General features: G+C 46.5%; 378 protein-coding genes and 6 non-coding genes across 384 annotated transcripts in view; 188 read left to right on the forward strand and 196 right to left on the reverse strand.

The window, feature by feature from the left end:
* Positions 1-1,890: 1,890 nt before the first annotated feature.
* Positions 1,891-2,511, reverse strand: BGW36DRAFT_387664 (uncharacterized protein). Its single transcript, XM_046217145.1, has 2 exons — positions 2,148-2,511; positions 1,891-2,082 (listed from the first exon to the last, which is right to left on the reverse strand). The coding sequence occupies exons 1-2, from the start codon at positions 2,244-2,246 to the stop codon at positions 1,999-2,001; spliced, it is 183 nt and encodes a 60-aa protein (XP_046067185.1). The 5' UTR covers positions 2,247-2,511; the 3' UTR covers positions 1,891-1,998.
* Positions 2,512-5,302: 2,791 nt separating this feature from the next.
* BGW36DRAFT_304889 (putative SWIRM domain protein Fun19) lies at positions 5,303-6,454 on the forward strand (the record flags this gene model as incomplete). The annotated part of the gene is made up of 1 exon (XM_046212020.1): positions 5,303-6,454. One exon carries the CDS (start codon positions 5,303-5,305, stop codon positions 6,452-6,454), a length of 1,152 nt encoding a protein of 383 aa, XP_046067186.1.
* A 916-nt stretch (positions 6,455-7,370) lies between these two features.
* On the forward strand, positions 7,371-8,868 carry BGW36DRAFT_305099 (LEM3/CDC50 family protein; the record flags this gene model as incomplete). Its single annotated transcript, XM_046212038.1, has 6 exons — positions 7,371-7,470; positions 7,560-7,596; positions 7,654-7,750; positions 7,799-8,525; positions 8,576-8,738; positions 8,793-8,868. 6 exons carry the CDS (start codon positions 7,371-7,373, stop codon positions 8,866-8,868), a joined length of 1,200 nt encoding a protein of 399 aa, XP_046067187.1.
* A 474-nt stretch (positions 8,869-9,342) lies between these two features.
* BGW36DRAFT_305009 (uncharacterized protein) lies at positions 9,343-10,366 on the forward strand (the record flags this gene model as incomplete). The annotated part of the gene is made up of 2 exons (XM_046212029.1): positions 9,343-9,630; positions 9,683-10,366. The coding sequence occupies 2 exons, from the start codon at positions 9,343-9,345 to the stop codon at positions 10,364-10,366; spliced, it is 972 nt and encodes a 323-aa protein (XP_046067188.1).
* A 351-nt stretch (positions 10,367-10,717) lies between these two features.
* Positions 10,718-14,132, reverse strand: BGW36DRAFT_305414 (transcription elongation complex subunit; the record flags this gene model as incomplete). The annotated part of the gene is made up of 7 exons (XM_046212065.1): positions 10,718-11,206; positions 11,266-11,864; positions 11,917-13,348; positions 13,402-13,557; positions 13,620-13,741; positions 13,802-13,886; positions 13,953-14,132. The coding sequence occupies 7 exons, from the start codon at positions 14,130-14,132 to the stop codon at positions 10,718-10,720; spliced, it is 3,063 nt and encodes a 1,020-aa protein (XP_046067189.1).
* A 356-nt stretch (positions 14,133-14,488) lies between these two features.
* BGW36DRAFT_419678 (putative mitochondrial carrier protein) lies at positions 14,489-16,022 on the forward strand (the record flags this gene model as incomplete). Its single annotated transcript, XM_046219469.1, has 4 exons — positions 14,489-14,506; positions 14,676-14,837; positions 14,967-15,114; positions 15,268-16,022. The coding sequence occupies 4 exons, from the start codon at positions 14,489-14,491 to the stop codon at positions 16,020-16,022; spliced, it is 1,083 nt and encodes a 360-aa protein (XP_046067190.1).
* Positions 16,023-17,085: 1,063 nt separating this feature from the next.
* BGW36DRAFT_363445 (putative MFS monosaccharide transporter) lies at positions 17,086-19,547 on the forward strand (the record flags this gene model as incomplete). Its single annotated transcript, XM_046214464.1, has 7 exons — positions 17,086-17,088; positions 17,127-17,584; positions 17,641-17,718; positions 17,784-18,055; positions 18,115-18,310; positions 18,374-19,086; positions 19,165-19,547. 7 exons carry the CDS (start codon positions 17,086-17,088, stop codon positions 19,545-19,547), a joined length of 2,103 nt encoding a protein of 700 aa, XP_046067191.1.
* An 828-nt stretch (positions 19,548-20,375) lies between these two features.
* Positions 20,376-22,827, forward strand: BGW36DRAFT_305429 (protein O-mannosyl transferase; the record flags this gene model as incomplete). Its single annotated transcript, XM_046212068.1, has 5 exons — positions 20,376-20,513; positions 20,574-20,695; positions 20,760-21,312; positions 21,366-22,125; positions 22,184-22,827. The coding sequence occupies 5 exons, from the start codon at positions 20,376-20,378 to the stop codon at positions 22,825-22,827; spliced, it is 2,217 nt and encodes a 738-aa protein (XP_046067192.1).
* Positions 22,828-23,394: 567 nt separating this feature from the next.
* BGW36DRAFT_363447 (P-loop containing nucleoside triphosphate hydrolase protein) lies at positions 23,395-24,333 on the reverse strand (the record flags this gene model as incomplete). Its single annotated transcript, XM_046214465.1, has 2 exons — positions 23,395-24,177; positions 24,265-24,333. 2 exons carry the CDS (start codon positions 24,331-24,333, stop codon positions 23,395-23,397), a joined length of 852 nt encoding a protein of 283 aa, XP_046067193.1.
* A 721-nt stretch (positions 24,334-25,054) lies between these two features.
* On the forward strand, positions 25,055-27,905 carry BGW36DRAFT_348843 (uncharacterized protein). The gene is made up of 2 exons (XM_046213275.1): positions 25,055-25,311; positions 25,363-27,905. The coding sequence occupies exons 1-2, from the start codon at positions 25,299-25,301 to the stop codon at positions 27,600-27,602; spliced, it is 2,253 nt and encodes a 750-aa protein (XP_046067194.1). The 5' UTR covers positions 25,055-25,298; the 3' UTR covers positions 27,603-27,905.
* Positions 27,906-28,342: 437 nt separating this feature from the next.
* BGW36DRAFT_305218 (uncharacterized protein) lies at positions 28,343-30,739 on the reverse strand (the record flags this gene model as incomplete). Its single annotated transcript, XM_046212050.1, has 1 exon — positions 28,343-30,739. One exon carries the CDS (start codon positions 30,737-30,739, stop codon positions 28,343-28,345), a length of 2,397 nt encoding a protein of 798 aa, XP_046067195.1.
* Positions 30,740-31,688: 949 nt separating this feature from the next.
* Positions 31,689-34,113, reverse strand: BGW36DRAFT_387682 (putative ER to Golgi transport protein). Its single transcript, XM_046217146.1, has 2 exons — positions 33,378-34,113; positions 31,689-33,313 (listed from the first exon to the last, which is right to left on the reverse strand). The coding sequence occupies exons 1-2, from the start codon at positions 33,753-33,755 to the stop codon at positions 32,051-32,053; spliced, it is 1,641 nt and encodes a 546-aa protein (XP_046067196.1). The 5' UTR covers positions 33,756-34,113; the 3' UTR covers positions 31,689-32,050.
* A 1,390-nt stretch (positions 34,114-35,503) lies between these two features.
* On the forward strand, positions 35,504-38,203 carry BGW36DRAFT_400462 (Pumilio-family RNA binding repeat domain protein; the record flags this gene model as incomplete). The annotated part of the gene is made up of 7 exons (XM_046218632.1): positions 35,504-35,569; positions 35,667-36,591; positions 36,616-36,776; positions 36,830-37,453; positions 37,508-37,787; positions 37,839-37,929; positions 37,981-38,203. 7 exons carry the CDS (start codon positions 35,504-35,506, stop codon positions 38,201-38,203), a joined length of 2,370 nt encoding a protein of 789 aa, XP_046067197.1.
* A 580-nt stretch (positions 38,204-38,783) lies between these two features.
* BGW36DRAFT_305735 (uncharacterized protein) lies at positions 38,784-39,453 on the reverse strand (the record flags this gene model as incomplete). Its single annotated transcript, XM_046212096.1, has 2 exons — positions 38,784-39,183; positions 39,242-39,453. The coding sequence occupies 2 exons, from the start codon at positions 39,451-39,453 to the stop codon at positions 38,784-38,786; spliced, it is 612 nt and encodes a 203-aa protein (XP_046067198.1).
* Positions 39,454-39,663: 210 nt separating this feature from the next.
* Positions 39,664-41,517, reverse strand: BGW36DRAFT_327260 (putative RNA polymerase TFIIH complex subunit Ssl1). The gene is made up of 3 exons (XM_046212749.1): positions 41,081-41,517; positions 40,683-41,018; positions 39,664-40,626 (listed from the first exon to the last, which is right to left on the reverse strand). Exons 1-3 carry the CDS (start codon positions 41,296-41,298, stop codon positions 39,861-39,863), a joined length of 1,320 nt encoding a protein of 439 aa, XP_046067199.1. The 5' UTR covers positions 41,299-41,517; the 3' UTR covers positions 39,664-39,860.
* BGW36DRAFT_387686 (peptidase family M1-domain-containing protein) lies at positions 41,516-45,106 on the forward strand. The gene is made up of 12 exons (XM_046217147.1): positions 41,516-41,733; positions 41,793-41,962; positions 42,031-42,455; positions 42,511-42,732; positions 42,789-42,906; positions 42,984-43,100; positions 43,153-43,178; positions 43,231-43,441; positions 43,493-43,563; positions 43,614-44,053; positions 44,104-44,316; positions 44,365-45,106. Exons 1-12 carry the CDS (start codon positions 41,699-41,701, stop codon positions 44,957-44,959), a joined length of 2,643 nt encoding a protein of 880 aa, XP_046067200.1. The 5' UTR covers positions 41,516-41,698; the 3' UTR covers positions 44,960-45,106.
* A 127-nt stretch (positions 45,107-45,233) lies between these two features.
* BGW36DRAFT_387689 (secretion related GTPase SrgB/Ypt1) lies at positions 45,234-46,929 on the forward strand. Its single transcript, XM_046217148.1, has 5 exons — positions 45,234-45,491; positions 45,665-45,788; positions 45,864-45,911; positions 45,970-46,197; positions 46,263-46,929. The coding sequence occupies exons 1-5, from the start codon at positions 45,481-45,483 to the stop codon at positions 46,455-46,457; spliced, it is 606 nt and encodes a 201-aa protein (XP_046067201.1). The 5' UTR covers positions 45,234-45,480; the 3' UTR covers positions 46,458-46,929.
* Positions 46,930-47,302: 373 nt separating this feature from the next.
* On the forward strand, positions 47,303-49,038 carry BGW36DRAFT_327271 (putative peroxisomal membrane protein Pmp47). Its single transcript, XM_046212750.1, has 3 exons — positions 47,303-47,706; positions 47,762-48,492; positions 48,541-49,038. The coding sequence occupies exons 1-3, from the start codon at positions 47,582-47,584 to the stop codon at positions 48,657-48,659; spliced, it is 975 nt and encodes a 324-aa protein (XP_046067202.1). The 5' UTR covers positions 47,303-47,581; the 3' UTR covers positions 48,660-49,038.
* A 304-nt stretch (positions 49,039-49,342) lies between these two features.
* On the forward strand, positions 49,343-52,414 carry BGW36DRAFT_400468 (WD40-repeat-containing domain protein; the record flags this gene model as incomplete). The annotated part of the gene is made up of 2 exons (XM_046218633.1): positions 49,343-49,437; positions 49,465-52,414. 2 exons carry the CDS (start codon positions 49,343-49,345, stop codon positions 52,412-52,414), a joined length of 3,045 nt encoding a protein of 1,014 aa, XP_046067203.1.
* Positions 52,415-52,963: 549 nt separating this feature from the next.
* Positions 52,964-53,900, forward strand: BGW36DRAFT_363458 (uncharacterized protein; the record flags this gene model as incomplete). The annotated part of the gene is made up of 2 exons (XM_046214466.1): positions 52,964-53,049; positions 53,102-53,900. The coding sequence occupies 2 exons, from the start codon at positions 52,964-52,966 to the stop codon at positions 53,898-53,900; spliced, it is 885 nt and encodes a 294-aa protein (XP_046067204.1).
* Positions 53,901-54,469: 569 nt separating this feature from the next.
* BGW36DRAFT_387696 (uncharacterized protein) lies at positions 54,470-55,357 on the reverse strand. Its single transcript, XM_046217149.1, has 2 exons — positions 54,566-55,357; positions 54,470-54,492 (listed from the first exon to the last, which is right to left on the reverse strand). The coding sequence occupies exon 1, from the start codon at positions 55,276-55,278 to the stop codon at positions 54,688-54,690; it is 591 nt and encodes a 196-aa protein (XP_046067205.1). The 5' UTR covers positions 55,279-55,357; the 3' UTR covers positions 54,470-54,492; positions 54,566-54,687.
* Positions 55,358-55,695: 338 nt separating this feature from the next.
* Positions 55,696-58,056, reverse strand: BGW36DRAFT_304809 (putative AMP-binding enzyme; the record flags this gene model as incomplete). Its single annotated transcript, XM_046212006.1, has 5 exons — positions 55,696-55,801; positions 55,866-57,456; positions 57,504-57,722; positions 57,787-57,820; positions 57,883-58,056. The coding sequence occupies 5 exons, from the start codon at positions 58,054-58,056 to the stop codon at positions 55,696-55,698; spliced, it is 2,124 nt and encodes a 707-aa protein (XP_046067206.1).
* BGW36DRAFT_47284 (uncharacterized protein) lies at positions 57,883-58,735 on the forward strand. The gene has a single exon (XM_046222367.1). The coding sequence runs from the start codon at positions 58,117-58,119 to the stop codon at positions 58,660-58,662; it is 546 nt and encodes a 181-aa protein (XP_046067207.1). The 5' UTR covers positions 57,883-58,116; the 3' UTR covers positions 58,663-58,735.
* BGW36DRAFT_305080 (putative arginine transporter) lies at positions 58,717-60,344 on the reverse strand (the record flags this gene model as incomplete). The annotated part of the gene is made up of 2 exons (XM_046212035.1): positions 58,717-60,194; positions 60,245-60,344. The coding sequence occupies 2 exons, from the start codon at positions 60,342-60,344 to the stop codon at positions 58,717-58,719; spliced, it is 1,578 nt and encodes a 525-aa protein (XP_046067208.1).
* A 1,065-nt stretch (positions 60,345-61,409) lies between these two features.
* On the reverse strand, positions 61,410-62,633 carry BGW36DRAFT_387700 (membrane-associating domain-containing protein). Its single transcript, XM_046217150.1, has 3 exons — positions 62,376-62,633; positions 62,030-62,318; positions 61,410-61,967 (listed from the first exon to the last, which is right to left on the reverse strand). The coding sequence occupies exons 1-3, from the start codon at positions 62,470-62,472 to the stop codon at positions 61,856-61,858; spliced, it is 498 nt and encodes a 165-aa protein (XP_046067209.1). The 5' UTR covers positions 62,473-62,633; the 3' UTR covers positions 61,410-61,855.
* A 586-nt stretch (positions 62,634-63,219) lies between these two features.
* BGW36DRAFT_304882 (homocysteine synthase CysD) lies at positions 63,220-64,905 on the reverse strand (the record flags this gene model as incomplete). Its single annotated transcript, XM_046212017.1, has 6 exons — positions 63,220-63,484; positions 63,538-64,106; positions 64,156-64,515; positions 64,574-64,657; positions 64,747-64,801; positions 64,865-64,905. 6 exons carry the CDS (start codon positions 64,903-64,905, stop codon positions 63,220-63,222), a joined length of 1,374 nt encoding a protein of 457 aa, XP_046067210.1.
* A 1,181-nt stretch (positions 64,906-66,086) lies between these two features.
* Positions 66,087-68,845, reverse strand: BGW36DRAFT_363464 (uncharacterized protein; the record flags this gene model as incomplete). The annotated part of the gene is made up of 7 exons (XM_046214467.1): positions 66,087-66,379; positions 66,444-66,648; positions 66,710-66,878; positions 66,930-67,935; positions 68,058-68,160; positions 68,415-68,660; positions 68,726-68,845. The coding sequence occupies 7 exons, from the start codon at positions 68,843-68,845 to the stop codon at positions 66,087-66,089; spliced, it is 2,142 nt and encodes a 713-aa protein (XP_046067211.1).
* A 1,842-nt stretch (positions 68,846-70,687) lies between these two features.
* Positions 70,688-71,988, forward strand: BGW36DRAFT_47530 (uncharacterized protein). Its single transcript, XM_046222368.1, has 2 exons — positions 70,688-71,258; positions 71,309-71,988. Exons 1-2 carry the CDS (start codon positions 70,889-70,891, stop codon positions 71,857-71,859), a joined length of 921 nt encoding a protein of 306 aa, XP_046067212.1. The 5' UTR covers positions 70,688-70,888; the 3' UTR covers positions 71,860-71,988.
* A 1,543-nt stretch (positions 71,989-73,531) lies between these two features.
* Positions 73,532-75,303, forward strand: BGW36DRAFT_400475 (putative citrate synthase; the record flags this gene model as incomplete). Its single annotated transcript, XM_046218634.1, has 7 exons — positions 73,532-73,648; positions 73,716-73,780; positions 73,845-73,977; positions 74,034-74,094; positions 74,147-74,702; positions 74,757-75,057; positions 75,115-75,303. 7 exons carry the CDS (start codon positions 73,532-73,534, stop codon positions 75,301-75,303), a joined length of 1,422 nt encoding a protein of 473 aa, XP_046067213.1.
* Positions 75,304-76,136: 833 nt separating this feature from the next.
* Positions 76,137-78,181, forward strand: BGW36DRAFT_387713 (putative mitochondrial DNA replication protein). Its single transcript, XM_046217151.1, has 6 exons — positions 76,137-76,615; positions 76,670-76,694; positions 76,750-76,768; positions 76,829-76,925; positions 76,995-77,667; positions 77,730-78,181. Exons 1-6 carry the CDS (start codon positions 76,558-76,560, stop codon positions 77,782-77,784), a joined length of 927 nt encoding a protein of 308 aa, XP_046067214.1. The 5' UTR covers positions 76,137-76,557; the 3' UTR covers positions 77,785-78,181.
* A 322-nt stretch (positions 78,182-78,503) lies between these two features.
* On the forward strand, positions 78,504-80,615 carry BGW36DRAFT_431685 (fungal-specific transcription factor domain-containing protein; the record flags this gene model as incomplete). The annotated part of the gene is made up of 3 exons (XM_046221016.1): positions 78,504-78,590; positions 78,656-79,844; positions 79,909-80,615. 3 exons carry the CDS (start codon positions 78,504-78,506, stop codon positions 80,613-80,615), a joined length of 1,983 nt encoding a protein of 660 aa, XP_046067215.1.
* A 50-nt stretch (positions 80,616-80,665) lies between these two features.
* On the reverse strand, positions 80,666-82,784 carry BGW36DRAFT_387718 (putative ubiquinol-cytochrome C reductase complex core protein 2). Its single transcript, XM_046217152.1, has 4 exons — positions 82,362-82,784; positions 82,110-82,284; positions 81,182-82,041; positions 80,666-81,117 (listed from the first exon to the last, which is right to left on the reverse strand). Exons 1-4 carry the CDS (start codon positions 82,611-82,613, stop codon positions 81,022-81,024), a joined length of 1,383 nt encoding a protein of 460 aa, XP_046067216.1. The 5' UTR covers positions 82,614-82,784; the 3' UTR covers positions 80,666-81,021.
* A 282-nt stretch (positions 82,785-83,066) lies between these two features.
* Positions 83,067-85,363, forward strand: BGW36DRAFT_387722 (putative DNA directed RNA polymerase III subunit Rpc82). The gene is made up of 3 exons (XM_046217153.1): positions 83,067-83,201; positions 83,312-84,133; positions 84,184-85,363. The coding sequence occupies exons 2-3, from the start codon at positions 83,414-83,416 to the stop codon at positions 85,204-85,206; spliced, it is 1,743 nt and encodes a 580-aa protein (XP_046067217.1). The 5' UTR covers positions 83,067-83,201; positions 83,312-83,413; the 3' UTR covers positions 85,207-85,363.
* Positions 85,364-86,510, reverse strand: BGW36DRAFT_387723 (uncharacterized protein). Its single transcript, XM_046217154.1, has 3 exons — positions 86,402-86,510; positions 85,925-86,317; positions 85,364-85,869 (listed from the first exon to the last, which is right to left on the reverse strand). Exons 2-3 carry the CDS (start codon positions 86,231-86,233, stop codon positions 85,444-85,446), a joined length of 735 nt encoding a protein of 244 aa, XP_046067218.1. The 5' UTR covers positions 86,234-86,317; positions 86,402-86,510; the 3' UTR covers positions 85,364-85,443.
* Positions 86,511-87,458: 948 nt separating this feature from the next.
* Positions 87,459-89,187, forward strand: BGW36DRAFT_400480 (tubulin alpha-1 subunit; the record flags this gene model as incomplete). The annotated part of the gene is made up of 7 exons (XM_046218635.1): positions 87,459-87,483; positions 87,561-87,601; positions 87,665-87,691; positions 87,769-87,844; positions 87,901-88,431; positions 88,480-88,903; positions 88,959-89,187. The coding sequence occupies 7 exons, from the start codon at positions 87,459-87,461 to the stop codon at positions 89,185-89,187; spliced, it is 1,353 nt and encodes a 450-aa protein (XP_046067219.1).
* A 618-nt stretch (positions 89,188-89,805) lies between these two features.
* Positions 89,806-94,810, forward strand: BGW36DRAFT_387732 (EF hand domain protein). The gene is given in 7 exon segments (XM_046217155.1): positions 89,806-90,232; positions 90,358-90,509; positions 90,567-90,690; positions 90,749-90,928; positions 91,012-91,700; positions 91,719-94,316; positions 94,373-94,810. The coding sequence occupies 7 exon segments, from the start codon at positions 90,220-90,222 to the stop codon at positions 94,400-94,402; spliced, it is 3,786 nt and encodes a 1,261-aa protein (XP_046067220.1). The 5' UTR covers positions 89,806-90,219; the 3' UTR covers positions 94,403-94,810.
* Positions 94,811-94,973: 163 nt separating this feature from the next.
* BGW36DRAFT_387733 (uncharacterized protein) lies at positions 94,974-97,421 on the forward strand. Its single transcript, XM_046217156.1, has 10 exons — positions 94,974-95,238; positions 95,386-95,489; positions 95,541-95,802; positions 95,857-95,887; positions 96,052-96,139; positions 96,191-96,228; positions 96,290-96,390; positions 96,443-96,822; positions 96,879-97,044; positions 97,109-97,421. The coding sequence occupies exons 1-10, from the start codon at positions 95,205-95,207 to the stop codon at positions 97,315-97,317; spliced, it is 1,413 nt and encodes a 470-aa protein (XP_046067221.1). The 5' UTR covers positions 94,974-95,204; the 3' UTR covers positions 97,318-97,421.
* A 154-nt stretch (positions 97,422-97,575) lies between these two features.
* On the forward strand, positions 97,576-97,648 carry BGW36DRAFT_t68. Its single transcript has one exon. It is a non-coding gene; the product is annotated as a tRNA-Asp (tRNA).
* Positions 97,649-98,193: 545 nt separating this feature from the next.
* BGW36DRAFT_305056 (alcohol dehydrogenase) lies at positions 98,194-99,373 on the forward strand (the record flags this gene model as incomplete). Its single annotated transcript, XM_046212033.1, has 2 exons — positions 98,194-99,252; positions 99,311-99,373. The coding sequence occupies 2 exons, from the start codon at positions 98,194-98,196 to the stop codon at positions 99,371-99,373; spliced, it is 1,122 nt and encodes a 373-aa protein (XP_046067222.1).
* Positions 99,374-99,640: 267 nt separating this feature from the next.
* BGW36DRAFT_400483 (uncharacterized protein) lies at positions 99,641-105,857 on the reverse strand (the record flags this gene model as incomplete). The annotated part of the gene is made up of 8 exons (XM_046218636.1): positions 99,641-100,741; positions 100,798-101,161; positions 102,267-103,224; positions 103,280-104,219; positions 104,277-104,511; positions 104,844-105,289; positions 105,478-105,498; positions 105,594-105,857. 8 exons carry the CDS (start codon positions 105,855-105,857, stop codon positions 99,641-99,643), a joined length of 4,329 nt encoding a protein of 1,442 aa, XP_046067223.1.
* A 3,354-nt stretch (positions 105,858-109,211) lies between these two features.
* BGW36DRAFT_327320 (putative DNA-directed RNA polymerase III, beta subunit) lies at positions 109,212-113,241 on the forward strand. Its single transcript, XM_046212751.1, has 3 exons — positions 109,212-109,408; positions 109,470-109,834; positions 109,897-113,241. The coding sequence occupies exons 1-3, from the start codon at positions 109,352-109,354 to the stop codon at positions 113,111-113,113; spliced, it is 3,639 nt and encodes a 1,212-aa protein (XP_046067224.1). The 5' UTR covers positions 109,212-109,351; the 3' UTR covers positions 113,114-113,241.
* A 331-nt stretch (positions 113,242-113,572) lies between these two features.
* BGW36DRAFT_438627 (uncharacterized protein) lies at positions 113,573-115,891 on the forward strand (the record flags this gene model as incomplete). Its single annotated transcript, XM_046221484.1, has 4 exons — positions 113,573-113,763; positions 113,822-113,903; positions 113,965-115,002; positions 115,072-115,891. The coding sequence occupies 4 exons, from the start codon at positions 113,573-113,575 to the stop codon at positions 115,636-115,638; spliced, it is 1,878 nt and encodes a 625-aa protein (XP_046067225.1). The 3' UTR covers positions 115,639-115,891.
* Positions 115,665-117,019, reverse strand: BGW36DRAFT_419707 (uncharacterized protein). The gene is made up of 2 exons (XM_046219470.1): positions 116,898-117,019; positions 115,665-116,823 (listed from the first exon to the last, which is right to left on the reverse strand). Exon 2 carries the CDS (start codon positions 116,642-116,644, stop codon positions 115,793-115,795), a length of 852 nt encoding a protein of 283 aa, XP_046067226.1. The 5' UTR covers positions 116,645-116,823; positions 116,898-117,019; the 3' UTR covers positions 115,665-115,792.
* Positions 117,020-117,180: 161 nt separating this feature from the next.
* BGW36DRAFT_327329 (putative ubiquitin fusion degradation protein Ufd1) lies at positions 117,181-118,956 on the reverse strand. Its single transcript, XM_046212752.1, has 3 exons — positions 118,721-118,956; positions 118,344-118,658; positions 117,181-118,288 (listed from the first exon to the last, which is right to left on the reverse strand). Exons 1-3 carry the CDS (start codon positions 118,721-118,723, stop codon positions 117,473-117,475), a joined length of 1,134 nt encoding a protein of 377 aa, XP_046067227.1. The 5' UTR covers positions 118,724-118,956; the 3' UTR covers positions 117,181-117,472.
* Positions 118,957-119,097: 141 nt separating this feature from the next.
* On the forward strand, positions 119,098-120,507 carry BGW36DRAFT_305307 (uncharacterized protein; the record flags this gene model as incomplete). Its single annotated transcript, XM_046212057.1, has 1 exon — positions 119,098-120,507. The coding sequence occupies one exon, from the start codon at positions 119,098-119,100 to the stop codon at positions 120,505-120,507; it is 1,410 nt and encodes a 469-aa protein (XP_046067228.1).
* A 277-nt stretch (positions 120,508-120,784) lies between these two features.
* BGW36DRAFT_363482 (putative AAA family ATPase Rvb2/Reptin) lies at positions 120,785-122,306 on the reverse strand (the record flags this gene model as incomplete). The annotated part of the gene is made up of 3 exons (XM_046214468.1): positions 120,785-121,735; positions 121,790-122,236; positions 122,298-122,306. The coding sequence occupies 3 exons, from the start codon at positions 122,304-122,306 to the stop codon at positions 120,785-120,787; spliced, it is 1,407 nt and encodes a 468-aa protein (XP_046067229.1).
* Positions 122,307-122,952: 646 nt separating this feature from the next.
* BGW36DRAFT_431699 (uncharacterized protein) lies at positions 122,953-125,664 on the forward strand (the record flags this gene model as incomplete). Its single annotated transcript, XM_046221017.1, has 1 exon — positions 122,953-125,664. One exon carries the CDS (start codon positions 122,953-122,955, stop codon positions 125,662-125,664), a length of 2,712 nt encoding a protein of 903 aa, XP_046067230.1.
* A 163-nt stretch (positions 125,665-125,827) lies between these two features.
* BGW36DRAFT_387757 (uncharacterized protein) lies at positions 125,828-126,260 on the forward strand. The gene is made up of 2 exons (XM_046217157.1): positions 125,828-125,912; positions 125,987-126,260. The coding sequence occupies exons 1-2, from the start codon at positions 125,885-125,887 to the stop codon at positions 126,247-126,249; spliced, it is 291 nt and encodes a 96-aa protein (XP_046067231.1). The 5' UTR covers positions 125,828-125,884; the 3' UTR covers positions 126,250-126,260.
* BGW36DRAFT_419709 (putative proline iminopeptidase) lies at positions 126,261-127,625 on the reverse strand. Its single transcript, XM_046219471.1, has 7 exons — positions 127,387-127,625; positions 127,294-127,333; positions 127,119-127,243; positions 126,994-127,057; positions 126,863-126,937; positions 126,503-126,806; positions 126,261-126,410 (listed from the first exon to the last, which is right to left on the reverse strand). Exons 1-7 carry the CDS (start codon positions 127,590-127,592, stop codon positions 126,373-126,375), a joined length of 852 nt encoding a protein of 283 aa, XP_046067232.1. The 5' UTR covers positions 127,593-127,625; the 3' UTR covers positions 126,261-126,372.
* Positions 127,626-127,718: 93 nt separating this feature from the next.
* Positions 127,719-128,416, reverse strand: BGW36DRAFT_387761 (uncharacterized protein). The gene is made up of 3 exons (XM_046217158.1): positions 128,158-128,416; positions 128,049-128,098; positions 127,719-127,986 (listed from the first exon to the last, which is right to left on the reverse strand). Exons 1-3 carry the CDS (start codon positions 128,294-128,296, stop codon positions 127,801-127,803), a joined length of 375 nt encoding a protein of 124 aa, XP_046067233.1. The 5' UTR covers positions 128,297-128,416; the 3' UTR covers positions 127,719-127,800.
* Positions 128,417-128,525: 109 nt separating this feature from the next.
* On the forward strand, positions 128,526-129,813 carry BGW36DRAFT_387763 (fumarylacetoacetate hydrolase family protein; the record flags this gene model as incomplete). Its single annotated transcript, XM_046217159.1, has 5 exons — positions 128,526-128,701; positions 128,751-128,989; positions 129,077-129,392; positions 129,447-129,543; positions 129,603-129,813. The coding sequence occupies exons 1-5, from the start codon at positions 128,662-128,664 to the stop codon at positions 129,808-129,810; spliced, it is 900 nt and encodes a 299-aa protein (XP_046067234.1). The 5' UTR covers positions 128,526-128,661.
* A 113-nt stretch (positions 129,814-129,926) lies between these two features.
* BGW36DRAFT_387765 (putative O-methyltransferase) lies at positions 129,927-131,076 on the reverse strand. The gene is made up of 2 exons (XM_046217160.1): positions 130,976-131,076; positions 129,927-130,924 (listed from the first exon to the last, which is right to left on the reverse strand). The coding sequence occupies exons 1-2, from the start codon at positions 131,012-131,014 to the stop codon at positions 130,067-130,069; spliced, it is 897 nt and encodes a 298-aa protein (XP_046067235.1). The 5' UTR covers positions 131,015-131,076; the 3' UTR covers positions 129,927-130,066.
* BGW36DRAFT_387767 (putative L-galactose dehydrogenase (L-GalDH)) lies at positions 131,077-132,844 on the reverse strand. The gene has a single exon (XM_046217161.1). It carries the CDS (start codon positions 132,586-132,588, stop codon positions 131,350-131,352), a length of 1,239 nt encoding a protein of 412 aa, XP_046067236.1. The 5' UTR covers positions 132,589-132,844; the 3' UTR covers positions 131,077-131,349.
* Positions 132,845-133,193: 349 nt separating this feature from the next.
* BGW36DRAFT_387768 (cochaperone Pam16) lies at positions 133,194-134,324 on the reverse strand. Its single transcript, XM_046217162.1, has 2 exons — positions 134,201-134,324; positions 133,194-134,110 (listed from the first exon to the last, which is right to left on the reverse strand). Exons 1-2 carry the CDS (start codon positions 134,201-134,203, stop codon positions 133,694-133,696), a joined length of 420 nt encoding a protein of 139 aa, XP_046067237.1. The 5' UTR covers positions 134,204-134,324; the 3' UTR covers positions 133,194-133,693.
* Positions 134,325-135,294: 970 nt separating this feature from the next.
* On the forward strand, positions 135,295-137,059 carry BGW36DRAFT_305519 (integral peroxisomal membrane peroxin-domain-containing protein; the record flags this gene model as incomplete). The annotated part of the gene is made up of 2 exons (XM_046212075.1): positions 135,295-136,479; positions 136,526-137,059. 2 exons carry the CDS (start codon positions 135,295-135,297, stop codon positions 137,057-137,059), a joined length of 1,719 nt encoding a protein of 572 aa, XP_046067238.1.
* A 117-nt stretch (positions 137,060-137,176) lies between these two features.
* On the reverse strand, positions 137,177-138,602 carry BGW36DRAFT_327349 (short-chain dehydrogenase). Its single transcript, XM_046212753.1, has 6 exons — positions 138,550-138,602; positions 138,390-138,496; positions 137,866-138,326; positions 137,604-137,784; positions 137,403-137,513; positions 137,177-137,344 (listed from the first exon to the last, which is right to left on the reverse strand). Exons 2-6 carry the CDS (start codon positions 138,466-138,468, stop codon positions 137,211-137,213), a joined length of 966 nt encoding a protein of 321 aa, XP_046067239.1. The 5' UTR covers positions 138,469-138,496; positions 138,550-138,602; the 3' UTR covers positions 137,177-137,210.
* A 726-nt stretch (positions 138,603-139,328) lies between these two features.
* On the reverse strand, positions 139,329-140,856 carry BGW36DRAFT_387775 (uncharacterized protein). The gene is made up of 2 exons (XM_046217163.1): positions 140,173-140,856; positions 139,329-140,121 (listed from the first exon to the last, which is right to left on the reverse strand). Exons 1-2 carry the CDS (start codon positions 140,429-140,431, stop codon positions 139,556-139,558), a joined length of 825 nt encoding a protein of 274 aa, XP_046067240.1. The 5' UTR covers positions 140,432-140,856; the 3' UTR covers positions 139,329-139,555.
* A 7,086-nt stretch (positions 140,857-147,942) lies between these two features.
* On the reverse strand, positions 147,943-148,939 carry BGW36DRAFT_48162 (uncharacterized protein). Its single transcript, XM_046222369.1, has one exon. It carries the CDS (start codon positions 148,753-148,755, stop codon positions 147,970-147,972), a length of 786 nt encoding a protein of 261 aa, XP_046067241.1. The 5' UTR covers positions 148,756-148,939; the 3' UTR covers positions 147,943-147,969.
* Positions 148,940-149,522: 583 nt separating this feature from the next.
* BGW36DRAFT_387780 (uncharacterized protein) lies at positions 149,523-151,509 on the forward strand. The gene is made up of 5 exons (XM_046217164.1): positions 149,523-149,689; positions 149,740-150,183; positions 150,254-150,513; positions 150,571-151,102; positions 151,159-151,509. The coding sequence occupies exons 1-4, from the start codon at positions 149,529-149,531 to the stop codon at positions 151,011-151,013; spliced, it is 1,308 nt and encodes a 435-aa protein (XP_046067242.1). The 5' UTR covers positions 149,523-149,528; the 3' UTR covers positions 151,014-151,102; positions 151,159-151,509.
* A 558-nt stretch (positions 151,510-152,067) lies between these two features.
* On the forward strand, positions 152,068-153,875 carry BGW36DRAFT_400501 (retrograde regulation protein 2; the record flags this gene model as incomplete). The annotated part of the gene is made up of 6 exons (XM_046218637.1): positions 152,068-152,262; positions 152,313-152,406; positions 152,463-152,705; positions 152,768-153,025; positions 153,084-153,248; positions 153,319-153,875. The coding sequence occupies 6 exons, from the start codon at positions 152,068-152,070 to the stop codon at positions 153,873-153,875; spliced, it is 1,512 nt and encodes a 503-aa protein (XP_046067243.1).
* Positions 153,876-154,110: 235 nt separating this feature from the next.
* On the reverse strand, positions 154,111-155,467 carry BGW36DRAFT_387784 (uncharacterized protein). Its single transcript, XM_046217165.1, has 2 exons — positions 155,367-155,467; positions 154,111-155,301 (listed from the first exon to the last, which is right to left on the reverse strand). Exon 2 carries the CDS (start codon positions 155,261-155,263, stop codon positions 154,358-154,360), a length of 906 nt encoding a protein of 301 aa, XP_046067244.1. The 5' UTR covers positions 155,264-155,301; positions 155,367-155,467; the 3' UTR covers positions 154,111-154,357.
* A 1,857-nt stretch (positions 155,468-157,324) lies between these two features.
* On the reverse strand, positions 157,325-158,309 carry BGW36DRAFT_387786 (uncharacterized protein). Its single transcript, XM_046217166.1, has one exon. The coding sequence runs from the start codon at positions 158,238-158,240 to the stop codon at positions 157,773-157,775; it is 468 nt and encodes a 155-aa protein (XP_046067245.1). The 5' UTR covers positions 158,241-158,309; the 3' UTR covers positions 157,325-157,772.
* Positions 158,310-158,942: 633 nt separating this feature from the next.
* BGW36DRAFT_263794 (uncharacterized protein) lies at positions 158,943-160,061 on the forward strand (the record flags this gene model as incomplete). Its single annotated transcript, XM_046210100.1, has 1 exon — positions 158,943-160,061. A coding segment is annotated over one exon (1,119 nt), but the record flags the coding sequence as incomplete, so codon positions are not given.
* A 271-nt stretch (positions 160,062-160,332) lies between these two features.
* BGW36DRAFT_387789 (cytochrome P450) lies at positions 160,333-162,480 on the forward strand. Its single transcript, XM_046217167.1, has 2 exons — positions 160,333-161,197; positions 161,260-162,480. Exons 1-2 carry the CDS (start codon positions 160,803-160,805, stop codon positions 162,413-162,415), a joined length of 1,551 nt encoding a protein of 516 aa, XP_046067247.1. The 5' UTR covers positions 160,333-160,802; the 3' UTR covers positions 162,416-162,480.
* Positions 162,481-162,544: 64 nt separating this feature from the next.
* BGW36DRAFT_305568 (putative inositol oxygenase) lies at positions 162,545-163,453 on the reverse strand (the record flags this gene model as incomplete). The annotated part of the gene is made up of 1 exon (XM_046212079.1): positions 162,545-163,453. The coding sequence occupies one exon, from the start codon at positions 163,451-163,453 to the stop codon at positions 162,545-162,547; it is 909 nt and encodes a 302-aa protein (XP_046067248.1).
* Positions 163,454-164,277: 824 nt separating this feature from the next.
* On the forward strand, positions 164,278-165,406 carry BGW36DRAFT_305485 (putative glycerol dehydrogenase; the record flags this gene model as incomplete). Its single annotated transcript, XM_046212072.1, has 4 exons — positions 164,278-164,341; positions 164,408-164,704; positions 164,761-165,138; positions 165,210-165,406. 4 exons carry the CDS (start codon positions 164,278-164,280, stop codon positions 165,404-165,406), a joined length of 936 nt encoding a protein of 311 aa, XP_046067249.1.
* Positions 165,407-165,590: 184 nt separating this feature from the next.
* On the reverse strand, positions 165,591-167,332 carry BGW36DRAFT_363502 (uncharacterized protein; the record flags this gene model as incomplete). Its single annotated transcript, XM_046214469.1, has 4 exons — positions 165,591-166,323; positions 166,371-166,507; positions 166,565-166,994; positions 167,046-167,332. 4 exons carry the CDS (start codon positions 167,330-167,332, stop codon positions 165,591-165,593), a joined length of 1,587 nt encoding a protein of 528 aa, XP_046067250.1.
* Positions 167,333-167,729: 397 nt separating this feature from the next.
* Positions 167,730-169,384, reverse strand: BGW36DRAFT_305648 (putative FAD-binding monooxygenase; the record flags this gene model as incomplete). The annotated part of the gene is made up of 5 exons (XM_046212089.1): positions 167,730-168,142; positions 168,211-168,358; positions 168,418-168,732; positions 168,788-169,037; positions 169,140-169,384. The coding sequence occupies 5 exons, from the start codon at positions 169,382-169,384 to the stop codon at positions 167,730-167,732; spliced, it is 1,371 nt and encodes a 456-aa protein (XP_046067251.1).
* A 264-nt stretch (positions 169,385-169,648) lies between these two features.
* On the reverse strand, positions 169,649-171,583 carry BGW36DRAFT_387795 (uncharacterized protein). Its single transcript, XM_046217168.1, has one exon. The coding sequence runs from the start codon at positions 171,234-171,236 to the stop codon at positions 169,758-169,760; it is 1,479 nt and encodes a 492-aa protein (XP_046067252.1). The 5' UTR covers positions 171,237-171,583; the 3' UTR covers positions 169,649-169,757.
* Positions 171,584-171,772: 189 nt separating this feature from the next.
* BGW36DRAFT_305569 (uncharacterized protein) lies at positions 171,773-172,636 on the forward strand (the record flags this gene model as incomplete). Its single annotated transcript, XM_046212080.1, has 1 exon — positions 171,773-172,636. The coding sequence occupies one exon, from the start codon at positions 171,773-171,775 to the stop codon at positions 172,634-172,636; it is 864 nt and encodes a 287-aa protein (XP_046067253.1).
* A 437-nt stretch (positions 172,637-173,073) lies between these two features.
* On the reverse strand, positions 173,074-173,763 carry BGW36DRAFT_431722 (uncharacterized protein; the record flags this gene model as incomplete). The annotated part of the gene is made up of 1 exon (XM_046221018.1): positions 173,074-173,763. The coding sequence occupies one exon, from the start codon at positions 173,761-173,763 to the stop codon at positions 173,074-173,076; it is 690 nt and encodes a 229-aa protein (XP_046067254.1).
* A 925-nt stretch (positions 173,764-174,688) lies between these two features.
* On the forward strand, positions 174,689-175,833 carry BGW36DRAFT_438671 (uncharacterized protein; the record flags this gene model as incomplete). Its single annotated transcript, XM_046221485.1, has 1 exon — positions 174,689-175,833. The coding sequence occupies exon 1, from the start codon at positions 174,991-174,993 to the stop codon at positions 175,831-175,833; it is 843 nt and encodes a 280-aa protein (XP_046067255.1). The 5' UTR covers positions 174,689-174,990.
* A 1,991-nt stretch (positions 175,834-177,824) lies between these two features.
* On the reverse strand, positions 177,825-178,532 carry BGW36DRAFT_305177 (class I glutamine amidotransferase-like protein; the record flags this gene model as incomplete). Its single annotated transcript, XM_046212047.1, has 1 exon — positions 177,825-178,532. The coding sequence occupies one exon, from the start codon at positions 178,530-178,532 to the stop codon at positions 177,825-177,827; it is 708 nt and encodes a 235-aa protein (XP_046067256.1).
* An 868-nt stretch (positions 178,533-179,400) lies between these two features.
* BGW36DRAFT_305166 (uncharacterized protein) lies at positions 179,401-180,662 on the reverse strand (the record flags this gene model as incomplete). Its single annotated transcript, XM_046212045.1, has 2 exons — positions 179,401-180,489; positions 180,540-180,662. The coding sequence occupies 2 exons, from the start codon at positions 180,660-180,662 to the stop codon at positions 179,401-179,403; spliced, it is 1,212 nt and encodes a 403-aa protein (XP_046067257.1).
* A 653-nt stretch (positions 180,663-181,315) lies between these two features.
* On the reverse strand, positions 181,316-182,185 carry BGW36DRAFT_305019 (putative RTA1 domain protein; the record flags this gene model as incomplete). Its single annotated transcript, XM_046212030.1, has 2 exons — positions 181,316-181,965; positions 182,035-182,185. 2 exons carry the CDS (start codon positions 182,183-182,185, stop codon positions 181,316-181,318), a joined length of 801 nt encoding a protein of 266 aa, XP_046067258.1.
* An 845-nt stretch (positions 182,186-183,030) lies between these two features.
* Positions 183,031-183,924, reverse strand: BGW36DRAFT_400513 (RTA1 like protein; the record flags this gene model as incomplete). Its single annotated transcript, XM_046218638.1, has 2 exons — positions 183,031-183,692; positions 183,753-183,924. 2 exons carry the CDS (start codon positions 183,922-183,924, stop codon positions 183,031-183,033), a joined length of 834 nt encoding a protein of 277 aa, XP_046067259.1.
* A 2,274-nt stretch (positions 183,925-186,198) lies between these two features.
* Positions 186,199-187,311, forward strand: BGW36DRAFT_431728 (chaperonin 10-like protein; the record flags this gene model as incomplete). The annotated part of the gene is made up of 1 exon (XM_046221019.1): positions 186,199-187,311. One exon carries the CDS (start codon positions 186,199-186,201, stop codon positions 187,309-187,311), a length of 1,113 nt encoding a protein of 370 aa, XP_046067260.1.
* A 3,312-nt stretch (positions 187,312-190,623) lies between these two features.
* Positions 190,624-192,128, forward strand: BGW36DRAFT_400515 (uncharacterized protein; the record flags this gene model as incomplete). Its single annotated transcript, XM_046218639.1, has 4 exons — positions 190,624-190,904; positions 190,983-191,074; positions 191,102-191,693; positions 191,792-192,128. The coding sequence occupies 4 exons, from the start codon at positions 190,624-190,626 to the stop codon at positions 192,126-192,128; spliced, it is 1,302 nt and encodes a 433-aa protein (XP_046067261.1).
* Positions 192,129-194,284: 2,156 nt separating this feature from the next.
* BGW36DRAFT_363514 (cytochrome P450) lies at positions 194,285-196,096 on the reverse strand (the record flags this gene model as incomplete). Its single annotated transcript, XM_046214470.1, has 5 exons — positions 194,285-194,706; positions 194,789-195,391; positions 195,453-195,521; positions 195,581-195,797; positions 195,872-196,096. The coding sequence occupies 5 exons, from the start codon at positions 196,094-196,096 to the stop codon at positions 194,285-194,287; spliced, it is 1,536 nt and encodes a 511-aa protein (XP_046067262.1).
* A 1,120-nt stretch (positions 196,097-197,216) lies between these two features.
* Positions 197,217-199,079, forward strand: BGW36DRAFT_431731 (cytochrome protein; the record flags this gene model as incomplete). Its single annotated transcript, XM_046221020.1, has 6 exons — positions 197,217-197,405; positions 197,491-197,607; positions 197,656-197,758; positions 197,852-197,920; positions 197,989-198,591; positions 198,655-199,079. 6 exons carry the CDS (start codon positions 197,217-197,219, stop codon positions 199,077-199,079), a joined length of 1,506 nt encoding a protein of 501 aa, XP_046067263.1.
* A 1,461-nt stretch (positions 199,080-200,540) lies between these two features.
* On the forward strand, positions 200,541-202,248 carry BGW36DRAFT_438690 (flavoprotein monooxygenase; the record flags this gene model as incomplete). The annotated part of the gene is made up of 4 exons (XM_046221486.1): positions 200,541-200,906; positions 200,978-201,249; positions 201,315-201,685; positions 201,739-202,248. Exons 1-4 carry the CDS (start codon positions 200,614-200,616, stop codon positions 202,246-202,248), a joined length of 1,446 nt encoding a protein of 481 aa, XP_046067264.1. The 5' UTR covers positions 200,541-200,613.
* A 671-nt stretch (positions 202,249-202,919) lies between these two features.
* BGW36DRAFT_400519 (UbiA prenyltransferase family-domain-containing protein) lies at positions 202,920-203,936 on the forward strand (the record flags this gene model as incomplete). Its single annotated transcript, XM_046218640.1, has 3 exons — positions 202,920-203,121; positions 203,143-203,774; positions 203,802-203,936. 3 exons carry the CDS (start codon positions 202,920-202,922, stop codon positions 203,934-203,936), a joined length of 969 nt encoding a protein of 322 aa, XP_046067265.1.
* A 619-nt stretch (positions 203,937-204,555) lies between these two features.
* BGW36DRAFT_438695 (uncharacterized protein) lies at positions 204,556-211,541 on the forward strand (the record flags this gene model as incomplete). The annotated part of the gene is made up of 6 exons (XM_046221487.1): positions 204,556-205,206; positions 205,280-206,344; positions 206,443-206,818; positions 206,887-207,635; positions 207,710-210,569; positions 210,622-211,541. The coding sequence occupies 6 exons, from the start codon at positions 204,556-204,558 to the stop codon at positions 211,539-211,541; spliced, it is 6,621 nt and encodes a 2,206-aa protein (XP_046067266.1).
* Positions 211,542-213,282: 1,741 nt separating this feature from the next.
* On the reverse strand, positions 213,283-216,549 carry BGW36DRAFT_304857 (uncharacterized protein; the record flags this gene model as incomplete). Its single annotated transcript, XM_046212013.1, has 1 exon — positions 213,283-216,549. A coding segment is annotated over one exon (3,267 nt), but the record flags the coding sequence as incomplete, so codon positions are not given.
* A 776-nt stretch (positions 216,550-217,325) lies between these two features.
* BGW36DRAFT_400522 (uncharacterized protein) lies at positions 217,326-218,317 on the forward strand (the record flags this gene model as incomplete). The annotated part of the gene is made up of 2 exons (XM_046218641.1): positions 217,326-217,695; positions 217,722-218,317. 2 exons carry the CDS (start codon positions 217,326-217,328, stop codon positions 218,315-218,317), a joined length of 966 nt encoding a protein of 321 aa, XP_046067268.1.
* Positions 218,318-218,590: 273 nt separating this feature from the next.
* Positions 218,591-220,542, reverse strand: BGW36DRAFT_438701 (cytochrome P450; the record flags this gene model as incomplete). Its single annotated transcript, XM_046221488.1, has 4 exons — positions 218,591-219,186; positions 219,248-219,850; positions 220,045-220,264; positions 220,327-220,542. 4 exons carry the CDS (start codon positions 220,540-220,542, stop codon positions 218,750-218,752), a joined length of 1,476 nt encoding a protein of 491 aa, XP_046067269.1. The 3' UTR covers positions 218,591-218,749.
* A 1,514-nt stretch (positions 220,543-222,056) lies between these two features.
* BGW36DRAFT_410925 (uncharacterized protein) lies at positions 222,057-223,472 on the reverse strand (the record flags this gene model as incomplete). Its single annotated transcript, XM_046219158.1, has 1 exon — positions 222,057-223,472. The coding sequence occupies one exon, from the start codon at positions 223,470-223,472 to the stop codon at positions 222,057-222,059; it is 1,416 nt and encodes a 471-aa protein (XP_046067270.1).
* Positions 223,473-226,248: 2,776 nt separating this feature from the next.
* Positions 226,249-226,898, forward strand: BGW36DRAFT_387813 (uncharacterized protein). Its single transcript, XM_046217169.1, has one exon. It carries the CDS (start codon positions 226,411-226,413, stop codon positions 226,630-226,632), a length of 222 nt encoding a protein of 73 aa, XP_046067271.1. The 5' UTR covers positions 226,249-226,410; the 3' UTR covers positions 226,633-226,898.
* A 636-nt stretch (positions 226,899-227,534) lies between these two features.
* Positions 227,535-229,426, reverse strand: BGW36DRAFT_48322 (putative NAD binding Rossmann fold oxidoreductase). Its single transcript, XM_046222370.1, has one exon. It carries the CDS (start codon positions 229,187-229,189, stop codon positions 227,642-227,644), a length of 1,548 nt encoding a protein of 515 aa, XP_046067272.1. The 5' UTR covers positions 229,190-229,426; the 3' UTR covers positions 227,535-227,641.
* Positions 229,427-229,847: 421 nt separating this feature from the next.
* BGW36DRAFT_304824 (putative MFS transporter) lies at positions 229,848-231,555 on the reverse strand (the record flags this gene model as incomplete). Its single annotated transcript, XM_046212008.1, has 3 exons — positions 229,848-230,333; positions 230,401-230,465; positions 230,517-231,555. The coding sequence occupies 3 exons, from the start codon at positions 231,553-231,555 to the stop codon at positions 229,848-229,850; spliced, it is 1,590 nt and encodes a 529-aa protein (XP_046067273.1).
* An 856-nt stretch (positions 231,556-232,411) lies between these two features.
* Positions 232,412-233,002, forward strand: BGW36DRAFT_431741 (acyl-CoA N-acyltransferase; the record flags this gene model as incomplete). The annotated part of the gene is made up of 2 exons (XM_046221021.1): positions 232,412-232,695; positions 232,753-233,002. The coding sequence occupies 2 exons, from the start codon at positions 232,412-232,414 to the stop codon at positions 233,000-233,002; spliced, it is 534 nt and encodes a 177-aa protein (XP_046067274.1).
* Positions 233,003-233,483: 481 nt separating this feature from the next.
* On the forward strand, positions 233,484-235,050 carry BGW36DRAFT_387821 (glycoside hydrolase). The gene has a single exon (XM_046217170.1). The coding sequence runs from the start codon at positions 233,798-233,800 to the stop codon at positions 234,887-234,889; it is 1,092 nt and encodes a 363-aa protein (XP_046067275.1). The 5' UTR covers positions 233,484-233,797; the 3' UTR covers positions 234,890-235,050.
* Positions 235,051-235,073: 23 nt separating this feature from the next.
* On the forward strand, positions 235,074-236,277 carry BGW36DRAFT_387823 (haloacid dehalogenase, type II). Its single transcript, XM_046217171.1, has 3 exons — positions 235,074-235,438; positions 235,494-235,523; positions 235,583-236,277. Exons 1-3 carry the CDS (start codon positions 235,274-235,276, stop codon positions 236,228-236,230), a joined length of 843 nt encoding a protein of 280 aa, XP_046067276.1. The 5' UTR covers positions 235,074-235,273; the 3' UTR covers positions 236,231-236,277.
* A 453-nt stretch (positions 236,278-236,730) lies between these two features.
* Positions 236,731-237,066, reverse strand: BGW36DRAFT_269687 (ankyrin repeat-containing domain protein; the record flags this gene model as incomplete). Its single annotated transcript, XM_046210141.1, has 1 exon — positions 236,731-237,066. A coding segment is annotated over one exon (336 nt), but the record flags the coding sequence as incomplete, so codon positions are not given.
* A 135-nt stretch (positions 237,067-237,201) lies between these two features.
* Positions 237,202-239,147, reverse strand: BGW36DRAFT_305298 (uncharacterized protein; the record flags this gene model as incomplete). Its single annotated transcript, XM_046212056.1, has 2 exons — positions 237,202-238,228; positions 238,279-239,147. Coding segments are annotated over 2 exons (1,896 nt in total), but the record flags the coding sequence as incomplete, so codon positions are not given.
* Positions 239,148-240,392: 1,245 nt separating this feature from the next.
* Positions 240,393-248,165, reverse strand: BGW36DRAFT_464996 (TOR pathway phosphatidylinositol 3-kinase TorA). The gene is made up of 6 exons (XM_046222272.1): positions 247,921-248,165; positions 246,910-247,861; positions 245,598-246,861; positions 244,687-245,550; positions 241,085-244,633; positions 240,393-241,031 (listed from the first exon to the last, which is right to left on the reverse strand). The coding sequence occupies exons 1-6, from the start codon at positions 248,045-248,047 to the stop codon at positions 240,639-240,641; spliced, it is 7,149 nt and encodes a 2,382-aa protein (XP_046067279.1). The 5' UTR covers positions 248,048-248,165; the 3' UTR covers positions 240,393-240,638.
* A 533-nt stretch (positions 248,166-248,698) lies between these two features.
* BGW36DRAFT_327418 (mitochondrial ribosomal protein subunit-domain-containing protein) lies at positions 248,699-252,226 on the forward strand. Its single transcript, XM_046212754.1, has 7 exons — positions 248,699-249,073; positions 249,130-249,181; positions 249,238-249,370; positions 249,426-249,719; positions 249,771-250,244; positions 250,671-250,715; positions 250,762-252,226. Exons 1-7 carry the CDS (start codon positions 249,052-249,054, stop codon positions 252,124-252,126), a joined length of 2,385 nt encoding a protein of 794 aa, XP_046067280.1. The 5' UTR covers positions 248,699-249,051; the 3' UTR covers positions 252,127-252,226.
* A 191-nt stretch (positions 252,227-252,417) lies between these two features.
* On the forward strand, positions 252,418-253,020 carry BGW36DRAFT_363531 (putative 40S ribosomal protein S17; the record flags this gene model as incomplete). The annotated part of the gene is made up of 4 exons (XM_046214471.1): positions 252,418-252,438; positions 252,498-252,623; positions 252,689-252,886; positions 252,946-253,020. 4 exons carry the CDS (start codon positions 252,418-252,420, stop codon positions 253,018-253,020), a joined length of 420 nt encoding a protein of 139 aa, XP_046067281.1.
* Positions 253,021-253,393: 373 nt separating this feature from the next.
* BGW36DRAFT_304947 (Rtr1/RPAP2 family-domain-containing protein) lies at positions 253,394-254,323 on the reverse strand (the record flags this gene model as incomplete). The annotated part of the gene is made up of 1 exon (XM_046212025.1): positions 253,394-254,323. The coding sequence occupies one exon, from the start codon at positions 254,321-254,323 to the stop codon at positions 253,394-253,396; it is 930 nt and encodes a 309-aa protein (XP_046067282.1).
* A 916-nt stretch (positions 254,324-255,239) lies between these two features.
* BGW36DRAFT_431750 (uncharacterized protein) lies at positions 255,240-258,782 on the forward strand (the record flags this gene model as incomplete). The annotated part of the gene is made up of 1 exon (XM_046221022.1): positions 255,240-258,782. One exon carries the CDS (start codon positions 255,240-255,242, stop codon positions 258,780-258,782), a length of 3,543 nt encoding a protein of 1,180 aa, XP_046067283.1.
* A 774-nt stretch (positions 258,783-259,556) lies between these two features.
* Positions 259,557-261,234, reverse strand: BGW36DRAFT_363534 (putative florfenicol exporter; the record flags this gene model as incomplete). The annotated part of the gene is made up of 2 exons (XM_046214472.1): positions 259,557-260,846; positions 260,905-261,234. The coding sequence occupies 2 exons, from the start codon at positions 261,232-261,234 to the stop codon at positions 259,557-259,559; spliced, it is 1,620 nt and encodes a 539-aa protein (XP_046067284.1).
* Positions 261,235-261,500: 266 nt separating this feature from the next.
* Positions 261,501-262,799, forward strand: BGW36DRAFT_48401 (uncharacterized protein). Its single transcript, XM_046222371.1, has one exon. The coding sequence runs from the start codon at positions 261,771-261,773 to the stop codon at positions 262,728-262,730; it is 960 nt and encodes a 319-aa protein (XP_046067285.1). The 5' UTR covers positions 261,501-261,770; the 3' UTR covers positions 262,731-262,799.
* Positions 262,800-262,974: 175 nt separating this feature from the next.
* On the reverse strand, positions 262,975-263,662 carry BGW36DRAFT_305599 (DUF1077 family protein; the record flags this gene model as incomplete). The annotated part of the gene is made up of 3 exons (XM_046212086.1): positions 262,975-263,050; positions 263,118-263,461; positions 263,534-263,662. The coding sequence occupies 3 exons, from the start codon at positions 263,660-263,662 to the stop codon at positions 262,975-262,977; spliced, it is 549 nt and encodes a 182-aa protein (XP_046067286.1).
* On the forward strand, positions 263,483-264,383 carry BGW36DRAFT_48415 (uncharacterized protein). Its single transcript, XM_046222372.1, has 2 exons — positions 263,483-263,948; positions 264,011-264,383. The coding sequence occupies exons 1-2, from the start codon at positions 263,702-263,704 to the stop codon at positions 264,256-264,258; spliced, it is 495 nt and encodes a 164-aa protein (XP_046067287.1). The 5' UTR covers positions 263,483-263,701; the 3' UTR covers positions 264,259-264,383.
* BGW36DRAFT_387836 (putative AP-2 adaptor complex subunit beta) lies at positions 263,868-266,991 on the forward strand. The gene is made up of 7 exons (XM_046217172.1): positions 263,868-263,948; positions 264,011-264,318; positions 264,572-264,756; positions 264,819-264,894; positions 264,948-265,312; positions 265,359-265,787; positions 265,837-266,991. The coding sequence occupies exons 2-7, from the start codon at positions 264,283-264,285 to the stop codon at positions 266,888-266,890; spliced, it is 2,145 nt and encodes a 714-aa protein (XP_046067288.1). The 5' UTR covers positions 263,868-263,948; positions 264,011-264,282; the 3' UTR covers positions 266,891-266,991.
* Positions 266,992-267,201: 210 nt separating this feature from the next.
* BGW36DRAFT_305358 (kynureninase) lies at positions 267,202-268,742 on the forward strand (the record flags this gene model as incomplete). Its single annotated transcript, XM_046212060.1, has 3 exons — positions 267,202-267,720; positions 267,774-268,242; positions 268,294-268,742. The coding sequence occupies 3 exons, from the start codon at positions 267,202-267,204 to the stop codon at positions 268,740-268,742; spliced, it is 1,437 nt and encodes a 478-aa protein (XP_046067289.1).
* A 630-nt stretch (positions 268,743-269,372) lies between these two features.
* Positions 269,373-270,167, forward strand: BGW36DRAFT_400541 (uncharacterized protein; the record flags this gene model as incomplete). Its single annotated transcript, XM_046218642.1, has 2 exons — positions 269,373-269,681; positions 269,796-270,167. 2 exons carry the CDS (start codon positions 269,373-269,375, stop codon positions 270,165-270,167), a joined length of 681 nt encoding a protein of 226 aa, XP_046067290.1.
* A 138-nt stretch (positions 270,168-270,305) lies between these two features.
* BGW36DRAFT_327445 (putative eukaryotic translation initiation factor 3 subunit EifCl) lies at positions 270,306-272,442 on the reverse strand. The gene is made up of 2 exons (XM_046212755.1): positions 271,974-272,442; positions 270,306-271,874 (listed from the first exon to the last, which is right to left on the reverse strand). The coding sequence occupies exons 1-2, from the start codon at positions 272,280-272,282 to the stop codon at positions 270,753-270,755; spliced, it is 1,431 nt and encodes a 476-aa protein (XP_046067291.1). The 5' UTR covers positions 272,283-272,442; the 3' UTR covers positions 270,306-270,752.
* Positions 272,443-272,727: 285 nt separating this feature from the next.
* BGW36DRAFT_349042 (Paf1-domain-containing protein) lies at positions 272,728-274,813 on the forward strand. Its single transcript, XM_046213276.1, has 2 exons — positions 272,728-273,209; positions 273,278-274,813. The coding sequence occupies exons 1-2, from the start codon at positions 272,945-272,947 to the stop codon at positions 274,525-274,527; spliced, it is 1,515 nt and encodes a 504-aa protein (XP_046067292.1). The 5' UTR covers positions 272,728-272,944; the 3' UTR covers positions 274,528-274,813.
* A 3,994-nt stretch (positions 274,814-278,807) lies between these two features.
* Positions 278,808-280,781, forward strand: BGW36DRAFT_305646 (glycosyl transferase family group 2-domain-containing protein; the record flags this gene model as incomplete). The annotated part of the gene is made up of 3 exons (XM_046212088.1): positions 278,808-279,404; positions 279,478-279,712; positions 279,766-280,781. The coding sequence occupies 3 exons, from the start codon at positions 278,808-278,810 to the stop codon at positions 280,779-280,781; spliced, it is 1,848 nt and encodes a 615-aa protein (XP_046067293.1).
* A 1,751-nt stretch (positions 280,782-282,532) lies between these two features.
* On the reverse strand, positions 282,533-284,245 carry BGW36DRAFT_387844 (uncharacterized protein). Its single transcript, XM_046217173.1, has 2 exons — positions 284,018-284,245; positions 282,533-283,838 (listed from the first exon to the last, which is right to left on the reverse strand). Exons 1-2 carry the CDS (start codon positions 284,120-284,122, stop codon positions 282,609-282,611), a joined length of 1,335 nt encoding a protein of 444 aa, XP_046067294.1. The 5' UTR covers positions 284,123-284,245; the 3' UTR covers positions 282,533-282,608.
* A 324-nt stretch (positions 284,246-284,569) lies between these two features.
* Positions 284,570-286,395, forward strand: BGW36DRAFT_349047 (uncharacterized protein). The gene is made up of 4 exons (XM_046213277.1): positions 284,570-284,853; positions 284,915-285,160; positions 285,224-285,496; positions 285,559-286,395. Exons 1-4 carry the CDS (start codon positions 284,823-284,825, stop codon positions 286,230-286,232), a joined length of 1,224 nt encoding a protein of 407 aa, XP_046067295.1. The 5' UTR covers positions 284,570-284,822; the 3' UTR covers positions 286,233-286,395.
* Positions 286,396-286,599: 204 nt separating this feature from the next.
* BGW36DRAFT_305589 (uncharacterized protein) lies at positions 286,600-287,040 on the reverse strand (the record flags this gene model as incomplete). Its single annotated transcript, XM_046212084.1, has 1 exon — positions 286,600-287,040. A coding segment is annotated over one exon (441 nt), but the record flags the coding sequence as incomplete, so codon positions are not given.
* A 2,276-nt stretch (positions 287,041-289,316) lies between these two features.
* On the forward strand, positions 289,317-291,612 carry BGW36DRAFT_431762 (catalase-like domain-containing protein; the record flags this gene model as incomplete). Its single annotated transcript, XM_046221023.1, has 3 exons — positions 289,317-289,565; positions 289,635-289,860; positions 289,922-291,612. The coding sequence occupies 3 exons, from the start codon at positions 289,317-289,319 to the stop codon at positions 291,610-291,612; spliced, it is 2,166 nt and encodes a 721-aa protein (XP_046067297.1).
* An 803-nt stretch (positions 291,613-292,415) lies between these two features.
* BGW36DRAFT_304672 (HHE domain protein) lies at positions 292,416-293,069 on the reverse strand (the record flags this gene model as incomplete). Its single annotated transcript, XM_046211994.1, has 2 exons — positions 292,416-292,748; positions 292,818-293,069. Coding segments are annotated over 2 exons (585 nt in total), but the record flags the coding sequence as incomplete, so codon positions are not given.
* Positions 293,070-294,587: 1,518 nt separating this feature from the next.
* Positions 294,588-295,478, forward strand: BGW36DRAFT_305170 (uncharacterized protein; the record flags this gene model as incomplete). The annotated part of the gene is made up of 1 exon (XM_046212046.1): positions 294,588-295,478. One exon carries the CDS (start codon positions 294,588-294,590, stop codon positions 295,476-295,478), a length of 891 nt encoding a protein of 296 aa, XP_046067299.1.
* A 696-nt stretch (positions 295,479-296,174) lies between these two features.
* BGW36DRAFT_431765 (major facilitator superfamily domain-containing protein) lies at positions 296,175-298,180 on the forward strand (the record flags this gene model as incomplete). The annotated part of the gene is made up of 5 exons (XM_046221024.1): positions 296,175-296,587; positions 296,687-297,143; positions 297,216-297,643; positions 297,708-297,852; positions 297,929-298,180. The coding sequence occupies 5 exons, from the start codon at positions 296,175-296,177 to the stop codon at positions 298,178-298,180; spliced, it is 1,695 nt and encodes a 564-aa protein (XP_046067300.1).
* A 458-nt stretch (positions 298,181-298,638) lies between these two features.
* BGW36DRAFT_349059 (putative 3-oxoacyl-synthase) lies at positions 298,639-303,962 on the reverse strand (the record flags this gene model as incomplete). Its single annotated transcript, XM_046213278.1, has 5 exons — positions 298,639-300,062; positions 300,167-303,215; positions 303,273-303,724; positions 303,786-303,812; positions 303,874-303,962. The coding sequence occupies 5 exons, from the start codon at positions 303,960-303,962 to the stop codon at positions 298,817-298,819; spliced, it is 4,863 nt and encodes a 1,620-aa protein (XP_046067301.1). The 3' UTR covers positions 298,639-298,816.
* Positions 303,963-304,417: 455 nt separating this feature from the next.
* Positions 304,418-306,151, forward strand: BGW36DRAFT_419755 (putative citrate synthase; the record flags this gene model as incomplete). Its single annotated transcript, XM_046219472.1, has 5 exons — positions 304,418-304,798; positions 304,860-305,060; positions 305,120-305,875; positions 305,929-306,011; positions 306,057-306,151. The coding sequence occupies exons 1-5, from the start codon at positions 304,494-304,496 to the stop codon at positions 306,149-306,151; spliced, it is 1,440 nt and encodes a 479-aa protein (XP_046067302.1). The 5' UTR covers positions 304,418-304,493.
* A 1,025-nt stretch (positions 306,152-307,176) lies between these two features.
* Positions 307,177-313,620, forward strand: BGW36DRAFT_431768 (putative fatty acid synthase subunit beta; the record flags this gene model as incomplete). The annotated part of the gene is made up of 4 exons (XM_046221025.1): positions 307,177-312,343; positions 312,406-312,894; positions 312,964-313,082; positions 313,147-313,620. 4 exons carry the CDS (start codon positions 307,177-307,179, stop codon positions 313,618-313,620), a joined length of 6,249 nt encoding a protein of 2,082 aa, XP_046067303.1.
* Positions 313,621-314,165: 545 nt separating this feature from the next.
* Positions 314,166-317,045, reverse strand: BGW36DRAFT_400554 (putative C6 transcription factor; the record flags this gene model as incomplete). The annotated part of the gene is made up of 4 exons (XM_046218643.1): positions 314,166-315,114; positions 315,176-315,834; positions 315,895-316,768; positions 316,840-317,045. The coding sequence occupies 4 exons, from the start codon at positions 317,043-317,045 to the stop codon at positions 314,166-314,168; spliced, it is 2,688 nt and encodes an 895-aa protein (XP_046067304.1).
* A 6,328-nt stretch (positions 317,046-323,373) lies between these two features.
* On the reverse strand, positions 323,374-324,655 carry BGW36DRAFT_349068 (RTA1 like protein-domain-containing protein; the record flags this gene model as incomplete). The annotated part of the gene is made up of 2 exons (XM_046213279.1): positions 323,958-324,655; positions 323,374-323,892 (listed from the first exon to the last, which is right to left on the reverse strand). Exons 1-2 carry the CDS (start codon positions 324,528-324,530, stop codon positions 323,374-323,376), a joined length of 1,092 nt encoding a protein of 363 aa, XP_046067305.1. The 5' UTR covers positions 324,531-324,655.
* A 2,204-nt stretch (positions 324,656-326,859) lies between these two features.
* BGW36DRAFT_431771 (uncharacterized protein) lies at positions 326,860-327,454 on the reverse strand (the record flags this gene model as incomplete). The annotated part of the gene is made up of 2 exons (XM_046221026.1): positions 326,860-327,338; positions 327,403-327,454. 2 exons carry the CDS (start codon positions 327,452-327,454, stop codon positions 326,860-326,862), a joined length of 531 nt encoding a protein of 176 aa, XP_046067306.1.
* Positions 327,455-328,652: 1,198 nt separating this feature from the next.
* Positions 328,653-330,559, reverse strand: BGW36DRAFT_272657 (PUA-like domain-containing protein; the record flags this gene model as incomplete). The annotated part of the gene is made up of 2 exons (XM_046210161.1): positions 328,653-328,822; positions 329,062-330,559. Coding segments are annotated over 2 exons (1,668 nt in total), but the record flags the coding sequence as incomplete, so codon positions are not given.
* Positions 330,560-331,334: 775 nt separating this feature from the next.
* Positions 331,335-335,363, reverse strand: BGW36DRAFT_304886 (putative cytosolic regulator pianissimo; the record flags this gene model as incomplete). The annotated part of the gene is made up of 3 exons (XM_046212018.1): positions 331,335-331,518; positions 331,573-331,739; positions 331,797-335,363. 3 exons carry the CDS (start codon positions 335,361-335,363, stop codon positions 331,335-331,337), a joined length of 3,918 nt encoding a protein of 1,305 aa, XP_046067308.1.
* Positions 335,364-336,551: 1,188 nt separating this feature from the next.
* On the forward strand, positions 336,552-337,990 carry BGW36DRAFT_387866 (urate oxidase UaZ). Its single transcript, XM_046217174.1, has 3 exons — positions 336,552-337,003; positions 337,064-337,710; positions 337,765-337,990. Exons 1-3 carry the CDS (start codon positions 336,864-336,866, stop codon positions 337,884-337,886), a joined length of 909 nt encoding a protein of 302 aa, XP_046067309.1. The 5' UTR covers positions 336,552-336,863; the 3' UTR covers positions 337,887-337,990.
* Positions 337,991-339,004, reverse strand: BGW36DRAFT_349079 (mitochondrial 54S ribosomal protein YmL23). The gene is made up of 3 exons (XM_046213280.1): positions 338,841-339,004; positions 338,428-338,788; positions 337,991-338,343 (listed from the first exon to the last, which is right to left on the reverse strand). Exons 1-3 carry the CDS (start codon positions 338,859-338,861, stop codon positions 338,201-338,203), a joined length of 525 nt encoding a protein of 174 aa, XP_046067310.1. The 5' UTR covers positions 338,862-339,004; the 3' UTR covers positions 337,991-338,200.
* A 239-nt stretch (positions 339,005-339,243) lies between these two features.
* Positions 339,244-339,938, forward strand: BGW36DRAFT_431776 (putative 40S ribosomal protein S16; the record flags this gene model as incomplete). Its single annotated transcript, XM_046221027.1, has 4 exons — positions 339,244-339,289; positions 339,362-339,384; positions 339,504-339,575; positions 339,648-339,938. 4 exons carry the CDS (start codon positions 339,244-339,246, stop codon positions 339,936-339,938), a joined length of 432 nt encoding a protein of 143 aa, XP_046067311.1.
* A 379-nt stretch (positions 339,939-340,317) lies between these two features.
* Positions 340,318-341,709, reverse strand: BGW36DRAFT_305159 (AAR2 family protein; the record flags this gene model as incomplete). Its single annotated transcript, XM_046212044.1, has 1 exon — positions 340,318-341,709. The coding sequence occupies one exon, from the start codon at positions 341,707-341,709 to the stop codon at positions 340,318-340,320; it is 1,392 nt and encodes a 463-aa protein (XP_046067312.1).
* A 457-nt stretch (positions 341,710-342,166) lies between these two features.
* BGW36DRAFT_387879 (40S ribosomal protein S14) lies at positions 342,167-343,259 on the reverse strand. Its single transcript, XM_046217175.1, has 4 exons — positions 343,006-343,259; positions 342,880-342,952; positions 342,637-342,797; positions 342,167-342,573 (listed from the first exon to the last, which is right to left on the reverse strand). Exons 1-4 carry the CDS (start codon positions 343,073-343,075, stop codon positions 342,422-342,424), a joined length of 456 nt encoding a protein of 151 aa, XP_046067313.1. The 5' UTR covers positions 343,076-343,259; the 3' UTR covers positions 342,167-342,421.
* Positions 343,260-343,275: 16 nt separating this feature from the next.
* BGW36DRAFT_48889 (prephenate dehydrogenase) lies at positions 343,276-345,737 on the forward strand. Its single transcript, XM_046222373.1, has 7 exons — positions 343,276-343,696; positions 344,006-344,066; positions 344,123-344,234; positions 344,306-344,454; positions 344,522-345,121; positions 345,173-345,304; positions 345,359-345,737. Exons 1-7 carry the CDS (start codon positions 343,674-343,676, stop codon positions 345,518-345,520), a joined length of 1,239 nt encoding a protein of 412 aa, XP_046067314.1. The 5' UTR covers positions 343,276-343,673; the 3' UTR covers positions 345,521-345,737.
* On the reverse strand, positions 345,603-346,378 carry BGW36DRAFT_48955 (uncharacterized protein). Its single transcript, XM_046222374.1, has one exon. The coding sequence runs from the start codon at positions 346,302-346,304 to the stop codon at positions 345,684-345,686; it is 621 nt and encodes a 206-aa protein (XP_046067315.1). The 5' UTR covers positions 346,305-346,378; the 3' UTR covers positions 345,603-345,683.
* Positions 346,379-347,098: 720 nt separating this feature from the next.
* BGW36DRAFT_304866 (uncharacterized protein) lies at positions 347,099-348,088 on the forward strand (the record flags this gene model as incomplete). Its single annotated transcript, XM_046212014.1, has 2 exons — positions 347,099-347,548; positions 347,609-348,088. 2 exons carry the CDS (start codon positions 347,099-347,101, stop codon positions 348,086-348,088), a joined length of 930 nt encoding a protein of 309 aa, XP_046067316.1.
* Positions 348,089-350,222: 2,134 nt separating this feature from the next.
* BGW36DRAFT_438769 (uncharacterized protein) lies at positions 350,223-358,049 on the reverse strand (the record flags this gene model as incomplete). The annotated part of the gene is made up of 6 exons (XM_046221489.1): positions 350,223-351,047; positions 351,103-351,423; positions 351,476-357,519; positions 357,584-357,641; positions 357,717-357,803; positions 357,858-358,049. The coding sequence occupies 6 exons, from the start codon at positions 358,047-358,049 to the stop codon at positions 350,223-350,225; spliced, it is 7,527 nt and encodes a 2,508-aa protein (XP_046067317.1).
* A 597-nt stretch (positions 358,050-358,646) lies between these two features.
* On the forward strand, positions 358,647-359,216 carry BGW36DRAFT_363565 (thioesterase family protein; the record flags this gene model as incomplete). Its single annotated transcript, XM_046214473.1, has 1 exon — positions 358,647-359,216. One exon carries the CDS (start codon positions 358,647-358,649, stop codon positions 359,214-359,216), a length of 570 nt encoding a protein of 189 aa, XP_046067318.1.
* A 1,682-nt stretch (positions 359,217-360,898) lies between these two features.
* Positions 360,899-361,183, forward strand: BGW36DRAFT_431783 (uncharacterized protein; the record flags this gene model as incomplete). Its single annotated transcript, XM_046221028.1, has 2 exons — positions 360,899-361,087; positions 361,172-361,183. 2 exons carry the CDS (start codon positions 360,899-360,901, stop codon positions 361,181-361,183), a joined length of 201 nt encoding a protein of 66 aa, XP_046067319.1.
* Positions 361,184-362,185: 1,002 nt separating this feature from the next.
* Positions 362,186-362,680, forward strand: BGW36DRAFT_431784 (Lipocalin-like domain-containing protein; the record flags this gene model as incomplete). The annotated part of the gene is made up of 1 exon (XM_046221029.1): positions 362,186-362,680. The coding sequence occupies one exon, from the start codon at positions 362,186-362,188 to the stop codon at positions 362,678-362,680; it is 495 nt and encodes a 164-aa protein (XP_046067320.1).
* Positions 362,681-363,489: 809 nt separating this feature from the next.
* BGW36DRAFT_305382 (uncharacterized protein) lies at positions 363,490-363,750 on the reverse strand (the record flags this gene model as incomplete). The annotated part of the gene is made up of 1 exon (XM_046212064.1): positions 363,490-363,750. A coding segment is annotated over one exon (261 nt), but the record flags the coding sequence as incomplete, so codon positions are not given.
* Positions 363,751-364,640: 890 nt separating this feature from the next.
* On the reverse strand, positions 364,641-368,150 carry BGW36DRAFT_304967 (ankyrin repeat-containing domain protein; the record flags this gene model as incomplete). The annotated part of the gene is made up of 6 exons (XM_046212027.1): positions 364,641-366,714; positions 366,783-367,382; positions 367,439-367,463; positions 367,531-367,698; positions 367,759-367,889; positions 367,942-368,150. 6 exons carry the CDS (start codon positions 368,148-368,150, stop codon positions 364,641-364,643), a joined length of 3,207 nt encoding a protein of 1,068 aa, XP_046067322.1.
* Positions 368,151-369,476: 1,326 nt separating this feature from the next.
* Positions 369,477-370,023, forward strand: BGW36DRAFT_261421 (uncharacterized protein; the record flags this gene model as incomplete). Its single annotated transcript, XM_046210075.1, has 2 exons — positions 369,477-369,810; positions 369,863-370,023. Coding segments are annotated over 2 exons (495 nt in total), but the record flags the coding sequence as incomplete, so codon positions are not given.
* Positions 370,024-371,864: 1,841 nt separating this feature from the next.
* BGW36DRAFT_431787 (catalase Cat) lies at positions 371,865-373,616 on the forward strand (the record flags this gene model as incomplete). The annotated part of the gene is made up of 4 exons (XM_046221030.1): positions 371,865-371,886; positions 371,950-372,023; positions 372,136-372,315; positions 372,369-373,616. 4 exons carry the CDS (start codon positions 371,865-371,867, stop codon positions 373,614-373,616), a joined length of 1,524 nt encoding a protein of 507 aa, XP_046067324.1.
* A 211-nt stretch (positions 373,617-373,827) lies between these two features.
* On the reverse strand, positions 373,828-374,665 carry BGW36DRAFT_465029 (uncharacterized protein). Its single transcript, XM_046222273.1, has 2 exons — positions 374,342-374,665; positions 373,828-374,272 (listed from the first exon to the last, which is right to left on the reverse strand). Exons 1-2 carry the CDS (start codon positions 374,364-374,366, stop codon positions 373,974-373,976), a joined length of 324 nt encoding a protein of 107 aa, XP_046067325.1. The 5' UTR covers positions 374,367-374,665; the 3' UTR covers positions 373,828-373,973.
* A 126-nt stretch (positions 374,666-374,791) lies between these two features.
* On the reverse strand, positions 374,792-376,445 carry BGW36DRAFT_387915 (enoyl-CoA hydratase/isomerase family protein). The gene is made up of 4 exons (XM_046217176.1): positions 376,048-376,445; positions 375,831-375,968; positions 375,230-375,775; positions 374,792-375,176 (listed from the first exon to the last, which is right to left on the reverse strand). The coding sequence occupies exons 1-4, from the start codon at positions 376,199-376,201 to the stop codon at positions 375,127-375,129; spliced, it is 888 nt and encodes a 295-aa protein (XP_046067326.1). The 5' UTR covers positions 376,202-376,445; the 3' UTR covers positions 374,792-375,126.
* A 101-nt stretch (positions 376,446-376,546) lies between these two features.
* On the forward strand, positions 376,547-378,044 carry BGW36DRAFT_387920 (putative Golgi membrane protein). Its single transcript, XM_046217177.1, has 4 exons — positions 376,547-376,843; positions 376,954-377,071; positions 377,136-377,438; positions 377,511-378,044. Exons 1-4 carry the CDS (start codon positions 376,775-376,777, stop codon positions 377,588-377,590), a joined length of 570 nt encoding a protein of 189 aa, XP_046067327.1. The 5' UTR covers positions 376,547-376,774; the 3' UTR covers positions 377,591-378,044.
* A 652-nt stretch (positions 378,045-378,696) lies between these two features.
* BGW36DRAFT_431791 (uncharacterized protein) lies at positions 378,697-381,549 on the reverse strand (the record flags this gene model as incomplete). The annotated part of the gene is made up of 9 exons (XM_046221031.1): positions 378,697-378,814; positions 378,870-379,072; positions 379,123-379,261; positions 379,318-380,590; positions 380,638-380,712; positions 380,761-380,990; positions 381,043-381,059; positions 381,107-381,232; positions 381,283-381,549. 9 exons carry the CDS (start codon positions 381,547-381,549, stop codon positions 378,697-378,699), a joined length of 2,448 nt encoding a protein of 815 aa, XP_046067328.1.
* Positions 381,550-382,787: 1,238 nt separating this feature from the next.
* Positions 382,788-384,281, reverse strand: BGW36DRAFT_387923 (putative ADP-ribosylation factor). The gene is made up of 5 exons (XM_046217178.1): positions 383,971-384,281; positions 383,868-383,906; positions 383,731-383,814; positions 383,350-383,673; positions 382,788-383,295 (listed from the first exon to the last, which is right to left on the reverse strand). The coding sequence occupies exons 1-5, from the start codon at positions 384,043-384,045 to the stop codon at positions 383,269-383,271; spliced, it is 549 nt and encodes a 182-aa protein (XP_046067329.1). The 5' UTR covers positions 384,046-384,281; the 3' UTR covers positions 382,788-383,268.
* A 150-nt stretch (positions 384,282-384,431) lies between these two features.
* BGW36DRAFT_349120 (putative chromatin remodeling complex subunit) lies at positions 384,432-387,339 on the forward strand. Its single transcript, XM_046213282.1, has 4 exons — positions 384,432-384,650; positions 384,716-384,794; positions 384,844-385,249; positions 385,299-387,339. Exons 1-4 carry the CDS (start codon positions 384,608-384,610, stop codon positions 386,955-386,957), a joined length of 2,187 nt encoding a protein of 728 aa, XP_046067330.1. The 5' UTR covers positions 384,432-384,607; the 3' UTR covers positions 386,958-387,339.
* Positions 387,340-387,984: 645 nt separating this feature from the next.
* BGW36DRAFT_410970 (uncharacterized protein) lies at positions 387,985-389,231 on the reverse strand (the record flags this gene model as incomplete). Its single annotated transcript, XM_046219159.1, has 7 exons — positions 389,049-389,231; positions 388,839-388,988; positions 388,727-388,782; positions 388,593-388,674; positions 388,327-388,529; positions 388,159-388,243; positions 387,985-388,104 (listed from the first exon to the last, which is right to left on the reverse strand). The coding sequence occupies exons 1-7, from the start codon at positions 389,103-389,105 to the stop codon at positions 387,985-387,987; spliced, it is 753 nt and encodes a 250-aa protein (XP_046067331.1). The 5' UTR covers positions 389,106-389,231.
* A 447-nt stretch (positions 389,232-389,678) lies between these two features.
* On the reverse strand, positions 389,679-391,130 carry BGW36DRAFT_387928 (uncharacterized protein). The gene is made up of 2 exons (XM_046217179.1): positions 390,679-391,130; positions 389,679-390,622 (listed from the first exon to the last, which is right to left on the reverse strand). Exons 1-2 carry the CDS (start codon positions 390,795-390,797, stop codon positions 389,872-389,874), a joined length of 870 nt encoding a protein of 289 aa, XP_046067332.1. The 5' UTR covers positions 390,798-391,130; the 3' UTR covers positions 389,679-389,871.
* Positions 390,678-391,670, reverse strand: BGW36DRAFT_49091 (uncharacterized protein). Its single transcript, XM_046222375.1, has 2 exons — positions 391,185-391,670; positions 390,678-391,130 (listed from the first exon to the last, which is right to left on the reverse strand). Exons 1-2 carry the CDS (start codon positions 391,618-391,620, stop codon positions 390,817-390,819), a joined length of 750 nt encoding a protein of 249 aa, XP_046067333.1. The 5' UTR covers positions 391,621-391,670; the 3' UTR covers positions 390,678-390,816.
* A 641-nt stretch (positions 391,671-392,311) lies between these two features.
* BGW36DRAFT_387930 (uncharacterized protein) lies at positions 392,312-393,664 on the reverse strand. The gene has a single exon (XM_046217180.1). The coding sequence runs from the start codon at positions 393,579-393,581 to the stop codon at positions 392,544-392,546; it is 1,038 nt and encodes a 345-aa protein (XP_046067334.1). The 5' UTR covers positions 393,582-393,664; the 3' UTR covers positions 392,312-392,543.
* A 745-nt stretch (positions 393,665-394,409) lies between these two features.
* BGW36DRAFT_400572 (Alpha/Beta hydrolase protein) lies at positions 394,410-395,279 on the forward strand (the record flags this gene model as incomplete). The annotated part of the gene is made up of 1 exon (XM_046218644.1): positions 394,410-395,279. The coding sequence occupies one exon, from the start codon at positions 394,410-394,412 to the stop codon at positions 395,277-395,279; it is 870 nt and encodes a 289-aa protein (XP_046067335.1).
* Positions 395,280-395,552: 273 nt separating this feature from the next.
* Positions 395,553-397,166, reverse strand: BGW36DRAFT_387931 (uncharacterized protein). Its single transcript, XM_046217181.1, has one exon. It carries the CDS (start codon positions 396,673-396,675, stop codon positions 395,674-395,676), a length of 1,002 nt encoding a protein of 333 aa, XP_046067336.1. The 5' UTR covers positions 396,676-397,166; the 3' UTR covers positions 395,553-395,673.
* Positions 397,167-399,141: 1,975 nt separating this feature from the next.
* Positions 399,142-401,432, reverse strand: BGW36DRAFT_387933 (putative autophagy related lipase Atg15; the record flags this gene model as incomplete). Its single annotated transcript, XM_046217182.1, has 3 exons — positions 399,142-401,097; positions 401,152-401,329; positions 401,359-401,432. The coding sequence occupies 3 exons, from the start codon at positions 401,427-401,429 to the stop codon at positions 399,454-399,456; spliced, it is 1,893 nt and encodes a 630-aa protein (XP_046067337.1). The 3' UTR covers positions 399,142-399,453.
* Positions 401,433-401,869: 437 nt separating this feature from the next.
* Positions 401,870-404,088, forward strand: BGW36DRAFT_305565 (putative VPS9 domain protein; the record flags this gene model as incomplete). The annotated part of the gene is made up of 2 exons (XM_046212078.1): positions 401,870-402,210; positions 402,270-404,088. The coding sequence occupies 2 exons, from the start codon at positions 401,870-401,872 to the stop codon at positions 404,086-404,088; spliced, it is 2,160 nt and encodes a 719-aa protein (XP_046067338.1).
* Positions 404,089-404,423: 335 nt separating this feature from the next.
* Positions 404,424-406,001, reverse strand: BGW36DRAFT_363583 (extracellular mutant protein 11-domain-containing protein; the record flags this gene model as incomplete). The annotated part of the gene is made up of 1 exon (XM_046214474.1): positions 404,424-406,001. The coding sequence occupies one exon, from the start codon at positions 405,999-406,001 to the stop codon at positions 404,424-404,426; it is 1,578 nt and encodes a 525-aa protein (XP_046067339.1).
* A 387-nt stretch (positions 406,002-406,388) lies between these two features.
* Positions 406,389-407,630, reverse strand: BGW36DRAFT_363584 (uncharacterized protein; the record flags this gene model as incomplete). The annotated part of the gene is made up of 1 exon (XM_046214475.1): positions 406,389-407,630. One exon carries the CDS (start codon positions 407,628-407,630, stop codon positions 406,389-406,391), a length of 1,242 nt encoding a protein of 413 aa, XP_046067340.1.
* A 1,357-nt stretch (positions 407,631-408,987) lies between these two features.
* Positions 408,988-411,625, forward strand: BGW36DRAFT_304662 (uncharacterized protein; the record flags this gene model as incomplete). The annotated part of the gene is made up of 3 exons (XM_046211993.1): positions 408,988-411,120; positions 411,187-411,462; positions 411,515-411,625. The coding sequence occupies 3 exons, from the start codon at positions 408,988-408,990 to the stop codon at positions 411,623-411,625; spliced, it is 2,520 nt and encodes an 839-aa protein (XP_046067341.1).
* Positions 411,626-417,715: 6,090 nt separating this feature from the next.
* Positions 417,716-418,455, forward strand: BGW36DRAFT_431804 (putative phosphoribosylglycinamide formyltransferase; the record flags this gene model as incomplete). The annotated part of the gene is made up of 2 exons (XM_046221032.1): positions 417,716-418,117; positions 418,201-418,455. The coding sequence occupies 2 exons, from the start codon at positions 417,716-417,718 to the stop codon at positions 418,453-418,455; spliced, it is 657 nt and encodes a 218-aa protein (XP_046067342.1).
* A 383-nt stretch (positions 418,456-418,838) lies between these two features.
* BGW36DRAFT_363588 (fungal-specific transcription factor domain-containing protein) lies at positions 418,839-421,108 on the reverse strand (the record flags this gene model as incomplete). Its single annotated transcript, XM_046214476.1, has 5 exons — positions 418,839-419,039; positions 419,148-419,429; positions 419,469-420,771; positions 420,847-420,875; positions 420,935-421,108. 5 exons carry the CDS (start codon positions 421,106-421,108, stop codon positions 418,839-418,841), a joined length of 1,989 nt encoding a protein of 662 aa, XP_046067343.1.
* Positions 421,109-421,612: 504 nt separating this feature from the next.
* BGW36DRAFT_363589 (uncharacterized protein) lies at positions 421,613-422,741 on the forward strand (the record flags this gene model as incomplete). Its single annotated transcript, XM_046214477.1, has 4 exons — positions 421,613-421,717; positions 421,785-422,026; positions 422,080-422,429; positions 422,488-422,741. The coding sequence occupies 4 exons, from the start codon at positions 421,613-421,615 to the stop codon at positions 422,739-422,741; spliced, it is 951 nt and encodes a 316-aa protein (XP_046067344.1).
* A 1,009-nt stretch (positions 422,742-423,750) lies between these two features.
* BGW36DRAFT_431807 (ankyrin repeat-containing domain protein) lies at positions 423,751-427,602 on the forward strand (the record flags this gene model as incomplete). Its single annotated transcript, XM_046221033.1, has 3 exons — positions 423,751-424,709; positions 424,767-425,573; positions 425,631-427,602. 3 exons carry the CDS (start codon positions 423,751-423,753, stop codon positions 427,600-427,602), a joined length of 3,738 nt encoding a protein of 1,245 aa, XP_046067345.1.
* Positions 427,603-427,655: 53 nt separating this feature from the next.
* BGW36DRAFT_304829 (carboxylesterase) lies at positions 427,656-429,609 on the reverse strand (the record flags this gene model as incomplete). The annotated part of the gene is made up of 4 exons (XM_046212010.1): positions 427,656-427,813; positions 427,895-428,836; positions 428,943-429,170; positions 429,237-429,609. 4 exons carry the CDS (start codon positions 429,607-429,609, stop codon positions 427,656-427,658), a joined length of 1,701 nt encoding a protein of 566 aa, XP_046067346.1.
* Positions 429,610-434,431: 4,822 nt separating this feature from the next.
* BGW36DRAFT_400585 (putative C6 finger domain protein) lies at positions 434,432-436,788 on the forward strand (the record flags this gene model as incomplete). Its single annotated transcript, XM_046218645.1, has 5 exons — positions 434,432-434,722; positions 434,783-434,810; positions 434,864-435,588; positions 435,638-436,434; positions 436,485-436,788. The coding sequence occupies 5 exons, from the start codon at positions 434,432-434,434 to the stop codon at positions 436,786-436,788; spliced, it is 2,145 nt and encodes a 714-aa protein (XP_046067347.1).
* A 695-nt stretch (positions 436,789-437,483) lies between these two features.
* Positions 437,484-441,074, reverse strand: BGW36DRAFT_304659 (putative DEAD/DEAH box helicase; the record flags this gene model as incomplete). Its single annotated transcript, XM_046211992.1, has 1 exon — positions 437,484-441,074. One exon carries the CDS (start codon positions 441,072-441,074, stop codon positions 437,484-437,486), a length of 3,591 nt encoding a protein of 1,196 aa, XP_046067348.1.
* Positions 441,075-441,686: 612 nt separating this feature from the next.
* On the forward strand, positions 441,687-444,709 carry BGW36DRAFT_387950 (putative RNA helicase). The gene is made up of 6 exons (XM_046217183.1): positions 441,687-441,971; positions 442,142-442,308; positions 442,366-443,334; positions 443,388-443,495; positions 443,963-444,091; positions 444,141-444,709. The coding sequence occupies exons 1-6, from the start codon at positions 441,904-441,906 to the stop codon at positions 444,368-444,370; spliced, it is 1,671 nt and encodes a 556-aa protein (XP_046067349.1). The 5' UTR covers positions 441,687-441,903; the 3' UTR covers positions 444,371-444,709.
* Positions 444,710-451,265: 6,556 nt separating this feature from the next.
* Positions 451,266-452,647, forward strand: BGW36DRAFT_305100 (uncharacterized protein; the record flags this gene model as incomplete). The annotated part of the gene is made up of 3 exons (XM_046212039.1): positions 451,266-451,601; positions 451,788-451,968; positions 452,295-452,647. 3 exons carry the CDS (start codon positions 451,266-451,268, stop codon positions 452,645-452,647), a joined length of 870 nt encoding a protein of 289 aa, XP_046067350.1.
* Positions 452,648-453,883: 1,236 nt separating this feature from the next.
* Positions 453,884-456,775, forward strand: BGW36DRAFT_349157 (uncharacterized protein). The gene is made up of 2 exons (XM_046213283.1): positions 453,884-454,800; positions 454,866-456,775. Exons 1-2 carry the CDS (start codon positions 454,123-454,125, stop codon positions 456,573-456,575), a joined length of 2,388 nt encoding a protein of 795 aa, XP_046067351.1. The 5' UTR covers positions 453,884-454,122; the 3' UTR covers positions 456,576-456,775.
* Positions 456,776-457,110: 335 nt separating this feature from the next.
* On the forward strand, positions 457,111-458,215 carry BGW36DRAFT_431814 (uncharacterized protein; the record flags this gene model as incomplete). The annotated part of the gene is made up of 4 exons (XM_046221034.1): positions 457,111-457,189; positions 457,247-457,682; positions 457,749-457,901; positions 457,966-458,215. The coding sequence occupies 4 exons, from the start codon at positions 457,111-457,113 to the stop codon at positions 458,213-458,215; spliced, it is 918 nt and encodes a 305-aa protein (XP_046067352.1).
* Positions 458,216-458,683: 468 nt separating this feature from the next.
* BGW36DRAFT_363598 (uncharacterized protein) lies at positions 458,684-460,170 on the reverse strand (the record flags this gene model as incomplete). Its single annotated transcript, XM_046214478.1, has 3 exons — positions 458,684-459,067; positions 459,226-459,474; positions 459,496-460,170. The coding sequence occupies 3 exons, from the start codon at positions 460,168-460,170 to the stop codon at positions 458,684-458,686; spliced, it is 1,308 nt and encodes a 435-aa protein (XP_046067353.1).
* Positions 460,171-460,465: 295 nt separating this feature from the next.
* BGW36DRAFT_363599 (uncharacterized protein) lies at positions 460,466-461,182 on the reverse strand (the record flags this gene model as incomplete). Its single annotated transcript, XM_046214479.1, has 1 exon — positions 460,466-461,182. The coding sequence occupies one exon, from the start codon at positions 461,180-461,182 to the stop codon at positions 460,466-460,468; it is 717 nt and encodes a 238-aa protein (XP_046067354.1).
* Positions 461,183-462,283: 1,101 nt separating this feature from the next.
* On the reverse strand, positions 462,284-464,419 carry BGW36DRAFT_388006 (catalase-like domain-containing protein). The gene is made up of 7 exons (XM_046217184.1): positions 464,151-464,419; positions 463,964-464,093; positions 463,673-463,907; positions 463,529-463,621; positions 463,064-463,483; positions 462,925-463,009; positions 462,284-462,859 (listed from the first exon to the last, which is right to left on the reverse strand). The coding sequence occupies exons 1-7, from the start codon at positions 464,179-464,181 to the stop codon at positions 462,381-462,383; spliced, it is 1,473 nt and encodes a 490-aa protein (XP_046067355.1). The 5' UTR covers positions 464,182-464,419; the 3' UTR covers positions 462,284-462,380.
* Positions 464,420-464,573: 154 nt separating this feature from the next.
* On the forward strand, positions 464,574-466,975 carry BGW36DRAFT_388007 (uncharacterized protein). Its single transcript, XM_046217185.1, has 3 exons — positions 464,574-466,456; positions 466,512-466,675; positions 466,729-466,975. The coding sequence occupies exons 1-3, from the start codon at positions 464,920-464,922 to the stop codon at positions 466,807-466,809; spliced, it is 1,782 nt and encodes a 593-aa protein (XP_046067356.1). The 5' UTR covers positions 464,574-464,919; the 3' UTR covers positions 466,810-466,975.
* A 274-nt stretch (positions 466,976-467,249) lies between these two features.
* BGW36DRAFT_465054 (uncharacterized protein) lies at positions 467,250-467,961 on the reverse strand (the record flags this gene model as incomplete). Its single annotated transcript, XM_046222275.1, has 2 exons — positions 467,250-467,891; positions 467,944-467,961. 2 exons carry the CDS (start codon positions 467,959-467,961, stop codon positions 467,544-467,546), a joined length of 366 nt encoding a protein of 121 aa, XP_046067357.1. The 3' UTR covers positions 467,250-467,543.
* Positions 467,962-470,753: 2,792 nt separating this feature from the next.
* Positions 470,754-472,432, forward strand: BGW36DRAFT_400592 (uncharacterized protein; the record flags this gene model as incomplete). The annotated part of the gene is made up of 4 exons (XM_046218646.1): positions 470,754-471,350; positions 471,411-471,942; positions 472,004-472,314; positions 472,367-472,432. 4 exons carry the CDS (start codon positions 470,754-470,756, stop codon positions 472,430-472,432), a joined length of 1,506 nt encoding a protein of 501 aa, XP_046067358.1.
* A 466-nt stretch (positions 472,433-472,898) lies between these two features.
* On the reverse strand, positions 472,899-475,256 carry BGW36DRAFT_388013 (putative thiamine biosynthesis protein (Thi-4)). Its single transcript, XM_046217186.1, has 9 exons — positions 475,104-475,256; positions 474,815-474,996; positions 474,673-474,755; positions 474,067-474,617; positions 473,855-474,005; positions 473,731-473,796; positions 473,556-473,664; positions 473,265-473,489; positions 472,899-473,179 (listed from the first exon to the last, which is right to left on the reverse strand). The coding sequence occupies exons 1-9, from the start codon at positions 475,151-475,153 to the stop codon at positions 473,061-473,063; spliced, it is 1,536 nt and encodes a 511-aa protein (XP_046067359.1). The 5' UTR covers positions 475,154-475,256; the 3' UTR covers positions 472,899-473,060.
* Positions 475,257-479,408: 4,152 nt separating this feature from the next.
* BGW36DRAFT_431821 (fumarylacetoacetate hydrolase family protein) lies at positions 479,409-480,361 on the reverse strand (the record flags this gene model as incomplete). The annotated part of the gene is made up of 3 exons (XM_046221035.1): positions 479,409-479,990; positions 480,056-480,133; positions 480,209-480,361. The coding sequence occupies 3 exons, from the start codon at positions 480,359-480,361 to the stop codon at positions 479,409-479,411; spliced, it is 813 nt and encodes a 270-aa protein (XP_046067360.1).
* Positions 480,362-480,671: 310 nt separating this feature from the next.
* On the reverse strand, positions 480,672-482,681 carry BGW36DRAFT_419792 (uncharacterized protein). The gene is made up of 8 exons (XM_046219473.1): positions 482,425-482,681; positions 482,244-482,369; positions 482,094-482,168; positions 481,836-482,033; positions 481,524-481,767; positions 481,248-481,436; positions 480,951-481,136; positions 480,672-480,888 (listed from the first exon to the last, which is right to left on the reverse strand). The coding sequence occupies exons 1-8, from the start codon at positions 482,572-482,574 to the stop codon at positions 480,806-480,808; spliced, it is 1,251 nt and encodes a 416-aa protein (XP_046067361.1). The 5' UTR covers positions 482,575-482,681; the 3' UTR covers positions 480,672-480,805.
* A 267-nt stretch (positions 482,682-482,948) lies between these two features.
* Positions 482,949-485,072, forward strand: BGW36DRAFT_438825 (hydrolase CocE/NonD family protein; the record flags this gene model as incomplete). Its single annotated transcript, XM_046221490.1, has 4 exons — positions 482,949-483,363; positions 483,440-483,554; positions 483,635-484,041; positions 484,131-485,072. The coding sequence occupies 4 exons, from the start codon at positions 482,949-482,951 to the stop codon at positions 484,976-484,978; spliced, it is 1,785 nt and encodes a 594-aa protein (XP_046067362.1). The 3' UTR covers positions 484,979-485,072.
* Positions 484,774-485,837, reverse strand: BGW36DRAFT_388024 (uncharacterized protein). The gene has a single exon (XM_046217187.1). The coding sequence runs from the start codon at positions 485,687-485,689 to the stop codon at positions 485,168-485,170; it is 522 nt and encodes a 173-aa protein (XP_046067363.1). The 5' UTR covers positions 485,690-485,837; the 3' UTR covers positions 484,774-485,167.
* Positions 485,838-486,115: 278 nt separating this feature from the next.
* On the forward strand, positions 486,116-488,197 carry BGW36DRAFT_410994 (Alpha/Beta hydrolase protein; the record flags this gene model as incomplete). Its single annotated transcript, XM_046219160.1, has 3 exons — positions 486,116-486,707; positions 486,761-486,993; positions 487,073-488,197. 3 exons carry the CDS (start codon positions 486,116-486,118, stop codon positions 488,096-488,098), a joined length of 1,851 nt encoding a protein of 616 aa, XP_046067364.1. The 3' UTR covers positions 488,099-488,197.
* A 405-nt stretch (positions 488,198-488,602) lies between these two features.
* On the reverse strand, positions 488,603-489,877 carry BGW36DRAFT_304887 (uncharacterized protein; the record flags this gene model as incomplete). Its single annotated transcript, XM_046212019.1, has 2 exons — positions 488,603-489,636; positions 489,703-489,877. The coding sequence occupies 2 exons, from the start codon at positions 489,875-489,877 to the stop codon at positions 488,603-488,605; spliced, it is 1,209 nt and encodes a 402-aa protein (XP_046067365.1).
* A 335-nt stretch (positions 489,878-490,212) lies between these two features.
* On the forward strand, positions 490,213-491,942 carry BGW36DRAFT_431827 (FAD binding domain-containing protein; the record flags this gene model as incomplete). The annotated part of the gene is made up of 2 exons (XM_046221036.1): positions 490,213-490,438; positions 490,483-491,942. The coding sequence occupies 2 exons, from the start codon at positions 490,213-490,215 to the stop codon at positions 491,940-491,942; spliced, it is 1,686 nt and encodes a 561-aa protein (XP_046067366.1).
* Positions 491,943-492,207: 265 nt separating this feature from the next.
* On the reverse strand, positions 492,208-493,100 carry BGW36DRAFT_431828 (uncharacterized protein; the record flags this gene model as incomplete). Its single annotated transcript, XM_046221037.1, has 2 exons — positions 492,208-492,819; positions 492,960-493,100. 2 exons carry the CDS (start codon positions 493,098-493,100, stop codon positions 492,208-492,210), a joined length of 753 nt encoding a protein of 250 aa, XP_046067367.1.
* Positions 493,101-494,645: 1,545 nt separating this feature from the next.
* On the reverse strand, positions 494,646-494,890 carry BGW36DRAFT_431829 (uncharacterized protein; the record flags this gene model as incomplete). Its single annotated transcript, XM_046221038.1, has 2 exons — positions 494,646-494,687; positions 494,756-494,890. The coding sequence occupies 2 exons, from the start codon at positions 494,888-494,890 to the stop codon at positions 494,646-494,648; spliced, it is 177 nt and encodes a 58-aa protein (XP_046067368.1).
* A 626-nt stretch (positions 494,891-495,516) lies between these two features.
* Positions 495,517-497,230, reverse strand: BGW36DRAFT_363611 (Aldehyde/histidinol dehydrogenase; the record flags this gene model as incomplete). The annotated part of the gene is made up of 4 exons (XM_046214480.1): positions 495,517-495,664; positions 495,778-496,220; positions 496,263-496,680; positions 496,755-497,230. 4 exons carry the CDS (start codon positions 497,228-497,230, stop codon positions 495,517-495,519), a joined length of 1,485 nt encoding a protein of 494 aa, XP_046067369.1.
* Positions 497,231-497,817: 587 nt separating this feature from the next.
* Positions 497,818-499,598, forward strand: BGW36DRAFT_438837 (monooxygenase; the record flags this gene model as incomplete). The annotated part of the gene is made up of 4 exons (XM_046221491.1): positions 497,818-498,234; positions 498,295-498,642; positions 498,691-499,392; positions 499,453-499,598. Exons 1-4 carry the CDS (start codon positions 498,189-498,191, stop codon positions 499,596-499,598), a joined length of 1,242 nt encoding a protein of 413 aa, XP_046067370.1. The 5' UTR covers positions 497,818-498,188.
* Positions 499,599-499,789: 191 nt separating this feature from the next.
* On the reverse strand, positions 499,790-501,118 carry BGW36DRAFT_388027 (uncharacterized protein). The gene is made up of 4 exons (XM_046217188.1): positions 500,967-501,118; positions 500,758-500,905; positions 500,107-500,695; positions 499,790-500,086 (listed from the first exon to the last, which is right to left on the reverse strand). Exons 1-4 carry the CDS (start codon positions 501,007-501,009, stop codon positions 499,805-499,807), a joined length of 1,062 nt encoding a protein of 353 aa, XP_046067371.1. The 5' UTR covers positions 501,010-501,118; the 3' UTR covers positions 499,790-499,804.
* Positions 501,119-501,230: 112 nt separating this feature from the next.
* Positions 501,231-502,592, forward strand: BGW36DRAFT_388028 (flavoprotein-like protein). The gene has a single exon (XM_046217189.1). It carries the CDS (start codon positions 501,363-501,365, stop codon positions 502,356-502,358), a length of 996 nt encoding a protein of 331 aa, XP_046067372.1. The 5' UTR covers positions 501,231-501,362; the 3' UTR covers positions 502,359-502,592.
* Positions 502,593-502,702: 110 nt separating this feature from the next.
* Positions 502,703-505,086, reverse strand: BGW36DRAFT_431834 (uncharacterized protein; the record flags this gene model as incomplete). The annotated part of the gene is made up of 7 exons (XM_046221039.1): positions 502,703-503,643; positions 503,695-503,913; positions 503,968-504,120; positions 504,210-504,444; positions 504,516-504,716; positions 504,779-504,853; positions 504,943-505,086. 7 exons carry the CDS (start codon positions 505,084-505,086, stop codon positions 502,703-502,705), a joined length of 1,968 nt encoding a protein of 655 aa, XP_046067373.1.
* A 535-nt stretch (positions 505,087-505,621) lies between these two features.
* On the reverse strand, positions 505,622-507,385 carry BGW36DRAFT_465063 (uncharacterized protein; the record flags this gene model as incomplete). The annotated part of the gene is made up of 4 exons (XM_046222276.1): positions 505,622-506,054; positions 506,121-506,243; positions 506,334-507,168; positions 507,241-507,385. The coding sequence occupies 4 exons, from the start codon at positions 507,383-507,385 to the stop codon at positions 505,622-505,624; spliced, it is 1,536 nt and encodes a 511-aa protein (XP_046067374.1).
* BGW36DRAFT_388030 (uncharacterized protein) lies at positions 507,218-508,445 on the forward strand. The gene is made up of 3 exons (XM_046217190.1): positions 507,218-507,583; positions 507,666-508,059; positions 508,119-508,445. Exons 2-3 carry the CDS (start codon positions 507,685-507,687, stop codon positions 508,197-508,199), a joined length of 456 nt encoding a protein of 151 aa, XP_046067375.1. The 5' UTR covers positions 507,218-507,583; positions 507,666-507,684; the 3' UTR covers positions 508,200-508,445.
* Positions 508,446-508,715: 270 nt separating this feature from the next.
* Positions 508,716-509,807, reverse strand: BGW36DRAFT_431836 (aromatic ring-opening dioxygenase family protein; the record flags this gene model as incomplete). Its single annotated transcript, XM_046221040.1, has 4 exons — positions 508,716-509,363; positions 509,434-509,501; positions 509,587-509,718; positions 509,798-509,807. 4 exons carry the CDS (start codon positions 509,805-509,807, stop codon positions 508,716-508,718), a joined length of 858 nt encoding a protein of 285 aa, XP_046067376.1.
* A 965-nt stretch (positions 509,808-510,772) lies between these two features.
* On the reverse strand, positions 510,773-513,688 carry BGW36DRAFT_363620 (fungal-specific transcription factor domain-containing protein; the record flags this gene model as incomplete). The annotated part of the gene is made up of 5 exons (XM_046214481.1): positions 510,773-511,671; positions 511,728-511,890; positions 511,967-512,242; positions 512,313-513,653; positions 513,674-513,688. The coding sequence occupies 5 exons, from the start codon at positions 513,686-513,688 to the stop codon at positions 510,773-510,775; spliced, it is 2,694 nt and encodes an 897-aa protein (XP_046067377.1).
* A 956-nt stretch (positions 513,689-514,644) lies between these two features.
* BGW36DRAFT_388035 (uncharacterized protein) lies at positions 514,645-516,830 on the forward strand. Its single transcript, XM_046217191.1, has 6 exons — positions 514,645-515,560; positions 515,619-515,781; positions 515,845-516,049; positions 516,106-516,285; positions 516,349-516,538; positions 516,593-516,830. Exons 1-6 carry the CDS (start codon positions 514,895-514,897, stop codon positions 516,731-516,733), a joined length of 1,545 nt encoding a protein of 514 aa, XP_046067378.1. The 5' UTR covers positions 514,645-514,894; the 3' UTR covers positions 516,734-516,830.
* A 549-nt stretch (positions 516,831-517,379) lies between these two features.
* On the forward strand, positions 517,380-519,854 carry BGW36DRAFT_411002 (major facilitator superfamily domain-containing protein; the record flags this gene model as incomplete). Its single annotated transcript, XM_046219161.1, has 6 exons — positions 517,380-517,521; positions 517,669-517,725; positions 517,795-518,324; positions 518,445-518,607; positions 518,674-519,277; positions 519,382-519,854. 6 exons carry the CDS (start codon positions 517,380-517,382, stop codon positions 519,608-519,610), a joined length of 1,725 nt encoding a protein of 574 aa, XP_046067379.1. The 3' UTR covers positions 519,611-519,854.
* Positions 519,855-520,950: 1,096 nt separating this feature from the next.
* BGW36DRAFT_431840 (uncharacterized protein) lies at positions 520,951-521,406 on the reverse strand (the record flags this gene model as incomplete). The annotated part of the gene is made up of 1 exon (XM_046221041.1): positions 520,951-521,406. The coding sequence occupies one exon, from the start codon at positions 521,404-521,406 to the stop codon at positions 520,951-520,953; it is 456 nt and encodes a 151-aa protein (XP_046067380.1).
* Positions 521,407-521,886: 480 nt separating this feature from the next.
* Positions 521,887-526,772, reverse strand: BGW36DRAFT_349182 (putative DNA polymerase alpha catalytic subunit). Its single transcript, XM_046213284.1, has 5 exons — positions 526,274-526,772; positions 524,515-526,218; positions 523,914-524,465; positions 523,114-523,854; positions 521,887-523,067 (listed from the first exon to the last, which is right to left on the reverse strand). Exons 1-5 carry the CDS (start codon positions 526,652-526,654, stop codon positions 522,087-522,089), a joined length of 4,359 nt encoding a protein of 1,452 aa, XP_046067381.1. The 5' UTR covers positions 526,655-526,772; the 3' UTR covers positions 521,887-522,086.
* A 316-nt stretch (positions 526,773-527,088) lies between these two features.
* BGW36DRAFT_304777 (uncharacterized protein) lies at positions 527,089-529,061 on the reverse strand (the record flags this gene model as incomplete). The annotated part of the gene is made up of 5 exons (XM_046212004.1): positions 527,089-528,034; positions 528,105-528,252; positions 528,416-528,528; positions 528,584-528,847; positions 528,925-529,061. 5 exons carry the CDS (start codon positions 529,059-529,061, stop codon positions 527,089-527,091), a joined length of 1,608 nt encoding a protein of 535 aa, XP_046067382.1.
* Positions 529,062-530,080: 1,019 nt separating this feature from the next.
* BGW36DRAFT_304551 (putative DNA repair protein rad9) lies at positions 530,081-531,792 on the forward strand (the record flags this gene model as incomplete). The annotated part of the gene is made up of 7 exons (XM_046211983.1): positions 530,081-530,194; positions 530,246-530,407; positions 530,475-530,613; positions 530,672-530,887; positions 530,946-531,520; positions 531,584-531,715; positions 531,763-531,792. The coding sequence occupies 7 exons, from the start codon at positions 530,081-530,083 to the stop codon at positions 531,790-531,792; spliced, it is 1,368 nt and encodes a 455-aa protein (XP_046067383.1).
* Positions 531,793-531,864: 72 nt separating this feature from the next.
* BGW36DRAFT_363627 (regulator of chromosome condensation 1/beta-lactamase-inhibitor protein II) lies at positions 531,865-533,088 on the reverse strand (the record flags this gene model as incomplete). The annotated part of the gene is made up of 1 exon (XM_046214482.1): positions 531,865-533,088. The coding sequence occupies one exon, from the start codon at positions 533,086-533,088 to the stop codon at positions 531,865-531,867; it is 1,224 nt and encodes a 407-aa protein (XP_046067384.1).
* A 539-nt stretch (positions 533,089-533,627) lies between these two features.
* BGW36DRAFT_305457 (putative MFS phosphate transporter) lies at positions 533,628-535,719 on the reverse strand (the record flags this gene model as incomplete). Its single annotated transcript, XM_046212069.1, has 3 exons — positions 533,628-535,134; positions 535,181-535,348; positions 535,403-535,719. The coding sequence occupies 3 exons, from the start codon at positions 535,717-535,719 to the stop codon at positions 533,628-533,630; spliced, it is 1,992 nt and encodes a 663-aa protein (XP_046067385.1).
* Positions 535,720-539,360: 3,641 nt separating this feature from the next.
* Positions 539,361-540,818, reverse strand: BGW36DRAFT_304951 (xenobiotic compound monooxygenase, DszA family; the record flags this gene model as incomplete). The annotated part of the gene is made up of 1 exon (XM_046212026.1): positions 539,361-540,818. The coding sequence occupies one exon, from the start codon at positions 540,816-540,818 to the stop codon at positions 539,361-539,363; it is 1,458 nt and encodes a 485-aa protein (XP_046067386.1).
* Positions 540,819-541,419: 601 nt separating this feature from the next.
* Positions 541,420-543,685, forward strand: BGW36DRAFT_363630 (putative sodium/solute symporter; the record flags this gene model as incomplete). Its single annotated transcript, XM_046214483.1, has 3 exons — positions 541,420-541,710; positions 541,772-542,033; positions 542,097-543,685. The coding sequence occupies 3 exons, from the start codon at positions 541,420-541,422 to the stop codon at positions 543,683-543,685; spliced, it is 2,142 nt and encodes a 713-aa protein (XP_046067387.1).
* A 751-nt stretch (positions 543,686-544,436) lies between these two features.
* Positions 544,437-546,860, reverse strand: BGW36DRAFT_305487 (putative serine/threonine protein kinase; the record flags this gene model as incomplete). The annotated part of the gene is made up of 8 exons (XM_046212073.1): positions 544,437-544,634; positions 544,687-544,948; positions 544,987-545,107; positions 545,181-545,596; positions 545,648-545,676; positions 545,801-546,512; positions 546,582-546,726; positions 546,839-546,860. 8 exons carry the CDS (start codon positions 546,858-546,860, stop codon positions 544,437-544,439), a joined length of 1,905 nt encoding a protein of 634 aa, XP_046067388.1.
* A 765-nt stretch (positions 546,861-547,625) lies between these two features.
* On the forward strand, positions 547,626-549,916 carry BGW36DRAFT_388056 (putative SAGA complex subunit). Its single transcript, XM_046217192.1, has 3 exons — positions 547,626-548,088; positions 548,160-549,554; positions 549,603-549,916. Exons 1-3 carry the CDS (start codon positions 547,996-547,998, stop codon positions 549,669-549,671), a joined length of 1,557 nt encoding a protein of 518 aa, XP_046067389.1. The 5' UTR covers positions 547,626-547,995; the 3' UTR covers positions 549,672-549,916.
* A 442-nt stretch (positions 549,917-550,358) lies between these two features.
* On the reverse strand, positions 550,359-551,525 carry BGW36DRAFT_304822 (mannitol-1-phosphate 5-dehydrogenase; the record flags this gene model as incomplete). The annotated part of the gene is made up of 1 exon (XM_046212007.1): positions 550,359-551,525. The coding sequence occupies one exon, from the start codon at positions 551,523-551,525 to the stop codon at positions 550,359-550,361; it is 1,167 nt and encodes a 388-aa protein (XP_046067390.1).
* Positions 551,526-553,016: 1,491 nt separating this feature from the next.
* On the reverse strand, positions 553,017-553,905 carry BGW36DRAFT_400612 (actin cortical patch SUR7/pH-response regulator pali; the record flags this gene model as incomplete). Its single annotated transcript, XM_046218647.1, has 3 exons — positions 553,017-553,256; positions 553,313-553,726; positions 553,786-553,905. The coding sequence occupies 3 exons, from the start codon at positions 553,903-553,905 to the stop codon at positions 553,017-553,019; spliced, it is 774 nt and encodes a 257-aa protein (XP_046067391.1).
* Positions 553,906-554,370: 465 nt separating this feature from the next.
* BGW36DRAFT_419805 (putative COPI vesicle coat beta) lies at positions 554,371-557,763 on the reverse strand. Its single transcript, XM_046219474.1, has 7 exons — positions 557,560-557,763; positions 557,388-557,450; positions 557,317-557,338; positions 557,227-557,258; positions 556,728-557,139; positions 555,819-556,672; positions 554,371-555,766 (listed from the first exon to the last, which is right to left on the reverse strand). The coding sequence occupies exons 1-7, from the start codon at positions 557,575-557,577 to the stop codon at positions 554,615-554,617; spliced, it is 2,553 nt and encodes an 850-aa protein (XP_046067392.1). The 5' UTR covers positions 557,578-557,763; the 3' UTR covers positions 554,371-554,614.
* A 113-nt stretch (positions 557,764-557,876) lies between these two features.
* On the reverse strand, positions 557,877-559,202 carry BGW36DRAFT_349210 (putative NADH-ubiquinone oxidoreductase 299 kDa subunit). Its single transcript, XM_046213285.1, has 3 exons — positions 558,516-559,202; positions 558,350-558,454; positions 557,877-558,297 (listed from the first exon to the last, which is right to left on the reverse strand). Exons 1-3 carry the CDS (start codon positions 559,052-559,054, stop codon positions 558,216-558,218), a joined length of 726 nt encoding a protein of 241 aa, XP_046067393.1. The 5' UTR covers positions 559,055-559,202; the 3' UTR covers positions 557,877-558,215.
* Positions 559,203-559,317: 115 nt separating this feature from the next.
* BGW36DRAFT_388067 (putative disulfide isomerase) lies at positions 559,318-562,239 on the forward strand. Its single transcript, XM_046217193.1, has 4 exons — positions 559,318-559,809; positions 559,867-559,948; positions 559,995-561,617; positions 561,670-562,239. Exons 1-4 carry the CDS (start codon positions 559,601-559,603, stop codon positions 562,042-562,044), a joined length of 2,289 nt encoding a protein of 762 aa, XP_046067394.1. The 5' UTR covers positions 559,318-559,600; the 3' UTR covers positions 562,045-562,239.
* Positions 562,240-562,566: 327 nt separating this feature from the next.
* Positions 562,567-564,620, forward strand: BGW36DRAFT_431855 (uncharacterized protein; the record flags this gene model as incomplete). Its single annotated transcript, XM_046221042.1, has 5 exons — positions 562,567-562,684; positions 562,749-563,081; positions 563,126-563,343; positions 563,396-563,442; positions 563,531-564,620. The coding sequence occupies 5 exons, from the start codon at positions 562,567-562,569 to the stop codon at positions 564,618-564,620; spliced, it is 1,806 nt and encodes a 601-aa protein (XP_046067395.1).
* A 1,469-nt stretch (positions 564,621-566,089) lies between these two features.
* On the forward strand, positions 566,090-566,220 carry BGW36DRAFT_t69. The gene has a single exon. It is a non-coding gene; the product is annotated as a tRNA-Ile (tRNA).
* A 92-nt stretch (positions 566,221-566,312) lies between these two features.
* Positions 566,313-566,443, forward strand: BGW36DRAFT_t70. Its single transcript has one exon. It is a non-coding gene; the product is annotated as a tRNA-Ile (tRNA).
* Positions 566,444-566,530: 87 nt separating this feature from the next.
* Positions 566,531-566,661, forward strand: BGW36DRAFT_t71. The gene has a single exon. It is a non-coding gene; the product is annotated as a tRNA-Ile (tRNA).
* A 226-nt stretch (positions 566,662-566,887) lies between these two features.
* On the reverse strand, positions 566,888-568,684 carry BGW36DRAFT_431856 (amino acid permease; the record flags this gene model as incomplete). Its single annotated transcript, XM_046221043.1, has 2 exons — positions 566,888-568,256; positions 568,317-568,684. The coding sequence occupies 2 exons, from the start codon at positions 568,682-568,684 to the stop codon at positions 566,888-566,890; spliced, it is 1,737 nt and encodes a 578-aa protein (XP_046067396.1).
* Positions 568,685-569,257: 573 nt separating this feature from the next.
* On the reverse strand, positions 569,258-570,512 carry BGW36DRAFT_388073 (ubiquinol-cytochrome-c reductase complex subunit-domain-containing protein). The gene is made up of 5 exons (XM_046217194.1): positions 570,479-570,512; positions 570,199-570,269; positions 569,938-569,991; positions 569,706-569,853; positions 569,258-569,626 (listed from the first exon to the last, which is right to left on the reverse strand). Exons 1-5 carry the CDS (start codon positions 570,479-570,481, stop codon positions 569,618-569,620), a joined length of 285 nt encoding a protein of 94 aa, XP_046067397.1. The 5' UTR covers positions 570,482-570,512; the 3' UTR covers positions 569,258-569,617.
* A 1-nt stretch (position 570,513) lies between these two features.
* Positions 570,514-572,587, forward strand: BGW36DRAFT_388079 (uncharacterized protein). The gene is made up of 3 exons (XM_046217195.1): positions 570,514-570,722; positions 570,833-571,142; positions 571,196-572,587. Exons 2-3 carry the CDS (start codon positions 570,887-570,889, stop codon positions 572,248-572,250), a joined length of 1,311 nt encoding a protein of 436 aa, XP_046067398.1. The 5' UTR covers positions 570,514-570,722; positions 570,833-570,886; the 3' UTR covers positions 572,251-572,587.
* A 308-nt stretch (positions 572,588-572,895) lies between these two features.
* Positions 572,896-573,456, forward strand: BGW36DRAFT_363642 (uncharacterized protein; the record flags this gene model as incomplete). The annotated part of the gene is made up of 1 exon (XM_046214484.1): positions 572,896-573,456. The coding sequence occupies one exon, from the start codon at positions 572,896-572,898 to the stop codon at positions 573,454-573,456; it is 561 nt and encodes a 186-aa protein (XP_046067399.1).
* Positions 573,457-574,225: 769 nt separating this feature from the next.
* Positions 574,226-574,790, reverse strand: BGW36DRAFT_50134 (uncharacterized protein). Its single transcript, XM_046222377.1, has 3 exons — positions 574,606-574,790; positions 574,363-574,553; positions 574,226-574,276 (listed from the first exon to the last, which is right to left on the reverse strand). The coding sequence occupies exons 1-3, from the start codon at positions 574,621-574,623 to the stop codon at positions 574,264-574,266; spliced, it is 222 nt and encodes a 73-aa protein (XP_046067400.1). The 5' UTR covers positions 574,624-574,790; the 3' UTR covers positions 574,226-574,263.
* A 167-nt stretch (positions 574,791-574,957) lies between these two features.
* Positions 574,958-576,525, reverse strand: BGW36DRAFT_431860 (uncharacterized protein; the record flags this gene model as incomplete). The annotated part of the gene is made up of 2 exons (XM_046221044.1): positions 574,958-575,796; positions 575,844-576,525. 2 exons carry the CDS (start codon positions 576,523-576,525, stop codon positions 574,958-574,960), a joined length of 1,521 nt encoding a protein of 506 aa, XP_046067401.1.
* A 1,190-nt stretch (positions 576,526-577,715) lies between these two features.
* Positions 577,716-578,334, reverse strand: BGW36DRAFT_50269 (uncharacterized protein). The gene has a single exon (XM_046222378.1). The coding sequence runs from the start codon at positions 578,221-578,223 to the stop codon at positions 577,756-577,758; it is 468 nt and encodes a 155-aa protein (XP_046067402.1). The 5' UTR covers positions 578,224-578,334; the 3' UTR covers positions 577,716-577,755.
* A 1,294-nt stretch (positions 578,335-579,628) lies between these two features.
* Positions 579,629-580,050, forward strand: BGW36DRAFT_363644 (uncharacterized protein; the record flags this gene model as incomplete). Its single annotated transcript, XM_046214485.1, has 3 exons — positions 579,629-579,679; positions 579,738-579,933; positions 579,965-580,050. 3 exons carry the CDS (start codon positions 579,629-579,631, stop codon positions 580,048-580,050), a joined length of 333 nt encoding a protein of 110 aa, XP_046067403.1.
* A 2,615-nt stretch (positions 580,051-582,665) lies between these two features.
* Positions 582,666-584,198, reverse strand: BGW36DRAFT_400618 (uncharacterized protein; the record flags this gene model as incomplete). The annotated part of the gene is made up of 2 exons (XM_046218648.1): positions 582,666-583,552; positions 583,601-584,198. The coding sequence occupies 2 exons, from the start codon at positions 584,196-584,198 to the stop codon at positions 582,666-582,668; spliced, it is 1,485 nt and encodes a 494-aa protein (XP_046067404.1).
* Positions 584,199-589,571: 5,373 nt separating this feature from the next.
* BGW36DRAFT_431862 (uncharacterized protein) lies at positions 589,572-590,541 on the reverse strand (the record flags this gene model as incomplete). Its single annotated transcript, XM_046221045.1, has 2 exons — positions 589,572-590,297; positions 590,350-590,541. The coding sequence occupies 2 exons, from the start codon at positions 590,539-590,541 to the stop codon at positions 589,572-589,574; spliced, it is 918 nt and encodes a 305-aa protein (XP_046067405.1).
* A 786-nt stretch (positions 590,542-591,327) lies between these two features.
* On the forward strand, positions 591,328-593,102 carry BGW36DRAFT_50369 (putative dihydroorotate reductase pyre). The gene is made up of 3 exons (XM_046222379.1): positions 591,328-591,364; positions 591,443-591,943; positions 592,015-593,102. Exons 2-3 carry the CDS (start codon positions 591,509-591,511, stop codon positions 593,038-593,040), a joined length of 1,461 nt encoding a protein of 486 aa, XP_046067406.1. The 5' UTR covers positions 591,328-591,364; positions 591,443-591,508; the 3' UTR covers positions 593,041-593,102.
* A 61-nt stretch (positions 593,103-593,163) lies between these two features.
* Positions 593,164-594,018, reverse strand: BGW36DRAFT_305577 (triosephosphate isomerase; the record flags this gene model as incomplete). The annotated part of the gene is made up of 1 exon (XM_046212082.1): positions 593,164-594,018. One exon carries the CDS (start codon positions 594,016-594,018, stop codon positions 593,164-593,166), a length of 855 nt encoding a protein of 284 aa, XP_046067407.1.
* A 1,425-nt stretch (positions 594,019-595,443) lies between these two features.
* BGW36DRAFT_50689 (putative ribose-5-phosphate isomerase B) lies at positions 595,444-596,382 on the forward strand. Its single transcript, XM_046222380.1, has one exon. The coding sequence runs from the start codon at positions 595,673-595,675 to the stop codon at positions 596,153-596,155; it is 483 nt and encodes a 160-aa protein (XP_046067408.1). The 5' UTR covers positions 595,444-595,672; the 3' UTR covers positions 596,156-596,382.
* A 311-nt stretch (positions 596,383-596,693) lies between these two features.
* Positions 596,694-598,476, forward strand: BGW36DRAFT_388110 (putative U-box domain protein). Its single transcript, XM_046217196.1, has 3 exons — positions 596,694-597,220; positions 597,276-597,816; positions 597,871-598,476. The coding sequence occupies exons 1-3, from the start codon at positions 597,138-597,140 to the stop codon at positions 598,102-598,104; spliced, it is 858 nt and encodes a 285-aa protein (XP_046067409.1). The 5' UTR covers positions 596,694-597,137; the 3' UTR covers positions 598,105-598,476.
* Positions 598,477-598,867: 391 nt separating this feature from the next.
* On the forward strand, positions 598,868-599,470 carry BGW36DRAFT_363651 (acyl CoA binding protein-domain-containing protein; the record flags this gene model as incomplete). Its single annotated transcript, XM_046214486.1, has 3 exons — positions 598,868-599,053; positions 599,154-599,228; positions 599,360-599,470. The coding sequence occupies 3 exons, from the start codon at positions 598,868-598,870 to the stop codon at positions 599,468-599,470; spliced, it is 372 nt and encodes a 123-aa protein (XP_046067410.1).
* A 377-nt stretch (positions 599,471-599,847) lies between these two features.
* On the reverse strand, positions 599,848-601,763 carry BGW36DRAFT_431868 (putative tyrosyl-DNA phosphodiesterase; the record flags this gene model as incomplete). Its single annotated transcript, XM_046221046.1, has 4 exons — positions 599,848-600,585; positions 600,635-601,034; positions 601,089-601,201; positions 601,257-601,763. The coding sequence occupies 4 exons, from the start codon at positions 601,761-601,763 to the stop codon at positions 599,848-599,850; spliced, it is 1,758 nt and encodes a 585-aa protein (XP_046067411.1).
* Positions 601,764-601,935: 172 nt separating this feature from the next.
* On the forward strand, positions 601,936-605,500 carry BGW36DRAFT_388130 (uncharacterized protein). The gene is made up of 9 exons (XM_046217197.1): positions 601,936-602,615; positions 602,668-602,790; positions 602,840-602,921; positions 602,971-603,153; positions 603,205-603,378; positions 603,428-603,452; positions 603,511-604,065; positions 604,123-605,217; positions 605,272-605,500. Exons 1-8 carry the CDS (start codon positions 602,196-602,198, stop codon positions 605,198-605,200), a joined length of 2,640 nt encoding a protein of 879 aa, XP_046067412.1. The 5' UTR covers positions 601,936-602,195; the 3' UTR covers positions 605,201-605,217; positions 605,272-605,500.
* Positions 605,501-606,793: 1,293 nt separating this feature from the next.
* BGW36DRAFT_431870 (uncharacterized protein) lies at positions 606,794-607,448 on the reverse strand (the record flags this gene model as incomplete). Its single annotated transcript, XM_046221047.1, has 3 exons — positions 606,794-606,964; positions 607,040-607,123; positions 607,176-607,448. The coding sequence occupies 3 exons, from the start codon at positions 607,446-607,448 to the stop codon at positions 606,794-606,796; spliced, it is 528 nt and encodes a 175-aa protein (XP_046067413.1).
* A 5,381-nt stretch (positions 607,449-612,829) lies between these two features.
* Positions 612,830-614,224, forward strand: BGW36DRAFT_465093 (uncharacterized protein). Its single transcript, XM_046222277.1, has 3 exons — positions 612,830-613,028; positions 613,092-613,450; positions 613,546-614,224. Exons 1-3 carry the CDS (start codon positions 613,005-613,007, stop codon positions 613,850-613,852), a joined length of 690 nt encoding a protein of 229 aa, XP_046067414.1. The 5' UTR covers positions 612,830-613,004; the 3' UTR covers positions 613,853-614,224.
* A 90-nt stretch (positions 614,225-614,314) lies between these two features.
* On the reverse strand, positions 614,315-615,180 carry BGW36DRAFT_465094 (uncharacterized protein; the record flags this gene model as incomplete). The annotated part of the gene is made up of 2 exons (XM_046222278.1): positions 614,315-614,593; positions 614,648-615,180. The coding sequence occupies 2 exons, from the start codon at positions 615,178-615,180 to the stop codon at positions 614,539-614,541; spliced, it is 588 nt and encodes a 195-aa protein (XP_046067415.1). The 3' UTR covers positions 614,315-614,538.
* A 2,202-nt stretch (positions 615,181-617,382) lies between these two features.
* BGW36DRAFT_363656 (uncharacterized protein) lies at positions 617,383-617,891 on the forward strand (the record flags this gene model as incomplete). The annotated part of the gene is made up of 4 exons (XM_046214487.1): positions 617,383-617,506; positions 617,566-617,615; positions 617,652-617,661; positions 617,701-617,891. 4 exons carry the CDS (start codon positions 617,383-617,385, stop codon positions 617,889-617,891), a joined length of 375 nt encoding a protein of 124 aa, XP_046067416.1.
* A 77-nt stretch (positions 617,892-617,968) lies between these two features.
* On the reverse strand, positions 617,969-618,947 carry BGW36DRAFT_327645 (uncharacterized protein; the record flags this gene model as incomplete). The annotated part of the gene is made up of 4 exons (XM_046212756.1): positions 617,969-618,214; positions 618,270-618,497; positions 618,550-618,701; positions 618,767-618,947. The coding sequence occupies 4 exons, from the start codon at positions 618,945-618,947 to the stop codon at positions 618,101-618,103; spliced, it is 675 nt and encodes a 224-aa protein (XP_046067417.1). The 3' UTR covers positions 617,969-618,100.
* A 358-nt stretch (positions 618,948-619,305) lies between these two features.
* On the forward strand, positions 619,306-622,590 carry BGW36DRAFT_419818 (fungal-specific transcription factor domain-containing protein). Its single transcript, XM_046219475.1, has 5 exons — positions 619,306-619,621; positions 619,790-620,978; positions 621,531-621,858; positions 621,921-622,255; positions 622,319-622,590. Exons 1-5 carry the CDS (start codon positions 619,358-619,360, stop codon positions 622,576-622,578), a joined length of 2,376 nt encoding a protein of 791 aa, XP_046067418.1. The 5' UTR covers positions 619,306-619,357; the 3' UTR covers positions 622,579-622,590.
* A 6,207-nt stretch (positions 622,591-628,797) lies between these two features.
* BGW36DRAFT_431876 (uncharacterized protein) lies at positions 628,798-629,855 on the forward strand (the record flags this gene model as incomplete). The annotated part of the gene is made up of 2 exons (XM_046221048.1): positions 628,798-629,068; positions 629,125-629,855. 2 exons carry the CDS (start codon positions 628,798-628,800, stop codon positions 629,853-629,855), a joined length of 1,002 nt encoding a protein of 333 aa, XP_046067419.1.
* A 238-nt stretch (positions 629,856-630,093) lies between these two features.
* BGW36DRAFT_465098 (major facilitator superfamily domain-containing protein) lies at positions 630,094-634,203 on the reverse strand (the record flags this gene model as incomplete). Its single annotated transcript, XM_046222279.1, has 7 exons — positions 630,094-630,582; positions 630,777-631,208; positions 632,461-633,110; positions 633,171-633,187; positions 633,254-633,978; positions 634,047-634,086; positions 634,145-634,203. The coding sequence occupies 7 exons, from the start codon at positions 634,201-634,203 to the stop codon at positions 630,358-630,360; spliced, it is 2,148 nt and encodes a 715-aa protein (XP_046067420.1). The 3' UTR covers positions 630,094-630,357.
* Positions 634,204-634,896: 693 nt separating this feature from the next.
* Positions 634,897-635,971, reverse strand: BGW36DRAFT_305206 (uncharacterized protein; the record flags this gene model as incomplete). Its single annotated transcript, XM_046212049.1, has 4 exons — positions 634,897-635,141; positions 635,245-635,579; positions 635,651-635,747; positions 635,815-635,971. Coding segments are annotated over 4 exons (834 nt in total), but the record flags the coding sequence as incomplete, so codon positions are not given.
* Positions 635,972-636,998: 1,027 nt separating this feature from the next.
* Positions 636,999-638,277, reverse strand: BGW36DRAFT_465100 (uncharacterized protein; the record flags this gene model as incomplete). Its single annotated transcript, XM_046222280.1, has 2 exons — positions 636,999-637,953; positions 638,004-638,277. 2 exons carry the CDS (start codon positions 638,275-638,277, stop codon positions 637,208-637,210), a joined length of 1,020 nt encoding a protein of 339 aa, XP_046067422.1. The 3' UTR covers positions 636,999-637,207.
* Positions 638,278-640,351: 2,074 nt separating this feature from the next.
* Positions 640,352-640,749, reverse strand: BGW36DRAFT_431881 (uncharacterized protein; the record flags this gene model as incomplete). Its single annotated transcript, XM_046221049.1, has 2 exons — positions 640,352-640,378; positions 640,474-640,749. 2 exons carry the CDS (start codon positions 640,747-640,749, stop codon positions 640,352-640,354), a joined length of 303 nt encoding a protein of 100 aa, XP_046067423.1.
* A 1,339-nt stretch (positions 640,750-642,088) lies between these two features.
* Positions 642,089-644,386, forward strand: BGW36DRAFT_305717 (putative phenylalanine ammonia-lyase; the record flags this gene model as incomplete). Its single annotated transcript, XM_046212095.1, has 4 exons — positions 642,089-642,219; positions 642,282-642,388; positions 642,456-643,009; positions 643,079-644,386. The coding sequence occupies 4 exons, from the start codon at positions 642,089-642,091 to the stop codon at positions 644,384-644,386; spliced, it is 2,100 nt and encodes a 699-aa protein (XP_046067424.1).
* A 1,177-nt stretch (positions 644,387-645,563) lies between these two features.
* BGW36DRAFT_349252 (uncharacterized protein) lies at positions 645,564-646,988 on the forward strand. The gene is made up of 3 exons (XM_046213286.1): positions 645,564-645,933; positions 646,016-646,254; positions 646,328-646,988. The coding sequence occupies exons 1-3, from the start codon at positions 645,708-645,710 to the stop codon at positions 646,805-646,807; spliced, it is 945 nt and encodes a 314-aa protein (XP_046067425.1). The 5' UTR covers positions 645,564-645,707; the 3' UTR covers positions 646,808-646,988.
* Positions 646,989-647,162: 174 nt separating this feature from the next.
* Positions 647,163-648,096, reverse strand: BGW36DRAFT_431884 (uncharacterized protein; the record flags this gene model as incomplete). The annotated part of the gene is made up of 4 exons (XM_046221050.1): positions 647,163-647,486; positions 647,564-647,700; positions 647,769-647,891; positions 647,949-648,096. 4 exons carry the CDS (start codon positions 648,094-648,096, stop codon positions 647,163-647,165), a joined length of 732 nt encoding a protein of 243 aa, XP_046067426.1.
* A 1,438-nt stretch (positions 648,097-649,534) lies between these two features.
* Positions 649,535-666,472, forward strand: BGW36DRAFT_465104 (putative nonribosomal peptide synthase; the record flags this gene model as incomplete). Its single annotated transcript, XM_046222281.1, has 2 exons — positions 649,535-658,687; positions 658,760-666,472. The coding sequence occupies 2 exons, from the start codon at positions 649,535-649,537 to the stop codon at positions 666,470-666,472; spliced, it is 16,866 nt and encodes a 5,621-aa protein (XP_046067427.1).
* A 1,493-nt stretch (positions 666,473-667,965) lies between these two features.
* Positions 667,966-672,591, forward strand: BGW36DRAFT_305709 (putative multidrug resistance protein; the record flags this gene model as incomplete). The annotated part of the gene is made up of 2 exons (XM_046212094.1): positions 667,966-669,133; positions 669,185-672,591. 2 exons carry the CDS (start codon positions 667,966-667,968, stop codon positions 672,589-672,591), a joined length of 4,575 nt encoding a protein of 1,524 aa, XP_046067428.1.
* An 849-nt stretch (positions 672,592-673,440) lies between these two features.
* BGW36DRAFT_431887 (FAD binding domain-containing protein) lies at positions 673,441-675,288 on the forward strand (the record flags this gene model as incomplete). The annotated part of the gene is made up of 2 exons (XM_046221051.1): positions 673,441-675,203; positions 675,258-675,288. The coding sequence occupies 2 exons, from the start codon at positions 673,441-673,443 to the stop codon at positions 675,286-675,288; spliced, it is 1,794 nt and encodes a 597-aa protein (XP_046067429.1).
* Positions 675,289-675,393: 105 nt separating this feature from the next.
* On the reverse strand, positions 675,394-677,517 carry BGW36DRAFT_50871 (Zn(II)2Cys6 transcription factor). Its single transcript, XM_046222381.1, has 4 exons — positions 677,253-677,517; positions 676,668-677,195; positions 676,469-676,612; positions 675,394-676,399 (listed from the first exon to the last, which is right to left on the reverse strand). Exons 1-4 carry the CDS (start codon positions 677,310-677,312, stop codon positions 675,581-675,583), a joined length of 1,551 nt encoding a protein of 516 aa, XP_046067430.1. The 5' UTR covers positions 677,313-677,517; the 3' UTR covers positions 675,394-675,580.
* Positions 677,518-677,984: 467 nt separating this feature from the next.
* Positions 677,985-678,469, reverse strand: BGW36DRAFT_388155 (uncharacterized protein). Its single transcript, XM_046217198.1, has 2 exons — positions 678,160-678,469; positions 677,985-678,127 (listed from the first exon to the last, which is right to left on the reverse strand). Exons 1-2 carry the CDS (start codon positions 678,292-678,294, stop codon positions 678,089-678,091), a joined length of 174 nt encoding a protein of 57 aa, XP_046067431.1. The 5' UTR covers positions 678,295-678,469; the 3' UTR covers positions 677,985-678,088.
* A 733-nt stretch (positions 678,470-679,202) lies between these two features.
* BGW36DRAFT_305477 (uncharacterized protein) lies at positions 679,203-680,310 on the forward strand (the record flags this gene model as incomplete). The annotated part of the gene is made up of 2 exons (XM_046212070.1): positions 679,203-679,480; positions 679,698-680,310. The coding sequence occupies 2 exons, from the start codon at positions 679,203-679,205 to the stop codon at positions 680,308-680,310; spliced, it is 891 nt and encodes a 296-aa protein (XP_046067432.1).
* Positions 680,311-681,172: 862 nt separating this feature from the next.
* BGW36DRAFT_305229 (putative glucosyltransferase) lies at positions 681,173-683,147 on the reverse strand (the record flags this gene model as incomplete). Its single annotated transcript, XM_046212052.1, has 2 exons — positions 681,173-682,296; positions 682,352-683,147. 2 exons carry the CDS (start codon positions 683,145-683,147, stop codon positions 681,173-681,175), a joined length of 1,920 nt encoding a protein of 639 aa, XP_046067433.1.
* Positions 683,148-683,610: 463 nt separating this feature from the next.
* Positions 683,611-684,564, forward strand: BGW36DRAFT_304753 (putative DNA replication complex GINS protein; the record flags this gene model as incomplete). The annotated part of the gene is made up of 2 exons (XM_046212001.1): positions 683,611-683,724; positions 683,857-684,564. The coding sequence occupies 2 exons, from the start codon at positions 683,611-683,613 to the stop codon at positions 684,562-684,564; spliced, it is 822 nt and encodes a 273-aa protein (XP_046067434.1).
* A 345-nt stretch (positions 684,565-684,909) lies between these two features.
* BGW36DRAFT_363676 (putative AMFR protein) lies at positions 684,910-685,553 on the reverse strand (the record flags this gene model as incomplete). The annotated part of the gene is made up of 2 exons (XM_046214488.1): positions 684,910-685,203; positions 685,275-685,553. The coding sequence occupies 2 exons, from the start codon at positions 685,551-685,553 to the stop codon at positions 684,910-684,912; spliced, it is 573 nt and encodes a 190-aa protein (XP_046067435.1).
* A 1,850-nt stretch (positions 685,554-687,403) lies between these two features.
* On the reverse strand, positions 687,404-690,022 carry BGW36DRAFT_50899 (SMCs flexible hinge). Its single transcript, XM_046222382.1, has one exon. The coding sequence runs from the start codon at positions 689,928-689,930 to the stop codon at positions 687,825-687,827; it is 2,106 nt and encodes a 701-aa protein (XP_046067436.1). The 5' UTR covers positions 689,931-690,022; the 3' UTR covers positions 687,404-687,824.
* Positions 690,023-690,706: 684 nt separating this feature from the next.
* Positions 690,707-693,336, reverse strand: BGW36DRAFT_388160 (NOT2 family protein). Its single transcript, XM_046217199.1, has 8 exons — positions 693,106-693,336; positions 692,697-692,804; positions 692,498-692,636; positions 691,869-692,422; positions 691,752-691,816; positions 691,457-691,683; positions 691,051-691,405; positions 690,707-690,995 (listed from the first exon to the last, which is right to left on the reverse strand). The coding sequence occupies exons 1-8, from the start codon at positions 693,116-693,118 to the stop codon at positions 690,903-690,905; spliced, it is 1,554 nt and encodes a 517-aa protein (XP_046067437.1). The 5' UTR covers positions 693,119-693,336; the 3' UTR covers positions 690,707-690,902.
* A 223-nt stretch (positions 693,337-693,559) lies between these two features.
* On the forward strand, positions 693,560-695,024 carry BGW36DRAFT_388163 (mitochondrial 39-S ribosomal protein L47 (MRP-L47)-domain-containing protein). Its single transcript, XM_046217200.1, has 3 exons — positions 693,560-694,180; positions 694,233-694,399; positions 694,463-695,024. Exons 1-3 carry the CDS (start codon positions 693,814-693,816, stop codon positions 694,697-694,699), a joined length of 771 nt encoding a protein of 256 aa, XP_046067438.1. The 5' UTR covers positions 693,560-693,813; the 3' UTR covers positions 694,700-695,024.
* On the forward strand, positions 694,963-697,206 carry BGW36DRAFT_50978 (secretory pathway gdp dissociation inhibitor). The gene is made up of 8 exons (XM_046222383.1): positions 694,963-695,181; positions 695,231-695,255; positions 695,312-695,371; positions 695,431-695,458; positions 695,511-695,856; positions 695,907-696,461; positions 696,509-696,766; positions 696,817-697,206. The coding sequence occupies exons 1-8, from the start codon at positions 695,136-695,138 to the stop codon at positions 696,906-696,908; spliced, it is 1,410 nt and encodes a 469-aa protein (XP_046067439.1). The 5' UTR covers positions 694,963-695,135; the 3' UTR covers positions 696,909-697,206.
* A 736-nt stretch (positions 697,207-697,942) lies between these two features.
* On the reverse strand, positions 697,943-698,787 carry BGW36DRAFT_327679 (putative thioesterase family protein). Its single transcript, XM_046212757.1, has 2 exons — positions 698,567-698,787; positions 697,943-698,501 (listed from the first exon to the last, which is right to left on the reverse strand). The coding sequence occupies exons 1-2, from the start codon at positions 698,654-698,656 to the stop codon at positions 698,082-698,084; spliced, it is 510 nt and encodes a 169-aa protein (XP_046067440.1). The 5' UTR covers positions 698,657-698,787; the 3' UTR covers positions 697,943-698,081.
* Positions 698,788-699,107: 320 nt separating this feature from the next.
* On the forward strand, positions 699,108-701,761 carry BGW36DRAFT_327681 (putative origin recognition complex subunit Orc4). The gene is made up of 3 exons (XM_046212758.1): positions 699,108-699,301; positions 699,358-700,868; positions 700,917-701,761. The coding sequence occupies exons 2-3, from the start codon at positions 699,405-699,407 to the stop codon at positions 701,544-701,546; spliced, it is 2,094 nt and encodes a 697-aa protein (XP_046067441.1). The 5' UTR covers positions 699,108-699,301; positions 699,358-699,404; the 3' UTR covers positions 701,547-701,761.
* A 1,150-nt stretch (positions 701,762-702,911) lies between these two features.
* BGW36DRAFT_400646 (putative 4-coumarate-CoA ligase) lies at positions 702,912-704,647 on the reverse strand (the record flags this gene model as incomplete). The annotated part of the gene is made up of 5 exons (XM_046218649.1): positions 702,912-703,007; positions 703,056-703,146; positions 703,220-703,323; positions 703,371-703,515; positions 703,587-704,647. The coding sequence occupies 5 exons, from the start codon at positions 704,645-704,647 to the stop codon at positions 702,912-702,914; spliced, it is 1,497 nt and encodes a 498-aa protein (XP_046067442.1).
* A 1,974-nt stretch (positions 704,648-706,621) lies between these two features.
* Positions 706,622-707,310, reverse strand: BGW36DRAFT_305324 (uncharacterized protein; the record flags this gene model as incomplete). Its single annotated transcript, XM_046212058.1, has 3 exons — positions 706,622-706,840; positions 706,874-707,150; positions 707,201-707,310. Coding segments are annotated over 3 exons (606 nt in total), but the record flags the coding sequence as incomplete, so codon positions are not given.
* A 693-nt stretch (positions 707,311-708,003) lies between these two features.
* BGW36DRAFT_51093 (fungal-specific transcription factor domain-containing protein) lies at positions 708,004-710,450 on the forward strand. The gene is made up of 6 exons (XM_046222384.1): positions 708,004-708,157; positions 708,216-708,360; positions 708,419-708,495; positions 708,548-709,032; positions 709,086-709,999; positions 710,070-710,450. The coding sequence occupies exons 1-6, from the start codon at positions 708,102-708,104 to the stop codon at positions 710,385-710,387; spliced, it is 1,995 nt and encodes a 664-aa protein (XP_046067444.1). The 5' UTR covers positions 708,004-708,101; the 3' UTR covers positions 710,388-710,450.
* Positions 710,451-710,513: 63 nt separating this feature from the next.
* On the reverse strand, positions 710,514-712,033 carry BGW36DRAFT_305081 (acyl-CoA dehydrogenase/oxidase; the record flags this gene model as incomplete). The annotated part of the gene is made up of 5 exons (XM_046212036.1): positions 710,514-711,001; positions 711,062-711,151; positions 711,211-711,438; positions 711,498-711,807; positions 711,860-712,033. The coding sequence occupies 5 exons, from the start codon at positions 712,031-712,033 to the stop codon at positions 710,514-710,516; spliced, it is 1,290 nt and encodes a 429-aa protein (XP_046067445.1).
* A 609-nt stretch (positions 712,034-712,642) lies between these two features.
* BGW36DRAFT_400649 (carbamoyl-phosphate synthase L chain, ATP binding domain-containing protein) lies at positions 712,643-715,051 on the forward strand (the record flags this gene model as incomplete). The annotated part of the gene is made up of 2 exons (XM_046218650.1): positions 712,643-712,836; positions 712,888-715,051. 2 exons carry the CDS (start codon positions 712,643-712,645, stop codon positions 715,049-715,051), a joined length of 2,358 nt encoding a protein of 785 aa, XP_046067446.1.
* Positions 715,052-715,349: 298 nt separating this feature from the next.
* Positions 715,350-717,352, reverse strand: BGW36DRAFT_304907 (carboxyl transferase; the record flags this gene model as incomplete). The annotated part of the gene is made up of 8 exons (XM_046212024.1): positions 715,350-715,866; positions 715,914-716,007; positions 716,068-716,318; positions 716,371-716,681; positions 716,727-716,797; positions 716,860-716,927; positions 716,981-717,107; positions 717,169-717,352. 8 exons carry the CDS (start codon positions 717,350-717,352, stop codon positions 715,350-715,352), a joined length of 1,623 nt encoding a protein of 540 aa, XP_046067447.1.
* Positions 717,353-717,735: 383 nt separating this feature from the next.
* On the forward strand, positions 717,736-719,656 carry BGW36DRAFT_431905 (long-chain fatty-acid-CoA ligase; the record flags this gene model as incomplete). Its single annotated transcript, XM_046221052.1, has 5 exons — positions 717,736-718,081; positions 718,137-718,394; positions 718,447-718,486; positions 718,548-719,257; positions 719,307-719,656. The coding sequence occupies 5 exons, from the start codon at positions 717,736-717,738 to the stop codon at positions 719,654-719,656; spliced, it is 1,704 nt and encodes a 567-aa protein (XP_046067448.1).
* A 381-nt stretch (positions 719,657-720,037) lies between these two features.
* BGW36DRAFT_431906 (uncharacterized protein) lies at positions 720,038-721,912 on the forward strand (the record flags this gene model as incomplete). The annotated part of the gene is made up of 2 exons (XM_046221053.1): positions 720,038-720,465; positions 720,535-721,912. The coding sequence occupies 2 exons, from the start codon at positions 720,038-720,040 to the stop codon at positions 721,910-721,912; spliced, it is 1,806 nt and encodes a 601-aa protein (XP_046067449.1).
* Positions 721,913-723,367: 1,455 nt separating this feature from the next.
* Positions 723,368-725,078, reverse strand: BGW36DRAFT_438947 (putative transporter; the record flags this gene model as incomplete). Its single annotated transcript, XM_046221493.1, has 3 exons — positions 723,368-724,489; positions 724,578-724,966; positions 725,042-725,078. The coding sequence occupies 3 exons, from the start codon at positions 725,076-725,078 to the stop codon at positions 723,368-723,370; spliced, it is 1,548 nt and encodes a 515-aa protein (XP_046067450.1).
* Positions 725,079-728,092: 3,014 nt separating this feature from the next.
* On the forward strand, positions 728,093-729,348 carry BGW36DRAFT_305365 (tartrate dehydrogenase/decarboxylase; the record flags this gene model as incomplete). Its single annotated transcript, XM_046212061.1, has 3 exons — positions 728,093-728,342; positions 728,447-728,499; positions 728,563-729,348. The coding sequence occupies 3 exons, from the start codon at positions 728,093-728,095 to the stop codon at positions 729,346-729,348; spliced, it is 1,089 nt and encodes a 362-aa protein (XP_046067451.1).
* Positions 729,349-729,468: 120 nt separating this feature from the next.
* On the reverse strand, positions 729,469-732,539 carry BGW36DRAFT_411053 (fungal-specific transcription factor domain-containing protein). The gene is made up of 8 exons (XM_046219162.1): positions 732,394-732,539; positions 732,257-732,339; positions 731,193-732,155; positions 730,918-731,126; positions 730,726-730,858; positions 730,454-730,672; positions 730,238-730,393; positions 729,469-730,183 (listed from the first exon to the last, which is right to left on the reverse strand). Exons 1-8 carry the CDS (start codon positions 732,472-732,474, stop codon positions 729,598-729,600), a joined length of 2,430 nt encoding a protein of 809 aa, XP_046067452.1. The 5' UTR covers positions 732,475-732,539; the 3' UTR covers positions 729,469-729,597.
* Positions 732,540-733,510: 971 nt separating this feature from the next.
* On the reverse strand, positions 733,511-734,695 carry BGW36DRAFT_431910 (NADP(+) coupled glycerol dehydrogenase; the record flags this gene model as incomplete). Its single annotated transcript, XM_046221054.1, has 4 exons — positions 733,511-733,707; positions 733,812-734,192; positions 734,267-734,563; positions 734,632-734,695. The coding sequence occupies 4 exons, from the start codon at positions 734,693-734,695 to the stop codon at positions 733,511-733,513; spliced, it is 939 nt and encodes a 312-aa protein (XP_046067453.1).
* A 338-nt stretch (positions 734,696-735,033) lies between these two features.
* On the reverse strand, positions 735,034-736,621 carry BGW36DRAFT_327698 (short chain dehydrogenase). Its single transcript, XM_046212759.1, has 4 exons — positions 735,988-736,621; positions 735,840-735,917; positions 735,442-735,765; positions 735,034-735,367 (listed from the first exon to the last, which is right to left on the reverse strand). The coding sequence occupies exons 1-4, from the start codon at positions 736,245-736,247 to the stop codon at positions 735,160-735,162; spliced, it is 870 nt and encodes a 289-aa protein (XP_046067454.1). The 5' UTR covers positions 736,248-736,621; the 3' UTR covers positions 735,034-735,159.
* A 102-nt stretch (positions 736,622-736,723) lies between these two features.
* Positions 736,724-738,983, forward strand: BGW36DRAFT_431912 (Transketolase, thiamine diphosphate binding domain-containing protein; the record flags this gene model as incomplete). Its single annotated transcript, XM_046221055.1, has 3 exons — positions 736,724-737,015; positions 737,066-738,216; positions 738,282-738,983. 3 exons carry the CDS (start codon positions 736,724-736,726, stop codon positions 738,981-738,983), a joined length of 2,145 nt encoding a protein of 714 aa, XP_046067455.1.
* Positions 738,984-739,417: 434 nt separating this feature from the next.
* On the reverse strand, positions 739,418-740,969 carry BGW36DRAFT_465124 (alcohol dehydrogenase; the record flags this gene model as incomplete). Its single annotated transcript, XM_046222282.1, has 2 exons — positions 739,830-740,969; positions 739,418-739,744 (listed from the first exon to the last, which is right to left on the reverse strand). Exons 1-2 carry the CDS (start codon positions 740,700-740,702, stop codon positions 739,418-739,420), a joined length of 1,200 nt encoding a protein of 399 aa, XP_046067456.1. The 5' UTR covers positions 740,703-740,969.
* BGW36DRAFT_419839 (monooxygenase) lies at positions 740,262-743,938 on the forward strand (the record flags this gene model as incomplete). The annotated part of the gene is made up of 5 exons (XM_046219476.1): positions 740,262-740,716; positions 741,324-741,471; positions 741,540-741,634; positions 741,693-742,984; positions 743,876-743,938. The coding sequence occupies exons 1-5, from the start codon at positions 740,701-740,703 to the stop codon at positions 743,936-743,938; spliced, it is 1,614 nt and encodes a 537-aa protein (XP_046067457.1). The 5' UTR covers positions 740,262-740,700.
* A 1,672-nt stretch (positions 743,939-745,610) lies between these two features.
* BGW36DRAFT_438966 (Aldehyde/histidinol dehydrogenase) lies at positions 745,611-747,363 on the forward strand (the record flags this gene model as incomplete). Its single annotated transcript, XM_046221494.1, has 5 exons — positions 745,611-745,643; positions 745,696-745,777; positions 745,845-746,021; positions 746,082-746,685; positions 746,752-747,363. The coding sequence occupies 5 exons, from the start codon at positions 745,611-745,613 to the stop codon at positions 747,329-747,331; spliced, it is 1,476 nt and encodes a 491-aa protein (XP_046067458.1). The 3' UTR covers positions 747,332-747,363.
* A 5,919-nt stretch (positions 747,364-753,282) lies between these two features.
* Positions 753,283-756,012, forward strand: BGW36DRAFT_349305 (developmental regulator FlbA). The gene is made up of 3 exons (XM_046213287.1): positions 753,283-754,049; positions 754,104-755,417; positions 755,471-756,012. Exons 1-3 carry the CDS (start codon positions 753,567-753,569, stop codon positions 755,615-755,617), a joined length of 1,944 nt encoding a protein of 647 aa, XP_046067459.1. The 5' UTR covers positions 753,283-753,566; the 3' UTR covers positions 755,618-756,012.
* A 56-nt stretch (positions 756,013-756,068) lies between these two features.
* BGW36DRAFT_388185 (RNA pol II accessory factor, Cdc73 family-domain-containing protein) lies at positions 756,069-757,910 on the forward strand. Its single transcript, XM_046217201.1, has 3 exons — positions 756,069-756,885; positions 756,933-756,972; positions 757,023-757,910. The coding sequence occupies exons 1-3, from the start codon at positions 756,196-756,198 to the stop codon at positions 757,691-757,693; spliced, it is 1,401 nt and encodes a 466-aa protein (XP_046067460.1). The 5' UTR covers positions 756,069-756,195; the 3' UTR covers positions 757,694-757,910.
* A 72-nt stretch (positions 757,911-757,982) lies between these two features.
* On the forward strand, positions 757,983-758,053 carry BGW36DRAFT_t72. Its single transcript has one exon. It is a non-coding gene; the product is annotated as a tRNA-Glu (tRNA).
* A 72-nt stretch (positions 758,054-758,125) lies between these two features.
* BGW36DRAFT_t73 lies at positions 758,126-758,196 on the forward strand. Its single transcript has one exon. It is a non-coding gene; the product is annotated as a tRNA-Glu (tRNA).
* A 1,949-nt stretch (positions 758,197-760,145) lies between these two features.
* BGW36DRAFT_304612 (uncharacterized protein) lies at positions 760,146-762,884 on the reverse strand (the record flags this gene model as incomplete). The annotated part of the gene is made up of 1 exon (XM_046211987.1): positions 760,146-762,884. One exon carries the CDS (start codon positions 762,882-762,884, stop codon positions 760,146-760,148), a length of 2,739 nt encoding a protein of 912 aa, XP_046067461.1.
* Positions 762,885-763,284: 400 nt separating this feature from the next.
* BGW36DRAFT_51304 (uncharacterized protein) lies at positions 763,285-764,804 on the reverse strand. Its single transcript, XM_046222386.1, has 2 exons — positions 764,441-764,804; positions 763,285-764,340 (listed from the first exon to the last, which is right to left on the reverse strand). Exons 1-2 carry the CDS (start codon positions 764,623-764,625, stop codon positions 763,686-763,688), a joined length of 840 nt encoding a protein of 279 aa, XP_046067462.1. The 5' UTR covers positions 764,626-764,804; the 3' UTR covers positions 763,285-763,685.
* Positions 764,805-765,548: 744 nt separating this feature from the next.
* On the reverse strand, positions 765,549-767,159 carry BGW36DRAFT_51349 (putative nuclear pore protein). The gene is made up of 2 exons (XM_046222387.1): positions 766,828-767,159; positions 765,549-766,760 (listed from the first exon to the last, which is right to left on the reverse strand). Exons 1-2 carry the CDS (start codon positions 767,011-767,013, stop codon positions 765,756-765,758), a joined length of 1,191 nt encoding a protein of 396 aa, XP_046067463.1. The 5' UTR covers positions 767,014-767,159; the 3' UTR covers positions 765,549-765,755.
* A 316-nt stretch (positions 767,160-767,475) lies between these two features.
* On the forward strand, positions 767,476-768,981 carry BGW36DRAFT_305425 (putative UDP-N-acetyl-glucosamine-1-P transferase Alg7; the record flags this gene model as incomplete). Its single annotated transcript, XM_046212067.1, has 3 exons — positions 767,476-767,717; positions 767,771-767,951; positions 768,001-768,981. 3 exons carry the CDS (start codon positions 767,476-767,478, stop codon positions 768,979-768,981), a joined length of 1,404 nt encoding a protein of 467 aa, XP_046067464.1.
* Positions 768,982-769,536: 555 nt separating this feature from the next.
* BGW36DRAFT_400668 (putative flavin-binding monooxygenase) lies at positions 769,537-771,547 on the forward strand (the record flags this gene model as incomplete). The annotated part of the gene is made up of 3 exons (XM_046218651.1): positions 769,537-769,839; positions 769,920-770,180; positions 770,231-771,547. The coding sequence occupies 3 exons, from the start codon at positions 769,537-769,539 to the stop codon at positions 771,545-771,547; spliced, it is 1,881 nt and encodes a 626-aa protein (XP_046067465.1).
* A 59-nt stretch (positions 771,548-771,606) lies between these two features.
* BGW36DRAFT_419848 (xenobiotic compound monooxygenase, DszA family) lies at positions 771,607-773,526 on the reverse strand. The gene has a single exon (XM_046219477.1). It carries the CDS (start codon positions 773,103-773,105, stop codon positions 771,678-771,680), a length of 1,428 nt encoding a protein of 475 aa, XP_046067466.1. The 5' UTR covers positions 773,106-773,526; the 3' UTR covers positions 771,607-771,677.
* A 2,213-nt stretch (positions 773,527-775,739) lies between these two features.
* On the forward strand, positions 775,740-777,498 carry BGW36DRAFT_400670 (uncharacterized protein; the record flags this gene model as incomplete). The annotated part of the gene is made up of 4 exons (XM_046218652.1): positions 775,740-775,908; positions 775,954-776,053; positions 776,112-776,636; positions 776,694-777,498. 4 exons carry the CDS (start codon positions 775,740-775,742, stop codon positions 777,496-777,498), a joined length of 1,599 nt encoding a protein of 532 aa, XP_046067467.1.
* A 1,189-nt stretch (positions 777,499-778,687) lies between these two features.
* Positions 778,688-781,123, forward strand: BGW36DRAFT_400671 (Six-hairpin glycosidase-like protein; the record flags this gene model as incomplete). The annotated part of the gene is made up of 3 exons (XM_046218653.1): positions 778,688-780,085; positions 780,446-780,904; positions 780,953-781,123. The coding sequence occupies 3 exons, from the start codon at positions 778,688-778,690 to the stop codon at positions 781,121-781,123; spliced, it is 2,028 nt and encodes a 675-aa protein (XP_046067468.1).
* An 88-nt stretch (positions 781,124-781,211) lies between these two features.
* Positions 781,212-783,233, reverse strand: BGW36DRAFT_349322 (putative oxidoreductase). Its single transcript, XM_046213288.1, has 4 exons — positions 783,215-783,233; positions 782,558-783,158; positions 782,025-782,470; positions 781,212-781,964 (listed from the first exon to the last, which is right to left on the reverse strand). Exons 2-4 carry the CDS (start codon positions 782,920-782,922, stop codon positions 781,417-781,419), a joined length of 1,359 nt encoding a protein of 452 aa, XP_046067469.1. The 5' UTR covers positions 782,923-783,158; positions 783,215-783,233; the 3' UTR covers positions 781,212-781,416.
* Positions 783,234-784,355: 1,122 nt separating this feature from the next.
* Positions 784,356-786,116, forward strand: BGW36DRAFT_349325 (putative methionine permease; the record flags this gene model as incomplete). The annotated part of the gene is made up of 3 exons (XM_046213289.1): positions 784,356-785,472; positions 785,523-785,923; positions 785,978-786,116. Exons 1-3 carry the CDS (start codon positions 784,393-784,395, stop codon positions 786,114-786,116), a joined length of 1,620 nt encoding a protein of 539 aa, XP_046067470.1. The 5' UTR covers positions 784,356-784,392.
* A 376-nt stretch (positions 786,117-786,492) lies between these two features.
* Positions 786,493-788,005, forward strand: BGW36DRAFT_388197 (putative pyrroline-5-carboxylate reductase). Its single transcript, XM_046217202.1, has one exon. It carries the CDS (start codon positions 786,923-786,925, stop codon positions 787,898-787,900), a length of 978 nt encoding a protein of 325 aa, XP_046067471.1. The 5' UTR covers positions 786,493-786,922; the 3' UTR covers positions 787,901-788,005.
* A 531-nt stretch (positions 788,006-788,536) lies between these two features.
* BGW36DRAFT_363712 (uncharacterized protein) lies at positions 788,537-789,507 on the forward strand (the record flags this gene model as incomplete). The annotated part of the gene is made up of 2 exons (XM_046214489.1): positions 788,537-788,898; positions 788,961-789,507. The coding sequence occupies 2 exons, from the start codon at positions 788,537-788,539 to the stop codon at positions 789,505-789,507; spliced, it is 909 nt and encodes a 302-aa protein (XP_046067472.1).
* Positions 789,508-790,003: 496 nt separating this feature from the next.
* On the reverse strand, positions 790,004-792,590 carry BGW36DRAFT_400674 (Six-hairpin glycosidase-like protein; the record flags this gene model as incomplete). Its single annotated transcript, XM_046218654.1, has 5 exons — positions 790,004-791,186; positions 791,253-791,829; positions 791,910-791,967; positions 792,020-792,496; positions 792,567-792,590. 5 exons carry the CDS (start codon positions 792,588-792,590, stop codon positions 790,004-790,006), a joined length of 2,319 nt encoding a protein of 772 aa, XP_046067473.1.
* A 470-nt stretch (positions 792,591-793,060) lies between these two features.
* BGW36DRAFT_400675 (uncharacterized protein) lies at positions 793,061-794,835 on the forward strand (the record flags this gene model as incomplete). The annotated part of the gene is made up of 7 exons (XM_046218655.1): positions 793,061-793,188; positions 793,239-793,358; positions 793,416-793,663; positions 793,722-794,084; positions 794,143-794,234; positions 794,306-794,339; positions 794,393-794,835. The coding sequence occupies 7 exons, from the start codon at positions 793,061-793,063 to the stop codon at positions 794,833-794,835; spliced, it is 1,428 nt and encodes a 475-aa protein (XP_046067474.1).
* A 603-nt stretch (positions 794,836-795,438) lies between these two features.
* Positions 795,439-797,696, forward strand: BGW36DRAFT_363716 (hexose transporter; the record flags this gene model as incomplete). Its single annotated transcript, XM_046214490.1, has 11 exons — positions 795,439-795,640; positions 795,705-795,844; positions 795,906-795,977; positions 796,053-796,213; positions 796,285-796,378; positions 796,437-796,586; positions 796,651-796,828; positions 796,886-797,097; positions 797,152-797,363; positions 797,424-797,513; positions 797,591-797,696. The coding sequence occupies 11 exons, from the start codon at positions 795,439-795,441 to the stop codon at positions 797,694-797,696; spliced, it is 1,617 nt and encodes a 538-aa protein (XP_046067475.1).
* A 944-nt stretch (positions 797,697-798,640) lies between these two features.
* On the forward strand, positions 798,641-800,399 carry BGW36DRAFT_349334 (DUF895 domain membrane protein). Its single transcript, XM_046213290.1, has 4 exons — positions 798,641-798,888; positions 798,954-799,998; positions 800,061-800,157; positions 800,224-800,399. The coding sequence occupies exons 1-4, from the start codon at positions 798,765-798,767 to the stop codon at positions 800,392-800,394; spliced, it is 1,437 nt and encodes a 478-aa protein (XP_046067476.1). The 5' UTR covers positions 798,641-798,764; the 3' UTR covers positions 800,395-800,399.
* Positions 800,400-800,516: 117 nt separating this feature from the next.
* Positions 800,517-802,376, reverse strand: BGW36DRAFT_388203 (dihydroorotase, homodimeric type). Its single transcript, XM_046217203.1, has 8 exons — positions 802,141-802,376; positions 801,778-802,035; positions 801,694-801,714; positions 801,332-801,619; positions 801,263-801,281; positions 801,143-801,213; positions 801,020-801,083; positions 800,517-800,957 (listed from the first exon to the last, which is right to left on the reverse strand). Exons 1-8 carry the CDS (start codon positions 802,180-802,182, stop codon positions 800,611-800,613), a joined length of 1,110 nt encoding a protein of 369 aa, XP_046067477.1. The 5' UTR covers positions 802,183-802,376; the 3' UTR covers positions 800,517-800,610.
* A 425-nt stretch (positions 802,377-802,801) lies between these two features.
* BGW36DRAFT_419853 (putative 3-isopropylmalate dehydratase) lies at positions 802,802-805,874 on the forward strand. Its single transcript, XM_046219478.1, has 4 exons — positions 802,802-803,113; positions 803,171-803,202; positions 803,255-803,329; positions 803,395-805,874. The coding sequence occupies exons 1-4, from the start codon at positions 803,014-803,016 to the stop codon at positions 805,501-805,503; spliced, it is 2,316 nt and encodes a 771-aa protein (XP_046067478.1). The 5' UTR covers positions 802,802-803,013; the 3' UTR covers positions 805,504-805,874.
* Positions 805,875-806,288: 414 nt separating this feature from the next.
* BGW36DRAFT_431937 (Alpha/Beta hydrolase protein) lies at positions 806,289-807,529 on the reverse strand (the record flags this gene model as incomplete). The annotated part of the gene is made up of 5 exons (XM_046221056.1): positions 806,289-806,409; positions 806,462-806,898; positions 806,957-807,006; positions 807,057-807,164; positions 807,220-807,529. 5 exons carry the CDS (start codon positions 807,527-807,529, stop codon positions 806,289-806,291), a joined length of 1,026 nt encoding a protein of 341 aa, XP_046067479.1.
* Positions 807,530-808,113: 584 nt separating this feature from the next.
* Positions 808,114-809,695, forward strand: BGW36DRAFT_400681 (uncharacterized protein; the record flags this gene model as incomplete). The annotated part of the gene is made up of 4 exons (XM_046218656.1): positions 808,114-808,172; positions 808,227-808,521; positions 808,578-809,363; positions 809,420-809,695. 4 exons carry the CDS (start codon positions 808,114-808,116, stop codon positions 809,693-809,695), a joined length of 1,416 nt encoding a protein of 471 aa, XP_046067480.1.
* An 85-nt stretch (positions 809,696-809,780) lies between these two features.
* Positions 809,781-811,963, reverse strand: BGW36DRAFT_438990 (uncharacterized protein; the record flags this gene model as incomplete). The annotated part of the gene is made up of 4 exons (XM_046221495.1): positions 811,586-811,963; positions 811,432-811,526; positions 810,480-811,373; positions 809,781-810,429 (listed from the first exon to the last, which is right to left on the reverse strand). The coding sequence occupies exons 1-4, from the start codon at positions 811,628-811,630 to the stop codon at positions 809,781-809,783; spliced, it is 1,683 nt and encodes a 560-aa protein (XP_046067481.1). The 5' UTR covers positions 811,631-811,963.
* Positions 811,964-812,196: 233 nt separating this feature from the next.
* Positions 812,197-814,597, forward strand: BGW36DRAFT_465142 (uncharacterized protein; the record flags this gene model as incomplete). The annotated part of the gene is made up of 5 exons (XM_046222283.1): positions 812,197-812,451; positions 812,508-813,074; positions 813,125-813,441; positions 813,496-813,556; positions 813,602-814,597. The coding sequence occupies exons 1-5, from the start codon at positions 812,371-812,373 to the stop codon at positions 814,595-814,597; spliced, it is 2,022 nt and encodes a 673-aa protein (XP_046067482.1). The 5' UTR covers positions 812,197-812,370.
* A 193-nt stretch (positions 814,598-814,790) lies between these two features.
* Positions 814,791-816,218, reverse strand: BGW36DRAFT_431941 (amidohydrolase; the record flags this gene model as incomplete). Its single annotated transcript, XM_046221057.1, has 3 exons — positions 814,791-815,760; positions 815,821-815,928; positions 815,983-816,218. 3 exons carry the CDS (start codon positions 816,216-816,218, stop codon positions 814,791-814,793), a joined length of 1,314 nt encoding a protein of 437 aa, XP_046067483.1.
* A 703-nt stretch (positions 816,219-816,921) lies between these two features.
* On the reverse strand, positions 816,922-817,819 carry BGW36DRAFT_431942 (uncharacterized protein; the record flags this gene model as incomplete). The annotated part of the gene is made up of 3 exons (XM_046221058.1): positions 816,922-817,065; positions 817,188-817,660; positions 817,711-817,819. The coding sequence occupies 3 exons, from the start codon at positions 817,817-817,819 to the stop codon at positions 816,922-816,924; spliced, it is 726 nt and encodes a 241-aa protein (XP_046067484.1).
* A 380-nt stretch (positions 817,820-818,199) lies between these two features.
* Positions 818,200-825,862, reverse strand: BGW36DRAFT_465144 (alpha-1,3-glucan synthase Ags2; the record flags this gene model as incomplete). Its single annotated transcript, XM_046222284.1, has 4 exons — positions 818,200-818,474; positions 818,530-825,216; positions 825,283-825,458; positions 825,515-825,862. The coding sequence occupies 4 exons, from the start codon at positions 825,860-825,862 to the stop codon at positions 818,426-818,428; spliced, it is 7,260 nt and encodes a 2,419-aa protein (XP_046067485.1). The 3' UTR covers positions 818,200-818,425.
* Positions 825,863-828,449: 2,587 nt separating this feature from the next.
* Positions 828,450-829,709, reverse strand: BGW36DRAFT_388213 (orotate phosphoribosyl transferase). The gene is made up of 2 exons (XM_046217204.1): positions 829,163-829,709; positions 828,450-829,107 (listed from the first exon to the last, which is right to left on the reverse strand). Exons 1-2 carry the CDS (start codon positions 829,420-829,422, stop codon positions 828,636-828,638), a joined length of 732 nt encoding a protein of 243 aa, XP_046067486.1. The 5' UTR covers positions 829,423-829,709; the 3' UTR covers positions 828,450-828,635.
* Positions 829,710-830,200: 491 nt separating this feature from the next.
* On the forward strand, positions 830,201-832,155 carry BGW36DRAFT_305042 (putative methylenetetrahydrofolate reductase; the record flags this gene model as incomplete). Its single annotated transcript, XM_046212031.1, has 3 exons — positions 830,201-831,027; positions 831,079-831,950; positions 832,004-832,155. The coding sequence occupies 3 exons, from the start codon at positions 830,201-830,203 to the stop codon at positions 832,153-832,155; spliced, it is 1,851 nt and encodes a 616-aa protein (XP_046067487.1).
* Positions 832,156-832,777: 622 nt separating this feature from the next.
* BGW36DRAFT_327758 (isoflavone reductase family protein) lies at positions 832,778-834,088 on the reverse strand. Its single transcript, XM_046212760.1, has 4 exons — positions 833,926-834,088; positions 833,574-833,858; positions 833,169-833,504; positions 832,778-833,087 (listed from the first exon to the last, which is right to left on the reverse strand). Exons 1-4 carry the CDS (start codon positions 834,013-834,015, stop codon positions 832,815-832,817), a joined length of 984 nt encoding a protein of 327 aa, XP_046067488.1. The 5' UTR covers positions 834,016-834,088; the 3' UTR covers positions 832,778-832,814.
* Positions 834,089-834,275: 187 nt separating this feature from the next.
* BGW36DRAFT_388218 (uncharacterized protein) lies at positions 834,276-837,227 on the reverse strand (the record flags this gene model as incomplete). Its single annotated transcript, XM_046217205.1, has 1 exon — positions 834,276-837,227. A coding segment is annotated over exon 1 (2,693 nt), but the record flags the coding sequence as incomplete, so codon positions are not given.
* Positions 837,228-838,446: 1,219 nt separating this feature from the next.
* On the reverse strand, positions 838,447-839,881 carry BGW36DRAFT_304633 (uncharacterized protein; the record flags this gene model as incomplete). The annotated part of the gene is made up of 2 exons (XM_046211989.1): positions 838,447-839,562; positions 839,621-839,881. The coding sequence occupies 2 exons, from the start codon at positions 839,879-839,881 to the stop codon at positions 838,447-838,449; spliced, it is 1,377 nt and encodes a 458-aa protein (XP_046067490.1).
* A 272-nt stretch (positions 839,882-840,153) lies between these two features.
* Positions 840,154-841,030, forward strand: BGW36DRAFT_388221 (putative V-type ATPase F subunit). The gene is made up of 5 exons (XM_046217206.1): positions 840,154-840,279; positions 840,351-840,385; positions 840,442-840,475; positions 840,544-840,681; positions 840,753-841,030. The coding sequence occupies exons 1-5, from the start codon at positions 840,256-840,258 to the stop codon at positions 840,891-840,893; spliced, it is 372 nt and encodes a 123-aa protein (XP_046067491.1). The 5' UTR covers positions 840,154-840,255; the 3' UTR covers positions 840,894-841,030.
* Positions 841,031-841,523: 493 nt separating this feature from the next.
* BGW36DRAFT_305277 (putative ML domain protein) lies at positions 841,524-842,151 on the reverse strand (the record flags this gene model as incomplete). Its single annotated transcript, XM_046212054.1, has 3 exons — positions 841,524-841,607; positions 841,669-841,885; positions 841,946-842,151. The coding sequence occupies 3 exons, from the start codon at positions 842,149-842,151 to the stop codon at positions 841,524-841,526; spliced, it is 507 nt and encodes a 168-aa protein (XP_046067492.1).
* Positions 842,152-846,262: 4,111 nt separating this feature from the next.
* Positions 846,263-847,309, forward strand: BGW36DRAFT_51608 (uncharacterized protein). The gene is made up of 5 exons (XM_046222388.1): positions 846,263-846,393; positions 846,459-846,658; positions 846,735-846,956; positions 847,011-847,131; positions 847,189-847,309. Exons 2-5 carry the CDS (start codon positions 846,618-846,620, stop codon positions 847,222-847,224), a joined length of 420 nt encoding a protein of 139 aa, XP_046067493.1. The 5' UTR covers positions 846,263-846,393; positions 846,459-846,617; the 3' UTR covers positions 847,225-847,309.
* BGW36DRAFT_400692 (S-adenosyl-L-methionine-dependent methyltransferase) lies at positions 847,221-848,275 on the forward strand (the record flags this gene model as incomplete). Its single annotated transcript, XM_046218657.1, has 5 exons — positions 847,221-847,340; positions 847,394-847,459; positions 847,604-847,725; positions 847,796-848,034; positions 848,094-848,275. The coding sequence occupies 5 exons, from the start codon at positions 847,221-847,223 to the stop codon at positions 848,273-848,275; spliced, it is 729 nt and encodes a 242-aa protein (XP_046067494.1).
* Positions 848,276-850,443: 2,168 nt separating this feature from the next.
* On the forward strand, positions 850,444-851,473 carry BGW36DRAFT_363735 (putative rRNA assembly protein Mis3; the record flags this gene model as incomplete). The annotated part of the gene is made up of 3 exons (XM_046214491.1): positions 850,444-850,503; positions 850,578-850,850; positions 850,919-851,473. The coding sequence occupies 3 exons, from the start codon at positions 850,444-850,446 to the stop codon at positions 851,471-851,473; spliced, it is 888 nt and encodes a 295-aa protein (XP_046067495.1).
* A 1,467-nt stretch (positions 851,474-852,940) lies between these two features.
* Positions 852,941-853,690, reverse strand: BGW36DRAFT_363736 (uncharacterized protein; the record flags this gene model as incomplete). Its single annotated transcript, XM_046214492.1, has 4 exons — positions 852,941-853,208; positions 853,252-853,425; positions 853,470-853,625; positions 853,668-853,690. 4 exons carry the CDS (start codon positions 853,688-853,690, stop codon positions 852,941-852,943), a joined length of 621 nt encoding a protein of 206 aa, XP_046067496.1.
* Positions 853,691-854,493: 803 nt separating this feature from the next.
* Positions 854,494-856,448, reverse strand: BGW36DRAFT_431953 (putative general amino-acid permease GAP1; the record flags this gene model as incomplete). Its single annotated transcript, XM_046221059.1, has 5 exons — positions 854,494-855,620; positions 855,691-855,872; positions 855,942-856,069; positions 856,135-856,205; positions 856,274-856,448. 5 exons carry the CDS (start codon positions 856,446-856,448, stop codon positions 854,494-854,496), a joined length of 1,683 nt encoding a protein of 560 aa, XP_046067497.1.
* A 2,835-nt stretch (positions 856,449-859,283) lies between these two features.
* Positions 859,284-859,880, reverse strand: BGW36DRAFT_431954 (uncharacterized protein; the record flags this gene model as incomplete). The annotated part of the gene is made up of 1 exon (XM_046221060.1): positions 859,284-859,880. One exon carries the CDS (start codon positions 859,878-859,880, stop codon positions 859,284-859,286), a length of 597 nt encoding a protein of 198 aa, XP_046067498.1.
* Positions 859,881-861,432: 1,552 nt separating this feature from the next.
* On the forward strand, positions 861,433-862,767 carry BGW36DRAFT_349371 (Nitroreductase-like protein). Its single transcript, XM_046213291.1, has 3 exons — positions 861,433-861,839; positions 861,903-862,017; positions 862,087-862,767. Exons 1-3 carry the CDS (start codon positions 861,555-861,557, stop codon positions 862,296-862,298), a joined length of 612 nt encoding a protein of 203 aa, XP_046067499.1. The 5' UTR covers positions 861,433-861,554; the 3' UTR covers positions 862,299-862,767.
* BGW36DRAFT_51745 (uncharacterized protein) lies at positions 862,177-863,555 on the reverse strand. The gene is made up of 2 exons (XM_046222389.1): positions 862,935-863,555; positions 862,177-862,882 (listed from the first exon to the last, which is right to left on the reverse strand). The coding sequence occupies exons 1-2, from the start codon at positions 863,323-863,325 to the stop codon at positions 862,485-862,487; spliced, it is 789 nt and encodes a 262-aa protein (XP_046067500.1). The 5' UTR covers positions 863,326-863,555; the 3' UTR covers positions 862,177-862,484.
* Positions 863,556-865,269: 1,714 nt separating this feature from the next.
* BGW36DRAFT_439015 (diacylglycerol acyltransferase-domain-containing protein) lies at positions 865,270-866,670 on the reverse strand (the record flags this gene model as incomplete). Its single annotated transcript, XM_046221496.1, has 2 exons — positions 865,270-866,363; positions 866,414-866,670. The coding sequence occupies 2 exons, from the start codon at positions 866,668-866,670 to the stop codon at positions 865,355-865,357; spliced, it is 1,266 nt and encodes a 421-aa protein (XP_046067501.1). The 3' UTR covers positions 865,270-865,354.
* A 1,651-nt stretch (positions 866,671-868,321) lies between these two features.
* Positions 868,322-869,989, forward strand: BGW36DRAFT_51979 (uncharacterized protein). The gene is made up of 2 exons (XM_046222390.1): positions 868,322-868,867; positions 868,917-869,989. The coding sequence occupies exons 1-2, from the start codon at positions 868,621-868,623 to the stop codon at positions 869,972-869,974; spliced, it is 1,305 nt and encodes a 434-aa protein (XP_046067502.1). The 5' UTR covers positions 868,322-868,620; the 3' UTR covers positions 869,975-869,989.
* Positions 869,990-872,832: 2,843 nt separating this feature from the next.
* On the forward strand, positions 872,833-873,186 carry BGW36DRAFT_363743 (uncharacterized protein; the record flags this gene model as incomplete). The annotated part of the gene is made up of 1 exon (XM_046214493.1): positions 872,833-873,186. One exon carries the CDS (start codon positions 872,833-872,835, stop codon positions 873,184-873,186), a length of 354 nt encoding a protein of 117 aa, XP_046067503.1.
* Positions 873,187-875,183: 1,997 nt separating this feature from the next.
* Positions 875,184-875,626, reverse strand: BGW36DRAFT_431960 (putative vacuolar ATP synthase subunit E; the record flags this gene model as incomplete). Its single annotated transcript, XM_046221061.1, has 4 exons — positions 875,184-875,263; positions 875,333-875,385; positions 875,468-875,551; positions 875,616-875,626. The coding sequence occupies 4 exons, from the start codon at positions 875,624-875,626 to the stop codon at positions 875,184-875,186; spliced, it is 228 nt and encodes a 75-aa protein (XP_046067504.1).
* Positions 875,627-876,197: 571 nt separating this feature from the next.
* Positions 876,198-877,927, reverse strand: BGW36DRAFT_388248 (BAR domain protein). The gene is made up of 5 exons (XM_046217207.1): positions 877,639-877,927; positions 877,378-877,533; positions 876,739-877,300; positions 876,552-876,683; positions 876,198-876,496 (listed from the first exon to the last, which is right to left on the reverse strand). Exons 1-5 carry the CDS (start codon positions 877,671-877,673, stop codon positions 876,464-876,466), a joined length of 918 nt encoding a protein of 305 aa, XP_046067505.1. The 5' UTR covers positions 877,674-877,927; the 3' UTR covers positions 876,198-876,463.
* Position 877,928: 1 nt separating this feature from the next.
* Positions 877,929-879,761, reverse strand: BGW36DRAFT_327786 (uncharacterized protein; the record flags this gene model as incomplete). The annotated part of the gene is made up of 4 exons (XM_046212761.1): positions 877,929-878,333; positions 878,391-878,882; positions 878,930-879,020; positions 879,072-879,761. 4 exons carry the CDS (start codon positions 879,759-879,761, stop codon positions 878,287-878,289), a joined length of 1,320 nt encoding a protein of 439 aa, XP_046067506.1. The 3' UTR covers positions 877,929-878,286.
* A 961-nt stretch (positions 879,762-880,722) lies between these two features.
* BGW36DRAFT_304716 (Arv1-like family-domain-containing protein) lies at positions 880,723-882,051 on the reverse strand (the record flags this gene model as incomplete). Its single annotated transcript, XM_046211997.1, has 3 exons — positions 880,723-881,709; positions 881,757-881,810; positions 881,863-882,051. The coding sequence occupies 3 exons, from the start codon at positions 882,049-882,051 to the stop codon at positions 880,723-880,725; spliced, it is 1,230 nt and encodes a 409-aa protein (XP_046067507.1).
* Positions 882,052-882,853: 802 nt separating this feature from the next.
* On the forward strand, positions 882,854-885,601 carry BGW36DRAFT_431964 (putative kinesin light chain; the record flags this gene model as incomplete). The annotated part of the gene is made up of 1 exon (XM_046221062.1): positions 882,854-885,601. One exon carries the CDS (start codon positions 882,854-882,856, stop codon positions 885,599-885,601), a length of 2,748 nt encoding a protein of 915 aa, XP_046067508.1.
* Positions 885,602-885,691: 90 nt separating this feature from the next.
* BGW36DRAFT_431965 (Alpha/Beta hydrolase protein) lies at positions 885,692-886,657 on the reverse strand (the record flags this gene model as incomplete). Its single annotated transcript, XM_046221063.1, has 1 exon — positions 885,692-886,657. The coding sequence occupies one exon, from the start codon at positions 886,655-886,657 to the stop codon at positions 885,692-885,694; it is 966 nt and encodes a 321-aa protein (XP_046067509.1).
* A 1,022-nt stretch (positions 886,658-887,679) lies between these two features.
* On the reverse strand, positions 887,680-888,984 carry BGW36DRAFT_304704 (Rieske [2Fe-2S] iron-sulfur domain-containing protein; the record flags this gene model as incomplete). Its single annotated transcript, XM_046211996.1, has 2 exons — positions 887,680-888,094; positions 888,149-888,984. The coding sequence occupies 2 exons, from the start codon at positions 888,982-888,984 to the stop codon at positions 887,680-887,682; spliced, it is 1,251 nt and encodes a 416-aa protein (XP_046067510.1).
* A 1,076-nt stretch (positions 888,985-890,060) lies between these two features.
* On the reverse strand, positions 890,061-892,541 carry BGW36DRAFT_431967 (fungal-specific transcription factor domain-containing protein; the record flags this gene model as incomplete). The annotated part of the gene is made up of 7 exons (XM_046221064.1): positions 890,061-890,611; positions 890,672-890,852; positions 890,911-891,066; positions 891,179-891,412; positions 891,471-891,910; positions 892,083-892,351; positions 892,405-892,541. 7 exons carry the CDS (start codon positions 892,539-892,541, stop codon positions 890,061-890,063), a joined length of 1,968 nt encoding a protein of 655 aa, XP_046067511.1.
* Positions 892,542-893,988: 1,447 nt separating this feature from the next.
* BGW36DRAFT_431968 (uncharacterized protein) lies at positions 893,989-897,349 on the reverse strand (the record flags this gene model as incomplete). The annotated part of the gene is made up of 6 exons (XM_046221065.1): positions 893,989-894,159; positions 894,213-895,251; positions 895,301-896,327; positions 896,413-896,446; positions 896,504-897,111; positions 897,166-897,349. 6 exons carry the CDS (start codon positions 897,347-897,349, stop codon positions 893,989-893,991), a joined length of 3,063 nt encoding a protein of 1,020 aa, XP_046067512.1.
* Positions 897,350-900,055: 2,706 nt separating this feature from the next.
* BGW36DRAFT_388261 (methyltransferase-domain-containing protein) lies at positions 900,056-901,954 on the forward strand. The gene has a single exon (XM_046217208.1). It carries the CDS (start codon positions 900,219-900,221, stop codon positions 901,773-901,775), a length of 1,557 nt encoding a protein of 518 aa, XP_046067513.1. The 5' UTR covers positions 900,056-900,218; the 3' UTR covers positions 901,776-901,954.
* On the reverse strand, positions 901,874-903,063 carry BGW36DRAFT_388262 (putative proteasome component Pup2). Its single transcript, XM_046217209.1, has 5 exons — positions 902,922-903,063; positions 902,855-902,867; positions 902,714-902,792; positions 902,295-902,638; positions 901,874-902,232 (listed from the first exon to the last, which is right to left on the reverse strand). Exons 1-5 carry the CDS (start codon positions 902,944-902,946, stop codon positions 901,956-901,958), a joined length of 738 nt encoding a protein of 245 aa, XP_046067514.1. The 5' UTR covers positions 902,947-903,063; the 3' UTR covers positions 901,874-901,955.
* A 131-nt stretch (positions 903,064-903,194) lies between these two features.
* On the forward strand, positions 903,195-906,364 carry BGW36DRAFT_388264 (putative spindle pole body component). The gene is made up of 4 exons (XM_046217210.1): positions 903,195-903,680; positions 903,744-905,731; positions 905,789-906,009; positions 906,070-906,364. The coding sequence occupies exons 1-4, from the start codon at positions 903,296-903,298 to the stop codon at positions 906,149-906,151; spliced, it is 2,676 nt and encodes an 891-aa protein (XP_046067515.1). The 5' UTR covers positions 903,195-903,295; the 3' UTR covers positions 906,152-906,364.
* An 86-nt stretch (positions 906,365-906,450) lies between these two features.
* Positions 906,451-908,656, reverse strand: BGW36DRAFT_305483 (putative bifunctional fatty acid transporter/acyl-CoA synthetase; the record flags this gene model as incomplete). Its single annotated transcript, XM_046212071.1, has 5 exons — positions 906,451-906,643; positions 906,710-906,859; positions 906,939-908,103; positions 908,154-908,309; positions 908,359-908,656. The coding sequence occupies 5 exons, from the start codon at positions 908,654-908,656 to the stop codon at positions 906,451-906,453; spliced, it is 1,962 nt and encodes a 653-aa protein (XP_046067516.1).
* Positions 908,657-909,538: 882 nt separating this feature from the next.
* BGW36DRAFT_305141 (putative peroxisomal 3-ketoacyl-CoA thiolase) lies at positions 909,539-911,084 on the forward strand (the record flags this gene model as incomplete). Its single annotated transcript, XM_046212042.1, has 6 exons — positions 909,539-909,643; positions 909,694-909,789; positions 909,847-910,695; positions 910,749-910,813; positions 910,868-910,979; positions 911,046-911,084. 6 exons carry the CDS (start codon positions 909,539-909,541, stop codon positions 911,082-911,084), a joined length of 1,266 nt encoding a protein of 421 aa, XP_046067517.1.
* Positions 911,085-911,144: 60 nt separating this feature from the next.
* BGW36DRAFT_419880 (putative WSC domain protein) lies at positions 911,145-913,259 on the reverse strand. The gene is made up of 4 exons (XM_046219479.1): positions 912,703-913,259; positions 912,191-912,644; positions 911,677-912,137; positions 911,145-911,605 (listed from the first exon to the last, which is right to left on the reverse strand). The coding sequence occupies exons 1-4, from the start codon at positions 913,050-913,052 to the stop codon at positions 911,248-911,250; spliced, it is 1,623 nt and encodes a 540-aa protein (XP_046067518.1). The 5' UTR covers positions 913,053-913,259; the 3' UTR covers positions 911,145-911,247.
* Positions 913,260-914,106: 847 nt separating this feature from the next.
* On the reverse strand, positions 914,107-915,357 carry BGW36DRAFT_52274 (uncharacterized protein). The gene is made up of 2 exons (XM_046222392.1): positions 914,278-915,357; positions 914,107-914,196 (listed from the first exon to the last, which is right to left on the reverse strand). Exon 1 carries the CDS (start codon positions 915,039-915,041, stop codon positions 914,280-914,282), a length of 762 nt encoding a protein of 253 aa, XP_046067519.1. The 5' UTR covers positions 915,042-915,357; the 3' UTR covers positions 914,107-914,196; positions 914,278-914,279.
* A 1-nt stretch (position 915,358) lies between these two features.
* Positions 915,359-917,740, forward strand: BGW36DRAFT_52271 (putative autophagy protein). The gene is made up of 5 exons (XM_046222391.1): positions 915,359-915,919; positions 915,979-916,013; positions 916,071-916,826; positions 916,881-917,005; positions 917,057-917,740. Exons 1-5 carry the CDS (start codon positions 915,675-915,677, stop codon positions 917,543-917,545), a joined length of 1,650 nt encoding a protein of 549 aa, XP_046067520.1. The 5' UTR covers positions 915,359-915,674; the 3' UTR covers positions 917,546-917,740.
* Positions 917,741-923,776: 6,036 nt separating this feature from the next.
* BGW36DRAFT_431978 (uncharacterized protein) lies at positions 923,777-926,260 on the reverse strand (the record flags this gene model as incomplete). The annotated part of the gene is made up of 2 exons (XM_046221066.1): positions 923,777-925,949; positions 926,019-926,260. The coding sequence occupies 2 exons, from the start codon at positions 926,258-926,260 to the stop codon at positions 923,777-923,779; spliced, it is 2,415 nt and encodes an 804-aa protein (XP_046067521.1).
* A 935-nt stretch (positions 926,261-927,195) lies between these two features.
* Positions 927,196-928,840, reverse strand: BGW36DRAFT_305548 (FAD binding domain protein; the record flags this gene model as incomplete). The annotated part of the gene is made up of 6 exons (XM_046212076.1): positions 927,196-927,286; positions 927,351-927,454; positions 927,516-927,705; positions 927,790-927,838; positions 927,889-927,944; positions 927,999-928,840. 6 exons carry the CDS (start codon positions 928,838-928,840, stop codon positions 927,196-927,198), a joined length of 1,332 nt encoding a protein of 443 aa, XP_046067522.1.
* Positions 928,841-929,777: 937 nt separating this feature from the next.
* Positions 929,778-931,471, reverse strand: BGW36DRAFT_52406 (uncharacterized protein). The gene is made up of 3 exons (XM_046222393.1): positions 931,168-931,471; positions 930,572-931,088; positions 929,778-930,480 (listed from the first exon to the last, which is right to left on the reverse strand). The coding sequence occupies exons 1-3, from the start codon at positions 931,215-931,217 to the stop codon at positions 930,085-930,087; spliced, it is 963 nt and encodes a 320-aa protein (XP_046067523.1). The 5' UTR covers positions 931,218-931,471; the 3' UTR covers positions 929,778-930,084.
* A 528-nt stretch (positions 931,472-931,999) lies between these two features.
* On the forward strand, positions 932,000-939,513 carry BGW36DRAFT_52793 (putative polyketide synthase). The gene is made up of 10 exons (XM_046222395.1): positions 932,000-932,710; positions 932,804-933,475; positions 933,560-933,899; positions 933,982-934,166; positions 934,225-934,506; positions 934,565-934,593; positions 934,647-935,331; positions 935,413-935,669; positions 935,737-938,179; positions 938,271-939,513. The coding sequence occupies exons 1-10, from the start codon at positions 932,138-932,140 to the stop codon at positions 939,258-939,260; spliced, it is 6,456 nt and encodes a 2,151-aa protein (XP_046067524.1). The 5' UTR covers positions 932,000-932,137; the 3' UTR covers positions 939,261-939,513.
* A 260-nt stretch (positions 939,514-939,773) lies between these two features.
* On the reverse strand, positions 939,774-941,534 carry BGW36DRAFT_363765 (fungal-specific transcription factor domain-containing protein; the record flags this gene model as incomplete). The annotated part of the gene is made up of 1 exon (XM_046214494.1): positions 939,774-941,534. The coding sequence occupies one exon, from the start codon at positions 941,532-941,534 to the stop codon at positions 939,774-939,776; it is 1,761 nt and encodes a 586-aa protein (XP_046067525.1).
* Positions 941,535-942,809: 1,275 nt separating this feature from the next.
* Positions 942,810-945,503, forward strand: BGW36DRAFT_388303 (major facilitator superfamily domain-containing protein). Its single transcript, XM_046217211.1, has 9 exons — positions 942,810-943,626; positions 943,697-943,753; positions 943,808-943,988; positions 944,035-944,258; positions 944,316-944,462; positions 944,517-944,573; positions 944,635-944,768; positions 944,834-944,906; positions 944,961-945,503. Exons 1-9 carry the CDS (start codon positions 943,025-943,027, stop codon positions 945,022-945,024), a joined length of 1,539 nt encoding a protein of 512 aa, XP_046067526.1. The 5' UTR covers positions 942,810-943,024; the 3' UTR covers positions 945,025-945,503.
* Positions 945,504-947,465: 1,962 nt separating this feature from the next.
* Positions 947,466-948,617, forward strand: BGW36DRAFT_431984 (putative sterol-4-alpha-carboxylate 3-dehydrogenase, decarboxylating; the record flags this gene model as incomplete). Its single annotated transcript, XM_046221067.1, has 2 exons — positions 947,466-947,795; positions 947,859-948,617. The coding sequence occupies 2 exons, from the start codon at positions 947,466-947,468 to the stop codon at positions 948,615-948,617; spliced, it is 1,089 nt and encodes a 362-aa protein (XP_046067527.1).
* A 1,291-nt stretch (positions 948,618-949,908) lies between these two features.
* On the forward strand, positions 949,909-950,934 carry BGW36DRAFT_431985 (6-phosphogluconate dehydrogenase family protein; the record flags this gene model as incomplete). The annotated part of the gene is made up of 2 exons (XM_046221068.1): positions 949,909-949,953; positions 950,044-950,934. 2 exons carry the CDS (start codon positions 949,909-949,911, stop codon positions 950,932-950,934), a joined length of 936 nt encoding a protein of 311 aa, XP_046067528.1.
* A 215-nt stretch (positions 950,935-951,149) lies between these two features.
* BGW36DRAFT_411113 (mitochondrial amino-acid acetyltransferase) lies at positions 951,150-953,614 on the reverse strand (the record flags this gene model as incomplete). Its single annotated transcript, XM_046219163.1, is given in 3 exon segments — positions 951,150-953,100; positions 953,120-953,346; positions 953,403-953,614. The coding sequence occupies 3 exon segments, from the start codon at positions 953,436-953,438 to the stop codon at positions 951,150-951,152; spliced, it is 2,214 nt and encodes a 737-aa protein (XP_046067529.1). The 5' UTR covers positions 953,439-953,614.
* Positions 953,615-953,832: 218 nt separating this feature from the next.
* On the reverse strand, positions 953,833-955,455 carry BGW36DRAFT_388317 (F-box domain protein). Its single transcript, XM_046217212.1, has 3 exons — positions 955,252-955,455; positions 954,360-955,170; positions 953,833-954,310 (listed from the first exon to the last, which is right to left on the reverse strand). The coding sequence occupies exons 1-3, from the start codon at positions 955,297-955,299 to the stop codon at positions 954,198-954,200; spliced, it is 972 nt and encodes a 323-aa protein (XP_046067530.1). The 5' UTR covers positions 955,300-955,455; the 3' UTR covers positions 953,833-954,197.
* A 305-nt stretch (positions 955,456-955,760) lies between these two features.
* Positions 955,761-957,654, forward strand: BGW36DRAFT_52943 (uncharacterized protein). Its single transcript, XM_046222396.1, has 4 exons — positions 955,761-956,143; positions 956,192-956,466; positions 956,520-956,635; positions 956,685-957,654. The coding sequence occupies exons 1-4, from the start codon at positions 955,804-955,806 to the stop codon at positions 957,409-957,411; spliced, it is 1,458 nt and encodes a 485-aa protein (XP_046067531.1). The 5' UTR covers positions 955,761-955,803; the 3' UTR covers positions 957,412-957,654.
* Positions 957,398-958,233, reverse strand: BGW36DRAFT_304534 (putative short-chain dehydrogenase; the record flags this gene model as incomplete). The annotated part of the gene is made up of 2 exons (XM_046211981.1): positions 957,398-957,885; positions 957,939-958,233. 2 exons carry the CDS (start codon positions 958,231-958,233, stop codon positions 957,398-957,400), a joined length of 783 nt encoding a protein of 260 aa, XP_046067532.1.
* Positions 958,234-958,842: 609 nt separating this feature from the next.
* Positions 958,843-960,346, reverse strand: BGW36DRAFT_388321 (uncharacterized protein). Its single transcript, XM_046217213.1, has one exon. The coding sequence runs from the start codon at positions 960,273-960,275 to the stop codon at positions 959,064-959,066; it is 1,212 nt and encodes a 403-aa protein (XP_046067533.1). The 5' UTR covers positions 960,276-960,346; the 3' UTR covers positions 958,843-959,063.
* Positions 960,347-962,868: 2,522 nt separating this feature from the next.
* On the reverse strand, positions 962,869-964,542 carry BGW36DRAFT_400721 (fungal-specific transcription factor domain-containing protein; the record flags this gene model as incomplete). The annotated part of the gene is made up of 1 exon (XM_046218658.1): positions 962,869-964,542. The coding sequence occupies one exon, from the start codon at positions 964,540-964,542 to the stop codon at positions 962,869-962,871; it is 1,674 nt and encodes a 557-aa protein (XP_046067534.1).
* Positions 964,543-964,849: 307 nt separating this feature from the next.
* BGW36DRAFT_400722 (putative sarcosine oxidase) lies at positions 964,850-966,333 on the reverse strand (the record flags this gene model as incomplete). The annotated part of the gene is made up of 4 exons (XM_046218659.1): positions 964,850-965,346; positions 965,403-965,955; positions 966,007-966,226; positions 966,293-966,333. The coding sequence occupies 4 exons, from the start codon at positions 966,331-966,333 to the stop codon at positions 964,850-964,852; spliced, it is 1,311 nt and encodes a 436-aa protein (XP_046067535.1).
* Positions 966,334-967,100: 767 nt separating this feature from the next.
* Positions 967,101-969,790, forward strand: BGW36DRAFT_419891 (small oligopeptide transporter, OPT family; the record flags this gene model as incomplete). Its single annotated transcript, XM_046219480.1, has 5 exons — positions 967,101-967,454; positions 967,492-967,890; positions 967,944-968,010; positions 968,066-969,327; positions 969,422-969,790. The coding sequence occupies 5 exons, from the start codon at positions 967,101-967,103 to the stop codon at positions 969,617-969,619; spliced, it is 2,280 nt and encodes a 759-aa protein (XP_046067536.1). The 3' UTR covers positions 969,620-969,790.
* A 490-nt stretch (positions 969,791-970,280) lies between these two features.
* Positions 970,281-972,008, forward strand: BGW36DRAFT_400733 (cytochrome protein; the record flags this gene model as incomplete). The annotated part of the gene is made up of 4 exons (XM_046218662.1): positions 970,281-970,410; positions 970,488-970,954; positions 971,011-971,536; positions 971,590-972,008. 4 exons carry the CDS (start codon positions 970,281-970,283, stop codon positions 972,006-972,008), a joined length of 1,542 nt encoding a protein of 513 aa, XP_046067537.1.
* A 1,107-nt stretch (positions 972,009-973,115) lies between these two features.
* BGW36DRAFT_388331 (fungal-specific transcription factor domain-containing protein) lies at positions 973,116-975,084 on the forward strand. Its single transcript, XM_046217214.1, has 2 exons — positions 973,116-973,584; positions 973,632-975,084. Exons 1-2 carry the CDS (start codon positions 973,249-973,251, stop codon positions 974,964-974,966), a joined length of 1,671 nt encoding a protein of 556 aa, XP_046067538.1. The 5' UTR covers positions 973,116-973,248; the 3' UTR covers positions 974,967-975,084.
* Positions 975,085-975,715: 631 nt separating this feature from the next.
* On the forward strand, positions 975,716-977,233 carry BGW36DRAFT_363779 (uncharacterized protein; the record flags this gene model as incomplete). The annotated part of the gene is made up of 2 exons (XM_046214495.1): positions 975,716-975,784; positions 975,839-977,233. The coding sequence occupies 2 exons, from the start codon at positions 975,716-975,718 to the stop codon at positions 977,231-977,233; spliced, it is 1,464 nt and encodes a 487-aa protein (XP_046067539.1).
* A 682-nt stretch (positions 977,234-977,915) lies between these two features.
* BGW36DRAFT_305346 (major facilitator superfamily domain-containing protein) lies at positions 977,916-979,518 on the forward strand (the record flags this gene model as incomplete). The annotated part of the gene is made up of 4 exons (XM_046212059.1): positions 977,916-978,079; positions 978,132-978,515; positions 978,568-979,319; positions 979,382-979,518. 4 exons carry the CDS (start codon positions 977,916-977,918, stop codon positions 979,516-979,518), a joined length of 1,437 nt encoding a protein of 478 aa, XP_046067540.1.
* A 794-nt stretch (positions 979,519-980,312) lies between these two features.
* On the reverse strand, positions 980,313-980,774 carry BGW36DRAFT_53055 (uncharacterized protein). The gene is made up of 2 exons (XM_046222397.1): positions 980,563-980,774; positions 980,313-980,510 (listed from the first exon to the last, which is right to left on the reverse strand). Exons 1-2 carry the CDS (start codon positions 980,674-980,676, stop codon positions 980,409-980,411), a joined length of 216 nt encoding a protein of 71 aa, XP_046067541.1. The 5' UTR covers positions 980,677-980,774; the 3' UTR covers positions 980,313-980,408.
* A 2,518-nt stretch (positions 980,775-983,292) lies between these two features.
* On the forward strand, positions 983,293-985,249 carry BGW36DRAFT_53065 (uncharacterized protein). The gene is made up of 5 exons (XM_046222398.1): positions 983,293-983,423; positions 983,483-983,989; positions 984,041-984,211; positions 984,273-984,490; positions 984,546-985,249. The coding sequence occupies exons 1-5, from the start codon at positions 983,308-983,310 to the stop codon at positions 985,211-985,213; spliced, it is 1,680 nt and encodes a 559-aa protein (XP_046067542.1). The 5' UTR covers positions 983,293-983,307; the 3' UTR covers positions 985,214-985,249.
* A 35-nt stretch (positions 985,250-985,284) lies between these two features.
* Positions 985,285-985,935, reverse strand: BGW36DRAFT_304529 (putative ThiJ/PfpI family transcriptional regulator; the record flags this gene model as incomplete). Its single annotated transcript, XM_046211979.1, has 1 exon — positions 985,285-985,935. One exon carries the CDS (start codon positions 985,933-985,935, stop codon positions 985,285-985,287), a length of 651 nt encoding a protein of 216 aa, XP_046067543.1.
* Positions 985,936-987,299: 1,364 nt separating this feature from the next.
* BGW36DRAFT_388344 (polysaccharide lyase) lies at positions 987,300-988,103 on the forward strand. The gene has a single exon (XM_046217215.1). The coding sequence runs from the start codon at positions 987,313-987,315 to the stop codon at positions 988,084-988,086; it is 774 nt and encodes a 257-aa protein (XP_046067544.1). The 5' UTR covers positions 987,300-987,312; the 3' UTR covers positions 988,087-988,103.
* An 896-nt stretch (positions 988,104-988,999) lies between these two features.
* Positions 989,000-990,693, forward strand: BGW36DRAFT_304990 (putative N-alkane-inducible cytochrome P450; the record flags this gene model as incomplete). The annotated part of the gene is made up of 4 exons (XM_046212028.1): positions 989,000-989,455; positions 989,517-990,147; positions 990,204-990,473; positions 990,530-990,693. The coding sequence occupies 4 exons, from the start codon at positions 989,000-989,002 to the stop codon at positions 990,691-990,693; spliced, it is 1,521 nt and encodes a 506-aa protein (XP_046067545.1).
* Positions 990,694-991,003: 310 nt separating this feature from the next.
* BGW36DRAFT_400729 (galactose-1-phosphate uridylyltransferase) lies at positions 991,004-994,139 on the forward strand (the record flags this gene model as incomplete). Its single annotated transcript, XM_046218660.1, has 5 exons — positions 991,004-992,439; positions 992,835-992,924; positions 992,978-993,159; positions 993,220-993,985; positions 994,037-994,139. 5 exons carry the CDS (start codon positions 991,004-991,006, stop codon positions 994,137-994,139), a joined length of 2,577 nt encoding a protein of 858 aa, XP_046067546.1.
* A 115-nt stretch (positions 994,140-994,254) lies between these two features.
* On the reverse strand, positions 994,255-994,752 carry BGW36DRAFT_400730 (putative ergosterol biosynthesis protein Erg28; the record flags this gene model as incomplete). Its single annotated transcript, XM_046218661.1, has 2 exons — positions 994,255-994,617; positions 994,681-994,752. The coding sequence occupies 2 exons, from the start codon at positions 994,750-994,752 to the stop codon at positions 994,255-994,257; spliced, it is 435 nt and encodes a 144-aa protein (XP_046067547.1).
* Positions 994,753-995,159: 407 nt separating this feature from the next.
* BGW36DRAFT_305121 (putative ketoreductase) lies at positions 995,160-996,255 on the forward strand (the record flags this gene model as incomplete). The annotated part of the gene is made up of 2 exons (XM_046212041.1): positions 995,160-995,336; positions 995,392-996,255. 2 exons carry the CDS (start codon positions 995,160-995,162, stop codon positions 996,253-996,255), a joined length of 1,041 nt encoding a protein of 346 aa, XP_046067548.1.
* Positions 996,256-996,454: 199 nt separating this feature from the next.
* On the reverse strand, positions 996,455-998,234 carry BGW36DRAFT_388361 (putative MFS monosaccharide transporter). Its single transcript, XM_046217216.1, has 3 exons — positions 998,192-998,234; positions 998,025-998,134; positions 996,455-997,969 (listed from the first exon to the last, which is right to left on the reverse strand). Exons 1-3 carry the CDS (start codon positions 998,220-998,222, stop codon positions 996,617-996,619), a joined length of 1,494 nt encoding a protein of 497 aa, XP_046067549.1. The 5' UTR covers positions 998,223-998,234; the 3' UTR covers positions 996,455-996,616.
* Positions 998,235-1,001,778: 3,544 nt separating this feature from the next.
* BGW36DRAFT_388367 (uncharacterized protein) lies at positions 1,001,779-1,002,942 on the forward strand. Its single transcript, XM_046217217.1, has 2 exons — positions 1,001,779-1,002,584; positions 1,002,652-1,002,942. Exons 1-2 carry the CDS (start codon positions 1,002,146-1,002,148, stop codon positions 1,002,660-1,002,662), a joined length of 450 nt encoding a protein of 149 aa, XP_046067550.1. The 5' UTR covers positions 1,001,779-1,002,145; the 3' UTR covers positions 1,002,663-1,002,942.
* Positions 1,002,903-1,003,605, reverse strand: BGW36DRAFT_465202 (uncharacterized protein). Its single transcript, XM_046222285.1, has one exon. The coding sequence runs from the start codon at positions 1,003,497-1,003,499 to the stop codon at positions 1,003,092-1,003,094; it is 408 nt and encodes a 135-aa protein (XP_046067551.1). The 5' UTR covers positions 1,003,500-1,003,605; the 3' UTR covers positions 1,002,903-1,003,091.
* Positions 1,003,606-1,005,614: 2,009 nt separating this feature from the next.
* On the forward strand, positions 1,005,615-1,007,720 carry BGW36DRAFT_304558 (Alpha/Beta hydrolase protein; the record flags this gene model as incomplete). The annotated part of the gene is made up of 8 exons (XM_046211984.1): positions 1,005,615-1,005,784; positions 1,005,852-1,006,033; positions 1,006,081-1,006,172; positions 1,006,230-1,006,340; positions 1,006,390-1,006,632; positions 1,006,681-1,007,047; positions 1,007,074-1,007,590; positions 1,007,639-1,007,720. The coding sequence occupies 8 exons, from the start codon at positions 1,005,615-1,005,617 to the stop codon at positions 1,007,718-1,007,720; spliced, it is 1,764 nt and encodes a 587-aa protein (XP_046067552.1).
* An 809-nt stretch (positions 1,007,721-1,008,529) lies between these two features.
* Positions 1,008,530-1,010,895, reverse strand: BGW36DRAFT_388370 (NADP-dependent oxidoreductase domain-containing protein). Its single transcript, XM_046217218.1, has 6 exons — positions 1,009,835-1,010,895; positions 1,009,604-1,009,774; positions 1,009,398-1,009,541; positions 1,009,245-1,009,331; positions 1,009,105-1,009,188; positions 1,008,530-1,009,049 (listed from the first exon to the last, which is right to left on the reverse strand). Exons 1-6 carry the CDS (start codon positions 1,010,669-1,010,671, stop codon positions 1,008,735-1,008,737), a joined length of 1,638 nt encoding a protein of 545 aa, XP_046067553.1. The 5' UTR covers positions 1,010,672-1,010,895; the 3' UTR covers positions 1,008,530-1,008,734.
* Positions 1,010,896-1,011,272: 377 nt separating this feature from the next.
* BGW36DRAFT_400737 (uncharacterized protein) lies at positions 1,011,273-1,013,429 on the forward strand (the record flags this gene model as incomplete). The annotated part of the gene is made up of 6 exons (XM_046218663.1): positions 1,011,273-1,011,398; positions 1,011,444-1,011,760; positions 1,011,814-1,012,239; positions 1,012,292-1,012,560; positions 1,012,617-1,012,870; positions 1,012,923-1,013,429. 6 exons carry the CDS (start codon positions 1,011,273-1,011,275, stop codon positions 1,013,427-1,013,429), a joined length of 1,899 nt encoding a protein of 632 aa, XP_046067554.1.
* A 5-nt stretch (positions 1,013,430-1,013,434) lies between these two features.
* BGW36DRAFT_304655 (uncharacterized protein) lies at positions 1,013,435-1,013,829 on the reverse strand (the record flags this gene model as incomplete). Its single annotated transcript, XM_046211991.1, has 2 exons — positions 1,013,435-1,013,619; positions 1,013,670-1,013,829. 2 exons carry the CDS (start codon positions 1,013,827-1,013,829, stop codon positions 1,013,435-1,013,437), a joined length of 345 nt encoding a protein of 114 aa, XP_046067555.1.
* Positions 1,013,830-1,014,238: 409 nt separating this feature from the next.
* On the forward strand, positions 1,014,239-1,016,289 carry BGW36DRAFT_305092 (amino acid permease/ SLC12A domain-containing protein; the record flags this gene model as incomplete). Its single annotated transcript, XM_046212037.1, has 8 exons — positions 1,014,239-1,014,382; positions 1,014,456-1,014,669; positions 1,014,716-1,014,870; positions 1,014,922-1,015,271; positions 1,015,332-1,015,762; positions 1,015,835-1,015,915; positions 1,015,969-1,016,046; positions 1,016,099-1,016,289. The coding sequence occupies 8 exons, from the start codon at positions 1,014,239-1,014,241 to the stop codon at positions 1,016,287-1,016,289; spliced, it is 1,644 nt and encodes a 547-aa protein (XP_046067556.1).
* Positions 1,016,290-1,016,642: 353 nt separating this feature from the next.
* On the forward strand, positions 1,016,643-1,017,417 carry BGW36DRAFT_388381 (HotDog domain-containing protein). Its single transcript, XM_046217219.1, has one exon. The coding sequence runs from the start codon at positions 1,016,722-1,016,724 to the stop codon at positions 1,017,331-1,017,333; it is 612 nt and encodes a 203-aa protein (XP_046067557.1). The 5' UTR covers positions 1,016,643-1,016,721; the 3' UTR covers positions 1,017,334-1,017,417.
* A 139-nt stretch (positions 1,017,418-1,017,556) lies between these two features.
* On the reverse strand, positions 1,017,557-1,019,291 carry BGW36DRAFT_304751 (putative cytochrome P450 alkane hydroxylase; the record flags this gene model as incomplete). Its single annotated transcript, XM_046212000.1, has 4 exons — positions 1,017,557-1,017,729; positions 1,017,789-1,018,055; positions 1,018,113-1,018,779; positions 1,018,845-1,019,291. The coding sequence occupies 4 exons, from the start codon at positions 1,019,289-1,019,291 to the stop codon at positions 1,017,557-1,017,559; spliced, it is 1,554 nt and encodes a 517-aa protein (XP_046067558.1).
* A 1,517-nt stretch (positions 1,019,292-1,020,808) lies between these two features.
* Positions 1,020,809-1,021,855, forward strand: BGW36DRAFT_53363 (uncharacterized protein). The gene is made up of 4 exons (XM_046222399.1): positions 1,020,809-1,020,934; positions 1,021,020-1,021,061; positions 1,021,190-1,021,606; positions 1,021,706-1,021,855. The coding sequence occupies exons 1-4, from the start codon at positions 1,020,881-1,020,883 to the stop codon at positions 1,021,814-1,021,816; spliced, it is 624 nt and encodes a 207-aa protein (XP_046067559.1). The 5' UTR covers positions 1,020,809-1,020,880; the 3' UTR covers positions 1,021,817-1,021,855.
* Positions 1,021,856-1,022,670: 815 nt separating this feature from the next.
* BGW36DRAFT_400741 (major facilitator superfamily domain-containing protein) lies at positions 1,022,671-1,024,802 on the reverse strand (the record flags this gene model as incomplete). The annotated part of the gene is made up of 12 exons (XM_046218664.1): positions 1,022,671-1,022,918; positions 1,022,946-1,023,024; positions 1,023,087-1,023,302; positions 1,023,357-1,023,431; positions 1,023,486-1,023,600; positions 1,023,746-1,023,747; positions 1,023,791-1,023,852; positions 1,023,904-1,024,144; positions 1,024,179-1,024,290; positions 1,024,346-1,024,423; positions 1,024,476-1,024,595; positions 1,024,696-1,024,802. 12 exons carry the CDS (start codon positions 1,024,800-1,024,802, stop codon positions 1,022,671-1,022,673), a joined length of 1,455 nt encoding a protein of 484 aa, XP_046067560.1.
* A 388-nt stretch (positions 1,024,803-1,025,190) lies between these two features.
* Positions 1,025,191-1,027,068, forward strand: BGW36DRAFT_400742 (FAD dependent oxidoreductase-domain-containing protein; the record flags this gene model as incomplete). The annotated part of the gene is made up of 6 exons (XM_046218665.1): positions 1,025,191-1,025,308; positions 1,025,367-1,025,620; positions 1,025,675-1,025,764; positions 1,025,815-1,026,381; positions 1,026,432-1,026,813; positions 1,026,872-1,027,068. The coding sequence occupies 6 exons, from the start codon at positions 1,025,191-1,025,193 to the stop codon at positions 1,027,066-1,027,068; spliced, it is 1,608 nt and encodes a 535-aa protein (XP_046067561.1).
* Positions 1,027,069-1,027,505: 437 nt separating this feature from the next.
* BGW36DRAFT_349478 (uncharacterized protein) overlaps positions 1,027,506-1,029,968 on the forward strand; it is a gene marked incomplete at its 5' end in the record, with an annotated part of 2,867 nt that continues 404 nt past the window's right edge. Inside the window, 9 exons of the mRNA XM_046213292.1 lie at positions 1,027,506-1,027,571; positions 1,027,626-1,028,834; positions 1,028,931-1,028,984; positions 1,029,042-1,029,206; positions 1,029,262-1,029,382; positions 1,029,436-1,029,482; positions 1,029,541-1,029,719; positions 1,029,768-1,029,807; positions 1,029,857-1,029,968. The exon at positions 1,029,857-1,029,968 is cut by the window's right edge and continues 404 nt beyond it. Of these exons, the coding sequence (XP_046067562.1) occupies positions 1,027,506-1,027,571; positions 1,027,626-1,028,834; positions 1,028,931-1,028,984; positions 1,029,042-1,029,206; positions 1,029,262-1,029,382; positions 1,029,436-1,029,482; positions 1,029,541-1,029,719; positions 1,029,768-1,029,807; positions 1,029,857-1,029,968 (1,993 nt within the window). The remainder of the gene's footprint in view (positions 1,027,572-1,027,625; positions 1,028,835-1,028,930; positions 1,028,985-1,029,041; positions 1,029,207-1,029,261; positions 1,029,383-1,029,435; positions 1,029,483-1,029,540; positions 1,029,720-1,029,767; positions 1,029,808-1,029,856) is intronic.

The following is a 1,029,968-nucleotide window of genomic DNA, read 5'->3' on the forward strand; positions in this document are numbered from 1 at the left end:
TTATAGAATTTGACATTAACTTTTGCTGAAAAATTACTCGTCACTTATATTACCAACAGCATGCATTTAGTGATAGAAAATAAAATGATCTGATATAGATAATTCCGGTCTACCGTGTCTAGAAAATTTGAATCATGGTGCTTGAAGGTTTAGACAACTCATTATCAGCCCCTGTGAACAATACAATTGCCGCATAATCAGCCCCAGGGAATACAGACGAGCTTGCGTCTGTAAATTTATGGCGTAACCGCGTGGAGTCCGGAGCAGGTTAGGATTGGAATTTGAATGCCCTTCTATAATGTGAAGAGAGTTAGCTCTTAAATACCGACGAACAAATATAAAAAGCGGCTTCAATTGACTTAAGCAAATAATTTGCCTCAGGATATATAGAGGTTTTCGGGAGTATTGCTTGGGACAGACAGTACCAGATGTCTTAAACAGATGCCATGAAAACTGCCGTGCCAAAGCAGGTCACCGATGGAACTTGGATCCCTTCCTAGTTTTCCCCAAACATAACTAAGCTCTGGATACAATAAAAAAAGAAAAGAACAATATTACAGATAGAAGGAAAGTGGGTGAGCTTACATTATTGGAGAAATCACAGCAGTACATTTTGTTGGCATGGCAGGTGTCAAATAATTGGAGAAGGCTGCAAAGCCCTGTTTCGGTATCGCAGCATGATGGCTGCGAAACCTTACCTTGGCTAGCATCCTGACTACCACAAGTGACATCACGGGCAAATAGGGCCTGAGGAGCTGCGGCCACAGAAAGGGCAAATAGAGTGGTGAATATCATGAACTGCATTGTTTTGCGGACATTCCCAGCTTTCCGAAATCTAATCGAGGGTATGGAATATTAATATTTGATGATATTCAATGTCTTGCTCAAATTAGTTGATGGTAGGAAATTCTATTCTTTAAATACTGCAAAGCAATATTCATACCTCCAAATTCTTAGCAGGGCCAATTCCTGGACAGTTAAAACTATTCTGAGCATTCCTTCATACATAATAATCATTCCTGTGAAATGCTTTCAACCTATTAGAGATTCCAGATTTTATTTAAATAATGTGGAATTTTTTTATTGTTACTCAAGTTTAATTGCTAAGTAAGAAAATAACATTCTTTATCCATAGATATGTGTATTCATTACAGGCGTGTGTGTATATTTATACGCTGAGCTCATTCTAGGGGATATGCAGGTAACCCTGCCACTAGACTGCGGCAACATCCTCTGGATATTTGAGGATATCCAGTGGATATGTAACAGGACAAACATGCCTAGCCTCGCGACTTTTTTGAGAGTGCATTATTTATGCAGATTCCTTTGTATTTTTCAAGTAATCACAGTGTGATTATTAACTATTGAAGTTTTTAATCTGGTAGACATAATTATATTGTTTTCATATAACACAGACTATCTCAAATCAATCTGAAATCTATCAGGTTGCAGGAACTGCATGTCAAATTTTAACAACGCACCCTCCATTCGTAGGATTATACTGTAGTGTTTCTTAAGGCTGGAATCAGGTGTTCGTGAAGAGCACAATACTTTCAGGTCGACCTTTAGTTGTGCATGGGCCATCTTGCTAAGACTAGAAGCGCAGCATTCACTACCATTGGACAAGGGAAGGCCCTAAATAGAAAATAAAGTTAGGCCTAAACTTTCTTGTGAATAAAGTACTTCATAGGCATTTACATGCCAACCACGAAATAGATATAAGCTGATTAGTGGTATTAACCACAGGTTCCCGCATTATTCCTGCGCTTAACCTATTCTAGCGTTAACTTAAACTACTTTAATTTTGCTGGAACTTTCTGGATGCTGGAATCATGGGTCAACATGTCCTACTAAAGGGGTGTGTCTACATGTTCTTATTGGTTTTATGGTCCATCAATAAATTACAGTGATAGATTTCGTGCTTCACACGGTACAAGATGTCCTCCTTATTTTCCAATCTTCGTAAGTACACACAGTGTCAATGAAAAGGAGGGCCTTTCAGATCTTCAGTATTTGCCAGATCGAGGAGAGCGTTGTCATAGCCGGACTCAAAACTCCGAAGCTGTGACGTGGGTTGGCACGGTATTCTTCCGAAACAAATCATTATCCGAGGCCTAGGCTAAAAAGATGCGCCGCTGAAAATGCAGGAAATTGCCGTCGACAAGACAACTGTCATTCAGCCAACCCCATAAATAAGCACCGTATATATTAATCGCCCATTCTGGACATCCGTCATTGAGTGGCATCAAGCCAGGTGGGTAGTTATGAGGATGGACGAGTATCGCCGAGAAGAACTTTCGGCGATTGCTCTCCTCTTTATCCTCCTTCTTCTGGTTAGACGGGATTGTTGTAGGAAATAAGACGTACCGCTAAATCCTTTCGAACATAATCCAAGGGTAGATGATTGGCCTTATTTTCTTATAGTATATTTTTTAGACTATATTATATTATAGTATAGATATTACATTTAATCTCTAAGGTTTTACAGACTAGGGTTCAACCATATATAGCAGCAACAATATAGAAGCTAACTAGAAAGATTAATGAGATCTACTACTACTACTACTATTACTACTACCACTACTAGAAACGAAACTTTCATAGCTTATAGCTGGGTAGGGTCGTAATACCGGAATAAATAAAATAAATCTGTGTTTAAGGACAGGGACTTTAATAGCAATAATCATAATAATGGATTTTATAAGAGAGTCCAATGTTTTAGTTTTAATTTTTGCTTTTAGGCTCTCGTTCTGGGCAGTTAGGGTTAGGGTTACTTTTAAAATTATATTAGAATTGATCAATTAGACACCGCGCCAAGATATATTGTAAACTAATTTTATATGACTCGAATAGTATCTCTGATTCTGCTTAAAAGTTATATAGTCACATGCGATACAACCACTGCTAGCATCTTACTGTTCAACTATCGCCATATGGGCTAGAAGATTTAAAGCATTGAATGTAAAGGTAGAAAGGATAATTAAAGGAGACTGAACAGAGGGAAGCTGTCAGGACACGAGAGGGATTATTATGCTGAGGCCTCACCGGCTTTACTGCCGTATATTAACTAACAATTCTCGTCATTTTACGGCCGGTGCATAATTATCTAGTTTTACGACTAACTATTTGCCATTGGAACATGAGCTGTGCCCTGCAAGTGGCCCCCTCCGATTGGGTCAATTCACATGTAACAAAGTTACACTGACGAGCACTAACAAATCAATTGATATTTCTGGGGTTCGGGCATCCATTTCAGGCTTAGCGTTGTCTAACAACACCTTACAGCAACCTCCCTTTGGCACTGGCACTTCGCATCAAGAGGGCGATAAGCAAATTCCTGAGAACTCTAGTGTTCTGGCCCTGCTTACACAGCTAAGCTTATCCAAGCCACGACTGTTACAGTATTTCGAGTATCCCTAGCTAGGGGCCCGTCATAGTTAGGTTGGCACGTGATATTCGTAACCAGTATTTAGCTCTGTAGCTCTCACCCTGATAATGAGCGAGCTACCTATGTAGTTAGTCAATTATGTGTTAACTGCAGTTCTCTTGCATTTTGGTATCTAGGGTGTACCTAGCTAGCTTTGTATACTGCTAGTGAGATATTTCAATTATAATTATAGAAGACTTCTACCCGTCGACTGTCAGTTCCCTCTAATGGGTCATTAAGCAAGTCTATACAGATTCTTATTTTACACCACAATCTCAGTCGTGGCCAGCTTCTCAACCGAGGTTTCATAGGGCTTAAGCTTCTCTTCTATATTACCCCCTTTGCCATAGAACATCTGGACAATCTCAACGGATCATCCTTGTTGTTGGGGGTTAGGGTTTGTCCTCTAGTCATATTTAGTACTGTAAGGCCCCACTCCGGGTACAACACTGTTACTAGATAGCTGCCTTATATTGCCTGCAACAACTAGGCGCTAAATACAAAAATATTAGGTGTAAAATACAGTCAGCATCTTTGTCGGCTGTACAATCTTGACAGTTAATTGTTAAGTTAGCGATTGGTTGCCGCCGTAATCACCCTGTGAACAACCTCGACAAGTAGAATGGGCGCCTGATACACTAGGCAGCGAAGCGCCATTGGATGGATCATGGATGAGTCACGGGTCATCCGTATCGGCACTAGCATCGCGCGGGGTGGGGCGGCTAGCCTGGCGAGGGTCATCCGCGCGCTCTTCCTGCTGCTGATTGGACATTGCCTTCTTCACTGGTCATCCTCCCGAGTCACGTTGCACATATTATCACATCGTCATGTATACATAACATTACATAGTACGTGCATAGTGCTTGTATAGGCGATTACATAGGCTAGGGCTATTCGTAAATCAATTGATGCGATTCTCATATGTAGCCATTAGCAATTAGCAATTGGAAGGCTTGTTGGCAATGTGTAGGTGAGGCGGCAACAAACAATCGTGGTGCCTGCGATCATAAATCATAGATCATAATAATAGAAGCAGGCGAGGCTGTGACATCTGCAGGTCAGCCGAATTGGGCCCCCTCATTGGTGGCGGCGGGGGGTCACACGCGGCGCGCAATGGGAGCCTGGCCATGAGTCTGCCTACTGACTGCCCTGCGTTGAGTCACACCATCAGCCTGGCTCCTCGTCATCTGCCATGCCCAACCAGCCAGCCCTTCCACCAGCAAATAAAACAGCCAGCGCCTGCTGCTTATTCAATCGCCACCATCAACCATCAACCATCAACCATCATCACCCATCGGCCCTCAACCATCACCATCAAACATAAACCGTCAATTGTCAATCGCAGTCTTCAATCGCCCGCCACCAAGCGCGTTTGCTACTGCTATCTTATCTCCGGCCCGCTAACACCACCAGCCGCTGCCTAAGATCCTCTTGATACGTAGTACCCCACCGCTTGGGATTGCGCCTCACCGCATCCCCCGCAAATCGCAGCCTGGCATCGCCATTTATATATTAAGTCCTTCCGTCCCTTCAGGCAGCATCGTGGAAACATCATCAAACTCCGTCGACATCCGCTCTTCACGCAATTCCGTGCTGCAGCCGACCGTCGGCATTGACTCTTGATTTCAGCCTTATCGCCGGGAGGCGCATAATCCCGCCTCGCCACCAAAGAAGACAAAGCGTCTCTCTGCTCTGACAAATCACATCCGCCTGCTCGCTCTTCCATTGTCTTCCACTTCGCCTTTCGCATCAGGCGTCGTCATATATCGCCTTCTACACACTCCACCACTCTACACTCTCCTCCTACACACTACACACATTCAATTTACCTCCAAGTCACCTCTTGTGATCGATCCGCCCTGCAGGGAAAAGAATATGACAACGCTGCCGTCGCTGCCTGATCACCAATTCCGTTTGAAGATGAATCGCTTACCGTCAGTATCCAGCCTCATGTCTCCGCCAGAGACCAAGCCGCTCGATAACTTCCCTTCCGTCTACTCTCATTACAGTGCGTCTCAGGAAGTCAAACTGCCGCCCATATCAGACGACAGAAAACGCACTCAGTCGGAGCTGGTTGATTTGCCATCGCCACCTGTCACCCCATATGCAGGCAATAAGAAGAGAAAAACGAACCACGAACAGCCCGACACAGACAACAATGCCGGCCTTTCTCGAGATCCCGTGCTCTATCCTCGAAGCGAATCCTTTACCGATGCTGCCAATGATGAGCCTCTCTTCGGACCTGTTCCGTCTGTCACCGTACTCCTCGACCAGCACATTGCCACTCATATGGCTCGCTTTGAAAATAAGGTTAATAAGCCTACTCGTGAGGAGTATCATCTTGCCCTATCGTGTGTCCCAATAGTATCAACGCAATACAACCGGAACCCGTTCGCTTGGGCGAGAAAGGAGCGGGAGACGCTGGAACGGCAGATGGCGATGATGGATCACGGTCGCGTAGAATTCCACTCAGCAAATTTGAAGCGACTTGCACCTGCACCTTCTAAGAGGACTGTCACCGGCCAGGCTCGTGTCGCACGAACACCTCGGCCAAAACGAACTCCCAAGTCCACACCGACACAGCGAGTTTTGGATGATTTTAACTCTGGCTTGTCTTCATCATTGAAGCCTTCGAAACCTTTGGGGACTAATAGAGATGATATCGACTATAAATCGTTGAAGGATTACTCCCCACCTATGCATACTCTTGGCGGAAACACCAAGGGCCTCAAAGCAGACTGGAAAGGACAGATGCTTGATCTTAGTAACGATCCAGATCGTCATTGCCTTGATCCCGCGGAAATAAATCTTGCTGCTACTTTGCGATTGTCATGCGCAACATATCTTTGCAGCAAGAGGCGTATCTTCGAGGCTCGTGTTAAGGCTTTGAATATCGGAAAGGAATTCAGAAAGACTGATGCCCAGCAAGCTTGCAAAATTGACGTTAACAAAGCAAGCAAGCTGTGGACGGCGTACGACCGGGTCGGTTGGTTTAAACCCGATCATTTCACCCAATTTTTGAAGTAACTTTCGATGGCGTCAAGAATAAGGCGTGTCCTCTGTATCTTCAAAGCTTTCACCGGAGTTGGCACAGCTGGTCTGTCCACATCCATACGCTGCATCAGTTAGACATGTCGTCATTCCGAGGAGTTTTGATTTCTTTTTGCTGATTACCCAACATGCTTGGTTTTTGTGGACCTTTTTGGACATCTTTAATGAATTATGTCGCTAATTGACGTGATGCCTTTTCATGTATGTACGACCCTTTGTTTTGGCTTTTTTGGTTCCCTTATTCTGTCATTCTCTTTGGTTTTGTCTTTGAACCACATCTCTTTCAAGTTCAAATCTTTTTGCATGATGTATCCCATTTTGATCTCCCGTCGACAATGGAGATAATTGTTTCCAGTGGTTCAATTGGTTCTTCAATGGTGGTGTTCCATGCCGTTCATACCCAGATACCCTGCTCCAATCATATATCGGTATTTCTCCTCTTGTCTCAAGACTGTAGTATATTCCTTTCCAGTAGCACTAATAAAATTAGCTTCCAATCCATCGCTGTTGGGGTTGCCAATGGCCCAATGGAGTTCCGCGCAGAGCGTAGTCGTAGCGTACGCCGTAGGAGAGTTCTTCTTGCTAAGAATAGCAGAGATGGCTGTGCCGCTTGGGGTGTGTGGCGGAGACTCCGGGTCTTACCTAATCCTATAATTGCCACGCCCGCCAATCACATGCGCTGGGCCCTTGAGCGCTGGACCGTTTGCCGTGTGTCATTTATGCGTTTTGAATGTTTCACATCAGTATCGCGGACGACGACGCTGCACGCATCTCCCAGAGCTGCTCAGAGTATCCACACGCTCGTGAAGTACTTTGCCAGCCCAACTTTCTACGGCTCGATCCAACATACATGACTTTTCTGTCGTAACAAATACTCTGCTCAACACCTAGCATGTCGCAAACAGCGGCGACCCGGGTCGATTCCATCGGCGACCCGGATCATCATGGAAATGACGACGGCGAGAAGAAACCAAAGAGCAGGAGACCAGCAAGTGCGTGAATCCTCTTCCGATCTCGAATTCGAGACGGCAGAGCACATATGAGAGCTGAAAGATCAACCAACGCTAATAACCTTGTCTAGATACTGCTTTTCGTCAACAGCGTCTCAAAGCATGGCAGTAAGTTCACAACACTTGCCAAGGAAGCCTCAAAACAAGTCACTAACTAGACATCAGGCCAATCCTCACACCCAAATCAGTGCTACCCCTATTCCTCGTTATTGGCGCGATATTTGCACCACTAGGGGGTGTCTTAATCTGGGCCAACAGCCAGGTCAGTCTTTGCCAACCGCTTCACGATGACGTTAGCTTAGAAATGTAGGTTCAAGAAATTGTTATCGACTACACACACTGCGCTACGGAGGCTCCTACTGGTGTCCCTACGTCTATTCCAGATGGAAGTGTGACTTCGACATTCAAGTCTACTTCATCCGGTCAGGTAACGTGGAACCGCACCGCCACAGATAATACGACTATGACAACGAACTGCTCGCTATATTTCAATATCCCAAACTCTATTGGCCCTCCGGTCTTTCTTTACTATCGACTTACCAACTTCTACCAAAATCACCGAAAGTACGTCCAGTCCCTCGACACCGATCAATTGAAGGGTGTGGCTGTCGATAATGGCACTATCAAAGGAAGTACTTGCGATCCCTTGACCATTGATGGCGAAACGGGCAAGGCTTATTATCCTTGTGGCCTCATCGCTAATTCTTTGTTCAATGACTCGATTTCTAGTCCTGTACAAGTTGGTAAGGCTGGTGGTGAGGAGATAGTTTATAACATGACAGATAAAGGCATTGCTTGGTCTAGTGACAAAGAGTTGATCAAGACTTCCAAATACCAGCCTTGGGAAGTGATGCCCCCACCCAACTGGAGGAGAAAATATCCAAACTATACCGAAGATAATTTCCCAAATCTTCAAGAAGACGAGGCGTTCATGGTTTGGATGAGAACTGCTGGCCTCCCAACATTTAGCAAGTTGTCTCTAAGGAATGATGACCAGGCGATGCCTGATGGTCAATATAGGTTGACTATCGAGGATAGTAAGTATTTGAGAAATATCTAATCGGTATGCCCTAACGTGGTTGTACAGGCTTCAACGTTACTGAGTACGGTGGCACCAAATCTATTATAATCTCCACACGAACAGTTATGGGCGGGAAAAATTCCTTCATGGGTATCGCCTATGTTGTTGTTGGTGGCGTTTGTGTACTGTTAGGTGTGATGTTCGCGATTGCACACTTGGTGAAACCAAGGTATGACGGTTATCTCCCGAGCTTATTTTCCTATACGAGCTCACACTTATTTAGAAAACTTGGCGATCACACCTATCTCACGTGGAATAATGAGCCTGCTCCCGCTGGTGTGGCAACTGGACGCGAATAGACGTGGGGTTAATACATAGGGCCAGCGTTGACCTATGGCTTTCGTGTTTCATACCTGATTTTATCGTTCAAGAGTTTTTCCGCGGTTGGGATTTGTTCCAGGTATTTAGTCTTGCTTCGATCTTGTATACATGGCGTTTTTCCGATATTCTCTTATGCCGATAAGTACCTTTGAAATATCCATTTTGATTGACGACTTTATCCTGTTCTGGCACTCCTTCATCCATTTTAGGAATGGTAATGTTTCCTTATTCGCGCAGTCATTGCCTTCATTCCGGGTATGTTTTCATCACATTCCGATTACATCACAATGTCTATCTAGCAATGAATCCTATTGTTCTCTCTTACATTCCATGGAACTTCCTGAGATTTCCTTGTTATGACTGACACGCGCGCTTTTTCCCTATCAACTTATAGTACTTGCGTCCGCCCTTGTTTGCTAGATACACATCGATGTCTCTACGTTTGTTTCAGTATGCATCGGGGTCTTTGCTATTCTTTTCTTCTTTCACTATCTTCAGCTTTATTAATTCATGATCAAGACAGACAAGGACCTAGTCAATTCCTTCATAGTGAAATTTGCGGCACTAATGCTCCAAGTGCGGCTCTGAAAGATGCGCATCAGCGGTTCTCCAGTAGCCTCCAACGTGTGATGACCGAGAGCCCTGAATCGCTGCCCACAATTGAGATTGAAACATGGTTTCATGTCGTAAGTACAAGCGACCAGGTTAACTTAGTCACGAATGAAATGATAGCATCACAGGTATGGGGAATTCAATCATTACTGTAGGGGTTAGACTAATGTTCAATGATAGTATGTTTATCTTCAACGAGCATATGCCAATGCAAGCATAAGCTACAATTTCATGGGTGTCGATCGTAGTATCAATGATACTTGGGCCCGCAATGGTGACGATAGGGAAATGAAAAGGGCCTTGCGACGCGGTACATACAACAGCCTCAACATTTATTTCCAGACCGATTTACAGGTCTCGGAGTCAACGAGCAATGTAAACTCTCGTCATACAAAGCATCGCATTGATGGAATAATATCGTCGCGAGATTCTCAGTCTTCACCAAATCTTTTAGGGTTTTGTAGTCTTCCCGACCCGAAGATCAATTCGAGCAGCTCCTTCGATGACTACATCACTGATGGGTGCAACATACTAGCTGCGACAATGCCTGGTGGTTCCATATCACATTATAATAGTGGGGGCACTGCAATCCATGAAGTCGGCCATTGGCATGGGCTTTTGCATACTTTCCAAGGTGAAAGTTGTGCATCTACCAATGAGGGTGATTACATTGCGGACACGCCGCAGCAGTCAGTTGCTACCGAAGGCTGCCCTGCTATCAAAGACTCTTGCCCGAACTTGCCTGGGCTAGATGCGATACATAACTTCATGGATTACTCGTCTGATGATTGTTATCAGAGTTTCACCAATGACCAGGCAGCTCGCATGAGAAACATGTGGTCTTCGATGAGGGAGGGCAAATGATCTGTTATCGATGTACTTGCGCTATCCTGGACAGAAAATATTCAGTGTATACCGGATTTTTCTTGTTTATTATTGCAGAATTCAATTCTTGATCTGATGCGTGTTAAAAACACATGTGTTCAGGACTGGAGAAATATAGAATCATTCCATTATATAGTGAAATGACACGATTAGTTTTGATAATACAATAAAACGAGTCTGGACGCCTAGCCTAGTGCCTAGAGAGGGGAATACAAGCACTAAGTTGAGCCAACGATATCACCAATTTAATAAACCTTTTTGATAAAAGCGGATATTGTTCAACATAATTGGCATCACGACGCACTGGCTGAAAGATATCAAAGAATTTTTTCAGCGCTTTCGTTTTTTACCGCGCTCATCATCCAATCCACTCTCCCTATCCTTCTTCTTTGCCTGTTTCTCCAACTCATCCCAGTCCTCACCACTTTCCTCATCCATACTGAGGTCTTCACTGGCTTCGGCACTAGCATTATCATCAAAATCGCTGTCGTCCTCCGAACTTTCCTCAGACGCATCTAGCTCAGATTCCGACAACTCATAGGCAGATTCCTCCTCTTCGTCCGAGCCACCCTCCGAGTCAGATTCCGCGGCCAAGAATGACCATCCTCCGTCGGCAAAGAACGCATAAGGATCACTAACAACGGTTTTCATGATTGTACTCCAGTTTAGGTTCAATGGACCTTCGGTAAAGGGAATATCCACAGAATCAAGCCAATCCTTTACTCCTTCCAGCGACTCGACGGGGATAGTATTGATATGAACCGGTGGTCGATTGAAATCTTTATACACAAAAACAAGATCGAAGTTTTTGAGGCCGAACTAGATTTCAAGATGATTAGCCATTTTTGAACTGCATTGGGGATGTCGAAAATACTCACCTGTACGCGCTCTAGATGAGCAACTTCAATCTCATTCAAGGTGACGGTTAAGAATGGTGGTTCGGTCAGCTGCACAATAGCATCCGTTGTAGGTTGGATTAAGACGTTGGATCTGTTGGGAACACCATTGAAACCAATTTCTCGGAATGGGATATCAACATCTACGCCCTCATCCTTTCCGGCATCAGATATCTTCTCAGCGAAAGATTTAAACTCTCTGTCCAGAGCGGCTCTACGTCTTCTCTCTTCTTGCTCTGCTTCGAACTCCTCTTCATCCCCATAGCGGTGTTTGCGCCGACGATTACCAGTTTCATCGAATTGCATTTCGGTGGCCTCACGGTAGAATTGAACATCCTTTGTCTTCCGTTTACCAACCATGATTGGGGTTTTGAGATGCACATGAATGATGACTATAAGTTCATGAGCACATGGTTGGAAGAAAAGATGTTTCACATTGCTGAACAAAACATCAACATGTTCGTTTCGAAGAGGCGATTGATATCGAAGACCGTTTTGATGTATTTCGACCTCTCCTGGAACTCGCTTGCCATCTAGCGGCGGACGAAGGTAAACATCAGGAAGTTTGATGGGTCGTCTGTCTGATTTGGGAGTCAGTAAATAAACTAATATTGGGATTCAAAGATCTCATACTGCGAATCTCTACAAGCTTGTCTTGTTCCACAACGTCTTCCATCTCCTTACGCTCCTGTTCTCTGCGCAAAGCAGTTTTTCGAAGCTCTGTTATATCCTGGGCAATCTGTGCAAACCGGCTGTTGTCCTTGGATCTCAGAGTCAAGTTTCTGACAAAGTTTGCTGACGGATCCTCAAAAGGCTGGTCGTCCTTCCTTCCAACTCCTTGCCCCGGAGAGAGGAAATTGATACGTAGATAAGCATATTCTCCCTCATCACTTTTGCTAGCATTTTTGATCGTGTTGATGTGGAATGGCACTGGGCGACCCATTATTGGCACAATCACTGTTGACGCTTTGTGATCAACGTGCACTGTCAGGTCTTTTACGCGAGAAGGCAACTGGTTATCACGTTTGTAGGACTCGAATCGTTTGAATTTCTTTTGAGCCACACCATTTCCGTCTCCGGTGGTGCCCGCGAAACGCTCAAGACCTTCTTTCATCTTTTTGGCGGCGAGTTCCTTTTGATGTTCTCGGCGGCGAGCTTCAGCACCCTCACTTACCTGAGTTGGCCGCTCTGCACGCAGCTTTGTCTTGGTGATGTTCTTGCTTGCAGTAGCATTTGATTTAGCATCGCTTTTCTCCTTGGGAGCCTTCTCGGGTTCTTCTTCATCGCCGAAATAGAAAGAAACAGAATCCATATCAAGACCCGCATCTTTGGTAAATACGTGGGCACCCGTTTCACCAACTCGTACGGTATCTGTGATGACCATGGAGTACGATGAGTTCTTTTTATCTCTTGAATCTGAATTCTGGATATCAGTTAATCCAATAGAGACGTAAAGAGTCATTCCACTTTTAAGAGTTCGAGTATTCTTTCCATTGAGAACCATGTTTGCATCTCGTATTTCAATCCCGATACCAGCGCCAACGTTCTTCAAGAAATGCTTCTCCAAGTCAGGACGTTTCGTGCGAACGATACCAATCGCCTTGTTGTATACATCCTTGGCTACTACGCCATCTCGAATGTCCTTGATGACCGCCTCGTAGACATTCACGAGAAAACCATAATTTGCCTCTTGAGCTTTGGTTGGATCCACGAGATAAGTTCGGGCAATTATTGCGCTGTAAGTCTTGTATCTTATACCGAATCCAGCGACAATGATACCTGGATGAAGCTCACTCGAGTCAGCGACTGCGGTCAAGCGCAAGTCATAATTTCCGCCGCTCTGAACTACAGGGCCATAAGCCCAGTCGATTTGTTGAGAGTCAAAGCCGGGTGGAAGTTTCGCCAGCTTATTGAAGAATTTTGAATCATCGATTTTGGCATCGATTTTACTGGCCAGAGATTTGTGGGTGATTTTTTTACCCTCATCGAGTAATTGCGACATTTCATCCACGAAATATTCGGACATGAGACCACTGCATGCCCTAGCTGCGTTACGCATTGAGACCTAATATACGGCGTTAGTAATTTTTTTGAACCACTATGAGCAAGGGTCGTTACAAGTTCCTCTGGCCCTTTAACAGATAACGCTGCCACGGAAAGGGCGGGGGATATATCGACTTCCTCAATGTCTTTCAGTCCATCCCCATAAGCTCGTCTCCAATCTTCAGCAAAAGGTCCTTGAGCTGTATCCTTGGACAATGTCCCAACTTTTCCCTATATTATCGACACTGGTGTTAGTACAATAGATGTTTAGGCGAGGGGAATGGAACTCTCACGCCCGCAGTTTTGATCACATCTATGCACTTTGCAAAGGCCTTCGCCTTGTCTGCAGGATCTTTGGATGTGACTAAAATCTCAACCGGAATTTTGCCACCTTTGAGTGGTTCCAAATGTTTTGCTACACAATCCTCATAGTCAACATATTTACAATCGAAAACCTCGAAGAAAACTTCCTCACCTTTCTTTGCCGTTGTCACAATGTACATCGACTCTGTAGTGAAAACAAAAAGAGTTGCAGGGAATTCATAGCCGAGAAGCCAAAACTAAGAAGAAGAATTGTCAGAGTGTTGAGGAAAATACATCGATAGATGAAGAGTTTTGATACTCACATGAATTGCGTTGGCTTTTTGAAAGGCATTTGATTCGTCTGTCTTTCCCATCAGAATCACAATGGAACCAACTCCTCCAAAGACACCGGCCCCTGATCGCTTGTCCGCCTTCCATGCATTGTAGAAGGTGGACAAGTGATCGAAGAACACCGTCTTGTCTATGGCAATATCTTCCGCCATGGTTGGTATGTGGCGACCACCACGTTAGATGGATAAGGTGAAAGTGATAAGTCACAAGAGGAACAAGATCGCATGAGACAATGGTGAAGTTTTGAATATTCTCTGTATGTTTTGGTATTTGGGGTTCGAGAAGGGCGCCTTAATAATGACAGAAGACCAAATGAATAATGGCAGGCGGGAAGGCAAGAAGAGGACGCGAAGCGCGTTCAATCAAGCTCGATTGGGTTAGGCGTCCGTGCTCCACCGGCACAGGGCAGGTCATGTACCGACTGTAGAGAAGGCAGGTGCGCCCCGTGGTACTTAGTTATTTGACCAGGCTGGTTTTCATTTTCTTTTGTACAGTTCTTTTCTTGAAGATGGCCGTTACTTTTAGAGCGATACGATAGGTAAGTGATATACCCGCGGCACCTGTGGTTCGACGCTGATTTTGAATAATTAGATGTCTACGCATGTATAGAAAAGCAAAATGCTCAGCTAGACTACAGGCTTTCCTGCTGTTTATACCCCCTGCATTTGTCATTTACAATGATATCACCTACCAAGTCGACTTTCGACCAAGAGCCGTTACTGGATAATGATAAATCTCGTCAAAACCATCGCAATAATGCTGCCACGGCGGCATCCGCTGCAGGGACACGGGCTTTCAGTGCGCAACTGGTGGCTTTCTACTTTCGTGCTCCCGTGAAATCTTTCTTTCGCACTCGAGTTGAGTACGCTGGTCTTTCACCCCCTTTTTTGTATAGGATTGGCGTTGATTGATAGTGTTTAGTTACTTGGTACTTGGAGTCTCGTTCTGTGAATTATATTTCGTTGCTCATAAAATTGACTCTACAGGCCTATGCACGCGCGATAAACCCTCGAGTCGGTCAAGAAAAATGGTCGTTGCATACAACCACGCCGGGTCTTCTCGCCCATGCTGTTCGTCTCCATGGCTGGAAGTTTTTACCTAACCAGGTTCTCCCCCTCTACTCGCCAATACTACGTTAGTCTCTTGCTCGCTACAATGTCATGCAACTGATAACTAACTCCAAATAGCGTTGGTGCCATACTTTATACATCTTACCTACAAATTTTGAGCGCACTTCATGCTCCTACAGAGCATAATAAAAAGCGGACATTCCCTCCCCGCCGCCAGCTTCTACCTTTATAGCAGGACTCTCTGCGGGTGCCATTCAATCCGTGATTGCTGCGCCGCTTGATGCCTTGCAAGTTCGATTACACACTAGTGGCATGCTGGAGGGTCACTATCGAAGCATGTGGGATTATGGATGGACGAAACTGCGGGAGATTGGCGTGCGTGGAGTATTTGCTGGGTGGACACTTTCATTCCTGCGAGATTCTTTTGGCTATGGATTATTTTTTGCTTCGTTTGAATATGTCAAGTCGCAGGCATACCTGTCATATGTGACCTGGTATTACGGTTACCTACACTCCAGAGGCGTGCCACCAACTACGACATCCCAGGATTTCCATGGTAAACCAACAATAAAACCACATTACACAATGGAGCTGTGCTTTTTGATGGGAGCAGGTGTTACGGCGTCATTTGTGCAGCAATTCATCCAACATCCCCTCGGCATCATCCAAGACTTGCATTGCGGCCGGCTAGAATATCTCGACCGACAGCTGGCGTTACGGCATTCTCGTTCGCAAGTGATGGAGCATTACTATCATGCCTACCAAGCAACTTTCCGAGAATGCCAGAAAAAGGCTAATAGAGCTGGGGGTTGGCTGCGGTGGCTCTACAGAGGCTTCGTACGGCAAAGCATCCGTCAGGTGCCTAGTACCAGTGCTGGTCTCGTGATATTCGAGCTGATGAGGAGGAAATATGCTAGTGCGCCTGATGCAGTTCTTATCGAAAAGGACGGCTTCAATATTCTCATGACATGAACATAATGAATTTCCGGTTCTCTCGCTGACTCGTAGACTGCGGTTCATGACATCCCACGGGTGTAGCAGTGGTCCTCGACGCGGAACCGATGAGTAAATATTTCCTGATTCCGGCGTAGCATGTGTGAATATCGTGTGTCGTCGGTATTTGTAGAGCTGTCGGCTAAGGTCAATGACTAGCCCGCTGTTGGTTGGTATATCTTGCGGGGCGCGGGGAATATTGATCAAGCCTCTTCAGTGGTACGCTCTCTACAAGGACATACCATCTTCAACAATGACGTCGTACTGAATTAGATGCCCTCTTTTAGTGCTGGGCGTCAACTTTCGGTGGCTGGTTGCACATGGCCTTGCAATTTAACGGCAGTTGTGCGCACGTTATATGTGGTATAGCTTCTAGGGGAGCACCAGTCGCTGTTTGTTAGGGCCAGTAGACGTCCAGCAGTCTTCTCTTTCCAGTATAATAATTACTTTGTGCAGCCTGATTGCGCTGTAATAAATGCAATTTCAACACAACGCCTAGGCTAGGTTGGGCAAGATGGATCGCAGCTGTCCACGGTATGGTTGTGTTGAACAGGCATGCCGTATGTGGCGTGCACAAGGGCGATCTTAACTGCGACGGATCAGGCCCGGCAGCCCCTTTGGCGTGCACTGGCTCCACCGTCGTGTCTGCATCTTTCTGCCCCGGTCTGTCCATTTGCATCCTCGTGCAGCGTATTTCGCCTGTATTACTATCGGTAACGCGCCCGTGTATGGTTAATTATTACTAACTAACGATCAACTGTTCTCGCAGTGCCAGCCTGTCCTGTCCTCTCCCAAACGCTTCTCCGCATCGCTCTAAAAGGAAGCTTAAGGACACCGTGATCACCTGCTCCTTGCATCTGCCTGTGTCACAAGTGCCTGATCCGCCCGAAAGCCATACCCAGTCGGTAGAGGCAGCAGGCAGGCAAGTCAGTGGAACTCTAGTACCGCTCCGCTTGTCCCGTTGTCCCTACTCTAGATCTAGCCCTCCACTCACCGTTCTGCTCGGTATTCTTGCTTCCCCTCGTTTTCGAGAAGGGCTGGCATGGTCAGCCCGCTGTAACCGCCACCATTCCTCTCACAAAGCCATCCCGCTCCGCCACGCCTCCCATCCCCTTGCTACCCATCCGATCACAATCTCAAGATTCTGGGGATCGAAGTGCCTCGGTGTTGGAGCAGGAAACCAGGAGGAAGGGCCACAGCCGGCGGTCTTCCTTGTCCTCGCACTCCGCCGCTTCAGACTTCTCGATCTGGAGCGATACCGGCGACCTCGCCGAGCAACTCGCCAACGAAGAAGATCCTCTTCAGATCGAACTGCGGAAGTCTGTCGATGGTACCCAATATCGCCAGCGGTCCCGAGCAAAGAGGGTACATTACTCTGAAGAGACTTCTCTCGCACAAGGTGGCATAGATAAGGAGGCTATCGAAATCCCGGCACTCGGTTCGCGACAGATCTCCAAGACAGAACAGTTCTTGGCTATCATCATGTCACCAGGCGCCAGATCAAGAGCTCGTTCCCACGGGCTGGTGGGAAAACCACTTTTGTATGTCCCGAATCATCATCTAGAGGGCTAGGTCTTAGATAACTTACTATCTTTAGGTACTTTACTAGCGTTTTCGTTTCTCTCGGTGTGTTCCTCTTCGGTTATGATCAGGGTGTGATGTCTGGCATTATTACGTGAGTCAAGACGCTGGCAAAGAGAAGTGCCACCCATTGACTGTTTGTAGTGGTTGGCATTTTAGAGATTACTTTAATCAACCGTCCCGAGCGGAAATCGGCACTGTCGTTGCCATCCTCGAGATAGGAGCTTTAATCGCATCGTTGTTGGTGGGGAGAATTGGCGACCTTATTGGGCGCCGAAAAACTATCCTCTATGGATCTATGATATTCTTTGTCGGGGGCGCTTTGCAGACATTTGCAAACGGTTTGCCCATGATGATGCTTGGGCGCATTATAGCTGGTCTTGGCGTTGGAGCTTTATCTACTATTGTTCCTGTCTTCCAGTCTGAGATCAGTATGTTTTCATTCAGCAGGATTTCGTTTGCGTTTGCAAAGAAAGCTAACATGTGTTAGGTCCCCCCCATAATCGGGGGAAGCTCGCCTGTATTGAGTTCACTGGTAATATTTGTGGCTACGCTGCGAGTGTTTGGGTCGATTACTTTTGCAGTTTCATCGATAACGACTATTCCTGGCGTTTGCCCCTCCTTTGCCAATGTGCCATGGGCGCCCTTCTTGGTTTTGGTAGCATTCTCATTCCGGAATCTCCCAGGTAAAAATTTCGCCTATCAACAAGTTAGGTTGAGAATAGCATATCTGACATTTCTGGATATAGGTGGCTGTTAGACAATGACCATGATGAAGAAGGCCTGATTGTCATTGCCAATTTATACGGTGGAGGAGACATCCACAATGAAGAAGCACGACAGGAATACAGGGATATAAAATTCGGCGTTCTCACTCAGCGACAAGAGGGAGAAAGATCGTATGCCGACATGTTTCGTCGTTACTACAAACGTGTTTTGATTGCAATGTCTGCTCAAGCCCTGGCTCAATTGAATGGCATCAATGTTATATCATACTACGCTCCGCTTGTCTTTGAGTCCGCGGGCTGGGCTGGCCGGGATGCTATCCTGATGACTGGTGTGAATGCAATCACCTATCTGGCATCCACTGTGCCCCCGTGGTATCTAGTTGATGGATGGGGCCGACGCCCCATCTTACTATGGGGAGCTGTTGCTATGATAATTTCGTTGAGTTTGATGTCATATTTTATTCTTATAGACGTGGAGGCAACTCCGACACTCACTGTCATTTGTGTTATGGTTTACAATGCTGCCTTTGGCGCATCCTGGGGTCCTATTCCTTGGCTTTACCCTCCTGAAATTCTGCCATTGAGCATCCGAGCCAAGGGAGCCAGCTTGAGTACCGCCGCAAACTGGGCTTTCAACTTTCTAGTTGGGGAGGTCACTCCGGTCCTCCAAGCATTGATTAAATGGCGCCTGTATCTGATTCATGCCTTTTTCTGTGCCTGCAGTTTTGTCGTAGGTAAGTGGAAACTCTTGTGCCAGATGCCATCTGGTTTTCTTGCCCTCTCTTTTGTCCTACGAGGCTAATTGCACCCAGTATACTTTTTGTATCCCGAAACGAGGGGTGTACGCCTTGAAGATATGAACGATCTTTTTGGAGACGCCACCACTGCCATGCCAACACCAGTAACACAAGCCGAACGCGACTCCTTGATGGGATTTAACTCACCCGTGCCTTCACTTGACCTTCCTCGTCACAACGGTCAATTCAGTGCCGAGAGCGCAATCCCCGGTCTTAACATCGACCCACCAGCAATCGGAGCAGACAGTCGTAGCAAGAATAATTCTCAGAATGCGCCAAATGACACTGAAAACCGCAATGAGGGTCTTGGTGGTTGGATATCAAATATGTTAAATCGAACCAAAGGCTCGTCCAAGGGCAGCCAATACCGACCCGTCGATCAGAATGAAGAGGCATAGAGAGAACTAACCCCATCGAGTCACTTCCTGAGCGGTCTGGTGTAGATTCGGAAGGATACACTTTTTTTAATTTTTCACCTGATTTCCTATGCTTGACTCCTCTTTCTTCTTTCTCTACACTAACCCCCTTTTTTTGTAATTTCCTTTTTTGTGCACGTATACTATTAGGGATCTTCTTTGCTTTACTCTCCAGGGTGTTGTCTTCTGGGCCATGTTAGATTTCCAAAGGCAGAGGGCCGTTAGTTCTTTTCTCTATGCATTTGCCAGGAACAGGTCAAGACGATCCTGATGTTTTCAGGCGGAAGGGCCTTTGCCACTGTATATTTCTTTCAGCCACTCTCACAAAGCTGAAAAACCATCATGTATATATGTAGGTCTCCAGCAAGATATCGAATAGACTATTCCTGAATTTCGGCGAGAATACTGTGCGTTAATAACTACTGTTGATTTGTGGTTCCTGTTTGGCGCCGAAAGAAGCTCGGCCGGCTAAAAATAGCGCCCGCTTTCCGGCCGTGCCAAGACTGTACGAGAAGATGCGGAAGGGACAGCCTGGTCTCGCTCGTTTATACCTGCCAACCTGCTTAATTGCTTGCTCTGCCAACCAGCAATCCGGTCTATGGCCGTTCTTCTCTTCTTCTTCTTCTTCTCCTTCTCGCCAAAATTATTCTGATCTCTTTTCTCGACCGGCTTCCTTTCCTTCCAGCGTTCAATTTCTCAATCTACCGGCAAAATTCCCAGCAACAACAACAGGCTTCCCTAATCCGACAAACCGCCACCCCTGATAGTCATGCTTTGTGATTAAAACTTTACATAGCTGCAATATCAGACATGACTTCTGCAGATACGGCTTTTGCCTCTGGGCGCCAGCAAGGCCCGGACGTTCGCCGCAGAAACGTGGGAGAAGCTCTAAAAGGAGACTTTGATGCCTCTGTTGCCACCACGCCGAGGTCAAAGAAGGCCCCAAAGGTATTCCGCTTGTTTACCCCCATCACCAAGCTGTCTGGATGCTAACGCGCACTTGAATAGCATCAATCCACTTTCGACGATTGGGAAAATGTTCTTGCTCCACTTATATTAACGGTCTTTTCTCTTTTCATTCGTTTGTACCGTATCGGTTTATCCAACATTGTGACTTGGGATGAGGCACAGTACGTGAACGGCCAGTGCTCTGTTCCTTACGTGTATAAGCTCTAATTGTGTACTGTTCTCTAGTTTCGGCAAGTTTGGCTCTCATTACCTGAAGCGTGAATTCTATTTCGATGTCCACCCACCACTCGGCAAAATGCTTGTCGGCTTGTCCGGCTACCTCGCCGGATACAATGGTTCTTTCGAATTCAAGTCTGGTGAAACTTACCCGGAAGAGGTCAACTACACCTTCATGCGCGTTTTCAATGCTCTTTTCGGTGTCGTTTGCGTGCCCCTGGCATATTACACTGCTCGTGAGCTGAACTTCCGCAAGCCTACCGTTTGGCTAGTTGCATTGATGGTTCTATTCGAGAATTCATATGCTACCATATCGAGGTTTATTCTCCTTGACTCTATGCTCTTGTGCTTTACTTTCACAACTACGCTCTGCTGGGCTCGGTTCCATCGTTTACGTGCACAAAGTTTTTCAGTTGAGTGGTACGTTTGGCTATTCCTTACAGGTATAAGCATCGGATGTGTCTGCAGCGTGAAGCTTGTCGGGCTATTTTGCACGGCTCTAGTGGGACTCTATACCGCAGAAGACCTTTGGAATAAGTTTGGTGATTTGAAAATGCCCAAGGTAAGCTTTTCCATGGCTACTATCAATACCCATCTTTTTCTAACTTGGCCCAGGTGACACTGGCGCATCACCTCTTTGCGAGAGTGGTTTGCCTTATTGTAGTACCAATCTTAGTCTACATGTTTTCTTTCTACTTGCACTTCTTGATTCTGGAGAACAGTGGACCTGGCGATGCCCAGATGAGCTCCCTTTTCCAAGCGAATCTCAGAGGCACCGAGGTGGGTAGGGATAGCCCTCTCGAGCTTGCGCTAGGCTCCCGAGTTACTCTGAAGAATATGGGATACGGTGGTGGTCTTTTACATTCTCACGTTCAAACCTATCCTGAAGGCTCAAACCAGCAACAGATAACTTGCTACCATCACAAGGATGCCAACAACGACTGGTTTATCTATCCAAATCGGTATGAGCCTGAGTACAACCCCGATGGAGACTTGAAATTTGTCGGCGATGGAGATGTTATTCGTCTTATTCATGCGCAGACTGGACGAAATTTGCATTCTCATGCTATTTCGGCACCAGTCACGAAGGCCGATTACGAGGTGTCCTGTTATGGCAATACAACTATCGGAGATGACAAGGATCACTGGGCCGTGGAGGTTGTTAGTGATGCTGCCTCGAGGGATAGAAGCAGAGTCCGCACTCTTACGACGGCTTTCCGATTACGGCATCCCTCCCTCGGATGCTATCTAAGAGCCGGAAATGTGAATCTTCCTCAATGGGGATTTAAACAGATAGAAACGACTTGCGTTAAAGAAAACAAGCCTCGAGATGTCTATACTCATTGGAACGTAGAATCTCACGTGAATGAGAAACGTGAGTGAACACCTCTATGGTTTATTCACCCCAAATAGTCGCTGACATATTTGACCAGTGCCACCTGGCGATCCCGGGTCTTACAAGTCCCCCTTCATAAAAGACTTCATCCATTTGAATGTTGCTATGATGACTTCAAATAATGCGCTTGTTCCTGACCCCGATAAGCAAGACGATTTGGCTTCAAAATTCTGGCAATGGCCACTTTTGCACGTCGGACTACGAATGTGCTCTTGGGATGACAATGTAGTCAAATACTTCCTCCTAGGAAACCCGCTGGTGTACTGGGGCAGCACTGCTAGCCTTGCTGGCTTTGGCTTGATTGTTCTTTGGTACTTGATTCGATGGCAACGAGGCTATGTGGATTTGAGCCCGAAGGAAATTGATCATATCCATTATTCTGGTGTCTACCCGGTAATTGGATGGGTCCTCCATTATTTCCCCTTTGTCATCATGGCTCGTGTGACCTATGTCCATCACTACTATCCCGCTCTTTATTTCGCCATTCTGAGCGCTGGCTTCTGCGTAGATTGGCTTACCCGGAGGCTGAGCAAGGAGCTGCAGTGGGGCATATACACGGTTCTATATGCGGCTGTTGTTGCTCTGTTCACCGTGTTCCGAGCAATTGTTTTCGGCATGGAGGGCTCAAATCAGCAGTGGGCATACTTGAATTGGTTTAGCACTTGGCGCATTGCTAACTAGTGGGGATGGGGGAGGATGATTAGGAGTTTCGCCAGAAACGAACTGATCTCGATGACTGGTGTCTTTTAAAATTGCAACGACAAACAACCTGTCGGCTACTACTGGGGTAGATTTTATGACTGTTGGAGATTCTAATGTTGTATTCCTACTGCTATTTCAATTCATCTATTCTACCGCTGGTTTACTTCGCTGTATCATAATTCATATTAAACACTTAAATAATTGTTCGGTTCGCGCGTCATGACAGATGGATGAAGATAGTACATCGTACGGGCATCTTTTAATATGTGGCGTGTCGGCTCTTACCTTTTTTCTTTTCAGGGCTGAAAATACCCATGGTGTTGATTAAGCAATAACGAAGCAGTATATGTACAAGATAATTCACCATCTTCAACCAAAAACCATCAGCAGCGCAATTTTAGAGTATCGCGAACAACACTATATTTATCTATAGTATAAGCAACGAGTGAACATTGTCTTAGAATTATATAAAATAGCCACCTGGGAATATGAGGGTATCGATGCGAAGAGCGGCACTCACACATACGTCGAGATTGTTAACGGAGGTTAGCAACAGCCATTAGTACTCCAACCACTTCTTCTATTCATAGCGTCATTCAAGCCCAATGTGATAGTTCTGGGTCCGGCTGCATTGACATTCCCATTGGCGCCGTATCCTTTGACGCCACTTCTCCGATCATTGAGATCGTATTTGCCGGATTCAATATTTCGATAAATCCTCTCTGCGACTTCTAGGAAGGCTCGCTCAACGCCGTCACCGGATTTGGCACTGGTTTCTATATAGCCCATCACATTATTGAGTCTGCACCATTCCTCTGCCTCCCGCCTTGTGACTTGGGGTTGACTATTTCCATCCTGCGCATTGGAGTCACCAGCCACGAGATCACTTTTATTTCCAACCAAGACAACAACGATGCCGTCATCGGCAATCTGCCGCAAATCCTGGAGCCACTGCGTGACAGAGGCAAAGGTAGACGGGCGTGTAATGTCGAATACTAAAAGGGCACCGGAAGCTCCTCGGAAGTAGGAACGTGTGATGGATTTGTATGTCTCCTGGCCAGCGGTGTCCCATAGTGATAACTTCATTTTCTTCTGTTCCTGGGGTTTCGGTGCCTTTCGTGGTGGACTTGGCAAGCCTCCAATATCCCTTTCCTGCTTCGTAGTATCATCCTGTAAAGGCGGACGAGAGGCTGACGACGCGTTATCTAGGACAATGCCCAGGTCATCAGAGGCTGGGGGTCCAACAGGAACAATGCGAGAGCCAAACTCGACACCGATGGTCACGTCATGAGCGGGAGAAAATCGGCCTTCGCAAAGACGAATCGTGAGCTAGGAGGAACATCGATGGTCAGTTCTCCATTGTAACTGTAGACTCTCGCGAGCCTCGTATATGGGACTGGAATAGGATAAGCTTACGCTGGATTTGCCTGTGCCGGAATCACCGATGCAGACGAGTTTGGCAATGTAATCCCATGGCAGAGACATTAAGATGGCGCTCGGGTCTGTGGAAGGCGTGGAATGGTAGATGGAGCTAGATTGCCGAGACCAGTTTGTCCATGAATCGCGGCACAACAGGATGCCTCAGTGCATCGTTGAGTGTGGTTGAGCTGCGATTGGTTGGATGGACACGATTGTTCGTCAGAGGAAACACAACCGGGTCACTTCCCCGAGCCTAAATAAGTGACAGGCAGAGAAGCTGCGAAACAAGGAAAACGGTCGTTTCAGATGGTCGTCACTTCAGATGCACGCGGGCTTGGAACAGGCACATGAGGTCGAGAGTACTTGGCACGTGAAAGAAAGCAACTACGACGTGTGGTTCCCATTCCGCATATACGTATATATACTGTAGGTCTATGAGCTATTACGCATTGGCCCAACCTCGATGAATGGTTAAGCAGTCAATCAATCAAATAAAACTACATAGATAGATATATAGATGAGTCTGCCTCTTCTAGACTACGGGCATATATACATCCACGATTCTAACAGCTGGTCCTGGCCGGCGTAGAGCGGATGGTCACGCATGCAGATAGCGCCGTAATATCTTAACAATTAAGAGCCTCAGGCAGGAGGACCTCCTGCCTTGGCGGTTAGGCATCGGCCCGGAACAACGATAAGGACTGTGGTAGCTACGTGCCGTGTACGGTATAGGTATAGTAACTACCAAAGTATTAGTGGGCCACATGACGCATGTCATTCTTCGCTACTCTTTACCGCCTGAGAGCATCAGACTCCGTTGTTTAAACCCGAACAGCGGTTCAGCATCCTGTCCTGCTCTGCTCGCTCTTCATAAAGCAGGCATGCTTTATTCCCTCGCACTCCCTGACAACTAACCCTACAGAGCTTTTCTCGTTTCTATCTCTACACCTCAGCGGCTCCACCGCTATCGTATCAACGACCTCTTATCTCGACAATCACAAAGTAGAATATCGGGGCCTCTTGGCTGGACCATGTTTTCTGAGTGTATGTAGGATGATTCCACACCTGCTGTGCCGTTTCTCACGAAGCCTTTAGATGCATCCCGGTTCCTAGCCCAGTCCCAGTCACGACTCGCCAGTCAACCCGAAGGCAGTAACCGCACACGTGGGGATGGTAATAGGCGGCCGCAGTCCAATTTCTCAAGATACAACGCCTCTCGCAGCTTCTTGAATCGAAACGACAACCCATACAATGCTACTACATCCCAGACATCCCATTTCCCATTTGCATCTCGGTCATTCGCACAACAGGCCCCTCTTTTCCATAGTGTCACCGACGAATTCCGTGAAGAAGATGACGAGCATGAACATGAGCGGGAGATCGCAGATTACTATGCGCTTCAGAGGTCACGCCGACATTTTGGCAACAGTCACCTCGAGGAATCTTCCGAGCTCGATGATGACGAGGAAGACACTTCTCAGCATGACGGCTTGAGGCATACCTCTTCAGCAGGAAATGGAATCAGAAGCTCGTGGAGAGAAGATGCGATGGGCACTAAGAAGCGTACAACTAGATTTCCACCTACAGCAGAAATTGACGAAATTGACGAGCGGAGCGAGGATCACGAAGATTCCCCAGGAAAAGGAAAAATGGTGGACGTCGGGCTTGACGCTCCAACAAGAGATAAAATGGGTGCCTTGTCCAACAGTGCTTCTGACTTTATCAGCAATGATGTTCCAGTCCAGCAATTTCGTAAACAGCCTGACGTTTTAAGCGACTATATGGGAGATCAATCGACATTCATTCCAGAAACTGATAGGCAGGCACTGCTCCAAACGTCGGGACATCCAAGCTCTGAAGGGTCGTCAATTCCCCTCTCCATGGCGCAGGCAGAGCCAGAGATTCCTTCAAATGATGCTTTCTGGGGACATCTCTTTATTTTATCGCTGACTGGGTTGTTTGCCACAGCATTTTTAGTGTACTTGCACACGGCTCTACCTCCGGATGGTAAATGGAAACTGGGTGACACAATTTACACAACAATCCACAAGTCCTACTTCCTACTTGGCATTTACACGATGGTTTCCATATTCGTGTCTCTGCTCTGGCTTGCTCTACTTCGCGCCTACGTGCGGTTCCTTGTCTATACAATGATCATCGCTGTCCCGACGATCCTATATTCTTTCTCTCTATATCCATTTATTTCGAGCTTCAGTGGCTTCTGGAAAGGCCAGAGTCTTCAGGATAAAATGATGCGTTGGGGTTCCGTCATACCCTTTATATTATCCACTCTTTGGATTTACGCGGTCGTTCGTAATCGTCACGCTACTGGGAAGGCAATCAGCATCCTGGAGTTTGCATGTCGAGTACTGGCTGTGAATCCAGCACTCCTTGCCCTTGGACTGTTCACTCTAGGAATCACTGTAACGTGGACTTGGCTCTGGATGATAATGTTCACTCGAGTCTTTCTCGCTGGACACGTTGCTTCCAATTCTTTTGTCATCAGTGTCAGCAGCTGGTGGCTAGGTATCTATTTCGTTTTGGTTTACCTATGGTCTCTCGGTATCATCTCTGGCATCCAACGATGTGTGACAGCAGCGACAGTGAGCCAGTGGTACTTCCATCGTCTAACACAGCCAAACCCTACTTCTACCCAAGTTGTGAAAGCTGCAATAACTCACGCTTTCACAACACTCTTTGGCTCGATCTCTCTATCTTCCCTACTTGCACTTCTTCTCAGGCTTCCAATCATAGTCCTCCCAAGGCGCATTTCATCTATCATCACTTTATTTGCCTATTCACTTATTCCGACCCCTGTGGCGGCTCTTGTTAACCCGTTGGCTTTGACTTATGCCGCTATTCATTCTCAGCCTCTGGCCCAATCAGCCCGTGGGCTCACACAGCTAGCGGTATTTTCGACGTTTACTACATCTACATTGTACCCACCATCTATTTCCCGCGATCCTGGTGACAAGTCTTCCTTACTTCCATATCGACTATCAAGACTGATTTTACATGCCTGCCGATTTGCCATGTCTTTAGCCCTTGGATTTGGCGGGTGGGTCACCACGGCTCGCAGTCTCGATGTGATAGGGAACAACACATTTCGAGGTAGCTTGTACGCATACGTTATTGGATTAATAGCGTCTGCTATCGGCTGGGGTGTTTTAGGTGCGATGGAGAACGTTCTTGCTTCCGTCGTTGATGCTGCAATTGTGTGCTGGGCTAGTGAAGTGGGCAACTCTGAGCGCGAAGCCAGATACTGTCGCGAGGCAGAGTGGTTGTTCAGAGATACTGCGAACTCTACTGCTGTCAGCCATTGGAGCCGAGTTTGAGCCTTTTTTTTGGGGTTTTATCTGCATCGGTAGGTGCGTGGGTAAATCATAGCGACAATCGGATTTAGTTTCCATTCAGAAATATACTTATTCAGCATCTCATAAACAAATGGACTCGGGTATTGTATTTGCAAATTATACCCAGTTAGTCATTAACACCTTTTCATCTAGTAATTCAGAGCTTTTAAATATAGCACAATATATGACAAAGATCTTACCATTATAGTAGATGTTATGTAGCATCGAATGAGTCCTGGATAGGCATGATTATCAAAACAAAATTATGGTTAGCCACATGTGCACAGCAACTTGGGAGTGATCCTGGAAACATCTAAATCTGATAATATTGAAAATTACTCCACAGAAAATTAATGAGTGGGATAGACCATCTTTGAAATATCTCATGTGTAATAATTACTAAGTAAACTATTTTGTAACAAAGACACACGAGAATCAGATAAGAACAGTAATTTCAGTAAGTTACTTGAAAAGGCCAGCCCATTCCACAAACAAGAATAGAAAAAATAAAGAAGAAACAAACGATACATGGCCAAATCCAATCCCAAAGGGGACCTGCGCTAGTCATAGTGGTATCATGAAATGTCATAAAACGAAATATTAGAAAGTAAGAAGGAAATTAGATGCGAGAAACGGGGGGAAAGAAATAAGAAGGTTAAAAATAGTCATTATGAAGGCTTGCAAAGGAAAATATAGGGTTCCAGAAGTCACCAGTTCCAAATTTACAACTTCAAGCGAGCTTCGAATTTCAGCCCTTCTTTCCTACACCATTCGTCTAGAAGAGTCACACCGAACCGCACAGTTTCCATAGGTGTAATTGTTCGTCCGAAGGGGAGGAAAAAATCACCGGCATAATTTCCCGGTTTGAAATTATTCTGTCCACGTTCTGAATAATTTCGGGACCGCTTTTCCCATGTTTCAGGAAACGTATTCGCAAGGATATCGTCTGAAAGCTCCTGACTCCCTTCTAGCCAGAGCCGATTAGCTTCCTTGAAATTTTCCGGAAGCCGATGTTTGAGTTCAAAGAACTCTTTCTTATGAGTCCTGTTCTTGTCTGAAGCAAAAGTATTCTCGTCACTTCCAGGGGTAGGCACCGGGCTGTGTTCACCAGGGATAGCACAGACAGCAAGTCGTTCCAGGTCCAATGAGTGGATAGTATCGTGAGATACAGCACCAAGAAGAAGACAAAGACCACGAAGATGTGGATACACATTGGTAGTCTTTCTAACCACACGCCAATAGGCAATGATAGATCGCCAATTTTCAGAGCCACCAACTTGCCGGGTTAAAACCTTATAACGATCGTCTGCAATAAATGCAACAATGAAACAAAGTATTGCTTCAATGGCAGATGCTGCAGCTAGTTTCCCATCTGGGGCAGTTATCCCATCGCTAGTTGCCCTGCTTCGTGAATAACGGTCAGCGATATGTTTTAGCTCTCGGCCCATACCAGCATGTTTCTGGAATTCCTCTCGCCAAGATCGTCGGTCGTCGTCTCGTAGGTTCGTCTGAGAATCTCCGTGGGCCGAAGGCGTCCTGACAATCTTTTCTGCGTTGCTATTAGGGGCTTTGGCAGATGAGCCGAGAGGAGTTTGTACTTCAGCCTCCCCAGAGTCTGCACGGCGTTGATGGTTGTTACGGCTGTCTTTTATAGGTGTTGAATATATTGTTTTGGAAGCCGATGATTGTTGATGTGATGATGATTTGACAGAGGTAGTGCTAGGAACGTTAGTTCTCTCTAAAGCTGAGACTTTAGAAGTGCTGGACACATTTTCTGTATGGCCTTGACTTGGTTCCTCATCGTACTGGCGCCTTTGGCCCTTTTCTCGTTGCTTATTATCAGGCCTTCGTAGTTCTGCATCATCTCCAGAATGAGACTCCCTGGGGGGTTTCAAAGGTAGGTAGTCTGTGGGTTTACGTTTCCCCTCAAACTTGAGCAACGCTTCAACCCGTCTTCTGTTGCCCCGTCCGTATCTAAGTCTGACGATGAGTTTCTTAGGCTTCGTAGTTTCTGCGGTGCCGAAGTCACTCCGTTTCAGTTTCACTATTTTCGATGGTGATTTCTCACTATGTAGAGAAGTTGCGTCGACGTCTGTATCTCGGTGCGTCGAGTTAGTTCTAGAAGAACTTATATTCGAGTTTTTACTCTGGGATTCCTTATGAAGGGGTTTGGTAGATATCGGCTTAGAATCTAGAGGCGGCTTGCTCTGAACCCCATCCCTGGATGTATTAGAAACATTTGAAAGGTCCCTTTTATGATCTGGGCGTTTGGATACTGGTGCATCGTCCTCTATTCGGGCCAGCTCTTCCTCCAATAGAGGAGGTAAGGTCGGAGACAGGAGTGCGGGAAGTCGTGGGCTAGACGATGTGGGTGGAAGGGTGGGAGAAAGTAGAGCAGGTATTTTTTTGCCGCTGCCTTGTGCTTTAAAAGACACATCTTCATGGCTCTGAGACACTCGCATACGTTTTGGAGCTGGTGCATCTTCTTCACGCTCAAGTGATCTCCCAGATGAACGTTTAGAACGATTATCTTGTCTTGAGTTGTCTGCAAGAGAATCAGGAGCTTTGAAGTCCTTTGCTGTGCCTACAGGAGGGGCTCTAGAGCGGCCTTGTTTCGCATCATCCTTAGATATTTTCGGAGTGCCACTTGACGGCTTCTTGACCGATTCACCCTCGGCTCGTGTTTTATAGTCGCTCAAGCTGATTTTCTTTTTGGTTACGCCATTTTTAGGTGTATTAGATGCGCTAGAAGTGGTTGGAGGCTTATCACCATTCTTTGCCATGTTATCTCCGTCAGGATCGGACCAGTCTCCAACAGCAACGAGTAAAGAATCCGTGTCGTGATGCATCAAAAAAGTCATGTATTGAAGCTGTTGTTCGTCTGCTGCAAATGGACCCTTCTTCCCCACTGCCCAATTGTTGACAAACCGACTCCCAAGGCGGAATGGGATGTCTGTTGGAACAGTGAGGAGGTATGGCGAAGCAGGAAGCACGCGGTCTTTCAATTCAGTAAGTCGGATATTAACGGATTCGAGTTCAGAGGGTACGATATTTTCGTTTGCGGATCCACGGTTTTCGGTATAGTGATAGGACGACCGATCTGGTGGATTCGCGGACATCGCCAGAAAGTACCAACAGGATAAGTTTGCTGGATGTTGATAGGTTACGTGCGCTTGTTCGCCGTTTCCTACTTAATTTGACATGACCCGATTCGTCGCGTTGGCGTTGTATCTCCAGGTGATATGCGTCTGAAGAATCGCGATTTTGAATAGAGTAATATATAGGTATTGCGATACGAGCACGGCGTAGCGACAAGCGTTCGTTGATACCTATGCTGTTCAGAACAGCGCATCGTATGGAAAGACGATTCGAAGGGATTTGCTGGTCTGCGACAGCCTTTAGATGACAATGGGATGGACTGCCTCGAGTATTCGGTATTCGCCTGAACAATCAATGTCGTCCGTGGCCTCGGGGAGGCAATAGATGAGAGTTAGAAGAAGACAAAGGCAATGAGGGACGAGAAACAGCCGAATGCGCTTTATTAGCAGCGAGGCAGAAAGCCCTTTGTTTTCCTCCAGCTAAAGAAGAGCGCAGAAGGCTAGACACAGCCGAGAACGAGAGACCGTTGTTGCCATGGATAGGCGGCTGTTGACGGTGATCGGAAGCTGATACTCTTCTCCACGCGAACGGAGTTCAGTGGCACGCGGTCGCGGGAGTCGCAATCAGGACAAAGGGGTCCAGCAAGCCAAATATCGGCGGACTCAAGAGCGCAGCGGAACTGCGAAGTACGGAGCGGTCGATATACGAGGAAGGATAGGTGGATGGGTTGATCAGCGGATGCTTGTTGATTAACCTGACGGCAACTAACTAGTCGACGGCGGCGTGCGGGACCATGTCGGCCTCGCCCTCGACATCCTTCGAGCTAACGCGATAATGCTAAATAAGGCGCATTCAATATTGGGACTAAGAAAATCATCTAGGAGTAAGTATGAAGCCTACCAGAACGCTGATTACTACAGCTTCACTGGTGTTACTACTGCTTAGGCTGTTATATAAATACTGATTTGTGTTGACGGACCATATATATTAATTATTTATTCTTAGTGTAACAATCGCATTGATTTCCTGCATGTCTTTGATGCCAAGCTGATTTGTCTATCAAAGGCGATCCTGCGCCAGGGGTTTAAGGCCACCAGCATCTTCAATTTTGCTTTTATGTCATCATTGATAGCTTATTGTCTAGAATATACAAATTCCAATGGGGCGGAAGAAGATGCAAATCATAAGAGAATATGAAATGGATCCGGCATTACAAAGTGTGTGTTGTGAATAAGAGTGTTCAAAAAAGTCTTGGTGATTGACTTTTCCCCCCAAAACGCCAAAAAGACCAATATGCAAGAAATTAAGTCGTAAACAGAGTGTTTAACATTTCATCGCGAAGTTGCAGTATCACCAAGCTGCCACGTAGTCTCTTGTTTCGTACCTGGAGGAAGGCAGTTTCGAGAGAGGCTTGTTCCCCGAGGGCGGACTGAGCTTGCGCGGTCATCTCCCTTTTTCTCGTCGGCCACAGACGAGGTCTCTATTCGCTCTATGGGTTTAACAGGAGGGAAGGCGTAGCCGTTGGAATCCCATGTCTTAGGGGTAGAGGCCTTGTTCAACGGCAAGATTGTCTCCCGCTTACTGAAGTGATCAGCATTTGCTCGTTGATCTGCAAGGTCATCGTGACTATTCCGGTCATATAGGTACAACCCCAGGAATGTAAGGGAAATCCCGACAGCTTGAGTTGATGTCGTGTGATTTCCAAACCATATGATAGCAACGACGATGACGAAGACGCGCTTGATCAATGATGCTACCGAGTATGAAACCGGAGAGATCATAGATAATAGCACGAATGCTAATATGTTTTGGGCGAAATGAGAAACGCCATTGAAGACGAATTCAAGGAAAAGGGCGCCATGATCTAAAGAGCCTTTCTTTTCAGAAAGTGTGATTGCGCCATTGCTAAGGAAGTCGGATAGCATAGGGTACCCTTCAGCGATGACCCATATAGGGAGCGTAAACAGAAATGCCAAACCTGAGCAGTAATAGAGCAGGTTCAATTTATCCATTTTGCGCCGGCCAACAAAGTTATGTTCGGATTCAGCACGGGCTGCCTCGTTGAAGAGTTTCTTTGAGAATATGTTCTGGGACACAAACACCAGGGCCGCAAGCAAAGCACAGGCGATCCCGAAAAAATTGCTAGAGAATCCTGTCGAGCACGCCAGCATCACGCCCAATGTCAAAGGAATTAAGGATAGATATGTCGCTCGTGCATATTTGATTCTAAAGAAGATGCGGTATGCTAAGACGGTAAATAATGGAGAGAGCCCCTTAATCGTGTGGACCAAAGAAACAGGTATTTGAGATGTTGCCATGGAGCTCAAGATATGACCCAGGAGCTGGAAGATAGCTAAAGGCATTGCTGTCATGATCACTTCACGAGATGGGGGTGCTATGCCATTTCGAAGCGCTGGAATCATCTTCTTCAATGAAGGAATAACAACTGAACAGTAAGCAAGCAACATGCACCATATTGAAACAAAAGCAAACTGTATAATGGTAAGCGTTATCGGTTTTGGGAGTGCATTGAGGATCGATTTGGAAGATGTATTGGTAACGGCCGATGTCATGTACCAGATGAGACATAATCCCTAGGCAGGTTAGCGGCAGTCTTACAGCAATATGAAAATTGGCCAGAAGGGAAGTTCCTCTCACAATAAGCTTGTAGGACACTGGTGCTCGAAGTGCCTCTGCTATTTCGTGAGCATTAGCGCTCATGCTTGAATTCCGCATTCGAATAGTGCTTATTGTTTCGCTAATGCTTTTGCGCGGCCGATGCTTCGAGGCAGCTCTAGGGTCCCATATTACATGGCCCGCGGCCTTGCGGCTTTGCCAAAGATCTTCTGAACCCGAATGTGCGGTGCGCTGGTTGCCATTTGGAGTGGTATCGTACGCTTCATCCACGTATGCAGGGAATTTGTCCATCGGGCTGTTCTGGTCCTGAGGGCCCGGACCTTGCTTATTAACCTGTGGCCAGTTTGGCTGGCGTATGGACGCACGGCGTCCAGTGCCCGTCACTGTGGTGGTGCTCATAACTCTTCTACCGACTTTCGAGCTGCAGGATGACCGACAGGTCGGAACAGGCTTGTGCAAGCAACAAGCCTCGTGAAGATGAGCTGATGACGAGTGTTGGCTTATAGCGAGCGGCTGGTTGATGATGTTACGTTTTCGGACTTGAAGCTAGGCATGGGGAAACCGGGGAACGAGCGTGGAATTGAGTTGAGGATTGCGCGACACAAAGAGCGAGAGATACAAAACTGACGGAGGCGTATTGGACGATGGATTTGATGAGGCGACTGCCAATGTTAATGTGAATATGGTAAAGTGAAACCGGCTGGTAGCGTCGGACTACGGAGTGTACCGCGCCGCCGTATATGGCATCGATTACTCCGGAATCCGCCCTGGTCATGCATCGTGGCGCTAACTTACCATGCCAGGACCTTGCCCCGATTAGGAATAGCCTGGGCGGGTGTTTCAACGCCTGGGGCCTGTGCCGCTCCTGATTGGTCACTGTTTTGCGTCTTTTTGATACACCATCACGTGATCAAAAATTCCTCCACTGCTAATAATAACTGGCAGGCATTCTAGATCATTTGACTGTTCACGTTGATATTTAGCATCTGCACATCAGTGGGAATTTCTTACCTAGAAGGATATCTCTATAATGAAACTATTTTAGAGCATTTCATTCTCTCTATGAGTGAGAGAGAGCTCTGCGTCTGAATATCAACTCTATGTATACTAATCACAACCCTGCGTCTAAAATATGCAGGTCAACTCATTGATATTAGAATATCTGCACACATACAAACCTACAACCCTGCTGTTTGTTTGAATAGACAAGAGGTCTGCTGCTAATAAGCTCCCTGTTAAACAAACTTAACCTGGAAAGCGTCGGTCTACGGACTGCACTGCCTGTTTGCACAGAATAGATGGACTAGAAGAACCTCACAGAAATAGAAAATAGAGCGCACAAGACTCGGTGGCTGTCTGGTTCGCTCTTTCCTGCACAGTGTTGGTCGCTCCTTCTGTTTGTGACAGGCCGCACACCTGTTCCCTTTTGGGCCGTCTCTCTCTTGCCTTTGCCCGCCCACCCTCGCGTTGTTGTGTGAGGAGACCTTCTACCTTCTCTCTCTCTCTCATCTCTACACCTGCTCTAATTTTTCTCTTCATTTTCCTTCCCCCATGCCACCTTCTCCTCTGGTAGTTTTTGCATTCGCTCCTTCTTTCCCCCGCCGATAGTGCGCCTCAGTAGCCTGTTGAATCACTACTTCTCTAGAGATCTACTGCTGCCATCTATTTGTCTTTGATTCCCTTCTACCATAGATACATTCTGGCATTGTCACCATCTTCATCTCGAGGTTATTTTCTTTTTCTACGTTGCTAAGCAATCATTTTCTTCGTCTTCCTCTTTCCCTCGTCTTTTTTGTCGTTCTCGCCGTTGTTGCTGTCTCTCAAAGCATTGATTTACTTGCATCACGTATTGTAGTTTCTTCTGACGAGTTCCTCCAAAACCCTTCCCACCCCCAGAATGTCTTGTTCCTCTGAAGGTGCTACTGAAGAGACTCCCGAAGGCTGTCCTGTCTCTGAACGTGCCTCTGGAACCTCCGAGAACTGGATTGACGCGCATCTATCACCACCTGGACAGGACTTCTTGGTAAGTCCTCCTGATGTGATTGACAGAAACCATTATTGTAAGGAAGTTTCTTTTGTGTGACTGATGATTTCACGTCCAACAGGGAGGCAAACAAATACACTCGTACCATTTGTCTAATCCTCTTATGTCCTCCAAAAGGGGGAATATTCAGCCGAAGCCAAACACAGATCACCAAGAAGTGGCAAGCAAGGTTTGAAAATCAACATAATATCGCTACTGCTAGTGCTAACTTTGAGATGATTATCTAGAGGACGGACCGCACTCCATCTACCGTAGGCCATACAGAGTCTCATATCTCAGGACTGGACAAGATCCTCGCAAAGCTGTCTCCCAAACCCCAATCTAATGCCAAAAAAGCTCCCATGGCCTCTGAAACCAAGGGAAAGCCAGATGATAAGCGTTCATTGCAGTCCGATAGCCAGCAACGAGACTTGCGGTCTGTCAGTAGCCCGCCCCGAACCATCAGCAAAGACCTGGCTTACAGCGAAACATCCTTTCCAAAGCAGGCAGTAAAGTCTTCTATTGCAGCGCCTTTCATGAATAATGCAGAGAGCGTTGGCAACACCAACATTAGTCTCGTCGACACAGCTGAAATGCTTCGCTTGAAGCAGGAGCTCATTGCTGCCAACTCTCGCATTGCCCAGCAGGAGCAAGAACTAGCACAGACTCGCGTCATAAAACATACACTCGATCAGGCCCTTGGACCTCCGTCTGAAGCTGACTTTGGGGGTCGTGAAATTACGGATCACACAATTAGCGGCCTACAGTCTGCTTTCAATGCCTCCGCTAAAGCTTACAATGACAGAACAGACTCCTGGGTTCCGGATGATGCCAAATCAGATATATCCGAATCACTCTCTGCTGGAGCGTACAATAGAAACCGTGGCCTATGGACAGTACCTGCTCAAGCTGCGTTTGGTACTCACCAAGGGAAAGGTTGCCCGGAATCACCTTCAGTAACTCATAGTGCCCTCGTGCAAGACTCTGCTCATCCATGGACAGTCGCCGTCTCAGGAGCAAACATACAGGCAGCAGTGCAGCAGCATCGAGTATTTTCTGGCCCAGCAAATACTGCCCTAGATGGTCGGTACAATGGTGAGCAAAATCCATATTTAAATGGGATTAACTTTGCCCCTCGTCGCTCGATTACGCAAATGAGTCGACCTACAGCCTACTTCCCACCGATGCCGGCCTCTTGGGCGCCATTCAATGGTGGAGCTCCAAACAACATTACAGGGAAGTCCGCATACACCACCCCTTCCATCAATTCTTACCAGCAGGTTGGGCTCTATCAGATCCCTCAGTATCAACCACGTCCTATTGGAACCCCCCTCTCTCCTACAGCAGCAGAATTCACTTCTAATAGCACGCCCGCTGACACATGGACTGGAACAGCTGTAGGTTACGCCCTTTCTTAACGAAACTAGTTGAACTTGCTGATTCAATATAGAGTACCGGAGCAGCTGCAACATATGTGACACCGCTAGAACCAATAAATTATCGCCGTTTGCTTGACAAGAATGTCTCTTGCGACTGGAAGTACATAGTCGATAAGATTGTCTGTAGCAGTGATCAACAGGCGTCCATTTTTCTGCAGCAGAAGCTCAAAGTTGGGACAGTTGAGCAGAAGTATGATATCATAGAAGCCATCGTGAACCAGGCGTATCCTTTGATGATTAACCGCTTTGGGAACTTTTTGGTTCAGCGTTGCTTTGAACACGGGACCCCTGAGCAGGTCATTGCCATAGCCAATGCTATCAAAGGAAACACCTTAAGCCTTAGCATGGATGCATTCGGATGTCACGTCGTTCAGAAAGCCTTTGACTGTGTGCCTGAGGAACACAAGGCTGCGATGGTCCATGAGTTGCTACGACGAATCCCGGAAACAGTAATCCATCGCTATGCTTGCCATGTATGGCAGAAACTATTCGAGTTGCGATGGAATGGAGAGCCCCCGCAGATAATGACGAAGGTTAACGAGTCATTACGAGGCATGTGGCATGAGGTGGCATTGGGTGAGACTGGTAGTTTGGTCGTGCAGAACATATTCGAGAATTGTGTTGAAGATGAGAAGGTGAGTATTCCAGTTTCTGGGAATGAGCTTCATGCTGAAATAGATACTGCGAAGCGCCCCGCGATTGAAGAAGTTCTGGCCAATATCGACCTTCTCTCACACGGTCAATTCGGTAATTGGTGTATCCAACACATCTGCGAGCACGGAGCTACACATGACAAGAACCGTGCAATCGAGCACATCTTACACTGGTCTGCGGATTACAGTATGGATCAGTTCGCTTCCAAGGTTGTCGAAAAGTGTTTGAAGATTGGCGGCCCCGAGTTTCTGGACCGTTATCTGGCAAGAATTTGTACAGGGCGTGCTGACCGACCTCGCATGCCTCTGATTGATAGTGAGAAGTAACCCAATATATGAAAATTCTTCATCTGCTAACGTTACATAGTTTCTGGAGACCAATATGGCAATTATTTGATCCAGTGGATCTTGATCCACGCTGCACCTCATCAGCGTGAGTTGGTTGCTACACATATCAGGTATCGTATAAACTCCCGTTGTATTCAAATTGATGTCTAACGAGTCTTAAGAAAACACATGGTGTCGTTGAGAGGCTCGAAATTTGGTTCTCGTGTGGCTATGCTGTGCTGCAATCCTTCTCACGCAACTCGACCTGGTCCTGGAGCTGGAGTGCAAGCGAACACCAGATATGCAAACTCCAGTGACGATCGCCTGCAGGTATCCAATAGCTCTGGGAATCGTTTCAACCGAAACAACAGCAATTGGGGACCAACCTTTCCTCCATTTCGTTGATCTCAACTTCTTATATTCAAGAGTTATCATCCAGATTTCTGGACTCTTATCAGGGAGCCCATCATGAATATCTTTGGCGGGCAACTTTAACAACACTACCATCAATATCTCTAGACTGTGGTGAGCTCTTGTCAATACCCATTGGAGGGCGTTCGTTAACCATATTATGTTCAGTATCAGAAAGCTTTGCCTTAGATTTTTGTTTCGAGCATTTCGTCAAGTACAGATCACCAATTTAAAGAGTTCAAGCCGGCATATCGAGCGCTTTGGTTTACCATGGCATTGCTCTGTCGTCTTCCTCCTTTATTTACTATTGTATTAGGTGTCTTGATTACGTCAAATGTCCCCTCAACTTCTCTCACTCCATTGGTTCTCTGGGTGACGTCTCCACGAACAACTTTTACACGGTATTTGATTAGCGTTCTGCATTATTGTCGAGTGGACTATGCGCATACTTTTATCATAAGGGCGGAGATTAGCTAATGACATATTCAAATTATCAATGGAAAAAAGAGTTCATTATGTAGAACTCAGGGGCATCTAATGCTAAAGCACACAAATTGTAGACAAATGGCGAATTTCATCGACTTTCTTGCAGGGCTAGAGATGCGTTATCGTCACTGTTTTCTACCTCTGTCTTCTCCCAAGGCTTACGCCTTCGGGCCACTTTGCTCGGTTTTTCGTGACCCGATAAGACTGTGTCAGGTATATCCTCAATACCAGGTATTGGCTGGCCAGTTGTAATGAGCTCGACGATATGAGAAAATGACGATGGGTAGGCTGGTTCGGCATCAGCTTTGCCCGCGCTGCTCGATGTTGATGGTGCCGTTGTACTATTTGGCGATTGACTTGATTTCTGGGTTGTGGCCTCTTCAGCTGGCTGCTGAGGAGCCGAAGTAGAGGATCTGGTTAAGCTATTATTTGCTTCAACCCAGCTCTTATACGCGGAAAAATCGACCGGCGGGCTAATCTGATTTTTTCTAGAAAGAGATGTGTTAAAAAATAGTTGCTGAGTGTGCTGTGTGATTCGAAGCCAACCTGGAAATATAAAAGCACTTTGCTTGTAAAACAACGTCATCCTCTCTAATAAGTTCAGCATCCAACGCAGGAGTTTCTGGATGGCCTAGGATTGCACCTAAGCCTTTGCAGAAATCCGAGTCCGACTCAAAATCATATGATGCGATTAACTCATAGAGTTTTGTAGGTGCCTCGGTGTTTGTTGTTGTATTCGGGAACGAAGTGGTAGACATTGTGAAGATGGCTCAGTCACATCATAGATAGTAATTATGTGTGTGGATAACTCCAGCCATTGAATTCAACGGCCGCCAGGGTCTGGTCCTGCTGAAAACAAGTGATTATCAAGAAGGAAATTGTTGAAGCTTGATGCGGGGAACCCGATATCTATGCCGCGGTTTCTATAATAGTGGGGTTCTGTTTGACGCTATGTTACATACTATCACGTCTCCTAGGCCTTAGCTATCCACCAGGTGATTGAGAATGCTAGAACTGTCATATTTTGCTTAAGAAGCATCATTATATTATTTCTATATACTGCAGTCTGCAAAATTATTTCCCAGAGACGTTCCCTACAAAGATCAACCGAGAAAATATGCAAGAAGCTTTTCCTTAAAAGCGACTTAACATTTTGACAGTATTTCTAACCGCCTCTGTGAGATCGAACTGATAAATTGTTGCTTTGGCATCCAGGGCAGTTGTGGACAATCTCGTGAGCGAAAAGATCGCAGTCTATGCAAAAGTGATTTTTGCAAGCCGAGCATTCATAGCGGCTGCTGACACTCATTCCTTTTGTTTGTTTCTCCGAAGTTTCCCATTGACCCGGAGGAGGCACCGGTGGAAAAGTGATACCGCAGGAATAGCAATTTGAACTATGTAATGCTCGCTTCCATGGGACTTCGACCCAGTTGATAAGGGGGAATAAGTGATGATACGAACGAGCTAGATGTGTCGAGAGAATTAATGTTAAGCCGCATGCAGGGCATTCTGCTGGAAGACCGCAGACTTTGCTCCCACATCGCGAGCATAAATATCCACCACATGATGGTTTGGAGTGACAGGCGCACAATGACGGGAAAGATTCTACCGTTCGAGACGGAAAACCCATCATCAAAAGCGCATTGCTGGATTGCTTGTATGAGTAGGTTGCCGGAGGAATAGTGACTTCCATCATTAGTTCTCGGAAGTGTTGCTCGTTCAGAGCAACACCATATACTGTATCATCACCGCCGTTCGTTTTGGCACAGAGCTCGCGGCAGATTGCGACTTGTGCGGCCAAGCCAACAATACTGACACGAATCTGGTCTGCGACAAGGGATTTCAATGTTTGGTGTATGTCACCCGGGTCAGATGAGAGAAGCGACCCGAAGATAATTAGAACTTCGCGAGTGCCATGACTAGGTGTGTGGCTGTAAGTGCGTAAGCTGGGTAGATCGCATGCAAGATGCAAACAGAGTAAACTCACAAAAGAGCACCCCGGGCCATTTCCAATGCATTCTGAAGACTGGGAAGCCCTTTCGGGTCGGATAACCGTAAGGCTTGGAGAGCAGTGATGTGATCGGTGGGATTTCCGCTCATGTCACTTATCCGCACGGCCAACCCATCCTTCATGCCGAGAAGTCCGAGTTGGGATATAGGATTTTGCTCGAAGAACTCTATGACGAAGTCTTGGGCATATCGCAAAGCTAGAAGATAACGGGTGGGGCGAAGGTCTTTCTCTGACATAGATTGGGAGAGGTCGAGAACCAGGATCAGATGGCGGATGATTCCTCGCTGTAACGGGGTAGTGTCTCGAAGTAGTCTAGAGGATACATGTTAGCACCAGAACTTCTCAGTCTTGTCCTAGACCTGCGCTTGGTTTACCTTTTCCTTTTTCCAGCCTCTAACAAACCCTCGACTGTCGAGCTGATGGTGCCGTCGGCGCCTTCCACCACCGATTCCCACGTCCTAGATACCTCCCATTCAGCGCCGCCATGCTGTTTCCTTCGGCGCGGACGAGCCGAGGCAGAGACAATGTGAGCGTCGACATCATCCTCATCCTCTGAAATAGATCCAATATAGTCTTCATCGGAATCAACCATATTGTTTGTTGTCAAGCTAGGATAGCGATGTTGGGTCCAATCCGTCGCTCATGCGGAATTTCGGAGCTCCAGGCCCGCGTCAAGCTTGGGCAGAGTTTTCAACCAGCGTACTAATCATATGCCTTGCTTATAGCATAAGGAATAGTAAAAGGAGTGGATGTGTGCCGCCAACAGGCGCACTCGCAGTAGTGAATTTGGTCTAGAGAAATGTGGTGGAGCATTGCATGGAATAAGAATAGCTAACCTTGATTGCTTCTTGCCTGTGGAGTGCACATTACGCCCCGCGAGCTGTCTGCCGCCCGCCCACCAATCCGCTTCATACTTTTGGACCCCTCGAGAAGGCTCGTTCAAAATTTATTGTCATCTCTCCAGACCATCTCATTAATCTGACCCGCTCATTATGGCGTCTGGAGATCGGGATATACTGCCAGACGTGTAGGTTCTCATAAGGTTAGCTTGAGTATCTACTTGCACGGTAATGACTATTTCTATAGGCTAAAACCAAAACATTATGATCTTTCACTTTTTGATCTGGAGCTTGGTGGCTCCTGGAGCTACAGAGGGACCGTGAAAATTGAGACCAGCATTGTGAGGCCTACCCAGGAGATTGTACTAAACGCCAACGACATAACTGTTCAGGAAGCACGAGTACTGGCGGATAATGGTCTGTCTAGACCCTAGACTAACGTTCCGAACTAAGTATCAAATGTCACTAACGTTGACATAATATAGGTTCATCTTTAATAAAAGCTTCTGATATATCATGGGACAAGAAATCGGAAAGAGTCACGTTGTCCTTCGACAAGGAATTGGCTAGCGGAGATGTTGTATTGAAGATTGATTTCGCGGCCACTATGAACGATCAAATGGTAGGGTTCTATCGTTCCAAGTATAAGTCGGCTGGAGTGCCATCTCCAGACACCCCCAAAGTGGACGAATTCCATTACATGCTGAGCACGCAGTTTCAAGCTTGCGATGCTCGAAGGGCCTTTCCATGCCTTGATGAACCAAACCTCAAGGCCACTTTCGATTTTGAAATTGAAATTCCTAACGGTCTGGTGGCCTTGGGAAACATGCCCGTCAAATCTGAGCGAGCAGGAAACATTCCGGGTAGGAAAGTTGTATCCTTTGAGCGCTCACCAATTATGAGCACCTATGTCAGTAGTTTCTGGTCAATTATGCTGTATAGTGCTAATCATAAACGAACTGTAGCTTTTGGCTTGGGCAATTGGTGATTTCGAATATGTCGAGGCATTGACACAGCGCAAGTATAACGGGTCTAGTATCCCTATTCGCCTATACACCACTAGAGGCCTTAAAGACCAGGCACATTATGCCTTAGAGTGCGCTCATAGAACCGTGGACTACTTTTCGGAGCTGTTTGGTATTGATTATCCTCTCCCAAAATCTGACCTTTTGGCCGTCCATGAATTTGTCTGTTTACCCTCCGTTCTTCATTATTATGAATTTCTACTGACACGCCTACTTAGACGGCCGGGGCGATGGAGAACTGGGGCCTGATCACCTATCGCACGACTTCAGTCTTGTTCGACGAGGGAAGTTCGGATGAGCGATATAAGAACTATATCGCTTATGTAGTCGCACATGGTAAGCTAAATCCCGAGAATGTCTTTTAACGACCCTTTGGATAAGGCTTTACAGCTCAAATCTAATCAGAAATATAGAATTGGCCCATCAATGGTTTGGCAATCTTGTTACAATGGATTGGTGGAATGATCTTTGGTTGAATGAAGGGTTTGCAACGTGGGTTGGGTGGTTCGCAGTGGATCACTTTTACCCAGGTGATTTTTGCAAAGCCTTGCTTGAAACTCTGGACTAATTTGTTGGATCTAGGATGGAATGTTTGGTCCCAGTTTGTGGTAATTAACACCCGAGTTATGATGGCCAGTTTTGATTCTGATAATTCTTTAGGCTGAAAGTGTGCAAGAAGCGTTCAAACTCGACTCGCTACGCGCATCTCATCCAATTGAGGTTCCTGTGAAGAATGCTATCGAAGTTGATCAGTTATTTGATCGTATCAGTTACGAGAAGGGTAGTTCTATTATTAGAATGCTTAGCAGCTACCTTGGTCAGGAGACGTTTCTTCGTGGAGTTTCAGACTACCTGAAGAAGCATGCATATGGTGAGCTCTCATGCGGACTTTAGTAGAGCATGGAAGCTGATACTTGGGTAGGAAATGCCACCACCGATGATCTATGGTCTGCACTTAGTAAAGCATCTAATCAGGATATCAATGCCTTCATGGTAAGTCTCAGACCTAAAAAATCTACTTCCCGTACTCAACACATATATAGGATCCGTGGGTCCGCAAAATTGGGTTTCCAGTTGTCACCATCGCTGGGGATACAGGTCAAATTACCGTGCGGCAGAGTCGATTCCTTTCCTCTGGCGATGTCAAGGCAGAAGAAGACCAAACCATTTGGTGGATTCCTCTTAACATAAAAACCGAGCAGAAACCATCCAACTCTATGCCCCAAGCTCTCACCGAAAGGTCGAACGTGGTGCGAGGCATTGACGATAGCTTTTACAAGGTGAACAAAGATCAATGTGGCTTCTACAGGACGAATTACCCACCAGATCGCCTGGCAAAACTGGGCGAGTCTCTTCATTTGCTTAGCATGGAAGATAAAATTGGTCTTATTGGAGATGCTTCTGCACTTGCGATTTCCGGTGAGGGAACCACGGCCGCGCTACTAGCATTGCTCGAAGGATTCACTCAAGAAACTAGCTATCGGTAGGTTTTGTAAGCTTGATATTACGCATGGTATGCTGACCGTTCTACAGGGTATGGTCGCAAATATCATCGTCGCTAGCCAATTTACGATCTGTATTTGCATCAAACGAAATCATAGCAGCCGGCCTGAAAAAGTTTACATTGAAGCTGGTGACCCCGTCCATTAAGAAAATTAGATGGGACGTCGATCCCAAGGAAGACTTCTTGACTGGGCAACTCCGGAGATTGCTTATTTCTTTGGCGGGAAGTGCCGGACACGAAGAGTAAGGACTTCCTACATCCTTTCAACCACTATGCTCAAGTCAGTTTAGAACTATTACCGAAGGAAAACGGATATTCCACTTGTGGGCTTGTGGCAAAGATCCTAACGCGATTCACCCGACCCTGCGACTTGTTATATTCTCTCTTAACATTGAAGAAGGCGGCCGTGTAGAATTTGACAAGATCAAAAACACATTCCTCCAGACAGAGGCGGCGGACGCAAAAGAGATCTGTCTTAGCTCATTAGGGCGCACAAAAGACTCGGAATTAGTGGGTGAATATTTGGACCTGATTTTCTCGGACCACGTTGCTATTCAAGATATCCACAGTGGTGCTGCATCTTTGGCGTCGAATTCTCAACACCGCTATTTATTGTGGGAGTACATGAAGACTAATTGGGACAGTGTGGTGGTCAAAATATCGTCAAACAATGTGGTGTTTGAGCGATTCTTGCGTTTAGGGCTGGCCAAACTGGCGGACGGGGCCGCTGCCAGAGACATCGAGGCGTTCTTCCAGGACAAAGATACCGGGGGCTATGATCGGTCCCTGGTGGTAGTACTGGATAGCATCCGTGCTGATGCTCGCTACAAGACGCGAGACGAGCAGTCGGTGGTAGAATGGCTGCAAGCACATGGCTATGCATAGAATACATAGGCGGGCGAGGGAGTAGAGCAAGATATATACAAAATTCAACACAGTCAACACAATCAACACAATCAGCACAATCAGCACAAATCAACACAACATCAACTGATCATAAATGTAATGTAAATGACCATGTAGAGAGCAACGATTAAAGATAGTTAAAGATCATGGGAGCGACAGGCGTGGTAGTGGCGGGTCCTGCAGGTGGTGGCTACGCAGCGGCGCCAAACCCAGTTGGGCCAAGCATGGCGGCCACACCTGGCAACATCCAGCCAGCAAGCACAGGCATAGGCACCTTCGCTGAACATTAATACCTCTGCTGATCGTGCTCGACCTGTTGGTATTCTTCCTGACTACTGCCTCTGCTGCTGCTGCTTCCCGCTGCCTCTCTGCTCAGTCCCGTGCTAGGTCTCGTTTATTTCTCTCGCCCGCTCGCTGCTGTTTATTTCCTCGAAGTCCAACCACCACTTCTCCCGACTCTCTCCCGCCTTCTCTGTCATCAGCCAACCGCTTTCGTCATCATGAACCCTGAGTGGTATGTTTTCTCCTGCTCTTCAGTACAGGCGTGCTGTGCTTCGCTGTTTTCGCCCTCACTAACGTAATGATGCGTTCGATCTAGAGTTTCTCGCCTTATCTCCTGAGCTTCGCCGTTGCCTGCGCTTCTTTGGCCTTGCTGCGACCCATGTTTTCTGATATTTGTTATAGATACGACTACCTTTTCAAGCTCCTTCTCATCGGAGACTCCGGTGTTGGAAAGTCTTGCTTGCTGTTACGTTTTGCCGATGATACATACACAGAGAGCTACATCTCCACCATCGGTGTTGACTTCGTACGTCGCTCGTCAAACTCACTACAACGCTCATGCGATTTTTGATATCGAAGCTAATTCAGCCCCCTTCTCTAGAAAATCCGCACCATCGAGCTGGATGGAAAGACCGTGAAACTGCAGATTGTGCGTTGCCTTTCTTCTCCCCGAGACCCTCTGACGTTTTGACTAATATGTTTCATAGTGGGATACTGCTGGCCAGGAACGTTTCCGTACTATCACATCTTCCTACTACAGGGGTGCTCACGGTATCTGCGTTGTCTACGATGTGACAGACATGGACTCCTTCAACAACGTCAAACAGTGGTTGCAGGAAATTGATCGCTATGCCACAGAGGGTGTCAACAAGCTTCTGGTCGGCAACAAGAGCGATATGGAGGATAAGAAAGTTGTTGAATACACCGTCGCCAAGGTTCGTTGTTGTGTTGCTCATACCGACTAGACTTATCTTTTATTAACCGCTTTTTGTTGTGATAGGAATTCGCCGACAGTCTGGGAATCCCATTCCTGGAAACATCCGCCAAGAGTGCCTCTAACGTCGAGCAAGCATTCCTGACTATGGCTAGACAGATCAAAGAGCGGATGGGCACTGCTACAGTCAACAACAAGCCTACAGTGCAGGTTGGTCAAGGCCAAGGGGTCCAGTCTGGCTCCGCCGGCGGTTGCTGTTAAATGAGACCTTCCCATGTTCGTTTAATCATCATTTTGCTCTGATGAGTTTGTTCAGAGTTTGACTGCATCATGACAACGCTTTCCTTGGTGGATCTGTACAGGGTGTTCATAGACTGGAACAGGCTCGTTCGTGTGCTTGCTTTGATTACTCTCACGGGACCCTGTACCAGGCCGCTTTCTCCAAGCTTCTACATCTCCAATGAGCACATGTCTCCTTTGGCATTAATGATGCGTTGTTGTGTCTTGCGGGGACATGCTCGATAACGGTGTCTCTTGTGTGCCTTGGTCTACGTCCTCATCCCTTGCTATATTTCTTTCGTGTGTCATGTTACTCGTGTCCAGGTCTATTTGTTCATTCTCGGTTGTCTCTTCTTTCAGTTTGATATTTGTCACTTTCGTGTGTGTAGGCTGAAGTTACGCGTTTCTCTCCAATATGGACTAATGACAAGCAAGATACAAATTTCTCCAAGGCGATAACGATAAATCGCGTACTAATACATCGACTATCAATTATCCGTAGACCAGTAGACGCTTGTCCCACGCACTGCAAGCAATCTCCGATGCAGATCGCCCAGCACCACGTCCGAAAGAAGACACAAGCAGTGAAGCTGTTATCACGCGCGATCCCATGAGCAACGATAATCCTCGGGTGAGTTCGTTGTAGCACCGACATGTCCCCACCAGAGACTGGCTTTACCACTCCAATTACTATTAATTATGTATTCGAGTATAATGAGTGTTACTGAGTGTCACATGCGTGCTGCATACTGCCCCCGTAGCCTTCCTCGTCGACGGCGTCGGAGTCCTGGCGATTGCGGGTACTCCTAGTTCAGCCGAGGCAGGAAGTCGGCAACGTCATACGCCGTCCCTCGCCCTGTGCGAGACTGGCGGCCAGTGAGTGACCCTTGCTCATCATTTCGCGATCATATATTTGACTACAAGACCCGGCCTCAGTGTTTGCGCTCCCGCTGCTGTTTCCCCCGATTCCCCTTCTGCATTGCGAAGACATCTCTCGTGCATCACGCCCCACCTTGAACCGAAGCCGTTCAAAGGTACTTACTTCACTTCATTGCTTCACAAACAAGTATTTTTGCTAATATGTCTTGCCAGCCTTTCCAGATACCATGTCTCAATCAACCGTGGAGCAGCAAAAGGAGGCCGCCGCCGCATCGGCTGCCGCGCAGCAATCGGACAACATCACCCATGCCTTGGCTGGTGCAGGAGGCGGTATTATTTCGATGGTCTTGACGTGAGCCCACTTTCCATTCCGGTCACCGGCTCGAAGCATAGCTAAAACTACAAAGATATCCGCTCATTACGCTGTCCACACGGGCACAAGTCGAATCGAAACGCGCGCAGACTTCAACTACTGATGCTATCCGACACATCATTCAGCGAGAGGGCATCACTGGCCTCTATTCCGGCCTGACATCGGCACTTTTCGGGATCAGTGTCACAAACTTTGTCTACTACTACTGGTACGAATGGACTCGCGCTGCCTTTGAGAAGGCTGCGGTGAAGGCCGGCCGTGCTTCGAAGAAGCTCACAACCTTTGAATCTATAATTGCGGGTGCCATTGCTGGCAGTGCCACCGTGCTTATCACCAACCCAATCTGGGTCGTCAACACCAGAATGACAGCTCGGAAATCGGAGTCAGATGAGGAGGCTCTGCCAGGAGCTCCCCCTAAAAAATCACCATCCACCATTCAGACCCTCTTGCAGTTGCTTCAAAACGAGGGACCTAGCGCACTCTTTGCTGGTGTTCTTCCCGCTCTCGTTCTTGTGATCAACCCCATTCTTCAGTATACTATTTTCGAGCAACTTAAAAACACTGTGGAGCGGCGACGACGAGTGACACCAACGGATGCATTCTACCTCGGCGCAATTGGAAAGATCCTTGCCACAACCATCACTTATCCTTACATCACGGTCAAGAGTCGCATGCATGTCGCTAGCAAGGATGGACCCCGTGAAAGCCTCAATGGAAGTTTGAATAGGATCATTAAGGAGGAGGGATATACCGGTCTATACAGAGGTAGGATTCATTCCTAGAGTGTGAAACATTTGGGCTAATTATTTCAAGGCATTACCCCCAAGGTCAGCCAGAGTGCAATTACTGCCGCTTTCCTTTTCGCTTTCAAGGACGTTTTATACGACGCGATAGTTGCTGCGCGAGGAGGTCGCCGTGCTATTGGCAAGTAATCCCGACATAACTATCTGCATTTGTGACTCCATCAATCCGCGCCAATAGTGACGCCTTGAACGAATGCGTCACCGCGACATAGGGAGATCATGATTGTTCAGTAAGCCATATCCGGCCCGGCTACTATACGAACCCGATACTGGACGGCTGGCTATCAGAAAAAATACATGCAGCAATGCTGTCTCGATGATGGCAAAATCACAACCTAAAATTGATTGATGTATCAACAACATTCTGTAACATAATACGGTTGAGTTTAATGTAAACGGCTATGAAGGCTCGAACAAGTTTTCTAGTCGACGATCTGAATATAAATTCCAAAAATTTCAAGCTATCTATGCATAGTTTATAATGAATTCAATGTTATGCTTTGTGTTGATGCAATCACAAACAAGTCAAGATTCAGACATAAACCAATGTTACCCAGATCGGTAAGATGCGGTTGCCGTGCACGTGCCCTGACGCGGCTGCTAGGAATTAAGGCGGGCGATATGGTCGCGTTTCCCATGCTTATCAGAAAACAACTGAGGTTCACATATTTATTGAATACTCCCTTTCTCCTCACTTTCCTCTCCCTTGTTTTTGAGCATGCTATTATATGCGTGGCTACATATAACTGAGTTTATATTGCCTTAGTTGTTTAATCATTTACGTTCGATTGGGCAAGCAATGTATAGGAGTTATGGGTGGCTCAGATGAGTCTTCTCGCGAGAGAGAAACACTACTTTCACAATTCTTGTCATACCGTGATCAAAGGAAACAACTTTCGGATATCCCGTTACGGAAAATACGCCATGCGCAAAGCCAAATCGATACGGCGACGAGAGCAGCAAATGTGGCCCAGTCTTCAAGCCCCGTTAACCATCAACTTCCACTCCCAAAACGAAGAGGCCGCCCTCCAAAACGAGCGCTCTCTGAAGTTCCATCAAGAAACTTGGTAATTGGACACTCTAGCACATCGCATACCACAGAACTGGAATCACCACCAAGACGAATCCAGGCTGGCCCTCAACGCCCCAGGCGATCAAATGCTCGCTTGAATAATTACTATTCAAAGTCAAACTATTCTGGATACGCTCGAGATTTAGTTGATGAACACGAAAGGAGTGAGAATGATACTGAGGATGAGGAGAAATCAATACTGAACGCTAAGAAAGCTACTCCCTCGTCCTTGGATGTGTGTATACATCGGCCACAAATCAGCAAGAGACCTCGCGTTATATATTCCTCAAAGAACCTTCAGATCTATCGACAGACTTTCGCATCTCTTGACGAAATTGCCGACCTACCTGGCAAGTTTAGATATGAAACAGAGAGCAATCCTTCGAATTACGCTCAGAAATACAAGCGAGATACGTCAAACCCTATCCTGCATGTTGCGTTTAGCGAGGAGGAAATCGAAGCTATGATTTGTCTTCTTGGCTGTGATTCACCTGATACGATCTCATCTGAAATGAGTTTGGCCGATCAAGTAATCCACGTTGTTAGATCAATGCCAAAGTCTCGTGTTGGGGGACGATTCATTGCTCAAATCAAGCGAATGGTGAGGCTCGGGAAACTTCTTGCCAAAAATGGCTTCGATACTCTTGCTGCTTATCACCAGTCGCTCGAGTCTGTGAATCGACAAATGAGGGGCTTAATTGAATCCTTGTTGAACCAGATTTTTACTGGTGCAAGTGCAAGCTTGGATTCTACAAAATGTCTTACAATGGCTTTGAGGCTTCAAAGACGCCGAAAAGCTGATATATCTGCCTTCATCAAGGATGCAATGCTAGGATGTTTACCGGCAAGACCTTATTACGTGAAGGCAACGAGCAACTCTTCCTTGGTGCAGAACCGCCACCAAGCATGTCGATTTTCTACTCGACTTCAAGAGAATTCACACTCAAGCTATAAATTACGAAGGGGTCATTTCTGGAAAGGTGCCTCCAACGATGTGATCAACCTTGCCTGGTCTCCTGATGGCACTAAATTCGCAGTTGGTGCTGCAGCGCAGTGTGACGAACATAACATGCAATACAACCGTTGTAACAATCTGCTACTTGGTGACGTGATGCGTAACTCGATTCGAGAATTACCAGCTCATCGGGTACCTTATCCTGTTGCGAATGCGCTTAATACGCATCTATATATGAGCGTTAGTGCTGTGCACTGGTTCCAAGATGCCTTATATACAGCCAGCTACGACAAGACTGTCAAAGTTTGGGATGTCTCCTCATATACGAATGCGATTTGTACAAGAACATTACATCATGATCACAAGGTTCAAGTCATGGCGAGGCAACATAATTCTAATATTTTAGCTACAGCAACAGATGTCTCAGTGCATCTATGGCATATGGATGCCTTGGGCGAAACTTCTCAATGTCTTGATTTCTCAAATCAACGTTCTATTAAACACCCTCGTATGATTCGGAACGTCGATTTGTTACCTTCGAGTTTAGCATGGGGCTCTTCACCAAGAACGAGTAATCTGTTGGTTGCGGGTTTTTCTGGCAAAGAAAGCTGTGAAGGAGATGCATGCCGGGAAGGTTTATTAGCCATGTGGCAACTGACTGAAAGCTCTGTGGTACCTTCTCCTGTCCAGCCTAATGCGCAAAACATTTTTGATGTGAAATTTCACCCTTCAATGCCTTGGTTCGCAACCGGTAGTTCTGTTCCCCCAACAGGGTCTGGAGCGGGTAAAGGTGTGCGATCATTAGTCCGTGTCTACGAACCGTCAGGCATGAAGAGATGTGCAGTCGAATTTAACTGCCCGGCCCTTGATATCAATGATGTTACATTCTGTCCAATGGACAAATGGCTCATTTCCGCCAGCTGCACAGATGGTGTCACATATGTGTGGGATAGTCGAAATCCAGAGCAAATCTTACACAGACTAGCTCATGGGGAAGCATTGAATCAGCTTGATGAGCAGCTTACCAGAGAACAAGCAGACGTTGGAGTGCGAGTGGCCCTCTGGGGAAACAGTGTTGACAATTTCATGACCGGTGGATCTGACGGCGCTCTCAAGTCATGGAATGTTTTGAGGGCACCAGAAAACGTCTTTATTGAAGACATTGCTGTAATTGAAGATGAAATCATGTCAGGAGCGTTCTCCCCGGACAAATCATCGTTGCTTGTTGGAGATGCCGCAGGCGGTGTTCACATATTCTCCCCAGGCGCGGATGCTGTGGAAGAGTTGAATTACGATTACAGTCACGAAGACAAAGAGTCGCCAGCGCTGTCTCTAGATTCCGGAAAGTCAATAGGACGACAGCTTTTATCGAGCAGACAACTTATCCAGCATTCTACGTATGGCGTATGTAAAGGACCTGCTTATAATGGGCCGTACGCTGCATGGGCTAGGCCGGACGGCACACCTAGAGAATTACTACCAATTACGCCGCTTCTACCTGAATTTGAACATCAGCAACTAGACGGGCCAGTCACGGCGTCTGATTCACACGGGATGGATGAATTATCGAGAACTATACTCGAGATGCAGAGAACAGTGGCCCAGATTCGCAATAAGGTTTCTAACAAACGGAGGCGAAGTCAAGAAAGCCAGCAGAGGGCCGCTCCAAAGGTCACTATCGACCTGTGCAGTGACGGGGAAAGGATGGTATCGAAACCAATCTGGATCGACCTGACAGCGGATTCGGATGATGATTCTGGCGACAACAACCCATTGAACGAGGATTCCGACTTGGAAGACTATTGGTTTCCAGAAAGCCACGCTATTGATGCTAATATCAGATATTCCAGTGTATAATCACCCGATTCCAAATAGCAACCATGCTTGCACACGTGCAGCTGAACGCACGTGAAGATTTCGAGGGATGTCATGCGATTTGCTTAATTGTAATATAGGGAGCAGCAGCCTGATAGACGCAGATAGCAGTGAAGAGCATTCTCCTAATTCGGACTTGACATTATTTGTTAGGCGCGAGCTGTATACTTAGTCAAGAATAATATGGCGGGAGCGTGGCTGTGCTGCTAAGGATTGGCTTCTAGAACTGTCTCCGTGCATAATAATATATCCTGCGGAATAATAATACACGAGGAACCGTGACATAATTAGCTCCCGAGGGATTTAAGTCGCCAAGAATACACCGCCACGGTCGCCTATATTTCGCGGCTGCCTCAACGGTCGACCGCTGTCATCTTCTTCCTTTATAAAGAGTTACTGTCGGCGAACTCTTTCTACTCTTTAATATCCAGGAATATCAGCTCTTTCGTAGCCTTTCTGTCGCATCTCCACCATCCTCACAGAAACCAGTTTATTCAATTGAATCCAGGGCGTTCAATCGTCCATACACCGATGTCCTTCGCCCCGCCTCCAGGTCCCCCGCCTCCGCCAGTTCCGCCAGGTTGGAAGGCTCAGTTTGACGATCGATACAAACAATGGTAAGCACCTTTTGATTATAGGTATCGAATCTCACTGTCTAACGCAACCTAGGTACTTCGTCAATCTGAAGACTGGTGTTTCTCAATGGACAGTTCCCGAGGAACCAGGTGACGCACCAGCAGATGCGCCGCCTTCATACCATGATTCAGGCCCAGCTAACCCCGCTGTTGCTGCTGCTGCAGGCGACGATAAGTCGCGCCTGGCCTCCAACAACCCTTACAATCACCCGAGAGGCAGCAACATCGACGATGACGCCAAGCTAGCTGCTCAGCTACAAGCCGAAGAAGACGCCCGCGCCAATCGCAACAACGGCGGAACTTCGCGTGGCGAAAATGTAGACTATTACAATTCACAGCCCTCCCCTTCGCCAGGATCGCCACAGGCACATGTGTCTGGCGGATCTCAGACTAACGCGCCACCCGCTGACCAACGACAGCGTGGTCTTTTAGGGAAAATCTTCGGAAAGTCGAACGATCGGCCTGGTGGTCAGCAACCTGGATATGGGTATCAGCAGAATCAGCAGCAGTATCCGCCGCAACAAGGGTATGGATATGGCGGTCCTCCTCAACCGCAGTACGGCGGCTATCCCCCGCAAGGTGGCTATTATCCACCCAACCCTGGATATGGGGGTGGTTACGGCTATCCTCCTCAGCAGCAGCCCGTAATTATTCAGCAACAGCCTGCCAGGAGCAGTGGAGGAGGATTGGGTACAATGGGTGGTGCTGCGTTAGGTCTGGGAGGTGGCCTTCTCGCTGGCGCCTTGATTACAGATGCAGTTGAGGACCATGACCAAAATGAGTATGATCAAGGGTATGATCAAGGGTATGATGATGGCGGTGGTGACTTTTAGTTTTTCTTCGTGCTTCTTGCTTTTGATATACTCCCCAGTTACTACTATTTTTAAGCCCTTCCTTTCTCACTTCTGTGGTTGTTGCTGCAAGCGCAACTTAGTTTGTTTTCTGCTTTCTAGTGTTTGATCGCTTTCAGCATGATGCATAAAATTACGCGTTACGAGTGAAAGAAGCTACGACTTTACTGTTCCTCTTACACCGATTAAACATGGTCCCGTCTTCGAGTGATACCCTCGATGCTCTTCATTCTATATGAACTCTCTTTAACTAAACGTTGTCTTTACTAAATAAAGCAACATGCTCCACGAGACATTGTCGCCAGATAGCTCTAACCAACACACAAACATCCCTACCCCCTTCTCCTTGTCCCTGCTTCCCCCTCTCGGCCTGTTGCTTGCCCTCTGCTGGGATTAGAATTACCTTGAGACTGTTCAGTACTGCTCGATAGCGGGCTAGTCGAGGCCCCAGCCATCCAGCTAGCAATATCAAACCCCTGCGGCGCCGCAGAACCACCCGCAGCAGCTCGACTAGCCGAAGAGAGCGGGCCGGAACGTGACTGTTTCTCAAATTCTTCTCGCATTTCAGGATCCACTAGAAACCCATTAGTATTACGGTACAGCAAAAAACCGGATCCTCTGGAGAGAGAGAGGTGGGGGAGACGTACTGTTCTCAAGTAGTTTCGGTATACCGACTGTTGCTGCGAGAGCAAATAGTGCCAATAGAATCATAGGATTCTGGAACAAACTCATCGGCGAGACTGGTTTTGAAATTAGGCATTGGCGATTTTTATTTTTCTTGATAAAACTCACACTTTGGCCTCTCCTCATAAAACTGTCTCCTCCCCAACACCCTCGCATCAACAGTCACATTATCATCCCCACCCTTCGCAGCCCCAGCCTGCTGCGCAACGTATTTTTCCGCACCTCGGTTCTCCCATTGATTCCCTCGGAATGTCTCCCAAATACCAGTGATCGCGCCATCGCTGGAGACGTCGACGCGGTACGGAGCAAAGATGTAATCTCGGGATCGGATGTCGAGCAAATACGACTCTTTGGACGATGAGGGTGGGAGATCTGCGAAAACGAACTCGGCGGAGCGAGTTAGGGGAGCGGTGAGTATCTGCTGCTGCTGCTCGGTTTGAGAGGAAGAGAGGGTGGTGAGAGTTGCGTGGGTGTTTGGTGAGAGCGAGTGAGGGTTGGGGAGGACATTGCTGGGTGGTATTTGGACGATGAGAGATGCAGCAGCTGCTGTTGAGTAGATGCAGCTGCCTGCGGATAGCAGGGTCAGCAAGTGCAGGAGTGCAGTCATTGTGAGATGCTTGCTGTGCGGGAGTTGGCGGTTCTGGAGGAAATTAAATGACAACGGAGGTTGACGCATTTTAGCTATCGGTGCCAAGCGTGCCTCCGCTATGTTACTAGTTATGAATTTACCCACTGCGAATTATTATGGGCCGTATACTTGATTATGTATTCGCGCTCGAATATCAACTATCATGATTGTAAATTCATTTAGATTTATCACAAGTATCGCTCTTACTATACAAAAGATACTAAACGTTGAATGTTGAGCTACGCGGACCTGAATACTAGTACTACATGTAAGGTCCAGCTACCTCGACCACTTTTAAATTTTATGAGAATGATACGCTGGTCACTATGTAAGTAAATACTGTACATCCAGATCTCCACAATATGTACAAACCATGTCAAAAAACCTGCTTCGGGCAGATTTAGAAGTGCGACATAAAACTGGAGATCAGAATAAATGGAACTCAAATGTTCGCAATAAAGAATTCTAGAGTTTAGCCTTCGGCGCATCGCTTTCTTCCGCAAGTTGGCTGTACAGGTTGTCCAACAGAGTGCGGAACTTCTTAGTGACAATGGGGCGCTTCAATTTCAGCCTATACATGTGTCAGCAAGCTTACTCTTTCTATTTCAAAGCATATAGTTAACCGAGGAGCTTACGTTGGTGTGAGAGTCTCGTTCTCAATTGAAAAGGGCTCAAGCATCAGTGCGGCGTTCTGGACTCTTTCATATCCAGCAAGCTTGTGTTTCTTCGCGGTACGTTGGAAGTCCCTAAGGACAGACTTGCGTATTCTATCATCTGACAGAACTGACTTGATCTGCTCGATGTTGTTGGGGTCAATGTTCTGGCGCAAGATCTTGCTGGCATAGGGAGCAAAAACATCGGGCTGAACACCGAAGATTCCGATCAAACAAGTCTGGAGGCTGTCTCCATGGACATAGGCTTGAGCAAGATAGGTATGCTCAGCCGTCAGAATACCCTCCAAGCGTTCTGGAGAGATATATTCACCCTGAGCCAACTTGAGGACATTCTTCCGGCGATCAATGATCTTGAAGCGACCGAGCTCGTCAATCATGCAAACATCACCAGTGCGGAACCATCCGTCCTCGGTGAATGCAGATGCAGTTTCTTCCGGGTTCTTGAAGTACTCCTTAAAAACGTTGTTTCCACGAAGCAAAAGCTCTCCACGAGGGTAAGGCTTGTCGTCAACGAAGTATTCCATATCAGGGAGAGATACAAGACATGCCTCAATGGCCGGCACGACACCACCACAGTTGCTCACGGAGCGATCCTCGGGATTTTGAGTAACACCCTGAGCATACGTTTCGGTCAAACCATATCCCTGGACAAAGTTTGCGGAAGTAGCAACTCGCAAAAAGTTGTGCACCGTTGGATCCAAAGGTGCCGATCCAGAGGCCATAAGCCTCGCGCGATCTAGTCCCAATGCGCTAGCGACCTTCTTGGTCCAGATACGATCATAGATGATATGTTTTTCAGTTGCCGTGCTGGGATCGGCGGGATTGAGATTAGCAAGCTTAGTGTTGACCACATGTCGCGACAAGGTTCCCTTGAAACCGGGAGCGTCCACTGTTGCAGTGCTTACAGCGCCGGCAAAGCGTGTAAAAAGACGAGGCACCGATACAAAGGCGTTGGGTCGCAAAAGCTTCAAATCATCAACTAATTCAAGAATATCGCCGTGGAAGTATCCAATAGCTCCACCAGACCAGAGACTTCCTTGTTCAATGAGACGCTCATAAATGTGCGCCAATGGAAGATAGGACGCTATAACATCGCCAGCTTTTGCATTGGTGAGAGACAAGCTGCAAGATACACCGGCAATGGCATTCTTGTGGGACAAAACAACACCCTTGGGAGGGCCGGTTGTTCCCGAAGTGTAGTTGATGGTCACGATGTCCTCGGGAGATGGGGGATTGTAAGGTCGGTTGAGGGATTCGCCGAGCTTCTCAACTTCGTCAATGGTGTAGATTGACAGGTCCAGACCAGCAGCCATGTCCTCCAAAAGAGAACGTTTTGAGAAACCAGGTTGCTCTCCAGCATCAATAGGATCCAAGCAGATGATGAACTTGAGCCCAGGCAAATTAGGCTTCAGCTTGATGAGCGTAGGTACATGGGGAAGTGAGGTGACAACACAGCTCAGTTCAGCATGATTGACGATGTATTGGGTGGTTTCGGGGCCGAGAACGTCATAGATAGAGACCGAGAAAAGAGCCTGCGACGTGCATGCCAGATCTATTGCAAAATTAAACACGTTTCTTCGGTTGTATGTCCGCACGTACCTGTGATCTGCCACTCCGGTCTGTTTTGGCACCAAAGTCCCACGCCGTAATTTTTTCCACCACGTCCATGTTTATTGTGTAGTTCCACGATACCGACACCAAGGTTGGCTCGGCGTTTCTGGACGGTCTGGTAATCGAGCCATTGGTACGCACCAAATGTCTTTGTCACTGAGTTGTACGAGCGGGAACCGAGACAGCGGCCCTTGGGGTTTCGGTTGGCTAATAATGCATCTCAAGTTAGGCCTGTATCTTCCAAGGGAACTCAAGCTATGTATATATATACCGGCTGACTCGAACATATCATGCACCGTCCGGACCTGTCCCAAGTGCAATTCGTCAGTGCGGCGTCAATTAGTCGTCCATGGGAATGGGTGGTTACCTTAGGGTCGAGAGACACGAGCAACTCCTTGTGAGAATTCCATGCTCGATAGACCTTACTGCGGCCGGGTTTCTCGGATCCGGGCAGGGCGACAGAGTACGGCTTGCCCTTGGGAGGCGGCGTGCGCAGCTCCTCTGCCTTGGCGGCATAGGCGGGTTGTTGCGAGAAAAGCATATTGAATTTGCAAATGCACTTTCAAACAAAACCTAGATGCGACCAGCTGGTCAGTAGGAAATGCGAGGGTGTCTTCACAAAGGACAGCTCACTATGCAAGTAGCAGGAGACAACAGGAGAAAGCAACCCAGCCGTAGAGAGCTGTCCGCAAACAGAACAAGGGATGCGAGAAGGAAGAACAAGAGCAAACTGCGGATAGGAGCAGGAGCAGGAGCAGGAGCAGGAGTAGGGGTAAGAATAGGAATAGGAATATTTAGGACACCCCGGACGAGAACGGCAGATTGGCCTGGAGAAGGGACAAGCATGTGCTTTCGCATCTTCAAAAAGCTGGCGGGCCAGGCAGGCGGGCTGGTGGGGAAGCACTGGCCAGTAGCCGCGAAGCAAGGGTTACCACCCGCAAACTGCCTCGGCTGTTGCCCAGCACGGCCTAGCGCTCTCCACGGGGCAGCTCATATAATAAGCATAATACCATGTATAATAATAATAATGCGTCGGCATAAGCTGGCGCATGTGATGGGGTTGCGAGAGACGAGACCCGAGAGATGCGGGGATGCCTATACGAGAGATGTATGCGATAATTATATGTTGTATTCGAGCAATTACTAAGATATAAAATACATGCCAGAGCCAGCCAATCACGCCCGTCGGCGAAATGTCTCTTCAAAGAAATAGCCTCTGCCAGAGGGAAGTCGGCTCGTCCGTCTCCCAGCTCTCGTTTTCAAGCTCAACACGCCCCGTGTCGAGATCTGCGTCAATCGGGCGCACGAACTTGGTGCGGAAGACCAGTTTGTGTCCTATGTATAGCACGGCGAACAGAATCAGACTGATGTAGGCGACGAAGAAGCTCGAGACGTCGAAGCTGGGAATCCATGCCGTGAATCCCTGCGTGAAGATGATGAAGACGTTCCAGAACAGCCCGTACCAGGCAAACCAGGGTTGCCACATGGCTTTGTACGGCAGCAGGTCCCGAGAGATGTCGCGCGCCTTCAGGGCCCGCATGAACGCAATGTGGCAGCCGTTCAATGTCGCCCAGCTGATGAAGCCGGCAACACTGGAGATGTTCATGAACCAGTTGAACACGGTGCCACCGTTGTTGGACAGGTTCATAAATGCCAAAAGACCGATGGCAGACGTCAGGGCGACACCGTAGTACGGCACACCGCCTTGGGATGTGGTCTTGAAGATTCTGGGCGCAAGGCTTTCCTGGGCTAGGCCGATGAGAATACGGCTTCCACTGTAGACGTTGGAGTTCGCAGCGGAGAGCACCACGGTCAACAAGACCGCGTTGATGATCGAGGGTAGAACCTTGACTCCAGCGAGATTGGCGGCGATAACAAAAGGTGAAGCCGATGCATCGGTGTTACCGGACAGGAGATTTTCGTTGGTGTATGGAACCAGCAGGCCAATGAAGAAGACAGTCATGACGAAGAAGAACAAGATACGGTAGAAAGTCTTGCGAATAGCCGACGGCACCGTCTTGCGGGGATTCTCAGTCTCGCCAGCAGCGACACCAACCAACTCTGTACCCTGATACGAGAATCCGGCCTGGATGAGCACTGCCCAGAAACCAACAAACTTGGCCTTTGGGCCTGTAACTCCAATGTCGGCCAGGTCTGGATATGCGGCAAACGCACCAGGGTTACCCCATGTGTGGAAACCGAGATATGGCCTGTGCCCCGCACCAGCATCGATACAGATGGCAAAGATCATAAATCCTACGATCGTGACGATCTTGACTGTCGAAAGCCAGAACTCAAGCTCGCCATAAAAGTTGACTGGAAGCAAGTTCAAGGCAGTAATAACAACCCAGAAAATGGCAATGAAAATGGCAATCGAAAGTGAACTATCCCAGTACTGAATGATCAAACCCGTCGCCGTGAGTTCCAGTGCGTACGTGATTGCCCAGGAAAACCAGTAGATCCAACCCATGGCGAAACCCAAACTAGGGTCAACGAACCGTGAAGCATAAGATGTGAAAGCACCGGCAATAGGAATGTAGGTCGCCATTTCTCCGAGGGAGGTCATAACTGAGTAAACAATTGTTCCAACAAAGATATAAGCAATGAGCGCTCCAGCGGGTCCAGACTTTGCGAGTGCGCTACCGCTACCGATGAAGAGACCAGTTCCGATGGTACCACCTGGACGATGTCAACATGTTAACTTATAAAAAAGCAGGTGCAGAACTCACCTATGGCGATCATCTGCAAGTGCCTACTCTTCAGCTTGCGCTTAAGATCGGGCAAAGGCAGAGACTGGGGCGTTGCGCCATGTTTCTCGACATCAGCCATACCGGCTGAGTGGTCGCTGAAACGCTGGGGATGAGAGCCCGAAATGGACTCATTAGCAAACTTTTCGTTCTCATTGGGATGTTTTCCACCGGTGGCAGAGATGTCGACTTGGTAAGCCATCGCCAGCCACGCTTCTCAACCCCGCTGCGGTCGTGCTCGTGAAACGGAGGGAAAACGAGGGTGAAGAAGGAAAAAGAAAATGAGTGACAAGTCTATGGTGGGTAGACTTGAAAAACGCTTCCTGAGCAGTATACTGTATGCTAGACTCTACGCCGTGTTAGCAAGCGGGCTGAGGGATCCTCGAGATCTGGCAGTCTGGAGGAAGACACGCGACAGTGGACAGAGATCGATAATAAACGAGGAGTCAGGGCTCCAGTAACATTGCCTCGCCGTTGCCCGCCTGTTATGTTCCATGCACTAGTCTCGTAACTGGTCGCACTGGGTAGGATGGCAAAGCGCAGGTGGAGCCGATCCGGGATTCTTGCATGCGTCGCGTTACTTTCCGTCTGACCTTCCTCAACGGATATAGTCGGCTCTCGCTCTCCTCGACATTGTCATGCCATTTCTTTATTCATGTTCTCGTTGAAGCAGGGGTTGCACAGCGCAGAGCCAGTGTGAATCAATGAATCAACAAATGCAATTGCATTGTTGGAGATGCACAGTCAAAGGAGCGACAGATCGGCGAGGCAGGGTTGCTTTCAGAGTTCACGGAGGACAAACTTATCGGCTCCTTTGACAGGCCCCAATCAGATCAGACGTCGAGATAAGCAGAGAGGCGAATCAGGGTCGAGAAGCAGCAAGCTGAGAGGAGAAGCCAGCTCAAAGGCTGATCAGGACAGAAAAAATCGGCGGGCAGTGGGTCGGGATCCTACCCTACTCGCCGACTCGCAGGAGCAGCGCGCAGGGGCAAATCAGTGGCGCTGCGGCGGCTTTGGCCTTCCGCTTCAAGAAGGCTTCCAGAACAACGATTCTTATCAAATCAGGTGCCAGAGTATGTAATCTCCCTACAGTACAGTACAGAGTGACAAGTCGGCGACTTCGATTCTGTTTTGAAGAGGACTTTGTAGTTTGTGCAATGTATTACTATAGCTCAATGATAATGTTAAAATAATAAATAATATAATAATATAATAATCTTTCGCCGGAGCCCGCGCTGTCAGTCGACTATCGCTAGCAGATTTCTGACCTTGACTGGCAGATTCCGTATTACTGTTCTCATTATCCAATATCTGACCGGTCTCGGCATGCCGCCCGCCATGATTGAAATTCGTGAATCCAGCCCATATGGCAGAAATTGGACAATGTTAATGTCAGACGCTATATTCAATTAGGTAAAATAACATACAACCCTCGTTTCTCATAAAGCATAAATCATACTTCAACCAGGTTAAGCGCCAGAAAGGTAACAACTCATTAGGAACACTCGTCAGGGCCCAAATATTAACTATTCCAAGCTCAAACCTCACTAGGACCGTTTCTTCGCGCGGCTTTCCATACAATGTCGTGCGTGATTATACCCCAGCATGAGGCTCGACACCCGATGTCTTTGCATGCACGGTGGAATCATTTCTTGACTGCAGCGCGAGACGGACGGTGAAAGCAGTGGTGACGGCAAACAATACCCTGCAATATAAAAATTAGCGACCGCATCTTTCCCATTGTTTACACAGCGCAATTCAACCCACCATTCAAACGACGCAAACACGGTCGCGGCCTGCAACGAGCTGCACGGACCAGAGTGGCATGCGCGAGGCGGAGGCAGCAATGCGCCTAGGGCAATGAACCCGGCAAACCAGAAGATCATGGTCACGATCTCGACGGCAAGCACGGCGTAGACATGAGACAGGTTGGAGAAGAAGACGGGCACGAGGGACAGGTACGGCAACGCGATTACTAGCGTCCAGATGGAGTTGAACAGATCGAAATTGACAGTGCCGGACGAGTACCAGTACCAGCTCAGCTCGACGTTGACGACTGTGCAAATCAGTCAGTATCATACTATCGTTGCATAGACGTGGGTGGGCCGTGTACCGTATGCGGTCAGACCTAGGATGATAATGGCAAAGACTGCCTGCACGATGCGCACAGGCAGAACCCAGTTCAAGTGATGCAGGCTATGGTTCGACATGGTGTGGTGGCTCCCTCAGTAGTTAAATCTTATGCAGAGATAGGATGCAGCAGTCTGAATAGCGGTGTTTGGAGGAAAGAAGGTAAAACGATGGTCTTTTCAGAAGTCCGTCTGATTTATTAATTTATTTATTTATTTATTTATTCATTTCTGGCAGGCGCGATGACGTGCATGTCGAAAGTGGCTGCCTCAACCCCACACTGCATCATCTGCTCGTATTTTATTAATATTACTATCACTATTGTTATTATTATTAGTATTATTGATACTACCATTCTATTAAGGTTTCATCCTCTCTTGGCGTATCGTCAAACGCCGTATGTGTGAGACCTGTAAGAAGACAAAGACGAGTACCCAACACCATGGACTGCATTAACGACTGCAACGTACAGTACTACTATATACACATGTGTGATAATATTATAGTATGATTATGCTGGACGGGACGTCAACTCTAGATTATTTCGAACTTGTTTAGAACCGAACGTGGCGCCCAACGGCTGAGGCTATGACGCCAGCCCGCATCTAAAGGCCCAATCACGGGCGGGGAAATTCATTTTACAATATTGATGACTGTAGATGCTGCTTTCCCATGTAGTGTATGATTCAAACTGTCAATTGGATATTGGATATAGGATATAGGATACAGTACTCCATCTGCCGCTGCCACCCTGAGGGTAACGTGTAATGTGTAATGTGTAATGGCATAAACATCAAATCAACTATTAATATATCAAAAAAAGACCATTACACAGACCCAGCTGCTCCAGTCTCATGTTCTGCTGCAGCACCTCCCTGAGCCCGGTCCGGCAGAGCAGCCTTGTCTGCACCCGCAGCACTGGCGTTCTTAAAGGACTGGTCAAAGTCCGCAATGATATCGTCGATGTGCTCAGTGCCAACGGAGATACGGATCCCGTCCTCGGTCACGCCAGAGGCAATTCGCTCTTCCTCGGATAACTGCTCGTGGGTGGTTGACCAGGGGTGGATTGCGAGTGTTTTCGAGTCGCCGACGCTATCGATGTGTCAGTATATCACTGTAAAACAAACGTGTCTGGTTTGACCTACTTGGCAAGGTTGGAAATCAATTTGAAGCCGTCCACGACTTGGCTGCCAGCTGCAGCACCGCCCTTCACGCCAAACGACAAAACACCGCCGAAGCCTCGGGGCAGGTAACGCTTCGCGAGTTCATGGCTTGCGTGACTCTCCAATCCGGGGTAAGACACCCATGTGACGTTCTCGTTCTTCTCCAGCCAGCGCGCGAGAGTAATCGCGTTGCTGGCATGTCGCTCGGCACGCAAGCTCAAGGTCTCAAGGCCAAGCAGAAGCTGCTGCGCGGCAAAGGGGTTGAGGGTAGATCCAAGATCGCGGAGGATCTCTACTCGAACGCGAATCGCGAATGTGATCGGTCCGAATGTGTCCCAGAATTTCAGTCCATGGTAGCCCTCGGCAGGTTCATTGAATTGCGGGAATCGTGCTGCATGCTTGCCCCAGTCAAACTTTCCGCTGTCGACCACTACACCGCCGATAGTTGTGCCGTGTCCTCCAATCCATTTGGTGGCGCTGTGGACAACAATATCCGCGCCGTGATCGATGGGGCGAGCAAAGTAGCCTCCGGCACCAAAGGTGTTATCGACCTGTTAAATTCATGAGTGACATGGTGGAAGATAGTTTGAGGATACGCACAACTAGAGGAACACCCTTTTCATGAGCGACCTTGGCAATAGCTTCAAAGTCAGGAACATTGTATCGAGGATTGCCAATAGTCTCCACATAAACTGCCTTGGTGTGGTCATCGATCAGAGCAGCAATATCCTCAGCCTTGTCACCCTGCACGAATTTCGTCGTGATTCCAAGTCTAGGGAGAAACACTTTCAATTGGTTGTAGGTGCCACCGTACAGATTGCTGGTCGCAATAATGTTGTCGCCGGCATGAGCAAGAGCGGAGATGGCCAGGAACTGAGCTGCCTGCCCGGACGAAGCTGCAACAGCGGCGACACCTCCCTCGAGAGCAGCAATTCGCTTTTCGAATACATCGACCGTGGGCTAATTGAGTACGCTTGATTAGTCGTCTACCCCACGTAATGAATTCACACGCACTTACGTTCATAATTCGGGAGTAGATGTTGCCAAACTCCTTGAGACCAAACAGTCTCGCTCCATGGGCGGAGTCATTGAAAACGAAGGACTATTTATAAGTCAAAGATCAGTTAGTTGACATTTCCTCAAGCCGGGAAGAGCTAGGTTTTCTCAATGCCGGTCTGGGGGTAGACGAACAGTGGTGGCATAGATAGGTACAGCACGAGCGTTGGTCGCTGGATCAGGTTCCTGGCTGTATGATTCTCTATGAGTAGCTGTACAAAGTATGAGAAATGTCACGACAGAATAAACTCACCCAGCATGAAGCTGCAGTGTCTCAAAGTGCTGTTCCGCCATGATTGCTGTCTTGAAGTCTGGTGGGATGCTGAGGTGAAATGCGGGGAAATATAAAATATGGAGCAGAGATGGAAGTCACAATACTCAACTACCAAAACAGCAGCACAGGAATAAAATGGTACACAGGGGGAAATAAACTATATTCATGGGTGAGCTATAGACAACAATTATATACTCCCCTCTCCAAAGCCCGAGCGATTGCGACACCCTCGAAGCCAGCCAGTGCCCCTCTTCCGATGTTTGGATTGCGGGAACATGGACACGATGGCGTGATTCCTTCCCCTCACATGTTGAACCTTTTAGATTTGAGTTTGGTCCAGCTAGTCCAGCCTCAACAGCAGTTTCATACTTTGGTGCCAGAATAGAAGCCACGAGTAGCATGCTTGATGCGATCTAGCCGATGTTCGGCTATGCAGTAGTATACAATTATGTGGACGAACTACTGCAACCCCCCAAAGAATACTAATTGAGAAAACAAATAAAAATTATTAAGGATACGGGACCCACGCTCTAGAAATGCAGCTCAGCTCAACGGTGCATTATTTGACGTCTTCCCATCAGCAGATTTCAGCATCCAAAACATGTTTACTTGCAGTCTCCCAAAATTAGGGCCCTGCACCGGCTTTTCTTCCCCTCAGATATGCTTTAGTTTGATTGATTGATATATTGTCAGATGACTCTTTATTTGTGCCATAATGTTGACTTTGTGACGCCACTCTGGATCTTATTAGCTGTTTGACTTTCCTTTTCTTTGGTTTAAAGTACATAAATTCTCATGTGAATAAAAATCTACGGGCATTATCGAGTCTACACATACACTTCAAATGTTGAGAATACGATAGAGCCATGTTTCAAACTAGTATGTGATTCTTGAATTCATAATGATTGATAGCATAATAAAAACAAACTTCCAATGCAAACAACCCAACACATCAACGGTGCTGATTGCCCTAACCCTGCTTTTCAGAATAATCAAACCCATGGCGAAGTGACTTTACACGGGGTCCACTAAACGCCGAGCCCAAAATTAGATAAAATATCGGGGTTGAAAACATATAAAAACAAATGCGAGTGCTAAAAAGTGCGAGTACATTCGACACCAAGTGCTCGGCTCGATTTTAGACTCTAGCATGAACTGAAAGATTATTGAAGTACAGGTGAATTGCTCAACAGAACCCCGCTCAGCCTTGGCCAGGAGGTGGTGGTTGGGGAGGCGCTGAGCCCGGCTGCGTGCCGCTCAGCATGAACCCAGGAGGGAACATGGGCATACCAGCAAGTTGGAATCCAAACCCGGGAACGGCTGGTGGTACTGCAGGGTTATTGATGTTAGAGGTTTCACGCTCGCCGCCGTACATGCCAGCGCCGTTATGCATCTCCATACCGCGCTCTGGGCGACGGAATCTGTCAGTCTGAGTACGTGATGACTGCGGACCGCGTTTGCCGCCGGAGTCAGTCGCCATGCGCCTACTAATGGCTGTAAAGAGATAGAATAGTTAGTAACGATAATTGTAAGAGGAAAGGGATTTGTATCAACTAACCTTTGGATGAAACACCAGCTCCTATTTCGATATCAGGCTCCTCTACAACCATGCCGTTCTCGATTGGTTTTCCACCAGTGCCACCGTACTCCGCAGTTAGCATCCATTTACGATCGGCTTCGGTCAATCGCTCAATGGGAATGATGCTAATTCCGGTTTGGTAATCACTGCAGTCACGAGGTCCAAATCCAACGCCCCAACGGGTCTACATTATGTTAGCTGACTGCAATTCAAATTCGAATCAGTAGATAGATAGTAAATCTTACCCGGAGTTGCATGTCGCCAGACTTGTAAGTTTCCATTCCTTCTCTAGCAAGCATTGCATCTCTACGATTGATCATCTTGATGAATGCATGGCGCTTGTCGACATTAACGATACATGTCTGTACGATCCCAAACTTGCTGAACAAGGCCCGTAGGTGAGCCTCAGGAGAGCTGTTGTCGATGTTAGTGTTACTGTCAAATTTCCCAGACGACAAAACTTACGTGACACCACCAACAAAAAGAGTTCGACTCAAGACCTTGATATTGCCCTGACCAATCGAATAGTCCCACTCAACCAGCTTAGGTCCTGGTGGAGGCAACGAAGACTCCTGGTGAGGGGGCGTTGGGGTACGTCGTCGTCTGCCAGGAGGACTGCGTTGCCGATAATCGTTGCCACGTCTACCCCGAGCATCACCCCGACGACCAGGAGAATCTCCATGATATTCACCATACACAGGGCTGTCACGACGGCGTGGGGGTGAAGCCTCGCGACGGCGGTCCCAACCAGGAGAACGTGAGCGTCGGCGATATTGGCCTAATGGTGACCGCATGTAATCTCTATCTCGTTCGCGGTCTCTATCCACATCACGTGAACCAACATCAGGCCATCCCTGTTGTGCCGTAGCGTCTGGAAGATTAAACCCGGCGGATTGAAGCGAGTTCATTTGGGACATTCCCGTATTAGCATTGTTGGACAAACTGAGAATCTGTAAAGCTGTGCCCCATTGATCCTGAGGAATACCTTGTGCTGCGAGTAGTTGTAGTAGCTGAACTTGTTGGAAGACGTCAGGTGCTACTGCTGGCGACTGCTGGGCTCCTGCGGCAGCTTGTGGGAGTACTGCAGCCAAAGGGTTTGGCTGAGCGCCTGGCAACGTATTGGATACTGCTGCCATTGGGTTTCCATTGAGATTACCAAGTCCTGCAAATGCAGCACCATACGGATTTACATTCTGTCCGGTTGTTGATAGAGTACTCTGGTCTACAGACGAGGACACAGGAAGGCTGGGGGTAGCATTTTGTGCAGTCAATGCTGCCAAAGGATTTGATTGGGCAGGAATTCCTTGTGCTGGAGGAGCTGCCGGATTTTGTTTTGCCATATCGGCTAGAGCTTTTAAAATGCTGTGAGTATCAGGCGCACCAGCAGATGAATTCTGGGCTTGGCCTTGCAATCCCGCAAGGGGATTAATCCCGGGAGCTGGTGAGCCCTCAGGAGTAGTGGATACAATATCTATATGGTGAAATTAGAATAAGCCCTTTGAAATGGAATAGGACAATACGAATGTTGGTTTTGCGAATTGCCATACTAGTGCAAATGCAAACCACATATAAAACCGGGAGATATTGGCTTACTTTTAGATGGTGAAGCGTTCAACTTCGCTTTGAAGCTGGCGAGCATAGATGCGGGGAACGTCTGTCCACGCTCCCAAATGTCCACTAGTTTCTTGATTTTTTCCTATAATCATGAGAAAAACGATACGTAAGTTCATCTATCCAATATGCGAAAGAGTAGCAAGTTTAAGCGTCAAAGTCATTAAGATTGGGCACAAGGGGGAAAAGAGAAATACGTAGAACCAAGGATGAATGCATATCCAGGCGTGGGTGCTTAAAATGCATACAGCGACCTAGTCGGTGCAATCTATTTCGGTCCCGGGCCAGTCTAGGATTTTTGCTAATGGCATGGGATTTTCTGCTTTTTCTAGAGCGTACCTTTTGATCTTCAGGAGCACTGTTTAGGATATCAGTCATCAGGACTGGCAAGAGCTCGGTTACTCGGTTGACTCCAGCAGCAAATGTTCCATCAGGAGCAGGACTCCCAGGTGGTTGACCTGCTTTGCGAGCTGCTTCTACCCATTGTCGAGTTACAGAGTCTACGACATATAGGACGCCCAGCTTGTGTGTTCCTGGAGCTCTCTTGAAGTGTGTGAAAATTTTTTGGATCAGAACGGATTCGGACTATTGCGACGGCAGAAGTTAGTTTGTTTTTCTTATATCCTCTAAACCAACCCAATACGACGTACCTGAACATTGGCGGTACAGAGTTGTGAGATGCTTCCAATCTTAGAGCCTGAAACGCCTGGCGGCTTTAAACTAAGCATAGACTGAAGGTAGGTATCGAGCTCTGCTACGGCAGAAGACATGGCTGCCAGAATAAACTTGGTCTCAAAGCTAGAGAAGCGACGATCAGATTATTCCAAATGATAATTTCTCTGTTGACTAAAGATCGTTGTATGATGGATGATTCAAAGCCAGGTCTGGGACCCTGTCTACTGGCAGTTCAGACAAGCGTGTCGTAGCAAGTCGAAAAGAAATAAAGAATGAGGAATCAACAAGTGAAGGAGGTTACCCCGCAAGAAGCAGGAACTCTAGGCCTGACCCAGGCGGTCGCGTCACTACAGACTCGCTCGACCGTGCGTTACGCGACGAGAAAAGTCCTCCTACTGCCAGTGAATCTAGAGCCTAGCACGTGTGGCGATATAGAGTATGAGTACGTGTACAGTCTCACTGATACTCGCAGAAAGCCGGACGCATCAGCGAAAACCTACTTACGACGAGGAACTGTGCTGTTTGATGAAAAGAGAAAAGAAGGGGGCGATGGGGGAAGGTGTTTGAAGTGAAGAGAGAGAGAGAGAAAATGGCGGCAGGAGAAGATTCTTGGCTTTCGAAAGGAAGGGTCTTCAGACACTAACCTTAACGGGATATCACGTGATAATTCAAAACACCGTCACCAATATTGAAGTCTCGCCTGGCTTCCCTAGGATGTCCTTGTTGCGAACGTGTCGATCGGGTTTTGTGTGCCCTATTGAATGCTGCCTCTGAAGGACTGAGAAATTGCATACGAAGATCGGAATTGTGACACATGTCTGACCGGCAAGGCTCATGAGAGCTCTTGGTTTTGCCTGCCGTGGGCTGGTAAAAGAATCCCTTTGTTTTCATTTCTTTGCTCAAGATTGTTGAGAAGATGGCATTGTGCGGCAATATGCTTTGGAAGCAACCTATGCATATGAAACTTGGTTTTGGGTAGGGCCAGTCTAATTTGCACAATCCAGAAACAAGCGTTCCTGCTGTCTTCGTTGGCAACTGTAATTGAACTTGCAAATCCACCGACAATGCAAATAATTTGAAGGGGGAAAGCACCACTTTAAAAGAAATGTTTTTCTGAGAGAAGGTCTAGCGAGAATCTAGCACACCGCCAATTTCCCCTCCCCCTCTTCATGCCATGATTGGTAGTTGTGACAAGGCTTAGACAAGGCTGAACCTGGCCAGCGCCAAATGAAATCAAAAGATCCGTAGTAAGGCAGTTCTCGTGCAAGCCTGATAAGTTGCCTTTTGGCATGAGCAACTCACCAAAACATCTTCTCCAGAATAACTGCAGAGATTCTCACCGGGAATATCTCATACCATCTCAACAGCTCTCTACGATGGAGGCTATTGGGAGCATTTCTGCGGTATTAACCTTGGTTTCTGCTACTCTTGATTCGATCAAATTTATCTGTAACGGAGTGAGCAACTTTCAAAATGGCCCTTATATCGTCACCAGTTTGATCGAGGCATTGAATCAGCTTCATAATCTACTCCAAGTCATCAAGCCTACCGTCGAAAAATGTGAGAATCTAATTAGCCCCAAAAATGCCGATTATCGTGACGACTATCCATCCACTTCTGCAAAAATGCTCTACCGATCTGGCAAAGTTCTAGCAGATGACCGGAAAGCTGAACACCAAGGGTGATAGATGGGATAAATTAAAACTGGCGGCTAAAACCCGAATCTACGAGAACAAGTTGAAGGAAATACACGATTCTGTCAATCGATATGTTCAACTCTTTTCGGTTCATCTGAACGTAGCAGGCGTGTAAGATGTACCCTAGATGTGCATTGGATTTCTTAGCTAACGTGGCGCAGTAACATCGAGCTGTTTAACTAAACTAGACTAGATGTGCTCAATAATCAAATTTTAACAGTGTCGCAAAATTTTGAACAATCTTCGAGAGATAATAAGGATCATCTGAATTCTCGGTTCGATGATCTTGTTACCTCAATTCAATCTGGTCTAGAAAATTATGGCAAGAACATATCAAACGGCTTGTTAGCATTAATCAGTACCAACCAACAAAGAGAGGCTGAAGTGGAACAAAAGCACCGGATCTCCGACATCACGAAAAGTTTGGACAATGTTCTTCAAATGCTTAATAGAACAGAAGTCGAATCCCAGTGCCGAATGACACAAGTGAACGACGTGGTGGACAAATTTTGCGATCTATTGAAGCAAAAAGAGAATAGCTTGTCTCAAAACGACAGTTCTTATGCTTCTGAAAACAGTGCAGCTGTGGACAATAACAAACTAGCGGTGGTTCATCTGTGCAGCGAAATATCTATGAAGGGCCAAAACATTTCCAAGAAGGATTTTACAGCAGCTTTGGACGATTTACAAACTCTGATTGGCTACTTCATTTCATCCTTACCTGAAGCCAACCGAAAAGCTCATTGGAATACTTTGCGACAAATACAAGGTCTTCTTCTTGCTTCAGAGGATCTCTTCGTTCATGAGCTCAGTACGTCTCTCGTTGTATTTTAGAGAAACCCCCATTCTAATTAATTTTAGGCTCCTCCACGTCTAGACGAAAAATAGATGGAATTCTTGCATCTTTCGATGAAAACGACGTGGTTAAGAACCCTGCCCAGTATGAGTCACTTGGTAGCGTTTTTCTCCAGCAGCATACTGCGCTCGGATATTATACATTACAAGTACGGAAGAGGCGCTTGGTAAATTTTGACAGAGCACCTCGAGAAGGTTCCCCAATAGATGCTTCCGATTTTAAAATGTCTTTCACCCCCGGGAGGATCACCAAAGAGCCTGTCTCAAGACTCATACTAAGACCAACACAAGTAAAGTTGAAAAATGGAACATTCTCAGTACCACCACAGATGTCTTTCCAGATTATGTTACCCAATTCGGACGAAGTGTTTTTGATTGCTCGGTATGGCAAAGTTGAGGATTTGCGGAAATGGGTTGCCCGAAACTCAAGATCGATTCGAGTATGTGACGAGAATGGGAGTTCATTGTTGCAAGTACTCTCCTTTATGCTCCTTCTATATACTCCATTGAGAGGCTTCTCTGACAGACTGCCATCAAGGTCGCCTTTGAGCACTTAAATTATAATATTGTGAAATTTCTTGTCAACCAGGGCGCCGATGTCGATGCCGCATGTTCCGATCTTCGGTAGGGGATCGAAGTGTTGCTGATAGTATTTGCTAATAGTTTAGTTAGCCCATTGCTTCACATCTTCAGTGGACATGACTTGATTTTATCTATTCGCACTCGACATGAGAGGGTGAATTGCGTCAGAGTCATACTAGAGAATGGAGCGGATCCAGCACTCTCACATTACGGGTATAACGCAAATGCAATCATGGATGCGCTTGCAGAAGGCTCTCTTGTAAAACCTCCACTCTGGGTTATCCTAGTCGCTCTACTGAACTTCTTATAGGAATCCGTCAAAGAATATCTAGATCATGGGGCACCATTTATAGACGCTAATTATCTAGGAGACGCTGATAATGAATGGACGCCAATTTTATATCTTGCCTTCCAGCATAATTTAAGATGTAGGTTCGGAGATGCCTTTCTCATTGATATTCCAGACAAGATAGCACTCCTACTTTCGCGCGGGGTGGATATTACTCATAGAAATAAAAACGGCAATAGTTGTCTACATTTTGTTCTAGGTTATCCTACTCATATGCGGGAAAAGGAGGAAATACAGCACGCTGAGCTTTACGATATTCTCATGTTGTTTGTCACAGCAGGTGCAGATTTTAACGCCACTAATGACCAGGGCATTTCTGTCTTCGATGTCGCTAGGTGCTTTGGTCACTTAGATATATGGAGGAAAGTTCTTGTTGATTCTGGGTATGATATCAATGATGTTCATGCGACAGTTGACTCCGGCCGGACATGCTCTTCATCATCATTGCATTCAATGATATCAAAAGTCACGGTGCGGAGAAGAAAACCCACACTCTCCTTCTCTCACTATATGAAAATGCGTGGCGAGAAGCGAAGCCCCGACCAACCTGGTATGTTTGACCTGTGTAGGCCCGCGTACAGGGGAAACAATGCAACAAGTGAAATAGAAAGTGAACTTGTTCGTACCAAAGCGTTGATTGATATTAATGAAGCGTGGATATCATTCTACGATTATAGCGGAGAGCGTGTGAGAGATATAGCTAGGATATATGACACATTCATACGACATGGAGAAATGATGGCTCGCACACTCTCTCACAAAAATGTCGACCAAAAAGTAAAATGAATCAAAATAGACTGAAAAAAGCATTTTCGAGGATGCAAGGAGGCGCAAGAAACTGGGTTGTTATTCAAATCATCTTGATGCCTACTATTAATACTAATAGAATTCTAGAAATAATAATTATACAAGATGAGGGTAAGATGACGGGAGTGGCGGGCAACGGGTAATGCACGGGAGACGACGCCGGCCGGCATGGCTAGCGCCGTCGAATCGGGCTGACCGGGCATACCGTACGTAGGATACTGGATACTGCTTCCGTCGCTCGTGATCTGTATAGAGGAGGACAGACATCCGTTCAAGCTCGGCACAGTTCGGGCCGGTCTAGTCCCGTTGTGGCTAGGCCCGAAAAAGGGCTCGAAAAGTAACAACAGCTTTCTCCCCAAGCCCGAAGAGGCCCTTTCTCCCATCCTCTCTGCAGACATCTTGTATTATTCCGTGCATTCCTGTACATCCCCCCTCCCGTCGTGTATTTTCGCCCACGGCTCTCGCCTGCAATTGTTCATATCACACACGCAATGGCTTCTTCGTTGAGACTGGGAAGCTCCGTGGTGCGGTCGTCCCTGGCCACCAAGCCTGCTGTGCAGTCCGCCGCCTTCAATGGCCTGCGCTGCTACTCCACTGGCAAAGCCAAGGTGTGTAATCTTCATGCGCCTGCATATCTGGGGAAGGAGGTTGATTAACGCTGTTTCGATTATCTAGTCCCTGAAGGACACCTTCGCCGACAAGCTGCCCGGCGAGATTGAGAAGGTCAAGAAGCTCCGCAAGTATGTCGCCTGGCGAACCCCGACCGTAGAGATAAACTGCAATTGCTAATGCGCCAATTCGTAGGGACTTCGGCTCCAAGGTCGTCGGCGAGGTTACCCTCGACCAGGTCTACGGTGGTGCTCGTGGAATCAAGTCCCTTGTTTGGGAGGGTTCCGTTCTCGACAGCGAAGAGGGTATCCGCTTCAGAGGCCGCACGGTTGGTATTCATTGTTTATATACGCCTGCATGAGCTAGTCTGACAATTGCCCCCAGATCCCAGAATGCCAGGAACAACTCCCCAAGGCTGTGGGCGGAGAGGAGCCTCTCCCGGAAGGTAGGCTTGCCAGGTGCTCCCCTCGCTGATCACGATTTTAACCATCCGATAGGTCTTTTCTGGCTGCTGCTCACTGGCGAGGTCCCCAGCGAACAGCAAGTTCGTGATCTGTCCGCAGAATGGGCTGCTCGTTCTGACGTCCCCAAATTCATCGAGGAGCTCATTGACCGCTGCCCCAACGACCTCCACCCCATGGCCCAATTCTCCCTCGCCGTGACTGCTCTTGAGCACGAGTCCGCCTTCGCCAAGGCCTACGCCAAGGGTATCAACAAGAAGGAATACTGGCAATACACTTTCGAGGACTCGATGGACCTCATCGCCAAGCTCCCCACCATCGCTGCCCGCATCTACCGCAACGTCTTCAAGGATGGTAAGGTTGCTGCCGTCCAGAAGGATAAGGACTATGCTTTCAACTTGGCCAACCAGCTCGGCTTCGGCGAGAACAAGGACTTTGTCGAGTTGATGCGTCTTTACCTGACCATCCACTCTGATCACGAGGGTGGTAATGTCAGCGCTCACACCACCCACCTTGTGGGCAGCGCTCTCTCCTCCCCATACCTGTCTCTCGCTGCTGGCTTGAACGGTCTTGCTGGTCCTCTCCACGGATTGTAAGTATTACTATTCGCCATGCGAAATTCGCTTAGCTAACATCTACACTACAGGGCTAACCAGGAGGTCCTGGTCTGGCTACAGAAGATGAAGAAGGCTATTGGCAACGACTTGAGTGACGAGGCTATCAAGAACTACCTCTGGTCTACCCTGAACGGCGGCCAAGTTGTTCCCGGCTACGGTCACGCCGTCCTCCGCAAGACCGATCCTCGCTACGTGTCTCAGCGTGAATTCGCTCTCCGCCACCTTCCTGATGACCCCATGTTCAAGCTCGTCAGCCAGGTTTACAAGATCGCTCCTGGTGTTCTCACTGAGCACGGCAAGACCAAGAACCCCTACCCCAACGTGGATGCTGTAAGCACTCTCCTATTCGGCCGTTGACTTGAAATTATGCTAACAGTAGAAATCTAGCACTCCGGTGTCCTCCTCCAATACTATGGCCTTACTGAGGCCAACTACTACACCGTCCTCTTCGGTGTGTCCCGTGCGCTCGGTGTCCTTCCCCAACTCATCATTGACCGCGCCCTTGGTGCTCCTATTGAGCGCCCTAAGAGTTTCAGCACTGAGGCTTACGCTAAGCTTGTCGGAGCTAAACTCTAAATTCGTTGTCCTTAGAGGACGGCTGAGTCGTCTGGGTTTTGAAAAGAAATTCAACGCAAATAGAATGCCAATCGGCGATGGCCGTGGCTGGCCAATGTACAATGTTTGTTTTATATGTTAGTTAGACTGGGAAGGGCCTGGACGCGGAATTGAGTTCGATTATTATTATGTCTTGTTATGAGAATTGATCGTGTCGAGCAAGACTTTTGAGGCAACAGCACTTTCTAGTGGGTTCTTGATTGGGTTAGCATTATTATGATTTTACATACAATATTATTATACAATGGTTAGCCTATGTTCACTCTGCAACGCCGACGGAGTCAAGTTGTCCGAATGATGATTTGCTGCTTCGGTCTATATTTTTACGACCGCGACTCGGCTTCCGAGCATCGTCGACAATAATACGCCGTCTGCTGCTTACCCGAAGTCGGCGCATGTCAGCGAGCCGTTAATACTTGACAATTATAGATTAATTCTTGACTTGTTCATGTGATAGAGGAATTGCAAAGAGACGATCTGTCAATAATTGTTGCCTGTCGCGCTTGGCGCTGCTAGGAATAATACTAAATTAATAAATTATTATAATAGTAAATTATGGTTACTGACAACACCCAACGGTTCAGGCTTTCAGGGCTTCAACGCTCGAATCCATAATCTGTTGGGGCTTCTGAGCTCAACCCCGTTTTTTCCCGGACCACCTATTTACGCTCACCGTCGAAGCGATGTCGATGGGCTAATCGCAGCAGAGAAAATGCGCCAGCACTGCCAATGTGCAGTCGGCCTTCCAATAGTGATAATCGTAATGATAGTACGGTAGCAATAATGAGCCGTCCAAAAAAGCAATGTTCAATAATAATGATAGATTGGTCCGTCGTATTGGCCGTGCGTGGGCGAAATAGGCCAGCCCAGCCGCGGTTATTGCTCTGGCTAGCGCCCCAGCTTGTTGCTGTGCGGGTTCCTGCTATTAGTACCACTCTCCAATCTCCGCTGGCTTGTGACACTCTTCTTCCTCCCATTACCCCGTGCAACCTGCCTGCCTGTGCTTAGTCGAGCTCGACGTCGCTATTGGTGCTTTTCCATCGCTCCTAGATTTCACATTTCCCTACTCTCACCCCCAAAAAAAGAATTCGAAACAGCTGCCTTTCTGGTTGTTGCGCCATCACCACCAAGCTTCCCCTTCTTTCTATCCCACAGGCGACGAAGCCCCCTATATCCCTTGGTCAGGGCCCCTTTCAGCATTCCCAACTGTCAGAGATGTCCGCTGCTACCGCTCCGATCGAGAAGAAGCCGGTCAAGTTTAGCAACCTGCTACGTAAGTCCCGAAAAACCTGTGGGATGAATGATGTCTAACGGGTATTTGCAACAGTTGGCGCGGGGTTGAATATGTTCGAGTAAGTTTTCAAATAGTGATTATGGCTATGTATCTCGATGCTAATTCGAAAATAGGGTTACAACATTGGGACAGGTACGGAACTATCCATCTGGAATCGAATTACAAGCACAATCCCTAAACTAATATCCACAGCCGCTGGAAGTGACTAAGACAACCATGGCTGCCAACCGTAGCGATACGTTTGCCGGTGCCATGAGACGGATTTGGGGGCGCGGCGGTATTTTCGGCTGTAAGTCGTTTACATGACTGGATGGCACAAATAAACACCCAGACATGACTGATCTTTTTTGGCTTCCAGACTACCAAGGTCTCATTCCCTGGGCCTGGATTGAGGCTTCCACCAAAGGCGCCGTCCTCTTGTTTGTGGCGTCCGAGGCTGAATTCTACGCGAAAAGCGCCGGCGCTTCGGATTTCCTTGCAGGTATTGGCGGTGGTATGGCTGGCGGTGTTGCCCAGGCCTATGCCACTGTTGGCTTCTGTACCTGCATGAAGACGGTCGAGATCACCCGACACAAGCTGTCTGCCTCTGGTGTTAAACCCCCAAGCACCTGGCAAACCTTCATGGACATCTACCGCAAAGAAGGTATCCGTGGTATCAACAAGGGTGTCAATGCAGTCGCTATCCGTCAAACCACCAACTGGGGCTCGCGCTTCGGTCTCTCTCGATTGGTAGAGAACGGTATCCGCAAAATGAACAACAAGGAAGATGGCCAAAAATTGACTGCCGCTGAAAAGATCGTTGCGTCTGGATTAGGTGGTGGCTTGTCCGCCTGGAACCAGCCTATCGAGGTCATCCGTATCGAAATGCAGAGCAGAACCGAGGACCCTAACCGCCCTAAGAATCTGACTGTCGGAACAACAGCCAAATACATCTACCAAACCAACGGTCTCAAGGGTCTTTACCGAGGAGTCGCCCCACGTATCGGTCTAGGCATGTGGCAAACCGTATGCATGGTTGCTTTGGGTGATTTGTGAGTTTTCCAGCTTATGACTTAGCCTGTCATCGAACGAGACTAACAGTTCAATTTAATAGGGCCAAGGATGCTGTAGAAAGGCTCACTGGTGAATCCGTCACCGCAAAGCACTAGGAGGGTTTGGAATACCCCTCGCATTTGGTGTTACTATGATAGTCCTAGCCCAAAATGGATTCCCTTTGTATTCTTCATGGTTCGCGTCACTGAAGGCCCACATATGAGGCGTTTTGTGACGACTGATGTGACTTTATAAATGTCGTGGTTATTGACCTGGATATAGACTTAATTTGTTGTATGGATAGATATTTGGATTTGCTCTCGTGGGAGACAGACCCATGAGTTCAATTTATGACATTCATTTTTCATATTCTACTTTGGCTGCTATTTTATTATTGCAAGCTATTCAGTGGTATAGTCGCGCAGTTTTTATGTCTGAGTACAGGTACAAATATTTGGTTTGGATAGGAGGCAACTCTTTGTCAATACCATGTTAATCTTACAAACAAATGGCACAATAGTCAACGTAGTGTGTGCACTTGATATGAAGGAGATGTACTCTCGAATTCATTCTCATTGGAGGGGCACTATACCCGCGTGTACTTGGATCTTCTCAGGTAGTATGGCCGTCGGCGTGGCCCCGAGAGGCCGCCGCACCCGAGTAATTAAACCAACAGCAACATCATCAACTGTATTCATGCTTCTTGAACTACTCACACGACCACCAATATATAGGGGGAAAATGTTCAGAGGGGAAATATAGAATTGAGAATACTCTTTGCTTCTAGTGATCCTATAACTTAGTGGTCTTCAAATAGACACTCAAGGAAAGCAAAATGTTTCGATTCGTTCCCTACCAATCAAACTCGCAGCAAGATGGCCGGAATTTCCAGCGGGCATGTACAACATGTCGAAATCGCAAGGTTTGTTTTGTAAAATAATGAGTACTTAAGTTTTGCTGTACTTGATTACTGATATAATGTAATAGAAACGCTGTTATCATGACAACCCTTCCGATGCTCCTCATGCGGAGAACTCATCATTAACGTCCCAGCAAGAGCCGGCAAGGAAGAGAGCACGGTATCCATCTAATACGCTTCCTGACCAGAGTGACCGCGAAGTAAGTCGGACGTCGAATGAAATGGAACCTTTGCTGGCGACCGGTAGCTCAGCACATACCAGAAATGATGACGAGCACCCAGAAGACGACGACAATGATGGAGAAGCTCGCTTCGTTGGTCATTTGAACCCTGAATCAACCTTTCTCGCAGCAACCAACCAGATACCCGTATCCGTCAAAACAGATGATATAGGCGTATGGACACATGATGGTACCGCAGAGGAGACTCGCAGGAACATAATGCCTGCGACGCCCAAATTTGAATTACGTGATAAGAATGGGTACATCAGATGGGAAGACCTTCTCTATTTGCCAAGGGAGTCTGACTTCAAAGTTTTATATAACCTTTATTTAGAGGAAATACATCCTGTGTTTCCGGTCATTGACCAACAAATATTCGAGAATCTGCCAACGAATATTGCCGAATGCACTTTTTTACGGCTAGCTATATGCATTGCAGGGAGCGTGAGTCCAAAGGCTAAGACACATTTGAAATCTTCACCAGAGAGAAGTCATTATTCGTCACGAGATGACTTCATTAAGGAGTTGACATTCTCACTTCGTCTTTTACTGAATCTTAATGTGGTCAGAGACAAGATTGTCCTCGTGCAAGGCCTTTCGCTAGCTGCCATGTTTACCCAATTATCAGAGAATCGTGACCTATCAGCAGAACTTGCAGCAAGCGCAGTTGGCTATGTTCATACCACGGGCCTTCACCTGGAGAGTCAAGGGAAGGGGAATGACAATAGCGAAAGCCAGAGTGAAGCTCGCGCCAGGCTGTTTTGCTGTGTGTGGGCGTTGGATAAGTTGAATGCTGCGTTTCATGGACGTCCGGTGATGATGCACGAGAGAGATATTGGACGGAATATTGAAAGCTCTATATCGATGCAGCAGCCTTCTTTCCAGCTGCTTCTTCGGATAGTGGTGCTGCTAGACCAGGTTATAGGGCTCTATCGACCGAGTAATGAGTCCAAAATGTCATTGGAGGGTGATTTTCCTTTGTTCGAGGATTTAATCGAGAAATCGAATGCGGTCAATATTAATAGTCGCTTCCTAGGTATGGACACTTTCACCCCGTCATCACGCCATCATATTATCAACTAACACTGAATATGGTATAGCCACAGTAGAAACGCTCTATCATTCAGTAGCCATGCTATCATACCGATCAAAATCATTTCATGAGCCTCCTACATCCTCAGCCACTTTCCTGCGTCAAAACCTCTCAGCACTAAAAGTCACATCCCTAGTGTCCGAAGGCCTCAATATGTCTTCCCATTATAACCTACCATTCGTCCCATACGCAATATCTCTTTCTCTCCGTGTTACATATCGAGAACTACGTATTAGCCGCTCATCAATGCTGCGAGAAAGAGCTAAAAAGCAGCTCCTTGCCAACTCGGAAATCCTCCATCGTTTTGAGAGTATATTTGGCTCTCTTTCCGCTTTGGCTATTATGGCAGAGCTAATTGTTCGTGAAATGGAGAGAAGAACTATTCAGCAGCAGCAACAGACAACAGACCCTACACAACTACGGCGGCAGCAGCAGCAACACGATAATGTTTTACCTATCGCAAGCCTTCTCAGTGCTGCAAATGAAATTCCACCTGTCCAGCTGGACGGTAGTTCGGGTCAGAATTTGTATCAACCTGCTCCTCAACCGAGTTCGACTCAGTATGATGAGCCGATACCATCCGAGAGGATGCCTGGCTCGGAGTTTACTAGTGGGGCTGATCTCGACAACATAGATTTATCTATGTATGACTTATCTATGTTTGACAGCCTGTTTAATTTGGACATTACGAATTTCCAAGTGCTCGAGGGGTGATATCAAAGGGAGAGTTTACAGTAAATATATTTTTTGAGATATTGTTAATACTCCACTTCAATATAATTTATTCTCACTCGATAATTGAATAGAAATGATAATATGATCTTTAAATACGACCTACAGCCTGACAGAAATAAGAGATACCAAGACCAAAGCTGCATATACAAAAGGAAGAAAATTGGTTGTCTAAAAATTTGCTAGATTTGGCAATACGATACAAATACAGACACACACAAAGGAGATATATCTGTTTGGTTGCAACACTGAGAAAAGGTGGCACTTTACAGGGAAAATAGGGACATTTGCTCTTGTGGACGCTGTTCGTCACCCAAAAATTTGAACCGATCTAGAATATTGAAGAGGGGGTTGGGTTTCCCTTTTAATATTATGCTGACTTTTTAATTTAAACGGTCAGGCCAAGGTCTTCGGCGAAGGGGAGCTTGAAGAGATCTCCGACGACGGCGACGGATGCCTTTCCGGTGACGAAGGACTTGGCGAGCTGATGGCGTTATGTTAGCAGATATTTTAAACTTAATAAAGATTGGGATGGTGCGGGTACTAACCTCCTGGACCTGTTGGGGTGAGACCTTGTCGAAGCCAGAAGCAACGTCGGAGATCTGTAGGGCCTTAGTACCATTGATCAAGGCAGAGCCAGTAAGCTCTACACCGGTCTCGAGAACCTGGGCGGCTTCAAGAGTGCGGAACTTGGCCAAGGCAATGGCCTTCTTGATATCTTCAGCAGCAACCTCACCACCAGCGACCTTCTTAAGAGCATCAGCAGCACGCTTGGAAACGGCAGAGACTGACTCTGGCTTTCCAGTAACTGAGATTGTGAAGAGGCCAGCATCCGAGTATGCGTAGTTCTTTGTCGAGACTTTGACGCCAGAGTGGCCCTCAATGGCCTTGGAAAGGAGGGAGAAGCCAGGAGTCCACTTGATGGAAGATTCACCACCGAGGAGGGCGGCGAGAACGGCAGCCTCGGGTTTGTATCCCGAAGCACCGTATTGAGCAGAGCCGGGGAAGCTGATGACAACGGCATTGCCGGCCTTGCTGGAAGTGCGTTGCTCGCCACCGTAGAACTTGGAGGGCGAAGACTCTTTGACCTTGAATTGGCTGGAGGGAGTAGCAGTGGAGTGTTCACCGAAGAACTGGCTCACCCACTTCGAGAGCTCTGCAGAGTTGGGACCGACTGAGACAAGAGCAATGTTGGATTTGGCGTACGCACTTTGGGCGTATTCGGCGAGGCCTTCGGACGAGAAGTACGACTCTAATGGGGTAGAGGAAGTAGCGAAAAGGCTCTCACCAAGACCGCGGTGGAAAGCAGTGGAGTGGGCTGAGTTCAAAGCCAGGTTCTCCGCGTTCTCTAGAAGAGTTTGTTGACGGAGCTTGATGGTGGGGAGAATCAATTCATTCCACTCAAAAGCTGTGTTAATGTTAGAGTCAAAGGTGGGCATATTTGTAACAATTCGTTCGCTGGTAATCATGGCTCACCGGAGTACTTTGTCTGCGAAGAAACCTCTGCGAGCAACTCGGTGAAGTAAGGGAGATCTTCAGACAAGAACTTGGCTTGGAGGATGACATTTTCGCGGGTGTGTGTTGCTGTGAGGTCGCTTCCCAAGAGCTCTGCCTCACGGGTGATACGCAGGCCCGACCGTTTCAAGGTAGTCTAGACAACAAATTTATGTAAGATTAAGTGATTTCTTCACCGTATGTCGACAGAACGGGATTTCTCGACGAACGTACCTTGAAGGCGAACTGCTCAAGGGCATCCGTAAAGCCAGGGAATGGCTGGTAGCGAGGACCAGCCTTTGCAACCAACGCCAGCGTCGTAGTCGGACCTCCAACATCTCTGTTGGCCAATTTGACACCTGCGGCCTCGGTAGTCTCGTACTGAAGACTTGGGCTCTCGGCGGAAGCGAAGGCTCGACGACCGCTGGCACCTTGTGTCCGGAGCGCACGTTGCGCTGTGCGAGCGAAAGCAGACCTCGACAACATTATCGCGCAAGCTAGATAGGAATTGAGATGTGTGGGAGTAAAATGGTCGGCAAATGGGGAGCAATTGAGCGACCCTGGGGTGGAGGGAGTTCGACAAGCTGCTGTTTAGGTCTACCAGACCGACGTCTGAAAAGCTTCAAGATCCGAGCCGACTGGAGTGCACGCCATTAGCCACGCCGTGATTGGCCGCAGCGGGCATAACCGGATGAGAGTTCACGTGATAAGTCATGTGACGAGAGCCGCTCGCTGAAACGTACGGCGGGCCTCATTTTGTGATTTGGTGGTGCTTTTGCTGCGGGACCAAGACTAGTGCCAAAAAAAGTAAAATAATACAGCAACTTTTTGAGATAACTCAACTGTCGCCTACCTGTCTCTCACGCTTGGCTCCGTCGTTTCTGCTCATGGTATCGCACCGGTGACCTCCCTGAACCTTCTAGAGAAGTTGGCGTCTCTCTAGAAGTGTAGCAATGTCCCAAGTATGCAGAGCCCGCGCTTTGGTTCGAGCTTCAACCCACTAATTCGCCCTCTTAGTACGCCGCTGAGCTTTGTACGCTCCTGGTAGAAGACAGCTTTGGGGATCTATTCGGAGTATGTGTGACCTCGTCAGCAAGCTCAAACACATTGTTTGGTTTCGGATTCGAATTGCTCACGAATTGATGACGTTATGGTTGCTCTGTTTCTGACTCATTTTAATCTAGCGGATTTATTCGACCCTCCTGCAGTATGGCCGACTTACGCTTCTGCGGCTCAGAGAGCATGCACGCATTTCGCATAAACAATTATTTCATGCCCTTGCAGCAATGATACAGATGCAGCTTGTTTACCATTTCACATCCACAGACGACGGGATAACCCACTACGAGGCTAGCATCAATGCCGCTTATTATTTGATACGATCCGGGAAGATGCTTGAAATTGTGGAAGAGAGACTGGGAGCATATGCTGCAAAGGTTATGTCTGCGATTATGTATCGCGGACACGCACAGATCAGCTATTTGGAGGCTATGGCAGAACTTCGCACGAAAGGGGTTGGGAAGTCTTCTACCAATGGCGGCACTTTTGATTGGGATGAGAATGAAGGGCAAAACGGAGACGCGCCACATTCTCCTAGCTCTGAAAAGACTGTCACTGGAGACCAAAGCTCAGATCATACTCGCTTGCATACAATTCTCAAGTCCTTGGCTGGACATGGTTTCATTAACCGAGTCAAAGACGCTCATTTCCATAGTATTATGGATAACACATTAGACGCAGAACGGAAAGCGCGGCGGGACTTGGAAACAACTGAGTTTAAAGGCAAAAAACTGGAGGTAGAGGTTGAGATCAGGATGGAAAAGATACTTAAAGAACAGCTCAACAGCGATTTGACCCAAGATTATCCACTAGGAACAAAAAGGCCCCAGGTTAACGGATATTCTGGAGGCTCAAGGAAGAGACGTCGCCTAGATTCTTCTGGGGGCTACTCCGAAGATGAGGACTCCGAACACGAGGACGATGATGAAGATCAAAGACCGATAGACGTAAGTTGTTACGGGTTCAATGCTTGTGAGGTTGCTAAGAAGGCTGTCAGTCGAATCTTGTCGTACGGGTCAATTACGAAAAACTGGACGTGGTGCTTAGAAATCGCCGCCTTGTTGAATTAGCCGCGCAAGGAACGTCTCCCGTTACTGCACAACTTTATGAAACTCTTTTACGCGTTATTGAATATAAAACGTATCGCTGTCGAGAGGGTGGTGCTGAGATTCCCCGCGAAGGTGAAGAATTCGAGACAGGCACCGAGCCAGTCACAGTCCAAAGGCTTATAAGTGAGGTTGACCCTGATCTTGACCTCAGTGGATCTCTTGGGCCAAGCGGGAATCCACCAGCAGGCAAAAAAATCAAACGACCTTTGGAGAACGGAGTGAACGGGGATCATCATGACGACGACGACGACGATGATGATGAGAATATCACCACAGAAACTACTAAATCTTACGACATCAATCAACACCTCAGCCTTTTGGCACTGCCGCCATATCGTCTAGTTCGGCGGTCAAATTCGTCTATTCCTGCGTGGACGGTAGAATTTCGGCGTCTTGCCCGTCAGTTGCGCCATCTTGAGATTGAGCGTATCGTTGGAATTAGATTTGGTAGGCTAGCACTTCGAGTGCTACGAATTCTATTAGAAAAGGGGAAGTTGGATGAAAAACGTCTGCAGGAGATCAGTCTTATCTCGCAAAAAGATCTACGCCAAGTTCTTGCACATATGCAGGAAAGTGGCTTTGTGGACTTGCAAGAAATTCCTAAAGATTCGCAGCGACTACCTTCCAAGACAGTCTTCTTATGGTTCTTCGATCCTGACCGGGTGGGCCGAAATCTCTTACATGACACCTACAAGGCAATGTCATGTTGTCTTCAACGTCTCCGGTTTGAGCGAGGCCGTTTAAAGGACTTTCTCGATAAAACAGAACGCATCGACGTGAAGGGGAACGAGGAACAGTATTTGAGTGAGGCCGAATTGCAAGTATTGCAAGAGTGGCGAGATAAAGAAGCTCTGATGCTTGGAGAGGTTGCGCGGCTCGATGATCTTGTTGCTGTCTTGAGGGACTTCTGAAGCAAAAAAAAAGAGAAAAGAAAAGTCGATTCATCATATGTATTTATAGCTCGACCATGTTTGACTTGGCCATGGTAGAAGTCAGCAACGTATCAATGCAAAAGCATTAATCGTTACGATCGATATCTCTACATAATTTACGAATTCATGTGCTCAAATAGTATTCAATTACATTCCATTGTACTTTCTCCAGATTAAATGAAGTTCATACATGATTCAAAGCTTACATATCTTTCTTCACTTCTGCTTTTGGTTTTTTTTGGAGCCATCAAGATGCCCAGAAGCCGTCGCAGCTGTGACAGATAGAGTATTGCCGAGATATTTGCCAATAAAGTAAACCAATATTGCAACGGTGACTGCGTAAATAGCAGTTGGAACTAACGAGCGTGGGAAAACATTCAATATGAATGGGTCTAGAATTATGTACGCAGTTACAGGCGGAACATTCTCCATCAGAACCGAATCAGTCGTGAAATAGTCTGCTGCAGACTGAATGCGGAGAAATAGAACTGATTCCACTTGAGACGACGTCGTTGAGATGAGAGGCGCTGCAACTGGATCAGCGAGTCGGATTTCTGAGAATTTGGTCAGTGCCGAGATCAAAGTTGGATCTGAAATGGTGTCGGCGAGAGAGTATGTAGTGAGCGTAAATGATGTAGGTTGCTCGCACACGGTTAGCATGAAAAATTTAGTATATGGTGGATAGAAAACATCTCACTGTTGCCAGCCAGCATATTCGCACTTCGTATCTCTGTCCGGGGTTCAGGTCTTCGAGATAGAGCCATGACTCTGTACCGTACGGCTGAGAATGTGTCGGGAACGATGCATTCAGATTGGTCCTTAGAATGTAATCACCCGGTGACAGACGCTCCAGGCCTAAATCATCAATGACTGAGCTTTCTGCAGGGACAGGCTGTGGACTGGGAGCCACAAATATGGTCTTTTCGACATTGGCAGCGGCAAGATCAATATACCATGATGTGATCAAATACGCTGCTAGAGCAAGCTGCTTGGGAATAATACGCATGACTTGGGGCTGTCGTTACTGGTAGTGCCAGTGGTTGCTACTGTATAAGATGGTGATTATACTCGTCCTGCGAGTTCGATGTATCTGGCCATGTAAATTTTCGTGTTAACTCAATAAACATTTAACAGAATTTCGATTTTGTTCAGCGGGAGTCGTGAAAGTGCATACTAGATCAATTGGTAATGTTGAAACATAATAGTCACCCAAAGAGCGTTGATGAAGTCGAAACTGCCTCCTGATCAAGGCTCTTCGTGTTGAGGACGATCTGCTGGCGACGTCACGGCAAATGATGGGCAGATGGCAGCCAATGGAAGCAGCAGTTTTAGCGGCTGCAGTGGATCCTTGCGTGGACCAATCACAGAGGCACACACGGCGCCCCGCTAGTTCGGGCAGAGGACTGACCATGTACCATTCTGATTGGCCAGTCTTTGTTTACACTGGGCAGTAGGCAGCCTCAGGCCGAAAAGGGGCATCGGCTCAACGCGAACCGAACTAGTTTGTATTATGCTGTTAGGAACACGCCTCTAGCTTGTTAGGCTCAAAATTAAAGGCGCAGGTGAGTGACAGGGTTGGTTATGTTCTTGAAAATCGTTAGCAGGAGAAAAAAAAGGGAAAAAAAAAGAAAACACTACTACAGTGTTACTAGCCTGCTGCTGATCCCAATAACATGGCTATACCGAAGTTATTTCTACAGATTCAGATAGCAGCAGTCCAAAAACGATCGTTTATTTTCTAAACAGCCATATTATTTTATTACACAATTATCGCTATCACAATAGCATTATTAATCTAAGAGTGCAGTGCAGGAAACGACCGCGCTAACTCGGAGCAGCTAGCACAACACAGACCACAGCCAGACCGCCTGGACACGCGCGGGTGGTGGGCGACGCTACACTCTTTTCTACTATTTCCACAACGAAAGCGTTGGACCAGCGTTGTTGTCAATCCTTGCTTGGACCACTTCTTGTCTTGTGTCTGTCCACCTCCCTCTATTCTCGCTGCCTTCCCTCCGCAACTCTCTTCGACAGACAATTCCCTCTTGTTCTGTTATATAGGTATGTGTTGATCGTCCCATACCGACGGCCTCCTACCCCTCTTTCCGCTGCAAAATGCGGGAAGGTTATCAGTGCCCCTTTTTCTCCCCCCAACGTCCTCGACTCCAGACAACGCGACATCCGTCACTAACCTCAATGCCATTCGAAGTGCTCTTGGGATACCCGACAAGATGAGAGAAGTTATCAGTTTGAACGGTATGTCAACTCACTGCTATCCCTCGCCAACTTGATGTTGTTTTGACGACGCGTCTGACCTGTTTTGTCTGTTATAGTCGGCCAAGCCGGTTGCCAGATCGCCAACTCTTGCTGGGAGGTATGATTTTACCTCGCTTAATATCAACTCCGATAAAAATCAGCTAAACTAATCTACTATCAGCTCTACTGCCTTGAGCATGGTATCCAGGTAAGATGAAATCTTGGAGTCTCGAAATTCGGTTATCCTGCTTTATTGGCAACAGGCCACAACTGACAAATTCATAGCCCGATGGTTACCTGACCGAAGAACGCAAAGCCCAGGACCCCGATCAGGGTTTCAGCACCTTTTTCTCAGAGACTGGTATGTACAGAGTCGACTTGAGACTGACGCGAGATCTAATTCTAATATAATAACAGGCCAGGGCAAATATGTCCCCCGTACCATCTACGCCGACTTGGAGCCCAATGTTGTTGACGAAGTCCGTACTGGTACCTACCGAACCCTGTTCCACCCTGAGCAGATGGTTACTGGCAAAGAAGATGCCTCAAACAACTACGCTCGTGGTCACTACACCGTGGGCAAGGAGATGATCGACCGTGTCTTGGATCAGGTTCGCCGTGTCGCCGATAACTGCGCTGGTCTGCAAGGTTTCCTCGTTTTCCACTCATTCGGTGGTGGTACTGGATCTGGTTTTGGTGCTCTTTTGATGGAACGCTTGTCTGTCGACTATGGCAAGAAGTCCAAGCTCGAGTTCTGTGTCTACCCGGCACCCCAGAACGCTACTGCCGTTGTTGAACCTTACAACTCTATCTTGACTACCCACACAACTCTCGAGCACTCGGACTGCAGCTTCATGGTTGATAACGAAGCCATCTACGATATCTGCCGCCGTAACCTCGGAATTGAGCGCCCTGGATATGAAAACCTCAACCGTCTGATCGCTCAAGGTACGTCTATGCCGGATATTCTCGCATTTGTAGTCTAACATCTTCTAGTCGTTTCCTCCATCACCGCTTCTCTCCGCTTTGATGGTTCTCTCAACGTTGACTTGAACGAGTTCCAGACCAACTTGGTCCCCTATCCTCGTATTCACTTCCCACTGGTTGCATACTCTCCAGTCATTTCTGCTGCCAAGTCGCTGCATGAAGCCAACTCTGTGAACGAAATCACCATGTCTTGCTTCGAGCCCAACAACCAGATGGTTAAGTGCGATCCTCGCAACGGAAAATACATGGCTACCTGCCTGCTGTACCGCGGAGACGTCGTGCCTAAGGAGACCCACGCCGCTGTTGCCACCCTCAAGACTAAGCGTACCATTCAATTTGTTGACTGGTGTCCTACTGGTTTCAAGATTGGTATCTGCTACCAGCCACCTCAGATGGTTCCCAACGGCGATCTTGCTAAAGTTAACCGTGCAGTGTATGTTTTGACTCTCATGATGATAGATTTGTATCGTTTAGCTGACACTCTTTAGATGCATGTTGTCCAACACTACTGCCATTGCTGAGGCCTGGTCCGCTCTTGACCACAAATTCGATCTCATGTACTCAAAGCGTGCCTTCGTGCATTGGTACGTTGGTGAAGGTATGGAGGAAGGCGAGTTCTCCGAGGCTCGTGAAGATCTTGCTGCCCTTGAGCGTGATTACGAAGAAGTGGCCAGCGACTCGCTTGAGGACGAGGAAGAGGTTGAGCCCGAATACTAGTTACCAATCTCACGTACAAATGGGTTTCTTCCAAGCGGGTTGTGTAATCCTTCGTTATATACCCAATCCATTATCTTATCTTTCTGATTTCATACGGCCTCTCCCGATCTCTGCAATTGCCTTGAAGACGTGCAAAATGTGTGGTGGATTGTTGTTCAAGAAATGACCTGAAGATTCTTAGTGTTTTCAATGCCTACCTCTCAACCCAAACTCCCCGTTCATATCTCCTTTAATCAAGCAAAATATTTCTTTTCTGTAATTCTTATTTTTCTTAAAGAATGCCTTAGGAACAGGGATAGAAAAAGCTAATCAATATTCGTTGCTACATACATTCATTCAAAGGCGACATGAGCAAATTTCCAAAGATGCCGTGGTATTACTTGATGCTTCTGCTCGAAACTACATAATAAGAAGCAAACCCAGGAATGACTCTGTGGTATAAAAGGTGGCTTTTCTTAAATAATAATAAAAGGCCGAAAAACACACTGTAATGGGCATCCAAGAACAATAATGAATTAGCATCAATCATTGATCATTGATGAGCACCAATCACGTGCGCTGCCCGTATTGGCTGGCGCCTGGGCAATTACCAGCCGCTAGTTACCACATCCCCATGTAAGCCGCCAGCCAGCAAACAACGTCTCCTTCCCGCTTGTCGCATTAATCGGAGCTTCGTTGCTCGCCCTCAATTCCTCTTATACAGTGCGGAGATATCTTGGACTTTAATTTTAGATTTACCCATCGATTCTCGGATTGTTTATGCTTCCGGCCCCGTGTCCAAGTGACCTTTGATCGAAATTCGCCTACTGAGGACTGATTCCGTCTGAGAACGTGCGGACATTACTACTCTTAGGATCATAGAATCCCCGCGGTCTTTTGCAATCACACACATGATACCGATAATTTGACATCTGCTTTGAAGGTGTTTCGAGTCCTCTTTCGGTTTACTTCAACACCCGTCTATTAAGATAGTCGTTTTGAAACGGACGCGGTGCAGTTGTGTGAAGCTAGTTAGCTATCGGCAGCAGGAAGATGTCGGAACCAGGTTAGTTTTGCCTGATGTCAATTGCTCACAGGGATTTGAGCTTTATAGCAATGATTCCACTTGAATGGGCAACCCGACACCTTCGAGTTTGCGATAGTAGCCAAAGCTAATCACTTTGAGAACAGCTCACCCGAATCTCAACCTCACTCAGGAGGAAAAGCGGGTTTTCTTCCAGCTTTTCCAGGCGGCAGATACCACCAATATCGGAGTTATTACTGGCGAGCATGCCGTACCATTTTTCGAAAAGACCAAGCTTTCTCCTGACACTTTGGGGCTGGTATGACACAGCGCGTCCTTCGGTTCTAGATCATGGTCTGACTAACTCGTCCATTAGATATGGCAACTAGCAGACAAGGAGAACCGTGGGCTTCTAACACCCTCCGGTTTCTCAATAGTGTTGCGATTGATTGGACATGCGCAAGCCGGCCATTCTCCTACAGAAGAGCTAGCCCTGCAACGTATGTAACCTCAGACTACTTTCTGTTGATCCCAACTAATGTATCAACTATACTGCAGCTGGTCCTCTACCTCGGTTTGAGGGCATCTCCGTTAGCTCACCATCTCGCCCATCTACAGCAAGTCCTCCGCCAGCTGGGCAGGGAGGTCCTGTCAGAGTACCGCCATTGAGTCCGGAAGATGTGAACAAGTTTGGTTCGCTCTTTGAAAAATCAGACACCCCGAACGGAGTAATCTCAGGTACGTAAAATTTTATTGTGATATAAATTTATATGCGACATCTCCAATGGTATGATTGTATGTGCTGACATGCTACCTTATAGGTGAGATTGCGAAGCAGATCTTTGAGCGTGCTCGACTACCCAATGATGTTTTGGGGAGAATATGGAACCTTTCCGACACAAAGCAGCGGGGTCAGCTGGACGCCACGGAATTTGTCATCGCGATGCACCTTTTGACATCTTACAAAACCGGCTCTATGCGAGGAATTCCATCATCGCTCCCTCCTGGGTTATATGAGGCGGCTTCGAAACGTGGTCTGGCTCGTACGCCAACTGGGCCTCGGACCGGCTCAGATGTTCCACCAGTTCCAGCTATCCCAACACAATTTTCCGGATCCCAGCGAACGCAAAGTCCATTAAGCCGGCAGCATTTTGCCTCTCCTCTTTCAGCGCACTCCACAGGTGCTGATTGGTTGATTACTCCACAAGAGAAGGCACAATTCGACAATATTTTTGCGACTGTGGACACGGCGAAGGCTGGTATTATCAGCGGTGATCAGGCCGTCACTTTTTTCACCAACGCTCAGTTACCAGAGGATGTCTTGGCCCAGATCTGGGATCTCGCAGATATTGATGCCGATGGACAACTTACCAAAGATGAATTCGCAGTGGCTATGTACTTAGTACGTCAGCAACGAAGTAGGAAAGAGCCATTACCTACTGTCCTTCCACCGGCATTGATCCCTCCAAGCATGCGCCGACAAGAGGCAGTACAGGCAAGGCCCGCAATTGCTCCAGCTCCAGTTCCAGCTCCAGCTCCAGTTCCAGCTCCAGTTTCAGTTCCAGCTCCGCCAGCATTACCGCGTTCAGCGGCTGAAGATCTCTTTGGGCTTGACACTTTCACTGCACCGGCATCTACTCAATTTCCTCAGTCTACTGGAGGTTCCAACCCCGCATTTCAGTCTCCTGGGTCTCCATCTTCTCGGACTTCACAACAAGGACCACCCGTATCCACCTTCAAGCCTTTTGTTCCTTCGTCCCAATTCGGTCAAAGTCTCAATCCACAATTGACTGGTGCTGGAAGTACGGCAACGTCACCTCCACCTGCTTCTGATGATCTTTTGGGCGACAATGACCCCGAAGAATCTAAGAAGCTGACTCAGGAAACCACAGAACTAGCAAACTTGTCTAATCAAATTGGTTCTTTGTCAAAGGAAATGCAGAACGTTCAAACACAGCGCGCATCTGCCGAGCAGGAATTCACGCAATCATCTCAACGGAAACGTGACTTTGAGGCGCGGTTAGCACAAGCTAGAGCAATGTATGAGAAGGAGGCGAAAGATTATAAGGCTCTGGAAGAGCGTTTGAATGCGTCTCGCGCAGAGACAAAGAGGCTCGAGCAGGATTATGCACTCATTGAAGGCAGTCGCCAAGACTTGCAGAATCAGTTCAATCAGGTTTCTGCTGCGCTTGCCACCGATCAAAATGAAAATGCTACTTTAAAGGAGAAGATACGTCAAGCCAATGCTGCTGTCAGCCAGCTCAAACCCGCTTTGGAGAAGGCTCGTTCTGAAGCACGCCAGCAGAAGGGTTTGGTGGCAATTAACAAAAAGCAATTGGCAACTGTTGAGGGGGGGCGGGACAAGATTCAAAGCGAGATCGAGTCTGTGGCAAAAGAAAACCAAGATGACGAAGAGCATGCTCGGCCAGCTCTCAGCACGGCTGATATTACAAGCCCAGCTTTGTCCACTGCCAGTCAGCAAACCAATCCCTTTTTCAGACGTACAACGACAGAAACGTCTGACAGGGCAGCTTCTCCTGCTTCTAACTCACAATCTGCTTTTGATAATCTCTTTGGCCCATCGTTTGCCAGTCCATCAACATCTACACCTCCACCTCAGACTTCATTTGGTGCCGCCTCGCCTTTCGCACAACAAACACGAGATGTTTCTAAAAGCCCCAATACTTCTGGTTTACCGACTCCATCCGTGTCCCCTCCTCCTCAAGCTACATCTGAGCCACCTCCACTTCCTCAGTCCCGGCAGATAACACCCAGTTTCCTCCCACTTGGCAATGAAAACAATGTGCAGTCAACTACATCTTCCACAGCCGTCTCTCCACCGGCCAGTCGTTTTGGTGGACTAGATACTTCCGAGGCTGGAACTCCTGCGCCTTCCGAATCTGCAAGCGTAGCACGAGATATTGGTGCGCCTTCTCATCTTGGAAATGAAATATCTCATGAACCTTCCCCTTTCGATGAAGCTCCCAAAACACCTTCAGCCGAGGAAGATGTGACCCCTTCTGCAGCCTCGGGACACCATGAATTTCAGCCCACCGCCGAAGAATCTACAGGCAAGACAAGGGAGGAAAGTTTCGATGAGCTTTTTGGCAATGTTGGTCGTGAAAGATCTAAGTCTCAAAAAGCCAATGATTTTGAGGAAGCATTTGCTGGAATGAAGCCGCGTAGTGGCGAGACGCCCAACGATTCAGGGGAATTCCCTCCAATCAAGGAATTTGAAGTCGACGATGACGATGACAGCACAGACAGTGAGGCGCCAATGAAATTCGATGACGACTTTGCTCCAGTCTCTCCACAACAGAAGGATGAACTCGTTAATAATGAGTCCATCGATTCAACACAGCTGCAAGCATTCCCAGTTCCTGGTAGTAGCGTGACCGCTGAAAAACCGCCTTCCCCAGATGCTCAGCGTTCACCTCCTAGTTATGATACAGCCGTGCCTAGCATTCCTGGGAGTTTCCCTGCCATATTCGATGGATTATTGCCTAGCAGGTCTGATCCAACCCTAGCGCCAGATGCACCCCATGCGGTTGAGTCCTCTAGTGGTGCTCCGATTGTCGCTGGAGAAGTTCAGAAGAAGTCAGGTGCCCCTGATTTTGATGCAGCTTTTGCCGGGCTTGATCTAGCGCCTGCGAAAGAGGAAGACGATTCAGAAGATGAGGATGAAGTAGAATCTCACACTAAGAAGCAACCTAGTGATTTTGATTTCTCATTTGATTCTCCTTCGCAGTCGGCCAAGGCTACTTCATCTTCCTCAACTCAACCTGCCGCACCCAGCAAGGCGGCAGCGGATTTCTTCAACTTTGACAACAGCGTGGATGCGTCAACAAACCAGGCTCCTGCAGATGAGAAAGCTCCAACGAGTAACCATGACTGGGATACTATATTCGCCCCTCTTGGCAATGGAAAGGCATCTGAAGGTGGCAGCAATGGGGTTCATCCGTCTGACCCCCAGGCAGCCTCCGGATCTGACAAGAAAAAGCCCGGCTGGGCGCTTTCCGCCGATACTGGTGAAGATGACTTGATTTTGAAACGATTGACCGGCATGGGTTTTCCACGCGACGAGTCACTGGCTGCTTTGGAGAAGTTTGATTACAATATTGATAAGGTACTTCCTCCTCAATGGTATATTTGGTTACAGTCTTATTAACGTATTCGAACTAGGCTGCCGATTATTTGAGTTCCAGAACCTGAAGCGTGGCAAATGATGTCTGTTGTATATATACCGTTGTGATCTGTTTCGTTCTCTACATTTCTTTCTCTGTTACTTATGATTCCATTGACACTTTGATTTTCAATATCGCGGCAGTGCATGGTCTGCATTGTATATCAAATAAAGCATATGCATACTACTCGTGTTACCGGACTAGATCCAGTGCGCCGCCTTACATTCCTGCAGCGCTGTGCTTTCTCTTTTCTCATCTGTGTTTGTCTTGTTTCTCACTAGTACAACAGTTCATTTTCTGTATGTAATCATCACAATAATACCTAGTACGATTGAACATAGTTGCTCTAAGTCTGGGTTGGCTCGCAGGTACTTAGCTAGTGATGCGATTTTCTGGAATGACAACTGACCTTCGTATTTATGAATTATGTTTAAGAACAATACTCTATGTTCTATTGATCCATGATTTTTCTCCGGAAATCTATATTTATTCTTTTCTATATTCCTAGAATAGAGTGAGGACGACGGTGCTTATGTCATCAACTGGCCGACGTCATATTTGTTCTCTTTGATACCATATATTTTTCAACACCTTTGCGTGATTCATAAAATTGTGGAACAAACCTACTATGATCTTTCTTTCTTAATTTTTATTTTCTCTAACATGGCGTTTTCTGCATGGTAGGGCTAAGTTGGAAATAACCGTTCGCAAAATGCGTGGTCCAGCATCGTGCGGATAGTTTCGTTAGCTCCTAGATCGGTTGAAAAAAGGGACGGTATCAACTAGTTCCAGCCAAGGATCGCATATATAGACTTGAAATTTGTCTCATAATGAGTGGCCGGGAGATACCTGGTTTTTACTGGGGTAGGCATGACTAGTTTAACCGTGCTTGGTACATGTGATCGACTTTGATGTAAAAAGACATTTGAGATGGCTACTCGGCGTCAAATAACACATGAACCAACATATCAATGTTCATCGTTCGAAGATTTCAGGCTGACGACAGCACAGACACCGAGAAAAGGAAATACTTTCGTATTCAAGCCAACCATGTTGCCCCAACAGGATCCAAGTATTCTAAGGAGGCTGTTACGCAGCAAAAATACGATGTCGAGGTACTACTCACGCCTCAACTGCCACGTCGATTACGCTCACATCTTGATTAGCAACAGAGACGTCGCGCGAATATCGAGCGTCGTATTCAAAAAGAAAGAGTGAAAAGATCTCGCTCCTTGAGACACACCATCAATGGGATTACCACGGAAGTTTGTGACAAGCCGACACCCGGCTTTGTTTTGAGGTCTTATCGTGGGGAAATCTTTGCTAGTCAGCTGCAACCACGGCAGCTTTGCAACTTTAATGATATCGTCCAAGGGGGCACCGTGGCGGATTTTACTCGTCATGAAGAGACTGGTGCTCTTATTCTTGGTGCGCTATGCTTTTCTGCAAATTTTTGGTGTGCTTTGACTGATTGGTGAGAAGGGATTGATAGAGGAAATTCTTGCACGATATTGTAAGTTGAATATCTACTTTTTATGAATTTACCTACGGTCAAGTCCGCAATAGCTTCTCGAATGTTCGAACTGGCGGTTTCCAACACAATGAAGGAATTTTTCTTCTTTTCACTTATTTCGCGTCCCTTTTGGCGTCAACTGAAAACTGATCTTGTTGGTTTAGAGTATGCCCTCCGTCGTCTAAGAAGCAAGAGACATATGTCTACAATCCATCTAAAGATGCTGCTCAAATTTATTTAGGAGACTGGAGGGTTTGTTTACGGAAATTCCATGCAGTTGAAACTTTCACTGACAAGGAATAGTTAGCATCTCTCTCCTTATGTGCTTCTGGTCATTTTCTGTGAGTCTCTCATTCACCAATATTTTCATTTCAGCTTTATTAAGACCTGACCACTATTTAGAGGTATTATGAACTCTACTGGTGGTGGTGGGGGGATATATGTAGGCAGCGGAAATGTGAACGAGATGGCAACTATAGGAGGCAGTTCGTGGCGAAACCAGCGTACGTAAAGTATCACGCATATGAAAAGGATCACCTGACACTCCTTTCTCAGGAACCATAATAGACAATGTCGAAGATGATTTTTACGTATGGTGTTCAGCAGCGAATCCCAGTTCTGGGAGTGGTACCTTAGCTGTTGGGACATCCGACGGCTTGCGCACATTTGATATGAACACAGGTAACCCTCCAAGTGTTAAGAAGTGGGACATTTCATTATTTGGAGGTAGACAGAAATCCAAACGACCAGCCATGGACTTGTTAGCAGTGGACTGGCTCTCCCCAACCGTTATAGCCTCGGGATTTAGGAACTCAGTGCTGTGTCTTAGTGATTTGCGCAGTGGTGGGCACAGCAAAAGGATACGACATCCCTGTTCAATCGAACAGGTCAAGAAGGTTGATGACCACCGAGTAGTGCTCGCAGGCTATCGATCGGTATGTTTACCATTCTACATTTTCTCAAAAAGCATTCTAACCATAGCCCTGTGTAGATGTGTATGTACGACCTACGATTCACTAAATTTCCAACGAAAGAAACATCTAATAATGGACGCGTCAACGGAATCTCGAGCGAGCCATATCTCGTCTTTGAGAACTACGACTGTGAGATTGCTCCTAAGATTGATTTGAGCTGGGAATTGGGTATGGTAGCTAGCAGTGAGTTTCTCCTGATAGATAATGTAAAATCGAACCGGACTTACCAACGACATGAACTTCCCAGCCACTCGTGATCAGAGTATCAAATTCCATTCTCTGGCTGATGGCTCGGTGCTACCGTCTCCGGCGTCTCATCCGGCGTCTCGGTATCCCAGTGTGCCGGGGAATATTTCTCGTCTTCTCTTTGAAAACCCGCAATATGCTACGCGGGACTGGCAACGACCGAGGCTTTTGGTTGCTCGAGGGAATATCATTCAGGAATGGACGTGGTGATAGTCAGAATCAGTATTATGTACACATATGAATACGTTGTATATATTATGTAGTCTAAAGGGAATAAATACCTCTAGCATCGTATGAAAGAAGCTATATAGATCATCATACACGCAGATAAATTTCTCCCAAAATCAAGAGTGTAGCGTGATCGATGCGTACTCTTCAAAAGCTAACTATTTCCACGCACATTACCAGCTCACGACCCAGTAATTTCAGAAAAACTTATATGTCAATTATTTTGCCACTATTGCAACATCCTAGATGGTCTAACGGTTTATGATGGGTGCTTGTCACGCACTCGACCTGGGTTCGACTCCCAGTCTGGGAGTCGATTTTTAATTTTTTTCATATCTATATTTCTTACACCGCTGAAAACAGTGATTGGTTGTAATTAAAACGGCTAGATATACGTGAAATTACCTTTTTGTGAAGTCTATACATACATACGCTCGGCAACTGCAGGTGACGCAAGTTCGTCCGCATTCCGGGGGGACCAATCACCGGGCTCCCCCACCGATCTCCGTCGCATCGTAATTAAGGTCCGACATGAACAACGCGTTGCAGTAGAACTAGACGGACGCCAAATGAACGCCGCCTTTCGGACGAATTAATGAACGAAGCCCACCATCGTCATGCTGCTGGCTAAAACTGTGTTAGTGTAGCTATTGAGAGAGTAAAGAGAAGGGGGTAGTATAAATATCATGAGTGGGGAGTATACATGTATATCAAGATGATGAGAAAGGACAGTTGTATTTCACAAACGAGGGAATTGGTATTAAGAATTGATAGGATTTTAGTTTATTTATCCTGACTAGTATTTACAGAGTGAAGCCACCGCTTTATACTACATCATATCAAAGCCCCAAAAATATCATGTCAGATTTACCACCAACCATGCGTGCCTGGGTCTACCGAGAAAAAGGCCACCCATCCAAAGTCGTCAAGCTAGAAACAGACTTTAAAACGCCACAGCCAGCAGATCTCGGAGCCGACGAGGTCTTGGTCGAGGTGCATTACACTGGATTTAATGCCGTGATCACGATATTAATCCAATCGCTCAACCCCCGGCCCTTTTCATTTTTCCTCCCGCGGCGGGATCGTGTCGCTGTTACCGAACTCGAGTTCGCTGGGCGCTTGATTGCTGCCGGGGGAAATGTTCTGGCGAGTAGACCGGATTTAAAAATTGGGGAGTTGGTGATTGGGTTTGTAGATGCCTCCAAGGCGATATTCACTGGGGCAGGTGGTTTGGCGGAGTATGCTGTTGCGCCGGCAAAGACGGTTGTTCCGTACCACGTGCCAGGTGAAGAACAGCCAAAGCTGTCGATAGAGGAATGGGCTGGTTTGGGAGGTGTTGGATGTACAGCGATTCAAGTGATTGACCGAGCTGGAGTGAAAAGTGGCGACAAAGTGCTCATTAATGGGGGTAGCGGTGGAGCAGGAGCAATGATGGTCCAAGTCACTCGGTCGGTCGTCGGTCCCAATGGGCGTGTTGTGGCTACATGTTCGGGTGCTAATGTTGAGCTGGTCAAGAGCCTCGGTGCAGATGAAGTAATTGATTACCGACAATGTGCACCGCTGCATGCATATCTCGCAGCATCTGAACACGCACGAACACCCTTCGATGCCATTATCGACTGTGTCGGGATCCAGGACCTTTTCACTCATTCCACGGCTTACCTCGCCCCAGGGAAGACGTTTTTGAATATTGGCGGAATGGATATTGAGTACTCCATGAAGGGGATATTGAAAGGGGTTTGGACGCAACTGTGGAATCGGTTTTGTCCAAGAATCTTTGGCGGCGTGCCGAGATGGTATCGATTCTATAGTGCTACTCCTGATGTGGAGTCTCTCGAGCGATTAAGGAAATTGGTTCAAAATGAAGAGGTGAGACAGGTTGTTGATTCCATATGGGGCTTTGAAGATGTGCCAAAGGTAAGCATTCACTCTCTGGTATGTTTATTTCTAAATGGCGTCTGACCGTATTGCATAGGCATATGAAGTGATGCAAAGCAAAAGAGCAAAGGGAAAGATCATTGTTCGTGTGAGGAATTAAAGTGATTTTGAGCCCGGGTCTTTTTCACGTGTATTATCATTTGAATCCTTATTAGTAGTCACACCTGTTCAGAATGCCCCCGAGGCTGATGTTAGTCAATTTATTGTTCAGTGATTTTACGCATCTGACTGCCAACTTAATCGAATCTGAGGCGGGGTGAACCTTGGTAATGGAGGCTCTGACTGGCACCCAAACCAAATGTTTGCAGTCCTAGACGGGCCGATCCACTCAGACGGTCATTATGTTGTATGCAAACTGTAACCCAATTCAATCCAATCCACCAGCAAGCCACTCTCCAACCTCAATACCAATCCCCTTGGCAAGATCTCCAATCCAGTCACCAGATATATTGACACACCACTTCTCGCCCGCATCAGCAGTAGTTGTCGTTGCTGAGCTACCACTAATATTCGCGCTTCCAGAGGGCACGACGAGTCGAAGTCGGCGCAACGTTGCGAGTTCAGTGTATATTGTGTCTGCCATGGCAGGTGCACGGATAGGGTTCGCTGGTGGGTTCGGGTCGATGGCATGATATATGGCAATTAACCGCTCAAGTGTGAATGGACGTGCTGTGAGGATCGTGGATGGACCGGCTAGATGACCACCGCCGCTCCCTGCGGACGTAGTTGCGGATGTGGTTACAAACGCAGAGTCGAGCATTGTTTTGGTGATTTTTGTTTTGACACGCTTTCCCTTTCTGGGAGTTGATGGGTCATCGAGGTCGTCTTCTGCTTGGGCTTGGGAGAGGAGTTTCAGCCTTCTTCTGTGATGGGATCGTTTGTTCCTAGCAGATAGAGATGATGAAGAAAATTTCGAGAAGAAAATCGTGTCTAGTCGCGACGGTGTATGAGATGCCACATAGGCCGACGTAAGGACAAGGGTTGGAAAGTATGGCAACGAAGGGGGTTTTGGCGCCAGGAAAGTGATTGATCTGCTATTGTTCTTGGTGGTGGCTTCGTCCGAAACAATATGATGAACCAACATTGTTTCTCCTTGAATTTTAAACATGGCTCGATTCCGGACCAAGAGCTTTGGAAAATCCCACTCTCCGCTTCCTCCTAGTGGCGTCTCCGTCAAAACAGGCTGGACAAAGCGAGGCCATAGTCGTTCACAAATGCTCCTGAATGAGGGAATAGTCCCCACCGTGGGTCCAACTAAAGAGTCATATACTGTTGATACAAATTGCGGGTAAATTTTCAAAGTAGTGTCAGATATGCCCTCCACAGCTGGCGGATTAGAGGCTGTAATGATTGTAATAGCCTCTTTGCGGGTGTAAGGCGGGAAACTGATATGCGGCACGCCAGCCAAGCTCAGAAACAGCGGACGAGGTGTAGTATTCAAAACGAGAATGACCGTCAAAACTGGGATCTATACCATCAGGTAAGTACCCATGCACACTGCCTATCCAATCTAAGGGGGCTTACCACCTCGCCCAGTCTTGCCAACGCAGCGAGTAACATCTGAGATGCATCTCGTTGTTTATCAATGCCATCCAACACCAGTATAAATTTGTCGACCCCCTTCCCCTTGGACGATGAAAAGGCGTCTGTCAAAAGCACCACCAGCGTGCTTACATACTCGCACTTGCCTTTGCCGAATCGCTCCCATTCGTCTCCCAAATCAAGCACGCGTAGTGTCTCCAAAAGTATTTTGGTAAGCAGATGTCTTCCGGTAATGCATTCGGCGCAGCGGACGACTGTATGAGGAACGTTGAGCGCTTCCAGAACGGCTCGAGTAATCGTGGATTTGCATGTTGCTGAGATCCCATGCAGAACGAGGGCCGGTGGGCTTGGAACATGGGGCTATTCACGAGGTTAGATCATCTCAACTCATCTTACAGGATAAATGAAAACTTTTGGTGAGCACTCACACTTAGAAGCGCCGCAAGCTGCTGAGTTTGCGATTCACGGCACGGCCATCGTTGGCTCAAAGAGCGGCCTATCTGGAGAGGAAGAGGGGTCATTGCGATTGCATTTCGGGAATGGAATGTATTGTGATTTAGAAATGCTTTAAGAAGCTTCTTGAGGTAGCTATTATTAACAGATAGGTGCAATGTTTGGGTGTTGTGGGTGAGGGACGAGCACAGTTGACTGCTTTTTCAAGCTAGGCTGGGTGAAGCTGCCGCACCGGCCGCGGAAGTCAACAAGTCCCAGTCCAACCGCTGGGCCGTGCTCCACGCTGCGCGCAGCTTCTATCCATGAACCCTGGTGCTATCAATCCATGGTTTCAATTATTACAACTACGTGGCATAATCCAGACAGGGCATAAAGTATGAATACATTCATCTAAAGCTAAAAAAGGCCAAACACTTCCTGGGACACGAATGTCGGGGGTGTGTACGTCAGGCTCTGACTGTGTCTAGAGTCCCTTGCAGCCATGAACAATATTGAGCAAAGACATTGACGAAATGAACTAAAAGAAAAAGGGGGGAAATAGTCTGAGAGAGAGTGAAGTTTAGTCAAGAATCTCAATCATGATTCCGTTATCATCGTGTTGCATGCGCATACAGAGTAAAAGAAGAAGAATTGTACAGTTCATGATGTAATGCGTCTTCAGAAGAAAATGGTGAACGATCCTGAAAAATGCATCAACCAAATGGAGAGAATATCGCCGCGCTGCGTCAAGTTGATTCTCCAACAATTTCAACTGACGCATGTTCGTTGATAGGGCCGTTAATCGTAAGCGTCATAGCGTCGTCGCTAGAATACAAGTCTGTATAGCACAGAGATGGGAGGACGGTTGTTTTGATTAGAAAAAGGTGTTGCCACCAAACGCCTGATTCTGAGGAAGGGTGTGGGTTGGAGTGTGTGAAAAGGTTCCAACTTCGCCAGGACCAGTAGAAGAGGGAATGCCAAAAGCATTAGACGGGGTGGTCAATTGCGGGGTGCTGAACGACTGAGCAGCAGTTCCATTAGCACCAAAGGAATTCGGGCCGTTTAGGAAAGGCTTTGGTGGAACCTGCATCGATGCAGGCAGCTGGCCAGAAGACATGTCATTAGGCGTGGCTTGACCGCTAGGGTTGCCGCTGGTACGTCCCGAAGATTCAACACCTGCCATTTTCCCAGCAATGCGACGTCCGTGAGGAGTTTGGCGGATAGCAGGCAAGATAGGACGAATAGCGTCCATAAGGCGGTTGCGAGTGTCAGCATCGACAAAATCCATTGCAGTCTGAACGACATAGTTTGCGAAGGAGTCTCGCAGCATTGCCTCGAGCTCGCGGGGAACAAGTAACTCTTCGGTCATGCGGCGTCGCATTGGAAGCTCTGCGGTGCGCAAGCACTTTTCGATTACGTTAGAGCTAAACTTCTGCTTCGAGAGGGGAGGAATGTTGCCCAGGAACGTCTGGCAGAGCGGCTCAGTGAAATGGGGCTCAGACAAATCAAGGATGTACTGGACAACGTAATTGCCGAATGGATCCTGAACGAGCGAGAATGCGTTGGATGTGATCTGAGCAATCAAGCGAGCGCGCTGGTCTCCTGATGCATGGTCGATACAGCGCTGCAGAACACAGCATCCGTGGCGATGGGTGCCGACCACGACACATGAAGAACCGACAGCATCATAGATGAATTGCGCATCCTCGGCAGACAGACGATTGAGACATTTTTGAATGACATGGTTTCCGTTGAGGTCTTGAACCAAATCCACAACGTGGCCACGCAGAGCCTCAATAACCATCTGTATCTGCTGCTGAGTCGAAACGAATTCGATCATTTTCTGCAAAGCACGCGTGCCATGCTGGTTCAGAGCGATTGGAACAAGCTGTGGCGCGGCATTGTGGATCAAACGAGTTCTCTGATCATCGTTCGAGTATTCGAGTAGCTTTTGACACAGGTAGTTGCCAAATGGATCTACGCAAGGTCAGTAAAAGGTATTAACATATTAAAAGAGTGCGGGAACACAAACCAGTCATTAGTTCAACTACGTGCATACAAGTTTCGGCGAATATCATCTGGACGTGGTCGGGATTGCGTTCCTCAAGCTTACGCTGAAGATAACGACATCCGTGTTGGTCCTTGCACAGGCCATACAGCTCTCCGCGGTACTGTTCTAGCGGAAGATTCGCAAAGCGCGAAACTTGCTGAGCGTCGGTTTCACCATTGCGATGAGCAGGAGCATTATTCTGACGAGCTGGTATCCTCGAAAATTGGAAACCCCCATTTTGACCGAACCCAGGGTACGGAGCTTGACCATTGAAATTTTGGACATTGCTCCCGTTGACTGGGATCCCGTTGTTCATGTAGGGCTGAGCAGCGTAAGGGAAGAATTGACCTTGGAAATTAGGGATACCATTGCCAGTCGCAGGGCCTGTAAGAGTCGGTCCAGATGCAGCAGAAAGCTGAGGTCCAAAAGGAGCGGCGGTAGGTTGAAGACCCGAGGCTGGGCCATTACCGTTAGCAACGAGGTTGGAGTCTTCACGTTCAGGGGATTCTTTGGCAGAACGAGAATTAGCCGCACCAGGAGGAATGCGGCCTAGGCTCGCATTGTGCTGGTGAAACGCTTCTGCATGAGACTTTGGAGGAGTAATAGAGTTTCCAAAGCCATTTGCTTTCATGGTGGGCAAATCATTAGTCGAGTAAGATGACTGCAGAGATACTGGTCGAGTAGACGTCGGGCCAGTAGGAGTTGTGGGCTCCTGTTTACCAAAGAAGTTCAGCTCCACGGAATGGCGAGCAGCATGACGAGTGTGGTTGCCCATATCAGTAGATGGCGCACCATCAATCTGATTTTCAGAGCGAAACATATTCAAATCACCCTGGGGCATAGAACGGTAGCGACTATGAGTGTTCCAGGGTTCAGGGGTGCGGGAATTAGCCAAATCAAGTGCGTCGGAATTGGCAGAAAGCTTAACAAACGTATATTAATATCAAACTGAGGCATGCAAGTGAAATTCCTGACTTACCAATCCTGAGTTTTGTGACAACGTGGGAAATTTATCGTCAAGATCTGTCATTCGAAGATAGCTTTTTATGTCTGGAGTAGGGAGGCGGTCCTCGTCTTTTGGAGCCCCTCTACTCTCGTCACCGAAAAGAAGCTTGGCTGCGTTGAAGGGTTCAAGTGTCGAGTTGTTGTAAGTTGCAGTTGTTGATCTCAACTGGGCAGCCAGACTTGTTGTAGGCATAGAGTAACGGTGAATTCTATCAAAGAGTGGAAGTCAGTAGTTTGCCAAGAAAAAGAGCAGCAAACATGAGAATAAATTGATGTGAGTGAAATGAGAGAGATGAGAGAGAAAGAGGAGAGAAGAAGTAAGAGAGAGAAAGTGGGAGAGAGAGAAGGAAAGAAAAGAGGTGCCTGGTGCCGAGACACTTGTTTTCCCAACGAGCTCATCGTGACTGAATGCCCCAACAGTTCACAATGACCATGAATTGAGTTGTCATGTGAATAGGTTGAGCAATTGCATAAGATATGTAATTGGACAAAGGAATTGAGGGCCATAATGAAAATGCCAGAGAGATAGAAAGCCACTTACGAGGGACCTGGTCGGTAAGCAGAGGTGGAGTCTGGGAAATATTCCTCCTCCTCTGAGTTCCTTCGAGAACCTGGAACAGACTGGACTGAGAAACGCTGGTTGTTGGCAGTTGGAGTAGTGCCGTTTCTGTTGGTATGAGAGGTGGTTGGGGGTGAAGTCACTGAAGAAGGAGAAAAAATGTTGAAGATGCCAGGAGAGGAGGTGACACTGGAGGTGGAGAAACGTGTGTGTCGTGGGAAGGCACTTGAGAAGGTAGTGTCACGGTACTCTGGAGGTGTCGTGGGTTCACTGACAGGGCCAGAGAGGCCTGCATTAGCAAGGTCACGAGCTAATTGGTCCATTTCCTGCTTCTCTCTCTCATGTTGGAGATCAAGTAACTTCATATCAGCCTCAAACCGCTTCTTCTGTTCCCGCATATACTCAATGTGTTGGCGCTTTTTCTCAAACTGGAGAGCGATGTCAGTTATTTATAGGGCAGGAGAAAAGATCTCAAACTCTACTTACCAACTGTGACTTGTGAATATGAGTTGCCTATATACACAAGATCATTAGTCATCACATTTGCAAATGAAGGTGAACAAAGCAGTTCCAGCTCCCAGAGAAAGGCTTTTCACTGATGAAGCTGACAATGAACCGGAACAATAGGAGCAAGCCCCTGGACGGACACTAGACCATGTCCTCAACCTCAGATCTCCCCAACAGCGTCCCATGCCTACACGATCGAATGATTACGACAAAACGGGGACTTACCGAAGACAGCAAGTCCAGGGACTCGGACGTTTGGGAGGACTGCTGGTTGGCAAAGGTCCATGACGACAGTTTACTCGCATCGGTAGTGAAACGGCGTTGGAGGTTGGCACGCACTTCGGTAGAGGGACGTTGGAAGGCAGAAATCAAGTTGGACTGGGGAGATAGAGGTGTGTATGCATTGAAGTGAGCGTCGGCGGGCGGAGACCGCGGCGATGGGAACCGCAGCTCATCAAGACGCTCGCTAAGGCCGTTTTTGAAGGCCATGGTGAGGAGGGAATACTCGAGCGGAGGTCAAAAGCTACACGAGGGCATCGGGCAGGTTAGCGGATTATAGTAACGGGAAGCAGCCGAAGCAACGCTTAGAGGCGAAATTGTACAACGAAGCATCGCCCAATTGAGCGGCCAGAGTCAAAAAAGGAGTGACTGAACGATTGTGTGGCTGGAGAAATATCAGGGCATGAGCGAGCGAAAGGGGAGCAGAGGGGGGTGGTTGGTGGGTGGGTATTGTTTAGGGTGTGAGGGTTTCAGACGATTGGGAGGGGCGGAGACACTACCAGCGGTTGGCGGTGTGTCTCGGGGAGGCAGTAACGCACGCAAGGAGCGGAGAGGGGTGCTGGAGGGGCCAAATCACTTGCTCTGTACCTCTTCGTCTTTCCTGCAGCACTCACAGAGACTCAGGACAACGGCTATACGGACGACGAGGCGACTTATGGCATGTCGACACTGGCGCTGTCGGAAGGGTGCTTGGAGCAGGCAGGGCTCCAGTCGGCGGCTATCAGGGCGAGCGACGGGACGGGACAGGACAGGCAAGGAAACGCGCGGTAAAGAAGGTCGACGTCCAGCACAAATCATACAGAAAGCGCATATAATATACAAGAAGGCGAGCCTGGACTGCGAGGAGAGGAGGATAGAGGGACAAGTTGGGCTGGCGGCGGGACAGCCAGAAGAAGACAGGGACTAGCCTAGTACTAATATACACTACTAAGGATTAGTTGAGTTGGTTGGTACTGGTTAGTCAACAATTACAATACTAACGTTAACTAACTAATAAATTATAATTATTTCGTAGTCAGTCAAATCGTTAGGGCGCGCACGGCGGTTACCTTTGCCCCCCCAGCCCCGGCGAGGCGGGGAGCCAATCGATCGTTGTTGCAACAGGCCTCGACTACAGATGTAGCTAGTTGGCTTGCTCATCATCGTCAGCGGTATTGTTACGATCGCCGCCAACCGCACGTCTTTTGTTTTAAGAGATAGATAGTAAGGGATTCCGTGCGCTGTGTCCAGCCTCCAGAATTCCGATGTGGCATATGTAAAGAACCAGATAAAGTTCAACTATTGGTACAGATCCTCGGGGCGTCTTTTCAGAGGACAGGCGTGACAAGAGCTGGTGTACGCAATTAACTATCGGGCCCTCCCGAGGACCGTCGCCATGTAACTATCTCAACCCACTAGGAACAGGCGAATACGCCGAGTGTTCCCTCAGCAATTGCAGGCGCGATACACAGCGGAGCTACCATGACCGAACAAAGGCAGACAGCGGGAGACGCCAGAGCATCGGATTCGGAAACTATATCTGAGCCAGCCTAGACAGACATGGATGGTGGACGGAGGGCGTTCCTAGCTACCGCTGCAGGCAGGTGCAGCTAGCCAGATCGCTGGCTTCCAGTCAGTCTGCAGGTCAGTACCAAGGCTGCCCTATCTCAACCCGCAATCCGCAATCCGCGATTCGACAAGCTAGGAACGCACCTACAACCATGCAACTGTCGCGGTCGTTTTCTTTGTTCGGCAGTGTTCTTCGGCGCAAGACTGTCCTGCCGTTACTCTGTTACCGACAGCAGTGCAGAGAATAAAAGATACTCCAAAGAGTTGGAGTGATTGGGCTGCCGTAGGGAAGAGAAGGGAAAGCCTGAGCCGAAGTTAAAAGGCAGGCTAGAGCTTCCGCTTGGCTGTGTTACCCGCCGCTCCACCCTGCTCCCAGCCACGTCAAACAGCAACTATCAACAATCAATCAGACCTGGAGCAGGCAATGACACATGCCGCGTGTCTGCGAGTATGCAACACACTGTGCAGTATATACTATGTGCTCTGGACAGTCGCAGTCCTTCAGCGTGGTTGATGATGGCACCACGCATGGTGGCGACAACAGGAGCTCCACAGGTTGACAGCGACCGCCTTTGTTGGAGGAGCGGTGTGACCGAGCTTTTCTTATTTGAACTCTAGCCTGATTCATCGTTGATTGTGTTTAATAATAAACATGGCCTGGAATGTCGAGGTAAAACCCTCAAGACCGTTCAATGGCTGCTCTACAAGCGAATAATCACACAATCCTCAATATTGTCGAATACCACCAATATCATATCATCGCGCTGTGCCCCGCGCGGTTGTTGGATGTATGCAGCACTGCGATGGTCTGGAGTGGATTGAGAATCCGGAACTAAGCCCTCGCTAATTTCCCACAGTGAGCCTAAATGTCCCCTGCGGCGTTCCGTGGTTGCATCTGTCTTTTCCAATTAGTAGTCCAGCCTTGCTCACTATTCGTTCCTATGCGTCCTCTGCCTTTTTTAGAGTGCATGTGGGAACTCCGCTCTCTTAAGCAACTTGTAAAGCAAGCAATATATACCATTGTACAGAAGCACAAGTCAATTTATAAGACAATTCCTGCCCATCATCAATGGTTTGATCAGTCCGAAACGCCTGCAGTGTTCGGCGGTCAGTCCGGTGTCAGGCTTCTGAATCCGTTTCTCAGTGGCTAACCCCGCACTCTCAAGTCGGTATGACAAGTCACAGGGAACACGACCATTGATGAACTGTACAAGTCTGGCATCGGCTTTCGTCTTCTCCACTTGTCGAGAGATGTATATTCTAGCGCGTGTATAGATAGCAATTGTCAATTGATCTCGATGCCTGTCAATTGTTGGGCGCGTTCGCGGCCTAAATGTGGGCTTTTGGATTTCACGGTTGAAGCCCGCTACCACCATTTCACGAGCAGGATGCTAATGGCTGCAAGCCTCTATCGAGATATGATGTCCTATGGTGGCTCAATGTTCAGCCACAGAGCCTCAACCCACCCCTCGCAAACTCGCTTACCGACCATCGAGGTGTGCGAGCCGGATAGAGAGATTATTATTACCTTCCTGAGGCTGCTCTTGCCGAGACAATGGCCTAAATGCCTGGCAATCGAATTGACAGCCAAAACTAATACTACTGTCTCATTCCTTGACTGTAACTCGCGAGTAGTCTGTTCAAACTAGCGCATTGTGAATATAGCCCGAATACTATGAGGTGATTGGCTCCGCGAGGCACCGTACTGCTGTATGAGTTGCCAAGGCCAGCTTCTGTAGGTACTCTCCCCATCATAGAGGCTAGATAAACCGACGAAATGTGAGATACCACGACGACACATGCCAGGATGTGAATACTTGCCGCCAGAGCATGGAATAATGCAAGAATGTAATAACGTGCTAAGAAATTGGCAAGAAAGCAATGAGGGCCGAAGAACGTGGGTCCTGTTCAAGCTCCCGGCGGAAAGAGCAGGTTGCCTATCTTAGTATAGCGTGACAGGGAAAAAAAAGCTTCATTATCTAAGCTTGCCGCCGCTATTTTTGCACCCCTCCTCTCCGTCAAGAGGGCAAGAATAAGAGCTTCGGAGATAGCAAGAAGAGAGGTAAATCTATTGAGTGGACAACTTCTATCGAGACTGAGCCTTCAAAAGTTCAATAACGGCCTGCATCCCTAACTGAAGGGCGCCGCAGAGAAGTATGCCTCCACGCAAGCGGGCGCAACCTGCGGCAAGCGATGCTGTCACTCCATCCGCGGTACGAGACTGTCTCCAACTGTGAGCATGTCGTCATTGTTTGTGCTGACCACTAGATCTAGAGTACACAAGGCAGGAGGTCTTCAAAAGTCGGCGTTGCCCACAAACCAAAGTCGGTCTCCAGCATACCTACAGTAACCGAACCGCAAGAACACGATCACAACGATGACCATTCGCATCCCCATAAACCGCGGAAAGTCGATCCTTTTGACGCCCTACTTGAGCCTTTCTATTATAACAAATCCCTCACCGATCCTATCAACACCGCCCGAGACAAATGGAATCTGCTCCCTGCCTTTCTGAAAGTCAAGGGACTCGTTAAGCAACACATCGACTCCTACAACTACTTCATTGAAGTGCAACTTAAGAAAATCATACAGGCTAGTTCGACGATATATTGCGAGTCTGATGATGCCTTTTATCTCAAGTGAGTCGGCTGTCTAGTCCGCGTAAAATATTACGCATTTCTGATGACTCATCCTGCCACAGATTTACAGATATCTATGTCGGCAGTCCTCGTCGGAGTGATGAATCTAAAGAACAGGTCGACTTCGATTCAACGGTAAATCCAAATGAATGTCGTCTCCGGGACGCGACATACGCTGCCCCGATTTTCGTCGATTTTGTATATATACGTGGTCGTGAACGAGTTAGGAAGAAGGGCATACCTATCGGCCGCATGCCGGTCATGTTGAGGAGCTCGAAATGTGTGCTCTCGAACAAGAAAGCCGCCGAAATGCATCTTTTGAATGAATGTCCACTTGATCCAGGTGGCTACTTCATCGTAAATGGCACCGAAAAAGTCATTTTAGTCCAGGAACAGCTAAGCAAGAATCGTATCATCGTCGAAACCGACCCGAAGAAGGAGATTGTGCAAGCTTCCGTCACCAGCTCATCCAACGAACGCAAGTCGAAGAGTTATATTCTCCTAAAGAAGGACCGTTTATACCTTAGGCATAACGTTCTCAGTGAAGACGTTCCTCTCGTCATTGTTCTTAAAGCCATGGGAGTCCATTCGGACAAGGAAATCATTCTTCTCGTTGCCGGTCTTGATGATCTATATCTCGAGGATTTTGCCATCAATTTCGAGGAGGCAATAAAGCAGAATGTTTACACGCAGCAACAAGCTCTGGACTGGCTAGGGTCAAAAATCAAAATCAACCGTGGCAAGAACACAAATTACAAGAAGACTCACACCGAAGAAGCTATTGAGGCCATTTCTTCTGTCATTATTTCTCACGTCGAAATTACGGACATGGACTTCAGACCCAAGGCCCTATACGTTGCGAACATGGCCCGACGTGTTTTGATGGCTAAGCACGACCCGGGTATGGTTGATGACCGAGACTATGTGGGAAACAAGAGACTAGAACTTGCGGGTCAGCTCCTCGCCTTACTTTTTGAAGATCTTTTCAAAAAGTTCTGCTTTGATATCAAGATGAACATCACTAAAGTGCTGAGCAAGAGGCGCCGCACTGAGGCTTTTGACGCAATGAGCGTCGTTGCTTTGCATGCAAATCACATTACTCACGGTATGAATCGAGCTATCTCGACCGGAAATTGGAGCCTTAAGCGTTTCCGTATGGAACGTGCGGGAGTTACTCATGTTTTGAGTAGGCTCAGTTACATTGCAGCATTGGGCATGATGACTAGGATATCCAGTCAATTCGAGAAAACTAGAAAGGTTAGTGGGCCTCGAGCCTTGCAGCCATCCCAATTCGGCATGCTTTGTCCTTCAGATACACCAGAAGGCGAGGCTTGTGGTTTGGTGAAGAATCTTGCGCTTATGACACACATTACAACCAACGATGAAGAGGGTCCAGTCTCAAAGTTGGTATTTATGCTAGGCGCAGAAGACATAATCACCTTGAGTGGCATGGAGATATATGGCCCAGGAGCTTACATCATTTCCATGAACGGAACACCCATGGCCCTGACGAGGCGACCTAAACACTTTCTCGATTCATTTCGTAGATTGCGGCGGATGGGACGAATATCTGAATTTGTGAGCATATACATTAACCACCATCAGCGAGCTGTTCATATTGCAACCGATGACGGACGAATTTGTCGACCTCTAATTGTCGTTTCCAATGGTAAACCTGTCGTTAATACGAAGCACTTGGGGAAGCTCCGGGACGGATCTATGCAATTTGATGACTTTCTTGCCCAGGGCTTGGTCGAGTATTTGGACGTGAACGAAGAGAACGATTCCAACATTGCTATTTACGAGCAGGATGTATCTGACACTACGACTCATCTTGAGATTGAGCCTTTTACCATTCTTGGCGCTGTCGCTGGTCTCATTCCATACCCTCACCATAACCAGTCGCCCCGAAATACATACCAGTGTGCTATGGGTAAACAAGCCATTGGTGCCATCGCTTCTAATCAATTTTTGCGGATTGATACCTTACTTTATCTCATGGTGTATCCTCAAAAGCCCATGGTGAAGACACGCACGATTGAACTTATCAAATACGACCAGCTTCCAGCCGGTCAAAACGCCACTGTTGCCGTCATGAGTTATTCAGGTTACGATATTGAGGACGCCCTGGTGCTGAATAAAGGATCCGTCGATAGGGGCTTCGGACGGTGCCAAGTGTTTCGCAAATATGCCACCAGTTTGAAGAGCTATCCGAATGGATCAGAGGATAGGCTTGTAGGACCTGAATTTGATCAAGGTGTTCCAATATCGAAACACGCTCTTATCGACAGCGACGGATTGGCTGCAGTTGGTGAAAAGATCAGCCAAGGTGAGGTATATATCAACAAAGAAGTTCCAGATGCTGCTTTCTCTACCGGCATCACGGGGTCTGATGTGGGACGGCCAACCAAGTATTCTGCAGCGCCCATGACTTACAAACTTCCCGATCCAAGTTATGTCGACAAAGTCATGATTTCTGTCACCGAAGGCGAGGGTAGGATCTACAAAGTTCTAACCCGACAGACACGCAGGCCCGAGGTAGGCGATAAATTCTCTTCTCGTCACGGTCAAAAAGGCGTTGTTGGGATTATTGCCGAGCAGGCAGATATGCCGTTCACCGACCAGGGCATTGTACCAGACATTATCATGAACCCGCATGGTTTCCCCTCCCGAATGACGGTTGGCAAATTACTTGAGCTGGTTGCAGGCAAGGCTGGTGTCTTATCTGGCCAACATGGTTACGGGACGGCCTTTGGCGGTAGCCCCGTTGAGCAAATGTCAGCCATCCTTGTTGACAAGGGCTTTAGCTATGGCGGTAAAGATTACCTGACATCTGGGATAACTGGCGAACCTCTTCCTTTCTACGTCTTTACAGGTCCAATCTACTACCAGAAGTTGAAGCACATGGTTCAAGACAAGATGCACTCTCGCGCCACTGGGCCACGTACCACACTTACCCGCCAACCGACTGAGGGTCGTTCCCGAGATGGCGGTTTACGTCTCGGAGAGATGGAACGTGATTGCCTTATTGCTTATGGTACAAGTCAGCTTTTACTCGAACGTTTGATGCTTTCATCTGACAAGCACGTGGTTGACATTTGCGAGAAGTGTGGTTTTATGGGCTACCACAACTGGTGTCAACGTTGTCGCTCGTCGCGAGGGGTCTTGAAAATGACCATTCCCTACGCAGCCAAGCTACTGATTCAAGAGTTGCTTAGTATGAATGTTACGGCGCGACTAAAACTTGAAGATGAGTTCCCCGAAGACCGTGGTATGTAAAGGACATTAGAATTGAGCATGATTTTTGACTACTTTTTCTTGGATTATCTTTGCATAGCGTTTGGGAATGCATATTTGTACATAGAAGAGGTAAAAGTGCAATTAAGGATCACATATTTTTATCTATGCTATCATTCGTGCTATCGGATTGGACGGAGGACTTTTGGCTATACTTACATCCATTTAGCGGACGCGCAATTATATCCCGAGCCCGATGCGTACAAGTTGTGCAATGTTGACGTCGGAAACAACCCCAAAAAACCCCAGTCAATCATAAACCAGAACTTGTCCGACTAAAAACAGAGTAATAGGATATGAAACTGCCGGTCAGCTCCGTTAGGAAGCTTATTTTCGCCTTATTATGCACTCATCCTCGGCAGGAAGTGCAATACGTCCTCGAGTTTGTGCTTTGGTAGTGGAAAAGATCTTTCAGCAGTCATTCAAAACTCATTTTTTGATATGGAAACCGCACCTCGAGTTGCAGAATTTTGCACCTCCACCAAAGAAGATCAGGATGACGGCTTTGGTCTTCCAGGAATTACCTTGCCGTTGGACTACAGTCCGGAAGCATTGAATGCGTACGGGGTTAGCACTCGGTCCTTATTTCCTTCGAGCTTGGATTGCAGAGATATTGAAAGTGGCTACATCAAGTATGTCAAGGTTTGATCTATGTTAATACAGACGCTGACTTTGAAATTCGCGTCTAAGTCAACCAATCTTGACGTTTCGAGAGTTAAAAATGATTCGATTGATAAACCAATTTACAGATCGGGAGGCTTGGGTGTCAAAGGTATCAATCAATCTTTGTAATTTGACGTCTCTGTAAAGGGGGGGACTAACATCTGAGACAGGCATTTGAGGAATCTTATATGGAAGCCTATAGGGACGATATTCTAAAGGACCCGGAGGTAACCCAAAAAATGGCAAATTGGTTGATGTCTGAACTCAAGTTCAAGGCTCTAGTTGCCAAAAGAACGAACAATGTCATCAATATCTACAATGGAGATGTTGTCAAGTCTGACTCGGTATTGATGGGTCATCTCCATGAAGAACTTAAAATGGCCATCAAAGGTTTGGAGAAAGGACTTTCATCTTTTTCCGAGTACCGTTCTGCTACGGAACCCAGAGAATTCGACTACGTGCATCCGTCATTCTTTCCACTGGTATTTGGTGAAAGCCGGGTACTTCGTGACCGCACCATTGGCCTTGACGATGCTGTGGAGAACATGGGAAAGGGGGAGATCCTTGAAGTGCCTAAAGACCCAGGGCCTTCCAGAAAAGATTTAAGTTGGAATATTGCATCCCGTTCGGATATTGGTCCAAGGCCATACAGTTCAAGATTTCAATGGCTTCCGAGTAACGTTCTCTTTCGACCAGACGGCACCTGTTATTTCAGCAGTTATATCAACAGCATCCATCCGCAGAGAAATCAAAAATTATATCCTATGATCGAAAAAGCCTTAGATAAAATTATTCTTATGTGGGATATGGCATTGACGCCACTGAAGACTGTCTTACATTCTCGATCACGGATAGACTTGCAAGAAGTCCAGTACAAGGATATCTCACCCGGAAAAACGGAACCTCGTCCAAAAATAAGAGATGATGAAACCAGGACCAAATACGAAGAGCGAATACGCGATTGGCGAAAAAGGAACTTTGTGGCGGTCCAACCAGAGCCTGGTGTATTCGCACCAATAGCTATTCCACCTCAGATCCTGGAAGATCTTCCGAAGGAAGAGAAGAGCAAGCATCGGATTGAAGATAAAATGGATTTGAAGGAAGAATACGGTCATCGTGGACTGCAAGTGATTGTAAAATTAACAGAGTATTCGATGACTCCTGAAGAGCCAAGGTTTGAGACGGAGTGGCATGTGGAAGGTCAAATTGTATGCATCTCAACATGTCAACTATTACAAACAACGCCACGTATAACCCGCTAACTATCAGCTATTTAGAATGAGCACATATGCGCGTCGGCAGTTTACTGCTTGGAAGATGAAAATACCGATGTACATGACCTAGAATTTCGCCAAATAGCCGATACACTACCCCTAGCAGATCTCGAGTTCGACCGCGGTGATAGTGTTTGGCTGGAGCAGATATTTGGACTACACAACAACGAGCCCGCTGTCCAACACGTTGGAAATATGTGCTTTTCGGAGGGCCGTGCAATTGCCTGGCCTAACGCTTTACAGCACAGGGGCATAGCGACGCTGAAAGATAGATCTAAGACAGGGTATGTCCATATATTGCAATTCATGCTGGTTGATCCCAATATCCGTATCATCTCCACTGCAAATGTGCCGCCTCAACGACTCGATTGGAAAAAAGAAGCGGAAGAAACATCAGTGGATGTTAGAAAATTGCCTCTGGAAGACAAGCTGAAAATATTGAAGAGAGAAGGGAACTTTCCCTGGGCATTGCAAGAGGCAAAGAATATCCTACGCGGTGCCCGCGAGGAACGCAGGGCATTCAATCACTACCAAGATGTCGCCTATCACTCGAAAAACGTCATTCTTTGATTGATAAATCAATGTCTTTTGCGCGCTGTCAATGATATATTAAATTGTAGGTCTATTGGAAAATAGGTACACAATGGGTTTAATGTTACTTCAATCAGGATATAAAATGATACTGTCCAGACTTCTATAAATGCATATACGTGATAAACAACACTCAATCCACCAAATTCATGTACCTTTCGACAACAGTCCAGTACCTCTCCGGGTCTCCTCTCATATGTCCAACATGCGGCGTACCCTTGAACTTGACCAACTCAACCTCCCTCCCCTTCTCCGCGGCCGCGGCAGCATGCTCCTCGACATCTTGACACGGAATCAAATCATCCGCATCCGAGTACAAATAACCCGACCTAACCCCCTTCTTGCTCCCTTCTCTAGGCACAATAAAGTCACTGTCAAGCGTGATTCTCCGTGTGAACGCAAACGGGTCATCTTTCTTGAGAATCAACTTCCTAAGCACCCAACCAGCCCACACAAAAACAGACAACAAGCCCCATCCAATCTGTTTCACAACAAGCGTCTGTGGAAGCGCATACGCCAGTGATCTAATCGTCTTCGATGGCGTAGGTATGCCCGGTGCACTATCCACGAGCATGGAAGACACCTGCAATGGGCTTCCTGTAGCATGTCGATACGCGAGTAATAAATGGGAGATGGTGAACATACCGCCATTCGAAAAGACGTGTATAAATACCGGCTCTTCTTTGTTCTGGCAGAGCACCTCAATGGCAGGGTTCAGCCGCCGTCGGTGCGATGTGAGGGTATGGTAGAGGTAGAAGTCCTTGGGGCCGCTGAGGAGGAAGAGGATGTTGGAGGAGGGTGCTAGTTGGGCATATTGCACGACGAATTTGATTAGGGCTCGTGGAGGAGCGTGGTACCAGAAGGCCAGGATTATGGTAGATGGTGGGGCTGGTCCTGATGGGGTGCGTGGTGGGACGAGATAGATGGATGGGGAGAGGCGAGTATACTTGGCGAAGAGATTTTCAGTTGTTGAAGATGTTGACATTGTTGTGTTGATGGTCGATATGCATGTATTCAATGTATCCGGTGTAGGGATGATGGTGTCGATGTCAACTGATGATAGCCCCAGCAAATCTAAAATCGTCTAATAGAAATCTTCGATGCAAACAAACTAAATAAGAGACGTCTAGAGCCTTTCTAGTTCATTATTAATTGTCGGGTTGTCTATATCATGTTTAGCTGACTGTAGACTTGGCCTGGGATTACCCCTATTTGGGTTACATAAGATCGATACTTACCGAAATTACGAGTAGCGAATTTCCAGAATCAAATACGATCGATCCTGAACTCGGTATCTGAATAGCCCTTTCAAAGAGCAGAAAAAGGTATTCTTATAATATATTGATGATTATCGATCAAGATGATTAGCAATGGCGTTGGGGTCCGTAAGCCGAGGCTTGAATGCTTCGGCTCTAGCGCCTTTTGCTTACTTGATTATACATCGTTCTCGATTATTCATAGCTAGGTCGTGTTGATATTCTTAGGGATATATATGTTTTAATTATCTGAGAATACAAGTTTAATAAGAATATGTAGATACATTCTTTCTATCCGTTTCGAGAGCTCCAATATAAATGGTAGTAATAAATTAGTTTAAAGACTAGTCCCATCTGTTGATATTGACATTATAGTATTGCGAGTCCTCTCCCAACCGAGAATTCCATTGAAAAGGGAACAAATGGTCAATCTATGAAATGCTCCCGCGAAATTTTAGACACCTGGACGCCAGATCACCTGTCATGTAGAAACACATATTCACATTAGACAATGCAAATGAATTGTCGAGGTCAAAAACAATCCCCGACATATGCCCTCATCTCTTGCGACCTTCAACGTCACTGCCAGATGTGGGAGTCCCTGAATCTCCAAGTCCCTTTTTCCGAGGGCGAAGAGTCTGTCCCTGTCCTTGAAATTTCGGTTTGTTGTCTTCTTCGACGACCTTACCTTGTTCATCACGTTTCTGCACTGGCTTTAAAGCATACCCAAAGAAGAGCTTATTTGGCGCAAGCCGTAGTGGTTGTGGTCCGTTGGTTCTTCGTGGTGGGGGCGGATGTTCAGGGTTTGTGGACTTCCCTGCAATCGGAGTACTAGCCTGTGGGGTTGGTGCTTTGCTGTTCTTTTTCGCATTCAGGCGATGTCCACCTGCGATAAAGTTGGATGACACAGCCCTGGCGCCGTTTGCAGCGTCAGTTGCCTCAGGAGCAATAGCAGCGTAGTTGATGGCCTGAGCCATGCTTCCATGCGAGTGGACTAAGCCACCTGCCGGAGCACCTAGAGCACTGCGTGGCGTGCTTGTGCCGCTTGTCCGTGATGGTTCCTCATATCCGATAGGAGGTGCAAAGTCGACTTCGAGATCTGTTTCTAAGACTGAAATTGCCTTTTTCTCGCCATCTGGTTTTGCGTCGAGAACTGCTACCTCGTAAATCTGATCATTGTAGGCAAATGTGAAGACATCCCCTTTTGTAAGACATGAAAAATTCCTAAATGCATTTTCCAGAACTGCTTTTGGATCACTGATATCGAGAAAGGATGTTGACTGTGGTTGGAGCTTGATGAATCGACCTTGGGGAAGATCAGTTGATTTGACCTGGATAAGATCGCCGGGCTCAAGAAGCAGCGTTTGCATCAACTGTAACGCGTAAGACTGTTAGCAATAAACCTTTGTCTAGATAAGGCTCTCATACCCAAAATGGCAGATAAATTTTGCCTTCCTCGGCAATAAACTCCAGAACGCCAGCATGTGTCATCTTTTCTTTGGCGCCATTGTGTAGCTCAAACAGCATCGGATATGTAATGTGCAGGCGTGTTAACTTGTCGAGAGCACTCGGCGGCATGATGACTTTTCCTCCATGATTCACATTCTCTCTCTCTGGTCCTGGCATCATGACAACTGGATAACACCGATAGTACTCGTCGAATCGACGGGGAGCGCCACCGTAGCGCATGGCTCCCCCTAAGATGCCGTCCATTGGGTCTGCGTCCCAAGCACCAGGACGATACTAATGAAAAATCAATGAGTGAGTGATATACCAGGGAGTAGATAGAAAGGAAGGTAAGGTACCATTGTGGTGAGGTGTGCGTGTTCAATGCGGGGAGGGGTTCTTGCTGAGTGTAGGAATCACTGTTTGGGTTTGTGGATTTGGCGAGATGTTAATATCAAAGAAAAAAATTATTTGTATGTGCCCTAGCCTGGATACTGCTGGACGATCAGGAGAGGTGAAGGTGGGATGTTGGTCTGTCTTGCTGTCGCCTGCAGCCTTTCGATCCGTCGGTGACGCAAGTGACCGCCTGAACTCCGGTCAAAGCTAGGGAAGCTCCTCACGATTTTCCGATCCGACCCCAGATTTGGCTACGTACTTTCTTCACAAAGCGCCAATTCGTGTTAACTGTTTCACAACTCCACGAATATATACTCGGGATCTCCGGCAACCTACGACGATGTCAAGGTCAGTTCGCCCAAAGCGTGCTGGGGAGGACTACTCTCGAACCCACCATGCTGTGGCGGATGAGGTCGACGGTCCCTCCTCCAAAAAGGCGCGCTTCGATCTGCGCAATCCGTCAGCCTTAGCCCCAGATGAACTCGAAGATGATGCAGTACTAGATGCCGATGAGATTGGTCGACGAGGGCAAGGTGTACGGCGCAACGCAGTCAATTTGGACGGCTATCAATCAGACAGTGATAACGAGGGCTATGACATTCGAGCCGAGGCAAGAGCGAAGGCCAAACGCCAAAAAGAGGACGAGAAGGAGGAGGATGAAGACATGTTCGCCGATTTGAAAGATGATTTTGACGAAGACAGAGACGCCAAAGCAACCCCCCTTGACGAAGACGAGGCTTACAGGATGAATAAGAAAAATGTGCGTTTCATGGAGGATGAAGATATTGTGGGTCAAGTAAATAGGTCTCGCGGAGGTCGTGCTGTTCACGTCGACCTCACAGATCGCAACGTTGGAAGAGCAGAGGAGGTAGAGAGTGAAAGCGAAAGCGAAGTGGATGACGAGGAACGCGCTCGGGTAGATACCGAAGTAGACGAAGAAATTGGAGCTGGGGGCAAAAAGACCCATGCGCCTCTGATTGATGCCTTCAATATGCGAACGGAGCAAGAAGAGGGCCGTTTCGACGAGCAAGGGAATTATATCCGAAAAGCCATTGATCCAGACGCGGTTCATGATACATGGCTAGATGGTGTTTCCAAGACGGATATTCGTCGCGCAAAAGAAGCAGCTGATAAAAGAGAGAACGAAAGACGTGAAAAGGACAAGGAAAATGATGGTGTTCTTACGGGAGATTTACTCGGGATACTTATCAGTCACCTACAGCGTGGAGAAACGATACTTGAAGCTCTTGCAAGGCTAGGGAAAGGATTGCGCAAGAAGCCTAAATGGCAATCAAAGCAGAAGAACAAGCACAAAAAGACTAAAAATGGAACAGAAACAAAGTTGGCTGAAGATATTGAAATGACAGAAGAGAACCCAGAAGAGGTGTCTCGGAAGCAAGCCATTGAAAAAGTCACAGGCGCAGCAGATCTTCTCTTGACAAGAGGTCAAATAGACATCTATGACCAAGAAAAGGAAGCATTAACTCGCCAATTCCGCCGTGAGACTGGAGAAGATTGGGTCGATTCTTCTGAATCCAGCGCAATTCAGGGCACGGAAGAAACTTCAAATGTACCCAAAATGTGGGAATACCGCTGGTCGGATGCTCGAGATGGCGGTGAAACCCACGGGCCCTACGATAGTGCCTTGATGCAGTCCTGGAGTGATGCTGGATATTTCGGAGAGGGAGTGGAGTTTCGTAAAGTTGGGGATTCACAGGACAACTGGGCTCGTGTGACTTCCTTTTCATGAGTCTGACTATTTTTTATAACTATAATTTGGCATATGTATCATATCCGCTTAGTTTAGGGAAAGTTTCGATGCACATAGTATATAATTACAAAATCCCAAATATCATTAATACGCCAATCATACCATACAGCCTGTGGTAATTTAATTCAAAAAATAAACGAAAGGCTCGACATGCGAAGAACTGCTTTTGAATACCAAGTCCCCCGTGAAACCTCTTAAGTACGCCGTCACATAGTCTTGAAGTGTAAGAAAAATGGTCGGATTTGGTATAACAGTTCTACGAGATTTCCATCGCGTCACCGTTAACGTATGAGAGATTGACGGCACCATCTTCGCTGATGAATTGCTTCTCAAAGTCGGTGACGAATTTGACACTTCTTGCAGGGTCGTAGAATAGTCGGAAGCTGCGCTGGATATCATCAATGCCAACTTCTTTGGCCTTTCGCTTTTCACTGAGCAGTTGAGAAGTTGTGATGATGTTGCTGGCATAACGTAGGCCAGATTCTTGACCGATCTTCGTCAGCAAAGCCAGAGCATCAGGTGAGAGGTCAACCTCTTCCTCTTGAGCTCGGATCGCGAGGATCTGGCGTATTTCCTCAGATGTGTAAGGTTGAGTGCTGACAATAACAACGCGGTCCAAAAAGTCCAGTGGCAAACCATGTGGCGATCGATAAGTGGTTCCCCGAATGCGTGTGTTTCCGCGATTGCTGGCCATGATCACAATCGGGGCCAGCTCAGCTTCCAATGCGCGGTTGATGTATGCGAAGCATTCAATATCTAGCATATGAACCTCGTCGATAAACAAAACACCCGGGATGATCTCAGCTTTGCCTTCCTCTTTCCACTCAGCAACTTTGGTATTTATCTGATCCCGAACCTCGCTTCTAATTTCACCGGTATCACCTGAGAATAGGGCAAGGAAACCCTGGGTGCGAGAATTGATGACATCAATCTCATGGAGGCTGACGGTATGAACGATCTCCTTGCGAACTTGAAGTTCGCCCTCGGGGCATTGCACAAATTTTGCGTCGGGGCCCATGGCATCGTAGTCTCTTGAACGAGCATAGGAGCGACCTAGTTTGGTAATCTTGCCGGAAGACTTGTCGATAGAAATAACATCACCGGCCATCACGCGCTCCTTAGTCATTGAATCGATCATCTTAGTGCCCATGTCGTAAATCGTTTCCATATCGGTAGTCTTGATGGTGACCTTTCCTTGTTTGTTGCCCTAGATTGGTCAGCACACAACGGTCATCTTTCTTATTGTTCCATTCCAACATACCCCGGTTATACTTCGATCAATCTGAATCTCCACCACTTCGCCCTCAATTATTTCACTTTCCTCCTTGATGCGAACGCCAATCGACTTACGAAAGGCTTGGGTGAGCGCTTCTGTTTTCGACATCTCGAGGGAAAATATTTCGGATGATGCGAGTGTAGTGAATGGTACATCAGCTCCCAGCGACTGTGCCATTCCCATTGCAATCGCCGTCTTTCCTGTGCTGGGGGGACCAGCGATCAGAACCGCGCGACCAGCAATTTTTCCTTCTTTGACCATCTGCAATATCACGGCAGCTGCCTTTCTCGCTTTCTCTTGGCCCACCAAGCCCTGAGACGAGGTCCTGGGCTGCAGGGTATCGACATCGACGCCGAGACCTCGAATGTGCGAATGCGCAGCAATCAAGTTGAGGCCGCGGAGCTCCTTGCTCTCTGAGATAGTTGAAATTGCCTGCACGCGGCTGGGGTCAGTGGTGAATGGGACAATGCGACAGGTGTTGATTGATACTCACAGCAGCCATGTTTCACGGAAGCAGTCCAGTATCCTTGAACTCAGTATAGTGATTCTAACTGCTTTCCAAGACAGTGGCAGCAACTGTGGGTGGGGATTGGCGGATCACAGGAATTATTTTGCATGGACGCTCGCCGAGCTTGAAGTTGTGAGGCCGAAGTGAGAGAGCTAAGAAAGGGCTCGCGCTCACCGCCCAGCTCACCGCCAGACGCCAGCTGCTGATTCAGCATGGTATCGTCCAATCAGGTGCTCGCCTGACATTTGTGACTGGTCTAATGATAGGCGCCCAAGACAATATTTATTGTGATCGCGCGTTTGCAGTCTCGCTTCTTTGACGGCGTCGGCGTTTTTCTCATGCGTTTTTTCTTTCTTTCTTGTTTCTCGAGCTGAAGTTCACCGAACTTTACGGTATCGGAGCTCTCTGTTGGCTGTCGCTGCCTTGACGACCGTTGCTTGTTTATATACTACTATATACTCGGGTCAATCACATCACACTGCCCATGGGCATGGCATGGTCTTGGAACAGCGGACCCAGCTGCATCTGCCACGTGCTCTGACGGTTTACATTCCAATATTTTATAACATGTCTTGAAATATCCGCTCACTCCATTCGCACTTGGAATTTTTTTCATCTGCTTCAGGCAGGAGGTCTCGAGATGGCTGCGAGCCCTCCCAGGGGTCTGCCTCCAGCCCAATCGCCACCATCACCACCTCCTCTAACAGCACCTCGAAGGGAAGAACCCGCAATTTTGAATAATGTGCCAAAATCACCAGCTCGTGACCCACGTCGTTCTTCTCGTCAGAATAGTATTGTACCTCAACCTGCTCCCAGCGCTCCTTCAAATGCGTCGCCGAAAGCCCCGCCTTCAGGGCCAAGGTCCTATGGCGACAAGCTGGTTGACAAATTGACTGGAATATCTGCGGAAGTATCTAAATCTGAGTTACTGAAAGTCGACCAGGTAAAAGCAAAAAAGAAACTGGATAACCTCAACCATCATCATGAAAAACTCAAAAACTTGGACCAATTTCCAGCCGCTAAAGATCTCGTCTGCCAATACAGAAATACCCAAAAAAACGAGTTCGAGAAACTAAAGAAGGAGCTCATTGCACGCAAGGAGGGACAAAAAAGTTTAGCCAAGCAGGCTGCAGGGTTACTAAACGATGCTGAGGCAAGAGGAGGAGAGTTTCCAGAGGAAATGTTGAGAACGATTGACACCGAGACAAAGTCATCCAAGCTTCTAATTGAAAATCTCAAACAGGAGGTCCTGTTGTTGAGAAAGGAAAATACGTCACGGACGAAAGAGAATTTAGCCTTTCAAAATGAAATAGCAGCCCATGAAGACGAGCTGAAATTTCTAAGAAGAAATCACAGGGATGATATGTCGCATTTAAAAAAATCACAAGATCGAGGAATTGATCAAGTGTCTTCTGATATCCGTGAATTAAGAGAACGGATTGAAAGGCAGAACAGCCCTCGAGTTCCTTCCATTGACTCGAAACAAGTAGAGGGGCTCAAATCGGATATATCTCAGTTGAAAGGTGTGTTGGTGGAAAATATAAATGAAATACTCGCCAAACGACTGAGTGAACTAGAGATGTCGCGACAGGATGCAATAGAAATCGATCAAAATATTCTTGAGACATGGACAAATCGTGTCAATAGTATTGAGACGAGGCTATCACAGCACCGCAGTTTGAACATCGATGAAGAGCCTCTAACAAATCTATCAAGACAAATAGCCAACGTTTCTTCGCGGCTAACATCACTTGAAATGAGTCAAGTGCCAGCTTTGCCCCCACAGCCACCCCAACCTACACCAGCTCCCACCGACTCTTCACTTCATGTAAAATATGAACAACTTCAGAAGGTCATGAAGGAGATTATCGAAGTACAAGCATACAAAGACGATCAGCAGATGAAAGCAATTGAAGACAATCACGTCAAAATGGGAGAGCAGATGCAGGAAACTGCCGTGCAAGTCAGAGCTGATGTGAAATCAGATTTTGAAAAAGCTTTAGAGCAAATCAAGGACGAATTCCGCCTGATCCAGTTGGAAAAGATGGCGTCGCTACATGAATCCTCTGAGATCCACGATTCACGACTGCAAACCCTTGAGACGGCAATCGCTTCGTTGGAAGGCCGCTATGGCAACATTCATCCCGACCTCATAGTGGATAGAACGATGCCTATCTTGCAGAGTCTATATCCTCCACCTCCAGTTTTACATGGCGTGGTTCAGAGGTTGGAAGGGATGCAAATACATCTTTCCAGAATCCCAGATTTTTCAAACTTATCAATGGCCATTGAGAATCACGAAAAGCAACTCAATTCCATGCACTCACAAATAGCACAAGCGAGTGAGGATGTGAGCAGCCGAAATATCCAGGCCATTACCGAAATGCGAAACCATACACAGCAACTAGAGCAGAAAATCGACGATTTCAAGACGAATTTCCCAGAGATGCATGAATTGCGTGACTCGTTCGCCTCGTTCGTTCACGATAATCAGCAGGAGATTGATACTACGAAGAAAAATTGGCAAGAACTGAATGATGCGAGACTTCGAGTGACTGGAGAGATATCAACTATTCAAGTTCTCTTGAATGATCTACAAAGTCTGTCTCAAGATCAGAAAGCAGCTGTGGATCAATTAAAGGAGGCCCAAGGTCAATCGCCTATGCTTAGTGTGATCACAGAGCAATTGAAAGATCTTCAGGCTCAACTCATGGATTTAAATATCAGGATTGAAACGGATATGGGTGAAAATAAAGTACAGCTACGTCTCCAAAACCTCGAGAACACTATAAAAGATCTGAAGACACCATTGACTCCTAAGCAGGAGGGAATAGGAGATAAGCAAAAATCCTGGAATGATGAGGTTAGCAGGATTAATCAAAGTTTTTGGGCTTTCCGTGAAGAAATGCAGCAAGAGCTTCAAACTCTCAAAGAGCAACTGCGGAAAGATTCTGAGGCCCAAAACGGGCAGCAAAACTCTCCTACAGAAATGCGGAAGATGGCTAGAGAAATGCACAAAATGCTCAAGAAGATTCGTGAACTAGAACAAGCCAAGTTGTCTATTAAAGACCACATCAACGAAAGGCTACAATCCCACCCCAACCCTGAGTCACAGGTAACGGTCAAATTCGAACCTCAATCGTCGCAGCCGGACCAACCAGATGCCCGAGACCTCTTGGGACGTATCGGTATTAGGAAGAGGAAACGGCCAGTCTCATCTGCCAACAGCAGCCCTCGAGACAGCCCTGCAAGTGAAGGATCTCAAATTTCCAAAAGCACGAGACAAAATAAAAAATCTCGAACATCAATGAACGTGTCCTCATCTGTTGACGTCATTACGATTGACGACTAGCTATATTCTACGTTTTACTTCCTTTTTATCTCCTGCTTATGAGGCGCAGCACAGGCAAGGGATTTGAAAAGCAAGGCAAGGGATTTGAAAAGCACAGCAAGTCTCACTTCAAAATACCACCCCTCTTCTTAAGTTACATAAAGATTTTTTTGGCGAACATAAATTATACCCAGTCGGAAAATAATTGCATTTTGGCAATCATTTGTTGTTATTAGCGTTCATGACCATGGCTCACGTGCTTGCTTCTGGTAAGCAGTTTCTACGGTTTTTAGGCTTTATGTATATACCTAGGTATAACATTTATTAATTCCAATTGCTCTAGGATTAGTCTCCTGGGTAGTATTTTCTTCTTTTCTGTCTTGCTATTTTAATTCTTTTCCTTCAAACAGTAAAGAATTGAACACGGGTGGCTGCACCAATAGTCATGGCCTTCGAGTCCTGTTTGGTCACCCTATTGCTGAAGTGAGAACTGCAAATATGCTAGGTTGCAATATAGAGAAGAAAGAGAAAGAAAAGAAATGGAAGGAAGAGAAGGAATGGCTGTTTACAGACCGCAGTGGGGCTTTTTCTTCGGCGCTACATTAGGCAATCGGCGTGCCCCGACGGTGGTCTTCGCCAACGCCAGCAGGCGGTATGGTAACTAATATCTTATATTACAAAGTCTATATCTATCTATATGTCTATCTGTCGGGTATATGTTTCTCCCGTCTATTCCACCTCGTTTTCTTTGAAGAAGCTGAGCACCGCTGTGATTCCATGTCAGTCTGGCAATGACTACAAATAAACAAGTAATAAACTTGAAATATTAATAAAAATAATTAGAAATTGATAAACGTACCTTGTCGGAACTCTTCCGGCTTTTCTGAAATGACCCAGTGTCCCGACTCAATATCGGCAATCTGCGCATTCGGAAAGAACTTCTTGATAGCAGGAACAGTCTTGTCGCTCACATATGTACTGTGAAGCCCGCGGATGAACAGAGTCGGCCCATTATACGTGACACCATCACTGAAAGGGAAAAAGGCCATATCATCAAGAGCCGATCCCAAGATATCTAGGGGGACACGGAACTTGAGCGCGTGGTTGGCACTCTCAGGGTCGCGAATCAGATTTGTTAGGAGGAACTGGCGGATTGGGAGGGCCTAGCACATTATCAGCGGATAAAATCTATTTTTTCTGCGGATTGGCGGCATTTTACAGATTCATATTTAGCCAGGATCTCATCAGCCTCGCTCTGCTTGGTCACACCGGCAGCCTCGATTTCTTTCATGCCCTTGACGTATCCGGAGAAGGAGGATCCAAGTCGGGCGTTGACGGGGCGTTGTCAACGGGAATTAAGCCTGCGATGGTTTCGGGTGATCGTAATGCCAAAGTCATAGCTGTTTTTGCGCCCCTGGTATAGTCAGCGGAGGACACGCGTCGACTTGTTGGGGGTAACGGCCTAATAGACGTACATCGAATGGCCAATTAGAACGGTCTTCCCAAGACGATGCTGTCTGACGAAGCCCGCGACATCTTCTGCAAGGGAATCATACGTATGCTCTTGAGCATGGCCCGTGTCGCCGTGATTCCGAAGATCCTAGGCAGATGTTACTTAATATTCAGTTCCAGTGATTGGTTGATGCATACAACAATATAGATGTCCCGGTTCAAGTCGCGTGCCAGAGCTCTGCTATAACATGAGTCCTCAATACGCATCAATAATTTTATAGTATAACGCACTTGCTTATACTTCGATTGTTTCTTTTTGAACCAAACAAGCCATGCATAAAAATGATAGGTTGTCCACTGGGCTGTCCGTTTGACGAGGGCGGTTCAATTCGTTGATATGACAATTCTACTTGCTGGAAATTTGAAGCAGAGAAGGTCCTTCTCTGGCGACTCCAGCATTGCCGTACCGCACCTCTTAGTGGCGTCGATGAGAGCATGTTGAGTTGTTCAGTGGACTGAATGATCGAGAGTATGACTGATTGTTGCTTATCATCTTTGATCTCGGAGAAGAATCCGCACATGATAAGGATCACGTGGCGATAAGGAATGGACAAGAAAAGAAATGAATAATCAACTCAGATTTTCGATTTAGTTTACTTATACTATGTTCATCGATAAGGTATACAAATCTAACCGCCAACTCTATTATTGTTCGACCGGCTCGTCCAACAATTTGGGCACATTCTCTACCAAATAGTCCACAATCGCATCGGGACCGCGCTCTACCTGCAATCCGTAGGGAATGGCGTGTGTCTTGATACCAGGGCGCAGCCTCTTAGCCGTAGAAATGATTTCGGCGGCTTGTTCAGCCGTCCACATGGACGCGCAGAACTAGTTATTTTTGCCTCTTGTGAGAAACATGCTCAAGTTGAAGAAAAGGTGGGAGGTCTTACCAGGACCTCGGGTTGATACTCCTTGACCTTGGCCTCGACTTCTTCGACTTCTGTCATAATTCGTCAGTCTGGTCACCACGCACAAAAATTTTGCAAACAGAGTACGTACTCTCGCAGTTGTCTACGTGGATAATCGTATACCGATCTTTGAGTGCTTCGGCCAAACGACCAATCAGCTTTTTGGCTCTTTCCGGGGCGGTGTTAACAGTGATAAGCCGGAATGGGCCTCTTGGTTGTGAATCTGCCATGGTGAATGTGGAGGAAATAATTTATGTTGTATAGTCTTTTTTGCGCGCGTTGAAAGTGTCAGTAGCTTTTATATACATATTTAGCTACAGTGACGGATATAGATCGGTTCTTCTCCGTGGTCGGCGTGGGGATAAGAACTTTGCCGGCTGCTCCCCCACTCAATCGGCTGGAGTACGTTATGGTTTATATATGAGGGTGTTGTATGCAGACACTCTAAGGAAAGAAGAGTGAAATAAATAAAAATTTGGATCGTCTCGTATTGCGTGGTTCATTGTCCTACTTGTTTACAAAAAGTGTGGAATTGGGAAAGTCTTCGTTGTATTCCGATTTGCATACATAATTCGGCATCTAATTCACGGTTTTCATGTTACGCAGCTTAGCTACAATGGCATCGTCATTTTCTCGTGCGTGCACAGTATGAATTATGAGATTATTGTATGCTGACGTGACCAGGTCTCGTGCGATTCGTTCCCAAGTCTGACCCCTCCAAAATCTTCATTGGAGAACCCGTTGACACCAAAGTCGATGTTGGAGTGGCTCTTTACGAAGGCAAGGACGTTCAGGTGAAGCGGTTTTCTGGCTCCTCCATCCTAGAACCTGGTGAGAAGACCGATGGGGTAGAAAGTATCAAAACACTCCTCTCGCCACTGGCTCAGAAAGAGGTTGGCACAATCCGTTGCATCGGCTTAAATGTACGGACATCCCAATATTCAACTCAGATTTACACAAGCAGTGTAAAAAAAGTGTAAAAAGCCATGGCTAACATTTAGCCCACCTAGTATGTCTCTCATGCTGCCGAAATGGGACTCGCACTACCTGAAATCCCAACTGTCTTCCTCAAGCCCGCCACTGCGCTGTCAGACCCCTGGCCAGCGCTGTCGATTCTACCCAAAATCACACAGAAGGATAACACCGGTGACTACGAGTCTGAGCTAGCAATCATAATTGGAAAAGATGCAAAGAATGTCTCCGAGGCGGATGCTCTGGACTATGTTCTCGGATACACAGCAGCCAACGACGTTTCGAGTCGGACATCACAGAATAAGCAAAGCCAGTGGTGTTTCTCGAAGGGCTTCGACAGTTCCTGCCCATTAGGTGTGTGCAGTCCTGTAAGATATGTGATTATAACCGCTGAATTTTTCTTTCTAGGCCCTGTTGTCGCATCAAGCGCGCATGTCTCTGATGCATCTAAACTTCGCATTCGTGGAGCTAAGAACGGCGCTGTTGTGCAAGACTGCGGCCTCACGTAAGTCACTGCCTGCTTCACCTATAATTATTCTTACTAAAGTTCAGCTGCTTCCACAGAGATATGATCTTCACTGTATCCCAGCTTGTCAGCTTCCTTTCTCAAGGCACAACCCTGCCGGCGGGCACCGTCATTCTAACAGGCACGCCGCCCGGTGTTGGAGCAGCCAAGAAGCCGCCGCAATTCCTCAAGGAGGGTGATGAATTCCGCGTCTCGGTGGAACCGTATATTGGTACGCTGATCACTCAGTTCAAGAATGAAGAGTGACTTCAATCCTATACAATATCATACATGGCGGTTGATGTATGGGGAAGAAAAGTGGGGGGCTTAAATATTTACCCGCCGTTGGTTACTACTCTATCTGCATATCTAAATATTCTTGAATATAGACAGACTCGGGTATTCCGAGGAATTAATTATCGCGAAACAATTCCAGCCATGCCTGCATGACGTGATCGAGAAGACCTTCATTCACGGACTAACTAAGATAAGATAATTCGGCTCCCAGATTGACCAGAACAATCTACTCTTTCCCAATAACCTTAGTAACCTCAACACCATCCTGCACATTATCAGTCAATCTCAAAGTTGGAAGAAGAAAAAAAGATGTATGAAGACTCACCACTCGGCCGGATCTGTGCTGGAATTTAGTAATACTCGTGTCATACAAGTACCCTGCATCTCCCGGAACATCTTCCAACTCCACATCTTCCACGCCTGACTTGATCGCCTTAATCAAGTCCTCTCCCTGCAGCACATTCCCCGGAAACCGATGCTCCTTCAACAGCGCGGCCTTCTGGGCCGGTGCCGCCCTGACCCATGCCAAATACTCGGGCGCGCCTGGCGTCAGACAGTTATCGGCAGCCAGCACCGAGACGCCCGGTTTCAGCAGCCCTAAGCTCTCGATCAGCCACAAGTCCGGCAGGTAGCGATCCTTCCAGTGATCCAGGAACAAGAACTCGATATGGTCAATAGAATTTTCCCTGACGAAGCGCGCGATAGACTTGTGGCTCGGGGCGACGAGGATAGTCACAATATCGCGCAGACCGGCGAGCTCAACAAGTTGATTGGCAACGGCAGCATTGACGGGGTTTATTTCTAGACTTAGGTAGCGTTTACCACCCACAGAGCGGAGTGCGTTGCCGAATAGGATGGCAGAGTACCCAATAAACCCGCCTAGCTCGACGACAGTCGAGGGTTTGCGTTCGACAATCAGGTTCTCGATGAATGGGCCCTTGTTGGGGCCGATCGTCATCATATGCCTCTCGGGAGCTGCTGAGAACTTGTCGATCTCGGCCAGTACGGCTTTGGGGTTGTTGCGGATAGAGTCGAGGTTTGGGAGGGAGAAGATGTGGTGAAGGAGATGAAGTTCTCGAAGATCCTGCATAGAAATTAGCGGTTTCGAGGACGTTTTCTTTAGCTAGGTAGTTACATCGTAAGAGCCTATGTAAGGGATGGTTGGTTTCGGCATGATGGACGACTTGATGTGTGTATTTGCCTATTGATTCACGATATATGATACCAAGTTGCAGTAACTAGAGATTTAATGAATTGAAATAATTGAATTCAGAAGCAGCCAGTCGCAATAATAAATCAAAGACCCCTCAGCCTCTATCGGCGCTTCCTTCTATATTGGTACTAGGATCGGGTATATCGATGGATTTACGCGTTTTCCTTGCGTCTTCATATGTCAAGAGTGGGACTTGTAAACGTTTTCGCCGAGCAGTCACGACTTTACTGTTACTAGGGGTGTATGGTAAAGATTTAATGTATCAGAGACCGGTCTATTTTATATGTTGAAATAATTTACGCCGGAGGCGGGGTTAACGCCTCCTTGACCTCGCTGACATTCACAGCAAGTCCCTCCACTTTCTCCGAGGCAGCAGTGTAGGAGGGCTGGAATGGGTCCTCCTTCAAAAACTCGTTTCCTTCGGGAAGCATATTGACGAAGTCGGCGCCAGGGCTAGGCCAGGCATAGTCGACCCATTCTGGGCCAATAATCAATCGAACACCAGTCGCCAACTCGGTTATCTGAGCCGGCCCATTCCTGTCTTCTTCGGCTTTGTCTAAAACGTCTCGATATATCCGTACACTCTCTTCTAACTCCTGCAGTGAACTGACACCCAGAACGCTAACCCCTCGCCGTTCGCCGGTGCCGAGGTAGGCTGTAGACGGGTCTACTGAGTTCAATGGGATACCTGATGCACCAACAGAGGATGCCTCTTTCATCCAAGACTCCAGCCCATAACGAATAGCCACCGCCTCAAGCTTTTCGTTTTTCGCATTCACCCATTGCCCCGCCTTGCTAATGGCGCTTCTCAGTCCGTTGGGTGCAGGATGCCAGTCCCCATGAGCTCCCACGGGGACTCCCTGATTACGCAATAGGCCCATTCCCAAGAGAGACGCATTAGGAACGACATCCACACCTGCGGCGCGAAGGCGATGTAGCCCTTTTGTCAAAAGCGTAGTATTCTGTAGAGTATAGTTGGCGTATGACATGACCACATCCAGAGGCTCGCCCGTCTCTTTCAGTACAAGTTCCGATAAAGAGCACAAAACGTCTACTGGATACCCCGATATACCGACATATTGAAGAGTCCCCTCCGTATCACGAATCCGACGAAGTTCGCGGACGGCTTCCACCACCTCGCCAGGGCTAACAAATTCCACGTCATGACAGTAAACGACGTCTAAATAATCAGTCCGTAACCTTTTCAAGCTTCGTCTGACGCTGTATCTAACAAAAGCCGGCGAATAGTCGAATGATGAGCCCGCTATTCGGCCCACCTTGGTGAGCAGGCGGTATGTGTGGCGGGGAAAGTCTTTCCGCACGTAATCTGTGCTCAAAGCACGACCGAGGATTTCTTCTGAGGGACCGTAGTATGGAGAGGTGTCAAAGGCTCTGATTCCGAGAGTCATGGCATGATGCACGATATTCGTCGTCGGCAGAGAAAAAGGGTCTTCGTTGTATTGATGGTTGAACGTGGCGGTACCGAGGATGAGAGGTGGGAGCTCTGCGGAGAGCGGCGTAGAGGAGCGGCCCATATTTTGGATTTATGGGTATTTGATGAATTACCCAGCCCAGGCTTTTCGTAATTATAGTGAATTTCAGGAGTTGAAGAATGGTCCAGGTCAGAAGAAAGTAGTGGGGGTATTGCAACCCTGAGAGAAAAAGTCCGATAAGGAATAGTCAGTCCTTCCGATAAGCCGATAACGCTCGTCCGTTTCACATGCGCTGACCAGCTGATAAACAAACCATGTTAATTCTATTCAAGAGTATCGCTTAGTCAAATTATTCAAAAACAAATGTATGAAATTCTCAATCAACCCGATTCACCCTGCATTGGAGATTGTGGGCAGCCCCATGGGGCCCGATGGCGCCATCGTTCGAGGTTCCAGGATCGACGGGAGTGGCGATCACTATCATCATCCTTAGAACCAGGTGGTGTAGTATTACTCACTGGCAGAGAGTAATCAATTTATTGCAAGGGCACAGCCAGTTAGGCTGGTGAATTAAAATACGGAAGAATCATTATTTCCTGGAATTGGGTTTAAGAACCTTGCTCGCCGAGAGTTGTACTTGTCAATTTCACGTGAGCATTTGCCAGAGATCTGCATTGGCGGTAAGATATTCTACCTGTCTGAAGAGTCTGAGAGATACTGCCAGTTCTACGAGCAAATATCCTCTTACCACTACTGACACCAAAGTGAGTATAGTGACGGATTATGTCTACTGAGGTGCTTAATTCATATGCTTGCCATGTTCCAAGTTCATTGAGTATATTACAATATACAGTAGATCAACAGCTCGATCAAAAGCTAAGTAGTATGGTTATCACATCAAATATCACCGCATTCATAACAGCCCATCTCTCAATGATATAAGTCTCGGAGGAGCTCGTATGTACTGTCCATTTCGCGTCCAGACCAAGAAACGGTTCTGCAGCCACCCATGCTGTGAAGAAAACCAAAAATAAAAAACGCCATGCTATGCAATGACAGGAGAATGAAAGCAGGTGCCAGTCGCCCACAAATATGATACAGTTCTCTAACATGCTGAATTGAGGAAGAAAGGAGATTTTCGATGTGGAGAACAGGACCAGAGCCATGCCCACTGGTCCCGTCTGGGACTGAGGCCAATAGCGTTGTCCTACCGGTCCTTGTACACTTTCGGATTCCAACCCTCTTTCATCTCTTTGTCAGTTTTGACTTTGCGTTCGGCTTCGCGGATCTCCATCTCAATGCGTTCTCGGGCGCGGAGGATCTTGCTTTGGAGGTAAAAGCTGCCGCCTTTTTGCGGGTCGTTCAGGTCGAATAACTTCTTGAATCGTCCCATGACGTTCTCCATTTGTGCTTCGCCAGCCTGCGGGGGCTTGACGTTGAGGATTCTGCAGGCCTCATCGAGGGTCAGCCCGTTGGAGGCGTATGTGCTGGCACCGGTGATATTGCCCTTTTTGATCTCGGCAGCGTATTTAGAGCTTGCGGAAGCCTGCTTGTAGGCTTCCATAAAAGCACGCCCGAATACTCGTGTGCTGGTAACAACGATCGTGGTTAAAATGCGGTGCGCCTGTTCGAAACATGTTAGCAACGAGTCAGTCAGGAATTGAGGATGCAAAGGGCGCATTTGTGACGGCACTGCTAGAAATACACAACGTACCATTTTCCCCCGATGATGTGCTTCTCGCGAGAGAGGTTGAGAGTGAACAGTGCTGCTGATGGCGGATGGCGGATTCTCGTCGGCCTCGGAGAAGGAGAAAAAACTGGCGCCTTCCAAAGCGGACTAGCGTGCGCGTGTATCACGTGATATACCAAGATGCGTTTTACGCTTCCAGATAGAACGACGGTTCTACATATGTGTAGTTTCTAGCAACAAGTATTATTTTGCCCTAGAGAGGTTGTCTACCCTGACGGTCCTTCGATATCCATGCTCTGCCCAAGATCGACAGAAGCATCTGACATTGCCGCCTACAACCATATTTTAGTATGAATATGTAGACCAAATCCGCAGGTTCAGGTCAGTAGACTACGTTCTATACATAACATTTAATACTTAACATTAACATTCAACATTAATGTTAATACTAATGTACATTTTATATATAGATGTATATCGATTGACTGACGTAGTATGCCACGCTAGGCCAGACTAGGCTTTACCTAGGCAGAGACTTTTGTGGGGACCTCAGTGTGCAGCGTGTATCCTTCTGTTCTCTGGTCTATAGACTATACAATAACAATTACAAGAGTGGTTATTATTAAATAAGTAGCAGCGTAGCAGTTCCTCGCATCGGGCTGAGGCGAAGGAGAATAGTAAAATAATAATAAAGAAGAGTATTTACAAGTCGAGCGAATATGATGGAAACTGGTAAGGAAGGCGGTCACATGCTGATGCTCGGCTTTCCCCCGCAGCCGATGCGGATTGCTCTCGTTCAAACTGCTCTTACCAACGCATCAAATTTAATCTCACCCGACTAGCTCTGTAGCTTTGAACCCGTTTCTTGGACTGCCCACTCGTTCGCCTCTGCGTCTATTCCTACCTATCCTATTCTACCCCGACTGCTGGCTGTCTATGCGATGCGCCGCCCGCAATGATCCTTGATAGGCAGTGGACCAAATCTGTGGCTCTTGTGCATGGCAGCTCTTGGTATAGATACCCTTTTTCTACTCTTCTACTCTTCTCCTCCAGTCATCGATAGCTCACTCATGGATCTGCTTCTGACTCCCTTTTCAGAAACCCCGTGGATCGATTCCATGTCGCCGCCGTCGAATAACCTGTCCGACAATGGCGCGCAGTCCACTCCTCGCGACCCCAACCCTCCCACTGTGGCCCCCTTCTCTCCTACAACCATCGCCGGGTCGTCGCTGACATCTCGGCAACGGTCGAGCGTTATTGTCCATCGCAAGTCTCCTCTCTTGGTAGCCACACCGCCGACGGTCACGCGAGCGTTGGCGCACTCACATCCGTTCCTCCTGCCATTGAACAAACTCGTCAGCCTGTTGACCTGGTCCAGTGGAGATTCATGGGCTAGCTTCCTGCTTGTCGCTGGTTTCTGGGCCATTGTTCTTTATTCGGATGCCATCATCCTATACGCCGGGCCTATTTTGGTGGTCACGACATTGATATTGGGCATGTACTCGAGACGGTATTCACCGCTGTCATCTACCGGGGTAACAGGCGAGAAACATGGACATAAGAAGCAACCATCTCAACAGCTCTCGGCTCGGCATCAAAAGAGCCTGGATGATATCGTAGAGACGATGAGAGAGTTCACGACCCGTTGTAACATTCTTTTGGAGCCATTCTTGGAAATGACCGACTTTCTTTCCACTCAGAGCACTGCAACATCAGCGACTACGAGACCTGCGTTAACATCACTTCTGATTCGAATTATTTGTATTACGCCGATTTGGATTCTTCTTACACTCCCGCCATTCTACATCATCACCACCCGCCGAGTCGTGCTCACGGTCGGGACAATTATTCTTACATATCACTCTAGCCCTGCCCGCGTGTTCAGGGTTATCCTGTGGAGGTCTTTGGCTATCCGCCGTATTTGCAGTTTCCTGACCGGGCTGAGCTTTTCTGTCGAATCAAAGCAAGGCTCGGTTAAAGAGAAATCAACGGCTCGGTCTAAAAGCTATGCAACCGCAATTGCGGCGTCGAGTAAGGGAGATGGTGGAGTTCGGTTTACATTTATTGTCTATGAAAACCAGCGACGCTGGCTTGGCATCGGATGGACTTATTCTCTATTTCCTCACGAACGCTCCGCCTGGACGGACGAACATCTGAACAGCGTCCCGCCGAGAGACAACTTCGAACTGCCTGACGCAAAGGATGGCAATGCAGAATGGCGCTGGGTTGAAGGTAGCGAATGGCGCATTGAAGGCGGCGACGACTCCAGCGATGGGGGTGGCTGGATTTACTACGATAACAAAGTATGGCCTACATAGAGCGAACCTGACTGTTAGCTGACTTTCCTAGTGGCAAGATGGCCGTCGAGGCCAAGACAGCTGGAGCAAATATACTCGTCGTCGGAAGTGGTACCGGGACGCCGAGCTGGTGGAAGTCGAGGGGATGGCCAATGAAATGACAAACGATGCCGCCAGCATTACGGGTTCAACAGCTAGTGTCCGCAAGAGACGGTGGTTCGGCAACTCCAAGAACACGTCAACATCGCCGTCAAGCGTTTCTGTGAATTCTGTGAATCAGGACAAACCGGCTTTAGAGAAAGTAGCCAGCGCGAGTGCCACCTCGAGACCAGTTAGTATACAGCATTCTCGCACCACTTCGTTTAATAAATCCGCGGGTTACAGCAGCAGTCCTGGCCAGCAGAGCACGGCAAGCTCCTTACGGCGAACGTTGAGTAGCGGCGGCGATAGTCAGAGTATGCGAGAGCGGGAGATTGAGGACTCGCAGAATCGCCATGACCGATGGGCGACGCGTGCGAGCGGTGGCACTGAAAGAGTGGAGAGAGAGTTTGGGTTGGGAGATGATGTTAACATGGGGTTGAGTTAATTATTATTATTACTAGCATAAGATACCGAATCATCTATTACGCACGTTTTTCATACGACCCTCATATTAGATACATTTACCTATTGTAACTTGAATCAAATACACAAATTCGTAGTACACGGATCATATATCGCATCAGCAAATGATGTATCTAGTAGGTAAACTTCTGACCAACAAGCTCCTCACTCAACATCCACAATCTCTCCGCATTCACAGGATCGAGAGCATACTCCTCCGCATCGCCGTTGCTAACCACATTATTCACCATATACGAACCATTCCGCCCTGCTTCAGTCAGAACCAACCAACAAGAAAAAAACACATGATAGAAGAGAATAGATACCCGAAATACTCCCATCATACGTCGCCACAATCAGCGTAGCCGCTGTCTGACTCAGACTTCTCCAGTTCAGCTTCGGGTCTTGAATCAGACTCCCATCCTCGCGCATCCATCCTATACAAATATTAATAAAATAAAACAAAACTGAAAGATAAAAAAAAAAAAAACTCGAAATATGGTGCTAAGGGTAAATGGGTAGGGTACCAGCTTTCATCATCTCCTCATCTTTCAAATGTCTAGCTATCCCCGTCAAGATTCGCCCGGGGTACAGACTAAACGCCTCAACGCCCTTGTCGCTGAGTTTCTGCGCGAGCGAGACGGAGAAGAGCATATTGGCTGTTTTGCTCTGGCCGTATGCCGCCCATTTATCGTAGTCTTGTCCGTTCTATCCCATCAGTCAACTACCGTACCATAAACTCAACATTTCGTTCAAATTCAAAATGGGGGGGGTGTGTATTCGGTATACATTGAACCCTATATCATCAAACCGCACCGGCCCCCTCTTATGTCCCGCACTGCTCACATTCACAACCCGCAACGTACCCGCCGAGCTGAGCACGCGCGGTAGAACTAGGTTCGTGAAGAGGAAATGCCCGATGTGGTTCGTGCCAAACTGCAACTCGATGCCGTCCGCTGTCGTTGCGTACGGCGACGCCATGACGCCGGCGCTATTGACCAGGTGGGTGATTGGGTCTGGATAGCTGTTTACTTCTGCGGCGGCCTGGCGGATACTTTCTTGGGATGAGAGGTCGAGGACGAGCAGTTTTATGGTGGGTGCATGTGCAGTGGTGGAGAGGATGGTGTCTTGGGCGGTTTTTAGGGATGAGATGTTTCGGCCTGCTAGAATGAGGAGGTTGGGCTTGTGTTGTGATATGTGGAGGGCTGCGGTGAAGCCGATGCTGCCGGGGGTTACGCCGGTGATGAGGGCTGGATGTATTATTTCAGTAACAATTGATTTTGGTGGTGGAAGAGGAGGTGTGTTGGGAGTACCGTTGCTCCCTTTGATTTGGCCAGAGAGGATCTGGGATACTTCCTCGCCAGTTGACTGTGCTGAAAACGCCATATTCATCTCAATATCAATTGATGATTATCTGATTCTGGAGGAGCAGGTCAGAAGTCGAGGTGAATGGTACCGAGGGCATTCTTATACTTCTACATTCACGGGGTTAATGCTAATCCCGAATCAAGGAATATACAATAAACTCCGTTAAAAGGGAATATATATTGAACATGAATATCATACCTTGATTCACCTTCAAATGTTGAGGTAACTTAGGGCTAGGTGGCAAGCAGCCAATCAGCGGCAGAATAAAGCCGAATGACATGACCCACTTGGCTTTATCCAATGTATACACTATATACTATATACCACATGTACACGTATGGAGATAGCGGAGTAACTAGTGTGCATTTAGACAACCCATTAGCTGTTAGGGACAGGCCATGTATATCGAGTTAGCAAGGCTGGTATGGTCTGGAGTCTGGTGGTGGTTATAGTCGGACAATGCACATATAGTATATAGACGATTACCGATGTATGTTTATGTTACATACGTAGGTTATCCTTCGACCGTTCTACTTGCAAGGGTAGACCCGTTAGCTTACATATGTATTACATGGTTACCGCTACTAATTAATATAGGGTCGACATTAGAATTCGGTTAATCAATTGATATATATCCAGGATAATCTGAATAGTCGACTCGCAAAGCCCTAACAGGGAAATAAACCCGATGAACCCTTGCCATTCGGTCCAATATAACTTATATTAATGATTACTCAAACTTCAGCCCGATGACACGACTACATGACACGCCTGACGCGACACGACGCGTTCGGTGTGCCAACATCTTAGCAGAGCTACTATAGACCCCGCGATTAAGTTCGCCCGCCCAAAACGCGACCCAGACTTGCCGTAGACACGGCTCGCTACTAACAACAAACATACGGATTGAGTAGCATGATTGAGTCATTGTAGAGTTAGTCTGCGACCAAGATTGTCGAAGGATTAGAAACCGGTTTTAGGGCTATAGTCTGGTTCCATGGTTCGGCTATACTCACTTACAGTTGATACGTACTCGACATCGAAGTATTGTAATTACGACTAGTAGAGGAGATACAACTTGAATGATCTGGAGTGATTGAAGGATTAGTGATTAGAGACCAAACTTCTGGATCATCCCATCCACATCCTCATCCCCAATCGCATCAATCTTCCCCTTCGCAACCCTCTCGACGGCGTCATCAATAGGCTCATCACCATTCAACAAATCCACCCATCCCTCCGCGTCCTCACTCGCAAGCAACCGATCCGCCACAATCGCGACATTCTCCCTCGACACATTCCTGTCACCAATGGGGATCTGGCCGAGACTGACCTTGCCGGTGGCTGGTTCATCCGTCAGCGTGCCGGGTCTGAGGTTGATACTCTGAAAGCGCCTCTTCGGGTCCCTGCGTTTCGTGACCGCCGCCAGCGCAGTCTGCAGTTGGTCTGCTTCCCACTTTGCCTTGCAGTAATCGGGCAGAATCGAGTCCCACAGCTTCAACGTGCGGTCCCAGTCGGCACTGGAGAACCACGATGGCCGGGTCTTGCGGCTGCCCAGGTGCGAGATTAGCAGGAATTTGCGCACCTGCGGCGTCGCGAAGGAGCTGGTGATGAAGTGTTTGGCGGCGTCTTGGTCGACGGCGTAGGTGCGCTGGACGCCACCTTTGCCGCCGGCACCTGTACACGATTTTAATCTTTAGACCGTATATAAGTGAAGGAAGGACGTACCAGCAGCCCAAACTACATACTCCGGGCTGACTTTATCTAGAATCGCCTGTGCGTCAGCGACGCTCTTGATGTCGTCTAGGCTGGACACTAGCACAGAGACTTTCCCGGGTTTGCCTTGTCCGAGCTTGAGGATCTCGGCTTCGTGGTCTGGGTTGCGGATCACGCTGGTCACGTTCCAGGAGCGCGCGAGCAGGAGCGGCGTGAGATAGAGGGCGATTTTGCCGTGGCCACCAAGGAGGAGGACTTGCGGGACAGACATGATTCTTCTTTTTTTTCCCTTGTTCTTTTTCTTATTCCTTGTTGTAAGTGGTGATAATGATGATTTTAGATGATGGCGATGGATGTAGAGGGAGGCTTGATGCGGGGCAGATGGCGTCACTCAGCCCACTCGACGCAGATCGCCGCATTCGGCGGTGCGCATTGCTGAGAATCATATTCGACGTGTCATAATAGTAATTGAAAACTGGATCTGGCGAGTGGCTGAGGTGTCTGATGAGAAGGATCCAAGGTTGTTGACTCTGGGAAGGTGCTAGCAGTGGTCAGTAGTAATGAGTTTACTGGTTAGTTGGGTCTGGGGGCGGGCCTTAGCAAGCTTAAAGGCACAATAATATCGATAATATTCAATAATGAACTGACCAGTACAAGACCGCATTATAGACTAGTACAACTATGTGAATCACAGCCTAATCCACTTAATAATACTCCGTAGAGAGTTGAGACTGTCAAAGCATGTCAAAGCATGTCAAAGCGTGTACCATCCACATGGCAGACACCAGGCTAGCACCTTGCATAGCCGATCGAGCGTCGATTGCCGTAGGATCGCAAACCATAATATTCCACTAATAATGATAAATAATGCAGGATCAGCATTCTATTCTACAGTTCAGCTTCTCGGTGGTTGCAACGGCGGAAGGTAGCGACGCGGAGTTATGGAATTACTATAGTTGGTACGTTTATTAATAATATGACAAGGATGATGTTCACAGAAAACTCTGCATGCTGATCATTCCGATTCTCCCGATTATTATTCCTTCAGGAACGGCAGGTGGTAAGCGACAGCCGCACAATTCCAGATTAGTTCACTTTCCAGGCAAGGCAAGACAAGGCAAGGACCGGGAGAATTACAAAAAGCATGTTTACTGAATTCTCCATAGTATAGGTGAGTAGTACTCCAGAGAGTAGATACAGTGAGGATGATAAAGAGATGGTCCAGGCCTTCGCACCCATGGTACGGGCTGAACTCTAAGCATTCATCACCAAACATAGTTTCAACGCGACAAGCCGCAATTGGCTGATTTGGGGTAATAATAATGAATATTAATATTCCAATGAGAAGAATCACTGCAGTCGCATAGTCGCATAGTCGCATAAGTCGCCTGCTTGCAACGACTCGTCCGCGCTGATTGGCGCGTTGCGACACGATGAAACACGCGAAGGGAATGGCGCATAGAGTTTGGCCACTGGCTCAGGAGAGAGACTCGCATAGCAATAAGCCATAAAGCAGGTGGATGAGTATTATAATGATATGATCATGTCGATTAAGAGGTACAGACTCTGATTATGATGTATGTATGTATATATGTATGCATGTACTCCGGAATGCAGCGCGGATAATTACTTCTACCGTGCAAAACTGCTTGGATAAGTAATTAACTATTGGGGGCAGCCTGCGACGACCCGCTGCATGCGTCCAAGAACGGGCTAGTCAGGGGCACGGCCACTGCCGCTGCTCTCCATGGTTAGCCCCAATACCGGATGATACGGTGATACAATGCGTATTCGACAATAACTCGGGGAGTTATTAGGAGGATATCAATTATTCCGTAGATCGATGATATCATGACTTTAGTGTAGTAGGTTCAAGAGTACATATCTAGCTATATACATGTCTATGTCAATGTGTATATGTGTGTATTCATATATGCATTCCTGGTTGCCGCGCGACTCATCAATATCAATATGAATGAATGCTGTCACGGGGCATGTCCAAAAGGTTCTTTCTATGCAAGGGAGAGAAGGTCACACATGATCGAATTGATATTCACGGATCCAAGGCTTGTTACCGAACCATATTTTGGAGTGGATAGGACTATATTATCATTCATAATAATAAATTATTACGTAGATGGAACATTATAGTGCGTACAATATGTAAATAGTAGTATTATATTATATTTCCGATGAAGAGCCGAATAGACTATTCATCGGCATGCTTGAACATGCGTAAGAGTTGAATTTACAATACGGTAATGCAATGATACTCGTATTAAGATTTAATCATAATCTTGGACAGGGGCGGGACGGGCCACTCAGGACCAGCGTGGCAGACGCTACCGCCCGCTAAGCAAGGGGGACCTGGTCTCCGGAGCCCCTAAAAGCCTCTTACAGCCCCTAAAAGCGCCTAACGGAGGCTAATGGCCAGCTGCGAAACGGCTGTGGGGTGGATAGTACTTGACAATAATAATAATATTGTATTGATGTATTGATGTATTGTATTAACGCAGAATGGAGTTGATCGCCCCTGTTCTCGACCGCTCGCCGAACCGTACTCCGTAGATTTTTTTCATTTCCATTTTCATTTTCGATTTCTCGTATGGACGGCCTGTCGAACTCCGCTAGTAACTAGTAACAGGCTAACAGCCATCGCCCGTCCAAGCAGCTGGGATTCGCTTCTGGAAGGCTAAGTTAGTAAAGTGATCCCGGAGCCTGCAGTCACTTACCCGACCAGTCACCACGCTATCCTGTCTACTCTCACTCACCACTAGCCGGCCTCCTTGTCTCCCATCTCTTTTCTCTTCTCTTTCTCTCTTCTCTTTTCCTCCACCACGCTCCCCGTCCGACCTCAATAGCTAATGCGACAACTGCGCTGCTCTGTTTTCGTTAGCTGTCGCCTCGACTGGCTGTGCCGTTTCTAGTCAATTGATCCTCGCATAACTGCCGTTCCCACTGGACCGGTTCTGCTGCACTGCACATACACCCTCGCTCCACCACACCACGCTTTGCATTGCAGCTAGCATTCTTGCCAATCAGTAATTAATTACTGCAACTCCGCCTCTTTGCTGCATGAGAGCACAGGGGAAGATACATTGTCATCCTGATCACAGATATGAAGCTTGCGAGTGCTTAACCTCCAGCTGTGATTCTGTTTGAGGGATGGTAACACATTGACTGTGTTGATAACGTTCGGACGAGCTCAATTACTCTCGATTACTCTCGATTACTTCTTCACTCGGTCCGGTATCGATATTGTGATTCTTATCCAAACATGAACAAATTCAGGAGAGCCAAAAAGGCCAAGGAGAACGATGAGGTCGAGGCCTTCCCCTCCTTCATGGGCACCAAATCGAAGAAGAGCAAGAAAGGAGAGGTCGAACCAATGCCAAATTTCAATCTCGATGATGCTCTTCCCTCGACAGACAACTTTCGCACCAGTCTGCTGATGCCTAATCTCTCCGCCAGATTCAGTATGCTGCGAGAACAGGACGACCCGACCACCAAGGTTGGCAAAGCCAATGATGACAGCGTCCTCTTTCCGAAGCGAGCCTCGCGCTTGAACCTGTTCGGCCACAACCCAAGCTCGCTAGCTGACATCTCCGAAGTCTCCTCGATTGACGGACGATCGTCCTTCAATATTGCGCGAACAAACTCGTATGCCTCTGCCGACGAGGTTACAGACGACTCGTCGTCGACACACGGCGGTATCATGAACCGGAAGAGACTTGGTGAAGGGAACAATCTTTTTGGCGGTCGTCAAAAGGTATACAAGATTCCTGTTAGCAGCACTGGGAAAGACGTTTCTGGCATGAAAGGAAAGACCGTCTATGAGGATGATGTCCATCTGTCAGCATTTCAGAAACTGCGACTGAAGGAGAAGGAAAATAGAATGCACACAGAGGTAACAGTCGATGAACTGCGCGACTTGTTAACACCCGAGTACGAAGATGGCCAGTCAGCCTTCCTAGCTAAGCGAACGACCTCTTCTTCAACCACCTCTGGCCACTCCAATCCTCGCACATCTACCGCTGCAACTTCAATCGACGAACAATCCACCTCAACCGGCTCGAACAATGCTCCAACGTCCCCTATCAAATCAACTTGGGTGCCACCTAACTTGCATGGGCATGTTAATAAAACCCGCCGTCTTTATGGACAAAGTCTTGTGCAGACAGCTCAGGATCAGCAGTCCTCAGCCTTGTCGCGACTAGAGAGCATCAGCAGACAAGGTTCGCGCGCCGGAACTCCAGAGCTGCCTCGTCTCAATCGAACATTCTCCAGGAGTGCTACAAACTTGAATGAACGCCGGCAACGGGTTTCGCCAGTGAATCCCCAGTCTTCAGGATTCCGTACCTACAGCCCGGTGGCATCAAACTCGCCTCAACTTGAAACTGCCGATATCCAGCAAGACCGAATGTCGGCCGGCAGTGGCATTTCTCCTGGAGGATACGGTGTTGTCCCTCCCCTTAGTCCTCCCGTGAGCGACAATGAAGAGGCCGCTTCGCTGAATGCCCACTTGCAGCCAGAGGACCGCGGGAAAGCAACTGCTATGGGACTATTCAATAAACCCAGCGGCCCTTATGATGAACAGCAATTCATGAGACGCCAGCTGCAGATGCATGAAGGCCGTAGCACACCCCCAGTTATGACTAGGCAGTCACCTTCAAACAGCATCTCCAAACCCGATGCAGCAGCGGCAGCAGCCCGGGCAAGAGGATTTTCAAATTCTAGCTACCGCTCCAAAGCAGAGTCCGCTTCATCACGATATAGCGATGACCTTCCGAATTCAAGAGCCCACAGCACAAGAGATTCGTCGCCTGCCAGAGCTAACCCCGGTACATTCTTGGCGATGGATGCTAGCGACTCTGAAGGACTGGCTGGTGATGAGCCGCCCCTGAGAAAGGTTTCTTCAGTTAAATCCCAGGCTTTTGATGGCATTCATCCCGCTTTCCGCTCCCGCCCTGCATCGAGAGATTCCGATGTGGCCTACGAATCTCCTGATATCCCTGAATTCAAATACTCTGACCACCGCGACTTGAACCCTATCCAAGAAACCCAAACCAGTCCACCGTCTCCTATCCTTGAAGAAGCTTCTGAAAGAGCGCAAGACTCCCCGACCCTCGGCCCTACTGGTCTCGGTTTATCCAGCATGATCCGTGCTCACTTGAGACATGACAGCATGCAGTCCAATTATCCTCCACCTTCCCCGAGAACGCCTAACCATCAGGAGATGCCTCCACTGAATCTGAACGAGACCCCCAGAGAAACTCACGACGTTCCAAGCAACAATCATCATGCCCATCAAAACACAACCAGTCCGAAGCCTCCGTCTTATCCACCTCCACAGCCCCCATCGGGATTTTCTAGTGTAGCTTTGAGAGCCAAGCAACTTCGTGACCAGGCCGCTGCTTTGCGAGAGCATAATGATATGCTTGAGTCAGACCAGCGCTCTCAACCTGCTCCATCTCAACAAAATTCGAATATGAGGCACCGCCGAGGCAGCAGCACCGAAACGCAAAAGGAACGCGAAGAGTTCGCGCATGAGCTAGCCGAAAGGAGAAGACGAGTGCAAGAGAATCTGCACCGCATCGATAGCCGGTCAAATAGCCCTGCTTCAGGAAGGCAGACGCCAGACGTTGGGGGGATTAGGACGAGCAACGCTTTTTCAGTGCTGAAAAACCGCACCACCAAGAACGCTCCGCAAGACCGGAATGCTCCTACGCCGAAGGCATTGAAAAAGCTTGGAATTGGCAGTGCATCAATGAACTCATCTACCCCTTCTCTTGACTCTTGGAGGGACGATGAGCCACCACGCAGCCTGGGCAATCATTCAAATTCAAGCTCCCCTCAAATCGGCTCTGCACCTCAGCGGAGAGCGCCGTCTCGAACCACCAGCTATGGCAGCCATGAAGAACCGACTGACCCAGTTTCGAGCCGCACAGCGTCCCCAGCTGGACGGACAAGAGATCGATCCGCTTCTGCGTCGGGACGTTCCAAGAGCCATGCAAGACCTCGTGACGACCTTGCTATGGTTGCTGAAGATCCCATTACCCGGTATGGCCAGGGAGACATGCCAGTCCGAGCTCGCCCGTCAGTTGACATTAACGACCAATCCTGGCACGAATCACCTAATGGGTTGATGCGCAGCAGCAAGCCAATTTCCCCTGGGACTTTTGAAATGCCTCCGCCAATCGACACTACTAGCATCGGATCCTCTCCTCGTCCGTCTCCCATTGCTCCCTACTCTGCCAACGCCACGCCGCCTCTAGAAGAACCCGAAAGCAAAACATTCGGCATGCCTTCTGTATCCCACGCTAGCGCATCATACAATATACCCCAGCGCAACCCCGGAAGCAACAACCTCCCCAAAAGACAAGTCGACAAGTCCCAAATCTCCGAACCAACCTTTGTATCCAGCACCTCCAACGTCCCCATCGTCGACCTTCCCCCTGGCGCCAGCCTAAGCAACGGCATGGACACACCACCGGTTCCTCCAATGAACCCGCGTCGCAGGCGAACAAACACCACCCAAACCATCATTGGAGCCATCAAAGGCGAGAAACCCTCATCACCGATATCATCATCTGTCCGCTCCAGCCAAGATGAACGTAACCCAATCTCCTTTGACGATGAGCGACGCCAGATGTCGCACCAGCGAATCCGCAAGATGTCCAGTGATGGTGCGAATTTGTACAGTCGGTCCCGTCAGCAGGCTATGATGGGTCCGACGCCAGCCATGCCAACCAATACTATGTCCAACTACCCACCCCCTACATCCGTCGAGGGAGGGATGATCTAATCTCACCTCGATCTAGACTTGAATCGGATCTAAATGTTTTGGTACAGGCTGGCTGGATGTGAAAATATAAAGAATAATTAACTTTTGGGGCCTCATTTCGTTTCATGTTTTTTTCATTCGTTGCAAATATGGAGATACCGTTTTGTTATTTCTGGTATGTAATTGGTATAGGATAGGTGTGGTCTTGATAATCATGGCGTGGAGTAGTGTATTTCTTATTTGATTAGTAGAGAAATAATATCCTATTACCTTCAGTATCTTATTCTACTTCTTGTCGAATCTTGTCAAATGAACAACTTAGCAGGACCTTACTATAAGTCGAGGTCAAGTATGATATAGCCATTGAAGATCCGAGTGGATCCTCATCATCTACGAAGCTAATACTCGGCTGCACGCCACTGTGATAGTGGACTCCGATTCCGTCGATCATTTTAGACTGACCGACATTATTATGATATATCAATCGTGCCAATTCCTGACTTTGAGGTAATGTGAGGGAACATGTACATATGTACGGTATACATTATACGTAAATGCAATGTACTGTAGAAGTTATGAATTCACAACCTACAGATGCCTGAGGCAAACCGTCCATATTTATCGTTGGAACCCCTATCCTGAACACTCTACTTTCTCCTCTCCAAGTTCGATTGTACTAACTCTTGGAGCAGCTACGGCATGATATGAGCATGATATTGTTGTTGTACGTTGGTGCGGCGAGCCTGTTTGCTATCCAACTGTGGCTGCATATGTGATGCTTGCCTCAGGCTTCAATTAGAGCTTACTTGTGGGGGACAGGTTTATGGTGTCTATTCGCAAGAAAACTAACCTTAGAGAAGAGAGGATAGATTGGTAGGTTCCTCAGGGTGTTTATTCATGAGTGTGAGAAATGTCGAATTCTATGAGCCTTCTAGTTTACATGATATCAATCCATTGATATTGGTTTTTAGGATTCCATATTGGTTAGATTAACACACAGACAGTATATCGAATCCATTCCAAACTCAGTACTGATTTGCCAACTCTCCGAGATGCCCAGAGAAGAGAACATCACGCCCCGGGTCGTCTGGCAGATTGATATGATAAAACCTATTCAGTACGTCCCTGATGGAATCGTAACAGGCGCCAAAGCGAAGCAATTTATTGTACTTGAAATCGTACATCGTCGACGAGGGACGAGGATACGAGTACTGTCGGCGACCATAGTCAATAACAATATCCGCCGCGTTTCTGATCTCCGGCTCAATATCCTCGACCAAGGACTTGGTGCCTTTCCCTGTCAGATTCGCCGATGAGCCCATGAGCGGCAAGCCAGCTTCGGCCGCCAGCCGGGACAACTCGTCCTGGAAGGGGCCGCCGTTGACCAGCATCGCGAGGGTGCCGTCCACAGAGCTCCGCGAGAGCATATCTTCCCCAAGCTTCTGGATGATCGGGTGATCAGGCCTAAACGGAGCGACCACGCCGAGTGGCAGGCTCAGGTCCACAGTCAACAGCTTGACCATGCCTGCCTCTCGAGGCGGGAGGACGTGAAGCTCTTGATGGAGTGCATAGCTTCCAATCATGGCGTGTTTCTTGTGAGGCTTGCGTCGCTTCGTAACAAAAACCTTCTGCAATGCGGCAGGGTCCGTGGCTACAACGCCGTATCCGACGCTGGATGGTATAATCGCGACTCCCCCGGTTTTCAAGATGTGGAAAACACGGCGGGCGTCTTCTTCGACATCGATGACTGGTACCAGTTTGATAACGGCAGGAGTTTGCGCTCCTTCTTCGACCTCGAGCGCCGGTGCCATAGGGGCTGGATATTGGACAATATGGCCTTAGGGTTTAGGGTTAGGGTTTATGGTGGTTGGATAATTTCAGAAATTTTTTGAGACCCGCTTGGTTGGTTGAAGACAAAATGGATCGAGAGCTGTCTCAACATTGTCAGACGGTATGAAAGATGACAGAAACTGACCCTAATATATAATCCGGCATGAAAAATCTCCATGAAAGCTGATCTCTCTATGAAGGGCTTATCCTTCATTGGGCGGGAAGAGACCGGCCAAATTCGGCGAGTCTACGTCAGATGCGGGGAAAGGCGACTCACTTCACCCCTTCTTTTAACACCCTGAATCACATATAGAATCACATATCTTTTAGTGTACTGGGTCAAATGCAATGAAGATGAGTGAACGCCGGCGAAGGAAGGCCTGTGCCGAATGCAGGCAACAGAAAGTCGGTCTTCCAACCTCGGCTGTCCTATGACTGCCTTGTTAGAAGAAGTAACGTTAAAGGACATTTCAATAGCTACGATGTGATGCGTACCTGGATTATTCTCGCCCGTGCTCCCGGTGCCGCCAAATCGGCGTTTCCTGTGCCATCGTGAGCGACTTCAAACGAGTAAAAAGACCGACGTAAGGACCCCTTAGTCTCAACAATTAATATCAACAAGCGGTTATATGTAACATTACACAGGAAAGCGGATCTTCAGCAGGAGATTAGCCGCCTACGATGCCAGCTTCACGATGTAGAAGTCGATTCGCCATCTCTGTCGGATCCGAGCGATCCGATAATGGTCAACTCCATGCCGATTACTGCCGGTCCTCACGCGGTGGATGATAGTCCCACCGCCATACATCGGGAGGAGAGCTATACGGGGTTCCTGCTTCCCCCAATTGAGACCAAACAACGGGCCCTCGATGATGTGATGATTCCCCCAGAGAAAATCAACGACTGCTTTGCACTGTGCGTTTACCCAGCCTGAGGAAATACGGGGGATGCTGATTGATACCGAGATTTTTTGAGCACTACTGCCCTATCGTCCCTGTTCTCAATGCCGCTAACGACATCTCACCAAACGCCATTTACGAAAGATGCCCCTTCTTATTCTGGTCCATTATCACAGTTGGGTCTCAAAGATACTATGAAGATCCGACCATCTTTAGCCGCCTGTCGTCGCGAATTGTCGCCCTCGCCTTTCGATATATTACAGAGAGGTTGACGCCGCTGCACACAATTGAAGGACTGATTCTACTATGCGCATGGCCAGTTCCAGTCACTCACATGTATCGAGACACCACCCATACGATCGCTGGTGCGGCACTACAGCTCGCACTCCAGTGTGGTCTGCACATCGTCGGCGAGGGGCAGGAATTTGCCCGGACATACATACGGGAAAATGTAGCCGAGAAACGGTATCGAGCCAACTTGTGGTATTACTGTCTCATTATATGTCAAAGGTATGCGAGCCTTTCCCCCGCCCTTTCTCTTGGAATGCCCGATGCTCATGCAACAGGGAATCATGTGCAGTGCCAGTATTGCCGATGGCCTCCCTCCTCTCAATGTCTTGGACTCTTTTAGTTTCCCGCGCGGTAGAAAGGAGGTTACAGGCCTCTTGTCATCACGGCTCTTGTTCCAGACTCGACTGCATCGGATTCAAGTGGCTGCCATCTTTGAGATCATGCAATGCGCGATGGGCCCGACTAGCGATAGTAACGCTGTCAATGCCATGATTGACGTCTTCGATGGACGGGTGCGTGAGTTCGAGTCGGAATTGTGCGATGGCTTTGGTATGTCCTCCAGTCTAGATGATGGCTCGACATGGACTCATAAGGTGCTCTCTTTAGATGAATTTGTCCTAAACTCTACACGCCTACATATAGCCACTTTTCGGCTCATGGTTAACCCAGAAGACATGGACAACTTAGGTATCATCAAGCTGTATTCGATTTCCAGGAGCGTGATTGAAGGCGCCACGGAACTGGACAAGAGGATAGGATTCAGCGTGTACTCGACCTTTTATCACTTGCGCTCTCTGCTACTTGCTGCGTCCCTGATATTGAAAATCTCCCGTAGCCACCTATCGACACAGGTTGATCTCGTCGGTGGCGAACGCTCCTACTTCTCTGTCATCCAATTTGCGAGACGAAGATCGGTCGAGCCGTCTGATTTGGACTCAAGAGTCGTCAGTATCCTGACCCAGCTCTGGTCAAGTCGACTGTCATCCAATTTGCGAGACGAAGATCGGTCGAGCCGTCTGATTTGGACTCAAGAGTCGTCAGTATCCTGACCCAGCTCTGGTCAAGTCGATCGGCCTTCCGGAATCCTGGCAGTTCCTCATATAGTGGCAACCTTAGTCTTCGGCTTCATAGCCGCTTGGTAAGAATTTATCACCTTTTACCCGTAGCTTCGCGGATCACTGATTGAGTAAACAGACGATGAATGCTTTCTTTGACTCCATGTGGTGGTGGAGGCATGAATACAATCACCAAAAAAACCCTTTTGTCAAAGAGCCCCCAGGCATCTCTCAATTCAGTCAATCTGATACCGGGGGTGAATCTCGAGCGCTATTGGATACAAGCTTGGTAAGTGTACCAAATGGCATACCCGTTCAGGACACGACTTTCTTTGCGATTCCAGAGCTTGATGACCTCTATATGTCCCTAGTCTGGAGCGGCAGTTAGCCAGAAATATGTAACATGTATTGTATTTGACATCAATTACGATTGATTGATATTCTAAGTGTATATACGTCCTAAAGATGAAAGATGACTGTAACATGTTTGCCCTATTATTCGGCTCTCCTATTTACCTTGGTCTCCATTGTAATGCACCAGACGAAAACCTTATATGTCATGTGTTCGAATTTACCCCTAGACTGAAAAGCATCGCAGCGATTTTTCTAGTCTAATATTGAGGTAAATTCTCGACCCATTTACAATCTAACGGCATGTTTCCCTCTCTTAGGGTTAAAGCGGATGTGGCCGATTTGGCCGATACTCGCCGATAGACATGCCTCTTCGTCCAACGAATCTCCCCAGTCCCAATCCCCAAGACTTTGTGGCAGGGTATTCCCCCGGATTTCTCCACACTGTCATATACTTTGACTTTTATGAAAAATGGTTCTCGAAGAAGGTTTCGCAGAGTGTTAAGGGACGAATAACCCACCCCTGGGTGCCGTGGGTGATCGTATGTATAAAGGGAATGGTGCTGCCTTTTCAAATATACTTAGACTGAGGTTCAGCCTGCTAATACATTATTCTCACTCATTCTCATCAGACACTGTAGGATAGTGGAGCGACCCTCTGATCCGAATAGTTCTGCTGATTGAACAAAGATCAAATATGCCGGGTGATATCATCAACAAGGACTCGCACTGTCACATCGACGATGTCGAAGCCTCCAAAGGTGACGCGGCTTCTACCGGAGAGAACAATCAATCCAAAAGATCCAAATCTCCACAAGAACGAAAACTGCTCCTTAAGCAAGACTTGAGCATGCTTCCCCTCCTGGCCGGCTGCTTCTTTTTTGCATACGTCGTAAGTCTGGTTAAAACAGAAACATGCTTAGTTCCTAATTATGTTTAAAGGATCGCGGGCAGATAGGCAATGCACGCGTGATGGGAATGCAGCAAGATTTGCATCTGACGAATGATCAATACTTCAATGCGTTGATGGTCTTTTGTACGTAATTCCATTGTTAGCGATGTTAGCTCTTCATCGCTGATCTAATTTTTCAGTTATCGGGTACATGATTATCGAACTGCCGTGCGCTCTCGGCCTGGTATACTTCAGACCAAGTCATCAGTTTGGGTTAGCCACGATGCTCTTCGGGGTCATGGCAACATGCATCGCTGCTGTAAATTCAGAGGGGTCATTGATTGCCATTCGCTTCATACTCGGCCTCTGTGAAGCATTCGTCCAGACAGGTTTTATTTACTTGAGTCTCTGGTACCGTCCGGATGAAATTGCTCTAAGAGCAGGTAAGTCCTTGCCGGTTTCCCCCCTCACAAACGTGCCAAGTACATTTGCTAACATCTTTAAGCCCTCTTCTATCTTTCTACACCCCTTGCTGGTGCCGTCAGCGGCCTGATTTCCTACGGTGTGGCGAAGAACCTGGCCGGTGTACACGGCTATGCCTCGTGGCAGTGGCTCTTTATAGTCGAAGGCGTTCCGACGATCGCATGGGGAGTCCTGACCTTCTTTAGTCTGCCTGGCCGCCCCGAGGTAGTGGCCGAGAAGGGGAGCTTTCTTTTTTCCGATGCATCTGAACGGCAGCTCATCCTGCAGAGGGTCACTGAAGGTTTGAAAAAAAGTCATCCAAAGTGTAATAATCAACTCAACTAACTTGCTATTCACAGCCCAGAACTCGATTCATGTAAAGTTTGTTCCTGGTCAGGTTCTCAAGGCATTGAAAGATCCCAAGACGTGGCTGGATGCCGTTACAGTTGGGGCGTTCGGTCTCGCTGTCGCAGCGTTTTCCCTCTTTCTTCCGACCTTCATCAATGCCTTTGGCTTCTCTCCTCGTATGTGATAACCCTAGAGTCTATTTTGACACGGACATTATGTATGCTGATAACCTAAACACATGTGCAGTTCGCACCCAACTATTCAGCATTATTCCTTACGCCTGCGCGGCTGTAACGCTTCCACTCTCTTGCTATTTTGCCGATTTGTACAAAGCGCGAGCTATACCGTTGCTCGTGTGTTTTTTGTTCTGCGTGAGCGGGCTCATCCTGCTTTTGGCGACGACATCCAAGGCAGGGCGAGTCGCGGGGACGTCTCTGGTTGCGGCAGGCTCGTATCCCGGTGTGATCCTGGGAGCTACATGGGTTGTGACGAGCCATGGCGGGTATACGAAGAGGAGTACGGCATGGGCAGTCGTGCAGGTGTTTTTGCAATGCTTCAGTATCATGGGCACCAAAATATACAATGCACCGCCACGTTTCTTCAAGGGCCACGGTGTGGTTCTCGGTATGCTCTGCCTCGCGGCCGTCTGCATCGTGCTTAAATGGTGGATTATGAGAACCGCGAACCAGAAGAAGGATGCAATAATATCTCAATGTGAGGCTGATGGTGTTGCGATTCCTGATGGTGAGAAGACATTCGAGGATGCTGGGGACAGTCACCTGCGTTTCCGGTACATATTGTAGTACTATATGCTATTGCACGCTGCGCTAAAGCGGAATTGTATGAATTCAAGTTTAACAAAAATGATTGAATCTATGACACGGCGGATTTTCTCTGAGTTTGATCAAGGCTTGTTTACACTTATTTTGATGGATGGTTGTATTGGCCTCGTTCGTGTATCAATAGAAGAGAGGGAGAGGTTCGAATGTTATGAGTGCGATATTTCCTATCACCAATAAAAAAGCAACTGACTAGTCAGTTTATTTAATTTCATTAGTATTATTAATAAATATTAGTGTTCGTAATTACAAAGGTATAATTCTCCTGCTTCTTTCTTAGATCGACCAAGATAGCAACGTGGTTCCTACTATTCGGAACCCTAGTCCATTATTTGCAGGATGGGATGAATAACCTAACATGGCCTCTACAGTAGCGAGAGATACACGAGGAGAAGTGACGTCACATGAAGTCTATTAATATATGATATATCATTTTCAGGATATTATTAAAGGGCCTGCCATGCTAAGATTGCCACGCCTATAGCGAGTGGATTGCTGAGCGAGAGGCCGGCAGGTGCAGAATTATTGTTGGTAGCAGTCAAGTCCGTAGTATTTCCTGCAGTTTTGCCATTAGAGCCTGGAGCAGCGCTAGTAGTTGAGCCTGGAGTTGCACCTACAGTTGCAGTGCCAGAGTGCTCCGTAGCAGATGATGAAACGGAGGACGATGAAGGTGATGGCTTGGGACACGAGTTGTTGTACACAAACTGCTCAGGAGCGCCAGTACAAGCGGTCACAGACTCAGGGTTAAATGTGCCGTTCGGATACATCCAGCAACTGCCCGGGGCATACGGCGAGTTGCTTGGATTGTGCGGATTAAAGACGACATAGCTGCAGGAATCGGCCTTTGCACACTGACTCAAACAGTCCGATGCACCTGTACTAGCAGTGCAGCTGTCAAAGCATCCATCAGACGGTGTCGGGTACCCGCAGACCGAGGCAACAGCAGAGGGAGTAGCAGTGGCGGCGCAGGCGCCGGCAGTAGTGGTTGCGCTCCCGCCAGCACACTGGGGTTTGCTGTAGACGGACAGGCTGGGATTGTCGCACTTCGAGCTGCCTTTGCTCGCATCGAAGGTCTCACCCGGGTACAGCCAGCACGTGCCGGTGCCCGTGTAGGGGTTGCCGGCAGAGAAGATAACAAAGTTGCAGGGAGAGTGGTCGTTACAGTAGTCCCAGCAGAAGGCCTTGCCGTCGCTGGCGACGGCAAAGTCTGGGCCAGGTTCCGGGTAGCTGCAGAGACTGGTGATGAGGGAAGATGTACAGGTTGGAGCCGCGGCAGTAGAGGTAGTGGAGGTAGCAGCCAGAGCCCGTGGAACCGAGAGGGCGATAGACACCCAGAAACAAGCGACCTTCATGATGGCGAGCGTAGACAAGGAAATAAACGCGTCCAAAACTGGGGGAAGTATTAATATTTTCACGGGAGCGGTCACTACTTGTACATAGCTACCGAGTACGTACGGGGTAGAAAGGGGTAGCAAGCCCTGTTGAATTTTAATAACTTAAAGTTATTAGTGAATGTCACCCTGAAGCCGAATAGGGCCTGACGCGGCGCAATTCAGCCGCATGCCACCAGGTTGTGTAAACCCTAACTAGGATTTGAGACATGACCAAGCGTTGCCACTGTTGCGCTCTGCTAAAATCTTGGCAAAAAGTCGGTCCGAAATACGCGATTTCATGGGCTGGTGAAAACTATTATTAGCTCGTAAATTCTATTATTTTCGTCTATCAACCTTGGCAGTTGACTCACCAGCGTAGTACTAGTAGTAGGGATGAGGCTTGAGAGCCTTCTTATTCGCGAAAACCTTCCTTCTGTGTATATTTTGTGGCTCTGAGCTATGCGAGAATTTTGGAAGTGCGTGATGTTCGGAAAACTGGAAATCTTTCTTCTCCAGCCAATTCTCTTCTACAAAAATTTTATTTTCACACAAATTTCGCTTAACCGAAATATTCTCTTTGAGGCACTGTTTTTAGTTGCGTTTTCGCCTGTCTATGATCCGAGATTTTCGTGTACAAATTTGGATCCATTAACCAATTCTGGCTTTGTCCATAGATTATGACTTGGCTGCTGGGCGCCAAGCAATTTCTGGCCTGGGAGCCAATACGCCAGGCAGAGATTCGCTCCAGGGCAGAGATATACCTCCAGGGCAGGGATGGATGCTCAGCACTAAGCCCACTTTGCCTTGGAGCGAATCTCTGCCTCGGAGCGAAGTTCTGCTCTGATGTGACGTTCTGCCCTGGCACGAATCTCTGCCGTGGAGCGAATCTCTGGAGGGAATCGCCGCTCAGGGAACTTCTGCCCAAGAAAAGTCTCTAGAATCAACTCTCACTCAAGTGGTTAGTCGCACAGGAGTCACACTGCACGGCTGCACGGCCAACATCTTGCTCAGAATGTTGAGGTATGTTAACTTGTTCTTATTCACATATTCTGAGAGGCAGGTGGACTGGTTATATACACATATATGTACAGACCAACTTCCCTGTTAAAGCATCACAGCCACTGGGATATTCAACAAGATGTCTGCACCTGCAAGAGCTTGTTGAAGTAGGTTACGAATGAACTGAAAAGGAATAATTAGATAATAATTCTTTTTATATTCTTTTTTTTATAAAAGCTTTGTATAAAAGATAAGAAAAATAAGAAACAACCTTATAAAGAGGAGTTAAGAGAATTTATATTATATAGATCTTATTTACTACGTGTCGAGGAACGTATATAAGCCATACCTTGCCCCAGATGTTGCCAGAATTACAAGTTTTCAAATGTTTCAATTTGGAATGGTCCAAGTACTCGGCATATTCTTTCATCTGGCATAACTGTCTATCTATTCAAGGAAAGCTCTCAAACCACAGTGCTACATGATGAATTGACGATTCTCCGATCTATAGGCCGTCGTGGCCGACCTCATATAACCTCTCTTTCCCTTCACCAAAACCATCAACTTCTCGTCCTCCCCAGAGGGGCAAACCGCCAATCGATGTTGTCCACTTCAGCGATACCCACTCGATCTTTCGTACGAGGAGGGATCCCACTACAACTGCACGAAACCCTTCTACTGCCGGCCATAGACCGAGGAAGATGCACCCGTAAATACCAATTTCCCCAGTGGACCATGAGGAAGTATCATGTGCGATCCGCCGCTACGCCAAAACACTAGTCTGGAATCTCTCATCCGACTGCTTTCCGCATATCCTGCTGGGATAAAAAAGTTGAGAAGAAGATCGAAAGATTGATTTTGGATAGATGTCAGAGCTGCAGCACGTCACTGGAAAGGTGGAGGGTGTGGTGGAGATGTGATCATTGCTTGAAAGAGTGCTTGGGACATTGAAGATTCCTTGCGTTATAAATATTATGCAATAGATTTATAGATTTTATATTCTATAGGATCTGTTAGAAACCTATCGGTTGTATTTACTACGTCAGCACTATGCAGGATGTTCATCATAGAACTAATACAACTATATAACTAATATGGATATTAACAAACGCCTTTCAGCTATGAATAGTATTATTAAAAAGAAGTGAAAGCCTTTGTTTGCCTGTCTTAGCGGGGCACCTGTTGTCCTCTGTTTGCCCTCCAACCAGGCGGCTTCACATCTCCAGCCTCCTCCCTTCTCTGCCACCTTTGTCTTCTCCATCCCAACCGCTTCATCCTTCATCCCGCTGTGTGCGCACTCTGTGAGAATTCTCACGACAGTGCCGCACATCCCTCTTCTAATTACAAATCATCCTGAGCACAATATTATCAGGTGGTCCTGATGAACACGACATCAGCAACCATGAGGGTCCCGGTAGCACCAGAGCTGGACAGAGAGATGGACTCTCCAGCCCAATCACCTCCTACCCTTACTCCTTCTTCCTCATCTTCAGAATCCCCTCCATCTTCCTCGTCTGAACCAGATTCTACCTGTGTTCCAGGCCAACACCCTGATAATTCGCCTCAAGGCAGCGTCGAATCGTCCGTTGTCTCTTCCTCGTCTGAGGCGACCATCACCACATTGCCTGACAGTGTGCCTGAGGATATCTCTCCCTCCTCCAAGCCAAGCCAGGCAAGCAACACCAACGAGGTAGGTATCGAGGCAGGTAACGAGGCTACTTCTCCCGTCCAAGCACCCACCAAGCCTCCTTCCAAGAGAAAGCCAAAACGGCCCAAGCACAAGACTGTCAAGTCTGGCACTGCCAGTAGCGAAGAGATCGAGCTGCACGACGACGCTTCGATCACAGACGCTGAAACTGTTGTTGACTCTGCTCCTTTCCCCTTGATCGTTGACGGCGGAACTACACCGATCGAAACCATGAGTGCAAACGAGGGCACCCAAGGCACCCCTTACCATGGGGCCTCGTCTCCTAGACCTGATTCAGGTGCGGGCAATACTCGCTACTACGCCGGCCAGGAGCCTGTTTGGTACGCGCCTACTGGAGAGGCTTGCTATGCCTACAGCTACGGATTGCCTTATCCAGCCCAGTATGTTCAACAGTACCCTGCACAGGCATACGGCTATCAAGCTGTACCTCAAGGACCTCAACATATTACTCAGCAAGTGCCTCCACCCGTATCTCAAAATATGCCTCAGAAGGTGCCCCAGGTGCTTCAGCAGGAGGTTTCGGCAGTGTATCAGTCTGGACGCTCTTCGTATCGTTCCAATTCTTCGCGCCATGATCCACCGAAATACATGCCACCTCTACCTGACATCCCTCCAGTTGTATCTCCGACGCCGCCAACTGTGGATGAACCTACTTTGAAGTCCCAACTAGGTACTGACACTGGTACTGAGGGTTCCGCCCGTCTACCTTCCAAGACAGCCATCGTTCACGAAACAGCAGAGTCTGAGGCCCTCCCAAAGGTGACTGTCTCAAAGACTGCATCGCCCAAAGCTCGTGCTTCCGTCCCTCAAGTCGTTTTGCCTGAGACTCGTGAGGGCTCTGTCAATGAGTCCAAGGAGACCATGGCCGACCGCGTTAACTTTCGCTTTGCAACCTGCGATTATCTTGAACAGCTAGCAGTATCTCGATACCTTCTTGAATGTTCTTACATTGGAAAACTCGCGGACAGTAAGATTGTTCTCCACTCCGCTTCTGGTGAAATGTTTTATCCCATCACCTGGGCGACCCATCGTGTGCTTATCGCGCAAAGCCCCGTTCTCGAGGCCATTCTCAATCGCCAGGAAGTCTTGGAGCAGAAGCTTACCATTGAACTGGTCGCTGGAAAGAAATACTCCCTGCCACGTGCCTTTGAGTGTGCCTTCCAAGCCTACTACGGTCTTCCAATGGTCGACCACCAAGACATCAAAGCACTCACTCGCAGGGCCCTCGGCTGGGAAGGCGCCCCTGAAGGTCAAGGCTCCGACGAAGCTCTGGGAGCTCAGCTTGACTTTATGATTTGCTATATGACTGCGGGAGCTTTCATGAACTGTGACGAATTGGTGGCAGCAGGGTTCAGAATGATCGAGCGCGAAATTAGCTTGATTAATCTCGAGACAGCCATTCACTTTGGCACGCATCCAGAAGACTACATAATCACTCACGAACCAGCCGACGAGCGCAAGACTACCAAAAAGGGCGCAAAGGGCAAGGCCCGCAAGAAGAGTAACGTCGAGCTGCCAGTTGTGCCCGAGAACATGAACGAGGAGGTGATCGAGAGGCAGGCGCCTGCAATTGCCTCATTAGCAATCGAATCCGCCGCTGGCTGCATTGGGCCTGACTTTGTGTTTGACCGCACTGCCTGGGTGAAGGTCATGCAAGACCGCATCCCTCACTATCTACGCACTGGCATGCTGGCGTCTAACCCAAGCTTGGCTGGGGTTCACTTTGGCGTTCACCCGCAGCCCAGTCGTGAGTCATCTATCCTCTCCGCAGTCCTGCTCGCCATCCCCTTTCGCTATCTGCAAGAGGTATTCCAATATCTACGCAGCGATGGCCTTCTCACCTTGAAGCTCGTCAAGGAGGTCCTCCAGGAACGCGAGATTCGTCGTCTAGACGCCCTCCAGGAATACCACCGCCGACACCCGAAGAAGAAGGACTTGCCGGCGACGCATGCCACTCTCGGGTATCGTGAGTTTGCTGTTCATTTCCAGATTCGCGACATGTTGGATGAGGTTTTCCACGACGTTACCGTGCACCGTGAGTGGGCGGGTTATGAGGATGTTGGTCAGGGAAAGGGACTCATCCGTGAATACGATGCTCTCTAGGCTCCAACCTCCAACTTTTTTAACTTTTTCATGTACACTATCAATCAACAAGCCAGACAGGCACCTCATGTTCATTATCGAAACAGGTAGTCATTTCAATATTAACAATTAAAGTCATTTCAATGAGCAGTGGCAACATAAACCAATTGTAGCCGAGGCATTAACTCCACATCAATGATGGAGAAGCGCCCATATAATATAGTACGTAATAATATATTTAACTTTTAACTTACGTTAGCGCATGACTATCTATTAAAATGCAACATCCAGCTAACCAACCACAGTGAAGTTAAATGGTTACTCAGCATGGACTAGAGCAGTAACGATTAGCTCACCCCGCATCACCGCTCAGCTTATACTGATGATGCATCATCAACTCCATCTGCTAACCACATCGAATCAGTAAGCGACGTCCGACGTCCGACAGGCGATCATTCTCACTCCCCGCATGGTATTATCCGTAATGCTACTGATGCGTCTTACATGGTTATTGGCATAGGAAATGGACTTGGCGATCCCGGATAACAGAAGCCGCAAGGCGCGGTCTGCAGGGTTGAAGCTCTTATATGCCAGGTCGGCGCCGCCCTTGAGAGAATCTCTCTGCCACTGCTGAGACTGGCCATGCATCGATATATTGAGTACATATTGAGTATATATTGAGTGTATATTGAGAACGATAGACAGAATATAATATATTATATCGACGACATGTTTGTTCTCTTCGCCGCCCTCGCTCTCATTCTCGTCCTGCGGGCGCTCTACAACCACCTCTACCACCGCTTCAACGCGCGCCGCCTCAACTGTGCAACGCCACACACCAAAGTCAACAAATGGCCGCTGGGCATCGACCATATACGGCGTCTCAACGACGCCGACAAACGCGACCTGATCTGCGATGAGTTCCTGGCCATGTACGCCGAGGAGGGCGTGGCGTCCTTTCAGCACTGGCTGTTTGGCAAGCGCAATTTGTTCACGGCCGAGCCACGAAACGTGCAGGCCGTGCTGGCGACGCAGTTCAATGACTTTGAGATTCCGATCAGTCGGCAGAATAATTTCTGGCCGATGCTGGGCCAGGGCATTTTCACGGCGAATGGGCCGGTTTGGTATGCCTTTTTCTATTCTCTCCTTGGGGGGGGGTGGCTATTTATGCTTATATTCTGACTAGGTCGCACTCTCGAGCCATGCTCAGGCCGCAGTTCACGCGCCAACAAGTCGCTGATCTGGAACTAGAGGAAATCCATGTGCAGCAGCTCCTCATGCACATCAAGCCCGACTTAACCACTGGCTGGACCGGAGCGACGAACCTGGGCCCCATGTTCTTCCGGCTCACCATCGACTCGGCCACTGAGTTTCTGTTCGGCCAGTCAGTCGAATCGCAGCTACAAGCGCTCCCCGGCGGCATGTCCAACACAAACACCGCGTACAACTGGCGCAACCTCGCGGACCACTTCGACGACGGCACGATGCACCTGGGTACCCGCGGCCGTTTCAGTTTCCTGTACTGGCTTCACAACCCAGCCGAATTCAGCAAGGACTGCAAAGAAGTGCACGCCTTCGCGGACCATTTCGTGCAACAAGCCCTCCTGCGCACAGGCAAAGACGACGCCGCCGCGGCGAGCAAGAAGCAGCGGTACGTGTTTCTCCACGAACTGATCAAGGAAACCAAAGACCCGATCGAGCTGCGATGCCAGCTGCTCCACATCCTGCTCGCGGGCCGCGACACCACGGCAGGCTTGCTTGGATGGACATTCTTCCTTCTCGCGCGACATCCAGATGTATATAAAAACCTACGGTCAACGCTCCTCGAGACCTTTGGCCCCTACCACAGCCCCCGCGACATCACATTTGAGCGACTCAAATCCTGCGCAGCCCTCCAACACGTCATGCAGGAAACCCTCCGCCTCTTCCCCTCTGTCCCACTGAACTCGCGCATGGCCGTCCGCGACACCAGCCTGCCGCTCGGCGGCGGACCGGACGGCTCCAAGCCGATGTACATACGCAAGGGCGAAGAAGTGCTGTACCCCGTGTACGTGATGCACCGGCGCAAGGATATATGGGGCGCGGACGCGGAAGAATTCAAGCCCGAGCGCTGGGCCGGCCGGAAACCCGGCTGGGAGTATCTGCCATTCAACGGCGGGCCGCGCATTTGCCTGGGCCAGCAGTTTGCGTTGACCGAGGCGGGGTATGTTATTACGCGGCTGGTGCAGTTGTTTGATGAGATTGTGGCGGTGAGTCCCAAGGAGGAGTATAGGCAGCAGTATAGCGTGACGAGTGCGCCGAGGGAGGTGTTTGTTTATCTACACTCCTCATCTCTCAATTAGTTAACTTGATTAACTATTCCATATACATTTTTAAATATTTTTATTTAATCCGAAAGTCATGAGTCATTATTAAGCTAAATCAAGTAACTAAATCTAACTGTATTTATATAAAATCAGGGTATATATATATCACCAGTTGAGCTCTGGCACTGGAAAAAACTCATTAATCAACTCCTCGTAATACGGCCTCAACTCATCAATCTTTGGCAGCTCATCGCTCTTGCTGTACAAATCATATGGATTAAACGCCTTGACCGCCTTGAGCATCTCGTGGTCCTTCTCGTTCATGAGCTCATGGTACGCGCCGGCATTGTGCCAGGGGTAAAACGAGTGGTAGCGGATCATCGCCAGGGCCTCATCCGGCAGGGTGGACTGGTCCTTGACGACGTGGTAAAGATACTCATCATGGCCCCAGCTCAGCATGACATTATCAAGGCCAATACCCGGCTCGTAGATGCCGAACTCGGTATCAAACACCTCATGCCCGAAATCAGGGTTGTCCCTGAAACTCTCGCGTCCGTAGATGATGCGCTCGTCAAACGCCAGGCCGACGGGGAAGGTGTCCCCGACAACATCCCACTGGCCCTGCGCGTCGAAAAAGTAGAGTAGTTTGCCGAGATCATGAATCAGGCCGGTGAGCTGCATCCACCGCGGCTTTCCGTCACGCCGGATCGCTTCGGCGGATTGGAGCAGGTGCTCGATCTGGCTGAGCGAGGTGTCCGGGTCGCTCTCGTCGATGAGCGTGTTGAGTTTCTCCATGGCTTGCCAGACCGTCATGCGCGCGCGCGTCTTGCTGCGGAACAGGTTGCGCGCGCGCAGGTTGTAGGCAACCGTTTGCTTGGTGTGTTGCTCTGCGTAGAAGTTCTTGACGCGGTCGCAGGCTGTCTCGTACTGCCGGAATTGGGTTTTGTCTTTGTTCTTGTCGAACTCGGAGGCGTCGTATAGGGTTTTTTCTTGCTGTTTGAGCACGTTGACGGCGTCGATGTCGTCCGATAGGGCCTCGAGTGCTTGTCCGTCGCGCTTGGTGAAGACGCCCATGGGAGGCGTGGCCGTGGTTGCTACGGGGGCCATCTTGATATATCTCGATTTTATCTCGATTTATACCGTATCTCGATGATTAGAGATATGTAGACATGTATGAGATGGATGTTGAAAATGGAAGAAGGATTCGACCAGTTTATATATCCGCTCCCACTACGCTACAGCAAATTAGCACGAGTACAAGCGAAATGAAGTGGAAAATGGTCGTATACGGAAGTCAGATTCCAGCATCATCCCCGCTCGATTCTGCGTCATGGCTATTCCAGATCATCTCAGATCGGGGTAGTCTAGACAAATGAGAGAATCGGCAACCATCAGTCGTTAGCCAGGGAGCCAGTGGCGATGCCTGCAGCTGATCGCCATGATCCACGACAATACAAGGCAAGACATCCCCAGGGGAGTCACTCGGTGGACTACACAGAATACGCTGACGGGGAGAGGGAGGCGTCAGGCGTGAGGAGTGAGGAAGAGGAAGAGTGAAAATGGTTTCCGAGCGACGAATCAGTCGGCGGCGCGACCCACTGTCTTCCCAGCGTGAGGGGAGCCATTTCCGATTCTTTTTTCTCCGGCTCTTATTCTTTAATTTTGTTACGGATTTCGATTTCATGATTTCCCCATACTATGCATTGTATAGTAGACAATGTTAGGGCAGGTCGACGCAGATCGGCCGACGCTCCGGCAATTATCCCGCCGTACTTGTATATAATAGTGGTGATGGTTGCACCCCGCACTAGGAGAGGGGCCCCCACGTACTCGCATAGTAGGGAGTATATAGTATACAATTCCCTCAACAGTTTTGACTATTGACCTGGCATATCGAAATGTCCCTCGCCGATCGCCGCTACAAACTAAACACGGGCGCCGAGATCCCGGCTCTCGGCCTGGGTATGTCAAATACTTCTTCATATCTAAATCCTTGTCTAACTTCCTACTTGTACTAACTCGAGTCAGGAACATGGCAGGCGTCCGCCGACGAAATCCAGCGCTCAGTCTACCACGCCATCGAGGTTGGGTACCGCCACATCGACACAGCGCTCGCCTACCAGAACGAAGAGGACGTCGGCAAGGGCATCAAGGCGGCCATTGACGCCGGGCTGGTCACGCGCGAGCAGCTGTTCGTGACGACGAAGCTGTGGAATGTCTACGCAAACCGCGTCGAGGAGGGCCTGGATACGAGCTTGAAGTCGCTGGGGCTCGACTATGTCGATTTGTTCCTGGTGCATTGGCCGGTGCGGATGAACGATAAAGGTACCGATCCCCCAACAACACAATATAAGAGGATGAGTTAGTAATAATAGTTTTAGGAAACCACCCCCTCTTCCCCAAACACCCCGACGGCACGCGCGACATCATCCCGCACAACCACGTCGACACGTGGAAGGCGATGGAGGCGCTGCCTGCGACAGGCAAGACGCGGGCCGTCGGCGTGTCGAACTACAGCGTCGAGTATCTCGAGCAACTGCTCCCGCACGTCACCATCGTGCCGGCCGTCAACCAGATCGAGAACCACCCACAGCTCGCGCAGCAGGAGATTGTTGAGTACTGCCAGGCCAAGGGGATCCTGATCGAAGCGTACAGTCCGCTGGGCTCGACGGGGAGTCCGCTGCTGACGGCCGAGCCGATTGTGGCGATTGCGAAGAAGAAAGGTGTGGCGCCGGCGACGGTGTTGTTGAGTTGGCACTGTACGTTCTACCTTCTACCTTGTGATAGGGATTGTGATGAGGATTGTGATGGCTAATAGTGTGTACTGTAGTGGCCCGAGGCTCCGTCGTCCTCGCGAAATCAGTCAATCCAGACCGCATCACGGCCAACAGGACCCTGATCGAGCTCGACGCAGACGACGTCGCGCTGATCAAGGAGTTCTCGGACGACCTCAAGGCCAGGGGTCAGGTGAAACGATACGTCGCGCCGCCATTTGGTGTTGACTTGGGATTCCCGGACAAGTGGTGATAAAAATATATATATGTATGTATGTATGGATGGATGGATGAGATATAGACTAGTATGACCAGTATGAGTCAGAGTTGAGTATATATCATTACGTATATATGTTACTGTTATAAGATACCGAAATACAACCAAATCACACCTGAAGACGTAGCGTATTAAGGGGATGTTGAATAATGGATAATCATCACAGCGTCGTAGAATCCTGCTGAACCTCGTCGTCCTTCTCCTTGGCCCTCTTCTTCCGCGACGGATCCGCAAACCCGTCTCCGCGCAGCCACAACAGCGCCTTGCGGATCCCAGCGCCCTGGACAGCCTGCGGCGACGACTCGAGCACGGCGCCAATCAACGCCCACGACAGCACAACCAGACCCAACTCGCCGCCCTTCCACTCCCGCCACAGCCCGCGCTTCACGCCCGTCGCCCACGCAGAGTAGACCGCGGAGCGGAAGATGTTGGTGAAGATGAGACGGCCCTGGCTGACGAAGGCGTACGGGAGGCCGGCGATCGCGCCGCTGATGAAGAATCGTTTGGTGGGTAAGGTGGATTTGGGCAGGAGGCTATTGAGCAGGCAGATGCTTGCCCAGAGAGACCCGAAGGAGGTCGAGAGGATGGCGGTCAGACTGAGGATGCGTTTGGAGGCAAGGTTGGTCGTGGTTATGGGGTTGGCGAGGACCTTCTTGTAGCTGGCCGCCGAGTAGGCGAGTAGCGCTATTGTCATGGTGCGCACGATTGCGGGGACAGAGTTGAGGAGGTGGTGGAGGAACGCCGTGCTGCAGCTTGGGGTGGCGGGGTGAAGCAGTGCACACGATAAGGACGCGATGCCTGGGTGTGCTGGAGACGTTATTGGTGAGATGGACTGGAGCTTGGCGGGAAGGGGGTTAGGGTTGTTAGGGTGGAGGATTGGCGAGATAAATGCCCTGCTCTGTTAGTTAGAATTGGAGTAATAGGCGGGTGGTGTACATACGGCCACTTGAGATCGGCAATGGAGCCAAGTGAGTCGACAATATTATTCTTGTCTGGCCACTGCAGGCTATCTGGAAACCGCTCCGGCGGGCCTGGGATATAACTCGGCGAGAATTTCAGGATTAAGGAACCAAAATACTATAAATTAACATATTAGCATCATCGTGATCTAAGAGGAAGAAGGGGAAGGCGTACCCCCGGAATCGTCTCTCGATCAAACACAAATGCGTGGAACAGTTGCGCGCAAGATATCGGCATCAGCAGCCAACTGCCAAACCACCATGGCTTCTTCTCCAAATACCCCTTCTCATCCAACGCATTATATAGGAACTCCAGACTCCGCGTCGCCGTATAGATGGCGATCGTGATGCGAATTCGGCCTGCCGGACAAATCCCCAATGCAAGCCCGGCCAGACTGGCTCCCACGACGGGCGCATATCTCGACGTCAGTGCTTGTGAAATGCGAGGATTACGATCTCGGAACGGCTTCGCATCTTCTGTACGCAGATTCGCGCGTAACCGCACAAAGAAACGGTACAAGACTCGGTGGACCAGCAGGAGCAGAGAAAATGACAATGCGAGTCTGAAATTGGGGGATTTGATTAAAGCGGTGCGAGTTTTCTCCCTAGTAACCCATTAATAAGGTCGATACTTTGCACGGGGGCGAAATATATACTTTGAACCCTCCTTCTTGATCTTTGCGCCGACGAGCTCAGCCAGAGAGAGACCGCCACTCAGTGTGAGGAACACCCGCAGCGAGGCCCGTACTGCAGCGATATTGTACTTGTTTTTCGTGTGGATGATGGCTTCATATTTGGCTGGCGTCGGCAGAGCACGCTCCACAGCAGCCGATCGCTTGGTGATGCGCTCGTGCAGGAACTTGTACTCCTTAGCGCTCAGAGACACGCGCAGCGCATTCTGGATGATCGGGTGGACTGAGTGTTCGTATTCTGTGGGGGACATGATGGATGCTAGCTGGTGCAGGCCATCGAAGGCATAAAAGTTAGGACATGTAGTTGGGTAGTTGGGAGATGGGATGCCTCACTACTAACTAGCTGTGGTCGGTTGACGTAGGCGGCCCGTGCGGTGTTGACAGCCGAGGTCAATAAACTCCACAGACATCTCAATAATGCTGTTACTCACACAGTTGCTAACTTACTCTATGTTCTAATACACTAACATGACTATAGCTATTATTCACTATTACAGAAGATCCAAGGATTATCTTGAGCAGAGATAAATGGGCTGTGTTGGGAATTGCCTCTACTTATTAATTTTAGGATTGATGATAAAGGCTAGAATTCTAAGGAATAAGCTAATTCTATATACTGGCACTCCTACATATATAATATATTGAATATCATAGATTAGAGGCAGTCAAATCTATCCCGCTATCCTCCAGCTTTTCTCGGCGGAGGTAATCTTGCCAAACCAGCCCAATATCATTCCTATAAATCCAATCCATTTCACCAACGGCTGTAAACGAATCGAGCCGAGCTTGAAGGGCTCCTTCGAATATATGCGTTGGATCACTACTTTCGCTTTCAGCCTTGGCACGTGCTTGCAAGGTTTTCGCCTTTTGATTGTCGATATGTTCGTACATTCGTCGATAATACGGGGACCGAATCTCATTGAAGATTTCCAGTGCATCTGCAATATTCTGAGCCTTGGTACCCTGGTCCGTTGAAAGGCGTCTGTTAGTAGTATATTCTATGGCTTGAGCGAGAATCCAGCCATCTTCCATGGCGAAAGCTGCACCGGAGCCAAATGCGCCTGACATCAAATATCAACAATGAACTTCGTGGTGGTGAGATGTGAGATTAAGGATGTTTGGACTTTACCTGTTAATGGGTGACTGGAGTCCCCCAGCAGCGCCACTTTACCCCATCCTATAAGCCTATCAAGTCTCGGTCCTGCGAAAGCTGAAAATTCTTTCCAGTTTCCTTCGGGCACGCGAGAAAGGCTCTCTCGTGGTCGGGGGTCATAGTCCTATCATCCTCAGCATCATATAAAGCAGGACGAATATATATATATATATATTATATTACCTTGAAGTGAACAGTGACTCGCTCATTTGTAGCGGGTATCCCCCAACTAAACCTCCTCTCGGTATCCAGGGCCGGGTCTGTGAGATACCGACACGAAATCTCTAGCATTTGCTCGGATGAATTGTTTGAATCTGAGAATTCTGATGGGTCATCAACTAGAGAGAAATAACAGTGCCCTGCAGGACCATGCCACCATGATGTCTCTGGAACCAGGTTGGGGATATCAGAGCACAACTTGGCTGGAACTAGGGTGCGCCAGATGGTTGTACCCGTGAATTTTGTAACATGGTCCGGGAACAATGATAATCTCACTACCTGCTCGGGTTAGCAACAGTAGGTTTTGATATAGGCTAAGGGCAAGGGTAAGTACAGATCGGATTCCATCTCCCCCAAGTACTAGATCCGCGATTGTCTCGTCGCCATCCTCGAAAATTAGACGAACGCCGTGCAGTTCATCGTGGAGTGATACCAATCTTCTATTAAGTTGTATGATACCTTGTGGCACTTTTGATATCAGAGCAGATTGCAATCTTGTTCTCCTCACGCGGTGTGACCGGTACTTGGGGGGTAAAGAGGACTGAGCAGGTCTCTCACTTCGAATTTCACCGGATATAGCATTTCTACCACCACATGTAAGAAAGTATATGTATACATATATATATATATATATAAAGGCATATGTGTCGAATAGTTAGAGATAATATGATTATTAGGGAGGTTACCGATGAAGCACATTCTGTGCTGCATGCCCTCGAACCTCTTCGGCTGCCCCGAGAAGCTCGAGAACCTTCCAACAATTGTATCCAATGTTAATTCCAGCGCCGACTTCTCTCAACTCGCGCGCCTTTTCGTACAGCGTTATCTTGACATTCGGTAAGCGTGATAATGCAATCGCTGCACCGAGTCCAGCTGGACCGCCGCCAATAATAGCAATGCGGAGGACATTTGAAGACGGTTCGGTTGACATTGATAGTTAAATCTACATATACGTTATAAGAGGTGTTTTTATTGCCGTTTGTGAGGGTGATATATTGAATATATGAATCGGTTTTTGAGCGATTGATTATCTCGACTGACTGACTACAGGCTTTATTTAAGAGTGCGGATACGGAATTGGTCATTTTGTCGCGCTATTGTGCAATATTATTAATGCAGTTTTCAACATCTGCATTGATAAGGCTTGATGACGTGATAGTATACTATATTAGTGCTTCTTAGTGAGCACTAATGAATTATCTATGGTGAGAAGACCAAAAAAGTTCTGTGTCGTATGGAGCATATTCCCAAGAATATCGTTATTAATGCTTCAAAGAGACGGTGCAGCTTGGGCAGGAGAATATTTAGACTGTCCCAACGCAATTAACAATACGGCGCAAGAAACTCTCAATGTAATCCGCCTCGTGATAGCGATTATCAAATACGGCCGACAGTTCTATCTTCTCATCCCAAGTTCCAAGGAAAAGCGCCACCGCTGCACCAATTGGCTCACTGGCAACCCAGACATTTTCCAACTCAAGAGGGCAATATTTCGTTGCTACTATTGACGAGATGTTACCAATAGAAGAAAGTGAGACAGAACTGAAAATAGGCTCTGACACGGCATGAGGATCGACTCCTGAAGCAGGTGTGAAGATTTTGAATATCGACGGAGCGAAGCCGATCTGATCGTGGGTGGCCACCGTGGAGAGCTGGTCGGGACGAATTAATTTGTAAAAGTCACGCACCCGAGTAGCGATTTGCGATAATCTGTTCTCTTTATTCTCGCTTTTTTCACTCGTTGAAGAATCCGGGACGACTACATCGATTCCTAATGCTTGCGCGGAGATTGTGTGATAGGTAGCAGCCGCATGATCTGGCCCATCGTACGGCCTGTTCAAATATGGACGAAGATTGATCATGCTGTGGTTCACGTAACGAAAGAATTGAGGGTTCTCTTCCCGCGGCTGCACTTCTGATAAAGCTAATGCTAACGCCGCCATAAAGACGTGGGTTACACTGACGCCAGGGGAAATAGACTTGGAAAGTTGCAGGATCTGCTCTGTAGCCCTTTTTGGAATCGTAAATGAAAGGCGCTCCCTTCTTCCAGGCGTTGAGGGGACCGGAACAGAGCTGGTGGGAAGACCTAAAAGACCGGGGTGATTATATAAGGCACCATTTTTAGATTGAATATCGGCGAGGCGTTTGGATTGAGCGTCCGATAATGTCTGGACATTGGCGGCTACTCTTAGACACGGAGAGAGATTTACACCCTCACTGCCCCATTCTGGGGCGGCATATTTGTCTTCTTGGTCGTAGGCTCGGGAAGCGTAGTCAAAGAGCTGGTTAACGAGCAGGAGAATGCCAACGCCGTCGATAACGTCGTGGGGACATCGTAAAAAGAGAGTATAATGAAATGACGGCTGGCCTTGGACGAGAAATATGCTGGAGTCCTTGAAGGTAGGAGCATGCTGGTTAAACCATTGGAGTTCATCTCCCACGCTGTCAAGCACATGAAACGTAGATGTTAGCCACTGCCTCACCTCATCAGAATTCCCGGGTGATGAATATACTCGTCTCCATCGATCGGTATACTCGTCATATTGAACATGCGAGGCCAAGGTTGGATGTCTGTGACGGAGAGAGGTCCAGGCACTCCGAAAAGCAGCTTCAACGCGATTGTTTTCAGTGGTACGCGTGGAATCTATAAAAGACGCGCAGCCGGTGACAGGCAAGCACCCATTCTCTTTTCTCGCAGACAGGTAGTAAAATTTCTCACACTCGTCAAGATCCCGTTCCCAGACTCCCTTTGAAGATTTTTGCCAATGTAGATTGGGTGACATGATTACAATTTTGGGTGTTTTGTAAAAGTAAGAATGTTGCCTTTGCACAGGCTCTGATTCCTTCTTGAAGAGTGCTGCCTGGGGCTAGTCAGATTATAACTAAGCCGTGTTCAGTCTCATCATTACACATAATGCTCCGTACTGAGTTTAAGAATACCAAGTCACACCAGCCATACATTACTGTGGATTTGGCATTGCCACAACGTCAAAATCCTACAGAAATTATAAGTCGAGGGTTACAGTTGGAGTCGAAATCACTCCCGAATTGTTTCCTAAGCCCTATCTTGAAAAACGCTATCCCCGATTTGGTTATCATATCGACCATTCCTTTTTAGTTGTAAGCAAGCTTAGTTTAGCGTTTTTTAGGACACATAGCCCGTCAAAATGAGTACTACTCCTTAATGCTATCTTGTCATCTGACAGAGACTAACAACTAGACTGTTCTATGTCGTCAGGGTGAACATCATCCTTGCCATAGAAAGTCGTACCAAAAACTGACAAAGCGACGCAGGATTTCAAACGACCACCGCCCTAATATGGATGGCGAGGCGCTAGATCGGCCGTTCCATTTCGTGGTTACTGGCCGCTATATCGCTGTTCACTACGATGGCCAGACTTTCGCACTTGATAGTAACCACCACCTCCGCGGTGACCTGTTTTATCTATCTGATGATGAGGAAAAGATAATATACAATGGCGCCTATATTGGCCACTTAAAGAGCCATCCCGACTACCGAGATGATATATTTTATATCTGCCGTGAGGCACAGTATCTTTCACAGAGCGGATCGTGGACGGCCAGCATTGCTGATGCGCTCAAGGTTGAGATTAATCCTATGAACATATTTGACGATCCTAGCAACATCAATATTCTGACATCACTCTCTGATCCCGTTATCAACGATCACAATCCTATCTCTGCGGATGGTATTGATCTTTATCACCCCAACGGATATTTCTGTCTCTATCCCCTTACTGGTGACTGTCTCTGGACGGGTGATGCAGGCGACTTCAAGTCTGAGCTCTTTTTTGGAGGGGATATATACAGCAATGGACAAATTTTCCGCCTCTCCGTGAATGGCGGGAAGACGAGGATCAGCTCAGGTGACAAGTTCCTTTCTATCACCCTTGGACCTGACAAGGCGGAGTACCTGCCCGAAGAGTGCCGGGAGCACAATGCATGGAGCAAATGCCCGAAATGTGCGCATTGGTACTCCCTTGGCTTTCAATCTGAACCTCAAGATTGTTTCACTTTGATCCCTCGAGGGCTTCCAAGCATGTTTGTTTTGTACGACGGTGCATACTATCATCGTGTTTCCGTCCTCAAGTCTAGCTATGCCACGACAGAACGTGTTGAACGCATAGAGGATGCATCGCTGTTCCAGTTCGTCAGTGTGTAATATATGTTTCACACTAATCTGTATCAGAAAAAGATCCGGAATAACCATAGACACGCGCTGTGCGCGCCAGTGCCCTGAAACGATAAGAATAGTAGAGTATGTTGTTTTCTGTCCAACAACATGTACGCTAAGTGAATGGTAACCTTCAAACACCTTGCGATAAGCAGTGAAAGAATAGTGCTCAGTTAACTAAGTGTAAGGCATCAACAGGAATAGAATTTTAAGACTATTAGTACGTGGACTTCAAGCACTGTATGATATAATTTAGATATCTGCGTCCAAAATATTTTTCTCTCTCCAGCTCTCAAGAATATGTCTATAGACACAAAGATGTGCGTGCTAAAATAATAACCTATAGAAAATTAAACTTTGCGTCTAAAGCACGAGTCAGATGTGCCTCAGACTTTCGTGTTCAGACCTCAAGAAAAGGTGTTTTCCTAACCTTGCATTCTTTTATTCAAAGCGTCAACTACCAACTTTGCCGTCGTTTCCTCATTACCTGTCTCCCAAGCGCTCTGGCCAAAAAAACGCTTTCTAATCTCTGGCAGTTCGCTTAAGGTGCATTTCCCAATCTCTTCAGTAAGTTTTGATAAGCTATCAAATACAAGGTATCGGCGAAAAGTAGGCTCATCCCAACAATTGGTTTGATAATCAGAAGATAAAATACCAAGTTCTGTGGTTGCTGCTATTTTCATCATCGCTACCATGTAGTGGAAATACGCATAACGTGCTGCAGGTCGAGCTTTACCCTTGAAAGTCAACTCCTTATCATGAATGATTTTAAAGGTTTCTGAGCTTCCTTCAGATATTTGTTCATTCAAAAGCCTTTTATTCAGTACCATAGTTTTCCAGCGGCGATGGGTCATAGGATCGTTGATAGGAACAATAACAATAGAGAATTCACAAAAATGTTTCTCAATTCGCCTGTTCATAAGCAAGCCGTTTCGCGGAGAGTATAACTCGTTTGCGCTGCTGGATCCAAAGAACTTTTGCATAATCTCTTCTCGCAAGAGATGGGGGAAAAAGTCAAATGGTTCGATCGTAGATGGCTCCAGGTATTCTCCAAGCACATTGCACCAGAGTCCTTGTTCATATGGATCTTTTGCGTGATGGTCCCGGATTAGCATTTCACGAAACGACAACATATTTGGATATCTTGACCTCTTCTAGAGTATAAAGTCACTTGAGCATAAGCAAAAACTCCAGTATACTCCAAGAAAACTGGTTCATAACTTCACTTGAAAGATATGAGTGGAGACTTGTGACCCCGCAGTTCCCCCGCTACTTAAATGACCAATCGATTAGATATGAGCAAAGAGGGTATTAGAGAGATTGTGGCAATTAGCTCCTGTGCGTTGGCAGATGATGAACAGTAGAAATCTATGAGACTGCATGAGTAGTGCTCACTAAACCTATTGTAAGGCAGTATCAGTAATACGCATGCCAAGACTATTGGCAAGTGGAAGTTCAGCAGGATTCAAATGTGCTTTCATTAATACGTTCCATGATGATTTTTCCCTAGTGGCTAGTCATTCTTGCATAATTCTAGACTCTGCCAAGTTAGTGCGGTATTTTTCGAGATGTGGCGGTACTATTGTGGTTTGTTCAAACTTATCTACAACCCTTTGTAATTCCCCTCTACGAATGTAGAGAGGTTGGTGTTGAGTTTCTTGCCAGACTTTCTACGCGTTAGAACAAATTGAGTTTAGTGAAAATTCAATTGGATTGAAATACAAGCCTGAGTTGTAAAAAACTCATCTGACTAGGTATATTTATATATGAATTTACACCAATATTTGTCATTAGGGGTAAGGTATTGAAAATTGAGGGATGTCAATTTTTGGCATGGCGTTTTGGCGTTATTGATCGTGATTTTGGGCATTTCGAATATTTTCCCAATATTCTTAGTGCCAAATATTCTGACAAACGTACAAACACCGGTCCGAATCCTTGCTCAGAAGGAGGGGTAGCGAATAGCTACCCACTGAGACCATAGCTATTAGTAACGCCTTGCTCCGACATAGGAATCAACAAGGCCACGCTCTGCCATCCCTATCCTTACACCTTTGGCCGGTCGTTTACCCTAAACTTATCAAAATTTAGTATCGAATTGATCGGCTTATCTAGGAACAAGAAGGCTGTCAACAGCGGATTACGAGCTTGACCACGGAATTAAGTGTACTCACGAAGTTCCTTTTCACACAGCAAGACAGCATGAGTTTCGGTTTCTCTCCAGGCGATATTGTCCTTTTCCTTGAATTCGCTACAAAGGTTGTCAAGGCCTTGAAAGAGGCAGGTGGTCAAGATCAGAATATCTTATTGCTCAACAACAATGTCAAGGCTTTCTCAAGACAATGGACGACGTCCAACACCTTGATCTTTCAGATGTGTCGGAGTCATTTCGAAGCCAAATAAAGGAGTACTCGACACACTCATGGGAATTTGTGAATTATTTCAAAAGGGCCATTGACAAGTACGAGAAATCGATGGGAAAATCCTCTCAGCGCAGATTCCTAACAAGTGCTCCAAGGAAGGTCCAATGGGCTTTTAACGCGGCTGATGATCTCGAAAAATTCAGACAGAGCCTTTCTGCCCAGCTTAATCTCGTCCACATCACAATATCAAAATCCATTTTGTCAATCGTAGCTAGGTCCAATCAATCGCAACAACTTCTACCAGGACCAGCGCGCAGCAACGCGTTCAGCAGAGAAATTTATCCTGCTAGTCATAAACAAGGCTATCTTGATTGGAATTACATTCAGATCGACAGCGTTGATATGCTTGATCGAGTTGATGATATTACTGATCTTGTGTATAAGAGCCTTCTCGCAAGGTCAGGTTTGTCGCTGACCAACCATGGAAGAGTTCACACTCTACCTGACGATGCTAGTATGAGCGTGTCATATCCACAGCTTGAAACTCTTTCAGATGGTCGTACTCCACCCTTCACCGACCACTCAAATGAATTTCCCATTTTAAATCAACAGGATATTGAATTAACAAATAAGCGAACATATTCGGGGCACCAGGACACTTTAGTAAGCGAAATAAACGAGTACCTGCGTTCATTAAGCTTGGAAGAACTCTCCGAGCAGGAGGCAGAACATGTCAATCAAATCGAAAAAAGTTCAGAGATTTCTACTCAATGGACCTGGAGAATACACTTCCGAACCGCTCCCACAACAAACCAAAAATAATCAAGATCGGCCACAGCCATCAGGTTCGGGTGCAAAAAGGGGTCGAAAGTCAAAATTTGGTCCCAGAATGCTACCCTTTGGATTTCCGAGGGATGCTCTAGGCAGCACATCGCTTGCAATTGGCATCATACAATTCATTGATTCTGCAGCTAACACATCATTCAACATCATGAGGTTAGATAATACCTCTCGGGAGCTTGTGATGCTATCCAGAAGAATCATGCAATATTCAATGATTCTTGAGATAGCGACAGATGTAATTTGTACCTCCATGTCCGCCGGATAGTAAAGACTAGGATGGGAAGTTATCTGGGATAGTGAAATAGCTTGAATAAATTAACATACAGGACAGAGACTTGGCGGCAACAATACAAAGGAATATTGAAATTGCTGAAGTGGCAATTCATGAAAAAGAGGGTCCTGTCGCTCATGGATGAAATCGAGTCCCTCAAATCAATGTTCTCCATCATGTTGCAGACGCATCAAATCCAAATTTCTGAGCGCAGCTTTTCAGAGATAAAATATGCCAGGGAAATGCAAATGACGACACGACGTGTCGCATCACGACGGTAACTTAGATTCCTAGTTACACAAAAGCGTCTCCACTACTTATCTAGGGAGATTGACACATGGAAAAGGCAAAAAAACGACCAGGCCAGGGTAAAGATTTTAAAAGAAACGAGGGCTAGCGCTCGCGTTCAATACACTAGGACGTATAAAGGCACTCAGTAAAAAGCGGCAAACATGGCAATGTAGTGAGATAATTGGTGCTAATACAAAGGTATTTTTAATGAGCCTGGTTCTAAGACATAATAATGAGTTTGTAAGGACGACACACTAGTACGGTAAGAAATATATCACTAACCAGGCGCTAACTACCATATTAGTTGGAAAGAGAGTTTGGAGGATGAAGCCAGTTTCGAACTCGCCTGTATCCGGCCTTATGTATATAATAAATAAAGACTTGCCAGTGGCTGCCTTTCTGTTCTATCTAGATCTAGGAGGATATTAAAAAATGGTATATCTAATAACGGATATTTCAGGGAGCATAGCGGTTAACCGCGGGATACCGATGCAGTGGTGAGTACATGCCTGCGTGTCTATAAGCGTTATTAAACATCATAAATATATAAAAAACATGCAAAGCAATGCGCTGATTAAAGATCTGTGATAACCTAGTTTAATAGCCACAATCCCAGCAAGTCTATTGCTGTAACATATCTAAATAGAACGTATTGAAATGGAGTTAAAATTGGCATATTTGGTAAGGAAAATATTTAGGAAGAATTCTTTTTGTGTGCGTACTTGGACTGGTGATCGTCGAGTATACGTGTCATATAATTTCAATTCCGAGAAAGAATAAAAGTGATCAAATAAATACATATCGGCAACGTGCTTTATATCCTATCTTTCGGCCTCTACGGAGTTCCCGAGTGGGAAGCACAAATTGCTCGGGAGACCGTGGATTTGGAAAAGGATATGTCCATACTGGATTGATCGCCTGAACTCGACTCAAGTAAGAGAAATACTATCAGACTCTGGTCGTGCAGACAATCTCTTTGCAATGTTGCTTACGATATTAGAGAGCGCAAGGACCCCCTTCATGGCCGGAAGGGATAATCCTTCTATGTTTCACAGCGGTGTTCAAGCCCATTACGACATAGGTTCTGCAGAAAAAACTCAGCATGTGGCTTCTTCTCCCACTGATTCCCCCTTTGCGACGAGTAGACGAGGCAAATGTCCAGCTACCGGCCATTTAGCTAATAAGAGAACGCCAACTCACAGGAACAGCTCTACTTATCTGTATTACTGGACGACATAATCGCCGAAATTCAGAGTATAGAGAATGAGAAACCTTGGAATGATCTATTGATGATGGATGACAGTGTTTTTGATTCCGTTGGTAACCTCTGTTAGTACATCGTGGAAGATGTTGTCACTAATTTATTTTGGCCACCTGTAACTACTTGTCTGTCCACAGTCCGTCTCTTTTAGGGCAACACAAGTGTGGAGAGCTGCTTTCCATTCTCATCATACCGTGGTGGAAATACCTTGAACAGCCCGTTAATGTCACGAGGCTCATAATCAAGACCTTTAGCGGCCTCAATGAGCATATCAAAGCCAAAACTTTCCTTGAACCAGTGCGCGAACATATCCATTCCAGCCACTGCTCCACTGCCAGTCCAGATGTTTCCATCAACAACCCACTTCTTTTCCTTGGTCCATTTAACCTTAGGATATGCTTTTGTAGCCCATTCATATTCAAGATTGTTGATGGTGGCATTCTTCCCGTCCAAGACGCCCGTTGAGGCAAGAACTGCAGCACCAGTACAGGTAGTAAAGACAATTTTCCCGGCAGCTACGTGTCGCCGAATGAATTCCGCATACCGTGGTGACAATTTGAAATCCTTGAGATTGGGCCCGCCAACTAGCAAATAGTCCAATTCAGGACAGGTTTCAAGCGTGTCAGTAGGTTTAACGATAAGTGAGCTGGTAAGGAGTGGGAGCGGATCGAGTGTCTCTCCGATATGATGGAAAGCGAATTCGGGGGCACGGTTGATGAGCTTCTTGTCAATTTCGGTGAAGAAGCTCACTGCCTCTAGAATGAACCGACCTCCAGACCCGATCAAATCAAAGGGGCCGATCACGTCCATTGCTTGGTAGTCATAGACCAAGGAGCCAATGTGGATAGGAGCCATTTTGTAGGTGAAGACTGGAGTCAAGCAAGGAAGTTTTGTGCTGATTGTAATGCGAGTGGAATGAAAAAGACTAGTTTGTCCGATCTCCTAGATTTTTCGTGTAATCAATCAGGTTTATATACTTTGGCATCAAGTAGTCGATCTAACTACGCTGTGCAATGGTCTTACAAATGGAATACTTCTTCTGCGTGTCCAACTCATTTGGGTCACGGCACGGGAATCGAAATTCACCCGTCTCCGCGATCTTCGCTGCTGACAGTTATAGTCGCAAGCGTCTTAGCAAAAATTGACATTCATCACCACCCATGTAAAAAAGCCTTGGCTCAGTTTTCATTATAAGCCTGATTTTACTGTAGGCCTCCAACACATCTGAGTCGCGGCACGGGAATCGAAATTCATCCGTCTCCGCGATCTTCGCTGCCGACAGTTATAGGCGCAAGCGTGTTAGCAAAATTGACATTCATCACCTCCCATGTGAAAGGCCTTGGCTCAGTTTTCATCATAAGCCTGATTTTTACTGTAGACCTGGGATCAAGCTTTTGCGGACAAGTTGATTTCACTAGAATGTCACCGAGGTTGGCTTCGGGTTTGCAGCTGCATCGCAGGCAATACTTTCCAAAAGAGCGTGCCCGAAACTGTCATGGCTTTGACTGGCAATATTGCAATTAGGCTCCCGTAGCCGGTGCTGTTTATTGTCCTCCAAAGACATGAGTCTTGTCAACCACAAGCTAATTATCTAGTTGGAAGAGAATCAAGTGTCGATTGGCATATCATAAGACCACATTGGGTGCAATTTCGATGTGCGCATCAAAAGGATAATGGGGACCTGACACGGTTGAATAATTAGACACAACCGCACCGGATACTTTCAATCACACTGATTAAGGAAGCTATTGGGCCAACGTAACCAATTCTCCCACTGAGGCCCCAAATATTCATTAATAGAAGATATCAGATAGAGGCCACTGTTTCCGAAAGTCCACACCTCACGGTGCATGTGTAAAAGAACACCGAAATGAGAGAGGATTGCAAGCGCCTCTGGTCGCCGTTCCGACAGCAACTCTACGTACCCCGAAGGGATGATGACCGGCCAGGAAATGATCGGGCCGATTGTAGAGAAATCGGATGGAGGGGATCGGCTTCCATTATAAGCTTTCTGTAGGTCTTCAATCGTATGTCGATATGCAGTATCGATTGCTGGGTCAAAAGACATGGCATCCACAAGGGCAAGGAGCTCGAGAAACTCATGCCTAGAGGAACCGTGTTCTAGTCTCTTGCCTTCATTTTCAAGTAGAGATTTCAGCGGTGACTGCAAAAGGAGATGCCAGGATTCACTGGTAACCGCACGGACCCCACGATGCATTCTCAGTGACTGAATGAAATGATCAAGGAAAGCTTCGAAGTCATGCGGGCGAAACAAAAGCTTCTCGGAGAGGACGTGCATCGCAAGACATGAAGAAAAAAGGAAAATTGGAACGCAATTTTCGGGGGATATATCCAATTTGGCACCATTGAATTCAGAAAGAGCATGCGTCTGCAGCTGGGCCGCATGATATTGGTAAAACTCCCTCTTGTCTGGGTGAACGACACTTAAATGTAATGCAGAGAACGCCAAAACTTGGTTCATAAGATATGACGCAGTCAAAATGTACTTAGTTATGTCGATAGCAGAGCCCTCAGTGCAGCATTTGTCGATGCCAATAAAATTCAAGATGTCGGTAACAAAGTGATGGAGTAGTTCTAGATGCAGCTTATTTACCGGAGGACTGTCATCTGCCCCAAAGGCATGAGCGCTACTCGACGAACTCACAGACAGTTCATCTCTGGTCCTGTGAGCGAGCTTTGACTCGAGTCGGGAAGGTTGTGTCAAAGCATTCGCCTTCGACACCATCTCCTCATATGAGCAGTGACGCTCTGAAACATTGCAATTGACACATTTTGGGCGTGTCTCATCACACTTATGTGCAGGTTAGCGTCGAAAAGGTTTAGACGTTCTTGTGAAAATACCTTCATGTGCCGGCGCTTGCACTCGGTACAACCCTGCCTTGATTTTTTGTGGGCTTTTCTTGCATGAATCTTGCTCCTGCCTTTTCCACCTACCCGCGATACAAAAGGCTGTGCGTGCGACATCTAGAGGGAACAACGCTGAACGCGAATCACGTAATCAGTGTAATTTATGAGCAAACTACACAATACCGGGGGGGGATACGCTTTTGGTAGGGCAAGGGTGCAAAGAGTTTCTTGTTGCCTGGATGCACCTCGAAAAGGATCTTGTCGGATGTGGATCCACGAAGTCAATTCTACTGGTCAGCTAGATATATCCCAGCTGCGCTAAACCTAATAAGGATGAAACCCTAAGAGTTCGCCGAACTAGTGAGACACGCTGTCGGACGCGGACGCCCTGAAACGATGTGGGTAGGTCAGGGGAAAGTATAACAGGAATATCAATTGGACCAAAGCCGGCAAGGCAATGAATGAGAACGAGACTTGGCAGATGTTTAGGGGTGGGAAGCTTCGCGGCCTCACGCGGCAGTGCGTGGTCGAAGCGAATGAACCCTTCACTTGTTCCTCGTTTCAAGACACTCATTGCATGTTATGGTAGACTTGAGATTAGCGTGAACAATAAAAATCAAATGTCTCTAATGGATAAAAAGCCCTTTTAGTATTATATCTATCTTCGATCATTTGGAAAATCCTAGCCGCCAATCCTTCCAGCTTCAGTCAGGAATTTCTCAATTCCCATATGCAGTTACTTCTGTCGCGCAGGCGAAGTTGCAGCTCAATCACGCGTCCTGCAAGCTCACATAGTCGTCAACGGCAGGACTTTTGCCCACGAGAATCTTTCCCGGATGAAAGAAGTGGAAGATCGCCTGCACAAAGAACATCGGAATCGCATCGAAAATGTACATGTAAACCTCATGCGAAGACAGATATCCATCTGTCCCCTCAACATATTCGATAATGCGAAACACACACCGCCCGATGATTAGTGCGGATACAAGGAATAAGATTTGAAGAAGACGGCGCCAAGGGCCACTTATCAGGTTGAGACCAGTCCTGCGTAACCGAATCTGGAAGGTCACAGATACGTAGAGGAAGAACCCGAAAAATATCAGTTGAATAATGAGCCCAACAACAAGGACCTTCTGACCGACGTTGCGCATACTGTTGATAGTCTGCATGCCGCCGCCTCCTAGCTGCAGAAGGAAAGCGATGGTATCGCCCCATACAAAGACCTTGGTCACTTTCTGGGGTGCAACAATGGAAAGTTGAGGTTTATCGACAAACATGACAAGTCGACCGTAAATCATATAAATTGTCGCGGCATAGAGCGATGGCGGGAGAATGATGAACATGGACTGGCAGATGTAGGGGACAAGGCTCTCGGGGTTCCTCGCTGAGATCAACCGGAAGATGTAGCCCAGCGTCATCACTATGGTATCGCGATATGTTGGTTAGATTCCCGGTACACCATCTCTAATTATAAAGGTAGAGTACTGACTGAAACCACCGATGAGGAAAGCGGAAAAAAACCACGTTCTTGTCTTAATCAACTGCCAGAGGTGAAAAAATGCACTTGCTCCAAACAGCAGCATTGCAATAGTCGCCCCTGTCTTGCTGGGATCGTAAGGGTAGTAACCTGAAGACCCCATTTTGCTGTATATCGAAGTGTGAGAATCTATGCAGTGCGTAACCTAGAAATGCCTCGGAGCAAAATGAACCAAAAAAGGAAATTTCGACTGTCTGGAGTGAGGAAATAGAAAAATAAAAATAAAAATAAAAAAAGAGAAGAATATAAGAAAATGAAGAGAATGTAATTGCCCGATGCAGGATCTGAGGGAAACTTGAAAGAGAGGATTGCCGCTATTAGATCGCAAGTAAAAAATAAAGAGGCCCTGAGTGTGGGATATAAGTATGGCTTTACTGTGCCTACCATATCTGACTACACTTAGGCAACAATAAGACTCAGCGGGCACAAGGCGCAGTTAGCGCTGTAACTACAACAGAGGAAGATTTATTGTTGGATAGATTCAGACTAAAGGGGCCGCTATAATGGATTCATTTGAATATTGTTTTCAATATCCCGTCCTTGTTTCTATGATGATACTAATTTTATGCTGGAGACGTTTTGGACGCTACATATACGTGGAACGGGAAATATCTGATTGGGTAGGGTATTAGGCCGGACTTTGGCCGAATACGCGGAATCTATGACTTATGATTGCTGACCGGATGTGCCTAATAGTAGGTCATGATGGACAGATAGCTGCATCTGCAGAGGCACTTGAAACCCCTATTTTAGGTTCATGTCGGTGGAAGACAAAGTAGGGTTCAGCGCTCCATATCCGATACCGAATTAGCAAGTGAGTCTGTATATACTTGCTTGAACCAGCCCTTGTTCTTGAGAAGAAAAACTCCGGTTGTCGCAGGTGTTCTTTGCAATAGTGTAGGGAAGTTTTCCGGACACGAAAGCTAGAATGAAATGATCCCACGAGGATTATGCCTTCATCTCCACCGCCTCACTGCTTGAAGCTCCATTATTCAAGAAAGGCGTTAGATCTCTAGGATACCAGACCCCAAAAATCACCATACCGACGAACATGGGAACAGCATCGAACACATACAGTGTCCACTCATTGCTCAATGGATAGCCTTCATTGCTCATGGAGTACTCCACGACCCGGAAGGTAGATCGGACAAGGATAAGGGCACTTATCGCGTAGAGGCTATACAAGTGTTGCTTCCAGGGAATTGCAACGTCGAATGCCTCCGCGGTAGGACTGTGGCGCATCCGCCTCTGGAACACATAGGCAGTGGCAATAAACAGGCAGAAACTTAACACCTGTAGACCTAGACCCGCGATGACGATCCCTTGTCCAATGTTGGTAAGGCTACTGCTGACCATCATTCCTGACCCGCCTGCTTGAACCAAGAAGGTGACCACATCGCTCAGGACAAATGTTTTGGTCAACCAGTCTATGGGCAGGACGGAGTTGTCCTCTGCGTGGACGGAGCGAATGATGCGAGCGAGTACCATGTAGACCGAGGCAGCAAAGAGAGCTGGACCGAGAAGAATGAAGACTGCTTGGATGCAGTAAGGCATCAGATTGCCAGTATTGTTATGGGAATCGATTCTGGTAGCATAGCCAATTATTTCGACTTAAAGGCCACATGTCAGCAAGCGAGCAACACGGTAAAAGTGAAGTAATGAGCTCTTACAGATACCACCAATTGCAAATGGCAGTGTGCATCGTACTTTGTTTCTGAAAAATTTCCAGAAATGAAATGAGGTCGTAGCAAGAAACAGAATCAAGAAAATAACGGCCGCAACAATGGAGGGGACATATTGCCAGACATAATAGCCGCTTTTCAAAGGTTGTAATTTCGCCATTCTAGAACGTTTTTTGAATCAAAGTTGTCGTTGATCATTGTAGTCTGCAATGAGCGCTTTCTCTTGAGAATCTCGACACCAGGGAGGGTATTGATTCTAATACTGAGTGAGTGTGGTGAGTATCTTAAATAGTGTAAAAACGCCACATCCCAGTGTAGTTGCATAGTTTAAATTCCAGTGGCCAATCGTATTCACAGGACTACGCGTATTCGTATCACGTTATGACAGTGTTCCCGGACATCTCCACCAGGTGGCTAGGGATCTCTATTGGTCGTATATGTCTGTACGCGGAAGAAATCTCTGCTGATTCGTTGATGGTCATTAAACTACCAGCCTCAACTTACCAAGTGGGGCGGAAAAAAATTACGTCCCGAAACATAGGGTCTCGAGATTTCAACCTAGGTGTGAAGTTCTCCGCTTCGAATACGCGTACTATAGAGGTCATGATTGGTCATATTTTGGTTGATACCTGGAGCCTTCTAAAATCTGTAGTATGTCAGCTAACTTGTCTAGGCGACTTCAGTCAAGGCTGTGCAGTCAATCCTTTACGAATTGATAGTTCGCCAAATTTGACTGCGAATGATGGTGGTGAATGATGGTGATGAATGTCTGCGGCGAAGTACGCCAATCACATCGAGATTAAAATTGCAATTCCTTTTAAAATCAGACTCTTAGCTTAGAAACGTATCATAAATATTAACCAATGCTTTGTTAGGCGAGTATGGCCGTTGTAAAAGTGGGCAGCATGAACCAGATTCGGATCGTCAGCGGTATCTGATGATCAGTGGTTCTTCCACGACAGGTGGCTGGCAGAAAATAATATAACCTTCGCAAAAAACTGCGGATTGTATCTCTGTACGCCTGATAGTGATTGAGAAAATAGGAGTTTGTGAAACTTTCATAGTTTAGTCTGTCGCTGAAGTCAGGGCTTTTTGAGAAGTAGACCTCTTTTAACAAACTGGCCTTTTGAAGTATCCCAAACTCCAAGCTGTGCCCAAGGGCATTCTCCGAGTTTTCACCCACGGTCTCAGCGCAAGCCATGTTGATAACATTCGGATACTACCTACACCAAATCTTTCCTTGGATATATAGACTTGGTGCCAGTCTGTCGTGGTCTATATCTTCTAAATTTCAACCTCATCACTTCATACGACCTCTCGTCGCCAAGAATAATCCCCCAAAGCACAGTCGGATATGTCCTGAATTGGAGATGCTGTCCAGGTTGAATCTCTAAGATATCTTGGATGCCGATGAGCCCCCTATGGGGTTCATTCAGACTCTTCTATCCGATAATCACATCTTTTTCGAGCTCATCTGCATCGTGGATTTCTTGTGCGATATATCGACGTCACTATAACTCGATCTTCTAGGTAATATTAAATGTTTACGCCATAAATATTGCATTTGGAGTAAAATCTCTACCCGCCCAAAATAGAGTGAACATCCGTTAGATCAGCAACTTTGGCTGCCTGCCCAGTTATTTTGATTGCACACTGAAATTATATAAGGGATAATTTTTAAAATTGGTTCTACTTCTTTCTAAACTTCCTGTGCTCCAGGTTGCTTTTTATCTTCCCCCGAAATCTACCTTACTCCCCAGCCATATTGTCAACTTATTCATGGTGCTTATTCAACAATATTCCAAAAGCTTCACAATGTTTTAGTAATCTAACAACCCTGTTTGATAAGGGAATCTCGTGTAATTTGTGCACCAGGGCATCTTGGAAATTCAATGGCGTTATCGCAGGTATTCTGAGAAAGCGCGACCTCCGTGAGTGAAGAACCTCAGATTTAGTCCGGCTACATAGAAAGGTCCACGCAGGTACTCCTGAAAATCGGGACCACTTTAGAAGGTATCTAGTAAATTAAGTATGATTTTATCAATTATAAGAAATATATAATCCAAAATTTATAGTAATTTATTCATATAATTTTGACTAATAATTTTGGGGTAAAATTGCCGTAATATATCCAACACTAGCCATTATTCGGATATAGACGTCTCTGATTGGCTGAAAGCTCCAACTTGCCCTAAGCCGCCTATCTATGACCAACACAACATTGAAGATCACATTAGAGGGGCTGCAAATTCATAAAATCAGGCGCTTTGAAAGGATAATTTGGACTTATAATAAGGCGACCATCCCTCGATATACTAGGAAGAAAGACTACTGTTTATAGCATCAGAATCAAGAAACTTCAACTGCATACCAGAACCCCCTTCCCACGAGATTATTCACACCAAAACAACCTCTACTTACACGAAAATCCCAAATGGCTACCCACTTCGCCGCTGTTTCTCCTGCCAAAGGTCAACCCTTCAAGATCCAAACACGCCCCACCCCAAAACCAGGCCCCGGCGAGCTCCTCATCGCCGTCAAGTCTATCGCCCTTAACCCGGCAGATGGATACATGCGTAACCAAGGCCTCTTCATACACACCTACCCCGCGGTCATCGGCTTCGACATCTCGGGGTTAGTACTCGAGGTAGGCGACAACACCCCTAACGGTACTACGGATGATGATTCGGGCCTCTCCTTCCAACCAGGCATCACCCGCGTAGCCGCCTACGCGGCCTTCTTCTGGAAATCCTGCGACCCGGATTACGGCGCCTTCCAGGAGCGGTGTATCGTCCCCTGGCAGCACGCCGTGCCCATTCAGGACAATAACATGTCCTGGAACCACGCGGCAACCTTACCGGTGGCCGTCGAGGTACCCCTCAGCGCGTGGGATAACTTGGGGATTCCTCGGTTAGGAGGAGCGCAAAAAATAAATAAAAGACCAGAAGAAGCACTCCTAATCTGGGGCGCCTCTTCCAGCGTCGGTAGTATGGGCGTGCAGAGCGCTCGGCTGCTGCGAGAGGATCGAAACTCTTCTTTCGCCGCCGTGTACGCCACAGCCGGGTTAGCCAATAAAAAGTATGTGGACTCGCTCGGCGCGGACCGCGTCTTCGACTACAAAAATCCCCAAGTGGTGGATGCGATAGTTTCAGCGGCCAGAGAGGACGGGCTGGTGATTCGGCACTGCTTTCTTGCCGCGGGGCAGCTGGCGCCGTGTCAGGCTGTGCTGGGGGCCTTCCTTGGGGATGATAAAAGGGGGAAGAAGAAGGCGAAAATTGCATCAGCGCCGATAATACCCCCGGATGCAGATGTGGTGGACGGGGTCCAGACCATCTTTGTGCAGCCGTCAACAGAGGAAGGGGAGAGGTTAGAGCAGTTCCGGTATTGGATGGGGACGTGGCTGAGGGAGAATCTGGCTAAGGGGGTTATCAGGCCGAGTCCGGAGCCGAGGGTTGTTGGGAAGGGGTTGGACGCTATTAATGCTGGGTTAGATATGCTGCTCCGGGGGGTGAGTTGTACGAAGTTGGTGGTTGAGGTTGAGGAGTGAGAATTTCGGAGGTGTTGACACTAGGTATCACGATAAATTCTACTATACCAAGTCTCATACCACGCTGGCTTCGCTGGCTAATAGATAACCTAGCTAAATGACGCTGTTCTGGAACCATTGGCTTCCTAGGATGCACAGTGATATGGAATCATCAATCTACACCAGCTCGCTATAGGCACAAGACATCTAGCCCATGACTACTATAGGCCTGTAACCAAGTAGGACAAGGACAACAGTGCTAGATATAATTTAGACACAACAATAGGGTTTAGGATCCAATTCAGAACATGATAAGGTAATATAAAACACAACAAACCTAGGTACGGCGGAATGAATGGTCTTTTATGCCCAAAATTCGGTGTTTTACATTCTTATATCTAGTGGCACAGCAAACTTTAATATTACCACATATTAAGACCTGGTGGATAACAAATTATATCTTCAAGACCCATTTAGTCCGCCGTAAGTAAGCATGTTACAGACCGTTTCAGAATCTCTGGTTTCTTTTGCGAAGACACTACTGCCTGAAGGTACTACTATAATAATTTATTTATAATTTTTGGACTAGTTAAGGCTTGACTTATCAAATTAAATATAGCTATACATATAACTTTTATTATAGTAATTATCCTTAAATCAATTGAGAGTCTTATTAAAGTTATAGATATTTTTATCTGTCATATTAACCTCATTCTGAATGTTTTAGAGAGTCTTATATATGTAGTAATTAGGAAATGATACCTGCTGACTACGTCTGCATCAAGATAATACTTGAATATGAGGCGACTTCTGGACCCAGAATATAGTGTTTGTTGTAAATAGAAACGGCAAAGCATCCTAGTGTAAGCAAGGGAGTACTGTATATAGTGAGACGTAACTGTGATATTTTTACTGTGCAGTCATATATCACGAAGTTATAAATATCACGGTATACTTACATTATATTGAATTTTCTTTGCGTTTTAAGCAGATGACAGGCGATGTTCAAAATTCATGGACTATGTCAGCAAGTTGGACCTGTAGGATACACCTACCCATAAAACCTATTCCCCGCAGGGACCTTATCACCCACAAAAGTGGCCACCTTCGCCACATTGATATAAAGCTGCCGGCTATCTAAACCCAACGATTATGACTCGCTTTCTCTGAACCGGCCCTAACCCTGCTGCAGACTGGCCATTCCCAGCTCGCACCGAACAAATTTTACAGCTTCTGGGAAGATGACAAGTGTGAAATGTGGTGCGAAGGAAACAGCAATTCACGTTCATGTTGGTAGTTCATATTCTAATATCAATACAGACATCGGCATTGCACAAAGTACTCATATCATAGACCCCTTTAATTAACCCATCTTCCCATCGATCCCGTCTCTACCTCCTCTACCTTTTCCCCTTTTGCTCCCTCGTTGGTGCCAGAGATGTGAGGGTTTTTTTTTTCGAGTCCTTTTGAATAGAGGAACCAATCAAATTACATTTATTAAAGACTGTTTACGGCGAACTTTTAGACTGACTGGTATGAAATGAAACGCTTTAAGAAGAGAGTCACCAGGATGAAGGATCAATTGTTCCACTGACATGGAGCTTTCGGCGGTCAAGTTGCGGTACTGTTACTCCATCCTGTGAAGCTGACATGTTTTGACTTCGCACGTGTTTTAGTAAAGTCAGCGCTAAAAATTGGCTAGCCACCTAGTAAACTAGTTCTTTAACCTTAATAACTCTTAGCCAGCCAAAAACTTTGTGCCAGCTCGGTAAACAGTTCCCAAAAATCTTATATAATGTATTCGGGTATTCACGTATTATCAGCCTGAAGCCGGATCATATAATATAACCTCTTTTAGATATCTTTTTGTTAACAGAAGAAAGCGAAACTGCTGGAGCTTTGAGAATAAGGTTGCCAAACCTCCAGATTGCTAACCCGATCAGAACAAGCCAAATGTCAGAGTTTTACCGTCACCAGAACAGATTTACGCTTAGTGGCTGCGGTCTTTCTGAGTTCGTATTCTTTCGTATTCTGCCGAACACGAGCATTGAAAGTAACCCAGTCTAGCCGAATAGAACGTCTTCACAGTCTTCTTATGTCAGCCACTAAAAATCTTACGAAAACGTGTGATATACTATTTGTACCACGAACATTGGTGACTCCACTGCTGCGGCTGAGAAGCGGAATGTTCTTGCGGCATTATAGTATTCTTAGTTAAAAACATATATATAATGAACAATTTGAACCGCAAGTTCACTCTCAGACACCTCGCAAATATTGTACTTAATTCCTACTATTAAGCCTATCGACCCTCTGGACATTTATAACATATTACGTGTCATCATGTTGGTATTGGCACTGAATTTGTTGGTTCTTCCCTTAGCCGCTTTGGCTGGCACACCAACAATCGGTGATGAGCCCACAAGGACTCTCGTAGGCCGTCAGAGCCATCCCGAGACCACCATACCCTGCCAAATAATCAATGCGAATAGTGCAGTCAACTGTCACAATGGACCCTACCTGAACTCTCCGGTTGTAAGGACACTCAATGCGGGAGAGTATTACGAGTTTAATTGCTATGACCGTGGGGATTGTTATGAAGACAACTGGTTCGCTCATACTCTACTATTACCAGAGATCATCTTCACTAGACTCTAATGTACCATTTAGTACGTGGGATCACGCCTATAATGAAAATTGTTTTGTGAATGGATATTTCACGGATAGCACATGCTCAGTTGGTATGACTTTCAATAAAATGCCTCCGCCGACTCGTTTATATTCTCGAAGAATGCTGATATGACCTTATTAGCAAACCTTGGTCCTTCGACCTGCTAGACAAGAATATTCGATCATTAACAGGTATAACAGGATGGTCAGGCGGCGCGGTACGCAGCGCATCAGAGACAAAGTACAACGGTTGATGGTATTGGTTTCCTAAGGAAAACATGGACAAGCCAGTAGCGTCGTACATGTGAGGGACCAGTCATAAATCAGTTTATTATATATAGACAAGTGGCTTATGGCAAGGAATATATGAGTGTATTTGAATATTTTGGTACTAGGTTTGGGGCAGACAGTGTGGAGAAGTAGACTCTAAAAGGTCCTTCTAGTGTCCATTAAAACGAGATATTTATGGCTTAAAACTGGGTAAGGTCTTTAAGCCTGAATAAGTATTTAAATAAATACTAATGTTTAATCTAATAAATGTGCGAAAGCTCAGTAGATATTAGGGCAAATGGTGCAGTCACGTGCTCAGGCACCAGGACTGACCTGAAATATTTTCTTTCATTCCTCGGCCATACTCTGGTACTTATGGTTGATAGTTACGCTATGTTTAACTTTCTTGCGCTGTGTATCTGGGTGACACAGTCATTCGCCGCAAATTCGACGGCGGTAGAGGGCTGGCAGTTTGACGGTAACTCCCGCTCCACCTTCGATATATTGTGGTCTTGTTCCTCCACCATATTTGCGTGCACGTGGACAGCGCTACATACCAACGTGCCGGAGCGCAACAAGTCTGATTTCCAGATCGGAGTCAGAAAGGCTTGGCAATTTTTCTTCGCCCTCATGGCTCCGGAGTTGATTGCTTGGACAGCGGCTCAGGAACTATGGTAAGTCAGATCCACCGCGGTCCGTTGTAACACTGCTCAAACTCTTAGAGATCGAGAGATTAAAGATCTAAATTTTAGGCCATGTCAGCGGGCCATACCCCCGGCGCAAGCTTACGACCACAGGGATCTTATCATTTCTCCAAGCCATACAAAATGGACCTTTGCCCAATGTTTCTGTTTGATCATGAACGGGATAGCCTTGCAAACCGAAGATGAATGGCTGTACATTATAGATTCAAAATTGATGTTGGCTCTGATTAAAGCCGATATTGTCAGGTGTTCCGACCTAAGAGATCGAGATATCAAGGATAGAGCTAAGGCAGACTCCCTGGCAAAAGCATTCACAGTACTTCAGAGTACCTGGGCTGTCATCAATGTCGTTGCAAGAGCAGGATATAAACTTCCTATCTCACTAATTGAGCTCTCCACTGTGGCATACGTAATTTGTGGGCTCTTGACTTATGCTTTCTGGTGGCACAAGCCCAAAGATATGACAACGCCGATCATGATTAACCTGCGATATACCCGGGACAATCTACCGCAGGAAATCCGCAACATTACGGATGAAAATCCACAAAAATGGGTCCATTGGCGGGAGGTTCCTCCTGAAGAAAACTTTTTCGCCATGCCGCAGATAATTCGCCGGGTGCATAGACGCGTCTTTACGGAAAAAACTTTCCGTGAAGTAGCGGACACCGGCTCCCAGGCATTTACAAGGCGTGAGGAAGCGGCCCTAGACGCCTTCGCCATTCTCGCTGCCATCCTGTTTTGTTGTGTCCATATCGCTGCGTAAGTGTGCATATATCTCTGGCATATTGGTCCCAGCCCGAGTGGTATCCAGAGATGATATCTTTTCCTAGGATGTACTAATCGGTGATATCATGTAGGTGGAATTTTCTGTTCCCAACGCAAACTGAGCAAATCGCATGGCGAATCTTTACACTTATTGCAGTCTCGATGGCTTGCGTCGCCTACCTAGTAGGCCAGGCACCTCTGTTCGCGAGGTTGCTCGCGAAAATTATCTCCATCCCCTCCTGTATGAAGGCTTTGGTGGACCCCACCGCTTCCTTTACAATGTTAGAAATTTATCTTAATGTGGGAGCTTACCAAGTGTACTGTGTTGCGCGCTTGGGGATCTTCGCACTTATGTTATCATCATTGCGCGCTCTTCCGGTTGGCTGCTACATATCTATTGATTGGCTGGCATCAATACCCCATCTATAAACAGGCGGTGCAGGAGAGAGTAGTTTTTACAGTACTGCAAGATGATACGGTGTACCGGACAATGCTTGGGCCGGATACATCCAACAGAATTTGGAGTCTGAGAGGTAATTAATCTCACTCCAACGCATTTATGTTCATAGGATTGAAACTTATCTGCTCCAGATGTTGGCATGACTGAAGAATGTAAGGTTGTCAGATAACCCTGCCTACTTCTCAATGGTGAGTACAATACTTGTCTCGATAATTGCATACAACCTTTTTTCGACGGGATCCCAAAAATCGAGTGGATTAAAATTCCCAATACCTCGCATATGGCGCATATAGAGGAGCGGGGAAATATGCTAATGTCGCATGGGAATCTTTAAAGAATTAAAACTGTATAGTTCTCCAAGAAGAAGCTACAACGGACCAACTTTTGTGCGAACGTGAGGTAAAAATAGCCCCATTAACGTTCAGATCAGTTCAACTTGAATCTTCAATCATCATTTGAGTATTCCCAAAAAGCCCGCTTCACACAATAGATATAGTCGAGAAAATAAATCACACCTCAATAGGAAATGCAATGGCCTCAAACAACTAGAAATATCACATGAGGGGGAAAAGACAAAAAGGAAAATATCTACATGTGAGTAGGTGCAGGCTTAGGTTTATAGGTGAATCTGCCAGTTCAGCAGATATTTCCTACCTGACAAGGATTGTCGGATTGGCATAGCTACAGATGAGCTTTACAAGGTTATTTTATCAACTATAACATAAAGCATACCCATTCTAAGAGAAAAGTTCTTGATAAGATCAGAACTAAATAACTAAGTATAACATTATCATAATTGTATATCTTAAGCTAATCTATATTAATCCATATAATTGGAACAAGAACTACTATCTAGATTATATAAAAGGCATTAAAAACATCACAAAGAATGTTAAATTATATAAGATTAGTCAACTTGTGGATAAGCAAATTATACAATGGTGAGATAGACTACGAACTATTAACTATCTAGTGCACTGAACAGGCTATGGCCATAAATATAATATCTAATTACCTATAAATAAGCTTTAAAATGCACAGGAGCTTATTAAGAAATATAAGGCTTAGTATTGCTCCCAGTAGCACCATCACAATTGGTTACTAACTCACAATGCCCCTATTCCTATATCTATCATTGACGCCATATAACAGCCTAACATCAACCATCAACATCCCAGAAGCCACATAGCTAGCATCTACATCTGCTCCAGGCTCTACACCCACATCACCGCCATATAATAAGGGCTCTAAGGTCTCTAATCCCATCAAAGTCTCCAATAAAGACTTAGAATCAGTCAGCCCATCAGTTTCCAGACCTAATAATGATACCATATCTATAACTCGCGCTATACCAGACACTTAGGCCAGTCAGTTACCCACTGATGCACCTGCCCGGCCTAACTCTCTATGAAGGCTTACCCGTGCTGTAGCAAGGCGCCTAGGCGTACAGGTGTAAAGAAAGTGAGAAGAGGGAGCATAGCTGAGTATTAGTTTATTAATTTTGCTTATAGATTGCTATTAATATTAGAGTTCTACTTTCATTAATCTATTCTAACCTGTAGTCACTCATTATGCTTGCCAATAAGGGCACTGACTTTAAAAGAAAGGAGTGGCAGTATCATAATCTAAGGGCTTTCACCATAGTAAAATCATTCAGGCTATAGATAGATGTTCTTTATATAACTTCAGCTATATATTAGAGCTCTAGGTCCCTCTCATGTACTGTTAGAACAATCTTCCCTATATAATCAGAATGTACACATGCCTTAGATCATTACACTATCCCTGTTACAGTTTTCAAATGGATTTTCATCTTAGCTAGATACACTAATCTGATGCAAGTACACTGGTTATGTAACGAAATGAATAGTGCTTGGTTTCACCGCTACGCTAACTAACCAAAAAGGCAGAATGGTTGGTCGAGTACAGATATAAAAAACACTTCAACTGATGTACCTTCGGACGTGGCTTGAGATTCACACAATTGATATATATAGTCAAAGTATTCTTTGGAGATAGAAAAGCTAGCTGTTTAAGATAGTCAAAAACATACTCTTATATCTATTAATAAGATCATTTAAATTTCAAGCGAGACTGCTGTTTTAAGTTCTTCAAAGTCAATCACCTAGAGAACTATTTCCTCTCGCCTTCGTTTGATAGAAATCCTCGCTAATGGATCTGAACTCAATGCGAAGCCATGTCTTCGAACTTTTGGAATACAACCCTCTGCTAATTTAAAATCATACTTCATCAGGATATGACACAAGGCAATTTTGACCTCATTGATTGCAAAAAATCGTCCTGGGCAAGCATGCTTTCCGAACCCGAAGCCCATATGCTCTGGAGACGGTGAAACAGACAAGGATGATGTTTCATGGCCTGGGATCTCACGCAGCCGCAGGAATCGGTAGGGATCAAAATGTTCTGGGTTTGGATATACACTTGGGTCCCACATTTGGTCACTCGAAACAACAACATACGTCCCCCGAGGAATGACTATTCCATTTGAAAGCTCGATATCCTCCAGTGCGAGGCGTCTCATTGAAACTGTTGAGACAAGTTAGGTATGAAAAAAGATTATTAACAAGGTTCCTGGTTTTCTCTTTCCTAAACGTAAGAGGACACTCACCTATATTGATCGGCTTTAGTCGTTGACTTTCTTTCAATACACTATCCATAAGCTTCAATTTGTACAACGCAGTTTTCCTCCATCCTTCTTCCTGGATAACTGTTGAAATCTCTGTACGAAGGGCCTGGATAACCTCCTCCTGTCCACAGAGATCGAGGAGTACTTGCGTAAGCATATCGGTTGTTGTATGAATGGCAGCGTTTGAAAATGTTAGCTGGGCTATCGCAGGGTCATAATAACGGCCTTTGGCAGAATCTTCCATCCACTGCATAGCATCAACATATCGGTCAGGGGTCTTGACGCTTTTAATTGCTGCCTCTCGATCTATACGCCTCACCTCCAGTACTGGGCCTATGATAGCTCTCGCTTCTTGAATTGTCCGTCGAATTTTCCGACAAGATGGCAGGAAGTAGGCGGCCAATGGACGTATCAATTCAGGCCATAGACGTAGTTCCTGAGCAGCGATAAAAGAATCAGTAGTATATGCAACCGTGATTCGAAGCCAGTTTGGATCGCGACATAGCTTATCGCCCAGGAAGACTCTGGATGATATCTGGGAAACTATTCTCAGTATACTCGACTTGAGGCATAAGTCGTACCAGTCTGGTAAATTAAATAACTCAGTGGATCTATTATTCCGTGGAGGGAAAAATAAAACACTAACCGGTACTATCAGACCATTCCTTCTCGAGCGCTACAGCAGTCTCAGAAGAGAGTGGCTGGGTAACACTTCCTACGCAATTAGCGACGTTTCACAACTCGACTGCTAGTAGAAAGGGCAAGACAACCCACCAAGACTGCGTGTCAGCTGCATTCGAACTGCATCCATGAATATCTCGTCACTTGTTGTGCCTTGCCGAAATGGTTCAAAGCCTCGGATATTTGCATGGAATTCCTTTTCGAATATAGCACCGAAGCTCAGTGCATGGTGACCACGGATTTCTCTCGCATATTGGGATCCAAGCACGGTCTTCAATCCATTTTCTGAGATGATACGAAAGACACTGGCCTAGATTGATGTGACCAAGCCCTTGAGAATCGAAGCGAAACAATCTCCACAAAGATGGGATATTCCAAACGTACCTTGCCAAAGCCAGCTTTGATCAAGCTCTGTGCGTCCTTCAGGAAGCGCTTCTTTGCATGTGTGTATGTAATTTCCGATGGCTTCCTTCCATTGATAAGAGGCAAAGTTGAGGCTCGGGACGAAATCAACAGGAGGAATACCGCGCCCAGGAGGAACACGATAAATGAACTAGCCACACTAATGTACGCGACAGAGAACAGGTGAGATGTTAGATCAACGAACATTGTTAAAATTATTGATCATTTCCTTAGAGTATAGCTTCAATATCTGAGAACTTCACCTAGATACAGGCCGAAGAAAAATTCGAGATGAAGATTGCTTATATCGCTCTTGCGACAGGCATGGGCTCAACTGTCCTTCTCTGCGCAACTCCTCACCTCTCACCAACGCATTCTAAATTTTGACGCTACTTCCAATATGCTAACCAACATATACAAGTTCTACGGTTCGGTCCAGAAATCAGTCCCTTACGCTGCAAGCGATTCCGCGGTTCGACCACTTGGCATAATTTGGTCGAATCGCCAATTAAGAAATCTATGGACTTGACCTGACCGCAAAAGCCTCATGCGTGTTTAGAATTGGCGGCCAGATAGGTTGTTGTTCCAGATGCATTTGGTTGGGTAGTCCGGTAATCTTGACCGGTTTGGTTTTGGGCCCTTGCGCTCGGCGGAGACTCATACAGAGCATGCATCAGCGCAGATCATAATTGACATAATCACTGTGACGTGTGGGGGGTAGCGGTGAGGACAGGCAGAGTACCTAGGTATAGCAAGCGCATCATGTCGTGTTGTTGCCTTGTTTCTTCGCATGCGCTATATTTCCCGCTTATTCTCTCCCACCATTCAAAATTGTAGACCCGCTTAGCGCCTCCTGCAGATCAGAAGTTACTTGATTCTTTGCATTGTGATCATAATCCACCGGTGAGGATTTCGTTCTCCTTACTTTCCGAAGAGAGGCTGCGACGGTCTGCTCAAAAAATACAAGGACTTGATAGAGGGTATTACAAGCGTATTACGGACGAAATACGCTGTTCACGATATTCGCTCAGATCCGAGCATGACAAGACCACTCGGTAATAGGCAATAATTCTCTGGCAACTCATGCTCGCCCGAGGCGTCCCTTGCCGACGACGTGCGATGAGAGTGTACGGAACAGTTTATCAGATCAGTTCTCCTTAATGAAAACACAAGGCGAGTAAGTATTAATTATCATCGGCAAAGCACATGGTAGTCGATAGTCACGGTTTCCTCAAACTAAATAGTTGGATATTATCAAACGATATTTAATAGGGACACGGTTGATCAAATAACCATGTTCCTTAAACTAAGCTCCAGCCTGACCGCGATGCCAGCGGTCTCGGTCGTGGCTCTGTTGATTCTGGGCATGGTCATGGTTACATTATGGGCACCACAATGGCCGCGGAGGAAACTTCCTTTAATCAACGATAAAAATTGGTTCGAGCTCGGATACACCGAGGCTAAAAAGCGCTTCCATGCCAATGGAAGACATTTGATTCAGTTAGGATTTACTAAGGTCAGTCTATATTCTGGTAGACTAGAGACTGGTCGGGTTAGGTGCTCGCCTGCTAGCTGCTTGGGGATAATAACGAGAAAAGTAGGCGAATGATGCGTTCTGGATCATCACCGACAGCCATCCTCGTATGGTTCTCGCTTCCAAGTACGCAAATGTCATTCGGAACGACGACCGGCTGAGTCTGGGGAAGTTTATAGCCCAGGTACGTAGGCCAGAATGGACAGATCTCTCGCCCGACTCAAATCTGTAGGAATTTCATGCAAATATACGAGGCTTCGAACCATTCGGACAAATATCCTCAGAGAGCGGCATAGTTCGAGACACAGTGAGAATGAAATTAACACATGCGCTCAGTGAGTTTTTATTTTCATTTTCATTTTCATTTTCATTTTCCCCCCTGTCAGGTGAAATTTCATTTATAATGGCTGAATAACTGTCATCAACAGACCGCATCATCGAACCCTTGTCTCATGAGGTTACTGTTGCACTCCAAACACATTGGGGAGATAGTCTCAGTATGTGCCCCTTTAATGACTAGAGTGCAGCTCATTCCTCTTATTCACAATGTTCAAACCTCCAATAGCCTGGCATAGTTTCCCAATGTCATCAATTATGATGCGAATCATCGCTCAGGTCTCCTCCAGAGCATTTGTAGGAGAGGAATTATGTCGCAACTCTGCGTGGTTGGACATGATCGCGAATTATACAGAGCAAGTATTTCTAGTCGCACGAGCCCTGCGTCTTTGGCCTAAAATCTTGCGTCCGATTGTCGCAGAGCTCTTACCACGGACCTGGAAGCTTCGAAGACAGATCCAGCGAGCGCGAATGATGATTCAACCGGTTTTCGACCAAAGACTGGCAGCGAATTTGGAAGCCATCAAGCAGGGTAAAACGCCAAATCAGAGTACCAATGCAATGGATTGGTTGCAGGAATGCGCAAAAGGACGTGCCTTTGACCCAGCGATCCTACAATTGACCCTCTCATTTGTTGCTATTGAAACTACTTCACAGATGCTTTGCAATGTGATATATGATATTGCAGAGCGTCCGGATTTGATACAGGTCTTGCAAGAGGAAATCATCACCGTGATTAAAGAAAATGGTTGGCAGAAATCCTCTCTACAGAAGCTTAAAATAATGGACAGTGTATTGAAAGAGAGCCAGCGATGGAAGCCTACCAGTGTGGGTGAGTTTTCAAGTCTTTATATATATATATAGTCTGTCTCTAATATCACTGGTCCGACGACAGTCTCCATGAATCGAGTCGCAGAAGCAAGGGTTCAGTTGCCAGACGGGGTTGAGATTCCCAAAGGGACCTCCATCATGGTATCGGCGCTCCAAATGTGGGATTCATCAGTATACCCGGATGGTGACCAGTTTGACCCCTATCGATTCTTTAAGCTGCGACAAATCCCTGGACAAGAAAGGTCTTCCCAATTTGTCTCTACAAGCACAAACCATTTAGGATTTGGTCATGGCCAGCATTCATGCCCAGGACGATTCTTCGCCGCCACAGAGCTCAAAATACTGCTTTGCCATTTGCTGCTCAAGTATGATTTCAAAATTATTGAAGGGCGCAATCCACAATACATCATGCGTGGCCATAACATTATGCCTAATCCCAAGGCGAAAATTTCGGTTCGTCGACGGCAAGAGGAAATTGAATTCCTCTAATCTGTGTTTGACCGGGGGCTAATGGTAGGTGAGATTAATCTTGCAAAAATGTTCATGGTCTGCTGTTATTGTGTGAGCAATATATAATCATAAGTATATAAGAACATGAATAATAGGATACATCCCTTAAAGTGGATATAATTTTCATAGTCTGTCTCAGAAAATTTTTCTAGCTACCGTGTAAATACTTCGCAGTTGACCAGAGGAGACCTAAATCGGGAAGGAAAAAATCACAAACGCTCAAATCTAATCGTGCTTCCTAAGACAACCCCTTCTTATCTCTCTCTCTCCAATAGCTTTGGGCTAGTGAGATTTGTTCTTCTCTCTCTGGTTGTGGATACTTGCCGACAATTCACCCTGCCTGATGACGAAAAATAAAATGCCATACAAGCTGTCAACCACAGTGTAGGCAGCCAAAAACCACAAATTTAAGGGACCGTTTGGCCCCGGACCCAAATGATCTGGTATAGAAATATAGAGAAAAAGACCTCGGGCAGCCATGGCCAAAGAGCCCATGTACCTAGACAGCCTACTTCGATTAGTCAAAGGGTTTAAATCATCGCAGATCTAAATCTGTAGGCATTGTAGATTCGTTTACTCACCACACCGCATAGGAGGTACCACAAGTATTTCCACGACAAATGAGCAGAAAAAATGCGCCTAAACTGTGCAGCAATTGACATCCTAACCCACTCCAGTGCCAAGCTGGCTCTGGTCCAATCTGAGCTGCTAAAGCTAGATGTCCCGTTGCAGATATGGTGATGCCGACTGTAAATATGAGATGAATGTTGTTCTTTAGGAGCGGAGAATGGGCCCACTCATCGGGTGCGAATTTGATAGCACCATATACAATACCGCAATTAAGCAGAAGCCATATAAGAATCACATAATGTACCACAAGGGTAGCAGGAGGATAAATCAGACCATACACAATCTCCCATGTGATATTACAACAGAGACATATTATAGGTAGACTGTATGTTTTATCCTGAAATGATTTATAGATCATGACAATGTAGCAGAAAGTCCAGCCAAATATGCAAAATAAACCAACTGCTATATTGAGAACTATCTCAACTTGGGAAGGTGTCAGAATGAACGAAAACTCAAGTAACCCCATAGTTTTAGAAATTTAATGATGAAGTGGAGTTTTTCATTAGGAGGTAATGTGTGCAGGGAAAGCCGTCGTCTATTCTGGGTGACATTTTATTTTAAACTTATAAGAAAAGAAAATCAATCCCGAATTTGTAAGAGCCCTTTCTTTATTTAGCACTAAGTACCATGCATAGATGATTATGACGACACTTTCTCGTCTATACACCCTCGGCTGCTAGCCTTTCACCGCCATTTATCTATGCAGCAAGAAAGATCACCGTGGGGAACTTATGCAGGGGGTGGCGGTCAAATTCTGGATTTAGGTGCTGTGAGCTATTATCGATCTTCTGGAGTATCCCATTACACAGTTACTTGAGTCAAAATCTTCCCAGCCACCCGGATTATACAATATCTCAAACCGATAATAACTGAGAACGTTATGGACCGACCGACGTTCAGAGTCATTATTGTTGGCGGCTCCATCAGTGGCTTGACCTTAGCGCATTGCCTAACTCGAGTCGGTATCAGCCATATGGTTCTGGAAAAAAGAGATGAGATCGCCCCGCAAGAAGGAGCTTCAATAGGCTTGTGGCCTAACGGTTCTCAAGTTCTCCAACAGCTTGGGCTCTACGATGACTTGGACAAATTTACAGAGCCACTTCGAAAGTTGCATGTTTCTTACCCAGACGGCTTCTTCTTTAGCAATGCCTTCCCAGAAAAAATTCATAGAAGGTCCCAAACCTCCCGTTTCTGTGTGTTATTATTCTAGAAAGATAACTATTTACCAGGACTTTCTTGGGCAGATTCGGTTTACCTATCGCTTTCCTGGAAAGGCAAAAGCTGCTGCAAGTCCTGTATGAACGATATCCGGAGAAATCTAATATCATATTGAAGAAAAAGGTTGTCGAGGTTCGACCACTTGATCATAGCGTTTGTGTTATAGCTGAGGATGGAAGTGTTTACCACGGCGACCTGGTTGTTGGTGCTGATGGAGTCCATAGTCGCGTCAGGTCTGAAATGTGGCGACTGTCTGATATGAATGCCCCGGGAATGATCACACTCGGTGAAAGGAAAAGTTAGTTCCTATTTGCTTCGTTCCATTATGCCACGTTGGGGGAAGCTAATGAGTCAAGTATCCAGGTATGACTGTTGAATACGCCTGTGTTTTTGGGATCTCATCACCGGTAGCCGGGCTCCAGAGTGGAGAGCATATCAACTCATTTTTGGACGGCTTAACGGTTTTAACGTTCCATGGGAAGGATGGCCGTGTCTTTTGGTTCATTATCCGAAAGCTGGACCAAAAGTTCATTTACCCAAATATTCCTCGGTTCTCCGCCAATGATGCAGCAGATCTCTGTGATCGGCTGGGAAATGTACCTATCTGGAAGGACATCTGTATCCGGCATATATGGAGAAACAAGGAAATTGCTTCGATGACTGCCCTGGAGGAAGGTATTTTCAGAACATGGTGTTTCGATCGTATTGTTCTATTGGGGGATAGTGTGCATAAAGTATATATTATTCCCGTCATAATCGAGTAACCTGTCTAACGTTTACGCTCCAGATGACTCCAAACAATGGCCAGGGAGCAAATAGCGCCATTGAAGATGCCGCTACTCTAGCCTCACTCGTGAACCGGCTCATTTGCACCGAGGGTGTTGCGAACCCGTCCGCTCCACAGATCGATACACTACTTCAAGAGTATCAGGCATTGAGATATTACCGCGTAGGAAGGGTATATAAGCGGTCGCGATTTGCAGTTCGTTTTCAAACACGTAACGATCTTTTCAAATCTCTTGTTGGTCGATACCTGCTTCCATACGCAAGCGATCGCCTGGCAGACATGGTGTCGGGACTCGTCGCTGATGGGGATATCATTGATTTTCTTCCTCCGCCCAAGCGAATCGGATCCGGGTGGTCACAGTATAGCACTGGTGGGCACCCAGATCTTCTGGTATCGAGACCTTTGCTTTCTCTGCTTCTCCTTGGTTCATTCTGTGTCATGCTTTCGACATACTTGATAGCTTATTCTCCACATCTTGTTTCGTGTATGCCCACGTTTTTGAATCAATAGCTGTTTGATACGGAAAGTGGCTTCTTCTTTGCTACCGTCGCACTACTACTTCCCAAAAAAACTTGATTATCGGTTGCCTCCACAATGCAGAATCGAACTGGGTTAAGAGTTGATAAGCCTTGGATCATAAGACCATGCGCGTCTAGTTCATGGCAGTAGGAGAGAAACCTTGCAGCATGTCATTCCGAGGGTGTTGAATATTACCCAATCCTGTGTAGGAAGTGATGTAAACAGCCACTAGGTAAGTGGCCAATCTATCGTACAAGCATAACGGGATAGGAATTTTTGATCACACTTTGATTTGAGGAAAAAGAAAATTGAAGGTGCATACACTTGGAATCCCCTTGATTCAGAAGGTGACATGCAGCCGCCAACTTCTGCTTTTTTCTTCTTTTTTCTTAATATGGTTATTACTAAAAACTTCCAATGTCCGTGCACGGTAATTTTTACAAGACAATTGCATGCAGATATTTTTATTACCTGAAAATCATCTGGCATAGTCTTAAAAGTGAGAAGATAAAACCCCTTACTGTTCTCTGCTGCTTGGTTATGGAAAAGGCCCCTAAAAAGCAGATATAATATCTAGCCAACTACTTCTCCTCTACTATATATAGTAGATGGCATCATCATCGTTGTAATTGCTGCTACAATATTCTATCCATCTATCCGCGATGTCTCAGATCATCAGAAACAAAGGTCCCTGCAACCTTGATAATATCCCTGAAAAGGCGATCGGACAAGAATACCGACCTAAAGAACGAATTCTTGCCTGCTTTCCTTCTTGGCTGTTGCCATATGCCGAACTAGCTCGTATTCAGCAACCACTAGGCTTTTACCAAATCACTTGCCCTTTCATTGTTGGAGTCGCCTATAGTGTGTCTGTTACCCCTGAAGTGATTACAACTTCGGTCTTTCTCAACCGGGTTTTTCTCTTGTCGCTCTGGTCTATTTTCTTTCGCAGCGCAGGGTGTGCTTGGGATGATATTGTGGACATGGATGTGGACCGGCAAATTGCTCGAACCAAGGTCCGGCCTCTGCCTCGTGGTGCAGTGTCCACATGGGCTGCCTGCGTGTTCACTGTAGCTGTATACGCATCTGGGTCGATGTTTCTTGTTTTCTTGCCGTGGCGATGTACAATAGATGCGCTCGTCATGACATTTTCCGCGCTTCTTTACCCGTTTGGCAAACGCCTCTTCGACTACCCGCAGTTAATAATGGGAAATATCGGATGGGCAATTCCGATGGCGATGCACAGCTTGGACATGGATCCTCTTGCGTATCCAGCGGCCACCTCATGTATGTTTTTGTACTTTTCGGTCGTCATCGTGATGGTCGATATCATTTACGCGATCCAAGATGTGGAGGAGGACATCAAAGTGGGTGTGAAAAGCATGGCCGTACGCTTTAGGGAATCTTTGAATTTTGTGATCTCTTTGCTCTTCTACGCGTCCTCCATTTTACTTGCCGGGGCTGGTGTTACAGCTAAGCTTGGAATCCCGTTTTTTATTCTTTCGCTCGGCGGCCATGTGTTCAGATCTCTTTCTCTTCTCAAGGCAATAAGAAAGCCTTCTTCAGACGCCGAACAGTATGCCAGATTCTCCGGCGTGGTTGGTTCTTCATTCTTGATCATTGGTTTAGTCATTGAGTATTGTCTACGCCCTTACTCTATTATACAACTTTTATCATAACTTGATGATTGCAGGAGAAATCGTATGGGAATTTTGGTGTGGACATTTTTTTTTCAATCTTCATTGAGTCGGAGGAAAAGAAAGAAAAAAAAGGAGAAAAAAAGAAAAACCACTTTGCCGTTGATTCTGCTCCCAGACTGAATAACTTTACTTGAATACTTCGTTTTCCCATTTAGGTAGTTAATCGGTTAGATGAGATAGGATGAAGGACATACACTTCACCGCTTTTACGATGACCTTCAAACTAAGGAAGGAGGCAGCGTCAACAGACAGTCTTCAGGTCTTGTCCTCAAGAAATAACTAGAGCATAAAGCATGCATATGGACATGCTATGCGACTCAACTGCGGGCCTCACTTCCTGCACCGACGAACTAGTTTGCTGCACTCATTTCAAACGAAGTCATGTAAGGGGCTTTCGTAAGGAAAATTCAGATCGGCTACAGAAGTATCTGGTAGACACATTCGTATGTCGTGTATGAAAAGCAAAAGAAAATAAGTAAATAGAACAACGAGAATTTATAACGACCTAAATAGATGTCCTGATTTATTCTCGTTCATCAGCAGAATATTATTTGATCTCGTCCAGAACACTCTATCGTACTCGATTTCATTTGTAGCGATGCATCCTCATAACTCAAAAAATGACCCAAACGCTGCTAATGGCTGTAGCGGCGAACCTGTTTTCATTTTATTCGGACCGCTTTGTTCGAAAATCCCTCGGGAATTCTACAACTTGCGCAACTCGATTCGAGATAATGAGGACCTGAAGTTCCTGGCGCAGACTATCGCCAATCTACGGACAGTCTGGACGGTGATACGTGACTCCTGGCCAGGCCTGTACCTGATTCCTGGCCAGGCAAAGTTGGACGAACTTTGCCAGTTTTTTGATGGAGGGCCAATGCCTGTCATAGATGAGCAGATGAATCTCATTCTTACACCAATGACTGTCATATCCCATTTAATTGAGTTCTGGACTCTGAAGGATAGATATCTCGATCAGCAGCATGCTTCATGGCCGTTATTTCAGGATGTGCAAGGGTTCTGTGTCGGCGTTTTGGCCGCAATTGTGGTGGCCTGTTCCAAGAATGAGGAGGACTTCCAGCTACTCGCGTCCAAGGTTATCCACCTCGCGGTATGCATTGGTGCCCTGGTAGATTGGGATGAAATCCAAAAGTCGTATGAGTACGATCGGTCGGTTTCCGTCGCAATCCGGTGGAAGTCGAATTTCCAGTATGACCAACTAAAAAGAGCCATAGGATCCTATAGCAGGGTGAGGGAGCCCCGTTTCCGATGCCCTTTTTTTCATTATTATTATTAGTATCTAACTACCCACACCACATTAGGCATACATTTCATGCCTCACTGGCCAAAGCTCGGCGACAGTGACTCTTCCGCAAAGAGACGTGGTGTCCTTTCTGTCCAACCTCGCCGAGCTAGGGCTCGCTGCCAAGGCCCTGACACTACGCGGGCGATTCCATCATCAAGACCATTTCGATGCCGTCCGGGAATTGATCAAACTCTGTGAGCGCGATACAAAATTTCAACTGCCATCCGCCGACGGCCTGATTCTTCCACTAAGATCCAGTGCTGACGGTCAAATTATTTTACACGGATCCTTGCATCAGGTTGCCCTCGAATCAGTCTTGGTAAAACAGTCACAGTGGTATCGGACTGTGCAAGAAACCTATTGTGCTTGGAAAATTCACAATGAGAATATTAGCTTCATCACAATCGGCGACAATATTCCTATACCACCCTCCCTCGCAAGGATCCCGGAGTTACCAAGGGTGTCTGAAAGGTGTAATGGTATCCAGGAGAATGGCATCCCAACAGCAGCTCGAGCCCCGTCTGTAGATAGCCCAGGTATGGACGAGTCTACAATCGCAGTTATTGGAATGGCGTGTCGATACCCAGAAGCAGATTCTGTTGATGAGCTTTGGGAATTGATATATGAGGGTAAATCTGTTTCTCCAAGGACCCCGGAGGACCGATTCAACGTATCGAACATCTGTCGTGAGCCAAAGGATAATGCTCTCTGGAGTAATTTTATCCGACAGCCTGATGTTTTTGATCATCGCTTTTTCCACATTTCCGGCCGTGAGGCAACGTCCATGGATCCTCAGCAGAGGCTGATGCTTCAAGTAGCCTATGAAGCGGTGGAATCGGCCGGGTATTGCGGATTGAAGTCTGATGAGCTTCCCAAAGATGTCGGATGCTATATCGGTGTGGCCACCGATGACTACCGTGATAACGTCGCCTCCCACCCTGTAAATGCTTTTTCGGCCCCAGGGACATTAAGAGCCTTTATTAGTGGAAGAATTAGCCATTTCTTCGGTTGGAACGGCCCTTCATTAACATTAGATACTGCATGCTCTTCTTCAGCCCTTGCTATCCACACTGCCTGCAGGGTACGTATGACCCGATACATCTGTCTCTAACTAAGAGAAAATAAAAAGAACCAAAATTCTTGAATTTTTACAGCTTGGTTAACGTTTCCATTTGATAGGCTCTTCAAACAAAGGATTGTTCGGTTGCCTTGGCCGGCGGCGTAAACATGATTACAAGTCCAAGGATGACCCAGGGTCTCGGCGCTGCATCATTTTTGAGCCCCACTGGAGCTTGCAAGGCATTTGGGGCCAATGCTGATGGCTACTGCCGGGCAGAAGGAGCCGGAGTAGTGCTGTTAAGACCCTTGAGAGATGCGGTTCAAAACGGAGACTTCATCCTTGCCGTGATCAGTGGCTCGTCTGTAAATCAGGGATCTAAGTGCTCACCTATCACGGTACCCGACTTACACTCCCAGGTTTCTCTTTACTGCAAGGCACTATCAGCGTCGCGAATTGATCCGGCAGATGTCACCTACGTAGAGGCTCATGGTACCGGTAAGCCTCGTCGCCCCTTCCCGCAAACACGATTCTCTTTATGAACCTTTTTCCTAACTTTCAAATAGGCACTCAGGTCGGAGATCCGATTGAATTTCAAAGCATTCAGAAGGTATTTGGTGGTCAACATCAACAGCATCGTTGTCTCTCCGTCGGCTCTGTCAAGAATAATATAGGCCATACCGAAGCGGCATCCGGTGTTGCAGCGCTTTTAAAAACGATCCTAATGATACAAAACCAAACAATTCCCAAACACGCTAATTTCTCGCACTTGAACCCTAAGATCTCGCCGCTGGGTAGTGAACAAGTGGTGATACCAACGCATTCCCAGAGTTGGAAACCTGCGAGACGCATTGCCTTGGTCAACAACTACGGGGCAGCAGGGAGCAATGTTGCCATCGTGGTACAAGAACCCGTTTCAAACATGCAGCAGGCCAAAAACCGCACGTCAGCCGTTCGGCCATTTGAGTTACTGGACTTTCCGATTCTGATTTCCGGGAAATCGGAGGAAGCTATAGATTGGTACATTCGTCGTTTACAAGCCTACATTAAAAGAACCAAGGCCACGCCTATCGATATCGCATATAACCTTGCTATGAAGCAGAATATGAGCCTAGAGTACGTATTAGCAACGAGCCATTCTAGCAGCCAGTGTCTTTTCACCATGCCAGAAAATGCATCGGCCAGTGTTCCGAAAGCTGAAAAGCTTTCGGGGGAGCCATACCCTGTAGTACTTTGTTTTGGGGGACAAAATGGCAGGAAGGCGAGTATCTCCAGGGATCTCGTGGATAATTGTAAGGTCTTGCAAGATTACCTGGTAAGTTCGCAAAGGGTTTCACATTTCTTTGTACGCTCCATTACCATCAGGATAACAGTTATAATTATTGCCAGATGGACTGCAATTCAATCTGTCAGAAGCTATCCCTTCCCAGCCTTCTACCAATCATATTGGAAGATGAACCCATTCAAGACCTTGTTACGCTACATTGTGCTTTATTTTCGATCCAGTATGCGTGCGCCAAATCATGGCTGGCATGTGGAATCAAGGTCGATAGAATCATTGGGCACAGTTTCGGTCAACTTACTGCCCTATGTGTAGCGGAAGTCCTGCCGCTTTCAGATGGACTTCACCTGGTTGCTGAGCGCGCTCGACTGATATTGACTTACTGCGGGCAGAAGAACGGTGTAATGCTGGCCATAGAGGCCCCACTTGAGCAGGTACACTGTCTCCTCGACTTGGCTGAACGTCAATGCCGGTCATTCTCCGCCGAGATCGCATGTTATAACGGGCCACAAAGCTACGTCGTAGCTGGCGATGAGATATCCATTGGCGCTATCGAGAAGGTCTCGGAAAGCCTTTTCGACAGTATCAAATTAAAACAACTACGCAACAGTCATGCCTTCCATACTAAGCTTATTGACGATATCATTCCGAGCTTCCTCGAGGTCGCAAAGACGTTTCGCTACCAAAAGCCCATAATTCCCATTGAACCCTGTTCCATCAGTAACAGCTGGTCTGACGGAATCACAGCTGAGAGGATAGTTGACCACAGCCGAATGCCCGTCTATTTTGCGGACGCTGTCAAGAGGACAGAACAGCAGCTCTCGGGGAGAATCATATGGCTTGAAGCCGGATCGGGATCTCCAGTTATACAAATGACCCGGCGGGTTACCTCTCCATCTCGGGCTCATATATATTGCCCCGTTACCCTCTCGGGTCTAGGGGCACAAAGAAGCCTCACAAAAATCACCTGTGATTTGTGGTCAAGTGGTGTAAAGGCTCAGTTTTGGCCCTTTCACCAGTCCCAGGCTGCGCGGTACAAGTGGGTGAATCTTCCTCCATACGCATTCACAGAGACACGACACTGGCTGGATTATAAACCCATGGCACCTGTGCTTGTAGAGCAGACTCTTGGCTCTACAAGTATACCCTCGAAATTACTCGAGCTCTTAGCCCAGCCTGAACAATCATCCCAAGCTCTGTTTGAGGTATACCCTGAGCACGAGATTTATCAGCTATGTTCAGGAGGCCACTCTGTGGCTGGTCATGGTCTTTGTCCTGCAGGGCTGTATATTGAATTAATTCTCAGGGCCTGTTCCATCCTGCGTCATACTCAGACAACCACAACACCTTTGATAGAAGGGATCACCATGTCTTCACCCCTTCCCGTCACTCCAGCCGGACGTATATTTTTAAACCTCTCGGAACTAGATTCACAAACTGGATCGTGGAATTTCTCGGTGTTTAGCGGGGACAATCCGGATACGGGAGATCACACAGTTCATTCCGCCGGAAGGGTAAAGGTTTCTCAGGCAAATACTCACGCGATTGCCACTCGACTAAGGTCTCTGAACCGCCTCGTCAGACTGTCCCTCTGTTCTAAGATTGAGGCATCCCCATCATCGATTGGCTTGAAAGGCCCGTTTGTTTACAGTACCTTGGAGAGAGTAGTCCACTACGCGAAATACTATCACGGTATTCGGAAGGTCTTTGCTGATGGGGATGAAGCAATGGGGCAGATTCTTTTGCCACCATCGCGGCCTGAAAGCCTCAAGTCTGGGGTCTGCGACTTAGTCCTGCTCGACAACCTCACTCTGATGGCTGGCATCCAAGTCAATTGCCTATCAGATAATACCGACGTCGACGATGCATGGATATGTAGCTCTATAGGTGAGATAATAATCGGCGGGGTGTTTCTGGAAAGGCAGCATAAAGCTCCATCATGGACGGTATATTGCAACCGCGAACGAATCTCCGACAAAGTTTTCAGCTGTGATGTATTCGCCCTAGACACGGAGTCGGGGGATCTAGGCCTTGTCCTCGTATCGACTGAGTTTCAGAAAGTATCGATCAAGTCTCTGACGGCCGCCCTGGCAAGGTGCAACGGGTCCAAATCCCATCTGAAATCACCCTCTATTAGGGAAAGAACCGCATTATCCAGCGGCACCAACCAACATATTATCACCCATCACCACGAAGCAGATATGTTGAATTTCGAGAGAGGCGCTATTACGCCTGCAAATGAACCAGAGGGGATCAAGAATATCCGAGAAATTCTCTGTAACATTCTAGGTATTCCGTTTAATGAGATTCTACCACAGTCCCGCATGTCAGACTTGGGCGTCGACTCTCTGGTCGCCATGGAAATCCTGGCCGAGATAAGAATCAAGTTCGGTACAATGATCTCAGCATCTAGCTTTGGGGCAATTTCCGACGTTCAGACACTTGCCCGCCATGTCTTCCCATCGACTGCAGCCACCGACCTTGCAACGAAGGCTTCCTTCAACGATATGGTAGGCAGTTGCTCTGAGCAGAGGCAGCATGTCGTTTCCACAGGATGGAATCAAATCAGGGACATTTTTAGTGAGGTCCTGGAAATTCCTGCGCACGAAATACTTCCCTCCTCATCTCTGGCCGATCTCCGGGTCGATTCCTTGGTAGCAATGGAGATAATCTCCAAAATCAATAAAAGATACAACTTAGCAATGACGGCCAACAGCCTTGATGGCATGGGTACTGTAGCATCCATGTGTGCCCAGTTTCAACCAGACGCTGTGGGGGCCGGCTTTCCTGGAAGCAACCTGGGGGACTTCCACAGTCTCCAGCCACAGAGTCTTTACGGTAGAGAGAATTCCTCCGAAACTACCATGGAAACGGTTGTCGTTGGTGAAAAGGAAGGGATTGAGCTTCTTGCCGATATATATTATCCAAGCGAAGTTGCAACTCCGCAGACACCTCCTCTACCAGTTGGTGAGTTTCGAAGTGTTTGTTCGTAGTTTAATTAAGTTAATTCTATTACTAGCACTTATGATACACGGCGGTGGCCACATAATGCTATCAAGAAAGGACGTCCGTCCACGGCAGACTCAAATGCTATTGGATGCAGGATTCCTGCCCGTAAGCGTGGACTATCGTCTATGCCCCGAGAAGACGTTGCCCGAAGGACCGATGCAAGATGTCCGAGATGCTCTTTGCTGGGCGCGGAAGACGTTGCCGACGATGACACTCACACGACCTGATATACGGGTTGACGGAGAAAAGGTCGTAGCTATTGGCTGGTCCACAGGCGGACACCTTGCGATGAGTCTTGGGTGGACATCTCAATCAATGGGGATCGACCCCCCTGAAGCCATTTTGGCGTTTTACTGCCCCAGCGATTACGAAGACCCGTGCTGGTCTGCACAGAACTTGCCGTTTGGGCTCCTGATTCCGGAAGCAACAGATCCGGTTCATGATCTTTCCGGGTCCGTTTACGACCGGCCCATCACAGCCTACAACCCTGGACGGGATAGCTGTGCGCTTGGTGGATGGATGGCGCCGGAGGATCCTCGGTCTCGAGTGCCTTTGTATATGAACTGGAAGGGGCAGACCCTCCCCGTTCTACTGAATGGACTGAAACCTTCAGAGCTCTCTACAGGAAAAGTGCCAGAACTTCCCAGGCCATCCGTTGAACAGATACAAAGTATCAGTCCACTTGCTCATATTCAGCAGGGCACTTACAAGACGCCTACATTTCTTATTCATGGGACACTGGATGATCTCATCCCCTGGCAACAGGCTCAGAGAACTTACACTGCCCTTGTGGGCATCGGGGTGGAGGCAGAGTTGAGACTATTGGGAAACACTCTGCATTTATATGACATATATCGTGGATTTGAGAAAAATAAGGATGCGGTCCAGGCGATTCTCGACGGTTATAAATTCCTTCGTGCTCATGTCTAAATGAGTTAAGGAGAGAAATGAGTAGGGGATCGCTGTATTTATTGGTCATCAGATCGAAATGATTAACTTGGAGACAAAGACGGCCCTTACGACCCAAATATTTCTAAGACCAGTACTCACGTAAGTAGTAAACATCAAGTAGAGGCTATGTTCTTCCATTGCCGTCATACCTCTAAATTATTTTTCTAAATTATTTTTCCCGCCGCTTTGAAGGTGGTGTACTCGTGCATTTGCACGATTTTACGCTAGTTTAATGATCTCTCGGGTCGGGACCTTGAGAAAAACGATTAATATAGAAGTATCAACAATGTATACGGGAATAGCCTATCTATCTATCTACTTTATTGATTCATAAGCTTGACAGTAAGGCTGTTAGGGTCAAGTTCGGTTGCTCGGCCATGATGCTTACGGAACGGCAAAATTCCGTCAACATCTGCTGTGCTTCGCTTTCGCTGAGGATCTGACCAGAGACGCCAAGGCGAACATCAGCCTGGGCCCCACTGGGAATAAACGTTATAACTGGAAATGGGGGACAGGTCTCTAAGTAGAGCCAGGACAAGGATGCTTGTACAGAGCCCAGATCGAGCGTGGAAGGCCAAGTGAAGGCGCGGAGCATCATCATACTCCCTACCGGCGTATCTTGGGACCAGTCCGTGCAATGCTTGACAATTTCTGCATAGTCGACCCAATCATACGGCAACGTGTCCAAGTGTCGGGTTTGAATAACCCTGAGCAGCTCCTGCACTGTTTTCGACGAATCTAAGCTCACTCGCACGGGGAAAAGGTTGTTGCAAAATCCAACTACGGTCTCAACACCCGGTAGGTCCAACGACCGGCCATCAGCAGATTGGACGAAAACTACGTCTCTCTGCTTGGTTCTATTTGACAGCGTCACTCCCCAGGCGGCCTTGAGAAGTGTAAGAAGCTGGATGTTCTCCGGCAACGATGGCATAGGGAAGACATGGGAAACTTCCACTAGGTCGTCCCCAGAGGCGGCAGGCAGGATCCTGTCCGAACGGCGCTCGAGACACGTCATGGCTCCACCATCAAGCAGTTTCCTCCATGTCTGGAAAGCAGCGGTAGTATCCTGAGACGCTTTGTGGTAGATGTATGTGGGGAAGCTGACCGAGTGAGAAAGTGGCTTTCCCTCGTACAGAGACCCCAAGTCGCGATACAAGGCCGACAAGGTTAATCCGTCAAACAGCATATGTGAGACACCAAATATCAGGGCACGGTGTCCTGAGCCACGCTGCGTGAACAGAGAGAATTGCACCGTGAGGGCACCGTCAAGCCATGCCCGGTGCTGATCGGCATCTCTGCGTGCTTCCTGAGTGATAAATTCCTTCAGATTCACATCTGCAGGAGCAGCCACTTCAGAGAAAGGAACATCTGATTGTCTTTTCACAACCTGAAAGATCTCGCCATCACCCGCTTGGACAGCAACCGTCCGGAGGATAGGGTGGTGATCTACTAGGGAGAAACATGCCGCCTTCAATCGTCCAGCGTCGACATCGCCGCGAAATTGACAAAGTTGATAGAACAAGCCATGTTTGACTACTCCCTTCTGCATTGAAGTAGCTGGAAGGACATCCTCAACCGCTTCCGGCTGCAAGCCCGGCATCCGCGGACAAATCTCCTCACGGATGAAAGTATCGGCATCCCTCTGTGTAACGAGGGAACAGCGCTTCCAGCGCTGGTCATCTTCGAGCTCTGCAGGGTCCTGTTCTCCCGTCAGCGAAAGGCGAGTCATTCGCTTAGACAGCTGTCGAATCCGAGGATGGGAGAAAACATCTATCACCCGGATGCCATAGCCGCTCTTTCGTGCTAGCCCAACAAGCTGAAGAGCCGATATAGAGTTTCCCCCCAGATTCACAAACGTATCGTCTAACCCTATCTGCTCAACCGAAACCTTGAGTATGTCACCAATAAGGTGGGATAGAAGGATTTCCGACTCGGTGACCGGCAGCTGTCGATCATGGTGCGCCGCCCTGTATTCTTGGATTGTTTGCAAAAGCATCGGTCCTACTTGATGTATCTTTTTTCTATCAATCTTCCCAGACACCTGGCATGGCACCTTGTCAACGGGGATGATAAAGGCAGGGACCATATATCCAGGTACACTTTGCTTGAGCTCATCCCGGATTCGCTCCATCTCTGCGAGCACGCTGAGATCTGGTGAAACGTTGATTTCGTGGCCAGCATGATCGGAGTCCTCGCAGAGAGTAGTTGTTCTCTGTGACTTCTCAACTTCCACAAGGGCTACTAGCGTCGCGGATTCACTGGCCTCCATATTGAAGACATCCGCCACCACAACCCCACTACTCCTCAGATATTGGCGGAGGTGGTACTCAACTTCCCCTAATTCCAGCCGTTGCCCACGGAGCTTGACCTGTTGATCACTCCGACCCATGAACCGGAGGCTCCCGGTATCGGTAAACTTCGCCAAATCCCCGGTCTTATATATCCGGTGAGGACTGACCTCTTTCAGCAGCATACTATACAACCAGGGCGGGCTCTTTGTAAATGAACTAGTTTTGATCTCAGGAGTCAGGTATCCTCGCCCGACAGTAGGGCCTTCGATGACGAGTTCTCCTACGGCCCCAATAGGAAGCAAGTTAGAACCAGTCTCGGTATCCACGATCCAGCACCGACACCCGACTCCAAAGCCAATATCCAAGGGATCGGAATCAGGGCGCAGGTCCAGCTGCACCGTTGACAGGACACAGCATTCCGCTGGCCCATAAGCATTGATCAATCTTACATGTGGACTCCAGGTAGCAACATCGGTCTGAGATAAGGCTTCCCCGCCCAGGACAATGGTATGTAATCCGGGCAGGTCCGCAGGTTTGAAAGCGAGAAGGAGAGAGGGCGTCAGATCAGCCCAATTAGCCTGCAGCTGACCGATTACCTTGGGAAGATTATTCAGGCGATCCTCGGGCGACGGAATGCAGATACAACCGCCCGCCATGAGTGTGACGAGCGTATCGGAGATACTGACATCAAAGGCATACGAGGCGAATTGCAGAGCACGGACTTGAGGACCCATACCCACCCTCTCAATATACGCGGCAGCACTGACGGAGAAGGAGCCATGCTGGATGACAACTCCTTTGGGCTTGCCAGTGGACCCCGAGGTAAAGGTTGCGTAGAGGGCATTTTCGGGAGATACTAATGAGTTCTGATATTTCCATTCGGCTGCGACTGTTGCGGCCAATCTGTTGCAGATTTCGTTCGGGGTAACGACGGTTTGGACGAACTGGGAAGCTTCTGTCTCCAGTGAGGATGAAGAAACAATGATCATGGCACCTGCTTGGCGACAGATCTCGGCGTTCCGTTGGAAAGGCACGCTGGGGTCCAGCAGAACAAAGGCACTGCCCACCATCATCACGCTCAGCATAGCAACGGGTACCCACTTGGACTTGTTGAAATAGATAGGGATAAATCCTTCCGGCACAGCACCCAGCTCCTCCAGACGGGCTGCAAGGCGCGATGAATGTCGTTCTAATTGAGAGTATGAGAACTGTCCATCTGCAGCACAGACAGCAGACGAGTTTGGATGGGCTGAGCACTCTCTCCTGATTATATCATGAACACAGCGTTGTGCAAGATGAGTATCCGAGCTGTTCCAGGCTAGTAATTGTACTCGATCTTGTGCACAAATGGTCGGTATGTCACTGAGTCTCTCGTGTCCTGAAATATTGATCCAGCTCAGCAAGTGCGACAGTTGATTCAGAATCCTCTGCATCTGGACTTCGGAAATCGTCCGCTCGTCATAGACGGCTTCTACACTGACTCCTGAGTTGTTGGGTTCACACACCAAGGTTATCGGATATGTACCGAATGTTGAATTGTTGGACAGGTTCTGCTCCCGAGTCACTTCGCGAAATATACGGTAATCATCCCGCCGTCTTGGTTGTATCACAAGTAGGCTATGGAATTCGCATGCCCTGGCTGCTTCGGGCGAAACTTGGGCAATGTAGTGCAGCCCGAGCTGCTCATGGAGGACAATTTGTTCCATGCGTCCCTTGAGCTCCTGCAGGGACTCATTGACTGAGTTATCCTTTTTCAGCCTCATCCGCAAGGGAAAGGTCGCAATGGTTGGCCCGGACATTTCCTTCACGCCCGGTATCGAGGCTCTCCTCCCAGTCGTAGTGACGCCGAATACCACCTCCGACGAGCCAGTGTACCATGAACACAGAATGGCCCACGCAAGCTCGATGACTTCGGCGAGAGATTCAAAATCCTGGTCTGTTTCCCACTTGGTCATTTGGCTCAAGGATTTGCTTCCAATGGGAACAAAGCCGGCCTTGGAGGGGTCGGGGAATGCTGCGGCATCAAACTCGAAGAATTCCGCCTTCCAAAATTCTTTCGCGGTCGAGTTGCGGGACTGTTGTACGCAACTTGCAAAAGTGAAGAACCTCTGCGGTGGAGGCTGCAGCCCTTCGTAGACTTGTTCGATGTGGTCCAGCATCAGAGCCAGGGACCAGTCATCATAGACAGCGTGATGCAAGGTTAGCACGAAGTAAAGCGTTGATGAAGCATTATTTTGCACCAGAGCAGCCCGAATCAGTGGCTCTCCCAGTTGAACCCCTTTCTGGCAGTCCGTGTGCAAATAGTCCTGGAGGTCCCGAGCTATAGTACACTGAGGAGGGTTGCACAAGACAATTTGGAACATGCCATCAAACCCGGCGTGAATAATTCTTGTGCGCACAATAGAATGCGCGTTTGCCATGGCCTTCCATGCAGCGAGAAATCTAGAAATATCGAGATTTTTGGGCAGCTCGTACACGTATCGAGCAACATAAGTACTTGGTCGCTTGACCGAAAGAGACATAAGACCCTCCTGGATGGGCGTACAACGGATAAATTCGACAATGTCCTCATAGCCCACCCCGCACACTTTAGCAGCAAAGCGACGAACGTAACCCTCGTCATAACATGACTCATTGGAAAAGAGTGGGAGCTCTGATGTTGTGCTCGAAGAGCTGTTTTTTGATAGAACCGTCATTCTGAGCAAGTATAAAGGCCAAAAGGGTAGATGCAGTGGTGGGTATATGAATTTGAATTGTGACAGAGGAGATATATATCTCTGACGATAGAAAAATGGCTATCATGGACTTGAAAGAAACTTCTTCGTACACAGCAATTCACCGCCATTCAGGATGCATCCTACCTGCGCAGAGCCCCTTGCAGCTCTTATAAACCTTTGACTTCATTTGCTATAATGCACTTTAGACCGTCATTTCCAATTAGCTTGTTATGCTAAGCCGTATTTCTCTTACCCCGAAAAAAAAAGAATCCACCAATAGTTCATTGCGTGGGTGTATGCGGACCATGTACCAACGCTAGGAGGTGACAGGGCTTGGTATGCTTGAACAAACTTATGCAACGATGGTATTCAGATATCACTTCACGAATATCTAGCTATAGGCTATCTAAAGGAAGTAAGGGGTTAAATTTCCAATTGGACTGGCCTTGCTAGTAATTACAACGTTTAACACGAAGGTGGTAATAGATTTTACAAAAATCCATATGATGCTTGCTTGCATTGTATGAGTGTGCCCGCACAAATGCAGTATAAATACTTTTATGTTGGCTGATACTTCTATGCATTAGCAATTTTATAGGGAAAGTTACAAGCTATGAAAGGAGACTATCATCTTGACAAAATTCCATCGTTCCGTTGAAAGTGAACTACTCATCCCCCCGGTGCGCAGCACCTCTTCCAGGCCTTTTACATTTTTCTCGGTGGCAGGAATTGATATGAAAAGAAATCACAAAGCCATGCTGCCACTTGAGTCTCCTTTTCAACTTCATTGTCATTTCACCAGCCCTCAAGTCTGGAAAGATCTGGACAATCCAAAGCATCCGTTGAACCTAGCTTGGCCGGAGTTCCTTGATCAAGACGAGACATATAAGGTATACTCTCCGAAATTACTAGAGTACCCTGAACTCTCCAGGTACCAGTTCGCGGTTACGAGAACCAATTCCAGTGGTAGACAGCAGCTGATCGCATGCGCTCGATCCATCCCCTTTTTCTGGCCCGAGCTTGCAGAGGTTGTCGACTCAGAACAAGATGTCTACAGGAGTCACAAATTACTTCAAACTTTACCTGACGGGGGATATGACACAATTCTTTCACGGGGGTACGGCAGTATCTGTTTCGGCACGGGTTGCCAGACATATCCCCTCCGTTAACAACGAGTCAATATATGGATATCTCGGCCTGTCAGAGCCATGATCCTCCTAACGCCATCTCGGCAATATCGGTCACGGTCCACCCAGACTATCGACGGATGGGTCTTGCGGAGGCCCTGATAGAAACTATGATTCAAACTGCCAAGGAAGCCTCGCTGCGGATTCTCGTTACCCCCCTGAGACCCACGAGGAAAGCTGATTTCGCCGACGTGCCGATGACCGAATACATCCTATGGCAGCGAGAAGCCCAGGCCGGATGTCGCTGTAGCATCTCGAAGCAGCCATTTGACCCATGGCTCCGCAAACATGTCATACTAGGGGCGAAGATTGTGAAGGTTGCAGAATCCAGTATGGTGGTTCGGGGGAGTGTTGAGGACTGGGAATTATGGACAGGAATCCCACTAACTCAAAATAGTCGCATTATGTCATCCAGAAAAATGCATTACGATTCAGACATTGGGGAACCATTTACTGAGATTTATTTCCCAGGAGGGCTTGCACCACTACGACTGTATGCAGGAACTCAAGAGGGTGTCTACATTGAGCCGAATGTGTGGCTTTGTCATAGGACGGTTTAGTTATACGGTTAAAGAATCTTTTTGTTACGAATATAGTTAGGACGCTCGGCATAAAGCTCATGGCTGTTAAGAAGTGACGTATAAGTTGAGGTTGGGGTTGACGTGTACGCTGACGTCCATAGCAATGATTATATTGTTGCCTATATCATAACTGCTGAGAGCCTGCATATTAACTCTGCCCCCGGTTGCATATCTCTATCTCCTTTTTCTGTATGTTAACTAAGTTGCTCGTCAATCAATCCTCTACTTAGTTCCTCTATCTTTATGCCGCTTCCTCTGACCAACCGTAGATTCACTACACTTTTGAAGTTTATTTGAAAACGCTGGCGTATGACCAAGATTATGGAAAGGCAGCAGCAGCAGGAGAAAAAGTCTATTTGCTCCATCAGCGATCCTTTTTAGAATCGGTTCGCCAATGCAAACGTATAGACTTCATTCCATCCGCTCATCGAGAAAAATTTCCTCCTGTCGTCTTTTGATTGCAATCTTTATGTGCGGATCCGAGCTCAATGAAACCCCGTGCTTGATAATTTGCGGAACACACCCATCCTGGAGTTTGAAATCATACTTTATAAGAATATGACACAGTGCAATCTTCATCTCATTTGAGGCAAAGAACCGTCCGGGGCATGCGTGCTTGCCTAATCCAAATCCCAAGTGGTTCGGAGAAAGGGAAACCAGTTGCGCAGACGTCTCATGGCCGGGAACCTGGCGCATCTTTAAAAAACGATAGGCGTCGAACGTTTCTGGGTCGGTATGGAAAGTGGGGTCCCACATGCGATCATTTGAAACGAAAAGCGTGGTGCCTCTTGGGATGCGAGTTCCGTCGGATAGTTGGACGTCGTTGGAGGCGATACGGTTCATTGCAACTTGAGGGTTCATTAGAGGTAGTAGTACTAAAGGTGGCATAGAAACCAAAGACAAACTCACTAATTCCAATCGGCTTCAGTCGTTGACTCTCTTTAATTGTGCTGTCCATCAGTTTAAGCTTATACAATGTTGTACTCTTCCATCCTTCCTCCCGAATCGCAGTGATTATCTCTTCTCGCAGGGCACAGATCAAATCATCCCTTCCACAGAGATTGTATATAACCTGCGTCAACAAATCTGAGGTAGTATGAAGAGCAACTGTGGATAAATTCAGCTGCGCTGCTGCGGGATCATACACACAGCCTTTAGCACATCCTTCCATCCACTCAATGGCATCGTTGTATTGCGGGATTGCTTGCCCAGATCTCATAGCTGTAGCCTTAAGATCTTGTCTTGCTTGCAGTACGGTCGTAATTATCTCTCGTGCCTCCTGCAGCTCGCCGCGAATCTTCCGGCACAAAGGATGAAACCGAGCGACGAGTGGTCGCATCAATTTCGGCCACTGACGTAGACTAGCTGCCGCTAGATGGGCATCAAGCATGTAGTTGATGGCAATCCGGAGCCAGTCAGTGTTGCGGCAGATCCGATCTCCCAGAAAGACCCTAGACGATAGGCGGGCGATGAGTTGAATCACGCTGGGTTTCAGGACCAAGGTGTGCCATTCTAGCTGCTCGTCAGTCCAAGTGCAATCAACACACGGGTGATCGATCCATGCTAGGGGCCCCTTCACCGTGATTATCCGTCCATTCTTTCCGAAGCGTAAGGGCAGCCTCTTCTGATAAGGGTTCGGTGACGCGCCCTGGGAATCAAAAAATAAGTCATTTTTTTCGTGATAATGCATTTCGCACAATTCTCACCAAGCGCTTGTGTCAAGTGTGTTCGTACAACCTCCTGGAAGAGCTGATGGTTCATAGTCGCGCGTCGGAAGGGTTCAAACCCGGGGATGTGTGCATGAAACTCGCGGGCAATGAAATCAGAGAAGCTTAGGGATTCAATGTTTCGAATCTCATTGGCGTATTTCGGTGCGAGAGCTAATTTGCAGCCGTTATCGGTGATTAGTCGGAAACCGTCAGCGGACTACAATTGTAGATATCGTCAACATTGAAGAACCTAGAGGGACAGGAGGTGATTCCACGAACTTTAGCAAAGCCAGATTTGATAATGTTGTAAGCATCCGAGACGAAGCGCTCCTGGGCATTTTTGTGTCCGATTTCAAATAATCTCCTACCGCTGATCATGGGGAATGTCGAGCGACTGAAGAAAATACGGTGGAGGAAAGAAATGGTAAGAATCACGAAGCCGATTCCAGCTAGCGTGTCGATATGGGGGAGTAGTGATGATTTACAAACACCCATCACGAATTTTTACCTGCCCCCCTGTGATATATCCTAGAAAATGGGTTATATCGCTTGCTGGCGGTAATATGGCAGATACTCTCGGTGTTGCAGTTACTTGCCTGCCTAACTTATCCAGGGATTCACTACTAGAAGGCTAATCCATCCAGGACTGCCCTGGTTTGGTGATGAAACATATTATTCAGTAGTAGACTTGCGGTGTGAATTAGCCAAATGGCAGGCGAAGTAGCTGTCTAATACTTCACCTGCATTCCAACAAAGCTGCAAGGGGTCAATAATCCATGCTGGATTAGTATAATTCACACATAATGCATAATCTCTTCCATTTTCCCTCCATCTCTCCTGGAAATAGATGCGGTGTGCTATCTAACCCCACTATGACACAATACCACTATACCTCCTACGTACTGTGAAAGGATGACAGCTAATAATTGCGAATCGATTGGAAGCCGGATGATCGACACATTGAAGATAAGATTCACCCATGGTTCGCCGTGATCGGGAGAGAGCTAGTGGATCCCGCCATTCTCCTAGAGAAAGTCTATAATATGGACAATACAGGGGTCCTCCTCAGCATGCTGAATTCTCTCAAGGTCCTCGTCAGCAAGCATGATCTGAGGGAGCATCGCAAAGCCACAGTAAAACGCACGTTATCATCAATGCATAATCAACCAACCAGTTGGTTGATTTAATTTTACTAATAAATATTGGTCTTATACTAGATAAATGAAAGTTAATCAATTTATTTAATTAAATACTTATAACTATATTTATATTAAAATGGAGATCTAAAATTTTATTAATTATTTATAATCTTTATATCTATATTATATATTAATTTAAAATTATTGAGATTATTTTTTAATATAAATAATTGTCAGGCTGCTTTGTGAGAAGCAGGCGAACTGGCGGGTTTGGGGCCGAATGTACGGGTCAATTGACTTACAAACTGAATACTTGAGATTCAAAGGAACGCTCAGTATTAAGGCTATCTAAATAAAAGATATTTATTAAATTGAACTAGCACACATATATGAGAGGAAAAGCCAATATAGTGACAATTAGATAGCCTTCTTACATCCTTCTTTCTCTTAAAAAAAGGATTAATTAGTAGGATAAATAACACATCTATAGTAGTAAAAAATTCTACACTACTACCATAACATAAAATTTAGCTTATTAAGAGAGTATTCTCTAGAATTCTTTTGATAATTTTTCTTGACTAATCAATTAGCATATCTAAGACAGATTATGAAGATATTAAACTTTTTAAAACTTCGCTTAAAATTTGTTTGACTATTCAGTTTACTACCTTGATGAATTATTATATTAATCTCTGTATTACAGGTAGTCTATTGAAGGAAAATATCGTAAGGGTATCACTCTTACTATACTAACTATACCTCAGAATCATTCAAGGGGAGAGTAAATGATGGTTTCGAATCTCTCCGTATTATCATTGTTATTTGGAACAAAGACCGAAGGAGTATGACAGGTATTTTCAACTTTTTAGGTCATTCATACATTTGAAGAAGACGCTCTATCTTTTCGTCAGCAAGATAATGCTCATGTTCACTTTTAAGTTTTTTGGCATCATTTTCTTCGAACCAAAACGCCCATGTACTTTGAGCGTTGACCTCGGGGGCACCCCGACTGGAGCGAATCCCGATATGTTGTAGCTGTTGCGGGGCCAATGCAAACCGGCGTAGGTTGGTCTTTGCAGCAAAATCTTCGATCATCAAATCAGTTTGGCCACTTCGTTGTTCCTGGAGATACTCCATAAGCTGCGACGCATGCTGGCGGGAATATATCAACGCTTGAGAACAACAACCACCAGAGTCCATGGGCACCAGTCCTCGAAGTGGATGAATGGAATATTTCCCAATCATAAAGTATAGGCCAGTGAACGCGGGTATTGTAACCAGACAAATGACTGCTATTGTACCATAATCCAGCTGCAGACCAGGAACGAGCCGACGAGCAAAAAACAGCGATAGAAACCCAATCGCAATAGCAGCAGCAAATACCATGTGTATATTTCGGTACGCAAAGTCGTTCTCCCCCCAGAGCATCAATGTTTCGGTGTAAAAGAGGCGGAGATATAACCAGGACGATTCTAAAGTAGTGGATTCGAATGGGCTTTGGTCTCGACTAGGGCCATAGGAAGGATTGAGATCGATAAGGGCCTTCAGTGTCTTCGTCATCCAACCATCGGCGAATATGATATCATCCTCGAATATACCAATGAATGGTGCGTTGGTAGTCAGGCAGCGATCCAGAACATACACGTAGTCACTAAGTGCTGTCAGAATCGGAGTTTTTAAAAAAAAAAAACGGAAATTGGGATTGTGAGACACGCACAAGACTCCTTTCTCTTGAAAGTTACGATCAGACTCAAGTTGCTGAAGATGTCGGAAACTCGACTCGGACACGTTGTAGGATTCTACCAAGTCAATAGCCGTATTCATCCAAGATTGTTCCCAGCTTGGATGGATAGCTGGGTCAGTGTTTGCAAATAACACCCTGAGATGCAAGGCGCGCCGTTCGCGAACATCTAGGCCCTCCAACATGGAGCCGATGGATTGCTCAAAATAGTCATCGCGTTCCCTCTTCACGGTGACAAAGGCAGCACAGATTAGAGGATCATTGCTACCCATGACAGTATCCTCCGGTCGCAAGCCATCGTTCGTTTTGTGAAACGAGATGAAGTGGTTTGCCTCATGTTCCCTGACGAGACTATATTCCCAATCGTAGACATTGGTAATATCGAAAAAGGCCGAGTGTGGGTCACGCCAGTATCGGATTCGGCAATACTGGAATGCTAGCAAGTAAAGCAGAGCACTGAACAGAAGCGCTCTGAATGCAGGGACTCTACTGATTCGTTTGAGAATAGTAGCATATGGAAGTGTAATACCATGCGATATAAGCATGTTGGAGAGAAAACTCTTGATTGTCATGGAAATGAAAAGAATTCCCCGGGCCATATTTATCACAAGAGGCTCATCCAATCAATCCACTTTTCTCGTGGCCCTTTTGTTGGTATACTCCCCGACAGCGAATGAGGTGAAGCACTAGCGCTTGGTTACCCAGTCTTGTATTCCGCACAATTTTCGATCTCGATCTAATTCAAGCTGAAAGACAGAAAGGCTTGAGCCCCGAAGACAATGTACTAGGCTTACTAGGCCAAAAAAAAAATACGAACTAAAATAATGAATTTTGAACTGTAAGTATAGTCCATGTTGAACGACGGCATGAATGAGGCTGAAATTACAACCCCAAGTGGCGGCTATAGTGGATCAGAGTTCGTGATACCCCCGGTGTCTCTAATTAATACCGTACTCCGTATGGAAAAACTAAATCATCACCAACAATCTCTCATAAAAAAACATAAAATGAGTGCCCTTTGTAATACTAATGTATGCCTTAGTATAAAAAACAGAGACACAGGCTACATAATAACATTCTACGCTAACTAACGTAATCCACCCCCGAACCGCCACTACCCCCGAACCGCCACTTCCACCCAAAAACGCGTCCCATAACAATTCTATATAATTCAACGCGTTAATATGCCACCAATTCGCAATAAAAACCATAAAAATTCTGAGGAACAAGAAGGTCGAATCTTATTAGCCATTTCCGATTTAAAAAATAAAAGAATTCCTAATATTGGACGAGCTGCAAAGATTTACAATGTTCCTCGAACAACTCTCCGAGATCGACTAAATGGCACCCAACAAAGATCTCAAATACGCGCCAATGGGCATAAATTGACTGAATCTGAGGAGGAATCGCTTGTCAAATGGATATTGAATCTAGATAAGCGAGGATTACCTCCCCGGCCATCTCTTGTACAAGAAATGGCTAATTATCTTCTTTCACAGCATGGAAATCAACAAGTTGGAATAAACTGGGTATACAAACTAGTTCAACGCCGTTCAGAGATTAAATCGCGATTTTCACGAAGATATAACTACGAACGTGCTAAATGCGAAGATCGAAAGATAATCCAAGAGCATTTTGACCGCGTACGAGAGGCTATATTAGAATATGGCATCTTACAGGAAGATATCTACAACTTTGATGAGACTGGCTTTGCTATGGGGCTCTGTGCCACTGCAAAAGTCATAACTGGAAGTGATCGATATAGCAGACCATATCTATTACAGCCTGGTAATCGAGAATGGGTGACTGCAATTGAAACAGTTAATTCTACTGGATGGGTTCTACCTCCATATGTGATTTTTAAAGCAACAAAATACTTACAAGAAGCCTGGTTTGAGACTCTTCCAGATGGTTGGAAAATCGGCATTAGTGATAATGGATGGACAACAAATAAGCTTGGTATGGATTGGCTCATTAATCACTTCATTCCTCGTACGAATGGCTGTGTAATGGGAAGATATCGAATGCTTATTCTTGATGGTCATGGAAGTCATTTAACTGCTGAATTTGACCGTACATGCACTGAGAATAATATTATTCCAATCTGCATGCCTCCGCATTCTTCTCATCTCTTGCAACCTCTTGATGTCGGCTGTTTTGCTGTTTTAAAACGGCAATATGGACAGCTTGTTGAACAACGGATGAGGCTTGGATTTAACCATATTGACAAAATTGACTTTCTTACTGCATTTCCAAAGGCGCGTACGATGGCATATAAAGCTGAGACTATTCGGAATAGCTTTACAGCAACTGGATTAGTGCCATTTGATCCAGATCGAGTCTATCAACAGCTTACTATCCAATTAAAGACTCCAACTCCTCCTCCAAGTCGATCAAGCAATTCACAATCATCTTGCTTACAAACACCTCAAAATCCTCGTCAATTCAAGCGTCAATTAAGTACAATTAAAAGGCGAATTAACCAGCGCAAATCAAGCCCATTAGAAGCTATTGATCAAGCAATTGATCGGATGTCTAGGGCTTATGAAATAAGTATAAATGAGCTTCTAATTGTACGAAAAGAAGCTCATGATTTACGGGCTGCACATGAGAAAGAGAAGCAAAAACGTCAACGGTCTAAAAAGCAGATATCTTACGAACAAGGCCTTACTAGAGAGGAAGCTCAGGTGCTTATCCAAAGTCAGATTGAGGCATCTCAAAGTGCTACTACTGTTCCGGCCGAGCCTGAGCTTCCAGTCTCTCAGGTGCGTGTACGCCGCCAATTTCAGTGTAGTGAGTGTGGTATTCTTGGGCATAGAAGACCTCAATGCCCTAATCGTACTAGTAATTAATTTTTTGTATATAATTATTATTTCGGGTTAGAAATTGAGATTTGAAATCGCTATAGATTATGTTTTCGGGTGGAAGTGGCGGTTCGGGGGTAGTGGCGGTTCGGGGGTGGATTACGTTAATGCATCCAATATATAACGTAATCGGACACCCACCCGCCAATTCAAATACACATACAAAATGCCATTTTTACAATCTCAATAATTCAACATTTTCTTAGATAATGAAGTCTAAAAAGAATATATATCAAATAATATATAGTCTTATAAGCGCTGTGAAAAGGTCGTAAACAGAGAATCTCTGCCGCTATGCAGAATTGATCGAGCCAAATTCCAACGCTTCTAACATCTCTTCATCCGTTTTCATTGGGCCCACTCACCTATGCCTATTTTTTTTGACAATCAATCCGATGTCGTTTTCCAGTGCTGAGCCCGTCGTACCGAGGTGTAGCAGTGGAAAACAAGATATATAATTCCAGGTATAACAATATAAACTGATATTTTGTCGGTCAATTTCCGAACTTCCCTTCGATCCAGATGTATTTTCCGAACATACCACTATAGACAAGATGTAATGGTTCCGGCGCGGAAGTCCTCAAACCTTTTTGTGTGCGAATAGCCTCACAATTGCTTTATGGGGAAGACCCGTTTGTCAAAAGCTCCTGATGGGTTGTGGCTGCAGCCCAATGGCTTACCAGGCCCTGTGACACGAGTTATCAAGCCGACCCAGCCGTTTGGCCGCCGATCAACATCACCGCCGGCCAGTCAGCCCAGCGAGCTGCCAAGCTGTGATTCTATCGCTGATATAATTTTCTCAAAGCCCCCAACCCCTAAAACAATATATTTTTATCACTAAATTGGTACTGCGTCAAAGAGTCGGAAGGCGACTCAGGGTCTACTTGAACAGAGGTGATCGATTCCAGGTCGAACCCATTCCTAGAACTGCGGTCCGACAAGCTTAGGAGCAAAAGTGGATTGGGTAAGTTTCACACAGAAATGTCAGAATATTTGGCACTAAACATTTTGAGGATAGGTTCAAAGTGCCCAAAATTATGATCAACAGTGCCAAAAAACCTGCACCAAAAATTGACGATAAGGAATTCCAAATAACTTACCCCTGATAACAAATATTAGTGTAATAGTAGTAGTAGCAATAGATTTCATTAACCTATTCTAGTCGGCTTTCATACTGCCACCACTACGCAGGATTGTGCCCTAAACTTTAGGGAATAAGAGAAAATATGGCTCAGCTGTTACGAAATAAGCCTGTATGAGATTAAAGAAAAACTAAATCTAAAAAAGAAAAATTATAATTAAAGCAGCTAATACTATATCTAACTAATGATTATACTAGTATATAAATTGGCACTCAGGTAAAAATTGAAAAGCTGGATCTCCTTATAGTCAACCATAATTTACGATAGCACTGCTTCATGGACTTTCTGTGAAATCCGGAAGATGATTTTCACAAGTAGTGTTGTAGCTTCATGTATTCTCGAGGGATTATAAACAGCCCAGCAGTGGCGCAAATCGCACGCCTAAGCTGCTTGCCACCTCATATCTTTGGAGATTTCACAGTGGCTCGCTCAATCTCATTTATCTATGGAAGACGCACTATCGCCAGCTGTTTCCTGGGCTGCAACAAGATCTAGTCAAACAAGGGAGCACGGACTGAGCCAAGGCGTATAGAGCCTTCAGGTTTCTACACAAGCGAGAAACCAGTATTCATCTATAGAAATCAGACCAGTAACAAGACCTATTAAAGGTGTTCAAGACTATTGAAGACTTCAGGAAGATAGTGAGAGGTTGCGTATTTTCATAACTGCCTGGTTCATGAGCTTCATCAAACGATCTGTCATCTCAGTCTAGACGACAATGCTGGCCGTCTTCTCCTTCCACCAATCCTGCCACTGAATGACTTTCTCATCACGTCGGGCCTCCTCGGCGGCAAAGACCACCACCTGGCTGCGCACGGCTTCGTCGAACGTGCAGCCGATGAACTGCACCTGCGCGTCATGGGCGGGGAGACCTTGGTTCTCAACAGCATCCACTGCGGCGACAAACGCGCGGGCCAGCCCGTAGTCGCCACCACCGTGCAGGGACTTGGTCTGCTGGGGCACCTCGACGACGGTGGTCTCACGGGTGACGAAGGAGAAGTAGCTGATCTGGTGGCTGTCGTACTCGAGCTCGCCGTGGGTGCCGTAGACCCGGCCGCGACGCTCGCACTCCTTCTCGGTCTGGGCCGCCATGTGGAGGACGGCGCGCTTGCCGGGCCGCGGGGGCACAGCGGTGTTGTCCTCGTCCCAGGAGATGGTGACCAGCTGGTCGTCGCAGACGTCGTTGTCACTCTCGTAGACGCAGCGCCCGTACCACGAGCGAGCGGCGATCTCGGCATCGGCGGCTGTTGTGCGGTCGTAATCCTCGGCCAGTCGGTCGAACAGCTGTGTCTGCGCGACCTCCATGCCGGACGTCTTCAGCACGTCCTCGATGTCAGGGCAGACGATGTGCACAGGCCAATGGGTATCTCCCTTGGCGAGCTGGTGGTCGTGGTAGATCTTGACGGCGCTGTAGTGGCAGTCGCGCTCCATAGGGCAGGACAGGCAGTTTGTCGCGTTCCCAGCAGCAAGGGGCTTGCGTGACTGACGGAACATGCTGCGGGCTCCCATTGAGGAGATCGAGCGCGGCAGATGCGGTTGGGTGTCGATGGGAGCACCGGTCGGAGGGGACGACAGCATCCAGAGCAGGAAGTCGACGTCGTGCGAACACTTGGTCAGCAGAGAACCATCCCCATTGCGCGACTGGCGTCGCCAGTTGCCGCGCACGTAACTGTGGGCGAAGTGCCACCAGGCCACAGGCTCAGTGTGCTCGATGGAGAGAACGTCGCCGATGACGCGATCAGTGAGGAGGAGCTTGCGGAGGGTAATGTTGTGCGGGCTGTAGCGGAGGACGTGGCCGATGGAGAAAATCTTCGATTGCTGCTCGGGTGTCCGGGCCCGGTAGATGGACAGACAGTCAGCGAGAGAGGTGGCCAGAGGCTTCTCGCATAGCACATGGAGGTTCAGCGGCGCGATGGCAACCATGATCTCGACATGCATCTCGTCGAGGGTGCAGACGAAGACGCCGTCCACCCCATCAGGCACGGGTTCGCCCTGCGCCTGCCGACGACGGCGGTCGGTCTCCCACTCAAGCCATGCTTTCCAGTCGACAAATTCCTGGCCTTCTTGGGGACTCCCGTCCGGGCCCCAGATATATTTCCGTCCAAAGAGCTGTCGCTTGTACGGGAGAGGCTCTGCGACGGCGTAGATCTGGGCGGATGTCGTTTCAGTGATGGGTTCAGAGTAGGCGTTGCCCCGCGAGCCAGCGCCGATCACCAGGAACTTGAGCTCCTTGGGCTTTTGTAGCATGGCTGGCATTCTGAGGGGCTTTGAAATGAAAGGAAACGAAGCCTTCGTTTGTTAGTGAAAATATAGCAGGAGAGTAGTCGTCTATCAGTAGCTGCCCCTCATCATATATATACTCCCTGCTTATTGTCGATATACGCATCAGAGCCGCGCAGCCTGTGGAGGTTAGGGTTACATCTTGTCGCGGGCCGGGTTGCATGCCGTTTTTGTGGAGTGACGTTCTGTATATAGAGTTTCTGCAACCGTAGTGTTTAGTGTTTAATGTTCAATTGCCGCGGTGGTGATTGACAGCTGACCGCGGGGTGGCACGTGCCCCTTGCAGGTCCTCGCGTGGTCGCGTGGTCGCGTGGTGGCCCCCAGTGGGTGCGGTTTCCTATCTGTATTTAGCGTGAACTTAAAGCTGTTAGTCAGCATATAATGTCATCCAACAGGAATCACGGCGCCAATCGTGGTCGTTGTGTTACTCAGCATATTTGTCCAACCTCCTATCTATGTCTACTACAGAAGCTAAAGGAATACGAAGCGAGAGCGCACAAAGAGTACAAAAATCAATGATCCTATTCTGCTACTGTAGCGAATGTATGCTCGGCAGAGAGCACTGCTAGAAAACTACTCTTAATTTACGATGGCATGAAAAAAGCTCTGCAATTCCAGAAAATAGGCTCTCCTTTTACGCGACCTGGTGATTCTCCAGAAGATCGTATTGGGCAAACTTGCGCGCAGGCACCTTGCGCTCGAACAGGATGTCGAGCTCCTCGAAGGTGCGACCCCGACTCTCCGGGATGCGGAACCAGCACCACACCAAGCAGACAAGACTGACGGCGCCGAAGAGGAACCCAGCCTTGCCATGCCAGTTTGCCTGGTCGGTGCTGAGCATGTATGGCATGGCGATAGTGAAGACGATGCTGGCTAGCGCTTGGACGGCGGTGGTAATGGCGATAGTGCGGCCACGTAGCCGAGTAGACGACACCTCAGAGATAATGACAAAGCAAATAGGGCCGACCGTCATCTGATAAATGAACGTCCAGATGTCCATCAAAGACGCCTGCGCCCATGTTATGGCCGACATCCCCGATCGCAGGTCGAGAAATCCGATGACGAACAGAATGATTGTCATCAGTAGCATGCCGTAGTTATAGATGGTGCGGCGGCCAAACTAACACCATATCAGTCAGTAATTGTTCTATCTGAGATATCCCCTGCCGGAAATGGAAGGAACGTACATGAGACATTAGAGGCCAGGAAAGGCAGGTGCCGACAAAACCCATGGCGGTGTTGCCTACTCCCACTATTTTGCTGGTTAGTGTCATCACTTGATGAGACGGGTAGGGTTGCTAACTATTGAATGCATCAGAAGCGTCAAGACCGGCTTGCTCGAAGAAGAAGTTCGCGTAGCCAATGAGCGGGTTGCCCCCAATGACTTGGATTAGATAAACCATGATGGAGATCTCTGTGCGGCGGAGGTTGAGCCCTCGGAAGCATTCCAGGTACGAGGCCTGGGCTTCAAGTTCGCGCTCAAGTAGGTCGGTTTCCTCGATCATCACAAGCAGAGACTCGATGTCGGGACGGTGCGAGGCTGAGGTCAGTTTGAGGAGTGACTTTCGCGCGTCGTCCTTTCTGTTCTGGCGGATGAGCCAATAGGGGCTCTCAGGGGCAAAAAGCAGGCCAGCAAGCAAGACAACAGGCCAGATCCATTGAATAGCAAACGGGATCTTATACGCCCACTCATCCAACCGGCTTTCGACGCCTGCAGCACAGCCCTGGGCGATGAACTGGCCAATCACAAAGGCCAGGTTGACAGACGCAGTAAGAACACCTCGGAGAGCCAGGGGACAAATCTCAGACGCATAAGTCGGGGCGATGACTACGTAGAAGCCATAGGCTAGACCACCCAGGATCTCTCCAGCACACAGCATCCCAATGGAGGTGGAGAAAAACTGCATGAAGACGAAGCCAACCGACCAGACACAGCATGCCGCAAGAGTCTTCTTGCGGCCAAACTTCTCCAGCGGCCAACCGCAGGCCAGCGCACCGACAATTTGCCCAATGGGATTGCCCATTCCCAACCCCGTCTGCCAGGGCGCGGAGATGATATATTTGTCCTGGTAGAGATAACCGAAGCGTTGCTGGAAAGAGGGCAAGGCGTAGAAGGAAGTGACGAGCTGGGCATCAAACCCAGCCATGATCACGGCGATACAGAAGAACATAGCCCAGAAGACAGCCATGGGATATTGCTTCACGGCCATGAAGAACCCAAGCTCATGCTCAGACTTGGTGATGTCGGCGGTCGCATTGAGGGTATGGCCCTCGGCTTTCTTACCAGCTTCATCTACAATGCTAACTTGGTCGGTGGTTTGCACCCGCTTTTCTTCAGCCATTGTAGATTCTCAAGGGACTGCACTTGAGTTAAAGTAAGGAGGGTAGAGAAGATAAAAAATAGTAGGCCAAAATTGATTAAGGGGAGAGCCGATTCCTCTTTTTCTTTTATCCCAGGAAATGGCAATGGGGAATTATTGCTAAATAAGAAGCAAAATCCCATCTCTAAGTAGAGTTCAAGCTCCCCGCATCTTTCCGTCCTCACGGACTCAACTTAATATCCCTCCCGATAGGGTAGGGAGAATGGAGGGTCGTTTTTGTGCAAGCTCGATGTTACCCTCTTATCGATAAGAACGCCACTATATTTTCCAAGATAGAAGGAAACCTTAAGGAGCTGGTGAGTGGCAGGCGCAGCTTATGGACATAAAATGCATATTCGGTCGTAGACTGAAGTTGTAAGTTTATCATCTCCGACAATGACACTCTTTCCTTTATCTGGGGAAACGCTGTCAACCCGGGATGTAACTCTGCGAAGGGCATACTCTTTTCTGGACCAAGATAAGATTTTGCAGGTGCATATCAAAGGCCGGCCCACTCGTTTTGTAGCTCTCGTGCAGCTAACACCTCGGAATTCGGTTTCCTCTTGCTAGCTTAGGCCTTCAATCTTAAGCATCGCTCACCATGCTATTGTCATAACTCACCATGCTATTGTCACCAATTGCACTTACCCGGCCTCTGATTAAGCAAGTGTGGATTTGTTGCCTTTGACGACGAGGAGGCAAGACTTCAACGGCGACAAGTCTACAACCCTTGTCAAACTCTTTCCCTTACCATTCTTCCTGGTAATATGCTGGGATAGCAACTCTTACACATCTTCTTTCCCTCGCGCCTTTGGTCTCGCCTTTGTCGTCGCGAAACATGACGATATCTGGACCTCTGTTCCCTCCGTCCCTGATCTCGCCTGAGATCGCGGCGTCGCTTCCAGCGGGGTACACAATCCGGCCGTTGGAACATTCAGACCACGCACGCGGGTTTCTGCAGTGCCTGGCTGACCTGACATGGATCGGGGATTACAGCGAAGAGGAATTCTACGAGCGGTACGACTGGTTGGCGACCAAGGGCAAGGACTGGTACTACAACGTGGTGATCGATGATGGCAGTCGGATCGTCGCGACGGCTACATTGATTGTGGAAAGAAAATTGTAAGTATGCTCTCCTTTTCCGTCTTGCGCTGCCTCTAACAGACATTACAACTCCAGCATCCATAATCGCGGTCTGGTTGGGCATATCGAGGAGGTGGTAGTGTCGAACGACCAGCAAGGCAAAGGGCTGGGCCTCATCTTAATTCGCGCTCTGGACTCGATTGCCGTAAATGTTGGTTGCTACAAGTCGATTCTGGACTGTGCGGACCAGAATTCGGGCTTCTACACTAAGTGTGGCTATGAGAATGCTGGTCTGGAGATGGCCCATTATTATGAACCTTTCAAAACTCAATATGAGCGAGGTTGATGCGCTCAATGGCTTTTCCCACGGCCCTTTTCTCCGATAAAACATGTACATACATATATTCGTTTTCAATACATATCATATGTCTGAAAAACCGAGGGAACGAGACGAGAAATTATCGAATCCAGAGAATGTTGGGTTGGGTTAAGAGGCAATTAGAGTCTGATCACCAGCTATATTCACTAAGTATAATCACGCGACCCCTGTCAATAGCGATGGCTACTAGTCCATTTGTCTGAGCAAGGAACCCGGGGTCACCGAGGTATTCGGCTTTCTTGGTTTAGTCAGGATACCAGGGGAATGGACGCTGGGTTGTCAGTCGCGCGGGTAGTACGGAACTAGCCGACAGTTCATGATTCGCGGGTTCCTAGCGTGTAAGCCCAGCCTCCTCTCATAGGAATTGTATTACTTATCGGCCAAGGAAATCGGTTTCCGCGTGTCTAAATCGCTGTTGAATATCGGCTACTTGACGAGCGCTAACTAGTTCTCTTATACGCTTCCCCGCAATTGCCAATATTGTATACTACCGTAGTATTTCCTCGGCTCAGGCCAGTGTGACCATGAAAGCTTATTTTGGTCGAGAAACAATCAATGCATGAAAGGGGAGACATTTGACATTCCCGACCAGAAATAGACTAGCCCTAACTCTTATCTCTTATCGGTTAACATAGAACTAGCCAGGAGCAAAAAGACATATAAACAAACTATTTTCATCCCCATCTCAGAGTGGTAAGATCTCTTCTTTCTCTCGTTCTATCTGTTTCCCAGTATATATCGCTGCCCGTTGTTTATTCCACAATGAAATGGCAAGCTGCAGTCTTCCTGGCGCTGCTGGGAGGAAGCGTCACTCCTGCGCTTGCAGCGCCGTGGAAGAAATTGCGGCCAAAAATGGCCATCGACGCCATGCTGAGCTTCTACAACCAGACGGATGGGCGGTGGTCCACTGAAGCCCCCTGGTGGATAACTGGCAACGCGCTCCAGGCCACACTCGATTACATGGCGAAGACAGGTTCACGCGAGTACATACCCCAGGCAGTCAACACCTTCACGAAGCAGAGTGCACCTTTGCCGTGGTGGCCGTCTGGGGGCGGGGACTTTCGGGCTGACTCGACAGACGACACTGGCTGGTGGTCACTGGCCAGTGTGCGTATGTTCGACCTGACCGGTGACCAACAGTACCTCACCTACGCCAAGGAGGATGAGGCCTATATGTACAGCTTCTGGAGTAACGATACCTGCCAGGGCGGGATTATCTGGGACATCCCCTCGCGCTCCTACAAGAACGCAATTAGCAACGAGCTATACCTAAAGCTAGCTGCCTCCCTGCACAACCGTATCCCCGGTGACACGTTCTACCTGTCGCGCGCCAAGCAGTCGTGGACTTGGTTCAAAAACAGTGGCATGATCAACGGTGACAACCTGATCAACGACGGTCTGTCTGAGGCGAGCAACGGGATCTGTTCCAACAACGGCGGCCAGACCTGGACCTACAACCAAGGGGTCATCCTGGGCGGCCTGGCTGAGCTGTACAAGGCGACCAGGGACAGAAGCCTGCTCGAGACCGCGCGCCGGATCGCCGACGCGGTGACGACCAGCGCCTTCTTGTCACCCAATGGCATCCTGACCGAGCCCTGCGAGGCTGACGACAGCTGCGGTAGCGACGCGCCAGCCTTCAAGGGCATCTTCGTCCGCAACCTCGACGAGCTCCAGGATGTCCTACCGGGCAACCCGTACCGCAAATACCTAGACGTTCAAACCACATCTGCCTACAACTTGGACCGCAACAGCAGCACAGGCAATCTGTATGGCCTCAAGTGGGCCGGTCCCTTCGACGAGATTGAGATTGCCCGCCAAACCTCGGCTGTGTCCCTGCTGGTTGCTGCTTTGTGATATGTTGGTGTAAATTATTAAACTTAAATAAGTGAGGGTTGAAATGGCTGCCGAGTGGTATCAGGTGGACCGAGTGCTCCGGGGTGGACAGGATCGTGCAAGCCATCAATTACAGACATATTCAAATTGATATTAAAAGAGTAGAATACTAATATTACTTGTACTTTCAATGAAAACACGTGACTGCTCTGTAGAATGCGATGGAAGCGGGGCATATTTCAGGCAGCCATCCTTTGATACCTTACAACATTTGGAGGACTGCGAAGAAAGCTATACAATTATGCTAATATGTGACTGTAGATAAGAGACAGACAATCATTTCCATGCTCTTTCAACTAATACAAAGTCGATATATTCCGTCAAAACTCACCAAGAAAGATCATTATGAAAACCAGACCACAATTGCGTGTCATTTTCTTCGACGTCTTTGGAACGTGTGTGGCCCAGAGGACTCCAGTAGCGGACGAGCTATGGAAAGCGGCTAAAGAGGCGCTGGAGTCGGATTTGTCGTCGGTTAGTAGTGAAGTCCGGACCAAGGCGATGAATATGGTATGCCCCAGCCAGTTGAGCACTTACCTGAAATATAAATTAACTTATTTCACAGTCATACGAGCAGTGGTTTGAGTTCGGAGGGGTCGGTGGCTAACTAAATGCCATTACCGTAAATCTAAGTACATGTACTAACAGGAGCAGGAATGGAACAAAGACGTGGACATATTCGTTAGCGATAGTAAAGCAAAATACAACAGCGTGGATTGGAGAGCAGTCGACAAGTATCGTTTTGAAGCACTCCACAAACTCCTCGCACAGCTCGGCTTAATCATTCCTCGCGAAGACGACGCTAGCACCTCAGAGCTCCGCGTCAAAGAGGGTTCGCTCTGGGATGAGTCGCAACTCAGACAACTCGGCCTTGTCTGGCACCGTCTACCCCCTTGGCCCGACACCTGCCATGGCCTAGAATTGCTTAATAGGCAATTCTCTACCGTGACCCTTAGTAACACTTATGACGACTTAATGAAATACCTGGTAGCGCATAGCAGCATACCCTTTAAGCATGTTTACACTTCCGACATGTTCCAATCGTTCAAGCCGAACCCCAAGGTATATCTCGGTGCGGCAGAGAAGATGGGCGTAAAGCCCGAGGAGTGTGCGCTCGTGGCCGCGCATCTAAGTGATTTGAAAGGTGCAAAAGCATGCGGATTCTATGCAATATATGTTGAGAGACCGTTGGAGGAGAAAAACCCAGAGTTGCGAGAGGAAAATATTCCGGATATGCAGATTAAAGAGGATGAGGATGGGTTTGTTGCTCTTGCTGAGCGTTTGGGAATACAAGTTGATTAAATAGCCGTCAAAATCGACAAGAAATAACATAATTCCGAAAAAAGCTGTCACATTCAAAAAGCACGAATGTTTTGAGTTTATAACCTTGTATTATGTAAATAATAACGACAGCTATATAGTAGAAAGACTTATTAACTTCAGCTGTGGAGTGCAACTGGACCTAGATACTCGCCTACGAGATGTACGCTCCAGCACGAGTATAATTACTTTCAAAATGAGGAATTACCTCCGGAGGGAACCGTGTGTCAGGCAGAACAGGGGCCGTTCGATGGCTGCTCTCAAGTTCAATAAGATATTTCTTAGTTTGTTCTTTGCAAAACCATGATATGGTTAAGGCCACTACCTATAAGACCACTCTGATAAGCCCAAGACAGAGCTAGCTAGACATGGCGACGCTGCTGCTTTTAACTAGATTGCAAAATCTGCGCCACTGTGGTATCTCCCATAGCTACCGCCCTCATATAAGGCGTTTGACCATGGATGTCCTCCGACTCTGGGTCCACATCCTCAAGATCAAGAAGCATCTTCACGGCGGCTACTTGCCCTCTGGCAGCAGCCCGTGATAATGGCGTAATTCCATTTCTATCTCTGGAGTCAGGATCAACGCCGGAATTTTGCACCAGCAATTGCACCACCTCTTGATAGCCGTTAGCAGCGGCGAATGCTAGTGGAGTAATACCATTAATGTCCCTCGAGTCAGGGTTAACGCCGCCAACATCGAGAAACAACTGCACTATAGATGTATTTCCATTAGCTGCTGCACGTGATAACGGTGTGTGGCCGTTAATATCCTTGGAGTCCGGATCAGCGTTTGATTCATTGAGTATCAAGTGTACCACGGTTTCATGCCCCATGGCCGCTGCATGGGATAATGGTGTTTGGCCATAATCATCTTTAACATCTAGATCGGCTCCAGTAGTGTCTATTATCAATTTTACCACTTCTTCATGTCCATTGGGCGCAGCATAAGACAACGGTGTGCGACCTATTTTGTCCTGGAGGTCTATTCTCGCACCCTCGTATATGAGCAATTGTACAACCTGTTGGTGCCCATTCTCCGCGGCCCACGATAGCGGTGTGCGGTTGTTAACATCCATGGAATTATAATCGATATGGGGTTCTTCGAGGAGCAATTGTACCGTGGACTCGTGTCCATTCTCCGCAGCGTACGACAACGAAGTCCGACCGTGGCTATCTTTTTCATCTAGACCATTGCCAGACACAATCGACGATATCAATATATCCCGTAATCCAAAGAAAGCAGCTATATGTACTGCCGTCATATTATTTGGCACCCTTTGGCTATACCCATGGTCAGCATCGCACCTTCTCGAGGCCATCAAGGCTTGGCTGGAGGCAGCTAGTTTACTCTTGTTGTTGAGGAAGTTCATAATAAGTTCTGCGACTTCCCAAGAAGCAATGCGTGCGTGTTCGCCCCAGTTCCGCGCAACATAATCATAAAGAGCATTTGACTTCAATCGACTCTCAAACTCCACGTCCGAGCAACAGAAACCGTCATTAAAATCATCCCGACAAAGATATTGCACACATATGTTGGTTATGTGAGCCTGAATATCGCTCGAAAGCAAAATGCCCTTATTGCGTTTGAGGTAGTCCTTGGTCAGACTGTGCATAAAGATTGCATCTTCTTCTTCTCTTATATCAATTAATCCGGAACAGGCTGCTTGTATCTCTTCGACACTAGGAAGACTATCGGCATCAAATCTGGATTTTCCGATTTCCATCCCCACACTGTGTCGAAGTTCAGACACGCTCAGAGGTCTGTTAGCGTAAGCAGCCCATATCATGGCCTTTTTCGCTAGTTTCCGAAGATTCGCTTCCTGGTATTCGATTCGTTGCATCACTAAATGATGTGCTAGATCTAGTGCTTTCGATTTGGAGCCCTCGTGAGTAGTGAGGACATTCAAAGCAAGCCTGGTGGCCTCAGGTGTGGGCTTTCCCACCAAAGAATGGAAATACAGCTGTGCAAGAAGAAACCTACCTCGAGGTCAGTAACTGACAGTATCTTAGATTGTTGGTGGACAAACACTCCATCAGCTGCAAGCACAATACCATTCTTTATATCCTCCCTCAAGGGAGCATCGTTGGAAACAAATTCAGGAAGCATCGTGATTTTGTTGTCCAGATACCTACGTATGTCGTCCTGGGTAGCACGAATTTCGAGAGTAAAACAGTCGCTAAACTCTCTCATAATTTCGGGAACGAATGTGGATGTTGCAAAAAGACTTATCCCAACCTCTTCTGGGATGCTCCTGATCGTCTTAAGAATCATATGGTACCCTTGGTTAGACATTCGGGACTCGTCCAACGCGTCCAGAATTATAAAAACCCTCGTGTAACTAGAAGCAACAGAGTGAAACGCTCTCGCTATTTCCGTATAGGAAGGGCGAGTACTTCTGTCGTAGTGTCGTTTGTAGAGTCCTTTAACACAGTTTGGCATCAAATGCTGCTGTTCAACCAATTGCTTCAATAGACTGGCAAGGACCTCAGAAGAATCGGGCTCTTTTATTGAATTTAAACCGTAAAAGAAATATGCCAGTCCCACTTTCGAATCACCTTGAAAGCTGTTTTGAAGTTCTCGGATAACAGCACTTGTTATCACTGTCTTCCCTACCCCTGGCGCGCCTGGGCAAAACATAGTCTGCCCGCTTGTCCTCACCCATTCATCGAATGTAGCGCGTTCATCAAATGTAGTGGAGTTCAAAAGCCAGCCACCAGTATCTTTGGTTCTTCTTGCGACGATACTGTTTAAGCAAGCGACGTGATTAGTTGCAGAAAGCCAGCTAAGAATCCGATCATCCTCGTTAGTGAACGTTGCATCCACCTTTGAAAGTGCATCTGCGTTCGAGTTAAAGGGACCATCACTTGTATGAGGTAAACCAAGAGCTGAACTCATCTTGGTTTCTGATTTCTAATAAGGTTAGAATAAATAATGGACGTTAATTAGGTTCTACTTCTCTGGTATCGAAAGGAAATCACAGCCTTATTGCATCCGGGGCTGATAGTAAGTAATATGACCGCCATGCCAAAAGGATCCGCAATCACATGCAAGATCACCTGTGAATATTGCAAATATATTAAACGCTGTAGACATAACAAGCAATATAATACGCCATAATTATATGAATAAATTGGATAAAACACAGCATCACAGAATATGTTACGAATTGCATACATTCAACTTCAAATGTTGCACAGCTTAATATATATCTCATACGCTATTGCTCTGTGGCACAGATACAGCATAGTGGAACAAACATGTAACTTAATTCACATCTGAGTTGATCACCCTAGAACGCATACAACATGGCCATTTTCATAGCATTGTATCTCAACAAATCATATATAAATAGTAGCTCAAATTTGATAATATAAACATGTTATATAATTAATAATATATTAAAACTTTATACTAAAGCGTATAATATTTATAATGATTATATAAAATTATATAAAATACCAATAATATACTGTATTTTTTGAAATATCAATCAAGTCATATATGTTTTCACTATAACATAAAGATATTATTTATAACAATATTTTATTATAGATATTAAAATTTAAGCTACTGTTTATTTATAATTTTGTTGAGATACAATGCTATGAAAATGGCCATTTTGTATGCGTTCTGAGGTGACCAACTCGGGTGTGAATTACGTTACACTTACATGCCCCAGTGAATCAGCAATTACTACCATCGATTGTGAGAAGTGCTCCTGTAATAACAACGGCAAGGTCCTTTGTTTCTATGACGTAGGAGGTTGTTCGTCAGGTGAAGTTCGGCTATTTTGCGAAGGCTATACCGAGCCAAACCCAGACTGAGGCTGTGATCCTGCCTAAAACAAGGTAATGTCCGGTATATCTATTGGACTATTGAAAAGAATACTCGGCTGACTATAGGATTGTATACAACTTCCAGCTTTGCCGCAGACAGCCCTCGAAGAAACCCGATGCGGATACAAATGGGTAAAATTTTCTGTTGAGGTGTCAGTTTTGTTGCTGAATTGACCAGTGGTTGGAGGATTGACATGGTTGTTATGCGGAATAGAGGCAACGTCGGACATGGAGGAGCGGGTGATATGGAGTCACGATGTGATTGATACATACGCATAAAATGGCACAGTAAAAGCTAATGGTTGTACGTTTAACCTTGAATCGATTATAACTCTCGGGCATACACATAGATGTATAGAAGTAGTCAAAATAATAGCAGGCCGTCGCTCATCCCATAACCACACACATACAATCTCAAACGAAAGAATGAAACCACTATATTATCCTATAGTCCACTGATGCGCCATACATGGAATAAAAGCTAAAAGGTAAAGAAGAAAGCACGGAATAAAGTAAAATAACAAAGGCTTCTCATACGACTCATGACATATCACCAGAAACTGCACCATCCGATCCAATGTTGGCATATATTCTCTACACTTGTCGCCTGAGCGAGAAGCTTGTCGACTTGGTCGCTGACATTAAGTTCCTGGTCGGGCTTGAAATCGCGTCCAGTCAACTTCTCCTTCACACGGCCAAGAACTTGCAATGCCCTTGCGTTCTGTGCTTCTCGTGCCTCGTTGGGTACACCGTGTGGAGTATCGAGGATGCCGCCTTCTAGGATGGATGGCCGACGAGGGCGTGTAAAGTTGCTAGGATCGATTCCGTGTTCGAGATTGGCGTCATCAACGATGGATTGCCGTCGGCCGACTGTTGAGAACGACAGCCGATCTGGTGACTCGCGGGCACCAAGGCGCCAGTTAATTAGAGGGTCGTGAATGAACTGGTCAGGGTGGTTAGTATCGTGCAGCCTCCAGGGCAGAGAATAGAACTTACAGCTTCAAGGACCGCCATCAACGAGTCCTTGTTCTCTCGGATGACTCGCATAACAGCCTCGCAAGTGATGCGGTAGCTTCCCTCGATATTGCTAACTTCCATAGCAAATGTCAACATCCGAGTCAACCGGAACGGAACTCGCTCTGGGTATTTCTCGCGGTGCATTGCAATTTCAAAGCAGTCTCCGAAATCGATATGTACAACCTTCCCAGTGATCCGCTCAAGAAGAAGATTCGATGGATGTCGATCACCAAGTCCAAGGATATAACCAACCATAGACATGACTCCAAGAGAGCGTGTGTAGTTGGTCCTTCGTTCTAGCCAAGACTCGGAACTCTTGCTCTTCAGCCAAAGGACACGATAAAGGTCCTTTCCTGTAGTGTTGTCCATCGCGTAGCCAAAGACCTCGACTTTCTGCATTAATGTCAAGTTATCGTAATCAGGTGCCATCTGAAGCATGATACGATGCTCAATATTTAGTAGGATGCGACGGCTTTCACGGTATTCTTTGATTAGAGCGTGTAGCGTGTCACTGTTGCAGACCCATCCAATCAAACCAGAATTCTGAGACAACGGGATGGCTGGGAATCGCTGAACAGTCAGATGCCGCTTGAAGCTCTCGCTATCATTGTCTAGAAGGGTATTTGCGAGACCAAATAGTTGCATCACACGCTCATCTTGTCGAATGTCTTCATGTCCTTTGACAAGGTACATGTAAGAGTTTCCGTCACTTCCCTTGAGTGTCATTCTTCGTGGTCGCTTCTTTGTTTGTAGAACATAAAGCACAGGGTCGAAACTCGTGATTTTGATTACCTTCCGGCCTGGATGATATGTTCCCGGGACAGCCAAGTCAAGATTGGTGGCATCCTTCAATCTTGGCGATACGTATTTCAAATCCAGAGTTGAAAGCTGAGGCAACTGACGAGCAATCTTGCGGAAAACCGTGTAATACAAATCCCAAGCCTGGTTCAAGTCGCCGAGCTCTTCGGTCTCGCGATACAAAAGGCAATATTGCTTGGCTTCGGCCAAATCACGTCCGAAAGCCTGAGCAAATGAAACTTCACGTAGGGTCTCAGCCCCTCTGTCTAGGAGATCGTGAAGAGGGGCCAGTGTAGAGAACATCCCTTCAACGTTGTGGTCGCCAAAGTATAGACGTGAGGCTTCCTCCAGTCCCTCGTGCCACAGCTCATGCCATAAAACGGCCACACGAATCAATTCGTTACTGATGACATCGGCTTGATCCACCAGCTTAGCACTGTGTTGCCTCATGCTTTCCATGATATGAGTAGCTGACTGAGACCGTCGTGCGACATTCGATTTCATGGCAACTGTCAAGGGGTATACAAGAGCCTGTGGATGGGCTTTGCCGACTTCAGCAAGAAGACGATGCACTGCATTGCGCACTCGCATATTTGGTTGATTGATGCGTGCAATCAATTGAGGCGTTACTGATAGCCAGGTATCAATGTTTACCGATGAGAAGCCCTCTGTAACGGCATTATTGACTTCTTGATCACCACCATGAGTAAACCATAGAGTGAGCAATCTCAGCGTGTCCTGGAGAGAAGATGTGAAAGATAAGGAAATGGATCTGAAAAAACCACGGATAGCTGGAATGACATGTTCGTTTACAATATGTCCAGGGATCATAGAGCCATCCCGACTTTGTTGGGCAGTCAGCGTTGTAACGACCTCAAAGTTGGCAAAAGCCCAAGCATGCCAAGCTTTGTACGAATCACGATTATATTGAGTAGCCGCCGAATACGCGTTGAGAACCTCGCGCACATGTTCGGGTTTCCAATCTCCACGCTGAAGAGCTGTTTGCCATTCACCTTGTTTGAGGTAGCTCTTGGCAAGTAACTTTCTCAATTTTGTAGCATCTCCAATTCGCGAGCGTAGGTTATGGACATCCGACTTGTTGGAATCAAGAATACCGTTAACACCATTGGTTCCGTTGTGCTCGGTGTGGTTCGTCAATAGTGTGCTATATCTTGTGAAATCATCTGCAAGAGTTGCAGTGAACTCTTTGAGAGAATCCAATGCCTCTGCTTGATGCCCTTGGGCCCAGGTAAACTTGAAACGGGCATACTTGACTTCTGGCGGGGCAACAGTCTCAACACCATTCGGGCCTTGAACTTCAGTTTCTAAAGATGACAAGGTGCGTTCGACAATACCCATACGATTTGACTTGCGGCAGAGGTTGGCGAATTTGATTAACATATCCAAATTCTCTTGAGGCGAAGTGACGAGTTGTCTTACTTTGAGCATTCTCTGCCAAACTTCAACATTTTGTTGACAGCCGAGTAGTCTCTTGTTCCATGTCTCGCGCATTGCTTGCTGTTTCTCGGGATCGCCAACATTCTGTTTGAACGTGATGATTTCTTCAAGCTCGGCAAGCATTTGCACACGAACCACAACGTCGTAAGCCCTATTGTACGACTCCCCAAGGAGTGCGGAGAGTTCCGTGTCCAGTCCATTACGTGCTTTTTCAATGTACATTGCCGCTTCTTCAAACTGGTTCCGGTACAGAGCCAAGATAGCACCAAAGAAAAATCGGTCGGGAGTCTGCTCTTTCATAACTCCAATGTACGAGTCCATCAATTCCCACTGACCACGGCCCCAGGCGGCGGCTGCTGCTAGCGGTGCAATAGCTCGCCTGTGCTCCAAAGATGCCTGGTTCCACTTCTCTTGTGCCAGGTCAGACAGAACTTTCCACTCTCCGAGCGCATGCAAGCATCGCATTTTGCCCATTGTGACGCCAAATGAATCCGGGTCCTGTGCTTCACGCCGCTTGTAGGCTGCGAGAGCTTCCTCCCATCGCTGAAGCTTTTCAAACCAGGTTTCCTTTAATTCAACGTCGCGATAAGCTTGAGCCTTGCGTAGGATACCAATGGCAGCATCAGACTGCTGTAGTTGATTGTTAATTGTTATTAAGGCCTCTACTGCGCCCGAATTTTGGTCTTGTTCAAACTCAAGTTCCTTGTAGTGAAGAGCTTTGGCAAATGCATGGCACTTGCCTGCATAGCGGCCTAAGGTTCGGATGTCAATCGGTAGAGCTTTGTCGTCGTGCTCCATGTATTCTGCGAGGTTCAAGAGTATCTGAAGAATCTCTGGTGGAATGTTGGGAGAAGTGAGAGCCTTTTCGATAGAACGCACAAGTTCCTCCTGGTACTGATCATATAACTCAGTCCAACATGAGACAAAGGCAGCATTAAATAAATCCTTCGCCAAGGGTTGATAAATTCCAGCCAAGCTAGCGCAGGCTCTTAAAGCCGGAGACGGTGATTCTTTCAAAAGCTCGACACTAAAACGTCTAATCCATTCTTGCCAGTCTTCGCGAGTTGACTTTTGAGAGGCATCCCATGCATTCTTTAAATGCTGCTGGTTAACTTGCATTTTTTTTTGGCCTATTTCTGTATAGCTTGTATCATCGGCAAGTATGCGGTAATTCTCTTCAGGGTTCAGATCTTGTGGTAAAGATTCACCCTTCTGTAGTTTTGCAACAAGCGTTTGGAAAGTTGGGTGACTTATCTGCTGCTGCTTTAGGACCTGGAATACATTGTTAGTGAAGTTAGCCCTCAGGATCACCAGGATAGACTTGCCTTGGTAACGAGTTGAATATAATGGCTAAAGTCTTGCCCGAGTTGGAATATAAGAGCACAGATGCAATCCAAAGCTGCCTGTCGCAGTGTCCTATCATTACTAGCCACAACTCGAGACAAAGAGTGGATCATGAGGGAAGCAAAGTCAGAGACGTTGACTTGGCGTGATAGCTTTCCAAGGGTCTCAATGGCAGATTTCCGAATAGCCGGAGGGTTTTGAGCTTTGTCAAAAAGTCGCACGATGGACGGGACAATCAGATGCATGTATTCCTCTCCACTTGAGCCAAAGATGAGGAAGGTGTGAAGAATCCTCTCCGACGGTTGTCGTCGTGAAGAAGTATCACTCTCAAGGGTATTTAGCATGAGGGGGATGATTCCGGCCAGGTACTTCTTAAATTCACCTTCCAGCGCTTTGGAAATTGCTTCAATCAAGGATAGAATAGTGGCTTGTACTTGGTGGTTTATATTCCAGTAATCACGGATTGTCTCAATGATCTCAGGAAGGTAAGCACGGACATGCTGACGGACGATATTGACGAGAATTGCAAGTTGGTTGAAGTATGATTCGAGCCGACTAGTAGGCGAGCCTCGAATGACTGATAAGAAAGCAGGAATAATCTGTCCGAGGAAGGAGACGCATTTCAAGCCGAGGGTTTTGAAGATTGTGACAATGGCATCGATGACAGCAGAGTGATACTGAGCCAGAGAGTTTTCCCGCAATATGTTTTGCAAAAGTGTGTTGATAACTACTGTGGGGTAATACTCTTCACTCGATGGAGTCAGGCCTTGCATAATGAGTGCGACGTCGGAGATTGGCTGCACTTCATTGATATAGTGAACATCCGGCGACGTTTCGCTGATTTGCTATTCAAGTTTTAGTGATAATCCAACAATGATAGAAATCTGCATACCTGATATTTATATGGGTCCAAAGCCCCAAGGATTCCCAGTAGCTTGATTGTTTCTTTACGCAAAGTTCCTGTTTGCTCCGTCTTGATGATACTGATTAAGACAGCAAGTAAATGGGGATGTTCCATATAAGGTTCAATAACATAGCCTGAGTTGCTCGAAAGTTGACCAAGGGTCCGTAAAGCCGACTCTCGTTTTGCGTGGGAGGATAAATCTTGTAGGGAGTCAAGGATTATAGGCATAAGTTGTGGAAGGTATTGCTTCATTTCAGAACCACCAACATTGGCAATTTCTCCAATGGCCTTTAAGGTCGTAGATGCGACACTGGCATTAGGGTCGGTGGTCTTCGGTAAGAGCGAAGTAACCATCGGGTCAACATATGACCTAATAAGCTTGGTTGCATTGGCCACGAACAGGCTGATCAGCTGCGCGCTTTCTTCCTTTTGACGAGCAGTACTAGCGAATCCAAGCCCCGTCAAGAGATTGACTAGAAGCTTTCTTAAAGGAGGAAAAACATAAGCTGGATTCACACTCGAAAGGCGCCCAATGATACTGATCGAAGCTTCACGAACAGAGAAGACTTCGTCATTGACGGCAAGGAAAAGACATCTAATATTCTCGGGTTTCGCTAGATGACGATCGAATTTCCGATCTAACGACCATAAAACGGTACGTCGAATCTCCGACTCTGGATCACCAACACCAACCGTCAATAATTTGTCAATCACCTCGCTCACGACTTGTATAGAGTGGCTGCTTGTTTGGTTGATGATAGGGTCGTGCACAAATAGTTGACAGCAAGTCAACGCCGAAGCCTTCCGGATTTCAGGATTGTCGTTTTCAACATATCTGATGGCGACATCTCGTACAAACTCATTCAATATGTGGCCGGAGAAATCAAAGCTACCGAGTGTATGTAGGGCCAAGGCCACTTCGGTGTCGGAATGGAGCTCTTGAGCTGTAAAATCTTTGGCGAATGAAGGAAAAGGTGGCAACCTGTTCTCTGGGCATCCCAAAGGACGGAAAGGTGTGCCACATAGAATAATACTAAGCATATCAAGCAACTTCTCCTGTATAGTGGCTTTGATAGGGGGAATATAATGTGCCATGTCGACTAAGGCCTGTGTTAGAGATTCGCTCAAGCCACAAGCAAAAATTGGGTCTAAAAGAGCTTCCATATACTTGCTCAGCGTTTGTCCAACGGCTAGAGACAACATGCTGATACACTCAAACATCGGGCCCTCATCAACACCTGCGCGGTTTCTCCTGTTTCTAATTAGTAGGTAAACTAAAAATATTGTGAATACAGCTTACGCTTTGATGACAAGACCCTCGCGAATGTAAACAATAATGGCGTCAAGATACTGGCCGATATCAACACCCACTGCGTTGGCGATCTGTCCGATGGCTTTGAAGGCTGCATTGCGTTCCTTTTCCCTCTTGAGCTGGGCTTGAAGGTATACCATGAATCTATGCAGATAATTGTTTGTAAAGTCCATTGGGGCATATGAAGCAAGAATTGGGATCGTGTGGACGACTTCGGTGCGAATTTTTGCGTCTCGATGATCTTTCAAGCGAAGCACAATTTCACAAGCATTTCGATAGTGGTCGTTCATAAACATTGCTCCCTTGAGGAGAAGTTCTTTCAATATAAGGAGCGAGCCATGGATCCAATCCACGTTACTGGACTTGAGGCCCAGTAAAGATTCCTCGTAGATACGCGAGAACCATTGATGCTTAACACCGCTATCTCGGGCTGCAATAATTTGGAAACATTCGCTGACAGCTTGAGCAGCAGTCTCACGGATCAGGAATTTCGGGTCTCTGAGTGCAACCCATACAAGTTCAAATATCTGTGGAACAAACCCATACAACAAAGTCGGCGAACCCTTAGCTAATTCTCGTATGATCAAAACGGCGGCGAATCGTCTGCTCTCCTGCCTTTCTGACTGCAGCCATTCGAGTGCAGACTGGATTTCACTCTCGACTAATTCAGCCGTCAATGCACCACCGGGTTTTGCCAATCGGCCGAGCGACCGAGCAGCGTATAGCAAGACCGCATTATCGTTGCTTCGTAGCGCACTCCGCAGGTAGCTGGCAAATCGAGTTGTCTTCTGTGCCGCATCGACACCGTCAAAGTCAATCAGTCGATCGAGGGCGAGAAGTCCACCGATCTTCTCGTTAGCGTCACTGCCTGTTACCACCAGCTGCGCAATGCGCTGGCTGACAGCGTTGTAGAATTCCAGGAATTTTTCGGGGGCCCAGTCTATCGCAAGGTCGCAACTGTCAGTAAAAAACATTTCGCGGGACTCGCCATCCACATACCGCGTGAAACAGTGAGTACGTTGTCATATAGCTCGTACGAAGCTCTCACCCGCGTTTCTTCGTTTTTCGACTTCAGCTCAGTGAAGAGCCGCTGTACAACGTCCGTCACGGGACCTGCTTGCGCCATGCTGGATCGCTCCGCAGCGCACACATCTGATTTCGATATGGCCGTTCACTTGGTTGTCAGGACGAAGACAACAGGCCAGGCCGTAGAGTGGGATGTGTCAGGTAAAACACAAGCAAGGTTGAGGGAGCTGGAGGGTGCACGTCGTTTAGGCTCGCACTTACCCGCAAGGAGTCGAGAGCTGACTCGCACGGACCACCGCTCTTACTGTGTGCTTGGTCTTGCCTTGAAACAACTCGCTGCCTTGTAGTTACCTATTCTACGCTGTGTCTTACTTATGTTGTTTTCTCCATCTTTCTCAATTATCTGCACTAGACACCTCACAATCTACTCAAGTATGTGATAGGCCGGCGATCCCCAGTGGAAATCTAGAATCGCCGCGGTACGCCGTTCTGCGCTGGTACAAAATATTAATCAGCAGGCGATAATGCATGACGGAGACTCACAAAGACTGCAGCCAACACATGCACTGGCATCTGTTCAAATATCGTGGCGAAATAGTCGACGTCTAGATGTCTGTAATCCAATGATATCAGTTGTTACATACATGTCCTTCCATATTTAGTGGATCTCTACAGTTAAAGGGGCTTGATATACATGAATAGCTAAATATATTTTCCGAACTATCAAACCAATAGAATAGCAGCGATTACCGTGAGATTTCCGACAAGGATCACATCTAAATGCACACGGAGTTCCTAATAATCGAGCAAGCTAATTAGTTAAATCGCGATCTCCACCAGGCTACGTGCGCAGAAGAATTATTAATCATTGCACTAAATCCGATCGTATCCCCTCTCCGCGCTGAGGCTTGAGAGCCACTCTGACGCAATAAAGAGAATGCGGCACGACAATCTCCCTTAACGCCGATGTTGGAGGGGGGACGTACCAGTCGTATAAAGAGCGGAGAGCAGCCACTATTGCGTAGGTGCCACCATTTCTTTCTATCCTAATTGTCTAAAGTAGCCGTGTTGCAGGTATTCAAAACATAGGAAACTGAAAGCACCATGGCCAAAGTATTGCTAACAGGTGAGGACTGGCACATCTTTTTAAAGGGTTCTCGCTAATCAATGTGCTCTTTAAAGGCGGAAGTGGATTTATCGCTGCCCATGTCCTAGACATCTTGCTTGAGCACGGGTAAGAACAATGAGAGCTTGCGAGCGACAATAGCATCAATTGCTGATCCATTACAGATTCCAAGTCGTGACTACTGTTCGATCCCAGGAAAAGGGCCAGCGGATTTTGGAGGCACACCCTGGAGTGCCCAAGGAAAAGCTATCCTTCGTTATCGTCGAGGATGTTGCTAAAGAAGGAGCCTTTGACGAGGTAGGGCAATCTAGCAGAAGCGCTGGTCGCGCGTGTCTCTCACTGACTGAGATAGGCTGTCAAATCTGACCCGCCTTTTGACTATGTGATCCATACTGCCTCGCCATTCCATCATAAGTTCACGGATCCAGTCACAGAGATTTTAGATCCGGCCATCAAGGGCACAACGGGAATACTCAAGGCAATCAAAACCAGCGCCCCTACGGTGAAACGAGTTGTGATCACCTCGTCCTTTGCAGCTCTAGTGAATAACAAACAACACCCGAAGCTTTATGATGAGTCGGTGTGGAATCCTGTGACATGGGAGGAGGCTTCCACGGAGAGAGCGTCCACATACAGGGGCAGCAAGGTGAGGCTTTCTCTCCTGAAAGAAATTACAGAGATGTTAATATATGAACAGACTCTAGCCGAGAAATCTGCCTGGGAATTTGTAGAGAAGGAAAAGCCAAACTTTGATGTGGCAACGATCAACCCTCCTTTGGTTTATGGCCCTGTGGTACATTATCTCAACAGTCTCAGCAGCTTGAACACCTCGAATGAAAGAATCAATGACTTCATCCAAGGGAAAGCCAAAGATGGCCTGCCACCATCAGGTATGTACCTGTGGGTTGATGTCCGTGATGTTGCTCTGGCCCATGTCAAAGCCATTGAGGTAGCCGAAGCTGGTGGCAAACGTTTTTTTACGGTAGCTGGTTTTTTCTCAAACAAAGCCATTGTCGACGCCATCCGAGAAACTCACCCGGAATATGCGGCTAAATTGCCTGAGAACGGTGTCGACGATATTCCTGCCGACATTTATCAAATCGATAATTCGCGAGTGCGTAGTGTACTGGGCATCCAGTTCAGGTCTCTCAAAGAGTCTGTCGGCGACACTGTCACTTCACTTGCAAATATTGAATCTTGATAGATGAGTAGATAGACATATAATATCAATTGATAGATTTCCCTATATACCACGGAGTTGCGTTTTAATTTTTGAAGTCACATTTGCTACGTATCTGATCTAGATGTCGGCTACTAATTTGAGAATCTCTAGGCTTTGTTTAGCCTATAGTGAAGTGAGTAGCACACGTAGATTCATGATATATAACATCCAAAGTTTCGATGCTGAATATTTATCAAATCATAGCTACTTATAGAGCCGAAGACGACTTTATGCTTTCTTGAGGTACTTGTGATTACATTGAAATGGGAACTAAATGAGGCTAAATATTTTTTGTTCAAATCAAACAAGTAAACGCTTTTTTTAGGTGTGCTGCGTCCCTACGGTCAACGGCGCAACAGTCTTGCGTTATTGGAGCATTTAGGCCGCCGTACTACCGTGCTCGAACATCACAACTTTTCCGTTCGTAACACCCGTCTTCACTCAGGGATAACCACCACCTTGCGAGGCCATGGCAACCCACAGGCTGTCACCGACAGCCAATTTGCTGCGAAATTCTCGCTTGTTTGCATTGCCACCAGTTCTTAACCCTCCTCCGAAAGCAATCACGTCGAAAACCGTCGTCGAATCCAACTCCTCAACCCTTTCGCATCCCATTCGAGCTGCGATTGAAACACCGCCGTCGGCTCTTGCGAGGGGAGAATGGGGTTTGAAGCGACCTCTCCCCGCAAAATCTACAACTGAGCGATCGAGTAAACCAGTGATTCGCGTTAATGCTCTCGACACTTTCGAACATGTCACCGATTTCGACTCCGCAGGGGACCACACCATGACTCTCCTGAAGTTCCAGGAGCTCAATTTACCGATCTCTTTGCCATCTGCTAGCAAGGCAAAAATACGTGATAATGGCATTGGCCATGAGAGTCCTTTTGAATCTCGCTACGATAACGTGTCTGAAAGTAAAGGAGTACAAGGATCGGGTGCAAAACTCTACCGTCACTCGGGACCTTGGTTAGGTGGGCAGACCGAGATACAATTCCAAAATTTCTTGCAGCAAATTCAACGTCAAAAACCCGAGCTGCTTAAGAAATTACGAGAGAACTACGTTGAAAGACTCAGAATTGAACGCAGGACAAAGGCCCAGAATAATGGTGAATTGGATTCAGCACAATTCAACGAATCGGTGGAAGTCACCGATGAGGAATTTCAACTCTGGTTGAAAAAGTTCAGGACAAACAAAAAGCTAGCAGGCGCTGAGCTCACCCGTCTTTTGGACCTCCATTCCCTCACCCCAGCCCCCTTGATGGGAGAATCCGATTATTACGAAGCGAATGCGAAACGCCTGGCATCCTCTCAGTATGTTTCATCTGGCCCTCCTAGAACACATCCCTCTGCTGGTCTTGCATATACTCGATCGGGTGCGATACTTCACAACCACCCCTCATTTGGCCCTCAGATAGCCATGCGTCCCGTCGAGGCTCGGTGCTTGGTTCCGAAGACCAAAAAGAGAAAGTCCAAACGACGGGCAGTTATGGGTGTAGCTGGTATTACATATGAGGACGCAGCGGATGAGTTGGATGATAGCATCAGGGGACTGGAGTATCTGGACCCATCGATTCCTGGTGGTGGCAGGGTCTTTGTCTCTCCAAGATATGCCTCAGTATATCCTCAAGGAACAATTGACCTGGAAGCATCTAGAGCTGGGAAGGATGTGTTAGCGCCATACGGGTTGGCAAACTATGAGCCACCAAGGACTACCAACATAGCCCAGGTTGCACGCACTGCACAGCGAGAAGTTCCTAGACTCGATAGGTCCGGTCCGCGAACTGGCACAATGGACGGTATCGCCGAGTTGTTTAAGGAAAGGCTATAGGGGGTATGATGTATTCTAGAACAGACATTCGGCGCCTTTTTGTGTAAAATAAATGAGCTTAATGTACAGATATCACTCAATAAAATTATATTGTTTCATGCTTTCTTCCGGGTATCTTGAATCTTCACTGTATATTCAATGATTCGGGACAAATCACGTGGTGCAAATTACACGTGACCGAACTAGCGGGGAGCGCCAAGACTGTGAACGCACACAAACTTGAGACAACAATATTGTAGCCAGATTTCTCCAACTTAACCAGACAATAAACTTCACAGCCAAACCGCCAAAATGGGCCGTGTCAGGACAAAAGTGAGGAAGGATATCCAAAAATCAGTCAACTTATCACTAACATTAATTTTTCTCATTAGACCGTCAAGAAATCCGCCAAGGTCATTATCGAGCGTTACTACCCTCGCTTGACACTCGACTTCGAGACCAACAAGCGCACCTGCGATGAAATCGCCATCATTTCCTCAAAGCGCCTGCGCAACAAGGTCAGCATAAACAATGCCTAAATGTGACAGTTTTTTAGGTGTCTTTACTAAACTTGCACACCTAGATTGCCGGCTATACCACACATTTGATGAAGCGTATTCAACGAGGCCCCGTTCGCGGTATTTCCTTCAAACTTCAGGAGGAGGAGCGTGAGCGTAAGGATCAGTATGTTCCTGAAGTCTCTGCTCTGGATGTCTCTCAGTCAGAATCCGGCCAACTCGACGTCGATGCCGAAACCAAAGATCTTCTGAAGAGCTTGGGTGTAAGTTTAGTATTTCCTTTATGTAGTGTTCTCGCTAACCGGGGTTCTTTTACTATTAGTTCGACTCTCTCAAGGTCAATGTTGTCAATGTTACTCAACAACAGGTTGTTGAGCGTCCTCGTCGTTTTCGGTAAATGGGGTTATCTTGGTTACAAAATTTCGACATGAATGAGGCGTTTTGTTATATTTCACTGGGATATTCTTGTAGCTAATTTCCCTTGCGGATACGCTGCTTTTTATGAAATAATGGAAACATTTTTCAAAATAAGGTGTCGCTGATTCTTCCGACTACGGGAGATGACGCTTGATTGCCAATACTTGCCCTCGCTCCTTGCTATGACTCTTCCATCATCGCCGGCTGGGTTTTCGACCGCTTACGGTTGGCTGTCTATGATGGCTGTTTGGGGCGTGATGATTATCCCTCGGTTCAATGTTTGATCATTGCCGAATGTGCCGTGCAACTCTGGTTGTATCTTTTGCGTAGATTATCGTATATCGACGGTGCCATCAGATCGTATCAAAGACGTCGTCATGGTCGTTATCGTCGTCTCTTGCTTTACCCTTTCGGCTCTTGATCTGATCACTAGTGCCTTTTGGTATGTAGCCCTCAATCGAGCCACCGGTTTTGTCACTGGGTAGAGGCGAAGGAGCTACTGGTTTGGCTCCTTTTGATGAATCCTTTTCAAGAATACGTATATCGACACGACCGTTCTCATGAAACGCCGAGTTTGTATCACCCCTTTCAAGGGCCAGCTGTTTGGATCCGGTAGCTCGCGTATGCTCCTTGTCATTCAATGTGAGTGCGCTCAAGTCGCTGTCAAGAGTAGCGCCTGAGGGCTGTATAGCATCTGGCGCCTTCTTGATGGACCTGGTCGCCTTCTTGAGCTTCCTTGCTTCTTCCAATAATGTCACCTGCCTTGCTGCTCCTTCGTTTGCCCGTCTTTCCCATACGGGTTCCTCGGCAAGTTGGACTCGTAAATACAAAGCTCGTTCAGCACATTGCTCTGAACACCACATTTCCAGCTTCTCACGCGCGACTATCTTCATCTCCCTGCCACGACCGGCACTTCCTTTCGGTCCCAGCATGAGACGGAATTTTGCATTGGAGTCTTCTTTCTTGTGCTCGCGGGGACACAACGCATACCCACATCGTCCTTCGATATTGCGCTCGAGAATTAAGTTGTCAAAATCTGTCGGTTGGAATGGAACCAGTGCGGCTTTGAGAGTGGATACGTCTGTAGGAGCTGGTGAAGCAGGGTCAGCGGAAGGCGACGAGGGTAGCTCGATTAGTTCCAATATTCGGTCTAGTATTAGGACCTCTGCGTCTTTCTGCGCTTGTATTTGATTGGCATGATGTAGAGCGATGGCTAGGTGTCGCGGGTCAGGAGTTTTGCCCGTGCGATGAGTGTATTGCTTGAGCTCTGGATCTTCTGACATTTTTTGACAGAATCAGTCTGGAGATTTTCAGTTGAGAGAGCTCTTCAGATGCTATGTCGAATGTGTGCTCTTCATATCCTTAAACAGCGATGGTATTCTCTGCTTGTTGGGTATTTGGTAAACTCAAGATAATCGAATTTGATGTGGCGGATAAAAGATCAGCGTCATTGGTGGAGCCCGCTGGTCGGGTTTCGAGGTTGCTGCAGCCTGAGGCTGCCCTTCCCCCACACCGATCCGTAGGCAAAACACAACTGGCGCACCTCCTTGAAACGTTCGATACTATTTAACTGATGCCTTGTGCCGTTCCCGCCCGAGCTCAGCCATCCCAGTTTCAATTACAACCCTAACTACTATTAGGACGTTACTGGTGAAGGCTCCTGACCAGTCGTTGCTTGACTCCAGCTTGCAACCCCCCCAGCCTCTCTGGACGGCGAATTCTGACCCGTTACTTCATCACCCTCACTCATTGTCCCCTGCGCTGCTTTGCACCTATCCAGTCGATTGTCATCAGCGCAGCAGCGGACTGTCAAGGCATTTGATGATTATTTATTTTCATTAATGCTACTACTGGGCTTGTGAACTAGTTGCTATTGCGAGGTAGGTCCGCTTGGCTGCTTTTAGCGCTGGCTGCCCTTGGCCCGCGGAGCCAGCACAGAACCTGATCTACTACCTGGATAGGGCCGCGCTGATTTCTCGAAGCGAACATATTCATTTCGACTGTATAAAGTGTTGATGTCACAGTAAATTTTTGGAGGCTGCTGTATCTAAAAGAGGTCTTCTGCGTCTATTTCGCATTCGAGCCAACCGCCGAGCTTGTGCTTCTCTCATTACGTGTCGCCGCTTCCCCTCATCAGATTGTTATCCCGCTGCCTGCACACAACCTCCACCAGCAGTGCTTAAGTGCGTCGCCGACCAGATGTCCGGTCCGCCGTTTACGGTCAAAGCTCTTTTTGATTACACGTCAGAGCATGAAGATGACCTGAATTTTCAAATTGGCAATGTGATCACGGTTACTGCGGAGGAGGACGCGGACTGGTATTATGGGGAATACGTCGATGACTCTGGCAAGAGAAAAGAAGGCATTTTTCCGCGCAATTTTGTCGAGAGATATGAGCCCACTGCCCCCCCAAGACCGACTCGCCCTACGAGAGCAAAGAAGGAGCCCGAGCCAGCTCCCCCGCCTCCCGAGCCCGTCGCCGAATCACCCGCTCTTGAGGGGGATAAAGACAACCAGACTGAGGAATATAAACCAGAGCCTGTGGTAGGAAAGGAGTTGCCTCCACCTCCTTCAGCTCCTACAGCAGTATCGGTAGCCGCCGAAGCAGTGGCTCCCCCCCCAAAACAGCCGGAGCCACAGCAAACATCCGCTGCAAAGGCACCTGTCCCACCTGCGTCCAGCAAGCCAAGCTCCAACTCGTTCAGGGATCGGATTGCTGCGTTCAATAAACCAGCTGCGGCTCCAATTACTCCATTCAAACCAGGTGGATTGGGCGGCTCTAATACATTTATTAAGAAACCATTCGTCCCGCCTCCTCCAAGCAAAGATGCATATGTTCCTCCGCCAAGAGAGGCTCCATCCAAAACATATCGTCGCGAGGAAGATTCCGAAGCTGTCAGTAGGGAACCACCTATCTCCGAGGTATCACAGCCGCTACCAGCTCCAGAGCCATCGCAAGATGAGGACGAGCCGAAACCTACCAGTCTGAAGGAACGAATCGCTTTACTTCAGAAACAGCAACTTGAACAAGCAGCCCGTTTGGCTGACGCGGCACAGAAGAAGGAGAAGCCAAAGAAGCCACCAACCAGGAAGCGAACTGACCCTGAGGATGTCGCTGCTCCCATTACCGCTTCAGAGGGCGCTGACTTGGAACGTACTGAGAGCCTTCAAACTCCCCGAGACGAACACCCAGCCGCAGATAGCGAAGCTGTAGAAGAATCAAGTCGGCCACAACTGGCTAGCCCACCTCAGCCTTCTAGAGAACTAGTCAGTGACACGAACGATGCTGACTACTCAGGTGCCGGCGACACAGAAGATGCCGAGGAAACTTCGACTAGCAGGGAAGACATCGAAGAGCGACCTCGAAGCAAGCACGCAGCGGTGGCGGATCAGGAAGGGGAAGATGACAACGAGGAAAACGGAGAAGATTCTGATGAGAACCACGAGGAGGAGGAAGTTGATCCAGAGGTCAAGAGGAGGATGGAGCTCAGAGAACGTATGGCAAAGATGAGTGGTGGCATGGGCATGATGGGTATGTTTGGAGGAGGTATGCCGGGGATGTATGCGCAAGCAGGCTCAAAGAAGGCCAAAGCCCCTCAGGATGCTGGGAGAGATTCTATCGATGAACCAGAGCGTGCAGCGCCTCCATCAAAAGCGCCTCCAGTACCATTAATGGCATTGCCTGGGATGAATGTAGGGAAACAAGAGCCACAGGAGGTAGGAAAAGAAGAGGAATCAGGTCAGACCCCAGTTAGCCAACTGCACTCGCCTGATGAGGTGCCGGATATCGAAGATGTGACCGAGGAGCGTGAACTTCCCCTTCGAAAATCGATTGATAGAGCTCCACCACCTCCACCACCCCAGGAGCGCGCTGTTCCTCCTCTACCCCCCACAGAAACTCGACCTCCTCCCCCTCCTATTCCTGGAACTCAGCCGGCACCACCTCCAGCCCCTGAATCAAGACCTGTACCCATCCCTACTCAGTCCGTCGCGTCTCTAAGCCCTGGTTCCGAGTCAGATGATGAACTTTCAATTCACACTAAGAACATGTCACTCGATGAAGTGGTGTCTGGAGGCACAGCACCTGAAGCACCTCCCCCACCTCCCCGTCGTGCTTCAACATTTGGATCTCCGAGATCCCCGACGGTTTCTGAGAAGCGTTTCAGTCGCGGGCCCCCTCCAATCCCTACCAACCCACCTCAGTCTGCTTCACCGCCTCAAGCTCGACCACCACCGCCTCCCCCTCCTGGGGTTCTGAGCCGACAGAGCACTGCAGACACCAAGCGTAGCATTGTCAACTCGCCCACTGCTGTTGTGAATGATGACATTGAGGATGAAACTACCGAGTATGAAGCCGACTACGATACTGATATTGCTCCTGGCGCAAAGTATAAAGATGCATTAAAAGCCCACGATCGGCATTCTAGTTTTGATGACGGAGGCGAGGAATCGTCGCTGCAATCTCCACGGGACCCTCCGGATAATCGCCCACCGCCGCCTCTTCCCCCAACTGCCCCCCATGCTGTACCACCTCCTCCACCAAGCCAACCTCCTAAGCGAGCATCTATAGATGCCCCTCGCTCTGCACCACCACCGCCACCCCCTCCTGCGAAGAACCTAGTCGCCGAGGAAGAAGAGGAAGAGGAGAATCACAGAGGTGACGATGATGAGTATGACCCCTACCGATATAATGCTCCTCGGCCTGCTCTGCCCGCTCAACCACCATCTCTTCCTCCTCTTCAAGTATCACCTGGGGATTTGCACGACGACGACGACCTTTACGATGCTTCTCCTACTCTTCCCCAGGGCCCCCCACCACCACGTCCAGAGAGAGCTGCTGCACCCCCACCCCCGCCACCGACAACCGATCCCGTAGCAGCACCACGTGGGAGACAAAGCCTGGACATATCAAGGAGCCTGACGACTGCTCGCCGATCGATGGATGTTCCCCGTCCATCGGTGGATGTTGGCTTCATTGCAGCCGACGTTGATCTCGCTGAGAGTAGCTTCTGGTGGACTCAACCAAGTATTCCGCCCCCAGTGTTCCAGAACCGTAAAGACCTGATATATGAGGTGGAGGAGTCGACATCGGCAAAGAGAGGTGGAAAGGCCACTGTCAATAAAGATGTTTATGTTATTTTCGCCGACTATTCCCAGACTATCATCAACGTTCGATTTGACCCCAAAAACCCAAGCGACGTCTCCTTGGAGCAGCATCACGAGCCTCCCCCTAACAAGTTACGACAAGACCAACTAGAGAGTGCTCATGAGCGGTATGGTAGTCGTATTTCGGCCGCCATTGGCTCTATCCAGAACACCACTGTTGGCGATGGAACACCCTATGGTCTGATTCAGCACTTGCTCGCGCCCCTCCCCGATGTCCTCGCACCCATAGGTGCACGAAGCTACGGCGCTCTAGTCTACTCTAATCTAGCCAATGCATCCATCCAACAAAGCGACGAGATCCGTGCGGGAGACATTGTCAGCTTCCGCAACGCGCGATTTCAGGGTCACCGTGGTGGACTGCACCAAAAGTACAGTGCCGAGGTTGGAAAACCCGACCATGTTGGCGTTGTCGTTGACTGGGATGGAACGAAGAAGAAGATCCATGCCTGGGAACAGGGCCGCGAGAGCAAGAAGGTGAAGACAGAAAGCTTCAAGCTGGGCGATCTTAAGAGCGGTGAGGTCAAAGTCTGGCGTGTGATGCCGAGGAGCTGGGTAGGCTGGGACTCTAAGCAATGATCTTTTAAGACGCAATGTGTGTGAATGTATGTCTTTTTGACCCCTTCTTTGCGAGTGTCTTACACACGAAATTCGGGCACCATCCGTACATGTCTGCATATCCTCCATCCAAATTTGATCTGTGTGTGCCAATGTATAGTTGTTTCTCGAGGCCGAAGCAAAGAGAGAAGAGAGCGAGTCTATGATTGCACTGTGTTAATTTCTGCTGATTTAATACGGCATGCATTATGTTTAGTTTCTTAGGCGTCCATTCACATGTCTACTCTGATTGTCCAATCATTAATAATTCTACTGTTTATATGTTCTTTCTCACCCAAGCCTTCTGTTAAATATCCTCCGTTAAATACATTCCGCTTAAAGTTGACTTTATGCTGTCAAGCCTCAGGCAACAACCGTAGATCATGTGAGCCAGTAAACCCTCGCCTTATTTAGAATGCAAGCTCCTTCAACAACCGTTAGTCTTGGCCTCATGCCATCCAATTACTCCGTCCAATCTACCTTTTCCAAGACACCTGGAAACGCGCAGAGTAAACGGGAAGTGCTCTTTTGATGTCAAATTTTATCCTCTCTGTTGGACTTTCCAGTAAACCTAGTCAACTACTTTAGTCAATCTAACGTCGCGTTATTGGGGCATCTATATCAATTGATACCGAACCCCTACAACCTAGATTATAGTCTGTTAGAATAGGAGTACTCCCATGCCCACTATGAACCGATGTTCAAACAAACATAAGCCATTCATGATTTCAAATCCGTATCCCGTCTATGTATTCTTCAATGTGAAATGACATGATGCAAATTTTGCGTCTCTGTTTCATCCTGCCGTAACCTCCTCTCCTCCCTCCATCTAGGCCCATACCGAATAAGCAACAGCAACAAGGGCGTCGTGGACGCCATAACAAAGGCAATAAAAGTATAACACCACCCCCTACCCATAGCATTCAGCATCGGTTCCAGCACCGCCGTCGCGCCAGCCCCCAATAAACAACGAGTAATATTATTCGCCGCGGTAGCAGTAGCCGCAGTATCCGGGTACAGATCAATGAGCAGCGTACTGACCGTATTGAACGAGCTGGTCAGACAAAAGCCAAGGAAAAAAGTGATAACAGTTGGTGCCGCCAGATGCGTTTCGAAATCTACGCACCACCCGAATGCAATCACCAAACAAATTGCCCCGCCAATTAACGGAAATGCCATTTGCAGCCGCGCCTTTTCGATCGGGAAGTTCTTCAGATCAGTATGCCGGTTGCGCACGACGGGGACCCCTAGGCGTATGGCGATTCGTCGGTAGTTGTAGTCTAGAAATTGTCCGTTTACGAGGGCTGCGAGTGCCGCGCCGGCTCCGAAGGGGAGGTAGCATAGTCCTATCTGGAGGTCGGTTAGGCCGTAGATAGTTTGATAAATGGACGTGATGGCCACCGCAACGTCATAAAACCCAGCGAACATGATCGAGTTTGAGATGAGTAGGAGGCTGGTGTCCTTCTGGAAGACAATGGCGAGTGTGGGTAAAGGGTTGGGAAATGAAAGCTTGCGAGATGTAGAATCCTGCATCTCCTCTGCAGCAATCAGGTCTTCTTTGGGAATTTTGCGCGCTTTGAGGTAGCTGCTCAACGACATGTTCCATGTCGGGGGTGGAATGGAGCCATTGCCCACCACCTTTCGTGCGGTTTCGGGGTAGAAGAAAAGAAACTGCACCAGCCAAGTGGCGGCTATGATGACAAGAAACCAGAATATGGATCTCCATCCTAAGTACTGCGATAGAAGACCGCCGATGACCGGGCCCAGGGCAGGGCCTAGCAGTGAGCCAGCAGTGACAAAGCCCATATAACTGCCTCTTTCGGCGACAGTTGCAACATCGGCTACGACGCCAGCAGATAGTGCAATTGTGGTGCTACTTCCAGCACTCTGCAAGCATCGAAGGACAAAAAGCGCCGCATAGCTATTCTGCAAGGCCAATCCGATGTTGGCGCCAAGATATATAACAAAGCACACGAAGTAGGCGGGTCGTCGGCCGGCCTTATCTGCAAAGTCGCCGATGAAGACTGGGGCAATGCCTTGGAAAATCTGATTACTTATAAGCCGGGTACTCCTACAAATGACATTGATGTCAAACGTAACTTACCATGTAACTAGTCAATGTTAAATTGATCAAGCCAATTGATACATTTAGGTCCGTAGCCAGCGTGTTCAGCGCAGGGAAGTAAATCTGCGATGACAGGGGCGAAAAGAAGCCGGCGCACGACGAGCAAACGACGATATATCGCTTCACACCAGTCGAGAAAACCGAGTACTCCAGGTTGGAAGAGGCTCGCGTGCCCCTGCGTTCCAGATCGTCGGCATCTTGACGACCTTCGTGGCGCTTCTCTTTCCCGCCACTATGATTGACAGCCTGCCCCTCCTCGACGAGGGGATTAGGACTCGTCTTTTCGTCAAAGACGCCGTCCGCAGCCATCGAGTAAAGTCAGGCTTTGTATCATATTATGTGCTGCTGAGAGCAGAACCGAGAGGCCTGGGCCGCCATTGGCATACCCTGCCATGGTTATATACCAATACCACCTGCAAGCTTATCCAGGCCCTCTTTCTCCACCTCAGAATTTGGAGCAGGCCGGGAGCACACCTGTGTAACGTCCTTATTGCGTGCTTGTTATTGGGTGTTTGACGGATCTAGTCTATGAAGCGGTCCGCGGACAATCACCGTGCATCGGATCGCGAGCCAGTGTGATTGCCGTGTGCCGTATTTCCGATTAGCGTCCACCTAATACCTTCATATATTATTGATATGTCACGCCGGTGAGAATTGTCGGATTGACTGCCTCAGGCCTTCAGGGAATTTACTAGAGATGTCGTGTAGGTGACGCCGACAAATTGACAACATACCTAGGCAACAATATGACGAATAATGCACCTCTAGAGATGTCTCGAGATACTTCTCTAAATACTCCACCATGATCTTCTACTGCCAGCACCAGTCGTTGAGGTATACTCAGTATGAATCCCAAACGTCTCAGAGCTCAGTTTCGCTCTCTGGTGAAAGCTGTCTTCTCGCGACGTCCATCCTGCCTCGTGCAGAGAATCCCAACGGAACTGCTTGATATAATTTTCGGCTTCCTGCCAATACAAGATCAGATATGCCTCGCGTTGAGCTGTAAATCTCTCTACTTGTACTTTCGTTCATTACTTAGAGATGAAAACCTACAGCTGTCTCAGCTTCTTCCGTCTGCACCGCGACCGATTCTGTGCACCAAGACCGACGTCAGAAAAAATGGGCGTAGAATACAACTCGTCCAGCGACTCGAGAATAGAAATTGGAAATACTGTAGTGGATGCTGGAAACTGCATCGACGCCCTGCGTGGATCACTCTAGACTGGAGGGACCTTTCTCAGAAACCACTCTGCAGGGCATTCGCTTGCAAGGTTGATATTTGTCCCTGCATGACCATCACATTCAAGGATATGCAAGACTTGATAGGAACGATAAAGGCTACGAAGAGATCCGAGGACACCCCAAAAGTATATTTTAATGGCAATGCATATCGTCCAAGAAAGAAAGGATTTTATCCAGCTTTCCAGCACGATTGCGTTTATACAGATCATCCTTTCGCATATGTTAAGATCGCCACTATGTTTAGCTGGGACGACAAGGATGAGTTTTTGGAGGTGAGAAGTTATTATACGATTCAAATACTCACTGAGAGGTTCTTGCAAACGCCAGACTCTTTGGGGATAAAGACTCCTTTGATATGTCCACACAAGAACCTCAGGGAGTGGCTTAAACGATTCTATGCTGAGGCTGGGTCCAACTTTTCGGGTTGGCATCGAGGTATCACTTTTGGTAAATCGTCATGTAATTGTAGAAAGACAGAACTTGGTGATTCCCCACAATTCTTTAAGACGTCTATCGGACGAATTCTAGGAGGAGACAAGCGGCCTAATGGAATTTGGAAATAGCCTCTCATTTGATGCGAAACTTGGACCTTTGAGGGTCTTTTAGTGTTCAGTTGTGGTAGCTTCATTGCTATAAGATGTTCACGACTATAGTTGAATGCCGGTTCATAAATTATAGGAGTATTAGCGTTGTGGCAAATTATATTCAAGTTTTGAAGAATTTATTATATGCTGAAGACGTGGTACACTATTAGCTTTCTTGATGGCGATGCCGCGCGGGTGTTGTTATTATATGTTTAATATTCCTTCAGCTAAAAGCAAAATAGGCCCTCTCTAAAGGCTGTCTTTCCGACTCCCATGCCAGCCAATCCGATCTCGTAGTTCTGTGGTCAAGATCAAATATCAGCAATGTCTCAAGCTTATTCTTATAGTTAGGGAATCAGTTCATACGGTAACAATCCCATCTGGTTGACTTTCCAAATGCCTAGACCCAGCAAAGCCAATTGCACCAACACGTATACACCCTTGCAGCCCCAGATCTGGGTACGATTTGATTCCGTCTCAAACTTCAAGAACTGCGAATTGGTCGCCAGCAAGCCCTGAATGGGCCCCTTGAAGAGCATGAAAACCATCATGATACTAAAAATCTGGAGACTGTTGCCGGACATGTACATCATAACAGCGTTCATGGGGATCTGCTTTGACGGAGCCAGGGCGACTTCCCAGGCTTTTTTGAGCTTGAGAGTATCCGTCTCGGCGGGCTTGCGTTCGCGTGTGGGTTGCGCATTGCGTTGCTAGTTGTTTTAAGACCGTATAATCAGCGAATTGTAAGAGGAGGAAATAGGATTGATAGGCCATTGCTTTACCTGCTTGCCAGTCGATTTTGTCGCGAAACCAGGAGGGTTGCGGATGTTGCTGGTCTTGGGTGATTTTTTGGGCAGAGGCGTGTTCAGATCAACCACCCAGCTGGGTGGAGGAGAAGCAATCGAAGACATTTTGATTTCCTTTATCTTCTATGCAGACTAGGCATAAATATGCAGGACCAAGCGAGCAAGCAGACTGATAGTCAAATAGTTCATAGGAACAGACTTCAGAAAGTGGCGAGCCTGGCAGCTGCGGGCTCCTGCGGGAGGGCGGACCCGCAGCGGAGACCTGTGCTTTGCCTGCCAGACCGACCGCATCTGGATGCAACGACGCTCTTCTTCCTCCTTTTTCCTTCCTGGCCATTTCACAGCCGACGCTCAATTGCGCATTCTATCTGGGCCTCAAAGAGAATCGCGAGTGAGAATCCCCGACTTGACCACATTGCAGCAATAACGTTACTAACCGTCCCGTCGAAACAGGCCCGGGCCATCCCAATATCAAAAACGATCCAATCCACATCGAACAACCCCTCAAACCATCGGCTGACGCCCGCGAACGATCAAGGGCATGGAAGTTAAGGTGCAACCAACCAGATAGTAACACCCCACCAGCGATATCGATTCATGTGATCGCCCTGCCTACACCGATCAGGCCACACGCCGCAGCTCGCTCGTTCCAACGCCCGAGCCGTCCTCTTCAGTCGCATTGTGGTATAACTATAGTATAACTATACCCCCTCATTTCAGCCACAATGAGCTCAGGCGGAGATGCGAAGCTCTTCGCGAGGGTACGTCGTGCAGTCTTCCTTATCCAACCCGCCCACTCTCTTTATCTTATTGTTTGATGTTACACTTTTCTTGTTACCCAACTTCCCATCCTAGCGGAGGCCATCGCTTCTCGTTTGGTTTCGCTACTTCCTACATCGCGGGTCATGCTTGACATGATCGTCGCTTCTCAAGATCCCATCCTCCCCCACAATGTTTATCGGCGTCCTCCCTCATGCTACGTTTCAAAGCTCACCGTTTCCTCGTACAATACAGGGCAAGGTTGCCGAGTTGCGCTTGGAACTTAACAGTGGAGGGAAGAAGGACAAGAATCACTCGGCAAAGAAGATTGCCTTGAAAAAGATCGTCGCCAATATGACAATGAGCAATAATGATATGGTCGGCCTGTTCCCTGATATCATCGCCTGTATGACGATCCCGAGTTTGGAAATCAAGAAAATGTATGTGCCGAGTATTTAGAACAGGGCGGCGACAGCCTGATTAACCATTGTCTTGATGATAGGTGTTTTCTTTTTTTAGTCAACTATGCCAGAGCGAAGCCAGAGATTGCGCTCAAAGCTTTACCAATCTTGGTTGATGTGAGTGGCTGAAATCAGTTATCATCCCATTCAATTCTAACAAATTGAAAAAGGATATGGATGACCACAACCCTCTAGTGCGCGCTCTCGCTCTCCGAACTATATCATACATCCATGTGCGGGAGTTTGTGGAGGCCACAGTACACCCAGTGAAGCGGTTGATGGTTGATATCGACCCGTATGTCCGCAAAACAGCAGCTTTCTGTGTAGCGAAGCTCTATGACCACCATAAGAAAATGGTAGAGGGATCGGACCTCATTGAGCGTCTGAACAGGATGTTAAAAGACGAAAACCCCACTGTTGTTGCGAGCGTCTTAGCCTCGCTAGTCGACATATGGGAGCGCAGTGAATCGATATCATTGACTATAGATTATGCAAGTGCGTCGAAAGTCGTGTCGGTCTTGGCGGATTGTTCAGAGTATGTTGTCTCAGGAAACTTGCAATGCTTTGCTAATCGAGTCTAGATGGGGTCAAACGTATATTTTAGAGTCTTTGATGGCATATGTGCCTAGGGACTCTAGCGAGGCTCTGCTTTTAGCTGAACGTATATCGCCTCGCTTATCTCATTCCAACTCCGCAGTCGTTTTGACCTCTATCCGGGTCATTCTTTACCTCATGAACTATATCAGCGACGAGAAACAAGTGTCTAGTTTATCAAAGAAGTTATCGCCACCTCTGGTTACTCTCTTGTCGAAACCCCCTGAAGTACAATACCTGGCACTGCGAAATGCGATTTTGATCTTACAGAAACGGCCTGAAGTTCTCCGAAATGATATTCGTGTCTTTTTCTGCAAATACAACGATCCTATATATGTTAAAGTTACCAAGCTAGAGTTAATCTTCATGCTTGCAACTAAGGAGAATATAGGTGTCGTCCTTGCTGAATTACGAGAGTATGTATTTCCCCTTTCTTTGTACTACGAGATACTAATCTTTAATTAGATACGCAACGGAAATTGACGTTCACTTTGTTCGTAAGGCTGTTCGAGCTATCGGCAAATTGGCGATCAAGATTGAGTCTGCTGCGCGGCAATGCATCGATACACTTCTAGAACTTGTCAACGCTAAGATTCCTTATATTGTTCAAGAAGCTACAGTCGTGATTCGTAATATTTTCCGCAAATACCCCAATCAGTACGAAGGTATCATCGGAGCTGTTATTCAGAATATCGACGAGCTTGATGAACCCGAGGCAAAGGCCGCGATCATTTGGATCATTGGGCAGTACGCCGACAGAATTGAGAATTCGGATGGCCTTCTGCAAGACTACCTCGCGACTTTTCACGATGAGTCAATCGAAGTTCAACTGGCACTTCTCACAGCTACCGTCAAACTCTTCATCCAGCGGCCTACAAAGGGCCAACAGATAGTTCCTCAGGTCCTTAAATGGTGTACTGAAGATACCGACGACCCGGATCTTCGAGATCGAGGATACATGTACTGGCGTCTACTGTCCACAGATCCCGCCGCTGCCAAAGAGGTAGTCATGGGCGAAAAACCTCCGATCACTGCAGAAAGCGAGAAACTCGAGCCTAGGACGCTCGAAGAATTGTGCTTGAATGTTGGTACTCTGGCTACTGTCTACCTCAAACCAGTGCAACAGGTCTTCCGAACAGCCAGACCTAAGCGTCTCGCGGATAGCCCAGCACTCGTCAAACGCTCTAGAGCCGATACTGAAAATGGAATATTTGCAATTTCCACCACCAATCCTGCATCCACTATTCCAGCTCAATCGACCGTTCCCATATTAAACCCCACAAACGGCACTGCCACTGGGGACCTTACCTCCGCAGTCAACGCGGCGGATGCCTACTTCAACAATATCGCACCACAACAAATGGCTAATCTTGACCTTGGGGGTCGACAAGATAATAGCCTAGGTGGCCTAGGCGAAACGGGACAGACGTCCCAGTACGTAGTGAATCAGAATCAGCAACAGATATATCAACCACAGGCTGCTGGTGGAGCAGCGACGGGAGAGTTGCTTTTGTTATAGTTAGATAAAATACCATGGGTCTTGCGCAACTGAATCAGTGTTATTTGCATACTTACCATATCTCTTTCTCTCGTTAATAATAATATTATGGGCTATCCTGTTCATCTATCCACTAAACTGTAGCTGTATGCACCTGTGAGGCGGCATGACCGGGCAGAAAAGCACCATGCTCCTTATCGAATGAAGTTTATCTTATCGGCTGCACCCCTCTCATTCTCTCAGACAATTCAGCAGACTGGCACGATTGACAATTTGCCATGTTATATATTCATCAGAACTCCTGCCACAGCTGCTAGTCTTCAATTAGAGCTATGAGCTCTGGATTTAAACTTCCCATCATCCCAGGGCGTGCCCCCGATGCTTCAAATGCCCACACAAGAGGGCATGCAACCGTATTAGACGAAAAGGATTCCCTGAAGAACTTCCGCGACGAATTCATAATCCCGTCGAAAAAGGACTTATCCAGAAAGACTTTAGCAAATACAGAAGACGACCAATCGGATCCACGGTGTATATACCTCTGCGGGAACTCTCTCGGCCTTCAACCTCGAAATATCCGCAGGTATATAGACCAATATCTTCGATCGTGGGCTATCAAAGGTGTGACGGGTCACTTCGTCGCTCATGACGATGCCCTACTACCCCCTTTTCTGCACGTCGATGGCGCAGGCGCAAAGCTTCTGGCGCCGATTGTGGGGGCGTCGCCGAGTGAAGTTGCTTTAATGGGCACACTGACGGGTAATATTCATATTCTGATGAGCAGTTTTTATCGGCCAACTGCCGAGCGATATAAAATAATTCTCGAAGGGAAGGCTTTTCCGAGTGACCATGTGCGTGTTTCTACTTCCTTTGGCTTGATCGGTATATGGACTAATATTCTTAGTATGCCGTCGAATCCCAAATCCAACTTCACAACCTCGATCCAGCTACGGCAATGGTTTTAATTGAACCCCATGACCCTCAAAAACCGATCCTGACAACCGAGCAAATATGCAAAGTCATCGACGATAACGCTTCAAGTGCAGCATTGGTCCTTCTCCCTGGCATCCAGTTCTACACGGGACAGTACTTCGATATCAAGAAAATCACTGCACATGCGCACTCCAAGGGTATTCTCATCGGATGGGATTGCGCGCATGCAGTCGGAAACGTTGAGTTGCAATTACATGACTGGGAGGTGGATTTTGCCGCGTGGTGTCACTACAAGTACGTGAACAGTGGGCCGGGGACTATGGCTGGGTTGTTTGTGCATGAAAAACATGGTAAAGTGAAGTTAAATGAGGATGCTTACCGTCCTCGTCTGACTGGCTGGTGGGGTCATGATAAGGAGACGCGGTTTGCTATGGATAACAGTATGTCGTGCCCAAAAACACAATTATCAATGGTATGCTAACGCTCGCCAGAATTCGTGCCTCAAGAAGGAGCAGCTGGGTTCCAGATCTCCAATCCCTCGGTCTTGGACCTGAGCGCAGTAGCGTCGTCTCTCGAGATATTCAACAAAGCTACAATGTCCGCATTGCGGAAGAAGTCGCTTGAGTTGACAAATTACCTGGAATTCCTCCTCGAGAATGGCGACGAATCAGTTTACAGAACCCAAAAACGGCCGTATAGTCTCATAACACCCTCAAACCCAGAAGAACGCGGCGCACAGATAAGTATCCTTCTCGAGCCGGGTTTGCTGGACACCGTACTTGAAGTGCTAGAAAGAAATGGTGTGGTGGTTGATGAGCGGAAACCATGTGTTATTCGTGTTGCTCCGGCGCCTTTGTATAATACGTTCACTGAGGTTTGGGAGTTTTGTCGAATCTTCTTTGATGCATGCCGAGAAGCCGTGGAGGCTAGAGGCACATAATATAAGAGATAGAAGAATGAATGGAGTACATAGGCACGGAATAATTAACGAAGGCACATTTGAAATCAAGGGCAGTCTAATAAAAACCCCTCAATATAATTAAATGAAACTATTTAGGAAACTGCCCGGCTATCTTCCTACAGTAGGTCAATTTGTGAAAAAGAAGCAGAATATAGTGAGGCTTTTGAAGGGGTTTTGATATTTCATTACTCTAATGTTAGGGGACATTGACATGTATTTCCATGTCATATTCTACACGATTGATACCGTACAATCTATTGAAATTTTAAGCATAGAAGCTAGCTCTCGCGAAGAAGCTTGTGATGTCTCGCAGAGATGCGGTCAATGATATTAACTCTTGGAAAATGTAGTCGTTCTATCTAAGGTTTAGAGATATTATTCAATAGTTCGAAATCAACGAATGCTTCGCGAGTCATTTGTAAGCATAAATATTCTGCCGAGGGCGGTGAGCTGCCAGACTCGTAGATAAGATAGCGACCTTCGGCATCAACCACGATTTTCTCCGGGTCGGCCGACGAACTGACAACAGCATCTGGTATTATCCTAAGCCAGAACATGTCTCATCAAACACTCTCTTCGTTTCCCGTCCGGGCAGCTCGAAATAAATGTATGTCGAGGCCTCTCCACATCCAACCATGCCGGAATCGACATAACTTTGCTATTTCGTTCAGCAACTTGATTGTTCCTCATTCGCAAGCTGCGTCCTACTCTCCCAACCCCGTTCTGTGCATATCGTCAAGGCAGTCTGTACTCGCCAAACGAAGTCAAGTATCTCCGCCACATCGATCGTCGTTTAATAAACAGCTCTTGTCGTTTACAACAACTGCGCAAAGGAGGGCGACGAGTGTGGTGTTGAATCCCAAGGAGGATGATGATGGGAATCCCCTCCTTATAGAAATATCACCACGGGCTGCGAAGGTACGTGTATAGATGGGAAAAATTCATGTCTCGTGTCTTTCTTTCTTCCTTTCTATCTTTGCCGATTGTTTTGATTTGGCAAGTTAATACAAATGACTAATCAACTTATTGTAGCGGCTACGAGATATCACAGACCCAGCATCAACCTCGGTAGCAACGACATTGAAAGGAAACCCATACAATCATCTGCGCATCACTGTAACAAGTGGTGGCTGTCATGGCTTTCAATATCTAATGTCCTTGGAATCATCATCCAAGATCGACGCTGAAGAAGACACCATATTTGAAGCTGAAGCAGAACCAGCCGACTCATCCGAGACGAAGGGAGAAGCGAAAGTCGTCATGGATGGCCCTTCACTTGAGCTCTTGTCCGGCAGTACCGTGGACTTTACTACCGAGCTGATTGGGAGTCAATTTAAAATCGTAGACAATCCTCGGGCCACTAGCAATTGTGGCTGTGGGACGAGCTTTGATGTGAAGGATTGAAGGATCGTTTTCGGGGAATTAATATAAATGTGTTATTAGTTAACATTTGGATGAAACTTTAATGTATATATAGAACCATACCATCCGACTTGTACAATGGAAAAACCCTACTTTTCAAGCCACATATAGGTGCTTTTACTTGGTATAAATGAGTATCATTCTTTCTATCAATCGATGCTCATGACTCAGGCTTTCCGTTCTCATTGCATCATATCGCATAGAGTAACCTCTCTGCGGCGTTTTATCTTCTCTTTTGTTTCCTGATCTTGCATCAGGCGAGACCCCTTCCACCAACCCATCGAAATTCAAATTCCCCTAAATAGCGCCAAATAGTTTCATGAAACCAAGCTCCCATTTTTTGATCGTGCCTTCAGAGACCTTTGGACAGTGTATCACCGATAATCGATTTATGCTATCGACATGCTTATGCGTAAGGTTATTGCCGCAAAGAAGGGAAAGAAGAAGACTTTCCTAATAACATTACAAATATATGCAGGTACGCCGACTCCTAAAGAGAAACAAAGAAAGCCGGTAGAACATATAAAAAAAGGAGAAAAAGGAAAAAGAGAATTGAAGAGTTAGACTCTAGTAAGTACGAGCAAGGTTGCGCAGGTACCAGTCAACAAGTCTTCTACCGGCCTTGGCCTCGCTGATGTGAATGAGGTCGCCTTCGATGGCATAGTCCAAATCACTCGCGTTGATGGGCTCGCCTTCCAAAAGACCGCCCTCAACCCAGCGGATTTGGCGGCTGCGCTGCTTGTTGATAAGAAGCCATGACCGCAGTTTCTCAGGCTCGACGTCCAGGAAACCAGCAAGCTTGCTCAAGTCCATCGTCGTGTACAGCTTCAGGTAGGATTTGACGGTGGGGTTAAAGAGAGTGTTCTTCACCTCGTCCATGAAGATGGCGGTATGGTGATCAACGGGGTCGACGTTGACAGAAGGGTTGTCGAAATCAGGAGGAGTAGGGTTGATAAACTTGGGGCAGGCAGAGCGGAAAAGTTCCTCGAATAGAGGTAGCGCCTCAGGACCACCGCGCTGCAGCCGATGGAATTGTTCACCGTACTTTTCGCGGAGAGCAGTGTGGATGGTGTCGTCTAGACGAGTGGGGTGGAAGGCAACACAGATGGCAATCAATGCATACATTTGATCGTTCTTCTTTGTGATGGCATCATATTGGTTGCTTCCCTTTTGGAAATTCTTTGTTCGCGACACATAGACAAGGATGTGACTGAACATACGGATGGCATCGGCATAGCGGCGCATCATCATGTAGGAAAAGCCAACATAGTAGTATGTGGTGAAGTGAGCTGCCATGACACGGGCGAACATGGCCTTTTTGTTCATCTCTATATCGTCCAGCGTCTTCAAAGCGAGACTGAAGTCGCCCAACAAGCAGTGGACTCGCAGCAATCCAATGATGGAGAAATAACCCAGCATCTTGTAGAGAGGGCGCGTGCCATACTCTCCAGCCACAGCTACCGGATCATCACCTCGCTTGATTGCAGCAAGTTGCTCATTTATTTGTGATCGCTGAATCAAAGAGTAAAGCACGTTCAAGACTGAGTAGCAACCCCAAGTATTCGGGTTTTCTCGGAGAAGTTGGGCCTCCTCCTCGTTGGAACCGCTTCGTGCGACACGGTTGCGATAACGGCAGAAAGATTCGAATTGATAAATGAACTCATCGATGACATCCCAAGCCCAGTAGTACTATTGCAGTGAAAAGTTTCGGTTAGCCCGTGAACATAGCAATTGACCCCGCAGCCACATCCCAGACATTAATTTTCAAAGGAGCACCCATCCACATACCGAAGGAACTTCCAAATCAACTGGCCCTTCCGAGTTCAAGATGTAATGGAAAAGACTGCAGTAGTTATCGTAGCTTGCAAATTTTGTCTCCAAGGTCGCCTGGTATTCGAGCGGGGTGGCGGCGGCAGCAAGCTGTGCCTGAAGATCCTGGGTAACAGACGCAGCCCCGAGAGAAGTAGTGCGGTCGAGTTCGCTCATTCCATCGTCAAAGTGTACCTGTTCTCGGTAATCGTTGACCAGAGCCTCCTCTTCGACATCGGACTCGTCGCCCAGGTTTGGGCGCGCATTCTGGCGCTCGTCGTACGACATGGGGGGCAGGTATAACGAAGAAATCAGCCGTCAGTGCCGTAGTAAAACCTTGCCAGAGGAAAGGAACGAAGACCTGGCGGGATAGAGTGTAACTCTGTGGTTGGTCTGAGGCCGACTCGGAGCGTCGTGGTGGATGTTCGGTGGGAGTGGAGCCAAATAGCCAAAAACTGTGAATTTTGAGGGTTTTCGCTTGTGCTTTGTGCTTATCTTATCTATGCTTGCATACCGCTGACTCAGCTATGCGGTGCAGCTCTGCATAACATCGTTTTCATGCAATTGGCATGTCAAAATCACGTTCTCCAATTGACATAGTTCCATTTAATGAGTGAATTAAGAGACTAATGTTTACATGTTTCTCTTGGCGATTATTACTGCTTCAACCCTATCTAATTGCTCGAAGCGATTTTGAGACGAATTCAGCAAGCGGTGAAAGGGGGCAGAACTTCTCACATCCTGTATTTGGCCTGCGCAACGGTCAACCTCGCGCTTCGCCGCTTTGCTTGCCCTCAGCTTTCCCGCCCCACTCAACGGCTCACTAGAATAGTTGTGAAGTGACACCGTTAGTGATAACGGTAGTTCTTCCACATCGGCCTTCTCGTGCCGACGGCTTAACCATTGACACGTTGGCCAACCATCGAACAAGCTCGCAAGCGACCATCGACATGTCAAAGTCAAAGGAAAACCGCCCCTCTGAGGGCTTCCACCAAGAGTACATTGCGTCGCTTCGCTATCGCAATGACTTACCGCCACCTGAAATGCCCCCAAAGTTCCTCGATATTCCGCATGAAGGATTGCAACGTTTTCTTGCCCCTGGTTTTGCTTCAAACATGGCAAGACGTGAGGAACCCGGTATCGACGTTGATGCTGAGGGCGGAATGCCAATTGACCTTGTCGGTATACCTGGCTTACATTTGGGCGATGAAAGTGGTATGTACATACCATGAATCCTGAAATTGCCTCTCGTGGTCTAACATGTGCGACTTGATTACCTATAGCCATTCTGATGCCTGAGCATGCTCCACCACCCGACCCTCGTGACTTGCCATTTCTTGTCCCACTTGACCAGCTCAAGAATCCATCGGTAAAGAATGCCAATGTCAGTTTTCTCCGCCGAACTCAGTATATTGCTGCCGAGCACCGAGGTCCCGGAGGATTTAAGCCTACAGCAGGAAAACCCAAACCACGCCTTGCTGAGAAAGGAAAGTTGGCCAATGATGATCCGCTTTACATCAAGAAATATATCATGAAAGGCTTTGATATTGCTTATCCGCATAGCAAACATACAGGAGAGGACACTGCCGAGCGCATCAAGGGACACACCCCTCAGAAACCTGAATTGGATGCTTGGGCAAAACCTGTTCATCCTGAAAACCCTAAATTGAAACCTGTTGGTTTCTTTCCCGTCCTCCCAGACTTGCAAGGATACCCTGACCCGGGCGGTTTTGTCCAATTCAAATTCGACAAGCCGCCCTTGCTTGCAGCCTCCGGAAAACGCGATGAACGAATTGATGTTGGTCTTTTGTACCCGTCTGCCCCGTCCGACGAGATACTTCAAGAGCATGAAGCTAAGACTACCCTTCACAAAAACAATCCTAAAGTTTACAAAGATCCCGGTCCCATTCCATGGAACTATGATCTTTTTGTTCCGGACAACAAGAGCTCGGTCACGAAAATAAAAGAAAGCCTTGATCCATTGAACCCTAAGCGAAACAGTGAAGAACTCTACACTCAGGATGATGGAGAGAATAAATTTCATCTTTATGATAGACTTCGAACATATTATACGAAGGCCCAGCAATTAAATCAAGACCAGAAACAGCGCGACATTGCATTGACTCTATTTGACCCCGCCAAGTCAACCAATATTGATCGTGATACGATTAAAGCTGCTTATTACTACCCCATTTTAGGGAAGATGCGCCTAGCGCCTGAGCGTGCCCGCAAAATCGCCAGAGCCGGCCTTGTTCCTGCTCGGGCCGAATCTACTAGAGAAGATCAGGCGGATCAAATCCATGTTACTGTCCGTGACCCTGACGAAGCTGAAATCTACAAACGAAGCTTGCACCGTGGAAATGTGGACCCGGAGTTCAAAAAGACTTTGCCTTCACCCCCTCAGGAGTTAGAGGCAGACGAAAATGAAGATGAGGATGCTGATGCTGAGCCCGAAGGCCTAGTGCAAACTCGTGAGGGTGCCTCTAGTCCGATCGCCGAAGTTGAAAACAGGTCTGGAGATGAATCATCATAATAATCGAATTATTCATTCCTTGTCTACATTATCAATTTTTTTGGCTTTAGAATGGCGTCATTTGAACCAATGAACTTTAGTGGCAAAAGTAATCCTGCGAACTTGCGATTTAGGGAAAGCGATGGTGTTCATATTAGTGGTATTCTTCATTTCTGTATTTATTTTGGAAATTAGAAAAGGAAGCGAACCTCCAGTTGTTATATTGGTGGTAATTTGAAAATAGATTCAGATCTGCTGTATGATACCCTGTAATGGAAATTCAATTATATCATACATGTTATTGTGGTGATTTAGGAATATGTTTGTCTCAAATGTTCCACCAACTGGCTCATTACCTATGGTATGGCAATAGGTGTGTTCAGCTAACCTAATGGATACGATTTGCAGTCCCTTGATGTCTTCCGTCTGTTGAATAGGGCCATATAACTTTTCTTCCTACGTTTAGGGCGGCATTTTTCATGCCTCAACCCACAGATGAGTCGAGTTTTTTCATGACCGAGAGAGAGCGTACCAGGGATACAGTAATTGGCAGCGACGGCAAGATTTAACTGAAATCTGCTTATTTGACTTGGTGGATGTCAAGGCGGATATTCCAGTGCTATGTAAATATCCAAACATTTCTTGATGTCTTCACATCTCTCCTATGCGATACCCAGAAAACAAAAACTATGAATGAAATAGAAAATAACTTGTTACCAGGCTTGCTGGTTTCCCCGTCACCCCCTCAAAGGTTGCCCACGTTCTCTTTCATATATCGCGAAACCCCACGAGACAGCAAAGGCTATATGAGGGACTTTTTGCCGCAGGGCGGGATGGTCGAATTGCGCCTCTACTAGAAATAATATCTGATGAGCAAGCGTACAAACTTTACTATATATTTACTTGTATGAGAGGCCACGCGCTTCGCTCCAGTGATATCCAAACTGCCTCGCCTAACGCCAAAGCAAACAGGATTGGAGTTATAGGGGAGGCATGTACCTCCGGGGATGGTTGTGTACACCAGTCCGTGGATCATCGGTAGGAATGAAGATATGTAGGACTAAGATGCACACGTATTAGGCCAGAGCAATAGTCTGATACTTCAACGGGGGAATTGAGGCGACGGAATCGTTTTTTCTTTAGTTTCGGTTGTGGAACACGCAAATATCTCACTATTTATTCTGGTTAAATGTAATTTTATAAAGTGGCCGCTGAGGTATGTTATTGTTATTTTATCAGGGGATAAATAACTTACCGACCTTCACCATAGATATTTTGTCGATTTGAGGTTGAAATGACGGATCGAACAACAACACACATGCAATGCCAAACTTCGCTTTACCTACCCTGTGAAATCTTAAGAAAATATATTCCATTAATAGCTATGGACAAGCACTACAAAATCAATAGAAAAATATTATTAAAGCATACAAGCTAGGAGAATATATTCACGTATACCTTCTCCTGGCGCGAATATTAATGATTATAGCTTGTATATGCTCGATTAGGTGAATTATAGCGACACAGAAAACACCTTTCCGGGCGCTTTTATGTTCATGAGATTGTATTTACTAGATAATAATTTCAGTGCTGAAAATTGTATGGAAGGAGAATAGCACGTGACCACACGTGCCCTACTTAATATGATGGTACACAGGCCTCTTAAATTTACGTTAGCACAAATAAAGAGGTTGCAAAAGCTAATAGATAAGTCTTTTGCCCTGATCAGAATCAACTATATGGTTGGAGTTAGTGGAAGGAAAAGATCAATCGGTATGCTCCTCGGCTACCATCTCCTTTGATCAAGAACAGCCAATATCATCAGCGTCACTGAACAACGCAACAGGCTTGGCCAGGCTATCATAAACAACCATTTTATCGGTGACACAGTCAACCTACATGACAATGGCCTCAGAATCAGCATCAAGAACAATGGCATAGTTTTCAATAGCGCCAAACCCTTTCACACCGGGGGTGTCAGTTCCAAATTTAATTGTGCCCAAAGGTGCTGTTAAAAAGATAATATTGAGCATAAGCAACTGCCGAGTGTATTATAAATCCATTTGAGAGGGTTTATTACTTCCAACCTAAGTATTCTTTTTAACTTATTATAAATCGATCGGAATAAGAAGCTAATATAGCTATTGTTGTATTCAACTAACTTTTAGCAATATCTTCTTGGGTAATACCATTAGGGTGTTAAAAATGCTTCAAAATACATAACAACAAACAAACGCGCCTAGCTCATTAGCAGAAGTACCAAAAAGTCTCCCACCAAGGAGTTCTACGTCTTAGAACAATACAACAACTTCTTCACACACATGCACGCCGAAGAAGCCCTTGCGGACCGCGCTGGCAATAAACTTGCTGCACTGTTTGTTCGATATGGTAATAACCACCCCAAACTTACAACAAAAGAGCGTGGAGAAATGGCTGAGTGGATTACCAGTATCAAGGTTATCACGACTAATTTCGGGCCTAGGATTACATCAGGCGTATTCAAGGCCATCAGGTCGAAGACAACATCGTTAAAGATAGGGCTGGGTCAATATTGGCAAGATGTGCGGACGCACACACTGCACGGCCCAATTGCGTATTAGAATAAGGAGTTGGGCCGATATAACCTATTAGCAGAGATTCCACTGCTGACATAGTATACTTGATTTAATACTGCACGTGGAGTTGATGTTACTATTTACGAAGTTATGGATTTAATCAACTACGAATTAGTCATGATTGATACGTTAGTTGCCCAAGGGGTGGGTCAAATGCGAAGCCCTGGGCATGAGCGTTCTGATCATATAATTACAGATCAGTGTAGCTCTCGCGTGACAATCGACAACTAACACAATCAACACTTAAGAGTGGGTGAACGTAGAAGATATCAACCCTTTCATTTCCAATATGTTCCGTCATTAATGGAGCAGACCAAAAGAGAAAAATACATCGCTGACTAATTCCCTGCCTTTTCAAGCTCTCCTTCATTTGCTGAACGACTTCGGAGTTATCCCCAAGAGTTCGGACAGCACTTTAAAAATCTACTACGCTTTCCCCCTTTCTTCTCATGTCGAATTTACTCGTATCGTACTTTCAAGTAGCTCGTCACGAAATTATATGGGAACTGCCCGTAATAAATGTAGATGCATGCCCATTTCTGTTCCATACGGGGCTAATCATATATGTAGTGTAAGAGACCTCACACACCATACGAAAATAACGATTACCTTCCTTGTATGGGTTACCAGATTATACTGGAAATGTTGTTGCCTGAGATGGTAAAAGCGAGATGGTAAAGGTTCGCTTTGTCTACAAATGCAAGGAGTAGACAGGTGGGTTTGGATTATCAATCAAAGACAGTGACGCGGCCGACGCCAGTTGGTGTGCAATAGGGTGCTCAGTTTTTGCGTACATCATGCCATTCCGGGAATGTCTTGGTCTGGTGGCTCAGATATAAGTCTAAAACCACCCGACCCTATTCAAGCGCGCCGATTTAGGGCTGTCGGACAATGAAGTTGTTTACGGAGATTGTAATCCACACAGTATTGTCTTCCAATGAAACCACAAAAATATGAGTATGTAGATATATCAGCGCTTGCATAGATTGGGTCTAGTGCAGATTGATCGGTGATTAGGCCGAAGCTTAGCACTATTAAAAATATGATAGCCAAGAGTAGTGTAAACTCTAAGCCAATGGTAAAGTGAGAAGGTTCAGCAGGCCCGTGCATTCTTCCTGATTCGCAGTTACCATTCAGCCATATACTCTTATTCGCTCTTAAAATTAAAATAAAACCTCGTATCTAGAAATATAATAGCAAGTTCTCTGTATATAATTATATAAGAGAGGCTCGTAAGAGTATTTTTAAGTGATATAGTTGCTGTTCTAGAGAGGCCAACAACAAACATCTTTGAGCTGGTGAGAACTGTTGTTTATCCATCCATCCCATCATTTATTCTTACCCACGTGGGTCAAAATGAAAAAGGCCTTATCGAAGCTATTCCTAGCGCACAGGGCCTGAGTACTACGTAGAACTGTCTACAGAACCCTGGTGTATTACACGGAATTTCAAGTACGAGTGTGTATAGTGTCTTCGTAACGGTAATGTAATAATTTACTTCATCTTCCACGCCCTTCATTTCTATCTCTCTACCTTTATATTTTAATTTCTAATTCTGTTCTTGTGTTGTTCTATTTTATTTTCTCTTTTCTTTATAGGAATTCTGATTTTATTTGTCTCAACGTTCCACTGCATGTATCTAGTATTGATCAATCCCTGTTTGCGCTCTGTTGTCCCTCATCCACCATGGTTCTCAAATGGGCGTCTCGGTGTCTCCCAGGATTTAGCATAATTGCTCTCATGCTGCTTCTTGTGGCTGCGTTTCCGACCACCATACATATACCTTGGTGGACAAGTGACTTAGCAGCACAGAAGCCAGCTCCGAGTTCCCATCAAGGCAAGCATGAAAAGATGAGCTTTGCTCAGAAGGTTTTTGTCGTTTACTTCATTCTTGTTCATCTCAACATGTTTGTATTCACAGTGCGTCTTTGTTTTTCGCTGTTTAGTTTCTGGCGCCAGGCTAGGATGAGCTTGCAACACGCTCGTTTCCAGGGATATAACAAAAAGCCACAGACAGAACACATATCGGACTCTACATATGCAAGTAGCATATCCTCTACCTCGTTTGACGACAGCTTCTCTGCACCTTCATCCCCGCAGCCAAGGGCCAAATTTGCCGATGTTGATACCTACTCCCTCGAAGACCAAAACCTTACTCCTGCTACCGCCGCGGACGAGCTCATCCACGCCATCATCGTGCCGAACTACTGTGAAGATTTGCACACCTTGTTTACAACACTGAGCGTTTTGGCGAGTCACTCCCGTGCACGTTCTCAGTACGAGGTAGGATATTCCCCATCAACCCCGCGGTGAAAGATGGATGTTTGACCCGATTCTTATTTAATCGTGTATGTAGATTTTCCTTGCTATGGAAGAGAAGGAGGAAGAGGCTCCAGTAAAGGCAAAGAAACTGATGACCAGTTTTGGGAGCTCATTCTATGCCATCCACACCACATTTCACCCTGCCGGTTTGCCGGGGGAAATTGCTGGGAAAAGCTCTAACGTCGCCTATGCTGCAAGACAAATAACAAACTTGCATCGTTACGAGTTGCATGAGAGTGATTGCAAAGTGGTCATAACAGTCATGGACGGTATATTGCTTTTTTATCCTTCTTACCAACACTGATCTAATATATCCGTTTAGCCGACACACATCTAGTACAGGAGTATTTCCTCGAAGTCCGGCGTCTGCACTACGCTCACCTTGACAGCGCGGAACGGTCATTATATTGCTGTCCAATTCTCTTCGATCGCAACTCGTCTGAGACACCAGTCCTTGTCCGCTGCGCCGATCTGATGTGGGGGTTTGCAGGCATCTCGACTATGTACCCAGGAACGCCAGTGTCAATTCCTACCTCAGTCTACTCCCTGCCTATCCAACTCGCCAATAAAGTAGGTGGTTGGGACAGTGGCCCGACTGCTATCGGCGAGGACATGCATATGATGTTAAAATGTTATTTTGGAACAGGTGGCTCTGTCATCACGCGTACTGTGCATGTCCCTGCATCGCAGTGCAATGTCTCGAGCGATTATCCCATTGACGGCTGGCGACGCACATTAGACACCTGTAGGAATCGTTACAAGCAGGCGCTACGCCATATGTGGGGGGCTCTTGACACAGGTTATGCCCTCCGCAAAACTATGCCTTTCTTCGACATCAACTTCAAGTTGGCGCGATTACGTCCATTTCTCCGGGTTCGTCACCTGGCGCTTGTTCACTTACTATGGGAAGCTCATTTCTTACCCTGCCATCTGACAATACTGCTCGTCTTCTCCGTTATATGCACCTTCTTCTACCCTGTAGAGACCTTGCATCCAACCCTAGTTTGGGCCCTTTCGTTCGCCAACCTGATCCGCACATTATCCTTCATCGGCATGAATATAAATCTCGTCATCTATGATCAGTGGCACCAGATTTGGCTCTACACCCGTAGGCAAGATATGGTAGAAGCCAACCTGAAGGACTGCGGCTTCTCATCACGCTCCTGGTGGCATATCGCCCAATTGACGGAACGCATCTGTTTTCCCATTGCGGGCACTATCTATGGTGCTGTAGCGATGGGACACGCAGTGTTTTCGCACTTTTGGACCAATCGGTTAGTATACCGTGTTAGCAAGAAGCCGACCTTTGCCAATCCGGACCAACTCTCCCTGGCTTGACTAGGAAAGTTTGAAATATTCAAAACAAAGATCCATACTGGGATTGGACTCTCAGTTATCTTTAGACTTTTTCCCTCTTTTAGGGGATAAAATTGGGTGAGGTGACATGCCAGTTGTCATAATGGCCAGTGGGAGACGCTTCTTGTATACTTTGATCACCAATATCTAACATTCAACAGCATTTCTCGCATGTGTAATCACGATTGTCAATGTCAGTTATACATATATTATGTAATTAAGCAATCAATAAGTACGTTATCAAAGATACAGATGGATATTTATCGGAGGTTCCAGGAAACACATCTTACATTGGCAGACAGCGAATGATTCATAATCAACAGTTGGGACGGCGACAAGGTGGTCTGGCAATTTATAGAGGTGATATTATTCCAAGAAGTTGAGTATTTATATTGAGCGGAAGTTAAATCTAGAATGGAGAAGAGAATATTTGAAAAAGCCGCGCGATTTTAGTTTAATATTTCTAAATCATCGAATATCTAAATACTATGACATCGTTTTGTTCCACCAACAGTACTAAGAAATGTAACCATATGATTGAATATACGTGCATTTAGGAGTTGGGCTTCGCGTCATTGTGCCACGAGCGTGTCATATTGTTTGTATTTAAGTGACTCGGCGGTTCATGCATCACCATCGATTAAACCCCTTGTTTAGCCGATCAAATGACTGCTGGTGGATTGAACTTGATCTATTGATGGCGGAGAGACATGGTGGAATACCAGTATGAGAACGGCATTAATATGATAGAAAGTCAAGGCATCATTAGACATCACAGTTCAGAGGGACCGGCCGTTCTGGCTTCAGGATTAGTCCAATGGGGAACAGCAAAGACACTCTTGATCCAGTTTTAACTACCTTATAATTCTATTAGCTAGGTTTTCCGATGTCCATGCAGCCGCCAGATGAGTAATTTTCCGCGCAACTCCTCCCAAACGAACTCCACCTGGTGAAGCCAGAGACTCATCCGTCTCATTTGAACCGGGTTGCGCTCTCTCTCTTGGTCGTTCTCTTTGATTCCTTGTCAACCCTTAAAAAATGGAGGAGGTTTAGGCCGACTAGGGAAATATATGTATCTCGAGGTTTTGTTTCAGAACTGATTGAGAATAACAAGGGAGGCAATTGAGGTGATATTGCTGGTATGTAGGGTTGAAAAAGATCCCCTTACAAAGGAGGACGCTACAATGCAATTCTTGGAGAAGTAAAACATCGCTGTTATACATCAGGCAACTACATTAATTATACAACCTAATAATTAATATCCATGTTTTTTCAATCGCAACTGCTTCTGAGTTGGGAAATAGTAGTTCTCTGATGACGCGCGGCGTTAATCGCTGATCCGTTGATCGCTGACATTCTACATGATTCTGATTGGTTTATGGGTGAACCAAACTATCCAATTCAGCTAGCGGTTGTTTTATTTCATGAATGTTTTGGAAGGTATCAAAATATTACCGATCAAGTATACGCTAGAAACGGGGTTCTCCCCGGTCTCGTGACCTGTAATTTCAAACTGCTCTGCCAATTTCCAAAATCGGTATCGAGTACGCTTTCTTCATCGTAGGGCAACTACTTCGTACCTGCGGCCCAGATTACTTTTTTAAGAAGTACCTGGGTAGTGCGCAATTAATTTGTAGAAACAATAATAAAAAGACCTCATACGTCAAATCGAATGCTAGAGATGCGACACCATTGATGTAAGGAACGTACATTAATTGATCATACGACTGAAATAAAAAAAAATAAAAAGAAATTTCTATTCGACTACCCGAAGATTAAAACGTGACAGAACAAACAATTGTAACAAGGTCATTGATCCTCATTCATTGCAATGGTAGCCGATCTCAAGTATGGCATCCATTGGCTGTCGAGGAGAGAAACCACATGATTAAAAATCTGTTCACTCCATCCTCTCATCCACCAGTGATTACGACTGGTTCTGCGAACCAACACACAGTATTGAGCCAGTATAAGCAGCGCTAGGGGGCGTCTTGCCTTTAAACGCATAAGAAAAGCCGGGGAAATGCCTTTAGCCCATCGCAATGCCGAAAACCAACTCTTCGGCCTCAGGATCGTAAAGTAGTAGCTGGCGCCCAGTTCCCGGATAGACTCTGAATACGTCGTCCGTTCATCAAGATCTGTCACCATCTTCTGGTTGAGAACTTCAAGATACGACAAGATTGCGTTTACTTCCGAGACGATAGCGTTCGTATGTGGGTGTCTTCCATGGCCGACGAGCTCTCTGATCATGGACTCGGTGCGGAATAATGGGGCATCGCGCCACAAGACTAAGACATTCCGAGTGACCGTGAGTTGCTGCATTAGCTTATCAACTGGATCAGTGTCGACATTATCTCCATTCCAGACAGGATGCATCAAGCCCAGCTCGGTGAGAATTAGAAGGGCTGAAAAAATAAATACTGCATCGCAGTTACTACCATCAACAACTTGTACTTGCTCTTTGAATCGGGTGATCGCTATCCCATGGTGATGGCTAGTGAGCATCAAATATTTCTGAGAATTCTGCGGTTGCAGATGCGCAATATGAAGCGAGGAAAATGCGAGTAGAGTATGCCTCACAAAGTCATGCGTCTGCGGAATTGAATATGCAATCTGCTGCCAATATTGGAATGCAATATTGTCATGAGCAAGTGTGTGCCCTGCAATTGTCAAGAAATGAAAAATAAGCTCATTGGCTTGACCGGGTTGGTCAGAGTAGGCGAGATTGCTCGGATATTGGATCATTAGCGGAAAAGCGTCGGCCGGAGAATGCCCAGCATTGGGATCATCGGAACTCTCCTCGTGCGCATTCCCTTGTCCTTCAGTGGCTCTAGTAGGCTTTGGAGGATTCTCAGAAATCGCAGAATGGCTTACAATTTGGCTGAATTCGAATACTATATTCAATTCTTCCGCATTCCCTTCGGCGGTTTCCAACGAAGATGAGGCCGAAGCCGATGATTCTGTGTTGAAGAGATCCTCGTAGTCGCATTTTAGCTTCCTTCGCTTACAGTTGCTACAAACCGGAGGCCTTTCATCGCACTATTCAAAACACAATGTTAGTTCCTTTTTGTTTTTGTTTCACCCCTTTTGACCGCTTCCACACGGACTCCTGAGTATATCATATTCAATGCCCTGATACCTGTTTGCAGCAGGATCAGTACCGAGCGGGCAGACATAGAACCATGCTAAGATGATATTGAAATTGATAGGATAACAACCTTTTTCCTTCTACTCTTACATTGCCCACATCCATGTCGTGACTTAACATGACTTCGCCGTAATCCTGTCTTCATCTCGGGTGGGATCGCCACAGTCGATTTCATCACAAGTAGAGAATAAGGCCAGAATATTTAGAAGATAGACAACACTGAACACTGAGTCGTCATGTGATGAGGCTGATTTGATTACTTGTCACTGCCATAAAAGGAAGATCAGCTCTGAATGTGGAGTTGGTTTCGCTTTAACCGGGAGTGTGTGGAGAGAATTGCGTTGCCTAGATTTAGCGCTTCCTAATTTAGTAACAGTCGGGGATAAGAGCCTAAAGAATTCTAGTGTCGGAAATGCTCAGGCGCCAAAGAGTAACTATGTACCTAACGTGTACCGTTATGCTAGTACGTAAGGAGGAAGAGTACCGTATTGACTTTTGATGGGGTGGTATTCTCAAAGCGGTATAGTTTACGCAGTTTAGTATGCAAGTCTAATCTCAGAACGGCGCCTATCATAAAGTCGTGATCCAGTCAGCATTGGTTGATGTACAGAAAAGTTTTATAGTTATGTTTATAGTAACCAGGCTTCGTAAGCCTCGATTACTTTTAATGAGGGCGTGTTCGCGCCTCTCGGGCCTCGTTCAGAATGCCCGATGAAACCTGAACTAGAGGCTGAGCGTACATGGTTGGACCACTATTTAAGTAGCATGTTACTAAGAGTCTGTCGCGTGGATATCTTCGATAATCAGAATCGAAAATTCGGCCTAAACGAAGGAGCAGCAAGTTAGCCGTCTGTCTTGTCATTATCTCCTTCGCCATGAGATTTCAAAATACAATACTTGTTTTGTGTATGAAAACCAGCTTCTACATATGAATTGATATGATTACAATTGATTAATTTGTCTTCAGTCTTTTCACTTTTTATTTCGACTCTATGTAAAAATGACGACGAGTCAGCCGCGGTGTTCATCTCTTCTCTGAGCTCCAGTTCTGGACATCTCACCTTCGCGCTCAGTGCTTCCGACCCAACTGTGTCCCAAGATGTGTTCTTTCATATCTCCGGGCCGTCTAGCTACTCATATATCGGGATCGGAACAGGCACTGTCATGCAAGGCGGACTTATGTTTGTGATGTACTCAAATGCGACGGGAGACGGTCAGTTTATCATCCATCAAAACCATCTGGGATCTTACCGCTTATATTTTGAGTCTGCTTAAGGAATTACTCTCAGTTCCCGAATAGCAACTGGCAACAACGAACCTGTTTTCTCACCTACATTAGATATAGATATCCTCCCGGGAAGCAATACCTCGAATGGTTTAATGACCGTCAATGCGCGCTGTAAGAATTGTCTCAGTTGGAGTTCCGGTGCGCTGAATCTGAGTGACACGGTGTATCCATGGAATTATGCATTGGGACCAAACACTGCTCAGAACGTAAAGCTCACGAGCAATTCACCGTCGGCCTGTCTCGAAATGCACGTTGAATATGGTATGCTGCTATTCCAGCACTCCAGACTACCGTTCCTAGACAGCTGACACAAAAGTAAATAGGGCTATTTACTTTGGATATGACTCATCTGACAATGGGCGCTGGAGCGTTACCAACCTCTTTTACAAGTCCGATCGGTTCCAGAGCGAGCGGTTCGCCAGTCCTAACAAGCAACTTCCCTACTATCATCCACGCAGTCCTAGCTACCATACCACTGGTCTTGTTCCTACCAACCGGTGTCATTTTCCTACGCATCTTCCCCGGTAGTGTGCGGTGGCATTGGGTAAGCCAAACAGTTTCTTCGGTGATTGGCCTTTTCGGAGCAGCCGTAGGGTTCTACCTCAGCACTTGGTTCAACAAGTCTAAGTCATTTAGTAGCGGACATCAAATTATTGGATACATTATTTGCGCCGGTATGATTGTGCAGTGGTTTCTCGGGTTCTGGCAACATCGGATATATAAACAAAAGCAAAGTCCGACTAAATATGGCCTTATACACCGCTATCTCGGTCACTTTGTCTTCGTTCTCGCAATTATAGACGGCGGTGTAGGACTTTCCTGGAGTTACACCGCCTCACCTGTTATCATAGGCTATTCTGTCGCTGTTGGTGTCGTTGCAATTGTTCATTTTTCTCTCGTGGCCTGGAAACGCTGGGAAAAACAGAAACCCCACGGTGTGGGCATTTTTGAGATAAAAACCCAACAAAATTCCCCAGAGGCGGACAGAAACTTGTAGTATATTCTATTTGATATTGTGCTTCTGGGGCTATACTTCCCATTGGTGGTCGTGGTGATGCGGCTGATTATACATTTGAATCTGTTCAGGGTGCAGTATCTCAACTAACTGCGAGTTGATTCAAAGTTTATGATATTACGATTATGGATCTGATATAGATTGGATTATTCCCATCTGTGCAAATAGGCTGATCAAATTGGAGTATATGAGTAATTTTTAACAGAAGTAAGCATCTAGATTTTGATCCTCGCTACGTCTACCGGGACCTAGATCTAACGGTGAGATCCAAAGCGACGGCAAATCAAGGATGCGAGGTCGTGGATTTATATAAATGTAGAAACACTCATCAGAGCATTTAGATTTAAAACTAGGCCAAGAAATGGTAGATCGCGGAGTATGGTACCGTAAATGCAGCTGGAAGGTCGTCACCTGTTGCACGAGCCTCACCTCCAGCTGTGTTCAAGCGATAGATGCTCTTGAAAGAGCCAACAGTGCCGATATCAGCCTCTAAGAAGAGCCAAGGAACAGCACCATAACTAATATTGGCGGGGCCCTTGATTGAACCAGCTGGAGAATTCGCCTGGTCTTTCTTCGACGAAATGACAAGGCCAGTAATTTGCTCGGGGAAGATATCAAAGTTGAAAACGGCAGTTGTAGCACTAGCGAAGTAGTGGTGGGCAATGAGAGATAGATTACCAGGCGCCAAAGGTCCCGTCAGGTTCAGTGATAGCTCGACATTGAGTTGGACTGTTGGAAGGAGAGCTAGTAAGTTTGGTGCATTAGCAGCGATACAAGTGGCATTAAGAAGCTCGCTAAACCTCCTTCTAGGACTGGAGCGGCCGCGGGGGCGGAGCAGGTATAATATAGGGATATGTGTTGTTAATAGATACACTATAACCTTGACTGGAAATACCGAAGGTTTTGATTAAGAACTTACCTGTGTTCCTCTGCCTATGACACTGTAAATCACTTTCTGGCCAAAAGGTGGAGGTGGTAATCCGGACGGCAAGGCTGATAATTCATTGCTGTTTGTGTCGCAGGTCTCAGGTTCGTTCTGCGTAGGGCATGGGAGGGCCAATGTAGTGGCGACCAGGGAAGATATAAGGAGAAGTGAAGAAGAATACATGGTAATGAAATCCTTTCAGACATATATCACAGGCATTAATTGAGAGAGTGTTGAAATGAGAAAGGCCAAAAAAGGGATGACTATAAACAAATGGCGAGGGTGAACTACATGTTTGGTTTATATCTTACTCCAAATTCCCTGGATACAGACTAGACAGTGTCTCACTATCCATCCCAATGTCAGCGCAGTAGATGGTGATAGAATAACCAAAATAGAACATTTGTAATTAAGAAGAACAGCTTGAACTAGAATTCGGAGGATATGGAATGTACTATACCTACTGTGTACCTGGCACAGACTGCCGCTGGAAGATCCAAAAAGAATTCCATGTTGATGAGTGCGCAGTCGGCATCAAATAAAAAACAATAGTTACAAACTGTACCAACTTTACGTAAAGATCCTAAAGAAACCGATTTCCAGGACTTCTAGTCTTATCAATTCATTTCCTGCGTAATCAAGTCAAATTGAGAATGGTAATAAATTACTTCCACTGAAATGAACCCGAGAGTTACACAACGATTACTCTCGTAGTAATCATTACTGTTGACCGCGCGTCCAGGTGGCAAATTAATTATTACAGCCAAATAAACCATCTAGTTTGGGAAAATCTCGAGTTTCCTGTTTGGGCATAGGCTCGCTCTGTTTACTTCATCTGTGAGTACGAATATGCTAAGATACAGAACGCCTACATTATTTCTAAATTGGTTTCCTCACTCGGACTTACTCCGTACAATTTCAGCGGCTGCGGTCTATATTTACTGTCGAACTTTTAACTACTATACTAAAAAGGGCGCAACCCTTACCTAGTAAGGATTTTTAGTGGTATTATGGTCGCATATTTTTTCTGACATTTAAACATCCTCACATGCTATTCTACCACATTTAGCATGACAGTAACCCCACCTCTCGGGGAAATTGAAAGTAACTATTCGTCTATACCTATTCAAGTTATTGAACCAACCAATAAAGAAGAATTTCTTTTCTCACTCGGACTTACTCCGTACCATTTCAGCCACTGCAGTCTACATTTAAATATCCTTACATGCTATTTTACCAAATTTGGTATGACGCTAACCCCACCTCTCGGATAATCGGAAGTAGCCATTCGTCTATACCTATTCAGGTTATTGAACCAGCCAATAAAGGAGAGGCCCATCCACCAATTATTTCATGCGGATTTCTAATATGTTTTCTCTTTTGGTGGTGTTGATGCAAGTGGGATGGATTATGTTTGAGGATAACACTAAAATTTGGACTTGTATTGCCCAATAATAATTTAGCACTAGTCTGAAATTATACATTAGAACTAGAGATTTTGTCAGTTTTAGTTTAGTTAAACTTTTAGTGCTTACTTTTATTACCGTCCTTTTAGTGTTATCTTCAAACATAATTCATCCCACTGTATATTGATGTATAGTATCAAAGCCAGTCGCTTGTGCGATACCTAAGGAGAAATCGATCGTAGTATCATCTGGACTTACTAAGACCCGAAAAGATTCATTGATCATTGATAGGGCGTCCGTACACTACGCCCAGTTAACTTATTGCGTACGCGCTGAGTAATGATCATCATCACTCTTTACTCCTCCCATCCAGATCAGGACCCGCAGTGGAAGTTCCGTGAGGAAGTTTTGAGAGTGCCGCGTCAAGTATAATGCGATACGATTATCAAGCACCTGCACCTAGACCGTACGACGGATATATCATTGTCAGGACTGTGACATCACATACAATTCCATGGTGTTTCTACGCCCGACCAGGAAGACACAATGAGGTTTCTTACATCCGACGGAAATATCGGCACTGAGACATTTCAATGTTGGTGTTCGTATGCTGCTGGCAGTGGGGAAGCAGTCAGACAATGTCCACGTCTTGTTTCTTATAATATTGTCCATCGCCTCCTTGGTGTTGCTATGACACCCATACATCTCCTAGTTTGATACAATCCAAAGATAAAAATGAGATCTCTTTGGGCTTTGTTGACGGTTGCCGGATACACTGTTGCTCAGTGCCCCTTTGCGGGTAACATGGCAGCCAGTATTCCAATGGATCTACCTCTATACACCAACGACACTGATGTTTACATGACCACCGATTGGGGTACCCCGATCCAGGACCAGCTCAGTCTAAAGGTCGGTCCAAGGGGTCCGACTGTCTTAGAGGATTTTATGTTCCGACAGAAGCTTCAGCGCTTCGACCATGAGCGAGTCAGTTGAACCTTTGAATCCCATTTCCATCATGAAGGATTAATTGGCACTGACAAAGACTGGTATTAGATCCCGGAGCGCGTTGTTCATGCTAGAGGAGTCGGAGCGTATGGAACATTCACTTCTTACGCGGATTGGTCCAATATCACAGCTGCCTCTTTTCTCAGCGCAGAGGGGAAACAGACAGAGACTTTCGTACGCTTCTCTACCGTTCAGGGTTTCAGGGGAAGCCCAGACACTGTTCGTGATATGCACGGATTTGCTACCAGATTTTATACTGATGAAGGGAACTATGGTAAGTCTTGCGGTCATAATCATAAAAACTTTTCTATAGCATTAGTCTAATTGGCGAACAGATGTTGTTGGAGTCACTGTGCCTGTGTTCTTCATTCAGGATGCCAGTCAATTCCCTGACTTGGTTCATGCAATTAAGCCAGAGCCTCAGACTGAGATACCTCAGGGTGGAACTGCCCATACTACTGCTTATGACTTCTTCTCTTCTCAGGCTAGTAGTCTACACACATTACTCTGGTTCATGGCTGGCCACGGAATTCCCCGTTCTTTCCGCCATGTCGACGGATTTGGTGTTCACGCTTTCCGCTTTGTTAACGCCACTGGCAACTCTGTATACGTCAAAATCCACTTTAGAAGCCTGCAGGGTGTTGCTGGTATGGTTTGGGAAGAGGCCCAGGCTGTTGCTGGTAAGAATTTCGACTATCATCGCCAGGATCTCTACAATGCTATTGATAGAGGACACTTTCCTGAATATGAGTTCGGTGTTCAAATTGTTCAAGAATCCGATGCCTTAGCCTATGGCTTTGATATCATAGACCCTACAAAGTTCATCCCTTTGGATGTTGTTCCTGTTACTTGGCTTGGGAAGATGCAGCTTAATCGCAATGTAGTCAACTACTTTGCCGAGACGGAGCAGATCGGCTTCCAGCCTGGCCATGTGGTTCGCGGTATCGACTTCTCTGAAGATCCTCTTCTCCAGGGTCGTCTCTACTCCTACCTCGATACGCAGCTCCAGCGTCACGGATCAGCAAACTTTGAGCAACTTCCTATCAACCGTCCTAAGATTCCGGTTCACAACAACAACCGAGATGGTTTCATGCAGTCCACGATTCCAACCAACCAATATGCGTACACCCCAAACACCCTGAATTATGGTTCTCCTATGCAGGCCAATCAGACTGTTGGTGATGGATTTTTTACTTCTCCCAATCGTTTCTACAGCGGTGACCTTGTCCGTCAACAAAGTTCAACCTTCAATGACTTCTACACTCAGCCCCGTCTGTTCTGGAATTCACTTTCCCCGGAAGAGCAACAAATGGTCGTAAATGGTCTTCGTTTTGAGGTATCTCATGTTCCTGAAACATCCGTGAGACATAATCTTGTCACGCAACTGAACAGAATTGATAATGACCTTGCCTGTCGTGTTGCCGCGGCCCTTGCTATTGTCTGCCCTGCTCCCGACCCTACCTACTACCACAACAACAAGACTATCGGTGTCAGCACCTTCAATCCATTATACAATATTTCTGGCTTGCAGATTGCTTTTCTTGCGTCTGAAGCTTCCCCTGCGTCATTGAGCCAGGGTATGCAGCTTTCCGAGAGCCTGGCTTCTGCTCAGATTGATGTCACCGTTGTTGCGGAGTCTTTACAGAATGCAAATGCGACTTACTCTGCCACTGATGGATCCATGTACGATGCAATTATCGTGGCAAATGATATCCAGGCTCTTTTTTCGGAAAGTAGCTTTACTATGCAGCCCAACAGCACCAGCGACATGCCCAAAACGGTATCTCCAGCCTCTTCTCTTTTCCCTGCCGGTCGTCCGCTCCAGATCCTGGTCGATGCTTTCAAGTATGGAAAAACTGTTGGAGCTCTTGGATCCGGGTCTCAGGCATTGAAATCGGCTGGAATCTCATCAACCCGGCCGGGCGTATATGTTGCCGAAAACATCAACGCCAACTTTGTCAAAGATATCGAAAGCGGACTGACAACATTCAAATGGCTTGACCGTTTCACTCTGGACTCCAACTAAACGTCTATACGAGATAATTAGATAACTGGGTAGGGCTGACCACCAGATCTGCCATTGGGATCACCGACTTAGTACAATGCTGTAGCAACATCTACACAATAATGGAATTTATCTTCTTGATCTAGACTGAAGATTAGCAAAAACGATAGAGTGGATACTGTTCAGTTTCTTTTACAAATTTAAAATACATTTATGGTCGTTCTGACTACATACTTTATCAAAATATAATTCATCGTAGTCGAAATTATGTACCACCATGCCCTGCTCGAGTCTCTGTCTTTCTATAACAGTACCTACGCTAAATGTTTATGATCCGTCGGTTTCTCGTCTTTGTTTCTATAACTGACTGATCGCCGAAAATCCTAAATCATATAGGAATAACACAGATAAAGTAGGATCGACAATATCTTGCCCACCTGATAAGGGAGTTCAAACTCATTTCTCAGCACGAGAAATGCCACCAGACCTAGCAACATTAGCGTGAGGTATGCCACGCTTACGTATGTCGATACCAGGTAAGCGATATAAGATGTTTTACGGCTGTATGGTACCTCGTATGGATGGTTTCAAATGTTTATGAAGAATTAGGCTAGAGACCTAAATTAGATAGAGAAATGACCAATAGGCGATATCAGGCAACAGTTAAGTCGATACCTTTAAAGCGTCGTCATTTTGCGTCCTGTTAGCCTCCTACATTGCTCTGGGCTCTGAGAATATATTTAGTTATTCACTTATTTTACCATTGATTTAATAATGTCATTAATTTAGGTATTCGGATTTCACACCGTAAAGATATAATCGATCTATTTGGCAACCTGGTCACGATGCGGCCACTTGCGGAACAGATCAGCCAGCTGATCAATGGGCGCCATCATTAGGCTAACAGCCGTCTCAAACGGTGGCTTATTCGGTGCTATGGGATGTGAGCGCGAAGGAACAAAGATTTTAGTCCTGTCAAAACTCTTGGACAGACTTTGGCTCTCCTCTGCAGATATGACGCCCTCGAGTTTCACCAGGTCAATGGTCTCCTCCTCTTTGATATGCTGCGATAGATGTTCCATAAGGGTTTTGATTGTGGGAATGAATTGCGGATTGGACGGGTGCATGTTCTGAAACTTTTTTAGTTGTTCTTTAATCTAAAAGCGGTGTTAGCCTCAAAATGGCAGCGAAGGGTCTAGTTGAAAGGTTTGAAAATATACGCTTACACCCTGATGCTCTCCGCGATCTTTATCAGCTAGCGAAACGCCATTTTCGATATGTTTTTCAAAGGCTGGATAAACCACCAGTTCCTCTCCAATGGAGTGACGCGCCAATTCCCAGGTGAACAGGTTCTGAAACCTGGTCTGCTCGTCGTGATCGGTCGAGTCAATGAGGCGATGGTAGCATGCTATGATTTGCTGATGATCCTGCCTGATCGTATCGCTGATTCGTAGGCCCATGGCTAATAATGAAGCTGAAGAGGTCTGTTTCTTCTAGACAGATATGGTGAGACACCTGAAGTACGCGAGTATATGTAGTCCGCAGTAAGCAGATCGCAGCTATTCCAGCAGAGCAAGATCCTCCCAAGTTTTTTGAATGACGGAGCCGCGTCGTGAAAATTATCTACGAGCATGATCATGATTTTCTGCCTTCTCTCTAAACCGATTGATAGATGATGTCATTGTGAGGTGCTTGGCGACATATGGGACATCCCGGAGATCCTAATCGAGCATCTGTGGAGAAGTACACCGCCCGAAACGTCAAAAATCGGGATTGCGGGTGTTATTATTATATTCATCTGGACTTAGTGGAGGTTGGTGAAAAGACATCGTCACAATGAAGGTTTAGTTGACCACCAGCAAATCCTGCCATAAAACGATTGCACGCACATTGATTCTCAAATTCAGCGTTTGCGAAACCATCATGGCGGCTGTTCTTCAAACGTTGCTACACTTTTCTGTCGCCACCCTTGGTATCCTTTGACAGAGTCAATAATATCAGTAGGCATGTAACTAATTCAGAAACATTGAATAAACAGCAAAAGACTTCAACGCCGGCAGAAGTCCACATAGAGTGGTAGAAGTATTTAGTTGATATGAAATTTGATGCTCTCAGCTTTACTAACCCTAACCACATTTAAAAAAAATAGCTAGCCCTGAATGTGTAGCGATGCAGGCAAGTCCCTCTGAGCAATTACCTTGTCAAAACAACCTGAGCATTTCTATTAGGGGAAGGTCAAATTGAAAAGAGGATGAAGGGCATCTATAAAAGGGGGTCATATATCTAGGGGCCACTTGGAGAGTACCTAGACGTTTATGAAAAAATAATGTCCACATGTGAATGGAAGAAAATACCAAAGATAGGGTTTTGTAAGCATGTTACTTTCTTTCCTACGCTGGCTATCCGTTGGCAATATTGCGCGTTCATACAGAATAGTTTGCTTTGTACTTGACAATTTTCCAATGCAAAGAAGCTTGAGTAAAGAGGCAAACAATGGCGCTTCCAGATGCATATTAATTGAATATGAGATGAGAGTTAAGTTCTGTTGCAGCATACATATATTCGTACTTGCAACAATACTGATATTTGCTCGTGACAAATCTACCCCCGAAGTTGCAATCTAAGTTACCAAGCTCGCGGGCATCACGAAAGTTAAACCTCGAAAACGCAAATAATGAGTTTGCTAGCACCTCTGTGTTGCAATGAAGGTCATTTGGATGAGTATGAATTTATACTAGACAAAGCCGAAACTTACATCAGGTGTCGGTCGTGGCTTTGGCATTGCGTCGCTGTCAGATCTTACGGTAACAGTTCGGCCGCAACTCGCACGCGCACAACGGCTCAACGGAGCGACGCCCCGAGTACTAATTATTTAAATAGGGCGGAGGCCTGAATGCTTTGATTATCATTCTGCCTCCTTCGGGATAGATGGTAAATCGAATTAAATATTAAATATACTTTAGTTTTCATCACGCACTCACACTAAAGAGACAATCATGGCGGCTGTTGTCACTCGTCAACCCTTTGAGCCTGCACCTGGCTTCGTCCCAACTACAACTCAAGCAACTGGAAGTTTCTTAGAAACCACAATTGACGGCGCCCCTGCCTTTGTCGACATATCAGCTGGAGGCTCAAATGTAAAGAGCACCGAGCACTCGCTCAATGTCATAAACTTGCGAGACTACCAGCCACGCGTGACGCTTGGTGTTGAAGGTGTCGAATATGTGACGTTCAATTCGACCCTCCAAGAGGAAAGCCTCTTGCATCCGGATAAAGCCGAAGTCAAATCGGTGGTTGAGGAACAATACTGGGCCGAATGCGCTGAGCTCGTTAAAAAGCATACTGGTGCCGTCGAGGTAGTCCCATACCACTGGCGCCATCGTCAGACCCCCAAAAATATGCAAGAACAAGATGTCAGCAAAGGAGTGAGCAGCAAGCCTGTGACACACTTCCACATCGACAACGATGCCAGCACTGCAGAGGGTTCTCTCAAGGCCACCCTCCCCGAGGAAGATGCTTCGCGTTGGCTTGCATCTGGCCACTGGGGGATTGTAAACGTGTGGAAACCAATCGGGGATCCAGCGTTCCAGTATCCGCTTGCGGTGGTCGATGTCACCAAAGTAAACTGGCAGCGCGATGTCGAGGTTGTGCTGACACGAAACAACTACAAAAACAGCATCAATGGGCTCCGCTTCCGAGATGGGTTCAATTATTACTATGTGAAAGACCTGCGTGCGGATGAGGCATTAATGTTTAGAAATTTTGATTCTCAGGATGGAAGGGGAATTGGTGTACCACACGCCGCAGTGGATGATGTGAATACCCCCGTTGGCTGTCCGCCCCGAAGAAGCATTGAGGTCCGATGCTTGGTATTGTATGCTAACTGATCTACAAGTTGGATGATTCATATTCCTGGAGAGCTAGAATATTTCGGTACTATTCTTCAGTTGTTCACTATACTAGAAAAAATTGAATACATTTGCATGAGGATCCGGATGTCAAGCTGCCTTGTAGTTTAGTCTGTACAAAAAAGTCCATTACTCTAGGAACCAAGGGCGATCAGTTTTGATTCGACTTCGGTAACGGTTTTCAGCGCTTAGTATCTTCACTATGTTCTGGTATGCTAACAACCCTAACCCTAGAACCATACCAAACTATTGAGAGGCAAAGGCTGTAGTTGGAGAACAAAGGTAGAGTTCGTCAGGAGATAGAAAACCTCTCCTGATTGTTCAACGAATAGCCACCATTGAGAATGACACGAGCAATGAAAAGATGAATTCATCTGTTGTAGACACTTGGACTTCGGGCCCGACTGATGACAGGTGGAAGTAACCGTTGTAGATTCTCGGCGTGCCGGTCCCGACACCCGACAGCCACAATCTTACAGATTCAGCGCCCACGCAAAATTCCTCTCTGTTTAATTCAATCATTCGGGGAGTCCGGTGGCGAGCGTAATTAGGTTGGTGCACAGACACATCGGGACAGCTGTGCAAAAAGGCATTAATTGCATGCCGGATGAAGTCTATACCATCTCCGTAGGTTGCGGATGTAAATCTGAATAAAAAACAAAGTTTACAGGACAAATGTCGTCGGTAGACAAGCATGCTACCATGGTTGAGGATCAGGATTGTCCTAAACTGCCAACGCCTGAGAGTATTGTCATTCCCAATGATGATGTTGCTGCTAGACCCAACGAAGGTGATGTTACCGGTAGTGATGATGACAACCCAACCGTTACTGGGGAAATTGTGAATAATAGTATAATTGTGCGGGAAGAAAAGATTATCACAGAGATAGAAATCATTACTTCCGACCTAAGTTCTTCTTCGCCTGACCTGGAGGCCGCAGAGAAGACTGCAGATCAAGATGAACGACACCATCGTGACCCTAATGAGGTTGATTGGGACGGACCGGATGACCCTGAGTGTCCTATGAATTGGTCCCGATGGCGAAAATCATGGATAATTACTATCCTAAGTGTATTACGACTTCTCATGTGGGTAGCGTCCTCTCCTTACCTGGCTATGAAAATTTACCATTACCCCTTTACATATTTGCAGGAAAGCCAAAACTAAAATAATTGCTTTTTATACAGCCCCTTTGCCTCGTCAATGATGGCTCCGGCAATCTTGAACATCCATGATGAATTACACTCTGACAGTGCGACACTTGACACGCTCAGCATCTCCATTTTCATGCTAGGTGTAGGAGCGGGTCCGTTGCTCTTTGCACCCCTCTCCGAGCTCTACGGACGCAACCTCATCTACCATTTGAGCAACTTTTTCTTCACTATTTCTAGTGTTGGTTGCGCCAAGGCGCCCAGTTTGAAATCCCTCATAGGCTTTCGCCTGCTAGCGGGCATCGCAGGTTCCGCAGTGATTTCCAATGGTGGCGGGACAATCGCTGATATTGTGCCTAAAGAGAGCAGAGGTCTCATTACTACGTTGATGGTCTTGGGCCAACTGATTGGTCCTGTTATAGGTCCTACAGTAGGAGGATACGTGTCGCAGGGCTTAGGATGGAGATGGATTTTCTGGCTGCTAACGATTGTTGTAAGTCAAAATTTCCATTCATACATGTATATCATTGCAAAACCCCGGGCAGATACTGATGCTTGGAATTAGTCTGGAGTGTTCACCTTCCTCGGTTTCATCTTCCTGCGTGAGACCCATGCTCCAACTCTTCTCAAATGGAAAGCAGCAAGATTACGCCGAAAAACGGGCAACCAGCTACTCTACCACAAGGGCAAATCAAGCTTTCCTCAAAGGGAGCTTTTTATGAAAGCTTGTCAACGGCCTCTAAGGATGCTATTTACGAATCCTGTTATTTTCATTGTGTCTATCTACATCGCCCTTGTTCTTGGTTATGCGTACATCTTGTTCACTTCCTTCGCTTTCATCTTTCAGCAGCGGTACGGCTTTGGAGAGGGGACGACAGGATTGTTGTATTTCGGGATTGGCATTGGCATGCTAGCCGCGCTTGTTTGGATGAGTCGTTATAGTGATCGGATTTTCGCACAGAAAGAGCGGCAGACGGGCAAATCGAAAGCAGAGTCAGTGGTTACTCTCCTGCATAAAGCCTAATGTTAAAACTAACGTTCAAAATAAAAATATTAGGTTCCGCCTGATACCTCTGTTATATGGGACATTTTTCATCCCAGTGGGCTACATCATATACGGCTGGGCCGTCGAATATCATGTTTACTGGGTCGTTCCCATTTTGGCGACCATGTTGATGGGAGTGGGAACTGTTCTAGCTTTAGTAAGTCTTCTCCATCCTTGAAATGAAATCTACGATCACGGAACAAGCACTGAAATAGAATAATTACTATTGATAGGTCGTAACACAAACTTATCTTATAGACGCTTTCACCGTCCATGCAGCGAGCGCCAATGCAGCCAACTCTCCCATTCGGTGTCTGGCCGCTGCTCTCTTACCATTGAGTGGACTGTCGCTTTACGATGCGCTGACATTTGGCTGGGGCAATACGATGCTTGCACTTATAGCACTAGTGTTCAGCGCTCTACCATGGATAACGTATCGATATGGTGAACAACTACGAGCGAGATATAACGCTGATACAAAGTAAACTCATGTCATATGCACCAGCCAGTCGTATGAGAGAAATGAGGGTCATGGAGATCCGTCTGGTGGTGGATATTCAAACAGGGTGTCATTTTATGTATGCGGCGCATATCTATAGAATTACTTATTCATTTTAGAGCAGAATCCAAGATCAAGCTATTCCGTATCATTAAACTAGAGCAATTTGTATAGATTACACGTTATTAAGAGGATTGAGATTTATGTACATGCGATTTAGTGAAGAGTTTTGGATTCGAATATTATGGAGAGAGGCCTCAGAAAAATATTAATGTTGCATTCCAGTTCATAACTTTTCCATGGAATAGAACGCTAAGGAGAGATTGAACGTAAGTTGTGAGTTGATTTTTTAAAAGTGATCAACCAACCTGTCAATACATAAGGCCTTGAGTAAATAGGTAGCAAATGAAGATAACTATAATAGTTGACGGATACACCCAAGATGGCATTCTTAAGTGTTCAATGTTTAGGATTAAATTCTATGCTATTTAAAATACGTACGCCAAAGCTGGGTTAGATAACACAAAGATAAATCACAATTTAGCCCCGAATCCTTGATATCAAATTGCTCAATTCCACTCATTCCCTTCCTTAAATAGATAAAAGTGATAATGATACCCCCTCAAGCAGTCACAATATATTCGCCAACCCCAGAATTCCAGAAAGCACGAGCACGAGGGTCTAAAAGGACTGCATTCTCATTGTCTTTCCATGGTGATTCTGTCTTAGCCTTGAAAAGAGATTTAGTCATGAGCGCTCGAATGAATGCCAACCCGGCCTTCTGTTGTCTGGATAGCACAGAATTCTTGTACTGCTGGTATTTCTTCTCTGTGACGGCGGCAAACACGAATTTAGGAGAGAGACCAATCGCGAGGCCTCCCTTTTGACCAAACCCGAATGAGGTTAACAAAAAGGCCTTGATTCCTGAAGTCTGGATTGTTTTGGATGGGTAAAGAAGATGCTCAAATGGCTGTAAAACGACGTCGATATTGTCCGCATTTCTGTTTCCAGGTACGATCCCGGTTTGTAACACTTGCATTCCACCATTGAACATCCAGGCCCCAGCTGCACCCTTGGGATGGCCGGTAAGCCATTTCTGGGAAATAGTGAAGAGCGGATTACCGGCCGTTCTTCCTAGTTTGGTCATCTGCTGGTTGATCACGTTGGCCTCGTTCTTGTCGTTTGCCTTTGTTGATGTGCCATGAAGTGACGCAACACCAATGTCATCCACCGTCAATCCCCAGACCGCGAGTGCAGCCCGGATAGGGGCAATATGAGGATTCTGTTGCCGAAAATTGGATCCCCACAGGTTGCGAGCATCTGAAACCTTACAATCCCTGAGGCTATCAATCGATCGTAGCATTCCGTCTATGTCATCCACTGGCATAGTTTTGACAAGCTGTAGCTGACGAGCTCGCCAGGAATCAATCTCCTGAATGGTGTCGTTCAATTTTTCACGACGGTATTCGAGATTCAGTAAGGGCGATTCAGCAGCGTCGGGAGCTTCGCGAGCGGCAGTCAGGATACCCTGACCGGGTGCTGGGATGGATCGGCCGATGCGGTCGCTGGCCATCTGTGTATGAGCCACGATGGCGTAGATTGGAAGTCCCATCTTCAGCGCCATCTCCGCTGTTGTAATGATCTGCACACCACAACCGGCAGCTTCCATGAATCCATTCCGAGTGGTCGTACTAGGACGGCACATTTCGCTAGGACTCCGGCCTTGGAGGACCTCCTCGTCGGTATTGACCGTTGCTTTCATGTTACCGAATTCGTACGAGGCTTCTTCGCGGAAGTCATCGGTGCCACCGACTAAAGCCATTTTTGACTTGCCAAGTAAGATTGACTCGCATCCGGTATCCAGTGATCTGATTGTTGTTAGTGGCTTAAGAACAAGTTTAAATGATGGATTGGAGACAGGAATAGTAGCGAGTATCACAGGAAAAAAAAGGGGGGAGGGGGAAATACTCACTCGATGGCGGTGGCGCATGCTCCGGAATTAGTTTTTATAGGACCAGTAGACGATAGAAGCAGAAGATTAACCCATGCACCCATTGTGTTCAAAAAAGACTCCTGGAAAATGTCGCTGTTGGCTTCGTGCTCCATATATCTCTCTCGATACATCTTGCGCAACGCCGTGACGCCACCAGCGCCTGTACCAATGCAGTTGGCAAGTTCAGATACATGCATGTGAGAATAGATCTCAAAGGGATCCTGGATGCCGGCACTATACATGGCCTCGCTGACACAGCAGAGAACATACAATGTAATCGGATCGACTTGGGAGATGATATCCTCCGGGATGCCATACGTTGCTGCACTCCATCCGGTTGGGAGCAGACCAGCAACCTTACGATTGAAAGAGACAGCCTTGGGAATCAATAGTCTAGCGCCCTTCTTGACTGTAACCTGATAATCCTCCGATCCCGGTAGGGGGGTGATGGAAACCTTGTCGCCATGTTGCAATTGAAAGGCTTCTGCAGTTGTCTTGGACGCTTCGAATGTGGGGAGGTCTTCATCCATGACAACTTCATGAAGGAATTCCTTTTTGTCGGGATCGTATCCTTCCAAAATCTCCGGCTCGATGGGCCTAATTCCAGTATGTTCTAAGATGTACTTGCTAAATCTGGCACCAATCTCGGCATCGGGAATCGGCTCTTTTGTTTTGGAATCCACCCAACCAACATAATGTGAACCTTTTATGTCGCCATCATAATGCTCTATCAGACCCATTATCCAGGCCACTTCAAGCATTCCACCTGCTGTAAATTCCCCAGAATGCTCCATTTCCCATCTGGTCCGGGAGCTTCCCCATGGGCCCAATTCGGAAAAACCGACGACGACAACGGTCCTTTGGAGATCGACCATTCCTTGCAGGTTTGGTAGGCCGGTTGCAATGGTATTGTAGTCTAAGAGTGCCGGATAGCCAACCTGAAGATTTACACGACGTGTCTGTGGAGAGATGGTGCTGTTGCTTTCAGAATACTGTTCCTTGCGTGCTCTACAAAGAGCATCCAGACGACCGTTTTCTTCAGTCAAGGCCTGTTGAAGCCTGCTGCGGTCGGACAGCTGTTGACGAATGCCAGAGAGCAACTCTTTGAAATTTTGAATAGCCGAGAGATTTCCACTCAAATCAGCGATCACAGGTTCGTTTTCCATTGCAGCCATGAATTCCGGATGAATCAGACCCAGAATGCTGAACGCCATCTCTGCCGGACTAAATGTGAGGGCATTTTCACCCTCAATAGACTCAGCAAGAACGTTGTTGGTATTCATAAGTCCGGTTCCACGCGTCCAGCCGATCACCGCGCCACATACAGTTAGATAATCCGACCAGCTTTCAGAATGGAAGCGGTTAAATAAAGTCTCCAATCCTAGCTTAGACTCTGAATACAGTCCATCTCCACCGAATGTTCCATGATTCGGCGAAAGTGGAAGAATGACCGCAGTCGGCCGCGTGTTAAAATTCCTCTTCTCCTTTTGCTGCTTAATGTGTCCTAGCATGCGAAGGAGATTCGTCAGCATTAACCGGTGGGCAAGTTCAGATTTTGCATCTATTCCATCTAATTGTCCAGTCTCGCCAATAGCGGCAAAAGGAATGATAACATCGAGATCTCGATCCCCATCTTTGGTCCCGTAGATGTAACTGACAAGTGCCTCGCAATCTTGTTTGCTGGCCTGATTGAAGGGCAGTACGGTGAGTTTGCTATCCTTTGAGCCGTGAGCCTTGTACATCTCATTGAAGAATTTTGTTGTTGAAGCAGGTGGCGCGCGGCTCGTAGTGACAAAGACTTCGGCTCCTCCTTCGAGCAATCCCCGAACAATATCACAGGCTATTGATCCCGGTCCAGCGCCGGTGACGAGGACAGTGTTCCCTGAGAATGATAAACCGCTGCTTTCGCCAGTACTTAGATGGCTCATGAAGATGTCCGTCCAACGACTGTTATACTTCCACTCTGTTCCAATCTGCTGTTTCAGCTGGATGACCGGCTTTCGTAGTCCACCAGAGGTATTCCCTATCAGGCCATGTCTAATTATATCAACGAAACTGCGACTTTGACCCAGCGAATTTCTGGGTACCTCCTCATAAATAATTTTCCCGCTTTCTTTGATCCTTGTTCGAGGGCCTTGTGCCGGCTTGGTATATACGAAAACCGGCGACCGTGTCTGGAGAGACGCTGCACCCTTTTTCAGATCTTTCAACAAGGTGTGGTTCGTAGTAAATGTACCTAAGATATCGTCACACGTCGGTGTCCAGCGATTGAGTATCATGCGGATTCGATCTCGACTATTTTTGGAATTAGGTTTGCCAATCAGAAGCTCCTGCTTCAGTTCAATCAATTCCACTCGGACCCAATTCCACCATGCATCATATACACGGATCTTGTTGGTGTCAAATATTGGCTTTGTTCCGGAGTACATATCATCGCCAAACTCAGAATTCCAGTGATCAAGCGCCTCTAGAAGGGTATCATCGGAGCCATTGCTCGTCTCTGTGCTTTCCTCGCCCCCCATTTGTTTCATAAGATTACCAATAACCCCATGAATCTTTGCTAGGGCTGTTTGATGCTCTTTCCGTGCAGCTTTTAGAGCTTCGGCATCTACCAGAGATGCCGAAGCGGCCGATGGGCCAGCTGATGCGTTAGTCAATGAGAAGTTTGCAAACGCGGCGTAGCGCTGAACGACCTGGTCAAAAAATTCCTTCCCAGCGTCAATGCTTGCCAATCGGGAGGGTGGGTCGAGCGTGATCGAGAAGGAGATGGCGGTGTCCTGTCGTTGAGGACCGAGGCCCCAGCGCGAGCCGAGATATTGTCTGATTGCTTGCTGGTTGAACGAGGCAGGCATCTTGGATGAAATGAGTTTGGAAATCAGACCTGAAACCTGCTTTCCAGGTCGTCCCTTGAAAGCACCCGCTAATGCTGCACCAAGAGCAGCCAGTGGCATATCCTCCGAACCATCGGGTAGGTTGCCCAATTCACTACCCAGATCTCCCACAATTTCGTTTTGTAGAGTAGACTTTCCTATGTCATTCTATCAGTGACTTAGTTTGTCCGGTACCGAGGCATCATCCAACCTACCTCCGGAAAGTTCCTGGATCGATTTCACAGTTGAAATATGATCAAACTGTTTCCGCAATTTCTGCGCAACCACGACAATGACTATATCGGTAGCAGTCATTGGAATGTCGTCGATTGTGGCGGCTGCTGTAGTAGGAACAAGACCAGTCTCTACATGTTGACTGGTCTCTGTCACCGCACTTGGAGCGGGATTCTCAGCAGCAAGTGGTGATTTCGTGGCGGATGTCGGCTTGCTAGCATCAGTCTCTGGTTCGCCTTCATCATAGTGGTAAAATATCTCCTTCTGGTTATCACTAGACGACAGAAACTGTCTTGTCACGGTATGCGACTCGGCATGTTGATTCTTGGCTGCTTGCTTTTTGGCCATGTTGGCCAAAACACGACTGGGGCCGACCTCGACATAACGCTCAATAATAGGAGTTTCACGTAGAAAGGTTTTTTGCGTTTCAATCCTGTGCAATATCCTTTTAATACTTCATTATTTCCTGAACGGAACAAAAAAAACAAACGCACCATCGAACAGGAGAGGCCAACTGATGACTAGTCACTTTCCATTAGCATCAGACCTCACCCAACCCATCAAGATTTTTCTTGTACTCACGACAGTAACTCAATTAAAAGCTTATGAGCCAAGTATTGTTTTTGAGATCCTGACCGACTCTCATGTGAGAGTACTAGTTCTCGCTTCATGGTTGCATAACGTATTGATCCGAACTACCAGTGCTTCGTAGATGGAACTAGCCCAGCAGGAGTTTTTCTTCGTTCATGAACACAAGGAGTCGCAAAATACAACATAGGTTCACTTTCTGTTCGTATACATTATTGAATGTGTTAACAATGTAGGTTACTATTTAAAGCTGGCCTTCGGCGCCGTCGCACCGATGGCTTCGGCCCTCACCCTGACATTTCCGAGCAGGCAAATCTGACCAAGGCATTCTTACTTAACTTAGTTTGCGTGCACAGTAATTGTGAATTTTCCGATGTCCCCGTTCTAGCTAGTCTTTTCCTTCGGCAGATGCGAATTTAGGCCCGACGCGTTGATTTGACCCTGGCGTTGAGTGTAGTCTGAACTTGGGACTATTTATATCTACATCAGTTGATCAACTGCAGCGTTCCTCCACTGAAAACAGAACGATAGTCTGGACGAACAACGGATTCCATTGTGCATCCTCTCTTAGTTATATCTCGCATTACTTAATTGATTTCCACAGAAGCATCAAAATGTCCCCTGCCGCCATTATTAGTAGCCCTGTCGATGGCGCCGCTGCTGTCAAAGCCGTCGACGCCAAAGCTCCTACTGTAACCGCAGATGGGCCCATCGCAAGAAACCTTCTACATGTGGTTGATGACCGTACTGGACAATACTATCAGATTCCTATCTCGCACAATTCCATTAGCGCCAATGAATTCAAGAAGATCAAAGCCCCAGACACCGAATTCTACGCTGACCAGAATGAAAGTGGAATCCGAGTGTTTGACCACGGATTTACAAACACGGCCGTAGTAAAAAGCAAGGTCACTTATGTGTTCGTATCATCATTTTCAAACACAAACATCATTTATTTTTTGTACTTACGAGTTCCCTAGTGATGGCAAGAGAGGCAAGATCCAGTACCGGGGCTACGATCTCGCGGACATTGTCGCCAACAACAAGAAATTCATCGATACAGCTCATCTTCTGCTCTGGGGGTTCTGGCCCTCATTCGAAGAAGGAGCAAACTTCCAGCGCAAGTTATTTGACGCAATGTATATTGATAAATGTGTGCTTGACACTATCCATGCGATTCCGTAAGTATCTCGTCAACAATCTACTTCTCTCAGATCGAAAGCCCTGACATAAACAAAAGCCCAACTGCTTCTACGACCATCATGTTGACAGCGGGATTGGCGGCTGTGCAGGCCACCCAAATGGACAAGGTTCCCGCCCATATGGCCAAAAACCTCTATCTCGGAAATCCGGATCTGGTAGACGAGCAAATAATCCGACTAATGGGTGTGCTGCCCGTCGTCAGTGCGGTGGCGTATTGCCATCATACCGGCCGTACTTTCAACTCCCCGCGAGCTGACTTGACTTACATTGAAAACTTCTTGTACATGTGCGGCCATGTCCAGGAGGAAACGGGACTCCCTAATCCCCGCTATGTGGAAAACTTTGAGAGACTCTGGTCTCTCGTCGCTGATCACGAGATGACTTGCTCGACCGCGGCGGTCCTTCTGACTGCCTCGTCGCTGCCAGACCCTATCTCATGCATCATCTCTGGTGTCTCAGCATCCTATGGCCCCCTTCATGGCGGTGCCATTGAATTCGCCTACAAGGACATGGCTGACATTGGCAGTGTGGCAAATTGCCAGGCAAAGATTGATCGTGTCAAAGCAGGCAAAGAACGCCTCTTCGGATATGGACATCGTGTCTACAAAGTCACTGACCCGCGTTCGGACCATATCCAAGCGGTCTTGCGGACATTGAAAGAAGAAATCGATAATGACCCCCTGTTAAAGGTCGCCTTTGAGTTGAACAGAATCGCTCAACAAGATGAATACTTTGTTTCGCGAGGATTGAAACCCAACGCTGATTTGTACGCGGCTTTCACATACGGGGCAATGTGAGTTTCGCTGCAAGAGATTTGTACTGTGCATATCTAATCTTGTATTGTAGGGGCTTCCCTGCGGACTTTATCCTCACCATCTCAACCATCTCCAGAACACAAGGACTGATGGCGCACTGGAAAGAGGCTATGGGTAAGCATCATTTCCCTTTTCCTTTTTTACTAGTATTATGTACAGGCCTGACTTTAGGGTTTTTACTAGGCGGTCGACCACTCCTCTGGCGTCCAACTCAGATTTACACGGGCAAGCTCGATCAGAAAATGGGTCTGTAATTGAGAATGCATTGTTTAAGCTAGGATTCAATGGTCAATGAAGTGTTGAAATAGGATCGATATAGAAATTGTTGACATTTATTTCACCGTAACATTGTACTGCCTCGTCTAGTCGAAATCTTGAAATTTTCCTTAACTAAGCCTTACCAACTTTTGTAACCATAGCACTGCAAACCAAGTCATCTTGAGACGAGATCTCAGGACCGCTCTATTTGCCTCAAGTATGGTTAAAATGTGGTGTTTAAGGGTGCTAATCTTGTAGTGTACCGGCTGATTAGTGACCTAGAAGTAGGGCTACAGTCGCTACGCGCATATATGAAGTCTTGCCGTGTAAGTTAAGCCTAATAAAAGGCCCACTGGCGAGCTGAAAATCATAGTCAGTCATTGAATGCTGGTCTACTTTCATGGACAAGAATCCAGTTAGCTCTATGACGTGGCCACGATAGGGAGGAAGCAGTAAGCAATGAATCAATCGATTATCCCTTGTAAGTAGCTGGTAACAGCAGCCACACATCTGTACAGTACTAGCGACGATGAGTCGGGCGCTGGCGGGCGTGGTCCAGCCCTGTTGGTTTGGCGCTTTCACTCTCACCGCGTTGCCCTTCCGAGCCCCGACCAAAGCCCGGCCACGGCCCGAGATGACTTCGACCCTAAAGTGACCTCGCGCGCCTTTCGGTCACTACGCGTTGAAATCGACATGCCAATGGCTTCCGCATTACTACGACCGGTCGCTCAGCCCGGTGATTCACTAGCTTCTCTCCCGATTGCGTTCTCCGTCTTATACAATCAGCGCCGGCTTATATCTCCTGTACAAGGAGGCAAGGAACGGCCGTGTCAGGAGTCAACACTCAGCACTCAACCACCTCGTTTTGTCGCTAGATAGAGCTTCGTTTCTGCCATCCTCTTCTTCCCAGTTCTTTGTCATCGATTTTTTTCTGGTTCTCGGCGTTTCTTCGAGATGCCTGAGACGTGAGCCCCGTCACCAAGAAAGAAGCAAAAGCAATCGAACGTACCCAGTCATCAGGATGGAGCACTCTATTCTGGATGCAACGCCTAATATGGAGCCCAGTTTTGCATCTACCCCCTCAATGACCTACATCACTCCCTCGACGGACATGGAAGAGGATCCGCTATGCCCTCGGATTATGTTCTCGCTTGTTTACAAGAAGCTTGAATACTCGACGTCACTGTTGAGCAACCATGCCATTGAATTGTCTCAGCATAGGGCTGTTTTCCTTTCGTCGTTAGATGAACCCAGCGACAGCCCCAAGGAATCGCCAGGCGCAGTAGAGAGCCTTCTGATTCGCTTTTTCCAGTTTCTGTTAGATCGCCAGGCCCCGACTATACTAATTTTGCCATTGGTTGTTGCCTTTCGTAAAGACTTTTTGATATTGAACGATATCCATTCGGTGGTAGCTTCGTTGCCAGAACCAAAAGAAGCCCAGCGGGCTTTGCTTTGCACTTACTACACTACGATTTTACGATGTGGTCTGCCGCCAGATGCACACGCACAGCCGAGTGCCCTCTTGAAAGCGGCGGAAAGAGGGAATACCAAGCTAATGGCCATTTTTGGAGGTCAAGGGGCGTCGAATCCGCGATGCTTCAGGGATCTTCAAGACATATATGACTCATATTCTCCGTTCTTGGACGTTCTGATCAACACAGTCGACAACGCACTATACGAACTCTGTGTCGCTCCTGATACTCGAGACTTTTTCAGGGGCCGGGAGATACGTTTGCTGTCGTGGCTGAGAAACCCGCGCAGTGTCCCGGACAATCAGTTTCTGGCAACCGCAGCAGTCAGCTTTCCGATTATTGGAGTTGTGGCTCTGGCGCACTGGTGTGTTGTCTGCAAAGTTCTCGGGATGCATCCTGGGGCTATCCGTTCTCTTCTGGCCGGAACAAGCGGACATTCCCTGGGCATTATCATAGCCGCTGCCATATCGGCGTCCGACTCTTGGCCATCATTCTACGAAAATGCTGTACTCGTTACGAAAGTATTGTTTTGGACGGGGTACGAGAGCCACCAGGCGGCTCCACGTCTAACTCTCACCTCCGCTGCAGTTCACGAGGCCGAAACTCGCGGCGAGGGTCAACCAAGTCACATGCTGCACGTCTCTGGCCTTCCGAGTAAAAGTAGACAGGTCATTTCTCTCCTCGAAAAATGCAATCAGGATATCCAGCTCGAGCAAAAGGTTTATCTGGCTCTCTCCAATTCAAGATCTAGCTTCACAATTGCCGGTCCCGCATCATCGCTGGTTCGATTTAGTCAGCTTGTTCATGAGATTGGAGTGGGTAGAGAAGTAGATCAATCTCGCATTCCGTTTGATAAACGAAAGCCCCAAGTAGAGACACAGTTTCTTCCCATCAGTTCGCCTTTTCATACTCCCTATCTCGAAATAGCCGCGCAAACAATCAAGAGTCGGCTTTCTGATCAAGCTTTGGAATCGAAACAGCTGGCCATTCCTCTTTATGATACTCGAGATGGATCGAACATGGCAGCAGCAACTATCGGGAAAAATCTCTTACCATCACTCATAGATGCCGTCACCATTCACCATGTTGACTGGCCGTCGGCTTTGAACTCTTCCAGTTACACACATGCACTGGTCTTTGGCAAAGGCCTGAGTGACATGATTGCCAGCAACACCGACGGGAAAGGTGTGCAGATTATATCTGCTACAGAGCTGACAACTACCAATTCACGTTTTGGATCTAAATGTACCATTTTCAGCCCTAATTTGGCAGACTCATTCCTCTCTCCTCTCAGCTGGGAGGAGCAATTCCGGCCACAACTTTCACGGTCTGCAAACGGTTCTATCCAAATCCAAACCAAGATGAGTAAAATATTGTGCGCTCCACCACTAATGGTGGCCGGAATGACGCCGACCACGGTGCCCTGGGATTTTGTCTCAGCAGTAATGAATGCAGGTTACCATGCCGAACTTGCCGCTGGAGGTTATTTCAATGCGGAAACCATGACTGCGGCCATCGAAACGCTTTCGATGAGTATTCAGCCTGGCATAGGCATTACCTGCAACCTAATATATGCGAGTCCGCAGTCCATGGCATGGCAGATCGCCATGCTTCGTCGCCTTGCACGCACGCAACGGCCCATTGACGGGCTCGCAATCGGAGCTGGCGTTCCCAGCCTCGACATCGCATCAGAATACATCACTTCCCTTGGATTGAGGCATATCTCCTTTAAGCCCGGATCGGACGACGCAATCGAAAAAGTTCTCGAAATTGCAAAAGCTCACCCAGGTTTCCCCGTCATCATTCAGTGGACCGGTGGCCGAGGTGGGGGGCACCATTCCTTCGAGGACTTCCACTCTCCTATTTTGCGACTTTACGGCAAGATCCGTCGCTATCAAAATGTCGTCCTCATTGCAGGCAGTGGCTTTGGTGATGCTACGGGGTCTTATCCTTACCTGACGGGTTCGTGGTCGGTGGCGTATGGCTATCCACCCATGCCATTTGATGGAATCCTTCTGGGAAGCCGAGTGATGGTAGCTAAAGAAGCCCATACATCGCTGCCAGTCAAGCAGCTGATCTGCGATATTTCTGGAACACATGATAGTAACTGGACCAAGTCCTACAGTCAACCTGTTGGAGGCATTGTGACCGTACAATCAGAAATGGGGCAACCTATCCATAAGATTGCGACGAGAGGTGTCCTTTTCTGGAAAGAGATGGATGACAAGATCTTCAGCCTCCCGCGTGCTAAACAACTAGACGCCATCAAGGTTCTCAAAGACTACATCATAGATAAACTGAACGCGGACTTTGCGAAGCCGTGGTTTTGCCGCAATTCCAACGGAGACAACGTTGACTTGTCGGAAATGACGTACTTGGAAATCCTTTCTCGTTTGATCAGCCTGATGTATCTGCCCATGAAGGACCGATGGATTGACCCATCATACAGTGTCCTCGTGCACGACGTCATAGTACGCATCCTAGAGCGATTAGACGCAGCGTGCGAGATTGACAACTCGTGCAAACCAGACCAACTTGAAAATATCTTCCTTCAGAAATGTCCGCAGGCAAGCACGACAATCATCCACCCGGAAGATGTCTCGTGGTTCTTGAAGCGATGCAAACGCCGCGGCCAGAAGCCAGTCAATTTCGTCCCGGTTTTGGACGAGGATCTCTCTACCTGGATGAAGAAGGACTCGTTATGGCAGTCGGAAAATATTGAAGCTGTCATTGATCAGGATCCCGGTCGAGTTTGTATCTTGCAAGGGCCCGTTGCTGTCAAATATTCGCAACGGGCCGACGAACCAGTGGCTGATATCCTCAATGGAATCAAGAACTCCTGGATTACGATGCTCACCGATGAGTTCTATAGAGGTAAAGAGGTACCACTTGAAGATAATGCTTGGGAGTCCGTTGTTGCACCCAGCAGCCGGTCCAATATCAGTGTCATCGAACATGATCACGGTGTGACAGTGCAAGCCATTCCAGGTAGGATTCTTCCCACTCGAGAAGAATCCCTTCACTGTCTTGCCAACAAAACACACGGCTGGATGCGGGTCATGTTACTTAGCGACTTCATCCTACGGGGCAGGACTAAACGACCGAACTTTCTGCGAGAACATTTTCAACTTGACGAGGTGAAAATCGTGGAAATCGACACGGCCAAGTCTAGAATCCTTCTGAAGACAGTTATTGACGGCGGGAACCAAAGGACGTTAATTGAAATGTCTAGTCTAGATGGCCTCTCCATCGCCTCGCAAATTCTACACTACAGTCCTAGCAGCAACACTCCCACTGCACTTCACTTGAAGTTCCAGTACGATCCACGAAATGCTTTATACCCACTCAGCGAAGACACGAAAGACCGTAACATGCAGATAAAATCATTCTACAGTCGATTATGGCTCGGATCTGATGTGAAAAGCAATTCTTTTGGCGGTCTTCATTCCATATTTGGTGGTTATCGCACGGTGCTGTCCACAGAGACTCTCCATGGTTGGATCGCGTCTGTCGGCTTGTCACACTCCAATGACCGTCTTATTTCGCCAAACACAGAGCTTTTTCCGCTTAATGCTACCATCATTCCGGCATGGGAAGCCTTGGTGCGGCCTCTTATGGCCCCAGAGATTGACGGAGATCTGTTGAGATTGGTGCATCTATCTATTGAGTTCGAACTGTTTCCGGGATCTACGCCATTGCGCATTGGAGATACTGTGGAGGTTAACTCACATATCAAGTCCATTATAATTGAGGATAAAGGCAAGACTATCGCGGTGCGTGCGGTAATTTCACGAGACAACAATCCTGTGGTGGCCATCGTCTCCAAATTCCTGATTCAAGGCTCCTTCTCCAATTTCAAGGACACTTTCCAGCGCAATACGGAATTGGACATGATCCTAAAGGTATCGTCATCGATAGACGACATGGTCCTCCGCACCAGGCCGTGGTTGCAGCTAGACGACGAGAGGGTGAACCTAGCTGGCGAAACACTTTGCTTCAAAGTCAGCTCGTTTTGCTCCTGGAAAGCGCCGAACGTGTTCGAAACCATGCGCGTAACCGGTGACGTTTTTGTCGAGGATCGTCGTGACAGGCTCCGAAAAATCGGCTCCGTCGATTTCGATGCGACCAGCGCTTCCGGAAACCCTGTTATTGATTTCTTGACTCGCAAAGGTAAGCCAGCAGTCGAACGGCATGAACTTGAAAACCCCGGATGGTCTGGCCCTTCGTCTAAAATAATCAAAATGCCATGCGACAATGAAGCGTATGCAAGGGTCTCCAAGGACTATAACCCTATCCATGTCTCACCAATCTTCTCGACTATCGCCAATCTACCAGGGACAATCGTCCATGGCATGTACACGTCGGCTGTTACCAGCGCGGTGCTGGACCACGTCACCAATGATTTCAATCACCTCCGTACACGACGATACACGGTGTCATTCGTCGATATGGTGCTTCCAGGGGAAGAGGTTGAGCTAAGATATCGTCATGTCGCAATGCTTCAGGGAAGATTGGTTCTCCAGATCCAAGCCTTCAAAGCCGCCACAGGCGACAAGGTCTTGGAAGGAGAGGCTGAGCTAGAGCAGGTACCAACGGCGTATATATTCACGGGCCAGGGAAGTCAAGCGCCGGGAATGGGTATGGAACTTTACAAGTCCAGTCCTGTGGCAAAGAAGATATGGGATGATATTGATCGATACCTGTTGGAGAATTATGGTTAGACTCAGTCACCCAGTTTTATTGCAGGTTTGTTTCGTTGGCACTAATGAAGACTTTAGGATGGTCTATCCTCAAGATGGTGCAAGAGAATCCGAAACGTCTCACCATACACTTCTCTGGAAAACGAGGACGTGTGATCCGTGATCGCTACCTCTCCATGGCCGTGTCTTCCATTGGACCAGATGGCCAAGTCGTCAGCACCCCGTTGCTACCGGACCTCACTCCCAACGCGCGATCATTCACCTTCGAAGAGGCCAAGGGTCTTCTCTACGCCACCCAGTTCACACAGCCAGCCATTGCTGTCCTCGAAAAGGCCACCTTTGAAGACATGCGGGCAAATGGCTTGATTCAGGAAGGCGCCTTGTTTGCAGGTCATTCCCTAGGCGAATTCGGCGCTCTCGCCTGTCAAGTCGAGTTCCTCCCGTTCCAACAGCAGATTGATATTGCTTTCTATCGTGGATTGACCATGCACAATGCCGTCAAGCGGGATAGCATGGGGGCGACTGATTTTTCGATGGTTGCTGTTAACCCTGGTCGAGTGAATAAGCGTAAGTTAATTTTCTTGAAAGCTACTATTTACACTTTGGGTTTGAGATGACTAAATAAATTATCTCCAGGTGCCGTTGATGAGGTGGCCATACGCCGACTTGTCGACATGATTGCTGACGAGAGCAAGAGACTACTGGAAATTGTCAATTTCAATGTTGAAGGTGAACAATACGTCTGCGCTGGCCACGTGAGTCCCCTCCCCAACCCCAATACCCTCGATAATAATCCCTAACCAAACTAACCCTTGTAAGAATGCCAATCTCCACGCCCTAGCCCAAATTCTCAACGAAATCTCGAGGATGCCAACCGAGCAGATAGCGCTCTGGTCACGCGAAAGTGTCCTAATCGGAGGCAGTCAACAACAAAACGAATCCCCTAGCCCATGTACAGCCGCCATCAACACCCTGATCAAAACTGCCGTCCACTCCGCGCACGCGCTGCCGAAACCTATCATACTTTCGCGCGGCCAAGCCACCATCCCGCTGCAGGGTATCGACGTCCCCTTCCACTCCGCCCATCTCCGCTCTGGAGTCGCTGCCTGGCGCAAGTTCCTGCTGAGTCGCATTCGGCCCGAGGACATCCAGCCGGATGACCTGTTGGGCCGGTTCGTGCCGAATGTCATGGGTCGGCCGTTTTCGTTGCAACGAGAGTATATCGCGGAGGCAATGCGGGTGACGGGGAGTGAGACGCTGCAGATGATACTGGACGAAGGTGTTGTTCATTAATATGGACATCATTCTAAGCATTGGTTTTTTTTGTGGCCTGTTTATGCTTGTTTATGCTTGGGTTTTAAGTTACATATGTAGGTGTCTTTGTCTAGCTCATTAGCTTAGATTGTTCGTCTTTGTTCTTTTATACCTGCATCTCATTCACATTTATTTTAGAAGATCAGCCTACCTTGTCAAGGTAAACAAATGTACACCGTCTCATGAAATGATGACACATAAAATCTGGGATAAAATAAAGGTCAAGTTTATTCCTTTCTAAGTCTAGGCAGCTTAAGACTGTAACAGAACAAATAGATAATGAGATACCAATCCAATAACTAAATATTCGCCCGAAAAAAACCATAGGGAAAGAACAATAGCGATCGCCCGAAATAAAATGATATTCCAGGGGTCAACTGATGTAATTTATGAACGACATAACATGTACGGATTCATGTAAAACGCCAAGGGATGCACCAAATTCATCTGTATATCCACGCCTTCTGTCATTCCGCATCTTGGCCAGTATTATCACATATTTATTGTGTATGTGTGTGTATCCTTTAATTCAACATCAGTTTAGTGTCTTCTCTATGAGCAAGCTGTAATAACCATCTAGAAATATCATCGGGCATATAATGATTTTCGATATCGTGATCTTCTAACTGCAGGAAATTATCACAGGCGAGAACGTTGTTGATGGAGTTTTGGTTGTGTAGGTCGGAAGCAGGGTCGTCTGGACCTGCGTAGAACATCATAGGAGCGGCAGCTGCTACTGCAACTGTAGTTGTGGAAGGATGATGGGAGCCTTCAAGTTGTACGGAGCCTGGAGGACGTTGAGGTGGTTGTGGTGAGGGAAATAGTGTCGTGGGATAGTTTGGCGTTGGTTTTGTATCTAAGGATAATGTGGGAATGGAATCGGTGACTAGGGAAAGCTCCTCGGTGCTGTTGCTGCTAGAGTCGATATGAGGTAGACCGGAGAGTCCCGAGGGGAAGATGTGATGTTGTTGCTGTTGCTGATTTATAAGGTGGCCTAGGTTTATTAACTCTTCGGTAGACGTCATCATACTGAGGTTGTGCCTCTCTAGTGGGTCTGACGAGTGGTTCTTGTCAACCGGAAAGTCGGACAGGTTTGAATAATCCGTTTGACCACTGTCTGTCAACGACAGCTTCATCCTCTTAAGAGGTGACTGATTATGCTGTGAGGGTAATGGCAAACCGTCCTGGGGCCGTTTTCGTGATACTCCCAGTTGATGATGCTCGGAGGAGGAGCAGGGCGTTGATACTTCGAAAAGAATCTTTCGAAAGGCTTGTGCGACCTCCAAACACCATGAGATGCCCATGTACGTTTTCCCAGTGCTGCAGATGGGGATGTTTGGGTCGACCAGGATTCTAAAGGCATCGCGTACGCCATCGATCAGATCTAGATCTTCAAGCATATGAATACTCGGATTCTCGAAGAATCGCATGCAGATTGAGTGAACAGCAATTAGAGGGTAGCTGCGAAGTAATCTAGATATTCTTAGAAGAAAAACCAAAGTAGATCGATATCAATTATGATGTTGAAACTTACCGGCACAATAAAGTTAACGATCCTTCCGTTGGTGTTTGGTTGAGCACCCCGTTGATGATCTGCAATGCAGCCTTAGCATTCCTCAATTCGATCTCCCTGCTATTGGCCGTATCTGAACGGCTGTGAATGAGTACTTGGCCAATGTGATAGGCGTACTTGAGCTCAACCTGCCAATTATCCTCGACAAATAGATTGTTATTGTTGTCATTATCGGTTGTGCTTTCGGGGAAGAGTTGCAGGGTACGTGAATGCCATTTTTCAGCTAGCTTGTCAAGCCGAGTAATTTGGCTTTCGCGATACGAGGATCCCTTACGCGCTGCCCGCGCTGAGTAGAGAGATATGTATGTCTCCTCCCAGATGGTGGTGATATATATGTGCATCATCCAGCTTTGCTGACCGAGACTCCTGGTGCCTCCCTCAGGAGACAATGGCAGGTCGGAGTCGTAAAAGTAAAGATCAAAAGGCAGACCATTGACGCTGGTTCGTTGTTTGTCCATGACAAAGAGCGTCCAATATAGCGTTCTCCACTCTTCAAAGCTGGGATGACCTGCTTTCGAAATGGGGGATTGCTCAGAATCCATGGCCTTGAAAAGATCACAAGCCATGTGGCAGATCATATCAAACACGCAACTCTCGTGATATTCACGAGCAACCAACGCCTGTGCCAGAAAATGTATCAGTATTGCATATAATAATCGCTATGGCGGAGGAACGCTTACTAAAGTAGCTAATGCTTGTAAATTGACATGACGGGGTTGGAGGAAGAATTTCAGATGGCGCAATGCCCTAAACGAATTAGCCAGGAAAGCAGGGAGTAATTCCTCATTCATCCCCTTGGGATAAGATTTATCCAGTCGAGCCAATCGAGCCCGTAATCCCGAAGAGAGCACGATAATATTGTTAAAACACAAGTTATACGCTTCATCCGTCTTGGAGTAAGGCCTGGAGCCGTATCGCGCGTTGATTGCTTCACGCAAGCAGGTCTCGTTAAAGATAGGCGTGACAGCGTTGAATTTATCGAGGAACAGTTGCAAAGATGTCTCTAGAATAGATTGCGGTGGCAGCGACACATACTGTCCGCCAGGAAGCAAGCTCAACGCGCCCGCGTCATCAAAGGTAGGGAACGTGTCGTATATAGCCTTCAGTTCTGAAAGGGTCGATGGATGGGCCTTTGCTAGTAACATCGGACTCGTCGACACATTGTTGGTGTCACTGGATGACGAGTCCGGAGACGGTTTGCGGGATCGTTTTCCCTCTAGAAGATTATGGACTGCCTGTCGCACCTTCTCAAGCAGGGCACGATTGCCAATCGAAGTTCCTGATATGGTCTGGGGTTCTTGATCTGGTCCGGATTTGTGGAGCTCGGCATGGCGACTCCAGTAGTCCTGCCCGTCTAAGGCGCTTGAAAAAATCAGGTCGATATCATCTACATCATTACATGCAGCCTCCGGAGTCGATGAGGTCTCCGATCGCGATGGCGGGTTTGACGCATCTGAGGGACGTCGCTGGGGAGTAGGAATCTGTTGGACGAGACTCCGGATAGTGCTGTCGATGGAGTCTAGGCGAGCTGCAAGACCTGAAACTCCTTCAACTCTGGATTACGACTCTTGCTGTCAGTTCAATCACAGTTTCTATTGGAGAACTCAATTAGGTCCAGCACACACAATTGTTTCACCGGATTCACGCGCTTTCCGCGAGTTGGAAATTCACACAGTACGCCAGCTTTTTCGCAGCTAGAGCATTGAGGCAGTTGTCGATCGCACCGAACCTTACGATTCCGGCATTGGTCGCATGCAGATGGAGCAGGAGGATCGTCGGACTCGTGGGACCTAGCTCCTCCGTTATTGTCATTATTCTGTTGTTGAGTCATAGCTTTACAGGGTTACTAGTGGAATCTCAGCTCAGCGGCGAGGAAAACCGAAAGAGAGATATCCGTCCCTGTTCTCCTTCGTGAACTGATCGTTGCACGACATCGTAGTTATATTCCAGTCATCCTTGGCCACCACCCACGTGGAACGGCTCACTAATCCTTGCAATTGCCCAACGACAGTCATTTTCCACAAGATTGGACCGAGTCAAGGATCAGAATCAACTATATGCGCCTCCGACGCCAGTAATCCAGTTGTGATAAGAGGTTGTTGTTATGCTGACACTAGCATTGTTCAGCTTCATGTTAAACCAACACTGTTGATGGGAGCTTTACGCGATTTTGTTTGAGCGTAAGACCCCGCTAAGCCTGCAGAACATGTGTCTTGTACGATTACCTCCGTAGCACGCCACGTGTACGGAGTATTTTATTAATACTATTTATATTTTTCAGCCCCGTTCCGTTAACGCCAGGCCATTTTCGTATTAATCGGCCAATCAGAGCCCCGGAAGGGAAGACCATGATATAGACACCTTGAACAATTGGAGATTTCCCAGTCCATGTTGCATTAGTGGCTTTAATGTGGTTGATGAGATTTCCAGATAAACAAGCGAGGTCGAGACAACCATACCCACCGATACGTATATGTTCCGGTGACACCAACATCAACCGGCTCTCTAACCTATGCTCCAATCTCTTTAGCGGCTTTCCTCATGATATCACTAAGAAGTTAGAGTTTTAAAAATACGGAGTACCCCGAGAGCTTAGCATCTCACCCAAGCTGTCTCGGAGTACCAGAGCCCGGATTGCTTACCTTTTATTCTCCTTTTTACAAATACGAAGATGTTGGTACCTTGAGAATATATGCTAGGCTTTATCTATCGACGTTATTTTACAAGTGTTCTTCCACCAACTAGATAGTGTTCCCAACAGAGGTTAGGCTAACTTAGACTTTGCTTGGAGGATTTTTTCCTTTTCTTTCCACACCAGCTATCAGTCGTACACATATTTTATGTGTGAAAGTTGTCACTAATGTCATGGCATCTTTTATCTAGCCGCACGATACTTTGAAAGAATTTACTAGGCAAATAACTAATTTAGGACTAGTTGTTGTTGTTGTCGTTATACTGGTTCTCTTAAGCTGTTATATATGTCATGCCCCTCACTGGCAAAACCTTGTTTATTTTAGCGTCCCTGGAGTGTTTAGCGTGCATAGTCTGATTGACTGATTTAGTCAAAAAAAAAGACTCCCCACCAATTAAAATAACATCTAATATCTTCCACGTTACTTAAATACAGATACATTCCTACTGCATTGCTCTAGGCCCGTGCGTAATTTTTCAATTATTTTGTATGGTAATCTTAGTAATATCTCACGCGTTCCCCTACAAATTGCTAGCTCACATTTTCTTACATGTCCTGAAATCCAGTTATCAGTACATTCTGAGTCAAGATATAAACCCTTCCAAACCTGCCACCTAGGATCTTCATTACCTGATATAAGGACCCTAGCATACTTATTTAGAAAGTCTTCTAATCAAAGGTATATACACCTCCTCGTCCTCATTCTCTTTCTGAGTAAATACACCAATGTCTCTTTTGCTTTGCTTGAATACGCACTGTCACACTAGATCCCGCACCAGGTATTACAGAAGAGGTTATATCTAGCGCGGCCATGGGCTCTACTGTAGTAAATTTTAATACCGCGAGTTCAGCCGCGACTAGCTCATTTACAGTAAGCTCAGTAATAGTAGATTTACCCTGCGGCCAGGCCTCTCGTATATTAATTCCCGTGTTAGGCATAGTACAAAACACAGCCCTTAGTTTAAGCCTAGAACACAAAAGGCAATTGAGTTGTATGCCCCTGCCTTTTACACACGCTGCAGGAATAACTTTGTTGAGATGGTTGAGATAAATTTGTATGCTTTCTCTTTTTAGATATCTATTCTTTTTTTTGTTTATGTAGTTTAAGCTTCATGATCTGAGGTATCAGATAGATTCTTTGTGCCAATTAGCGCCACTACGCCCTTATATGTCAACTATAGTTCATAAGAGAAGTTTTATTGATATAATGATTGCTTGAGTATTTCAAATCCCAAATTATCGCTATGGTACGATTGTAGGGTGTCTGGATGTATTTAAAGTCTTTGTAGGAATAAGTATTAGTAGCTGAGTCTATATGTAAGCTCTGTACAGTATGGGTTTTAAAAATAATGGTAGTGTATTTCGTACTAGGTATAGCATTATATTAGCGTGATAACTCCCCATTGGGTATTCACATAGTTTTGAGCGTATGCAGTGAATCTTCTTTTAAAATCGCAAGTTTCCTGAACGTAGGATTTTTCTTGTATACTGTACCATATGGTTTTTGAGGCAGAAGAAATAGGAAGATTTTGTATATCCAATCATGTTGAATGAATTTATTCTATGATTTTAGAAGTAAGATGGCTTTATTGCGAAGTTAGGAGGGTGTAGGTTACCAAATAATGAGAAGGATTCTTTTAGGATATTGCGCTATAGTAGGGTGGATCTTCTGGATGGCCTTAATATGTAGTTGGAATTTTGTCTGGCTTGGGGAATGATGCCGTCTGTCAAAGAGCTGATAGGCTCTTTACCAATATATAACTTATTAGATTCTTGTATAAGCGCTGGCAGCAGTAGGCATAGACGGTGGAAGGTAATTCTATAGTTATTTCTGTACTTAATCATCCATTGTGGTCACTTATAATAGTCACTTTTGTTATTTTCTTATTCATGAAGGGGGATGTAAGGTGGAAATATCGGAGGAGGAGCACCCAGCTATTAGTGGATTCAGTCAGGATAACCTTCCAAGCCAATGGTAGAACCTGATTGTCACCATCCCTGTCACTGCCACATGGAGCCTAAGGTTCCATTAAGCCTTCCAGAATATGCCATCTAAAGCAATAAATGCACAAAAAAGTCTAATTTTTTCCACCACGTTTGTAAATAGTTAATATTATTCCCATCCCTGAGCTCTACATTGACATTGCGGATTTGACCCGGCTTTCGAGCCTCTTCCAGGGGGTGGAAGGCAATGCCAAACTGTTAATGGAGAAATCGCAGCTATCATGAGAAACTGAGAGAGTGATATATTAAGGCAGCCAGAGAGTTACATGCCGGAACGTGTCGAAATGTACCACACAAAAAGATTGAAAATTGCGCACGGACCTCGGGTAACGGTGTACAAATGTATTTGTATTCAGGTAACGCGGGCGGGTCCAAAAATACGTCCTGCCTGTTTTATTTGTATGCCCAATCATATATAGCCATCTTGCCAAGGCGCTAAAATAATCAAAGTTTTGTCTCGGCAGAGCAAGCCAGCGGACGCGGGAACAAAAAACGTGGCTGAAGAGCCTTGAAGATTTCACAGATAAGAATCATTATAATAATCAGGCGTTAGAGACAATAATCAAAAGTATAATATACTACATAAAAATACAGTAAAGTGCTTTATATGATATTTATTTTTTTCTTAAAAGAAAAAGTAATATGACACAGACAGGACGGTTCATCCAAGCCCACATCACCCTAGTTATTTAGTGTATGCAGGCACACAATATGTGGAGCCAATCAAACTCGCGTGGTGACAAGTCGTCTATCTTTGTTCCAAATACTATGTGCACCTTAACCATCAGACTAGAAAGGCTTCGTACATGACTGGCCCAATTGTCTTTTAAAAACATAAAGGGAGATCCATTTTGATGCTGAGATATATCATCTATGGGACAAGTCTGTTTGAAGCTGGATCATGTACCTATATTTTATCCATTTACCTAGCCAAGCTCATTTAGGACACATCTACCAGGTTGAAAAAAGTAACTACACAACGCATGCATAGCTAACATTGTGGAACACGAAGGGAAAAGAAGTTCCACTAACCCCAACAACAATCGGAGCAGAGGATTGGCATTAGACGGAGATGCACCCAGATATGGATTACATAACAAGTCCGTCGGGGATAGATTAGAAGGGTATAGTTTACGCACCGGTATATAAAGTACTCCGTACTTCCATTAGTTATGTCTCAACAGTTGTAAATCAGATCCACATTGCTTCGGGCCCTATTTTACGCACTATTAGATTAGTTAACTACACTTGTAGTACGGAACTACGGAGAAACACCCCGGTCTGACTGTGACTAACACCAAATCTCGACTACACCCAGACACTCAGGTCCAGCGCCGATACCATTTCCAAGCCATGGATTGATGTTGGTAGGTTGAGGAGGCGTTTTCTACACAAGATAAACGTTGATTAGTGTTGGGTTTCACTCTCTGTGGATCTGTTTATCCCTAGTGGAAGTTCGATTTTTGTAGAGGGCTCGCGTCATTATTATTTGATATTGACAAAGATAGACAGCTGTTTTGTCTCTACACTTTTGGGATATGTTTAAATAGCTGAAATACAACTCGGATTTGATCTAACAGTAAAGTCTGCAGAAGGGCTACGGTTTATTGAAGTAGGTCATAAGAAAATGACAGAAGGTCTTATTAATAGCCTTACAAAGTGAGTACTTTATATCGGGGGACTGGGGTTACAATCTGCTAGAAAGTGTATCGGGATGGCGATAAATTAAAAATTACCGTTGTTATTAAAGTTTCTTGGTAATACCCTGGGTGAATTGAGGAGTCATGTCTATGATCCCATAGCCACTTACGTGTCGTGGTTTGGCAAGAGGATTCTAGCGGAAGGTACATCCTAGTTTAGATTAGAAGAAATTGTTTGCTTTTTTTCTTCAGAGATCGTGTTGTTGTTAGTGAAATAAACTTTTACTAGTTGACTCTCTTAATTGACCTCGAACCGCAATGACGCTAAGATCTACGGGAACTTGAGGTAGCGCAATATACGAGGAACTAGGATCATGGCGTCATTCCCATGCTTGACAGATCGCACCAGAGTGAGTGAATAGCGGGTCTAGACTCACTGACCTGGGTCTCACTCATGCGTCCCTTGCGTCTAGAGGGAGTGAGCATAAGCCTATCTTCACGGTAACATTGATTCGAACGTCAGCCCGACTCTGTATCATGTCCTCCGCTGGTATCGTAATTTCGTGTGAACAATGTTGCACTAAGCTTAATGCTTGGTTTGACTGCCACTGATATGTCATCATGAACGTCGAAGGGCCCACTCATAGATGCAACGCTTGTATGAGGGGGCAGCCAACCCTGAACCCCAAGTTCCTAAGGCCGTGACAGCGGGTGTGCTCGGGGCTGTGACACGGAAAGATAACCAACAACGCTAACAAAAACACCAAGTAGTTTGACATACCTGGATCTACCCTAAGTCGTATTCATCTTACGATATTTCTTTCACTGCGCATGCATCTCACTGCGGCCAGCATGCCAAACTCATGCTGTAATCCCCGTGATGTCCCCGAACCCATGCCGGTGCGAATCACCGAGCGCCGTCTACTATTCCTCCTCTATTTCCCTGCACATAGCATGCTTTCGCGTGTGTTGGATAGTCCTTACTGCGTCCGGGGCAATAATAATATCTTATAACATTCAAAATCACTTTCTCAGCCACTTTATTTAAAAACTTCCCCCTATAGCGGAATCTCTCAACCGACTAAATGATTTAATATTTTTATTGGCTAGAAATTGAGAATTCAAATCTATATAGTTAACATGTTTTGGGGGGGGGGGAAAAAGAAGGGGGCCGGGGGGGGGGGTTCCCAAATATTAACGACTTGCTACGTGAGAGCGTTTTGAATAAATATCAATGATGAGTGGAATATCGCTAGAGTTTTCTTTCGTGTGATTTGAACCTACTTTTGGTAAGGTTCTAGAAAGAAATTTGCTGTGATCCTTTCTTCCCGATTCTCTAGGCTATCTGTGGATCAAAATACCCACTGTGGACAAATTCCAGCCATTCTTCCACACTGCGTGGCTGGCCATTCCAGAACAATATGTTACTATACTTTCGGCAAAAATAGTCTTGCCATAACGCCTGGGTGGTTTTGGAAACCACACGTGCTTCGCACGGGATTTAACGCAGAGAACCGGACAGCTGGCGAAGAACATGGTGCGCATACTATTCATTTCATTGCGGGTTTTCTACAAGTTTGAGTATTTGATAGATCTAATGTATCAGGTTATAATAGAGGACAGAGTTTCGAGTTTGAGATATAGAAGAAATGAAAATAAAGAATAATATGAAGGGTCGGTATCTAGCAATCTAGAACAAGTGTGAAGCTTCTTTTGTAAGAGAAGAATAGTCCAAGCACATGCAAAGTAAATTCTTCTCAATATCGATACCGAACTAACCTCATCCCAATGACCTTCGGATACTATGTCGGATCCGTCTCTACTCATGGTGTCGACTGTCTACCTGGTATCTCCAAATCATTTGGGTTCTGAAAAGCCTCCGATGTTGATGATGAGGGTACCTTCGTTTCCAATTCCGTTTCTGTTTCTGCATCGACAATTCGTTTCTTCGCGCGAAAGAAACTGAAGTTCGCATCGGCCCAAGTTCCTCGGAAGCCGATGCCAGGATGGAGAGACGTAAAGCACACTGATGCTATCCCGATCATGGCACCCTCGAGGGCCATGAAGGTAGACTGGTTATTGGCCAGAGACCCGTGGAAACCGCCAGACAGTTCAGCCACACGAAAGCAGGATCGTATCGTTATCGTCAAAGTACTGAGGGCCAGGCCACCGAGGAAGTATTTGAAGACGGCGCTTTCGAAAAGCTCTTTGTGGGTCATATCCCAGTGAAAAGGGCTGTGCCAAACACGCATTGCAAAGTCGCCGCAAAGGACAATGAAAAGCACGAGAGAAAAGACCTGGAACGAGAGACCGGCAATCATAATATGGATACCCATCTGAGACTATACACGCGGTTCAGAATTAGCTTGGTTTAGCTAATAGATTTAAAATATGAGGAAATACTTACGGTTGCGTAGTCGTTAGCGATAGATGCGATCGCACCGCCAATGGCCTGCAGAAGGAGAGAAATAAAGTCGCAAGTGCAAAAGACAATGGTGTAGAACCGAGGCCTAAAGCGACTAATATCCTCACCATAGACCACAACGATGCGGGCCAGGCAAAGATAGATACAAGCAGAAAGAAAAGCCGGTGCGATCGTCAGACACACAAGATAAATCAAGAAATTGTTCTTGTCGAACGGATTCTGGTGAATCATAATCCTGCCTGCATATCCAATTACCTCCAGGGCCAAACCGCAAATAGCAGCTATAAGAAAACCCCAGGTCTTGTAACGGACACCAAGACCGAGCTGCACCAGAGCACACACGCCGAATAGCGCGGCTAGGAAAGCATTCCCACCCAAATTCGGGATATATGTAAAGTGTGCCAGAGTGAGATCGCAGGTCGATAGAGTGCAGAGAATATCGTTATTCAAACACAAGGTTACATTTCCATAGCATTGATTATCATGCTCGGATGTTAGGTTCGTGCCAGGCCAGAATGGTGTCATGACACCTGCCTGGCTGAGATCGAGAGCCATGAGGGTTGTAACTTTATATCTTGAGAATGGATTGGAGCCTGGTAAAGAGTGTGTGAAGCAAACTTGGGGTATTCGTCGCTAACATTTAATTGAATACTCGGAGTTTTTAGACAATGAAATCTGGCAAGGTCCATAACTTCTATATATATGTATATATCAAGTGACACATATTAATTGATACAGCCTCGTTTAAGCGGGGTATTGCCCTTACTCTGTACAATATCTATTAATATTTTTATCTGGTCTGCAACTAGGCAACAGATTTTTTAAAACGTTGAAAGAAGGAATAAAAATGAAATTTTACCCTGCGGACTTCGGATGACATGTCCGAACTCAGTCACGGAGATACGTATCTTACGATTCTACGATACGCATCCAATCAAAGGGCAATACTCTTGACATCTAGCCTTTTAGATAGAAGAGATCTATGTTTCGGAAAGACCAAAGGCTGAAATGCAAGCGCATTACTAAAAAGACATAGTTACTAAAGAGACATAGTTTACGCGCGTTCAATAATATAGACTATGTTTATAAAAGAAAAGGTCCACTAACTAATTGGATTCTCCAGGATATTATCTCATTTAGGTATGGCTTACGCTGTTTGAATTTGCCAAGAAAACCGGCCGGGTAATTTTGCAGGACAATCATTCTCCATTGGTTTGAGTATCCAGTAACGTGGCTGCCTACGATAAGATTGCGTTGATACACATAGAATGTAAGACGGAGGGCTCAAGCGTAACTATATTCTCAGAGAGGCATAGTTTACGCGCTTCTGCTGTGATCAAAAATTCCATTCAGGCATGATTTACGCTGGTTAACTTCTCGTCGGAGTGTATCTGAGGAAGCAAAATGTAACCCGCGTACTGTAATTTGTAGGAAGAACAAGCATCGTAGAAATAACAGCAGTTTCATATCTGGCGAGCTTTCGCTATTTCTGACTCTATTAAAAGTCTCCTGTCTCCTATCAAGCCATGAATCATGAAAGACGTCAAGGTTTATATTTTAAATTCCATTCAATTTCATCAAAATGAATAGACAAACAAATCCGAAGGATATTCTCTATTTAGCTGGCGAAAGAAATCTCTTAAATAGATAGAGCTTCCACCGAATTGGGCACATTGCACCAATCGGCATTGGTTTTGTAATTCCTCTCTTCTGCTGGTCATCCAGAAGCCCATGTCGGCTCAGATACATGCTCGAGACCCTAGTACTTTTCGATAAGTTTCATAGCAACTTATGCGCATCCAGAGGATGGCTGATATCGTATAATACAACCCATGTCCCACTAAAGCGCTCTTTCTCAACTCTAGCTCCCCCTTCACGGACCGACCTCAATCCTAGGCAATGTCTGATAAAGTCCAGATGCTAGATTCCTCTACTGTTAGTTAATGCTAGGTACAGGCCCACTGCCCTCTTCACGGTACTGACCGCGAGGTTGGCATCAATTCCAATTTCCCTTTCGATAACAACTGCCCAAGACTGTTCCGCCGGCTGCGGCTCTTGTCAAGATATAGCATGCTTCGTTGTCACAGTCATCTGTGCCAGATATACTGAGCATCGTTCTAGCATCGTTACGAACCATCACAAATTGTTCTCCGGCTAGTGTCACAAATCTGTCTTTGACACCACCTAGCCAGCATGCATCACATCGAGCCCTGTACAATTGGCCACTATATCAACTTTATTCCACGAATGATTCATCCGCGAAGCAGCTTGTAAGATATTATGAAATGCTAAATCAGTATAACTTGCATGCACACCTCCAAGGTACCCTGATTGGCATGCATCACATTGACCGAAGAACAATAATCTACGCCATTTCGATAGCTCGTGCTGATTTGGTGCAAAGTACATATGTAGTGGAGTTAGGGCTTTTTGACCTATGGCGTCTAGCATAAACTTAGCTCCAGCACCGTCTATCCTGACTAATGATTCAAGGTAGCGTGGGTTTCCATCATCGTCAATGCACATACCGTCAGCGTTAAAGCTTTACCATGAGACCCTTCAACCTTAATGTTGCGGCGGCTCCTGTTGTCTTGATCGCTTGGGATGTACCCTCTCATTATTCATTTGGTTCTAGACAGAACACGACCAGAGCACGCATTTCAATTATAAATAATATAGTAATCTAAAGTAACAGCGAACATAACGCTATTATTGTGGATAAATAAAGGAATAATGTTAGAAAAAGACAAGAATTGGTCATTTGCCTATCTAAATTGAAGTTATTGGGATAATCTAAGGTAAGAAATTTCTGCATGAGCTGGCTTTTGTGCGGCAGAGCAACTATTTTTTAAACGTAGTTCATGTGACGGCCATAAGCCAAAAATTAGTCTGACGCAACAACATTCAACCCTTGGAGAGCCGTACATCCGTCCTGGCCCAGAAAAATCGGCCCCCCAAGATTAGTATCAGCTGCTACAAAGTCTGAATCTGGCGAACAGAAACTCCAACCAATGCCGCTATAGTTGCCCCCAGGAACCAACAAATTGTCAGACGTGATTGTAAACTTCGGATAATAAATGGTACCATCGGCGCCGCCTATTTTATCGAATTGTATGGAACCCACGTCGCTGGGCTCCCATCCCCAGGCATAACGTAGTGAGTTGTCAGTCGTTGACTTAGTTACAAGACGACCCTTTGTTCCGGCTTCGAGGAAGAAGACAGTTGGGCTCTCCTTCTTGCTGGGTATGGTCTCGAGAGTTCCAATAGTATTTTCGGAGTTACGAGCGTCGACCAATGCGATATTGTTTAGACTGGGGTCATTGGACTTGGTGGTAAGGGTGAACGATTGGCGGGATGCTGGGACTTTTAGAAGTTAGATCAACTTTCAGTAAGTACTTTACCAGTAAATATCAAAAACTAAACTTACTAGCAGTCGCACATGTGGCTGCCAGAGCAACGAGTGATATAACGCTTTTCATTTTGGTTGTAGACAGAGTGCTTGAATTAAAGTTGTTTACAGATTTTTAGAAGCTGGAATCCATGCGGCATTTGATAATCTATTTATGTATTTATTGAGCAACTATAAATATCACACAATCTGCCCTTAAATTTCAGCGAGCGGGAGAGACCGTGCTGTCTGTCGCAATATCCAACCTAGATATCCACATAGGTCTCCATTATTAATGCAACAAATGGTTGATATCTGTCGATCCTTGTTAATCCCACGGTTTATTTCCATAATTGGGTCCCCGTACAGAGAAACCAGTGTAATCTCTTAATCTCGGCTGCTATTTCTAGCCTCCAGTCAGTTCCTTTATTTCTGGCTAGCGGAGAATAGTCGTACTTTAAAGACCTGAATAGGTAGATTTCAGAAGATCCATTTAGCCCGCTGACCTTAGGTGACATTGCGTATATAACTACCGAGCTGGGCACTAAAATTTACGAGTAGCTATTCCCCCATAAGTTCAGGTAGCAACCTATGAAATATATGAAATATGGCCTGCATATCCTATATCTAAACCTTGTCCTTCTGTCATCTTCAGCAAAAACGAAAGAAAAAAGAAAAATAATAACCCGACAATTTCATTAATATTGACAGGTGGACTTGCACAGCCTTCCAGTACGCTATTCAAGAGGGATAAGAGGCTCTGAGGAATAATCTACTACTTGGGGGCCTCTTTGTGGGACCGTTTGGCTGGGCAGTGCCTTGTTGCCTAAGGCGGTTGGGGCTGGAATTATGAAGTACTTGTGGTGTAAATCCGGATGAAAGGCAGAAAATCTTAATATTATATTTAAATTTTTGCCATATTAGTGTATTTAAGAGACGGATCATCCAGAAAGAATGCCATCTAACGACTTTAGGGATCACAAACTACCTTCTCTGCTCACAACTCGTACTAATACTATTTTTTGGTTTAATCTGATTTTTCAAATTTATTAAAAACTAAGCTTTCAAATTAAATCATACATTCATACTATATATCTATATACTATTGACAGCAATAACTGCGTACCTTAAAGCTATAAGTAGTGTCAACGGCTGGAACATCAAAAGTAAACCAAAACTCTTGTATGCAAGTCACCGAGTAACTAGCACTGCAAGCCAAATACGGGTCCACCCTGACTTCTGTGATTTCTTGCTTCTTATATATGCCGATTTCCCATGCGGCCCCTCCTTGCCTCCCTCCGTCTCAAACGCACGACTTGCGCTAGCTGGCCAGTAAATCGCGCCAGCAGTAAAAATACAATGGCGCCTATAACAATGGTCTGCGTGATATACATAACCGAGTCTCGTGTCGATGCACCCCAGATATCTTTCGCAGGGGAAGTAATGGGTGGTGGCACCCCTCCAATGGAAATAGAAAAGGATAGTGAAAAGGGTGTCAGAGACCCAGATACATTGGTAGACGTGAATTCTGCAGCCGGCGCGGCAATGGTAACCAAAAAGATGGCGATGAGCAGGAGAGGCATTAGGAGTCACAAAACGGCGCAGGTGGATGTTGATGTTGTCCTTTTAAAGCAGAGTCAGCGGTGTTAGTAGTTATGAATATGACAATGAGAGAAATATGAATATACCATTCCATACTATCGAGCTTTCTAGTCCACCTTGCCGCGATCTTGAGTCGATCACGTACACTGGTTGAAGGCAGCAAAAGGTACTTCTCCTCATCAGCGATTGGGAGAACACTAGCAAACCAGTAGGGAAAAGAGGCCAGGTCGCTCGGTGGCTGACCATACGCCATCAAGATTCTCTGATGTAGCCACGGCGCAGATTCCGCGCGTCTTCTTTCGATAAACTGCATGCAGAGCTGCATCAGCTGCTGCGTCGACAGGGCTTCTAGCGGAAGATCGCTAGAATCGCCATTCGAGTCCTGAACGGTCGTGGATGTTGCGGCTGCTGCCATCTCGCGTCTCTCTAGGTCTTCCTCCTGTGCGAGACTGATGTCGTCTACGCGCTCGGTCTTTGCGATATAGTATCCATCTAATATCCCCCAATCAACGATTCTGAATTTGTTAACGCCAACAGCACTCAACAGACTGCGGCCGTCGGGGAGTAACTCAAATCTGTCAATTGAGAGGACTGTGCCGTATTGCATGAATTGTGTTTGTCCAATATTACCCTGTGGCTCGTCGGTGTAGTTGTTTATTACCATGCCGAACCTGCGTCCACCATCTTCCAACGCGCGACGGATCATCAGACGGTACCGAGGTTCAAAGACATGCAGAAATGTAGGCATGGATGGAAATGAGAGCGTGCAGACAAATAAAGGCAGATCTTTGTCTTCTCCAAGCACATTGTCACTCAGCATCGCTGCTCTTCGCGATTCTATTTCTTCGGGATAAAGATTGCTTATCAGATTGTCTAAAATCCTGTTGATAGGTTCGGTCATCAGGGCTGGTGGAAGTGATAGCTTCCGTCTGCAGATTGGACAGAGGTTGGAATGGTCTAATACGCGCGCTACACACCTGCGACAGAATGTGTGTCCGCACGAAGATGTCAGTGGATCGACCATCAGCCCATAGCACACTTGACAGTCAAGCTCATTCTGAATATTTCTTCTCAGCTGTCCAACAACTAAGCGGTCTAGCTCGGAAGCTTTTTGCTCGTCTTCTGAGTTCATGTGTCTATAAGTAACATTGTCGATATCATGCTGAAGTCCTCCCTCTTTCATCAACTTATACGTGCCTAGATATCGTCCATGGAGAAGAGTTGCCTCTTGGACGACCAATGGTTCCTCGGTGCTATTATCAGCACTAGCAGACGTCCACTGCATCTGCACAGGAGCCATAGTCCGGTCGATATTATTAGCGAGCACATTGTCCAAAACATCCATGATTTTGCTGACCGTGACATCGACGCCACAGTCCCCCATTGAGTGCTCAATCGACGACCCGCATCCTCGGCCCTCCCACGGACACAAAAAGCCCTCTTCTCGCCCTTGGTCCGTAGGATACGAAATGCCCTCTCGCTTCTTGACTGGCGGAAGACAAGCGCGACAAATCGTGTTTCCACACGGCAGCCGAAGGGGGGTGCGCATAGGCAGCGAACATATTCGGCACTGAAGCAGACTTATCACCGCATAAGGATCAAACACAGTCACGTCTTGATCGATGCGTTCAGGTGCGGTGATAGCACTACCACTATCATTATCACGCGTCTCATCATCCGGCCCAGATGCAGCTGGCCGGGGCTTGTCGGAACAATCCCGGCCAGTATCGGGCGGGTTGGACATGGATGATAAGCAACAGAGTTTTGAGGCAGCTTGAAGCAGCTATCAAGGACAGTCACGGCCACCATACATTGTGGGTATGGGTTAAGAGAATGGCGATAAAATGAAAATAAACAGACATCTAAACACTCACGGGTTATGATGACATCGGTGCCTACGATCGTGGGTCGCTGTCGAGCTGGGCGTCGGGGCGGTGGAGATCGGTTCAATTAGATTTAGGCTTTTGGCAGGCTCTCCACACTACGGTCCGATAAACATTCCCAGTGCGTCGCATGAACTATTTACATCCGTCGTAAATTGGTGGGGTAATAGAAAACAACATATTGCGCATCCATTGCTGTTGCCTCTACTTATACAGAAACCGTCAATTGATATGCATACAAAGCCACAAAATCCCCTGTGACGTCACTAGTCATGTATCTCATATGTAGTAGTATCCCAAACCCCATGCAGAAACAAACATCGCCAAAAAAGAATAATGATCGTCAGCTGAAACAGCAAAACAAAGATTTGTAGGGTATATATCCAGTCAACCGGAATAAATAAAAGAGTTTCAGCTTAGATTAGGAGGTAACATAGGCATATAAAGCAGCATACATCTCCTATTTTCACAGTCGAATGGAAGATTTCAGGCACTGTCGGAATCAGAGCATGAATCCTCTTCGAGGACAACGCGTCTCATGACGCTCTTGTCAAACAAGTCCAATGCAAAGCGTCGGGCTGGAAGACGGAAATGGTGGCTTTCGAGTATAGTGAGAGTCTTTTGGAACAGATCGACTTGATGAAATCGGTCGGGATACTTTGTTTTGAGACTATAGCGAGAATTAGATACGAAACAGCTTGAGAGACAAAATGTCAGGACTTACGCGTGAAGATCAGCTGCGGCTTTCTTAGACAAGACTGTATTACCCATATCAACAATCAACTTTAGGATACGTTGATTTTGGGGTTCCGGGTCAGTCGATGCTGCTTTGAATATTTCCCGTGATAACCGTCTTAGGTCTTTGTCTCGTTCATTTCGAACAATGGGTAGCTATTTGCCAATGGGTTAGTATTATCACAACCATAAAACTCGAGCCAGGACACTAACAGAATACAGCCTCTCCAAATTTCGTGGCAGGCAAAGTCCTAGCGAGTCACCGCGTTGATCAATTGCAGCATCCCAGCCCGCTTCGTGAAGCATTTCCAATCCATGCTGACTACGTGAAATAAGGCCGAGAACAAAGAACGCCGTACCTCGCATGGTAATGACGTCTGCTTTCTCTGCAATATCGACGATGTTTTGCACAATCTCAGTCTCTTCCAGGAATGGCGCTCCTAGCTCCATAGACCCTACATTCCCCACAGCCCACAAACAGCCCTTAACTTTCAAAAGCGCTTCAGGATCTTCTTCGCTCAGCTCAAAATCTCGGATAGTAGTCGCGAATTCGAGAAAGTGACCAGACTGCTCAAGCAGCTTGCAACCCTCCCAAGTCCGAGCAAGTTCTCGATAGAAATGGGGTGGTACAATGCCAATGTCTTGCATCTCGACTACATCCTCAGGAGCGAAGGTGTGCCTTCGAGGCTGGTCCACGTAGGCGCGCGAAAGTGAAGCTTCAACAAGAGCGACATAGGCGTCATTTCTCCCTAAGAACCAGTCATCCATCTCCTGTGTGATATAATCGAGCCCATCGAGATAATGATAGCCGACTGATGTCGAAAGAAATCGAAGTAGTAAGGGCGCCGCAATCTCTCCAAGGTGGTCAAGAGAGGGCCGACATTTCACGACGAATTCTAGGTACTCGCGTTGGTTGCAAGCCTCTTCAAGAATTTTCACAGCAACCTCGCAAACAGCGACGTCCGGGTCATAAAGCTGGGTTACCAACAGACGAACAACCCAATTCACATTGCTAACAGACAAATGACTGCCAACTGCGTACTTCCGTAAGAGCTTTGTTGCGAAAATGCGAATATCCTTAGTCCCTGTAGTAAGGGCTTTAGACAATAGAACTCGGAGGTGACTTTCTAAAGAAAAGTCCATGTTCCCAAGAAGCACCTGGATCAAGTCACTTCGATCTTTGAGATCAACTATATGATAGAACATGTTGATCATGTGCCACCTCTCCATCATATAAAGTCCTTGTTTATCGCCGCTCAAAACACCAAGCAGCGCGAAATAACCGCCGCTTAGAGTACCAGCCATTTGCTCCCTAGAAAAAAGAGGAGCCGCAGAAGTAAGGCCACTCATACGATCCACCTGTGCGAGACATTCTGCAATTTGACGGAGCAGTTTGTTGTCGGCGATGTATTTTACTCCTTCTGATGTTTGCATTAGAGTGCGCAACAATGCACATCCTGCACGCACATACCGCTGGTTTGGTTTAGAATTTGGGATCATGGAGAATCTGTACTTAAAAGGACGATAAAAGCCCACGAGACGCTTCATGAATTTCGAGCCCTTGATAGCCTCATCGAGTCGCTTGGGGTTAGTAAGAGGGCCTTCGATGATACGCAGAATCAAGTCCCATTTCCACTTGACGTAATTAACAGTATTCAAGACTTGTGTTTCGAGAATGTAGTTTCTAAACTGGGTTTCGTCCATGGCTGGGTTAAGTCTGTTCTTCGCCGGCTCCCCGGATAATAGTGATGCGGATATATCTTCATCAACGACCGCATACCTTCCCGACGTACCTGAGATAGACCCAGATCGAGCCAGAGTACGATTGATACTTTCGATCTGATAAATGATTGAGGTAGAAGCTTCGTGATTGTCAACATCAAATCTGATGGCACTTGGCAATAACTTCGGTAGTACTTGAAGCTCAGAGCTGACAGATTGAGGGAGAGAGTGCTGGGCCAGTTTTAGTACCTCTGTTAATAGCAGGGTAGCTTTTCGTTTAATAGCCTGATTTGTCTCAACTTCGATGAGACCCGATAGCGCTTTGATTAAGTTCGCTTCAAGTAAAGTTGCCAATATTAACGCAGAGAAGTGCATCGTGAGGTCAATTCTATTTTTGTCGTTCTCGTTGAAAAATCGTAGCTGTTTGCTGTCCGATTCTGATCGGAGATTTGACACCCTACCATATGTTGTTAGACGTCGGCCAGCAAGGAAGGACGAAGACCACGAGGGCGATTTAATTCGAAGAGCATCGAAGAGCAATTCCAATATAAGCTCTCGAGCCTGTGAATCGGGGTAATTCAATGATTCGAGCAAAGATCGGAGCGGCTTCGATCTGTCTCTTGCCAGGACAAGGAGGCCAGGCCAGGTCTTCAGCATTGCCGAGATAGCCTTTGCGGAGCACTTCAGGCGCCCGGAGTGGGCTGTATCTGAGAAAGAGTCGGTGAATGATGTCAAAACGGCCTCGAGCTCCTGCCCTCCTTGGAGATGTTTTCGCCTGTGTGGGGCGTCCATAATGTGCAGGAAGCTCCCTATGAGACTTTCTGAAGCACCAAAGGTTCCTTCGGCCAGGGCATCATGGAGAGCACTCATGCCTCCAGAATATGTTAGAAGATCCGGGTCCTTAGTTAAAATTTCAGCCAACGTCATTATAGAAATATTTCGCAAGCGATCCTCATGATGCTCTGCGACGGATACTATGGCTCTAACGACGGCACGAGAAATTTCATGGACGCCATCCTTAACATCCAGGAAAGCTCTCACAAATTTTAACGCCTGTTCTCTCTCAATGCTCGCTTTGCTCTCTTTGACCAAAGACAGCGTGACGAGCTCATCCGTATGCAAAGCACGAATAGTCCTGATAGAAGCTCTATCTGCAATAGCGTACCGTGTCAAGCGGTAACCTGCCGCTACAACTTCCCTGCTATCGCTCAAAAGCATCATCTGCACTCGTTGACCGAAGACGGACCACTCCAGGTCATACTTCAAAGTGGGATGGCGTTTGAACAAGTCAACCAAGCTATTTGCCCTTTCGACGTAGTAGTCTGGCGCCATTCCTTCCGACTCCAAAGCCTGTAGGGTTTCGGCTAGTACATATGTAGGAGATTCTGTCTCTGCATCTGGGTCTACTACCTCCCCATCAACTGAATCTGTACCGCGCGATGGGGATCGCATTGGACTTCCGCGGAATAATCCTGAAAGCCGACTTCGGGGCGGTGTTGATGGGTATTGTGCGCGAAGCAACTCCTCCTCCATTTCATGATGCAACTCTGCGAGTTTTCGATTGGAAGAATTCAACTCCGACTCAACCCTTAGCCTCTGTTCTTTTGTTTGTTTCGGATTCTTAGCCAGTAACGCTTCCAACATATTTTCCGTTCCTATTTTTATCTTCATTTCCTTTGCAATTCGGTCTCGAATGGCTGCTTGACGCAGTTCAGTGGCATTGCTCCCAACTTCATCTTCTTCTACTGTGTTGGTGATTCTGGGAGCTGCGAACCCTGTGTCGGGACGAGGAGTCACACTCCGCAAATTGTTCTTGCTCTTGAGTTCCGCACTGAAGCTTCCTGGTGTTGTGGATGGTACCAGCGAAGCCCCACGGGTGCTAATAGAGCTGCTCCCACCTGAGGCGGAGCGCCCGTTACGAGTTGTTCGTGAGGCGGCATCATTCAAACTTGCAGCTGGCGTGTTCTCTTCTTGGCTCCTCGCAAACGGCTTCCCTTCGCCCAACGCTCGATGCTGAGTCGGTGTTGCCGAGGTGCCAGTATTGTACCCTGACGCCATGGGTTACCTCCATGCGACGGGCGCAACGCGTTTCACCTGGCGAGAAGGGGGGCCGGGGGCAAGGATCGCATCGATAGGCGAGCTGGTTGCGATACAAGGTCATTAGCGATCGTCTCTCTAATCCAGGCTGCAGTAAACCATAAAGAGCTGGTTGTAGTTACCACTGCTCGGCAGATATGACACTGTGTCTTAGCGCAAAATAGTTGTCGGGATTGGTCTCATTGCCATTAGCGTTTCAGGAAATAAACAGCAAACAGCAGGTTAATGCAACAAATCAAGCATGCTATAGAGTCCGATTTGGGGACGAAATGGCGGTGGCCGATCAGCAGTTACTAACAATAATAGCGTCCTGGTACTCCTCCTCCATGCCGGCCTTGGCGCTGCTCTAGATTCGCGCCTGAGGCAGTGACGCCGCCATGGCTCACGTGATGCGTTGGTATATGCGTACAATTACTCATAGAAACATTTCAACATACTGTCAATCTCAAAAACAACATGAATTCACATGTTCTAGTACCGCCACATATAGTTGAGCCATGAGTACTGAAGACAATTTACAGTAACCGACTCTGTATTACATGTACAGGGAATCTCGATATCGTCGACTAGTAGTACATGTACATATGCCCGCTATATATATATAGGATATTTAGCTGCCTTTGCTGGGCCATCATCACTTTAATGTACACGCAAGGCGACCCTGGAGTACCTTAGCGCCGTAGATCGCTTTTCTGTAGGTAGTCAATTGGTAACAAAACAGCTGTTTGGTTTATGAACCACTTGACTGAAAAGCGGTTACTTTTTAGCCGTAGAAATCACGTAACTATACTCTAACAACAGTAACAACAGTAGGTTTATGCTCCTAACACTCTGTCTATGGCCATATTTTAACTACGCCGTAGGCTGTGGCACATTGGCTTCCAACCAAGTAATAAACCGCGGAGATAGTCCACTATCTATACTCCATACTCTATACTTTATACTTAATAGTTTAAATATACTTCATAGTTCATACTTCAGCAGCACAGACTAAATAATCGCCGGGATGGGCCGAATGCACCATGAAGGCGGGCACCGGCCTAGGCGCTCGGCCGGTGCTGCGGGCTTCGGAGGTGGCCGAAGCCCTATCGCGTTTAGAGCTGCAGATAGTCATTTGGTTCTGTTTAGAGATCTCTTCTTAAACCCGTGCATCATACGTTGAAAATTTTATAGTGCTCGTAGGCAATTCTCGAAGAAATACTCGGTACAGGTAATTCTGAAACCCTTCTACCCCCACCTCTGTTGATGCCTCATTGGCGAATCGCCCGGGAGATAAGCTATAGTCCGTCAGTCAGCTAATGTATATAGCTATCTCGTCAACCCGCTTTCTGGACCTTGGAAGCTGATCAGTAAAATTAACAGCTGCTAGAATCCGAGTTCTATCGCTGATCTACTCTTCTCTATCTGTTTAGCTCCGTGCAGCTTCTCCTTCACCCCTCCATCTAAATCACTACTGTTATCATGGCCTCCAAGCTGGGTGCTGCGCGCTACGGCAAGGACAATGTTCGCGTGTGCAAGGTCCATCGCGATGAAAAGACCGGCGTGCAAACTGTTACAGAGATGACCGTGTGCTGCCTCTTAGAAGGGGACATTGATGTCTCGTGAGAAAGCTTCATTCGCCATAACTAATGTGTTTCCGGCATACCTAACAAGTCCAATAGCTACACAAAGGCCGATAACAGTGTTGTCGTTGCCACAGACTCGATCAAAAACACCATCTTCATTCTCGCCAAACAGAATCCAGTGACTCCACCCGAGCTCTTTGGATCTATCATCGGCACTCACTTCATCGAGAAGTACAAGCACATCCACGTGGCCCATGTCAACATCATCACGCACCGCTGGACCCGCCTGGCGGTCGACGGCAAGCCGCACCCACATTCATTCCTGCGGGATGGCGCCGAAACTCGAAATGTGCAAGTTGACGTAACCGAAGGAAAGGGCATCGAGATTGCCTCCAGTATCTCGGGCCTGCACGTCTTGAAAAGCACCGGCTCGGAATTCTGGGGATTCGTGCGAGATGAATACACGACGTTGCCAGAGGTCTGGGACCGGATTCTGAGCACCGAAGTAGACGCTACCTGGAAATGGAAGCTTTTCTCCAGCTTGAGCGAAGTCAAAGTCGACACCGCGCGGTTCGACCATGCCTGGAGTGCTGCACGTAAAATCACTCTCGACTTTTTCGCGAAGGAGAATAGTGCCAGTGTTCAGGCTGTGATGTACAATATGGCTGAAAAGATCTTGGAAGTCGTGCCACAGGTTGAATCGGTTGACTATGCTTTGCCAAACAAGCATTACTTTGAAGTTGGTGAGTTTTTTAACTGGTCGGATTGTGGAAAGTCATTGCTAACGGTATTTCTAGACTTGAAATGGCACAAAGGCCTCAAAAACACTGGTAAAGATGCTGAGGTGTATGCGCCTCAATCGGGCCCGAACGGCCTCATCAAATGTACTGTAACACGGCCGACCACAGCAAAGCTATAAGCATGTAATCCCTTTTCTCTATGTATCCATTCAAGGGGGTTTCCGGAGTTTTGAATGCGTTTGTGTCACTGTTACTACTGCATTAAGATTTAAATATGTCAATTGAAATCTATAAGTTTCTCATAGGTGCTTATAGTATACAAAGTATGCAACCAATTAAGGAAGATCTTAGATCCATATCGTACAGCGCACATTGAATAAAGTTGTTGAAAAGAAAGAAAGAAAAAACCAAGACTCCGCCCATGCGCTTAGGAAAACAAGAGAATAGTAGACAAGACCTGAGTTAATGGTATGTAACAGGTTGCGTGAATAATTTAATTCACGGTGGAGGTAGAGCTCTCTGCCGCGTCTTTTTCCGCCTTGAAAGCAGCAGTAACTTCTGGCAGGCTGCTAAGGACGGATTTTCCGTTGATTTTAACGATATTTTTCTTGTAAGGATGGGCCAAGCCTTCGAATGCTGTAGGGTCAGATAATCAGCAATTGAGCCTTTATACAACATCCAACCACGCCCCATTACACGGTGAGGAAATGAGTAGCTTACTTTTCAGTCTGTCCATTCTCTTATCTCGCAGACGGTTTTTGGGCAACATGCCTCTTACTGCTCTCCGCAGAACCTCACCACCACCCCATTTTTCAAACATCTTGTCCATTGTCATGCTCTTCAAGCTACCTGGTCGAGTGGTATGTGTGTAGTATTTCTTCTGGAAACGTTTCTTGCCCGTTGTGTAAAGGTCGCGGCAGCCGACAGCAACAACGTAGTCGCCGCAGTCAGTCGATGGGTCGTAGATGGGCTTGTGTTTGCCCATGAGAAAAACCGCAATTGATGACGCCAATCGGCCAAGGGAGCGGTCATCTGCGCCGACGTCGATGTGGTGCCATGTCCGCGAGTAGGCGAGACGGGTCTAAGCCGTAATGTCAGTATAATGATGAGCTGTGAGATGCGAGGCACTTGACCCTTCCGATTGTCTGCGACATGTTGCTTTGATTGAACCACAATTTATGCGGCAGAAATTCCAAAGACGAAAACAAGCCCTGCTAAAAGCTCTGCTGAGAAAGAGAATGGCCCTCGAAGCTGTCAGGACCAGCGAATTCGCCCGGTTGAAATATACCTCTAGCACTATTATTATTTGGATGAGGTTTTGCGGAACAGGCACGGAGTTGATGCTTGGCACTTGATCACGTGATTATGATAATAACTAGTCTACTTTAGGACGACACACAAACCCTAGCCAGAGCTAGCGGGCCACTAAGCGAAAGCCCGCACACCCGCTCATTGCTCATTTCTCATCTTGAAGGGACAAGACGACGACGATCCAAACGACACTCTCTTTGCGCCGGCAAAGCCATTATATTCACCATGGCTTCTACACAGAGTGTGCAATGCTTCGGCAAGAAGAAGACCGGTAAGTGTTTGACAACTGAGGATTGATGTCCTGGTCAAGTCGGATTCGCGACTAATTTTTTTGTTGTTATAGCCACTGCGGTCGCCCACTGCAAGGTACGAACGAATCTCTCCTAGAAGAAAATATGGTGTGAATGAAGGCGGCGCGAGGATCATACTACACTATTTTGGTTTTTCCTTCCAAAGAACTGTCGCTAAGATGTGTTTTTTTACAGCAAGGCAAGGGCCTCGTCAAGGTCAACGGCCAGCCTCTTCAGCTCGTCAAGCCTGAGATTCTCCGCTTCAAGGTACGCATTGTCGTCGATTAAAGAACGAAAGTTTATAGTTGTATGGCCTTGATTTCTCATACGGACATATAGGTCTACGAGCCTCTCCTGATTGTCGGCCTCGACAAGTTCGCTGGTGTCGACATCCGCGTCCGCGTCAGCGGTGGTGGTCACGTCTCTCAAATCTACGCCATCCGTCAGGCCATTGCCAAGTCGATTGTCGCCTACTACCAGAAGTTCGTCGATGAGCACTCCAAGAACCAGCTCAAGCAGGCTTTCATCCAGTATGACCGCACACTTCTCGTCGCCGACTCCCGACGGGCCGAACCCAAGAAGTTCGGTGGTCCCGGTGCTCGCGCTCGTTACCAGAAATCTTACCGTTAAAGGATCAGAAAAATTCGTTTCGTTTTTTTCTTGTTTCTTGGCGGGCGTCTGGGGAAGAAGTGCATATCGGTGGAATAGAAGAATGTTGGAGAAAATGTGGACCGACTGCATCGTCGCAGTGGTAATGGCTATGGGAGGACGATGGCTCTTGGGTTCTGTTCATTTCCCGGGTTGCGGAATAGAGAGTCATCCACTGTTTTCTTAAGCGTCAGGTTCCTATGTTCGAAAATGGAAAATCCCGGGAGGTTCTTTTTTGCCTTGTGTGTATAGGTTCAGACAAGGACTCTGGGCAACGAATTTAATTGTTGTATCCAAAGAAAATGATATCACACGATTTGACTTCACTGGTTTTTAAAGGATTCATATTACATTTTCCTTATTAATTTACAGGTGTGCTGATCTCTATATCATGATCTGCGTCAGATGCAGCAGTACCATCACCCTCGCCCGTATCAACAATCACAGGAGCATACTCGCCAGTCTCATCATCTTCGTCAGCACCCGTCATTACCAATTCCACCTGCTCACCATCTTCAAGCTGCATCATACCTCGACGCATTATTGATTCCTTGCGCAACTCCCATCCGTATTCTGCCCGTACCCATTGCTCTAGAGCATCCATTTGATTTTTCACCACAGAATCAGCCACACCATCCAAGGCCTCATTCATCAATGGCCGAAACCCGGTCAATAATTTCCTCAGAAAATTCCCATCATAATCTCCATCCATCTCAAACAAACCCCCTTCAACATCTCTACAATGCTGTAATTGTAATAGCAATAATTCCAGCACATCCTTGAAAAACCCCTCTCGTTCTCTAATCGCCATCCGACAGGTGAGAATCAATCCTAGCAATCGCTTCCACTGCTCAAGACACGAGTAATTCATCAGCGTCAACACCATCAGGAAACAAAACTGCAGTTCTCCGAGTATATGATTCTCTCCCTGTCTTTGATCTGACGACGATGGCCCTGTATTATTATACCGCTGTATCAAATCCCCCAACGCCCACGATCTGTCCTGCGCCGCTTCGGTCCTCTCTCGTCCGATTGCGCCCTCTCGCCATGTCCGTTTCAAATCAACGGGGAGAAACTGTAACTCCTTTTCTTCCTTCTCACTGCCGAATCTCCCAGTTACGTTGGATGCTTCCTGGGCGCCGAGCCCCGGTATATGCTCCGCGTCTCGCGCCGCACTGCTCGCGGAGGTTATACTCCAACTCGGCCGGCCGTCGTCATCAATATGCGCTTCACCACCCACTATCCTTGACAGGATTTGCGGCGACAACCGATCCGTCAATTTCCCCCAGTCACTTTGCCTAATATCTCCTTCCTGCGCCTGCTCGGATCTGTACCCAAACAAAGCCCCCATCTGCCTCAGCCGTCCGAGATTCGCTTTGGAGCGCATAATCTCCAGACGATTCTCATCCGTATTGCTGAGCATGGGCAGTAAGGTCTCTGTCTCTCCGTTCCACTTCCAAATCCGCACCTCCCACCCCTGCGCTCTCACAATGGGTTGTTGGTCGTGGGCGTCGTTCTGGCTCTGTGCATGTGTATGCTCGACGTGTGTAATATCGCCAACATAGAACCACGCCCCGCACCGCAACGAGAAATTCGAAGTTGTGCCAGTGTATAAAAAATGCCAGCCAGCAGGTAAATCGGTGATTCCGTGGAATTGCTCCGTCGACGTGAAGCTCAATAGATCTATACCGACGAGGGTTTTCGCGGGGAGGTGGGGGAGTAGGACGGTGGGAGGGGGTTGGAAATTGGACATGTTTGAGACACACTTTGGGTCTTAATTATTGCTCAATAGATTGCGTGGCATGAGACATCGGGGTTCGTTGGCGTAGAAAGGATATATGTCTAGGAAAGATATGTGGTTGACATCAGTGAAAAGTAGGTAGAGCGGATATTTTTTTTATGACGTCTGCGGAGAACCTGAAGGTTATAGAAGTGGTGTGGTCTCCCGCATCACGATTCAACTTGGAAAAGTAGCATTTTGCATATTTCAGTCCGCCACATTTCCGAAATGTTATCTAGCGACAGGCTTTAGGTCAATTAATTTTCAAATATTGACTCCTAGTATACTGAACTAAGCCTTCTTCAAGAATCTCCAACGCGATTTGCTATAGGTTAAAGAGTACGTGGGCGGATATATCAATTAATAATTTAGCCATCAACATAAAGTTTTGTTCCTACAACTTTGGACGTTTTACAAGGACTACAAAAAGTGTAAGAGAGTTGTGTACTTTCATTCATTCAATCAGCAGCTAGTACATCATAAACTAGCAGACCGTTAAATACCCATGTAAAGTCAACTTTTGTGTAAAAAGGAAATCTGAAGACCAGGCGGAACTGCCGTTCTTCGCGTTTATTCCATCCACAATTGCCAGCCAAAAGGCCTGCAGGTTGTCCATACATAAAACCAGTCCCAGCACATAAACAGCCTGGTACACATTCCATGTATGGAAAGCGTCTGCACACGTTTACAGACGACGACCACGGCGACCACCCTTACGACGAGTAGAGTCGGAGGGAGTGGGAGTAACATCCTCGATACGTCCGATCTTCATACCGGAACGAGCCAGGGCACGCAGAGCGGACTGGGCGCCGGGACCGGGGGTCTTGGTACCGTTGCCTAAACTCAGGTTAGATTATCTTTTTGTTTTCATGTTCTGCGAGCTAGTCCATGTAAACATACCACCGGTGGCGCGGATCTTGATGTGGAGAGCGTTGATGCCCAGTTCCTTGCAGCGAGTAGCAACATCCTGAGCAGCCAACATGGCAGCGTAGGGGGAGGACTCGTCGCGGTCAGCCTTGACCTTCATACCACCGGTCACACGGCAGAGGGTTTCGCGACCACTGTTATCACGATTAGTCCGAGTTCAGTATATCACCACGCAAATCTGAGTGCAGACTCGTCAGTTGGTAAGGGGCTACGCACCTGAGATCGGTAACGTGGACGAAGGTGTCGTTGAAAGAGGCGAAGATACGGGCGACGCCGAAAACGAGCTTGCCTACACAAATCAAGTCAGTAACAAGCAGGCTATCAAGGCGAGTGGGATCATACCATCTCCAGCCAGAGGGCCGAGGGAGACGTTCTCCTGGGCAGGGGCGGTCTTCTTGGTTTTAGGAGGCATCTTGATTGTCGTGGACTGGAATTGTCGGATGGATGGAATATGGAAGAGAAAATTGAAGCATCACCGGCACCTATCGCAGATAACCTCTGCCTGCGAAATTGACGGTGTGCCCTAAAATTTCTCGCCGCAGCTGATTGGCCCGCGCAGCCAGACTGCCCCAAGCGAATGTCGGTGGGGCAGTTTATACCCTGGAAGCCGGAGAATCTGTCGGCCCGGACGAGCTAGCGCAGTCCTATATTTCACGTAGTGATTTTTTGTCGCTTCTTCTTCTCAGGTTGCTCTTGCTCTTGCTCTTGCTCTTGATTCTCACACTAGAGCTCAAGAATCTCTATCTGCAATAGCAGGCAGTATAGCTTCTTGTCATGAGGTTTATATTTGCGTAATCTGATCGAGATAGCGCGCAAGCACGCCGCTCGCTTTCAACTGTTTGACTCATCCGTTCCGTGTTACAAGTCGCCGATATGGTCCTCTCCAAGGAAAATGCCTCCATTGGCATTATTGGGATGGGCGACATGGGCAAGATGTATGCTCAGAGGCTTAGTCAAGCTGGTTGGAGGTAATTATCCGTAGCTTTTGTGGTTTTCGCTTCTGTGTGGCCATGTGCTGTATCTGCCAATTCAGGTAAGCTGATTCTTTTCTTCTTTTTATCCCTCCCCATTACCCTGATTGCATGATGACTAGAGTGCATTTGGCTCGAGCATGGTCGGACACGTTATTGCCTTGCCATTCTGGCGAACGCATACAACCGTCTAGCCGTCAATGATGTAAAAACCACGCTACCTTAACTTTTCTATGTCTGACACTTACCACAACTTGATACCATATTAAACATTGAACACCCTTCTGTGGCATATGCTAACTGCTCTATTTGCAGGTCCATAATTCCGTAATCCGAGAGCTGTGCTGACATCTCACTTTTCTTCTCCCAAGGATAAATGCTTGTGACAAGCCGGATAACTACAACTCACTCAAAGAGGAATTTGCATTAGACGTATGTGTCTCACTGGCCGTTGCAGTTGCATCAACGGTAAAACTTATCAGGCGTAGCAAGGTATTACTATATTACCGAATGGACATTTGGTCTCGCGAGTCAGCGACTACATTATTTACAGCGTAGAGGCGGCATATATCGATCGAATAGTTGCTGAATATGGCCCTTGTATGTGTCCAGGTCTATCAACTCAGAAGGAAAAAAAATCCACAAGTATCTGACATCTGACCGATGTAAAGCTACCAAAGTCGGCGCAATCGTCGGCGGTCAGACCTCCTGCAAGTCCCCGGAACTTGAGGCTTTTGATAAGCATCTGCCTCCGGATGTAGAGATTATTTCGTGCCATTCGTTACACGGGCCGAAAGTGAACCCAAAGGGTCAACCATTGGTATGCCGTGCATTGTAATCAGCGGTGGCATTATTGTCCAGGCGGTCTTAGTAACTGTTGGCACCAGGTCCTGATTCAGCACCGAGCCTCTGACGCGAGCATGCGCTTCGTTGAGGATGTGTTTTCCTCTTTCGAGTCCAAGTATGTTCACATCAGTGGCGAAGTGCATGATCGTATCACGGCGGATACCCAGGCGGTGACACACGCCGCTTTCTTGAGTATGGGCACTGCGTGGTACTCTAACAACCAATTTCCATGGGAAATTGCGCGATGGCTGGGTGGTATCGAGAACGTTAAGATTAATATCACCCTACGTATCTATGCGAACAAGTGGCATGTTTACGCTGGGCTTGCCATTCTCAATCCTGCCGCCAAAAAGCAGATTCGGCAGTATGCGGAGTCGGTCACGGAGTTGTATAAGTTGATGCTGGAAGGTCGACGAGAGGAGTTGAAGAACAGAGTCAAGACAGCCGGCCAGGCTGTCTTCAAGTCAGATACTAAACAACAAGACCTTCTTCTGAGAGATGAAGTGCTTGACCGTTTCTCATTGTCGCAGGGCTCTCGAGAAGAAGCCCCCCCAAACAACCATCTCAGTCTGTTGGCCATAGTAGACTGTTGGTCTAAACTCGGCATTGTGCCATACGATCACATGATCTGCTCAACCCCAGTGAGTCTATATTGTGGCGAGTAGGTGCCTCGCGTACTGAATTGTACACAGCTCTTCCGTCTTTGGTTAGGTGTGACAGAATACCTCTTTCGCAACCCCGAACTTCTCGACGAAGTACTGGATATAGCCATCGATGACCACACATTCCGCTCAGATGACCTCGAGTTCACGTTTGCGGCAAGAGTAAGAGACTTCTTTTCAGAGATAAAAGACATGAGGCTAATGATGTGTTACAAGGCTTGGTCGGATTGTGTGTCTTTCGGCGATTTTGAATCCTACCGCGACCGGTTTGAGCGCATCCAGAATTATTTCTCGCCACGGTTCCCGGATGCCGTCAAACTTGGTAATGAAATGATGAAAACGATATTGGAAAAGACGAGTAACGAGCCGAGTGGATGAATGTGGAACCTCCAGAAAGCTAGCTCTAAGCTGTGATAGGATCAAGCTATCGTGAGATCATTAATTATCAAGAGAACGAAAGATCACCAGGCTATTCAGGCTGAGGCGATCGCAATTTGTTACGACACCAGACTAAAACAGAAGAATCCATCCTTTAGTCATTCTAGGCTGGTAAAGCGTTCCACGGCATCAATGAATGGCGAATAGATAATAGACTCTGCACTCGAAGAGAAAAATTATGCCAGCACCCGAAAAACGTAGCTGCAGTCCGACGGAGCACTGATGGATGCAGATGAATGGTGCTAGGTGTAGGATAGGATAGGATAGGACTAGTCACAGCCAATGATAAGCCAGGCAAGCAGCCATGATATGCTGGTTGTCGGCCAAGGATCGCACGCTTTCCCGCGATAGTGAGTTTCTGCTTGATCTGAGCGATGGCACCGGGCCAGAAGCCAGACAGGTGCATTTTCCACCTACATGCACCTACAAGAACTGGTGCTTGCCGTAGACGATGGCCAGATAAGGACGAAATAAGCTGTTTCGACGGCGCGATAAGGGCGAGCTTGTGTGGGTCTGGGCTGCATTCGCATTGATCGATATTATTGCCTGCTTTACTCGGATTCCCCTCCTTCCCCAGGCCAGACCGAGCAGGCGCGGCGAGGCCACTGCCACCGCCGCTGCCACACACGCGACCTGCTCCTGTGATGGCCTCATCTTCTGTGTTTCTCTTCTGCCATCTGCGCCTCGCCTTCTGCCGTGCCTGAGGCCAATCTTCCTTCGCCATGTCATCTTCTTTGCCGCTCTTTGAGCCGGGCGCCTTCTACAAGGCTGCCGAACAAAAGTACGTCTTGTTGCTGGCTCGAGATATATTCTTCCCGCTGTCAGCTCGAATGTTGATACCCAAACTTCTAAGAGTCACTCGTGCATATCGCAGTACAACCAAGAAATCCTTTTAGTTTATTCTGCCTTATCTAATCAATTCCATTTTATATGCTTCTATTTTCTATCATTTTCATGAAAGCTGACGTTCGAATCTGTACCAGTGTAAAACTGGTGAGTGACTTCAACTTAGATATTCTCAACCAACGCGAATCTTCTACGTGGAAGCTGGACGATTTTGATCTCGCATTCATCTTAACACTCATGCAGATGCCGCGCGGCTCTTTCAACAGTTATGAGGTCTCATCTCAACCTAGCTTGGAGACAGTCACGATCTTCAAAGCACAGCATGAAGATCTGGTAAGCTGATAACCTTCGTTCCCCACCAGATAAGACCTTTGGGCTAACCCTAATGATTATAGCTTCGGACCGCCCAGCAATTTGGTACGTCAATTCTATGCAGACATTGATCCGTGTTGACATTTAAGAGAAAACCTGAAGTACTCCCTTTTGAGGGGCGGTGTACCCCTGGAAGATCTAAATGTAAGAGCCTTGATCTAGTCCGACGTGTCTCGTGAGATGGTTACGTCGGGAGAGCCCCAGAGCTGAAGAGACCAAAAACACCATCATTAGCGGGGGGGGGGGGGGGGCTCTATATGACGATTTACAACGTCGATGCTAAGTTTTAGATAGGTTCTCATGGATGAACCTCTTTTACCGGTACAGAGCCCTGGCCCCAATGTACACAACTTAAAGACCACTCTTCATCCTTCAAACGATGATGCGCACGTTTTCGGGCTGCAATCTCCTACCATAACCAGAAGTAAAAGCCACATATCCTCCGAGGAAGAGAGTATTGACGATGGCAATGGTTTCTGTTATGACGAAAAGGAAGAGTTGCATGATTCGGGGCGGAGAGGAAACGGAACGGAGAACCTCCAGACTGAACAGCGAACTATCGAAATCAAGGGCCTGCCTGAGCGAGCCACTCATCTTGACCTATTGAACGCAATTCGGGGAGGTGCCGTACTCGAAATGTATTTGAGGCTCTTCGACCGCTCTGCTCGCGTCTCTTTCACTGAACCCGCTTCTGCGAGGGAATTCATGAATAATGTGAAAAACGATGGGCTTTACGTCAGTGGAAAGAAGGTAAGCCCTTACGATTTAGGTTCTTTAATCTTTAACAATCAATCTAAGCTTGGTATATAGGTCGAGGCTTCCTGGGGAGACCGCCAATTCTACATTCGCCCATATGTCAAGCAAAATATCGAGCATGGCGCATCACGAAACTTGATTATCAAGGGCGTTAACCCAAATATCACGTCATCGCTTATACGAGATCATCTCAACCATATTCACAACCTCGTTGTTGTCGATATCAAATTCAACAAAGGGAATGCTTACATTAGCACCAACTCGGTCCACAACGCGATGTATGCCCGTTCTTGCATGATGTCGCGCACAACCTACAAGGGAATGAGGGTTGAGTTCAGCCCAGACGAATGTGCTCGTCCTTATCTAAAAGTCCAGAAAACTATCAAGACCACCCTCAAATCTCCTGTTGCTGCTATAAAGCCTCCTGTCCCTCCATCCAACAGGTTTGAGATGCTGAATATTGACGAATTCGAAGATACGGATGAGTCTGAAGACGACTCCTCTGCTGGTATCAGCATAGGATTGACCGAATAGGTATCGCAATCGAGACATTCTTACAACTTCATTGAAATAACCCCAGTATTTTCTTTGCACAGGTCATGAGGCTTTGGGGAGTGCCTCCGTTACCAATTTTAATGTTTACTAGCATTTTGCTACTTTTGACAATAGCAACCTTGTAATTTTTATAGTTCAATCTATACATGACGAGGCGGGTACGGTCGGTATACTTGAAATAATAATAATAAAGTAACAGTATCCTATATATCTTTTGTCGGCATAGTGTGATGCCCAAGGCCCTCTCGGCCTCATGTGGGTGCAAACGCCTTATTTTATGTGCCAAAATTTTTTACCCCTCAATCCTTACTCAACTCAATCGTGTGTCAACTCAGTCAGTTTATCTAGTTTATCCAAATTCATGCATTGTTATCCCAAATTTGCCTCATTTCATCCAGATTTTGCTTTATGCTAGGCTTTCTAGAGGCGTGATTTGAGTACGCACATCTGGCGAGAGGCGCCTCTCACTAATCATTTTTCGACAAGCCCAACCACAATAGTCTGGCAATACAAGAAGAAACTGAAGCGTAAAAAGAAAGAAGAAACAAGGGTCAGGATGCCACCAACCAGACGAGGGAAAGCGGAGAGCTGGTCACGGCAGCGCAATATCAGCAGACATGTCACATGTAAGCACACGGGCAATGACGTCGATCCCGGATTCACAACATCTTGATATGATTCCTCATATCTGCAAATAAGTGCAGGCGGTTTGCTGCTTAATTGAGTATATCCTAGACCACTAGCCTAGGAGGTCACCTAAAACTGTGCTGGGAATTCTTCCATCCCGAAGAAATCCCTTTTGCGGCAAAATATACTCGGTCACGGTATGCAGCTCGAAAAGGCGGCTATTCTCAAATATTGGAGGATCAAGCATAAGCTGGGGTTCTGGGTTTGCTGAGAATGCATCTTTTCGGTTGTATACAATATTCTGGTAGCCTGCACGGGTATCTATCGACAAGGGTCTTCTAGCCAGAGTGAGTGACGACAAGATTGATCTTTACCCCTCCTCTCTCGCCTAGTTATCTTCTTCTTGGGTGGGATCCTAATGGACTGGCTAGAACGCACTGTTGACGCACCAATTAATCGTAGGATGTTTACATCCTCACCCCAAAATCCTCCTTACCACTAGCTTTCATATCTTTCATCTAGATTCTCCCAACGCCCCGAAAATGCTAATAATAAGCTCCGTGCGGCTCTGTTTCTCCATCGTTTTTACTCAGACTTTGACCACCATGTTTATAACCGACAGCGTGACAGACATATTAGGTATCACGCCGTAGCAACTGGTATCTAAGAGTTTCTACTATTGTATTCAAGAGCACTGTTTACCTTAAGCCATTCGCTGTCTGGAAAGCGCAAAGGCTAATAATTCAATAGCCTATCTGCGCTTTTGGTATCGGGATCGTCTCCAAGATGATGATGGTGTTGTGGGTAGAGAGGGGGATTGTAAAACACCCATACTTCTGTGGTAAACCAGACAGACTCAAACACGCCGAGCACACGCGGTAGTGACTCTGGTGTGCAAGAGAGCTATATAAAATAATGATTAAGACTTATATAATATTAGAATAACATTAGATCATTTTATGGAGGAGATTTATGACATTGAAAGGTTCTGATATCGTAAATTAAGATTTAGCGCCGATACTCTCTTAACTGATGATCATACATGTAAGTAGATAAGTACTCCATGAAAGTAGGACGGCGGTCGACTGCATGATGTTGTGGACCATACACCACCACGGAGTGACTCTCATATAGCCACAACTGATCTGCTTCCTCAGGCAGGAGGTCAAGTATTCGACTCGCCACTTGGACGCAAAATTTCTGCAATGTTGTTGTTGCAAATTGCTCCTGGAGATCTTACAGAGAAGGCTGCGTGACTACCAAACCCCATGGGATAGATTAATGTCCAGACTTTCAGTATGATTTCAAATATCATGAAAATTTTAGCCTCTTCTAAACCATTACGCATTAATCGGGGCTGTTCAAGTTAAACCGATCGTTTACAGTACAACATTAAAATAAACAAATCCATGAAATATGTGAGCAATGGTAAAATGCTGGTAATGCGTTACCAGCATGATCAAAAGTCGCTCACTGTAAACAACTTTTAGTTAGCAGCCTGACAGGCTAACTGATGTACTGAGAGCAAATTGGAGACTTCTTCAGTGCTGAAGCTGCAGCCGACCTCTTTACGGAACCAGTTGCGGAACTCGATGGCCACTAGCGAATCTCCACCGTGATCTGCAATTGACTTGCCTTCATCCACATCTTCCGCCGCCACCCCCAAGATGCTGACAATTTGCTGTGAGAGAGCTGCTATGATGGTAGAAACCCGTTCTTCTAGAGACAGACACCGGGGAAGAGCCAGTGAGAGGGGTTCGGAAGCTTGCGGCATACCGGCAGCAGGGAGCCCACGAGAGCTGTCGTCGTTGCGAGATGGAATCGGGGAAGAGCGGAGGTGGGAGAGACGAGGGTCCAAGGCGGCATAATCGGCCTTCGTCCAGGTGGATGGCGGCGCCCATCCGATGGCGATTTGGCTGTCAGCCCAGCTCTGGATGGGCTTCGACATTGTGTAGCCGACTAAAGCATACAAGGCTTGGAGTGGAATTCCGCCCAACCCGAGCCGTTCAAAGTGGGCTAATGCCTCAGGCTTCTCATGAAGAGAGCCGGCTCCTTGGACTGTTCCCAAATCTAGGGAATATGTGGGTTGGCCAAGGCCTGTCCGCCAACGAGCAAAAGCGTCCTGGAAGGTCGATGCGGCCGCATAATTTGCCTGGCCCGGACTACCTAAGAGTCCAACATAGGAGGACAGAATTACAAAGAAGTCGAGTTGCTGGCCTTCAAAGCTATCATGAAGATTATAGCTGCCAGCTAGTTTGGGATGCAGTACCTGTCGGAGATCGTCGAGGGACATATTTTCGAAGCTTCCATTCTGTAGAACATGTTAATATACTTGCTTTAAAAGGTTACTAGAGGCAATGACTCACTCGAAGTGTGAGTCCGGAATGGATGATGCCGCGAATGGGAGGAAGGGTCTCTTTGCAGTACGCAAGGGTGGATTGTAGTTGAAGGCGATTCCCAACATCACAGGCCATCGCGTGAAGCTGGACTCCCATTTGTGCCAACTCCTCAACTAATCCCTTAGTCAAAGGCTTGTCAGCGCCAGAGGGTGAGATGGCGACAAGGACTTTAGCACCACATCGGGCCATCCAGGCACAAAGTGCACGTCCAAGACCCCCCTGCCCGCCCACAATGAGATAACTGGCATCTGGACGTAGCTGCGCTACAGGGGGACTGCGCGGCATGACCTAAATGTAGCTCAGAAAATTGTCACTAAGATTGAATGTGAATGAAGCAAACCTTGACCATATCATTCGGGCCGTGAGATATCACCACTTTGCCCATACTCTGTCCCTTTTGCATCAATCGCAAAACCTCTTCCAAATTTGTAATTGAGCGAATATTCAGTGGAAACGGTGGCTTCACAACGTGTTCAGTGAGCAGTTGATGAACATCGGAAAATACTTCGGCCATGCGGCGAGGTTTCTGACAGGCCAGCTGGACGAGGTCGACCGTAGAAAATGATATAGACTTTCCAAAGGGGCTCAAGTCTAGTCGGGCGTGAGCAAGGATATCATTCTTGCCAATTTCCACAAAACGACCCAATGGTGCCAATACCTCGAGCGAATGCTGCAAAAGCGACCCAGCCAAGGCGTTGAGGACCACATCGACTCCGCGACCATTGGTCGCTGACTTTATCTGGCCGGCGAAGTCCTTGGACCGACTGGAAAATATATGAGATTCCAGTAGTCCATACTGCGTGATCAAGAGTTGTTTTTTCTCTGCTGAGCCGACTGTTGTGAACACTGTTGCACCTAGATGTAAGGCTAGTAAGATAGCTGCTTGGCCAACTCCTCCAGCACCGGAGTGGATCAGAATGGTGTCTCCGGTACGCAACCGGGCCTCATTTACCAAGCAGTGATATGCAGTACAGTAGGCAATGGGTATCGCTGCGGCTTCCTCGAATGAAACACCAAGGGGAATGTGTTTCGTCCACAGCCCGCTGCATCGAACGTGGCTTGAATATCGAGGCACATGCCATGTATACACCCTGTCTCCCTCGGAAAAAGTCTTTCGGAGTTTCTGGCCTACTTTTGTGACCACACCAGCGCACTCGGCAACATTTTCATCAGGCATTTGGTTTAGTGACACCATGATGTCTCGAAAGTTGACCCCAGATGCCTTGACCTCAATCTCCAATTCATCTTCACCCATAGGCGCATTATGGACAAGACTGTCGCTAAAGTATAGCCCTTGCAGACTGCCTGTGTCTCTAGTAGCCAGAGACAGGGGTCTATCTTCTTGGTGAAAGAATTCCATTTGCGGCACAGCAGTTTGACCTGCCCTCGAGTGAGAGCTAACAAATTCCGTGGTAGCTTTGTCTTCTACCAGACGTGGTACAAACCACTGGCCTCGGCGTTCACTCCATTCTAAGTCTTCTATCCTCGGGCGAGACAAAAGCTGGTGAAGGAACCCCCAGAGATATTTCGCTAGGGTCAGAGGCTGTGGATTGTTGTTCGGGTCGAGGTCGAGGGTTATGATAGGCACATGGGGATTCTCACGACGTAACACTCGAGCAAAGCCCACAGATACACTAGATTGAGGATTCTGGCACTCGTGTGTGCCTCCCAGTGTCACCCATATGACTTTCCTAGCGATCTTCACCGTATGTTTGAGAGCATCCAAGCCTGCTTGGTTCAGTTCACAGAGCAAGGACCTGTCGGGATCTGTAAACAGAATACATGTCCGGTCCTGCAGCCTGGAATCACCCAATGATAGAATGGCCACTTCCTCTTGGGACGCCAATGAACGCATGTGATGCATGACACTATACCCTATGCTTTCATGCGAACGTGACAATTGTTCACCTGTTAACGCCACAGCAATCGCCGCCTCTGCAATTGAAGCAGACCCCTCCAACGCAGTGGTAACAATCAAGCTATCTGTCTGCTCTTCCGTAGCCTGATAGGAATGCATAATTGCGTCCAAGCCAGTGAAGCCCGTGCGTTGTAGTGTCTTGGACCACTCCTCCTCTGTCAGCAATGGAGTATCCTTGCCACGCTCTGAAGCCCCCACCCACCACCCAGGCAGTGTGCCAAAGACAAATGAACGATGAACGGTTGTTCTGGTACTTTCTAATAGTAGCAACTTTCCTCCTGGCTTGAGCAGACGGCGGACATGTTTAACTGTTTCTTCAATGTAGGTGGTGGCATGTAAAACATTGGCCGCAATGATCAGATCGTAGTTTCCTGGCTCAAACCCTTGCTTTGTTGGGTCCTCTTCGATGTTCAGCTTCTGAAAGCTCATCAGGTCCTTCCAGTCGCCAAGCTTTTGCTCTGCATTGGCAAAGAATCCCGCCGAGATATCCGTGAAGGCATAATGGCTGAAAAGCCTTGTGCCGTATTGGGTCAATGCTTGTAGAATAGGTAGTGTGGCGCCTCCTGTACCGCCACCAATTTCGAGGATACGGAGATCTGGAGACTTCAAGCCCATCATCCGCGCATATTCGGCTGCTTGCACAGCACATCGCTGCATGCTCTTATCATCCTCGTACAGACGAAAGAGAAGATTGTCTTCCAACATCAAGGACAGCGGATCCTGGCCCCCTTTAAGAATAGAGGAAAGGCTCGCTCCGATCTTGCAGACCATTTTTCCTTCAGCGTTAGAGGGTTTTACCTGGTCCAGAACATCATTTGTCAACTCGACTGAACAAAGAGTTGCTTGAACCCGTAGCCAGTCAAAATAAAGTCTCTGGTAGGTGCTCATTCCTTGCACGTCTTCATCTGTGACCTCTTTCACAGCAGCATTTGCGTAATACTGGCACACATCGCGGAGCCGAGTCAGACTAGCCGCGACAGAGACAGGCTGCAGGGATGAGTTGCAAAGGTCCTCCACCCCTGCACCAGACAGAAAATCTGGGTCAATTGCCATCACTTGCTTTTGACACGTCTTTGCCTGTTCAGATTCCTCATTTTGGTTCGAGAATACCTCCAGCGATTTTGCTTCCACACCTCGTAGTGACAATAAGAGACTAGAGCTTCCCAAACCACCGCGAGTTGTCTCGATATCCGCGCTGAAGGCCTGTCCATACTGTTTCTGCGCTCGAGAAGAAACGTGCAAGATACTTGGAGGCACATCGCGGCCATTCACCCAAATTGACGCCTCATTGATAAATGTGGGAAGGATAGGACCGCGAATCACGTCCCCCGATCCGATGGCAGCCAGCATCGTCTGCAAACAAGCATCGAAGCTAGCTGGAGGAAGACTGGCTTTATACTCGCTTTCCGGGACCGAGCAGGCAATATTGGCACTACAAAAGCCTCGTCCGGCAGACAGTCGGCTCAGGGCTCGAAAGGAATCCGAGTACTCGACTCCTATTTGACTCAGGCTATGGTACCATTGGTCAGGGTTGAGTGGTGACAGTCTTTGTTCCTCGAACTGGCGATCTAGCCCGATCGATGCGAGCGGCCCGATATCACCAAAATTGACTGTCACAAATCCGCGACAGTTTTCTACCACATCTTTATGATCGGAGCAGGAGTAAATGACAAACTCCTGCCGGCGAGCAAGATCTCGCCCGGCCGTTCCAGTAGCTAGTCGTAGAGTGAGCATGATTTCCACTGCAGACCCCGAGCTTGGGATTATCAGCGATCGACTCAGCGACACTTGATGTAAATTAATGCAGCAAACCGGGTCGATCTTGGTGGAGAGGTGAGTTGCTGCTATATATGCTGCTTCAATGGCCATTGCCATGTAAGCAGCAGCGGGAAAAACTGCATCCCCGCCAATCCGATGCCCTGTCAGCCATGGAAACGACGATACACTGACATGATTCCGCCAGCGAGGTTCCAACGAGCTCGACTCTGGGCTGAGGACTCCCAAAAGTTCATGTGGATGATCCGTACGGTTCCTGTAATTTTGGCTTAAGCGGCTCTCGTGCCAGAAGGAATTGGAGTGATCCCAAGGATACGGGGGAAGATCGAAGAGACAACGCAGGGCGTCTGCCGGACGTGACCAGATGTTCACCTCGCTCATATTGATTTCAGCACCATGCTCAAATATGCTAGAGGCGAGCTGTAGTATACAGCGACTGGCTGACTCATTGCGATTTAATGATGGAGCGTAAGGCACTTCTACATTGTGTGCTTTGAGAATTTGTTTAATGGGACCCTTCAAGGCTGCGTGCGGGCCAATCTCAATCAGCAAATTAGTGGCTGAGTTCATAAGACTTTCCACTGCAGCCGAGAACAGAACTGGCGAAACCAGGTTTTTCACCCAATACTGCGCATCCAGTTCCGTGCCGTCGATAATCTTTCCGGTTACACTCGAATGAAATGGAATGTCGTGATTTGCGCGAGGGGCATCCATCATCACCAGAGCATCGCGATAGTCGTTAGCCACGCGCAGAATATGGTGTGAATGATATGCCACGTCGACCGGGAGTCTCCGGAAAAAGATGCCATCGCTCTGAAGTCGCTCTTGAAGATCATCTACAGCAGCCTTGTCCCCAGATAACGTCACCGCCTCCGGACTGTTCACGCAGGCTATCGTGGCCAACCCGGTAGACTCAGACGATTTAGAGCGATATCTCTCCACTTCCTGTGGGCTTAAGCCCACAGCAATCATGGCGCCTTTGAGGCTTTCATCTTTGGCGAGTTTTCCTGCCACACAACCTCGAGCATAAGCGATGAGCATGGCATTGTGGAACGAAATGGCTTTGCACGCATAGGCTGCAGCGATTTCGCCGCTGGAGTGACCGGTCACAGCACTGGGATGAATATTCCACGACGCCAGAAGGTCGACTAGTGCCAGCTGAATGGCTGTGCATGCTGGTTGTGCAATATTGGCTTTGTTCAGGTTGGTTTCCTCGGGTGACTTAAGCAGCTCCTCAGTCAAGCGCCAATCCACACCCAGGTCAGTTAGGCACTGTTCAGCCGCTGAAATAGAGTTTCGAAAGGGAATGCTGGTTTCCCACAGTTCTCTGCCCATTCTGGCCCACTGTGCCCCTTGACCCGTAAAGACAAATGCAATACTAGGCCTTTTACCTGTGTGACAGAAAGTCACAGAGTTGAGCTTCTGATGTAGCTCAGAAACTGAGTCGGCGACCACTGCTGCTCGCCAAGGGAATGATGATCGCCGACAATACAGTGTATAAGCTAGAGACTGAAGAAAACTGGGGGACTCTTCATCGGAAACAGAGACTTTCTCCAGATATTCCTGTAATTGCTTGGCCATGTGACGAGCTGGCTCGGCCGATCGAGCGGAAAGAACAAAGACCTGAGATGGATCCGTATTTGCTTTGATTTGTTGTTGAGTCGGCATCGCAAGATCAACTGGTATAAAGCTGTTCGTGCCTTCACCATCGCGGAGTTGATCCAGAATTATATGCACGTTAGTCCCGCCGAATCCAAAGCTGTTCAGGGAGACCTGCGATGAGCCCACGCCGAATTGGCTCAGAGCTCGTAAATTGGTCGGTAGATCCAGATTCCATGCATCCCACTGAATCTCCGGATTTGGAACTTGAAATTTGATACTGGGGGGGATTTGCCCCTTGGCAATCACGAGTGCGGCTTTGATCACACCTGCGAGTCCACTAACGTTCTCGAGATGGCCGATATTGGCCTTGACAGAGCCCATAAGCACCGGGCCTAGCCCTTGAGCTCGTCTAGCTTGCCCTAACACCGTACCAATGGACCGGCTCTCGGTCAGGTCTCCTACTGCAGTGCCCGAGCCATGCGTCTCAACATAGCTGGTCTTAGCCGGATCCAAGCCAGCCGCCTCATAGCCGGACCGAATCAATCTTTCTTGGGCTTCCCCACTGGGCACTGTGATACCAGCCGTGCGCCCGTCTTGGTTGATTACCGAGCTACGAATGACTGCGCGTATGGGATCGCCATCCTCAATGGCTGCAGTCAGGCGTTTCAGTATCAGCGTGCATGCTCCTTCCCCGCGTCCATAGCCGTCTGCGCACTGGTCAAATGACTTGGAGCGGCCATCAGAGGCATAGAACTGGAGACAACTGGGGCCTATCATGGCTGCTGGGTCAAGAATCAAATTAGACGCCGCAGCAATGGCCTGGGTGCATTCGCCATGCCGAATACTCTCACAAGCTTGATGCAGCGCCACCATTCCCCCACTACAGCCAGTGTCTAGGGTTAGGGAGGCCCCATGTAGGTCGAAAAAATACGATAGTCGATTTGCATACATGGCCTCGCCGTTGCCAGTTTGGTAGTAGAAGGGGAGATCCTCAGGATCACGAAGGAGGATCTTTTCGTAGTCTTGGTTGTAAAGCGCCACATAGGCTGCAGTATCAGTTCCCCGTAATTGATCTAAAGGTATACCGCCTGTCGAGAAAATCATGGCTTAGTGTCAGAAGACTTCTTTCAATTCAGAAAGGTGAACACTCACTGCTCTCCAAAGCTTCATACGTCACTTCTAAGAGAAGTCGCAACTGTGGATCCATTGCCTGCTTAAATTAGCCTTCCATTGCCTTGGCTGGGTCATCATATGAGTAGTGGAATCTATGTAAATAACCAATTACCTTTGCCTCTGCGGGCGAAATATTGAAAAATGAGGCATCAAAACAAGAGATGTCATTTGTGAGGAAATGGCCTCCCTGAGTATGAAACTAGTATCGGGGCTGTCAGAATAATTCTCCAATTATACTGCTCTCTAGACTGACCGTGCCATTCCTCTTGCTATCAGGATGAAAGAAAGAACTTTCTCGAAACCGGCTGTCTGGCACTTGGGACCAGGTGGTGCGGCCTTTTTCCAACAAATCCCACAGTTTATCAACATCTGTAACTCCGCCAGGTAGACGACATGCCATTCCAATGATGGCTACGGGCTCCTGGGGATAATTGTTCGAAGCCATGGTGTGATTCAAAATGGATACTTAAAATGGATACTTCTTTGCGCGTGTGCTGGAAGTCAAAATTTTCGAAATGGGGTCTCAAAGAGGCCGACTTTTCGTTTTATAACTTGCTACAAACGGCAGGCGCATATATGCCTATAATGTGATGTCATCCCACCTTTTTAGAGACTTCCACAGCTCAGTGTGCCTTGATTCTCTGCGAATAGCGTATTTGGGCATCCACAACGTCATTGATTGCCGTGAAGGTTTACGTGTCCGGCCACCCTCCACTCTCTGGCCGAAATCATTGATCATGACGCCGCAGCATCCTGTAATTCTGCGGCGTAACACACCATTACATAGATGGTGGCCAAAGCGTGAGAGGTGCCAATAGGCCATCAGCGAGGAAACACCCAACAAATGGTATAAATGCCTTACCCCAATCTATAGACGACGATATCTTAAAAGATCATCTTTCCTATTCGGCACGCCATTATACCGACTTCGGTCTATCCCCTCCATCTCTGTCCCATCCTTAATAAGGATACCACATCTTTATTTAGGGAAGAGACTTGTATTTCCTCTGCAAGGACCGACATACCGCGTTATTGCACAAACATGACTACAACTCTTACTCCCACGGAGGAGGTAGAACACCAGCTGCAGGCACATCCGTTGACACAATCTTTGCGTTCAGACTCCACGCTACTCGAAACTCGCTACTATCGATATGTACCGGAATCTCTTCGTCCGCAGATGTTTACTCTCGGCAGCCTTGTTGGGCCCGGTAAGCTACCCGTCCCCCCTCTGGCTTTCTATAGAGCTGAGGGTGAATGCTTCTACCTGATTCTGTACATTGGATCATCTGTGGCGGGCTATCCGGGCATGGTCCACGGAGGCATGCTGGCGACGCTTATGGACGAAGGGTTGGCGGGTTGTGCCAGTGCCACTTTGCCAATCCATGTGGCTGTAACACTTCACCTGAGCGTTGATTATCTAAAGCCGGCCCCGACAGAAGCCTTCTATGTGCTCAAGGCCAAGGCTAGCAAGCTGGAAGGGCGATCGGTTTGGGTGGAAGGCCAATTAGAGATCCTGGAGAACGATCGGTGTGCTGGAGAAGTCTTGGTTAAGGGTCATGGGGAGTATATGCAGCCCCCTTCTACGCGATCATTTTATTCAATTCTCTGAGAAGTTGCATAATATTCTGCGTTCCATGATTTTTGAAGGCCATATCCAAAGACGGAGAGCTGTGATATGTGGCTGGGAAGAGCGCATGTATGTGTGTATGGCTTATCAACGCCATCAGCATGTTTTGATGGCATTTAATCGCTTGTTTATAACGTATTTATTGTTCCCCACTCCTTTCTTACCCTTTTTTACCTTCTCTTCGGAGGTGCCTTATATCAAAGATTAGTGGTGTTCGTATATGGCGGTGAGTGAGAAACACGGGCTTACCAGATGACCGTACCCGTGGGTGTGCAGTAGGAACGCTTTCACTACAGACATCTGCAGCATTCAAATAGGAAGCTAATGGCCTACGTTTTAGAAGATTGTCTGCAGTTGATGGGCACAGCTGCATGAGTGCTGTCAAACGAGGTTCCAGACGACCTGACTACCTACTGAAATAGTTTGCCAACTATCACTAGGCCTAAATAGGCATACGAAATTCTATAAGCCCACAATTGGTCTGTGCTCACCTATCTGACTGTTGAAATACAATATTACACTTTTCGTTATTTACATTATATACCATTTTAAAACAGATTTTGATTTACTATATAAAATATATAGAAAATCAAAACTGATTCTAAACTGATCTACAATTGATTTAATACTTTATAATTAATTTATATAAAAAAAATACACGAAATTGAACTTCAACTTTAAGTATTTAGTATTTCTACGGATGGGCGGTGGGCACGCACCAATTTGTGCTAGCGCTAGTCGCAAACCCTCGCTAGGCCTGTAGACTCGGTCCAAGTGGGTAAGTCTATGTACGGGCCGACCCGAATTGTCACGATCCTGAATCCACTATAGTTGTCACAGGCTGTCAAAGACTGATATATGGTGGTTGAAACACACAAGGTTTCTTGAGGGTAGCTAGTAACGAAATACTAAGGTTGCCGAAGGGTAGGTAGGTTTAAAGTAGAAAAGATTTCTTGAAGTGCTATAGAACTTCCAAGTATGATTGTTTTACTGACTTTCTCAATATGATTAAAATAATTTATTATAAAGAGTTATACTAAAGGTAACTAGATAAATAAAAATAAATGTATGATGTACTTAAGAGTCCTTTACTTACAATCCTTCTACACTCTCTATATATAGAGATTATATACTTAATTACTATTTTTTTCGAATGTACAATTCTTCTACACTCTGTTATATATCTGAGTGAATATACTTATGTAACCTATTAGTCCATGTCTTCAGCAAACAGGCTGTGCGTAACCGTTATAATTACTTAGCCATGGTATTAGCTGCTTTAAAGGTAACTTACCCTAAACAGTTTAAGCTCAGCTTAGTCTCATGCAAGTTGGTTTCGTAACACGAATGCATTAACACCCCAATGTGGAAACGGTGCCGGTAATCAGGCCTTAATTCTCTTCAATGTGAAGTTAGCAATCAGGTTTTACTTTTCCGATATGATGGAGCTGCCAACTAAGAAGATTGTCAATTCATTAGACCATTGACCCCAGACTCCACACACCCTCGACACTCTTCCTTTCATAGTGGCTGCTGGCATCTCGTCTTTATCAGTAGTCTCGATGTTGATGGCCGGCTGTAGTAGCAGGGTGATTGGTTACGCGCTGGCCAAGGGGTTCCGCCAAGAGGAATGAAGGTTCTCCTCCGCACGGTCTATCTCGAAGATGTCCAATTTGAGCACATTGTCCAATGTGACCCTGATCCCAACAGACGTCACCGACACGTCTAGCATTAACGCGACTGTCACCGTAGTCGAAAAAGCGACCGGAGGCCGACTGGACTACCTCGTCAATAATGCGGGCATCGCCATATGCCAGCCCTTGCTAGGCGTGAATATTGTGGACGCCAAGAAGGTATTTGGTACTAATGTCTAGACCGTGTTCACCATGATACAAGCGTTTTCGCCACTGATAATTGGTGCTAATTACAAGATTTAGTACTGTCTATAAACCTGATTACGCTCTCAAGTTCCCACCTCTCCTGCATCACCCTGCAGTACCCTAGGAGGATGATCTTTAATTTCGTTATCATCTAGTAGTAGTGCCACGCTTCGATAATTGAGGCGGATGGAGCGGCTCTCAGCAATGGTATCTATGACGTATTTCAGCCCTCTTATCCTGAATTCCTTGATGTCATTAGCACATATTGGGAAATGATTATCAAAAGCATCGTCAGCGCCATATAATGTACGAAAGGAAATTTTGCAGAGAGCGCGTCGTTACCACTCTCAGGCCAGTTTTAGTTGGATCGTCAATATCTTATCGCAGATGACCAGAGAAAGAAAGCACAAGAGAGGAAATTTCACTGCTTTGCAAAAGCTGAATGGCCATTGCCCCCCAGCATGTACTACTGCTATACACCAGGACAGCAAATAACTCCAGCGCATTGGCGGAGGTATTCAATCCATCTACGCTAAACAAGTCCGTTGCCACCATATGGAAGATGAAGAACCGAAGTCGGAGTAAGTGGAGGAAGGAAAGCCCGGTTTATTTTTTAGTAAACGATTTAGCTTCTTGCTTGAAGTTAATGGAATGTTGATCAAACAGAAAACATTTTGTTTTGTTCAAAGTGCTGCTGAATATATCACAAGCACGAGCATCTTTCTCTTGCATGTTGGTTGGGGACCTCTACCTCTTTTTCTTCCCCTTCCGCCTGCCATGGCCATATGAACTACTGCATGTTTTTATAACGTGCATCTGAAGATGGGGTTGGCTTTTCTTCGTTTTCCGTTCCTTTTATGGGAATTTCTTGTTTATTTCATTGCCGTGCAGGTATGACAACATCGCCACCTGGTCAATTCGGCATCCAAAGAGATCTACCAGCGATCAAAGCACACTTGGAAGATACTTTCATTATGTGGTTTACCCTTCTAATGTCACTCTGAATATGGATAAATTTATGCTTAATCCCTCCGCCTCTGCATAACAAATAATCTAAGCACGATTGATAACATGTCATCTACGTCAGAAGTTCAAGAAAAGCTCGTCGGGGGATGGTCCCTCGTCTCGGCCACTGCTGAAAGTTCCAACTCTACCACTATGAGATCGATTCTCTCTCCCTCCTCCACCCCTCTGTGGGGTACCAACCCTAAAGGTATTCTTCTATACACCGCGGATAACTATATGTCAGTTCAAGTTGTCGAATGTGAGAGAGACTCGACCTTTTCCACCAACGATCCCAGGGGTGGCACGAGGGATGAATTGGCGGAATGCATGAAGAGGTTCACCGCTTACAGTGGTTCATTCAACATTCGTGCAACAGACCATGGAGAACTCTTGTTAGAGCATCATGTTGAGGTTTGCTCTTTTCCGAATTGGACCGGAAGTGTTCAGCGACGAATTATGGAGCTGGACGGCAATCTTCTACTACTGAGGACGGAGGGGCCGATCTTGATTGAGGCATGTGTCAATTCTTTATCTTTTTCGGATATGTCGGTAATTCGTTGAGGTTAAGTAGTTGGTTTCTAACTTGACATGTAGGGTGAATATAGAGTGCCGATGCTGCGGTGGAAAAGGTTCGAAACAGCTGTCTAGGTTGTGAGTACACTGATATGATCATTGTCACATATGAGTCCAATAGGCTGTCTTCCATCTTCCAACGTAATAAGACAATGGTCAACGAGATGTGCGAGTAATCGTGAATGTCAATGCAGTCCAGAAAACAACAGAAAACATATTCAGAAATTCGGTCAACTTTCAATTCTGTAAAGGCCGGATTTTTGGGGTGGGAAGGAGGGGAATTTGCAGCTTTGTATTATGATAGGTCACACTTTGGATTCGAAAAGCCAGTTGTCCCATTAGCGCTTCCTAATATCTCCAAGGCTACCAGGATGGCCACCATCGTTACAATCTGACCGGCATCTGTGTCGATATACTAGGACTGTTTTGATCAGACCCTTGCCATGTAGATTAGATGAATAATCTTCTGCGGAAGAGCTGAGGAAGCCAAGCAATACTTGATTCGTTTGGGATTCCTTTGCCCTGATTGACAGACAACGACAGATTTCCTCATTGCTGTGGCCTCGCCAGCCCAAAAGACTATTAGACCGGACTACAAAGGTCCATTATATCTTGATGCGGACTCTTTAGCCAAAAGATCCCGCGAAAGTGATCATTATAAGCAACTTCAAAGAGGTGCATAAGTGTACGTCGGAAGTCGCTTCTGACTGGCCTTTTACCATACCTAATTAAGTTACACTGCATTTTGGTGTGATGGGACAGCGCTTATGCATAGCCAACCAAATATTCCCCATCTTCTAACATGAGGAATCGAAAGACTGGACCAGTACCCACTCCGTACTGGGATACAAAAAAGAAAGCATATCGCCCTTCTTCAGGTCGCGATTGCGGCTTACCCTTATCTCCATGGGCGACATATCCCACTCCAGTGTTGGATCACACGAATGATTTACTAAATGAATGTTCGAATTTAATTCGAGATGTATATCACGCCCAGCCTGCCTGGTTGAGTAACTCGGCCAAGTTGATGTCAACCCCGTAATTCGAGCGAATAGCGCCCACAGGGAGATCAACAAGTGATTCCGCCCAAGATCGGAAGCTACCGCCAGCAGCTTTAACCACCATCAAGCGGTCCAAACGGTCCAAATGGTGAAAATCCGGATTGATCCAGGCAGAAAACAACAAGGCGTTATCTTTGGAATGTATATGCTACGCCATTGTCGTGTGCTGGGCGAAGGAGTGAAGTTTGATATTGTTCACATCCGGGAAACAAGGCGCCATTGCTCCCTCGGTAACTTTGAATGTTGTTGCGTTCAGTGCTGTAAGCCACTCAAAGAATGGAGTAAAGCAAGAGGGTTTCTGGCTAAGTTGGTATTGTTTGTTGCCCTAAGGCCAACTTTTGGATCAGCAAAGGATTGAACTGGCTATTTCTAAATATACCACAGGAAAGTATCTGGTATATGTGCTCTTAAAATATTCGTTAGGCAAATGATAACATTGCTCTCAACTATCAGTCATTGAATTGACTCAGTGTGGTATTTTATCAACAGATACAGTTAAAGTGAAACAATCCCTGGCGGCCTGAGACGAGTCATTCGCAGTCCCCCACCACGCAACAATCCACTCAACGAACGTATAAAAGACTGGTGATACATTTTAATAGCAGTGATTTGATTTTAGGCATATAGCTCGTGCAGTAAGCACATTACATTGTAACGTATGCCTTGGAGCCCTACACCCCTCGCACACGTTTTCTCATTGTCTCGGTATTCTCGTGCCAAGCTTCCTAGATAGGGGAATCTACATTTATTTATTGCTTGCTGATTTCTAATCTAGAAAATCCACACAGCTGGCGAGTAATGACATCAATAACTTTAACCGCCGTAGGGACCTTATTTCTTTCACATTTTATTGATAAAACCCGCACAGCAGGTTGTCCAGAAAACTATCAGGCGACTTCAGCTATATTCACTCCACAAAGTTCTTTAAGTATGACAAGGATTCTCTGGTTAGGACAAAGTCTCACTGCGGACTCCATATCAGCCTTATTGGTAATTAGCAGCTTAGATATAGAACCCCCTATCTGTACCAGCTTCAACCTTTGACCAGAGGACATGAATACACTTCTCTCAAAGATACCTGCAGCTACTGCTCCCAATGCACTACCATAGGGTGGGCCAAAGGCATTCACATCAGCGCCTCGTGTAAGAAGAAGTTTGACGACATCTATGCGAACTTCATGAGCGGCGGCCTGCAGTGGTGTCGCGAAGGGTCCCTCAAACTCATAGTGACTAAACAGCGAAACCTCGGCGGTTGGAGCATTAACATCAATACCCTTTTCAAGCAACAGGTTTACGAGCTCGACACTGCCGCTTATAACCGCTGCTTGCAGTAAATTTCCGGCTGCGAGGCAACTGGGGTCCTGTGAATCAATTTTGGCACCATTCCGAATCATCAAATGCGCGACATCGATCCAACCATTGTATAAAGCTAGAGTAAGGGGTAAATCGTATTCAACGACACTGGGATTAACATTAGCCCCCCATGCTATAAACAACTTGCATATTGCTTCGTGGTCGTCGCGCGGACCATCTTCAAGTCCTGTTAAAGAGTAATAAAGGGCATTTTCAGTGATAATTGCATGATGGCTGAGAAGATATTGAACGATATCAACATTGCCCTTTGAGGCAGCAGCTGCCAATGCGTCTGGGAGCTCGCAATCATCAGAGACACGATTCACATCTGCGTTGCTTTCAGTTAATAACTCGCACATTCCCAGATTTCCATGCCATGCGGCGTGCATGAGAGGCGTAATTTCCGGTACAGGTAGTCCATTGGGGTCTGCTCCTCTTTCCAAAAGTAATTTTCCCATTGCTACATTCCCCACGAAAGCAGCTATATACAATGGAATTGAAATCGTGTCTTCATCGGGGTATCCATTGGGATTGGCGCCGTTGTCAAGTAAAATTCTTAGTATATTTTCACGTTCGTACTCACAAGCTAACGTTAAAGCTGAGTCAGGATATCCCCAGCTGGTATGGACACTTGCGCCTTTCTCAATGAAGAGCCGCACTATCTTTTCGTGTCCGAAGTATACCGCTTTCATCAACGAATTTCCTGTAATTCTGTGGAGGCTTTCTACCTCTTCACATTTGAGCTTTTGCCGATTATGAAATGATGATTCTGATTCATCTTGGTATTCATCCATCTCCCCGCCATAACTTTCCAGGAGCTCCTTAGCTACTAAGTCTAAGCCGAGAACTGCGGCCCATCCAAGCGGTGAAGCAAGTCTTTGAATTACTATCTTTGAAAAGGGTGATGTGGTGGGTTGGTGCGGATTGTAGACCACCAAACAATCCTCCAACACTGTTAGTGTTTGTAGTAGCTGGATGACCTTTGATGTCAGCGTGCTTCCATGTTCGGCCGCAAGTTTAACGTGTTCGAACCAAAAGCGACAAGCGTAATATAGCAATGGAAAGGAATTTAGATCTTCTTTCGTGCCGGTTTTCTCGGCGCTAGAACTGTAGTAGTATATATAAGCAATGCAGTTCGCCGCTATATCCCTATGGGACACCTCTTCTTTGAATCTGGATTCTGAGTATGGACCCTCTTGAATACCGCTTCGCAAAAGGAATTCCTTAACCGAAATGTGTGAGAGACATAACTCTAGTTGCTCGTCTTGCTTGTCTTGCCGGACGCGACGGGTGACGACAAGCCCTTGTAAAAGCTTCAGGAGGTCTTCTGGCATCATTCTATCTAAATCATTAACGACAATGGACTGATTTGGGTTAACGATTGACGCCTCGGTTAATGCCTCGATGGTCATGGGTTGAAGAGAATGACACAACCACTGAAGTGCATTCCCTGCCTCTGTCGACAATCGTGAATCAATTGAACGCAGTACTCGCATGTAAACTTCGTCTAAGGATGAGGACAAAGAACTTAGAATCATCGTAACTTCTCTTAGTCGAACTATTTGAAGACTTTTAAGCTCATCCAGTTGACAGTCAACCCATTGAAACCTTTTGGAATAGTCAGCATCAGGTCCTATATAGATAAATAGTAGGCATCAAGACAGAGTGAGTCTTACATTCCATCCGCCCGTTCAAGAAAAACATTCGAAATATTGATCTTGGAGATTTCTTGCGCTTTTCTTAGTGTAGGGTGGTTCCTGAACTGTTCTGAAAGATGAAGACGCATGTCCTCTCTGGTTTTTGCAGCATCAATCGAGACCTTGACGAGTTTTGGGTGACGAGTAATGACCTCCACGATGTCATAGGAACTCATATCGCTCCTGCTTGTGAATGACAGTCTGACATTGGGACACGAAGAGGTTATATTGTAGACCCATTGGATCATTTGCTGACGGTATCGTCCGTCTACACCAGGTAGACACTCGTCAAGAGCATCCAGAACGATGAACACACAACCAATGTCTCTGATTATCAACTCAAGAAAATACGTTATTTCTTCAAAGCTTGCCTCGTGACGCGATTCCTTAGTTTTCTTGTCGTAGAGTATTTCCAAGCGCTCTGGAATGCCTCGGTTTTCACAGAGTTGCCTGAGGAGCGAGGATATGCAAGTGACCGCTGACTGCGTGCGGGGGTCGGTAAAAGAAAAGTAGAAATATGCAAGTTGACACGGGGTTTCTACTTGACAATATGACTTGAGGTCCTCGATTATCGCAGAGCTTATTCCGTTAGCGATATATATATTCAGTCTGCGTTGATTCTAAGTTTTCCTTACCAGAGGACTGTTTTTCCCCGACCGACTGGGGTTCATTCAATTATTATCAAGTTAAGACAGTTTTTGGATAGCCCTGTGTATCTGCTACTTACTTTCACCGTTAAGCCAAAGTACAGAACCGGACACCTTCCAAGCGTTGAACTCCGATCCTTCAAGAAACCACATCCCGGATCCTGGTTCCCGCTTACTTTGAGCAGCTTCGTGATTTGTAGATGGATCCACAGAACAGAGCCATTGAAGCATCTGGCGTGATTTTTCGTCTACATATTTAGATCAGCAAATTACATCCCATAAGAGGCCAGACGATGGTAGATTGTTACTCTTTTCAGATAATTCGAGTTTACTGCGCACTCGCTGAATGTTAGTGTTGACAGTATCGAGGTTCAATGTCAGCCGTTCCATTTTCTGATCGAGACTATCCAATCGATCAACAAATAAATTTGCGGTATCACTTCGTGTCGTCAGCTGGAACTCATTTAGTGAGAGGCAGACAGGGCACCGACATCTGTAAGCTCTCCAGGACTAAAGTCAAATCCACTTTTTGCTCGTGTAGTAGATCGCGCAGTTTGAAGATGGTACTCTCCTTGAACGGATACTTTACTCGCTCCCATTGCAGCTTTCCATGTGCACGAAACCCTTTTGCACTGTTGGCATCCTTGAATTTGTCCAGCTTTCTTTGCAGTTTCTCGAAAATCGTTGCGCAACGTTGCATTATATCGCTAATGTTGCCTGCAACTGATGTCTCTGGCTGTTGACTGTGGACGCTATTCTGAATGATCTGAAGGACATGTTGCGTGCTTTGGAGAGACTGACAGAGCTCCAAAACGTCCTCCGGGCAGTCTTGCCAGCGTTGATAGTAGGTTAGAAGTCCTTGACATGCTTGGAGGCCTAGAGAAACAATACCGACAATTGTACCGACGTCCATTTTTCTATCCAGAAAGATTTACAGCATGTAAAACTTTGACAATTCCCTCTCACTTTCCTACATTTATTATATTCGGGAGACTGGCGGGTTTGGTGAGCCTGACGAGGCTGCGACGCATCGTGTCGCAAGTAAAGCGCTGTCCTTATGCAGCAAACGGAGTCGAAAGCGCTAATAGCTATATTCGCGCCACATCAAAGTCTCCTTACTGACCGCCAACGTTGCAGAGAAAATCTGTTACTCCCCGCAATACAGATGATTGGGGCGCCAGTATTAGGCCAGCCGCGTGCATCTGCTAAATTGGCTCATATTCGGATGGCAGACAGTGTTTTTAGCCGTCTTAGTGATGATTAGCTCATTACCCACCATCATGCCATTGGTAAACTCCTGACCCGACACTTCGGCATAATTTTCTGGGAGGATCTCTCATGGCTGAACAGCCAGATGGAGCAGTTGTTTTTTTTTTTGGTACAGATGTGACAGAATATTTGGCAATCACCAGTCAAGTCATTTGGCCGTAGCCTGTCAAGTTATATTGTATCTGGTTAAACCTAGTGATTTACAGGACCTTCCTAGGAATTAAAGCTTCTCATCTATATCAGAGGCGGATTAGTGAGAAAACACGTTCAATCTTTATAATATCTAAGAAAGGCATGTATACAAACATAAAAGTAATAGAGGATATTGAAATGTCAAACATATCCGAATTTTTCAAGGATATATCAAACAAGGACAATCAAAGAAAAACTTTTATTTATCTATTCATATATATCTCTGAACCAGGTTTTCTTTGAAAATATTATCTATAATCTTCTTTCAACTCTGAAACAGCCACATCCTCGATATCTGACTTATAAAGATGTTGACCATGCGTTCCAAATCCTGGTCAAATAAAGACAAGCTTGGGTCAGAACAACGGACGTCCTTTTCATTTGTTCATACCTCGACGACTTTCTCAACTCTGCCGCGGCAATACCAACGTTCTCGGCATTAGAAAAAGGCGCGGAAATTCCCATACCACAACATTTTGAAGACATACCTACCTTCAAAGCCATACATTTCAAACACCATGGAGATTGAAGAATTGAAGATGCGCAAAGTGAGACTGCGTCTATACAAGATCAGATCAAACACATTCTTCAGGATGTGAGTTGCTTAATGGACCTCTCTATTGAGCATATTAATAGGCTGAGGGGCGTTACTGAAGCCCCTTTTGCAATTGACAAGTTTCAAGTCTCTATGGCCGATTATTGTGAGTGGTTGAGCATATTAGGTGATGACATTCGCGGTATCGAGCTAGATGGTCAAAGACAGCGCCTTGTGTTTAAAGAATGTCCAGGAGCAATGCATGAAATTGCTGTTGACGTAGTTCGTGAGTTTCTTTTACAACCACTGCGAGATAGGTTGAACGCTGTAACTCAATCACACCATAGCTTAATGGGAAGCAAAAGTAAGTTTTCTCTAATATTAAGCCAACATATTAACTATAACTGTATGTATAGTGACTCTTCTTTATAATGGACACGATTCTTCTTTCAAACTGCCTGATGCATCTCTTAAGCATTCAGAATCTGACCCGCCTATTGTGGTGCTTGAGGATGCTTTTGCTGAAACAACCAGGGATCTTATCAACGACGCACGAAGATGGTTAGCAGGAGGTAGTGGTGTCACTAAACTCGTTATTCTTGTTAATATCAACGAGCATACGCATCAAAAGTTATCTGCTAAAGATAAATGGGATTTATCAGAGTCATCATTTCAACACATGAATCATCGACAACTCTGCCATCATATCCTTCAATGGTATCATGATAGAAACATTTTCTTGGTTGGAGAATGTGAGTTATCTGTATACCTATGGTATAATAATGAGAATGATCCTCAGTGTCTTCTGGAAAAGCTATCATTTTCTCGAGACAAATGGATTGATTCAGCTATTACTGAGGACGTTCCTTTGAGGTTGCAATACCTCTTGCCTGGGAGTACTGTAGATCATGGTGAATTGCTTTTCCCATTGCGGCGACTTGTGGAGGAATTGCAAAGGGGATTCAGAGATGTTGAATTTGACAGAATTGCCGAATATATAGCGAAAAAGTGACGTGGGATCTTGAGCCCCTGACTCTTTGGTAATGCTTTTCTTGTGTCGAACAAGCGAAGTCTGTTTAGGAATCAATTCTTGGGCGATCTTTCTTACAACATCAACATTGTCCTTATCAATTCCTTTTCCTTTCCTTTTTCATTCTGGCCTTGGTATTCTTGTCGAATAGCTAGCTGCCTTGATACTATTTTTCGATTACGGTTCGTCTATATCCTCCCTATCTGGTATGGCGCTGCTTCGAGTTGGCTACTTTAGGAAATTGAAGGTTATGGCGATCTTGAGATATATTACTTATGAAATTTAGAAATACGTAAGACACTCTGCACGAGATTACTAAATAACAACATCGCTCGAATTGCAGGTCGGATCTCATGAGGAGACGGGGAGAATGTCCACCAGAAATAAGATCGAGAACGGATGTAATTAAACAGGTAGAAGTAAATTAGCAGAAGCATCCTATCTACATGGTTGTACATCTGAGATTGACAGCAAGCCTCGTTTAATGCATTGACTTGCATTTTTACCTCCAATATCTCTCCATTGCTCGCCAAAAGGACTATATTTTGTATTTCAATTTCCAATATCAACACAAAATCCATTATTATTAGTCACGAATCATGATCAATTAATTACTTGTCAACCAAAATTGTTCAATATCGGAGCGGAACCTTCCGCGGGGAGGACAAGGGCGCTTCCGATGCCGCAAAAGCTTGCGTTCGGGCGGATCCAGCCTGCTTCTATCCATTTCTCCCTCCATTGTCGGCGGCCTCCTCCAATTAAGGAGCTGCCAATAGACGGGGCCTTGAATTATGTGTCAGCAAACACAGTCCAGACTACTCAATTCAGGGCATTACCGATCAGGTCATTCAGGATCAGATCTCTGCAGTAGTCTGCACCGGCGAGGCGTACCATCACGACTCTGTGCTGCGAAAAAGAGCTCCGACAGCAGAAAACAATTTGGACATAGACCGCGCTGATTGGATGCGAAGCTCCATCTGATACATGAGCTCCACTCGTGCGGGGACACTATGCTGCGTGGCAGATGCAGTTGGAGAATGAATTGGAAAATGCAGGTAATGCGCCCATTTTTCCCGTCTTTGGTTACTGGTTCCGACTCAACAAACTTCGAGGTTGGGTCTAACGCTTGTCTTATCATGCTCCAGCCAATTAATGCTTCCGGAATGATGTACTGTGTAAAAATAATACCATTGAGCCACTGGTATCTCTCTCCGCATGCCCAACCGAAATTGGCATGTATATCCAGCACATAATCTGGTACAAAAAATGTGACGGTCCTATATACCTATCGTAAACTCTGTCCGGCGTGCGGCTGGTTTTGACAAAATCTAACGGTAATTCTGAAAATCGTCGATTTAATTGAATTCGACCAAAGATATACACTCACAATGGGTCCAAAAGACGAGCCTGGTGAGTCCCTGTGCTACAATATGCCTGTTCTCTTCACCTTGACACTGACTGACGACTTCTCAGGTACTTACCGGTATAAAGAATCCCCAGTTTATACTGCCTCCAACGGCTGTCCGGTACGAACATTCCTGACAAAGGTGTGAATATGGCAATTACACCAATTCATGTCAGATTAAATAATCTACTTTGTGGTGCTATATTCACACTTTTGTCATATTGTACAGAATTGAGTTGACTGGTCTTGAAAAGGTTTTCGATCCCGAATCTTCCCAGAGAATCGGTAGCAATGGCCCTCTTCTCCTTCAGGACTTTCACTTGATCGACTTGCTCGCCCACTTTGACCGAGAACGCATACCAGAGCGAGTTGTTCACGCCAAAGGTGCGGGGGCGTACGGTGAATTCGAAGTAACAGATGACATCAGTGATATCGTAAGTGCCTGGCTAACCCTAAAAGCAGCGAAGGACCGACCTAACATACTCAGACCACAATTGATATGCTCAAAGGAGTTGGTAAGAAAACCAAACTCGTCACCCGCTTTTCCACCGTCGGGGGAGAGAAAGGTTCCGCCGACAGCGCTCGTGATCCGCGTGGATTTTCAGTCAAATTTTACACCGAAGAAGGCAACTGGGACTGGGTATTCAATAACACGCCAATCTTCTTCCTCCGTGATCCTTCCAAATTTCCCCTTTTCATCCACACCCAAAAAAGAAACCCCCAAACAAACCTGAAAGACGCCGATATGTTCTGGGATTATCTTTCTACTCACCAGGAATCGGCACATCAAGTCATGCACCTCTTCAGTGACCGCGGGACTCCGTACTCGTATCGGCATATGAACGGCTACTCTGGCCACACCTTCAAGTGGATCAAGCCCGATGGCAGCTTCAACTACGTCCAGCTCCATCTCAAGACCGACCAAGGAAATAAGACGTTCACCGACGAGGAGGCCACCGCACTTTCCAGCTCCAACCCAGACTGGCACACCCAGGACCTATACGAGGCAATCGAGCGCAGGGAATACCCTTCATGGACCTGCTACGTACAAGTCCTCAGCCACGAACAAGCAGAAAAATTCCGATGGAACGTGTTTGACCTGACCAAAGTCTGGCCACAAAGCGAAGTACCTCTTCGCCGCTTCGGCAAGTTGACTCTGACCCAAAACCCGCAAAACTACTTCGCCGAGATCGAACAGGCTGCTTTCGCCCCTTCGCACTTGGTACCCGGCGTTGAGCCCTCCGCCGATCCCGTCCTGCAATCTCGACTATTCTCATATCCAGACACTCATCGCCATCGGCTGGGCGTCAACTACCAACAAATCCCCGTCAACTGCCCGCTTCGCGCATTCAATCCGTACCAACGCGATGGCGCGATGGCGGTGAATGGGAATTACGGCGCCAACCCCAACTACCCGTCGTCCTTTCGCTCCCTGAAATTCCAGCAGCCTGTCAAAGCTAGTCAAGAGCATGAGAAGTGGGCCGGTGCTGTCGTCTCTCAACAGATTCCCGTCACGGACGAGGATTTTGTGCAACCGAATGGTCTATGGCAGGTTCTTGGCCGTACCCCCGGGCAGCAGGAGAATTTGGTGAAGAATATTGCTGGTCATTTGTGCAATGCCAAAGAGAAGGTTCGCAAGCAGGCATATACCATGTTCTACCGGATTAATCGTGATCTTGGGGAGAGAATTGAAAAGAGCACGGAGGCGAATGCGTCTCGACAGGCTCGTCTGTAGTATGCCGAATATCCACACAAAAAATAGGAAATTCTTGTCGGTATATACCAATTGATGTTTGTCTAAGACAAGCGTGTGAAGCAATTACTCTTTGTGTGTTTATTGCATAAGTTGGAATATAATTAATATTGATATAAGGAAGGCCCCTATACCTCATCCATTTTTGTGGAGCTATATTCACACCTTTTGTCACGATATCGTATCAAAGAGGATTAATCACTTGAATCTTCAAGTCTACATGTTGTAAAGGCTCATGGATATGGTGGGAATAGTTGCAATTTAGAATTCATTAAATCATACATTCAACAAAGTAACCCATCACCTAGCATCCCCGTTAACGAACAATCCCGTATGAACCTATTTATTCAACCCCAAAGGATTCTCCGCAGTCTGCTCTTTCCCACCAACCGACTCATTCCCTCCGCTTCCACCGCTTTGGTTGTCCCTACCACTCAACCCCTCACTCAGACTCTTGCCCGTACCGGACGCGGTATTCCCGAGGCCCTGGGTGGCGCCAGACACGGTGTTTCCCAGACCGGCAGTTACATCGCCGACGGTCTTGCCCAGATTACCTAGAAGACCGCCAGCGGTATCGGTTACGCCGCCAACGGTTTTTCCGGCGGTGTCGCTGAGGCCGCCGAGGAGGTTTGCTAGGTATGGTATATCAGTCAGTTTGAGAATTAATTGAATCGAAAGAAGAAAGGAATGGAGTCGCGGGTACTTACGGTTGTTGTCTTGGTTGTTCGACATGGTGAGAATGCAATTAGCGATGGATCAAGTTGTGAGTTGCGAGTTGTAAGTTATGAGATGTAAGGTGTGAGATGTAAGTTGAGAGTTGTAAGTTGCGAGCTGTGAGTTATGTGTATTTGAGTTGTGTGTTGCTGATGGTTAGAAAAGTTATGCAAAAAACAGGGTTTATAGGTGGTGTAGGTTCTGATATCATACCCCAGCTTCTGTGACATCGTGGCTGGTTAGGGCTAGATGATATCATGCCTGTGGAGCCCCGACCACACCTCTTCCTACACCCTGTCCTGCAGGATCATATTTACAGTATTATCAATCCTTTCCGGAAATAAGACCAGCGCTAAGCCACAGCATAATTGACTCCACTAATAAATACGAGCTAATGCCATATGACATGTCAATATTTATTCTACTTATGTTGACGGTGGATGCGCTGACGGATGTGGCGTGTAGCTGGGGCAAATCACGATTCTACTTCACCATTTAATTGACACATGCATGGAATATAAACTCTATCAAGCTTGACACTTTGCTAGAACACTGGCTTTGAAGAATCGCCGCATGCTACTATTATCATTGGCTGGTTCATGATATAACTGTTTAGAAATCATGTAATTTTACGTGTAATTTATCTATAAAATCATTCATTGGCGAGACTAATCGAAGTCTTGCCTAGAGAATTGACGTGACTTGGTACGAAGTCTAAGAAACATACTACCGCCGAAACAGTGCAGATTCGTAGATATCTTAATCTACATTTCACCAATTACTCGTGAGACCACTCAGGTTTCTTCTTCTCGGCAAACGCAGTCATGCCTGTTACATGATTAGCATCGTCCCAACGGCATCTATAGAAGACTGTTACGTACCGATTTTCTGATCTTTACTTCCAAACAAACCATGGAACAATCGTCGCTCATACTCAACGCCTTCTCTCAAGGACAGCTCTTGGCTCTTGTTAACCACCTCCTTCGCCGCAACGACAGCCACGCGACTATAACTAGCAATCGTCTCTGCAGTCTTCAAGGTTTGCGCCAATAGCTCTTCCTTGCCGCCCTCAATCACTCGCGCAGCAACCCCCCACTCACCAGCTTCCTTTCCAGAGAAGTTTTTGCCAGTCAGAATAAGCTCCATCGCCTTGCTCTTTCCAATCGCCCGTGTCAGGCGCTGCGAGCCTCCAGCACCAGGGATAACGCCCAGTTTGATCTCGGGTTGACCGAATGTGGCGGTTTCGGTGCAGTAGATGATGTCGCACATCAATGCCAGCTCGCATCCTCCTCCAAGCGCATACCCGGATACAGCAGCGATAACGGGGGTGCGGATCGAGTTGGCAAGGTGTGACCAGGGGGCGATGAAGTTGTTGGAGTAGGCAGATGAGAATGTCAGGGGTGCCATCTCTTTGATATCGGCGCCAGCTATATAATATACTCAGGTAAATGCCGAGTAGATTACCAGGGGGTGAAGACTAACCAGCAAATGCCTTCTCGCTGCCTGTAATGACAATGGCACCGATTTCCTTATCTCCGTCATATTTGCTCAGAGCATCGTTCAATTCTTCAAATAGCGGGCTTGACAACGCATTAAGCGCTTTGGGGCGATTTAAGGTGACTTCCGTGTTGTTAGTAATACATACAACGCACCATTGATGGCATTGGGTGTTCAAATTTAAATATCAGGCTATACTCACTCAGCCCAACGCCAGGCTTGGGAATTTCAGTCAAGATATGCTCATACGATGCTGGGGATGTTGACGAGAATGGTCGGCTAGCTCTGGTCAGGTATGATGTCAAGGTGCGGTTCGTGCTGGCCATTGCCAGTCGCGAGCATCGGGAGAAGAGCATTGTGATGGATGTCGTTGAGGAACTGCCTTGCGCGGTATTTGCACTATCAAGCACTGCACTCAAGTAGAAACCGCTCGGCGTATCTATAAAATAATACTAAAGACGTTGAACTGAATGGCCGGTAGCAGCCCGCACCGAGGACGTCAAGCTTGCCGATTCGCCGAGGCAAACCGCTGTAAGCCGAACACGTGAGAGATTTGCCCTGTTTGCACTACAGACCCAACACGGCCTAGCGCAAATCCTGACACGTGCGGTAGGATCGTGGCTTGGAGCTGTGGCTCAGCAAGGCTGGCTGGGCCCGTTGGTTTCGGGCCACTTTTCAGTTTACGCAAGCAAAAACGGATGCGGATTGCGAACAGTCACGGCTGCGACTAACGACGACGACGACGGAACTAGCTTTCGGTCTTGGAATAATACACTCTCTTCTGTTTTAATTTTCTCGACCCACGACACTGCTGGTTCTCCCACCACTCACTGTGTTGTGTGCTCTTACTAGTCTGCCAAAATCACTTCCGGAGACTCTCTGGATCCCGCATCTCTCCTTTTTCCCTCCTCGTACTCGAATTCTCAGCCATGGACGCCCCGGAGCCGGAGCAGACGCCATTCAATGCAGTTCAGGCGCAGACGTCGAAACTTGCGAGGGTGAGTTTACTCCAATTTTCTACGACTCTTGATCAGGCTATGTCCAAACCATCCCATGAGGAAACAGGATATGACTCCCTCGAGACGCACGACTAACCATCTCCTCACAGCAATACCAATCCTACCTTGACAAATTGACGCCACACACTGTCTATCGATGGGCCGGCACGGTCGTTCTGCTGCTACTCTTTTTCCTTAGAATTATTGTGGCACAGGGTTGGTACATCGGTATGAATAATGAACTCCAACCAAACTCCAGCAGAAAAACCATGCTAACATCATATTTTAAAAGTCGCCTACACCCTCGGCATCTACCTTCTGAACCTCTTCCTCGCCTTCCTCCAACCCAAATTCGACCCCTCCCTGACTCAAGACGAAGGACTCGAGGACGGCGAGGCGGGCGCCTCGAGCCTGCCGATTAAACAAGACGACGAGTTCCGTCCGTTTATCCGACGCCTGCCCGAGTTCAAGTTCTGGCACTCGGCCACGCGTGCGATCGCGATTGGCTTTGTGTGCTCGTGGCTCCCGTTCTTCGATATCCCGGTTTTCTGGCCGGTGTTGGTGATGTACTGGCTGATTCTGTTTTTCTTGACGAGTAAGCCCAACGCCTCCCCCAAATTGGACAAAAGGGTGAAAAAAAGAGAGAAGAAACTGATTAGATATACAGTGCGACGCCAAATTCAACACATGATCAAATACCGCTACGTCCCCTTCACCATCGGCAAGACGCGATACGGCCGCGACTAAAACGAATGCCAATCCCTAATCCCTCGCGGACCTTTCTTTTCTCATTAAGAGTAAGAAGTAAGAAGTAAGAAATTTAATGTGACCACGCATGCCGCCACGCACGCATTCTGGCCGTTCCCTTTCTTTTCACAACTAGCGTCGAGCTATTTGATCGACCGACATACCAATACTTAAGTGGCAGTATGAGACCTGAATCTGGCATGATTCGATATGTGATGTTATTTTATATTCATATTATTATTACTATTACTTTACTCATTTCATGTTTTTTTGTACTCATAATTGGTGTGGTGTGTTGAGTATTATCTATCATACGGAGAAATATTATCTTTAGAGAAGCAAAGCATACTAGGACTGTTTTGATCCTGTCATATCCCTTCCTTTACCTTCAACTCTATTCATTTTTCTTCATAATATGGACAATAGTTATATAAGCTATTGCATTGTCAGCTACATAAGCTGGTCCGTGACTCGGCTACTCCTAGTCTAGTTTATGCACTCCCACGGTATGAGCAATCATATTCTGTATCTACATACTACATAGTATATAATATTTAGGAGGGATGTGTGTGGTTTACCCATGCCTGGTGCTTAGCTGAGATCATAAAGGAAAGATGATAGGTTTTATAATATCACTGAAAATTGGTAGTAGTGTTAAGCAATAAAGCAGAATCGGCCCGTCTATCAATTGATCCCTTTTACATTAATTGCTATGAGATATAACTTATAACTATAGTGGAAGGGCTTCCTAAGTACCAGTATATATGTACATATGTATGTATTATTTGACACGGTTGTGAAGAATCGGCCTGCAACAACATTAGAAACCGACTCCTTACATCAATTGATAGGTGTCAAAGTACAATTTGAATATTCAATGTTCATTAATCTATTTTCGGGTATATACCAGACGAGGAAAGTCATGAATAGGAAGGTAAGGTATAGGCAAGAGGTATCTATCTCCAAAACGCTAATAACAGACAACTATATAATAAAGATAGGAAGAGAAGAACGGTTTCGCCATCAAACACCTACTGATGTGATCGCTCAGCTCGGACCGTGTCAGGGTACTGAAATAATAATTGTAAAGATATATAACTTTTCCATCAAATAGACAGTTCCTCTACGTCAACGCTGGTGGAGCTGTCCGCTTTTGCGCGAGGTGTTTGATTATCGATGTCTGAGGTCTTTGTGATGACCCAGGCCGAAGCGTACATATTCACACTAGTAAATATGGTCAGCGAGGCTAAATCGAAGTTTCTGTGCTGTGGAAACTTACCGGTCAATACAAGATCCGGGGAAACGCGCACCAACCCGACGAGGGCTGAAGCCGTTGTCGGCAAAATCCTTGATATACCATGGATCAATGCTGGCAGAGCGCAATAGGACTCGGCCACCGATTTTCAATGCACGGTTCAAGGCTTGTGCTTGTTTTGCCGCGGCGTCTTCTACAGGATTGAACCAGTCCATCGAGTCCATGACCTTGATTCATTAGTAAGTAAATTTTAGAATTAGTTGTTAGATAAACTTACAACTGCGATGGTCAATGTACGCGGTGTCATGCGAGCAATGACTTCGTTCAAACCATCAGTATGGATACGAAGACCATCAAAAGCGCCAGGGGTAGAAAGCTTGTCATGGGCCTTGGGTGTCAAGTACGTGGGGTGGCAGCTAAAAAAAATTCAGTAATGTTCATAGTATGTTCATAGTATCCTGATGTTAATTACCTTCTGGAAAACTTGCCCTGAAGGCAGAGATAATAGAAATAGTTGTCGTTGCTAATCAAGGTATCCTTGGCAACAGGGTCAAACGTATCGACCACGTACTCCCAGATAGCACGTCCACTGACGTCCTTGTTTTTCTTAATTCCACCGCTCAGGCCCTTCCGCTTCAGGAAGTCTTCAATGATCATGTTGCGTTGCGGTGGTGGTACACCGGCAGCTTTCCACGCAAACCATTCAGTCTTGACAATAGCCCAGTTGAGAACTCTACTGAGAAGAACACGTCTAATTGTAGGCCATAGTTCTCGCTGTTCGTTCAATGTCTGGGCTTCACACAACTTCTTGTTTGCGGAACTAAGACCGAAGGCAGCTAACAAATACCGGACCAGCTTGATAGCCACTCGTGAACCACCTGTCTCATACAAACCTTTGTTAGATGCAGATGTGAAGACATGAGCCTGCTCCAGCCAGAATTGGAAAGCCTGGCTAGAGAGATGGGGGCTGAGTTTGTTGATTAATAACTCGCGGAACTCTGAGTGCTTTCCGTCGCCGAAGATTTTCCACACATCCTTGTAGCCCAAGGCAGAAAACGCGGCAACCTTCAACTCGAGCAGATGGTTTTGGTTAGGGTTCATATCTACTGCGTGAACGCGCTTAGGGCTGTTCTGAAGATAATCCAGGATGTTGTCACCAGCGCTGGTGATGGTGAGAATGACATCCTCGTTGTTAATGTTCAACAAACGGTGATCGACGCGAGGGTCCTCCCAGTTGAATGCATAGATATACTCATTGTTGAACTGGGTGTGCTTTGGCAGCTGGTCGTTGTAGTAGATTCGATAATGATGGTTCTGGTAAAAGGCTGACGGAAGAGGAAGGTTCGAGCTGAGATTGACTACGGCTGACTCGTATGCCTTGGACTTGATTTCAGGAGTAGCATTTTCAATGGCCTCGTTCATGGCCTTGCGGTGGTTAGCGGCAGACAAGTAAGGCGATTCGGTGAAAGAGGCATTGAGCTTTTCAATGCTGGCGCTCTCCGAGGTAAAATCCTTTTGGCATCCTAGGAAGGTGTAGTAGGGAATTCCTCCAAGAAGATAGTTTCGTTCACTTGCGGAGATGATTGTGCCGAACTTGTATTCTAGATAGTCTCTACGAGCAGCATCCAAATTGACACGGTCGAAATCGAACCAGGTACGCCAGAAAGCACGGCCAAGCCAGTTCACATGTCTGTTAAAAACACCACCAGTGTAGTTACGGCAGGAGACATCGACAATGTTTTGCACTGCTTCTGTTAGCTCTGCATACCTCGAGAGGACCTCTCGCGCTTACCATAAAAGTCCACAACACCGAGAATAGAATTAGACTTCATGAGCTTTGTCAACGAGTCGACAACGCTGTAATAATCTACCCTCCGTCAGTATACGTCAGGTATTCGTACAAAACCAGACTAACCCGGAATCATTGATAAGCTATAGCTCATGGTTACGATATCGGCGCCACCATCAGTACCATTGAGACGGAATTGCCGCGCATCCTGGCACACCACGGAGACATTCTTCCAGCCTAGACGCTCGAATCTTTTGCGGGCCACTTCAAGAAGCGATGGAGAAAGATCGACGAGGTAGACGTGAGAGAAGAACTGATCTACAGGTAGGAAGCGGTTCATAGCTTCGATGTTGTAGCTGTACTCGTCAGCTCGAGAAAATTGTAAGGGATTGCGTGTATTAAGCATACCCAGTACCACCACCAATCTAGCCCAATTAGCTAAAATTACAACATTCAGGAATACTGTACTCACATCAACCCAGATAGGCTTGGTCATTTCATGCTGCGCTTCCCGGTGCTTCAATTGGGCGGCTAACAGACCGAGCATATCCTCACGACCGCAGAGCAGTTTCTTGCGAGTGACATCGTACACACTGGCCTAGAATCTACAATTAGTCCTGCATTCACCAGAAATGAGCTGGGTCCTACCTGGGCGCGGTAGAAGCTCTCTAGGGCATATTGCTGGCCGGCTTCGCCGTTGTCGCCGCGTTCATGGGGCTTCAAGAAACACGAATACACGAACTTGACGTACGATAGCAGACCCTTGTTGAAGTCGAGCTTGCCCTTCTGCAAGGAGAGGAGCACGGCGGAGGCGACCAGCGCAAAAACGAAGACGGCGGAGACGCCAATGGTGAAATGCGGGGAGCTCCAGCCCTGGAGGCCAAGGCGAGTGTGAAGAGCGTCGACGACACTCATGGTGGGATAGCAGAGTTGACGAGCTATGTACAGCGCAGAGTGCAAAGAGACAAGCCGGCAGGCGCAATTGAGGGGATATGCGACTGAGGGCGGGAGAAGAGAGGGGAGAATGAGGAAGAACAGAAAGAAAGAAGGCGCACCCCGTACATTTTTGTATGGCTTGCCTCTTATTTAGACATATCCGCCATTATTGGACATTGCTGGCCCCACCGAGGAGCGAAGAGGCCAGCAATGGCAGTCAGTGTCCTATCACGACGACACATGGGCGGGGTTGAATAGGTCTGTCGATGTTTAATTGCGATTGTTCACGCGACGAGGGGCAGCGGGCTCAGTCGTGCCTGAGGTGTCTCGCGACTCCAGTCCCAACAAAGATGAATACATACACGAGAATGTCCGTAGTGAGCAGTAAGTTACCGAGTACAGAGCATACAAGAGCAAGTAGGAAGCCGTTACGCCTGCATGTGCTGTCTAAGCTTCGCCCTAGCCGTTCTACCATTTTTGGGTTAGTACAGCTGCAGCAGCCAATCAGCGCCCGCCTTGCCGCCACGGCTACAGCTCTCTCGTATTATTGATTAATTACTTCTCGTCTTCTATATTGACCTGCTGCGATGCCGCTGGCCTTGCTGCCGTAAGCACCGCTTATCGCGCTAGTTGGTTAGTTGATATGCTTCTGGCTAAGTAGTTAGTAGTTAGTAGGTACAGATACTGCTCCTCGTCTCGACGATCAGCTACTTCAGTATGGAGAAAGCGTCTGAGAGACCGTGTGAATTAGGACTCAAGAACACTAGTGTATTGCTCCTCAGGGTCTCTTACAGAACTAGCGAACGCCAATGGTTATTTTGCTATTTTTCATCTACATTAGCCCATGTATTAGGTATAGTAGACTTACTAGCTGCTCAACGTTTTAGAGAGCACATTGTTTTGCATGTGATGCTTGGCGTGCTCTCCCAACACTCCTCTGCGTAATTATTCAATTGTGAGATTAATCAATTATTATTTTTGAGACAGTATACATAGCATTAAAGGTCACAGCGTGGTTCTGAATGCTTGCGAGGTATTCAATATTTTGTGGCTGTTGCAGGAGGCACGTACATGTACATTCTCAACTGAGGGGAACAACAATTATGATGACCCCACGGATGATCGTGAACATCAATTGATTAAATAATACTGATCTGAATAATATCAATCACCAAGAGCTGACCGCAAACCCTACCGATCGCAGTACATATAAGCAGGTGTCAATGCCGTCCCTGACTAGCTGGGGCCGATATCGCCTTGATATATGCAAGAACATATATCGGGCAGGTGCATAAAGTTCGACAAGAGTAATGAATAGTCTGCTATTGGCTCGGTATACGTGTACAGGTACTTGTAAGACATGCTCACGTCACGTGAAGGTCGACCACATTCAATTAATTCATGTTGAATCTGAAACGATTCGGTGTACAACAAACTCGTCTCCCAACCAGTTGAAGTGATGTATATACTATATTAAATTCTGACTATTCGATTGATGAGTTGTACCGCCCGCTTTTCCATCCCAACCCGGTATTGCTCTTGACAACTACCACATCTACAATGTGTACCCCCTGACTCCCCGAGAACAACAGAGAAAGCCGCAGCAATCCAGACCAACAACAAACAAGACAGACGCCTGAAGAAAGTTTATAATGGTGTTACAAAGTCATGATATGTGTGTGCCGTTACCTTACCCGCTCATGCATTTTCCGATTGAATCGTTTGCTATCACAGTACAGTCAGTACATCACCCTTCACACTTTGTATGGAGGTACTAACCACCAACCAATCCATGCCTTCGTTGATCCCCTTCCCATCAATGGCCGAGCACGCAACAATGCTCCAGTTCCGGTCCCGCAGCTCACCCAATTTCAACGCTTCGGAGATCTCCCCTGCGCCTTTGGCTCCCGGTTGATCCTGTTTGTTGGCAAACACCAGCAGCGCCGCGTCACGCAGCTCTTCCTCGTTGAGCATCGCCGCCAGTTCGTCCGCGGCAATGCCTAATCGCTCGATATCCGTGGAGTCTATGACGAACACAACCGCTGCTGTGTTGGCGTAGTAGCATCGCCAGTATGGCCGAATCGAGGTTTGGCCGCCTAGATCCTGCTCAGTATCAGTATTTGTAGCAAGCCAGTTCATATCAAAGTAAGAGCGCCATACCCAAACATTCAGGTTGAGGTTCTTGTAGGTCACGGACTCGACATTAAACCCGATCGTGGGGATTGTTGTGACCACCTCTCCAATCTAATCCAGCACATAGTCAGCGTATTTATCCCTCTAAAATAGAATGCTCGTACTTTTAATCTATATAAAAGTGTTGTCTTGCCGGCATTATCCTATCAGTCGAGCCGAGCAGTCAGCGTATCTCCAAATCTCAACCCAACACAAGCACAATCATACAAGACCCAGGATCAAGATCCGAATTTCTTTTTTGGACCATAACAAGGACCACAGCCGTGAAAATGAGCCTCCCATTGTGGAATGTATCTATTTGCAAGCGTCGTGGCAGTCGCGAGATCGTTGAAAACCAGGAGTTGGACGGGCGCTCGAATTCTTCAGTACCCGGAATGGCGTGATTTCGCTAATTAAAAGAAATTGCTGTGTTCTCCAGGATCGTAGATCGGGTATCAGGTCGTCAAAAAGAATTAAATAATCAGTATAGTTAAAGCGCTGGGTCAGAGAAAGGTGAAGGGCAGAAAAGGAGATGGTCAGCGATGGATCAATAATAATAATCAAGGCCGGCTGTGACCGCATCGACGAGATCTGGCTCGGGATTGGCTGGGCTACCCGCCGCGTGGAGATCGCTGGCCAAAGCTTAGGCATGATTGTCTTCCGTTGTTCTGTCGTTCATTCAACATTGCCCTATCCTGTCTTCCTCACAGATTCTGCGCTGTGTCTCTAGCGATAGCTGATCGCCTAGGGATGCACTGTCTATGACTACAGGAGATTCCTCCACAACAGTCCCCTCAACCCCAACCGTGCGTGCGCGCCGCAGCAACCGCAACAACACAACTTCTATCTCCCACGCACCGGCAAAATGGTTGGCAAGAAATCAGGAAAAGCCCTTCTTCGAGATGAAGGTAAATAGCTTCGCCACGTTTTCTATATCGTGTGATTCTATTAGTATAGGAATTGACTAGCCCAGGTCTCGAAAGAACGGATAACAACATGGACTTGTCGAGCTGGCCTCAAATCGCTCCAATTAACCAGAAAAACTACTATACGTATGCATTCCCCTTCTTCTTCCAGCGCACCCCACTAATACAGTTCTAGTGACTACCTTAAGAGAGACGACCAACTCCTTGCCTTCCGGCTCCAAAATGAAGAAGCTCGCAACCGCATGACCAAATCCGCCAAAGACCGGGACCGAGCACTTGCCCTAGGCAAACAGGAACAAGGCGAGGCTGAGGTGGATGGTGATACGGTGATGGAAGACGCCGAAGAGGCACCCACAGAGGCAGCGGGGTCTAAGGTCATCGTTATCCACGTCGGAAGCCAGAACCTGCGCATAGGGCTTGCGAGTGACGCGCTTCCTAAAACGGTGCCTATGGTTATTGCCAGAAAGTCCGCCAAAAATGAGTCTGAAGAAGAAGGCGTTGAGCCACGGCCAAAGCGACTTAAATTAGACGAAGACGAAGATGAAGAGGGGATTGAGCCAGAGAAGCAATTTGGGCCAGAGGTACAACTTTTGAAATTATGTGGTCGACGTTTGCTAAAAGGCTATATAGTTCGCAGCAGAATACACTTCGATGTCAGCTGACCTCAAGGTGCATATGAGGCAAAATAAGAGGAGAACACTGCCAAACTCCAAGGAAATGGTCATCAACTACAATCGCAGAACACAGCCCGAGCATATTCCAGAACATAATGACCCCGAAAGAATCGAATGGACTGAGATTCCTAGTCCAGCTCCAGAATATATTACTGGACAGGAGGCTCTTAGAATACCCGACGACTCAAATCCGCGATACAAGCTGTCTTGGCCAATCCGTCATGGATGGTGCAACGAAGAAGCATATGACAACACCCGGTTTTTATTCCTTGACATCTCATTGATCCTAGAAGACGCTATCAAAACGCAACTAGGCCTGACGAGCAAGAAGGAATGGCCCAACTATTCGTGTGTCTTTGTCATCTCGGATCTCTACGAAAAAACCTACGTCACCAATATCTTGGAGATGCTAATGAAGGAGTTCTCCTTTGCGCGAGTCTGCTTTATTCAAGAAGCCCTCGCAGCCTCCTTCGGCGCTGGATTCACGTCTGCTTGCATCGTCGACATCGGAGCACAAAAGACATCTATCTGCTGTGTAGAAGAAGGAATGTGCATTGAAAACTCGCGCGTGAATCTCAAATACGGAGGCTACGACGTCACCGAGACATTCATCCGCATGATGCTCTACGACCATTTCCCATACACCGAGATCAACCTCAACCAGCGGTACGATTTCCTCCTCGCAGAGGAATTGAAAAAGAACATCTGCACCATGCTCGAAACCGGCGTTTCGGTGACAGTCTTCGACTTCCATCTCCGCATTTCCGGGCAGGATACCAGGAAGTACGCATTCAAGGCCTACGATGAACAACATCTCGCGGCATTGGGCTTCTTCAACCCATCCATCTTCGACAACACCGCGAAACTCAACGGCCGTCACAAACTCCTCACACGGTCATACGATATCTACGATGGTCAGCCCAATGACCCTACATCAGCCGCACAGTCCGAGATCCTGTCTGCCATCGCACCCCCAGCCCCTGAACCGGCCGCCGATGACGAAAAACAAACTTCCAATGGCACACACGACATCCAAGCCACACCCAGCCGCTCCCAGCAACACCTCAACGTCCTCAACCGCATCCAGGACTCCGAAGCAACCCCTCGCTCCTCCGTCGCTGGCTCCCCAGCCCCGGAAGCCAGCAGCACACCTCAAATCAACAACGGAACCGGCACACCCGCACCCACCACCGACAAACTCTCCACTACCCTCTTACCCCCAGCCCCTCGCGCCCCCTCAATCGAAGAACGCGACGACGTCCTCCCCATCTTCCCACTCGACCAAGCAATCCTGACCTCCGTCGAGCACGCTGCGCGCTCCGATGATCGCAAAATGCGGGATTTCATGGGCGGAATCATGCTGGTGGGGGGCGGCAGCCAGATCACAGGCTTCCATGCCTACCTCGAGGCACGCCTACACACGCTGCGGCCGACATTCGCAAAGGAGATTATGATTGGCACACCACCGCGGGATCTGGATCCGCAAGTAGTGGTGTGGAAGGGGGCCAGTGTGTTTGGGAAACTGAATACGACGAATGATAGTTGGATTGGAAGGTTGGAGTATGATCGGTTGGGGAGTCGGTTGTTGGCTTATAAATGTATGTGGGCTTACTAAAATAAATGTAAAGGTATGATATCGGTTTTGTAAGTTTTATGTTCATTGATGTGGGTCGGTGTTGGTTTGTTGGTTTTGTGGTTGAATGTCAGGCGGTTTTGTTACAGCGGCAGAATTGAAACTTGGGAATGAAATTTGGTACCTTTATTTTTTCGGCAAGATTGAATGGCAACACTTGGAGTAGGATTAAGGTGAAACTGCCATCTTGATACACCACAGTATGCTCGCATGTGACATGTCCGCTGGCACATGGCATATTGCGCTGCTATCTGTAGTCCAGCCCATATCCCATGCCAGACAGCGAGCTTTGATTTTTGACATAGTTTACCCGATCCAGTTTTGTGATGCTATAATATAGACCCCTATTCCTCTCTTGGCAGACCTCAATTTATCTTTATATCTCTAGATTCCTGTTGGGAGTTGGGCTGTCGCTTTTTTATCTACAAGTTGCAGAGGCGCAATTTCTGTAAGAGAAACCTAAATGTGGAAATGGATGATAGCAAATCGGCCAATTTCCTCTAGAGGCTGGACTTCGCTGAAGGCCACTTTTGCTCACCTCCAATTCCTAGGCGTGTGGTAAATCGAAGGCCAAATTGGAAAATTGCTCTATTATTACCACTCGTCGTCAAGGGTCCACTGTCGAAAATTCGAACTATCTCAGGACAACTTCGCCCTCCTCAAGGTGGTTTTGCACACTCGGTCGACCGCAATACTTACCACTATCAAATTGAAGTAATATCGGTTCAATTCCAGACCGCCTACCGCAAGTACAATACTCTATACTGTGGATTATACTACATCCAGTCTCCCTAACAGCTGGGGAAATTGTAACCACACTGGTACTTTTCTCTCATTGATCAATCAAGCCGTCATTCTAGGGTAGATAATGATGATCACGATGCTAAGTATGTGCCCTTTTCTTCATACAAAGTTTTTCGTGTCCAGATCATTCATGTCCCAAAACTTGGATACGCTTTGAAGATGTATATGATAATTTGCGTGACGATTTAATTCTGATTACATGAAATTACATAACGACTGCTTCTGGATTGCCATCCAGAGACCAGAACTTACCACTATGTTCAACCGTGCTCCGATTAATGAACCTGAGACACTGAGATATCGACTCTTCGGATTCAAGGGGTGCCTGGAGGTGAATTTAGTTTGATGATAAAGGAATACCAGCTGCAGAGCGACATACATATGCAGCCATATGAGCTCCAGCCAAGTCTGTCTTTACCCATCCCGGATTCAACGCCAGGAAAATGAACCCTTTCTCTTTGAACCTGTGATCAATCAAGACACGGAGTGGGTCAGTGAGTCTAGCTAGAGTAGGAAAGAACAAGTTGTAGAATTAGTACAGGCTTACTCTATGTCGAATTTTGCATTTACCATCGTCACTGCCGCTTTCGTTGCGGAGTATGACGCAAAATGTAAATTGGGGTTTTTTTCGGTGTACTGGAGGTCTCCAAGCATAGACGCGATATTCACCACCTTTTTCTCTTGGCCCTTCTCAAGGAGCGGGATGATAGCATTCGTGAAGAAGACAGGGCCAATAACATTCACTTTGAACTGGAAATTTGCTTAAGTCAGCCTAGTAGCCCAAAGCAATTGACACTTGAAAGGGATATACACCTGCTGCTCCCATTCACCCACGGTGGATTTGGAAATGCCCTCCGATGGAGATGCACCCTCACCAATCATTATCCCAGCATTGCTAAGCGTCATTCGTACTGCGCCTATCAAGATTCCATGCGGTTTGCACTTACTTTATGAGTACATCAACTTTTCCACCTCCAAGTAGGGAGATTTTCTCGGCAATTGACTGGGATTCGGTCAGCAGTTCCTTGGTGGTATTTCTTTTGCCATGATGGTCTTCACCGGAAATGAATCCACTTCGGCCATATCGCCCTGAATGGCGACTACCTTATCGCCGAGGTACTGCTTCAAGCCGTCTGACTTGTTTGGATTGCGGACAACCGTTATAATGAGGATGTCTGGACTTTGACTCAGTTGGCGAATGAATTCCAGCTGCAGTAGAAATTATGTTATTCCACTCCTTCTCCGTCAACAACATCATTCGTCACCTACCCCAAGACCGCGTGATCCTCCTGTAATGACTACGACACGCTTTTCTACTGATGCCATCTCGAAGATGATCCCCAAATGCGATGATCAACAAGTAGGTATTTAACTATAAAGAAGAGGCCGAATTAGTTGCGTCTGCTCCTGCTTATGCTCTGAGGTTGTTTCCTGCGGGATTCTTGTGTCGGTCTGCAATGGTTGAGAATTTATAATTGAAAGAAGTCTTCTTGAAGGAATCGTCCAGTGGCTGATTTATGACCGCTGGTCGGCCTTATCACCTAAGCCACTATACCCCATATTAGTCTTTCAGTCACATGCACCCCATGTCATTAATACCACCTAAATCGTTGGAGACATAAGGTGGAGTGTAAAGTTCCTTCGTTTCCTGCTTTCGGAAATTTTGACATCACTAGCTTTGCTGGTTTTGGTTAGCCTGAGCTTGATGATAAATTAAACTTCTGAAAGCTGCTTATAAATTTATTTCCCAAATATTTTTAGCAGTTCGATATTATCTAAAGATTAGGCATTTTTATATGATGCTTCCAATCAGTTCTTGTTCTCGTTCTCATTATTAAAAGATGTGGGGGAGTCGAAAATCGGGAGGGCTACCACATGACCAATAAGATCCTGTGTATGCTCGAGCATAGTTGGAGGGGATAACTATAGCTTGTAGATAATATTGTTGCTATCCCGAAGGCTCTTTTTTTCCGTTATTCAGAGTTCAGGTTGGTGGTAGTCGGCAGAAAGTTACATCCAATTTGATGATATAGAGTTATGTGATTCAGAAATACTACTAGTGATAAACTGACACTGATATATACACAGTCAATCAATACACCACATTCAAGTGGAACAGCTGCATAGTTTCACGCGTTCGAAGTGTGATTTCATCCCACAGATGAATAGCTCTAGGCTCGCAAAATTGATCCATCCATAATACAGTCTTCAAGGCCGATATAAAGTCCTCATATTTTTCGAGGCACAGTACAGTGCTTAACTCGCTCATGCGCTTTATGAGAGATTCCTGCGGCTCCTGACGTGTAGTCGTATCCATACCGATAAAAAACGCCCAAAGAAGGAGGGTCAGATCGGTTTCGGAGCCCACAGCACTGGATAGGTTTTGATCATGTGGCAAGGAATGAAATAGTCTCTCCTTCAGTTGTTTATGCCGATGTGCTTTCAACGGCAGCTCCCGGACCGCAAGATGAAGGTACAAAAGAGCCGCTAAGCTTACGCATTCCGAGATGTCGATCTGATTCTTGGCATGCTGTCGTCCAAGATGAAGGTGCTGGATCGAGAGAAGTTTATACTCCACTACGTAAATGGAATTACTGATAGCGACTCGGTCGCTGCCGATTGTTGGAAACAGGGATATAGACTGGGATATTGATCGGAGCATATCGAGAAGCGTTAACAATGATTCAGGGGGTTCGCAAATATTTAGGAACCTCTTTCCCATAACGGGCTGCACATGACGCACGCGGTGTTGCCGGTCGAATGGTACGAGTGGTTGAGAGAGTGAGTCGAGTAGGGGAAACCAAGGGGGCAAAGACCATGTGGATGAGAAACAAAAATCTGCCCTGATTTTTGATGTTATTTGAGATCATCACCTATCGGGGAACAAAATACAACGCACCATGTTATAACTCTCTGTAAGGTCTGCAAATGATTAAAGTTTTCGAGGCCACCGCGCAATTGAATCATCGATACCAGGCCACGCATATGAAGCGATGCTAATTCGAAACTGCTCTCCATAGCCTATTGAAATAGTCTGTCAGTGCCCCGTGACGGCTTTGAAAAATAAGAGAAAGCTCGAAGCTACCTCTGCATTAACGAGAACAGCAACGGCGGCTATTAAGTAGTCTGAGAGCCGTTGAACCGGATCAGAAAGCCGCCCATTCATGTGCTGTATAGCCGCACATCTGTGATGTACTACTGCCACCGAATTTGTGAGTCCGAGTTGCAGCTGTCGTAGTACCGCAATCGTGGATAGAAAGGCGTGCAAAGTGGCAGCATCCACTCGAGTTATGTCGTACCAATCACCGTCCGGGTTTAATGCAAAGCTGTTAGTGCGCAAGCCATTGTGGTCTCAATCCGCTGTCAATTTCCTGTATCAAAGATGGATTTAGGTAGAAGTCATACAAAAGTGAAGAAGCTCCTTCGTCATTGGAATCAGTGGAACAGGCAGAACATTTATCGGGCCGAGATCGACAGTGAGCCTCGCACTAGCTGATGGAATATTACAGTCTTCCGAAGAGTTGTAATCCTGCCGATCTGATATGACGAATGCAAAGCCAAAACTCTGTTTTTCCATTGGGGTGCTCGAATTGCGTCGTTTCCACGATGACAGCTTAAATTTCATCTTAGTCCCTCCTGATCCGGTCGCATGTGCTTGTGCATAAGCACCCTTGTTGCGATGTGCTGACTTCCGTGCCTGTGCTCGTACAAGCCGACGAGAGGCAGCATTGGATTTGCTAGCAACGGCCTGATCTGTTACGGTGATGAACTCCAGCGGTAATATGCCCGATTTGTCGAGTTCAGAAACCACCACATTTTTGCCACCACTAGAGGGCTGCATAGCACATATGTTACTTGGTTTTGTTCTGCTTTCCAGCTAATTCGCAGAGGCCTCTGAGGTGCAGATTAAGACACATCTATCAGGTTACGGAATGTGGCCAAGATTTGATCAAGAAGCGACTAATCAGTTCTACGGGGACGGAAACCGAGTGGTGCAGAACGCCACCGGCCGAACACCAATCATTATTTGTGATCAGTAATCTTTATTGCCTATATGAAGTTAACTTATCATTTATTATCGATTCGTAAACTTTTAGATCTCACTCTTATAAGAGGCTAACGTTGGCTAAGGTCGTTAATATATGTAGGGTCCTCGGTTTAGTAAAATTGGCCGCGATCTACATAGGCCAGCTTAGTAAGACCGAATTATCTGCAGGGCTCTATTACAAATTAATAATGCTAATTAATATTAACTCTAATAAGACTGGTTAAGAGGTTTTTATTGGTTGATTAAAATATGATATATATGGAAGGTTGAAACTGTACACTGATGTACCCTAAACTTAATGATGGACATCATGATCGGCCTGAGCCCGGTGGAATAAGGGTGCCCTTTATGTGATAGAAATTAGACTAGGATGATTACCATACAAAAGCTGGGTGAAGGAGCGAAACATGTAGCTAAAAGAAATGAGGAAATTGAGTATTTAAGGCCGGAGCCCTCACTGTTCAGTAGACTCGCCGCCGACCTTGGATTGATGCGTATAGCCTACACAACATTGAACATTTCAAGTGCTTGTATTGCTACCTACATCAAAACAGCTGAGAGACTGTATATAGACCATGCATCTATCTATCTCCTTTGTTTTGATGTTAACCAAGTTGCTCGTCAATCAATCTGCCATTTCTTCTCTCTATCTACACGCCAATTCTTTGACTAAGCGTAGATTCGCGACATAAATGAAAGGCAAGACCATTAATCAATCAACCTGCTCCCTCGCCAACGAGTTCCAAGTAATGGCCTACAACGCTTTTCACCTGCTCATCGAATGGTCGAAGCCGCAGTCCAAGAGTCTTCTCAGTATTGCTCGCGTCAATTTTGACTGGCAATGTCGCGATCTTACCATTGTTTGCGAGAATCCCTGACTGGACGGCATCCGGAAAGTTTTTCGCAACCACGTCAAGAGATTCTTCCCAGCGGATGCCTCGCAACCCGCCGGAAGATAGAACAAACCCTGCATTGCCCACAATCCCTGGGTTCAATGCCGCCACATGCGCTTGCGCTACATCGTCCAAGTGAACGGAAGAGCTAGGCTTGAAACCATCATCACCACCAGTGACCGGTGTCAGAACTTCCTTGTTCGTTCCATAAAACGCATCCTTCACGTCTGTAATCAATTCGTCCTTCCCAATTACGAAACCAGGAAATATATGAATAACTGAAAAGGCGGTTTTGTTTTGCCGAATCCACTCTTCCGCTTCGTTGAGGGCTGCTACTTTGCTCGCTGCATAGGCTTCGAAGACATTTGCAAAACTTGTCGGCGTTGGAATTCTGCTGGTTTCGTTGTAAACTGTTTCACTTTTACCCGATGTGAAATCATGGTAGGGAATGATTGCGGCAACAGAAGACGTAATGACAACGCGCCGAATTGATGAAGTCTTCTTCGCCGCGTTGAGAACTCCAAGGGTTCCTTTAACAGATGGCTCAATAAAATGTTCCGTGAAGTCGGCCCCTTCCTTGTATGAGGACGAAATAGGAGCAGCAACGTGAATAATGTAATCGGCACCCTCCACCGCCTTATCGTATGCCCCGGTAGCCGTTAGATCAGCGACTTCCACAAAGGAAAGCTTGTCTTCTGCGTTCAACGCTCGAATTGACGGTGCAGACTTGATTTTATCAGCTTTTCCCTGACTGCGAACTGCCGCGCGAACTCTGTAGCCAGCTTTCAATGCAGACACCACTACTTGGAATCCAATGTGGCCCGAGCCACCAGTAATGAAGACAAGTTCGCTAGATCCCATATTTTCCTTCTTTATTATTGCTATATATTCTTTGATCTCCAGCGTTGGTATTCCTTGTAATAGCAATCTATGGCAAAATGTGGTCTAATCTAGTGTTTATATACCAGGTAAAGAGCCGCCATGAGAGCCGCCATGGCTCTACAGCGACGAAGATGGAACATTATTTGTCATCTGATTACAAACGTTTGCATCAAGCAGCGATACAATACACTTTGCATTGCATCTGTTCATTTGCCTAATCCGGCAATTATCTATATGAGTTTAAATCGATTCATCCACTTAGCGTGCCCGGATACTCCACTCAGTCGACATTTGATGACATCAGCAAGATCGAAGTCGGCGACATTCTGTTCAAGCCATTATCTTGATGTATGGTGTGGTGGTGTTCCAGTGCGCCAAAAATATCAATATCGTCTCAATTTCGACTCCACATAAGCATTCTGCTGCCCGGGAAATTAAGTTCGTAGTTAGGAAGGGTCAAAATATTATTAATTCCTTGATATGAAATCCAATTAATCAGCACATGTATTGCGCACATGTATTGCGCACATGCTTATGAATTCAAGTTGGGGATTCTCTCTGCTCGCTTCATAGGTGAATTGCAAACCCAGTGACACAAATTGGTCCGCTGGCGCCGTAGGAGAACACTAACACGATACGTAACTATAAGAAGGGATGTTCCTTACACCAAATTCTGTTCATATCAACAAAGGTCTCATCTCACCGACATCTGCATGTACCAGACTGTCACATATATACATCCATTTGTTAAAGAAATTGGTCATTTTTTTTGAAAGAGTTTTAAGATAACCAAACTTCTCCGCAGCTATGACGACCTACAATACCGCCAAACCCAAATTTGTAGAAGTGAAAGGCACTGTTCTCGCATACCTTGATTTTGGTTCAACTGCTAAAAGCAACGTTCCCTTGGTCTTTCTGCAACACTTCAGAGGAACCTTCGACCACTGGGATCCTGAATTGATCAATCCCATTGCCGCTGTCCGACGTGTGATCCTCGTCGATAATTCCGGAGTTGGGAAAAGCAACGGTAGCGTTCCTGCTACATATGAGGGCTGGGCACAGAACATCATCGATGTTATTCAAGCACTGGGGATTCCCCAAATCGACTTACTTGGATTTTCCATGGGCGGCTTTGTCGCTCAGATGGTCACATTGAATGCTCCGTCTCTCGTCCGTCGACTCATATTGGCGGGCACAGGCCCGAGTGCTGGTGAAGGTGTCGAAGCCGGTGATCCCTCAGCTCTCCAACGCTTGGCAGAAGCAGCGACTGAAACTGAGTCCTACAACGCATTCCTTTCCGCATTTTACTCTTTGTCAGAAAAGAAGCAACAACTCGGGGCCAAGTGGTGGCATCGAATGAATGGAGCCAGGGTAGATCGTTCACCTTATCTTGGGCCTGAAGGCACTAAGATCCAGATCGGTGCAGTTGTGCGGTGGGCTAATCGTGAATTTTCGAATGAAGGCAGCTATGATCGCCTTCATGAAATCAAAATTCCAGTGCTCGTAGCGAACGGCGATCATGACATTCTTATACCTTCAGTAAACAGCTACGTTTTGTTCAAGAAATTAGTCAATGCGGATGCCCATCTACATTTCTTTCCGGACACTGGCCATGGCTTCCTCAATGAGTATGCTGATCAGTTCTCTAAGCTGATCAACATTTTCTTGGACGCTTAAGTATGAAAAGCCAACACGCTGTCTAATGTTTCATTGCGTCAGGATTGAGCCTATCTCTTCAGGAATATCCTTCAATGAGTGATTCCGCCTCTGCGTTAGTCCTCTAACACTATTAATGAATACAATCATTTGGAATTTATAGCTGCTTCTCTTATCATTTGACTGTTTCTACTTTGTAGTTTTCTAAGATAAATTCAGCCTTAGTATCGATCAATTTGGAAGCTACCGATGCTCCAGTCGAGTGACATAAAGAAGTAAACGGTAACAAACATCGTTTTGATTATGAAAATTTAGATTACTGCCCAGTCTACACTATACACTAAGGATGTTTCTGAGTATGTACAGCACAGTCGTCAGGCTAGGAGCACAGAGATGCTCTTCGGAGTGTCCATTTTCAAGCGCAGCGAGTATTGAAAGCCACCACTTTTCCTCCAACCGCTGGTCCATCAACTGGGTTAACAAGTCCTCCATTGGTTGTAATGTAAAGGATGTGGCTATCTGCTACCGTTCGCCCAAACTGTGCCGCAGTATCTCCCTCGATCAAAGGGTCATCAGGCCCCCCCAGAATAGTGGAAACATTTCCTTCAAACGTGACCTTGTATAGGGCATTCCCTGGATCTTGGGTAACGTATGCATTCCCAGACCTGTCGAAGGTGAAGTCATCTCCGAGATGATTAGTGACCAGCACTTCTGCGTTTCCGGCACTCGTGCCGTCCGGCTTAACTGGCATTCGGCAAAACAACTCCAGTGCAGAATTCGTGTAGTACAAGTAATGGTCACGTAAGTGAAGTCCATTTATTCCGAGATTGTACGGAGGGCCGGGTTCCATGGTTTTATCCTCAATGACCACCTGATAACCACGATTGGCGATATCGACCCGCCATACGGCGCCAATTCCAGAGTCACTAACAAGAATGGTTTTCTCAATCGAACTCAGAGTAGTCATTCCGTTCAGAAAAATTGCTTCAGGTATGTCAACTACCTTTTCAACTACTGCAGGCTGAAGTACTTCGCCGTCAATTGCTTCGAATCGTCTCATATCCACTCGCCATATGGAATATGAGTGTGCAGTAGTCTCGTCAGTGACGTAAGACCAATTACCAGCCACCACTGCGAATTGATCGATATCGTACTCTGCAATGCCCAATAGACCGAGGACGTTTGGAAATGACGAGACTATGGTCGTATTGTTGGGTTTGAAAGGGTTGATGAGGTGCAACTCTGGGTGATCGATCAGCGTAACGAGAAGGTCTCCTTTAGCCCGGACGGCAATATTCTCAACCCATGATCGGAAAGGAAATTCAAAAACAGTCCGAGTTGCAGGTTCAATGCAGAGTGAAGCGCATGCCGTTATGAGAAAGGCTGAAATGAAAGCCGTGAATAGATACGCAGGCATTGTTATCGCGCTTGTGAGGTTTTCTAAGATACGAAGAATAACAGGAAAGGTTTCTACCTAGGATTACCTTGGTGGACTGGCAGCAATCTCTTTATATCCACCAAGGTTACCTTTGGTTGATTGAATGAGACCCTGACTTCATTTCTGTATTCAAATCAATTTGTCAGCACTAGTGAGATGAATAACTAATCACAGAGAAACATTAAACAATGTAAGTAATATTGAATGGTTAGAGACCACTCATCAGGGACGTCAATCAACAGTGAGGTACTAAAGGGTGTGTATTGGAGTTAGCGCCAGACGTGCTTTGCGCAGGCAAGGCGGAGTTATGATGCATCTCGTACACCTTCGTACTCTTAGCCCAAATAAGCTGCGGAGATTACTTTTTTGCTTTTGTGCACTCCACTCTTCTTCAAACATTTTGATGATATAACTAAAGATAAAAACAAAAATTAATAAGCGATTATTCAGCGAACTCCGCTATTTGAGACCGTCTGTTGATACATGATTCAAAGGACCGCAGAAGAACGAGTTCTTGACGGTTTTGCCCCGGGATGACTCGGAGTTTCGGGAAACGAAAGAAGAAATACTAATAATCATAGAAAATTCTGGTCTTTATTTTCCCTTTTCAATAATTCTTTTAGTTTGGAGGCTTGGGCTAGCAAGCCACCAAACTATTTGTTGTTGGATTCTCGACAGCACGGACCTTATCGCTTCGGGTTTGCAGAGAGGACAAAATACTTAAGATTATGATGATGACCTTTTAATTAAGAAGGGATGTTATAATTGGTTGAAATATTCCATCTTTTACTATTTGCTGGGAATACGTCATTGCGTACATTTACGCCCCATAAACTATCAGGTGGTACTTTTCTGATAAATGTAAGGCAAATCCAATATATTTCATTTTGACTTGGAGACGCATCTATCCGGCCATCGCAACAGTCATCTGGAGTTTTTCAAGGAACATGGCGCTGACAATCATCAGAGCAGCCGCTTCCATAAGCAGGTCATACACGGAGCTTATTCTGCTGGACAGAATCCATCAGAAACCTAATACCTTCTCGTGAGGGTTTCAATTTCGCCCCAGGATTCCAACACAAAGGCTTGTACGCCTGCTGCAATTTGCTATCGAGACCTTTTCTACTATGTATAAGCACGTTGCACGATAAGAATGAAAGGAAGTAGACTTAGCGTAAAGGCTCTAAGCTTATGCCGATATCTATAGAAAATTAGACCAAATGCGACTCTACTTGCAGACGATGGAACTTGTGACCTTTGGTTTTTTTGCAGCTGGGGCTTCATTTCCAGGCTCCTAGATTTCAGATGTTCGTACTAGATTGTATGATCTGATGTAGGAAAGCAGTCTGTGACTTTGTTGAAACAGAGAACAAGTAAGCTGCGAAAATTGAGGCATTTATGTCCACTAATAGACATCGATTTATTCCTCTGTTTACTCCTTCTACTTGTTTCTCTACTTCCCAGCAGCAAAAGGCAACTAAAACAGTGTCATTCTTCCTCTACTAATCTGTAATTAGTAATGGTATTATCTGTAGCAATTCCCGGAGGCAAAAGAGTTGAAAATACATCTCGATCAATCATTAGGTTTATTTACGTCAATCACAAATGCTCGACAATCCCATTGTTTCAGGATATCAATCTTTGAATGGTGGATAGACATGCTGTGTTCTCATCAACACCCGGAAACCAATCCCATTGAGTGCTGAACCTTCGATTAATAATTCTGGAATACTGAACAATCTCGTAAGCAAAGAAGGAAAAGTCTACTGACTGGCTACCTGACTTTCTATTGGCCCGAATAATGATTGTGATGTGCTCGCTAGGGCCAACTTGTTAAGCTCCCACGACTTATTTTTCGATTACGCTATCAAAATGAACACGCGCGGTGAGTGATATAGGACTTTGACATTCAGGGCATAGAGGACCAGGCCGCTATTTACATAAATATTTTTACCAATCAAGTCGGTTTCATTAATTGATTTTGATCCACTACTTTCTTTTCACCTTATCCATGGGCTTAAAACAGTGATAAAGGTCAGAGCATATAGATAGATATGCCAGCTGGCGCTTTGGGGCTAGATCCAATTCGAAAATTGCTGAGCTACGCAACGTATTTTATCAATCCGTAATATGAAAACTTGTTAACTCTTAACATCTATCTCTGCGTAAAAGGGGCAAAAAGGTGGTGGAGTACGACCATTCTGGTTGATCTCAAATGCTAGGAGATATCCCCTGTTGGTGCCAGTCCTACAAATTAAAAGAGATTAAGTGTTATATATATGAAACATTATAATACTAATCTAATTAATAATAATATTATTAATTAAGATTACTCTTTCTGAATTTAGAATGTCAGTCAAAAAGGGGAAAAGCTACTACGTTTTGGGTAGTAATGTAAGTGTTATAATAATATCATAACAGGATTAATCTCTACAAAACCCGTCATGAAAATTCTTATGAAATTGATTGCACTGGCTATGGTATCTATGTGCAAATATAGCCTGGTAGCTATGCCAGAACGACATCTGGATGCTTGTAATCAGTCAAAACCACCATAATAAACTCCGCAAAGGTGTATCTAAGTATAAGCCTGAAACTGGCTCTTGCATAGCAGTGTGCATGATGGTACTAGATCCAAAGACGCCTGAATCGAGAAACAAAAAAACCAACACAGTTCAAATAAAGAGTCAACAGATGAGTGTATTCAAAAAAGAAAAGTCAAAGAGCATAAACGTAAATTCTTTCATCGACTGGTGGTTATAAAGTTGGGGCAGGGGTGATTACATGTCCAACGGAAGTAGTGGTAGAATCATGGCAGCCCCAAATGACGCCCGGAGAATGGCATGTCGTTGATGACGGGATAGTAGTCGAAAGCGGTGTTGATTCTGTCGGGTCACGACAGCCGAACCAGCCGGGGTCCAAGCATGTAGATGTATATGAAGGCTGCGTCAGTGTTTGCGAGGGATATGATATTGCAGTGGTGGTGGTGGTGGTTGTAGTCGTAGTTGGATCTTTACATCCGAACCATCCTGGGGTCTCGCATGTAGACGTAGTCGTCGTTAAAACACTTGTAGAGGAAGTGATACTATCTGTGGTCGTTTTGTCCAGGCAACCCCACCATCCTGGTGTTTCGCACGTTGAAGTTCTGGTAGCTGATGTCGATGTTGACGTGAAGGATGTGCTAGTAGTAGTAATTTCTGACCCATTGCTCTTGTAAAACTTCCACAATTGGCAATCATAACATTCTTCTTCTGCTGCGCATGGTGGAACCTCGTCATACACTTCCAAAACATCACTGATCACACTCTTGATTCGATGCGTCCCAATACCCATCCTCCAGCCTTTATCCTCGACCGTGTCATAGACGCACATTTGCCCAGTATGGCATGCAGACTCAAAAGAGTATCCAAACCAAGTGCAGGTAGAGCCAACACCATTGCATGTTCCCATGTAGATGGGGTCTGCAGTATGGCCAATATGGAATACACCAGTATTCCTCCGGAATTGAGGTAGCATAGGATTATACCCAGGAGGCGTGGGTAGTCCAAGTCTTGCTGCGGGAAGTGCATCAGGTATAGCTTCAAAGGCAAAAGTCGGAAGGCCGAACGTAAGAGCGAGAAGTGCACTCATAGATCCACCAAGAGAATGGCCCGTGAGCCACACGTTCGCATTCGGATAGACCTGGGTAACGTTGGTGTACAAGTCAATGGCAGACTCATAATACCGATTTCTATCATGAAGAGCCTCGGTTATGCAAGTCAAGTTGGCTGTAAAGACCGACGTGGAGCAGTCACATACTTGACGCCAAAGATAAGAGCCACCCTGGCCGCAACAGCAACTGAAGTACAGATTGTCGTTTAATTTGTCATTCGTCGTGGTCTCCGCTCCATCGAACAGCGCTGGGGAAGTGCCTTTCAACGACAAGATAATAGTGCTGTTGGTCTCATCTGCGTAGATATGACCTCTCAGCCCATCTCCCTGCCATCCAAAACTTGCTGACCAGTTGAAGCGCCCACTGATCTGATTCCAATCGCCAGTGCCTGGCTCCTCAATATAGTCATTCGCGGTCATCTTCGCGAAAGTAAGCACGGTTTCCTTGCTAGTGACATCCGGTCCATCAACTTCGTCCATAACCCAGGCATCGTCAGATAACGCGATGGCAGCTCCCGAAGATCTGGCGTAGGCAAGATGGCTCTCGATTACAGATGGTCGGCGGTCCGCGAGCCTATGAATGTTTAAGGAACTAGACTTTGCGATCAAAGGCTCCAGGTGGGTTTCCACAGGCTCAGGTAAGCCTGTGTCCTCGGAGATAACTTGTAAACGTGTTTCCGGTGTTACATCGAGTCGCAAATGAAGATCTGGGTCTTCGTATGTACCGCGGTGGTAGATATGACGGAGAGTCTATATGGATTCCCATTAGAAAACATCCACGATATGAAATTAAGCGATACTTACAAACTCATGGTGTCCATGGCCTGGGCCGTGGCCCTCTCCTTGAGGAATATGAGGTGGTAAAATAGGAACCTGGTTGGAAGAGTCATATGGGGGAGGCGAAGGCCGGGACGCTGTGGCGACAGCCAGTCCCGCATAGAAAGCGAGAAGCAAACGAGTGGCCCTGTTCAAGGAGAGTCTCCTCGTTGATACCCCCGCGAGTGAGAAGACATTGTGATGGGTGCGATAGAACCTATCGAATGGACGACTCGAGAAGAGCCGGCGCAGTGTACAGCGACCATGAGGGCTGATAGCAACAGCGGATGACGCATGTCGGCGAGGCAGCCGGCTTATCAACCGTTCCTGCCGCACGGGCCACCGCCCACCCGACGACGGCACGTGACAGGTCACTTGGACATGCGGGTTGAGAAGCTGCAGCCTGATGCCGACTCGTCAGAGCCAACCAATGTGCCTCCTGCTCCAGCTCTCGTCTACGCGATCGGCATGGACTATATGCATCCTCATGGTTGAGACGCGGAATCCGTCATTGGAATAACAACCCGGCTGTTGTTGTTATTGTTGTTATTGACGTGTCCCGCCCACTCAACCGTCAGGCGGGTCTGCGTTGCTAGCTATATACTGTGCATACGTACACATGGCCGGATTGGCCCTCAGTACTTCAACAAGCTAAGAGTAGGAGCCCTGGCCTGCACGCAAGCTTGGCCACCCGCACGCACACATCATGGCATCCACAACACCTTCCGGAAACGCCGCCAGAACACCGAGGGCTCTTCATCCCACACGATCTTTCACTCGCATGGAATCCCCGTCTGCTAACCCTACTTTACGAAGTAGAGCAAAGACAATGCAAGCACTCGGCACATCCGGAGCAGACCCTCATGACGATGCTTCTACCTTGGAGCAGGTGAATGATGAACCAGAACAAGGGCTCGATGTTTTTGAAAAGCGCGATTCGGTGGACTCGGAACTAGAAAGTGCTGCACAAGACCAGTCTCTGGGAGAGCCACTTGGTCAAGAAGGAATGCATGAGCTTCCAATCGAGTTAGCCAGCTTGACTGATAGGTATGGTACTGAGCTTGATGCGTATATCCTGTGGTTATTAATATGTCGGCTGTGTATAGATTCGTTCAGTCTTTAAGCGCCAGAGTCCATTCAACACCCCCATCGATTGAAAGAATATGCACGTTATTTCAGGAATTTTATGTTCGAGCGGATTCGCACATAGCTACACATATTTCAACTCTGGCCTCCCGCATCAACCGCGATGGCTCCCTTTCCAATGCTTCCCAGAAAGACATGGGCAAAGGGACCACGACGCATCAGATGCTCACTGCTTCTGAAGTAACTGAGAGACGAAAAGCGCGGAAACAGTTACCCTTTAAACGCCTTGCTTTGGAGGAAACTGTGGAGAGACGAGCATGTGAACGTGTCTACGATAAGATTTGGCGTCACAAGAGCACTCTTGATGAAGTTCGGGATGAGAAACTGCGCTCCAAGACAGCTGCCATGTCTCTTCTAGGAATTGGATTGAAAGACCTTGGGATTGAAGTTCCTGGGGCAAGTGAAGAAAAAGAGAACGATGCCAGTTCACGGTTGTCACCGGCTCGTGAAAGCTTGAGTAAAATGAACGAATGCAAGTACCCGTTAGGAAAGCTCCAGTGTCTAATTGCAGCACATAAAGCAATTGTGGATACCCTGACTGCTCTTCTTGGGTCGTCTTCCTCGGCTGATGAAATTCTTCCAACTTTGATATATACGTTGATCACGTCTCCACCAGAGGGTATCAATGTGATCAGTAATCTTCTCTTCATTCAACGATTTAGATCCGCCAACAAGATAGACGGAGAGTCTGCTTATTGTTTGACCAATCTAGAGGCCGCCATCACTTTCCTAGAGGCAGTAGATCTCTCCAGTCTAAGTGCAGATTTGCCTACCGATGGCCAACCACGACTTTTGAATGCTGCAACTACCGGGGTCTCAGAATCTGTTGGATCTGCTCGTCATTCTAGGACGTCTTCGGATGCTGCTGTAACTGATTTACCAGCTACTGGAGAATTCTCAAAGTCCGGCAGAGACACAGCGTCTGCCACACTATCCAAGTCTCAACTCACCGCACCAACCCCTCAACAACGGCGCCTAAGTAATCTATTCCAACCGCCTGCTAAGGTCCTCGGTGCTGCAAATGATGTAGTTCGTAACACTGCCGATCAAGGGCTGAAAAACATCAGCAACGCGCTGGATAACAGCTTCAACTTTGTTATTGGTCGAATGAAAGAAATGCAATCCAGCCGTGGAAACGAACAACCTCTCGTGCCTAAGACACTAGATGAAGCTCGACGTCTCGTAACAAGTCCTTCTATACTAAACGACGATGAATTAGCAAGTGAAAGTCCAAGTATAGATCCTGCCAGCAGACCAATAGCATCCTTGAAACCCGAAGATCGACGGACCAGTGGAAATGACGCCCAAAGGGCTCCAAGGGATAGGAGTGCAGACAGTGCGCGAAGTGGCGAAAGCAGGACACCAGGAATCGTACCCCGGCTCAATTCACGGGAGAACATTACTCCCAGCCCAAGCGGTGGCAGTTCAATATTCAACTCAAGTCCTGCTACTACACCATTAGAATCGATGAAGAATTTTGGCAACACATTCAACCCACTCAATCACATTCCCGGCATGATCAGAGGTCTGGGTCGCAATACCCCGGAGGCAGCTGCCAGCAGCGGACCATCTCCCGTACCAGATCGTGCCAAAAGGGTTCAGACTGCGGATGTACAATCATCAGGCCTTGAAAGTACAGCGTCGTCAAGATTAGACCCTCCAATCAGAAAGTTCTTAGAGGTTCAGGATGTTCGAGATCTTCGCATTGGCGAGGTTGCCGAGTTGCTTCAGGATTATAAAAGGCTTGCTACAGCGTTATATAGTCAGTCAAATGACTGAATGTTTTTATTCACTTTTTTCTTTACACTCGAGCATTTCCGGCGCTTTGAGACTGAGGTCATTATGAAATTGAATATGTATCAAACACTGTTCTTATAGATTTTTATCCACACACTTGGAGAGGAGCTATGAATTTCCATCTTCCACGTCTACTATGACTAGTCAGACAATATAAATCATCTTTATTAGTATGACAACTTTCGAGAACAGCTCAAGATGACGTTTGCACTAAATCTATTAAAATCGGCCATAAATCTAATATCCTCACCAACGCCTCAAATGCCGAACACAATGGCAATGCTAACAAAACAACCTGCAATCTTTATAATCGCAACTCAACCCGGTTTCAACCCTTTCAACACCCCCATCCCACCCTGCTTCATATCTGACAACTGCTGATCCAATTCCGCATGCTTATCCTGCGCATCATCATGTCTTCGTTTTATCTCCGCTTCAAACAACGCCGTCGTCCTGCGACGCGCCTTTCGAGCATCTTTAATCTTGTTCAGCATATCCCCAAGTCGTCCGATCACTTCGTCCCCGAATTCTTCCCATTCGGGCAGGGACAGAGACGAGAGGTAGCGATGGCGATCGGTGGGGAGGGGGAGGGAGTGCAGGACGAACGAGAGCTTGTCGCTGGCCGTCGAGGGGGTGGAGGAGGGTGGTGATTGCTGTGGGTGTGCTGCTGTGGTAGGGGGGTTTGTCTTTGGGGTCAAGGGTCGGGGGATGGGGATGTGGTCGAATGACTCGTTTTCGAGATCTGAATATTGCATTTGTTGAAGGATTTCGTTGGGATAGTCTGCTTCGAACCTGTCGTTTGGATGGGCGTCTGAATGGGAGGAGTTTTGTGCTGGTGATCTCTGCCGGGACTTTGACGACGGGAATTGGATATTCACGCTGCCTGTTTCATCTTCGAAGGCTTCGTCGTCAGTTGCGTCGAGCGTGCTCCGGACTCTATCGTCAATGAAACTATCGTAATAATTTCTTTCCTGCTCTCTCCTCGCTAGGTCTTTCTTAAACAGACCCGTTGATTTCGACGAACTCTGCCGCTCAGGCTGCGGCCGCGGACCGCTGGCATGACGAGTCGGAGACTGCCGCTGGATAAGCCGTTCATAGGGGCGTTCAGTCTTGAAATTGAACCGATTATTTGGCGTTGTGGCTAGACTCCGCGAATAATTGTGATTTGCGCCACGATACGCCGTTTTCGTTTCCATTTCGTCTGCGGCATGACTAGAGAGTTGCACAGGGTCGCTATCACTCCGGTTCAGCGCCATCCGAGACGATGCGCGAGGAATCCGTGAGTGGGTTGCTCTTTCTCTTTCCCCTTGAGAATTCCGCTTTGAAGCTGTCGCGGCCGCGGCGGTTGTTGCTGTTGTGGGGGCCTGCTGTGATGCTTGATATCGAACCCAGTCTAATGTCTGGGTAACCTCGTCGTCTGCGTCATCTTCGTCTCCTACCACCGAGACGGGGGAGCGCCTACGATTTCCTCCATTCAACCCGTCCTGCCCGTCTCCGGCTGGATGGAACGAATGCTCTGATTCAGAAGGCACGCTTTCATTCCAATTCAGCGCCGCGACGTGCTGGCGCTCAAGCACCTCGAAGCCATGCGCCACGCTCTCGTTTTCGGCGGCACTAGTCACCGTTATGGTGGAATCATCAACGCCTTCGACGTCGGTATCGAAGACGCTTTTGTAATTGGCATTTGCGCTTTCTTGGCTGTCTTGTTGATAGCCATAGTCATAGTCATTGTTGTGCAAGTATGAAGCGGGTCTTGAGAACCGTGAATACGGGAGACCGTTGCCAGGTCGGGTTTTGTCTGGTTGATGGTGGAGATTGTAGAGTTGCTCGGAGTTGCCTCGCTGATGATCCTGATGATCACCTTGTTTTGCATGGATGTATTCGCCCACGCCCATCTTTGATGATTCAATCCACTACGGAGGGCGTAGATAGGGATTATGTGTTATGCGGGGATACACCTCCAGCAGTCTCAAGGCATTTACAAGACTCATCCATGAACTAAGCAATGAAGAGGTTGAACAGGTCAAAGTGTTGACTTTGCTTTGGTGGACCCGGCCGTGCTTCGTCCAATCTGCGTCAGTCCAGCCGATCAACCGTTTGTTTGAGTTGCGGAGTTTGCCGTAGCTGCCGCCGCCAGCAATCAGTTATAGTGGCACGTGATCCATATACAATTATGGCGATTGAGACAATTGAATTGTCACCGTGTCTACTGCTTGCTTCAGTTTCAGGATAGTAATAGGTATTCTGGAAAATACATATTTCGAGAACAATGACTAAAGTATTTACATATAAATCTCCTCACGCATCCTCGCCTTCTCGAAAAACTTATCTGCTTTACTTCTCTCGATCTCCCGCTTTTCCTTTGCAACTCTCAGCTCCCTTCGTGCAAAAAGCAACTGAGATGACTGTACCGTCTCTAAAATACTCGTATCCGCATCTGGATCTGGCTGCGAAGAAACAAAAAGGTCACCAACCCACAACGCCACCATGCCTCGAAGTTTGAGAAGCACGGGCATGTCTATGTACGGTGGCGAAATGAGGATTTCATCCATACGCTGTTCAATCTCCAGTGCTCCACTCAGTTCCTTCGACCTTATATTGGCAATTCGCATCGATGTCTGCCAATCTTGGTTTCCTCTGCGGCCCTCCAGATCGGACATGGAAATATCGCCTGGCTCTGAGAAATTGTCGAAGGAAGAGTCATCGTCCTCTTCATTCTCGATGGCCTCTCTTGCGTTTCTGCTCTCTGTGTCAACGAAATATATCCACAGACTGAACATAGCTGGATAAAAGTCTGTCGCGTTGATCATGCTTGGCAAGGTTTTAAGATATGGATACTGAATGATCAAACCCTCGTAGTAAGCTTTCGCCGCTTGAAATCCTTGTCGACTAAAAAGACGTTTGGGGTGCGTATCCAAAGATTGCGTTAGCGGCTCCCCAGTGCCTTGACGAAAGAGAATCTCGGCGCCGATTCCCCATCTTCCTCCCTGCCGTAAATCTATCGGACGCCCGCCTACCCTTTCACGAAGTAGCATTCCCCAAGCGCGGCCCGCTCTAGTAAAGTCGCCATCTAGGAGACATCGATGCAGAATTGTAGTGAGTGCACCCAGATGACGGAGGTGTAGAGTACTGTCTACAGTATTTGATCCAGGAAGGAAGATCGGAGGGGACTGGTTAGATAGCTCCTCAAGGTAAAACCTATCCGATCGTTTCCTGTCTTGACCATTCCCACTTGCATGTGGGAAATAACCTCCAGGTAGCTTTTGATCCAGCGCCAGGCCGGCAATTCGGTACTGGTGAGCTTCACCAGGAGACAGAACAAGCGCCGGACCTTGGCTGGGGTTGATCTCAGAGGCAGCATCTGATTTGGTGTCTGCTTGGTCGTGATCTTCTCCGTCAAAGCCGTCCCTAGACCGCCGTCGCTTCAGTCCATGTTTTTGGTCATATTTCTCGACACGAACACTGGCGTTCTGCTGCCATGGCGCAAGTGGCAGGGAGAAAACGGATACTTTTGGGATGGTCATGAATTCAGAAGAGCAGCCGAGGTGTCGATGCCATGCGCCAGGGGCGTCATCGCAGTCTGCCTAACGTGATTTGTCTCAAAGTATTGACGAGTAGAATACGGTCGGTTGGCGCATGCACAAAGAGCCGTGTGTTGGTTGGGATTGACAAGACAAATCCCACACACAGAAAAAGCCGTTTATCTTCCGCCAGCTTCCTGCGCGGTGATTGGCCAGATAGCAGTCCTGGCGGCGGCTAAAAACTAATGCTAAATACTAGTAAATCACTTCCAATAATAAAAATAATAGCTGGGATTGTGGAATCGGCTTCAGCATGTTTGATTAGTAAACCGCCTTCTAGAAAGCTATAGATACGAGAGACACGGCGAGTCAGCCAAAGATGAGTCACCCGGTTCCTGTCAGGATGCTCGGTTTGGCAACTCGCACACACTGAAATCCAACAGAGCAGAGCATGTAGAGTCAGTAATAAGCAAGCCGTCACAAATCAAAATCGCATCGGTTTCAGCATCGGATGTGACCAGTCGCTCTCCTCCACCAGAGTCAAGACTCAACAGACTGCGCTGCTAAGCAGTGCTAACGGGCGCCAGCCGATTGGGCGTGGCTGCCGCCTCCTGCTGTGGATTATTAAGGCGCCTACGTACGGACCTACTTTTGTCACGCGGCCCCCTCCTGCCTCATGCTTCTCCCTGGCCTGTCTGCCCTTTATCGGAGACTACTTCGGATCATCATTGTTGCCGCCAACATCTCCTCCCGAAACAACCTGTCTCTTCTCATCCTCCATCTCCTCTGCTCGTCCACACCTGTCAGCGCCATCTGTCTTCCCACTAAAGAGCTGGCCTGGCCTTGACGCGGCCCAACAAGGCTGTAAGTGCTAACCAACCATCCTGGCGCCGACTGTTTCACATCCGTCTTTCCGCCGTTCTGCTCCTGAACCTCTGTTCAACATCTTGCAGCCTGCTCTCTAACAATAAAAATAGTTGTTGATTCTAGAAACTTCATCTGCCTTTTCAAATTCGCCTCGTTCCTACCTCCATATCAGATGTCTTGCCATCCGCACACCTCAGGCCTTGCTTATCTGCCCTGACATTTCGCGCACTCGACCACCGAGTCTTGCTAGCTGGCATTTCGAACTGATCGGTCGATTAATCAACCGCCATTCTACGGTGTTTATCGTTGCCCCCCTTCCGACGCCGTCCAATTATCCACAATCGTTTACGACCATCACACCCAAACTCCGATTATTGAGTGGTGACGCCTTTCATGGAGTACTAACGGCAACCGCCTATTGAGATTATATCACACCCCCACGCCACCCGCCACACATCTGCGGCAAGTTCTCTGGGTAGTCCACGTTGTTACTATGGGACAGGCATCATCAACGCAAAGGGATCAACGACAAGAAAACGCCTCACGAAGCATTTTACCTTCACGTCCGCATAGTGATGGCAATAACGGAATCTTAAACACTCAGGACATGTCAGGACAACCGTTGGATACTCACCTCCCGCACGGGGAGGCGGGTGATGCACACAGACATAGCATTTTCAATCTCGAGACAGACCCAACTCCCTCATACTTGCCAGACGCGACGAATAGTGACAACATAACGTCAACAGACATGGTCGGTTACCCACAAGAAATGGAATCAGTACAGCCAGGTACACGGAGCGCGGCAGTATCACGGCTCATATCCCGGAGACAGTCTACCATGTCGAGATTAGGCTCTCGGATCCTACCTAACTCAGTGATACGAGGGCTACTAAGTAGCGAGGAGGAGACACCGGCAGAAGGCCATGCTCATCGGAACGGACGCTTCTCCAGATCTCTATCGCGAGCTGAAACGACTCACAGTGCCCGCTTCTCTCCTTTCAACTCCTTCGGGTCCCGGGGCATCACTCGACGCCGCTCCATACGTGGTCCCTATCCACTTCCTCGAGGGGATTCAGCACTCAATCCAGATTCTCCACCGAATTCCACATATATCAACTCGACCTTTGATACATTATCGGGTTCTCACAGAGGGTGGCGTCGTAGCCCACGTCTGAACCGCGTGCGAAACTCCTTATCAACTCCTATCTCTCATATATTCGGGCCTTCGCCTACGCTAGCAGAGTCAGAAGAGGCAAGAGTGCCACCTCAACGTCCTTCTCGCTCAAGCATTCCAGATGATTTTGATCAGTTGCTTCCTCCCATAACTCCCATGGATACTACCATGGGTTTTAATGAGGCGACGGAGATGGACTCGCTAGAGCCAAGTATGGAAGCCTCCCCACCGATCTCGCCTCGATCTCGGATGAACCACGGCCCAGGCCCGGTGAGACGTCTCCCAGGCATTCTGCGTACAAGACCACCACGGCTACAAAGACCGCAAGACCAGACTTCTCTATCTCGGGTTCTTCAACTAGCTGCTGCTGCTATTGCAGCGCAACTTTCAGGTTCTGCTGTGCCTACCCTTCCTAATATTCAGTCTCTTGGTAACGATGGATTGGATGCATCGTTGGAAAATCTTATATCAAGCTTGCAGCAAGCCACTTCCAATCAGGGTAGTCCTTCAGGGGCTTCGGGCAGTCAAACCCCATCTTCGGATGGCAATGTAACGCCAACCCCAGTCAATTTTCTCCGTGTCTTCCGCTTTGCCAATTCTGAAAATCAAGGACGATCAAATGGTGAAACCAGAGAAAACATGACACCTCGAGTACCAGATCAGATGGATATCGACGATTCTGGTGAAGAAACAAACGAGGGTCGCACTGTCACTCTAGTTGTTGTTGGGGTCAGATCAGTTCCTACCAACGGTCCAGTTGGTGGTAACCAACAAAACAATAGCGGTATGGGTTTGGATGCGCTTCTCGGCTTACCTCTGATGCCGTCAAACGCTATGCCACGCGATCGGGCCAGCACAGGTAGTCTTTTCCGTAACGCGGATGGTTCGCCACGGCTACCGCCACCTCGACCTGTGAATGGAGCTACGAACTCGTTCCTTCCAGGTCTGGACAACCAGGCGCGAACTTCCTTGTCAAATTCATCCCAGAGGAGAGCAGATATGAACCCGGCAGACGGGTCTACGTCTGTTCTACCAACATCCCTATCTGAAAGCCCTCCTGGACCAAATCCACCCCCATCAACTCCAGCGGAGCCTACGTTATCTACAGTATCATCAGAAAATTCGACTCCAAGCCGGCGGCCGTCTTCAGCTTCGGCTATGTTTCCCAATATCCTCCCTCAAGTTCACGAAGAATCCTCAGAACAGCCTGCAGTCGAGTCAGAAACCGCGGCCAACACGGCGGCCCCTGCTGGTGCCCGGCAACGTCGACGAAGTGACTCAGAATTTGCTCGTCACCGCCATCTAGGCTTGGGTGCAGCGAGACGCAATGGGGTCGTCGAGCCAGACCAACCCTCGCCATCTATAGGTCGTACTTGGGTCATATATGTTGTTGGCACCAACCTTTCTGAGAACCATCCAGCCTTTGCAACCCCAAGTCTATTCACTGAGGTACGTCACAGTTCATTACTCATAAATATAATCAAATTGAATGCACTGCATACTGACTTGTCGTAGAACCCCACCTACGAAGATATGATCCTTCTCTCTTCACTCCTCGGACCAGCGAAGCCTCCCGTTGCCACAGAAGCAGATGTTACTTCAGCTGGCGGTTTATTCCGTTTGGTTGAGTATGCCGGTGCATTAGTAGCAGAATCCTTGGAGGGTGAGGAAAGAATTGGAATTTCCGAGACTGAAAGATGCCTGATCTGCTTGAGCGAGTATGAAGCTGCAGATGAGGTTCGACAACTCTCTAAATGCAAGCATATATACCACAAAGAATGCATTGACCAGGTAATACATCACACCTCTATTCTACTTAGGCTCTATAACTAACAGCAATTAGTGGCTCACCACTGGACGAAATTCGTGCCCTCTCTGCCGGGGTCAAGGTGTGACTGAATCTTCTGCTTCCAACAATTCCAATAACTTGCCAACTCAGGAGGCATCCGCATAAGCTCTCCTTCCACAGCTTTCCTACTCCATTTCATTGCTTTTCTTTCCATCGTAGAATTACAGAACTGTTCGGATTCCCATTTTGTATGATGTTATTACTATTGTCATATGGTGGTGTTATTCATTGTGAGCGTCATTCGGGCATTGCGAGTTTTCAGAGGACCTTTTTTTCTATATCATTATTGCGCTTCATGGCGATGATTCATTTTTTTCTGCATCATATTCAGACTACATCTCGACGACAAGGCTGAGCCGTTTCCTTGTTTGACTGTTGGATACGTTTATTTTCGTGATACCACACTTATCACATGCATCTCGCCACATGCAGCTTGTGATGGTATACTATACAGGCAGGACCAGTTTAGAAATTGTTTATAGCAGCTTAAAGCTGTAGTACAAATAAATATTTCGATCAACATATGCTCGCTACAAAATGTAGCTCTGAGTTAACGTAAGCTAACAGTCACCCAACCACTTGCTTCTGAATACGCATTCTATATTGATTCCAACATTTCAACACATTGCTATGCCACCATTTATTCACTTGGAAAATTCTTCAAAATCAGCTGAAATGTGGGCGAAGATTCAATTGGTTATTATTGATTTAAAAATAGAAATATTTTGAGTATTCACGAAGCTATAAATATCTATAGTATTCCTTATGTAACTCTCGTAGGACTGAAATTTACAATACGTTGCAGCCCAACTTTTGGATCAGAATCCTAAACCTTTTATCTCTTGTCTAAGGGCTAACTTGGAAATTCTTTATGATACAGTACATAAATTTTCTTCCAGGAATTCGGAGTATCAACTAGCATTCTAGCATGATTGATGAAGTGCAGGTTACCTACACGTTTTCCCTCGTCAGATAGTCGGATAGCTTCAATAAAGCTTTGAATTTACCATACTCTATCAATTATTAAGTGAAGCGATATGTTATCAAACATATGGTAGCCACAAGGATGACAGAGGCTTCCTTGGCTACAGTAAGGTGACAAAAGTTTGAATATAGCACCATAAAGGTGGACTGGCTATAGGAGCTCTCCCTATATCAATATTAATAGTATTTGAACTTTTTGCATTATCTACGGGCTGACCCTGAATTGAAGCAGCTTTACTATTGCCTCATGGCCATTCTCGACAGCCCACGAGAGCGGTGTCAGGCCATCTTCATCTTTAGACTCGATATCAGCACCTTTATCAAGCAGTAGCTTGACTACTGCCTCACGGCCATTCTTGGCAGCCCATGAGAGTGGTGTCAGGCCATTTTCATCTTTAGACTCGACATTGGCACTTTTATCAAGCAATAACTTGACTACTGCCTCATGGCCATACCTGGCAGCCCCTGAGAGTGGTGTCTGGCCATAGTCATTATCTTTAGACTCGACATTGGCACTTTTATCAAGCAATAACTTGACTACTGCCTCATGGCCATTCTTGGCAGCCCATAAGAGTGGTGTCTGGACATATATATTATCTTTAGACTCGACATTGGCACTTTTATCAAGCAATAACTTGACTACTGCCTCATGGCCATACCAAGCAGCCCCTAAGAGTGGTGTTAGGCCATATTTATCTTTAGACTCGATATCGGCACCTTTATCAAGCAGCAGCTTGACCACTGCCTCATGGCCATTCTTGGCAGCGCATGTGAGTGGTGTTAGGCTATAATTATCCTTAGACTCGATATTGACACCTTTATCAAGCAGCAGCTTGACCACTGCCTCATGGCCATTCTTGGCAGCGCAGAAAAGTGGTGTTAGGCCATATTTATCTTTAGACTCGATATCGGCACCTTTATCAAGCAGCAGCTTGACCACTGCCTCATGGCCATTCTTGGCAGCGCAGAAAAGTGGTGTTAGGCCATATTTATCTTTAGACTCGATATCGGCACCTTTATCAAGCAGCAGCTTGACCACTGCCTCATGGCCATACTCGGCAGCCAATATGAGTGGTGTTCGGCCAGATTTACTTTTAGACTCGATATTGGCCCCTTTATCAAGCAGCAGCTTGACCACTGCCTCATGGCCATGCGTGGCAGCGCATGTGAGTGGTGTCATGCCATGTTCATTATCCTTGGACTCAACATTGGCACCTTTATCAAGCAGCAGCTTGACTACTGTCTCATGGCCATTCACGGCAGCGCAGAAAAGTGGTGTTTGGCCAACTGCATCTTTAGACTCAGTATTAGCACCTTTATCAAGCAGCAGCTTAACTACTGCCTCATAGCCATAGAGAGCAGCCATTGAGAGCGATGTCTGGCTATAGTTATTCTTGGACTCAACATCAGCAGATTTATCAAGCAGCAGCTTGACTACTGCATCATGACCAAAGTACGACGCGACCATGAGAGGGGTAAAAGACTTGGGATGTGAAATCAATATTTTAGATTTCCAACAAATACCAAACCATATCGGATAACACGTCGAATCAGTATCACAAATTGCCAAGGCAGAATTTATCAAGGCAGAATTATGACTGATGCGTGCCGTGCGAAAGTGCCCACCCCAATGCTCAGCCGAGTAGCTTAGGAAGGGGTACTTGTTAATAAGTTGACTGGCGTCCCCGTTTCCGTCTGTCGGAATCTCGTTACCATTGAGGAAGTTAAGATAGACTAAGCAGACCTCGGCAAGAATCATGTGTGCGGCTTGGAGAGTGATAGAATGTTCCCACACACCGCTGTCTAGTGCTGGGAGCAAAGGTGTAAGGAGAAATTCTCGAGCTGTTTGGTGCAGAAAGTAAACTTGATCATGGTGAACTGAAACAAACAATCCACACAACGATCTCAGATGTGATCTGAAATCATCTTCTCCTTCCAGGTCAAGATCCCCCACTGACCTCATTGAACTTTCGGTGTTCACAGCGACATTCATCTCCGCTAGTGTCAACGGCCGGCTCGCTGCTAAGATAATACTCAACACTTTTCGAACAGTTGTAGGGTCCTTAGACTTGCTCAGAATTCTCTCGTATGCTTCGTTGACACTCTTCGGTAGCGTTGCGACGGCGGAGTCCATGCCCTTCTCCGTCTTCTTGATCTCTGATGTCTCTAAGTAGTCAAAAACAAGATAGACCCAGAGATATGTGCGATGCGTTATTTCGAGAAGTCGCCTATTTAAGTGGTCTTTAACTTCTTCTTTGAATTTCAACCTCCTGGCGAGCTTTTCAACCTTGTATTTGATAACGTGATTCACTTCCTGACTGATGGCATCCGACTCTTCATCTCCCGGAATGTGAACGTTGGGAAAGGTGTCCAATAGCTCCTGGAACTCTGACAAGATGTGCCCATACGGGCGGCTGGTGAGTAGATATTTTATCTTACCATGGCCCTGTTTGTCTCCGCGAAAGCTGGTTCTCAACTTTTGGAGCAAGTCCCGAAGGTCTGACTGTGCGCATTCGTCTAGTGCATCTAGGACAATGATCACGGGCCCCGCCTGTGGATCTTGCCCAGCCCTCTCTAATATGTCCCAAAGTGATGCCGTAATATTTGTCAAATGGGATCCGTTTTTAGAATATTCTCGCGTAGCATAACGAATTAAAAAAGGCTTGTGTGAGAAAAGCTGGTGTAACACGGCGCAAAGCGCTTGACTGATCGTGTTTTGATCCTGATCCTTGAAAAAGAAGTAGCAAACGGTTGCAGATCGCGGCAGGACTGTGTCTATCAGATACTTGGCCAGGACCGATTTTCCACACCCTGGGTCTGCTGAGACTAGCAAGGGCCCTGAGTCTTGTCCCCGCCACTTTTGGAAGTACTCATGTTTTATAAACCACTTACAGGTACCTTCCACCCGCTCCTCCACCCGGCCTTTGTACCACTCGTACGTCGTGTCCTTGTTGGCGGTGGTAAGCCGGAAGATTTGGTGGCACTGCTCCTCTTCCTTGGATAATGTGTGCTTATACATGTCTTGCTGGACCTGCAGTTGATCTCGAGCAACCTGCAAGTGCTCTTCAGAAACGGACAAAAACTGCTGCACGGTGCTAAGAGATTGTTTTGTTGTCATGTTGAGATCCTCCAACTCCTGCCTTGATTCCAAGGCATTGATCTGGGTTAGATCCTGATAGACAGTGGCCTCAAGATCTGCTATCGCTTGTCGCATCTCCTCCCATTTTTCGTGCCGGACAACGTCTCGGGTAAGATTCCTGACACGGCTCCGGTAGAATCTCAGGACGCTTCGAATCTGGAAGTCAAGGATGCTTTTATAGAGTTCTATAATGTGACCCTGGGCCTCCGCCGCCAGATCATCAGACGTCCCCGAGCCCCGACAGACCCGGAGCAGCAGCGGCTCGAGTGCAGTGTAGTACTTCATACGGGTAGTGACATACGTAAATCCGTCACTATTGGCCTCATTTGCGGTTTTTGGATTCGTGAGGAGCGGGAGAATCAGGCATATTCCAGCCCAGGCGACCGAAGCCTCTGGAGAAGCCTTAACGGCATCACCTATCCAGTCCTTCGCCCATAGCACCAAGTCCGCAGCGTGTGCGATCTGATCGCCAAGCACAAATTCGTGGCCGGCAATAGTACATTTCCCTTTCTTCTCTTCCATCCGTCGTAGACCCCGGTTGGATATTGCACACAATTGTTCTCGGCGCGATTGAATCCGATCCTTGGCAGCGCCCGGCGGGACAGCCCGCAGAGGAGATATACTCGCATTCTGGAGCTCTTTCGAGAGCAACTCTTCGTACTCCTCCACTGTTTCACGATTCTCAGATTTGAAGGCATCGTAAGCGCGGTCCCAGAGTGACTCGTTGGTGGGTGACTTTTGCGAATCCGAGCACGAGTCAGGAATTTGGGACCGGGCCGCAGATCCATCATCCGGGTGCCACTTTCGGGTCTGGACGCGGCCGTCTGTGGAGGCTGATCTGATTTCCTTGCCTTTTCTTCTGTGGAATAATCTCCGCGGATTCAAGGTCGCGCTGTCAGTGCTACTCGGGGATACAGAACGAGTTGTGATCTGGGGTGAAGCCGCCCCCTTGGTGCTCCGAGAACTCGTCCTAAAGAATCCCATAATGCTCGAAGTTGAACAGTTGTCAACCTTTAACCACCATACCAAAAATGACACAACTCTTACTTTTGCCAGGATTATAGTGGTGTTTTTTATTATATATTTTTTCTGACAACAGTCAAGGGAGAGCGATATATGTGGTAGTACGTGAGAGAGGGAAGTTCATATATCAGCTAGAGGAGCGCCGGTGGCGGGGAACTTGCCAATGAGAACTTTAGAACAAGACATGGGTTCTTCCAATCAACACACACACATTTTCTTAAGTACTTTATATTCCACACGAAACAATGTGCTAACACGTGTGAAATTATTATTTTACATGAAAGCTTACAATATACTGTAAGGTGACGAAGGTTTGAATACAGCACCGCAAAAAATGAAAGAATGGAAGTGGTATGGGAGCCCTCCTTATATCAATATTAATAATATTTCGATTTTTGGCATTATCTATGGGTGAACTCCCAATAAATCTTAAATCAATCTGATATAAATTGGTGTAAACGCAGATAAAAGGCAGAAACTCTTGATACCATATTCAAATTTTTGTCATATTAGTGTAACTGGCTAATGTTCTATAATGGCACTAGTGTAAAAAGGTTCATGGTGACTTTCTCGTAACCTATGGCATAGATTTATTTCTGTCACCGACACCTGGAATTATTTGAGTGTTTATCTCATTTCATGTATATAGGTCGTCGTGATGAGGGCACAAGTCAAATCATGAGAATACATAACTATTGGGCACTTTGTTCATTTTTGTAAATTTAATTTATTATTCTTTCCCCCAAATCCTGTACTAAACGCACTAATATTGATTTCTTCACATGTTTAATAATTATATACTCCGGAAGGTCCCTCCTAAAGGCGAGGCAGCCGCAACTATTCCCACTTTTATAAACAAATACAATTGGACACTGTGGGTCTGTCCATTCCCCGCATTTTTATGTTATTTTTTCGACCACCGATCCGACCTCAAATGTTATGTATCCCACGCAGTTCTCTCTATTTTATATCTGCATAGCGAGTCGCTTGAATAATTACGCCAACCAATCGACACCCCTCATCCCTTCCCAATAAAACAACACTTCACAATGGACTCCAAAATCCGCCTTACAGTGCTCATATCCGGCAGCGGCACCAACCTTCAAGCCGTCATCGACGACACCACTCTCCCTGTACAAATCGTCCGCGTGATCTCCAACCGCAAGGACGCTTACGGCCTCACCCGCGCCCAAGCCGCCGGTATCCCTACAACCTACCACAACCTCGTCAAATACAAAAAGGCGCACCCCGCCACCGCCGACGGCACGAGGCTTGCGCGCGAGGAATACGATGCTGAGCTGGCGCGCCTCGTGCTGGCGGATGAGCCTGCGTTGGTCGCCTGCTTGGGGTTTATGCATGTCCTTTCTAGGAACTTTTTGCAGCCGCTCGAGGATAAGGGCGTGAGGATTGTGAATCTGCATCCGGCGTTGCCGGGGGCGTTTAATGGAGTGGTATGTACACCTTTCGTCTTTTTTGGGGGTTGGGGGTTCGGCCTGGTTAGAGGGGCAATTCTAAAGTCATTTTTACGATCTAGGACGCCATTGAACGCGCGCACGCTGCATGGCGACGGGGGGAGATTAGTAAAACCGGCGTGATGATACACAACGTGATCTCGGAGGTTGACATGGGCAAACCAATTCTGGTTAAAGAGATACCATTCGTGGCCGGTGTTGACGAGGATATAGAGCTGTTTAAGCAGAAGGTGCATGAGATAGAATGGGGCGCTGTTATTGAGGGATTGCACATTGCGATTCGAGAGATTAAAGAGCAGGCTGCTGCGTCAGAGTGAGGGTAATGAGGTCGATTAAGCTAGGATTAGTCGAACGGACCAAGGGCAGATCAATCAGGGACACCGGCACCCCGCCTACCGCCTCGAATAATAGAGGATGGAGTTCTGGTTCTGGGGTTGGAATGTGGTGCACGCCATTTCCTTGCAATCTGCCCGATGGCAGGCTCAAGGCTTGTCCATCAGGCAGATTGGAGTCTACACTATAGCCTAGACGCCAGGGAACCCCGTCACAGCGACGACGCTCGAATTAAGCCCGTCGTCAAAGCAATCAGATCTAAACTTCTAAATAGTTTACAAGCGTCAGACACTGCGCGTTTATAGAACGAAGATTCTATCTCTTCCTATCGGAAAGATTACATCTATCCTATAAAAATAAAAGTTATTCATCCTAGTCGGGCAACACCCAAACCATCAACAGGGTGCGGGAATATTCCATTGGAAATACCAAAGCCGTATGTATGCGGCCGCAGAAAATCGGGAACAAAAGGGCCATATTCAGAGCCATCCTCCCAGATAACTCCTAGCATTCCAGACAATCTGCGACTTATATCCGTGTCCTGGTTCGGCAAGTTGCCCATCAAGGACTGTGCTAGGTAGATAGGATGGGTACAATCACGTATTAGCAACGCTAACTTCTGTCTTTTGATAAGCCAGATTCTTTTAAATATACAAGGACAGACTCATCTACGTACCTTGAGTTCGGTATGCGCATGCGCTGCTACGCCAGGCAGCTGATCTCCCGTTGGCTGCCAACTGCTGATTGCAGATTCGGCGATCCTTACCATTTCAGAGGAGGCAGTTCGTAGGTTTGCTAGATCACAACCTTCATCGTCTCTCAATCTTACTGTCCACTGGACAATCGACTTAAGCAGCCCTAAATCTGTTTGTACGTTCAAGTTGTACGGATTCTCTAGCACGCCGACAAATAGAACCAAGGTCGCGGAGACAGCACAAGGCAAGACCGGCCTATGAATCTGTTAAATGAGGAGGAAGAAGAGCGGATCAGTTAATACTTGCCATAACCCAGAAATCTGAGAACCAGGAATGCAATTTAGTAGGAGGATGGTGGCTCTTGCTGCTGCTGCGTACTGGCTTGCGAAGTCACGGTTTTCCATGGCAACTTTGCCAGAACTTCCTCGCATTGCTGTCCAATAGATCATCGAGACACAGTTGAAATACATAAAATGCAAACCCAGCAGAGGCGTATCACGCATAAAACTCATAAGAGGGCGGTCAAATTCTGGTCGAACCTCCAAGGGGACTCTTAGCCTCCAGTCAAGGAGCTCACGCTGGAGTTCCTGTATCGTTTCCAGCAGCTGGCTTCCTGTTCGTTTCAGTGTCTTCACACTGTATAGCTTCTCCTGGACCCTCGATTGGACATTGGCCAGCTCGACCCTCAGCCTGAAGACGTTAATACTTCTCTGCTCTCCTCCGAGAGCGACGAGGCCACAGCTGTCCGGGGGCCACTCAGTTGGAAGCTCAATATCCATGTTATCTTTCTCTAAAATGGATGGAATTCCGCAAGTGATGCTAATCTCTGTCTCCAGGATAAACCCGATCCAGAAGACCCTATTGCGCGTCTCTCTTTCAAGAAAAGGCTTACCGTTTCCACGGCTCCTTGTGTGCAGGCCAACAGTGTGGATGATTCTGCATGCGTTGGATAACAACAGGGCTGTTGTTCGCGAATTTCCCGAAGTCCTCATATGTATTGCCATGGCAAGAAGGCTCTGGACGGCCAGCAGATCATCTGCTTGGTTTAATATATCAGGAAGCACGGCATAGGCATTCTTGAAAAATGCCCACACGAATCCAGATAATTCTCCCAAGGAGCGGTTGGTACTTCTTCGCGAGATGGCAAGTGCCGTCAGCGCATTGAGGCATGCCCACCAAGAGGGACAACGACACGTTTCTGCAGAGTACTGGGAGCGAAGACGTTCGAAGAACCAAGGTATGTCAAACAGTGGAAGCTCGGCACACACGTCTTCGATAGTCAACTTAAGTAGGACGGCCTCTGTTTCTTGCGGTGAAACTGGGGCCCCCATTTTGTACTGATCAAGGCGTCGGGCGACCTGGTGCCAATAATCACCTAGAGTCTCAAATTCAACAGGTCCCATTGAAGCGTTTCCACTGAGTGCCTCAGAACTTATGGTCGGGGCGTTTTTGTCATGGCTTAGAAGGGGTGCTTTGTGAGATTTGACTGCTGAAGCCGATCGCAGTAGCCTCTGAGTCCCTTCATCTGGCGAGGCGACACCTGAGCGCTGTAAAAGCGATTCTAATTTTGACAGTCGATCCTGAAGATCCTTGATGTACTGGTTGCTATCAAGTAACGACATTACGCATAAATGCAAATAAGCAATCCGCTGTTAATTATAAACATGGTCAAAGACTCACCCTTTACCCTTGCCACGCTTGTTCTGAAACTGAGGATACTGGCAGTCCAACCGCTTCAGCATGCACGTCGAGCACCTAGGCATCTTACCATCACATCTTGTCTTCTTCTGTTGGCATCGAAAGCATGCCTACACCCAGACTTCAGCAACCAGACCTCAGCGACGTTTAAGTCTGTGTCAACTGTTACCTTTGAAATACGTAATGATAACCTCTGTGCCACTGGCCTCACTGCTTGTCCGAGGTGATTCTTACTATTTTCCATTTTGCCAAGCAGCTGGTCCTATCATTTCAAAGCAGTACCGAGGTGGTAATTAGATTGTGCTTTAAACTGGCGTCTATAATAAGCTGATTCTAGGTGAATCACCAAGCAACTTACAATAACTCTCCATGTCTTTTCCGGAAGCTATTTGCTTCCGTAAATTGGTATGCGTTAATAATACCCGCTGTCTGTGGTGAGTAGTTTGTCAGCAAATTTCGACTCTGCATGCACCTCACAATCCGCGTATCATGCTCCTAACATATTAATTATTATTAATAGTATTCTAGTAACGGGTTTTGCCCGGAAGTAATTAGCATCCTACTGGCTCACCTTTCTACTTGTTAGATTATAGCTACAACACCCTGTCTTGCTTCTAAGGGTATAAATAAACTTGGTCCTATTCTTAAAAATGAAGTTCAATTTCATCATCGCAAAAGATTCCTGGAAACAAGAAGAATACTCCTAAATCGCACTCAAGCCCTACCTAAGCAGCTACATTCCGTCAAAATGGTAATTGTCGCCGTTGCCGGAGGTACTGGACATCTGGGCCGCACTATCGTCGAAGCTATCATCGCAACCAAGAAGCATGATGTCAAGATATTCAGCAGGAAGGTCTGTCCATTTTTGAATCCAGGATAATACTAATACCTGTAAAATGTGCCCTAATACTACTGATTAGTCCAATCCCGAGCTCGAGAGCGCGCTTGGCGTCGCGGTGATCCCTGTCGACTACTCAGATGTGGATAGCCTGACTAAAATCTTGGAGGATCTTGATATTCATACCGTCATCTCTGCTCTATCCAACTACAATGATGCCGAAGACAACAGTCCGCCAGAGGTTGAGCTCATCCGTGCGGCAGACGCATCTACGACCACGAAGAGAATGATCTCAAGCGTGTGGTCCGCGCCGTATAGCGACAGGTTCGTGTCTTTCCACTTCTTCTCTGTTTACAGCATAATCAACTGTATGACAGACACATCGGCCAGTTGAGTTCCGTCACCAATATCAATAATGCCAAGTTGGCATTGCGGAAAACTAGCGATCTGGAGTACACTGTCTTCTATAATGGCTATTTCATGGACTACTGGGGCATGCCGGCCGTACCATCTCACATGCCACCTATCATGATGGTGCTGGATATACCTAACGATACTGCTGTCATCCTAGGATCCGGCAATGTTCCTGTGACCTTCACTCACACATTCGATGTGGCCAAATTTGTTGCTGGAAGCCTTGACTTGGATAAATGGGACCCCGAGAGTTATGTGATGGGTGACAAGGTGACTTTCAATCAATTGCTCAGTCTTGCAGAGGATGCGAAGGGTAAGCTCAAGGAGTGCGCGGTTAGCAACTAAACCCAAGATAGCTGACTAGGGGACAGGGACCAAATTCAGCGTCGCCTTTGATAGTATTGAAAAGTTAAAGACTGGACAGACAACTGAACTTCCTGCTCAAGTCCCTCTATACTCCTTTCTTCCCAAGGAAGTCTTTCAATACATGGTAAGTATACACGGATTGTGGCTCGAGGAGGGAGTATATGATCTCAAGCCTGCTCGCTTCTTAAACGATCACTTACCCCAAATCAAACCAATGAAAGTAAAGGAAATATTGGAACAGGCGTGGAAGAGAGCATAGCAGTTATAGCAAAGAAGACAGTAATATACTAAATAAAATATAATACTTCTTCAACTATAAAACGTTATCAGATATGATACAAGAAGAGCATAACCCTCCTTACACACCAGATAATTCAAATCAATAAGATGTCACACTCTAAAAAGTCTTTTTATGCTGAAATAATAAGCCTTTGGTCTTTGTCTACGCATCTCACATGGCTTCGATGGTGCTCAATTTAGAATAAGGCGGCTGGATGGTTTTTGTGTGTTTGAGGCGAGAATCGGCAGCCCGGAACAAAGCATTCCAGTTCCCAGACAGACTCGCGGTCTTTTCCGTTCTGTATCTCCAACACCGAAATGTCGAAACAGTTTATTGAAAAGTAAAGTCAACAAAGAGCTAAGAAATATTCCAAGAGCTAACATCACACGGATTTGCCATGGGTGGGTAACTTATCGAATAAATCAGACTTCATTCAATTATTCCATGCATTTATGCGTGTAATCATTAAACCACCGGGCAGATTGTCATAACTGCATCCAACAGGACCTTCTGTCCGATTTTACCTAGCCTACAAACTAACACCTTCCATGCAAAAATCGGCGCCCCGACTTAATCAGCCTATAGATCCGGCGATGTACCTTTCCAGTTCTCGAATTCACCTTCTCTGTTGCTTTGACCCCGCCCACCACAAATGTCCCTGCATCAGCGCCAACGCCAACGCCAACATCGACATCAAACTATTTTATGAGGGGATTGGGGCTTTCTCAGTCTTTTTCTTTGCCATCACACGAAAGGCGTCGCTTACAAAATCCGTTTCCTCCTATTAAGTTAGACAAAAGGGGTTCGGAGCACGGACCATGCCAGCTAGTTTTGGCACCGTCAGCCAGCCTTTCCCAGAAGGCTGTGTTGAGATAAGCTTGCGGCTGATCGCTTTGATGGGTCTCTCTGACGATCTCCTACATTGTCCCCACCAGGACCACCCCCAAGCGAAATAAGAGCGAACGCCGCATCCACGGTCTCTTCTGCGATGTCCAAGAAACTGACTCATGATGACTACACGATGGGATGGATCTGCCCGTTGGAGGTGGAGCAGGTTGCTGCATTGGAGATGCTGGATGAGGAGCACGAGCGTCTGCCACAACCTCCGACTGATCACAACGTCTACAGTCTCGGCAGCATCGCCAGCCATAATATCGTAATCGCAGGGCTCCATCAACCAGGCAACAACCCCGCGGCTACGGTCGTTACTCAGATGCGGATGACATTTCCAAACCTGAGACTCGGCTTGTTAGTCGGTATCGGCGGTGGCGTTCCTGTCAAGACTGATTGCGGAATGATACGGCTAGGCGATGTCGTGGTTAGCAAGCCAGTAGGCAAGCATTCTGGAGCAGTGCAATATGACCACGGAAAAGCCAAAGTCGGCCAGTTCGAACGCACCGGAGCTCTTGCCCCGCCGCCTGCGGTGCTACTCAACGCAGCTCAAGATCTTGCAGCAAGGCGAGCTAGGTCGAGCAAGGATCCCCTCAAAGAGAATATCAAGAAAATCGACACGAGTATTCGAGGACTCCAAAAGTACAAATATCCAGGTGCAGAATATGATTATCTCTATCCATCAGACTATATACACGAAAAGCCTGGAGTGTCTTGTGCGGAATGTGGATGCGATCCTTCGAAGAGGATCCAGCGAATGACCGACGACAACGATAATGAACCGTATATCGTCGTCCATAGAGGAACAATCGCATCTGGGGAGCTAGTGGTCAAGAGTGCTATGCTGAGAGACTCGTTAGCAAAGGAAGATGGAGTCCTGTGCTTTGAGATGGAGGCAGCTGGCGCCCTCGCCGATTTCCCTTGCATTGTCATCCGCGGTATTTCAGACTACTGCGACTCACATAAGAATGACCAATGGCACGGATATGCGGCGATGGTAGCGGCAGCATATGCCAGGCAGCTTTTCTTCCATATGCCGGTCGACGAAGTAAAGCGGTGCGTGCTATTATCTAATAAGTAATTAGATTGATTCACATAACTAACTATACACAGCTATATCTCTGAAACTGCGGAGACGGACATCCATTATGTGAAACTTCGGTCTGACAACCAAGGCCGTCAGGACATCCTGCATTGGCTCACGCCAGTTGACTACGGGTCCCAGCAGAGCGATTATCTCAAAATGCGGCAACCAGGAACTGGCCAGTGGCTCTTAGATTCAGCAGAGTACCAAGTATGGCTGAAGACCAATAATCAGACGCTATTCTGTCCAGGCATTCCAGGGGCGGGAAAGACAATCATTTCAGCTGTCGTTGTAGATGACCTCGCTACCCGGTTTTCTAGTGACCCAACCGTCAGCATAGCGTACATCTACTTCAACTTCCGGCAGCAACAGAAGGTCGACGACTTGATGGCGAGTCTGCTGAAACAGCTAGCTCAGGGCCAGACCTCCCTACCAGGGAGCCTCGAAGCTCTTTATGCTCAGCATAAGACAAAGCGAACGCGACCATCACTTGATGAGATCTTGGGAGGTCTCCACACTGTAGCGACAATGTATTCGAGGGTTTTTATTGTCGCCGACGCACTTGATGAATGCCAAGTATCCGATGATAGCCGGACAAGATTTCTATCAGAGCTTTTTAACCTTCAGACACAGCACGTAGTGAACATTTTTGCAACGTCGAGGTTCATTCCACAGATCATTGATCAGTTCAACGGTAGCATGTCATTAGAGATCCGTGCCCATGATGAAGATGTGCGACAATATCTACAGGGTCGTATCACACAATCAGAATCAAAGTTTTTAAAAACCTACTGTGAAGAAATCAAAAACGAGATTACAAAAGTAATTAATGGAATGTACGTCCTTTCTGATGTTTTCTTTTTGGGTGGAATACTATATTAACACCTGCCTAGGTTTCTCTTAGCACAGCTTCATTTTGACTCGATAAAAACAAAGAAAACACCAAAGAAAGTCAAAAATGCTTTGGAAACCCTTCCAACGGGTGTCACAGCATACAGCTACGCATATAAGGACGCCATGGAACGAATCAAGGCACAAGATACAGATTCTCGGGAGCTTGCAGAGCATGTCCTATCGTGGATCATCCATGCTAAAAGGCCACTTATTATAGCTGAGCTTCAGCACGCGCTTGCTGTAGAAGTTTGCGAGCCCGAATTTGACAAGGAGAACCTCCCACAAATTGAAGACATGGTCTCTGTGTGTGCTGGATTAGTCACAGTCGATAAGGACAGCAAAATCTTTAGGTTAGTACACTATACTGCACAGGAATACTTTGAGCGGACATGGTCTTCGTGGTTCCCTAACGCGCAAACTGATATAACGAAAATTTGCATCACTTATCTGTCATTCAATATTTTTAATAAGGGCTTTTGTTCGTCGAACGAAGGGTTCTACGAGCGACTACGGACGAATGTGCTTTATGACTATGCTGCGCGAAATTGGGGACACCATGCTTATACAGCCTCTCCAGAGGCTAATGAGTTGATTTTAAGTTTTCTTCAGAATGAAGCCAAGGTATCCAGCGCCCATCAGGCGATGATGGTTAATAGAAACAATCAACACATGCCAAGGGAGATGCCAAGGGAGGTAACGGGGCTACACCTTGCGGCATTGTTTGGATTAACGAACACAATACAGGCCTTGCTTGAGGATGGGCATGATCCAGATGCTAAGGATACGGGCGGACGAACACCACTGTTGTATGCGGCCAGGAGCGGGCATGAGGAGGTTGTACAGCTGCTGCTCAATGGCGGCGCTGACATCAACGCGAAAGGGCAGGGACCCGGTCGCGACGGCGGCAACCACTACTATTCCTACTACGACCAGACGGCACTGATGTATGCGGCTAGGAACGGACACACGGTTGTGGTGCGGCTGCTGCTGGAGAAAGGCGCTGACATCAACGCGAAGGGCAGTGGTGACCGCAATGGTGATGACGATCACTATGGTCAGACGGCGCTGATATATGCCATTAGTAATGGGCACGAGGCAGTAGTGCAGCTGCTGCTCAGTAGAGGTGCTAATGTCAACGCCGAGGAGGGGTGCCACGATGGTGATTCCGTCTACTTCACCGAGTACGAAGGTCGGACGGCGTTGATGTGTGCGGTTAGGAATGGGAACGAGGCGATGGTGCGGCTGCTACTCGAGTACGGCGCGAGGGTCAACACGGGGGAGCACGGAGGCTCCAACGGCTACGGCTGCTACGACAACGAACACCCCACGTACTACAATCGGACCGCGCTGATGTATGCGGCTAGGAATGGACACGAGGCTATCGTCAGACTACTGCTCGAGGCCGGCGCTGATGTCAACGCGGAGGAGGATGGGAGCCGCTACGCCGCTGGTCGCAACTATGAGGACCAACACCCTAACTACAATGGTAAGACGGCGCTAATGTATGCGGCTATAAATGGGCACGAGGCGGTGGTGCGGCTGCTGCTCAGTAGTGGCGCTGATATCAACGCCAAGGAGAAAGGCCACGACTGCTATGGCGGCGGCGACGACGCCTATGAGTACGACGGTCGGACGGCGCTGATATATGCGGCCAGTAAAGGGCACACAGCGGTGGTGCAACTGCTGATCGAGAGCGGCGCCGACGTCAACGCGGAGGAGACGGGCGGCTATGACTTCTACGACTACAACATCAACGACGACAAAGGCAACGACTACGGTCGGACGGCGCTGACGTATGCGGCTATGAAGGGGCGCGAGGCTGTCGTCAGGCTGCTGCTCGCGAAAGATGGAGTCTATGTGCACTCCAAGGATTCTACTGGCCAGACGCCGCTGTCGTATGCTGAAAAAAGGGGTCACGAGGCAGTGGCAAGCCTGCTGCTGGGGAAAGGCGCTGAGAAAGCACAATCATAATAATATCACCGGCATTATGCATTAGGGTTAGGAGCTATCCAATAGTGAGCAAACTAATGCCCGAATAAGGAAGCCAAGTTGTCACTGATGTATTTAATACCCTCCGCACGGTAAACATCCGGCACGACATAGCTGAGATGAGTAGCATTGGTGTCGAAGACGATAATCTCAGGATTATCCAACTCGTACTGCGGCCAGTGGACTTTGACACCTATTGCTATCCGTCAATGTATTTTTCTTCGCCTTTCAAGAATAAAAAGAAAGAAAAGAAAATTGGATTGATTCTACTCACGGCTCGAGTAATTCGGGTTCAAACTTGTCACAAAACTAATCCACATTCTCGACATCATTGTGGAAAGTTCTGAATAAGTTTTGGGTTTACCAGCCATGGGCTGGCTGCCAGCAGCATAGCCAGCACCTTCCGCATTGTTGAAGACGTAAGCAATTTCAGAGCCATGGTTAGCGCCGACATCTGGGCCAGCTCCGTTGTTAATAACGTCGAAAAGGTAGCTGTATGCGGGTACCCCGTGCTGACGCCAAACCTGGCTGGCCAATCTACGGGCTGCGTGAATGTTAACGTCGCCCTGGAATGCAGTCACACGTTTGTACATATACCCGTATCCTGCAGGAGGTCTTCCTATCATAGTCGCAGGAATGCCGATCTCGGGAATATCTGGGTACAGCGCAGCTAAAATATCCGCAGTGGCATTACTGAGACCCCAGTCGGTGATTACTTCGTTGAACTGCGCAGTGGTGTTGATACCCTTGATGCCGAAGCTGGTTCCCTCGTCTGCATTTCCACCAATGAGATACGGGACCTTGACGAACTTGCCCTGCTGGAGCTGTCTGGTAGCACTCTCTTGAATAAAGTCACCGTCAATGACTTGCACGAACTGAGGTCCAGCTTGGCCGGCCAAAGTATGAACAGGCACAACGGATGAGTTGTCGAAAATGTTATGCAGGGTATCAGTGGGAATCGTCCGGAGACATGACAAAGTGTCAGGCGCTGAGCTGCAGCCGGCTGCTTCCACGATGGCATCATAGAATGGCTGCCAGTCCTCAGTTGTTTGGTATCGGTAATAGGTACTTGGTGCACCGCTTTCACTGATGGCTGCACGGAATAATTTATCGTCTCGTCCGCCATGAGCAATGAGCTGGGTTCCAACACTGTTGGCACCGGCACTTTCGCCCCAGATTGTTACCATACTTGGATTACCACCAAACGCAGCGATATCTGTTTAACGTTCAGGAACGAGTTTGCTAGCCTTGTACATGTACAAAAAAAAAAAAGAAAAGGAAGAAAAAACAAAGAGATTGGAAGAAACTCATAGAATACGTACTCTCCTGTACCCAGTGCAATGCAAGGCGTTGATCTCTGAAGCCCAGGTTGGCAACACCAGCATCTTTGACTTCCTTGCTCCACATGAAACCCCAGCAATGGAGACGGTAGTTCATACTGACTGCAATCATCGGCGTGCCCATCTGCACTGACTGGTCGACAATAAAGGAGAGGTTATATTCCTGGTTGGCAGAGCTTCCTGAAGTGAAACCACCTCCGTAAATCCAAACTGGTAATATGATCCGAGTTAGCTGGGTTCTATCAACTACTACCTACCCATTTTTTCAAGACTCACCTGCCACGGGCAGATTGTCTATAGACGAAACCCCGCTCGGACGGACAACATTGAGGGTAAGACAGGCTTCAGAGGCGCCAACGGTCTGGTTGTAGCCTACACAAATTGGGGAGTATTCGGTAGCGTTTCTCGGCTCTGCCCATGAGGTGTTAAGCGATTGCGGTGTCTGTAGACGAAGATCTCCAGTGGGTTGTTGGGCAAAAGGCATGCCCAGGAAGAAGTCCTGGTCGTAATAGTGGTTGCGAACACCATAGTAGGTGCCATTAATCACGTCTACTGTGGGCGGGTTCCCCTTTGGCTTTGGCACAGCTGATGAGGATACGATACCGACGAGACATACTGAGACAACCGCCCAGTCTCGCAACTGACGCATCATAGAATAATACATATTGGCAGATATTGTAATCGATTAGGATAGCTTTTGCCCGGTCACAACAAACACCTCTGGCTCTTAAGATATAGTTACACCTTACCATCCATAAACCGGACATTGACCCAATATAAGATGGATGGTACAGAGTCAACCAAACTTTAACTATTCAGTCACCAGAGATCAAAGCTCACAAAACGTTGCTACATAGTTAACTTTCCCCAGTAATCATTGATAAGTGTAGCATTATCCTCAGTGCCGACCGGATATGGGATGCATACCCCTTTTCCGATTGGTCGATCGGGTAAACCACCTGTACAAACCATAGATATTAATCCTTATGTTGATTTCAAACCTCAGTTTCTAACCAACAATAATAATTAAAACCAAAAATTAATTACTGATACAATTATCACATTTAGTTCTTTTATGCCCAAGAGTACTACAATTCTTGCTGCGATAGTGGCGGCGTACACGTATATGCATAAAGGGTTATCAGGGCGGATTCTCCGCTCATCTACCCAGCTATCGAAATTCCTCACAATTTTCGCAATAAAAATACGGTCTCCAAGCATTGCCATTTTCATTCCAGGACTCAGAATAACTTATTCCTGTTTTTGTCAGGCAATACTTGCATTTGAGAGTCTCAATCAAGTCAGACTCGAACAATCGGGTGGTTTGGGCTGGATGTAGTCATCTTCAGATAAAAGCCAGCCTTGACGGGTATTTTCTACTGATAGCTCAGCTGTCTTTTAACATAGCCTGCCAAATATGGTCAAAATATCTAAGAATAAATTTCTTTCGACTTCTGCTTTTTTTTCCACAGCGTCTTGCAAACAATACAGCATATAAAGTCCGGAATAGCCGACCTGGTCTCCGTCTTTTTGCGAGGCTTGAGGAATTTTTCGGATCCTCCCTAGTTCTTTGATTATTTACTAAAGATATATCAATAAAGAGTGTTCTCAACTAATATCAGTGACCAATGTACAACTTCGTCAATGCAATCATTTATCATATCGTTTGAGATATCGCTCTGTTGGTCATATCTCTAGATGGGAGATGAGTCAGGGGCTTCGCATCCGGTTAAGCCTTGCGAAGGGTTTCATATGTCCGGCTGGGTCCAGAAATGGACTCATTTGCGGAGCCTCGGGAGACGGGGAGATATCGACCACACTATCCCATGTAGAGATATGGCTAACAGGGAAATATATCCAAAGACCGTATAGTCAGTGAAGTCTATGATCATGCGCATCTTCAGATGAACAAAAGTTCTGATGAATGGGCTACCGATATTTAACCGATCCTTTCCCCAAGAATCAGGAGAAGGTTAAAGCTCTGTGGTTCGAGGTAAATAAGATTGTGACAGGTACCGGCTTGTGCCACCTAGCACAAGCCAGTGACAGACACATGGTACCATATTGCACGGGCCGACAGGCATAAGTTACAAGGTGAGTTAACACAAGTCAGCCATTGGCCTGCGCCACGTGGCGCAGACCTGGCGACTGCTCATTTTCATAGGGCTATTCCTGGAAATGAGCTTTAATGTAAACACATGTCGTAACACTATCGCGATACAGATGCATTTGGTGGGTGCACACTGTTCTCGTGTAAGTATACTATTCTGATGAATATACACTTGGGTGAATTTACACTGCAGGTTGGGGTCAGATCAAGTGGACCTTCTCTGATTATATGCACTCGCAAGAGGATTGGTATAGAAGGGTAAGGATAAATAGGAGGGACCTACCGCTTTGAATCTCTTACTAACGCCGGAATGTCCAATAACATGCCTCCCGACATTGGGCTTAGCGTTAATATCTTTCTAAGTGTCAGGTTAAGTGCAGTAATTTACCCGAAATAATCGGTGGAAAACATAAGAACAAATTACAAAATATTATGTATTATCCATTTCTTATAATTAATAAAACTTATATCTAAAGCATTGCAATGATATCAAACATATGAATGATCCAACTGCATGTAATTGGCATTAAACCGGAAGTCCATAATTATGCAAAGATAATACAGTATTGAAATCACGGAATAAACAATTGCCGGCTGGAGCCATAACTGTTATAAAATCTTCCGACGCACGAGCCTCCAACGTGCTACCGAGGCAAGCAAAATCATAATTAATTAATCATTAATACGAAGGCTGACGGTTGCACGAATCAGAGCCCGCAATCGATAAGTAAATGTTGGTGCCATTCCACTCTCCTAGACCAACCGTTCTCTCTCTAGACTCTACTATAAAGGGAGAGATGAAATGGGGAAGAGGGGAAAGTAATGATCAGGAAGATCTAGGCCGGCATAGAGGGAATTGGCGGCCAATAAAATCGAAGCTCTTAATTAATCCGGCGGCCGTATCCGTATTGTTACACGGCATGGGTTAGCTTAATATCACATGGTTATTATACAATATGCATTGAATACTACCTACTACCTAACTAGTTGGCGGTAGACCTTCGCACGGACGATTAATCTCATACCAATCGAGGCGGCAGCAGGTAGATCAAGAGAACATTATGGTAATTCAATTCCGAATATTAAAAACTGGTTATACACTATCAATTGATATCTAATAGCCTGCGGTATTATGTAGGAAATAGAGCTGCAAATCCTAACCTATTTGTAACTTGTCATGGCGGATAAGGTTTGGCATTTGTTAGACTCTGCGCATCCTGTCGATCTTGCTGGATGCAGACTAGAGAGAGGATGACACTCACCCATCTCCGTAGCTTAGTCCTGAATCTGAAGAAGAAAAAGAAAGAGACATTTTGATTATTATTTCGGAAAGGAATGATGATCATCACGCATTGACAACAAAGAAAGACTACTCTCCATAATCAGACTCATTAATTGTCGCATTACCGGGCCGGGTGTTGCGACAAAGAGTTGTGCATCAGGGGTCATCATTGGCGATATAGGAAAAATAATTCCGGCCAGCGTCGAGACCTATTGTGGGTTCTATCGATTCATCTGATTTTATCAAGATTTCTCGATATGCAGAATGACAGAGAATAATGTAATGTTACTATAAATACGACCCCCCAAAGCCGCCGAGTCTATATTACCCCGTAGATCAATCAATTAATTGAGGGTTAATATCTCTATTATATCCTATTCCATATTGGAAAGCTCATGCTACCCATGAGAAAATCCATCAATCAGCTCATTATCTCTCAACTCCGTCCATACCAGAATAACTAGTTGATGTTATTGTAGGGGCAGCTGTATAAATAGAAATAGGCTGATTTTTTAGGTCGTCCATGCGCTAGTTGCGGATTGACCTTGCGAAGATAAGGAAGGATAGACTTACGTTGCAGTTGATATTGGAATTAATCGAATTAATAGAAATACTCGCCCGATCAGGAGCGACTATTGGATCCTTCGGCCCCGACATACTATACCATTGATCAAACAACATTGATCAGACATGCAGTAAAGCGCAGGGAATATGGAAATAATTCTGCTTTCATATGAATCGAATCGATGCGGGGTGCTTGTTGGTTTCTCACCGATTGGCCGGCTTAGTTTAAAAAGTGGCAGTCCTCAACTGGATTAGCAAAGCGGCTAGTTGGCGACTAGTGGATTGGCGCATCGATCAGAGATGGTGTGATCCGGCCTGTCCTGTCAGTGTCCAGTGTCAACAGAGAGTGTCTATACATAGCAGCGCTATTTTAGAGTACGCAGGCTGCGACGGTGTCGGCGGTCTTCAGAGCTCTCCTAGAGAAGTAGAAATACGACTGCTAACTGGTAGGGGAACATCATTGGATAATGTATTAATCACGTATTAATCACTGAATACTGCTCCACCCGGCCGCGCCTTCCCTTTCCTCTGATCATGTAATAATTAATCCTGGCAAGCACGACCCGGCGCTCGACGTGCCTGGAAATGGAAACCATGGAACCAACCCCACTTGGCGGTAGCACCTGCCTTGGCGTGACCCAGGGTCTCTGTGCTTCCTGTTCTTCCCCCACAAACCGCAACAGACCGTCCTTATCGATCGATGCGTGAATAATGAATCGTTACATTTACACTTACATTTTCTTTCTTTTTTCTCCCTTTTCTTTTCCCTTCCTCCGATCTTTTCATCGTGAGCTTCGTCATTGAACTCTGTTCCCCACCAGCAACAAAGCATATCGCATTGACATCACAGCTGCAGACCGTACGGTACGTGTTGGTTGGTTTGCAGACCCGTCGTCCAGAAACAACCTAGGACGGTGCTCCGTACATACCAGAGTAATGCTAATTTAACACCCATGCTAGGTGGAAACTTGGTTAGGCCGTAATCAGCCAGCACCGCGACCAACTACATACTAAGACGTACTAACCAGTATGTAGTAGAAGCAGAGGCTCTGTCCACCAACGCCCTTTTCTCCTGCACTAATCCTTGCTTGACCAGCTTCTGGCCTTCCAGAACATTGCATTCATTACTGCAAGATTATTAGTGGAATGCCCCAGCACTAGTCGCTCAATCGGTCGTGCTCCTCTCAGTCTCTCAGTCTCCAGTCTTAAACCCTTAGTGGGCCCGCTGGGATGATGGGAATGGGTGGTCGGCTCTTTATTGCTTAATCCCACCGACCCCATTGTCCGAACTTGTCCTCTTCTCATTTCTTATTAACTCCTCCGCAGCGGCCTCGCAATACCTAGATCCTCATCGCATCCATTGCGCATCGCTCTCTGGTCTAAAAGAGACCGTATCATCGCCGTCGCACGACTATCGCATCCCAATTCGAGCTAGCCGACTCATGACACCGCGTCAGAAACGAGACTCTCGTCCGCCATATACATGCATACATGTAGTTCGCTGAAGTCGGCGCAATGACCCAGCCCTACTATTCCGCTGGCCCATCCGTGGGCGCCTACCAGGATGATCCTGCAATGCAATATTATACCCCCAATACCTATCCAGCCTTTCCATTGCTGCTCGGATCCGGCTACGTCCCAGAGAGTCTGGCCTACTGGGGTTCCTCCACCCAACAAACCAGCCCAGCCCCGGTCGCTGGATCTGACTCGACACCTCACCAGCAATCGCGACTGGCAGCTGTCGAACAACGAAAACACAAGCGGACACGCAGCGGCTGTCTGACGTGCCGCTCCCGCCGAATCAAGGTAAATCGCTTGCCGTTGTAATAATGGGAGAAGGCACCGCTAATATAGGTCCAATTCCAGTGCGACGAAGGTCGGCCGATATGCGAGAGTACGTGCTGAGTTGATACTACATCTGGAGTCCAACTGACATACGAGGTGCAGGGTGTCGGAAAGGGAACCGAGATTGCGAATATCCTCCACCGAATGCGAAATCGTCCAGTCGTTCGAACAAGTCCCGGAGACAATCCTCGCGCGGGAGCATATCATCAGACGATGAGACCGGTGACCAGGGTGGGCTTGGGGTTATTCCAGATGAAGATGAAAGCGCAGGAATACTCAGCAGCCCTTCAGAGCCGGCATTGCCCAAAAAGAAAAGTATGCAATCAATTGGCCAGCGTCGGCCAAGGGAAGCATCCGAGGCATCATCCGCGAGCAAAGCTATATCACAATCGCCAGCGTCAGATCTACTACAGGCCTCACAATCATCCAGTCCATTCTCCAGCCCTCAATATAAAAGCAACTTTGTGCAGCAACCCGCGCGAGACTTGGCCCAGGTTTTCAGTAAGCGGCAATTCAAATCGGGTATTCGCTTTCTCCTGAAATACCACCAAGAAAGAATGAGTAACAATCACTACTTTCTGAGCCACGAATGCAATATGTTCTTCCGAGGCACGTTGTTTGATCTAGCAATGGAATATGAGCCGCTCCTCTATGCGCTCGTCGGTTTTGCTGCATATCACCACACTCTTGAAAAGCCCGATGGAAAGATGTATGATTTCCTAAAGTACTATGACCGATCCCTACAACTTCTCCGGAAATCGCTAGCGTCGAGTGAAAAACACAGTGAAGCAATGATGGCCACCGTTCTTCAACTATCCACCTTTGAGGTTTGTTATATTGCTCTCCCAGTGAGATTTCAAGCTGACGCCGCTTTAGGAGAGTATCGGCGACTGGGTGAATCTCGTCGATCACCATCAGGCCGCAGATGCTCTGATACATGAAATGATCACTCCACAAAGCTCCACTCAAAATGAAACGCACCGGTTCCTTCTCATCTGGCATTCCCGATTCGACCTTGTTGCGGGTCTTATTGCCAAAAATGAGGCTATATTAAGTCGTGAATGGTATACAACTATCGACGAGCACGACGCTGCCCAAGCAGCTCTCAGCCCTGATGATTTGACGGCTCAATTACGATTAGTCTCTTCACGAACGCGGCTTTTTGCCATGGATTATGCCTCATTATTTGCACGACTAGGCCGTCAACTCGTCAGCTTTGATGACTTCGTCAAGGAACTCAATGAGATGGACACGACAGTCCATATGCTCCATCAAGTTCTAGAGCAATACGATAATTGTCCCGAAATAACAATGCCCAGACCTGCTGTCCCCCTACAGGGGCCAGAAGACGTCCTTGACACAGCCATGCCTTGTCGATTTTACAGAGATTCAATGTGGAGGTTGAACTTTGCCTGGGCGGATTTACTCAGCACCGAACTCATGTATAAGTACCAGACACACATTTCCATTGGCCGTCCCGAGGGGCCGGAGCTTCAAAGGATAGCGCTACAGATCTGTCACCACGCCGAGAGTATAGTCAGATGGCCCGAAGTCGACGTCGGAACCGTCATCGCCTTTCACAATTGGCTAGTGCTGACAGCCATGTTTTTGCCGCGAGACCCTAAACATATGATGTGGAGTCGACGGATGATCGCTCGGATTGAAATCAACGGGTATGTGTAAGTTGATTGTAATGGAAAATTTGCTGATGATTTCTCCCTAGATATATATATCCCCCCAAGGTACGGGAAAGCCTTGCAGAGCTCTGGGGTGATCAGACGGTGCATCAGTGGTGGGTGCCAGACGAGGGAGGATGTCCCGAATTAGTCAAAGAAATCCGCACTCTGACGGAAGAACGCACCACGAATCCACGGGATAAGATCCGAGAAGATGTCCGAGACATGAAGTCCCTCTTCTCGAAAATGCGTCTTGATGACGTTGGTAGTCAGGGCAGCAGTCCACTGAGCGGGACGCTGACGGGGTCATCACCTGCTCAGTCGTCGCCATCTGGACAGGCACCTCCATAAAATCTCATAAACGTTCACGATGAACTCGATATACGAAAGAAAACCCTTCTTAATGACTATATAATGACGACTAGAGCATGACTAAAGCGGCAGGCCAACAGAACTCTAATCTCGAACCCTAATAAACTCCATTCACTATATATATAAAGACATCTGCCTTTTCTTGTCGTTATTATCTATTTGTTACTCGAGAGCGAGTCTGATCGAGACTGTTACTCATTCTCATTCTTGTGATGTCCTTGTATGAAGTGACTGACTTGACTGGAATCAAATCTACATATATGGGGCTTTGATGGCTGTCTGCTACGTATAGAATAAATACCCTGGTTTGGTTGATGTGTGTATTATACCAATTTATCATTGATAACTGTTCGAATGCTGTACTTTTTCATCTTGTAGTTTATGCAATTCCTACTCAGTCGAGATTTCGATGTTAATTAGGCCTCTCCTTTGCTTTTTATGTCTAACGCAGAACTTTTAACACGAAGTTGCATGATCAAGGGATTTTCGAGGTGGCAGTGGTCGCTACTGTGCCGTATATCAGCATTTTGCACGAAGAGAGGATAACTCTGGGTGAGTGGTCTGGTCATGGTCTGTAGTATGTGAATTAGGATCATGGTGGTAGATGGGGCAGTATAAATTACAAAATTATGCACTAATCCAACTCTCAAAAATATGCTCTACTTCAACATTATTTAGGGAGAAACCATCGACTGCACGCCCCCATCCCCGTGATAAACCTTCACCCTCCCTCCAACCCTCGCCTTGACTTCCTTCGCCACAACAACAGTCTCATACCCCCCAACAATCTCTCCACCTCCTTCATCGCCCTCAAAATCTTCCCCCCACGGCAACGCATCAACATCAATCTCCCATTCCAGTAGGCTCTTCAGCACCACTCCGGCCCCGGCTTTGCTCATCACTACATTGCGTTCTTTACAACGCTCGTCGCACACGCACTCGACGCAGCCATATGGCGTGATGCAGGTGCAGGCCTCGATGCGAGCGACTGCGCGCCGCAGCAGGCTGTCGATGAATTCGAAGGCTTTCAGCGCGATTCCGCTGCCAGAGGATCCGCCTTTGGCGTCGTAGAAGGTCAGCCGCGCGGGACGTTGGCGGCGCGGGGGTTCGAGGGCGGGAATGTTGCTGTTGATAGATCGGGTGGAGTTGGGGATCCGGAGGTTGCGCTCAGTGTTATTGGGGTTGGTGTTGGTGGAATCATTCGCTCGTTTGAGGTTCTTGCCCAGTTCCTTCTTGGCAACTTTGCACTCAGTGCGGACGTCGCCGGGAAGCGAGACGACGAAGGTTGGCAGGAGGGAGAGAACGGCGTGTTCGGCAGCGTGGATGGCAGCAGCGATGTTGAGATGGCGTGACTCAAGAATTTCGAGAGCACGCTTGGGAACGTCAAGCCACATGCCCTTGGTAAAGATATCGATGGGCGGGTTGTCCACCTGCACGGCGTCGAGGACGCGCCCGCGCTTGTCGATCTTGAAGAAGCCGTACACGACCGCGTGGATCTGGATGGCGCCGTAGAATGCGCGCGAGTTCGAGGAGCCGGGGATATGGCGGATGGCTTCGGTTTCGATCGGGTCGATGTCTGTGTAATCGCGCTGTTGCGTGTTCCAATCCACCTGCACCTCGACGACACGCGCAATCCGTTTGTGGGTGTTGAGCTCGCGGACGACGTAGGTCAGGCCCTGGTGCATGAAGATTCCGCCTTCGTATATGGTGAAGAAAGCCCGTGATTCTTCGACTTCTTCAAGGACGATGTTTCGGTTGTGCGTAATGTCGATGACGGCGAACGTGCTGTCTTCCATGTCTCGGATGGATACGTATTGGGATGGCTTAGGCCGGAAACGCTCGTTGCAGTGGAAATAGCCAAGAGAGTCTTTGACGAGGCGAGTAGAGGCGAATTCCGCAAGTTGTTCGCCAAAGTAGGTTTTGTCTTCGTCTGGTTTTATAGGGGCCTCGAACGCAGCGCATTGGACGTGGCCTTCCAAGACAAGCTCGTTGGTCAAGTCGACTTGTAACTCGCAGTCTGGCTTAGTGAATATTTCGTCTGGATTGCTCATATAGTGTTGATCCGTTGGAAAGCTATCGCCGATGAGCACAGCCAAGGAATCCTTGTTCCGCCGACCAGCTCGTCCACTCTGCTGCCGTAGGTTTGATATTGAAAATGGGAATCCCAGAGTAAGGACGGCATCTAGAGAGCCGATATCCACTCCCAGCTCAAGTGCGTTTGTCGCTACTATTCCCATCAACATGCCCTCAAACATCTCTTTCTCAATGCGGCGACGATCCTGCGGGCTGTAACCTCCACGATACCCCATAACCAGCTTCGCAACTTCTGGTCGTTCCAATGTTTGGAATTCGTTCTTGACTGCCGCCAAAACAATCTCGCACTGTTTCCTGATTCTGCAAAAGGCGATGACTCGAACGCCACGTAGAATTAACTGGCAGAATAATCGTGCTGTTTCGGCAATGCTGTCTCCTCTACCAGAGGTAGGATCATGAGGATCTTTGAATGGGGTATTCCAACAGATGAATTCCTTCCTGCCAGCCGGCGAACCATCAAAATCAGTCAGACAAACATCGTCCACACCGAAGATAGTCTTCATGTGGTCAACCGGGTTGGCAACAGTCGCAGAACACGAAATAAACTTGACATGTCGGTTTCCCACTGCAGCACAAATCCGACGCAAACGGCGCATTATGAACGCAACGTGAGATCCGAAAAGCCCATTGTATGAATGGAGCTCATCAACAACCACGAACTTCAAGTGCTGCAAAAATGTCCGCCATGAGCTTTCCTGGGGTAATATGGTGATATGAAGCATATCAGGATTAGTAAATATAATTCGACCTTCATCGCGAATCATGTTGCGTTCACTCATAGGGGTATCTCCATCAAAGGTTTCAACGATAGTACCTTCTAGGCCTTCCATGAAGTGTAATAATTCTTTCATACTACGCTTCTGGTCTTGCGCTAGAGCTTTTGTCGGGAAGATATAGATACCTCGACTGTTTGAATCGTTCTCAAGTTCGTGCAGCATTGGAATTTGGTAGATCAAAGACTTGCCGGAGTTTGTTGAGGTCGAGACGATGACGTTATGTCCATCGTATATATTGTTTATAGCCTCCGCTTGGTGCGAGTACAGTTGAGTTATGCCTTTGGTATTGTACAGCGCATTGACAAGGTTCTGTGATAGCTGAAAGGACAAGTCCCCGTACACAGCCGGCCGTGAGTCGAAAACCCTGTGGCCTTCTGGGACTATCTGTGCCGTGTACCATTCCGATTCCCTAATCTCGGCGATAATCTCAGCAATCGACTTGCGCTCCTTGGGTATCTCATGGGGGACACGGGTAACGGATGGCGTATTCACTCCGCTTTTTGTTAATGGCACTGGGATCACTTTCTCATTCTCCAACCGTTCTGAAGGATCCACACTTTCATCCTCACATTTTACCAAAAAAGCATCAACAGCATCTGAGAACTTCTTGTTTCTTTTTTCAATCAAAGCCAGCATTTGTTTCTGGCTGTAAACTGGCATTTTCAGCTCATCGTTCCTCAGCCTCTTGATAGGTCGTGTTGGTTCACCTGTTTTGCTATGTGAGACCTGTCGACGGAGATCTTCGTCAATAAACTCGAATAATAGAACAGGCTGCGTTACTTGAGAATCATCTTCAACAGTCGACGGATCATCCAAAGACGCCTCGCTAGGAAGAAAGCCGCCGCCCAGGTTGGCACTTTTCTTATTCATCCACTTATAATCATCTCTTCCTCCTTCTCCTGCCCCCATGACTTCCAAGGCTGCCTCATCTACATATTCAAATCTAATTGCACGCGGGATGAAGACTTTGATCTTCGACACATCGTCTACCGTAAGGTCTCGACCTCCCATTTGGGCCTGCACAGTCGCTCTGATGGTTTCAAATGTAGTAGCGAGGTGTTTTCTCGTACAGCAAAACGTGTAGACTAGATTTAGAGCTCGGTGGGTTTGGCACAAACTTTTGAAGGAATCCGGCCAAGGACCTGACGGCGTCCTTGACGACTGCTTTTTGGGGGCAGTTCTTGCGCCGCGAGCCTTCCCTTTTTTAGCCTTTTGGCCTGTATTTGAAGAAGTATCATGGCTCTCTGTTGATGCTGTTGGTTTTACCGATGATGAGTTCAGGCTTGGAATTGTGGTTGGGAGAGCTTCAAGTGGCAAAGCCTGCAATGCAGGTTCAATGCACGGATCGGGGCCGGTTCTTGAGCGATCTAGAATATCCTCATTGTTGTCATGCATGGGATAAGCTCTCTTAGCTTGATTCATAAAGGGTGATGTAACAGCATCGGCCATGATACCCGATGAAGCCCATGGTTGGTTGAAGAGAGAGCGAACGCAGGCTATCTGATCGCGAAAGCATACGCGTGGTCACGTGAACCCATATAAACTAATCAGACTAGACTAACTCTCGCTCAACCTCCTACTAATACTGTATTTATGTTCTAAGCCCGAAGCGAGCTGTGTATATGATGAATACTATTTATTCGTTGCTCATGTAATCATCCAAATCAATAAATATATGGCATTTTGATTGAAATAGCGACGGACCAGGACGGCCCTCGACTGTAACCAGTTTAACCCGGCATGCTCCGTATACAAACAACTGAGGTTTCCGAACAACACATTTAAGTTATCACACTTATCGGTGCAACACGCATGTTATCGCCGTCAAGGGCATTTTTATCTCTGGAAAGTGGAAATAAAACTCTGAGCCAATAATATTAATTTTTTGGGTTCGACCAGACTTTTTTTTCTCTCGGTGGTGAGACGCTAGCCTCTTCTGTAAACAGTCGGCGCTAGTGATCTGAATTTTGCCGCCGGACCGCCTAGCGTCCCTTCCCTTCCCCTTCTGTGACTTTTTTCTCGCTGCGTCCTCATTTTTATCCTTCTTCAACCCTCCTTCCCTTCACCACATTTTCGTCTATTTTCTTTACAATTTCATTTCTTCGCAGAAGTAACTTCCGACTAATCAACGTCGTTGGTTCCTACAGCGTCTCATTTCGCTTGCTCGAGTTAATCCGCTCTCTCAATTTAACTCTTGAAATTATCTGCACCGCATAACTGCATAATGGCGTATCACGGCGGCGGTGGCGGCGGCGGTTACGGCTCTCGCGACTCTTACGGGGGTGGTTATAGGTATGTTCACTTTGTTTGATCTTATCCTTTTTGCTTCAAATCCATCTAGCCAATAAGTGTGACATCACTATGGTGACCCGATCGGCCTTGCAACTTGATCTCGTTTTCCCAACTCATTCTCATCACATTTTACCCATCGATAACCATTTCAAATACTGACTATTCTTTAGAGGAAGAGGAGGCGGCGGTGGTGGTTACTCCAACGGACATGGAGGCGGCTACAGTAACGGCAACGGCAACAGCAACGGCTATGGTGGTGGTGGTGGTGGTGGAGGTTATGGTGGCGGTGGTGACCGCATGTCTGCCCTCGGTGCTAACCTCAAGACTCAAGACTGGGGTAGGTTTTCTGTCATTAAAATTTTGATTGTTCTATGCTAATTTCAAATTCTATTAGATCTCTCTACTCTCCCCAAATTCGAAAAGTCTTTCTACAAAGAACACGAAGATGTGGCGAGTCGTTCTCCAAAGGAAGTCGAAGCCTTCCGCAAAGATCATCAGATGGCAGTTACCGGCAGAAATGTGCCTCGCCCAGTTGAAACCTTCGACGAGGCTGGTTTCCCGAACTACGTGCTGTCCGAGGTCAAGGCACAAGGATTCGAAAAGCCTACCGCTATTCAGTCTCAGGGCTGGCCCATGGCTCTTTCGGGTCGTGATGTTGTTGGTATTGCCGAGACTGGTTCTGGAAAGACTCTGACATATTGTCTTCCTGCTATTGTCCACATCAATGCCCAGCCACTCCTCTCACCGGGTGATGGCCCTATTGTCCTCATCCTTGCCCCCACTCGTGAGTTAGCTGTGCAAATTCAGACTGAGATCAGCAAGTTTGGTCGTTCTTCCCGTATCCGAAACACCTGTGTTTATGGAGGTGTTCCAAAGGGCCCTCAGATCCGTGATCTTAGCCGTGGTGTCGAGGTCTGCATTGCCACTCCCGGTCGTCTGATTGACATGTTGGAGGCTGGCAAGACCAACCTCCGTCGAGTTACCTACCTTGTACTTGACGAAGCCGATCGCATGCTTGATATGGGTTTCGAGCCTCAAATTCGCAAGATCATTGGCCAGATTCGCCCTGACCGACAAACTTGCATGTGGTCCGCTACCTGGCCCAAGGAAGTTCGTCAACTTGCCAGTGATTTCCTGAACGATTTCATTCAAGTCAACATCGGATCCATGGACCTTTCCGCCAATCACAGAATCACACAAATTGTCGAGGTGGTATCCGATTTCGAAAAGCGCGACAAGATGATCAAGCATCTCGAGAAGATCATGGACGACCGCAATAACAAATGCCTTATCTTCACCGGCACCAAGCGTGTTGCTGATGATATTACTCGTTTCCTTCGCCAGGATGGATGGCCAGCATTGTGTAAGCCTTTCCAATTTCATTCTCAAATACTCGGTCACTAACAATTATTGCAGCGATTCACGGTGACAAACAACAAAACGAACGCGACTGGGTCTTGCAAGAATTCAAAAACGGCAAGAGCCCAATTATGGTTGCTACTGATGTAGCCTCCCGTGGTATTGGTATGATTACTATCGAACCCCTCTGTCCCATTCCCATTTCCTCTTGATCCCTTGTACTCGACTATGTCGAGGCCCTAACCCGTATTGACGTCGTGTGACAATGGCACGGTGCCTTGCTCTTTTCAGCATGTTCGTAAACATGATTAGTCCAGGCTTTCTTCGTCTTCCTACTGGTTCCAAACCAGGGACCTTGGACTCACAGTGCAGTGTAGCAGATTTGCTTTTGGATTCTTCGGCTCTACATCGCGAGATATAGCTAGAGCCGTAGGTAGTCTCTCGTAGACTTGTTCAAGCTGCATACCATCCAAGGTGCTCCAGGACCGCGATTATTGCCAGCCGATGGGCTCACTGAATAGTCTTGATGATGAATATCAAGAGAGTAATGCATCAAGTCTCGCGCGACTGACAAAGGGGCCAAGGTCACGTTGCTCCAACTTGCTCTGTTTGCTAACCTATGTAATCTCAAGACGTTCGCGATATCACTCATGTGTTGAACTATGATTACCCAAACAATTCGGAGGACTATGTTCACCGTATTGGTCGTACCGGTCGTGCCGGTGCTAAGGGAACAGCCATTACGTTCTTCACCACTGACAGTACGTATACCTTTTATGTTTAGTTTACGGGTGCTAATATAATGTATAGATTCAAAGCAGGCACGTGATCTTGTCACAATCCTCAGCGAGGCTAAACAGCAAATTGATCCTCGTCTCCACGAAATGTGCCGCTATGGCGGTGGTGGCGGTGGTGGTCGCGGCTGGGGAGGTGGTCGTGGCCGTGGTTATGGCCATCACCGCGGCGGCGGTGGTGGTGGTGGTGGTGGTGGTTACACTGCTTCCAATTCGGCTCCCCTTGGTAACAACCGGCGATGGTAAATTAACTTGCTGGCGATGTTGATCACTAGGTTTCATCTACGTGAGATCTGCGTCCATCCAGGCACTCTTTTTTACAGTTACAGGTGGCGTTTACCGGGTTTATTATAGATTGCTTTCCATTCACGTACATTATCGAACCGTCTCGGAACGTTAGGTCTGGGATGATCAGTTGAGACTAGATCGTGCAGTTTCTTATGTTTTCATTTTTTATGCCAATCAGCGGCGACTTATCTACCGCGAAACAGCTGTTTCGTTTGGATAGCCAAGAGAGATCGTACTGATATCAAAATAGTATAGCGAGGTTGTAAGTACCTAATACAAGTTGGACGTTCATGTTAACCAAAGCCTTAAAAGTAAAGTACATATGTAGTCTGCATTAGCGTAAGCCGTACATACCATACCTCCCCGTCAACTACTCTAGTCTCAGATCCAGGATCTTAGTCTTGGGACTGGCCGTATTAACCACCCTCTAGCATTCCACGCTAAATCGTGGCTAAACACACCTTAAATACGACAATCCAATAGAGTATGCATCGAGTTAGTCGCTGGCTTGCAGTGACTCCGTCGTTAGCGGGGGGACTAAATCTGGTATCCAGGGTGACCCTTGCTAGGATTTATGTACGAACTACATCCCACTGTAACTTCAGCGCTGTCGATGGAATTTCATATTCAATATTTATTTGGAACATTGATTGAGGTATGTATTTTCTAGGTGAGAATTTGCTAATATACTCAATAGCCTATAATTTATGTAGATTATGCATAGATTAAATAAATCTATCCATGCGGCTGATAAATATATATATGAGATTAGATCAAACTCCAGATATATAGCCTAAAGGGTTAGACGCATTTCAATCTCGATTTCAACGTTGCTAATTGACTAATCGCTTGTTACTACTGAATCACCATTTTAAGCTTAGGGTATCAATCAACACGACTAAAAACATCCAACTCGAGACTAACTTGCGATAATCGATGTTAGCGGATAGGTTAATATGCAGTATCTACGCATGTGAATTAGATGGGGTCGCGAACGTAGTCAATAATTGAGGCAAATTAAATTTCATTGACCGATGTAAAAGTTTTTCAATGTTACATTATTTTATACGCATAAATTTATTATCAGGTTATGTCACTGACGCCTGGGCGATTGATATATTTGACTGGTAATGAAAACTGAGGGCTTGTTGTCGGTCTAATGGGACCACGTCATTGGAATATATATATTTCTACGAATCAGAATGGCACTTGGTTGACGGCGAGAATAGCTCAGGGATTGGGCTTTACCAATAGTATGCTCGAAAATTATACGTGCATGTGTGGTCGTGGGTTATAAATATCATATAGCATCGCATCGCGCAGGAAAAAGCAGATAGAATTGAAATTAATTCATAAACCGCAGATAACTTTAATATATCCCCCCAAAATTAAATTGATATGGATATATATAAAAATAGTGACCATCGATTTGCACACGTATTACATCATTGATATGTGCATGTATATTGTGCTGACATTCACGGCTACCCTTACGCCTTCGCCTCACAGCGATCGACCGTCGTACAACATCCATCTATACACCACGGCTAACTAACTCTATACATGGATTATGGTACGTCGCACACCCGTCCTTAGCATCAGCTACTTGTACGTACTAGTCCTGGTTAAACACGACGGCCTACTGTAGTCTACCCGCCGCGCCGCCACTGACAAGAAACGCCCGCGCATGCTTTAACTCGAGTTTATTGTTTAGACTCTTCAACTAGAGGCACGACCGGGAGGACTAGACTAGTCGTCGGGCTAAAGCATTAAGGAATGGGGATGCGTGAGTTTGTATAGACGACACATTATCTCTGTACCTTTAGAGAGTGAATGTATTCATTACGAAATTGGATGTAAAATTTTTTGGGTCGGTGAGATAATAAATGTGGCGTGATTGAGGCTCGCTTACGAGTATGAGCGAGCGGTCAGACTGCAAGAACCCCTTTTTCAGTGCCAGCTCCCTATTGTCTACTGCGAGAACATCGCTGAATGGCGGGACCTGCCGCGAGGTTGTAACGCATTGTCGAATTAATATAATTAATTTTCCTTCGCTTACTCGGCACGGAGAAGCCTACCATCTGAAAAGTGCATATCCGTATTTGCATAATTCTAAAGCCTACATGCAATATGATCTCAGCTGACTATGTGTAGTGTGCAAGCATAGGCTACCTACTCCACCAACATATAATGGATTTATTAATGCGATAAGAGCCAACAGCACGCAAGCGGATGACTGGCTGATAGGACGATCGAAATAAAAAAAAATCAATAATCTGGGAAAGTTTGAGCCATGGCATGATTCATGATTGATGGCAGATGCGGTTGGGTATTGTTTGGTACATCGGAGCCCGATTGATGGGGCGAGGGATCCATGGACCGCAGGTATGATACGTATTGTTATTCTCTGTACGAGTTGGAACTTGGAAAAGAAGTCCCGATGATAATAACATTTATTCTAATAAGGCCTTGAAAGTCGGCAGAGGTAATATTTGCTACGTAAGTATCGAGAATTCTCATAGAAGAATGACACTCAATCATCGCAAAAGAAAGAGGCGAATGACAGGATAGGCATAGCGAAGCTAGAAGATGCGACGTGAGTGGCCAATACCGCGATGTGGCTAGCGGGGTCCACTATGTATTATGTGTATTATTGTTACCGTACTGCTCGTTCGGTCTACGCTCGTGTTCGTTACAGAACTTCAAGAACTACATAGATAAAGATGGATAGATGATAGAGAACAATATCAATTAGAAATGACGGGGCAATAAAATAGTACAATAATAGACAGTCTCGTAATGATAGCTTGAGAGAACAGCCAGGACGCAGCCAGAGCACACGGGGAGTTAAACCGCGCAATTACCGTCGGCGGGCCCGCGTCGAGCGACTGGCGCGTTCATGCAATCTGCACGAGGCCCAAACAGGCGACCCGTGGGGGTGCTCGGTTCCTCATTTCTCAATCAGACGCGGGAAAGAGAAATGATATGCGAAAATCAGGGCAAGATAGAAATCGGAAAGAACGGCAGCGAAGGAAAAGGAATGCAGATGCTACGCTGAGCTGGCGCGCAATGCACAGCAGGCTTTCACTCTCAGCGATAACATGCCTGGCCCGCCAATCGCCGCCCGCCAAGCCAGGCACATGACCGGCCCACCTATATTATTAATTATATTATTACTCTGCGTACGTTCAGGACAGTACGTACAGAATGCACTATGTAAATATCCAGCACTGTAATACAATCTTCAGTCTACAATCTACAATCTACTATCTACATTATACACGTATACACATACACATACAACATATATACCTAAGTGTTTGTAATCATTTAATCATTTAATTATGTACAAATGTTGTATGTACAGGTATATGTATGCGAGAGCCGCCCCCACCAAGCCATCTTCCTGTTTGGGAGCGGCCGCGGATAAATACCGACCAGACCGCATGGCCCGCATGTCTATGCTGTTCCCGGCCTAGTGCTGACTCCGAGTCGTGCCCCCTTTCACATGGATGATGGAGTAGTCTTCCATACTCCATGAAGGTCCTAGATACGGAATACTTCAACCGAGACCCTAGTCGCACCCTGCCACAATTCTCCTGGATCATGGCGGATGCACGACCACACTGGTAGACTAGAACTCCCGTGCTGCAGCCTGCCATCCCATTTAAAGATGACGACAGAGCTGGCCTGCTGCACACCGCCAATCAGCATGCAATCCTGCGGGCTGTTACTTAATACTATCTCTATTATTATCCTCTATATCCGTTATTGTATCATTTACCCGCTGTACGAGACACGACGACGAGTCAGCGACTCAGGGCATGCAGAGGCCAATAGTAGCCCCGCTCTATCTATTTAGTTGATTGTTGCAATTTCCTCAAATTCAAAAAACCTTCGGTGGCAGTTCGGTAGAATCGGTAAGATATGATGCAAATGTAAATGTTGACGCGTTTCCTCAGAGTTGCATACAAGCCTCATCTTGCCCTGCTCGCCGCCAGCCTCTAATTAGCTGCGATTTACAAGCCGAGTGCTAGAGCGCTGCTAATGTATGTGCGGCTAGCGCGTCTGCCACTCTAGGAGGCTAATCTCTAGCTTCCATAGCCCAAGCTTCTCTGCGGTTGCTCACTGCCGTCAGCGTCAGCTCCTGGCGAAGACGCCGGCGCCATTCTTATTTTTCTTGTTTGTTTCTGTGTCGCTGCTAGCCCGTCTGGGACTAGCCAGCCCCTTTTTGGGCCAACACGCGTTCCTGACTTGGCGTGTTAGATCCATCAAGCCTGTCCATTGTGCTATCATTCATATCATTCATCAAAATAATGTTTGTTCATACTGATGTACAGTGTGCTGCTGGGGACTACGATTGACTGCAAGAGTGATGCCTCGCAAACTCGTATGCAGGCACGGCGGAAGAATAATAAGAATAGGATTATTGAATGATAATTGTATTATTGTAACCTTATCGAATGATAATAACAAACAAACCAGCCCGTACCGGTACCTCTGGCGAGTGCATGTGTTGCCCGCCGTGTTGGTACCTGTACCATTCGCCGGCTCCGGATTGGGCCACGCGTGGTCGCCGGGCGGCCACTGGGGGTCGCTGCCTCGCTGCCTCGATGCCTCAGCGTGCTCCTTCCTTCCCTTCGCTTCGCTTCCACCTGGGGCTGACCTTGCCTTACCCTCGGTTTCTCTTTCTCTCTCTCTCCCTCCACTCCTATCCCTACTCTCCCTCGCCACTCTCGCACTCCCTCACGCTCTCACTGCCTCGCACGCTCGTCGCTCGAGAAAACCCCCATTGTCAGAGCCTCTCCACCTTTTAGTTCGATAATCGCAAATCCTGCGTCGCGCCGCCATCGCTTCCCCGGCCTGCACTACGCCCGCTTCATCACTAGGGCGACACCTAACCCTTCTCAGCAACTCTCTAGCCGTCCTTGGTCCAGCCTTCCCTTGCTACGGTGCGCTACGACGCTGGGATCTTGTCCAGACAGCCCGCTAGCCTGCTTTATCTCGGCACCGTAATTTGCACAGGGGCTTCCGCTCGCTGTTAGTTTCGGGTTGGGCCAAGTGCAAGTCTCGTCTCATCCCGCCAGCCGGGAGCTATCTCCTCCCAAACACACGCTACTCGACTAGCACGCGCTTTTGTTATCAGACCCAGCGAGCCAACCATCCTGGCCATATCGCTGGGTGAGACTGTCTGATCTTGCCGCTAGCAAATTACGCCTGCCAGTGGTTGGTCAAGCCGAACTCATCGCAAATACCATTATTCGATATTATTCGTCGCGGCGGAGAAAAGATACAAAGGAAATTTTCGTTTCTTTTTTATTACAGAAAAAAAACACGAGGGCCAGAAGCCAAGACCGCGCAATTGCCACCCGTGCGTGTCAAGCTCAAGCAGGTCCTCCACCTCAACGGCACAAAAAACGTGCCTGTGTGAATAACGGTGAAAGACATTGTGCAGTCTGCTGTCAGCAAAAATACCTAGTCTCGTATCGATCGGAGTCACCCTCCTAAAACCACCGATTTGACCACTCGAGGAGGGGAAAAACGGGCGGTCTTCGCAATTCATATTTCCTCGAAGTGGGTCGCCGTCTCATTCGCGGACCCAACTCGTCCAAACCCGCTGCGCTTGACGCCGCAAAAAGATACTGCTCCGCTTCCAGCATCATAAGAAATCATAATATCCCGGCCTCTCTTCCAGTAGAAAGCGCCCCTACCTCCCTTCGACCCAACCAAGTCTCGAAAAATTACGGACTCCACGCGAAAACTGGGTCGACCTATCCACCACGAGGAATCAAGTCGCAATTTTCTCCTCCCGCGCGCGCGAACAGTGAACAACTTTTTAGGCGGCCCTCTGCTGAACCCACCTCGCTTTCCCCTTTTCCTCCAAGTGTACCCGTCCGCCATTAAATTGTTTCGCCGCCCCTCGTCCTGGTAGGGTGAGAGCACCGTCAGCATCAGCATATCGTCTCTGCTACTCGTGGGCCTGGGAGAATCCGAAGCCAGGAACCCATCTCGCCATCCACCACCGGTCTCATTCGGCTTTTTTAAACTCTCGCGTCATTCCCACCCGGTCAAGCCCAACTTTTTCTTCCCGCTGGTTCCTCGTGCTAAACGTATTACTACTACGACCGCACTACTACTCTGTACCAAGTGTACTAGAAGTCTTACCCGCCGCAAACTGCAAGGCATTCCGTCGGTTACCCTAAAAAAGTACTAAAACGAATAAGCCTCTCCTGACCCCAGCGCTCATAACAAATCGCCTGTCGTCCGTGCCTTTTTAGACCGTCGACCGCGTCAAAGTTCCGGTGTCTTTCTTTTCCTCATCAGACAAACCGGTCCTTCGCCACCCGCTCATCGTCGTGAGCGCTGCTTTGCCATCGCGTCTGTTCTAGTGTTTCTAGTAACCTTCGCGCGTCCGATTCCTATACCTGCTCTCTGGTACGTCCAGCAGGAGCTGTTCACGGACTCCAATTGAGACCTAAGACCCAAGTAGCTTATTCAGGTCATCCTTCAGAATATAGGTACGCGCGCCGGTTGTTTTCTGCTTGGAAGACTTCCCAAATACAGCTCCATTATATGGACAGGCCTGCATCTGATTACGCGCAGTCAGGTTTGCAACTCTTGATTACACTGTCTTTCTCCCTCGCATTTTTCTGAACCTCCAGCTGCAGACCAGACATCTGCTGCTGCCGCTGCGCCCTACACGTCGCAGCCAGAGGTTCGTCCTACGACTTCCACCCCGCAACCCGATTACAACTCGGCCGCCCATCCCGCCAACTATCCGCCTGAATACCTTGCTCGCCAGCCTCAGTATCATCACCCACCGCCGCATACTCAACCCGGCGGCGCGCCAGCCATGGCTCAAGCAACGAGTTCGTCTACCACCCTGAACGATGGAAAGCATGATGACCATCGCAATCAGTCGAACTTGAAGTCTGACGCGGACCTTCCTATAGATCCCTCAATTGCGGCCTCGAGCCCGACTTACCCTCCGCCGTACTCTCCCTACCAGCCCCAGGGTCACGACATGGCCCAATACCAGGGCCATCCTCCCCCGCAGATGTATGCGCGTCCAGAATGGTCGCATGGATACCCGCATCAGCAACACGGGTTGCCGGGTCCATATAATTCCCCTGCCCCAACGGTTGGTTCTGCCTCCCCTGCTGCGACCGCAGGGCCGCGCCCTGGTCAGGTACGTTCGTTCGGTTTTGGCGCACGATTGTAGATGGAGAAAAAATACATTTGATCGTGCTTGTCATTTCCTTGGGCGGCCTCTGCTTGGAAGAATTCTAGATGTTGTCTTCGCCATGTGGGAGGCTTGCAACATTGCCCAGCCCATCATGTCCCAAGCTGTAGCTGACTTTTCTTCTCTATTTAGGTTTACTCATTCGTTCCTATTCCCGGTGCCCAGCAACACAAGCGCCCACGTCGTCGTTATGAGGAAATTGAGCGTATGTACAAATGTGGTTGGAATGGTTGTGAGAAAGCCTATGGAACATTGAATCATTTGAATGCCCATGTTACTATGCAGTCGCATGGCGCCAAACGCACCCCAGAAGGTAAGCCCACTTTTCATTCATTTTCTACTTCAGACATATCATTTTTATTATCCTTCACCTCTTGCCTTGAGCGTGGTAGTTCTTGTGACCTTAAAAGAGGCTAGTGTGGCGCCTGCATATTTAGCTGCGTTACACAACACCCGATACTAGGGCACGCGGCTATCGCAGTAGCGTTGGCACCGGCGGTAAAGTTAATATTAGCTCTGCACAACACTCGAGGCCTGCGATATATTCTACATATTTTTGATATTTCATGTTTCATTTGTTGCATACTGAAATATGGCTTGATCAAAGCCTTGCTGACTAATCATTTTTCTGGATAACAGAATTCAAGGAGATCCGCAAGGAATGGAAAGCCCGTAAGAAGGAGGAAGAGCAACAGCGCAAGGCCGCCGAGGAACGTGAGCGCCAGGTTGCTGCCCAGGCCCAGCAGGGTCAAGTTGAGGGTGGTGCCCCAGCCGACCCTTCACAGGCTGGTCAACCCCCTGCCTATGCCGGAGGTGGACGACCCCAGCTGCCCCCAATTGGATATCAGCCTGCCGAGAGCCAAGTTCCTGGTCAGTACGCTGGTGGTGGTGCCGGTGGAATGGTCTACCCCCAGGGTAACGGCCAAATGTACACCAACTACCCGCACTCGCCTTACGCCCAAAACCAACAGGTGTACCAGCAACGTAAGTAGCTGTCGCCACTTAGTCTTCTCTGCTTCGCCTTGGACCCAAGAGCATCGCATGGATACGGATATTGCAATATCGTCTCGCATTGTGGTGCTGACGGCTAATTCTCTAGCCCCAGACAACCAATCTGGAAACTACCAATAGACGTTTCGGTACCACCCCAGTTCACGATATTATAATACCATTCGTGCATTTATTCGCGCTCCGACATTTCCGACATTAATTTGAAAATGTTTCGTTTATGATACCACTCCTGGCCACAAGAGGTGATGATCCGGTGTTTTTGTGGGAGGAAAGGAAGATAGAACTGGCCGGCTTTAGTCTGTCTTCTCCCCTTGTCGACCACTGCGTATGGATTTGGAAGGTTGCGTGGACGTCCCAAAATTCCAAGGGAAAAATAAATAACCCTCTTCAATCGCACCGGATATTGGCGATGTTTTCTTTTCTCAGACAAGCGTGGCGGAATTTTGCATCATCATCATCAATTGAGTTGTTATAGGACTGGATTCGTCGGCTTGTAAATGCTGCTCCATTCTGGTCCTTTTTATACTTTTTCATGTTTATCTACCGTGGTTGTTCATTTAGTCTGGTTTAAATGTGTCATCTCGTTATTCCCTATTACCTGTCGTGCGAATCGCCGGGTTTATTGCATGCTTTGTTACTCGGATTTGGTCTAGTTTTCCCTTGTTTTTGCTCTCTTGCCTCTCTCCTCTTATTGTCACTGAATAATATCGCGCCCACCTGCTTTCATAGCGATGTAAGATGAAGTATACGTGGACACATGGAATAGCTATGCTTATCTTGCTAATGAGATTACTCATTATCATCAATATCAAGAATATTCATCGTTCAAAATAATGCAGTGTAAGACGAGTCCGATGCTTATATTTATCCTTTTTTTGTAGTATGGGCATTTTAAGTTGACCGTGTAGCCCTAAATCCAAAGTCATCTATACTATATGATTTCCAATCGGTAATGTGGTGGTGTGTATAAGCAGTATTATAGATACCGTCACACACCCAAACGCATTAAGATTAACTAGCCATGCATGCGGTATGACCATGGCAGTTAAACTAAGAAACATGACTATTATCTGATCTAACCGACTAATCGAGTGAACTTGAGCAAAGGGACCTAACAAAAGTTAAAGAACACGACTTAGCACGGACCTGGACGCGGAGGCTAGCCGGCGCGCCAGCTAATCCCGCAAGGTTAGCTCCTGATTTTTTTTCTGGCAACCGCATGGAAGAGAACCATCCATCTTCCTTCTCCTTTTAAATGATTCATTGTTTACATACCTTTTCTTTCTGTGGATGATCTGTTTCGACTTTTGAGTTTATTAGAGATATCTTGTTTAATACAGTCAGATATTGAATCCTTTACGTCGCCACCGCATTGCCTATCTATCCTTGAGACGACACACATGGGGAATAGCATCACCAGCACAAACTGATTAACATTCACATTCGAGTCTCTGCGATGCTGAGCTATAGCGTCCGAAGGGCGGCGACGGGTGCTCGCTTTGGATTACATCGTGGCAGCGAACTCATCCTGCGCAGAAACAATCTTGCGGTATCACACACGACAGTCCAACAACTACGAAAGGCGTCGTCAACATCGCCATCCATCTCCGAATACTCATACCCCGATACTCGATCATCTCACCCTTTTGAAAAATGGCCTCGAAGCCAAACCGGTCTGCGAGATCACGATAACGACGTCGATTATTATAACGATGACGTCGATGGCTATACCCGCCACAGATCAAAACCTCGACATTCGTCCGGCATTTCTAACCGCGGCCTCCGTCTCTCAGAGAATCTAGACTATGTGCGCAGAAAGACGAAAAAGCAGCGCCGAGATATCGAAGGTAGCCGCGAGGAAGTGGACATGTTGATGGAGCTTGCGAAAAGCAGGAATCTGCCCGAGTCCATCAGCTCGACGGTCGTTAATAAGGAGTTGCGGTGGCTCAAGGATCCCAAGGACTTGGCGGTTCGCACGGCGAGGTTGCTGGCCGCCGGGCAGGTTCAGCTTGCAGTGGCCTTAGTGCGCAAAGCAGAGATGGAGAAGATGGAGTGTTCGGTTGCGTGGAACAGGTTGTTGGATTATTGTTTTAAGCGAGGGGCGCCGCTGGCGGCTTTTAAGTTTTATAACGATGTAAGTGTATAAGTATTATCTTTGGGGTATTTATATCTTGTTTTTATTGACGATGGGGTGTTTAGATGAAGAAAAGAGGCCGACGACCGACTGACCGTACGTATACGATTATGCTTAAAGGGCTATCCTTACGGTCGCGACAGATTGGCGTGAAACCTGTTGAGACTGCCTATAAAATTTACAAGCAAGTGCTTGATCCGCGATCAGGCGTGCAAGCTTCGCACTTCCATCATCACCCAATGTTAGAAGTCTGTGGTAACTATCATGATATGGATGCATTATGGAACGTGGTTGGAGAGCTACCTGAGCATGGTCCAAGTAAACCAAACGCCCAAACCTACACCATCATCCTATTGGCTCTCCGAAACAATTTCGACCACGAGACGGCTTCTCTTTCTGTAGATGATGTGAAAACGAAGATGGAAAAACGAGAAAATATGATCCTTGACGCGAAGAGAATATGGGCTGACGTTAAAAATCGGTGGGAGGCAGGTCAGCTGGAGATTGATACTGAGTTGGCTGGTACCATGGCTTTTATTTTAACAGATCCCCTCGACGAGCTCAATTCGTTCCATGTCCTCAGTCTGTTCAATCAGACAGCTGGCATTCCAGTCTTTGCTGACAAGCCTTCGGGTCCGTCGATGGTTGGTTCGAGGCAAGGGATTTGGGAAGATGAAGTGCGTCGTAGTAGATATCAGGCGAAGAAATCCAAGCAGATCTCGAATGCGGACTATGGTGGAGAATTGACCTCGGAACAAGACATCGACTCACGTTCAGAAGCCGAGTTGGATGCTGAGCAAGCATCACTCGAGCATGACGACGACAGTGCCGAGGAGAAAGTTTACATGGAGACGTTTGAAGATATTTTCGACCCCGTGAAACCTCAAAAGAACGACGACACGGAGTTGACTCTACTCAAGCCAGATAACATGATCTTGAATAGAATTTTGAAAACTTGTCGAATCCTGACAAAAGGTACTGCCGCTGGCAAAGAGTATTGGAAATATTTTACACTCGACGAAAAGGGCCATAAACTCGAGCCTGACGAAGCCAACTTCCATGAATACCTGCGCGTTCTCCGTGTTTCTCGATCTAGCCAAGGCGCTGTCGACTTGATCCGCAATCAGATGCTTTCAACAGGGTTTCTTGAAGGCAAGACATTCCATATCGCCATGAGCTGTTGCCTCCGGGATCGGCAGAATCCCAACGTCCTTCTCAACGCTAAAGAAATGCTTGCCATCATGGACCGCAACCTCCCCCTCCCAGACCCCCGACCACTAACCAGCTTCCTCGAACTTTCCAATGCACTTCTCTCGAACCCACAATGGCTCCTCCGCCTCCGCGGCCTTGAAGATATCGACCAATCCGCCACCAACCTTACCATGATGGGCCGCAATCTGCGCTGGTCGCTGCAGAAATCCGTCGTAGCCAGTCTCGAACCGCACATCAACCGTCTCTACGACGCCATGGAGCATGCTGAGACTTTACCAGACGGAGAGCGCCACGCGTCTCTAAGCCCTGCCATCAAGCGCCCCGGCACCGTGAACGGATTCCTCTGCGTGAATCTTATGATGCAAATGCGGCAATCTCTTGATTCGCTACTAGGTGCTCAGTACGAGAAAATCCTGACGGATTCGGAACGGAAATGGATTCATGCACTGGCTGTGAAATTGAGGAAGTATTCGAAACCAGACGTGGTCAAACAATTTGAGAAGTCGACCTTGAAACCCCTGGAGAGTCACTGGGAGGCTATTCGCGAGACCGCGGGACGATAGTTCGCACTGCGCTGCCAATGTTTGGATTTTTTTGTTATTGATTGACGACAATCGCTGTATATTATTACCATATTACCTGCATTTTCTGGCGCATGGGACAGGATGGCAATTGGACGATTTGTGCAATGCTAGAAACATTGTGGATAATGCATATTAATTGTACATAGCTAACTCCTCATCATAATATACATTCATGAAACAAGAAAATATGTATATAAATATTGAAACGTGGAGCTGACAAAACCAAGCAGCCCACTGTGTACGTCGTCATGGCCCGTTATTAGTGGCTGAGACAAGCGCGCGGGAGCGGAATTGTAGATGCCACTCTAGCTTCTCCTCTTACCTTCACAACCAACCATCCGACCAATTCGGTTGCCTAGAGAGCTTAACACACAAGAGACGCCACGTTCCTGCAGCTTCTTAATCGGTACACTCGAATAGACTCAGATACGCCAACTGTCTGATTTCCATTTTAAGCGGATAGAATCCACGCAGCTGCCTGCCTGCGGAGGCTAGAGAAAGAAAGAACGACAACATGGCGTCCACGGCACAACATCATATTCTCCATGACGATGACGATGATCTCCTTGATGACGATCTTATTGATGACGATGGTAAGCTCATATACTATTTAACCGTCTAATTTGCCCTGCTAATACCTGCGCCTCTAGCTGCCATCGAGGCCGACGACCCATTGAACACCTCCGACACAGCACCTCTCCGGGGCAACATCCAAACCGACGCCGGCTCCTCGTCGCGCGGAGGAGGAAGTGGCGGTGCTAGCGTAACAGGCCGACTATCCTCAAACTACCTCACCTCGTCAATCCCCGGTGAAGACCGACGTGCGCCCCAAAACACCATTGACGAGAGCGTTTGGGACACGCTTTCGCGCGACCTGTTGGCGGTGTGGGAAAAGATGAGGCAGGTTTTATGGCCTAAATACTTGCTAGGCGGCTTTCTGCAGCGTGGTGGCGGGATTGGCGCTGCTGAGAGAGGGGAAGCTACGGGCTTTGGAAATGGCTTGCGCGGTATCGTGGGTCGCTGGCCCGACGCTGATGTCGTGTTGCAGGGTGGCATGAGTGAGGGTCTTCGGGATTGGGATCTATGGTGGGTTTTCAGCCTTCTAATTTAAGAATTTGTGAAGATTTTGATAACTGATATGACCGATTGTAGGGGTCCTTTGATTTTTTGCTTGTTGCTGAGCATGTTCCTCTCGATGCGCGCGCATGAAGATCAGTCATCGCTGGTATTCTCGGGTGTCTTTTCTTTGGTTTGGATCGGCGAGGCTATCGTGACATTACAGATTAAGCTTCTAGGTGGAAATATGTATGTTTGGACTTGCTCAACCAACAGAAAGGATAAGGCGTGAAGCTAACATATTTTCTTACAGCTCGTTCTTCCAATCAGTCTGCATCATTGGTTATACCCTGTTCCCACTCGTCATCGCATCAATTCTCAGCGCCTTCGGTCTGCCGACGATCGTGCGCATTCCAGTCTATCTGGTCTTGATCGCCTGGTCGCTTGCCGCCGGAACCAGTATTCTCGGCGGCTCAGGAGTTGTGCGCAACCGTGTGGGTATTGCGGTATACCCATTGTTTGTCTTTTATATTGCAATTGGCTGTCTCTGCTTTATTAGTTAGAGGGGAGCTCGCTCATTGCTTGCACTGTCTGTGCCTTGTGTCTGATATGACTTTCAGCTTTTCCTCTCTTTTCCTTGAGAGGTTGTTTGTGGACTGCTTGTTCACAGGAAATTGATTTTATATACCTTTGTGTACAATCACGTTGATCTAGATGTTATTGATAACATTGAATTTGATATTACATATGCACTATATCAATCAATATATGTCCACTGGATCGAGTAGTGCAGCAATTCGGCATATATGTCTGCCCCAGGCATTCGGTCACGTGTGAAGCAAGGCTCTTTATATGTTACATGTCTACCGTTCAACCGCCCTAGTCAATCAAATCAAATTTATGGAAGGCACCTACATGCACTTTTATCTCCAAATCTACCCCGTTTATCCACACTCTTTCCGATGACTAGTCATGGGAAAGTAGTGATGGGAGAGTGTTCATTTCCATCAAAGTTATAGATGCTAGGTTGATTATAGACAAGCGCCAACCCTGTCCTCCATGATAACTGTGCCGTCTGATGCAGAATGATATCGCTGCCTTACTCCTGTACCTAGAAATGCAGCACGATCCTGGATCCATTCCTTCATCGCCTCATCCTCAGCGTCTGGAAGACTAAGTATCACTGCTTTCTTCCCGTTGGCATTCCTCTCAGATGTACTAACTCGGTCTAAATCAGACTCACGATACATTATCACGGAAGCCGTCACCATGCCCATTAATGGGTAATTTTCTAATGGATAAGGGTTCTTTAGCAGGTCTCGGGGGACCCTGGCAGGGCTTCCCAGAACAGATTCGAGTAAACTCGCTAGCTCTCCAGAAATGCATGCTTCGTGGAGCTTCATCTCATCCTCTCCCTGTTAAAAGTACTTCTGGTGCAGTTCTCGAAGCTGCATTTTTTGGCGAGCATCCGGGCAATTCCAGAACCGGTAGTCGACCTGGAGAGCTCGAAAGGGAGCAATCCAACTTTCATGCGTGTGAATCGCTTAAGTTCCCAGAGGCTTTGATGCTGTACGTTGACAATGGACATGACGTCCTTGAAATTGCGCATGTGTAAGATTGCATCCGCAGGCCCATATTTGCTGAACAGCCCAGTGATGCTAGAATCCGCCATGGCTTTCCAGAACTCGTCGAATGAACATCGCTCGACCAGCGATCCATATGCAGAAGCAAGTTGCTGTTCTGAATTGTGATCCGCGGCTATGCAAAAGTCCAATGCGATCCAGTTGTCTTCATCCACGTTTGGCTTAATTCCGTTGCGAATCTGAACTTAGAAGAGCAACACCTGTTTCTTTTCTGGGGGCGGAAGTTCGGTTATCGGTACGTTTCTGTCGTCCGGGTCGAGTAACAGTTCTTCTCGAGCCGCATCAAAGAGAGTGATAAGCCCTGGTCCTTCGCTACTAGCCCCGAACCCTTCCTCGTTCTTTAACCATTGCATGTCCCTTAGCATGGCCGGATCTCGCGTTTGAAGGCATCGAGTCGTGAGCATCTCTTTAAGTTTATTTTTCTTCACCGCACTGCGTAATTCTTCCTCTTCGGTGTCCCAATTGATAATGAGCCCACTGTACTGGTTGAATAGTTTCCATCGGTCATTCCCCGGGACAAAGTGCATGAACCCATATTCCTTGATCACATCGTCAACCTCGTTCGTCTTACAAGAGAGCACCAAGCAATCCGTCGCATCTATTGGTCTCCCTAGACGGCAGGAAAACTTGTGTCGATACCAGTCGGAACGGTTACAGTCAAGGTTGCAATGAGCGGCATTCCCACACTTTTTACAAATATGACTGAGCTCACAGGTATCGTTACAGAAAGTGCAGTGTGGTGGAATAGTGGTATTGTCTTTCTTGACTTGTGTGGCTTCGCGCTCCAATGTAATATCCGAGTTGATGAGGTTTTCTTCGTTGTTAGGGAAAGTCTTCACTAGCAAAGCCTGTATCACCAAGAAACCTGATAACATACTCGACTCCTCTATCACTCCTGTGAGACATGGAAAGCCACTCTGTCTCCATCACTAGAAATCTAGGATCTTCAACGACATCATTAAAAATAGTTGTCTGTCTCATCTAGCGAGGCGGAACCGGTGCCACAATCACTGGTTCCTTCTCTGCGCCCCTGTGAGACACGTCATGGTTTGTCCCTTCATCTACTAGAATATCTTTAGACGCTGAACAGCTCTGCCTAGTATTTCGATTGATTCAAGATTGACCTATACTTTATTTGGAATTGTCTATTGAGAATAACACTTACCGTGGTTACCTCGAGTTTCGAATTGGCCCATCTCTTGAAGCATGTGCCCGCAAAGAAGGGCAAGTTCTCTTGCTGACTCCCAAATACGGAAAATACGGGGAGATATTTGAATTGGCGACTTCGAAGCCAAGAAGATAGGTCATTAATCTCATCTCCGCATGGACATTCTTGCGCTTTTGATTTTTGTTGCTGATTCTCACTTCCATTCTTCGTGTGACAGGAAAGTCTTCCTTAGGTAACGGCCATGCCTTGACTTTCCTTGATGCAAGACTGTTTAACAAAATGACCTTGATATTGCCAAAACCAAGGCATTGCTGTGCGACATGACAAAAAGCTTCTGCACCTTGTATTGGCCTTAGGATATGTGCCAGTTGTTCTACGATACGGAAAAGCTCCTTGCTTGTAAGCTTAGCTTTTAGTCCCGAGTAAAAGTCTGTTGAGTAAGACAATTTATCGACAAGATTCACAAACTGGTGAACACTCCGCCGGCCAGAAATGACATCCCCGCACTTGTCAAATTTGAAGAATTCCATGTCTGTTTTCCCCTTCTCGACACAAGCAAGTTCTTGCGCGTGATATTTAATTCTTTGGCTGTAATATTCGATTAGGGCGCTTTGTAGCGCGGGAAGTGGGTGAGACTCAAAAATGTCTTGATGTGGTGACAGGTTAATATCCTTCGAGAGATGTGACGGGCTTGAAATTAAGAAAGAGGCACAGACCATTGGAGGAGATTCTCTCGAGTAATTCACCTAAGTATTCAAGCATTTTAATATCCTTATCCAGCCACGTTTTCTTGTCTGAAGGCGAGTTTCTAGCACCTACAATAGTAACTTCTTCCTCATTGTAGATCAAGCCTGTGCTCGTGATCAAATAAGGGTCTTTTCGGTAGCAAAGTAGCTCTGCGAGCCGGTCGAGAAAGTCCTTTTTGATATCGGCGTCGTCGCCATCTAGAGACAATGAAGTAAGAAGATTAGTACATTTTTCATCGATTGACTCGCTCCAGTCTTCTTCGATATTCTCGATAGAAGAAGAAAGTGGCACTCTCTGCTGCTGTTTAACATCACACTAGGCTGCCAGGGTAGGTATTTCGGACTCCAGGTCAGGAGAGAAGCACCATTCTTGGGTGTTACTAGATTTTTGTGACTCTAGAAGTGCAGGAATAACATTGATGCGGGCCATGATGACTGAAAGTAGGATATTTTAAAATTAGAGAAGAGTTTGAAGTTGTCTTTTCCCGTCTGAAAATACGTTTTCAAGAGTAATAATTGGCTAACACCAGGTTGTGATGGATTGGGCACGCATGTTAATTGATAAGAGCCGCTCAAGCCGTTCCTGGTCGAGACACCTATGAGGTGCGGGGATGACGCCTTGAAATGCATGCTGTGTAACAAGGGTTGGAAGATAGCGGACTGCGGACTCTTAGGATGGTGGCTATGTTTAATATCTCCTATAAGACGCTCTACTGATTATTAAAAACTAACTTAGCATATCATTATTTGATGATGAAAATGTTTTTAAATTCAATATTGAGTACTACATCAATATGTGTAAATTCAGTATTAATATATATCTACATATAGATCGAGTTTTTATCTTTATATTTTTCACTTTGAAAGGGCGCCTTCAAACAGCGAAGATGATTAATAAATTATAAAAACATATTCAATTTTGATTTTCTTGTTTTTTGTAGCTTGTTAAAACAGAGAAAGTAATTTTTTTCATTAGGGCTGAAATTTTTTTTTAAACATAGATAACAATTGATGAGGGCGTATATTAATAATTGTTGAATTCTTGATTGCAAAAAGATTAAGTCGAGAGGGTTGTAGTCAATTAAGTCATGGATTCGTAATTTCTTCGAAGTAACTAGTCTAGATATCTAAATTTATTCTACAGTATACCTGGGAATAACATTCAAGCAGATTAAAGGTGCGCGTTAGTGCTGGCTTTAGAGACCATTAGTTGACCAATTCGAGGGTCAACCTTGCTAAACATCGCCGTAACAGCTTCCCTTAACTGAACAGGCACATCCTCCAAGGTTTGCGAGACATTTGCAACCCACTGCCGTTTTTCAGCCTCATCAAAAACCTTATTCCACAATTCTCGTGGCTGAATATAGTCCTCATCATCAACCAAAATCTCATTCTGGCCGAGGCTAGCGTTGCGTTCGATGCGTTCAGTGTGTCGTACGTCTGAAATAATCTGACTGGGCGAACCGGGGCTTAAAGTACTGCGCACGTAATTCGGATCACCGCCATAATTTCGTGTCATTGTTGCCATTCCATCGCGCTCAAAGGGTGCGTAAACAGGGCAGATTGCGCGATTTGAAGGAAGTTGCGTGTAGTTCACCCCCAAGCGGTATCGTTGAGCGTCAGGGTAAGCAAACATGCGGGCTTGCAGCACTGTATAGCAAAAAAGAAGTTAAACATCTTGCCAGGCTGAAAAGGTAATTCTAACATGTACTTACTAGGATCAGGTGTCATTGCAATACCAGGAACCATGTTGGAGGGTGAGAATGCTGCTTGTTCGATCTCGGCAAAATAGTTCGCAGGCTAGATGTTTTGTCAACACTTTCTCCCTGCATTTTCACGGAAATGGAATCTCACATTTTTGTTTAAACTCATTTTACCAACCTCAATCAAGGGAAAGTCCTTGTGGGGCCACACTTTGGTGATATCAAAAAGAGCACGGCCGTAGGTTTCGGCCTGCTCAGGCTCCATCACCTGCACGTACAATTTCCAGACTGGAAATTGGCCACGCGAAATGGCGTCCCACAGATCTTGGTTATGAAAATCGGCATTAGCACCGGCCAGGCGAGTGGCCTCTTGTCCGGAGAAGTGGGTAATGCTCTGAGTTGGACGAAAGTGAAATTTGCAGTACCGGAATCTGCCATCGGCTGCAACCAGCTTAAAAGTATGAACGCCAAAACCTGTCACTCGACGAATCGAATCAGGAATGCCTCGGGAGCCAAATAGATGCATTAAAGCGTGAACACTCTCCGGTTGGTTTACATGGAAGTCCCAGAACTGAAACTTAGCCGTATCCAACAAAATGTACTAAATGACACTCACCATAGTCCAATCTGGCCGGTTTGTAGCAGGATGCTTTTTATGGCTTCTGTTCAAGGATGGAAATCTGACCGGATCACGCACGAAGAAAACTGGCTTCGTAAAATTAGAAGAATAGGCGTAACAAAGGACCTAGGGAAACCTTACAATGTGGTTTCCTACAATATCGTGATTGCCTTCCTCAGTGTAAAACTTGACAGAAAAGCCTCGCACATCTCGGACTGTGTCTGCACTGCCCTTCTCCCCACCAGTGGTACTTAGGCGGAAGAGTACTGGGGTTTTCTTGCCAACACCGTTTAGGAACTTAGCTGATGTGAGCGAAGAAATATCGTTGGTGACCTCAAACTCGCCCCAAGCACCCGCAGCTTTAGCATGGACCACCCTGTCAGACGCCAGAAAATTAGCATTCTTAATGTGTACTGTCGACTGCTTCCATACCTTTCAGGAATACGCTCGCGGTTGAAGTGCGCAAGAGTCTCGATGAGAAGGGTATCACCTAGTGTTGTGATGCCTCCGCTGCCATAAACAGGCAGTGTGGTACTGACAGATGGGTCTGAAACTGGTTGGCCTTTTTGCAGGAGTTAGAGAGAGAAGATTGGTGATGATGAAACCTGGAACACTGCACCTTCTGCCAATGTAAAAGGACGTTTCGACATGGCTATTTCCGCTTCTTGTTTTCTTCTAATGTGTTCCAAATGGATGCGTTGTGAATACTCTACGGAATTGTCTGGGGGAAGTTGGCCTTTATGGGTTCATATCTATACGCCGAGAAACAAAATTGTCCTCCGAAGAAAGGCCGATTTACTCTTTCCAAATTAGGGACTAAATACCTAAATAGGGAGTAGCGCGGAAAGCCTAAAGGTAAATCGTTGGTCCGGGAGTCCTCCAGGCGCGTGCCGACTCTTCACCGAGTCTTTGCCGGGCCTAGACGCATTTTAAGTGGCCACAGCCTCTGACGTAGTAAACGTTATGAGTAAGCGCAGTGTATGGAGCTATAATAAATTCCCCTCATGAGGGGAAAAAACAGTCAGATTTTCAGCTTATTACTGAGCATGTGAGTCCAAAGCCCTAATTACCCCTCATGAGCGATTAAAAACGGTCTATTTTTGACAATTTTGACATATGGTGCATCTGTATACAGTAATCACCTTTCTGTATTCAGTAAAACTACCAATTTCAGCACTTCATCTCTGCGTGATGTCATTCGGAATCCGGCAACAGGCCTGAATTATCTCGACAAAATCATGCAGCCAGTACCAAGATGCAACCTTATAAAGCCAGCATTTCATCTCATTTGTTTCCTGTTCGATAAGAATATCAAGCCTTCAGCTTAAACAAGCAACCTCAATTTTACTCGATATCCACATTATCACGAACAAAATCAAATTCCAACCATGGCAGCTGTTTCGAACGGTTCTGAGTACGACTTCATCATCGTGGGTGGTGGCACTGCAGGTAATGCAGTTGCTGGCCGCCTGGCTGAAAACCCTGACATCCGCATTCTAATTGTCGAAGCTGGAATTCCGAACCCAGATCAAATTGATCAAATAACCACCCCATCAAAGGCATTTAGCCTTCGTGGCAGCAAGTATGACTGGGCCTATAAAACGACGATGATCAAGCGCGACGACTATGAGCGAATCGAAAAGCCAAATACCCGTGGAAAAGCCCTTGGTGGAAGCTCATGTGCCAATTACTTCACCTGGATCCCAGGCTCCAAGCCCACTTTTGATGACTGGGAGGAGTTCGGTGGTCGAGATTGGAATTGGGACAACTGTGTGGATTACCTACGCAAATGCGCCACTTATCATGATGACGAAAAGCTTTATCCAACTGAATTGAGCAAGATTGGTACAGGAGGGCCTGTGCAGATCGCTCATGCTGACCTGGTGCCGGAGATGCAGCCGTTCCGTGATGCACTCACTCAAGCATGGGTTTCCAAGGGTCAACCTCTGACAGAAGACATCTACTCCGGTGAAATGAAAGGACTTACGCACTGTGTGGATACGATCTACCAGGGCGAGCGCCAGGGTAGTTTCCTGTATCTGAAGAACAAGCCAAACGTGACAATACTTTATGGGGTTCAATCAAAGCGTTTGATTATTGATCCCGCAACAAAAGTCTGCTCTGGTGTTACTGTTGTCAGCGAAGCCTTTAACACTGAGATCAGCGTCTATGCTAGTCGTGAGGTGATTTTGTCACAGGGCGTATTTGAGACTCCCAAGCTTCTTATGTTGAGCGGTGTTGGCCCGGCGGCTGAACTGGCTAAAAACGGGATTGACACCATTGTGGAATCCCCCCATGTCGGTCAACATCTGCTAGATCACCCAATCGTACCTTTTGTGCTCCAGATCAAGGATGGACTTGGTTTAGATGATCACATCCTTCGCTCCGGTTCTCTCAACGAAGCAGCACTAGCCCAGTACAAGCGTGACAAAACAGGCCCTATCAGCTCCGGATTGTTAGAACTTGTCGGATTCCCCCGTATTGATGAACGCCTGGAGAAGTACCCAGAATATCGGGAGGCCAAGGCTGCAAATGGAGGTCTGGATCCATTTGGACCAGCGGGACAACCTCACTTTGAGCTAGACTTTGTTGGCATGTTTAGTACCGCGTTCCAGTGGCACTACCCAGTGCCCGAGAAAGGCAGCTATATGACTGTTATTGTCGATCTGCTGCGACCCCTGTCTGAAGGCGAAGTTAAATTGAATAGCTCAAGCCCACTGGTGCAACCAAACATCAATCTCAACTTCTTTGGTAATGACCTAGATATTTTGGCAATGAGTGAAGGTGTACGCTGGACATATGATGTTCTTACCAACGGTGCCGGATTCAAGGACATTGTCGTCGCGGAGTATCCTTGGAAAATGCCTCTCCAGTCCGATAAAGAGATGAAAGCCGCTGTTTTGGATCGAAGCCAGACTGGATTCCGTAAGATAGCCCCCCCTAAAAAGAGAGACTAATAAAAAAGCTGATTACTCTATAGACCCTTGTGGTACGGCACGTCTCTCGAAGAGCATCCATCAAGGTGTCGTTGACTCAAAACTTCGAGTCCACGGCGTGCGCAATCTCCGGATTGCTGACGCTTCTATCATCCCTGTCATCCCTGACTGTCGTATCCAGAATTCAGTGTACATGATTGGCGAGAAAGTGAGTAGAAATTCTCTCAACTTCTGTAACAAGACTAACGTATACTACCTTAGGCCGCTGATATTATCAAATCCGAACACAAGGATCTTTATCAGGCGAAGAATATTCCTTACTTTGTCTCGAGCAGACTATAAGGTTGCCTGTAGTTTCAAGAAGGAGAATAAATTGCCATGTATCCAACAGTGATCACTCACTTTGGCGGAATAGAATTAGGAAGCCATTATCACTTTTTATTTGGCTTTTTGCTTTTAGTTTACAGCATTATATCATCGAAAATATATATTGAAGCTTGTCCATTAATTTCTCCCTCTCACTGAATTCAATAAACTATTAATTAGCAGCTCTTGGCTTATGCAGGCCCGTAAGTAGACCTATAGTCCCCAACCACCGGCCAGAACTCTGCGATCAGCGGCGCGCTGAACTTGGCTTTGAAATTATTTATCTGATAAATTAACTGTGGAGTCTATGTCTTCTTTACATGCTTTGATTTTATTAATTATTCTCTAGTTAGGTCGATTTCGTCTACAGTCATTTGAGTATATGACAAGATTTTAATAGTAATTATAATATTATTCGTTCTAAAACTAAACAATTGAATCATTTAAACCATAAGATCTAGTTATTCCACCCATTATTTCAATATGTGTGGATAACAATAAATTTAACCAAAACTCCAGACGCCCGAATGAAGAAATCTGTAATGGTATCATCGATGTCGTGTGAGATATCAATATTAATATTGATACATGAGAAAGTGAGGTCTGCCGTAATAAAGCTTTTGTTCGCGGTCACAAAATGGCCGCAATATGACAATGTGATTTTGGTATTGTGGTGATATTATTCGATTCATTGATGATGTTGACGGTGTCTACCCCTTCAACGAAAACACAGTGCTGGCAGCCAGGTAAAAATCTTTCCGCTCCTTGATATCAGCAGCCTGAAGTGCACGCTTCTTCTTCAGGTCCTCCTTAGCCGCCAGTATAGGCTTCTTCTCTGACATGACAGAGGCTTCCGATGACGTGCAAGTGCTGTTGGACCGCAAGGTGGTCTTTGAGTCGCGGCGGGTGATACGAGGGGCGTCGAGACCGAACATTTTCAGCTTCTGGATGAAGGCTGATAGTTTAGATAGTAGAGACGTAATTGTGGCAAGGAAGCCTTGAGGCTGAGTATGCTTGAGGATTGACGTTTGGGTGATGTGTTGTTGATTGATGTCTTGCTGACTGGAACTAAGGAGGAATGAATTGAGAGGACGTCCTCGTCTTATATACCTTTCTTCCCCTACACATGTTGATAAATACGAGTCTGGGAGTCTGGCCCACGGTCCAGATGAGCAAGTCCGACCTCTCTTCCCGTATAGAAGAGAAGAGGCGTAGTTACTCCGAACTTTGTTTGTATGTATAATTGTAAGCAATATCGTATGAAGTGGGACTAGGTCCGGAATAGATTTTCGGTCGATTGTCCACTGTCTGTCTAGTGTATCCCGCTTATTGACTCATACTGTGTCGGATTTTTGACAGCGTTGAACTAGGCTCGGAGATCTTATTTCCGATCGGAGCACCCATGCCGTACGTTTCGGTCTATAGAGAACAACATGTCTTTAGAATATACTAGGAATATCTTTAAAAAGAAGTGATTAGTACTAATGAAGTGAATCCTAGTCGGTAATTCACTTATTTTCTAATTGTCTTCTCATAACATCATTGAAAAGATTAGCGTCGGAATAGTATCTGATGACCGCAAAGGTACTCATCAAGTCCGACCCAATCATTGCTATGAGGGCTCTCCTTTCTGCCTAAATCTCCATAAAAGCCATGGAATTCATGTGTCAGTAGCGAATTAGTTTGCTAGTTATTCTAATTAATAAAGCTTGCGTCGGAATAGCAGAATAGCGTATACATGAACTCCGAGCCAATCACGGCTATTACTGCTTTTTATTCTGGGTATGGTGACCTGCAGTTATAAGAGTCATCAGGACAGATAATTAGGCACCAACGCCAGCCATTGGATCATTCATGTTGATTTCACCACTGATCTGTAAGCATGCCAAGCCTATTTCAAGAATTTGCGCCCTAGGACATATGACTCAAACGCTGCTTCGGGGAATACGAGCGAATACGAACTTGATTATTAAGAAGCTTATTCGAATAACTGACCAGTTAACTAGTTGCTACGATATATGAATTTGTAAGCCTCCAGTTAATTAATTAACGTAAAGTATTTTAGGCTTGTATCAATTGATCTCATACATAAATAACCGTATAGTTGCGTGATGTGAATTGGGTAATTCATATATTCTCGCGATCGTTTTGTCATTGCGTATAAAAAGGCATTGGAGGATGTCTATCAGATTCAAGTGGTTTTATAACATAGGATACCTGCTGTCTCCATATTTAAGCCCGATGTCTTTGCCTGGGTCATTCTGACCAAGTAAGAGAAAGGTGGAGTCTCGGAATATAATTTTTTAGCTGTCCACATTTAAATTTGGTGAACTCCGAAACAACGCCATTAGGACCACTAATTCCGCCGCACTCGGCGTTTAGTGAGGCTTAAATAATCAATTATATTATATCATCATCATCATCATTTTGTTAGATGTTAATTATAGAGAAGATTTTGAGATTGACGTCATTGCAAATTACGTAGTTCTCCTTCAGGCATCCCAGATTCTGCATAGTAAAAGTGCCCTGTGCCGCTCGCAAACTACGTAAACAATTTCTTCTGTGGTTATTTAGCTGTGAGGTTTTGTTTTCAAGTATTAGGTTAGTCCTTCAAATGCTCTGGACGGCAAGTTCCAAAATTATAAATACAATAACTGATGATTCTTGATATCAAGCAATCTGTAGGGCAATCATCGTTGACAGTAAGATAGCTGTAGGAACCCTAGTAGATAGGCGAGCTAATTTGACAAGCTACATATAGAATGGCCTGGTCAATATAGATACTAGTGAAATTATCACGTGCATGACATCTGGAATATCTAGATTGACTTAGCCATGTTTTGGGACTGTAAGGTTCTAGGCTAATGTGAAGCCTGAGGCAGCAACAATCTGACTAAATAGAAAGGCGGTGGCAGAATAGACTGGTGTATTGTAGCTCCCGCTGGTGCCCATGTTTCCCCACTTCATGGAAATTCCCGACAATTATTGTCCTTGTCCTTTATTGTCCGACAGTCCATACGCTTCGATTACACATACGATTAGCACTTAGTTATAGGTTTACTATATAGATAACCAAAATCTCTAGATACAGCCACGTATAGATATTATGTCTTCACCTCTCTTGACAGCATAATGCGTTAACGCGGGGTGCCAGTTCATCGCCCAATGTTTGATCACAGCAACGCATTGCCAGCTCACACGTCCCTGGCTTCAATGATTGTTTACGGAGCATCAAATTATTTAATTTTCTCGCACGTTTGTTACCCTCAAAACCTATACCAACAGTTGAACCAATTATAATGGTACGCATTGTAGGTACTCGTAACTAAGCTATTGTTTTCCAACTGTGTTGGTTCCCGCAGTGACGCCGCCGTCGGTCACTTTATTATTATTTAGCATTAAGATTTCAGCTCTTGATTTTCCTCCCGCCATCAATCCCACCACCGTCAACACAGACTCTCCTCCCCAAGTTATCGCCAACGAGTGATCACTGTTCTCCCTCTTATCACCCGATTTCGAGACATAGTTTTGACGGCAGGCTGCATCTATTTAATTGATTCAGCATTCAGTGTTCGGCGTCCGAGAAATCACCAGACCAGGACTCGTGGGACCGACAAACCGGTGTCGGCCTTGCGACCGAGGGGCACCGGATCACAGTGAGCAAGGCGCTGATCGTTTGTATCACGCCTTGCGTTCTAGATTGCGCCAATATTATCAATAATTCTCTGATAATTCTCTGGTTCTAACTAGTTAAAACCTCTCGTCTTTGATTATTGCCATTTCACGTCCCCTCATCTTCGTTTTGGTTTTCTGGAATTTGCGTTTATATCTGTATCACTAGCGACTAGCACATTTAGCGAGCAGTGGAAAGATTGCGAATATTTGTCGATTACAAAAACATACATTTCTTGCTCGTCGCCATGACCACCGAAATCGAGAAGGGTATTTCAACATCACACAGTGGGGAGGTAGATACAGTCAGGGAGGGGGATGCGAAAGTGGCTTCTGATAACGATTCCGGGGAGCGGCCAGTGCGAAGAAAGCTCAAGGAAACGCGAATAACATCCGACCCTCACGCACCCTCACAACAAGACGATGACGCTGAAAACTCGTCCGAAGATGGCGACGGCCGCGGCCGTATGACGAGGAAAAGGTCTCGCGATGATCTACAAGTCGATGAAGATGAACAAGAAAGCACTGAATACAAAGAGTCTGGCAATGGACATCGCAGGAAGAGGTCGCGTGATGCCAAAAATGATGAGGATTTGGCGGCGAACGACCTGCAAAACACGCCAGAACCGACTGCTAACGACGATACATCACATATATTGAGCCCGAAGAAGAAGCGGAGTTTGGACCAGTTAGAGAAGGACAGTGAAAGTGTACCGAGCGAGGATAAGCAGAATGCACTTGAGAATGACAAGGCACGAGCGGAAGGAGAGCGTGAGAAGAAGAGGCACCGTGACGCTTCCAAGGAACGGCGGGATGCAGCTGACGGAGCGGCTGCGCCAACAAAGGTGAGTTTGCTTTATAGTTGTATATTGAAATGAAAAGTCGACTGACTGAATATTCGTCAGCCGCCTCTACCAGCCTCTTTCCTGAATACATCTACTGTCTCGCCATTCGCGTCATTAGGCGCCAAGTCAGCCGAGAGCGAGGGAGCTAAAGACAAAGTCACATCATCATCGGCGTTTGCAGCGTCAGGGCTGGCTAATTTTGCGAAGTCGGAACAGTCACCATTCGGTACACTGGGAAGCTCCGCAAGCACGCCTTCGGTTTTCAAAACATCCGACTCGACACCAGTAGAGAAGCCTGGCGGTAGTGGATTTGCAGCGACCGCCGGTGCATCACCCTTTGGTAGTACGGGCACATCTGGATTTGCCAGTTTGGGTTCTGGATTTGGAAGTGGATTTGGAAGTGGCTTTGGGGAAAGCAGTGGAAAATTGAGCAGCTTTGCATCTACAAGTGGCTCAGGCTTTGGTTCATCCGCAAGCAAGCCGTTTGGAGCCGCAAACGAGTCGGACAGGGAAGACGAAGATGACGGTGAGGATAATGTTCTTGCCGGGGTTGAGAAGGAGAAAGAGGACGAGCGGTTTTACGAGCAACAAAGTATGTATATACTCTTAACCTCGTCGTGTCAGGTAAACTTATGCTAACGTGATACTTCTAGTCGAGACGGGCGAGGAAGAGGAACAAACATACTTCTCCTCCAAGGCTAAACTCTTCCATTTTACCAACAAGGAATGGAAAGAACGCGGAGTCGGCACATTCAAGGTGAATGTCAAAGAAGCCAAAGATTCCGAGGACAAAAAACTGTCTGCCCGGATGCTCATGCGAGCCGATGGAGTCTTGCGTGTGATGCTTAATTCGCCCATCATCAAGGGAATGCCGCTCGGGGACGTGTCAGGGGAAGAGCCCAAGACGAAGCAGTTAAATTTGGCCAGTATAGAAAATGGCATTACTGTCCCTCTATTACTAAGGGTATGTTGGCATCTAATCATAGGGAACTAGCTTGAGTACTGACATTTATTAGCTTGGCAGACCCGAAACAGCGAAGGAGTTGTATCATGTGATTAGCGACTTACAGAAACAACTATAACATAAACGGGCACTCTATTTCATCATGTTGACCACATAACCAACATTTTCACGATATTATTTTTTTGGCATGCTGAAATTTCAACTAAAAGGACTCTTAAAGAAGACTATCAGGTCACATGACTGACCTGGAGCAAGGCACGTGATATATTTTCTCGAGAGGCCCCGTCAGAAACGCAAACAAGACAATTTCAGGAGTTTTTCAGCATAATTTTCTTAGTATAAGTCGTTTATTTCTTTGGGCTTGTTATCAATTTCAGAACATACATTTTCTTGCATATGCATGTATTCTGAATAATCAATCAATCAATCAAGTGGATCGACAGAGTTCAAACATTCCAAATGTCAATGCTTTCAATATTGGCGGAGTTAGCCGATGGATGGGTAGAGGGTTAGATATTTCCTTTGATAGCTACGTGATTGCAATGATTAATGGATTACTATATTATCTCTACCAAATATTTGTATTTGTCCACGTTGCTTGAATTCTGAGCTACAGATTGGCGAGGTTTTTGCCCCTTTATTCTATTATGAGTGATGACTAACCATTTGCTATACATTTAATGTCTTTAGGATTAAAACTGGGGCATAATCGATCGACCACAGTGACTTGATATGCTGCACAGGAACTAAACCCCCAATCCCATCTCCCAAAACCCAATCTCCAATTCTGTAGCCTTCTTAAAAATACCAATCAACTCCTCCATCCTACTCGGCGAAACTTTTTGCATATGACTTTCAAGCAATTCTATAAAACGAGTTCCCGAATTTTGTCAGTTAAACTATCCAGTCTGGATTAAGCTTTGATAGTATGTGTATGGATTGACACTCACCCGACCCCGTTCTCACGGCATCAACATAATCATCCGCCGTGTAGTTTTCAATCCACTTCCAATACCGATTCCCATCTTTCCCACTGATGGTGTTTTTGGTATCATCATGTAGTCGTCGCGCAATAGCACCGTAGCCGATGAGACAAGGCGCCAGGGCGACTTGTAATGCTAGCCAGTCTTCAGATTGGCCGATGTCGAGGATATAGCGACTGTATGCAACGCATGCTTTTGAAATTTTTTAGCTGAACCATTTTCTTCTTCATTGTTTGTAGCAGTGGATAAGACACACACCTTGCTTTTCTGGTGTTGCTTCCATTTCCTGGAGTGTGAGGCCGAAGCTAGCGCAGTAGTTGACATGTAAGGCTGTTTCGGTTTTGATATGAAGGACTATCTTTGCAGACTATTCAATTAAGTTAGCGAAGTTTAGTGATTAATGAAAGAATTCAAGGGAAGGGGTATAACATGCCGCTGCGATGGAATCCATCGATCGAGCTTTATAGGATGCGAGAGCATTGCTCCTTGCAAAATGGACCTTGTCAGGTTAGCAGATTTTATAATCACGAGGCAAGAAAGAGACAAGGAAGGAATACAAGATATAGATAGTCTTGGACTAGATAGTCCTTGAACTTCTCCACAGGAAGGCTTCCATTACCTATTCCGGTCACGAAATCGTGATCAGTGAATTTGTGCCAGATGGGTTGAATATCTTCTCTGCTAAGGACGTAGTCTACAAATTGCCCTCTTTTAATAACATATTAGCAAGAATCATCTCAGCTCAATGGGAAAGGGATGATGTTCTTACGGCGCAAAGGGCAGCATATAGAACGAATGAAAATGATTAATCGGTCCACTCCCCTGTCCCATATCAACGCTGGACTTGATGCCTGCCTCGACATATTTTATAGCCGCGCGAATCGATCTTTTCAGATCACTGCCACGGGCTAAATTGGCTGCAATGGCTGATGCAAGCGAACACCCCGTCCCGTGCGTATTCTTCGACGTCAGAAACTCCGTTTCAGTAAGGAAAACGTCTTCATTATCAGCAGAGTACAAAACATCAATGACAACCCTGGCCTCATTAGCTGATTTTGCTTTTTTTCGGTCACTTGTTAGGGGTAGATGGCCGCCTTTTAGCAAAACAGCTTTGGACCCGAGAGTATGCACTTGTTTGGCAAGTGTTATCATTTCGTCTATATTCTGGGGCTCGGTGAAAGATATCCCTGCGTTTTCAAGCAAGAGCTGTGCTTCGGGGATGTTGGGGGTTAGGACCGCGGTGAGGGGTAGAAGTCTTGTGCGTACATGCTCAACGGCATTGGAGGGGAGAAGACGCGAGCCTGACGTAGACACCATAACCTTGCGAGGAAGTTTAGTCGATATTGACATTGAAAAAAGGGGATTGGAGTCGCACGGGATCAAGGACAATGGTCTTGACGGCATGCCGTGTCAGCTCTTCTGCGATGACATCCACGGTCTCTGCGGACGAGAGCATTCCTATAGTCACATTTTAGTCTGTATATTATAATTTATAATTAAGGAGAAGGTGTTCGTACCGAGTTTGACTACATCTGCGCCGACATCATCCAATGCGGCATTGATTTGCTTCCTTACAAACTCTGCGGGGATGATGTGGATATCCTGCACGCCCAGCGTATTCTGTGCAGTCAATCCCGTGGTAGCTGTAAGAGAGTAGACACCATGAGCTGTTAGAACGCGCTGATCTGCCTCGATTCCGCTGTTTGGCACTATTATTAGTATTAATTTTTCGATATGTAGACTGAGATGCATTGCTGGGAGCCAGGCAGATGATGCAATAGTTGGAGGGGTGGACGGGTTACATACGCTCCACCAGAGCTATCTGAACCCGCAATGACAAGCACTTTAGGGGGCATAGCTCGTAGTTGCTATGAATGACTTTTGAAATATCAACTTTGATATAATGAATGTTTGTTGAGTTAAAGGAGACACATTGAAATACGAGGCAGAGCAATCCGGTCTCGGCAGAGAAAATAATTGCGGGTCTGTGGGGTTACCGTTTACCTGGCGTTACAAATATGGGCAATTTTGGGACAAAGCTCGACAGTTCTCCATTCCTTTCCTCATGTGTACAACTGTAGCTGTGCCAATTTTCAATCGCAGATCATCTCATCAACAAATAATCAGGGCCACCGGCCAGCCAAAGAAGAAGTCAAATGCATGTGTACCATGCCAGCAGCGCAAAGTTCGCTGCGATCCTACTGCGGTAGACATCCCATGCTCCCGCTACGTATCGAAGAACCGCGCTCAGCTTTATACACTCGTCACTCAGAAAAGAGCGCAAGTAGGACTACCGGCATGCAGAGGCGAGTCCGGGAAACATAAATTTTGACCCAAATTCTGCAGTCCAAATAAGCAAACGCGGAAGATGTTCCAGCAAGCGCCTCCAGATCGCCGACTACCTCGACCTTTCTCAAAAGACCCCGACAACACTCTGGTAAGTGCTATCTCAGTAAATAACATCACAAAAGGCCAACTTAACCCTAGAGATGTGATGCTGACACTGCCTTAAATTTTGGACCAAACTGCTGCTTTACACAGTCCCATATCTTTTCAAGACCAGCAATCCCGCCGGTCGACTGATCTTCTTTGGGAAGATAGGACTCATTCAAATCTCTAGCGGCGTCCAGATTTACTAAGATCAGTGGATCGAAGCCGAATGTCCTGAGATGCAATCATTTTTAGCTCTGTCTATCCGTCCAATATTGAGTTTGAAGATCACCAACCTACCAAGTCTCGGAAGAAGACACTCATGTGCAAACGTTGTACCGCATGGGTGCCGTACCTACTACGACAAACGTCTCAGCACCTGCTAGAAGCGCAGTCTTGATTTAGCAGCAGTATATATTCAAATATTTTGATCGCTTAAGTTCCATCTCAATTTTAGGAGAAGTTCTAGGACATCATCACCACAAACGATTAATACCAGTAGACTTACCAAGCCTAGATAACGAGCGGAACAAAGATAATGAACTAGCAGGAATGGCATATTTGAACTCAAAGAATGTATTACAGCTTCCACCAAGGGCAGCGTGGTATGTTTCTTTCTTTAATAGCAATGAGCCTATACGCTTAGCAACATCCTTTTATAGTGTGACCCTCTTGTGTCTGCTCTTCGAATATAGCTATCCATATACTCCTATTCTGGACAAATCCCAGTTTTATAAAGAATTTCGCAGTAATAGAAGCTCGCATTTTCCTTATGAATGCGATCTTTGCCAATGTAATTCCCTTGCGCCTATGGAGACGATAACTGCATGAGGCTATGAGAGCAGGGATTCTGCCCAGCGAGATTTTGCTCTTAAGGTGCAGCTCGTGCATGACTTTGGCTGTGAAAGGAACAGTTGAAAATTTTATAGGATTCCATTATATTGAGCTTCTTTCAGTTTTTCTTTGCCCCGAAACAGGATCACAGATTCTAAGCGTATAATGCGATCTGGATCGCTATGCAAATAGGGCTTTATAGACAGTAAGTTGCACTTCTAGCCCCTTGCACTAAGCTCTTTCTTGGTTTTAGTAATGAATATATATAATGACTTACATGGTTCCTAATCGAACAGAAACCTTAGAGAAGAGCTCCACTCAAACACTCACAAGTTGTACTGTTGAATATGGTGGTTTCTTTTTGTAAGTGTACAAGGCTGTTATAGATTCCTACTATTGACAAGCTATGGCGTAGACACGAGATGTGGTGATATCTGTCTTTGGATTCTTTAACACCCGATGCATGAATGACAGAGAGACAAGATGTAGTACCTCTAACAGAGTATAACTGGGTGGCAGAGCTTGAGATGATCATCGATATTACGCGAGAGATTTTAACTCCTATAGAGGTCATCCACAGATAATACTCCATTAAGAATTACTGACTGGCTACGTTCAGTAGGTCCATCACCCCAGCAGTGTACCTGTATGCTGGATCTTAAGAGGGGTTTATAGGTGTCGATGTCTTGTACTTATCTCGACTGAAGAAAATCGGGCCGGCACTCCTCAGAGTACAGTGAGCGGGTTAACTATTGGAATCGCGCATTAAACCCTGTGATCTAGCGTCTTGTCTACCTTTTACCCGAGAGTACCGCAAAACAAGACGCGTTCACAAGATTTCAGAATGTTAAGAGATGGACTCAATCAATCTATCTAGATTCATTCCTGGATCTGTATGGTTTCATAATGCCACAGGAGCCCGGGACCACATCGGCAATATCTACTTGCGCTGTGCAAACTTTCAGACATTTGTTAAAGCTCCTAAGCTTGACTGTGATATCACTGAGAGCTATTCGGTGTAGTTGAACTTGTAGGACGGGGACGTGTAACCTAAGAGTCGGAGAAAGGCCCTCTGAATATGTATTAATCCAAGCATGGCTTAATGGGCTATTTCTGCCCCCGACGACCACATAAGTTAAATTTCGGGGTTATACATAGAAAGTCATAGGGAAGATTGTGGGTGCTTGTCCCGATCTAGTTCGTGCGGCTCGCCACTCCTATAAGCAACGATTCTGCGGCTGGAGAAGGCATCCAGGCAGCCAAAGTGTGGCTTAGAAGTGGTAATGTTCATATAGCTCTTCATAATTAGACACCTCTATGAGATATTGGTAAAAGTCACCTATTAGTATTTCTGCTTTATTTTAGCTATTTAGTTGTATATATTGATATTATCACTGATAATAAGACTTATAAACTTTAATAGGCTTTCTTAGATTAGAATTAATGGACATTATTAAAGATAATTTAATATCTTAAAAAATAGAATAAATCTAAAAGATAAATAACAGAGTAGTAAAAACCAAACCTAAAAAGCTGTAACAGGGATAGACCCAGGGAGCATGTTCAAGCCTAATCCGGCAGGACCGGGGGGCTCAGGGATACCCCGGGGTCAATTGTGATATATCACAATTGATACCATAAGACCCCGGGCATGATGCCAGTACCCCTCACCTCGCTATATATGCCTTTATCTAGTTAGATTAGGTATCAATGACCTGAGATAGGGACTCAGGCATATAGGCTTGGTTTCCCACCCGGAGGGAGGAAACCAAGCAATATCTTTTGTATAATCTTTGGCATAACTTTCAATATAAGCCTACTCGGCTTCGAATAGCCTTCGGCTCGAAGCCTTCCCTAACTATATAACCTAAACCGATAACTCCCTCCCTAGTAGCATTGCTCTATAGCATCGATATCAATCGGTGAAGCTTCAACTCACCCACATCTAGTCTATCCAGACACCCCCGGACACGGTCCTGCCAGACCGTGTTACAAAAGCGCACCGAACCGAACCAGGATCAGTAATTGTCGAACTTTTAACACTATACCAAAAAGGGCGCAACCCTTAGTAAGGATTTCTAGTGGTATTATAGTCGTATATTTTTTCTGATAGTAACCTGGTATCATGTGATTTTTTATAGTCTAAAATAGTATGAGTATTTTATTTTTCTATAGTATTTTGTAATTTTAAAATAAAAATTAATTAAATTTATTATTTTTATTATTATTTGAAATTTATCCATACGGCGATTAGATATAAGATTTTAAGATAATATTTAAAAATATTAAAATAAAATTGGTACAATTAACTATACCTAATTAATATATTCTAAACCTAAATAGGTTAAAGCAGATTTTTATGCAGTTAAACCGTTTACTGAAGCAAAAACTGCGCGGTGTAGAGAGATTTCCTCCGAACTGCTCCTTAACCGCACGTAATGTAAGCATAATTGAGCCAGATACATATAATCAATAATTATCCTGGACTGCCATACAAATATAGTGCGTAGTCTAACCAATCGGGCAAGATTGCCGCCATTGCCAATCCAACAGATACCTAAAAATAACATAGCCTAAAATACCCAAAAAAATATTAGAAATAGCAATAATACAAATAAAAACCTTTCGAACACTCTATTAAACAATTTTAAAAGATATCAACTAAATAAAGCTACAAATGAAAACCTACTGGTAATGGCCCTCATCTAGTCGTCTATTCTTAAAGGAAAAAAAAATAAATAAGATAAAAATAACAATCATTTTATCAGATTCAAAGACACAGGATAATCGGCAATTTGACGTTTGGGGCTTGATTTTATTCTTGCAGATCTGGTTTTATTGTTTGATTTATTCAAAATTCAGTTTGTTTCGAGTTGAACCAAGATTGGAGATTTCAACTTCCACCACATCTCCATCCTTAAGAAATTGCCCAGTAGAGAATCCAACTCCAGAAGGAGTCCCAGTCATGATAATGGTTCCCTTGCGTAGTGTTATACCGCGAGAAAGATGTGCTATTATTTGCCTAACGGTCCATATCATGTCCGCGGTGCTTGATTGCTGCTTGATGGCTCCGTTCACTTTTGTTACGAGGTTAAGCGTCTGGGGATTAGAAACATCTTCAGCTGTAGTTATGTATGAACCAATTGGAGCAAATCCATCAAAAGACTTGGCGTAGCAAAACTGACCCCCTGAAACCTGGGGCAATTGGAGGTTCCTGGCACTCAAATCATTGCCGGTAGTGTATCCAAGAACAATGTCGAGGGCCGCTTCTTCAGAGACGTTCTTGGCATCACGACCAATAATTGCGACAAGCTCTCCTTCAAAGTCGAGCATTTCTTGAGCACCAGGATGTACGCTAATAATATCTTCAGACGCTGCAAGAGCGTCCGAAGGTTTCATAAATATAATTGGGTCTCTAGCAATGGGAAGCTAATTTTTGTCAGCTCTGTCAATCCTTCTCCTATTCTCTTTAGTCTTGGTGAGCATAGGCATACGTTTGCTTCTTCAGCATGCTTTCTGTAATTAAGACCGACACAGATAACGATAGGAGTGTGTTCCAATGGGCAAAGGAGCTTGGTGTAGACCAGTTAGTCAACTTCAAGTTTAGGATAGAAAAAAGAAAAAGTTTTCATAATAAATGTTCTAACCTTGTCCACTGTGAATATATCTTTAGTCGCATCTAGACGCGTGAAAGGGCTGCCGTTGAGCCGTCGGATAGTGAATTTTACATCATGCTCTAGTAGGTCGCCATAATGCACATGGCCTTCGGCTTCAAATCGGACCAGCTTGTGGAATGACATGGCGGCCAAGACAGATAGCCATTAACCATAAGCCAAAAAGCGATTTTATGAATGCATTTATATGTATATTTTGTTGGGTAGTTGTGGTGACTTTCTCAATGGGAAGCCCCTATCTATCCATACCATTCGGCTTTGCGGGGATATGGGGGGATTTGGGGGTTGTGGACTGTCTCGCGCGGAATGGCACTGGATCAGAATTGGAACTACTGGGACCAGGACCTAAAATAGGATTCTTGGGGAAGTCTAGGCTAATCTTACTATTGCTTAGAAGATAGCTTCTAAGAAATGCACAAAGTTTGCGTCCGCAACCGTCAAAGGGAAAGAAGAGAAACAGAACAGAAAGTGCATAGGATTAGCGTTGCTAGAAATACAAGGTAAACCAAGTCTTTCTATTCACTTGGCCATTTTGAACGAGTTAGCAAAGCCTCGGCCTACTTTTCTCTTTCATACAAAGAGCTCTGAAGACCGGGTATGTTTAGCATACTCGACTACATTATGCCCATACACATAGTCATGGATTTGCTTCGCTAGAAATATTATCCATTATTACACAGTTTTTATATCGGTGTAGAAATGAAGCATGGCTTACGTTTCAACTGCCCCTTTCCCACGCCTTCAGTTCTAGATAGCTCCTCTATCCTTGACGCTCTCGAGTAACGCACTTGTTGAAATAGTCGGAGAGCCAGGAAAACTTGGTCAGGGGTGGTGCCTTTGGGAAACAATACACCAAGCGAAACGCCATCTTCAATCGCTTGGCCGCCGCCTTGCCCTTGATCTTTTCACAATACATGAGCTCAGTTGATTCAGGTAATCGCATTTATATCCTTTGCTGCACCAAAGGAGAAGGGGTGAACCAAGAATGAAGAATGAAAAAAATCGATCTTACGTGGGAGCATGGGGTGTGCTGCGTCTCCGATAAGGCAAACTTTGCCACGAATCCAACTATCGATTGGTTTGCGTTGTAACAACTGCCAGCGTTTCACATTGTTGGCTTTGTTCAAACAGCTGAAGATTGAGCTTCCAAAATCCGAAAAGGTCTCGAGTAGTTCTTCCGTGGAAGAAGTAGATGACCATTCTAAAAAATTTAGCGCGATAAGGAAGAGATGCCAAATGTATGAATAAAAACAGACAAAAAGCCGGTTTGGCAAGAAAGAGGACGTACCATCAGAGATATTTTGGTACGAATCAGGATACATGCAAACGAAATTCAGGATTTCACCATTTCTGCAGGGGTAGATGACAATGCGCTTATCCTTAGATAAGAAAATTCTGCATCGATCATCTCTTTGTATTTGCGGGCAGTCTGGGTTATTGTAAACGCCTTCGGCATCCAGGAGGAATCGATAACAAGCCGATCCAGTATGGTACAGCTCAGAGCCGCCAAATAGACAGTTTCTTGTAGCGGACTGTACAGCTGTTGTGTTAGATAGAAACCCAAGATCGATGCCGTACGATAGCAAGACCCAATCCTTACGTGTATACCATCTGCGCCCACAATCAAATCGGCCTCATATCGTGTGCCGTCTGCTAGGTGGACTATTCCTTCTTCGGCTTCGATCTTCACCACCTTGCTAGCCAGATGCAATTTGGGCTTGAGGCCATTATATTCACCTCCAAATGCTAGGGAGCGGATTTCGTTGTGAAGGTCTACTCTGTGGGCCAGATACCAGGGCTACGCTAGTCAGCCTGCCTTCCTTCAAATGCAGTGGGAGATGAATGACTCGACACTTACTGAACCATATCGGTCCTTCATGTCATAATAATGATTATCCACAATAAGATCGCCGTTGGAGTTATAAAGAGCCATCTGATGAGGGAAATTAAAAGTTGACATTAAACCGACTATAAAGAAAGATGGACCAAAGACCGCGTGCATACATACCCCTGAGCATTGAACACCGCGCAGCCGGGCTGGGTCATACCCGAGAGAACTGAGAGCGCGGGTTGCGTTTGGCCCAACGTGGATAGCAGCACCCAATTCATTCGAAAAGTTGGATTGTTCGAAGATGTGGAACCTGTCATCCATCAATAACACCATCAGAGGTAAACGACATGAGACTTATATCCACAACATGGCCAGCCCGTCTCAGAGCAGCCGCAGCAGTGAGCCCAGCAATACCGGCACCGATCACAATTACCCTCAACGGTTTATGATCAGGCACGGAAGGAGAGTAGTCCATAGCCACGGAATTGGTTTGTTGGCTAGAGGACATGGTTGAAAATCGAAATCGTGTAGTTTACCAGATGGGGAAATTCAGGGACTGAAAGAATACCATCGCTGAAAGTGGACAGCGAAGGAACTAAAATAGGCTTCCTCGGCTGATTGATTTTCGAGTAAAGAAGCAAGAGTTCCTGTCTCTGATCCTCCTTTCGTTTATCCTGGTCGCTTCCGTGGCCGGAAAGCGGGGAATTACTTAGAGCAGCTTCGTCCCCGAGCTTCCGGTGGAGTCGGCGGTATGGCAGCAGGCAGGAAATACCAACCAGCTGTTTAAATAAATAGAGAATCTGGCATAGAAATTTTGCAGTTCTTACATCAGTACTGAAGAAACACATTAGACTCATAACACCTAAGATACATACAAAAGAGATGGAGCAGATTGGGGGTATCCAAATCCGCTTCAAACATGGTGTAAGTAGCAAAAATCACGCCAATTACCCCGGTTTCAAGCAGGAGTCGAGGGTTCTTGCCAAGGGAACCGTTTTAAAAGAGGGTGCTTTTCCCTTGCCTTGCGACATACTTTGGGAACGCGATATACCGGTCAAACTGCGCGACGGAACGACGATTTATATCGATATTTTCCGGCGCTCTGGCCTTGCGGCTTCTGTACCTGCGATCATTTCAAGCGGCGGCTTCGGCAAAAATGGAGGTGTCAATCGAATGATCCTGGATAAATCACCATGGAGAAATGGGATCCCTCAGCAAACTGTTAGTTCGTTGGAAAAGTTCGAAGCCCTTGACCCAGCCTATTGGTGCCTGCATGGCTATGCCCTTATTCACCCCGGTGGGTAGCCACTCTCCTCCCCAATGTAGCTGCCTCAAAAAAACCACATTGCGTATATTCTAAGATCTTCCTACAGATATACGTGGAAGTTGGATGTCGGAAGGTGATTCCTACATCAACTCAACCATTGATGGAAAAGATGGCTATGACTTGGTGGAATGGGTAGCACAACAGCTTTGGAGTAACAAAAAGTAGGAACCCATCTTGCGTCAGAGTGTTGAGCCTAGACTTTCAATTCCTATTTCTGGCAGTTAGATAACATTCTCTATAGCGTTACAATGGCAGGAAACTCTTATTTGGCCCAGACGCAATGGTTTGTTGCAGCAGCGAAACCGCCACATCTGACCTGTATTGCTCCCTGGGAAGGATGGAACGATCTATACAATGATACTGCTCAACGGGGAGGGATACCCAACCCCGAGTTCCAACAAGGATTATTGGACAATTGTCTGCCAGGCCTCGGTCGAACTGAGGATATTGCCGCTATGACGTATCAGTATCCTCTGTGGAACGAATACTGGGAGGATCGACGTGCTCGATGCGACCAAATCGATATTCCAATGTATGTCGTCGCTAGTTGGACAAATGCTCTCCATACCCGAGGGACTTTCCGAGGCTGGATCGAAAGCCCTAGCAACAAGAAGTGGCTACGGGTACATGATAGCCACGAATGGCCAGGTACGTTTTTACTAATTCCAATCTATTTTATAGACTTTACTTGCATAGCTTCTACCGTGATAAATTCAGCTTGGCTAATATTCAGTTAGACCTTTATTATGGCCAAAATGTTGAGGATTTGCGCAAGTTTTTCGATCATTTCATGAAAGGAACATCCAATGGCTGGGAGTTTACACCACGGGTTCGCCTGTCGGTATTAAATCCAGGGCATCAAAATATTATTAATCGCCCCGAAGTGAATTTTCCGTTAGCTAGACAGATCTCCCACCAGCTATACCTCGATGGAGCTACATGCAGCATGCAAACGACTCCCCCGAAGCACAAGGCACTGGTTGAATTTGACTCTGTGCAAGGACAGGCCCAGTTTAGCTATACCTTCCCGCAGATGACAGAGCTGACAGGGTATTTCAAACTCAAACTATTTGTCCAGGCAGTGGGAAATGATGATCTCGATATATTTGTGAAATTTCGCAAAACTGACAAGAATGGTATACCTTTGGAGACTAGATGCATAGATGCTAGCTATCTCCAGGATGACCCAATAGGCGTAAAAATTCAGCTAGAAGAATTGCGTCGCCGCGGAGACAAAAAGGTTGATGTTTATTTCTCCGAGGGTTCTACTGGACGCCTGCGTGTAAGTCACCGCGAATTAGACGCTATGCGAAGCACTCCCCATCAACCACACTACACCCATCTTCACCCACAGCCATTGAAAGAAGGAGAGGTTGTGCCTGTGGAAATTGAGATGTGGCCGCATGGTATGATCTGGGAGGCTGGGGAGCAAATCCAGCTAATTATTGCCGGACATAATCTACGTCCAGAAATAGCGTGGCTGACACCGACGGTGAAAACGTGCAATAAAGGAACAATGGTTATTCACACTGGACCTGAATTCAATAGCTATCTACTCGTTCCTCTAGTTCCGTCTGAATCTTGAAGAACAATAGCGAGACTAATTGCACACAGGTGCACATTTTCACTACTAGTTGTCCTATGGCTGGCTATAGACTATTTTTGGATATTGCTGCAGCCATAAATGCCACACCTTCAGATACCAGGGTGATGTACGTAGTTATATTCAGGACACAGGCTGATTATCCTTGCCGCTAATATATGATATTTTATTTTAATGGAGAACTTCTTCCAAAGTCTGCCCGTCAAACTGGAGTTTCTCGCTTGGCAGCAGGACAAAGAGAACTCGAGCTGGTGTCTCAGCTCGATTGTGCCACGAGTGAATTGTTCCCCGTTGGATAATAGTCTCTCCCTGTCGAACTGTAGTCTCGACACCGTCATCGAGCTCTAATACCACTTCTCCGACTAGAACGACCCCAATGTCCAGGCTAATTGTGCGATGAAACGGCGCCGTAAAGCCAGGTGAAAAGTCAACTATTCGAACAGTTGTGCCGGTAGAACTGGCTATGGGGAGTGGTTTGCCGTGGTAATCGACCCACGGACCTTGGTTTTTAGCTGGGCTCGAATCCGTTCGCCAAAGGACAGTGAAACCAGGAGCACTACAGTCTCCCTCTCTTTCCATGTGTTTAGGCATCGGCAGTATAATAGGGCTAAGGGTAGCGTCTATATCAATGTTGGCTCTGCCGGCATCATCATGGCCGGTAACAACACGGCGGATTGGAGGCAGAACGCCCATCGGGCCGAGTTCAAACAGCAGTAATGGGGAGCAGTTTTTGGCGGCCAGCGCTTGAAAAAGACGTAATAAATAAATTGAGCGGCAAGAAAAATATATACGGGCTGTGATCCCTGGCGACAATGAAATTCGCTTTCATTATGAAGGGAATGGGATAGCCGGTGAAAAACCGGTGTTGCGGGCAAGCGGATCTGTGGAGGAACAGCTCAGACGGCCTTCTCCGTTCTCCCCTCTCGGCCGGTCTCTACTATAGTCCATTTTATTCATATTACGGATATTGCAGTACTGGCAGGCCAAAAAAAATATAGAATAAAAGCACATCCACGAGGACACATTGTGAAAATCTCGCTTCGTGGCTTTTAAATACCTCTTTCAAAGTTTGGATAACCTTCTTTCCGGACTATTACGGCTACTAGCCCTCGTGTAAAAATGCCCGTTCAAACTCGAGATATTAGTTCCAAGGATGACAGCTTCCCTTATATTTTCGAGCAAAATGTCAGCGTCCCCCTGCACACTTGCGAAGAGGGCTTGATACGCGTCAACCTCTACCGCCCTCACGATTCCGAGGCAGGGGTTAAATACCCAGTGTTGGTGACTTACGGACCCTACGGGAAGGACGTTCATTATGAAAATTTCAGGAAGGCTTCCTTCGACGAGGTCAATCCTGATCATAAATCTGTTCACTCTGCATGGGAAACGCCGGATCCTGCTTGGTGGACCAAGAGCGGCTACATTATAGTTCGCGCTGATGAAAGGGGCATTGGCCAAAGCCCTGGCGTCCTAGACACGATGAGCAGAAGTACGAGTGAGGCATTCTGTGATGTAATTGAATGGGCAGCGGATCAACCGTGGTCAAATGGCAAAGTGGGACTTCTTGGAATCAGTTATTATGCAGGAACGCAGTGGCGCGTGGCAGCTAGAAACCCTAGAGGCCTCGCTGCTATTATTCCCTGGGAAGGCATGTCCGACTATTATCGAGACCGCTGCAGGCACGGAGGCATCCTATCGAACAGCTTTATAGGTTAGTGAAAACGAAGATAAGTTGTCCACATTGTATCTAATGAGGTCGAATAGATGTCTGGTGGCACGGTCAAGTCATTGTAAATCAGTATGGCAGGCCTAGGCCCTCAAATTCATTTGTTCCGCCTACGATCGAAGGCCAATTAGCCGAGAAAGAGCTTCTGGATAATTTGCGCGATCAAACCGTGGACAATGTTACCAATGAATTCACTGATCAGGAATACTATGCTTCGCGAGAATATACTCTGGAAGACATCCAGGTTCCTCTGCTGAGCGTTGCAAATTGGGTATGCGAACATAGCTCTTTCTTCAAATAAATAAAACACAAACCAAACCAAAACAAAAACGCAGTGTTGACATTAACAGGGCGGAATTCTATTACACCTCCGAGGAAATGTCGAAGGATACGCTCACGCAGGATCTAAAATCAAATACCTTCGATTTATCACAGGGAGACATGACTTGCCATTCTATCAAGATGAAGAAGCTCGCCTCCAGAAGTCCTTTCTTGACGCATTCCTTAAAAATAAGGACGATCGAGGTTGGACTATACCTGGAAAGCTCGCACCTGTGTCTGTTATTTTGCGTGAAGGCGACGTAGGGTTCAACTCTGTTGAAAAGGAAAGACAATACCTTCGGAGAGATGAATTGGCCTGGCCTTTGTCCAACACAGTCTATACCAAGTACTACCTGCTTCCTAACAAAACGATGACGTCTAATCCCAGTGAGATAGAGCTCAGGCAAAAAGACTACCTTTCCTGGAAGACGATGAAGGATGCGCCATGGTCTACCCGAGTCATTCCCGGGCGACCGCCAGTTCGTGATTTTGCTAAACAATCCAAAGTTGGAATGATCCAGTTCAAGACAGCGCCTTTCTCCAGGCGGACTGAATTTACAGGCCACGTTACAGCTAATCTCCATGTGTGCATTCCGAGCTCACAGGAGGGAAATGTCCCTACGGACATAGATATCTTCGTCACAGTCCGCCATTTGGACATAACTGATAAAGAAATTTTCTACACTGGAACTGCAGGAGACCCCGTCCCAGTCACTAAAGGCTGGCTTCGTTGTTCTCTTCGCAAAATCAAATCTGAACACCCTAACCACCGCCCATATCTTCCGCACCGGGACTATTTTTCTACAGACGTCCAGCCACTGGTTCCTGACACGGTCTATCCTGTCGTGGTAGAAATATGGCCGACAAACGTTGTGGTTAGTCCAGGCAATAGTCTCGTATTCGAAATTGCGGGTGCCGATACGCAGGGAAGTGGCATTTTTACCCACGATCATCCTCTGGACAGACCGAATAATGTGTTTGAGGGGCGTAATGAGCTTAGGTTCGGTGTTGGCGATTCTAATTACCTGACAATGCCGATAATACCTTCCGAATAGTCGGTGTTGAGTTGGGTCTTGGATGAAATATTAATCGATATAGATGCTCCATGCCAGCACGGTCACAACAGCAACGCCCAACATTAAACTTTGTTTTCTCAGTATTCTTTGGCATTTCTGCTATATTAAATTCATAATTGGGAAATATTGAAGCCTTTGATGTAATATTTCTTTGTTGCTGCCTGTTTCCCCCTGTGTATATGAACCTGGATTTCTTCTATTTAGATTTTCCTCCTTTGATCCGTATGATGTCTTTTCGGCAATTGAACCCTTCTAGCTGGCCATTTCTGGCCGTAGATAACATAAATAACTGTACAGAACGATCATTTCAATTTTCAAAAAGGAGTTGACAGCTAAATATTACTGCATGTACAATAACTATATTCTGGGTTATAGCCTGTAATCAAACTCTCTAATAGTCTTCTAGTAGTTTTAATTTTCGATCACCCTTTTGCCAGAATTGAAAATTCCAAGTCCCTGACGGCTAATTTTGATATTGAATTGTTAACTATTAATCAGTGTATACCCGTAATCACCAGCATTAGGGCTTCGAACAATGGTATGTGTGTGGAATTTTGCCGGCTTTGAGTTACTTAGGAATACTCCCGAGTGATGGTCAAATTCGCAGACAATCACTGGGCTCTGTATTCGATAGTAGAAAGGGTCTGTGTCTGTAAATCCACCAATCCAACTAAAGTATGTCTCACTTGAATGTTTCAAGATTTGTCTCCGTCGGTTTTCATAAGCCTGTTGGGGCAGATATAGCAGAAACTGACGAACGATTTGCAAGAGGAGGTCTGTAAAAGACGGATCTAGCTCTGTTAGACAAACTCCTTCATAGGGAACAATGCGATTATCTTGGAAAGCTCCACAGATATGCCTCTGGTCCGCTGGATTGAATCGCCAGGCAGGCATTGCTGGATCGTGCATCTCCTTGTATATTTGAGCTTTGACTTGCAGTTGACTTGGAAGCCGCTGCATGAACCGAAGGCCTAGTTGTTCCTCTGGCTCAAACAATCTCGAACCTTGGAACGGCCCGCTGTCAATTGTCGTGGGTTCTGCCCCAGTGAATGTTGGAGATATAATGATTTGCCTTTTGTGAAGGAAGACATTCAAACATAAATGATGGCCATATATTGACCAGCCCCAAGGATCCACAGTTGACGGTTGACCGAACAGCAAAATATTGTAGGAATTCTCGTTCAAAACCTTTGATCCATTTACTAGCCGGCCCAGGAACCCATTGATTCTCATGGCCGTACAGGCCTTTTCATATCCTTCTGCAGATAAAGTGGACTTCATTAACTGCCTTACAGCTGAAAACACCTCTTGGTTTACCTCATCCAATCGAACACCGAAACGGTGGACGTATAATTCAGGGTTTGACCAAGCCCGCCGCTCAGGCGCATCCAATGGTCGCAAGCACCTGTCTTTTTCAACCTCACTGAGGGCCATCACGACACTGTTTGCCGCCTGGACAATGCTAGCAATGAGAATGTTATCGTCCTGAACAGGATAAAGGTCAGGAATAACAGAACCTGCAGGTAGCAAAAATGTATCAGCATTAGGAATTGGGCAATCATTGGCTCCAGAATATCACCTACCATCAGTTGTAAGTCCCTTAAATGGTTCTTTCCATAACTGATCCCATTTCTGATTCATCTCTACTACCAAGGGAACCTCTCGGAAGAGCTTGTCTGTATATGAGACAGCATCCTCTCCCTGAACTCTTTGTACTTGCGGAGACGATAAGTCCAGCCATTCCCGAAACTCAGCCATGGTGACGGTGTCTTGTGTCCTAGGATACCGTACTGAGGTCAAACAATGCACAAAATTGTGATATGGAAGATAATTGAACACCACGTGTGGTCGGAGTACATTACGACACTAAATGCAAATCTTCAAACAGGCGCTAGATACAACAGGTAGATCGGGGTAGTCCCGGGTTAGCGGAGGCGGGGAACCTGCCCTTGTGCTCTAACGCAGACATCCTCGTAAAGTATCTATAATACAGTTAGCTACATTAAATCGTAAATGTAATCAAAAGCTAACCTGTTCAAGGGCTACAGAAAACTCGAAACAATTTCGACACCCGTGACGGGTGAATTGCTGCCATGCCCTACTTCGCTCCTCTCCCTCAACGAGATGGAAGACATTTCTCTCCGCCTCCCCAAGAGAGCCAAGTTCTGGTTACAGGTGCGGGCCCCAGTGGGCTGTTCGCTGCATATCTTCTCGCTAAGCAATCAATCCGTTCTGCCATTGTTGAACGCCATGAATACAGACTAGGCCAACCCAAGGCACATGCAATCAACCCACGCTCCTTGGAGATTTTTCGACAAAGTGGACTTGATACAAAAAGCTACGACAGTTAGGCTCATCGGCAGAGGATGCATTTTGGGTCCGATTCAATACCGGTCTTACGGGGATTGACCTTGGGGCTTTACCCTATGAGAGACAAGATGAGGCTGTCAAGCAACTGACGCCCGAGCCGCTCTTTAACATACCCCAACCTGTTCTAGAGTCATTCCTGGAAGAGGCAGCTCTTGCTACCGGATTAGTAACAATCCATCGTGGATGGACATGGGAGAACGTCTCTTTTGACGAACAAGGTCGTCCCAAATCGAAGCTTTCCAGTCGTAGCGAGGCCAACAAAATCATGGAGTTGACATCTGACGTTCTCATCGGTGCAGATGGTACAGATTCCAAGGTTCGAAGTGTGATAGACGAGATTCAATGGGAGGCTGTATCTGATTGCCGCGAAGAAAAGACCTTCTACTGCTCTATCCATGGAGTAGGGAGTATCCGATCTCTCGTTACTGCCACCAACAACTTAGCACAGCTTTACTTTTGCCTTCATCCTGCTCACCCATGTGGGCTGATTGTCTATGATCTCTCCGGGTCGTGGGTACATACGCACGCCGTTGACCGGTCCATCGACCATGTAGAGGACTATACACAGCAGGATTGTCGCCGTCTAATCGATGACTGCATCGGCCCGGGAGTTGAATATACGGTTCAATCCGCCAATCAATGGTATACATGGCCGAGGGTGGCTAGTTCATATCATAACAAAAATGTGCGGCTTTTCCTTGTCGGAGATGCAGCTCACTCCTTTCCCCCACAGGGTGGTCTAGGCATCAACACCGGGATTGCTGATGTACACAATCTCATCTGGAAGTTAGACTATGCTTTTCGAAGAAGATTCTCTGGCTGCGAACAACTATTGACGAGCTATACGCAGGAACGCCGACCAGTAGCGATCAGAAATACGCTGCAGTCTGCCACGAACGAGAAGAATTGGGTTGCATTCACTCAATTTGCTGGCTACATGGTAAACATGGCATCTTCATTCGAGGGTGGGGACCAAGACTTCTTTCAACAGGACTATGTTAAGAAAATCATGTTGGATGCTATTGCAGCTACGAAACCTCACTTCGACTCCCTCCGTTTGCAGCTGGGATATGTGTATGACAAAGAGGCACCGATAGACACCACGGTACCACAGGGTTGCTGGGCTTTCTTACCGTCAGCACAACCCGGTGCTAGGCTTCCACATACGTGGATTGATCCATCAAAATCGGTATTGGATCTTATTACATATGATGGGTTCATGCTTTTATACGATGGGGGTGATTTTGGACGAGACTCGTACCAGATTAACGGCGATACAATTATGGTCGATAAAATCAACGTTAACGATCTAGGAAACCTCCCAGGATGGTTCGTATCTCTAAAAATTGCAGAGAATAGTGGAATTTTGGTCCGACCAGACCAACATATCCTTGTATTGGTGAAATCGGACTCCGAAGTGGAAGAATCTTTGAAATCTTACCTAGGTGAGTGATGGACTAAAACCATATACAACCGGTGGTCATGCTAGGTACTCCGCCAATACATATATTTAAATATATAGTCCTGAATTCATTCTATAATTATACGTTGATATGTGATGCAGTAACTTATTGGCTCTCTTGAGCGTCACTACTTGGTGCTTAAGAGTGATTGCTACCCAAGAATGTTTCTCTCCTTCCTTAAAACTTGCTATGTAAGAAACCACTTATACTCATATGTAAAAGAATACATTGTTCAGAGGGAATAATTGGAATATCTCAGCTGCAGATTGCGTTTATATCGAGGGGATTAAATACTTGCCCATTCCAACTTACCAGCATAGCAGCCACCTTCAAGACCGCTCTCACTGAGTCCACAGAATTGCCTAGGCTGATGCTGGCTTTCAAATGCGAAGTGGCTTGTCTTGTTGCCCCACTTGTGGTGAGACAACAAGCAAGAATGAGCTCCGATTGTGCTTCGTTAAAAACGCCTGTTTCGGTAGTCTCATTTAGACAATAACCGAAAACAACGGTCCATGTAAGTGACGAGAAGTCTGGGAAATATTGACGCAGCATGTCACGAACTTCTTCGTTACGGACAGTTTTGTACGTTTCCAGCATAAGGTCTTCTCCGATTTGCTTGTGGCCAGAGTTAAGACTGGGACGGCGCACTTTATCTGCAACTTCGAGGAAGTTGTGCCCCTCTAGAACGTTTACGATCCCGAGGCACGCCGTTACGCACCAGGGTATTCCAACAAACGGCCATACAACCATAATAACGCCTTCCAGTTGTTTGAAGCTCAGTTCCAGATTCTGTTGATTTTTTGCAATAGCACGATCAAGGATACACGAAACGAGATCTGGCCGATGAGCTCCGATGGCGAGGGATGCCTGTTAGGCATGGATTAGTGATTTTCTGTTTCAACATTTTGCCTTCTCTTTTCCTCTCTCTCCTTTTTCAGGCTTTTATTATTGTATATGTTGAAGCAAGAGTGATCAATCAACGGAGGGACGGCAAGGGCTTGACATACCAGTATAGAAATCGAGATGGGTTCCAACTCAGGAGAGATGGTGTTTAATTCGCGAAACAAATTTTGGAAGAACATTTCATCATAAACAGGAGTATTTGGTGGATTGTTTGCGGTGATGTACTTGCGTTCAAAGTCGGACATCATGGAATCATCCACCGGAGCTCTTGAGATGAGAACAATGGAGTTAACTGATCGTCGCGGCTGGGATATCGATTGTCCAGCAGTTAAAGAAATACTAGCAGGTTAGATATCATCAAATCCAGAATATCAGTCAATTCAATAAGCCTTCCTTAAGTATACATACATACATACATACATACATATAGTAGCGATGTATAGCAAATATATCGGCAAATGCGGTGTTCCGGGTTTGTGGGGTGGTCAGGGTGGTAAGGGGAGCAGTGGCTAGAAACAAGGATTTTTAATTTCAAAGCCCAAAATACATATATTATATGTGTTGGTAAGAGTTTAATCTTGATAAACAACTTAGAAACGTGGTATTTACAAAGAAATCTCCATCGCCCATGGGAGAATTTCAAGACCCACTGATCAGGCTCTGTTCACTCATGGACAAATTATCCGATCCGTATGCAAGCGGCGGTGTCTGGAGGGGGTATCTGTTTCCCAAGGAGGATGGATCAAATGATTTTCGTGATACATTTTCCAAAATATGGAGCTGGACCCTACCACTACTTGAAGGGTCATTTGGAGCCCTCACAGGTCTAGACAGAGGCCTTTCAGCTAAGTAATGCGAGCCTGTACCTGAATAGTTCCGATAGCCAGAACATAGACTTTTTCGTAATTTTTCCACCAGTGGTCGCAGACATATCAAGCAGGCACACATTATACCAACATTCATTTCGGCCGCAGTCCAGATCGTAAGACTCGAATAATTGGTTGCCATCCCTGACAAGTTTTGTCTTAGCAGGTGATAAATGAAGGGGTTTTCGGTAAACCTACAGGAAAGAACATCTTCCCTTTTTGAGATACCTACTACAACAACACGCATTATTCCAGTGAGGCAGCCCCTATTAGCCGTTCACGTCAGTATGGTCCCCAAGTGATGGAAAACCCTCAAGAGGCAGAAGAGAGCGTACAAACTAGCCAGAAAAAAGAGAATGTAAAGAGATATTTTCTGTCGTTTGGAAACGATAACAGTGCGTAGCGCAATAATTGGCATAGAGATCGTAATAATATCTGTCAAAATGGTGAAAGTGGCATTGGAGAAGAATAGAGCCTCTATATTAAGGCATGATCCTGGTAAGGAGGGAATCCAGGACTTCTCCACTGGACCACATGCAAACAGACCACCAAAGACCGTCCACAATGTAAAACAAATGACTGTCGCTAAAACAATATAACAAGCGATTCGCATCCGAGATGTACCGAAAGCCCTTTTATACAGTAAGAGCAAAGATGCTTTCATACAACACATAGCCATATTGTAGGCTGGCGTACTTAGCCATTGGAGCAACTGTGCCACACTGAGTCAACGATACTGTTGCGACATGAAGGTATTATGCTGTTTCTTTGCAGATACTCACTAAATACTGTTGCTGTATCCCATCCAGTCCATCTATAGAGCCCTCATTAATTGTACCTATTTTGTTGACTACACACAGTTTCAATTTCTGTTAGCCCCAGATTTCATTATATTTCGGGGATTATCTTAGGAGTGTGGGCTTATTAACCAGCAATACTAAGGCTCATGTAGCAAAGAGCAAAGAACTGTTGGGGACTAGGTCAACAGCTGTTCAATTTGATCGTCGCCCACCAGCAGCAGATAGAGGACTTACCGAAGCCAATATGATAAGATAGTCGTCAACACCAACTTTCCGAAGAAGCCATATCCGGGTGCCCATTCGAGCAGCAACAAAGCCGACCGAAACCGATGTAAGGACGCTGACGGCAATCAGGTTCGATTCTGCCATCGTATCGAATTATACTGCAAGCAATTTAGAGACTGCAATTCAACGAAAATGCGATGGCAGGGCACCGATGGGGTTACTGTTCATTCTCAGCGCACGATAAAGAGAAACACATAGCGAAGTCACAACTTCGCTGAGTGGAAACGTATGGGCAACGCCAGAAACTGGAAATAAAATAAAATAACATAAACTCGGGAAGGACTGATCCTCTTCCTATTATGATAATATAAATAGCATTGATCCCCACAGAACCAGCCTCCACCCCCGCATAGCCCCGAGTTTGAGCCTCCTCATAGAGCATAACAACTAGTGATTTATGGAGCTAGTGAGACAGAGTACAATCAGGATGAGTTTATTTAAGATCATAATGGATCTATTAATGTAATAGCCTATTGTGGTATACCAGCGAGCGCTGTTCCCGTGTATTCCTCCCCTTCTGGAAGCTTTGGAAGTAGAAATGGAATTACCATATAAAGAGGTTTATTTCCATGTTTTCGTGTATGCTTCAATTTTGAACCTGTAAATATCCTAGATGAGATGAATGTTTCTCATATGAGAGCAAAGAGAGGAAAGACCGAAGGTACATGATGGCCTGCACCTCATCTTCTCAGACAAAATTTGCTTGTTGCTTAATCCATCCAAGTCACCACTTTGGTCTGTAAGAATTCGTCCAACGCTCGTGGTCCTCCTCCGAAGCGACCAAATCCGCTGTCCTTGTAGCCACCGTGGGGTAATTCGAATTCGTCATGTATGGTTGGCGAATTGATATGAACCGCACTGAGTTTGAATACCGGTTAGCAAATTGAATCCGCCTTGATGATGAAGAGTGATTGCAATGCTGAGCAAAAGCTGACTTTGTTTTTGACTCTCATTATTTTGTTCTTTCTTACCCTGATTCGAGCCTCTTGGCTAGCCGCCAGGCCCGTGCCAAATCTTCTGTATACAACGCTGCCGTCAGACCATGTTGAGTGTCATTTGCTAACGCGACGGCATCTTCTTCGGTCTCTACAACATGTAATGAAGCCACTGGACCAAAAGATTCTGCGTAATACAGTTTCATACCAGGTTCTAGTCCGGTGATAATGGTAGGGCCCATGTGAGTTGCATTGGCATTGTCTATTGCATCGGCTTGAAAGACTAGCTGAGCACCTTTGCTAACCGCATCGGAAACAAGCCCTTTGATTTTCTCCAAAGCCCCTACTGAAATTAGAGTCATGAGAGGTGCATTGGTGCCAAACATTCTCTCGGCGGTATTAACAAGAATGCACCGGAACTCATTCGCAATACTGCGTTGCACGATAATGCGCTCGGTTGCCATGCAGATTTGACCAGACTAGGGAAAACTAGAGATTAGTTGAGAGCTTTTCTTGAATACGTGAGACTGAGAATAGGAGGATACATTCATAAAAGAGCCGGATACGCATCCTACAGCAGCCTTCTGCAAATTTGCATCGTCTAGAACAATACACGGGGCTTTGCCACCTAGTTCGAGGACCAGCGGCTTCAGGTGCTGACCAGCAAGAGAGGCAATTGATGAGCCGACATTCGTACTGCCTGTGAAATTGATTTTTCGTATCGAGGGATGGGAAATCAACTTGTTCGTCACCACTTCTGCGTCCTCTCTTCGTGAATAAATTACATTCACACTGCCCTTTGGGAATCCAGCCTGACGGAATATGTCTCCCAGAGCCCAGAAGCACTTAGGGGATAGCTCCGAGCCCTTCAGAACAACCGTATTTCCCGCTGCTAAGGGGATCGCGATGGCACGAGTTCCCAGGATGAATGGAGCGTTCCTAGAAATTGTGAATTTGATCGCCAGTCAGTTCTAGTATAGTAAATGAGAGCTAGGATTTATGTCTTATATTACCATGGAGCAATCCCTAGTACTACGCCGTACGGTTCCTTCAGAACCACTGCGCTCTGATTGACATTGGCCACTGTCGGTAATATTCCTTCGACTAATGAAACAACCCCTGCGAGCGCTCGAAGCATGTCTACTCCAAGCATTACGGTGTGCTCGGCGATTTTCTTATCGCTGCCCGTCTCCAAATATTGGTATGTGGATAACACTTCTCGTTGAGAGAGCATTAAGTCAGCGGCGTTACTGAAAAGCGTGCGACGCTCCGCAGGGCTCGTCTTGGACCATGTCGAGAACGCTGCATGGGCTGCATCGACTGCACCAATTGCCTCACCAGCAGAGGCTGCAGAAGATCGATATATGGCTTTGTTGTTAAGCGGGCTAATCACTTCAAATGTGATTTCCGTCACCACTTCATTGTTGTTGACAATCAAGGGCACCAATCCATGACGAGCTGGATATTCATCGTTGTCTGGACTTTCCATAATATTCAATGGGGCGTTCGATTATTGCCTGCTCAATATCCTAGACAATTTTGCGATATACCTGTGGTGTAGCAAGACTAGTGTCACTCGGTCACCATATTCTGGCCACTGGTATTTAGAAAGACACTGAATGGCGACCAGTAATCTAGTTCGCCAAACACCAGGCACCACTTATCCATCAATACTCGCCCAGATGTATTTTAAACATTGACAAAACCGTTCCAAGAAATCAGACAGTCCCCACACAGCCGACCATTGACTTGATGATCAAACGGAATAGTGGGAGGAGCGAGGAGCATATCTCGTAATCATACCAGTATCGTATGTCATCACTTATCGGTTGAATAGTTGGTTACTAAAGATAGGCTGCGATTTTAGGGATTCCTGTGAGACACTACGGAGTATAGCCTGGGTGGTTTCTGATTTTGACACTCGTGTCGATGTCATGACGGGGAAGGAAAGACAGCACTGCTTAAAACTTCCTCAAAGGGGCACCAGGTCTAGTGTTTATAAGAGCCGTTTAGAAAATCCCCGTTACCTAGATCCTTTCCATGGCGAGCTAGAAATTAACTGCGACCACGTACTTTGTCCAAGCACACGGTGACTATATCCCAAATCCCGATTCTCAAAGAAACAAAACCTGAACAAAAGCCCGCTTGATCTGCAACTTTCTTCTCAGTTGGAAGAATACAACAGCCTCTACCATCTCCGCTATTCCGAAGCCAAGTGGATTGTGGTGTTGTGGTCACTCGAAATCGGGATCATCAAGATTTACATGGTTTGTGTAATGTGATAGTCCTGAATACATATATCGAAGACCCCCAGTGGTCAGGATTGATATTCGGGGTTTATATACTGAACTATCACTCTGTAACTTTCCATGCTATTGAAGACAATGCAATAGGTAAGTGCTAATATTACCGTGCCGAGATTCGATACCGAGAACGATAGCGAAGGAATGCCTGAGAAACTCGATATAATTATTGTTGGAGCCGGCCTTGGTGGTATGTCTTATTTTCGTATCTCCGATTGCGATAGACTAACAGAGGATAATCAACATCAAGGCCTCGCCGCTGCTGTCGCCCTCTGCCAGGACAATCACCGTGTTACCGTCTTGGAGGCATCGCAAGCTATGGGAGAAATAGGAGCCGGAATCCAAGTAACGCCAAACTTCACGCGCATTTTGCACCGGTGGGGGCTTGGCGAAGCCCTCGCCAAAGCTGGAGTCCTCCCTGAATGGGTAACTCAACGGCGATGGGAGAACGGCAAGTGTCTCACCAGATTCGCACTGAATGCAAACGACCGCATGGAGCAGGAGTTTGGTTATCAGTACTACTTGATTCATCGGAAGGATCTGCATCGCATACTACTCGAGAAAGCCGTGGAATTGGGGGCTGTTGTCAAAACCGCAAGTGCCGTTACAGGCTACGAGCTCTGTTCAACAGTACTAACCTCCGAAGTTTCAGTACAACAGCGTGTGATTTTGAGAGATGGGGCCAGTCTCGCTGCGCACTTGATAATTGCCGCAGATGGAATTAAGAGCGTTTTAAACCGATTTGTCACTGGCGCCGACTTGAAGCCGCAGCCAACTGGTGATGCTGCGTACCGCGCACTCCTGACAAGGGAGCAAATGCAAGACCCTGAACTGGCATCGCTTCGGCTGGAACAAGGGCCTACAGTCTGGCTTGGTCCAAAGAGTCACGTCGTTGGCTATTACGTAGATGGTGGTCGCCTCTATAATATGGTGATTCTCGTGCCTCAGGAAGAGGCTGATGAAGAAAACTGGAAATTACAAGGAGATGTGAATAAGCTCCGGATATTTTTCAAAGGATGGGATACCCGGCTACAGAAGATGATCGGCATGATAGGAAGTTCTTACATTTGGAATTTGTATGATCGAGAAGCACTCGACCGATGGCTCCATCCCTTGGGCAACCTGGTGCTTCTGGGTGATGCTGCTCATCCAATGCTACCTTATGTCGCTCAAGGGGCGGCAAGTGCCATTGAGGATGCTGCTTCTCTAGCTGAATGTCTGAAATCTGTACCTGCTGTACATTCATTGCGGATTTCCTTGACAGTATATGAATCTCTAAGAAAGCCCCGGGCGTATTCTATGAGAGACGCAGGACGGAAAAACCAAGTGTATTTCCATCTTCCTGACGGTAAGTCCCTCATTTTGTGCCCGAAACCATATCTCTACATCTAACTGACATCTCCTTCAGGACCGGAGCAAGAGAAACGGGATTCTGAGTTAGAGTCTGGCGACGAGAGCAAGAAGACCCCAAATCAACTTAATGACGAGAAGATTTTAGATATGATGTATGCCTACGATGTAATAGAGGAGACTCGAAAGGCGCTTTCATTCTAAACATTACATCCTATGGATTTGAGTTTCTACGTTGAAGGATGAAAGGGCACGTGATTTATTTGAGAGCTCCTTTCACATACCAAGTAAATAACACACCGGATAAATCTAGAGGATATGCACGCGTAATTAGGAGAGGCATTGATGCTAGATAAACTGCAGTTGAACAAATAGGACTTTGCTTCATGTTTGCAACTAAATACTCGTAGCTATGAATTGGACGCAAATAATTTATGTACTTCGCCAGGCTTCAGTGTGAGCACTCGGCTTCGAGTCTCACGCTCAACCGTTGAGGTGGCTACATCAGTATCAATATATTTTGGATTTAGAGGGGCCTGATCATGCAAGCACCAGATGACCTTGTCCGGTTGCCCCAGCCACTTGATTTCTTCGGTAGCAAATTGCGCAGCTGAGCCGTCGTACGGGCGGCCGTTGAGATTTGCCCGTCCAGCAATTCCTAATATGGCAATATCAGGTTGCGGCTCGATTTCCTTGAGAATTCCGCTATAACCCCAAGGTGTCCATTCCATAACAGCGTCTTTTCCCCTAGCAAAAAGTTGTAGAGAAGCTGGCCGCCATCATAGAATGAATGTTTGTTGCTCGAAGTGTCCTTGAGATAGCTTAGGAAAATCTGCATATCTTCAGGTATCGCAGGAGGCAGCTGAGGCAGTCTCATCAGGCCCCCTAAACCATAAGTCAAGGCGCGCGTGATATCTGCAGTACATGCAAAAGGAGACGATCCGGTATAGATAGTCCCAGAGTCGATCATTTCTGGTATGGACCGGTGATCGCCAGGGGGCATGAGGCAGTGTAATGATGGGTATATATGGACTGCCATCACCGCATCTGAGGAAGGCGGCATAGGTGGACCTGGAGGTCCTGGAGGTGGCTGACCAGGTGCCAATTTCTCCATCGCAGCCTTCGCTTGGACAATGGCTTCCTTTCTCTGGTCAGCAGTGAATAATGCAATGCGCTCCCCTCCGGCAACTGCCATGAGCTGTGCATCTGCAACTCCGGCATCGCGCATCACATTGATTACTTCCCCGTTGCCGACAACCAAGGCACCGGTTCTTTTAGCTAGGCGGTCCGTACCTGGGAGGCTTGTAGAAGGAGCGAGTTAATCCCACTGAAGACCATTACATCCCATGGCGTTTCTACTTACTGGTCGAAGTGGGCATGACTAACAAAAATATAGTCGCATTCATTGACGTCGTCAATAGATAGGTACTTAGGTAGGCTCTCAGGTCGGTCGAGCCAGGTATCCAGGAAAATAGTCAATCCCTTCGCTTTCAAACGAAAGGTTGTTGCCCCTGGACAGCTCAGTCGTACTGTATCAGCGGCATAACTCTTAAACGGCGTACGCATACGTACCAAACCATTCAATGGTTGCGTCGCCAGCTGCGTCAGATGACATTGTCTCGGTGATGGCACCCCTTTTCACAATTGATATCTCCTCGTTGAGTTCTGCCCGACTATCTATTCTGAATAGAGGAAGAATAAATCCTCTTTAGTGGTGCATGATCATTATCGTGTTAAATGATGGAGCCCGGTCTGTGGAGGCGGGTTGCATGTGACCTGCCCCCCGCAAACTCCGGCCCAGTTGTAGGAAAGGATGCAACCAATTTATTTCAACCATTTATCTTTCTCCTTCGCCTCTCCCAATCAAAATTTGGGGGAGTCAAATCACCACACGTATTCTCAGTATTTCGAAAGAGCAAATGATAAAGGGCAAGAAAGACAACAGATATATCTAAGCACAGAGCAAACATGCGGATCCTCGGTCTCTCAGGTGGATCAATCAATGGGAACTCTGAGATTCTCTTAAAAGTCGCTCTAAAAGCAGCACAGGAGGTCTCTCCAGACGATACACATATCAGCTTTGTTCGGATTCCAGATGTCTCTATTCCCAAACACTATCGAACTGATGACATCAGATTCTCCAACGGGGCCATCGAACAGGTTGACGACGACCCGTTGGTGCCAGATGACCGGCCTTTTGTCCTAGATTTGATCATGCAAGCAGATGTTATCATCTTGTCCTGTCCAATATATACTCGAACTATTCCAGGCATAGTAAAACATTTCCAAGACAAGACTATGGGACCGTTCCAGGACACCGCCATGGCTCGACTACGCCAAAAGTCCCAACCTGGTGATGATCAGGAGAAATACGATCTTCTTTTTAAGCCTCGTGTCGCCGGTCTCATTGCTGTTGGCGGGGCTGCTGGTACGGACTGGACTCCATTTGGGTTACCAGTCATGCACCAGATGCTGTTTCCAATGGGTGTCAAGGTGGTTTCGCAATTTCAAATCCACGGCTGCGGCCTTCCTGCGTCTGTACTGCTTGATTCTGCAGCCATTTCTCGCGCTCAGGGTTTGGGCAAGGCCGTTGTTTCACAAGCAGGGAAACATGACGCTTTGTTTCTAGGAGATCAGAAGGGTGTCTGTCCACTGTGCCATTTGAACATGATCGTCATAAAGAGTGGCAACCTGATCGAATGTGCAACCTGTGGAGCTTCAGGTAAGCTTGTTGCAAGCCAAGATGCAACTGGCCAGCATAGTGTGGTTGCGAACTTCGATGCAGACGGTCAAAAGACCTCCGTCCTAACGGAGTCGGGGAAAGACATTCATCTACAAGAGATAATTCGTATTGGGTCGGCTCTACGGCCGCAGCTTCCTTCCTTGGAATCTCAGAGAGAAGAATTTAAAGGGCTCGATGATGTGTGGCTGGCTGAGCTACCCAGTAAAACGCACTGCAAATAACGCTCGAGTGTTCAGCTGGTGATGTCGTTCATATTGAACGCGAGGCCTAAATTTTGTGTTGTACTAGAGTTCTTCATTAGGTATACGGAGCATATTGGTCATTGCTTCCCGTATCTCTTAGGATCAAGGAATAATATTATTCCAAATTCTCGAATTATCAAACTGTAGATAATGGATTGTCTCTGATCACTTGATCATCCTGCCTCATAACAGCAGTTACAATTAGAAGTCGACTAAGATGAACATATTCTCTGAGAAGAGTAGAACACATGATAAATGTAGAATATCAACTACTGACTACAGGCATGAAGCCTGGACTTTTTTTCTCCCAATAAAACGGCATATCAAAGAAGCTTATAAGCATCACTTAAATCTTGCACGCCTGTTCCTTCGACTGCTTTTGCTTCTAGCACACCGAGCACCGGAATCTCAGCTAATCTTGACACGACACTATGCAGCGTCGGTAACTCCTGCCAGCTTAATGGGTCAAATGCCACCTGCGCCGTGCGTGCCTTGCGAACGCGTCTGATGCGTGGAGGGCTTTCTGGTGGTGGAACGACAACCGTGTAATCAGCATCAGCTTTTCCTGGGCACCCCACCGCTGGGATGTAACGGTAAATTAAAAGACCTCCATCTTTAGGTTTCGGCACTTCCTCTGAAAACATATACGAGGACTGTGGAACAGTGTGCATTTCCTGTAAGTCTTCCCATTGGAGATGAGCAAACGCGTGACCCCTCCAGCCTGCCCTAACCTGTACAGAATCGTTGGTCCGCGATACGTCAATCGAAGCGAAGAGTTTAGGAAAACCAAGTTCCTCTCTGCCGGTTAATATAGGATCGGCCAAGTTCTCAAAGAGAACTACTAGAAAGCTCCCTTGAAGGACGTTACCTTCTTTGTTCGTGTACTGGATCCCGTGCAAAGTCAGCCCTAGCATATCATAACCGCCTCCACCAAGCCAGTCCATTTGATCAATCGTATTGCAGCTAATTGTTGCTTCTGCAATTGTACCCAAGGAACTGAACCGGAATGAAGAATTGGGAAGGAGATTGTCTAGAATGGCACGGGATGTTTGAAAACGAATCGAGGCCGTATTAAAAGTCGAGTGTTCACCTACGTGAGGATTTCCGAGCCAGTCTTGACGGGGCCCGGGCAATGGCCCGAACGATACTGGGGCTCTCCAGTACACTGGGCAATCTTCTTGATTCCATATCCAGTTTCGGAGTTGTTGGGTAGAATGATGCCATGCATCATAACCAAATATTGTACTCATCCATTGTGGCATGCCTACATGAGCGTTAGTCACGATGTTCTTTTGTTTCAAAACTATATCACAACCTTCAGGATAGACAGTACCTTGATCATGATGGTCCTTTTTATTACTATTGTCAGCAATATGCAACTGTTTTTTAACACTCTCTACACGGGCCTTTCGGCACTCTTGAAGAAGTTTCAGCCGTGCGGGGATTTCCTGATGCGGTGTGTTTTTTGGAAGCATAGCAGATAGCGAGACCGCATCTTCAATGCTCATACTGGCACTCAATTCTTGGAAAGGACCTGACAAGTATATATTAGCAGACAGCGTGCAAACCGGGATAAAGGCCTCCAAACCTTCGATTTTCCCACGGGCTGCGTCTCCCAACAGTATAAAACGGCCAGAGGATGTTTGATCATCTTTAGCTATATAGTGCTTTGTTTTCGATAGTTTACAAGTCTCAATACCCTGTCTCATCAAAGGCTGTATACCTTGTGAGGACCCAAATACTGTCTGTATCAGAATCCTTTTGATGGTCACTATTTGGAATATTCTAGGTGAGTTGTATCCTCAATACTAAACAAGGCGCAATACTTACATGAATGTTCCTTATCTTCGTCAAAGGAATCGCGGCAGAGGCTCATTATGTGAGTAACACTATCCTTTGAACCAACACATGAATGTATAATCCTATCGCCGTCGATCTGCCTAACCAGGACCCCTTCGTCTGCTGCGCTTGAGGTACATAGTTTATGCTGAATTGACATTGCGATGGTTGTAAAGCCACTAGGAACGGGATCCTCGCCTATTATAGCTAGGCGACGTGTAATAGACTGGATTTTCTGTTTTTCAGCTTCTATACAGGCTGCGTTTATAGACGTATTGGTCATATTGCCTCTCCTACCTGTTGTCCATCTGCTCCAATGATCAAATCCGCCGAGTACATATCTCCATTTTCCGTGGTTAGAGTTCCTGTCTCGGTTTCTAAACCCACGATCTCACAGTAATCTGAAATGATATACTGATGAACTCCGTGCCGGTTCTTGGTTACTAATTGCGACCGTAATCCATCCAACAAATTCCGACGAGACACTATCCACCACGGCTATCAGATGTTAATTGATGCCGTACGTAGTTTGTTGTTCAGCGTTTTGGTATACCACTTACATACTGCCAAGTTTTGCCTATTTCTTGGGCATAGATGAAGTTGCATTTTTCCATTCCGTCTTCGTATTCTCTGAACTAAAAAGACGTCTGTGAGCACTGAACAGATGGATAGTCTTACAATCGATCAAAATTCTTCCATCACGCCTGATCCGTGCTAAACTCACCTTGTGGATCTGTCGTCCTCCTATATCTTCTGCGGAAAGACCTACACGCCCTAGAATGCTGGTAATATTCGGTGTCAGGTGCAGGATATCATCATCGTGCTCATCGGTCGAAGAGGATGGAGAAGATGGGAAAATCTGCGACATTGAGAACTGAGCTGTGCGGTTCCAATAACAGACTCATTGCCAGGAAGTGCCTACGGTAACTTGGTGTCCTTGGAGTTGAAGGGCCACACTCGCGACCAAAGCATCCAGCCCGTCACCAACAACTAACACAGATAGGAAATCACGAGTGAGTCTATCTTCAGCCCTAGACATAATGTTAAATATCCAATTAGATGTATTTTGAAGAGAACGAGAAGGGAAATCAATGAAAACTAGCTATGTGTACATGATGAAAGGGCAAGAGAGGGTGGGATGACAGCTATCTTTCAAGCTGCCATATATTTTTCGCCCCTGTTTCGCATACATGTGTTCTAAAAGCATCCCTCGGGCAGTGGGGTTGGGAGATTAAACATTGAATTCGAAATATGTGTAAAATAGCACACAGACTACTGTGGGCAAGACTGCCCAACAGATGCGAGGAAAGCCGCAGATATGATTTACTTGTAGATTAAAATTCAAGTTCCCTGGCTAAACTCGCTTGCGTTACAAAATTTATAGTAATCATACAACTTTCCAATTACGCGTTGGCCGTCCACAAAGACCGGATCCACCAAATACCAAGACCGGTTGTTCCAAGAAGCACTGCAAGAAAATGAGCCAATCCCATTCTTGCACCCTGTTCAAAAAATCCAACCTGAAATCCTGACTTTTGAACTGGAGGTTTCAGTGTGTCTCCTTCTATAGCCGCCTCCAGTGTGGTTATTAATAGGTCTGACGGGAATGTGAATAAGCTGCTGTTCACGGAAACATCCTGACGAACATTGAAAATTGGAGATGGCTTTAAGTACTGATTCAACACCTGCTCAATGGGGAAAAATGGCAACGGCAAGAAGTGATTTGATAGTGGTATTCCATTTACATAAGTAGGTTCGGTGGAGATGTTGGTCAGATAACGACTTTCAGGCATGTTGCAGAAATAGTACCAGCCAGAAGGGCCTTGCGGCGGAATTCTATATATTATTCAGGTTAGCAACTGCTCTGTGAACTTCTCCATAGCCATTTGCTGTTGGGCTTACAATTGGGCGCCTAAGCTCATTGCAGCCTCCACGCTGGTGACTGGCACTATCAGAAGCCGGGCCCTAGGCGATTGAGAACCGCCGTTCACAAAAGACTTCAAAGGGAAATAATCGTCCAAGTATCTTTAAGGGAAGACATTTCCAGTCAGCGTTTATTATGAAATATGAATCAATAAAATAAAGACTATAGGGGGACCAAGAGGGAATGACAACCTCCAGTCTGCTTTGCCCACCAATATATCGCCGCCTTGAACCTCCGTGATCGAGCCGCCCAAGGCTTTAAACGCTTGGACTGCGTCTGAAGAAGCTTTATCTTTTTTAAATGAGGTGGGGCTTTTCGACATCAATTGATGACCAGCCAAGGATGCCTCGCCTACAGCTGTTTCCAATGCAGCGCGAAACTCAGGAAGAATGAATTCATCGACGAAAACGACACTTGGACTAACCAAGGACTGTCCGGAAAGGACGATAAATTTGGCCACCGAAATATCTCTTGCCGCCTGTTTAATATCCGCATTTCTTGTTACAATGCATGGCCAGGCCGTGGATATCGCATGGATTAGGCGACGCTCCTGAGAGGCGTAGTGGCTGTCGCTCTGCTTGGTTAAATCGAGTGCCTGTTCATCGCTGATGACAACAGCATCGAATGGACACTCCAAGAGAGCGGTGATGCTTTTCTTATAATCCGCTTCGGAATTAGGTACCACTAATTGAAGGATCTCTGCATCGACTTTGGATCTCTCATATAAGTGCTGTAACTCGATAATTGTCGCTCTCCACTTGTCTGCAGATGGAAGGACAATTACCGACGTATTCCCTGTGGCAATTGTGTAGGCTGCTTGAACAAGTGCCTGAGCGACGACAAGACGGTTGCCATTTAGCACCAACACTGTCCCTAGTGGTTGTGAGCGATGTAGATTGTCTCTGCCCTGCTCTATCATTTGCTCTGCTGCCAATGACTTGCCAAAATCAAGGAAATGGAAAACCTCTCGAAGTTTCCATAGGGTTGTATGGATTTCCAGCAAGGCGTCGGCCGCACTATATCCGTCTGTTATATTGAAACCAATGTCAGGCTCCTCGATCGTATTGTCAATGCACGATGATGGGACTTATGTATGACCTTTCTGCAATGCTATCACCAATTTCGATCGGTTGAGCTTCAAAGCATGATGCAGTCTTTGGATCTCTCTTTTCCTCCGTTGCACGCTCTCGATTCGCCCCTCTAACTTCGCCGTGTAGACGGTGGAGAAGACCGCATCTACCATATTGAGAAAGTGTTTTAAAAGTCAATATTCAGATTCCGAGAAGTTCTGCTCGGTTACCGCGAACGATAAATTCTGTCCTGCTATCTTAAGTAGGTTGAAGTTGATTTTCATTTTGTTACACGAGACAGTGTCGTGCAGCATATCTCCACAACCCGACCTGAGCGGTTGTGTGGAGACCTCGTTATTCAGGAGATTCGGGTATGTAGCGCTCACTACATTTCATCGAAGGCTTTTCCGCAGTTATTGAATCTATCTTTTAATCTAACTGTGTATGCCACAGAAAATATCACTTCGACAATATGTTTTCATCGACAGCCCAAACCCTCCAACAATACAGTCAGGCAGAGCGCACTGCTGCGCTTCGTCTCCTTGCTGACTATGAGGTTAAGCGGACAATTTATTCAAGTGATGAAGAACAAGATAGCACCAACTTCGCCAATTCTCCAGTGAATTCACTAGCACAAGCTGATGATACACGCATTGACCCGAGCACAGCGAGACATCCTCGCGTGCCAAACGTGATCGCCCCGGCTAGTTGGCCTAGAAGTTTTAGACGAATGCCTCCATACAGGCCCATCAATTATGACTTGGATGCCCAAGAACGGCCGACAGGCGACAATCCTGTCATTTCTGTGTTTCTCGTCATTGTGTTTTGTGGCTGTGGATTGATGAGTGTAAGATTGAATCATTCCCCTGATCTCAAAGAAAGGTCAATAAAAGTCATATCACATAGACATACGCATGGGCCTGGAGAAATACGTTGGGTCGATTCGACAAGACGTCTTTTTACTACCAAATTGGAGGAGAATATTGACCACGACAGTCATTGACTCACCACAAAATTTTCTTGACCAGCTACTGGACTCTGGGCAAAGGTTGCTTACTTCAAATAGTGACTATTCAATGACGAGAGATCTATCGATGTGTCATGCTCTAGCAGCGTTAACCCAACCTACAACTAAATATGTATACTTTAGTGGTTGTTGAGAATGCCTGGATTTCACGCGAATTACAATGTCTATAAGATATAAAATCAATAAGCAAAACATGTAAATGTATATATACTGATACCAATATGATAGAGAATACTTCTATTGCAGGCATATTGTAAGAAATTTAGACAGATAGGCAATTGCAGGAGATAGAGATTACTTAGGGAAGCTGGGCTCAATTCAAGACATAGGAAAAAAGTGGCAACATTGAGAAGAAACGTTAAATGGTACTAACCCAATTATGATTCTACATTTTATGACCGATTATAAAGTGCTGATAAACCTCATGTAATTAATCTCCTTATCAGCATCCAGAAGAGAAACTAGACAAGGATATTTTATTCCCAGGTGCCCAGTTGAAACTGACTATTTGCCATATTGACCAACTCCCAACACTCGGCTAAAAAAGAGTTTGGCCAGGCAACATCTTCCAAGTCCCCAGCTACACCGCTAATAAAAGCTGCTGAGATGAAATGATCATCTGTGCCATGAGCCTCCCGGTATCTCGGATGTTTCATGAGTTTCGCGATTGCTCTCCGCAAGACCGGGCCACGATTCATTGTAAAGGCGTCCTCCATTGCCTGCCGGAACTCGAGAGCAAAATCACCCGGAGGTACTGATTGTGCGAAATTATCTCTGTATAGAACCATTTGCATCCAATAGTTGCGGTAGAGGTTATGCACCGTGCCACCAGAACCGACAATCAGCACGTTCTCGTATCGCAGCGGTCGCAGAACGGCACCCATCTTGATATGGTAATGAGGGTCAAACCGCGCATTTGCAGAAATCACCACAACTGGGATATTTGAGTTCCGTAAAGGAAACATGCGTATCAAAATTAAGAAAGTGTCGTGGATGTAGTCAAATGTCGTATTTGCTTCAACCTCAAACCCACTCTCCTGTAGCATGCCAATGACCCTATGGCCAAGAGGGATGTCGGGGACGAGTTTAAAATTGTGGTATCGTTTCGGCGCCACGTAGGCTACCTATACGGGCACGAATTTTTGCATCAGCTTTAGTCAATTACATGGTATTCCAAGACAAGAATATGCACACTGGTGTCTTCTGTGGCTGCGGGTTCATGGCAACTTCAATCTTGTTTCCTGTGCATTCCCAGTGTGCGCCTATCCAAATGTATAAAAATCAGCTTCATAATTCATTGGAAACTAGTTTCTTGTATAGGCCCTCCCCAAAATAGAAAGGACTCACCCATCATTACTATGCTTTTTACGCCACGTTTTTGTGCCTCATCGCCAACAGATTTCCAGACCTCGGCCGGCTCCGATTCCTCACCGAGCATCATAGTCGAGCCATGAGAGAAAAAGAAAGCTGGGGTTGGATCTATCTTAAATCGAGAGTTGCCTTAGCGTCAGTTACAGCAAGCGCAAGGCTGTATGATTCATGGGTATGCTTTACTTACGGATAGGCATGGTTTTCCAGTGTGCTAAGGGTGCAGCAATGTCCAGAATTGATAATTTTATTCAGCCAAATACAAAAACATGTACGACGGCCTGCCTGCTCTCCCCCTTTTACCTTGTAGATTGACAACAGTTGGTCTAGGAAATCGTTCACGCTATTTCCGGAATTGGTCAATCGGCCAAGGTGGTCGGCTCAGCGGGGCGGAGAGCTTTCATATAACAATCGGCTGAGAGGGGGGAGGATGATGAACACTGTTGTTCGATAAGTTCCAGTCCATTTTCAGACACGCTACCAAAAACGGTGATGGGTGCCCAAGTGTTACATCTGGCCTATTATCTGCACTAATAATGAGAATATGTATCAGTTTTCACATGATCCTATGAGGAAATGCAAGCTAACAATACATATGTAAATAAGTCTCGCTTTATGGAGATGTTATTGGACGCAAAATTCGCTAGTAAAAGCCCACACTGAATCTTCTAAATTTTTCCGCATAGTCTAATATCGTGGAAATCGTGGTTGGTGCGTAATGTTTTTTTACCTCCAGTAACTTTGCGAGGCCAAGCCTTGAACGGCTCTCGGTATGTCCGGTATGTCCACCTGGGCCAAATTTGCAACTGTCTCCGAGCAGACCAACTCAAACTGACGGTCTCTCAGATGCAATGGGAATTTGTCATCCCCTCTCCTTTTCGCTTCCGATTTGCGTTACTCGTCCTAACCCTCAATTTATACTAGTAGTTGGACTTTCGAACTCGAGACACCATATCAATGTGTTGTACTAATTACTATTTCACGTTTCTCTCAATGATAAACATGTTGTATACAAATCTAAATTTATGATTCTCCGTTGAACATACGAAGCTCGTGATAATCAGCGCCATATCAGCGCACTAATTACCCATTTTGATTTCATTTTGGTTCATAGCCTTAGAAAGAAAGTTTTGCACTGCGCTGAAACGGTGTGCAGGTTGCATGGTTATTGGTGCACTTTTGCATAGCGAGCACCACGGGAGCTGGAACTGTCGGTGTCAGAGACACATTGCTTCAACCTCTCCAGCCAGCTTGCTAGTCCTTGACTAAGTGCCCAGGAATCCATAGACGCTAGGATTTTGGAGCCTAGATCAAGGAGACGTAACGAAGAGGTTGCACAGGGAATTGGTCCCACCTCGGTTATATGAGTCCGTATTGCAGGCTCATTGTTTATCCATGCTTGTGTAACAGAGTCATTGCCATTTTTATCCAGACGAGCAACTCGCAAGCGCATCTGCGGCGATACTCTGGCCTCGTTGTCATTCTCACCATCGAGAGAAAGGTTATTATATGTCCAGAGCGCGAGGGTAGCAAGGAGAGCCATCAACGGACTGGAAAACGAATGTGGATGTGGGTTTAAGCGGAGAAGGCTGCACAACTTCGCAGCATGAACAGCGGCTACCCTGGCGTTACGGCCACCATCCTGAGCTACCCAGTTCTGTAGCTGTTGAAGATCATGGGACTGGCACTGATTCATTCGGAAAGATCTCGTATAGTCCAGCATCTGTTCTTGAGGGATGTTTAGTAATACTATAGCCAGATCTATGTGGCAGTCAAGACTGAACTGCAATGGTCCAGGTGAAAAAGAAAATAGTCGCAGGGATTCTAAAGCCCTTACGGCGGTAGATATCAGTGAAAGAGAAGCTTGGTCGCCCTGGATCTTCTGACCGGCGAAAGGGTCAGCGATCTGTTGTTGGTGTGCTGCCACAGACCGGTAGAGGGCGAAAACTAGAATCACTCGCGAAAAATGGCCTAATTCTTGAGCCATAGGTTTGCCTAGCCGGAGTTGGGATAGAGCTGCAGTAACGCCTAAGCTCATTTGCTGTACGGCTCCTTGAGTGTCTCCTATGTGAAAAATATGTTACTCGAATTTCGTTGGGGTACATAACGCGGCGCATTACCATAATCGGTACGTTCCCAGTAACGCCTCATATAGGCCACTTTCCACGTTTCTGCACTAGGGGAGTCCCAAATTTCATCGGGGCAAGGTAGGGATTGACGTAACTCGGTTACTGCCATATTTGCATGCAAGTTGAGGTACATGGCGGCGTGAGCATCAAGTAACTGTACTCTGTTGTCAGACAGAATTCTCCTCCAGTAATTAGGGCAGTAGGGAAAGCATTCTTCTCTAGATACTCACAAAGACACAGAAGCCCAATCTTCTTAGCGATTCATCATGTGCCCACTGTTGCCATTTATGCTCCAGAAGCATTCCTTGAGTTGTTGGACCTATTGACGGCTGACCGACTGAACTTTGAAGTGAGCCGTTTCTGCGACATAATGTCACGGGAGTATTCCGAGATGCCTCTGCAATCTCGAACAGCCTCCTGTCTCCGCTGTACATCATACCAATGGAGTTGAGGACAATCGTCTGCGCCATTGAGAGTTGCCGAGCTTGACTATTATCTTGTTCACACTACGGGATGTGATAGTCAGTAACAGCATACTACACCGGTTTATAACACTCTTCTGGACTAGTAACCTACTGTGTACGCAATTGCTCGACGTAAGAGCTCTTGTAAGGCATCCGCGCATCTACTGGACTGTTCAATCTTGGAGTACCGGCAACCGATCGCAGCCGTAGCTAAAAGCAACAATCGTGGAACATGCTCCGGGTTGAAGGTTGCTTGGTGAAGCATAGGGAACACAGAATGGAAATACTCAAAGTAAAGTTGAATAAAGCAGTTTAGCACCTTCAGTGGAGGCAATGCCGAGTTTTTGAACGGTATGTAGTGTGTCCCGTTATTACTGGTTCGTTCGACGAAATGAACGATCCCGTCGTATGCATCCTGGCTAAGCTGATTGACGTGGGCGAAGTCTTCAGCGTCTATAACGTCCATGGGTATGTGGCGCATATCTGGAAAGCTTGTCAAGTTGTCCAATTTACTGGGCTCCCAGTCCGTTGGCCACGAATGAGTATTTGCATTCTGCCTTTGTCCGCCGTCTGATATAATCTGCTGTACACCGTGGTCGCCTGAAAATTGGGATGTTTGTTGGGGATGATCGTATGGTAGTCCACCATAGGTTCTCTGGTTCGCGTTACAATCGTTATAACTACGAGGGAACTGTTGTTCCTCATGCTCATTGAGGGGAGGCAACCTGCGGAAGTCCGAATCCTGAACGTTGTTTAGGGACATATCGGGTATAATAGGCATGAAGGTGCTGTCTCTCATTAAGTGATCGGTGATATTGTCGAGAGCCGAGTCGAAGGTCATCCAGTCCACGATGCCAAACTCATGTATGGGTGATATATCATCTCTATCAAGAGCCATAGTTATGCCACTCGAATCAGTGGGAAAACTCATATCTTTTGACTGCAGTTGCGTCGATGCCGTGGGGGTCATCATCTGATAGGTGCCATATAAGCGAGCTGGTGAGATGTCCACATCTGTTTGTGACAGTATAGCAGGCACTAACTCCGGAGTGGTTTCACTGATACTGCTATGCATGGCGCGCGATGCGACAGGTGACACCGTACCCATTGTATTTGGAAGGCCATTTCCTTGTTGTATCTCGAAACCATGGTTCTTCTCCCCAGTCGTTTCGCTACCATCACTACTGCCTGCTTGGCGCATATTCTGAGACCGAGGTTCGCTCACCGCTTCATCATAATCGTTGCGCATATCTTGGTTTGGCCTTGGTGTCACCCTTATGTTGTCAGGATGTTCCAAACTAGTCGGCGACCGAGTGGGCTCGGGAGACAATCTATCTTCTTCGTCTTCCGCTTGCTCTTCTGTTATATCTTCTGGATCAGCTGGAGAGGATTGAGAGCCTGTGAGGACGGCGATCCTTGTCCGCGAGCGGTGAACATAAATGCATTGCACGCTCTTTGAAGTACATCTCTCACAAGGTTTCTTCCCATCACATCTCAGTCTGAGCCGTGCGCAATGATTACACGCTCGGGAAACCCGAGGGGCAGTGCTAGTTGTTACTAGGCGACTATTTGATGATTTGTGAATAGAAGTGTGGCGGTTCAGCGAATCCCTTCCTCAAGAAGGCATGATTAGCAAAGAGGAAAAGAGGACTCCCGAAACGGCAGCAAAAAGTAAAGCACTCACCTACGAGTAAACGCTTTCTGACAGACAGGGCATGTGAAGGGTCTGCTGTTGGTATGGGATAAACGGTGGCGCGAGAGATGCTCCAGGCGCTTGAAAGAGTCGCCACAAATGGAGCACTTATATCCAGCATTCGAGGCTCCGTTTTTCTTGTTTGTCGGCATCAATTTGAGGACGATTATAGCTTAATCCAGTGATAAATACCACGCTAGTACAAAGGGAGAGACTGGAGTTGCTCGGTAGTAGGTGATTGCGCTGTGCAAAGGAGAGCACGGTCTAGTGGGACGCAATATCACGAGCTTGGCCGGTCAAAAACAGTGATGCGGTCGCTGTGGGGGTTACATTTGCGCGGCGTAACTTTGTGCAAGGAGCCGGTAGGGAAGAGAAAATGTGTTATATTTTAGCATGGGATGCTCGACAAGCGTTCCAAATGTTAGTTATAGATGGTGAGCGAGGGCGAACATGAGTGTCCGGGGTCATGTGCTCGTACCAAACATGTAACATGTTTGGAACGCTATAAATGCGCCCCCCTCTAGATTGGGTTAGTGGCTCTATTGGCGTTTTTGAAGCGTATTAGACGGTTCCGCCCGAATTGGGAGGAGCTTTGAAATTCCGGAAAGTAGCATTACGTCGCAATTGCGCACGAAGCGGATACTAGTTATGGGCGATTACCAAATCCGCTAGTAATTTACGTGTAAATTCTACCCACGACGAAGGTCGACATCCTCCTCTGCCTCTGCCTCTGCCTACTGAGGGCAAGCATCTTTAATCTCTTATCAACCCCTGGACCCTGGTTGTTCCCTGCATATGCAGATGTAGATGCAATTTTAAGTGCCGAGATCCCACCCCGGGTATGAGGCGTTTAAGTTCGCGTTTAAATTCGCATTCAAGTGCCGTGTCTGTGCTGAACAAATAAATCATTTGCCTTGGTGTTCCCCCACAATCCGGCGACCTGTAAAAGCCAACGTCATGCATACAAAAAAAACGCTAAGCAACTGCACTCTGACTGACCCATGGCCACAGAGCAAGAAAAACGGGGTAGCGATTATTTCCAAAGGCGCAAATTAAAACCTCAAGCCTCCCTCCGCTCCAGTACCAACGAGGAAGATGGTGGTGGGCTGCTGATAGGTCGCCCTATACGAAACTGCGAAACTGCCGATTCTGCAATGGCCCTGAAAGTGATCATCGTAGGTGCCGGGCTGGCAGGCTCCCTCCTTGCCAATGGACTCCTCAACAATGACATAGATTTCGTCCTATATGAGTCGGATGAGCAAAGCTCGAACCGTGAAGGGTATCAGATTCGCCTAGGAAGTCCCGCACTGGCAGGCTTCAACGCCTGCCTGCCCCCCGAAGACAAAGACGCCCTGATTGCTAAATTTGGCCGGTCTGGAGGCATGATATCCTCGGCGCCAATATTATATAACACACGCTTTAAAGTCTTGTTGGACCTTACCAAGTTTCCCGCCTATACCAAGTCGGCGCCTATCAACCGGGTTATTCTCCGTGATTTCTTTCGCAAAGGACTTGATGTGGCAGAAAAAATCCAGTACGGAAAGCAGTTTAAAGAGTATCGGGTCATTCCATCAGAGGACGGCTTGAGTAAAGTCGAGGTCCTATTTGAAGACGGGTCGCTAGATGTTTGTGACCTTCTAATCTCTGCCGAGGGAAGCCGCTCGAGGGTAATGTTGAAGTATCCCACCGAAATTAGGTGGATAACTGACAACGTTTACACTGCAGGTCAATCACCAAATTGGGCTGGATAACATTGTGCAATTAACCGACAAATGGCGATTTCTGGCCAAGGGTCCTCTATCAACGGAGAAGTTGAAAAGCTTGCCGCCAGAAATCAAGAAGGGGCCAATTACAGTACTCAAAGATGGATTAATATTGTTTTTTTCCGGTACTCTTCTCGTCCTTTTTTCGAATACTATTTTTTTAACCTATTATACACTAACCTCCACAGCATATCTGCCAGCGCCAAAAAATAGTACTCCGCCAGGAAATCCAGATGAACAAGGAGGCAAAGAGCATGAGACTATTTCAGACGGTGCTAGCTTATTCTGGAGTTTGTCTGTGCCATCTGAAAGGGTCCAAAAAGCAGGAGATGCAGCGTTTCAGGATAGGCTTGCCTTCTGCATCGAACAATTGAAAGACTGGGATTCAGGATTGTCAGTGACATGGGATCTCTGAGTTTGTTAGCATGTTGAACTAACGCAGTTTGTAGCCATGAGATGCTGAAGGCCACCGATGACACATATATTCATGTATTCCAAGCTCGCGCGAGTGAAATGCCTAAAAAGACCTGGCGTGTCGACCAACGAGCAGCCTCGAAAGGTAACCCAGCAGTTGGACACAGTCATGTGTGGCTCATTGGCGATGCCATTCATCCTATGCTTCCATCGCGGTACATCACTTGCCATTCCTAATGCCCTTTTTCTATCATAATAGGCTCATATTAAAATTATAGGGGTATGGGTGGAAACCAAGCGATGCGCGACACGGCTGATGCACTACCGATTATCCTCCAGTTAGCCAAAAAGTCGGCACATAGCGGACTTTCAGATGTTGACTTTGAGAAAGCGGTCCTCGACTATGAGTCCCTCATGATGTCCCGTGCGTTTGGCTGGGTCAAAGCCAGCGGGGGTACGAGTGGAGAGGTAAGACATTTCAAACATTATCCTGATCCAGTTGAGCTAACATCTCGGATGCAGATGGTTGAGCCTGAAAGCATCAAAGGTAAAATCCTACTTCTCTTTGCTGCTGGTGTTCTTCATATTGTCCATGTCTTTTTCCTCATCCGTACTGCGTTCGGGTATCGACCAAAAGATGACGCCCCAGAGCTACTAGACTAGCCACCGGCCAATTCTTCAATACACATGTTAGAATGCATTGTAGAATTAGTTCAATTACAAATGCGCTCTGTTTTACTTAACAAACAATTTTTTTTTAGCTCGTTATTGCTCTATTCCATCGCTTCTACATGACCAGGCCCTAATCAACCATACAAAAGTCGCGAAGTGGCTGGCACTGCTCTGTAACGTGCGGTAGCGATACGCAATCCCCATAACTAGCTCTATGTTACATATATATTCACATCAACCCGCATAAGTACTATCAATAATTACGTAAATTCTCTCCGCTTGAACGGTGATCCCATGGCTGATTTGAGAGAGACATTGCATCTCGGCTTGTGGGGAGCCCCATGGGGGGACGGCGCGGGGGTGCTTCAAGTTACGCCACCACAAGTCCCGAGCCCTGGTTAGTGAGAAGCACGGAGCATTCTATTGCCTGGCGTAATGTGTGCCGTTGATCATATTCCAGTCACAACTTAGAAGACTCGCATAGCATTTATCAACCCCTGAAGCTGCCCGTGCCTTTGGATTTCATTCTTAGATGTCATTTTTCTTTTTATTATGACCATCGTCGCTGTTATTATTACTATTATCATTACTTATTCATAATCCCCGGAGCGACCCGGTAGATCATTCCATACGCAAAATGAAGGACACGGATAATACCTCTCCTGTCAGTAAAATGGATCTCGAGCTTGAGCACCTTGAAAGCGTGACCCAGGGGACAACTCGATTGTATGACGGCGCATTCATTCGCCTGGTGCCCATGCCCTCGAACCATCCTGATGGTATGTTCTCTCATCCTTGTCTTTGCTCCTTCCGATTGTATTTTTTTGTGCATCAGAAACATAAATACGATCTGTAATTCTGGTTTTTTTCTTGTACCTTGAACCCATCGAAGAGCAAAAGATGAAAAAGTTGATTATATGTTCAAGATCCATTGAATATGAGGTCCTACAGAAGAACACTGGCTATTATATCGGTTCTTTTCTGTAAGTGGTACACGGCTGCTAGCAGCTTCTCTAGCAGCACAAGGTTTACAGTCAATTAACTGACATTAGATGGCGCCATTGCGATTGCTATGCAGCAAATCATGGCATCTTTTCTCCCGGTGTTTATGCTCGAGTATGCTGGCCTAGATCCCAAATTGCTAAATAACCCCGGGGGTCTTAATGGCGTGTTGGCTGGACGGTTGGGGCCGATACAGGGTGGTGCAGGTGGCCCTCTTCCTGCAGCCAGTGGAAGCAGCAATCCTCTTGCGGCGCTCGCTGCTATACCTGGAGCACAACCACTCAGCAGAGTGAATTTTCTGGCTTCATTTCCCGTCCTGATGGTTGGTTTGAGCAATTACTTCCTCATCCCACTTGCTGTCACATTTGGACGTCGTCCCGTCATGATCTTTTGCGGAGCCATCGCCTGGACTGCCTGCGTTTGGGCAGGTCGAAGCACATCTCTGTCTTCACATATTGCCGCCAGATGCATTCAAGCTATTGGTGCCGGAGCGGTTGAGAGTCTGATTCCACTGATTGTACAAGATATGTCATTCATTCATCAACGAAACCGCGCTATCGGCATGGTCTGGGCGTCCCAGGTATGCTAGTGCCCCCACCCCCAACCTCTGTTAACCGTATCATGGTAAAGGGAGAGAAAAGGAAATAAAAGAAGGAACACTTTGGTTCTGCTAGGAAAGTTTCTGACAGGATACGGTTAGGGCGTCATCACAATTTCGCTTGGTATTGGCGCGAACTATATTGTATCCCGTATTAGTTGGCGTTGGTTATATTTCATCGGAGCAATCATTACCGCGGTATCTTGGCTAATGATTATCTTCCTGATGCCCGAAACCCGTTGGGAACGTTCACCCTCCGAACTCAGTGAGCGGCTCCGTATTTTCGTATAGTCATTCCGAAAGACCTTGGTTTTTCTGATTCGTTTTGTAGGAGGCGAAAAAGACGACCTAGACCCGACAAAACGGCGACCAGATATTGACTATGAGACCTACGGCCGTCCTACACCCTGGTCAGAATTTGGATTCTTCCGAAATGGCGGAGTCAATGCAAAGGCCGGACTTGAGGCGGTGGTTGGAATCATGTCAAGTTTGACCTTACCAGCGGTCATCTACTGTGTGATCATGAACGCAGTGCTCTTGGGTATCAGCTTGGGAGCTAGTCTCACGGCCACGACGGTGCTTTTGGCGCCACCATACAATTGGCCATTCTCCAGCTTGGGCTTGCTTGTCATCGCGCCGTTTATCGCTAGCATTTTTGTGGCCGTTATTGGGGGATATCTGTCCGACAAGACTACTAATTATCTCACCAAGAAGTCTGGTGGCGTTCGCGAGCCCGAGGCTCATCTCTGGAACTTTATATTTCCATTGTTGGCGGGCGTGGTGGGCAGTGTTCTATACGGTGTCGGGGGAACACTCGTTGAGACCGTCCATTGGATGTGCCTGTTATCCGGGATCTGCCTGTTAACATTTTCTTTTCTCACAGTGAATGTGCAGGCCTCCGTATTTTGCATTGAGAGCTATCCCACCTTGGCAGGGTCAGAGATCCCCTCTATTCCGGCCTCCCTTTACTAACACTTCATACCCACTGATAATCCCAACGCCGTGTCCTACCATATGCTGACTTTTCGTGACATTACAGACCGGTTCTTGTCAACGTCTCCAGCTTCCGTAACATCATCGGCTTTGCCTTCACGTATGGAATACCAGATTGGGTCGCAGGCATCGGATATCTTAAAACCTATGGCATTTTCGCTGCCATCATTGCATTAATGATGGTTCCTCTACCCATGTTCTTCCTGTATGGCAAAAGCTTCAGAAAGTGGGGCGGGTTTGCCAACAATTCCGCGGCTAATGGCGTGAAGAATTGATGCCTCGAGGTGACAGTGCTACCTACATTACAACAGCTGAGAATTTTATATAAACTAGTCAATTCCGTCCCAAGATGCAAGAGTAAAGGATCCCCAAGCGAAGCAATATATATAGGAGGCGTTTAAATGGGGCGGCGCTACATCGCCACCCCCCAAAGTGATTTTTCAATGTTGATTCCATAGCCGGTACAGCGCTCGCCACATGTGACATCAAAGCTCTAGTTTCTAGTTTCCAGTTCAAAATGCATTATTTATCATCTTGGAATTGCTGTTTTAATCATTTTATTCATACCAGTTAACAACTATTTCGACCAGTCCCTCATACTACTTCTCATCTCCGAGCCATCGCGCTGCACGGCCACAACCGCGTCATTTCCTACATTCTACTATGGCACTATACTAGTCTCACTGGTGTCTCTAGAGCGGCTCCAACCTTTGTCTTCTTGCGGTGCAAAGTCTGACAGCTTGTTCATTATTCCTCTATTCCTTTAAACCGCGTAATATGTAAAGCTCTAGATGCTTCCAGGCACACATGCCTTCTATCTCTTGTTGGGCATTATGTCTTTATCTAGTCAGATTGGGCATCAACTACCTGGCCAGGACTTAGGCTTTTTAGCTTGGTTCTCCCCTCCTCCAAGGAAGGGAATCAAGCGATATCTTTTGTATGAATTTTTGAAATTATCTTGTAATATAAGTCTACTTGGCTTCAAATAGCCTTCGGTCGAAGCCCTCTATATCTATATTATCCAAACCAATAGCTATCTCCCTAGTAGCCTTGCCCTATAGCTTCAAATTGAACGGTGACGCTTCAACTCACTCACAACTAGTCTATCCAGACACCCCCGGACACGATTTTACCCGGAACGTGTTACAAAAAACCCTCTAGGACTTCTAGGCCTCACCCTCACCCGCGGTGACCCTCACACCGTCGTTTTTGAGGGTCAACGGCTAGTGTTGCTGGCTCAGCTTTGTCATCGGCCACGATCATAAACCTTTGCTGCTCGGATATAGAGATACACATTATTTACTGTCACTAGAATGCCTAGAGCAACTAGGTTTACTCGAATATTTGGACATGTAACTCTTGCTAAACATCTGACAAGGTGGATCTGAGCCGCTTTCGTTACAGCGTAGGGCTATTCGAATTATTCGCTGGAAGACATGAAAAGCGAAAAACGAAGGAGTTGAGAAAAAGAAATTAAACGTACAATAGAACTACCACTAGGCTTGACTCTAGCCACACTCGCGACTGCCACAAATGCGCCCTGAGTAGCATTGGGTGTCTTGGCCGCATTCGTAAGCTATAAATGACTTTTGACATTTAAATTGTAGCAATTGTCCTAGTGCATTTCATCCAAATTATTGTCGAGATTCAACAAATCCCAAATTTGGGTCCAGCCGCCGTTTGAGATCACGACGTTTAGCCTGCCCGTTTTGGTGTCTGCCCTAGTGACCAGGCGCTCAATCTCCGTCTGGTCTCTCAAGTTGGCACGAACGGCCAGCGCGCGAGGCATGCTGTTGGCGTCCTTGAACTCGAAAAGACTCGTATCCTCGCCACTTTTACCATGTGGTTCGAGAGCTAGAATTGACAGCTCTTCTGGCAACGTCACAGCACGTTCTGTGTTAAATGAGAAGTTCACGACTACTCCTATATCAGAAATAAATGCCTTGGCAATGGCTACACCGAGCCCTGCTGATGAAGCTGTTACTAATGTGACTTTGATCCTACTGATACCTTCGTGCAGAACTGTGTCTAAATTTATTTTGAAGCTTGGCAACTTGTCGCTATGGTACATACTCATATTCAGAAAAAGAAGGGCAAGCCCTTTACTTATCAATGAAAACTAGCCGAGAACGATATCGCTGAACATTGGACTTTGGAGCTTAGCACTGATATTACACATGGACTTTCTGTGTCCCTATACTGCAGAAGAGCCACTCCACTATGAGTATGCATAGAAATGAGTGAAGCTAACGAAATCCCAGTTTTATGTAATGCTTAATTGGTCACCTTATTAATCGTACCATTCCACAGGGGACTTTGGACCTCGGGGAGAGGCTCTGTTAATCGTAACGGAAAAGATGCTATTTTCGACTCACATCCAGGCGTATTAAATTTTCACCTAAGCGCTTTTGTGGTTGTCTTGACCGACCCAACTGAACCAAATGACAACCTAGATATTGGTTATCTTAAGATATCACTATATTGACACGGACCTGGATGCAAGTAAGGTCCAGTTAGATACTAAGGGCAAGTCTTGAAATTTGAAAAGTAGTTTAGGTTTGGCTGATGATTCGAAATAATGAATATACTCTATAGCATCATCCATGAGAGTAGTTATGCGTTATAGAATCTACGCTTTTAAGAAGCATAATAGAAAAATGAACATAAAACATCGTAATTGAAATATTATCACTCTGATAGCCAAGCAAAACAACCGTAAGTATGAATAATGAACAAAACAAGCCAACCAGCTTAAGCTATCATAAATTTGAACAAAGAATCCATCTCAACCCATTGTCGTCCGCACTTCCTCAGATATCCATCCACCACGCCCTTGACTGTGTCGAACCTTGTTCGGTTATACTCGGCAAGAGTCTTAATACTATCCTTCGCACTGGCGGCCTCCTTGTCAGCCGCAGATTTGGCCTTCTCGACATCCCAGAGACCGGAGAAGTAGAGAAGCTGGTTATACATTTGTTTCTCAGTGTACTCGTAATTCATCCGACCCAGACAACCTTCTGCGCGACCTCGGGGGCCGAGACACCGATGGCCGTAAACGCTCATTTGCCTTGTGCGGTTGCCGCAGGAAGAATCATCGCAAACAAGCCAACCTTCATAGTATCTAGCTACCTGGGCACGGATTTGGCTTTCCACCTGCGCAACGATGGAGACGGTGGAGAACGGCTTAGCACATGCCTCGTTTGGACACACCAAGCCGTGTGGTGTGCACATTTTGGGTGACGATATCAAGCCCTCAAAGATGCTGGATTTACTACAGTGTCGACATCGGAGGTTAAGACGAGCGGCGCTTTCGAAGCGCACCGAATCTGGAATCTGAGATTCTAATGGGTGGATTTCAGAGTTTTGCTGATTGCTGGAACGATTCGTGTTGATCTGGTATTTCCGTACATCCAGACCGAGACATTCTGCAATGCGGACAGCATCTGTTCCTGGAATAGGGGCGCATAAACGTTCGATGGGAGGGAATATTTGCTTAAGTAGATAGTATTCAACATCAGGTTTAAGCTCAGAGCCAGCTTTGATAACATCCTGCAGAGTGTATGATCGTTTAGGTGGAGGTAGACTAGCGGTTTCCGAGTCACCGTTGGTGATGATATACGATATGACATCATTAGGTCGTACTGTTTTGCCCCGAGCAATCTCTCGAAGAGCAACTTGAGCAGGGGGCATTGTCTCCTTGTTTGGATACTCTTCCGGCCGTTTGGAAAGTTTCTAATCCTGTTAGCATGTAACGATGAACGTCAGCGCGAGTACGTACTGTATAGATAACGTATTTCTGTACTGGAACTTTGTAGTCTTTCATCTGAGCTGTAATGTCCTGGAGATATTCATGGACCTTGTTGAGGACAACTTCCGAGTCCTCACCGGAAAGGATCTCGTCTAATAGCTTTTTCGAAACTTCCTTGGATAGAGCACAATATTCACGTCGTTTCATATCAAGACCCTTGACCTCAAGCTTGTCGATATATTTGCCATCAACTTCAGTCATATTAATAGCAGCATACTTCTTCTTAGCGTGAAGTAGGAGGCGTCGGAAGACATTGTCAATGTCAATTTCCAAGAGCTTATAACGCTCATTGACGGAGATCTTGAACTCTTCTCCAACCTTCAGAGCGTCGCTGATGGTGTCCATATTTGTGTTGATCATAACCGAATCAGTATCGCCATATATAACGCGCAGCTGCTTAGACTCAGCCAGTTCCTTCGTGTTACGAAGGATTTCTCGCCCTTTAAATGTTGTAAGCATAGCGAGTGGGCGAGCGTAAAAGCGAGATTGCGTGTAACCCAAACAACCATACATAGAGTTGGCTGTAAGCTTCAAAGCCAACTGCTTGGTATCCCATAAGGCAAGTTGTTCAGGCGTCGCTCGCTTGTCTTTCATGAGCTTCTTAACCTCTCGTCGGCGACTAACGAGGGTTGAAATCAGTCGTGGTAGAACTCCCTGTTCTTGATCGGATGAAGGGACTTCCGGAACCTTCTCTTCGTTCTCATTTTCAGCCTATACATGATTAGTGGTCTTGTTTGTGATTAACTTGGGAGGGAAATAAATCGACGTACTGTGGCAGTTCGATCAACAGTCGTGAAGCAAATGTTGAACTCCTGGATAATGCTTGGATACAAACTGTTGAAATCCATGACAAGAACGAATCGATCATAGAGTCCCTTTTCGGGCTCGAAAACCAAACCACCCTTGTATTTCTCTTTTTTCTTCTTGTCGGTCGAGTCTTCCTCATCATCCATCCTTTCCTCGGCTTTTTGTTGCTTCATCGAATACTTGTCTGGGCAGATATATTTGTTACGATGGAATTCATGAAGCAAAATGTACTCGTTTCGCTCAGCTCGAGTTCCGCTGAGCGTTCTCGCCCACGAATTACCAGCCAAGTTGGTGAGGACTTTGGTAAGCGAAAGCATCTGAAGCCGTAGTGACAGCGCGGCAATAAAATACGTATCGGCTTCGCAGTGAGTAACATACTTCATCAATCCTTCTTTTGTTGTAGCCCACGTTTTCAATGCGGCTTCATTATCGAGTTCACTGCGCATGTGATCATCACCCAAGTAGAGTTGACACATCTCTGTCAAGCTCCACGATTGACACTTCAGCATAAGGGACTAGAAAATGTTAGCTCATTCAGTACTAGGAAACTGATCAGTATGTTACCTTGCCCATATCGTTAGCAAGGTCACACATCAAGCGACCGGAAATAAGATGCCTGTCCGAAAAGAACCCGCCACCTTTATTAAAATTCTTTGGCCACTCAGAACGTTTGAATCGACCAATGCGAGACCAGCCTGGTGTCTTCTTTTCCCGTAGACGGTTCAGAAGAATGCTCAATTCCACTTCTTGAAGCTGGTGTCCTATTAGAATATCTGGATCCATCCTCTCAAAGAGGGCTAAAAATTTGCTCAGGAGGATTTGCTCAGTTTTCTCTAGCATATAAGTACCACGTTGTTTCCTGACTTCGGCTTCGATACCAATCGGATAGGCAGCACCAGAGGGACGCATCACAGTGAATGTCTTACACGGAAGCTTTTCCGGCGGCGTAGTCTCAGTCAAAGAAATGTTCTCGTATATACGAGCACTCGCGACCAGAATCTCCTGTTTGTTTTCTTTGACGTTGAGTTGAGTTCTAAAGGACAGACTCATCAATGTAAGAGAGGGAGTTTCAAGATCCGAGTCCGGAAGGGTGGTGATCAAGCTGGGTTTTGTAACCTGACACTCGAACTTGCACCATGACGCATTGTTGACCGCGTTGCAGTCTGCCTCTTCAATCTTCAGCCAGCAGGGCCCCATGATACGTTTCCAGAGGACGAACTGTTCGAAGAGTGCGGTATTGGTACCGAATACGTGAGAGAATGTTTCGCCTTTTGTATCCATAGGTAATACGGGCTTGTCATAAGGGTAAAGAAGTTTCAGATATTCTGCTTCCTTGGGGACGCCTTTCAACTCAAAAGCATACTTGCGGGTGCAAGGTTTCATTTTGTGCATACCCACCTTGAGCCTAGACATCAATTCATCCACCTCTTTGTACACGTCTTCCAATTCGATCTCTTCATCAGTGACTCTGCCGTTCTGGAGACGATGTTCACGGGGCAGGAAGAAGAGCTTGCGCAGAATATTGTCAACCTTGACAAAAGAGCTGACATAAGAGCCGGTCTTTTTGTTTTTCACTTTTCCAAACAGACATAAGCTGCCGTTGACCTCAGCGTAGTCGAGCCAGAACATCTGAATACTGCCGTCGTCTTCAACAACATCCTGTGCCCGCACCTTTCCAAAGGTGAAGCTTTCTGTAGCAGGGCTGCTCAAAACGTTGAGTTTACTTGTCACATTGTCCCACGAAGCCTCGACTTCGGCGGGAGCTCGTGGAGGCGAAGAGCTAGAAGGTGAAGGGTACGCCTCCTTTTTGATCTTGGGTGGTGGAGGGCGACTGCCAGTCATATTGACATTAGAGACTTTGCTATCAATATGGCCAGTGGCTTGAGCCACATCCATCATGTCATCGTCATCCTCTTGTTCAAATTTAGACGTCTTCCTTTCCACAACTTTTGATATAGGTGACGAGGGGAGAGCGTCGCTCATCGGCACGTTGTCGTCATCGTCAGCTAGAGGGAGAGGACCATCGTCGTCATCTAAATCAACGTCCGATTCATGCTTAATTAGCATTGGGGTGTCATCTCCCTTTTTTCGCATGCGAGGTTTGGGCGTCTGTGATTTTTCGGATAACGGAGGGGAAAGTATACGGACTTTGCGACGCGTGTCCGACTTGACGATGTTTTTTGTTGGAACGCGAGATGGTATTATATTAGTATCGACGCCGCCCAAAATATCAGCCATGAAAGCCTCGTCTTCAGCGGTTGCAACAGGCTATAGCTAACATCAGTTCCATGCCATTCGAAAGGGAGAAAAGGGGGAACAATACCCTCGGCTTTGGAGTAGCGGCAGTGGTACCACTATTAAAATACTTTGTGATGCCGTTGTTCATCTTCTCCTGTCGCTGCTTTTCTTCCTCACGTTTCCTTTTTGCAGCTTTGCCTCGGGCAGGAAGCTCCTCCTCGTCGCTTTCGCTGTATTCCATTCGTTCGTCATTCCAGACTTCACGACCGTCATCTGCGTACCCCTCCCCATTGTCATCGACAACGAAATCGTCCTCGTCCAGGCGTTTCCGAACAACTTTTTTATAACCATCTTCGTCAACTTCGTCATATATCGATTTTTCTTCTTCGACTTCGTAGGTAGTGAGGCGCTTCTTGCCTGACGCCCGCAGAGCCCTTAGCTCAGCGAGCTTAGCCGCTCGAGACATTGTAGACAATAAATCAAAAGCTATATTGATTCATAAGACGCGAAAATAGACCAGGCAGAAAGCTTGAATGGCAGAACATCAACGTGTTGTGTGCAATTGGGCGTGAGAGAGAGGGCGGAGACTGCTGTAATGGAGAACACGACGGGACGCGCAGGTAGCAAGGGAAACGCGACAGCAACAACGCGCTAAGCCCCAAAGGCGTAAAGTGGCCCGCCCGCCGCTGTTGTGATTATAGTTCACTCTCTACACTTTACGCATAATTATTCATGTGCTGGAATGCTGAAACCCCGCGGAATGTCATTCATCGTTTGTATGGAAATACTTTTCGCCATTGCCCAGCCTAGCCTTCTGTTATTCCTATCGCCCTAATCGTCAATCCGGTAACCTATCTCCTCATCCGATTCCTCTGGTAATCGTTAGCACAGAAATTTTGGTCACAATTTCGCATTTTTCGTACCTGGAAGTACATCATAATCGAGGGTCCCTTTCACATTTTGTGCCAGTGCATCCCTAATCACATCCTGAGAGTCTGGTGGGATTTCAATAAGTGCGTTCGGGATGGACAGATGAAAGCCTTCGTTCTCTGGGCCCAGCTGCGAGACAAAATCAAGGATACCGTCAGAAGTAAATTCGCTGGAAGCGTGAATAGCAAGGAAGCGTAAATTTTTCAGGGAGAGAAATGCTGGCCAAATGTTGTCATCGCAATGCAACCCACTGAAAGAAAAACGCTCTAGCTTGGGTAAGGCCGGTATTAGGGCCATGATCTGTTGCTCAGTAAAGAATTCCGAGATAACTTTCAGGTCCAATTCGCGGAGTTCGCCCAATTTGCTGAGTGCCTTTACGAGGACAGCTTGGTCTGTGGGATTCTGGCTACCATCGCCTTGGATGGAAAGGACTTGTAAAGAAGGTTGAAAAGCAAGTGACTCATGGAATGCTCGACTCGTTTCCATCATATAGCCTTTTAGATGTAGTAATTCCAGATGGATTCGCTTATCAACGAGAATCTGTGAGAGTAGATTGGCATCGTCGAGAAACCTGCGAAGCCGGAGGAAACGCAGCTTTTCGCATTTACAAATCCACCCAGCAACAGACGATATTAGCTCCGGCGGTGGATTCTGCGGAACCTGTCGAGAATCTGTAAGGACAAAATCTTCTAGGGACTCGAGAGCTCCCAGAGATGGGAGTTGCTCAATAGCCTCAATAGAGAGGCTAGTTAGTGTCAACGCAGTAAGAGACTTTAAATGATAACCCAGTGCAATGATAGAGCGTGGGCCGAGATCTGAAAGACTCATCACGTTGAATGACTGTAACGAATCTGGACGCAGGCTCTTTAATACACTCTCTGCTTCTGAGTCTGCACTAGAACCGTTCTCGTTTGTCCTACGATATAGATTAGTAAATAAGTCAATAGAAAGAAGTATAAACAATAGTTAATGTGAGCGATACATACCACCTAAAAACTGAGATGTTCTTGAGGTTCGGGAAATGCTCTCGAATGTCTTCTTGGGAATTTCTGCCCAGCGAAGCACCATGCCAAACGTCGAGTGTCTCCAAATGAGGTAATCGAGCAGCCCATGTTTTTAGAAAGCGTGCAGAAACTAATCAATTTAGATATCAGCCGATGCTTGACTTTTCATAGGAGATGCGATCTTACAGGCGCCCCGTAGTTCTCTGATCATTGGCGCCTGTTCTGCTATTACTGTTTCAGGGTTAGGAGAGTATCTGTGGTCAAACTCAAAGTCAATAATCGGATCAACTTACATGTACCAACCCTTTCGACTACGGCTGAGTAATTTAAAGAGCCTGTTGAGGTCCGAAATCCAGCGCGACCATCGCGGTAAATAAGCTTGTCGAGATCACCGGCAATAAATTCACTTGCACAATCAGCACTAGCATTGACCATAAAATTCTAGGTTAATTAAGTCTTACTCGCGTGTTTTCTTCATACCCAAATCTGACATAAGCTCTCTTAGGTCATCAAGGTTCAAGTATCTGATATATTTGCAGTATGGCAGATAAGTCTTTTCTTGCCACGTAGATAGGATGAGGGACCGCCACATTAATGCCCATTTTTGTACGATAGAATTATGAGCATTTTTGGAAGCGCCAGATCCTAAAGGACTGGCTGATTTCTTCGTTTTGAGTTGATCGTCTTCGAATCCTCCACCAGCCACTGGTGACGTATCATATATTCTGATGACCAAGGTCAATTGACGATCTTCCGGCTTCAAAATGAACCTATCTTAGCAGGTAAGAAAGGATCTACTAACTGGTAAAGAATAGACAATGCTGGCTCAGCTAGCCATCTTGAAGCCAATGCACATTGGTAGAGTGTATTGTGGTTGTGACCTTCTGTTTTCAGGATATCTAGGATCATGAGGAGGACATCGCCGGGTAGGGCCACCATCGTGTTTTCGACAGCCGGAAAAACGGGTTTCTAGTGATTTTTTAATAAATTTCGCAGGAAAAAAATGATTGGTTAGAATGATAGAGCCAGCTACAGAATGTCAGATCTTCTTCGAGATGTTCTATCTGTAGTCCGCTTTTGGCGGGCGGGGTTGTCTTTCCGTAAACCTTATTGGCCGAACGCTTTAATCGTCTTTGGTCCTCTCCCAGTATATTCGAATCCTTTATTCACTACCGATTCCCAAAAGATATGTCTTGCCACTTGAGGTCAATGAAAATAGTTGTCCTTGTTTGATGAGGCTACCACTACGCGTAAGATTTGGGTCTACTCAGTAGATCTCCCGCATCTATTGATCCTAACGACGCTGAAATTGTGCTGCGATTGCCATGGCGTATATTCCTTGTCTTTGAAGAATGCTAAAATAAAGATATTTCACAAATATTGAATTCTAATTTTACATATAAGGAGTGGTCGACATCGACGTTGAAATATGGCCCTCTGTTCCTCTGGTCTTTAGTGGGGATATACAAATCACACCAGGCACATCCTAGGAACTTGCCATCAAAGAGCATGTTCACTAGAAGGATGTCGAGAACAGCACATCAAAATTGTGACAACACTTTCCATCTTCATGAACGAGACAAGCGCCAATGCCGTTGCTCTAGTTGTTATCAGCGAGCAAGTCGTTGCCTAAGGTCGAGTTAGCAGTCACATCGATGCTTTGCTTCGGATACTTTACTGTACGACAGACCTGCAATTGATCTTTCAGCTTACCTAGAGGAAGTCTTTTATTCAAATATAATAAGAATAAAATCAAGTGGAAAGTTGAAGCTAGGCATGATGGGTCCCCTAGCGACGCGGCAAGGATGCATCCTATTAGCCAATGGCATGATGTGGGTCTCCTGCATCAATGGCAACAGCAGACCTTCATATTTCTTCTTCAATATAACTAACTCTCTGCGACACCAATTAATGTCTTAAAGGCCCTGGTCTGCCAACTCTGTCGTAGGAGCTAGAAAATGGCAACACTATCATTCTCCCTCGCCCCTCCAGCCATCCTCCGTCTCCACGACGCGCTCGCGTGTCTAACCAAATTCAACGAGAGCGTATCCATCGAAGCCGAATATGACCTGGTAAGCCTGAAATAGATATCCATAATAGTTGAATATTAATTAACTTTACAGCTCCGCCTGAGTACTCTAAATACCGCAAAAACGGCATATGTATCGTTTGTATTTGACTCGGAAAAGTTCTTCTCAAAGTACTCCTTCAGTCTTCGCAAGGACGCGAATGCGAGTGGCACAAGTCAGAGTTTGCATCGCTTTTCGTGTCAGATATATCTAAAGGTAGCTACTATATCTCTCCGCTATATTCTCTTGCTTTGTCGGTGACACAGTTTTGATTTGTGGACAGGCATTACTTTCTGTTTTCAAAGGAAGAGCAGGCGAGTCTCGTGACAAGGACGTAGCAGTCGAACGATGCGATGTTGAGCTTCATGATACTCCTGACGTTCCGGAATGTCGACTAGTCATTATACTGATATGCGGTCAAGGTACCATTCTCCTTTGTAACAAGACACTACAACTTCATATTCAACTTAATATAAATAGGTGTCGTCAAATCATACAAACTCACATACGAGCCTGTGACCGTGCAACACGCTCTATTCGACCAATCCCGTGTCCAGAACCAATGGAAAGTCGAGTCTAAACTACTCCGCGAAATTATTGAGCACTTCAGTCCATCGGCTGAGCAGTTGGATATGTATCCTGAGGGCGGAAAAGCCTTTTTTACGAGCTTCACGACGAAAGTTACTGATGGGAAAGGTAATCATCTGTCATTCCCATTCTCTAATTTCTTTTCACAAACACTCACACTCCCAAGAAATACTGAAACAGCCATTCCACACCTCTGTAACGCTCGACAGCAAAGACTTTGAAGAATACACGGTCAAAAACGGGCTACATGTGGCTATCAATGTAAAAGACTTCAAGGCTGCTGTTATCCACGCAGATACCGTGAAAGCGTCCATCACAGCACGGTACACCAAACCGTGTCGGCCGTTGCAATTGCATTACATTGCAGAAGGAATCGAATCCGAGTTCACACTCATGACGCGCGGGGAAGTCGATGAGAATGAGGATGGTGAGGATGCGCCGAATGTGTCGAGGCCAGCGTCACAGCTATCAGCCAGACCAGCTATGCAGCCTGCTACTAGTAGAACGCCTGTGAGAAAGTCTATGCCGGCGCCGCCTTCTATTCAACAGCAGCAGTCTTCTGCTCGACCCGCGCCGTCGAGGTCCGAGATTATGTCAACGCCAGCATCAAGAGCAGCATTTGCAGATCTAAACGACAGTCTTTTCGTCCCTGCAGACGACGACAGACAGTGGGACGAGCAAGAATTTGGTGAGGAAGAGGAGCAGGAGGATATGTTAACCTGGAATTCGAAAATTGAGCCGGTTTGTTTAATCCAAATACTGTTGCTTGTTATATTCATTGTGCAGTAAACTGATCGTCCGAAGGGTGCATATCACGAAGGTCGACCGCGGCCACTCACGGATAGCTATCCATCGTTCCCATCGGAAACAGGGGTACAGCAGAAGAAGTCTGACGATAACGAGATGGCGATACCGCCAACGCAACGCATATCACAGGTTAGACTTGTCCATCATCTGTGACCCTCATAGAATGCTGACTTGAGCAGATACGCAATCTGGGGCTTTTCGATTGAGCGATCATCATTCATTCATAATTTCTATATACACCGTACAAATCTAGCCGTGGAAAGGGTAGGGGGGTCTAATCATCGCGACGTAATAATCCAGCTCGTCGCACACCCCGCCCCCAGACCAACAACCTTCTCACCCCCCGTCAACTCCAGCGGAATCACATTATAACGACCCTTCACATTTCCCTGATCATCAACGTCTGGGCCGCAATTCCCATGTTCACCCCATCCAAATGCCACAACGGTTTTTCGATCTTGCAATAGCGCAAGGACATGCTCGCTGCCAACAGCAATCAACGCGACTTTCTCCTTCTCCAGCGACAGTGGCGGTAGCTGGCCACGGTCATTTCTTCCCCACGAGATAATAGCCTGATCAGGCGCATGTACATAAACACCATGCCAGCTCGTCCAAACCCGCCAATCCAACCCAGCAGCAGCATCGCTCGCTCCAGAAATAACCCCCCATTTATCCTCCACTCCAAGAACCCTATACCCCCCATCCTGCGCCGTAACAACCGTAAACTCCCTCCCACAAGCCACCTCTGACGCCAACCCCCCAATCCCATCAATCCTCGCCGGCGACCATACAATCTTCTGCACAATCGCCTTCCCGCCGAGCTGGCCCTTCCGAGCCGCCCCCCAGCCATAAACATCGCCATTCGACAGCACAACAACCGTGTGGCTCATCCCGCTCGCAATCGCCTTGATTCTCAGACCCGGTGGAGGGAAATCAGGGATTATACCCACACCTTCTTCGTCTGATATACACGTTTTATCTATCCCCAGCCCTAACTCCCCTTTCAACCCAGCGCCGAGGACGAATACCTCATCCCCTCCCCCCTCCTCGAGGGACAAGGATGATGAAGAAACAAGAAACGTCGCCGCCCACGTCGCGGCTACATCCTTGAACAGCTCTACAACCCTCCCATTCCTCCCTTTCACCCTCATCCTTTGAAACCGCCGTACACACTCATCCCCCTCCCCACCACACCTCCTCCCCGCATCATTCAGTCCAGCGGCATACACCGCGCCACTCCAGAATAAAAGCAACGTATGGTTTCCGCCCGCAGCGACGTGGCGGACGGGATCACGATGATCGGAATGCAGCAGATCTAGCCCCGCAGTACCATCCCCATCCCCATACCTCAATCCAGGACTACTAGCTCGAATACTCAGATTAAGTTCGCGACCATCGCCAGAATCAGCATCGAAGTAGACGCGGGACGGGCGAGACACGTCGTCGAGGTGGTTGAGGCCTAGTTGGCCAGCGCCATTAGATCCGAAGGCGTATATGGGCATGACGCGCTCCCAAACCGCGAGATTAATTTTAAAAATTAAATGTTTGAATTAATTGATGAGTGGTGTGGTACGTGATCGGTCCATGCTTTTTGTACGTACCCCGGATTTCGACCACCGCTAGAGCCTAGGAGTACGACGTGCTGTACAGGAATGAGAGCTAAGCAGATCCTGAGATGGGAAGCGTCATAAAACGGCCCCACATGGGGATAGACTGCCGCCGTTTACGGAAGAATGCTACATTTTACTTTTATTACTTAGATAAATTTGATAAGATAAAGATAATGAAGCAGTGCAATGGATTGGTACAACGAGGAAGAAATTAAGAATTAAACTGCTATCGCCTTCTGAATCTAGCCCTGGCCATCTGTCACAGGCAGTAATGACCAGGCGAGGCGAGGACAAAAAGCTAGTCACACATGGATATCTAAAGATTGAGAGAAAAAAAAAGAGAGGAAAAAATGCATTTTTGGCGCGTCACCATTTAGTTTAGACCTTGAAATACAAATTTCAGAATCTTAGTCTTAAATCTCATTTCGAGCTCATTTCTCGTTGCCATTGGCAGCCTCAGTCTCGTCGCTTTCGACGGAGGCGGCGGCTGGGGGCAGAGCGGAGAACTTCTGGACGGACTTCTCGGCTCCACGGAACATGGGGCTAGTGCGCTCAAAGTATTGGTGGACGTGGCCCTCGAAGAGAGTCTCATCGGTGTCGACATCGACCTCACCTTCCTCGTTGGAGATCTTGCGTGCGACACCAGCCTCCCATTCGGCACGGTAGTCCTCAAGTTTTTGCTTGTAGTCAAGCTCAGGGTCGTAGTACTTGCCGACGCCACGGAAGCGCTCCCACAGGGACAAGTGCTGGGGGTGGACGGCAACGCCGTGGTATTCATGGGCACGACCCTGACGGATGTAAAACCAGCGGCGTTCCTGCTCCTTGAGATCGAGACCGGTGGTGTCGGGGAGCCAGAGGGCGGTGGTGATCATACCAGCCAGACCGAACCAAGGGACGACGTAGAAACGCTGCTGGACAGTGATGTAGGCACCCAAGAGCACACCAACCAAAGCGCCGAGTTTTCCGGCAGCAGCCGAGAGACCGTGGGCAGTTGCACGAATTGGTGCAGGGTAGCATTCAGCGGCAACAATGAAGGTGACACAGTTGGGGCCGAACTGGTTGAAAAAGGAAGACAGGAAGTACATGGCCTGGAAGGCGTGAATGTTCTCCGGCTTAGTGTAGTACTTGTAATGGAAGCCGGGTATGATGAAAAAGATGAAGCACATCAGGAAACCGACCTGCTGCATCCATTTACGGCCGTAGAGCTTGTGGTCGATCAAGAAAGAGGCCAAGTAGTAACCGCACAGGGAGACACCGATGTTGAGCAAGCTGTAAAGCCAGTTGGGCATGACGGACTTCTCATTCGGAAGGATAACCGCGATGAACTGGGACTGGAAAAGCTTGTTTCCGTAGAAGAAAACATCGTTAGCGAACCAGCCAAAGGTGGTGGCCAAGAGACGGAAACCGAAGTGTTTAAATGTCAAACGCAAAGACTCGACATCGTAACCAGTGACGGAGGCCTTCTTCTTAATAGCCTGGAGTTGCTTGGAGGCGGACTTCATGTGGTAGGCACGGTAGTAGGTGAGCCAGAGAGTACCGACGGCAGGAATAGCGAACGAAACACGGTAGGTCCATTGGGCAGCGACCTGGGAGTAGGGGGGGCTGCCGGAACCGTGGTGGAAGATGAGGAGGAGCAGGATCAACAAGGACTGGTTCAAGAACTGACCCCAACCTTGCATGAGGAAGGCGCTGGTGACCTTGCGGCCACGGTGAAGACGATCCTCACGGGTGGAGACACGGCCAGAACCGACAGCGTTTTCCATACCAGAGGTAGCAGTCATAGGGTATTCACCACCGACACCGATGGAGTAGAAAAACAGAGACCACGCATAGCAGATGATCCAGCCATTCTGAGTAACACCCCAGGCGGCAGTCAGCATGAGCAGACCGACAAACATGATGGCGGCATCCTGGATCAAACCCCAGCGACGACCGATCCTGCGAGGGTTAGCTATAAACTAGGCAACCTTCCGGTACAACTTACCAATCACCCAAATAACCGACGAGGATCTGACCAACGATGATACCGGATATTTCGAGGTAGTTGATGGCGTTGATCCAGGTCTCATTGCAAGTTTCGTACGTCTTCCAGCAGCTGGGGAAAGCCTGCTGGAGAAGCGGGGTGACGTTTCCGATGGAGAACAAGACGTAACTAGATCCAGATTAGTCTCAGCTCGTCGAATCGCGGGGTTGGGGAAATACGAACCCTTCCAACAGCAGACCAGCACCGGGAAGGACCATGTTCTTGAAGTAGAAGCTGACTGGTGACAGAGGATCCTCAACGATCATGCGGCCGAGGTTGCGCAGCTCGCGAGCGGCCTCCTGGTTGTCGACCTTGGTGATGAAGCGAAGGCGTCTGAGAATGGGGAGATCCGCCCAGTAGACACCCTCCTCGGTGTAGCTGTCATCGGGACGGAGCAGCTTGTCGAAGGCTCCCTTCTCGTTCGGGTTCATGTCCACGTACTCGGGATGAGTACCGGCCATGTCGGGCCCGTGAGGGAGATTGGGACCCAGAGTGGCCATTGTGAGCTGCTGAAATCTCTGGTATCTCTTTTATCTCTGTTAAATCTCTGGATTTGGTTCTGCACGCGGTTAGACTCGATAGCCACCAACAATTTGCAATGACATGCAATCAGTCCAACTAAGAGCAGACAAGAAATGCCCAGGCTCGTGGCGTCGGGGAGGAGATACGCACCAGAGTGCCAAGAGAGACCGACAGCAAGACAAGAGCTGCACACAGGAAGCCAAGACGACGCTGGAGAGAAACAAGTATCCAAGCGGCTTGGAGGAGAGTTAATATATTATATATACCGGGTGGTGGATGTTGCCGAGCTGTCACCGCGGCGAGGCTGTCTCATGGGCCAGGCGGACGGGCGCAGAGGCACGTTTTTGTATTGCGAGCGCTGATATGCCAGGCGGGGGGGCCCACCGTCCCCACCGCCAAGCTAAAGGCTCCTGGACCCGAGCTAAGCGCATGCTACTACTTGCGTACAGTGTCGTTGCAGCGTGGTGTGGGCTGCGGACTGTGGACTGTTGCAGCTAAGATGCTGGAGCGGCGTGCAGTAGGCCGGTGGAGCGATGCGATGAGATTTTTCGTCGAGCGATCGCGCGCGGGGGGGTGATTGGCTGCGGCGCCTTGCTGCGGCGGGGCACCCGGCCCAATCAGGAGCTGCACATACCACACGTGTGCGCTCTCGTCGACCCCATTGCTCTTTCCGTCGAGTCCTCCAGAGCACCTTCCTGACGCTTGCCATCGCCGGGGCTCCTGCCTGTGCAGCTCCCAGCACCTTCCGCGTCCCTGATTGGCATCGACGACTGCCTTCCTTGACGAATGGCTGCTGTCACCCTGGGCCGCTGATTGGCCGACTGCGCTTTCCTCGCTTCTAGAGTGTTTCTGGCTGCTCTTGCCTCGTTTCCCTCCTTTCCCCATTCGGCGGGCTCCAAGCCTGCACTGCGCAACACGAGGTGAATACTGTTGTTATTATTGAATAACATAATAGCAACAGTCATCGACGATGGCTGCTCCCTCCAAGGCGTTCTCGGATCCGTCATGATTATAGAATTATTACTATCGATGACTACAACGATCCGATAGTTGCCAGCACCCCAACCGTGGCTGGTAGCTGGGAACCCTGAGTGCGATTATTGTTTTACTGCGCTGCGATCTGATAGAGGGCTCCGACGAATCAGGTGCCACGAATTGCACACCCTCCCACGCGCCTGTTCCTCTGAAATTTTCTTCGCGTTTTTCCACCCCACAGGACTACGTATGGGAAAGACTAAAGTGGCTAGACTTTGCTATAAGCCTACACCACGCGGCGAGGCTGACTCAACTGTGGACAAAGAATTCTCGGTTCGGGGAACTGGCTTGTTTTGTCTGCATCAGCATGATCAAACATCAAACTGATGCAGGGTGGACCCGGAGATTGCCGGCCGGCCAGCCTGACCCAGCAAACAGAGCAGACGCAGAGAATGGTATTATCCAAAATGTTTCGCCTTACTCGTTTGGGGTCCATGTCACCCTAGAAATTGCTACTCGGGTCATGCGTTCTGAGGCTTCCAGGAACATACTCGATCTGCTCCTGGAAAGTACACCCGTCGACTCTCAACATCCACTGTGATGCAAGTGAAAACTGCATATTTGCAAGTCAGTACATCTACAATACGGCAAGTACTATTTAGTAGTTAGTACTGGAGGAAGAATCGATCAGGCGCGTGATCCTCAATTATTAATAGCTGCCAGTACACGACTCATGCGCAGCCTCCCCTGTCAGCTCGGTTTGCCGTCGCGTCACCCACGGCTCTCGGTCGCTAGCTGAGGCTAGGGATCACCGGCGTTCGTCGCCAGTGACTCGCCGCTAGAGCGCCTACATACCCGCTTTTCCCTTTATATCGGAATGTCCCTTGCATTAGGCGCTTTCCAACGATCGCGAATAATGCCTTGCTTCTAGAAGGATAACACGCGGTGCCACTCGCTTCTAGCCTCCCCAGTCCCGTATGGAGTGAGGGCGGGCCGGAGAAAAACTCTGCATTCCAAGTTTCCAGCCAACAACTGACAACAGCTCGACTCGCACATCGCATCCAATAGCTCAAAACGGGTCACGATGCTGGAAAGATGCGTCCAGGTTCCACAACAGCAGCCATGGCGCAGTGCAGCGTGCGACAGCCTGGGTGCTAATAGCAACTATTGAATATGATACTATTGACTATGGTGTATGTGAGGCGCAAACAGTGATACAGGCGATGACAGAGTCGGACGACGTGTGAATAGCCTTATACTCAGGGCCAATATCCATGCTAGCGGGCTGCCCGTGCACCGATCCATCCACCATTATTGGTCCCCATTCGGATATGGACCCACCCACGTGCCCGCGTCGGGGCCTGTCAGTGCTCGAGTATGGCGCTCTTGTAATTACCCGTTACTTACCATAATACCAATACTATTTATTCGACATCTTCTTATAATGAATAGTTATACACTCCCCCCCACCGAACCATTTTGGCATTAATAATATCATTTCTCTGTCCTAAGAACCTGCGTTCGTGTAGAGTTTTTTTCACGCCTCAAGCAATCGCTACCTGCATCCGAGCTCGGCATACTACATATATCCACCAAGACGCCGCCTACTTGTTTCCTCTCTGCCTTGTACATGTACTCGAGGCATTTCTATAGTATCAATAATATAAACCGCAACATCGATTAATCAATTGTCGTATACTGCCTCGAGATTCGAAACTTTAAAGATGAATAGGCTTAAGGCTTACAGCCTTGAAACAAACTACTGTTTCAAGAACTTAAGAAACTCATCATACCAAATTACATCCTAATAGTAGATATAAATAGTCTTAATCTCTCTTAGTTTTATAATATGTAATAACTTTTCCGTGTTTAATCGTTAGCTATTAGCGCGCGATGCCTCTTCTTCTATGATAGAGTTCCAAGTAGCCCCCATGCTGATTTTCACTGTTATTTTTAGAATAATCCTCGTTGATGATCATTCTGTCGTAGATCAGGGGTACATCCCGTCATAGACGAAGTGGTTGGTGGTGGCCAGTGGGTCTGAAGGATTGCGTGCTGCCGTCTGACGTCGATTGGAACTGTCTTCAGATCTGGGGTTCCTTTGACATTGATCTTTGTATGTATTTGATTTGGGTATGATGAATTGTGTTTGCACTAAGGTTGTTGTATGAGGAATCAATCTATTATCGAGTACATATGTACATGTAGTGTATAAATTTGCTGCTACCTCGGATTAGTGTTTCTAGTTTGAGTATATACCTGCAGTAATCAGTAGTGGAATATAGGGTTACAGCATAATAATACTAATTGGCATAGGTAAACCTTCAATATTGATGTGTTTTAGTGAGTTGCTTATACGACTGTCTATTGAGGTGCTTGTTAATAGAATTAGGTGGTAGTACCAGTACCGCGATTTTCCATTCGTGATAGAACATCTGTGATCCTACAATCTAACACATATCATAGTGATACAGCAACTCTATTTGTTGATACTTTGCAGTACTGGGCAGAAACAGGAGGACGATGAGAGCACATCACCTATACCAAAAGAAATGCTGTTTATCAAACATACTTAATCGACTCGCTATAGCCCCCTCTGATACCAATTTCCCTTATATACACGTATCTCTGGTGATATTGAATGTTAATTATTAATCCCGGCCTCCTGATACCGCGGAACCTTTTCGCCAGCATGCCACTTGTATTGGCTTCCTGGGTGATCCTCCGGCAGTCTCTTCGACCCAATAAACACCTCTCGTGCAGTGGCACCTTCTGCTACAGGCTCTTTCAGCAACCCACGGCCCCGTAACTCCGGAATCAAAAACTCCGCAATGTCTTCAAAAGAGCCTGGATTTGTGATGTGAGCAAGATTAAACCCATCCACATCCGTTACTTCCACCCAGCGTTCGAGTTCATCCGCAACAGTCGTCGGACTGCCAACCACCTTCGCCTGCAGCCCGCCGACACTTATATATTCCGCAATCCTCTTCTTTGTCCATGGCTCATTCTCCGTCCCCGGAACAGTAGCCGCCCATCGCCGAATCAGCGATTGAACGCGCGGCGAGTCCGTGACAAGGAAATTCTCATCGTCAGAATACTTGGACAAATCAACCCCCGTCCATCCCCCAAACAGAGCATAGGCGCCTTCAAAATCCGCGTATTGGAGATACTCTTCTCGTTTCGCCTTGGCTTCCTCGTCAGTTGCGGCAACAATGACGCCTATTCCTAATATAACTTTGAGATGATTTGGGTTCCGACCTTCCTTCTCCGCGATGCTGCGAAGGTTATTTACTGTTGTACGCACCGCCTCATGAGTCTGGCCGCCAATGAAAATAGCTTCACCGTGCTTCCCCCCAAACCCGTTCCCAGCTTCTGAAACACCCGCTTGGAACAGGAATGGGGTGCGCTGCGGTGACGGTTCGCAGAAATGCGGGCCTGGAACTTGGAAGTATTTACCCTTGTGATGGATCTGTCGCACTGCGTCGCTGGCAATATACGTCCCAGATTCTCTATCCTCAAGCACAGCGTCATCGCGAAAGCTGCCTTCCCACAGCTTATACACCACTTCCATATACTCGTGCGCAATTGCGTAGCGCTCGTCGTGTGGGATCTGCTCGGTGAGACCATGGTTTCTGGCAGCGCTGTCGAGATACGAGGTGACGATATTCCACGCTACTCGGCCCTCGCTAAGATGATCGACCGTCGAGAACCGTCTTGCTAGTGCATATGGTTTCTCATACGTCAGACTCGCCGTTACGCCAAAAATCAGATTCTTCGTCACAGCAGCCATTGCGGGGACCAGATAGAGGGGGTCGTTGACTGGGAACTGAGCGCCTGCGCTTAGTGCTGGTACGACATTCGCTGGTCCCTTGTAGACATCGTAAGGACCGAGGGTGTCGGCGATGAACATGGCGTGGAACCCGGCATGGTCGAGCAACTGTGCGAGATCGGTCCAGAAGGAAAGTTTCTTATACTGGTTTGTTTTGTTTCGGGGATGGCGCCAGAGTCCGGGAGATAGATGGCCGGGGGTGTTCATGACGAATGCATTGAGGATGATTTGTTTCTTGGAACTGCCATTATTCGACGCTGTGTGGTCAGCCATGGCCGCAATCTTTCCGTGAGATATAACGAGAAGAGTACGAAAACATTCCAGTATGGAATTATCTCTCAAACAGTGAATAAATATGAGCGACAAACCGGAATAATAACATTTAATAACGACGACAAACTTCCTGATCCGGCAAAAATGGAGCTGCCCCGCGCCTCCTCAACGTCCTCGCAATCGCTCGTCCAGGGCACGCCATTTCTGCCCTACGCCGGCTGTCATTCGTGTTTCAAGACTTTTTCTTGCCGATCAAATATCGAAGATTATTGCTAACTTCTTATTTCCTCCGTTCCCTGCGGCGAACGGATAATAAATCCATATTTATTATTCTTATGCCTGCTCTGTCTGGCTAGCGACCGAAAACCCTCCGTATAACGCAATTGCGGGTATGATCTACGTGCTGCAGCCTGCCATCAATCGATATAGGAAATGCTGGACACCATGTCGACATTTTGGCTTTGGTCTTGAAGATGTAAGCGGGGGCTTCGATATTAGTGTTTAGCATATGCTGTCAGTTATATAAACATTGGCACCGCTATTTTGTTCATTTCATCATCTCACAATCTCTCCAGTATCACCAGTGCATCGTCGGTCCAACATGTCGTCTCTCGTGATAGATCTTGCGGGCAAGACCCTTATCTCGCAGGGAACAGCGTATGGCTTGCTCATCGGCCTCGGCGTGGTATTCTGCGGCGTCATTCTGGCCGCTGTGAAAATCCAAAGAGTATATCTGTCTGAAGACTCGGGCACATCCGAAATGTTCATGGTGGCCAACCGAACAGTCGGAACCGGATTGACGGCCTCTGCAGTGTTTTCGTCGTGGATGTGGATTAATGAGACTGTGCTGGCTGCGGCCATGTGCTACAAATTTGGCCTGGCGGTGCCAATGGTACGTGACTAAGTATTTCTCCCTCTGGTATGAACGCACTCGTTAACAGGAGTCGATATAGTGGTGGGGTTCTGGACTCTGTTTTCAAATCGCGCTCATGGCGACTCTCGGCGTGTTGGCTAAGATTAGGGTTCCGTATGCCCATACGTCGCTAGAGATCATTCGACAGCGATATGGCCGTATAGGGCATGTTGTGTTTATTGTTCTGAACCTAGCGTGTAACATCTTCGGCTGCTCTTCGATGATTTTGACGGGCTCTCAGCTGATCTATGGGGTGTCCGGCATGCACTTCGCTGCGGCTACTATACTTATTCCCTTAGGAGGTGAGCAGTCATTTTATCTTCATAAGTAATACTGGAGTCAATTAACGTGTGATTGATTTATAGTGGTATTGTACACTGCAGTGGGTGGATTGAAAGCGACATTTATCACTGACTATCTTCATACGACGGTTGCTTTGATTCTGATCATTTTCTTCACGCTCTCTGTCCTAACAAACGAAACCATCGGCGGTCTGGGAGGTCTATACGATAAAGTGCGAGCGACTGCGGCAGAGAACTATATCGACGGGAACTACCAAGGTTCTCTTTTAACGATGAAATCCAAACAGGCTATCATCTGGGGCCTCATTCTCAAGTTCGGAAACCTTGCTCTGGTGGTTATGGACACTGCCTTTTGGCAAAAGTCATTTGCGACTGAAGTCAAAGCCACTGTTCCCGGCTACGATCTGGCAGCAGTGGCTATCTTTGGAATTCCCTGGGGACTGGGCACGGTTATCGGCCTGACTGCGCGAGCCATCCACAACACTCCAATCTGGCCTGCGTATCCTGCCGAGTTCACCACCGCCGAAGTCAACGCAGGACTGGTCATGCCGTACGTCATCAAGGCATTGATTGGAGACCAGGGTATAGTCGCCTTCTTCGTGCTTCTTTTCATGGCCCTCACAAGCACTGTATCCTCCTCCATGATCGCAGTCAGCAGTATCCTATCCTTCGACCTGTACAAAACCTACATTAACCCTAAGGCCACCGACAAACGCCTCGTGCACATCAGCCATTTATCAGTGGTCTTCCACGCCGTATTCATTACTGCATTCTCGCTCATCCTCAACTACGGCGGCGCCGACATGACATGGATAGGCTATTTCCGCCCCGTTTTGACCTGCCCTGGTATTCTGCCATTGATATTCACTCTCTGCTGGAGCGGCCAAACTCGTCTCGCGCTGATCCTGTCTCCAATTCTCGGCTTTGCAACCGGCGTCGCGATTTGGTTAGCTACTGCATATCATTTGTACGGCGAAATAAACCTGACAACCACCGAGGCCGGTCTGCCTGCTCTATACGGCGCCATCGGCTCGTTTTTTTCGCCCGGTCTTTACTCGCTGCTAATTTCACAGTATAAGCCGTACAAATTCGACTGGCGCGAGTTTCTACGCATCGAACTTGCAGATACAAAAAAGCACAATGCTGGGGAATCATCTTCATCATCGACCAGCTTTGAAGAGAAGAATGCTTCGCAATCAGCTAACACCAAAACTCCTAACACCACCATCAACCCTCTTCCATCTCACGCCATAACATCCACCGACGAACCCACCACCACTACCTCCTCCACCTTCTCCCCTACCCAAACTTCACCCTCAACAATAAGTCTAGAAGACATCCGCCACCCCTTTTCCGACGAAACGCTAAAAGAGCTACACCATTGGTACCGCATTGCCTGGGCTATCTGGGTATTCATTGTGCTGATTACCTTTGTTGCGTGGCCCATGCCACTCTATCGGGATTATGTCTTTACCAAACCATTTTTTAAGAGCTGGACTAGTGTCGCGATTCTATGGCAGTTTGTGGCGTTTTTTGCGGTCGTCGTGTTTCCGTTGTATGATGGCCGGAGGCAGATTGTGGCCGGGGTGACAGGGGTATGGAGGAGTTTGAGGGAGTATATCAGAGGGGTTGGGCAGGGGGGAGTGGATTAATTTGGATAGATTGGTTATGATGTTGGAGGGATGGTTTCCTGGGTTATTGAGGATTTCGGTTTTAAAATTTGAGGGTAGAGTTGAAATTACCAGAAATTATGGGCTTACTCAGTTCTAGAAATTATAGATATTATCATATAACTGGTATTTGATAATGAATTTGAGATTTTACGAGACATGTTTCCAAGGGGACAGCTACTTTGTTAATTAGAGAGCGGCACAGAGGTCAATATTTAATGCCAGTTAATGAAACTTGATAACCTAGGCTGATGAACACAAGGCAAGGCGTTTGCAAAGAAGCAACTTGTCATTCAAAATCACACCAGACGACTCTTGTCCTACAATGCCTCAGTATATTTATCTACCATCAATCTGAAACAGACTGAAAAAGAAATAAATCATCAAAGCAGACAATTCGCTCGATATATGAGTTTTGCTAGAATCGACAAATAAAAGAGAGAGGAAAATAAATTGTGATGGAATGTAAGGTCCTGCCTTTTGTCATTGATGGCAACGTGATCAATCTCAGAAGTTCACGCTAGAGAAGAACATGGCTCGTCATCACTGCAAGAAAATCTAGACTCCGAACGAAAGAAATGGAAATAAAACTACTGTGGCGGGTAGATCTGTCCCGACAGGTCAGTTTTAAGATGGGCGTACAGACAGAGGTAATAGCAGGAAAATGATGTTAGATCCGATCTAGCCTCATGGAAGTAGTGTAGTACTCAAAAGAGAGAGAATAATGCACTGCCTATTCGGGAATGCTGCCGAATGAGGGATCTCTAACACTCCCTCCAGCATCTCCGAGTCCCGCAACCGGGCGGTTGTAAGACCACCCGGTAAACTGCTGTTGCATCGTCGAGGAAAGACCTGGTCCATCAACAACCGAGTCTTTGGGAGCCTCGCCAATGAAAATTTCATCAAATTGGGAAACATCGATAGCACCCGACTGAATAGTGTTAGTTGTCGCTCATATAACATTGCTCGGAAAAAATACATACCACGTTAGGTTTGAAGGTAGGCTCGTATTTCCTCTGCAGCAGCTTCCGCCAGTCGATGTTGGAGAAGAAATGGTGCGCTTTGATTTCAGCTGCTCCATTAGATCCCAAACGGCGTTGAGGATCACGATCGAGTAGACGTGTTAAAAGATCGCGAGCGGCAGGAGGAACAATATCATGTCCAGGGAATGTCAATGGTTCTTGAAGAATCTTGCGGTACATTTCATTTGTATTTTCATCATAGAAAGGTGGTAGACCCGTTAACCTGCATATTTGTTAATGAATATGCGCATTATAATGGACATCCAGAATTGAACTTGCATTTCGTAAAGCAATACTCCTAGAGTCCAAAAATCCACAGTCTTCGTGTAGCCATTCCCGAGCAGCAATTCTGGCGCTAGATACTCCGGTGTACCGCAGAAGGCTATATGATGTTAGTCACAGCATCGATGCATAAGTAGTTTCGGTATCCCGCTGGGATGTAGAAGTGAGCTTACTGTTAGTCCGATCCTCATCCTTCATATCAAGTTTACACAGACCAAAATCGCACAGGGCAATATGGCCAGTATAATCCAAAAGAATGTTCTCTGGCTTTAGATCACGGTAGATAACTTTGAAACCATGTAGACACTCAAGAGCACAAAGAAGTTCCGCGGTGTAGAAACGGGCCCTGTTGATGTCAAACCGCTGTTCTTTTTGGAGATGGTGGAACAGTTCGCCGCCATTGACAAATGCAAGGACGAGATATAATTTCTCAGGGGACTGAAAAGAGAATTTCAATGGGACAATGAAAGGGTTGTTGATTTGAGATAATACTGATCGTTCAGCTAGCGTGTGTGCAACTTCGGACCTAGAAATGATGTGTGCTTTGCGAATTGTCTTGAGGGCGTAGATACGGCCAGTGTCTTTCTTTCTAGAATAACTATTAAGATAAACCACGTTAATAGAAAGCTGGAATACTTACAGCACTTGCATAACTTTGCCAAATGAACCCTACACAAAAATCAGTCAGTTGGTCAAGGGTATATTGAAGACGACCACGGTTCTGTCTATCCTTACCTTTCCGACAACTAGTTAAATTATTAGTAAATTCTCAAACGTATAAGAAGATTTACACACCCTTGAGAAGCTCAAAATCCTCAATTTTCAGGCTGTGAGCTCTTGTCTCAACAAACTTGACGCCAATTTTAATAGAACCAGTGCCAAACTGCAATTCCAGCCATTCCGAGCCGCGCTGTTCTGCGTTTCTCTCATGCTCCGCAGCTGCCTTTTGGTTGTCCTTTTTGCTAAGTTTTGGGTCTTCGACATAGGGCTTGAATGCCTCCAGTTGTGGGTGCATCTTCACAGCACCAAGGAAGATGTCCTCATTTCGCCCTACTCCAGGTCGAGCTGCTGGGTTGCGGATATATAACTGCACACTCAATTCGGTTTGACGGGAAACGTCGAATTTGTAGGCGGTGTTATCACCAGCCCAGAGAGGGTTTTCTGGGCTACCAGACACCGCGTCGACGAATACTTGATTCTTTTCAAAGTCAAGAAGCGCATATGGTAGGTCTTTAGTTAGATAACGGCCATGGATGGTTGGCGCGGCGTTGATGCCGCTGCTAATCGATTGTGGGCGAGCGGGGTGTGTATAAGAGCCTGGGGTTTGGCCTGAGTGGGAGGAGGAGGAATTCGGGCGAACCGGGCCATTGTTAATCTGGAAATGAGTGTTGAATAGTTGCTGGTAGTGAGGGGAAAGTGAGAACCCCTTTCCCTCATGCAGGGTGACGACGAGGATACCAGGCTTCACTGGGGCGACGGGGGGGAGATCAAGTCTTCCGCGGTCGCTATAGGTTCTAAGTTAGTATTTCGTTTCAGATTCCAATTCCTCCCATCTTTTCATCAGAAGCTACCACATACCGATCCCATTCGAATTTTGCGATGTCAAGTTCGAGCGCGAGGTTGTCGGCGTCTCATCGGGGGTATCGGCTTTGATAGTGGAAGTCGACGATGAACGACCAAAGGATTGGGTGAGAGGAGCAAGGTGTGTCTCCTTAAGCTCTGCTGGTTGTCAGTGCCAGTTCAACAGTCATACCGCAACATTGTCTGCAAGCAGATAGGTGCGTGCGTGCGTGCATGCGTGACTTGGCGGGGGCGACCAGACAGAACATACTCTTGGTGATTTTCCAGGACATGATGGTTGCGTGTATGCAGAGAATGTACAGAAGATGATGATAGCAAACTGAAGCCGAAGCGAAGTAGGGCTTCCTCGAGGGATGGTCGGTGGAGAGACGTCGAAACAAAAATACGCTCACTTGAACACAACAGACTACAAGCCTTGCCGATCAGCCACACAAGAACGAGGGACAAGCGGCCAGCACACGGGAGTCCACAGGCTAATCAATCCTGACTTATATGAACAGACAGAAAAATAAAAGCAAATATATAGGGTAGCTTTTGTGAACAGGGTCGGTCGACACCAGAGACTTAAGGGGGCTGGTGGGTGAGACGGACGGAGGTTATCTACGGGGGAGGGGTCCCAAAGCACGGTATTCTTATTGTTGACGATTGGCAACGGGACTTAGTGCTCCCGGGCAGCGGCAGTGTGAGGGGTGCCTGGAGAATCAGGCTGGTGCTGCTAGAAAGCGGGGTGACGCGGTGAGCTAATTGGTTGGGAGCAGGTATTGTTGGCAGTTGTATTACCAAAATACGGGAATATCACGTCTAGCTAGCAGCGTTCGGTAAGCGAATTACAGCCATGGGGCGAATGCCGCTGCCACAGCACATGCCAGAAGGAGGCATCGCGTATCACAGCCACAATGGGGCGGTGTGCCACGCAGCCAATCATGAGCGCCTACCGCTGTCTGCACAAAGCGCCCGTGCCAAGCCGCGGGTGTGGACACTTCGAGTCGCTGTCGGCTGTCGCGCTTGCCGATGTCGCGCTTATACGACGACATCAACACCACTCTCCTGCTCAGAGCCAACGTTCGTCGACACGAAACTCAGGGCCTCAGCTGCTCCCGCGACCTCTCGAATCTACCCAACCCTCTCTCTACAGTGCCGCCCGACCATCGCCACCACCAGCTCCATCCGTTCCTTGCGCGTCCTTCCCCGGTTAGTCATCAATATCGCCAACGATATACTGACCTTCCCGGCCAGGAACCGACTCGTTCGAGAAGAGCATCGAACCGGTATCAAGTCAACTATACTGCTACGGACTCTGCAGACCCAAGTCGCAGCATCAGATCACCCTCTCCGTTCTCTGCAAGGCTGTCGACAGTTTCCGCGACGGATTCGGATAAGGCGGAGGATGAAAGGAACGAACGTCCCATGGGTGTAATCCGGAAAAAGACCGCCACACGCGGTACGGAAGGCGGAACTAAATACCATTGCGACGTCTGCTCTGTTGATATAACCTCTACGGTGAGTTTATTCGATGCAACTGCCTAGGGTCTGTCGCTTGGGGTTTATCACTAACGGGTCGTTGTGGCTAGGTGCGGATATCATGCGCGCATCCTTCCTGTCCTGAATACGACTTGTGCGTTCCCTGCTTTGCAGCTGGGGAAAGTTCCAAAAACCACGATCCTCGCACTCACCCATTTCACGTTATTGAGCAAAACTCGGTGCCTATCTATACAGAGGATTGGGGCGCCGATGAAGAGCTCTTGTTGTTGGAAGGGGCCGAGATCTATGGGTTAGGATCATGGGCCGATATCGCAGATCATATTGGTGGTTTCCGCACCAAGGAAGAAGTGCGCGATCACTATATTGAAACCTACATCGAGAGCCCGAACTTTCCTTTGGCTGCCCGTGCGGATCCCGAAGACAAAACATTGCAGGAACTTATCTCGAAGGAGGAATTCCAGTCGCGGAAAAAGCGACGAATCGAAGAACGCAAAGAAGCCGCCAAAGCTGCACCGCCGGCTACACCGAAACAGAAACCTACTGCCAGTGTTCCATCATGTCACGAAGTTCAAGGCTATATGCCTGGTCGTCTCGAGTTCGAAACCGAGTTTTGTAACGAGGCCGAAGAAGCCGTTCAGCACATGCAATTTGAACCTGGTAATGGCATCAATGCCAATGGCGAGATGGAGCCAGAGATGGAATTGAAGATGACTGTGATGGAAATCTATGGCTCGCGTTTGACTCAACGAACAGAGAGGAAAAAGATCTTATTCGCACACAATCTACTTGAATACCGTAAAAACATTGCCCAGGAGAAGAAGAGGACGAAAGAAGAGAAGGAGTTGATGAATAAAGCGAAGCCTTTTGCTCGGATGATGAATCACGATGACTTTGAAGAGTTCTGCAAGGGCATTGAATACGAGCACAACTTGCGACTAGCAATATCGCAACTTCAAGAATGGCGGCAGTATGGGATTACAGACCTCAAAAGTGGCGAGAAATACGAGCAAGAGAAGCAACAGCGAGCCCAGCGCGCCGTCCCTCAAGGATCATTTGATCGATTTGCTAGCGCCCGTCCAACGAAACAAGTCCAACAACCAGAAGGCCCATCACAAGCCAGTCTATTAACCACCCCAGAACTGCCAATGCGGTTCCAAAAAGCCGCAAAACCTGCTGGCCCCGATCCAAACGTCCCACTCAACGACTTTGACCGCGCCTTTGCAGCCAACGGCGACGTCATCGACACGCCTCAACCAGCCGCCAAATCGAAATATGTCGTGCAGCCGCTGAGCGGCGTTGTGCCGTGGAAGCTCGAAAGCGACGGCGCGCCAGACTTGCACTTGTTGACCAAAGAGGAAGTCGAACTGTGCAATGCGTTACACGTGCAACCCAAGCCATACCTCGTTATCAAGGAGACATTACTGAAGGAAGCCATGAAACAAAACGGTAGTTTGAAGAAAAAGGATGCCCGGACTATTTGCAAGGTATGCCTTCTTCTATCCTCTGTCAGCCCACCGCTAACATTGTCATAGATCGACGTCGCAAAAGCTGGCCGCATCTTTGATTTTATGGTGCACAGTGGATGGATCATGAAGGCATGAATGAACCTAGATACGCAGTGAAATTATGCCGATCATGCAAATCTATTATGATAATCAACCACTGGCTCTTCTACTAGTACCTTTTTTCAGCTTTCTGTTTTCTTTTCTTGGCGCTTGGTGGTTGGTTCTGGACTGGACTTAGGGCTTGGAGTGGCTGGATGAATGTTTGAGATGAAATGATATAAACCGATTTTACTATGAATAGGCTACTGGCTAGATTACTAAGTATCATCTATATTTTTTTACTATGTTTCTCGTATGTATATAATCGCGTAGATTGCACTTGAATTAGTAATATTCCAATATATTATTCTGGCTGTCAGCTGTGACAGTGTTGGAGAGAAGAGATGTTGATGTCATTATCATCAATGCAATTTCATTAGCATTAAAATCCTAAAGTCTATGACTAATTCTGGTCTGCGTACACTTGAATTCATGACAGGGAGTTCAGTGCACTGTCCACGCGGGTAGTACAACGCTCCTCGGGCAAATGGCCACATCCACCATGTAGTGATTTCTTCAGCTAATTTCATACTTTCCCTTCAAGAACGAAACCCTCATAATAGGATATCTCATATTCGTGCCGGTACTCTGTCCCCCAGATCAGGATCGTGTATAACCATGGAAGAAAAGAAAAAAGTAAAGTGAGGATTAAGTTCAGGACTTAATCAGGAGTAAAAAGGTGCCCTACTTTGAGTCTGCTTGAACCTTTTCAACAAGCTTGAAAACAGGCTGGTAGAGCTTGTGGTCGGGCTTAAGTCCAGTGATTTGTTGAGTTGCTTCGGCGGTGGATTTCTCCTTCAGGATCTTGGCTAGTTCCACACTCTCGTCGTCACCTTCCACATTCTGGAAGCGTAGAGCTTTCTCAATGGAGCCCAAAAGAGCATCGAATTTCAGGCCTTTCTCAGCCAGCTGAGCAGCCGGGCCAATGAAACGTTCGTTGCGAGAAAGCTTGCGTAGTGGAGCACGACCAACACGTTCGACGACATCCTCGAGGTAGTGATTGGAGATACGCTTGACGATGGTATCCACGTATTTTTTCTGTTCTTTTTCGGTGATTTCGTGCTTGCTGACAATCAAGGCTGCAGTCTCGTCTAGGACATTGTGGACGATCTTGTGAATGTCCGGATCAGCCAAAACCTCGTGGATAGTCTTCTTGCCAGCACTGTAGCCATAGTAGGCGGCAGTAGCATGACCAGTATTGACAGTAAAGAGCTTGCGCTCAATGTAAGGCTCGAGATGGTCCACCCAGTGAATGGCTTGAATGTCTGGATGGCCGTGTTTTCCGAAAGGAGTCTGTTCCACAACCCATTCGTAGAAACCCTCAATACGAACGTCGAGTCCAGCATTCTCAGGCTGGGTGGGCACGATTCGGTCGATTGCAGAATTGGCGAAACGAGCGCGATCCGGGAGAGTGTCTAGACGAGACTTATCGAGGTGTTCCTCAATGTATCCTCGCAAGGTAGTGGTAGCATTGATAGCATTTTCACAGGCAATGACTGCGAGAGGCTTTGGTTCTTTACGAGCGTCGATTGCTTTAGCAATGGGAGAAGCAATGAACTTGAGGATATTCGGCCCAACAGCGCAGGTGACAATATCGGCGGTTGCGATTTCGTGAATTACATCTGGTTCATTGGTTTTGGAGCTGATGGCTCGGTAGTTGGTGATGGTCTTGGTGTTCTCGCCATCCTCGCTGATCTCGGTGACCTTGTATGACTTGGACTTGTTGAGGGACTCGATGACCTGAGGCACAACGTCGACAAACACCACCTCATAGCCTGACTCATGCAGGAACTCGGCGACAAAGCCACGGCCAATATTGCCACCGCCAAACTGAACAGCCTTCTTGCCCATGATGGGTAGGGATTGGCTCGACTAATGCGCGGAGCAGCAGCTATGATAGGTTGGGGTGGGGAAGATATAGCTCTTCTTTTGACATTCACGTAAGTCAGTGAAGCTTGCGTGGGGTTAGGAGGGAACAGAAGCTTACCTGGAGCCAGGAAACAAGCGCTGGAGCGGCACGAACAGGGGGAGAACAGGAAGCAAAAGACAGGTGAAGACGAAGGGTTAAAAGCGAAAGACGAAGATGCTAGAAGAGGACAGGGGAGGGACCAGAGAGGAGAGGCAGGAGGGGCAAGAGCAGCCAGAGCAACGGAGGCAAGAGCCACCAACGATGTCATCGCGGGGCCTTCCCGTCATTCCTTGATTCGGCTCAGCGACCGATACTCCGTCGACACTTCTAGACTGTCTAGACTGTCTGTCTGCTACTGTTGCTAGTACTACCCTCACGACCGCAATTATTATTACTCTGCTTCTAATGCTCGAGCTGCGACTCTTCCAGCCTCTTACAGACGCCGCTCTGTCCGACGAAGTACGCCCCCGGAATGTAACCAATGCTGTCGGCAGGCTTCAGAAATAACGCAGTAACATCTTTGTTGCCAGGAAACAGGCCGCTTGAATGCCCCGGTGAGTCTGCCGGTGAGGGTGTGCAGTCGTATCACATGCGTACTATTGCACAAGTCGACACTGCGATGCGACAAAGCGCAGCGGTGGCTTAGAGGAGCTCTCGAGGTCGTGCAGAGGGCCTAAGGCTCTTACATGGGGGAAAGCTGCAGGTGTGGGGCCGCGGCGCTTCAATCAAAATGATATAATCGTGAGACGGATGAGACTATACAATACTAAACACTACAGCGAAGCCGACTCGCAAGCCAACCATTTCATGTGAGACGCAGGAACAAGAAAAGGGAGGTTATTGCGCGGCTAGTGATAATGGTTGAAAAGCCATGGTCTATAAAATGTTGCCTCCTTCTCCTTTGATTTTCTGGAAAGGCCCACCACTTCCAGCGCGCGCTGAGGAAAAGCATGTGGTGACGCGCCGGTTACATACCGTGCAGATGGAATCGGAATTGGCATCCTGTCACCATGAATCGCGAGGGATTGTCCTGGCACCAGCAACGCTTGCAGCAGCAATTACGGCAAATTATCGGTGCAGGAATAGCCATGCCCAGGATGTAATAATATCGGGACTAGCAAAGATCAAAAAGGCCTCATATTATTACGCGCTTCAATAAAAAGATAGCACCCAAGTTATACAGCCGCGGCCAAATACGAAAATAATCCGGAGTTTCACCCGTGCCTAATCAGTGCCCAATGTTTACATACAATTTGTGCCAGGATTTAATTTCATTTATTTGTGCTTGTCTGATGGGAATTAGACCAATGACGAGGGAGATATACAGGACTACTGCCGGTACTTCTTCGGTATGGCCGAGGAAGATGGCAAAACGACACCAAACTCACATAAAACAATTCACGGCTTATTATTTGTTCAACAAAAAAAGTTTCTCAGACATTGTCGATCTCTTTTTCAGAGGACGCAACGCTGCTGGTGGATGGCAGTGTGATAACACTGATAACAACAGTAAGAAACAACAGTCCCACCGCTGACCATGTCATACCCAGAAACTTGCTACCTCTCACTGCAGCTATTCCATAGTTCTTTCCATGTCGATTGATAAGATCGACAAACTGAACAGCCATGACAGAGGCTACCGAAGAGGAAACACCAAGACAGACAAAACTAAGCTGCACACTGAATCAGAACCATTTCCTCGATTTTCATAGAGCAGAGCAGAACTTACCACCGTGAAAATCAAATGTGCCATCATAGATGCCCTTCCTCCAGCTTGTGTGAGAAGGATCTCCATGAGAAGAGTAACACCTGTCGCCGCAACGCCAATAATGTACAGCACTGACATCGCTTTGGTGGTCACTTCCATAACGTGAAAGTCGTCTGTGATGGTGTCTGGCCAATTAATATCGGATACATTAAACCCAGCTTTGAACTCCGCCGAAAAGACGTTTGCTGGATTGAACGCAAAGGGAGCTGTGCGTTTAGAGCAGCTCGTCACTCCATGTTCCCCATCGCCGTCGAAATTGCCTTCGCAGTATGCTAGCACATGAACAGAGTAGAATTGTTTCAGGCCCAGGTCGGCTGCACTAGTGTCATTTACGGATTTAATTGCTGCAGTCGGTTCGGAGGCGGATGTGTCGAGCTAATCATATACGAAGTCATCTAACCGTATATTTCCTCCAGGTGGGATTAGTTACTAACCGTCATAACACTGGCACTCTGCAAGATTGATTTTTCCGAGCCTGCGAATAGACAGAGTGTACTGAGAATAAAGGAGCTCAAGGCGAAAACCTTGGATAGCGTGTTTAAAGTGAAAATCATGATGAAAGTGTTCTAGTTCACAGTATCAATAAAACAGAACTAAAGGTACACTTGCAAAAAAAATCCGAGATGAACAAGTGCAAAAGGCTGGGAGCCGAGAATATAACGACGCTGATCGCATCTCATTCCGACCATTTTTCATTCCCTATATAAAGGCCTTCTATCCAGTCCTTGAAATATAATGGCAGTATTCGTGGAGGCTGGAGAATGTATACTCCTAAATACTCTGTTTCAACCAGCCTGGGGAAAGTATGTTGTATGCTGTATGTATGGAATGTATTGATTTGATTGGTTGACATGGGCGGATGGGGCAAGCCAATGTACCTCCCGCCAATCACAGTATATACAACCATACCTCATCTTCCCCGATGTGGAATTCCTGCCACACTGAAACACTTTGAATGAATATACCCGTCAGTCACTTGATATGAATTTTATAGATACTGTAGAATACTTTTCTCAATTCCATCCTATTGCATACGGTTGCTAAAGTTGAAATATTTTTAAGGGTTAATCCAGAGAAAATTCGGATTCAAGACTATATCTACCCCGCCCTATTGACGAAATCTTTATTTTGAACATGGACAAAAAAGAGAAATGATGCAAAAAAGTAGTCAAATAGTTGAAAAAGAGGAATTCGGGATAGCGAATTCGGACATGGATCCCATTAACCGTTCCAAATAATAAAAAAATAAAGTAAACACATACATTACGCTTCGGTTTCAACCTCGGCGGCTCCATTGACTGCCGTATTTGCTTCCTCGCCGTCTCCAACATCAATCAAGGACTCGGATGAAGGGGGCTCTGGTGGACCCTCCTTTTCAAGACGGAGATATTCTTCCCATTCGGGGAAGAGCTCGTCATCGGCTGTACCGTCCTCCGTGCCTGGAGGCACGCCAATCAGGCGAGCAACTTTGGCTTTGCCGGATTTTTCGAGGGATTCTTTCCACCGGGATACCAGGCTAGGAGCCTTTGATGGCTTGTATGTTTGGGCAAAGAGAACAGCTTCAGCGAGGCGGTTCGTTTGAACGAGCAGATCGATACAAGCATCGATGTCGCCGACGGTCCATAGGGCTGAGAAAGCGACGTTGTGGAGGCCGGCAACAGAAGCCTGTTCGGCGAGGGATCGAAGACCATCAGCATTGGAGCTGGAAGTGTAGAGTAGAAGAAGGGACCCTAGGTCTTTTGCTTGAGTGAAGCATTCTTGTGCGAGACTCAGGTCCCAGGCAGTCAGAGCAGCGTCGCCGACTGTCTTCCACTTGTGCTCGACGTCGGCTTCGCGAGCAAGTTCAAGAGCGATATCAAGGCGGCTCAGGGCAAGTGCCAAGTCGAAGCGATGCTCAGAATCTGGGGATACTTCAAGAGCTAGTTCCTTGAACCCTTGACCTTCCAAAAATCGCGCGATCTTATTCATTTGGTCGTGGGGAATATCGGTAAGAAGCTCTGACGCAGAATCCATGTCGCCTCGCAAAACAAGGGTTTGATACTCAACGACAGATAGTGACAGGGCGAACGAAATGACACCGACGTCTTTGTCGGCAAGATAGATACGGCCATCCCGAGGGAGATAGCCGAGGACGTACATGGGCTGGTCAAAGTGGGAGATTGTGTAAGTCTGATCTCCCACCAGGTAATTGAGGCGGTTTGTTGAGTTGGTATAGATGAAACAATCTCCAACCCATTCTCCAGTCCGGACAGTTTCACTGATGTCTGTAACGACTTCAAACGCTGATTCAACACCATCTTCATCAGCTTCGCCAGAGTTCAAGCCGTTGACATAGTTTTCTCGAGAAAATCGAAGAATGTAGCAAGTATCTTCACAGGCGAGAGCCACTAATTCGCCAGACTCTGACCAGTAGACCTGTTTGAATTAGTTATCGTTGCATACAGTTCGTAGGTATAGGGCTGCTTACCTCACGTGGCTCAACCTCAATGCGGCGAACGAGATTACCACTTTCCCAGTCAAACAAGCCAATACCACCTTGTCCCTTAACACCTAGAAGGACACCACCGGAAAGACCTTCAGCTTGGAAACCAACGTCCAACCCACCGCTCTTTTCCTTGAAGTTCTTGAAAATCTTGACACTAGTGGCGGACTCCCTAATAGCGTAGTCATTGCTGTTGTCCTTGGAGCCCCAAGCGAAATCCAAGGCTTGACCGAATGCCTTGTTACGCCAGGCAAGAGCCGTATATATGATATACTCCCCATCACCACAGACTGAAACAAAGCGACCATTGGGAGAATGAGCCAGAGTCTGAGGGTAGATTTCACACGACCCTAATTCCTTTGTAGGGAGGGAGAGGGGAGAGCCATCTTTCAACTCTTCTCCTCCTTTGAGGACCGTTGAAACCACTTCGCTGTGCCGAGAGTAAATAATCTTCCCGGAGCCGTCCATAGACACTGCGGGCTCCTCCCGACCCATCTTCACCACAACAGCACCATCATCGAAACCTATCGCAATACCTTGGCGGCCTCTTTGGTAGCTAACACACCATGCCCGCTCGAGTCCATAATTGAGAGACTGTTCCAACCGGTATGTATTGGCATGCCACACTTTGATCGTTCCATCCTCTGAGCCTGAAACAATAATAGGAAGCTCGGGATGATAGCATGCAAAGGAAACATTGCTTGTGTGTCCTTCCAATGTGGCAATCAATGCCTTGGTGGTATAATCCCATACTTTAACCGTCTTGTCATCCGAGGTGGTAAGAAGATATGGTTTGTCGGCTTGTCCGTAATAATCGATGCTGTTCACGCCTTTCGTTTCTAAGGGTATATTAGCACTTTGATCGCGACCTGAGCACTACAAACGTAACCGTACCATGAGCCTCAAGCGTAAAGTTAGCATGTCCAGAGCCAAGATTCCAAATCTTGACTGTCCGATCTAAGCAAGCAGAAGCAAATGTATTGGTATCCTTGGGATTGATAGCAAGTCCCATGACATAGTGGCTATGACCCTCAAAGACCTGCACGCATTTCCAGCCTTTTTCCCAATCCCACAACCTAATTGTCATGTCATCTGAGCCGGTGAGAACGAAGGGCTGTGTCGGGTGGACCGCAATCGATCGGATATAGTCTGGATGGGCTTCAAATGAAGTAATCTTTTCTGAAGTGTTGTAGTTGTAAACGCGCAATTGGAAATCATCACTGCCGCACACGATCCAGTTCTTTCGAGCGATGAAACGACCAGCACGCACGGGAACATCAGTAAGCTCAAATGTTTTGATAATCGACTAGATAAAAGTCAGCATAATTTACCCCCAAAAGAATTTGGAAGTTAGTAATAAATGCCGAGAACTAGAAGCGAAAGTGTGGCTGACCTGTGTTTCGTAAGACCAAATGTAGACGTGGCCTAAATCAATCAGTGTCCTGCTTCCGAGAATCAAGGTCCAATAAGGTGAATTTCATACCGCTATACAGTGTAGTAAGGATCTAGAAACGCATTAGCTATGGTCTACATGTTGGGGCGTGTAATTCTTACCCATGGCTCTGTGGGGTGGAAATCAATGCCCTTCACTCGCTCAGAGCGGGCAAAGAGTTGTCTCTGTAATAACCAATTGCAGTCAGCAAAACTCGTCTTTTTGCAACAGGATGTGCTATTTCAGCATCTCAATGGCACAGGTTATGGTGCTCTTTAGCGACCAAGTACGCACCTTGATATCGAGCCGCATGTTGCTTGGTGTTTAGTGTGTCCAGGGGTGTCGGTTGTAGGCCCGAGAGAGGGCTCGCTCAAACAAAATACACCGCAATATATAACGTGGCCGAATGAACAGTATTTGCAGAAAAAAGACGGCCGCAAAGAAGCTGTTGGGGGCACAGGTTGTGTGTAAATAGCTCTGCGGAGGTCTTGTTTGCGGTGCGGCGTTGAAGCAATCGTGGAGATCGAATGTGTCCAGTTTGGAGTGGGTTGTCCCGAAGCGGATTAGCGCGGGTCGCATCGTTGGAATATCTAATAGTTACGCTGTTGGGGTGAAAACATGGCAGAAACCACTAATTGACAGGATAAGAGATGGAATGTAAATTTATCAAGACGCTCCAATTGAATGGAAGGTGGCAATTATATGAAGCGTAAAAGCGTGTTAACTATGACCTCCGGGATCACGAAAATGAGCGTCAATCAATCCAGAACAGCCTAAAACGAAACCGTTATCTACGTTACGAACTGGTGTTCCGACGCAACTCAGTGTCTAACATCTAATTGGATTGATCGCAGTTATAAATAACGACTCAAGACATAGGGAAGGGGCCCTCAAGGCAAAGGTTGTTATAGGTTATAAATACATGTAATTCCTTCCGCATTTGAGGTTGTCTATGGCTTTCCAGGAGTATGTGTGTCACGTTCAAAATAGGTCCATTGACCGGGACGTGGCTTTTCAGCAAGTTCTTCCCATCTGGTCAAAAATCAGTACGAATATAAAACCAGTTCAAGAACTGTCAACTTACACTTGTGACTTGGCCAACTCGTCTACAAGCTTCAACTCGCCCTCGGCAACTTGAATAACTTCTTCAATCAGGCCAGCACCAATTTTATTCTCGATGTCGGCAATCCTAATAAGCGGTCAGTTTATGACAATGGGTTGGGGGAGTGTTAAATGTGTTGATAACGCACTGTTCGGCCTCCAGGGCGGGTTCGCTCTCCCAATTGATGGTCTCCTCATCGAAATCGGATTCATGCTTGGGCGTAGTTGCTTCCTCCATGATGGCCTCCCATTGAGCAATTTCCTCTGGTGTTCGGTTAGGACCTTCAGTCATGGGTCCCACAATTCCATCCCATTCATGTGCACGTCGTCCGGCGTGGGAATCGTCTCGTTGAAGACCGGCAAAGGTGCCATCCGGAAGACGAGCTTTTTGGAATTGCCCTGGGTTCTCTGCGATAACTTTCTTCACGCGCTCTAGCCATGCATCGAAGCCTGGGGGCTTGGCGGACTCGATAATTTGTAGGCGGTGACGGGTAAGAGCCTCGGTGGATTGGCGATAGACCGACGACTCTGGTAAAGTCTTGAGCTTTTCGAGAGTCCTGCTATAGAGGAAGATGAGTGTCGAGCGAGGACTGGGGTGTGTGAGTAAACCAGTCAAGCCGGTGGGCGCCAACGGCTCGAGATACCGAGCTGGCTTGACATTAGCCAGCAACCTGAGGCCCGACCTCATGTTGTAACGGCGCGGCTAGAAGCGACGAATGGATATACCGCAACGCAAACGCCGACAAGACCCAATTGTGTGTGAGGGCGCGGTACAGCGAGTGAATGGAAGGTCGACACTGGGTTTTGGCAGGTATCATCGGCAGCCGTGGTGCTTGCGGCTTGGCTGGGCCGGAGCGGAGAAACTCGCGGGACTGTCACCACGGCCGAAAGGGGCAAAGGCTAAAGACCGACCTGGACCGTGACTTTCCAGGAGAGGTGCCAGTGCCAGTGCCACCTTGCGACTCACGCCTCCAACAAAGCCGATCTTTCAACTGTCCCTGGCCCAGCGCCCTGCTGAGGCTTTGTCCCATACCGCCTTCGAAGCATCTTTGTCTTTTCGCATCCTCCTGGACAGGAAATCCTTCGTGTGCCGCATGGATCGGCATTAGCGCTGTTATCAATGTGGCTGTTTTAAACCACCCTTTTATCTCTTGATATATTTCCACACGATCGTTTACTGAGCTACTTGCATTTCCACCGATTTCGAGGTCTCTGGCCTTCTATTCCCGTCAACATGAGGTCTTCCCTATTGGCGTGGTCGCTACTTTCGTTGATCACTATTCCTACGTTAGCCTCCGAGCCTCATGCCGTATATAAGAGAGGGGAAGAAGAGGCCACAGCGGATGATGGTCCCGCCAGCACAACATTTAATGGGATTGAGGTACCTGCACAGAAGGAGCTGGATCCGGAAAACTTCAAGAGCGCCACCTCCGATGGCTACTGGTAAGCTCGAGTGTTGATGATTAAGAGTGCAAATACTGATATCAATATTATACTCAGGTTTGTGAAACACTTTTCACCATCATGCCCCCATTGTCAGCATATCGCCCCTGCGTGGCAGACTCTTTACGAATTCTACTACGTAAGAATCAAGTGCGATACCCATGGCTTGCACTAACACGCGATAGACTTCAAACCCGCTGTCATCATCATCTGCCAAATCCGTCGATACTCAAACCTCTATGAACTCGTTCACTGGGTTTTATGACTTCCATTTCGCTTCAATGAATTGTCTCGCCTATAGGGACATGTGTATCAACTTAGATATCCAATTTTTTCCTACGTTCTCTCTCTACCGAAATAGCGAGTTGGTAGAGCAATACAAGGGCGAGAAGACGATCGAAGGGTTGAGCCAATTCATTGAGGAAAAATTAGAGTTAATTCGACCTGGCTCTCGTCCCCGAAATGGGGTTAAGGTACCGGCACCCGGTGCGACAAGTGCCGATACCACCGCAGAACCCGATATTCCTGAAGAGAAAGACAAAGATCCGGTTGCAGGTGCCAAAGCAGGCGAAAAACATAACGAGCAAATCGCGCAGTTGGCAGAAAAGACCGATGAGAAAAGGCTTACCGATGAGAAGAAACCTACCGACGAGAAAAACCTTGTCGATGAGAAAAAGGCTGCGAACGAGAAGCAACCTAAAGAAGAGAAACTAGTCGCACAGACTAAGACTTCAAAGGAGAAATCTGCGGTGGTTTACAACCCAAAAGGCACGTCGGTTCCATTGACTGCTGAGAGTTTCCAAAAGTTTGTCACCAGAACACGCGACCCCTGGTTTATCAAATTCTATGCTCCATGGTGCCATCACTGCCAAGCCCTAGCGCCTGCTTGGTTGGCAATGTCTAAAGAAATGAAGGGAAAGCTCAATGTTGGTGAAGTCAACTGCGAAGTCGAGAAACGACTGTGCAAAGATGCTGGTGTAAAGGCTTTCCCGACGATGTATTTCTTCAAAGGCGGAGACAAAGTCGAATATGACGGTCTACGCGGGCTTGGTGATTTAGTTGACTATGCCCAGAAAGCCGTTGATATCGGCGCTGGTGTTCAGTACGTCGATGAAGCCAAGTTCAAGGAATTAGAAGAGACTGGAGAAGTGATTTTCCTGTACTTCTTCGACCACGCAACTACCACCGAAGACTTTGAGGCATTGGAGCGACTGACATTGTCTCTTGTTGGTCATGCTCGATTGGTCAAGACGGATAGTAAGGCTATAGCAGACAGATTCAAGATTACCACATGGCCTCGCCTACTTGTTGTTAGAGATGGTCGACCAACATATTTCAATGCTCTGGCCCCATACGACATGAGGGACAACCCACGGGTTTTGAACTGGATGCGAAGTGTTTGGCTTCCGATTGTCCCCGAATTAACCGCAATGAATGCCAAAGAACTGATGGATGGCAAATTCGTTGTCCTTGGAGTTCTCAGCCACAAGAGGGCTGACGAATATCGACTCGGGAAACTCGAATTGAAGAACGCTGCTTTGGAGTGGATGGACAAACAAACACAATTGTTCCGCTTGGAGAGACAAGAGCTCAGAGACGCGAAACAGCTACGTATTGAAGAAGCTGAAGATCGCGATGATCAACGAGCATTACGAGCTGCCAAGAGCATGCACATCAACATCCGCGAGGAGGACAAGAAGCAAGTTGCTTTTGCGTGGGTTGACGGTGACTTTTGGGACCGCTGGCTTCGGACAACATATGGTGTCGATGTGAAGGATGGCGAGCGTGTTATTATCAACGATGAGGATGTAAGTTCAATCCAACCTGGAGATGTTCCACACAATTGACTAACAATTATAGAATCGACGCTATTGGGACTCGTCCAGCAGTGGGGCGAACATCATGGTCTCGCGTACCTCTATTCTCGAGACCATTCCTTTAGTCATCAGCGATCCTCCCAAGTTGAAATCTAAATCCACGATTGGATTATTCGAGGCTACCTTTTTCCACACACGATCCTTTATCTCGAACCACCCGATTCTCTCTATCATTATCTTCATTGTCACCATAATCGCGTCCTTTGTTGCATACCGCAAGCGATCATTCAGGCGCTCCAACTTTGGGTACAACAACGGAGGCATCCTCGGCTATGGTAATAGTTCCGGTGGTGGGTTTTTCAAGCTTGATGGGAAAGAGGGTTTATTGAATGGCGGATCAACTGGAAAGGTTGACTAACGACTGGGGGAATCATGTCACGTATATTCTTTTCCTGTTTTATTGTTCGTGTTTATTTTTTACTTGACGTTGAATCTATGTTCGATTATACAGACATCTACCTATTGCCCCATGCCTAAGTAGCCTTACGTCTAAATTAAAGACACGACGGTGATGCTAATACCTATAGAATAAGACTAAGAAGTTATAAGCTAATATCTTTTTACCACTATGTAGCTGTCTTGTAGAAAATTACTATTGGAACGGCATAGAGCCTGATATAGTTTATACCAGCAAACGCCCACACTAGCAAACGCCTACATCGTCAAACGCCCCCATCAACAAACGCTCACATCAGCACAGCAAGCGTCCTCACTAATAAAGCCATTCCCATAGAATTCTCGGTTTATGCACTCATTATGAAATACCTTCCTTGACCAAAGTTTCTCTAAAGAGTGTTGCCAAGTGATTCTTACGTCTATCACTTCTGTCCTCTACACGATTATTGCTTTCCCAGCTAACAAACATCTTTCACTAGACAAAATGGATCAGAATATGCCCCTCGGAGTCCCTAGAGAAAGACGTATCTACTTTGTCAAAGGTATAAGAGAATTCTCTGAACCTTGCCATCTTAGAAGCGAACAAAGGCAGAAGAAAGCAGGTACGTGTCTAGCATAATAGAGTTAATATTGAGGAATACCTGGAAATAACCCACATTTTCTTAGAGATTGCTACGGACGAGAACGAACGTCTGAAAAGTCGCAAATTTCAAGAGGTATTTGATGGGGAAGAGCATATCATTCTACATGGGCCATGCTATGTTCCGTCTATCATATCGGATCCAGAAGCCCCCAAGATTCACTTGACGAATGGCCAAGAGCTGGGCTATTTCTCCGTTATCGAAGACGACTTTATAAAGGGATTAATTGGTCCCATAGAAGAAAGACTTAGGATGGACAGAGATGACCTTTATGTAGCCTGCAATTCACATAGCCAGACTGCACGACTGAGCATTCCATACACTGAAGCTCAACCTGAAAAAGCACAAAATCTAGACAGTTGTCAAGCCAATCAGGATGATCCAAGCTAACACAAGGCTTAGAGTTTCAAGAAGTTGAACAAGAGCAGAGAGACAGGGTACAGAGTCTTCTATTTCAGCGGCCCAACCAAAAGCACGCTTCAAGTGCCTTTCACGTGGATAAAAAAAGGAACCAGTCAATCCAAAATTGGTTGAGCTCCCTAAATATCTCTCCTGACATGACTGACACCCAATTTGATCCTCCAGACCCCTTAGAAGTCTTGCATAATATGCTGGAAATGGTATATTCCCTCAATTCTGACCGATATGGGGAGTATCTGATACATCACCGAGACAAAATCAGCAGAGATCTACAAGGCCTTCTACGCTCTGAAGCATGGGTTGTCTTATAATCTAAAAATTACGCTCGGGAGAAGTAAGATTCAATATATTTCATTACTTTGAATGAAGCTGCTGATAAGAAAACAGTCTTCTCGAAATTGGCGGCGATACAGGGGAGATCGGAATTTATCTTCGCATCCTCTGGAAAAGGGATAATCCAGATCATTTCTACCTCTATGTAGGCCAGAGTATTCAATTGATTCAGCGACTCAATGATCACCGGGATCCAAAGTACAGGCGGCTGAATCCAAGTCTACATTATTTTATCTGGGATCTTGGATTGATAGATCCGGAGTGTCAAATGGATGAGAAATTTGTTTTTTTATCTATAGTTGAAGGAGATGTGGATCGACTCCTGTTGAACCTCTTAGAGATGTGGTGTTGTCTTATTCTACAAACATTTACCAAAAACGCTCTTCTAGCCTATCTTCCACAGGGAACAGTCGGCCCTCGCGGTGGAATGCATCTGAATGTGGCGTTGCCTATTTATCAGAGCACCAGGGGTGATGCTGTCGTTGACACACTCCACGGAGATCTTCACCACTCAAATGACCCTTTCGTGCAGCAATACTATTCAAGTCTACGAAAAGGATTTTTTGGCCTCAAAAATTCGCCCAATCCTGCAATGCAGGAATACTACCGTACAACAATGCGCAATGGCCAAGTCAAAAAGTCGATTACTTTACCCACCAAGGTTGTGGAAAAGGCTCTTCAGGGAATGGAGGTTGTCATACGCACTCGAGCTAACTGCTACGAACAGAACTTCACTATCTCTCATTTTACCTTCAATATTAGCCCAAAATGGGTTATACTTAACAACGATGACATTGTCATAGTTCGGTGTGACCTTCATGATGGTGTCCACCCACATCGTTATGCAACAACATGTCAGGACGCCGACCCTGCGGCTCGTCTTGGGGTGCATGTTGAAGGCACAGACACCAGTGGGAAAGCATTTGAGGGCTGGCTACAATCAGATGGGAAAATGGTAGTACTTAGGATGAATACATTTGTTGACTTGTTAGAAGGGGTGGATTTAGAGACATCAATGAAGCTCCCTAGACGATGGGCACCTCACCCTAAACCAGGACAGGCCAGGGGTAACAATAAGCCGTTCTATACCTCTGACAACCTTGACGAGATGGGAGATGTTGGTATTGATGAGATGAAGAAATAAGTCCTCCTAAGCAGACATATTTACCAGTCTTTTTTCCTAGTTCCTTGTTAGCTTCAGAAGGAGAGAATGAGACTCGCGCAATTTTTTCTCTTCCAATTATGTACTTATTTTTGAGATTTTGCCAACTGAAATTTTGATGGATACGAGGTGCAACAAGCGTAGAAACCGAGGAAAGAGAGACGTGCCATTATCAGGACGCAGCTTAACGCCACGTGCATCTTATCGTAAAATCAATATTTTCAATATTTTGAAGCTTATAGCCCGTCTTTATGTTGCGTTAAAAGTACAGCATGGCCTCTTTTGCGCAGCTCCAACATACAAAAAGTCTCATTCCACCAAGCATGGCAATTTTGTCCAACAATACTTACGACCTATGGGATGAAGCTCAGATATTTCGGTTCTTTCACCTTTACCAATTCATATAAGACCTGAAAGCCGATGTATAAGCCCTTGTTATTCTTTAGGACTTCGTAGTGTAACTTACCCAGATCTTTACTCTCCACATGCTAAAGATAACTGGCTGGCGCTCATTCCAGAGACCAAAAACGAGTTTACCAGCTGTATTTTTGTATTCGCATGCGTATTAGGAAATGAAAGAAGTGCTTTTGCTGTTCTCAAAATGCCACTGAAATCAATTGATGAATTAACATATAGGTTGCAAGTTGTTCCTTCAAGCATTCATGTCGACCGGCAAGAATACATGTATGATCCTCCAATTGATCCATGATCCTCTCTACTTTTGAGATACTCGGTTTTATTGAGATATGGCCTAAAATAAAGCCAGCTTATCGACTTATGCGTTATACTTACCATCACGGCCTTATATATGAGAATAGCTAATGTTAGTGACCCTTGGCATGAATTGTGATTGAGGCCTGTAAAGGTACTAGAGCATAGTACCTCTATGAGGGACCGCTTGGAGCTTTCATGATAATATCGATCAATACTTGCGCGATCAATTTACCTAAAAGAACATTTATAATGGAGTATACTAGATTATGAGTAGACTTCAAACATTAGCCTGGATACAATAGAATACACAATCACATCTTTTTAACTTTGACAAGTAGCCTTCTTGATAGTACATATAATAAGTAATCAATCCAAACCAGGTCGATTAGCTCTGTTTCTTTCGACTGTAGTACCAATACATATGTTGTTAAAGCCAAACTTAATACTGATACCAACTCGTATAGTACCTATGTAAATAATCTAACAGACGTTATATATATATGTCATGGCGTTACTAGCATGTTGACCATATATCATGGATAAAACGAGGTAGATTTGGAATAAAATAGCATGCAAATACCCTCAGGAGTAGGTAAATCGACAGACCTGATAACGCTTGAGCTGGGAAGGGAGAGAATTTGACATAGGATTTCCAGACAACGAAAGGCCTCACGTTACTATGGAGAGAAAAGGACAGATTATGAAGGTAATACGCTTTTCTTGCTCTTTGTCAACGTGGTCGATTAGATCAGTTGGTTAGATCGTGGTGCTAATAACTCGTTAACGCCAAGGTGAGCAATAAACAATCACAATCTCATGAATATTGTCTAACAGAAATAGGCCATGGGTTCGAGCCCCATATTGACCAGAGTCCTTTTTTTTATTACCGTTTTGTCTTATTTCTTGGTTCCAGGTGCTGTTGGTTATCTTATATTTTCAGTGTTCAATTCAACGTCCCAAGGTCGATTAGATCAGTTGGTTAGATCGTGGTGCTAATACTTGTTAACGCCAAGGTGAGCAACAAACAATTATAGTCACACAAATATTGTTCTAACAGAAATAGGCCATGGGTTCGAGCCCCATATTGACCACAATCCTTTTTTTATTATCTTTATGTTGTCTTGAGTCTCGGTGCTTTGGGTATAAGTTATTTTTGGCATCCTGTTGAGCGTACTCAAGGTCGATTAGATCAGTTGGTTAGATCGTGGTGCTAATAACTTGTTAACGCCAAGGTGAGCAACAACCAATTACAACTAAATAATCATTCTCTAACAGAAGTAGGTCATGGGTTCGATCCCCATATTGACCAGAGTGTCTCTTTTTTAATTATAATTTTTTGGGTTTTATTTCTATTTTTTGGATTTTTGGTGTTTTGGCAATATTCCTCGTTGCTCTTGTAAGTAGGCTAGGCTTGCTTGCACAATTTCGGCGTCGGAGTAGCAAATATATTATCCAGAACAAATATCCTTCAGATGACCATTCTCAATTAATACATGTATCTTTGACGACAATTCATACAAAACAGAGCTAGCCACTCAAGACGAACCATCAACCACTTTTTCGCTCTCATCAGCCTTACCCTCCAGTGTCGGCCGTTCCTCAGCACCAACAGGCAACACACCATCAATAACATCGCTCTTCTGCGTCTCCTCATCCTCCCGTCCATACAACATATGCTCAACATTAACCTTGGGCCCCTTAAACCACTTCCTCGCATCAACCACCCACCACACCATTACCGCCAACATCGGCGCGCCATACACCAAACACGTCCAATTCATCAAATCCGGTGTCAAATCAGCGCCCGTGCCGCTGGGAAGACACAAGATCGGCACCATCAACAGTACGAACGACGCACCCATCGCACCCACCGGCTTACTGAATTTCCCCAAATGCCAGGGGCCGCGACGGAACCGGTTGCCGACGATGAATACCCGTATGGCGATGGGGATGGCAAAGGCGACGAACTGTGCGATTGCGCCGATACTGAAGAGCGCGCCGATGGATACGGACCCGCCGAAGATGAGCAGACACATCAGGATACCGAGAATGCCATTGATGATGACTGCGTTGACGGGGGTTTTGGTGTGTGGGTTGACTTGTTTCCAGATGTTGGAGTAGGGGAAGCAGTCGTCGCGGGCGTAAGCGTAGGTGACGCGTGATGCGGCGACCATGCAACCCTGGCCCATGGAGAAGCCGCAGACGATGGTGATGGCGAGGATGGCCATGGCGGTCTTTTGCGGGAGGACTTGGAGGAGGTAGGAGGCCCAGGGTTGGCCGAGGTCGGAGTTCATGACGGCGTCGATGTCAGTGACGGTGTAGGCGACGACGAGCTGTAGAAACCAGCCGAATAGGCCGCCGGTGGCGGAGGTTAGGGTGATGGCTCGCGGCGAGGCGATGTTGGCGTTGGAGCATTCCTCGGATAAGTGGAAGGGGGAGTCGTAGCCGGACATTGTCCAGATGACGCCGACAAAGGACATCAGGATGGCGACGCCGTCCGGATAGTCGGTGCCGTTGAGGATGGTGCTCCAGACTTGGCTTGCGGGAGTGAATTTCGGGACATTGCTGGTGCCAGCGGGGATGGTGATGATGGCGATGATTAGGGCGAGGATGTTGAACGTCGAACCCCAAGAGTTGAAGTTGGCAACCCACTTGGTGGGCATGCTGCTAATGGCCGTGTGGATGATAAGAATCAAAACGGTGAGAAGGTAGACTTGGTAGTCTGTAGGAACATAATCCGGGTTGCTGATTGAGCCAGCAGCGAGAATCATGGCCGCCAATGCGTAGTCTACTGACGGTGCACTTGTCACTTGTCCAATCCAGTTCGACCACCCGGTAATCCAGGCAGCGAGAGGGCCGTATCCGGGCGGTGCAAGGACTGCTGCTGCGTAGTACAGACCGCCGCTGAACGATGTCGTCAGTATTCTGCTTTTTATGTTAAAACTGGGCGATAGAGCGGCTCACCTGGTCGGCATCGCCGAGCACAATTCCGCCATGGACATAGCTACGCATTGAATAAACACCATTGCAATCAACCAGCCCCAAACCATCCCCCCAGTGCCGGCATAGCCCATGCCATAGTACATGGTACTCGCAAAGGAAGGTAGAAGGCCGAGAACCGCAAAGCTGACGCAAAAGGTAGTCCAGAGCGAGAATTCACGCTTGAATTCCTGCTTGTAGCCGAGCGCCGCAAGCACGCTCTCGTCGGCGCTCAGCGCATGGTCCGAGATAGGGATGTCGCCATCTGGAAGAACTGATGTAACCGGGGCATGGTTGTCGTCTCGATAGATGGTCGATTTGGCCTCATGTTTGGTGGTTTCCAGGTCTACCATTCTGGCTGTGGTGTATATGCGACTGTCTGATGCATGTATATGTAGGGGCAATGGGCAGAAGGATGGCAGGATGCCCCTGGCCAGGGTACATATAAGAATCCATGCAAGGCCGATGGTCGCACGTACTATGTAATCTCCCCGCATGGACCAGATGCAGAACAGCCATGCGTCTCGACGGGGAAAGGATAGTGCCTGTTGATAGATAAGGGATTCATGCCAAGTGGAGCGGAGGAATAGGTGCACAATTACATAGTACTTGGAGATATACTACATAACACGGCAAAGCTGCTGCTGCTAGCTGTGGTTGGGCCAGGCATAGGCCCGGCGTGTAGTGCATGGCTCAAGGGTGATTAGCACCATCATTGGGCGGCGCGGCCGGAGAGTTGAAGCCCGTAGGTCGCGTGGAAACGTCGAAATGTCAAAGCGCCGCTTATCTGGCATCATGATCAAGATGTAGTCGCCGAGAAGAATATGGAAGGAGGATGAATTGATGATCTGATCGTGGCGGTAGCTCAGAAAGCGGAGTCGTGTTATCATTTGGGAGATAAGCCCTGCGCCGAGGCGCCATTATGGACTGTCATTGAGCGACCACTACTCTCCACGCTTATAGTTTCCCTTGGGGGACAAGTGCGATGTGATGGTCAGGTTAGTCGCCAGAAGCAGTAAGTCTGTACACTTTGATTCTTAGGGGTTTATCAGATATATACCTCTGACATGCTATGTAACTACCACAGCATCCTAAGCAAATAACTGAGTAACTATGTGTAATCAGAATGATAATGTTATCTTTTACCCTACTGCACGGTTCAGACAAAAGAAATAAAGGCTGGATTTCGACGTCTATATGTCAAATCGTGTACTCTACAAGCGCAGCTCTAACATTCACCCCATCCCCGATTTCAATTCCCGCCCTATACATTCCTTGGTATATATTTAGAATGGCTATGCAATCGTCAGCATTGGTCCTTCTCATTGGGGTGTGCTTGCATTGTGATTGTTGTGATTGAATCGTCTGACTTACGTTGTCCTCAGGAGGGATGGTTCGGTCAAAGTAGCGGTCCAGCAAGGGGAATTTTTGGAAAATGTCCTTTCGCACACGAGGGACCTCGCCGAAGAAGAAAAGGGCGAAGAGTCCGAGAGCACCGCCGAAACCGCCAGCGATGACGCCGCTGTTTGTTTACGTTAGCACTATGACATATATAAACACATATATGTATGTGTATGTATAGCGTCTATGAACTGAATCCACTCACTACTTGGTGGCTTTGGCAATCGTCAAGCCATGCCAATGGGTTGGAATAGCATATCTGAACAGATACCCATGTCAGTCAATGGTGTCCAATTTCAATTGCGGTTGAACGTTGCACTGTGGCTGAACGCATTGGACTGCTCCTGTCTCCACAAATACGCTGCGTAATAAAACAAGACAATTCGTATTTGGTATGGGATCGTCCGGCAGGTCCATTGCGATATATAGATTCGGCAGGATAGTATGTTGAGGAGTAGCTACTCACTTAGGTGCGTAAGGAGACCGATACGGCTGGGTATAGGGCGAGCGGACGAGGAGGTTCTGGGCAGCGTGCGACTAAAGCAGAATTAGCCATGTCCAACCAGTCTTCTCAGCAGGTGTGCCATTATATCGTGTCGTGAGATGCAACGGCAACAACATAGCCGCCGGGTGTCTTGGGTTCCGGCGGGCACCGATGATGACATCGGCCTCTGCAGACCCAATTGCTCGAGCATTGCACCAGCTGCAGCAGTTGCACCGTCGGCACAAACTGTAGGCGAACGTACCATTGTGACTCTGCGAATCGATCTGAGATGGCGGCGAGGAGGACGGAAGAAGGAACGAGCGTGGTCGAACAAAAACCGGAAGCTGTTGCGGCTGCCAATCCCGTTGCGGTATAGCCGGCAGATCACGTGCATCTCCTATACTCTGTGACTCTGGTTCCTCTCTACTACTTTAACCACATGGATATTCATATCTATACTCGAAGGTGCTGTGTCAGTAGTTATTGGTATTGTAACTGTCAACATGGTAATAAGACTCCCCTCAATCGAATGCCTGGTTCGCGCACATCATTCACAGCAGGCACCCAGTCCGAACCGCGTATTACTAACCGAGCTGACCTACTACCTTCTCTGCAGTCGACATCAACTTGACTTTAATTCTTCGTATATATTTCTGAGCAAATTTGATCAATGTCAAACGAGAAACCGCCATCCCTGCGCCGCCGTCTGGCGTGCGATCGTTGTCATTCCTTCAAACTCAAGTGTTCCAGGCCCGCAGCCAGTAGTAACGGCATCTGCGCGAGGTGCCTCAAGGCCGGCACCGACTGTGTATATAGTCCATCGATGAGGGGGCAAGTTCGCGCAAAGCCATTATCGTCTGGTGTCAGTAGTGTCAGGGATGTAGTCCTGGACAATGAACCACCAATTCCGGCCTTTGGTGAACCGGGTATGTGGCGATCCTGCTGTCTGATGCAGTCGATCTCGACTAACATGTAGCAGATGAACTGTTCAACGACATGGCTATGGAATGGTCTGTGCATAATACTACTTCTATAGACGAGGGTTTTGATTGGATTTCTCAACTTCATCCTCAAACAGAGCCGTCCCAATGGCATTCACAGCAGTTTGATAATAGCACAGGTCCCGTCATCCATGCAGACACCAGCAATACAGACACCTCGAATCAGCACTCCAGCGAGACAGCTGACCGAGATGAGAAAATCCATATTATACCCAACGACCCAACACCACGGCCGATGCACTCTCATCACTATCTAGGCTATTCCGTGACCGGAGACTTACAATCACCAAATCTTTTCCTAGATCTAGTTAACCTGTCAGTCACTCTAGAAACTCTATCTCGCCGACTCCCTCCATTCTCAGTACACAACCTAGCCGCTGAGAACGGAGCAGCGCCAAACGAAGAGCTCTATCCTAAGGACCCCTTTGAAGATGACGTAGGGAACACATTCTCGGTCACGCACAAGGTAGTCGACCTTTACCACACGGTCATTAAACATCTAGCGCAACGGAAAACGATGGCCGATGTGGTAGATTCCGAGGGCAGGCAAGTGAGTCCGAGAGACTCATCGCTTGTATTCCTCCTTTTCTCAAATCATCACCGGCTGATAGATCTCTGGCATTCAATGTTCACTCATGCACACACGGTTCACCGAACTGATATCCTGCCTCCTGGTGCAGAACGACACAGAGCACATTGTGCCAAAATGAGAATGGGGTCCTACGTGCCGTCGTCGTCGTCTACCGTGGTACCAGTGGAAATCATCGTGGTGCAAGAGCTTGCCATGCATTTGACAAAGCGGGTCGAGGAACTAATCAAATTCGTTGAGCCGGCAGAAAGCAGTAGTCCAAATAAGGAACCAGGGGAATCTGTATCAACGGAGCAAAATGGGTCGGCGAGCGACAATGCTATTGTCGTGGCTGCGACAGACCTACAGCAGAGAATGGTGGGGCTGCAAGCAGCGATACTCCAAGTGAGGAGCAACCTGGAAGACGCGATTGCTAGAGAAGCCTCAATTACGAAGAAATGGTGACTACCACAATCGATCTGATATGGCATCTCCAGATCGATAACCACCGATCAGTGCGGGGCATGGAGTCAACAGGCGCTTCGAAATGGGAGGCATATGATTGGCAGTCGGCCGACGTCGATTCGGCGTTCCAAACAAGCTGGAACTGACCGAGCGATCCCGGGTTTTTCCCTTGGCGAGAGAAATCCGTCACGCTGCGGCTCTGTATGCTCAGTCATCAGTACTAAGCATTAGTCAAGAATCCAATATGCCAGCTTGGATCTCAGGATAAATAAACAGTCGCATGTATATAATCATACTATATGCATGCTGCATGCCAACTCGCGAGAATAAAAATTAGGATTGGTAGGAACAGTATTGTAAGAGTAGTCTACGTCATATTCCCCAGACGGGCCCAGACTGGCAAGCGGAATTCCTCGGGATTTCTGTGCTTTTCGTTCCACGACTCCACGCAGATCAGGTTTTTCCCCTCACGCTCTCCATCAACGACGACTACAATACACTGCTGTGCTCGCCTTCTTTTACAGCATACTCGTACAGTTAAATCATCGCGACCACTGATGACGGCTCGGATGTCGCTGTAATAACACGCTGAATCGCCGCCACCTCGACTCATCCTCAACCTTCAGTCTATCCAGTCTGCACATCATGTCTACCAACCGCCCATTCCTAGCCAACTTTCTCGCCGCCTTTCGCGCGCAGTCTGCCTTCAAGGCATCCGCGTCCTCGCCGTCCAGCAGCAGCGTGTCGTCGGCACAAATCTCGTCGAGTACGCGCACAATAGCCACCAAGGCCAACACCTCTCCAACATCTCCCTCAACAAGCGCCAACCCATCACCCCCCTCACCCTCACCAAACACTTCCCACCACCATCATCATCACCACCACCACCACGCTTCCCCCAGACCACACTCCCATAGCCGCTCATCCCCCGACACACCACCACCACCAACCTCTCCATCCACTGGCGCCTCGCCTCCCTCTGGTCCCATCCCCATCGTCTATAACCACGACCGCCGACGGCGCGGCAGCGACAGCTCCAGCGGCTCCGGCGGCTTCCGCGACGCTTTGGGGCCTGAGAAGTGGTATATCGGCGGGCGCACGGCGACCGGCGAAGAGCGGTTTTATCGGCTGGGGATGGTGACCAAGGGCGGCGGACGACTGGGTGCGAGTGGACGGGTAGGCAGCGTTGATCAGCTGAGCTTATAATCTCGCTCTCCCATTTAAAAGGAAGAGAAAACGAGCGAATGGTATAAATAATGAACTGATTACGTATTATTATCATGATCATCACGACGGAGTTTGCGGCGATATGGATTTCAGTTTTTTTATATTTGGTGATCATACTCATATTCATACTCATTCATATCATCATCAGTGCAGTCGGCTTAATCATTCAGGAGTTCGGTTCAGGACGGCAGGTTACGGATCCGTTTCCACGGTGGTTTTGCTCTTGATTTTTTTATTTTTCGTGTTATTATTATACTACTACTCAAGACCCAAAAGCGTCTGTCTATCTGTCTGTCTGTTTGACTATGGATAAATAAACCCAGAATAAAACGTTCTGTTGAGCAGATATAATAGATAAGTAAGCGAATTGTGTGTATCGATGTAATCATTCTCATCTTGTTGCTGATACCAGACGTCAATTTGGCTGGACTTGTCGATATCTGTGTACATGTACATCGTTGACAGCAGTGGATGGAGTCAAATACCATCTTTGTACATGTATATCGAAGACTTTGAAAGAGCACACTTGTGACTAGATACAAGAATTCAAGAGGGAAACAAATCATATCCATACCATGTTTGTTTAATATGTAGCTGCTATCATCAAGCTTATTACTTCTGTCTACACAGAAAGAATGAAAACTACAATGTGTCTATATAAGTTGACGTAACATGGTTTGATTCCATATATCTCGATACCATAACAATAACGAACTGGCCCGCAGCAACAAGACAGGCAGAACGACATCAAAATATGAGAATACCAAAACGAAAAGCAGGTTGATTTCAAGAGTTTTCTGTTCCGGCCAGTCGATAACAACATGTCTGTCTGTCTCCTTTTGCTAAATTTTTTAATTAACAAGAAGTAACAAGGTCAACGGTCATGTTTGACAACAATATTTTAGCACGAACAAATAGAAACGAAACGAAACAAAGCAATAAGCAACAGATTCCCTCCCAATTTCTTCATCATCTCCTCTCGCGAGGAATGATGCATGTTCTGCACGGAAAAAAGGAAATAAGCGACACTTTACACAGATGAGTAGGCCGTAAGATAAATGCAGCATGATGGTGATCTAACATCGGTCTGTCAGGACCTCATCGATCAGCCGGCAACGACAAACTAACAAACTGACTCCCAAACATAAAAGCATAAGCAAAAGCGATTGCAAGCTCCACCCTCTGGTTCTATTGCCTTTTCTCCGTGAAGTAGAAAATAATGAAAAAAAAGACTAAACACTTCCCAAGTCTATAATGATCTGACGCCGGTTAACCACCCCATCTGTACCACTCATGACAAATAATTAGAAAAATTCGCGGTTATCATGGCTGTATCATGTTTGATGTTCCGACCGTGACGACTGGCGAGATGTACCGTTCTGCCATACTAAAGACCAAGCAAATGAATTGGCGAGACGATCGTTTACTGCCTAGCGTGCTGGACGGATCCTGTCGGATACGTTAATTCATCATCTAAAGGTCAGGTGGTAATAGGCTCCTGTGGGTTTGTCTTTGCAACACTCGGAACACCGCTGGGATCACGCATACCGTCACCACTCATGCTTGTCGAAGCAAGATAAAGCCCGTTTAATGTACCATCTTGGTGTCCTGCAGTAGTCGCCGGGTAGTATTTACGGTCCGGATCAACGTGGCTGTGGATGGATTCGTGGCCGGGAGCCATGGTCTGAGGAAAGACGGGGTTCATGTAACCTTCAGGCGCGCCGGGAGGGAACATGGTGGCCCAGTCCAGCTCACCTGGCTGGCCGGGCTGGTGTGGCATCATCGGGCGTTTCGGGTCTTGGATCATCGGAGGTTTAGCCTGTTCAAGCAAATTACGGTCAATATTATTCACCTGTCCATCAGAAGCAGGCTGGACGAGGTACGGGCTCTGCCTGTGAGCAGCCATCCAGGACGCTCTCTGGTCTGCTGCCTGGGAAGGGCTGAACGCGTCGCCCAAGTGGCCATTGTTCAACCCGTTGACAGAGGACATTGAAAATCCCAGAGGCTGCTGCTCCGTGGGACCAGGTCGACCGGCCGAAGCCAGTCCATGGCCATGGCCATTCACGGGTGCATTGCCATAAGTCGTACCCACAAGGCCATTGGAAGGCGGGATGGAGTTACTGACTTCTTCCTGAACGGACTTGGCGGCATTGGCTGCTGCTTGAGACCGCTTCAGGTGCGCCTGAGGATGCGAGAGATGGCTCGCCCCGGTGGGGTTACCTCGGCGTAACGAACATTTCTGGAAATGGCGCTTCAAGATATCACTTCGCGAGAAAGTGTCCTTGCAGAGAACACACATGTAAGGACGATCTCCGGTGTCTACAAAATCAGTACAGTCCGACACATACAATAATGGTTAAACTCACGTCTCAACAGGTGGCGCTTCAGATGCTTCGCGTGTAGATAAGTTTTGTTGCAGTGCGGGCAAGGGAACTTTCCGTCGGCATCCTTGGCCGGGATTGTGGTGCTCTTCGCAGTGCCATTGACGCCGTTGCTCACGGCAGCACGGCCGGGAACACTGGGCAAGATACCGCGGCGTCCCTGAGATCCGACAACTTGAGTGCGCGGAGGCTCTTTCCCGGGGATCGGCGCCAGCCCGTTTGTTGGCATGCCATCGGCATTGGCCCAGATGGGACCCTTGCCTTCGGGATGGCTGAAAGCACCAGAAGGCATTGTCGCGTAGTCGGAGCGACGGTCACGCGGCGGAGCAGGGGCAATGGGCTGCGGATACGTCTGAGCGCCAGATGACGGCGGAAGCAACGTCTGGGGCGACTGGTAGCCTTGAGGAGGCTGTCCTTGAGGCTGGCCACCGGGATGCGCCAAGAAGGAGGTTGGCGGCAGGCTGTTCACGGGGTTGTGAGGACCAATTGGGCCAGCAGAGGTGGCATAGACATCATGGGCCGAGGTCGCAGGGAAACGAGACATATCGGGACGATATGGTTGACCCATGTAGGGATTCGGAGACTGGCTGTGGTGAGGCTGCAGTGGCGGCAAGGTGTGAGGTTGCGACACCTGGTACTGCGGCATCTGGTACTGCGGCATGGGCATGCTGGACAGCGGAGCTGATCCCTGAGGCATTGAGGTTGAGGGAGGTCTCGAGGGGTGGGAGCGAGGATCCATCACGGAGCGAGTAGCACGGGTGAGGATTCGAGTCGGGAATCGAGGCGAGTAGCGGGGGTTGGAGAAAAAGTTTTTGGTTGGGGAGAGAACGCGACCGAGTGAAGAGAAAAACTTCAAACTTCCTCAATCATCGATGAACTGAATTTTTTTTCTTTCTTTCGTAATCTTCCGAGTTAATGCTCGAGATCAACAGCGACACGACGTGGTTTGGTGGAATTGGCAATGGTGTTTTTCTTCTGGGACTCCGACCGGACGCGTCAGAGGCTGGCTGCCAACGGGAGTGAGACAGGGGAGCGACGAGAGCGATAGCAAGGAAGAGAAAGAACAAGATCAACACGATCAGTAGATTCGTGTGTAGGAAGATGAGATGTTGCTGTGGTGTAAGATCAGATCAGATCAGACTCCACCGGGCGAGAAGAAGGTTGTGATGGATGGTGCAGAAAAATTGCTTGTCTGTGGTGGTGCAGCAGATGGAGGTCCCCACGGAAGCGTGAGGAGTGGGCACTTTCGCGCTTTATCCGCAGGCGGCCAAGCAGGCCCTTCGCAGACCAGGCTGTCTTGATCCACCAGGAACGGCGGTGGGTCTACAGCGGTGTCTGGCGATTCGCGTCAGCCACGCGCGACAGGGTTCTGCAGATGGTGGTAAACTAGATGGAAACAAATCGAGATGGCGATGGCGATGGCGATGGTGATGGGTGGCGATGCAGAGGATGATGGATGAGATGGAGAGTGCACAGAGTGAGAAAGGCAGCGACGACGACGAAGAAGAAGAAGAAGAGAAGAGAGAATTGCTGGGGAAACGGCGGGAGAAAACAGGGAGATGGCTTTTCCAGTCTTCCCAATTTTCCAATCACGGTGGCGTGGCAGGGTGCAGACAGACCGAAGGAGAAGGACAGACTCGAAGAAGAACAGGAGGTCAACCAGGGAGCGTCCGGGAGGCAAAACGACGACTCATTTTTTCAGTTTTTTTCGCGGCGGCTGGGAACGGCGGGCGGCAGGTGATTCGCTGCTGCCGCTTGCGATGCCGGGATGCCGTATTTGCCCTACATGCGTCCATATTCAGTCTTACATATTATTATTATATCGATGCACGCTTCATAGACCGTTTAATTTTGATTATTTTTATTCTTATTATCATTCTTCTTGCTTTACTGTTTATTATTTATCATCTCGTAAATACTCAGTTATGATACTCGATGCCCTCCCTACAAGAAGCCGAGGGTAACCCGGCAAGGAGAGAGAGAGAAAATAATAGCGAAAAAAAAAAGGCAAAAAGGACGGGCCTGTGATTGGCTGCCGGGCACGGTTTTGAAGGGGCAAAAATCTGGGCGGTGTTGTGGGCTGCGCTGATTGGCTACCGTCGCCCAATGACGACACGGTACTGGCGTGTGCGCAGAGCCGGCCGAGTGCGTGCGCCAAGAAGTTATTGTCTGTGTCAATTACTAATTCCGTAATGGCTGCCAAGGTGGAAGAACTGGCTGCTCCTTCCCGTTTCTGTCTAGTGGTTGCCCTCGATACTACTATTGCCATAGTACTTAGTATGGAGTGTGCAGGTACAGGTACAAGTAGCCACGCACGTGTACCTGACCAGTACATGTCCAACGCGTTGGGCGCGAGAGGATGCATTGTCCTTTATCTGAGCATATATCAAAATGATGTGGCAGCTCGGTGGTGAGCACATGACCTGAAAACTACGTATAATAATAGTATATTTACATAATCTGTTGGTTGCCACCAAGGTTTATTGATTGCCAAGCGAGTCAGTGCTACCACTAATACTACATAACCTAGCTGAGTCAAATGCGCCGACAACATCTGATATTGTACCGATATATATACTAATTGATATATGAAAATATATCAACATCCATCGATAAGTATATATGTGGAGCTGCTGCAAAGTATGCTTAAAGCTAAAGCCGTATTTTGTGGACACGAAGCCCCAGCGACCGCGGGTTCCTGGCTGTCCCACTTCTTCTTTTTATCGACTTTTATTTATATCGATCTTGTTTCATATTTGTATATTAATAACATCGACACATATTCCAATCAATTATCAAATATTATGATCCCATCATAAAACATAGCTGCCTGATATTACATTTAGTATTAATAATCCTGAGACAGCAAACCCCGACGGCAGCAAACATACCCGCTACAAACAAAAAAGGGTACGTAGTATCATACTCCGTACTATATAGTTGATTACTCTCATATATAATCTCGCTCGGAGGAATCACCCGACGCCGGCCCAAACGCTGGCCGATGGGACCACACCGCCAGACTAATGCAAGCCAGCGCCTTGTTCGTCATTTGCGCGATCAACGTACGTAATGCTGGTATAAAAAGATATAGTATTAGTATTAGATGATCAATACGTGTTGTTCCTCCTATCTACGGTCTACGTACGGAGTAGAACGATAGCAATAAAAACAGTTAATTAAAACTTTGATTCTGAGGATCAATGTTGCTATCATGTGATTGATCCGCTGCCGAAGCACGCACGGCGTTATAACCACGCCCTTGCTGACCGCCTGCGTATATACTAATTATTGATATTGCAAGTGCGTGAATGGGTAAATGTAAAATGTATGTAATCTGTTCTTATAATGCCATAGTTCCCCTTCCCGATCCGGACTTCCGTGCCTTGCCAGCGTTGGGACTTCCGTCGTAGCGTAGTATGCATGCATTATGTAAGCGCCATTGCAACGTTGTATTCTTTTCGTGCTAATTAATTAATATCTTTATCAGGCTGCCAAATAATACTAATATGAAGCTATCATGGCTGCTAATAGACAGCCCCATCACTCCCGCCGTGGACTCGATGGAGACGGGCTTCTCCCGCTTCCATAGTGGACCCGATCTGATAGGTGGATATCACCACCATAGTTCATGGTATTTAATGTTGTTTATATTGACAGTTTGTATTCGTCTGACGAGATCATTCGCCCTGAATTGAAAAGCAAGGATCCTCCGGCGAAACTCCGGCAGCCACCTCACAACAATCATACTACATGTGTAATATTAAACCATGCCTCCTATTCTCGCGGCCGGACCCGTAGTGACTGCCGCATCGGGACTGGTACGTCGATGATCAGCCTGCATGCAATATGCGCTCCACTACTAACACGCACTATTAGTATTTTCCATTCTTTCACCATCATCCACGGCAGTATTCTGATTATTTGTTCTATTTAATTCATGCTGGAGAGTCACAATTGCAATTACAGCACGTACTATTGGGAGAATTCCAATTGCATTCCAGCAGCCGACATGCAGCATTTTTATCCCACTGCTGTCAGCGCCGGGACATTCCTGGAGCACCCTTATTACTGTGTACGTATTACTATTGAGTATTTACTGTTAGCAGAAAGCCAAGATGAAACAGCCGATCGTGGCCGAAAGCAGCCGGACCAGTACCCGGACGGAAGGAAAGCCGAGACCGGCTCTTAACGTTTTCTTCAGTTGCCGACTGCTTTGCCAATTCACTAGTGCATTTAATAGTTCCGAGTCTCATCGTGAAACTTTGAGCCACTGCCTAGCTCCAACTAGTCTGCGAGCGAACCATGGAACCGCGGCCCATGTAATTAGTTTTTCTCATTAGCCGGCCATTACGTAGCGAAGATTCTGCAACCGAACAATCCCCGTCCAGACTGCAGAATGATTATGATGGACAAGACCTCGTGTCGGTTGCCGGCTGAACCACGGTCTCGGGACATCCCCGTTCCATGGGCCAGTAGAATTCTTCAGACTCTAGAAAAATTTGTACTTGGGAAGAGTAAATTAATATTGCGCACGGTGTCGGCGGTTGCGTAGCTGGTTGGTTGCAGTCCCCGATCCTCGCTCAGACATCTGCCGGATTTGCCTCGTTCAAGAGTCGAGACTGAGTCGGCGTGTCTGATCTGACTCAGGCAGGACATGCCTTGTTTCGGTGACGCCGAGTCTGACATGACGTACGTGGAATACCTCGTTGCGACAGCCTTTGTTCACTGTTGTGCATCGTTTAATCAAAGCCGTTTTTTTGCTGACTGTCAAGTGTTTGCCTGCAGGGCTGAGATAAACTCAGTGCCGCCCCATTTGTGATCCCATCACTAAGCCGTAGGCGTGGTACAGTCTAGCGACCCTCCACCAGGCCCATCCGTCCCTCATCCGGGAAGGGACCAGGACGTGTTCCTGGCCGTGGGCTCCAGATGGGACTCCCGTTAGTCTTGCTCTTTAGCACTGGAGATGATCAGAAGTTTGATTATTGGAGATGTGGATATTTTGTAGGTCCACTTATATATATATATATATATACTACGTACTCAATTGATGTGAGTGATATGTGGGGATGGACATTTATCAACATCAGGAATATTATTATAATAACGATGGATGAATGATAATGTCGACCTTAATCTGGACATTATTATGTGCTTTGTAATATCAATCAATATCAATTTATATCAATTGGTGTCTAGTGTGATTGTGAAACATTATCCATTGCTCAATTATAAACATACAACTGCACAGCCGACATGGTTGAGGACCACCAACAACATTAATTGATTGATGATTGACTAGACATATAACTAGTAACCATCAATCTATATTACCATCCAAAAAATAATTAATAATTCCTATAAACAATTTGTGATCACTATAATCTAATACTCTACGCTCACCTCGTCAACCGTTTCTTGAAACCAACCACTTCTAGACTATCAAACCCCGAGCCGCCTGACCCATCTGCACCATGCAACAATCAATCAATCGATGTATATGCAGCCGATATCAAAATAAGACCTATCTCATCCTCAACCACAGCCACCAGATCTGAATCTCAAGTGCAGAACCGCAACCATCTCACCACTTCACGAGCTGGTGGCTATTCAAGACACTCAACCAAGTAGTGTACTCAACAACCACTTCCCAATCAAATGCGCATGACCTTCAGACCACAAGAGAATAGTGGACGGAAGGGGAAAAATGCCAAATCAAATATTATCTGGCTCAAGGTGGGTGATTCTTTGTTTGCGCTTGAAACGGAGTTGATGAATTGATAGGTCCGTCATATGCAGCGTGTATTGACTATTACGAGTCCGATGGCAAATGCATGTACGGGGTAGAGCAAGGTGTCGATTTGGTTGGGCTTCGTTAATAATGAGAATTATAATATTAATATGAGAATGAGAATGAGAATGATATTAACAATAATGGTGGTCTGCTGGTGTTGGGTTGATAGGATGGTTGAAGTTTGCTGCCCGTTAGTCAAGTCACGAGCAACGCTCTTTAGCAGATCTACAACCCAGGTACTGCAGGTCAATTAGTCTACACATATGATGATTTCCAGTGGTAAACAAACGGGCTATTATTATCACAGCCCACTAACCCCGATTTTCAACGTCCCACACGGGGATCAAAGTCTCTTCTCCATAACTATTAATCTAATATCTCCTATCCGTACATATGTACTTGCATTTATCCCGCCCCTTGCTACATCACTGCCGATTCAGTACACCAATTGTAAAATAATGTGAGAGGTACATAGCTTGTCAAGCGAGGGGGCGGAGTTTTGGCAGTATTGTTTGAATACCTACATAGATGTGTACATATGTATGTACACGTGATATGTAATCTAGGGTAGTACATACATCTGACCCAGCGTCCACATGTACAAACAATATGTGTACGGGGGTCAGATGTGATGTCGTTGAACAGGGATGATGCTTTTCAGTTGCGTCTTGTGGGGTTCGCACGACATGGACGTGCTGTGCCCAGTGTGTATATATCTCTGGTCCGATGGAGAAGAGGGAGGAGTGGAACGGGAATTGATCATTGAATTATTCTTCACTTCACTTCACCTCGTTTCTGATTATATTACTCATGTCCATATCCATAATTGCATAAATCCGAATCCAAGTATAGTCCTGACCGAATAGGACGTAGGACGCATACATCCTGTGTTATTTGGATGGTAAAAATTATTATCCTTTTTCTTTTTAACCCTCTTTTCAGAATAATATGCGATAAAAAAGGAAGGGGGAAAATTACAACGAGAAGTATATCAAACATATTTTAATACATGGTCACTGACAGTTTTCAGGCAGTGTGTCGGGAAGGGCCAGGAACTGGTTTATAGCCTGCACGATCTCTTTCAACGGTTGTTTCCCCGTCGCGAGACCGTTCACACACAGTCCAAAACCTTGACTTGCAAGGCCGTCGAGGAGGACGAGGGCAGACGGGTGCGATAGAATCCCGTCTTGATGGTGAGGCTGTCCTGATAAACAGCTAGCGGCATGTCGCTCTGGTAATCCCAGACTCGTCTCGACATGTGCTAGCATGCCCATGCTATTGTTGAAAATCAGTCGCAGTTGTAAGTCACGGTTGGGTTCGCTCTCTGTCGCAAAGCCAAAGTTTGGAAAGATCGGCGATGGCTGTGGAGAACTGGCCATTAGTTCTTGCAAGAGGTATGTGAAAATTAGATGATAACTTCCAGCGAGGCAAGTATAGCAGTTGACTATAGCTAGAATTAACGACGTATGGACGTCATCGAATCGTCCTTGCCGGATATATGTCGGGTTTATTTGCTGGGGAAGAGCTTCTGGTTGAGCCAACGCCATTTCGCACCCGGTTGCCGCTTGAAAGAAGGATGAACGGCGGGATTCACTAGGTGTCGGAAGAGACAGGGCCATACTGGTCGCTGGAACAGTATTCGAAAGATGACACGATAACTCGGGGAGGTCTCCTGGTACAGAGAACTTTACGACTTCGAGAAACTGTTGTGAGTAACCTAGGACGCTTTGGAGGGCTGTCTCTAGGTTGTTCACTGCAATACTAGGTGACATATTGCCTAACATGATCAGCTTCTGAGAGATCATCTGCTGGCAGTCTAGCAAATGTGTGTTCGTCTCTAACAGTCTTCTAAGGTTCTCACGATCCCAGTGTTGTTCTCTATCATCCAAACAAGGAAACTCTATGAAACGTCAGTCTTATTCAAAGGTTTCGAGAAAGTTATGCCTACTATCTTCATATTCGACACCTTGTGAGTCACTTAGAGATGCCCAGTCTTGGTTTTGTGGGAGATATGTCGATAACTGAAGCGGCAACTGACCGCGCTCACTATCCATTGAGGGAGGTGTGATCAACCCTGAAAAAATGGGCACTGTATAGCTATCAAAGCTCGCGTTCGTTGCGAAACAGTCCTCGGGATGTAAGCTGTCCGGGTTCATATGCGATGGAGTTGTCAAAGCGAACCCGCCAGCCATCATCTTGTTGTGATAGGCGATCGCAGCTTCCTCAGGGGTCTGTTCAGGAAAATTCAGACTAGGAGACTTTCCTTGAACATGCTTCGGTGACTCTTTAGTTGTTTTGCTGACTTTAGATGGGGTTACCACCTTCTCCTTAGGTCTTTTGCTGACGGAGCGATCCATCGAACTGATCGTGCAAGCCATACGTGCCTTGCGGCAACGCTTGCACGGCATGAGAGAAGGCCGCCAGATGTCTCTCTCGCAGCGGAGCTTCTGCATCCGACAACGATCGCAAGCAAAGCGGCGCGGCTGCTGTATCATTTCAGGGTTGTGGCCTCCTTCGAGGGGGCTAATGTTACCGCGGGTCATCATATTGAAGATAAGTTTTCGTGGTCGCTGTCTAGATAAGCTGAGAGAACAGATAGGAGCGACGGAGGACTGGAAGTTGGTAAAGATAGTAAGGCCCCCAGAGAATGATAATGATGATGTTGTGTTCCAAACGAATGACAAGCGTCTTGTTGCAGCAGGAGATATCGTCTTTAGTGTGAAGAGAGAAAGACAGACAGTGTGGCGGTTGATGGCTATGAGAGATGGCAGATTACCAGCCTGAGTGGTTTTCTACTCTTTATGGACTATTAACACTCCACGCCAGGTTTCCCAATATTGAGTTGATTTCATGCGACCCTGAAGTGGACGTTTCATCGAGGCTAGGAGCACACCAGTGGCAATGCTATTATCGCCAGGAATGACACCATTGGATGGTTGACGGGAAAGACCTTAAGTCCTAATCGCTCTCCACCTGTCATACCATCGAGAACCCGGCTTGATGTGCAACTACCAATCTTAATTACACTTGAATGCAGGAGAGCAGTAGCCTGAGATCGCGCCAAGGGTCCGCTTTGGGTAGCACATATATGCAGGCAAGAGTTGCAGGATTTGCAGTGCAAGTTTTGTTAGACTTTCCTATTACCGTCCATTTCCCGGAAAGGTGATCACTCTCTCGATTGTGTACGATCCAATCGGAAATCTGCAAAATGTATCGGAACCCTGTTACAGATGGCAGATCGGTAGAGAGATGAACCGATCCAACTGCGAACAACCTGGGTTCGTCATCCAATGTAGTCTGAGTCTGAGTGTGCGCCAGCCACATTCGCCCCGCAAGCAATGGCTCCAAGTTTGGCTTGACATTTTGGTGCGCTCTCCTTTTCTTTTTCCTTTTACCTTTCCCTTTTTCTTCATCTGTTTTCCTTCTACATTTTTTGGTCTGTTTTGGCGTGAAAAATGGTCTTTTCTTTTTCTTTTTCAAGCGCCCGTATAGGCTCGCTGGATACGAAATGGCACTAGGACCGTGCAGTTCCGTCCCAGTATATGGATACAGCTGTCGCTACCCGTTCTAGCGTGCAGATCCATGTCATGTGCGATTCTTATTGACTGATCGCTGGAGTTCCAGCTATGGCGCAGTCACAAATAGTTCCCATGTACGGCGTACGTAAACATTTGGCTATGACTGAAACAGGAAGTTAATCATGCTGCTAGTTAACTTTGCAACGAGGACAGGACGCACGGTCGAGCTCGAGGAAGAAATCAATTGATTGATTCTCCTGTGCAGCCCGAGCAAGAAGAACAGGTTGGACAGATGCCATAATAATGTGTATTGTTGTGATACTAAAGAGCGCCATTGGACTTGGTTTGTCCAAGTTCCCAGATGCCTCGTAACATGGGCTCGTAACATGGTAGCTGAGGCTAGTAACCGGCAATAGACCAATTTTACCGTAGTGCATAGTTCGCCTCAAAGCGAAGCGGCGGTCCAAGCATGATGACGGCGCGCTCGCCGGCCACTGGACCCTGATACTAGTGCGATCTGCAGCTGTCGAAGTGGCAGGCCATGCAACAGCCCTCGTCCATTCGCCGTGGCCTGCCAGAAGATTCAGCCAGGCGGTCAGTCCGAACTGAAATGGCTGTGCGACCGCCAGCGGCGCCTCTTGGAAAAGCCACGTTGTTTGCGGTGTGGTGAGGACAGTCTGAGCGGCGACAGAGGAGCAGAACTAGCTTGCAGTAGCTGGAGATCGATGCATCGATTCGCCCCGAGCCGAGAGGCGGTGGGCTGTGGCCATTCTCAGGCCGACGCTGCTTGGGGGTCGCTTTTTGTTGTTCTGGTATGCTTCTCCATCGAGGACGTTAATCTCCAATCAGCGAGCATTGAGAGTGACTGCCGCAGAGACGGTCGTGTCTAAGTTAGTGTGGGAGGCCGGGGTGGCAGATGGAGAGAGGTAACAGGAGCGGCCGTGGCGCAGAGCAGGAAGGTGCGGTCCGCAACAACATATTATTTGCATTCCCCATCTCTCTCTCCCTCTCCCTCCCTCTCCATCGATTGATCTCTTCCTCCACCCAACTCTCCATCCTATCCGCCATCTCTCACCTGTCTACGTCAAGCCATTGGCCCAGCTACAACTATTAGCCCAGAACTAGTCCCGCGAATCTCGGGAAATCCGCGCGCTAGTGGCCTAGTGGCCTAGTGGCCATCGAGAGAGTTTGCAGGCTTCTGTTAGAGCGCCGCTTAGGAGTTACTAGTATTGTTCTTGCTGAACTTTCTGTAGAGCGGATTCGCAAGCCCGGGGTGCTGATTGGAGCCGACTTCGTCCGACATTCGCACTGTCTAGTGCCCACCATGGCCCGCTGTTTACAGCGTAGTTAATCTGTCTGATGAGTGGTACTCCTGCAGCCCTCGCCGCTGATTGGCATGATTGACTGTCATAGTGTTGGAACTTGGTAGCAGAAGCTTTGTCACACTTTCGAAGGCGTGCGCGAGCGGGATCAACCCAAAAAATTGGGACGTCTCTTCCCTGATTAGACTGGTTCTCCACCGTGCTTTACTCTCTCCTACCTAGTGTCGTCATACGTCGAGTCATGGTCAACTGGTCTGCTGGCGTCCTTATAGGGCGGGAGAGAGACAGAGGCTGAGTGTCTGAGAACTAAGACTCGAGAGTTGAGAGGCTGATCTGGTTGGACAGGCCTTTGCTCACTGCTGGTTCCCGATTGGAGACAGCAGAGCTAAAGCTATCCAAATCTGGCAGGCAGTCTGAACTCTGGACTAATAGAAGCCCATCTTCAAGCAAGCGGCAAGCTAACTTAGCTGACAGAATATGAATCTTAATCTATAAGTTAGACCGCAGCAGTGCAGATGTATCAGACAGAGCTTACATCAACGTGCATTAGGGGAATAGGAACCACCGGGCCGTCCAGTAGCCATACAAAGCTGATGCTAAAGAGGATTTCTCCTTTTCTCTTCTCGTTCTTACTGCTGTGGATCTGTTACATTTGTTTACGTACACATGGCTAGATTTACCGAGAAAGATAATTTATCTGTCACCTTGCTAGCAGTATCAATTTTAGACTTTGGCTGATACCGATAATCCAGATACACATATCATTATCCAACGAAAACTTGAGCAGAAAAGTTCCAAAAGGGTAAAGAACATACCCGGTAATGTCGCCCTACTATATTTCGATTTGTCAAAGGAGTTCAGGTGGGCATGCCGATATTGAGAAATAGAAATTTGGTGAGATATCTAGCGGACTTTTGCTCTTGTTATTCCAGTCCATTTGTAGCACTAGACAAAGGTGTTGGCAATTTGAATTATCTTCAAAGAAGGAAGGGATACTAAGTTTCCACCGCATGCATATTGATTACGATCGTGGATGACATACCCCGGTGTCGGCTCGCTAGTCACCGCCATGAACCACATTGCTGAAGACCTAGCGGGGGACGTCTGCACTAAAGTGTAGATCCAGTAGGTATGAAGAAGCTAAGCTCGGACCCTTACATGTTGACTACGTCTTGGGTACCTTTTTGTCATTTCCTTTCTCCACAAAGATAGGAACGCTGCTGTCATCAGATAGACGATGTGTACGTCCGTACAGCACAAACATTCATAGAAGGTCTCGTTCTATTGGCTGGATCTACGACGAATAGAAACTGTAAATACGAATCAACTTAATTGGTTGTAGTGGGAAGGAAGTGATCAACTCACATGCCCATCACTCCACCTTGCGTGGTGTTCCTGATGCCGGCATTATTGCTCAAGTCATCCAATCCACCCCCGGAACTTCAGCCATCTGTTTGACAGCTGTCGGCACGCTGGCCTCGCCTGCCACATTTATTCTCACAGCATAGTCGTGGTCCACCCTTATCCTGAAGCTTGTGAAGCTCTGTATTCCTGCCACAACAGCAATACCCAGGAAGAAAAATTAGAAAGAAACTTGGCAAATTAGAACTCAAGTCTCGAGATACTCCTGTAATCGATCGAGAATATATTTCGCGGACTATTTTATCGGAAGAGATAATCATGACGATCATTCATTAATCAATAAGAACGTCGAGCGAGTCGACCCGTGACGACTATCAGTTCACATGAAAAAGGGTTGTTCTTGGCGTCAGAGTTGGGGCATTTTAGAGTGTATAGGCTGCAGCCACGGTGACGCTTGAGACAATAGCTCTTTTTGACCTCGTCCTGCTTAAATCAAATCTAGGTAGTTCCTTTGCATTGAATTATGCATTATATTGAATCGCTACCCATTAGTGCTTACTCGGAAGCAGAAACCTTGTCCCGCGCGACATGACGACATGTTCAAATTAATTGATCTGGACTCTGTTCACTTGGATGGAAGTTTGTCAATCGAGTTCAAATTTCAGTCTTGCTATTCATTTTGTCAAACAAGCCCAATTCCAAAAAAGGCTGTTGGGACGGCCATGCGCATTACCATCTGATATGATGAGTTTTTATGTTATACAAAACCTTCCTTTGGAGTAGTAATAGGGTGAGACCATAATTCCAATTATGCCCGTATCCTCATGATCGTTTCATTATTTTCTTCGTGGATTCTAGCAAATCAGAGTGTAGAAAAAAGCTAGTCTATTAGACTAGCTTTTCCAAGCCCATCTCATATCAGACTGTGTAATAATAGGTTCAGTATATCTCTATCGGGTAGAAATGGAAAGAAAACTGCAGAACCCAGTGCTGCATGTGCTTTAGGTAATACGATTAGAACGTCACATGAAAGTCGTGAGCTTACAAAACAGGTCCTGCAATAATAACTGGGTTATAACTAGGCCATTTGATTGGTTATGTGTTTTTGCTAGGTGGAAATTCTTATCCAGCCTAATCCTATCTTTGCGAGGCTAGTCTGGAATATAGGGGAGAGATGGAAAAGACTCGATAGGTTGACGACAGGTAAAACATGACCAAGTACAGGAGACCGGGTGGTGGAACAGGTGTTTCCTTGTGAGTCAAAGAAATAATGTGGGCTGTTTTTGACTGTCACTAGTTGCAAGCACAATCCCTGGCTCGTAAGCATGCACCCAATTGCTACCTACGGATTAACCGGAGCCAGCAATGAACTTGCGGACCAACACATGAAAATTAATATCCACTAGTTTTATTGTGCCCGACAGTCCTATTTCATGTGAATGGAAGGGACAGATCATTCTTTGTTGTTGAGGTTAAGAAAAGGGGCTTCTCGGTCTAGCCACACATTCATTCCCTGCTATACATGACTTGTGTCGGAGAGGCAATCGAATCCCCATTTATCGGGCAGAAAAAGAGAACAAAGCAAGGATAAGAAAACTTTTTCATTGAAAGAACGATACCAATATGCAAGAAAAAACCCTATAGCACTATTGTACAGAACCCCGAAAATGCATGCTTTCGACGAGAACAAAAAAACTCGATATACCCTAGTCGCATCTCATATTGCAAGCCAATCCAGTAATCCAGAGGACGAAGTCCGCTCTGCTGTTACAACAGCCAGACAGCTGGTGATTAGTTCAACAAGTATCCCTTCCTCGTTGAAATCAATGCTCTCATAGATACTCAAACTTCCCATTGCGCCCCGTTGACTTTCGTTTCCGCTATTCCAGACTGCAACGACCCTAGATGGGTTGCTAGCTGTCACGAGCTTGAGATCGGTGTTTGAATTCCCCTTGTCTCCTAGTACGGCAGACTTTGCTGACATCGAGCCTTTCCAGTAAAGAATGTGTACCATGGGTGTCCCGCCTCCCTCACGGTATCGAGCTATATCGACTCGGTATCTGCGTTTCCACGATTCCCGGCGTATGACGACAGACCCCACTAATCTTTGCTGTGCTTGGTATGGGTAATATTGGAGATTTGAGGATATCGTCCGTGACTCATAGATGTTTGCCTGGGCAATGAAACAGTCCATGGAAAGAGTAACGTCTCTTCTCTGAAACTGGACTTGGGACACCATATCAGGTATTGGTATGGCAGAGAACCGGTTCGAAGCATTGCGCGGCGAGTTGTCGACATAGAGTTGGAAGGGGCTGGGTACATCATGTGGTGGACCATGAGATAGCAGTTGTCGGCTGTAAAACGCTGGACTAGAAAACTCCGCTGTCCCCCCAGCCGGACAGACTCGGATGGAGGATGCGGTTACGTCGAATGTCAGGGGGCTCTTCGGACATATTAGCAACGCTACTGGTTGAAGGGGGTGGTCTTATACTGACATCTCTGTAGATATCGAATCGTCGATAGACCGGCCTTTGGTCGAATCTATGAGAGGTTGGGCCGAGCTGCTCGTTCAAGCCCATGTCTGAGACGACAACAACAGGCTCTGGCTGGATGGAGCCGCCTCCAGACAGTTTCAGTTCATGTCCACCGTTAGAAACGAACTCGAAGATCTCGTTGAGGACTTCCATTTTTGTCCATCTGGTGATGAATAGTTAATGAAGTAAGAATTGGAAAGTTGTGAGGACAACAGACAAGTCTCAAGAGTATGACATTAGCCAATCTATGAAATCACAATAGCTGGAAAGCCCCATTTCCATCTCTTCAGCATAAACCGGCATATATCTATATCCATCCCGCAGCACCCGAATATGCTTCTTTTCACAATTGGTCTCAACTTGGTAAACTAACGAACATGGTCGGTCACAACGCAGCCGACAGGCCCGGAGTTAGCAGTAGTTTCAGCTGGCATCTGCCAAGTTACAGTCCCCGGCGACCAAAAGTAAATTAGATCGTCGACTCTTTGGGGGCCTAGCTCGGTTCTAACGGTGTAGTTCATATTGAGGGCTTCACGAATACGAGCCTGCGCCTCGCTCCTCGTTAGTGCGGTTTGAAGTTGTATAAATAAGTGATAGTGACGGTGATGGCAGAATACAAGTCCAAATTATGCAGGAGTTATGCTAAATAGGTTGGACCCTGCTAGAACTAGGAAGAAATGAAGGGGATGAAAGGGTTGTGCAGGATAAATATAGACGGAAAAAGCGGACGTGATTGGCTGCGTGGGAGAATGTTGCTGGCGGCGCGGCAAAATCCTCACCGCCCTTGGTGGGCTCGCACCTTCTCCAACACGAACAAGATCACGAACAGCTTGTGATTGACTTGGCAAGCTTAAGTTTTCGGACTCTCGTGCATACGAGTTGGTCAATTGGCTTGGGAATTAGCGATAGGCCGGCTGTTATCGTCACGATACTCCCTTGACCGCAGTTTGCAAGGGAAAGTTACGAGAAGAAAAAGGTAAGTGACTCCAACAAACGGTCTACGTTAAATCATTCATAGCTGGGAATTTATTAATAATGGCACCAAATTGACTAGGCTTCTAAACCTGGAATAGCCCCTGGCTGATCTCTAGCTGTTGATACAACACACAATCTTCAAGAAATGGCAGCAAGCTCCACCCTCCGGCCCCTTCGACTGAGGGGTGTCGCATTTCCCACGTCCGGTCTTGTCAGTTGTCAAAGAACCTGTTCAGTACGAGGAAACAATTGGAGTTTATGGCATTCGGGTAAACGACTCGCATCTACCGCGACCCCCATGACACCGCCGGCGGCCACGGCAAAGCGCACTAAGAATGCCTTCGGCAAATACGTGTTTCGCGCTTCCCTCGTATTGGTGCTTTTAGGTGGCTACTTTTATGTCACAGATACCCGAGCGAGTGTGCATCGATATGTTATTGTGCCACTCGTTCGGTGGGTTTACCCAGACGCAGAGGATGCGCATCACGCGGGCGTTGTTGCGCTCAAAGAGTTATACAAGCTCGGCTTGCACCCACGAGAACGAGATACACCTGACCGCGATGGAAAGCTAGAGACGCAGGTATGCTATCCAATCTCCCGCTAGCGAGATATGTTGGTTGAGGTCTAATTTCTGCGCCCACCCCCCAACAGGTCTTTGGATACACGCTCTCAAACCCCATCGGTATCTCAGGCGGACTAGACAAACACGCCGACATCCCAGACCCCCTCTTCGCGCTAGGACCTGCAGTTGTCGAAGTCGGAGGCACAACACCTCTCCCGCAAGATGGAAACCCAAAGCCCCGTGTTTTTCGCTTGGTGTCGCAAGCCGCAATGATAAACCGTTATGGACTTAACTCCAAGGGCGCCGATCACATGGCCGAAGTATTACAAAAACGCGTCCGCGATTTCGCCTTTGCCCATGGTTTCGGTGAGCATGACGCCGGCGAGCAGCGTGTGCTGAATGGCGAAGCTGGCGTCCCCCCTGGGAGTCTACTCGATGGCAAGCTTCTTGCTGTGCAAGTTGCCAAAAATAAACTTACCCCAGAGTCTGACATTGCCGCCGTAACCCGGGATTATGTGTACTGTGTAGACCGGCTTGCGCCATACGCTGACATAGTAGTGGTCAATGTCTCTAGCCCCAACACCCCTGGCCTGCGCGGCCTGCAAGCCGCGGGACCTTTGACGGAGATCCTGAAAGGTGTTGTAGGCGCAGCGAGGGGTATTGACCGCAAATCCAAGCCGTTTGTGATGGTCAAAGTCAGCCCTGACGAGGATTCAGACGAGCAAGTGGACGGCATCTGTCACGCGGTTCGCGAGTCTGGCGTGGACGGGGTTATAGTTGGGAATACGACGAATCATCGGCCGAGTCCGCTGCCTAAAGGGTACGTGCTCCCGATAAAGGAGCAGCAGACGCTCACCGAGACTGGCGGCTACTCGGGTCCCCAGCTTTTCGAGCGTACGGTAGCGTTGGTGTCGCGATACAAGGACAAGTTCGCGGCGGAGGGCTCGCCGAAGACGATTTTCGCGTCTGGTGGGATTACTACCGGTAAGCAGGCTCAGGCGGCTCTTGATGCTGGTGCGTCTGTGGCCATGATGTATACGGCTATCACGTATGGTGGGTCAGGGACAGTCACGCGAGTGAAGAAGGAACTTCGAGAGGAAAGGGAAAAAAAATAGACGCAAGTTGGATGAAAAATCGGTGTAATTATGTATTATGTATTCGCGTCATTATCAATTTTCACATGATATCTATTTCTATTTGTTCCAAGATGAGTGTTGTTTTGTGGCGGGGTTGGGTATTTAAATTAGGGTTTCCTCGACCTCCCTGACGACTTTGCGGACTCCCTCGACTTGGTGAGCGAATCGTCCCAGGAACATACCGTCGACAGCCTTGCCAAGGCCCCCCTGGCTCCAGAGACCTGGTCCGGCACTGCCGCCATACAATACTCTGACATCGCCTTCTCGTTTTCCAATTGCATTGCGAATACCAGCTACGACGGCAGAGACATGGTCGACTCCTGCAGGCTGCGGCTGGCCGATTGCCCATACGGGCTCATAGGCGAAGATGACCGGGGCATGAGCAGGAAGCGTCTTCAAGACTGCTTGAATCTGAACATCGCATTCACGGACGGCCAATCCAACAGCCTGGGATGCAACCTCCCCGGGTGCGCTTATTTCTCCAATGCACACGAGAGGAATCAAACCTTGCGCTGAAGCTGCTGCTGCCTTTTTGGCTGTGATCTCATCTGTCTCCCCAAAGATAGAGCGTCGCTCTGCATGTCCCAACTCCACGATCGAAGCGCCGACCTCGCCAAGAGCCTGAGGCGACACCTCACCGGTGTAAGCGCCTAGAGGCTCCCAAAAGGCGTCCTGGCCACCGAGTAAAAACGGAGGTGGCAAGCTTGATTCATTAAGCTCCTTGGGCAGTTTCGCCGCCCAGTCACGAATGATTTCAGCGGATGGGTAGACGGTCAAAAAATCGGGAATCAGGGCTAGAAGAAGCTTCGAGCGATTTTTTGCCACGACAATCTCATTCTTTGGGTCTAGCAGATCGCGGAGATATTGCAGAGTGCGCAATGGCGTGAAGTACATCTTCAGTGAGATGATCAAAAGCTTCTCCGGTAGCACGGGATATGTCACTGCAGCGCCAGCCATTTTGGGTCTAGCCTGGTGTTCTTTTGGGCTATTTTCTTGCTCAATACTACTTCTCGTCGAGAGGCCTTTTCTGAAAATCTCACGTCGTCGTAATATCCCGGTCGGAGAAAAACGGCAGCTTTGAAATTGGCAGGGATAGGCTGGCGATCCACAATGATGTCACTGGTAGGGCTATGAGACGGCGCCGATTGATTCTGATAGGAACCCAGCTCGAGATTGAACAGGGAACTCCAATCTGCAAAAGGAGGACGTGTTGTATTGAGCAAGATTGTTGAAAGATAGCGAGGCATATGCTAGCACTTTGGCGGTGATGCTCCACGATGGCGGGGTTGACTCCTTTCAGGCCCGCTTTTCTGAAGGAGGGACGATCTGATCGTCTTCAGCACCACTTTTCCATGTATGCTCCGTACGGAGTACTGGAGTAAAATGCTGGGGTAAAACCGGGGCAGAAGGGTCGATTTTCGAAAATGGAGTGCTCTGGCTCTGCTACAAAGAGAGGCTCCAGGAACAGGTGTCGTTGGAGATAGAGAGATTGATGTATAGCTTAAAGTTTGCCAGGCTGCAAGCATCGGCGCCCACCCCGTGTGGCTTGCCTTTAGCCGGCTAACAACGCGGAGACGCACCGACACCACAGTCCGATATTTACAGATTCATCTCGGGCCTGTACGAGACTGCACAATATTGAATTATGCAAAGACGACTGAGTTGCGCTCGGTTGACTGTCCTCCGCCTGTCTCGTTGCGGCCTGGGATTCACCGGTCGCCCGAGTCTAGCACAACAGTTCCCCTCCTGAAAATGAAGATATTGGCGGGGCTCCAGTTGCGAGCCCAACGTCTGGTTCTGGCCTTGGTATTTCAGTATTCATTCGTCGAGACCCTGTGCCGGGAGGTCCACATTAGGAAATGCCGCACACCTCGTCGTCTGGCTGAGTCGCAGCAGGTCGAAAAGGCCGAGCCGGATCCTTGCGAACAAAGGAGGACATTGATAGGTAGTTATCCTTTCGTTCGGTATAGGTGTGTTCCGTCTGTCGGCCGCAGCTCAATGTTGATGATGCGCGGCGGCTGTGCGGTGGTGGTAAATGTAGGCTGCGGCGAACGTGTGAGGTCGATCTTCACATGCTTTTCCTGCGGTATTATTTTTATTATCCACGTAGTATTTCGCCATTCTCCAAACATCCCAGAAGGTGTTGCCTTCTGATGCGTCCTAAACGACCCGAACATCGGTGGAGTCCCCAGCCATGCAGCTAGTCATGTTCGATGACGCCAGTGCCAGCGCCTCCACCAGGAGATAATTTGGATGGTTGATGGTGTCCTTTTTTGATTCTCAGCCATGACAGCAGCCGGTGGAGACACTGCGAATCCACAGGAAAGGGGTAATTACGGGGGCAGGCGAATTACAATAGAGAACAGAAACAGGTTTGTGCCAACCGGGCGATTCTTGGTATTCTCACGCGCTGTGGGGGAGCGAAGGCCGGCGAGGAAGGAGGGGAGCCAGCAGGAAGGAGGACGAGGAAGGAAGGAGCGGTGGTAGCCAGCAGCAGCGTATATAAAGGCCTCGCGTGTCCTCGTCTGCCTCTTCTGTATACTATCTGACAGTGCTACTGCTCTATCTATTCGTAACCAATTGTATATACCCTCGTACTACATCCACCACCATGTCGGACCCCAAGCCTCTCCGCATTGTCATGGCTGGCGACGACGCCGGCTACGACTACAAGATCGCCATCAAGCAGCTCCTCGAGAAGAGCCCTCTCGTCGAGTCCGTCGTCGACGTCGGTGTCACCTCGACATCTGACAAGACCGCCTACCCGCACCCCGCTGTTGAGGGCGCAAAGCTGATTGCGGAGGGCAAGGCGGACCGTGGGTTATTCATCTGCGGAACCGGGCTCGGTGTCGCCATCGCAGCGAACAAGGTGCCTGGTATCCGTGCCGTCACTGCCCACGACCCCTTCTCCGTCGAGCGCTCCATCCTAAGCAACGACGCCCAGGTGCTGTGCTTCGGCCAGCGTGTCGTCGGCATTGAGCTGGCCAAGAAGCTCGCCCTGGACTGGCTCACCTACCGCTTCGACCCTAAGAGCGCCTCGGCCGCCAAGGTGCAGGCCATCAGCGACTACGAGAAAAAGCTCAACAGTGCCTAGACTTGCGCATAACATAGGCTTCTGTCGACGGATGACTTGATGGAGTCGGTCTGGTGATGGATGAATGGCGACGACTATCTCGTTCTTGCCCCCAAGGCGGATCCGCCACCCGCACGACACGCCCTGATTTCTTGACTGACAATTGGGAGTTTTGAGACATTGATCAATGCGAAATGATATGATATACCTATTTGTTTTGTTCACCACCAACAACAGCAGCGTCAAATAGGAAAACATTTGAGGCTGCCTGCTGGCAGGAAGCTGTGGGATTTCATTTGTGATGATATACTTGGCACGTTTTCGTCGTCCTGTTTTTACCGAAGACGGTTTCTTTAGACAGACATAGACATCCATCTTCCAACAAAATATACATTTTTGGCTATCTTGTTACTAAAAGACGACGTTGAATAATGACTTGGTGTATGTTACCAGCAACAATAATATTATTCTAGTGTTATTCTGAGGACAGGACAAAGTGCAAGCTGATTGGCTCGGCGGGCAAACCATTCCACTGAGATCGATGCCTTTCGACAGTCGCTTTCTGACAAACTCCTCTGTTTAGAGTCACAAACAGCTGTTTCGAGCTTGCTTTTTCTTCTTGTTGTATATATGTTTCAGTACCACTATTAATTATACTTGAGCAAGTTGTCTTAATCGCTGCACTGCAGATATCTGTAGCGATAAAGCGATAGACAACCCTGAGGGCAGCTGGACGAGCCCTTCCCTCATCGGCACTACGCGCAACTAATCCAAGCTGCACAGCTTCTAATTTGATTGATCTTGACAATTCCATCGGTTCATCCCTTATGATTTGGAGATTCCTATCATATCGTCTACTAGACCAGCCGCAATTTCCCTGATCACAACCACTGCTTACACAACCACTGCTTACACAACCACTTTCCTCATGCGATAGCTATTCAGTGCACGTTATCTGAATTCGTCCAAAGTATCGCATGAAAGTCAATTCGCTGTCGCCAATATGTCGTTCGAGCTGAAGGAAAAGGGCAACCAGCTCTTCAAAGAAGCCGACTATGTCGGCGCCGAGGAGATGTTTTCGCAAGCGTAGGTCTAACGTTATTACTACACACATACACGAATCTGACATGACTCGCCGCAGCATCCAGAAGAACCCGAAAGAACCAACCTTCTTCACGAATCGCGCAGTCACACGGCTTCGTCTGGAAAAATGGTCTGGTGCTGAACAAGACGCCCGTATCGCGATCCAGCTGAACGGCGGTCCTAAGGCCGCCGCGAGCCTAAAGAGCTCCCTCTACCTCGCCCAGGCATTACTCGAACTCCAACGTCCCCAGGCCGCATACGATGTCGCCATTGACGGCTACCGAGCTAGCCTCAACACCAAGAACGCGCAGTCAGAAAACCTATCGAAGATCGTCCTCCGCGCAAAGCAGCAGATCTGGGCAGCTAAGGAGACGGCGCGGCTTCGGGAGATGAATGATACGTTGGCGAGTGTCGAGAAACTCATAGAAGCCGATCTGGAGAAGGAATTAAGAGAGCTCAGAGCACAGCTGGACAACGGCGAGATTGGGGAAATCGGGTTTAATGAGGACCAGAAGGCACGCCGAGAAGAAGCGGCGAAGAGGATTCAGCACGTACGGGATGCTTTTAAGAGTGCTTCTGGTGGTGAGATACAGGAACGGGTTTGTTTGACTGGTATTGTCGGGAGTGAACGATTTAGCTGACTGGGTTAAAAGGTTGTCCCCGATTATCTTGTCGATAATATTACCTTTGAAGTCATGCACGACCCTGTCATGACCGTCTCCGGACACAGCTTCGATCGCATTGGAATTATGAAGTATCTGGAACATGCCGCAGCTGACCCGGTGACTCGCGCACCCATGACAGTCAAGGACTTGCGACCCAACTACTCGCTCAAGGCAGCATGTGAAGACTTTCTTGACAAAAACGGCTGGGCTGTTGATTACTGAGGCAATATCTCCTAAACTTGACGTGGGATTGGAGACTAGGAGTTTTGATTTTCGCATCCGCAGCAAAAGCATTTGGTCTGGTGTTTGCTTCTTCCTTCTTATATTATCATCATCAACGTCCTGCGTGTTATGATTATTATTACCTTTTTTATGTGCATATTGTAAATTAATTGTCTATATTTTGTGAATTATAGCCACATATTCTCCTTTCATCTAATTCTATGTGACCTTATCAAGTGGCCTCTTCCAGACTATTCAGAATCCCAACCAATTATCGGCAGTACCAACCGTTGGGGCTGCATAAACAATTCAATTGTCACCATCCATGTGATCACTGTTCCCCACTATCGTCTGCCTTCTATTACGTCGAGGCCATTTTAGCTTAACTAATGAGAACTATAAACACGGGCCCACTTGCCCTCCCCTCCCCATCATCTCAACCTTTCGTCCTGACATTCACATTTCACGGAAACGGCGGGAGGACTCGATATTATTCGGGCTATTTCTGAGTAAGTTGAGATTTGTTTTATCCTCTATTGTGAGCGGCGCATCGCGTGCAGCAGGGAACGGTTGAGTGCGATGGATTTCATCGCAATGCTTAAATCCTTTTTGCTACCCCTCTTCTCGTCGTCTGTTGTTGTGATCGGGTCTTTCGTCTGATGAATGTTTGGCTGACGGTTAGTTTTATTCGTTTTTAGTTACCTCAACACTCATATACATCTTATTATATATATATTTATATATATACAACTCACCCATTAAGATGGCCTCCGAAGAAGATTTCCAAAAAGCCTCCGAAGAAGATCTCCAAAAGGTCTCCGAAGAAGATCTCCAAAAGGCCTCCGAAGAAGATATCCAAAAGGTCTCCGAAGAAGATTTCAACAAGGCCGCCGCCATTATCGAGGGCCTTGTTAGGGCAGACAAACCCAACAACGAGGAGAAGCTGAAGGTAAATACACAAAATCGGTGTTGAATAGCTTTGTTACATGGATATGATGGGCTAGCTCAAAAGGAAAATATTTTTGAGTAACAATTACTTTGTTTCTTAGGCCTACGGTTTTTTCAAGCAGGGATCAGGCAACGATTATGCGACAGCCACTGCACCCGGGACGTTTGATTTCAAGGTACGTGTGCTATTCCGGCTTTCTCTTTCGCATTTTTTTATTCCGGATGTGTTCAGTTCATCCCAACATCGGACTTTCTGAAATAGTTTAAGGAAGAAAACTAGACGCTAACTGTAAATTTCAATTTATAGGGCAAGGCGAAGTATCGAGCTTGGGGCGACGTGAAGGATATTCCCGTCGACGACGCGAAGAAGCAATATATCGATCTCGCGAACGCACTAAAGGAGAAATATGAAAAATAAGAATAGATGAAGGTATAGAGAGGAAAAGCCTTGATTGCGAAACCATCTTAAGTCAGTTTGAGTCCATCGCTTTGCTTTGGTTTAGAATATTATAGTGATGCCAGAATTGAACTTCGGTTGCTTTGAGCGGACGGACAATTCTATTGTTTGATATTCGGTGAATAAACTATACGAGAACTCTGCTCGTTTTCAAGATATTAATGTCATGGGTATTTCTTGTTCTACTGTAGTACACTATTCTACATGGGTAGAAGAAGATCTACTCCAGACGCTGTAATACACAATACAAAATCTGTCAGTCGGATTCAGCGAATTCGAATTTATCGGACTGAAATAATGCGCTGCCAACCTGAGCCAAATCAGTCTTGAAAGGTGCTTCACACCGTCCAGGTCTGCCCTAACCAGTCCGGCTCTAGATGACTTGTCGTCGCGCACCAAGGCACATCGTGCGCATTATACGGCGTTAACGGTAGATCATAAGGCATTCTAAAACCCACAAGCGGGACATCGCTGTCGATAGAAGAAGACCAGATTGGAGTATCTTTCTTGAAGCAGGGTATCATCTCCGCATGGTTGTTGCGAGCTGTATTCTTGGGATTGTCGGCAATCAGCCCTGGCCATAGAATGACCCCAATCTCCCAGCTGCATACTCGCACTTCTCCATTTGCGTTCACCGTTGAACCCCAGGCCTGTGTTGAGAGGTTTGCGGAGGTCACCATGGCCCAGTCAATGCGATCCATTGTAGTCTGATCCGAGAACCGGATGTAGGTTTTAATATGTGGTGCTGCACGCCGACGACCCGCTTCTCGCTTGGGCAGCGTGGCGTTGCGAACATTGGTGGGATTGTCTTGATCGCCAGCCCAGTGACAGAAAAATGGGCGTAGGTATTGAAGCTGTCTCTTCTGAGCAGCACTTTGCAGCTTCATATGGATGGAGCCTCCTGAGGCGTAACCATGTAAAGACCTTCGGATTTCGTCTGGCGTGGGAAATATGATTGAATATTTCGTTTTGTCTGATATACCCGGCGAAGATGAGGCTGATACCGGACTTAATGAAGAGAACAAGGCTTCTTTTAGCCATTTATCCGTCTGTCCTAGAGTAGCGATCGACGAAACCTAAACTGGTTAGTAAATAAAATCTCATGTGCAACAATGTGTGGCATACTTGTATAACAATATGTGGATTTGAGTTACCCTCTGTAGACTTGAGTGGAACTTGACGGATTGTATCTTTCAATGCAGGCCAGCCCCATATCGTCGATTTTGTCGAATCTATGTTGCAAAGCTTCTCCTTTGAAGGCACACTTGCTATCAATGCAGCACGAACAGATGTGAAATCACATTTCTTGAGTTGGGAAACGAGGGAGCCAGTCTTCCTACTTCCATAGCAGTTGAGGTAAGCAATCAAGTCTCGTTTGAACCTCTCCCCACTACCGAATGTAGGGGACACTTTAGTTTTGAGAGTTGTTGCAGGCGAGGCTAGCGGTAGTAGTGGCGATCGCCAAATAGCTTGAGTCATATTTTCCCAGTCACCTGGGATCATGTTGGCTGTATGAATAATAACCCTGCATAACAAGTCAAATACGGCTTCGGGAGGCTACATGGCGATTCATTCATACTGTGCTAGGTCATCATGGCGGAGAAGGACCATCATTTTGGAGTGATGGGTTCCAAAGGGCTCGGGCATATAAGCTGTGATAGCTTCGGTATTGGGATAGCGGGTGCATGCTTCCTGATAAACATTAATAAATGCGCAAAACATTACTGCCAGCACATGATTTCCATACGTCAATTCCGATACGGTTGGGAGAATCCTTTTTCCATGAGCCATGAACTATTTTGACTTTCACGATATTCCTGACATCCTCGTCGAACTGTCTCATAATAAAGTCGACGTCGAAACAATAGTTGAATTGCCAGCATTCGCGGATCAAAGGATCCCCGAGGATGTCCCGTAACTGGATTGTGTCGACATTGTTGCCCGAAGAGTGAGGTAGATCTCGAATATGACTGAGCTGAACAGGCGAACGTAGAACGCGAGGTTGTCGCTCATAAGAATCGGATTCCTCATTATCATATATTTTGGAAACCGATTGGGTTTCAAAATGTTCAGCGCCTAATATACTTGGAACATCCCTTGATGGCTGTTGTTGAGATCCCGCTCGAAGCCTTAAAGGCGGCGTGATGGACCTGCTGAGCGATGCTAGAGATTCTGTGTTTACAGTAGCAGGGTCGACAATAGTATCTTCCTGTTTATGCTCCGATACTCGCTGTCTTTTGACTGGACGATCCATATTAAAGAGAATAATAATGCAAAGTGGAGGTCTGTAGCACAGAGACCAAATTGAAACAGTGATGCACCGGAAGGACCGGCGCTAGTAAATGCAGCCCCTAAGCTATTGGCCATCAGCCGCTCTATGCTTCCGAGTCTTCGTCCCAATCATCCACTCGATTTCAGCGTTATGCGCCGAACAGCCTTGGGCACAGCCTCGCGAAAATGGCCAAGGCTATCTTCTTCGAGACCTCCAGGAGTTTTCTCCTAATACAACATCAAATTTTCTCACCATATTTATACATCCTTACGAAATCGGGTTTAAACATTGACCACGGTCGTTTCGGAGAATTTAGATGATGCATGAATGAAGGATCTATTGGTCAATTAAATGTGTCTATTGAGGTTTATGTGATGAAATCGCCGCGGTGTATATTTGTTTGAAGTATATACCATGTCTTTTCTCAAAAGATTCAAAACAAAAAAGACGAAAAAAAAAGACTCATTGCCTCAAAACGAGGATGAATCATCCTCGGCATTCCGCAATTTAGGCCCTGAGCAAACAGAGCAGATTATCGCTTGCTCTACCAATGCTGCCTTTGCCGAAGCATGGAAGATGCATTGGGAGGATCTCAGTGAAAGTGAAAAACTTGCCTGGAGTTTCCAGGAATTCAAATCGCCGTTAAAGGTGCAAATAACAACCGAGGACTTGAACAAGACTCATCTGGAACAGTCTGTTGCTAGGAAATGTGCAGATGGGGTATTGAAATTTCTTCGAGCAATCGAGACATTGATGGCCGGTGTTACAATTGGGATACAGGCATACCCAGATGTCAGCTCCATAGTCATCGGAGTTGTTCGAATTATCATCAATGTATGTTGTTGGCCATTTGTTTTCCTCGCCGATTTTTGTTAACGTCAGAAAGGTGGCCGTGAAGTACTTCGAATACTATGAAAAGTTGACACAAATGTTGGAAAGGCTTGCAGATCAGCTAAAGGTACTCGATCTTTTTACTCAAAACAATTCTAAAGAACCACTTTTGCATACGGTAAGGATCTGGTTCGAGCCTGTCCAAGACCGGGAATTAAGTTTGATAGACCTTAGTTGCGATTTATGCAAATACTCTTGCCTTCTGTCGTCATGCGCGCCGAGCTTTTTTTAACAAAACGAATATGAAAGGTATGTTCCCATGTTATATGAAAAAGATGATGAAAGTGACTTTCGGCAGCTTCAAATGGACTATCCATGTTAGTAAAAGTACAGTGGGCTCCGTTCGAAGAGCAGTTTGGCCAGATACAATCCAATTTAAAGCATTATACCGAGAACCTGGACAGGATATCCGCAGCAATGACCATGAACTCAACTCTGGCTGTCCATGAAGAAATGAAGAAGAAATCTTCGCTAAACGTTCGTATGTTTTGGGATCTGGATAACGTCTAAGTATGTTGCTGATTTATTTCAGAAAAAGAGAGGAAACGATTTTTGGAATGGATCTGTAAGGAAAATATTGAAGAGACTCATAGAGAGATTCGCGGCAAACGACTATCAGACACTGGATTGTGGCTGCTTGAGGACAAGAATTATACAAATTGGATATCTCACGCAGATACTGGCCTTCTTTGGGTGTATGGACCAGGTATGATGTTCTATTGTGATATCCTTCATAGCTAATCTATTCTATTTAGCTGGTACTGGCAAAAGTATTTTGGCGTAAGTTTATCTAAGCCACAATATTGACCAAGGAATTAAACTAAAAGGAGCATATCAGGTCTCTGGTTATTGACAGTTTAACTAAGAACGATGAATGTACAGCATATGCATATTTCAAAGGAGAAGACAAAATCATGCAACAATCAACCAGTCAAGTGTTGTCTATGCTTGTCAAGCAACTTTGTTGGAATATCGATGTCCTTCCCCACAGAGTATTGGAACTTTACCAAAAGTTGGAGAAGAATGCACGTCAGCCTACATTCGACGATCTGAAATTACTTTTCACAGAATGTGTACGCCATATTGGAAAGGTATTCGTGGTTTTTGATGGCCTCGATGAATTTGATGAAAGACATCGCCGACAGCTTTTGGGATTCCTTTGTGCTGAAGATACACAGCAAGAAAACGTGAAGTTCTTTGTCACAAGTCGGTGGGAAAGGGACATTAAGCAAGCTTTCATTCGCTGTAAATATTTGAAGGTGGAAAGCTTGTCTCGGACCCAGTCGGACCTCGAGAAAGTAGTGCGACATCGAGTGACGAATGAATTAAGCTACATTTCTCCGGACTTGCAAGAAGAAGTCATAAAATCATTGATTGAAAAGTCTGGGGGAGTGTGAGTCAATGAAGCAACCAGACCTCTTTAATGCCTATCACTGATTCGTCGCGATAGTTTTCTCTGGGCAAGCCTTCAGTTGAACGACCTTGTACAAGTCCCAGAGCCTATGATAAAGTCACAGCTGAAGGAGCTTCCAACGGGATTACCGGAAACTTACCTCGGATACTTTCGGAAAATAAATGCGCAGCCTCAGGCAAGCAGGATTTTGGCACAGCGTTGTTTCCTTTGGGCATTCCATGCCAAAAAGTTGCTTAGCTCTGGTCAGGTCATGGATGCAGTGTCCTTGGATTTCAAAGACTCTGGAAGTGAGATGGTTATTCATAACGCGCAAACTCTCACGGAAGTTACAAAAAATCTTCTAACCATCACAAACCTTCGTTTGCCTCGTGTTCGACCTGTTCATTTTTCTTTACAAGAATATGTCACAAACTCACCGACAGCACTCCCTTCAGAAATACGAGACTTTCTTCTCCCTGATACTGAAGTTGCAAATGAGCAACTGGCTATTTTATGTCTTCAGCATCTAATAGCTGATTTACCCCCAGAGGATGGCTTAAGTACGATTTTATTCTATGCTGCCCATAATTTCGACGGCCATATTCGAAGCTTGACGAAGATACCAAAAACACTTACGGACATCTTTGATCGTATATTTGGGGAAGAGCAGCACAAACTTCTAAAGATTCTATCCTGGCGATGGCCCATTGACCACGACAGCTACCCTGATATAAGTTGTGCAGGAAGTCCTAGCTCGGTGGACCCCATGTTTTTCATGCAATGCACGGGACTCGATAAAGTCCCAGAACTTTGGTCTCGATACGCCGGTACTGAACGACCACGTGTTTACCAAGATGGGTATTTACATCTGGCAACGATAGCTGGATTGGACCATGTTATACGGGACATAATTGCCCAAGGCTTGGATGTGCATCGAGTTGATGTTGACGGACACACGGCACTTCATTATGCTTGTGCTGAGACTATCCCGTTAGATACTGTGAAGGCACTTGTTGAAGGAGGAGTTGACATCAATCAACGTACCAGCAACGGACAGTCGCCGCTTCAACTCGCTAGAGAGTTTCGTCATGTCGAAAAGTCGGCATATCTAGAAGAAGTAGGAGCGATCGAGTGAATGTGTCATACTACTTGGTATGGTCTAGCTATTGATATCATTAAAGGTTATACGTCAACTGATGTAACTAGACAGTTGGCCCAAACAATAATCGATATTAGACAATGAATATTGAATGCGAACAACTATGTATATCTTATTATTGATACATATTAAATGAATGCCTACTCTTTTGTTGGAATCGTTAAGTCCTGGCTTTGGATGTTTGTTGAAATCTCAGAATATTGACTTTAAATGACCAAGAACCTTGGCTAGAGATTCTAGTCATCTGAGTCGGAAGCTCGAAAATGCCACTTTACATATGTACCTTGCTTCACAGTAACATTTGAACGAAACCAAGAGTAGGTTCGAAAGGGGTGTTGTGTTTTATCAAAACGACAGAGGATTCTTAGCATGTTTTACTTACACATCAAGCTGTATGTATCAGTGGTAATCATGTTCCCCATGCACTTTCTTGGATATGTCCATCAGATGCCCTTAGGTCTTCTAGGAGAGGAATTATAAAATCGCGAAAGCCTGCTCTTTGAAACTCGTCGTTATCGAACTCCGCGGTTTGCAATATAGGCTAGAGCAAACATTTCTCAACCACATCACCGTACATTGCACCGCTTTCATCATAGACACCCCGAAGATGAAGTGTCTCAGATTTGAGGTCCGAGACAGAGTCAAGTGTATCGTAGTCCTGTGGACTGCGTAAATCTTCTAAAGTGTGACAAAGCTCAAGCTCAATGAGGACGAGACCCAGCGGGAATAGGAAACTGTTATGAATCAACGGGCTGGAAGGCTCTACAAAGCTCGGTATTTCATCGTTCCGAACGTGATATGTAAGATAAGGTTGTGTAAATGACGGATTCCCTCTGTCAAAAAGGATATACTGAGCACCTCATTGAACATTCAACTAATTCCCACAGTAGTAGAAAATGCTAAACGCCAAGTTTGTAGTAACATACAGACTGCCTTTCCTTTTGAAATAAAGGTATTCTCGATGTTGATGCTAAGCGGTTTTCAAGAATTGGAGAGCAGAGTTTCTGGTGACTGCGGTTCTAGTCTAGAGTCGCAGAGTAGCTCCTAAGCAAGTACACATGATGTTTATGACTAGGATCTGACTCAGTGGAGAGATGCCCAATCAGTTGTCTGCTGTCTGTTTCAACACTAAAAAGAGTAGAGCAAAGGTCGTCAATTTCGTTAGACATAGATGAATCATCAATGTGTTTCCGCGAAATAGCTTCCAAAAATGGCTGGATAATTGTATAATGAACTTCTTTCTTAGGTCTCAATGGTGTATTCCGAATTCCCACTGAATTGGTCCATGTTCTTTCTTTATCTGGTAAGTAACGGCGGGTTTGGCTTCGATGTTCCTCAAATTCCATGAGATCTCTTGAGGAACCGCACTTCTTGTGTGTCTCAACCCAACAGCTAGATTAAAGGTCTCTGCGGCAGTCGTATCTAGGATGAGGTGTGTGTCGAACCGAAAACAAATACGATGTCCATCTATACACTTGCAATTCCAGCACCTCCCTTTCACAAAAGACTCATGCAGAGTTCGACTGTATTTTCGAGCAAGTTTCTGTTTCATGAGAGCCGTTTTAATATCTAAAACGTCCTTCGAGACGGTTCACCATAACGTGATTGCTCTACAAGCTTCAGTAGAGTGTCATTCGCAACTTCAACCCGGCTGAGCAGATCCAAATATATAGACCTTGAGAATATATATCTAGAATTTGTCATCTTCTGTTCAAAGTCTTTTGAGAGAGGCTGTACGAGCTAAGTGAGGAACAACATGTTAGAAAGCAAGAAATATATTTGCATTGAGACGATGTAGGCTATATCGAGACTCACGTTTTCCTGATTCTTGGGGTCTAGCACTAGCTTCTGGCAAAGGTCTTGAAGCAATAGTGAGAGTTCCTCAATCATTAATGAAGACTTCGACTTCGTCATTGCGACCCATTCATTTCTTTATTCTAGACTGAAATACCTGGTCTCTCCACATCGAGCTTCTAGGGTTATTGATCAGCTCACTGAGCTCGTCTTCATAGTCAACGACGCCTTCCAGGGATTGCTCCAGATTATTTAGCAGTAGAGCTTTCTGTGATTCAACGCGTCTGAGGTAACCTTTTATTTCACAGCGGTAGATGAGCCCGCGAAAAAGCTTTAGTATCTGCAGGCTCTGAACGTAGTTGTCCAGTTGATTGACGACCAGAAGGAGAACGGCGAGAAGCAGACCAATTGCCTCTACACCCGTCATCATTTTGGATTTACCGGTACTTGAAACTAAACAATGTAATCTTGATCTGGATTGTAGGATGATGGTATAGCTGTGAGCAAAGAAGGCTGAGCAAGAAAGGTGAGCCTCATATTGACACCGCTTCACCCCTCCTCAAAAGCAAGCATCCTACTAGCTGCCAATGACAAGTAGCACTGCCTAATAAATGTATAAGAGGAAAATTCATATATTGTATCTACTGTATTCCAAATACAAAACCAATTTGTGCCTTCGGGAGAACCTTGGGACAAAATGGGAGACTTGAGATCACCGCCTGTTGTCTCTTGTTTGAAAAAGTTTGATGACTTACTTACAACCAGTCGCTGGGAAGGTAATAAAGGGCGTGTGTTCCGAGAGTTGTGTGAGGATGAACGAGGTCGATTACGTGTCTAGGCTGCCAATATTGGCGCACATCAAACCACGAGGCCATTACTCGACCATAGGCTGCGCGGTATATCAAAGAGCAGACAGTGATGCTGTTATAATCTATGTATCAGACGCTCACCGATCTTGAAGAAACTCCGAACAGATCGATTTCTTGTCTTAAAACCAATAGTTCTCTAGGGGAATATGATGCTACCGACGGAGGCACCTAGCTGGAGCATATATACAAAGAGCTGACTGACACCATCAATTGCTTGTTCCAAATATCAAGAATTGTTCACCAGCCTATGCATTACAATAGATTCCAAGGAATTAAATAGACGATTTAATGAGATTTGAATTCTATGACTATCAATATGTCTCGAACAAATTTCCCTAGGTCGCTCCTATTATTGCACATCGACTTGGTCGGGCGATCTCGAGGCAGTGTGCTTGGCTACTAAGTCGCGAAAGACACCACAAAAAATCGAGTAGAGGGATATATGGAAATAAAGACGATAGATCTGCGACGATATTAGATACTATCGCAATAGATAATACAAGTAGAAAAGGCGGGTTGGATGATGTTGAGTCGGACTTGGTCATATCGCACATGTCTTATTCCCAAACACTTCTAGGTGTCAGTGGGAGTATAGACATTCCACCCCTCCAAAACCACTCAAAAAGGAACCCTCTATTCGAGTGTCCTCACTGTCGTTATATAGTAAGCATTCATAGCACTGTTTCATGGACCCGACATGTCTCTAATGACCTCACGGCTTACGTGAGTTTGCACCCTCATTGCAGTATACCTAATCGATTGTACGTAAGCTGCTGAGAGTAGGTTGAGCACATACAAAGTCAACACACTTTTTTTAAACTTGTGCGAGCAGTTGTTTTTTGCCCGCTATGTGGCGACAACGTATCGCGAAGTAAACAGCCAGAAAAACACCTGGACCGTCATCTAGAGGATTTGGCCTTGTTCGTACTTCCTCGGAGACCGATAGACACTGAGAGAGATTCGATTCCATCTAATAAATCTGCACAAAATGTCGACCTGTTTTTTCGAACTAATATCTGGAGACAAAAATGCGATATTTGAGGACCACTCCGATGACCTTCAAGAAGGAAGAATCTCTACACCAACTCAAAGACAGTCTACAGATGTACAAAGAAACGACCAAGATTTAGAATATGGGATAAAAAATGCCAGTAACTGCATGCGTACTGCTGGAGCTATGAAATTGGCAGGAATTGGGGTTTCTTACGCTTCAGATAACACTAGTTACGAAAATGCTTCACAAATTACATCCGCAAACCATGCCTCGGAATCTTATTCCTCCAATATAATAATAGGATACCTTGGGGAGGCAATTTGGTACTGTTGCAAATGTTATGATGGCCCTATTCCAATGTGGCAGCCACAATGCGCAACCCCCAGTTGCTGGCACAGTAAGAGTGCATGTTGCAGCATCGAAACGGACATAAGCCGGGAAAATACCGTCTTTATGTAAAGCCTCGGTAATATGACGGTGACGACTTGATGAGCTCCATTCAAGCCCACCTAAAAGCCATCGTCAGATTTCTTCCACATATGTATGAGTTGAGCGTGCGGATCTCGCGTTTCGGAGGTCTTTAAATGTAGGAAATCAATTGAGATATACACTAGTTAAAGGCTCTTTTAATGTTACTTCTACTCTACTTCAATATCTTGGTACCACTGCTGGAAGTATTTCTTTCTCGGTATAGGATATTCGCAAGTTAATCATTATTTGGTTGTCTCCTGAACATTTGAACTTTCACGACCATGAGACTTTTAGCAAATTATTCCTGTCGGATCAATATCTCTACATCTTGTCACCTGAGGCTCTTATTGCGTACTTTGTGACTAGTGATTGTCACTAAACCTGCGTTTGGCCAAAGTAGCGCGCCTCGTTCCTCAAACATGCCAGCACGACGACCCTACTTGGCTTAGTTTTAGCACAGAGTTACTTTCTAATCCGATAAAACCGACTGACTTGGCTATCCATCTGTGGCCTCGTGTATAGCGCTTGTGTCCTTCATCGCGAATATAATGTTGATTTTTTGCATTTCAAAAACTTTTGGTGAAGCAGACCCCTCACTAAGAATTTCCGAATGCCTTTGTCATTTGGTCAACTTACTGCATTATGGATCCCGGAATGACATAGGACCCGCAATTGCTCTGACAAATAAATTTTCAATTATGCATATGGATAACATATGAGTGTCCCGACTCCCAGAGTCCAAGGCCTTGCGTATCTGTTAGTGCTTCGGCTAACTTCACCCTGCCACCTGGTACTATTCTCAGACTGCTAGATTATGCTGATTGAAGGAGGAGGCTTATGCTTTGCTATGCGTCGTTAGGTCGACAACAGACTGTTGGCTTGTCATATTCACGAAAAGGTGGGGCGATGAGGCAATGTTGGAGTAGCGAGAGCTCCACAATAATAGCTTTGAAGTCCCAACGATACTGGGTGCTCTAACAATAGTGCGGATTAGGAGGCTCCGTCGAGGATGATCATCGAAATGGTGGGACATAGCGATAGCTGCTGACCCCGCTAGAATTAGCAAATCTACGAAGTATTCGGGACGGATAAAAAAAGCAAAAGCAAAAAAAAAGGGGGGGAAATAAAAGTAAGGTGGATCTGTGCTGCGACGCGTAAGTAATAAGCCACGCTTAGCTTGTCCTCGTCGAGATATTAACATGAGCTAGGCTAACGACTCGTTTACTAATAATTAGTCGGCGAGCAGTTGCATGCTTGGGTAGTTAGATCGATGGCAGAATTTTCTTGTGAACCGAAGCTGGAGTCCAATTATCGCGTGACCCCTGAGATACGATATTAGCGCCTAATATTAGTATGTGTGGTAAAGTTTTGCAGGAAGCTTGAAACTCTCCGTAAGGTCAGTGATAAGCTCTTAGCTAACTACGGAGGATTTACACTTTCCTGCCGGTTCCTTTCCTTCCAGAATGAAGTTTTGCTGTATTTGATTTCATTAGAGTGGATTATGCTTTGTTGGTCTATCAGATCAGTGAGACTTCAAGAATGAATATAAATATACCCGAAATCTGTTTACAGCCGTAAACATTCATTACACTACACGGAGAATTGCTGTACGATCAGCTACGTAATCAAACTGATGGCAATCATTCGAAGGAGAGGGTTCGCGTGATTCCAATCAAATAGAATTGTATTAGAACTCAGGGTCCGTGTCATCAGCAGGATTAGGAGTAGGCCAAAATGAGCTCGTTGCGTTAGACTTTAGAGCTAGTAAATAATAATCAGGGCCAGGGACTAGTAGAGGATATGGAGCTATTGGAAATCTTGCGAGAGGATTGGTTCGGACGCGGCTGTTGTGGCGCTGTGGATACCTTCCCTGATGTAAGATTCAGTTCAATCTGAATAGTGAACAGTAAATACTCCCACCGCTTGTCGGGCAGCATAAAAATGATAATCCCTTCCTTTTGAGGAATAGGCGGGTATTCATGCCCCATATCACCGGTTCTGCTGACCAGGATCAAACTGAATTGCAAGCGGATAAAGAGCAATCAATATATCTCAATTTTGGAAATTGCAACTAAAATTGAATTGAGATAAGGAGAATTATATACAATGTTTTAATTGGTGAGTTGGTTTAGCGGTGTGGGTATCTAAGATTACGTTTGCTAGATGCTGCACCAGGCAGTTTTGACGGGCGTGTATGTATGCCATTTAATTTGGCCCTAATACTCAACTCGGCGGTTCCTGGACGAATTTACATGGACTAGCCCCTATTCGGCTGCTCTCCAATATTCCGTCCACCGTCAGATTTTAGACTTCCTTTTACTTCATTCACCTCTTCCCGATCGGCACTATTTAGAAAGTTCTAGTACTTGGAAGAAGACGCCATTTGTTTCAAGAGAGTTTTTTTAAAAAAAAATCTACGAAGTAGTACTAAATCTTACATATTTGTGTTAATTGCGGGGCACGGCGGAAGGAACGGGCCGGTGCGAAGCCAGCCAAGCCCATTACTCTGGTGGAAGATTGTTCTCGTTTTCCTCTAGCCGTAGATGACGTAGTATGTTATTATTATTATTGTAGGCTTAGTAGTAAATCGCATGCAGATATAGCATTGATGGAAAGTCTCCAGCTCTTACCGTTGTGGCTACTTCTTGCTTACTTGCATGTGTGGACTCAATGGTCACATCTAAGCACGATCGGTACTTGCCGAAATAAGGTACGCACAAGGAGCCATCAAATCGTAACTGGATCGTCGAATTTTTTTTAACGTAGTTGGATGGAATTATGGAGTTATACGACGGGGAAGCTAAACAATGATCCGCCCATGTTTCTAGGGGAAGGCTAAAGCTAGAGCTCAGAGGGCTGGGCAATAGTCTGCCGCACTGGACAGACCTTTGCCTTTTATACATTAAGGAACCCGGGAAATATGCGTAATGGGCCGGATTTCTTTCAATAATTCATAAGGATGGGTCAAAAATCCCCTGGAAATATCATTTGAACAATTGGCACCTGTTGAGCTTGTAGCCGGTGTTATGAATGTTCATCACCGTCCCTGATTATGGCGCTCAGGACCTTTGAGAGGTGCCGCGACTCATAACCTGCATGTACTGCATGCAGTTGACGCGAAGCCGCCTCCACAGTAATACTTAGATGATCATATGATAAATTCATACCAAGTAATAATATAGTATTAATAATATCAAGCACGCCTATAGGTTTCCTTGTGTCGATCAAATCGACATAGTACGATAGTCCCTCTCATTAGCCACACCTGCCTAGCAAAGCCAACAGGGATTGGTTCAGCTAGTCACTGATTCAGGCGGAGGTTTAAAGTTTAACAGAGTCAGAGCCTCGCACTTAGGCAGTAATAGTGCCGTACGAAGGACGTCCTAGCTCGTGGAATTCAGCATAGAAGTGCGCAGTAGATGCAAGATTCCTTGTCTCAAGTATAAAACATAATAGGTCGCCACTCCCATCAAGAACCCTTCTTCTACTCGACCAATCGACAGCAAAGAGCAAGTATACAGTATTGCAAATATCTACCTCGGTCTCCTTGTCTCGCGTCGTCGATTTCCTTATTTCTTCTTTATTTTTCTGTTCCTGCTTTCATTAAACATTTTCTTTGTCTTTCAAGAGTTAATTAATTGCTGAAAATATAATGACTAACTACTTTGATGAGGAGGTGAGAGCAATGTCAACCAATCTGAAATGTCTCTAGTAACTGATCAACGACAAACTACACTAGATACTATTTTCCAGTGACTACGATCCCAGCATTGCAGATTCTACCATACCTAGCAGTGATGTTCATCGTGGCCATGAGAACCAGTTGATAATTCCGACTGGTCCTGGACATATCCCTAGACATCAACATGTCCTACCCCGACCGCTCACTGTCGACCAAGGGAACCTACCTTACGGTTCTAGTGCTCCCTACTATGAAAACGTTTGGGGACCACAACAAGCTCCTTTCATAAACCCGTTTGATGTCCCTGCGGAAAATCCTTGCCTCCAGCCAAACATGGGAGCCGAAGCTCCTTCTCGATCTGGAGAAGCTATCTACTTCGACCCTTTGCGACAGACTGGTCTAGAAATGCACAATAGGTTTGTTATGGATTCATCCCCCCTTTCTTGATTGAGTTTCCGAATCCTCTCAATAAGCTTAGACGCTAATTATATGTTTTTACATTCTCCTTCAGTGACGGTTCTTATACCGACCGCAATGAACGATGTAAATGGGGGGATTGTGATCTCACCTTCACTCGACATGAACAGCTTGAACTGCATTTCAAGGTCGCTCATCCGATACCTGATCCCGACACAAAGGTATGCAAATGGGAAGAATGCCGTCGCCGCCTTGGTAGATTCAGAGACCTGGAGCGACATGTTATGAATGTCCATATCTCACCGAACTCTCAAGCTTGCCCTACTGATGGATGCAAGCGAACTGGTCGAAAGGACAATATACACAGACATCATCGCAAGGCACACCGCCAATCACTCTGAAATGACTAAATTAAAGAGAGCGAGTGCAGACAAAACGAAATTAAAGATCAAAGAAGACATGAATTCTTGATTTACATATGAAAAATGGGTTTTTTTAATGGAGAATTTTTGATGTACTACTATTTAATTCGGGCTAAACTATATAGAGGGTTGGGTGGATTTCCTTTCACGGCAAGAATGTCTTTTCGTTTCATGATACCACCTCTATTATCACTATCGTTTTTTGGTACACTTATTTTTATTGACAAGGATCAACACTTTACACATACTGTATAACAACCCTAAACCTAACCCTGAAAGAGCAGAATATGTTTTCTGCCATCAGATTAGCCGAACAGGAGATTACGAGATTCACTTTACGCAGATATTGAGTGGATTTGTTGAATAAAGACGATAAGTAAAGCGGGCAGCGCCATGTGATAGGCCATAACGTAATTTGGGAAGCAAGCAAAACAATACAAACACGAATCTGATATTTGATATTCCTAAATATTGCCTATATCTAATGTCCTGGTGACATGTGTTCTCTTTGATTTTTATTTTGCTGTATGCTCTATCTTATTGTGTTCTTGTTATTTTTGAGATCATAGCCATGTCAGAAAATTTAAATCTTTTCAATCTCTGAGAATTTTCTGTCTAGTACCTCTCTGTAAAGCATGGATCGGGCGATCTTAAAAACAATGTGACTATGATGAGCCCTGAACCCTCCATGAGACCGAAGGATCCCACATTTGACAATTCCTGATCTATGTAAGTCAAAGAATATAAAGGGAGAGTAATGGATAGGTGTCTTACATGTTACCGGTCGTGCCGGGGAGAGACCCGGAGGCCAAAGTAGGCTCGCTGATACTGATAGGATCTAGGCCTACCCCATTTACTGATATCGACGATAGAGATATAGCCCAGGTAATCACGTTCTGGAGAATATCGATCAGGTCTTTCGTCCCAACCTCGACTGTAGCCGATGCTGTGGCGTCTGGAAACCCCTCTGTATCAATGTATAGATTGCAAGTGCCATATGAAACAATATTTATCCACTCGCCGCCATTCCAGCCGTTGCTGAGGCTCAAAATAAATCCCTCGCTTTGGAGACCGTTGACCAAGTTTTGACAGTCGTCAAGCTGGGGATCAGCCACGCCAGTAGTAGATTTAATGGCGAAGTTGCCGCAGTAATTTTCGGAGGACCCAAAGTCATCCCAGGTTGGAACATGCCAGTCAATCCCGTCACGGCGGACTATATCACCCGACACGGTTAAAATTGTTGCGGACAGTGAGAGTGCCATCGGCCATTCGGCCAGCGCCAAGAGCAAAGAGGTTGGGATCTTCATCTTTTGGAGTTCTAAGAAAGACGAAGCCAGTATCAGAAATGCTCGGATAGAGAGAAAATTTGGTGATGCAATATGAGTGTGTGTGTTGCAGGAGGATGCAAGAATCGATTGACTGGTAGGGATCGCTTCTATTTAAACTGTTTGTGCATCTTGGTTACTGTTAATTATAGAATCTGGATGACGAGTGGTGGAAATACTATAAATATCTGAGACATGCGAAGTATATTGTATCCAGATAATAAAAAATTGTGCCAACACTGCCCCATAGAGAGGATTGCATTGGTATCGGATGGTCGAGCAGATGATCAGTTTCCACCATAGTACTATCTAAACACTACGTACTATAAATAGTAGAGAGGTATCTCTATGGACCCTTAGCGAATCCCTATTATCTCACCATCTTTTAAACTACTAATAAAAATCTTTCACTCATTATTAGTGCGCCTTGCACGGCTAAAATGGTCAATTCCAGCATGTCCTGGATTCTGGAAACGTTACCACAACGTTTCTAGGCCTTGATATGGTTGCGTGGCATTATGAGCGTAGCAACGTGGTATAACTATAATTTTCAGGAAATATTACTAGGATAGATCTGTATCTTATACTAGACTTATATCTAAAATAGAAACGTTTCTAAATCAGGCGAGGCAGGGAGCCAAGGAGCTGGGGGGACACACGGTTATGTAATAATTTGAATGGCTCCAATGATAATGCTTTGGTAACGCTTTAGAAACAGTTGTTATTACTTTTATCCTATTGTCATATTTACTGTAGGAAGTATTGCTAAATACAATTTTGTATTATAGCCATATATACGTCTAGATTAGTAATAATAGAGCGTATATAACTTTTTTGAAAACAGATTAAGCAAGAAATATTGCAGAAACATTGCATAGCTGTGTTCTGGCTATTCCTAGCATCCGCCATTTTCCTATATTGTGAAGTTATTGATCTCGACCGACATAATTACTATACTTGGGTGAACAGTATCACTCTAAATGCCACACACAGCACACAAAAACATTGTATAAAAATTAAAAATCACTCATTATTTGGTTAGTCTATTTCAATAATATTCAACTATATTTGAACAGACATTAGAGGAAAGGGCGAATATCTGTGCCAAGTAGATACCCCAGTGTATCCTTGACAATACATGTATATACTATTGTAAATGTTTCTTAATGGGCAGTTTACCTATATGTAAAGTCCAATAATGAAACTCAATTTCCTGAGTTAAGCCTGCTCTGACGGAACGAGCGCTGGGACTTTTTCTTTTCTTGGGGTATGTCGAGGGTAGCTAGAGGAAAATGAGGTTATTCAGAGTGCGACTTCTTGTTCATTTGAAAGATCTCGTGTGCGAGAGGGGTTATCCCCTCGCTGTCAGGCTTCGTTCGTAAGGTGCTTAGCACCAATAGAGTACATGTAGCAGTGATAGCCGCATTTATGGCGTGATTTTCGCTGTGTCTGGTTACTTCACCGCAGTCTACCCCGTAATCAGGATAACACCCAAGTCAAAAGCTAAATGATTACTTGCCATTTTTAAGGTTTGTTATAGAAAGATGCTAGACCTCAAGTGAGCTTCATGCACAATCATTCTAGGAAACATGAGGTTTGCTGAGGCTTTAGATCTTATGATTTACATTAGATGGGTGGCTATTAGCAAACTACCTTGTTGAATATACGGTTGTAGTTGGCAGTTAACTACATATGTACGCCCAGTGACGTGGCTACACGATATATATGGAAAAGTAAATATGCAACCTTAATAGTATTCTGATTAAAAAATACGGGAGAAAAATTATACTAAATCAATAATAAAGCCTGAGTTACATTCTAAAATCTTACGTTATGCTGTCATTACCTATCGTGTTGGCCTTTGCATACGACAATACCGAACAGTCGAAACTCCCTTAACTGGGATTGGTTCCAGCCTTTTATCTTGGATTACAGTTGATTTTTTTACGGCAGTGATTAATTGTAGCGAGCGGTTTGCAAAATAATTAAGCAGAAATCTATTTGATCTGTTCCCATAACGAACATTACGGTCTTTTACTCATATCAACAGGATTAACGAGGGCCAATGTGTCTGACCGTATCCTTCTTTTCTTGAACAGAAGACTGATAACAAGGAAAGAACATGAAGTTTAACCAAATATTTCCATCAAAATTTGACTATTAATCTCCATTTCCGTTGGAAAAATGGCTCACAAGTCCCACCTTTTTGCCCTGCTGGCTCTCCCCCTTAGCTCCGTTGACAGCGGCTTCGCATTTTACGCCTATGAAGGAGATGAATTTCATGGATCCGAGATTCATTATAAAGATGGTATGAATCCTCTGACGAGCATCAAAAATGTCTATTCACCACGCAGAGCGATGAACTAGGATTGGCTTTCATCGGGATCGCGGAAACCTCGGGCTATGACAGATTAACTGTATGTGAACTTAAAAGCTGACACTTTACAGCTTAGCAATTGTTACGTATGCATTGATGAACGCCTTGCCTACTTTAATTTAAAGTCAGTAGCGGCGAGAAATCTGGAAGTGTTTATTATCTCGTCGCAAACCCTCAAGACTCAGCTCGAGCCTGGGTAAACGAGTTAATCTTTGTACCTAATTACCCTCTAGGCTCAGCCGGGGGGATGACTGTCAGCTTTACTAAAAAGGCTACTTCCAGCCAGGCTGTTGGAGGCTGGGAATGGGATGAGTAATTGATTTACGTCAACTCTACTGATTAATCACTATTAGGGCCCCGCGCGTGGCTAAGGTTGTGCAACAGATCAACTTCGGACTCAAGAGTGGATTCATATTTATATACTGTTCCAACCATCAGATCATCTAAGCAGCTCTTTTGGTACATAGATAAACCGATAGCTCTGAGATTGAACCATCATTGCTATAATAAGCTATAGAACTGATCCTAATCATACTTCTGAAAGATGTTATACCATGCACCACTGCCAGCGTAAAACCATGGCTGTAATTTATCTATCTCCTCAGCGAAAAGGGGAGTCGTACATGCGTCTTGATGCAGCTGTATCACGTGGTGAGCAGTTGTCTACAAAGACGATTTTCGACGGAAAACGAACCTCTATGCTCTCCCATCCTAAGAAGTACAGAGCCAAGCGCCTGTCATCTGAGTCGAGGATGTTGCTATCCGAGAGAGCGACACCGTCGGAATGATTGGCGTTGAGGGAGTACGCCCACTGCCCGTCGACAAATCCCAGCATTTTATAGCAGTCGGTGTATGTTTTGTGCAATGAAGTGCGCAATGCAGGGTCAGACAATGGGGCCTCAGGAGACAAGCGAATGAATGCCTGCATAGCGGTTAGTCTCGGTAACGTTGTGATGTAACGAAGGTTATCGAACAAATTCACAAATCGGAGCCTCGATACCTCGTGTCAGCTGTTCAAGCTGGCCTTCATCGAAATCATACAGCATGGTCGTAGGTTCTCCCTGGGCGACGTCGTCTAATCCAACTAGTGCTGGTTTGTCGGCTGCCGCGAAGTTCTTGCGCCACACTACGTGTGCATTCTTATTAGCCACGCGGGCAACGGGATCAACCGGGGATGTAAGAGATGCATACGTATGATCCAGCAAATCTCATGCCTTTTCTTTGGAAGAGATGCGTACTGGGTTGATGTCATATAGCCTAAGTATTGACGGGATGCGCCAGCGTTGGAAACAAGCTGACGAAGCTTTGCGACCACTGGAGCGGCGAGCGTCAAGGACGGGAGCAGCGTGAACCGGACAATCTGCACCAACATGTTATCTAATATTTGTGAACTGAATATGGTGAAAAAGGATAGGGAAAAGTAACAGGGTCAGCCTAGGTGGGCGCTGGACCTTCTACTCTTATACCAATTTTTTGGAGGTGTGTGCGTCTTGCTGTAAGCCGCATCGTCGACAGTCGAAATTGATAATTTTGCTGGGAACCATCTATTAGTATTATTATTATTATTGTTATTGTTATTATTACCAAGCATTCCCTGCACAGGAAACCCTCAACTTTACGAATAATAAGAGTGGGCCTAAGCGCAACCAGCGCGCTTTGCCTTTCTGGGAAAACGCGCGCCGTCTCTCAACGGCATAACTCCGACTTCTTGAATCATAATCTGAGGTCAACCGGCAACCCAGCATCGCTGCTGAACGCCTCTTGCATCGTACCCCCCCAGCCATGTCTTCTGCCTGTTGGACCTGTCGACTGCGGAGGAAAAAGTGCGATCGAGTCCGGCCCGTCTGCACGAGCTGTGCAAGGCTGCGTATTGGCTGTGACTATAGCCGCATCAAGCCAGAATGGATGGACGGGTCCAAGAAACAAGCCGAAGAGGCCAAGAGTATTCAAGCTCAGATAAGGCAAGGTGCTGCAACTGTTGATGACAAGTCCTTTGCCGTTCAGGTGTTTCCACTTCGGGAGACCCCGTTGTCGTCAAGCCAGTCGGTAGAATGCAGGACGACTCCTTGCTCCGACGGTGCGTCATCACCCCCGAAAGAAACCGACGATTTCTTGATGTCTTTGTATCTCGATACCGTATTTCCTTGCCTGTTCCCATGGTACCAGCCTCGAACATTAGCCGGCGGTCGCAGTTGGATACTGACCATATTCAAGACTAACCAGGCTGCGTTCCATGCTGCCATAAGTCTCAGCGCCTATTACTTCACGCGGCTGCTCGCCCGGGATGCATCTAATACTCTCAGAACGCCTTGCGAGCAGCACGTGTGGGATACATGGGCTAGTCACATGGATCTGTCCATGCAACTGATCAGGCGAGACTTGAGCGACACAAATGCCGGATCCAGACAGACAGATGTATTTCATGGGGCTCGTGTTTTGGACAGTATCGTGCACCTCCTCATCTTTGAAGCATCTATGGCGAAGACCGGAGATTGGAGCTTACATCTTACTGCCGCACTGAGCCAGTTGGAAGACATATTCCGAGTGCATGGCTTAAAGGATGGCAAATACCACCTACATTCAGTTCTCCTTAGCATGCAACTACCATCGATATTTGACGGCATCGACCTCGAATATCACGTATGGAGTGCTGACCAAACTTCGTTCCAGTTTTCTACAGCTGTTCTTATCTATGCGGATATTGTTGCCAGCATCTGCCTTAGACAAACCCCTAGGCTGCGACATTATCACGAGGCGGTGATCATGAAGAGTAGTACTCGTGCTAACCAGGACAACCGGCTGATATATATGGAAGATTACATTGGGTGCTATGGCTGGGCATTTGTACTTATTGGTGATATTGCTGCTCTAGATGCATGGAAGCTTGCTACCGCGTCAGAAGATGGGAGCGACCGGGACCAGCTTGCAGTTTTAGGAAACGATTTAAAAATCAGATTATACCATGGCATAGAAAATATAGCACCGGCCACCCCATCGTGCGAAGTATTGGGAAAGATGAATCAGGCTGACCAGCATGCCCTGATTACAAAGTTATGGCTACATGCCGGTCTGATATACTTATCAACGATCATGCACGGATGGCAGCTAACAGACCCTGCTATTCGTCATAATGTTCACGCGGCGTTGAATCTGCTCAAGGTTATAACGTCAAATCTCGAGATTCGCTGTCCAATGTGGCCGCTCTGTGTTGTCGGCTGTATGGTTCAGGACGACGAGAAGGAAGAGTTGAGTCGCATCATGTCTGGACTGCCGCCTCTTCAATCCTTTGGGGCTAATAAAGAAGCTGTAAGCTTGGTCGAGGCTGCCTGGCACCGTCGTGGCCAGCTTGAAGAGAATGAGAATCCATGGAATTTAGCAGACCATTTTCGATTCCAAGGGTCCAGTCTCTTGCTCATCTGATAGGAACATATTATGCTGTGACTGAATGACCAACAGCACACATCGTAAGGTATCGATTTACTTCACAATTATATGTAACATGCCTTGCATACTAAACAGCGCCGCACCCTATACCAGATGTGACACGGAAGGGAGCTAATCTATTGTTAAGATCAAGGTCGGGGCTAGTATTTTGTATTTTGAGGGCCTCGAGTCTCCCGATTGTGTCTTTGGCGTTTTAGGGTTTCGGCCGAGTCGCCTTGCCTGTTTAAGGCACCGCGCGCGCGCTACATTTGGCCATGCTCATCAATGGCACGAATGCTGATGTATCATAGCATATGGCTGGCGTGGAATGTTCTCGGGGCCAATTTATCTATCAGAAAATATGAGCATTTGTCAGGCGATGCAAAGAGGGCCCTTGTCCAAGCAGAACAGGTATAAATGAACCACGCTGGGTCGTTGACCAACAGCCAATATACAAACCGAGTCGATCTCTTATCCAACATTCACCGTAACAATTCTCCAAACTAGCCATTTGTCGTTCCACACCCTATAGTCACCATGGTTGTCGTTGCTGTCGCCGGAGGATCAGGCAACGTTGGTCGTACCATTGTCGAAACTCTGGTCGAGAACGGTGAATACGAAGTCATTGTCCTTGGCCGCAAGGTGTGGGCAGCAAACAATTCTGTCGTCGTGGACTATGGCGATGTAGCAGGAATAGCTGAAGTCCTAAATCAGCACGGCGTACACACAGTTATATGCACAATCGCAGTTTTAGATGACACTTCGTCTTCTTCGCAGATTAATCTCATTAGAGCAGCAGAGCAATCATCGTCAGTGAAGCGGTTCATCGCTTCAGGTTGGGGATCACTTCCAGATGAGAAGTAAGTAGACGATTCTCACGTACCATGTGCTTATCTCAGCCGTATCTCATTACCCTTTCCAGATCGCCGTTTTACGTCTTTCAGGAGGTGTCCACTGATGAGCTGCGCAAGACCAAACTTGAATGGACTCGATTCGTAAATGGATTTTTCCTTGACTACTACGGTGCGCCACATGTCAAAACACACCTACCTACCATCACATTCGCAGTCGACATTGCTAGCAGGAAGGCAGCCCTACCAGGTACAGGCGATGAGCCCGTTGCTTTAACTTATTCATTTGATGTTGCCAGGTACGTGTCGGCATTCTTGAATCTGCCCAAGTGGGAAGAGGTAACATACTGTTACGGAGAGAAGACAACTTGGAATGAATTCGTCGAAGTTGCCGAAGAGGTTACAGGTGCAAACTCCTATCTCTTGCTGGCCGTATTAGGTCACGCTCCTAATGAGGATGTTTATCTAGGATCCCCTTTTGAAATTACCTACGACCCGATTCAAAAGCTCATGAAGGGGGAAATCACCGAGCTTCCTGCACATGCAAAAGAACTCGCTTCTTCACCATTCCCGGAAGCCATTGCCCGAATGCTTCTCCCAGTTCTTGGCATGTGGGCAGCTGAGGGCTACTTCAACGTTCCGGTAGAGAAATCGCTGAACCAGAAGTTTCTAAACATTAAGCCCATAACTGTTCGCGAGATGTTGCTGCAGGGACAAGGCCCTAAGTGAGGCACACGACAGTCCTCGTAAGAATTCTGGCCTTGAGAGAATGAAGGAATGCATTGTTATTTTACTTCGCCTTTACCGTACGTTTAGATAATCGTTGAAAAATTTCATTCACATCAGTTGAATTATTTCGTATGATTGGGTACTTAGTGATTATCGCAAAGAAAATTATACTTTTACCGCCAATGCTGCAATTTGGTATATGGTAACCCAGGTTGATATGTCACGCATGAGGAGAAAAGTGCCTACATATGTATGGGAGGACACAAATTCAGACCAATAAACTATCCTTAAAGCCAGATGACGTCTATATACATTTAATTAATGTTTGAACGGCACAAAAAAGCGGATTATGTCCACAAATCATAACTTGAATATGTCATTCCATTTTGAATAAATTATGAAGTGCACCTAAAAAGCACGAGAATTTCTTATACCAATAGTTAATATCTTACGATCGATTGATATAGACATATTTTGAATTGAAAACATCACAATGGGTCAACATAAAATAAAGTCGAGATATTTCATCACCAGACGTTAGCCTAGGAAACCAACCTAGAAATTCGTTTATTCTCTACCGAGGCCCATCCTATAAAAGCGACTATCTATCTTATTCACGACTTTCCTCGGACCTCTCATCAGTTACGGCACGTCACTGTACATGTGGTTTCAGCTAAACATCACGTTGTTGTCCCGGACTATTGTGGTCATGGATTTTCATCGTTTCCCTATTTAACAGGGTCATCTTTCACTAAAAAGGAACTCGCAACTAATCTGTTCAAACTAGTCACTGAAACTCTTCGAATCAGTGACAAAATTCACGTTGTTGGCTATGATATTGGAGGAATGATTACTCACGCTTATGTCGCGCAATTTCCCGAGCATGGGGCTAGTGTTGTCTGGGGGAAGTGTCCCCTCGCAGGAACAACTCTCTATGATGAAATCAAAGCCCTCGTGAAAGCACTGGCATTTTGATTTCCACAGCCACAATCCTGAGCTTGCTGTGGCTCTAGTGACAGGAAAGGAGAAAATGTGCTTGAAGCATTTTTCTTTGATCGTCTGACACAAAAACAAGCGGTTATTACGCCAGACGTGATAGAATTATACAATATGAATCAGTGCCAGACGCACTGAGATTCATTTCTCTACGTACAGTGCTTTTGAAATTGACGCTCGAAATAATGAAGAATGGCGAGAAAAATGGAAAAATCACAGCCCACAATATGATTCTCTCTGAAGAGTGAAGTTGGGCTGCACCAAGTTCCTCTCCTATAGCTAGCGAAATGTACGTTGATCCAAAAATCGGTGTTTTGAAAAACAGCGGACATTATCTGGCCGAAGAGAATCCCACCGACTTCGTGAAACAAGTTCTAAAATGTATCGGCGCTTGACCTCATATCCTTCTCGATCTAGTCGAATATAATACAGACCTTGAGGCAATTCAAGTTGCGAATGATAGGATATTGATAAGGCTATTGCCGATCAACGAAGTCTAACTTTGTTAAGGCGTTGCCTGAGACGAGACCGAAATTTACGTTACAAAGCTGGCTTTAACAGTATACAACCAGAGAAGTAGGTCGACTGATAGTGAAATGTATTTGGTTTCAACATTTGTGTTCGATTAATTTTATTTTATTCGTCTTGAGCTACCGAAAACTATTACCCTATAAAGTTTCTTTGAACAGTCCTTTAAGACGTACATTATCGAAATTTCAGCCTCTTTCATACTTACCATTTTAAAAACTAACCGTCGATAAATATTGATTTATACGGCTGGTGTTGGAACTTGTAAGACTTCTAGTTCTTATGAGAATCTGGAAACCCAAAATATAGGTTGTGATAGTCCTTCTTTTCAATCTAATTTTAAAGAATACTGACATGATATATCTCTACGTAGGTGGATCTATTGACGGTATCAGCTGTCTTTTATTTATTATGGAAGAATATTCCTAAAATCTTAAAAATGGCCTCGACGTGTTTGAGTATCTACAACATTGATGAATTAGCCCTGTCGCTTCGAATATTTCAGGGATTTAAAACATGTGGTATCAATTTAGCGTCCTGTTAATTGTTTTGATTTATTATTTGCGTATTTTCTTAAATAGGAGAAAATTTTTAGAAATATTTGGTTGAAAGTATTGAAAATATACAACGTATTCAGGAGATTCTTAATAACAATACATGACGGTCTGCGAATTACACATGGTTTGGACGGCGATTCACTATCATTCATACCGTATTTAGTCCATTACTTAAGTCCATTTAAACTTTTGTTTGGGCCCTACTTGATGAATGTTCTAGCTCTAGTGTACAACACACTATACATGCAATGATATTCTAGGGGATGTCCGGTGGTTTCTTGTTGGTGTATAATCTTTTCGGAATCGTCATGATAGAGGGCTGAGACATGGTGGCTACGCAATCGGAAATATTATGGTCCATGGCAGTGCTGCATATCATAAATATTGGCTCGGAAGTCATATAAGCACCGCGTCCTCTTCGCGTTCTTAGGATTTTATATTAGTTGAATCGATGTAAATTGTTTATTCCTTGGAAAATTGCACGTTTGAATATTTCTATATTAGATTCCAACTATCGAGGGTGAATAAGAAGTCACTGAGTGACTATGCCCTGCAAGAAGGCCCCAAGAACTATAACGATGCTGTATCCGCCTAATCCGCCTCGCAAATCTGTTCACTTGGAGACTGACACAACCTCGAGAAATCTACTGAGTACATATCAGAGCGTGGTAACTAAGGGTAGGGTCTAGAGGGAGGGGTTCTTGGCCTTATAGTTCTTCCACTATAAGCTTCAGTGGTCTTTGACCCTTGGGATAGGTCCCTAGAACGTTCGGACATATAGGAGTGAGATATGGTACCACAGCATATACACATATGTAATTTATCTGAAATTGATTGAAATCAGGGATGTATTTGATAAAGGGGTACTGAGTTATCAAGCTACCTTCCCAGAGACTGGTTTCTTGATAGACCCTTGGTATACAAGATTCTACTGGCTAATAGGAGCGAGTAAATAGCAAGAGCTTAAGATGACCTACGTTAGGTGACGGAATAGTGCTGGTATACTTGAAACATAGAAGCTCTAGAGAAGAACAGAGCTGAGAGAACTGGGAAGAGTGACAAATTTGGCCGTCTGTCATGGTACTTAAACGTCTTTGACTATGAGGGGTCGCTAATTTAGTGATTCTAGTCCCTGGAATTGAACCCCTGTAACTAGGGTTTATTGGAGTACCTGGGGCGCAAATCACTCCTTTTTAGTGTTTGTTAGGGACTAGCAAATAAGGAACTTTGGGCACTATGGCCCTAAACAGCTTCTCGAAGCCCTCTAAACTAGGTATGAATTGATGGACGTTAAACATGAATATTAAGAATAGGGAATCTCCAAATCAAAACTTCTAGATAGGAGAATGTAATGATGTAGACAAACAAATGAAGCCTTTCACTTTTATTAACATTAAATGTATATATATCCTTTTGTGATTTTCTTAATAATTTGCATTGTCGTCAAATATTTTAACTTCCAGGGCTAGGTAAAAAAGTGATTATGTACATTGAAAAACGTGTACCACTACATTGAACTGTAATTTATTCACTTATATTTTTCTGATGTGTGCGGTTACGGTGTATTGTAACAGATCAGGTATCCAACCTCAGAAATAGAGCTAGTAACTTTGCGCCGCATATTGCCCATTGCGGACGTCGGAAGAGACAACATTTGAGACAATATAAATAACTGAATTTAGGTATGAGGCCTGCGTTGTCTAGTTTCATTCTTGCTCTGCAACTCTAGACCCACCCGAACCAATGAAATCCTTCAGTGCGCAACTCAGTAGTTGTATTGGTTGTTTGTCTTCTCGCTTATGCAAAAATACCATCATTCTGGCCCCATCTTGCGCTATTGCGAACCCCACCCGCGTGGATCCGCGTGGTATGCGAGCTTAAAGCTAACAAGATTCCAGGGCTATTATAAGGTTGTATTATGGCGGCTGACTAGATTGCGGGGATAGTACGGCGATCTCTGTCTATTCTTGGTAATATAAAAACTGTCAATCAAGTATTCCCACGTCTCTGATGTTGTGATTTGTTTGGTCGGAGTGTGAAGGACATCTGGAACAGGATAACAGAATCCTATAACAATCTTGTATCACATGTATGGCTATAACATTGAAGCTCGCCAACAAGCTTATCTTTGAAAATTTACTAGTGTACTCCCAAGGCTAGGCTAGTGCTACGTACGTAGATCCTATTATAGGTAATATATACCGCAGGGCGCAGTATTCTAAATTATGAGATCTCAAACAGCATTAGATTGGAGAATAACTAACTCTTATCCAAGAGGTTCAGGTATTGAACTTTCCACACTCAAGACCTGATATTTTCCTATTTATCGAAAAAAGAAAGAAACTAGAATGCCTGACTACGCTTACCTTTCTCAGGTTGACCCCGACCCGGTCAGTCCAGAATCTTCAGAAAAGGACCTAAGCGTTCGCCAATGTCAAACTTGTCGTACAATGCCTCAACATGACAATTTTGGCCTTCATAGTCAGCTATCCTTGGTGACGAAGTATATTCTACCGATCGTCATTATATTTCTAGCTCTCAATGCCCTTACAGCTATATTTCTCTATGTGGGGAAAGTGAAGTCTTCATCTCAGCCCGTCAATTATTCTCCAATATTGTCTTGGGAAGTAGTCTCTTATACATATCTACCCAAACCGAACCAATCTTAAACAGGCCGCTAGGAAAGCCATCGTGAGTGTTACTCCATGCCAATGCTTTTATTGACTAACTTTCTGCAAAATAGAAATACATCGAAACGGAGCCTTTTTTCGCGGGTTTTGGAGGGATATACTGTACTTTGTAAAAATATATCTAATGTCTGAAGGCTTACTGAGAAGAAGAAAGACCGCTATCTTGGATTAATACTTGACAAGGCTTGAAAGTAAGACATAATACATTGTATACAAAGTTCGAGTACAATATTATTTTCAAAAAGTGAGCATTATACGATATTTGAACATAATTCCTAAGTATCTCTCTCTCACGGTAGTTGACATCATATGTATCCATTATATTGAAAATTGCAGTTCTACCTCACATTGCTATCGGCACTAGGGATAGGACACGTATGGCATAGAGGATATTGATGATAAAGAGTGACTCTTGGCTAGACTAGAATAATCGACGCAATACCTATAACTGAGAAGCTAATACATCTGCTTTCTTCCAAACCTCCATGAAATCCTAGCAAAGTACACGGCTGTACATCAGGTACCGTAACAAGCCATATTTGAACATTTTACTCCACATGAATACGGATTATCATAATGATTCAGGTCTTTGACTTTTGAGGCAAGGTCAGAGTGATAGCTGGCAAGTAGTTTTAGCCGGTGTTGTATTCTATCAGAAGGATTGAGGTGGCTTTTTTAGAACATACCCCTGTGTAGCAAGTTGGTCTAGCAGGCGTCGACGCCGTCAACGGTTTCAACGTTGGCACAAGCACCAGCGGCAGTACCGGCACTCACATCGACGTTACGAGTCTCGACTGGGCTGGCAACTGCCATGAAAGGAAGGGCAGCCAGCAAAGTGAAAAGAACACCAGTGAAACGCATTTTGATGGTTTGGAAGAGATAAAAGTTAATTGAATTCTTGAGAGTTTGAGAGTTTGAGATTTTGTGATGCAACGGATTGTTTGGGACCGGCAAAGGAGCTGCTTTTATATCTCTCAGGACTCAGCACATGTTACATTGATCTCATGTTCATCAATTATATTTGGGATAATGTGCCGCCTTGAATATTAGCTTCGATATCCCTGATGGACCCGCTTTGCATACCTCCAATGGGACCGACTTTGGCAGATTATGGGGTCCGTATCTTAGCAGGATCCGAGGCTTGTTGGGCAGTATCACACGGGGTGAAGATCTCTTGCAAAATTACCGGTTGGGTATGTCATGGGAGAAGAGTTTTATTTTACATGCTGAGACATGCTGGCCATGTGGAACCATGATGCAGCGAAAAATTTGCCGTTTATGGGATGGCCTGTTTTGAAGAAATTACCGAATCATCGGCCAAGTTACTCGTAAGTAAGACCGCAATCTTAGTCTCAGTTCGTAATCTCAATCACGGATCAAGTTCGCGAAAGCCATCCGCCTTCTTTCTGCCATAGATTCTGCCTACAGAAATTTACCTTCCCACCACCATGCAGCTTTCATATCTCACATGGTCACGGAGGCAATATCATCATCCGAATTCAGAATCAGGAGATGAAAATGAGCATCAGTCGCTGACTGGCGAGAATGTTGGGGCTTCTCCACCATATGACGGCCACAGAGGCAGGCCGAGGATATCAATTCAAGTGCTTTTGATCCTCATCTTTGTGATAGCAAATTGCTTGCTTTTTCTCTCTAATATTGTCATGATCTCTAAATTGAATGCATCCAGGTGTAGTGAGAAAGAGAGAAGCTCCTACTGTAAGTGAATTTTGCCCTCTAAATTTGAGAAGGTAGCTAAAGAGCGGGGAAAAAAGCACCGATATATGACCGTCTTGATATCTATCGCTCAGAATCCCGCCATAATTTCACTAACTACTGGCCCGATAATAAACCCTCCATCTTCCAACTTCCACCTTCACCGGCAGTTAACGAGGCCTGGAGCCGCATCAGTAACCAAGATTCAATTGCGCTAAATGCCGATGAGGTCCGACGTCTAGGATACGATCCCGATACAGTATGGCCAGCACCTAAGGACGAATTTGGAGAAGATGTATATTATGGAGTTGTAGATGTCTTCCATCAGATTCACTGCCTAAACGTTCTTCGGCAATCTGCAAATCCGGCCTACTATGGAGACCTTGGGGAGCAAACCAAGCATACACCTCTCAAATGGGAAGACCACATGTTGCACTGTCAGTACGCCGTTTTGCGAGGCCTGATGTGTAATGCAGATATTGAAGTTATTGTTGCCCAGAAGTTCCGTGGATGGCCTGGGCTCAACATAAATTTTGCTTCAACCAAGAAATGCCGCAATTTTGAAGACATCCTCAATTGGAAGGAAGAAAATTCAATTGTATCAAAAGCACCATGGTCTGAATGGCCGGATCGTCCTATTATTGAACAGGACCCAGAAGGAGTTTTGACTCCCTATGGGAATCATCTCGGCCTGGAGGATTGGGCTTACAGCCAAGGGATAGAGCTGAAAATGCCAGAAGACCTGAGTTGGCAACCGACGAAGCACCAACACAAAGAAAACGAAAATTAGCAAATATAGAAGGCCTGAATTATTTTCATATTGAAATGATTATTAAGAGAATAAAGATGACGACAGTCAAAACTCTGTCTACCGTACATAATTGGAAATTGTATGTGTGTAATACAAGAGGAATAGACTTTGTCTTCTCACATTCAAAAGAATACAAAGGTCATATACTCTAGCAACATTAGGGCACTAAAATAATGTGACGAATTCAATTCTTTGGCTATTAACCCATTATAAACAGCACATATATTGTGATTAGGACCATAGCTTATACGGCTAGACCTAAAGGCCGGGGTTAGCCTCGACTGTAGTAAATTATTGTACAAAATTTCTCAAGTGTAGCCATAGGCTTCACTGGGACCCATGTTCAAAATAGCTCATGGGTGGTGTTGGAATTTTCATGGAAAGTAGAAGGTAGGAGAAGAAGTCCGGATATCGAAAATTGAAGGGTGAGAAAATCGCTTTATTTTCAATGCTCTGCTCGAAATGGTAAATTAGGGTATGTTTACTCTTCCTCCCTTCTAGAATCGATTATCAGACCATCTCCATTATGGCAATCTCCACCGAAGTTTTCCTTGAATGACTTTGACTGTTCCTTGTAACAAGCTGTATGTTCGGTAGCGTAGTCCCTCAGAGCGCTCCAGTCCTTGCATTTGTGTTGTTGGCCGTAGCCTACATAAGTACCGCCAAACGTATATAGGGGATGTGAGTCCGCATTGCACATAACAACCTAATATTCAAAGTTAGAAGGGAATGAATAGCATAAGAAAGTCCATGGCTGGAGATCTTGAAGATGATCAGACATGCCTGCAACATATAATCGAAACAATGCGCAACATGTGCCTTTATCGACTCCCTTTTGCTGAAATCAACTCCCGAGAAACTCTGATTCATAATTTTCCTCAAAATGCCGAGACAGTGCACTTCATGGTATGCTTCAATCAGGAACACAGTTTTGCTATCATTTCCAGGTAGGGCGATAGTCTCGGGCCAGTTCTGAGATTTGGCCCAATCGCGATCCACTGCTATGAGGCCGTGTTCCCAAAAAACTTCATTCCATAGCTCATCTTGTCGGGTCTTGTTTTTATTGCTGTACTCCGTGTTCCACCAGAATGGCTTATATACCGTAGGTATTTTTGGGGGTATGGCGTAGTCTTCCGGAGACGGCACGTCTTTTTCTTGCTCGGGTCGTTCACCCCAAGAGAGTGTGAGGATCGATATAGTATTAGAGATAATCAAGATAATGATGAGAAAATAAATCCATATTGGAGTTTTCGTTCTCAAGGGAATCTGCTGGTGGATGTCGTCTGGTTCTGAGACAGTCTCTTCTTGGCCATGAGGCTTGTTAGTTTCACGCTGGTTTAAAGGTGAATATATATTTTTGAACATAGCCCCTTAGATAACACAATGACTCGCAAGAGATGAAAAACCCGTTTTGAATATGCTCAATACTCGCAGGAAACGACACGACTCGTGTTTCGACGCGGGATGTCGACCGAGAAGCCGATATCCGTTCGGCAAGCCAGAGACCTCTCACCAAGACATCAACGCTTACGAAGTTTACTTGCTTCTGGACTGGCGCCTGCAGCACGACGGTTTTCGTCCGTCCCGCCTTTTGTTCCAAGAGCCTTTTGAGTAAATGATGCAATACGAACTAAATTGCCGTGATCTTAGACTTATCTTTCCATTCCCTGCTATCGAATCACATGTAAGCCCACCCACTATTTGCCAAGTGTTGTTTGCTATTTTTGCTATAACACACGGGAAAACCAACACAACTAGATATTAGGTATCGCTAGATCTTCAGGGATCTTTTCTGTTACATCATTACTAGGTTGTGGCGTCCTTAGTAGGTTTACCACGGAGGATTACGTGGGTCTGTTATATATTACGGTATTAAATCAATATATACACTAGTTGTACCCAACGTATTGAAAGGGTTGGAATGCAATGGGCAGCATGAGGGAAAAGCGGTCTCGATAATGGAACCAATATTGTTTTGGACAAAAATTCATGTCAATGCTCCTTCCTCATAGGTGAGGCTGTGAATGTATCATCGCGTTGCGGTTCATTAATTAACTAGTAGGCGAATACCTACTTGGGTAACCGTAGTAAATCCCTCACAAATCTGTTGGTATTTGAAATGGGGAATGGAGATGAAAATCATTAAACTGCCATGAGGATGGGACTCTGATTCTATTACGTTCGCTTGTATAGATAATGTTGGCCGGGCATGTAACCCTTGCATCGGGTTGGCTACTCAGCGTATTTGCGCTTAGAGATTGCCTCCTCAATTTACCCGAGAAAGGTTTGGCCAAGGCATTCTACCCGTTTACTATGAGTTTAAACAATCTAACCAACTTCATGAGGGCCTAGTCGCGGAGCAGGATGTCAAGTAGACGTCGCTAATTCTCAGTAAGTAGGTTCATCATTGGGCCCATTCCTATGAATCATTTAGACCCTGGCCTCACAAGGGTTGAATAGCAAACTCGTGATTGATAGCCAGTACCATAGTGCGTATTATCTTAAATAGATGCTATTTATTCACCTGCGCGCAAGCTAGTAAATGGCACCATTTGACTCATTCCACATCACCTAGAACATATACCTCGTTCAATGCCTCAGAATCTCTTTCTTCAAGAAGAACAACGGTATTCTCCATATCTCCTTCGTGATGATCGAGTTCATGTAGCGTAGTCGAAAAGCCCATGGCGACAAAAGCAACAGCACCACCAAGACGTAAAAACCAAACAACTCCGACAAATGCATCGTCGCTACCTACAAAACTCCAGATAATACCCATCAAAGACATGACCACTATCTGCGGGAGGCAAATGGCCATATTGTGTATTCCGTGAAGTAATCCCTGGCTGTCTGATATTCCTGTCAGACCTCCTCCAGAGAATAGATTATATGTTGATGGTCGAGATAGCTCATCACCTAGCAGAGAATACGGGATTCGGCAGGAAACAGCCCAGCTGATCCCTACCATAGCAAAGAGAAAGATAGTTCCAATTGCGGAGTCAACCAGCAAGGTTCCCAGCATTGAGACTGCGAAAATAAGCTGAGACAGAGTCCAAATAATGCGAGGAGTGACCTGTATTGGCCATAGTTTTGCACTCTTAATTATCCTAGGGACGGGAATATGTATTGTAGAGGAGTGGTGTGGTAAGATAATAGCTACGAAGAATGAGACTGTGGTGTACGCGAGTGGTGTCAAGGCTCCGATGTCATTGATAATTATCGTGTGGGACTTCTCTGTAGATCGAATAATATTAGAATTAGCTAGATCATGCTTCAGGTGGAAATAGGTCTTACGTAGACTGTTCACATATCTGTAGCATGTGTATAAGCAAATTGCGTACCATGGAAAGTGGATGGAATCAATAGGTGGAACATACGTTACAACATAGAACAGAAATGGAAACCATCCCAGCCAGGAAAAAAACTGCACGATGCAGATATTCTTAATTTGGTTTGGCTTTCCGAAGAATACACTCTGCATAACACTGAAAAACTCCCTACGCCGCCTAGACGATATAAACTGCCTTGAGGTCGGAACGTCATCTTCCTCATGGATGTACCAGCACGTAATAACAATGGTTATGACCAAATATACAGTCATAAGCAGACTCGTATCTGCGAAAACAGTTTTCCCGAAACGATGAATATACTTTGGCAGGTCGACAAAAGCTGCAAGATTGCCAACGACAGCCGCAAAGTTACTATGAAGACCAGCCCATGCGTTTAACTCCGCCTGCTCAGAAGGCGTATTATTATCGGTTATGGAGGCACGTAATCCGACCTGTACAGCCTGGATGGCCACAAACATGGAAAACGCTAGAAGGATTGTGAAGATGACGAAGATAGTCCTGTACGATCCATCCTTTACCTCGTGATTTTGAATGAACATTTTCAGGATTGTATCAGCCCAAGCCAAAGACAATATTGAGAAAATTAGGAAGACAGTTCCCATAACAATGAAGGGCTTTCTTCTTCCCCATGGCGATTGGCACTGGTCACTCCAGCTACCGAAGTATGGCTGGAAGATAACGCCGCATATTGGCCCTAATAATAATGTAAGGGTAACCTCCGTGGGATGGAGACCTAGGGCCTGGAGATGTGTCTGCAAACGTTAATACACGCTTGAAAAAAGTGAAGAATAGTAGAAGGGGTGAGAAGGGTGCTGCGTACAACCGCTTGACCAGAGATCAGTGAGAAAACAGCCTGAGTTCTAACACAGTGGTCATTAGCATTCATCGTATGATGTCGATACAGAGTGTTATCCTCACCCTCCGAAGCCGATAGTAGTTATCGCAGGATGGGCACGCTTTATCCCTTCCTTGGTCATCAGGTTTAAGCGCAAGTGTTTACAGATGTGGCAGGCGGAAATCTAGACAATTTCTAATGCCTAGGATGAGGCGAGTCGCGCTTATGTAGAGCGATTGAGAGTATTTAAGATTGAAAAAGAATAAAATGAGAATAGTAAAGTGGAATTAATGGGGCTGAGGGGGGCTATAATTGCGGGACTAGTAGTTTTTCAATAATTGCGACAAAAGTTCTGCGACTTGTAATTTTATTGCTTCCAAAGACAAGCAGCTCTGGCTGAATGGACTTAACTGGCGGGTTTGATCCCCTCTGTTAATAGTTTATTGTAATTTAGGGAAATAAGCCGTAGCGTAATTTCAAGGCGACCTTGAAAAAACATCAACTGGTCATGAAAGACATAGTACGGTAGAACCACTCAAGTGGGAGACATAAAATCTAAATAGACGGCAACGATAAATGTAAGAGAAATATAGTAAGGTAATCATTGCCTATAGAGGCCAAAAATGGAAGAAGAAACAAATCAAGGGAATCTATTTTTCACTAATTATACAATGTTAAAGGACGTTTGAACATAGCACAATATGGCCTAATAGAACTGCCAGCTACATATGAAGACGCGCAAAGTACAAGCTGAATAAAATGTTGGAAGCAATATTCACACTTCATGAAATAAATAGCCATTCAAGACGAAATGATAGTAGAATTCAAAGCTTAATTACTCATATCTATAACACAGAATCGAGGTCTCTGTCGAAAGGACATCTCCAGCTGTGATGTCGTCACCGAGTCCATTGAACTTTAGTATGTCGTGATCCGAAATCGGCAAATTCTCGTCAAGTTCAAAACTGTTCCCATCTTCTGTGATGTTATCATAACCTCGAATTTGACCATTTTCAGCCTGGCGTTGCCATCTCCACCATAGTCGATCAATCTGTGCATGGTGTAAAAAGAAGATTGGATCTATGGACAGAGGAGTTAGCCAAGAAACACCTCAACATTGTCATTTTAGTTTATTAAAGCTGGTGAGGAGAAAGTATCAAAGAATAGAAGAACAAATGAATACCGTTACTTGACCAAAACTCAGCCATCTCTCCTCCAATTCCTATATGAACGAATCGATGTGGGCCACGTTCAAGTCGAAGACGAAAGTCGTGATAGGTAGTTGCAGTCGTGATCAAGTCTTCAACAATCGATGTGGTATAGTTTATTCCATACATATTTTTGATCCCAAAGTTTCTTTTCAAGCAATGTGGTGTAGGATACTGTGGTTTCATATGAGCAAGAGGCCCATCAATAATACAGTTATCTGGTAAGCTGCCATTGCCACCTAGGCCGTACTCGTTCGACCAGACGGGGGAAATTGAAGGATTTGTGGAATCCAGAGTCCAATCCCAATAACTGTAAAATATTTGATGCCTTAGTCAGCGTTTGGAGTATTGTCTCGGAAGAAATAGTGGTTTTCCACCTACGGGAGACTGTCATAATATCCGCATTCATTCCTCAGTACGTGTTCGTATTTCTGGGTATATAGTCGGTGCCATGGCATTGATAATGGTGTGTTATGCGCTGTAAGAGTGTAAAAATATGGTTCAACATCAATAGTTCTGGGAGGGCTGTTTCATCTCCTACGTACTATGATCGGCTACGGCCAGGTGCGAATAGACAAAGTCGTCATAACGAGTGGTGTTCAATCCTAGGCGAGAAGATCGGTCGGAAAGGCACTGGACTGCTGCGACGTAGTTTTGTCTAGCTTCGAACGACAGTGTCCGCCATTCCCGGCGAACTGCTGGTGTTTTGCCTGCGCGGATATATGAGTGAATACATGAGTATGGAAACAAAAGAGAGACGAGATATTAGTGACTGGAAGCGGATAGGCTACTTACAATTTATCTCAGGAGGATTCGTAGATACATAATTAATAGCCACGGGACCAAGAAGAATTAATGCTATGAAACCGAGGGTGCTGGCAACACAAGCATTCCTATATTTTGGACGGGCTCGTTGCGGGGCATACTTCACATTATTCTGGACGAGAAATGGCTCATAACTCTGGATCTTGACGTTTGGTAGTGTCTCTCTATCATCCATTGTGGTGGTTACTAGCTATCAAGGAAGCGCCAACGTCAAATAATAATCAAGAACGCTGGTAGAAGTTGTGAATCGGCGCTAGTGCATGTGAAAAGCATTGTCTTCGTCAGGACAACTGTCATCTAAGCCCAACTTTCAATACACAAACAAAATGCCCGTTTTATAAGTTCCCACAATTTTTGAGGAAGACGAGTAGATAATTTTCAATTTGTTAACGTTGCACAAGTATAACTAGTAGAATCCAGCTGATATGCAATTTTTTCCAAGTCGAAAACATACATAACAATGTAAAACTTACCTTTTAGTATGTTGGAATACATCACGCTATTTCATCGTTGCCACAGAAGTACTAGGAAGACGCCGAACTCTTGTGAAATGTGACGCTAAGGAAAGAGTTGTGTCTTCTGACTGTGTAAGATGCATTCAATCCTTGATTGTGCTTGACTTTAGGATAAATAGGACCCATTGTAGCTATATCGGAAATGTCACCTAATTCCTTGGCATTTAATTAAATGATTGAATTTCACTGTTTTGTACTGTTATGTATTATGTTCCAATGACTTGTCATGTAATACGCTAGTAATGTTTAATTACGGGTAATCCGATTGTTCTCCCAACAAGAATGTAAGGCCAGTACAGGCGAAGTTTTGGTGTAATCCCCGTAACAGCCATTTTCTAAAAAACGAGAACTACGAAGATGGACTCATTGAGAGAAATATGCAGTTTAAAGCAAGAGGTATGCCTAGTTTTTTCACTACCTATGCGTATGTTATCTAGGAAAAAGTAGACATTATCTATTCACAGCTCTGAAGTGGAAGTTTGTACTGTAGGAACCGCGCTCCGCAACAGGATCCGTAGACCCTTCAGTGCCGGCGTCACCACGACAGACAACTAAGCTATCTAAAATGCTGGAAAATATTTATTCGCCCACGATACACCTAGTCGCCTTCTTGTATATGGCTCTCATGTTTGTGGTGACTCTCTTTCGGCTGCCAAGCCAAATCTGAGGGGATGCTCAATTCTACATCTTCGCTATCTGCGAAATCTTCCAAACCAAGATGAACACCGTAAGGAGTTAAAATTCCTTCTGGGTCCATCTCGACAATCTGCTGATCAGGATACTCAGACCATGGAGCGCTTTGAACGATTTGAAAACCCTCCTTCCACTCCAAGATCTCCTGAAAGTTGCGGCACTTCTTGGTTGATGCAAAATCCATTTGCATGCCAGGCCACCCCTTGAACTTGTGCCCTACCATGACTTCCACATCGGCGTGACACATTATGTTGAACAATAAAGTATATGTGCAATGAAGTAAATGCTCATTATACTTTAACGGATCATGCTTATGTTTTTTCTTAACATCTCCATAGTACTCGGGAAAAGCAGATTTCCGGAGCATATTGAGGCAGTGAGTTTGATGGAATATATCAATCAGTCCATAGTATACGCCCTCTCCAAACTCATCCTTTGGCGCAGGCCACACAGTCGCAGGATCCTTGCCAAGTTGGCGGACTTGGTCAGCAGTCAAGGGAATTGATTGTAGATCAGTAATTCTGTCCCACGCTTTATCGACCTCAGGAGAGGGGTATTTTTGAAAAACTGATGGGTTATTGTCATCCCAGTAGTTGCTGAAGTTATGTCGCACTTCAGATTTATAAATGTGAATATGGTCGTACACCGGGGCTGTATAAAATTAGCTTCTACAGCTATATAATAATTAATGGGGAACTGACAGTATGAACTACTTTCTTTCTCGATGTACCTGTCCGTTCTATTCGTGAATCCCAAGGTAACGGCAGAGATGAACAGCAGCACGTTAGCCGTCACGATAGTAAATGTGGAAAGTCGACCAGTCAAGGAGTTGTTCTGGCCCTCTGAGCAGTAACATGGTGGTCGAAATTCACCAGAGTTCTTGCTATCAAGAGGCTGACGCTCCTCGTCGGAGGATGAATCTGAACGAGCTGGAAGTTCCTGATACCGCTTTCGACTCCATTTAAGAAACACCATGGCCAGAGTGGCAGAACTGTCTGTACGAAACTAGGTTGAAGTAAACGTAGACAAGAGTTGAAGGGAGGATTTTTACAAAGATATAACTGTATAAGTGAAGAATGCCGACGCCTCTTGTCGGTGATGCGCGGAATGACGTGACTGTCTTTGTTCTAGTTTAACGCTGCAGCGGAAGGCAACATCTAGGAGACTAGTAATCGCTGTAACCGAAAGTACAGACTTGCATTGCAGTGGAAATACTGTAAATACGTGTTACATGTATTGTTGGCTAATATCTGATAAGCAATATTGCTTAAACACATCGTCTAACCTACATACATGTTCACGTCATGACCATTGTCGATGACGACTTTCTTAGAAAACTAGTTAGTGATTGTGTACTTTTGATATATATAAATTGATAAATGTATTAGTTTTTGTAACTAAAACATCCTCGTGCTGAATATTATACTTGGAAATTCTTCGACCTTTCGGCCCAATTCATATTTCAATTTACTTGCTGTACCTTCAATAGGGCAAATACAAAATGCGTATCAACAACGTTCTTACTACTCTACTGGTCTCCATGCCTTTAATGGCAGCTTCTGCTCCTGTTGAGAAGCGTGAGGTCGGTGCTGGCAGTGTCGGCGCAGTCAGTGCTCGCGAGGTTGGTGCTGGCAGTGTTGGCGCAGTCAGTGCTCGCGAGGTCGGTGCTGGCAGTGTTGGCGCAGTCAGTGCTCGTGAGGTCGGTGCTGGCAGTGTCGGCGCAGTCAGTGCTCGCGAGGTTGGTGCTGGCAGTGTTGGCGCAGTCAGTGCTCGTGAGGTCGGTGCTGGCAGTGTCGGCGCAGTCAGTGCTCGTGAGGTCGGTGCTGGTAGTGTCGGCGCAGTCAGTGCTCGTGAGGTCGGTGCTGGCAGTGTCGGCGCAGTCAGTGCTCGCGAGGTCGGTGCTGGCAGTGTTGGCGCAGTCAGTGCTCGTGAGGTCGGTGCTGGCAGTGTCGGCGCAGTCAGTGCTCGCGAGGTCGGTGCTGGCAGTGTTGGCGCAGTCAGTGCTCGTGAGGTCGGTGCTGGCAGTGTTGGCGCAGTCAGTGCTCGCGAGGTCGGTGCTGGCAGTGTTGGCGCAGTCAGTGCTCGTGAGGTCGGTGCTGGCAGTGTCGGCGCAGTCAGTGCTCGCGAGGTTGGTGCTGGCAGTGTTGGCGCAGTCAGTGCTCGTGAGGTCGGTGCTGGCAGTGTCGGCGCAGTCAGTGCTCGTGAGGTCGGTGCTGGCAGTGTCGGCGCAGTCAGTGCTCGTGAGGTTGGTGCTGGCAGTGTCGGCGCAGTGTCGGCGGAGTAAGTCAATAGACAACTACACATTGCACTTGTCTCTATGGAACCAAGGTAACCGGGCTTCAACTAGGTTAAGAGAACACAAAGCTGAGTAATTCTAGCAGGAACCGCTTTCATACACTATCTCGTTACACGACACCATGAACTTGAGCATCTCTAGTTTTTCATTATCAATCTCATCATGTGGAAGTTATAAATTGGTTATTGCGTGCATTGACCAACTTGAAGGCAATTTTGGGCAGAGTTGACGTCAAAATCGTCAATGTATCTAGATGTCCTAACTACATGTATAGAGTAGTACAATCCTTACCATGAACTACTGCAGTGAATTTATACATCCAATGAAATGTATTTATTGTATCCCTAAACTGCCTTTTCGGTTATTAAGACGATTCTGAAGTCGTCTCCAAACTTTTGTGTGCCATATGAAGTATGGGTTTACCTCAATTTTGATAATTAGATTTTTCAGGTTAATCATGCCAATTGTTTGATTTTTTTGGGTTAAATATAAATAAACCTGAATTTAGAGTCTTTTCAAATATAGAATCTACGTAAATTAGAGCTTCCATATATATATTCATACATGTATGCCATGATAATAGCCCTGATGGACTCCTGTCGATCTATCGATTTGCCAAGGACGTCAAACAGTGTATTCAAGCCCTCTTTAGCAGGATTCTCGTGCTAGCCTGGCTAAAGTTAACAAAGGGCTTAGCCAGCAATTACGCGATGACAAAACAATAGAGTAAAAAGTAAATCAGCGAGCAGAAACTCAAGCATCTTGATAAGTGACATTTGACTTTGAACATAGTTAGCTGCGGGCCTTGTCGGTCGAGGCACCACTTACCAGCTACTTTACTTGAGGAGGTGCAGCTAATTCGCGCGAGGATGTACCTCCCAACTCAACATTGGAGACAGCTTGGGACTGCCATGGGTCACTGATTGTCGAGCGCGTAGATAAAGGCTTGTTGCGAGGACGAGATTTATAACGACAAAGAGTGTCAAGAGTGCAAGTTGAACAACCACATGTCGTGGCTGGGCATCGAGAAACCACGCTTTGCGCTTATGTGGCTCACATGATTGATGTCCACCAAGATTGTACTCTTTCTCTGAAGTCTCTGAGTGAGCTGGACCGAGATCAGGTTGCGTGAAATGTGTGTATTCTGGCATCTTGAAGGATTCTCATTTGAGGGTTGTAAAGAAATTTTGCAATAAGAGTGCCCCGTGTCTGAGGGAGTAAATGCAAGACCCTCGCCCCTCGGCTCGACTATCTGATTATCATCCTGATTCGAAAACGATCGCAGAGTGCATAAACTCTAGCACAGTCGTGGGCACGTAAGCTCGTTACGGTCTCCTAAGCTTATCTAGCCCCATGCGTTGGTATTGGGCAATTCTACAGCTAAAACTTATTAACCAATAATAGAGCCCTGACGACAAATTTTTTAATCCCTTTTACGCAGCGATACTTGTTAAGACTCGAAAGACGGGCAAAACTAGGACCACACGACTGCATACGTAAAGAGCGGTCAGAACTAACACCATATTATGGCGTAGTATGTTGCAATAATTGCTCATCCAGTCATTTCCAGTGTAAGTGATGTCATTAAGGAAGGCTATATAGCTGATAACTAATATTTACGCGGCCTCACATTTGTACGACTCAACAAAACTTGTTGTATCACTTGACTGGACGAAATGTTAAAATCAATATAGAATGGAACGTATCCACTTTAGTTCCAAGAAGATTGAAGCAATAGCTGCATAAGTAGTTAAAAATACCTATGCAGTTGTGAAGCGCCACAATTCCAACAGTGGGGGCTGTTGGGCAAAATCACATCATAGTCCATCTCAGAATTTGATATCGGAGTTAACCTGGAAAAGCACCCTGGATATATGTGAGTAAGGATTGAATCTCTCGTTGTATTTGGCACCCTAAAACAGTGCCTTTAAATAGTATGATCAAGAAACACGTCAACTAGATATGTATGATAGTGGACTGTCGTTTTACTAGTATGAACACCAGACATATCAATATAAATTGTTTGAAATATCACCACTTAATACTACTGGTTTTCGTTATTTCACGTGTAAAAAATATACTTTAATGTATTTCGTTATACGTGGCAAAAAACAGGGGCGGTAAAAAAAGAACTCAATGCATTATGTATAATACGGGTAATAAATAGAAATCGTGGGGTTCAATACAAGTGAGGTAACGTTGGCCCACTAGAGATCCACGATATGGATGGAAGCCAAACTAGCGGATGAAGATAGTTGAGATGACTAAGGCTAGCCTTGTGTGTTGCGCTCCACAATGGCAAGATCCTACCTCTGTTTCTTCCGCACACAAAATGAAAGAAAGAAAGTCTAAGCACTAAGTTAATAGTTAAACGCTGCTCACTCTAGAAACAAAACAATTGTAGCCTGAAAACAGTTGTTATCTACGTAATATACTAACGAAAGTGCGAGATACCCTCTAGACTTGCACAAAGTCAAGAAATAAAAAGAGATGGGAAGTCAAAGCAACCACCTCCTCAAGGTTCACGAATTATGGAGGCTTTTACGGCAGCGAACAAAAGAGGGGAGCTATGAGTTGGATGGACAACACTTGCACATTGCCGAGGTTGTAGCGACCGCACAGTATGACGATCATAGAAATATCTTTACTTTGGATAGAGATGTTGTACTTACTTTTTCCTTAGACAGGGCTCCATACCTCACCTTTCTCAAGACCCGAAGCTCAATCAATCCTTACAGGATAGCGTGGACGTTTTGTTCGACCATCTATCTAAGGGGTGGTACGTCTATGGTATGTGAAATCTAGTAACAAGACGCGATAAGCAGATTAAGCAAAACGAGTTGACTCTATATCACAGGTGTAAACACTGGGTTTGGAGGCAGTGCGGATTCGCGCACAACTGAGGTTATCGAACTTCAGAAGTCATTGATGCAGCACACCCAGAGTGGAATTCTTTCGCGTCCTTCTGATGGCTCAAAGATTCCCGGGCATTCTATGCCGCTGGCATGGGTGCGGGCTGCAATGGTCGTGAGGTGTAACTCTACCCTCCGGGGCCATTCGGCGGTCTCGTTCCTTACCATCAAAGCAATGGCAAACTTGCTTGAATATCGCCTTACTCCTGTTGTACCTCTCCGAGGCTCTGTATCGGCTTCGGGTGATTTAATGCCCCTCGCCTATGCTGCTGGTAGTCTGGAAGGCAACCCGGACATTTTGCTCGAAAGGAATGGCAAAGTGCAAGCGTCACATTTGGCCCTGGAAGAAGCTGGACTTCAGCGTATTTCCCTAGGCCCAAAAGAAGGGTTGAGTTTAATAAATGGAACATCTGCATCTGCAGGTTTAGGGGCTTTGGTTGTGGCCGAATCACACTTCCTGGCACTACTCACCCAGGTTTTGGCCGGTGGGGCTGTTGAAGTGAGTATAGATCTAATAACCAGAGGAATCATAAGCCTGAAACTAATGAGGAAACCTTGATATAAACAGGCGCTCCGAGGTAGTTCTGAGAGTTTTCACCCTTTTATAGCAGAATCACGGCCGCATCCCGGTCAGATTGAATCTGCTCGCAATATTCACTACTTTCTTCGTGGCTCCCATCTCTCTCGAGATGTGCTTGAACCCAAGAACCGGCGACGTGAAGACTTAGTGCAAGACCGATACTCTCTTAGAAGCGCTCCCCAATGGATCGGTCCACAGCTAGAAGACTTACTTCTCGCAGACCAACAGATCAGCATCGAGCTCAACTCTTCTTGTGATAACCCACTTGTTGACAGCGTTGCTAGTGACATTTACTATGGCTGCAACTTTCAGGCCGCATCTGTGACCTCAGCCATGGAAAAGGTCCGTCTGGCTTTGCAAATGTTCGGCCGGATACTCTTTGCACAGAGCACTGAGATGATTGACCCTCACCTCAGCGGGGGTCTGCCGGCGAATCTTGCTGCTGATGACCCCAGTCTGTCATTTACTATGAAAGGGGTAGATGTCAATATGGCTGCCTACATGGCTGAATTGTCTTATCTTGCCAATCCACTGAGCTCTCATGTGCAGGCTGCAGAGATGCACAATCAATCTGTCAACTCTATGGCCCTCGCGTCCGCACGCATGAGCTTTGATGCTGTTGATATTTTAACAAAGATGAGTGCATGCAGTGTCTATGTTGTCTGCCAGGCGTTGGACCTCCGATCTCTTCATATCAAATTCTTGACGGAAGCCACCAAATCTATCTCCTCCGTTACCGCGAACCTCTTCTCTACAACAATAGATGCTCAACAATTAGATTCCTTACAGATAGCTTTACAGGCTCATACCACTACTGCATGGGCATCTACAAGCAAGTTGGACCTGCGGGTCCGCTGTGAATTATTGGTCAACTCAGCTGTACCCATTGTCGTTTCCCATGCAAATGGTGCAGTTGCAGATGTTGTTCAATGGAAGGAACAGGCAACAAATGCGGTTCATGAAACTTGGAAAACAACCACCAAAGCTTTCTCAGAAGCACCGCATACCCCACAACTTTTAGGCAAGGGGTCGCTGGCATTATACGAATTCGTACGCAATAAGCTCGGCGTACCATTCCACGAGGGCTTTGTTGAGCACCCTACTACTGACAACAACACGCTGCGTGGCCGTCCAAAGAGAACAATCGGAGGATGGATTTCCATCATTCATGACAGTATTCAAGATCACTCCATATATGACGGATTATTGGCTCTAGTCGAAGAAGGTTTATTGAATTCTAAAACCGGAACCAATGGTAGCAATGGGACGAACGGTGAACATCAAGTGGTCGAATAGAATCGCATTGATCAAAAAATTACTAATTTAGAAGTTTACTGGAATAAAGAGAATTTACCTTTTTTTGCTGTGTATGACAATGACAACCAGGTCTCATGCTCATGACTCAATACATCCACCTGTCCACAGATTCCCACAAAACCGCCCCCCCCCCCCCCCCCCCCCCACGTGACTCGGAAAAGCCCTATTTTCAACGCAAATATGTGAAACCTCTCTATTCTTAGTAGACAGCGTTACACCAATATTAGAATTTTTAATTAAGTTGCTGCTGTACCAAGTGAGTCTGGAGGATCAGGTACTCTCCATCGCGACCTACGCGATTCGTTCAGTCATGGTAGGTCAAAGCGGAGCACCACTATTAAATCAAAGTACAAGAGAGTAAGGAAGTTTCAAGAAATCAAATAGAAATGGCCCCATTTAGATAACATGAAAAGTTCTCCGAGCCCAATTATTTTAGCCCACGCCATGTAGTGATTGTGCATGGTCGCGGAACTTATACGCACTTGCATCCAAATTATCAACAGGTTTTGATGGGTGGCGTGGAAACTATTCACTTAGTTCATACTCCAAAGATGTGTTGGTTGAGTACCACCACGAGCCGGGGAAACAGACATTGAAAGAATTCTTATAGAGGAAACTAAAACGATCTATCTCTCGTTTATTAATTCAAATGACGACACAAACCGTTCTTCTACACAAGTGGCTGTGTATGCGAGGGGACGCTAATAGAACGGAAAAATGGCTACATACTGTTCTTCAGATGTTAGCGCATTATGACCTGTTAGCAGAACATACGTGTATATATATTACCAGAAGCCATTACCCACTTTTTTGGGTGGGGGTATTGACTGACGCAAACGTTAATCAGTCACATAATTTCGGTTTCAATACGCTGGCCGCTGCGGAGCGGAAGATAGCATGAGGCTAGTAATTTTTGCCTCGTCACAATGTATGGGTAGTTTACGTGTAATATTACAATTTGGTTTTCCTTCTCTCTCACTTCCTGTTTTCCTTTTCATCTGCATTAGCACCAAAATTGCCAATGCTGATAAGACCCACCTCGGCGGATCAGAATTTCAAGACAAAGACGTTACACATGTAGTTGCGCGTAACATACTAAAAAGACATCCTTTCATTAGCACGGCTTCTCCCTTAAGGTCATTTCCAATTTGACTACCGGATCATACCCTTTCGCATGAGAAGTTGCCAGGGTTTGTTTCTAAAAATTTAAACAATCTCAGAAGTTGTATGGTATCAACGCCGTAACTCATAACTCCGTCAATTCTCTCTCACTTGTGTCTGCTGCCATCTTGTCTGAAACATGGGAGCCAGAGAAACTGCCTATCGAGACGAGGCTCGCGACTCGGAGACCTTTAACGAAGGCGAGTATGATGGCCTTGTATCGGGCGTTCAACGTCCGGGCACTAGCAGCAAATTTGGAAAAATCGTGAAGCTGGCACCAGCTCTTCTGGTTGTTTCCTTGCTTTTGAACATCGTCCAGGTGGTTTATCTTAATTTCCGAAAACCACAGATTTACTCTCACTACGGTACGTTTACCCAATGAAAGGATGAAAGTAGAAAATATCAAGGTTGTTTTAGATGTCAAAACTGATAAGATGCGATATTTAGCAAAGCTTCCTGAGGATGAACTTGAAATTCCCTTCAGATATGCCACTGAATACAGTGACGACGAGCATACCCACGAGGAGAAAGATGCTTTGTGGAATGCAATCGATATTAGCGAAGGATTCGTCGCTATTACACATGACGAAGCCGATAAACTTGGTCTTCCACGGTCCAAGGTCTTCCCCTGGGATGTTAACAAAGGCATGTATGTCAGCCACGGACACCATGCTCTTCATTGTACCGTAAGTAGAATGGTTCTCAAATTTGCCCCTAATAATGATTTGGAGTGTATTGATGCTAAAAAAACTTTCCAAGGTCCTCCTCCATGCATATACCTATGATGCCCACCAAGGCAAACAGCCACTGGTTTCCTACCATCACATAGAACACTGCCTCGACCTTCTCCGCCAAGACATTATGTGCAGAGCTGATGACCTGATGGACTACACCAAGGACCATGGTGAGCAGTTCCTAACCGGCGAAATGCAGCCACGCAAATGCCGTGACTGGAATAAACTACGAAAGTGGGTGCAGGAGCGCAGCGCTTGCTACAAGACTGTCAACATCACTCGCGCCGGGGAGGACCACGGCGTTGAGCACCAGCTTGACCGATATACATACTGCCCCCCCGGAAGCCCCTACGAGCCTTTAATTCGTGCGTATAAGGACCTCGGTCGTCTGAACACCGGAAACCTTGACGAGAATGGATTCAGAGCCCTGTCTCCAGAAGAGCTCAAGGCCGACGCTGAGGCTGTGGTCCAGCATAACGACGCCATTTTAAATGGAAATCAGTAAGATATGGCGATATGTCAGAGGTAACTTGTGCAACAAATTGCAAAATTACGAGAAATTGAGAGAGATTGTCGGCGTCGCCTTGGTCCGCGAGAATCCCATCCTACATATATAGGGCCCTAAATCATCCATCGACTTTCAAACCCTTGTAACTATCAATACACAGAACACTGATTCGTCTAAGAAATAGTCAAAATGTTTTCACAAAGTTCTCTGTAAATTCTATCTCGATCATCCTTTTAAGTCTGGTTAATATGTGTTATCGCCTTCTAATTCGCCTTTTAACTATCGACACATTCCTTTAGACTCTAGAAGTACAGCATAGTGTGATATATATATCAAATCATTAAAATATGGTCTAAAGACGATCACCGTGCTGGTGAAAGCCACCACCGTTCTCCCAATGTTCAACACCATGTATCCTAGTCCATTCTTGTAATTTAGTGAAATTGCGACATTTATGATGGCTATTCAATTCTACTTTAAAGCCAGAATCCGGATCTCGGTCTTTTGTGATAAGAAGGGGTGTCATGTCACCATAGCACATTAGGCTGATGCGAAGGTCTTCAATGCATCGATCGACATGCATTCGGTTTTGGTCAGGAGGTTTCTGTAGCTCAAGGGGTATCAGGTTCTTGGGGTATTTTCCATCAAGGAACCAGGTGTATTGACGAATTATATCCTGAAGTCAAATTATAACGGTTTCTGTCAGCTAGGGGCTTTATTCAAATCACAGTTTATGGACGGGAGTTTACTTACCAAACAGCCTAACTGTTGGTGAACTTTCAACATCGCTGTGAATCCATCGCTCATTTCAGAGTCGACTTTTTCGTACAGGTCAAAATGTGTCCGATTGAGGGTGAACATTGCCTGTGTGTCAACCATGATGGCTTCATCTGTATATCCGGTTTACGAATGTTATTCAATGTTCGAGAAGAAAATGAAAGGAAAATGAAAAATTCACGTTGCCAAAGTTCGTGCCAGTTCTGATCCAAATCTGCTGTCGGTGGACCACGATATTTTCCTCCATCACTTAATGCATCATAAAAGTTGATGTCAAAATACTCGATCGCGTCCAAGGCAGGCGCTATAAGCAAGATTCAAGGTCAGCTGCAGCTGTAAGCGATACGATGGAGAAACGAACTGTATGATGAAAGTTGCTGAATACAGTCTTTATCCGTGATGTGACTGTTTTGTACCGAGGAATCTAGACATGTATGAGAAATAAGACAGGAAGGCAAATTCTTAACACCCAGTGTGTATACCTCCTGAAGAGCTGCAACCTGAGTCATCTTCATGAGGCGGCTCTCTAGTTTTCAAATGTAGTTTTGTAGCGAAAAGTATATTGATAGAGAGCAAAATAATGGAGAGAAAAAGGATAATGTAAATTAACAACCTTTCATATCTGTGAGGTCGGCTGTCGCGCCTTTGCGATGCACAACGCTCGCAGGTTTGGTAATCGCTGGTATCTTTCACTCTATATGCGCTTGTAGACCCGGCATCATCGTCATACTGAAGAACATGTGTATATTGTGACATTCTTTGCCAAATATGCCTAAATGTATTCCGACTAATAGTCTTTTTGGGTTGAAGACGATAACCTAAGTATCAACTGTCTTAGCAGTTTGGGAGCTTAATCTGGATGACTAATTAGTATGAAATTTATTTATTTGGTGAAATCTGCTAGGCATGAAATAAATTCTAGTAGCAGAAATTAGTAGTGCCCACATTCAATGTCCTTAATACTAGCTAATCAATAAACCTTTGGCCACAACTGCTTGTAACAAGAGGTGTGCGGGTCCTCCGTCGACGTAACTCTGGTTTCTATTATTAATTTCGTATAGGCTGAATATCCTGAACTTCTATGCTGTTCCAACGGCCGAGTGAATTTAGATCCCCAAACCTCCTTACTAGACGATCGCCTCAGACTTTTACCGTTTGCGCTAAGGTGTAACTTCCTTTTCTGACGATCCGCATGCACTAACCGCAAATTGCAGTTATATACCGCTTTTGGTGGGACCAAAGGATTAACTACTCTTGGCGAAAGTTAAACGATTCTCTCATACTTTATTTTATGCCCGTAATACGACATGGTACGGGTTTGGCAACGTGTGGAGACACCCCACTGGGGGCCAAACTTTCCGCACGTCTCAACTACCAGACCTGGGACGTTGTATCAATTGATACGATCTGCTATCCACTACAAAAATGTCGTCAATAGTCAGCGATATCATGTCATCCGTGGTGCATACTAAGGCTGTAACAGCAGCTCCATCATAATTAACCCTAGACTAGTGGCAATCTATTCTGTGTTGGTTTTAGAGACAGAGTGCGTAAGTGTAATCATAGGTCGCGAGCAGATATCCCAAGCGTCTTCTCCACTTCGTAACAAACGATTACTAAGGCGTTTAATGCTAATATTGTTTTGAATATAGCAAAGGTAAATAGTGTAATACAAGCAAAGAGTGGCCGGGCCATTCTTATGTTACTGATATGTAATTGCAAAAATTAACGCCACCGATATTTTGTTGGAGAATCTGTAATTCTCTGCCCAGATTCGCCTGGGTGATAAGCTATGGCCAATTTGGCTTGTCTGGTTAAAAAAACAAATCGATTAGCACATGTGTCGTTTTGAAGCTTAATACGCTTTTGTACTTAAATGTGGCATCCAAAGTGACTGCTTCAACCACCTTCGTTTATTCCGTTTTTCTAATCTCGCATTGATTCGACATGCCCCAGACCCGCCTTCAGTTCCAAATTGGTGTCTCTGCCTCGGAGATTGCCATAGCCTGGACAATCCTACTCAAAGACTATGTAGGATCTTCAAATGTGCTTTTCTACGTCACGGATTCCACACTCCTTTTCTTGCCATCAAAAAGAACCAAGAGCATTACCCTCGAAATAGACGAACGTGAAACGTTAAATCAACTCTCTAAGAAGCTAGAAGAACAGACTTTACCTGGGTCTGATGATATTGGAAACAGCCAATCATCACCCTTTCAGACGCATTTATACATCTCAGATGTAGAGGCCATATCTGCGGCGAACGACCAGACGAATTTTATAGAACTTACGGAATCGATTGAAACCACCGATATATTACCATCTAATTTAAAGGTCGATTTTACGTTAAAGTGCCTGATTCTGGAGGACGGCCAGGGCATCAATGTCTCGGCTGTACCGAGCTCTCCAGCATGCAGCAGCACTCAAGCGCTGCGCATCTTGCAGCAATTGGAGCACGTAATACACCAAATACATCAACCAGAACAACAAAGAAATAAGTTGGTGTATGAAATAAACACAGCGAGCGACTCAGACCTACGCGATGTTTGGACATGGAATTCCACGGAGCCAGTTGGGGAGGAGAACACAGCCCTTGAGGTCTTCACAAACATTGTGAAGCATTATCCTAGTTCTCCTGCAATTAATGCATGGGATGGTGAGTTAAGTTACAAAGAGCTAGATGAGTTATCGACTATTTTCTCCTCTCATTTGACTCATGCTGGTATTGGGTCTGGCAATATCGTACCATTATGCTTTGAAAAATCCGTGTGGACGCCAGTAGCCATCTGGTCGGTGATAAAGACAGGAGCCGCTTTTGTCTTACTGGATGAGAACCTGCCAGAGGACAGGCTGCGTCAGGTCGCCCAGATTATTGGCCCTAACGGCTTTCTAGCACTGGCTTCGAGTTCACAAAAGCATCGAGCAAAGCTCATTACTTCTCAGGTTATCGTTGTGGACTCTGAGTACCTTGAATCTGTCGATATTCCGTCTAAAAGGAAAGTGGATCCGCGTATCCAGTCTTCGGATTTGATATATATTGTCTTCACTTCCGGTTCGACTGGTGTTCCGAAGGCGGCGATGCTTTCACATAATAACATATGTGTATTCTCTTCATCAATTGGAGTTCTAAGCAATGTGGCGCACGAGTCGAGAATTCTGGCACTAGCTTCATATGCTTACGATGTCTCACTAGGAAACATATTTCTCAGTCTCCTGAATGGAGCATGTTTGTGTATTCCTTCATCGTGGGAATGTAAGAATGATGTAGGGCGAGTGGTCCAGAATTATAGAATCACGCATGCTATGATGACTCCATCAGTTTCCAAGATGCTACATGCTTCTGATTCGCGAACGTTAGAAGTGCTGGATCTTTGCGGTGAGCCATGCAGTGAAGACGCCTTGGAAAAATGGCGAGGGACTCGCACACGCGTCATGAATACATATGGGCCAGCAGAGTGCACTGTCACAACAGTTGCGAACCCTAATGTATTACTCTCATCTAAACCGACTGTAATCGGAAAGGGTGTAGGTGTCTGTTGGGTTATGGATCCAATTGATCGCGATCGATTGACGCCTATTGGTGCTGTAGGAGAGTTAGTCCTGGAAGGGCCTATGGTTGGATTAGGATACCTTCATGACGAGAAAACCACAAGGTCAAAATTTTTGAATAACCCCGAATGGTTACAGAACGGACATCTCGGGGTGACAACGGGCCGTAGAGGGCGGCTTTATAGGACTGGCGATCTCGTCCGGTATACTGATGATGGTTTGATTGATTATGTGGGACGACGTGATATGCAAGTAAAAATTCGTGGACAGAGAGTCGAGCTGGGGGAGGTTTCGGCCCATCTACAACAACATATGCCATCGTCGATAGAGTGGTGTCCCGAAGTTGTCAGGCTAGAGGGCGGGGCTGAATTATTAGTTGTTTTCCTTGCCATCCCGGATGTCGCTTTTGCAAACAGGTTGGAAAACGACAAAGTCGATGACCTGAGAGTAATTATTGATCAAGTCAGCTTCGAACTGAGGAGGAAATTGCCTCCAGCCTTGGTTCCGGGGGCATACACCCGCATAGACCAGATTCCGCTTGCTTTAACAGGAAAGATCGATCACCGCAAACTGAAGCAAATTGCCCTTTCGTTAACGACCGATCGTTTGATATTCCCACAGACGAAGCCGATGGATGCTTGTTTGAATAGCAAGCGGCAGACTGGCAATTCGAGGCCAACTACCGATGGCAATCGTCATACGAACGGATCTAGCATAAAACGTCAAAATGGGAACGATAATAATGGGATAAGCAAGGATCTCAAGTTCAAATTACTGAAGCAAATTTGGAGCGATATACTGCACGTTGAAATAGAGTCCATTCATCCCACAGACTCATTCTTCGCCCATGGAGGGGAATCACTGGCTGCTATTAGATTCGTCAGTGCCGCAACAAGAAATGGTATTCAGCTGGATGTATCGACTATATTCAGACACCCACAGTTCGAAGATTTAGCTTCAAATAGCAAGTTGTCTCACACTTCACTTCCAAAACCGCCTGTGCGTTTTGCCCTAATAAGAGAAGAAAAAGTCGTGGATGAGATTGCTTTGTCGTGCGGAATAAGCACCGATAATATCGAAGATGTGTATCCGTGTACGCCTCTACAAGAAGGTTTGATCACTGCTGAAAGCTCTAAATCAGCATCCTATGTGGGTCGAGGACGGTTTGCGCTGCCGCAACACACCAATCTAACACTATTTGCACGAGCATGGCAGCGTGTTGCAGAGACTCATCCAATCCTACGGACACGTATTGTTGATACGGACTCGCATGGCCTTCTTCAAGTGGTCTTGCGAGATGGCAGCCTATTCGCAGGAATTCAAACTGGAAATTTGGCCAGCTACCTGAAAGGCGATATGCGGCGAAAGATGGGCCTCAACACTGAGCTATGCCGTTGGGGTATTGTGCGAGAACGCCAAATAGCATATTTCGTGCTCACTATGCACCACTCTATATACGATGGATGGACTCTTCCACGTATTGTGTCTGATGCTTTCAGGGCGTATCAAGGAATTCGGATAGAGCCAAGCATAGGATTCAATGTGTTCATAGATCATATTAGATCGTTGCCGTTGAAGCCGACAGAAGACTTCTGGGCACGCCAGCTGAAAGATCCGGAAAGAACATCGGTATTTCCAGCCTTACCGCCTGGAATTCGAGAGCCTCTGGCCGATAGGACTGTGTCAAAGACTTTTGCCACACCCTCTAATGCTAATAAAGGCATATCAATTCCATCTTTGTTGAGAGCTGCCTGGGCATTACTTGTATCCAGAATTTTAGGAGTTGACGATGTGACGTTTGGAGCTACCGTCTCAGGTCGAAATGTTGCAATAAACGGTATCGAGGACCTTCTGAGTCCTACCATTTCAACCATTCCTGTCAGAGTCAGAATTGACGAAAGCACCAACGTCGAAAATTTCATTGCCGGTGTTCAAAACGACGCTTTGGAAGCCATGCCGTTTGAGAACTTTGGGTTACAAAACATCCGGAAGGTCAATGAGGACACACGACAAGGAAGCAAGTTTCAAACGCTATTCATTGTTCACCCTCCGGATGCGTCAAACTTGGAATCACTGTCTACTTCAAGTCCCGTTGAACAAGAATTGAAAACAATGCTGGAGAAACTAGATATCAGCGATACGTTATCGAGCTTTAATGAGTACAGCTTGATGGTGCTCATCACACAAGCAAAAGGTCACCTTCGAGTGGAGGCTAATTATGACTCTAGAGTTCTAGGTACTAATCAAATAACCCTCCTCCTCGAACAATTCGCACACGTGGCCGTTCAAATTGGCAGTCGGAATAATATGAGGCTCAGCTTACGTGAAATACCAATCGCAAGTGAGATTGACATAGAAAAGATCTGGCAATGGAATGCGACACCATTCTCGCCAACATCCGAGTGCATCCAGGACGTTGTCCGTAGGACATCTCAGCTTCGACCACAGGCCGAAGCTATTGTTGCTTGGGATGGAACTGCTAGCTTTGATGATGTCGATAAACTGTCCTTGCGTTTGAGCCACATCTTGAGGGCTAAAGGAGTAAGACGTGGAAGTTTAGTTCCGATTTGTATGGAAAAGTCAATGTGGGCAACTATAGCTATGCTTGGAATTCTGAAATCCGGAGCAGGATTCGTTCCGATGGATGTCAGACATCAGCCGAAGCAGCGTTTATTGTCAATTGTGGAACAAGCCGGGGCTACTTGCATTGTTACTGCGGGACCAGCTACGGCCCTGGCATCGGAATTATGCAAAGAAGTCATTGCCTGCGATCAGCTTCTCAATAGTGCTAGTTACGATGCAGATGGCCTCTTTGTGGATAGTGAGCAGTCATCACCTCTAGACACTGCTTTCATAGTATTCACCTCGGGAAGTACTGGTGTTCCTAAGGGGATTGTGATTACACATGAGAATTTCTGCTCAACAATTCGGCATCATAGCCGAGAATTAAAGTTGTCAAATAACTCGCGAATATATGATTACGCTTCATATAGCTTTGATATTGCCGTTCACAACTCTCTTATGGCTCTCTGCCTAGGTGGATGCTTGTGCATACCTAGCGAAGATGACCGGGAGAATGACATTGAAGGTTCATTTGAGCGACTTAAAGCAAACTGGGCTGACCTTACTCCATCGGTTGTACGTCTCATTGATCCATCTGCAGTACCAGGCCTCAAGACACTTGTTCTTAGTGGCGAGGCGGTTGGGAAGGATATAGTTCGGCTTTGGGCCACGAAGGTTGATTTGATTAATGCTTACGGTCCCGCCGAATGCCAAATCTGTACAGTGCAAGGGAATGTGAAGACCCCCGAACAAACCCCAGCTATTGGTCGCGCAGTGGGTTGTCATGCTTGGATTGTTGAACCTCAAAGTAATAATCTGTCAGCGATCGGGGCTATAGGTGAACTAGTAATTGAAGGGCCCATCGTCAGTCCAGGATACTTGAATGCATCAAACACTTCCTTCATTCGCGACCCACCTTGGCTAGTCGCAGGGTCGAAGGCAGTTCCTGGACGACGTGGTCTTTTGTATCGAACCGGTGACCTTGTTCAGTATCAAATTGATGGAACAATATTATATGTGGGAAGGGCAGCGACGCAAGTTAAGATCAATGGTCAACGCGTAGAGCTGAACGAAGTTGAGTTCCATGTGAAACAAGCTGTCCCCACGTTAAGCGAAGTCGTTGCGGAAGTGATAGACTTTGGTGGAACGAACACTCTCACTGCATTCATGGTTGACTCCAACAATTCGCAGACTGGTAAGAGACTACGGGGTCTGCACAATGATGATAGCCCAACCATTGACTTGGCATCTCCGCCAACCGAGCTACAATCAAGGCTCAAAACTGTCCTTCCGCCATACATGGTTCCCACAGTATATCTGAATACGTCTCACATTCCTCTTACCCCGACACGAAAGATAGACCGTCAGAAGTTAAAGCGCTATGCTTCTCATATTGCGAAGGATGGCTTACTCCAATGGACTCAAAAAGAGCAAGTCGACACATTAACGATATTCAATCAACGACAGCTAACTATGGCCACTATTTGGTCACGGGTGCTCAAAGTTGAGACGTCTAAAATAGGCCTTCACAGCGACTTCTTTCGGCTCGGTGGCGATTCTATTTCTGCAATGCGTCTCGTAAAATATGCCCGCAAGGAACGATTGGTATTGACTGTTGCAGATATATTTTTACATTCACAGTTTGACCAGCTGTCTAATATTGCACATGAGATCGTTGACATCAACGATGATTTGGAGGACTCCGCCGACAGAATACAACCATTTGATCTTATTCCAGTTTCAGGTAGAGATGTGCTTCTTTCATCTGCAGCTACCATTTGCAGAGTACCCCAAGACGCGATCATCGACATATATCCCTGCACTCCTTTCCAAGAAGCCGTCTTTGCCTTGACAGCAAGGAATTCATCCGCATACGTTCAGCACACCCAGCTTCGGTTTAGCGACAACCTCAGTCTAGATCGCGTGTTGGGTGCCTGGAATAAGGTTATTGAGGCTAACGCTATTTTGCGAACCCGATTAATCCAGTCCGAGGAAGCCAAGCTCCTGCAGGTTGTCATCCATCATGAAAGAAATATATGGAATTGGTACAACACAAGTCAAGAGTACTTGGATGAGGCAGCAAAGACTCCTATGGGATTAGGTCATTCTCTCTTCCGTTTTGGCATCGTTCGCAATGGATCAGCGTCCGCAGCTGGGTATAATCTCATTTGGACGATGCATCACGCTATCTACGATGCCTGGTCCATGGACCTTATACTCCGACAGGTATCTAAATATTATTATTCTCAAGAATTACCATCAGCCAATCCAGACTATAACATCTTTGTCGATTTCCTTCGACGGCAAGAGAGCAAGAGTGTGCACTGGTGGCAATCGTATCTTTCTGGGGCAGCGAATGCCTCAATATACCCGAAAACACCAATGTCTATTCGAGAGAAATTATCAGATAGCCTAACCCGCAAAGAATTCGCATTGCCTCCGTTATTGCCTCCAGGGTACTCGCCTGCCGTACTCTTGCGCGCTGCTTGGGCTATTTTAATGGCCCGTCATACAGGTGGCGAATACGTGGTATTCGGTGAAACTCGTCTTGGTCGAAATGTACCCGTTAAAGGCGTAGAGAGGATGCCAGGTCCAACCATTGCGTCGGCTCCTATTCTGGTCCAAGTTGATCGCGAGAACACAATCGAATCGCTGCTCCAGAGAGTGAGAAATGAGGGAATACAAATGCAAGAGTTTGAGCATCTCGGATTGCAAAATATTTCTCGAGTTAGTGAAGATGCCCGCGCAGCTTGTAATTTCCAGACTCTCCTCGTTTTTCTGGAGGCGGAAGACCGAGTGGACGGTGACTCAATATTTGAAATTGATGAGACGATCGACGACATCCGAAATTTTAATAGCAATTACCTCCTCATATATTTCAGTCTAACGAGGAAAAGCTTAATTACTCAAGCCGTCTTCAGAGAGCCTGCGATCTCTGGCGGACAAGTTGACTTACTTCTGCAACAACTTCAGTCTATCTTTTCCAGGTTATGTTCTTTACCCAAGAATACTTTGATCAAACAGCTTGATGTGGCAAGTGAGCATGATTTAGCTCAAATCTGGGACTGGAATGCAATTCCAGCTGAAACAGTCGATGAATACATTCACGAGTTGATTGCTAAAAATGCACTAAAGAACCCCGACAGACTCGCTGTCCTCGCTCACGATGGCGAATTGACATACAAGGAACTCGATGACTACTCAACAAACCTTGCAGCACAGTTAATTGCAAAGGGTATTGGCTTGAATTGTTTTGTACCTCTATGTTTCGAAAAGTCAGTTTTGGTTCCCATCGCCATGCTGGCGGTAATAAAGACAGGAGCAGCTTTTAGCGTTATGGATGTCTCGTATCCTGAGAGCAGACTCAAAATTATCACGGAAGCTCTCGTATCAACGTTGGTGATGACAAGTCCGTCTCAATTGAACCTAGCGAAACGCCTTTCCGATGAAGTGTTTATTGTGGACACAATTAGTTATACGGATACCACCGAGTTACATAGATACCAGGTTATTGAAAGTTCTCCCCGGAATACTGACCGTATCATGTACGTTTGTTTCACTTCGGGAAGTACGGGGGTTCCCAAAGGTGTGAAAGTTTCACACCGAAACCTTTCCTCTGCTGCTGTCGCTCAGACCCGTGAGCTCGACTTTGTTCCTGATGATAGGGTGTATGACTTTTCATCCCACGCTTTTGATGCGAACATCTGGCATTTCTATCTTGGTTTTGTTGTCGGCGCCTGTGTTTGCATCCCGTCTCATGAAGATCGCATGGGTAACCTCGCCGGAAGTATTACGTCTTTTAAAAGTACTGCACTATTCCTCACGCCTTCCGTGGCCCGTACGATAAATCCACAAGAGGTTCCTACTGTGAAGAGACTGTACCTCGGTGGAGAGGCAGTTACTCCTTTAGATGTGTCAATGTGGAAGGACTCCGTCGAACTCTGGGGGGCATATGGGCCTACTGAAACCACACCATTATGTATATTCACTCGCCTCTTTGCCCCCGAGTCAGCATCCAATATTGGAAGGGGTGTTGGCGTAAGATCTTGGGTTTGCGACCCGAATAATCATGAACAGTTGGTAGCCGTTGGAGCCATAGGGGAGATGGTAAACGAGGGTCCTTTAGTCACACAAGGCTATCATAACCAACCTGAAAAGACAGCTGCTGTATTCATTGAAAGTCCCAACTTTCTTCAACAGGGGTTCCAAGACAAACATGGACGCCATGGTAGACTTTACAAGACTGGTGATCTAGTCCGATATTGCTTTGATGGCACGATCCAGTACCTTGGGCGTGCTGACACACAAGTTAAGTTACGTGGCCAAAGAGTCGAATACGGTGAAATCGAATACCATCTCAAGCGCGCACTACCGGAATCGTCTTCAATTTGCGAAGTGATCCTTCATCCTTCTTCTGGTCGCCCAATGCTCGTGGCTTTCTGCTCCTTGTCTTCGTCATCGTTGAGTTTAGATAGGGCTGGGGCCCGAGCGTATCTGAGCAAGAGGCTTCCACCTTACATGATACCAGAATTCTTTCTGAGAATGACTGAGATTCCCAAAAATCCATCGGGCAAGGTTGACCGCCTCAAGCTGAGGGCGGTAGGGCCGGAAATACTAAGCACTACCAATACACTAGAGGGAGAGACTGATGTGGAGCGCGTATATGGACCTCATACAGAAATGGAAACATTACTTGGAACACTGTGGTCAACTGCCCTCGGACATAATATCACACCAATCTACTCAGATACAGACTTTGTCGACGTCGGAGGAGACTCTATCGCCGCTATGAAACTATCAAATCTCGCTCGTAAGCATGACCTGAGCTTAACGGTAAAAGACATCATTCAGTACCCTACATTGTCATCAATGGCGCTCCATATTCGCTCTATTCAAATATTATCAAATTCTCCTAAACCCTTTTCCCTTCTAGACACCTCTGACATCGGTCAAATCTTGGCTAATGCTTCCGTGATATGCAATGTTCCTGTGAGCTCGATTACGGACATCTATCCTGCTACGCCATTGCAGACAGAATTAGTTGCTCTAACGATGAAACAGCCTGAAGCTTACATAAAACGGTCTGTGTTCGAAGTTCCAAGCTATATTAATCTTGAAAAGTTAGTTCAAGCCTGGGATACGGTCTATCAGTACAACACAATTCTGCGTACTCGATTTGTCGAGGTACAAGGCTTCGGACTGTTACAGGTGGTTGTCAGCGGGCATCATCGTAGGAAATATGGCAGTCTTGAGTCGTGTATCAAGGCTTTTAGTGAACACAATCCAGATCTCGGAAACCCCTTGTCTCATTTGTCCATCATCGAGGATAAGACAGCCCCGAAGATCGTTTGGACAGTCCACCATGCTCTCTACGATGAATGGTCAACCTTAATTATTGAGGAACAACTTCGTCGAGCATACCAAGGTCGAGCCGTTACCCGTCCGCCGGATTTCAGTGGATATGTGCGACACATTCTATCACAAAACCAAAACGAAGCAAAGTCTTTCTGGAAAAGCCAACTTTCTGGATGTATTTCTACCACAACATATCCAATTTTACCGTCAACTAGCTACTCAGTGCGACCCTCGAAAACATTCAATCGTAGGATACACCCTGACGTTGGGTCTTTTGCAAAATTACAGGCAAGAATACATGCTGCATGGGCATTGATAGTATCTAAACTGACAGGATCTGATGATGTTGTATTTGCTGCTACTTTAGCTGGGCGCAATGCTTCAGTTGAAGGTATTGAGCAAATGGTTGGTCCAACGATCACCCCAGTGCCGATCCGTATTCAGCTGGAGCGTGACCAATGCCAAGTACAAGATCTATTATCTGCCATTGAGAACAATACCGCCAAGATGGCGGCATACCAACACATCGGATTGAAGAATATTGAGCTTATCAATGACGACACCCGGGCTGCATGCAAATTTCAGACACTCATTGTCATAACGCCGGCCCCAGAATCCGGTGTATCCGAACTAGATTCAATAAAGACTTCGACATATGAGACCCATAGCAAGGAAGGAGAGGCATTTCATACATTTGCGCTGGTGCTTTTCTTCTTCCCTACCAAGGATGGTCTTGACCTTCAAGTAGTTTTCGATCCAACTATCCTCGACGAGCGTGAGGTTGAGCGTCTCGCGGGACGACTTGAGAGTACCATTTCTTCTCTAAGCAACAATACCTTCGTTTCCGATATTGAATGCTTGGGTAAAGAGGATTTAAATGCCATATGGGGTTGGAATAATAAGATACCCTCGTCTAACGAGCAAGTTCTTCATGAACTAATCCTTGAAAGTGCAAGTAAACGCCCAGATAAAGTGGCCGTCGACGCATGGGATTGCAAGCTATCTTATTCTCAACTCGACAATTTATCCAGAAATCTTGCATCTCATTTGAGTAAGTACGGTGTTGGACGGCACTCAGTTATTCCTATCCTCTCACCGAAATCCGGCTATATTCCTGTTGCAGTACTGGCTATTCTACGAAGTGGTGCTGCTTTCCTGCCTCTAGATAGCACCCAGCCGCTCAATCGACTAAAGACAGTCGTCAATCAAGTGAAGCCAGATGTCATTCTCGCTGCCACATCAACAATAGACGCTGCAACCAGCCTTGGTGCTAAGGTCGTTCCTATCGAAACATGCCGCAACGCCGTTGTCAATGGTACAAATACTGCAGAGCAGGAAGCCGAATCCCACCTAGATGATGTTGCTTGTATTTTATTTACATCCGGCAGTACAGGTATTCCTAAGGGCGTCATGCAGACACACCGGGCCTTATCATCATCAGTAATACATCAAGCAGCTCAATCAGGCTTCACAGACACAACAAGGGCCTTTGAGTTTGCCTCTTATACCTTCGATGTCAGTTGGAATATGATTTTCAAAATCCTTGCAGTTGGTGGCACTCTCTGCGTTCCAAGTGAAGAAGATAGACAGAATGACCTCTCTGGGGCACTGAGTAGGTCGGGTGCTACTCTCACCGAACTCACAGCTTCAGTCGCCCGCCTCCTTAACCCCGATGCGCTCTCTCATCTCGAAACACTTATCCTGTCCGGTGAACCTGTCGACATACGAGAGTTCGAGCACTGGAAACCAAAGGTACGCGTGATTGTCTGTTATGGGCCTTCAGAATGTACATCGGTCTCGACCATAAACCCAGGTCTCCAGGATCAATCTAGCGAGGATGGAATTGGAAGAGCGTCTGGCTGCGCAATATGGATAGTTGACCCTAAAAATTATCGCCATTTAATGCCAGTCGGAGCGGTTGGTGAGATCCTTATTCAAGGACCGATTGTAGGGAAGGGCTACTACAACAACGAAACATTAACCCGAGCATCTTATATCTCTGACCTTCCATGGCTAAACTCGACTAATGAAGGAAAAGCTATTTTCTCCAAACATGCATTTTTATCTGGAGATCTCGCGCGGTATGACGAAAACGGAAACCTGCATTTTGTTTCGCGTAAGGATTTACAAGTCAAGCTTCACGGTCAAAGAATTGAACTGGAAGAAGTCCAGCATCATGTACGCAAGGTGATAGGTGACGTTGTCGGGCCCGTCATTGCTTGTATTCTTGGCGACTCAGGGCCAGGTAGCGAGCAGAAGCTAGCTGCTTTCCTCACGGAAAAGCATACAGAGAGGAAAGATGTATGTGATTTGGCGGTCCCAGAATCAGCAGCTGTCACTGCATTACAAATAATAGATGAAAAACTTGGGGCTCTCCTACCGAAGTATATGGTGCCATCCGCCTATTACTTTGTAACGACCGTTCCTCTTACCAACAACGGCAAGATTAACCGGAAAAGGCTTGCTGAGCTTGCATCGATAGCCCAGCCAGACCAGATTTATAGAGGTAGAACTTCTCAAGAGGCGGCCAGGCGAAAACCCTCTACTGTGAGTGAGGCAAAGATGCAACAATTGTGGTCAGTCGCACTAGCACTGCCAACTGAAGTGATTGGGGCAGACGACAACTTCTTTAACCTCAATGGTGACTCGATATCCGCCATGAGGCTGGTTGCTGGGGCTCGAAGTGAGGGGTTTGACCTACGAGTATCCGATGTCTTTGCGAATCCTCGACTTTCTGACCTGGCGCCGAGGTTGCTGTCAAAAGCAAAACAACAGCAAGTCGCTCCTTCTCAAATTGGTCCTTTTGAGCTACTGGGTAAGTCAATTGATATTCCAGCTATTCGTTCAGAAGCTGCTAGAAGATGCGGCATATCAAATATAGATGCAGTTGAAGATGTCTATCCTTGTACGCCTCTTCAAGAGACCATGTTGGCAGCTACTATTAAAGATCCAAGTGCATTTATAAGTATGAGGGTATACAGAATTTCTCAGGACATTGATTTGAACAAACTACGAAATGCTTGGGCAACTGTGGTAGCGCGCCACCGTATTCTGCGCACTCGGCTGGTTGACCTCGATACTCATGGCCTCAATCAGATAGTCGTTCAAGACGCCCCTCTTTCATGGGATCATTATGACAGCATGAAATCGTTCCTAAAGGGCACTCGTGATGTGAATATGGGACCAACATTACCACTAACAAGATGGGCTCTCATCAATAGCAACCCCAATCATCAACTGGTTTGGACAATTCATCACGCTATGTACGATGGTTGGACGCTGCCAATAATTGAGAATGAGGTTAGAGAGGCATATTTCCAACGAGCTTTAGAAAAACCATACCTTGACATGCGGCCACTCGTGAACTATATTCGCAAGGAACAAAAAAATGCTTCTGTTTCTTTCTGGGGTCGAGAGCTAACAGATGCGGGTGAAAGCACTGTATTCCCCTCTCTGCGCTACCACAACTACGAGCCGAGACCTGCAACATACCTGGAGAAAACAATATCGGCAGATATAAGTACTAGTCATGGGATCAGTCTCTCTGCACTGCTATACGGTAGCTGGTCTATTGTAGTATCTCATGCCACGGGAAACAGTAAAGTGTCCCTAGGTGCAATCCTTACAGGACGTAACGCGCCGATTGACGGGATCGACAGAGTCATCGGTCCAGCTGTTACGACTGTACCTATTTTTATTGATGCAGACTCCGGACTCACTGTGCAGGACTTCATGACTAGACTACACGACACGACAGTTCGAAGAATACCTCATGAGCATCTGGGGATTCACGCAATACGTCGCATCAATTCCACATGTGAAGCTGCGTGCAATTTTCAAACAGTGCTGGTTATTCAACCTCCTCGCGGATCAGCCCGTTCTAAAGTCAAAGATATAGACCAGGTCTTGGAAGAGATCGACGAAACCAAGATAGAAGGCTTCCCAGATCAACACTCGGTATTAAATCAATATGGCCTGATGATGGAGATTTTACCAATTGACAAGAAAATGACAATTCGGGCTAGCTTTGATTCAAAACTTATCTCAGGGGCCGAAATGGATCGCATGTGCTCTCGGTGGGAGCAGGTTATCCAGGAGATTTTGCAAATATTAAATCAAGGGCTTCCTGCGACTATTGGCACTCTAAACTCCATATCCAGGCAGGAAATCGATGCGATCTGGGGATGGAATAAGAATGAACCGGAAGCTGTCACTGATCAACTCGTTCTACAAACGATATCCGAAATTGCCACTCAAACCCCTGAGACGCTCGCAATTGATGCTTGGGACGGACGGCTAACCTATCGTGAGCTCGAAGAACTCTCTTCAAGACTTGCGAATTATCTTGTGTCATTGGGCGTACGTCCCGGTCAGTTCGTGCCCCTAATCTTCCCTAAGTCAATGTGGGCCAATGTTTCTATGCTTGGTGTTTTAAAGACTGGTGCTGCATTTGTTCCGCTCGACGCAGATCACCCTGAAGGACATCTAAGAGCTATCATGCAACCGTTGACTACGGATTTCATTTTGTGTGCTGCGCAAACTAGAGATCGTGCTTCTCGCCTAGCACGCAATGCGATAATGGTTGATGCGACACTTGTCAGTGGAGAAGCCACCAAACAATACATTGGCATTACATCATGTTTTTCATTGCCATCAGCAAATGATCTAGCATACGCTGTGTTTACCTCCGGGAGTACTGGCGCTGCAAAAGGGGTCAAGATTACGCATAAAAATCTGGCTACAGCAATTCAGTACCAAGCTGGGCCTCAAGGCTATCAAATAAATCCCAGCACAAGATCCCTCGACAGCTCATCATATTCGTTCGATGCTTGCGTTTGCAATTTTTTCTACACTATAACGCAAGGTGGCTGTCTATGTATTCCCAGCGAGGAGTCCCTAAAGGGTGACATTGCGTCCTTTATTCGTGACTACCAGATCAACTGGGCGCAGCTTGTCCCGTCAGTCGCAAGAACAATCCACCCAGATAGTTTGCCAGACTTGAAGACCCTTGTCCTAACTGGAGAGCCCCTGACAAAAGGCGACATAGAAAAATGGCACCACCGCATCCGTCTTGTCAACGCGTACGGTCCGACAGAATGCACGATCCTCTGTGCAATCTCTTCACAAATCACAGACCCCAGCGAGCTAGGATCTATAGGCCGAGGCCGTGGAGCAAACTTGTGGTTGACGGAGATAGGGAACCCTAATAAGTTAGCGCCAATCGGTGCCCCTGGAGAAATTCTCATTGAAGGTCCTATTATCGGGGCTGGATACCTAGGACCTTATAAATACCCTCTTGTGGAGAATCCATCATGGCTCCTCGCTGGCACAGAGAGCTTTCCGGGTAGACAAGGAATACTTTTCAGGACCGGTGATAAAGCGCGATATGCGGAAGACGGCACGCTTGTGTTTATTGGTAGAATCGGATCTGAGATTAAATTACGCGGTCAAAGGGTGGACTTGACTGCAGTTGAGGACGCCATTCGACGACGTATTCCTTCCGGCCTGGAGATCGCGGCCGAAATCGTTCATGTTAACTTAGGAGAAAAGAGCCAAGAGAGGCAGATGCTGCTGACTTTTGTTAGTACAGCACATGGGAGCTTGGCAGACTGTCACCAAAAGCTCGAAGAAAATCTACGGGCTCTTGTCCCTGACCTTAAATCGGGGCTTGACGCTGTTCTGCCAACATACATGCAGCCCGAGGCCTTCTTTCCGATCCCAGCCATCCTCAAAACAAGCTCTGGAAAGACAGATCGTCGCCGCTTAAAGGAATTCGGAAAAACACTTCGCTTACAGCAGCTAATCTGGATAAGTGGTGAAATGGCGAATACATCCTCAACCCCTCCCTGTACTGAAGAAGAGCGAACTTTAGCCGCTCTTTGGGCTGAGCTTCTTGGGGTCCAATATCAATCCATTTTTCGCGAAGATGACTTTTTCAAATTGGGCGGCGACTCCCTTGGTGTAATGCGATTGACTACAAAGGCCCACGAACGCGGGCTCGGGTTAAAAGCTGCGGAAGTGTTCAAAACCCCCAAACTTGCCTTGCTCGCTCAAAAGATAACTACAGTAGTAGACATCACAAAGGAAGTCACGACTTACAAGCCTTACAGTCTTCTCACTGGTGACATAGATATCAAAGAATTTACGAGCACATACATAGCGCCGGTACTGAACGTTGACAGTACCGAGATCGAGGATATCCTTCCGGCCAATGGGTTTCAAGTTGACTACATGCATAACGAAGAAGAACCGTTAGGTCTTCAATACGCTTACCTGGACATCGGTCCTGAGGTTTCGTGGCCAAAGCTCGTTGAAGCATGTCGAACTGTGGTGCAGGCATATCAGTGTCTTAGAGCCCGTTTTGTATACCATCAAGGCAAATACTACCAGATCATTCTACGTGACGCTCCTTTATTAACAGAGGAAATTGTCTCCTCGGAATATATCACCCCATTCTCCAATCAATTCTGCCCTCGGGACGGTCGCCAAGCACAAATCAATGACATTTTCACGAAGATGACACTAGTGAATACCGAGAATGGTCAACGTCGCGCGATTCTCCGTATGTCGCACATGCAAAATGACGGGTGGTGTACTGTGCGAATTCTCAAAGAAGTTGCTAATGTATTCAATGGCGGTGAGGTCGCTAAAACACCAAATTGGACGAACCTTTTGCATTACCGTCGCCAGACAGCGCACAGTTCCCATCAATACTGGCAAACGATATTAAACGGGAGTTCACAAATCACACCTCCATTGTTATATAAACCCGGAGGAACCAAAGTCCGGACTCTACGATCTTACGCACTTCCGTATTTCCATACCTCGGATGATAACAGGCGTACACGCCCAACAGTTGTGATCAATGTGGCCTGGGCACTTGTCCTTCAACATCTAGCAGGCCATACGGATCTCACGTTCGGCAACGTCACAACAGGAAGAAATGGCGCCATGCCTAGCCTTGACTCAGTTATCGGGCCTTGCGTTAACATGTTACCATTCAGACTTCGATTAGACTCTCGGTCTTTGGCTAGTAACAGAAGGCAGTATCTACGTGATTTAGTCGAAGTGTCCGCGCAGCAAGTCGACGATCGCACCTCCCATGAGGGACTCGACTGGGAGGAAATGGTGGATCGTTGCACAGACTGGCCATCTGGCACACGATATACATCTGCCGTGCATTTCCGTAATATGGCTTTCGAGCCTGAGCTGACCTTCGGAAATGAGCATCTTATGGTCACATGGTATGAGCTTGTTGCAACACCACATTGGACTACCGTGCTGGTATATCCAGAAAATGACGTTCTGCGGCTTTGGCTGCTTGCAAACCCAGTTGAAATTGGTGACGATGGCGCCGATGAGATTTTACACATGCTGGCTGGGTATTGTGATGAAATTGTAGCGTCACTCCACGAGTGAAAATATACATTTTATTATTAGATTGGGGGTTGGTGTTTTACATTCATCAATTATGACTACAGTGTTTTGTTACTGATTTCAAATGTTAAGGATGAGACATGGATCCGTTATAGGTGTTGTTTTATTGACTGATTTTAATTTGTGTATCGATTAAGTTGAGTTTTTATTTCATTATATAAACATTTTGAAACATTTTAAAACCTTCAAATTTGACACATACCAGCGACATCTAGCATCGACTGACCAGAATGCAGCCATGATTCACAGTAAAACCACAGATAAAAATCCTGGACATGGTCCGTGTATCTTACCTCCCAATGAAGCCTATACCTGTTCATCAAACGGGCTTCATCTTGTAGAGGATCCTAGGATTAGACAAAGCATTACCCAAGCAAAAAAGTCGAGATCTGACGTCTCTTTTTGGTAGGTAATTGAGCCACTGAATGAAGCGAATACTGATGCCATCGTTGGACGGAATGGCTACATACGTTGGTTACTACGACGGCACGTTGACAGATGTTTATTATGGCGTACTCACAACACAACAGTGCCACGGGTGGGGAAGTCAGCCTGCGTTTTGCAAAATTACCAAATTTCTTATGGTTTCCCTTTTTGGTAAGGCGGTAAGGGTGGTTGAAGGATGGCCTCTAGCGGTCATTTCCTGTAATAACACGTAACGTAACATTAACGAAGTAAAATACGCGTATGACGTATCGTTTCAGTGGCGTTTTACACGGAAAACGTCCAACGTCGATCCCTGCGGCGGTTCGTATACGTATGTCAGTTTTTAGCTCAGCGGTTATCTAGACCATCGCATGATAGACCCATAGATTTACGTGCTGCGAGGGGCCATGGTCTGACAAGGATAATCCATCAATCACAATATTCATTCCACTGCTTTTTGTTGGAAGCCGCGGGATTGAATCCCTTTCGTACGCCACTCGCTCCTCAGACTCAAAACTCTGAATTAGCGTGTAGGATCATGGCCGACATACTAACGGTCCATCCGATACAGTGATATGGAATCTGACATGACCCTATAACAAATTTCGAACGGTATACGCGTAGTGCGGTGCTCCATAGAATATTACAAATATTGAACCCCGTCTAGCAGATTATTGCATCGGATGGATATTCACAGCGTCTGTGCGTCGCTCTTCAGCCATTCTCTCATGGCGCTGTCTGACAGTGGCGGCCAATACTGTTGGTAACCTAATTATCAGCATGCAATCTTTTGTTGCATTCACACCGCTTCCAAGTTGCAAAGGACCCATCGAAATAGCACCGACTAGTATGCTCCGGTGATGGGCCTAGAAAGTGATGCCTAGAATGAATCCCATAATCGCCTACCAGTCGAAAACGAACTACGTCCTTCTCAATATCTGAGCCTAGCTGAGGTTTCCGGCTTGCTTTTGCGTCCGCGGCAGGCACATCGCGCTATGGCTTTGCTCTGTCCACCGCCGTTGTGGACTGATGGTCATGTGTCAGACTGTATGGTACATAGCTATCTTGCCAAATCAGTTCCTCCAGCTATATGTTTAATTTCTGTTTTTATATTTTGGATCCGCTATGTATATTCTCATTTCGGCGACACCAAACATATCCGCTCAGGGCCAAATGCCGTAGTTATAGGTGGGGGAATTGATGATCTATCTCCGCGATATGTTACAATCCTTCCACCATTGATTGCGCGATTAGAGATCGTGGGAGTTCTGACGGATATTGTCCTTTGTGTTTTTCTTATGACTACCCGTGAAGACTCCAATGGCCCCATCTCAGCAGCCTTTGCCTCGGCCGTGTCATCCGTTTATCTACTCCTCCTCGTTTTAGTTAGGAAGAAAGGCGGGGTCGATATCGAAATCAACTTACAACGACACTCGGTGGCCTTGTACACCGTACAATGGTTTTGCTTATCTTTAATCGTGCATGCGGAAATTTTAAGCGGCACAAGACTTCTTTCAGTCATTGCAATCCTAATTCGGTTTGCTCTATTTACAACGCTGTGCCTGTTTCACTGGACCGCTCCACAAATTCCCAGACGGGCATACAAGACAGGAGGAGCCTTCCTCTCCGACTTAAGCAAAGAAGAAACTGCAAGCTCAGTCTCTCGTCTGTCTTTCTCCTGGATAAATGAGCTGATATGGAAAGCATATCGGACGACACTAGAGGTTGAGGATTTGTACCCACTCAATGACGCTCAGAAATCCAATACAGTTAACTCTCGTTTCCATTTGGTATCAGCTCCCACGGTTTTTCTCCCATGGCGTCTATGGCGTTTCTTCAAATATGATATTCTTAGACAGGGTGGATGGGCTGCTGTGAACAGCGTGGCTGTATTCGTTCCTCCTATCCTTATCCGGCTCATCCTGAGGTATATAGAGTCACCAGATGTGATGAAGCCAAGCTCTGCATGGCTCTGTGCGAGTGGGCTTCTTATTGCAGGGGTAGTGGCTGGCACAGCAGATTGTCAAAGTGAATGGATAGGCCATCAGATTGCTGCTAAGGTACGCGCTATTCTAATCAATGAAATATACACGAAGGTGCTACGCAAAGGAATTGTGCAACCGGGGCGGGAAGAACATAAAGATATCGACTCTAACGACGGCAATGCAAGTGACGGGGGCATTTTCAACCTCATGTCGGTCGACACTGAGCATGTCAGTGCAGTGAGTGGCAATCTATATCGTGTCTGGGTCACCTTTCCTGTGCAAGCCACTATAGGGACATGGCTACTATACAAGCTTCTTGGACTCAGTGGTGTCATTGGTGTCTTGATCATGATTGCTCTACTTCCCTTGAACATCTTGATATCTCAGCGTGTAATGGCTGTTCAGGCTCGCGTGCTAAAAGCTAGTGATAACCGGATTCAAGCGAGTAACGAGATGCTGAGCAACGTTAGAACAATTAAATATTCGGCATGGGAAAAACCGTTCATTGCAAGAGTCTTGGAGAAACGGCAGTTTGAGATAAAGGAACTACGCTCACGCTTTATTTGGTGGTCTATTAACGCGACTACTTTCCATGCTCTTCCCTTTATTGTCACTATGGTGACGTGCTTTTTTTACACGATAGTATGGGACAATCCATTGGGAACAACTATTGCGTTTCCGGCTTTGACAATCTTTAGCATTTTGCGGATTCCTTTGGATCGAATGGCCACCTCGATCACTTTTATAATGCGAGCTCACGTCTCTCTAGGCCGCATTGAAAAGTTTTTGCAGGAGCGTGAAACAGCGAAATATGATCAGCTGTCATATGTGTCAACATCCATACATATTGGTTTCCAGGACGCCACTCTTATATGGCCAACCAGCACACGTATAGAAACTTTGGATAGCGACACTAGTAGCGGCATTCCACTAGCCGAGTTGCCTTCTACTCGACCCTTCCGGCTTGAAAACCTTGATATCAAATTTCAAACAGATGCTTTAAATGTTGTTTGTGGTGCAAGCGGATCTGGAAAATCATCTCTATTGCTTGGTCTTCTGGGAGAACTGGATCTGATCAAAGGCCACATCTCCCTCCCTCATGACCGGTTTTCGGGTGAGGTATCGCTTGAAAGTCTCACTGAGACAACTGCATACTGCCCACAAGAGCCTTGGATTATGAATCGTAGTATACGAGAAAATATTTTGCTGGATCTACCTTTTGATAGTCGCCGGTATGAAGCAGTGCTGCAAGCTGTAGCACTAACTCCAGACCTTATTGCTCTAGATCAGGGCGACCAGACTCTTGCTGGAGAGAATGGCAGTCGGCTATCTGGGGGTCAAAAGCAACGTGTTTCATTAGCGCGTGTACTTTACAGCCCATCCAGGTATGTTCTACTAGACGACTGTCTTAGTGCGGTAGATTCTCGCACAGCGAATCATATTTTCTTTCACGCTGTGAAAGGATCGTTAATGAAAGGTCGAACATGCATTCTAGCGACTCACCATACACATCTTGCTATTCCCAACTGTCACTATGTTATTATGCTAGATAACGGTCGAGTAATAGGTCAAGGAACTAGCGAAGAACTAGTTTCAATGGGTCTTCTTGAACGGGAAGTGGTAGACGGCAACTCCGAAACACAACAAACAATTTCTGCTTCAACTGAGAAAATATCCGAGCCAATCAACACTAAAATCACTATAGGCGATTTCTCTGCCAGGTCTTCACTCGATTCCGCTTCGCTAGAAGAGCTCCCTCTGAAGGCTAAGGAGCCAGAGTCTGAACCCGGATACAAAGAGGGTAAGGCCGAAGGCGCTGTCACTTGGCCTGTTGTCCGAAACTATCTAGCCGCAATGGGTCCGCGATGGTACTGGATCATAGTCCTCGCACTATTTGGGCTGCAACAGGTTGTTTCGCTTGGAACGAATCTCTGGATCAAGGAATGGGCATTTCGATATGATATGGTCGAAATGCGAAACAGCAGCAAGTCACCGTCGCAAAGGTCTGACGACTTCGAAGAAAACAAACGTCAGAAGGTGGACGCATGGTACTATATAACAATATATGTGGCCATATGCTTATTATATGGATTCATAACATTTATCCGTGATCTCACCACATTCTATGGCTCGCTCAAAGCATCTTCTACAATATATGAGCGCCTGTTAAATTCAATATTCTACGCCAAACTCATATTCTTTGACCGCGTGCCCTTCGGACAGATTACGAACCGGCTCACTAAAGATATTGAGGTGATTGACCAGACACTTGCAGGTTTTGCAGTAAGCTGGTTGCAATTATTTACATCCATGCTTATGGTTATCATTTTGATCTCTACTGCGCTACCAGTGTTTCTCATAGTCGCGGTTTCTATTTGTGCAGCCTATTATATTGTCACAATAGTATATATCAATGGCGCCCGAGATTTAAAACGCATTGAAGCTGTTCAGATGTCACCATTATATCAGCAATTTGGAGAAACATTCGCAGGCTGTGTCAGTATCCGAGCATTTGCTCGGACTTCGTCCTTTACTGTTGAAAGTCGAACGCTCGTAGACCAGCTCCATCGGCCGTACTTACTCCAATGGGCAAGTCAAGCGTGGCTCACGTTTCGAGTGGACGTCCTCAGTTCACTTATTTCTTTCTTCACTGGAGCCTTTGTGATCTGGGGTGTCAGATCCATTGAACCAGGAATTGCAGGCCTCATGCTAGCCTATGCGGCAACATTCACCGAAAATGTTATGTGGGTTGTTCAGGTCTATTCCATCATTCAGCAAAATTTGAACTCTGTGGAACGAATTGCCGAGTATACGGAAGTAGAGCAGGAAATTAGCCAGCCAGTTCGGACGGGCGTTTATGACCTCCCAGAAGACTGGCCATCGCAAGGAGAAGTTCGGTTGGAAAAGTATTCAACTCGATATTCGCCTGAATTAGAGCCTTCCTTGAACGAAGTTAGTTTCGAAACGCGCCGTGGCGAACGTGTCGCTATAGTCGGACGCACTGGAGCAGGTAAAAGTACACTTGCTCTTGCTCTAATCCGAGGTCTGGAGGCAGAGAGTGGGCGAATCGATATTGATGGTATTGATATTGCATCAGTCCCATTAGAAAAACTTAGGCAGGTCATCACTCTTTTGCCTCAGGACCCCGAGCTTTTCGACGGCACATTAAGACACAATCTTGATCCGCTACAACGCTATACCGATGAAGAAATGATCACGGCGCTGCATACTGTGCGTCTTCTCGACGACACTAGTGACTCTATCTCAGCGATTAGGACCAACACCGAAACATGCGCGAATGGGACTTGTCTAGACCAAGCTGCCGATGCTCTCTCGCGCGGTCAGCGACAGTTGCTTTGTATCGCACGTGCTCTTCTAAGGCGCTCACGCGTTCTCGTGCTTGACGAAGCTACTGCTTCTATTGATCATGCCACCGATGCTACAATTCAGGAGAGCCTACGAACAAGCATCGCCTACGGAACTACCGTAATAACAATTGCTCATAGGCTACTCACCATAGCTGATTACGATAAAGTTATTGTCCTGGATAAGGGCCGTGTTGTAGAGCAGGGCTCTGTCAGAGAACTCCTAGGCCGAACCGGAAACGACGCTATCTTCCGCGGCTTGTGTGAGGAGTCTGGAAATCTTGAGGAGATTGAACGCGCTGCAACTGCAATGAGTTTGGGGTGATTGGTTAATCTTTGCTTCTTTTCAAGTGTTTAGATATTATTTACAAGATTATTTCATTATTGAAAATGTACATGTAGTATAGAGCCTGGTGTCTAGAAAACTCATTTTGTTTCACATATTGCGGATTCAGTGCAGCACATCACATTGTAAAAATATCTCTTTTACATAGATTGGGTTATTAAAATTCGAAGTCCAAATTTAACCGACCTTTTTTACCAGTAAACCAGTTCTATGTTACTGTGTTTCAATATTAATATAGACGATAAACAGAGGCACTCAACAGCTGGATATAAGTGAGAGGAGCTGCGCACTTCGGCTAATCATCTCTATTTTCAGGGATATTATATCTCACACGAGCCGTCAATACCATTGGTAAACCGCTACATGAAAATATATAATATGGAGATCGAAGATCTATTCTGTTAAGTCCATTGGCAGTAGACGACCTCGTCGCTGAATGGCGGGACATCTGCTTACCATAAGCCCCCACCTTCCACTTTCGGTATGCAGCCAGTAGCCGTACAACGACGCTAAGCGCAAAAAGAATTTCCAGAACAAAATAAGCAACTCTTAGGTGCTGACTATTTGGCCCAGCCTATGGGAAGGAGAACGGGATAGAAAATTCGATGATTTAGACCCATTACGTAAGTGAGGTGGCGATTAGAATTGCCTGACCACACGTAGGGGGTACTGGTATGATTGAAGCGTTTCGATCTTCAAAAATGTTCGGACATGGCCAACATTTGTAGTATAAATATGCTCAACATTCCTGGAGTTGTATGAATTGTAACATTAATTGATCATTCAAGACGGTGAGCCCTCACTTAGACGTTCACGAGATAGTGCAAAATGGCTCTTGCTTTGTTTTTGTTCTCTTTTATTGCACTTTCCTCAAGCGCATCGGTTAATACTGATCCAGGATACGATTGTCGACCAGGTCAGGCATGTTGGCCAAATTGGCAGGAATGGCAGCAACTGAACAACAGTGTCAATGGCAATCTGTATCAAACCATTCCCATGGGGGCGTCCTGTTACACGAGTTCCCCTCTTTACAATGCTGCCACCTGCGATGCTGTGGTCAAAGATTATAATCAAAGTATCCCGCGAGGGGATTACTATGGACAGACCTACTGGTCCAACTGGGAAGCATGTGGCTCTTTGAGCTGTTCTCTTCTTTCTTCTGACCCTGAAGAGACGCTCTATCAGAATTGTTCTCTTGGTCGATTGGCATCATACTACGTTGATGTTCGCAATTCATCCCACATTTCTGCCACTCTCCAGTTTGCGCAGGCCCACAATATTCGAATCAGCATCAAGAATACAGGCCATGACTTTTATGGGCGCTCGTCAGTTCCCGGATCCTTGGCTATCTGGACCCATAACATGAACTCTCTACAGTTCTACAAGAATTTCACTGCTTATAATTGTCCGTCTGCAAGTGGGCTTAACGTTGGAGAGATTGGTGCTGGAGTTGTCGCAGGACATGCATACGACTTCTTCGGCTTCCATGGAATGGACGTGACAGGTGGCTATGAACAGTCGGTTGGCTTGGCTGGTGGTTTCGGTCAGGGTGGAGGACTGGGTTCGTTTACAACTACGTATGGTCTTATGGCTGACAACGCTGTCGAGTTTGAGGTCGTTACTGCTGATGGAAATGTACGGACGATAAATGAATGCAACGACCCCGACCTCTTTTGGGCGATGCGAGGTGGTGGTGGTGGCACATACGCCGTATTGACCAAGTTCAGGGTTCAGGTGTATCCCTCTGTGCCCATCCATGTCTACAATTTTGTCGCCAATTTTACAAGGGCTGATGTGGCAGTTGGCGCGACAAAAAATAGGGCACTTCGAGATATCATGACATTTCATGCAAGTCATCAACTCGAATGGTCATCTGCCCTAGTTACTGGCCAAGTCGAATATTTCCCAGAGGCAGTAGCAGTAGGCCTGGTACTGCCGTACGGTGATAATGGATCAAAGCTGAGAAGTACGATTGCATCTTTCGTTCAGTTTCTTCGTGAAAGAAGCGACCTTACTGTTATCAAGGATGCGTTCAGCTCGTACGACAGTTATGCAGATTATCTGACTGTCACTGCAGCGGATGCAGAGAACACTGAACCAGGTGGGATTTTCTCTTTGCTTACCTCCAGGCTAATTCCCCGCCAAGTATTTGAGCACGCAAATACCATCGATGCTCTTGTTGATGGCGTAATTGAAGGAGTAGCCACTGCTAGAAGCCTAATAAACAGAACTGGAACTCAAGTCGTACTTGAGTCCCCGTTAACTAACCCTGATATCAACCAAACAACGTCAGTACTTCCAGCGTGGCGCGATGCAATATGGCATGTCATTCATGTAGGTGAATGGTACGAGCCACTGATACCGGCTGTGCAGCAAAAAGCCACTGATGGCTTTCTGCAAATGACCGAGCCTCTCAAGCAACTCTCTCCGGGCGGGGGCGCGTATTTCAATGAAGCGAACTACCAAGAGCTGGAGTGGCAGGAGACGTTTTTTGGTGCCAACTACAACAAACTTCTGGAGATTAAAAACAAATACGACCCAACTCATCTGTTTGACTGTTGGAAATGCGTTGGATGGCGAGGAGAGAAAGAGTAAGCCTTCGAAACCCTAGTCTTTTTGCCCAATTATCACTGACATATACCTAGTCCATTCTACTCTTGCTATCAGGAATATTAAGTCGTTTAAAAATTGGAATTAGGATATGAATCTGCTACACGAGCCTCATATATTCTTCAAATGTTAAGTATATTAATTGATGTTAATTCTTGGAACATGTATTAGAAGATATTTTTCTATAGACGCAGCTCATGTCCCCAACTCTCGAAACTCAATCCATTCTGTTTGATCGCATAAATAAGCAAAGTTAATAACACCGACGTGACGTGATGTCAAGTAACTTATCAAGTCTCTTCTCCACCTGCCAGGGATGGAAATCGGAATACCTTAAATGTTATGATTTCCAAGCTGACTAGTCAATAATGAGGGCCGCCGCTGGCTGAATCCAGGTGCGAACTCCCGCACCTTCGCGCAACAAATTAGCCATGGCAAGAGCCTGGCCAATTCCCATGCCATGCCCAATTTTCTCCAAGCACATGATTACCCAAATTTTGAGATCCGGCGAGGCAAAGATGGAGTCAGCAGCTAAAAATAACGGCCATATTAAGATATGTCCCGCAACAGTGGCAGGTTCATTCGTGCCCACCGATTCCATCGATGACTGGTTGCTGGAGATACCAAAGTGGTAGGGAACACTGGCACAAATGTCTTCAATGAGTACTTTCATAACAGCCTCACTCCGCGCCGCCAATTTTGAGTGCCCAAATAGCTGCGCAGAAGGCTCGGTATCGCCGCCAACCTCCTCCTGTAAGTTACAGCTGTTCAGTATGATTTCGTGGAGGACCATTCGAGCTCCCCGCCAGTTATTCCAGACTCCGCAAGAGTATAAATCCTTATATATATGGTATTTGTTGCCATAAATTCCAAACACCGAGTTCATCCGATTCAAGCTCTCCAAGGGAAGAGTGATGGTCTCGAATCCCCATTTGCACGGGACACTGGATGACCAGGCTTCCATCTCAGCATCAAGTGCTAGTGCAAAGCCAATTCTAGCTGCAGGATCAGCGAGCTCTCCACACCGGATATTTTCACATAATCTAGATAACTGAATATTAATATTAGCCAGCTGATCTGCATATTGGACACTTCCATCTCCTGAATCGCAAGCCTTCTGGGATAGATCTATAACTATTGGAGAGGTTTGGCTTTCTTTAAAGATATCATGAGTTACCTTTATAGCATTAGCATTATATGTAATTTTGTGTCAAGCGCGAAACTCATGGCAGTTGACGGAACTTACTATCTGACCTCGCATAAGTCGAAACAGATGTGAGCCGCGAGAGCTTTTAAGTTGGTCTTCTCCGCGCCACTCTAGCAATTTTGTAGCTCCTTCTATGTGTTTCATCCAACGGAAAATGGATTCTGGGTCCGTATATGTTACAACCTGGATTCAAAGTTTAGTTTATGGCCACAAATGTGAGAGTCGGGAAACAGCTGACTTCAAACATCCCTAAAAACATAACTGCCACTAAAGTTTGGTCCGTTTTGGATAAAACTGGATCCTTTATGTTCTGGTTTGTTGCTGCTAGTGCCTTGGTATATTCTTCGCGTGCCGCCATCATCAGTGGAGGGCTCATTCTCATGTTTGCCATGGCGGATAGCCCTAAGGCGGTTATTGCCGAGGACAAAGCCAAGTTGTCATCTCGTACAGCGCCATCCCCATACAGCCATAGCCATTTCTGGAGATAGTTTTGGTAGACAAAACATAAGGCTTGCTCATGTATCGGGAACAACAATTCCTGATCCGGCAACGGGGCTATCATAGTCGTTCTGTAAGCCTCTTGGTTGGAGTCACGTGACGATTTGCCTCTTTTCTCGGTCTTATATTTAGTGACACCTTTCTTCTCAGCTTTGATGCTAACATCTTTGGTCTCATCTACAAATAGCAGAGATCGAAGGTCACGATACCCCGGGCAATCCACGCGGGCGCGGATGCATTGCGCACACGAGGGTTTCTCTTGACTACACTAGGGAAGTATTCAAGGTCAGGCAGAGTCAGTGACTGAAAGCAGGAAACAACAAACCCTGAGCCCCCTGATCCTACACCGGCCACACCTAGGACTGGGCTTTCCTCTGTAGACCATCCGATTAGGCGCTGGAACAACGTACAAAGGATCTGACGGCCGAACTCAGTACAACATGGGGACTATTATAACAACGTCCTTTTTCAATTTTTTGTGGCAGTCAGTTTACCGCTTTGCTGGAAATGAAATGTTTTAATGATGGGTAAAAAACCGTGTAGCTGCGAGAGGGAGGTCACATGATGTCAGCGGCGGCGTGCCAGTATCGGCTCAGCGAAGCTTATTTCAAAACAGACTTCAGCTGACAGAGCTAAGTAAACTAGCGCAGATAATTGCTTATCGCCTGGCCGCCTAATTCATGAATATAGCTTGATTTACTTTATGCTGCGTAAACTATAGAATATCGACATATAAATATCTCTCTCTTTCATATTTATGTAGAATATACCAATTAATAGGTAGCTATTATATTATATTTCTCACTTTCCATTCGTTTGTATTCTGTCTAGTCATATTCTTAAATAGATCTTAATAGGCGATATCGATAATCCCAGGGTTTATATATCCTATTTCTCTCTATATTTCTTCATTTAGAAGATGGTTAGTACTACATCTTTTTTATTTCAGTGTTGTTTCTCTGAGTTATAGGAGACAAGAACACCGTGAATTCAAATGCGTTAATCACTACTCGCCAGAGTAAAACTTCATTCTGCCTAAATGGCTCCAAGATCTCCCTCATTGTTGTCCGCGAATCTCGTTTGAATCCTTCGACAAAATTCGGATTGGAAAGTTCTACACCAACCAAAGCAGGATGTAAGCTCAATTCTTGGTCTCAATTTTCAGATCGCTTTCCTCAGTTTCTCCCGTCTGTTGGTACCCTTGGATTCATAGTGGCGTTTTTTAAGAAAACAATCCACAACATGTTCTCGTGGCAGTCGGACGTATTCAAATCAATGCAAACGGTTTCAAAATCGAAACGAATACTAATCAGCTGACGCAGTTGACCCCAATCGAGCATTGTGAAAGGGAACGAATAGGAATACATTCCACACCAAAGGTCCAGAAGGAAAAGGAGTAAAATCCATGTTTAGCTGAGATTTGCTTGGTTTCAACGCAGTGTTTACCTGCGAATGAGGTGAAATGCCGTTTTAGCTACCTAATTCATTGCAATGCACTTTTTCCTATTCCTGCCAATACGACACAGGAAGACGTCATTTCCTTTCCAGGTCTGCTACCAGGGTTCAAGCAACTTACTGTCGAGCTAAAAAAAAAAAAAAAAAAAAAAAACGAAAAAACTTCTGCCTGAGCTGGAGGATTCACTTGATGCCGATGTTTTGTTCTAATGACGAAGCTGTCGTTTATCGGTCAAGGAGAAAAGAGGGTGGGGAACATATATGTGAATTATCCAACCTATGGTAAAATATATAACGCTAATCAGCCGGGCGTATTCAGTCATGTTGTGGCCCGAATAGGCAAGCAGGCGGTAGACTGAAAGACCATCACTCGGATCTATGTGCAAATGGGCATGCATTAGGATATATTCTTGTGGCCACAGTACCAGGCTGAAATAATAAAATAATAACAGGGCAACGGCGACGCTCAGTCAGACTAGTGGACGGCCTAGTATGAATCCGGTATGCCGCTAGTAGTCGTTAGCGGGCAGGAGTTTTGTGGGGTAGCTGGCTTGGTAGATTCAGCCAATAAGCGCATGTCATTCGCAATATTGACTCAGCCATCAGGAAAGCAGCCCTATGTGCACGATATGGCCGTATTAGGATACTGTTGGGTTAGTTCTGTTATAGCCATTGCGGATAATGAGAAATCATAGATATAAATGCACGCGTTTTTGCCGTTCCCAGATCTTCGTGGATATGTTTTTCTATCGCACATTTTCTATTTCTTCTCTGTCAATTGATCTATTATTTCCGATTCCACAGCTCTAACTGAGTCATCATGATACTAACGACCGAGCACATTGCCATTGCAGAGCTGGTGGTCTATATACCCGTTGCTTTGGTCTCAATATTCGTGGTTCTGAGACATGGGTTCCATCGCCAACTAGGATGGATCTACTTATTTGTTCTCTCTGGTATTCGGATCGCTGGCGGCGTCATGGAGATCCGCAGTCATAATGACCCAAGCAATACGACTGATATGGAATGGGGGATTATCTTGCAATCTGTCGGGTTGTCACCGCTATTACTGTCGAGTCTAGGACTTTTGAAGCGAGTGTATGTGCTTCCAAACAAGTCGGATTGTGTCATTGACCATTCAGTTCTAATAAAAAGCGAACAGGTGTGACGAGGTATCAACTTACACTCCAGGATCCAGCCAAACGGTAGTCCAAAGCATAGCGCTGGCTAGCGGAATTGGAGGTAAATTGTATGACGAACCCTATATCTTATTATTACAGAGATCGGTAGCCTGCTGACACTTGAGTCTCAAAAGGGCCGGAATATACTCCAAGCGAGCCACGGCCACCTCTCGTCGTAGTCGAGCAGTCCAGCTTCTTCATGTTCCGGCGCTCATTGCCCTTGTGCTTTCTATTATGGGCGGTACAGACCAATTTTCGTCAAACGTATCAGACCACAGTTCTGGGAAGACCGAAACCAGGGCAGGTGTCTTGCTCTTTTTAGCCGTCTATATCTGTCTTTTCTTGCTATGCATGATCACCTTTCCGGACACAGGGGTCATGCAAAGTAGCCAAAAGCGCATTTTTGTGTGCGTCTTGATCGCGCTGCCACTCATCGCCGTCCGCTTGTTATATTCGCTGATCGGTGATTTTAATAACGACCCCAACAATCAGTTTTCCATTGTCAATGGCAATCCCACCATTCAACTCACCATGGCCACCATTGAGGAACTACTGGTCGTCGTGATGTACGCTATTGTCGGTGTTGTCACCCCTCGTTCTCTCGGTCCGGCAAATTATGGGGGCAGGTATACTCCTGCATCACTACCATATCGATCAGACCCGGAATGCAATCCAGAAGCGGTGAATGCCGCTAGGTATGCTACTCAGAATGGATATGGAGGTAATGTATACGATAATCGACGTTGATTATCGATGTTCTCTTTCAGCACTTCTTTTCTATCTCATTTTCGATTTTGATCCGTCTTGGGGCGTTATAGAAATGACAATCGGAATTGTCTATGTATTTTAGAGTATTTGGCATTGCAAAGTTTGGGTGATTATGGCTTTTGTAGTTATTGATTTATGTATACTTTAAGATCCTCAATGTTATCCCATCATTTTAACAGGTACATAAGTTAGGGTTGTCGAAATGGTCTTCTTCCAACGTGAGCTTGAAAAGTACTTGGCTTATTGATACCAGAGATTATCTATCCTTAATTACAGTTAATGGTAGATACACAAAACTGACAGATGGTAAAAATTGTTGATGTAGACAGTGTTAGAAAGAAAATCAAAGCCTTCTATTGACTGTTATCAATTGATCTTACGACTGACTGATATACTTTTACATACATGTAGTTATAGTCAGTATCAAAAGTGGAGTAGCAGTGTTTCTAAATAGAAGTTTATTGATAAACCCATTGAACTTGCAAGGCCGGACTTGCAGACTGCTCTCTCAGACCCACTACTTATAACTGGAGCTTGACCTGTTGCTCTGAGATTATCGACTCTGGTGGCACGTTTCCCTCTCTGACATCGTATGCAGCCACTGAGCTTGCTTGCTAGTACAAAGAATACCAATATTAGTGCCGATGGCTCTAAAAGCAACAATCAAATTTCAAGGTGTGCTGACCACCGCAGTCTAAGTGTTCATCGGCCGGAATACAACACCGTTGCTGGGAACAGAAATTGTGAAGTGTTTATAAAGTGTGTATCTTGGTTATTAGATTTCTTATTTTGAATATCTAGTAATACATTTAATCAAAGCAATACGAAACTTCTAATATAGTCACCACATAAATCTTTGTATCTTCCCAGGTTCCTGCGGCCATTCAAACCCCTTATACAAGAACACGTATCCGGTAATGGCATTGACCAGCAAAAACCAAACGGTTTCCATAATATGCGGCAACTCAGTGGCAATCTGCGCCTTGAACAAGTCCAATGCATTGTGATTCCCTTCCTTCTGCTGTTGTCGAACCACTTCCGGAGTCGGTTGACGAGGCAGATGCAATCTCCACATTACCCATGGAATAATAAAATACCTGGGTTCCACTAGCGGCGCGGTAATGAGAGAGAGGCCGGTGGCAACAAGCCAGATGAGCACGAAGCTGACGCGTATTTGTTGCTGATCACGTTGTTGCTGGCGTTGAAGGACGTGGGCTTGAATCCTGGCCATGATTTCTGGAGTGACAACTTGAGTATTTTGGGGTCCCGTAGTTGTGGTCTTGTTTGAGTTGCTGGAGGTTTTCTTCTTTGAGGATTGCTTTTTTTGCTGTTTCTTGGTTTCTGGCTTTTTCTGTTGGCTTGGGAATCCTTGTTTCGTTTGGGTATTCGCAGAGTCAAGAAGCGTAGGCGCAATAGATAACCCCTTTGGACCAGGAGGAGAATAAAAGCCAATTGCAGTAAAAACAGCCCATGCACAGAGGAAATAAACAGGTGCCACGGCATATTTCACGGCGGGATGGTATCTTGTCAGAAGTCGGAAGACGTAAAAGACGTAGTGCCTATTGTCGGCCAAAGTGAATGGATGAACAATGGTATTAAAATGTATCGCTAGCAGCATCAACGGAATAACTCCCAAGGCTGTCAAAATCCCAGGGAGTCTGTTGGTATTGCTAAATCGATAATCGAAGAATTTTGGAAGATACCTCCTAGGCACTGTTATATTGGTGATGCCGATTATAATCAGAGGCCATGAGAAGAAGATAAAGTATGGCCATATATATAGCATTTGAGGGATATGGATACCCGCGCTATGAAATTCTTTGTGTCCTAGGACGACGCTGCCATTCCAAAGTATAAAGCCACCGAAAGCTGCTAATACAAGGAGATGCGATGTAATAGATGCGAGAATAAGAGGGAGCTGGCTTACAGTAGCGCATGCGAGAGATATGCCAGTCTTGAGATAATCTTAGATGTATTAGAAGGACCTTACGATAAATAGACCACATCATATTTGACTCACCAATAAAACTCGCTTCCTCCACAAGGGGGTCATAGAGCTCGCCCTGGAAGCCCTTTGATAAAAGTTCGAAGGGGATTTTGGTTGCTGCACAAGGTTTCGTATTCTGGCGAATGGTTCGGACGACTTGTAAGCCACCCATAAATACAGAAACCCAGAATATGTTTGTCTGTCTAAAAATAAGAGCAACCAGCCCTAGCACGAGAAATACTAGGTTTTGGAACGAGATTTGAGCGCGCAGAGCCCCAACCGTTGTCTTATTCGGGCCATTGACATCTGATCTCTTGATATCCCAAATATAGGCTTCGACCACGACTAGCAACGCAAGCACATCGGTATAGTATAGGCCGGAAAAGAAAAATAGCGGCGGAAATAGACAAATATTCAAAACAGTGTGGTTGATCCAAGCACCTGACGGCCGGGTGTTCGGCTCCTTTCGCAACAGATCTAATAAAGTTTGGAGCCGCCATGGAAGAAACAACGCGGTGGCAGCGAGGTTCGTAGCACGCAGTTCATTGACGCCAACATCTTTCGGGGATCCTCGGAGCAAAAGAATACCAGCGCAAAGCACATATGACCACACGTATAAGCCGGGAGGAGTGGTGATTTTGGGGTCCCAATGGCTCCAATTGTTTGCCCAGTATGCCTGTGCCTGACCAACATGGAAAACTTCATCGAGGTATGGCTCCTGCACGAAATGATTGACCTGGTTCCGCCATACAAGGAGCGAAAGCAAAACAAAAGGGACCAGATAACGACCGGCCAATGTGAGGCCGGTCTTGGGCTGTGGAGAGTTCATTTGCTAGGTTGTGGCCGGCCTATCGAGGCATTGAGGGATCTTCTCACAGCTATCCTATAGTACGTACTGCGCTTGGACCCTTTGCTATTCCAAAATCCGGGAAGGTGGAAGCATGATGACTGACTGCAAGAATGTGAGACGTAGGGTTTGTTGTTCAGGACAGCAGAATGCCGGAAGGAAGCTCCTGTTGGCCCGGCGGAGTGCAAACCGCCCAAACAGAACACATTCCTCCCCGCAGGACGCGATACTTGGTTTACATACTCCAAACTAGACGCAAGTTTCGGTCTTTGGTTGTTTGGCGGGGCAAATATGGCTGTTCTATAAGATCGCATTGACTGTCTCGATTGACTGCAATGCGCTGTTTTCTACCCTGACCTTTCAGATCTCTCGTTTCGCGCTCCCAAACCTCCGACGCGTTTTCTTTCTCCGCCCGCAACTCGCGAACAAAAACCTCAACGCCACTATGGCCTTTCCATTGCCGCGGGGCATTTCGCCCTCAGAGATCGAGTTTATCTCGGAGATGGAGATGGTGACTGTCGTGCCTCGACAGCGCTTAGAAGGCCTCGATTTACTATCAGTGAGCGAATCTTAACCCCGCAGTCCATACACCCCGCAGAGATATGCGATCTACATACCACTATCATTCCTGGATAGATCTATCGGCGTAAAAGCTAGGAAGGGATAGCTAACCTGAGTCATTTGGGGTTAGGGTCCTACAGAAAAATTGTTACCGCCACAGCGTGCCACACTTCCGCTCTGGCTCGCAATCCTTTTGAAACGGCAACGGCGTGTGAATATCGTTCCTCCGTACTGGCTCCATCCTGAGTCTTTACAAATCATCCTTCAATTCGAAACAGAAACACGGGAATATACAGACGCATTTTCGCCGCCGCCAAGGCTGCCAGGTCAGCGAAGACCAGGCGACGACAACCGACGCAACCAACCACCTCCACCTCGACCAAAACATACGCTTGACGGAGAGCGGTACCATCCCTCGCCGCCATTCTTACCGCAAAATACAGCCCTGACTGCAGGGGAAGAATCAGAACGAGACAAAGAAATCGCCCTACCCTATCACTGGCTGGAAGTTGGCAACATGTTGCTTGATGCCGCAAGCGATGATCTTACAGAACCCGACCAAATACGGCGGTTACTAAAGGATTTAAGAGAAGTCCGAATGTCAAAGATGCGAAAGGGCGTGGATATCCTGGACACAGCAGCGACGGCTGGTGGCGGGGTTGCCCTCACTGGGGTTGGGGCTATGGAGATTGGAGAAATGAGAGGCTTCGTTGCTGGGGTTGTTGAAGGGCTCAGGAAAATCGGCGCATCACGCGAGCAGGCCCGTAGAGAGCAACTTGCTGAAGAAGGGCCTACCCAGGCCGACGCCCAGGATGAGGATGATGATATGGAATTCTAGGCTGGCATTTTCATCTCGTACTGTATCCCGCATTCATATATGGAGTTTTAAGTGGGCGGCGCACTGGGCGGCTGGGGACGGTACACTGATTTAGCGAGAGATATAATTGCAATTACATATACCCAAAAAGCGAATTTTCATTGCAAGTTCACTGAGCATTCATTACATTCATCAATTCCAAAGACGCCATACAGAATGCTAGAACCATCAGACAAGGAATGAAACCAAAATTGAGGATGAAGACATCATTTGTTGCATTAAATCACAACGCAGCCCTCGTTTAATCCTGTTTCTGTATGTATAAAAATTGCATTTATAACAATATGTCGTTTGAAGTAACTGTCTTCACAATGCAGGACCCGTAGCGTGAGAAGTCTCGCGCTCTTTCTGTTGAAGTTTCCTTCGTGCAGCCAGGATCATATCATCTCTGCGCTTCTGTAGTAAACGTTGACGCTCATTCTTGTTTTGCGCCCAACCACTCTCTGTCTTCGAATTCGCCTCTGTTTCTTCTGAAAGGCGGTTGCTGAGGTTATAGCGGGATATAAGATCTTGGTTTCCAGTTTTCGAAGCTACAACAGCGACTGTAGCGGAAGCTGGGTGTGGAGATTGCGGGATATGAGGCTGATACGCCGGTGGAGGCTAAAGACAGTAAGTGATTAGTATTACGAACGACCATCAAACAAGCATCAAAATCGGCAGCGCAAACTCACAGTATCCAAACCCCTTCCGGTCAGAATGCGCTCCGTAGTCGCCGCAACACTACCTCCATTCCTCTGCAAATCCCACATGATATCCCGTCGATTTAGCTGAGGAAACATTTGCGAGATTTGTTCGACTTGCGTTTGGTCAATTATGCGACCCTGGGGACGACCAGACCCGTTGGCGCGAACAGCGCCATCGCGATTCAGGAACCACCGAATCACAAAGAATGACACGACTGCTAGTGTAAGCAGTGAGGGAATGTTGACAGAAGGCTCTTCTTCCGCCATACTTGGAAAAGGGGGGCTTGTTGGGTTGCAGCGGCGCCACACAGTGTGTACTCAAATGCGCAGTGTGAACGCCTCGGCAAGGCGGATAAGCACGGTAAAGACGACGATGTGATACGCTGAAAATCGAGGTTTTGGCGCTTAGCTTGACGGAAAGCTAGGCCGGCAGGATTTTTTAGATCGTGATCGTTGCGACTGTGGTATGCTGCAGGGGATTCGCGATCTGATAAGGCGGCAGTTGCGGCGAGATGACAAGGTGGCGAAGATGTCACGAGATCCCAATGTGGTGTGCCAAAGACACGGATGAGGCTCGCTGAGAGCAAGTGGTTGCTTGGGATAGAAATATAAGGCAGCGACGGTGGGCTAGGTGATTAGTTGTTTGATGCCTGAGATGAGTTGTGTAGAATCCCTGAATAGAAGGGAAGAGAAGGTCCGAGGCAATGCACCGAGGCAGCCGACGAACTAGTGATCCACTGCGGGTGGCCGCCGTTACTTGGCCGCCGCAAACAGGACTCAATCTTATGCTGTGTTGTATAACTATATTGTATACACTGTTATCAGACGAAATTGCTTAAATTAGGGCAAAAATAGATAGAAGGAGCCGGTCATAGAAATAACGGTTAACCACCAGAAGTAGAATCTCAAGCCATGCAAACAGTCGCAGTCAGGATTGAACCACGAACCCACTCAAGTCATCACACAGCATGCATACCCAGCCCATATCAGCTTCTAGAGTCATGTACAAACACTACCCCAGCCCAACACCAATCACCTATCCACAAATGCCCAAAAAGAAACCAGAGCCTTAGACAATGTAAACATGCATCGTTATAATAGAGGAAATCATTTCAGATCAGCCGGTGTCAGTGCTTGCACAACACTTGTGCCTTCACTGAAACGCGTCTTGAAGATGCGGTTGGCGTTCTGGAACATGCCGTCTTTGAGAGAAACAATGATAAATTGAGATCCCTTAAACCGTGTCTTGATTAAGCGACCGATATTTTGTGTGTGCGACAGATCGAGGGCTGCGTCGACCTCGTCGAGGATATACATTGGCGCTGGTTTGAATTGTAGGAGGGCCATGATAAGTGAAAGGGCAATGAGGGATCTGGGTTTGTTCCGTCAGTCAATGTATACTCATAGCATTCTTCGAGGCCAGCTTACCTTTGACCACCACTCAATTCTGTTAGACTCTGCTTCCAGACCTTACCGAGAGACACCTTAACTTCCAGTCCATCTGTAATCTCCTTGCCTTCGGGGGGATCAAGCTTGGCAAAGCTGCCAGGAAGGAGCTCAGCAAAAATCTGACCAAAATCGTGGTTGACTTTGCTCCACGTCTTGTGCAGTGCCTCCTTCTTATACTCATTCAGGTTGATGATCGTTTCTTCAATCTTGCCCTTGTCTCGAATGACAGTTCTCATCATGTTCTTCAGGGCGACTTCCTTCTTCTCAACGCTGTCAATCATATTCATGACCTTCGGGTTGATCTTCTTCTTCATCCCTTGGAAACGCTCTGTCAAGTTACGCAATGTCGACCTGCATTCGGCAATGTTCTGTCCTCTGAAATCGTATGGACTATTTGGACGACCGAAACTATCCTTTTCATCCTCGATCCACTCGTGTTCGCCTTCCATGTTGGCGACTAGCTGCGCGGCTGCTTGCTGATCTTTATGCAGCTTCTCAATTTGATGGCCTAATTTTTGCATCTCTAGAGATTCCTCGGTGATACGGGCATTCTTCGAGCGAATTGCTTCTTCGAGATCACTCAATTCGTCGTCAAAACTTGTCAACTTGGCTTGCTCCTCTTCTAATTGAGCCTGGGCGATATCATGGGCATCCTGCGAGAATTAGTTTCAGTGTCTTCGCTAATAGACTCCATTATACACTCACCTTGATGTTTGCCTGTTCTTTCTTCAGAGCCTCCATTTCTTCAATCTGGGCCTTCGCAGCGATATCCGCTTCAGCCAACTGTTCCTCAGCAGCTGACAGGTCACTTCCGGCTTGTTCGGCCTCGAGTCGCGAGGCTTGCAGTTCCTTTTGCAATGTCTTGACGGCGATGGAGTTTTTGTTGAGACTCTTTTTCAAGCCGTCAAGAGAGGTTTGTAATTCGGCAAGCTTGCTGTCTTTGTTGTTGTCGAATTCCTTCATGTCCTTCTCGATTCGCTTAATATCCGTCGACGCCTCAATATGGCGAGCCTTTGCGTCGTTAATGTCATTCTTCAGCTGTTCAATGTTCACCTTCATCTCCTCGACAGCATGGATGATCTGCTCAGATTAGCGCAAATACTTGGTTGTAATCTTCACCATACTTACCGAAGATGAACTGTTGCTGTTGATTTGATCTTCTGTGAGCTTGATCTCATGGTTCTTCAAATCCAATTCTTGCTTAATAGCCCGCATAGCATCCAATTTCTTCTTTTCCTTTGCCATGGTCTCTTGTAAGCTTGACAGCTGGCGTTCTTTACTCTTCATTTCTCTTGTAATCTCATGGAGCTTCTGAAGAATCACAAGTACACCACTTGAATTTGGCGAGCTGCCTCCAGAAAGGGTTCCGGAGGGATCATAAACATCACCGTCCAAAGTAACGCTCTTCAAGCGAACGTTGGGGTCAAATGTAACCGTCTTAGCAGTCTGGGCATCTTGAGAAATGAGGGTTGAACCGAAGACGTAGTCCATAGCCGCAGAAACCTCGTCATCATATCCAATAAGCGAAAGAGCGAGATCGACTTTCCCTGGAGCCAATTTCTGTGCAGCAGAGATCTTCGCAACAGATGCCTTGAAAGCCGAGATCTTGTTCAAAGGAATAATTGTCACGCGTTTGCGAAGTTTACCATTCTGGAGCAGCTGAGAACCAGTATCCGCGCTGTCAACAACGACGTTATAAAGACGTCCACCCGCACAGATTTCCAGTGCAGTTCCGGCCTGAGTTTTGTCTTTATCAAGCGTGAACAATTGAGCAACCAAGCCTTTAACCTTTGATCGGTCGAAGCCACTGTAGGGATCGGAGTAAGAAAAGTCCAGATTTGCTACTTTTCTGTTCAAACTGTCTGCTTTTTCCCGAAGCTCTCGAATGTCTCGTTGTAAAGTAGATTGCTCCTGATACATCTGTTCCTCCTTGCCAGGCTCAAACCCTTGTTTGGCCATCTCAGACTCCAACTTCTTCGCTCGTGCTCTCAAGGATTCCAGATCCTTAAGGAGCCCGGAGTTCTGCTCTTTGGCCTTTTTCGCGCGCGGCTCTTCCTCCTTGATTCTTTTCTCGAGATGGCTAATTTTAAGCTTGGCTTGTTCCTGTTCTGTCGTAGAAGCACTGACACGATTTCGCGCGTCTTGAAGCTGTCCCTGATAGCCGTTTTCCTGACCTTCCTTGGATGCGACACCGGTCTGCAACGTCTGAAGCAACTCTTCTTTCGTCTCAACTTCTGCATTGTGGGCATCGAGTTCCGTTTTCGCAGCGTCGTATTTCTCTTGGAGCTTATCGTAGACTTTTTTCTTATCCCTGAGTAGCTTTTCCAGCTCAGCAACATTCTTCCGGCTGGCTTTCCGTTTTTCTTTTTCTTCTGCCATACTAGTATTCTTCAAATCGATAACAGTTGCCAGTCGGACTATTTCGTGCGAGTGTTCCTTGACATCGTTTTCCAACGCCTGGAACTTGCCACCTTTGCGCAGTTCCTTTTCGCGAATAGCTTTAACGCGTTTCACATCTTCTTCCAGATGCGCAATTTCGCTCTTGAGCCGCGTCGCATTATCTTCGAGATTCTGTGTTTTGGCTTTCTTCGCTTCATATTCTTCTCCTGCGATTTGTAGCTTATCTTTGCTCTTCACATAATCGTGGGCTACCACTAAGCGCGTGAGACGCTCCACGTCGTTCTGCGTTTGCTGGAAATCAAGAAAGGCGCGCTTTTCACCGCGAAGCTTTTCGAGCTTGGGCTCAATTTCTTCATTCAGCAGCCCTTCAATTTCGCGCACCTTCATCTCCTTCTTCGCCATAGTTTTCGCAGCTTTCTCTTTCCTGTCCTCGAACATGCGAGTACCGGCAGCCTCTTCAATCATCGACAAAATTTCGACAGCCTTCATATTCAACACTTTTGTAATCCGACCCTGCATAATCAAGAAATTCGGGTTGTTGATATTTAACTGGACGCTCTGGAAGAGGTTCTGCACTGTCTGCTGCTGCGCGCGATGGCCATTGATGAGATATTTGCTAGTGCCGCCTAGAACGATCTGTCGCGTTACGGAAATGCTCGCATATTCCTCGAACCCGATTGGCGACTTGGCTGTGTCGCGATTATCAAAGACTATAGTGACGCTGGCCTTGGTGACTCCAGCCTGTCCGCGCTTGTAGATAAGATCCTGCAGGTTTTGCGCTCGAACGGTGCTCATGTTGGTGATACCGAGGACAAAGCAGATGGCATCGAGAATATTCGATTTTCCACTACCGTTGAGACCGGTGATGGAATTGAAGGATTCGTCCCTATGCGACATGTCAGCGCCCTACTCTTCCGTCAAACGTCCAATGCTGCGATCAATTCGGCGTGGCATTTCTATCGAATCGCAACACAATATCCAAGCAAATTTAAAAAAAATAGAGTAATTCATACCATCCTGAAATAACCGTTCGCACGGCGTACGACTTGAAGCCCTATAATCCGAATGTCAACACCCGCTCGTCATTGTGTATCGTAAACAAAACCCACGTCAATAATAACTTCCACGATCCTCATCGTGGCGCAAGGCCTATGTAATATTCCAAATCTGATGCTATATCATTAGTAGACTGCGCCGATAACAAAAGTCGTCTGCTTTGTAGCAACGAGTGGGCGTTTGACCGACGCTCTCCGCTTCGGTGCGATGATGCGGATTGTTTTGCTCTGGTCCGGCGGGAGCTGTTTATGGTTTGCCTAATCAAGCCTAGACATCACGTGCCGTCGCCAACTACCAGCAGGGCCCCGCACCAGTCCGTTCTCTGCTCGCATAGGACGTGTCGACATGCAGAGGTAAGGGTATATGCATGGCGCATATGGCAGCATTTATTTCACACTGGTTCTGTTGGTGGTTTGCCCGAGCTTATAAAACGTGGTCGGTGCAGGCTCCGTAGCATCCGAGATTCAGTAGATGAAAATGCTATGAGTTTATAAATCTACGAAACAGTCCACAGATATCGTGAATAAAGCGCGAGCCATTTCGCAACGGCAGGCATTTATTGTCATTCGTAATTATGTCATTCATACCATGCTCCTAGTAGTAGACCGTTGCCTAATAAAATCAACGCCGATTGCCAAACGTTTCCTTTAATGCTCGTTTTCCACGCTACCAGACAGACAACAATGAACACATCACGGATCATAAAAACCACTATGAGGCATGAGGAGTGAATCCAACACGTTGCACACCTCGACCAGGATCCAACCTGTTATCAAGGTCTTCATATCGAAGGATGAATTCGCGCTAATAGGATAAGCATTAGTATTCAAGTTGGTTAATGGCTTAGAGTAGGACATACGCGAATCTTCTTCCAAGATGCAGGATCCCACCACAAGTAGACGCCACGTTCGCTCACACCACGTTCAACATCAACGGGGCCTGGGTAAGTCTCATCTCGTGTCAGCCAGCAACGCTCGACTTTGTGATATCGCCATTTGCGGCCCATCAATTCCTCGGCCACGAGCTCTTGTAGAATATCGCGGGGCATGCTGTAGAAAATGTAGAATAGAGTCTCGTCGCTAAAACTCGTAATGCGGGTTTGCAGAGGTTGTACGTTTCCCACGTTGTAGCAGCTAGGGATGGTGAAATCTTGTTCCAGTGGGACTGCAGACATCGAAGCAACAAATGGTGAAGCAAATGAATGATGTAACGGCCTGTTAGTCTAGTCAGCTTGAAGCGCTGCATATCTCCGTGTCAAAACATACTCGGGTTGATTGAGGTCCAGTCCCAAAGTCATGAGATCCTGCCCAACCGCAAGACTGGCTACATCAGGGCTTTCACTGTGTATCATTCGGAGGAGGCCCGCGAGTCCGAATCTATCCAGTTCGCTCATCTGCGACAGAGGTGGTTGTTCAGAACTTTGACCAGAAGCTGAAGGATCTTGCGCGTCTCCTTGTGATTGGCGCTGCAACTGCAGTCCCTGGCTAGCTTCCTGCTCCGGAAACCATTCAGGATCACTAATTAGTCTTTCATAGATTGCGGCTCTTCAGTATTTCTTACCTCTTTCTCCTGACTTGACACACCATTCGGTCTTTGAGGCGAACGCGACGTTGTAAGGCCTGGAGCTAGATCCTGTCAATATAGGACCATGAGATATTCAAGAGTGACTAAACACACCACCAGCGCCTGATGTTCCTGGAGACATGACGCGACCACTCTCCTGTCCATTCAAAGTCGCGGCGAGGATGTTTCGAGCTTGGGCGGACTGTGTCTGCGCTGAGAATGCCAAGCCAGGTCCGTAGCTGCCGAAACCCGTGTTCTGCAGCACTGAACTCCGCCGCTCTTGCCCGATGTCGTTCATGCGGCCTTGGATGCCCCCAGGAGGAATGTCGGTCGTGTTTCGACCCAACGGAGGAAACTCTTCAATGTTCCCTGTCTGCGGCTGTCCGCCAGCACCAAGCTGCCCGCTTATCCCTTGCCCGCTGCCTCGGAAATCGTCTAACCGGTTTGCAAACTGGGCTCCAGATGGAAACAGGTCGTCTTGGGACGGTTGTTGCTGGGCATAGTGGCTTTGCGTTTGAGACGTTCGGGAGGGGGGCTGGCTGGAGGGGGGTTGCTGGCGTTGAACTGGCGTTTGCTGAGTGGCACGTTGCCCAGCATTCGCCCAAACTGCTTGCGCGGAGTTTTGTGATTGATTTTGCTGTGGCACTCCAGATAATGAAGGAAATTCGCTTGTACAACCACAAGTCAGTCGAATGCTGTGACTCTGTCTATGCGGTTGACGACGCGTATGAAAAACCACTTACGAGAGATCCAGAGGTGTTGCAGGCTGAGAGCCACCAAGACTCTGAGCGAAGGTTCCCATCGTTCCTATATTTCGCTGTTGATGACTCGGCAGTCCTGGGGCCCCCATGGGGAGACCGAAATTCCAGTTGCCACTTGTACCTGCCCAACACAGTCCCAGATCAGATAACCTTCCAGACAGCAGTATTCGCGGCGACGCACCTATCTTACCATTTGGTAACCGTGCGGAGACAAGACTGGCGTTTCGAGCTTGAGCTTGTTGTTGTTGAGGAAATCCGGGGATGCCCCTCAGAGCTTGTGGGCCGGGTCCTAGAAGTCGCCCAAAGCGTTAGTAACGTTTATCCAATAAAGCCATGTCTTCTTCCCCTTGTCCGACTTCCTTGCATGTTAAGGGGTGCAAAAGGCACGATGCGACAACTCTCTAATCTTGTCATGGGAATACCGCCGGGTGACGGTGCTGCAAGACATGTACTAGCTCCTCTGGCTGCCCATTGGAGCATTCTGAGACAAGCATCGTACTTCTCATCCTGAAATTCTTGCATGACAAAGAGGAAAGAGCCACCAGCCCATACCTAGATAATCGCATAAGTGGTGGCGGGGGCAGACAAACCTGGCCTATTCATGGTGGAATTGACTGCAAGATCTCTGTGTGGATAATAGCCAAGACTGGATATGGCAGAAGAAGAATTCGATATTGCTGATAACCAAATTGCCGGCACTGCTGCAAGGCTGTCTTGAAAAGAGCATGCGACTCTGCGTTTGGAGAAGAAGTGCTCTCTGAACTGGATCTGACCGATCACAGGCGGAGAGATGGTAGCCGCGCGGTTAATTTAGTGCACGGGCCAAGTACATTCTGGTTTCAGTCAATACTCAACGGTGTGTACAGTAGCCTTTTTAATCATCGTTAAATTAATGAAGCTTGTCTAAATTAAGTTTGCTAAATAGAATAAGGAAGGTATCTCTTTCATAACCAGTATTGTTCACTATTGGCGAAATCTACTTTGGCTACTAATCTCTACTATTGAATTGGCAGCTTATCCAATAACAAGAAAGTTGAAGTAATAGCTGGCTAGACGAAGAATAGGCTAATAAAAATAGCATTTCATGCCTTGCGCTAAGTTTCGAAGAATATTTTCAACACAAAATCATCAATCAGAAACTCCAACAGCTAAGACCAGATATTATATCACGTGATCTTAGCGCGCCGGCGCGTTAGCAACTCGAGACTTTTCTTCGACTCCGAGGCGGACACACGCATGTTCATTCGAAAGCGGTCAATTGGCACTGCACACCACTGCCAGGGCATCCAAACTCCGCGATGAATCGACAGACTGTAATCCGGGTGGCAGCACAGTCGAAATATTCTTTATTCGCTGAATTGCCTCCTCCTTACCTAGCTCCTGCGCTGCACAGCAATGCCGGCTCGTCTACCCAACACGCCAGCTTTTCCTGTACCGCGAGTAATGCCGCGCGCCGTGGCCCTGACCGAAGCAAAAGCCGTGGTGTCTCGGCAATCCACATGACAGGCCCCAAGTATCGCCTGGGCGTCTCCAAATATCCATTGCCGACACCTGTCACCCTAGCAGAACGCCCTGCACGCGATCCGACACCGGACCATGGTCTTTGGGGCTTCTTTCCACCAGACAGATTGCCTTTGAGTACACCCGAATATGACATTGAGCATGGTATGTTCATCTAATACTCGCCTTTCATTCCCCCGATGCTAATGGAAAGCAGGTCGTGCCTGGTCGCTCCAAGAACTTCGCGGCAAGTCATGGGATGATCTTCATTGCCTTTGGTGGGTTTGTGTGAAGGAGCGCAACAGGATAGCTACCTCCGATTTGGAGAGAGGTCGATCTCATGCCGGTTATGGAGAAATCGAGTCAAGAGGCCGTGCCAAGGTGGTGAGTGTCCTAATTAATCCATTCCATCCATATCTTCGATTGCTCATTTAAATAAAACTACAGGTCAGAGAGACCCAAAAAGCTATTAAGAATGTGCTCCGTGAGAGATGGTATGCCTGGGAGGATGCACGAGAGTTGTGGTATAAGCGGGAGAAGAAGATTGCGAAGAAACGCGGTGTGGTCAACGACTCTCTAGAAGAGGATGAGGGCTTCGGAGAAGTCGAGGAATCATCCCAGAAACCCGAGGGTGTTGCAGAGGGCAAAACTACCGAAACCGAAAACCCCAAGACACCAGCTTAAAAGATGCTTTTTGTCTTCGGTACTATTGGAATCATCAATTGTCAAGACTTATCGGTTGAGATAGACAGCCTTGAGTCTTGCATCTTGTACACTAAGAGTCTCATATTTCTTTTCCTCGTCACTAAATCGCATTGAACCAGCGCTGTAGACTAGCTCCTGTGTTGAAATCCATCCAAGTCCTCTGAATAATAATGACGATCTTCGCTGGCTTTTAGGGGTTTAGAAAGCGCTAGGCCGGGACACCGCTGTTTGGGCTCCGCCGCGGGGATCACGGACTATCGAATTAACAGGGTCGACCGTCGTTGAGCTTTGGCACTACTGCTTTCCACGCCAGCCCGCCCCTCCCCTTAACTCACATCTGAACGATCTCGACTTCGCCATCGGACCGTCTCTTATTTTGCTTTACTTAATCGATACTGCAACGACTTGATTCGTCATGGATGAGATTGCGCCGGAGTATGATGTCGTCGTGCTGGGCACTGGTAGGTGATGGCTACCCCGCAGCGAATGCCACGGCTAACTTGCGTCCAGGCTTGACTGAATGCGTTCTTTCTGGGTAGGCCTGTACCATGTTCTGTTTGAGAGGATCGAAATTCGATTAACAATATGAAGAGTCTTGAGTGTGAAGGGCAAGAAGGTGCTGCACATTGATCGCAACGACCACTATGGCGGGTGAGCTTCAATTGCCCTCCGCATGTTTCGCTAGGCTAACAACCACCCTCTCAACACAGAGAAGCAGCATCCGTCAACATTGAGACAGTAATTATCTCTGTACATTTATTGCATAACCCCAACACTAATTCATCCGCAGCTTTTCAAAACTTATGGAAACGTACGCCCCGGGGAGGAGCCATGGAAGAAATACGGCCGAGTCAACGATTGGAACGTCGATTTGATCCCCAAATTACTCATGTCGAACGGAGAGTTAACCAACATCCTGGTTTCTACTGATGTCACAAGGTACTTGGAGTTCAAGCAGATTGCTGGAAGCTACGTGCAACAAGGCGAGGGTCCCAAAGCTACCGTCGCCAAGGTCCCTTCGGATTCCGGCGAAGCTTTGCGCTCAACTTTGATGGGTTTGTTCGAAAAGAGAAGAGCCAAGAAGTTCCTGGAATGGGTGGGCGAGTTCAAAGATGACGACCCAAGCACCCACCAAGGTAGGATGAACAGCTGAGTGCTCTGATAGAATCATGGCTAACACGGCTAGGGTTCAACCTCTCCTCTTCTACTATGAAGGATGTCTACGACAAGTTTGGCTTGGAAGCCACAACCCGCGACTTTATCGGCCACTCAATGGCACTTTACCAGTCCGACGAATATATTGTAGCTCCCGGAGGAGTCAAGGAGGCGATCAACCGTATCCGGTTATACGTCAACTCCATGGCCCGCTACGGAAAATCTCCCTACATCTACCCGCTCTACGGACTCGGCGAACTTCCTCAAGGTTTCGCCCGTCTTTCGGCTATCTACGGTGGTACCTACATGCTGAACACAGACGTTGATGAAATTTTGTATGACGAGAGCGGTAAGGTCTCTGGTATCAAGGCCACCATGAAGGAGCGTGATGAGGCCGGCGAGGGCATGAAGTTCACAACAAAGACAACCAAAATCATCGCAGACCCATCCTATTTCCCTAGTAAGGTCCGAGTTATCGGCCACGTCATTCGCGCCATTTGCATTCTGAAGCACCCTGTCGACAAAACCGACGGCAGTGATTCACTACAGCTCATTATTCCCCAGTCACAAGTCGGACGCAAGCACGGTATGTCTTGATATTCTAGATTTATCAAGATTTTCTAACGAATATAGACATATATATCGCCGTTGTCTCCTCTGCCCACAACGTCTGTCCAAAGGGTTACTACGTCGCCATTATTTCCACCATTGCCGAGACCCAAGCTAACCATCACTTGGAGCTGGAGCCCGGTTTCCAGAGACTGGGAGCAATTGAGGAGAAATTCATGGGCCCTCCAATTCCTCTCTACGAGCCTCTCGAGAATGGCAAGAAGGATAACGTCTATATTTCCAAAAGCTACGATGCTACTTCGCACTTTGAGACGACTACTGGTAGGTCTTTCATATTTCGCTGGCAAGAATACTGGCTAATCAATTAACAGATGATGTCCGTAACATCTACGAACGTGCAGAAGGCCACGAGCTCGTTGTCGAAGGCCTTCGCGAGGGCCAGAACCTTGTCGGTGAAGAGTAAAATCTTATTTGATCGAGTCATATACCACACCGGATCCAGCACGAAATGCGAGCGTTGCTTGATTAAGGTGTCAGATAGTTTTTTGAGTAATCTCGCTGTCTCGTACCTGGAGCATGTCCTTGACTTGAGGAGCCTTCAGTATCTCAAGAAGATTGCAGCTCCTCTCTTCTGTCTCTCTATCCTCCTATATGTTGATAAGCTTTCTTCTAGACCTAATACACCATTCGCTGAATCAACAGCCCTTCTACAACCGAGTATTTACGTAGTTGATCATGCACATATTCACCTATATAACAATATGTGCGACGCCCACTTACTGAGCGAGGCCTGAGTAGGCCTGAAGTGGCCAGGGAATCAAGAGTCAGTGGGCACCATGGGCCCCTTCACTGAGCGCCCCAATATGCTCACTGATCAGCATCATTTGGCCAGAATTGTGCGCTCTCCAAATTCAATTCCTTCTGTACGTCTTTTTCCCTATACACTGTACAAATTTTGACCTCATTCCGGTAACATTCATGAAAACTGTATCTGATTATCCTAATATCACCCTCGCGAATTCTAGGCTTGCGCACCTGAGGCAGCCATGAACTTTTGTGACGGGTTGAAGCCGTATATAGTTTGCATACGCTTGCCATCACGGATCTATCTCTCAGGAAGCTAGATATCATGTCAAGGGACTGATAGAGCCACTGTCTATACCAATATCTCGGATTTTCAATTGAAACCCGGATCTCCATTGACATCGTTGTATACATCCTCTTCTACTCGCTCGTTTCCCATCAAGATATCATTGACAGCGACTTCGATGATTTCGTAATCACGGATGATGCCAATCAAATCACCAGCTTGATCGTCATTCACAAATCTAATGCTTGCAGAATGGTTGTATTCAAAATGTTGGAAATGGTCGAGGATGTTTTCAACTGCACGAGCCATGAAAGCCTCTGTCGAAAAGACACAAGATTCATGGTTTGGCCGTTCCAATTTTACCCTGAATACGAATAATGCTACAGATGTGCTACAGTAAATTAGTTGGTACTATAAGACAAGATTACTAAATCACATAGCAAAGGAAAATTGTCCCATCGTATAATCCAGCGATCATCCACATATCCACCTATATACAATTCGGCCATCGTGAGTCTAGACATAACACCATCATAGTTCACTCCCTCATAATTTCTGATCCGCCTCCGGGTCTGTATTAGCCTTCTGGTGATCAGCAACCACACACAACGCATCGTCATCCACCCTCCTAATCTCCGCCTTCAGCAACGCCAATCTCCTCCCCATCTGCACAACCTCACAAATAAGCCTCATATCGGTATTCAGCGGCAGAGGACGGAGATATGTAACATTCAGATTCCGACTGACCCCTCCGTACTGAAACATCCCGGGTTTCGAGACCGCCATCAGAATTGTTGTCGACAGATTATCGATTATAGTGGCCGCGCAGCCCCCGTGCAGACTGTCCATCGAATTGCGCATTTGAGGGGTCACGGTTAGTCGGTATGTGACGCGCGCTGGTGGCCCTTTGCTGGCGGATTCGAGTCGGACATTTGCGCGGTTTTGGTCAATGTCCCAATAGGCTTGCTTTTGGCAGTGTTAGATTGGAACGAAATGGAAGTGTTGTGAGGGGTTTATAGGGTCAGTCTTACCCCCTCGCCTGGTGTTTTATTTTGGATGCTATGCATAAATCCCTGCACGTCTAATTCGAAGTCGTCGAGTTCCCTGGTGCCGCTGGCCATGGTGCTTGAGTTGGTTTGGAAAGCGTGGTGATTTCTCTAGAGTCTTTTAGCTCAGATGGTGTATAATTTTGGATGGAATGCAACAAGTTAATTAAACAGGGATTTGATTTTTTCACAGGGTTTGGTGTATGTATTGTCTATCTACTTAGAGGTTGGGATAAGCAATCACGATGCCGAGGCGATACCTCGGCCCATTTGGACGAATCAGCGCTCGAGTTCGCCTTGCGGTTGGATTATACCAACAAGTTCAATAACTAATATTATACTATTAATATTCGTATATTGGATATTGTTTATTATTTATTATTCAGACAGATATAATATACTCAGAGTGAAGCTGCGTCTTCATATCGAGTGGGGGAAACCTCCGAGCTGCAGCCAATCACAGCCGCGGAGTTGCGGCGTGTCGCGCGTTTTGATATCTCGTTAGCATCAATCGACCCTGCAAGAACAAGACATCAAGGAATCCTCGCGGCTTTACGTCGATGCAATAATTCTTGACCTGATTAAAGCTGACGATGCATTGAATTGATAAGAATAATTCTCTATTTATTTGTTTTTACTTCGTCTTTGCGATACAATTCCAGTCCAACCCGCAACACAGGAGCTTCGATTCGGTCATCAACGAAGCTTACTCTTCATTGTGTATACTTATCTGATGGCCAGAGAATTTGAATATTTCGCTAACTTTTAATGATTAGACTCGAAATTACCAAGGTCATACCCCTATATCGACGTAGCGTTTAAAATGGTCGAGTCTCGAGCCGTCAAAAGAAGAAGGGTTTCCGACGCAGCAGAAGACAACGAGGATGGCATAGCATCCAGCGAAGTCCCGGAGACACCTCCGGCCGAAGATGAAGACCCAATGGATATCGATGAATCCGAAGCCGACGTAGCCCCGGCTGCCACTCCATCCAAGTCCTCTCGACGACGGTCTACAGCGGTAGAAGCAGCTGAGCTGGAAGACAAGGAGACCCCGTCCAAAAGCGTTAGAGCAAGTGGGAGACAGCGAAAGGCGCCACAGAGATTCGAAGAGCAGGTATTCACTAGCAAAAGACGTCAGTCTCGAAAGACAGGCGAAACTCCTTCAAAGACACCCCAGTCTGCAAGAGGTACGCGCAGCGCACGCAAGGATGTGTCGGTAGATGAGATGTCACCTGAGTCCAGGGTCTTGTTGCGGAAAAGGTCAACAAGGTCTGTTAGGAGTAAAAAGGAGGAGGATATAGAACCGACTCCTGATACGACGGAAAGCCCTACGATGTTGCCGCATGTGAATGGGGGTATGGATGATAGCTATGACCCGGTGGCTGCACAACTACAACAGGATTTGGTTCAGGAAATTGAAACACAAGATGAACAAGTGCAAGCAGTTTCCTTGCCGGAATACGCTGAAGAGTTTTACAAACTATGCGACCCTCACTTTCGCGAGGAAGTGCGCATGCTCAGCAGATTCGTTCTTGAGAAACTGAATGGGACGAGGCTGGTGCCATTGAAAGGTTTAGATGCGGAATATCAAAAAGTGTATCAATTGGTCGAACAGACTGTCACCGCTGGAGAGGGAAACTCGATGCTTTTGATGGGCTCTCGAGGAAGTGGCAAGACAGCAATGGTTGAATCGATCATTTCATCCTTGTCCAAGGACCACAATGACGACTTCCACGTCGTCCGTCTTAATGGATTCTTCCATACCAATGACCAGCTCGCACTGCGAGAAATTTGGAGACAGCTTGGTCGCGAAACAAATACAGAAGAAGAAGCTTCTAAAATCAATAGCTATGCCGATACCATGGCGACACTGCTGGCGCTGTTGTCGCATCCGGAGGAGCTCTTTGACGGTTCTGGAAATGTGAATGGCATCGCAACTGCAAAGTCTGTTGTAATTGTTCTTGAAGAGTTCGATCTATTCGCCACACATCCCCGTCAAACCCTTCTGTACAATCTTTTCGACATTGCTCAAGCCCGCAAGGCGCCGCTGGCTGTCCTTGGCCTGACAACAAAGGTTGATGTGACGGAGGCTTTGGAGAAGCGAGTGAAGAGTCGTTTTAGCCATCGTTATGTATTTTTGCCATCCGCAAAGACATTTGAGAGCTTCGCTGAAGCGTGTCTTGCCGGGCTGGATATTGAGGATGGGGAGGTACAAGATAGCGAGCTCGGTCAGCTCAAACCAGGTATACGGTCGCAGCTGCTTGATGGCTGGAAATCATTCTTAAAAGTAAGTCTATCCTCCAAGTATCATCAATAACCACTAACAAGTGCATAGGGCTTGTGGGCTGATAAAGATTTCGAAACACATCTACGACGCATCTACAACCAAACCAAGTCCGTGAAAGACTTCTTCTCTAGCGCATTACTGCCAATTGCAACCCTACATCATAGCGCCTACACCCTCAACGATGAAGCTATCTCCCTTGAGATCCCAATTCCGCAAAGCTTCACATCACACACACTCGCCTGCCCTGACCCGGCTCCTCTCCCATTTGCGTCATCCATGACCGGGTCTACCAGTTCTACATCTTTACCCCTCTCCCTACTTCTGGCGGCCACGCGTTTAACAGCTATCTACGACCCTGGTCTCGACGTCTCCAACCCGCAAGACACCGCACCTCTCGCCCTTTCCTTCCCGGCTGCATATACAGAGTACGTCCGGCTCCTAACGTCCGCCAAAGCCAGCGCCGCCGCGCAGGGGGCGGCTGTTACTGGGGGACGAGTCTGGGGGCGTGACGTCTCGCGAGAAGCATGGGAGAAGCTGGTGAGTTGGGGCGTAGTAGTTCCTCTCGGATCAGGCAATGGCACAACAGATGGGAAGATGTTTCGCGTGGAAGTCAGCTATGAGGAGGTGACTGATATGGTTGGTGGAGGGGGCTCGTTGGGACGATGGTGGCGGGATTAATCATGGAAATCGTTCTAATTATGTATCCTTGCAGCGGGATCATATGTATGTTTATTATCAGTGTCTAGCATGGTATATACTTTCCGAATACCTCGTACCTCAATACCATGGATATACAACATAGCTAAGTATATACCTGTAACTTAATCAATATATGAAATATCCAACCTACCCAAGATATCAATTGATATCTCCCTTTCAATCATGGCCCGCCCAACCACCTAGAATTTCACGTATAGTACATGTACATATAACAGATTCGTTTCATCCCCATCCAATTTCAAACTTTTGGAGGCTAAACCCCCCACCACATGTGCAATTGACCACCACCCATGCTCACTCCAGCCCCCGTACCTATCCATGACTATATAGATTGTCACAGGGGAGATCATTGTCACAGACCTGGATCCATTATGATTATTACTAACTGTGTTAAGGGTTGATATAACAATCAAATTAATCTACAGGGGCTTTCTGGTATTTTGCCATTGTGTGCAAACGCTCAAATCACATAACATCGCCAGCTGCTGCCTGAACAGGCAGGCATCAGACCTGAGATCAGCCCGGGCCGTCACAGCGTGGAGTATTCTTTGTGATCAAGATATATTTCTGTACGTACGCAATCGCTCAACGGGACGAACTTGGGGTTACACGTCTACGAATGAGCGATTCATACCAGACTATGGGCTAATGAACCCGGAAGATTAACAAGGGTCCGCGTACTTGATGAAGTGCCATAAAAACCCAAAATCTTGTCCACAACAGTCTCAACTAGTCTTTGGTTCCATAACCGCATTAAAGTCTGTCGCCCAAGGTGTTTTATATGACACGCGGTGGTGTTTAGAGTATTTTAGTCAAAATCTTCACGCAAACGTCAGGGCCCTAATTTTCATCGCGCTGGGGTTACTGGCCGCGTTGACTCGCTGTGCCATGCTTAACACGAGAAGAACAAGTGGACGTACCATCGCTCATATGTATGTATTGTCTAACGTGAAAATTGTATATTGCATCTTGCCAGTGACAGTAGCGACTGGGATTATAGATTGGTGATCTTCTGGGTTTAATGAGCCGCGAAAGTTGGGGCTGTATTTTCGGATTCGCCCAGTATAATGTGGCATCATACCCAGCCGCTACAAGGGGAATCAGGTACGGGATAGATGGAAAAGTCTCAAGGAAGCGGTCGTGCCTCGTTAGCCATCGATCTCCGCAAACTCAATATCATATTTCAAATTCCAATTGACGCCTCTCAAATAATGAGTACATTGCCCATCATGTTGGCTGTGCCGACTGACAACCTATCATCGAACAGAGCCGCAGTCAAGCAGAAAAAAGCAAACCATCCCGGTGACAACTGGGAAAGGAGAGCTATAATTTTGCAACAGCGCCATTTGTTTGCATTTCCTCTTTGGCCTGTTCTTGGAGAACCTTTCGCAAAATTTTGCCTGATGGATTCTTTGGGATCTCATCCGCAAAAATTGCTCCTCCAGTGATTCATTTGATTGCAGAGACTTTTCCATCCATGAAGGCAATAACATCGTTAGCGGTGGCGCTATGCCCAGGTTTTAACACATTATAGGCGCGAGGGCTTTCATCATTGTTACTATTGAGTAGAGATGCCTGCATTAGCTCTCAAATCACCCCACATCGGTCGAGATCAGACCTCAAGAACGTACCTTGGAACTCCAATAACAGCAACATCAGCAACCGCAGGGTGTTCCAACAAAAGGGCCTCCAATTCTGCTGGGGCAACCTGGTTGCCTTTCACTTTGATCAGCTCCTAATGCAGAGATGCCAGTAGCCCTTCATGATATTTGGGCCTCAAACCCAGAGCTCTCCGCGTTGGTTCCGCCCCAACTCCGTCACGCCATCATCATCCATGATTTTCGCCTCGCAGTTTGCATTAAGCTCTCCAACCGAAGCCGAATGACTGATATCATTGGGGCTCCACCCCAAAACTGAACACGTAGTCCTGGATTCTCGAGTTAGCGGTGCGTATTCTTCGCCAACGCGTTAACCAGTGAAAGCAGAGAGACGTAGGACTTAGTCATTCCCCACGCCTGTTTGACGTTGATGCATCCAGGCGGCCATAGAGCCTCAGCCTCTTCACACACATCTCGTCCCAACGGGGCAGCTCCACTCCCAATCAATTCCACGCTGCTGAGGTCGTACTTGCCGCTTTTCGCCGCTGGGTGCTTGGCTAAGGCAACCACCACGGGCGGCACCAAGATGTAGTCGGTAATGCGAAACTTTTCCGTGTACTCGAGCATCTTCAGGAAATCGAACTGCGGCATGATGTAGACCGGTACCCCGCGGTTCAATGCAGCTGCAATGAAGATATTCTGCGCCAATGCATGGTACATGGGGAGAAAGCACAACCATCTTGCGCGCTTTTCTTTCTCCTTCCAATCAGGACTCATATAGAATAAGTGATTATACTGCAGCATATTGGCACAGTAGTTTTTGTGGGAAATTTCAACCCCTTTGGGCTTTCCTGTGGTGCCACTCGAGTAGTTGAGGGCAAGGGTTTGGCTAGCCTTCTCTGGAGTCGAGAGAGGATCCCAAGCAAATGCATTTCCCTCCTCCGCGGATGCGATCAGCTCGCCCCAGTCCCTGCATCCTTTCTTTCCTTCACCCTTCCCGTCATAAATAGCATCGTTAAAGACAAAGACCTTGTCCAGACCCAACCCTGCTATTTTGGCGCCCTCAATACCCGTGTCAAGACTACCCTCGGCGCATATAAGGTAGGTTGCACCGCTATCCTGTAACTGATATGCCAGCTCCCTCGCGACGTAGGTGGGGTTGGCTCCAGTAAAGACCACCCCCGCCATAGCTACCCCCAGGAAGACCACGGGGAAGAAGATATCATTCCCCGAGAGAAGAAGCACTCGATCTCCCGGCTGGAGACCGGACTTGAGCAACCCGGCTGCAAATCGTTGACACCATAATCGAAAATCATGGGTGGTGAAGTAGTGGGTGTCCGGGCGAGCGGCCTCCGAGAAGCTTCGATGCGTTTTGGACAGAGGATGGGTGGGAGAGGTGAATAGGAGGGAAGCCAGGTGGGTATTTGGAACCTCGATCTCCCAGCGGGATTTGAACGGCATTTTTGCTATGTCTACGCCTTTGGGCCGTCGAGCCCTGAACTCTGAAACTGGGCAACGACAAACAATGCAAGAAGCAACGAGCAGTTGGCTAATATACAGGGGTGAGAAAGAGCCTCAGGCAAATAAAGAAACAAGGAATCAGAGCCCCCCTGGTCCAGTAAGGCAAGATAACAAAGGTGAGGGAGAGCCGGCAAAAACACACAATTACATACGTAGGGACAGACCAGGGTCAAATCACGATATGGAAGCAGCCCATCTGTCAGACAGGGAGAGGGGAGGGAAGTATGCGCTTTAAAAATAATGCTATCTCACATTCCGTCCCCACTTCATCATCTATGATCAACTACTATTAGCCAGCCTCTGTTCATAACAAGACAGATTATGCCGGTCATAGAGAGACCTTTGATCAAGCTCCATCAGAATCACCGCCAACGCCGAGGCCCTTTGTGAGCCATGCTGAAGCTCTGCCAGCCTTTCGATCGGTTTTTGTATATACTGGAAGTCACCACTCCACCAATCACCCCCACAGACGTGCGGAGTTCCCTGAAGCGTCCGTAGACCTTGGGCATTGATGAACTAATTAATAATTTAGCGCTGTGCTGTATGAGTACAGAGTATGAGTAGTCAATCTTGGCTTAACTGTGTGGTTTGATTGGCTCGTTGGCTTTAGTCATTTTATGCATCGCATGAGCGATGTCAGGTTATGGAGGTTCGCCTAAAGAAAAAAGTGCGCCTATAAGACTATCTAACGACTGGTTCGCTGGATAAAGAATAGGACCACTTATTAATTATATACTCCCCCACGCAAGGGCCCTAATATGCAACCTGTTTATTAGTATAAGGGGAAGACGGCTTTATTAATTCAGGCCTTCTTCCCACCCTTTTTGAAGACTCTACTCAACAATCTAATGGACTTTTTCTATCTGGCGTCTCTACACATCCCCTAATCACTATATATAAAATCGAACAAGCTATCAACCAACCAGGTGCTGAGAAGGCCCCAGGCCGTAATAACATTCTAAACGGTTCACCAGGCGGCAGCAACCCCCTTAGCCCTCCTGCTGTCACGCTCTTTAACTACTACCTCTAGATAGGGTATTGCCTTCAGTATTTCTAGGGGCCTATAATCCAATCACTCTATTTAACACCATTGACAAGATTACAAGGAGCATCATCGCCTACTAATTAAACTACTTTACAGATACTTATAGCCTACTCCTAGTGATCTACTTTGGGGACTTTTAGGAATAAGATCGTCAAATCTATCTAAAAACAGGGACTGGTAGTCTCAGCACTGCTTCAACTATACGTTGTCGGGCAATCTCTGGTTTGTGACGATCGGTTTTCCTGCAAGGGAGAGCTTTCAGTACAAGTTCATCCGCATCGATAGCGATGGAGATGTCGAGTGGGAAGATGGTGATAACCGCAGTTCTACTATGCCCGCTGCGTGCGCGACGACTGCTGCTACGGTGAGTGATACCTGGGGGGAGGTTGGAGGAGTGGAATATCTGAAAAAGATCATTTCAGAAATTGATCTTGTGTAATAGAGTCAGTGTGATTAGTCGATGTGATGAGTGCCCGTCGACAAGAGGTCTAAATCTTGACAGTTCTAAGATAGTATCACTAGCTTAAATTGAAAAGTTATAGTTACCAAATGAGGGCCATTAGATTTCAATGTTGGGATTAAGTCCATACCACAACCATGGATTGAGATGATGGATTCAAGTCTTTGGAAGTATTGTCGACCGAAAACAAAATGGGTTATAGAGCTAACATCTAATTTAAATCTAACAATATTAAACAATGCCGGACGTCCTTTGGATATGATATCCCATGCTATTATACACGTAAGATATGGATCAAATTAGAGAGTACATGCATTAGAAAGAAGATGGTATTTTACAGCTTGTGACTAGCACTTTCCAATACCATTTGCGGATATTCACGGCCCGTCATTGTGCCCGACATATGCCACTATCCGCCATCTACTGGGATCGCTACCCCTGAAATATACTTGGCCGCGTCACTGAATAAGAATACGGTTGCATCTGCTATTTCCGAGACCGAGCCGAAACGTTGAAGCGGAATTCGCCTTTGAGTAGTCACCAGTCCTGCTGTGTCGCTGAGTCGGCTGACGCCCTCGGTATCAGCAATCGGGCCGGGGGGGGATAACCTGGCCATGTTATGAGCCTGCTAGAAGAGAATGTTAAAAACAAATAAACTCACGTTAGAAGTCACTCCGTACGGCCCATATTCTATACACATCTGCGAGCTCAAAGCGTCCACGCCGGCCTTTGCAGCTACAGCGTGGGTTTGCAGCGGTAAGCCGATGTAGTGCATTGTGGCAGAAAGGTAGATAATTCGTCCCCGATTCTTCTTGAGTTCTTCGGCATACGCCTTGCTTGCATTAAAGCTGCCTAGAAGATCGATGTCGATGACAGACTTAAACGCATTGGCGGACAGATCGTCGAAATTAGCCAGGAAATTGCCTGCTGCTCCAGCACTGTATAACGATACTAAGCCTAATTCGGAAATTAGATATAGGGTTCCTACATCAGAAAATCGATGCGGCCGAGTTCAGCCACTGTGCGCGCAACGGCAGTCTTCAACGAGTCGATGCTCCTCACATCGGCCGAAATGCCAATAACACGGCTGCCCGCGCGACAGAGGCGAGCACATTCTCGCGACGCCCGATAATCGCCGCATTTGCGCCCAGACTAACAAGAGCCTTGACCTGCACGCTGCATATCGACCCAGCGCCGCCTGTGCAAAAACAACTTTCCCGACTGAGACGCCGTTAGTTTGTAGACGGTATAGCGGTTAGATGACTAGATTGTCTCACTCACCGAAGATGTTAGGTGCTCATGTGCTAGTGGAATATAGCGAGTCGGAATTAGACGGTACCATTTGATCGATCGGTATTAATTGGTGCTACGGTTTGTTTATTCTGAAGTTGCAAAGGGTTGAAGTTATTATTTGTCCTGTTTCTTTTGTAAGTTGCACCACCATCCATAGGTATCCATTCCTCGGCCGTGGACAACCGAGCTTATAGGGCTGCCGAGGATGTGCCGAGCCAATAGAATATATGTGTGGTCCAAGGTAATAAGACAACAATATAAGTAGGACAGCTATATGCAAGGACTGCTACCATAAGACAGTGCATGTCAAATTGTTAAAAAGAGCATATATTAGGGGGAAATTTACAGAATGCACATACAACTCCGGTATTACAGCGAGCAATATCGCCCCCGCAGCTGTGCCCCGCAGCGAATGGCCAATCACAGTCGACTCGTTTGTAGCCCCAGATTTGAATAACGAAATGGCAAATGTTGGCTTAGTCTTGTCACATCATGAGTTGGCCTGGTGTCGCGCGATTGTACATGCCTCGCCAACTCAGTCGATCAACGAGATTAGGTGATAAGGTCCTATCTAGAGGGTAGACGCGACAGGGGGTATGATGGCTGACGAGCCCCTCCCCAAGCGAGCTCGGCAAGCCTGCGATAATTGCCGGTAAGCATCTCCTCCACCACTATTACACCTTGCAGATGACTGGACTCACCATTGACAGGAGGAAGAAGACTCGCTGTCCCGGCGAGAAGCCCGCTTGTTCATTCTGCATTCGTCTGGGCCAGCCCTGCGAATACGCGACTGGAGCGCCGCCCATGAAAAAGCTCGCACGACATGCTGACACGAGTTCATTATCATCGCGCCAGGTAATTCATGATGCTCTTATCGCAATTATTTCTGGGCTGATGCTGACTTGCTACTCAGCCGGAGACGGACCTAGCACATCGCGTCGCCTTTCTGGAGACGCAGCTAGGCATTGCCACGCAGAATGCTCTCTCACCGTATGTATGGCATTCCAGATTGTCCGAGTAAGAAGCTTAGTAAATGAACCAGAACTCTGGGGTATAGCAGTGGCAGTAGTGAGTCGTTGCTGAATGAAATGAGCACGCAAGCTTCGAATATGCGACGGGGTTTCTCGTACTCCATGCCAACAGATACACAGTCTTCATCAAGAGCGCAAGTGCAACTGTCACCAGAAAGCAAATTCAACTCGGGGCCACCCATGTCTGTACTTGAGTCTCTAACAGACGTGTACTTTACCTATTGCCACAACCAGCCATACTGCTATTTCATCGAGTCAAAGTTCCGAGAGCGTCTCCAAGAGGGGGCTCTCCCTAGATACGTTTTGTTGGCTTTCGCCGCAACCGCAGTAAGATACTCCTCCCATCCATATTTCGAGGGACAGACCCGCGAAGCCATGGAAACATATGCACGGGGAGCTTGGAATATCATACTTCACCAGGTTTTCTCCTCTGAGCAAGGGCTGGATATATACGTGGTGCAGGCGACTAATTTACTGGCAATTGTTGATTTTACTGGTGGGTTCTCTGCTTGATATTTCTCTTTCCTGACGCTAAAAGGGTATGTATAGGCGGGCAGCACCGCCTCGGCTGGGTCAAGATCGGCCTTGCTGTGCGATTCGCACAAGGAATGCGGCTGAATGCAGAGCCCGACCAGATGATGCCGCCTTGGCAGCAAGAAGAATACCGCAGAGTATTCTGGTCAGTCTACCTACTCGACCGCTTTGTTTCCTGTAGTCATGGGCGCGCCCCAACCATTCTCGATCGGGATTGCACTGTGCGACTGCCCTGCAGCGACGAGCAATTCCTCTCGCAACCCTCAGAACAGACCCCGACGATATCTGTACTCAAAGATCTCCCCGATATGGGGAGATGCATGAATCTCGGCGACTTCTCGCTAATGATCATGATGTCTTCGGTCCTTGCGCGCGTGGTGCGGTATAGCCTGCAACAGAACGCGAGCAACTCATTCCCACCATGGGACTTTCGCAGTGACTTTGCCGAAATAAAATTCATTCTGTATAGCTTCGAGGGTCTCCTCGGGACGGGAAATGATGTCCTGACGGAAACCCTCCACAGCCGATTTCACAATGGATCGCGATACGATACACAAAAAGTCGCGCATTACATATGGTGTCGAGCATTGTATTATCTCTGCGACTGCCTACTGCACCACCCATTTACACTCTACAACGACTTCAAACATTATCGGAAAACGGTCCCCCCTAGCTTTGCGCGACATGCGCTTGAGAGCTGTCTAGACGATGCCGAGCAGCTCACTATCATTCTGAACACAGTCCGAATAACGCAGTGTTGTGCGCGCGCAAGTTTTCTGGGGTACTTTGCTGTAGTAGCTAGTTCTATACATCGGTTATACGAGTTTTCGACAGACGAGGCGATTAAAGCTCGGTCTCTGCGGTCTTTTTCTAGTTGTCTTCAGTTTCTTGACGAATTGCCTCAGTATTGGAGCATGCACACGAGAATGGTATGCTTCCACTCCGCTCGCGTTAATAATGTGAACAAGCATGATACACTAACATATATTTCTATTCTAGGCCATGGATCTCCGAGAATTCGACGTCGGCGAATCTGTCGCCAAAAACCTCATCAAGCCATCATCGGCCGACGATGACATCGAGTCCGATGATCTGGACGCGCTGTGGCGGATAGTAGACTATGGCTGGCTGACCGACGCAAACCGTACTGATTCCCCATTCCGACGAACGCCGTCGCAGTTGAGTGGGATTTTCCACTGGGATTTGATTGAAGATCTGATGTGCAGCCATTTCAGCATGCCATTGGGGCAAAGTAGCTATAGGGAAGGTGACGATTATATGCACTACGGGACTAGACCAGACTCGTATTTGGTTTGAATGAGCGCGAAAAGAGATTTTCGTGTTGTATTATATACATCAATTTTTATGACTACCATTTAGGCGTCGAAACCAAGCTTCACGAAAATAATGACATATTGGTGAATATACATGTCGATTGAGCATTTACAGCTTCTCACTCCTCGCCAGCGTTCTCACGGCCTTCTCTTCCTGACTCACAGCCAAATCCGTCAAAATCTCCTCACTCCCACCACCAACAACCATAACTCTAACATCGCGACTAATCTGCTCAATCCTCGCGCCCCGCCCGGTCCTCGAATACCCAGCACCACCCAAAATCTGCTGCGACTCGCGATTGACATGCTCCAGGGTCCTTCCGGCAAGGACCTTCAAATTCGCGATCAACCCGCCAATATGCGCGTCGGTGCCATTTTTCTTGGATTCCTCGATGATGTAGACCAACTGCTCCATCAGCGCGTACGCGGAGTCGAGCGTGCGTCCGATCGAGCTAATCTTATGCCGGATAGCTTGGTTGGTGATGAGCTTTTTGCCAAAGGTCTCGCGGGTCGAGGCGTAGTTGTAGGCGTCTTCGGCACAAACGCGCGCCATGCGCAGACTGGTGCAGGCGAGCCATAGGCGCTCATGATTGAAGTCTGAATTCGCATTAGAACAAGACTAATTGACAGTGTGGGTTCTGGAGAGAGAGGCCGTACTTGACATGATAATTTCAAACCCGTGGTTCTCCCGACCCAGCAGATTCCCAACAGGGACCTCGACATCGTCGAACTCGAGATACGTAGAGCCTATTTATTCTACATCAGAAACCGTCATAGGGTCTTGCTAAATGAGAAGTAGAACTCACCACTCGCACTAACGCCGGAATTCTCAATCTTCCGGCGCGTAACGCCCTTCGCATTGAGTGGAATTATCAGCGCAGACACGCCCTTTCTGCCGTCGCCGCCAGTACGAACAGCTGCAGTCGTGTAGTCGGCGAATATGCCGTTTGTGATCCATTTCTTCGCACCGTTGACGATGTACACGTCGCCGCGGCGCTCGGCGGTTGTGGTGAGCCCGGCGACGTCGGATCCAGCTAAAATCAAAGAATTACTACGTTGTTGCAGTACGAGATTGGTGGGAATAATAGCTTACCATCAGGCTCTGTGACGCCAAGGCAGAATCTCGATGTTCCACTGAGAATTGCTGGGACAAATTTCTTCTTCTGCTCTGGCGTGCCAAAGTTGATCAACGGCGGCGCGCCGATCGAATTACCGCATGTCAAAGCCCAAATCACGCCTAGATATCCACAGCGCGCGATCTCGTCGATGACAATCAGATCGTGGAAGCCATCCCACTCGGTCGCCTTGATGCCGCCGGGGAGACGGGTGTCTGCCAGGAACTCAGTGGCGAGGGGGTAGACCGATACAGCCATATATCCCAGATCGGAATGTCGTTTGATTGCCTTTGAGATCAATCAGGTCACTGCACATCTGATAGGTAGGGAGGAGGAATACTTCGGCAGGGACATGGCCCTCGCGCTCCCACTGCTCGCAGAACGGACTGATGTATGTATCGACGTATTCCCTGGCTTCTTTCTGCAACCGGCGATGGCTCTCGTTGTAGTACGGGCTCGCACCGCGCGAGATCCAGATAGGATCTGAGAAGGGAGCAGGGACTGCGGCCGCCATGATTGCTGATTCTGCTGTCTGAAATGATCGGTCCCGGCAAGTACAAGTATTTACTATATACTACTCTTTAGAGCTTGCTCGTGATATGTTCTCACAAGGTCAAAACCCGATCGAATAATTAATCAATCTACAATTATTACGCCGATCGCCCGCCGTCCTCCGCCCAGGCGTATTAATAGTATAATACCGTATTGAATCGCAGTGGGCACGGAATGTCAGCAACAAAACCGGGCCGGGCCGGACCGGGCCCACCTGCTCGTAATGCGGGGTCGGTTCCCCGGAAAAGAAGCTGTGCTGTTGTCCAGTTATTCGGCATAGGGAACCAAGTTACCTAGGCCCTTTGCGCATGTGGAGGAGTTAGATATATCAGACTATCCCATCTTCCTTACACAACGAGAAGAGCGTGGATAACTGAATTGCGTTCTTCCATCTGTCATACTCGTCGTGATTATTTCCGATATTGATTCTCGAGCTAGCGAGTAGCTGCAGCAACGGCTCGTTGCGCGGGTACAGGCCGATTGGCTGAGAATTGCTGCGAGGAATAGAATTGATATAATAGTAGAAGTATCCTAAACTTTGGGTCATAGTATAGTCAGCTTCAGACCCAACATGCCCAAAACAACCGACACAGGCACGGCGTGTCCTGCGCGCCCGCCATTGTTCGTCGCCCAATTGCCCGTCGGCAGCGATGGCAAGCCCAAGATCCAGCGCGTGCTGATCGCAAACCGTGGTGAGATTGCGTACCGTGTTATCGAGGCCTGTCGGACGCTGAATATAACGTCTATTTCGGTTTATGTACAAGAGTAAGTTCAGCTTCCACCTTGAATCGAAAGGAATTTGGCTGAAAAATGCAGGGATGAAAAGTCGCGACATGTCAGCGCCGCCGACGAGGCGATCAATATCGGCTCTATCAACCAGGCCGGCGGCAATCCATTCCTGAATATCAAACTGATTGTCAAAACCGCAGTAGAAACCAACGCAGACGCAATTCATCCAGGCTATGGCTATCTCAGCGAGAACGCCAAATTCGCCGATGCTGTCAGAGATGCAGGGCTCATTTTCATCGGGCCTTCGGCCACCGCCATGTCAACGCTGGGCGACAAGCGTATGGCCAAAGACTACCTCCGCGAGCACGACCCCCATGTGCCGCTCATCCCTGGGTTTACTGGCAGCAGTCAGGATAATGCCGTGCTGGAGGAAGCTGCTGCGAAAATTGGGTATCCCGTCATGCTCAAGGCGTCTGCCGGAGGTGGTGGACGCGGCATGCGCATCGTGCATGAGGCGGCCAAGTTGAAGGAAGAGCTTCTCAGCGCGCAGTCTGAAGCCACCCGGTCGTTTGGCAGTGGAGACTGTATTTTGGAAAAGTACATCGCACTGGGGAAACACATCGAGTTCCAGGTCATCGGCGACAGCCATGGAAACGTAGTTTCGCTGTGGGATAGAGAGTGTTCGATCCAACGACGACATCAGAAGGTCATCGAAGAGTCACCGTCGATTTTCCTCACGCCGGAGAAACGCCAGCAAATGAGCGAAGCCGCACTTCGCGTGGGTAAGCTGCTTGGATATGAGAATGCGGGAACGGTCGAGTTTGTGTTTGATGTATCAGACGGGAGTTTCTACTTCCTCGAAATGAACACGCGGCTCCAGGTCGAACACCCAATCACCGAAGAAGTCACCAGTCTCGATATCGTCGCGCTGCAGTTCTATGTCGCAGCCGGCGGAAATCTCAAGTCATTACCGCAACTCGACAACATCCCTCAAAACGGGCACGCCATCGAATGCCGACTCTGCGCTGAAGATCCTCAGAGTAACTTCTTCCCCGAACACGGCACCGTGCGATTCTGGCAAACAGCCACCGTCGCCCTCCCCGGTCTGAAAGACACACGCTTCGAGACATCGGTCGAAACCGGCTCGCGGATTTCCATTCACTTCGACTCGATGATCGCGAAAATCGTCGTGTGGGCGCCAACCCGCGCCATGGCGATTCAGAAAGCTATTACCGCGCTGAGCCATACGATTTGCATCGGACTCAAGACGAACCAGCGCTTTTTGCAGAACTGTCTGTTACATCCGGGGTTCCAAGACCCGGCGTATACGACGGCTTTTATCCCGACGAATCTGCCCAAGCTGCTGTCGGATCCCTATGTGGATGTTCCTGCGGCTCTACGGCGGAGTCTGGCATTAATACCTAGTGTGTTCCTGCATACTGCTGCAGAGTATATCCCGCCGTTGAAGCAGAGCGGACACTTCAAGCTTGTGCGGCCTGGCTTCCGAAACCAGCGTCGCGATCCGGTGAGCGGCCAGCCTGCTGTTATTACGACGGGCGCAGGTGAGAGCCAGTTATTCCTGCTCGTGCAATGGAATGACAAGACCGAGAACGACAAGTCGGTCATCCGCGCGAAACTACAGCCGCTGCCCATTGCGCCTGCATCGCAGGATAGGAAACCCTCCGCAGCTGCACAAGTGACAGCTCAATACAATGCCATCAGCGACGCGCTGCGCAACCCAACTCCAGCAGACTTGACCTCACACGCGATCGAAATCTCACAGGCTAAAACTGCTCTCTCAGCGGGCAAGACATCGCAGCCATGGGTCAACGCGTCGCTGACCGTGACAGTCGACGGAAGAGCATTCCGCGTGTATCTCTCCACAAAAAACACCGAACTAGGCGGCTTCTCATCCGTCGCTCAACCCAAGGAGATCTACGCCCACGTCCTCGGCTTCGGGACATGGTTCACGCTGAAATACTACGACCTGCTATCGTACTGCGAGAGCATCAGACAGGTTGCAGCGACGTCCCAAGCTAGTCTGAAAGCTGTCAGCGCGCCGATGCCGTGCAAGGTGCTCAGCGTGCTAAAAAGGGACGGCGAGAAGGTCAAGGAGGGCGATGTGGTGCTTGTTGTCGAGAGTATGAAGATGGAGATGAATATTTCGGCGCCGGCGGATGGGGTGTTCAAAACGGGGGTTAAGAAGAATGATGCTGTTAATGAGGGATTTGTTTTGTGCGAGATAGAATAAATTAGTTTTATAATTTCAATTGAACTGTTTTAGTGTATTTTTTATTAGTTAGGTAGAATTCCAACGAAGCCTCTCCTATACGTACCCTTTCCCGATTTGAACGGTATATGTAGATAGACTCATTTAAATGTGCTTTTGTGAACCCAACCCATGCTGCCGATCTCTCAAGCGCTACATGAATCTCTTCATATATTGTTTATCCGATCACGGAATATGATGGATATATCAGATACGTAGATTCAACCGTCTATAGTCAACACCAATTGATATTACAAAAATATAAGTCTAGCTAAACAATCTATATCCTCGCCAGCGCACGATGTCCCTCGGCACCCTGCACGCCATCTAACGTGACAACATCCAAACACATGCCCAACACATCTCTCGTATCCCTTGGGTCAATAACACCATCATCCAGCACCGCCGCGCTGGTGCGATAACTCTCGCTGTCACGCTGTACCTCATCGCGGAACTTCTGCGTGTCGGCCTTAATATCCTCCTCTGTCAGAGCAACGCCCTTCGCCTTCGCACTGTTAAGCTTGACCGTGCTCATAACGCCTGCCAGCTGATCCGGGCCCATCACGCTGCAGCGTCCAGTGGGCCAAGTGAATAGGAAGCGCGGACGATATGAACGCCCACACATGGCGTAGTTACCGGCGCCGTAGGATGCACCGATAATGATGCCAATATGCTGCACGTTGGAGCAGCTGACGGCAGATACCATCTGCGCGCCTCTTTTGATGATGGCCGCGTGTTCGGCTTTGGAGCCAACCATGAAACCAGTTACATTGTGGAGGAAGATGATCGGGACGTTTCTACAACGTTTTCAGCAGTGATTTCAGGATGGATGAGAGATGCATACTGTTGGTTGCATTGCCGGATGAACTGCGCGCCTTTGGACGCCTCGTCGGGGTGGATGACGGGGACTTGGTTGGCGATGATGCCGACAGTGTGGCCTATCGCAGTCAGTTGTCAGTGCTCTGGGAGGGGGGGGGATAGTAATGGTATTGACATACCCATGATCTGTGCCCAAACGGTGAGCAGATTCGGTCCGAAGTTCGGCTTGAAAATTGACAGTCTCGAGTCATCAACTATACGCAAGACGAGTTCCTTCATGTCCAACGGCTTGCGGATATCCGGATTGGATATGGCAAGTAATTCCTCAACTGAATAGCGAGGGGGCAGGACCTGGCTGATGTCTCGCACCGGCGGCGTCTGCGGCTGCAAAGAAAACACCCACTCGCGTGCTTTGCGGATTGCGTCGAATCTACCAGTTTGTCAGCAGATGTACCACAACAGTCATATATGGGCAGGGCTACTCGTCTGTGGCCAACTGATCCGCAAGACCAGTGATATTCGCATGCGTCTGAGCGCCGCCGAGTTCTTCGGCGTCAATTATCTCGCCAGTGGCCATCTTGACTAGAGGCGGTCCACCGAGGAAGACCTGTGCCTGTTTCTCGACGAAGATAGTGTAATCAGAAAGGGCAGGATGGTACGCGCCTCCGGCCGTGCTCGATCCGAAGACAATGGCGCACGAATGCTGCCTGTCGGCAGTGCGCTTGGCCAGATCGCGGAAAATTTGTCCGCCAGGGTGGAACACGCGGAATTGCTGGGGGAGGAACACGCCAGCCTGTTCTGTCAGCAAAATTCATGCTAGAGATAGGGGACGGCTTACTGATTGCACAAGAGCTACAATAGGCAAACGGTTTTCCGTTGCGATGGTCGTGACGCGGTTTTGCTTTTGCACTGACGAACAAATTAGATTCGCAACATTCATATGTCTATCTTGATAAAATAAGAGGGTATACCTGTAAATTCATTCCACGCACCCCCGCTCTGAGTTGGGATGTGTGATAGCACGAGGCATACTCGGCCACTGACGAGTCCGGTCAGTTCGTTGTATGTAGCTATATGTGGGAAAGGACTGACCTGATAGTACCGATCCCAGCGACGAGACTCGCGGACGGTGACGATTCGGGCAGGTTATACCCAGCGAAAGCACATAGCTCGAGGAATGGGGAGTCGGTGTCGAGGAGGAGCGCGACTCTGTCTCGTGCTATATATCGTCAGACAGTTCTGGGGTAGATGATGTTAATGAGATAATGTGTGAGACAAACCAAGCACTTGCCCCCTCGATTGGTGCCTCGATAGCGACTTCTGCGTACCCTCACCAGCCGTCGTCCTCAGCGCGTCCTCGAATTTCTGGATAATAGGCTTCCACGACTCGACATTCGCTTCAAATTGCGGTGAGCGGAGGTTTACTTTTGAGTCGATGACAGGGAATGCGTTTGTCTGCGCCATGGTGCATCAATTCTACAGATGGCTCAAACTTTGAGTACTGATCGAGCCGACTGAATAGAATAATATAGACCGTCAGAATAGCAGACAGACTGGTACGACGACTTTCCGGTGGGGAGAAGTACGGCTAGTAACGAGCCGCGGTAACAATACACCGAACAAGCTTGGAGCAAGTGGAAGAGCCGGACCGCGTCCGTCTCGCGGCCCGATGCACGGCGTGTCTATCACTTCCCTATTAGGAAAATATTAGGAATAGCTGCATCTGGGGAGTAAGTGACTTGGCGTAATGTAGCACCATATCAGCACGCATATTGAATCTACTTCTAATTGCTGTGCGACAAACAAGTTTCTTTTCGCTCTGGCTGGTTGGCAAAGGATAGAACAGAATGGCGCTATCCCTCGCATCTGGCCCCCGCGACCAGGCACTCTGGCACAAGACTCTCGGCACCTTAATCGACGAACAAGCACAAACCTACGGTGACCGGCTGGCCGTTGTGTTCCCACAACAAAATGTGCAAAGAACATACAACCAACTGGCCGAGCGCAGTCACCGTATCGCGAATGCGCTCTACCAGTCGGGCTTGCAGCCGGGCGATGGCATTGGCGTTCTTGCGGGGAATTGCTACCAGTACATCGAGATATTCCTCGCGGGCGGTTATGCGGGTTGTTCTGTTGTCGTGCTGAATAACACATACTCGCCAGAGGAGCTGCAGAGGGCTATTAGTATTTCCAGTGAGTAGGATCTCATTTACGTCGTGGGCAGACGAAACGATGCTGATAAGCTCAGAGTGTAAAATGCTATGTATCGCGCCGTCAATCGGGAAAAAGTCATTAGAAGAGCACGTCAAACTTGTCCGCGACAGCGAAAACCAAGTCAAAGAAATAGTTCTTCTTTCAGGGTCTTTCCTATCTGGCACGTCAACGAGGGTATCATCGTACAGTTCGTTTGTGGACCGGGGTTCTGTACCTGGAAACCAGGCTTTGGCGCGACAGAGACAGACAGCTATTAAACCGGACGACCTGCTTAATTTGCAATTTACCTCTGGTAAGCTTACTCATTTTTTGTTACGTTGGCACAGAGCTGATTGATATGTTAGGAACGACTGGATCGCCGAAAGCCGCGATGTTGACGCATGTGTATGTACTACGCAATCCTGAAAGAGTAAAACTATACAAATAGTAAAGCTAAGACCGACAGAAACCTGATTAACAACGGCCGCTTTGTCGGCGACAAAATGTTGCTCACCCCGGACGACGTGGTGTGCTGCCCGCCACCGCTATTCCACTGCTTCGGCCTCGTGATGGGCTTTCTCGGTGCGTTCACACACGGCAGCGCGATAGTATTTCCATCCGAGCAGTTCGACGCAGACCTCGTACTCGACGCCGTAGCGATATATAAATGCACCGCGCTCCTGGGTGTACCGACTATGTTCGTTGCCGAACTCGAAGCAAACCGCAGGAAAAACATCAGTATCACGACTGTCCGCACCGGCCTTGCCGCAGGCTCGCCTGTGCCTATGGTCATCATGAAGCAGCTTGAGGAGGAGATGAATATACGCAGCATGCTGATTGCATATGGCATGACCGAGACCAGCCCCGTCACGTTCTTGACAGCTGTGGAAGACCCGCTTGAGCGGCGGCTGAAGACTGTCGGCAAGGTCATGCCGCATACAAGCGCGAAGATAATTGATACCGACGGCAGAATTGTACCGATCGGCGTGCGGGGCGAGATCTGCACGAGTGGATATGCCTTGCAGAAGGGGTATTGGGAGAATGAAGAGAAGACGAGGGAGGTCATGAAGCGCGATGAAAATGGGATTTTGTGGATGTATACGGGTGATGAAGGTGTTATTGATTCGGAGGGCTACTGCACTATTACGGGGAGGATCAAGGATATTATCATCAGGGGTGAGTCAATACTCTTCCAATTTGAAAACATAATCTAACTTCTGCGTAGGAGGCGAGAACATCTTCCCAGTCGAGATCGAAGAGCGTCTCCTCGCGCACACCCGCGTCAGCGAAGCCTGCGTCGTCGCCGTGCCGGACGAGAAGTATGGCGAGGTGGTTGGCTGCTTTCTACGACATGATCCATTATCAAGGCAAAGACCGCCCAACGCCGAAATCAGAAGCTGGGCCAAACAGACCATGGGCAGCCACAAGGCGCCGCAATATGTCTGGTGGGTGGGCGATGTGGGTGTTGGTGAGGATTTTCCCAAGACGGGCAGTGGGAAGTATCAGAAGCATATTCTGCGAGATGTTGCTAGGAAATTGATAAAGAGCGTAGGGGGCGTTAGGGCGAAATTGTAGATAATCCATTAATTTTATCACTGTATTCCAGCGAGATTGAACTTCATTGAAGACAGTACGAGGTATAAAATAAAAATGAAAAGTCGGCCAATCAGAGTACTGTAATATAGTTGCGAGTGATAGCCAATCAGGTACTAGGAAAGTTACTCGTACTAAGCTAGTAACAGTATAAGTGGGGAAACCTCGGGCCCATCGGTAAACGGTAAAACAGTAAAACACAACGCGGACCGCGTTGCAATCCGGGGGATCGCATTCCGGGGAATCGCATGCCCAGCGGAGTTCATGTTGCATGTGGAGACATAGGGAGTGTAATATCGATTATTCCAATATCTCGAGCTGAGCAAGCGCTGCATGGAACATCTCTATCAAGCGGTAGACAGCATGGCGAACTCAGTGCGCATCGTCGAGGTCGGCCCCCGCGACGGCCTGCAGAACGTCAAGCAGAGCATTCCCACGCTGACCAAAATCGAACTTATCAGACGCCTGCAACAGACCGGGCTGAACACCATTGAGATTACATCCGTCGTCTCGCCCCGCACTATCCCACAGCTGGCAGACTGTAAAACTCTGCTGGCGAACACGGACGTCAAGCGGATAGTGCAAGATGAGCGTCTGCGTGCGCCGGTCCTGATACCCAATGTCAAAGGCCTTGATATCGCGCTGGAAAATAACATTAGGGAAATCGCCGTGTTCGTTAGCGCCAGTGAGGGGTTTAGCAAGGCAAATATCAATTGTTCAGTGCAACAAGGACTGGACAGGGCGAAAGCTGTCGCCGAGATTGCTCGTCAACGGAATGTAGCTGTGCGAGGGTAAGCCTGTTTTCTCCTACAAAGCAGTCTAGTCTCTGACAGGAGGATGATGATTGACGCTTGATATAGTTATGTGTCATGTATATTTTCCTGTCCGTATGACGGCCCGACGCCGCCGTCGGCAGTGCTCAATAGCGTGCAGCAATTGCTGGCTATGGGCTGCTACGAGATCAGTCTCGGCGACACATTGGGCGTCGGCGTGGCATCACAGACGGCCGCGCTGATCAAATTTTTAGTCGATGCAGGCGTTCCGATCGGAACTCTTGCTGGCCATTTCCATGACACATACGGCCAGGCTTTAGCCAACATCTGGGCGGCGTACCGGTCCGGTCTGCGTGTTTTCGACAGCAGTGTCGGCGGGCTAGGAGGGTGTCCGTACGCCCCAGGTGCCAAGGGAAATGTTGCATCAGAAGATGTCGTGTACATGTTTGAGCAGGCGGGTATTAACACCGGCGTCAATCTGGATCGTTTGGCCGAAACGGGTGCCTGGATATCAGAGCAATTGAAGAAGCAAAATGAGAGCCGAGCCGGAAGCGCGCTGCTGGCAAAATCGAGACTAAAATCGGGATCTAAAGAAAGCAAAGCGAACACAACCGCAAGCGCATTGCAATGGATCCCGCAAGAGGCACCAGAAGGACTGAAGTTCTTCAAGAGCGGTACAAACATCAAGATCGTTCTCGATAGACCGCGTAACGGGAACGCACTCACGACCTCGATGATCGAAATGCTCACTGCGTTCATGGAGAAAATAGCCGGTGATTCGAGCATCACCCGCGTGGCCATCACAGCAAATGGAAAGTTTTTCTGTACGGGGATGGACCTCGGCAAGGGCAGTTCGCCAGTCGCCTCAGGACAAGCTACTGTCGACGCGCAGTTTAATCGGCTTACGAAACTGTTCAACGTGATAAGCAATGCCCCACAGGTAACTATTGCCTGCGTGCAAGGGCCGGCATTTGGCGGCGGCGTCGGACTGGCGTTTGCCTGCGACATTCGGATTTTCAGCAAGAATGCTAATATGACGCTGAGCGAGGTCAAGCTTGGCCTATGTCCGGCGACGATTTCAAAGGCCGTCATTCGCGAGCTTGGTATTCCGTTCTCTCGCGAGGCGATGCTGTCTGGACGTACCCTACTACCAGAAGAGCTCGCTCGTCTAGGCGCTGTGGCGAAGGTCGTCTCTGATCCGAATGCTGCTCTAGATAGTTACTTGACTTCACTCAAGACTAGTGCACCAAGGGCATCCGGTATGGTCAAGGACCTTATTAAACTGGCATGGCAGGAGGGTGCTGGACCGAAGCAGGAGGAGGGCATCAAAGCGCTGTTCCGCCAGATGATGCTTTCGGACAATGTAGAGTCTGCCTACGGGTTGAAGGAGTTTCAAAGGGGGAATAAAAAGGTGGACTGGGATGCATTTGCATTGTCGAGGCAAAAGGTTCCTTCAAAGCTGTAGCCAGCCAGATCAGACATTGTGTATATATATTTAATTACGACCTTATCTACATACAAAGCATATGAAAGGTTTAATTTAGGTGTAGATTAAGGAGTATAGAGCCAAAGACCTAGTCCCCTGCTCAGCCTCTCCTAGATCATCGTAGGAATATTCTACGACGTAAAGGCCAGAAAAAACAGCCTCCAATGCCTATCATTCTGTTCAAAGTGGAGTAACAAAGACCCATCTTCATGAATCCCGTTTTCGTACTGCGGAAAACTGCCCTGATTCATGTGTATGTCATGAATACGGAGCCGTATGACGACCCGAAAATGTATATTTTTGCCTTTCGGTTGATGACATCTATCAGAATTAGGCCTGTCTAGTCGAGGATGTCGTTTTGTGACCCGGAAATTTCGCACGGTAGGACAGTGCCCGAGTTGATTTCTAGAAGGCCCTTGGTGCGGATGAAATATAGTCCGGCGAGAGTGGTTGATTCATCGCTATGCCGGCTCGAATGGTAATGGCTATGATGGTGTCCGTGCTACGTGCTCTTATCATTATTGCGTGCCTGCGCATACGACCTGAGAAGATGAAACCCTTGCTGGATGAGGAAGAGCCGTCGGTGAAGGAGAGGTAAATTTGTGACGATTTGGGGTCTTGCTGGTCGGGTTGTTAGGTGTAGTGTGTAGGCTGGCCGATCCAGACACCGTAGTGAGGGATATTCATTTGGGTCGTCTTGTTTGAGAATGGTTTTGTGTATTAGAGTAGGGGGTTCTGGGAGTTAATTTGGTTATTGAGAGAACTCAGGGTATTTAATCGGCCTTGAGAGAGCAAATAGATCAACCCTTGAAACGTGATCAACTAATACCCACGCATATCTCAAGATAGACGCCAAATCAAGCAAAATAGGGCGACTTCACACGTGTTCCATCAAAGTCCTACTGCTAGGAATGAGTGGCACAGAATATCTTGATCATACTACTAGTTAACTTTTTGTATATAATTCAATGTTATTGGCGTGGGCTAGAAATGGAGATTTGAAATCGATTAATATAATACTAGAGAGGCAGCAGGCACATTGAGTGGTGCTTTTGTGAGTACTTGGTTTATTAATGTGGAAATTAATATCTTGAGGGATTTATCTGATTAACGAGGTCGTTTGAATACATTTTCGTATGAATTATTTACTCTCCTAAGTATTTGTATAGCTCATACGACCCTTAGAATATTGATAAATAATTGTATAAGATCAAATCTACCTTCTCTACCTACAACGTACTGAAACACTGAAACAAAACAAAACAGAGCCTCTGTTTATATGTTTATATCTATCCCTGGTATCTTAACATACAACCCTCAAAATTTCTGTGATTTAGTAAGGACTGTGATATGGTAAGGTGTCAAGTTTGTGTCGAATAGAACGGTAACAATGGCAGTCTAAGTGGAGAGAGTGTCTGTTTTGGGCTGGTGGCCTTATACCTCCTGGCTGATAAGAGTGGCAAGGATCTGCTCTGCCGTAGCAGTTGCGATTCTCATTTCCCTCTCTTCCTCTCCGGTGGCGTCCCCGAATAGTATGTCTATCTCTTCCAAAGTCTTACCCTTCGTCTCGGGGACTAGAAGCACAGCCCAGACACCGGCAAGCCCACAGAAAGCAGCGAAAAAGATGTAGGTTCCGAAGCCAATGCTCTGAATCATGGGAGGGGTAGCAATACCAACGGTGAAGTTAGATATCCAGTTGACACATGTGGCCAGAGCGACGCCCTTCGCGCGCATAGAGTTGGGGAATACCTCCGAAGGCAAGGCCCAGCCCAGAGGTGAGTAGGAAACGCCATATACAAGGATGAAGCAGAAGGCCATAGCTACGCAGGCCCAGCCAGCAGACGTGTTTGCCGACCAATCTTTTGAGTAAACACCGTCGAGAGCAGCAATGACGATGTAACATATACAGGCCCCAAAACCGCCGATGATGGCCAGAGGCTTTCGGCCCAGCTTGTCAATGACAATAAAGCAGATGGCAACGGCGACCAGTTGCAAGATATTGAAGACTCCTGACAGAATGAGAGACATATTGTCCGACTGTCCGATAGATCGAAAGAGGGTGGGCGCGTAATATATGAAAGCGTTGATTCCAGAAAACTGCTGGAAAAAGCAGACTCCGCATCCCACCGCAGTCCTCCGTAGCATCTTGCGGTCGAAAAGATCAAGCCAAGAGAACACCTCAAGCTGGATTCTGCTCGCTCCCGGGTGCCTTTTTGCCAAGGTGGACTTGCTGAATTCTACCTCTGCGGCGATGCCCTTGAACTCCATTTGTACGCGGCTATCAGTGGCTGGTAAACCCCGCAACTTCGACAGACTCTCTAGGCATTCCTTATTGCGGCCGACTAGAGTGAGCCAACGAGGCGAGTATGGGAAGAAGTGGATGCTGACTCCGAGAATTGTGGCGCAGACCATTTGCAACCCTAAGGGTAGCCTGAACGAGGCTTCACCGTCCATAAATTGTGTGCCGTAAGTGATCCAGAAGGCAATGACTACTCCAGACACAATGGAGATGGATTCAAGTACAAGGAGAGTACCTCGTAAATTCGGTGGGGAGATCTCAGAGATGTATAGTGGTGCTCCCTGTGTTACATTGCATTAACTCTGTCATCATGTTTTCAAATGGACAGAGCAAGTGCTAGCATACCATTGCAAGAGTGCCGACTCCAACCCCTCCGACCGCTCTTCCCACAACCAGGGCAGCATAACTCTGGGCCGAGGTCTGGATAATGGCGCCTATATCGAATATAACCACCACAATTGTCAAGGCCCACTTTCGCGAGATCTTGTCAGCCAGGTACGGCATGAACAGGCAGCCCACGAAAGCACCAAGCAGCAGCATGGCTGTCATAAAGCTAGTACCGAAAGCAGTTTGGGTACGGGGGAAAGCTTCGTGGAATTTGTCCATGACGTTGATAATCGATATGACACCCTGGTCATAGCCGAAAGAGAAGCCGCCTAGCGAAGCCAAAAAGGCAGCACCAAATACATAAGAGGAGCCAAGTAGCCCACGTATTCCGCTGGGGCCATACGATACTTCATCGGCGAAGTTATTCGGCCCAGGTAGGACCTTGATGTTGGTGAGGGAGCCGTCCACATGCTCAAATGAACCTTCGGGGCCCATATCAATCTTCAGGTCTGCAGACATGCCAAATGAGTTGCTATAACTAATTCAACACTTTTTAGTTGCTGATAAAAAGCATACACATGTTAAGGAATTGAATAGTGATTTCTTGATCTCTCGGAAGATAAAGGCTTGTAGCGGAGACTGGTTAGTACTTGTATTAAGACATGGTCAAGGTGCCCGCCATATCGATTGGATGAAATCAGCTTCAACTTCAAAACTCTGGAGTCATAATGGAACTTCGATTCCGAAAGGCTGGGGATAGGAGGGCTGGCTGACCAATAAGAACAATTTCCCCGGTCATTTTACGGGAGATACCCTCCGACAAACACCTTGCATTTGACCTATTCACCTATTCCCCGTGGGGGAACGCCACCGGAATTGTTACGTGGAACGAGATCCACCCTTTAAAACTTTATTCTACCGGTGTATTCGACACAGAACAGAAGAATTCCATCTTATTTAACACGAAGAAATTGACTGGAACTAATTCGAAGCAGAAAATATCGGCTTCTTAACAGAATAGTTTGATTTTTTTAGAGTCATATATTCGCGAAATTCAACTACATAATATCTACAACTTCGAAAACAGCGAATTTCAGGTTGGCCAAGGCAAGTTCAGATGGTATTTGTACAGCAGAACAATATCAATCAGTTACCTCTGTTGAGTGCTAATGGCTTAATTCTACTCCCATACTTCGTCTTCAAATCGGTTTTCCTTCGATTGATTTGGTTACTGCTATTAAAATATCAACGGTCGCCATAAAACGGCGAAAAATGGCTACTTTTGCACGGTTCATATCTCACATAGAATTCCCCTTCAAGTCTGATTATACCAAACTACTTCGTTCCCTAAGTTATGCGCCTCATTCGGCCACTCGATGGTAAGCTGTTCTTGTGTATAAATAATTATGAAGAGCACCAGCAAACAGCACAGTATCCTTGTGAGCGATTCTACCGCAGACAAGGCAGGTTTTCGTCAAAAAAAGCTACACGTTCCCCAAAACACTTTTAAACTGTGCACAGTTCACCACACTTTTGAATACAGAGAAATATATCCCCTTCAATCATTCAGTAGTCCTCAGTCTGTTGAAGAACCCATTCGTTAGATCTAGGATTTTAACAATCTACTACACTACTACCAGCATCCAGTACCGATAGCTGTGGGTATGACTCCGACAACATTAGAGAGTAGCAATACCCAAAAATAAAGCCCCTCATAGTGGTTGAAAGTCACAAAAACGAGGATGGTGTGCTCGAGTGCATTGTATAGTGCGAGGGCGGCGAAGACTGCCATCACAATCTCAATAGAGAGATTGCCTCCTTGATAGCCTACCACAAGCCCAGACTAAGGCTGGCTTGAGCCTGGGCTTGACATCGTGGTCGTCCGAATTTGATTTCCACTCCTATCAAATGTCGAGAGGTATCCTATATATTTCAATTGATCAAAGCGGTTGCTAGCTGAACACGCATTGAGATTGCTCTAAGCCTCGCTGGTCAGCCCGACGTATGTAGAAGATGTGAGCTTACAAAAAGCGCATTTATTACCATCTTTTCATTGTCTATAGAATATGGAGGTGATTTAGAAGCAAAATTGAATAGAGGAGGAATGAACGAGCAAGATCAGTCGTTTAGAGACGAATTTTCAACTGATAAACCTTGCTTGAGCGAGCCTCACGCTTGAGTTATATGTCTTATCAAGGAGTCAATTAGTATTTATATATATGGCGCCGCTGTGGTACATGTAGGTAGCTAGCTAGCTTTATGCCTACAACAATAGGTGAGGGTGGCATACAGTGATTGCGAGATGTAAGAGTGGCGAACCACACGCGGTAATCTGAAACTGTCACCTGCGATCCCTTCAAAATCACCTACAGAAGCAGCCTTTTCGGATTGACAGAATTATCGCACATTCTACATTCCTACGAAAATTTCCTGCAGAAGTTAGCAATGCCTGTTCCCAGCACTAAGAATTTTAACACACTATCAAATGCTTCTATCTTGTCCTCCATCTCCCTCATCTGGTTGGTTTAATTCGATTTTTGGTTTTTGGTTGAGCCTACATGGCCTAGTCTTGATGCCTGAGGACACTCTTAGTGCGCGCTTTGTAAAGCCTCGGAACCTGGAAGCCTCACGTCCCAGGAAATCACACTTTAGGGTCTGCCATATGGTTACAATGTGCTTAATCCATGTAAACTTACTTCGTTTGGACATCATTCACTGATCCTAGTTACCGTACTATTTACAGAGCTTACAGCATACCCATATAGTTTCATTTCTGCGAAGACGCTTCTATTGGGATTATCTCACGCGTGCCGGATGTTCCTTCGGGATCTGAATCCCGTAACCACTCGCATGTAGATACAACGCTGATGAAGCCCAATATTACACCACTTTAGCGATGATACTATTCTACCTAACCCGAATATCTCCACGTTCATTCAATTGGATCGGTCTTGTCGACAGGACCAATACAGATATCTCGGTGATGTCATGGTCCAGATATTCGTGTGGCTACTATGGTAATCTTGGTAGGTAGATGTGATAGCTGGCAGCGATATGGCTTTAACTCAAACTGCTTATGCAGCTATTCAGTATCAATTTATTTTGATTAAGTAACTATTCATAAAGTTGTTTCGAGAAGGAGGTATTGTAAAAATTTCGCAAATATTGGATTTAATATGATATCCTACTCACATTGCAGACAGAATTACAGTTGCATTAATTATTATGTCCTCAGAGCAAGACATCCTGTTAATAGCCATATCTGCTGTCTTCTATATATCAGATCTAAATGCATTCTGAAATATGCTCATTCGCAGTCCCGATCGGATCACATTTCCAGGGTGCCAGCCGAGTCGTAAAATCGGCTCGTCTTACCGACCAATAATAGGTATCATTTGATGCGCGGTGATTATCTGTCCCTTTTAAACCTTGTAGTCGAATCCTTCATTGTAACATGTCTTCATAAAGAATATATCTCTTTGACTTCGTTGTCTCTTGTCTCATTTGTTGCTACACCACTAACGGCAGGCAAAATGAACTCCGTTCAGAAGACTTACCGCATTGCTTCTATACCAGGCGATGGTATTGGAGTAGAGATAATCAAGCAAACGATTCGAGTGCTAAAGAGACTTGAAGAGCTCCTTGGCACCTTTAATATAGAATTCCATAATTATGATTGGAGCTCTGAAAGGTATCAAAACACAGGAGAATACATACCTACTGGCGGTCTTGAGTCCTTGAAAAATCACGATGCCATCTTATTTGGTGCTGTTGGCTCTGTAGGTACGATCTCCTAGGACCATTGGCGTCTCTCGCTGTTCGGATACAAGGAAGAGCCCCCTCATTCTAAACGGCAATTTAACTAAGAAACGTCTTCTGTACTCTAGATGTTGCCGACCACATCTCCTTATGGGGCCTGATCCTTCCCATTCGTAAGATGGTATTAATCAACCAGACCTTTCTATTCAACCCATCAAATACAAAAAGCTAAGATTCTCTCTAGCTAGGCCAGTATGTTAATGTCCGTCCGATTCGCATCCTTCCTGGTCTTTCATCACCTCTGAAAGATTGCAGCATCGAAGATCTCGATTGGGTTATGATTCGTGAGAATAGTGAAGGGGAGTATGCCGGTCAGGGAGGCATAACGCACGAAGGTACAGAGTACGCTATAGCAAACGACGTTGCGGTATTTACCAGACAAGGTATTGAGCGCACGATGCGTTTCGCTTTCGAAATAGCTTTATCACGCCCGCGGAAACACTTGACTATGGTCACCAAGAGCAACGCACAGCGTCACGGGATGGTATTATGGGATAAGGTCTTTCATGAGTTGGCTCCACATTACCCTGAGGTCAAAACGGACAAAATGCTAGTTGATGCGATGACGGTTAGAATGGTATTGAAACCACGAAGTCTAGATACAATCGTGGCCACGAATTTGCATGGCGATATTCTCTCTGATTTGGCTGCCGCTCTCGCAGGTAGTATTGGAGTCGCGCCTTCGAGTAATTTAAATCCGACGAGACAGTTTCCGAGCATGTTTGAGCCAATTCACGGCAGTGCGCCGGATATTGCGGGACTTGGAGTGGCCAATCCAGTCGGAACGTTTTGGTGTGCTGCGGAAATGCTTGCGTGGATGGGTGAAACCAAGGCGAGATCTTCTTTAATGAAGGCTATAGAATGTGTATGCGCTGCTGGAGTAAGGACAAAAGACATCCAGGGCACATCAAATACCTTTGAGGTTACGGAGGCAGTGATAAGAGCGCTGGAGAAGGAACTCACCAATTAATAGACCTGATAAGTCTGAAGGTATACCAGGTGAAGCCCGGTAAAGAATCAATATATGTTAAATGTCATAGACTATACAGGAACGAAAAGTTTTGGCTAATTCCATTCATCAGAATTAGGTGTTCATTATAATACATCTATTAATTGGCCATGGGAGAACAGTAAATACAACTCCAACCGAAAAGGACATGGTCCAGTGGCGTGTGTCCCTATCGTTTCAGGCCCTTCTTCATTCATTGAGTTCATTTACTTAGCAGTGCAGCATGGGGTAGCCTTGAGAAGCTCGATGTATTCCAGACTGCGATGTCTGATTCTCCATGTTAGAGTCCCCAGTCATGCGAGATCGTTTTGGCCCTGGGGCTTGTGATTGGGGTCTACTACGCGACTGAGCTAAATCACGTTTCGACGAATTATACGCATTAGCTCTCGCTTCCCATAGACGTTGTAAATTAATCAGAAATGTTTGAGCTCGCTTTGAACTTTCCCATGATGAGCTGAATTCCTCCAAAGCCCGGAAGCACACACCGAGAAAAGTATTATAGTTGTGATCTTCTTCCTGGACTCGATTATTACTGATGGTTTCGGATACAGTGGCGAATATTAGCATTAAGGCCGCGGAACAGGTTATGGAGACTGCCTGAATGTCCATTCTTCGGAAACTGTATTGTTTCTCATAGATCTTGAGAAGCTTCGCAATGGCTATCCCGGAGTCGATGCACATTCGTCGAGCGTGAATGTAGCCTTTACGCTGCGGAGGAGCCGGCTGCGCTGGTTGCACAAGGTGCTTTGACATCCACGGTCGATGAATATGAATGATAGCTTGGTAATACTGCATACTATATTTTATCATGTTAATTTCAAGTTCATTTGCTTCTTGGGGGAAGGCTCACTGGAGTAACAGAACATGGGGAAGAAACATTGTACTTGTATCATCAAAGTTGACCTGAAGGTTTAAAGGGAGATCCTCCTTCCATTGCAAAAGTCTAGATGTAGATCTTTCGCTTAGTGATTGAAGAGTACGTCTTGGGATTTGTGACCATCCGTATCTGGAAAACAAGGTTAGATTAAAAAGGTTTCGAGAAGTGAAGAAAATAGACATTACGTACAGTGCATGGCCTAAAGGAGCCATTATCTCACACAATTTCACTCGGTATTCGCTCAATAGTTGTAAAACATCAGTAGTCGAATCGTTTATTCCAGGCTCTATTAGTCCGTAAGGGCTCCATTTGCTGACGCTATCGCTGATGAGATGGTGGCCAGGTTTCTCGACCGTCACATCTTCCATGTTGATTCTGAAAGGTCGGCCGAGGAAAAAGCCCCAAAGGCTTCAAGATTCAGCTATGATTCATCAGGATTCAAGTTTGAAAGGGCAGCTCACTGATCTGTCGTATATGTTCCCCAAAAAACTATCCTTCGAAGCTCGGCCTCGGCTGCACTAATAGATTCTTCAGCAACATGTGGTGACATATCGATATGCAGCCCTAGGTCAAAGGCAAGTCGCAAAGCCATTCCTACAGCTTTAGATTAGCATGTCCAAGGCATATTCGAATATTCTTGGGCCTGCCCTTACCGCTATAAAGCCATCCTCGGGCATCTCGTTTACAGCCAATATCATGCCCGCTGAGAACCACCATTGCTTGAATCGTCGCCACACAAGGTAGGTCAAGTTCAATATCAAGCAACGCCTTGGCTCTGTCGGCGAAGAAATCGGAAACGGATTTTGGGTATGTGACAAAATCGGGATGGTAGCGAGGCACGAAGGCGGCTCCCAAGCAGCACCTTTTCAATTACAATTACCACTGTCCATGAGTTCTCGAAGATTACTTCTCATTTGTTAGCACTTACATGGCATTAGTCAGTGCTTCGGAATAGTATGGCGAATCCTCCATGTCAATACGCCATTTCTTTCTCGCCCGGATGTACATATCCCTATCGACAACGTAAAACGAAGGGTTATGCCATGTGAAAAAGAGATTGATTAGATGATCTTCCAACTCCTGCGGTACCTCCTTATCGATTCCCAGGCGGCCAAGGACGTTTAATCCATCTTTTCGAACCGTCCGATGAACTGTTAGGTTATCGGGTGCCGGCATTTTCAATAAGTTAAAATGAGAAGTAGGGCCGTAAAACCGAACTCGGCCGTCAGACCCAACCTGCAAACTGCCCATTCTCTCTGATAGCTGGTTTACAAGCTCTTCAATTTCTTCAACTTCCCCATTAGTCTCATTTATTTCGCCCTGTTCTTGTCGCACCTCAGAGCGTGGTAGTTGATCCATAAACATCGGTGGTATTGTCGTATTAGAGGACTTCGACTGAATCACAGACATGCTATCATCACTAACAAAGTTCCAGAGTTTATCGAGAAAGAGGTCGTTTTGGAGTACCTCACTGGATTCCAGTGGAAATTGGCCATTTGCTCCCACAGAATCGTCGCCAAATTGTGGAAGATAAAATTCGTCGGAGCCTCCAGGAAGAGATGGACTGACCGAGGTTTGGAGTTGGCCATCTCTATCTATATCGGGGAGATGAAATGACTGCAGGTCCACCGATCCTAATCCGGAATTCACGTAGTCATTTGTAGCTACTATCGTTTCTGCATTGAAATGTTGGAGCTGCTGTGAAATGGGTAGGTCAAGTTGTTCTGGCGTCAATTTCAAATGGCCCAGGCCGATAGATTCCAGGGCATTTCTTAGTGCCAAGTCATTCTCTTGCGGCGCGGAGGGGATTGGAAGACCATTATCGAGAATATATTGTGATAATTGACCGACTCGATCGGTGAGAAGCTCGACAGCGAACCGAAGAGAGAGTCTACGTGATTTTCTTAGTGCGATGAACAAAGCCTTTTTTCATCCGAATAGAAGAATTAAATGATCTCGAAGCCTTCTGGGTTTCTGGGGCTCAGGACATACTTCCGTTTATCTCCGCCGACCTGGTAATGGCAAACTCTTCCTTTGTTCAGGCAGTACGAACATGACGGTGTCGCTCCATTGCACTATTACGACGTGTTAGCAAGTGGAAAGAATTACTGTCTGGTGTGTAAACCGACCTTGACCTTACTCTCCCGGCATGGTATACAGGCAGTCGTGACGTGCTTGCGTTGTTTTGATGGCTGTTTGATCGATGACATAGTGTGCGATGTGTCCCATCGCTGCTGAGCGCAACATAAGCCGAGTATTCCTGCGTGAAACTTGCGACGGAGCGTGTGGGGTATATTATCTATTAGTTTACGGAGGTGGAACAAAAAGTCTCTTGCATGCGGGGTAGGCTAAATCATCATGTGATTATTAGTTTGATTATAATTTGTATTATAATCCTCTTTCTCATTATAATTTAGCCATTAAACACTATTCTTTGTCTACGATAAGTGCTTGGCATATCTCACAAGCGAACGGCATCTAAGCAAGCGACCTTCAACGCATATAAAAATGGCATTTTTGAGACCCTCATAATTCAATAACTTTATAGAAGAGTATAGCTTAAAAACAATAAATATATAATAAAATATTATAAATAAAAGAATATGACATTTTGAATAAATTTAATAAAAATTAACACAAATGTTGAATTATTCTGTAAGCTAGGCCTTGGGGAGCAACAACCCTAACCAACAAGGCCAAAGAGACACATTAATCGCGATAATCCCCAAACCCACGTTATATAGAACAAATGAATAACCAAGTCACATGACATGTCTGTCTGAAGCCTGTGGCATTAACTGTCTTACATATCTAGATCTTAAAAATGTCAATTTGTTAGATTACCTAGATGTGTCGTTTCTAATAAAAATAAGCGTTCGGGGAATGAATCCCGATAATCATGGATCCTTTTCCGAATACCAAATAACTCGTAAGCAGCGATAACACGTATCGTACCAATCGAGGTTAGCATGAATAGCGCAGGCTCTCTACTAAACACAATATTAAATCTTGGGTAAATTGGTAAAGTATGAAGGAAAACCATACTACTTCTATATATTATTTGGAAGCAATGATTTAATCGGGAGAATATATCGATCTCAATTGAAGGACAAAGTCTGCTAAAATTCGACATAATCTTACATGTGGCTTTGAGCTGAGAAAAAACTATGTATCCCTAAATAGATCCCCCGTATAAAAAATAATACCCACATAGACAGATATACGGAGGTATAATGTAGTCATTATTCAAGCCTTATCGGGAAATCCAAAATCAACACCAAATGCAGGATACACATATCGAGTGAATCCCTTATCGGTGGCAAGAGATTTGATAAATATACCAATTTCCTTGAGGTCGGTTTCGTTTAGTGCCACCAAATTTTGATTCTCTGCGATGCGACTTGGGGTAACCGACTTTGCCAGGACAGATCGTCCGGAATTGACTGCATGTGGGGAATTTGTTAGTTTCGATCTGTCCAGATGATAGTATAGTATAATTTCCTGCTCTATAAGAGGAAGGAGCAAGGAATAAAAGACTCGATCTTACCATGCCATGAGAGCAAAATTGTTGAAGGAGAGACCCCCTTGCGTTCCGCTATGCCTTGAATTACAGGCAATTTGAGAAGAGGGCTTCCACTGCTTCCCAACGGACTGTATGCTGTTACATGAATACCACGTTCTTCGCACAGATCGACAATTTCCTGTTGTGGTAACAGAACATGGTTCTCGATTTGATTCACCGCCGGTATAATTGATGTTTGAGACAGAAGCTCCTTCAGATACCGGACGCTGTAGTTTGCGACACCGATAGCTTTGACCTTTCCGGTATTAAGGAGCTTTTCCATATCTCTGTAGGTTGAAACATGTGATCTCTCAAGTAACAAATCGCGGGATCCATCAGAGCGAGTCGGGAAATTTACGTGGTTACCTTGTCCAAATGATTAGTTCATTACCTAGTTATACGAGGAAAATCGAAGACATATGTGAAATCAAAAACTTTACCGTTCGGATTCATGGCCACTGGCCAATGTATCAGATATAGGTCGACATATTCGAGCCCAAGAAGATTCAAGCTCTTGTTCAGGCCCTCTTCGACTGTTGTGTGATCGGTGCACCAGAGTTTTGTCGTAACAAAGACATCTTCTCGGTTTAGTTTCCCGGTTTTGAGCGTGTCTCGAATTCCTAGGCCAACTTCCTCCTCATTTCCATAGCAGTATGCAGCATCGATGTGACGGTATCCGTTTTCGAGTGCACAACGAACAGCCGCACGCACTTCACCTGGCTTAGATTGCCACGTACCTAGTCATAGCATGTCATTAGCACCTTTCATAGAGCAGGAAAATGACAAATCAAGCACTCAAACAAACCCAATCCGAGAGGAGGAATCTGTGCCCCAGTGTTGAGAGCTATGGTTTCTGGTAATTCAGACATGGAAAAAAATTTTCGCTCACTAAAGTTTATTATCCAAAGTGATAGGGATAGAAAATAGCGTTCTGGAAGTAATCAGTATTTGAAATATCAGATCGGCAACTAACCTGCGGAGAGAGCAGCCATATGTAAAGGATGTTCCTGCTTGGAACCTTCGGAAAATGACTTGGTTGGGAAATTATTTCCGTTGCTCTGGAATTTGAATCACATTTGTGGGATATCTGAATGATGAATTTCCTTTAAATGATGGTGTATGAATCGATTTGGCCGTCTATGGTAATGTTTATGTTTCTTTTCACTTTTTTAATTACGTAGCCCTTATCAGTTTATGTTTTTGAAAAGCAAGGTATTGGTATACTATCTGTAATACATAAATCGATTTTTAAACTAACTCAAGACGTATTGGTTTCTTTCGTTTATTCTTGCGAATATTATAAGTTTCAATGAGAGGCAGACACGCTCTCAGTTTACATCAGTCGGCCAGCGTGGATACCGCCAGTGATAAGTAGGTCATCAGATGTATGATATGCACTGGCATCTGACAGAAGATAGACAACTGGGACTTTGAGATCGGTACGATCACCCATACGGCGCATTGGCGGTTCATTATTCATAATGTCTGCAAGCCACGGCATCCGATCGCACAGATCAAGGGTCATATCGGTGACCATGTATCTAAATAAGATCTATGTCAATTCTTGACACTAGATAATTGTAGACTGGTCAAGGATTTTTCACGCTTCACTTACCCGGGAGAGATGCTGTTGACACGGATCTTCTTGCTTGCTAATTCAACGCCCAGTGCTTTTGCCAGAGCTACCACAGCACCTTTACTGGAGCAGTAGTCGCTCGTCGTCTGGCCCTTACTAGCAACATATGCGGCAACTGACGCAATTAGAACAATCGAACCCTTGCCACCGGTTCTTTCATTTGGCTCTTGCTTATCCATCTGAATTGCAGCCAGCTGTGCTGAGTAGTACGTGCCAAGAGTATTCACATGGAAGCACCGCGCAACAGACTCAGGATCGCGCTCAAGGAAAGGTTCATCTGGGCAGATGCCAGCCGCGGTAACCCTAGACAGGCATAGGTGAGAAATTGAAGCAGCCTAACTTTTCCTCTTTTCATATTCGAATCAAATGTAACTTACAACCCATCAATACGACCAAAATCCAGAATGATCTGATCGAATGTAGCCTTCAAGACTTTGTAATTCGTTACGTCGCTCCTGTTGAGAGTCAGCTTTAGGCACTTATGGAGAGCTTTAAATATCTATAGACGAGAGAGGATAGGCCAACTTGTATAGTTTTACTTTCACCCCAAAATCTTTCTCGAGCTTATAGTAGTGTTCGTGCGGCGTCTCAAGGAAATCGATGATGGCGATATTGCCACCGCTCTCGGCAACTGCAAAGCCAAAGGCCAACCCCAAACCCCGCGCCCCTCCAGTGATCACCACAGTACGGCCCTTGAGTGACAGCAGGTCTTGCACACTCTGGTGAAGAAATCCATCTACGTCCGGTCTCTTTTTCACTTCTGTCTGAGCAGGGTTGGCGGCCATTTTTGCGATGATGGGGTTTGACAGCGCCTAGAGAATGGCAACAGAGAAAAGAAAGGGGGAAAAAGGGTGACGGAATGAGAGTGAAAATTAAATGTTTATGTCACATTGTGTGAAAAGAAATTCATATATTTTATGTAAACCCAGAAAACAAAAAGAGGATATACCCCGCCCGATACAGAGGCCCGGGAGCGCATGAGTTAGAGAAGAGACAGACGGATTTCGTGTCCGAAGCGAATAGCCTCGTAAGTAAAGCTTCTATAAGCATATCGGAATTTGACTAGGCGGTCCTAAATGTTCCCCAAGAGTGGCCCTCTCCAGTTAATACCCCACTAGTGTAAATTATCCAAGAATATAAGGAACAATGTGGAAATCATAGCCATCAGAGATTTAATCGCTTCAAGTAGTTCCTTGGTTATTTTCCTGAGGGCCTTCGAACAGTCCTTTATTCTCCCGGACAACCCTTGTCAAGGCCCAAGATGCCTCATCTCCCTCAGGATGGCCTAAATGGGGATTCATCGACCTTACCAGGCTTCTCATCTGGTGCTTCGCAGACCGAAGAGACCTCGCCGGACAGGTCGACAGAAGATAGCGCTGCCATACTCGCATTGCGCAACTTCATCTTTGATATTTGCAACCAGAATGGCGGGGGACATGGAGGGTCAGCCATCGGCATGGCTGCTATAGGCGTAGCTCTCTGGAAATATGTGATGCGCTATAACCCATCCAACCCAGATTGGTTTGATCGAGATAGATTCGTCCTCTCAAATGGTATCTTTTACATCCATCCATGCTTCTTCGAGTTATTAACAGTTTGATAGGCCATACAGCGATGTTTCTGTATGCGTTGAATCACCTTACCGGTTTCGATAACTGGACAATGGAACAGATTAAGGGATATGGAAGTGCCAAACTCAATGGCTACAAAACCATCTGCCACGCTCATCCTGAGATTGAAGATGCTGGTGTTGAAGTAACCACTGGTCCTCTTGGACAAGGGATTGCTAATGCGGTAGGGCTAGCTATTGCGTCGAAAAATTTGGCCGCTCGATTCAATCGACCTAGCTACGATATTGTCAAGTCACGAGTCTACTGCATGACTGGAGACGGTTGTCTGATGGAAGGCGTGGCGCTCGAATCAATATCGCTGGCCGGGAGCCTAGGGCTAGACAACTTGGTACTCATCTATGATAACAACCAAGTAACTTGTGACGGGCCTCTTGACTGGATCAACACTGAGGATGTCAATACCAAAATGAAAGCATCTGGGTGGCATGTATTAGATATCGCCGATGGCTCTTATGATGTCCAGTCGATTGTTTCAGCCCTCGAATCCGCCCGATCTTTGAAAGGCAAACCTACTTTCATCAACATCCGAACAGTCATCGGGCTGGGAACACAAGTTGCCGGTACTTACAAGGCACACCATGGCGCATTTGATAAGGCCAGTATAGAAGCGTCTAAGTGCTTGGCAGGACAAAACCCAGTTATCACGCACATCATTCCTCCCGCTCAGCTAATCTACTTCCGAGAGCGCAAAAAACATGGCGAAGACATACAGAGAGAATGGGACTCTCTTGTGAGCTCTTATACTACAGTATACCCTTCTCTAGGAGAAGAGCTGAAGAATAGACGGGGTGGAAGCTATGGTACTGAGTGGCTTGAAATTCTCAATCATTTTGATATCGCTAAATTTAATGGAAAAGCCACACGAGAAGTGAATGGTGTACTAATAGAGAAGATGTGGAAGGCAATCCCAGCACTATGTGGCGGAGGTGCTGATCTGGTCAATTCCAACAAGTTTCCATATCTGGAGTCAGATGTTTTCCACCCTTCAGTTAGTTTTGGAGGTCGTTATATTCGTTACGGCATCCGTGAACACGCCATGGCCGCCATCTCAAATGGTCTGGCGGCTTACAACCCTGGGACTTTCCTTCCTTTAACGGCTACTTTTCTCATGTTTTACCTCTACGTGAGTCTTTTACTTTACCCGAATCGCGTGAAGCATTAGTTCTAACCTACACAATCTGGAAATAGGCCGCTCCAGGTGTCAGAATGGGTGCTCTAAGTCATTTACCTGTTATTCACTGCGCCACTCACGATTCTTTCGCTGAAGGTCAGAATGGACCTACTCATCAGCCAGTAGAAGTTGATTCCCTATATCGAGCCATGCCAAATTTGAATTATATCCGACCCGCCGATGCGGAAGAGACCATTGGTGCCTGGATAATCGCTCTTGGTAACGTCACCAAGCCCACAATTCTATCACTGGGACGTGATCCAGTCGGATACGTTCCTGGAACCGACCGTCAGAAAGTACAAAAAGGAGCCTATGTGATTGTCGAAGCAAATGAAGCAAAGCTTACATTGGTCAGCTGTGGAACTAATCTACACTATGTCGTTGCCGCTGCAAAGTCGCTTTCAGAATCAGGAGTCCAAACACGTGTAGTCAGCGCCCCAAGTTTCGACCACTTTGATCAACAAGACAGCAACTACAAAAACACTGTTTTCCCTCTAGATGGGACACCGATTATCAGTGTAGAGGAATATGTAGCCACAACGTGGGCTCGATACGCAACGGCCAGCATTGGCATGACTGGATACGGATATTCCGCATCAAATGCCAGCAATTACGATAGATTTGGGTTGGATACAAACGGTATTGAAAAGCGTGTGAGAAAGTATATGGATGACTTAAAAGGCAGCAACGCGCGTATGGCTGGATGGCGCCAGTTGTGATCTTTTCATCATTTGGTCTAGATTAATAGTTAGAGGGGTGATTTCAGTTATGTATAAATTGTTTACTCAATCAACTACTGTTACTTCTATAAAACCAAGATTTGCCATATGATAGTCACTTTCATTTCGCACATTAGCCGTTAAATTGCTGCTTCCCAGCTGACTTTAGTGCAGTTAGCTAATTTGAATGTCTGTGTCCCACAAGGTTCGAGATAAAGTTGCTTAGTACATCATAGGGCAATATATTCGTGAATGAAATTCGATGTATCAATTGACTCATTCAATATATCAATTGATAAAGTCAAGGATATACATAAAGTTTAATCCGAAATTTCATTTCATATAAGCAAGACACATGAAAACGTCCTAAGCCCGTTAGGGTATGATATTCTTTAGTTAAAACTTTCGCACATTTCTATCTTGACAATTCATATTTAGTGTCTGGAAGACTTTAATGTTGAGAAGTTTACAACTGTTTTCATCACCAATCCTCCTATTCCATCCTTTGTTTTACCAGCTGTCTGGAACGCCGCCGGTACCGACTCGAGTCCTTCGTATCGATGTGTAACAAGTCTACGAATATCAGGGAGAGTCGTACCCGTAACAGACTTAGTAGCAATCTCAATGGCTCTCGGATACGCATTGGCATACCGCCAGGTTGGAATTAAATCGATCTCTTTCGCTAGAATTTCTGAAACGGGCATTGTACAGTTAGGTGTCCCCATTCCGACAAAAACAACTCGTCCACCTGATTTGGTTGCCTGAAATCTGTCGTCAGCCATCGTTCCCCCTACTTTCCATAATTTTTCCTTTTGAAATTAGAAATATAGGGAATATTTAACTCACATAAACTGAGGATTGTATACATGATTCCACTCCGGTACATTCAAAAACGCAGTCGACCTGCCCAACAGTGTTGCCGTCGGGCCATTGGAGCTTTGCGATTTCGGCCGCCGTTTCCTTCGCAATCTCGAGCTTCTCCTCAATTGTCTGTCCTCTTTTGAGCGGAACTCGATATATCGTCGAGGCGAAATCGTTTTCGAGGGCAAATTGCAGACGGCCTTGATCAATATCCGCGATTATTACCTTCTGAAACCCGTCTGCCTTCGCTCCAACTGAACATAAAAGCCCCACGGGACCAGCACCGAATATTAAACAGGTTCGTTGGTTACCTAATTTATGGCTGCGACTACTGTTCGCCCTACGCACAGCATGAATTGCAACAGCCAGCGGCTCTAGAAGGGCCCCCGTCTCGTAATCCAGGCCCTCGGGGAGCTTGTGAACCCATTTGACTGGATGATTGATGCTGCTCTGAAGTGTGCCTTGAAAATGAGGAAACTTTGACCCGGAACTGCGAAAGCGCAGCTCCTTGCAGATATTATAACGCCCGTTTTGGCAATCTGCGCAGGTCTCGCAAGGTATTCCTACTTCGAGCGCAACACGGTCCCCAACAGCGAGCGTCGGGTTAAGATGAGCGACCCTGGATCCCAGAGCGACGATTTGCCCAGCCGATTCATGTCCTAAGCAAAGAGGCTCTTGGACCACAAAACTACCATTGCGGTAGTGGTTATAATAATGAAGGTCCGATCCACACAGTGATGTCGACCGAGGGACCACTTGAACTTCGTCAGAAGCAGGCTCTACCAGAGGCTTGCTTTCCAGACGAAAGTCGTGAGCCCCGTGTAAGTATTGGCCAACGCTCTCTGTTCGGGGACTCATGGCTGAATTTGAAAGTTTGTCCCTGTCTGATCTTTCGCATGTTAAGAAAAAGAATGATTCAAAGCAGCATTAAAGTGGCCTTTTATTCTTTTTCTAACCAACGTGAAGATATGCTATGCTCATAGGCTAAGCTAGGTCTTCACTAGAGACAAGCAATAAATCTCATCCAGAAAGCAATATTGCATACCTTTACGTTCCAATCACCATTTTCTGATTCAATGTTTCTTGACCACATCCGAGAGGGGTTTGTCGGCAGGGGAAATAGCATCCGAGAAAGGGGGCTTAGGGCAGGGCTTCCGGAAATGCTGAGGCGATGCGGGGCCCTCGGAAAACGAGCCCAGGAGGCGCTATCCCAGCAAGAAGAATCTCCGAAAGCTGGAGATGAGTCTCCTGCTGGTAAATAAATTGTACAAGGCCTAGGGTTTAATTTTATCTCCACTTGTCAATGTTTTGAACCTACTGGTTGTAAACGGCTGGCCTGTTGTGTCCCACTGTCCGCATTCTCTTTGCCTCATTTACATTTATACTCTTTGACTAGTTTCTAATTTATGTTTTTTTTGGTATTTCTTTAGTTTTTTACTACCGTGAAAAATTTTAATATCATGTCTGCCTATGCCAAAGAGTTCAATGCCATCATCATCGGCGCCGGCCCTGCCGGGATCGCAATGGCCTACAGACTGAAGCACGACCTTAACTTTGACGACTTCATGATCTATGAAAAGTTGGATGGCGTTGGAGGAACCTGGAGAGCAAACACCTATCCTGGTTGGTAAGGAAATTATTCTTGTGACGCGATTTTCGTCCAGATTCGAGGGCTCATCAGTATCCATTGCCTAGTGGTTGCGATCTCCCATCTCATCTATACTCATTCAGCTTCAACCTCAACCCTAACTGGTCCAAGGAGTTGTGCGAGCAACCTGAGATCCTACAATGTAAGACTGAACCAAAATTCTACCTAGGGTTAGGAAAATATAAGCTGATAACGAATAGACATGGAAGCTACGGTCGACAAATTTGACATCCGCAAGCATGTCCATCTCTCTATCGAATGCCTTGGCGCGATATGGCACAACGATAAGACCAAATGGGAGGTCAATTTCAGGGATCACCGTACCGGAATCGAATTCACGCGCTTTGCCTCCGTTTTCGTTTCGGCCGTCGGCGCCATTTCTTTCCCCCGAGATGTCAAGTTCCCTGGAATGGAGAACTTCAAGGGCGCCATGTTCCACACGGCACGATGGGATCACTCCGTTGATTACAAAAACAAGCGTATCGCCGTTATTGGTAACGGCTGTAGTGCAGCACAGGTTGTCCCGGCAATCTCGAAAGAGGCCCTCTCCGTGAAGCAGTTCGCCCGCAGTGGACAATGGTTCCATGCTCGTCCAAACAAGCCGTACAGCGAGCTCGACAAGTCTCTTTTCCGCTGGTTGCCTCTGCGACTTCGACTTCTTCGGTTGCGCATCTTCCTCAACGCCGATGAGGAGACGACGACCTATTTTCCAACCCCGAAAGGTATCAAAGTTCGCAAAGCCACCGAAGAGGAGTCCAAGAGATACATTCGTTCTATTGCACCTGAAAAATACTGGGACCACATCATCCCCAACTTTCCTCTCGGATGCAAGCGCCGCATCTTTGACCCAGGCTACCTTGAGTCCTTGAACCTCCGCAACGTAGAACTAATCCCCGAAGGCATCCAGGAAATTACCGAGACTGGTATTGTGAGCAGCTCGGGTCTTCATAATGACTTCGACATCATTGTCCTAGCTACCGGATTCCAGGTTGCTCAATTCTTGACCCCAATGCATATCGTCGGCTCAAATGGTAAAGCTCTACAAGATCAATGGAATGAGTCGCGTGGTGCCCAGGCCTATTTGGGTACACATGTACACAACTTTCCCAACTTAGCTATTCTTTTTGGGCCGAACACCTTCCCAGCCAACAACTCGGCCCTGTTCGCGTGCGAGACCCAGGTCGACTATACCATCAAGTCCCTCTTCAAGCCTCTTCTCGATGGTCGAGCTACCATCATCGAGGTTAAGCAAGCCGCCGAAGACCGTACTACGAACGCCATTCACAGGGAATTGAACAATACTGTTTTCGCCGGGGACTGCTCAAATTGGTATATCGGTAACTTTGGGCGTAATGCAGCCTCCTGGCCAGGCCTTGCACGGTCTTACTGGGCGGCAACCTACTTCCCAGACTGGTCTGCATTTAATATGAGCGGTGGGTCTCTATTGTGGCCTGTCTATCGTGTGGCGCGTTGGCTTAGAACCATTTCTCCAGTAAGCCAGACAGTTTTGGGTCTCGGGCTGTTGGCAGCATTCTCCAAATATTCCGATGTCACAACTCAGATAAAGAGTATATTGCAATGCGTGACCGCCTTCTTGAAAACATGTCTGTCAGTCTAAGAATGATCTTTCCAAAAATTCAGAATGTATTGTTACTTGCGTAGTCATGCGCTTGTATGGTTAGGAGTTATCTGTTTTTCTTTATTACATCAAACTAATTTGTTCAGATGTTATTGATTATCTGGAATAATTCCTTACCATCATGCATGTACAGGTTTAATTAGAAATCGCGGACTATTAACTACATCCCAAACCATCATTGATACAAGTAGCCCAAGTAATAGGAAGTGAAAAACTCTATAGTCTAAATGAGATCTTGAGTCTTGCTCTCATATTGATAGAAAACTTTAGTTTATTCAAAGAAAAAGTCAAAAAATAAGAAATAACACCTGGCCAATTTCCCTCCTCGTGTCGAATACAACGTACTGTGGGCATGTACTAGAACTCCTTAGGAACCTGAAAATTGCCGAAAATCATCTGTTCCATCACAGTATTGAAAAGAATGAACAGAAATTCCATATGGCTTCTGAACGATGTTAGTCTCTCACTCACCCAAAGCCACCTGGGAGAAAGCCATGCCTATATGCATGCCAGTTAGAGACGTACCGGTTCCAAACAAAACACTGAGTTTTTTGGTATTATCATATCGGCTAGGCCATCTCGTTGTATGCCAAGGAAATAACCTATGATCACGCGTACAACCGCACGATGTGTGATCAGTAGTAAATGATCCGTCATCCCCTCAAGCTCTACAATCACTGAACGCAATCGATTGATTACATCCACATAACACTCCCCCCCAGGGCCTGGCCAGCGGTGTAACAGCTTATTTCTATTGCGGGCGGCAAATTCCTCTGGATAAAGAGTTTGAATTTCATCAAATGTTAGACCTGCCATATTTCCTGCATTTAAGTCATCAAGCATCTTCATTTGCTTTTTTATATAGTGATCTTCCGGGAATTCGAGCGCTGTCTGGATAGCCTGCGGCATCATCGACGTCCAAATGCAAAATTCAAGCGGACTCTCAGTGGGGTATTCTTTTCTTGACTGTTCCCAATTCTTTCGTTGCTTTTCTATAAATCTTGATAATGCCCTTGCGTAATTCCGTCCCATGTCCGTTAGGTGAGATGTACGTCCTATCTTTCCGCTTGCATCATCAACACTCTCGCCATTGCATGATATCCAGATCTGGCGCTCGAATAGGTTGAAATTGAGAAGGTATTCCACAACATGTGTCGCCAAGTATCCCCGAATCATGTGTGTATTGATCCTGCGTCCAGCGTCAATCATCTGGATATACGGGATTTTTTGTTCTTCCTCGGCCTTTCCAAGAGAAACATAAGTCTTCTCATAGTTCGCCACTCTGCCACGAAAATCGAAAAGAGCCTTTTCAGGATCCCGTCCTTTGTAATCAGGACCTGATAGCTTCAATTGAAAGTTCTTGTCCAGAAGTTCCTGATCGAGACAGCAGCTCTCAAGGTATAGGAGGCCGAGCTTTCGACCAACCTTGTTTCGAATGTGAGAGAGGACGAGCTGGCGGCGTACAAGGGTACTGTTAGTCGCATCTAGAATGCCAATAGAGCCGTCACCATGTATGAGCCATTCAAGTAACTCATCCAGCGCACCAAGAGCCAACTGGTCACGTAATTTAACCGCGTCGGGGTCATTCGGGTCGAAAAAGCTAGCCGAGGAGGATGAATAGTTTGTTGCTGTTGCTGATCTTGGCATTATCTGGTGAACAGTTGCTCTTCTCCTTCGTTCGCCGACATTGAAAATCCGAGTTTTGTACTGCAGCCAATTCAAATATCGAGCTAGCTTCTTGACTATGTAGCTCTTGCCTCTCGCCGGGAGGCCAACCATGACGATTATCAGTTTGGCGCCCACATCTTCTGTAGCGACCGACTTGTGCGTGGATCGAAGAGGTCGAGTCAATCCAGGAATTTCGAGAGTCGCAGGTTTATGATTGATCTGTAAGTCAACAATGGTGGAATCCATCACCAAACTAATATCTAATGGTAAGTAAATGCTTCAACCCCGGTGTCTGTACATATGGCTGCCACTGGGCTCATACATGTATATTACAAACACTAACATACATTTATTAAAAACAAGAGCTCCCGTCCTAAATAGCCATTGCTGATTAATAGATTACCTTTAGGAATTCAACAAAGTCAGCATTTCAGAATCTTTTCTCTTCGCTCTATGCGCCATCATTTCGCAATTATCGGCTCAACTGCTCAGGATCTCCAACTTGAGTACTATACCTTATTGAGAAGATCCAAATCTTCCATCTTCCGAAAAACTCGGCCTATATTTCCTAGAGTGAGCGCAATTATGTGTGTCCATAGGTGTCGGAAATCGACCCCGATAGTGGCTTTTTGTCGGCCGGGGATGCGGGACAACCCTAAAAGCCTCAAGTTGAAAATCCGATCAACTGACTAAAGGTAGGACGGAAAGAAAGCTGGTTACATAGTAGAGCATACAAGGTACTAGCAATATATACTCGTAGTTGAACAATAAAATACAAACCTCACGTCCAAATATATTTTTGTTCGACACAATGGCATCATACCAGGAACAAGCCTTATCCAAGGTACTTGTAATTCTATCTCCAAATATGAAAACATCGCTCATTCCATGCATAGCTACAAGATCCCAGTCTTTTTATTGGGGATGCTTTTATTGATGGCAAATGGATTTCAAAAGACAAGAAGTTTATAGTAACTGGTACGCAGATACAAAAAAATTTACTGCTCCTTTTCCCCATAGACATGAGAGCTAATTGCAACTACAGAACCGTCGACAGGCACAAGTCTAGGTCAAGTAGCAGACTGTGACCTTGAAGACTTCAAAAATGCCATTTCGAGTGCAAATAAGGCACAGCCATCGTACTTTGCAAACACGACTGGTGCTTCTAGAGGAGCACTTCTAAGGAAATGGTACGATCTGATCATGGAGAACAAAAACGACAGTATGTACCCACTCTCCACTGGGATAACGACTCAAAGAATAACATCTCCGCGGTGAACAGTTGCTACAATCCTCTGTCTTGAAAATGGAAAAACATTTGCAGAGGCTCTAGGAGAAGTGGTCTATGCAGCAGGTTTTATTTCCTGGTTCGCCGAGGAGGCGACTAGAGCATACGGTGTAACGATTCCCTCCTCAACTGCTCGCACAACACTTCTTACTATCCGTGAGCCCGTTGGTGTTTGCGCCATTATTACTCCCTGGAACTTCCCCGCCGCTATGATCACAAGAAAAGTCGGTCCGGCGCTTGCTGCTGGAAACACTGTTGTTATTAAACCGCCTAGCGAGACCCCCTTTACCTGTCTAGCTCTTACCAAACTGGCTGTTGAGGCGGGCCTACCCCCAGCAGTCATTCAAGTATGCCCAACCAAGAACCGTGAGGCTGCCACAGAATTGGCGACAAACCCGATGGTCCATAAAATCAGCTTCACGGGCTCAACAGCTGTAGGTAAACTGTTAGCCAAGTTGGCAACAGGAACGTTGAAGAAAGTAAGTCTGGAACTTGGAGGCAATGCGCCGTTCATTGTCTTTGACGATGCCGATATCGATCTTGCCGTTGAAGGTGCCATGTTTTGTAAATTTAGATGTTCTGGCCAAACCTGTGTGTGGTAGGTTTCATTTCTTCTCTTCTTGGCTCATCTATTTGTCAAAACTAAATGGAATCTTTCAAATAGTGCAAACAGGATCTATGTTCAAAGAGGTATTGCAAAACAATTCACAGCCAAGTTGGTAGAGAAGGTCGCTACTCTCAATGTCGGCCCTGGCTTGGATGCGTCTACTACTCAGGGACCCCTAGTAAACCGCGCCGCTGTCGAAAAGGTTGCCAGCCACATTCAAGACGCAGTTTCCAATGGAGCGAAGATTGAAATTGGAGGAAAGACGCCAGAATCTGCCGGATTTTTTCACATACCCACCGTGCTCTCGGGGGTGACACCAAATATGGCTGTGAGCAAGGAGGAGACATTTGGGCCCCTGGCTCCAGTAATCGAGTTTGAGACTGAAGATGAAGCCATTCGTCTTGCAAATGATACCGAGTTTGGATTGGCCGGATACTTCTTCTCGCGTGATGTCAGCCGGGTTCTGCGTGTAGGGCAGGGTTTACAAGTCGGTATAGTTGGCGTGAACACGGGTAAAGTTAGTGCTCCAGAGGCACCATTTGGGGGTGTCAAGGAGAGTGGGTACGGGAAGGAGGGCAGTCTTTATGGGTTGGAGGAATATCAGGTCATTAAGAGCATTACGATTGGTAACTGGTAGCTGCTTTCGTTTGTAACCCGCTGTGGTGTTACTTGTACGGACTATATGGCAACATGAATATTTTTCACATCTATAAAGTTAAAATACTTATTATTCGAGAAGAAATACATGTATTATGGGACTTCATGATCGACACTTGTGCGTAACCCGGCGCCGACGTTGATGTATATCATTTCGGTGCATACATACGACGTGCATGTGTGCTGATAATGCTACGGTGCATGGAACTCTACATAAAACAGGGATTGATTGAATAATGACGCATCAGTTGATTAAGCATGGAATTAATCAATTACATGCATAAGGGTGACGTGATAGTAATTAACTGCAAATGAAGATGTCCATATTATATAATGTAATTCACATGTTGCAGGGTTCGGCTATAATTGATATCGCTTGATATATTTATTACGTGGACAGATCAGTTGATGTCTACATATGTAATATTTCAGTTGGGGCCGATCCAGGCACGACAAATTGGTAATATTTAGTAAATCATAATTTTAGAGTATTGACATATTGGAAGTTCTTTAATACTGTGGCTTGTATAGATAACGCTTCCAACCGACCTAAAGAAAAACATGTACATATTCAGTGCATGCGCGATCGAGCTGTCTCTTAAGTATCTACATGTATCTTTAATGACACACCAGACAATCCAATTTTAATTGTACCACACCCCTGTCTACATGTACCATCGATATTGCTTGTCTAAAGCAGCACCGCAATAACGATGCCCCTCAGCAACAACCGTTATACACCCCCTCCTACACATGCAGCTAATAAACCACACTCAATAATATTAATATAACACATCGATACATTTCTGCAAACGTGGCATGGCCCGAGCTGAAACGCAATAGACAGGCTGCTCCCACACCCATCACACCCAATCCCTCAGCATCCGACGTATCGATGCCCAATCATGCACGCCTACGGCACGAATCCTGACCAGTTTACTTATAAGAGCGCAAGGATTATCCTAGTACCGGGAAGCAGCTTCTCTTCCCGCTTCCTTTCATAGTAATAGTAATAGTAATTTTTCGCCCTCGGCTTTGCCTCCTCCGATCGCTATGCTATCGCGTTCGGTCTTCACGGTTCGCCGCGCCAATGGTATCGCGCGTTTGGTGGGACGGTGATGCAGGACGAAAATGAGGGTGCAGGGATGTCGAATAGAGTAAAAGGGTAGCTTGGCGTGCAGATGAGGAAGTACGCCGTCTATTCTTGTCAGCTGAGAGTATGGACTGTATATTCTAAATAAAAATAAATATTAATGATGTCGAGAATAAATACATGTAGCAATACTAACGATATATAGAAGAGTCCAGTCGAGCAAGTCTACATTCAAAACCTACATCAAATTTACTAGTAGCGTATAGCTAATCTCTGTATAATTTATGATCATCATTAGCACCAATGTTAAAACCTGGAATGCCTAAATTTGTGATATTAACTACTCAAGGTACACTATGCAGGCTTCCCGCGCGAGCATCGATATTAGGCACCAAGACCAATAATTACACTACCTACATAAGCATTGACTGAAATGACTCATTGATAGCTTAAATATGATTGTCTAAGCCGGTCTAATGTATTCAACGGATCATTGACCGTACCTACTATTTACTACTTATTTAATAACACTGTACCCCGCACCAGACCATGTGTATCACCATCCATGTGGACATGTATGTATGGTATCATATTCACCGAACAAGCATTTCTCAAACAGATATCAGCCAGGTGGTGGTGCTGTACCATTTAATGTTATTCCGCCGTCTGCCGTTACACATAGGGACAGGTATACAGGGTAGGTGTACAGACAGGAGCGTTGTACCTAAGTATCGGTGTAACATTCGTCTCAATACTCTGATTATGATATAACGTTAAATCATTATAAATCATTATTGATTAGTTATCAACTATTAAAGATTCCAGTAATTAATTCTTCGATGTACTCCGTACATGTTTTACCAAAGTCAAATCCAGTTAAACTTTAACCTTCTTTTTTTGTTCCCCGTGCGCCACATTTCTCTTTTTTGTTGGGTCAGATGGTATTGAGGTCGGGCGATTCTGGAAAGAATTAGGATGTGAACTAATCATGATTCATAAATCAATAAAAAATTACATAAAGAGGTATGTATATCCGTGTAGTAAATTCTATACAAATACACGGATATACCCGAAATCCGTCGACCTAAACAATCCTCGGATATAACGGAAGTACTCTAGGTTTTCTAAACTTAAATGTTGAAGAAGTTAGTTAATAGCGATGCGTCATCATACATGATTTAATAAACTTGCCTGGAATTGGCAGTTAGTCTCAGGCCGCTAGACGAATATCGTTAGTCGTGCAACTCCGCGTACGCCGTATGGGCTATGTAGCTGTACTACCGTAGCGTTCGATACCTGCTTGGCTATGACTGGGGTGTAGAACCTTGCGTTAAATCGGTTGATGGTTATGGATGGAATGAATAATGTGACCCGTGCGTCCCGTGTGAGGTGGTTAGGTCGGAGGCGTGTAGATCATTTAATTACTCTAGCTACTATTAAAGGGCTGTGGATTATTTGGATGCCGAGAAACAAAACAAATCCAAAATCCAAAAAAAAAAAACAAAAGAAGAGGTTAGGGTAAATATCTTTTGTACATATCTATATCCTTATATATATTTATACATTTTTAACTGTAACAAACCTGCACATGTGGTGTTTGTACATGAGGACTGAGTGGAGCAAAAGACGACTACTGGATTCGTCGTAATCCGGCTGAGTGACTCCACGAGCACTGCCACATGTTGGATCCTCGGGAGAAAGAACTGAAGATCATCTTAGTAAGACGATAATACGGAAGAAGGGAATAAAAATAGAATAATGAAAATAAAAGAAGATAAGGACAGCCGTCTGAGTAATCCCGGGACATTTTGCATTTTGCATTTTCCCTTTAGCGGTCAATGAACAATAATAATGACAATAATAATGAATATATGAATACGGAATAGCAAAGAGTAAAGACAATGCACTTTCCCAAACAGGCAGTCGGGCTCTTTAAAAGGGGTGAGTGCCAAAGTGGAGCCGTGCAAAGGGAGAAAAAAAGGCCAAAAATTAGTCAAGCCAGGAACCAATCAGAGCAGCGCAGAGTAGTCATAGAGTAATGGTTACAGGCAGCCTTGGAGTTTATTCGTGATTAATAATAATCGTTCAGTGGGATGTATTTAGAGAGTCGGAACATGACCGAGTTTTATTCCGTGACTCTTGTTTTCATGGACGGGAGAATGTGGATGGCTGGGATTGGGATCATCGCGTGAAGAATGCATGCAGAGACTCCATAACTTGATTTATAGTAACTAAGTACTAGGTAGTATGCAAGCAAGCAGAGCGCGTGGCAAGCCGAGGATCTCTCGGCGCGTGTATGGTATGGTAACGTTAGTCTAGAATCTTTAGGGCCAGGGATGCTGAGTCGTTATGAGAATTAACAGACTTGTTAGACTGATTGTATGCAAGACCGTTGGCTATTCGTATTCTTATTCTTAGATGATTAACATAGATCTTATTACATACAACAGAAGCGCCGATTCTTGAGTTGACTGAGTACCCGGCAGAGAGAAGAGAGACGTATCCGGAGGATGATGGATCTCGGGCGTACACCTACATGCGGGATAGCCGGGCTGCTGCTTTAACGGTGTAAAGAGAAGACTAGCCGTAACTAAGTTACTACAGCCAAACTCTTCCACGTGTTTTCCTTTCAGATAAAGCCTAAAATTTAAACGAATCCCGCGTGGCCGTTAGCTGTATTACCGTATCATACCTTCATGTATACAATTATACATAGTCTGAGTCGACTTGAAGGTTTCAGCTTGTGTGGAATGTGATTGGTATGTGTAGATTGTCAATCAAGTCAATTTAGGGTAGGAGATATCCACGCCAACTTAGCCGGGTGTACCGGTGTAGATACCGCTCAGCATGGCATCGTCCCAGATTGTTGGGTTCAGATAATCACACCACTAATTTAATCAGTCTAATACTAATAGTTCATCATAATATGAATTCATAAGCAAGCATCATGTGACGCGATCAACTTATTAATCCAACAAAGTCGAGGTTAAGACCTGAGCTAGGTTTCAGACTCGAACTAGCCGTCCTATCCAGCCCTAACAGTTACTACTAGTCAGTCTGGTCGATGACAGGTCTGACAGTGCGGAAAGGGCCGGAGACATAGGCGTTTGTCCGGATGCTGTTTCACATTGACTTGAGTTTCTCTGCCTAATATGCTCTTATCTAGATATTCGCACGTATACACCAGATTTGTAGACTAGATTCCGCTGGTGTTTTCTTCTGACTTATACTGTACTGTATGATTAGTAATGTGTCGGGTACAGCTCCCGTTGTACCTAGATACATAGGTAATCAATGAGAATTTGCTCCAACAATGTATTCTAGGTAAATATTAGTATTATATAATTAACAGTCTATCTCATAAAATAATCTATGCTTGTTCGGAGTAGACTATTGCGGATGATTCAGACTAGTCTTCCACGTGGCGATACAATACAGTAGTTACTAGTTAGTTAACTTACTAACTACTAGTTGGTGAAGTATACGACTAGTCATGATTCATGAATCAAGCTATAACAGTCGCCATATAGCGTCCCGTGACCTCCTAGTCCTCATCTCCTTCTCGATTCGGAGCCTTGCATGCAGCGCATTCTTGGCAGAGCGCACATGGTGGAAACTAGTCTTTTCTCGGCGGCATGGTCACTGCACAGATTCATAAAGCATACCATTATGGTTTAGGATACGCAGTTATTATTGTAATGGTATGGCGAGTCGATCAGCCGCATGGCAGTCGCCGCGTGGCAGCCAGGGCAGCCAGGCAGCCCACTACATATCGTCGGTCAGAGCATGCGTACTCTTCACTAATAATTCAAGAGAAGGAATGGATCAGCATTGTTGTCCGCACACCGCCATTTGCAAGTGCTTCTACGGAGTATATTAATAATGATAACCTAATGGCTATCCGGACAGCCGAGTCCACGTGATAGGGCTGATCCGGGCCAACATGTCAGCTTCGAATTGAATATTGATTATTGGCTGCGTTATCTCGTATACATGATTAGCCTACCAGTCGTCAGTTGCCTAGCAGCCTAGTACCTATTATGATGATGCTGCGGCTGTATGAGCCGGCGGAAAGAATATACACCAGAACATACACCGCCATGTCAGCATTATTATTAACTCTTAAAAGAGAATAATAATGTCATGAATCATGATTCACGACCAAAGCTTAACTTCCAATACCACGTGCAGGAAAACCACGTGGGACCAGGATTTGAGTGGATTTATGAGGCTTGAGCGGACTTACTAATTTACTATTTCACGATATTTAGAGAGAGTTTGCAGTCCGAGCGCGCTTCAAACTTTTCCCGCCGGGATTGTTGCGAGGAATATAGCCGGATTTCAAATGCTTTTTCGCGTGGCGTGGGCGATGGCAGTTCTGGGTTTGCCACTATCGAGTATTTTTCTGTGGTTGATATGTTAATTTTTAATTTTTGAGACGAGCTTAGTTTCACGCTCCACTCTTTCGCGTGGTTTTAGCTGCCGATGAAGTATGAAACCGGCAAGCATGGCAATTGACCTGTATCATTATCATACTCGTTATTCTCCGATCGCTCGCCCTGTAGCACCCGTGCGACACTATAAGTGTTGCGTATTATACAGAAGTCAGAAATAGGAGTAAGCCTTTTGCTCGGCTACTTATCCTATGTTTCTCATTCATATCACTCATACCATCAGTCTATTGCTATAAAATTAATATAATATACTAGGTAATACAAAGTATTTATCGGATGTGTTGTGCGGCAGATTCCGCCGATCATACAGAAGAGCAGTACTGAATCGAGAATAGGGGTATGGCGCGATACGGTATGGTACAGTACAGGCAGTACCGAATAAGATGAAAATTGAATAATATGAATAATAGAGAGATCGTCGGCGGCTGCTTTTCGGCGCTGGGCTGCAGACCCACTGGTCAATTACGTACATTACGGATACCAATACCGATACCAGCTGCAGTACCGACGCTGCTTTATCCCAAACTTACCGATTGCCTTTTCCGATTGCCTCATCTTCCCTCCTCCTCGTTTCGCTCCTCTTCTTCTCTCCCACCCCTGGCAGTATTGATGTGCCTGACAATTTCCCGTCGATCATCATCCCCTCCCCTCCGCCTGATCTGGGTTCAATGACCACGATATCTGTTGGCAACGCTCAACTCGCTCCCTTCCCTGCCGACCTGCCCGCCGAGTCGACCACATCTACTCCTCCACAAACGCATACAACCACTCCCACTACATCGCCCACGCCGCTCTCGTCGCGAGCCAGTCGCCGCTCGCTTGCGCTGCTTGCCATTGAAAAGACCTCCAGCGCCATTGCCAGCCTCGCCTCGCGGAACAACAACACTCCCACTCCGTCGCTGTCCGGCGCTTTGTCCAAGGGCAAATACACCCAGCTCGCCAACGACCACGTCCGCCTGAGCAGCGACAACCCCGTCCAGATAAATCCTCGCGCTCCCCCGGCCCTCCTCAAGCGCCGGAATACTGTGCGACTAGTGCCTACCTCGATCGCCCTCGACTCCGAAAATCCCGCTATTGCGTACGCGAACAAAATGCATCAGACATCATCCCGCCTGCTCCGCATGACGGAGGATGAGCGTCCATTTACGAAGGTACCACCATATATTCCATATACACTGTGCTACGCCGACATACTAACTTACCAGGACTTTAATGATTTGTTCTCCACATTGATGGTGAGCTTGAAGCTCGACACCCATCGTGTGCGGTTCAGCAAGTTTGAGCATACCTTCACATCCGACGAGGCTATCAACAATCTCGGCTCTCTCAAATTCTCCCAGTCCAACCGCATGCCAGACCCCAAAGACCCCTCTCGCATCGTCACTACGACCACGACCACCACATTCTCCATGGCCAAGGAGATGGCCCGCTCCGTCTGTCAGCGCTTTGTTGATGCTCGCTTCATCGAGGCTCTCGACGGCGGCCGTGGCGCCTCTTACTTCCCCATGAAGGGCGGCCTGTATCAGTTGACCCCCAAGGGAATCAACATTCTCCAGCGCTTCTGCCAGCGCAACGGCATTACGGCGCGCCATGTGATGGAGGTCCTCGAGTCGCCGCGGAACACCATGCAGTTGGTGAACCTGGAACGGGACCCGGAAACGGACAAGCTGTCAGCCGACCGCGCCACCATTGAGGTGATTTTCCGTCGCTTTGCAGGACAAGACGGGCCGAATGTCAAGTCGAGCGTCTCCAGCTCGGACTCGGACTCGTTAAGCGATTACTCAAATGGTCTGGTGGGTGTGAAGATGGCCAAGGAGCGAAGAATTGGCGATAAAACTTATTCCAACACCTTCACGGGGAAAGCCACTGTCGACTGGTTGATGGACTGCTCGACAACCAATGACCGCCGGGAGACGTGTTTGATTGCGGCTTTGTTTATTAAGCATGGATTGATTACCTCTGTGCAGGAAGACCGGGTCCTCGCCCAGCAAGACCCTACTGCAGTCGATTTCCAGCCCACAAAGTATGCCATCTACACCATCACCGAGCACGGTCAACGGACATGCGGATGGATTGCTCGTGACCGGAGTGCCGTGTCACAGTACGACAGCCGAGGTGCCCGAGACTCAAACAATGCTCGTCTCAACCATATTCTGCATGATGCTGCTCTGCGACTATTGTTCCGCGAGTTTTTGCGGTATTCGTTGTGCGAAGAGAACCTGTCTTTCTATATGGATGTGTCTGAATTCACCACCAACTATCACCGACTAGAAAAGGACGGCGCGTTCAACAAGATCGACACTGTACGAGAAACGCTGGCTGCTGCTTATGGCCTGTACAATGCGTTTTTGGCTCCTGGATCGCCTTGCGAGCTCAACATTGAGCATGGACTGCGCAACAGTCTCGCCAGTCGCATGACCAAGGCTGTTGGCAACGACGAGTCGATGCTGAAGAGTTTACAAGAGGTGGTTAATTTGTTTGAATTGGCTCAAACTTCTGTCTTCAAATTGATGTCTAGCGTAAGTCTTGGCTTCATTATTGGATTATCGAACTATAAAACTAACAATCGCAGGACTCGGTTCCTAAATTTGTCCGTGATCCGAAATACTCGGTAGTCTTGCAAGAGCACGATTTCGACCTGGGGCAGAACGGCCGGTCGTATTCTCCCACACCGGCGCCGCTGCCCGAGCGGTCAGCGAGTCGTTCTGTGCGAACATAATCGATATTACGCCAGCAAGACTTACGATTTTCCTTGTCTTACACCTTGTCTTACTCATGATAGAACATTTACTCATGATAGACATGGAGGACCCTTTTACTCATCCTTCATCTTTCATCTTTCACTTTCTTCCTTCCTGTAAAACAGGAAAAGCATAAGGGAGCAATCTCTGAAGCATTGAGCAGGCGTTGTTGTGATTTTGGGTCCAAAGATCTATATATCTATATTCTTGTTTAATCGCATTTTCCTTTGAAGCATGCAGATACCTATTGCCGTTTCCTGAGCATACAGCGTGTCATGGGAGGCTGGATCATTCTTTATTATTTCTATTGTTACATTCATGTATATATTAGTGGCTGGAGGCTTCGTTAGATTTAATGCATAGATTGATCAGTACGTGCTTGACTTGCTCTTAATTCTTCCTGCTAAAACCCTGTCCCTATATTAGTGCATTAATAGTGCCGTGGTAGAATCACGTGACTGACCCACCCCCGACATCGAGATTCATCGTGAATTCAATATCTCCAGCCTCAATCCACACCACCTCACCACCTCACATTACCAGGACAGTCTGCGCAATGGCGTTAGACGCACTCCTGTCCGACCCCCTCCTCTCCCTCCGCCGGGCCATCGCAGCTCAAGCCCTACCCTCGCCCACCACCACAGCCGACATCACGTCGGCCTCTGACAACACAACCGACGACCTTGCGCAAGCCAGCCACCTCTTCTTCACACACCCACAACCACACACCATCCCCCTAAACACGCCCACTCGCTTCGTTTCCTCCGCCAGCAATGACACGCCGGTCGACCTGCGCAGCATCTTCTTCGCATGGCAGAAAAAGGATGTCGCGATCCCAGAATACATCGCCTCGGCGCAGCACGTCAACGAAGCTTTAGCCCAGAAAGCCTCTGCTGCTGGTGGTACTTCTGACGAGCAAATATTGAACCTGGTCTTCGTTGAACGCCTCGATCTGATTACCTGGCTCGAGGGCGCGTCAGATGAGAGCGAGTATATCAAGCCATTGGAAGGCGCCGCGGCGGTCGCTGCGGCCGCTGCAGATGCTGCAGCTGCAGCAGCAGTGGCGTCGCAGTCTGTTGTAACTGCGGTAGCAGACGTCACGGCGCCAGTGTCGGCGAGCGCGCAGGCTACGGCTGCTGGTGCCACAAGGCCGACAAAGGTGATCGATCCGCGGTTGCAGGAGATATACAATGGCGAGCGGAAGCTAGGGGATCGGAATACAGTGCTACGGGGGACCAAGCCGACGGTACGCCGTGTCCTATTAAAGGGAGGGTTATATGCTGACTATTGTAGGAATTTTCTCATGTCCGCAAAACCGCAGAGATCTTTCTCGGTCGGAATAGGAATCGCAGCCAATACCCAGCGAAGCCGGCTGGGGGAAAGGCATTATTGTTCCCACACCATCGGCTGGACTGGCACTGCCGAAAAAGCCCGGCTCGTCGTCGTCGTCGTCGGCGTCGTCGTCATCTCGCCAATACCCAATCATCCTCCTCTCCCCATCCGCCTCCTCGCCTATCCGGCTTTCCAATATCAAGTCATTCCTTCAAGACGGCGTATTCGTGCCCCCGGACCACCCGACGCTCGCGTCACAAACCACCTCCAACATCCAATTCATAACGCGCCAACTGCGCCTAGTCGGAGACTCAGCCAGCAGCAGCGCCACCGGCGGCATCAAACCCGGCAGCAGCACAGCACAATCCCGGCGCCCAACCCGCTTCATCCTCGCTGACAACACCGCCAACTTCCGGCCGGACTACTGGCAACGCCTCGTCGCGGTGTTCACGACAGGTCAATCGTGGCAATTCAAATCCTACAAATGGTCCCACCCGCCCGAACTCTTCCGGCATGCTGCGGGGATATACGTGAATATGAGCGGCGATCATGTCCCCGGGCAAATCAAGGATTGGGGGAGAGGAGTTAGCACGTTTACGTTGGCGCGGTGGGATGAGAAGAAGGGCACGGAGGGGGCGGGTAGGTGGTTGGATAGAGAGATTGTAGAGCATATTTGGGATGTGGTGGAGCAGAACATGAAGGCGAAGGGGCTTTTGAAGTGACATATCATAATATATCATAACCGGACATATGCGAGAGGATTGCTTGGGTTGCGACTAGAATTGAATTATGTGGTTGCGTTCTCTCGCGCCGAAGTCATTGTTCACTGACCTGACCAAACCCAAAGTCTTTTCCGCACTCTATAGCTGTCAACGCGTGGTTTTCAGTATCAGCATCTTATTATAATACTTTTAAAATAACTTGTGATTTCCTGTTCGGAGTTTATCCTTTTTACCTGGTATCCCGCTCAATATTAAGTTATGAATCTAATTTAGATTCACTTTTATAACATCCGAAATGGTGTAATGGTAACATTCTGCTCTCTCACAGCAGCCCTCGGGGTTCGATTCCCCGTTTCGGAGTTTATCTTTTTGCTTAGCATCCCGCTTAACTGTAGGATTTATGAATCTAATTTAGATTCCTCTCTTACAACATCCGAAATGGTGTAATGGTAACATTCTGCTCTCTCACAGCAGCCCTCGGGGTTCGATTCCCCGTTTCGGAGTTCCTTTTTTGCCTTGCATTTCAATTTTTCAGCATCTTTTCTTGAAGAGAGAGTGAAGACTAGGGCCTCTTTGTTTAAATAATTTTTCCCAATTTTTTTTAATAACTATATATCATAATTATTCGGAGTTGAGCATAGATCCACAGCAGATTTCAACTACTCCCTTCACTTTGCTACGAAGCTAAAATAAACACCTCGAATTTCAGATAAATAAACTTTGACACAGGGAGAGCTGTCATCGCAGAGCAGTATATTGATCCCGTGGGAAATATCGTTTATTCCTTTATGTTCTACTTGTTTAGAGTTGCTATCTTAATGTTGCCCTCTCTTGATCTTAGCAGCTCCACTCCATACGTTTTCAGAGCCCTGCCATCGAGGAGTTTTAAGGTTTTGATAGTCAAAAGACTGGAAAGAATTGACTTCGAATTAATCACCAACTTGGCGTTGATCAGCTCGACAGCTTCAAGTTAGGATTTAGCCCCCCTGCCACTACCACTTTTGTACGTAAATGTATAGGTATATGGATTTCTTTCGATTTTAGGAGAGATTGACAATTCCATTAGGAAGGAGAGTAGGGAACATCTTGCCTTTTCATTAGCTGAAATACAAAGGCGAACCTCAGGATGGACTCTCCGGGTCGGAGAAGTTTTTTTTTGCGTGCAAGTGCTTATGAAATAACCATGTTTTGATTGTTCCGGCGAGGCTTGTGGATTTACCCCTTGGATATGGAACTGCTGTAGTTCGATATCACCCTTTTTGCTGATGAGACCCCCCAATGAGTTATGTCTGTCGTTGACTCATTGGAATTCGACGATATCAGAGGATGTCACCTCTCATCTAGCGACGGGCCTTGGGTGCTAGTTACTGATCCACGATATCATGAAAGTATCCATCAAATGTCGTTTCAGATATATGGGAAGCTGTCGGATTAGTTCAACCTGGAATTCGGGCTTGACGGATATTCTCACTTAGGGTGTATTCAAGTTGATGTACAAGTTTGATAGCCTCAGGCTACGATTTCAAACGTCGGGGTCGATGACTTGGGCAATATTATACAATAGGACGAGGAAAAGTTGGGTTGAATATAGCATCACGATTCAGATTGTGTAAAGGAGCCCTCCCCATACGAATACTAATAATATTTGAACGTTTTGACATTGTCTACGAGAACATTCAAGTCCATATCTTCAATCTGACTTAAATTAGTGTTTTGATTTTTAATATTCTGTCCACCTTTCTGTTACGAGTGCATTAAGTAGAGTATTTTCTCAGTGATTACTTTGTCAACCAGTATTGTCCTTATTTATCAAGGATACCCATTACATTCACCTAGCCCTTCTTTATCGAGCATCAATATCTATGTTACCTACCCACTTCTACATTCAAAACCAGGAACTCTGCACTATCATTCGAGCAATAGCATATAATGTTTTACAGTGCTGTACATGTAATATGCCTCGTTTTTTCTTCAACTGATAATCGGTAACATTGAAGTGGAGTGAAATAAGTATATACAATCGGCAGATTGATAGTCAGATCAGACAGACAGCTCCGACCAGATCAGATCAAGTGCGCATAACATGCACGTCAGACACCAACTCATCAGTAACCGCAAATAGATACTAACATCAATCGAGACATGTAGACTGAGAACTGAATTGAATAGTTCAAATGTTGAAGAAGAAGAATGTGAATGTGAATTAATCTACCGCCATATCCGTAACACTCCCAGCCATGTCATAAAAACCAAACCCAGACACGCCGCATACGCCACGCCAGCCAGCCATCCAGAACCCGAACAAGCTAGCACAAAACGAAACTCAAGGTAAAGAAAATTTTGAAACGCCGATATAGAGCTCTCTCTCTCATTCATTAGAACATCTTTTGATAAAACAAATGGAAGGGAATGAAAAGTTGGGGTAGAGTAGAGGAGAAGAAAATCTAGGGTATCATGTTGGCGAGACTTGGTTTGTTGTGGACGTGGTTGGCAGGGGTGAGGCTGGAGGAGGGACATAGGGTGGAGAGAGGGGTTTGTTGTTGGGAACATCTTTCATCGCGACATCAGCGTCGACCTCGGCGTTCGACGGGGTCTCCGGTTTAGGGATTTCAGGCAGGTTCTGTGGCTCGCCGTCGGTGGATAAGGGTGGCGTGGTGGCTTGGACGGGCTTGCTTGGAGGTGCAAGACTGCTGTTGGCCTGCGCTTGGGTCTTTTCTGATGTCGGTGTCGCCATTGTCCCCCTGCGCCCGAGGTAATCACCAAGACTCATCTTTTTCTTGACTGGACTCGGCGCTGTGAGGCTGCCGCCGGGCGTTTGTGGTGGTTGGAGAGAGTCGGAGGGCGATTGAAGAGAAGGAGTAGCAGAATTAGGAGGGTTGATAGGTAGCGTGAAATTGTTCGGCGGAAGTTGTACGTGTAAGTTACTCGACCGCTGTTTCAACGATCCTGGAATCGGTGTGTTGTGTGCAAGCATGGAAGGTAAAGGTGAAGGTAGCGGCGGCTTGCTCATAACGTCTGGAGAGTCTGGTCGATCCGATCGAGGTTTTGGCGGCGTCAATTCGTTTCCAGCATCGGCCATTTCCACATCTTCAGTCTCGTTCGCCGAAAGAGCCGGGATGTGTGAATCGGTAGCAGTAGGAGAAAGAGCTGCGTCTGTTGTGGCAGGCGATGGACGCTCTTGTCTTTTTGAAGGCCACTGGAATTGGAGACTGTCCTCGTGACATCGTTTCAACAAGCGTCGACCTAGAGGTGAAAACTCAATTCTAGTCAGAGTTTGTTGAGACCCATCCACATAAGAGGACCTTGACAGAGGAGAGCGTTTGGTTGCAGACACTGCTGATTGTGGCGAGACATGTTGCCGAGAACCGAAAAGATATGGTGGGGAGTTCGAATGACGACCAGCGGTAGGATCTACCTTCAAAGGTTTTGGGCCTTGTGATGAGAGATGGTTTCTTGCTAATGGGGCCGGCTGAGACTGGGAGGATGTCGCACTACCGCGCTTTTTCTTCCGCGGTCCTCCATGTTGATCATGTTCTAGCTGCTCGAATTTCTTCTCAACGGCAGCAATCTTACGCCTGTCGCGAGCAGACAACTCCGAGTCAGGCAACGCCCATTCAGGCGGTGGATGTGTAGGCGTCATATCACGGCTGCGAGCCTGGCCTCGGGCAGAGCCAGAGGTTGACCTGTTGTCGGCATCGTCGTCATTCACAGCTTCACTACCTGCACGACTGCTATTCGACCGAGGGCCACTGGTAGGCGATACAGTAGACTTGGACTTCTTCTTCCGCTTGCCATTAAGCTGTTTCACACCTGGATGACGACGGCGATCTACAGCAGCCAAGAGACAGTTCTGCGATGGACTGCAGGCACAACCACCAAAATGTGCTAGAACATTACTCATAGCGATCGCTTTGGCTTGCTCTTGGTCATTGTCTCCTGATTCTTGCTTCCCCAAGTTATTCGAGCCGAAAAGCTGCGGGTCGAGATACCACATCGCCGTGACTTCGGACCCCGCGGCAATGTCTTGGTTAGCAACAAAACAAAAATGATACTCGACTTCGTTTGTAATAAAAGTCTTCATGGTGACATTAGGCCGACAAGATCGGCGAGTGTATCGAAGAATGGACCCCTCTTCCCGGGTGTCGATGTAGATAGGTAGCTGAGGATGGAAGAAGACGAAAGGCTGGGGGTGTCTAAGCTCAGGCCACTGATTGCTCGGATCCAGACAATAGTCGCGAAGTTGGCCGATTTTTCCTTTGATTTCTCCGACGATTTGATCCTTATGAACGATGCTTTCTGTCTTCAAGCATTTCCATTTCGGACGGAGACCATCAGTCTCCAAATCATCGTCGAATATCGTTTTGATGGAAAGCTCAGGCCACTGTGACGAATCCAGGCTATCCGAGTAAGTGAAAACGTCCTGTGGCGAACGGCCGGTAGCTGAGGGAAGAGCTGAGGGATCCTTCACCCAGGCGCCCATGTCACCTAGGAGATGTAGGTTGACAACAAGATTACTTTTCATATTCACATGACCCTGGTCGTTGTCGTACAAATGAAGAAATTCGTTAGAGTAAAGGGGAATTTGTGGACCAGATGATTTTGTCGGACTGCTCAAGGACGCGACGACGGATCCCGAGCGCTTCCGTGATTCTGGCAGCAACTTAGGGGGAGCTGAAACCGAAGTCATCGAAACGGATGACTTGTGGCCTAATTTTGTTTTCTTTGCGATGGTAGGGGGTTGATCTCGTGAACTAGAATCGCTTCGGACATGGAGCCCGTTTACCTGGTCAAACTCCTTCTGCTTCTTCTTCTGAGTCTTTGCTGCAGCTCTTTTGGCTTTCCGGTCACCGCTATCACTCTGCTCCCGTAGTCGGCGTTGTCGCTCGGTCGCGCGTTTTCCGTCGATGTAGCGAGGCGATGGCGAGCAGTCCGTGCAAAAGTGTTCGTCAGGGACTTCCTTGCCATGGTAGTAGCACTCGATGTGCTGCCATGTCTCACATTTCTCGCAGAAGACCGTGTTCCCATCATCATCTTGGAATGCGCAGATGCACTTGATGGTGTAGGGTTCTTCATCTTCGAACGGGACGGAATCCGAGATGGCGCCGTTGGCTAACGGGGAGTGAGGAGTCGCAGTGACCGGATACGGATCTCCGGTCGAAGGCGTTGTTGCGAGCAAGGAGGTATCTGTCATAATCCGACAGATAGCCCCCTTTCCCTCAACAGGTGATGGCAAACGTTCCTCAGCACCCAGGTTGAAGGCTCGCCTCGCCAACACGCATATCAGCAGTTGCGAGGGTGGTTATGAAAGAAATCGCGTCAATAGGTGATGCCCGAGGGATCGCGATGGAAAAATCGACACAGCCTGTGGTGAGGAGCGAGGAGACCAAGGAAGATTGTCACGTCAAGATCGGTCGCAAGGAGAGGAATTCCAGAACCAGGCGATGAAGGGCGACCCAGGGTGCCGCAAGAGTATTCTATCATCCACGCTTTCGATGGGCGCGGCGGTCGGCGAAGTATGGATCGAGTGGTCAAAGAGGATCGTGGCTGGAAAAGTCGACGCGCATTAAGCGGAAGGCGTGGAAAGAGAGCTGCGAGGTTTTGAGGAGCGGGAGAAAGGAAGAAATTAGGTAAAAAAGGGTTGTAGAAGAGAACAAGCGAACAGGGCGTCGCAAGCGAGAGAGCGAGAAGGAAATTACGGCGTGGGATGGGATTTGGCGAGTGTTGAAGGAGGATGGGCAGAGGAATGGAAGAAGAGGAGAGGGAGGAGATCGAGCGAGAGAGGAGAGAGAGGCAGAGGATAGATTTGATTTGACTGGGCCAGCCAAAGGTCGCGCAGGACCCAGGCGAAGCGGCGAAAGAGGAAAGGCGCGGGCTCGGGGGGGTTGGCGGGCGAGTAGTAAGCAGAGGAGGATACCTAGGACGTTAACTCCCAAGCCCAAGGAGCGATAACTGCCACGCACGCAAAGACAAGGAAAGAGGACGAGAGGAAAGATCACGGCCTGTGAAAATCGGTCCGATCGCAGCCAGAGGCCAGCGTGCAGGGCAGCCTCAGGCTCGGCTCAGGCAGGCCTGCGAGGGCGACGACTGCCTTGCCCGCGAGCCTTCGAGGGTACAGAAACAGGATTAGCGAGCCCGCTGCCGGTGGGACCGGAGCGGACAAGGACAGCCCGCTGGCCACTGCGCGTTCAGCCTCAGCACGATCGGCGCCATAGCCGCCCAAACAGGCAAGGCGCGGTGGAGCCCTGAGCCGGTCAGCACGGATCAGCCAGTCACAAGCGGACCTTGCGACCCGCTCGCTGTTTTCGCCCATGGAATGCCGCGCGCTAGCCATCTCTGGATTGGCGCCGCAGTGGCAGTGCACGTGCCTGGACGTTTCCGAGTCGGGCGATGAACACAATGAGAAGGAAATGGAACGACAGCGGGCATAGGGGGAGTCGGCATAAAGGACCCGGACACTGCGCAGAGGACCAGTCTGCCGCGTGGAGGACCGCGCGAGATGTAGATGAGCAGGGAAGAGGGAGAAATAGAGGGAGACAAGAGTAGACAGCCGCGTGCACACGAGTGTCACCGCAGGAATAGTCTCATAGATACTCCAGCAGAACAGCACGTTCGCTGAACGAACAGTAGCAGTGAGAAGAGCCTTTAATCTAGAGCCAGTTAGCATCTGCAAGCATTAGTCTAGCAACCAAGATTCTGTCAGGCAAAACAGGCCGTGACAGACATGGATCGATTCAACAATCAGCATACAAAGAGGACTCTGTTTGTTCGCGCATGAATAACAAGTGCAGATCGCTCTGAGTGTGCTGGAATCGGGGTCTTAAGTAAGGACTGATAAACACCGATGGATCGTGGCAGGGATGAAAAAGAGAGAGGTTAGTGACTGAATGCACGAGGTGACACAAACAAGTCTGTTGTGTCATCGGCCGAGTCATGATTAACAGCTGGATGTTTGGGGAGGGGAAGAGGCTGGTCACTGCGGGCGGCGACAGAGGGGAACACAGCCTCGATCAGAGGTGATAATAATAGGTTTGGGGGATGAGATGCCTGTGCATCAATGGCACTGACTGGAAGGGAATGGCAAAAGCAATAGCAGGAAAGGTGCCTGGGCAGGGGCGTGAGCCCAAAGCCCATCGCTGGCCAGCTCTGAGGCTGCAACGGCGATGGCGCCCAAGCCACTCAGCTGGGATATCATAATAATAATATGATTATTCCTCAGCGCTGTGATGTCGCGATGTAGCGATGTAGAGATGTCGGCAGGGCAGGGAGTAAACAGTAACGGCAGGCAGTGGTTCAGGCAGATTCAGGGAGAAAGGGAACTCCGACCGCCCGATGTGGAAAGTGGGCGATTTCGGGAGTAATGAGGGTACCAGCGTTGTGTGGGAGACAGACAGAGGACTCTGAGAGACAAAGACAGATGCAGACAGAAGCCTGCAAGGGCAGAGAGCACTGGGAGAGAAATAGCATGCAGCAGCGAGGCAACCACCGAATGCAAGAGCTGGACAGAGAAATGATAGTGATAGTGATTGCAAAAGGTTCTCTGTGTATTATTATTGGGAGCATTGTGCCCCGGTTTGCCACACGGGAGCCAGCGGGATTGCCGTCGCCTGGAGCCAGCCTGGGCCTTGCTTACACTAGCCCAGACACCAGACTCCTAGCACTGGCTAGTTGGTTGGTATTGCTGGGCGTCCTGTGACCTCGGGTGGACCCTGCGATTTATTTATTTATTTGTTGGCTGTCATGACTATTAACTAATCGATTAATTGCTGATTAGCGAGGGCGTGGCCTGATTCGTGTAGATCACGCGTCGATCCAAGTCTATATCGTATGTACATGTACCCACTTGAGAAAGCCGTTACACAGGGCAGGACGCATGACTCAATACGTCAATTAATGGATTAGGGATCAATTGGTATTATGGAGTGCTGAGTAGGAGGAATATTCAATTCATTTCTTGTTGATATATATAATGTGCACAATAGCCGTCGAGGGTATCATCAGGCAACCAAGCCGCGTTATTAATTGATCCTTACCAAACTCCTGCGGGAATCATCCATCAATCGTATCAGCTCACAAGCTCGTCGCTCATATCGGTCTCCGCAAACTCGAGCCATTCGCCTGAAATCGCCTTTTTCCAAAACCGCACTGCGCCGTCATCTCCAGACGATATTAAACAGTCACCTGAAAAAGTCAGCAACAGGTATAATGTATAATACAGAGAAATGTCAAACATACCCGCAAATGAGAACTGCACCTGCCAGACGTCAAGGTGTCGGCTGTCGATACACGCTACCTCTTTAAACTCGTGTTTGAATGGGGTGTCGCCCCCCGCAGGCCGGTGCGACGAGGTCGTGGGAGCCCGATTCGCAAGAGCACTGCTGATTCCCGACTGCACTGTAGCACGCTGGGAAGGCGACAGTGCTGATGCCTGTGACTGCCGGTGATTGGCATGCGCTCCCGAGTTGGACAAAGATGTATACACTTCAAAGATGCGAACATAACCGTCTTTGCAGCCGCTGGCAATGAGATCGAACCCACGTACCGAGCCATTGGCCCACGATATATCCCGGACCAGACCGCCATGTCCCGTCAGCTCGATTGCATGGTAGAACCGACGACTCGCGTCCGTCCGATAGATCTTCACGGTATTCATGGCTGCCACCACGAGTGACAGGCCTTTGCGGTCCCCTTCAGGCATCAATGGGTGTGTGACATCAAAGGCGTCGTGGTGGAATTGCACCTGGAAGCTGGTCTCTTCTCCTCGCTGCGGTGCTGGACAAACTCGGAATTGGTCCAGAGCCTGCCATTCCACCAAGCTGTCAGGCATGACGGGCTCCATCACCATCAGATATCCATCCCGGGTAATCAGAGCTAACCATGTGTCCAAGTCGACATTTCGGAAGTCTAAAGACACAAAGGGGACGCGATGCGGTGCTGTTAGCCGGTAGATCGACTTGAAGCGCCTCCCCGAGTTAGGAGGTTGCGTCACGTCTTCTTGCCAGATCTTCAATCTCATATCTTCTCCCACGCTGCCAATGTGCTGGCCGGTAAAAGGCCCATTCCAAGCAGCCTGGACAAACAAACAAGACATTAACAAACGATACCTCACGTAATATCTTCTACGGCTGGGAACTTACATCGCGAATCTCGGCGTCATGCGCGCGCCATGTGTCAGTCAACTGCCATTCTCCGTCTTTCTGATCCCAGACCTTTAATCGGTGATCCGAGGATGCCGTTACTATGCGCGTCCCGTAGAAATTGAACTTGGTGACCGTGACCAGGTCGCGATGGCCGGCATCAAAGTCGGTAAAGCCCGTCCCCATCGTAGTGAGGGGCGCGACTGCGCTTGGTCCCTGTTCCCCTGTTCTGCTCGAGCCCCCACTTGGAAGTCAGACAGCGGATGCTGTAGAAGCCGGCTGCTTCTTGTGCAACGCGGTAGTCTGTAGGCTGCATGTAGCACCTACTAAGCATGTAGCTAAGCATGTAGCTAAGCACGTATGTATGTATTGTCTCGTCTATGCTGCTGCTTCGGGGAAGGCGCTGATCGAGCTTCCGCGATAATACGCAATCAGCCAGCCCTGATTGGCCCCCGTGGAGACCGCCCCTGCAGGGCGGTCTAGTATATCCGGCAGAATAAACACTCTTGATGCCAGATCGCCCTTGCCCTGCGACGACGACGCCAGCGATCTGCTGCTCCCTGCCAACTGCCAGATGTGCGCACAATAAAGCGCCGTTGCTTCGACTCAAGCTGCAGCTGTGCTTGCTTTGAATGCTCTCGGCTCCAAATGACTCCTTCCTCCACCAATCTGTCGCGGACTGAGGCCTGGAGCCTGCTGGCTTTGGTCGGCGTGTCCGTCGCCATTGTCGCCAACTCGTTCCACGGCGATGGAGAACCGCTCATGGTTTCCATTGCTTTTAGCGTGTTTGCATTCTCTGCTACATACAGCCTCATTCGATGGCTAGGACCGAGTTTTATGAAGGTGGGGTTGAAAGGCAAGGATATGGCCAAAGCCAAGCGGCCTGAAATGTACGATTGGTTCTGCCTTATTGTGTGGACATTGCTAATGGCATGTCGTTTAGCCCGGAGACTATGGGTGCAGTGTGCGCCGTGGTTTACTTGCTCGTGTTGATTGCCTTCATCCCATTCCCCTTCTACAAGGATATCGTGGCTGCCACTTCGGGCGGCGGAAATCGCGACGTCGTCCAGGTCGTTGAGCATGTTGAGATGGGCCGATATCTCCATCGCTTTCCTCACAATAAGGTTGGTCTTTCTCAGACGGTGGGATTGGTAACGAAGCTAATTTCTGTAGCTGGCATCCTACCTGTCCGGCGTCCTCTCTCTACAGGCGATCGTCCTCCTTGGAATCGGCGACGACCTCCTGGATATCAGATGGCGGCACAAGGTTCTGATACCGGCATTCGGAGCATTTCCAATGTTGATTGTCTACTTTGTTGATTTCGGCGTTACCCAAGTCGTGGTTCCGATGCCTCTGCAGCCGTATCTAGGGGAGATTATCAACCTGGGCTGGCTTTACTATGCTTACATGGCTGCCGTCGCGATATTTTGCCCTAACAGCATTAACATGTTAGCAGGAATCAATGGTGTTGAGGTCTCCCAGTCGCTTGTGATTGCCGTTCTCCTACTGATCAATGACTCGCTGTATCTGTCGCCCTTCACCCCATACCCACACCCTGCTATGGATTCTCATCTTTTCTCGATTTATTTCTTGCTGCCATTCATTGGCGTGTCACTTGCTCTTCTCTTCCATAACTGGTATCCCTCAAAAGTATTCGTCGGCGACACATACTGTTACTTTGCCGGGATGGTGTTTGTAGTCGTTGGAATTCTGGGCCACTTTAGCAAGACTCTTCTCTTGCTATTTATTCCTCAGATGTTCAACTTTCTATACTCCTGTCCCCAGTTGTTCCACATCATTCCGTGCCCTAGACACCGACTCCCGAAGTTTAACGCCGTCACTGGTCTGTTGGAAAACTCTGTTACCGAATGGGCACATCCTCCACCAGCTCTAATCAGCGCAATACTCAAGATTTTAAACCACTTGCGACTAATCGGCATCAAGACGAATACAAAAGGCGAAATCATCGAGTCGACAAACCTGACTCTCCTCAATCTCTGGATTCTTTGGTTTGGCCCGATGAAAGAGGACCGACTTGCCCTGCACATTGTTTTACTGCAGTCAGCTTGCGGGCTCCTTGCGCTTTTTGTCCGTCACCGTATGGCTCTTCTTGTCTTTCCATCAGACAATCGGAACTTTCTGTCTTCTGTGTAATGTACATATACTTCGCATGCTCATGTGATTAGAAATACCCAGCTTTGTATCGCTGTATTGGCTTGTATTATTTATTTCATGTATAGACCAATTTTTTTCAAATACATATTTTTACATCAGCATTTACGAGAGAGGATCACAGGCTGATGTCGGAACGATGTCCGTTGCTCAGGGTTGACACCATCATGCTCCGCGATGGTGCAAGTTGATTAATTACCCGAATCGGCGTGTGATGTTACAGCAATTACGAATTTACGATACACCGTTTGAGAATCTATTACTGATACCTGATGCTTGTTCTAAGCTACTTTATTTGCTCTTTCACCCTACGTCCACTTGAAATGGAGCACGAATCTGTACGATCCACTGAGGGGTGACAACGGTCGAGAATGGCGCCAATTCGTGATTACTAGATTTATGACCTGATCTATTTGTCAGTCAATATTTGAAAGATATATATTCGCCTCGCGTCAATACACAGATAGACGACTCTCTATCCCGGTCGCTACTCTTTTTATTCGACGTTGATTCTGGTATTCAAAGGTCCATACCATAATGAGTCTTGTCGACCCTCTCCCAGTCGGTACAAGCCCTAGCAGCCATGTCCTCGACGGCACCAAAACCAACTCCGACGTGAGGACTACCTCAATCATTCCAGACTCCCCTCCAGTCACCGAAGCAGATTTGAAAAGTGAACCAACACCGCGCTTCGAAATCGAGGAACATCCAGTCGACCAAGTCCGGAATATCAAAGTCGGTATCATCGGTGCCGGTCTGGCTGGTGTGACAGCCGCAGCATTGTTGCCTGCGAAATTGCCGGGTATAGATTTGACCATTTATGACAAGAATAGCGACGTGGTATGGTTATCTCTCACTTTAATAATAGTCATTTATATTAGTTTGCAAAAAATGTTTGAAGCTTATGAGAAGGATGTTAGGGTGGCACGTGGTTTGAGAATACATACCCAGGCGTTCGCTGTGATGTCCCTGCGCATGTATATCAATCCGGCTTTGAGCCAAACACTCAATGGACAGAGGAGTTTGCACAGGGCCACGAGATTCGCGACTACTGGCAAAGCGTAGCAAAGAAACACGGCGTCTACTCACGTCTGAAAGCCAAGCAGAAGATCCTCAAAGCGGAATGGATTAATGAGGAGGCGAAATGGAAATTAACCATTGAGGATTTGAATCATCATAAGGTGACTAACTCCGTCAAGATTGAAGATGTTGGCGACGTCTGTTGACAGAGATAAAGGTCTATGAAGAAAAGCTGGACTTTATCGTGTCTGCTATTGGCCATTTCAACGCCTGGAAACTTCCAGATTATGAAGGAATTGACAAGTTCAAAAACACACTGTTCCATTCCTCAAATTGGAACCACAATATTGACCTTAAAGGTAAACGGGTCGCTCTGATCGGTAACGGTGCCTCGGGTCTACAAGTCCTGCCATCCATCCAACCCATAGCGAGTCACGTCGACCATTATGCTCGAAATCGTACTTGGATCGTGGACTCCTTCGGCTCAGTTGGTGTGCGCAGGCTCGAGCCTAATATTATTAGCGAAGAGGATAAAGAGACATATCGCAACGACCCGCAAAAATACCTTGAGTATCGCAAAAAGACCGAATCCGACTATTTCCGTCGCTTTGGGAATATATTCAAGGGAACTCCCGGTCAGGAAAGCTTGCGTGAAAAATGGTCGGAGCTTATGCTCAAGCGTGCAGGTCCAGAACTAGCAGACAAGATCATCCCTGACTTCCCACCGAATTGTCGACGACCGACGCCTGGGCCGGGCTACTTGGAGGCACTCTCGAAGCCAAACGTCAGCTTCATCCAAACCCGCATTCAGAAATTCACTGAAACGGGTATTGTGACTATAGATGGTGTCGAGAGGGAAGTGGATGTTGTTATATGTTCGACTGGCGCAAATGTTGACTTTGCACCCCCTTTCCCAGTTATTTCCAACGGTGTCAATCTGCAGGAGGCATGGAAACCGGGTGGATTATACGGCTATCCAAACATCTATCTCGGCATGGCTGCACCGGGATTCCCCAACATTAACTGGATTGGTGGGCCTTTATCGGCTGGATTTAGCGGTACAGTTCCTAACAGCTTCGAAAACCAAGTCACGTATATCGCGAAAGTGATCCGCAAGCTACGCAGTCAGGGAATCGCCGGCCTTGCACCATCGTTCGCAGCCACAAAGGACTTTATCGAATTCGCCGACCAGTTCTTTCCGCGAACTGTATGGACGGGCAACGACGACTCGTCTGAAAATAACAAGAACTGTTCATCCTGGTACAATGGCGGGATTCCCGGTGGCCGAGTCGTGGGTATGTTTCCCGGTAGTGCAGCTGCTGCGAATTATATCCGCAGAGATCCTAGATGGGAGGACTTTGAATATACCTATACGAATAAGAGTGGGAATAGGTTTGCGTGGTTGGGGAATGGTTGGACAACGAGGGAGTCGGGTAACGATGATGATGCCGTGGATTTGACGCCGCATTTGAGGTTGCCAGAGGATACGGATTTGAGGTCGCATTGTGAAGGGTGGTGGGATGTGTAGAGGAGCCACTCGACTATAGTTTATTCTAGATACATCATCGATATCACTAATAGATATGAGCTGGTTTTGCTTCGGGTAGAGATTTATCTATGCCGCTATAAATAATTGATACTCAATATTGTTTACAAGGCTACTCAGCCTGTGCATACTTGGGCACCTCTTCTCCTGCCTTCCAGAAGTATTGAGCCCCTGGATGAGCATCTGGCAACCTTGTCTTCCCCTTTTGTCCGTAGAAATTCTCCCGCATCGTCCCCCCTTTCACAGCATAATCATCCCAAAACAGCCCTCTTCTTCTCAGCTCCGGCACCAGATACTCAATAATATCATCAAACGTCTCCGGTATACTAGCATAACTCAAATTGAACCCATCCACATCAGCCACCTCAACCCACCGCTCCAACTCATCCGCCACCGTCTTCGCACTCCCAATAATTTTCGCCCCATTCCCACCAACGAGCAAATACTCTGATATCGTGCGTCGAGTCCACTTGATATCTTCCTTCCCAGGCACCGTACTTGCCCAATGATTCACCATACTCCGCACCGCAGGCGCTTCGACGAACCGGAAATCCTGGTCCTCGTCATACTTGCCCAGATCATACCCCGACCAACCCCCAAACAGCGCCAGCGACCCTTCGTGGTCACCGTACTTGATGATTTCCTCAAACTTGGCCTGTGCCGCTTCATCCGTCTCAGCGACGATAACCAACACCCCCGCGATGATCTTGATATCCCCTGGGTCTCGTCCAATTTCAGCTGCCTGTTTCCGGATACTGTCCACCGACGGCCGGACTAGCTCTGGGGCATGGCCGTTGAGGAAAATCGCCTCGGCATGCTTCGCTGCAAAAGCGCGGCCAGCTGTCGACGTGCCAGCCTGCAGCAGGAACGGGGTGCGCTGGGCTGACGGTTCGCAGAGATGCGGACCAGGCACATTGAAATACTTCCCCTTGTGATCAATCTGCCTGACACGGTCTGGATCCGCATAACCCGACTGATCATTCTTCACCGCATCATCCCGCCACGACCCTTCCCACAGCTTATACGTGACATTCAAGTACTCATCGGCAATCCGATACCGCTCATCGTGCTCAACCTGCGTATTCAACCCGAAATTCCTGGCCGCCGAGTCCAGGTACGACGTGACAATATTCCACCCGACCCGCCCATTACTCAAATGATCAACAGTCGAAAACCGCCGCGCCTGCGCGTACGGCGGGTCATACGTCGTCGACGCCGTGACACCGAAGGAGATACTTTCCGTGGCGGCAGCGAGGGCCGGGATGGAGTAGAGAGGGTCGTTGATTGGAAATTGAGTGCCGGCGGGGATTGTTGGATGGAGGTTTGCAGGGCCCTTGTAGACGTCGTATCCGCCGAGAACGTCGGCGAAGAAGATGGCGTGGAATTTTGCCGCTTCAAGTTTTTGTGCGAGCGAGATCCAGTGTGTGAGTTTGTTGTATTGGCTTCCTTGGTCCTTGGGGTATCGGAATACGCCTGGGTTGAGGTGGCCAGGCGCCTGCATGGCGAAGGCGTTGAGGATGAGTTGTTTCTTTTCTGACATTTTGGGTTTGAGTAAGGAGGTAAGGGCTTTGGAAGGGTAGGAACAGGGAGGTTGAAGTAATTAATAGCTATGTTCGAAAGGGACGATGTGTAACTTAGTGGTTCAAATGAATGAGTTCTCAGAGTTGTAGCTCTGTCCCGGGTAGGAATTTCAACAATTCAATGTTTCAGACCAAAGCTGATATCACTCATACAATCAACCTCAAAGCATAAATAATCTACTCAGTTCCTGACAGGGAAGGAACAAGAGACGCTACCACCCCTCCTCACCCATACATCAGTCGATTCATACAGTAGACGTACACACCTCTGCGAAATCGGCCATCAAATCGACATCAATTGATGAGGGGCTAACCCCCTCCTCCCTCCTTCGGTCTCGGATATTCTCCGATTGTTGAAAAGATAACTGAACTTAATTTAAGATTGTATGCATGGCAAGTGTAGATGGCGTGCTCCGCGTGCGTGGTGGTGTGAGGGAAGGTATGTAAAGTGGTGGTTTTGCAAATTACGGGAGTTACGAGGTTGTGTAATTTACGGGCCCACTCTCATGAACATTGACTGATGATTATCGAGGGAATAATGTGTACCAGATAGCTCTGGTTTGATTGCAGGTTGAAAGTATTGATGAATAAATACATTGATGAGTAGCGTATCGAGTAGACAACGGATAGGGTTTTTGAGTAATATCCTATTTAACGACCTCCTGTAAGACAAGTCTCTAGGATTCTATGAATATTATTATATGAAAGAATGAGCAGATCTGATATTCCAATATCAAAAAGAGTGTTCTTTTCAGTATTGAATGCTATTTGAATGTATGTAGCACACACAAGTTGGTGTCAAACAGTGACTCGACAAAGCCCTAAGCCTCCTGTCCGCATTTTGCAGGCTAATGCATAGCACTTTATAAATATTTGGAAATAAGCAAAAATTCTGCGTTTGAATGTCATTTGAGAGCAATCTATGTACACGCCCGTTCTTATTTACTGGCAAAGATTTTCTATATTCACTATCTGTATTTGATGAGCAGATGCCAATATATATATTTATTATTTATATATGTGTGTCACTCAAGCTGCTCCTTACAGTGCAGTAGATAATTTCTTGCCGGATCAATTTATATACTTTGACTATAATGGTGGGCAAGAGTATTGACAAGTTGTATAACATATTAGAGATATTACTGCTGATAATTAAAAGTAAATACGCTAGGCGCTGACGTGACTATCTTTCTTCAATCGATTTGAAAGAGTTGCTGCCGCGCTAGCAATCATTCCTCGAACGAAAACCCAGAGTGCAGGCGCCACAAGTGTATGTGATCGGCCAGAAGCCAGTGCACATTCATGGCTGCGTCAGGAAGGGCTACAAGGCTATATCGTTAGCCAATTTAATATGACAAACGGTTTAGATTATATAGGATTTCGTATAAATAATGAATATATTTCATTATATGAAAGTAATATTATTCATATAACTGGTAATAGCCTTACAAAGGCTATTTTATAGGAAACTAATCATCATTCGTACACGTAGAGACTATTAATGATCAATTTACATATTTATACTTGGTCTCGCGATTTCACAGAAAGCGTTGAATAGATTAATAGGCATATAGACGAGGTCGGCGGCCATTTCCAAAATAAAATCCAACTCTTAGACAACCTTGGATTCAAAGTTAGGGTTAGTGTCCCACCTGACTAGACACTGTTGGCATACTGGCATCCAAATTACGCAGGCTTTCCGGAAGTGGTAGGTATTGCCATCGATTCCTCCACCGCTGATAGCTTCAGAATGGCATATTTTCCACTTCATAGGCCTCAATAGACCCCGTGAGCCGATATATAATAATCTCAACTTACAGAAATAGGAAGCTTCTCATTTCCAGTTCGGTGAAGAATTGACGTTTTTAAAAGCGAATCCAGTAAACACGTTTCATAATAGCGACCGGATACACCAGTTCGAATGTTCATAAGCAAGCAATATTTCCTAGTTTCTATAACAATTTTATCACAATCGCCTGTTGAGGTTACATATTAGAGCGTAAATGTTTGTTTAGTATATCAATCTACCAGTAAACCACCTGAACGACTTTGGATCTCAAACATCCCTTCTCCATCTTCACAATGATGAGTGCAATTTATAAAGGTTACTTTCGCTGCTGTTAGCGCAAGGAGTTGAAATTTACGGTTCTGGGTATAGTTCAACACAGAGCCAACAATGCAAGTACCGAGTCTATATGCCAGTCACAACCTCATAACTGGAGCAATATCATCGGCTACTGAAATTACCTTTGATAATGCGTGCATGGACAAATTAATCTGTCGATCATCTCGAGAAAAGGCGGGGTAGACGTAGGAGTTTCCTATTCTGGAATCGCGCCTTGCGCCTTGTTTTTCCCCATGCAACAGTGCAACCGTAACACTTCATTTCTGCAAGGAATATTGAAAGGAACCGTCACTTTTATACGGTTGGTCCCATAAAATCACACCAGTCCTTTAAAGCCTAATTATCAGTGGAGCAACGGAACGTTGCCGGATGTACTTGTTTCAATAGCCGATTTGGTGTACATAGCCAAACTTATGTGCTAATTTTCTTATTTGCACAGTAATCAAGTTGCACGATAGAGAGCAGAATCATGAGAGTAATTTTATTTCTTTCTCTAGCGGTGGCGACCGCCATAGGGGCGGTGATAGAACGATCCCCCATATATCTCAATAAAGAGGTGTCGAGCTCCGCGGGACCAGCGGTCCTACAACCGTACATGTCATATTCAATTGAGTTTTGCTATTTCCCAGACTATGCAGGTATGTAGCCTTATTGGATTAGATAAATAATACTGACTGGCGAAGGAAACAAATCAAACCCTAACCAATTTTCTAACCAGTTGCTTGACAACCTCGCTGCTATACAGGGAACCAAGCCATACATACGAGTAGGCGGAAATACACAGTACGTGAATATTAAATCTTCCGTTTACTGAATGGCATAAATGACTGACATCAAATAGGGATTATGCGTTGTACAATGCCAGTTTAGAGTATGCCATCAATGGGACGATTATTCCGAGCAAGTCGGAAGATTATCCATACATACTCTACATTGGACCATCTTTCTTTGAGTCTTATTCTACCTGGCCAGACACCAAATTTATTCACGGCTACAATTTGGGCAAAAATGGCAGCGACAGTCTGAAAAGTCTTTTAGATACGGTTCCGTTAGTTTGTAAGGCCCTTCAAGGTGGAAAGTTGGCGTACTGGGAATTAGGAAACGAGCCTGATCTGTACAAAACTTCCTCACAAGGGATAGTCAGACCAGCAAATTGGACCGAACAAGGTTATGTTGATGAATGGTTGTCAAAATCACGAAAAATTCGCGCTGCGCTTGCCAAATCATGCCCGGAGATGGCCGCTGATGAGAACTATAAATACATAGCGCCGTCGTTTGCAGGGCTTAGGAACAGTTTGGACCCAGTGAAAACGTGGGAGGATGGATTAGATTCTGATAAAAACATCGCTCTTAATTCGGAACACGAGTCAGTACTTTATCTTCCTTATCTTGGAACTAAATATCAAAGATTAACGCAATACAGCTATATGGGGGGAGCAACCCAGCCTGGAGTCACCCTTCAGGGCACACTCATGAACCATACAGCCACAGTCAATAATGTCAATCCTTTCAAAAATCTTTCTCGGGTGCTTGCCGCCAAGAACTTGACTACAGATATTCCCCTTATTCTTGGTGAACACAATTCACTTTATAACGAGGGTGCACCAGGACTATCTAATGCCTTCGGTGCTGCACTTTGGGGGATTGACTGGAACCTGTACGCTGCCTCTCAAGGCATCCAGAGACAACATATGCATCAAGGAACCGACTACCGGTACGCATCCTGGCAGCCAGTTCAAACCGAGAAGACCACACTAGGGACAAAACCTCCATATTACGGCAATATCTTCGTCGCTGAAATGGTGCGTGGCGGGTCGAACGTACAAATAATGAACCTGCCACTCTCAAACGAGACCGAGGCCGCGTATGCAGCGTATGTGAATGGTCAGCTGACTAGATTTGCCGTGGTAAATCTTGTAGAGTACAACTATACTGATTCAGACCCGACGGCTACCCGACCATCAGTTTCGTATTCGTTTCAGCTTCCCTCCGGAATCGGGTCAGTGTCAGTGCAGCGGCTGATGGCAAATGGAAGTAATTCTATCTCAGGCATTACTTGGGATGGATACTCGTACAATTACGAACTTGCCGGTGGCAAGCCAGTTCGCTTGAGCAATGTGACGGTGGGCGAGACGGCGCGTGTTGACAAAGATGGCGTCGTTAATATTAACGTACCTTATTCGAGTGCAGTACTACTGACTGTTAATCATGGGGGCGGTTCAGCGTGATATCTTTGATTACATTGTGGCTCGTGTCATCAAAATAGGTTGTTCATCACTGAAAAAGTGGCGCTCAGATTGATCTGTGCCGACGAATATGGCCGACGCCTGACTGTTCTATACATCTGACTACTAGATTTCAATTTAAATTATCGGAAAGTTATCTTGTGTGATATATTCCTGTTGTATTGTAATATATTAAGCTTTATCCCTCAGTACGGATATGAACATCGAAGGCTCTGTGAGTCGTCATAGGAATGGTCAACATAGTATATAATAACTATGGAGGGAACTATAATATTCGCCACTCATTTTCATCTGTCATGCTACACAGCATGCAGGAACAAAATCCCAATCCCCTTGGCACCAGATCACTTCCCGATTAGGAAGCCATCTGGTAATGTGATATCAAGACGGTAATGTTCTCGGCGTTGAACTCAGCAGACCTATGGATCACCAGGTATCCAGTCTTAGAAAAAAGTAAATAGCAGGCCAAGCTTTTGTAATCCCCGGAGAAACGTGGACTTGTTCGCGTTGTGACTGCGGCATGTGACTGGGTTTGACCTATCGGAGTAAGCTTCCCGAGTTTGTCGATCAAAGATATTTCAACGCTTTGGTTAGGTCTTAACCGAGAGCATTTACGCTGACAGACAACCATTTAAATTAGTCTGATCATGCAAAAGTTATCGAAGGACGTGAATAAGGTATGTCATTTTTCGAGGTCGAAATACTATATGAGCGCTTTCTGATTTGTTGTATTTAGATTGATCGACAGTTTAGGTTTTACTGGCCACCATGATATTTGACATGCAGCAGACCACAGCCTATAAGAGATGGTGAAGATCCAGTAAGTCCTCATCACTCCTCTAATTCTTAATTTCTTTGATATAACAAAGCTCATGATCCGAGCGACGTGATGGTATTTAGGCCCTTGCGCGGCATCAGATGAGGCTTCTGGTGTGTCAGCCATCCCTGCATTCCACGGAATAGTTTCATAGTAACAAAATTAACACAGCCTTCGCGCAAGCATTCAATAGAGTATATATGAAATTGATTTCCTGTAAAATTTCATATTTGTAAATACTTTTGGTTAGCAATTATCGATTTTAATGTCATAATTTCACGAGAAACGAAGTGGAATGAATCTGTGAGGTGCCACACGTTAAATGACAATATTTTATCAGCATATTAGTGCATAATGATTCTTTTCTACTTTTTATTCTACGCTGAAACAATTCTCGCACAGCAACCTCCTCAGCCAGAAGATGTAAATGTCCCCGGCACGAATTTTTTGGACCATAACAGCCCTATTAGTTCCTACTTCGGCCAAGAATTCTTGAAGGAAAACATTCCTTTTATCGATATACCTGATGCAAATATTCAGGAAATATACTACTACCGCTGGTCCACTCTAGCGGGCCATTTGCGGTATATAACTCCTGGAACTGGCTATATCCTTACCGAATTCCTTCAACCGGTGGGTTATGCCGAGGCGTACAATACTATCGACGCTGCTGCTGGACATCAGATTGATGAGGCAAGATGGCTTAGAGGAAGTTTTTATGCGGGTGATTATATCCAGGTTTACACGCGTGGGCCTGGAAATACTACCCAGTACACGAACTGGATCACAGATGCTGCGTATCGCAGGGCACAGGTCAATGGAGACGTCGAGTTTTTGACCAGCCAGCTGGATGGATTTCTCCGCATGTGGGACGAATGGGATTTTGTCTTTGATGAGGATGCTGGTCTTTATTATTACACCCCGCTCTACGATGCACAGGAATACAGTCTTCCTGATTACGTTGATGCAGCTGAGACAAACGACACCGCCATTCAGTTCCAAGGACCAGATACATACAGACCTAGTCATAACGCCTATATGGTTGGTAATGCACGAGCGGTGTCTGAAACAGCAAAACTAGCAGGCCAGAATTCAGTAGCTGCCAACTTTACCAACCTGGCAGATGCACTCGAAACAGCCATGTACGAGCATTTATGGAACCCGGATCAACAATTCTTCGTCGACGTGATTAGACCCGACAACCCGAATCTCACTCAACTGCAGGGCCGCGAGGAAGTAGGATTGTTTCCATTCCGCTTCGGAATCGGCCTGGAAGATAAATACTGCACTTCCCCTTCCGAAGAGCTGTTCGACCCTCAGGGCTTTTATACTACTTACGCCCCGGCAACACTCGAGGTCCGCAATGAGTATTACTCTGCCACTAAGCCAAACTCTTACTGTTGTTACTGGAATGGCCAATCATGGCCGTTTTCGACTGCCCATGTACTAAAGTCTTTGGCGAGCATGTATCGCTCCAATAACTGCAGTCTTGTCGCTGAAAAGTACTATCAATACCTCAGTATTTATGCAACAACGCAACACAAAGATGGTGCGCCTTACGTAGCAGAATCGCATTATCCTGATATCGATGAATGGAGTGGTGACAGCTTCAATCACTCCGAGCACTACGATCATTCAACTAACAATGACGATGTTATCACCGGTCTCCTCGGCCTGGTGCCACGACTGGACGACGTGTTGCAATTCTCACCAATCATTCCCTCGAACTGGACATACTTTGCGCTCGAAAATGTCCCGTATCATGGCCATCTGATCACTATTCTCTATGATGCTAACGGAACCCGCTATAACCAAGGATCCGGTCTTCATATATATGTTGACGGCCAATCTGTCTACACAGGCGCTGACTTACAAGCTGAAGTGGAATTGTCTACCTCCTATCTGGAAGGTCAAAATGGAATCAACAACACAGTACCTGTCAATATAGCTGCTAACCCGCTCGGGCTTGGGGCTTATCCAGTCGCTAATGCGACTTACACGTTTGCTCTCGATGACCCTTACAAGGCTATCGATGGGTATTTATTCTATTACTCCGAGCCTGATAATCGCTGGACGAACTATGGATCGCCAAACTCAAACGACACCCTTCAGATCACTCTCGCGCGACCAAGAAACTTTTCCTCCGTTACTCTTGGGATCTACTCAGACGTAGCTCGAGGCGGTGCAATTGATTGCCCAGAGGCGATTGAAATTTACGGCTCGAGTAATAGGCTATTGGCAAGACTCGACCCCTTCGATACCTGTGTGCCGAATGAGCTGAACACGATCTCTTTCAATACCACCGTCGAAAGCGATTTCCTCTCGGTGACCATGTATAAAAAAGAGAATCTCTTCGTTGGTATTTGTGAGCTGCAAGTCTGGGTTCCGCCAGACCGAACCAGTGGCATTTATTACGCCGTTGATGCGGTATTGACAGGTGCAGAAGTGATTTTCAATTCCACGGGGTCCAGAGCAACACCAAATGGGGCTGTAGTAGGCTCATTCCAGGTTGGAAGTAAGGTGTTATTTTCTGGAGTATATGATGCTGGCATAAGCACGAAGGCAAAAGAGGTACAGTTGTCGTATTCCAATTCTGGTAATTCGCCTGCAACGGCAGAGATTGTGGTTAATGCAATGGATGGCGATACCGTATTAAGTTTGCCGCCAACTGATGGACTGTTTACAACGGTGTCTTTGCAGGTGGATTTACTTCCGGGCAGTAACTTTGTGGCTGTGATGATGGAGAGTGGGTATGATGCTGTTGAACTAGAATATCTGCTGGTTGTATAGATGAGACGGTATCCATGTAGATAGTTCAATTAGAGAGTCGTATCATCGAATGTGCAATGGTTTCTATTTGATTGAAAACAAGCAAGTTCCAATCTTATTCTAGTAAGTCTACTTTTATAACGTAGTACATATATATCTTTGTCGTAGGCAATAGTGCTCTGGTGATAAAACAAGCCAGCCTCCCTGAATCCGTGTATCAAAACAAAACAAAATCTACCAGTCCTTTTGAGCAGAAATTCTCAAGTTCCGGTCTAATATGAGGAAGAAATGAACTTCCTTTCTTGATCCTCTTCTTATCGGTCATCCTTCCCCAAATTGACAACAATTCTCTTCCCACTCGCCTCCCCACTCCTCAACACCTCCAATGCATCATTGATCCCTTCAAGCCCACCTTCGCTCTTCACAACAACATCCGGCGGAACCAACGCGCCATTCTCCAATAACCTTTCCAACCACGTAACCATCTCCACGCCGACCGTCGCCGATGAATGGAAGATCTTGATAGGCACGGTATGCGACTTAATGCGCGGATCTTTCTCCTTCGGGAGGCCCGTAAGCCCTAACAAATGTGCCTGTGGCCCATCATGTTCGCTTGTGAAAAGAGTTTTTTCGAGGATAGTTGCCGTCTCGCGGCCAACTATATCGAGACCGAAACGCAGGCGTCCGTTGGTCACGCCTTTGATTATCTCGACCGCGCGGTTGGTGTCGAAGCGATCAACCAAGATGTCCGCACCGGCGGCGTGGAGTTTGGCGCCGTGTCGTGCGATGTCAGCGATGCAGATTACTTTCAGACCACACAGTTTGGCAAGTTGAAGAGCGATATAGCCTGTAGTTGTAGACGCTGATTTGATGTTAGAAAGATGGTAAATGGGAAGATCGAGAGGGAAGAATAAAAACATACCTCCCCATATAGCAATCCAGTCCCCCTTTTGAACCACCCCAGAGTCGTTTTCCGCATGGAGACATTCCTCACGAACATCCTCTGGGATTTCTTGCACATCAAGCTGTCTCAGGATCTGTCGCAGATTAGGTCCTGGAACGTCACGTGCAAGGCCAAAATCTAATCCAAATGAAACGCCCAATGCAAGCGCCGCAGCTACATATGCAACACCTATTGATGCTCCGCTGTGCATTGATGTCGTGGGGGGGATCTTGGCAGCATTGTAGTGCGTCGCGACGGCGTATTCCTGAAATGCGGCTTTCCGAATGTCTCGGTAGTCTGTCGAAGGCACGAGGACGAGATCCCCCGCTTTGAGTCGAGAGTTTGATGATGATGTCTGAATTACCGTGCCAGCAAGATCGCGACCAAAGACCCAGGGAAGGCTGGGGATACCGAAGTTGAATGCCCTATAGGTTGGATAAGTATACACTTTGAATCAGACCCCCCCTCAAAAAAAAAAAAAGATGAGATCTCGGAATTAATTTGGTACGTACGGTGCCTTCCAATCAATTGGATTCAGACCAATAGCGGTTATTTTGACGAGAATCTCGTCTTGGTGAAGAATCGATGGGACTGCATGATCTGAGACAAGGGTATATTTCTCCTTGACGGCATGAAGCACGAGCGCGTTTTGTATGGGCGAAAGTGTGTTGGTGGGAGAATCTATAGAGTTTATTTGCGGAACTTCTGTAGAGGCTGCTTCTGTTATCGTTTTATGAAGTTCATCAGCCTGTGAGCTGGTGATGTTATCAGTGTGGCTTATGAGCGGCGCATGTTCGGCGTCAGTTCCGTGAATGTGGTGATGGCTATTGCTATAAGATAATTCTTGGGGCTGCACCCATATAGCAGTCGTTGACATGATTCTCAGTTTAATTAGTGAAATATGAGATCGGACTTAGACGCAATGCGAAGTCTCACTAGAGCGTCGTGTGGGTGTAGCGGTAGTTTTCAGAAAGAATGATCCAGTACATGTACCCCGCCAGATGGAAGCAGTCTAAACGGTCAGAGAATAGAAAGAATGTCAAGATCTACGAATATGAGGACTGAAAAAAGGTAAGTTTTATTTAGCCCAAGTTCTGCTCCGATAACAGGAGTCTATATTTGAAAAACGAGTCAGAAAGAGGTCATGTATTAAAGAGGGGTGTACCCACACGTATACGTGACAATTTCCAGGCGACTTACCTTTTTAAGTTCCTGAAGAATATTACAGACTGGAAATGGATAGTTAATGATCTGAAAGTGTGGCTCTGGTAAGTGCCGACTTGAGTCGATCGAAATAATCAGCAAACCCCGACCACATTCGAAATCGATAGGACAGTGACGCATGGGTGGGATAGGTGAATTACAAATCGTAATTGACGTAGTAAGCCTGAGAGTCTATAGTAGGGTAAGATTTCACACGTCTGGGATTGCCATATTCTAGTCGAACTGCCTGCATCATCAACCCGCTGCATGTAACCCTGTTATTTGCGTACTAATCCTGAACTTTTTTCTGTCAATTTCTGTGTTAATCGGAATTACTAAACAATCGAGGGGAAACAGAAACAGCAATGATAGCACAGTATTGCGTTTCGGTTGGGATGGATGGCGTGATATTAGCCTGTTATGGTAGGTTAATTTGTGCCTGTATCACCTCGTACTCACTGTATTTGCGTAACGCTGCATGCTACTGAGTGATAGGGACAGAGAACAGGGAATGAACTGGCGATCGGCAGATTCTTGTAATTTACAACGTTGCAATGTTGATGCTTTGCTAATTATTATTTAAGGTGTGAATAGCCCCGGTTCCTTTGGTTATGGTACCTTGGTCCTTGAATTAGGGCTTCCCGCATTACATCAATTGATATGCTCAATTATTTCGACAGCTGCACAACCGGTTATTTGATTAATGCTTCGGTGCTTTGGATTAGAAATCGACGTTGATTATTCACCTAGAATCGCAATCCGCAGCGGCGCTCGCCTCATAGATAAAAGGCCGTGCTGTGCGCTGTCTATTATTAATGCGCGCGCGTCGCATCAACCGCGCTGGGAATGACGTGCCAGCCCCAACAACGTCCAAGGGGGACAAGATGTCTCCAGCTGACAGCATCACTTGACATGGAGATGCACCTTTATTCTGGCAAAAGTCGTGAATTATCACCAGCCAACCCGAGAAAATAATATTTTCTCATCGTCATACCATTTGGAGCTGCAGGCTGGAACTGCCATTGCCCTTTTTGCCTTGTGATGAGACTGACATGAGGCATTTGTTAATAGCCGAGTATCAGCGAAACCTCGCAGACTAAATATTCAGTGAATAATAAAATAATAATCAAGAAATTACAACACAATGCCCGATATCGAGTCTTCAGAGACGTCTCCTCTTCTTTCACCGTCTTCAACTATTGTTTCATCAGATACGATATCCCCGGATCACCCAGATCGCTCTATCGAACATGACATCCTCCCTGAGACGGCCACCTACGGCCGAAATTTATCGTGGTCGAGTGCTTATATTTTGGTAATATCACGAGTGATTGGAAGTGGCATCTTTGCCACACCTGGCGCGATAGTCAAATCTGTTGGTAGTGTAGGGCTTGCTCTATCGCTATGGGTAGCAGGAACGATACTTTCAGCCTGTGGAATGGCGGTATCGCTGGAATATGGGTGCATGTTGCCTCGGTCTGGTGGTGATAAGGTATATCTTGAGTTTACATATCGGTATCCGAAATTCCTCGCGTCGACTTTGATTGCCGTGCAGGCAGTCCTGTTAGGGTTTACGGCAAGCAACTGCATCATCTTCTCGAAATACACTTCATTTGCATTGAATATAGAGCCAACTGAATTTCAGAGCAAGGTGTTGGCAGTGGGCCTGCTTACAGTGATTACTATAATCCACGGCCGTTTCATGAAAGCCGGTATTGCTATTCAAAACGCTTTGGGATGGGTGAAAATATTCCTCATTGTTTTCATGGCTCTCAGCGGGGTTTACGTTATTCTCTTCCACGAAAGGAGCGAAGTGGCTCCTACCGTATTGGCCAGATTTGGATCCCAAGATATAGACTTTTGGGACGAACTATGGAAAGATTCTGACTGGAGCTGGAATACGCTTTCGACTTCGCTATTCAAAGTATTCTATTCGTACGCCGGGTTGAGCAACATGAACAACGTACTTAACGAGGTTAAAAACCCGGTACGAACGCTAAAAACAGTGTGTCCGGCTGCGTTGATCACGGCGTGTCTTTTGTACCTGCTCGCAAACGTTTCTTATTTCTTGGTTGTCCCCATCGAAGAGATAAAACAGAGTGGAGAACTAGTCGCGGCACTCTTTTTCGAGCGTGCATTTGGCCCGCACCTTGGAAGGACTATTTTACCCCTGATGATTGCCGTATCGGCGGTTGGAAATGTCATGGTTGTTACTTTTGCCTTGGTAAGGTCTATTTAATCTCAACAATGGAGGCCAAATCTGACTCGATATAGGCCCGTGTCAATCAAGAAGTCGCTCGGCAAGGATTTCTTCCATTCGCCAGAACAATATCGTCATCTAAGCCATTCAACTCACCCTTATGGGGCCTAGTTGTACATTACGTGCCATCATTTCTGGTAATTACCATTCCGCCTCAAGGTGGAATATACAACTTCATTCTAGACGTTGAAGGTTACCCCGGTCAATTTTTTGCTCTCGCCATCACAGCGGGTTTGATCCTTCTTCGATACAGACGACCCGACTTGAAGCGACCATTCAAGGCCTGGCTGCCTGCTGTGTGGCTGAGAGTAGTTACATGCCTGGCGCTGCTGGCAGCGCCGTTTTTCCCACCAGTTGATTGGAAGGGTGATGTTGACTTTTTCTATGCGACGTATGCTATTGTTGGTATTGGAATGTAAGTGTATTTTTAATTCATTTCATGGAAAATGGGGAGCTGATAACTTGGCAGTATTTTGTTCGGCGTCCTGTATTGGTACATATGGACAGTCCTCCTTCCCAAATGGGGCGGTTATACGTTGGAAGAAGAGGTGGAGGTTTTGGATGATGGGACTAGTATTACAAAGCTAGTGCATTCCCACAAACTGTAATTAGCGATCCTGTGCTGCTTCAGAGAATTCCAGTGCCTTCACAGGGGTTACTACTATACTGCTTATGAGAAACGTATTATGCAAGGGTTAGAATATGGAACATGGGACCGGATGCGATTTTACCACGAATGTACAAATGATGTCGGCATATTGGTTTGGAACAGATAGCGAAATGGAGAGTTTTCAGGGATTTTTGTATTGTTGATCACAAGACATTAATATGTACTTGCTATAATACTCTATAATATAGCGAATATGCAACCTCGGCTCGCCGTATCGGCCACCCGATTGGCTCTCCTGCGCCGTGACGTATTGCCGCTTCTTCGCCAAAGCATCGGACGAAAAGACAATATCTTATTCTTATCCTCTACATATCTCGATATATCTCGATATATCTCAATGCGCAGGGTTTTCAGGGCCCCCAGAGTCCCTAGAATGTACACAAAAGGAGACATCATGTTGGCACACGACGGACCCCCATTCTGTCGGAGCATAAGGCCCACCTGATGCTCTATCGATAAGGCAATCAATGGTGGAGTCAGAGTTTTTTGCGGGATGCAGCAGCAATCCACCCTAACAAGGGGCTAAGGCACCGGACTCGCGTATCAAAAGCCCTCGTTTTTCTTTTTGAGGACACACATGTGGGCCGACCGATCACTAGGCAGGCGATTATACGTCTCCTCCTCGATTTCCCCGCCTTTCACCGTCTTTCGCAAAATTTCTCTGGGTTTTCCACTGATTTTTCGATATAATTTGGCATACTGGCAAAGGAAGGACCTCAGAGGCCACTACGACTCGAAATCAGAATGAGGGGGGGCACAACCCTTGCAATAATCGGCTGTGGCCAGATCGGTACCGCGATTCTGGAGGTATTGCTGGCCTCTCTCTCTCAGCCATGTCCGAACCATCAGCACCAAACGCTCCCGAACCTGTCGATGAAAGTTAAACCCACACGGTTCATCGCATGTGTCAATACCCAAGAATCCGTTTCGAGACTGCGCAAGCAATTCGGCCATTTCGCGCGAAGTTCCTTCCCCAATGTCCAAATCTCGCAGGGCCGAGTCGCTGAGGCCGTGCAGCAGGCTGACTTCGTCTTACTCGCGTGCAAAACCAGTCAAGCAGTGGAGATCCTGGGCGATACTTCGCTCGCCGAATCGCTCGCTGGGAAATTGCTTCTCAGCACCTGCGCCGATCTGACCGCCCGGCAGATCGAGCAGCTCATCTACCACGATGCGACGATCGAGAGCACAGAGACGAAGAGATGTTATATCGTGCAAGCAAGGGCCAACTCATCATTCAGTGTGCGGCAGTCGGCGACTTTGATTAGTACTACTGTGGCCATGGCAGATACAATACCGAGGGATTTTGAGGACTTGACGACGTGGATATTTTCTAGCATTGGCACGGTCACCTTTGTGCCTGAGTCTGTCATGAATGAAGCCTCGATAACGAGCAGCCTGGCGCCGGCATTATTTACTGTTGCATTGGAAGGGATTGCAAAGGAGGCTATGGCTAGGGGGCTGAGGGAACCCGATGCATTACATCTTGCCGCGCAGGCAATGAAAGGAACCGCGGAGTTGGTATTGTCGAAGAAGGACGAGAATAAGGGGTTATTTGCCATTGATGAGGTTAGAGATAAAGCGCTGGCTACGTCGGAAGGCAGTGGTGACAGGGGACTTGCTGTGTTGAGGCAGGCCATGGTGAAGGACACATTCGCAGAGGCGATGCGACAAGGCATGGAGAAAAGAGATCCCAATAATGCATATTTATATTCGAATTGGTAGATATCCTGTATTCTCTTGATACATACATGGTTCTTGTATACGTATATAGCTAGGATACGACGACGTGATGAATTATGATAATATGAAACGGGGACATTGAACGGGTATCAAAACGTGCCTTAACTCTATCAGACACCACAGAGGTCAAACGATATAAGCGACGACCACGTACATCGAGTGATGCAATACATAGGACACGATTAGTGATATCAGATGATATTTTTGACAAGCTGACAAATGCAACAGCCAGTCTCTGGAAACTGGTCGGCTTTCGGCAACGCACACGTCTTTTAAAGCAGCGAAAGTGCAAGGAGGAAAATGTAATAAAACCAAAACTACTGTCCAATCAAACACGCAAACTGGTATTTATCATCCCATTCATCGTCACGGGATGCTCATGAGTAGAGGTAGATGGCGATGTAGTAATATGGGATTGCGTGCTTCGGCCATCAATACCGTACGACAATTGCGATGGAGGATTAATAATGAGAGCTTTACCCCGCCTCGTTGTAGAAGATAACAGTTGGTGTATAAATACTGCTATATCCAGGTCGATTTGAGAGGAGCTTTTATGATCTGTCTCCGAATTCAAAATCAACTACAAGGAAAGAAATAGAATATTGATAAAAGCCCACAATGGCATCCGCTGCAGTGTCCTCCATCCCAGCTGACCAGCCCAGTCTCAAAGTGAAGACTTTTCCTGTTGCTCCAGCCGATAAAAGAAAGCATAATGTTCAGACGACGCTGAACTACTACAAAGCCAATGCAGATGGCTCCCCTCCTCACCCGACCTATGTCGGCAAGCCTGAGACCTACGAGCGCCCGACCGAACCCTTAGATGTGACTGTCAACGACATCTCGGGGAATGAACTTGACTATACTCTCGACGGCAATGGGTTTCAGATCTATTACCACGAAAGCAAGGAAAAGGAGTTCGTGGATGATGAGAAGATTAAGAGGGAATATTATCCCGAGACGGAGCAGCTGTTGAAGGATGCGTAAGTTGCATCGTCTTTTAAGCTTTATGCTATATGAAACTAATGACTGGTTCTTACTGTAGAACTGGCGCGTCAAAAGTCTTCATTTTTGATCACACCATCCGCCGCGCCTCTAATTCAAAGTCTATTGATAATGCTGCTGCGCTCCGTGGCCCAGTGCAACGCGTCCACATCGACCAAAGCTACCAGGCCTCGACCAGCCGCGTATCATATCATTTACCAGAGGAAGCACCCACACTCCTCAAAGGCCGATATCAGATTATCAACGTGTGGCGTCCCATCAAGCCAATCTACAGAGACCCGCTCGCCGTCGCCGACGCTCATAGCGTACCGGATAGTGACCTAGTCCCCACGAAACTGATATACCCAAACCGAGAAGGCGAGACTTACGCAGTCAAGCCAAATAAAGCTCACAAATGGTATTTCCGCTACGGTCAGACGCCGGACATTGTGACTCTGATCAAGTGCTTTGACTCGAAAACTGACGGGAGAGCTCGCCGGGTTCCGCACACAGCCTTTATAAATAAGGAGACTGATACTGAGGAGTACCCTTCGCGTGAGAGTATTGAGATCCGAGCACTGGTTTTTCATCCGGATGACACTGAGTAAGGGGCTCGGGTATTTCGGTATTTTTTTTTCTCAGGAATTATATGAGTTGGAGGATTCATGATGCATAACATATCGGGAGTGACGTAAAGGGAATTTGACATTATTGTAGTTTGAGAATGTATTTGAGATACGAATATCTATATAACGAGACTGTGCACTGCTGAAGCCCACTTGAATTCAATTAAATATTGATAAATTCGTTGCCATCTATAGAATACAGACCCCACTTTCAACAAGCCCATATGCAACTTGATAGTGTTAGCTCTTCAACATCTCGATAAGTTTATATCTATCGATATTGCTTATCAATATTTTGGCTACCAGTATGGGAAAAAGCTTCTGTCTAAAAGACGAGTGAATGAGTGGTATGCGGTTAAGTGATGTTAATATGAGTCACTATACAAAGAAGCCCTAACATGCCTCCAACCTCTATTTTGTTTACATATTAGAATCTTAAAATAATCGGATATTTAGCTCAAACCTTCATGTACCGTCATCAAACAGATTTGTATATCAACTCGACATGATCCACGATACCATGCTCTTTCACTTCACCCCCAGGAAGCTGGCTCAGTACCTCAATACCTCTCTCCAGGCGTAACTCTACACGCCTTTCACCTCCGTCCTGAATCTTCCATGACACGCTGGCAAGGTTATCCTTCCCCAGCGCAACTTTAGCATCCACGGCGTTGCTCAACCGCAAACGCGGCTTGAAGAGCACTTTGGTTGATCCCGGTGCAATCGGGTGTATACCCGCCAGCTCTGTACAATATTCATAGATAGGAACACTGCCCCAAGCATGACAGTCCGAGCGCTGCCGCACATCATCCTCTTCCCAGGTTGACAAATTATTCTCGAGCATTTTTCGCCATGGATTCCAGACGCGCTGCCAGTAATCCTCGTAGACCTCGTCACCTGCAAGTGCAAATGCTCTGAGAGCGTAGAATTGCATCATATACGAACATTTTGAAAAGCGAGGATTCGAGAATGATTCTGTCAGGAGACGAGATTTGCCTTCTATATTTAGTATTTCAGCGGCTCCAGAGAGTATTGCGAATACCTGACAGTGCTGGGAATACGCCAGGTCGTCGGCAATATCGGCGGTTGAATCCGTGAAAAACTGGCCGTCGTAGCAATGATTTCGGATTGCGCTGAGAAGCGATGCTGCTCGGTCTTCGTACTCACTTGCATGGCCTGGTCGACCAACTTCGCGGACCAGTCTAGCGGCTTGTTTGAGAACGTATGCATAGAGCATACTGAAGTATGTATGACAGTTTGATTTCCGCCCAGAGGTTGGGACGCCTTTGTCTGGATGGTCGTCTGTTGCGCCCCATGTTGTCACCCAGTCGACATACTGCCATACGTCCTCGGGTAGCCCGCTAATAAGACCTTGATCATTGACATGCGCGTCGAAGAAGTCAAGAACGCCGTCAATCCTCGGCAGGAAAGAGCGAGAAAACCGTGTGTCGCCGAAGAAAAGATGGTGGTCACAGATCTGCAAAATCCAATATAGAGAGAATCCGGCAATTATTTGTGGAACGTGTGATGGGAATCGTGATTGGGTCAGTCCTTCAGTTGTGACGGAAGATGCAAAGTTGGTGATGGCTTGTCGCATTAGTCTGTCATCGCCGGAAAGAAGATAATGGAATAAACCGACGGAGCGACTGTCGCCAGAGTACCTATTTTCTTTATGTGTGAGTGGACATTATTATAAGTTGAAAGTGTAGTGTTTGGAAGCAACTCACTGAAGTTGCTCGTAGAATGGACAGTCAGAGTATCCATCAAACATGCAGTTCCGCATTGTCCGAATCGACACGTCCCATATTTGCTTGCCATTTGCATCCTCCGGTTCGTTCCAGGTGGCTTTCACGGCCAATGGGTAGTTTATCTGGGTGACATCAAAAGACAGCAATTCAACGGGCTCAGATCCAACAGTAATCTCTAATCGCATAATGCGGAACGTGCGGAACCAAAATGGCTCATAAATGACTGTTTGTTTAGCTGGAAGATCCAGTATCACATCATCATATGGACCAATCAGGTGGCCCACTGTCTCGTCTAATCGATCGGCTTTCGTTCGAAAAAAGGGGTAAGATCGAGGCTCAAGCTCGTATCCCTCTGAGTACGTTATTTTCAGTCTGATCCGAGTCTGCTTGGAGGCCTGGATGGCCCATCGCACAAATGCTGTAGAATGAACTTCGGCCTTTAACTCGACATTATATGAAGAGTTACCGGATAGACTCAACGGTTTGCTGCCAGAAAGCCACGTATTCCAACTGTCCACAGGCATGTCGCCTTCACAAAGACGGATAACGCTGGTAGCTACCGGGCTCGTTTCGGGCATGGGAATTGCGCGTGGGCGCAGACGCCAAGGGGGATGTCCCCATTCAGCGTTTTAATACCATGTGTAATTGGTTTGACAGATGGGCTTGGTGAAGAAGGAGTAATGCGTTCGCTTATCTGTTGGCCTTTTGAGAGATTTTACTTAGTATCGGCAGAGATGAGAACCTACATGAAGAAACACATCATCCACCAGGCCCATGGGAAAGCTAATGCTGTTTTCCACTTGAGCCTCCCATCCTTCACTAGAGCTGAGATCTATGACTGTTGTCTCAGCATGCACTCTCCCAACAACAGTTAACCCTGGAATGGCTGTCCTCTCAAACGGCATTGCCCCTCGTGAGGACGCAAAGTATCGGATGACCAAGATGACGACTTCATTATCACCTGTATTCAGGTAAGGCGCGATATCAAGAGTATCATAGTACCAAATCAAAGGACTGCTTCGAGATGGGCCCACAGCAACTCGTGCGCCATTGACATAGAGTTTATAGCGCGTATCTGCGGAAAAATGCAGCAGTGCTTTCGTCAGACGACTGGGAAGACTGAATTTGCGCGTGAACTTGACGACTCGTCCGGCAGTGTTGATGTCAGAAGAATCAACCCAATTGGGAGTCCAGATCCAGTTGGCCTGGAGCTCATTAACTATCTAGAATTTATATGCCTGGTCAGTGACAGGATGGATAACAGTAATTAGCGAAAGACGGGCTGACGCGTACTTTTTGCTCCTCGGGCGACACCATTGTAGCTACAAACAAAGTAGCAATTCAGTAAAGTTCGCATGAAAAAGTACAGTCACTTGCAGAAGGCTATCGGATTTTTTGTATGCTTCCAGCCGCATCAGTGAGGTTGACCAAGCTGCGCGGGGAATTGGCCGAATCTCGGGTTATTTCATACCGGGAAACCCACAATTAATGTATATAAACTTTCGAATTGGGTATCGGCTATTGAAGCATGCGGCCTCTATTGCCGTCAAAATTTAAGGTCTCCCTCCAGATGAACATGTGCAATCAATGCATAACTGATCAAAAGAAACAGCCTTGCGCAGGGGAATATCGCCCCCCGGTCCCCTGTGGAGTTGGTGATCATCATTGGCTTGATTCCAAGCTTTATTAAGAACCGTATAAATAACTTGCTCTGCTAGGAAGGAAAATGGCTGAAATGTCACTATTGTTTCGTTGTCTATCTAGAAATCATTAGTTGATGATTTGATATGGCTCTTCTTTTTTCTCTTGGCCTCGTGGGCCACATCACCTCTGTTTCGGGCCTGAGCTTCAGCGTTCCAGCAAGTCCCCCATCAAATGCAAGTGGCCAGCTTTCTGCTGCGCCTGTAGGTGTTTCGTAGGTAAATGCTCTCTTCGTTAATGGATTGAGAGCGCTGACCCCATCAGTTTGGAGTTTTTTGCCTTCCCAGCCTACATGGAAGATGTCGATGCGACTACCACGTGTTTGCAAAACCTGAAAGATTTGACAGGTACTTGGCCACCATTGAGAATTGGGGGAACTACGCAGTAAGGAGTTATGCATATGTTAAATGAAATGCGTTTCTTATACCAACCTGTCACTAGAGATCGCGCAACATATGATGCAGCTTCTACAAACGCTGTGAACTACACGGTCGCTAGTCCCAGTGACGCGCCAGACTCACTCACGTTTGGTCCATCGTTCATCTCCATAGCAGCATCCTACGGTGGTGATATAATCCTGGGTCTTAATAGGCGTCTAGACAATCAGTCAAACACAATCGCCGCTGCAGCTCTAGCTAAGAGCAAGATGGATAATCTCTATGCCATTGAGCTCGGCAACGAGCCTAATTGTAAGCTTTTGCTTGAGTCTCCAATACTCCTAGTACTTTGTTAACATATATTATCAAGTTTTCACTAGCAGTGATCCGATCGCCGACGGCGAGTCTTGGACTGCTTCAGCTGACTATTCATCGGAGGTAAGCTGGCAGGATGCAGTTTGTGGGAATCTCTCGGCGTCGAATGTTATTTCGGCCGGCGTTTTCTTTGGCACCTCGCCAATGAGTATTGCTGGATTGACTGTTGCTGAGGGCGGTACAAATGCTTACGTCAAGGACTACTGTTCGCACAATTATCCGCAGTCAGCAAGCACGGCCAATTTGTCTCTTCTGATGAGCCACACCGGCATTGCTTCGGAAATTGAGCCCTTTGCTAAGGAAGTTTCTGCTGCTAAATCTAAGAATAAACCCCATATTTTTGGGGAAACCAACTCAGGTACTTTCTGCTTCTCTTTTACCTATATTGCGACTGGCTGAAGAGTTTTTTGTTCTAGCCACTCAAGGCGGTGGTGGTATTAGTCCAACCTATGGAGCTGGACTTTGGATCTTGGACTATGTGATGCAAACCCTTCTTTTGGGCACTGAGGTGCGTATCATGCTTTATGTATCGTTCTTATACAATATTGAGCTTTTCAATACTTACTATACATAACGCAGGCCCTGTACTTCCACCAAGGAACTATAGGAAACTGTAAGAAGTTCTTCCATCTCAATGTATAGCTACTAATTGTTCTTGTATAATAGGCCAGTATTGTTGGTGGGGTAGATACGATATGGGTTCACCTTATTACGGTGCCTACTTTGCAACCATGGCTCTGGCCAACGCAGACCAGATCGCACCGCTAGATGACCAGAAATCCGCGTATGCTGCTTATGCTATTTACAAGTCCGGGGCCCCAGTCAGAGTTTTGTTGTACAATTCCGACTATTATACTAGCGGCACACGACCATCTCAAACATACACCTTGTCAGGGTTGTCGTCTGGTATAGTAACAGCCAAACGTTTAACAGCTCCGTATTCGACTTCCAGAGTTGATTACGGCCAAAATCCGTCTGTTGCTGGTCAGACATTTGCGAATGGAACTTGTTCTATTCAGGGCACTAAAATAACCGAAAGCACTACAGTCTCTGCAGGAGCAGCAACTTTTACTGTTGGGGCATCAGAAGCTTTGCTGGTATATTTGTGAACGGCTGAGCAGTGAATTTAGTAGAGATATATTTAGGAGAAATCGGAAATGGAGACCCGTTAGCAAGTGTTTCACTATCAGGATCCTGCCCAAAATATACAATGAAATAGATGCACAACACAGATCAACGTAAGAACTGGATTCTGTCGGGTAATTTGTCACTTCAGTACGGCTAATAACGGCATTATCAGCCGAAAATCCAAGAAATTTAACTTCCAAACTCGGGGTAAAAGAACCCGGTAGCAAGAAGCCTCGGCAGCTACTGATTCATTCACTTAACATGATCAGAAGCTTAAAACCTGCACGTTGGTATTATGTGAATATTGTAAGGTCTTGATTCAAAGCTCCACTTTTAACTTCTCGGTCGACTCGACGGCTATCGAGCCGTCTATTGAACGGGTCAGATGAGTCTGGGGTAGAGTTTGGGGTCCCCACACCAGTGAGGGTTTTCGGACAATTGCCAAGCGAACCTCGAATATGGCTAATGGGAACCATAAAGACCTGAAATCTTCTCTTCTCTGATGAGTGAGTGAGTCAGATATCGGAGAACCGGTGTTTTTAATTCGACTTCACATCGACTGTCTCACGCCTAAGACTCTCACAATGAAGCGGGCTAAATTAGAAACAGAAACAGTCGAGCACTGCGCTCGCACAGAAACTAAAGACCATGAAGTCACCAAAGGTGGAGCGCCGCTCATGCGGTCCAAAGTCGACGATCTTAGTATCTGGCAGAGTGTGCGCCAATACAAGCTACTGGGGGCTGTAGCTATGGCGGCCGCATTCAGTGCATCGCTCGACGGTTATCGTATGATAATCTACATTTCAAATGACTTTTCTTGAAAAGTATCATGCTAATGGGTGAATACTAGAAATTAATCTTAACGGTGGGGTTGTTTCGAATAAAGGGTTTATCCGGCAAATGGCTGCCCCCGGGACTAAGATTATTCAAGGGACATACGTCTCTGCGTGGGGTGGAATCCAATCTGCTGGTCAAACAGTCGGCCAAATCGTATGTTGCTACATATTTCTCTGACGAAATAATGTCCTTTCCTAATCAATTACATTGGCAGCTGCTTCAATATGCAACCGAAGCTTTCGGTCGTAAAATCGCGCTATACATTATCTGGTTAACGCTTGTAGTGGTGAGAAATTGTGTTTTATAGCCTCTATGTTTCTATTATTGAATATAGGACAACTAACATCTGGTTTGAGTGCAGAGCGTCTTTATCGAATCATTTGCAACCCGTTGGGATCACTGGCTAGTCGCAAAGCTTTTCTCTGGTATGGGCGTCGGCATGCTTCAGTCTACTATGCCTCTTTATCTTTCTGAAATCGCTCCAACGCAATTACGTGGTTTCTTCATCAATGCATATAGTCTGTGAGTAAATTCGGTTTCTTTCCTTCACATTGTCTACTATGTTAATTACTAATTGGTAACTTCTCCTCTAGATGGTTTGTAGTAGGACAGCTTTTCGCTTCCGTAGCGCTTAATAGGCTCAATGCCAGTAGCCCCTACGACTTTCGGACTCCTATTTATACCCAGGTAAGCTTGAAATAGGTTGGCTTATTCGGGCCCGCAGGGCTAATGGGTTTTGTACTAGTGGGCAATGATAGGTGTTATTATCATCATCTTTGTTTTCATCCCCGAAACACCGTGGTGGCTCGTTAGCAAAGGGAAGATGGAGAGTGCGAGAAAGGTTTTACAAAAATACAATGGCAATGTCCAGGGATATGATGTCCAGGAACAAATTGTTCGTCTAACCACGTTATATTACCCACTAAGGTTCCCAGTGGTTTAAGCTGACTTTTTGATAGAGTATCATGAGTAATACGATCGAAGAAGAGCGTTATATTGCTAGTCTAAATTCCGAGGAAGGGACATGGTCCGTTTTCCGTGGCCGAAACCTGATCCGATTCATCATCGCAGGATGGCCGAAAATAACCCAACAATTTGTCGGTTTATCGGTATTTAATACATATGCTACATATTTCTGTATGTGATGCAACAAATTAAAGTCTTAATATGGTTGAGCTGACCTGCGTTATACAGTTCAATATGCCGGCAGCAATAATCCATTCCTGGTTACTCTCATTCTCTCCTGTGTTCAGCTTCTTTCCATGTTCTTCACTGTCACTCTCACCGATCGATTCGGTCGCCGACCATTGACAGTCTATCCTTATGGAGTCACTGTCTTGTCCGTTCTGTGTCTGGGAATAATTGGTTGCTTTGACTACACTAAGCCGTCCACGAGTTCACTCCTGGTATGACAATCACTACCTAGATATGGTATCTAGCTAAACTTTGCGAATCTGCAGATATTTTTCGCCTGTCTTGCTACATTCTCAACTACAGGCGCTTCGGCTATCGGCTATGCATACGCAGCTGAAATTCCTCAGCAACGACTGCGTGCGAAGACCGCGGCGTGGTCCCTCGCCTGTTCCAATATGATTGCCATCATGTTCAGCTTCTGCACGCCGATAATGATAAATGGACCGCTCACTAAATGGGGTGTCAAAACGGGATTTTTGTAAGACAGCAACAGACATGATAATATAACTCGTATTCTGAAGCTGACTTTGTTTCGTAGCTTTGCTGCTACTGGTTCTATTTCAGTACTTATAGCCTGGTTTATTCTTCCGGAAGTGACGCGTCGGACGCCGGCAGAGATTGACGAGCTGTAAGTTAAAATCCTTACCCAATCTACGTCTGTACTCTGGGAGTTAAGTGATCTGACTATGTTTACGAATTAAACAGCTTCGAGAAAAAGGTTAATCTTCGTAAATTCAAGAATCATGTCACAGATGTTCAGATACGCGCAAGTGAAGAGCACATTGAAATGGCTCCCTCAAACACTGCATAAGATTTATGGAAGTGGTGACGGTCTAATTGTTGAGAACATTTAGTCACTTTCTAGTTTGCCTGTGTAATATATGGAAGAGATGATGGATTTATACTACGTATTGCATTTCATTGAGGCTAACCACTTTCTTGAAGAGTAGTCATGACCGATGTGAACAAGCTTTGAAATATCAATCAATTACCTGAATAGCTAATATTAGGCAATTTCCTATTGATAATAATAAACCACATTACTGCAGAGTATTTCAACAGCTAATTAATTAAAAGCGGTGTTTCACTAAATGTACTAATGAATACCATAAGACATCTCCGGGCGGCACGTAGCCCTAATACTGTAACTTTATCCAGACCTCCTTTATCACAAAAATCGAGCATAGCGCCAAATAAAATACGTCTGGTAAAATAAATGACTGTATTTATGTTCGTAATAACGATATTCAAATTACCTTTGATACCATTATAGCAACATTAAGTGCTGATCTGCGCTATGCCGTGCTAGCACGTAATCCGCGTGGAAAACAACACCATCACCATCCCTCCCTTTACGTGAAGGCAGTAATTTCGGGATTTACTCAATTGATGCACAATAACCAATCACGATACATATTAAGACTTTTATTACCGCAATCACGTCAACTCATGTAGCTGGTCAAAGAACAGCTTTTAGTCGTTTTTGGGAAAGTATACCCGTATAATTCGCATCATTTTGGTAGGACCTGGTGGGCGATTGGTTGTTTGTCCCTCTCCATCATCGGAGTTGTGCCGTCTTGTCAAAAGAAGGAAAGATAAGCTCGTGGCTGAGAAGCTAAAAGAGAAAGCTATGGTAATCTATACTCCGCTGTATGCTGGCGTTTACGTGGATACGTGCTTAATGGGTTACACGTGACGCCACCTGCAAAAGAAATATCCGATTGAATTTTTCTGGAACCTGTCAAAAGCTTAACAGAGTATTTCGGGATTTATACTATTTATTCCCTTTGGCCCTCTCTGAATTGGGAGTATATCAATTCATATACAATCGCCAGCTTTCAGATTTCCAATAATTGAACCATCAATCGCAATCGCGACAATGGGAGAAACGGATAAGGATCTAGCAAATCCACTGAAAAATGAGGAGATCACTGGACAAGCAAGCTCTCCTCAATCCGAGTATGATAGCCCAATTGAGAGTAGTGAAAAGAAAAAACACCCAGGTAAGAAACAAATACTTCTACAGTGGCTCTTTTGATCCAGCAAACTAATAGATAATAAAAAAAAGTGAAATGGTACCGGTCCACCTTCTATAATGCCCTTATTTTAGGCATCTGCAATTTCCTCGCCCCGGGAATCTGGGGTGCGATGAACTCACTGGGTGGTGGTGGTAACGAGAAACCCTACTTAGTCAATGCCGCCAACGCATTGACTTTCTGTCTGATGGTTTTATCTTGTTTCGCTGGAAGTATCATCGTTAAATACATCGGTATTAAATGGACCTTCATAGTGGGCACAATCGGTTACGCCCCCTTTGCCGCTGGACTGTATACGAATAATCGGTACGGAACTGAGTGGCTCGTCCTGCTTGGTGCCGCGCTCTGCGGTCTGTCAGCCGGTATATTTTGGATGGCTGAAGCCGCTATTGCGCTCGCATATCCGGAGCCGTATAATCAAGGGCGCTTCCTGGGTTTTTGGCTTAGTTTCCGTGTTGGTGGCCAGATTCTGGGAGGAGCAGTCAACATAGGAATTAACGCAAAGAAGAATACTGCTGGAAAAGTGTCGTATAGCGTATTCGAGCTCTTTATTGCACTGCAAGCATTAGCTCCTTTTGTTGGCCTGCTGCTCTCGCAGCCAAAGCAAGTCCAGAGAACCGACGGACTACCAGTTCGACTGAAGATTCTGAATCACAAATGGACTGCGGAGCTGAAAGAAATGGCAAAATTGTTTGTCCGACGTGACTTCTTGTTCATTGTCCCACTCATCTCGCAGGCTGTATACAGCGAGGCTGTTTTTTTCACGTATGAAGATCTGTGGTTTTCCGTCAGAGCACGGGCGTTGGGATCGTTTTTGTCAGGCGTAGTCGCATTGATCTCCGGAAATATTTTGGGTGCTTTCCTAGACAGAAAGCAACTTTCTCTCAAGTCACGAGCTAGAGGAGCTTTCTTCGTGGTTCTGACTCTGCAAGGTGCATGGTGGCTATGGGGTACAGTGTTAGTCACGAATTTCCGTAAAACCAACCCTATATATGATTGGTCGAGTCCTGGGTTCGGGAAAGCCTTTGCGCTGTTTTTGTTCTGGGTTATTGGGTTTCAGATCAATTACCTATATCTGTGAGTTATTCCTGTTATTCTCCTATATGTCAGAGTTCTAGGACTTGCCCTAACATTGTCAGATACTTCGTTGTTGGCAACCTGGCTAAGGATGAGGAGGAAGTAATCCGCATTGCGGGTTTGTTGCGCGGTACTGAGTCTGCAGCCCAGGCTGTTAGTGTGAGTTCACCGCTCTGCAAGGGCTTTTTGAAAAGGGAGAACATGTAGCTGACAATGATCGAATAGTACGGCCTCTCCAGTGTCACGATCATGGCTACAGTCGGTAATGTGTATTTGAACTTTGGCCTGTGGGCTTTGGCTCTCATTCCAGCGTGGCTTGTCATCAAAGACATTGGCGTGACCAAGGGGGATTTGAAAATTGAACGCGAAAGAGCTCTAGCTGCCGAAGTAGCGTAATACGGTATCTTAATAGAATAATTAATCAAAGTCTTCAAGATAGGGAGTCGCTTTTGGATAAGCGCCATTGAAGGGCAAAGTTGGAAATCGAGATGTTTATATTGTATCTTTCGATATTACTAGTTTATTATAAGCGTTACTCGAAGTCTTGGAATCGCTCGACTTACTTTAAAATTCTATTTAACATTCAACTTTTGATATGTCTACGTCCCAGACTTAGACCCAAGACAGACTCCGGATCTCCCTCCCCCGTCCCCAAGGCACAACCTCAACGGCCCCATTTGCCGATTTCATAATGTCTGGAATCTTTTCACCTTTTTTCTCAAGGCGAATCTTCTTAGTTGAGGTTTGGGCAGGTAGTTTGTAGAATTTACGCCCAAAGGTAGACAAAAACCCCTCAAGGGCTTCAAGGGTGACGTCCTCTTCCTTGATCCATCCTTGTTCAATAGCTTCTTCGAGGGCTCCGATCACTATTTGAGAAACGTATGGTTGAGTGAAGCATCCAGCGGCGGTAGCCCCTGGTCCTTTTTTAGATTGGACAGGATGAGGTGCTGAATCGCTGCCTGTGAAAAACAGTGAGTTTATTCCTTTTGCACTGTACTTTGAGACGGGAAGTGATATATACCAAAGAAGAATTTTCCGGATCCTTCGATAGCGGCCTTCACTAAAGCTAACCGATCCTCCGGGGTCTGGAAGTTTCATTTAGTCTATTCCTTGGTATTAAGATAATTGAATGTTTGATATTTACCTTTGCAACCGGTTTGCAAAAGTTGAACACGTCTCCCACGGCATCATCAATGGTGATATGAAGGTGATGTGCTATCTGAATCAGGTATTATATCTACAATACGTGCAAATGGAATCTTACCTGTAATAGTTCCGGCAACCTAAAAAGAGTTAGTTGTAAAGCAGATGATCTGATCTTGAAAAATCTTACATTCGGGCCACAAGCACGAACAGCCTCCAATCCCTGCCTCGTACTAACATGCTCCAAGATGATCCTTAGGTTAGGGAAAGCTTTGTGCAGTTTGACAAGTTGGGGGATGAAAAGCGGTTCAGCATTGAGAACGGTAACAACAGGGTCTGTCTGCTTTCCCACGGCACTAGCAGGAGTGCTGATCATCTCACCATGCAGATTCAGTACTAGGTCGTATTTCTCCATGGCTGCAAAAACGGGATATAATTGCTCAATATCGAGGACGCCTTCTTGAGAATTTGTTGTAACCTTTTAACGACAAAGAAATTCCAGATAAGCTTTGATTATACGGATTTGATGGCTGATTAGCTTTGGATACGTACCCCTGCAGGGTAAAATTTGACCTGTTGAAAAGTTTAGCTTCATCTAGTTACTTTGGTATATGCAGTGTTTTTAGGTATGTATACCCCATAAATGACGCCTGATTTAGCTGCCTTTTCAATCTCTTCCTCGTTCAATCCGGTGTGTAAGTAGAGGGACATCAGGAATTTGACATTGGGAGCGATCTTGCTCAATTTTTCGTGGTATTCGAGTGCCTGAGAGACACTTCCTATTTTTGGTGTGAGATTTGGCATAACGAAGACGGTGTCGCATCCTCCTTGCTCTACCAAAGGGGTGCAGAGTTCCATCATGGCATCTTGTCGGAGATGGACATGCATATCCGCCTAGGCTATCTAGTCAGTGACCCATACTTTACTTAGGCGAGGAATATTGCAAAACGGAAAAATGTAAAGCTGAAAAAGTCAGGGAGGAACTCCAGAATACCATACCGTAGGCGGAAGATCAATTGATGTGATATTCTTCAATTGCATATTGACGATTTGCTTTTGTCAAAATTAATGGGATTATCTGGTGGTAAAAATATTAATAAAAGTAATGCGAGACTCAATGGTCGATTAAATGCAGCAGAGTCGATTACTCAAATGGAATTTGCCTTTCTGCCTAATATTCTAGTCCTGCGATAGAAGCACAATTATTATCACCATTCGATTAATATCGTCAAGCAAATCTATAATAATTTTGTAGATCGCCAGCCAGCGTGGGGTGTCTTGGCATCTCTCAATCTGCGCTTGCACGTGACTTCTGCTGATATCAGTGATTTATTACATGCACGCCGATTGGCTGGAGATCTACTTCAATAACATCGAGCTGGGGGATTCTACTTATATGCACTGATGATGTCATTTCATTATTTAACATATTCCATTAAACTTAGACTAGGAGAGAGTAAGAAACACGAGGAACTGGTATTTCAAGAGTCTGTTCCTCAGTTGTAAATATGGCATGCCTGATGAGGAGTCACGTGTGCTCCAGGTGCGTAGCACAGCTCGGAGCCGATGTCGGCCTCCAGCTGATGTCGGCCGCCGCACAGCCAATAGGATCGTGCAGTTTTCTGCTGACGGAGTATCGGAGCAAAATCGGAGGCTTCCTTCCACAAAAGCCCCTCAGGAATCGGTTAGAGAAGGCGTTTGGAAGCTGGTATATCAACGTTGCATACCCATGAATCCTGCTTTTCATTTTCCTCCAGATAACTATTCGCCTTGTACGGGCCTGTCTTTTTGTATTACCCTTTTTTTTCCTTCTCGAAACGCGTAAATCGGATTGTGAAGTTGATTGAATCGATTACGTCGTATACAATCATCATGCCTGGAGCCGACAAGAAGCCCAAGACTTTATATGACAAGGTCTTTCAAGACCACATCGTCAACGAGCAAGACGATGGCACTATTCTGTTATATATTGGTCGGTCCATGCCCTCATGCTGCTTACTACCATCCTTGCTGACTATTATCGAAACAGACCGACATTTGGTCCATGAAGTCACATCACCGGTAATTGGCCCCGCACCTGCATAAGGCCAACACAGAGCTGATAAGGATCTAGCAAGCATTTGAAGGATTGCAAAATGCCGGCCGAAAAGTTCGCCGACCAGATTGCACTCTAGCTACTGTTGATCACGTACGTACTGAAATGCAATATGTGACCCCTTACCGCGCAGAAACTAACGGATTTTTCCATCCTAGAATATCCCTACAGCACCACGAAAAAATTTCAAGAATGTCGAAACCTTTGTCGAAGAGGCGGACTCTCGCGTCCAGTGTATGACGCTTGAGGATAACGTCAAGAAGTTCGGTTTGACATACTTTGGTCTGGACGATGACCGCCAGGGTATCGTGCACGTTATCGGACCTGAGCAAGGTTTTACCCTGCCAGGCACAACTGTTGTCTGTGGTGACAGCCATACCTCTACACATGGTGCATTCGGTGCCCTCGCTTTCGGTATCGGAACTAGTGAAGTCGAGCATGTGCTTGCTACTCAGACTCTCTTGACAAAACGGAGTAAAAACATGCGCGTGCAGGTTGATGGAGAATTACACCCAGGTGTCACTAGCAAAGACGTTGTTCTTCATATCATTGGCGTCATTGGTACTGCCGGTGGTACTGGATGTGTCATTGAATTCTGCGGTTCAGTTATCCGTAGCTTAAGTATGGAGGCTCGTATGTCAATGTGCAACATGTCAATCGAAGGTGGTGCTCGTGCCGGCATGGTGGCCCCTGATGAGATCACTTTCGAGTACCTAAAGGGCCGTCCTTTGGCACCCAAGTATGACAGTGCTGAGTGGAAGAAGGCTGTGAGCTATTGGACTAGCCTGCGCTCGGATGAGGGTGCCAAGTACGATATCGAAGTCGTCCTTGATGGCAAAGACATTCTTCCTACGGTCTCTTGGGGCACTTCTCCTCAAGATGTCCTCCCCATCACTGGTGTTGTTCCATCTCCAGACGACTTTGAAGATGAGAACCGCAAGCTCAGCTGCAAACGCGCTCTTGAATACATGGGTCTCACCCCCGGTACCCCTCTCAAGGATATTGAACTGGACAAGGTTTTCATTGGCTCTTGCACGAATTCACGGATGGAAGATTTGCGTGCCGCTGCCAGAATTGTGGAAGGACGCAAAGTCGCATCAAATATCAAGCGCGCTATGATCGTCCCTGGCTCAGGCCTCATCAAAAAGCAAGCAGAAGCTGAAGGTCTTGATAAGATTTTCACCAACGCTGGTTTCGAATGGCGCGAAGCTGGTTGCTCCATGTGCTTGGGTATGAACCCTGATATTCTTTCCCCACGCGAGAGATGCGCCAGCACTTCGAATCGTAACTTTGAAGGTCGTCAGGGAGCCCTTGGTCGAACTCACTTGGTGTCACCGGCCATGGCCGCTGCCGCCGCTATCGTTGGAAAGCTTACTGACGTTCGCGACATTGCTCAACCTTCTTCTTCCACAAGAAAGGCTGCACCTATTTCTATTCAACCAGAGATAGAAGAAGTCGACACCGAGAGCGATCTTGAACGCATCCTCGACATTCCCGAGGACAACGAACCCCACGCCAACAATAAAACCAGCGGTTCTGCCGCAGGTCTGCCAAAATTCACCACGCTCAAGGGCATTGCTGCACCCATGGATCGTGCTAACGTCGATACTGATGCTATTATTCCCAAGCAGTTCTTGAAGACAATTAAGCGCACTGGCCTTGGAAGTGCTCTTTTCTATCAATTCCGTTACAACCCAGACAACGGCAGCGAGATCCCAGATTTTGTTCTCAACAAAGAGCCTTATCGCAGTTCCAAAATCCTCGTCGTAACTGGCCCCAACTTTGGCTGTGGTAGCTCTCGTGAGCACGCACCCTGGGCATTGCTCGACTTTGGCATTAAATGTGTTATCGCACCCTCATTCGCCGACATTTTCTTCAACAATACTTTCAAAAACGGCATGTTGCCTATTCCTCTTGACGATGAAGTCGGTCTCCAAAAGATCGCTGCTGAGGCCAAGGCTGGCAAGGAGGTCGAGGTTGATCTCGTCAACCAAGTCATTCGTGACTCTGCCGGCAATGTACTCGCTCCCTTCGAAGTCGACTCCTTCCGCAAACATTGCCTGGTCAACGGTCTCGATGATATCGGCCTTACCCTCCAAATGGAGGACAAGATCCGTACCTTCGAAACAAAGCGAACCATTGAGACTCCCTGGCTGGATGGCAGCGGCTACTTGAAGCACCACAGACGTGGTGCTACCAAGGTCGAAGCCGCACCAGTTCCCAAAACAAATCGTGGGGACGTTAAAACCGAGCCACTTGAGTGGTAAATCCCACAAAAGTGTGGTTAATATATAATTCAGTTTTGATTTGTTCTGCACTTATATCAATCATGCAATTCACACCGTCATTTATGTTCGCATTTTCGGGTACTTATTATGTCTTGGATGATGACAAATCCTTATTTTATATTGCTATTATACGTCGTGCATTATCTTCTTGCTCAAGTATGAGCAAGGGATGGGTGGAATGAAGTCAGTCAAATGGAGAGATAAGCAATTATATAGGTTATGATAATGATAACATAGTCAACTGATTTTGCTTAATTGACTTTCCTATTTGTAAATTATAGGCTCAGGCCAATATCACGATATTAGAAAGCAATGATACAAGCAGAGCTACAACTATCTCCGCTACTGGGAGTTTCGTCACATTAAGCATATCGTTGATGATATTGACTGTATTTGCCTAGTTGTGAAGGGGAAAGCGGGCGTGAATATCTTTGTGCGTATATTAAGATATTCTTGTAAGTTGTTCCCAAATTCAAAAAAAAAGAGATTTTTAGTATAAACACCAGTTTTATAACTTGAAAAATAGCTTAACACCCTAATTCTAGACCCTTATGATTTTTCAGCCCCTAGATAAAAACGCACCGGGAACTCTTCCCACCGCTTCTTAAAGGACCAACCAGGTGTTTGGGGGGGTCAGGACCTACCGGAAAATGAGGAATGTTGGTATCACGAGAAGTTTTTGCGTGTTGGATCCTTTCCTTCTGTATACTTTCACCATATCTACCGTACTTTCTGCCCAGGTGGTCGTTCGTTAAGCTTCTAATTTACTTATGAACATCTGAAGGATCATGTGCACTCTTCAGAGCTAGACAGGTGTCTTCGTTATATAATTTTGTCTTCTCCAGCTCACCCATGTGCTGGAAAGTATGAGGTACACCAGTGTATCTTTGAAACGTCAGTAATCATCCCCTTTTCATGATTCGAGGAAGAAGCCAACCGTCGGAAAGTGGCCCTGCAACCTGCCTTCACAAGTTTTAACCCATACGCCTCGCCTTCATCCCTCACTGGATCTGCACCAGCAGTTGCTATGAAAGTATCACATATTCCCGCAAAGTTCTCTTCATGAAGTGGCTCACTCCATAACTTTGGAACTTTTGATCGATCGCCAACCACATCTCTGAGGTACATTAAGCGCCCCCAATTTAGGCAAGGTGCTTTTGCGTTCTCGATATATGATAAAAAACCCGAGTCTTCCGGTTGGTTAAATGTTGTACGGCTCTGTGCCGTGGGAACACAAAGGATTGCTAGCTTTAGCTTCAGGCCTGCATCGCGGGCCATGTGTTGGTAAACGCAACTCATGAAGGCACCAGCAGACACTCCACCAATTGAGATGGAACCGGGACGGGAGTTTAATTCCTTGCTGTGTGTGTAAACCTGTGATATTGCGCTTAGCAGATCAAATCATTATTATTACTGAAGACAATGATCCTACCCATTTCAGCGCGGCCCAACCATCTTCAATCCCTTTTCCATATCTGCTCTCTAGGTATAGTGAGTTTAATACTTCTGGATATTGACGCACGGCAATTTACCTGGACAGAGACGGTAGTCAACATCAACAATAATAATTCCCACTCTTGCGCACATCAGCATACACCATTGAGCATCTTCTGTGAGGTCTCCGAAACAGAAACCCCCACCTTAAAACTGTTTAGTCAACATTAGGTGGAAGGGATAATATTTGCAACAAAGTACCATGATAATTTATGTGAACTGCATACGGCCCCGGGCCATACCTTTCGGGGTCAGGGTGGTAGCTCCGTGCCTTGAATTTAGTGCCATCCTCTGACGAGATTTCGAAAGTCGTTACACGAGGCTGATCGCTGAAGTCACGGCACCAGTTTCCTCGGAACCTTTCTGGGTTTTTACGAACGTCGGCGAAGACCACTTGGTCAGTTGCAGGACGTATAGCGAGTCTTGTATTGTAGTATTCAATGAAATCGGGATCAAGATACCCGTGAAAGTCCGGATCGATTGGGTTGACAACCTTATTGGAAGTGGCCATATTGGATTATGAATTGAAGTTAGCTGGCTCAAGCCTCAACACTTATGAGCGGTACGCGGAATCCCTTTTATACAATACACGTACCTCATACTCTTATTGCTTGATTGAGTCATCACTTTGTCCAAAAATGCAGAGAGCTGGGTTCTTTAGACCTCAACGTCGAATCAACTGTGGTCAATTACTTTATAGAGAGTAGTTCCCCGACTGGAGCCCATATTCGTCGCTCTTCTCCGCGCTTGGCTGCTCCTCGTATGAATATGTTTAACATGGGCCCTTTTTGCGGGGAAAATTGGCCAATAGATGCCGGCCAATTTATAAAGGCTTAGGGCAATTTCCTTAAATTCACGGACTTGAGCGCGATGTCCACTCATCGCATCGCTAACTTCCGCCTATGTACCACTATCGCCTCTCCAAACATGATCATAGCGGATATACTAACCGATAAGACTATACGGCTCACATCCCTCAGCAATTTAAAAATCTTTAAAAAGGCATGTCAACTGGCCTAAAAAGGGCATATTTCTAAAATAATTTCTCTTCTACAGATATCGCATGCATCAATTAGCCCAAGAGCAAATCTCACAATGGCATTCAGGGTTTCGTCATTCCCACCACCTTGTCTACGTTCTCCCTACTGGCAAAAGTACGTAGCATGATTCTAGGCATCTAATAACTTATCTTACCGATGTTTTATTAGTTTCATAGCGGGTACCATTGTGGGTATGACGGTCGGACTTTACCAGGCATTGAATTTACTCGGAGCTGGTGGTGGCCGTCCCAACTCGGCCCAAATGGTTCAAGTGGTGAACGCCTTGCTGTGTGGAGTGTTTGTTGTCTCATCAGCTCTTGGAGGCAGTGTGCTGAATACCTTTGGGCCCACTATCACAAGTATACTGGGTATCATTGGGTATATGCTCTATGTTGGTGGCCTTTGGTATTTTGACCGGACTGACCATGAATGGTTCCCAATATTTGGAGGCGTCGCCATTGGAGCAAGTCTATACCAATGCCCAGTACTGATAATTATGATATATTGACGTTCAAAAAGATTTCCGCGGGCCTTATATTTGTGACCATGTCGTCTATTTCTATATCCTACTCCGAGGAAAAAGAACGAGGATCATTCATTGCCATGTCAGTCAACCTTCAGGCTACGGGGGCAGCTGTCGGGGGTCTGGTTGCTCTTATAATTAATCGGCACTCCAAGGAAGCAACGGGAGTTCCATTGGCAGTGTATGTCTTCATCCTGGCCATGATGGGACTTAGCTGTATACTTGCCCTCGCCTTGAGACCTGCTTCGAAAGTAATAAGAGAAGACGGCACCCAAGTCACTACAATCAAGTCTCGTGGTTATTTGGAAGAACTCAAAGCAAACCTCAATATTTTCAGAGACTGGAAGCTTTTAATCATGATTCCAGCTTTTCTCCCTTCTGAATGTTTCCTTGTGTATGGAGGGTCTGTCAACGCATTTCACAATAATTTGAGGACGAGATCTCTCCTATCGTTCTGTGCCGTCGCTCTTCAAATTCCCTGCGGCTTCGTCCTCCAAAAGATTTTGGACTATGAGAAATTGTCTCGCCGAAAAAGGGCACTTATCAGCCTCGCAACCGTTAGCACTCCATTAATGGCGGCCTGGATCTGGGAAATCATACGCGTCCGTGACTACGATCGCCACAATCCACCGTCTACACCACTTGACTGGACTAGTGATGGATTTGCTCCTATATTCGTCTTATTTATGATGAACTGGGTATCTAGCTCACTTTTTCAGTACATTATTCTCTATTTCCTCGGCTGCATGACGAATTCTCCTCAAACTTCGGCAAACTACGCAGTAAGATCGTGTCTAATCCTGGCCATCTTTCATCGCCTCTAACTGATATCCCCCAGGGTGCCTACCGTAGCTTCTTGGCTATCGGTGAAACGATTTGCTTTGGTGTAGACTCAACCGATGTTCCATACATTAAAGAGGCAGGTGTAATATTCGCCTTCTATGCTTGTGGTGTGCTTGTATTCATTTTTTTCGTTACAACCCAAGTCACCCAAACACAGTACCTTGTTGGCGAAGAAGGGGTTGTCCTACCACAGCACGTTGTTGAGAATCATGATCAGCCTATTCGCGCAGCCGAGGGCATTGATATAAAGGGGGAAGATCCCTCTGACTGAGGAAATACTAGTAAGAAAATATGCGTATATAACATTGTGCTAGGGACATGAATGTATTTGAAAGGATATATCCTGTTCTAGAATTTCAGAGCATATTCCAGAGTAATTCCACGAATGTTTCCCAGACAGCCACGTATGCGGAACCCCTCTTCCAACGTGCGTTGAAAGACGCTAATAGAGCTGATACCTTCAAAATAGGACTAATTGCAGTGCTCATTCCCATGTTTGAATAAATATGTTTTTCTGAGGATGTTGTGGTAGTCTTTTGGTACAATAAATAAGCAGCCCAAACAACCCCAAGTTCAAGAACTCGCTCAGCTGCCATCCAAATGCTGATAATCTTATTTTTTTCGTTAAGATAGGCAATATGCGTAATGATTGTCGCGGCAGACCTTGCTATAATATGGAAGAGTCTGAACGAATGGCCTTCCAATTTCCCGGTCGACCAAACGTTCGTAGTGGTAAAAAGCGGATGTAGAGCGGCGTATAGTGTTGCAGATTGGATATCAATATCCGAATCTATAGAGTCTATCTGCAAAGGCCGAGGAATAAGTTTCTCAAACAATCTCTCTGAATAGAAAGTCAGTGTAAAAAACCGTTGAGTTATATTATGTAGATGACTCATAATCTTTAGCTCATTTGACATATTATTAGACGTCGAGAAATCATCAAGGTAGTGCCACAGTCTTATTTCGCAGAAGTGAGAAGGGCGTCGGAGATGTAAGGCAACACAACTATAGAGCGGTATGAGACACATGTCCCGAAAGTAAACATGAACACTTACCTTTCTAATTTCAACAATGAACGTTCTAATCGCCAAAAGTCTTCGTCTAGTTCTGTATTTATAACTCTATAGGCTTCCTGGAGATGATCCAAAGTAGAGATGGCTCTGCCAAGTAAATCCCATAGTTTGCCTGAAACTGGGCAGATTAATTCGCACAAAACGAGGCCACATAAAGTCATACAAGTCCTCTTTGGTGCCTCTATTGGGTCCATAGGAGATACAACTCTCTGATGCACTTTATGCAAATCCTCTCTACAGTGCGTTGCCACATAGGACAAGCTTGGATCTAAATCTCTAGTGATGAGTGCAGCTGAGATAGCGAAGACAATGCTGACAACCATCGCACCTGGGTCATTTTTATGCATGCTGCTCCATCTAAGAGGATTTTCGTGACCTCGTAGCATCGATTCTTGCGCAGGAGACAATAGCGTGTACTCTGGTGATACAGTCTCGAAGTAGTGTTCGATTATTGCTCGTTGTGTGGAAGGTGGAACAAGTGAATGAAGCTCCGATCTCCGTTGGTCAGATGTCAGTGAATATGGCCAGAGAAGGTTGCTGTCATGAGGTGCCATCTCTTGAAGGAACGGGAATTGAGAAATTTCATCGGGCAGTAGGCTCTTTGGTAATTGTATGTTGTTAACGAGATGCCAGTGAATGGCATCGTTTAAATGCCTTTCTATAAGCCGAGCCGAATTTCCTGGACCAAGGTAGGCTTGACGTGATTGGTATTTGAGATTGACACAATCTGAAGTGCGTAGATGATAACTATACTCTAGGGACTGTGTAGACTCGACATTCGCTCTCAAATCATTCGAACTCCCACGACATTGTTCCTGGGCAGTTTCAATTTGACTTTTAAGGCCCAGGACTTTCTGGCGAAGTGAATGAAGATAGCTAGGCACAACATATATCAGTGACGGGGACAATAGGTCACGGAACCATATTGCCGAACCTGCATGGAATCTTCTGACCGAGAGAGTCATCCCAGAACAGACATTCGACGTCTGCGAGCTTGCAATTCTTACATGACGGCAGCTGTAGATCGCACTATAGGCGAGTGATTAGCATGAATTCAGATTCAAGATCATAATCAAGACATGGCTCACTCTGATTTTTCTCTTGCGACATCTAATACATATCTGGTCAGACATCGCGCGTAGCAGAGGCAATAATCTATGGCGAGGAGGGTTGTTTCGAGCAACGAGATCATACAGCGCTAGAAGGTGAGTTTCAAAAAGAAGCCGGAGCTTATTGGCTCGGGTTATTCAGAACTGTCGGTTATCTTGGCTGGCCAACGAGCTAACGAGTCTCAACGACATCATCCTTAGTTAATGTTGGGTGAACCCAGAACTAGACCCGATAAGAAATCTAAATCAATGAAATGGGCCAGTCGGCTGGTGTTAGGCTATCTGAGCTCTAATAGTTTGCCATGAGAAATGCCGATTATATCTACTACGGGACAAGGGGGGATGGTTTCCCTCAAGAACTGAGTCGGTATTCTTTCCAGTCTTTTCCAGTCATACAAATAATAATATTAACGCGAGCGGAAATTAGGTTCTGGACGTTCCCAGAACGCGGGGTAAGTCAATTCCAGCGTTTTCCATTCCAGATCGTCGGTGGCAAGGTGCCGTGCCCATTAGATTTGGGACAAGTTCGGTTAGGCCCGGCTAGGCGAGGTAGGCTATTTACATCTTGAAGATATCTTCTATAGTCAAAAGGAAGAGGCTATTCACTCTCAGCGCTATTTCTGCGGACGCCTATGCGATTACTAATCTATATGTTACTACGCTCGGTCGATCACACAGGCTTGTAGAAGAGGGACGGAGGAGTGCCTAAGACCGATGCAAATCCCTCGTCTAGCATCAGAAAGTTTGCTCACCCAACTCGGATCATGAGTTCTCATCCACCCAATCGGTTGGGAAAGCGTCGGCATAGTAAAGCATGCGCACGCTGCCGCGGGAGGAAGATACGAGTGAGGAATCTGTTTGATCAATCCTAGGAGATCGATTCCGCTAACCGCTCTATTAGTGTGACTTTCAGTATCCAATCTGTGGTGCTTGTTCGAAAGCAGGTGCAACCTGCTTGGGCTTCGATCCTATTCATGGGGTAGATAAGCCACGAAGTGCTGTCTCACATCTAGAGCAGGAGGTAGCTCGTTTAGAAATCGAGCTAGGTCGTGTCAACGATCAGCCCAGGAATGTGTCTGATATTGCAAGGGAAAAGGTGGAAACACTCACCAGCTCCCTAGCAATGGCTATCCTAGAGCCCAGTTTTCCCCCTCAAAAAGAAACAAAGTCCCCTCCGCTTGCTTCAGCATTTTTCCTCTCCCATTCACCTGTACCATATCTCAACGACCCAGCTCCGAGAAATACAAGGGTTGTAGAACCCCAGGAACGAGGGAACGTTCCTGGTTCGCTCTTTTCAATTCCTCGCCATATCATTAATGTGCTGTTAAATCATTATTGTGCGACATACCGCCCACAATACCCAGCGATTGAAGAGCCGGACTTGTACAAGGCATGCAACAGGGTTTACAATGATACACAGCCTTCTGCTTTCGATAAGTTCTGTGTCAATATCACATTAGCTATCAGTGTTCGTTCCCTAGATTTCACAATATTGATGTTTTAGTAATGAAATTCCAGATGAACACGCTTATACAAAGCGATAAAAAAAGGGCAGCAAAAGCAACGTCTGTTTTCTGGAATACGGCTGTGAATCAGCTCGATGAACTGGGGCCATCAAATACATGGGAGTGGTTACAATCCTTGCAGCTGCTTGCTCATTACGGGTTTCTAAGCCCAAAAGATATCGATTGCAGCAAATGCGCTGCTGCCGCTACGAGACTATGTTTGCAACTTGGATTACACCATGAATTGCCTCCGTCAGCAAAGACAGAGCTAAAACCAGAAGAGCTTAATACTCGAAGAAGGCTCTTTTGGAACGCATATAGCATTGACTCGTAAGCAACCGTTGCTAAGTGTATCACTGAACTTGACCGTCTAAACTTGGCTAGTGCAGTCAACACGGTTCGTTGTCGACCATTTATATGGCCAAAATCCGCGTTAACAGCAAGGGTAATGTTTATTCCCCAGTAGAAAAGCGGAAACTCATGAATTCAGTTCCCAGATTTCGAATCACAATCATATCAGACTCTTCATGTCTGGCTACTGCGGCAGATTGAAACTGAAATCACATTGGCCATGTATCATCCGTCCATCGCCACTATAGACACGTTATGGGGTTCTTCGTTCGATCAGTGGTTCACACGCATACACGAACGTCTCAAGGAATGGCATCAGACTATCCGCCAAAATATCATTCTTACTGAAAGAATCGAGTTTCATGAGTTGCTCTTCCAATGCCAAATCCTGAGGCTTAATCGGCCTTCTCCCCGCTTTCCAAGCCCTACGGAGGAGATGTGCAGGACCTCATTCCAATCGTCTTTGGCTCTTATCAAAGAGTTTTCCTTTCTTGACCAGAAGGGTAAACTTTTCTATCTTTGGCATGCAGCCTACTATCTTGTAGAGTCAGGCGTTTGCCTTCTGGCCTCAATCGTGTCTGGGATGGAATTTGTAGGTCAAGAACGCACACAACTCGGAGGTGAAAATATCACTACTTTGATTACATATATACCAAAGCTTCCATCACTTCTTTGGAAGGTTTCGAATCGCTGGTCAGATATTACACCGCATGCCTCTGCTCTAGAATCGATTTCTTTCACAGTCTTAGAGATATTAGAACAGTGGTCAGTTGGTGGAACAATTGATGGGTTTATTTTCTACGAGATCAAACAGAAGCTTCATAAGCTTTCAGTCTTCTCGCCATTCCCCTTGGACCTACAAGTTCCAGCAAATGACTTTATTCAACATCCAGCATTAGGACCTGGAGACGAGTTTCATACTGTGTTGAATGACCAACCGACAGAACCCGACGTCGCAGTTTCTGCTTTTGATGCCGCATATTTTATCCCCAGTTTACCGGATCCCTCTTTGGTTCTACAAGACAGCTCTTCGATATTCCCTAACGCTTATAATGGAGAGTTTGGAAATGCCCCAGTGTTAGACTTCTCCGCAACAGATATAGAAGAAATCCTGACTTCACTATCTGAAAGCTAAATACCGAATACCTCGATTTCAACATGAAACTGCCTCATACTTTAGACGTTTTAATCTTTGGTTAACTAGATGGAGAAAATATTTTACCTAGCCTTGAGATCTTCTGTGTGACTGTACTCTTGGTGTAATCATGTATCATTTTCGTTGACTAGTGGAATTCTAGACTTGAGAATGACAACTCAGTTAATTTTCGTCATTGATCCCACTTGTGGTCGTCAGCAAATATTCCCACCCCTTTACCGTCTTGTTTCCATACAACACCGTCCTTCATTACAAAATCCACACTCCTTAATGCGAACTTGTCTTCGCGAGGGTCTGTCTGAAGAGCAACAATGTCTGCCCTTACTCCCTTCTGAAACCAACCAAAGCGCATACCACACAAATCTTTACCACAAGCCTCCCACCCTCCAATTGTACATGACTCAAGAACATCCTCTAACGGAATACCTGCCTCTATCATGAGTTCCATCTCCCGAACTCCTTGACCATGAGGAAATGTGCCAGTATCTCCACCACAGGCGAGCCGGACGCCGAGCTCGTAAGCTAACTTGGTTTGATTGAGGATATCTTTGAAACGAGCTTTATGTATTCGCTCATAAATGGCCAGAGTTGGAACCAATATACAATTTTTCTGTATCATGAGCTCGTATAGCTCCTTATTGCCAAATAATGCATGCTCAATGGTATTGACGCCAGAATTAACAGCCATCATAGCTCCCTCTAAAGTGTTTGCATGGCAACTCACTGGTATCTGTCCAAGTTTCGCTTCTTTCACAATCATATCCATCTCCTCTTGTGCAAAGACAAGCACGTCAGGATTTGGTTCCGCAGGAGGGTGTAAAGCGCTGTGAATATATGGATGTTGCTGAGTGGGTGGGTAACGCATCATTCGTCGTCGATAGTCCGCATAAAATTTAATAATATCAGCACCTGCTGCAATACGGCGCCGAACTGCTCTCTGTGCCTCATCAACCCCATCAATCACTTCACCTCCTCTGGGAAGGCAGACACCATTTGCGTGGTTCTCAGTACGAGGCTCATACGACCCAGTGCTAGCGAGTGCACGAGTAGCTACAAATAAACGAGGACCGGGAATCAAGCCACGGTTAATGCAGTCTCGTACCTGGGCGTCAGATTCTTGCATCGACTCAGATCCCAAATCACTAAGTTACTTAGCAGTGGCAAACTACATGAGTCACATTTTTGCGAAAATGGATCCTCACCGGTAGGTTGTATATCCAGAAAGTAATGCCGTCCGGCAGTGGCTGACTGCACGAATTATTCGCTCAACAATACTCTCATCGCGCTTCTGAACTAAGGACGAACGCTCCCTATGAACTTTTAATAGAGGCGCAACAGCTATATTATCACAGATATTCCCTTACTCGTAAGAATGGACGAAGATGTGAGTATGTGCGTCCACAAAACCGGGAAATACGGTTTTGCCTCGGAGGTCGATATCTCCCGGAGGAACAGAGGCCCCAAGGGATGTTGGTGTCCGCTTGGAGACTTCGACAATGAGCCCGGATACTGGGTCAACCGTTATTGAGATATCAGACACAAATGCCTTTATCTTTGGGTCGAATAGTGTCGAAGTGTGAATGGAATATGGCGCTGCCATGATTGCTTGGTCGTCTGCAATATAATTGCGAATTTCTTTTTCATCGAAGAATCGTCTCAAAGAAAGTCTACCCTTTTATGATTTTTCAAGAAGGCTGAAGAGGTGTAAAATTTTCGCCACCTACAAGCTTGTCCACTACGATTACTTTTCTCCTCATCAAAGGGGATCCATTGACCGCTTGGTAGAAAGGACATCCCATCTTTGCTCGCTAGACCCCGTTGTTTGATATATGTTATGTCCAATCAATGTATAGGGTCTTGTGTTGTTGGTAGATAGTGTTGCGGGTTTCAGCGAGTCTGGCACTCCTAAACTCGCTCTCTTCCGCGATCAAGCGGACACGTTAAACGGCCCAAGAAAATCTAAGTTTCAGCATAAATCTTCTCAACTAGGATAGATCCGCATTTTAATTGAAAATACGGCCAACAAGGAATAACTCATTCGTTACGATCGAAGACTAGCAACTAGGGGCACTCTAGGACACTCATTGGTTGCGTTAAGAAATTATAATCGACCAAAATAACGCCAAATTCGGAACGCAAAAATTACTAGATAATTCCACGTTTTCGACAAGGTCAATTGCGTTCATATTTGAAAAATATGACATCAATGCAGAGACTATTTGATAATTATGCCCTTCGATATTCCGTAAACAGTCCACCTTGCTGTCCGTTATGTTCCATTCGGTATAAAATTACTTCTACAGTTAGCTTGTTTCTGTACTTTCTACCACCATTTCCGTCTCAAACTTCTTCAAACAGGGGAGGCTTTTTCCAAATCGCGCCAGAGCTCCAGGCCAAACTCGCGCGCCGTCAACGAATTTCACAGTCTCGATAGTGGGGAAGAGCTTCTATTAACAGTTTGATCGTTAGCGCTTTTTCCCATCTTGTACGGATTTTTCAAGGCCTTCTTTTGAGGACTTTTGAGGTAAATTATACAAATTTAGCTACCAAAAAAGTCCGAATCACTCACAGGAATCTGCTCAAAAACTCTATCCCACTGATCTTGCCTGACGTAATTATCGTGGTTAGGATTATACTCTCCATAATCCGGATCGAATTCAACAATCCTCAGATTTGGGAACCGGACAGTTGGAACCAAGGTCGACGAAAACGGACAAAATAAGCGCAACCATTCCAGTTTCGAGAAAACGACGCCGTGGAAACGCAAATAAAAGTCATTTGTACTGTCTTCTTCGTGGAGGGTGCGCATATTAGCGCGTTTTATTATATGAGCGTAAATCTGTGCGCGAGATGGGTCGTTAATGCCTTTGAAGCAGGTGGTTATTTGAGCATCGACGCGTTCCCATATGAATCGCAATGCTTCTTGATGCCAAAGTCTGTTGACCATGCAACATCGAAATAACACGCCTAATTTGCCATAATAGTAGAATTTGGCGGGGTCTCTGTCGTAGAGCCAATCTCCAGCGCCGTCGTATGTGCGGACTTATACCATCATTAGATTCTATCCGTTTGTTATGTTGAAACAAGCGTACTGTTGTTATCTTGATTAATCCAATGGAATATTTCGCCAACTATCTCTGGCAATGAAAGGGCTTGCTGGGTCGCTATTTTTTCAACTTGGTCGCTATTACGATCGGCCATGTTCGATCGAATACTGTAATTTGAAATAGCGGTCCTACTTGGTAACATCGTAACAGTGGGCGACGCGTCCCGCTCTTAAATTAGAGAGTTAAACTGAGCCGCACCATGCTACTTGAGACTACTGAATCCGATAAAAGAGCCACGTGACATTTGTTTAAGAATGACCACGAAAAAAAGTATTTTTTGTTACAAGCTTCATATATTTGATGGTCTAGTCGCTACCTTCCAGTTTCTTGCAATAAGAGATCATTCCCAATAACAGCCTTCAGATTTTAGATACGATAAAGGGAGTAGGCTGGATACCACACATAATGCAAATGCGAACGTAAATAAAGGTTAATCGGAAGCAATAAAGTGAAAACGATAAATAATATCGTTCGGTAAAGATTAATTATTAAAGTCATCAAAGTTTACATTACAAGGACAAAGGGCCCGGGCGAGCCCTTGATTCCGTGGTGGACGACAATATACACTTATCCACACAACGAATTAGAGTAGAAGTAAATAGAATAACAATGCATGTGAAAACGTATCCAGCGCCATACAAGATGCAGTAGAACTGTAGTCTGAATCAGGGTATCAGGTTTGTACATGTCGATGATATGACTATGGTTTACTAAGTTGTTCTTTGCGGAAAAACAAGAAAAAGCCGCCACTATGCGAGACATTAGCATTTTTCCAATTCATGTTCTGTTGGCGAATTGACTTACCAAATGAGAATTTGAAAGAATAAACCAACCCAGAACCACGGCACCCATATATTACTGATACCTGTTCCTATATCAGGCGAGATATCTCCTGGCCCGATTTTGTTTGGCGCAGCAGCACGGGCGACTATCGTGGCAATAGAGCCTAGAACTTGAGCTCCGAGTAGAACAAAACATATGTGCAATCGAGTGAGTGTTTGTAATAAAATCATACCGAAGCCGACACCTTGAAGAGAGTCGAGAACGCCGAGCCACAGCCACAAACTTCGAGAAACCAAAGCTCCCGAGACATAACTGCTTACCCATGGAATGTACTGGCCCACGTTGGATGTTCCCCACCAAATTTGGGCCCATCGAGGAGCACCGAGGCCGATAGCGAATACTGGTAAGATCCAGCTATGGGATTTTGACAGGTAACACATAATTCCCAATAAAACACTCCATACAACAACGAAGAAGAGAATCACCAGGAGGACGATCTCCCAGGCTGAGGCGTGGTTGGAGCTCCATAGGAAACTCCAGTTTCGCCCATATGGAGCAGAAAGAAAGAAATTTTGTATGATGACCGCGACAAAAAACCAGAGAATAATCTTTCGCCGGTAAACCGACTTATAGAATGAGGCGACTTTGCCTGGTGTTTGCCGGTAATAGTCTGGCAAACCGAAAACTAACAAAAGCCCTATGGACCAAAGAAGCATAGCAATTGGAACCGTAATAGCTGTGATCTTCCAGCTGTTGATAATTGGCTGAATGTTGGTAATGCCAGCCTGTGTTTGCTTTGATAAGGAAGAGCCCCAGTACCATAGAGCAACGACGTACAACTGCTGAGTTCCCTGTATAACACAAGCTCGGAAAACCCAGTCCTTCACGGGCGCACCACTCTCGTCGCCGAAGTTAAGCGAAAAGAAAATAGAGCCGCTAGATGATGCAGTAGCGTAAACACCACTTGCGACATTCTGAATCCAAGCACGGTTATTCGAGTTGTGTTCAACATGTGCCACACCGATTAGAATGAATGCAAGTCCGTAAAAGAACCACGGAGTAGACAAAGCAACAACAGATTTGAAGCTTCGAAATACAAACCACCATGCTATAGATGTGATCAAGTATGTGGTGGCAATTGCATATAGCTCTTGCGGAGTTTGGCCAATTGCTCCTGTTAGTAGAGTAATCTGATAAGAATTGGCAGCGATGATCTGTCCAAGACCTAGAAATAGCGAGTAAACCGGCCAGTCTCCGATACGGAGCTGCATCCACTTTTTGAGGCCCGTCGGAGGTTTGTAATCAGCCCCAAGTAAAAATTCATCTGTATCTTTTTGAATATCACTATTGCTGTCTATATTCGACACAGATCCCGTAGGAGACACAAGCCGCCCCTTGCCTTTGATCGATGGAACAGGCGAAGAGTCTCGACCGAGGCGAGCGGCACGGAATCTCTCAAACCATTTCTTCTCACTCTTGACTAAGTATTCTTCTATACACAGCTGCGAGTCCGAGTTAGAGCCACTTAAGTCCTCTAATTTTTTCTCAAAGGCCCGATAGAATTCTCCGGTGCTGTCAGTAAAGAAAGGATCAACCTTCTGTAATTTGAAAGTCTTCTTATCGCCTACCACTGTGTCTAGAGAAAGCACAGAAGCATTACTCAAGCGATTTTCCGGTTCAACAAATGGCCGGCTTGGTGGTACTAAAGTGTCCTCCATATCTGGGGTGCTAGGCGAAGAAAACACAGATGGATAGAAGGTGCTATTTCGTCGCAATTCTGAGCCCAAGACTTGCTGGCTAGTCCTGGAGCTATGCCCTGTGAAAGAGCGGTGTGGTTCCATTTCCAATCGCCGACCGATTTCAGCTTGTTCCAGAGTCATGGTGTATTCATCTTCTATAAAGTAAGCTTGCAAATTCTCATCCTCGCTTTCATAGTCAGCTTCACGTTCACTGTCCATGTCCTCAGAGGATACGGTGTGGCTTTTTGGACGGAGACGATTACGTCTTTCAATAACCACACTGTGACCAGGACCTGACCTGACACCCAGAGACAATTGTCGGCTAAGAGAGGTTCTTGTTTGACCCTCCACTCCGGGAGTTGGCTCATCATTGTAGACTATCGTGTTTCTCTGCTGGGGGCCGACAATACTGTATCTAAGACTTGGATAATTCATACTCTTAGGCTCGAGTATCGGCGGTGTCTGCATGCCAAATGATGTTCTGGATCCAGATGCTAGTATCCCAGGGGCGCTTGCCCCACTTGGTGTACGATATCCTGTTGGCGTAGATAGCTGTCCGTTAGACTTGACCACTTCTTTTGTATGAATCCTAATAGCGGTGCTTTGCAAAATCTCCAGATCCTCGACCCATTGAGCCACGGGAAACCGTTGTTTGGCAGATCTAGCACGCATTTCTGCCCGGACTTTGACTTTTGAGTTCAAAGCGCTGTCAATTGCCAACTTGAACTGGTGGAGTAGATGAGACGTTGTGGTAGACTCAACAGTATACCACCAACCCGGCATTTGACCCAAGCCACCTACACGAGCCCCAATACCCAAGGCCCCCTTACGGCCAAACTCGACTGCCACCAGACCGAATGGTTCATCACGAGATGGAATCAGAGCAAACTCCGCTCCCGAGAAGATACACGGTGGTAATGCCGTGAACTGCGGTCGAGAGTACACCCTCCCAGGGTACAGCTGCATCATGCGATCTAATTTCAGTGCAGCAAATTTACCATATAAATCAATAACAGGCCCAACACAAATAAGTTGGACATTGGGCCGTGAATCAAGAACAGCGGGCATGACATCAGCAATTAGATCTATACCTTTTTGCATTGACCATCTGCCCACGAAGACCAGTAGGTCGGCATCCGGGTTCTGTTCCAGACCGGCCCATTCTTGTGCTTGACGTTTGAGCTCTGCTCTTGCAGATTCGAAGTCGACATCAATCGAGATTTCATTGTCTTTCGGAATTTTTTTGTCCCACACTGCGGTGTCAGATGGGTCGGGATTGGGTAGATTTCCAACTTTCTTAAGACCCCAGAAAATTGGATAGCGGGCGTAAGATCGTTTGCCGTATTTTTTAGAAACACCTACAGCACCGAAGCCTTGTTGATGAACACGAAGATAGCTAGCTCCTGCGTGCAGTAAATTGAAAACTTCACCGAACTGAACATAGCGTGTAGCTACGTCAACATCGAGGTTGAACACGGAACAGACTTCGTCTTTCTCTATTTGCGTTCGCATTGGCCAAAGTCCCTGAAATTCTGCATTGTGAAGTGACAGGCAAGAGGGAATGGTCTGTGGTAAAATATACAATGGAGCCAATGAGCCGTGATAGTCGTTAATATGGTAGAGGTCAATCGGGAATCGCTTCATTGCTTCTGCTATGCATTGATTCCAGGCTGAGTAGTAGATAGCACTGTCCAGGTCATCCATTCGCGCAGGATAAGGTTCTGTTTTGCTCTGTTGGCGGAAAACCGGAGCATCAAGGAGAACGTAAGTAATATTTCGCAGGACGTGATATTGAACCTTGACCTCGTAGGAGTTTCCAAGAACAGTCACAAACATGGGTTCCGCAACTTGATCTTCAGGATAGTCAACGTCTCCTACACAAGGAACAACCCAGATGAGGTCTTGGTGGCTAAGATTCTTCCCCATCAATTGAGCCATGACTCCAAGACCACCAATCTTGATCTTGATTTCCCAATCTTCAATATCGTACTCCATGGTAGCAATCATGACCATTCGACGGCAGTTCCCATTGGCTGCACCATTAAAAGCCGATGTTGTCTGAAGGAACCCGGATTTGTTGGCTAATCGCAGAAGAGGATTCGTCACCTCTTTGTCTACGGCGTTGCGCCGCTTTAACCTTCTCCGTAATACTAGAGGTAAAATTGCCTTCTTTTCAGTGACACCTAAATGATTTAATTTAACTCGGTAGAATGACTTCATAAAAATCCATGTACCAAAAGATGCGGTCAAGATTGGAAGTATCCAGAATAATGAGAATAGGATGATCTGAACCTTCTCAGAACCCACTGGAATGAGCTCAAATCTCTGGGTTCCATCGTTAATCTTAACCTGCCACCCAAGATAGGGACGCGGTGGTGGATTTGTGATGTTAATGCTCACTGACGATAGCGATGATGGAGGAAGACGGTCTAGTACCGAATCGCCGTCAGCATCTCCGAATACGAAGCCCTGATCTGGCCGACCATCGGGATTGATTCCCCATACGTTAACCTGTCCTTGAGCTGGCCATTCTGTTAGGAACCCAATCTTCCAAAGCCCATCGCTAGGATCCTGTGACATCTCATTTTTAAGTCCGGCATCGAATCCGTATTGGTTGTAGGGGCCGTTCCAAAAAAGATGGGGGAATCTTCTAGGGAACTGAGAGTCCCAGCTAGTGTCACCCTCCTGAACATAGTCACTGCTACCAGACATTCTGTTAAAATACTCCACGCGTACATGCTTTCCAGGCCATTCTTGGGTTGAGGTCCCAGACCAAGGCAGCTCGCTGATGGTATTATTTCCACCTTTATATGGCATCCAGGTTGAGAAAGAAGAACCCCAATTCGTAGAGTGGCGCCACATGTCTGCGCCAGCGGCATGGTGCTGTACGTAGAGAGTTCCATTATCGTCCCTATGAAGAAGGCTGGTGGAGTAATTGGCGGTATGGAAGATCATAGGGTTATCTTGTTGACCTACTCGTAGCAGAAAGTGATCAATAGCGTTTGATTGGGTATTTTTCAAGCTAGTTGCATTGGAAACAGTGATTCTATGGATCCCATTATAGACGTTGTCCATTGATGCTCTCCAAACCCACGAGCTCGGAATTTCTCCGATGAACCTCCTACCGCCTGGAGTCACATTCTCGCAATGAACATTGGCCTTGTTTAAAGTGGCGGTAATTTCAAATTCAGTTGTAGAATTAATCGAAATGGATTCCGTCACTGATTCACAACTCATTTCTTCCGAAAAGTATATTTCGATTGGAATTGATTCTGGCTTATCCGGAGCGACATTTGAGAGGATACGTGCGTCATGGCCGGGGGTGAAGCCTGTGATCATGGGATTTGGTCCTACCCATGTCTCCTTCGGTACGTATGCTCGGAAGTCCCAGGGTACCATTGTCAAGTTATCAAGACAGCCATTGTTTCCGGTTGAGCCATCAATTCCCAATCTGGCGGGAGAAGCCTGCAGGCTTTGTTCATCGTAAGGATAAAACAAGTTTTTAACCGTGGTACCGGAGTCGAATGGAGCAATCAAAGAGGTATTTGTATTGTTGGTACTGCAGTCGAATTGATAGTTCACCGTGACGTTATCGTTCTGGTAAAGAAGCCAGACAGACTGGTTATTGACCAGATCTTGTATTCCTTCAAAACGACCGCGTAGGACAGACCACATCCCTGTTTCTGTAGGAGTGCCGTTGGAACCAGTTAGAAAGACATCATGGGTTTGTTTTGAAAGGGATTGCAAGAAGTAGCCGTCGTTCAACACAGGGTAGCTTTGTCGTAGTTGAAACATATGCTTAAGCACGTTTCGTATTGGATGCGCAGGATTTCGGTGGTCGTATGTTACCGAGATGTCTTCGCAGCCATTGAGCGCACTGTCCAGAGGGAAATCGAAATATTGGGTAACGTTGATTTTGAAGCATCCGTGTGACCACCACGCTGTAGCCGGAGACATTGATTGACGACCATAAATATAATTGTCTGCTGTAGCGTCCAGAATGTAGAAGCCCTGCTCCTCTCCCCACAGTACAAGAGGCGCACCAGGCATATGGAGAGTCGTTATAAACATCCCTAACAGCATCCTCTCGGTACCACTTTCGATAGCTGGCCAACGAAAAACGTCCTGGTTCGTTGTGCCATACAAATGACGGGGGTCAAATTTCCCAGTGTTCGCATTCACAAGATCGTTTGACAAAAGCATAAGGTTCCACATGGTCACCCAATCTGTGGGCAAATCATATCCAGCAGCAAGGTTTCCATCGAGCCCTAAAAATCGCGTCAGAGTGCGATATACCGAATAATGAAAGGCAGCCCCGTCAATAGCCTGTTGTCCATCTCCGCGAATGAAGTATTTGTCCGAAGATTCGTTTGTCATTTGAATAGCATCCTGGATGTCGGCTGGCTGCATATCCGGCTGTCTTCCTCTGCCAATATAGATAGAGCCGAAGGTATTCCCGCCTGTGACCTCCCCAGACAAGAAGAAATTATTTTTTCCATGAGCCCTGGCGCACTGCCGCCAGCTTTCAGACATGTCACCCAACGCATCAACAGTTGCCTGAGTAGCCTTATCGAAACGGAAGCCATCGATGTCCAGGGATGCGATAATGATGCACGCATGGCGAATAAGTTTCTCTCGAACAGACGGGACCCATTCTCGTAGGCGATCTTGAACTGAAGCAAACTTTGCCAGCTCACGCTGGTAGTCGGGGAAAACACCAAAGGCTTCAACGTCACCGAATTGGTCGAAGTCGCTTTCATAGCAACCATGAAATTGACCATACACAGAGCTGTCCACAGGATAACCGGTCTCGTTATAAAAGCGAGGGTAGATGCAACTCTCATTAAATGTGTTGCTATATGCAAAATCGATATACTTGCGGGATGTCTTGTATTGTACTTGATATTCCTGAAACGAAAAGGGAGCAGAGCTATTGAGGTAACCATCAAAACCGAGAAGGTCCCCCATGCTTTAGAAAGAGCAACACTAGTCAGCTGCTTTCATAGTCCAACATCATTCGGATTGAATTACTTACGTTGCCAATGTATTGTCAAAAATAACATACATTCCACGCTTGTGAATCTCTGTTATTGCTGACCTCCATGTCGCAAGGTCGCCGTAGTGCTGATCAAGTAAAGTTGTGTCAAGAGCGGAATATCCATCAAACCCCCATGGCTGATTCATAAGTACAGTACCTGCCAGATAGATAGCCTATCATTAAAAGCTGGTCAGCAATAGCTCTATATTTTGAATTCAACGTCGAGTACCTTGATTCCCATTCCTTGAAGGTAATCCAACGTGTCAACCATTCCTAATACGTCCCCTCCATGTCGCATTTGTGTTGAAGAAAGATCATGTTCGTAATTAGTACCATTGATATTGTCGTTACTGGGATCGCCATTCACAAATCGATCAAGGAAAAGGGTGTATATGGGGAAACGCCAGTTTTCTGGGGACGGATGATACTGGTGATTGGGCCACTGTCCCCAGTAATCTGCGGGTGTGCTCGCTGTTTTGTTTTCGTTGAGGTTGTAGTCGACCAGATCCTCGTCATATGGCCACGCAAATGACGCTGGCGCCAATAATGCGAGCAGAAGACCAGCTGCCGCCCACATTGTGATGAGTGGCGGTTGTAGGAGAGGTGAGGATTTATATATAGTACATGTGTGATTTGTTCTGGGTTGGTCGGAATGCAATGTTTGCTGAATGGTAGTCGATGTTCGAAACTACAAAACACTGCACAAAGTAATCTCTGATACGAAAAGATAATCACCCAAAATTTCTTTTCCAGAGAAGCGCGGCTGTTGTTCTTCCAGCGTTTAGAAAACAACTAGTTGAGCCGAGACAGGTTATTGGATGAGAATAAAAAAGGCAACAAATACGTATCAGTGAGAATAGCACTTGGACGAGGACAGCGGTGGTTATCAGGACGAAGAGAGAGGGAAGTGACACGAGCAGTGGATGCTTGGTGTGGGTTGGCAGGGAGAAGGTAGAGAGGGCAGAGAGGGAAGGAGCAAACAGGGAGACTCCACAGTACAGCGCCCGGCGGTACAGTCTCTGCGCCCTGGTTGTGACCACTGTAGACCTTAGGGATATGTTCTTGCTCTCTAAGGATAAAGGCTAGAAAACGGGCTGTCCCCTGTGTACGAAGGATAGGTGGGTGTTGACGTCTATCTACCCCTGCGGCAGGACACTCACTTATGGTCCCTATTTTCACACTCCATCACGGACGTCATTTGGTTTCATGCTAGGCTTTTACAAGGGCCACCTAAGCGCCTTTAGAAGGTCCGGAATGACACCCAATTGGGACACTAGAGATCGAAACTTGCTTATTCGACTTCTAACTACGGCCAGTGGGGCGGTTGTGCAGAGTATTTTTAGGGCTTCCGGCGATCCATGCGGCTGCGAAGAACATGTACTGAATTCTAGGAATGTATCAAGACCGAGTCAAGCGACTGGATACTCAATTACATCCAATCCTTTCTAAGATATACTAATTGCAGTAGTCATGACCAGGTCTTAATCTCATTAGAATCGGCTACATTGTGACATATACCATGGATACATCAACAACAGATGATCTATGGGTCCTCTCAATTCAACATTTAAACATGAAAAGCTAATCCAGCTAGAAACACAAAAAATAGTCGACTAGCAAACCGAAATGAGAATAGACTCGGATAAGCTGAAATATTGTTATTGGACATGGAAGATAGATTAAAAACAGGCCACAGCGTGATCGTTATTTGTCATCTGACTGGTGAGCTGCAGCATGGCTCGACGCAGCGACAACCCAAAAACCTTTCGGACATATCTCTGTTTCACAATGTCCGCTTACGCTAGTATGAGCGTCGTCAGCATATGCGCATAAAAATATATATGCGACACCAAGCACACAGTACAGCACAGTTCCGATTTGATGGTGGCTGTGAGCACAAATTGAAATATCAACCGACAGCCTTCAAATTCGAGGCCAAAGCCACCTGGCAACCTTCACACCCCTTTATCGTACCGTTTTCATAGGGATAATAAAACGTTGAGGTCTTTCCAAAACTCCGACTCTGCAAAAGCGTAATCGCTTTACCCTGACCTTTCTGCCTTACGGCTCGAAGGGACCGACATCCCTATCATTCATCAGAAAACATGTATCAGAGGCCACAGCTATCTAATTAAGAGCAGCAGCCAGTAATCATTAAAAGAAAGCGATCGAATCATTGTCCACAACTCCGATATTAGCCTCTTCTTGTCGATCAGGGCGGAAGTACCCCTTGCGTCGATCAACGAGGCGAAACGCGCCGTCTCAGGTACATGGGTATAGATAGAACAGGTAATATTCGGATCTCGATGGCTAGCAAAGAGTAGATGACGCTCGGTTAGCTGCTGCATACTATGATGCAATTGAAAGCTCATTCTTTTCGATACAGCCCCGACGAACAAAAACCCCTGACCCTTAATCTCAGCGGCCAGCACGTACAAACAACGGACCATACGCTAGGCATCCATCCAACAAAGAGAAGTTCCCAGGACGGATTCCTTTTCCATACAGCCTGATCAATACCCCCAGTCTCAACAAGGGAACAATTGCGTCGCGTTCAAAAGCCGTCGGAACATAGATCTAGATCCACATTCCTGACTCGGTGGGTCTTAGACTTTTGTGTTTGACAGCAGATCGCCCTAGCTCAGAGAGCTCTAGTATCCGACGACATGGACGTCCATTGGCCAGCTACCACCAGCCTCTCTAAATCCCCCCCACTTGGCTCACCCAAACTTGCTGGGTTAGCGTCTGTTCCCTGCAGAAGAGCCTCCAGGAACAGCCATTGGCTCAGCTTCCCTTGCATCATGCCTCGCCCATTGCGCTGGTTGCACCTGGACTGGCGCAAGGCTCCGCTGGTGAATCCCTTTTCTTTGACAGGTTACCCCTTTGCTTCATCACAGCATATGGACAAGGTGGATTTTCCTCACTAGGCCCTATTTCGCCCATGTAAATTCATTGGGCTTATATCCGTCTTCTGAAGCGACTGTTATACTAATTACAGTTGGTACATGTTCTGCGGATTGCTTGTTAGGGTATTCCATTTCTGCATTGATCTTTAGGGGTCGGGCCAGCTTGAGGCTCAAGCTCCCATCCATTGACGAAGAACATGAAGATGTTGTTCTCACCGCTATTATTCAAAGATCTGAACAACATATTAAATACCTGGGTGTTATGATAATAAAAATGTTATCAATGATATGGGGAATAATATCTGCTAAACTATTTACACGAAACTAGTACGGCACTCGATTTACAGCCAGATATGCCTGCAATTACTTTATATCTTCAAATACAAATTTCCATTCCCAATTTCAACCAGCACATCGTAGGTATCTATAAATGTCATGATCTCTCTATTCGGCTTGGTACTTGGCCCGATATTCTTCCAGTCTGCGTACTTCATGCTCACCAATTTTATCGCCCAACTTCTCAATCAGATCTTGGAACACTAGCACTGCGCGAATAGGGATATCCCCACCAAGATCCCTCTCAGCAGCACCTATAGCACTCTTCCGCTCTGTATCACTGACGCGTTCTTGGCGATCGAAGAGCAAGACAACGCCAGCAACTTTGCCGCCTTCTTTCTTAATTATCTCGACAGCTTCGCGCAACGCAGTTCCTGCGGTGATCACATCGTCGACTATAAGCACGCGTTTGCCCTTGAGCGGTGCACCAACAATGTTGCCTCCCTCGCCGTGGTCTTTGGCTTCTTTCCGGTTGAATGAGTAGCTGATGTTGTCCCACGTCGATGTACCGGCGAGCGCATCCCGGACAGCGAGTTCATTGACTACACCTACACATTCTGGAATACCCTTGTAAGCAGGGCTGATATCCGTCAGCATATCGCATGCTCTCTTCCATGGAGCTATTGGAACTCTACCCGAAAATGATATCAAAGTTTGGCGTGATGGCTCCGTCAGCAGCTACCGATGCGAACGGTGGCAATGAAATAACATTGGCAAACGAGGCCGAAGTCTGGCGCAACAGGGGAGCAGTGTGCAGTCGACTGGACGTCAGGAAGTATGGAGATTCACGACCAGATTTCAAAGTGTAAGTGCCAAATGTGAGGGCATTGTTGGCCACGAGCAAGTTCAACAGACTAGACTTGTAGTCCTGGTCGGGAGTCACAGCGGGGGACATTTTGTCTTCGTAAATCCCGGTTCTTGTGTGGTATGCGACGTAATTCGACCTAATCGATATAGGATGAACCTGTATGCCTCCTCACTGGTAAAATTTTGGAGGGGATAATGCGCTAAGCGCGGCCAATCTGCCGGGCGGAAACGGTCTGATTGGCACGTTGGTGGCCTCAGGCACCGCGACCGGTCGCTCACCGAGTGGCAGAATAACTATTCTGCAGTCGGATTCTACTTCCCCTCTTCTTGAATATACTCATTTGCCATTATCTGTGCTCGGAATTTACTCATTACTGGGTAAGTAGCAACTCCTCCCCTGCTCTACCTCGTCGTCCTCTCTTTCCATGGAGGGGCAGCACTCTCCCACCATTAGCGGGGTTTGCTGGATCAGGATTAGCGCCTTTTCTCCGGACTCCGATAAAGGCGCCTAGGGCCTTTTAGAGTACCGTGATGGCGCCGGCGACGAGCACTTTCTTCGTTAATCTTCTCGCATGTTATTCTCCGAGCCTGTCACTCTTGTACCAGACCGTCTGGGTGTTTTCTTGTTTTATTATATACCTTATGACCTTTTGCACGAAAACTGACTTCTACGTTACTCCAGTTCAGCCATTGGAGTTCTAACTCCTACTAATTACACTGCCTGTTACACTTTGCGAGCTTGGCCATAGCTCCTCGACACTGTCTCTGTTCAATTGAGCGCAGTCTTGTATTACTCTACTGCTTTCTCTCGCTTTGGCCGATTCTCTTTTATCGACCTCGGGAGTTGATTTATCGATATTGTCGTCATGCACGTGGGACTCAAGCTACAGGAACAGGAGAGTTCCGGGCGGCCTGGAATCTCCTTCGAGTATTTCCCGCCCAAGACAGCTCAGGGTGTTCAAAACTTGTACGATCGCATGGACCGCATGCACGACCTCGGACCGGCTTTTATCGATGTTACCTGGGGTGCTGGCGGCAGTCGGTCTCAATTAACCTGTGAGATGGTCCGCATCGCACAGACCGTTTTTGGGTTGGAGACGGTCATGCATTTGACTTGCACCGACATGCCCCGCGAGAGCGTTGATGAGGCTCTGGAGGCTGCATACAATGCCGGATGTACGAACATACTAGCTCTTCGTGGTGATCCTCCGCGTGAACAGGAAAAATGGGAGGCTGCAGAGGGTGGATTCCGGTACGCGAAGGACTTAGTCAAGTATATTCGCGAGAAGTACGGGAACCACTTTGATATTGGTGTTGGGGGATATCCAGAAGGAGCCGATGACAACCCAGACGTGGATCAACTGATCGATCATCTGAAAGAAAAAGTCGACGCAGGAAGCTCGTTCATCGTGACACAAATGTTCTATGACGCGGATAATTTCTTAGAATGGGTACGGAAATGCCGTGCTAAGGGTGTCAACGTTCCTATTATTCCCGGGATCATGCCCATTTCGACGTACGATGCCTTTATCCGTCGTTCGAAGTGGACCAAAATTCATATCCCGCCTGACTGGCTGGAGACTCTAGAACCGGTGAAAAATGATGATGCTAGGGTTCGTGAAAGAGGCACCAAACTAGTCTCAGAATTGTGCCGGAGGTTGCTAAGCTCTGGCCACATCCACCACCTTCACTTGTAAGACGCACTGTAATAAAAACTAGAATGACCTACTAATTCTTTCAACAGTTACACTATGAACCTCGCGCAAGCATCTCGCATGATTCTCGATGAACTGAAGCTTGTTCCATCCTTGGAAAGCCCCTTGCAAAAGCCTCTTCCCTGGCGTAAATCTCTCGGCCTTCACCGCCGGTCTGAAGATGTGCGCCCGATCTTCTGGAGGAACAGACATCAGTCATACATTGCGCGTACTGCCGACTGGGATGAGTACCCAAACGGACGTTGGACCGATGCCAGATCACCCGCTTTTGGTGAGTTGAACGCTTACGGCGTCAGACTCAAGGGCACCAATGACCAGAATATCAAGCTTTGGGGCCGGCCCAAATCGATTAAAGACCTGTCTGAGATTTTCATTCGCTACTTGGATGGCAAACTAGACAGACTACCTTGGAGTGACGCCCCTATCACTGCCGAGGCAGATTCCATCAAGCAAAATCTTATTGAACTCAACCAACGCGGTTTCCTGACCGTGAACTCCCAGCCTGCTGTGAACGGAGTCAAGTCTTCGCATCCCGTGCACGGCTGGGGCCCTCGCAACGGTTACGTGTACCAGAAAGCATATTTGGAATTACTAGTTCCCCCAGTTCTCGTGGACAACCTCTTAGCCCGGATTGAGAAGAATAACGATCTCACATATTACTGCGTTAACAAGTCCGGAGAGCTACGGACACGAACTGACGAAGGACCGAACGCAGTTACATGGGGAATCTTCGCATCCAAAGAAATCATCCAACCTACTATTGTCGAGAGTGTGAGTTTCATGGCTTGGAAGGACGAAGCATACCAACTTGGAGAGGATTGGGCAAAGTGCCACCCCGCGGACAGCCCCAGCCGTAAACTCATTCAACAGATCATGGATGAATGGTATTTGATCAACATTGGTAAGAACAGAAATCTCCGATTTCAGATAATAGTCATGCTAATCTACTAATAGTCAACAACGACTTCCACAAAACGCACGACCTATTCCAGCTATTCGATGGGCTTGCTATTAAAGACCTCGATGTGGAAGTCCCAGGCATAAATCCTGAGGCAGGCAGAACAACTCAACCTATTCCACCTGCAACTACTACCGCGCAATCATAGTTCAACACTCGAATTTCTATCGATTTCATCGATAGAGGGACCAGAATAAGTGGCATTATTTACATGGCGTTTTTTCGATTTCATATTCAACAAAAGAGAAAAAATAAAAGGACTGGAGGTGGCACAGATTACTACTGATGACTTATGAAATTCAACATTCAATACCATTCAACATGCATATATAGATCCGAGACAACGATCTGGAGTCGTTGGGAAATGTGGAAAAGTTAATTTCTTGCCTCTTTTTTCACCTTGTTTCGTTTCTTTTATTTTTTTTTCTCTCTGCTTTTTCATAGTGTTTATGACGTGATGACTCTTGTTTTCGATATAAAGATACCTCAACTGCATCTTTCATCTTTTTCACATTCTTCTTTTACCTTTCTGTATTTCTTTTCCGGTGGAGAGCCTTTTACATGTCTTTTTACATTTTTTGCTTTTTACATTTTTTGCTTTCGGAAACCATGTTCTAATTCAACATTCAACATCCATACATCTGTCATTGGTATAATTACCAGAGATGTCACCCGATAAGAGGGGGGGAGAGATAGGAAATACCATACTTTAAATCTGCGATAGCAGTATATAACCAAAATATCCACAAACATTTCACATCTATAGCAGTTGACAGAAGACGCTCAACAAAGTTACAAGTATATCAATCACCAATCCTTCAGCACCCTCTTGGCCTTTCCCTCCAACGCCTCTTGCACATATTCATCAAATGATCTATACGACACTTGATCCGGATAGAGCTCCCTGCAGTCCAAGTACCCTAGATATTTGGCGAACTCAGGTCGATTATCGCCCCGAATACCCCACGAATAGAAATACTCCCCCATAGCCAAAGCAAACCCAGCATTTATATCTCCTGGACTTTGCTTCCAAGCTTCCGTGAGAGTCTGAACTGTGTTGATAGCCTCTTCCTCAGAAACCTTACATACGATTAGTCATTAGCCTGCATATACGAAAACAATACTCTACAAAATAAACCATGAACCAAGCGGAGAACTCACATAACGCCTCTCCATCTCCTCACCACTGCGCCGCTCCAGAATATCATATACCTGATTCCTCGTCAAAACCTCATTATACGCAAACACCTTTCTATTCAGCGTCCGCGGATCTGCAATGATCTTTGCGACCCATTTCCCTATATCCCCGACATGCGTCATCGCACTTGACACATTACCATCCAACCCAAGATCCCAGGTTGGCTTCAGACTTGGAATTATGCAGTAATCAAGTCTACCAGATGGAACCGGCGGGAGTGTAACCTCATACCACCATCCGACGTCAATGAAGGTATACGGGAGACCTAGCATGAGGACATGGCTGAGGATTTTCTCCTTCTGCAGTTATTTCATATTAGCCAGTATTGTGGATGGGGAATATTCCGAATTGTTTGGTTTGATACGTACAAGTTCTCGAGCTACCATGACTCCAGCGGGGGGGATAACAGGTGCCCAACCAGAGGGCACAAACCGCTTTACACCGGCACGTTTGGCGGCATTGGCAAGCGGGATTTCCTGTTCGATACTTGCAAAGCTGATTGTTGATATTACAACGTCATGGCCACTTAGGGCAATGATTAGCTCATCTTGCGGTCCTGTGAGAGACGCAGAGATGAGGTTTACACCGCGGTTCTGAAGATCAACATTGGCGGGCTTGGTTAGTGACGAGGGTCGCACGATGGCGGAGATTTGCTTAGGGAATTAATATTCTTGTTTTAGTATCTAACGTTTGTAAATGCAGAAGTTAGAGGGTTCATACGAATGTATGTTCTGATTCGAGAAGACCGTTCACGATTGACTGCCCAGTCTCACCCGCTGCGCCAACCAGGGCAACCTTGATGGTTGCCATTCTTTGTTGAGAGGTTAATCAGGTGTTTACCATAATGTGGATTGAAGAAAGTAAGCATTAGTAGTTGGAACAGATTAGGATGCATTGATAATGGTGATGGTTACAATGGTTCAATATTGTTATCCCACCGCTGACAAATATCCCACTTTGTACCGTGGGCTCAATTGATCGTAGTGATTGTCTATCAATAGTTGACATGACTCGAATTGTATATACGTGCTGTAATTTGCTTATCATGATATTTCCTAAATAGTATGTGTCCTTTATCTAGTAATTTAAACGCTCCATGTCAGCACTGAACTCGGGTTGAGTAAACCCTATAATCCCGTCATGAATGATACCCCCAAAAGAACGAATAAAACGACAATAAAAATGCTCAAACCCATCAAGTTCTTCATCCATTACGCCACCTGGTTGCCTTCACAGCTAGTCATCTCAAGTCGTAAAAAGATATTATTAAAAAAAAAAAAAGGGAAACGCTATTACTTAGTACTACCAATGAATCCTCCAAAAACCCATGCAAAAGGTTTGCAAAACCAGACAATCCAACTAGCCACAACAACAATGTAACCAGCAGCTCTACCAACCACAATCAGCACAAGTCCTAGTACAGCAAAATTAACAAGGGCTTGGCCGATATCCTTTGCGAAGTTGCCGAAATCGTCTGTGCATGACTTCGGTAGAGTTCCGGTCTCTTTGAATTCGATCCACGCTTCGGCGAGAGATTTGCAAACTTTGAAGCAGTGAAGAGCCATTTGTGGGAGTTTCTGAGAGTAGCGAAGAACGTCAGAGTAGATTTGTTTGTGGTGAAGAAAATCGAAGAGGTTGATGAGGGAGAGGTACAGTACTCCCATCGAAGGACTGAGGTCAGGCATAGAGTCTCTCTTCGAATTTCCGGTGTCAGTTTTTTTCTTCGGGCCGCTATCAATAGTGTCATCAGGAGACTTATTCTCTGTTTGAGAAGGTGCTCGCCGCTGCGCACCGGTTCTTCGAGACTTGCGCACCGGCTTTGCTTCTACTGAAGGCTTGCTGCTCCGCGGAACAGAAGTAGAAGCAGCGGTCGTGCTTTTGGGCTTCTCTTCAGCTTCTTGCTTCTGTGGCTCACTTGCGTTCTCTGTCTGCTCTTTAGCCTTTGCGGCTTTGTATGCTTTACGAGCCTCGTTTATCCTTTCAGTGTTGAGTTTTTGTTCTCGCAACTCATCCATAGGCGGCCTCATACCCTTAACGGCGCTCTGTGCCTTTACCCTATCATACGCAGCACGGGCTTCTGCGAGTCGTTCTGCATGTTGTCGAGCAGCTGTTAACCGGCTTGAAGCAGACTTGGCCTCCTCGGCACCTTGGCGTGCCTTTTCTGCTTTCATCCTGATTTCCATTCTGATGGTGTGAGTGCCCTTTCGCTCTCTTGGTTTGCTTCGTGGAGGTGGAGATGGCGACGCGCTGAGCGGTGGGCTTGGAAGTTGTTGAGGGACCTGGAGACCGTCCAACTCAGCAACACTGGGTGCCTTTTTGGCACGCTGCTTCTTGACTAGAAGCTCATTTAGTGCTCTTTCTTTCGCTGGTGAATGAATCTCGTCAAGCGGTGGCCCTCTCCTAGGGATATTTTTAAAGATATCGCTTGGACTTAATTTCATGCTAACAGCACTTGTCGGTGCAGAAAAGGGGTGATCATCTGAGGCAGGTGCGAAATCTTGTGTGGCGATGTGAGCAGAACCATCAGAATCTGGTGAGATAGATGTTGAACGGTATTCCTCGTCACCTGTAGTGTGAGGATGACCAGTTGGAGATGTTTCTGAAGAGGAATTCTCGGAAAAGAATGGGTCATTTTCGGGTGTGGTGATATTGTGTCGCAGGGTGGAACCCTTCTGAGCCAAAGTTCTCGGTGGACGAGTCCGGAATGGCTGAATTGTACTTCTCGTAATAGGTTTCAGCGCCACACGAGGGACATTCGAAGCACTCATAAAAACATCTTCCTCTTTTCGAGTAGCAGTACGTTCCACTGGACTCCCGTTAGTAGGCGGCTTTGGGATTCTTGTTGCATGTACCACTGTCAACGCGGGAGGAATTGTCAGAGCTGTCGGTCGGGATATTACGGGTATGTTGCTCGTAACCTTGTGAGGATTACTAGTGACCCGTTGACCAGCAATTTGAGGTATCTTAGAAGCCTGTGGCACTGGCAATTTACCCGGTCGTCGAAAAGCCTCGTCGGTGTTGCGGGATTTCGGCGCGGGACATGGTGAGCGTCGCTCTTCCTCCTCGTCGTCTAAGTTAGGGAATAAGAGTACTTCATCTGGGTTCTTTGCTCCCGCTTGATCCATTCCCATACATCCCATGAAGCATTCTGCTCGGAGCTTGTGGTATAAATCTTTCTGTTTCAATTTCGGTTCATCTGAAAGCGAACCAACTCTGGTTTGCCCAACTTCGTCTGGGCTGTAGTAGTGTCGTGATCCATCGCTTTTCAACGAACCGGATAGTGATGTGTCTGTTTGAAAAGAGCTCGTCGTCATGGCCTTTTGGAGGACAGGAGTCGAGTTCATCTTCTTAGGATGTGGAGTATTCCTATAAGCCGAGCTGGACTTTGGTGATTTCGAGGCATCCATTTCATGCCTTTTGATTTCATTCGCATGAAGTTTCCCTTTCTTCTCTTGGTACAGGCGGATTTCCTCATCCGTCATTGACGGTGGATTGGGTTCTTTGGCGGATGGCATGTTCACAACAAATCTATCCCCCCACCCTTCCGACGACGTATCGGTTGACTCCGATCCAGCAGATGATGTTGTTTTACTGAGTTTATATTCCGACACAGATGATATCGAAGATGGCGACTGGGAGACGTCAACGCAGACCCACTGATTCCCATTCACTTTCCACTTCTGACTGGCCCGTGGTCGCGGAACATGGTCTTCTCGTGAGCTATCAGTACGATTACTTGGGCTGATCATGCCAGTTCTCGGGTTTGCTCCTCTTTTGGTAAGTTTGTCCTCCGTCTTCACCTCGTATGTCCTCGGACCCTTTTGCTTCTGGGGCGTCAGAGGCCATCTTGGTTTGCGAATCTCACCGCCGCCCGGTCTAGCAGAGATGGCTTGTGCAGCAGCAGCGGCGATTTTCCGCTCGAGGCGCTGTCTAATCTCCTTCCAGTCCCGCTCAAAGGATCTCTTCGGACCAAGCTGATTACTATTCATGTCGATATCAGGACCACTTCCAACTAGATTGCTACTTCCATGACAGCGTGCGCAAACCGCACCTGACATCAGGTAATCAGGTCCAATGTCGTATTCATCGGCTGTGAACTGTCTGCTTGTAAACGCTCTAGGCAACATAAGAGAGTATCTTGAAGCCGTGGAGAACCGGGAGTCATCCCAGTGTTCAAAGTTATGATGTTGAGACAATGAATGATCTGGGAGTAGATGCTTAGCTCTGGTCCATACTGAGCGCAAAAGTCCCCCGCGTGGCTTGGGACTGCCATTTCGACATGTTCGCGGATTGTTAGATGGTGGCTATGACGAATCACGGTCTGGTGGAGCTGTCACAGGGACAGGTGTCCAGCGAATGGGAATGGATGGGGAGACAGACATTCGTGGCAGGAGACGCTTTGATCCAATAGATTTCATGGAATTGAATTAAGAATATGGAGACACTGGTATGCAAGACGGATGGTGGTTGGTGAATTGGGGATTAGGAATGTAAGAACCACCAGAAGACATGTGGAATGCTAACCCCTCCAATTTTTAAAACCGCGTCTCGCTCAGCCGGTTCGACTTAGGTAATTCTTTCTTAATTCACCGGGGTAATTTTTAGCCTCGAAGACAAACCCCGTCATCTCCAACAATGCAGGGGCGACTGGAGCTCTCCCAGCCAAATCTCTTACCTCTTTCCATTCCTGACCAGAGCCTTCCGCGTTTCGGAAGGCGCGAGCGTGAAACAAAATATCCAACCATAATTTGTACCAGTAAGAGACTTTACGTGTCGTTATTTCGTGCGGTATGTGTGTGACATGTTGAGTGTTCAACTGATAACACGTTCGATTAGGGTTATCGTTGTCGAATTACCGGATCCAGCGGACATGTCCCAAATGGGAACAAGCACACTTTCTAAAATTCTTCTTCGTTGAACATTCATTAGTAACAATGAATGTTTGCGACATATTGTTCACGGTTTACACGAGTTTCAATGTTTTTGTGGACAGGTCCAGAATGAGGTCTCGTGTATTGGATTATATAAGTATGGAAATGGGAAGAGCTCCAGTTATAGATTCCCTTTCATGCCAGTCAGGTGCGATTTGTGCCCTTTATGGTGCTCTCGTATCGCGTTGGGCTAAAATTTAAGAAAATACAATTTACATGTAGATGGTGGACGGTCACCATTTTATGTGACAAGGATGTGCTGCTGAATCGAATCCAACAATAAAGCATCCAGTGGTGTTTGCTCTGTTTATCAAAAGTAGCCTGTTTCTCTTCGACTTCCCTCGGTAATATGTCCCCATCGCTGCTGTGGACCGGCTGCACTACTCAATCCACCCGGGGTGCTTGTCCGTTTCAATGGACTTGAACCTCTCTTCGCAGGGCTTAATAGAGCAAATCTATCCTTGAGATTATTGTCTGCCCCTGGCCGGTCTCTGATAAAGTTCGCTGACGCGGATTTCCTAAGAGGAGAATTGGCGTGAGAGTAGACACCAAGGCTACCACCGTCACCTACAGCAACGGACGCTGTTGGCTGCCTGAAATGAGGCTGGCGCATGTTTGACGGGTTGTTTTGGATAACTGGAGACGCATCGCGTAGATGGCTAGGTGTATGAATGCCGCTTGATGGGTTAGATGGCATGAATGACTGTCGTCGAGAAGGTGATGATTGTTTATTTGCTGAGTCGGGGTCAACATGACCGAGGTAATTTGGATTCGGGCTTGTCTTAAATCCCCGATTTATGACATGTGTCGGTGTCCAAAGTTCAACTTGGTTGTATTGATCATCCGGACCCGGTTGTGTGGCATACTCTTCAGAAAATTGAGTACCAACATCCCTCATAAGCGGGTGAGTTCGGGGATGAACGAATTTCGTATCGTATTCATGTAACACCTCTTTATGAACCAAGGTTGAGTCCTTGGCTTGCTGGGAGAATGAAGTCGAAAGGAATGACATTTGCACGGAGAGTAAAAGCGCGAGAATAATCGTGGTAAATATTGTAACGCTCGGCCGAGGATCAGAAGAAAGTGTGGGCAGAAAGAGCCAGTACACAAGCACATGGCCCGGGCTAAACGAACAGAACAGACGAAGTGATAACGGAAAGGGATCCCAAACAGCGATCTCCCACACATCACGTTTCGGGTCAGGATGACGTCGCGACTCGGCGGATTCACCGGTCAAGATATTTGATAGGAAGCGAATAGGAGATGTTGACATCGGAGCGGAGGACACTTGAACTCGTTGCGCAGAGGGTGTAGCTGGTACTTTATCGATTGAAGACTCGAAAAGACGGTATCGCCGTTTTCGCCAGAAGGTATACACGGCATTTGTCACGGAGAACAAAGCGAGAATATGCACAAAAAACGAGGCCTAGCATATATCTCTATGAGCCAAATTCCACCATTAAAGCTCGACCATATCAACTCACCAACCAGCTCAGCCAGGATAATCCACCGTTGCCATCGCCGAATATATCAGCGTCTGCCCGACTGATTCGGGTGACGCTATTTGCTCTGGCGATCAAGAAGACAAAATTCAACGCAAAACCGAGCGGCAAGGCCCAGTCCTTTTCGAGCTGATCCCAGTCACTAGAGTCAACCTCCTCCGATATCCATAGCAGAAAATCCCAAGGGTTAAAAAAGCCGGCAATGCGCTCAGAGAGCGGCCGGCGACGCACGAGTCGGGGCATGGTCGCGAAGGGCCTGAAAGTTCAAGACTCAACTTGGGATATTCATTCAGCCTCGACTCACACGGCCCATGAGTTAGACCACAAAACAAGAGCAAGCGGCTCTTATGTTGATGACTTGTCGAAGCTGGTGAAAGGTGGTTAGGAAGGTCGAAGTGGAAGCTCAAAAAGTAAACAGAGATGAGCCCGCCTAACAACCGCCCGATGCGGCTTAGCCCGGAGCTTCGCTCTTAGCAGGAGCGGAACGGGCTGCTGAGCTGTGCTCACCATTGACTGCTCGACATAACGCAAAGAACAGAGACGGGGCTGCAGTCAGTGAAGCTGCCGATAATTAACGACCTGTACTATCCCCGAGCTACACGTTCGGCCTAGTCATCATGGCTGCTGCTGCCGCCTACAAGGTACCATCCCCGAATCCAGCCAAACACTCCCCGCATTGCGACCGTCAACTGACCACGGCCGTGGAGAATAGGACCGGCAATTCCTGGCTGTAATTGGAGATGAAGAGTAAGTTCTGACCATCGATTACTCTATGCTGGACTACGCTGACTTCGCTATCAAAGCTCTGTCACAGGTCTCTTACTCGCTGGCATCGGCGTACGTCCAGACATCGCCTCACAAGCAGCTTAGCTATTCTCAGATCAAAGCATTAACATCACCTCCAGCATGTCACCGAACCTCCCGATTTGCAGCGAAATTTCCTTGTCGTCGATTCCAAGACCGAGACATCTGCTATTGAGAAGGCATTTCACAATTTTACCCAGGAAAGGAAAGATATTGGCATATTGCTGATCAACCAACACGTACGAATTAGATGATATTCTTTTGTTGACAAAGATGTTTCCAATGCTAAGCTATATTCTATACTCAATAGGTCGCCGAACGTATCAGACCGGCAGTCGATTCGTATACGGAAGCCTTCCCCGCCGTGTTAGAGATTCCGAGCAAGGACCATCCATACGATCCAGAAAAGGACAGTGTTCTACGACGAGTACGAAGGTTGTTTGGGGAGTAGGCGGGGTACTCATTTTGTTCTGCTTATATCTTATCATGGCTTCTCAGGCGTTATTGCACATTTGTCTCTATATTCACAAGACCAGATCTACGTTATATTCAATACTTGCAAAAAATACAATTTACTCTTTTTGATGACGGCGGGTTCTTGACTCTCCAAAGGATATCACATTTAGTATCCCGAAATCAGAAGACTACTTATTTGTTGACTGCTTCAATGTTGGACAAATATAACACGCAGTACAGGTATTTAACATTCAGAACAAGTCCACAGGGGTACCGTTATTTGAATAATCACCACCAAAAGAACAAGCCAACTCCTAGTTGTGCTAGTATAAGAATGAAACTGGTAAACGCAAAAGGGCGGCGTACAGCACGAGCAAAAACCGATACTCTCCGATCTAAACAATGCACAGTTCAGCAGCAGTATGCAAAAGATAAGCTATTACACGGGAAATTTATTCCGGGACACGGATTATGGGTATGTTCGAGGATTGTCGAAGACAAAAGGACCAACTTGATCAGAAACAGGCAAGACACACAAATAAGCAGCACCAAAACAGACAAGAATCATGGCAAAGCGGGTAACATGTATTCAGCAATCGCTTCAACGTAGACACATTATGCATTATTAAAAGACGATGTTACGAGCTTGAAGGCAAGTAACACGCTCCAAGTCTTCGGTGAAAACATCAGCGAGAACGGAATATTTGCCCTAGGCAGAAAGAGTTAAAAAAGTTTTCTCAAGTCCACATGGAAATGATGGGATTCCTTACCGGTGGAACTTCTTTAGGAATCTCCACTTGCTTAGTGAATTTCTGCTTCCCTTGCAATGGACACTTCAGATCGGTATTAGCCTCGAGTTCATCGCAGAGATCGGCGTCGGTCTTGATCAAGCGAATCAGTCCATATTTCACCTCCAGGTGAAGCGTGGAGCCTTTGTCGACAGGGGCGTGGAAAATGCCTTCGGCTTCGATCGTGAGGGATTCGCCACTATTAAACAGGTAAATAAGTTAGCAATTATCGGGATCATCCTTATCAGAAGGGACATACGGTACTGGCGGGTTAGGCGACAGATTCACGGCAGTGATCTCCAGGATGTCGTCTGAAGGGTCAGCACAGAAGCCCAGCGGGTTTTCACCATGCACAGGAAACTCCTCCTCGAGAGGCCTCAAGGGGGACTGGCCAAAGAAGGGCAGGGATGCAGCCCAGATCTGGAGAGGAGCAGCGCCGAGGAGGAGAGCGGAGAAGAGCTTCATGGCGACGAAGCTCGAGGGTGGTGACGGGGAAAGCCACACGTATCTGAGCCTGCAGCAACTGCAAGCAGTGTCTCTAATTGTAATGCGGATTCTTGCGAGCACTCGACTTAGCTATGGATGTTATGGCGGTGATTTGAGTGGTTGAGCTGCAGGTTCCTGTCGTGATAAGAGAGAAAAGAGGAGGCTGTGAAATGACGAAGCCGCCGTCCAATAGCACGCCACGTGATGGGTCACACGCACGTCTCAGCCCCTCACCGCCCGGCCATCGCACCAATCCTAGTGGCTGCACGTGCTACGAATGTCTTTTCGCATTCTCTCTGCTCAATAAACATCGGCAGCCATAACTTATAAGTATGACGCTCTACTAGACTGTTATGGTGTTGAAGATCGCCTATGCAGCAGGCAGCCCAATCGTGTTGTTGTAACTGGTTGTCCAAAAAAGACTAGCGCGACTACGTAAGACTAATTGCGGCCCCACCAGACATCCTGGTTGAGTACCACATGACCGTCTAATATTCAATTCTCTAATACCACCATCGATTAATGAATAAATTTCGGAGAGAGGGGTACATGTATTCCTTTATAGGGTTGAATAGTAGAATTCCTCGAGCAATGCAACCCATCCTCTCCAAACAAACTTTCGACGCATGTAGTACATAAATATATATTTGTAGGGGCGCTGCGCTCAATATTTGATCTTCCCGATTGATACATACATACCTTAAATCATACATATGCCCATATATGCACTTAATCGACCCCGAAGATCTCTATCTGGAATACTGCAGTTGTATAAGGTTTGCGGGGATCAGGCAGTGAGCACGTAACATCATTGATATACATATGCATATATCCCGCAACCAACAACCCTCGTTATCAAATGTAGTCCTTCCGCACTTGCATTACTGAGGCTGACTATCGACATCTAGAGCCGATACCTCATCCCAATTTGTCGATGCAGATACATCGGGCATGCTGCATATGCATGTACTTTAAAAGCATTCACATATTAGACTCATTTCATGCAACTAACAAAATCACAATCCTACCGATATTGCAGGGATGTTGGCCAATCGGCTGCCACTTCACCTTTGCAGCACTCAAATCACTGACGTGGCGGAGTACTCTCGCTTATGATCTTCCATTACTATGAACGAGACAAAATATCGAGTGATTTTATGCGAGTCCATACATAATCAAGTGATGAGTATGGCTGCTTGCTAGGAATGTCTTTCAATAGTGTGTGATAAGTGACGACATACAATATGACGAGTAGTAGCGGGCATGCAGTCGACCACGGTCGTTAAACACACTTTCAATGTTATTGAAACTGTTGCGAGATGCTGTCAAATAATAATTGTATTCAGTCATTCAGCTGACGGTGGCATTTTCGTTCCCTCGTCGGCTTCAAAAGCCCACACACACACACACACACACACACAACAAATTGACTAAATTTTGGCGCGTATTTGTCAGTGATTGACTACCACTCCCTAAGACATTGACTTAAAAAGGATTCCAGGAAAGGCGGTTGCCAACGATTGCTGCTTTGACAAAGTTCTACTTTCCTTCTGCATTTTTTGACACCGTGTTATTGTGGGCCATGCCAGTCTTGTGTCGTGGCAAATTCAAGATGTTGGCTAAAGCCTTGATTCGGTGCAGCACTAAATATCTTTTCAAAACTGGTTTCTAAGTGATTTGCAAACTGTGGATCATATCATTGTTATTTGCCGTTCGGACCAAAGCCCAGTTTCAGAATGACGTGCAATCGTGTGGCTGGTCGATTAATATTTACCCGGTAAATACACCGGTGAAAACTAGGACCTAGTCACTAGATAAACAAGCTATTGGCTCTCGGGTTCATTTCACAGCGAGCATTCAGCTGCAAGGTGTGAACAGGCGGAGAAAGCCCCTGTTCTCTAGGCTTTGATTCGAAGATCGTCATAGCCAGCAGGTACTTAATCCGGCTACATGCATGATTCGCAACAAACCAAGCGGGGGCGGTACAATATTATTCACCTACTCTGTACAGAGGGCAATAGTAAGTACTCATAGCGTAATCATTATTGTTGTATGATTGAATCCCTCGTATAACATCCCATATCGAAGGGGGCCGTTCCAGGCGGGATTTGTACTTGCATTTGTGGCAAAGGACCTTCCTAATTTCACCAGCCTAGCCGCATCCTCGTAGCAGAAGGGCTACTGGCGGCCTTCAACTATAATGCGTAAGATGGCCAATCAAAATTCATGTGGACTGCAACACGGTTTCCAGAAAGTTCGGGATGACGCTGAGTATCTGATTGATAGATGCTGCTGTCTTCGAGAGATGCCAATAAACCAAAAGGAAAAAAAGTCTAAATAAGTCAAGTGAATAATAGAGAATTTTCTGCTGCCGATAGGATGCTCCGTACTTGATTCCTGTAAGATTGGGAGTTCCTTCGCGTGCCACGCAGCAAGTATTCCTTCAGTGAAAGTGGACCGGAGGCAGTCCCACGCGCTCCGGCAACTTACTCTGTGGCTGTAAATTTTTAACGAATCAACCAACGCTTCCCCTCGTGAAAAACGGCCAAGGCCCGTGCCGTTTCTAACACTAAAGCAGTCTCCATTTTTATAGTGAAGAATTTGTAGCAGAATTGACCGGACGGCCCGCGATATTAGTGCACTGTACTATGCTCGCGAAATTTTAAACACGGAAACTTACAATTGTGAACCATGGCGCTGGGTAGCTTACTACCCCAGGGAAGTGGTGCGGCTCTGAAAATCAATGTGGAAAATGCGTCTTTCTTTGGTTTGGAAGAGGGCCGACCCGACAGTCTGGATACCGCGATAGAACTTCCGTCCGTTCCCGCCCATTTCCTGCATGAGCTCCTCTCTTACATGCGTCGGACTGGACTGTGATCATTGTCGGGAAGACGGGAACTATGTTATGGTGTGCCATACCAGCGGTAACAACCTGCGCATGAGTAAGTTGCGTCGGAGACAATACTTCTTTGGCTCTTGATGGATCCCGTGTTTTGAAAATTACCAAGAGGGGGTCTAAAACTTCAACAACATAGTATCTGGCTTTCTTCGGTATCAGTAAATGACAAATTTTTACCAGAAAAGCCCCTTGGCAATCGGTCACTAATTCAAGGAGGGATTTCCATGTAAAAATGTATCCGTTCACTAATGATCCTTCGAGCTGAGACTTGAAAACGACTTCCACAGTAACAAAGTGTTATTTTGTAGCCGTTGTAATCTACCCCCCTCGTGGTTTGCAAGAGGAAACAATATCATACCAGGCTGACAATCACTGAAACCACACCAGGAGGTCATGTAGAATTTAGCACGCGTTTTAGGTCTATATTATAGACATGACTTGACCCGGAGCATGGCCGATTTTTGTAACATACTTTTTCACTTCGATTAGTCGCACACAAAGAAGCGGTGAGATGTCAGCGAAATTCACAAAATAGGCGTATGGAGACCGTAAGTCTAGGACCTGCATCTAAGCTGTTGCGAAATTTAGTAACATTGGTCCTCCACACTACTTGACGGCTAATGCCGATATTTTCTCGTGAGAATGGCACGATACCAAAACATGACTTTTGTTGAATAAATTGCACCGTAAACAGTGCATCAATCTCATCTGATATTCCGTACTGCCTGGTTATAAGCTCCAAATTACTTCGTGCTTTGTCTAAAAAGCCACATTGAATGCGACGTAATGGACTTTCCGTATTCAGTTTCGCATTTCCAATGGAACAGGTATTCGCAAATTCACAATTTCCTAAGCTTTTACAAACAAAAATGCATCGAAATAACTGCATGAAAACAAACATCCATTAAAGACTTCTAGTGAAAATATTGACACCTGTCATCCACAACATGGAATCAGTCGATGTGCTTCAATGTGAATCGATGTGACGACCCACGAGTAATAGGAAACATCACGGAAGTGGATACCTGTCTGCGGAATTCCGATTCACAGCACTGCATTGATCTTCTTGGTTCAATCGTGACACGAGCGGAACGTGGGCCCTCCATTTGGATGGTGGTAGGTTGGCCAGTTGGATCCACTAGACGAATACTATCAATGCTATTCAGAGTTATTGTCACAGGTGACGAAGAATGGTGCATCTGCAAACCGCTAATTTCGTCCTAGCTGGTTCATTATTGTCCTGGAAGACCAGATGTGTGCCCACTTTTTGGGCAAAGCGTCCGACCTGAGAGCCACGGATATCCCTCACGGAGTCACTCACAGTAAGCGCCGACCCTGCCCATAATTGTGACCACAATATACCAATGAAACGCTACTGTTCTTGCAGGTTTGATGGTCCCTCGGTAAACGCAATAGAATATTTTGAAAGAATTCTTCAATAGCGAAGTTGAAAACAAAGTTCGGTCAGCATTCAGAACAGCCTCAGGCAGTCATCTCACAGATAGTGGTGGGGATCGCCTATTGAAGCAGAACGAGGCTTTATCCCATGCGTTTCCTAAAAAAGGACTCCTTAATCGTGAATAGCCTGTATGTCTTGGTATCGTTAAGCGCCATTGTTGCCTTGTCCCGTTTGGGCAACAATTCTCTTAGTGATCGGTTGCAGGCTTGTTAGACAATACCAGTGCGAACGAATCAAGCATACACAGCACTTTTCCCGCGGCTGCCGAGTAACCATCAACGCGGAATTCTATTCCAATACTCCATTTGCGCCAATACATTCGTATCTTGAACCCAAATACAACGGTATTGGCCATTATCGTCGGCCAGACGACATCGTTGAGTCTTTCTCAGAAATCCCTTGTGGTGGAAGGCTGAGTAGAATGAGGTATGAGACAGTTTCTTGTTCACATCCACGGTGATTCAACTAATACTGTCCAAGCAACCCAGACGCAGGAACGACGTCTCTAGATGATGTCTTTCGGGAAATTACAGTTGTCCACGGTCGAGAGTTCCAGAAATATTCGATCAACAATCGAATTTATTTCTGCCCCATCGACGATGTACGATTTCTGCGGACCTTCAACTGTGAAATGGCTAACCCTCTCAGGATGAGATAGACCGACTCGGACTCCAACAGGAAATCTTTAATATGATTTTCGACAATCGTCTTATATTTCCGCCGATAAATCACCCTCGTCGAATATTGGACTGTGGTTGTGGGGGGGGAAACTGGGCAGTCGAGGTTGCAGAGCGCTATCCTAGCACTCAGGTAGGTTAGTTTAGGATCGCGCTCAGGTGCTAGAGCTGATCCTCTGCATGCAGGTAATTGGTGTTGATATATCGCCACATCTTCAGCCCCTCGATCTACCGGATAACTTATGGCTGCAAGTGAGTCTTCCCCCTGAAGGTTCGCAAAGCTTCGTGTAAAAGCCACCGTCATGTCTGAGTTGTGGATTCACAGTACTGTGCGAGAGGCAGCCAAAACTGAGTTTCATATCACGAAGCACCGCTTGCTGAATATCGTATTTGCAGATTGACGACTTGAACCGCTCCTTCACATTTCCTTCTCGACATTTTGATTTGGTACATTCGAGACTCGTTGCATCGGGAATAAACAGGTCGCGATGGACTTCCTATATTCGTGACCTGGTGCGGTAAGTCTTTGGGCCTGACATTTAGAATCATTCTTCGTTAAACAGGTCTAACAGAATATTTGTATAACAGGGTAACGAAACGTGGTGGCTGGGTCCAGATGATCGAACTAAATTATAATACTCAATCGGATAACGGGTCTCTGACAGATCAGCACGCGCTCAGGGAGTGGAGTAGGCGTTATATCAGGTCGTTGGAAGACCTAAAAGATTTGAGAATTGGATCGAGGCTCGGGAGTTTGATGACTGCAGCCGGCTTGGTAGAAGTTGACACAACGATGATTCAGCTTCCATTATCTGCATGGGCTCGAGGTATGATATGCGATATCAAGACACTGCGATATCACTCATGGAACTAAGCCAGAGAAAAGACTCACGCACACGTCAAATTGGTGCTTCCAACAGACCCAACGTTCACCAACTTTTAGAGTCAGTTGCACTCTACCCATTCACGCAACGTCTTCATATGCCCGAAGAGGACTTCTGGGATTTGATCTCTCGAGCTCGAGCAGAAGCAGATGATTTGAGCCTGAAGGCCTATTTTCCGTTGTGAGTAATCCTTAGTCCCATAAATTACTAAGGCTCATATGATTTAGATATGTGGCAATCGGCCGAAAGCCTCTGTGATATTAGCCCTCATCAAAACCTACAAGAAGAGGAAGAAATGACTCACATATGTGAAAGAGCACATGCGAGAAATTGACAAGCTGAATTGATAGGGTTTCTATACTGTTATTTACCACATATAATTGTCAAGTATAAGCTTCTGAATCCACATCTACTTTGATTTGTGCCTCGATGATATCGGAAAGAATCGTATTGACTGTCAGGTATGGTTACCTTGCTGCTAGAAGGGAAGTGTCGATCGTTCTCAGAGCGGGGCAAGTCTGAGATCAGAGTCTGTCTTGCAAAGGTATCAATGCCAATGAGACAAGTATATAAGTGTCTCAATTGAATGATGGAAAGGATTTCAATTTTGGAGGCATGAATTTCGAGGTCAGATAGTCATTGTGGGTGAGAAAGGGAAGGTTTGGAGGAGGTACGAGTGATCCCGTCACCTGACTTTTCTTAGAAGGCAAGAGCGAACCCATTGCACTGACTTCACTATTGCGTGCATGATTATTCTAGAAAACGACATTTCGAATTATCATATCAGTAAGGATGATAATTCCGATTGATTTAAGAAAGGCTAACCTGAATGACTGGGAAGGTTGTTGCAGAGCTTCCATTTTATGAAGGGGTTTGTACGTATAGACGGATTGGCATTTCTTGGAGCGAATATACCTGTCGTCGTCTGGGCCACTCTCCCTTGAAGGTGTCACGGTATGACACACTCAACCAGGACCCTGGGCTTCGAAGAAATGGTGCGGAGATACGGCGTACCGAAGTATGAAGAACGCGAAAGGTTACGTCCTCTTCAAACCCGCCGCTGACGTTTTGATTTCATCAATTATGGAATATTAACCAAAGAACATCAGAAGCATTTTGAAAATCGATTCGGTCGGAGATAAACAGGCGGAAAGTGACATATCAACACTGCCTCGGCTTTGTTTGTCGCGTCGGCTCTTTGTTCGTGACCCAGTCCCAGAGTTCTCCTACCCACAACAAATATAGGACTGCTTCCAATGTTCGCAATAGATCGCATTGAATCTAGCAATATGCCTAGCGCGAAGCTTACGAGGGATGAGATCTACCGTCATGCACGATGGAAAAGCAGGTTTGATTTAACATCACTGCGATCCCGCTACGTGATTCCGCAATGAGCCGGCAACGATGGAACACTTATCACTATGAAAAGAGAACACTTCTCAAGTGTGTCATATTGGTCGAGTTATCAGGTTGAAAGCTTTACCCAAGCTGTCGGTGGACCCGGCACTTATGGATAAGATCGTCGATAATTAATGACCGAACTCTAACAGCCCAAGGTCAACGCCCTTGTTCACCGCCATCCTGTTTCTTATTGGCAAACGGAGCTTCCCAGTCCATATTACTGCACCAGTTAGCTCACTCGGTATCTTACCCCGGAATCTCACCCGGCATGGAAACTTTACGTGAAGTCCATGAGCAATCGATAACAAAGCTCAAGATTTTGTCATATCAATGCACAGTCAGATGGGAAGGATTGTCATCCATAGAACCTCGTCGTATTAGGACCAAATATCCACCATAGAATTTGCCAGCTACAGCTACAAGCACCTCGAAACGGGTCTTAACAGGTATACGAAGCGTTAACGATTCGATGAATACATACGATGGCTATAGCGTGGTTTATCATTAAAGCGAAATGTCCGTTTCGGCTTGCTATTGGTATTGTCCATATAGGTGAGTTGTGCACAGTGAATTATTTTTTTGATTCATTATTATTGCCCCATTCATGTCGACGTGTTAGACAGGGGATTAAGCATTAGGGAATGGTCGAATATACGAATGAATCAACGTCCAACATCATGGTAGAGCAACACTGGAATGAATATTACCTATTTTTAGAAATCTTAGAGTAGATAACTAAGTATTCTGATTATTCTCGATGCGAACAATCTTAGTAAAATCGGTTCGTTATCATTGACTGAAAAATAGATGCCTAAGGCATAAATTTCTGCAAAGTGCACTAACCGCTTTTGGCGATTCAGAAAAATTTTGGGGCAAGCATCCGCCTTTGCGGATTTAATTCTTATCTTCACCCATCTTTTTTCGCATGAAGCATTCCATAGCCTAGACAGGATGCCTTCCACATACAATAGGGATAAACCGTGGGACACGGAAGACATTGACAAATTGAAGGTAACTTTAATGCAAACAATCTTCTAAAAAGATCGAAGTGCGGAGCTTATTAACTCTTCTTTTCGCCCGAATAGATCGATGAATTTAAGCCTGAACACAACCTTGCCGGCTCCTTTCTCGAAGAATCTTCCTTTGTGACTCTGTTTCCTAAATATCGAGAGGTATATCTGAAAGAAGCATGGCCGATGATCACAAGGATTTTGGAGAAGCGTGGAATTGCCTGCACATTGGATTTGGTCGAAGGTAGCATGACGGTCAAGACTACGAGGAAGACCTTCGACCCGGCAGCCATTTTAAAAGCTCGTGATTTAATCAAACTGCTCTCACGAAGCGTGCCCGCACAACAGGTGGGTTTTTAGATCGTCACAATTACAATCTTCAGGGTCCAGCATACTGATCGAGAGTCATGGAACAGGCTATAAAAATTTTAGAGGATGATATTGCATGCGATATTATAAAGATCCGCAATTTGGTCGATAATAAAGAACGTTTCGTTAAACGCCGGCAACGCATTCTTGGTCCCTCGGGTTCGACACTGAAAGCTCTTGAGCTGTTGACAAGTACATACATTCTGGTCCAGGGAAACACGGTCTCTGTTATGGGTCCTTTCGATGGACTTAGGACCATTCGTCAAATTGTCATAGACTGCATGGAAAATATTCATCCTATTTATCACGTCAAAGAACTCATGATCAAGCGGGAGCTGGCCAAGGACCCGAATATGGCCGGACAATCCTGGGATCGATTCCTTCCAAATTTCAAGAAGCGCACTCTTTCAAAACGTCGCGTTCCTCACAAGCTTACGGACAAATCCAAGAAGATCTACACTCCTTTCCCCCTGCGCAAGAAAAGAGCAAGATCGACAAGGAATTGGAATCTGGCGAATACTTCTTGTCAAAACAAGCCAAAGCACGCGTGCGTAAGGAAGAAATACAAGAGAGACAACGTGAGAAAAGGGAAGAGAAGATGAAGGAGCGAGAAAAGGATTTTGTACCGCCCGTCGAGGATGCTGATCGGAAGGAGAAGAAGGAAAAGAAAAAGAAGCGGAAGCATGCAGAGGACGGGGAGGAGTCCTCTGAAAAGAAAAAGAAAAAAAGAGAAAGAGCAAGACGGAAGATGAGGATGATGACGAGTAATAGTCCCTCTCTTCTCTTTTGAACTTGGATTCTGGCGTACTATTAGGCGTGTGTGCATAGTGGGCATGGTGTACAAAAATCTGGTTGATATTTGAGGATATCGTGTTCAATTGATGTTTTATCATAGGATTATTATACCCTATTCAAGTCTTTAAAATTACAATCCGTGTTCCTAAACGTATGGACATGCCTTTGACCTTCGCCTTGAAACTGGCACCCCCCTATTTATGTCCATGAAGGGTGAAGTCGCCTCAAAATAACGCCAATCTATCGATTCAAAATAGAAACAAGAATCCAAAGGAAGATAATTATATCGCCAACATTCAACTCAAAACATCTGGTTTTTCTTTCATAAAGTTTTAATGGAAACAGAAGCGAAACTAACGAGTATCAGCCGTTGAATGGACGCCTACTCGGTAGCTCTGGGGCTGGAGATTAGTTCGAATACTCTGCGCGCTAGGTCTCGGTAGACTTTCAGGAGCCTGAAGGTTTTCGTATGAAAAGATAAAGTGATAACTGTTTCCAAGGACCTCTTTCAAGGCACTCTTTTGAGACAACTGGTTTTGGTGATGTTGTGCACGCCGTGCTCCTTTGATCCACTCTTGAAAACGGAGAGCAAGCACAGCTTTGGCTTTTATGACCTCGGGTTTGTGTGGTGTACCCTCTCTAATCGTGGTTGTGGCGAAATGGGACTTATCAAGTTGCTGATCCAAGTGGTTTCTGCAACGTTCTGCCATCGCAAAACGATTGACTAACATAAGCGGGTCATCGATAAATCTGCGCGGTGGTAACAATCCGAACATGCACAGCGAATAGTAATCTTGGCGTCCCAGTCAGGTGGTGGCAGGGGGACAGAGCTGACATATCTGGTTCCATATATTTTCAAAATAGTGGTAACGAACTCTGTTCTTTAGTGTTCGAGAGACGCCATGCCATACCCATGCGCTCACAAATACCGGTCGCCATTGGGAATAAGAAGGAATTGATGAAAAGCGTTTTCCATTCCGTTTCCCGCTTTGTGCATAGTCATTCTCTACTGTAAGGAATGACATAAGAAAAGTAGTATTCTTTCGAACAAGTCTCCAAAAATGATGTAGTTCTGACACCGTCAGAGATGTAATATGTACCTCGAAGAATCATGCATTACCTTTCGAGCGACCCCAGCACAGGGTGATCACTTAGTGCTGTTGTTATATCTTTCCCATCTAATTCCAAGTCTCGAACGTTCCGATAGGATATGCGTGGAAAGTAGTATCTTGCCATTCCAATTCCGCTCCAGACAGCTTTTGGCTATGTTGCTCTCAGATAATATGTAATTCTTTGACCAATTTCAGGAACAAGCTCAGTGGTTGAGAAAGCAACGACTTGCGAATCATGGGCTTGGATTCCCCTCGAAATTGGAACATTCGGTTCAGGCTGTGAGACAAAGTCAGTACAGAAATATAACACGATGGCACGACTTTAACGTTAACGGAGCCATGCTTTAATATATGAAGGTCAAACATGAAGCGGAATTGCGAGGGATGATTAATGCGCCTTATAAAATCCCCATCAGAAGCGAGAACAAAACTACAAGGTGCCAAGAGCTGTCATTATCGGTAATTATACTTACCGTCTCCCGACAAAGTGAGTCGTTGAAGCGCCGGCGTTGCCTGTGAAGCCTTCAGAGTCCCCCTCATGAGGATTACGGTCGAAAACACCGTCTGGAATTACCATGGTTTCGGGGAATGGTACTCCCTTCTCGACTACAGTGCCATTTCTGTCCAACACATGCGAAAACCCAAGTCTAGAATAAAGCAAATCTTCAATCATGTGGAATCCTTACTGTACCCTCCATGGTTATAGTAGCTTTCATCGTAGCTTTCAATAAGGCCACCATTATTCGTTTTCGTGATATTAGCCAGGAAGACATCGAAGCCAGCTCTTTGGCATGCCTTCTGTAGTTTTATAAAACGGCATTGGTCAACACTATTGAGCCAATTAAAGCTGAGTTCGGCGTTAGTATGCTGATTTTCAAAGTACACAGACCTGCGCTGGTGGACAAAAGTCATCGAAATCATCAACATCCCAACGGTCTAGATAGTGATCCAGATTTTCAGCGTCACGAGCCCAGGAATTTAATACATTAATAAGCCTTCCTATCTCACTATCGCGAATTTGTAGGACTCTGGCTGACGGACGATGGATCAGGTTGTAAACGAGGACAATTCTATTTCTGGATGCAACAGTTTCACCTCATGCGTGACGTCGGCATACCAAGCACCACGATTATGCTTACCAGTCATAAAGACTCAGTCGACTCAATCGCCTCCAGAGCGGACGAACTCTTCTTTCACATTGAGGTCGTCTTCATCTTCCTTTTCCTGGTGAGAAGGCCGTGAAGACCGCGAAGAATACTGTGGGCTGTTCATCAGGGATTTCCCTGTCAAATAGGACGAGCCGCTGTCATGTAAATCTTCCAGAATTGATGGTGTTGGAATAACCAGCGCGGCAGGTAAAAACGAAAGGGGTAATAAGATCAGAAGTACACTGCACGCGACGCGTGGCCGCGTGATTCAATTAGTTGCACTTCGCCGAAATTTCAGGTCTGTTCCATAGCATTTCCCTTTTTCATCCAATTAATCAATATTCAAGCATTATGCCTCTTGTTAATGTGCTATCCATACTATTCTACACATGGCACTCTGTCGGTAGCTGTTAAAAGTCAACGTCCTTTCCACATTCCACAACCACATAATCTCGCGACATATCATATTCTCCATATATCCACTTTCCTCGAATACAAGTCTTCACCAGCTCCACTAGACTCCAAGATTCAGTGATATTTCTGGACTATTACAACGGAGAATATTGCTCAATACAATGAGTGAAGCAGTCTCATCGGTGCGGCTTTGAGCCATTCTCCCCGGGTGGCATATTCTACTCTCGGTGGCAGATCCACATCCAAAGCACCATCCCGCATTCCGCTTAATATATCCATCTCCTCCACTTTCAGGAACGGCTTCCAGCCTCGATGGTTAATCCGCGGGTCTTTGTGGTAGACAGAGTAAAGCTTCCAGAGAAGGTAGAGACCGATTACCAGAGGGGCGGCGATATAGTTCTCGAAAAAAGCCTGCGCATCTTTTGGCGCAACAGATACATAGAACTCAGCAATGAGACAGATGACATTGAGGGACAGTCCTATGTAGCTGCCGATAACGCCGAATGGAGCAGTGTAGGCCAATTCCTTGACATCGTGACCGTGATGTTTCCAGGCCGCACGGAAGCGAATGTGGGCGAGGCAGATGCTGCCCCAAATGAAGAAATTGGAAATACCGGATAAAGCCAGAAGCCAGGTGAAAATCTGACCGCCCGTCGATGCCTCATTGATGAAAGCCAGGAAACCGAATGCAATCTGGAGAAGAACACAGTAGAGTGGTCGTCCGGCTTTATCGACATAGGCCATGAATGAAGGAGCCATGCCGTGAGCCGCCAGAGCCTGGATGGTGCGACTCGATCCAAACGTTGCTGAGTTGGCAACACTGATGACCGAAATCGTGATCACTGCGTTCATGACAGATGGTAGACCGGAGATACCTGCATTTTGAATTGATACTACAAAAGGTGATGCCTTGGTATTGGCGCCAGTAGATCCCATAAGGTAATCCGCATTGGATGGGACGATCAATCCGACAATGAGAGTCCCCACGACGTAAAAGATAGTGATACGCCAGAAGACCTGCTTCGTCGCTTTTGGGATAGATTTCGCGGGGTTCGCAGCCTCAGCAGCAGCCAAGCCACTCATTTCTGTTCCACCGAATGCGAAAGCTGCGGTCACGAAGACAGAACAGAAGCCTCGAAAGTCCGTGAATGCGCCGGGGTCAAACCAGTAATGACCTCCAATATAGCCTCCTACCGGCGCACCACCGCAGTCAATCACGATTCCCAGGATGATGAATCCAAAAAGGGCGGTGACTTTGATCACGCTGAGAACGAACTCCACTGCAAGTCACACGAAGTTAACTTCTTGCATGAAACTATAATTGAGTGAGATGGTGGGACCTCTTCTTACCTTCACCGTAACCCCGAACGCCGAAGATCTGAATTGTGGACAAGACAACTAGGAACACAGTAATCCAGATGCCAATGTTGAGATCGCTTCTCCAGAACTCTATCGTAATACCGGCAGCCGTAATCTCGAAGGGAAGAATGACGAGCCAGCCTATGGCGTAGTCCCATCCGACGGCAAAACCCCTATAATCACCACAAGTTAGCGTGAAGGTCTAGGTATCCATGACATGCTGGATTTTCTGGGCCACAGACCAAGCAGGATCGATGAACCGGCAACAATATGTGAAGAAAGCCCCGTTGACTGGGTAAAGAACGGCCAACTCGCTCAGAGCTTGAATGGTCATCAACAACATTCCTCCCACGATCAGGTAACCGAGAAGCTTTTCACATGTACGATCAGTTTCTCGCTGGAGTATTAATGTTATGCCCAGCAAAATTCACTTACCACGGAACCTGGGCCTCCCTCCTGCAGAGCACCTCCAGTACCAACAAACAGACCAGCGCCGATAGCACCACCTTTTAGAAAGCACGCATGTCAGCCTAGAGACAGAGTTTCGGGTTTAGCATGTCAAGATGTGTCATACCGATGGCAATCATTTGCATATGGCGATTTTTAAGGCTACGCTTCAGGGGACTGGTGTTCTCAATAATCGGTGCATATGTAGTGATCACATCGTCATACGGAGCAGGGCTGTCGCTGACTGGTTCCACGACCCCAGCTCCCTTCTTCTCAATATCCTCTGGTTCTGAGACGGCCATATTGGCTGAGTATTTTTGCTATAGATTGCAACAGGAATCACTAGGGAGATGGTAGCTGGCCGATCCCTAGCTTTATGTCGCCCGGCTGGGAATCACGGAATGGCACAGGGATATCAGTTATGCCGCATTGTTCCATCCTTGCTGCGACCAAAGCGGCAGGAGGAGATAAGCCACAAGGTAAAATATAGCGATTGATGTCGCTACCCTGACTGAACCAGAGGGCAGGCATTCAACTATCAGTTTCGCTCGACGCAAAGCCCATGGACGGAGATTTGTCCAATAAAACACCCCCGGTAAATCGTTTCCCATCGCGCACGTCCTCCGAAGCTTTTGTCAGGGCGTTAGTACATAATCTTGGCTTTGTCTGCTGAGTGCTACTGTAAGTCCATCGAGATAAGCGAGAGAAAATGCCGGGTCATTGGTTGTACACCACGTGCAGAGATAAGAGAAATGAACCACCCAGCAACGGACCATCCTACTTATAAGACTGGCTTAATGTCACAAGGATGGAAGTTACCAATCACCATTGACTCGCCTCCTACTTGCCTGGAAGAGGCTTATATAGCTGCGCGCAGAATAGTACGCGCATATGGAAAACCTAATGTTGCGGTCCAGTTGCGTGACATGCCGAGTGGAGTAGTCCAATACGGTAGTTTGCCCCTATAGATATCACCCGCAATCAAGGTCAACTACGCCACATCCTGGTTTCTATCTGTCCACTCAATCGGGTACGGATATACTCCATGATAATTAGCAACAATCAATTCGAAAATATACCAGCTGTATTTGGTAAGTATGAGACCGCTATATGTATGAATTCATATCATCACATGAGCAACCAAAAAAGAGGAGAAAACCGCAAAGGTCGAAGGGATCACGTCTGATTCAAGGAAATCCATGTAGATATTTTGGTTCTCTGACAGTAGTTACTCTATATATTCCTCTTTTAAATTGATCCAATATCTGTTGGTGGTATGTTAAGAAGGTATAATCAAAGACGTGCATAACTTTGTCAGTATCGTTCAATCATTGCAAGACCTTCCCTTCCAGCATCCTGGGCGGCTTAAAGTTTCGGGGTTATGCAAGCCTACAGGGCTAATTAGAATTTGGATCTGGTCGCAGAGGAGGCCATTGTAGTGCTAATTGACAGGTCCTCACCTTATATTTTGTTTATCTATTCTCAGACAATCGGCCGCTAAACGGGCTTGCTCTGGGTAGGTTGAACCTATCTAGATGCGCCCTCCAGAGAATTCGTCGCTCGATTTTTTTCACCGCCGGGTAGTGAAATACATCAATGTGTCGATCAATCTATCAATCATTGGAAGAATCTATATCAACTGATAGTCCTAAAGGTTGAGGCCATCATGGGACAGTATCTCGATTGTGGTGCATACACCGTGAGTGTAAAAGAGAAATGCGTTGTAGGTATCACGATGTGCCTTCTATTATTGGCAACAAACTATTTATTCGTACCAGCTTCGTAAAAAAAAAATCCATCCCTGACCCGAACGCATCGCGTTGAACATTGGCTTGCGCGAGGCTAGTTAGAGCGACAATCTTGATATGATCCTTGCGTTTCGACTTTTTCTCGAACTCGCGGATTTGCATTGTTGATTCAAGGCCGTCCATGATTGGCATGGAAATATCTGCCATAACTTATATTACAGTGAAGTATTGATTTCTATTCGGTAGAACCCACCCATCAGAATAATACCGATATTGGTGGCGTTCTTTTTGCAAAGACTCGAGAGCTTCTTGTCCATCTTGCGCGATTGCGTAATCACACCCCATCTTTTTCATAAATTCAACCAGGAGTCTGACATTAATATCATTGTCAGCAAAAAGAAGAACAGTTTCGAGTAATTTTTCGACTGTGCAGGCGGGTCCGTTGAGCCTTGGCTATATGTTGGCGGTGAAAAACCGGTCACTTCATTTTGAATTCTGGATTTGGCACTTTGAGAAACAACCCGGTATCGAATTTACTAGGCGTCGGAGGGAATAACGGCCTCACTAGCTCTTCTAGTTTGCCCTTGCCCCCCAGTCAATCCGCCGCTTTGACTTTTGATGAGATTTTCCAATGTTTTGTTCAATTTTCGGGGCCCGCATGGTTGGCTCATAAACTCAAGAACATCTCTTTTCCTTGCTCCCGGGCTGCCACAAACATCGAGTGCGCTATCCTCGGGGAAGAGCATATAAGCATATAATGATGATAGGGGAGGCTAATAGCTGTTCCGGGTCGGGGACGATAGGGTTTGATCTCCATGTTCCCCATGTCCAAGAATTCTTGGGGCGAAATGTAAAAGGCACGATGGAAGAGTTGTGCTTCCAAGATACAACTATTCAGACGTTCATGTCAAGCCAGTCTTTGCCCAGCTTCTGGAAGGATGAACCTAGAGTCACGTCTAGATTGGAACTCCCAGACCTAAAATACCAATCTATTTCTCATAGACCAGATTTCACGTCACCGTGACAAACGAGCGACTGATCGGGTTTTTGGGAGTGTTCAGCTTGGAGATAGATTCATCCTCAAGGGGCGAGAATTCCATGAGAAGCATCGGGCGACAGGCTCTGCACCGAGCAGTGACTAGCGTCTGTGTTGGCTGACATTACAATAGCACCGCTTTCTGGGCCCAGAATTTGTGAACACACAATCTCTGCAGAAGACTGAGCCGTTGATGATTACATGACTATGTGACAAGTGTAGTTGAGATACCAGTCAATGCAACCTAAAGTGATAGATAGGCGTCAGCTCCCTTGAATCATCAAGCCACCACAACATACATTGATCAGTATATGTATGTTCAATCTAAGTCTTTCTATCCCTTCTAACTGCTGTCAAAGGCTGGAAGATGCCATTTCACACCACGATCTAGAAGTTTGATGCCAACAGGGCTTCACAAAGTTTTCATCGGCACCAGCGCCATCCACAGCCATTCTGTCCGTCAGACTATCTTGGTCGATCATGATAAAAAGAATACTTTTCTTCCACTTATTCTGTTTCTTCAGCCATCTAATTTGCCGGATGGATTCAATACCACCGCATACTGGCATTTGAAGGTCCACAAGGATAAGCTGGATCGCAGCTCCTTCACCAGCGGCAGCCAATAGCTGATGCTGCGTACAAATATCGACAGCTTGTATGCCGTTAGTTATGTAAGAGTATGGCAATCCTCTTTTGTTGCAATACCTCTGCATAATGCGGAGGTTAATGACGTTGTTATCGATAAGTAGCGCAGTAGGCCTGGAAGAAGTTGTGAGAGCAGTGAAAACGGGAATGAGCACTCTTGCCTCCACAGGAGCTACTGGATTAAGTTGATATATTGGTGGAACAGTAGGATCTATCCTGGAATTAACTGGAATATCTACGGGTGATTGAGCTGGCCGTCCCTTCGAATTGGACGAATCGACCATAGACCCGGCCTCTTCTTCCATTTTCGTGAGCGAAAGTGAGGGCTCGTCAGATTGAAGTAGGCGTAGCCGGGAGATTTTGGTTATCGAGAGAAGTTTATCTGCTTCTTCAAGCGCGAGGCTTCTGAGGCTAGGACTAGACAGATAGCGATTTGTTCTGATGGAATCTGCGACTCTATATCCGGCGCTCTTCCAAGTCGAGCACAAGATCAAGGATGGCAAAGCAGTCTTCTATGCTGTCCGAAGATATAAAGCCATTGCAGGTAAGGAATCTGGCTAAATAGTCGTATAATGTTGTATCATCCGAGCCAGATGACAGGTTGTGAAGTTTAGAGGGTATGTTCCTGAGCTTCGAGACCAGTGGCTGCGGTGGAAGAGGTGAGCAAGCACACTCAACTTCCCGGAACATGGCTCTGAAATGAAAACTGCGGTCAATGTCTGATGACAAAAGAACGACAGACCCGCAAAGGAGTGTTCCAAATTTGGATGCGAGGGTCAGACCAAGTCCAACGCACCCGACGACTGCGTGTTAACCTTCTCATACAGCTCAAATATACGCGCATTCTTGATGATTAGGGTAGATACCACAGCCATTGTCCTCAATATCGACAATAAGATGAATCAGTTGATAAGAAACGATAATATTGATTTCTATATAACTTAATTTCTATCTTTTATAATATTATATATGAAGATACATCAATTGATATAAAGTATTTATAGTTATTAAGCTCATTCTAATTTATAATACTTTTCTCTGCTTTGTATTTCTTATATTTTAAATTATAGAATAAATTTTGCTTCAGCTGCGAAATCCACCATGGTGATGGACTAGAGAGCTCGAACAGATGGCCATCATATCTAAATAAAAAGGTGAATTAAACTGCGTCTGTTTCTGCTACGCTTGACTGCTGGTTGAGGATGGTTGTAAAAGGGCGCGCAATCGCGAGATAAATTTAGTGCGCGGCAGGATGATCTATACTCAAATCAGCCTGAGCACTCTGCGAATTCACCCTTTTTACTCTTTCGCACGTTTCTTATGATTCTCTTCCCCTGAGGTGACAGATCACGTGTAATTAAAGAGGATGGGTGGACCTTTAGCTTCTATGCCCTGCGGCTAACCTGGAGAGACCTTGATTGGTTAAAGCATGTGGAATTATTCCAGGTACATTTTGACCGGTTGTTGATGGTGTTATCAGCCCATGATCTTGCTCACTAAAGCAAAGCCGATTATAGTCCGAGTCCAACTCATTATTAATAGGCAGCTAATGCTGACAAAACAGCAATAATACTGCTGCGGTCAACAATGAAGGGAAAAGCAACAATGCCCCTCCTTCAGTTTCACCCCACCTATTAGCCAAAACGTGTATTGTGACGGTAACTATCATCAATACAGAGAACGTCGATTGGTCACAGGCTGCGTAAAGTACTTTTATTCGCTAAAATCAGCGTTAATACACCTGTAATACGGCCTAGATGTAAAATAGGATTTCCAGCTCATTCTATTTACAATTATCGCTGCTCCAGGTATATAATATCCTAAATCCCCAGAAGTAAGCAATAAATCCACTTTAATCTTTTATCTCTCACACCAGGACTACTTGATCAAATATCATCAACTCTTCCGCGACGCGCCGTAATTGAGATCTTATATAGTTTAACGTTATCTTCAACCAAATTTATCATAATTCACCAACCATGGCCGACTCCTTCTTCTCCACGATCCAAGCCCGTCGCTCAATTTATGCTATTTCTGCAGCCTCTCCAATCCCCGACTCCCGCATTATCGACCTCGTTCAAAAGGCCGTCTTGCACGTTCCCAGCTCATACAATGTCCAGTCCGCGCGCGCCGTTGTGATCTTGAAAGAGGATCACAAGAAACTGTGGGAAGACGCTGATTCGGCGGCAAAAGCTGCTCTCCCCGAGGCTGTTTACGGCTTCCTTGCACCTAGAATTACCGGGTTCAAGGGCGGATATGGATCGGTGAGCATGCATCGAATACAATCCGTATAATCGAAGGGCGAGCTTTACTGATTACAATAATAGGTCTTGTTTTTTGAAAGCCAGGAAGATTTGGACGGTCTCGCTGCCCAGCATCAAGCTGTTGCACCATTTGTAACAGAATGGTCTGACACTTCATCTGGAATGCATCAATTTGCCGGTACGTGCTTCCTCTAAACGAAACTCATTGTATATATCAACAAGTCACTAACGTTACTTGGACGAAAAGTGTGGACAGCACTTAAAGCCGAAGGCCTCGGCGCAAGTCTGCAGCATTTCAACTTCTTGGCCCCTTGGGCTGAAAAAATCACAGAAGATTACAAACTGCCCAAGGACTGGAAACTTAAGGCACAGTTGGTTTTTGGCACCCCAACGGGTGGGCCCGCTCAGGAGAAGACATTCAAGCCCATTGAGGAGAGAGTCAAGGTGTTCGGCCAGTAATCTACGTGGATTAACTGGCTGGGAGTCGACATTTAGAAGCTATGGTTAAGTAGTCCTCTAGAGAGTAGAACTTAGATTCAAAGCCATATTACGTGGCTTATAGTTATTGATTAGTAAACTATTGAATGTTCTGTTTATCTTATCAATGCCTCGATAGAAAAAACATTCATTGTAGAGCATCATCATTTAGATTAGATAGATACATGATTGTACCACTCGTTCCTCAAGACAAAAGAAAGGCTTCGTAGTTGAAGCGTTCATCCTCATGACCATAATTGTTGCCATCTTTGTTACAATAAGTTTTGTTAGACTAATAGTTGTCATTGCCACGGCGCGAGCTTCCATAGCTATCGTTGTTATTAGAGCTTCCGTAGGAGTCATTGTTGCTGGAGCCGTAGTTGCTGCTGTTGTTGTTGGAGCTTCCGTACGAGTCATTGTTGCTGCTCTTGTTGTTGTTGGAGCTTCCGTAGGAGTCATTGTTGCTGGAGCCGTAGTTGCTGCTGTTGTTGTTGTTGGAGCTTCCGTAGGAGTCCTTGTTACCTGACCCATAGGAGTCATTGTTGCCAGAGCCATAGCTGTTGCCGCTGTTGTTGGAGCTTCCGTACGAGTCATTGTTGCTGGAGCCGTAGTTGCTGCCGCTGTTGTTGGAGCTTCCGTAGGAGTCATTGTTGCTGCTCTTGTTGTTGTTGGAGCTTCCGTAGGAATCCTTGTTACCTGACCCATAGGAGTCATTGTTTCCAGAGCCGTACGAGTCATTGTTGCTAGAGCTATTGTTGCTAGAGCCATAGCTGTTGTTGTTGTCACGGCCAGAGCCATAGGAGTCATTGTTTGAGGATCCGTAGGAGTCGCCCTTGTTGCGACTGTCGGAGCTTCCGAAAGAATCATTGTTGGACGATCCGTACGAGTTGTTATTGTTGTTGCTTGAGCCATAGCTGTCAGAGCCACCACTATACGAGTCGTTGTTACCACCGCCGTAGCCAGAGCGGCCACTGGAGCCGTAGGAATCGTTGTTGTCGTTGTAGCTCATGGTGAAGGATAAAGTATCACAGAAGTGATTTGAAATAGCAAAGAATACTAAAGAGGATATGTAATTGTGGTTCGAATGTCAATACGAGAAAAAATATATAATTACGAAGGGGGCATCGGCACTATTTATGTGCAAACCACGTCTCATACAACGCAAGCTATGATGCAAACGCCCCGAAGGAGGGAGGGGCAATTGAAATGACCTCTAGCAATACGACCGTATGGAGGGGCAGATCCAGCCTTGCTTCCCCCCATCCCAGTCGAAAGAGGAGCTATGATTTGAGAATCGACGCACATCAAGATTCGAAGCTAAGCTGCAGGTGGATGGCGTGCTGGGGGAAAGACTCGGAAATGAACGAAAGCCAAAATCTATCCTCGAGAAGCTGAGAGCATGTAATAGTGGAATACCCCAACATGTGGCTAGTGGAGGAAAGCTCTCTGGTGGAGACAAAACAATAATTATGATTGATTGCCTACGTACTAGTGGCAGTGCTTTGGTCGATGGAGAATCACGCAGGCGGCTAATTTGGGCAACCTGGCCTCGGTCAATCGGTCAATCACCGATCGGCAAGAGATCTGTGTTGAACGATCGATCATCGATTCGATGTAAGCAGCGTAAGCCGAATAAACTCGCAGTCCCAGAGTCCAACAAGGTGGTCGACGTGAATACTCCTGCTTATCAGCATGTCCGCCCTCCTTTGGAGTATGTCTCCCTTCGCAAGTCAACCGATGGAGGTCACCAACAAGCATTTCACGCAGCTAATCATCACTATCCAACCAACAGAGGACACGGCGTCACGCCTCCATGGAGAAAGCCAATTACGAGCTTGTACGACACGCGGGAGACGAGAAGTTCGCCACAGCGGGGTGGATGGATTGCATCTCAGATTTAGGTCAAGAGCTGGCCAATTTTTAGCTCATCACAATACCGGAGAAGAGCAAAAACACAAATGGTTCGGCGATGGCGAAAAAACCTTAGGCAAAACTATGTTCATGATTAGCGCCACACCAGCTGGTGGCTGAGCGGGGTTGTCCAGGTGTGGCTGTGCGACGCAGTTTTTCTCCAAAACAATAGAACACTACCCACTCTAGAAGTAAATAACTCGCGCCAAATACGTCCAAGCAGTCGGAATTCCCGCTGATGCATGGTATGTTGACAAAGTGAAGGATGTTGAGAGGAGAAATCTATCGCCAAAAAAGACCCGGTCCGACGAAGCCGCAAGTGCCCACTGAGGGGTTCGTTAGTCCACCCTAGGTTCGTCTAGTTTTACCACTGTGGCTGGTTGATTTCATTTCCGCTCAGAAAAAGGAGCAACAAGCTTCCTAAAATGTCAGGTTACACCTTCAAAAGTGGCTGTGCATTGTACTTTGGCGGGGGGTTCATATTTAGTATTACCCAAGGGGGGATGATGCTGGTAAGATCTCGGGTTGAATCATTGGATTGCACAAGGCCATAGCGCATGCAATGCCGAATTGGAACATGTCCCAAAAGGAAAATTTGTCCTTGTTGCGTCAAATTGGCTATGATTAGGTGTGAGACGGCATACCATGATGTGATTGACTTGCAGCGAGCCACAGCCACTAGCCACTGGATGACGCATGCAGTCCGTTGCTTGTGCGGCTGAAGCAGCTCCACGTTGACATGATAAAAATGGTCTATGTCGAGTCCATTTTAATTTTTAATTGGCACGAAAATAGCGCACTGGCAATAGATAGGCCGAGGCCGGAAAGGAGAACATTCAAGGCAAGCTCTTCCCACGCGGTCCTGGCGAATCAGGCTGGAAGCGACTTTCGAAGTCCAGTTTCTGTATCAATTGATCAATACATGTACGGAAGAAAATATATTCAAGTTGGTACGTAGAAAAGCCATAATGGAACAATAGCAAAAGGTGGACACACTAGTCTAGACAGAATAGAAACAGAAATCGAAATAATAACAAGTTTTGCCGAGCAAAGTAACACATTGCACTTTTTGATCCGATTAAACGGAATGATCAAGTGCATCGATAGGGTAGTAATAGTCGTATCTATCACAGGAATGTCAGTTCCTCAATGCGACTTGGTGCAAACACGTCTTTCCATTCATTCCACATGTATTCTAATTCCTTCAGATACCTTTCATGCACCTCGTCGATATCATCTGTATTAAAATTATCCTGCTCCTTCAATGTCGCAATCGGTCTCCCTATGACAACACTAACAGGTCGTCGGTGAGGCATAATCCCGAAGTCAAATCTATATGGGCCTTTTGTATAGAAAAACGGAATAGTGAAACCGAATAGCTTTTTGAATAACAAGTGGGCCTTCGATAGCATTGGTTTGGTGTGCAGATCAGCGACATCGTAAAGATCGTTCTCACCAAATGCTAGGACAGGCACAATATCAGCACCTGTACGAATAGCCAACTTGATAAATCCCTTTCGGTTCTTAATTACTGCGCGGAACGTTCCCGGTTTTGCTTCAAGCGATTCCTTCGCACCACCAACGACAATAGCAACGGCGTGTCCTTCGCCTTTATCGTCTTTTCCACCCTTTGTCAGAATTTTTTCGATTGATTCGCGTGCGACGCTGCCAAATCCCAGGGCAAGTAAGTAATCACGGAAAACTGGAATTCGAAAGTTTGAATCTAGAGTGAGAAGCGTAGTCTCAATTCCTGGAAACAATTCACCGAAACCAAGAGTTTCAGTTGCAAAAGTTGCGAAGACGCCATATGAGAGGATACCGTGAGGGTGGCAGCTGAATATATATTTCTTGTTGGTTGGTAGTTCCGTAGAACGGTACAGTCGGATCGGGAAGTACGATACCAGCAACTTCCAGATCAGATGTGATCGTAGGCTCTTAATACGGCGTCTCTTTGGTATAATATAGGAACATAAGACGGATATCGCTAGTGGCGTGATCGTTGGCAATGGCCATCGGATGGCGCAGGATACGATAGGAATCACGAGGAATACAGGATATATGGTGATAATATGATGAAAAACCGACCAGGACTGGAGAAAACGCAGGAAAATGGAGAGTGACCGCCCATTTTTTGTGCTAGGAATGTCAGTTTTAATTAATATAAGATCATGGATTCAAATTCATACTCAGTGTTCTGCTGGCCTGGAAGACCTCTGTGGGATATGATGAGATTCCCGTCATCGTCGGACGTTGACTGTCTAGATTTCTGGAGGCGAAATAAGCTTCTTGTGCCAGGATCATAGCTAACCAAGACCATGGTCTTGTCACTAGTCACAATTGGCTGTTCAACTGCATTGATTCTAGATTGATGAATATATTCATGACGCCCTAATTTAGAGGGCAGAGTGTAGCCAGATAGGGCATTTATTCCGCGAGGAAGCATCGTGGGTTAATGACCCAAACAACGTCGGGCTTTTCGATTATAAAATTGCACCAACCTTCGTAAAGTGAGGGTATATAAGAACATTAAGTTAAGGCTATAGATGGTATTTATTGATCAGATAGACTCGGATTACAGTCTACTTAGCCTGGAACACGTCACCTTCACCTGCCAAGCCAACCACCAGATATTGGAATGTAAGTAAGCAAACCAAGGGATTATTTCCGAGGCATTCTTAACTATCCCCTCATGTGAACAACTTGTGACGAAGCTGGGAATTTTAACTTTTACTTTTATCGTCAATAGGCTCGAGAAGAAGGAAACGCTTTACATATCAAAGTGAGTTTAGCACTTATATATAGCGTAATCACAGGTCAGGAGGAGTCGGATTTCTTTTTAAGATTATAGGGAGTTTATTATGCTAATTGGGTTAATATAATAAGTCAGGCCAACGATGGTATCAATGAAGCCGAATAAAAATAGCGAGGTTGAACAATTCAATAATTCTTAATAGGCATAAGGTCTATTGACTTTTCGAGATTTTAGAAATACGGCATAGGGAATAGACTCCACACACGTTACCCCTGTTCAAGTGCTGGGTACTAACAAATAAGTAGTTTCTCACCTCTGACTAGCTAACGACGTGGATCCTTCCTGATACAATGCGCAAGCCTTGTTATTACTATCTGGCCTAGGAAGTTTCTTACTCTGCGAATCTTACAAATCAATTGTCAAATACGGCCTGCTAAAATCTGTGGATTATGGGAATGTCTCATTCTGATAACACAATGTCGAGGGCGTGTGTGTATTTCATTTCGTAGTATCGTATTAGAGTTAAAGCGACCAGCAGTATCACGTGTGCAATGGATATACATCGATGTAGGAGACAAAGATACCCTCAGATGCGGCTTGTAAAAATCAACTGATATGCTGAATCCCTTTGATTACTATTTTTAGCCTTTATCGGTTTGTCGCTGTCCTTTAACATTGAGATCTTATTATTACGTTACAGAGGTTAATGATTACAATCAGTGCAGCCACGTCGATGATACTTCAAGCAGAAACGTCGTTTTTAGTCCCTTCTAACTAGTGATAGTTAGATCTGGCTTATATGCATACGAATATTCTCTCAAAATTTGGAATGAAAGTCGACCTCTTCCTAAAGTATTTCTAAGTTAGGTCACATGGAAATGTGCCTCGGTTACTATACCCACCACGGCGCCACATTTCGCGGGGTGGACCAGGAAGACCAAAGAAAATTTATATATAATGGATATACTACTTTTTAAGCTCATTGAAACATTAATAATTTAGTTTCTTCAAAAACGCTTAATGTGAAGAGCGTGTTAAACTTCATTCAACTGGGGAAGAGACTAAGCGTTGATCCTGTGGATCATATCCATAAAGACTAAACCCGAGGAAGCAATAACTAGCAATTAGCTGCAGCGTTTGACATTACACTAATCTATTACAGAACTGGAGTTTTCTCTTTCATTTGTTTCACAAGAACATTTCCGCGGCAAAAACAGATCCTGCGCAATGTGTCTCCTAGGTATCTTTGCTCTTTCACGAAATCAAATGCGCTAAGTTAACCAAATTCTAATACAATACGCTTTCACAGGCCTTTTTAGATGCTTTCAAAGAGGGGTTAGCCCTCTCTTTGCAATCCTTGCCGAGTGCTAACTTTAATGACACTGCCCCTTCTTTGTCTACCTCAACCGATTTTATTGGACGACGAGTGTTTGATCGACCAAGACAAATAATGAGCCTTAAGAGACTCGTGAACACATATGCAGTGTAACCGAGGCATGGGTAGTTGAGAATAAGTTCTAGCGAAGAGAGGACAAAGAAGATAAATAGGAGATAAACCCAACAATGCTGCAATAAGCACTATAGTAAAAGTTGGCTTTCAGCACATGTTTGTCTTCGAAGCTATAAAGAGAGGCTTGAAACATGGTTTCTGAGAACCCACCAGCGACCCACAAGCAAGAAGTAAACACAAGGACCCAGAAACGCCACATATCAGAAGAGCCATGGACTCTGTGGAACTGGTACCAGCATATTTACTGGCCATACTTCACCTTTCTAGTTATTATACCATTACTTGGAATCAAAGCCGCCATTAATACTCCTCTTCACAGAGAGACTTTGATCTTGAGTACGATTTATTATTTTATCACAGGTTTATGTATCACAGCTGGTATGTGCCACGTCCTACATTTTCAGGACAGCCTGCTGACCGTGTACAGGATACCACCGCTTATGGGCCCATAGATCCTATTCAGCTTCGTTCCCTTTGAAATTCCTGCTCGCATTATTTGGGACTGGTTCCTTGACAGGATCTATCATCTTCTGGGCAAGAGACCATCGAGCCCATCACCGATTCACTGACACCGACCATGACCCTTATAACGTGAAGAAAGGGTTTTTCCATGCCCACATACTATGGCTCATCTTGAAACAGCCAAAAAAGCATAACCCGGTTGATATTTCGGACCTCAGAAACGATCCACTTGTTAAGTACCAACACCGCTATTATTTCCCTATTGCCTTTTTCATGACTTGGGGCTTCCCGACTCTGGTCGCCGGCCTCGGTTGGAATGATTGGTATGGAGGATTCATATATGCCGGCATTATACGCACTTTTCTTGTTCAACAAGCAACCTTTTGCGTCAATTCATTAGCTCATTACTACGGAGATCAACCATTCGACGATAAGCGTTCTGCACGAGATCACTATTTAACATCTGTCATTGCTTTGGGCGAAGGATACCATAACTTTCACCATGAATTTCCCTCAGACTATCGGAACGGTATTGAATTCTACCATGCTGATATTACAAAATGGCTCATTCTCGTCTTCAAAACAATCCGCTTGGCTAGCGGTCTCAAGACCTTTAGGCAAAACGAGATTGACAAAAGTCGTGTCCAGCAAGCTTATAGGCGGCTTGATAAGAAAAAGGATGTTCTCGACTGGGGTATTCCACGGGAGCAGCTCCCTGTGATGGAATGGGAGGAGTTTCAGAATGGGGTAAAAGAGGGGCGCGCGTTAATTGCAATTGATGGCGTAATTCATGATGTAACTGGGTTTATTACTGAGCATCCTGGGGGAGAAACAATGATTTCATCCCGAGTTGGCAAGGATGGATCTGCAGCTTTCAATGGAGGTATTTATAAACACTCAAATGCGGCTAACAATGTTCTGGCAACAATGCGAATCGCAGTGCTTCTTGGGGGTTGTGAAGTGGAAACTTTGAAGGGCAATACAAATATGGAAACCAAGGAAAAAATGAAGATAAAGAGCTAGTTAGAGCGATTATGGAAGATTTACAAAGAGCTTTCAATATAATTGTTCACTGGTGTTATCATTCTGCCTATAATATACAATTCTTTTGTTTGAAAATTCGTTCACAGCATGAAAACAACATGAAAGCAATGTTTGTTTATATGCACACACGTATATGTATAAATTGTCATGCTTATTACCTACATAAATGAAACGTACAACTGTTATTGTAGCATTTTATATACTTGATCAAGTATTGATTTACGACATTTTGGAAAGAGGATGCCGGCAAAGGGAACATTTGTCCGGTTTTCCAAGTATTTATTCGAGAAAGTAACCAAATAACTCAGGCAGTATTTGAGAAGGACCAGTCAACTCATGTCATATTGTTGTCTATCTAGACGACAAAACTAACCTTAGAGGAAGAATTATGATATAAGCAGAATTTGACGTTTTATTTCTACCCACCGAATCAGTTATAGTACGCTCAGTGAGTGCTCAGCACGGATCAGTAAAGGAAAGGTGATAGGTTACATAATATCATGTAAAAGTGGCAAGCGTTGTTTTTAGGGAGAAGGAGGGGAAGCAGCAAAGACAGCCGCATATCTCTGTACGTATGTGGTACATTAATATCAATTGATGTAATGATATTACCAATTAATATATATGAATACTAAATATGCTGGTAGCGTTGATATCATTATCAATTCTGAAAAGATGAGACAATTGACTTCTATAACTAAGTGGGCTAAGAGGGGCGTTTTATGCCTGGAAATCTGACAAATATTAGGATATTTGTCATGGTTTAGAGAGGTCAGATATTTCATAAATAATATATGAAACATGAGATATGGGAGGTCATATTTGTAAGTAAGATATCCCAGCAAATTAATAGAGCTAGTCCATAGCAGCATCAATTAATTTATCTTTCGCGTCATGGCTGAACTAGGCCTGAGACCTACTCCTAAACATACATAAGACCGTATCTTTGATATACTGGCTAGTAGTTACTACAATAAGTAGCTCGATAACAGGGTAGAACCCAAGTTTAGCTCATAATGATTTAGAAGAGAAAAGAATATTTATTTTTCATTGTAAAGTGACACCAATAACTCGACGAAATTGGCAGCACTCGGAATACAAATCTAGAATCTTACAACTCCCTCCCGGTTGAGCGCCACCCCCGCAAAGTTATAAGTTTCGATCATATCAAGTAGTTAGCTCTATCTTTCTTAACCAAGTTACATCATCGAGAAAGTAACCCTAAGGAGTCGAAGAATCTGAGTGATTCCCTTGCTCCACGTATCATCCTTCTGCGGCCTGTCCCGCTACATCAGCCGAACCAATGAAGGCTAAAAGGAATTCTAGACGATTCTATCAATATCACTTAAATCAGAAGAGAAAAGGGCCAAGGGATAATTGCGTTATAGTGTGTTAGCTACTCGATATCGTGTAAACCTCGTAAAAGGCTAAAATATTGTCACAAAAATGCTCAACAGTCAACCATTTATAGAGTCGGTGAGGATTCATTGACTTCACAATAATACAAAGAAAATATGGCCTATCTATAAATGGTTGCATATTCAATGGAAATAAGAACCAGGGTTTTGAGGCTGTCAGCCACCTAACCGCCAAGGACAAGGGTAACACTGGTGGCTTGACGCCACGCAACCACGGAATGAACTAAACAAACAAAATAACAGATACAAAATTCCCGACACAGGCTTCTCAAAGTTATAAATCTAACAAGTTAGCTATTTAAAAGGATCTACGAGCTGGAAACCCGATTTGTCGACTCAAAACACAGCGCTAGACCAGAAAGAGCTTTAGATGGCTGCATGGGTAACATCATGATTGTCATCTTTTAAGCATTACCACATTAAGCAGTTGCTGACGCATTTTGTGATTGGTCTAGCCAACAAGATCTGTATACACCATAATTAAGTAGGCTTACCAGTAGCACGACCTTCCCTCGAACGAAACAAGACTACAACTAGATGGACATTAAATTATGCAGTAAAGATTGACTTTGCCAACATCCAACACGAACTGAATGAATTCATAGGCTTTACCGGCTACCTTGGATCCCGTTGGTCGCCTATAAGTACTCCAGACAAATTCAAGGAACTGAGAACTTCAACAGTCGGTTCAACATTCAAGAAGCTCACTGTGTCAATTTATGAGGGAATCTGATTCCTCTCCATCTGTCTCATTTGAATTGTGTCCACCACGGAAAATATTACATTTCCAACAAAAGAAAAATTTGCCACGTTCAAAATTCAAGGCTTGCCCCAGCGGGGATGCCATCCTTTTACTAGTTCAGATGCATATGATGACCCTTTTTTCAGCCCCAAAATATCCTCCCCCGGACTTTTGTTGCATCTAGATCGCTAGAATAAGTCTGAATCTTACTCCTACCAGCCTATTTTGAGTCTACAAAGCGTTGGCGAGTTATCCATTCTCTTAACACCGCGTACTCCGTTGTTACTAGTAACATCACTTTTATCCAATCAGTTTTAACGAAGGACGATAATTGGAAAGCCGAGCAAATCAGGAATTGTATCTGTGGGCATCTTTTCTATTTCCGTATATCAATCAATTAACCGATATTTGAAGCGAAATGATGCTACGCGTTTAGTACATCGTTACATTCACCCAATACGCTAAGTACTATCTAGTTGTCACGCGGAAGAAATTGAAGCATAACAAGGACTATATTTCATAGCAGCTCCAGACCATGATCGACAGTATAAATGAGTCCTAAAACCCACGACAAAATCATTCTTCCCAATCATCACTACAAATCATATCTCAAGCCAAGAAAAAGTCTTCCCAAAACTCTATATTTCCCTTCAGGAATTCCCATATCCAAAATCAAAATGTTTGCCCCCAAGACCATCATCGCCGTTCTCGCCGTCATGGCCGGCCTTGCCTCTGCTGCCCCTACCGCCACGCACAAGACCACCTTCGCTCTCGGTAACGGCAACCCTGCTTCAGGTGAAGGTGGCTGCGTCCTCGAGGTCGCTTCAGAGGTTGGAATTGGCTGCGTATCCATTGTTGTCCTTGACGGCACAACAAACTGTGACAAGCTCTCCACCGAGAAGTCTGGCCCTGCCTGCAACGGTACCGCCACGGTTGACTTCTCTGCCTCTCCTGCCAAGGCTACCTTTGTTGAGGGTGACTTCACTGCTTCTTGCACTCTCAATGGCACTACCTGCAGCACCTCTTCTTAAATTTACTTCTTCTGATTGATATAAGGTATGTTTGCTTTGGTCTTATATTATACCGGCCATAATACTAACAAATTCAATGAATTCAGATCGCCCGATTGATAAAATTGAAAATTCAACGTAAGCATGCCACTAAGAAAGCTCTCGAAGGAGGAAGAGTCGGGCAGGATTATGCAAAGCTAAAACTGTGTTCATATAAACCTTTTCCTTTGTCTCTGCATGCATTACATGTTTGGGTGCTTTTTGAACTCTGTATATATTTTATGTTGGCGACTGTACATACGCATGCCACCCGTCAAAAAATGATGATCGACTGATAGAACATCGAACATAAAACCTCGCTCGCTCCCATCTCCGTTCTAAAAGAAGTATGATCTACCAGTAGAAAACTTGAATATGTTGAAAGCCCTAATAATTCGATGTATTTTGGACTAGATGTATGATCGCCACCGTTATGTATATCCATTGATAGTGGGCGGAAGTCGATCCGCATATGAATACACCGAGATCCGTAGCCCCATGTCACTTCAACGTCAAATTCGCGTTACTACGGCATTTTCTCCCTATTGTTCTCAGCTGTTCTGGAGGTCGATTGAAGTGGCCTTTATGAATGAGGTTATGGCGTCATGACTTCACGATGCCTTATTTCGATTTCATCTATAATGATAGACTCTATATGCACTTGAAATCTTGGGATAGGTGAGTTTGTTGACCTCTGTAAATACTTATAAAGGAAGCACTTATATATACTTATTCAGCTACCCATAATTCCATAATCGTTGGACTGGTGTCATTTATTTTAGTTAAGTTATAGATGGCAGCCAGAGCCCAGTCGGGGTGTGATAGTCCAGTGCACTTATACACACCCCCAATATTTCATAAAAAACAGAATATTGCATCGAATTTTGAAATTCGAAGAATGGAAACGGCCAGTCTCGTAAAAACGGAATGGGAGAGGACAGGTAAGCTAATGGTCCCAACGAGGCTCTCAAATGTTAGAGAATCTGAAGTAACCCTAGCTTTGCTCCTAACATGACCCATCCAAATATAAAACTTACAATTCTCGCTGCAAACTTTATACTTAAACAAATAGTACAGAGATAAATGAGTATATATTTGAAAATTTACCAAAATACATTATCCACACATTGATTGAGAGCGATGAGCACTTTGAACGCGACTTTTTCGAGGTCGGACCATATGATATCCCGCGAGGTTGTCTATCTGTCACCAATGAACAGAAATTAATTTCATTTTCGTTATACATGCTATCCCAGAATAATCTCGCATGAAGTTAATTAAAAATACATTATCAAAGGTCGCCACGCTCCCAATCTCCGGAATTTGATCTAGCAACAGTGTAGAGTCAAGAGCTTCAACACCGTTTTTGACTCATAAACAGTCCAAGATACCACCATGAGCTTCCATCCTTACCATATCTAAAATGTGGCTGGCTCTGTATTGTCTTTGCAAAGCAAACCAGGTCTAGGTTCTGGCTTGTCTAGTCGAGTGGCTTGGTTTCTGCTCATATGCTATGATATATGTAATCAAGGATTATAGTGTGAATGGCGAATTAAAGCATCCTGTACATCACAGTAGCTAACGTCGACATGAAGCAGTTTTGTAGTGATCTGACAAGCTACATACGTAGTTAAGAGACTCGCGTAGACATACATATGTAAGGTCGAAGCGAATAACATAGAATGCTTGTCATTTATAGCCATGCACAGTAGAAATTAGTATGGCATCAATAGAAGCGTACAAACTGGAGGACCCAACGATATTCGCTACATATCTTACCTACAAACGTGTACTATGCAGATAAAAGTAATATCCCAATAACAATTAAACTGAAAAATGCACCTATTGCTTTAGCAATAACTTAACGCCACAGAATAATGTATAAAACGGCTCTAGCTCCGCATTTCGCACGAGCTTCCACTTCGACCTGCTACCTGTACACAAACCACCAGCCCTTGAAACGGTAACCCAACCAGCTATTACTCAGGCACCCTACCAGGACGAATATCTGCTCTCTTCGGTGCAATCAGAGGATGCCACTGGGCAAGTAACGTGATAGCTACAAGCAACAAATCAGCACACGACCAGAACTCTAGAACAGCTTTTTTATAAGACGAGCAAAACGTACCCCACATGAGATAACAAGCCGTAAAAGCGAGGATGAGGCTGCTCCGCCAGACACTATTTGATTCCATCCGTCAGCATGAATTCTCATTCAGAACATCCCAAGCACTAGCATCGATAGAACAAAGGGAGAGGTTACGTTTGATTATCGCCCTTTGGCGAGAAGAACCATGCGCAGAGACTGGCGAGAACGACGAAGATGAGGCCGATTATAATGCTCGCGCTGTTATATCAGACGGATTAGCGATGCTCTGGTTAGGGACGATGCACTAGGGAGCGAGATGTACCCATTCGCCATTGTGATAAGAGGTTTATGCTCGGTGTTTTCAACCGCTTTGGTGGATGAATAAAATTGAAGTATTATGTCGCGGCCGAGACGAAACGATTCGAAGATGCGCGGTCTGTGCAGACGTAGCTAGAGCTATTCCCCCTATCCACAATCTAGCGTGTGTATAATAGCTACCCAAAGCACTTTAAATTCAAAAGCCTAGAAAGAAACCCGTATTCTCTAGATATCCCGATCAAAATTATAGTCGCAAGGAAACTAGCCTCCTGTACCGATGATCGTTCCGGTGCGGTTCGCAAAGCTCTGAGTCGTTGAAATTCCGTTTCTCGGATGTGCGTTATAGCATCCGTTCGTGGATTCAAAGAGTGAAAAGAAACAAAGTAGTAGGTGGCGCGAAATAGCTTGGTGTTTCTGGTGATTTCAAGGTGGTGTTGGACTTGCTGTCTCCGAAAGCATGTCACTGGCAGGTCTTGGCATGGCAAAGCTTAAGCCGTTAATCATGTGACACCTCTCCATGATATCAACTTTCTGCAACTGAAATGCGAAATATATTGATTGATATACGATCAGTCTAAAATCCAGGTGAAAATAAGTAAAATGATGTTCGATTAATCATCGTATGGAAATAGATTTAGATAGCAGAGAAAAAAAGGGGTCTCTGCACCAGACAGATCATCAAGCAACCTACACGGAAGAATCCTTTCTTGTAGGAAACGACGGTATTTATACGATCCGGGAATCTCAAACATAATAAAAAACTAAAATAAAAAGAACATTTCATAACCAGTACAGAGCAGGCGGCAACGATTCGAAAAGCAGTCTCCCGACATACAAAGCTATACTGAGCGTTTAGGCGCCTTCGCGGCTCTTGCGGTAGTTAGCCTACGAGCTTCTATTTAGTATGATCTGGCGTATATGCGGGCGTAATGGGAAATACCTCTTGCTCTACCTGTAATCCGTCAACCACGGGGGCTAGCTCGGAGAGGATCTCGTAGGCCCGCTTGTGGTATTCTAGCTGAGCGGCAATCAAATCCGCGAGGTTTCGGAGAGGTTCAGGGGTGTCGAGGACCTGAATATGAATTAGTTATGCCACAGAAATATTACTATTGATAGTAGGCACGTACATTCTTCATCACGCTGACAGCCTCCTCGGTTTGTCCAACAAACTCATCCTCAGCCTGCTCAATTTCGACACGGGCGTCCTCGGTCAGGTTGTCCAAGTCGCCGTGAGCGGCAGCCTTCTTGCCGGCCTTGATAGAGTCGAGGGTGAGACGAGAGTTTTCGACATTGCGACGGGCCTTGGCGGCAAAGGTCAGGTTGGTGTTCAGAGTTGTGTTCCATCCAGCCAAGAAGCGGGACTGGATCTGCCCATCCTGGGCCAAACGAGCCTCGCCGACTTTCTCCAAGGCGAGAGCATATTTCTCAAGAGCAACGGCAAGAGGGTCTTCGCCGTGCGTACTCTGGGCGATCAGCTGTGATCCTGCAAGGGAGGCACGTGCAATGGCATGGTTGAAGGTCTTGGGCTGTGGCTTAGCAGAGGGCGGTGCGGTCAAAGCAGCCTGGGCTTCGGCGGGGGAGGAAGCGTGCGACAGAAGCTGAACTTTTTCGCCGATGGTGCGGCCGAGATCGTTGAAGGATTCCCGGATGTTTGGTGGGTAGTCATAGGCTTCGTTCGAGTATTGAGAACTGTCTCCCGGAGCAAGGGGGAAGAGTGTAAGCATGCGGGGATGGTAGTAGGCAACCAGGAAATCACAAGCACATACGTGACAGAAAGCAGCTTCTGGTGGACCTGCTTCAAGGCATCCACGCGCTTCTCGAGCTCGATGTACTCGTCCGGTAACTGCGTCTTCTCGTCGGCTGTGCCGAGCTGTTCCTTGACAAACTGCGATGTGCGAGCTGCAAAAGGCGTGAACTGGGCACTAGCAACAGAAATCAATTAGCATCACCCAAGTCCCAGCCATGATGTAGGCTAGCCGAATGGGACGGCAGCACAATGCTTCCCTCAGCTCGTGGATGCAGCTCACTTGAAGTTCTTTCCAAAAGCCTGGAGCTTGTCCATCTTGATCAACTTGAGAGATAAATCGATGGGAGGATAATTTTTTGAGTTGTTCAATCGGGCTTGGATGCAAGGATAGCTTAATGGCGGACTAGAGTTCGTGATGTTTCAAATGCGAGATATACCATCAGTGGCCCAGCCAGTCTAGCCCGCCGCCCGCACCCTGAACAAACTGTCCACTTGCGGCTGATACGTTGTTGCCTAAGGCAACCCGCAACACTCTTTCTCTGACAAAGTCCATACCAGTGCCAAATCAGTGTCCAATATTCGATTCTACAGTCGAGAATTATGCAAGTCTAGGCCTATAGCCTAATACAATTATCATTAGAAATAGATATCGCCAATGGTGAACTAATGTTCAGTGGCTTTAGAAATGCGGGGCATTATTATGCAGGCACCTCTGAAGTCATCGACAGTTGGCAAGGAGAAAAACAAGAGTAAAGCCCGAGATCCACCGCGCCTATCAATGCCAGATGATATAATTATATCCCTTGATTCCTTTCCTCCATCATGTAGGCCATTATTATGGTACAATCAGCAAAAATCCTCGCAAACAACGCCGAACTTCATAACTCGATCATCATATTCCATCTAAAACAATTGCTCGATCATGAGTTCACGTTAGAGTTTTCATCATGGCACGTAGGAGCCGGGAGTCGGGAGCTGTACGGCAGATTAACGGGTATTCATTCTTAAAAGGAGTTTTTGACTGCGGCTTACCTTTCCGGTCTTTCTTGATTTCGATATACTCGTCCGTCTCGCCGTCACTCCGCTGCACAATCTTGTCGTTGATGATGTCTACAGAGCCTACATGCTCCGGCCGACGCTCTATCTGGAGGATCTTCTGTTCCTCCTCTAATGCGCGAATTTCCTCGCGGACATCATTACCAGTGTACTGAGGCCGTCCGATGAGGACGACGGGACCAGTTCGGACTTCACTAGATTCCCGACGGCTTTCAAAGAGCCTGGGTGACACCGGACGGCGGAAAGTGGCTGATACCGACCGTGGCCGCGTTTCTATGATCTCTGGTGCTTCCAGGAAACGACCGACACGCACCCGGGAAGGACTCCGCTGTCGGTGACTAGACGGTGACCTTTCCAAGACGTACGCCTCAGCGTGTCTCGGAGGAGAGGCAACAACGACACGTTCGACAAATTCGCGTTCGCGTCTGGGAGAGGGCGATGGAGATTCATACGTCCGATAGGTAACGGCTACAAGAGTTAGCAACCTTCATCCATTGGGCCAGCTCATATCTCACTTTCTGATCGACGTTTGAAATCCTTGCTCAGATTGACGACTTCGTCAATGAGCTCCTTAGAAAGGGCCCGCTGAATGATGATAACTTTGTCCTAGGAGAGGGTAAGCCTAGAAAACGTCGTGACGCCATGGTCATGCAATACCTCTTCACTATACGGGTATCCAAGCTGTTGGATAGCACGTGTGTCCACCAGACGCCTGGGCATCTTTGTCTTGCCTTTGCGGGGATATGGTTTATCCTCTTTAATAATTCTCTCCTCCACGATTTCCTCTCTGACCGGACGACGCATCTCGCGTTCTCGGAAATGACGAAATTCTTCGTCTCCGTAGTACTCGGGCTCTGCAATATCGATTTCCTCGTAGACGTCTCGTCGGCCCGGCGATGACGGCCGTCTGTGATGAGACTGGCGGACACCGACAATGGGAGGAGCCCGTTCTATTCTGCGGGCAGGCTGTCTGTCAAAGGTGTCAAGGGAAGACTGACGCCTAATCAACCGAGGCGGACGAGGGGGCGTTTCGTCACGGCGACGGATGAGGGGACCTGAGCCACGGGAAGCATAAAAGTCATCTTCTTCGACAAAGCGCTCTCTGCGACGAGAGGGTGGGCCGTACCGGTCCTCTTCAACAAAGCGTCGTTCGAAACGCTCATCGTCGCGGCGAGGGTCGAAGTCGTCGAATGGCGGAGGGCGTGGTCGCGAGCGTTCCCTGACCGCAGCAGGCGCCGGACCACGATACATGCGCTCATCACGCTCGCGGGCGAACCGTTCGGAATCCCAGCGCCCTCCGCCACTCTCGTAGCTTACGGTCGAGGAGCGCTCGTCGTAAGGAGGCATCAGGGCGATGAAGGCGGCGGAATCACACGATTTAAGATGAACGCGCGATGGGTAAACAAACCGTCAGCCCAACCGTGGGTGTGACTCGGGAGAGCGATGCGAGAACCGTGGATGACCGTCTCCGCTGACTGGGAGCCCAGCGGGGCTCGTTGCGGTGGTGGGGGGGAGAATGAGCCAAAGAGATGGGCTGCGAAGTCTGCAATTGCGAGGCTCGTAAGAACAGATATAAGAAACCGAATGTAGTGGCCTAGTATCGAGGCTTCTTTTTTTTCTCTGTCTTTTTTTTGAGAGTGGAGAGATGGAAGACGAAGGGAAACAGTATTCAGCCTGGTCTGGTTGGGCAGGATCAAGTGACGATGACGCTTGACCACTGGCAGTGGCGGCGTGGGGCAGACAGGCGACTAGAGACCGACTGCTGCAGCCTCAACGCCCCGTCTCAATCAATTGCTGTCGGGCAGACGCAGGAACAGCAGGAAATGAATAAGCAGTCTGATCCAGATCAGATATGAGCTGTCAGGAACATGCATAGCATCCTCCCTTGCTTTTATATACTGACAATTGCGTTTGTGTTTGGAATATACCCGCTTTCATGTGATCTATAAATATACTCGGCGCTTTCCTGTGTATCAGCCTTATAGGCCACGACTGATGTGCTCCTATTTGCCGCGCTGTTAAAACGCTGAGACACCAGTTAGCATTGACGACAGAATCGACAAATCATATTCAATGTCTCTGCGACAGAAGTATCTTTTAAATAGACGTTCTACATGGATGCTGTTTATCACCACCTATACCATTGCTCTTGAGTAGGTGGAGCAGATCTAAAAGTAGAAATGCATGTAGAAAATGAGCAGCCATTATGTTCACATGATTTGTAAAAAAATGCAAGCTCGTAGGGGTATCATTCACATTGTTCGGCACATAAATTACATATTCAAACATCATTACTGATTCAAGCGCGTCAACGAATTCCAAAAAGACCCAATATCGTCTTCTCCACAACCCATCGAGCCAGCTGTCCAGCTACAGCAAGCACCACAGCTCGCAAGTACCCACAGTTCAAAAGGATGTAAAGGGCTTCAATGTTGTTCAGCAAGACCCACTGTGTGTTAGCCGCGCCTAGTGAGAAGAAGGAAACCAGAGAGTGTAAATCAAACGTTGACAGAAACGTGGCTAGCGATGTAATTTGATCAAGGAATGGTACGGACGCAGATTGTACTGAGATAGTTTCATCACTACTACCGGAAATCGATCCCAATGGTGCTGCACCATGCGTTGAAAGTCTTGCAGTGGATAGCAAGGACGATGTGGCAGTCTTGACAGCTTGGTGCACGATCGTTGCAGTAGCGCCATTACCAGCCAAACTTGCTTCATCAGGAGTTGTGGTCTCCTTGGACCCCCATATAACTAATAGTATCGGAAATAGCTTGGGACAGCTGCTGACGAATAAAGCAGTGCTAACGGCATTCGGGCTCGGAGGTGATGGTGGGAGGAGAGGCTGCACCTGCACGGGGGCAGTTGATACACGGCGTAGTGGCGTCTGCATCCCTGATGGGGGTGAGACATCGGGCGGCCAGTACGATGGAGGCAGGTGACCGGTATTGGGAATCGGAGAAGGGGGCCTTTGCAGCATGTCGTGACTAGAAGGAGAGCGACTCAGATTGACCGCTGGTGTGCTTGCCGCGGGCGTGGTCGGGGTATCACTAGCTAAGTCTCCAGCGAAAAGAGACGGTTCTACCTTGTGAGGCATGAGTGAGGCTCCGAATCGTACGACTAGGTGGTGAGACAATGTCGCCAGCGCATTGAGGGTGAGAAAAAAGAGATATTGCACGATGATTGGAGCCGTCGAGAGAGGGGTCGATGCGAGGGTGGAGGATTTCTCAATACGTGCCCACGTGAGGTATACATCGAATAGTAGGAGTAGTACGCCGAGACGTATGATTGAGCGCTAAACAGTTAGATTTGTCTCTATTTCGAAAGCCGAACACAACTCACATCGAACTTGTTGTCATCTCGTCCTAGCCGATTAAATAGTAGATGTCGGTACACCTGTTGACCTCTGTCAATTATTTATCCCTTCATATGTGAACATAGAATTCACCTGGGGCTTGATTAAAACCAGATCAATGAACAGGACGACATTGTCGTGTTCGACGTATTTATCGGCGAATCGTTTGCAACGAGGGCATTGGGTGAGACGCACGCCTTTTCCAAGCGCTCGGTCATCCGCTTTGCTGTAGGAAGTATAAAGATGAGAGACAGGATATGAGCATTCAATGCAAATTGGCATTTTCCTGAATTATCTCATTCTGCAACACGAGTCGAGCGCAATTTCAAGGGCTTCAGCGGTCGAGAATTGTTGATTGATGATAAGGAGCTGCCAGAAATCTGACCCATCCCTCTCTAGGCCTAGCGCTCCATTGACATCCAATTATATGCAGTTTTTCTGAAGACCCCCTCTCTATCCTCTATTGGCCAAAGCCATTCAAGGATGCGCTATACCATTACCGGTTAGGCTATATTTTCGTTAGGCTGTTTTCCAACAACTTTTAACACAGATCTCCTTCCAAAGAGCCAATCATGGAACATATCATGACTCTTGGCTTATGGCTAATACCACAGGATGTGCCTGTACTGTACACAGCTAAGTCGCGACAGTGCGGTAACGCGAATAAGACAATAGTGCCTGACAGCCTGTCACGCGGATGCTCTTGCATTAGCGCCTGTTCGTTGCAGGCCGTCTATCGCCCTGTCGTCTTCACACAGGCAATCAACTTCCAGGAAATCGATAGGGCGGTTAGGTAGATTGCATAAACAAGGAATAGTGGGAGGATCTAGCATGACGGCCCTGGGACTCTTTACGAGTCTTCTAGTACCGGTTGAGCCTTGTAAAAGCCATGGGGCGGCGACTCGCAACTTCGCCTTGTTATGCATCAGGGCTGCGCCTCTCACCATTATACACATCCCCACGTAAATTTGGGCACAAACCATCATGAGTAAGTAAAAAAATAAGGCTAACAGCCTAGGATAATGATCTCTATACGGTATTTCGACTATTCGAAGTTATACAATCACCACTGTCAGTGTTCAATATGGATGGGCTTTCCGGTGCTGCAAGCGTCATTGCCGTGGTTTCCCTCGCAATACAGATTGCCAGTGGTCTTAATACCCTCAAGTCATTCTGGGGCTCTATGAAATCAGCCCATAGCGACGTAAAGTCCATCATCGAAGACATTCAACTACTGCTCGACATTATCGAACTTATCCGCAGCAATAGCGAGAAATACGGATCGGACGGGACTACAGAGTCAGCTCTCCGAAGCTGTCAGGATCGAATTGAGGTTCTTAACAAACTAGCTCAAGATATAGAACTCGGATGCCGATCTACCAACAAGCGCAAGAGACTATGGACCCCTTTCAAAGCTGCGTTGAAACTCAAAGACATCCAAAAATTCCAGGATACACTTCACGACACGAAGTTGACTCTGGTTCTTGCGAGACAGACGTCATCTTTCGCAATCACCCAACATAGCTTGAACGCTATCCAGACAGGTGTGCAGGGTCTCGGGCTGAAACGTACAGTGAAACAATATATATCGACCATACCTTTCGAGAGGGATTTGAAATTCGTTCCACGTGTAACTGCTATGACCAGATTGCAGATGTTAATTACAAATCAAAAGAAAGCTGGCCTTGCTGGTATGGGCGGAGTTGGAAAGTCTCAATTAGCCATTGAATTATGCTACGACTTGAAAGAACGAGATCCAGCACAACATATTATATGGATATATGCCAGCACTGCGGCCCGTATTGAGCAGGCATACATGTCAATCGCAAAAAACATGCAGCTTCCTGGCTGGGATGATCCGGCATGCGATACGATGAAACTCGTATGCGAGTGGCTCAATGATGAGAGCAATGGGAAGTGGCTGCTAGTTTTGGATAGCGCAGATGATCTAGACGTTTTCTTCGCGACAACTCCACGCAGCCAAACTGTAGGAAAACAAGGAAATCTAGCCAGATATATACCTAACGGCTCCCACGGCTCCCTGGTCGTCACATCGAGAGACAGAAGAGTGTGTCAGAGAATGTTGGGAAATGATTCTGTCATCGAGATCGGGCCAATGACAGAGTCGGAATCAACTCAATTTCTCGCATCTATACTTCCGAGCCCACAGAACTCACTTACAGATGAGATTCATGCTCTAGCCACGACATTAGACAATATTCCACTTGCTATGTCCCAAGCTGCAGCATTTATATCAGAGAACAGACTGGAAATAACAGAATATCACCAGCTATTAATTCCTGATGAGTTTGGGCCGCTAGATGTGCTTGATGAGGACTTGAGCGAACGGCGAAGAGACAGTACAGCACACAGCTCGATATTCCAAACATGGAAGATCTCTTTCGATTTCATTTCAAACAGCCAGCCCCGCGCTAGCAAATTGTTAGCATTGATGGCTATGCTTGACCGGCAGGATATTCCAAAACTACTTCTGCAAGACGACGACGAGAAACCATTAGTGTTCCACAAAGCCTTGGGGACATTGCAAGCATTTGCATTGGTGGCGCAACAGCAAAGAACGCAAAGCTTCAGCATGCATAGGCTAGTCCAACTGGCTACACTCCGCTGGCTGCATACTAAGGGGGAGCAACGGCACTATAAGACCACCGCCTTGACTCGTCTAGCACAGAGATTTCCCAAAGGACTGTACGAGACTCAAGAATATTGTGCCGCATTGGCCTCACATGCACGTCTCGTATTGTCATATGAAGACGTAGCGGACTCAAACAAGCTCGATTCGGCGATGTTACTACAGAATCTAGCGTCGTTCGAGATCATGCAAGGAAGACTCTACGAGGCTCGCAATTACCAGAAAAGGTGCATCTCTATCAGGGAAACACTACTCGGAATATCCCACATCAGTACTTTGGAATGTATGCGTGACCTTGCATGTAACTTGAGGGACATAGCAGAGTTCAAAGAGGCCGAGAACCTTCATCGAAGAAGCTTGCTTATCTTGGAATCTTCCGGTCCAGCATATAATTCCGCGTTGCTGGCGACGAAGAGCGATCTTGCAGATCTTCTATGGAGTTTGGGAAAGTATGAAGAAGCCGAGACACTATCTCGAGAGGCGGTCGCTGGCCGGGCTGATTTGCTTGGGACGAATCATGCAGATACAATCACGAGCATGGGTGTGCTATCACTGATTCTATGTGCACTTGCCAAAAAAGGGGAAGGAATCGGGAACTCGGAGACCCACGAGCTCAGCCATACTCATAAGGCAAGATATAGTGAGTCTGCCAGTTTAGCAAGAGATGTATTCGAAAAGAGGAAGGAGATTCTAGGCCCCAATCACCCACAAACATTGGTGAGCATGAACAATCTCTCCTGGGTCCTACGGAATAAAGGCGATTTTGTTGAGTCAGAGCTACTTGCACGTGAAGCTTTGGAAAGAAAAGAGAAGGAATTAGGGAAAGATCATCACGACACGCTAAATTGTAAATATTGTCTTGCTGTTGTACTTGGGTGTCAAGGTCGGCATGAGGAGGCAGAGCAAATATATAGGGAGCATCTTGAAGCAGTGGTGAGAGTTCTTGGTAAGGGACATCCGAACACCATGAGGAGCATGCGAGGTCTTGGAAAAGCATTGGAATCTCAGGGAAAGGTCAACCAGGCGCTTGAGATTTATCGCGAGGCTTATAATGGCCTTCTGGGCACATTGGGGCCAGACCATATTTCCACCATGGAAAGCAAAGCACTGTTCGAAAGGTTGTCTGACTATACAGCGCAAGATAACAAGTACATATCTGTCCCAATCAGTTCTAATACATGAAACTGACGAGAAATAGGAATTTCGACAAGGTAGTCATACTCGTTCAGACTAAAGTTCCAAGACATTCCCCTTCGCTTCATACGGCACCTATTACTTAACGTTCTTGTTAGAGTGTGACAAGACCCAGCTAACGCTCTCAACAATGAGCTCCGGCTCAGTTAAGTGTATATTATGTCCACTTTTCTCTGTCTTAATATATCGTGATCTAGATGAGAGTAACAATATCTCAGACTGTAAGGTTTGGTCCTTCTCGTCCCAAGTACCGAGTATTTCCTCAAACTCAGCTTGTTTGGCGCCACCACCATTACCTCGGGCTAGACCTGCTTTCAAGAGCTTCTCAAAATCCGCTTTATTGTTGCCTCTAATGACATAGACAGGGTGGTCACCCAAGAATGGCGATGCTCTATGTAGCTGAGATTTTGATTTCAAAACAGAAAAGCTGTTTGGATATTCGGCGAATTCTAGGGCTGCTTGTCTCTGGTGCTTCTCTGTGCCTTTAGTGTCTTCGTAAATGCGCCATTCCTCGTCAGTGAGCTTATGATTCTGCGATATGCCCGTAACGTCAGAGCTGTTGACGCCAATCAGTAGATCTGACAGAGCCAACTGCCGCCAATCCAAGACGTCTAGCGTACGTTCTTGGTTTGCCTCAATGAATATCATCCCTATGATATCCTTAGGATGTAAGGCCAAAAACTCTCTGCTTAAAATGCCGCCCCATGAATGAGCGACAACCACATATGGTGGAAGTAGATTTGCATTCCTAAGAAGTAGGCTAAGCTCTTTGGCAATAGACGATGCTGTTGGCTTCTCAGTCGAGACATCGCTTTCCCCATACCCAGATCTCTCATATTGTAAGACTCGGGCGAAAGCAGTTAAACCGCGTCGGACAGCAGCCCAGCCCGAAGTGCTATTTGCTAAGCCTGGGATGATGATCACTAGCGGGTCGCCAGGCTTCCGATCTGGGCCGTGTACGCTCAACCATAGTTTGTGACTACCAATACTGACTCGTCCTGACATTTCACCAGTGTCCCAGTCTTCAGGCTGCTCTGTGTCCATGATGGCAGAGATTGAGGAAAGTCATGTGAAAATATAGTGATGAGTTGAGGTATGGTTTGCCGAAGTGCTTAGATTGTTATTTCACGTGAGTTGTTGTCATTTTCGGATTGCGTGACTAACGCGTTCATCCATGCCAGATTGCCTTAGGTTAGGGTTATATCATGTTAGCCAACTCCGCTCGCATTTTAACCCTAACCCTAACCCTATTTGTATGTATATGTGTCCTGCACTAGACGGGTCGTTAAAATATCTATCTTGAATAAAGCTCCGAGTTTCCATCTGATGGAAGACAAGGTGGACACATTATAGAGCTATATCTATCTCAAGACCCAGTGCTATTTGTCTGGCCTCTAGTTTTCTGGGTTATAAGACCCGCTTGAGACAAGCGGGAACCAGATGTGTATTAAGTGCTAAGCTTGGTTTAGTTCCTATATTGGGAGAGATAAGGGTCGACAACTTTCTGACTAGATATCGAATAATGCTCGAAGGTCTGTCTTATGGATTGCTATTGGGCAAAGAATAAAGATGTTAGTCTTCGGTCCGGCTTCCGAGAGAATTCGCATCCGGATCGGGAGCGCTCCCGTCACTGGCATTATTTGGGTCCATTTTTTGAGGAAATGATAAGATATCGACCGGATCCTGATCTGCATTAGAATCTTTGGCTCAGCGAAACCAATGCGATTCTGTTATCTTGCCCCCGTGTGTATTGATATGGTATTCATAGTTGACTGGCCTCTTGCTTATCTCTATCTATAGTTGCTGATCATGTCTACCACGGTTGCTTTCAGTTCTTTAACCGTCACTGCGAGACCTGAAACATCATTCTGGATTAGATGTGAAGTGAGGTCAATGGGTCACTGATAGGGTTGCACCATTCATCAATTTAAAGATAGCTCTTATCCGTATTAACATTGATTAAAATTTGCATGTATATCCAACTTGACGATAACGCTAATTACGATATAATCCCAAAACCATGTCATAACTCATAAAATAGCCAAACCGAATGGCCCTTAATGTCATTACCAAGCCAAACCTTCTTTCAGGGCTCCACAGCTGAGAGCTGCACAGATCTCCTCGTCTTTCTCACTCACTTCCGCGTTGCGTTGTATTTTGCGTTTCGCGGGCCAAATCTCCCGTCCCTCTGATTTTTCAAGCTCAAAATGCTTCGTGATGACATCGCGAACTGTACTCTGGAAAAATAGCGGTGCCTTCTCGTACTTAGGGTGTAGTTGACCACTAATAAAAACATTTCGATCGAGGTTTTTCTGTGCATTGTTGCAGAGGACTTTGTCTTCTTTCATGACGCGCTCATACATATCACTGATAAGTCTGAAGTCGTTTTCGGCGGAGTTTCTGTTTCGGTAGATCTCGTAGGCCATCTTGGAGCTGGTGGGACCCGTGGGGAGGAATTTCTGGATCATGATAAAATGCGGTCTGCCTGGGTTAGAAAACAATCTATCTCAAAAACACCTCTTGGGCGGCACTTACGAAACGACCATAGCAGACACAGGGAAGTAATATGTGCTGGCGGTATAAAGGCCTTTCTCCATCTGTTCTGCGGTAGACTCGCAATGGTGCTGGATATGTCCATCTTTTAGATCGCTGTCGAAAGACTCGAGGTTGAGAAATTGAGGGATGTCGGCGTGTGTTGTAGGGCAGTGATAGCATTCGTTGAAATTATCAGCCAGAATCTTCCAGTTGTAGTGACCATCAAGCTCATAAGAATGGTCGAGGTCGTAGTCGTCAAAATTGTAGACTTTATACCGCTCTTGTTTGTCGACATTTGCAAAATGCTCCTCCCATGGTACTTCTGGAACTTCATTCGCATCTAGATTAACCCAGATGAAGCCATTAACGTCGACCTTGACATGGATCCGGAAAAGGCCATTCTGTTCCTTGTCGAACCCATCCAGGTCTTGATATCCAGGAGCCTTGGCGAGTTTTCCATTCAGTCCATAAGACCAGCCGTGATATCGACAAGACAAGATCTTGTTATTTCCCGAACCCTCTTTCTCGATCACAGGGTATGCTCGGTGTCTGCAGACATTGTGGAATGCGTTGACATTATCCTGTCGATCACGAGCAACGATAAAGTCGAACCCTGCAATCTCATATCGAAGCCAGTCGCCGGACTCCTTTATCCGCGAGCTGTGGGTGAGGAAGATCCATCTCTTGGAGAAGATGGCACGACGCTCCAACTCATACATATCTGGAGAAGTATACCATGATGCTGGCAAAGCACGCACGGGTGCATCTTTAACTTGCTCCTTACCTGAGGGAGCGTTGTTGCCGAAGCCAAAATAGTGTAACACCGAGGCCGCCATGATTGTTGGTCACCAAGAGAGATTAGGAGAAAATACCTTCAAGGCCACGATATCTTGCTGGTTATCGTGACCGCTTCTTTATATCTTTGCCTCATATCATTTCTGATATCAAAACGGTTCCCATGTTGTATATTCCGATCAGGTGACAAGCCCGATATTCTAATTTGGTAAAGCAACCCCATAGCTATGTTTGTTGATTTACCAAAATTAGATATAGGATCCTTTGTTCCAACACTACGGTGCCAGATAACGGCCATCTTGAACGCCTGAATCCATTATCTCTGAGCTGGTTGGGCCAGAGTTAATCGGCAGGCCCGAAAGATACTCGGGTAGAGATCCCGTAGCCAACAATGTAGCCACCGACTTGCAGCTACGCAGACTGAATCCTTCGAACGCCAATTTAGTCCCCGGCCAATAGGCCCCTATATATCTACTGATAACATGACTCCTGGTGTTATATTCCCCATAAGGTAGGGTAGCTAATGTTTCGGCTTCGATGCCGATGCAGGAACGGCAGCCGGCATCCCCGAACCGTTGATGCTAGCCATGGAATGTGGCGTTAATGTCCTACTACACGTGATTTTTTGTTATCATAAATACATAATCCAGCACGGTTCCGAGCCGTATCCGATCCGTGGTGCTTCAAACATGACCGATTATTACGTGGATTGTGGTTACTGGACAACAGGTTGACATTCTATCGAGCCGGGTTTGTTAGTAGTGCTTCCGATTTCTCGCCACCAAATTATCGTTTTTACTTGAAAAGCTTATGTTCATTCAACCAATGTGTTGTATGTGGTCGTGTGACAGCAGGCCAAGGATAACAGACACTCATGACTCATTGAAGAGCCTTTTGTCCTAACTTCTGGAGACTTCCCCGCGATTTGAGACGCACATATACCAGTCATACATAGAAGGGAAAGGCAAATGTCACATTGGAACAATTATGGATTTCCTTCCGAGATTATGCAATAAAATATTCGCAGAAAAACTCGTGTACAGTAATACCTCAATCAACCAGATTCCGTTAGCAATCTGCCACGCTCTTCAATATTGTTTATATTGCCTCGTAGATCTCAGTCAAACGAGTCTGTGATATCCTCTTCCGCCAGCCAATCTGGTCTCACATCCAAGTCCTCATAGGGTAGTCCCGGGTTATTGATCTGGTCAACAATAGACAGAAATTCGTAGGAAGAGATACCAATACTATCAAGAGAATCAATATTATTAGCGGGGGCCAGTGGATCTGCGGAGAACGGTCGGTTATCTCGGACTGAAGACCGTGGAACCATAGTGGGCTCAGTCACGGGAACATCCTCTGGACGAGCTTCGTCGGGGATGTTCACAGGTGCCACCTCCGCAAGTCCCGGATCAGACAAAGTCAATATTCGAAGACCCTCCTGCTCAACCCGCCTTGCTAGCTCCTGAAATAGCCCTTCGATACGGCTTAGTTCCCCTTTTCGAGCTTCTGCGACCCGGTTCCCGCAAAGAATCATTTCGTCGAGGATCGAGTGGGCTACCTGGCTGTATGACCAATCATCTGAGGAGGAAGGGAAAAGCGCATTGGCCATGGTCAAATGTAGAGCGGCTGCATAGGTTAATTCAAGATCGAATGACAGGAATGTTTCTGGGAGCTAGTCAGTTGATGCGCTTTAACATAGTCAATTAATATAGTAGATCATCGTACCAAGAAGGCCATTTCCATCACCTATTATCTGAAGCGTCTTCTCGGCAGACTTGATACCAATGGATATCAAAGACTTGGGGAGAGCCAAAAATTTCTGCCAATCTTCTTCTGCGCGGCCTAGTTTTTCGAGCCTTTCCTTAAGGACGGACAGAAGAAGCGGCCTTGTAGCGACGATCACACACTTTATCAAGTCAGTGAGTGGAGAAAATTCATGCGATGGGGAGTACTCAATAAAGTACCTGGTGATACAATAAAATCGTATGCCGTGTCTCTTCAGGCACATTATCCATGGAACCATGAAAGTTGATATGAATCATCTTCTCGATTTCTTCCGCATACCTAGCCATGGTCTCTAATATACTTCGGGTTATTTCCAAAAACGTTCCGAGTTGAGTCTTTTCCGTTTTGTAGATTGCTAGTAAATCTGTTAGCAATGGTGAGGAGGTTATGAAAATTCACGCAGGACTTGCCGCCAATGATGAATTAAAGCATCCGTGTTATTCTTACTTGGAGGCTAAACGTAAGGTCACGCGGGCTTGAATTCGGTGGGTTGATCAGGGTCGTTATGTCGCTGTCCTTAGTCGTCATCGGAAGTCCCAACGATGGAGAAAAATGACGGTCCATGATGTACAAGGACCACCATAGATTTCGACATCGCGCAACCGTTGCTGGCCCGAGTACTTCTTCAGGGAGTTGAGTATGCATCCCTTCCATCTGTGCTATTCGTATAGCATGGCCAACCTATGCCAAACCAACGCCTGAATTAGCAGAATGCATCCGAGTAATCATCGATACTTACATGCACATGGGCTGCTTCTCTATGATCAATAGCATACAAGTATAGTCCGACAAGTGCCAAAGCCTCGATGGCTAACAAACTGTCCTTTCCGGTAGATGTATAGTTTGGCATGGCGCACATAGCACGATTGAAGTATTTTGAGCCAGGAGGGTCTTTCTGATTGCGAGGCCGTGAGAGAAACGCATTTCCAAGTGCAAGAATCATGAGAAACTGCACGACCCAGAAACGAGGCTCGGACGCTTTTTCATCCGAGCTACTGTTGTAAAACTTATGTATGTGTGTGATGAATGTGTCTTCGTCGAAGAACCGGTATGCCCGACCAAGATGAAACTGAACAGTTTGGAAAAGGTAGAGAGCGTAACTAAGGGAAGGTAGGCCACTAGTATCCGGAGGGCCAGGATTTGTCACACGGGTCCATGCAAAGGGGTAGATATCCCCATCTAAATAAAATTGTGGGGGTCATTATCCGAATTCTGGTCAGGGTTCTCAGTCATCATGAATATAAGTCGAGCTGTGAGAGACCATGCCGAGGATGGTGCCAACCAAACTGTTGAATATATCAGAATCGATCGCAGCCAGGTAGGACGATAGAAGAAAAACCAGTCTACTCACTCCAATTTCTTTGCTCCTGGTGTGTATCCTTGATAACTGTTGTAGGCAGCGTGAATGGACTTGTCCATATATTACATGATAGCTCAGTTGTAGGCGACGCTGGAGATTCTTCAGGCCTAGAACCAAAAAGCTCTGCAGAGGCTCCGAAGTCGTTCACGGAATTTCCTGCATCGAGATCATCATCAAAGCGAAAACAATCCTCTCGTGGACGTCTGGCCCATGCCGCACGTTGCCCATCGTATACTTGTTTCTGCAACCCACGAAGATATCTATTTCAGCCTTTAGTGTCCCCACAAAACACAGAAAAGTGGATGTGGCGAACCTTTCGGATACCAGGATCTTATTGTTTCCCTCTGAAAACTGACAGTTGAGCGAACGTCTTCGACAGTTGACGCATGGCTCATCGCCAGAGCATTTTATCTTGCTTTGACGACATGCAGTACATCTACCCATGTTCATTGTCAATGAACAAGTTCGCATTATGTATAGGGTGTTCGGGAAACCTTACGCAATAGCGGCCCTTCTTTGCTTTCGATTTGCACGATGTATATCTAATCGCTGCGCGGACTGCATCGCTAGTGTCCTCGTCGTCTGCCCACAAAGCACATAAGTATAACGTAGCTATTTAAATAGCTTCAAAATGACAGAATGTTGGAACATACAACGCATGTATGGTGTCCAAGCCGTGTCCAATGGCCTTGAGAACCTATGTTCTCCACAGTGTTTCCCCAAACCCCGCACCGGTCCAAATTATTTCCTTGCCGCTGCTTCCAGGCCTGGGGAGTAGAATGACTGTACTCTAAAAAGAAAAGTAAATTTCTATCGCCGCATATTTGGTACGAAGTGATTTCGGGGACTCATTCTAGCTTTCGCTGGGTTGGGGCAAAGATGAGCGTGCAGAGCATCGATCTTGGCAACTTTGCGGTCCATAGGGATGCGGCATAGGAACGGAGACATGGAAAATGCCTTGGAAGTTAGCAATGGTAGTAGAATAACAAGATAACAATTGAATGTGCAAAAATTAAGTATGTTTTAAAAAAGGGTTGACTAACTGACGACCTTATCCGAATTATAATATCTTATTGTTAAGGATGCGTGATACCAACTACACCAACTAGCCAAGGTTATGGGGGATTGCTTATTTCAACTTATAACAAAATATTGTAGACAATGTCATCTAGACTTGGGATCTAAACCTCGGACAATAATATCAACCCTTTTTTAAGACATAAGACACTCCATATGAAGTTGAGACTTAGAAATTCATTATACTTTTTAAAATATCTATATTTACATCAATTAAACTGCAGAATGGGTTCCGTTGTAGTATTAATTAATCTAAAGTAGGAAATGAGATTCATACTCGTATATATATATAATTAACTAAGAGTATGTGAACCCCAAAGCAAGACAGCACCAACATTGTTGAAAAGCAGCATTTGACGAGTATAACACTTCAAATGAATATGGAACATGCAAATCTTTAGATTCGGCGTCACTCAATTGAAAAAATGAGTCATTAGGGCTATGGTACGAGCATCTGAGAAATTGGAGGATAAGCTGATCGGGGGATCATTGCGCTCTAAGGTCTCGCTGTGGATGGGGAAGATTGATGGTGTTGCAAAGGCATTGACTACTTTGAAGAATGGGTGTCGATATACTACGGCTCTTGCGGGATGTCAACTCAACCTTTAGCGGACATTCATAAGTCGCATCTGGTGAATTTGAGGCTAGATAGGATATATGCAAATCTATGCTTGATATGGATCTTTCTTCAACAGGTTGAATGAAGTATTTCAGAAAGATCAATTGATGAGGGTTTCGGTTGATTGCGGGGGTGTACAGCTAGGATATGAATCATAGATTTGAGCGTCATATGCACGCTTTTTTCCATTCCATAGCTATACTACGGCGGGTTATCAATATGCAAATCCCTAAGGTCGGTTTCTAGCTCTAAGAGTCCCATTGCCCAACGTGAATGCGTGGATTTTGTCAATGTAATAAAGCGCCTGTCCTTGCTTGAATTTGGATTCGGCTGCTGATCGGAATACTGGTCAAGGTTTCCTCGATCCTCGACCTGTTTGAATAGTTAGTAGCGGATTCTATATAACATAAACAATGCGAACTTACGACGATGGTTTCTGTCCTATTGCTAAGATATTCGGATATATAAGGTGGTCCGCGTCCTGCCTTGGCTGTATGATACCACGCTGACTCACAGCCGGCCGCAATTGTTTCAGCCGATTGGTAGCCAGTGAGGCGAGAAATGTTGCGTAGTGTGGCTACAGTCCAACCCCTTTGTACAGCATCGGTCAATTGAACACCTGAAAAGAATATCGGCACGGTAATCTGGATTAAAGCAGCTCCTAGATTTGGATTTAAGTTTCCCGCTTCAGGAGTATACAATTGTGGATAGTATACTCCTGCGACAATCTTTCCGATAATCTGCGTATATCGAGCTGTAGCGCCGGCTGCGGCTACTGCAGAGATCATTGTTGCTGGTGGCATGCAAGGATGAAGACGATACAGCATCATCCTACCAGTGTAATACCATGCCCAGAGAACGGCGATCAGGTAGGAACGATATTGCAATGCAGGCCCAAAAGGTGTGCTAATCGGGGGAGTACTACCAGGCGGCAAAGGAGCAAAAGCAGACCCTAGTTGCTTCTCGTAGAAATCATAGGCAACAAGGATACTTTCCCATTCTCTTTCAGCCTCGAGTAGCGATATAGTTGATTCATCTTCTTCGAATCCGGAATACGGCGGGGATTCACCAGCATCTGTAAAAGCAGGAGGTGCAGGAGTCGGACCATTCGTTGGAGCCATGCCGTACATTGGCTTTTGCCTGGGGTCCTTTCCTGGTGGTGATTGTTGACTTGTTGTGACGTGGGTAGATTTATCAGTAGATGTAGGAGGGCTGGGTTTTTTGGAGGTTCCCCCCGCTGGCGGTTTACTTCCGAATCGGGCCATAAATTGAAAGAAGCCTTGATGAGGACGCCATTCACCCCCGGTAGCTTCGACGCTTTTGATCTTTCTCTTCCGATCCCTATATCCAAAGTCCGTCATGCGACCCATAAGAAGCGTAAGGTGATCAAAACTACCATATACAGCATCAGGTCGTCCAAGCGCGGCCCGAGGAGGACACTGCGTCCAGCGATCATATGGAGTGCTAAAAGCAAAGTCAGCATTGAAATAGTAGCATAGGCGGTGCCATTTACTAGAATTTGTTACCGCTGATCATACTCTGCGTAATATCGTGCTTGAGATACCACCAGTATAGATCGCACTGAAGCCGAAAATTCTCAATATCTTTTCGCGACAAATGTTTCTTCCCAACTGATGGCAATGTTCCCTCGTATTCGACATGTCCCATACGGTCGTAATCAACGACCTTTCCTGCGAGAGTTGAGATAACATTCATATTAATTTCCAGTTCTTTCTCTGCAAACGGGTCGTCTTCAGAGTTGCTGTATGAAAGGAAGTTGCTGTAATGACCCCATGCATCCGTGTCCTGTTGCCTGAGGGCCCGGCGTTGAGCCCGGATGTCTCTGCTCAAGCCGACAAAGTCGATTTCTTTGAGGAGCTGTGCGGAACCGGCGATGTGACTACCCCATTTGTTATGTTCTGCCGAGATAACTTCGTAAAAACAGAGAAGGAGGGTAGCAGCAAGAGTGGCAACCTGCTTCCGTCGCAACGGCAGACCGACAGCCTTGGACACTTTTCTCAAAGCGTATTGGTAATGCTTAAATGCAATAGTCAGATCGGATTGCTGTAGGTTCGCGATATGTAGACTGCTGATGGCTAGAAGTCCTTGAAGCAGGGCTGGATGCTCAAGCGCTTTGAGAGGCATTGTGTATGTCCATACCCCTTGCTGTGACAGCGGGACAGGCCCATTGAATAGAGCTGATGAATTTATGCTGTGGCGTTCCCAGATGGACAGTGAAGGGCCTGTTGCATGAATGAAATGGACCCAGATGCGTGCTGTCTTGGGATTGTTGAGCGGAGACGATCCCATCGACGGCTGGTAAGACGCGAGTATGTCTGGCTCGTTGAGAAAAGTGTTGTAGGAACGCATTGCAGTATCGTCTTGTTTGGCGGATGCCATGATTAGATTCATTTGATTGAAGCCCTCCGCTTCGGTTACTTCGTGCATTTCATCGTCGGAATCGACGTCGTAATATTCGTCTTCGTCTTCATACAACGCTGCTTGAGAGAAGGTCGGGGGTACAGTGTAATAGCCAGGTGCTGCTCGAGTCGAGACATTGGGACCATTGATCAGCCAGGTCATTTGCTAAGCCATCTAGGAAGAGACTACTCAGCCAGAGCTTACCTTCCTCTCCGGCATCCCACGAGGAAGTTCCTTCCTGTAGTGATATGCCGTTAGTTGAATCCCCAGGGACGTGGGTGCTGTGTGCCATTACCTGGAAAGGATAGGCTGTGAACCCTGGTTGGCTGTCATCGATAGGATGCCCCAAGAACGGATCGTCGAGTGGGAGGGAGCTTTCCAAGGCCTCGTCTTGGGTGCTGGCATTGTAATCAGGATGGGAGAGGGCGCCAGGAGCCGGAGGACTGTGATCAACTGTCTGCGAAGGCACCGAGACCTCCTGATAGTGCGCGGACTGGCGATCCACGGCTGGAAGAAGAGTGCGCCCAGCTCCCACCTGCGCGGGCGGGTCGCGAGACACTGGATAATAGAGCTGCCGGGCATCCTGCTGGTGCTGGAGCTGCTGCGGTTGAGGAGGATAGGCCAGTGACAGCGCGTGCGAGTGTGAGGAATGGGGGATGCGCGGTGCCAGCAGGCGCTGCTGCGGATTCAGCGCCTGCCCTGTTTGCTGCTGTTGCTGCTGGTGAGGAAGGAGCGGCATCTGCATGGGCGGCGACTGCAGGTCGGAGAAGGCGCCTCCAAAGGGCCCCAGGGCGTGCTTGAAAATCACCCGCTGCGTGTAGCCCTCACACTCTCGCCGCGCCTTGATGCAGTTGTTGCATCGCGGCTTCTCCTCGCCGCACTTGATCCGGCGTTTCCGGCATGCTGTCGAGTATCGTCAGCCACGCTGCCACTGTGCTCAGCACGACAACTACCTACTTAGACACCCCGTCTTGGTTCGTCGCTTCGGCCCACGGGGTACCGCTGCGTGCTTCTTGGCCTTGGGCGACAGTCTTCCTGCGCTGGCAGACCCAGCATCACGGCTGTCGGCTGGTGGTGGCCGGGAGGGATCTTGCTCTAGTGGAGCATCGTCGCTCGATTTTATCTTCTCATCGTCGTTCATTATGGTGCCCCGACGGCTGCGTGTCACTCTCGCACAGAAAGGTCCTAGGGAAGAGAGAGGGGCAAGAATAGGAGAATGCGTTGAGGAATCGCTAAGTAGACTTCAGCCACCCCAAAGTCTGGAGCTATATACACGAGCTTGTGGACGAGACGTTGGCTGGTCACACCAGAGCCTCCCTCCACTTGTCGTCCGACCTGGCTCTGGGGAGCAATTATACTTTTTTAGACTCCATTCAGCAACCACTCAAAAGTGGCCTGGCTGGTGCGCATGGAGATCGACACACACGCCCGGCGGGCACATTTGTCGATTAGACAATTTAGCAGTATGGAGCTGCTGTCATTCTTCGACTAGCTACTTGCAGACATCCTCAACCGTTTCAATCCAAATAACGATGGACGCTTGACCCGTAGAGGAAGTTCCAGGGCGGCCGTTGATAGGCTGGGGGCGTATCGGGGAAAATTGCCAGCCCCCATGGTTGTCACACGAAGGTTCGCAGCCAATCCGGCCTGCATCTCCCTCAGGAGCCCTTTGTTGCCATGTGTCGATGACTCTATGCATTGTGCAGATTAGGGGGAGGATAACCTTGGGACGATCTGGTCGATCTGCAATGGGAGATTGGCAAGGGAGGGGACTGTGAGCACTACTGTCGGCGAGAGCATAGGTCAAACATACTTTACTCGGTTGGTGTCTAGGGCCCGCGCTGGGCCAGATTTGGGGGCCTTCCGGGCTGGACCTGGGGCTACGAACACAGCTCAAAGGCCCTAAACTTTGTTCTTGCTTCGGGGACCATGATCTTCCCAATCAAGGTGCGCATCCCCCAAACCACGCCAGGACTACGCTAAACAAGCCTCATAATGAAAATGTTTACTCATCGGTCGGGGTTTGAGATGTACCGTGCCAGAACCCTGTCGACATGTGCAGAGGCTCTCCACCCCACCGGGCAGTCTGCCTTGACATGTTTCAACAATAATCGAGGTCGGGATTTGCGTCCAGTTGAAAAAAATGGCCTTTCGCTACTGGCAACACTACAGCTTACTGAGTCAGGCCAGTTTAATTAAGTCAAGATCCTTTTCCTTATCGAGTCATTTCACGGAAAATTATGAAAAGCTTATGGGTCGGGAAATCGGTGAGAGCGGCCGTATTATCCTTGGTTGTTCCAGCCTTGCCTTTTTGAGTCCCATGCCACGAGATCGTTGAGCAGCGGGCCGGCGGCCTAGTGAACTGTCCCCATCGTCTCCATCCAAAGAGGCAATGGCCATATCCCTGTCGAGTTCATGGAAAGGCCACATGCCCATGTGGAATCATAATGATTGCGTGGCATCCTGCATAAGCTGCCTTTGTTAAGGTAACACAACCTGTCCCAGTCGTTCTGCAGGTTGAATTCCAGCCATTCTGAATCGCGGTGGACGCGGCCAAAATTACCCCTTCAAGCTAAGTATGCTGTGCCAAGCTTCTCGAAGGGTCTGAAAGACACCACCACGATCAGGTTGCCACTACGGAGTAGATTCAGCTGAACTTGGATTTAGATACCTTGACCTTAGAGAGAGCCAATTGCATTCCTCTAGCCGCAATAAGCAGTACAAGCCTCAAGCCTCAAGGCATTCTGCGTGACTGCCTCGACGCCCTAACCCGTCAAATTCTAGTCCATATCAAAAGAAAGCCCGGCAAATCCTAAATATATACATAGCCCTGTTAGATCGCGGACTTGCGATTCCCAACCCATATAGCGTGAGCCTCGGGATTCGCCGTATGCGTATTCATCAGGCTAGTCACTTCCCACTTCGCAGCGTTCGCGCTCGAGACTAGATCAAGACTGGCTCGCGGCAACGGAGGATGTACAAAAACTCCGTAGTACGCGATCGACACCGATGATAGATGATTCACGTCACTGTTGTATGTAGTCGCATGAAAACAAGTAGTAAGGGCCGCATAGCCAGACTGACTATGTAACTTTAGCGAACCACTTCATGGCGCAAGGACTGGTAATGGAGGTACACATCGGGGATTGGATGCAGTAGCCGAGGCAAACGATTATTACCCCGGCATATTCAATGGATATTGCCGATGTATCGGAAATGACCCCAATCTGAAGATCACAGTTAACCGAAAAGTGATCACCAGATCAGTCGGGCGGAAGTCATGATAGCATTGATGGTTTGCGTACGTGTGCGGAATATTTCGAGCGAATACTACATATATGTACCAGAACTATGCATATATGAATTGATGTAACTAATTTGACCCTGGGGAGGGTAGTATTGATGAGATAGACCATAATAACAATTGCGCTTGGCTTTGCTCCGCGTAGCAGGACAATTTAGCCTAATGAAGAAAGAGGTAATGAAGTTCGAGATCATATCCATATGAATCCATTCAAAACACAAAACTGAAAGCACCGCCAATTGAAGGCCCAGTTTGTGTGGCTATGAGCGGGCCAGTTTTGTGACGGCGTGAGGCACCACCCACCTATCCGGCATGAGGCTGAAAGGCAGAAAAGGTGCTTGAGCTAACCAAATTAAATTGAATAAACGAGGTAATTGAATAGTACACCCACTGCATCCGTACAGTCTGTACGTATTATTATCGGCGAGGCACGAACCAATAAGAAAACAAGTATGGTGGCCCCGTTAACAGCTGCATTGAGCACTTTCATTGGCAGGACGAGCTTGTTGACCGCCTTCTCGCTCACCCGCTGCTATTGGCCAGATTCTTTGAAAATCCCGTTACCATATGAGATCTTTTTTCGATAACGAAAAATTTCTAGAAGAGTGCTTGAGCCGCTGGATTTGCCAGCACGAATATTATTTCTTTTTCTCCCTGAGAAATATACTATCTCGATTTATCTGTTCATATACGCCAGGCACTCGGCATGTTCGCCGTCCCAGGCTGGTCGGTCTCGACCTCTGATCTGAAGCCGCAGAAAGAAGCCTCCGCAGCCAAACCCCCAACAGCGACGGCGGCGGCTGATGTAAAACACGCTCCGTATAATCATGGAAAGGAGTCGCAGCAGAAGCCGAACAAGAGAAAGAGAGACCAGAATGGAAAGAACGGCACGGTGACAAAGTCGAATCTCAACGAGATGTTCCGGCGTCATATCGAGGGCCATACCGGGGATAACAATGCTCGCAAAAAGAAGAAGAAAAATAAGGAGCAGAAGGGAGCTGATGGCATGAAGCCTGAGAATAAGAATAATGGCGAGGAGGAGAAGAGCCAAGCCAAAGTTGAAGAAAGCCGGCCGAGCAAAAAGCAGAAAAAGAGCATTAGACCCGAGAAAAAGAGTCATGACAAGAGTTTGGAAGATGCTACGACGACCGTAGCTATCTCTGAAGCTGTTCAACCTACTCCGCCTCCTCCAGCACCACCTGCAGGCTCCAAACTCACACCCTTACAGCAGAAAATGCGCGACAAGCTCATGTCTGCTCGATTCCGCCATCTGAACGAGACGCTGTACACCACGCCATCAGAAAAAGCCTTTGAGATGTTTACGGCAAACCCGGAACTCTTTGCAGAATACCATGCTGGATTTACCAGACAAGTGCAGGAATCATGGCCCTCGAATCCGGTGGATGGATATATCGCCGCCGTTAAAAAACGTGGCGCAGTTCTAGCACATAGACACTCAAACAAATCAGGGCCAAACCAGCCTGCAGCTCTCCCCCGCAGACCAAATGGCATGTGCACAATCATTGATTTGGGTTGTGGTGACGCCCAGCTTGCGCGTGCCCTGACCCCATCGGCGAAGAAACTGCAGCTCAAACTTCTCAGCTACGATCTCCACGCCCCAGACCCATTGATCACCAAAGCCGATATTGCGAATCTGCCACTGGCAGATGGGTCCGTCGATATTGCTGTCTTCTGCCTCAGTCTCATGGGGACCAACTGGATTTCGTTTGTCGAAGAAGCGTACCGTGTTCTCCGCGGTGATGGGAAGGGTGAATGCTGGGTGAGCGAGGTCAAGAGCCGATTCGGCAGGGTAACTCGCAAAAAGGCGCAGATTGGACTGAAGAAGCCAGAAAGTAATACGCAGAAGAAGAAGAATAAGAAAAAAAAGGCCGGCAAGGGAGGAGAATCAGAGGAAGAGCTCGATGATGAAGATGACATCTACGCGGAAAATGCCCAGCAGAACAACCAATCCAACGCCAATGACGAAACCGATACCTCTGCATTTGTGGAAGTGTTCAAGTCGAGAGGCTTCGTTCTCAAGCAAGAGTCTGTTGAGAAATCAAACAAGATGTTTATCAAAATGGAATTTGTGAAGGCTGGTGGAGCGCCCACGAAGGGCAGGTATGCTGGAGTGACGCCTTCGGGAAAGCCAACTGCGGTGCAGACCAAAAAGAAGTTCATTGATCGTGACGTGGATGTCAAGGAGTTGACGGTGGAGGAAGAAGCGAAGGTGTTGAAGCCGTGTGTATATAAAATCCGATAGATACATATCCGTCCACCATAGAATATTCAAAGATAAGCCGTGACAATCTGTTAGAGTTATATTCTACAACCATTATATTTAGATAAAGTGGACATCGGTCTAATCGAACAGATCAATATTGGATGTAAATAGTGCTTGTTGTTGTGTAATGTTTCATGACTACAAATTCATTTTCACTGCTTAATTCCCGCCCAACTGACTAACAGCACGACCCATCTCCTCTTCCTCATAGATTCGGAAACCTTTCTCCTTGGTCACGCTGGCCAACTGAACGTTCTTGGCATCCAGCTTCTCTTCCATTACCTGCTTCAATGTCTTCAGGACTAGAGTCTCGGCCTCAGCAAGGGAAAGGGATCGGTGGTACTCGTTTTGCAATTCAGCCTGGGCACCTTCGCTTCCAGATCCGATGGCTTTGGCGTCATATCGATAGAATGTACCGGATGGTTCGGCATGATATCTGTAGAATCCTCAAGTTAACAAGATAATATTGAAGATCGTTATAGATTTCAAAAAGCTTACAGTTGTGGACCATCCTCGTCATAGCCTGCAATCAGCAACGCCACACCAAAGGGCCGACTCATGACGCTCTCCTCTCCGTCCGCACCCTCTCCAAATCTCAGAGCCAGATCGCAGATGGCTTGTGTGCAGCTCTCAACGCGGAGCGATTCGGCAAAGTGGAAAGCATGGTTCTGGCACTCAACGCGAGCATGTTCAATCATCGATCTGGCATCTGCCTGCAGACCTGACATGGCGCACCCAATGTGTTGGTCGATCTCAAGAATCTTTTCGACGGATGACGTTTCGAGGAGGGTAGAGGTAACACGCTTTTCGACACCGAGGACGACACCTTCATTCGTCGCTATCTATGCAAAGACTTAGTTGAGGGCCGGGAGAAGGATATATCGTAAGGATTGGGAGATTGAGAGATCCTGACGTACCCCGATTGCTGTGGAGCCGAGCTTGATAGCTTCAAGAGAGTATTCGACCTGGAACAAACGACCCTCGGGTGAGAAGGTGCTTTCGCGACGTGTTAGTGAGAGTCCGAATCATTTGGCAGATGTATGTATCAGATGGCGTACTTGATCCCCCGGTCTGATGAGAGCTGTTAGCTAGAAGTAGCAGTTATCGAGCTGGCTGGGAGCTTACCATATTCCGATCGCGCAATGAACATGGTGTATAATAGTCTGAGCCTAGCTATCTGGGATGCAAATAGGGAGCAAAACGAGGTTATTGGAAAGGAGAAGGGAAGAAGTGTGCTTGGAATGCAGAAATCAGAGAGCTAGTGAATGATGCTTAAGCTGTCGGTCAGTTCGTCCGCCTACGCAAACCGATCGTGCCTGGCCGGGACTGCGCTAAACCCAAACAAGAATCTCCATACACAACTCCGCCCGCAACAGAAGCAACAGACAGACAGACAAGGATTGATGCCCAACAATTGGACGGGCGCTTTCCGGGTCGCTAGCGGTCAATCATCTTGATACTTGAGCGCTGTACTGTCACGAATCATCGCGCACCGTATTATGTCCTCCAATGAGCACCGCTCTGTCAGCTACAACGTAGGCGGCCGTGGTACACGACCCCGCGTCGTCTCTTCTAAACGCGAAGCAGAGAAGCCATCGCGACAAGACAGCGAAAACAATAAATCTCCCCGACGTGTTGCTAATATGGACCACCTTCGAGGTAGTACATCCAGCGGGAGAGGATTGCACAGGGAATCTAGCAACGTCACTGAACGTCGCACGGAGCGAAATATCGTCACAACTCGCGATCGAATCCATGTTAAGACGCGAAACACCGTGAAAGAATCACCTAATGCCGGAAACCGTGGTGATTTTGAGAAACCTCGATCTAGGAAGGTAGATACAGCGACTCCTCCTAGGGGGAAGGAAAAGGAAGTAACAGAATGTAAGGATCTTTTCCAAGAGTTTACAAAATAAAGGCGTAAATGCTGACTACCATAACTCATAGTACCATGGAATCCCCAAGCTACTCTAATACCACACTCTGCTGCGCCGCTTGCATGTCGCGTGTCCGTTCCTCCCTTGGCCTCAATAGCGCCCGAATACCTGGAGCCGGCGCCGTTTAAAACAATGCCGATGGATGAACAAGAAGATACTATTTTACAAGATATTCTTTTCGTCTTCATGGGTTACGAAGGCCAATATATACGCTATAGCAACACATATGATCCTTCATCAGAGAAAGACCGATTGGTAGGCCCGTCATATCGAATTTCGCCAGGCTTGGACCCGAGTCTTAAAGATTTAACATTATCGATGTTGAAAATGGCGACGCATTATAGCGCTCTGGAAGCCTTTGTCGATGTTCAAAGTCGTCCTGAGTATGGTGCTGTTAGTCATGCTTTGTGCGCAGCCATAAGGAAGCTATTGAAGGACTATTTGATACTTGTTGCGCAGCTGGAAAACCAACTCATCAACAACCCAAATTTCACGCTGCATGTTCTTCACCTCCAGACCATGCCCACGAGTCAGAGTTTAGCACAACTTTATTCACTCGGCCAAGAGCTGTTGAGGCGAAATAAGTTGCTAGACCAGGACTTGGACGAGTCAATCGACGATTTTGACGATGTCGATAATATTCTAGAGCAGTTGAAGGAAGGCGGGGATCTGGTTCCAGGAAGCATGTCTAGCAAGAAGATATGTAAGGGTGGAAATGTCCTTGGGCTGCTAACAGAGCGACTGGCTACGTTTTCTGGTGACCCTGCGACGAGAACGCTTCTACAAACACTACTTCGCGAGGCAAGCAGGCCTTATATGATGATGCTGAATGAATGGCTGCACCATGGCGGGATTAAAGATCCCCACGGCGAGTTCTTAATTAAAGAACAAAAAGGAATTAAAAGAGAGAAATTGGAGGAAGATTATACGGATGAGTACTGGGAAAAACGATATACCATCCGTGACAACGAGGTGCCTCCACAATTGGAGAGTGTCAGGGATAAAGTTTTGCTAGCCGGTAAATATCTCAACGTCGTACGAGAATGCGGCGGTGTCGATATCAGCAAGGCCGTAAAAGATGTTCCAAAGACCTTTGATGATCCTCGGTTTTTGGACAATGTTAACGGCGCCTATGCGTATGCGAATACGTCCCTGCTGAATCTTCTACTTACCGAAAACTCTCTGACAACACGGTTCCGATCATTGAAGCATTATTTCTTTCTGGATCGGTCCGATTTCTTCTCTTATTTCATGGAGCTGAGTTCATCTGAACTTCGCAAATCCGCGAAGAACGTAAACGAAAGCAAGCTTCAGTCTCTGCTTGATCTGGTGCTTCGACAACCTGGCAGTATTGCCGCTCAAGATCCGTACAAAGAAGATGTCAAGGTCAAAATGAACAAGATTGGATTGACCAAATGGCTGATGCAGGTTGTCAGTGTATCTGGAATTGATCAGGACAACCCAGATGGCGGAATAGAAAAATACCAAACTCCGACGACCCAACCGGCCGAGGAAGAGAAGGACATTGTTGGGTTTGACGCTCTGGAGCTGGATTATATGGTTCCTTTCCCAGTATCTCTTGTGATCAGCCGCAAGACAGTTCTGCGTTACCAACTCATCTTTCGATATCTCCTCTCGCTTCGGCATTTAGAGAATTTATTAGTTACTTCGTGGCATGACCAACAGAAAGTGCTAGGATGGCGGCACAAGTCATCTGACCAGCGACTAGAACTATGGAAACGAAGAGCCTGGACACTGCGAGCCAAGATGTTGGTCTTCGTTCAGCAACTACTCTACTTTTGTACGTCAGAAGTGATCGAGCCAAACTGGCAGAGCTTGATGGAGAGAGTAAATGGAACTGTTGCTGGCAGTGACAGCGTGCCCACAGATGGATCCAGACAAGTAAACAGGACAGTGGATGAGTTGATGCAGGACCATGTCGATTTTCTTGACACCTGTCTGAAGGAGTGTATGCTTACTCAGGCAAAGCTTTTAAAGGTACACCTCCACCCTGCATGTTACTGACATGGTCCAGAAACTAATATTTTTGACTAGATACACTCAAAATTAATGACTTGTTGCACCATGTTCGCCTCTTGGACTGCCTCATCACTCGCTCGAAGCGTAGCCTCCGCAGACCCCGACCTATCAGCTGGTGCAGAAGGTGCACCTTCTGACGCTCGACCTTTCGACCCAAGTCGACTAGCGAAGCTAGAAGACACCCTTAAGCGATATGAAGACCACTTCAACCGTCATTTGCGAATATTGATGGATAGGTATGACTTTTCTCTTCAGGGGTCGAGTATATATGACCCTGTTGCTAATACGATCTCCAGTTTGAACTACTTTGCAGCAACCGAAAGTGTTGTCTTGCTCAAACTTGCGCATTCATTGAGCTCAATTGCCAAGGACGAATAGCCCTCTTTCTCCATCGTCTTTTTTCTGTTATGGTATTTGATTCAAAGCGGGTATCAGGTTGTTTGAGTTATAGGAATCCGCCATCATTATATTTGCATCGATGAGTGGACTGTTAGAATTGGATTGATGGATGATACCCTATCGGAGTTCAAGAAGCAATTATCAGATTATGCATATACAGCGACCTGAATGAATGAACTATTAATTATCGCGATTGAAAGTAGAATTCAGATTTCCGCCTGTTACTCACATAACATCTACGACGAAAGAAAAGAAGATAAGAAAGAACTAGCGATTAATCAAAGCTTTGCTCTACCACTCTCGATCTCAGCCCAACTTCCCCCGTCGAGCCTGTCATAACTAGCCCTCTTACTCCCCTGCCCGCCGCTCTTCAGCCAGTACAAATTATCGCCTCTCCAATCCATTTCTGGATCCCAGCCACGTTTTGAGAGGTCGCCTTTGGCTTGTTTGAATGTGACGCCAGTGGCGACCCTAGATATTGGTTAGTGCGTTGTATTATACTTGGATTGTGTAGATGGGGAGTGGTTGGGAACATACTCGCTAGTGATTCGTACTAATCGGGGCATGGCGTAAGACGGAATGCCCTTTGATTTGAGTGCTGGATAGAGGTTTTTCATGAACTGTGCTTCTGTGTTGGGAGTACGTTGTACTAGGGTTATGCCTGCAGCGCCTGCTTTACCGTCGTAACTGGTTGTAGGTCAGAACATGTATATCACCAAAAAAAAAGAAGAACAAGAAAGGGGGGAGGGAAAGCTGGGCTACGTACTTTTCCAACTTCACACCATAAACCACTGCATCCTGTACATTCTCAATCTTGCTAATGTGATCCCGTACTTCACCAGCCGACACATTCTCTCCTTTCCAACGAAACGTCTCGCCGACACGATCTCCAAACCGCACCCAACCATCCTGGTCCCGAACCAGCAAGTCGCCCATACGCTGAAACACATCCCCCTTTTCAAACACATTGCGTACAAGTTTCTTCTCCGTAGCATCGTTATTATTCAAATACTCCGTTAGAGCCTGCCGACTGCGAACGCGGCCAATCGCCTCGCCTTCCTCGCCCGCCTTGGCTTTTACGCAGAACCCCGTTTGCGGGTCACGATATGGCATTTCGGTTTCCGGGTCGTATTTGACTAGATACGTGTCTTGTTCAAGGAACTGTCTTATCGGCCCCTGGAATCCCACAGCCCCTGCACCCCATGTCCCGCCGTAGAAGTTGTCGAAGCGAGCAACGCCTTCGGTCGAGCGGTAGATTTCCCTGATTTCAGGCACGTTAAACCGCTCCTGGAATTTCTCCCAGATATCGCCCCGCAAGCCATTTCCATAGGCTACCTGACAGTTGTGCTTCCTGTCATACGGCGAGGGAGGGGATGCCAGTAGATACCGACATAGCTCTCCAATGTACAACACGCGATTAGCCCTTGACTCATGAACATCCTGCCAGAACTTCGACGCGGAGAATTTGCGTCGGAGACATAATGTGCCGCTGTTACCAACGGAATAGCAAATGCCTGTAAAAAAAGCTGTTCCGTGGAATAGTGGTAGAGAGGAGTATGTGCGTAGTGGGAAGTACTTTTTTGGGTTCCGAGTATCTCTTGGAAGCGGAGTGGATGTGACCATTATTCCAAGGTTGCGGATTGCGCATGCCTTGGGGTTTCCGGTGGTTCCTGATGTGTAAATTAGGACTCCTATATCTGAGGGGCTGCGTTTGGCGGGTTTTAAGGATGAGATAGTTGACGTGGGGATTTGCTGTATGGTGTCGAGATTGATATGCTCTATGTCTGGGGATGATTGGGGAGTGATGTTGTCAAATGAGGAGAAATTGACGGATATTCTTGGAAGATCCGACTTTACAAATTCAGCGAGATCGGGGGTCGAAATGATGAGTTTTGATGCTGAGATATCGAGACAGTGCTTGAATGTGTCATCTGGATGGATTAGAAGCATGTAATAATAATAGATGAGGCGAGCTGCCTACCGCGCAGGTTTGTGTTCAGCATAGCTACGACGGCTCCTAGCTTGGATAAGGCGTATATCGTGAATACCATCTCAGGGGAATTGGTCGTGAAAATGGCAACATAATCGCCAGATCTCACACCACGAGCATGGATATGAGCAGCGAAACGATCAACCACTGAGAGGCAGTCAGTTAGAGCTCTACACATCGGAAATGTATAACCCACAATCTTTGACTTGGTCATAAGTCCAGGTCTTATTCTCAAACCATAGGGCATCTGCGGCCCCCTTTCTGTCTACTTCAATCACGCGCTCCAACAGCTTGTACAATGTGCAGGTATCGCCCATCTGTGCAATGCGCTGGGTTAGCCGCTTGCCAAATGCGCGTTCATCTCTGAGACTGTCGATGTCGGTTCCCAGGCCGTATTTGGCATTTGCATAGGCAGCTGTTGCGAGAGTCAGAGCTACGCCCCCGAATGCAGCAGCGCCACCAATGCTGGCGGCTGCATCTGCGATGATATCCATGTGAACAATGACGCCAAGATTAGATTGATGGATCGAAAATAACAAATTTCGTCACAACTATGAACTTTTGGATGACTCTGAGTGATTCTGTAGTCAGAGTAGCCAGATTAGCCAGAGTGATCGGATGATCTTGGAGGGTCTTGGTAGTTACACTAAGGAAAAGGAATTGGCAACCCAAGGAAAGCTATCTTTTGAGGCCTGAGGCCTTTATGCTGTCACAATTGGCCGGTATTCATAGAAAGCATGTACCGACCAGGCTAAGAACAACAATGACTTTGCCAGCTAGCCAGGTCAACGTAGCTTGAAAAAGTCAGTAGGAGGCCCCACCGCCCCCTGGAGGAAGTCCGGACTCCACAGTGGCAGCATTTCCGTGTTATGATATACACTGTAATACAGCTTTAAGAACATTATATGATCCATTCATAACGATTTGATAGAGCTTTCCCCGCATAAACACTGTCAACAGCATGGGTAGGAGCCGTGTATTGGCCATACAGCGATACACTGCCTGAATACGCGCAAAACGCCCAGCCTCGGTAACCTGTGACACGTATCGTACGGTGCGTAACTTTCAGCGACGGCACTTGGAGTCGGCAACGAAAGCCGACATTTAACCTCGCCGGAACAGAGCATCGAGAGAGCATCAACCTGCCAGGCACCACAAGGCAAAAGCCGAGGCTGAAAGCTGCATAAACTCGGTCATCGTAATACACCCGCCGGAGAGCGTTTGTCTGATTGGTTCGTTTTCGTATTTACTGGTTACTGATCAGGTTTTTATCTATCAAAGTCGCAGTCGTATCTTTGTTCCTTTTTTAAAGAACCTGACCGTCGCATCTTTCCGACTTATTTTTGCCACTGATTCTCAAATTCAACGATAGAAAAATGTCATCAGCATCTCAGCGCCTGTCGGCAATCGCTGGCCAGATAAGCGGTGGCGGCGAGTCGGCTGCGAGAAAACGCCTGTTGGCAAAGAACCCAGATGATGTGGTCAGTAACATACAGACAGCCAAAATACACACATAATTAATACTGTATAGGTGATTACGTTCGCCGCCAGAACGCCTCTTACAAAAGCCAGAAAAGGAGGCTTGAAAGATACACCTTTGGACGAGCTTTTGATCTCCCTGCTAACCGTAAGTCCCGTCTCTTAAGAAGAGAAAAACATTAAAAGTGCTCAATATACGTATCAGAATGTCCGCGAAAAATCAAAGATCGACCCAAACCTCGTCGAAGATGTTTGTGTCGGGAACACGCTCAACCCAGCCGGCGCCTATGTCGCTCGCTCCTCTGTGCTTGCGGCCGGATTCCCAGAGACGACAGCTGCATCCGTGGTCAACCGCTTTTGCTCCTCTGGTTTGTTGGCTGTGCAACAAATCGCCAATCAGATCATCGCTGGCTCGATCGACGTCGGCATTGCCGTAGGCGCCGAGTCCATGAGCACGAACCCCGATCCCGGTGCTCCCACGTTCTCAGAAAAGGTCCTGAATCACCACCTTGCTTCCCAGAACCAGCAGCCCATGGGCCAGACCTCCGAGAACGTGGCGGGCCAGTTCAGCATCTCCCGCGCTCGACATGACGAGTTCGCAGCGGCTAGCTATCAAAAGGCCGAACGGGCCCAGAAAGCAGGCTGGTTCGATGATGAGATTGTCCCGGTCAAGACGACCATCAAAGACCCCAAGACGGGCGAAGTCAAGGAAATCGTCGTCTCGCGCGACGACGGTATTCGGTACGGGACGACAGCGGAGAGTCTGTCCAAAATCCGCTCTGCGTTCCCTCAATGGCAACCCAGCCATACAACGGGCGGAAACGCTTCTCAGATCACGGACGGCGCTGCGGCGTTGGTCATGATGAAGCGTTCTCGAGCCGAGCAGCTTGGGCAACCCATTGTAGCCAAGTTTGTTGGCGCTACAGTGATTGGTCTTGAGCCGAGGATCATGGGTATTGGGCCGAGCATTGCTATTCCTAAGATCCTGTCCAAGACGGGCTTGAGTACTGACGATGTTGATATTTTTGAAATCAACGAGGCGTTTGCTTCGATGGTAAGACTGGCCTTTTTATGTGATTGGTGGATTGCTAAGCTAAGTTGGAATAGGGTGTATACTGTGTTCAAAAACTGAACCTTCCACCGGCCAAAGTTAATCCTCGTGGTGGAGCCATGTAGGCCTTTCTCATCCTCTCACAATATAATCACCCTGCTAACATGGACTAAAGTGCATTCGGCCATCCCCTCGGCGCTACTGGAGCGCGCCAAGTCGTAACCGCGTTATCTGAACTGCGGAGAACAAACAAGCGAATTGCCGTGACATCGATGTGTGTGGGAACTGTAAGTATATTGCCTAAATTGCAAGTAATAAATGAACCTACTGACTCGGCATTTCCTTTGATTTAGGGCATGGGCATGGCTGGTGTTTTTGTTTCTGAGCATTAGTTTTCTTTTGTAACGAATATAGAGCTTTAAAATAATGTTGCTTTATGGAATAAAATGAGTATTTTATTGCTCAACCTATCAGATCCAAGTGATATCTATATCAATACACTAGTACCTTCCAAACCTCCACCTACTAAAAACAAGTAAATGAACTTGTTTACATCTACTCAATCTTGCATTTGCTCTTTTGACTTGGGGCGGAAGAAGTAGAAGGAGAAGAAGTAGAAGGAGGAGAAGGAGGAGAAGGAGAAGAAGGAGAAGAAGTAGAAGAAGTAGAGGAAGAGGAAGAAGTAGAAGAAGAAGAAGGAGGAGGAGGAGGATTCGAAGCCCCCGCCGCACCTTCGATAGACCCAATATTCGCATTCTTGCATTCACCGCCATTTGCACAGTTGTGATAAACCGACAACGTGGCTGGTCCACCACACATTTGCTTCTCATTGCCGCTGCAGGGATCAAGGCAGTTCCCGACTACTCCGGGGACAGGGGCGCGGTCGGATGGGAGGGAGTTTCCGCAGTAGCATCTGTATATCTGTCAGTAGGAGTCTTGCTGTGATTGGAATATGGAGATTGGGAGATAGTAGCCTTGACGTACTGAGTGGCGTATTCCAACCCGGCATATGAATATCCCGCATCAGAGCAGTACTGAACGCAGGTCTCGACGGTCATGTTGTTGGAACTCGTAGTAGCCGCGTTGAAGGTACGAGAACCGAGGTTGTCGAAACCGCAGCCAACGTACTCCCACTTCAGAGAGGTGGTTAGATCGGTGTAGTAGTTTGCGAGAGCGGAGTCGGTAATGCTGGCTTTGTCGTCACAGGTCTGCACGGTAGCTGGTTCAGGCCCCCAGGTTACGTCGTTGCAACCAGGCAGAGAGCCCAGCACACCCTTGACCGTTTCGTCCACGAAAGCTGGGAGAGTGCACATCGAGGACTCGGTGTTGGTGAATAGGTCGAAGTGCTGAGACCCGTCGGCTGCGAGACAGTCGGAGATTTGGCCGCTATCGTTGTTGCAGTTGTCGACTGCGTATTGGAGCACGTTAATGTCCCAGCCATTGACCTATGAAGGCATTAGAGCTGGATAATTGTTGAAGGGAATGAAATAGAACGTACGAAATCACCATGGAACCCGTATCCAGTAGGATCGCCCATAGCCCAGACAAAAGGCTGCTTGTTATCCCACCACATACCCGAAAAAAGATTGGTCTGAAAGATAATTTCGTAAAAGATAGAAACCAGATGAACAGGGTGGCTTTCCGGGCAAACACCGTCGTTGTATGCTCCAGATTCAGGATAGGCGACATGGGACTTGTGGTCTGCTGAATCAAGGTTCTTACCATCCCAGCACGACGGGAAGAAGACTTGGGCACGGAGTCCGTCTGGACAATTGTAGTCGGGAAACCCATTGGTTTCGGCCGTCGCTGGGCCATTGTAGTTCAAACATGCGTAACTGATGGCTTGGGCAGCAAAGTCACCGGTGTAGTTGCGTTTGAATGGGTTGCCGGCTAGCATTCGGAAGCCCTCTGGGAAGGCGTGCAGCTGGTCCTTGTTTGCACCAGGGCGTTGTCTTGATTGTGGTCAGTCGATATCAAACAAATAGAAGTTAAGGATAAGAGAATTCATACAAATAGTAGACCGTAATCCCACCCATGCTCCCCGAACCGTCACCAGACACAGGAACGTTGATAAACGTGCCATTCTGAGCGCGGTAGTATAAATGAGGAACCCAATAGTTCGATAAATCCGCCTTGATAGGGCATGAAGAGCAAGAAGAAGACCGAGCGTCTTCATAAGTCATATTGAATCCGAATCCACTTCCACCAACAATAGAATGGACATGCCCGGATACTTCTCCAGGGTTAACGATTGGATCGGCACGCTCATCCACTAAACGTCCGGGGCATGGCATGCGAAAGAAGGCGGATGCAGGATGTGCAAGGACGGCCAGAAAGCCGGAAATGAGAGTTGGCTTCATTCTTGAGATACAGAATGAGTTTTTTGCTGGTCACAATTTTAAAGAGCGTTAAATCTATGTTTGGAATAATCGGATCAACCGATGGAATATAATGAATGTGAAAAGTCGCAGACTTTGAATAGAGAAAGGAGTGACGAGAGAACGAGAGTCTGGAGTCGAAGAGAAATAGAATATGTGATCCGAACAATTCAATGCTAGAAGCAGGCCGAACACCCCATAATATAATCAAGGACGCAACATAATCGACCTGTCCAGATTCCAAGGAAACGGAACTTAGCGGATCCTTTAATCAGACTATGACGCCTAATGTCACAAAACGGTGAGATTAAGCTCCGTGGGTTTGCATTGGCGCTGGGGCTGGATGGCAGTTGACTGCTACGTTCCTGATGAAACATGTTCAGACGCCGCCATGTGGGTTGTTAATTACTGCGGTGAACATTCTGATTCAAGCTAGTGAGAAAGAAAAAATCTGTTTAGATTAATCCGATCAGACGTCATGAGTTAAAAATGATGTGTATAAAGATAACCAAAAGCCACGAGTTATCCCACCCTATCGATTGTTCAATGTTGGCCATTATCGAGCGAAAACCGTTTCAGCATATCCCCGATTATCTTGTTTTAGGAAGTGGCTAGGCGCCATTTATGTTAAAATAGGCAAGGCGAGAAGCCACCTTAATCCTCTTCTTACTGAACTACTGTATGCAGGGGGGTGCGGAGGACGAATTAGGTGGTTTGGCCCGCCCGAATTGGCGAACGGCGATTAAAGTTGCACCTGGAGGATAATTAAGCAAGGCGAACAGTGCCGGCTCCCCGAAATCTAGGCAAAAATCAAAGCCACAAAAACATTTAGAATGGTGGATGATTGAGGCTGAAACACCGGGAAATATGCTAGCGCAGCTATTCGGCCAAAACTCCCTCCGTCCCTGACTAGGCCGGCGCTTGCAAGGTGGCCATGGTTGCATTGGACACCATCTCACGTCAGTTGGCCCCTGTGAAATAAAGAGTGAACTGAATTAAATATCAATTTGAGCTAATAATATACGACTGATCTTATCGGTTGTCGGCGTGTCACTCCAGAGTCCGAGATGTTCTGCACTCTGATTGGCTGCTGCACACGTTGTCTGAACATGTGTTTCGATTGAATCTGTATCAGGTCGTTGTCAGTTGAGATGTAAACAGCAATACCAGAAGATACGACTTCTGCATAAAGATATTAGATACATACATCTAAAAATCATACCCTACCAAATCATAGGAACCCCCTTTCTCCAACGCACTCTGATACGCTTGCCTCTCGTGAATCTTCGTCAGCCACTTCGCTAGTTTCGGATATTTCTTCTCATCGAGGTACTTTTTCTGATGCGCAGAATCTATCGGCCATATCATATTCAGATCAGCCAATCCTAAGTCCTTTCCTGAAAACCACGGCTTGTCGTCTGATAATGCACGCTCCATCAGCTCAAATGGCTCGTCCACGTTCTTTCTGAACATGCTGGCAATTGGATTGAAGATGAGATACAGCAGCGGTTTCGCAATCCAAGGGGACTTGGCCGGAATGATCTGAAAATAAGTAATGCGATCGATAATCACGCTCAGCGTGCTATTCGCAAACTCTTGGAAAAAGATATCACGGTCTTTGTCTTCATCGTTGGGTAACCATTCGCCACTGGAGTATTTGTCGGATAGAAATTGAAGGATAAGACGCGATTCAGTGATCAACGTTTTCTTAATCTCGCCGCTGCTGCCCACAAACTTGAGGGGACGGTATACCTCTACGCCGGGGATCTCTAGTATAGGCGACTTTCCCAGAGGGAATATTTGCTTCAATTCGGCTGGTGCGCGTCCCTGTTGGCGCTTGTAGTATTTCACGGAGTATTCGAGTCCGTGTTGGATAGCCAGTTCCTCCAGCGCCCAGAGCACGCGCATGGACTGCGAGGAGCTTAGATGGTGGAGAATCGGCGCCGGGAGAGGGGTATGAGGAGTATCCATCTTGTGCCGCTCCGCCAGTCAATACCGTCAGATACTGGGCCTAGGAATGATGTCCGTTGAAGTCTTGAGAGCGATGGGTGCAGGATTAATTGTTGCATGGAGCTGGACGCGTGGGAGAAACGCAGGCTAACGGGAAAGAGCCATCATCTGCGCCTGCCGTGCGAGCCCCTGGCTTGTCCATCTTCTTCCACCCTCACAACTCAATCTGTACATCGTTTCATCTCGACAATCTAATTTCTTATTATTGAAACGAATCGCCATTGTTTCGCGCAACAGCCTGAATTCATTATCGGCAGGTCTCCCGCACATGCATACAATTTACCGCTTATTAGTCCTCAATGCGCCGTCGCAGAGCCCCGCTACGCACAGCGAATCACCTATCGTCATCGCAAACTCCCCATAAGCTGTCAAATGGCGCACGATAAGTCGAATAACCGCTCGGCTTGCTCGATGAGATCGGCCAATTCTGTTTCCAGTTCTGGATAGGCCGGGGAGCTGTGGCCCTGTGGGGGGTAGCGTAGTACTTGTAACTCCTTATCGTGCAATCATATTAAAGATGCTTGTGCCGTGCGACTTTTTTCTTCCCTCTTTCTTCCTTTGCTTGATTTTCCGCAGTTGTGCGATACTTTGATCATGTCGGCGAGCAATGATCCTGGCCTGCACGTCGCAGCCGCGCCTGATGCGGCGCCTCCTACGCAAGACGGGCTGGCCGATGTTGAAGCCCTTCAAGAGCAACGGGCAAGTCTTGATCATGACAAAAAGCTGGGTCTAGACATATTGCAGGCCGCGGATAGCCCAGAAGACGGCTCTGTTATTGCACCTGATCAATTTGATGATAAATACAGAACTAGCAAAAAGGAAATTTGGGCCTATTATGCGTGGGTTTCATGCATACCTACTGCTGCGCCATGTGATGCGCCGGACTAAACATGTGCAGTTACTACATCGGTAATAATGGATTGACTTTATTCAGTGTGTTTTTTTAAGTCTAAAAATGACTAAGTTTTGAATTCGTGCTGATAAACCTAGATTTTGCTCCGACGGCCTTTCAAAACCTGCTGTCGCAAGCTGCTGACTCGAACGGAAATTTGCTCTTCGCTGGCAAAGTACGCTCCATCAATAGTATCGTACTCCTCAGCAATGGGATTTCCTTCGCTATACAAATCGTCGTGTTTTTGGTCATCGGTTCATTTGCTGATTTCGGTCAATGGCGTCCTAACATCCTGATCGCCTTGTCGATTATTGCGTGGGCGATAGGTTTTGGCTGGCTCGGCGTACACGACGCGAGCAAATGGGAGGCAGCCACAGGACTATATATCATTGGCTTGATTGCGTATCAAACAACACTCACTTTTTGGACCGCTGCATTTCCGGGCTTGGCACGTAATACTGCGGAAATGAAGCAAAAGGCAGATGAATTGGTGTCCGGCTCGATCAGCCGAGAGGAATATGATTATGCGGATACCATGAAGCGCAGCCAGCTCTCCAACATCGCTTTCTACATCCAATCTGTAGGGGAGGTCTTTATCCTGGCCATTATTGTTGGAATCATGTTTGGGGTCAATGTTAATGCCACTACTGCCAACAATAATTGGGGGCTGAGTGTGTTGATTGCATTTGCATCTGGTGTGTGGCTATTGCTGTCCATTCCCTGGTTTATCCTGGAGAAAAGGAGACCCGGCCAAGATCCAGCACCGCGAAACATCATCATGGCTGGGTTGTGGCAATTGTATCATGCGGCTACCCAAATATTGCGTCTAAAACAGAGTCTGATCTACCTGATTGGTAAGCCTATCGATTTTCACTTTCTACTAATTAGGACAAGGCTGATCGAAAAAGGCTATTTTCTACTGGGTGACTCTTTGAACACCACAGTTACAGTTATCGCGACCCTTCAAAACACTATTGTCTCTTACAACACTTTACAATTGACCTATCTGTTGATTGTCGGTATTGCAGCACAGGTCAGTCTTTTCGCACTAAACGAGGTATGAAGTATATTAAAAACAGAATAGGCTGTTGGTATCTATAGCTTTTGGTGGATTCAGCAGCGTTTTTATCTTGGCACGAAAACCATGTTCAATGTCATCGCTGTAGCCATCATCTTACTCGATGGCTGGGGCATGATCGGAATCTGGACACAACGATTTGGCTTCCACAATACATGGGAAGTTTGGGTATACCAAACGTATTATGGTCTCTTCGTGTGTCCTTGGTACTCGTACAGCCAAATAATGATCTCCGAAGTCACGCCTCGCGGCAAGGAGTTTCTCTTCTTCTCTCTTTTTAGCATTATTGGCAAAACCTCGTCTTTTATTGGCCCGATTGTGTCAAGCGCGATTATCGATGCCAGCCCTAGTGGGAATAATTCCCTGCCATTTTACTTTTTGTTCGGGTTGAGTTTGTTGAGTTTTGGTCTTTTATTGTTCTTTGTCGATCTGGCAAAGAGTAGGAAGGAGCAAGAAGTATTCTTGGAGGAGGAGAAGAGAAGATTGAATAGATAGTGCGATTATTATATAGAATATGCCATCACACAATTGAATTGGGTAGAGGCGATCTCCCCATACCGATATTACTTTACTTGAACTCTGCATTGTCTAGGGCCGGATCCCAAGAATTCTCTATCAATCTTTCAATCGGACATAAAGTGGTGTAAATGCAGACGACGGCAAAATTTTTTAATACCATTAATTATACACGTTGGAACTTTCGTCATATTATTGTATTCGATGTTAAAAGCTTTTATATTTAGTCATGAGACATTGAAGAATTCATTCAAAGTGTTGCCATATCCGCATTCCTCCGCCCCCCCTCCTCCCCTGATTGTTCCCGATACAATTCCAAGGATACATGTAACGAACAAAAGAAACTCTGCCAAGTGATATCATCAGCCCTTCAATCTATATATGGATCCGTTTGATATCAATTGATTCAGCTATCAGACAGTCCGATTTAACAGAAATTAACACTACTATCATCCTGACTGAACATCGTCACTGAATCCGAAAAATCAAACTCCGTCGTCCCCCTCCAAACGTATCCGACATATTGATATTCACATTCACGTTCTCCGTAAAACTATTACTATCATTCATTCCCATGAAAAGCTGGCTATTGTTGTCCTGGGTATTATAATTGAGCGCAGCTAGTTGGTCATTCAACTGCTGGATTTCTAAAAGGTTCGACTGATTCGACTGTCCGTTTATGGCTGCTATCTCTGCATTTAATTGGGCTTCGATATTGGCGATATCATTGTTGCTGCCGGACTGGAAGAGATTAATATTCGAGCCACCGTTGTTGCTGTTGCTGTTGTTCCCGAATAGCGAATTAATAACGGAAAGGCCAGTATGTATATTTTGCTGTGTCTGCTGCTGCTCTTGCTGATGGAGTTGATTGGTAAGTAACTCGATCTGTAGATTGTCGATTGTTTGTTGAGAAGATGAGGGTTGTTGTTGGTTTTGTTGCTGGTTCATGTTCATCATTTGGATCTGCTGTTGGAGCTGGTGTAGCTGTTGTTGGATTTGTTGTTGACTTGCGGTGTCGACGGAATTTGATGGTGGGACTTGTATGGTGATGTGCGGGGTCGTAGAAGGCCCTGCTGCTTGCGGGGAGGAATGGGAGAATAGGTTGAGTTTGGAGGAGCTGATGGTTGTGAAAATGTTGACTGCTGTTGCGGTGGTGGTGGTAATTGGGTATTCTGTGGGGTGAAGTTTCCGGGGAAATTGGCATTCGGTGGTCCCTGCTGATTGTTGAGGTATGGATTTTGAGGTGCTGAGGGTTGTGAAAATGTTGGCTGCTGCTGCGGCGGCGGCGGCGGTGATTGGGAATTCTGCGGAGTGAAGTTTTCGGGGAAATTGGCATTCGATGGTCCATGTTGATTGTTGTAGTATGGGTTTTGAGGATGCCCCTCAAAGTAACCACTTGACTCACCACCTGTCGGTAAACTGCCATCTACCGGGGGCTGGTTACCGGCAAATGATGGATGTGGGTTATACTGATCAGTCACCGGAGGAGGTGATGACGAGGATTGCGGTGAAGGGTGAGTGTTGAAATTGGGGTATTGGTATGCAGTATTGTGGGGAGACTGGGGCAGCGAAGTTGGAGACGATGGATTAGTTGGCATAGTCGAGCTAGCATGTAGGTTGGTATGGTTTGCCTGATCATGCACGTGACTATAGTTATTCTCTTGAAAGTGCTGGGGATTTGATTGCTGGGATTGGGATGAATGTATCTCAATATGAGTCTCATGGTGTTGAGATTCTGAGCCGTTGACAGTTGACTGATTGTTAATAGCTGAGTGAGCGGTGTCTTGTGAATGTGCATTCTGGGGATGTTCAACTTGCTGGCCCTCGTGGTTTATTCCATTTGGATGCGCCTGACCAGTCTCATGCATTTGATTACTACTCGGTGGTTTCGACGGAATTGTTTGGGACGGGGTTGTGTAAGGAGATGTAGTATCTGCTGTACCCCCTGAAGTCCCAACGTTCTCATGGTGTGGCGGTGATTGACTTGTAGATTGCGTTTGATCAGCTGAGACATGTATATTTGTCTCTACATGATTGTTGACAGTAACCTGTAACTCAGCTGAATCATTTGACTGGTTAGCATTCGACTGATGGCCAGCTGGCTGTGAGATCTCTGCGTTTTGGCTCTGCGAATGGCCCTGTTCGGCCTGCTCACACGGCGGGATTGGCGCGAGGCTGGAGTCATAAGGAGTAGCTTCACATGCCGGAATCGGTGCCATTGCGCTTGGGGCAGATGTATTGGCCTCGCTAGCAGGTATCGGCGCCATCGTTTCTTCTAGATGCGGGATGGTTTCAGAGTCCAGAACTGGTGATACTGTGTTGGGTATGAAGCCTGGAGCTTCGCAAGCGGGTATTGGTGCCATTGAGCCATGTAGATGTTCATCGGCCTCACTTGTGGAAATTTGTGTAGCCAAATTTGGCGGCGGAGGTGCGGCAGCTTCGCTTGGGTGTACCGGTGCCATGGATCCTTGCATAGGTATAGCCTCACTAGAAGATATTGGAGCTGCCATCGTCCCATGCGGGGATGCATTTCCTTCACTCATTGGGATTTGTACAGCCGGACCAGGTAGAGAGAATGCAGCTAGAATGGATGGTGCCGCCGTGGATGATGGTTGCGTAGTAGGTACTGGCGCCAAGGGCCCATATTGAGATACATTTGCTTCACTTTGCGGAAGTGGTGCCATAAAATTTGGTTGAGCCATTACGGATTCGCTAGGAGGTATCGGTGTCGTCGTTCCTTGTAGAGGCACGTTCACTCCACTTGTTGGAATTGATGTAGCTGGATTTTGTGGAGGAATTGTAGCTCCGCTAGCAGGTATGGGCGCCATCGAACCCTGTATAGGGGTTGTATATGCCATTGCGTTGTTATTCGCCATTGGAATCTGCATCATAGGATTACCCGTAGGCGCACTGACTCCTCCATGTTGTGCAGACGTTGCCAAATTCTGAGCCTGCTGAAGCTTTGCAATCTTCTGTGCCAGCTGCAGCTGGGCATTAAGTTTGTTAATAGTCTGCATCTGCGCATTCATCGTCAAAAGCTGCTGCTGATTTGGCTTATTATTATTCAACAGGGCGTTGGTATTAATAGGAGGTATATTGACACCAGTAGCTTGCTGGATCTCGCCCCTGAGGATATTCACACCTACTGCCCCAGCAACCTTGGCAGTTCCTTTCAGAATGCTTTTGCCCACCTTTTTCATGGAGTCAGTGTCGATTTCCTTGGCCATAGTGGATGCCTTGTCGTACGCGGCGCGTGAAACGTTGCTTGTTTTGTCGTACATTACTCGAGAGGCATTTTCGATCTTGGGAGACAATGCTTTTCTTCTGATATCCGAAGGTGGAACCACTGGCTGTATGCTGGGCTGGATAGGAGGGAGGGTGTTCTGCTGTAGAGGGAGATTAACAGGCGTAAGCCCAAAAGACGCTGGTGTCTGAATAGGTTGGATTTGGGCTATTGAGGGTTGTTGAGCGATGCTTGGGGCTATTGGCTGAGCCACAGGCTGGGATGATATCGTAGACGATGATGACGATCTAGAAGATGGTGGTTTCCGCTTTATCAGAACTGATGGCTGTCGCTGTGCAGTCTGTAGTTGAACCGGTGATTGAACACCAGATCCTGCTTGAAGTACGGATGACTGTCCGGGGAGCATTCCCGCGTACTGCAGCTGTAGCTGCTGATCTGACATCGATTTCTGAGCCATAGAAACCTGAATAGCTAGCCACTCACTGCCGCGATCAACGGGGTCAAATAGTGTCATTTCAACAGTTTCCGCACAAGTGTGGCGCACTGGAATATTGCGTTTCTTGGTGCAGTCGAGACAGATTTTCCAGTTCTGGCAGTGATTGCACTGGATATAGCAGTCGCTATGTGGCATAATAGGTTTCTCGCATTTGTCACATGGCTTTGTGTATAGGCCAGGCATGGCTAGATATTGCCATAGATCATCGGGTGGAGCAGTTCGTATGAGAGATACGGAGACCATAATATGAGGATGGGAACGAGCACCGCCAGACTCGGCACAGGTTTCACACGTTATCAGAGTGCAGGTTGGACAGAGGAAAATATTGGAATTTACGGGGAATCCTGAACAAATACCATAAGTTAGAGAATATCGTATAGTGCCCAAATCATAGTTGACTTACTCTGGTTGCAACAATGGCACAGCAAGTTATGTGCTTCAGTAGAAACTGTAGCAATATCCCGGACTGGCTTGCGTAAACAGGCGCGATAATTATGATATATTCGTCGGTCCTTTTCTGCTTCTCCCATGGTAATTTGAAACCTGGTGTGAGGGTGTCGCGCCAAGGACTGGCCATTAAAAGAGACCCTGTGTTTCGATTAGTATGACAATATTTAGAAGCGTATACTGTAGCTTACGTTTGCTTACACTCCAGACAACGGACAATATTATACTTGGGATCCATATTCAAGTCAACTCGATACTGAAATGAAGCAAACTTGTGCGTCGGGTCATGATCTTGTTGTCCGGGGCTCTGGCAGTCTCCACAAAATCGGATTTGTCCATTGTAGTCTTTAACGCATGTTACGCACGCCCAGAAGCTGTCTCCTCTTTTGATTCCTACAGCAAGAAAGATGAAGTTAACATAAATATATTTTGCAGAAGCATAATAATGTGAGGACTGACCATTACAGCAGCGTCCACAGTGTGAAAGGGTACCGCCAGCTCGGCAGGCATCACAATCTATACTGTAGTTGCCAATCCCGTAGTCATCGGGAGCCTTGAGCATTGCCAGCTTTCCGTGTCCATGATTAGCTAGTGTGTCCAGACTGGTCGCGGCGCAATCCACGCATAGATTGAGCTGGCAATCCTCGCATCCGAGGCTACAGTGTGACAACCTCTTGCACTTCATACAGGCTTTTTGTGTTGGAAGAGCGCCTCTCGGTGTTGCCCGATCAAGAAGCCATTTGAAGTAGGGCTGGTGAGGCGTAGGATGTGAGCCCGGGCATTCCGCACAGAAACGAAGGTCGCAGAACAAGCACCAGAAATAATATCTGTCGTAGGGCAGGCCTGGTCGGAACATAAAATGGTTCGATGTCAGTCAGATAGCTCCCATACACATTGCAGAAGACAAAGTGCTGGGATAGAGTGTACCTCGGCCGCAGTGACAGCACAGACCCGTGGTCCGCACCGTGACATTTGGATTCATCTGCATGCTGGTGTAGAGTCCTTGCTGTAGTGAGAACAGCGATGGGAGTGAAGTGACCTGCTGGGCAGCATGATTGCTATATCTACTGTCCTGCATGTCAGCCTCGTTGTTCTTCTTTGTGACTTTAAGGTCTTGGAGAGTCGAAAAAGGTCAGAGTCGGCAGTGGCTAATGAGGCGAGGATTGTAACATGTTCCATGATTGGTCAGTCTACGTCTTCACTAATACCTGAAGAGCCAATCGTATTGCCGCCAAACCGAGAGGCGCAAGCTTGGCACACGATTATTGGCTGTCTTACTCGCTCTGTGTTGCCATTTTACCCTTTTGGGAAAGGCGGCTGGCTGGGCAATGAGGCTGAAGCTGTGTTGCTCACATGATTTGACCATTTAATACTAGATGGTTTAATATTGTGGCTGACGCATTATGGCGCAGTAGACATTTTCTCTTGGATGCAGATTCTCTATGTTAATCATGGAAACCGTTCCTTGTTACGGCTTTTGTTGATCGATATGGGTATATACTAACGAAATACTCCGAATCAAGGTTTTTCAGGACCTGCCATACTTAGAAACCGGTGATAACGGAGCAGTCATAGAAGGAGTGAATATTTCATCAAAAATGGCTATTAACCCCTGACATGGCTTGCCAAGGAGAAAACAAGTCTCACTGACAGAGTTAGTCTTCGGTGACTTCCCACTTTCAGCCTCAAAAACTCAATTATCGGGTATATTAATCTGATTGGCTGACAGCCTCTAGAATTCCACGTGATGGATCGTTAGGAAAATATGCAACACGATTACCAATATAATTTGAGCCCTTGGTGGTTGAAAATTCGACATGTTCTCTTACTTGGTTCCATTCTCTAGATTAGAGGCCACTGCAGCACCCCAATTTTTACGGGTTACTGATTCTGCCTCTAGCATGATATTAATCAAAATTTGCCATTTATATGGCAATAGTTGAACCCTAGACCCAACGTGCCTTTTGAGTCACTTATTCGGATCTCTTCGAATATATTCTTGTCTTCTCTAGTTTTGCTGAAATCAGACACTTGGGATCCTCTGAAACTCCACCTCTGATTCCACTGCCATCCCATTGTACCACTCGTTTTGAAACCAGCTCTGGTCGGTTCCCGTTAGAAAAGCTGTCTCTAGATCGATGCCAATAGTACCTGTCGAAGCCGGGCCATTAATAAGACTCGGCATATTATTGTCAGAAACACCTTTGTCGTTATCATTAGAACCTCCTTTCGGCGTTGCTAACATGGTCAGCCATGAATTCTGATGAGGACTGCTTGCAGACATTGACATGGAAGCTCGTGATGGGCTGAACTGTTGTCGTATAAACTCCAACGTATGCGGAAATGATTGCATACTCTGTTGGGGTTGAGTTTGCGGGGTAAGTGGGACATGCGTCGAATGATCACTACTTCTATCTTGACTAGCGAGCGTCGTTTGTGGGCTGCTAGTTAGACCGCTCCGGAATGACTGGGTAATCGAATCGACTGCGCTGCTCATCTCCTTGGTGATAGTGGCAGCCATGGCTGCAGTGGTAAAGCCATTCTGGGAGAACAAGTTGAAGGTATCGATGGCAGAAGTGACAGCGCGACGTGCAGAGAAGGTGTACGGACATACTGGGTTCACCAAAATGAAGGCAAGAATAGTAAGAGTAGCGTCCCAGGCGTATTGGTAGGCACTATGCCAGCAATTGAGAATATCCGTTTCAGTGAGGATCTGATGGATAATGGAAATCGTAGTCACGGCGTGGTTGAGAGCGTATAGAGCATTCCTGTTAGAAGTTTTGGGTATGGTAGATCCGACGCTTGACGCTGTGGCTACAGCGGAAGAGGGTATTTTCATGAACATGCGGTAGAGGGACATGATCAGGTTGTGATAGAGGAGTTCGAGAAGAACGCGTTGCCGTTGCAACCATAGTGGTTGATATACATCAATATCCAAAGGGGCACGGGAAGTCGAGAAGGGTTCAACAGAGCCCTTGCGAGCAAGTTTGAGGCATGCGGGTACATTCCCAGCCCAGGTTCGCAGTGACTCCATCGATTGGTGGAGATAGGTGGCGCACTTTTCGACGACTGCCGGCTCGCTGTAAATTGATGAATCAGTTTCGCAAACAGCCATCAGCTCACTGCCTTTCTGGAAGATCATCGTCGAGATGTTGCGGAATGCCGCTGTGAGTTTGATATACTGTGTAAAATAATCCAGCATGTTGACATCGCCAGACCCAGTCGCCATCGTCTCCGACCGAAATGATTCAGGGGTTCTAGAGATGTTTATATTCACGTCACAGTGGCTGATCATAGTGGGACGACCCAACGCGAGTGATAACATTGTGTCGAGAGAAACCAGAGAACACCAGATTCGTTGACCTAGAGCTTGATGTGACAAGCTAGGAGTTTTTGGAGAATTATGATGAAGTCCTATGGCATATGCCATATGAACTACCGTTACGAGCATCCGATGAGCCAGGTTTAAGGAAGAGGCATTCCACAAATATATCACGGAGAAGGTCCAACACTGCAATGCTGACAGAGATAGGGAGTCTTTATCGTTGGACTGAAGCCGTTGACACCGGCGATACAGCCAGTCCCCAGCAGAACTTAGGTCTCTCGATTCCAGTGACATTGTCGGTAGCGTGTCCCCCGATGCCATGAGATTCGCGCTGTGCTGCACACATAAAGCTAGAACTATATCCACCAAGGGGGACGGAGTCCGAACTGAATCGGAGATGGAATTTGGGTTGGAAGCCGTCCGCCAGAGGGAATCATAGTGCGCGCAGAATTCGGTCTCATCTATGATGGGAACGGTAGTATGGAATGACTGCCAAAAGAGACTGAGAAGAGATTCTTCTTGACTACGGGTCAGAATGTCAAGGAGCTGGCTGCTATCTTCCGATAATGTTGCCGACAACATCCGGTTGACTGTGAACGACTGCAGAGCGCTGCTAAGTCGTGGCTGATTCAGTGATAACTCCACATGGTTGCAGATGCGGCTTGTGAAGTACATAAACGAAGTCGGGCCATAATACTGAGGCAGGCTGTTTGAATTTTGCGGGGTGTGTATCCAGACGCCAGGCCAATGCCATTTGGATGCAGGCGGTTGCTCGGGTGTGACTAGGGACTTGGCTGCGTCGGCTTCTCTGGTTGCTTTCTTGAGCTGCTCCTCCAATTCCGTCGCGCGCGATCGGAGTCTCTCGATTTCTCTGTCAATTCAATGGTTACTCAACTAGTTGATAGAATATGCGTAAGCAGCAACGTATCAGTAGACGTACCTAAGGTCTGCAGCTGCTGTGCTATTTGCTGGGTCACTGGGCAGGCCCTTGGAACATTGGAGGTTGCGCGTACGACAGCTCTGACATGGATTACAATCGTCACATCGAACGCGGTTAAGGCGACACCAGTTGCAGGCGCGCGCCACGGCGACTCGCTTTCGTTTCACAGCGCCGTTCGGGAGCGGTGATGTGGAGACGGCATTGCTCGTACCATCCTTAGAGCTGTCGAATGTCACAAACATGGTGCGCCCTCATATCATGTAAAGCGGCAATTGTTTTGTCATGTCAAGATACAGAGCCTTCGGGGAGCATGGAAGCAGGAAGTAGATTGCGGGGGAAGAGCAGATTCGGAAGTGAGGGATTCGAAAATCGAGAGATTGTGAGTAAGGAGAGGAGAAGGAGGCGAGTCTCTTTCGCGATGTTCCTAGATACGGAGTACAACTTCGCTGTTTGATTTTCACTCGGATGCACAGAGTGCGATGAGCTTCAGCCGCGAGGAATCACATGGGCCAAACTGTGTATGCAGTCGCGTGCTGGAAGGATTGGTGTAGATATTAGAAGGTCGAAGAAATCAACGAAGAGTTGGTCTAATCAACTCAGCCGATTAGGTAGAAGCTTGGCCAATCGACGAGCAGGAGCAGCAGTGGGCTGTGAGGTATATTTACGCAGTCACGACTCGCAGCTTCAGAGCCTTGCAGCCTGAGGACGTCGAAGGGGGTGGTGCTGCCCGTGACGTGCTCTGGCCAATCGGTGATTAGCCCCGCAGTCGAACATAAGGGTGTGGCGTCTTGACGCAATGGCCGATCAGCCGACATATAGAGCGGCCAAGCGGTGCTTGCAGGAGTTATGCTTGTTAATAGCTGACATGACTCTATTCTCGCTATATATCTTTTGACTACCGTGAATTCAAATCACGCTAGAAATTAGCGATCAATTGGATACACGTATATCTGCTGCTTGGTGTTGTCGCTCTCTGTGCCCATCCTCCAAGGATCTACGCTATATATATACAAATTCCCAGTAATTGCCACAGCAATACGCAAACTACTGCTGGCACAATTATTTACAGTTTCGATATTCTGGTACACATCAAACCATGTGAATATTTAGACTATTTAGCATCGAATAGGATCAGTTACTGTACTGTTGGCTCAATTCTTTTGCCATTTTATACCGGCTATACCTCAAAGCCTTTCTGCGCCATGACTTTGTCGACTTCGGCAACTGCATCATAACCGTACAGCCACGGTTGGACAGTAGGGCAAGTCCTATTTGAAGTCCAAGTACATCTGTCAACACAGTGAAATATTTTGAGCGCATGTTTCTTCTTACCAGCGACTTGGAAAATTAGCTGTTGGCTCTTTTGCAAGACAAGATAGAAATATCGTATCCCTGTGCTGTTGTAGGGGCCCGTCCGGCAGATGAAAGTCGTCTCTCTGTTTTATTTTAGTCAAAATTTGGTTGCAGTTTTGAATTTATAGGAACGAGGTGACGGACTTGCTTCGATGCCTCACGTACAACTGCCTCACCCCGACGCTTTCGCAGCTCCTGATAGAGATCGAGTATTTGAGGAAGATCATCGCGACTTGTCACATACTTTAACAGTCTTCCTAAGACCGCACCATCTTCAATTGATGAATTTGCACCTTGAGCTAGATATGGAAGCATAGGATGGCATGAATCTCCCCTACCGAGTATCAGAATCCTCAATTTATTTTTTTTCCCTTTGTGTTTTTTTTTTAATATAAACGGCGACCGGGTCTGAACTTACGCCATTAAAAAGGTTCCTTCGTCGTTCTTCCATCGGTCGAGCTCAGTTACTAATCTTGTCAGAAAGAAAAGTATCTTCAAAAAGATGTTCTACACGTACAATGCATCAATTTCCATTTGTCAACGCTATTTACACAGGCAAGGAATTTGCTTAGGCTATCACAGTCAGCTACCGGCAATCGAAATTGACCAACAAGATCGGAGACTTACATAGGGTCCCAGCTTTCGAACAGTTTCCTTAGTTCTTCCAGGTTTCCTGGAGCTCTGCTCACGTCCTGGGGCAGGTCATCAGGGCATAAAAGAACTAGGTTGTATATCTGGCCTCTTCGAAGAGAATAGCCGACCACATGGGAGCCAGGACCGATCCAGAAATTAACTGTAGGCTTTAATAGCCACTCTTGTAGCTCCGAATCATCCCCAACATCTTCTATATTTAATACTATTCTGTAAGCAAGGTCACCCGTTGGTTTTGGTTGAAGGTCCTGTTTCAAGAAGAGGCTTCGGCAGTGAGACCATAAGCCATCAGCTGCCAGGATGATATCCCCGACCACAGTCTGACCATTCCTCATCCTCACCTCCGCCTTTTTAAAGTCAATATCTTCTACCTCGGCTGAGAGACGAATGTCGACACCGAGGGACTTGGCACGACCTATCAGAGCGGCCTGTATATCAGCTCGATGGACATCCCAAAAAGGCGATCCATATCTTTCTATGATCTTATCTTGGAAGCCTTCGTCCTTTGCAAGCAGTTGAGTCCCGTCATACCGTCGGACAAACAATGCAGAAGGTGTAGCGGCACATGATTCCAGTTGATCAAAGATCCCCCATCGTCGAAAAAGCCGTGTTGCGTTGGGTGTGAGTTGAAGGCCAGCTCCAATTTCCTGTAGCTCTGGTACCTTCTCGAGGATCGTAACTTGGTGACCTTCAAGCCGTGTACTGATCGCGGCCGCGAGACCAGCCAGGCCAGCGCCAACAATAACAAGGTGCAGCTGAAACAATTTGGAATAGCCTCCCAAATTATCTGCTGTCTTCTCGTGATTTTGCACAGCCATAGGTGAGAGCTGCTAATATTGAAGTTGACTACTTGGACAGCTCGGCGTTCCTAAGTGGTTTAACAAAGATATATAATGTTAAGCTTATCCAAAAGCGCGAACTAGGCCGAAGTCACCCAACGTTCGGCTCCGTTAATGGGAATTTTCAAATGATTCGGACACTCGAAAGAATTATGACGTCGCATTGCCCAATTCGGGAGTGCTTGTTGAATGATATATTCTGCTTACCAGAAGGAACAATCTCCCCTTCCGGTAAGGAACACTTGCTGGATGCAGTGAGATATTATTAATACTGCTATGAAGGCGATATCCAGGGATATCTTGTTGCCTCCCCATTGCAATAAATACGGCAAGTTAGTAGAATTCATATGCCATTTTTAGATGGACTTGCTGCGGCCCGAGCCGTGCCCCGTTTTCACCCGAAAATCAGCCATTTGTTGACCGGCCACACGCCACTCGGCGATTTTCTCGCATTCCTCTCGGTGCTTTTTTACCGACTTTTGCCCTAAATTTTAGTGCTGACTTGGGTACGGATTTTGTTACCCAACCTGATAAGTGGGTATCTCTACGCAAAACTTTGATATTGTCTGGGTTTAAATATAAGTTTATATAAGCCCCAATACAACTCATTGTAGTGAGAATGTCCTAATTGGGCCTGTTTGTTTTGGGTTATGCAATTTTGAATCCAGCCAATTACTCGGTAGTTCTCGACCCATCACTATCCCTAATGCTATTACGGAGGACGGATAAACTCACAATTGGACCAATGTTATGTTGTATCTATCTCTCTTAGATCATCCAAAGACGTTAGGCTAAAGTTAACTATTGACTGTGTTTATAGGTTTTAAAAATCAACAAAGAGTTGATAATTTATATTGGTATATATGTCTATTTGCTAGTACATAACCTTGCTCATATTTTGTAATGTAATGGTATGTATCATGATATAACACGCCAAGGAAACCAAGAAACGTATACGAGCAAAATTTTTTTGTTCCCACCTCCGGACATATACGAGAAAATGAGGTAATACTTGCATGTCTAGCGGTCATCACTAATGTTGTATGGATCCTGACAGGATTAATGAAGGGAATGAGGAGAAAAATCTTCGATTGCGATACACAGGATAGCCATTGTTTGTAACTAATCCTACCCAAAACCTCACTCTGTTGGGTAAACAGACATTCTTCTAGTACGGTGCTGTAGCTTCGAGTAGGGGCCATTTAGTCCCTAAACAATATAACCTATGTCTCAATCGCCTCTTCATTGGTACCATGTTTTTCAGCTCTGATGCCATTTGTCAATTGCTCGAAGTCGTTGACAGTGTCCATGCGAGATGCCCTTTCGTTGCTCCAAGAATCAAGTTTCTCTAATTCCGCCCACGGAGTGCGATGCCTGTAAGCAACCTCGAGATTTTTTTTATAAAACCAGGTATGACGCATCTTGGCATGTGCGTACTCCCAATCGGTTGTGTACTCTCTAAAGAATGGTTGATAACCGAGCAAACCTCCAATCCAACGACCGACAAGAATCGTAATCCAGTATCCCAGAAAAGTTCGAATCCTGAGAGACCAATTTTCAGGAACGAAGTTAGGTAGAGTATCTGGGAAAGGTAAGTAGTGAGCACCCGCATCAAATGTCTGCGGATAGGTAAGTTGTTAGCAAGCCCAACATCAGAAATACAGGTTCATAAACAAACTGGCCTCTCTTGGAAGGAAGATATTGACTTACGCAGCATTGTTGGATGTAATCGATTCCCTTGCCATATTTCAAACTATCGTGTCTCAGTCCATACCAATTCTCGAGAAGGACTCGGTCCATAGCAAGATCTTTGCCACTATCTGTGATATTGATCAAAATAATGGTCTCTTCGTTGTCAACATCATCGTCTCCCTTTCCCCTTCTTTTCTGACCATTTGAGATTGTTTTCTCACCACTAACGTCGCCATTGTCATCCTGGGATACATCTACATAAAACCGATGAATATTCCCCGCAAGGCATACGGCAACACCTCCCTCTGGCCCCAATACAGAGGTCTTCCCATTGACCTCAATGCCCACACGGCCCTTAACGACCTTGAACCGCTCAGTCTGATTGGGGTGGAAATGCCTCGGTGGTCCACGGTAGGCATTTGCCGCTTCACTCCTGGTCTTTAGGTCTTTCGGTAGTGGTTTATAGATTTGTTTGATCTGGAATGCAGTTCCTGGAGGAGTGTCCAGGAAGTAGGTGGTGATTAAGCCGTCGAATCTAAAGGTCGAGATTCACATACATTTCCATCAAAACTAGTCCGATTGACATTGTAAGAAAGTTAGATTTGGAGACTCACTGAACAAGGGGATTTTGGCCAGCAGTAATGGTCAAGGGCTGGAAAGGCATGCTTGAAACGCTTTCTGGTGATAGTGGGATTCAATTATTTTAATGCTATGCGTGCATTGTTCGATGTCAAACTGAAAAGTGGAATTAAGGCTGCTCACACTGGTAGTGTCAACAACCTATCTTGGTCCAATGAGAAAAATTTAACTCGGATAGAACTCTAGTTCTCGGATTGGGAATCGAGGAAGTACTATCTTAATCATTTTTATAGTCTAAAGAGGGAGTGAAACTAGCCTGTTTACTACCTTTGATTCTAGAGCCGATTTTCGAGCTACGCACAATTTAGGCTCTTATTTGAAGAATTATATGTAGTGGATCGATAAAATATCTCTTCATTATTACATGTTTACCATGATCAAAACGGAATTACTATATGGGGTTGCTGATATGGGTGCCTTCCCGAAGGAGAAATGCAAATAGGGTAGGGCTGGTTACATGCAGTGTCGACCACGGTCTTATCTCAACCTCGACTTAGCAGCCCACCCCCTGTGGAAGCTAGTAAAATTATGGGGCTTGACAAATCCAATGAGATGGGACGGTATCAAAACATGGCCTTCAAACACCATCCCCTTCTTACCTGTCTAGGTCTATTTTCTTTTTACGACATTTGAATTTTAGCCGGAAAATTGTCTAGACTACTGATCTTCTCTGTGGGTGGGCCGATCTAAGACCCTGTTGGAATCGGGCAAATGACTGTATCTCTTTCTTACTCCAAGGGGAAATATAAGTAGAATGCCTTCTAATGTCGTCCTAGCTTCTGTCTGTATCATGCATTCTTCCGAGGTCAACTTCAAAGGCTATGAGTAACTACCCGGATGAAACATATATAACAATTTACCCAACAGTGCTCCAACAGTCGAGAGCTTATTCTCCATGGTATTTCGGACGGTTTGCCATCGTATTCTTTTCATGACCTAACCAAAATGCATCGCATTGTAATATTCGCTGGTCTGGGCTCAGACTCACTGTTCTCGTCGACAACTTTAAATACTGCGAAAGAAGATGGAAGGCTTCCGGAGTCCCGCATAATTCTGCTGGCAGCTCATGAAATTTTCCGAAATGAAATTTCCCGAGCTGTTCAGCGGGGATTCCTTCGGGCTGATGAGATCAACCTGGACGACTTCAAGGAACCCGAAACACTTATTCAGCCTCCGGCAGAATATCATCATAATCCCATCATCCAGCATGTGACCCTCTACCTCGTACAGATACTTCGGTATATACGTTGTTTCAGGAGCTCCGATGAGGTACATTTGCATAGTGTGACCGGGTTTTGTGCAGGTTTGTTGGCAGCGGCTGTTGTCGCCACATCCACAGATAACATTGAATTTCTCTCTCGTGCCAACAACTTCTTTTATGTTGCACTTATTCTCGGTATTCGTTGTCAAGTTTACCGAAGAAACGAAATCCTCAAGACCCCTTGCTCACCATCTCTGCCATGGAGTATTATTGTAGATGGTTTATTAGTGGATCGCATATATGATTTGATCAATGAGGTATGTTCCCATAGTTTCTTTACGGAAAGACGAAGAGAACACAAGAATAAATCCAAACAGAAAACAGCATTTCTGACACAAGAGGCGATACAGCCAACAAATAGATTCCCGATCCATGTCAGCGCTATCAATACACCCACCTGCGTTACCTTGAGTGGGAAAGGAGATCAACTTCGACAATTTATTGCGGAAAATGTTACATCAGAATGCAGAGTTAGAACAACAAACATTTTTACTCTTTATCACAGTCGGGAAAAGCTTTCGGACCTCTACCATGAAACAGTCAAAGACCTTCAATCTAGTGTCCCCATTCTTTGGTCAACTTGCGCTTCTTTAAGAACACCGCTCATTTCGACTACTGACGGCGAGCTATGGACATCATTTTCAAAGGAGTCATCTAAACTCAGCTGTGGAAGAATAGCAGAATGGGTCCTCGAGATGATACTTCTAGAACCAGTGGACTGGGTTGCGGTCCAGTCATCCATTGTAGCAGAGGCCAAGTTGGCCGTCTCAGAAAATTCGGAAGAGTGTGAAATATTAAACTTTGGTCCTGGATATGGCATGTCCAAAACCTCTCATCTTTTGCCGGATAATGTGTATATCATCGATGCATCTGCCGCCGGCACCTATAACCCGCCAGACCAATCTCAAGGCTTATCCCTGAACGATTTGGCGATCGTCGGAATGGCGATCGACTTTCCTGGTGCTCCTGATATCGACAAGCTTTGGGAGAAGCTGTCGAATGGAGAGAATTCTTGCGCTGAAGTATGTAACACACCCTTTTCAGGCTGATTCTTTATGTTGAAACATTTCTTTCATTGTTGCATAGTGCTGACAGCGTTAATCTAGATACCATCTTCACGATTTTTCATTGATGACTTCTACCACAAGAAAGATCAAAAGGGTAATCGGCACAACCGTTCTCTGAATACGCGGTATGGTAACTTTTTGGAAAATCCTTTTTTGTTCGACAATGGACTGTTTGACATCTCCCCGCGAGAAGCCAACTCAATGGACCCCCAGCAGCGGGTTATGCTGCAGACTGCTTACCGGTCCCTAGAAAATGCCGGCTATGTGCCCGACTCTACACCTTCGTTTGCACGAGACACTTTTGGATGTTTTATTGGCAATGCAACGATTGACTATACGGATAATTTACGTGAGGATATAGATGTGTATTACAGTCCAGGTAAGCGCAATCCCATTCGAATCAAACAGCCAAACCACAGATAACAAAAATTGAATAAATTTGGCTCATGTCTGATGAACAGGGACTCTTCGGGCTTTTCAAAGTGGACGTATCTCATACGTTTTCGGTTGGAGTGGACCGTCGATTACATTAGATACTGCTTGCTCGTCGTCGATGGTAGCCCTCCATCAAGCCTCAAGAGCGCTCTTGGCAAACGATTGTCGGGCGGCCTTGGTAGGTGGCGTCAACGTTATAACCAGTCCAGACGTGAGTTTATGCTTGGAACTTTGACTGTTCTTATACAATGGCTGAACTCAGAATTCAGATGTACTTAGGTCTTGATCGGGCTCACTTCCTAAGTCCGAGTGGCCAATGTAAAGCGTTCGACGCCTCTGCAGATGGTTATTGTCGGTCCGAAGGATGTGGAGCATTTGTAGTTAAAAAGCTGGGCGATGCTCTCGCTGAAGATGACCGAATTCTAGCAGTCATCCGAGGCATCGAAGCAAATCAAAGTGGAAATGCTCATTCCATCACTCATCCACACGTCCCAACGCAGGAGCAGTTATTCGACTCTTTGTTTCGGAAAACAAAGATTCACCCGCATAAAGTGCGTTCTGAATTTTGCTGCATTCCTCTCAGACTCCATTATACTAAATAAATCTTAGGTTACGGTGGTTGAGACACACGGGACAGGGTAAGAACACTGCAACACATATTTAATTTGTATAACATCCTAACTGCGCGAAGCACTCAAGCAGGTGATCCTAATGAGGTACAAGCTTTACGAAAAGCCATATGTGAAGGACGAGATCCCCAAAATCTATTACATTTGACTTCAATCAAGGCCAATATTGGTCACTGCGAGGCTGCATCTGGGGCTGCAGCTCTTGCTAAAGTGATTCTGATGATGAAGTACGGCATGATTCCACCGCAGATCTCTCTGCAAACATTAAACCCCAAGATCCAGAACCTTGGCTCTGATGGAGCGGTTATCGATCGCAATGGTGCTCTGTGGAACCGGCAGAGTGGTCATCCGCGAACCGCCTTGATCAATAATTTCGGAGCAGCGGGGTCAAATGTAGGCTTGATTCTGCAAGAATACAAAGCGGAAGAACGGCCACAAGAGACTTCTTCCTTCTCTCAACAGCGTTCTTACACATTAGGGTTTTCTGCTAAGAAAAAGGGGGTATTGGTTTCACTTCGGGACGCATTGGTTTCAGCACTGGTCGCAGAGTCAATCCAAGGTGATCTTCGCGACATATGCTATACGCTTACTGCTCGTCGTCAGTTATATGATCATCGTATATCTGTTACAGCATCTTCTATCCCACAGCTTGTTGAAAGACTTGAACATGTTCAGCCTGATGTCATTTCGAAATCACAAAATGATCAGGCAGAAGCAGTATTTGTTTTCTCTGGACAAGGTTCTCAGGTATGTATTCATACTATGCCAACAATTTGTCTCTTATCTATCTCAAATGGTTTGAATATTGATTGATGGCTTGACTTGTAGTACCTAGGAATGGGAAGAGAGCTCATGCATATCTATCCATCGTTTGCGAAGGTGATCTATCAGTGCGACAATCTTCTCACAGAGAGTGGGTTCCCGGGTTGCCTACAAATTATCGACCCTGATAAGCATGCCATTGAATCTGTTGATGAGATTTCTATATTGCAAGCTTTTCAGTCTGCTATATTTGCACTGGAAGTTGCCCTGGCTAAGCTGCTAATATCCTGGAACATTGTGCCTACTGCTGTGCTGGGACACAGGTGAGTCCCTTCATCATTAAATTTCAGCTTCGGGCTTGACTAGGTTATTGACTTGGTTGTTTTTAAGCCTCGGTGAATATGCCGCCCTAGTCATCGCTGATGTCCTCGATCTACCGAGTGGAGTTCTTCTAGTTGCCCGACGCGCGCAGCTCATGATGCAGCTTTGCGAACTGCGTTTGACATCCATGCTGGCCGTCAACCTCGCTCCGACAGACGTGCTGCACGCAATAGACAATGACGAAAGGTATGACAAACTGGAGATTGCTTGTTGCAATGGCGGCACAGATTGTGTGGTAGGCGGTCCCCGCACTCAACTGCAGAATCTCAAAGAACATCTAGCGACTACTCGTCAAGTGAAGAGTAAAATGCTCGACGTGCCCATGGCGTATCATACGAGTGCTATGGATCCAATGCTCGAAGAACTCACTTTGTACGCAAACACTGTGAACATCTCGAAACCAAGGATTCCAATTGTGTCAAATGTGTTGGGTCGAACAGTCCAACCTGGAGAGAATGCTTTCACTCAAGAATACTTTTCCAAACATTGCCGAGAAACAGTGCAATTTGACGCAGGAGTACAACACTTCCTATCTACTAAGGCAGGCCACAGTACGCCACGATGGGTAGAGGTCGGCCCACATCCGTCTCTTTTGCCGTTATTGGCAACGCGTCTCGATAAGACAAAGACGACACTGTTGCCTTGTCTGCGAAAAGATGTCCTACCATCCAACACAATATCGCAACTTCTCAGTCATTTTTACCAGAACACGATAGGTATACACTGGCGTCATACTTTTGATAGCTATACCAAACCGCACTTGATTGACCTCCCGGGTATGCCATTCATCCAAGAGGAGTTTGGAGTTCACTATCCACACGAAACTGAGGATGCAACTCGTAGCTTACAGGAGATGCTGCCGGTTCACAGGAATGCTAATATATTCATTTCCAGCACAGTCCAAAGTTCTTCTGTGGCTGGAAACTACTCCGCAATATACGAAATCCCTATTCAGTTATTAAAAGATTTAATTGAAGGACACATTGTTTGCGACCACGCGCTGTGCCCAGCGTCAGTGTACCATGAGATCGCTCTTTCAGCCGTGCGAGATATTGAAGTGGACACAAATGATGACTTTGTTTGGTTCCTTTCCAATATATCCTATGTTTCGCCTCTCCTATACAATACTACATCGACCTCCCTGGTCCGCATCTTCATGACCCGTGACGACGCAACGATGGGGTATATGTTCACAGTGTCTTCATATTCTCAAGGATCTGATCCAAGTAATGGTACAGTGCACTGCAAAGGGAGTATTAAGCGAAAATTGAGAAAGTCTGTGGAACAGAAATACTCTCGCCGAGCACCGCAGCTGGAGCAAAAGATTCAGTTCATGTCCAAGAATGCCGGTCTATTAGCGCAGGACATATTTCTCACGAAAGCCATGTATGAAAAGGTTTTTACACGTGTAGTCACCTATTCTGAGTTATACCAGAAGGTGGAGTCGATCCGTGTCAGTCACGAAGCCAATGAGGCGATTGCAGTTTGTCGTTTCCCCGCTTTTATAGGGGACCATCCCCTTGATTCCCCAACTGGAGAGTCCATTTTTATGGATGTTCTTCTACATGTGGCAGGATTTGTTGCAAATCTCGCGATTGGAAATGAAGAGGCATGTATCTGTGTAGAGGTTAGTTCCGCCTCGGTTCTCCGCCAGCCACGACGTGCAGGTGAGCAATTTTATGTTCACTGTGTTATTATGGAATCTTCTCCCGAAAAAATCATCATCGCAGATGCACAGGCAGTCGATGCGCAAGGTGTCATGGCAATCTACAAAGGAATGGTCTTTCAACGTATAGAGTTGGCCAAAGTTCGACAAGCGTTCCAGATCGCGTCGAGGAGGATCCAACAGTCTTCTGATACATTGCACCAAGGCGGTATCCAGCGGACCCAGCTGAATCCATCTTCTAGGGAAACAGCTGCAGCAAAACCGGTATCTGTTCCATCGTTGTCAATTGGAACGGCTATCAAGGATCTTGTGGCCAAGACCTGTAGTTCGGACCCGGCGTCTATATTTGCAGACTCTAGCTTGGAAGCTCTTGGAATTGACTCCTTGATGATGATGGAACTTGAGTCGCAGCTATTGGAGTTTTATCCCCAGTTGACCATCTCTGCTTTATCTCAGTGTAAAACAGTGGGCGATATTGAGACTATATGTGGGCACAAAGAGACACACGAGCCCGCAACCGCACGTACCGTGGCATTCCAAGGTTCAGATACTGAAGATAGCATACCAACGCCACCAGATCAAAGTATTCTTGCCAGAACTATCATCGCTGAGACATGCGGAGCCAATGCGCATTCCATCACCTCAAGCTCAGAACTCCAAGCACTAGGCATTGACTCACTTATGATATTCGAACTAGAATCCCGTCTTCTGGAAATCTGTCAATCTCGGCACCTTTCGTCCTCCGAATTATCAGGTTGTCGTACGGTGGGAGATGTAGAGAAACTGGTAGGTTTTATGACCTCAATTTGAAAATGTATGTCTGTTTAAAGCGTTAAATTGAACTGAGTTTTCTAATTATCACATCTATGACAACCAGATTGAACGCAATCACAATGTCCCAAAATTGTACAGCTCTGAGGGACGAAAAAGTCCAAATTCCACTGCATCCAGTAACATGACATCTACGGCCCTCACAACTATTCACACACCCATTACTCCTTTCTCTGATTCCGAAGGAACCCCGGATCTCCTGATCATAGAGAAGATCTCTCGTGCCTTCCGTTTAGGCGAACAACCGGAAATCGTTCAGCCTTCGGGTTCGTCCGTCATGCACACCAATGCTATCAGGGCTCCCCTTTTCCTCTTCCATGATGGAAGCGGAATATGCATTCAGTATCATCGCCTTTTTCCACTTCAACGCCCCGTTTATGCTTTGCATGATCCGAAATTTCTTGACAGACAGGAAGGCTGGAGTGATCTTGCCGCTATGGCTAATCACTACGTCTCTGAAATTTTGCGCACATGTCGTAGCCCCTATCTCCTAGGTGGTTGGTCCTTTGGAGGTGTGGTCGCCTTTGAGGTTGCTCGCCGGTTGCTAGCCAGCAATTATTCTGTAGTTGGTGTTGTGCTAATCGATTCGCCACCGCCACTCAACCATCAGCCTTTGTCGGAGCGGATTATTGAAGCTGTGACTGGCGGAGGAAATTATTCCGGGAATGAGACCAAAGAAGCCGTCTATAAACTAACAACTCGAAGTTTTGCTGCATGCGCGAAGATGTTAGGCGCTTTTACACCTGATATGGGAATTTATCCTGCAACACCGCGTTTATTTTTACTCCGCTCAAATAAGGGTTGGGAGTTCCCTTCTATGTCCGAGGAAATTGAAAATCCCTGGCTACAAGATCGTTCAAACCCGAGGACTGCAGTGTCTGGATGGGAATTACTTACGAAATCCAATGTTCTTATGAGAGACATTCCGGGAGATCATTTTGGGGTCTTTGATGCAAAGAACATTAGTGAAGTCTCAGCTGCTGTCCAGCATGCTTGCGACGAACTAGAAGAGCAATACTGTTCTTCTCCAGGGTGAATTTTACTTTTACTTTGCGTTTTTTGGCGTTCCGCGCTTTGCCGGGTATTGGTATTTTGATCACCTGGCTACTTATTGCTTCCTTCCTTGTGAGTCTTGATTCCGAGACTCCCTAGGTTAAAGCCTGAGAATATAGCGACTACATTATTCCATTCTAGAATAGACTGCCGACTTGACATAGTTCATTATGTATTATTGATTCCTTCAAAATAGTGATGTACTCTTTTGTGAAAGGAGAAGAAGTATTCAATTACTGACCCGACAAAAGGCATCAATGAAATATTCTCAGTTAAAACATGTAGCTATTCTATGTCTAGTGATCAACATTAGTGATTTCGTATACTTGGACGCAAAGCCAGGCTTGCCCAAGATCTCAAAACCTATACCAGAACTATCGTACCATCCTCATTAATCTCAGAATTATACTTCAAAAATTCAAAGCACTGTATATCAGCCAAGAAAAACTCATACGAGAGAAAAATGCCAAGAATATCATGACAATGGTTGTTATCATCAAGCTCCCTGTAGAACCTCATACGTGGGCCAGGACAAATCCCAGTTTCCATTTTCAATACCCACCAAATCATCTAGCCCAATGATCTCCATGGCGTCGTGAGAGGAAGATAGTGTCGTCAATAGTGGGCTTGACGAATCACGCAGACCTAATTGCTGCGACGTTTTTGATGTTGCTGTCCGAACTTCTGCATCCATTCCTGTTTCATCCAAGTTCACCATGGAAACATTCAGTTTTGAAAGAAGAGATTGAATTACATTTTTTGCCATGACAGAAGAGGCACATGTGACGGAATAGTTTTCAAATACCCATAGAGCCTTCCTAATCGATGCGATTGCCGAAGGTACGCGAGAACGTTCAGGGCTAACGCGAATGAAGCCTAAAACGGCTGTAGTGGCGTTCCACAGAATATAAATGGCCTCAGGCCACCCATATAAAATATCTGACGACGAGAAAGCTTGATGTACTATACTAATCACCACAAGTGAATGTTGGAGCGCGCTCTGGGAGTGATACTGTGCCTTAGCCTGCCCAGGAGTCGCGAAGCAAATAAATGGTCTCTGTAGCATGATATACGTATCATGATACCAAAGAATCAATATAATTCGTTGGCGCTGAATCCGCGGTGGTACTCCCAGTTCAAACGCGAATCCATGTTTCTCGATATTTGTCTGAGCCATCGAATAGCCAGATGGCGGGGTAAACCTTCCAGATATTTCTGACATCCACGTATCCAACTGAAGAAGACTTGCTGAGATTCTATCAGCGCAGTGTTCAAGCACTATTGCATTACACGTCCCTTCGTATACCTTGTTCATAGAAAGCCGCTGTTGTATATCAGTCCAAATAATGGCCAGTTTAGTCATATGCGTGAGGAATGCCAGATAAGTTATGTCATCCTCATCGACAGTCGCGGACTTAGTCTCCCTGTCATCACTAACAGGTAAAGAGCATGTAATAATGCTAAGTTGGACTGCAAGAGGTTTTCCAAGCTGACGCGAACATTGAAAATCCATGACGAACAAGAGCCACCATAGACGTTTACGTAGAGTTTTCTCAACCGTCGAAAAGTGCTCTGCTGGATCACACTGAAGGTTTAAGCTAAGAGCATTTCGAACGGCACACCCTAGTACACGGTACGCTTCTTGGTAGCTGCTTGCGTGCATCAAGAACAGGGCGATAAGGAGGTCGCATTGTAATACCTCCAGGCTAACCCTGGACCATCCCGCCAGTATCTTGCGGCATCGTCGGATGTACGACCATCCTGGTCGGGGGCCGTCACAGGAACTGTTTCCGTTGACCGCAAGGATGCGGGATGAAAGGCCTGTATGATGCCCGTATTGGATGCCGAGCGCAATCATACAGTCGAGCAACGCACCATCAACCGGACGTTTATCATATAGCTGCTCCCAGTTTGAGTTGTATAGCTCTTTTAGCTGCTTCGATGTCAGTATCTGGATTTGTTGATGGAGATGGTCGCAGAACAGCCGAAGAAAATAACTTTGCTGATCTTTTGAAAGGTTGGTCGTCAATGTATGCTTGTCTTCTAGTGGCATAGGTTGCTCTGGAAAGACTGGAAACGGCCCTAGACCTGGGCCACTGGAGTATATCGATTCAGACTTGGCATCGCAGAAGAAGGTTTTCAATCTAGCCAATCCCCCTTCATCCCGTGAAATAGAGCAATCCTCATATGTAAGATAAAATTCTGTCCGAGGAGACTGCGCCGGTGAAGATGTGGGGGGTTTTGTCGCCTCTTTCATGGCCTCCGTGTTCTCATTTGATAAGGTTCTATACCTAGTTCTTGATCCATACTACATGTTAAATTGCATGTTTGGAAGGTTTACAGTGAAGAAGAGGCGGAAGTATATTGCACGGTGTAACAGATCTACGCTGTGAACTGGTGTCGCTCACCTTGAGTTGTCCCGTGTTCCAGAAACACGCGCCAGCCTGTTCATTGGCGACGTGACACAATTTGCCTTGTTTATAAGACACTGTGCGCATGGTCTCTGACCACATCGTACGCGGTATAGGCGACATCGGTCACAAGCTCTAAAGGCCTTAGGGCGTGAAGGAGTGAAATTTTCCCGTGAGATTGACGTCGAAGTAGGCTTTGCTATGCTAGGTTTCTCCGAGTTCATCGCATGGAATACGGAGAACATCTTCGACTCCGAAAATGGCTCGGAGGGATGAAAGAAGAAATTGATTCAGTGCAGTCGGGCCGAACATGACTCGTTGAGCAGCTATCATTCGCCTCATATAGTTCCATTTCAACGGATAACTGTACGCACCCGAAATACGAGCTGAGTGGCAGACACTTCTTGCTCTAATTCGCGCCCTGCACGTAAGCAGCAAGGGTATGGCCCTATCTTAAGGCGTTTCTTGGCTTAAGATAGACTCCTAAAGTGCCGATTAATAATTTAAAGAGTGCCAATACCTGTAAGTGTGGTTGAGTAGAGTATCGGATAACGTGTCAAACAGTGGCCGCCTTTCCTCACTTTTTCAGGCAAGCCTCCTCGTTTATGTCAACCCATGATTTGACAGCCATTTGGCACTGTAGGCCTGCTTTATCGACCCTGGCCAAAATGCATCGAGACTATGGAATGACAACATGCCGAGAAATGGTATCGGGTCCTGCTTACAATTAATTCTGCAGCAGTGGCTAATAACTAACTAGTGCGTGCAGAACATAATAGCCTGTTATGGATTCTAATGGCTACTTATCATCACTGAACAGTGCACATTCTCGGAGGGCTCCTTTTGGCAATCCGCCCGAATTTCTACTCCGGGTAAATACAGAGGAACGCCCCATCGGGTAATCGGTAAGACTTGGCGGCCGATGTTTGAATGGAGCCTAATAATGCGCCTAAGTCTGGGCGCTGCATATCCTGCAGGGGATCTACGTAGCCGTTAAGTTTATTAGTGGATGTCCCAAATAGGAATCCATCGGGAGCGCTCCTATCGGCAATATGTAAAACGTCCGTTTGTGATTCCTACCAGATAATACCTCCTTATGTAGATGTTTTGAATGTATTTCTCACGCTTTGCCACTATGAAAATCGCAAGGATATTTTTTGGCCAGCCATTTTTGTCCCGTCACAGACCTGAATACCACGACTATAATCGATTGGCGTGCTGCGTGCATTGGAGAAGACTAAGCAACCCCCCTACGGTCGGTCTTGTCTCACGAGTATCGTGAACTTAACGACATAATTTGATTACCCAAAGAGTCGCAATTAAATCCTAAGGAACCATGACTGCCACACCCCAAAGTTCATCAGCGGAGGGAGACGACGAGCCCAAATCCATCGATTTGGATACCAATACACATCTTGGAGGAACAGCAACAGCACCCGCAAATAATTCATATTCAGACGAAGACTTTCTCGTCTCCTTCACTGGCGATGACGACCCGCGAAGCCCGAGAAGCATGGCCCCAGCGCGAAAGTGGTTGATCGTGACCATTATGGCTACAACCAGTTTATGTGTCGCTTGCACAAGCTCACTTTACAGTGCAACCTATGGACAGATTGAGAAGGAATTTCATGTTAGTCCGACCGTCGCTACTCTGGGATTGAGCTTGTTTGTTTTCGGTTTAGGTTTGAGCCCGATGATTCTTGCGCCACTGAGTGAGTTCTACGGGCGGAAGTGGATTTACGTTCTATCAACATTCAGCTTCGTGATCTGGCTCATACCGTGTGCTGTGGCAACGAATATCGAGACGTTGATTGTAGCGCGCTTCTTCAATGGGCTGGCTGGGGCGGCGTTTCTGAGTGTCGCCGGTGGGACGGTCGGGGATTTATTCACTCGGGAATCTTTACAAGCACCGATGATGCTTTATACAGCGAGTCCATTGTATGTTATCCTTGTATTCATCCCTGTTTCATTGGCCGGGAATGATATGGGTACTGAGACAATAGGACAGCTTGGGTCCTGAACTTGGGCCTGTTATTGGGGGATTCATAAATTACAACGTGAAATGGTAAGGCAATTGAATTTCTCCGACAGCTAAAACCAAATTACTAAATTTGTCTAGGCAATGGTCCTACTACGTGCTCCTTATATGGTCCTTTGCCCAGTTCATCGCTATCTGCCTTCTGGTCCCTGAAACATACCACCCTGTTTTGCTGCGTCAGGAGGCCAAAAAACTACGGAAAGAGACAGGAGATAGCAGATACTATGCTTCAATAGAAAAAATGGACAGGTCACTGACACAGGCGAGTAACCTCTACATTCATTATATGCCTGTCTAACACTGAGGAGACCCTCATTCGATCCTGCTACAGACCGTTCCTGCTTCTTGCCCTCGAACCGATGTGCTTGTTCCTCTGCCTGTTTACTGCAGTATTACTGGGAGTTCTCTACCTTTTCTTCGGTGTTTTTGGTGTGATCTTTCAGAATAACCACGGCTTCAACTTATGGCAAGTCGGGCTATGCTTCTTGGGAATCGCTGTCGGCATGATAGTTGGAGTTTGTACGAATCCGTTGTGAGTGAAATAGAGTCAATTAAGTGCTTGAGCCATAATTTTCTGATTCAAAGATAGATGGCACAAGAACTTCATGAGACTTCTCAAGGAGCATCAAGCAAAAACTGGCATTCCTGGCTCTTCAGAACCGGAGTTCCGTCTTCCTCCTGCCATTGGAGGAGCTCCACTTGTGACGATAGGGTTGTTTTGGTTTGGATGGACAACGTGAGAAGCCTTGAACTCACAGCGACAGCCAGTATATTGACTAATTCTGGCTAGATATTCTTCTATCCATTGGATAGTTCCCATTATTGGTAGCGCCGTCTTCGGCGCTGGGTAGGTTACAGATTTCTTGACCAATTATCGCCGAGCCACGGAACTAACAATTCATTCATAGTGTCATAATAGTTTTCTCCGGAATCTGGACTTTCTTGGTGGATGCCTATCCACTTTATTCTGCAAGTGCGCTTGCAGCAAATAGTTTCACGCGGAGTGTTTTTGCAGCGGCATTCCCGCTATTCGGCTCACCCAGTTAGTATTATAACTCCAACACCTATGAAAGAGGTCAGTTCGTTAAAACGTTAACACGATTGCAGTGTATGAAAACCTTGGTTACCAATGGGCATCATTTCTTCTTTCAATGATTACCTTGGTTTTAGCACCGTTTCCGTAAGCAGTCGGTTCTTCCATGATTCTACAACCACTTGTCTAACAGGAGAGCAGATATATTTTTTACCGATGGGGGGCGCAGATACGTGCTAAGAGCAAATATGCCGGGGGAAAGTAATGTTCAAACTAACTGGGGGGAAATGGAAAGAATAGAACAAAATAACATAGAATCCAGACATTCAAGAGGCTGGCCTGGAAGGCTCGTTTTTCAAGACTTATATCAGAATATCATGGTTAAAATGTGGTTCGAGACTGGCCGGTGTGTGAGTAGAGGTAGAATTATATTTGCTTCGATGAGATTGTGGGAACCCTCTTTTCCATCGATTACAGCTTCAGAATACCCGTCGAATACGCATACAATTTAGGCATTCTCCTTCCTTTGGATCAGTAGAACAGCTAATCAGAACGACCTTTTTATGTGGTTATAGTGGATGTCACTCGAGGCGGCAGGATTGTCGACGACATCATCTATCGGAAGGATGAGAAAGTCACTGAATCGAGGACTTTGATAGTGGCTATCAAATACAACAGCGAGGCGGAGAATTCTATGGTGGTTCAAACAGCAGGGAAGATGGATATGATAAAATTTTCTTTGAGGTTCTAAAATAGAGAACTTCTCATGTTTGCAATTCTTAGTACCCAAACCTACTCTTTCTCCAAATTTTCTCCCAAACTGGCCCATCTATCCTTACTATTAATGCTTATAACGCCCCTAAAAGATCTATCAAAGCCGGAAAACCCTTGAAAGCCCTCATATCCCTAACAAAAATTATATTCTCACTGTCCATGTACACGGCAGAGCCTTCCCCGCTACTACTCACGCCGTAGTGACTTGGGAATGGATGATTCTACCGCTATTCGAGCTCATTGGAAGTCTTGTGATCTTGTTAGCTGTTATGGTGGGAACAAGGAAAGGAGGATTGGTCCTATAGACTAATAACATACTGGCATGTTTCTTTCACGGTCTTAACGAGCGACCTCTTGACCGGGATGCTCGCGAGAGTGAGGCTGCCATGGAAGATAAAGCCCATGAGCTCTTGATACAGTTTCAGCCGGAAGATGGAGGATGTCTGATTTTTTCGAAGCTGCCATAATAATCTCTCCAAGGTTGCTGAAGCGGAATAGTAGGTTTGCTACAATGTAGATGAAGTTTTTGATATTTAGACCACCAGGTTACCTACGCGGCAATTCAATATTACGTTCTGCAGCTTGTAAACAATTCGACCGTTTTCAACAAAGACGGCTGGGCTGCGGAAGACTGATTCAGTTGTCCTTCCTCATGATCAAGACACCTTTGCATTTATGACCTTCAATTACTGTATTCGATTTAAAAGGATACCTAAATTCGGAGTTTTGAACTGACTTAATATAGAATATCGATATGATTTTAAAATATTCCAAAATATCACTTAACAGAGTTGCAATCTTATAACCTTGTATGGTAATCTACATATATTAATCATAGATACAATCCTATACCGAGGTGGTATATGTACCATCGAACCCTCTTAGAAGGGGCCGTTGCACGAATATACGACCCGTTGGTAACTACATGGAGACACCTCATATATTTTGGTACTATAAATCGATCTAAAAACAAACTTCCAGAGGCAGAAGCTGGGATCAGGAATGAAGTCATTTGAACACCTAAGATGCCCGCCGGATAATTCATGACACACCTGCAATTGTGATGGTTTACCGGCGGCACTCCGAGTCCTACTCTACCTTAATCATTCACCACACAACCAAACGCACAGGCTATGTAGATTTTCATGGTTTTCCACAAATGTGCAACATGCTGCGTTGCTCGCTGTATCCCCGTACTCTAGCTGAGAATAGCATTAGACTGCCAACTTGGAGGACGAAGGTGAAGAATTGGGTGTATATTCATACATTATTGCTCAACAAGCCATTGTCTCTCCTTTCAAAATGTACTTGAAATATGCTTTAACCAACTAAGACTGAAATTGAAGTCCATACGCGCGCGGGATGCAGTTATCCAACCCGCTTCCTAAACTGGTTAAAGCTGAACTACCCTTTTCCTAGTTCCCGAAATATTTAGCGTGTGTCGGTCGGATTCCTCTCCACAGCTCCGAACCCGCGTGCACCTTGTGCACGGAATACAAAAGTTATCTATTTTTAAAGCTATCTCATTTGCCTCTGCAAGGTACCTGATGTTTTGATTGGTTGATTGAATACAGGCCTGGACTGATCAGCTTCTCAGTCCTTTCAGGCCACTTCAAACATTTCCTTCGGCCCTTTCCTTAGCTCAGCTTGGCTTCGTTATCCGTAAATTAGGTGCTCATATTTGATATATGAAAGTTGTTCCCAACGTCTATCAAAGCCCTTACTGTCTTCTTTTCCTTTTGGATTTCTTCTCATTTTATAATTCGGTTGAGCATCGAAGGTCTTATTGGAATAACAAGCTGCCCCTATCAGCAAATAGAAGTGCGACCATCATTCCGGCATCAATCGGATCTTCTCGTTTTAATTTTCCGCAGTCTTTAAGCACTTTCTATAACCACACTGGAATTGCCAAACTGAGGAGATTATTCAATTATGGCCACCGAACAACCCATTACATCCGCTCTGGTGGTCGGTGGCTGTGGCTCTCTAGGCCGACAAGTAGTCAAACAACTGCTTGCTCTTGCACCAACAGTGCAAGTCTCTGTGTTTGATTTGAGACTACCCAATACTGAGACCCGCGCGCTCACGGTCGAATATCATGAAGTCGATATCACATCGCGGGACCAGGTCAATGCCGCTCTCCACAAAGTTCAGCCCCAAGTTATCTTCCATACAGCCTCCCCTCTGCCTACCCTTCTCGACCTCCCTCTCTACTTGCGAGTCAACGTTGAGGGAACGCGCAACCTGCTGGAATCTGCCAAGGTATGTATACATATGTTGCCCTATATGCAATTTTGAGAGTTAACGACTAATGGTTTCACACAGGAAGCGGGAACGAAAGCCTTTGTCTATACATCAAGCGCTTCAGTTGTCCATGATTCAGTCAGCGATCTAATTGAGGGTGATGACTCCTTGCCTCTTTTGTACATGCCCCAACAGAGAGAAATCTACTCTCATAGCAAGGCCCTTGCAGACCAGCTAGTACTGGATAGCAACAGCAGCACCATGTTAACCACCTCCATCCGACCCTCGGGAATATTCGGCGAGAATGACGATGGAACGACCAAATCTATGGTCGAGAACGCAGCTGCTGGGAAACTAAGATTCACAATTGGCAACGGTAAGAATCTATTTGACTTCACCTTCAACGAGAATGTTGTCCACGCCCATATTCTCGCTGCACAAGCCCTACTAAGGAGCCATGTGACTCCACCACCGGCGGATCTGCGCGTTGCGGGGGAAGGATTCCTCATCACGAATGATGAGCATATACCCTTCTGGGATTTTGCTCGTGCAATTGGTGCTGCAGCAGGCTATCAGACCAGACCCGAAGATATTCGTCAGATACCCAAGATCGTTGGGATCGTTATGGCTGTTATCGCAGAGTGGGTGGTTTGGGCGACGTCTCTCGGGCGCAAGAAGTCGAGGATGAATGTAGTGGGTATTCGATACAGTTGCATGACTCGAACATACAGCATTGATAAGGCTAAGAAAGTACTGGGATACAAGCCACTCGTTAACCTGACAGAGGCCATTTTGCGGAGTGGGGGGTACTTCAACAAAGATGCAAAGAAGGCTGTATAAATCTGTTCTGATAACAAAAATCTAATTATTTAGTTAATTGAAATATTTCTTCAAAAAAGCAATCTGGAATATAAAAAAACATATTCTCCATCTAGACGCCTCAATTGAGGTCTAGATTGAGGCTAGCATAACTTCAAAAAGGGTTAATATTCTATTGTGACGTCAGTCAACAGCTCTACTTCGACCACATTGCTTTTCTGTGTTTTCCAAACCGCTTTGGATAATTTTCCGGCGGTATAATAATAGAAGCGGTCAATTATATTTTGGTATCCTATATTTTTTAGTGTGCGGTCATCTATTTGCTCCATCATCATCATGGCCCAGTCGTTTGAGAAAGAGAACATGGTTACCGTTTCTCGAATGGACATTTTCGGGGGAGAGAAGTTTGCAATCCCCATCATCGGCTTCTATTTTCGCCCAATACCAAATACCAAGCTCAAGTGTAGCGAATCTAACACATTACCTTCACCATCTCTGCAGGGAATGGCTTGAATCAGACTAGGCCGCCGTCAACGACACCGTCCGCGGCGGCGTATCCATCTCCTCCTTCACACCCATCAACTACGGCACCTCAGCGATCTTCAACAGAAACCTAAACGTAGCCGTCCTTGACGTCGCCGGCTTCGCCTCCCAACGCACCATGTCCACAGAAGAGCGCAACTTTACGCAGTAGGCGGCATCGAGCTCACCATTGGGCAATCCGATGGGAAACGCTACAGTTACACGCTAGAAGATGAGGTACTCCCGAAAAGGCCCAATAGGCTAGAATAGAGCTCGGTCAACTATAAATTTTGAGTTTGTGATGCCGTCTGCGGCGGAAGAGAGAAGGGTTTCAGAGAAAGACAACAAGAAAAAGAGAAAGAGGTATGGAGAAGTTTTGGGGAATTTCTTCTTTGCGTGCTGCGTGAACCATTGAAACAGGGTCGGCATCGAAATTATGATAAAGCTATAGAGTTAGAGTATTCATTAATACTAATTAATATTAATTCGAGTTGATTTCTTGCTTGATGCTGTATAGATAAAAGAGCGGCTGTGACGGGCCGCGCGGGACGGCCAGGATCATGGAGGTATTCCGCGTTGCCCTACTGCCCCTCACGGCCGAGAAACAGGTCATATAATTGATTGACATAACTTATCTATGGATTTGTCATCTGAAACTAGTTATTAAATAATGACGCCACATACTTTTATATTCAAATCCGTTAAACCTAAACTGCACCGGACCAGTGCTTGATTTTATAGTACTTGAACTCCTACTCACACTAGTCTCTCGTATAACTTCATCACAACAATGTCGCCTCAAATAGCATGGATCGGGCTGGGGAATATGGGTTTGGTATGTTTATTATGCTTTGTTCCTTATCAGTATATTTATCTATATAGAAACTCCGTACAAATGAATTTTGGTAAACTGATATGAATCCAGGGAATGTGTACAAACCTTGTTAAAAAAGGCAACCTCAGCAGTCCCCTCATTGTCTACAACCGCACAGTGTCCAAGGCTACCGCATTCGCCGAAACCCTAGGTGGGCCCTCCAAAGCGACCGCCGCGTCTTCCATCACCGAGGCTGTGACCGCCGCCGACATAATCTTCATTTGCGTTGGCGACGACCCAGCCGTAGAGGGCATCGTTTCCTCTGCTCTGACGGGTGATGTAAAGGGTAAGCTTTTCGTCGACTGCTCGACCGTCCACCCCGACACAACGCGCAAAATCGATGCGCAGATCCGTGCTCAGGGTGCGAGCTTTGTAGCTAGCCCTGTCTTTGGCGCCCCAGCTATGGCCGACGCTGGACAGCTAATCTGCGTGCTCTCCGGACCCAAGTCCGAGATCGCCAAGATCCTGCCCTACACAGTCGGCGTAATCTCGCGTGCGAATATGGACTTGACATCAGAAAACGAAGCAGAGAACGACATCGGGAGAGCCGGGGTAATGAAGTTACTTGGAAATAGCTTCGTCATCAGTTTCGTTGAGAAGCTCGGTGAAGGAATGACGTTTGCAGAGAAGTCAGGGCTTGGAACGGATCCGTTGAAGCAATGGATGGAATTGATGTTCCCTGGTCCGCTTGTCAAATATATCGAGCGCATGCAGACGGGGGATTATTGGAAGCGCGAATATCCGCTTTTCCAGGTCGATTTGGTGCGGAAGGATGCTAGACATATTATGAATATTGCAAAGGATAGTGGAATGCGGATGAGGTCGGTTGAAGTTGCGGATAAGTATCTCGTGGATGTGAAAGAGCATATGGGTGAAAGGGGGGATATTGCAGGAATGTATGGCGCTATTAGGAAGGAGAGTGGATTGAATTATGAGAATTAGGATATTTCCACATCTCTAGATGTTCCAATCACCCGAAATAGATGAGAATCAAAATTTGAGTTGATATTAGACATTGTTGGATGCAAATAATGTTCCTCAACAAGGTCAAGAGCTTCTAAAAATCAGATATATCGATGATACTAAATCAATTATATATAGCGGAATATATAGAATATGTCTAATATGTAAACCAGAATGTAGGAAGTTTGGAAGCATCAGTCGACGACACTCTTCTTATCTGCCCAACTAGGCTGGATGCTTCGACAGACAGCTTCATAATCCTTGAATTTCAAGGGACCATCCTCTGGGACCCCAGGTGTAGTCCAAAACATCGCCCAGTTGCTTTCATGCAACTTCCATGTCCCTCTTGATCGTTCAAAGTACCATTTGTTAACTGGATTATCAACTCTGCTGCGCCAGCATACGCCCTGCGGTAAGCAGGAGCGAACCATGGCGTTGAACACGATATCGGCGACGCCACCTGCGCCTTGGCTTCGTTTCAAGACCGCGAATTTGTCGAGATAGGGCACAAGACGGGAGATGTTTTTCGGGTTGTTGCGATCAGACTCGGGAATATCGGGTGGTGTTTCCCAGGTCAAGATGGCCCCTCCTTCGTATTCGCCTGCAATGATCAGACCAGCAATACGGCCATTAATGCGATTAAGATAATCTTGGATGTCGAGTTTGCGGTTAAAGGAGTCCTCGATCAGATGCACCAAACGTGGGAGATCAATGCGAGGGTCCCCAAGACTTATACTTGATGTTCCTTTGACATGGTTTTCTGGAGTCCACGGAGAAACACGGGGATCAGGGAGGATTGTCAATGGCATTCCTCGTTTTACGAATGTTGATTGCACGACTGGGGGAATAATCTGGCCATTTGGTACCTTGTTCGATCCAAGTCGACTTGATGGGAGGGAAGATGAGTGTAGTGGTTTATCGGTCAGGAGATTGTGGATCAAGGGGTTTCTCTGGCGGCGCGTTCCTACACGAGAAACTGACAATGTCTCCTGTGGTTGAGGGTTCGCGGAGTTTGCGACATCTTTAGGCGTCGCGATAATCCCCGAGGTTGATGGAGGAAGCATGGCCAAGCTTTGCTGTAATAGTCGTAGATTTTCCAAATGTCCGTTTAACGGGGAATTTATGGACTCGGTTCTTGCTTTTCTCTGGTCTGGCTGCGAAGGCAGGGAAGCAACTTCTGATGCGAAAAACTTGGATATAGGATTGTTGTTAGCAATGGCTGAATCCGCAGTCAATCCGTTTGTAGCAGTAATGACACCATTCCTCAACGACATGGCCCCGGTAAGCTCGTCTTCAATATCCTTAAATTCCTGTTCCATATTGATAAAGACATGACCCTGTTGAGTCCCTCTGAATGCAGGGATGCCCCCTAATGGATCAAGGACGATCAATCTGTCTACTGAGACTTCTTTTTGAAGAACAGAAAACTTCTGTGCAGTAATAACTGGGTCCTCATCCGGGTCATGTTCTCTCTCCAACCCTGCGAACTCCCTGGTCAACGCCAGAATGACATCATTTGCTGGAACTAGAAATGCCTTGCAGGTTGATTCGGAGTAAACCACAGGAGTGATAAGCACTGTATGATTCTGCCGCAGAGGTTTGAGTAGGACTTGCCGAGAGATGACTTTAGGTAGTGTTGAACGACTATCCTTCATGACTAAGGCAGAATCCAAGCGACGTGATTTACCACCATCGCAGCGATCGATTGCCGCAGATAGGCGATCAGCTTGTTCTGACGCCATCTTCTTCCACGCCGTCTCGTTCTGCACAGGGCCAGGATCGATTACAACACAAGAAGCCATACCCAAACGCATCAGCTGCGACAAGGTTAAAGCCACCCCCTTGATGGTTTCATCGTCAAGGGATTGTGGAGCATTCAATTTCACCAAGGCAACATGTAGAGTTTCATCGAGGGATAATGTTCGCTCAACCTCCGGCGTATCAACTTGCCGGAACACTGGCGCATCCATAACCGACCTGGTAACGCCATAGAATGTCCCCAAATTGACACCTGGCTTCTCAGGTTCGACGGGAGGTTTAACGTTATGTTTATGTTGCACGGGTGGAGGTTTCTTCCGAAGCACTGACGGAAATCTGGAGAGGTATGACCTTGCTTCACGTTTTGTCGTGGCTGAGCTCAGTAAACTAAGGAAGAATTCCTAACAAAAGCAGACTAGTCAATTCAATGTTCACAGAGTGCAATATCATTAGATTACTTTCCTTGTCAGCTAGTTTTTCACGAGCTCGATGGCGGCCAGCGTTCAAAGACTCCTTGTCAGTCCATCCTAATTTCCAGTCACGCTGTTGTGAGGATGTATGGTATGGTCGTGCGGGGCATGAGCTACACGATAATCGTACTTGGGAGCTCTGATAAAAGATACAATCACGGGCCTATATTAGAAACAGTGTTAGCAGGTTTTCGAGCTATGAAATAATATAATTTGTACCCTGAACAAGGAACGTTTTGGAGGTTGAGAGCTCATGACTCATTGTTTGGAGAACGACGAAATGAGTAGAAGGGGCGACAACGGAGGGGTATAGTAAGAGATAAATTATGTCATATCAAAGATAATGATATATTATATACTAAAAAATGAGGGTGCGCAGTCAATGAGGGGTTGCGATGGAAGTATGAGGTGTTTTTCGGCGGCCAAAGGACTCATGGGTGGAAGAAAGGCGGAGATCTGCGCGGCTTCACCGCCGTCATAGGGCGCCTCGATAAGATAAGCGATAAGATAACAGAAATGCAAATGAGAACTCACGAGGCAAATAAATGTATTGAACGTTTCCAATTTAAATAGGAGGGAATGAACGTCTAGAGGATATTATTTGGTAAATCCCTTACTTTTAACCTTTTAAGAAACTATGCAGTGTATGCATATGTAGGTATAGTTTATTAGTTAAGCATTGAACTCTTTAAATATCGGGCAGCTTCCATACGGAGGATAAACACAACCAGAAACATATACGCCAATTGATGCACACGCAAATATATCCAATCTGTTGTTTGATCTACCGGCTTCGTGTACCCAAAGCTTCACTTTATCCTTATAGCGTGATGCGCACATATTTAAAGATAACTCCGTTCAATGTTAAGTTTCCACTGCTGGCTGAACGGTTAATCGAGCAGGGCAAATTTGTAGTTGCAGTAGGCCGCCGGAGGGAGAATCTCGATGTCTTTCAAATACACGGTAGAGACATTTTATGTTATTTGCTCGGGTTTTACCTAATTGCAAATTATGTTAGATTGCCGCTGAATGAACTGGGCCTATAATAATCGCTTTAAAATAATTCTGCTGTTCGGCCAGAGACTGCTCTACTGTTAGTAACAAGCGAGTTGTACGTATTCGAATTTCTGTACGCTGGTTAAACACAAATGTCATCACAAGTATTCCGCGGCCTACCTTCTATCTCGACCTCATATGTGGTTGCAAGCTCTTCGTCCCGATGAATTAAAATGGGTGCCTCGCGGTTCCATCTTCTCTCTTTGACGCGAACTTTCAAACCGACATTTTTAGCAGTATCAACCCATAAAATACCCTCGTCGTCGTCGGGGAGGTTACTATCGTCGGTATTGATATGGTCGCGTTTTGATTGCTCCCTAAGCCAGTCTTTATATATGCGGATAACTCCCTCCTCCACATTGAGTGCACTGAGCAGCCGCGTTGAATTGTTGGCGACTTTCACGAGATTCACCATGGTACATAGTTGCGAAAAGCTTTCAAACTCGTCAAGGCTTATCTGCTTTTTGAAAAATCGAATTTCATTGCTTATATGACTGTTCGCTTCAACCACGTCATGATGAGCTCCGGTCAATGAATTTTCGGATACCCCATTGGTGCCTGTCGGGGGTTGAAAAACATTATTCGAGCGCGATTCTTGATCCGTAGTGATATGATCGGGTCTAAACCTGGAGTAAACGGAAGACAACCGTGAGAGTTTCTCTGCAGTCTTGCAGTTCTCATACAAGGACCCTTTCCCTTCGTAATTGTTGCTCAGGCCGGGAGTTCCAAGGTACGTGCAGAAAGAGTGCGGGTCGGTTAGCCTTGAGCTTGGGTGAAAGCACTCTAATATTAATTTGTATTCTTGAAGCGATGCTGCGAGGAGAAGTCTGTAGTGTAGGATGCGTAGAATGATGGCGTGGAATCGATGTGATACGCTGGTGAGAGGAAGCAACGATCGTGTCGTGAAAGGAGTCAGGATTTGTACGAGGAGCTATAGTATAGATATCTTGGTTAGCTGTTATATTTTCATAGATGTTTATTTATTAGATGGAGAAGAACTCGAGAATGGTACCTCGTTAGGGAGTGAATAAATGTTGACTGCCTCATTGCTGTCAGCCATGAGTTGGCAATGTAGATCTCCAGAGCTTTGATAACAGTGGTTGTATGTGATTTTGGCAGCAAAGATAGAACGAAATCAATCAAAAATAATCATTATTGCCCAATTACCATGGGTCTCTCACATTGTATAATACGGAGGATGAGTATCAATCGCAGGTGAAGTGATTGCGGGGTGATCCTGATTAACTCCCCGATAAGGATTGATAAGCTGAAGTGGTACCCTGAAAGCAGCTCGGAGCTCCATAGTACTGCATCAGCTCTTGACATTTCTAAGAATATTACAAAGAAAAAAGAATTAAATTAAACCAATCTCCTATACTTCCTAAGAGTCTCAATTGGTAAAACTTATTCACAAATATAGAGGTCTCCCACGTAGTCCACCTTGGACGGCATATAGGTAGCGGGCCAATCGGAGACGAGATAGAGCACGGACATAAGTTGCCACCATTTCAAGAGTGCAGATTCATTTTCAACTTTCTTCCATAGCAACGAGAGAGAACACGTCATGGCTGGCCCATTGGCCAAAGGCTTGCCAGTACCAGTTCTCGGGCAAGAGAGAGACAATCCAGATAAAGATTTTGTTTTCTTGACGGTGAACCACCCAGAAGACGTGAAGAGTCGCAAGAACCAACGCTCAATTCGGAGTCGCGTTATGAGGGACATTGGCCGATCACGCCGTACTCGCAAAAAATGCCCTGTACAAGTGATATTCTCTTTGCAGGAAACCACATTGGCCTATGATAGACTCACACTTACGATACATGACGAGTGCATCCCCAACTCATTAGCCTCATGGCCATTTCCTGTGGAGTTGGATTGGCGGTCCAGGGAATTAGTTCATTTCAGTACGCACGAACTTACCATTATAAGTGGCATATTCTCATAAATTACAGTGAACTCAGAATCTGATTATGTGTATCGCCCCTTTCGGACAGTATGGTTTTCCATGGCATTGACCGATGCTGGCGCTTTTAAGCTAGCCATGGCAAATGCATCAATGTTTCTGGCTCAAAGCAAAGATCCAGAGAAATTCCGGTATGAGAATTGCTCAGAGACATTGGAATATTATGGACAGTGCTTGCGTCTCGTTATCAAGCAGCTTGAGGATCCAGATGATTGCCTCGGCGAGGGGGTTATCAACGCTATTTTGGGATTGATATGCCACGATGTAAGAACCGTTTGCACCGAGCGACAGCGACATAACTAATAAATTTGGATTAGTTATATGTTGGAACCTGGGATAGATGGACAGCGCATATCACCGGTCTTCGTCTTATTTATAAACGTCGTGGAGGCTTTCAATGCCTACATCCCAATCTGTCTTTATTCGCGTCTTGGTAGTCTATTTCCCGAGATTTCTCTATTGACGGTAGCTAATTCTTTCAGGTTTGACGTCTTGGGATGTGCCATTTATGACAAGAGGCCCTACTTCTCAACCGATATATCTCATCCCGAACCAGTACTAACAGAGATTAAGCCATTGTTACTACAGAATATGAAAGAGCTCGTCCAAACTTCTGCGGAGCTGATACCTGTTGCAAATGCATTGGAGCGTATTGCCTCACTAGCCCAATTCATAAATGTCAACTCCGCGGATCCTAATTTCTGGAGTAAAGAAGATGACATGGATCCCCTGCGTCTAATGGGACCGATTTTACACATTTTACTCTCCATGCCGCGCTTGGAGACAGACATCCAAAATATTGATTCCATATCCTATTTGCGAGAGATGACAAGATTGGCGATGCTCATAATTATGGCAATTGTGAAAAGGGCATATTCGTTTTCATTCAACGAGTTGGGCCTATTGGACAAAAAGTTCTCATATTTATTATCCACATATTCTACCTTATTCGAAACTTTCTTTCAGGATATTCAGTTGTGGTCTATCTTGACCATAGTGGCTCTGCTACCACAATCGAAAAACCGCAATTTATATATAACACAGGCCCGGAGACAAATGAGTTTGCTGGGTATAATCTCAGCAAATACAGCACTGGAAAAGGCCAGGGGAATGATCTGGATTGACGCCATAGCTGGAGCTACGTTGGATCAATCCCTTTCTCATGAGATCGACGCAAGGATCGTGACTGATATCCTCAGCCTCCGGTGATTCCTCCACTGACACTAATAACCTGCCCAGTTACCCACCTACTCTTCTCAGAGCAGATTAATAACACTGCATCCGCAATATCGTCAACTGTTCCGACTCTCTCCTCCGCCTTAGTCATGGGGACTAGAGCACTGTGTATCCTGTCTGAAACCGCTTTCGGTAGCGCGTCTGTATCGACAGGACCCGGCATTACGGTGTTGATAGTCACTGCATACCCACGGCCTAACTCCATGGCCATTGAGAATGTCAAAGCATCAACAGCTGCCTTGGCAGCCCCATATATTGCAACGGGACTAAAACCTAATTTCGAAGCGATGCTCCCAGTGTTCACAATACGGCCACCGCGGGGCATATGAGGAATGACAGATTGAATTAGGTAAATAGGAGCAAAGACGACGGACTTGAAAATCGTTTCAATGGAGGACGAAGTCGCAGTAAGGAATGGCTCGGGCTGGCCAGCGGCTGCATTGTTCACTGTTCAAACGGTCAGGTATAATGTTCTGAATGTACAGTTGAAGGGATTATACCGAGAATGTCAACGTGTTGAACCTGGAATTTCTCAAGTGTTTGTTGCACGAGTCCCTTTGCGCCCTCTTGAGTCGATACATCAGCCTGCACCACAACTGCCTTTCCTCCAGCGTCGATTATCTTCTTCGCAACGGCTGCAGCCCGTGTGGCGCTTGCGTCCGAGACGTGGTTGATGACCACCCATGCACCATTCCGAGCGAGAGCCGAAGCTATACCTGCTCCAATACCGGTTTCACGGCCGGATCCAGTGACAATGGCAACTTTTCCGTCGAGGGAAAGAGTGTCGGGTGACATAGTTGCTTTTGGTATCATGTATGAATGTCAAGAGATAATATTGTAGATAAAGATATAGCCAAGAGACGGACAATTGAAAGATTGATAGTCCAGCAAAATAGAAACTGGACGGGCCCATGGCGACGTATTTATACCCAAGTTCGTCTCTTATGACTCTTCTCTACTTTCATTTTAGACCTAAACGAGTTAATCTCGCGTCTTTATCCAGTCCGAAACCGCGAATTTATTGCACGTCTGTGATGAAAAATGGATGCATTGAAGCATCCAACGTAGAAACCCGCCGATCGCTTCCTTATTAGGAAAACGGTATTCCTAGCTGCATGAAGCTAGTCCATATATATACTACCTCAAACTCAATTAAAGCGGGTCCTCATTGACTGGGTTTGGCGACCCTCAGCCACAGTTTTCAGTTCATTCTAGTTTGCCTGTAGTTTCAACAATAATACAGAAAGGGTTTTTCTCTGTCTGTTTGAAGTAGTGTTGAAAGTAGTGGGCCTTTCTGAAAACAGTTCTCTCTGGGCTTTTCTTTGGGATTTTCAAAATATTACCCTAGATATTTATATAAATTAGTTTCATGCGATACCTTCAGTTGGTTATCTAACTCGTAAGTGTGAGGAATGGAAATTATAAAGTTAGAATTCTATCTTGTTTTTATAAACCCCATTTGTCGTCTTTTATATCTTGTAGCCATCCCTCATTGAATTATGGCATAATAAAACCAGCTAGCTCAGATCCAATATCGTATGTCAAGAGTAATCGAAACATGACAGATAAAACATTTCACTCTAAGGAGACAAGAAGATGCAGTGTATTACATTTTATGGACACTATTATAGAGCAATTGCCTTGAAGAATGCCGAATTCTCATGTCCTTGCACGACCTTTGCAACAGGTGTAACAGCAGCATTTGGATTTGCATCGCTATCTTGAATATAGCGGACATATGCCTGAGTGAATTGAATCCACGATGCTTTCTCGCTTCGAGTAGCGTGGGAACCTTCCCAAACCCAAATCTTCTTTCCAGTGTCAAAAACAAAAATGTCCTTGCCATCCAAGTCCGATGGTCTGATGGATTGGCCCTCCTTGACTAGCTCAAAGAGCACCTGTCCGGAAGCATCGCTGATTCTGAGCAGTCTCTTAGGCCGAGATGACACGTCACTCTTAGAATCTCCATGACCAGTTGCCTGAAGCGGCCGTGCAGATTGGAATGAGAGTTGATCCACATCCCTGCCACCCAATAAATCAACGACGATCTTCGACCGTGCCTCGGCCTGAGACAGAACCTCAACGTCGATGTGTTTGGCAAGGGTCAGGTCGTGCACCACCTGGGCCGCTTTGGCCTTTTCCATTGGACTGCTTTTATTGCCCTGCCATACCCAGATTTTCTCGCCCTTGTCTAGAACGAAGACATCATTGTCATCCAGGCTCCGCCACGTAGGCTCTACTTCATGTACAATAAGAGAACCCGCGCGTCCAGCAGCAGGATGCTTGAAAATACGAAGCAGGGTTGTGATCTCCTTAGGTGTCTCTTCTTCAACATGCCGGAAACCAGACGCAACGCCGCCACTTTTGATCGACAATCTGGGGAACAAGGCGACGAATTCCTCGGAGGGATACTGCTGCACTTCGCGATGCTGCGTGGCTGCTCCATGTAGAAACTCATCCAACTCCACGGTCTTATACGCCGCTGTGCCGGCCTCATCTTGCGACGTTTTGGACCCAAGCCAAAAGAAGATTTCATGTCCGAGCTTGTCTGCAGCGCCGCCATCATTGTCTTTTACCGTATAAGAGTAGAGGACAATATAGCTGTCACCATCATAGAATTGGCCATATTGATTCTTGGGTAATGGTACGACATGGAAATTCTCAATTCGCCAAATATGCAGACCCGCCTGTGTACCAATTTGGCCATCATTCCACGCAGGTTCCGTAGCTGCAGAATTGTATTTAACTTTGTGATCAATATCACTGCCAATTAGCTCGACATTGCTGTCTTTGATGTCATACTCTTTCAGATGAACAAGGCCTTCGTGGGGTGGCATTTTGTAAAGCTTTTTTATCTTTGTGAATTTAATGTTGGATATGTTGTATATTGAGAATGTGACCAATATTTTAATCGGTGGACGTTAAAGGGCTGATTCTATGCGGGGTTGTTCCAGATCTGGTGGGGCTGCATCTGTCCTGTAACAGGCTGTGCGGCTATCCCACCATTTTGGTGTCGGGTGTATTGCTTCTTGGTACTGATAGCTACAAGGTTTGTTCAATTTATGATCTATATCTAGTTCTAGGAGCAACGGGTTTGATAACAATCTAGAAGACAGAGGGTGGAAGAACTAAGGATCTTGCTGCTTACTCATGTACTAAATTCTTTTATATACTAGACTTCAAGAAGTCTAATATTGTGAAATCACCCAACAGTTCACAACATTTGCTTGGAGATATTCTCAATAATAGGCCACTCAAAATAAAATCATATGCATAACTGCTAGACCGCATTAGACAGGTTATTGAAGGGCCTGCAATTTTCGTTGTTGATAGGCCACACAAGCACTTCTATCTTTTTCTTTATGGAGTGCCTTCTGCTGCTTCAAGTTACTTCAGGAATCCTGAATTTTGTTCAAAAGTAAGCATTTGGAATATGAACAGGGATAAGACGTTCCTCATGAGTCCTTTCCTAGGAGTAATAATTAAACTCTCCATTTTATCTCAGGTTCTCAGCCCTGACCACTTTTATAACCGTCTGTAGAAACTCCTCTAGATAGCATAGCATCGTTTAGAACCAACCCTTTCCTCTGAAACTACCCGATCGTAGACCTATCAATCTTCAGATCTCCAGGCTGTCATCAACACGAAAACGTACTAGATGGAGGACGCGTTGAGAAGAGACCTCTATTTACACATACCTTTCTTCTATTGAGAATTGAGCGAGCAATACCGTTCTTGGAAAATATTCTTTCATATATATTGGTATTATATATGACTGAAAGAACGTTTTTAATTTGATATTCCTTCTTTGGACTTGTTTGTGACATTGACTGCTTTGCAGCCTGAAAAAGTAACTTTTGTCAGAACAATGCCAGGGACAATATCCGCTCGAATAGTTGTTTTTTTTGCTAGGAAGGTGGAGATTTGTCTGAATTCGTGGTTTTTGGAAGGCAATAGCCTTTTTATAACCACAACAGCCGTGCTGGTCGAAATCTATTTCAACCGACTTGTCCCCCTCGCCGATTTGATCTTCTATCAGATTCTGTCAAACAGCTTCTACTATCAATTATATTTCTATCAATTATATTTCTATCAAACTAAACCGACAGCGAACTTATGAAAATTCATCAACAAATATGCCTTTATGTCTTTCACACCTTTTCTCGACGCCCAAACGCACCCCAGAAGACAATGGAACATACGTGCTCAGAATGAAGGCCCAAACCCTTTACATTACATCGGCGAGCTTTTACACCCACGGCTGAATGATCAAATACATACCCAGACTAGAGTACAAGCAGAGAATTCTACCAATACGACTGTGATCCCCAGCCCTACCCAGCCCTATCCAGCCACGAGAAATTGGCGACGGGGAGGTGGTACTCTGGAGCCCATCACCCGTCCCAGCTAAGCCTTTCTTTAGATGGGGAAATCTACAACACTCCGTAGCTGTTGCTATATTCTCTCCATCGTGCGGAGTTTTCATCAAATTAAGTCTTTTTAATCACGGCTGGAAATATATGCAAATAATCGAGAACATCACAAGAGCGTTGAAAACATGCCAGTATATCGCCTAATGATTATTGACGAGCTTAAGTCTGAGATTTTACGACTTGTACGTCCGGCCATTAAGCAATTCTTCTACTGCCGGTTCAAGGTCAAACCTTTCGATGACTCTGTGATAGTCAGGCCCGAACATGGCCCTGACGTGGAGGCGCAGTGGGTAGCAGAGGCTGGCCGTGTGGTAATTGCATTAACTAGGGGACTTGCGCTAGACAATGCTTATGGTAGAGTGCCGGATTTGTCTTGGACTGATAAGTTGACTGTGGTTGATGTGAATACTGTTCCAGAACCCGCGTGGGTTAGGCTCGTTGACCATGACAAAAAGAAGCGATACTTGGAATTTTATAGTCCTTAACATATTTATTAAATTTTAAAATCCGTGCTTTTCATATAGATAGCCGCATGGTTTGCACAACCCAAGACCCTCAATACCTCCTGTGTGTCAACACGAAGAATTCGACGACTCTGATTCATGTCGGAACAGTTCCGCTCGCCAGTGACCAATGTATGTTCCAGAATATTTATCACGACTATAAGAATGTTCGCAAAGGACACGAATAGAATATTTCCATGCTAATTCCATTGTGGTTATCATGCTGACTGTAGGTAGTTTTAGCACGATTACCACGGTCCTTAATATTGCCTGCTAACTCTATGAGAATTTTCAACAAACTTAGTCGAGGACTTAATGAGGTACGTACAAATGTATAGAATTTTCTCATCGGACCAGTCCGATCTGAAGGACTCAGCGCACGTGCCGCTGCTGTAAGACAGGGCAGCCATGACTGTGCGATCAAAAGTTGCTATCACTCGCTGTCGAAGACATATACCGACATGTCCATATGTGCATGTCCATTTGATGCTTTCCTATGACAGGCTTATATTCGCACTATATGGACCAACAAATATGCTCCAGTCATTGACACCTGTCCTTAGAGATAGGGAATGGCAGTCCTCCAGCGCCATGTCCCGCATGCGCCAAACCTTCTGAATGACTGCTCTTGTTCGTGATATATTTGAAAGGGATAACTTTGCCATGACCTCTAGAGTTTCCAATACTAATCTTCTGCCGCATACAAGCTCTCCAGTTCTCTTGTCTAGGAATTCCTGATCATCCGTCGGATGAAGCTCTACTGCAGCGACGAAAATAGGAAATGCTAACCCGGCGGCGAGGCCTGCTTCGACCAACTCACAAATCCCTTCTAGAATATCTCTTTTCAGTTGACAAACGAAGGGCGTTGAAGGGCACGCGTCGTATAAAACGCAGTGATGGTAAAGAAGCACAGATTTCCGCTTGAGCTCTGCCGCCAAAAGTAGTGCATCATCATCCGAGCTTCTGTCGTCAGTCCGCACTTGCATAGCTTCTAGCCGCTGCTCTAACTCCGCAGATTCTCTCTCCAGGAAGTCGGCGGAAATATCGTCCCCTGTTTTCAGCCTGCTTACTTCAGCAATACGGCACAGTATGCTCACCAGATCCGGACTGCATCCCATCCATGAGTCGATGTGACCAGGCTGATCAGCATCAGCCCAGTATTCTACTCCAAACAATGCTGAGTTGCCGCAAGCAGTCCGGCTGATCACATCTTGGAACGCAAAAAAACGTTCTGTGAAGGCTGTCAACCCCCCAAAATCTTTGCCAAAATGTGTCGCTTTGAGTTGTCTGCTCCGTTGAATGATTTCTTTACTGGCCCGCAGATGTATTACCCAGCGATGATCACAGTTATCAACTATCTCATACAGGCATAGGAACATCATTATCACCAGTATTTGAGGGTCCCATGAGGAGTCTGACTCTGGGGTCTCCGCAGAGAGCAATCTTTTGCGGAGAGAAGTGATCACTTCTCCTTTCAGGTTCATGGCAGAGCGAGACCATTGCAGGTCACCGATACATCTGTGGCGAGCCGACAAGGCCAATACCGCCCGGAGGATATCATCCTGGCCAGGAATGCTGAATAGAGGAATAACGAGTTGAGCGAAAGGGGAGGGTGTTAGGCGCGATGACGTTGTTAGAGGACAAAGGCGAATAAGAAAATAGTCGAGGAGATGGGAATCAATGTTGGCGAGACTAGGATATGCACACGGAGTCGGAGAGATTGGCCAAGTCACCACTTGAGCGCTTTCGCATTCTTCGCTTGTACCTTCAACATCCAACATGTCTCCGCATTCTCGGCCAGCTTCAAACCGGTTATCAAAATCCCAGTAACCGAAATTGATAAAAAGATGAACCTGAATAAATGGGAAACTGCATCTTTCTACGACAGACGCAGGCTCAGCATTCGTATACGAAGCCTCAGACTGCGGTTTTTGGCTTTTGCTCCATCTGCCTTCCCGACCAAAGGCGAGACCGCGGTCCGCAAATTCCTGCTCCCATTTGAGCTGAACGCTATTGTCGCAAGCAAGGCCCCGTTGCAAGCAGTTCCGGCATTGCGGCTTAGTTTCGTCGCACTTGACTCGCCGCGTGCGACAGGTCTTGCAGCCGGTGCGGACCCTCTGTTTGATTCGGTTGCTATCGGTCTGCCCCGAAGCCCGGCGACGTGGCATCGTGCAGCGATGGAGTAATGGTCTGACTGATTTGACAGCATCAATTAAAATAGCTAAACCTCTTTCATCTTCACACCACAGGCGCGACGACTGCGCGGATCAAAAAACAGACAAGCCGTCACGAAGTGATGAGATAAGATGAAGGGAGGAAGACCTAACGTTACCCCGCACAGACCAAAGTGTTATTGTTGCTAGTCCAGCCGACATTCTAGAATGTACGTACGTTATACGACTTACAGTGCAACGGAATAACTTTTAATTATGTGGCAAGAGAAAATAATGTCCTCGAAGTTAACTTCTACTGGACTTATAATTTTGCTCCTTTCCTTGAAGGATCTAGAACATCTCTGATGTCCTTTATCTCAGTCCCTGGTCTGGTCACATTCCTAATCTCTTTCCGGCCACCATAACTCCACTGTTTCTTCAACCCACGCTCCGACCCCTCGAGGGCATCGGCAATGTAGTCGCCAATTATAGGAAGCATCTTAAAAGCATGACCACTATCACCTGTTGCTAGCAACAGATTTTCATGCCTAGGATGTTTGTCTATTAAATAATGTGAATCTGGCGAGTCGGTACACCAGCAGACCCGGGCTTCCACAAGTGGCCGGCCCGAGAATTGAGGCATGACGGCCGCGATGAACCGCCTGATTCCATCCGCTGCTTCGGTGGGAATTCCGTCCTCTGGATAATCGCTGGCATAGCGTGGGATGGAAAAGATGGTCTTCTTGCCGGTCTTCAAATCGGTATACTCGCCTTGACGGCATTGGTAGCCAGGAAAGGCGTTGCAGATTTTCATCAATTCTAGCAGGATCATTTAGTACAAAAACTGCACCAATACCCTCCCGAATCATTCTTACTGGTCTCTGGATCCGGCTCAAATGTAAAACCCAATTCCATGTTGTCAATAACTGGGATTCCTTTCCATTGTGCGATTTCTTCTTCTGAAAGGGCGACGTGGGCAAGAGTCCAGCACTTTGACCACAACTGTGTGGATAGGATATCGGGCAATAATCCTGGGGACGCCGCCCCTGTAGATAGTATATACCGTTCGGCCCTTAATATTTCACCCGAGGCAACTTTCACTCCGAGTAACATATTGTTGGTGTCAAGTTCAAGCCCTGTCATCGTTCCTCTACGGCCAGAAATGAACCTGACGCCCATTCTCTCCGACTCTGCTGCTAACTTCTCAAGGGCTTTTCGAGCGTGTGCCCAACCGGCCTCCCGATTCCAAAGACCCTTCCATTCTTCTAGGCCTACTGCGCCTGCTAGCTGAGGGCAGTGTTTCACTATTTGTTCTTTGCCTTCTATCAACTCGATAGATTTGGCTGCGCCAGCTTTACACAGGTTCTCATAGGATTCTTTTAGATTTTGAACTGCGTCTGGATCCCCACTCGTTGTCGTTATACGCCCCTACTTAGGAATTAGATCCGCAGACGCCCAGGTGCTACTGGTTTAACACACCGTCTCATAGAAGATGCCATTCCACATAGGTTGTCGCCAGGCATTTAATGCTTCAAGAGCTAGCTCAGTGTACAGCTCCTCTTCATACTCGGTCCGAATGATCTTATTGAGGTCATAGCCAGCTGAGTCTTGACTCGGCCAAGGATGTCGATCAATGCATACAATGTTGGTATAGCCACGTTTTGCTAAGTGAAAGGCTGTGCTTGTTCCAAACGTTCCACTTCAAAAAGTTCCCTGGTAAGTCAAGATGATTGAGAGATAAGAAAGGCAGTATTTTGATACATACGCTCCAATGATCAAAATTGAGGAGTCTTTTGACAGTGACATGGCTGCAATCACGGTTACCGAAAAAAATTGAAAGGAAGAGAAAAAAGCAGTGTTGAGGTCCGGAGATAGTTTCTTCCTGGGGAGGAACTCAGTTTCATGCTCTTGTTATACCAGTAATAAGACTGCGAATAGCTCGACTGATGGGGACGAGCTAGCGGCGATAATTCACATTCAGTAAATTCAACAGTCTATCCAACAATTGAAGGATGGCACATGATTCGCTCGCCTGGACCTTCCGGGGACCACACTTTGAAAGGTCCGGAGATAGCTCCGAAAGCCCTATCTGAAGGAACAATGCCGAAGCTAAAACTTCCCCTGCAGCATCTCATAGGTCGGCTTGGACCTTCCATTGTATTCGGGCACGAGACACAAAGACTATTTCAGGGTTTCAATCGTTTAGGAGCGCTAGTGCGAGATTCCTCCACAAATTGATTGCGCTTATCAGACTTCACGATCAAAGATTGCGCCGGGCCGGGTAATTTATCAGTGCTCATGGCTTTTAGTGGGGTTTGGCTATGAAACCTAAATGATAGTTTGGAATTAACCGCAATAAAAGGCGTTGTCTCTCAAAAAGCTCTGTGCGGCGTGCGATTACCACACTATGGGTTATACTCTGTATATATTTGGGTAGGAAGAACGGGTTGTCCTGTCTGTTTCGTATCCCAAAGTCGGGACTTGTTCTTCCGGACTTGATCTTCCACAAGGCTTTCTACCTAGCTACTTGCTAACAGCTCTTGTTTTCAATATTTACGCAAAACCTAAACACCATGGCTTCAGATGAAGATCAAAGGATAGGTACCGAGGTAAAAAGTACCATCCGGCAGGACGGCGCTTCGTCTGCGCCGGACGACCTCGAAGAGAATACGGACGACAAAATACTCGATACTGCCATTGGTACTGTTGAGGATGTCTATACTATTGACAGTGACAATTCACCCTTTCCAGAAGTACGAGCCAATGTGCCCAACAACGACGACACGTCAACCCCAGTCAATACGTTGCGCATGTGGCTGGTCGGTGTCGTCTTCACTGTCATCGGCACTGGGATCAATCAATTTTTCAGCATGCGTTATCCCTCCGTGACTATCTCCTCGCTGGTTGCCCAGTTGCTTGCTTTTCCTGTAAGGCACTGCGCTTGCACGTATTCTGCCTGTGAAGACGGTGCGCGTTTTCGACCGATGGGACGTAACCATTAACCCCGACCATCACTTCAACATCAAGGAACACTGCGTCGTCACAATCATGTCGAACCTAGCATTTGGACCCTCATGGGCAACGGACATTATCCAGGCTCAAGTGTCCCCGACATTCTTCAACGCGAAAAAGCCTGTTTCGTACCAATTCCTCCTTGGTCTGACGATGCAGTTATTCGGCTTGGGTATGGCGGGCCTCTCCTACCGCTTCATCGTTGAGCCTCCACAGATGATCTGGCCCTCAACTTTGGCGAATGCTGCACTTTTTCAAACTCTACATTCGAGGTTAAACCCCAGTGCCAATGGGTGGAGGATTTCGAGGTATCGTTTCTTCACTATCGTTTTTTGTGTAGCATTCTGCTGGGTAAGTACTATTTATTAATTAAAACTAATATTAATTACTGATGAGCATTATAGTACTGGCTTCCTGGCTTCCTCTTCACGGCTCTTAGCACATTCGCCTTTATATGCTGGGCAGCGCCAAGTGAGTTTTCGTGTGTTGCATCTTGAACGAGGAAGTTGACATCTTATAACCACAGACAATACCATAGTCAACAACCTTTTTGGTATGACAACTGGCCTTGCGTATCTGCCCACCACATTTGACTGGTCTCAAATCGCCTACAATGGATCTCCCCTGGTGGTTCCCTTCTGGGCACAGGCCAATGTCTTTGCCGGTTGGATTATCATATTCGCTCTCACTACACCAATTTTATACTACACCAATACGTGGTATACAGCATACCTTCCTTTCTCCGGAAGTTCAACGTACGACAATACAGGTCAATTATATGATGCCACTCGCATTGTTGACCAGCACGGCAACTTCCTCGAGGACGCGTATCAGGCCTATAGCCCCATATTCATGCCTGTGACCTTCGCTCTTTCGTATGGATGCTCTTTTGCTGTCATGACCTGTATACCAACTTTTATTTTCCTAAACTATTGGCGAGACATTTTTGGCGCCTTAAAACCTGACCGCAAAAAGGATATTCACGTTCGTCTGATTGAGAAATATAAAGATGTGCCGTCTTGGTGGTACGCGGTCTTAACTGTCATCGTCCTTGCACTCACTATCATGGTACAGGAGGTATACCAGACCGAGATGCCAGTCTGGGGAATCTTTCTCGCCTTTGCTATGGCTCTGCTGTATCTAATACCCACGGGATCTGTATATGCCGTGGCAAACCTCAACAGCAACGTTTTAACCGTTCTGGGTGAAATTATTTCCGGTTATCTCATACCAGGGAAGCCTATTGTGCTACTCATCTTCAAGTTCTATGCATACACAGGTCTTAGTCAGGCAATGCTTTTCGCAAGCGATATGAAACTGGGTCTTTACCTCAAGATTCCGCGCCGCACACTTTTCGTTGCACAATTGACAGCATGTATTCTTGGCTCGTTGACACAGAATGCAGTTTTGCTCTGGATGCTGCATCATGTGGACAATATTTGCAGCCCCGACCAGTCGAATGGATATACCTGTCCCCAAGGAACAGTCAATTTCTCGTCCAGCGTGATCTGGGGAGCCATCGGCCCATCACGCCTGTATAGTGTAGGCAAGATCTACTCTGGCCTGCTTCATTTGTTCTGGATTGGAGCCTTGCTACCTATAGTGACCTTCGTGGCTAAGAACAGATGGCCCAATAACAAATTATTGAGAAACATGCATTGGCCGATCTTCTTCGCGGGCACAGGCAACGTCCCTCCCGCGACAGGAATCAATTACACGTCTGCATTCGTTGTCTCATTCATTTTCAACAAATGGATAAAGGGCAAATATGCCCATTGGTGGGCTAAAGTAAGTGCCATAAGCCTTACGTCGTTACTCATTTCCCCATTGCCTCTTCTTTAATTTCTTAATTAATATATTAACATACTGATGACTGAAATAGTACAACTACGTGCTCTCCGCCGCGTTAGATTCTGGCCTTGCTGTCTCTGCGGTCATTATTTTCTTCGCTGTGATCTTCCCTGGCGTGTCAGTGAATTGGTGGGGGAACACCGTGCAGGGCACCACGATTGATGGCAAAGGTACGCCATGGAAGCCGATCCCGGCAAATGGAACTTTTGGCCCTTCGACATGGTCCTAAGCTGGCATGATATTTTACATAAACAGTCTGGTAGTCCTAGTTCTCTTTAATTGACCTCGTTAATATTTAAACGCTTATGGAATGCGAGCCTTTCGTCGCCAAGATCATTGCTCAAGAATTAGGCTAAATTTATTTGTATTTAAGAAATCATTCAAAAGTGTTGGATATTGTAAAAGGATAGTCTCTTCTAATTGGATCACCTGATCAATGTCATATGTCTCCTAGGAAGCCAATTCGACCTTGTGTGTCAATCAGGTACGACCAAGAGGGAGGTTTAGTCTCTCCCAAAATGGCAGAGTTAAGGTTCATAGAGAAGATTTGTCTATGGAGCCCCGGATGTGCACGGATTCAATCGAACTTTGTTACTCCGCAGCGTATGGGTGGTACCGCGGTTTTTTAAGTGAAAATTATTTCTGGATTGGGAAAATTGTGTCCGTTTTGGTAGGCGACCCCGCATACAAAGAACAAACAAGGCACATACATCAGTACCCGTAAGTTTATAAAAGGCTCTACACTTGTCGCAATGTCTGCAGGAGATTCCAAGATATCGAGGTGTCAATTTTAATCCTTCATATAGGACTGCAATCTAATATCTATTACTCCAGAAATCTACAATAACATCCAACATCGCAACGGAAAGAGAAAGAAAGAAAAAAAGAAAATGGCAGCCTTGAGAACAAATATCAAGATGTTTGTTGACTCAGGCAATAGAACGTATCTGCTCACTACTGTCATCCTCTCTGTCATATTTGCGATTCTTGCGATCAAAAGAGGACTGCGAATCTTGCAAGGTATCTATACAATAATTGCTATCTAAACACTTATTTGTGTAAAAGACACACCAGAGCTAACTAGACTGGACACTTAGAGTGGAAATTCGCGCGTCTGAATCATTGTCGGAAGCCTCTAGTGGCATCATCTGGTTTTCTGGGGATTGGTCGCATGATCTCGATGCTGTCAGCGATGAAGAAATGCGAGGCCTTGGAGCTCATCCGAAGCTGGCATCAACAGTATGGGAAAACATATCGCACATCATTGGGCCGTACAGTCATAATGACTATTGAGCCTAAAAATGTGCAAACAATTCTTGCTCTCAAATTCAAAGATTTTGAGCTAGGGCACTATCGGAACAAAGCATTGGCGCCACTTCTTGGTCAGGGTATATTTGCCAGTGATGGCGAGATATGGGAACATTCAAGGGCTCTTGTGCGGCCGAACTTTGTTCGTAGCCAGGTCGCGGACATTAAAATCTACGAGAGACACGTCGCCAAGCTTATCGCAAATATCCCTGGTAATGGGCAGACTGTAGACCTACAAGACTTATTTTTTCGGATGGTAATGCCTCGGCAACAAATTTTGGAAAATGTGAGCTAATAATATATCTGTGGAAGACCATCGACTCTGCTACCGAATTTCTCTTTGGGGAATCCATTGATTCGCTCAGTGTTGGTAGTCAACAATCAGCTTTTGCGAATGATTTCAATACTTCTCAAGATGGACTGGCCATTCGCGTCCAAATGGGACCTCTAATGGTCTTCCACAAAAATAGCGCATTCTCAAAGGCAACAATTGACGCGCGTCGTTTCGTAGATCAATTCGTTCAGAAGGCTATTGACTATCGAAATGCATGCGGTGACAAGAAGAATGCCTCCAACTCGTTGGATCAGCAATATGTCTTTCTCTACGAGCTTTCTAAGGAAACTGTGAATAAAACAGTGCTGACTGATCAGCTCTTAAATATCCTTCTAGCTGGTCGAGACACTACTGCGAGTCTTCTTAGTATTACATTCTTCATTTTGGCTCGACGTCCTGACATTTGGGCCAAACTGAGAGAAAATGTGCTAGGTTTAGAGGCAGAAAGACCCTCCTTTGAAGATTTGAAGTCAATGACCTATCTTACGTGGGTTTTGAACGAAAGTGAGTCTAAAATTATCTTCAGCTCCCTTTCGAAGGCTAAATTCAATCAACAGCTCTGAGACTATACCCGGTGGTTCCAGTCAATACACGCATGGCCAATAAAGATACTTACCTTCCCGTTGGTGGAGGTCCGGATGGTAAAGACCCGATATTCGTTCCAAAAGGACAGGAAGTCTTCTACAGCGTATATAGCATGCATCGTTTGCCCGAAGTGTACGGACCGGATGCGACCGAGTATCGACCTGAACGATGGGAAAATTTAAAGCCAGGATGGGCTTATATCCCATTCAACGGAGGTCCAAGGATTTGCATCGGCCAGCAGTTTGCTTTAGCGGAAGCTGGTTATACGATTGCACGTATTGTTCGGCAATTCACGAAAATTGAATGTCGAGACACGAGACCTTTTAAGGAGGGTCTTACTCTTACCTTGGCTAGTAAGAATGGAACAAAGGTAGCTCTAACTCCGGCATAGCAGGATATGGGTTTCTTTAGTATAGCCAACATGGAAAATACATACTCATGTTTTATGTATTATTATGGTTATTGAGATCTCGTTCTAAGATGTTTCTTTTCCCAAAATACACTGGTAGATGTGTATTCCAAGTCGACGTGCCTTGCAAGTTTTCGGGTGCTCGGTGACGATTAGTTATGGCGCTGACCCGCGGATCCGAATGCCAAGTCGGGGCCGGTTATTATGCGTGGGCGCCTCGTGTTCAGCTTAGTTCTAACTGAAAAATGGATTTGTTAAATTTCCACGATATTATTCAATAGGGGTTACCTAAACGATGCATAAGAGGAGAGTACAGGGTGAAACCCCTATTAATCCATTAACCGACCCTTTTGTAAACCGCGGAGCCGCGTTACTTCATACTGTGTGATGTGAATATGATTGTTTAGATGGGCCATTGCCGTTGCTGTCATTCCCAGTTTGGTCTCAGTGTCTGTTTAGACTGTATCAATACATACGGACACTTTTGACTATATTCGGTTAGCTCCAAGGCAAGGATCGATGTTCTCATTTGCTAAATAAGTCAAGTTTCGAAGAGGATGCACTAGAGACAAAAACAGGACTAGTGTCCAATTTTTATGTACCTCTATTGGACCAGCCATTACCCCAGGTACAGAATCGGTTAGTGGATGCTTCATATCTATCGTTTAACCCCATTTAATAGTGATTGGTATATAAGCCCTCCCCAATCCTTGGATTTGCATCGCATGTGTGGTTTACTGGTGCCTTTTATACTGACCTGAGAAGTCTGGATCTTACTCTCTCGTTCGACAGCCCATATGGCGAAACAAGTCTCTACTCAATTTCAACCGTTCACAGATTGTCCGAGTATCTTGGTACCAGAGCGCGCTAAATTTGGTCCCAAGACATCATTCAGTCTGCGAAAACAAACGGCTTGCGATCGGTGCCGAGCAGGGAAACGGCGCTGTAACGCTGTTAAAGGACTACCGTGTGCCAATGAAAAGCGAAAACGGTTGAGGTGCTTGTCTTCTGAAAGAAGTCAGCCTAGGTAAGATCTTTTCATACCTTTTTAAAGAGATACCATTAATCATTGACCAATGTACTACATAGCTAACCCGAATTTGAAATAATTAGAAAACAGGTATATACGAATCAGTCATATGCTCTTGAAGAATGTTCCGTTTTTAAGTCACCTCCTGGTGACATAGACAAGCAATCCCAGCGAAAACGCAGGGCAGCATTTATGCCAGCTTTTGCCAAACCTTTTTCAGCTGCAATAACACCCGGCCATCTGCAACGTCTTTATAAAGATGGGGTTTTCGATGTTCCCAGCACCAGCTTACAAAATGCTCTCCTACGGACATTTATCAACTACGTGTTTCCTTGCATCCCAGTCGTCGATTTGGAATTTCTTGAAAGTATTACCAAATCCCGGAAAAGTGGGGAGGCCAATATTAGCTTGCTACTTTACCACTCCATCATGTTTTCGGCAACAAGTTATGTACCCATGGAGGACCTCATACGCGCCGGTTATTCTAGTAGGAAAGAGGCTTGCGAGCCCTTTTTTCAGAGGGCAAAGGTACGCATGCCAATACGTCAAAGTCATAAGCTAATTTCTTCCAAAAGCACCTTTATGAATCGGGCTATGAATCTGATGAGCTCATCATTGTTCAGGCTCTCCTTCTGTTGACCTACATGTCTGGACAGACAGAAGACACTAGAGACTGTTGGAACTGGGTAGGCGTAACTGTATCAGTGGCTCTGAAATTAGGACTCTTTCAGGACCATCCAGGCCCTGAAGTCTCATGCATAGACCAAAAGTTGCTCAAGAGAGTTGGCTGGGCGTGTTTTATGCAAGACTGTTTGATTTCTCTAACCTTAAGATGTCGGCCGAGAATTCAAAAGCATGACTTTCAGCTAGAGTGCCTGAAAGAAGAGGATTTTGATCTTGACACGTTGATTACGGATATTAAAGCGGGGTCTTTCGAGTTTTGCTCAGCGAAAGACTTTGTTATACAGAAGGATTTGATCCTTCTGTGTGTTTCAACTGCTAAGCTATGCGTTTGCATCAATATGGTGCTAGAGATTCAAGGGAAGAACAACAATCAAACGAACAACTCGGCATTGATTGAGGTTATATCATCGCCACAATACCAGACTCCAAGTTATGATCATATTGACCAACTGCTTACGTGCGATAAAAATTTGACAAACTGGATGCACTCTTTACCACCAGCGTGCAAATATCGCGCTTCAGGCAAAGCCGACACTGAGGACTCTAGTTTTGTTGTCTTTCTACAGCGCTGTCTTCTCCATATGATATTTTACACAACCGTCTCAATCCTACATCAGTCTCGTTTCATGGCTTCGTCGGCTAACCGCACGTGTGATGCCGCTTGTCAGATTACTACGATTGCCCAAGTGCTTCACGAGAGCAAGCTTCACTACTACTTGCCTTCTCCTGGCATTACAGCCATTCTAGTGGCCATGGTTATTCAACTTCTTGAATCGCAACCTCATCCTTCTCGACAGCCGCGGAATTCAGCAGCGAAGAATCTTCATTTATGCATAGCAGTGATGAGTGACTTATACGAGGTGTTTCCAGACGTGGAGGTAGCAATATCCGCAATTAGTAGTATCATACCGAAAATCACATCCGCGCCTCCTCGTTGTTTGGAAGATTGCGATTCAACTCTGACAGGTTTACGATTAAGAAATAACGGCAGCTTCCATTCTGATTCAATTGGCTACAACACACCAAAGACAAACCTTCTACCATTTGGACTCCCCATTGAGTTTGGTGACAACGTTATGACTGATTCTGGATGCAATTTTCCAGAGTATACCACTCCATTAAACAGTTCGTTAGCCTTCGGGAACTGGGAAGGTATCGACCCGCTCTTCGGATATCCAACAGAAGCTTCTCCCGGTGAAGAAGAATTATATCAGATATACTGCTAGATGCTGTCATATAATACTCTTCTGATCTGATATTTTCAATCAATTTGTAGGACTATTTCTTTTGGTTGAGATGGATTTCCTTCGGACATTATATCTGCTTGCATTTAACCTACTGTAGCTTCTCAATTGGATTATTATAAGCCAATCAGGGGTTTCGGATTACGTATGAATTATTTTTCAGGGCAGTTAGGATCTGGATGAATTTATATGACGACCAAGAATCATGTCACCCAGAATAATAACTAGCTAGAATTGATGATAATCTTCTTAATGAGGGGAACCCCTTTTTAGCGTAGTGGTTTTCTGGCCAACAAATTAGCATAATGACATTAATAATAATATTGAATCTGGGTTGCTTACTCTACCCCGCATTGTCATGCATGCGCCGTACTAACTGCATTCATATAAAAGTCTCCGTATTGATACCCGTAATCAACCATAAATTACATACACCCTGGTCTTCTTTTTCGCACACCCTTCAATCTCATTAACAAACCAAGCCTTGCAGACTCTATCATACCATTGGACGCGGTGGGCGCTCTATTATGCGGGGTACACTATCCGGGGTGCATAGGTTACAAATGACCTGTAACTGATTATTCAAGCTTGTTGAAAGGGGCTGACACGTGAATGACAGGTGACAGCTGCTGGTTATCGATTTCATCAACTAGAGCACGCGTTTTGCACAGAGTGAGTTAAACAGCGATTATATTGCGCCCTACTTCAGCTCTCCAGTATTTATAAACAACATGACGCCGAAGGCCTGTGACCAGTGTTATCGGAATAAAGAGAAGTGCTCATTCACACTGGCTGCCGAGGTATGCACCCGATGTCGGCACCTGAAAATCCCTTGCCATATGTCACGCAAACAGAAGCGACTGGGTCGTAGGCCAAATTCCAAAAGTTTTGTTCACGGCAGCCTGCATATTTGGGATTACGAACGAGGCAATCAGATCGAGACAAACAATTCTAGATCGTCTACTCGCGCTTCTAACTGTATTTCTCCTTCAACTAGTGCAAGCTGTCTCGATTTAGCATTGCCCCGAGAGAAAAAAGAAGATGACGAGCAAGATGTGCCGCTAGCAAGGGTATTGGATCAGATACTCCAATACCACTCCACACTCCAAACAACGACGGATGCGATGCGGATCGTGACGCATGATGTACAATTCGCCGTAATCCACATACCTTTTACGATGGGCCGCAGCTTTATGAATGATCTTCGAAACTCGGTCTACTCCGTCCTATCGCAGTCAGCCCCGACCCTCACAGATGGATATATAGCTTTTCTGGTGTTAGTGGCACATTGTCAAGCTTCCCGCCTTTACTGCACCACCCCCGATTTATACCGGGGAGCAAGAGCTTTGCGGGTTCTACGCAATATCAAGACAGTGAGGCATCAAGATGCAGTTGGTATTCTGCTTCTTGGCCAAGTTTTATTTGTATTTGAGATCCTCACCGACACTTTTACGTCTTCCGCCCATTCTATTGTCCGGAGCGCACTCATCTCAGCACGCCGATGGTATCCATTCCTGTTGCAAGAGCCTAGATTCGATACGATTACCATATGTCCGATAATTATGGATACAGTATGCTGCCTGGTATACCGAGAAGTGCCTGTAATTCGCTTATGCATCCAAAACCGAATAATCGTTGATCGCTTTATGGGTGTAAGCTCTACACTTATGCCTCTTTTGTATGACCTTTGTGTGATAAGCCATATCGCAAAGTCCGCAACGGCCGGAATTACTCTGAACTCCCCAAGGACAATAGATGAAGAGCACCCCGACGACTGTTACTCTGACATAGAGAAGAGCATTGAGGATTGGGTGCCGACCCTGCCTCCTGATTTCCTTTCTGCGTACGACAAGGCCGAGGTCCAAATGATGTTGACGCAAGCCAACGTTTACCGACTAGCAGGTTTGCTAGTCATTCATCGCCTTAGATATCCCTTTGGAGTACGGGATAGTGTCGCACAGCATTATGCTAATTGCATCTTTTCTGAAATGTCATCGTCTTGTGCTGCATTGACTCAGGACGGCATGAGAGCACTTCCCATCATGTTTCCCCTGTGGATCTCAATGTTTGAAGTTGAAGGTCCTGGTGAGGACCTGCTGGAGAAATTTAGTTGCTTTCCGTTGCCAAGTGTGTGCATGTCAAAGCTATGTGGTTTTGTAAAACATGTCAGGATGGCTAAGGAATCCGGCTACAACGGGTTATGGTTTGATCTGGTTGAAAATAACCTCCATTTTGCTGTTATACCTTAATGTCTCATTCTGGTCATCTAGAGAAGCCTTTGGCTTCACTTGTCCTATAATCGCCCTCATTGACGGGTATTTGGTGAGTCTTCGATCAGAACCTAGCAATTCCGCAGGCTTATATAGATTGGAGCAGACAACTTGCTACACAAACGCGAATCCGATTCTCGAATACTCTGCTAATGTCTTGTAACGAATCGTCCAAGTTAACGCAAAAGCCCATGCCAACAGCTATACCAAAAAGTATCTATATTCATCCGGGTCATTGAATTGGATCGGTATAGGAGCCAGAGGAAGGGCGGGTGGGGTCGATGGGTGACACAAAGCCTGATCCGTAACCCGCTGATCAGTAATCACTAATTATCGATTGATCCATAGCGTACAAATTGCGGCTAACATGTATGCATAAACATCCGCGGGTGGTTTCTGTGATGATTCTAACTTCTTCCGAGATATAATATTTACTAATCTGACCCGCAAAAGGTCGGCGAGAAGTCCTTTACGTACGAAAGGGGTCGGGCAAACTCCAATATAACCTGGAAACCTGCCACCCCTATGAAATGCGCACCATTCAGCCATCACGATTCCACCATTTTCCGTATATACCAAGGGTAAAGGTCAACAACAGCGTTGAGAAACCTTCCGCTTCGCAGCGATGGAAAATCAGACTGACGAGGTCCCAACACTACCCATGAAGTCAACCCCGACCAACAACGATCCTGAAAATGCAGAAATCTCGGCATCAAAACCAGAGGACTCATTGGAATGGGATTTGGCGCCTGAAAATCCTCTGAACTGGGCATCGTGGAAAAAGATTGTACTCATGGCTGCGATGTCCGCATCGGCAATATCAGTGTATGTCCACCCAATTCTGAATCATTTCCAATTACTTATTACTCATCCGTAGCTCAATTTCAACTTCCATCATTACTCCTGCACGTGATGAGATTATGGAGGAGTTTGGTGTTAGCAGCACCGTGGCGATTCTCTCCGTATCCTTGTATGTACTCGCGCTGGGCTTTGGGCCTGTGGTCGGCGGTCCACTCTCCGAGACCATTGGTCGTTATCCCGTCTATTTGGGGTCAATAATCGTTGGTGCCGCATTCACTATTGGAGCAGGCTTTACGCATAACTTTGGTGCTCTGCTTTTCTGTCGGTTTATGGCTGGGTTTGTTTGGGCGCCGGTGCTTGCTGTGGCTCCAGGGTCATTGTCAGAAACGTTTCTTCCCAAGGCTCGAGGACCAGCCTCGGCTATCTTTATTTTAATGCCCTTCCTAGGGCCAGGACTTGGGTATCTACATTTTTATTGGTCTTGTTTGCTGAGATTACTGATTCGTCGTTAGTCCGGTAATTGGTTCATTCGTCGTTACTCGCAAGGACTGGCGCTGGACTCAGTGGACGGTCCTTTTCTTCGCTGCTTTCAGTCTTCTGTTGACTCTCGCTGCAAGTGAAACGTTTCATCCTATTCTCAAACGACGTCTAGCAAGGAAACGCGGCCAAGAATTCACACAACAACCACCCCTCGCCACCCGTCTACGCCATTTCGCCGTCGTAGCCCTCGTCCGACCCATTCAAATGTTATTACTGGAACCGATTGTGTCTTTGCTTTGCTTATATGTTGCCTGCGAATTCGGTACTCTATTCAGTTTCTTCGCTGCAGTCCCTTATACATTTGGCGTCGTGTACGGATTCAGCCTAGATGATTCTGGATTAATATTTCTATCGATCATCATCGGCTGTGTACTTGGATTTCTCACGGTTGTCCTATGTGATATTTTCTTTTACAGAAAACAAATTCCTCGATATCCGCCTCATCGCGTTCCTCCCGAATATCGCCTTTTTCCAGCTATGATTGGAAGTATTGGCTTACCCATTGGCTTATTCTGGTTTGGCTGGTCTGCGCGCGAGGGGATATCCTGGGTGGCCCCAGCCGCTGCCATTATTCCTTTTGCATGGGGAAATCTTTGCGTCTTCGTTTCCTCGATGCAGTATATTACAGACACTTATCACGGCAGTGTCGTGGCAAGTGCCGCCAGTGCGAATAGTTTGGCTCGCTACGGATTTGCTGGAATCTTTCCACTATTCACTATTCAAAGTAGGCTCATATATGCTCCATTTTCCGATTATATAGTGGCTAATTAGATATGTCTTCATTAGTGTATGAAAAACTCGGCATAGGGTGGGCTAGTAGTTTGTTAGGATTCATTGCCCTGGCTCTTTTGCCAATTCCTTGGGTGTTCTTCAAGTATGGACCAGATATTAGAGCTAGAAGTCGGTTTGAAATGACGTTGTAATGATTCTATAAGGGTAGGAACCCGGTTCGCACTCTTTGACGATCAGAATAGGGATACTAGAGGTACCTGCATCTTTCACGGGTTATTTTGCAATGCTAAATTTAGATATTGCATTGATTATATAGACGCTAGATAGCTATTATCTTTTTCTTTTTTTCCTCCTTTGTAATTGATATGTGTATTACGACGTAATAATCAAATATCTTTCACCATAATAAAATTTCAGTTATTTTGAGTCAAATTCATGCCGACGGTCACTCGTTTAGTTCGACAAAATGAAACAATAATAAGCTATATGTTCAGTAAGAATTGGTAATCTAGTAAATTGTCTTATCAATATGAAATACAATGCTCTATAATGTTTAGGCTAAAAGATGAACTGAGAAACAGGCCGAGCCTCACACATGTCACTAGGGTCTGATTTGGGCTATGGCGAAGGGTTGGCGAACACTCCTTTGTGATTTAAAGGGAAACTGAATTAAGCTATCACAGTAAATATTATTCTCTGTAGTTATTTAATTGCTTAAATATTTGAATATGAGCGAATTGATAGAGCAATGGATTTGTACAATCTCGACAAAATACCCAGAAGTAATAACGCCAATGCAAAAGCTCCCTAATCTCCAGGCACGACGAGGAGATAATTTTCGCAACCCTCACAAACCCCTATATAAACACCCTTTTTTCCTAGCTAGATGACTATATTACACGGCCACAACCTAATGACTTCTAATATCTCATGTGAGAAACCCTCACAAGGGCTTTAATATCAATGCGCTAGTGAACTGCATTGCCGTATTTCGCCGGGCTTATTGAGACTCATATTAGTCATATTTCTCCATGGATATTGCTAGGTAACTTACGGGTTGGGATATGGGCTATAATCCGAGTTAATATTCTTTCTTCCTTTTCATAATTTTGGGGAAAGTTTGGAGCATAACATACCTATCGCAGTCATTTCTAATGTTCCATCTCCCTCTATTGAGACACCCCTATAAGTTATTTGAGTATGTAGAGACATAATCTGAATGTTTCGATACTTACCTTGACATCTGTGTCATAAAACGCGCGCTTTTCGAGCAGGTTGATCGGGGCGGCAAAGGCGGGGGAGGCTAAGGCCAAAAATGCAAAGGCAGCAACGAAGTACAGGACATGCATGTCGGTTGTATTCCCCTATTTCGAAAGTTTCAATTGGGTTTAGAAGTGCGTTGAGTATCCGCGCAAATGTAATGAAGCAAAAGGACAGTGAAGCATCTAGACAGCTTCAAATCTAAACATCGAAGATTGTTAATATGTTCAAAGGATTGGTTCAACTTCGTCTGTTAGATTATGTGCGACAGTCACATCAAGCTCCATGTGTTGTTTGTTCACAAATGATGCGGTCGCAGATTGTCGCTCAAGAGCGCCTGCTGATGTCTCTCATATGGAGGACCGTGCCACGGCGAAATATTCCAATGGTTTGCCTGATACGGCCACCCGGATTTGGATAAGACCACCCAGTAATCTATTTTTGGTCAAGCGCTGTTATCATTTTTCTTGGTAAATTCTTAGCGTTTTTGTTCAGATTAATCGCTTGATTACCGCTCTCACCTACTTCGTACAAAAAGGTAATTTAACTGCATATTCTAGTTCCAAGTATGAAACTCTAAAAAGCAGACCATTTGATTCAATTATATGTGTAGCGCATAACTGCCAGAAGGGATGCAGAGCGAGTTTTTCAAGACCAACATTCAAATTATATAAGTGACCTTTGGTTGGCCTGAGAGCTTCCAAATGCTTCGCCACGCAACGTTTATACGGCAGGGTTGATTTTTGTAAAGCAAAGCACTCTATATTGGGGCAGAGCGTTTGTAAATAAGCAAAGGCGCTTTATATAGGCAAAAATTCGTCTCAAAAATCTCTTCGATAATGGTTTTTGAAAAAGTTTTATTTGGGGGATGACCAAAAATACTAAGAATTTACTAAGAAAAATGATGACTGCACTTGGCCAGAAACAGATTCGCCGGGTGCGGCTATGCAAATCCGGGTGGTCTTTTGCAATGGACCAGCCCCCGGCTAATTAAATGCAAACTCTATATTTAATCGATATTATTATCATCCGGACTGCTCACGCGTATATGCACCGCTTTCCTTAATGCCCGAAGGCTGCGGAAAAACTTGCGAATTCTAACCGAAAAGGCTGCTGACAAGTTGACAAACTTCAATCTTAATGTTAGCATGCACTATCTGGTGGCTATTTAAACAAAATTTTTAGAAGCAACGACAGTTTTTCTCGGCGCCTTACAACAATTATTATTATGCATGCCTAACCGTCAGGGCTTCAGGCCCCGTATAAAATTACCGTACCCAACCCCAACTATGCACCAATACGAACCAACCCAGCTCGTGTCAATGCCTCGTTGGCATGGGTACAGTCAAATACGCTTAGACCCTTTACGGAGCTCGGCGCCGTCAATAACAAGCTTTTGTTGGGGCCACCGATATCCGGTCACCACGTTGCAAAATCGTTCAATTGGCTTGAAAGTAGCCTCGATCAACTTCCTAAAGACGTCATGGTGCAATACTCTCAGACATTATTGGCATTATGTCCCCACAAATAAAGCGATGCTTAATTCCCCACGAAAAACGTCGCGCACAACTACGATCAGAGCAGTGAGATGCCGATCATATCTGACGCCTTCAACAATGATGACATTTCCCAGTCGCGCCCCATTCCAATACTCTTGCTCTTCCCCCCCTCCCCGGTGACGTGCGAATGAAATACGGGAAAAGCAAGCAAAAGGGTCCAATTCCTGAAGGAAAAGCTGTCATCTGGCCCCACAGCTATGGTTCTGATTGCCGATCGGTTTCAGAGTACGGGACATGAATGGCCAGTTAATAGGATGGATTCAGTAGAAGATCCCCAATAGAAAATGCTGCAGCCTAGGCGCTAGATGTTACAAGTTAAACGCCGCAACTAAGGATTAGAGGCTCGAGGGTGTTCTTGGAGATTTTTTTTAAACAGCAAAAGGCACTCCTTCAGAGGTAAATCCATAGGTAAAAATGGGTAGGAACACACCCACTGCGATGCGCGAATGGCAGACTAATAAGGGCGAATCACATGGCAGCTTCATAGGCGACATGAGCACTTCGTATTCATTTATTATCCAGATTTTACAACAACTCTTGAAGAAACCATGAAGATATTATTGCCTGTAAACTACACGTATGTCGATTATCAAAGAAGGTAAGAACGGAATGCTGTTAAATATCTCTAATGTAGTCCTCAAAAGCACGCGCTGATGGTATGTATGTGTACGTGATTGGCTTGCTCATCATTAGGATGTTAGATGTAACACCGGGGTTAATAAAGATCGCGATAATTTATTCTTCATAGCAAAGCTGTATGACCACGTTATGTCATTAAGAATGTATTCTCAATAAACTCGGGTGTTGCATTCATATATGCAATGTTCTGTTCGACCATCAACAGGCTCTAATTTTTTATACTTATCAATTATTCGCAGCATTGATGAACATCTGCATATGTACATATGTAGTGGATACGACATAATTGTGTAGTAAATAGCAGTCCTGAAAATTGCATAGAAAATTAAAAATATGAAATAAAAGAACCAGTCATTGAATATCGAATTCTATACTCTTTCCTCATACCTTGTTAGTAAGATTATTTTGCCTCGGTAAGCTGTATGGTCCGCCGTAGCACAACCATGCTGACTGTAAACAAAGCCAACTCCGCAATAATTAGGCGTCTAATATCGATTTGTATGAGTCAATAAAATAACGAAAATGGAATCGGAATATAAGTATATATGTCCCAGACCTAGGATATCCAGAGCCTGTGGCAACTGCAAACTTAAAAGAACGCGCTGTTTCCGAGATACGCCGAATCAGCCATGTGAAAGGTGAAGTTGCATAGTTACGATGTCACGCAAGGCGGTCGATTAATGTATACCACAACTAGGTGCCAAAACCTCAAGCTAGAATGCAAGCTTGCTACAATAAGAGCCAAAGATTTAAAGAAAACTAAGCCAGAAGAAACCGATGTTATTTCCGAGCTGTTTCAAACCAAACAACAGTCACCTCCAGCAACGAACCTCATCGAGATTCATCACCAAAGATTCCAAGAAAAGTTTTCTATACCTGGACCAGAGGATGAGGTGTCATTGCCAAGCTGTCTAGACGAATCAGAATCTCGCCCACATATTCTTGACCAAACGAAAGCTGATCAGCTACTAAACAAGTTTCGTGCTAAGAACTCATATTTCCCTTTTGTTACGATACCAGAAAATATTGATTCGGCAGATCATCGCTTTCTTTATCTTGCTGTGCTTACAGCGGCATCTTCGGATGATATGGGTTTACTATGGAGCTTGGATGATAGATTTCGATCTATATTAGCCGAGCGAGTCATCATGTTGGGTGAAAAGAGCCTAGATTATTTGCAAGGACTGCTAGTCTACCTCGCATGGCATTTATCCCCACGAAATCATTATTTGACATTTACTGATTAAAAAGTCAGGTACAACTTACACCTACATCCTAGGGGTATTCAAGTTTATCAATATCTTCACATTGCCATCAGCATGCTGGAGGATTTAGGATATAGCAACAATGAGTTTCTAGGGATGACACCATCTGATATTATCGCCGCTAAAAATGCATGCCTGGGTTGCTATTTTCTGTCATCAGTGTATGCACAAGTTTTTGCTTCTTCCTAAAATTTACGATTCAGTTCCTAACAGCAAAACCAGCTTCACAACGTGCTCGAAGAGATCCAATAACGCTGTTTTTTCCGATCATATGAAAGCTTACCTACTTCAACTACCTGAAAATGGCTGTCCTCAGAGTAGGGCGATATATCTGTCCTTCCAATTTCAGGTGGCAATTGAATCAGCATATAAAAGGGACTGTATAGACACTCACTATTCAGAAATCAAAAATTTTTCGCCAAACGACTCTTTGAATCCTAGTAAGTCATTGGATATATAATAGAACTTTACCCTTTCTAACTACTAGGCTCTCAGCTTCAACCAGCATTGCACGAAAGTTTCTTTCCTTGATGGAAGTAACCGGGCCGTCTCTTCGAGGATTTACCATGCTGCAACCCCAACCCCACAAATTCCAGCCCATTATGGCTAAAGGAAGGGAATTTTTTGACCACTTTACATCAATCCCTATGTCTCACTTCTCCGGATTTACCATGGCAGAATGGAATCGGTTAATCTGCACTATTCACATTCTAATCGAAGCCCTATCCGCTTTTACTGGTACGCCACAGTCTGCCGTCGCGATTCGAGAAGAATCCCAGCGAGCGACTATATACATCGAGTGCCTAGCGAATCGAATGGAAAAGATGTCGCGGTCCGGCCGTAATCCTAATGAATTGCCAGATATGTTTTACATGTTCAAGTCGATATTGGATTTGCTTACTCCTTTACCTTTTGCCGACGAATGTGATAATGGCCAGCAATCTCAGCAAGGTCAATGTCCTTATTTAAGGGGACTTCGGGATACTGACTTCTGGGATGCGTATCAAAGCGGTTTGTCTCTCGTGTCTCCACCTGATGAGCATGATATGGGAATCGACATAGAAACACTGTTCCAGGATAATGACTGCTCAATAGAGCCCCATTCTGACGAGTGTTTGAATGGATCGTTTGATTTCAGTGGCATATGTGACACTCAACTGTGATGCATTCGTTTGATAAACCTATAAAACTATCCTATTGAATACTAGACGTGCAGCAGAAACCGATACAAAGTCTACTGGATATATTTACCATTTATATCTCTAGGAGTCCAATCCAGACTTTCACGCGCAAGTGCCTCCGCCGCCTCTCCCCTTCTACCCTTCACCCAGTGCTCGATCATATCAATCCCCGAAAATGAACTCCCAGCTGTCCAAAACTTCCCATCGACGACCCAATGCGACTTTTCCCATTTTGTTTCCGGGAATTCTGTGGCAACATAGCTCAACACTGTGGAATTCGTCGTGGCGCGCTTATTCTTCAACAAACCGACTTTGGCAGCCACAACGCCACCCGTGCAAGTCGCAAAAAAGTAATCGACTTCCTGAGCCTTTTCAGTCAGAAACTTTGCGTATGACTCTGGGATATCATTCCAGAATTCTGGACCGGGTCCTCCAATTAGTAGACAATCGAGTTTGGGGCATTTGTCGAACGTGGTGCTGGGGTTGAGACTGAGTCCGGACATGATCTGCATAGCATCCATGGTCGGTGCGATATAATGGAATTTAATATCAATAGCTGCAGAAGCTACATCATTTGTTACCCATCCAGCTGCTGCCATCGGGTCCAGTAGGTCTTTGGATCCAGCGTATAAGATATCGATTGGGCCGACGACGTCGAGGGCTTGGAAGTCGTAGAGGACGATGCCGAATTGGATAGGAGCCATGTTGAAAAATGATGGTTTTCTAGTTTGATTATGATGAAATAAAAGTTTTTTATTTTGATTATCGACTGATAGACAAGAATGAAGGGCGGTTTATATAGAGGGTTGATTGAGTACATCGGGTAAACCTTCCCTCCAGATTCGCCCTCGCGTAACATTTCCTTCCTGGCAGGAGTGCAAGTTGGCACTTTTGGAATCCAGCTTTTTATTCACACGACGATACTATATTTTATTGCGTGCTGTCATAAACCATATGGTTTCTACTAAAATTGCTGACATTTATTTACATAAAGAATGACATTTTATATGGATATATGCGTACAAACAAGCTCTGGATTTTAAGGTATATATAGAATAACTTTTTAGAATAACTTTTTAGGGGCTTTTTCAGGGTGTTTGGGTTTAGATTAAGATAGATTAAAATTAGACTTAAAGAGAATTAGGGGACTTTAGAATAACTTTTACAGAAAGTTAAGAATAATTATTAAAAAGGGTTAGTATTGACCTGGGGTGGCCTGGCCCACCCCTCCTATTGACCGTCACGTATGTTGGTTAAATAGCCTCCCTCCGGTGATGGAGTAAGGAATCAGGTTTCTCCTTCTTCAATATATTGGACGGGCTTCAGACTCCGGCGTTTCCCAATTAGGCAGTCGAGCGGCGAGGACTTGCGAATTGTAAGTCTTCGGTCTTCATAGCTAGGCCTCACAGCATTTTTGAAACTCTTAACCATGACTCCTAGGCTGCTTCCTGATCTACTCTCTGATGAAAAGGAGTACCTTATACCATGTTTCAATATACAGTCTACATATACCAGTTGACCCGTCGAGTCCTCCGAGACACCATTTCAACTGTACATCCGTTTCAAGTTTCGGCCCCTACGTGATTAGTAAACAACTTATTATCAAGAAACAACCCGCTGGTTAAACATCTTAGTAAGGCACGTACAGCTAAGACATATATACTCTCAGTCCGACCCTAACCTATCACAAGCCCGCAAATCGTAATTGGTAACAGGCCGAAAGCCTCACCAAATCCCAAAACAGGAAATGGTCTACCAAGGCGTTCGTTTAAAGAAGTGGAGGTCACATAAAGATGTTACACCTTATTTTCAAGGTAGCATTCATACCTCATGCCGATGCTTTTTACGTTAATCTACGTAGTATGCTTATTTCGCTCTGCCTGTTGCTATTGGTTAGGAGCGGACTTTCGATTGTAGGGGTCTGCAATGTAAATACGGGATTTAGAAGCATTGACTGATGAGACTGATTAGATTGGGGTATAAAAGGGCATGGGAATCGCTTGAATTGTTAATATTTTGTGCAGATCAAAGCATTGTATATTCTCCTCAGGAAAACCGAAGACAGAATATTTACCCTCACAATGTTCTTTCAGTCGATTGGTACCGCTGCCCTCGCAGCCTTGACGCTTGCATCTCCAACTCTGTCTACCCAGACGTTCGTCAACACCGGCACGTTATCTGGCTGGTCGACGCAGAACATCGAAGACAAAGGCAGCATCATAAGCGTTACCAATGTCGTCTACAACGGCACCTCGGCGCTGAAAATGACGCAGGTCTACGATTCGTCCTGGACCGGCCGCTTCCACTCAGAAAAGATAAAGACGCAAGTATACAAGTTAGGCGATGAAGGATTCTACGGATTCGCGTTCCGACTGCAGGAAAACTGGCAATCGACGCCTGCACAGTCGTTCAACATTGGACAGTTCATTGCCGACTTCACAAATACCGGCTGCGACGATTGGATGCCGTCGAGTATGGTCTGGGTGATCGGGGACCAGCTGGCCACGCGCGTCAAGTACGGTAGTATCTGCAACCAGCAGCTCAAGGAGTGGAAGAACTTAAAGACCGTGACGCCGGGCGAGTGGCATACGATCGTCATCAATGCAAATTGGCAGAGCGATAACACAGGGTACTACCATATGTGGTATGATGGGGAGAAAGTGGTTAATGCGACCAATCTCCCCACGATGATTGACGATAGTCGCGCGTTTGACTTCCATGTCGGTATTTACGCAAATGGGTGGCATGATGACAAGGGAATGAAAGGCACCCAGAGCACCAGGGAGATCTGGATTGATAGTGTTGGTATTGGCACCACCTTTGCGGATGCCGATCCTACGCGTATCCAGGGTTGATGAGGGGTAAGAGAAGGATAGAAAAATATCGAATAAATTAAGGTTCAAACTGTCAGCGCCAGCGACTGTGAAATTGTGCGACCTTTTTCTATTTGTTCTAGGCTTTGTGATGTGGGAAATTTCTTCTTTTTCCTATACGGGATATTCGTCCGCTGTTGCATTATTGATGTGGCAGAAGGATCGGGGTGAGATTTGATGGCCTGGCATGCCCAACGTTTATTGAAAGATTCGGATTTTTGAAATAAATTTCAACATCCCAAAATCCATATGAATGTAAATTTTGCAAATATTTTTTTAAAGTTCTATGACGACCGAATAGCGGTGTCGTAATTTTGTGTTGTTGAGTTGTAGCCTTCGAGGTTGTTGGGAATACTCACCAATACCCCAGTGGGCACTGCACCGAAATTGAAAAAAAGAGAGAAGAAAATATCAACAAAGAAAACGAGCTCCTCGAATAAACACAAACAATAACATCCAGTTTACCGCATCGAGTAAATTCTCCTATGATCAACAAAACCGCAACAGGCCAGAGGGCCGAGCTAAGCGCTAAGGCCGGTTGGGGAATAAACCAATCGGAGCCGCTGCCTGAACAGAGAAGAGAAACCGAAGACTAAACTGTATGCGAACCGTGTGGCCGGCGTTCCCCTCTTTTGCTTTACCATGCTCGGTCGTAGGTCCTGATGGATAGATTATGGTAGACTCGACGAGTAATACGGGGAACGCAGGTGGCTAGCTGATGGATCGTGGGAGGTGTATAATTTGTGGGTCTGGCTGGATTCGTACCAACTCCCCGTTGACCCCAATCTTATATAAAATGAATACCCGAAAATGTGTCATCCACTGCTTTAACTTTTAATACGGATGTGTGGCCTGGTTGTAGATGAGAAGAAGAATAGGAAGAAACGAACTAATCATGATGGATCCTTCTCAACATCCCATCATTTCTCTGCTGATTTTAAGCGTCATCTTTCTTATCGTCAAGAACGTGTATAATTCTTTGCGCTCACACTTGCGAGCCAGAGCTCTCGGATGCCAACCTGGCGTGTATGGTCCATCAGGTCCCTTTGGGTTAGGATTTTTCATGAAAATCGCCAAAGCCGCGAAAGAAGGAAACAGGATTCACCTGCACGACGACCTATACAAGATCCACGGCAACACTTTCAAGCAAAGAATCCCCGGCAATGAGATTCTCTTCACTATCGAACCCGCAAATGCCAAAGCCATTCTAACAGCTCAGTTCGAGGACTTTGGCCTCGGCCACCGGGCAAAGACGTTTTGGCCATTACTCGGTGACGGGATTTTCAATGCAGATGGCCATAAATGGGCACACGCGAGAACCTTGTTGCGGCCCCAGTTTACGAAAGACCAGGTTAGTGTTGTTGGCAATTTCCTTCTTCGCCTCGAAGTTAATATCGAATTACAATTCGCAGGTTGCCGACTTACAGCTCATGGACGAGCATATTAAGACCTTTATCGAAGCTATTCCGAAAGACAAGTCGATCTTTGATATCCAACCGTTGTTTTTCGCCTTCACAAATAGCTCATCCACCCATTTCTTATTTGGCGAATCCCTCGCTGGGCCAAAATCCTCGTCTGGCAGTGGCGCCGCAGAATTCGGCCGTGCATTTGACAAATCCCTTGAATGGGTTAGTCGACGCCTCAGTGCACAAAAACTAAGCTTCCTCGTCGATGGAAATAAGGAGTATACATCTGCATGCAAATTTGTGCACGACATCGCCGACCACTATGTTCGGTTAGCTTTGAATGCACGAACGGAGTCGAGAAAGTCCAGCCGATACATTTTCCTGCAGGCTCTGGCCGATGATACACAGGACCCGAAGGTGCTGAGAGACAACATTTTGAATCTGCTGATTGCCGGTCGTGACACCACGGCGAGCTTGCTCAGTTCCGTCCTCTTTTACCTATCCCACTCTCCGAGCGTATGGAAGCGACTGCGCCAGGAATTAATTGACGAATTCGGCGATCTCACACATCCAACTGGTGAAATTACACACGCAAAGATCAAAAACTTGCGATATCTGCGATATGTCTTGAATGAGAGTAAGCCTGACGAAACATCTTACCCTGTCTCCGACTCCCGCTAACAACAGTTCTAGCACTTCGGTTGCTTCCACCTGTCCCTATTAATAGTCGCATGGCGCTCAAAGACACGTCACTACCATTGGGTGGCGGGCCTGACGGGAAGTCTCCGGTCTTTGTCAAGAAAGGCACTATCATCCCATTCAGTCTCTATACGATGCACCGCCGGAAAGATATATGGGGCCCAGACGCCGAGCATTTCCAGCCTGAGCGATGGGAAAAGGACGGTTTAGTGCGCACATGGGAGTATATCCCGTTCAATGGCGGGCCGCGCATTTGTCTTGGTCGTGAGTACCCTTAAATTGCGTGCATTCAAGATGAAGGGCTAACATGGGATGATTAGAACAATACGCTCTTATTGAAGCCAGTTATATGCTTATACGCCTGGTACAGAATTTCGACCAGCTTGAGAACGATGGTGGCAGTCCAATGCCTAATGCTAAGGTCGACTTGACATTGACGCATCGCAACGGTGTGAATGTGCGGCTGTATAAAAGCAGCTCGTGATTGGCAGTTGGGGAGCGATTGTAATGACTCATGATGACTAGCTACATCGATTTATAGATATGATAACAGGAAAAGAGAATAAAAGACAAAGCCCTGGTCTGGCATAAAGCAGTAGGAGAAGCCGTAGGTGGAAGGAGTGTTGATTAAAAGGTAGCTGCAGGTCTCCACCCATATGCCCCGATGCGGCCTAGTGCCGTGCAGCTCTCCCGTGATTTTTTCGAAGCTCTTGCTACTTTTTCTTTCTGTTCAATAATCATTGACAGGCACTGCGCAACCCGACGGCACAAGGCCGTCGTAGCAAGGCCCCGAGATGGGGAGACATGAAAATCTTGTAGCGGAAATCTCGCGGGTGGTGTCGCAGTACTACAAGACCAAGCAGCCATACCGCATCTTCCATGGCTCGACGAACAGTACTCGGCCGCGCCCCGATGGCCGGAATCAAAAGTTCGTCGACATCAGCGGGCTCAACCATATTCTGCGTATCGAAAAGAAGCCGAAAAAGGCTGCCGTCGAGCCCAATGTGCCCATGGACAAGCTTGTTGAGGCGTCCCTCGCAGAAGGGCTCGTGCCGCCTGTAGTCATGGAGTTTCCGGGCATCACTGCTGGAGGAGGGTATTCGGGAACGTCAGGCGAAAGTTCAAGTTTCAGACACGGCTTCTTCGATCGGACTGTTACTTTTGTGGAAATGGTCTTAGCCAATGGTGATGTGGTTAAACTAAGCACCAAAAAGAGAACGAATCAACTCAGAGACGCTGCTGGTACGGTGGGGAGCTTGGGGATTACGACATTGATTGAATTGGATCTAATTGAAGCCAAAAAATTCGTCAAAGTTACCTATGAGAGGAAAAACAGCGTTGCCGATGCTGTCGCGGCTTTGGAAAAGGAATCGGCTGATCCTGACAATGCGAAGTTTGATTATATCGACGGCATCCAATTCTCACCCGACCACGGTGTTGTCATCAAGGGTGAGATGACAAATGAGAGGCCCACCGACGCGAAAGTACAGACATTCAGCAACCCATGGGATCCTTGGTTCTATCTTCATGCGCAGAAGATGACAAAGTCGCAGAATGTTGCCACCGAGTATGTTCCTCTCGCGGAGTATCTATTCCGGTATGATCGAGGTGGCTTTTGGGTGGGCGAGTCAGCATTCAAATACTTCAAATTCCCTTTCAATAGGTTAACGCGCTGGTTTCTCGACGATTTCTTGCATACACGCATGCTTTACAAGGCACTGCATGCAAGCGGCGAGTCGAGTCGGTATGTAGTGCAGGATCTGGCACTGCCATACGAGAACGCGGAAAAATTCATTGACTACACTACGGAAAAATTAAATATCTGGCCACTATGGTACTGCCCGCTGAAGCAATCGCCAATACCGACCATGCATCCACACAACACGCGGACCCGATTCCCTGGACGAATGCTGAATATCGGGCTATGGGGCTTTGGGCCATCCGAGCCGAAGGAATTCGTAGCAAAGAACAGAGATCTCGAGCACAAGCTGCGCGAACTCGGCGGCATGAAATGGCTCTACGCACATACCTACGCGCCAGAGGAAGAATTCTGGAAAGATTTCGACCGGCTGTGGTACAACGAGATGCGAGAATTGTTCTCAGCTACGACTCTGCCAAGTGTTTGGCACAAAGTCAAAGTAACGCCTCCCGGCGAGGCCAAATCGTGGAGCCAGAAGATTACTTCGATGCGTCCTCTGGGAGGGCTGTGGGGGATATGGAAGGCCATCGAGTCCAAGGAATACTTGAAGCACCGCAACGCGACATGGCGGACGCGACGATAAACCAGCCCAACTGTGTACTTATACTGCATACATATAGACATTTTCTTCATGTAAGAATAGAAGCAATGGCATACGCACTACTATCAAAGTAGGATTCCCGGTGAAAAAAATATTCCTCCCTTTACGCTAGGACTGGGCATCGGGAGCCCCGCTAGCATCTTCCCCCCCGAGTCCCCCGAGCATGCCCCGCATCACTGCCCGCAATATGTAATGTTGCATTCGATTTAAACTTATAGTTGATACCATGTCCAACCTTCCTTTTTCTTTTTATCTTCCTTTTCTACCAGGAAGTATTGTCAGGACTAGACGGCCAGTCGCGCTTGCTATTCGCAATGGTTGAGAGCGTTCTAGACGATATTTCGCACCGGAGGTACAATCCTTTGCGGGGATCCTATGTTCTGGTGTCTCCCCACCGGACGAAACGACCATGGCAGTACGTTTGTCTCTAGACGCGCAAATTGGATGTATAATGCTAACAATATTCAGAGGACAGCAGGAATCGCCTTCCAAAACGACCCTGCCCGCCTACGACCCCGCTTGCTATCTCTGCCCTGGTAACACGCGCGCGCAGGGAGACGCCAACCCCGCCTACAAAAACACTTTCGTTTTCGTCAACGACTACAGCGCCGTCAAGGAGGAGCAGGCTGAATACCACCCTGAAGGAAACGGTATGATCTCGTCCCTCCATTGATACTCACGTACAAGGAAGTAACATGGCATTATCCTAGAAGCCGAGTCTTTTTTCCTCAATGCCGAACCAGTTGTTGGAAAATGCTACGTATTGACCTTCTCTGCTGCGCACAACCTGACTCTGGCCGATCTATCGCCAGCCGAGATTGTACCGGTGATCAATGCCTGGATCGAGATTTACAGCTCGCACTTGTCGCCCCAGAACCCTCTTGCGACGGTTGCGCCAGTGACGCATCTCCCGCCCGATGCACCCACCGCGTCCCTTACGAAGCCGAAAATGCAGTATAGGTATATGCAGATCTTTGAAAACAAGGGCGCAGCAATGGGCTGCTCAAACCCGCATCCGCACGGCCAAGTCTGGACGACGAGCAGTCTCCCCGAAGAACCGGCGATAGAACTCGAGCAGCTGAAAAAGTATCGCGTCAAGCACAGTGGAAAGCACTTGCTTGGCGACTACGTTGCGCTCGAGCTGCAAAAGAAAGAGCGCGTCGTGTTCGAGAATGACGGGTTCGTGGTGCTCTGCCCATGGTGGGCGACATGGCCGTTCGAGACGATGATAATCAGCAAAACGCACAAGCGTGCGCTGGTCGATTTGAACGACAACGAAAAAGCCCAGCTTGCAGAAGCCATTGCGGAGATCACGCGGCGATATGATAATCTATTCGAAACGCATTTCCCTTACAGCATGGGCATTCATCAGGCGCCACTCGAGGGTACAGAGGAGGAAATCGAGTCGTCATGGTTGCATCTGCACTTTTATCCGCCGTTACTGCGGAGTGCAACTGTGCGGAAGTTCTTGGTTGGGTGAGTTTTCTTTCTATGCTTTCATTTATGCGACAATGCTGATTGTGGTAGATATGAAATGATGGCCGAGCCCCAGCGTGACATTACCCCGGAACAGGCCACGACCAGACTGAGGAGCTGCGGCGGTGAGCTGTACAGAAGAAAATTGGAGTAAATAGGAAGATATAGCTGTGATAATTTATGAATCGTTCAGTTGAGGGGTGGTATATAATTAGAATACTACCCATCCTTCCTTCCCACCTTTCTATAGCATATGATTAGACAGACAGTCATCCCAAATACGCCGCCCGCTGGCTTGCCATCCACACCAGCGCACTCGACGCAAAAATCAACGGCATGACAAACCGTCCTCTGACCTGCGCGGTGCCATAAATCGCCCACTCCGAGACAAAATGCGCGAGCGCAATGCCATACGTCCAGGTCGCGAGGTCATACGCGACCGAATTGTGAATGTTGTAGGCTGCATAGGCTCGGATGACCGACGACAACAAGGTCCAAGTCCCAAAAGTGCGAGAGGCGAGCGGCGTTGACGGCGACTGGTTGTTGGTACTGCTGGAGCCGATGAAGAGATGGGCGTGGTATTCAGTGGAGAGGTATGACTGTACGGAGTTTGCAGTTGAGATTACTGAGACCTGCAGAAATTGATCTCATGTTAGTATATGGATGTGAACAGGTAGGGGGTGGGATTTGTTTACTAGTAGCAGCCATGGTGGGAGCCAGCCTTGGTTGGTGGGTGGTAGGAGGGACTGGGGGATAATTGACGTCATTGCCAATACTGAAATACAGCAGTATTTATTCCAGTCTCGTGTTTTCAAGAAGACATAGCAGCAAGAGGATTAAGAGCAATTGTCACAGGTATCACAGGACTAGCAAGTTGAGAGTGGTGATCGACCCAGCCGCCGAGCCAATCAGAAGCTGCACGGGAGCTCAACAACTTTTTGGCTCTTACCGGGCGCGCCGAGGGAGAAGGTAGACTGTCTCCTGCGCACTCTTCTGGTTGTTAATTATTAATATCACGAGCTGCCTCCTTGCATCCTAGTCCATTGGACTGGTCCGATCCGATTCTGTCAAGTTCTAGTGCCTGTCAAGCCCTGTAGGATAGTCTTCTCGCCATTTAAAGAGTCGCACGCCCCTGGTCCTGTTTCAGCCGACTTCTCCCCAACAACCCGCCAACATGGAGTACTTACAGAAATACCAGAACAATCTGTCCAATTTCCGCGCTGCCGACATGTCGCAGACGCAGACTGCGATAGTTTTCGGTTTGGGAGCCATCGGCATTGCTTTCATCCTCTCTCAGACCTTCACTCTTCTCCGGGTGATCTTCAGTTTGTTCGTGCTTCCGGGCAGATCGGTACGTACAACAATCCCCGGTTGTATCAACCAAACAATTCTAACAGTCGCTATAGTTGAAAAGCTTCGGCCCCAAAGGCAGCTGGGCAGTCATCACCGGCGCCTCCGATGGCCTAGGCAAGGAATTTGCCTACCAAATCGCCCGTGCTGGGTTCAACCTCGTCCTTGTCTCACGCACCGAATCGAAACTCATCACCCTCGCCGAGGAAATCACCGCCAAAAACCCCTCCGTACAAACCAAAATCCTTGCGATGGACTTTGCACAAAACAGCAATGCAGACTACGAACGCCTCAAGGCTCTCCTGCTCGGTCTCGATGTGTCGATTCTGGTAAACAACGTCGGCAAGAGCCACAGCATCCCGGTCACCTTCAACGAAACTCCCGAGGATGAGATCGCCGACATCATCAACATCAACTGCCACGGCACGCTGCGCATCACCCAGCTCATCACACCAGGCATGATCGAGCGCAAGCGCGGCTTGATTCTCACCATGGGCTCGTTCGGCGGGCTTGTGCCTACGCCTCTGCTGGCGACGTACTCCGGCAGCAAGGCTTTCCTTCAATACTGGTCGTCTGCGCTTGGCGCCGAACTCGAGCCTTACGGTATCACCGTGCAGCTCCTCCAGGCCCATCTCATCACATCCGCCATGTCAAAGATCCGCAAACCCACCTTCACGGTCCCAACGCCGAAGGTGTGGGTATCGACTGCTCTCCGCAAGATTGGTCGAAATGGCGGTTCTCCGTATTACTCATATACCTCCTCCCCGTATTTCAGCCACGGCATCATGGCGTGGTTTATCACCTGTGTGATGGGGGTTTTCAGTAAGCGGGTTGCTAGTATTAATAAGGGAATGCACGAGTCGATTCGAAAGAGGGCTTTGAGGAAGGCAGAGCGGGAGAAGGGAAAGAAAGCTCTTTGAGTGGGTGGATAATGATCACCAATGTTCAGAGAGTTGAAAGAGACGGGTTGGATGGTTATGACAGTCTTGGGCAAGAAAATTGACGAAGTATATGCCATGGCGTGCATGAGCAAAGGTGCTGTTTCGTACATTATTGTAATGGGTTATTCTTATGCTTATTAATACAAAGTATACGCCTTAGAAATCTAGGGCGTGGATGTTTAACAGGCTTATCAAAGTCTTGATTTCGTGGATCTGAATGTTTAGCATTCGATATTTACCTATCCACGTCATGCAGTATCTCATAAATCTATAATAATACAGGTATGCAGGTAACTTTGTTACTCTCTTTCAACACATGATCTATACAGCAAGCAGCTTCCTACTCCTCAGCAGGTGCAACAGCGTCGCTGTCCACCTGCTGCTGCTGCTGCTCCTGAACCCGAGGCTCCTCCCCAGCAGCTCTACGAATATGTGCAGGCGCAACCCAGCTCGAGCTCTTCCACGGCTTCACACGACCAACATACATCGTATCAACCTCCTCGAGCGTCCGGCCCTGCGTCTCACACACAAAGAAATACACAATCACGGCCGCAGCAAACGAGCAGGCGGCAAAAACATATCCATACTGGAAATCAATAGCGCCCGAGATGAACGGCGTGAAGAATGAAATCAGGAAATTCCACGTCCAATTCGACGCCGTCGCGATGCCCATGCATGTTGCGCGGTACCGCGCTGGGTACAGTTCGCCCACAATTGCCCAGACAATCGGGCCCCAGGTGGTCGCGAACCCGACGATGAAGAAGCATGTAAACACAATTAGGGTAGTTCCGGCTTTCGGAGTGGCAGGCGGATTCTCGCGGTTCAGCGAGTAGTGGCCCACGGTAGCGAAGATCATGAAGCAGATGAACATCCATATGGCGCCACCAATTAGGGACTTGCGCCGTCCAAAGTGCTCGACGATGTACAGGCCGATGATGGTCACGCCGAAATTGACACCAGTCAGGATCATCTGTGTGACGTAGCTGTTGTTCAGGCCCGTGGACGTGAAGATGGTGTTTCCGTAGTAGAAAATGAAGTTTGCGCCGGTGAGTTGTTGGAGTGATTGCAGGGCGATGCCGAGCATAGTGCGGTAGAACATGCGAGGGCCTGTGAAGATTTCAAAGACGCCGGCTTTGCCAGCGGCTTTCTCTTCGTCGAGTTTGTCCTTCATATCGGCGATTTCCTCGGCGACGAGACGGTGGTTTTCAGGGACACCGTAGAGCTTTGTCATAGTACGACGAGCCTCGTCGATGCGGCCGAGACGATATGCGTAGCGTGGGGATTCGGGGAGGAACATGATGCCAATACCGAGGATGAGAGGCCATGCGAAACCGATGCCCATGGTGATACGCCAGGCGGCGGTAGATTGTATGCTCTCGGTACCATAATTGATGCAGGCGGCGATGAAGATGCCCAAAGCGACGAAGAGTTGGAAAGCGCTGACCATGGCGCCGCGGACATGGCGCGGGGCGGATTCGCTTTGATACATGGGGACAACGCTGGACAGAGCGCCGACGCCCAGGCCAGCGACAAGACGGCCGATAGCGATTTGGTACCATTTCGAATCAGTGGTGATTTGGACGATTATACCGACGACGTGGATGATACACCAGAAAGAAATGGATAGTTTGCGGCCGAAGCGGTCGGCAATGGAGCTAGCAGCGAGGGCACCGATCATGGTTCCAATAGACATCTTTTGTCTCGTTAGTTAGTCAGAGATTGATTGGGTTGGTTGGGTTCTGGCCTACCAATCCGACAATCAAGCCAGAGCGGACGTTGGTGAAGTAGTAGCCAGCGTCATTGTGCTGAGCAAAACGCATTTTGAAATCGTTCATGGTCTCGAATCCGGAGATTTGCCCTGAATGTAGGTTAGAATGGTATTTCTAAAGAGAAAGGTAGTTATGGCTATACGAACCAGTAGAGTAACCAAAGATAAAACCGCCCATGGAGGCAAGAACACCGAGAATTAAAGACCGCCAGGTGAGGTACGGCACCTTGCTGTCGTCATACTGGGCATTCTTCTCTGTTATCGACGCTGACCCGGACGTCGTAGCTGACGGGTAGGTAGTCTCTGTGTGTTCAGCCTGCTCATTCTGCTCAGCTTTAGGCTTGAACTTGTTCAAGATCTGAGAAACAGCCATGTTGTCGTGTTGATATCGACGATCTACAAGGCTTGAGAGAATGGAGGGAAGGAGCGTATGGTCAAGGGAAGGAAAAGAAATAAAATATGGCAGCTGCCCCAGAGTCTTTAAAGTAAATGGGGTCAAGGTACATTCGCAGTAATCAGGTGGTGTGGGCAGGCAAAACGAGGGTCCCGAATATCACTAGCACAATTCGGAGACTACATAAATTTTCTCCGATCATGGGGTTTCACTCTGAACCTGATGATGATTGAAGAGAATTATGGAGCAAGAAAGACTCCAAATATCTGTACACAGTATGGCTGACGGGGCAAACCAAACGGTAGCTTGCTGCTTCCTCTCCGGCCTTGCGTCGATGATCCCAATGTGGGTCTCGCATAGTTCGGCCAGGTGGGCGGCAGTATTGGTATTACTGTGATTCTTTATGGTCATGTATTTACGATATCTACGATATTTGGACGAAAAAAAGTCATTGCTATGTATCTTTCCCCAGAGGACACTCTGGCGGAAGCATATTTTCACACTGTATTTGCTTATGACAAAGATTGAGCTCTGCATTTTGGTGATGTTGACTAGAAGAGACTATCGTGCGGATCTCAATTGGTATAGATGATGCATAGACCTAAAACTGCTTTTTTGAAGGTGTTGAGGCCAATTCTTTTAACCCTAGAAATGAAATGTGAAATCAGCATGTTCGAAAACACCATATCGATCAAGTTCTCTAAATGACGTCAGGTTTAATCTTGATGAACATGAAATTAATGATCACTTTCTTCCAAAATGCTGAATCAAGACAGAATATCATATGCTCCATCTCCTTATAATTCCAAAACAGCTTTGTTGTGATAACTTAAAGATAAGTGTAAACGGTAACTTCGAAAATACCGCCGGCAATAAGCGGATCATCATACAGGTTATTAAAAGTGGATTTTTTTTAGCATCTAGAAGACCCATCCCTGCCTAGGTGGAAGGAACAAATAGCTTGTCTACCGCCATTTACGACCCTTTTAAAGTCTTTTCCTGAAAATAAAAGAAAAATTCTTGAAGCCTCTCATCTCTAACATCAACCTTCAAGTCAATTAGAGAGAACAAAGAAAAAAGAAGATGAATCAATCATGTTTTGGTCAAATTCTACATGACCCACAGGGCGAGCGCATCATCCGATACCCAGCGACCCACCGAGCCCAGGCCGTACCCACCTGCGGTGAAGCTGTTGTGGCAAGGCTGTACTTGAATCAGCATAAAATTTCTTCCGTGCACTTTAATTCGTTGGTAATTTGAACTAGATTCAAAAACCTCCTATGCATCCATCACAAGTTTACCACCGAATTTTTGACGGGGGGCAAATATATATAGTTTCATTGCCAGGTGTTCGGAACCTCAAATGTGGCATGTCCCTTCCAACGGATGGGAGATTCCAAGAATTTCTCATCTCCATGACAGCTAGGCATATCTCTACACATTCTACGCATAGCAAAACAGACATTCATTCCCTCATTCATTAAACCCGCTGTTCGGTGTACACTAAAAAAATCAGCAACCGACCCAGAGTCAATCAGTGGAGTCTTGTCTCATTCTAGAAAAGTCTTAACCACAATCCGACTATTCCATCTGTTTCTCGCCCAACTTCCGTAGCGAAATCGGTCCGTTTTTATGTCTAGTCGAGTGATTCGTATATTCTCCTTCGTGTTTCGAGGACCCACTCGGCATCGGGAAGGCCTTCGGGATCGGTCGGCCACAAAATGTTGAGCCCTTTCGGTGTACCGGTTCGGCATCGTGGCATAACATCGAATACGCTAGGTATGCCTTGGTATTTTTTTTCAGAGATATTATTATAGTTTCACGGTATGTTTCAATATTGGACTGGGAAGCTCTCTATACTCTATATTAATCGGTTCTATGTTGCATTCGTCCCCATTCGTTTGTTTCCATAGCTTAATTTCTTCTTAAATCCTATCTAATAATGATCGAAACGAAGATATTGTATCTGGTTAGATAAATTGTATTATGATTAGACCGGTAAAATGCTAGTCATGGATCATGATAATAATCGCTGATACGAGTTGTATTGTTGAATGACTATGGTCGCCCGGTAAACTGATGTGGTTGGGGACACAGTTAGCTAAGGCCCACTGACACAAATCATTAGTTACTTGATGTATCCTGTCTAGTCTGATTAGCGCGATACAAATCACCTGAATGCAATACCATAATTCATATTCCCCAAGCGTTTAATATAAAATGACTTCAGTCCACGTGACGGGGCCCGAGAGCCCTATCGACCTAAGTTCGTGAAAACGTCTTATGATTCAATAGCCTGTCATGGCTAGCGTAGAAATGTTTGTCGTTTTTGCTCTGGAGGCCCATCCCTTACAGTACTTAGTAGTGGCATGCTCGTATTTCAGCTCATCTAATGCCATACATTGTATGGCAAGCAAAATTCCTTGGGACTCATGAGATCCCATCTATACCTTAGATCAGAAGATCCTAACTGTATCTACTTCACACAGGTAACCGTTTCACAGCCGCATGGAAACGAATACAATATGTCACATTGTATAGAGATATCGAGTGCGGCTGATGCTATAACTAGTGATTGTAATATGATATGTGAACTTACAGATTCAAGGATAGGCTTTTAATGACGCAAACTGTCTAGCTGGAAATTCGTCTCTCGTTATATAGGAATAGTCATTATTTCAAGGTTACATATAAGCGGTTGACCTATGCAAAATAAGGCTGCTAAATTCGCGAATATTCTCCGTTAAGCCACAGCTACCATCAATAGCTCAAGATAAACCCAGCCAAGCCACGTAGGTCACCACTTTTTATCTTTAGTCCGCGATTGGTCATTTGTGAATAATTTCCGAGAATTAGCTCGGTGACAACGTGCTACGTGAATACCAATGATGGGCCCTGATACATCGAATGATCTTTATCGCTAAACGATCGCTATGTTTCTTCCCTGACAAGGATAGTATCACTGATCATCCCTGTAGAATTAATTTGCCACGCAGTGTAGTTGGGTGTCACTGAAGATGGCTGCACATGGCGAGACGGGATTGGTGGATGGGTGATGATTAGGGCTATCTTAAGACGCTCTGCTAAGACTATGACGCAATGCATCTTACTGAGGTTTTAACTCAGAGCCGCTCGATCCAAGCGCAATTTCTGTATAGATATTTTTCTAGGGAAAATTTTAATATTAATATCTTACTCTATCAATATGTGTAGACCTAATTGCAGAAAAAAAGGATGTTGTATGGTCTATATAGAATTATGGCAGTGTCAGAAGCCTCATCGTAAACTGCAACATGCAATGATGCTGCTTGCACAACCAGCCAGTTAAATAAAACGATGTCATGTTTTTACTAGTCTATATTAACCCTTTAATATTATATTGTCTTCTGCCAGGACTTTGTAGAGACTAATGAAAGCTTGGTGTGGCTTCACCATTGATCGACAGCCGGCTTGACGTCAGGTCTGTGCTTTGTACGTCATGTATCTACGGTGATCCTCCATACTGACCCCAGAGATGAGAATGCGACCTTGAAGGAAATATGAATGATATAAGCCCGCAGAAGTCTCCTGAGCATATTTATTGTATCCAATATTTTCTATTTTGTTGTTTAATAGTAACAACACCTACCTGATCCATACACTTCCCAGAAAAGGAGAGGAAAAAGCTTACTCCCTGTCAGAGATATCAATTGCAGAAAACAATTAAAATGGGTCTCTTCGGACGTCAATCCACCGAATCGGCTGCCACAGCCTCTTCTTCCGTTTCCTCCATGTCTCCCCGTCGGTCTCACCAGGACACCTCCCCGGATTCGCATCGCGGGAGATTCTTCAACTCAAGACGCAACGAATCCCCCGCTACGACAGCATCTATATCTAATGGTAGTATGAAACACAGTAATAGTGTCTTACATCGCAGCGGCTTTCACCGCGAGGATCCCACTATTGCCGCTGCCCGGGAACAAGTCAATCTCGCTGAGGGCGCTGAGCGAGCGGCCGATAAAGCCCTTGTGGCAGCGAGACAGGCTGTCAAAGATGCTAGAGAGCACGTAAAGAGGCTAGAGAAAGAGGCTGCTGAGGAAGCAAGGCTTGCTAAAATCAAACAAGATCAGGCTGCTAGCATCTCAAAGAGGGCCAAGCCGTTAGGTCGTATGTTATCCATTCCTTGGTATGAATAATTCTAGATTGCGGTGCTGACACTATATTTTACTACTAGGTCATGGTTAACCGGCTTTATGAGTACTTTAAGTTATTACCTCATAGCGTACCCTCTCAGCCCGTCTTGATATTACGTGATATGAAGTGTTTTCTGTTTGAATAATGCTGTTTGGTATCGAGAAGTGAGCTCTTTACTATGTTGTAATGCAATCCACGCAATGTTTTGCACGGGTATGCAAGTCACCTGATACCCTTAGGAGCCTGTTTGTTTCCTTATATGCACTTTCAATGATGTGAGCGATGTATCTAGTGTACTATATGCTTAATGACCATGATATTTTCGGAAATATTCGACTCTGTTGTAAACTATCAATTGATCTCTAAGAAATCACTGAGCCTTCCAATCATCACCGAAATATGATACCGCGACCCGGTATAATTAAGCCGTCAGAATGTATTCGGCTGTCAATGTATCTCCCTCTCGTCAAGCAAGACACATCACAGAATTCTCTGCACGTCACGGCTCTCCACAAAAACGCCATTCTCAAAAGTCATCATATCAACACCTTCTTTCTCTTTCCCATCTGGAAATCCTGTTATCCTGGAGTACAGCCAAACCCTCCCATTTCCCCTCTCAGCATCGTCGACTTCCGCAATCGCGTCCACTATCTCCATATGCAGGTCCGGTACGGCAGTGAGGAATTTGCTCCATAGATTGAGAAAGGCGTCGCGGCCACCTCCGTCGCCAAATGGTTTGGAGTCATGGTAAATTCGAAAGTCAGGAGATAGGTATTTCTGCACGATCGGGAGGTCCACGAGGGATTCTGGGCGTGGTTTGTTGGTTATGGATGGGTATATCGACTTGGCGATTTCTTTCAAAGAGGTGGTTGTGAGAGGGGTGGCCATTTTGACTGATTTGTTTATTTGTTAATTTTGGAAGGAATATAGTCAATAGTACTTGAAGCAATATTATGGAAGGATTGATATTCGCCTTATTGATAGACCTGGACTCGGATTCTCAACGGATCGCAAACATTCATGCTCTATTTATACTTCTAAATTACCGACAGAACATTAAATTCCACCATCTTCCTTCTTAGTTTTGAAGACGATTTGTCAGCTTCAAAACCATGTCTGCATATTTTTGCTTCGCTCGTGCTTCGATTGCCGAACTAACATGTTATAGCGTTCGAACCGGCGATTGCAAGTGGGGTGTAATTCCAAGTCTAGGATTTTATACTTGATATGTGATCAATGTAAAGGATATTATGCATAATATCAATAAAAAACCCAATCAACATCTCTATTGAAGGTTATGAGCAAGCTTGACCAATTGCTGACCGCGCAACAGATTTCCGTTTGGGGACTTAGCTTGCTATATTTGTACTAGTGCAGTCCCATATACCCATATATCTCTATTAAACCCCCACAGCCTTGCAATAGCAGACAATTGAACTAATAATTTTTTCTTAATAATCCATTGTGAGATCGGTATATTAAGCTCCGGAGTGCCGACTTGCTGGTGAGCCGCGCAACAGGTTTCCTAGCAGTAGGGAAGCAAAACGCGTTTTGCCTTTTCAGAACAACCCCTCAACATAGCTTCTTGAACTGTTGTAAGTTAAATTGTGCTATTTTTCTCATTAATGGTTAAAGAATATGCCCTCCATTATCTGAACTGTCTTATGAAACTTGCATATATTCTCCCTCGTCACAGCCAGTAAGAATAGTATTAAGTCTGTAGAAAACCGAACTCATATGGGCATATAACTTAATATAGAACAATTCTGGGAAATCAAAATTTTGTTAAACTGTTTCTGAGGCTTCAGTTTACCGTAGTCAACCCAACTTTCAAGAGTATACACACCTACACAACAGCACCTCTTTCACTACGTGACACATGTGTATATTTGAAATTGATCTCGAAGCAAAGTCTCTGAATGGTTGTAATAGCTGTATGTCAGCTGCTCTACCAATTGTGAGCCCCAGTTTGTAAAGGTGGACTAGATCAAGGTAGTATTTTAACCTTCTCCGTTAATATAACATTGATGACAGACTTTAGATGGGACATGTAGTCTAGTTCCTCAATATCTTACAACATAACGCTATTTATTGTCTCATTTGCTTGTATGTTGTGTCACACGCGTCCTACACGGCGATAATACAGTATTTATGTGATAATTCGTCAATAGAGGCTATGAGTGAGTTCAAATACGCTTCTCTAGTAGATTCCCTCTCCGTTGCTAGTGGTGATTCTTGATCCTACTCTTGTGACTAAGAAGTAGTTTATTTCTTGATGGGTGGCATCTTTATAAATATCCTGGGTTTCTATGAGTTATAGGAGAACCAGCGGTTTGTGTTGACTGTTGCACGCCATGTAGTTCGCCTTGGAAACTATCGCAATCAAGACCTCGGCATTCCATATGGTCCATAGAAGCTCCATATCGCCAGTTAAACGTGGCCTATTTCTCCGCATAAACCGGTTTAATTAGTCTCCTATGTCTCCTTACATTTATTGACGGTTTTATTATAAGAGAAATTAAGACATGACCCTGCAGACCTTTTCTCACTGGATGGCACCTGTGTTATATGACAACTGTTTTATCAGAGGATTGTCAAAATATGAAAGCTCGAGAACACTTATTACCCTAGATGTAATATTATAATATTTATTACATGTCTTTCTTTGTTATATGAATTTGGAGAAAGGAAAACTGTCAATAGTCGAATACCTTTGTAAATCACGGATGGTAGGGCGAAGGATCACGGAGGGTCGGAGAGAGTTGCGGGAGGTCGGAAAGTTGGGTGTGTAAAGCCTGGAGAGTTGTTTATTGGTCCGACAATGGTGTAACTGCTAAGGATTTGTCTTTAATACCATAACGACCTAGTCAGAAGTTATTTCAATCTAGGTATAAAAAATAGAAATATTTCTGCGTTTTCTCAAATAAAATTGTGCTTACCATAGTCACTTCAAACCAGCAAAGGAAAATAGGAGCCATGTTACACACTCACAAACTGCTACACATGGGGGAAATCACAGAGGTCGACGATAGCAACCCTCTCTATATTGCACGGATCAACGAGGAGATTGAGCTAAAGGACGGCAGTCGTATCCGGGCAAATGTATTTCTCCCTCGTTCTGGGGGGCCCAGGTGGCCGGTGTTGATGTCTTCTTCTCCTTACGGTAAAGATGTGTAGGCGAACCCTTAACTACGGAGAAGAATTTTTTCTTATAGGGGTCTGCTAACATTGAAAATCTAGCCCGTTGATGGATCGACGAGTTGCTGCCGTTCCGGAAGAGCAGCGTTCTAAGCACACGCGATTTGAGGCCCCTGTACCTTCATGGTGGTGTACCAAAGGCTATGTTCTTGTTTACCACGATCATCGAGGTTCAAGTCAGTCTCCAGGGTTCCTGGCACCTTTTAGTAGCCAGCATTACGACGGTAGGACGCTTTCACGCCGCATTCTTCAAATCTAACATTTCTTTTAGACTACGCTGAAATTGTAACATGGGCTGCGGACCAACACTGGTCAACTGGCAAGGTGGGCCTCACGGGCATCTCCTATCTTGCTCTAAATCAGGTAACTCTTAGTCTGGAGAAATTAAGTTCACAAATTTGCCCAGGCTAAATTATCAAGTGGTTTGTTGCTGCCCGTCAACCCCGAGGGCTCTGTTGTATCGTGCCATGGGAGGGCATGGCTGACCTGTATCGTGATGCTACAAGGCACGGCGGAATTACGTGTACTGGAGTACGTGCGAACATTCCTGATATTGAAAGCAGTATTTTGATATTTAAAGATGAACAACTTTTGGTTCGAACGTGCGGTGCGGCCCGTCCAATATGGGAAAGGCCGGGAGCTCAGCTTGCACGGCCCTGATAGCCCTGAAGGAAACCTAACAGAAGATCAGTTATCTGAGAACAGGGAAAACTTTCCAGAGTTAGTCCTAAGCAACGAGTTTATTGATGACGAGTTCTACAAACGCTGTGGAGCCTGTGATTTTTCCAAAATCACGGTTCCTCTCCTGAGTGCTGGAAATTGGGTATGTCCGAGTTGCAGAATGTGAGTGACGAGCTGAGATATCCTCTAGGGTGGGATTTTGCTCCATCTTCGCGGTAATATACTTGGTTGGATGCGCGCGGGATCTGAGTATAAATATCTTCGAATACACACTGGAACGCACGATGCACCATTCTACTCCTCGCCTGCAATGGATCTTCAGCTGTCATTCTTCGACTGTTGGCTGAAGGGTGACGACTATGGCGGCTGGAAGACTGGAAAACAAGCGCCTGTTTCATTTGCTGTACGGAAAGGTAATCCCGGTATCGCAGCCGTAGATGAGAAGGAAGCTTTCAAATACCGCGACGAGAAAGAGTGGCCGCTTGCCCGTACCGTCTATAAACAGGTTAACCTAACACACAAGAAAGAACTGAGGGAAGAGCTACAATCTGGAAGTGGTACTCTGTCGTATGCTGCTTTACAGTAAGTCTGCTGTCCGTATCTCGAATCAGACAAAACTTACAATTTTTCCCTAGTGGAGAGAGGATCCTATTCAAATCTGCCCCTGCCGAGGAAGCGTATGAAATATGTGGCCATCCCAGTGTTATGCTCTCGATGTCGCTTACCAATCACCCTCATGACGACTTCGCCGACATCGATGTTTATCTGGCACTGCGTAAATTTGATGCGGAGGGGAAAGAGGTTTTCTACACTTCCAGCCTCGGAACACCACAGGCAGTAACCTTGGGCTGGGTACGCGCCTCACACCGCACACTTTCCCCCAAACCGTATCCCGAGATTGAAGGTGAGCTTGCATGGCCGACCCTCAGTCACCGGCGAGATGATGTAAAAAGGGTGAGACCTGGCGAGATATATGAACTTCTAACAGAGCTTTGGCCAACCAACCTGGCTGTCGAGAAGGGAGAGACCATTGCCCTCGAAGTATCTCCTAAAGATGTCGCTGAGTCGGGTCTCAATACGACCAATGACGCCCTGTACCGGTATGTTAGCCTATTTGCGGATGGTTATAGACTAACAGATCTGTTTAGATCAGAAGCGAAGCTTGGAGGTAATAATAATATACACTTCGGGTCACAATACAAGAACTATCTGGTCTTGCCTGTAGTGTAAGCCGCTGAGTAGCCGGCAGTTTATAAAGCCACATGACATTCAGAGAAAATTAATTTGTCAAACGGTGACTTGTCCGATTCTGCAATTTTACTTGATATATCTCATGTCTTCGGAGAATCTGAAATTTATTTATATACTTGGCTTTCTCCCCTCCTTTTCCCTTTTGATGAGTAGTACACCACTTACTTGTAGTCATGGGGGCGCAACCAGCTCGGGAACATTGTAAATAGCGCTTATATCTCTTTCATATTCCTACAGCAAGGAAATATAATGGGGATATGACTGAGTCACCATCCTGCGCGGTTCCCCAATGGGCGTGTCGTTGCCAATACTTGGAATGTGGATGAATTGGTGGCAAGAAAAGAGGAGATCTTTGGGGGAAGCAACTGAAGATCGGACTCTTTGGCACATTTGGATCGAAAAAATTCCAGTGAGTGAGCTTTCAATTATGAATTTAGGACACCAGACCATATCCGAAACCAGAGAAGTCTGGCAGTAGTATAGTGTACGGAGGCTTACGAATTGATTCCAACCCACAATGTTAATTTAAAATCGGCTTCAATAGTAATGGTGCCTAAACGCCTCAGCGTATCCGAATATCATGCAATGTAAATATTTGAATACTATATATGCAATAGAAGCCTGTAACAAACTAAACTTCCTTCGCACTTCCTCCCTTCATCACGTAGGCTAATTTACTGAAGGGCATTCAGTCGTCATCTCCGCAAAAGAGGATTTCCTTCAGCGAGTGTCGGCGTGTGAAATCACGGTTAAAAACTAGATCCCTGTTTGCAGGTCTCACATAGTTCGGCTGATTAAATTTGAATAAAAGTGCGATAGTACGATGTTGACTTTTTCCTAGTTGATTCCATGTCTCCCACAAGTTTAAAATCGTAGCATTGCTCATCCAAGTATCCATCAGATAACCTTAATCTGCAATACTGCAGTCGGCGGTAAACCCCCCTAAGTAAAATATTTACACACATATCAATGTATATGTTCAACTTGTTTATTCTAGCGGTACTCTCCTCCACAATCTCCCATTGACTCAAACATCTCGGCTCTGTGGCTTCTTTGTAGTATATCCTCAATAAAGTGTTGATCCTCCCCATCTAGCGACCAGCCGAAACTAGCTGCATTCTCATCTACGTGCTCACTAACGCCCATTCTGGTACCAACAATAACTGCGCCAACGCAGTCATAATCAAGCACCCAGCGTGTTGCAATATTGGAAATCGACACACGATGTTTGGAGCCTATGGATTTCAAAGCTTGCAGCAACTCCTGAAAGAGAGACCAGCTACCCCAACTCTGAATCATGGAAAAGTACTATCAGTTAATATAGTTAGCCACCGCTGCCTATAAGACAACGAGGAATATGCACCTTTCTCTGGCTCGGTGTGATATCACTATCGTATAGACCAGGCTCTGCCTTTCCGACCCATTCTTCAGCCAGAAAACCGCCACACTTCCAAATTGTTAATACATCTATACAAAAGGCGAGTGTTCAATCTAGATATGTACCAGCGTTCCATATGTAAGCAGCTTGACGTTATATTTCGCACACAGCTGACTCATTTTGACCAGCGGTCGCGAATCGATTAGAGAGAACTATTAAACATTAATACGCGTAACTGTCCACTCAGAATATTGAAAAAAAAGGAAAAGAATAAATACTTGTACCTGGTTTGAATGCACAGTGATCCCACTCTCAAGCACACGCTGCATATGCTCTGTATCGAAATTACACAAACCCAGCATTCCCACACGGTCGTCCTCTTGTAAATATTTGAGGGCCTTGATGTATTGTATATCATCGTACTAGTTGAACTATTAGATCTCGAGAAAGATAAATAATAGAATTTCAGTATAAAGGGACATACAAACTGCCAGTGAAACTGCAGCAAATCGATTTTATCGACATGTAGCCTTTGGCATCGCTCAGCAACGTTTGCTCGGATGGCCTCGCGCGAGACGGTCATCGGTTGAAATACGCAGTATTTCGTCGCCGCGAAGATAGAGTCTGCGTGGGTATACGAGGATCGGAACCGTCCCTTCTTTGATGTCAATAAATTTCATATAACAACATATGAAAGACTTGTAGAAGGACACACGAATATTATCTCCGCATCTCCATAGTGGTCAGCCATGTCGAAAGCAGTAAAGCCGCTACGTACATGACGAGCAAACTGCTGAATAATTTTCGACGCCGGCGCCGAACCCCATGCTGGACTCGAGAGCTGCCACAGCCCCGAAAATATGCGAGGCAATTGTCTGTTTCCAAGCTGGAAGGTCTCAGTGGGGGTTGGGGGAATAAGTGCTTGTTTGGTATCAAGGTCTATGTTGAAGCCTTTGGTTATGGAATTCGGTGCAGAGTACCCGAGTAAATCGGCAACGGCCGTTAAACCTCTTTCAAACGGAAATTCTGCACCCTGCAAAATAGATTCTTCCAGACAAGCTACCAGGTTGTCGTAGAAGGTTTGAAGTAATTCAACGTTATCTACCGACAGCTGTCCGCCATCCATCATAGTAATAGCTTTTTGTACCGCAGTCGCTGCTTGAACAATATCTGCATCAACGGACTGTACAAACATTGTGTTTTCATTATCACGAGTCAGAAACTGAGTGGCCTGCTTCACGATAGATCCGAGTAAGGGCAGGCTCTGATAGCATAGGCCACAACCCAGCATGCAGCGAATTCGCTTTTGCATATTGTGGATATTTTCCCTTGACAACCTGCCTTCGTCGTCGGCTAGCCTGCCTGGTTTGAATATTTGGGACTGCAAGTAACTTTTTGTCGACTCTTCAAACACCGTCGTAAAGTCGGGCTGCGAGACTAGTAGAGATCGTATAATAGAACGTAGAGCGTCCGGTGGGAGATTGGCAACAATGGTATCGGTCATCATATTCACGTGAGACATTTTGGTGTTTTTGTTATGCGAGATTGCCATATTATATAACCAGCAATAGAGGCAAATTGAATACGTAACAACTGGCCCTTCACGCAAACTAAATAATTCAAAAACAATGAAAATAAGAGGAAGACAAAGAGAAAGTTACAAATTAACCTATTTTCCAAAGTTGAATATAATAACTAGATGGTGTTCATTCATATTTCCGAAAAACTACTATGCATGGTGACCGGCGTTCTAAACTCGCCGGCGTCTTACTAAAACCCGGCGGCAATTTTCCGGGATTTTGGCAGATAACAAGACTCGCCGAGGCGATAAGAGAGTTATCCGCTGCCTTCAATTGGCTGGCATGACTCACTACTTGCTGGCGGCCGGCTGGGCCTTCATCAGAGTCAACGCACCCCAGACTTATGGTGGATTTCGGTGTCTTCTCCGACCAGCTCTCTTGCATGTTCCTGCAAATACACCAAGCCCCTTATACTGTATCCTGAGATGACTGTACTTACGTGTGGCGAGGCGGTATATCAATATGCGTAGGTACAGTATGGAAGCCACAGTTCAGTCTAGCCCTAATGCAAACGCTCCTACGCGGAGCCATGTCAACAAAATAAATGCATGTCTGCCTTGTCGCAGAGTCAAAATGAGGTGCCGGCCGCTCCATGGGGATACTAAATGTGAGCGATGCTCTCACAAAGCTCTTGATTGTGTATTTCAAGAGCATCGCCGGGGACGGAAGCCTGGGACAAGGCAAATAGCTTCCCTAGCTGTATCTGCACTGAAAATAGACTAATTGAGATGTAGAATACTGAAGAAAAGAAGACCATCAACTGGTAGAGATGAGAATAAGATGCAGGAAACAGCAGCTACCCATGAGAATGAATCGGATACATTAGCCAAAGTAATATCGCCTGATGCGTGCAGTGGGCAACCCACACAGCAGGCCAGCTTGCAGCCTTCCGGACTGCTCAACCGCGAGGCGATGAAAGGGAAATTCTCTCTCCTTAGAATCCTCAGCACGGACAACGACAAGCCGCAAATTGTGATGGAGGAAGCTCTGGCACCTCCTACACAAGATGCGGTCAGAGCAGGACTCGTTAGTCAATCAATCGCAGAGTTCTTGTTTGACAGGTATGTAATCCTGCATTGTTGAGTACTTCCGGCTAATGCACATATAACTGTAGTTTCATCAAAATACTGAACCCCTATATCAGTCAATTAGACCCCGGTCATCATACATTCTCTTATGTCCGGCAAAGATCGTCTTTTCTTCTCAGTTCAATACTGGCCGCATCGGCTAAGATGTTCAATCCTGCCTTATATAAACCTCTTCGTGACTACGCAGAAGATATGTTTGTGCAAAACTTTCGATCTGGAAATAAGTCTACCGAGATAGCACAAGCTGTCTTAATTCTTACCTACTGGAAGGATCCCGAAGACACCCGCTCATGGGTGACTTTAGGGTACGTAATTAGAATGTGCATTGACTTGGGATGGCACAAACTGCGTCCACGATCAGCCCAAGACCGAGAACACTTGACGGAGACGCAGCGCCGAGAAGCGCGCAACGTCGAGAGAACTTGGTTCGTTCTATTTGTATACGACCGCAGGTATTTCACTGCTATCAATAATTTCCAAAGTAATTCCTCTGACAATGAAAAGTATGAGTTTGCAGACTGGGAAGCCGTGGATGATTGAGCGCAACGGATTCTTGGAATCAATTGAATCTTGGTGTAAAGACTCGATAGCAACAGAAAGCGACATCCTATTAGGGGCCTTAGTTACACTTCGCCTGCTTACGTCCGAGGTCTTTAGGCTCTTAGGACCGCACCGTCAAACCAACTCATTCCAGAGTACGTCTTCACTCCTGACCATAATTAGTAATCGCATTGAGGAGTGGGAGAACAAATGGTTGCATCTGTATCAAAATGGTATATTGAATAAAATCTTTATATTGTTGCTTTTGAACGCTAGCTGACGACTGTAGCATCTGAAAGTTGCCACCCCTTTCTGATCCGATTCTACGGAACTCATCTTCGTCTCCAACTTTACTCATTGCCACTACAGGAAGTGCTTGGATCATCACAACATGATATCACGTACAATCTGGAATCCCTCTGGTCAAGCTACTCGAGCGCAATTGAGATGCTGAAACTAGTGTCGCACTTTTCCCAGTTTCTATACTTTGCTCAAGACTCAATACACGTAATGACAGCCTATGCAGCCGCTTTCCTGATCAAGGTGCGTTCCGCATTCAATATTAATACTCATTACTGCTTACAAATGGGCATAGATTCTAATGTCTGCGCCCCGATTAATTGTCAGCGAGATCGAATCTGTCACTATCGAGACAATCCGCACAGCAGCAGCCGTCTTTTCTCAGCAATCTGCGCCAAATGACTCGAGCTGCTTTCTTCAATCCCGGTTTCTTTCCAAAATAACCTCCGACTACGATGATATTCGGCAACGAAATACGGAAAAACAATCATCGCTAAACCCGCGATCTAGTACTCCTTATTGTGATGTTAATACATCAACAGTCGACAATTCGACAGACGCCGAAGGAACGTTTGATACTCTCTACCAGGAATCTGCCGCCCCATATGAAAGCAACGAAACCTTCCAACAATTATGTACCTCCGCCAATACGACTATTCAGCGTCTGGAAAATGTAAACAGAGAGAGTAGAGCACCAAATTTGGCAGAGAAAATAGACTTCATTCTGGCGGATAACGATGTCTGGACAAATGCCTTGGCCAGCGCTGGATTTAACGCTCAAGACGTGTTTCTCTTTTCATAATCACGTTAAGAGTTGGTAGGCAACGGCACCACTGTCGTTTCGGAATGGCTGAAGGTTCGGATTCCTTCGCGAATAATCTTGAGCGATGAAGGACAGTTTGGATCCGGACAGGCAATCACCGTGTCCGTGGTCATCCAATCGTTGGGGTCCGTTACACGCTGCTTGGCTGGGAGCAGGGGGAGAACCGAAGCTTTTTGAGTCAACATCTTCAACGAAACCAGAATGGAGAAAACTATTTACATAAACTATAAATGCTTACTCCCTGATTTGGAGGAAGATAGAGCATCTCGCCCTGCAGGGTAAAATAGTCGCCTTCTTTGGCGCCGCACATGATACGCTTGCCAGCGGGGCAGGCCACTTCGACACGGAGGTCATAGAGCTGGAACGAGTCGTCTGTCATATCGAATATATGTTATCAACAGTCAATCCAAGAATTAATTATAACCATTTTTCTTCCGGGTCTGAGCAAATCATCCGCGTTTTATTAGTGTATATCAATGGTAAATTTATCGGCGAAATCCCCGCACCGGCGTCTCAATCGCTTTTATCTCCGGTAATCCACCGGTGACTCAATAGTAAGGAGCTATATCATTTGGAGAATGTCGATATCGACCGCGTAATCAGTCATATCTTGTGGCATGCAACCAGCGAACTCGATTTAATTTACGAATTGGGCACAGACCACGATCGATTTCTTACTTTGCCTATATAGCACTGGCTGAGTAACTTGAATTGATTCCACCATGATCTGCGATCTACCAACCGTCTCCAAATAATCGACTACTTCACTTTTTTGCATTGGAGGAAACATGGCGTCCCAAAAGGGCCCTCTCAAGACGGATCGCGACATCGAGCCTGGCATCGATGATCTCAGCTCAGTAGGAAATATGGAAGAGATCAAGCGCGATTTACGTTCGCGCCATATCAATATGATTGCCATTGCGGGAATGATTGTAATTCCAACTCACTTTTGAGAACCTCTATACAATTATTGTTGGGTGTATAAATGACTGATTGGAAATACAGGGTACCGGTCTTTTTTTAAACTCTGGCCAAGTCCTCGCCGTCGCAGGACCAGCTGGGGCGTTTATTGCCTATACACTGATGGGCTTTGTCACTGCCGGTGTATCTTATACAACCGGCGAGATTACCTCATTTATGCCATCGACTGGGGGTTTCGTTCGTCATGCGACAAAATATGTCGAGCCAGCGCTCGGTGCAGCGACTGGTTGGAATTTTTGTATGGCGTTCCTTCAAGGTCCTTAAGATGGCTGCTGATTGACCAGGGTATACGATGACAATCAATGTCGCAGCAGAAATTAGTGCCGCTGCAACGGTCATTCAGTTCTGGAATATTTCCGTCAACGTTGCTGTATGGATTACCGTTTTTCTGGTGTTCATTGTGATTATCAACTTCTGTGGAGTCCGACTGTATGGAGAGGTACATTTCGTCCACCTAGTCGCCTTTTACGACTTTCACTAATTCATGTAGTCGGAAGTCATCTTTGCCTCACTGAAGATTATGTTGATAATCGGTCTTATAATCGGCGGTCTGGTGATAGATCTTGGCGGTGCTCCTAACCATGATCGCCTCGGCTTTCGATATTGGAATGAGCCCGGTTCATTCAATGAGTACATTGATACTGGCGCAACCGGACGGTTCCTTGCAGTCTGGAAGGTACTTCTTTCTGCAGCCTTCAGTTATGGAAACATTCAAGTCGTGGCTATATCTGGATCGGAAACCCAAAATCCAAGAAAAGTCATTCCGGCGGCGACAAGGAAAACTTTCTTCCGCGTTTTCTTCTTCTATGTCCTAAACATTTTTATCGTCGGACTTATAGTGTTGGTTTATTACTTTTCACCCATCGTGTACTGGTGTAGCTAAAACAGTCAAATTACCAGACCATTCAACGACAAAGCGCTGAGTATCTCAACCGGCACCGCGCAACAATCTCCATTCACCATTGCCTTTCAACGTGCAGGTGTATCCGCCGTACCGTCCATCATCAATGCCGTCGTTTGTACCTCAGCTGTTAGCAGCGGATCGGCCTGCATCTTCATTGCCTCTCGAACACTATACGGCCTGAGTCGCGATGGTCACGCCCCAAAGCTTTTCCAAAGCTGTAATCGGTTCGGTACACCACACTACGCAGTGGGTTTAACATGCCTCTTTCTACCGCTAGTGTATCTTAACGTGGCAAATAATACATCCATCGTTTTCGGGTGGTTTGTTAATATCACCACTGTCGCTGGATTGATAGGTTGGATTGTCATTGAGATTACATATCTGAGGTTTTATTCAGGTTTGAAAACACAGCACATTTCGCGTAATGGTAGTAGATTCCCAAATTACGGCCATTGATACTTTGCAAGGCTGGAAAGATTGGTTGCTGACGAGATTATAGAATTGCCATATCGCAGTCCGCTGCAGCCGTATACGGCGTGGATAACCCTGTTTGCTGTTTTCCTGGTCGTATTCTTTTCAGGTAATTATTCTAAATCCTCCTACCGTACTTTTACATTTTACTGAATTTATCAGGATTTGATGTCTTCGTGAAAGACAATTTTACAGCTGCAGGGTTCCTCACGTCGTATCTTAACATATTCATCTTCGCTGGTTTGTTTCTTCTTTTCGTACATTAGTATAGTCCACAAGCTGACTGATCTAGGTCTCTATATCTTTTTCAAGGTTTTTCTCAAGTCGAAGATTATCCCATTATCTGCGATTGATTTTGAAACGGAGCTCGTATCTAGTAGAGAGGAGAAGCAGCAATACCAGTCTGTAGTGTTTGGGCAGAGTGACTTGGTAGAGAGTAGATTGCCTGGCAGATTGCTCGTTCGAGCGATAAAGTGGTTTTAGGAGTAACAATGATGGATAATAGTATATCACCCAAACTAAACCATTTTTTGAGGTATCAATTGATGTATATTTACAGAACACAGCATAAAACTACTACCATAACATGGTCCCTAGATTAAACCACACCCGCATTATGGGTTCACGATCCTGGCATCACTTATGTTATAAAAGACTAATTTATAGTATCTGCGAATAAAAGTGTCAGTGAAGTATATAAACACGAAAAGAACAGCAACAAACATTTACTAACTGAGAAATTCAGCCAATCGGAAGCTGTATACCTGTGTTGTGTGGGGCAGTGCGTATAGCCGCGGCCGTTGGCAGCGAACGACAATTAAATCTTAATCTGTGCTCCGCGAAACACTTCGCAAAAAGAATGACCAGCTGAATAAATAAAAGTCATCCAATTCAATTCTATGATCCCGTGACGAAATGGCAGACAAAGACGTGTCCCATTTCCAGTCCATCCCCTGGGTGTCAGCCTTACTCCGCGACCCATCATTCGTCAACATCACATTTACATCGCGACATCCCAAATCCACAACCGAAGATTCCTTCTATGCGCGGACCCTAAACACACCCTCGACTATTTCTGCATGTTTATTGCAATATCGCATTCCAGAGTCATCTCCCGTATCTTCTCCCACTTCTTCTACTCCCCCCACTAGTACTACCCATGTCCAAGAAACCCGCGCATTCTTTACCCTCGGCTCGGATCTAAACGGGTATCCGGGCACGTTGCACGGAGGGATGATTTCAACTATGCTTGATGAATGTACGGGTCTTTTGCTCACGGTTAGAGGGGAGCTTGATGATGCGTCTATGCGAAATGAGGATAATTTGTATTCGGCTCCTGTGACTGCATATTTGAATACCACGTTCAAGCAGCCAGTGCCAACGCCCGGTACTGTTGTTGTGCGTACGAAACTCTTAGAGGTGAAGGATTCGAGGAAGTGGAAAATTAGGGCAGATATTTGTGACGAGAAGGGAACAGTGCTGGCGACGGGGGATTGTCTATTTGTAAGGTTAAAGGCGAAAATGTGAGAAAAGTAAGGTGATTCTTTTATTAATTTCGATAGAGAGTGAAAGCCTAATGTCCGCCGATAGTTCTACAGCATGTCGTATTAGTGTCTAAACATTGAGTAATATTAAAAATATCTACAAAAAATACCAAAAGATAACCATTACTATCTCATGAGCGTCGTAGGTTAACCCCTCTAGCAGCTAGCGTTGTTCATGCTATACTAGATTCTTGAAAAGATGCAACTCACGCATCGTGCGACGAAAATAAATTTACAAGCACACCCTGGTCATGCGAGAGAGTGAGGTTAGACAGTAACACTGGTTCCTTGCGTGTATCTGGATCCGCGTTCTTCAAAGTATCGAAGTGCTGCATCAGCCTCACAATAGTATAACTAGCTTCCGTCAACGCATATTGTTCTATCATTGCAAAATCAGTATATACAATTCAAAATTAGAAATTTTGCACGTGTACTTACGGCCTAAGCAGATACGTGGCCCTCCATTGAAAGGAAGGTAGTCCCATCCATGCTTTGCATTTTCTTCCCATCGCTCCGGACGGAAGAGATGTGAGTCCTCTCCCCAGAAGTCTGTTCGGCGGTGCATGTTATACACACTGTATGCAACTATGTCTCCCTTTTTCACGTAAACCGGAGCAGTGCCGTCACGCCCGCCTCCAACCGGAAGACTAGTGTCCTTGTTCGCGACGCGGAAGTTCATGGGTACCGGTGGCAGTAAGCGCAGGACTAAAAATGTCAGTATACATGGTAAATGCAAATGACTGATTATAAAATAATGCTCACCTTCATTGAGCACGTGGCGCAGATAGGTGATGTCTCTGAGTTTTGCTTGGGTGATTTCCGCCAAGGGCTGACGGCTATCGCCGAACACTTTGACAATCTCCTGGCGAAGTTTGTTCCAGGTTGCCGGGTGACGAGCCAAATAGTAAAATGTGGAGCTAAGAAGGCTGGCAGTCGTGTCACGCCCGGCCAGGAGAATATTGAGCATACTATCTCTCAAAATTTTAGGGTCTTGTGTTTCAGCAGCAAGAGCATTGAGGAAGATGTAGCGGTCGCCTGAGAGCTCCTTCGACGGGCTTGCTCTTGCTTGCAAGGCAAGGTTCACGTAGTAATCCACAACTTCGTGAACTTTTCGGTTTGCTTCTTGAAACTCTTTAGGGTTAATCACCCAGTACAAGTTCTGAGCGATGGATCTGATGGCAAGGTAGTCTTGACTTTTGTTGAACTCTTCTGCGAACCCGGCGGCGCCTCCAACAGCAGAAGTATTCAGAATACTTCCTTTGGATGTCCCGGACTCTAAGGCACCAACGGACTCTCCGAAAAGAAAATGAGTCGCAGAATCAATTGTCAGCAAAAAGAATAAGCGTTGGATATCAAAGCCAGATCGGTCTTTGGGGATGAGATCAATTAGGCTGGTCACATGGTCGTTGAGAAGTGCGATATCAGCCACCTAAAATCCATATCAGCCTCGGAACGCTTTACTCTATTCCTGCGCAACTTAATCTATTAACTTACTTGTTCACGAGCAAACTGAGGACGCAATAACGCTCTAGCGTGGGACCATCCTGGACCGTCGAGTGTGAATATACCATCACCTAATAAAGGGTAGAATTGTCGGTGGCGTGTCCCAAGTCCAAAGTCGTTGAACTTTGTCGCAAGGATTGTCTTGACATTTTCAGGTTCAATAGTAGATGTGATAGCGTGGATTGGCGAGGACTGTCTGAAGGTATTCCCGTATTCATCATGAATGGAACCAATATAGGTGAGTAATCTCTTCTCACGATAGGCTTTAATCGAACGCACCAAGCCTGCCACGCCAAAGTAAGGAGCTTGAACGCGACGAGGATCTTGGCACTCCCAAGCTTGGGCCTGTCGATGGTGCTTGTACTTGGCTTGAATCGAAGTTAAGGCAAAGTATGCCACGTACAGCACAATGGCTGCGCCTAGAATCGCAGACAGCATAGTGGGCGAGATGTCCTACAGACGATGAGATCTCAACGTAGTAAGTAAAGTAAACTTTTTGTCTCCAGGAACTACATGCACTCTAAAAAGAACGGTCATGACATCTTATATCATCCAGTGTGGCTACCGTCTACCAAAAGGCCGAACCGGGACATCAAATCACAGCCGTGCCCGCAGTTTCAGCACCCACGCTAAATGGGTCGAGCTGGGGAAGTCTGAATGTTGTAATCACATCATGACGGTCCCAGCACTTCGGTAGCCGAAATTAAACCACATCTACACCATTAATAATTAATAATATACACCCCGTACGGCAGTTGCGAGCAAGGATACCCTGTCCTAGATTCAATCCTGTCTGTTCGTGCAGGCCACGTTGTGCAGGCTCCGTAGTACCCGTGGCGATGTCATCGACCTCGGTGGAAAATGGCCGGATTCACATGTAAAAGAGTGCTGAGAATATTTCCGTCCCAGAACGACGCCCGACATCCGAGACTCTAAACATACTCCAGCCGAGGCTGAGATCCGAGCCCCGAGAATGCCATTGTGGCATTGCCAATCATCTATTATTAATACTTCTTGGGGGCAGTAATTAAGTGTAGAAGAGGAATCGTTCGATGCTAGCTGGAATCCGGGAAGAGAATGGTATTAGCGTCAAGTTAATTAGCCCAGACCGGGATGACATATGCGTCATGTCGCTATAACGCAGATCTTACGTGCATCAAATGAGAGTGGAGCATCAAACGCGCAAGAAATTTTGTTGGGGGAAGTTTGTCAAGGCAAGTTTGTCATGCCGACTGACCGTGGACGTTGTCCACGAATATGTCCTCTATCAGATCGTAGGCAAGATTTCTGTCAAATTGCCGTTGCCACTGAGTACAGTCTTTCTGGTCTATATGTTTTATTCTTGACCATACGACCTCTGAACACATTTCACCGATCTTGGGCGCCTTCTTCTTTCCTTTCGGTGAGCTCTAGAAAATAATAGTGATTTAATGCCGAGGGAGGGTTTCAAATCGTGCGGCATGCTCAGCCCGGGTTGAAATTATCACTGAAATTGACAGAATTATAGCAGAATATTGAGTAACCATATTAAGACGAGGGAGTAAATAAAAAGAAAAAAGCATTCCTTCTACATCACGTTCATTCTAGCGGTTTCTTCTCGTAAATCCAGGCGCAAACCCCGTACAAGGCTGAAATCATACGTTTTCCTCCCTATTTCTCACCAAGCCTACACACCCCCTACTGGCGTAGGCTGCTGCTCGACACTCTGCCGAGGTCTGTTGCCTCCCGGCACCAGAATATTTCTCTCTTCGGACGCGCCAGCGGGTATCTTAGTTAGGCAACTCTGTTAATACATCGGTTATCGCAGCTTATCGTAATCTATGCCTGTGGTTTCACCATGGGACTGGTGCATCCCGGTAGTTTGCCTGAAAATTGGATGACTAGAAAATGGAGCACTTAAAACTCCGGAAGATGGCAAACGATTGTAATTTCTGAAATTCATAAATCGACTTGGTGGGAATCTATGTCGTTTTAGTTTTTTTCACAAATATTTTTAACGTGTATAGCTCATACTACACCAAACAAATATGGCTGCTCCCTCACAAATCAACGTCCGCAATTTGAAGGGAAATTGGATAATGGTAAGTTCTAATGATTTGGTCCTCTTGTGCGCGGGTGCCTACACATCTATAAATGAAATTTAAATCGATACTGATAGTTCGCTAGGATAAAAACCTCTCAGATGATACGGATCCTGTATTAAAATTGGTAAATTCTTTCTCTCATCTCTAAACTAATGATACATTTAACTTGATAAAAATTGGCGGCGCACGACGATTTCAAACTCTGCTTCTCTAAATGATAGTATTTTACTAACATAAACACCTACATCGCAGCAAGGCGTTGGCTGGCTAGTACGCAAAGGTATCGGCATGTCAACCGTAAACATGGAATTTATCCAGTCTACCGAGGTAGACCCAGAGACATCCAAACCATTTATCCAATTGATTGCAAACCAAACTGCTGTTGGAGGTTCTAACGTTGGAACCTCGGAGACACGAATTATGGACTGGATGGAACGCGAGCACAGCGATTTTATCTTTGGGGATGTTACTATTCGATGTCGGTTTGTCAATGGCGTCCGCGACTCGGAAGGCAATATTCGACCAGATATCGCATTGGAGACTCCTGGTCCAAATGGAGAGTATTTGAAAGAGATGGTTTATGCCCCTGGAGAAGACGAAGATGACGATCTCTCGGGACTTTTTATCCAGGATTATATTGTGAAGAAAACTGGATCGGTAGCAGAGCAGGTGAGCACGGTTTTCTCATACTTCGTGACTACATTCGTCCCAAATATTAAGCCATTATTTTAAGAAGAAATGCACTAATTCACTATTCAAATCATTCAGGTGTGGGGCTTTGAAAACATCTGTGGACAGCGCTGCTTAACGCGTCGGGTTCTTGCCTCCAAGGGTTCGTCGTATAAAATGGCAAGGGTTGTTTATAAGTTCATTCCATAAGTCAACCATTCTTTGACAAGTGCCAAGCATGTAGATTCATATAGTAACATGCCATCATATCCGTCTCACTAGTACAAGATGGATGAAGGTTGGCTATTACAACTAGACCTCACATATAATCATCGTCGAATAGAAATACTAAACGCTTTCGACTTACAAAGTAAGTTCAAGGAGAGTATCGGTATTCGTATCTTACTATAAACGTAGTCCTAAATTGTAAAAACTTCAACGGTGATGTCTTCGATCTTCGAGAAACTAAAAATCAAAATCATTTGTTTTCGATTTTACGGACTATTTAGATGCAATGTCTTTGATTATTGACCCTAAAGTAAAGTAGATTAGTTCTCCGGATCAGGCAGAGTGCTGCCTAGATGTTGACTAAGTGTGTTCCTTACTCAATATTTCCCTTGTCTATCCCCAAGCGCGCGCAGGCCCCCTACTTAGACTCCCTCCTATGACCCCTTATATATACATATAGCTAGCTTCGAATTTACTCTCGAAAGCGCACTCATATATTAGGTGCTTTTCTACTCACTACCATACTCGACGCGTTGCTAACCGCCTAGGATATGCTTAGGAACACCCTCAGGCAGACGAGGTAAGGAGGGGGGGAGAGGGAGGGGGGCGGTGGCATTGTGTTTATGTAAATAACTTCAATAATAGTGATACTTTGATAACACTTTATAAAATGGTAACGTTTCAGAACCGATTCAAAATTACTAACACTTTGGAAACTGTAATTGCCACTTGACATCCCGTCGACATGTTCCACTCTGGGAAACATTGTCAAATTTGGAAACATGTTATGGCAGGATACGTTTCCAGATTGGTAACAGTCGAACATGTATGAGGTATTATGCCACCTGAGGCAACTCAACATCTTCAACATGTGCATCCGTTGGGACTGAAATACCGACTTCTGCCGTTTTAAGCCGACCCTTGCCCGCAATACCAGAATCATGAGAGGGACCGGTGGTTTCAAATTTGGAAAACCTCCATGCCGGGACCTTAGCGTCAAACATCTGATCGATTTCTTCTAGATTGCGACCTTTTAGCTCAGGTAGACACAGAATAACCCAAATCGTTCCCACTGTCGTTATTCCTGCGAATATATACGCAGTCTTGGAACCCAGGCCTGCGTATGATGGCGAAAGAAGATATGGTATGGTAAAAACAACTGCAAAACCTATAATGACATTTAGAGCAGTCTAAATTTACCGTTAGTTGATTTGATCCTTCACACCAGAATTGCAACCCAGAAAATGCTTACTCCAAATGCCATAGTCTTTTCTCTCAATGACGCGCTTCCAACTTCGGCAGCGGTTGTAAAGGCTGCAGGAGCAAGTGAGCCGTGGTATGCGGCAGGGAATAGGATAAATGAAGCAATCATTCCGTTTGTATATTGATTCGAACGATCTTTTGACGAGCCTAGCCCTCCAATGAGCCACAAAAAAATTGACATAAGAGTCATACCAACTATGAGAGTCTCAAAGATGACGCTGTCAGCAGTTGGAAATTAATTAGGGAATAGACAGCCTACTTTTCGGCGGCCAAAAGCATCTAGACATAACATCCCAGCTAGACATGTGACAATGGGCACAACACTACCAAGAACCTGATCGTTGTCAGCAAGGATTTGATATAGATCTTTGTATGATAAATTGTTCACAGTATATAAAAATGCATTGGAACTTAATCCAACCGTCTTATAAAATGTAGGCCCATAGGCGCTGCTAAACGATTGTCCCGTTGCCATATGAAGGATTAGGATTACCCCAGCAATCCTAGAAAATTGTCAACAGACAAGAATTAAAAATTAACAAACTTAAACCTGACATACATTGTCCGTCGTATGTTTCTTTTATCAAACAGTTCTTGCCAAGAAGCTTTGCGCATTGTCGTGGCGCCATCCTCGACAATTGCAGATACTTCTAGTCGAGGTGCATCATTTGCAATGTCTTCTGTCGTACGTACCTGATTCAAGACTTCGATAGCGTCTAGGATTCGACCTTTGGAAACGAGCCATCGAGGCGAATCTGATGGCTAGTTAGGTACGGTGGCAAGCAGATCAGATAGAATCTTCCTACCTGGAGTGAAAGGTAACCCGAGCAAAATGAGAACGGGTGGTAAGGCCTGAATGGCGGTTGCAATGATCCATCCGGATTGATCATTATATTTTGAGAGGGAATTGTTTGCCAGTGCTGCAATCAAAGCGCCAATGAGGAGAAAGAGATCAATTGCACCCACAAAAAAGGCCCGGAGTGGCGCAGGGCTTATTTCGGCCTGATAGGTTGGAACAATCTGTATACCAAGAGGTGAAGTTGTTAACTTGATATCAACAAAGAAAGTTCAGATGACTCACATTTTCAACAAACCCAACGGCGGCATAGATAATTATACGCCCGACTGTAAATTGAACCACATGTTTACTGGTGCATTGTACTTCACTTTGTATGAGTATTGCGGAAAGACCTCTTGCAGGCGTTCTTACATATCACCCCAAGAATTTGAACAATACAAGTAATGAACATTGCATGTTTATGCCCCAACCGCACGATGATAGGGCCAACAGCTATTGTTCCAGTTAATTTGCCAATTTGTGGTAAACTATGGATGTGCTTTTAGCTGGGCTATATCTTCTCGGAACAAGGAATCATACCTATTTACCAAGGAGGCTGTTATAGGTGAAAGGATATAATAATGGAGAGTCTCGTCATAGTGGCCAAATTGTTTTGCATAAGGCTGAAAGGCTTGGACGCCCGCGAAGGAAGTTCCGTCACTGGGCAATGGATGAGAAGAATGGTTAGGAATAATAACTTTTAATACTAACTATCCTGCTTGGAGTTAGTGACTGGATTATAACAGAAATTAATTTGGACATACCAAAAAATATACTGCCCATTGAATAAACGATGCAGATAAACAAGAGTCTAGGAGTGGCGGATGCCCATGCTTGTCGGCCGACGAAAACAGATTTGTATCCCATTGTCAGAGTCGCGCAAATCGGGCCAAATATGCAAGAAAATATTTACTCTCACATATTATTCTTGACAGAGATAGATTTATAGTCAGTGGGTGGCAACCCCCGGTTTCTTGCTTGGTGCACGGCGTGCGGAGAAAGTTTGGGGAAACCAGTGGATTGACCGGTCAGTTTAAAATGTGCCGGGTTCCGGTTCCCTTTACGAGTATGCCCGGCAAGATATAACCATATTACGGAGTTTAAACTTTGAAATACGGCTTTCTTGCCATGATTTCTCATTTATTATTTCGTAACTTAAACACACGCTAATCTTATTTCTAAAGACAGTTGGATGATTTGATACTTAGCCGGCCAGCCTGTTGATTGACGTATTTCGGAAGACCTTACACTTACGATGGAGATCGATTGTGACGTTCTTGTTTATGGAGGTACTTCTGGAGCTGTCGGAACTGCTGTAGAAGGTGCCAGACTTGGTCTAAGGGTCCTTATGATATCGCCAAGTGAACACATTGGTAAGTTACTGTTGGAATATCTTTGAAGTTTTGCCAAGCTTACTACTGGTGAGGACAGGCGGTGTTCAAATCGAAGGTCTAGGCGCTACAGACATTGATGGACAGGTTGAATTTCAGAACAGCCCCAGTGTTGGTGGTATTGGCCTAGAATTTCACCACCGTATCAGTGCTGCGTATGGACGATCACAGAAATTGGAGACAGTCCTTAAGGAGGGCATCAAAGACCCCTCTGTCTGGCGCTTCGAGCCTAGAGTTGCAGAGAGTGTGGTCAAAAACTGGCTGGGAGAGTTTCCTAATATTCAAATCATTAAGGTAAGAATGTTCAAGGTTGTCACAATGACTGGAATTGAGCTTTGATCATGGCAGGCATCAATTTCACCCGCTAAGGCTGTCGATAAGAGTGGCGGTATAGTTACCAAAGTACACTTGTCAAACGGACTTCATGTTTCGGCAAAGGTCGGTACAAAATAATACTTCGAGTAATCTATTTCTCATATCGTGTTTAGATCTTTATCGATGCCACTTACGAAGGTGACTTCCTAGCTAGTGCAGGGGTTTCAACTACTTTTGGTAGGGAGGCTAGTTCTGTCTACGGTGAAATGTTAGCAGGAGTGCGGGACGAAACTATTTACGGACAGATCGAAGTCTCCATTGACCCGTATCGAACGCCAGGAGATCCGTCTAGTGGCCTTCTCTACGGAATTTCTAGCGAGCCGTTTGGTACACCCGGAATGGGTGATGATCATCTCATGGCGTTTTCTTTTCGACTCCCGTTGACGGACAACCTAGACAATCAACTCCCAATATATAAGCCTGAAGGATATGACGCAAGTCATTATGAATTGTATAGAAGACATGCACTGGCTGGAGGGAGACTTTACACCCCGATAGTCCGAATTCCTGGTAGCAAAACTGATATTGTCGGGTGTGAAGCGCCACTACATCTTGATTTAATAGGCATGAACGATGGATGGGCGGATGGATCAGCAGAAAAGCGCATGGAAATACTTGAAAGAGCTGCTCTCTTCACGAAGGGCTTGCTTTACTTTTACACGAGCGATGAATCACTACCCGTAAGCTGTTATTCTGCACCTATAGATCAGCCAGCTACTTACTCTGTCAGCTTCCATTCCGTAAGGAATGGCAACGTTTTGGCTACCCTCTCGACGAATTTCCCGACAACAATCACTTCCCGCGCATGTTATACATTCGTGATGGCCGTAGGATGGTTTCTGACTATGTCATTACCCATCACACAGCAGCACGTGACGGAGGTGAGCCGCTAGTCCACGACCCAGTAGCTGTTGCCTACTGGCCGCCGGATACTCATGACGCCCGCCGTGTGGTACGCGACGGAAGAGTACAAAATGAGGGATTCATTTTCAAAGATAAGAACAACAAGTGGAAACCGTTCGGAATCTCGTATCGGTCTTTGGTCCCCAAGCGAGTCGAGGCGATGAATGTCTTGACCCCAACTTGTCCGTCATCGTCGCATCTAGGTTACGGTAAGGGCTAGGAGCTGTATAGTTATATCACGCCACCGCTGATGTGAAGTCTAATCAGGTTCCGTCCGTATTGAACATCAATTTTATGAGCTCGGTCAGGCCTGTGCAATTGCAGCGGACATCGCAATCAAGCAAGGTATACCGGTTCAAGACGTTCCATATGACACTATGAAGAAGGAGTTACTATCGAGAGGTGCAATATTGGATGCGTCTAAGGTGGGAGTGCCATCATTTCCTGATGAGGGTCTCAAATAAAATGTGTTAGATGCAAATTTGGGTGAAGGTTGTTAGATGGGAGGTCAGCATAGCTTGATACTATCCTTGAGTAATTTTATGAGGCTCAAGAATTCTTCAATTAAGTGCTTCGTCATTTGTAAATGTTGCTCATTGGTCACCAAGCCAGTGGGGCGGCAGTGTTTTCTACCGCCTTGTCATTTCTCCGCAGGTTTATGTACCCCGTCTCCGCAGCTTTTGAGTTTCCGATATAGCCGGAATTTATAGCTCCCCATTAAACGAGTTACTCCACCCCCAAGGTTTTACGTTCTTCTCACTCTAACTTGGATTTCTAATGTTTGCCGTTTTTCAGCAAGAACACAACCTTCATTACTATTTTAAACTACACAAAACAACTAAGTAATTGCCCCATCGCACCGCTGTTCCTACTGGTCCTAATCAAACATAGTAGTACCAGTATGTCTACGGTAGACCCGGCTAAGCAATCAGCCGTCGCTGCCTGCGCTACATGCAAGAAACTCAAGGTCCGCAGACTCGTTCTTGATATTCGCACCTTTTACTCACTATAGGCCTCGCAGATGCGGTGTGCACGGACGCAGTCAGGAGGTACTGGCCCTTGTGATCGATGTCTTCATAACGGCCGCTCTTGTTTCATCCCACCTGCACAAAAACTTGGACGAAAGCGAGGTTCTGCTGGACGCTATCAAGGGGTAAACAAGGCCCTACGGAACCTTCAGCTTGCGTTACAAAAGGCGGAGGAAACAACGCCCACTGAAAATTCAAGAATCATCGGCAGTGTTTCAGGGATATTGAACGATGAAACGGTCACAACCCAACTTCATGCTGACTCTAAAAACACCTCATCCCCTCAAACCTCACTCGTAGTTGAAAATCCCTACAATACATCCCATTGGACTGGTCATACTCCAATAATAGTTGAGCAGCCGCTTTTGAATAGCAATGACACACAGAATAATCAGGACGAGGCAGGTGATCGCCATATGCGGCGAAATAGCACTACCAATCCTCTCTGGCTTATAGCCGATGCCTCTCGGGAGGCTCTAGCATCAATGGTATCACATCGAGAATCCAGTCGAATTTATGACACGCAGCCTTCACCAGGGAATATTCTGAACAGGAGTCGCTATCTACTCAATATATCAAGCTGTGTTCCTCTGGGTTTACAACTGGACCCTCAAGTTCTGGAAGAAGGATTAGATACGCTCTTTACCACTTCCGATCAACGAAGAACCGCGCTAGAGTATTTTAAATTTCGAGATATCAACCATTTCCCTGATACAGGGCCTGATTTTGACCCTATTGAACAAGGGCTTGTGACAATCCAGGAAGCTAGGAACCTCTTTTCTATGTTTGTGTCTCCCAAATATCTGTTCACGACTTTGGATAACCTTGTCCGCAGCTACTTTGAAAAAATCGATCCGATATGCTGTATTCTCGATTCAAAATTGCATACTTTTGAATTTGTTCGGTCCCGTTCAGCTCTTCTGTTCACCTGGGTTTTAGCCATCACTGTTCAATTTGACTCAGAACATTCTGCGCTTGCCAAACGACTGCGTGTGCATGGAGAAAAGCTCTGCCAACACATTTATATTCAGGGCTTCAAGTCGACAGAGATTGTTCAGGGTTATTATATCTACTTACACACAGCCACCCCGGCCCCATCCTACGGAGAAGAGCATTCAGGGCTTTATGCAGCGTATGCTTTTGGATTAGCTTCCACTCTTTATCTCGACGAACCTTGTAGGCGAATGAGACGTGGGATTGATGTAAGTTCATGAGTGTTATCCTTCATCCTTGCCAGTAACTTTATACCATCTTAAGTATAGTATGATGTAGGATATCTATCGGCTAACGCTTTGCAGCCACCAAGTCTGATAGATTATGACCTGTTATCGCGCAATCGCGAACGAACTTGGGTATGCTTTGCAGCCTTTACTTTGATGATGCTAGATCAGAGCTAAATCCCTGATAAGCTCAGAATTCTAGCTTGGGAGAAAGCTAATAGTGCCGTGTGCAACCGAACGGATGTGTTTCCGGAAAATGACATTGTTCGCAATATTGAAACTTGGTGGCGACATCCACTAGCCACGAGCACTGACAGATATACCTGCGCATTGATAGCACTTTGGCAGCGAGCTGTACATGTCCATCATACCAACCTAACAGGCATCAGGCTAATTATGTTACCCATAGGCCACACTACGTTCTGATCTCAGGCGCCAGACCGATATTGATAATCCTGATCCGCATTGGATAGCACGGAATGTGGAGGATTCATTGGCATTCTGGCATCAATGTTGGATGATGCAAAAAGGTGACCTTCTATCGAAGTCTTTGGGTATGAAATGCGTTACTAATCCTCTATAGAGCCAGCCACACAGTTTGAATTGATTTCTGATATTCAACTGCGCTACGTAAATCGCTTTCTTCCCGATTCGGTTGTTATATACTAACAATCTTTTTGTTTTCCAGATTTATATGCATGTCAGACTTTGGGCACTTTCCTTTCTTCTGAGCAAAATATCTGGAAAGGAATTGAAAATCAAAAGTATCGTACAAAACTCCTTTAAATTTGCAGTGGACTTCTGCGAGACGGTGGTTCAAGACCTCCAAAATATCGGCGAGCCGTTGTATCTTATGATGACTCCAATGTGAGCTAGTCATCTTCAATAGCATGCAATTACTAATCCATTTTATAGATGGGCTATGATGTGCTATGCAGCAATACTGTCACTCAATGTGTGTAATAGTGCCACAACGGATGTTTCTAAACTCTAATTGAGCGCAGTTTTTCCCTATTATATACGGTGATAAGCCAGGCTCAGATGCCCAACTAATCGCACTATTATCCCGGGTGGCCTTACAGCTTGAACAAGCTGGAAGTACGCCTCCGCCACGAT

Source organism: Talaromyces proteolyticus (genome assembly GCF_021365285.1).
Source record: "Talaromyces proteolyticus strain PMI_201 chromosome Unknown BGW36scaffold_12, whole genome shotgun sequence".
Taxonomy (NCBI): domain Eukaryota; kingdom Fungi; phylum Ascomycota; class Eurotiomycetes; order Eurotiales; family Trichocomaceae; genus Talaromyces; species Talaromyces proteolyticus.

What these genes read in the sequence shown, in the direction of transcription:
- BGW36DRAFT_387664 (XM_046217145.1), bottom strand. Translation starts at nt 2,246, where the DNA reads ATGCCACTCAATGACGGATGTCCAGAATGGGCGATTAATATATACGGT. An exon ending in GTCTTGTCGACGGCAATTTC is followed by an intron (nt 2,083 to 2,147) that starts CTGCATTTTCAG and finishes TCGGAAGAATAC; the next exon opens with CGTGCCAACCCACGTCACAG.
- BGW36DRAFT_387682 (XM_046217146.1), bottom strand. Translation starts at nt 33,755, where the DNA reads ATGAGCACCACCACAGTGACGGGCACTGGACGCCGTGCGTCCATACGC. An exon ending in CAGTGTCCTACAAGCTTATT is followed by an intron (nt 33,314 to 33,377) that starts GTGAGAGGAACT and finishes TAACCTGCCTAG; the next exon opens with GGATTATGTCTCATCTGGTA.
- BGW36DRAFT_327260 (XM_046212749.1), bottom strand. Translation starts at nt 41,298, where the DNA reads ATGGTTGATTCCGATGAAGACTATATTGGATCTATTTCAGAGGATGAG. An exon ending in GAGGCTGGAAAAAGGAAAAG is followed by an intron (nt 41,019 to 41,080) that starts GTAAACCAAGCG and finishes TGTATCCTCTAG; the next exon opens with ACTACTTCGAGACACTACCC. An exon ending in ATGGCCCGGGGTGCTCTTTT is followed by an intron (nt 40,627 to 40,682) that starts GTGAGTTTACTC and finishes ACGCACTTACAG; the next exon opens with CCACACACCTAGTCATGGCA.
- BGW36DRAFT_387686 (XM_046217147.1), top strand. Translation starts at nt 41,699, where the DNA reads ATGGCGTCTGGAGATCGGGATATACTGCCAGACGT. An exon ending in TTTTGGCCGTCCATGAATTT is followed by an intron (nt 42,733 to 42,788) that starts GTCTGTTTACCC and finishes ACGCCTACTTAG; the next exon opens with ACGGCCGGGGCGATGGAGAA. An exon ending in CGCTTATGTAGTCGCACATG is followed by an intron (nt 42,907 to 42,983) that starts GTAAGCTAAATC and finishes TCAGAAATATAG; the next exon opens with AATTGGCCCATCAATGGTTT.
- BGW36DRAFT_387689 (XM_046217148.1), top strand. An exon ending in CCACCATCGGTGTTGACTTC is followed by an intron (nt 45,789 to 45,863) that starts GTACGTCGCTCG and finishes CCCCTTCTCTAG; the next exon opens with AAAATCCGCACCATCGAGCT. An exon ending in AGACCGTGAAACTGCAGATT is followed by an intron (nt 45,912 to 45,969) that starts GTGCGTTGCCTT and finishes TATGTTTCATAG; the next exon opens with TGGGATACTGCTGGCCAGGA.
- BGW36DRAFT_327271 (XM_046212750.1), top strand. Translation starts at nt 47,582, where the DNA reads ATGTCTCAATCAACCGTGGAGCAGCAAAAGGAGGCCGCCGCCGCATCG. An exon ending in ATTATTTCGATGGTCTTGAC is followed by an intron (nt 47,707 to 47,761) that starts GTGAGCCCACTT and finishes AAAACTACAAAG; the next exon opens with ATATCCGCTCATTACGCTGT. An exon ending in ATATACCGGTCTATACAGAG is followed by an intron (nt 48,493 to 48,540) that starts GTAGGATTCATT and finishes AATTATTTCAAG; the next exon opens with GCATTACCCCCAAGGTCAGC.
- BGW36DRAFT_387696 (XM_046217149.1), bottom strand. Translation starts at nt 55,278, where the DNA reads ATGCGTCAACCTCCGTTGTCATTTAATTTCCTCCAGAACCGCCAACTC.
- BGW36DRAFT_47284 (XM_046222367.1), top strand. Translation starts at nt 58,117, where the DNA reads ATGCGAGGGTGTCTTCACAAAGGACAGCTCACTATGCAAGTAGCAGGA.
- BGW36DRAFT_387700 (XM_046217150.1), bottom strand. Translation starts at nt 62,472, where the DNA reads ATGTCGAACCATAGCCTGCATCACTTGAACTGGGTTCTGCCTGTGCGC. An exon ending in CCTAGGTCTGACCGCATACG is followed by an intron (nt 62,319 to 62,375) that starts GTACACGGCCCA and finishes TGATTTGCACAG; the next exon opens with TCGTCAACGTCGAGCTGAGC. An exon ending in GTGTTTGCGTCGTTTGAATG is followed by an intron (nt 61,968 to 62,029) that starts GTGGGTTGAATT and finishes TTTATATTGCAG; the next exon opens with GGTATTGTTTGCCGTCACCA.
- BGW36DRAFT_47530 (XM_046222368.1), top strand. Translation starts at nt 70,889, where the DNA reads ATGCTTAATAGAACAGAAGTCGAATCCCAGTGCCGAATGACACAAGTG. An exon ending in TCTCTTCGTTCATGAGCTCA is followed by an intron (nt 71,259 to 71,308) that starts GTACGTCTCTCG and finishes AATTAATTTTAG; the next exon opens with GCTCCTCCACGTCTAGACGA.
- BGW36DRAFT_387713 (XM_046217151.1), top strand. Translation starts at nt 76,558, where the DNA reads ATGTCCGCTGCTACCGCTCCGATCGAGAAGAAGCCGGTCAAGTTTAGC. An exon ending in GCGCGGCGGTATTTTCGGCT is followed by an intron (nt 76,926 to 76,994) that starts GTAAGTCGTTTA and finishes TTTGGCTTCCAG; the next exon opens with ACTACCAAGGTCTCATTCCC. An exon ending in ATGGTTGCTTTGGGTGATTT is followed by an intron (nt 77,668 to 77,729) that starts GTGAGTTTTCCA and finishes TCAATTTAATAG; the next exon opens with GGCCAAGGATGCTGTAGAAA.
- BGW36DRAFT_387718 (XM_046217152.1), bottom strand. Translation starts at nt 82,613, where the DNA reads ATGTTGTCGAGGTCTGCTTTCGCTCGCACAGCGCAACGTGCGCTCCGG. An exon ending in TTGAGCAGTTCGCCTTCAAG is followed by an intron (nt 82,285 to 82,361) that starts GTACGTTCGTCG and finishes TTTGTTGTCTAG; the next exon opens with ACTACCTTGAAACGGTCGGG. An exon ending in CACCCCAACAGGTCCAGGAG is followed by an intron (nt 81,118 to 81,181) that starts GTTAGTACCCGC and finishes TAACGCCATCAG; the next exon opens with CTCGCCAAGTCCTTCGTCAC.
- BGW36DRAFT_387722 (XM_046217153.1), top strand. Translation starts at nt 83,414, where the DNA reads ATGATACAGATGCAGCTTGTTTACCATTTCACATCCACAGACGACGGG. An exon ending in AAGATCAAAGACCGATAGAC is followed by an intron (nt 84,134 to 84,183) that starts GTAAGTTGTTAC and finishes GAAGGCTGTCAG; the next exon opens with TCGAATCTTGTCGTACGGGT.
- BGW36DRAFT_387723 (XM_046217154.1), bottom strand. Translation starts at nt 86,233, where the DNA reads ATGCGTATTATTCCCAAGCAGCTTGCTCTAGCAGCGTATTTGATCACA. An exon ending in GAATATGCTGGCTGGCAACA is followed by an intron (nt 85,870 to 85,924) that starts GTGAGATGTTTT and finishes ACCGTGTGCGAG; the next exon opens with CAACCTACATCATTTACGCT.
- BGW36DRAFT_387732 (XM_046217155.1), top strand. An exon ending in AGAAGAGCTAGCCCTGCAAC is followed by an intron (nt 90,691 to 90,748) that starts GTATGTAACCTC and finishes ACTATACTGCAG; the next exon opens with CTGGTCCTCTACCTCGGTTT. An exon ending in TTGATTACAATATTGATAAG is followed by an intron (nt 94,317 to 94,372) that starts GTACTTCCTCCT and finishes TATTCGAACTAG; the next exon opens with GCTGCCGATTATTTGAGTTC.
- BGW36DRAFT_387733 (XM_046217156.1), top strand. Translation starts at nt 95,205, where the DNA reads ATGAGTGGCCGGGAGATACCTGGTTTTTACTGGG. An exon ending in TGCTCGCAGGCTATCGATCG is followed by an intron (nt 96,823 to 96,878) that starts GTATGTTTACCA and finishes AGCCCTGTGTAG; the next exon opens with ATGTGTATGTACGACCTACG. An exon ending in ATTGGGTATGGTAGCTAGCA is followed by an intron (nt 97,045 to 97,108) that starts GTGAGTTTCTCC and finishes TGAACTTCCCAG; the next exon opens with CCACTCGTGATCAGAGTATC.
- BGW36DRAFT_327320 (XM_046212751.1), top strand. Translation starts at nt 109,352, where the DNA reads ATGCCTCCACGCAAGCGGGCGCAACCTGCGGCAAGCGATGCTGTCACT. An exon ending in ATGCTGTCACTCCATCCGCG is followed by an intron (nt 109,409 to 109,469) that starts GTACGAGACTGT and finishes CACTAGATCTAG; the next exon opens with AGTACACAAGGCAGGAGGTC. An exon ending in GATGATGCCTTTTATCTCAA is followed by an intron (nt 109,835 to 109,896) that starts GTGAGTCGGCTG and finishes ATCCTGCCACAG; the next exon opens with ATTTACAGATATCTATGTCG.
- BGW36DRAFT_419707 (XM_046219470.1), bottom strand. Translation starts at nt 116,644, where the DNA reads ATGTCAACATCTTCAACAACTGAAAATCTCTTCGCCAAGTATACTCGC.
- BGW36DRAFT_327329 (XM_046212752.1), bottom strand. An exon ending in AAATTTATCTGCCATTTTGG is followed by an intron (nt 118,289 to 118,343) that starts GTATGAGAGCCT and finishes TACGCGTTACAG; the next exon opens with TTGATGCAAACGCTGCTTCT.
- BGW36DRAFT_387757 (XM_046217157.1), top strand. Translation starts at nt 125,885, where the DNA reads ATGACCATGGCTCACGTGCTTGCTTCTG. An exon ending in GGCTCACGTGCTTGCTTCTG is followed by an intron (nt 125,913 to 125,986) that starts GTAAGCAGTTTC and finishes CAATTGCTCTAG; the next exon opens with GATTAGTCTCCTGGGTAGTA.
- BGW36DRAFT_419709 (XM_046219471.1), bottom strand. Translation starts at nt 127,592, where the DNA reads ATGCTCTCATCGACGCCACTAAGAGGTGCGGTACGGCAATGCTGGAGT. An exon ending in AACAATCGAAGTATAAGCAA is followed by an intron (nt 127,334 to 127,386) that starts GTGCGTTATACT and finishes ATGTTATAGCAG; the next exon opens with AGCTCTGGCACGCGACTTGA. An exon ending in TCCTGGCTAAATATGAATCT is followed by an intron (nt 126,807 to 126,862) that starts GTAAAATGCCGC and finishes ATAATGTGCTAG; the next exon opens with GCCCTCCCAATCCGCCAGTT.
- BGW36DRAFT_387761 (XM_046217158.1), bottom strand. Translation starts at nt 128,296, where the DNA reads ATGGCAGATTCACAACCAAGAGGCCCATTCCGGCTTATCACTGTTAAC. An exon ending in CCACGTAGACAACTGCGAGA is followed by an intron (nt 128,099 to 128,157) that starts GTACGTACTCTG and finishes GAATTATGACAG; the next exon opens with AAGTCGAAGAAGTCGAGGCC. An exon ending in AGTATCAACCCGAGGTCCTG is followed by an intron (nt 127,987 to 128,048) that starts GTAAGACCTCCC and finishes AAAAATAACTAG; the next exon opens with TTCTGCGCGTCCATGTGGAC.
- BGW36DRAFT_387765 (XM_046217160.1), bottom strand. Translation starts at nt 131,014, where the DNA reads ATGCCGAAACCAACCATCCCTTACATAGGCTCTTACGAT. An exon ending in CTTACATAGGCTCTTACGAT is followed by an intron (nt 130,925 to 130,975) that starts GTAACTACCTAG and finishes ATTTCTATGCAG; the next exon opens with GATCTTCGAGAACTTCATCT.
- BGW36DRAFT_387767 (XM_046217161.1), bottom strand. Translation starts at nt 132,588, where the DNA reads ATGGGCCGCTCCTCTACGCCGCTCTCCGCAGAGCTCCCACCTCTCATC.
- BGW36DRAFT_327349 (XM_046212753.1), bottom strand. Translation starts at nt 138,468, where the DNA reads ATGAATATGGCGTTTTCAGCACAGTCAACTGGCGAGGAAGTATCCCAG. An exon ending in CCAAATCAAAGGGAGCAACG is followed by an intron (nt 138,327 to 138,389) that starts GTACTCCCAACA and finishes TAATACATCCAG; the next exon opens with CCCTCATCACCGGCGTAACC. An exon ending in TTGATGATATAGGGTTCAAT is followed by an intron (nt 137,785 to 137,865) that starts GTATACCGAATA and finishes CTGATGGGATAG; the next exon opens with AACGGACAAGACTACGATAA.
- BGW36DRAFT_387775 (XM_046217163.1), bottom strand. Translation starts at nt 140,431, where the DNA reads ATGTCTGTCCCGCAAGTCCTCCTCCTTGGTGGCCACGGCAAAATCGCC. An exon ending in GTATGTAGTTTGGGCTGCTG is followed by an intron (nt 140,122 to 140,172) that starts GTACGTCCTTCC and finishes AATCGTGTACAG; the next exon opens with GTGCCGGCGGCAAAGGTGGC.
- BGW36DRAFT_48162 (XM_046222369.1), bottom strand. Translation starts at nt 148,755, where the DNA reads ATGGCACCGGCGCTCGAGGTCGAAGAAGGAGCGCAAACTCCTGCCGTT.
- BGW36DRAFT_387780 (XM_046217164.1), top strand. Translation starts at nt 149,529, where the DNA reads ATGCCGATTACTGCCGGTCCTCACGCGGTGGATGATAGTCCCACCGCC. An exon ending in TGTCTCATTATATGTCAAAG is followed by an intron (nt 150,184 to 150,253) that starts GTATGCGAGCCT and finishes AATCATGTGCAG; the next exon opens with TGCCAGTATTGCCGATGGCC. An exon ending in GGAATTGTGCGATGGCTTTG is followed by an intron (nt 150,514 to 150,570) that starts GTATGTCCTCCA and finishes TGCTCTCTTTAG; the next exon opens with ATGAATTTGTCCTAAACTCT.
- BGW36DRAFT_387784 (XM_046217165.1), bottom strand. Translation starts at nt 155,263, where the DNA reads ATGAAGGTCGCTTGTTTCTGGGTGTCTATCGCCCTCTCGGTTCCACGG.
- BGW36DRAFT_387786 (XM_046217166.1), bottom strand. Translation starts at nt 158,240, where the DNA reads ATGGTAAGGGGTGCCTTGGGTGCCCTCGTTTGCACTCATGGTTTCGAT.
- BGW36DRAFT_387789 (XM_046217167.1), top strand. Translation starts at nt 160,803, where the DNA reads ATGTTTGTTCTCTTCGCCGCCCTCGCTCTCATTCTCGTCCTGCGGGCG. An exon ending in ACGGCGAATGGGCCGGTTTG is followed by an intron (nt 161,198 to 161,259) that starts GTATGCCTTTTT and finishes TATTCTGACTAG; the next exon opens with GTCGCACTCTCGAGCCATGC.
- BGW36DRAFT_387795 (XM_046217168.1), bottom strand. Translation starts at nt 171,236, where the DNA reads ATGTCACCCAATCTACATTGGCAAAAATCTTCAAAGGGAGTCTGGGAA.
- BGW36DRAFT_387813 (XM_046217169.1), top strand. Translation starts at nt 226,411, where the DNA reads ATGGGGAAGACCCGTTTGTCAAAAGCTCCTGATGGGTTGTGGCTGCAG.
- BGW36DRAFT_48322 (XM_046222370.1), bottom strand. Translation starts at nt 229,189, where the DNA reads ATGCCAGCCATGCTACAAAAGCCCAAGGAGCTCAAGTTCCTGGTGATC.
- BGW36DRAFT_387821 (XM_046217170.1), top strand. Translation starts at nt 233,798, where the DNA reads ATGAAATGGCAAGCTGCAGTCTTCCTGGCGCTGCTGGGAGGAAGCGTC.
- BGW36DRAFT_387823 (XM_046217171.1), top strand. Translation starts at nt 235,274, where the DNA reads ATGAAAACCAGACCACAATTGCGTGTCATTTTCTTCGACGTCTTTGGA. An exon ending in GGACCAAGGCGATGAATATG is followed by an intron (nt 235,439 to 235,493) that starts GTATGCCCCAGC and finishes CTTATTTCACAG; the next exon opens with TCATACGAGCAGTGGTTTGA. An exon ending in AGTGGTTTGAGTTCGGAGGG is followed by an intron (nt 235,524 to 235,582) that starts GTCGGTGGCTAA and finishes TAACAGGAGCAG; the next exon opens with GAATGGAACAAAGACGTGGA.
- BGW36DRAFT_464996 (XM_046222272.1), bottom strand. Translation starts at nt 248,047, where the DNA reads ATGGCGCAAGCAGGTCCCGTGACGGACGTTGTACAGCGGCTCTTCACT. An exon ending in ATATTCAACTCGTTACCAAG is followed by an intron (nt 244,634 to 244,686) that starts GCAAGTCTATCC and finishes AATGTATTCCAG; the next exon opens with GTCCTAAAGCAGCAGCAGAT. An exon ending in TGATGGCGGTCCTTGAAGCT is followed by an intron (nt 241,032 to 241,084) that starts GTAAGTTCTATT and finishes CACCCTGACCAG; the next exon opens with TTCATTCACGACCCTCTAAT.
- BGW36DRAFT_327418 (XM_046212754.1), top strand. Translation starts at nt 249,052, where the DNA reads ATGGCCAAAGTATTGCTAACAG. An exon ending in GACATCTTGCTTGAGCACGG is followed by an intron (nt 249,182 to 249,237) that starts GTAAGAACAATG and finishes GATCCATTACAG; the next exon opens with ATTCCAAGTCGTGACTACTG. An exon ending in AAGAAGGAGCCTTTGACGAG is followed by an intron (nt 249,371 to 249,425) that starts GTAGGGCAATCT and finishes TGACTGAGATAG; the next exon opens with GCTGTCAAATCTGACCCGCC.
- BGW36DRAFT_48401 (XM_046222371.1), top strand. Translation starts at nt 261,771, where the DNA reads ATGAATCCCAAACGTCTCAGAGCTCAGTTTCGCTCTCTGGTGAAAGCT.
- BGW36DRAFT_48415 (XM_046222372.1), top strand. Translation starts at nt 263,702, where the DNA reads ATGCAGGACCAAGCGAGCAAGCAGACTGATAGTCAAATAGTTCATAGG. An exon ending in GGCCTCAAAGAGAATCGCGA is followed by an intron (nt 263,949 to 264,010) that starts GTGAGAATCCCC and finishes CCGTCGAAACAG; the next exon opens with GCCCGGGCCATCCCAATATC.
- BGW36DRAFT_387836 (XM_046217172.1), top strand. Translation starts at nt 264,283, where the DNA reads ATGAGCTCAGGCGGAGATGCGAAGCTCTTCGCGAGG. An exon ending in AGTTTGGAAATCAAGAAAAT is followed by an intron (nt 264,757 to 264,818) that starts GTATGTGCCGAG and finishes TCTTGATGATAG; the next exon opens with GTGTTTTCTTTTTTTAGTCA. An exon ending in CTTTACCAATCTTGGTTGAT is followed by an intron (nt 264,895 to 264,947) that starts GTGAGTGGCTGA and finishes AAATTGAAAAAG; the next exon opens with GATATGGATGACCACAACCC.
- BGW36DRAFT_327445 (XM_046212755.1), bottom strand. Translation starts at nt 272,282, where the DNA reads ATGTCGTACGACGAGCGCCAGAATGCGCGCCCAAACCTGGGCGACGAG. An exon ending in TTGATTTGGAAGTTCCTTCG is followed by an intron (nt 271,875 to 271,973) that starts GTATGTGGATGG and finishes TCACTGCAATAG; the next exon opens with TACTACTGGGCTTGGGATGT.
- BGW36DRAFT_349042 (XM_046213276.1), top strand. Translation starts at nt 272,945, where the DNA reads ATGTCAAAGTCAAAGGAAAACCGCCCCTCTGAGGGCTTCCACCAAGAG. An exon ending in ACATTTGGGCGATGAAAGTG is followed by an intron (nt 273,210 to 273,277) that starts GTATGTACATAC and finishes GATTACCTATAG; the next exon opens with CCATTCTGATGCCTGAGCAT.
- BGW36DRAFT_387844 (XM_046217173.1), bottom strand. Translation starts at nt 284,122, where the DNA reads ATGAAATCGACTGTGGCGATCCCACCCGAGATGAAGACAGGATTACGG. An exon ending in GTAAGAGTAGAAGGAAAAAG is followed by an intron (nt 283,839 to 284,017) that starts GTTGTTATCCTA and finishes TGTTTTGAATAG; the next exon opens with TGCGATGAAAGGCCTCCGGT.
- BGW36DRAFT_349047 (XM_046213277.1), top strand. Translation starts at nt 284,823, where the DNA reads ATGAGATTTCAAAATACAATACTTGTTTTGT. An exon ending in AAATACAATACTTGTTTTGT is followed by an intron (nt 284,854 to 284,914) that starts GTATGAAAACCA and finishes ATTTGTCTTCAG; the next exon opens with TCTTTTCACTTTTTATTTCG. An exon ending in CTCAAATGCGACGGGAGACG is followed by an intron (nt 285,161 to 285,223) that starts GTCAGTTTATCA and finishes AGTCTGCTTAAG; the next exon opens with GAATTACTCTCAGTTCCCGA.
- BGW36DRAFT_387866 (XM_046217174.1), top strand. Translation starts at nt 336,864, where the DNA reads ATGGCCTCCAAGCTGGGTGCTGCGCGCTACGGCAAGGACAATGTTCGC. An exon ending in GAAGGGGACATTGATGTCTC is followed by an intron (nt 337,004 to 337,063) that starts GTGAGAAAGCTT and finishes CAAGTCCAATAG; the next exon opens with CTACACAAAGGCCGATAACA. An exon ending in CAAGCATTACTTTGAAGTTG is followed by an intron (nt 337,711 to 337,764) that starts GTGAGTTTTTTA and finishes CGGTATTTCTAG; the next exon opens with ACTTGAAATGGCACAAAGGC.
- BGW36DRAFT_349079 (XM_046213280.1), bottom strand. Translation starts at nt 338,861, where the DNA reads ATGTCGCAGACAATCGGAAGG. An exon ending in TGTCGCAGACAATCGGAAGG is followed by an intron (nt 338,789 to 338,840) that starts GTCAAGTGCCTC and finishes ATTACGGCTTAG; the next exon opens with ACCCGTCTCGCCTACTCGCG. An exon ending in GAGAATGGACAGACTGAAAA is followed by an intron (nt 338,344 to 338,427) that starts GTAAGCTACTCA and finishes CTGACCCTACAG; the next exon opens with CATTCGAAGGCTTGGCCCAT.
- BGW36DRAFT_387879 (XM_046217175.1), bottom strand. Translation starts at nt 343,075, where the DNA reads ATGCCTCCTAAAACCAAGAAGACCGCCCCTGCCCAGGAGAACGTCTCC. An exon ending in CGGCCCTCTGGCTGGAGATG is followed by an intron (nt 342,953 to 343,005) that starts GTATGATCCCAC and finishes TGATTTGTGTAG; the next exon opens with GCAAGCTCGTTTTCGGCGTC. An exon ending in GTCCACGTTACCGATCTCAG is followed by an intron (nt 342,798 to 342,879) that starts GTGCGTAGCCCC and finishes TCGTGATAACAG; the next exon opens with TGGTCGCGAAACCCTCTGCC.
- BGW36DRAFT_48889 (XM_046222373.1), top strand. Translation starts at nt 343,674, where the DNA reads ATGTGCTGTATCTGCCAATTCAG. An exon ending in ACCCAAAGGGTCAACCATTG is followed by an intron (nt 344,455 to 344,521) that starts GTATGCCGTGCA and finishes TGTTGGCACCAG; the next exon opens with GTCCTGATTCAGCACCGAGC. An exon ending in ACATGATCTGCTCAACCCCA is followed by an intron (nt 345,122 to 345,172) that starts GTGAGTCTATAT and finishes AATTGTACACAG; the next exon opens with CTCTTCCGTCTTTGGTTAGG.
- BGW36DRAFT_48955 (XM_046222374.1), bottom strand. Translation starts at nt 346,304, where the DNA reads ATGGCGAAGGAAGATTGGCCTCAGGCACGGCAGAAGGCGAGGCGCAGA.
- BGW36DRAFT_465029 (XM_046222273.1), bottom strand. Translation starts at nt 374,366, where the DNA reads ATGTCGAACAACCAAGACAACAACC. An exon ending in GAACAACCAAGACAACAACC is followed by an intron (nt 374,273 to 374,341) that starts GTAAGTACCCGC and finishes CTGATATACCAT; the next exon opens with ACCTAGCAAACCTCCTCGGC.
- BGW36DRAFT_387915 (XM_046217176.1), bottom strand. Translation starts at nt 376,201, where the DNA reads ATGCTCTTCTCCCGATGCTCGCGACTGGCAATGGCCAGCACGAACCGC. An exon ending in CAGCGAGAAGGCATTTGCTG is followed by an intron (nt 375,776 to 375,830) that starts GTTAGTCTTCAC and finishes TATATTATATAG; the next exon opens with CTGGCGCCGATATCAAAGAG. An exon ending in AAGTAAAGATCAGAAAATCG is followed by an intron (nt 375,177 to 375,229) that starts GTACGTAACAGT and finishes ATCATGTAACAG; the next exon opens with GCATGACTGCGTTTGCCGAG.
- BGW36DRAFT_387920 (XM_046217177.1), top strand. Translation starts at nt 376,775, where the DNA reads ATGGACGCCCCGGAGCCGGAGCAGACGCCATTCAATGCAGTTCAGGCG. An exon ending in GGCACAGGGTTGGTACATCG is followed by an intron (nt 377,072 to 377,135) that starts GTATGAATAATG and finishes ATATTTTAAAAG; the next exon opens with TCGCCTACACCCTCGGCATC. An exon ending in GATTCTGTTTTTCTTGACGA is followed by an intron (nt 377,439 to 377,510) that starts GTAAGCCCAACG and finishes TTAGATATACAG; the next exon opens with TGCGACGCCAAATTCAACAC.
- BGW36DRAFT_387923 (XM_046217178.1), bottom strand. Translation starts at nt 384,045, where the DNA reads ATGGGAGGCTCATTTTCACGGCTGTGGTCCTTGTTATGGTCCAAAAAA. An exon ending in GGATCTTGATCCTGGGTCTT is followed by an intron (nt 383,907 to 383,970) that starts GTATGATTGTGC and finishes CTCGACTGATAG; the next exon opens with GATAATGCCGGCAAGACAAC. An exon ending in ACCTCAACCTGAATGTTTGG is followed by an intron (nt 383,674 to 383,730) that starts GTATGGCGCTCT and finishes GATACTGAGCAG; the next exon opens with GATCTAGGCGGCCAAACCTC.
- BGW36DRAFT_349120 (XM_046213282.1), top strand. Translation starts at nt 384,608, where the DNA reads ATGGTTGGCAAGAAATCAGGAAAAGCCCTTCTTCGAGATGAAG. An exon ending in AGCCCTTCTTCGAGATGAAG is followed by an intron (nt 384,651 to 384,715) that starts GTAAATAGCTTC and finishes TGACTAGCCCAG; the next exon opens with GTCTCGAAAGAACGGATAAC. An exon ending in AGAAGCAATTTGGGCCAGAG is followed by an intron (nt 385,250 to 385,298) that starts GTACAACTTTTG and finishes AAGGCTATATAG; the next exon opens with TTCGCAGCAGAATACACTTC.
- BGW36DRAFT_387928 (XM_046217179.1), bottom strand. Translation starts at nt 390,797, where the DNA reads ATGGAGAGCAGTTTCGAATTAGCATCGCTTCATATGCGTGGCCTGGTA. An exon ending in TTACAGAGAGTTATAACATG is followed by an intron (nt 390,623 to 390,678) that starts GTGCGTTGTATT and finishes ATCAAAAATCAG; the next exon opens with GGCAGATTTTTGTTTCTCAT.
- BGW36DRAFT_49091 (XM_046222375.1), bottom strand. Translation starts at nt 391,620, where the DNA reads ATGCAGCCCTCTAGTGGTGGCAAAAATGTGGTGGTTTCTGAACTCGAC. An exon ending in GAAGGAGCTTCTTCACTTTT is followed by an intron (nt 391,131 to 391,184) that starts GTATGACTTCTA and finishes CAGCGGATTGAG; the next exon opens with ACCACAATGGCTTGCGCACT.
- BGW36DRAFT_387930 (XM_046217180.1), bottom strand. Translation starts at nt 393,581, where the DNA reads ATGGGATCTAGCGAACTTGTCTTCATTACTGGTGGCTCGGGCCACATT.
- BGW36DRAFT_387931 (XM_046217181.1), bottom strand. Translation starts at nt 396,675, where the DNA reads ATGCCTGCGTATCTATTCACGGCTTTCATTTCAGCCTTTCTCATAACG.
- BGW36DRAFT_387950 (XM_046217183.1), top strand. Translation starts at nt 441,904, where the DNA reads ATGGCGTATCACGGCGGCGGTGGCGGCGGCGGTTACGGCTCTCGCGAC. An exon ending in CCTCAAGACTCAAGACTGGG is followed by an intron (nt 442,309 to 442,365) that starts GTAGGTTTTCTG and finishes AAATTCTATTAG; the next exon opens with ATCTCTCTACTCTCCCCAAA. An exon ending in TACGTTCTTCACCACTGACA is followed by an intron (nt 444,092 to 444,140) that starts GTACGTATACCT and finishes TATAATGTATAG; the next exon opens with ATTCAAAGCAGGCACGTGAT.
- BGW36DRAFT_349157 (XM_046213283.1), top strand. Translation starts at nt 454,123, where the DNA reads ATGCTGAGCTATAGCGTCCGAAGGGCGGCGACGGGTGCTCGCTTTGGA. An exon ending in CTTTTAAGTTTTATAACGAT is followed by an intron (nt 454,801 to 454,865) that starts GTAAGTGTATAA and finishes TGGGGTGTTTAG; the next exon opens with ATGAAGAAAAGAGGCCGACG.
- BGW36DRAFT_388006 (XM_046217184.1), bottom strand. Translation starts at nt 464,181, where the DNA reads ATGTCGAAACGTCCTTTTACATTGGCAGAAG. An exon ending in ATATTGTAGGAAACCACATT is followed by an intron (nt 463,622 to 463,672) that starts GTAAGGTTTCCC and finishes AATTTTACGAAG; the next exon opens with CCAGTTTTCTTCGTGCGTGA. An exon ending in AAATGAGTTTAAACAAAAAT is followed by an intron (nt 463,010 to 463,063) that starts GTGAGATTCCAT and finishes CAAAACATCTAG; the next exon opens with CCTGCGAACTATTTTGCCGA.
- BGW36DRAFT_388007 (XM_046217185.1), top strand. Translation starts at nt 464,920, where the DNA reads ATGGCAGCTGTTTCGAACGGTTCTGAGTACGACTTCATCATCGTGGGT. An exon ending in TCGAAGCCAGACTGGATTCC is followed by an intron (nt 466,457 to 466,511) that starts GTAAGATAGCCC and finishes ATTACTCTATAG; the next exon opens with ACCCTTGTGGTACGGCACGT. An exon ending in TGTACATGATTGGCGAGAAA is followed by an intron (nt 466,676 to 466,728) that starts GTGAGTAGAAAT and finishes ATACTACCTTAG; the next exon opens with GCCGCTGATATTATCAAATC.
- BGW36DRAFT_388013 (XM_046217186.1), bottom strand. Translation starts at nt 475,153, where the DNA reads ATGCCCCCTAAAGTGCTTGTCATTGCGGGTTCAGATAGCTCTGGTGGA. An exon ending in CGCAGATGTAGTCAAACTCG is followed by an intron (nt 474,756 to 474,814) that starts GTACGAACACCT and finishes ATGTGACTATAG; the next exon opens with GAATGCTCTCGTCCGCAGAG. An exon ending in TGCCGTGAGAACGGGGTCGG is followed by an intron (nt 473,180 to 473,264) that starts GTGAGTGTCAAT and finishes CTCGTTTTATAG; the next exon opens with AATTGCTTGAAAGTCATATG.
- BGW36DRAFT_419792 (XM_046219473.1), bottom strand. Translation starts at nt 482,574, where the DNA reads ATGTCCTCTAGCCAACAAACCAATTCCGTGGCTATGGACTACTCTCCT. An exon ending in TGGGCGCAGATGGTATACAC is followed by an intron (nt 481,768 to 481,835) that starts GTAAGGATTGGG and finishes ACAGCTGTACAG; the next exon opens with TCCGCTACAAGAAACTGTCT. An exon ending in GTACCAAAATATCTCTGATG is followed by an intron (nt 481,437 to 481,523) that starts GTACGTCCTCTT and finishes TAAATTTTTTAG; the next exon opens with AATGGTCATCTACTTCTTCC.
- BGW36DRAFT_388024 (XM_046217187.1), bottom strand. Translation starts at nt 485,689, where the DNA reads ATGGGCGTTCTGCCTCCAATCCGCCGTGTTGTTACCGGCCATGATGAT.
- BGW36DRAFT_388027 (XM_046217188.1), bottom strand. Translation starts at nt 501,009, where the DNA reads ATGTCATCTGACGCAGCTGGCGACGCAACCATTGAATGGTTTG. An exon ending in CGCAACCATTGAATGGTTTG is followed by an intron (nt 500,906 to 500,966) that starts GTACGTATGCGT and finishes TGAGCTGTCCAG; the next exon opens with GGGCAACAACCTTTCGTTTG. An exon ending in AGTCATGCCCACTTCGACCA is followed by an intron (nt 500,696 to 500,757) that starts GTAAGTAGAAAC and finishes TCCTTCTACAAG; the next exon opens with CCTCCCAGGTACGGACCGCC.
- BGW36DRAFT_388028 (XM_046217189.1), top strand. Translation starts at nt 501,363, where the DNA reads ATGCGGATCCTCGGTCTCTCAGGTGGATCAATCAATGGGAACTCTGAG.
- BGW36DRAFT_388030 (XM_046217190.1), top strand. Translation starts at nt 507,685, where the DNA reads ATGTTTTCATCGACAGCCCAAACCCTCCAACAATACAGTCAGGCAGAG. An exon ending in GTGGCTGTGGATTGATGAGT is followed by an intron (nt 508,060 to 508,118) that starts GTAAGATTGAAT and finishes CATATCACATAG; the next exon opens with ACATACGCATGGGCCTGGAG.
- BGW36DRAFT_388035 (XM_046217191.1), top strand. Translation starts at nt 514,895, where the DNA reads ATGGCCACAGAGCAAGAAAAACGGGGTAGCGATTATTTCCAAAGGCGC. An exon ending in CCGAGGGAAGCCGCTCGAGG is followed by an intron (nt 515,561 to 515,618) that starts GTAATGTTGAAG and finishes TTTACACTGCAG; the next exon opens with GTCAATCACCAAATTGGGCT. An exon ending in GCGGGGGTACGAGTGGAGAG is followed by an intron (nt 516,539 to 516,592) that starts GTAAGACATTTC and finishes TCTCGGATGCAG; the next exon opens with ATGGTTGAGCCTGAAAGCAT.
- BGW36DRAFT_349182 (XM_046213284.1), bottom strand. Translation starts at nt 526,654, where the DNA reads ATGTCTCGAGCGGCTAAGCTCGCTGAGCTAAGGGCTCTGCGGGCGTCA. An exon ending in CCGCTACTCCAAAGCCGAGG is followed by an intron (nt 526,219 to 526,273) that starts GTATTGTTCCCC and finishes TGTTAGCTATAG; the next exon opens with CCTGTTGCAACCGCTGAAGA. An exon ending in TTGCTAACGATATGGGCAAG is followed by an intron (nt 524,466 to 524,514) that starts GTAACATACTGA and finishes AACATTTTCTAG; the next exon opens with TCCCTTATGCTGAAGTGTCA.
- BGW36DRAFT_388056 (XM_046217192.1), top strand. Translation starts at nt 547,996, where the DNA reads ATGGGTGTAATCCGGAAAAAGACCGCCACACGCGGTACGGAAGGCGGA. An exon ending in CTGTTGATATAACCTCTACG is followed by an intron (nt 548,089 to 548,159) that starts GTGAGTTTATTC and finishes CGTTGTGGCTAG; the next exon opens with GTGCGGATATCATGCGCGCA. An exon ending in ATGCCCGGACTATTTGCAAG is followed by an intron (nt 549,555 to 549,602) that starts GTATGCCTTCTT and finishes ACATTGTCATAG; the next exon opens with ATCGACGTCGCAAAAGCTGG.
- BGW36DRAFT_419805 (XM_046219474.1), bottom strand. An exon ending in TCCACCCCACAGAGCCATGG is followed by an intron (nt 557,339 to 557,387) that starts GTAAGAATTACA and finishes ATGCGTTTCTAG; the next exon opens with ATCCTTACTACACTGTATAG. An exon ending in CCTTACTACACTGTATAGCG is followed by an intron (nt 557,259 to 557,316) that starts GTATGAAATTCA and finishes TGATTGATTTAG; the next exon opens with GCCACGTCTACATTTGGTCT.
- BGW36DRAFT_349210 (XM_046213285.1), bottom strand. Translation starts at nt 559,054, where the DNA reads ATGAGGTCGGGCCTCAGGTTGCTGGCTAATGTCAAGCCAGCTCGGTAT. An exon ending in CCCGCCCTGGAGGCCGAACA is followed by an intron (nt 558,455 to 558,515) that starts GTGCGTTATCAA and finishes ACCGCTTATTAG; the next exon opens with GATTGCCGACATCGAGAATA. An exon ending in GAGTTGGCCAAGTCACAAGT is followed by an intron (nt 558,298 to 558,349) that starts GTAAGTTGACAG and finishes ATTTTTGACCAG; the next exon opens with ATGGGAAGAACTTGCTGAAA.
- BGW36DRAFT_388067 (XM_046217193.1), top strand. Translation starts at nt 559,601, where the DNA reads ATGAGGTCTTCCCTATTGGCGTGGTCGCTACTTTCGTTGATCACTATT. An exon ending in GCCACCTCCGATGGCTACTG is followed by an intron (nt 559,810 to 559,866) that starts GTAAGCTCGAGT and finishes TATTATACTCAG; the next exon opens with GTTTGTGAAACACTTTTCAC. An exon ending in CTCTTTACGAATTCTACTAC is followed by an intron (nt 559,949 to 559,994) that starts GTAAGAATCAAG and finishes AACACGCGATAG; the next exon opens with ACTTCAAACCCGCTGTCATC.
- BGW36DRAFT_388073 (XM_046217194.1), bottom strand. An exon ending in CGGTCTCCTTACGCACCTAA is followed by an intron (nt 569,992 to 570,198) that starts GTGAGTAGCTAC and finishes GTATCTGTTCAG; the next exon opens with ATATGCTATTCCAACCCATT. An exon ending in ATTGCCAAAGCCACCAAGTA is followed by an intron (nt 569,854 to 569,937) that starts GTGAGTGGATTC and finishes GTAAACAAACAG; the next exon opens with CGGCGTCATCGCTGGCGGTT.
- BGW36DRAFT_388079 (XM_046217195.1), top strand. Translation starts at nt 570,887, where the DNA reads ATGTCAAACGAGAAACCGCCATCCCTGCGCCGCCGTCTGGCGTGCGAT. An exon ending in TCCGGCCTTTGGTGAACCGG is followed by an intron (nt 571,143 to 571,195) that starts GTATGTGGCGAT and finishes AACATGTAGCAG; the next exon opens with ATGAACTGTTCAACGACATG.
- BGW36DRAFT_50269 (XM_046222378.1), bottom strand. Translation starts at nt 578,223, where the DNA reads ATGCATCCTCTCGCGCCCAACGCGTTGGACATGTACTGGTCAGGTACA.
- BGW36DRAFT_50369 (XM_046222379.1), top strand. Translation starts at nt 591,509, where the DNA reads ATGGCAGCAAGCTCCACCCTCCGGCCCCTTCGACTGAGGGGTGTCGCA. An exon ending in ATGGAAAGCTAGAGACGCAG is followed by an intron (nt 591,944 to 592,014) that starts GTATGCTATCCA and finishes ACCCCCCAACAG; the next exon opens with GTCTTTGGATACACGCTCTC.
- BGW36DRAFT_50689 (XM_046222380.1), top strand. Translation starts at nt 595,673, where the DNA reads ATGTCGGACCCCAAGCCTCTCCGCATTGTCATGGCTGGCGACGACGCC.
- BGW36DRAFT_388110 (XM_046217196.1), top strand. Translation starts at nt 597,138, where the DNA reads ATGTCGTTCGAGCTGAAGGAAAAGGGCAACCAGCTCTTCAAAGAAGCC. An exon ending in GAGGAGATGTTTTCGCAAGC is followed by an intron (nt 597,221 to 597,275) that starts GTAGGTCTAACG and finishes GACTCGCCGCAG; the next exon opens with CATCCAGAAGAACCCGAAAG. An exon ending in GTGGTGAGATACAGGAACGG is followed by an intron (nt 597,817 to 597,870) that starts GTTTGTTTGACT and finishes CTGGGTTAAAAG; the next exon opens with GTTGTCCCCGATTATCTTGT.
- BGW36DRAFT_388130 (XM_046217197.1), top strand. Translation starts at nt 602,196, where the DNA reads ATGTCTTTTCTCAAAAGATTCAAAACAAAAAAGACGAAAAAAAAAGAC. An exon ending in AAGAACCACTTTTGCATACG is followed by an intron (nt 602,791 to 602,839) that starts GTAAGGATCTGG and finishes TAAGTTTGATAG; the next exon opens with ACCTTAGTTGCGATTTATGC. An exon ending in GAAATCTTCGCTAAACGTTC is followed by an intron (nt 603,154 to 603,204) that starts GTATGTTTTGGG and finishes GATTTATTTCAG; the next exon opens with AAAAAGAGAGGAAACGATTT.
- BGW36DRAFT_465093 (XM_046222277.1), top strand. Translation starts at nt 613,005, where the DNA reads ATGACTAACTACTTTGATGAGGAG. An exon ending in CTAACTACTTTGATGAGGAG is followed by an intron (nt 613,029 to 613,091) that starts GTGAGAGCAATG and finishes AAACTACACTAG; the next exon opens with ATACTATTTTCCAGTGACTA. An exon ending in GGTCTAGAAATGCACAATAG is followed by an intron (nt 613,451 to 613,545) that starts GTTTGTTATGGA and finishes ATTCTCCTTCAG; the next exon opens with TGACGGTTCTTATACCGACC.
- BGW36DRAFT_419818 (XM_046219475.1), top strand. Translation starts at nt 619,358, where the DNA reads ATGTCTTCTGCCTGTTGGACCTGTCGACTGCGGAGGAAAAAGTGCGAT. An exon ending in TTTTCGATTCCAAGGGTCCA is followed by an intron (nt 620,979 to 621,530) that starts GTCTCTTGCTCA and finishes CACACCCTATAG; the next exon opens with TCACCATGGTTGTCGTTGCT. An exon ending in AGTTGCCGAAGAGGTTACAG is followed by an intron (nt 622,256 to 622,318) that starts GTGCAAACTCCT and finishes ATGTTTATCTAG; the next exon opens with GATCCCCTTTTGAAATTACC.
- BGW36DRAFT_349252 (XM_046213286.1), top strand. Translation starts at nt 645,708, where the DNA reads ATGGGAGCCAGAGAAACTGCCTATCGAGACGAGGCTCGCGACTCGGAG. An exon ending in ACAGATTTACTCTCACTACG is followed by an intron (nt 645,934 to 646,015) that starts GTACGTTTACCC and finishes TGCGATATTTAG; the next exon opens with CAAAGCTTCCTGAGGATGAA. An exon ending in ACCATGCTCTTCATTGTACC is followed by an intron (nt 646,255 to 646,327) that starts GTAAGTAGAATG and finishes AAACTTTCCAAG; the next exon opens with GTCCTCCTCCATGCATATAC.
- BGW36DRAFT_50871 (XM_046222381.1), bottom strand. Translation starts at nt 677,312, where the DNA reads ATGGTCTACAGAGGAAAGCCCAGTCCTAGGTGTGGCCGGTGTAGGATC. An exon ending in TGTTTTTAGGGATGTTTGAA is followed by an intron (nt 676,613 to 676,667) that starts GTCAGCTGTTTC and finishes CTTTGAATCCAG; the next exon opens with GTTGTAACATATACGGACCC. An exon ending in GACTTATGCGAGGTCAGATA is followed by an intron (nt 676,400 to 676,468) that starts GTAAGTTCCGTC and finishes AATGCTATAAAG; the next exon opens with GTAACTCATGATATCTTTAA.
- BGW36DRAFT_388155 (XM_046217198.1), bottom strand. Translation starts at nt 678,294, where the DNA reads ATGTATTCCTATTCGTTCCCTTTCACAATGCTCGATTGGGGTCAACTG. An exon ending in ACGAGAACATGTTGTGGATT is followed by an intron (nt 678,128 to 678,159) that starts GTTTTCTTAAAA and finishes TATGAATCCAAG; the next exon opens with GGTACCAACAGACGGGAGAA.
- BGW36DRAFT_50899 (XM_046222382.1), bottom strand. Translation starts at nt 689,930, where the DNA reads ATGAGCACCGTTCGAGCGCAAAACCTGCAGGATCTTATCTACAAGCGC.
- BGW36DRAFT_388160 (XM_046217199.1), bottom strand. An exon ending in CTGGACCTCAATCAACCCGA is followed by an intron (nt 691,406 to 691,456) that starts GTATGTTTTGAC and finishes CTAGACTAACAG; the next exon opens with GCCGTTACATCATTCATTTG. An exon ending in CATCTTGGAAGAAGATTCGC is followed by an intron (nt 690,996 to 691,050) that starts GTATGTCCTACT and finishes TTATCCTATTAG; the next exon opens with CGCGAATTCATCCTTCGATA.
- BGW36DRAFT_388163 (XM_046217200.1), top strand. Translation starts at nt 693,814, where the DNA reads ATGAATCGACAGACTGTAATCCGGGTGGCAGCACAGTCGAAATATTCT. An exon ending in CGAATATGACATTGAGCATG is followed by an intron (nt 694,181 to 694,232) that starts GTATGTTCATCT and finishes AATGGAAAGCAG; the next exon opens with GTCGTGCCTGGTCGCTCCAA. An exon ending in CAAGAGGCCGTGCCAAGGTG is followed by an intron (nt 694,400 to 694,462) that starts GTGAGTGTCCTA and finishes ATAAAACTACAG; the next exon opens with GTCAGAGAGACCCAAAAAGC.
- BGW36DRAFT_50978 (XM_046222383.1), top strand. Translation starts at nt 695,136, where the DNA reads ATGGATGAGATTGCGCCGGAGTATGATGTCGTCGTGCTGGGCACTG. An exon ending in ACAAGTCGGACGCAAGCACG is followed by an intron (nt 696,462 to 696,508) that starts GTATGTCTTGAT and finishes TAACGAATATAG; the next exon opens with ACATATATATCGCCGTTGTC. An exon ending in GCACTTTGAGACGACTACTG is followed by an intron (nt 696,767 to 696,816) that starts GTAGGTCTTTCA and finishes ATCAATTAACAG; the next exon opens with ATGATGTCCGTAACATCTAC.
- BGW36DRAFT_327679 (XM_046212757.1), bottom strand. Translation starts at nt 698,656, where the DNA reads ATGGCCAGCGGCACCAGGGAACTCGACGACTTCGAATTAGACGTGCAG. An exon ending in ATAAAACACCAGGCGAGGGG is followed by an intron (nt 698,502 to 698,566) that starts GTAAGACTGACC and finishes CACTGCCAAAAG; the next exon opens with CAAGCCTATTGGGACATTGA.
- BGW36DRAFT_327681 (XM_046212758.1), top strand. Translation starts at nt 699,405, where the DNA reads ATGGTCGAGTCTCGAGCCGTCAAAAGAAGAAGGGTTTCCGACGCAGCA. An exon ending in GCTGGAAATCATTCTTAAAA is followed by an intron (nt 700,869 to 700,916) that starts GTAAGTCTATCC and finishes ACAAGTGCATAG; the next exon opens with GGCTTGTGGGCTGATAAAGA.
- BGW36DRAFT_51093 (XM_046222384.1), top strand. Translation starts at nt 708,102, where the DNA reads ATGATGGCTGACGAGCCCCTCCCCAAGCGAGCTCGGCAAGCCTGCGAT. An exon ending in CAAGCCTGCGATAATTGCCG is followed by an intron (nt 708,158 to 708,215) that starts GTAAGCATCTCC and finishes CACCATTGACAG; the next exon opens with GAGGAAGAAGACTCGCTGTC. An exon ending in GGCAATTGTTGATTTTACTG is followed by an intron (nt 709,033 to 709,085) that starts GTGGGTTCTCTG and finishes GGGTATGTATAG; the next exon opens with GCGGGCAGCACCGCCTCGGC.
- BGW36DRAFT_411053 (XM_046219162.1), bottom strand. Translation starts at nt 732,474, where the DNA reads ATGTCATCGATCAAACAGCCATCAAAACAACGCAAGCACGTCACGACT. An exon ending in GGAACATATACGACAGATCA is followed by an intron (nt 730,673 to 730,725) that starts GTGAGCTGCCCT and finishes TGAATCTTGAAG; the next exon opens with CCTTTGGGGCTTTTTCCTCG. An exon ending in GCTCCTTTAGGCCATGCACT is followed by an intron (nt 730,394 to 730,453) that starts GTACGTAATGTC and finishes CTTGTTTTCCAG; the next exon opens with ATACGGATGGTCACAAATCC.
- BGW36DRAFT_327698 (XM_046212759.1), bottom strand. Translation starts at nt 736,247, where the DNA reads ATGGCCGCCAACCCTGCTCAGACAGAAGTGAAAAAGAGACCGGACGTA. An exon ending in GTGAAAGTAAAACTATACAA is followed by an intron (nt 735,918 to 735,987) that starts GTTGGCCTATCC and finishes GACTCTCAACAG; the next exon opens with GAGCGACGTAACGAATTACA. An exon ending in GTCAACAGCATCTCTCCCGG is followed by an intron (nt 735,368 to 735,441) that starts GTAAGTGAAGCG and finishes GATCTTATTTAG; the next exon opens with ATACATGGTCACCGATATGA.
- BGW36DRAFT_349305 (XM_046213287.1), top strand. Translation starts at nt 753,567, where the DNA reads ATGACCACGATATCTGTTGGCAACGCTCAACTCGCTCCCTTCCCTGCC. An exon ending in ATGAGCGTCCATTTACGAAG is followed by an intron (nt 754,050 to 754,103) that starts GTACCACCATAT and finishes CTAACTTACCAG; the next exon opens with GACTTTAATGATTTGTTCTC. An exon ending in TCTTCAAATTGATGTCTAGC is followed by an intron (nt 755,418 to 755,470) that starts GTAAGTCTTGGC and finishes TAACAATCGCAG; the next exon opens with GACTCGGTTCCTAAATTTGT.
- BGW36DRAFT_388185 (XM_046217201.1), top strand. Translation starts at nt 756,196, where the DNA reads ATGGCGTTAGACGCACTCCTGTCCGACCCCCTCCTCTCCCTCCGCCGG. An exon ending in TACGGGGGACCAAGCCGACG is followed by an intron (nt 756,886 to 756,932) that starts GTACGCCGTGTC and finishes TGACTATTGTAG; the next exon opens with GAATTTTCTCATGTCCGCAA. An exon ending in AACCGCAGAGATCTTTCTCG is followed by an intron (nt 756,973 to 757,022) that starts GTCGGAATAGGA and finishes GCTGGGGGAAAG; the next exon opens with GCATTATTGTTCCCACACCA.
- BGW36DRAFT_51304 (XM_046222386.1), bottom strand. Translation starts at nt 764,625, where the DNA reads ATGACTCGGCCGATGACACAACAGACTTGTTTGTGTCACCTCGTGCAT. An exon ending in GAACAAACAGAGTCCTCTTT is followed by an intron (nt 764,341 to 764,440) that starts GTATGCTGATTG and finishes AACTGGCTCTAG; the next exon opens with ATTAAAGGCTCTTCTCACTG.
- BGW36DRAFT_51349 (XM_046222387.1), bottom strand. Translation starts at nt 767,013, where the DNA reads ATGGGGACGGGCTTTACCGACTTTGATGCCGGCCATCGCGACCTGGTC. An exon ending in ATGACGCCGAGATTCGCGAT is followed by an intron (nt 766,761 to 766,827) that starts GTAAGTTCCCAG and finishes TTGTTTGTCCAG; the next exon opens with GCTGCTTGGAATGGGCCTTT.
- BGW36DRAFT_419848 (XM_046219477.1), bottom strand. Translation starts at nt 773,105, where the DNA reads ATGTCAGAAAAGAAACAACTCATCCTCAACGCCTTCGCCATGCAGGCG.
- BGW36DRAFT_349322 (XM_046213288.1), bottom strand. Translation starts at nt 782,922, where the DNA reads ATGTCAACGACTGCTATATGGGTGCAGCCCCAAGAATTATCTTATAGC. An exon ending in CCAATTGATTGGAAGGCACC is followed by an intron (nt 782,471 to 782,557) that starts GTACGTACCAAA and finishes TCCAACCTATAG; the next exon opens with GGCATTCAACTTCGGTATCC. An exon ending in CTGGATTGCTATATGGGGAG is followed by an intron (nt 781,965 to 782,024) that starts GTATGTTTTTAT and finishes ACATCAAATCAG; the next exon opens with CGTCTACAACTACAGGCTAT.
- BGW36DRAFT_388197 (XM_046217202.1), top strand. Translation starts at nt 786,923, where the DNA reads ATGAGGGGGGGCACAACCCTTGCAATAATCGGCTGTGGCCAGATCGGT.
- BGW36DRAFT_349334 (XM_046213290.1), top strand. Translation starts at nt 798,765, where the DNA reads ATGGGAGAAACGGATAAGGATCTAGCAAATCCACTGAAAAATGAGGAG. An exon ending in CAGATCAATTACCTATATCT is followed by an intron (nt 799,999 to 800,060) that starts GTGAGTTATTCC and finishes TAACATTGTCAG; the next exon opens with ATACTTCGTTGTTGGCAACC. An exon ending in CTGCAGCCCAGGCTGTTAGT is followed by an intron (nt 800,158 to 800,223) that starts GTGAGTTCACCG and finishes ATGATCGAATAG; the next exon opens with TACGGCCTCTCCAGTGTCAC.
- BGW36DRAFT_388203 (XM_046217203.1), bottom strand. Translation starts at nt 802,182, where the DNA reads ATGCAATTGAAGAATATCACATCAATTGATCTTCCGCCTACG. An exon ending in CAATTGATCTTCCGCCTACG is followed by an intron (nt 802,036 to 802,140) that starts GTATGGTATTCT and finishes TAGATAGCCTAG; the next exon opens with GCGGATATGCATGTCCATCT. An exon ending in TCAAATTTTACCCTGCAGGG is followed by an intron (nt 801,620 to 801,693) that starts GTACGTATCCAA and finishes TGTCGTTAAAAG; the next exon opens with GTTACAACAAATTCTCAAGA.
- BGW36DRAFT_419853 (XM_046219478.1), top strand. Translation starts at nt 803,014, where the DNA reads ATGCCTGGAGCCGACAAGAAGCCCAAGACTTTATATGACAAGGTCTTT. An exon ending in TCCATGAAGTCACATCACCG is followed by an intron (nt 803,203 to 803,254) that starts GTAATTGGCCCC and finishes ATAAGGATCTAG; the next exon opens with CAAGCATTTGAAGGATTGCA. An exon ending in CTCTAGCTACTGTTGATCAC is followed by an intron (nt 803,330 to 803,394) that starts GTACGTACTGAA and finishes TTTCCATCCTAG; the next exon opens with AATATCCCTACAGCACCACG.
- BGW36DRAFT_388213 (XM_046217204.1), bottom strand. Translation starts at nt 829,422, where the DNA reads ATGTCCCCCGCTGTGACTCCCGACCAGGACTACAAGTCTAGTCTGTTG. An exon ending in AACTTTGATATCATTTTCGG is followed by an intron (nt 829,108 to 829,162) that starts GTAGAGTTCCAA and finishes GACGGATATCAG; the next exon opens with CCCTGCTTACAAGGGTATTC.
- BGW36DRAFT_327758 (XM_046212760.1), bottom strand. Translation starts at nt 834,015, where the DNA reads ATGGCAACCATCAAGGTTGCCCTGGTTGGCGCAGCGGGTGAGACTGGG. An exon ending in TCGAATCAGAACATACATTC is followed by an intron (nt 833,859 to 833,925) that starts GTATGAACCCTC and finishes TAATTCCCTAAG; the next exon opens with CAAATCTCCGCCATCGTGCG. An exon ending in TCATGGTAGCTCGAGAACTT is followed by an intron (nt 833,505 to 833,573) that starts GTACGTATCAAA and finishes AAATAACTGCAG; the next exon opens with AAGGAGAAAATCCTCAGCCA.
- BGW36DRAFT_388221 (XM_046217206.1), top strand. Translation starts at nt 840,256, where the DNA reads ATGGCTGCTGCTGCCGCCTACAAG. An exon ending in CTGCTGCTGCCGCCTACAAG is followed by an intron (nt 840,280 to 840,350) that starts GTACCATCCCCG and finishes CGTGGAGAATAG; the next exon opens with GACCGGCAATTCCTGGCTGT. An exon ending in TCTTACTCGCTGGCATCGGC is followed by an intron (nt 840,476 to 840,543) that starts GTACGTCCAGAC and finishes CATCACCTCCAG; the next exon opens with CATGTCACCGAACCTCCCGA.
- BGW36DRAFT_51608 (XM_046222388.1), top strand. Translation starts at nt 846,618, where the DNA reads ATGCGTTTCCTAAAAAAGGACTCCTTAATCGTGAATAGCCT. An exon ending in TCCTTAATCGTGAATAGCCT is followed by an intron (nt 846,659 to 846,734) that starts GTATGTCTTGGT and finishes GATCGGTTGCAG; the next exon opens with GCTTGTTAGACAATACCAGT. An exon ending in GGAAGGCTGAGTAGAATGAG is followed by an intron (nt 846,957 to 847,010) that starts GTATGAGACAGT and finishes ATACTGTCCAAG; the next exon opens with CAACCCAGACGCAGGAACGA.
- BGW36DRAFT_349371 (XM_046213291.1), top strand. Translation starts at nt 861,555, where the DNA reads ATGGCCGACTCCTTCTTCTCCACGATCCAAGCCCGTCGCTCAATTTAT. An exon ending in TCAAGGGCGGATATGGATCG is followed by an intron (nt 861,840 to 861,902) that starts GTGAGCATGCAT and finishes TTACAATAATAG; the next exon opens with GTCTTGTTTTTTGAAAGCCA. An exon ending in TGGAATGCATCAATTTGCCG is followed by an intron (nt 862,018 to 862,086) that starts GTACGTGCTTCC and finishes TTGGACGAAAAG; the next exon opens with TGTGGACAGCACTTAAAGCC.
- BGW36DRAFT_51745 (XM_046222389.1), bottom strand. Translation starts at nt 863,325, where the DNA reads ATGAGCTACAACGACAACAACGATTCCTACGGCTCCAGTGGCCGCTCT. An exon ending in CGGAAGCTCCAACAACAGCG is followed by an intron (nt 862,883 to 862,934) that starts GCAGCAACTACG and finishes CTCCAACAACAG; the next exon opens with CGGCAACAGCTATGGCTCTG.
- BGW36DRAFT_51979 (XM_046222390.1), top strand. Translation starts at nt 868,621, where the DNA reads ATGGTTTCTGAGAACCCACCAGCGACCCACAAGCAAGAAGTAAACACA. An exon ending in AGGTTTATGTATCACAGCTG is followed by an intron (nt 868,868 to 868,916) that starts GTATGTGCCACG and finishes GACCGTGTACAG; the next exon opens with GATACCACCGCTTATGGGCC.
- BGW36DRAFT_388248 (XM_046217207.1), bottom strand. Translation starts at nt 877,673, where the DNA reads ATGGACAAGCTCCAGGCTTTTGGAAAGAACTTCAA. An exon ending in GCTTTTGGAAAGAACTTCAA is followed by an intron (nt 877,534 to 877,638) that starts GTGAGCTGCATC and finishes TTCTGTTGCTAG; the next exon opens with TGCCCAGTTCACGCCTTTTG. An exon ending in CAGAAGCTGCTTTCTGTCAC is followed by an intron (nt 877,301 to 877,377) that starts GTATGTGCTTGT and finishes TCCGGGAGACAG; the next exon opens with TTCTCAATACTCGAACGAAG.
- BGW36DRAFT_388261 (XM_046217208.1), top strand. Translation starts at nt 900,219, where the DNA reads ATGTTCGCCGTCCCAGGCTGGTCGGTCTCGACCTCTGATCTGAAGCCG.
- BGW36DRAFT_388262 (XM_046217209.1), bottom strand. Translation starts at nt 902,946, where the DNA reads ATGTTCATTGCGCGATCGGAATATG. An exon ending in TCGGCTCCACAGCAATCGGG is followed by an intron (nt 902,639 to 902,713) that starts GTACGTCAGGAT and finishes GTCTTTGCATAG; the next exon opens with ATAGCGACGAATGAAGGTGT. An exon ending in GACGAGGATGGTCCACAACT is followed by an intron (nt 902,233 to 902,294) that starts GTAAGCTTTTTG and finishes AGGATTCTACAG; the next exon opens with ATATCATGCCGAACCATCCG.
- BGW36DRAFT_388264 (XM_046217210.1), top strand. Translation starts at nt 903,296, where the DNA reads ATGTCCTCCAATGAGCACCGCTCTGTCAGCTACAACGTAGGCGGCCGT. An exon ending in GGAAAAGGAAGTAACAGAAT is followed by an intron (nt 903,681 to 903,743) that starts GTAAGGATCTTT and finishes CATAACTCATAG; the next exon opens with TACCATGGAATCCCCAAGCT. An exon ending in TTGCGAATATTGATGGATAG is followed by an intron (nt 906,010 to 906,069) that starts GTATGACTTTTC and finishes TACGATCTCCAG; the next exon opens with TTTGAACTACTTTGCAGCAA.
- BGW36DRAFT_419880 (XM_046219479.1), bottom strand. Translation starts at nt 913,052, where the DNA reads ATGAAGCCAACTCTCATTTCCGGCTTTCTGGCCGTCCTTGCACATCCT. An exon ending in GGGATTACGGTCTACTATTT is followed by an intron (nt 912,645 to 912,702) that starts GTATGAATTCTC and finishes ACCACAATCAAG; the next exon opens with ACAACGCCCTGGTGCAAACA. An exon ending in ACGGGTTCCATGGTGATTTC is followed by an intron (nt 912,138 to 912,190) that starts GTACGTTCTATT and finishes ATGCCTTCATAG; the next exon opens with GTCAATGGCTGGGACATTAA.
- BGW36DRAFT_52274 (XM_046222392.1), bottom strand. Translation starts at nt 915,041, where the DNA reads ATGGATACTCCTCATACCCCTCTCCCGGCGCCGATTCTCCACCATCTA.
- BGW36DRAFT_52271 (XM_046222391.1), top strand. Translation starts at nt 915,675, where the DNA reads ATGTCGGCGAGCAATGATCCTGGCCTGCACGTCGCAGCCGCGCCTGAT. An exon ending in TAATGGATTGACTTTATTCA is followed by an intron (nt 916,014 to 916,070) that starts GTGTGTTTTTTT and finishes TGATAAACCTAG; the next exon opens with ATTTTGCTCCGACGGCCTTT. An exon ending in TTGTCGGTATTGCAGCACAG is followed by an intron (nt 917,006 to 917,056) that starts GTCAGTCTTTTC and finishes AAAACAGAATAG; the next exon opens with GCTGTTGGTATCTATAGCTT.
- BGW36DRAFT_52406 (XM_046222393.1), bottom strand. Translation starts at nt 931,217, where the DNA reads ATGCCTTTCCAGCCCTTGACCATTACTGCTGGCCAAAATCCCCTTGTT. An exon ending in GGCCAAAATCCCCTTGTTCA is followed by an intron (nt 931,089 to 931,167) that starts GTGAGTCTCCAA and finishes CTCGACCTTTAG; the next exon opens with ATTCGACGGCTTAATCACCA. An exon ending in ATTACATCCAACAATGCTGC is followed by an intron (nt 930,481 to 930,571) that starts GTAAGTCAATAT and finishes ACCTATCCGCAG; the next exon opens with ACATTTGATGCGGGTGCTCA.
- BGW36DRAFT_52793 (XM_046222395.1), top strand. Translation starts at nt 932,138, where the DNA reads ATGCATCGCATTGTAATATTCGCTGGTCTGGGCTCAGACTCACTGTTC. An exon ending in GAGAGAATTCTTGCGCTGAA is followed by an intron (nt 933,476 to 933,559) that starts GTATGTAACACA and finishes GCGTTAATCTAG; the next exon opens with ATACCATCTTCACGATTTTT. An exon ending in CAAAGATTCACCCGCATAAA is followed by an intron (nt 934,507 to 934,564) that starts GTGCGTTCTGAA and finishes AATAAATCTTAG; the next exon opens with GTTACGGTGGTTGAGACACA.
- BGW36DRAFT_388303 (XM_046217211.1), top strand. Translation starts at nt 943,025, where the DNA reads ATGACTGCCACACCCCAAAGTTCATCAGCGGAGGGAGACGACGAGCCC. An exon ending in ATAAATTACAACGTGAAATG is followed by an intron (nt 943,754 to 943,807) that starts GTAAGGCAATTG and finishes AAATTTGTCTAG; the next exon opens with GCAATGGTCCTACTACGTGC. An exon ending in CCCGCTATTCGGCTCACCCA is followed by an intron (nt 944,769 to 944,833) that starts GTTAGTATTATA and finishes ACACGATTGCAG; the next exon opens with TGTATGAAAACCTTGGTTAC.
- BGW36DRAFT_388317 (XM_046217212.1), bottom strand. Translation starts at nt 955,299, where the DNA reads ATGGCTGACAGCAATGAGGCAGTCAACATTTATTCACTCCCTAACGAG. An exon ending in TTTATTCACTCCCTAACGAG is followed by an intron (nt 955,171 to 955,251) that starts GTACCATTCTCG and finishes TCTATACTATAG; the next exon opens with CTCCTCGTACAAATCCTGAC. An exon ending in ATATGAGGTCGAGATAGAAG is followed by an intron (nt 954,311 to 954,359) that starts GTAGGCCGCGGA and finishes ACCAGCGTACAG; the next exon opens with AAATTCGAATACGTACAACT.
- BGW36DRAFT_52943 (XM_046222396.1), top strand. Translation starts at nt 955,804, where the DNA reads ATGGCTGGCCCATTGGCCAAAGGCTTGCCAGTACCAGTTCTCGGGCAA. An exon ending in CAGGGAATTAGTTCATTTCA is followed by an intron (nt 956,144 to 956,191) that starts GTACGCACGAAC and finishes CATAAATTACAG; the next exon opens with TGAACTCAGAATCTGATTAT. An exon ending in CTGTCTTTATTCGCGTCTTG is followed by an intron (nt 956,636 to 956,684) that starts GTAGTCTATTTC and finishes TAATTCTTTCAG; the next exon opens with GTTTGACGTCTTGGGATGTG.
- BGW36DRAFT_388321 (XM_046217213.1), bottom strand. Translation starts at nt 960,275, where the DNA reads ATGCCACCCCACGAAGGCCTTGTTCATCTGAAAGAGTATGACATCAAA.
- BGW36DRAFT_388331 (XM_046217214.1), top strand. Translation starts at nt 973,249, where the DNA reads ATGCCAGCTTTTGCCAAACCTTTTTCAGCTGCAATAACACCCGGCCAT. An exon ending in CCTTTTTTCAGAGGGCAAAG is followed by an intron (nt 973,585 to 973,631) that starts GTACGCATGCCA and finishes TTCTTCCAAAAG; the next exon opens with CACCTTTATGAATCGGGCTA.
- BGW36DRAFT_53055 (XM_046222397.1), bottom strand. Translation starts at nt 980,676, where the DNA reads ATGCATGTCCTGTACTTCGTTGCTGCCTTTGCATTTTTGGCCTTAGCC. An exon ending in TTTATGACACAGATGTCAAG is followed by an intron (nt 980,511 to 980,562) that starts GTAAGTATCGAA and finishes AATAACTTATAG; the next exon opens with GGGTGTCTCAATAGAGGGAG.
- BGW36DRAFT_53065 (XM_046222398.1), top strand. Translation starts at nt 983,308, where the DNA reads ATGGAATCGGAATATAAGTATATATGTCCCAGACCTAGGATATCCAGA. An exon ending in TGCTATTTTCTGTCATCAGT is followed by an intron (nt 984,212 to 984,272) that starts GTATGCACAAGT and finishes CAGCAAAACCAG; the next exon opens with CTTCACAACGTGCTCGAAGA. An exon ending in AAACGACTCTTTGAATCCTA is followed by an intron (nt 984,491 to 984,545) that starts GTAAGTCATTGG and finishes CTAGGCTCTCAG; the next exon opens with CTTCAACCAGCATTGCACGA.
- BGW36DRAFT_388344 (XM_046217215.1), top strand. Translation starts at nt 987,313, where the DNA reads ATGTTCTTTCAGTCGATTGGTACCGCTGCCCTCGCAGCCTTGACGCTT.
- BGW36DRAFT_388361 (XM_046217216.1), bottom strand. Translation starts at nt 998,222, where the DNA reads ATGGGCGGTTTTATCTTTGGTTACTCTACTG. An exon ending in TATCTTTGGTTACTCTACTG is followed by an intron (nt 998,135 to 998,191) that starts GTTCGTATAGCC and finishes ACCTACATTCAG; the next exon opens with GGCAAATCTCCGGATTCGAG. An exon ending in CTGGCTTGATTGTCGGATTG is followed by an intron (nt 997,970 to 998,024) that starts GTAGGCCAGAAC and finishes ACGAGACAAAAG; the next exon opens with ATGTCTATTGGAACCATGAT.
- BGW36DRAFT_388367 (XM_046217217.1), top strand. Translation starts at nt 1,002,146, where the DNA reads ATGGGTCTCTTCGGACGTCAATCCACCGAATCGGCTGCCACAGCCTCT.
- BGW36DRAFT_465202 (XM_046222285.1), bottom strand. Translation starts at nt 1,003,499, where the DNA reads ATGGCCACCCCTCTCACAACCACCTCTTTGAAAGAAATCGCCAAGTCG.
- BGW36DRAFT_388370 (XM_046217218.1), bottom strand. Translation starts at nt 1,010,671, where the DNA reads ATGGCAATCTCGCATAACAAAAACACCAAAATGTCTCACGTGAATATG. An exon ending in TGCATTCAAACCAGGTACAA is followed by an intron (nt 1,009,332 to 1,009,397) that starts GTATTTATTCTT and finishes AATGTTTAATAG; the next exon opens with TTCTCTCTAATCGATTCGCG. An exon ending in TCACACCGAGCCAGAGAAAG is followed by an intron (nt 1,009,050 to 1,009,104) that starts GTGCATATTCCT and finishes ATTAACTGATAG; the next exon opens with TACTTTTCCATGATTCAGAG.
- BGW36DRAFT_388381 (XM_046217219.1), top strand. Translation starts at nt 1,016,722, where the DNA reads ATGGCAGACAAAGACGTGTCCCATTTCCAGTCCATCCCCTGGGTGTCA.
- BGW36DRAFT_53363 (XM_046222399.1), top strand. Translation starts at nt 1,020,881, where the DNA reads ATGGCTGCTCCCTCACAAATCAACGTCCGCAATTTGAAGGGAAATTGG. An exon ending in TGAAGGGAAATTGGATAATG is followed by an intron (nt 1,020,935 to 1,021,019) that starts GTAAGTTCTAAT and finishes ATAGTTCGCTAG; the next exon opens with GATAAAAACCTCTCAGATGA. An exon ending in CGGATCCTGTATTAAAATTG is followed by an intron (nt 1,021,062 to 1,021,189) that starts GTAAATTCTTTC and finishes CCTACATCGCAG; the next exon opens with CAAGGCGTTGGCTGGCTAGT.